Here is a 1,153,433-nt window from a genome sequence, read left to right as displayed (position 1 = left end):
TGTTTCACCACCCTTTTAGTGAAAAAGTTTTTCCTAATATCCAATCTAAACCTCCCCCACTGCAACTTGAGACCATTACTCCTCGTTCTGTCATCTGCTACCATTGAGAACAGTCTAGATCCATCCTCTTTGGAACCCCCTTTCAGGTAGTTGAAAGCAGCTATCAAATCCCCCCTCATTCTTCTCTTCTGCAGGCTAAACAATCCCAGCTCCCTCAGCCTCTCCTCATAACTCATGTGTTCCAGACCCCTAATCATTTTTGTTGCCCTTCGCTGGACTCTCTCCAATTTATCCACATCCTTCTTGAAGTGTGGGGCCCAAAACTGGACACAGTACTCCAGATGAGGCCTCACCAATGTCGAATAGAGGGGGACGATCACGTCCCTCGATCTGCTCGCTATGCCCCTACTTATACATCCCAAAATGCCATTGGCCTTCTTGGCAACAAGGGCACACTGCTGACTCATATCCAGCTTCTCGTCCACTGTCACCCTGAGGTCCTTTTCCGCAGAACTGCTGCCTAGCCATTCGGTCCCTAGTCTGTAGCTGTGCATTGGGTTCTTCCGTCCTAAGTGCAGGACCCTGCACTTATCCTTATTGAACCTCATCAGATTTCTTTTGGCCCAATCCTCCAATTTGTCTAGGTCCTTCTGTATCCTATCCCTGCCCTCCAGCGTATCTACCACTCCTCCCAGTTTAGTATCATCCGCAAATTGCTGAGAGTGCAATCCACACCATCCTCCAGATCATTTATGAAGATATTGAACAAAACTGGCCCCAGGACCGACCCTTAGGGCACTCCACTTGATACCGGCTGCCAACTAGACATGGAGCCATTGATCACTACCCGTTGAGCCCGACAATCTAGCCAGCTTTCTACCCACCTTATAGTGCATTCATCCAGCCCATACTTCCTTAACTTGCTGACAAGAATACTGTGGGAGACCGTGTCAAAAGCTTTGCTAAAGTCAAGAAACAATACATCCACTGCTTTCCCTTCATCCACAGAACCAGTAATCTCATCATAAAAGGCGATTAGATTAGTCAGGCATGACCTTCCCTTGGTGAATCCATGCTGGCTGTTCCTAATCACTTTCTTCTCATTCAAGTGCTTCAGGATTGATTCTTTGAGGACCTGCTCCATGATTTTTCCAGGGACTGAGGTGAGGCTGACTGGCCTGTAGTTCCCAGGATCCTCCTTCTTCCCTTTTTTAAAGATTTTAAAGATGACCTCCTGAGGTCCCTTCCAACCCTGATATTCTATGATTCTAATCTTATTAGAGATGTAGAAAACAGGTAGAGCCAGGGAGATCTAAATGCTTAGAGATTTAAATGCCAGGATACAGAATTTACAAAAAATGTAGACAAAATAACTCAGAAGTAGGTCAGGGATACAATACCATAGAAAGAAGGAAGGGTCACTGATATGGAGGGTAATGGAGAAGTTAAAATTTTGGCTAGAACGTCAACATAAATAGGTAATGAGCTGACTTTAGGAAGCTTATATAATAGAGTATCACAGTTGTTATAGAAAATAGGGTTTGGATGAAGGCTATATCCTTAGGCATGGCCAATTAGTTATTTAGAAATTGCGTGAGATAACCACTAAGAACTTTTTCTTTTCAGAGACATAACTGCTTTCTTATGTGGCTGTTTTTGAAACCTCCGTACACAGAGGCTATTATGGACTTCACACTAGGGAAAATGCTGCACGTGATAAATAAGGTTGAAGCTTGGAGCCATCTAGAATCTAGTGATTCCAATATCAAAATAATCATGATGGCAAAGTACTAAAGGGAAGAGTCAGTGGTGTGAGGCTTCCAGAAAGAGGATGTTGAGAGAATGAAAAGTGCCCTGAGGAACGATGATTGCTGTACTTTCATACATAGGGAAATCTACTCCAGCAAAATGGAAAGTATTAAGAAACTATTTGTGAGCAGAGCAGCTATTAAATTTCAACCCCATTATGTCTAAAGAGGAAAGGCAGCAGGGGCGAGTGCAGTGAAGTAGAGGAGGAAAGGGTTTCAGATGTAGTAAATTATAAAATCAGTCTTTTAAAGTGTGGTTAGCATGGTCAGAAAAATGGCTGTAAACAAGATTGCTTGGAACCTTCTGCTTACAAACTAGGCTCCGGTCTGGCATTTGAACCCTGTGCCTGTGCGGATCCTGGTGCACGATCGACCCCAGTTTGTAACACTAGGCACTGCAAAACTCTTCTGGAAAAATATAAACAATATGGTATTGAATCGTATTTCACACTGGGGTGCACAGTGCATGGGAAAGTCATCCCATAAAGAACTCACATGAAATCCACCAGATAGCAAGATATGACTATTAGGATAAGTTCAAAGACTAACATTTGCAATATAACACCCAAGTGGTTCTAACAGGCCAGCATCCCTGCTACAGTAAGTTTTTTCTTCCCATGTCCCAAGTGTAAAGTATTACATTTTTTAAAAAAGCCCTCAAAAGCACACAGTATAGCTACAAAATGAAGTTCAGTTTCAATTTCAAATCCATTTCCGCACCAGTTCTCTCACCTTTCAGCCCATTAACAGACTTTTATAGCATCAGCCTTTTATCCCATGGCTAATTATCCTGAGCACCAAATCCAGGGACGGTCAGGTCACAGATTATGCTACTGCTGTTTATCCGCTTATCTGCAATTTACTTCTTTACACCGTTACTCAGGAGTGGGTGCAACCCAGGGCACTGTTTGTGATTTCAGGCTTGGAGAGATGCATTGGGTAGGAATTCTAAAACACAGGGTATATACAGGAAAACTAGGCAGCTAACAGGAAATATATGGTAGGCAGATCTGTTTCACTCACACATCGCACCTGAAATGCTGCATCCTGAACCAGAACTCCACTCTCCCATCGAAAGAGGAAGTATGGGGCATGCTAGTGAAAGGGGAGAAAAGGCGTGGGGAGATATTTCCCAATGGAGTTTGGTCTCTGACGGATCTGATGCCTAAGCATGCATTAAAGTTTCTCCTCTGCAGCGTTAGCCTATGCTGGGGCAAGGCAGTAGAGAATTGAAGCAGATTATTGCGATTATTCTGCCTCTCTTCATGGACACAGTGCAGAATCAAGGTCAGAAGGATGCGTTAATAGATTGTGTACCTGTATCTGCAGATATCTGTGTTGCACAAATCCCTGTTTGCACATATCTTTGTAGTATCTGGGTGTGGTGGTTCTGATGAGCAGGAATATGGGCTAAATGACTGTCAAGAGTACAGTTTAGCAATGATTACTGGAGTGACTTTTTTTTTTTTTTGAAACAGAAAAAAGTTTATTGGTAACACTTACAAAATTACCAAAGGAAACAAAACAACTATGCAACAAAACAACGCAAACAGAAGGTATAACACAGCAGCTTTCAGGAGGGAGAAGTGTTCAGGCTAGCCTGGGCCCAGAGCAGGGGGGCTTCCTCGACACTCGTGGTCTTCCACCCTCCTGAGTTACCTGGTCGCCTAGAGCGGGGGGGCTTCCTCGACACTCGTGGTCTTCCACCCTCCTGAGTTACCTAGTGCCGCGCCCAGTGTCACCAATCCTCCCTCTCCTGAGAGTGCCCGGTAAGATGGGCACAGCTGCGGGGTGGGCGGTTTAGGGGTGGGGGGGTAGACACCCATGTATTATAGGACCCCTCCTAGATGACAGGAATGATGGTATCCACAGCGGCAATGGCTGGGGCTGGCGTCTCTCGCTCTTCCCCTCAATCAAAGGGTCAGACGGAGGGAACCGGACGGGGTCACCGAGCAGAGAACCCCGGACAGCGCCCATTGCTCCTCGAAAGCGTCAAGGGAGTCGGTGGATGCAGCCCATTACTGGAGTGACTTGCAAGACAGATACAATGGTCCCACAGGCATTGATGTTTGTGGATTTTGCGAGTCTCTGCTAATATCGGGTGTCATAACAGATTATTTATATACTATCTGAGCTCCCAATATCATACATGACTCAGCCAGGAGCTTCCTGATCCCTTGCAGTGTGTGTTTGTAACAGAGCAGTTACCCCGCTCCTAGGAGCAAAGGTTGAAGGCAGCCGAGGTAGGCTGCTTGAAGAGGTAGCCACAGCTGTGGCCACACCCAGTCAGGGCACAGCTGGCCCTGATATAAGGGCTAAGGGAGGAGCTGGGTCAGTCTCACTCCAGCCTTGGTGTGGGAAGGACCTGGGAGCCCAGGGGACCTGAGGCAGAGGCAGCTGGGGAGCTCCAGCCTGGCAACTCCCCAGGCTGAGGCCTTGGTAAAGGCTTAAGGAGGTCCTGGGGCTGCAGAGGTGCAGCCCGGGGATAGGCAGAGGCAGCTGGTCCAACCCCCTTGCCAATGATGAGTGGCCATCACAGACTGCGTTCCGCCCCAGAGAAAGGGGGCTAGATGCCGACTGGCAGTAGCCACTGAGGCAAGGTACATAGGGGGGAGGTTCCCCTGGGAGGGGAGACCTAGAGTGTGGGTACTGCTGTGGGGCAGCATACCAAGATAAGAGGATCCGGGAGGGACATGGGCCTGTGGCAGGAGAGACACCGGCCAGCAGGGGGCACTCTGAGGCTGGAATTGAGCTAATTCCTGGACGACCAGCAGGAGGCGCATGCTAGGCTCCAAAGCACCAGAACCATAGCAGCATGGTTGCACTGGTGGCCCAGTCTGAAATGGCACGTGCATCTAAGGAGGCCGTCTCTGTGGCACGCCCAGGGTGCTGTGTGTAGGCCTGCCACAGAGATGTCCTCCTTGGATGCACATGCCATTTCAGATTGGGCCACCAGTGCCACCATACTGCCGCGGTTCTGGTGCTTTGGAGCCTAGCATGTTCCATACGATTTGGACCTGTAAGTCAAACCTTTTTTTAGACCCGTTCTTCCAATCAGCACCAAAAAGTCGAAATCAATAGCCTTCCCCACTGCCTCTGAATTTTCTTTAGCCTCTGCACAAGAGATGAAGATGAAAGCACCAGTGGATTAAACTGGATGAAGTTTCAATTTCCTGAATGACTCTGCCGCTAATTCAAACGGCAGGCATTGCATTAGCTTAGGGATGAGCACTCTCCAACCCAGGCAGATCCCTCATTTAGCCTACAGGATATCCATCAGCATAGACAAGCATATCAAGCATTGTGTGTTCCAGCCAGCGCTACTTTCCTGCTGGAGTGGCCAAGCAATAAAGCTCCGTTGGCTACTTTCCATTTCCAGCATCTAGTGGGAAAGTCTCAGCTGCAGAAGTCTAATTTAGAAGTATAGTAATTCTGTGACGAACTGCTGCCCCCCCTTGGCCAGGGCTAGTGCAGGGGGATGCATACTAGATTTCTATACTGAACCATTTCAAGTAATAAAAAGGCACAAGCTAGACAGAAGATTGGGCGGCCCTCCAAAGATACCCAGTGGAAGAATGTCAGGTATTCAGTTCAGAAAATTGCCACATTGCATTTTTGATTTTCAATCCTAGGGCTGTGTCCCAGTCGAGAATGAAATGCTAATGACTTAGGGGGAGTACAAGGCATTTCCATTTCCATTTTATTAGGTCTATATGCATGTTGGGGGAGCTGATTAGTTAGATCTTTTGTAAATTTCTTCCTCCAGAAATGCCAGAAGGTAACCCCAATTATTTTACACACGCTAACAGGCTGTCAGAGCACACACTGTCGATTTCCTTTAAATGACTCAAAGACAGATGCAAAGGTCACAAAACATTAGTTCAAAATCCACTTCCTTACTATCCCCTTTTACCAGGTTAACTGAAAATCTGGCCTTTATATTAACAAATGCTTTTCGCATTTAGATCCTGGCTCTGGAATTTTATTTGATGTTCAATTAGATTTCTCAGAGTTTGAAATCATTTTGCCAAGGCTTTTTTATTGAATCACCCCTCTTGTTAGATGGGGATGGTGCACCTTTCCTAGAAGTAAAGGGGTCTATGGTAAAGCACCTGCTTCTCACAGAGCTTGTAGTATTTGCTGACTGCAAACAAAAATCCCAGGAGAGTCATTGCACACCAGATTGTTACAAATTACATAAGGGCAGACTGAGGCCCACTGCAAACAGAAGGGGAGTGAAGTGCTCAGAAAAAAAGGCCTGTATTTTCCATAGTTAATGGTAAAAGCAAAGGAAATCTAGCAATAGAGGAAGGGTACATTGTAGTGTAATCAACTATGTGACTGAGACTTTTTGCAATGGGGAGGTATTTGTTGAAGCTGGAGTTTATCCTACTTTAAAGACTCAGATATGTCGATTTTTTTGCCTCTGGAAGTAAAGTAATAACAATAAATGATTTAAAACCAAAATGTACATTGTGCTGCATTAAAAGCAGACATTGCAGATGCACTTAAAAGGCAATGGAAGAACACAAAGGGCACATTTTGTGCTGCAGTGACTCTTTTATCTAGAAGCACAGGACAGTATATTGGTTTCTTGCTCCTTAATCTCATTCTGTCTTGGGTTTTTATGACAACATTTAGATTCCTATCCTTGGTGGAGTATGTCCCTCTTTGATATTTGTTCTCTCCTGGCATTCTTCAAGATTGCATTGTGCTGATAAAGCTTTTATTGAGGTTATTACATGTCATTTGCAGTAAAGTGCAGGATTTAAATGTCATCTGGTTTCCCTGTGACCACCTACCACTCAGTGTCTGAAGATTACTGGAATACAGTTCTCCTTCTGAGAGCGAGGTTCAGGACACACACGGGCAGAAATGTTACCTGTTCTTGGCAACTCTGCAGATGGTCTCAATACATCAGGCTGTAACACGTTAAGCCTCAGCCTTGACTTTTGAATAGATTTAGTTAACAAATGGCTAGTTATAATTTCTGGAATGAGGTTGAGACCACTTACGGTCCCTAGGAATCCTTTGGCACTAGGGGCTAGAGTCACAAAAGGATATAGGTGCCAGACTGCCACTTTAGGTGCCCAAATCCCAGAACTGGGTCCTGCTGGGAGTCACAAGGCCCCTGCTCAGCTGCCCCCCTGGAGGTGCCTAAATTCACTGCGCACCTACATCTTTGGACTGCAAGTGCCCAAGTTTCTGCCTCTGAGCCAGGTGTCCAGACCCCTAAGCCCCACAGTGATGCCTGAACTGGAGGAAGATAAACGTCCCTCTGCCTAATTCACTCATAGGGCACCATCTGGTAAGTGTGCTGGGCGCTCGCCTATGGGATAAGGCCCCCATAGGTGAGGCTATACAAAACGGCTTGAGGTGGATAACCTCCCTCTGAACTTTTAGCCCCGGGGTTAGGGAACTCACCTGGGATATGGGAGACCCCCAGTTCAAACCCCGCCTCTGCTTGAGGGGGAGAAGGGATTTGAATGTGGGCTCTGCACCGCCCAGGGGAGTGCGCTAATCACATTCTGATGGTGGGGGGGGCGCCTTCAGCCTCGGCTCTGGAAGCTTCCCCTGTGGATAAATCACTTTCTAAAAGTGTTGGAGCAGGGGGACCGGCCCTGGGTCTCCTAGGGGAGTGCTCTAACCTAGCGGCGCTCAAACGTTTCCTGTCGTCCCTCCACGCCCAACCAGTCATGGAATCTGTCCGCACGCCCTCCGTGACACACAGCCAGGGTGCTTGGGCTGAACGCAGAGCTGGGGTGGGGGAGAAGCTGGTCTAGGGGTGCAAAAGGGAATGGGGGCAGAGCTGTGGCCGGGGGCGGCGAGGGAGTGAGGGCGGAGCTGGCCTGGGGACTGAATGGGGTTGGAGGAGGCGTGAGGCTGGGGGCAGAGCTGGGCTGGGGGCGGAGTGGGGCACTCCCTCCCCGCCTCTGGGGGGGCTGGCCCTGGCCCTGCCGCACACTCTCCCGAACATTCCTCCGTGCCCGCCCCTAGGGGGGCATGCCCCACACTTTGAGCACCACTGCTCTGACCACCAGGCTACAGCGTCCTTCTCTTGCGCTCTCTCTCTCTCTCTGGCCCAATGAGTCTGTTGCTATTTATTCATAGTGGAACAGCTACAACAGACTGGCTTGCGGGAACCGCACATCTGAATATCCCAGTGGTTAGGGCACTCAACTGAGAGGTGGTAGAAACGAAAACCCTTCTTCCCCTCAGGTGGAGGGGGGGGCCCAAACCAGGAGCTTCCCACATCCCAGGTGAATACCCCAAATACTGCACTAAAATGTATGAGGGAAGTGGTTCTCCTTTCTTTCCTTCCTTCCTTCCCCCTCCATGCCAAGAGAGGGTTTGCAGCTGAGAATCCCAAGCAGAGGGAGGCAACTCCAAGCAGCCCAGACTTAGGGGCCAAGCTCCCTGAGGAGTCTTAGCTGACACACCTCCCGTTGGCTGGCTGAGGGGAGCAGCTGCTTAGCATGCTGGCTTTTTTGAATCCCCTTCAGAGACGTCTGTCTCTTCCCCCGTCATTGTATGAGGAGCCTGGGCACGGCCCTCAGGCTTTGTGAAGGGCAATGATTTTCTATGACAGATTTCAGAGTAGCAGTCTGTATCCGCAAAAAGAAAAGGAGTAAAGAAAGAAAAAGAAAAGAAAGCTTACACTCAAAGAAATTTGTTAGTCTCTAAGGTGCCACAAGTTCTCCTTTTCTTTTTAATGATTTTCTAGGTGCCTAACAGTTAGCCCCAGGTGTATTAGGCTTTGTACATTGACTAAATTCCAGTTAGGTAATTGTTATGCCAACCAAACTCTCCTTCCTGTCCTGCACTGGTGTGTAATGATGCTGTGTTTAGAGACTGCTTTTAGCTTGAACTCCCACCCATACTTCCAATGCGTCTCCTGTTGATAGATCCACATCACTGAAACCAATTTTGGCTAAATTATCCAGAAGGAGCATGGTGCACAGTTGTTCCATGTAACTGACACCATCCTTACCCCTGTAAGGCCCCGGTCTCACAAACACTTCATGAGTAACTTTATATTCATGAGCAACTACATCTGTGTTTGCCAGAGCAGGGCCTGAATTTCAAAATATTTGTGTGCACGGCCGTTGTACCTGTGTGCAAACAAAGATGCTTATATTCACAAACTGGATAGCCGGGTGAAGCAAATGTGATAACAGTGCAAACTGTCTGTGACACCAGTGCAATCCCCATTTCTCTCCAGTGCAGTGTGCCTACATTTGGGATTTGCACTGGTTATAATTAGTACAAATTTCTCTTGTCTAAAAATGCTCCTAGAAACCACTCTGGTCTGAGGTGTTATAAGCTTATTTTCTGATGGCTTGTGAGCTAAAGTTGGGTGCAGGCATTTTTAAAGCATGTCTTTTGTTGTTTGAGTTTTGTTCTTGCTGCTAAGTCTCACTTGGCCAACCTGAGTTATAAGACCTCATCCTATTAAACCTGCCCCCAAACATGCATGATAGGACTTGAACCAAGTAAAGTCATAGATTCTAAGGCACCATTCAATCATCCAGTCTGACCTCCCGTCAATCACAGGCCACTAAACTTCTCCCACTTGCTCCTGTGTTGAGCCCAATAACTTGTGTTTGACTAAAGTATCTTCCAGAATGGCATCAGTCTGGATCTGAAGACATCAAGAGATGGAGAATCCACCACTTCCCTTGGGAGTTTTTTCCAATGGTTAGTCACTCTCTCAGTTATATTCTATGTAGGTTCTTACACTAGCGTAGGCACCAATTCCATGGGTGCTCTGGGGCTGGAGCGCCCACGGGGATTGAGCACCCACCGGCAGCCCCCCCCCCCATCAGCTCCTCCACACTAGCACCTTCCACCCGCCAATGGGCCCCATGGATCAGCACCTCCCCCTCCCTCCCAGTGCCTCCTGCCCACCGCAGTCAGCTGTTTTGCAGCATGCAGGAGGTTCTGGGGGGAGGAGCGAGGATGCTGCGCGCTCGGGGAAGGGGGCAGAACTGGGTGGGAAGAGGTGAGGTGGAGCAGGAGGCAGGCAGAGGCGGGCTGGGGCCTTGGGGGAAAGGGTGGAGTGGGGGCTGGGCCTGGGGCAGAGCCGGGGGTCGAGCACCCCAGCACTTTGGAAAGTTGGTGCCTGTGTATACATACTATGGTCAGCCCCCTAGTACAGTCTAATTCATATTTGTCTTGCTTCCGCTTCCAGACATTGCCTCTTGTCCTGCTTCTCTCCATTGGATTAAGTAGCCCTGTAGTACCGGGTATTTTCTCCTCATGAAGGTATTTGTACACTGTAATCTAGTCTCAATCTTCTTTTTGATAAACTAGACAGATTGTACTCTTTAAGTCTCTCACTAAATAACTCACAAACATTCCACAGATACTGGCTCCCATAAAACATTTAATTTGCTACCTCTCTGAATGACTGTAAGGTTTCATAAAAGTATAATGAGATTCTATAGAAATTACTCTTTAAAGCTGAGAGACTTTAACAGAGAATCATATTCCTGCTACAGAATTTTATAGGGTGGTTCAAAACTCTGTAGAAAGACATTGCAGAAGTGTTGATGAGAATAAATGAATTTTAAGGCCCTGATGTGCAAACACTGACTCATGCACTTAACTGTACTCATGTGAGTAGTCCCATTGTCTTTATTGGAACTACTGGAGCTGGAAGTTAAGGATGTTCATAAGTGTTTGCACGATTGGCGCCTCAGTGAATAGAAAACTTTTGAGAAGGGGAAGTTTGAATTCCTAAGCACGAGTATTCACACCAAAATCCTGTTTCTAGGAGTTATGCTCATTCATTCGAGGAACAGAACAACCTTCACCTATGACTGATGTGTCTAATCAAACCAGCTTGAATTCTGGATATGGAATATTCATAGCAAACTGCATGGAAACAATCCACTCACCAAGCCTGACTGGCTGAAATGATTTAGGAAATAATGTTGAGTATCTAATTTGAGGCAATTGTAAATGGGTTACGGATTTTAAATTTGGCAAACATGTTTATTAGAAAGATTTGCTCAACTGTAGCCAGAAGAGGACAGATTTCACTCAGGGTAGCTGCACGGCAGCTGGAAGGTGTAAGTCCCTGCTCAGGTAGATAAACACATGCTAGCTGGGCTGGAGTTAGTGCTGGCTCAGGCTAGCTGCCCGAGTTGTACCCAGGGGGCTGGGCAGGATCATACTCAGCCCAAGCCACCACCTGGGCTGCTGCGGTGACATTGCTCGTTTTAGATGCTAGCTGAAGCAGAGCGAGCACGTATACGTCTAGCTGAGCAAGGAATTACAGACATACCCTAAATAGCTGCTGTTGAGCTGTGGGGAGGGGAAGCAGGGACAGATCTTGAGTTAAAAACAACGAAATGGATATAGTGAATTGCATATGCCCTTCCACAAAACTACAGGGCATTATAGACCATATGACCATAGGTTACAAAAAAGAAGTGAGGCAACCAAATCTTTCTAGGTGATAAGAAAGGTGTAGGACCTTATCCAAAGCCCAGTTGAAACCAATGGAAACCTTTCAGTTGCCTTCAGCGCACTTTGGATCATCAAACTTAGGATCCACAGGCTCATAACGCTTCGTACTACCACAGAATATCATCCGCTTGGACAGACTAGCAGTCAAACACTACATTTCCGTAGTGTCACACCCAAGTTGTAGACTAAATTCACTGTCTAATGCATCTGAGAAAACGTAGCTCCTTGTGAGATAACAACTATTGTTTGGGAGTGTTGTACATTGAATTACTTCTCCTGCCATGTCAGAGAATTGATGTAGGAGTTAGTACAGGGATCTATCCTCAAATCCCTTTCATTATGGTGTTAGCGGAATGTCCTGTTTTTCTGAAATTAAACCAACACAGATCGGCATGTGAAGTCCTCATGACTACAGCTAATAAATGTGTGTGTGATCTGCCTTGTAAGGGGGAAAAAAAAAGTACCCCTCTTGGAATGTGACTCAAAAGAAGAAATGAAGTAAGGGTCATGGAATGAACTTATTAAAAAGCGCACTGAAGCTATCCAGTAAGAGTTACAAAAGTGGTATCTATACAGACTATATCCCATCATCCGTATTGCCTCCATTCTGCCCTTGCTCCCATGTACTGTGAAAGCTCCTTACTTCCATGTACTGTGGGTCTGTCTGCAGTGGTTCAATCTGTCCTGGGTGTAGTTGAGCCAGCGTATATAGTGAGTGAAGAGGCTCCTGGCTCCTCCCATCTCCATGCAATCCTCCTTAGGCCTTGCTCTTTTATCATCCTTGTGCTGAAGCTGCAAAGATCTCTGCTGACACAGTTCAGGGCATCTGCATTTCCTCCTTGTGGTCCCACTCTCACCAACACCCTAGCTGCCCCCTCGCTTGGGCGGAGACCAGCATCTCTCTCCCTCCTGACTGGGGTATTTCCAGACTGCTCAGTTCCCTGCCTACACTGTGAATTCATCAGTAGCGTCGTCAGCAGGCCTGCTCTGCTTTCCTCCTCAGAGGCGAATAACAATGTAACTGCTAGTTATAAGTTACCACACAGCTCTTTCTATGCCAGCACATATGTTCTTAAGGTAAAAGCATCAGGAGCAAGCATATTAGAAGAGAAGAACCTACATGCATACTACTAATAAGCTTACCAGAGGTCATCCTACCTCCAACAAAGGCTCTGGCTGCTGTTTAGTCCTTCAAACGCCACCGCCCCCCCTCCCCCTGCGACCCATGGGGTTTTCCTTAGGTCAGAAGTTTATAACAGCTGTTAGCTCAGAACAAGCACCCACATAAATGTGAGAGCTGCCCCTTTACCCAGTTTGGGCCTCTGGTCTTGTCCTCATGATGATCAGCAGACAAAGGGTTTCTCCTCAGGGCGCAGCTTCAAAAAGATGGGTCTGGAGCTGGGTAATTTGCATCTCCCTCCCCACCAGTATTTCCTAGGAAACCCACTCAACTAAAAGATCAGTCTTGTCGGGTGATGGTTTTAAAAGGGTTCTTTGAAGCTTGTAAGGCTTCCTGGGGTTTGTTCGTCCTCTCTCCCCCATAAAGAAGTGATACACAATAACTCATAAATATTTGCGTTGGTAATACAACAGACTCCTTAAATACTTAAACTTAATTCATTAAGGTTTAACATAATTCATTAAGATTTGTCGAGGAAACTGGCATCTCTGTCACAACTGCATCTCCTGTGTAAGGCTGAGAAAGGGACCTGGGACAACATCCTTCACAGGGTTGCAATGATTCATCTTGGTACTTAGATGTTACAGTGATGAGAGCCACGATTGCCAATGGCAGCAGGAAGTGGAAATCTCATCCCCATCCTCCACTAACTGATAGTAGCTGGAAGCAATCTGTGTGGCCTGCCAGCCTTTGAGGAATCCACTTACCCTGACATCATCCCTCAGCACCCTAACTACCATGGCAACTTCAGTCAAGGCTTCTTGACCAGCCCTCTCCTTATAAAGCATGAGCAGGACGGTGACAGCATATACCAGCCCCGCGACGAGTACCAATGGCAAAAGAACAAACTTGGCAACAGGGGGGTGCTGAGATTCAGAATGATGAATGGGGAGAGCAGGAAAAAAATAAGACAGAGCAAACAGAAGACTAACAGAGAGCTCTATTTACTGAAAAGAAAATACAGAATTGGCTGGAAAAAGAAAAGGGACAAAAAGATGGGGAGAAGAAGACTAAGCAGACAGGGGTGATGCAGCAATTGTAGTTATAGACAATCTATTCTAATGCACCTACATTATCTACCCTATATGTCGTATATCCGTGTATTCTAATCTGCTATACAGAGGTGTTGGAAGGTTATTACATGAATGTTTGCAGAGCTTTTGGATCTTCAGCTGGAAAACATAGAAAGGGAAACTATTGTTGCTATGTTTTAATTAGCTCCCCTATTTTGAGACACAAAGGAGAAGTGACTTCCTCAAGGTCAGGCAGCAAATCAGTGTCAGGGCTGGGGATACAATCCAGGTCTCGTGCCCTAACCAGGCTTCATCTCTTTCTTACTTGGGCACTGATTTCCCAGCATTCCGTTCACCATCAGATCCCAAGAAACCAAATTATTGCAATATGAATTGATTTTGCCCATTCTGAATTGCTCCAGAAGTTCTGTTGTAAGTGGAAGACAGGAAGACGTGTCCTCTAATGGAACGAGCCCATGTACCCACGCTGCTTTTTCTACGATGCGGGAAAGCCCTGGTGTATTCTAGATGTTGTGTAAAACTCTCGGATGCTTCACCACCATTAGAAAAAAGCACCCTGGCATGTGGTCCAAACGTTCTGCCCAGGGAACTGACTAATTCTCTGAAATGTTGGAGTGGGCTGAGGGTAATTTAGTATAATAATTTGTATTTGAGAGTTGTCTCAATATTTCATTTCTCTATTGAATTGGCTATAATGCATCAGCCTAATCACCTCTCCCCGGTCAGTGGAATTTATGTGCCTGCTGATATCAGACTTGAAGGATGGTGGCTTTCTTTCTTATTTTGATTAGGAAACCACTTTTCGTTTTGGAAAGGCCAGAGTGTCCGCTTTCCTGAAGATGATCGTACGTATCAATTTAAAGCATTAGCCTAGAGACATGAAGTAGTTTTCCTACATTTAAATGGTATATTGGTCTTGGTACATGGGACTGTGTTTATATTACCAGGAGGGACTTGCACTGAGTACAGGCATCCGTGTTAATTGGCGTAGTTCCATTGACTTCAGTAGAGCATCACCAGTTTGCACCGTCTGTGGAAACAGCTCGTTTTCTTTTGTGGACCGGTACAAAAAACATCGGAGTGAAAGTTATGTTGAGGATATAAGCTCTGTAAGCTGGGTTCTGGGACCAGACTTCCAAACGGGCTCAGCACCCTGTACCTCATGCTCAAATTGCACCACTTTAACTAAATTTGGGTTTTAATTTGACATAGTTCAACTGGTACAAACCTCTGCCTGGATGTACTTAAATAGGTGTACAAGTGACTTGTATTGATTTTGTGTAAATCAATACGAGCAAGCCTGTTGCAGACTGATTTAACCCATGTTGGAGTTTGCCTTTTTTTGAAAAACAACAACAACAACAATTAAAAAACCCAATCTTCCTGAACCCAGGACAATTGGCTGTGTAGATAAGGTCTGATTGGCTGGGTTTGTCCAAAGAATTCAGGTGCAATTAAGGCACTGAAATGAAGTGTCTAGCTTTTCATTACAGCTTGTCACTTAGCAGCTGCCATTATTCTCTCAGAATTAAGCCTCACAGTAAAGACAGTCTCACCCTGTTATTGTAGAGACAAAAGTAAAATCAATGTCCCTGTAATAATAAAACCCTAATCAAGGCATGTTTGCTAGCAAAGGAAACCACACCACATACAATTTTTTTTTATCACTATTGTATTTAAAATAATGGATATCAACTTTGAAACCACTGAAGCCTGGCACTATTTGTACTGAGTTGTTTTTTTTATATATATTGAATAAATTATAGATTCTATTTCATGATCCATGCAATTAGCTTCTCGTCCTCTCTGCTGACTTATTAATGTGCAACTGATTTATTTTGCATCCAGGACATAAGCACAAGTAAAATCAATAATACGCATGTAGTAAAATTTTCATGTACTACTGCCATAAGAGAAAAGAATAGGCCACCTCATCAATACATCATGTTCAACTGTTCTATGTGTTTTAAAATTATGGATACAGATCTGAAAAGCGACAACACAGTTTTGGTTTTCCATACACCTGACTTTGCCAAGGAGATTTCATGTGACATATGAGAGAGAGATGGTGGAATAAAAGGTAAGCATGTTTAATTAAAAACTTTAAAATTAGCTTTTTGAGAAAGTTTCAAATAAGTGATTTTTTTTCTTTTTGTTGAAGGATGGTGTGGATAATGAATTATTACACTGGAATATGATTTATGAGGAGAGGCTGAGGGAACTGGGATTATTTAGTCTGCAGAAGAGAAGAATGAGGGAGGATTTGATAGCTGCTTTCAACTACCTGGAGCAGGGGGTTGGACTAGATGACCTCCTGAGGTCCCTTCCAACCCTGATATTCTATGATTCTATGGTTCTATACCTGAAAGGGGGTTCCAAAGAGGATGGATCTAGACTGTTCTCAGTGGTAGCAGATGACAGAACAAGGAGTAATGATCTCAAGTTGCAGTGGGGGAGGTTCAGGTTGGATATTAGGAAAAAAATTTTCACGAGGAGATTGGTGAAGCACTGGAATGGGTTCCCTAGGGAGGTGGTGGAATCTCCTTCTTTAGAAGTTTTTAAGATCAGGCTTGGGAAAGCCCTGGCTGGGATGATTTAGTTGTGTAGGTCCTGCTTTGAACAAGGGGTTGGACTAGATGATCTCCTGAGGTCCCTTCCAACCCTGATAGTCTATGATTCTATGATTCTGTGATTGTGGTCACTGAAAGTAACTCCTTACATATTGGAGGAAGTATCACCTTATGGTTAAACCCTTGGATTCTAATTTGAATGACCAATGTTTAATTCCCAGCTCTTCCTCTGTGACTTTTGGCAGGACTTAACTTTGGAAAGCCACATTTGAAAATGGGTCTAATAACACTTACCTGCTGCAGCAGGATGTTGTGAAGCTAGATTATTGCAATTTGTCACACAAGCAGTCAGTTAAAGCTGTGTTTTGAGGATTTATAACAGCCCATGTCACCTTATATGCTCCATGCAATATACATTATATGTACAGCACCTACAATCCTTAATTAAAAGTAATTTTAAGATAGTTTTTAAATATTGAAAAGGCATCCTGCCAAAGAGTCTGGATGTTTAAGTTTAGTTCACATCATTTTTTTTAGTATAATAAGTGCCATGGAAAAAAATTTCCACTAGGGAAAGAGTGAGGGAAACAGGCCACGAGACCCGTGTTTACATATAAACATTGTCCCCAACACTTCTTTGCAACTGCCGTGATTTCTAACTTGTGTGCTGGTTTAGCAGATGGATGGAAGCTGCCCCTGCAACAAACCAAGATGAGAGGGCTGGAGGGATTTACTGAAAGAGGAAATATTAAAAGGGGCATTGTAAATATGCATCACTTGGCTTGGGTGCGAACACGATACTCTAACACTTGACTGAACACCGAAGGAGGAGAAGTTATTTACTATATTACACAGAGGCAGAATGGGCTACAGTCACACAAGGATGTAAATGCCCAACAGCCACTTTACATGCCTAAATCCCAGACCCAGGCCCCACTGGGACCGCCGACTCAGCTGCCCCCAAACAGACCCTTGCTCAGCTGCCTCCGAGCTCTACAGGACATAAACTCACTCGCCATCTATAATTTTGCGGTAATTTTTTCCTAAGTGTCCATGTTTATGTCTCTGAGCATGCATACTGTCAAGGTTCCTCCCCTACTCTGAACTCTAGGGTACAGATGTGGGGACCTGCATGAAAAACCTCCTAAGCTTATCTTTACCAGCTTAGATCAAAACTTCCCCAAGGTACAAAATATTCCACCTGTCGTCCTTGGATTGCCCGCTACCACCACCAAACTAATACTGGTTACTGGGGAAGAGCTGTTTGGACACATCTTTCCCCCCAAAATACTTCCCAAAACCTTGCACCCCACTTCCTGGACAAGGTTTGGTAAAAAGCCTCACCAATTTGCCTAGGTGACTACAGACCCAGACCCTTGGATCTTAAGAACAATGAACAATCCTCCCAACACTTGCACCCCCCCTTGCAGACATTGGCCTGGGGTCCGGGTCCATCACCTCTGACCGGGTGCTGATAGAAGTTTCCGGAACAGAGCTAGGCCTCACTGCTTGTTTAGCCTGGTTGCGGGTGACCGTTCCCACCCTCTTGGCCTGCTTCACATGATTGGCCAAGTCTTCCCCCAACAGCATGGGGATGGGATAATCATCATAGACTGCAAAAGTCCACGTTCCTGACCAGCTCTTGTACTGGACAGGCAACTTGGCTGTAGGCAAATCGAAAGAGTTGGACTTGAAGGGTTGAATCGTCACTTGGATCTCTGGGTTGATTAAATTGGGGTCCACTAAGGAAGCATGGATAGCTGACACTTGTGCTCCGGTGTCCCTCTTCCCGCCCACTCTCACAGTTTCCCTCTGCTCCAAGGGTATCTGGGAGGTATCTGGGCCTGCGGACCTCTGGTGTGATTCCGGTGCAATGAACTGTAATCTGTTGGGGTTCTTGGGGCACTTGGCCTTTACATGCCCCAGCTCATTACATTTAAAACATCGTCCAGCTGACGGGTCACTGGGAGGAGGTGGGTTGCTGGAGGACGGGGTGGTGGGACGATAAGGGGTCTGGAGGGTTCTTTGGGAGGTAGGTGGGGCTTTGGGCAGCCCCCGGTAATAGGGTGTGGTCTGGGGTTGTCCCTTCTGGTCTCCACTCCAACTGCAACAAGTTTTCTTCTTCTCTGCCACCTCCACCCATCTGGCTCCAATCTCTCCTGCCTCGATTACAGTTTTGGGCTTCCCGTCTAGGATGTATCTTTCTATTTCCTCAGGAACCCCCTCTAAGAATTGTTCCATTTGCATTAGGAAGGGCAAATTTACTGGAGACTCACCACTTGCTCCTGGTGTCCAGGCATCCCAATGTTTCACAACGTGATAGGCAAGTCGGGTAAATGACACGTCTGGTTTCCACCTTAGGGCTCTGAACCTCCGAAGAGAATGCTCGGGTGTTATCCCCATTCTGACTCTCGCCTTGGGTTTAAACAGTTCATACTTGTTCATGTGTTCTTTAGGCATTTCAGCTGCCACCTCAGCTAAGGGTCCACTGAGCTGTGGCCTCAGCTCTACCATGTATTGGTTGGTAGAGATGCTGTACCCAAGGCAGGCCCTTTCGAAGTTTTCTAAGAAGGCCTCAGTATCATCACCTGCCTTGTAGGTGGGGAACTTTCTGGGATGGGAAGTGGTACTTGGAGAAGGATTGCTAGGGTTTGTTGGGATATTCCGCTGAGCCTTTATCTTCTCCACCTCCTCCACATGCTTCCTCTCTTTTTCCTTCTCCTCCAGTTCTTTGGCCCTTGCTTCCATTTCTTTGTCCCTTGCTTCCATTTTCAGCCGCATGAGTTCTATGTGTCTTTCATGTTCCCTTTGTTTTTCCGCAGCCTGAAATCTGGCTAATTCCAGCTTTTGTCGAGCCGTGGAGTTTGTCATTCTAACCTCTCTGTTTTTAACTAACTTTACACCCAAGGTTTAGAAATAAACAAAACTTGGCTGTAAAATTTTGCTGTGCTGGAATAGAATACCTATTCTCTGATAGTGATTGTCAGCCTACAGAAAAAGGCAATTCCCTTGTCTCTGCTCTGGGCCCAAATCAAAGCAAAAAACCTCCAACTACTTGGAAACCTGCTTACCAGCAGCCCAAAGGAAAAAAAAAATCCTTTTCAAACCTGTGCTCCTTGTCAAACAAAAAAAATCAAAATCCTAAAAAAAAAAACCCTGCCCTTTTTGTCTCTAGGCAAAAAACACACCCCTCCCTATTTACTTTTAGGGGAAAAAAAACTCTGGGTTGGAAGACTGTGAATTTCCCTGCAGGAGTTAAGTACCCTGCCTCCAGGCAAAGAAAACCTGCAATTCACAAAGATAATCCCCTTTTGTCTCAGCTCTGGCTCCAAAGCAGAGAGAAAACAAGCTGCTTTTCCAGCAGCTCCAAAGGAAAAAAAAAATCCTTTTTAAAATCTGTAATTCTAGTTCAAAAAATCTCAAATTGATCTCAAAAATGATTTCAGGTTAATCCCTCCACTCTGCCACCATGTCAAGGTTCCTCCCCCACTCTGAACTCTAGGGTACAGATGTGGGGACCTGCATGAAAAACCTCCTAAGCTTATCTTTACCAGCTTAGGTCAAAACTTCCCCAAGGTACAAAATATTCCACCCGTTGTCCTTGGATTGCCCGCTATCACCACCAAACTAATACTGGTTAATGGGAAAGAGCTGTTTGGACACGTCTTTCCCCCCAAAATACTTCCCAAAACCTTGCACCCCACTTCCTGGACAAGGTTGGTAAAAAGCCTCACCAATTTGCCTAGGTGACTACAGACCCAGACCCTTGGATCTTAAGAACAATGAACAATCCTCCCAACACTTGCACCCCCCTTTCCTGGAAAATGTTGGATAAAAAGCCTCACCAATTTGCATAGGTGACCACAGACCCAAACCCTTGGATCTGAGAACAATGAAAAAGCATTCAGTTTTCTTACAAGAAGACTTTTAATAAAAATAGAAGTAAATAGAAATAAAGAAATACCCCCTGTAAAATCAGGATGGTAGATATCTTACAGGGTAATTAGATTCAAAACATAGAGAACCCCTCTAGGCAAAACCTTAAGTTACAAAAAAGATACACAGACAGAAATAGTTATTCTATTCAGCACAGTTCTTTTCTCAGCCATTTAAAGAAATCATAATCTAACACGTACCTAGCTAGATTACTTACTAAAAGTCCTAAGACTCCATTCCTGGTCTATCCCCGGCCAAGATAGAATATAGACAGACACACAGACCCTTTGTTTCTCTCCCTCCTCCCAGCTTTTGAAAGTATCTTGTCTCCTCTTTGGTCATTTTGGTCAGGTGCCAGTGAGGTTACCTTTAGCTTCTTAACCCTTTACAGGTGAGAGGAGCTTTCCCCTGGCCTGGAGGGATTTCAAAGGGGTTTACCCTTCCCTTTATTTTTATGACACATACTGTAGCCCCAGGCCAGAGAGCTGGATGCCTAAGTGATGCACCACAATACCCACCTGCGGAAGTGAAGAAGCAGATTGATAGAGCCAGAAGAGTTCCCAGAAGTTACCTACTACAGGACAGGCCTAACAAAGAAAATAACAGAACGCCACTAGCCGTCACCTTTAGCCCCCAACTAAAACCCCTCCAACGCATTATTAAGGATCTACAACCTATCCTGAAGGATGACCCAACACTCTCACAAATCTTGGGAGACAGGCCAGTCCTTGCCTACAGACAGCCCCCCAACCTGAAGCAAATACTCACCAGCAACCACATACCACACAACAGAACCACTAACCCAGGAACCTATCCTTGCAACAAAGGCTGTTGCCAACTGTGCCCACATATCTATTCAGGGGACACCATCATAGGGCCTAATAACATCAGCCACACTATCAGAGGCTCGTTCACCTGCACATCCACCAATGTGATATATGCCATCATGTGCCAGCAATGCCCCTCTGCCATGTAGATTGGTCAAACTGGACAGTCTCTACGCAAAAGAATAAATGGACACAAATCAGTTGTCAAGAATTATAACATTCATCAACCAGTCGGAGAACACTTCAATCTCTCTGGTCACGCAATTACAGACATGAAGGTCGCTATCTTACAACAAAAAAACTTCAAATCCAGACTGCAACGAGAAGCTGCTGAATTGGAATTCATTTGCAAATTGGATACTATTAATTTAGGCTTAAATAGAGACTGGGAGTGGCTAAGTCATTATGCAAGGTAGCCTATTTCCCCTTGCTTTTTCCTACCCCGCTCCCCCCAGACTTTCTGGTTAAACTTGGATTTAAACTTGGAGAGTGGTCAGTTTGGATGAGCTATTGCCAGCAGGAGAGTGAGTTTATGTGTGTGTGTGTGTTCCCGGGGGGGGGGGTGGTGGTGAGAAAGCCTGGATCTGTGCTGGAAATGACCCACCTTGATTACCATGCACATTGTAGGGAGAGTGGTCACTTTGGATGAGCTATTACCAGCAGGAGAGTGAGTTTGTGTGTGTATGGGGGTGGGGGGGTGAGAAAACCTGGATTTATGCTGGAAATGGCCCACCTTGATTATCATGCACATTGTGAAGAGAGTGGTCACTTTGGATGGGCTATTACCAGCAGGAGAGTGAGTTTGTGTGTGTGTGTGTGGGGGGGGGGGCGGAGGGTGAGAAAACCTGGATTTGTGTTGGAAATGGCCCAACTTAATGATCACTTTAGATAAGCTATTACCAGCAGGAGAGTGGGGTGGGAGGAGGTATTGTTTCATGGTCTCTGTGTGTATATAATGTCTACTGCAGTTTCCACGGTATGCATCCGATGAAGTGAGCTGTAGCTCACGAAAGCTCATGCTCAAATAAATTGGTTAGTCTCTAAGGTGCCACAAGTCCTCCTTTTCTTTTTGCAACTGGAAGAAGATAGGCATTCCTCTGCCTATCTTGCCGAATCTGGTAAGTGTGCTCAGTGCTCACCTACTGGACTGGGCCCTTATGAACAAGCTTACACAACGCTGCTGGTGGTGGGATGAAGGAGAAGATGCTCCATTGTAAGTTTTAGTCCAGTGGTTAAGGTACTCACCTGGAATGTGGGAGACCCTTGGTTTGAATCCCCCCTGCAGTGCAGAGGGAGATGGGATTTGAACAGGGATCTATCACCCCTCTCTTGTGTGCACTAACCACAGGGCTATGGGATATTCAGATATGGGGCTCCCTCATCTCTCCTGTTGAAACTGTTCAATGGTGGCTAAATAATGAAGGAATCACTGAGCCAGAACAAATCAGAGAAAGACTCTGTAGTCCACTGGTTAGCGCATTCCCCTGGGAACTGAAAGACCCAGGGTTCAGTTCCCCTGCACGAATGACTTTTAAAAAATGATTTACCCTCCTCCTCCCCCACCCCTGGTTTCTTGCTAAAATGGCATAGGAGCCTAATCCCACGAGAGGGTTTGCAGCTGAGAATCCCAAACTGCGGAAGGCACCTCCCTGTAGCCTGGATTTAGCCACCTATCTCCAAGAGAGTGGCGGAGCTTAGCACAGACCCCTTAGCCTGGCACCTCCCATTGGCAAGCTTAGGTAAGGAGTGGCCTAGCCTGCTGGCTTTTGTGAATCCCATTCTGAGGCATCTCTCTCTCGCCAGTCATTGTAAGAGACCCAGGGCACCAAACTCAGGCTTTGTGAATCACAGTGATTTTCTAGGCACTTAAAAGTTAGGTGTGGCGATGCTCAGCATCACCCCGCCACCATTTCTTTGTGAATCTGGCCCAATGTGGAAAAACTGGATGAAGTTTAGACATGGAAAATTCAGGCAGTAAGGGCTTGTCTGGATGAATGCTTAGTTTGCAGGAAGCTGGGGTGAAAATCTACCCTGCGCTGTGTCCGTGCGAACCTTGCTGCCACACACTCAAAGGTCCATCATGCACTTAGATCTACCCTGCTTTCAGCACAGAATTTTTTAAAACCTATTTACCATTATAATGTAATCTCTGTTACGGTAATATCTTGAGTCCCAAACTAAGATCAGGACCCCTGTCCCATGCACTGTACATGGACACAGTCAGTGACCCTGCCCCAAAGGGCTAAGATATTATTGGTTTGACATCTACTTGGAATGCACGTACTTATAATAGGAAATATTACCAGACCAGCTAACTTCTTACCTGCTGTTAAGGCAAAAGAAAACTTTGTAACTGAACCCACTGTATATTATACAGTATGTATTTTAAAGTCTGGACCAGTCAGTTAACAAGGAAAAGGAGGGGCATTTTCCAGACTTTTGACGAGATTAGTGACCTTTTTTTATTTAGCCTGGCATACAATGGAACCTATTCACAGATCCTTTGGGCACAATAGTGCTTGTATGTCTCCTTCTCTTTGTATCAGCCTCCTCTTATCTGGGCATGTCACTGGGGGAAGCATCCTGCCATCATTCCCAAGTGTGGTTGCTAAGTGGGTTTCCTCTTTGGTACACAAATGTTCAGCTGGTCTGTTGTATTTTCTGTTCAGTGATGAGAGTCTATCCCAGCCCATAATATGATGAGACACATGTCCATGTGACATGACTAAGCTCTAAATGACCTGACACATGTCACATTGGATTTAAAACAGCACTTTCCATTTCAGGTGAGCAGAAAAATTAAGTTTAGATTGTTTTCCTCTTTATTACAAGTGATTTAACAGACAGAAGGAGTCTTGCACCTGCTCCGAGAGCGTCTAGTAGAACGTGCTGGCTAGTTAGTGTGCTGCTAAGTGGTAGAAAGTGAGTGGGGAGGAAGCAACCAGCAGAACCGTCTCCAGTGTTCTTCAGGTCATTTTAAGTTTTCCTTGTGATTTTGGATACTTGGTAGTGAGTTTGATATGACTCCCCACCGAGTTCTGTACATCTTTCAGGTACTGAGAAAGTAAGAGACTTCTAAAATGTATGTGCAGCATGATCATGCTTTGTATGTCTGTACAGCTATAGAGCTCTCTGTATATACAAAGGACATATGTCACCAGCTGAAAAACTATGTCCTTGAAAACCCAAACACCTTTGCCTGGTTGTGCTCCATGCAGCATTTTCATCTGCCTGTAATTTGCTGGGCTGAATGCTAATTTCATATAATTATGCACTTCTGTACAAGTTATCTTAATGCTTGAGACACCTTCGTCCTTTCCCTTCTCCTCCCTCCTCACAAATAGAAAACCAACAAAGTTTCATTAATTAACACTGCTAAACCTGCTGCTTTTCAAACCTCCAGGAACTTGGCCTCTTCCGTGGTGGTGAACAGACCCGGGATTTGCCTGATAGTAATTTTAGAAGTTACAAATTAGGAGGTATTTGCCCGTTTGCACTTCCTGTTGGTATTTTGGTAATCAGTGGAATTCTTGTCATTGCTCTCCACGTTCCTAGTCTGTATCCACTCACAGACACATGTCAAGTTACCCATCGGGGTGTCTCAGTTTAACAGCACACCTTTCTAAAGACTGAGGATGAGGATAAATTTCAGCACTCTGTGCTGGCTCACACTGACAGGTGGGGCGGGGGCTTTGTTCCATTTCCAATGCTAAGCACATTACCCAATAACTGAGGCTGCTGCATGCTGAACACTTGATTAAATAACAGTCAGCCTGCCACGGTGGAACATGTGGGAGCATCTCAAGGATAGATCTCTAGCGTACAGAAAGAACAGGGTTGCAATACTTAGAGTCAGCTGTTAAACCAAGCATGAACAGAAAATGAACTGAGGAACAAAGTGATGACTTGAATGGCCAAGTAAGAGACTCTTATTCCAAGAAATATGAAAAATCAAGATACAGAAAGGAAAACTGGCTTTATTTAGTCGCAAATAGGTCTGGGAGAATTCAGTGTTTATTTTTTTATAATTTCAGTGGATAATATCAATGTTTATTTTTAAACATTTTTTAATCTTTTTTATCAATTTAAATGCCCACAGTTGTGGGAAACTGTGTGGGGATCAGAAAATTACTTAATCACAGTAGATGTTGAAATTCAAAAGTTAAAGCTTTATAAGCATTAAAACACAAATTGTCAATATCACGTCAAAACACAGAAAGTAAATAGCCTTACATCAAACTCTCATATGTTCTCAAGTAGCATTTTTCATCCTTTGCATATCTGTACATGTTGATTGTTATGGATAGAAATAGAGTTTTGTTGTTTGTGTGTGTACGGTGTGTTGAAGTTCACAGAGATTTACCAATAAAACACTAACCCTTCCTAGCCTACATATAATGTCTATGCAGGTGTGTGTATGTGAGTTTAGAGTTAGTGTCAATGTCATCAGAACCAACTGCACCTAAAATCTACATTGAAAAATGAAAGTCCTTTCGGGAAGACGTGCGATCAAGGGACTCTACAATGGCAGATTTTTTTTCTCCTATGGGACAGTTCTCCATTTTGGGGAATATACATATAATGGAAATGATGGACCAAAATATTGGTAGCTATGATCCAGATCCTCAACTTTTGTAAACTTTTGTAGCTCCACTGAAGTAAACAAAATGATGCTGGTTTTCACCAGCTGAAGATCTGGCCCAATGAGTTTAGGAACCCACCCAGTTCCTACATGGGCAGGGCATCCCCATTTGCAATTAACCAGTGTGGTTCTGATGCAGTAGGGGGCTGGGTAGATGGGGGGGTCCAGGTAGGTAGTGTTCAGCCTTGTGTGGCATGGAGTGCAACTAACATGGAGGCTTTCTGCACAGCAATGCACAGATGAGCGATGAAGGGAGGGGGAGTATGGTGGAGGTGGAGGGCGGGGACCACAATATTCCTGCAGAACCTCTTTTAGTATTCCCCTAAGAGACAAAGTGGATGCAGTCATATATTTTTTTTATTGGATCAACTTCTGTTGGTGAGAGAGACACGTTTTCGAGCTTACACAGAGCCATTCTTCAGGTCTGGGAAACTTATTCATACTGTCAGATCTAAATGCAAGATGGAACAGATTGTTTAGCATAAGTAGTTAACACATATTTCAAGGGACCGTTGAAGGTGAAGTGGCCTGTTAACGTCTCTCCAGTCATAGGGAGGAAAGGAAGGGGGTGGGGAACAGCTGGGGAGAGGTTGTTAGTGCGTTATAGATTAAGCCATAAATCTGTAGTCTCTCTTCAGTGAATGCTTTTTAGTGTCTAGCCAAGTTATGAATTTAAGCTCCCAGACTCCTCTTTTGAAAGTGTTGGGCAGGTTTCCTTTGGGGCTGAGGTCTGATAGGTCTGACACAAAGTGATTACTTGGTGAAAAGTGTTCACCCACAGGGGATACGGTGTTTTTGTCTTTTATCATTTTCCTTCGTGAGTTCTTTGGAGAGAGCAGTGATTGTCTGGTTTCACCTATATAGTTGCTCTTGGGGCATGTAGTGCATTGGATGAGGTATACCACATATTGTGATAGGCATGTGTAGGATCCAGGGATCTTGAAAAATGTGTTGTAGGAGGTGCTGATCACTGTAGCAGTAAAGATATGTTGGCAAGTTTTGCATCTGTTGTTCTGGCAGGGACGGTGCCACTTTGAGTGGATATGTCCTGGTCTGTAGGGATCTTGTTTCTGATGATGAGCTTGGAGAGGCTGGGGGGGTTGTTTGAAGGCTGGAAGAAGGAAAGATTTCTTTCAGATAGGAGTCCCCATCAAGTATGGGTTATAGTTATGGGGGAGGGATAGCTTAGTGGTTTGAACATTGGCCTGCTAAACCCAGGGTTGAGAGTTCAGCCCTTGATGGGGCCATTGAGGGATCTGGGGCAAAAATTGGGGATTGGTCCTGCTTTGAGCAGGGGGTTGGACTAGATGACCTCCTGAGGTCCCTTCCAACCCTGATATTCTATGATAGTTGTTTGATGATACCCCATATAGGTTCCAGTGTGAGTTGCGGGTAGGTGAGAACTAGGGGTTTGTGATCAGATGGGCTTTTCTTTCTGTGTTAAAGCAGGTTCTCTCAGGGTATTTTGGTGGCCCATTCTATGATATGATCTAGTGAAGAGTCTGTTTGGAGAAGGCGTTTTAACTGTGTTAAGGTATATATTCTGGACCTTCTCCTCAGAGCATATGCTGTGGTATCTAAATGCCTGGCTGTAGATAACAGGTTTCTTAATGTGTTTGGGGTTGTTACTGGATCTGTAAAGGTAGGTGTGGGGATCCGTGGGTTTTCTGTATATAGTTGTCTGTAGGGTTCCATTGTTGAAGCTGATCAAGGTATCCAGGAAATTGAAGTTGGTGTGGGAGTGTTCCAGAGAGAGTTTTAATGGACTGATGGTTGTTGAAGCTGTGGTGGAAACCTATGAAGTTGGTCCAATAAAAGATATTATATCCCCTGACTTGTCTCTTGAATATCCTAGGACCCACACGGCTACAACAACACTGAATACAGTATTCTCTTCAGGCAGGGACATGTTACTTGTACTTCAGAGAGGGCTAAAGTAGCCTGAGGAGAGATTTCCTTCCTTCCCTCCACCGTTGAGATACTCTGGGCCAAATTCTCTGCTGGTGTAAATGGACACAACTTCACTGACTGCGATTCACTAGCAGAGAGATTAGCCTCCAGTGCACAACCTGCTGGGTTCCTAGTTTTGGCTCTTAAAAAAGACAGATTTGCAAGTTAGTGTGTGTATGGGGGGTAGGGGAAGCTATAAAGAGTGTTAGTAATGTCATTCGGTTGGTACCAATTGTTTAATTATAGAATTGGTTATTCATGCAGCTGTTTGAGACCTTGGCTAAGTGCCACTTAAATAAATATAAAAGCCCTGTTAACTCAGTGGATATTCAGCCAGTTTTGCCATCTCATCTAATTAAGCAGGGAGTTTGAGATTTTGATGGGTCTCAAGGCAACCAGTAACAATGCAGCTAAGCCCAGGGATATTTGGCTCATTGTTTGACTGCAGATAACACAGTAGTTGAATTGTCTTTTTTTCTTCTTCTTTTTTATTTAAATGCTTTACATGTTTTCTAAAGTTGGCAGGAGTCCCCTGGGGATTCATTATTGGATACTATGCTGAGAATAGCAGGGCAATATAAAACACTTACCTAAAATCACACTGAGATGAATGGAGAAAGGTGGTTTGTTTGTTTTTTGGTTTATTCATCCATCATTATGATTAGTAGTAACCTGTAGGGAAATGTAAAAACAGCCATGAGGACCATGAACAAAAGATCTTCATTAAATATTGTGATTTATAGCACCTTGTGAAGCTCATACATAGTCATTTGTGTATCATCATAATGAACATAATCTTTAGGGGATATTTTTACACCTATCTTTAAGCAAGGAGGTGCCTTATTTTATTTTTTAAAAATAGTTTGAAGGGAATAAAGCCCCACTAAGCCAGAAACACATACATTTCTATGTATGATAACGCAAACTGGTGGTTTGTGTGTAATTAGTTCTTTTTCCTTGGTTTTTCTGTCTAGGTTTATTTTTGCTAGGGCTTGAGGAACAGTTTGCTGTGCGTGGAGTTGAGAGGCATGGAAATGCTTATGGGCAAACACAAGACTCAGGAAATGATAGAATTATCAATAAAAACACAATAAAGGCAGAAGTGTTCAAGATATATTTCTATTCTGTATTTGGGGAAAAATAGATGTCGTCATCATATGATAAGATTACATTCCTTACATTCTAGTAGTATCTCAGGACAATGTTAATCAGCTTCGAAAGTTTCAATATTTTAAAATCAGGAAATCCAGAAAACTTGCATTGAAGAGTTTTTAAACGAGCTGGCTGGGAAGCTCACTGGACCATTAATGTTGATTTTCAATAAGTCTTGGAACACTGGCAAAGTTCCAGCAGACTGGAAGAAAGCTGGTGTGCCAATATTTAAAAAGGGTAAATGGGATGACCTGAATAATTATAGGCCTGTCAGGCTGACATCAGCTCCAGAAAAGATAATGGAGCAGCTGATGTGGGACTTGATTAATAAAGAATTAAAGGAGGGTAATACAGTTAATGCCAATCCACAAGGGTTTGTGGAGAATAGATCCTGTCAAACTAATTTGATATCTTTTTTTTATGAGATTACAAATTTGGTTGATAAAGATAATAGTGGTTGATGTAAATTTCTGTAAGGCATTTGGCCTGGTATCACACAGCATTTAATTAAGAAACTAGAATGATATAAAATATATATGGCAAACATTAAATTGATTAAAAGTTGGCTAACTGATAGGTCCTGAAATATAATTGGGGAAACATTATGCAGCAGGTGTGCTTCTAGTGTGGTCCTGCAGGAATCTGTGCTTGGCCCTGCTCTGTTTAACATTTTCTATCAATGACCTGGAAGAAAACATAAAATCATCACTGATAAAGTTTTCAGATCACACAAACATTGGGGGAATGGTAAATAGTAGAGAGGAAAGGTCTGTGATGGGGTAGAATAGGCCCTGAGGCCCCCTGCTGGAAGCCTTATGGCCCAAGATGTTAGGCCCAAGCCTTACTGGCACCAAGATGTTAGGAATAAGCCCCCTAACATCTTGGTGCCAGTGACTCGGATGCATCGCATTGGATAGGTGAGTGGCAGCCTGTAAGTTCCCCTCCCCAACAGTCCGCGCAGCTGCTTGGAGGGGGTATCGCGAACTCTCGTGATGGTAGTTGCGGGTTCTGGCAAGCCAGGGTAAAGGATTTTTTGGATAAATGGATAAGGGAGGACCAGGGCCCATACCAGGTACAGGGGTCAACCTGGGATAAGATTAAAAAGGAAATGGAGGAAGTGTTAGGGGACCCAGAGGTATGGGGGTGGCTGAGGAGCCCACCCTCCTTGGTATATGGGTAGGGGAAGAAGGTCCCTGCCCATGGGGACTGAATGCCTCCCAGGGAAAAGAGGCACTTCAGTCTGCTTGAGAGGTTTGAAGTAAGGGCAGCATTATGGGAAGCTGCCAGTAGTCTTTCAAGTTTGGTGCTGCTTCAGCAAGGGCTGCTGAAGGGTTGTAAATTAGTTAGGGATAGTGAAAGATGATTTGGCACAAAAGGGTTTAAGGTCAAAAGCAGAGTTAACAGACCACCTTTAGAGACTGGATCTGAGACTTGGTCCTGGGGGAGTGGAGGAAAAAAAAAATAAAAGTTTCAAAGTGCAACCTGCCTTTCCACACACTTTTGTTTTTCTGAAGTTTTAATGGAGGGTACTTTGGATACTTATGTGAGATGTCAAGAAGGAAGTTTTTGTTTAATGATAAAACCCAGTTATATAAATGTAACTAGAAAAGGAGGACTTGTGGCACCTTAGAGACTAACCAATTTATTAGAGCATAAGCTTTCGTGAGCTGTAGCTCACGAAAGCTTATGCTCTAATAAATTGGTTAGTCTCTAAGGTGCCACAAGTCCTCCTTTTCTTTTTGCGAATACAGACTAACACGGCTGTTACTCTGAAACCTGTCATAAATGTAACTGTATGTGCAACTCTGTGCAGTCACATTGGATGGAAGCTTGGTCATTAAATTATCCAAGGGGGTCAGGTAGAGTGGCTACTATCACCACTGCGCTTCTGTCCCCAGAAGCCTTTATAGCTATTCGGAGGGAAAATGGGCCATTTTCCCACAGAAATGGTCTATAAGGGACTGCTGCAGGCAGCAGGCAGAGAGAATCTGAGCAAAATTATTTGACTATTGGGTAATGTAATCAAAATCACTAAAGGATGGAAGAGGTTTCTTTTGGAACTTAACTTGGCTGCCCCTAGTTGTGTCTAGTTGTACAAGATGGAAGTGTAATCAGGGTACAGTTGTGTAAAGAGAGTAATTACAGTGCAAGGGATGTTAGGCAAAACAGAATTTTGTGTGTGTGTGTGCACAGGTAAAAGAAAAGGAAAAGGGGAGGAATGATGGGAACACTGAGCCTTGGGATGGCTCTGGGGGATCAGATTGTTGCTTTGGTGGGTTCTGCATGAAAACTCTGTAGGCATGGGGGAGGCAGTTATACCTTGTGTAAAATTAATTTGGCTAATATGATGTTATGGAGGTTAAACTATATGGAAGGAATTTGCATTTTCCCAGGACATGCGCAGTGTATATTGGAAAAGGAGTAAAAGAAATGCAAATAAAACATGGTACTTCATTAAAATCCTAATAGGGCTCCAAAAGGAGCCACAATAGGTTGTGCTTTCTTTTTCAGATCGCTGTGTTTTGGAGCAGGAGATGAAAGTGGAAAGTGATCAGAACTCTGGTGGAAGTAAAATGCTTCCCTTTTAAGACAGTGTCTGAGCTGCTAACAGCTTTGGATCCAAAAGCAAGCTAGTAAGCCTCTGTGTGTAAATGCAAATTACCTAGCTGATGGGCACAAAGGAGCTGCAAATAATGAATACATCTGGTCAGCAAACAAGCTACTAGAAGACTCAGATTATGGCCCTTCAGGAAAGGGAGGTGAAAAAAACAAGTCAAGCCTGAAAATAAGGGGGACAGGTTAACCTTAAGGGGTGTGTGTGTGTGTGTACAGTGCTAAAATCTGAAGCTGTGTCTCAGCTATTACCTGAGAATAAACTTAAAGCTTGGTACAGCAGAGAAACTATTGCAAACTTGGTCTGTTGTACAAGAGGGGAAACTGAGGTACACCATCTCATAAATTTCATAAATGAACAGTGAGTGGGGTAATTCACTAGCCTGACTATAGAACAAAATAAGGACAGTCTGGAGGTAATTCTTCTGTTTTTCCTGCAAGTAGCAAGGACATTTGTAAAAGAAAGTGGTATTATTATTAAGCAATAATCTGTCCCCACCATGGGGAAGGAAATTGTTTCTTTTGTTTTTCAGACACTCTACAAGCAAGCTGGCGCCAGCGGGAAAAATAACCCAGAATACCATGGATCTATGTTTTGTGTTGTTTGTCTGTGGTGTTTGTCTTGTTGCTAGCATTGTTGTGTTTTAATGAACAGAAAACCTCATGATGTGGGTGGGGGATGGCTTCAAAAGGCTGACCTTGGGGGGGAAGATGTGTATGGGAATGCAAATTCTCAACTAGGAGGCCAGCACCTGTGTAATAGCTACCGTGGTACCTGGAAATGGAATGGCAACTAAGGTGGCCCCCACAAGCCCTATGGAAATAATGAAAAGGGGAGGAGCTCACTGGGAGTTAATGGAGGTGTGTGTAAAATAGTGTAAATCAATAGAAGATGTTTGAATGTGCCCCTCTCCTATGACTATAGAGGAGCGGGATCAATGGCCTATGCAAGGGGTGGACAATTGGGTGTACTGTGTATAAGGTGTTTTGCTGGGAATGTACATATTACTGGGGGCACAATTACACCAGCCCATAACCAAACTACACCCATCTACATGCTGCTATATGGACTTTGGTGCACAAATGGATCTGTGAATCTTATTGCTGTGAATAAGCCAGGGCTTACTGCCTGATTCCATACCAAGTGGTCAAGCTGGTTTGGACAATATCCCATTTCTCTGTGAACATTCAATGGACTTGTGATATGGACAAAAGCATGCAAAACCTCCCGGGGCAGCTTGTTGCAACTGCCAGCAACTGGACACAAGATCGTGACCCCATCGAAGGAGGAGAGGCAGCGTTCTGGGGGTGTCTCGGATGTTGGACCATACTGCAGTGGTCAGGACTCGGTGTTGCTGTGGATTTTGTATTGTTAACTGTACTTGTGTTACGTTGCATAGGGAGATAACCTATTAGGAATGTAATAAGCCCTCCAAACCCTGCAGTGTACTAGACAACCCGGACCCAACCTTCTCAGGCCCACTCTAATGGGAAGTCTGGAACACTAATTGGAATAGGTGTGGTATGCCCGTATGAGAGAAGGTGCAGGGCACAATACTACACAAGGGGCAGTGGGACAAATGGAATATCGACACCTTCCACCTTGATGCCTGGCCCTATCAGGAAATGTGTCGCCATATGTCCTATGCTTTTCCAGGGATACCTGGGCAGGAGGATCCCAAAAGAAAAAGAAAAAAAAAGGGGTGGAGTGTTAGGATATAGATATTCAGGCCTGTCTATACTCTAAGAATTTAGGTTTCAGAGTAGCAGCCGTGTTAGTCTGTATTCGCAAAAAGAAAAGGAGGACTTGTGGCACCTTAGAGACTAACCAATTTATTAGAGCATAAGCTTTCGTGAGCTACAGAGCTGTAGCTCACGAAAGCTTATGCTCTAATAAATTGGTTAGTCTCTAAGGTGCCACAAGTCCTCCTTTTCTTTTTAAGAATTTAGGTGTATTCTTATCACTTGGCTAGTGATAGAGGTATAAAAGAAAGAATCAAAACCACTGTCTGCCAGTGTAAGGGCCTTCTCTTACTGTGACAGTTTGTGGCCCTGTGCTTAGGCTCAGGCCTTTGGCTAAGCAGCAGAGGCAGCCATAAGCTGGGAAGCGAACAGTCACATCCTCACATTCCAAACTAGTCACATTGAAATAAGGTGCTATTGGGCTGTTAGGCACTATCAGGACAGGATTGTATTCCTATCACCTCCAGAGAAAGGGAAGTGCCTAGAAAATGTAAAAGGAAACTTAGTTTGATAGCATCCTGTCTGGCAAGAACTCACTTATCAATAGCTGGGATGTGAAATCCTCACTTCTGCATTGTTTTGTCATTATAGTTCCCACTTTGCTGTTGTTTGTCTGTATAATCTCTGTCTGGTTCTGTGATTGTTCCTGTCTGCTGTATAATTAATTTTGCTGGGTGTAAACTAATTGAGGTGGTGGGATATAATTGGTTACATAATCATGTTACAATATGTTAGGATTGGTTAGTTAAATTTCAGGAAAATGATTGGTTAAGGTATAGCTAAGCAGAACTCAAGTTTTACTATATAATCTGTAGTCAATGAGGAAGTGACTGGGTGTGGGTGTGGGTGTGGGTGGGGGTGGGCATGTGGGTGTGTGAGATGGGAACAGGGAATGGGGGTAAGGAAGATGGAATCATGTTTGGCAAAGGGCAGGAATGGGATCAGGGACACAGGTGTAAGGCTCTGTGGTGTCAGAGCTGGGAAGGAGGATACTAAGGAAGGAAACTGGAATCATGCTTGCTGGAAGTTCACCCCAATAAACATCAAATTGTTTGCACCTTTGGTCTTCGGGTATTGTTGCTCTCTGTTCATGCGAGAAGGACCAGGGAAGTAAGTGGGTGAAGAAATAAGCCCCCTAACAGCCCTGCCACACCCCACCCCAGAAAAGGGCAGTAGAGAGGTCCTCCAAGCTGCCTAAAGTGTCTGTGTGGGAAGCAGCCAATCAGGGCCCAGCAGGCTAGTATAAGAAGAGCTTCGGGGGCAGAACAAGTTCAGTTCCTTGCTAGAGCTGGAGAAGTGTGTGGTTGGCTGAGGGAGCTGTAGGACCTTGGATGAGGCAGTGCTGCCAGAAGTCGGGGAGAAGGAGCCCTGAGCTGCTTGTAGGGACTACATCAGGACAAGGCCTTGCGGTAAGGGTGAAGATGGCCCAGGGCCATGGGGAAGTGGCCCAGGGAATTAGAGCAGCAGCATGACTTAGATAAAGAGACACAGTGACATCTGCTATCTAAGGGTTTCCCTGGGCTGGGACCTGGAATAGTGGGTGGGCCTGGGTTGTCCTCCCAATATCCCATTAGTCACTGGGGGAAATGGTCTGGGCATTGAGGCACCTGAGAAGGCAAAGACATTGTCTTCAGGAAAGGTGCCCTGGAGCAGGGACCAACTGAGAGAGATGTTACAGAGTGCACTGAGAGAGACCCCTTTTGGAGTTGTACCCTGAAAGGGGTTTGCTTTATCTCATAGACAGACTGTGTCTGACTCGGCTGGAGGGCTGAGTCAGTGAAGACCCACCACAAACAGAGGGAGAGTATAGGCACATGCACTCGGCCAGGGGCACCTGCGAGAGGTGGGTGCAATCCTGTTACAAGGTCACTGGTGCAGAGCGATCTTGATAAGCCAGGTGCAAGAAAAGAATATGGATTTTAATATGGCTAACTGTAAATATATGCACATTGGAACAAAAAATGTAAGCCCCACTTACAGGATGGGGAACGCTGTCCTGGGAAGCAGTGATTCTGAAAAAGACTTAGGGGTGCTGGTGGATAATGAGGAGAATACTAGCTCCCAGTGTGATGCTGTGGCCAAAAGAACTAATACGATCTTGGGCTGCATAAACCAGGGAATCGTGAGTTGGTAGGTTATTTTCTTGCTGTATTTGGCACTGATGCAGCCAGTGCTGGAATAGTGTGTCCAGCTCTGAGGTCCACCATTTGAGGAAGCTATTGAGAGGGCTCAGAGAAGAGCCATGAGACAAAAGAATTAGAAAACACGCCTTAGTGACAATTCAAGGAGCTCGATCTGTTTAGCTTAACAAAGGGAAGGTTGGGGGGGGTGTCAGTCTTTAAGTAGCTATATGGGAAACAACTATTCAATAATGGGGCTCTTCAGTCTATTAAAGAAGGATATAATATGATTCAGGGGCTGGAAATTGAAGCTATTCAAATTCATAGTAGAAATCAGGCTTAAATTTTTAACAGTGAGAGTAATTAACTATGGGAACAAATTGATGATAGATTCTCCATCAGTGACAATTTAAAAATCAAGATTGGATGTTTTGCTAAAGAATATACAGTCAGAATTATTCTGGGGCAGTTCTCTGGCCTGTGCTATGCAGGAGATCAGACTACATGATAACAATGATCCCTTCTGGTCTTGGAATCTAAGACTGTCATGGTTCCTTCCCCACTCTGAACTCCAGGGCACAGATGTGGGGACCTGCATTGAAAACCCCCTAAGCTTATTTTTACCAGCTTAGGTTAAACCATCCCAAGGTACAAACTATTTTCCTTTTTCCCTTGGACCATTTTGCTGCCACCACCAAGTGTCTAACAGATATATAACCAGGAAAGAGCCCGCTTGGAAACATCTTTCCCCCCCCAAACCCTACACCCCCTTTCCTGGGGAAGGCTTGATTAAAAATCCTCATCAATTTGCACAGGTGAACACAGACCCAAACCCTTTGATTTTTTCATTGTTCTTAAGATCCATCATGCTCTTAAAAGAAGAATTTTAATAGAGGAAAAAGTAAAGGAATCCCCTCTGTAAAATCAGGATGGTAAATACCTTACAGGGTAATCAGATTCAAAACCTAGAGAATCCCTCTAGGCTAAACCTTAAGTTACAAAAAGACACAAAAACAGGAATATGCATTCCATTCAGCACAGCTTATTTTCTCAGCCATTTAAAGAAAACAGAATCTAACGCATATCTAGCTAGATTACTTACTAAGTTCTAAGATTCCATTCCTGTTCTGTCCCTGGCAAAAACATCACACAGACAGAGAGCCTTTGTTTCTGCCCCCTCCAGCTTTTGAAAGTATCTTGTCTCCGCATTGGTCATTTTGGTCAGGTGTCAGCGAGGTTATCCTAGCTTCTTAACCCTTTACAGGTGAAAGGGGTTTTCCTCTGGCCAGGAGGGATTTTAAAGGTGTTTACCCTTCCCTTTATATTTGACAAAGATCAAGCCACATATTTGATTCCCAGCTTGCATCCTTTTCTCCTTCTTTATTGTTCTGATTACTGGTGGTATAGCCAAAGGCCTTGATCTTGAAAACACTGAAGCACATGAGTAACTTTTGTGCATGTGAATAGTCTCCTAAAACTCAATGGGAGTCTTCACAAGCTTATGAGGAGTCTGGTGGCACCTTAAAGACTAACCGATTTATTTGGGCATAAGCTTTTGTGGGTAAAAAACCCACTTCAGATGCATGGAGTGAAAATGACAGATACAGGCATAAATATACCAGCACATGAAGAGAAGGGAGTCGCCTTACAAGTGGAGAACCAGTGCTGACAGGGCCAATTCAGTCAGGGATGTGGGCCACTGCCAATAACTGATGAGGAGGTCTCAATACCAAGAGAGGGAGAATGGCTTTTGTAGTGAGCCAGCCACTCCCAGCCCCATTCAAGCCCAAATTAATGGTGGTAAGTCTGCAAATGAATTGTAGCTCTGCAGTTTCTCTTTGAAGTCTGTTTTTTGAAGGTTTTTTATTGAAGGATGGCTACTTTTAAATCTGTTGTTGAATGTCCAGGGAGATTGAAGTGTTCTCCTACTGGCCAAACCAGACAGTCTCTACATAAAAGAATAAATGGACACAAATCAGACATCAGGAATGGTAACATACATAAGCCAGATTTAAAAGTAGCCATCCTTCAACAAAAATACAGACTAACATAGCTACTCCACTGACACTTGGCTTCACAAGCTTAGGTGCTTCATTGATTTTTAAGGTGAGAAGGCATGGCTATGATCATCTAATCTGACCTCCTGCGTAACCCAGGCCATAGAACTTCAGCAAGCAAGTCCTGCAGTGGTGGGAATTACAAATATGTGCACATGCCATGATGAGCAGTAATCTCCTATTAAATCAGACATAAAATTTACAGAAATGAAATCTCTGGGGTGAGGGGAAAAGAGAACAAAAGTGTACAACTTGTTTACATTTTTATTTTCTGACTTTCCTGTAGAGCAGTCTTGAGGATTGTAATTGTGGGTGTTTGATTTATTTTTATAAACCACTTGCAATAAAGAATTAACACAATTTGCAAAGCATAAAACATAACAGAATTTACAACTGGAACTCAATTATGATATGAAATTTATTATGATTTTATTTAATTTGGAAGTTTTGTTGTTCAGAGAAGTTTCATATAACTAATAAAGTTACCAAATACCAAACCCAGCCTTTGAGTGGGTTAAAATGCATTAAATACAGTACAGGCAGTTTATGACGTTCGACTTATGACGAACTAAACTTATGACGTTTCTGAAATGACACCCTGATGTGACTTATGACTATTGGTTTCGACTTTACGATGCTTCATCCTGCAATGGAGTAGATGGAGGTTACAGTGTTTTGACTTACAATGCAATTTTCAGGAACCAATTGTGTCGTAAGTCCATAACCAGAAGAAAGCTGTGCCAAACCTGGGGGCTTTTGTTTATGGTGTAGACGGGAAGGAACTGGATGTTCTAATTTATCGGAAATTCTGCCATTTGTAATTTTGTTTCATGGGAAATTTAAAAAACAAATGTTTTGTTTTGAGATGCAAAATTCTAAAGTTATTTTGGGTCATTGAAACACTTTGTTTCAATAACATTTAAATGTTTCATTCTGATTTTCACTTTTTAAAATTTTAATTAGCTAGATATCTAAAACAGAATCAAAAGAATGAAACAGAATGTTTCATTTCAAACTTTCCAAAAAGGTTGTAAAAGATTACTCCATTCTTTTTCAAATTAAAGTTTATGAAGATCTGCACTGTTCCATGAAACGCTGGCTTTTGACAAATCGGCACTTTTTGACAGAAAAATGTTTTGTCTGAAAATATATACGACCAAGTCTAGTTTACAGGGGTTTGAGCAAACTTTCTCTTCCTCTCTTCAGGTGAGTTGGCAGATTATGAGTTAGTGGTTTGACTGAACTCATGGTGGACTTGAACTACAATGCTGGAACTGAACGCCCTTGATCGCTGGTCTCCCTGGATCTCTCGGATCCAGATTTGGTGAATGAAGCCTATTTTTATAATGGATCAGATCAACCCTTCAGAACTGAATATCTGGACTGAAGAGGTTTGAGGTTTGTATCTCATCCCCCAAATCTAGATTGGCCTGAAACTCAATGCAAACCTTATTTGAAACCACCATTTTTGGTCCAAAAGAACTGAGCTTTTCCTAGTTTCCAATCAAAACAATAAAATTGGCTCCATTTGATTTGGATTCCAGCTTTGTTTAAGGTCTCTAAAAATGGGACTGAATTTCTCCTGGTTTGGGGTTCTGATGCCAAAGGTTAACACAACTAAACAGGCTGTGATTGCACAGTGTTGTGCTCCTTCCACTTCCATCAAAGGATGGCATTGAAGGCATTTGACACCTCTTGGGAGATGCTCTGCTCAGCACCTTGCAGGATTGAACCCATAGTGACTTCATATCAGCATCTTACCATTGAGGCATTGTAAATAGTTACAAAGAAACCCAATGCTCTTAGGGAGAAAGATGTTTTCACTTAGAAAAGATGGGATTTTGCAAATAAGCTATTTTAATTAGTTTGAGATGTTTTTGTTTGTGGAAAGTAAAGATTCCAGGATCATTTCTTCGCTATTTACATGGAGCGGGGCGAGGGGATGGAAACCTGCATTCACAAAGTGGGTGGTTACAAGGAGGGAGGACTTGTCAACAAGAGCATTGCTTCGGGGAATGAAAGGAAGGAAGTGGAAAAAGGTGTAACTAAAATGTGACCTGGCTGGAGGACTGAGGCACAAGGAGAAACCACTGCAGGGCTGGGGCAGCCATCAGCTGAGGGGGCAAGAGAGGAAAAAGCCTGCTACCCCCAAGCCCAGCTGTGAGGGGAGCACTCCAGCAGAAAGTCAACCCTTCTACACCTCCATTTCCTACTGTTGTCCTACCATGAGCTGTAGTGGGAATCGCAGTCACTGGTTGGAGGTTCTCAAAAGGATTGGAAGTATATCTGAACTAAATAGAACCTCTTTGTTCTAGTAAATATCATTAGAGCACTTTTTCTTGAGATTTTTCTACTTGTTTTAGGTGGTGGGGCTGGAAACAGCATGAAAAAGGCTGTTATGTGACATTTTAGTTTTCCCATCCTCAGAATGAGCATAAAATACTTAAACATTTTCAGCCCCCTGGAAAAGGATTAATTTTGGTTTCAGTTCCAGTTTGAGGTGAAGTAAGATCCAGCCTAAGCCTTTGCCTCAACCAGCTCATCTATCTGTAGTGACTCTGGGCCACATTCTGGCCTCAGTGGCTCTCAGTGCTACTAAAGTCCAAGGAGAATGTGGAGAAGTTGCTATAATGGTACTTATGTGGAATAACTGCAGTGATATGATAGTGTCACAGAACTACCTGCACTGCTAATTGTGAGGGATGCTATAAGCCTAGTATAAAAAGGCAAGCCCCCTATTTAAAATCTAGAGACCAAGTTCTCATCTGACTTGACGTTTAAATCCGAGTGGAACTTGAATCTAGGTTTTTACTAAAAAAGCTGATATTGCTGAACATAAAAACCTAGGTAGGTGGTGGTGGGGAGTAGGGGGGACAAGCTGAATCTGAAGCAGAGATAGCAAAATGATTAGGGTGCACTTCCATAGCTTAGATGAAACCCAACAAAACTTAAAGGATATGCAATATTGCCCCTCATACCGTCAGTAGTCAAGGGTATAGTATGGTTCTCCCATAACTGTGATATTGATGTGGTTTTCACTTTTAATGTTCTGGAGAGTTCAAGGGAGAGGTAACTTGGGGACTCCTGGCTGGACTTCTATCTGAGCTGTGCATACAGCTACACCTGAAAAGCCATCACTAAGCATGAAATCTGGGGGTGGAAATTGGATCTGCCTTCCCACCGCCTGTACAGAGAGGTTCTCTTCCAAGGGAGGAACTATGGAATGGCCTGTACATAGTGGATATGTTCCACATCTCTTGGCATGTACACACCCTGACCCATCCCTATGTACCATATCTCCTGTAGAATACTCCCACCATTGGCAAGCATGACCTCTCTGAGGAGCCTTTCATGGGAGACTGATACATTTTGGACGTGCATCAAATCTGTTTCTTCAGCTCTCATGTGGGCAGTGTTGGCATGGAGCTGACTAAATGAATTTAATGCCCAGATCTAGAATTTGCACCTGTGTATGTAATGAACAATGTGGGACCTTGCGCTCTAATTCACAAATGGGTTTGATGTACATCTGAGTCCTGAGCTTTCACCGTTCCATTAAATTGAATTAATATCTTGTAAAGCAGATAAACCCTTTTTGTTTTGGGGCATCGCTGGGGTGAGGTAGAAATGTCTAAGGGTGGGAAGGTTATTCCATTACTGAACACAGTACTTTTTTATGCAATGTCTGGTGCTGGCTGCTGCTGGAAAGAGCACCCTACACTGAAGAGATCAATGGACTGACCCCGTATGGCATTTTCTATTAAGTCTGTCTAAGTGTGCAGTGTTTGTGAAGGCTGGTGGTTAGTTCAGAATAAAGTTTATCAACTGGTCAGCTTTTAATATTTTATGCAGATTGATTGACAGAATGGAGCTAGCCATTTGGCTGAATGCTGCGACATCCATCACCTGCAGATTTCTCAGACTCTGATTTTGATTGCTGTTGCACTCAAAACTCAGCTCTCAGACAGCTTCCTCTCGTCCTTCCAACTGAGATCTGCCTGTGGACATTCTCAACTGGTCTTTGAGCCTCAGACTGAACCAAGGCAATGCATCAGCAGCCCTGGGAAAGTCGGATCATTTATCATTACGTCTTCTCATGATGTTGCATTAATTAGTTCTAGTCTGCGGGTGCAGGGGGGTGAAGTGAAAGACTTTTATCAGTGATAATTGGCATGGTTTACCAGTAACTTAAAACTGAAGGAAGGGTAGGAGTAATTAATTAAACAGATCAGACTTTCTTATAGAGTCCTTTCCCTGTTAAATGGAAAATGCTAATGGAAACTTAAGAATGTTTACTTTCACACTAATGCTTAAGAGTAACTTATCCACAGTGGGGCCTATAATCATTATTGCAAGTTATTCAGAAGTGCTATGGCAAAAAAACCCCAATCATCATAAAGGATGCAAAAACACTCTATGAAGCATACTGTGTTTGTTTGGCGGAATATAGCATAACTTGCTGATGCTGGAAGTGTGGCACTGTATACGTTTATGATGGAGAAGTCTTAGAGATGCAAGACTGCAGAGAATTACTATTCATATATTTGTATTACTGTACAGCCTGGAGGCTGCAGCTGAGGTCAGGGCCACCTTTGTTCTAGGCACTGTACAGGCACATGGCTCACAATCTAAATAGAGAATATAGGCAAAATAAGGAATATAATTCCCACATTACAGAGCCACAGGGAGATTAAATAACTTTCCTGAGGTCACAACCCAGTAAAGAGTACTACACACCATAGGCTTGCCCCTGACGCATGTTGTTTGTGCTGCTGTGAGCGTAGAGAAGTGTACCTTAAGAGAGCAGTGAACTGGTAGTAATGTAAGCATTTGCTACCGCCCTCTGATGTTAAATCTTTGCTTAGAGGGGCAAGGAGCCTGCTGGGTTTTTTTGGGGGTTGGGTCTATCATCCAGTCTGCAGGGCAGCAAAGCGGGAATTAGTGAATTTGTGTGTTTGCACTCCACCTCAAATGAATGGTGAAAAAAGTCTTGCACCGCTGGCTCACTGAGCACGCTCATTCATGGTAGGGGACAGCGACAGGCCCTAGACCCATCATCTGTGTTTTTATTTCACTATACTTTAAATATCCCATCTATACTCCTGGGTACATTTAAAAGGAAAAAGCCATGTAATGTCAAAAGCTAAAGCCATCCCTAACCCACCCAAACTGAGGGCTCCCTCCTGTGAAGTCTTCAGCACCTCCTGCAAGATAAGTGGGCACATGTAAAATTCACCTTGAAGAAACATGTCCCACCAAAAGACTAGCTTTATCCATAGACTCTCAGAGCCCTTTTGTGTAATTCAGCAATTTTAAAGTCAGAAAGGACCCCTCTAACCTCCTGCATAACTGAGGCCATACAATTTCACTCTGATAACCAATGTTCTTTCCTCCTACACAGTGCCAAGCCCAGTAGCTTATAGCTGATCCAGACAATATCTTTTCAAGTGAGATGGGGCCCTTTCTAAAGTTTTCAAGGGATGGAGAATCAAACAAATCCAATAAGTTGTTCTAGTGGCTAACTGCCTTCATTGTTAAGAATATATCTCTTGTTTCTGCTTTGAATTTTTCTAACTTCCACTTCCAGCCACTGAATATTGTTATGCCTTTGTTTGCTGAATGAAAGAGCTCGCTAAGGTCAGATATATTTTCTGTTCCAACAGAAGTATGGTCCAGGACTACAGCTTCTTAACTTTCTTTTTGATTAAACTAAATAGATCAAGCTCCTTGAGTCGCTCACTATAAGGCTGGTTTCCAGACCTCTAATCATTCTTCTAGCTCTTTTCTGAACCTTTCCAATCTTCAGCATCTTTTTGCACACAGCATCCAGTAACGGTCTTACTAATCCCTCTATAGACACAATACCACCTCCTGACCCTTGCTCATTATTGCCTTGTGCAGACATCTAAGGACTAAATTAGATCACCTTTCTCCATCTGCAGTTCAACCCTCTCTAGGGCGGTAGATTTCAAAATTTGATTCCCTTTGAATGTTACTGGAGTGCAGGGGTGGGGCGGCGGAAAATAGCAGAAAGGGACCGGGGTAAAAAATGAACGAAGAAAAGCTGGGGAAAAGGGGAGAGTAATTCTAATTTGGTGGTGGGGGGATACAGTATATTGAATATAGTATAATAAAGGGGACAAGTTTAGACACCCTGCACCAAGTAGAATACACAGCCCTGGCACCCAGGCTCCCTATAGGAGGCATAGGGGGTGTTGGGCACTGAGGAATTGAATTAATCAAAGCCAGCACAATGAGTGGGGATCTGCTTAAGCTAGTCAGTAGGAAATTCTGAGGAGAGGGGTGAGGTTGAAACCCCATCTCTCCAAGGGAGTTTCATACCTAAAGGGAGGCACCTCTTTTTGGTATTCATAGCCGTGAATCCTCTCCTGAAGTCAGTCACATGGGATGAAGTGGGAATTTTTAAAAAATATTTTTATGAGGTCTATGTGTGCCTCAGTTTCCTGTATACTTTTCATGGCTACCCTGTATGTGGGGGTGGAAGGGCAGGCTGAGAGACATAGGGGTGTGTGCATGCTAGCTGAGTGGACTGAACAGGTCATTTTAAAAAGGAGCGGTCAAGGATTTTCCATATCAGTGGAAAATCCAAGAAGACAATGGAAAGCCCAGTCACCAAGACATTGCTACCTAGTGTCATCAGTTGCTGTCTGCGTGTGTGTTCTTGTTTTGTGCTGTCCGAGCTCTGTGCAGATTGCTGACACATCAGACCTTGATGGAAGAGCCCCAAAAGACCATACACTCAGTTCTCTAGCGAAGGCACTTGGCCAGGTTTATTCTCAACGAAGCGCGTAATAGCACCTGGAAGACTCTATAGGGATACTAAGACATGTATGCCCATTACAGTGGACTCAACTCAGTGAATGGTGGGACTTTCCATTGCCTCCGTGGCCAGATAAAGACACACACCCTGTTTTATACACTGATACAAAGAAGTTCCGTATTGCCCCTCTGATGCGTTTAGTTACCACCCTCTACCTTGTACCTGTTGGTTCAATCAAAACATCTCTATCCTTCACCCTGTCGTCCTGAACTTATCTTTAAGAGGGGTCAGTGTGTCCTTGTGTTATCTTAGCATATCAGGGTTGGAAGGGACCTCAGGAGGTCATCTAGTCCAACTCCCTGCTCAAAGCAGGACCAATCCCCTACTAAATCATCCCAGCCAGGGCTTTGTCAAGCCTGACCTTAAAAATATCTAAGGAAGGAGATTCCACCACCTCCCTAGGTAACTCATTCCAGTGTTTCACCACCCTCGTCATGAAAAAGTTTTTCCTAATATCCAACCTAAACCTCCCCCACTGCAACTTGAGACCATTACTCCTTGTTCTGTCATCAGCTATCACTGAGAACAGTCTAGAGCCATCCTCTTTGGAACCCCCTTTCAGGTAGTTGAAAGCAGCTATCAAATCCCCCCTCATACTTCTCTTCTGAAGACTAAACAATCCCAGTTCCCTCAGCCTCTCCTCATAAGTCATGTGATTCAGCCCCCTAATCATTTTTGTTGCCCTCCGCTGGAATTTTTCCACATCCTTCTTGTAGTGTGCGGCCCAAAACTGGACACAGTACTCCAGATGAGGCCTCACCAATGTCGAATAGAGGGGAACGATCACGTCCCTTGATCTGCTGGGAGTGTGTTTACACCATAATCTTGTATCCAGGTTTTCTGGTCCTACGCTTCTGGAATGTGTTTATGTGAATACTTGGTGCCTAGGAGTGCTTGTGCTTTTGCTACTCCAGCCCTGTCCTTGCCAAGTTCATGCATTAGACAGTGAACCTGCAAGCAGGCCTCTGCTTTGTAACAGGACAGAGCCTGACTTGGCCTGATTTTCTTGCTAACTCTGCTTTATATTAGCAGGGCTTACTTTAGTTCAGACCTTCGGCCTCTTATACCAGGCCTCATGTCTCAGGCGCTCTCTTTCTAATACACCAACCGACCAATGACTCAGAGGGAGGATGACTTTCTTGGCTCTCACCAGGGAAGCTGAGCAGAGACCCCAGCTTGAGAACAAATGGCGTGAAAGGCTCTGAGGTGGGGGAATAAAGAGCTCACTTCTGGAAGAAGCTTGGAGCTTTCTCACCTGACTAAGGAAGGAAGTCGGAGACAGACAGACTGAAAACGAAGCTCATTACAGCTTGGCTGGTGTATTGCTGTAGGCTGACCAGATTGCCTGTGCTTTTACTTTCTCTTCTCTCTGCTAACCTATGGGCTTCCAGGGCTCTGTTCTAGTTAACTAAAACTCTGCTGCTTTGAAAATGGGTGAGGTGCACAAGTCTCTACCCAGAGTCTCTCTTGGTTGCACTTGCTGAGCAAAGCTCACGGTGTGAAGCAGAAGGGCTGGAGCCCAGTAGCTCATTCTAGGTAGGGGTGAGGCTGAGGGAGGAGTGAGCGAGACCCTTCCCCCCAGTGGTTTTTCACAGTAGGGAGCTTCCTCCAAGAAACTTTAAAAATGGGTGTAGCAGAGATGCTGTGAATCTGCGACAGTACTTATGGCAGGTCAACCCTTTCTTGATCTCTAGATTTACATGTAAAATGTAGGAGTTAAAGCATTTATCCAGGACCCAGTTTCAACTCCCTGCTCTGCCTGAGGTGGGAAAGGAACTTGAGCCCAGTTCTTCCATCCCCCAGCTGAGTGCCCTAAGCACCCAGCTATTGGGTAGAGCTGTCTGGTGCACCTGAAGAAGCTGTCCCCCCTTGTATGAAATACTGAGATAGTCATGGAACCTGGCTTGCCTGGACGAGTGCCCTGTCTACTGGGCTATACAGTCTTCTCACTGGCTCAGTTGACTTATGCAAAGTCGAACAGCTTCAACAGGAGAGAGTCCTGTTATAAATATAAAGGGAAGGGTAACCACCTTTCTGTATACAGAACTATAAAATCCCTCCTGGCCAGAGGTAAAACCCTTTCACCTGTAAAGGGTTAAGAATAACCTCGCTGGCACCTGACCAAAATGACCAATGAGGAGACAAGATACTTTCAAAGCTGGAGGGGGGACGGAAACAAAGGTTCTGTCTGTGTGATGCTTTTGCCAGGAACAGATCAGGATTGCAGGTCAGAACTCCTTAAGTTAGTAAGTACTCTCGCTAGAAATGCATTAGATTTCCTTTTGTTTAATGGCTGGTAAAATAGCTGTGCTGAATGGAATGTATATTCCTGGTTGGGTTTTTTTTTTGTCTTTTTGTAACTTAAGGTTTTGCCTAGAGGGATTCTCTATGTTTTGAATTACCCTGTAAGGTATTTACCATCCTTATTTTACAGAGGTGATTCTTTTATCTTTTCTTTAATTAAAATTCTTCTTTTAAGAACCTGATTGCTTTTTCATTGTTCTTAAGATCCAAGGATTTGGGTCTATGTTCACCTATGCAAATTGGTGAGGATTTTTATCAAGCCTTCCCCAGGAAACGGGGTGTAGGGCTTGGGGGGATATTTTGGGGGAAGACGTCTCCAAGTGGGCTATTTCCCTGTTCTTTGTTTAACATGCTTGATGGTGGCAGTATAGGGTTCAAGGACAAGGCAAAGTTTGTACCTTGAGGAAGTTTTTAACCTAAGTTGGTCAAAATAAGCTTAGGGGGGGTCTTACATGCAGGTCCCCACATCTGTACCCTAGAGTTCAGAGTGGGGAAGGAACTTTGACAAGTCCCATGCTGGGACACCCAATAGCACAGTGCTTAGTCTGCTCTCCTGGGAGATGGCAAACATGGGTAAAAATCCCTACTCTGCCCTGGGGAGAATGGGGATGAGAACCGGGGTCTCCTGCGTCTTGGGTGAGTGCTCGAACCACTGGGTTATAGGGTATAAATAATGATGAGTTCTCCTCCTCCAGTGGCTGTGTTTTGTGCGGGGCCTGACCCAGGAGGCATGTTCTGACAACTCATGCTGGATTGGGCCCAAAGGTGAAGTAGATGGGAGGTGGTGGAGTCTCAAAGGGAACTTGCCAGGGCTTGTGTGTGAGCAAGGAGCTGGGAGCTGGCCCTGGAGAGCCTTTGCACAGGCCACTAGTGGAGACTGAGGTGCCTAAGGAAACTTAGACACTTTCAGGGGTGGGTGGCAGCTGAGCAGGGGTTATGAGGAGCTAATGTTGGATGTAGGCACCTAAAGGCTTTTAAAAAGAACCTGACTGAAAACCCCAAATGCACTGCATACTTTTGACTCCCGCAAGCGACCTGAGTTGAGGAGAAATCCATGAGCAGATTCCTAGACTTGTCAATAAAACCTATTGGTTTCTCCCTCAGAGTGGATCCTGAATCTTTGTGCCCAACATATATACACTTGCTTCTATATGGCCCCTTTTGTTTCATCTTTGCTCAGTTGAGTCGGTTACCCTCTTCCAAGAACTGCAGAAATGCTCATACCAATAGCATGGTCCGGACTCGGGACTTATTTAAATGATCTTACTGTGCAACCTACACTGTTTTCTTTCTGACACCCACGGTGTTGCTCAGTAGGTTGCTGCTTGTTGATGGACCCATCTTTGGTAAGTATTAATCTATTTTTAATTGTGGTGTCTGAAGAGATTCAATGCCTGCCAGTGATTTTTGAGACTTAAATGTTAATGTTAAAAAAACATGATTCATATGAAACAGGAAAGGTTTCAAGGCATCTCCGCATTCCTGGCTCTCTGCCCAGTACTAATTCCTATCTATTAAAAACAAATAGGGGGAAAAAACTTTAATTCTAGTTTACTCATAAAATAAAGGACTTTTCAAGTCAGGTTTGGCACAATTTTCTCATCTTGTTAATGTGATATTTTTAATGTCAACATCTTTATGATTTTACAAGAAGAGTATCCCAAAAGCTTAGAAATATTTTTTCCCCCATGGGTGCTGCAAGATGTTAGGGACCCAATCCTACAAAGTTCAAAGTGTTGGTAAGGTGCTATGTGCCTCTTGCCAAATCATTAGAAGCTGTGAATGCTCTGAACCACTCACGAGACGTAAAGCACCTGGCAGGAACAGACACGACAGCCCTGGGCCTGCGAACAGACACATTATAGAAATGAAGTGTGTGCATAAATCTGTGTAGGATTATTACTGCTTATATTATAGGGTCCCTTGCAAGTCACAAGATCAGAGTCCCATTGCAATAGGCACCATGAAAATGCATAGTAAGAACCAAACCTTCCCCCAGAGAGCTTTCAGTTATAGCTGGTTGGGAAATTGTTTTTTGGTCCTTTAGAAAATTTTCAAAGAAAACAAAGCCTTCGTTTTTGTAGCAGTTATTCTTCAAAGGGCTTTTGAGTCTGAACTTAAAGAAAAGAGAAATTTCAGCCCAAACCCCAGTTTTTCTATTTAAGAGATTAAATGTTTACTAGAAATCAGATACTTCCCACGAAAATGTCTGTTTTGATGAAAGCCACTTTTGACCAAGCAAACTCTTTCCACCAGCTCTCCTCTCAGTTTACGTAAACACACTGACAAAGGGCAGGGAAAGTAACAGAGCTGAAGTGATTTGCCCAAGTCCCCTGGTGGTACAGCTAAGAATAAAGAAGTTTTCTTCCAGTTCCCCATTTAACAATGTCTCCAATGGACCCTAATGCCTCCCAGGGGAGTGATGGGGGCCTGACAGTTTTGTGTTTCCATGGTAAGGATTTAGGCTTTTAATTCACAGAAGAATTATTTAGCAAATTAGATTGGCACGCACAAGACACTGCAGGTCATTGCTGCGGCTGATTGATGGTCCTTCGTGGTAGTTATGGAAGACGGGGGTCAGGGAGAAAGGCTTGAAACGGCGGGGGGGGGGGGGGGGGATGGAAATAACTTTAAGGCTTTTGTGGTGGCGGTTTTTCTTCAACGTCCAAACCCTGTAGAGCTGTCAGATGGTTTTGGTTTCAGCTTCAAGGTAGCTTCTGTTTAATGTGTGCTGGATTTCCCAACCCTAATTCATAAAACAGAAGTGGTGTGTGTGATACGTCGATTCATAAAGGGCATTACTAGATCCCAGCAGAATTCTCAAGTCCCACGTGGGATGACGAAGGTCCCCAGAGAGTCGGTGCCATTTACACATTCACCGTTACCTCACCATATTGCTTTCTATATTTAGGATATGTAGTGCCTAAAGGTGTCTGCATTACACTGGGAAAATGTCATTATAAAGGAAACAGTCACTTTCAGTATGACTATAAGCTCATGGACCATTTTTCTCCTTTGTTTAGTTATAACATGTATTGCCATCTTCCTATGTATTACGAAAAAGTGGGTAAAAACCTCTATAATCACAGAATATCAGGGTTGGGAGGGACCTCATTTAGTCCAACCCCCAATTTTTGCCCCAGATCCCTAAATGGCCCCCTCAAGGATTGAGCTCACAACCCTGCATTTAGCAGGGCAATGCTCAAACCACTGAGCTATCCCTGCCCCACCAATCTATTGTCATTTCCCTGTGCCATCCAGTAACCTACCAATGTGACTTCAGAATCCTGAAATGGACAGTAAACTAAGGTTCTGAAATACCAGCTGACCTTGATAACGAAGGAGGTCAGTGCTGCTTGCATATTCTGTAACTGTGGGAAACAAAACCTATCAATACATTACCATGAATCTCAGTATTGTTGTGGATACTCTGATGAGAAGAGCCATAAAATTGAGGCCTGCATACATACTCTGCTTGGGAAAAAAGCAGATTATGTATGTGCACAAGTGCCATCTTTGGGTTTTTTATGTTGTTTTTAATCTCAACGGCGTGTAGAAGTCAGCCAGGTCAAGGACCCATTGGATTAGGTGTTGTACAAACAGATAGCAAATGACAGTGTGTCCCCAATGCCTGAAAGACAAGACAATGACATAAACTAGTGGGCAGGGAGAGAGGGTTATGTGGGAGACCAGGGTAACAGCAGCCTTCTATGTCCCTCCATTAGAATTCAATTCCAAGGATGAAGTGAGCTGTAGCTCACGAAAGCTTATGCTCAAATAAGTTGGTTAGTCTCTAAGGTGCCACAAGTACTCCTTTTCTTTTTGCGAATACAGACTAACACGGCTGTTACTCTGAAACAATTCCAAGGATGAATTTTGCCCTGTTATGCTCTATTAAATTCAGTGGAGTAATACCTGGGATGAATTTTACCTCCAAAATGTCAACAGGTAGGTGATCTACAAATAATAAGCATTGTGGGAAGGTGGAAATATAAAACATGATGATTGGTGATGCATGGTCCCACTCCTGACTTAATTAAATTCAGTGGGAGTAGGAACCAGCCTATTACCTCTGTATTAGTAAAGTCAGAGCGTCATCAACAATTCAGTTATGGTCCTTCTCTGCTCTGGTGTGCCATTTGACTTTACAATCATCTGTGCCCCAGGGAAATTCCTTGACTCTCACCAGCAGAGGACACTACACTGAGAAAACCTCATTTGATATTGGTGTAGTCATATGGCTACATTAATACTAGACATGGCAATAAATTATCCATCAACTTTGTTTTAATGGAAAGTGTCTATTTCAACTAAATAGCTGTTGCCATGAGGAATGTCTGCCTTCAGTTAATTTTTTCCCCAGGTTTACATAAAAGACTCCCGGGGGCAAAAACTCCTGTTGTTGACATTCCAAAACTTCAAACTGTTTTAGCTTGTCAGGTAACCATTTTTTAGTTTTTATTGAAACCTTTCACCTGAAAATGAAATTATTCATTTTTCAGTTGCCAAAGGGGAGAAAATGATTTTCAGCTTTTTGGAGATATTTGAAAACTTGAAAAATGTCAATGGCGGTGAATATTTGTTTGTTCATGAAATAAATTTTTGTGTGTCCGGGAGCTGGAGGGGTGGGTGTGGGGAGAGAAGGCATTAGAACTGACAGAGCATCACATTCACAATGCTAGTTGTTATGGAATGTGAGCAGATCTTCTCCAATAAAAACAATGGGCCGGATCCAGACGTGGTGTAAACTGGTGCAACATGGAGTTCTGATGATTTATACCCTCTGTGGAGCTGGCACCATATGTGTTCTCCTTTTTTTGTTGATAAAAGTAGCAAATATGCAACTGCCTAATAGCATGTCGAGTCTGGCGATCCACCATCGAAATCCCTTGATGGAATGACATTGTTGTATCATATACCGGCTGTTATTGACCTTGGCTCATCACTAAGTAATTTGAAACATGGCAAAACGCTCCAGGAAATGGCTCTCTGCAGCACACTTCATCATAAAAGTATGTTTTCTCTCCCACTGGTTTCACCTCTTGCCATCTTCTGGTGACAATTCTTCACTTTGTTTAATTTCCTTGAAGATTTGTGAATATCTTCTCTTTTAGAGCCAATGCTTTTATTACAAACTCGTGAAGTGCAGTCAATCCTGTTTACCTCAATCGCACTGGAAGGAACTCGGAGCTTTGCAAGAGAGGAGCTCTCTCTGACAAGCCATTTTTTGGTAATCCGTTTGCACGACTCTTGCTTTCCCATGGTGCTATTTTTAATGGCATTTTAAGTACCATTCTCTTTCCTATTATAGTGGTGTGAATTGAGCACCTTTAAAGAGATTATTAGTTTCCTTTTTTATAACATTCTGCAAAGATTTAGGGGAAGGACATTTTCATTTCATAGCATCGTGAGTCTGCTTTAGAAACTATTGTCCTCAACATGCAGTGTTTTCATTAGTGTTTCATGTTTAGAAAACCTTTAAAGAGCTTATCAGAGCCGTGGGAGATGAGCCGCTGTTCTTTCTGAAAATGGCAAGTGTGTGATGGAGCTCTCCTTGCACATACTGGGCCACAGTCCTCTCTAGGGAAACTCCACAATACAGCTGTCTTGGGTGTGAAGTAAGGGCCCAATCCTGCAAACCTTACTTGTATGAGCAGTCCCATTTGGGGGCAGCCAAAGAAAGGGGACCTGTTTAGATAAAGTCATTGTCATACACAGAATTGTGCCTCCTGTGAATCTGAGGATAATGGTGATGTCTTTTCCAGTTCTGCCTGCCATAGAAGTGAGGGATGAGAATCCAAAATTAGCTTGTGTTTTGCCCTGTGCATTGGTACACGTACCGGGGCTTCCACACCTTCTCTCGGATGGCTTGTTTGTATTACAGTGGTGTCTAGAGGCCTTGGCCAGAAAGGGGACGCATGGTGCTGGGCATAAAATAAAGGTAGTCCCTGCCACAACAAACTTGCTATCTAAGGCCCTGATCCTGACAGATTTTTGCACACTGTGGGCCAGATTCTTGGCTTGCATAAACTGTGTTAATGGAATACAACTGATTTACTCCACCTGAGAATCTGACCCAGTAGTAAACCTCAAAATCAGTGGGACAATTGAATCCAGAAGTCTTTACAGAATTGGAGCTTAAGGTCCTGAATGTGATGGGGTGGAATGTAAAGGGTTAATAGAGCCATGGGGAGGTTGTGCAGAAAGCAGCCAATAAGAGAGGGGCTGCGAGGAAGAGCCAATCAGGACCCAGCAAGCCCTTATAAAAGGAGCCGCAGGGCAGAGCAGGGTCAGTTGCTGCTGGAGCCCCGGGAGTAAGGACTGCATCCTTGCAGTGCTGAGAGAACTATAAGTACCTTGGCTGGCTGCGGGGACTGAGCAGCTGAGGCCCGGAGAGAAGGCTGAAGAAGGAGCTGGGGTCATGGGAAAGTGGAAATAGAGCAGCGTTGACTGAGTTTACAGAGGCGCAGCAGGAGGGTCCCTGGGTTGGGTCCCGGAGTAGTGGGTGGGCCTACCCACTGGGGAAGTAGCTGAACTGTTGGACAGAGATACCTCTGATGATGATTTAATTGGGGAATGGTCCTGCTTTGAGCCGGGGGTTGGACTAGATGATCTCCTGAGGTCCCTTCCAACCCTGATATTCTATGATTCTATGGCCTCTCCCCCTAGAAGGGGGAAATGCAGATGATGACCCAGCCAGAGGGCTGAGTCAAGAGGAGGAGGATGCAGTTCTGGGAGCTGAGAGAGGAGCTGGGGTCAGGAGTAGGGGCAGAGTGCTGGTGTGCAAACCATGGACGTGGTGCTGGCCTTGAGCTAATCCCCAGTATGACCAGGAGGAGATGCCAGTCTGGTGATGAGAGCTGCACAGCGTGACACTGAGCCTACAATAAACTTCACACTGGATGAGGTGGAGCTCGTTGCAGGCTCAGAGTTGGAAGGACAAGATGTAACATAAGTATGAAATTAACAAGTGGGTGCATGGAGCTAAGACAGGGTAGCCATAATATGAGCGTGTTTTAGCATAGAACTATAGAAATGCAGGGCTGGAAAGGACCTTGAGAGATCATATAGTCCAGCCCTCTCTGCTGAGGCAAGGCCAGGAATACTTAAACCATCCTGGACAGCTATTGGTCCAGCCTGTTCTAAAAAAATCTCCAATGATGGGTATTCCTCCTTGGAAGTCTATTCCAGTCCTTAAATATCCTTAAAGTTAGGATTTTTTTTCCTATTTAACATAAATCTCCCTTGCTACAGATTGTCTATTACTTCTTGTCCTACATTCAGTGAACAAGGAGAACATTGATCTGTGTCTTTATAACAGCCCTAACATTTGAAGAGTGTTATCTGCCCAGTTTTTTAACCTTTCCTCATAGGTTAGGTTTTCTAAACCTTTATCATTTTTTGTTCTCCTCTGGATTCTCTCCAATTTCTCCACATCTTTCTTAAAATGTGGTACCCAAAACTGGACACAGGACTCCAGCTGAGGCATCACCAGTGCTGAGTAGAGCAGATAGCTAATGCCGGTGTCTTGTATACAACACTCTGGTTAACACACGCCACCCTTTTTTTGGAACTGCATCACACAGTTGGCTCATGTGTAGTCTGTGATCAGCTAGAACTCCCAGATCCTTTTCAGCAGTACTACTGTCTAGCCCATTATTCCCCATCTTAAGTGTAGTGCTTTGAACTTGTCTTTACTGAATTTCATCTTGTTTGAAGAATTTGTATGAAATCAATTTATCATGGTCATTTTGAATTCTAATATTGACCTCCAAAGTGTTTATGACCTGTCCCAGCTTGGTGTCCTCCACAAACTTTATAAGCATCTTCTCCATTCCATTATCCACTTAGTTAATGAAAACTGTCTAGAACTGGACTCAGGAGTGACCCCTGCAGGACACCACTGGATATCGTCTCTGGTTTGACAGCAAACCATTGATAACTACTCTAAGTGCAGCCTTTCATAGAATCATAGAATATCAGGGTTGGAAGGGACCTCAGGAGATCAGCCACCTTATTGTAATTTAAGTCTATCTAGATGCCTCGAGGGATCCGCAACCTTTGCACCACGTACGCAAGTCACCATGCAGTTCTCCCGGTCATCTCAAATCCAGCCATCTATGTTTCTAATGATCGAATTGCACATTACTAATACCTGTCTCTTCCTAACAACTGCATTCCCTCCCCCGAGAGGTATTCTCAGTGTGAGAGGATACCACAACATCATCTGGAAGGAAGGTCCCAACTATGGGATTGTTTCCCTGTGCTCCAGTTGGATGTTCTCCTTCCCTGAGACTTTCATCCTCCTCAACCGCACAGAGGCTGTCAAACCGGGGGTGGGACCATTCTACTGTGTCCCGGGAAGTCTCATCTATGTACACCTCTGTCTCCCTCAGCTCCTCCAGTTCAGCCAGCCTGGTCTCCAAAGCCCATACACAGTCTTTGAGGGCCAGGAGCTCCTTGCTTCGAAGGCACACATACGCCACCTGCCCATAGGGCAGGTAATCAGACATGCTGCATTGGGTGCAATAAACTGGGTAGCCCCAACTCTGTTGCTGGACTTCTGCCTGCATTCTCTTTTTACTCCCGAAGCTTGTTCCTTTTGTTTTTATCAGCGGGTGTTCTTGGCTTTAAGCTTAAAGACTTTTAAGGAATTTTAAGTGTATGTAGACCCTCCACAACTCCCTAGCAAAACTCCCCTCTTAGCAGTTCCTGTCCCTCGCTCCTCTGGTCGCTTAGAAGTTGGCTTTTTAACGCCCTGGTCTTCCTGAGTCGACCTGCCCCCGGTTAAGGGTTGCTGGGTGCTGAAGGGCTTAGGGATCAAAGCCTTGTTAAGAAGCTCTCAGCCTTGCCTAGCAGGCTGCTTGGCTCAGCACACACACTGTCAGTACACAGTCCCCCAAACAAGCAGACCACATGGTATAGTCCAGCAGCATGCACACCACAAGAAAACACAAGAATGGCCACACTGGGTCAGACCAATGGTCCATCTAGCCCAGTATCCTGTCTTCAGACAGTGGCCAGTGCCAGGTGCCCCAGAGGGAATGAACAGAACAGGTAATCATCAAGTGATCCATCCCCTGTCACCCATTCCCAGCTTCTGGCAAACACAGGCTAGGACCGCCATCCCTGCCCATCCTGGCTAATAGCCATTGATGGACCTATCCTCCTTTTAACTTATCTAGCTCCCTTTTTTGAATCCTGTTAGTGTCTTTGCCTTCACAACATCCTCTGGCAAGCTTCTTACTCAAGCACTTGAGCTAATGCCTGCAATTCAGGAAGCTGGATAGCATGGTGAGCCCAGGGGAGGGGGAAATCCTATTTCTAAAACTTTAAATGGTCCAGAAAAATGCCATGTAAGTGCCTGCAAACTGACTCCCAGGATGTGTCCCCAGGGGAATATATGCCCGACACAGAGCAAAGACTTGCAGAGATTGTCCTCTCAAGTGGAGTGACGTCCATAACAAGTGTTCTCTCTTCACAAGACAGGGAACAATGGACATTGTTCTCCTAATCTTTGTGCGTATGCAAATGATCAGCTAACTGCACACGGGCAGCCTTGGGCATAACTCATAAGAATCAAACATTGGCACCAACTCTGTGGGTGCTTAAGGGCTGGAGCACCCATGGGAGAGAGGAATTAGCAGGTGCTTAGCATCCATGGGCATCCAAGCTCCCATCCCTCCCCTCCAGCACCTCTGGCCCACCTCAGATCAACTGTTCTACAGCATGAAGGAAGCTCGGGCTGGGTGGGGGGCAGAGTGGGTGTGGGCAGGGGCTTGGGGTCAGGGCCTGGGGCTGAGCAGGGGTTGAACACTCTCGGGGAGAGTTGGAAGCTGGTGCCTGTGGAATCCAAAGTACTGGGTTGAAATTCTAGCTCCTTTGAAAGGACTAGCAAAACTCCTGTTAACTCCTGTGCAGCCAGGACGACATCACTGCCATCTATCCAGGAACCTAAAGCAGCGACGCTCTTTCAGGGCCAGGTTCTCCCAATCTAGCTCATGTTGGGTGGTGTCTTACTCCTCAAGTAATCCCACAGACAGGGGGGATCCAACTGTAGAGGTATGGTATTGCCCACAATAATAATTCCGTGATCGGAATAACAGAGACTTGGTGGGATAACTCATATGACTGGAGTACTGTCATGGATGGTTATAAACTGTTCAGGAAGGACAGGCAGGGCAGAAAAGGTGGGGGAGTAGCACTGTATGTAAGGGAGCAGTATGACTGCTCAGAGCTCCGGTACGAAACTGCAGAAAAACCTGAGTGTCTCTGGATTAAGTTTAGAAGTGTGTGCAACAAGAGTGATGTAGTGGTGGGAGTCTGCTATAGACCACCGGACCAGGGGGATGAGGTGGATGAGGCTTTCTTCCGGCAGCTCACGGAAGCTACTAGATCGCATGCCCTGATTCTCATGGGTGACTTTAATTTTCCTGATATCTGCTGGGAGAGCAATACAGCGGTGCATAGACAATCCAGGAAGTTTTTGGAAAGCGTAGGGGACAATTTCCTGGCGCAAGTGCTAGAGGAGCCAACTAGGGGGGGTGCTTTTCTTGACCTGCTGCTCACAAACCGGGTAGAATTAGTGGGGGAAGCAAAAGTGGATGGGAATCTGGGAGGCAGTGACCATGAGTTGGTTGAGTTCAGGATCCTGACGCAGGGAACAAAGGTAAGCAGCAGGATACGGACCCTGGACTTCAGGAAAGCAGACTTCGACTCCCTCAGGGAACGGATGGCCAGGATCCCCTGGGGGACTAACTTGAAGGGGAAAGGAGTCCAGGAGAGCTGGCTGTATTTCAAGGAATCCCTGTTGAGGTTACAGGGACAAACCATCCCGATGAGTCGAAAAAATAGTAAATATGGCAGGCGACCAGCTTGGCTTAATGGTGAAATCCTAGCGGATCTTAAACATAAAAAAGAAGCTTACAAGAAGTGGAAGGTTGGACATATGACCAGGGAAGAGTATAAAAATATTGCTCGGGCATGTAGGAATGTTATCAGGAGGGCCAAATCGCACCTGGAGCTGCAGCTAGCCAGAGATGTCAAGAGTAACAAGAAGGGTTTCTTCAGGTATGTTGGCAACAAGAAGAAAGCCAAGGAATGTGTGGGCCCCTTACTGAATGAGGGAGGCAACCTAGTGACAGAGGATGTGGAAAAAGCTAATGTACTCAATGCTTTTTTTGCCTCTGTTTTCACTAACAAGGTCAGCTCCCAGACTGCTGCGCTGGGCATCACAAAATGCGGAAGAGATGGCCAGCCCTCTGTGGAGATAGAGGCGGTTAGGGACTATTTAGAAAAGCTGGACGTGCACAAGTCCATGGGGCCGGACAAGTTGCATCCAAGAGTGCTGAAGGAATTGGCGGCTGTGATTGCAGAGCCACTGGCCATTATCTTTGAAAACTCGTGGCGAACCGGGGAAGTCCCGGATGACTGGAAAAAGGCTAATGTAGTGCCAATCTTTAAAAAAGGGAAGAAGGAAGATCCTGGGAACTACAGGCCAGTCAGCCTCACCTCAGTCCCTGGAAAAATCATGTATCAGGTCCTCAAAGAATCAATCCTGAAGCACTTGCATGAGAGGAAAGTGATCAGGAACAGCCAGCATGGATTCACCAAGGGAAGGTCATGCCTGACTAATCTAATCGCCTTTTATGATGAGATTACTGGTTCTGTGGATGAAGGGAAAGCAGTGGATGTATTGTTTCTTGACTTTAGCAAAGCTTTTGACACGGTCTCCCATAGTATTCTTGTCAGCAAGTTAAGGAAGTATGGGCTGGATGAATGCACTATAAGGTGGGTAGAAAGTTGGCTAGATTGTCGGGCTCAACGGGTAGTGATCAATGGCTCCATGTCTAGTTGGCAGCCAGTATCAAGTGGAGTGCCCCAAGGGTCGGTCCTGGGGCCGGTTTTATTCAATATCTTCATAAATGATCTGGAGGACGGTGTGGATTGCACTCTCAGCAAATTTGCGGATGATACTAAACTGGGAGGAGTGGTAGATACGCTGGAGGGGAGGGATAGGATACAGAAGGACCTAGACCAATTGGAAGATTGGGCCAAAAGGAATCTGATGAGGTTCAATAAGGATAAGTGCAGGGTCCTGCACTTAGGACGGAAGAACCCAATGCACAGCTACAGACTAGGGACCGAATGGCTAGGCAGCAGTTCTGCAGAAAAGGACCTAGGGGTGACAGTGGACGAGAAGCTGGATATGAGTCAGCAGTGTGCCCTTGTTGCCAAGAAGGCCAATGGCATTTTGGGATGTATAAGTAGGGGCATAGCGAGCAGATCGAGGGACGTGATCGTTCCCCTCTATTCGACATTGGTGAGGCCTCATCTGGAGTACTGTGTCCAGTTTTGGGCCCCACACTTCAAGAAGGATGTGGATAAATTGGAGAGAGTCCAGCGAAGGGCAACAAAAATGATTAGGGGACTGGAACACATGAGTTATGAGGAGAGGCTGAGGGAGCTGGGATTGTTTAGCCTGCAGAAGAGAAGAATGAGGGGGGATTTGATAGCTGCTTTCAACTACCTGAAAGGGGGTTCCAAAGAGGATGGCTCTAGACTGTTCTCAATGGTAGCAGATGACAGAACGAGGAGTAATGGTCTCAAGTTGCAGTGGGGGAGGTTTAGATTGGATATTAGGAAAAACTTTTTCACTAAGAGGGTGGTGAAACACTGGAATGCGTTACCTAGGGAGGTGGTAGAATCTCCTTCCTTAGAGGTTTTTAAGGTCAGGCTTGACAAAGCCCTGGCTGGGATGATTTAACTGGTAATTGGTCCTGCTTCGAGCAGGGGGTTGGACTAGATGACCTTCTGGGGTCCCTTCCAACCCTGATATTCTATGATTCTATGATTCTATGAATAAAGATGGCAGAATCTGGGCCTGCTATAGAAAAGAGAAATGACAAACACGTGAGCAAGTTCTTGACATATCAGCTGAGGGAGCATAAGAACCAAGCCAAACTGAATTCAAACATTTCTTTTTTAAAGTTTAAAAACGTTCAAGTAACTTTTTTAAAAAAATGACTTTGGCTGCAAACTTCTTGGTTTCTTCTTCTCGTGAATAAGGCTGCTATTGCTCTTTCTGGTCTAATTAAAACCATAATGACTGCAACCCTTGGAAGAGAGGCTGCCTCTATCATGTGACTTTTTTTTTTCAGCCCAATTTGTGGGTCAAAAAGGTGGATAAACATAAACCAAAATGTTGAAGTCTTGTGGGTTGTGAGTCAGTGGCTGGGGATGGTGACACCCGTTCTCCTAAGCTAGATCTTTACATTGTGATAATAAATGCACACTTTCCAGCTTCAGACTGATACGTCCCAGCTCTGCAGCTCCCACTGGCTGGGAACCATGGCCAATGGGAGTCGTGGGGGTGGCACCTGCGGGCATGGGCAGCACGCACAGCACAGAGCTGCCTGGCCACACCTCTGCCTAGGGGCTAGACATGACGGCTGCTTCTGGGAGCAGCACGGAGCCAGGGTAGGCAGGGAGCCTGCCTTAGCCCCACTGTGCCACTGACTGGGAGCTGCCTGAGGAAAGCACCACCCAGCCGGAGCCCCCACCCTGAACCCCCTACCTAGCCTGGAGCCCCCTCCTGCACCCCAAACTCCTCATCCCTGGCCTCATCCCAGAGCTCGCACCCCCAACCAGAGCCCTAACCCCCTCCCACACTGCAACCTCCTGCCCCAGCCCAGAGCCCTCTGCTGCACCCTGAACCCTTCATTTCTGGCCTCACCCTAGAGCCCGCACCCCCAGCTGGAGCCCTCACCCCTTCCTGCGTCCCAGTTCCTGGCCCAGCCCAGGGATAGTGAGTCAGGGTGGGGGAGAGTGAGCGACTGAGGGAGGGGGGCTGGAGTGAGAAGAGGCGGGGCCTTGGGGGAAGGGGTAGGGCATGGGTGTTCGGTTTTGTGCAATTAGAAAGTTGGCAATTCTACCTGTTCTTATTACGAACCCCTTGTACAATCCTTCCCTGTCTTTGCTTTTCTTTGCATATTTTGCAATTCTCTTCCCTCTTCTGCAATAATGCATCCAGTTCTTATTGTGAAGGAGCTGTAAAGCAGGGGACTACAACTCCCATCAGTCCCTCCCAATTGCACTGGCCCTTTCCCAGGCCAGGGAAGGGAGAGGGTCCTGACCCATGATGTGGCTGGGCCCTGTCTGGTTGTGGGAGCCGATTGGCAGCAGGGAGCTGGAGAGAGACCCCAGAATTGTGGGGTCTGATACATGGTTTTCTAGGCCCCACCCCTTCCCATTTTGCTTTATTTAAACCAATGTTAGACATTTGGGGGAAAGGCCCTGAGCTTGGGGCCCTGGTATATTGTCCCCCATTCCCCTCCCTGTCAGCCCTGAACCCCAGGACATGTGGATACAGCCTGTCATAAATATAAAGGGAAGGGTAAACCCCTTTAAAATCCTTCCTGGCCAGAGGAAAAATCCTCTCACCTGTAAAGGGTTAAGAAACTAAAGGTAACCTCGCTGGCACCTGACCAAAATGACCAATGAGGAGACAAGATACTTTCAAAAGCTGGGAGGAGGGAGAGAAACAAAGGGTCTGTGTGTCTGTCTATATGCTCGTTTCTGCAGGGGATAGACCAGGAATGGAGTCTTAGAACTTTTAGTAAGTAATCTAGCTAGGCATGTGTTAGATTATGATTTCTTTAAATGGCTGAGAAAGGAACTGTGCTGAATAGAATAACTATTTCTGTCTGTGTATCTTTTTTGTAACTTAAGGTTTTGCCTAGAGGGGTTCTCTGTGTTTTGAATCTAATTACCCTGTAAGGTATCTACCATCCTGATTTTACAGAGGTGATTCCTTACTTCTATTTCTATTAAAAGTCTTCTTGTAAGAAAACTGAATGCTTTTTCATTGTTCTCAGATCTAAGGGGTTGGGTCTGTGGTCACCTATGCAAATCGGTGAGGATTTTTACCAAACCTTTCCCAGGAAGTGGGGTTCAAGGGTTGGGAGGATTTTGGGGGGGAAAGACGTGTCCAAACTACGTTTCCCAGTAAACCCAAACAAGTTTTGACCTAAGCTGGTAACGAGAAGCTTAGGGGGTTTTCATGCAGGTCCCCACATCTGTACCCTCGAGTTCAGAGTGGGGGAGGAACCTTGACATGGCCGCATGTGGAACAGGCTGTGACTGCCAGACCGCTCAGCTGGAGGAAGGTCAGCGTAGGACTTAAGTGGGAGCAGCCATGGCTGGGCAGGGAACTGGGGCTGAGGGGCCCCAATGAGTGGCACTAACTGAGCCTAACAGTGAGAGATCTAACAGCAATATCTGTCCGAGAGGCTTGGCAGATATATGGCATGACTGGCATTCGGCAAGGTGCCAGACTTGCATTTCTGATTGTCACTGGATCTGCTGACTTTAGACTTTTGACATCTCTGGCTTCTCTGTTCACCCTGTTTTGGGTTCTGACCCAACAATTGAGGCTATTGACGGGAGAGGCTCTGAGATGGCTGTGCTTCATCTCATTTCCTTGGAGTTACATGAAACTCCATGTTCTAAATCATAACTTAAAATAAACATCCTGCAAATCATGTTAATGGAATTAAGTCTTATCCCTAGTAAAGCAGAAAAATCTCTGTGTAAACTCATTTAGGCGTTGGCTCAGTCTAACTCAATGTGCATCTTTCCTTGGAATAAAAAACAGACTTTTTATGCATTGCTGGACATTACTCATTTTATTCAATCAATTGGGCCTAATTCTTTGCTTGTAAATTACCTATTCGAGTATAAAGGTGCGTAGAAGACTCTGATTTTAGCATCATTTTTAAATCCACTTTGTACTCACTTTGCACTGGTGTAAGTGCTTGCACAAGGTGCAGTGCAGTGGGGAATCAGGCCCATTACTCACAGCATTACTTTGAAGGCCAAACAGTGTTTTGTGGTGCAGTATGGTAGCATGCCGTCTGAAAATCATGCAAACTCTCAGCTTAAATTGGATGTTTAACAGTAATGTGGCCACAGTGATTCCAACAGCCTGAATTAGAAGCTTATGAACACTGGCGCTTTATATATAAAATTAGCTCTTAGTGCTTTGAGAGTGTTATCATACAGCCAACTTTTCCCTGCTGAACAAAGACCATTCTGGATGGTTTCCTACTTCTGTGCAGCATACTGCACTTTGAGCTTTCTGAAGTGCAAGTTATATATGAGGATAGATCCTGAGCCCATATGGAGTAGTATTTTTAAAGCCAACCAACAATGAAATAAGTGAAACACATTCTTGCTGTTCTCCACACACTTTGTTTCTGTTGGCATTCTGTATGCACTTTGGACCTGCCTCAGAACACATTAATGATAATGCTTTGCTGCCATGCCAATTCTTACCATCATGCTGGCAGTTTGAGTCTCAGCGCCATGCAGAATTTGAACACAGCATGGATGGGGCAGGAAATGTATTGAACAGAGATGGTGAGGTGGATTAAATAGAGAGAGGATGTGAATGACAGGTGCTTTATACATTCAGCTTCCGAATTCAGACCTATTTGGTTAATTGGCATCCGGGGCAGGAGAAGATCTTGAGCAGCAGTTGTAATAAAATCTGTTTGTTCATTCTTTAGTGCGGTCTTCTGCCAGAGGAGTCAGTTAATTATCAGAGACAGGCCACAGGGGAGCATCTTTTATTCTTGATCTACTAGTGTTTGTCCAATTACATAAATCTCCTTGTTGTATAGCTCCTGTCAGCCGTGTTAAACAAGAGGCAAATAAGGAGCATAGGTAAGCATGGCTATTCAGCCTGGATATGCAAATGAAAATAGATTACAGCTCTCACCAACACTTACGTTTTCAAAGGTGTTGTGGCTGTGTTCATCCCAGGTGTCCTGAAGAAGAGTTCAAAAGCTTGTCTCTTTCACTAACAAAAGTTCATTTAAAAAAAAAGTTACCTCACCCACCTGGTCACTGACGAAATATTGGTGAGCATGTGATCGTCTGCTCACAACTGGCCATGTTCCAGAATCATGGAATCAGAAGATTAGGGTTGGAAGGGACCTCAGGAGGTCACCTAGTCCAACCCCCTGCTCAAAGCAGGACCAATCCACAACTAAATCATCCCAGCCAGGACTTTGTCAAGCCTGACCTTAAAAATATCTAAGGAAGGAGATTCCACCACCTCCCTCGGTAATGCATTCCAGTGCTTCACCACCCTCCTAGTGAAATAGTTTTTCTTAATATCCAACCTAGACCTCCCCCACTGCAACTTGAGACCATTGCTCCTTATTCTGTCAAAGCCAATGGAATTTAACTACTTTCAGTAAGAGAACGCACATTGCAGCCAAAGGTAATGCACAGCTTTCACAGCTCCATGCCAAGTTTGTTTTAACATTCATGGAGCTCAGATATCAAGAGCTCACAAAAGGAACATACAAAAACAAGTGACAGATTTGGACGCGAATGGCCCATGGCCTATAGCCATGGAAGAATTATAGACCGTGACTCTCCGTATTTATGTACCTGGATCTCTTAATTACCTGGGTGTGCAGATGCGCCATGGTTTTCAGAAAATTACGCTGATATAGTTTATGAGCAAAACATCTAGATCTGTTTATTATGCCATCTGTGAGTATTTAACGTACAAAATCCCTGTCAATGTAGTTGGTATTTAAAAGCATTCCCTACAGAGAAACAAAGCAGGGTTACAAAACAGTGCATGTGCGTGATGTTAAAAGTGCCTGCAGTGTGTATTAAAATACCGTCAGACACAACCTATTTGTCTGAAACAGGGTCAAATGGCCCCTAAATTTTCCCAGGATGGTCAATAGCTTCCAGTATAAAAAAAGCCCCTGTTGACCTACTATCCATAAGTGGAGACCAAGGATGAGGGATTTCAATGGATTTAGTGAATGCTCCAAGCTTTGAAAGCACAGACTATATTATGACGATCGTGAGGTCTCATATGTGTTGCTTTTACACTAAGTCTTGGTATATCAAAGAGTAGCTCCTTTCTCCACCAGTTTATCAGCGGGGATTTTGAAACATTACCACTCCATTATCAGCACGCAGTATTATATTGTGGCAAAACAGGCAGATGTGCAACTCAAAGGTTTATGTTCATTCATCATGGCTGAGAGGCAAGCAACTTACCAGCAGAAAGCAATGACAATTACTGCTGACCCACACTGCTCGGTAATAACTGGAGTTTATCTAGTACTTGGATGAGAATAATGCATGCCTGCAATCTTAACTGCAAACACCAGCACCTTTTGTATTCAAGAGGGGAGGGTTACTTATACTGAAGTCCACCGGGTTTCCATTTGTGTTGTAAGACATAGAAAGTAACCCACTGCCTAACCTTTGGCACAGCTTGAAGCTTTGGCTCTGGTCAAGTGTGGTTGGGACTAAGCAAGGCAGAAGATCTGAGTCTGATAATCTGACCACAGACCTAATATTATTGCTCCTCCACCCAGCAGGGCCTTGAAGATCAATTTCTTGTTGAAGGAGCTATCGGTGCATGGAGTCTGGTATATTCTTAGGGCAGTTTGTTTTCTTTGCACTTACACCAGTCCTGGAGCTGCGGTGGTCACAAACAGCAGGGAGGTAATCCCTTCTTTCAGAACTCTCAGCCCAAACACCAGTGTTCAGCCCTCAGGGAGCAACTGTGCCCTAAGAATTGTTCTTAATTAGACAAGGTCTCTAATTATAGCATTCTACCTTAATGTCAAACTTCCTTGCTTTTTGGCCCAGCTGTCCCCAAGAACTACATGAAAAATCCAACAACACAGTGTTTCTTCCAAGACTAAAAACTTGCTCACATGCTAGTGACCATATGGTGACCCTTGTCAATAATAGTGTTTATATTAATTAACAGTAGTAATAAGGCAACATCCAGACACCAACTGGGATCAGACCCCATTGTGCTAGGTGCTGTACAAGCCTATACGAAGACATGGTGTCTGCCCCAAAGATCTTAGAAACTGCAAATAAAAGCAGACTAGGAGAAGTATTCTGTCACTCACTTTTTCTCCCAACAAGGAATTAATCCACTGCCTTTCCAGACTATTAGGAGATCATGATGTCATTCAATAGGACCCACAACAGACCTGTCCCACTCTTCAGGAATGCAGGGAGGGACAAGAAACAGATTCTGGCCCACCAGGGAGATTAAAGAGAATGTATGATAACCATAAGAGAGATGTGTATACAAAATGTAATGGAAAAAATGTGGTCACATGGATGTTAAAGAGCTGGGGATTGTAGAGATGTCTAGTGGGTAGGTCAGTGAACTGGGAGCTAGGAAGCCTGGGTTCTCTTTCCACTCTAGCACTGACTTGCTCTGTCCTTGCGCACACCATCTCCCTGTGCCTTTGCTTCCTCTCCCAACCTTTCTATTTAGACATAAGTTCTTTGGGAGCAGAGACTCTCTCTTATGATGTGTATAGATGGTGCCTAGCAAAATAGGGACTCAAGCTCAGGTATCACTGTGATATAAATAATAGTCTTCAATGTGCTGTCCTCTGCATAGCTATCGTTGGTGTGCTATGATCGTTCTCTCTGGATAGTATCCCTCTGCCCATTGGCTGGCTCTTCCATGATCCTTTTATCTTTTCTTATTGCACTTTGTGACTTCCTTATTTATCCAAAATTGATCCCATCTCCTCTTTACTGGTACCAACACCTTTCTCCCATTCCCTTCTGCTGGGCCTGGTGCTTTCCTCCATAGTGACAATCAGTGTCTTGGATTCATAAGATACTCATCGCTGCTGTTAAATTCTCCCCAATTCCAAATAAAGCGGAATTGCCCCCTCCTGACACTGAACATTTAATCTGTTGTACATAATTGTAAGAGCTACTTTAGGCATATCATCTTTCAATCTCTGAGCAAAACACTTCAATGGCAAGTGGTTAAAGAACATTTGGTTGATTAAATTACATATTTGTAACTCTTTTTTTTGAAATAGTAGTTTTTTAAGACTGTATATTTGTAACAAGTGCCTGCAGCCAATTATCTCAGAGTAGTTTCTTCCAAATTATCAGGGCACAATTATACAACAGAGCCACCTCGCTCAGTAAAAAGTTGATGGGTAGTTTTAAGGTCAGGATGTTGTCTAATATCTGCTGCAGTAATGGCAGGCCAGAGAGGGTTCTCAAGAGTAATAGAAAATTACTTGGATAACTCTTGTTAGTTTAACAGCTTGGAATATTCTCTACTTCTAAGTCCTGAAACCACTGCAGAACATGGGTCAGGGAAGAGATACAATATTTTCCATATTTCTTATGTATTTCTGATATATAAATGGGAAGCACTGAAAGGCAAGTTTCTGAACCAAACCCCAGTGAAGTCAATGGGAATTGTTTTTCCTGTAGACTTAAATGGGCTTTGACTCAGGCCCTATATTAGCAGAGATGAGACCGGGTTAACAGTGGGAGAATCTTAAGAGACTAGGAGTTTGGCTTTGGCTTAGGTAAACTTCCTAAAATGTTTATCTGACTCATTTGGTAGTTTCTCGGCTTTTCAGCGGAGGTAGAATCACGTTTGATTCAGAGCCCAGGAAAAAACTAGTGGGATTTAGATATTGTCTGTGTGCATGGGGCCCATATTATCATTATATTATAATATCTGAGCACATCACAAACTTAATACATTTATTCTCACAATGCAACGTAAGGTATGAAAATAGCAATACCCCCACATTTTCTATGGAGAAACTTGAGTTGAGAGACCTGCCCAAGGCCACCCTGGAAGTCTGGCCCAGCCAGGAAATGATCCCATATTTCATCAAGCCTTCCCCTCTGCCCAGCTAATAAATGAATACATGCTGGAATTAAAGAATCTTTTTGTATTAAATGTTTTTGCTGACAATCTCCTGTTCTCCAGACCATCAGTCCTGCTATAAAGATACACAAGAGAAGTCATCTACATAACCTGCTTGTGCAGGGTCATGGAGATGGTATTTATCTCTTAGTGTTGATATTGAGTTCCTGACCCAAAGAACTTACAATATCTTGTATACTGAGTGTGTGGACCTTGCCTAGCACAACACAGCCCTGATCTTGGCTGAGGTCTCTAGTGCAATACCAACAATAATTAGTATGCCCCGAGGCCACATTCATAAACACATTCAAAGTCCTGTACCTGCCTTGCAAAGATTATAGCCCAGGAAAAGCCAAATCAGCTGCAATATTAATACTCATTAAGAGCCTGATCCACAGCCCATTAGTAATGGGAGATTTTCCATTTGCATAATGAGCTTTAGATCAAGTTCTAAACACTGAGCTATAACCAGGTATTATCACAAGCTAGTGCAAGTCTTCCTAGTTTAATCTCACAATAACTTCATTTTACTTCATAGAATAAAATGATTGTTCTGATATTTGCAAAGTTGCATTAGAAATTTCATGATAAATCAACACATACTGCCTGGAGCTGCAGACAATTTCCTGCCTTCAGGCCATTTCAACTAATGAGTGGGGGAGAGCACTCAGGGCATAAAAACATCTGAGTAAACCCTGTGCTTGCTATCAGTGTGTCTCAAACACACAGCTGAGATAAACTGATTGTCTCTCAAATAGCCATGTGAATTTTTGCTAATTAGTTTTGCATTAAACGGTGAAGTGTGATTTAGGATTTTGTGATCTTGGAATAATAGATACGCTCTAGGCATTATTTTTGGAAAGTTTTCTTCGCCTGTATTGTCCAGAAGGTCAAACTAGAGGATCACAACAGTCCTTTCTGGTCTTGTAAACTATGCCAAGGTTTCATTGGCTTGTTCCCTTTCCAGAATATTGAGTCTCACTGGACCCAATGTCCAGGCAATACCACTCCATTAGTGGCAGGTAGGGAACTCAGGCCTGCCCACTGCTCCAGGTTCTATCCCAGAGACCCTACAACATGCTGCCAAGGTCTATTTAGACCCCAACCTTGCTGCTCACTCCCTGGGCTTCTTCCTACAGGCTATGTGGGCCCCACACTACAAGAAAGATATGGAAAAATTGGAAAGAGTCCAGCGGAGGGCAACAAAAATGATTAGGGGACTGGAGCGCATGACTTATGAGGAGAGGCTGAGGGAACTGGGGATGTTTAGTCTTCAGAAGAGAAGAATGAGGGGGGATTTGATAGCTGCTTTCAACTACCTGAAAGGGGGTTCCAAAGAGGATGGCTCTAGACTGTTCTCAGTGGTAGCAGATGACAGAACAAGGAGTAATGGTCTCAAGTTGCAGTGGGGGGCGGGTTAGGTTGGATATTAGGAAAAACTTTTTCACTAAGAGGGTGGTGAAACACTGGAATGCGTTACCTAGGGAGGTGGTGGAATCTCCTTCCCTAGAAGTTTTTAAGGTCAGGCTTGACAAAGCCCTGGCTGGGATGATTTAGTTGTGGGTTGGTCCTGCTTTGAGCAGGGGGTTGGACTAGGTGACCTCCTGAGGTCCCTTCCAACCCTGATATTCTATGATTCTATGATTCCTTCCCTGAGGCCCAGGGCCCTACCCATTTCCTGGTTCCCTCTCTAGTCCACAGAGGGTGGCTGCAGACTTCTTCACTGCAGGCCTTTCTGTTTCCAGCTTCCTGGCTTTATAATAGCCCAGCCTACACCTGCTCAGGTGAGCTTCATCCTCCAATCAGGGGTTGTTCCTCCAGCCTAATCCTCTAAGGTGTGGCGTAATCACTCTAATTGGCCCTTTCAGAGCTTCCTTAACCTTTTCTTGGTTGGGGTGGGGTGAACACTCCATCATAGGCTTGTACAACCTACCCTAATATGAATAATATCCAGGGAAAATATATTCCTTTCAATCTCACTTCATCTCCTGTTGACCTTGAGCAGCTCCCTTAGTGTCTGCCATAACACTTCTCGGTCCAATCAGTACAGCAAAGACACATGGCATCCTCTAAGACTGACTGTTAATCTCACTAGGGGAGAGTTCTCAGGCCATAAAACTTGTCTCCCACATGATGGAATCACGACATCACCTAAATGTCAGTTTTAACAGTTACACGATTTTTTAATTAAAAAAATGAAAGTTATATCAGTGTGCAGGCAGAACTGCATCCCTTGCTACATGAAATAGTGCCTTTTCTAATTGAACAGTTCCTGGGCTGGCTTGGCGAGAGCAACGTTATATTCTGAAGACTCTGTCATTTTCAAAAGTGTGTCAAGGACAACTGCTCTGCATTCAGAATCAGGCACAGCAAAAGGAGCTAAGAGGGGAAAGTCACTTGTTCTTTTTAGTTCCACATTTCAGATGCGCACTGGGAATGGCCCACTGTTATCTCACTGGATCCTCAATGCTCTCCACTGGAAGGGTGGCGGGGGGGTTGCTCAAACTTTTTCTTATGGAAAGGTGAAAAGTAGAAATGGATCAAAACCAAAGTGTTGCATCTCTATTACGTTAAGTTGTTGGGAGAGGGGCTTGGGTGGGACGTGGTGGCAAGATTTGAATCAGTGGATCCAGACGCATGCCTGAAGTTTGTTTTGTAGATTGGAGCCAAAACTGGAAGGTGCCCGTTTTCCAGTTCCATCTTGTAGTGACCAAAATTTCGAAAGCATTTGTTTTTGTGAGATGTTTTTTTCTGGAGTTGTTGGTAGTGCTGTAGCCAAGTTGGCCCCAGGATATGAGAGAGACAAGGTGAGTGAGGTAATAGCTTTTACTGGACAAACGTCTATTGATGGAACGTACAAGCTTTCAAGCTGCACAGAGCTCTTCGTCAGGCCTGGGGAAGGAAGCAGAGTATCTGAGCCAAATATAAATTGGGACAGATTGTTAAGCGGAAGGAGTAACACTGCAGGAGGATGGAGAAGATGGTCATATCGATGCCTTCAGGCCTTAATCTATAAATTTGTTTCCCATTTTGATTGTAAATCTTATTTCATCTTTATTTTACTACTTGTCCTCCCTTCCCTACCCACTCAAGTATGTCTGTCATCTTCATTTTTTCTGAGATTGTCAGATGTGGATTGTAAGCTTCTCCAGGCGGGGATCATATTTGTTTCCCCTTAGAGCTCCATATGAAATTTGGTGCTTTAGAAATACTTATCACTGATAATATTAGTGGCTATTTGTACCAAGATGCACTGGCAAGGGCAAATGCCCTGGTACAGTGTTTCTCAACCCAGGGTACGCATTCCCCTGGGGGTATGCAGAGGTCTTCCAGGGGGTACTCATCTTACCTAGATCAGTGGTTTTCAACCTGAAGGCTGCAGCCCTCCGGTGTGCATGTGTCACAGGACAGGTTTAGGAGGGGCCACAAGTGCAGAGTTGGCATTAGGGGAGACAAGCAGGGCAATTGCCCAGGGCCCCTAACCACAGAAGATGCTGTGAAGCTAAATTACGTGCCACCCGGCACTCGGGCTTCAGAGGAGGCTCACAAGTGAAAAACAGGCTCGGTACCACACTAAAATTAATTGGAACATAAATATTGTATTTACACGTATTTTATAATGGTAAAAATTAAGAAATTTCTCAATAATATTCTAGTGTGCTGTGACACTTTTATTTGTATTTTTATGTCTGATTGTATAAGCAAGCAGTTTTTAAGTGAGATGAAACTTGTTGTGTGCAAGACAAATCAGACTCCTGAAAGGGGTACAGTAATCTGGAAAGGTTGAGAACCACTGACCTATCATATATCTAATTAAAAAACCCCATATGCTATAATATTAAATATGGTATGAAGGACTCCATCAAAGCATGTGGACACAGCAGATATGCAGACATTACTGCAGAATATAAAATGTCTCCTCTATATCCGTGACCATAGAGAAGAATAAATTATTTGGAATTCCACTACTTTGTCACCAGTTCAGCAAAGTACATAAGCATGAACCTAATTCTGAGCACTGTAGTGTTAACTTTTTAAGCACTTGAGTAGTTGCATTGAAATTACACACGTTCCTATACGCCTTGCTGAACTGAGGCGATAATCTAACGTTACATGGTGCCCAGATTTGAAGTAACAGAAAGATGGGGCAGAAATACTGACTTTTACAAACAGAGTTTTGAATTCCAACTATGAAGAGGTTAATAGGTAGCTGCTGTTTCATGATATACAAGTTGTATCCAGTGAAGCTGTGTGGGATTCAGATTTCTGGTTCAAAATCCTCGGTATTCAGGAATTATGGCTTTACTCAGCAACTTAAAAAAAATAAGTTTACAAATCAAACCACATGTCCAAATCACGCTCAATGTTCCCCCAAATCTCGATATAATATCATATATAGAATAGGACTTTGTTACTTTGCCACTTTCCTTTTCAGAGTGAAATGGTGAAGACTATGGGAATGTTTTAAACATGTAGACTTGGCAGGTAGACTGTTTTGAATTCTTTTTCATTTTCTGCCCTGTGTGATGTGTTTATATAATTGCCTGCCAGGTCAAGCAGAACGACCTTTCAGAGGGAACAGCCGGGAATAAAGATGATGCATGTCACTTAAGAATCCGTTCCCATTTTTAAATATCACGCTGTAGTGAAAGGGGAGATGTAGGGGATCCAATGCTGTCAGGTACCATCTGCACAAGAAATTGGTATAAATCCAGTGAGCATACACATTCATAGCCAGTCCTTGAATAAGAAATCCCAACTCCCCTTGAAAACTGTTCACATGAATCTGCATAGCCAAGGATTAGTAAACAAAGTTAATATTCATTTTCTGGTACATTGTGTGTCTCTCTTTGCCGCACTTGAGTTAACCTGACAGTGTCTCTGATAAAAAGGCAGATTTTTCCTCCTCCTTTTCACTGAATAAATGGCACTGAAAGCCAGTGGAGCTTGATTACTTTGAGCCCCTGTATGTACATGTCACGTTCTGCTCTCCAGTAGAAGCGAAAGTGCTAAGTCTGTCAGATATTTCTCCCATGAGGTCAAAGTGGGATGCTGGCTAAAACTCAGCCTCTCCCTAGAATAAGAGTAGGATAATAATTCGATAAGGTTGACTCCCCCCACCCCATTATGATGGAATGGAATTTTTTTAAACACAGATATTTTGTGAGCTTTCTACACATGTTGGCTGGACCTGAAATTTTTGCTTTAGGCAGACTGCTAAGAGGATAGAGAAGGCAACATCTGTGACAGCCATTCTAACCAGATGGGTTCTGGTCAGGGTGCTCCTTCTCCAAGTTCTTCATCCAGCTTTGCATGAGGTAGTGTTTTTTAATCCTCCATGTTTCCTGGGCCTGTGTCAGTGTCACTAGAGGATTCTTCCCTCCAAGTAAACCCTTGTCTTCAGTACTCATGGGGAATTTCAGCATTTTGATTTTTTTCACTGTATTTTCCAAGGACTCAATTGGCTTCAGTGGGACAGTCACATGAGGAAGTACTACCAATGTGAGTAAGGATGGCAAAATCTAGCCCTAAGCAAATAGCATGTGCTGGATTACTAGAAGTATTTCCTTTCTGCATTAGTGCAGGTGCAAATTCGTTAGGGCGGGGGGAGGGGCTGACCTGGCTGCAGTTCACCGTTACGTCAGCTGCAAAAGGGAACACACTGCAGGGGCCTCCAGGTTTACTAAAACCCTTTTTGGTATCTCGGCACTGTCTGATGATAGATCGATGGTCTAGATCAACATGTGCAGGTGGATGGGAGGGCTTAAAAAGCACAGTACTGTTTGTGCATCCAGTGGTGGTGATCCTGTGGAAATGAGTCATGTGTCGTTTAACATTTATATTGAGGTAATGCACAGAGGGCAACCAATGAGTCTTCGTTCCTTGTTTCAGTCGGTTCAGTGCAGGTTTATATGAGACCAAATTACTGACTGGAATGACTCCCCTTGCTGCTTTAGTGTTACATCAGCAGAGATTTTGGCCCATGAAATGTAAATTACCAATAGTTCTCTGAGTGGTGAAAGCTGATGTTCTTTAATTGAATAATTCAGGAGAGGAACATTCTGGCATCTTCCGCTGCATGATCTAAAATTCCATCAAATAACATTTTAAAATCTGTGCATGCTGAGGACCTGTATCTGACACAGTGGTCCTGGGAATTATATTTATTATATTGTGTAACTACAGAATTCACATTAATCAGGAACCAGGGCTAATGGACCATAATTCCGAGTCAAAGGACCATTGTAGATTTTGTAAATCTGCCTAATGCATAATTAATCTTCCTTTCCAGATAGGAATGATGTCAAATCAATACCCTTGTTTTTTGTCTAGCATTCAACAATGCTTATTAGCATTATGAAGACCAAAAGTGTCATATCTGCATTCTTTCTCATTGTAGATCTCTGAAATAACTTTATCAGGGCTCTGTCCCTCAACTAGAGCTGGTGGGAAATTTTCCCATAAAAGACTCTCATCTGGTTTGACTAATTTCTGTAGAGTTGCAGACAAGGCTGTGTCGGAACCCAATAAGGCTGCTGGGAGCACCAGGATTTCCTGGGCTCATGACTATCGGTCCACTCCCACCATGACAAGGCTTCCAGGTTCCCTTCATGGGGCCAGGCTCCTGGAAATCCTTATACAGGCTTCCATGGTCTGTGGCTCTGGGCAGTCCCACCATGTGGATTGCCCCGGGGCTGGGGACCTGAGGCCCTGCAGACTCAAGGGGAGTGCTGAAACTGACAAGAATCATATCAGTTTTAGTCTGCTGCTGCTGAGGTCCCAGAAAGCACATTGGATTTCAGGAACACCATGTTCAGTGTTTCTGAAACAATTTAGTTTTTTGAATTTCTAATTCACAGGAAATTTTTTAAATATTTGGCTTCATTCCTGTCAAGGTTCCTTCCCCACTCTGAACGCTAGGGTACAGATGTGGGGACCCGCATGAAAAACCTCCTAAGCTTATCTTTACCAGCTTAGGTCAAAACTACCCCAAGGTACAAAATATTCCACCCTTTGTCCTTGGATTGGCCGCTACCACCACCAAACAAATACTGGTTACTGGGGAAGAGCTGTTTGGACGCGTCTTTCCCCCCAAAATACTTCCCAAAACCTTGCACGCCACTTCCTGGACAAGGTTTGGTAAAAAGCCTCACCAATTTGCCTAGGTGACTACAGACCCAAACCCTTGGATCTGAGAACAATGAAAAAGCATTCAGTTTTCTTACAAGAAGACTTTTAATAGAAATAGAAGTAAAGAAATCACCTCTGTAAAATCAAGATGGTAGATACCTTACAGGGTAATTAGATTCAAAACATAGAGAATCCCACTAGGCAAAAACTTAAGTTACACAAAAGATACACAGACAGAAATAGTTATTCTATTCAGCACAATTCTTTTCTCAGCCATTTAAAGAAATCATAATCTAACACGTACCTAGCTAGATTACTTACTAAAAGTTCTAAGACTCCATTCCTGGTCTATCCCCGGCAGAAACAGCATATAGACAGAGACCCTTTGTTTCTCTTCCTCCTCCCAGCTTTTGAAAGTATCTTGTCTCCTCATTGGTCATTGTGGTCAGGTGCCAGCGAGGTTACCTTTAGCTTCTTAACCCTTTACAGATGAGAGGAGCTTTCCCTTGGCCAGGAGGGATTTCAAAGGGGTTTACCCTTCCCTTTATATTTATGGGGATTCCAAATTGGACCAAAATCAAATTTCAAAATATCAGTTTCCCAAGAACTTTAAATTCCAAGTTTCAGCCGGCTCTACCTTGACCGTCTTCAGGGACTCTGGGATGAAGCATATTTGTCAAATTTAAATTGTCAAAAGTAATGCATAAAGTTTTAATAGTCTGTCATTTCTCTTTGCAAATTAATGTTTGAACACACGGTGCTTTGTAACTATAAAATGCTATAAACTGTAAGTGATAAATCTAATTATTTTACAGCTTTCATGTACTTCTCCATATGCAAAGAGAAGACTGGAAAGATTTCAATATTTTCAGCTACCATCTTAGGTAAGAACAAAAAAAATAATGGTAATGAATTCTAACAATTAGACAAACCAATAGATAATTTTAAAAAGTTAACTAGATGCTTTGGACCATATTCTCTTCTCACTAATATAGATTTGCCACTTCTGTACTCAACTGACTTGAATGGAGTTGCTCTTGATTTATACCAGTGGAAGTGATTTTGAAATGGTTCTTTTAAGACAGATATTGCCACATGCACTTTGCTGAGTTCTGAAGAAGAGCTCAGTGTAAGCTCAAGAGCTTGTCTCTCTCACCAGCAGAAGTTGGTCCCATAAAAGATATTACCACACCCACCTTGTCTGTCTAATATCCTGGGACCAACATGGACTACAACTGCACGATATACAGGAGTTTAAATAGCCCTTTTAGCTGGATGCATTGTGTGCATTTCTTCCTGAACAGACTGTGGCTACCTGCAGTCCAGATTTGTAAGCATAATGGACCTATGAAATGCCCTGGAAGCTTTTCTTCTTCGTCCACATGCTAACTAGGGTTGCCAGGCGTCGGGTTTTCGACCAGAACACCCGGTCGAAAAGGGACCCTGGCGGCTCCGGTCAGCACAGCTGACCAGGCCAATATAAGTCCAGTTGGCCACAGTGTCTGGCTTTGTGCAGCTCCCGGAAGCAGCCAGCATGTCCGGCTCCTATGCACGGGGCAGCCAGGAGGGCTCTGCACACTGCCTCCACCCTGAGTGCCAGCTCCAAAGCTCCCATTGGCTGGGAACTGTGGCCAATGGGAGCTGCAGGGGTGGCGCCTACAGACAGGGGCAGCATGTAGAGCCAGCGGGCCACGCCTCCACCTACCCGCCAGAGTGACATGCTGGCTGCTTCCCGGGAGCTGCCTGAGGTAAGTGCCGCCAGGAGACTGCACCCCTTGCCCCCTTCTGCACCCAAACTCTCTCACAGAGCCCGCACCCTGATCCCACACGCCAATACCCCGCCCCACCCCAGAGCCCACACCCCCAGCTGGAGCCCTCACAACCCCCCCGCCTCAATCCCCTGCCCCAGCCCACAGCCCCGCTCCTGCACCCTGAACCCCTCACTTCTGGCCCCAACACAGACCCATACCCCCAGCCCAGAGCCTGTATCCCCTTCCAACCTCCTGCCCCAACAGAGCCCCCTTCCACACTCTGACCCCCTCATCCCTGGCCCCACCACAGAGCCTGCACCCCCAGCTGGACCCCTCACCCCCTCCTGCACCCCAACCCCCTGCCCCAGCCTGGTAAAAGTGAGCGAGGGTGGAGGAGAGCAAGTGATGGAGGGAGAGGGGATGGAATGAGCAGGGGCAGGGCTTCAGAGAAGGGCTGGGGCAAGGGTGTTTGGTTTTCTGCAATCAGAAAGTTGGCAACCCTAATGCTAACTGAGGTTTCTGATTTGCAGGTACTATGAGGAGATCCTCTGGAGAGAAATTGTTTGAAGAATGTGGAAGAGCTCTTAAAATGGCTGTTTCCAGCCAAGGCAACTTCCATCAAGACCGCATTCCTACTGGTACTGGGGGTTGGTTATTTTTCAGGGAATGCTCTATTTCCATGCCAGTTTCTCAACTGTTTCAAAGACTTTAGCAGCATAAAGCTACGTCATGCATTCCGTAGGTTTAGTGCTACCTTCTATAAATACTGGAAATGGTCATGTATTGATTTATAGCCCGACCTTGGATTCCCCGTTCTTGAAGTCTTTTTCCGAATGTTCACTGTGTTACGATAGTAGAAAAGAACTATTGATTCTTATGTCCTGTTCTAAATATCCACATGAATATAAGACAAATGCAAATGAAGAACAGTGCTTGCTCATCAACTCATAAGAATGCCAGGGCCTGATCCAAAAATCTATTGGAATTCACAGAAACGTTTCCATTCACTTTAATTGGGCTTTGGATCAGGTCTACAGTGAGCACTGATAATGTGGCAGGCACTTGGGACAGAGTTCTCTAATGTGGGACATTAGTCATGGAACTCCTTGATAGAAAGATTCAGTCATGGCCCTGGCTGTGGTCAGAGCAAGGTGCATAAATCCCCCCTTTCCCATAAATCCTTTCCCCAGGAATAAGCCAATGTAAAAAGAAATAGATGCTGGACAACATGATCTTGTACACCTCTGTAGCCCAGAAGAACTGAGAAGAAACACATTTTGTTCTTTGAATCTTTTGTTTCTCCTTGTTTTGTTTCTCCGCACTTAGATGCCTGAGAGAGACATATGGAGGCTGATGCGATCAGGAAAATAGCACACATGTCACTAATTTGCTCAAGTTCGTCTGTGTATTGTTACACTTTCTCCCAGCCCGTGGTACAACATGCTGTTTTCAATATTGACCATGGCAGTCAGTCTTCCCAGTGTTGTCTTATTTCCCATAAGTAGAGCCAGTGTGCATAACAGGTTCGCATTAGAAGTTGTCCTCTAGGACAATCTCATGTTCATAACCCGAGTCTCAGGAAAGAGAAAGTATCTGTGAACCCTAAAAGAACACATTCAAATGGAAGGTAAGCTCAGAAGTGCTCAGTTATAAATGTTTAGGAACAGTCCTTTTAACAGTTTGCTACTTTCCAGCCTGATAGGAAGAACTATGTATCCTGCCCTCACTTAAACATGCACAGTCCTGCTGAAGTCAATACTCACTGTGCTTCTCTGCTCTTCCATGAAGTCTGTGAAACTGCCCAGGTGGACGTGAGGGCAGAATTTGGGGATTGAGCCAAAGTTTATACAAATCAATGGAGAGCCTCCCATTGATTTATGTGACTTTTTGGATCAGGCCCTTGATTTTCATGGTCTGTCTTCACTAGACTATTATGCCTTGAGTTAATTGCCTGCCAGCTAACTTGAGGTAGTCAACACAATTGTGAAGGCTAGCAGAACACCCAACATGGTCTGGGTACAGAGCAAATGTTTGTAATCTGGATGAAATAAGGATTGTCCACGGTAGGCTATGCAGACATTGTAACTACCTCTTATTAATTGGCAATCAGTGAATTTGAGGTACAAAAATCTAATTAAGACAAGTTCTTAGAGTTTGCAAATGACTTCCTGTACTTCCTGCATACACATTGTAAGGAGAGTGATCACTTTAGATAAGCTGTTACCAGCAAGAGAGTAGGGTCCGGGGAGAGAAAACCTTTTGTAGTGATAAACACCCATTTTTTCATGGTTTGTGTGTATAAAAACATCTTCTGTATTTTCCACAGTATGCATCCGATGAAGTGAGCTGTAGCTCATGAAAGCTTATGCTCAAATAAAATGGTTAGTCTTTAAGGTGCCATGAGTACTCCTTTTCTTTTCACTGCTCTGTTTTCCCAAACCTTTTGGCTGCTTTTTAGCCCTCTTTACCCTGTCTCTACTTTCCCCAAAGTTTTCCTGCTGTCTGCTGCCCATGGACCCTCATTTTCTTGTCCAATTCTAGTGGGAGAAATCAATAAAATAACCATTAAGACACCTAAAAACTGACATTAAAAATACAGTGTGCCTGCCCTCCAGCAAGGGAAAGGTGAAGCACAACAGTGGCCATTAGAGGGGACCAAAGTATAATATAGATGGAGAAAACGGCATGGCCTATGTACTGTAGCTAATCAGTTTCTACAGAAGGGCTCTCAGAGCAGCAGAGGCCAGTGCTGTGAGATGCTGAGCCCAACCACGGTACTAAATAAGTCCCAGCATTACAATCCCTCGTAGGCCAGCTCTCGTGGGATTTAGATTAGTAAAAATGCCATGCTGTCTGCAGCACATGGCTCTCTTCAAAACAGAGTTTGCATTGTGAGAATATGTTGCCCTTACGCTGGCTCTGAGCCAGCAGGGCACTTCAGCACGTGATTAGCTTGAAGTCAGTGAGATTATTCATGTGCTTACAGGTAAGCATGTGCTGAACTTCATTGTCAGAGCAGGTCCGTAAGGCATAAGTGTAATTGCTAGTGGATGTCAAGGGTTTCTGGTTATGGTGCAAATACCAAGCCAAGTCACATCAGGGTCTCAAAGGTCTTTACAAGGCTAAAATATATTTAGCCTCTGTTCTGTGCTCCAGATGGGGCATTGGGAAGGACTGTGCCCCAGAAGGCAAGTGTTCCTGGTGCACAGAGGGACTATACATGCTGCATCATCTCTTCTAGGTGGTTCAGATTTCTCCATCTTCCTTTCTCTGGCATACCCAGCCATTAACCCCACCCCCGCAAACTACTTTTAGGGTAAATTGCATAGGGACTGAGATGGTCTTGTGATACAGACAATTAAATAATTGTACTCTTTGGTACATGTATGCATTGAAAGGAGAATAATAACAAACAGCATGCACAATGGAGTGAATAGAATATACTCCTCATCTGGAGTACTGTGTCCAGTTTTGGGCGCCACACTTCAAGAAGGATGTGGATAAATTGGAGAGAGTCCAGCGAAGGGCAACAAAAATGATTAGGGGACTGGAACACATGAGTTATGAGGAGAGGCTGAGGGAGCTGGGATTGTTTAGCCTGCAGAAGAGAAGAATGAGGGGGGATTTGATAGCTGCTTTCAACTACCTGAAAGGGGGTTCCAAAGAGGATGGCTCTAGACTGTTCTCAATGGTAGCAGATGACAGAACGAGGAGTAATGGTCTCAAGTTGCAGTGGGGGAGGTTTAGATTGGATATTAGGAAAAACTTTTTCACTAAGAGGGTGGTGAAACACTGGAATGCGTTACCTAGGGAGGTGGTAGAAGCTCCTTCCTTAGAGGTTTTTAAGGTCAGGCTTGACAAAGCCCTGGCTGGGATGATTTAACTGGGAATTGGTCCTGCTTTGAGCAGGGGGTTGGACTAGATGACCTTCTGGGGTCCCTTCCAACCCTGATATTCTATGATTCTCTGATTCTAGATGGAAAGAGAAAAAATATCACATTTATAGAAATGTAGTCTGGTGTTTCCATTTGTTTTGCCCCAAAATATTTTACATGGGCAGTTTTAACTCCATACAATCTCTAGTTTTTGCAGAATGTAGCAATTTTAGGCCAAAAATGGGATAAAACTTACTAAAACCCTGCCAACTGTGGGATTGCACCTTTGATAAAGCAAGGCTTCACTGATATGACAACAGGCAGGTAAGCTAACTCTATGCATACCAATTTTCAGGTGCTCATGCTTGACTACAGGAGCATGCCGTACACAGGCACTGACTTCACTGCACTTTGTCTGAAAGGTGCAAAACTTTGAATGGCAGTAAAATTCTAAAGGGACTAGAGAAGGATAACTGCTGTTTGAACTGGTATAAAAGGGGATGGGAAAGCAGTAAAATAACTGAGGAATTTGTTTACACAGAGGATAGCTAATATCTGGAAAGCATTGAGGAGCAAGAGCAGTAATGAGTGTACGTCACTGTCAAAAAGAGTTAGACAACAGCTCAGTAGAAAAAAATTGGGGCTGAAAAAATAGTTCACTGATGCAGAGGTGTGCAGTGAACCACCTGCCTGTTTTAGGGTTATCGCCACCAGGTGTTACATTCTCTTTGAGATGGGCTGCTGGCTGAAGTTAGAAAAGCATGAGAGGATACACGAGGGTGCATAGGGCTGGAAGTCAGAAGTGCTGGGTTCTCTGACACTGAATCTCTGTGTGAGCTTAGGCAAGTCACCTAACTCTTTACATCTAACTGTGCTCCTCTCTAAAATGGGGATACTGGGTCCTTTTGGAAGTTCTTTCAGATCTCTGGATATAAGGCAGTATATGAGATAGTGAAGCCCTAACCCAAACATTTCCTTCCCCCCCTCCCCAATAATTTGTATGTCTCTGTTAGCCCCTGCAATGTGGTAGTCAGCACCCATGCCTACAGGGACACCATTCCCTGCTCTGAAGGACTCACAGTCAGTGATGATGAGAAATGCACAGGGTTGGGGAGAGGGATAAAATAGACAATCTATATTTTCCCCACCCAATAACTATCTGCTGTCCCCACCTTGGCTGGTGTCTTGCAGGCATCATAGCAGAGATGGGGCCTGAGGGGCGCTGTGCAGGAGGAGCCCGATCAGCTCAGAGACGGCACCTCACATGTAAAGCGAGGCGCGGAAGAAAGTACAGAGACGGACGTGGGATTAACTAGCACCAGGGGATAGAAGCTGGGAGGGCTGGCGGAAGCAAAGGATGAGGGTGGGAATGTGATGGCACAACAGAGCTGCCTGTAGGTTCACCACTCGCCAAAGGGCACAGTCCTAGACTCTGCATAGACCCAATGTTGTGTTGGGAGCTGGAGTACAGGAGAGGCCAATACAAGGGGGTTGCTAACCAGGAGGCTTTCTGGAGGGCATTAGTATGTGGCAGAGCTTGGAGTGGACCTGCTTGCCCTGCCTGTGTCTCCTGCTAGGATCTATGTCAATCCCATTCTCTGTAAAATAAACAACCCCCCCCCCACTCCTCCCCACTGAGCCTGAGGAGAGGGACATTCCCCGGCTCCAGGGCACGTGGTCACCTCATTTGTCAATAAACCATCTACGGGCACTCTACCATACCAGGCAAGATGTAAGTATGGTGGATAAGAAACGGGGTTTGCAGGGATCTGGCAGGAGTCAATCATTGCCTGGAGGGGGAGAGAGGGAAGGAGACTTAGAATCATAGAATCATAGAATATCAGGGTTGGAAGGGACCCCAGAAGGTCATCTAGTCCAACCCCCTGCTCAAAGCAGGACCAATTCCCAGTTAAATCATCCCAGCCAGGGCTTTGTCAAGCCTGACCTTAAAAACCTCTAAGGAAGGAGCTTCTACCACCTCCCTAGGTAACGCATTCCAGTGTTTCACCACCCTCTTAGTGAAAAAGTTTTTCCTAATATCCAATCTAAACCTCCCCCACTGCAACTTGAGACCATTACTCCTCGTTCTGTCATCTGCTACCATTGAGAACAGTCTAGAGCCATCCTCTTTGGAACCCCCTTTCAGGTAGTTGAAAGCAGCTATCAAATCCCCCCTCATTCTTCTCTTCTGCAGGCTAAACAATCCCAGCTCCCTCAGCCTCTCCTCATAACTCATGTGTTCCAGTCCCCTAATCATTTTTGTTGCCCTTCGCTGGACTCTCTCCAATTTATCCACATCCTTCTTGAAGTGTGGGGCCCAAAACTGGACACAGTACTCCAGATGAGGCCTCACCAATGTCGAATAGAGGGGAACGATCACGTCCCTCGATCTGCTCGCTATGCCCCTACTTATACATCCCAAAATGCCATTGGCCTTCTTGGCAACAAGGGCACACTGCTGACTCATATCCAGCTTCTCGTCCACTGTCACCCCTAGGTCCTTTTCTGCAGAACTGCTGCCTAGCCATTCGGTCCCTAGTCTGTAGCTGTGCATTGGGTTCTTCCGTCCTAAGTGCAGGACCCTGCACTTATCCTTATTGAACCTCATCAGATTCCTTTTGGCCCAATCTTCCAATTGGTCTAGGTCCTTCTGTATCCTATCCCTCCCCTCCAGCGTATCTACCACTCCTCCCAGACTTGAGAGAATGTTTCACAGACCTCGTCTAAAGAAGCAATGTGACGGCCAGGCCTCTCTGTAAACTTAAGCTGGGAAAAATGTGAAAAGGAAAAACTTTCCCACAATGTGCAGCTCTGCTGAGGAAATGGAAATCCACGCATGTGGGGCACAAACTTTTAGAAAAATAAAAACACTAAAGGGTTAATGTGTGCAATTTCTCTATTAAAATGATGTCCATTTAAGACCACCATTACTTTCCTAATGGGAATTTAATGAGGAAAACATATTAGAGTATTACTAATTTTTTTTCATGTGACTGTAATGGGCTTTGTGGAGACATTTAGAGCGGGCATCATTAGTAAAAGAAAAAAGTACATCAATTAGAATCGAACCCTAAGGCTGCTGAAAAGTCAGGATCTAATTGTCAACACTTAAAATATTTCCAGCAAATCAATCTTTTTACGCAAAGTACAATAGCTTCCCATGTGCAGCAGTATTTCAGCACGTGCCTATAGTTTCACATGAAACAAGGCAAGGGCACTGTCAAGGTTTCTCCCCCACTCTGAACTCTAGGGTACAGATGTGGGGACTTGCATGAAAAACCTCCTAAGCTTATTTTTACCAGCTTAGGTTAAAACTTCCCCAAGGTACAAATTAATTTTACCCTTTGCCCTTGGATTTCCACTGCCACCACCAAACTTTATTTGGGTTTACTGGGAAACATGGTTTGGACATGTCTTTCCCTCCAAAATCCTCCCAACCCTTGCACCCCACTTCCTGGGGAAGGTTTGGTAAAAATCCTCACCAATTTGCATAGGTTACCACAGACCCAAACCCTTGGATCTTAGAACCATGAAAAAGCATTCAGTTTTCTTACAAGAAGACTTTTAATAGAAGTAAAGGAATCACCTCTGTAAAATCAGGATGGTAGATACCTTACAGGGTAATTAGATTCAAAACATAGAGAATCCCTCTAGGCAAAACCTTAAGTTACAAAAAAGATACACAGACAGGAATAGTCATTCTATTCAGCACAGTTCTTTTCTCAGCAATTTAAAGAAATCAAAATCTAACACATACCTAGCTAGATTACTTACTAAAAGTTCTAAGACTCCATTCCTGTTCTGTCCCCGGCAAAAGCAGCATACAGACAGACACAGACCCTTTGTTTCTCTCCCTCCTCCCAGCTTTTGAAAGTATCTTGTCTCCTCATTGGTCATTTTGGTCAGGTGCCAGCGAGGTTACCTTTAGCTTCTTAACCCTTTACAGGTGAGAGGATTTTTCCTCTGGCCAGGAGGGATTTTAAAGGAGTTTACCCTTCCCTTTATATTTATGACAGGCACAAACAATGCATAACCGATAGTGTGCATCATACTTCTTAGGTTTGAAAACTGCATCACTGTAAGACGGGCTGATGGAGAGATGATGGGGACCAAACCGGTTTAAGGTTCATAAAATCAAACAGTTTTTCTTCATTTATTATTAGTCAACCTGGGTTTGTACTTTCACCACATCTTAGGTACCACCAAAATCTTTGACTTTAAGAGGCTATCACACATTGGAGCCTACTCATACTGTCTGCTTCCCTTCTATGAGAAGTAGCAACTTCCAGGCTACTGTTTCAGGTCTTTTATACAGCAGAAATATCCCATGCTGCCTCAGTGTGTGTCCACTGCATACATTGCGCCTGTAGGAATAGATCTTTCCATTAAGTTCGGTGGGAGTCAGATGAGGCCCTAAATTAGCCACAGGCTAGCTAGCTGGCCTGATGGCAACTATTGTGGAGTCGCTGAATGGACCTGAAGCAGAGCTCTCTTCATCGAGAAGAAGCCACTGTGTTCAGATCCCATGGAGATGAGTGGGTTATAAAATCCTAAGCACACCAGGAACTGCTCAAACTTGAACATGAACACCAGAAAGCAAAACCAAGAAGGCATACATTTCATCGTGACATAGGAAAAGGTCCTCCCCTCTTGTGTGAAAGACGCACAGGGTAGTGAGTAGCACTGTAATTTTACAGTATGACATACTATACGTTGTGAGGGATATCAGAGTATATTCCTTCTTGCATCTGTTCTGGACCTCTCATTTTCCCCTGAAAACCCCCCATCTGACGCTTTCGTCCAGCAACAAGGATGAGGTATATGAAGAGCAAACCTAACAGTGCTCTCAGCTTATTCTATGAAGATTTCAACCTGAACTTCTATAGATCAATGTATAATCACTAAATATTTTCAGAGTCTCAGGAAGGAAGGGTGTTAGTGACTGTATATTCTGTGCTGTCATGTGGGAAGGAGAGAGGTTGCATGGATTCGCTGGTTAAACGCACCTACTGGCTATTCTATTCTGGCACAGAAGGTTAGCACCAAAACATTTGACCAAGCAAAGTTCTGCTGGACGTGTCAGCTCGTGTTTTAAGTATATTTGGCCTTTAGGGTATCATTTTGATTTTCAAATGCTTTCATTTTAAAAAGCTTAAGTAATGTACAATTCTTCACATTTTAAAAAATATATTCCTCTTCATTCTGAAGCGATTTGAAGGATATACCACCATGGTTGCTGGAAATAACTGCCATACATAATCCATGTTTTCAGTATTGCTGATATAAATACATTTATAATATATCATTTCTGCTCAAATCGTTAAAGTGCAAAATTTCCTCCTCACAGCAATCAGAACTATTTTCAAATCTCCAGTGGTACACAAATTAAACATACCCAATAGTACATAATTCATTTCGTAGCAAAACTTTACACAAATTTAACATGTACAATGTTTTTATCTCCCTAATAAAATACTTAAGTTGTAAATTATTTACATTAGTTTTGTTGCTCTGATGCATGAATCCAGCATTCAAAACTGCTAGACAGTTACCATGATAGTCTGATTTCTAGCAGCAGTAATTCCCCCCAGTAATTATCAATACGCAGCTATCCAAACGGAGGCCACACAGTAAGGGGAGGCAGACATCTCTGGTTTTCAGGAGTTGTGAATCATTTTTCCACACCAGCTAGCAGTAAACAAATGTTAACTATTTTATCACATGAATAATATGTCTTAGTATTGGTCATCTGGTATTAATTTCTTATTTTGCTGTCATTAAGTGTTTTATATTTCTTCACATAAAAAGAATTTTAATAACATTACAAACATTTCTATTAAATATACAAATGTAACATATATAAATATACATATATAAACATTACTGAATGTAGGATACTATTCTATTATCTTGTTCTTCAGTACCTTAATTCTGCAAACTATCCCCTACGAACGGCCTTACTGGGTCAGACCACTGATCCATCTAGCCCAGTACCTGTCTTCTGACAGTTGCCAGCACACAGCTTCTGGAAGTCAGACTCTTAGGGATACCCAGAGCATAGGGTTGCATCCCTGACATCATGGCTAATGGCTATTGGTGGACCTATCCTCCAGGAACTTATCAAATTCTTTTTTTTTTACCTGGTTATACTTTTAGCCTTCACAATGTATCCCGGCAAGGAGTTCCACAGGTTGATTGTGCATTGTGTGAAGCAGTACTTCCTTTTGTTTGTTTTAAACCTGCTGCCTATTAATTTCATTCGGTGACCCCCGGTTCATGTGTTACGTCTTATTCACTTTCTCCACACCAGTCATGATTTTATAGCCCTCTCTCATATTCCGCCCCCCCCACCTTAGTTGTCTCTTTTCCAAGCTGAAAATTCCCAGTCTTTTTAATCTCTCCCCATATGGAAACTGTTCCTTACTTGTCATAAACATACAGCTAGGGGTAGCATAAAATCCTTCCTTTACCTGTAAAGGGTTAAGAAACTCAGGTAACCTGGTTTGCACCTGACCAAAGGGACCAATGAGAGGAGAAGATACTTTCAAAATCTGTGGGGGCAGGGGTTTGCTTTTGTTCTCTTTGTTGTTCACTCCAGGGTCAGCGAGGAACCAGGACAGGGAAAATACATCTCCCTAAGCCATATCTGAACTAAGCATCTAATCTTACAGAAATAGTAAGTAATAGCAAGGAAATGCGTTAGATTATCTTTTGTTTCAGCTTGTGAATTTTCCCTGTGCTAAGAGGGAGGTTTATCCCTGTTTTTATAACCTTAAAGTTTTGCCTAGAGGGGAAACCCTCTGTGTTTTGAATCTGATTGCCCTATGAGATTATTTTCCATCCTAATTTTATAGCGGGGTTTCTTTTACTTTTCTTTTTAATTAATTTCTGTTTTCTTTAAGAATCTGATTGGGTTTTGTAGTGTCCCTAAAAACCCAAGGTTGGTCTGTGCTCATCTTGTTTATTCTCAAGCCTCCCCAGGAAAGGGGGTGTAGGGCTTGGAGGGTGATATTAGGGGGGAGATAGGGTTCCAAGTGGCCCTCCCTAAATGTTTGTTTGAATCACTTGGTGGTGGCAGCATTTACCTAATCCAAAGTACAAGGGAGAATTTGTGCCTTGGGGAGTTTTTACACTAAGCTGGTAAAAATAAGCTTGGGGGGTCTTTCATGCGGGTCCCCACATCTGTACCCTAAAGTTCAGAGTGGGGAGGGAACCCTGACACCCCTAATCATTTTTGTTGCCCTTCGCTGTACATCTCCCAATTCTAATATGTCTTTTTCAAGATGGGGTGACTAGAAGTGCAGGCCATATTCAGCACAGCACTTAGCTGCATGCTCAAGTATTCCAATCCGATGAAGTGAGCTGTAGCTCACGAAAGCTCATGCTCAAATAAATTGGTTAGTCTCTAAGGTGCCACAAGTACTCCTTTTCTTTTTGCGAATACAGACTAACACGGCTGCTACTCTGAAATGGGATGACTGACATTCTTGAAATTATGCATTCGCTTTATGCTCCTTGCATGGATTAGTATTTAAACTCATATTGCAGATACCCAGTGTTGGGATCTCCCTTACCTACTGGTAATGGAAAGGATGTATAACAAAGGGGCTCCATCTTCTTGTGTGGGTGGGGGGGATTGCTGCACAGTATCTGGGAGGGAGGAGCATGTGTGGCACTGAAGTTTGACCTCCTGGCATAATGCAGGCCAGGGAACTTCTCTCAATAAATTGTGCATCCATTCCGTATCTTCCTGATTGCATGTGTTAGCAAGACTTCTGGTTTATTTGTAGAACTTGTAAGAGTTGGTGGCTATTGTCCTTGCTTTCCCCTCCAGGAGCTCTGTCTCTTCCTAGCTACCTGTGCTTGCTGCCACACTTTGCCACTACCAGGAATTGTCCCCATGTAACATGAAAGCTATCCACCACCACCATGGAAAGCATTAAACCATAAGGTTTCCAGCCTCCCGCATGGCGAAAAATCTAATTCCAAGTCTACTGTAAGTTTATTGTCTCAGACTGAGGTGTCAGTAGAGGAAATATGACCGGGTTTCTAGGGGCGGGGCACGCTGAGATTGCTCAAATCAGGGCAAACTGCAAAGAATGGGTCAGACAATTTGGAGGTTATTTCTAATACTTAGATTCACCAATCCAGCAACAAAACAGCTTCTACAAAACCTTGCTGGTTATCCAGAAGCCAAAAACACAGTTCCCTTAAAACAATCCATCCTTGGGCTCTCACCCAGACATCCAAATCAAACATGATGAGGATTACTGAAAATCTTGTTCATCTATAAAAAGTTCTACAAATCCCAAAGGATTGGACACATTACCCATCAGGTCAATGAATATTTCAGATCTTACCCAGATACACGCTTGCAGCCAATTCTTATTAACTAAACTAAAATTTATTAAAAAGGAAAAGAGTGAGAACATAGGTTAAAAGATCATTATACATACAGGTATGAATAGAGTTCATGGGTCAGTTTCATAGTAGAGATGGTGAGATTTAGAGTTGCAAAAAGTTCTTTCAAAATAAGTTCCTTAGGTTATAGTCCAATGTCCAATATCCGGGTGACCCAGACTGGAGCTGGGGACCTCAATCTTGTGACTCAAACTTCCCCTGATGAAGCTTAAGCAGATCTGAGATAACAGGATCAGGGCTCAAGAGTTCTTTTTATAGTTCTCTAGCAGCCTCTCGACAGCAGGCATTTCTTGTGTGAAGCATTGTGTCTTTCAAGTAGAGCCTCCTGTTTTCTATGTACCATCAGTAATTAGCTGCATGGATTAGCATAAGGCAACGGCCCATCTCCTGCCATTTACAGGTAGTTTCCTACAAACTTCAAAGAGATATCAAGGCAATGATTTTGTTATACCAAGCTTCATCAAAATGTTAATATTCCCTTTTGATCTTTGAATCAATAGAAATAGTGACAGACAGAAACTGTCTGGTTACATTGTTAACCTCTAACAAGCTATAGGTAAACGTAGATTACTACAGTCACTATCTTCTTCCAATTCTTTAACAATACAAGTCTACATTTCAAAGCTCCAGTCTATCTAACATGGCTTTGCTAACTATTTATAAGGAATAGCCCTAATTTCCATTTATATACTTCTCTAATATGTCTTTAGAGGTAGAATTTGGGTCATTTAGCCTGCAAGTTGCTTAAGCCTTTCTGGCTCAGTGTCACAGGAGGTTTTAGAACACATTGATCAATTAAACAGTAATAAGTCATCAGGACCAGATGGGATTCACCCAAGAGTTCTTATTGAACTCAAATATGAAATTGCAGAACTACTAATTGTGGTAGGTAACCTATCACTTACATCAGCTGCTGTACCAGATGGCTGATGGATTGCAAGTGTAACATTAATTTTTTAAAAAGTCTCCAGAGGTGGTCCTGGCAATTTACAGGCCAGTAAGCCTAACTTCAGTACCAGACAAATTGGTTGAAACTACAGTAAAGAACAGAATTAGCAGATATATAGATAAACAGGCTAAGTTGGGGAAAGAGTCAACATGGCTTTTGTAAAGAGAAATCATGCCTCCCCAATCTATTAGAATTCTTTTAGGTGGTGGGTGTCAACAAATGTATGGACAAGGGTGATTCACTGCATATAGTGTAGCTGGACTTTCAGAAAGCCTTTGACAAAGTCCCTCACCAAAGGCTCTTAAGCAAAGTAAGTTGTCATGGGATAAGAGGGAAGGTCCTTTCATGGATTGGTAACTGGTTAAAAGAGAAAACAAAGGGTAAGAATAAATAGTAAGTTTTCACAATGGAGAGAGATGACAACTATACATACAGAATGATGGGGTCTAAATTAGCAGTTACCACTCAAGAAAGAGATCTTGAAGTCATTCTGGATAGTTCTCTGAAAACATCCATTCAGTCTGTGCCAGTCAAAAAAGCTAAGAGAATCATAGAATCATAGAATATCAGGGTTGGAAGAGACCTCAGGAGGTCATCTAGTCCAACCCCCTGCTCAAAGCAGGATCAATCCCCAACTAAATCATCCCAGCCAGAGCTTTGTTAAGCCTGATCTTAAAAACCTCTAAAGAAGGAGATTCCACCACCTCCCTAGGTAACACATTCCAGTGTTTCACCACCCTCCTAGTGAAAAAGTTTTTTCCTAATATCCAACCTAAACCTCCCCCACTGCAACTTGACACCATTACTCCTCGTTCTGTCATCTGCTAACACTGAGAACAGTCTAGATTCGTCCTCTTTGGACCCCCCCTTTCAGGTAGTTGAAAGCAGCTATCAAATCCCACCTCAATCGTCTCTTCTGCAGCCTAAACAATCCCAGTTCCTTCAGCCTCTCCTCATAAATTGTGTTCCAGTCCCCTAATCATTTTTGTTGCCCTCCGCTGGACGTTTTCCAACTTTTTTCACATCCTTCTTGTAGTGTGGGGCCCAAAACTGGACACAGTACTCCAGATGAGGCCTCACCGATGTTGAATAGAGGGGAACAATCACATCCCTCGATCGGCTGGTAATGCCCCTACTTACACATCCCCAAATGCCGTTGGCCTTCTTGGCAACTGTTGACTCATAACCAGCTTCTCGTCCACTGTAACCCCTAGGTCCTTTTCTGCAGAACTGTTGCCCAGCCATTTGGTCCCTAGTCTGTAGCAGTGCATGGGATTCTCCTGTCCTAAGTGCAGGACTCTGCACGTGTCCTTGTTGAACCTCATCAGATTTCTTTTGGCCCAAACCACTAATTTGTCTAGGTCCCTCTGTATCCTATCCCTACCCTCCAGCGTATCTACCTCTCCTCCCAGTTTAGTGTCATCTGCAAACTTGCTGAAGGTGCAATCCGCACCATCCTCCAGATCATTAATGAAGATATTGAACAAAACCAGCCAGAGGACCGACCCTTGTGGCACTCCACTTGATACCGGCTGCCAACTAAACATTGAGCCATTGATCACTACCCATTGAGCCCAATGATCTAGCCAGCTTTCTCTCCACCTTATAGTCCATTCATCCAGCCCATACTTCTTTAACTTGCTGGCAAGAATACTGTGGGAGACCGTGTCAAAAGCTTTGCTAAAGTCAAGGAATAATACGTCCACTGCTTTCCCCTCATCCACAGAGCCAGTTATCTCATCATAGAAGGCAATCAGGTTGGTCAGACATGACTTGCCCTTTGTGAATCCATGCTGACTGTTCCTGATCACTTTCCTCTCTTCTAAGTGCTTCAGAATTGATTCCTTGAGGACCTGCTCCATGATTTTTCCAGGGACTGAGGTGAGGCTGACTGGCCTGTAGTTCCCCGGATCCTCCTCCTTCCCTTTTTTAAAGATGGGCACTGCATTTGCCTTTTTCCAGTCATCCAGGACCTTCCCCAATCACCATGAGTTTTCAAAGATAATGGCCAATGGCTCTGCAATCACAGCTGCCAATCCCTTTAGCACTCTCGGCTGCAGCGCATCCGGCCCCATGGACTTGTGCTCATCCAGATTTTATAAATAGTCCCTAACCACTTCTTTCTCCACAGAGGGCTGGTCATCTCCTCCCCATGCTGTGCTGCCCAGTGCAGTTGTCTGGGAGCTGACCTTATTAATGAAGACAGAGGTGAAAAAAGCATTGAGTACATTAGCTTTTTCCACATCCTCTCTCACTAGGTTGCCTCCCCCTTTCAGTAAGGGGCCCACACTTCCCTTGACTTTCTTCTTTTTGCTAACATACCTGAAGAAACCCTTCTTGTTACTCTTAACATTCCTTGCTAGCTGCAACTCCAAGTGTGATTTGGCTTTCCTCATTTCACTCCTGCATGCCCGAGCAATATCTTTATACTCTTCCCTGGTCATTTGTCCAAGCTTCCACTTCTTGTAAGCTTCTTTTTTGTGTTTAAGATCAGCAAGGATTTCACTGTTAAGCCAAGCTGGTTGCCTGCCATATTTACTATTCTTTCTACACATCAGGATGGTTTGTCCCTGTAACCTCAATAAGTATTCTTTAAAATACAGCCAGCTCTCCTAGACTCCTTTCCCCCTCATGTTATTCTCCCAGGGAATCCTGCCTATCAGTTCCCTGAAGTTGTCAAAATCTGCTTTTCTGAAGTCCAGGGTCTGTATTCTGCTGCTCTCCTTTCTTCCTTGTGTCAGGATCCTGAACTGGCTGGAATGATTTAGCTGGGGACTGGTCCTGCTTTGAGCAGGGGGTTGGACTAGATGACCTCCTGAGGTCCCTTCCAACCCTGATATTCTATGAACTCGACCATCTCATGGTCACTGCCTCCCAGGTTCCCATCCACTTTTGCTTCCCCTACTAATTCTTCCCAGTTTGTGAGCAGCAGGTCAAGAAGAGCTCTGCCCCTAGTTGGTTCCTCCAGCACTTGCACCAAGAAATTGTACCAGGAATGTTAGGAACCATTAGGAATGGGAAAGATAATAAGACAGAAAATATCATAATGCCACCATACAAATCCGTGGTGCCCCCACCTTGAATACTGTGTGTAGCTGTGCTCACTCCATCTGAAAAAAAAGATACATTAGAACTGGAAAAGGTACAGAGCAATGCAGCAAAAAATGACAGGGGGTGGGGGAAGGGATGGAACAGATTCCAGACGAGGAGAGATTAAAAACCCTGGGACTGTTCAGCTTGGAAAAGAGACACCTTAGGGTGGGGGTATGATCGAGGTCTATCAAATCATGACTGGGGTGGAGACAGTGAATAAGGGAGGGTTATTTATTCCTCCTCATAACAGAAGAAGCAAGGGTCACCCAATGAAATGAGTATGTGTGGGGAGATCTTGGTGGATCAGCAAATTGCCTGGACCACTACTGATAGTTGGAATATCAGCTGTTATGCTTATTGCCAAAACAGCCAAGTCAGTAGCCTTTAGTGGGCCTGTGTAGCAGCCTTACTATAGTTCAACCAGAAGGGGAGGGGCGATTGAGCAACCACAAGAAGGGAGCCTTTCCCTGCATCCTTTCTGATAAGATCTCTGCTGAAATTGCAGAGGAATGTGTGTTTAGAAAACAGTCGGCTTCTCTATATTTGCCCTCTGGGTTGTTTTTGTCAGGACCCTCAACCATGCAGACTTTGCAAAAACACATCTGTCTAATAAACAGTCAGAGGAAACCTCTTGCTTAACCTTTGAAATTGCTTACTTAACCTTTTTTTTTGATTGATGTGTCATTGTTGTGCTAACACAATAAATAAGGGGGGAGAAGTTTGGGCTAGTTGGATCACTCTGTGGACACATCTTGGCAGATGAAAGACTGGTCATCAGAAGACTGCTGCTGTACCACTCATGATCCACACCAGTTTTTGGTAATTAGTGAATGTTGGGGGAGTTTTACTAACCAGTTGTGGGTGTGTAAGTGCTCTAGACTAAATAAAGTGTAGCTTTCAGGTGAGAGCACTCTTCTATTGTATTGCCTGTGTCAACGATCTATCTGTCGGACAGCCATGTCCCCATTGGTTTATTTCCTGCCTCTGCCTCGCCAAGAGTAAAAGTTACCAAGACCTTTGGGTTCAGAAATCCCCGGGTAACAAATAGGCCTCAGGTTTAAAAGAAACATAAAGACTTACTTCTTCACACAACACATAGTCAGTCTTTGGAACTCTTTACCATGGGATGTTGTGAAGGCCAAAAGTACAACTGGATTCCTGGAGGATAGGTCCATCAGTGGCTATTAGCCAAGATTGTCAGGGATGTAACCCCATGATCTGGGTGTCTCTAAGCCTCTGACTGCTGGAAGCTGGGAGTGGACAACAGGATGGATCATTTGATAATTGCCCTGTTTTATTCATTCTCTCTGAAGCCTCTGGCACTGGCCACTGTGTGAAGACTGGATACTGGGCTTGATGGACCATTGGCCTGACCCAGTTTGGCCATTCTTATGTTCTTGGATTTAGATGTCTGCTAAATAGCCAGTGCATTGGGATGACCTTTTGGTTTTATTGTCTGCTAAAAAGAGAGAGGCTTGGAATAATCCCCCAAATAACCTTTGTTTCCATTTCTGCATCTGGTGCTGGCAGCTCCGTTTTCATAATTCATAATCTTCTCTCATGTTTCAGTAAATAATTTAGTAAGTTGCAAGGGTACCGCCAAATAAAAACAAAACAAAAAAACCCCGAACCAACCAAACATAAAACAAAGCTCAATGCACAGTGGCATTCAGCCCTTGAACACCAAGCATGCATGAATAATGCACACACATAAACATGTTTAATTTACAGAGTCAGATGCACTTTCATTAAGGTTTTGCCTCCACTCACAGAGACTCACCAGTGTTCAGTATCTGGGCACAAAAGGTGCATTGGGTGTGTCAAGATTCTCCTTGGGGCTGGAGAACACTCTGAAATAACAAAGAGGATCTGCTGAATTTCGGACAAAGAAGAGTTTGAGGAGTTCTACCCTGCAGGTCAACAGCAGAAAAATACAGGTTAGGTGAAAAGGAAAATAACAAACATTGAAAAGCTGCTTCCAACACACTGTTGGCCTCAGAATAAAAGAGAAAATGCTTTGCTCAGATCTCCATTGTTTCTCTGCTCTCCCATAGGCTTCTGCAGAGCATTGCAGTGTGTGTGTATCTTTAGGCATGTGAGTAGTGACTTCAGTGAGACTACTCATGGGCAAAGTTTCCCATGTTCTTTAGTAATGTGCTTGTTTGGAACCGATCTTCACAGAATTTCCATTACCGTCGGTTGAAGTTGCAGAAGAATACCGGCAACTGAAATCCATCATGCAAAACTGATGGAATTTATCAGTAAAATATGAGATCAGAAAATTGACTCCTGCATGTAAAATGTGTCAGACACAGAATACATGGTGGTCTGATGTGATCAAAAGACTTCATTGGCACGAGGTCAGGAGGACAGCCTTACTCCTCAGTGCCGGAATACTTCACATCTCTCTTTTTGCACTGTGCAGCACCCAGTGTGTAATGACTGAGCACCAAGTAACTACAGAATTAAATACATATTGAAAGTTACAGTCCTGTGCCCTGCTAGCAAGGTGATTTACCACGTATTTGGCTAACTGCTTATGACGCCAGCGGCAGTTCATTTGGGGTCAGACGTATTCTACTGCATAGTCCTTATTTGACTTCCACGGTAGTTGCTGTTACTCAGCAGGGTCTGATCTGATCCAAAGCCCACTGCAATCTGGATTTGGGAATAAATATTCTGAGCTAAAACTTTGGATCTAGGGGGGTTGATCCTGCCCCACTGAAGTCAGGATCAGGATTAGACTCCATATGAACAGTCACTGGTCTCATTAAGTTCTAAATAATAGCTGAACAAATACTGTGTTCTCCTCAGTAGCATGCTGCATTACTTTCACCTTCTCAATGTTCAGTGGTATAATTAGGTGGGATGCATAATGAAATGGGGGTGTGTAGGAGGAGAAGCAGGGCTTGTGGGGTGCTATAGATTCGTTCCCTCCACACCTGATTGTCTGCTTAGGTACCTGCCCCCCACCAGCCCCTAGACCCACCCCCCCCAAATTTGGGAGAGCGGCACTGCAATCTGCATGTGGGGTTGCAGTGCTACTTAGATTTTGCCTGGCTACCCGTCCATCATGTCAGAGGGGCAACTGGAGCCCACTCAGTTTTAGCCCAGCCAAGAAGTGGGTGGGCCATGGCCCAGGTGCACTGCCCCTCTTCCCCCGCCTTGCAGCCTATGAGGAGAAGCCACAAGGACATTAAAGAGAAAGAGTGGCTTAGGTATTGGCCTGAGACCCAGAAAGATCTGCCTGCTGTTTCCTGCTCTGTAGAATCTCCCATTGATTCCAGAGGGCGTGGGATCGGGCCTGTCCATCCATTATAAGGCAATGCTAGGCGTTCCATGCAGTAGGCAAGTTGCAGAGAGGCAAACAGGCATGATAGACACCGAGACGATGGTGCTCTCCACGCAGCTGCACAAGAGAAGAAACTTCTTAATAGGTTCAGTAGGTAAAGCAGCATGGCTGAGGAAGTTTTTATATGATTTTGTAGTTAATAAAAGCAATTTCTGACCTCCCTATTTCTGAACAGGCAGCTGTGAGCTTTGGAAAGCAAGTACAATTTTACAAGTACAAGTGTAACTTCCATGGTCCTCTTGGTCACTTCAATCTCCTGGTTTCCCATGGCCAGGATTTCACCTTAGATCTTTTTTAAAAACACCATCCTGTATTTTTAAAGAGAGTACCAGATGAACTGGAGCAAAAAGCACTGAAGGGACACTGTTGGTCTGTTTAGGAGCCAGATCCATAGCTAATGTAGCTCATTCTAGCTTAATTGTTTTGAAGGGAGCTGCACCAATTTATACTAGTGCACAGGATTTAAATTCAGCCCCAGTGTGTCCCCCCCCATCCCTGTGGGGGCCAGGTGCACCCTGTCACAGGCCACTTGTTCAATAACATGCTAAGCAACAGGAATAAAGGTGTCAGAATCTGGTGCTGAGTAGTTGGTCTGTTAAAAATTAAGTTACAGTCTCACCGTTCAGTGGCAAAATAATTCATTTACTCCTCTGTTTTTTCTGCCTGTGGGAGTGAGAAGCATTTCCTCCACTAAGGACTGCAGATATGCCACTGCGTGCTGCCCTGCAGAACTGTGTACATCACTGTGACTTTCCCAGGTGCTCACCAGGCCAGTGAGGGGCTGTGTCACCCCTGCCCTGCAACCTGGGGTGCCTCACAATGCTTTGCTACTGTAGCTCCCAGCCTAGCCCCTCACAAAAAGCCAAACAGCATGCAGGTCAGGCCCTGAGTGTCTGTGTATCGCTGCAGCCTTCGTCCAGCACATTCCAGTCACGCTCTGGTTTCCACCAGCCTTGGCTACCACTTTCAGGGTGACCCCATAGCCCCCAAACCCTGAATTTTCCCCACACATGGGTTCTGCACTGTCCCACCCACTCCTGGACAGTTCAGATATTTTAGGGACTTGCTCCTCTTAGGAGAGCAGTATACAACATTTTCCTACTTTAAATGGAATTATCCAAACAATTCACAGCACTGGATTAGTTTTTCTTAGAGAATAAAATATGTTTATTTAACTTCAAAGAGAGAGATTTAAAGTGAGTACAAGAATAAGGCGTTAAAGTCAGAAATGGTTACAAGAGAAATAGAGATAAAATGCTTCCTAGCTCTAAATTTTAACAAACTAGACTTGGTTCAAGGTGAAATCCCCCACCACAGGTTTCAAGTAACATAGCTGACCAAATTCTCAGGCCAGGATCTGCTCCCAAAATCCAGAGGCTGCACTTTTACCAATCATTTTGTCTTCTTAGGTGAAAGGGAAATGGGAGGGAGAGTTAACTTGAGGTGTTTTACCCCCTCACTTTTATAGTCCAGACACCCTTTGAAGTGCGTTTTCCTGAGAATTAACCCTAGATAAAGTCTATTTCCACTGTGACGATAGAGACAAGAAGTCTGATGGTGAAAGAGGTTCCATGCTGTTGTTTGCTAAGATGCAAATTTGTTTGTTCCTTCCCCCTTTACTTGCCAAAGATAGGCCACTTGATAGGTCACCTCTTGTAGTATAAGGTCATTTGTGAGTTAGTTACTTGTGCTAAGGCTTTAGGCCTTAGGCCTCAATTAGTTTGGCTAAGCTATTATCTTATGTGCTAGAGACCTGTAGGCTTTTGCATTACTGGCTTAATACCTATTGCTTACCAGTATGCATATATGACTGGCTACAAATTAACTGGGTACGTAACTTTTAAGCAAGTATATTTATACCTAAGGTAAAAACATTACAGAGAAAATATTAAACAATTAAAAGAACCTGTATGCATGCTAATAAGTTCACCAGAATCACCTTGACTCCAGAAAGGGGTCTGGCCTGTGAGCAGTGCTTCACACCCCATCGAAGGGTTTCTCTGTGGTCACAAATTTATAACAGCTATTAACTCAGAACAAGCCCCACCATAAATCTGAGAGTCACTCCTTTATCCAGTTCTGTGTCTTTGATCTGCACAGATCATGAATAGGTCTTAAGACAGACAGTGGGTTTCTCCTCAAGGCGTAGCTTCAAAAGGATGGGTTTGGAGGTGGGCAATTTGCATTCCCGTCCTCCCAGGTATTTTCTAGGAAGCCCTATAACTCTTGCATTTTTAATATAATAAACTCCTAAGATACACATACATAATTCAATAAGTTTTGTTCAGGGAACAGACATATACATCACACAGGCTACCTCAATCTTTGCTCCCTATGTTTATAGTTGTCTGAAGGATGACAGTTCCATTTTATGTCTGTTTTCAAAGTTTTCAAAATTGTTTTCATTCCACATTGGAATGAAAAAAGAAAACCTTTCTAACGTCATGAAACAGATTATGTTGAAATGTCCATTTTTGGAGCATAAACCTTAGCATTTGCAACTTGAGTGTTGATTGGTTGGTTTGTTTCTGTCTCTCTCTCTCGCTCATATATCATAAATGACCAAAGAGCCCTAGACCTCAAAAAGCTTTATGACAAAAACATTGTTGAAATGGACACATCTCCGCAATATGCAAAACCATTTTCGTTTGCTGAAACAGGATATTGAGAAAAATTTCATTTAGTTGAAAATGTTCCAACTGGCTGTACCTTCGAGTAGCCTTGAATGTGACCAGCAAATTGGCATTCATGGGATCTTTGGACTTGCACTGTAAGTCTGAACTGAATTTGCCATTGAAAATAAAGAAATAGATTAAAACACCTGCCAAACAAACAACCCAACCTTGTAGATTCCCAAATCTGATTTTTGCCAAAGAAACATTAGGCTGGAGTTTCTTCCAAGCAGGGATTTGCTAATGAAGGTGCTTTTTATTATACCTTGCTAGATTAAGAATTGTTCACGAATGCAAACAAACCCTATTTATTTTGTGACATTATAGTCATGAGTTGAACAAAGAGAAAACAGAAAATGCCAGAGAATGGCATAGTGAACAGTGAAGAAGAACCTGCAGCTTTACTGGAACTGACTATTGATTCTAATACATCTTGCTCCCCCATCTCCAGGCAATAGGGTCATTGGGATTTCCATCTTGCGGCTGGGGCTCTTATGAGAAGTTTTAAATCTAAAGACAGATTCATGGGATTCACAGATAAAATGAGACCCTGATCTACAGTCGAATCCATGGTCAGGGACCCACATCCACAAAGAGCCCCACCAAAGTCAACACTTAACAGATCACTGAGCACGGATTGCTTCATGCTGTTGCCTCAAGGAGGCCCCACCTCTTACTTTTGTGACCTTTCTTAAGACGTTCCCCTGCCTTTAAAACATGTGGCTGACGTTGCCTGAATGCTGAGCATGCCTTGGTTGGCTGAATAGCACAATCCTTTGCAAGCAGGACATATCTGTGCAATTTGGCATGTAAATTCTTTCCAACACTCTCTTTGGTCTGTCTTGAGCACTGGACTCATGGCATGCATAGAAGCATGACACAGTGTGCTCTCATGAGCTTTCTGGCCCACCTTTGAGCACAGAGGTTCAGATAAGTAGCCAAGGTTCTGGATTCTTGCCCAAACAGAATTGTCTGTGATTCGCCCATAAATAATGCTATCTATTTGATACCTGTGAAGATTATTGGTGGAACCAAAGAGTGTCAATAACCAAATTATAGGATCTAAAATCAAAGGAAAAAATCCCAGACCCCTTGAAGTCAATGGAAAAACTCCCATTGCCTTCAGTGGCAGACAGGATTTCAAACAAAATATTAAAGGCAGAGTTCTTGTCATTTGTTAAACTCAATTACCAAGGAATTTGTGGAGTGCTGAAGCGCAGGGGTGACGTGTGATGTCTGTCTGTATCAGGTCACCCAGAATCATGTCAGCTATGAAGGCACCAAAACCAATGCAGCTTACTAAAGGAACAAGTGTCTTCACCAGAAAAAATATTTCTAGATTAAAAAAAAAAAAAAAGTTCATGACCTAATTTTGATCCCTACATGGAAAGAGCATGCCTCTCTTGAACACAGGCTACCAGATCACCCCGAGTTACTGGAAGTCATGGTTCTACTGAAATATTTTAAAATAGTGCTGTTTTCACCATAATAAAATTGTGAACACTTGGAATATGTCTACACTGCATCTTGGAGCAATCCTCCCAGCCCAGGTTTGCAGACTCTCACTAGTGCACTAAAAATAGCTGTGTAGACCTTTCTTTGACATTGTGGCTTTCAAGCCCCCCCACCCATTGCCCCCGGAGGTTTGGATGCCTGGCCTCCAGGCTGAGCCGCAATGTCAGACAAGAATAAGCTGTACATTTTTTACAGTGAGAATAATTACCCTTTGGAACAACTTACTGTGGGTCGTGATGGATTCTCCATCATGGCCAATTTTAAATCATGATTGATTTAAATTTATTTCTAAAGATATGCTTTAGTTTAAAAGGAGTTATTTTGGTGACATTTTATGGCCTGTTATACAGGAGGTCAGACTAGATGATCATAATGGCCCCTTTTGGCCTTGGAATATTCATCTGGTTTTAGCATGAGTCTGTGGACCTGGGTGGGGAGGGTCACTCACAGATACAGTGTAGACATACCCCTAGTGTCTTAGTTCATCATGTGAACAATCTTGGCAAGTCTGTAAAGGTCTGGCATGCTTGGACTGCGCACACCTCTACTCACGGAGTCCCTGGGTGGGCTGAAGCACTGCTTAACACAGCCTTTCGTTCACTCTTTGATCACTCCCCAGGCTGTCCCAGGTGTAGGCTCCAGCCTGTCCTTTAAAGGGATTGTGCACTTTTTCGCAGTCCCCTTGCCCCTTTTCCATTTTGTATTTGCAGCAGAACTATGATCTTGTAAGAGAGCGAAGACGCAGCCTTATACTGGCTCCTATTTCAGGAGATGTTGGAGAAGGCAGGACAGGCACCCAGCATGAAGTCCTAGCTCTGCAGCACCATTCATCACGGCCTTAAGAGCATCTGTTGCCTGGCCATTCCGCTTTCACGTATCTATGGACTAGCTAAACCAGAGGTTGTGCTTTTGATTGTTGTTTTAACTCTTCTTTTTAAGCACAAAAGGGAATTTATAAGGACATAACGTACATCAAATCCTCTTCAACTGGCTGCCTCTGAGCTAGAGGCAATTGTACTATACCTTGGCTACAAACGTTGATCTCATTTTTCAAAACTGCCCTGCAGGATTTCATGGCAGCATTAATTCATGGTGGTTGCAGTGCTTTATCCTTTCATCAGTTAATGGTCCCAGGTTCCCCCTGGCTCCTCGACATGCGAACATTTATTTTTATTCAACTACCGTTTTTAAAAATGCACTCCACTGTGTCCAGGAGTGCTCCTGGAATGATAAACTGCCGTCCAGCCTGCTCCTCATTTTAAAAATGTACCAGGGTTTGAAGACCCATCGTGTTCCCGCATAAGGGGTCTGGGCAGAAAATGCATTGTCTGCACCCAATGCTGGCAAATGGGTGCACAGTATAAATCATTGGCTTTTGCACTTCAATCGTATCAAAATGGTTTCTCGATTCTTAATTGAAAGCAGCTTTGCTATTTTTACCTGTGACTTTCAGCAGGTTGGCTCCCTTCGTGTGGAATATCCCAGGTTTGACGCCTCATCAGGATGATGTGTCACGGCCAGTTACATCTGCACATTGCATTAAGCTGCCTAATGTGATGTGCAGGTGTGATCAGGCATGGCATATCGACCTGACGTTCTGGCAGAGTCAGAGGGGCTCTGGGAAGTTAGTTTGCCAGAAAATGCAGCGAGATGAAATTTTCACTGAAGTTGCTTACACGGATTGCAGGAGAAGGAAACTTTAGTTAATAATTATTACCAGGAAAAAGAGGAATGCTGGGTTTGATTGGGAAATGGCTACGCCGGGAGCTTCAGGAATAAGTGTAACATCCAAATCCAGCCAGAACCATCATCCCCCACCCCCAGTTCCTGCCAACAAATCCCACGAAACCAAAGTAAAATGGAACAAAACACTAGCTAGTTAATGCTTTATGGGCTGACTGTTCTTTCTTCATGATCAGAGGTTTTATTAGTTTCACAAACATAAAAAACAGGCATGAATCAGAGCACATGTGAGAAATGCTTGTAATAGTCAGGGATGGTAACTCTATGGAATAGGAGCATATACAATCCCACAATGCTGCTGGAGAAGAGCAGATTAGAGGGAGGTGCTAATGAGCAGTAACATAAAGAGGAGAATACAACTCAGGCTAACCCCAGCATCTCCAAAGGAGCCAAGAGGCGACATACAAATCTTCATTTGTAGGTATGAAGGTCACAGTTTAGTTACCAGAAGAGCATCCTAAAGAAGGTATCCACTCTTGCTATTAAAATGTGTGGAACTATTGACCGCTGGGCTAGGCTGTGGCAGGTAGCTACAGCTGTGAGCAGGGCAATAGTTCTGGTGCTTACCACTAATAACTTTGATTAACAGATTCCTGAGATGTCCACATGACAGCAACATGTGGGGGATTTGGGAGTGCCCCTTGTACTCTCACCTCAGCTCTCCCATAGGGGGCAATTTGGCGAAGTACCATGGTCCAGTGAATAGGGCACAGGACTCAGGAGACCCACATTCTGTTCCTGGTTCTGCCACTAACCTAGTGAGTGAGCTTCAGCTACTGAGACCCCTTTCTCCCCTCTCCCTCCTTTGCCTGCCTGCTCTATTTAGATTGTCGACTCTTCAGGTAGGGACTTTCTATCCCCAGGGGTTAGTACAGGGCCTAGCACAAAGGGGCCCTGATCCTGGGTGGGGCTTCTAAGGACCATTGTAGTATAAATAAAAAATAGTAATCTGGTCAGGTATAGGGGAGCCAGGGATTACAGGGGGCCCCATACTGACAAGAGCAAAACTTCCAGTGGGGATCGCATTGAGCCCCTTGCCCCCTGATAACATTTCCAGTTGGAATTAGCTCTGCACCAGGCTTCCTTTCTGCGGGCCCTGCACTCACATGTATCACTTAATCTGGGATGATGGAAGTCAAGCTCATTGACTGAATAACTTGGGGCTTGATTTTCAGATGGGTAGTTGCGATATCTGCCCTTATGTTCAGACACTCCCAGAGACGTGCCGGCAGGTCTCTAATTGGCGTATGCATGTGGCTTAATAGGCACCTACCAGCTAAGTGCAGCCACAGATCAGAGTTGGGCATAGGCTGACAGAGGCATGCCAAAAGTGGGCACTGTTTGAAAATTACTCCCTAGGTTTTGCCATTGACTATTCCTGCAAATAAGCGTGCAGAAACAGCTCATTTTCAATGAATATGGGGAATAATTCACAGAAAGTGAATTTTGAAGGCTTGCACATTTGTGTACACACTGGAAACCTGGTTCTTAATGGTATCCAGGCAAGGAACAGAAACATACCGTCAGTGAGGCTCTGCCCGGGTGCAAGAATCTGCCGCCTTGGACCTGGTGGCAGGATTGGGTCTATAGATAGGAAGAGACATTTTAACTCAATTTTATGTATTGTGATTGTCATGCTGTCTGGAGTGGTTCATGACCATAAGTGCCAACCTCAGAGCCGACTACCAAAGAGCAAGACAGACACTCCAAGCTGGTGGCATGTTCCATCATTAGATTTTACCAACTCAGTAACAAATGGGAACTCCTGGATCATTGAAAGTGTCTTACCCTGGAGTCAGACAGTCCCTTAGGCTCTCCAGTCTATCTTGCCATCCAAGCAAGCTGGACTTAGTGAAAAATAACCACTTCACCAAAGATCACAAAATAGTCCAGTTGCTTCCAGTCCCAAGAAACCAGTCACTTACCCCAGATCAATTTGTACCTTAGATTTCACACCAAAGACAACTCTGGTAGCCAATCTGATAGTAAACTAACTAAGGATTTATTAACTAGGAAAAAGAAATTAGAGTGTTATTTACAAGTTAAAGCAGGTAACGTATAAGCACAGATCAGTTACAGTTTGTTGTTCCAAAAGGTGACAAAAATGTAGTCATCTGTCCACTGAATGTATTTGAGGGCTAACCCAGGCCAAGCAGGACAGGGATCTGTTTGCTTATCTTTAGGAGTCTTTGTCCCTCAAAGTCCAGAGAGCATAAAAGAGAGAACCCGTTCTTGTGAGCATCTTTATCTTTATATGCCCTTTCCCCAGAGTTCAAACTGATGGGATGTGGGCTCCTACATATAACTTCTTAATGGGTGCATGGGGCAATCTATAAAGGTTTTGTCTTACAGTAGCCCATGAAGTCTTGATAGTCCTTCCTGATGGATGGGGGAACTGCTCTTCCTGCCTAGGTTCACAAGTTCAGAGCAAGCACTTTTATAGTTATAAAGCCAAACTTACATATTACCTTACAGCCCAGATACAGACATTACTAGTAAGATTTATGCATGCAGCAACTTTCAAGCATTTGACAGAGTCTAAACATCCAACACATTCTTACAAGTCTAACACCGATCTACAACAATACTAACCGACAGGTGAGCTGCTCTGGTTTCCAGCTATGAATTTGCAGTGCTCAGCTGATGCCTACAGACTTGATAAAAGCTGGTACCTGGTTTGCCAGTGCTATGCATTTAATCAACCTCCCCTAAACTTATAAAAACATGTTTTTTTATATTTTTATAGAAAATTTCATATTCCTCTAGATCTAATAAAGATCAACATAAATGCCAGCGCTTCTTAAAGAAAGGGTTTATATCCTGATATTCTCAAATTACTTTCTGTGCCATCTGAGAACTGCGCAAAACATGTCTATAAAATTTAAATGTCAGGGCTTTACTCCAATCCAGCAAATACCAAAAGGCATCCTCCTCGGAAATCATTAAATCACTGCTCGTTTTCAGAGCCAGCCACACCTTCATATAGTCCCTTCTCCGTTTCAGCTATGATACCATTAGAGCAAACAGCTGCACCTCCCTTATGTTTTTTCATTACATGTCACAGGCTGTCACTGCCACTTACAAACTTACAGTGCACGGAACAGACTGAAAAAGTTCAGTTCAGGGTCAAGTTTCCTGAAATAGCATGAAAATGTGCAAAGCTGGAAAGGAAAGAGCTACTATTTGTTCCAAGGGTGATAAAACTTCACAGTATGTTGTGACTGGTGCATCAGTCATCTGTAACATTCCCTGATTAAAGGAAGAGGCTGTCATTTGGGTAAGAGAAAACTGGACCAAACCGAGAATGACACATCTGCACATTGAGGATATTGGGCTTGAATTACTGATTTTTCTGCTTCACTGGCATGTTCAATAATTTGCAATTAGTCTGCACAGGTTGAAACCCCAGCAGTTACTCAAATGTGCAGTGGAATTAGGCAGTGAACAGTGAGTTTTGAGAGGTGTGGTTTGTCAGAGGTCTCACTGAAGTTGCGTGAATCAGGGATTATTTGGTTCACTTGCAATTCTGAAAAAGTGGCGCTAGGCAGGGGGAGGATTTGTTTGGGTTATTTTGATTTGAGCATTTTTAAAAAAAATAAAATGAAAGGAAATTTCTAAACAAAGTCATTTCAAATCAAAGAACTGAAACACTTTGTGTTTTCTGGAAATTCTCTTTGGGTTTTTTCTTTCCCAACCAAAACAAATTGGCAAAACAGGCATTCATTCAGAAGTGTTTTGATGTTGCAAATCTGAATTTTTTGCTTGGAAAAAAGTTTCAGTTGAAAAATTTCACTCAACTCTAATGTCCATATCATGTATTTCTTTCAAAATCTAAGTAGAACAGAATGAAGATGCACTGTAAAACGCACTTGGGAAGTTTTGTAGATTAAGCTCTATTGGACCCTGAGGGCAACAATTTACAGATGTCCCTGGTTTGGATGAGGAGCATTTTGTTAGGCTCAAACTACTCCCATGGAAGATTTTTGTGCCTTGTGGAGAATGAACATTTTTACTTTCGTGGTTGTCTCCCCTTTCTAAGACTTTTGGCCTGTTACAGATTTTTTTCTGATGACTTTGGGAAGATTTTCCACTTAACAATATGGCAGACATAACACTGCTTCTTCCGCGTGGCCAAGAAAAACTAGAACGTTACGCAGGCTTGACACTGTTCCTCACACACACATTCTCTCACTCTGTGCACTTTATACACACTGTAGATAATGACCTCCAATTGGGGGAAGGCTAGCATGCTTGGAATCCAGTCAATATAGGAAGGTATCAACTGCTGGTTTTGTTAGCCTAAAAGGTAAGAGGCTCCAGGCCACTACAGAAAAGCAAAATCTTTGTAAGAGATGCACTATGGCCAGAGAAATAGAACTAGGACCATAATCATCTTTTTTAGAGACGCTTAGAGACTGAAAGCTTGATCCTGCTCAGGACTGAGCACCTTTTCCTCCAGCTGAATCCAGGTGGGTGAAAAGTTGGTTGGCAGCTCTTAGGAGATGCTCACCCCTACTTGTGAGATCAGGCACTTCGCAAGGAAAGAAGAGATCCTCTAGTTTCTTCTATACGTAGTCAAGTGATGGCAGATCAGTAGTTAAGTTGTCTCTATGTGTGTTTCTCCAATCCCTGCCCTACTTCACAAGGCAGGGATAGGAAAACATTACACAGCTCGAATGATCTGTGATGTATGAAAAAGTTCTGATGTCCTGTGCAGTGCACATCCTAAAGAACAGGGATTGCAACATTTCTCAGCAGTGACGTGGCTAATTGGATTCTCCACTATAATTTGGGCGTATATAAAGCATTCTCCTCTCTAAATAACCACTGCAGATCAAAAGCCGTGGACATTTCTAAATCTGGACAATCTGTAGACATCTGCAGTACAGATACAAATATTACAGCCTCTCATGATCAAATTCAGCGTGAAGGCAAATCAAGAAGGGAGTCTTTTAGCTGGATTTAAATAAGTATGTACCTGTAATAGATGACTGTTTGGTCAAGAGTGAATTCTGTACACTGGGAGCAGAAAGTCTGGTCTTGGAAAGTGAAAAATCTAGTATGGGGTTGTGTCAATGTGAAGGTGGAACAATGGTTACCCCAGGCTCCCAGACCTCCAGTGAGTCAGGCAAATACAAGAGGGGGCTTTGCCAGAAGAACCAACTCTGATAAACATTGCAGAGAACAAGCAACCAGCGGCTTTTTTAACACAATAATGGGAGTTTCTTAACATAGCCTAAGTAGCTTCCGATAGCATTTCAAACGGCTGGCAGTCAGCACAGGGTCTGCTTCAAGGCAGCAACGTTGCAGCCTGGTAAGCTCAGAGCAGGGCTGTGCAGGGGCCTCACAACCCGGAAGGGAGCTTGAGAAGGGTTGTGGCTACATTAGGCCCCAGCAATCTCCCTGCAATTGGTCTCTCCCCATGTGGTGCAACCCTCCCACACCTTGGTCACCACAGCTGCCCTCGAGGGCAGGGAAGGACTATCCTTAAGCGCTCTTTTCTGCTGCTGCGTGCCCAGGAATGGGGGAGAGGAGACCTCCATATCCTGTGGCCAGGCTGCAGAGCAGTGGCAATGTCTCAGACACCCCGACCCTGAACAGGCTTAGTGGGAGCTGAGTTTGGAGCCCCATGGGAGTCCATCTGTTTTCAACCTGCACTGAAACTAGACGCGATTTCCAAAGTGGAAGCTCCCTAGGACAAACTTTCCTTTGTGGATTTTTGTACCATCTATTACATTGTAACAATTTTTAATATGGACCACGGTGCCCTCATTCATCCCTAGGTATGTTTTCCTAAGGATCTCCTGAACACACACACACAGAGAGAGAGAGACAGAGAGAGAGAGAGAGAGACATGAAAGAATTCCCTGCACCAGATATTGATCCCATGCAAAAATTGTGGCTTTAGAACAGAACTGGAAGCTCACCCAGTTCAAGTCCTCTTCTCAAGTTCGGGACAGTTGTATGTGTTTTTAAGTTGTCTGCACAGGTATCTGGGCAAAATGCATCATTATTTGGACAGCACTGGCTTCCATGTAGGGTTTAAAATACAATTTCCTTTGATAAAACAGTGTTTAGAAACCTTGGATGTAGGTGAATAAATGTTTTCCTGAATCTCCAAAATTCAGCAATGTTCTTGTGGTTTCACAGAGCCTGAAACAGTGCTGTTTCCTCCTTTTGCTAAAAAATCCCAATGCGGTCTACAACACAGGCCTCACTGCATTTAGCAGACTTCCTTGCTACTGAGCATAAATTTATGAATCAGAGGTCATTTTAGAACTGGTCACTTCTTTTATATTAATAGGAATGAGGCCAAGGAAGGAGCAGATTGCCACTAAATGGTGGTGATAAAGCCAGCTAATTGGCCTCTTAAATTCCGTGGGACACATTTGTCCTTGATATGAGTGGACTTGGCAATATAGAGGCAAGACCTTTGTGAAATCTAATAGGGTGTGTCGGATGGCTGTATGAAATTATCCTATATTAGACTCCTCTGGGAACTGGACTTCTTGGATCATCCATTCAGCTCAATAACTCAAAGGTGACAAGCTGCCTGGCAAGTATAGGAATAAAGAGGACAATGGCCAGATTTCTAAATGTATTTAGGCACCTAAGATGCAGATAGGCACTTCTGAAAATCCCTCTAGGGATTTGGGCCTAACTCCTATCGATTTCAATACGAGTTAGGTGTTTTTGAAAATCCCATTCGCCGCTTGTCTAGGCACCTAATTACCTTTTAAAAAGTAGGCCCAAGTAACTCTTACTTGTGTCAGCATAAAATGACTGATAAGCATAATTAATTAATGTAACTGATCAAAGAAAGGGGGAAGAGTGTTGCTGCATATACCTAATGAGGGACCTTGTCTGGGAGAATGTGGCATATGGACAGGAAATCTGAGTGGTGGTAATTTTAGGGCTGGACATCATTAGACATCTTTAGCAGTATGGACAAGAGGGATCTAAGTCTATGTGGAGTCCATCAGAAACCAAGGGTCCAAGGATCACTGCATACGCATATATTGTGTGTGCAAGCATAGGGCCATGCTAAAGTAAAAACCTCCTTGCATAATGACAGGTTTCAGAGTAACAGCCGTGTTTGTCTGTATTCGCAAAAAGAAAAGGAGTACTTGTGGCACCTTAGAGACTAACCAATTTATTTGAGCATGAGCTTTCGTGAGCTACAGCTCACTTCATCGGATGCATACCGTGGAAACTGCAGCAGACTTTATATACACACAGAGATCATGAAACAATACCTCCTCCCACCCCACTGTCCTGCTGGTAATAGCTTATCTAAAGTGATCATCAAGTTGGGCCATTTCCAGCACAAATCCAGGTTTTCTCACCCTCCACTCCCCCCCCCACACAAACTCATTCTCCTGCTGGTAATAGCCCATCCAAAGTGACAACTCTCTACACAATGTGCATGATAATCAAGGTGGGCCATTTCCTGCACAAATCCAGGTGAGGGGGTGAGAGAACTTAAGGCCAGATGGGATCGTTATGATTATCCAGCCTGACTTCCAGCATAGCACAGGTTATAGATTTCACCTAGTGTTCCATGTGCCGTGCTCAGCATAATTGAATTGGAGCATATTTTTTCGAAAGATGTCCAATCTTGATTTAAAGAGCCCACATAACGGAGGATTTAAAACGTCCCTTAGTAATCTGCTCATTTCAGTCAGGAGTATGGGAAGGAATAATATCAGAGTATGGGTCCATATCCTGATGATCTAAAAACATGTTTTGAATTCTCAGCTGAGTCCCTCTCAAGGTGTCACAGCTTCACCATTGCAATGATACATGAACAAACTGAAGATCCCTGCACCTTCAGAGACTGCATTTACAAAACCTCTTCCATTTTGAAAATATCTACCAGTTTGAGAGCCAGTCCTGATCATTAAAATGGAGAAAACCGCCAGAACCAGTGATATCTCTTGAAGAGAAGAAACTTACTAAGTAAGGCCATGGCCAGTCTATTATTCGTTAGCATGGTGAAAAACCAAGCCTATTCCTGATCATTCTGGGAAAACGTGTTTCTTGGGGATTTTTGTTTCTTGGATTTTCTCAAAATCTGTTCTTAATGCTCCGGACTGTTAATTTTAAAAACATACTTGATAACTAATGTCATGATATGAGGCCTGATTTTCTGAAGCGTTTAGCTCCCATTTAGATACAAAGATAAATTGCATGTTGGGTGCTGAACCCATTTGAAAATTTGGCCCTGGTTGTAGGTCCTCAACACTTGGAAATCTGGCCTGTGGTGTAGGTTATGAGGCTACTAGTGTTATCTGGGGTAGTCAACAAGTGGCCAGAGACTTGTCTTAGCTGCCCTTGTTGTGGCTTATTACTTAATACAGTTAAATCAACGCATGCTACATGTTCACAAATAAATGCTGGCTTTTCTCAGATCTGAGGAATTGTTAGAATCTCGTTAACGTCTTTTTCAAAAGTCTCGTCCACATTAGGATTAATTGGCTAATAACCTTGATGTGCTACAGGAGCCAAATGGAATTGTTCCATTATTCTCCAGACTGAGGGGCTAAAATCCTTATTTATCTGGAGAGACAGAGTTTTTGATGAGATTACAAATTTGGTTGAAAAAGGTAATAGTATTGATGTAGTTGACTTCTGTAAGTTGTTTGACCTGGTACCTCACAACATTCTGTATAAAACCTAGAACAGTATAAAATCCACGTGGCACACAGTAAATGGATTAAAGGTTGATTAACTATCAGTTCTCAAAATGTAACTGTAAATGGGGAATCATCATCAAACTGTTTCTAGTGGGGATTGGCTCTTGTCCCTATGCTATTTAATATTTTTATCAGTGACTTGGAAGAAAACACAAATTCATCACTGATAAAATTGCAGACAACACAAAGACTGGGGGAATGGTAAATAATGAAGAGGACAAGACACTGACACAGAGCAATCTGGATTGCCTGGTAAACTGGGTGCAAGCAAACACTACACATATTAATAAAGCTAACTATTAACGCATACATTGAGGAACAAAGAATGTCGGCCAAATTTACAGAATGGGGAATTTTATCCTGGGTAGCAGTGACTCTGAAAAAGATATAGAGGTGTAGCCCATAAGGCCAATTTGCTAGCTTGCTATATTGCATAATATGTTTTCTTTTGGTTTGATTCATATTATTTTGATATCATATCATATTATTAGTGAATCATAGTATTTTCTTGGGTTTTGTTTATGTGGAATTCCAGTTTATGGAATTCATAAGAGTTATTCATGGTTATTCATAATAGTTGGCTATAAAGCAAGTAAACTACAGGCCTGTATCCTGTATGATTAGCTAGAGCAAGTTAGTATAAGTGTTTGTAACTTTGCCATAGATAAATGGTCTACTGGTCGCCCCCCTTAACTTTGGGGAACCGAATGGGGACCTGAACAAAGAACTGAATCAACTTACCTTAAGTCTGGAGCAGACCGGTAGCTGCAGGGAACACCCCAGAACATGGAAGTCATGAGTTAGGTCACAGGTAACGGTTTCAGGAATGAGATAATCAATACTAATACATATGAGTATATGTATTAATATGTTAACCTATAGAGTAAGTGTACCCAAAGATAGATTTGGGCATGGTAGGTTGCGCCTAGATTCTGGCAGTGGGCTGTATCGGGACCCTATAAGAGGGCAAACAACCATGCAAAGTGTTCGCTTTTTCCTATCTTCTATCAAGCTGTCAGCTCATCTTTGCAACACAGCTTAGCTACCCAACACTCGAACCTATCCCTACCAACTTGGGAAGCCTGGATCATCAGGTCGTCAGGCGTGCCAGAAATGAGGCTGGTCTTCTGTTTCCTACTACCAGGTCTTCAGGGAAGGGTGGGAGTATGCTCGCTTAAGTAGTCTTTTAGAATAGAAATGTTACCACTAGGGGTCATAGAATTGTATTATTTCTTTGTGAGAGGCTAGAATCCTTATTTATCTGGAGAGACAGAGTTTTTGATTATTATTATTTTGGTTATTTCAATATTTCATGCTTTTCTAAATGATCTGCTCCAGGCATTATTTTGGGGAAATTCTATGTCCTGTGTTATACAGGAAATCAGACTAGATGGTCACAATGGTCCCTTTTGGCTTTGGAATCTATGACTTCCACTTCTGTGTTACACCTTGGTGGTGAAAGCTTACATCTGGAGTGGTGTAATATGTCTGATATCAAAGGACATAACATTCTGGTGTTCAGAACAAACTCAAGATCTAATTTTGAATGTTTTCTTTTTTCATGACTTCTGGAACTTTGACCTCTGGATCCTTAGTAGTGTGTTAACTACCTCAAATGGGTGCATAGCAAATCCCTAACATGTTCCACTGAGCTGAGGGGGTTGCATGGTCCATAAAAATCATGCAGTAATCTCAGACCCTTGCAATGGGATGAGCCAACTGCTTCAATGCTGCTGAACTTTCTAGGGATATCCCACCTCCAGGGATGCGTTTCATTCCCAAGGGGGGCGGTGGAGGGATAGCTCAGTGGTTTGAGCATTGGCCTGCTAAACCCAGGGTTGTGAGTTCAATCCTTGAGGGGGCCATTTGGGATCTGGGGCAAAACTTGGGGATTGGTCCTGCTTTGAGCAGGGGGTTGGACTAGATGACCTCCTGAGGTCCCTTCCAACCCTGATAGTCTATGATTCTGTGATGTTCTTATACTGCACTGTAATGAATGGAAGGTTTATGGACAACAGTAGTCCAGCAGGGGCAGTGGCATAAGACGGTGGGCCAGATACTCAGCTGGAGTAAATCGATATGGCTCCACTAAAATCCGTGGAGTTATGCCGATCTGCAGGAACTGAGTCTTTATGTGAATCCCATCAGCTCATCTGGAAACTGGTCATAAATATATATCAACATGCAGCCATATTTGTGAATACCACATTTTTTGGTTCCTGTCATAACTTTAACACTTGAGCTTATCTTTTGTATGTTACATGCCTTTGTTTTCATAGTAAGTTAAAAATACCTTCCTAGAACAGTAATAGTGTTACGTTTTACCATACGAGGATGTATTACAGAGCTTTTAAAATGGAGATTACATAAAATAGTCATTAGGAACTATTAAATATGCACACCGCTCTCATCAATGACCCAGCAGACATATTACAGTAAAGCAAATGACACCACTACAATATTAGAAACCAGGTGTAGACGGGACTGGGCTACAAACCAGCACATGCTGGACAGAGCAGTTAACTGGCAGTAGAAATGCATGTCTGCAGACCGATCTTAGCATCCTTTGTGTTAAAAAGAATTTGTTTAAATGCTTCATGAGCGGAGAGTCTCTTGGCAGCCATCTTCTGCAGTCAGGCAAAATCTTCCCCCACAAATTGCATGGTTGGCCGTATTGGTCTGGAAATTCAGTAGCATGTGCACTGGGCGGCATGGAATTGACAAATGAAGCAGATGCTTGTTCTAATAGAGACCTGTGAAAAGAACCAGAGTCTTTATAGCCAGATCCATCAAATAAGAGTCCTTTTGGAACATTTTTCTTCATTGGGAGGAGAAAAGGGAGATGGATGCGATATTGATAGATGAAATTGCTATATTGCTAAACTAAATCATGTCTCCAGACCCTTCCGAGGGGCAGAGAACAGACACCTCAGCCCCTCCCACTAATAATTACCCCTCCAGTTTTAGAGTGTGTGTCGGCGTATACAATCCAGATTTATCTGCACAACTAGACATTTGCTCTTGCTAACTGGGTTGTTAAACAGCTGCCTGGCGTGAATGCAAAGAGCCATTGCATGCAAACGTGCAAGCTCAGCTTTAGGATCCATTTTTGCATATTTGCACATTTATTTTTCTTGAGATCTCGGATATGATGGTTAATAGGGACAACACTTTCAAACCTGACTAGCATTTAAAGCCATGTTTAGGGACCTAAATAAGGGCCCTGATTCTTCAGAGGTGCTGAGCACACTTAGCTCACTGACATCTCTAAGAGCTGCAGGTGACTCACTTAGGTGCTAGCTTTAGGCACCCAAGTTTGAAAAACTTGGCCTAAATACTTATGGGTTATGAATTAAGACCTCATTTTGGTAAGGTGCATATATGTATGCCTAACTTCAAGGACACAAGTACTTCTGTTGGAGTCAGTACAAATAATGAACAACAATAAAATAAATTGATGAAAAAGAGAAATTCTATAAAATAAACTATATTTCAAAATTTAAATTAAGATAATACTGAATTAAACTTAGCACAAATAAAGCTTTGACATTCCAAGTTCAGGCTGCTAAGACCTACTCATCGATATTGGATTGAAGTTACAAAATCTATTTTCCTTTATAGAATTGTACTTTCTAATTGATTGTCTCAATTTATATCATGCCATGGTGCTGATGTACTCAAACATGAAAAAAATGAATATGTGACAAGCAAAAATGTCAACAGGATTATGACTGATAACCTTTAATTGCAAAGTGTACAATGCAGCTACGTTCTCATTGTGAACCTTGTGGATTCCCTTTGGAGGAAGCCAGAGCAGCAGCTAGCAAACTGAATCTACTGGTTCCCAGTTACTATCGACCTAGACAAGGACAAGGACATGCTATACACGTTAGCCCTTCCCTCAAGGTGCTACAGTTGAATGTTGAAGGCCACAAAGTGTTCTGTTCTTGAGAACATTGCCTCCTGACCCAACGCCGATGTCATCGGCCTTCAGGAAATTCATGTGAATTTCCTTATTGCCTGTCAGTTCATAATCTCTGGTGTTGAAAAGCTACTGCTGGTACAAAATCTCTTATAAACTACAGCCAGCATGAAAACAATGGTTGAGCCACTAATGTAAAACCCAATTTATTTGATGTGGAAAGTCTATCATCTACAGCATATCTGACTATTATGGCATTGTAAGGACCAGTCAGTTTAAAGTGACTAACATCTACAAGCCTTCTAATCAGCGCTCCTGTTCTACCATCATCCCACCATTTATGCTGTTACGAATTATACCTTGTAGGACACGCACACAACTGCTGCGAATTATACCTGGTAGGACACGCACACAAATGCTGCGAATTATACCTGATGGGACACACACATCAATGCTGCGAATTATACCTGATAGGTCACGCACAGTTCGAATCTAGGCTGAGGCACAGAAACAAAGTCCACAACTGCAGAGTTCCCAAAAGACACTAAGTTTATTACGCTCGAGCGTGGTGCCCCCCTGCTAGCCAGGAGGGGACCCTGAATGCAGATTATACAAAGGTTATATACCTTTTAGCAAAGCATGTTGCCCTCGTGCATCGGAAACCTTAGCCAATAAACAAACCCTTGTCTTATCTACCACCTATCCCTGCTTGGTGCATTCCTCGTGCTATACCAGTATGTTAATTACACAGCATGGTCCTAAAGCTATGCATCAGTAACTTTTATTATCAGGATGGGAGGCCCCACATCAAGGCCAAGAGACAGGGAGTTAGAGACTGACAAAAACCAGATACTGGGAGTCAAGGCAGGCTGGAGACAAGGAGGAGGATTTTCACAGGGATTCAATATCTAAGGATTACTCCTCCTGGTGTATGATGTGCTGGCATTTAAACAATGGTGGGCCCCAAACCAAAATGGAGTCACATGTGCTAACTTTTCCTTAACAATGCCCAATATATTCATGGCCACCACACCATCTGGAGCTATAGAGAATCCAATCAAAGTGATATAGACCTTGCAAACTGGGCTTCCTTTAATGAACTACACCTTCTTCATCACTGCAAGGGCTGCTCACTTGACCGCACTTGCATCACTTCTGCTGGAGACCACCCTCTACCAGCCAGGTCCTTTGAAATTTTCCCCCCAGCCAGCATTGCCCCATCCTTATCCGATTAGGGGTTACCATGCCTTTAGTGATCACTAGTTTGTAAGGCTGCATTGCAACTATAGAAAGGTAGACTTGGACAATTACACTGAGCAACTTGACCAATATGCAGTATTCAGAGTAGCAGCCGTGTTAGTCTGTATTCGCAAAAAGAAAAGGAGTACTTGGGCACCTTAGAGACTAACTAATTTATTTGAGCTTAAGCTTTCATGAGCTACAGCTCACTTCATTGGATGCATACTGTCCACAGTATGCATCCAATGAAGTGAGCTGTAGCTCACGAAAGCGTATGCTCAAATAAATTGGTTAGTCTCTAAGGTGCCACAAGTACTCCTTTTCTTTTTGCAAATACATGTATGTATGTATCCCACATAACATGTCAATAAATCAAACCACACAGTTTATCAAGACAAGTTTTAAGGCGGCCTCCAAGTTCCTTCCATGTGGTGCCCAAGAAACCTACATACCATGTCTGGATGAAGAACATGCAGACCTCCTTAAACAATATGAAAAATCTGGTGTTCCATAAATATCCAACCAGCTTCCAGAGAGCCTGCATGCAGCTCAAAGAACATGATGGGGAAAAAGCAATCTCAAAAATGGACATGTCAGACTTTAGCAGGAAAACATGGTCACTCATCAGGACCTCCCATGAGTTTTCAAAGATAATGGCCAATGGCTCTGCAATAACATTAGCAAACTCCACATATGACACACTGGTCTGTTGTACAAGATGTGAAGAGTTCATCCTAGATGTGTTGCCATGGCAACTTAGATACTGCTTCAAGGTACACATTTTCAAGAGGCTCTGGGTCACAAAACCAGCACCTTCAGCTTCCAAAAGAAGAGAAAGAAAAGGAGGACTTGTGGCACCTTAGAGACTAACAAATTTATTTGAGCATGAGCTTTCGTGAGCTACAGCTCACTTCATCGGATGCATGATTTAATTGGGGATCGGTCCTGCTTTGAGCAGGGGGTTGGACTAGATGGCCTTCTGAGGTCCCTTCCAACCCTGATACTCTATGATTCTATGATTAATGTATTCACCAGCGACCTACCGAATACAGTCTCCAGGTGGTTAATGTAGGCTGATGATATCTGCTTGGCCTCAAGAGACTGACTCAAAAAGACCCAAATGAACCTGAACAGTGATAAGGCTGTCAGAGGTGACTATTGCAAGAAATGAGACTGAAACCAAGTACATCAACGACTGTGTCAACATACTTCTACTTCCACCAGGCTCAGAGCCAGCTTGAGCTTCACATCCCTTTGAAGGTCAGTGGTTGGCACATGATCCAAAGACAGTGTGTCTAGGGCAGTGGTTCTCAACTCTGGTTCACCGCTTGTTCACTGAAAGACTCTGGTGGGCCGGGCTGGTTTGTTTACCTGCCGCGTCCGCAGGTTCGGCCGATCGCGGCTCCCACTGGCTGCGGTTCACCGCTCCAGGCCAATGGGGGCTGCAGAAAGCGGTGCGGGCCGAGGGATGTGCTGGCTGCCCTTCCCATAGCCCCCATTGGCCTGGAGCGGCGAACCGCGGGCAGTGGGAGCCACGATCGGCCGAACCTGTGGACATGGGAGTCACCAACTTCACAGCAGAAACCCTATCTGAATAGTGTTGCACGCTCTCCATCCAGGTAATAACATCAGCAGCTCACTGTGGTGAACAGAAAGGAGAACACCTCTACCACGTCATCACCAGGCTGGATAAATGGCCACCAGAATTTGGGTTTCTATGCTGTCTTTGGAGCCAGCTTAATGGGTTCAGGTGTAGCATAGTTCATTGTACCAAGACTAACCAAGCCCCAGGCACCCAGGACAACCCACTATCCATCCATGGTGCTGTGGAGATGGTGGATGGTGCTCTTTGTGTGTTGGGCTCCCTGGAGTTCTTCCCAAGAAGAACACTGCATAAGAGCATTTAGCTGTGTATTTTATACGTTACAAAAATATCACTGAGCATCTACCAGAGCCATTTATGGCTGGTGCTATTTTTAGGTTCATATTTTATTGTAGCTTCTCCTGTAGCGATGTTTATTTGCTTTTGTTTCATTATTGTTTTCCTAACAGCCCTATGGTCTATCATGCATGATGTATCATAGTCTTTTGGTCTAGATGAATGCAGAAAGCCCCATCATGAAGTTTCTAGGCTGAAAAGAGGATTCATACGATCAGTAAGGCACTGGAATAGTAATGTTCAGGAGGCATTCTGGGTTGAATTCCCAACTTTGCTACACACTTTGTGTGTGTCCTTGGGCAAGTCATTTAACAGCTGCATGCCTCAGTTTCCCAAGTGTCAATAGGGATCATATACATTCTGTTTGTCTGTTTAGATGGTAAGGTCTTTGAAGCAGAGACTCTATCTCGCTATTTTCTGTACAGCATTGAGCACAATGGGGCTCTGAATATGGTAGGGACCTATAGTCACTACTCTAATACAGCTAATAATATACAGCCCTTTTAATGATCAGACTTTAGCTCTAGCTAATGGTGATGCCACTGCCTGCATAAAGAAGGAGGTACACTAGCTGGCAATCTGATGTGTGGACCTAGGCTACCTATCTGCTCTTTGGTTTTGATGGAAAACACAGTATTTATTCAGAATTAAGCTAGTGAAAATACATACCTGTATGAATCTCACCTGGGTGGCAATAATGTACCTAAGTGATTTTATCCCCCATGAATCCTCCAGTGCCTCTCTCTGACTCACACAGACGTATGAGAGGCCAAGCCATGTGGCGGCTGGAGTATATACCTTATCACCGAGCAGGCACCTCACTTCTTATTTGCACCTGTGTGAACACTCATGGCTTTATTTCATAACAGCACGGCGGCGAGTTGCACTTTTACAAACAGGAAATTAAATCAGATGAGGATGTAAACCTGCAGAGGCAAACAGGCACCCGTAATGGTTCTTTATTGCTTATTTCTTCTGCTGTTCCATTTTGCCATCGTCTGGTGCTTACTGAAGTATATGATTTATTCATAGAAGACACTGTCACAGCCAGTGGGTTGTACAATAAACCAGTGACAAGGCCGGTGCCAAAAGCCATTAGGAAAAGAGAACAATAATCTCGACACAAAGGATTTACAGACCAAGTTGTCTTTAATTTAAAATCCTTGACTAGAGCCTGATGATAATTACATCACATTTCAAGCCAGCCAATGCTGACAGGCTCCTGTGGTTCCCTTTGGTATTAAAGAATCAGTAATAATTGAAATCTACTTTAAAAAGCAGCAGCAAATTAATGTCACCTTAAGGTCAATGAACCACTCACGCATGGTGCTAAGAGCCAGATTTTTCTCCTCTAGTAGGATAGAACAGAAGAGCACAGTGTGGTGGCTTTCTACATGTGCATTATGGGTATGTGTCGAATATGCTTATTGGACCAGATACTGGTCTCTGTTCCTTTGTGTCTCTTTTTTATTGTTACCAGTAGTAACTAAGGATGCCTTACATCACTGTCAGTCGGGCCGAGTTAATGGAAAACATGCCTAGTGGGCTATTCCATTCATTTCTTCACCTTGGCCGCATTTCTCTCTTCTTAGCTGCCACTCCCAGGGGGATCTATTGCAGTGGAAGCAGATGGGAAGGGGGAGGTGTGTGCGCAGCTGATGCTTACTCCAGGTCAAAGGAACGTTCATGTCAATGGGCATTGGATCAGGCCCTAGAGAAAGGGGTGAGACATATCAGATCGTCACCATTCCCTTCCTTTGCTCCTACTCAGAAGTTGAGCAGCTTAGCAGCCCTCTGTGCTGCATACTCAGTGTGTGGCCAGGAACCTTAGACTGCTTCTCTTGCCCACACCCTCTCTCCTGTGGAAGAGTGGCCACGTAATCAGGTGGTGGTCTCTTTGATGCTGTTCATACCTGGTTGAGGCATTGGCTAGCATTTTATCTCGGGGGAACTTGTTAGTGACTGCCCTTCTGAACAGGTTGGAACATGTCCCAGTAATATCACACAGTGGAATCTTCTTTCTTTACATACAATATTGCCAGACATATTTTCCAGGACAATAACAATCAGCAAATCATAAGTTTTCAAATGATACCATACACAATATGCTTTGTACAAAATGTATCATAGTCTTATGAAAGGGGTGAACGTAGGAGTACAGACTGCCAGTATTTATTAACTTCTGAACCTGCTTTTTGGAGACAATGGAAATAAAATCAAAATGCATCCAATCTGCCTTCAAGTTTCTTAATAATGTTGTTGCAGCATACAGTTAGTTATTATTCAGGAGTATTCAATGGCAAGATTTCGACAGTCAAGACCGGTGGATACACAGCTCAGTTTCTGTTCTCCAGAGTCTCATTTGAGAGGAAAGATGAAGTATGGTCTCTCACTAATATTTATAGTAGCCATAACTTTGTTCTTGCTTGATTTCAGTATGATTCGTGCTGTTGCAGAGTCATTAAGGACTTTGAAAGAATGGAGTCTGATTTGTGTGATGTACTATAGAGGCAGAAGAAGTAAGAAGCCTTTCTGAAAATCCAGTAAAATAAAAACCCTGAGTATCAAATGTTTAGGGCTTAAGCTGTAATTGATGGGATCAGTGCAGTCTTTTCTGGAAAGCAAAGAATATCTTGAAGCTTAACTTTCATTTTGGACATTTGTTCCATTTATACTCCAGACTTGAGGGAGTTGAAGTAGTATTTATTGTAAACTATGGGACAGATGCCACAAGATGCCGAGTACCCTCAGTCCTCGGTGACTTGTGCAGGGGATAGTCACTGTATTTTTCATGCCGGTGTTGGACTAAACACAAGTCACTCTTGCTACATATCTTTGATCATTAGAAAACATTTCCTGAGTATTTGCAGATTTTTCTGTGGGATGTGTAGGGAAGTGTATGCATGTGCTATATCTACTCAGGTAACCTTATTTACTGAAAACACGGGGGCAAGCTTGTAAGGGTGATCACTGTGCTTGGAAAATCCATTGGACAATATAGATTCTCCTGCCTGCAAAATTCTTTGCAACTGTAGAATTCAGTGGGTGTGAAGGGACACCCACTCCCAGCGGCAGGGAGGAGGCTAACAAGAGCCACTGGGCTTGTGCTGCCCTAAGGAGGTGCACCTGCCCAGCTTGTTCCTCCTGGAGGAGGAGGTGCTTTCAAGGGGAAGCTTACCAGGAAGAAGGCTGTTCCACAGAGACTGCTAATAACAGCGGCAGGCCAGTTGAGGAAAAGACAGACAAGGAACACACTGCTTCCAGAGCTGCCCCAGCTGACAGCCACGCAACCCGCCCCAGGAAGAGGTGTAGGAGGTAAACCACATAAAGGGGCAATAGACTTTCAGAGACTGAGGATGTAAAACCCTATCCAGGGGCTGTCTGACAGGTTGGCCACTGTTCCAGCCAGACTCACGTTTCTTGCAAGGGGACAGAAGGAAGAAGAGCCAGTTGTCTGCCAGGGAGTGACTGCCCCCAGAGAACTCCCCCAAATGCATCTGTAACCCACACTCCTCCTGGATGTGGTGCTCTGTCTCCCTCTAGTGGCACCAAGACCACTTAGAGATTAATGAGTCTGCTACAGCCTTAGCTAAGAGCCGTGTGACTTTCAGCTCATGTAGTAGAAGCTCATGCATTTAGCTCCAGAGGTCCCAGGTTTGATCCCGCCCGCCAACGACCAGGGTCTGTGGGCGTTACACAGCCACTGGGGGAATAGAGAGGATAAATGAAGGACAGTGGGACTTGTGGGGGAGTGTTTAGGAGGTCTTGACCCCTCCTACAGTGGTTTGATAGTACTGGAAAAAGTGACCATGCAGGTGTTTGTGCATATGAGCTTGTGATAGTCAGAGGGAGTCTTAAAAAAAAAGTATTAAAAATCTCCAAATATTTGAAGGAAATAAAGGGCAAGGAAGGTTTGGAGTTTAAGTTGAATATCAATACTCCTCCACTCCTGCATAGTCTGTGGAATAGGTGAAAATCCATCACTTGAGTCAATTAGTCTGACTGAATAAATCTCTTTTGGATGTACTGGGCTGCACACTTCTCTGTTGGTAGGATAGTTAAGCAGCATGACCTAGTGCAGTAGGTTTTTTTCTAGAATGGGTTGAATTTAGGGCTGTCTGGAAAACAAGAATTCCATTTTGTGAAATTTGTTTTCATTCCTCATTGGAACAAAAACAAGAGCTTTTGGGGAAAAAACAAAACAAAAAAAAACATATGAGAGAGGCACCCACCCCAGAACTGCCAGTATCCTGGTTGTCAGGACAGCCACCTGAGAGTCTCAGATTCAGGCCCCTGCTCTGAGTGTTTTGGAGAGGCGGCTTGAACTCAGCTGCCTTACCCACTGGGCTATTAGCTTTTCAGTTGGGGGGACGGTGTCACTCCCTCCGGAAATTCCATCCTGGACTTGAGATACTTTCCTAATGAAAGCTTGGTTGAAACCAGCAAGTTTCGGAAAAGTTTCAGTTTCGACAAATTGGTATTTTTCCAAGAAAAAGAAAAAGGTTTCATTGAAAAATTCCTGACCAGCTCTAGCTGAATTCTTCATTGCAAATTATATGTGTTGAGAATGTAACCCTTATTTATGTCTCAGTCAGTTGCAAACTGATCTGGTTTTTCCCTATTAAAAAAAGTAAATAATTATGGGCCAGATTCTGCCACCATTACTTACACTGAGGTAGCATCTTACTCCACAAGTTAACCCATTGACGATACAACTACTTGCATAGTGAGGTGCTACTCAAGGTGAGTAAGGTTGGTAGAAACTGGTCCTGTGTTATTTCAGATGTCACTGATGGCCAGGGTTGACTTTGTAATGGCAACTGCTGTCCTTTGTGCTGCCAGAGAGGCTCCAGGCCAGGAAGGGGTGTTGTTGGAAGGTAGATAGCAATATTTAAGGCTGCTAAATTCCATGGAGACAAATTATGAACCATTTACTTACAATAGCGAGTAGTTCCACTGAAGTCAGCGGCCTGTGTGTGTGAGGAAGGGGTGCACAATCTGGTCAGTGATGGCTGAGAGTTTGCCACACAGTACCAAGGTTCTTCTCCAATAGCTATCTCCTTACTTCCAGGGACTGAGAGCTTACTTTGTTTCTGTTGCAACTGCTACTGTGTTTTAATAGCTATTATTAAAGAAGCAGTCAAAAGAATTGGTTTTGCCTTTTCGGAAGAGTGCCGTTCATTCCCTTCTGTATAGGAATTACTGTACAACTTCCTTTCCACTCTAATTTCAATAGAATACAATGCTAGGTTACTGGTTTGGGAATCCAAAGTGACTGTTTTAGGTGAAGCCAAATTCTGGATGTGTCAGACTTTCCCCTCTGGTTGTGTGTCTTGTGTTTTTGTGACGTTAGGCATATTTTTATTTCAGACCATTTCTACGGAGATCTAATATCTAGCTTTTGTAAACTAACTAAAGATAAAAATAAGTTAGAACTACAAAAAAATCTAATCAACCTTCTAGCCCCCACTAGGTTAAAGACATAAAGATGCTCATACTTATCTACATAAGAGATCCATTCAACTGTAACTAAAGTCAATAGAAAGTCTTCTATTGATTTTCATGAGAGATGGATCAGACACAAAGTGTTGGCATAATTCTGTTGTTATAGCCCTTGTCCTCACCTCCTGCTATCCAGTGCCTATGTGTTTTTTTAATTGGCTGCTTATGTTTCAATGTAAATTGAGTAAAGCATCTGGAACGCTCCAGGTGCTAATCAAATAAGAGTTTTCATCCCATTTACTTCTGAGGTTTGAAAATAGATTGTATTTTAAATAGTTCTGTTGCTATTATCTGGCATTACTTTCTGACTGGCCTATGGTATACACGCCCATTGTTTTCAAAAGTACATTCAGAAAGTACTTGCAACACCATGCTGCTTTTTATCTGGGGAATCCTACACTTTAGAGGACTTTTATGTTGAGAGATTTCTCTAGCCACTGTTTTCAACAAGCTTGTGATGCTGAGAGTTTCAAACATCGTCCTTGGAACATTACATTAATATTTGATCTTCATTGAGTTGTATGGCTTCTGTAGACAGGGCAGAGAACAATAAAGCTTTTGTTTCCTCTTGCTACGTGACAAAAAGGGAGCTTTTTGTTTGTTGATGTAATGTGAATGGCAAGAGGTTCATGAGTGGAGAGACTAAAGCCAATCACATGCAGCTTTGAGCATTCATACTGTTTCCAGAAGTTTATATAGAGAACCCGATGAGTAAGACAGTATCGAAATGATAGCACTAAGCACTGAATAGCATAGGTTTTATTTGTCTCTATTCTGTGTGTGTTCAAAGAACTCCACTGTGAAGGAGAAATGCTACACAAGTTTCAAGCGGTGTGTGAGTAAAAAATACATTCATATCAGAATGAAGAGATTCAAAGTAGATCCAACCTATCTTCACAAGAAAATCTCTGTTTTACAGATGTGCCCTAGAGGATCCATAGTTATGTTTCTGTCATCTTTTACACTTTTCAGTCCTTGCAATTTATATTTTTTTAAAATCTAGGAAAAACTAGCGTGACCCCAATTTGAAGACTGAGAAATCACACATTTGACAGTAAGGACATTTGAAAAGTTAAGATTTCTACCAATGTTCATCTTGTCATATTTTACATCCCAGGCTGATATCTGGGACCTACTGAAGTCGGTGAGGGGTCTTTGGTTTGATTGTTTGTTTTGTTTTAACAGGGCCACAATTTCACCCTGAGCACATCCTGGTATTGATTAAATAGCAGAAACACATTACATTTCATGTATATGGAAAGGAAAGTGAATACAAAGTGCCAAACACATGGAAAAGATATTAACTAGGGTTTCAACCAATCTCTTAACCATTAGATGACACCTAAAGAGGGAGCACCTACCTTTAAAGTAGGGTGACCAGATGTCCTGATTTTATAGGGACAGTCCTGATTTGGGGGTCTTTTTCTTATATAGGCTCCTATTACTCCCCACCCCCATCCCGATTTTTTCACATTTGCTGTCTGGTCACCCTATTTAAAGCATCTGGTACTAGCCAATGTCAGAGCCAGGATATTGGGCTAGATGGACCTTGGATCTGATCCAGTCAGGGAATTCCTATGTTCCTATGCAAAATGGCACAGGTAAAGTTAGTCCAGGAACCTTCATTTTAGAATGAATATCCTGATTTCTGAATGCTTCATTTCTCATCCTTAACACTGTGCGAATGCTAGTTTTTGTTTTTAATTTCCCTAATTTTGGTTCTTGTTTTAAAGAGAAGAATAGAAAAAGATTGAAGTGGGCAGGGTGTGGGCAGAAGAAAAGAAAGGGGAAAAATACCCACTGGTTAATTAGACCAACGATGTGTCTAGATGCATCTACGATCTAAGTAAGGTGTCCTAAACTCAGAAGGCCATATCCAATCTATCTTTAACTGACAGATCCTTCCCTGAGGAATGTTTTAACAACACATTGATTACTGAAATGCTCGTAACCTTATATCATCAGGAACAAAATATAATGTGTATAAATTCCAAGTTTAAGCATTCATAGTGTTAAAGATAATACTGAGCCAAATTGATTTTCCCTCCCCAGTGAACTATAAAATAAGCCCAGGTTTCATCTAATTCCTATTAATGTCGACAGGAGTCTTCCCAGTAAAACTAACGGGGGCTGGATCAGCCATTTGAGCTCAGCCATTTTTGAGTTATGTGAAAGTACTGAATTTTTCACATTCTTAACTCAAGAATGGTGGAACCAGTTTTGCTCATCCTTTCCACAGGACAGAAAAAATTATCTTTAGGCTGGGACCCAATGTGGAGAGCTGGATTCTGGTCTTGGCTCTGTTATAGGAAATGCAGAGTAAATTCACAGCTGTTAGCGGTTTTACATCTCTGTAACTGAGATCAGAATCTGACCAAATACATTTCGGTCTAAATGAAATTTGGTCTAAATCACCGATCTTAATGCCTTAATTGCTTTTGCTGCCAGGGTCCATCTCCAGTGCCATAGGGCCATAGTGTGTGTTACCGCTGCTAGGCTCCTGGGGGAAGTGTTTGCAGAGCCTCTCCTGGCTCCCGTCTGTATGTTCCGCTCCCCTCTGTAGGGCTGGCTGCTGCAACTGCTTGCTCTTTTTCTGCTCTTCATTGTCTTTGATGAGAGGAATCCTGAGCCCTCCCTGCCTCTCTCTCTTCACTTGTGCTCCCCGTGTCAGAAGCCCTAGGACTTGGTGGAAGAAGAGCAGCGGAAAAGATGTATGGAATGCTTTCCATTGACGCCTTCCCCAGGGGGACTCTCACCCACCAGGCCACAAGGACAGATTCTACTGCCCTCAGGATGTTTTCAGTCTCTCTGTGGAAGCTATTAATTAGGGGAGGGGGATTTTCAAAGGCAGCAGCTAATACTCATTTGTGCCTTTTGCACATCTCCCCTCAGGTGAATAACATCTCATCTTGGTCATTCTGCAATCTCCTGCCAGGGACTGGAGAAGACTCGTACCACCCCAGATACAGTATTGGAGGTTGTTACACCATGGAGAACTTTTCATCTTCTTCAGAGCAACAGGAATGAACCATGTCTCCCCTATAGCCTTTGCGGTGGTAGGAATACACCAGAAATCACTCCAACATTGTTATCAGTAACAATCGTCTTTATCAGCATCAGTCATTCTTCATCACAAACCAACAGCCCCAGTGCCCCCAAACCACAGCCCATCAGCCACTGATTGGGGGGTCTCCTTCCCTTTGGGCTCTGGCTGATGCCCATCTGCAGCCCAGTGCAGGCTCAGGGGGGCCCGGTGCTCCCTAGACCTGTCCTACACTCGGCACTCACTCTTGGCCTGCTATGTCCCAATAGCAGCAGATGCCCTCTCCAGCAGTCTGCACCGTTGTTTCTCCAGCGATTGCAGAAGAGCTTGGCAGCAGGAAGTAGGGGCAGGATTTTCTTCCGGCTGTCTAACCAACCAGGGCCCAGTGAGGGTGGAGAGACCAGCTTCTGCTGTTTGCTCATCCCCTCGCCAATCACAGCTCCAGGGGCAGGGCCCACTTTCACAACACAGCTCTTGGTCTGTGGAGTGGGGCTGCACACCATGTTCCTATGAAGTTAAACTAATCTTAAGTCACAAAGATGATTCCACCCATTACATGGAATAGCTGATGAACATCTGCCTCTCAAATCTGTGGACACCAGGAAGATAGATGGACATGCTGATATCCGTACACAGATCCGCCCATCAGCCTAGCAAACATGTTAGCTTCCAAAGAAAGGACACACATTCTATTTCTTACTGATCTTTCTTAAATATAGAGTATTGGGCTCGTAAGAGTTTTGTGTTGTAACCTATTACCATTCAGCAACTTAGTGTCCAGTAAACCACAATACATTACCTTCCTGCAGTCAGCCCATCTGGTTTGCTGCAGCAGCAGAAACATTTGAAGCAGTTTCCGCTGTGTTTAGTTCTCCCTAAATGCCACAGCCTTACACATAGTTCTAAGTGGGTGGGGGAACCCTCTTTGGACCGCAGACGTCAGTGGAGTTACACCAGGAATGAATATGACCCGTTATTTTCAACTCTGTCTGAAATTTGCTGTCATTTCTCTTGTGGTGGAAGCTGCTTCCTGGTTCTCTGCCTGATGGCTTTTCAGACCATAATAAAACTCAGCCTCTGGATGCATCCTCTTCTGTGTATGTCAACTAAGCTGGCTCGAGTGTACTGTAAAAAGGTGGCACGTTATGCCTTCATAACACAAACAAAAACCAAGCTATGTGATCTGTAGAGAGTGGCTGCGAGGAGCTTGTTCATTCCATTTCCTCTATAGCTCAGCAAGCACAACCAGACAACCTGATTTCTTTGCTTTTCGGTAGTCATAGAATCATAGAATCATAGAATATCAGGGTTGGAAGGGACCCCAGAAGGTCATCTAGTCCAACCCCCTGCTCAAAGCAGGACCAATTCCCAGTTAAATCATCCCAGCCAGGGCTTTGTCAAGCCTGACCTTAAAAACCTCTAAGGAAGGAGATTCTACCACCTCCCTAGGTAACGCATTCCAGTGTTTCACCACCCTCTTAGTGAAAAAGTTTTTCCTAATATCCAATCTAAACCTCCCCCACTGCAACTTGAGACCATTACTCCTCGTTCTGTCATCTGCTACCATTGAGAACAGTCTAGAGCCATCCTCTTTGGAACCCCCTTTCAGGTAGTTGAAAGCAGCTATCAAATCCCCCCTCATTCTTCTCTTCTGCAGGCTAAACAATCCCAGCTCCCTCAGCCTCTCCTCATAACTCATGTGTTCCAGTCCCCTAATCATTTTTGTTGCCCTTCGCTGGACTCTCTCCAATTTATCCACATCCTTCTTGAAGTGTGGGGCCCAAAACTGGACACAGTACTCCAGATGAGGCCTCACCAATGTCGAATAGAGGGGAACGATCACGTCCCTCGATCTGCTCGCTATGCCCCTACTTATACATCCCAAAATGCCATTGGCCTTCTTGGCAACAAGGGCACACTGCTGACTCATATCCAGCTTCTCGTCCACTGTCACCCCTAGGTCCTTTTCTGCAGAACTGCTGCCTAGCCATTCGGTCCCTAGTCTGTAGCTGTGCATTGGGTTCTTCCGTCCTAAGTGCAGGACCCTGCACTTATCCTTATTGAACCTCATCAGATTCCTTTTGGCCCAATCCTCCAATTTGTCTAGGTCCTTCTGTATCCTATCCCTCCCCTCCAGCGTATCTACCACTCCTCCCAGTTTAGTATCATCCGCAAATTTGCTGAGAGTGCAATCCACACCATCCTCCAGATCATTTATGAAGATATTGAATAAAACCGGCCCCAGGACCGACCCCTGGGGCACTCCACTTGATACCGGCTGCCAACTAGACATGGAGCCATTGATCACTACCCGTTGAGCCCGACAATTTAGCCAGCTTTCTACCCACCTTATAGTGCATTCATCCAGCCCATACTTCCTTAACTTGCTGACAAGAATACTATGGGAGACCGTGTCAAAAGCTTTGCTAAAGTCAAGAAACAATACATCCACTGCTTTCCCTTCATCCACAGAACCAGTAATCTCATCATAAAAGGCGATTAGATTAGTCAGGCATGACCTTCCCTTGGTGAATCCATGCTGGCTGTTCCTGATCACTTTCCTCTCATGCAAGTGCTTCAGGATTGATTCTTTGAGGACCTGCTCCATGATTTTTCCAGGGACTGAGGTGAGGCTGACTGGCCTGTAGTTCCCAGGATCTTCCTTCTTCCCTTTTTTAAAGATTGGCACTACATTAGCCTTTTTCCAGTCATCCGGGACTTCCCCGGTTCGCCACGAGTTTTCAAAGATAATGGCCAGTGGCTCTGCAATCACAGCCGCCAATTCCTTCAGCACTCTCGGATGCAACTCGTCTGGCCCCATGGACTTGTGCACGTCCAGCTTTTCTAAATAGTCCCTAACCGCCTCTATCTCCACAGAGGGCTGGCCATCTCTTCCGCATTTTGTGATGCCCAGCGCAGCAGTCTGGGAGCTGACCTTGTTAGTGAAAACAGAGGCAAAAAAAGCATTGAGTACATTAGCTTTTTCCACATCCTCTGTCACTAGGTTGCCTCCCTCATTCAGTAAGGGGCCCACACATTCCTTGGCTTTCTTCTTGTTGCCAACATACCTGAAGAAACCCTTCTTGTTACTCTTGACATCTCTGGCTAGCTGCAGCTCCAGGTGCGATTTGGCCCTCCTGATAACATTCCTACATGCCCGAGCAATATTTTTATACTCTTCCCTGGTCATATGTCCAACCTTCCACTTCTTGTAAGCTTCTTTTTTATGTTTAAGATCCGCTAGGATTTCACCATTAAGCCAAGTTGGTCGCCTGCCATATTTACTATTCTTTCGACTCATCGGGATGGTTTGTCCCTGTAACCTCAACAGGGATTCCTTGAAATACAGCCAGCTCTCCTGGACTCCTTTCACTAAAGGAGTCCCTTCACTAAAGTAGTTTTTAATCTCGAGTCCTCTTGTGTCCATTGGAGAAACAATGTATTAAATGTAAAACTCTCAAATTCATCTGCCCCATAAGCCCTGTGATTGAAGGACCAATTCTACAGGAGACTTCCTCAAAGTCTCCTCTCTGCCCTGCCCTAATCATTCATCACATCTTCATTTTTACTTCCATTATCATCGTCTATGCATAAAACCAAACCACGCCCGAGCCTAGAGCTGCACAGGAAGTGGTTTTCCTCTCTCATTATGTTTGAGAGTTCAATTTTTTTTTCTGACCTTGAATTGGGGGCATGTAGTCCATCTTGAAAATTTTGTGAACCAAAAATGATTTTTTTTGGGGGGGAGGGGTCAGTTGAAATGTTTTGTTTCTATTTTGACCTTTTCTCATGTTTAAACTTTTAAAAAAAAACAGCCTAATTAGTTTAAATTTTGAAACCAAATTTCATTTTGAACCGGAAAACTGTGTGTGTGTGTGTGTATATATATATATATATATATATTAACGTAAGAACATAAGAACAGCCATACTGGGTCAGACCAAAGGTCCATCAAGCCCAGTATCCTGTCCTCTGACAGTGGCCAATGGCAGGTGCCCCAAAGGGAATGAACAGACAGGTTACGATCAAGTGATCCATGCCCTGTCACCCAATCCCAGCTTCTGGTAAACAGAGGCTAGGGACACCATTCCTGCCTAACCTGGCTATTAGGTCCATCAATGGCTATCTTCCATGAATCTATCTAGCTCCCTTTTGAACCCTGTTATAGTACTGGCCTTCACAACACCCTCTGGCAAGGAGTTCCACAGGTTGACAGTGCGTTGCATGAAAAAATACTTTCTTGTGTTTGTTTTAAACCTGCTACCTATTAATTTCATTTGGTGGCCCCTTGTTCTTCTATTATGAGAAGGAATAAATAACACTTCCTTATTTAATTTCTCTATACCACTCATGATTTTACAGACCTCTATCATCTCCCCTCTTAGTCGCCTCTTTTCCAAGCTGAAAAGTCCCAGTCTTATTAATCTCTCCTCATACAGAAGCCGTTCCATACTCCTAATAATTTTTCTTGCCCTTTTCTGAACCTTTTCCAACTCCAATATATCTTTTTTGAGATGCGGTGACCACATCTGCACGCAGTATTCAAGGTGTGGGCGTACCACAGATTTATACAGAGGCAATATGATATTTTCTGTCTTATTATTCATCCCTTTCTTGATTAAAAAAATTAATGCTCTGTAAACATCAAAACTATTTTTCTTGATATTTTTTTCAAGTTGGGAAAGTCGTCGAACCTGATGCTGTTTCATGAACAGTTTTGATTTTTGACCAATCAGCATTTTTCAATGAAAAAGCGATTTGTCAAAAAATTCCTTGTTAATGACAGAAGCCTTGGATTCTACAGAATGGTCAGGCTTGGACCATCTCCTGAGGAAAGAGATTGCCTGGAGCCCTCTTCCAAGTATAGTTTGCCTCCACCTCCTGTAAATTTCAACCCAGGATATGTCAGTCTTAGTACACTAATTAGTGCAGTGCTGCTGCCCAGATGAGAGGCAGTCTCCAAAGGTTATATAATATGACTGACTAATGGCCTGAGCAATCCTCCTTACAGGCATGACCCAGCTACTTACTCTCTCTGATGTAAGCGGGGGAATAGTCCTGCTCTTGTGGGGAACTTTCCTGGCTTCTGCACTACCCCGTGAAGTGGGCTAGCGAAAGGATCTGAGTCCTCGCTCCCACTTCCTTTACCCAGTGGCCTCCCTGCCCTTGAGGACTCCCCTTCCACTCTCCCGCCTGGCAGAGTCCTCGTAACCCCAACAAGGCTGGGCCCAGGATTCCTGGGGGGCTCGACCCCCAACCCTGCTGTGGTCACCTAGGACAGGGGCTAGGGTGTCTCCACTCCAGGGTACTCTCTCTGCACTGGGCACTTCTCTGACCCACTGACCATTACATACAAGTTAAAGCAAATACAAGTTGTTTAATTAACAATTCATTCAAAAAAAAATAAGGAAAAATGGGAAAGGTTAAAGGAAACACATCACCCTGCTCTGTGGCGGGGAACATCACAAACAGGGTCTCTGGAACATCAGGGCAGTTCATGGTCGGTTCCTTGTAGGTCCCAGGCCTCCTGCTCCGGCCCTGGCCGTGCTGCAGGGATGCTGCGGGTTGGACACTTCCTCTGGTGGTGGCCACACACCTCCTGGCTTTGGGTGGTGGGACCTTTCTTCCCAGCGTCATCCCGCCCTCCCCCCTGCAGTTGGGTTAAGATCCCCCTCCCAGTCTGGCTTGCAAGGACCGTTGGCTGGGGGTGTCTTTCTGCGCTGGACCCTTTGCCCAGGGTCCCCCCTTGGCTGGCCGCAGTTGCTCACCACACCTGGCTCTGTGGCTGCAGCCCTGCTCCCAGCACAGGATCTGCTCTCTCTGGGATGCTTCTGTGACTCTGCTCCAAACTCTGACCTGCTTCCTGGGCTGCTTTTCTGGTCCCTCTGGATCTGGCCCAGCTCTGCTCCCCAGCTCAGCTCGGGCCCCTGCTTTCTTTTTAGCTCAGCCGCACTCTGTCTGACCCAGGCAAATGCAGCTCGCACGGAGGATGGGACCCCCCTGGCCTCCTGACTCCCTGATTAGCCTGCCCGCCCTGTCATTGAGGCTGACCTGGAGCATTGGCCTCTCCCCTTTGGGTACTGCGAGCTAGCCAACCAAAACACCCCACTGAATGTTAGTAAGGGGACAACCCCTTACACTGAGGCAAATGGATGGGGAAAAGTGGAGATCCACGAATGGCAATCCAGAGTAGCTGAGCTTGTGCAGGACGGGTATTACCTTGCTGGTGGCATAGGTCAGTAGTAGAGTGCAGGAATATTGATGGTGGTGACTCAGAGGGGTGTCGCTAAGTGTTCGAAGGGGTTAACTGCATGGACACTTACAACGGTCTGACTTAAGGCTGGCGGAAAGTTTTTCTTTGAAAAGTAGCTGATGAAAAATCTAAAATGCAGAATTTTCCATGAAACTCAGAATTGTCCCATAAACATTTTTTGCAGCTAATAACAAATATAATTCAAGATTTTCTTTTCTTTTCTTTTCTTTTCTTTTCTTTTCTTTTCTTTTCTTTTCTTTTCTTATAAAATTTCTACTACTGACCTATGCCACCAGCAAGGTAATACCCGTCCTGCACAAGCTCAGCTACTCTGGACTGCCATTCGTGGATCTCCACTTTTCCCCATCCATTTGCCTCAGTGTAAGGGGTTGTCCCCTTACTAACATTCAGTGGGGGTGTTTTGGTTGGCTAGCTCCCAGTACCCAAAGGGGAGAGGCCAATGCTCCAGGTCAGCCTCAATTTTATAGGAAATTTCAGGAAAAATGGGATATTTTTCATTGGGAATTAAAAAGATGGTGTTTTTCAGTGACCTCTACTCTGACGCTGTGATATTAGTGGAAATGGAGCTAGCAGTTTTTGAACATAGCTCAGTAATGGCTTAAACCAGAGGTTCTCAACCAGGGGCACACGTACCCCTGGGGGTACACAGAGGTCTTCCAGGGGGTACATCAACTGATATAGAGATTTGCCTAGTTTTACAACAGGCTACACGAAAAGCACTAGCAAAGTCAGGACAAACTAAAATCTCATACAGACAATGACTTATTTATACTGCTGTATATACTATACCCTGAAATGTAAGTACAATATTTATATTCCAATTTATTTTATAATTATATGGTAAAATGAGAAAGTCGGCAATTTTTCAGTAATACTGTGCTGTGACACTTTTTTATTTTTATGTCTGAATTTGTTAGCAAGTTGTTTTTAAGTGAGGTGAAACTTGGGGTACACAAGACAAATCCGACTCCTGAAAGGGGTACAGTTGTTTGGAAAGGTTAAGAGCCACTGGCTTAAATGCCTTCATCCCACCTCTACAGTCAGCAAGAATCAAAGACTGCTGCGAGGCCAGTGAGAAAAGAACCCAGTGTTCTTCCCCCGGCTTCTCTCGCTGCTCCACACGTTGTCATTTATAGCCTTGTTCCACTACAACCGTGGGGTTTGTTCCTGATGTCGCTGAACGATCTGTTCCCATGCTAAACATCAATACAGCTTTATGTGACGCATCCCAAAATGGAATTGCATTTGCATTTTAAAAGGGATTTATTGAAAGAACTTTGGTTCCGTTCAAATTTAAGAGGACACAGAGTGTTTGAATCCCCTTGGTAATCAGTGTGTGTTTGCATTGTGGGGGAGAGCTTGAGCAGAATAGAAATGATTAATATTATGCTACATTATTGTTTGTTTATGATGTGCAACAAACATTGGAAAAAATATTACGTTGGGAGAGCTCTTGCTGCTCAAGAAGCATATTGTAGATGTGCGGGGGTGGAATATGTGTGAATTATGCTGCGGTATCTTCTCAGAATAAGAAAACATTTTAATTTCGTTGGGGTTTATGCATTCAGGAAATGGCAGTTCAATGTTATGCCAACAATGCAAACATATTTAGAGGTGAACTTCTAACTTGTGTCCATCACTTATATTTTTCGAATATTATGTCACTATTTCTGTGGAGTTTAATTCAAATGTGGAGGTTATTGTTTCTGCGGCCGCATGGTTGGACTTGGTTGCCAGTCAATAACATTCCAGTGAAAGGCTTTTTCTGGCTGGTATTTTTTTATTTTAAGTGTAAGGTGCTGTAAAAAAGAAATCAAAGCAGAAAACAAATCACATTTCCTGTCATTCACTAGTGTGCATAAGCCAAAAGGATTCTGAAAAAGGAAAGGATTTGGAGAATGAATTGAAGACTTTACTTTAAAAAGCTGCATTTTTTCAAGTATGTCTGAGATAGACTAACTCTAAAGGAAAAAAATTCTATTCAAACTACATTAAAGGCCTGTGTGAAGATCTGGTGAATATGTCTATGTACAGCTTATGAATTCTGGTTGAAGTTATGAAGTTGTTGGATCATGGAATGCCTCAATGTGGATATGGAATTCACCACTTTCTGACAAGAACTATAGCATGTCTGTCACAGACCTCGTACAATGGGGGTTTGTTAGACCTTTTAATGATAGCTTGTTTAGGTGGAAACAATATGGGGCAATGTGTATGCTAAAGAGATTGCCTGAGTGGAGAAGCTAGTCCCTCCAATTTTGTCTGCAGGGATGGGGCATGGGAAATTCTCAAATGCAGAACAAAGAACCCAGATTGTGATAGGGGAGCCTCAAGAGACTTACAGAGACAGGAAGCTTTGTGCATAAGAGAGAATCATAGAATCACAGAATATCAGGGTTGGAAGGGACCTCAGGAGGTCATCTAGTCCAACCCCCTGCTCAAAGCAGGACCAATCCCCAATTAAATCATCCCAGCCAGGGCTTTGTCAAGCCTGACCTTAAAAACTTCAAAGAAAGGAGATTCTACCACCTCCCTAGGTAACGCATTCCAGTATTTCACCACCCTCCTAGTGAAAAAGTTTTTCCTAATATCCAACCTAAACCTCCCCCACTGCAACTTGAGACCATTACTCCTTGTCCTGTCCTCTTCTACCACTGAGAATAGTCTAGAACCATCCTCGCTGGAACCACCTCTCAGGTAGTTGAAAGCAGCTATCAAATCCCCCCTCATTCTTCTCTTCTGCAGACTAAACAATCCCAGTTCCCTCAGCATCTCCTCATAAGTCATGTGTTCCAGACCCCTAATCATTTTTGTTGCCCTTCGCTGGACTCTCTCCAATTTATCCACATCCTTCTTGTAGTGTGGGGCCCAAAACTGGACACAGTACTCCAGATGAGGCCTCACCAATGTCGAATAGAGGGGGACGATCACGTCCCTCGATCTGCTCGCTATGCCCCTAATTATACATCCCAAAATGCCATGGCCTTCTTGGCAACAAGGGCACACTGCTGACTCATATCCCGCTTCTCGTCCACTGTTACCCCTAGGTCCTTTTCCGCAGAACTGCTGCCTAGCCATTCGGTCCCTAGTCTGTAGCTGTGCATTGGGTTCTTCCGTCCTAAGTGCAGGACCCTGCACTTATCCTTATTGAACCTCATCAGATTTCTTTTGGCCCAATCCTCCAATTTGTCTAGGTCCCTCTGTATCCTATCCCTGCCCTCCAGCGTATCTACCACTCCTCCCTGTTTAGTATCATCCGCAAATTTGCTGAGAGTGCAAACCACACCATCCTCCAGATCATTTATGAAGATATTGAACAAAACCGACCCCAGGACCGACCCCTGGGGCACTCCACTTGACACCGGCTGCCAACTAGACATGGAGCCATTGATCACTACCTGTTGAGCCCGACAATCTACCCAACTTTCTACCCACCTTATAGTGCATTCATCCAGCCCATACTTCTTTAACTTGCTGACAAGAATACTGTGGGAGACCGTGTCAAAAGCTTTGCTAAAGTCAAGAAACAATACATCCACTGCTTTCCCTTCATCCACAGAACCAGTAATTTCATCATAGAAGGCGATTAGATTAGTCAGGCATGACCTTCCCTTGGTGAATCCATGCTGGCTGTTCCTGATCACTTTCCTCTTATGTAAGTGCTTCAGGATTGATTCTTTGAGGACCTGCTCCATGATTTTTCCGGGGACTGAGGTGAGGCTGACTGGCCTGTAGTTCCCAGGATCCTCCTTCTTCCCTTTTTTAAAGATTGGCACTACATTAGCCTTTTTCCAGTCATCCGGGACTTCCCCCGTTCGCCACGAGTTTTCAAAGATAATGGCCAATGGCTCTGCAATCACAGCCGCCAATTCCTTTAGCACTCTCAGATGCAACTCGTCCGGTCCCATGGACTTGTGCACGTCCAGCTTTTCTAAATAGTGCCTAACCACCTCTTTCTCCACAGAGGGCTGGCCATCTATTCCCCATGTCGTGATGCCCAGCGAAGCAGTCTGGGAGCTGACCTTGTTTGTGAAGACAGAGGCAAAAAAAGTATTGAGTACATTAGCTTTTTCCACATCCTCTGTCACTAGGTTGCCTCCCTCATTCATTAAGGGGCCCACACTTTCCTTGGCTTTCTTCTTGTTGCCAACATACCTGAAGAAACCCTTCTTGTTCTTCTTGACATCTCTTGCTAGCTGCAGCTCCAGGTGTGATTTGGCCATCCTGATTTCATTCCTACATGCCTGAGCAATATTTTTATACTCTTCCCTGGTCATATGTCCAACCTTCCACTTCTTGTAAGCTTCTTTTTTATGTTTAAGATCCGCTAGGATTTCACTGTTAAGCCAAGCTGGTCACCTGCCATATTTACTATTCTTTCGACACATCGAGATGGTTTGTCCCTGTAACCTCAACAGGGATTCCTTGAAATACAGCCAGCTCTCCTGGACTCCTTTCCCCCCCTCATTTATTCTCCCAGGGGATCCTACCCATCCGTTCCCTGAGGGAGTCAAAGTCTGCTTTCCTGAAGTCCAGGGTCCGTATCCTGCTGCTTACCTTTCTTCCCTGTGTCAGGATCCTGAACTCAATCAACTCATGGTCACTGCCTCCCAGATTCCCATCCACTTTTGCTTCCCCTACTAATTCTTCCCGGTTTGTGAGCAGCAGGTCAAGAAAAGCTCCCCCCCTAGTTGGTTCCTCCAGCACTTGCACCAGGAAATTGTCCCCTACACTTTCCAAAAACTTCCTGGCTTGTCTATGCACCGCTGTATTGCTCTCCCAGCAGATATCAGGAAAATTAAAGTCACCCATGAGAACCAGGGCGTGCGATCTAGTAGCTTCTGCGAGCTGCCGGAAGAAAGCCTCTTCCACCTCATCCCCCTGGTCCGGTGGTCTATAGCAGACTCCCACCACTACATCACTCTTGTTGCTCACACTTCTAAACTTAATCCAGAGACACTCAGGTTTTTCTGCAGTTTTCTGCAGTTTCGTACCGGAGCTCTGAGCAGTCATACTGCTCCCTTACATACAGTGCTACTCCCCCACCTTTTCCGCCCTGCCTGTCCTTCCTGAACAGTTTATAACCATCCATGACAGTACTCCAGTCATGTGAGTTATCCCACCAAGTCTCTGTTATTCCAATCACATCATAATTCCTTGACATCACCAGGACCTCCAGTTCTCCCTGCTTGTTTCCAAGGCTTTGTGCATTCGTATATAAGCACTTGAGATAACCTGCTGATCGCCCCTCATTCTCGGTATGAGTCAGGAGCCCTCCTCTCACAGACATTCCTGCCTGTGCTTTCTCCCGGTATCCCGCTTTCCCACTTACCTCAGGGCTTTGGTCTCCTTCCCCCGGTGAACCTAGTTTAAAGCCCTCCTCACTAGGTTAGCCAGCCTGCTCGCAAAGATGCTCTTCCCTCTCTTCGTAAGGTGGAGCCCGTCACTGCCTAGCACTCCTCCTTCATGGAACACCATCCCATGGTCAAAGAATCCAAAGCCTTCTCTCCGACACCACCTGTGTAGCCATTCGTTGACTTCCACGATTCGACGGTCCCTACCCAGGCCTTTTCCTTCCACGGGGAGGATGGACGAGAACACCCTTGCACCTCAAACTCCTTTATCCTTCTTGCTATGAAAGCGATGAGCAGGCTTTCATAGCAAGATGGGCAGTTCAATTGGGGGACCAGTCGAGGTCGGAGGAAGCTAGCTGGCCTGGAAAGGTTCCATGATTCTGAAGAGAATCCATGAGCTGAAGGTGAAGGATCCTGAGCACCTCAGAGGACTCTGCCCAAAGAACTTTACAGAGAGGTGAGGAAACTGAGGCAGAGAAATGCATACTGGTGTGTTTATTTTATCTAGCTTTGTCTTTCTCATGCTGGCAAGAAAATAACAATAGTGTCTTACAAACCTGTGCAGTCTTTGTGTGTGTCTGTTGGCCTACACTGTCCTGTGCCCCTGAAGAGGAGACTTGTGACCCAGAAGGCTCACACCTTCACTGGGATTCTGGAGAACATGAAAAAGCTGCTGGAGAGGCTTGGGGAAGATAGCACTGGTTTTAGCGCCTGGGCAATTGCATGGGTGGGTCCCCACTGCCAAGAGGGGTGTCAAAGAGGAGGTCGGCAGCTGGAGTGCACGTCCAGGGGACCAAACCCAGGGCCAGTGCCTAACTCTGCCCAGCCCCAACAAGCAAAGGTCATGTGGGATTCAGCTCTGTGACCGTCCGCCCAGCAAGGGGATGTCTCTTGCAACCTGGCTGCCGCAGCCCTACGCACGTGACGCATTCTGTGTACCCCTGGCCGCGGTAAGGAGGAGCAGCGCTGCCTGACCCGCTGGCTCTGCACGCATGATTCAGGGGCTGCAGAGCCAAACGCGAGCTTGCAGTGGGTGGCCGGTGCTGATGCTCCTCGTTGCTGCTGTGGAGCTTGCTCCGGCCTGGCCTCATCCCATTCCCAGCGGCCCGTGTTCCCTCTCAGGGACGGGGAGTGACACGGCACCTGGGAGGGCCAGGCTGGAAGATGGGGGCTGAGTGTGCATGGACTTGGTGGGACAGGTGCCGGGGTTAGCATCTGCAGCAGGGATGGTCCCACATTGTTTACCATGGGAAACATTGCTGGTGGTGCCCTTGCTTGGTACAGGACACAACCGGCATAAATACTGACTCCTCATGATTTATAGTGATTTCTGTCTCAAAATAAACTCCACAGCAAAGACCATCAACAAGTAGCCAGGTACCTTATTAAATACGCACAAGTGGTTTCAGAATCTTGTTTTCATTTAATTTCCATTGTATCTCCCAACTTGATCAACTTTCTTGACAAGTTCTGTGTTCTAGAAATCTGATTGCTCTTTAATTCATGTCCTTTGAGTTAATTATGCAGCAGACCAGGTTTATCTCTTACATATTAAATCTCAGCAAGTGCTCTTTTCACAATCAATTGATATTTAATTACAATAGAGTGTAGCTGCTCGATTAAATATAAATTAAATGCTCATTCAAGACTATTAAAATATTACCAGGCTATCAAATACCAACTGCAATACAATGAAGCACAAACTACTGTGCAGTCGAGTTTCCCCTGGTGTGCTACAGTCCTGAGTAGAAAAGCTGACCTCAGATGATATTTCCCTTCATTTTAGGTGAATTATTTAACAAAGTTACTTTTTCAAAATTGATTTTTTTAATGAATTGTAAGTAACCTAAAGTGACTTTCTTTTGTGGCTTGTAGTTTAACCATAATGGTTTTAGAATCACAGAATCCATAAGAATTTCTGAGAGTGCAGCAAAGGGCTAACTCAGACCATTTTGCTATTGGAAGAGGATTGTGGCCAGATAGAGAGTTTGTGATGGGGCGTTGGCCCCACACAAATGTAAAAAAGGGTTAAACCCAGCAGGGAGCAGTCAAGGTGAGTCCTCCAAGGGGCCTAGAGAGGCTGCAATGGGGCACAGCCAATAGGAAAAAGACTGCAAGCTGCAGCCAATCAGGACCCAGCAGGCTCACATTAAAGGAGCTGTAGGGCAGCACCAAGGTCAGCTGCTGCTGGGAGCCCTAGGGGTGAAGACTGGGTACCTAGCAGGCTGAAAGGAAGCTAGCACCATGGACAGGTCGGTTGCTATCAGGGACTGGGGGAGCAAGAGAGCTCCTGGCTGGCTGTAGGGACTGAGCAGCTAGGGTGCCCTGAGGTAAGGGCGAAGAAGGTCCTGGGGCTATGGGGAAGTGGTCCAGTGGATCGTAGCAGCGGAGAAAGGAATTAGAAGTGCAGCAGGAGGCTGCTATCCACAGGGTTCCTAGGCTGGGACCCAGAGTAGTGGGCGGTCCTGGGTCCCAGCCACTCGACACAGGGGAATTGGCATGATTATTGAACTGAGACACTATCCGCCGAAAGGGGGGATCACAGATGGTGACACTGTGGGAGGGCTTTGTTCTGAAGATGGTGCTGCATTCCTGAGACTGTGAGAGGGGCTGCAGGCAGATGCAGAGACAGTGACGGTGTGCAAGCTGCAGACAGGGGGTATCGGCCTCAAGCTAATCCCCAGAGTGACCAGGAGGAGACGCCAGTCTGGTGGTGAGTGATGGGCCTCATGACAAGGTTCAAAAATACAACAGATCTTGTCGACTGGATGTAAATCCATGGGTCATACTATGTGGAGCCACAATCCTCCTCAATCAACATGCACAGATTTGGGAGACCCATTGTAGACCTGCAGATGAAACAAGCAGGCTTTCTTCAGCAGCCTCCACTCCCTCTTCCTCTCTGTTGGTTATCAAAGGCCACTTACTCCCTTTCTGGAACATTCATCACAGTAGGGAAGCATCTAATGGCTGAATACCATACTTGCGAGTGAATATCCTCACGTCTTTAGGGCAGGAGATGGAATGAGATGTTGGGTCGCTAGCAAATGCTGTTCAAAACGATCAGGACAGAGAGAGTTTCCACAGGACTGGAACATACTTATTCCAAATTAGTGGGCAGACTGAGATTGACAGAGCTTTCCTTGTGTAGGAAAGGGGTGTAAGGCAAGCCCAACACTTAGGAGGCCAAATCCAGAAGGTCTTTGTCAGGTTTTACTCTGTCCTTACTCAGGCAAAACAACTATTGACTTCGGAAACTGCAAAGGGTATCTGGGTTTGGCCCATAGAACAGTTGAACAATGAAGCCATGAAAAGCAGCCACTTCTACAGTTTACCTGACGCCGTACCGTAGCCTGATACGCAAAACACCAGCTGCGCTGTAGGTGTTATACAGGGCTCTCTGACCTGGCTTCGGCTCTTTTGCTATGGCGAGTTATTGTGACCCACTCACTGCAGGAAGAAAGACAAGACACCAAGGAATGTGGTTTAACGAGGCTGCAACTTTATCAATTTAACACAACTGGGAAACCCGCAGCATAGGTCAGCCATTTAATAATCTGTACCACCTGGTTAGCTACAGTCCCCCAAACCATTAACCTTGTGTCATGGGGTGTATGTTACCTCATGCCCGTCCAGCGACCAAAGGGTTAATACAGACACTGCCAGCCACTGCTGACTGTCAGGCTAACAACAGCTGCCTGGATAAAGGCAGAAGGGTGGGGCAACTCTTTTGTCTGCCAGCTAACAGAGGAGTGAGCAGGCAGGAGAAAGGAACTCCTGCCAGCAGATTGCCCTGAGACAACACCCCAGAAAGGGGCGAACAGGCCAACAGACTGAAGAGCCTTCAGAGGCCAAGGGAAGGTAGGAAGGAGCTCAGGCCACAGTCAGAATCAGAAAACCCTGACTCTCCCTGTCTAGCTCAAGGGCTTCAAGTTGGAACTTAGTGGAGTAGACAGGTCTGGGTTCCCCTGCCTATCCCCCTCACCGACCAGAGAACAGAGAGGGTTTCCAGGCTCCAGGACACCAGGAATGGACTGCCAGCCCTGCTGAGCTGAGTGAGCCGGAGCCATGCTCCCCCCGCCCATTTGGCCAGGACGGGCACGTTTCCACTGACGCATCTCCTCACACCTGGCCACTGCACTGCTGGTCCCATTGCACTGCTGTTGGGACCTGTTGCCATGTCCTCGCAGGAGTGCTGAGGGTATTGTGAAAGGAGTGAAACTCTAGAATTTGGAGCCCACCCCCTTCCCCTACCTTCTTTGGGGGATGCCTCCCCTATGCCTGGTCCCAGTTCCAGTTTACCAGGGAACCAGAACATGTTTTAAATGAGTACCCACACTGGATCCCTGCAGCGTCCAGACAAAGTCAGCCTACTTCTGAGGCCATAGAGTATGGGGAGAGGGAAGAAGGCCATTCTTGAAAAGTGGTCACCATATTTAACTGGGAAAGATGTTCTTCCGTTTTTATAAAGAAAGCAGTGTTTGAGTTAGAGCTCTAAAAGGTCTTTGCACTAGGATATGGAATGCATTTGAATGACTAATGTGTCACCTTTGAAAGAGGAACCTCCATTATTCAGTGTAAGGCATTGCTTCTGGTGAGGTGTGGTCATTCGTCAGTCAGCTCATATGTATCATACATATTCATGTGGATGATTTCTTAGACGGGAGTTAATTTTGGTTTCCCTTGACATATTTTCCATCGTCATTTAGTGGCACTCCTGATAAGGTACCCATTTTTTTAAAATGGCATCTGTTTGCTAATTTTGATTAGGGCAATTAGCAGTTAAGCCCCAACCCTGTAAACATTTAAACACATGCTAAACTTTAAGCATGTGAATAGTCCCCATTTACTTGATTGGGACTGCTCATAGAATCATAGAAATGAAGAAGTGGCAGGTTCCTTGATAGGTCATCTAGTCCAGTCCCCTGCACTGAGGCAGGACTAAGTATTAGACAGTCCCCAACAAGTGTTTGCCTAATCTGTTCTTGAACATCTCCAGCGCCAGAAATTCCACAACCTCCTTCAATAATTTGCTCCAGCACTTAACTACCAACTGTTAGGAAGTTTTCCTAATGTCTATACTAAATCTCCCTTGCTGCACTTTAAGCCCATTGCGTCTTCTCTTGTCCTTGGTGGTTATGGGGAAAAAAACTTATCGGCCTACTCTTTATAACAACCTTTTACATACTTGAAGACTCTTATCAAGTTCCCCCTCGGTCTTCTCCAGACTAAACAAACCCACTGTTCTCATTTTTTCCTCTTAGGTCATGTTTTCGAGACCTTTAGTCTTTTTTTGTTGCTTTCTCTGGACTTTCTCCAATTTGTCCACGTCTTTCCTGAAATGTGTTGCCCTGAACTGGATACACTGCTTCAGTTTGGGCCTTATCTGTGATGAGTAGTGGAAGAATTACTTCTCATGTCTTGCTTACAACACTTCTGTTAATACATCCCAGAATGCTGTTTGCTCTTTTTCCAACAGTGTTACATTGTTGACTTGTATTTAGCTTGTGATCCGCTATAACCCCCACATCCTTTTTTGCAGTATTCCTTTCTAGGCAGTCATTTCTTGTTTTGTATTTGTGCAATTGATTAGTCCTTCCTAAGTGGAGTACTTTGTATTTCTCCTTATTGAATTTCATCCTATTTACCTGAGACCATTTCTCCAGTTTGTCAAGACCAGTCTGAATTCTAATTCTGTTCTCCAAAGTGCTTGCAACCCCACCCAGCTTGCTATCATGAGGGAAAGTTAAGCACATGCATAAGTGTTTGCAGAGCTGGGAACTTTGGGTCCAATAACACATTAAAGATTAACTAATGTTAAGTTCCATTTTAACTAAGTTGTATTTACACTCAAGGTGTACTTGATTAAACCAGAAACTGCTAATCAGCTGTATGTATAACAACAACATAAGTAGGAAAAGGAACAAAGGAAATAAATCCTAGGCATTACATACATTTTTAAAAGCCCATTTAAAATGTTCATTTCTTGCTTTCATAGAACCATAGAATATCAGGGTTGGAAGGGACCTCAGGAGGTCATCTAGTCCAACCCCCTACTCAAAACAGGACCAATCCCAAACTAAATCATCCCAGCCAGGGCTTTGTCAATCCTGACCTTAAAAACCTCTTAGAAAGAAGATTCCACCACCTGCCTAGGTAACGCATTCCAGTGTTTCACCACCCTCCTAGTGAAAAAGTTTTTCCTAATATCCAACCTAAACCTCCCCAACTGCAACTTGAGACTCCTTGTTCTGTCATCTGCTACCACTGAGAACAGTCTAGATTCATCCTCTTTGGAACCCCCTTTCAGGTAGTTGAAAGCAGCTATCAAATCCCCCCTCATTCTTCTCTTCTGCAAACTAAACAATTCCAGTTTCCTCAGCCTCTTCTCATAAGTCATGTGCTCCAGCCCCCTAATCATTTTTGTTGCCCTCTATTGGACTCTTTCCAATTTTTCCACATCCTTCTTGTAGTGTGGGGCCCAAAACTGGACACAGTACTCCAGATGAGGCCTCACCAATGCCAAATAGAGGGGAATGATCACGTTCCTCAATCTGCTGGTAATGCTCCTACTTATAGAACCCAAAATGCCGTTAGCCTTCTTGGCAACAAGGGAACACTGTTAACTCATATCCAGCTTCTTGTCCACTGGAACCCCTAGGTCCTTTTCCGCAGAACTGCTGCCTAGCCGCTGGGTCCCTAGTCTGTAGCAGTGCATGGGATTTTTCCATTCTACATGCAGGACTCTGCACTTGTCCTTGTTGAACCTCATCAGATTTCTTTTGGCCCAAGCCTCTAATTTGTCTAGGTCCCATCCTATCCCTACCTTCCAGTGTATCTACCACTCCTCCCAGTTTAGCATCATCTGCAAACTTGCTGAGAGTGCAATCCACTCCATCCTCCAGATCGTTAATGAAGATATTGAAAAAAAACAGCCCCAGGACCGACGCTTGGGGCACTATGCTGGATACCGGCTGGATGAACTAGACATGGAACCATTGATCACTACCCTTTGAGCCCGACAATCTAGCCAGCTTTCTACCCACCTTATAGTCCATTCATCCAGCCCATACTTCTTTAACTTGCTGGCAAGAATGCTGAGGGGACCATATCAAAAGCTTTGCTAAAATCCAGGAATAACACGTCCACTGCTTTCCCGTCATCCACAGAGCCAGTTTTCTCTTCATAGAAGGCAATTAGGTTAGTCAGGCATGGTGAATCCCTTGGTGAATCCCTGCTGACTGTTCCTGATCACTTTCCTCTCCTCTAAGTGCTTCAGAATTGATTTCTTGAGGACCTGCTCCATGATTTTTCCAGGGACTGAGGTGAGGCTGACTGGCCTGTAGTTACTACTTCTCTTTTTAAAAGATAGGCCCTACATTAGCCTTTTTCCAGTCATCCGGGACCTCCCCAGATCACCATGAGTTTTCAAAGATAATGGCCAAAGGCTCTGCAATCACATCCGCCAACTCCTTTAGCACCCTCGAATGCAGTGCATCCGGCCTCGTGGACTTGTGCTTGTCCAGCTTTTCTAAATAGTCCTGAACCCCTTTGTTCTCCACAGAGGGCTGGTCACCTCCTCCCCATGCTGTGCTATCCAGTGCGGCAGTCTGGGAGCTGACCTTGTTCGTGAAGGCAGAGGTGAAAAAAGCATTGAGTACATTAGCTTTTTCCACATCCTCTCTCACTAGGTTGCCTCCCCCATTCAATAAGGGGCCCACACTTTCCTTCTTCTTGTTGCTAACATACCTGAAGAAACCCTTTTTGTTACTCTTAACATCCCTTGCTAGCTGCAACTCCAAGTGTGATTTGGCCTTCCTGATTTCACTCCTGCATGCCTAAGCAATATCTTTATACTCCTCCCTGGTCATTTGTCCAATCTTCCACTTCGTGTAAGCTTCTTTTTTGTGTTTTTTAAGATCAGCAAGGATTTCAGTGTTTAAGCCAAGCTGGTCCCCTGCCATATTTATTTTTCTTTCTACGCATTGGGATGGTTTGTTCCTGCAACCTCAATAGGGATTCTTTAAAATACAGCCAGCTCTCCTGGACTCCTTTTCCCCCCTCATTTATTCTCCCAGGGGATCCTGCCCATCAGTTCCCTGAGGGAGTCAGTCTGTTTTTCTGAAGTCCAGGGTCCATATTCTGCTGCTGTCCTTTCTTCCTTGTGTCACGATCCTGAACTCGACCACCTCATGGTCACTACCTCCCAGGTTCCCATCCACTTTTGCTTCCCCTACTAATTCTTCTCTGTTTGTGAGCAGCAGGTCAAGAAGAGCTCTGCCCCTAGTTGGTTCCTCCAGCATTTGCACTAGGAAATTGTCCCCTACACTTTCCGAAACTTCCTGGATTGTCTGTGCACCGCTGTATTGCTCTATTCAATATGGTCTACTATGTTGAGCATGGGGCTGGGAGTGAGAAGACGGGTTCTATTCCTGATGCTGCTGTTTTCTTGTTGTGTAAACCTTGACTATGTCCCTTTGCCTTTCTGTGCCTCTGTTTCCCCTTTGTCTGATTTGTCTATTTAGACTGCAAGCTCTTTAGGGCAGCATCTATCTCTCTCACTGTGTTTGTTCAGCACCTAACACAATGTGGCCCTGATGTAAGTTGGGACCTTGGTGCATTAAAATCGTTTTCCTTTTTGCATTATTTTTTTAAGATAAAGAGCAAAATTGAGTGTGGGGTCTTATCTTTCATTTGCACAGTGAGACAAGTATTGCTCTTTTCACACAGCAGGATAAGGATGGGGGAAACACCTTAAGTGGAATAGGAAGGATATCCAGTGGGTGATCGTGCTGCTATTTCAAAAGCAATATTTAAAAAAAGAAAAAACCTTTAAAGCAGCTAGAAGTTACCTCAACATTTAGAAGTCAAGAAGTGAAAGGAAAGATGATGAATAAATTGGGGAAAGTCCAGAGGATAGCAACAAAAATGATTAAAGGTCTAGAAAACATAAGCTATGAGTAGGGCTCTACCAATTTCATGGCCATGGAAAATGTGTCACAGACCATGAAATAAGCCCTTCCCCATGAAATCTGATCTCTCCCTTCCTGCTGGCGGTGCCCCAGCCAGGGGGCTCCTAGCTGTGAGTCCCTGTACAGGACTTGTCCTTCCCTTGTATAGCAGCTGGGGTGGGGGGCGGGAGAGAAGACCCACCTCTGAGTGCCTCCCCCTTCTGCATGAAGCTCCAGCACCAGAGGTTCCTGCAGCTGGAGGAGACTTGTGGAGGTGGGACTGATATCCCCCTGCTCCTGGAAGCACCCCAGACAGGAGGCTCCTAGCTGCAAATCCCTGCTGGGCTTTGGGAGGGACAGGACTTGTCCTTCCCTTGCATGACAGCTCGGGATGGGGTGGGGGGCAAGGGGAGATCAGACCCACTTCTGGGTACCTTTTGGGTTGGGACACCACAGTTACTAGACTCTGAAATTTCAGATGTAAACAACTGAAAACATGAAATTGACCAATTTTAAAACCCTCTGGCTGTGAAATTTCCCAAAATGGATGTGAATTTGGTAGGTCCCTACCTATGAGGAAAGATTGAAAACATTGGGTTTGTTTAGGCTGGAGAAGAGAAGACTGAGTGGGGCCATAACAGTTTTCAAGTACCTAAAACGCCGTTACAAGGAGGAGGGTGAAACATTGTTCTCCTTAACCTCTAAGCACAGGACAAGAAGCAAATGGGTTTAAATTACCGCAAGGGAGGTGTAGGTGGGACTTTAGGAAAAACTTCCTAACTGTCAGGGTAGTTAAGCACTGGAACAAAGGTAGGTTGTGGAATCTCTCTCATTGGAGGTTTTCTAGAACAGGTTAGACAAACACCTGTGTGGAATGGACTAGCTATTATGCTATCCTGCCTTGAGTCTAGGGGACTGGACTAGATGACCTATTGAGGTCCCTTCCAGTCCTGCACTTCTATGATTCTAAATAAAGGATTTAGCAGACTATCTCTGTTTTTTTAAGAATAGCATTATGCTCACAGCTTTCACTGAGGAACTGGAGACAATCAGTCTGTCAATATTTTAAAACATTAAGTGCTCGAGGTGTGACAAATCAGCTAAGAGTACTGTGATTTGGGAATTAGCAAACAGAGCACTGCTAAACTCATAGTTTTCAAGTGTGAAATCAATCAAATGCACACAGCCCTGAACAGGTGGGGAGCTTGAATGTTCACATAAATTCTTACCTTCAACCAATTTGCTGTGTTTCTTCGGTTTTCTGAGGGCCAGTTCCTGATACTCTGACTCAATGAGTAAAGTACCATTCAGCATCAGTAGCCCCACAGGAATAAGGGGCTATTCAGCATGAGTAATGGTATCAGAATCTGACCTCAAGGAAACAAAAACTTTCTTTAATTGCATGTTTCAGAGTAGCAGCCGTGTTAGTCTGTATCCACAAAAAGAAAAGGAGGACTTGTGGCACCTTAGAGACTAACCAATTTATTTGAACATAAGATTTTGTGAGCTACAGCGCATTCATCCGATGAAGTGAGTTGTAGCTCACGAAAGCTCATGCTCAAATAAATTGGTTTGTCTCTAAGGTGCCACAAGTCCTCCTTTTCTTTAATTGCATGTTGCCTAAATCCCTCAAAATTCATTTTGGGCTGGAGAATTCTTCACAAATGTAGTTAGCAGCTCTTTGGGGAGGGGGATAAAGGCTTATGAGTCTGTTCTAATTCCCTAGTCTTCTATGAAGCAGATGCTCCGGTCCTCAGATGTCCCAAAAACTGCTGCGTCAGTTCCAGTCATGCGGTCACAATTCAGGTCAACCCCACCTGTATTCGCCCCTCATGGTCCAGCAAGGGCACTCAGGCTTCCAGATCCCACCTTTGCGGGAGGACTCGTGTCCCTTTCTGCCTCCTGGTATTTCCAGGCCCCATGGTTCCCTGACTACGCTGGCTTCCCCAGCAAAGTCAGACTGTCTAAGCAGGCCTGTTCTGCGTTGCTCCTCAAAGACATTAAACAATGTAGTTGTCCACCGATACAAGTTACCACACAACTCTTTCCAAGCAAGTATATTTATTTTTAAGGTAAAAGCATTACAGAAAAAACTATAAAAATGATAAAAGAACCTACACATGTACTAATAAGCTTACCAGCAACCACAGAATCATAGAACTGGAAGGGACCTCAAGAGGCCATGTAGTCCAGTCCCCTGCACTCAAGGATTTAAGCTAGCGAGCAGTCCTTCAAAGCCCTCCTTGTGGTTTTTCTGTGATCATAAGTTCAAAACACATGTGGCTCAGAACAAGCACCCCCTTAAATCTGGGAGTCACTCTTTTCTCCAATTTGGGCCTTTCATCATGTCCTTATATAACAGAGCATCAGCAGACTATTGGTTATTCCACAGGGCACAGCTTCAAAATGATGGGCCTGGAAGTGGCTAATATTCCCCCGCGCCCCCCGACCTTGTATTTCCTAGGACATTCACTCAACTAAAAAGAACAACTTTTTTTTAAAAGAGTCTGTTGATGATCAGAACACCTCCAAGGGTTTACATTAGGCCTGTCTCCCCGTTAAAGGGGTTACACGCAATCCCATAGTAACACATGAACATGTGTAGTACCACACAATTCTAAGATACGTAAACTTAATTCAGTAAGGTCTGTGCAGGGAATTGCCATACCTGTCACAGGTGCCTCCTCTTTGGAACCAGAGCAAAGGATTCTGGGATGCTTATTGATACAAATACAAAAAAAAAGTACTATTTTCTACTTGGCAGTTTTCACCTAGCTCTAGCCATAAATCTTGTTCCTTGCACTGGTCTCGTCTACGCAGGTCTAAAACCAAAATATAATAAGCATCCTTCCACACAGTGTAAACTTGATTGCGGCCAAAACAGGTACCAGCATGGTTTGACTGTCCAGTGGGGAGAAGGTTCATCTGCATTAGAACCGTGCTCAAAAGTTGGTCCCTGCCTATGTGGGGACTTAAGTGAGAGCAGTTTTGGAATGCTGGCTGGCTAAACTGTAGCTAAACCACATCTCAGTTACTACTGTGCTTCATAACAGTTCTTGATCTGAATTGACAAGGCTTGTGCAGATGGAATCAGTTCGTTTTACAGAATATCCATTTCAGACCCTTTTCCCCCTGTGTCTGTTGTAGTGACAGACTCACCCTCTTTTCCATAGCTGTTCTCTGCATTTTAGCCAATCATTTATTCTATTTAAAAAAACCTTCCCAATTCTCTTTGAACATACTACAATATGTGCATGGTCTGGCACTCAGGTACTCCGGTGATGGGCAGCAGTAAGAGAAGATAGATAGATTTACTCTGCATCTAAGTATAGGCACACAGAGGCTGATATGTTCAGTAAATGCCCAGGGGAGTTTGACACTATTAACATGAATGAGAATTGGATGTCATTGAAAATCTCATCCAAAAGGTCTAGAATCTGAAACGGCCCTTTCTGGTCACCTGAAGAGTCCTCTGGTCGGTATATATGAAGCGTGCAAGATCTCTGCAGCTGCTTCAGGTGTCTGTGCTCTCTGCTGTTTATCTTTTAACCTTATCAAAAGTGCCTTCCCCCCCAAAGACAGCTGTGTAATCTAATTTGTCTTCCATGAGAATGCTTCAGGCATGTTGCAATGGTTATTTTGCACAGGTTCTTGCGGTCCAATGCACATTCATCTAGATTTTCTTTTCAGATGTAGTTTTAACGCCAAACAACAAAAGCAGAGCTGCTTTTCATAGCGGTGCTTACAAACCTTCTGAAAGATATTTGGGGGGCGGGGTGAGAGAGAGAGAATAAATGAGGTAGGTAACTGAAGCAAAAAACTTGATTGAAACAGAATTGGTTTCAGACATCTGACAGCTACTGGCAAGAGGAAAAGGAAAGCAACTGTAGTGTCTTCCTTGGACAAAATCTATTCACACGCACATTAGTCATTTTTCCACACTGATTCATAGGAGTTAGAAATGGGAAAAATCTATTAAGTAATCCAGTTCATCTCTTTCCCCTTGTACTTCTGTGCCGTGCAGTACAAGCTGGTTTGAAAATACCCCAAACAATGGAGCTTGCACCAATGGGATAATTCTACAGATTACTAAAAGATGTTCCTGATATGCAGCTTACATCTCTCTTTTAATGTTATCCCATTGTTCCTCATCATAGCCCCTTGTCGCACCCTCAGTCATTTCTCTCCGTCCTTGCCATTTACACTGATCAAATGCATGTACATGTAAATGGTTACAGTGTGTCTACCCTAGCCTCAATCTCTGCCACTGCTCTAGTGATGTGTGCAGTGTTGTAGCTGGGTCGGTCCCAGGATATTAGCGAGACAAGGAGAGTGCGGTGATATCTTTTATTGGACCGACTTCTCTTGGGAAGAGAGACAAGCTTTCAAGCTACACGGAGCTCTTGTTCAGATCTGGGAAAGGTACTCAGGCTGTCACAGCTAAATTGAAGATCAAAAAGATTGTTTAGCATAAGTAGTTAGATCATATGCTAAGGGGCCATTCAAGGTGAAGTGGTCCTTAACCCCCCTCTAGTCAGAGGAGAAAAAGTGGGGTTAGTGGCTTACAGATGGGTGTAATAAGCCATAAATCCAGCGCCTTTATTAAGACCATGATTTTTAGTGTCTGGCAAAGTTATGAATTCAGGCTCCCAGGCTGGTCTTTTGAAGGTGTTATGCAGGTTTACTTTGAGGATGAGGTCTGATAGGTCAGACACAGAGTGTTCGCTTTGTGAAAAGTGTTCACCCAGAGGCAATGTGGTGTTTTTTTCTTTCCTGTGTCAGTTCATTCGAGAGTGTCGTGATTGTCTGTCTGGTTTCATCCACATAGTTTTTGTTGGGGCATTGGGTACTACCTCCTCCCAGTGCACTAAATGTCTCTCTCACCAGCAGAAGTTGGTCCAATGGAAGATATTATCTCACCCACCTTGTCTTTCCAGTGTGCTAATGAGTCTTTCCAGCCTCTTGGTAATTTCAGAATTCCCTCAAGTTTGTCTATAGCTTTCTGCTATTGTAGCACTGAGAACGGAAGATGATATTCTAGGTAGGAATGCAGAACAGCTCTGTCTACCTGCTCTCTCTCTCTCTCCAGTCATTCCACTGCAGTATTTATACTAAGTCCTCTGCAGCACCCAAGGAAGGCTATCGTCTTCCAGTGTTGTGCCATGACATCTCTCCAGATGCAGCCCAGAATTTCACCGGACACATGTGTTGCCATGCTAACAGCAAACACACTGGGAATTTGCTGCCCGATACCTCTGCTAAGTCTATCTCAGCATCCCTGCTTTTAGGTTTCCCCTTTCTGTTGAATATGCTTCACTTTATCCTCCCCTCACTTCCCATGCATTAGCCTGTATTATTTATGGTTGAGTCTCATGTTGTTTTCTGGCCACATTTCTAATGTCACTGGGTACATTTGTATTGCTTCTCTGTCCTCAGTGGTAGATGCAATCTTACCCTACTGGGCCTTTCCACCTGGCTCCAAACATTTCTGTTCATTGTGGCCCTTTTTTGCTGTCTTTCAGCTAATTTTTAGTCCACATGAAAGTGCTATACAAGTCAATGTAATACATTTTTCAGGCAGTGAGACAGTATCTGATGCTTCATTAAACTCCAGATCTGTTATTGGTTCCTTTCATCTAAGTTGATAATTCTGTCAACAAAGCAATCCAGTCTGGCTAGCAAGATATGTATATATTTTAATATTCCATAGTGTTGCTGCCTCTGAGCAATGCAGAGGTCCCACTCATTCCAGATGTGGAGAGAAATTGCTTCCTAAACCTGATGGTGGGGTGCATGAATGCATACTTACATAGCTACAACTAGCCAGATACAAGTCTTGGGATTAGATTGTCGTCTTTTCTTATGCAGCCACCCAGAGGAGGAAAGGGTGATGGGACACCCACTCAGCCTCCTGTTCAGTCATGTAAGAACTGCCTAGATTGTGATGAAGAGCAGGGGCAGCAAGGCTGATCCTTTCCACCTGCACAGAAGCATGCATATGAGTCAACAGTGTGCCCTTGTTGCCAAGAAGGTCAATGGCATTTTGGGCTGTATAAGTAGGGGCATTGCCAGCAGATCGAGGGATGTGATCATTCCCCTCTATTCAACATTGGTGAGGCCTCATCTGGAGTACTGTGTCCAGTTTTGGGCCCCATGCTACGAGAAGGATGTGAAAATATTGGAAAGCGTCCAGCAGAAGGCAACAAAAATAATTAGGGGACTGGAACACATGAGTTATGAGGAGAGGCTGAGGGAACTGGGATTGTTTAGTCTGCGGAAGAGAAGAATGAGGGGGGATTTGATAGCTGCTTTCAACTACCTGAGAGGGGGTTCCAAAGAGGATGGATCTAGACTGTTCTCAGTGGTAGCAGATGACAGAACGAGGAGTAATGGTCTCAAGTTGCAGTGGGAGCGGTTTAGGTTGGATATTAGGAAAAACTTTTTCACTAGGAGGGTGGTGAAACACTGGAATGGGTTACCTAGCGAGGTGGTGGAATCTCCTTCCTTTTGAGGTTTTTAAGATCAGGCTTGACAAAGCCCTGGCTGGGATGATTTAGTTGGGGATTGGTCCTGCTTTGAGCAGGAGGTTGGACTAGATGACCTCCTGAGGTCCCTTCCAACCCTGATATTCTATGATTCTATGCAGGGAATGGCAGGAGAGCCATGCCTCCACTTGCCCATGGTGCATACGTTTGGCCTGCAGTCATGTACAAGTATATTATGTTGATTGCTGTGAGAAGGAACTTTTATTTATTAAGGAGAAATAGTTTGTCATAGTGGAAATCATTTGTGGGAATTGGGTCAGCTCTACATTACAAACTTACACCAGTATAGTTCCGTTGAATTGAAAAAAATAATTGAAATATTCACACCCCTCAGTGACGTAGTTATAGCAACCTAACCCCCAGGGTAGACAGCGCTGTGTCAACAGGAGAGCTTCTTCCACCAACGTAGCTACTGCCTCTCATGGAGGTGGATTAACTACCCCGACGGCAGAAAATCTCCTGTTGGCATAGTAGCATCTTCACTAAAGCGCGACATACCGTCCATGGAGACGAACCCTGACTGTGTGTAATGGTGTGCCTGGTCGCGTTCTGTAGGTGATGGAAGTAGGAAGCATGTGCGCCATGCTTGATGTTTGTGGTTGGCATTAAGATGGCACGTTTCTGGTGGAGGCGAGGAGGCGTGTGTGCTGTGGGTGGTGTGTACAAGCTGCATAGGAGCTGCATGCCTGGGTACAGGGCTGTCCTTAGGCATACGCAGCATAGGGCATCAGAAAATTTGGGGCACCCCTGGGTCTTAGTGTCCGCCCTCCCACCCCTTCCTATCCCTGTTCTGACCCTTTCTGCAGGATCCCACAACTAGCTGCTGCAGCCTGGTGACTCCGGAGGGGATCGAGTAACTTAAAAGTGAAAAAGCCTCCAGCCCGCCAGACCGATTAGCACAACACTGACACTGTTCAAGAGCCATTCAAGTGGTAATGAAGCAATTTTAGCAGGCATTTGCCAACCCCCAGGTACACACTGTCAGTTTCTGAGTTTACTGACAAAGCCAGTTGTGCCTCACTGTCATGTTCAGTCAGACCATGGGTGGGGCCACAGGTGAGCTGGGGAGCTGGCCTCCCCAAGCGGCAGCTTCACCCACTGCCCAGGACAGCAGGTAAGAGCGGGTGGGCTCCTGCACACCCAGCGTGCTGCAGTCTCCTTGGGCAGGGGCTGTATTCACAGAGCCGAATGCGCCGGGGCCATGCATTCTGCATGAGGGAGAGGGTCCGGGGGTCTCTGCGGGGAACCGTGACTCTCTGCCGCTTGAGGCGGGCCGGGCGGCCAAGTATCCTTTGCTGCCTCCCCACCCCGCCCAGGCTGTGAGCCCGGGCTGCCGTTGGGCGTAGGGGCACCGATCTAATAATACTGTGTAGGACTCCATAAATCCTAAGGATGGCCCTGCCTGGGTAAGCACTTTTCTAAAAGCCCCTGCTTGGAGAGACCGTCAGAGTTACTTCCTTTTTTGTTATCTACACCATGTTTGAACCCACTTCACCGCAAGCAAAAAAATGGATACATTCCTCTATGACCACTGAACAGCCCTTCGCCCTGATGTTTCTCAGATGAAAAATGGGCAATATTCAATATCATTATAGTCCACTTTGGGAGAGATTTATGTTTCTCATAGTGCAGTTGGTTATTATAACTAATGACTTTAAGTAAAAAAAGTACTGGAAAGCTGCTGCCTTCATGTCAAGTTGGATTGAGTAAATGCCGATGAAAAGTAGTTCCTCATAATGGATTCATCTTCTGACATTGAGCATCTCCATGTATCCTTGACAGCAAAGCTCTAGAAGAACAGCAAAACAAATGTACTTGCTAGGTTGGCTGAAAATTACCTGGAGCAAATCTGGATTGATCACTTCCTCTCCACAGAGTTCAGGCAGCTAATGTGTCCCCAACTGCCTCTTCTTTCAGTGTTCTCATCTCAGCCTCTTCATGTATATCCGAAATAATCTGCAATGTACTGAACTAGAAGGGACCAAACCCAGAGCAAACCTCAATGGCAACAACAACCAAAGAAAAGAACATGACATAGTAATTCATCCAATGAGCTTGACTGCATCCTGGGTCCTTTGAAGAAATGGGCCCATGGATATGAATTTTTCTATATATGGCCATTGGTTATTACTCTGCAGGTAACAGATTCATTAATGGTGGTTCTAGGCTATATAGATCTATAGCGTCTGTGTTTGTGGGGAATCATCCATGGTATTTAGTCTGTAGGCCTGCAGATCACTGGTACCATGGCAGTGCCTAGCTCAGTGGGGTTCCCGTCCCTGATTGGAACCCATAAATAATAATGAGGGGGAAATCAGAAGGTAGCACAAGGCCCCACAGGTCTTGAACTCAGGCCTGTAGAGATACCAGGTGGCTAACATTGCCAGGCTGCTACCCAGCAGCAATTGTGTCTACCTTGCACTCCACTGCCCATGACCCGCTGTTCCATCCCAAGGGTTTGTCAGACAGCAGCCTCATGGCTCCTGATTGGCTCCCTGCCCAAGATAAACCCAAGGAGCATTGCAGGAAGTGTCCAGGCAGCAGTGTGGATCCTCTGTAGCTGCCACGACTGTTTCTATTCTATGCCTTTGAACTTGTTTTGGACTTTGTATCCTGATTCAGACCCTGAAACATGGGTCCTCTGGCCCTCTGTGTCGACCCTGTCCCGGAACTGCCTAGAAGGTCCTCGGCTACTCCTAGCCTCAGGTGTACCCCTGCTTTGAACCTTGGCCCCTAATTCCCTTGTTGGGATCCTGACAGGTAGCACTCAAGGTTCAGTAACAGGACACAGGCATTTAAAGGGAGGCGCTGCTGCCTAGCAAGCATTGCTCTCTCTAGGCTGTCCCCTCTGGCACACACTGTGCACAGTGGAGTTTCTGCTGCATACAGAAGTTTCCTGCCCGTGGGCTGTGGGCTCAGCTATTGTTGCTCCAGTAATGCCAGTCTAGGGCAATAAGGGTGCATGGCTCCCCCTTGCCTGTCTTGGAGAGGGGGACGTAGCACCAGGGCTCCTACTTACTTCTGTTCTGCTTTCTCCCTCCGTCCCTCCCTCTGCCTCTTTCTCCCTCCCATGGTGCGCTCTCCCTCTCAGTCCTCTCCCTGTTTCACACTCAGTGAACACACGGAAGAGAGCGTGTGAGCTGGGGAGAACCCGTGTGGAGGAGAGGAGGGGAGAATGAACATGGGAGGTCCCTACCAGAGAAGGAGGGAGGTTGCGGAGCTGCTGAGGTAAATGGAAAGAGGGTGAGGCTGGATCGAGACGGGGCAGGAATATGAGGGGTAGACATCACGCCCAGACTTCAAACTGGAGCTCAGTCAGCTGTTGGTTCTGCACGCAGACGTCACCGCAGTTCATTTCAGCATCACCTCTGTAGTTCGTGGTGACGAAATATTAACCTTGGGGCCACAGGGCCATTGTATTTCCCACTGAGCTTAACCTGAGCTCTGAGAATGACACACTCCTATCGTGCGTCACATCGTGAGGTGGCTCGGATAACACACCTCAGCTGTAACGACGATGGCAACGAGTCTGTGCTCGGGGCGCTGTCCTGGTGCGTTAGGGAGACTGCTGTGACAAAAGCATCATTTTTGAAAAGCTGTTGGTGACAGATTGGCCCTCGGTGCCTGTTGTGGGACTCAGGGATCTGTAGAACACCCACCAGTAATGCAGTCAAGAAAGGATTCTATTTACCTCATATGACGTGACACCATTTTGTGGGATGTTTTCATTTTTGGCCTGTACACTACCATGAAGACAACCACTTTATTAGCCTTTTCTGTATGTTACGGCCATAACAATGGGTCTGGTGGTTAGGTCTTTACTCTGGCAAACTCCTGTTCGGTGGTCCCCAAACTGTGGGGCGCACCCTTCTAGGGGGGCACCGAGTAACGTTCCAGGGGGCGTGACGGGGTCCGGGCCAGCCCCCACAGGGAGGCAGGGAGGGAGTGCCACCCAGACTCTCTCTGCCACAGCCCCAGCTCCCAGCCGCGGCCCCAGCTCCCAGGCCAGCCTTGGCCCCCAACCGCAGCCCGGCTGCAGCTCCACACCCTGCCCTGGCCCTAGCCTTGCCCCCAGCCTCAGCCCCGGGCTGTGGCTCCCTTCCCAGCCCCAGGCTTGGCCTCCTTAGCCCTGTCTGTCCCCCGTGACATTATCTGATTAAAATATGACCATATAGATCATTGTTGCAACCACTGTTATATATTTTCAGCAAATCTCTTACAAAGGTTGTCGAGTGAGGTGTCATAAAAGGTTATGGTTTGCGGGTTATGATTGTGCTATCTGTATGCATGTATCATTTTTGTATTTGAAGTTATATGTATTGGCTCTATACCTTGATTTCAAATGTTGGCTCCTGGGGTACCGCCCACAAGGTAGCGCCCAGCACATCTGGGAGGGACTGTTCAGATTAAGTGGTTCATCAAGAAACACTTGACTGACAATGGACCATGGGAGATGCCCATCTTCACTGAGTGGACTGTTCTGTAAATGTGCTGTCTGGAGTGCAGGTAATGGCTTCCTGCAATGACTGAGGGAAATTGGGCATGAATGTGTGACTTGCCCATGTGACTCCAAACTCCATCTTGTTGCTGTAATTTTTCACAGTAAGAACAATGGGATGTCCTCCACATGGCAAAAGTTAAAAAAGGCCCTGGAAACACCTCCATTTGGTCTTCAATCCTGCTTCTTACCTCTGGAGGAACTTTGTTACAAACTGAAGCTCTGAACAAAGGACTGAATGACCCATCCAAGTTGTGGATGTGCTCCAGGGACTTGACTTAAGCCAGCAGTTTATTCCATCACCACTACAACCCTGAACCAAGAACTTTGCCATCACTGGATGTAATTGATTCCATTTAACCAATTTTAGTTCTCATCTATATTTCTTTCTTTCTTTTTATGAATAAACCTTTAGATTTTAGATACTAAAGGATTGGCACCAGCTTGACTTTTGGGTAAGATCTGAATTATATATTGACCTGGATATGTGGCTGGTCCTTTGGGATCAGAAGAACCTTTCATTTGATGAGACTGCTTGTAAAGAACCACTCATCTCTGAATCCAGTGTTTTTGGTGGTTATAGAAGAACTGGAATGCCAGAGGAAACTGCCTTTATGTTTTCTTGTTAGCTAGTGTGGTGAAACAGGAGTTTACTGTTGTTGCTGGTTTGGTATATCCTATGGGGGATCAGCCACCAGTCTTGAGGTACATTTGCCCTATTTCTCAGCAGTTCTTCCTGAATTTGGCATCCTCAGTTGTGACCCATTGAGGCACGGTTACACACACACACACCCCTCCCAGAAGCCATGGCCACACTCCTGGCCTGGCTACAGGGGTTAGGGGGATGCAGAAAGGTGTAAGGTGGGGGTGCGAACCTTAAAAGTGTGGAGACCACTGTCCTATTGGAATAATTGGGAATCTCTCAGCATAAGACCTGACTAAGGACCCCAGCATTCAGCAAAATACTTACTTGTATAGAGATTTATATCTGCACACTGTGTTACAAACAAGCATCAACTAATTAATCCATCACCTGACTTCTGTGTAACCTAAATGTCATCTGAAAGAGAGATTAGCCCAGGACATGGAGGAGAGATCCAGGACTGTTCTGACCTCCCCAACAGTTTTTAAAGGTGCTTTGAGCCAGGGTTTTGTTTCCCATTGTAGGAAGGCCAGGCAAAGAGTTCGTTATGGGACAGCATTTACCCACCATGCTGGGCTGTTTTTGTCTAGAGCCCAGGGGTGGCGAGTTATATACACTCGTGCTGCCCGGGCTCCAGCAATATTCAGGGCCCAGGGGCCCGGCTCCACCAATGTTTGAGGCCGGGTCTCTCCCCCGGCTCTGCCTGCCACCCCCCGCAACTCCCCCGAACGTCCCCCAGCCCCCACTTGCTGCCCTCGCTCACTGCCCCGGAGCCTGCAGCTCACGCTGACTCTGCTCTGCCGGCTTCCGGCATCAACTGCTGCCGCAGGATCCGAGTGCCCCCCATTCACTAATGGCAGGGCAGGCTGCCCTTACTCTGCCCTTCTGCCCTAGCCCTGAGCCTCTCCAATGCCCCAAACCCCTCAACCCCAGCCCCAGCCAGAGCCCTCATCCCCCCGCACCCTAATCCTCTGCCCCAGCCCTGAGCCCCCTCCCACACCCCAAACCTTTCATCCTCAGCCCCACAGCCCTCACCCCAGCACCCCCTCCTATCCCCAAACTCCTTCCCAGAGCCTGCACCCGCTCTCCCTTCCCACACCCCCCTCCTGCCCCCAAAACTCTCTCCCAGAGCCTGCACCCAAACGCCCTCCCAGAGCCTGCACCCCTCACCCCCTGCTGCACCCCCACCCCTTGCCCCAGCCCGGAGCCTACACCCAGCACCCAAACTCCATCCCGGAGACTGCACCCCAGGCCCCCTCCCCCACCCAAACTCCCTCCCAGAGCCTGCACCCCTCCTGCACCCTAATTCCCAGCCCAGGGCCTGCACCCCAGAACTCCTCCCCCAACCCAAACTCCCTCCCAGAGCCTTAGGCAGGTGGGGGGGAGCGGAGTTTGGGGGTGGGGGGCGGGTTCTGGGTGCCACCAAAATTTCTACAAACCTGCCCCCCTGCTAGAGCCTTGTCTCCTCCAAAGCGGTCGAGTCCAGATGCAAGGCCTATCAGCGAGCGAAGCAGCAGCGGTGTTGGCTAGTCGTTCAGGCCAGACCCTAGCGGGACTGTTCCTTATGAAGTCAATAAGTTCAGTTCATGTGGTCTAGTGATTTGAAATATTTTGTATTCTTCTCATGAGAAACCATCTTAAAAACTATGGGGAGGCAAGGCCCAGATGGTCACATGGTCACAGCTGGAGTGGGGGGCAGAAATATGGTTGGTGGTTTGGCTCAAGGCGGGGGAGAGAGACTGCACATGATTTGCTCCTAGCTACACGGTGAAGTAAAGGCAGAGCCAGACCTGAGAACTCTGGTGGTCCAGGTGCTGTTCTGACACGTATCCGCTGGTTCTGCTGTGGCAAGCTGAGGCATGCTGTCCCTTTTTATCCACAAGCCTGGCTTTTCTGCTGTGAGCCAGGCTATTTTTCTTTCTCTTTTGGCCGGAGTGACTCTTCGGATGTACAGGTGCAAGAATTTACCTTTTACCAAGGGGAAATGTATTTGGATTTCAATTCTGAAGCTGATGGTTGAAATTCAGGTACATACATTCTCAAGGCAGAAAATGAGTAGAGCAGTTCTTTACTGTGCCTTCACAGCATCCACAACTTGAAGACAGGGATGGTAATCAGTTCTACCGAACTAACAAACAAGGAGAGGATGCTGTAATTGAGAACAGTTTTAAATAAACATAATGAAGATAGGGGAACTTAGAAAGTAACTGATTACCATTCTAAATAGCCTGGAGGAAGCTAGCAGATAATGCGAGTAAATGTTTCATGGGAAGCAATAATTTGTGCTCAGCCAGGCCAGAATCATTATCGATTTGCATATCTGGTTTGATTTGCTCTAAGTACTATTAATTTTGATTAAAATGTACTTGTTACATGGCTGGCTGTGTAAATTCAGCCATGTAAATTCGCAGACTTTGATCCAATAAAAGGCATTACCTCACTCACGTTGTCTCTCTGATATCCTGGGACCAACAGGGCTACAACAATACTACTAAGGTTTCAGAGTAGCAGCCGTGTTAGTCTGTATTCACAGAAAGAAAAGGAGGACTTGTGGCACCTTAGAGACTAACCAATTTATTTGAGCATAAGCTTTCGGGAGCTACAGCTCACTAGCTCACGAAAGCTTATGCTCAAATAAATTGGTTAGTCTCTAAGGTGCCACAAGTCCTCCTGTTCTTTTTGCGAACAACAATACTAAATTCATCCAGGCTGTTGAAAGAATCTATTTATGTTGGCAATTAGATTTAAACTTCTACTAATTAAAGTTTAGGGGTCACTTCTGGGTCAGAAGGGAATCTGTGCAATCAGAAAGAGGCTTCAAATGGTCTGCACTGTGGGTCCACTCCATACATTGTTTGTCCTCTATTTGGAGATTGTGTCAGAGACACTGTGTTACAGTCCAATCCAGTTCTCACAGGACTCCCCAGGAATCTTCCAATTAATTGTAGTGGGAGTTACCCGAGTTACTTATTGTGGAGCAGTTACCACAAGCCCCCCAGGTAGGAACCACTGGCTTAGACCACGTAATATGCGTTCCTTTCCTATTAGCAATGAGGGGCAGGGGAATACACTCTGCGGTTTGGAGACCCAATTCTGTTAGTATCTGGCCAACATTATTTTTCAGTCCTTTCTGAAAGTGTCAGAGAAGGACTAGTGCTCACCAGGCCACAAAATATCATCTCCAATCTCAATTGATCCTGGAGTGGGTGCTCCATGGAATGGTAGCCTGTCTTGAAAGACAAAGTCGGTCCTGTAGTACCAATAAGATACAGCAGGTTCCACAACTCCAAATAGCTGTTTATTTTGAATTGCAGAAAGACATTTTCCAGTGGTGTTCTCAGCTATTTAAACAATCATGGATTTTTTCCCCCAAGTGGCTGGTGGTGAAATCTGTATTCAAAAGGGGATATTGTCTTTGACAATTTTTCCTCTTTGAGCTGCTGCTCACCGCCCATTCTCCGATTCCCCCAGCCTCACCCCACTTCTGTCTGGCCGCAGAAAGCTGGAATCTCACAAACACCAAGTCCCTGTGTTTAACTACAGACACAACTTTAAATATTCAGGAGCTAAACATACTCTAACGCCTCCCATGAGAGTTAAAATCTACAAAACTCCTGAGCAGTAGGTTTGCCAGCAGCAGCCTGTGAGAATAAACAGAAGGGAAAGTGGGAGGGGAGGTAAACAGGAACTCAGACATGGTTAGAAAATGCTATTGACATGTCTGTGACGATATTATCACTCAGTAGGTTGGCGAAACTGTGACTTGTGGCATGGAGAATATTGGAGCAATAGTCGATAACTACGGGTCAGATTCTGTCTGCCCTTATTCAGTGTGGCAGGCATGGGGCCATAGGCATGAGGCTAGATGTTGACTTGCTGAAGAGCCAGGTAGGTTTGATGCTTCCTGGGTAGATCTGAAAACATTCTGTCTCTGTTCTTTGTATACCCCATTAGCATTCCTTCTCTCTGTTTATGCAGCTATCTAAGGGTGGTGTACTGCTGTCAATCACTGCAGTATCTGAACGTCTTCCGTGTAAAAGCAGTTGGCAAATGCAAAATCCCGAGTGGATGTAATGGTGCGTCTGGCTCTTCTCCTTCCGAAATTCAAGATTGTTCCAAGACAAGTGAGAGAGAGAATCAGGGAGAGTATGTAAGTTTCTAAAGGCAACTTCACAGATCAGCATCAGGAAAGTGTTCTCTGACTCAGCAGCACACTGATGGGTAATTACATCTGTGTACAGTTAGCTTTTATTGCCAGCATGAATGCTTTTTAAAGCAGGGACAGATTATTTGCAAAACCTACATTAAACTGGGAACAAAATTATAAAATGCTTCTGGAAAACCACAATGAAGACTAAGATGCACAGGACTGGGACTCAGGAGACCTGGGTTCAAATCCTGGTTCTGCTGGGAACCACTGGTAAACCATGTCACTGCTCCATGCCTCAGTTTCCCCATCTGCAAAATGGGGATAATGATACTGACCTCCTTTGTAAAGCACTTCAAGATCTAATGATAGAAGGTACTAGATAAGAGCCAGGTGATCTCATGATTATCAGTAACAGAATTCCTGGTCACTTTCTTTTTTCAAACAGGCAGTAGCGAGCCAGCTAATAATAAAACCACTATTAGCTGTGACTTTTTAAACAACGGTCATTAATAATCAATCAAATCCTGACTCAGTTTTTGTGCACAAAGGAATTTATTGGTTCAGACCAAGATCCATCTACTCCACTATCCTGCCTCCAACAGTGGCCAGCACCAAACATGTCCAAGAAAGGCAGTCTGCCCCCGGGAAGGTCTCACCCTAATCCCTAATAGTTGGACATCAGTTTAAACCCTCAAACATGAGGTTTTATCTCTCTCCCAATTCTCTTTTATGTGGTTGTTAACTAGTATATCTCTGTATAAACTTAACTCTATAATTGTCCAGTCCTTCTCTGAATAATGCTAAATTCTTGGCCTCAACAACGTCCTGCAGCAAGGAGTTCCACTCTCAAATTACATGTTGGGCCAGCAAGTATTTCCATTTTTGAATGTGGCAGCTTTTACTGGTTCAGTGGGTGATTTCATTGATGTCAGTGAGAATTTTGCCTCATGACAGAGGAATACCTGTGGTTCCCCTTCCCTTCCCTTTATTCACTCAGGCTACGTCTACACTACTTGCTAGGGGTATGGTTCCCAGATCAGGTTAGTTGGAGGAGAATTAGCATGAGTATAAGTGTAGCACTGTAGCTGCAATAGCATGAACGACAGCACAGCTCAGCCGTGCGGCCAGGTACCCCTGGGGTTCAGGCAGATTTGTACTTGACACGGCTACACTGCTCTTTATACTTGCGCTCGCTCGCCTCGAGCTAGCATGTGTATGAGTGCGCGAGCTGGGGGTCACACCCCTAGCTCAGAGTGTAGATCTAGCTTTGGGGTCTGATCCAAACTCCAGCGAAGGCAAAGGAAGCCTTCCTGTTGACTTCACTGGGCAGGGCAAATTACAGCGTTGGATGCCACAAGCGTGTGCAAAGATATTTGACTCGGGCCACGTTATCACTCTTGGTATTGCTCCAGTGCCTAAAAGCCCCAAGCAATGTTCCCATTGGACTAGCATTGCAGGTCCTGTGAATAGGAAAAAAGAACAGGAGGACTCGTGGCACCTTAGAGACTAACACATTTATTAGAGCATAAGCTTTCGTGGGCTACAGCTCACTTCATCGGATGCATAGAATGGAACATATAGTAAGAAGATAGATATATATACATACAGAGAAGGTGGAAGTTGCCATACAAACTGTGAGAGGCTAAGTAGTTAAGATGAGCTATTATCAGCAGGGGAAAAAAACTTTTGTCGTGATAATCAAGATGGCCCATTTAGATAGTTGACAAGAAGGTGTGAGGAGGAGACTTAGCATAGGGAATACCACAGTATGCCAACATTTTTATGGCTGATTTAGAACAACGCTTCCTCAGCTCTCGTCCCCTAAAGCCCCTACTCTACTTGCGCTATATTGATGACATCTTCATCATCTGGACCCATGGAAAAGAAGCCCTTGAGGAATTCCACCATGATTTCAACAATTTCCATCCCACCACCAACCTCAGCCTGGTCCAGTCCACACAAGAGATCCATTTCCTGGACACTACAGTGCTAATAAACAATGGTCACATAAACACCACCCTATACCGGAAACCTACTGACCGCTATTCCTACCTGCATGCCTCCAGCTTTCACCCTGACCACACCACACGATCCATCGTCTACAGCCAAGCTCTGCGATACAACCGCATTTGCTCCAACCCCTCAGACAGAGACAAACACCTACAAGATCTCTGTCAAGCTTTCTTACAACTACAATACCCACCTGCAGAAGTAAAGAAACAGATTGATAGAGCCAGAAGAGTTCCCAGAAGTTACCTACTACAGGACAGGCCTAACAAAGAAAATAACAGAACGCCACTAGCCGTCACCTTCAGCCCCCAACTAAAACCCCTTCAACGCATTATTAAGGATCTACAACCTATCCTAAAGGATGACTCAACACTCTCACAACTCTTGGGAGACAGGCCAGTCCTTGCCTACAGACAGCCCCGCAACCTGAAGCAAATACTCACCAACAACCACATACCACACAACAGAACCACTAACCCAGGAACTTATCCTTGCAACAAAGCCCGTTGCCAATTGTGCCCACATATCTATTCAGGGGACACCATCACAGGGCCTAATAACATCAGCCACACTATCAGAGGCTCGTTCACCTGCACATCCACCAATGTGATATATGCCATCATGTGCCAGCAATGCCCCTCTGCCATGTACATTGGTCAAACTGGACAGTCTCTACGTAAAAGAATAAATGGACACAAATCAGATGTCAAGAATTATAACATTCATAAACAAGTCGGAGAACACTTCAATCTCTCTGGTCACGCAATCACAGACATGAAGGTCGCTATCTTAAAACAAAAAAACTTCAAATCCAGACTCCAGCGAGAAACTGCTGAATTGGAATTCATTTGCAAATTGGATACTATTAATTTAGGCTTAAATAGAGACTGGGAGTGGCTAAGTCATTATGCAAGGTAGCCTGTTTCCTCTTGTTTTTTCCTACCCCCCCCCCCAGATGTTCTGGTTTAACTTGGATTTAAACTTGAAGAGTGGTCAGTTTGGATGAGCTATTACCAGCAGGAGAGTGAGTTTGTGTGTGTATGGGGGTGGGGGGGATGTGAGAAAACCTGGATTTGTGCAGGAAATAGCCCAACTTGATTGTCATGCACATTGTGTAAAGAGTTGTCTAGTCTCTAAGGTGCCACAAGTACTCCTTTTCTTCATAGGGAAATAGATTCAATATGTGTAATGACCCAGCCATGCCCAGTCTCTATTCAAACCCAAGTTAATGGTATCTAGTTTGCATATTAATTCAAGCTCAGCAGTTTCTCCTTGGAGTCTGTTTTTGAAGCTTTTCTGTTGCAAAATTGCCACCCTTAAATCTTTTATTGAGTGGCCAGAGAGGTTGAAGTGTTCTCCTACCGGTTTGTGAATGTTATGATTCCTGATGACAGATTTATGTCCATTTATTCTTTTGCCTAGCGACTGTCCGGTTTGGCCAATGGTGAATAGGAAGCAATCAATACCCTAAAGAATTTACAATAGGGCCACAAAGGAGCTCTGACTCTCCCTGTTTTAGAACTGAGGCACCCACAATTCTGTGGGTTGCCCAAAGCCACACAGGAAGTGGCAGGAATTGAACCCAGAGCCAAGTGCCAGCCAGGTGATTTAACAGAGGACCATCCTTCCCATCTGCTCCCCCAGCCTGGGCCTCTCACACAGACACACTGATGAAAGAACACTCTGCTAAGCCTTCATATGGAGAGCTTATCTTATGATCAGTTTAGTCATTTGTTTAATTGTTAGCATGATTGCGAGTTTTGGAAAATGTGATAATGGCTTAGTTAGCTTCAAATGCATCAGACGTTCCTCGAGCTTGGCTAACTGATTATGGCAAAAAAAAATCATTATGGTGCATTACGCTGAAGTGTTTGTTTTATACTAATTGTTGTGACCCTTTTCATCTGTATTTGATGAGATTTCTATAAATAATTAAAAGGCCCTGGGGGGGGGGATTAGTTGGCAAACTAAGCCATAGGACAGTAAATGCAGATAATTCCCATCAACTTTATTCATTTCAGATTCATAATCTCAGTTTTTCCTTAAGATATTTTCTTTATCAGAGGCTGAGATGATCTGATTATAGGCAGGGCTTGTAGCACCATCTACACTTACAGTTGCCAGACACATACCATTGTAAGACTCTGTTTTCTGTTGTTTCTAACTTTTACAATCTTTAGCCATTTGGGCTGGAATGTTCCATGCTGGGTGTCTACCTTAGGCTAAATGCTCTTCAAAAATGTCTCCCAAAATGATTCAGGTGTTTCTAAGAATGGGGCTAGGAAAAATGCATTATTTTGCTCACCTTAAAATTTTGTGGTGACCTTTCATTTAAAAAATGTCTAGTGTTCCTGTGCTTTGGAATGTGAACACAAAATTTGGTAGGGGGCTTGGCGTCAGTGATATGCCTTTTTGCCCTTGAAAATCCACCCCAATTAGGCCAACCTATAGGCGTCATGCTCTGTAGAGATGTGGTAGATCTTAATTGCTAAATCTGAGGATTTTAGCACTGATCCTTAATCATCTCACGGCTCCTAATGCTGACCCTGCATGTGCCATCCCAATAGACCGACTGAATGTGTTCTAGCCCAGGGCTAGAGGGTCTCAGAAGGACTTTTCCCTGTTATGGCTCCTCCTAGCTCCTCTGGGATGGGGTGGCGCAGGCCCAGAACTGAGAGCAGGGAGCCTGTCTCTCCTATGCTCTGACCTCCACCCACCTGCTGGCATCCAAGCAGCATGGCAGAGGAAGCTGGCTGATTTGAGTGCAAAAGGGACCAAAGCCAGACAAGTGGCAGGGAAAGGCGTAGATTGGGCCAAGGAAACTGACTCAGAATTGTTGGGAGACTGGGACTGGCTGGGCAAGGAGACTGTACTGACAGCTGGTGAAGAAAACCAAGAAGGATTGGGAACAAGCTGGCTGGGGTGTGTGGAGGGGTGAGACTGGATCTGAGCTGGGAGTAGAAACCAGCTGGCAGGAATGAGGGTTGGGGGCAGAAGAGACAGATCTGACAAGTATCTGGGATGCAGGGTGAAAACTGGGATTGGCTGGGCAAAGAGGCCGGAACAAGGAGTCAAGGCAGGGATGGAGAGTGAGATTGGATGAGGCACCTATGGGGGGGGAGTCTGGGGCTGGGAGCCACTGAGGGGATGGAGGGAGAGACAGCTGGGACGATGGGTCATGAGCATTCTGCCTGCTTGGCACAGCTCCAGCAGAGCAAAACAGGCAAAAAGGCATCGTCACAGCCAGTTAGGGATTCTGCCGAAGCATGGGGATCCCCACAATGAACACTCAGCTCTGTGCTACCAGCCCCGTCACAGAGACAATGTTAGGGATGTGGCTAGGGGCATGGGCTTGGCTGGAGGGCTGCTGCACTCTGGTCATCTCTGGCTGCTCTAATGGCCCCTTGAAAGCTGTTGTAACCAGGCAGAAGTTAGAGCTGTCTTGAGGTTGCTCTAGCTTGTGCCAAGGGCTGGCTTGAAGGTTGGAGGGGGACACGAAAGTGGTAGAGCACCACCTTTGCTCCCTCCCTTTGGGAGGACAATTCAGTCAGATATGAGGATTAGCACTTCAGTCTTTAGTAACTGCACAAGCACCAAAGAGGAGTTCACAACAACATCAATAGCTGCAGAAAAGTGTCGTTAACAATGCAGCGACAAAGCAGTCATATTTCACCTAGCTCTTCGGATTGCAGAGTCCTTTTAGAAACTCTTTATGGCTTGACCCGATTCCCAGTGATCTCAATGGAGTCTTTTTCTTTGGTTTTATTGGCAGTTGGATCAGGCCCTTGGTTTTTATTTCAATTCAGAAAATAAAGCACATTTTAAAATGATCCTGTAGGGTAATCCCTGAATGCAGGATTCTTTCCTTAAAAGAAATGTGTTTGTTTATTTAGTAAATGCAGCCGGGAGTCCCTGCCTACAGAACTGAGCATTTGTCAGCCCCAGACAACGCTTTACCCTTTTGAGAGCTACAGTCCGAGTTCTGTGCTACCACTGAAGAGGCAGTTTAGCTCCATTAAGGACCTCACAACTTGGCCGACTCAGAGCCACCTGGCTCATCAGTAATGGATTCATCTCCTCGCACTGACTCCTGCTGGGTAGCCATCTGAACCCTGGTAGCCTCTTGTTGGGCCGCGGTGGCCTGTGCAAGTGCCTTCACTACATCCTCCAATTTTTTGTCTTCTCATTGGGGGTGATTTACCCTGCCCTGAGACAGTTCTCCACGAAGTCTCACTCAGAGCATCCCACCTCTGGCGCCATGTGTGGCAAGGCACTTTCTCAGGCTCAGCAGCCTCAGGTGATTTTAGCCTTGGCGAGATGCGCTTGGAGTAAAACAGGGTGGCATTCTTGACTTCTTAAGAAAATGCGCTGATCCATTATCCTTTTGCTCTTTCTAATAGCCAAGCAACTCAGCAGTATGAGTGACAACCTGAGGGGCAAGAATTCATTCAGGCAAAGGGTATGTGTTGCTGCGGGAGGGGGAATCAAACCCAAGTAATATCCTGGTGAAAATACTTAACTAAAAATGATTTCATCTTGATTTCTCTCCTCCCCCTTTAGTTTCTAATGTCTTTGCAATGGTGTTGTGTCTTGTATTCTATCCTTAAAATGCCTAGCACATTTTTGGGTACTATATAAATGGCGAGAGAGAATTTGACAGTAAGACTCTGATACACTGAACGTGGGAGGGGGATAAAAGCTGGGTCAGAATGGACATGTAAATAAGGGGTAGAATGTCTTCAGTCTGATTGGCTGCAATGAGATTTGATGTCTGCTGAGCATCTCTTAGGATATAACCCTAAGAACCCATAAACATGCACCTAGATCAATACAGAATCCTGAACCGAGATTTAAAAACACAGACTAGTGCAAGTAGTTGTAGCCGTGTCAGTCCCAGGATATTAGAGAGACAAGGCGGGTGAGGTAATATGTTTTATTAAACCAACTTCTGTTGGTGAGGGAGACAACCAAAATTGGTCCAATAAAATATATTACCTTGTCTCTAATACCCTGGGACCAAAACAGCCACAACTACACTGTCAGTTTTCACCGTCATACATTCAAGCACACAAACAAACATCTTTAACTAAAACCAGGACACTTTTCAAGGTGATGCAAGTTTATACAACATGTCAACTGAGTTCACTGAAGAGAATTAAAGAAACATACAAAGGTGGGAACCATGGCTTAGATCCAAGTCATCAAAGTCAAATGTCAATAGAACAGTAACTCTGTGCTTACAGAACACAATCTGCATCTCTTTAATGTTCTTTCTTTCTTCGATCTTGACATTTTAAATTGGTCAATGGATTTAAACTTGCATTGATTCCTTCATGCTTTAAAGCAAACTTTGAAAAGCAACTAAGATGCAGTTTAAAGAAAGACATATAGGCAGAAAGGTGAATTGTTGTTTCAGGCTATTTGGTAGAATCAACAGGAAACCCTCATGTTTTCTATGTATGGTTTTGTTTAAAAAAATAAGCAAAAATTTTTAACGCTCAGGTAACCTGCCCACTTTGCAGTGAGGACACAGGCTAAATCATGTAAGTGCTGATAGTCCTCCAGTGCCTTCCCACAATTCCCCCTGCATGCCCAGAAGGACAAACAGGTTTTCTTACAATTCACTGGGAAGAATCATGAAGAGGCTCAGCTTACTGCAGCCCAAAGTACCAAGGGATATGCTCCCAGAAGTCCTAGCCGCACAAACGTCAGTGCAGCAGGGGCGAGGGCACGGTAAGTGGGGATGGTTTGGCAGTGTGGCTGCTCTCAGCGAGAAGAGACTAACCTGGGTACTGTATCAGCCAGGTTCATTTCGCAGTGAAGATGGACCCTTAATGGCAGCCCCTAGAATTAGCAGCTCCTGAACACTGTTATGTAATAGCCGTGTGACTCATGTTTTTATAGCCCTGCCCCGTGTCATGGGACTGCAGCTGGAAATAAATGCTTTGGATCGGCACTCCTGTTTTACCCATTTATTAACATGGTACAGACCAAATTAACTGCAATAATTAGGGGTCAGTTTTTGTTTTTAACCTCTTGCTTTCTTCGGCTAGACTTGTATCCTGTTGCAGCTGTGGTACTGGCAAATTATTGGAAAAGGTGAATAGTATAAATACACGGAAGCATCTTTGCCTATTTCTAGGCCGATGATCCTGTCAGAAAAAATTCTTTCGAGAGGCAAATTCATAGATTCCAAAGCCAGAAGGGTCCATTATGATCATCTAGTCCAGAGGTTCTCAACCTATGGGCTGCTTGTGGCCCAGTCAGTACACAGTTGTGGACCATGTGACATCCCCAGGGCCATACAGGTAGAATGTGTGTGTGTTTGGCGAGACGGGCTTGGGGTAAAACAGTCCCCCTTGGCTGCACAGGGGCAGTCTGTCCTTCTCTCAGCCAGTCTTTTAGGCTTGTACATTGGCCAAACCGGACGGTCTCTATGTAAAAGAATAAATGGACACAAATCAGACGTCAAGAATTATAACATTCATAAACCAGCCAGAGAACACTTCATTCTCTCTGGTCACTCAATTTCTGACCTAAAAGTGGCAATTCTTCACAAAAAGACTTCAAAAACAGACTCCAATGAGAGACTGCTGAATTGGCATTTAATTTGCAAATTGGATGCAATTAACTTAGGTTTGAATAGAGACTGGGAGTGGATGGGTCATTACACAAAGTAAAACTATTTCCCCATATTTATTCCCCCCACTACCACCCCCCACTGTTCCTCAGATGTTCTTGTCAACTGCTGGAAATGGCCCACCTTGATTTTCACTACAAAAGGTTCCCCCCCCCCCGCTCTCCTGCTGGTAATAGCTCATCTTAAGTGATCACTCTCCTTACAGTGTGTATGATAACACCCATTTTTTCATATTCTGTGTGTATATAAATCTCCTCACTGTATTTTCCACTGAATGCATCCGATGAAGTGAGCTGTAGCTCACGAAAGCTCATGCTCAAATAAATTGGTTAGTCTCTAAGGTGCCACAAGTCCTCCTGTTCTTTTTGCGAATACAGACTAACACAGCTGCTACTCTGAAACCTGTCTTTTAGGCTTGTTTTTCTCCCCTGGGGGAGGGAATGCAGCCTCCCCTCCTGGTAAAGCTCACTGGCTTGCTGCTTCTCACTAACTGGCATCTTGACACCCCCCCCCTTCCCCACAGGGGAGGGTTTAAAAAGGTTTCATGCAGCCCTTAGTTGGAATCACCTGATCCTAATTGACCTGTTGATAGGGAGGGAGGGCCTTTTACCCTTCTGGGACTGTTTTCTACCCCGCCCTTGCAGCTGTCTGTCCTGAGTTTATCACAGTATATATATATATAGTGTGTGTGTGGATGTTGCCCACATAAGTCACAGAGAGCTGCATATGTGGACCGCAATGCTGTACAGGTTGAGAACAACTGATCGAATCTGACCTCCTTTATAACACAGGCCATAGAACTTCCCCACAATAATTCTTGTTTGATCTAGAGCAGATCTCATAGAGAAATGGCCAATCTTGATTTAAAACTTGTCAGTGATGGAGAATCCACCCAGACCCTTGGTAAATTGTTCCAATGGTTAATTATCCTCACTATTAAAAATTCTGTGCTTTTTTTTCCAGTCTGAATTTGTCTAGTTTCAACTTCACAGAGGGGCAGTTTATATGGGCAGCTAATTTACAGTTCAGTGCACGATGGGGCTAGTGATATTTGCGATTTGGCTGGCAGGATTGTAAATGAAACACGAGTGAGACTGAATTACTATATTGAAATGGTAGAACTTAATAGGAGCTCCAGGTTGTGCTAAGCACATCAGTGAGTTGTTATGAAAAGAAAAGGAAGGACAAGCTATATAGAATTAGCAGCAGAAATGCAGTTCTGCAGGAAGTAGAGTTTTTAGGTATAGTGCTCATCTTTAAAGCCTGCTAAAGTTCAAAGCGACCTAACCTGCTCTTTTATCGCCATTCCCACCATGCAGTGTCCTTTAAGTGTCCTGATTCCAGAGCTTCTGAGCTGAATCATTTCTTTTTGAGTGCCACTTTAACTATGTGTCTAATCTATTTTTCCCCACACTGATCTCAATTAGATTAAACAATACAAAATCAAAAGCTCCTTTTGTTTGAGCTAAAATAATGGATTAGAATTATTTAACATCATCATATTCTTCCTGTGTGGTGAGCATGGGTAGCAAATTTAGCTGGAAAAAAAAAAACCCCTGCACATACAGAAGGATACTCTGATCATCAAAAGTACTTGTGATTGCCAGTTTAAACTCAATTTTTTGTTAATGCACATTAAAGCAGTTTAAAGCAAGTTTTACTTAGTTTTTTATGAAATCTAGTCCTGGCATTCCTATTTTACTCCCTATTTACTACACGTCTGACAGAAGTTTGTATGCTAATGTCCTTTGAGACAAGCCTTTGAGAATGTTAACAAATGGCATCTGTTTGGGTCAACAAACAGAAACAATAACACCAAGAGATGTGTGAATTAGCGCAATGGGAAAGGCTTGTGGCCTGAAGCTCAGAGCACAAGAAGCTCTCTGCTTCCTCTGTTGATGAACAATGGGAAGGATGGCCATGCAGTTGTTTCATCTGCATAAACATGCTACCCAGAATTCCTCCAGTGACACCCTGGGGTTCACCATACTTTGTAAACACATTCAGAGTTGGTTGGGTAGTGGAACAGCGCTGAGACAGGGAAGAGGGTTCCTATCGTATGGCAAATGCTCAGTGCAAAGGTTTTATGTTGCTGATTCCTTTCCGGTGCGGACGCTGCGCTGTTGGGAGGTTTCTTTGCTGAAGTTGTAGAGGACAGCAGCAGAGCTGAGTGAGCTCTGGGGAGGCCCCTGCAAACAGACACTACAAATACTGAAGTTGCTATGGCTAAGTTAGCTGGTGAATCCTGAGTGCGCTCTGGGACTGGGCTTGATACTGACACAAATGAGGTGTTCTCCTCTCCTGCTCACTTATGGCCCCCTGTCACAGTTCCTTCCCCACTCTGAACGCTAGGGTACAGATGTGGGGACCTGCATGAAAAACCTCCTAAGCTTATCTTTACCAGCTTAGGTCAAAACTTCCCCAAGGTACAAAATATTCCACCCTTTGTCCTTGGATTGGCCGCTACCACCACCAAACTAATACTGGTTACTGGGGAAGAGCTGTTTGGACGCGTCCTTCCCCCCAAAATACTTCCCAAAACCTTGCACCCCACTTCCTGGACAAGGTTTGGTAAAAAGCCTCACCAATTTGCCTAGGTGACTACAGACCCAGACCCTTGGATCTTAAGAACAATGAACAATCCTCCCAACACTTGCACCCCCCCTTTCCTGGGAAATGTTGGATAAAAAGCCTCACCAATTTGCATAGGTGACCACAGACCCAAACCCTTGGATCTGAGAACAATGAAAAAGCATTCAGTTTTCTTACAAGAAGACTTTTAATAGAAATAGAAGTAAATAGAAGTAAAGAAATCACCTCTGTAAAATCAGGATGGTAGATACCTTACAGGGTAATTAGATTCAAAAACATAGAGAACCCCTCTAGGCAAAACCTTAAGTTACAAAAAAGATACACAGACAGAAATAGTTATTCTATTCAGCACAATTCTTTTCTCAGCCATTTAAAGAAATCATAATCTAACACATACCTAGCTAGATTACTTACTAAAAGTTCTAAGACTCCATTCCTGGTCTATCCCCCGCAGAAACAGCATATAGACAGACACACAGACCCCCTGTTTCTCTTCCTCCTCCCAGCTTTTGAAAGTATCTTGTCTCCTCGTTGGTCATTTTGGTCAGGTGCCAGCGAGGTTACCTTTAGCTTCTTAACCCTTTACAGATGAGAGGAGTTTTCCCCTGGCCAGGAGGGATTTCAAAGGGGTTTACCCTTCCCTTTATATTTATGACACCCCCGAACTGGTCGGCATGCTTAGAAATCACCTACCGGGTCAGGCCCCGCACAAAACAGAGACAGAGCTGCTTCTTTCTCCTCCCCAATAATCGTTTGCCCAGGGGTTAGAGTACTCACCTGGGATGTGGATTCAAGTCCTCAATCTGCCTTACATGAGGTTGTTAAATAATTCTAATCCATTATTTTAGTTCATACCAAAGGAGCTTTTGATTTGGTATTGAACTGGAGTCTCCCCTCTGCCACAAAAGTGCCCTAACTCCTGCACTATGGGGTAGTCTGGGGCAGTCTGGGGCAGTGCCTAGGTCCATGTCAATCTAACTCTGTCAGTCTCTCCTGTTGGAGCTATTCCCCTTGTATGAATACCCGCGGTTCCTCCTCCTAGGTATGCCTCACGCCTCCTGCCTGGTGCTCACTACTCGGAGTGGGTTCTCCCCTCTCCTCACATGGTCCGGGTCCTGTTTTCTTTTTTGTGACGCCTGGTGCCTCCACCCCAGGTGCCCCTTCACTGTGCCCGGGACACATGGGGTGCTATCCCTTGGGAAAATGACTAATGCTAGCACTTCTGGCCAGGAGTCTAAACCCCAGTACACAAGAAAAAATAAATAACATCAGCACAAACCCTAGCAAGGAAACAACACCCCCCCAAACAAAAAATAACAAAGGGGACTTTACTGGGGGCAGGAAGATGGAATCTGGGGCAGGAAATGGTTAGGGGTAACTAATAAATACTAAAACATCAACCAATTCCCCACCTCGCAACTCTTCCCACTCCCAGATCCCTACCTGGCACCTTCCCAGGCAGATGGCATGCCAGGGAGGAGGCCGGAGGCAGGTGCTGCAGTACTGTGAACATTGGCCTCCTTAAAGACAAAGGGTCCCCTTACATTGTCTCTACCCCTGCATGGGGCAGGGTCCTCTCCTTTATTCTGGGTCTGGAGTCCCTGTGGGAGTCTCTGCTGGCTCTCAATAGCTAGTGCTAGGTTGGATCTCTGGACACTGATATCTGCAGGGCTGGAGCAGCCTGACCCATGCACTGGATCCCACAGTCATGCAAAGGCTCCCTTTGTGGGGAGGGGAGTTAATCAGAGACTCCCTGAGCTGTTCTGCATCTCTCTCAGCTCCCAACTCACAGCTCAAAACTGAAACTAAACCTTGTCTCTCCTCTGGGTAAGGCTGTCCCTTCCTACTGAGGGGCTGAACAGCCCCGGCTTATCGGTATCCCAGCAAACAGCCTGTCATGTCAGGCAAACAGCCTGTTCACCTCATGCAGAAGCCTCCCTATTGGTCTCAGCAGGAGTTGCTACCCTTTCCGTCCCTGCCCCTGCCCCTGACTCAAAGCACGCTGGGAAATGGCATCAGAGGGCTCTGATAGCCATTATGGGTGCAGTCCATAGAGTGGGACCCTCTAAAGGTTCAGTCCAGAGTTCCAGGAGCTGGCAAACTCCAAATGGGGATTACATCATTAAATCTCTGTTGGGCTAAAAAGCATGAGAATGACGTGAGCCCAGTGGTTAGAGCACTCAGCTGGGAGAGAGACCCAGATCCCCTGCTCAAATGGGCTCTGTGTTGCTTTGCTCTTGTTTAGGATCTCTTGTGTGTTAACTAAGCAAAAGAACGGCAAATGGACTACGTTTGAGGGCTTTATTTTGCCTTCCCTGCCTAGTGTATTGCTTACACCTTGATCTCCAGACAATCTCCTGACCACGGCATGTGTCTATAGGTGGAATTAGCCCTTCGTTAGAACTGGATGTAAGCAAACAATTAATGCAAGCTGGGGCTTCAAAGGGAGTGAGGTGTCCAATTCCCATTGATTTTCAAAAGGAGGGGCAGCTACTCCTTTAAGCCCCTTTAGAAATCCCAACCCTAGTGACTCAAATGCACAGAGAAAAGAAGTAAAGGCGTCAATTGACATATGATCTGTAATATTAATTTTCTTAACAGGCTAAGTTTCTCCACTCTTGGAAAGAAATGGTGTTTTATATGTTTCTGCCTCTAAGTGAAAAGCCTGACTCTTCTATTCCTTTTCCCCTTCACCTGTCACTGTGCTAATCATCTGTGTCCTAGACGGCATAGTCTTCTGGGACACATGCCGGTTATTTCTGGACATAGAAGGTGACTGTGTTTTGGTTGGAACTAAACTCCTCCCCCCTCATAACATTTTACAGAATTCAGGTCAGTGGCATTGATGGAAGAGGTTCTTAAAATAACATGTGTGTGGGGGGGGTGAAGAAATCATTTCCTTTGCAGATATGATGAAACACAGATTTTTTTTTTCTCTCCAACCCCTCTAGTATTTGTTTCCAGAGTGGTTTGGTCATTATTTTAATCCGGAATGACTTGAGCATGATGCCTTGAGGGTTAATAATGTAAAAAGATCTAGGAGAAAGAAAAACAAGTCTGAGCAGCTGGGAATGAAGTCAGTCTTCAAACTAAAGGCCATATCTTGCCACCCCCTTTCCATGAGCAGGAGTCAATGGAAGTTGTGTGTATGGCTTGATGGCAAGAAATCCCAGGTACAATCTCAGCAATGAAAAGGAGAGATTTTGATTTAGTTGATAAGCAGTTGGTGAGTGGGAGGTTTCTTTCTTTGGACAATGGTTTACCACTCTTAAAACTTTTGTCTTGTGCATCAGTCAAAATAGATACAAGACCAACTACAAACCGAGAGTGGGTTTCACAAATTGGAGTTGCTACTTTAATGTTACCATCACTGTGCAGAGTTGGAGGTGGCTGTAAACATGAATGTTCTTTGTCATAATTTTGCAGTGTTGCAGTAGAGACGTTTGGGACAGTCTCTGTAACCTAGATGACAGGGAGGGAAGAGGAAGAGAAGGGTTTCTGCAAAGCTGCTCTGATGCCAGTGTTCAGCAGGGAGAAGGACTCCTAGCCCATCCAATCCTAGAGAAATTGCCTGCCATGTAGCTTGGCGGGGCGGGGCTGGGGAAAGAATTTGGGCCTAAATGACTTTTTTTTTAATAATCTCAGTCCAGAGAGTCTTGATAATGTTAATCATTTCCCAAATACTTCTCAACTGTGTGCAATGATGAAACAGCCAGTTGTGAACCCATCTCCATAGGATACATGTGGAGATGTCAAAGAATGAACTTTACTGTTTGGAGGGAGAGGGGGACAGAGAAGATTAACCATCAGTGCTGAAAACAGAACAAATTCTAGAACAGGAATCACATGAATTTACTAGCCTACAGTAATTTGATTTTTTAATTAATATATTTTAAGACCAGACAGGACTATTCTGATAATTTATAGCCTATGTAGTATTGTTAAAAAATAAGCCATGGAAGAAAAGTAGACTACCTCACTTACAGATGTATGTGATTCTAGACATCAGTTCTTCCACTAGTGATGTCAATCAGCATTTATCAACTTAGTGGCATTGCTGAAAGTATCACTTTCAAAGACCATTCATCTGGGCATGATATATTTAACATGGCAGATTCTAATCCAGACGTTTGTCAAGTAGTCAAAATACATCATGTATTGTAGCAATAATCCACAAACAACCCTGTTTGTGAAACTAACCAATATTTCCAAACCGATTCTGTCCATCTTAACTCCGAAGCTTTGACAAACCACTCCAGTTTTATTTTTGTATTACACAAAGACAATATAAAGATCTGAGTGTATATATATATATATCAGTGTATATATATATATCAATCTTGATAATGTGTATATATAGACATACACACACATTATCAAGACTGATCCACCTAGTGGATATGTTGTGACAGGGTCAGGCCAGATGGCTACAAAAGTGTGGTCGAAGGTAGATACATTAGTTCCAGGTTAAGCAGGTCCCTTTTCCCTGGGTAAAATAACAGGGACTATTCCAGAACACTCAGGAACTTTCTAGAACTAATTAAGGCAGACAGGCTAATTGGGACACCTGTAGCCAATTGGGAAGCTGCTAGAATTAATTAAGGCTAATCAGGACACCTGGTTTAAAAAGGCTCTCACTTCAGTTAGTGAGGTGCACGCAAGTTGCTGAGAGTGAGAGGACGTGCTGCAGGAGGACTGAGGAGAACAAATGCTATCTGGAATCAGGAGGAAGGTCCTGTGGTGAGAATAAAGAAGGTGTTGGGAGGAGGCCATGGGGAAGTAGCCCACGGAGTTGTAGCTGTCACGCAGCTATTACAGGAGCCACTGTAGACAGCTGCAATCCAGAGAGCCCTGGGCTGGAACCCAGAGTAGAGGGCGGGCCCGGGTTCCCCCCATCCCTCCATCCCCCCAGCTCCCTACTTGATACCAGAGGAGTTGACCTGGACTGTGGATTCCACCAGAGGGGAAGGTCTTTGACCTGTTCCCCAATCCACTAAGTGGATCACCAGAGACTGCGGGGATTGTTCTTCTTCCTTTTCCCCATGCTGGCTGGTCATGAGGCTAACTGAGTGAACGGCAGATTTGAGCCATGAAAGTGGCCAAACTGAGGGCTGCCGTGAACCTCTGAGGCGAGCAAATCCGCCAATAAGCGCAGGACCCACCAAGGCAGAGGAGGAACTTTGTCAAAATATATGTATAAATGATATACCAGCAAATATGCAACACAGAAGTGGAGAATCTATCCATCCATCAAACCTTTTATCATCATCTTGTATTGGCACCTCCAGAAACAGGGGAGAAAAGCATTAAATCTGTCACAGTAAAACTGCAAAAAGAAAAGGAGTACTTGTGGCACCTTAGAGACTAACCAATTTATTTGAGCATGAGCTTTCGTGAGCTACAGCTCACTTCATCGGATGCATACCGTGGAAACTGCAGCAGACTTTATATACACACAGAGATCATGAAACAATACCTCCTCCCACCCCACTGTCCTGATAATAGCAGGACAGTGGGGTGGGAGGAGGTATTGTTTCATGATCTCTGTGTGTATATAAAGTCTGCTGCAGTTTCCACGGTATGCATCCGATGAAGTGAGCTGTAGCTCACGAAAGCTCATGCTCAAATAAATTGGTTAGTCTCTAAGGTGCCACAAGTACTCCTTTTCTTTTTGCGAATACAGACTAACACGGCTGTTACTCTGAAACCTGTCATTATGCAAAGTAAAATTGCACTGAATGTTCTCTAGTTCAGGGAACTCAAAGTCTCTCTGTCTATATTTCTTTGCCTCTTGCAGCTCACGGAAAAAGCATTTTGACAGACTTAAACAGAGAAATCCTGTAAAAATGCTTTGCACATCGAATTGTGATGAAATCTAGATGGCGATATCTTTTATATTCCTAGATCAGAAACAAATGTGATGGGTTTTGTTACTGGCGATGGGTGAATAATTCATTTCATATAGCCTTCAGGTCACTTTTTGGAAAAGTGAATTAAATCTGTTTGTGGAATTGGGAGTTATGTGGCTTAGGAGGAAAAGCTCTTTGATAATAACAGGAAAGCATGGTTTTCAAACTGCAGTCCAACCCTGCCCTTTAAATCCCTGCACTTGCTCCCATTAATATTAAGAAGGAGTTGCAAAAGAGAGAGAGATCCAACATTTCTGTATGAAAAGGAACGTTCAATTAGAAAGAGTAATTGCAAACTTCCATTGGCCCCTGTCTGGCTGTCCCCCATGCCAGACAGAAGGGAGCCAAGGTTCAGGACAGTTCTGCAGCATGGTCCTGACCCTTCACTGAGAGTCTGCAGAGGAATCAGGGAGGATGTGGGGTTGTTAACGCTGGGTAGAGCCTGGGGGGGGGGGTGTTGCACTGCACAGCCCATTCCCCCTCTCCTGCCCCAGACACCCAGAAATGGTATCTCCACAGCGAATGCCACCTGGGACTTTATTAACTGTTGTCCTGAGCCTCTCTGTATGACACAGCCCTGTTTGGTGGTTTTCCAAAAGCATGGAAAAAGCCCTGTCAACACAGCTTCAGTGGAGCCTTTCAGCCAGGGAGGAGACATAGGCACAAGAATTCTGGGCAAATGGCCCAGACCCCTCCACCCTCCCTGTCCATTCTGCTGGGCTAGGGTGGTCAAACATCTCCCACCCCACTCCTCATGTGACCAGTTTGCTGCCCTGTGTGCAGGAGAGTCTGGAAATGGAAGGCTAAGGCCACCAGCAGTACAAACCCAACTCCTCCAACCAGAGACAGGCCTCAGCAGTCACCCGAGAACCACAGACAACTCACTGCTCCTTCCAGCACCACCGCCCCCACACCTGAGCACCTGCGGCTTTAGAGAGCTGTGCAGAAGGGATGGCGAGAAGTGGGGGGAGTCTGGTCTGTTGGTGGTGGAAGGTGCAACTTGGGGAGGGTGTCCTCAAAAGCTGGCATCCCTACTGGAGCAGAGTTAAGGTTGTGGTGTGATGGTCATGCCGTTGGTGAGGGCTGTATCTGCAGGTGGTTCCTACTAGGTATCAGAGTAACAGCCGTGTTAGTCTGTATTCGCAAAAAGAAAAGGAGGACTTGTGGCACCTTAGAGACTAACCAATTTATTAGAGCATGAGCTTTCGTGAGCTACAGCTCACTTCCTCAGATGCATATCGTGGAAACTGCAGCAGGCTTTATATATACACAGAGAATATGAAACAATACCTATTCCCACCCCACTGTCCTGCTGGTAATAGCTTATCTAAAGTGATTTCCAGCACAAATCCAGGTTTTCTCACCCTCCACCCCCCCACACAAATTCACTCTCCTGCTGGTGATAGCCCATCCAAAGTGACAACTCTTTACACAATGTGCATGACAATCAAGCTGGGCTATTTCCTGCATAAATCCAGGTTCTCACATCCCCCCACCCCCATACACACACAAACTCACTCTCCTGCTGGTAATAGCTCATCCAAACTGACCACTCTTCAAGTTAAAATCCAAGTTAAACCAGAACATCTGGGGGGGGGGGTAGGAAAAAACAAGAGGAAACAGGCTACCTTGCATAATGACTTAGCCACTCCAAGTCTCTATTTAAGCCTAAATTAATAGTATCCAATTTGCAAATGAATTCCAATTCAGCAGTTTCTCGCTGGAGTCTGGATTTGAAGTTTTTTTGTTTTAAGATAGCGACCTTCATGTCTGTGATCGCGTGACCAGAGAGATTGAAGTGTTCTCCGACTGGTTTATGAATGTTATAATTCTTGACATCTGATTTGTGTCCATTTATTCTTTTACGTAGAGACTGTCCAGTTTGACCAATGTACATGGCAGAGGGGCATTGCTGGCACATGATGGCATATATCACATTGGTGGATGTGCAGGTGAACGAGCCTCTGATAGTGTGGCTGATGTTATTAGGCCCTGTGATGGTGTCCCCTGAATAGATATGTGGGCACAGTTGGCAACGGGCTTTGTTGCAAGGATAAGTTCCTGGGTTAGTGGTTCTGTTGTGTGGTATGTGGTTGTTGGTGAGTATTTGCTTCAGGTTGCGGGGCTGTCTGTAGGCAAGGACTGGCCTGTCTCCCAAGATTTGTGAGAGTGTTGGGTCATCCTTTAGGATAGGTTGTAGATCCTTAATAATGCGTTGGAGGGGTTTTAGTTGGGGGCTGAAGGTGACGGCTAGTGGCGTTCTGTTATTTTCTTTGTTAGGCCTGTCCTGTAGTAGGTAACTTCTGGGAACTCTTCTGGCTCTATCAATCTGTTTCTTTACTTCTGCAGGTGGGTATTGTAGTTGTAAGAAAGCTTGACAGAGATCTTGTAGGTGTTTGTCTCTGTCTGAGGGGTTGGAGCAAATGCGGTTGTATCGCAGAGCTTGGCTGTAGACGATGGATCGTGTGGTGTGGTCAGGGTGAAAGCTGGAGGCATGCAGGTAGGAATAGCGGTCAGTAGGTTTCCGGTATAGGGTGGTGTTTATGTGACCATTGTTTATTAGCACTGTAGTGTCCAGGAAGTGGATCTCTTGTGTGGACTGGACCAGGCTGAGGTTGGTGGTGGGATGGAAATTGTTGAAATCATGGTGGAATTCCTCAAGGGCTTCTTTTCCATGGGTCCAGATGATGAAGATGTCATCAATATAGCGCAAGTAGAGTAGGGGCGTTAGGGGACGAGAGCTGAGGAAGCGTTGTTCTAAATCAGCCATAAAAATGTTGGCATACTGTGGGGCCATGCGGGTACCCATAGCAGTGCCGCTGATCTGAAGGTATACATTGTCCCCAAATGTGAAGTAGTTATGGGTAAGGACAAAGTCACAAAGTTCAGCCACCAGGTTAGCCGTGACATTATCTGGGATAGTGTTCTTGACGGCTTGTAGTCCATCTTTGTGTGGAATGTTGGTGTAGAGGGCTTCTACATCCATAGTGGCCAGGATGGTGTTATCAGGAAGATCACCAATGGATTGTAGTTTCCTCAGGAAGTCAGTGGTGTAGCGAAGGTAGCTGGGAGTGCTGGTAGCGTAGGGCCTGAGGAGGGAGTCTACATAGCCAGACAATCCTGCTGTCAGGGTGCCAATGCCTGAGATGATGGGGCGCCCAGGATTTCCAGGTTTATGGATCTTGGGTAGTAGATAGAATATCCCAGGTCGGGGTTCCAGGGGTGTGTCTGTGCGGATTTGATCTTGTGCTTTTTCAGGAAGTTTCTTGAGCAAATGCTGTAGTTGCTTTTGGTAACTCTCAGTGGGATCAGAGGGTAATGGCTTGTAGAAACTCGTGTTGGAGAGCTGCCGAGCAGCCTCTTGTTCATATTCCGACCTATTCATGACGACAACAGCACCTCCTTTGTCAGCCTTTTTGATTATGATGTCAGAGTTGTTTCTGAGGCTGTGGATGGCATTGCGTTCCGCATGGCTGAGGTTATGGGGCAAGTGATGCTGCTTTTCCACAATTTCAGCCCGTGCACGTCGGCGGAAGCACTCTATGTAGAAGTCCAGTCTGCTGTTTCGACCTTCAGGAGGAGTCCACCTAGAATCCCTCTTTCTGTAGTGTTGGTAGGGAGACCTCTGTGGATTAGTATGCTGTTCAGAGGTATTTTGGAAATATTCCTTGAGTCGGAGACGTCGAAAATAGGATTCTAGGTCACCACAGAACTGTATCATGTTCGTGGGGGTGGAGGGGCAGAAGGAGAGGCCCCGAGATAGAACAGCTGCTTCTGCTGGGCTGAGAGTATAGTTGGATAGGTTAACAATATTGCTAGGTGGGTTGAAGGAACCATTGCTGTGGCCCCTTGTAGCATGTAGTAGTTTGCAGCCTTAAGTGACACATAACACAGCTTAATATACAATAAAATTAATCTTACTGGGCCTGATTTAGTTGGGATTGGTCCTGCTCTGGGCAGGGGGTTGGAGTAGATGGCCTCTAGAGGTCCCTTCCAACTCTGTTATTCTATGATTCCATGATTCTCCTTTAGATTAAGGCCCTTTTACACCTTTCTGACTACATAAAGGGGCCTTAAAATGAGTGTAGCTAATTTAGATCTGCTGTATGGTCCATCCACACTGCAAGAGTGGTATAAGGCGACCTGTATACAAATGAGAATCAGGGTCACAGTGTCCACGCTGGCTATCCCTGAACAGGAAAGGTTAACGTTTAAGCCTTTCCCCCTCTGGCTAGTGCAAACATCAGCTGTTTATGTTCAGAGCAAAGCGGCACTGAAAAGAAATAGTTTACGGCAGTGCCGTGAGAAGGAAACATGGTGAAAGGCCATCACAATCACCACCTTTCAACACCCATTACAGCGTGGAACACTAAACCCTAAGTGACAGCTTAAAAAGAAAGAAGTGTCATCTTTGATTCATGCCGCAGTAGAATTAAGCTATATAATCACTGACAAATCAATCATTACCAGCCGTAAACAACTGGTTTGTTAGTCTGCCTTCCTGCAGCAAACCCATAGCCCATTAACATGTAATATGCCAGGCTGTTCACAGCATTAAGGATCAACTTGATGCTGCCAGGATAATTACCGACGATAAAGACCAGTTTCCAACATCATGGGGCTGATTTGGATCTCCCTTTACACCAGTGCAAATCACTGAATGCAAAGGAGGTACTCTGATCGAAATGTGGAGAACAGCAGAATCAGATCCAGCACTTTAACTTGCCTTGTGAAGAAAGTTTTTACCGGGGCATGTGGGGGTAGGCAGGCAATGTGTCAGCTCTTGACAGAAGGCTTTACCTGGAATGCGCGGAGGACCTTTATTACAGAGAGAAGCTGACCACCGGCCTTTCAGAGAGGGATCTTATCTTCAGATGAGCCTCGGGAGGCACCCAGACTTTTTCTAACCTTCAAAAGAGTTAAGCTCAGGGCAGCTTTGATTTGATTCAATTCCCTTACTCTTTATTTTAAATTAAAAAGCAGCCCCTAATGTCATTGGTTATTACAGCATATTTTGTTGGCTGCTCACTTGCAGCAGAGCGGTATCATCTGGGATATAGCGATGGTTTATTAAACTGAGGGACATCCTAGCAGAGGAAGAATTCTAAGAATGACTCACATGCCAATTACTTACCTCTAGGCTGCTGTTCCCTGAATATCCACAAGGTGGGCCTGCTCCCGACAAGCCAAAGATAATGCTCGCCTTTCACCTTATTAATTTTACACAGTCTTAATGTCTTCATGGACTGAAGACTTGGTTGTATGTGGGGTGCTGTAATACATGGTATCTCAGCTTGCTCTTATTGTTATCTTTGTACTTTTCCTTTCCTGTCTCTTCTCCTTCCCCCCACCCCCGCCCCTCTTATGTACAGAGAGATACAATAAAAACTCATTTAAAAATAAAGCAACATATGTTAATTTAGGGCAGAATTCTATCTGATCCACACATGTTTATCTCTACACAGTAAATTAAGCATGGTCTATTGTGGCTAAAGGACTTAATTATGCTTTTTGGAGCTGCCGCTCTCTGGAGCTGTCGCTCTTTATTTGCCTGCTATAATTTCCAACAGCGAATAAAGGATAGATGGAAGAGAGATGTTGTCGGGAAACCAAGGTACCTATGCAAACTGGATGACTCATATTCCTGCTGGTTATAATCCTACCATACTTTGTGTTTTTTATACAGGATGATAAGTTTTATAAACTCAATAAGTTTATGGAGGAGAAGGTATGATGGGATAACATGATTTTGGCAATTAATTGATCTTTAACTATTCATGGTAAATAGGCCCAATGGCCTGTGATGGAATGTTAGATGGGGTGGGATCTGAGTTACTACAGAGAATTCGTCTGGCTGTTGAAACTTGTCCACATGCTCAGGGTTCAGCTGATCGCCATATTTGGGGTCGGGAAGGAATTTTCCTCCAGGGCAGATTGGAAGAGGCCCTGGGGGGTTTTCGCCTTCCTCTGCAGCCTTGGCACAGGTCACTTGCTGGAGGATTCTCTGCACCTTAAAGTCTTTAAACCATGTTTTGATGACTTCAGTAGCTCAGATATAGGTGAGAGGTTTATCGCAGGAGTGGGTGGGTGAGATTCGGTGGCCTGCGTTGTGCTGGAGGTCAGACTAGATGATCATAATGGTCCCTTCTGACCTTAATATCTATGAATCTATATTTGTTCAGTTTTATATTAGGATTTTCACTGATATTTTTAAATGTGTACCTTTGACTGGGAAATAGTATGTTAACACATAAATTAGAGTGTTGTTTTATTCCCCATTCATGTGCAAGATATTTGATGCACAATTCACAGTGGAATTTAAGAGAGTTGCTGTGGGCAGGCATCAATAGGGACAGAATCAAGTTAGTGTTTCAATTAGATGAAAAGCAAAGCTGATAAAAAAAAATCCCAAGAAATGTCTTTTGGAGCTAAACAAAAGTGTTTGCAGAAAATTGTTATTATGGTCAAATTGTCTGTTTGGTTTTTTTTAATGAAAACACAAGTTTTGGTTTTCAGGTTTTTTGGTTTTGCTCTTTCTTCTCCTTTCCAACAGCCCTTTTTCCAGTGGGAAAAAGGGAGAGAGAGAGCGGTGGAGAAAACAACAATTTGAAAAAAATTCTGCTATGTTTCATTTGAAAATTCTGCAGGTTAATTAAATCAAATATTTTTCATTTGAAATGTATTGTTGAAAATGTACTACAGTTTTGACTAGCTCTGCTAAAAAGACTGTAATGAAATCGTGATGAAGGTCCTCGCAGCTGTTGAAAGAAAGTTAAACAAATAAGGAAGCATTCTCTGTACCATCTCTAGTCTCCCTTCCGCCTATTTCTTGTACTTATAGAAAAACGAGTGTCAAAGGCCTAAATAAACAGGCCTACAGTCCTAGGCATGCTGTCTCACGGGGATGTTGCCATGTCTATCCCAGAGACCAGATGTTCCTGCAGATCCAGACTCACCTGACATGGGGTCATTACAAAGTCTATCGGGGAGCACTTATCGCCAACACAGTACAGCTGGGAGATGACAGCCCTCCAATATGTCAGTTTACACAATTTTCTTCCAAATTGTGGAAGAAAAACACAGTCTTCACTCTTTGGTTGTTTGCAATGAGTCAAAGACAGTTTATTCTCAAGCAACTGCAAGGGGGAGAGTGCGCATGGAAAGGGATTCCCCCTTCCGAGGCAGGTCTCTGCCAGATAAACAATTAGGGCAAGCATCTGTACCTTTTACTGCATACAATAATGATCAACAGCCACGTCTTGTTTATACATATTCCTTCCTGAGATCTTACTTTTCTAAGCAGTTCCTGCTACAATTTGCGTTCCATTCTTACCTAACACAAGGTCAAAACAGCATCTCTTACAAGTTTCCCACTCTCTTCCCACTCGCCCAGGCCCTGCCTTAAAGTCTCGCGTTATTAGAGTTAGAGGTAGCCTGACCCTTGCTCTATTCCTAAGAAAACTAAGATGTCTGCCTTCAAATTCCCTTTATCCCTTTTTCCACTTCCACACTCCCCCATTTGTGCTTCCAGCCCAACTATCAGCCTTAAACCTCCATTTTCATCGAACCTTGTGTTTCTGAGTCTAGATCAAATGGTTCAGCCTCATGGGGTTTGATTGGATGCAACGACAATGCCTGGTTAGTATGAACATAGAAGGTGTTGTTATTATTATTATTACATTCTTTATAACGACAATAACATAATCCTAAACTGAACAACAACAATAAAAGCATTAACAGTCCCATTGTAATAATATGATGGGGTTGTTGTATAGCCTTAGTCACAAAACATCATCATTAGTACATAAAGGAGACATCTTTCAGCTGTATGAAAGGTATACATTTTAATTTGATATATATTTTGAAGCATATGAATTTGATCTTGTAATTCAGAGATTTTTCCGGATCTCTGGTAGGAGTGAAAGCAAATGTTGGAACCGGTCAGGTACTAAGGCAGTCCCATTAAAGGGAATCTCAAACCTAAGGGCTGATTGTTGAATTCCATCCGCAAGCCAGTAAATAATATGATTGCCTGCAGCAGTGGTGAGGTTAAAATGTATGTCTTGCAAAGTGGTGGCCTGAACATACACACAGCTGTCATTAGCTTGGAAAAGCAGGTGTCCTGTCAGGGTAGTTCCTTGTCCCATACCCTCCCAACAAATGTTGTCATGAACAGTGACAACTTCCCCTGGCTTCAGTTTTCGTACACACTGAAGCCGTGGGGGTTATAAAGGGCAGAGTGTCCATTGACTCCCTCTCCCTATCCAAATGTTGGGTGTTATTCCAGGCGCACTGACTATAAATCGGTTAGGCATACCAGGTAGTTTAATTTCCCAAATGTCTCGGTGAATTATCCAATCCCACATGCATCCTCCCCATGGACTCAGCAGGATTCGGTATGTGGGAGCCCACATGACTGCAATTGGTCCGTATGGTTTTTGTAAAGGGAAATCATACCTCACCAATCTACACAAATTCTTTGCGGATGTCAACAAGTATGTGGAGAAGAGGAATCCAGTGGATATAGTGTACTTAGATTTTCAGAAAGCCTTTGACAAGGTGCCTCCCTAAGCAAAGTAAGAAGTCATGGGGTACAGGAAAGGTCCTCTCATGGATTGGTAACTGGTTAAAAGATAGGAAACAATGAGTAGGAATAAACGGTCAGTTTTCAGAATGGAGAGAGGTAAATAGTAGGGTCCTTCAGGGGTCTGTACTGGGACCAGTTCTATTCAACATATTCATAAATGATCTGGAAAAAGGGGTAAAAAGTGTGATGGCAAAATTTGCAGATGATACAAAACTACTCAAGATAGTTAAGTCCCAGGCAGACTGTGAAGAGCTACAAAAGGATCTCTCAAAACTGGGTGATTGGGCAACAAAATGGCAGATGAAATTCCATGTTGATACATGCAAAGTAATGCACATTGGAAAACATAATCCCAACTATACATATAAAATGATGGGGTCTAAATTAGCTGTTACGACTCAAGAAAGAGTCATTGTGGGTAGTTCTCTGAAAACATCTACTCAATGTGCAGTAGCAGTCAAAAAAGCAAACAGAATGTTGGGAATCATTAGGAAAGGGATAGATATAAGACAGCAAATATCATATTGCCTCTATATAAATCCATGGTACGCCCACATAGAATCATAGAATATCAGGGTTGGAAGGGACCCCAAAAGGTCATCTAGTCCAACCCCCTGCTCAAAGCAGGACCAATTCCCAGTTAAATCATCCCAGCCAGGGCTTTGTCAAGCCTGAAAATTTTACACTGTGGCCCGTACAGGGATCGAACCCGCGACCTTGGCGTTATTAGCACCACGCTCTAACCAACTGAGCTAACCGGTCACATCTTGAATACTGCATGCAGATGTGGTCACCCCAACACAAAAAATATATATAGGACTTGGAAAAGGTTCATGAAAAGAGCAACAAAAATGATTAGGGGTATGGAACGGCTGAGGACAGATTAATAAGATTGGAACTTTTCAGCTTGGAAAAGAGGCGACTAAGGGGGGATATGGGAGAGGGGTATAAAATCACGACTGATGGGGAGAAAGTAAATAAGGAAGTGTTACTTACTCCTTCTCATAACACAAGAACTAGGGGCCACCAAATGAAATTAATAGGCAGCAGGTTTAAAACAAACAAAAGGAAGTATTTTTTCACACAACACACATTCAACCTGTGGAACTCCTTGCCAGAGGATGCTGTGAAGGCCAAGACTATAACACGGTTCAAAAAAGAACTAGATAAATTCAAAGAGGGTGGATTCATCAATAGCTATGAGCCGGGATGGGCAGGAATGGTGTCCCGAGCCTGTGTTTGCCAGAAGCTGGGAATGGGCCACAGGGGATGGATCACTAGATGATTACCTGTTCTTTTCATTCCCTCTGGGGCACCAGGCATTGGCCACTGTCGGAAGACAGGATACTGGGCTAGATGGACCTTTGGTCTGACCCAGTATAGCTGTTCTTATGTTCTTATGTAAGAGACCTTGTGTGACGGGTTGGATCAAAGAAAACCCCTTGGGGCTGACAACTGATGTGCCAAAACTACTTCTGCCCCTGCTTTCCCTGCCAGCCTGGGACTCCGACACCCTGTCTCGTTAAGCCAGACATGCTAGTCTGCTCCAACACAGATCCAGGGTCCGAACCACGTGCCCCAAAGCTGCAGACTTAACTGAAAGCAGCTTAAGAAATGTTTCTGTCTTTGACACTCAGATGCCCAACTCCCGATGGGGTCCAAACCCCAAATAAATCTGTTTTACCCTGTATAAAGCTTATAAAGGATAAACTCATAAATTGTTCGCCCTCTATAACACTGATAGAGAGATATGCACAGCTGTCCCCCCGCCCCAGGTATTAATACATACTCTGGATTAATTAATAAGTAAAAAGTGATTTTATTAAATGCAGAAAATAGGATTTAAGTGGTTCCAAGTAGCAACAGACAGAACAAAGTGAATTACCAAGCAAAATAAAATAAAACACGCAAGTCTAAGATTAGTACAGTAATAAAACTGAATACAGATAAAAATCTCACCCTCAGAGATGTTTCAATAAGTTTCTTTCACAGACTGGATGCCTTCCTAGTCTGGGCACAATTCTTTCCCCTGGTACAGCCCTTGTTCCAGCTCAGGTGGTAGCTAAGCGATTTTTCATGATGGTCGCCCCCTTTGTTCTGTTCCACCCACTTATATATCTTTTGCATAAGGTAGGAATCCTTTGTCCCTCTGGGTTCCCACCCCTCCTTCTCATTGGAAAAGCACCAATGGTAAAGATGGATTCCAGTTCAGGTGACATGATCACACGTCACTGTAAGACTTCATTATCCAGTTGCCAGCCCACAGGTATACAGGAAGACTTACAGGTAAAACAAGAGCCATCTACAGGTAATTGCCCTGGTTAATGGGAGCCTTTAGATTCCAGACCACCATTAATTGCCCACACTTTGCATAACTACAATAGGCCCTCAGAGTTAGATTTCATATTTCTAGTTTCAGATACAAGAGTGATACATTTATACAAATAGGATGACTGCACTCAGTAGATTATAAGCTTTGTAATGATACCTTACAAGAGACCTTTTGCTTGAAGCATATTCCAATGACATGATATTCATACTCAGCATATTTTTTGTAAAATCATATAGAGTGCAATGTCACACCTTGGAGACACCCTTAGTGGATATTCTAGTCAAGGAGCCCTCAGTGAGCCTCCTGACTCGCCCAGAGGCATATTCGCTCAAGACACTCAGCTGATCTCAGTGGCTGGGGGATCACATGGGAATGAGGGAATCTTGTAAGTAGTTGCAGTTGCCAGTTACAGATGTGAAGATCAAATTAGCATTGTAAATTGCACCCAGAAACAAGTTGGTGACCACCACAGATCATTCTCCCTTTGAGAGAAAACTCATAGCTAATAGGCTGGCCCATTCTGCACAAGGACTGCAATCCAGCTATTGTAGGAATACTCAGTGGAGTTACTCACATAATTAAAATTAAGCACGTGCTTAAATGCTTTGCTGGATTGGGGCTCAGCTGAACTTTGCATGTGGTCTTAAGGTATAATCCTGTGCAAAGCATTGTACATCGATTTAATGCCAAGATGACAAAGGAGTGGGTCACTATAGGCACCTCTGCATCTGAATGAAAACAGCTGCATTGCTCTGTTTCTTAACCTAGTTGTGAGCTGGGCAACATAGGAAACATAATGTGAGGGAAGGGAAGGTGGAATGAAAGGAGGGGAAGACTTGGAGGACAGCAGAGCAGAGGTAAGACCCTTTTAGCTGCCAGCTCTTTTAAGGCCAGTGCTAGGGAACCAGCCATTTAGTGTAGTAGCACAGGGTCTGTCTACACTGCAGTCAAAGACCCACAGCCAGCCCAGATCAGGCTTATAAGGCTCAGGCTGTGGGGCTATAAAATTGTAGTGTAGACATTTGGGCATGGTGGGAGCCTGGGATCTTAGACCCCTGTCATGGTGGGGGTGGTCCCAGAGCCCAGACTCCAATCTGATCCTGATGATCTACAGTGCAATTGTATAGCCCCGCGGCTTGAGCCCCGCAAAACTTAGTCAGCTGATATGGACCAGCCACGAGTCTTTTTTTGCCGTGTAAACATAATCCCAGTGTGCCATGAGGATTAGCGAATGGTGAGCCACCATCAGCATGCATCATTGCCTGGCTCGTGTTACAAAGATGCCACTAGGCAGAGTTCCTAGGTGCAATGCAGTGCCAGCTAAACGATGCCATTTCTCTGGGCCAGTGACAGAATAGACACACAAGGACTTTTACAGTTGGGAAGTGGTGGAACCATTTGGGATGAACAGTACAAATATTCTCTGTAACATTAACCCAATGTATAGGTTTTGAAGATAGACCAGGATGATATGTGCAAAACTGGAAATCCTCCAGTTAACTTAAAGAATCAAAACCAAGTCCCAGGGGATTGAATTTCAATGTGTATGCATATCATCTGTTATTATTGTCTTTCTGTCTGTGTTGTAAGCTCTTCACAGAAGGGTCCACTTCATACTCTGTGTGTGTGCAACACGTCTAACACTATGGAACCTTGAGTAGGGCTTTAGATGCTAGTGGGATACAGATAATACTTCATAATAATAAGTATAATGCTCTTTAAAACTCAAACTGTACCTTTCCCTTTCAGAAATCAAACCTATCATGTCTTTACCCCCAGTCTCTACACATGTACTTTAAAAAGTATTTTTTATATTTGGGTTGGATCACTTGATTTATTCTAACTGAATGATTTCTGTATGAATCAGGCTGTCAGAAGAATGCTCATGAAACCTGGATATCGGATTATTTTTGTATTTTGAAAGAAAATGCTCACAGGTTTCCGCGGTTTCATGCAAATGCATCGTATTAATGAAAAAAATCTAGTGCATTGCAGAATTTATCCCTTATGTTTTACACATGAGTTTCAGTTCATCCAAGGAACATCAAAGGGTTATCACTGATCATTAACATATTCTTCCTCCTCCGAATGCTTTGTTTTCATGTCATTGGCTTTATTGCCTTCTCTGATGTTTTCTTAGCAAACACGATTCTCATGGGAGCTTCCTGCAGTCCAAAGCCTGCTTTCAAGGGAGTCTTCAGCTCTCGCAGGCCTTTTCCAGCAAAGCTTCTGAAATGTAAGACTCATTATTTCCCAGGTCTCCTTTTGCAGATGAGAATTTCCATTACCTTTGTTTTGTTGTTCTTTTCCTAGAAGCCTGGCTGGTTAACAGAGCACTGATGCTAAGGACCAGGTCATGCCATCCTTGTAACCCCAGAACTTGACATTACTACAATCAGCCATTTTACGGGTCCAGTCACTGCTAGCTGAAAACCAAATACCACATAGCCAGGAATAACCTTAGGCTCTGAGAGGAAAGGCAAAACCGCTGCATGTTTGCAGTTTTGCTAATCAGAATGGGAGGATGGGACAGAGAGTTAATGTACCATGAGAATGGAAGGAATGTTGACAGCCGACCATGATTAAATGCCCCTGACATACGTTTTATTGCTGTTATGACTAGAAATAATAGAAATGCTTTTATGATAAGAGATAATGAGTAATCTGCTGAAATTAGGAGACTTGGTGACCTGCTAGGAGTCACTCTGAGTTATGTGCTTTGTTTAAGTTACCTATACAAGATTAGGCAAAAAAAGATACCCTTTGGAGCAGCCCAGGGAACTTTTCTTTGGGCAAGGAGCTGACACCTAAACTCCCCAGCAGCTGGATGGAAGTAGAGCCCCCGAAATCCTGGTTCTCGATTACTTGATTACATCTCAGACTTTGGGTAATTATAGATGTTTGGAATGCGCCGAATCTACTGCTACAGCATATATGTGTCTGCGTGCTTGAGACCTACTAAAAGAGTATTTTTAGGTAAAAGCACTTGTGTCTGTACTAGTCATTTATCAGATGGAGGAGCTGTGTCCCCATTGATTTATTCCTGTCACCACTTGGAGACAAAAAGTTAAGTTACCACTGGTTTGGGTTCAGAAAATCCTGATGCACCTAATGCCAAGTTAATTCAATGGGAGCTCTGCTCAGGATTAGGCTATAGGTAGAACTGGGAGAAAAACTTTCAACTAAACACTTTTTTTAGAAAAAAGTAATTTTGTCAAAATGGAAATGTTTAGCGGAAACATATTGGTTTCGATGAAAAATTCATTGGGAAGGTTGCTCAGGCTCCAAATCAGGCAGAGTAAAGACTTGAACCTGGAGTTCTCTCGTCCCAAATGAGATGCCCTGATCCCACAACTCAGTAAGGTAGATAGGGATATTGCAGAATGTACACCTCCTGATCAGCTGTTTCATGGTGTGCAGGAGGCTCGGGGGGAGCGAGAGCACGGCAGGCTCAGGGGAGGGGGCAGGAAGGGGTGGAGTGGGGGCAGGGCCTGTGGAAGAGCCAGGGTTGAGCAGTCAGCGCCCCCCGGCACATTGGAAAGTTGGCACCTGTCGCTCCAGCCCCGGAGTCGGTGCCTAGACAAGGAGCCGCCCAGTAACTTCTGAAGAGCCGCATGCGGCTCCGGAGCCACAGGTTGGCCACCCCTGCCCCTCATCACTGGTGGCCTTCATTCTGGCACCTCCCAAGGGCTATATCTCGCTCTCCTATTGCCCATAGGCTGGGATGTCACTTTTATAATATGTTACGCTGACGCCATTATGTTCCATGCATATTCAGTAGGGGATTTTTCTCCTTTTCCTTATTTGTATTTCCTCACCTTAATAATGTTGGAGTGTCTTTTTTCTATAGGTTAGTATAACAGTGACCTCAACTTATTATCATCTACATCAATTCATTACCATGGCCCTTTCGGGGTTAGGTATCACGTTTGTTATTTTTGTCCTAACCGGTTCTTTCGGTTCTTTCCAAGTTGTGGTTTACCTGTTAAGTTTTAAAAGGGTATGAACTTAGGAACGCCCCTATGCCAACCTGCTTTAACACATCCTCCATGTTAAAGGTGGAAGCCATCTATGGACCTTATGCTTTAGCTCCTCACCACCTATTTAGGTGAAAGGTCCCAAACATATGTATGCTAACTTTGCTTTAGCTCGACATACAGGATGTGGCCAAAATATACTCTAATATAAACCTGTTATAATAAAACAAATAATCAAACCCGTAAGAAAATAAGAAACTTATAAGAAAATATACATAGACAGGCAACCCCACTGTCAGGGGCGGCGAGTTACATGGGCCGTGGTGCCTGGGCTCCAGCAATATTCAATGTTTGGAGCAGGGTCTCTCCCCCGGCCCTGCCTGGAGCATCCCCTGGCCCCCGCCTGCCGCCCCCCACGTGCCTCCCCCAGGCCCCGGAGCACCCCCCCCGGAGCATCCCTGCCTGATTAAAAGTGGGCAGCTCCGCGCTGCTCTCCTTTGCCTGTACTGCCACCGAAGGCTAGGCTACACGGCGAGAGCGGGCTGAGGCAGCTGGCTGCTGCTGCACCAGAGGAGGGGAGGAAGTGCACGAAGGACTGGCACCCACCGGGAGGAGACGCGGGAACAGACCTCTGGACCTCACTCACCTGAGCAGCTGCTGGGGCCTCCTTGAGTGTCTGACCCTGTGATCCTGCCCCCACAGCTTGCGGCCCCGGGCACGGGGCATTCCCCCGCCATGAGGCTACAGTGTGGGGCAGCAGGCTGCAGCAGGGGAGGAAGCCACATGTGATGGCAGCCCCCTCCGCCTCCAGCACCCACCCACCACAGTGGAGGTGAGGGGGCTTCCTAGACCGGAGCAGCTGGGCCTTGGGTGAGTGTAGTGACACCATGCAGCTCCCTGCCCCACAGTCACTGCTTCTGCCCCACGCTGGGCAAGGGGCAGCCCCATCCCTCACCCCCAGTGAGGCTACAGTGAGGGGCAGCAGCAGTGGGGGAAAGGATTGGGGGGAGTCCTCCTCTCTGGCCCTCACCCTGGGGCAGCCTGTCGGCACCCCAACCTCCTCATCCCAGGCCTTGTCGCACCCCAGACCCTGTGCCCCCAGCCAGAGTCCTCACCCGCTGCACCTCAGCCCTCAGCCCCAGCCCTGAGCCTCCTCCTGCATCCCTGCCCCAGACCAGACCCCTCACCCAAACTCCCTCCCAGAGCACATCCCCACACCCACTCCTCCTGCCCCAGCCCAGACCCCACACCCCAACTCCCTCCCAGAGCCTATGCCCTACACCCAAACGCCTTCCCAGAGCCCACCCCACTGCCCCAGTCCAGAGCCCGCACCCAAACGCCCTCCCAGAGCCCAACACCTCCCCCCTCCCACACTCAAACTTCCTCCCAGACCCTTAAGGAGGTGGGGTGGGGGGGCACGACTTGGACCCATTCTGGGCAGCACCAAAAATTATACAAACCTGCTGCCCCTGCCCACTGTACTACAGGAGCAGTGAATATACTAAAGGCAAACTAGACCACTGGGCTACCTGTGAGCGAGGTGGGAATTGAACCCAAATCTACCGGAGGCCCAGTCACTCCTGCCTTCAGTGCAGGAGCACACACTAACAGTCTGGGGGATATGTCGGGGTGAATTGTGGTTTTGTTTTGCGAATGCCCAAGACATTTCAAAAAGAAAAGGAGGACGTGTGGCACCTTAGAGACTAACCGATTTATTAGAGCATAAGCTTTCGTGAGCTACAGCTCACTTCCTCAGATGCATATCGTGGAAACTGCAGCAGGCTTTATATATACACAGAGAATATGAAACAATACCTATTCCCACCCCACTGTCCTGCTGGTAATAGCTTATCTAAAGTGATTTCCAGCACAAATCCAGGTTTTCTCACCCTCCACCCCCCCACACAAATTCACTCTCCTGCTGGTGATAGCCCATCCAAAGTGACAACTCTTTACACAATGTGCATGACAATCAAGCTGGGCTATTTCCTGCATAAATCCAGGTTCTCACATCCCCCCCACCCCCATACACACACAAACTCACTCTCCTGCTGGTAATAGCTCATCCAAACTGACCACTCTTCAAGTTAAAATCCAAGTTAAACCAGAACATCTGGGGGGGGGGGTAGGAAAAAACAAGAGGAAACAGGCTACCTTGCATAATGACTTAGCCACTCCAAGTCTCTATTTAAGCCTAAATTAATAGTATCCAATTTGCAAATGAATTCCAATTCAGCAGTTTCTCGCTGGAGTCTGGATTTGAAGTTTTTTTGTTTTAAGATAGCGACCTTCATGTCTGTGATCGCGTGACCAGAGAGATTGAAGTGTTCTCCGACTGGTTTATGAATGTTATAATTCTTGACATCTGATTTGTGTCCATTTATTCTTTTACGTAGAGACTGTCCAGTTTGACCAATGTACATACTGACCGCTATTCCTACCTGCATGCCTCCAGCTTTCACCCTGACCACACCACACGATCCATCGTCTACAGCCAAGCTCTGCGATACAACCGCATTTGCTCCAACCCCTCAGACAGAGACAAACACCTACAAGAACTCTGTCAAGCTTTCTTACAACTACAATACCCACCTGCAGAAGTAAAGAAACAGATTGATAGAGCCAGAAGAGTTCCCAGAAGTTACCTACTACAGGACAGGCCTAACAAAGAAAATAACAGAACGCCACTAGCCGTCACCTTCAGCCCCCAACTAAAACCCCTTCAACGCATTATTAAGGATCTACAACCTATCCTAAAGGATGACCCAACACTCTCACAAATCTTGGGAGACAGGCCAGTCCTTGCCTACAGACAGCCCCGCAACCTGAAGCAAATACTCACCAACAACCACATACCACACAACAGAACCACTAACCCAGGAACTTATCCTTGCAACAAAGCCCGTTGCCAACTGTGCCCACATATCTATTCAGGGGACACCATCACAGGGCCTAATAACATCAGCCACACTATCAGAGGCTCGTTCACCTGCACATCCACCAATGTGATATATGCCATCATGTGCCAGCAATGCCCCTCTGCCATGTACATTGGTCAAACTGGACAGTCTCTACGTAAAAGAATAAATGGACACAAATCAGATGTCAAGAATTATAACATTCATAAACCAGTCGGAGAACACTTCAATCTCTCTGGTCACGCGATCACAGATATGAAGGTCGCTATCTTAAAACAAAAAAACTTCAAATCCAGACTCCAGCGAGAAACTGCTGAATTGGAATTCATTTGCAAATTGGATACTATTAATTTAGGCTTAAATAGAGACTTGGAGTGGCTAAGTCATTATGCAAGGTAGCCTGTTTCCTCTTGTTTTTTCCTACCCCCCCCCCAGATGTTCTGGTTTAACTTGGATTTTAACTTGAAGAGTGGTCAGTTTGGATGAGCTATTACCAGCAGGAGAGTGAGTTTGTGTGTGTATGGGGGTGGGGGGGATGTGAGAACCTGGATTTATGCAGGAAATAGCCCAGCTTGATTGTCATGCACATTGTGTAAAGAGTTGTCACTTTGGATGGGCTATCACCAGCAGGAGAGTGAATTTGTGTGGGGGGGTGGAGGGTGAGAAAACCTGGATTTGTGCTGGAAATCACTTTAGATAAGCTATTACCAGCAGGACAGTGGGGTGGGAATAGGTATTGTTTCATATTCTCTGTGTATATATAAAGCCTGCTGCAGTTTCCACGATATGCATCTGAGGAAGTGAGCTGTAGCTCACGAAAGCTTATGCTCTAATAAATCGGTTAGTCTCTAAGGTGCCACAAGTCCTCCTTTTCTTTTTGCGAATACAGACTAACACGGCTGCTACTCTGAAACAAGACATTTCAAGCTTTGTTCCGAAAGGAATCTTTCGTACGGCTTTGCACATTTGTTATGTCGCGGGACTTGACACCTAGGGCAGAAACGCTGTCTGGAAACCTGTGACAGGACCGTTAACATTGAACGACTCTTGCCTCCTAGAGCAATGGGGGTTCTCTAGGCAGCGCTATTGACTTTGAATGACTCTCTGCCCAGAAGCATAGCATATCCCCAGCAGGAGTAAAGGGCAGAGACTGTTCTGAAAAATGGAATACTCTTTAAGCCAAGGAAGCCATTTCATGGCCAGCAACAGAACACCCAGCTGTCATTACATCAGGATGGATTTTGCTTCTCGTAAAGGCCTCAGACCAAAGCAGTTACTCACAAAAGGGGACAGATCAGACTGAAGGGGATGGTGTTAAGGAGTTTGTTGTTTTCCACAGATCTGTTGCTCTCCTGTGCTTTTTAAGAGTAAAGCAGGGATGCATAAACCTGTCTGTCCCTGCTTTACAGCCATGCCATCGCTGAAGGCATTAGCTAGACACCAAAGCTCCCGCAGTCAGGTGGACCCTGTTGGGGGGACATGTCTAAGCAACTGGAGAACCAGGAGGGCTGAGGCACTGGTTCCAGGGTCTAAGTGCCCATACTGTATGGTCCCACTGCTCAAGAAGGGCATGACTACAAACACTATAACCTTGGATTAACATATACTAGAAAATAGATAGGGATCATATAAATCCACATTGTCCATGCTGACAATATCCTCAGCCTTATTTGCCACAAAATCATCATGGTGTCTTCTTCCAATTGGCTCCTTACGGAAAGACCTAATTGAGCTGACTTGCCTCTAAATTCCCACTTTTGTACTCGTTCCCCTAATCCCTGTCTACTTCTCTGCTGGTCCTCAGATTGTTAGCTTCTTTGGTCAGGGACTGTCTCTTCCTGAATATTTGGAAGGTACCTAGAACATTGTTAATTTACGACCCTGATATCAATATACGATCAACATCCACAGCCACCACCATTATTAAAGGACACAGCCCTACAGAAATATACAATACTATCAATTCACTGATGTAGATACTGACACTGTAGCATGGTTGAAGATGGTGTTTTTATGAATTCCAGCTATCCTCTCTTTCAGCCCCAGATTGGATTGTTTTAATCTATTTTATTGTACCTGCTAGAAGACCATCTGGTCAATTATTTCCTACTATCAATTATGGTGATAAGGGATTCAAACATTGCAGAGAAAACAGAATCTGGACAATGTAGGAGCTGGCTAGCTCAGTGTATACACTAAAGTGTAACTCTAGCTACATTTTGCTGGTGACCACATCAGCCAGTTAATCCACTAAATGTTTTTTAATATGTTAATAGAAGGCTGAAGCCCAGGTGCTGCATAAATGTACAGAGAAGGTCTCCTCCAAATGATAAGTGCAGTTGGGACCTTCAAAATTTCTAACAGATGGGCTCCTACAGTCCTGGTCATGGCTTCAGCTGCCAACAATTTTCCCTTTTGTTTTACTTTCAATTTGCAGTGTGTGAAAGTCCAAATACAGGTAAGGAATGTCACACAAAAGAGCAAAGGAAGTGAAAAACCAAGAGGAAGACCCAAGAATTAAAAGTCACTGCTAAAGAGTCACGATTTGTTAACAGTCGCTGTACTGATGTGTCAGACATACCCCACTCATTTTTTGTGATAAATATAGCAAACCACTGTGGTAGCTGAAATACTGTGTAACTTCTACTAGCTACTAGCTACTAGCTACTGGTAACTGATGTCTTCGCCATGGTGACCTTATGTGTTGATGAGAGATCATACAGAGTCACAAGCCAGGAGTTTAGGGTTCCATTAAGAACTTTCATATCAATGAAGACAAAGGTCCAAATATTGAAGTCTTTACACAGTTTTTACTTAGTCTATAATCTGGCAAACTCCCACTGAAGTCCAGGAGATATTGACTGAATACGTCATGAGTAAGAGTGGGAGAATTTTTTAAAATAGTTTGTTGTCTTTCACATGCATGGAGGTGCTTTACAGAATTACACCTTGCCCACGAATGGACCTCCCATGAAAGGGTTTATTTAGCTTCAGTCCATGGTCAGCCAATGAGAATTTCTTCCCCTGATGTAATGCATCTCATGATGTAATACTGCTTAGAGTTTTTGGTTGAGCATTGTCAGTTGGTATTCTGCTGTGCAGGTATGGAGGATGAGATCATGGGATGGGACCTCTAGACTAGAACATGATAGTCAGTAAAACAACACTAGCCATGTTACACAATAATTATAGTACTGAAAATTAAGAATACCAAAATATTGGGGAGGGAGCAATTACTGCCCAAGGAAGTGACCGGTTAAATGATTTCTGAAGTGTGAAACATACTGCAAAAAATAAAAATAAGTCCATTATATATTATTGCTTAGACACATGCTTAGATAATAAGGGAGTTGGTTTACCTTCCATTTGAAAAGGCACTAAAGAGCAATACAAGACCATTGTCATTAGGAGTAACTAGGACTCCCTAAAGACTGTTTAGAAAGGAGGAACAATCCAGGAAGAAGAGACCTCTTAGCTTCAGGAAGTAGCATGAAGGAGGAAAGCTGACATGAATAATCATGAGTAGGTATAGACCTATCCACCTGATTTTGATCCTGGGAAAAAAAAGAAAGGCTGATATGATATTCAGTTGATAAAGAATTAAAGGAGAGTAATAGAATTACTCCCAATCAGCCTGGGTTTATGGAAACTAGATCTTGTCAAACTAACTTGATATTTTTTTTTATGAGGTTACAAGTTTGGTTGACAAAATAATGCTGGTGTACCATACTTTTGGCTTCTGTAAGACAGTTGACTTGGTACCACACCGCATTTTGATTAAGAAATGAGATGAGATATAATTAACATGGATTAAAAACTGACCGTTGATAGGTCTCAAAATGTAATTGTAAATAAGCAATCATTGTTAAGGGGTGTATTTCTAGAGGGGTCCTGCAGGGACCAGTTCTTGGCCCGATGCAATTTAATATTCTTATCAATTACATAGGCAAAAACATAAAATCACTGTTAAAGTTTTCAGAGGATAGGTCACTGATTTTGGATCACTTGTTCAGCTGGGCAAGATAAAAAAAATTGTTTCAATACAGCCAACTGTATGAACGTAGATGTAGGAACAAAGAATGCAGCCACACTTACAGGCCAGGGGACTCTATCCTAGGAAGCAGTAACTCTGAAAAGGAGTTGGTGGGGGTCATTGTGAATAATTAGCTAAACATGAGCTCCCAGTACAACACTCTGGCCAAAAGGGCTAATGCGATCATTTAATGTATAAATAGGCGAATATTGAGTAGGAATAGGAAGGTGATTTTCCCTCTGTATTTGGCACTGGTGCAGCCTCTACTGGAATACTGTGTCCAGTTCTTCTGTCTACAATTCAAGGAAGATGTTGAAAAATTGGAGAGGATTTAGAGAAGAGCCATGAGGATGATTTCAGAATTGGTAAACATGCTTTATATTGATAGACTCAGAGGTTTTTCAAGAAAAAGGTTAAAGGGTGATTTGATCCTAGTTCTGAGTAGCTCCAGGAGGAACAGAATTTGATAATAAAGGGCTGTGCAGTCTAAAATGCTTTTCTAAAACATATGCTCTAGTTGAACCAGAATTGTTGGACTTGAAGCAGGAATTAATTTAGTTAAGTCCCAGGGCCTGTGTTATGCAGGAGATCAGACTGGATGACACAATGGTCCATTCTGATCTTAAAATCTATGAAGACCAAAAAGCTTATGTTAGTGAGCCTTAGGGAGGTGGGAGTGGTTCTTAGAGGTTCTGTAGAAATTTAATCACCAACCAAACCCACAGGAGTTTTACCCAGTTCCAGTCTTGTGAATGGATCATGCAGGGCCTGATTGCATGACCCAACTTGGCCTTAAGGGCCTCATGGCCCTTCCACACCCTGCCCCAGAAAAAGGCAGTAGAGAGGTCCTCCAGGCTGCCTAGATCAGCTGTGGAGGAAGCAGCCAATCAGGGCCCTGCAGGCTAGTATAAGAAGAGCTGCATGGCCAGACTGAGACTGGTTCCTTGCTAGACTGGGAGGAGAGTAGATGGTGTGCCTGGCTGGCTGAGGGAGCTGCAGGACCTTGGACAGGGCAGTGCTGCGCTGCGCTGCGCTGCGCTGCGCTGCGCTGCGCTGCGCTGCGCTGCGCTGCGCTGCGCTGCGCTGCCAGAAGCCAGGGAGAGCAGACGGATCTCTGGGCTGGCTGCTGGGACTCCATCAGGACAAGGCCAATAGGTCAGGGTGAAGAATGGGCTGGAGCCATTGGGAAATGGCCAGGGAATTAGAGAAGTGGTGCAGCTTAGATAAAGGGGCATGGCATGGCTGCTATCTGGGTCTCTGTGCTGGGACCCTGAGTAGAGGGTGGGCCTGGGTCCCCCAAGCACTGGGAAAGTAGCCCAGATTTTGCGGCGCCCCACGGTTACTGAACTGTAGTGGTCCAGTAGGAGAGCTGGGGCCAGAAAGGCCCTGAGAGGGCGAAGACATTGCCTCCAGGGAGGGAGCCCTGGGGCACTGCCCTATTCCAGAACAGGGACAAACAGAGAGAGATGTTACAGAAAGCCCTGAGAGAGGACCCTGTTCGACTTGTACCCCAAAAGGGGTTTGCTTTGATTTTATTTCACATGCAGACTGTGTGTGACTCGGCCGGGGGGCTGAGTCAGCAAAGACCCACCACAAATCGAGAGAAAGAGATGAAGGCACATGCACTTGGCCAGGGGGCTTTTGCAAGCCTTGAGTGCACCCCGCTATAGTCCTGTATTTGTTAAAGAGAGAATCCTTGGGACTTGCAGCATGATTGCGGTATTCTATATGATCAGGGAGTACAAAGAAAACGTCCAGTCCACCAATGTGCTGGGCACCTCCGGATGTTCTGAGTCCCAGTGGCAACTGAGTTCATGCCCTCAGTACTTTTCAGAATTGGACCCATAATCAATAAAAATCAAGCTATTTAGCTATGAAAACTAATAATCACATGAAGAAGTATAGAGAGTGCCCATGTTAGAGCACTAATTTCACTCATGTAAAAGTTTATGTTATTTAAACTTTGCCAAGTCACATATCTAAACTCTGAACAGACTATTTGCATACATTACTTTGCAGATGCTTCCATAACATTTTTTCCTATTTACCTTAAAAGACACATTTTTAAATTACAATTTTTATCAGTAAATTTACACTCATTGAAGTGCAGCCTGAGAGACTAATGTCCCTTCTTTATCCACAGACAAGGAAGGTGCAAGTTGTTATTTGGATGCCAATAGACTGGCCCCCGCCTCTGCTGCCAGAGCCACCAAGTGGTGATCTGAGAATGGGTCCAGCTGGATGCTGGAGGAGTGGGCCGGCAAAATGGGAAAGTGTGAAATGTATATGTGGTCCAGCTGGGAGTGGCATGACTGAGCGTCCTCCACCCAAACACAGATGAAGGTGGAGAAGTCATCCAGGCAGGTGCTAGTAACAATAGGAGAGAGAGAGGTTTTTTATATTGCCATGTCAAATCTAATGGAAAGGTCCAATGGATGAGGGTGTAACCGACTTCCATGCTTATTTATGACTTGGTTCAACTCCTATTGAAGTAAATGGAGAAACTCCTGTTTATTGCAATAGGAGTTGGATCAGATATTTATTCGCTAATTCTATAATGAGGAGCCAGCAAAGGACATGGTCCTGTCACCCCTACTCATGTGTTAAAGTGATTGCCCAGCTGACTAAACACTTCAAGGAGTTGTGTTTTACAGAGCCAGGATATTAAGATTATGAATGCACTTAAATGCAGTGCTAGGACAGAAATTAGGTCCCCAATAATATTCAATCTTTATTTCTCTTTGTCGTCAGCCACAGAACGTTCTTAGTGTAATGAAACCTGTCCTAAGCAACAAAGCTAATAAATGTGGAATGGAATTGTATTCAGTATGTTTGGGGATATTTGGAAGCTGTCTCTAAAGACAGGAGGATGTTTAATAAGGATGGCCTGTTGTATTCAGTTAGATGGAATAAAGAGTCCCAAAGAGTCAAAGGTGTTAATATGACTTTGAAACTGTCCAATATTAAACAGTGTTAAACAAGATTTGGGGTTTGGTATACAGAGACCTTAACCTGCTTAGTATGATGCCAAACTAGGAATCAGAAAGGGACCTGGGTGGAACTGTTCATTCTTTTATTATTTTTCCCACCATTTAGGCCTAATTTGCAAAGCACCAATTTTGCTCCATTAATTTCCAGTCCTTTCCTCCTTTTGTTTACCAGTCATAATCTTAACACAGTCCTTCAGCAGTATCAGCAAACCCTTTCTGTTTACATTAATTTAGTCTGTTTCCTTCTTACATCTCTTCTTAATTTTATACAACAGATCATTGTGACAATTCATGTACCTTTGCCCACTTTTTTCAGCTCATCTAACAATTAACAAAGGCCTGCAAGGTCCCAATTATTGCAGCAGGCCTCTTGCATAGGTTTCCCAGGATAAATCTGGTACAGGGGAACATGTATAGAGCTTGCCAATTGTGTTGAATTGCACATATAAGTTTATAATATGACAAACGTCAACTACAAAAATTTGTCTCCACCCACCTAAACCGATAAAGCAACATAAATTATCAATAATCATAAATAGACGAGGATACCAGAGTAGGAAAGTTCAAGGTGTCTATCTTGGGGGACTGAGGAAAGATAGAAGCTGAAACAGATGTAAAGGAAAGAAGAAAGTCCAGTACTCCAAGGAAAAGGAAGTCTAAGAGGGAATACAGCTTTTGAAAGGAAAGACAAACACAGCGTGAGACTCTGACAGCTGAAAAGAACCAGTCAGTTGCAGAAATCATAGTTGAGTTTCCACCACAGATCTTTTCCCACATGGCTTCAAAGTCAAGGGTACACAAATTTGTCAATTGATTGACTGTGGCAGGGAGAGAATACAGTATAGACAACTTCAACACAAGATTATGCAAAAATGCATTTCCAGCATTGGTTGGAGGAGTAGGTTACAAATATGTCCTTATTACACTCTTAGGTCTTGTGGAAAAGGCAGTACTTACATTTTCAAAGTGTCTCACTAATACCCGGTTTCTAAACAAGCAATGTTTCTTGTGAATTTGGAAGCTGTTCCTTGACCAGAGCTCTGTTCTCAGTATCAGGAATGGTATTTTACCTTTCAGTCAATTTGGCAGTAACTGTATTGTCTTCATAGCATGTGAAAGGTGAGTGACAAGCTATAGGACCCTAAAGTGTTTTCACAGATGGTCTCCCGGAGCACTCCCAAGCACAATGAGGAGGATCTTATGCATCGTGTTCAGTTACTTTGTTAATGTCCAATGTGCAGAAGCCATTTGTGCAATTATGCATTTTCTTTCATGCTTCATAAATATGAGGCACTCTCTGCAAAAAACAGCTGCTAGAATCAAATTCTTCTTTCAGTTACACCAGTTACATCAGCAGTAACTCCATTCTTGTCATTGGGATTACTGCAGATGTACGTCAGTATCGCTGATACTAGAATTTAACCCCCCAACAGACACTGACATTTCAGTGGGGAGAGGAAGAACTCCAATAAAAAGTGTACAGTTACTCACAGTGACTAATCTGTTGGGGTTAAATACAGACATAAGTTGAATTTTTAAAAAATTCTGCCCTGTCAGCACCAGAAATTTCACAATGTCATTTATAGTAGGTAGGCACATTTTATTACACTTGGATTTTATTGGTAAGATGGGCACAACCAAACAGCAGGTAAATGTATAGCTCTAGGAACAAAGAATGGAGGAAATACTTTCAAAACGACGGACTCTCTTCTGGGAAGCAGGCAGTCTGAAAAGGATTTGGGTATCATGGTGGATAATCAGCTGAACATGAGCACCCGGTGCAGTACTGTGGCCAAAAACGACTAATGAGATCCTGTGTATTTGGCATGGGTGTGACCATGGCTGGAATACTCTGTCTATCTCTGGTGTCCACAATTCAAGAAGGATGTTGATCAACTGGAGAGGGTTCAGAGAAGAGCAACGAGAATGATTAAGGGATTGCCAAACATGTCTTGTAGTGAGAAACTTAATGATCTCAATCTATTTAGCTTAACAAAGAGAAGGTTAAGGGGCAACCTGATTATAGTTCATAAGTACTTAAATGAGGAACAAATATTTGATAATGGGCTCTTCGTTCTAGCAGAAAAAGGTCTATGGCTGGAAGGTGAAGCTAGACAAATTCAGCCTGGAAAGGTGGTATTTTTAGTAGTGAGTGTAATTAACCATTGGGACCATTTACAAAGGGGACATGGTTGTTTCTCCATCACTGACCATTTTAAAATCAAGATTGGAAGATTTTCTAAAAGATCTGCTCCAGTTCAAACGGGAATTATTTCAGAGGACATTCTCTGGCCTGTGTTATGTAGGCGGGCAGACAAGATCATCACAATGATCCCTTCTGGCCTTGGAATCTGTGAATGGAGGACTTCTGGAATGTATAGGACATAGGGACTAAGGATTCAAGTTGCAGTGGGGGAGGTTTAGATTGGATATTAGGAAAAACTTTTTCACTAAGAGGGTGGTGAAACACTGGAATGCGTTACCTAGGGAGGTGGTAGAATCTCCTTCCTTAGAGGTTTTTAAGGTCAGGCTTGACAAAGCCCTGGCTGGGATGATTTAACTGGGAATTGGTCCTGCTTTGAGCAGGGGGTTGGACTAGATGACCTTCTGGGGTCCCTTCCAACCCTGATATTCTATGATTCTATGATTCTATGATTCAACTTGCTACCCTTATGTGATTACTTACCCAACTAAAGGTGAGAGGATCAGCCCCCAGGTTAGCTGTAGACATGAAACACCACATTGGTCTTCACAAGAGCTGCTGGTTTCTCAATGAGTCCTGATGCAAAACTAAGCTCCATAAGGGAATTAGTACTTTGAGATGACCTGGAGGGCACTGAAATGAACTCCTTAACGTCAAAGGTAGTGGAGAGTTTAAAAAGATGTGAGTGGTTACTTATCATGCAACACTATCGGTGAAAATCTCCTACACAGATAATTCAGCAGAAGATTCTCTAGGTGGCACTGAACTGTCAATCTGGTACTAAAAGCAACAGTGTCCATACAAAGAAGCCTGCGTTCACTGCTTGATAGCAAAGTGTTTCCTGCTGCAGGTATTGCTTTAACCACTGGTATGCTAAGTCTTTGTGCTCACTCAGTCACACCTCATTGGTTCATTACTCCTTGAGTCACAGAGGTGCCCTTTTGCCAGGTAAATATGAAATCACTAAAGGGATTAAAGGGATCACTAAAGCAACCCACACATCATAGCAGGTTTAGCTCCAGCATGTTAGTTTGGAAAGGCAATTCAGTGCTGTACTCCTGTCTTGCTGGGAGCATGGCCTGCTATTCCTATTTGCCTAGGGAAATGCTGGAACTTTTTCATGCACCTCATCGTGTGCTGTGCCATAGGGTAGAACATAAGAATCTCCCCAGGTTCTTAGAACCCAGTTTCTTTGCCCTCACTGTTTATTACAACAGGTCAAAAAAAAAACCACCCTGGTTAGTCCCTGACACAATTCTAATAATAATGTTTCATTTGACATTTTAAAAAATGTTCCAGGGAAGTGTTCCAAACAAATGAAAGTTTTCATTTAGTTTCAGTTCAAATTGCAGTTTTCGTGTGGGGGTAAGAACAGTCAGAAACCGAAATGCAAGTAAATTACTGCCAATGGAACCTAATACTTGGATAAAAACTATGGCAAGAACCCTGCATAATTTGTCTCTGTGAGCTGCTATCCCCAGAAATCCCACTCCTCCAGTTTACCCAGCAAGTTTAGACTGACATTTTAGAGCATTCTGCAAGCTATCATATGCCATCTCCCATGAGACTCCAGAGAGGAGCAAGAACGTTCACTGAACACATGGCAAAGCTCCCACCAAATGGCTCATAGTCTGGCCCCTGTCCCACCAAAATCTAGAATAATCCTCAGAAGTCAAGACAAGCCTCTTTAGGCCTAATGCCTAAAGGATGAAAGGACCTTGATCTTAATTGGGGCTTCTAGGAATTATTATTATAAGAAAAAAATGGTTCTTAATTCATTGTCATGGTCTGTTACAGCAAGATAGCCATACGTGGATAAATTACAGTGGCTAATATCCTCCATCCTCATTAGGTCTGTGATTCAGAGATACATCCTTATTGAGAATAGAATGCAACTTTAAGCCTGTTCTTAAATCTCATTGAAGTCGATTAATTTACGCATGTGTGCAAGTGTTTTCTCTCTTTTTTTTAAATTGGAGCCTTAATAGTTCAATTCCCTAGTGGAAAAGTCCTGTTAGATTTATGAGAACTTTTCAAAGGTTATTTTAATCATCACACAGAATGTTATAAAATTCTAAACTGTGGAGAGGATTTTATTCTATGGGTTTTTAAGAGTGATTTCTATAGAAACCCATTGATTTTATCCTTGTTCATTTATATGGGATTCTTAGAAGTTCTCTGGTAAAAAGACTTGCCTTAGTTATCAATTGCATCAAAAAAAATCTATCTTCGATACCAATAGTTTAGAAAAACACCCATTTTCCTTCATTGGCAGTGGACCATGCTAAGCCAATGAATGTAATTCATTCTAGGCATTGCAAGTTTTAGAGGAATATTATGATAAGCAGCTCAAATCAGCTACAGCTGCTGCATCAAGCCTGATAAAAATCTGATAGCTTTGTTACGCTCTTAACCAGTGTTCAAGGCTCATTATTCCCTTAGATAAATAGAATGAATATTTGGGTATAATAAGCAGTTATTTTGAAGGGCGGAGAAATTATTCTAGCTGAAAGCCTACACTTTGGTTACTTTGGCCTCATAAGAAATCCGTCAGATGGAGCTTTTAAAAGCTGAGCACCGAAAGGAGAATATTTTTATTGACACTAACTTCTGGGTTAATTCTTCCCACTGTTGCAAAAGCCACATTGTATTGATTTAGTGGCTTAAATTTAATCCAGAATTGGAATCAATGCATCTTATGTAAGTAGAGCTGGTTGAATTTTTTGAATGTCTGTAATCACACAATAGCTAATTGGTCTGGATAGGATAATGTCAACAGTACGTGTATCTCTTCACATTTACAACGGGCAGCAGCTAGCACAGTCCCAAATACGGTACTTGGGGAAATTTACTCTTATGTACTCAGTATTGTTTGCAAATGCTACATCCCGTTGATGTAGATAGAGGACATCAGAAAGGTGCCTAGATAAGGGATAGACCTGGTGCTTCCTGTATCCTTCTGAAAATAACCTATGTCAAAGACTCTGAAGGCACATAGCACTTTTGCAGACAGTAAGGCAGAATTAAACTTTTCCTTTAGCAAAAGCGTCAAGCAATTTCTAACTTTTCAAATGGTACTTTTCCTTAGCTGGTGTTGGAGGTCTATCCTGGAACTCCTACAAGGGCATTCTTGCAATGCAGTCATCCCCCAAAATAAAACACTCTCTCTAGTCAACAGATGTTTTGCCTGACAGAGACACCATTATGAAAGTTCATCCATGTCTAGCTTAAAGAACCACTGCAGAACTCTGGCAACGTTTCCAAACTGTAATGTTAATCGAAATCTCATTCATTAGCTGTCATGTACTTTTTCTATTGTTATCACTACTGATTTCAAAGATTTTTGTATGCCTTCTTTCTAATCAGCACATTCCCTGACTTATTTATTCAGTAATGCCACGATCCAGCATTTGTGATCTCAGCATTGCTTCCATGGTGATGAATGGATTATGTCAAACCCAGTTGAATGGATTAGGCTGAGCACAAAGGGCGTAGCTTCTACTTAGGGTATTTGTGTGTAATAATAAGCAGTGATGGGAAAGGAAATCCAGAAAGACTGTATGACAATTTAATGGGGTTTTATTAATGTATTATCATGTTTAATTTCCAACAGGGGACAAGGCTTTCTGATTGCAAAGTGGGGAAACCAAGAAATAAAGTGGTCTCTGCATGATTTTGTGGAATGAAAATGTTGCAGATACAATTTTGGAAAGAGGCAAAAATTGCTGCCGGGGTGTTTATTCTATGCGCTACCAGAGCCTGGACTTCTGGGGAACCATGAATTGATGGGTGTTTACAGAGCGATTGTAAAACAAAACCTGTTTTGGTTCACTCAGAGTCTTTTTGTGTTTGGGTGAGGTCACGACTCGCATGCCATCAGTGTTCAGGGTGGACACGGGGACACAGAATGTATTATCGCACGCCATCTCCTAACAGGGCATGTTAGAAATGATATGGGTTTCCACTCTTCACAAGGGGTAGGGTTTTTCCAAAGTGCCTTCATGGCTTAGGAGGATAAGTTTCACACTCACACGCACTCACCCACGTTCATCTTACCGATCAAGGCAGTCTCTCTGACGAGCTTTCCTCAGTGAGTGAGGTGCATCTGTCTGAAATTCAGCTCCTCACCTGGCCATGTTCCAGATAAAGCACAAGGCCGTCTCTAGGGACACCGCACAACTGCTGAGGTTTCAGACAGTCAACAGAGGGACGCTGTATCACAGATCACAGGAAGAGACGCCTCCCAGCCACCCACTCCACTGCTGTGAGGGAATCCAAACCTCTGCTGCTCTGGATCACTTCATCGGATGCATGAAAGGAAGAAAATTACTTTTGTAATGCTAACAAGGCCAACGCAATCAAGGTGGATGTCGCCCATTTCCAACACTTGACAAGAAGGCGTGAGTATCAGCAGAGGGGAAAATTACTTTTTGTAGTGACTTTATTAGTCTCTAAGGTGCCACACGGACTTCTCATTGTTTTTGCTGATACAGACTAACATGGCTACCCCTCTGAAACCTATCACATATTTCAAGGGACCATTCAAAGTGAAGTGGCCTGTTAACACCTCTCCAGTCATGGGGGAAAGGAAAGGAGGAAGCAGCTGGGGAGAGGTTGTTAGTGGATTACAGATTGTTGAAATAAACTATAAATCCAGTGTCTCAATTCAGTCCACGATTTTTGATATCTAGCAGAGTAATGAATTTAAGCTCCCAGGCTCGTCTTTTAAAAGGTGTTATGCAGGTTTCCTTTGAGGCTGAGGACTGACAGGTCAGATCTAGAGTGATCGCTTTGTGAAAAGTGTTCACCCACAGGGGATGTGCTGTTTTTGTCTTTTATCATTTTCCCGTGTGACAGGTTTCAGAGTAGCAGCCGTGTTAGTCTGTATCCACAAAAAGAAAAGGAGGACTTGTGGCACCTTAGAGACTAACCAATGTATTTGCTCAAATAAATGTGTTAGTCTCTAAGGTGCCACAAGTCCTCCTTTTCTTTTTCCTGTGTGAGTTCATTTGACAGAGCAGAGGTTGTCTAGTTGCTATTGGGGAATTGATTGCACTGGATGAAGTCCACCACTTGTTGCAACAGGCATGCATAGGACCCCTGAATCTTGACAGGTGTGTTGTTGTAGCAGTGCAGATATGTTTGAAGGTTTTGCTTCAGTTCTTCTGACAGGGTCTGGTGCCACTTTGATTTGGTATTTCCTGGTCTATGGGGAGCTTCCTTCTGATGATGAGCTTAGAGAGGTTGGGGGGTTGTTTAAAGGTGAAAGACGGGATTCAGGAAAGATTTCTTTCACAATGTGGTTCTCATTGAGTATGGGTTTTAGTTGGTCGATGATACCCCATATGGATTGTGGGGTGGTAGGTGACAACTAAGGGTGTGCAATTGGATGCGGTTTTATTTCTGTATTGGAGCAGGTTCTCTCAGAGTATTTGGGTGGCCCATTCCATGATATGATCTCCTTCTCTGGTGGGGTGTCCTTGTTTGGTGAGCGTAGTTTTAAGAGTGTTAAGGTATATATCACAAAGTTTCTCCCTGGAGCATATTCTGTGTTATCCGAGTGCCTAGCTGTAGATAACAGATTTCTTGGTGTGTATGGCATGGTTATTGGATCTATGAAGGTAGGTGTGGTGATTGACGGGTTTCTTGTATATAGTTGTCAGTAGGGTTCCATTGTTGAAGCTGATTGGGTGTCCAGGAAGTTGATGCTAGTGTGGGAGTATTCTGGAGAGAGTTTTGTTGTTGAAGTTGTGGTGAAAATCTACGAGGGAGTTTAAGTTGTCTGTCCAGAGGATGAAGATATCATCAATGTATCTCAGATATAGCATTGGTTTCATGGTGCATTTGTCTAAACATTCTTCTTCAAAGTGGCCCATGAAGAGGTTGGGGTATAGGTTGGCGGCCTAGTACCAATGGTTGTTCCCACTGCTGGACAAAGTCTTTGCTGTTGAATGTAAAATTGTTATGGGTGAGGATGAAATGGATGAGTTTGGCAACATGTTTGGGGTGGATATCTGAGGGTTGTCCATTGTCTTGTAAATATTTGAACCAGGCAGCTATGCTGCCATTGTGAGGTATATAGGGAGGTGACATCCATGGTGTTGAGGATGGTGTTCTGAGAGAAGCCATTAATGTTGTGCAGTTTGTGGAAGAAGTCAGTTATGTCCTGAAGGAAGCTGGCCCTTTGCTTGTTTGAGTGGTTTGAGGAGGGTTTCACTGAGTCCCAATATTCCTTCAGTAAGAGTGCTGTGGCCAGATATGATGGGTCTGCCTGGGTTCCCTTTGTCTGTATATGTCAGGAAGCATGTTTAAGGTCCCAGCAATGGGTTCATGGGAGATGAGTTTGCAGAGGTTCTCCTGGAGTTGTTTGGAGAAGGATTTGATAATATCCTTAAATTTCTGTGTAAATTGTGCTATAGGGGTCTTCCTTGAGTTCTTTATAGTAGGCGATGTTGGAGAGTTCTCAGATGGTTTCGTTAATGCAGCCATCACGGTTGAGGATAACGATGGCATCCCCTTTGTCTGCTGGTTTGAGATCATATAAAGCACAAAAGAGTACAGAACATACGAAAAAAACAAACGTTGCCCACCTTTCCCTTGCTAGCTTCCCGCTCTCTTGGGTGGCCTTGGGGACCATCAGTGTCCAGGCAGCCCAGGTGTCCTCTGCCTCATGCAGGCTGTTACATGGGGACTCCCTCTTGGAGCCCCTTATGCAGCTTCTGGGATGGTTGCTCACGCATGTCTCATGCCCCATGTTTACTCATCCTGTCTCCCTCTCTGCACCCCACCCCCCTTCAGAGGATGCATCTTACCCATTGTTCCCAGATGTTTGCTCCTGAATTGAACTGTTGAGTCCTAAGCACCTTCTATTGGATCTGATCCGGTGTGTACCTGTTAGAGGTACTGTAAGCAATGGTGGACCCACATATACATATGGACACAGATGATACAGCAGTTTTGCATAGTACAATTTCAGAATATCACTCAGAATTCATAATTTGTACAGACATAGCCCCCGCTCACCACACCATGTTCTTAAACAAAAATAATAAGCCACCGAAAAGGCCCGTGATGAACCCGCCGACCAGTGGAGTGTGCGCTGGGGGTGCGAGGGGCTGGGGATTCTGCGGCAGTGGGAGGATAGCTGGCCAAAAGTGGGCCTGACAGGCTGGGTGTCAGGGGGGCATGGGAGGGCTACAGAGCTCAGAGGCAGCTGTGTTATCAGAGTTGGTGCATGGGGAGGTGGCGTCTGTGTGAAAGAACAACACAGAGAGAGGCCCTCACCCCAGCAAAATGTATCACAGCTCTGGCAGCCACAGGACCTGCAAGATGTTACCCTATTTACTGCAAGTGGAAGGATGAACTGAGCGGCGCACCCAGGTGCGAGACCTCAAGAGATTATTTCTTTAGCATAACCTGTGCTGTGTAGACCCTCAGTGTTATGATTCAGCTATTTGGATGTCAATCGTTCATGGTCATGTAAGAAAGATCCCATAATATCTGCATGGGACAGAGGCAAATTTGGTTCTAAAATGAGGGCCAATTGAAAGGAACACTGATCTTCTGCCGAAATGTACTGGATCAAGGTCTTGATCCAAAGTCCACTGAACTCAAAAGGAGTTTTCCATTTGGTTTAGATCAGGCCCTAAAAGCACCAGCAGTTGCCTTCTGCCCCAAGGAACTCTCTCGTTTCACCCAGCCGGCAATTTCACAATCTCTCTTTACTCCCCCTTTGGCCTCTACTCTCCAGCGGAGGCTGATGGAATTATTCTGGGGAAGTTCTGTGTCCTCTGTTACACAGGAGGTCAGACAATGGTCCCCTCTGGCCTTGGGAGCTACACATCTGCTCCTTGATGCTGATGCACTGAATAGCAAGATAGCTTAAAAAATCAGTTTTATGTTTCTCGGATACAAAAAAAAAAAAGGCAAAATTCTTCAGGGGAAAATAAATCCATTGTTCCCTCTCCACAGCACTTGATGCCTCGAGTTGTCCAGTCCGGCTGCCTGGAAGTACCACTAATCTTTATCACACACAGCACTTCCTCCTTACACACTCAGAAGTGAAATGCAGTGTACAGCAAAGGGAAGGCAGATTCAAAATGGCAAAGTGAGTCTGGCACTTCATGAAGACATTTGTTCTACTCTTTATCTACTTTCTCAAATACCTCCACTAGATGGAGAAGCCAGATTGGTGCCTTTCTTTCACTTATGCACTGGGCATAGGGTCTATCAGTTTTGTCAGGTTATAGACTAGAAAGACCTTAATAGGTTTTCTCCCTTGATCTGAGGTGCTGTGGTCAATTCAGACCAGTTTATGCCCTGGATCCATAAAGTTTATTATAATGGCAAAACATTTATTTCAGCTCTCCTAGGCTGTTATAAGTCCTATGAAGAAAACTCTTCTTTCTTTCTGCTTGTAGTATACTTGCTTGCTAGCACTGACAAAGCGGGTGAGGAAGGAGGAAAATCATAGCTAATATAGCTATTAGCAAAGAGCCTTGTAATCAGGAGGTCTTAATCAGCAGGATAAACCATGTAACTAGTATATGATTCTGTCAAACTGAGCTCTAGATAATGACTAAATTGGGGGGCTGGCAAACATGAGAATTGACAGGTAAAAAACCCAATTATTCCAAATGGCAGAAGAACAATGGAGGAAAAGCAACCTCCTGGACTTGTGTTTGATCAGAATAACTTGCAGTATAATGGAACGGTGTCTTCTTTGTACTTGTTAGCACTTAAAACCCATATTATAAAATCACTACTGCTCTTTTAATTAAACACTAACCATGCCCTGACCTGATCCTATCAAATAAGACAACACAATTATGCATTTGGGAGGGGGAACAATAAAGGGGAGGGTATTTCCACTCTAAAAGAAATAGAGCTGTGGGTAATGAGCACCTCTGAAAACCAGGCCCCATTCACCTAGGGGAGCGTTACTGTACCCAGGCTTGAAAATGTTGACTTTAGCCAGCTCTTAATACTTTACATGAGTCCAAATCTCAGTGCCAATGTAACAAGTCTGGCTACCACCTACACACCCCTTCATGGTCAGGGGTGGCTCTGCAGCACCATGCTTCAGTTTCCGTTTTTGGTTGTGCATAAACTCAGAGATGCATTCAGTAGCCAATAATAGCCCTTCTCGTGGTCTGCTTTTATTAATATAAAGTTCCCAATAAGCCCCAAATGTCCTCCACCCAGCCTTAAATTGGACATAGCCCCTCCATACTGAGGTACCTTCTCCTCTGCTCTTCTCTGAGCTGCTGGAGAAGACACAAGTCCTTGTGACAGGATCCCCGGGGTGCAGCCTGGGACTGTGGGACTGCAGTGCCCCCTGAACTCTCTCCAGCCTAGGCAGTCTTTCACAATGCCTTGCTAGTGAGCAGCAGCAAACCCCTCCAGATGCTGTGATCACTCAGCACAACCACAGGTGGAGATGCAATACCCAGCTAGATTGCATGAATGCTCCCAGATGTACTAATGAATCACACAGGGAAAGGCACCAGCCAAATCCTCCCAGCTCCCAACACTGTAACTCAGGAATATACCATCTTACACTGCTCAAGACGAGAAGTGCAAATTTATTAATTGGTTCATCACTTCATCGATGGAAAGTGGACGTACACCAGCCTTTCCAAACCTGAGCAGTTTTTCACACAATTCATACAGACTCTCTGGTAAAGATAAACAGTAAAACAAATGTATTCACTACAAAAGATAGATTTTTAAGTGATTATAAGTGATAGGCAAAAAGTCGGAGTTAGTTATCAAAATAAAATAAAATATAAGTACAAAGTCCAAACTCTGAACCCTATTAGACTGGGCAACATCTAGATTAAGCAGTTTTTCTCACCCCACTGGATATTGCAGTTCCTAGTACACAGATTTTACCCTTAAAATCTGGGCCAGTCCCCTCAGTTGGAGTCTTCAGGGTGTCCTTGTTGCTTGCAGTGTAGGTTGGTGAAGGAGAAAGGCCCCACACGGGGCCCCGGTGTTCTGCTTTATACCCTCAGTCCGTGTGCTTGGGGAGCACAAGTCCAGGCATGTCTGCTGGGCATTGCTGAGTCTCCAAGCAAGGTTGAGTGATTCCCCTGGTGTGGCCTCATGCAGGTGGACAGTGGTTGTTGATGGGTTGTTTGACAACCTGCCCAGGCGTTAGTTACTTTCCTTGCTGTTGCCTCTGGGGAGCTAATATCTGGCTGATTCTCCAATTTACGGCATGTTTTAGTGACAGCCATAGAACACAATTCTTATAACTTCATATGCATTAATGATCTACATATATGGATAGAGAAATTACTTTCAGCAGATCATAACCTTTCCCCTGATACCTCACACACCCTGTTATATAAGTAAGATCACAATTCTATAAACACGAGGAATATGTGGGTTACAGGATCCTCCCCCAAGGTATAGAATGTCACAGTCCTCTCCCACCTCTTTCACCTTCTTGCAAAAGAAAGACAAAACTCCAGATAGGTTTGTCTACTGATCCCTTCTTTAAGGACCATTGCAGGACAAATCAACGCTCTCCCACCCATGTTGTTTTGCAGCCACCCTTTGGGTGTCCACAGGCCTCTTTTTACTGCTCTTTCAGATGTCTGCTTTAATCACATGATTGCCTGCCAAGTGTCTTAATTTATTCTCTCCACTGGGGAAGTAAATCAGCTGCATCACAGTTGAGATCAGACTTATCTCCCTTTAGAAAGGTTGAGATCAGACTTATCTCCTTTTGAGCATTTTTGTTTCTCTCTTCTGGATTCTCTTCAATTTGTCCACATCTTTCCTAAAGTGCGGAAACAGTACTTGAGCTGTGGCCTCACCAGTGCTGAGTAGAGCAGGACAATTACCTTCTCTGTCTTACATAAAATGTTCCCATTAATATAGCCCAGAATATTAGCCTTTTTTTTTGCAACTGCTTCAATTTATTGGCACATAGTCAGTTGTAATCCCCCATTATCCCCAGATCCTTTTCAGCAGTACTGCTGCTGAATCAATTAGTTCATATTTTGTAGTTGTACATTTGATTTTTCCTACCTAAATGAAGTACTTTGCCTTTGCCTTTATTGAATTTCATTTTGTTAATTTCAGACCAATTCTCCAATTTGTCAAGGTCCTTTTGAATTCTAATTCTGTGCAACAGTGTGCTTGCAATCCCTCCCAGTTTGGTGTCATGCACAAATTTTATAAGTAAATCCTCCACTACATCATGCAAGTCATTAATGAAAAATGTTTAATAGTACCAGACCAAGGACTAACCCTCTGCAGGGCCCCATTAGATTGGTTTGCTGTCAAACTAGGAGGACATATGATCGCTACTCTGAATATGGTCTTTCAACCAGTTATGCACTTATATGATTGTAATTTTATTGAGACACATTTCCCTAGTTTGCTTATGAGAATGTCTCATGCGATTGTATCAAAAGCCTTACTAAAATCAAGATAGATCACATCTACTGCTTCCTCCTCCCCCATACTCTAGACCAGTAACCTTGTGAAAGAAGGAAATTAGGTTGTTTTGTTATAATTTGTTTATGAAAACTTATTACCCTATAAGCCTCTAGGTTCTTACAAACTGATTGTTTAATCATTTGTTCCAGGGACAGAGGGGTGCAGGGCCACATGGGGATGGGGAGTGGGGCTGGTTGAGTGGTGGTGCGAGGCCACATGGGGAGGGAGAGATGCATGGGAAAGGAGGTGAGGGTTCAGGGACACAGAGGGACAGGGGAAGATGCGCCTGACTGAATGGGAGAGGCTAGGGGTCAGCCAGGGTCTGCATGGGTGAGGCTCTCCAACCCCCTAACAGTCCCTCCCCATCAAAAAAAAAAAACAAACCCTGTTCCATACTTCTCCCAAGCACACCCAGCAACCTTCCAGTTCCAATTCCACGCTCCTTCCCAGCAACTACTTTCCTTTCCTTCGGCTCCTCCGTTACCCCTGACTCCCCCAAGCATTGCACTGCTTCTGATGGGTGCAGGAAATACAGTTCTGTATTGTAGTTTAAATGAATTATTACTCAAATTTCTGTATTAATATACCTCATAAGGAGTTATTTGTCACAAAACAGTTCCTGAAGCTTTTCTTGTTGTCTATGTTGTTATAGACATACTTGCTGATAGGTGTTTTGAAATAAATTCCCAAAATAATTGAAACGTGTGTGATTATATTGTGTTATTTTTACAAATAAAATGTGCAGAATTTTGCAGAATTTTTAATTCTTAGGTGCAGAATTTTTAGGCACAGAATTCCCCCAGGAGTAGTTGCACTTATGATCCTATTGTAATTGTTCATATCCCCCCACCAACATCTAACCCTCTATTAAGGTCACATTTTTTATACCTACCTGTGGCCTTTTGTCACCTGACCCCTTTTTTACCGAGTTTAAAGCCCTCCTCACCAGGCTGCAAGTCAGAGTCCAAAGATGATCTTCCCCTTCTTGGTCATATGAACCCCCATCTCTTCCTAGCAGTCCTCCTTCATGGAACAGCATCCCATGGTCGAGGAACCCAAAGCCCTCCCTTCAATACTGTGACATGTCATTCCATATTCCTTATGAAGATATGTTTATGATATGAATATGACATAACTGAGCTATACTTTATGCAAGAAGGCTCATGTGAGATATCGTTGGAAAGGTTCTGATTTACTGAATGTGATTATCTAGTGTGTGTGCCTGTATCATTTCTGTATCTGAAGTTAGGAATATTGACTATGTATCTGTATTTCAACCGTGCTACTTTGGGTGACGCCCATGCTAACACTTCAGGTACAACAATGGAAAAGCCAGACAGGGTGTATGGCCCCTCAGCAAGGACAATGGACTGTGAAAAGCTTGGCCTTCCTGTGGACACTCCATACTGCTACTGACTCATGACACTGTGATACTACAGGGTCAGGTGGTCTTGTCACCCAATACTAAAACATTACTTGAGACTTCTTGTAACTTTCCACTGTAAGGGAAGGCGGCGGGGGGTGGGGGAGGTTAAGTTTGGGAAACAAAGGATTCCTGCCTTATGTAAATCCTATTTAAGGGTGGGGAGGAAGGCAAAGAGGACTCCTCTGCTCCATGGGCAGTCTGCCAAAGAAGAAAGACTGCAGGGAGGGAGTCCAGACCGAGGTGGGTCCAGTTTGAAAAAGGAATATAACTGGAACTCTGAACGACAGAAACTTTGCAAACTGCTTGCAAAATATCTAGGGGGAGAAATACTATTTGTAACCAATGTCTTTAGTGAAACTAGCTTACTTTGTGTGTTTGATTTTATTTGCTTAGTAATCTGCTTTGTTCTGTTTCTTATCCCTTTTACCACTTAAAATTTGCCTTTTATAGTTAGTAACAGCTGTTTTGTTTAAACCCAGGTTCTGTAATTTCTAACTGGGGTGAACGGAGGGGAGAGAAAGAAGTGTGCACTCCTCTCTCCACATTGAGGGAGGGGGTGAATTTCATAATATACCTTTGGGTCTGCACTCCAAGGAAGGGGGACATCTGAGTGCTGGAGCAAGTCCCTTAAGCTGAGCCTTCCCAGAGCTGATCTGCAGCTGGGTGTGTCCCTGCCTGTGTGTGTGTGTGTTAGAGGACATTTTAAGGGCCTGGCTCAGCAAGACAGGTTAAAGATGACCCATGCTGGCAGAACAGGCAGACTCAGTGGTATCTCAGCACATAAGGTGAATTCCCAAGGGGTCCAACCCGTCACAAACACCATCTATGCAGCCATGCATTCATCTCCAGGATGTGTGTGTTCCCCCCCTGGGCCCTTACTCTCAATTGGAAGGATGAACGAGAACACAAGTGGTGCCCCTGACCCCTTCACCCTCACTCCCAGAGCTCTGCAGTCACTGCTGATCTGCTCAGGGTCATCCCTGGTGGTCTCATTAGTGCCCAGGTGGCTGAACAGCATGGGGTAGTGGTCAGAGGGGCCCAGGGTAACAGCAACATTTCAGTCACATCTCAGATGCAGGCTCTAGGGAAGCAGCTCACCTCCTGGGACATCATGTCAGACTCAGAACCATCTCGGAAACCTTCTGCTGAAGCATGTATAATGTTCCATAACAGGTGCTACTGATGGCTGTAGCACGCAGTTATCATAGAATCATAGAATATCAGGGTTGGAAGGGACCCCAGAAGGTCATCTAGTCCAACCCCCTGCTCGAAGCAGGACCAATTCCCAGTTAAATCATCCCAGCCAGGGCTTTGTCAAGCCTGACCTTAAAAACCTCTAAGGAAGGAGATTCTACCACCTCCCTAGGTAACGCATTCCAGTGTTTCACCACCCTCTTAGTGAAAAAGTTTTTCCTAATATCCAATCTAAACCTCCCCCACTGCAACTTGAGACCATTACTCCTCGTTCTGTCATCTGCTACCATTGAGAACAGTCTAGAGCCATCCTCTTTGGAACCCCCTTTCAGGTAGTTGAAAGCAGCTATCAAATCCCCCCTCATTCTTCTCTTCTGCAGGCTAAACAATCCCAGCTCCCTCAGCCTCTCCTCATAACTCATGTGTTCCAGTCCCCTAATCATTTTTGTTGCCCTTCGCTGGACTCTCTCCAATTTATCCACATCCTTCTTGAAGTGTGGGGCCCAAAACTGGACACAGTACTCCAGATGAGGCCTCACCAATGTCGAATAGAGGGGAACGATCACGTCCCTCGATCTGCTCGCTATGCCCCTACTTATACATCCCAAAATGCCATTGGCCTTCTTGGCAACAAGGGCACACTGCTGACTCATATCCAGCTTCTCGTCCACTGTCACCCCTAGGTCCTTTTCTGCAGAACTGCTGCCTAGCCATTCGGTCCCTAGTCTGTAGCTGTGCATTGGGTTCTTCCGTCCTAAGTGCAGGACCCTGCACTTATCCTTATTGAACCTCATCAGATTCCTTTTGGCCCAATCTTCCAATTGGTCTAGGTCCTTCTGTATCCTATCCCTCCCCTCCAGCGTATCTACCACTCCTTCCAGTTTAGTATCATCCGCAAATTTGCTGAGAGTGCAATCCACACCATCCTCCAGATCATTTATGAAGATATTGAATAAAACCGGCCCCAGGACCGACCCTTGGGGCACTCCACTTGATACCGGCTGCCAACTAGACATGGAGCCATTGATCACTACCCGTTGAGCCCGACAATTTAGCCAGCTTTCTACCCACCTTATAGTGCATTCATCCAGCCCATACTTCCTTAACTTGCTGACAAGAATACTATGGGAGACCGTGTCAAAAGCTTTGCTAAAGTCAAGAAACAATACATCCACTGCTTTCCCTTCATCCACAGAACCAGTAATCTCATCATAAAAGGCGATTAGATTAGTCAGGCATGACCTTCCCTTGGTGAATCCATGCTGGCTGTTCCTGATCACTTTCCTCTCATGCAAGTGCTTCAGGATTGATTCTTTGAGGACCTGCTCCATAATTTTTCCAGGGACTGAGGTGAGGCTGACTGGCCTGTAGTTCCCAGGATCTTCCTTCTTCCCTTTTTTAAAGATTTTTTAAAGTTATGACATCTATTAATCACTTATTAACATTTATAAATTATTTATAGATGTACACTTAATATAAAGTGTGACCACAATTACTAAGTGGAACAGCATACTGTCACCAGCAGATTCCACCTACTCACTGTGCCATGCCTGCTCCAAATCAGTCAACGTGCTGGAAATAATTGCTGGTCCTCCTGCTATTCCCTGGAACATCCACTGTTAACCTCTCCCAACAATAAGAAGCAAAGGTTCATTAGGAGACCATTTTTTCTTATCACTTATTAAGTTTTTAATCCATGTCATAACGTTCCCCTTTCTCCTCTACTCATTTCTTTTCTTTGATAGTCTTTTATGTGGGAGCTTATCAAAAGTCCACATGTATTATATGTCCATTGGGTTACCTTTATTGCTCAAGATTATTACTATTCTATTCACTTTGCAGAGGCTTCTCTAATAAGTTAGAGAAGTACAATAGAATTTAGGCCTGGTTGACCCTAGATTACTATGTCTATTCAAAGACAAGGACTGTGCTATTTTCTCTTTTATTAGCCCACTTGGGCCAAACTGTCAATAGCACTTCATTCCAAGCTCCATTCATGTGCATGCACCTTTTTGCATGCAGATATCTCGGGTGTAGAACTTTTGTAGTCTTTGGGCCCTATCCTGCAAATACGTACCCATATGCATAACTGCAGCTCACAGGTGTAGTCCCTGTGTCCCAAGATCTGTATACAGAAGGAATCCTTGCAAAGAGTTTCTCCATCATAGCTCCATCCTCTGGGATTTATCATGCCAGAGTTCAAAGAGGCTACTCATGAGAAATAGTTACTCATGTGCGTAAGGATTTGTAGGATCAATACCATGGATGTATATGCACATGTGATAACATTTACAGGCAAAACCCCATTCGATCTTCATTTGTACAAAGGGGTATGCTTTGCCTGTGTGTATTCTATCATTTGCATGCACAGGCTGCCCAAAATTCACATCTAAATTGGTGCACACCCAAGACAGACCATGTTTTGAAAATCTGTTCCCATTTCCTTGGCACAGATTGGAGGTTACCCACTCTTTGGACCTTGTGTTCTTCAGCGTTTGGTTTTGTTTGTTTGTTTGTTTTATAAATGGCACCACATTGGCAAGTTTTAAAATTTTCAGAGACAGATGCTTCTTTCCTTTAATATTTAAACAGCAAGCATATGTAAAACTTCTCTGTGCTTGACAAGAAGAAAAAATCTCCAGCTTTGCATGCAGAGATAATATAATATACATAGCTTATTGTACATGACCTCTCTCTAAAACAAAACAAAACAAAACAAAAAAGAATGCATTCTAGTCCCATCTGTGTCATATAAATTACTAGAGCAAAAAGATATTGTATTTCCTCTTCAGTGTCTCCAGTATTTCACAATTCATTTCCTTCAGAACCCTCCAAACTTTCACTCTTGGAGATTTACTGCACTTGAATTTCTTTAAGTGTTTCATACTTCCTCTTTAAAGACTTCAATCTCTGTCAAGGCCATATTTTAAACTCCCATAAAAAGTGTCCTTGGATTAGAAAACTCTCCGTTGTCTTCTGAAATTGAAGAGTAATGCAAAAACATAATTTAACTTTTCAGCTACTTCATCATGTTTTTTAATCACTTCCTGTTCCATTGGTCCCACAGTCATCCATGCAACTTCTGTGGTATGAACCAGACCTTAATGTCTTCATTATGCACAGCACTTTGTGTAGTGTAAATGAGACTACAGTCTGGCTCTTGTCACGTCTCAGAATGAAATTAGAAAGACACCCGACAGTCGGCTCAATATGTACCCTCAACTTTATGAGACAGTTAGGAATATTTTTTCTAATCTTGTCACTTAAGGCTTTGTTTTCTTCTTTTCATTGTACTTTTTGATTCAGGTCTTGTGCCCCAAGAGGGTTTCAAATGTGCAGCTACTTTATTATAATATTTGTCCAATATAACATGAGATCTTACTCCAGTAAAGGATGCTCGTTGAATGACTACATTTCTTCCTCACTACATCTCTCAGATCCAGACTTTCCTGTCCATCCATCCAGCTAAAACTCTCATGAAATACCTCCTCATCTCACATCTCAACCACAGCACCTCCCTCCTTTCAGGCTTTTACAATTCCCACCTTGCCCCACTTATCTCCATTCCAAATGATGCCACAAAGAAAAAAAATTCTGGCTTGTCATTTTGCCAACATCCACCCCATGCTTTATACTATCTCCTTCTCCACTGCAACAAGCACCTAGTGTTTTGTCTTCTCTTTTAAGGCCCATCACAAAGTCTCACTCATATGCTATCAGGATCTTGACCTCCCCACCTCTGCTCTGTCAGTGATGCCCGTCTTCAATGCTCATTTGAAAGATTTCCCAATAATTTTCACATTTTCTGCCGTGCTGACACTTGCGCTGGAGGAACTTTGCATAAACATCCACATTTAATCATCTAAAATATAGACTTTAAGGACTTGAACTAACCGCCACTGAAGTCAACGGGAAGCCTTCCACCGCCATCACTGGGCACTTGCTCAGACTCTGTGTGAATTTTCCATCCAATGTTTCTTTTCTTCTTTTATCTGGTGTGACTCATTTTGCTATGCTCTTCATGGAGGGTGATGGTCATCTTTTGTCTTCTTTCAAAATGCCCTACAGGCACCACAGTATTTTTTAGATACGAGACAGTCCATAATCGTACACATCTATAATCTGATTGTATGCCTACCCCTCACAAAATGTGGAATTTGTAATAGAGGAATAATCACTCTAGGGTCCGATTTGACCCTCTTTATAGATGTTCATTCAGGTCGTTTAAACAATAATACTGAAAACAGAGCTTTTAAACTGAAAACCCTGATGTCCACGATATTTGAAACTGCTGCGTGTGATTCTATTATTGGTAAATGTTGGACTACGCATCTTTGAATTAAATATTTTTCCACAAATATTAGTTTTCTGTAATATTTTGAAATATTCACCATCTCCAAAAAGATCGCATCAACCTGCTGCAGTCTTATGAAAACTAGATTAAATTCACTCTGTCTTTTTGTATTAAAATTCTGTTGTGTCTCTCGAACCCCACAACATTTAATAAATCTCTGCAGGATTTAATAAAGGAGCAGAAGATTTATATTTGTAATGAAACAGTCATTTAATCTTGATAGCTTCTATTGAATTTCAATGGATCCCTCATCAACTTAGAGCAACCATATTTATTGTGTTATCTCCATTGGCTCCCAAAGCATGTAGGCTTGAAATCTTCTGGGAAAGAGTTCTGAACACAAGATGAACTCATTAGGTTAATATTTGTCTTATATTGTCTTATGAGGCAAGATGTTTGAACTCAAATGAATTGAGAGGTTCTGGGTTCAAGTCATAGTTGTCAGTACTGTACAAGATTGCTAGAAAGCTCAGTTACCTGCTTTTCTCCTCAAATCAATATTTGCTCTCTCAAGGAATAACTGCCAAAGCCAAATTTTCCTAAGAAAGAGATGTTGCATTGAACAGATGTTGCATAATCCAGAGCAAATATATCATGTGGGATAATGCAGGCCCAGTTTAGACAGTCCTCAATCCTTCAGAAAATTCCCAGGTTTAAGATTTTCCAGAAATGTAGAGGGCTATGTTAGCAAAAGCACAGCACGATACAGTCTCTCTCTAGATGTTACACTGCTGGCCATCACTGTGGTACCTGAGTCCTGCCTTTCAGCCCAATGTATCACCCCTCTCACCCCACAGGGCACCTTTGGGGCCTTATTACCTGTCCCCAAGCATTAACGAGCATGGGAGGTAATAAATGCTATTGCTGATTAATCTACAATATACACAGAGTACAAATAATCTGAGCAGTCTCTGCTGTGAGTTCTAAGCCCTCCTTTCTGTTGGGCTTTCCATGGCACACAGGGTGCAGAGAAACTCCTCCCCTATACACCTGTTGACCAGGATGCCCTCCTTCTCCCGTCCTGAGTCCCCACTCTCTAGCCATCACCAGCTCATCTCATTCAATGTCACCCACCAGCTTGTATTTCCAACTGGCATGTCCAGGATCTTCAACCCTACCAATGTCCACGACATCTCTGCCTCTCTCAGCTGTATCTCCCCATTCTCTTCACTGTAGGCAAACATCGCCTAATCTCCAGTACCATCTCCCCACCACCCTTACTTCTTCGCACCTCTCTCACACCATAAAGTCCAACCCACAGGTCCCTAACCTTGGCTCACCCCCTTCCCCAGCATCTGCTTCAACTGCTCCTGCTCCCGAGCAGCGGAGCAGGACTGGAGGAAAATGCTGGCCAAGCACATCTCCTTCACGCCCCATGTGTGCCTCCAACATAAATGCATTCTCTCCACCTCTCGTTCGGCCACCTGTCTGTACCCTAATTGAATCCCACTCCTGCCTTGCCAGCCTCTTAAAACCCTTCCCGGTCCCCCAGCACTCTCTTCTTTCCCTACACGAGACTGTGCTGACAAAGAGAAGCTCAACAATAGCCAAATGGATCCCGTTTCATGGTCCACTGTCAACAGGACAGTCAGGGAGTAACACTCAACTGATGAGATGGGCCTGATATGGGAAAGGGAAATATGGTCCAGAGGACTCCTAGTGCTAGAAGCATACATTATTTGCTGCTTCCTTGTATGCTTATCACAAATGGGCAACAAGGAATGAAAAGCAACTTCCTTTTCAGTTATCAGTGAGCAACTATAACTTGTATTGCATCTAGCAGGAATTGTGTTGTCTCGGATAAGGCTGGTTGTACACAGAGTGCTGAATATTTCCTAATATCAGGATTGGATTTTAGTGATTAGAAGCCCCTTACAGACCTTTAATCAAGGACCCAAATTGCTATTGGGAACTCAGAGTCCTTGAGGACTTGTCTGATCCCATTTACTTTACTTAATGAAACAGCTACACAGACAATATCAGCTGCGCAAGTTCAGTGGAATCTGGGCAGCGTCAGCCATGAACTGTATAAATATTTTCTCAAAGCAACTGGTTTTCCTGCCGACTCTGTTCTAACCCTTGCTACCTAAAGGCGAGAGGAAGATTTGGATGTCAGGGCACTTTCGGATACTAGTGGCTGCCTTTTTACCAATAATATGCCCAATTCAGAACTGAGCTGCACATCAGTGGTGCCAGAGGAGCTCCAGAAAGGAACATGCTGAGCCTGACATGAGGTTGCAAAAAGGCAAATTTGCATGGAGAAAAATGCAACGCCACACACAAAGCCCTCAGAACAAGAGGTAAGCATTCTTTATGAGAGCTAATTGAAACCAGAGTGACTATCCCTCACACAGAACAAAATGATGTCAGAACAACCCAGACGGAGATTGTCAAAATAGAAATCTTTGCTAGTAACTGATCTCTCTCAGGGGAAAAACAAAAAACAAATAGCACATGTAGGCTAGTGCTAATGAATATCATTATTCATAATGCTGTTAATGACTCAGGCATGGATACCTTGTGTAATTAGATTATAAGGAAACATAGTTTAAACAGATGGAGCCTGTCGGAATTTTAATATGCCACAAACTGCATTTCATACTAGAAACAAGACTAATTGCTGTGTCATGATTTATTTTCTGGTAATATAATCTGTTGCATTTGAATATAGCAAGTAACATCTTATCGAATGGTTATGTCATAGGCATGTATTAGCTCAGTAATTGTCCAAAAAATTATTTGTTAGGGTTTCACCTTCCACAAAAGTCCCATAATCCTCAATTTAGTCTCACTTTTTGAATTCATAATAGCATAAATTCAAATTATACTTTATCAATGAAGTTGGTGTCCCATTAAGAGCTGTTCTAGCATCCTGGTTGGGAATCCCCAGGTAGCCTATTAAGCCATTTTGATAGCGGCTTTGTGCACAAAACAGAATCAGTGGGGCCAAGTGTCTGGCCCAGAGGCAGGAGAATATCAAGAAATACACAGACCCCCAGTTCCAGCCAGGTTTGTTCTGAGCACATGATATTTGGTCAGCTAGCTCACAAGTCTGTAACCTCCAGTATGCTATCCAGGAGGTGATCCTCCAAGCCCCATTACCATGAAGAAGGCCATATACACTAATGTCATTGCTTTGCTTAGAAGTTATGACTATGAAAATAAACCAAACATTCCAGATTTCAAATTCCAGTTTAATGAAAGGTGGACAGGGACAGCGTGCTATTTATAATGGAGTCAGATTACTTTCAATTCATGTAAGGGTCAAAATCATATTATCATGTGTATCACTCAGCATTTCCTTCTAAATACCCTTACAGAAGAGGGAGAGCTGCTTTGATATATCCGATCGGTAAGTACCAATTTCATTTTCACAAAGCCCCAGGTGGCCGTGTCTGCAGTGCTCAGCTGGTATTTATATGGCACTAGACTCGAGATTTATGATGATCATGCATGAGCAGGAACCATTGGATCCTGTTTCTATGGATACTAGCATCTAAAACAGTGAACTAAATTCAATGAGATGTAAGAGACATTTTAAATTAACTGGAGACAAAATATCATCTAGCCAAGACATTCTTAAACAGTAATAATAGTAATCCCATATGGAGGAGAAACAAGATCTGGTTGTAAATGCTTGTGCTTTAGGCTTCTCATTTGTTCTAAGCCTTCTCTCAATTGTTAATTTTAGCATCTTCCAGAGATTAAGAGTTACTGCACATGAAGAAAGAGAAAAGTAGATGGCATTTTAGACTCAGATTAGTATCAGAATAAAAAGCATCTCAGCATGGATGTACTTGCCTCAATCCATCCTTTAAACGACCAACACTCAGTCTTGAAGTAACATTTAACTAATGTGGCTGGTGGGAAGAGGAGAGTGTAAATAAATGAGAACCTGAATGAATGGGCACTTAAGTGGACAGGATATATTTCCTCTGTCAAGCCATCTTTTTATACTATGTCTTTACCATAGAATCCAAGACCATATCAATGGAGTCAATGAAGCAACAAATCAGTGGAGTTGTCCCTGCTCACACTGGGTGGAATTTGACTTAATGTTTTAATAAGAAGTCTCCTCTCTTTATGAAACAATTCATATCAACCTACTGCATTATAACGAACATAAATTGAATGGTAGTTCCAGAAGCTTTCATGGGATTGACTATGAAAGTGTTATCTTTCCAGGGAACAATATGGTTTTAAAGCAAAATACCGTGAAGTTTCATTGTGTAGCATGGGAGATCCTAGGCTGTGAATATGGAATTGTTATGTAGCACCATTGTCTAGCTCTTCATCTCAACACAAAAAGCCTAGCTAGCGACTATATGTATGTATTTTCTCCTTTAAAATAAAAACTCACACACACCTCGGGCAATGTCTTCAATAGATATATTGTACATTCAATATTACATTTTGGTAACATATGACCTTATTCAAAGTCCACAGCAACCAATGGGCCTTTTTCACTGACTTCAATGGGCTCTGAATCTAGGCCCTAATGAGCGTACTCAGATATAGCTCACCATTCGGTAAAGAATAATGGGTTTATAAATTATTTTTGTTGATAGAATTTTTAACACATCATTACATTCCTAATGCAGGATGAGCAAATTGGTTCAGATATAATAAAACCTGTCTTGAATTTTGCTTAAAACATGTGCCAAAACCAAAGGGAACATTTCGGAGCTTCAGCAAAGTTGATTTGCTTTAAACAAAAATGTTTTCTTGTTGCACCCCTATGACTTTCCTCTTTTAATCCAGGGCCAGAAGCAAAGAACTGAGATTCTGACACATGGTGGCTTTCTTGTGTTCCTGGCTAGCTCTGAAGCAGTCATATGAGAAATGCATGCTAACGGACAGAATCTATTATATAGCTGATAAGCATCAAATACTGTATGATTTGTATAACCAAGTGGGATGTAATTATTTGAATAGAATAAATGGGGAATGAACCATGGTCCATCACTTACTGTGGCCTGTCCTCAACTCCCACAGACAACCCAAGGAGTCCTGCAGAGGTGGGCTCCTCATAAGGCAGGGTTCCATGCCTCTTGCAAAGTCTCCACAAATGCTTCCCCATGTTTGCAGAGCAGAGTCATGCCACTAACCCAGCAGGAGGGTCCTGAATACCAGCAAAGGTAGAATACAACCCTTACTTCTCTTAGCCAAACCCAGTAATTCACAAGAACTACTCAGTGTGAATTGGTGAGGTTCTGCTGTATTACAAGGAAAAGTCAACACATGGTCACACATCTGAGGTCCACTCTCTAGCCTGAAGTTGAGTTAGCTGCATAATGGGAGTTGAGTGGAGGGAAATTGCTGAAACTGTTACCCCAAAAGTCCTATTTTTTATGTCTAAAATTGGACATTCCAATGAAATTTCCATCAAAATTTGGCAAATGTTGATGAGTTCTAGAGTAGGTTGAGAAGTGGGATATTTTTTTCATTACAAGTTTAGTAAAGAGTTCATGTCCAAATTTTGGTGAAAAATGTCAAAAACTAAAAAAAAAAAAAAAAAAAAAAAAAGGACAATTTCAACGAATTCTGTTATGAAGTGAGAAGTCAGAATAAAGAAGTGGTGAGCCTTTTTGAAACCTTACTGCATGCTCATTTTCACTGTTCCTTTATCCTACCTCTATTCCCCACTTCTTTTTTTTTTTTTTTTTTTGGTCTTATTCACTCATTGCCTCTTTCCAGAACCTGGATTGTGAGCGCTTTGCGTCATGGACTTTTTTCCACTCCATGTCTGCACAGCACCTAGCAGAGTGGGGCCTGATCCTTGATTGGTGCTCCTGTGTGCTATTATCATACAGATAAGTAAGAGCAATAATCAGAATGTTAGGAAATGTAAATGAATTCAGAATACCCAAGTCAACATTCCAGGATTTCTCTAAACCAGGACCTAGACCAGCTGCACATCTAAGTTAGATGAAAATAACTGAATGTATTCACAGATTTTCAGAATACAGTAGGTTTTCAGATACATTTGTACTAGTGCATTTACATATGTCTTCACAATACCATGTAATATAACAAACATTATATAAAAATATATACACAGAATTGCGGATTCTAAAATAATACCCAGCAATGGGTATGAGCCAAAATTTTAAACAAAGGCATATACTTCAAAATGACACTAACCACTGTCACAGTAACTGCAGCTCTCGCTCCCCTTTTCTTGGAGTGAAACCGTTCAGGTCTCAGGCCTCAAGCCGTCACCTCGCTCTTGAGGTGTAATCAGGTGATTCTCCCACTCTCAGACCGGGCATAGGGCTACAGTCCTCTGCAATCAGCTGTGAATATCTTGGCAGGCGTGACTTAGAATCATAGAATATCAGGGTTGGAAGAGATCTCAGGAGGTCATCCAGCCCAACCCCTTGCTCAAAGCAGGACCAATCCCCAACTAAATCATCCCAGCCAAGGTTTTGTCAAGCCGGGCCTTACAAACCTCTAAGGATGGAGATTCCACCACCTCCCTAGACTTAAGTTCCAGTCCTGCAGTTCTGTGCCCATTGGATGCAGTGTCCAGTGGTTAATACAGTGACCACACAGCCTTCGTAAAGCAAAGCGTTATTTATTAGAACAAAAGCACTTCCACAAAAAAAAGGATCTTAAAACAACCAACCAGTGTCTACATATACCAGCTTCTCCCTAAGGTTTCCCATTCTATGATGCTTGCCCAACCTCTTCTGACTCAGTGTCAGTCTGTCCCCCAAGACAGCCCCAATTTACCCCTCCTTCTCTTGTAAGAGGGCCTTTTAACCATTTAGTGTCCCGTTGCTGCCTAGGCTCACTGTTTCACACAACAGCTGTGTCTCTTCAGGCTGGAGCCTGGAAATAGGCCATTGTTCGGTAATTGCCCCAGGTTTTGTTAGTAGGTCACTAATCTAGAGCTATTGTGTTGCTTTCCTGCTTGCTTTCCCCACAGACCCTATTTAACTAGAGCAACACTTTCATACAGGAGAATCTAATATCCTAGTACACAGTACTTCCCCTCACTGGCTGGGTCATCGGCAGTGCTCATCAAGGTATTTCTATTTAGCAGTCTTGGATTGTTAGTGGCTCCATGGGAAGTTCCACTCACCACTGTCAACGTGAAAAGAACAGTGTATTGAGGAACACTTGGCTATTTGAGGACAGCTATAGCCTTGTAGCACACATTAGGCAATCCACAAAGTCCCTTCACAATCCACCATGCTTAATTAAATTGTTCTCAGTATTAAAAGCTGGAAACATACACAAAGTCATTTCATGCAGCATCTTTTGTTACTTAGAGTATGAGGACAGGAACGGTAAAAGCAAACACTGTACAGGGGGAAAAAAATCCCTCAGATCTTCAATGGTTGTAATCATTTCTGAAAAGAAGCTAATGCTAATCATTTTCCCCTTTGTTTTCATTCACAACGATTTCATGTAGGAAAATGTGCTTTCCCAGGCCACCTTATGGCAACAGTCAAAGCCAAAATAATATTTGCCCTATTACACTTCTCAAGGAAGGGACTACAGAAAGAGGTCTTGTATCAGTCTTCTTTTCTTGCTGCCTTTTCTGCCATAAGTATGAGCAAACAGCAGCCAAAGCCTGCCGGGTTCTGGTTTTTTATTTTGGTGATATTAATAAAACAGTAACACACATAATATCAGTCCGATCACTACATCATTCTTCCCATATACTCACTTAGTCAATATAATAAAAAAAGGTTAGGGAAATCAAAAAAGAACAAAAAAGAGTGGAGAGGCACAAATCTGCTTTCTGACTCCATCCGTTTCCAGGGCAAGGCCAACGGACAGAGGCAGAAAAGAGACAGATTTGGACAAAAGGAAAGGAATACGTCAAAGGGCCTATGTTATATTCTCACCCACTAACACATCCCCCTCGCAGCTCAAACTCCCCCCACCCACACGCACACGTACACACACACTGCACTAGAGCTGGTCTTGGAATTTTCCATAGAATGATTTTCTGATGGAAAATGCAGCTTCCGCAAAAACCAAAATTTTCGATAGCAAAATTTAAATTTTGCTGGAAATGTTTGACTTTCCATTGGGGAAAATTGAAATTAAAGATTTGATTTTGGTTCCATTTGACTCAAATCAGAATATTTTGTTTTTTGAACTGACCAGAAATGTTTTGTTTCATATCAATTCAACAAAACACTAAACTGAATTTCCCTATCAGGGCATAATGCCTTATGGGACCTGTAGTTCCAGACCCAATTCCTTCCTAAGGGCCAGGCTCCCATGAAGACTACAGCTCCCATGAGACAATGTACTGATATCCTTCTGACAGAACGATGTGGTACATGATGAAAAGGCGTACTAGTGGCACCTTAGAGACTAACCAATTTATTTGAGTATAAGCTTTTGTGAGCTACAGCTCACTTCATCAGATGCATTCAGTGGAAAATACAGTGAGGAGATTTATATACACACAGACCATGAAAAAATGGGTGTTATCATACACACTGTAAGGAGAGTGATCACTTAAGATGAGCTATTACCAGCAGGAGAGCTGGGGGGAGAATACCTTTTGTAGTGATAATCAACGTGGGACATTTCCAGCAGTTAACAGCAATGTCCGAGGAGCGAAGGGGGGGGGGATAAACATGGGGAAATAGTTTTACTTTGCGTAATGACACATCCACTCCCAGGCTCTATTCAAGCCTAAGTTAATTGTATCCAGTTTGCAAATTAATTCCAATTCAGCAATCTCTCATTGGAGTCCGTTTTTGAAGTCTTTTAGTTTTAATATTGCAACCTTTAGGTCTGAGATCAAGTGACCAGAGAGATTGAAGTGTTCTCCAACTGGTTTATGAATGTTATAATTCTTGACACCTGATTTTTGTCCATTTATTCTTTTACGTAGAGACATGATGGTGCATGATGGGCATTCCATGCTTCTAGATGCATTATGGGAGATGTAGTGTAGTCAAGGAATCCGGCCCAGGGAAAAGATGGGGGGGGGCATCAGGATCCCCAGTTACAATCCCCATGAGGCTATGCAGCACAATGGAAAAATGTAATTTAATGTTGAAATAACTCGAAACAAAGTATTTCAGGTTTTTTAAACAGACCTTAATATTTGGGGTGAAAACAAGTTTTGAAATGTATGAATTTCCCATAGAAGAGACATTTCTAATGTTATTCAGCTCTGCATGGAACTAATAAAAGGAGCCCAGGAGTTCATCTGGACATGGCTCAGGATATTTTCTTTGTGCTCCATATTGTACATGAGATTACAGATTTACTGCTGAACACCTTTTCTATAAACCTTAAAATAAAAACACGCAATATATTTCAGTCCTAGTTATTTTTATCCACAGCAGGAATACATTCTTTCTATTGATCTTCCTACCCCTTTACAGTGTCTATATTATGTTTTTGCTACTACTAAGCTTAACATAAGTTGTTTAGTTGTTTCAGAGGATATAACCTTTGAGTTATCCCAATTTCAAATCCTTGTTCGTTTCCCAGAACACCTATGATTGCAACCCTCATCAATTTATTGCAATTGCACTTTGCTGAAGAGGCCTAATTAGCGTCAATACTCTGGACACTTACACATGGCCTCTCTCATCATGTCATAGTCTGTAAGCAGTGCATATGGTATCACTAGTCATATATTGGGTTGGATCTCAAGAGCCTGATCTGTAGGTAACCCTTCTGCCAGGCATTTGTCAGCAACAACAAGGGCCAGGGTGAAATAGCGAGGAGTCCTCTTGAAACTAACAAACACCGCTGTCTTGAGGTTAAACAGAGGTTAAAAAGACCCTATTTAACAATTAATAGTGTAATCCTAGCCCCACCGAAGCCAATGGGAGTGTTATCATTGATTTCAATGGGGCCAGGATTTCATTGTGAACAAATTAAAGACAAATATTGGTGCAAATGGACAGATCCTGCAGCTGTTTGATTTAGTTTTCTTTGTTGATTGATGGTATAATAAACTGCAGAATCTTCTGAAGGACTCTGGGAGGCAGGTTATAACTGCAGTGGGGACCAATGTAGAACCAGAGGCTCTGCTGGTGTAAATCATTGTAGCTCTGTTGACTTCAATGGAACTATACCTGTTTACAGCCTCTAAGAATCTAGCCTGTAACATTTTTATAAAAAGATTTGAGATCTTTCAGAATATAAAGCCACCATGTCTTTGTTAGCCACCCCAGATGCTCACTATCAATTAAGCAGTATATATCGGATGTGAAAACCATGTTTAATTGCCTTTAATATAAGGTTTTTATGTCATGCTGTACATATTGTTAAGCTAGGGCAAGTGAAGAAATTCAGAACCGTAAAATGAAGATATTGTCATTCAGATGGTACTATAGCTGTGCAGATGCTAAGATATCTGCAGCATTTACGAAGTGCCAGCTCTTGTGATCAGTCTTCCACCCAAACTGGATTTTAGCTAATGCAGCAAATCATTCTGGGTGAGCTGAAAGTTCTTTCACTGATATACTCTGTAACAATCTCACTGCCTTACATCTCTACGTAGGATTCTCTCTAGTTTTTATGTGTTTACATTTGGACGTTTGAGCTCTGAGTTACTGAAATTATCCCCCTGAATGCATTACAAGATATAGCATAAGAAAATGAGAATCTAGAGGTAGTACAATGTTTGAACCGTATGGAGGAAGCGCTGAGTACATTTGGGCTAAGTGTGCACTGGTAAAGGTCAATACAAATTAGACTTCTTTTCCATGTGGTCCTATTCTTTGCTGTGTAAAAATGTTAGCCCACATGTGTGATTTAACAGCTGCTGAGAGCCTGGGAAGAAGGGTTGCTTAACAAGCCTGGGATCTCATCAGTTCCAGAAGCATGTGTTCACGGATACTTTTCTCAGCCATTCGTAACTAAATGAAAGTTGGCCTGGTCATTTGCGGCGAGTCGTCCCCATGCTAGAATCACAGAGAAGACATTAGTTCTTGGCAGTTTCCTTACTGGTACAAACATGGAAAGTGAGCTTTAAATAACATGATCAGAGGTAAATAGCACACTTCACTCTGTAGCTCTTCCTCATGAACTTTCATAGCTTCATGATACATTTCATTGGCCAGGTTGTACATAGTCCAATGTTGCTTCCGCTCCAAAATAACAAATCAGCAACCTGAGGCAGGAGTGTCTTGTTGTTCTGTGTTTCTACTGCACCTAGCATAGCTGGATCCTAGTCTGCACTGACATAATAAACCTAAGAAATAACGTACCAGGCCTAGCCCAGTGGGCTCCTGGTCCATGTCTTGAGCTCCTAGGTGCTAAGATAAAATAATATTAATAAAGCTGAATAACATAAATTATACAATTGGGGGGGAGTGAGACAGAAAGAGAGAGAGAACGGGAGGAGTAGAAAGATGGTTGCGGTTATTTTGGTCCAAAGAGAGTTGCTGTAATATTTTCACTACTTCCTGATTTCTGGTTGATGATGCATGAAGTGGGCCATGAAGCAAAAAGTCTCAGGAATACAGTGCAGTGTGAAGCCCCGATCAGTATCGGTGTGAAGTTGGATGGGCACCATGTGTCGGAGATCAACTGAAGCTTTTGTGTGAAACAATTCAGTGTCTAGCCCTTCAAACTGCAAAGATAAATTTCCAAAGGTGATTCCATGCCCTGAATCTACAGACAATGAAGCAATAGGTCAGGTCCTGGCTCCAGCAGGCAAAGCAGGTTTTGCAGCTGGGAAGGGATGGGTCATTGGTGGCAGGCTGGAGACCCACCTGCCTCGCCAGGTTTCAGAGCAGGAGTGGGAATATCTACACTGCTGTTTTTCACCTGGGAGTGCGAACTCGTGTCCATTGGCCTGAGCTCTGAGATTCGCTGCCGCGGGTTTGGGGCTTGCAGCGTACAAACACCCGAAGTGAGATTTCATAGAATCATAGAATCATAGAATATCAGGGTTGGAAGGGACCCCAGAAGGTCATCTAGTCCAACCCCCTGCTCAAAGCAGGACCAATTCCCAGTTAAATCATCCCAGCCAGGGCTTTGTCAAGCCTGACCTTAAAAACCTCTAAGGAAGGAGATTCTACCACCTCCCTAGGTAACGCATTCCAGTGTTTCACCACCCTCTTAGTGAAAAAGTTTTTCCTAATATCCAACCTAAACCTCCCCCACTGCAACTTGAGACCATTACTCCTCGTTCTGTCATCTGCTACCATTGAGAACAGTCTAGAGCCATCCTCTTTGGAACCCCCTTTCAGGTAGTTGAAAGCAGCTATCAAATCCCCCCTCATTCTTCTCTTCTGCAGGCTAAACAATCCCAGCTCCCTCAGCCTCTCCTCATAACTCATGTGTTCCAGTCCCCTAATCATTTTTGTTGCCCTTCGCTGGACTCTCTCCAATTTATCCACATCCTTCTTGAAGTGTGGGGCCCAAAACTGGACACAGTACTCCAGATGAGGCCTCACCAATGTCGAATAGAGGGGGACGATCACGTCCCTCGATCTGCTCGCTATGCCCCTACTTATACATCCCAAAATGCCATTGGCCTTCTTGGCAACAAGGGCACACTGCTGACTCATATCCAGCTTCTCGTCCACTGTCACCCCTAGGTCCTTTTCTGCAGAACTGCTGCCTAGCCATTCGGTCCCTAGTCTGTAGCTGTGCATTGGGTTCTTCCGTCCTAAGTGCAGGACCCTGCACTTATCCTTATTGAACCTCATCAGATTCCTTTTGGCCCAATCTTCCAATTGGTCTAGGTCCTTCTGTATCCTATCCCTCCCCTCCAGCGTATCTACCACTCCTCCCAGTTTAGTATCATCCGCAAATTTGCTGAGAGTGCAATCCACACCATCCTCCAGATCATTTATGAAGATATTGAATAAAACCGGCCCCAGGACCGACCCTTGGGGCACTCCACTTGATACCGGCTGCCAACTAGACATGGAGCCATTGATCACTACCCGTTGAGCCCGACAATTTAGCCAGCTTTCTACCCACCTTATAGTGCATTCATCCAGCCCATACTTCCTTAACTTGCTGACAAGAATACTATGGGAGACCGTGTCAAAAGCTTTGCTAAAGTCAAGAAACAATACATCCACTGCTTTCCCTTCATCCACAGAACCAGTAATCTCATCATAAAAGGCGATTAGATTAGTCAGGCATGACCTTCCCTTGGTGAATCCATGCTGGCTGTTCCTGATCACTTTCCTCTCATGCAAGTGCTTCAGGATTGATTCTTTGAGGACCTGCTCCATGATTTGCTGAGGGAGATGGCCAAAAATCCATCTGTCAGACAGGGCACTGGGCAGGAGGCTGGAAGTTACTTTCCATGTCCTACTGAAGGCCACTTGCCCGGCCTATGAACTGGAAGAGCGAGTGACCACTGATCTGCCCCACTCCTGTGCTCCTACCACTAAAGGGGCAACATGGTTCCAGTGGCTCCTTGCCTGTCCTGTCCTTGTGGTCCCCTCTGTTTGGGGCCGGCACAGAGCCAACCATCCCTGTATATTGAGGCCTCCTCCATGGTCTCCCTGGCTGTTACCTACCTGCGTAAGTAGGCCATGGCATGTCCAGGTGCTGGATCCGTGGTGAAAAATGAACAAAGAAATGCAAGTTCTATAAAATAGGGGGGAGAGAGAGAATGTGTCTTCCTATTCCATTGCACATGCTTCGCCTACATAATCAGGGACTCATTTAAGAGACTTCTTCTAAGAATTCTGCACTCAAAGCGTAAAGGCAGAAAATGAGAGGCCCACAAAGACTCTAATGGTGTATTTTTTTAGCGCAGTGATGAATAACAGGCTAGCGTCAGAGGACCTTTCCTCTTATGGTTCAGGACTATATCATAAGGCACTCGGGGATGATCAGTCTGTCCGCTCATTGGCCTGGGTCATTGGTGGGTTGAGCAGTGAGAGCGCTCACATTTTGCATACAGCTGCTGCCTTATGCAGCAGACCTACCTGCTCTCCTTTTAATGCCTGGATTTTTCCGTTTGGTAAGGTTGCTCAGAGGTAGAGGAAATTCAAATTTAATTTCAATCCCATTTGATTTCATTCATTATTTGTATTGTTTTATATTGCTCTGGTTTATTATGGATGCATAGGATGCCCTCCAGTTGCCTCTTTGCACAATTCATAATGGATAGAACCACTTAGCTTTGCTTCACTGCCCTGAAGCCCAGAGCTACACTGATCTGGGGTTCTTCTCTTTTATTTAAAGTCTATGAACCTCCTTTCCCTACCTGAGCGCTAGTTTCCTACTTGCCTCTATTTATTCCATTCCTCTTAAGATGGGTAAGACAGACCTCTATTTGATGGTATTGTTCATGGAAAGATTATATGGTAACATAACCATGAATGCCTATAGCACTATGTATTCACACTATCTAGTACCTCACACTCTGCAAGTAATTAATTTCGGTGGTGCTAAGGAACTACACAGAATGAATGAGAGTATCAGAATCTGACCTTATGCAATCAATTATAAAATAGGCGAATGTTTGCATAGATTGACATTTGCAGTGCTGTTGTAGCTTGTTGGTCCCTGGATATGAGAGAGACGAGGGGGGCGGGGTGAGGTAATAGATGTTATTGGACCGAGTTTTGTTGGTGAATGAGGCAAGCTTTCGAGGTATACGGACGCTCTGAGTACCTTGCCCAGACCTGAAATAGAGCTCTGTGGAGCTCGAAAGCTGGCCTCTTTCACCAACAGAAGCTGGTCCAAGGAAAGATATAATCTCACCCACCTTGTCTCTCTTGTATAGATTTTTGGCACTTTATACATGCTTGTACATATGCGAAACTTCAGAAAGTAGCATTTAACTAAATTAAGGTGCACAAAGAATGCCAAATAATTGTACCAAAGGAAAACAGTTAAATGGTATCATTGAGGTCTGTATGGTGTGCTAAGATGGCTTTATTTTTGCCCACGGGTTGTTTATCAGGCTTCCTGCTTCTGATGTACTTAAAAAAAAATTCCTGTTACTTTTTGAGTCTTTGGCTTGACTGTTCCTCAAATATTTTTTTTGGCCTTCCTCATTTTAGTTTTACACTTAATTTGCTCGTGTTTACACTCCTTTCTATTTTTCTCACTAGGATTTAATTTCCACTTTTTAAAGGAGGCCTTTTTGCCTCTCACTGCTTCTTTTAGTTTGTTGTTTGGCCACGGTGGCTCTTTTTTGGTTCTCTTACCGTGTTTTTTTTAATTTCGCATATACGTTTAAGTTGACACTCTATTTCGGTGTCTTTAAAAAGTTTCCAAGCAGTCTGGGCACAACCACTGCCCATACAAGCTCATTGTGCTGCATTTGAGAATCAGTTGGACTGGTAGAATTGCATGTGTTACACACAGGTGGGCATTTCGGTCACGTAAGAGATGTGCAATCATGTTGTGTGGACACAGCTCAGGGATTGATCCTGCAACTTGTATAAGCTGCCAGTGGGATTTACAGGACTGGCCTTTTGGTGGCCGTACTTGGAATGTTGGTCCTTAATATCTATGAAGAACTGAAAATTCCTTACAAGGGATCTTTGAAATTGGAAACTTCAGAACAGAAGGTAGGATGGTAGTGTCTGTGCCTTTACATTTTATGTGGCAAACATGAGTTGTCTAGTAGTAGTACTTAGCTCTTACATAGCACTGCATATTTTCGGTGATCTTTGGAGACGTTAATGAATTAAGAACCATTAGTGTGTATACGCCATATATTTCTGGTCTACTGATTGTGTTACAGTGTGGATCTGGCCCAGCAAAAATGAAGCCATCTTAGTCCACCATACATATCTCAATGATTCCCCTGTTTTATCCATTCAAGGATCACATGAGCTTTTTTGGCCATAGCATGGCGCTGGGAACTCATATTCAGCTGGTTATCCACCATGACCTCCAAATCTTTTTCAGAGTCCATGATCGAGTCCCCCATCTTGTAAGTATGGCCTGCATTCTTTGTTCCTAGATATATACATTTATATTTAGCCATATTAAAATGCTCATTATTAGCTTGCCCCCAGTTTACCAAGTGATCCAGATCACTCTGTATCAGAGACCTGTCCTCTTCGTTATTTACCACTCTCCCAATCTTTGTATTTTCTTCAAACTTCATCAGTGATGATATTATGTTTTCTTGCAGATCATTGAGAAAAATGTTAGTTAGTGTAGGGTCAAGAACCGATTCCTGCAGGACTCTGCTAGAAACACTCCCATTCAGTGGTGATTCCCAGTTTATAATTACATCTCGAGACTTATCATTTAGCCAGCTTTCAGTACATTTAAAATGTGCCATGTTAATTTGATATCGTTCTAGATTTTGGATCAAAATGTCACACACTACCAAGTCAAATGCCTTACAGAAATGTGTGTTGCATCAACACTATTACCTTTATCAACCAAACTTGTAATCTCATTTAAAAAAATAGATTAGTCCAACAAGATCTATTTTCCATAATCTCATGTTGACTGGCATTAATTATATTACCCTCCTTTAGTCAACTTATTACCTTGCCTGGGATCGATGGCACACCAACAGGCCTGTAATTACCTGAGTCATCCCATTTACGCTTTTTTAAAATTGGCACAACATTGGCTTTCTTCCAGTTCTCTGGAACTTCTCAGGTGATCCACAACTTATTGAAAATCAATATTAATGGTCCAGCGAGCTCCTCAGTCAGCTCCCTTTTAAAATTCTTGGATGCAAGTTATCCTGACTTGCTGATTTAAACATTTCTGACTTTACTAGCTGTTGTTTAACATCCTCCTGAGAGATGAGTACATCGCCTGTTTCTTCCCAAATACAGAAGAGAAATATGTATTGATGTATTAATGTCTTGTAATATATTTGCCTCTTCTGCATTATAATTGCTAGTTCTACCATTTCCATTTAGCAATGGATCAATACCATTGTTATGATTCTTTTTGTTCCTAAGATGCTTAAAAAACAACTTCTTATTGTCCTGAATTTCACAAAGCCTTCAATGTCATGTTATACCACCTGGCCATCTGCTTTTTAGCAACTAGCTAATCACTGAATTAGTTGGCCAAGTTTTAGCCCTGCTCATGGTGCTACAGTCATTACCCACTGCCCACCAGCCTGCATGGCACACCTGTCCGTCTCCTCAGGAAGGTGTGTTTCAATTCTAAAATGTACATTGGTCAGCAGTTATTTGGTTAAAAATATATCCATCAGCTTCTTACCTGTGTGAATTGTTACTGCACTTCATTGTTTATGGGGTAGCATTTGCAGTCGAATGACCAGATTTCATTCAATTGAACCGACTCATGTCCTACATTATCTAATAATACAGTGCTGCAGAAAGACACAGATGAGAAAAGGGATCTTTTGGTCTGACTCCTGCATGATTTAATTTCAGACTTGGCTAACCCAAATTCAACCCAAAGTATTTAGTCCTTTTTCTCATAAACAGGAACTATCAACTGGAGCCAGGAAGACACTGGGGTTAAAGTACAGTACCTCGGCTCTGATTAAGTTTCAATTTTCTATTAAAACTCTATGTCTGGTTTCCTGCCGTTTGTCTAGCTTTTCCCACCAGCCCCCCTCCATGCCAGCCTCAGCATATTTGTTTGGCTGCTGCTAGCTTCCAAACCTCATCCATGTTGGAATTACTAGGAAATAAAAAGAGGTTTGGGCGTGTTCCCGTTCACCTGCTGTTCTCAAGATGAAAACACCCAGCACAGCAAGTTGGAGCAGCAGAAGACTCTTCTAATTTAAAAACTATTTTGTTATGGAAACCTAGAGCATCAGCTGCGTTATACACCAGGGGAGAGAGTGCTGCATTTTAGACTTCCTAGTGTATCCTTTAGCGTCCAATGCTGCTAACTGCCAGAAACGGCCGCCGGGAATCTACAATACTCCAATCAATTCAATCAAACTGATCGAAGGCAAGAGAGCACATTGGACATTTGTTAAAAATATTTGCTTTATTTAGATGTTATCAGATACTGTATCTAAATTGTTAAACACAGCTCTGGGCCAACTCCATTTGCCTTCTAGAGCCATAGACTTTCTTGGGACTAGTACTGGGGCTGGCTTAGGGAGGATTTAGTTCTCTGTGGAGTCTACTCTTTGCAAGGCTGCTCTTTGGTGCCACTATTCACACAGGGTGAAATCCTGGCCCCTGCCTCTGCAGGAGTGCAAGGTACCGAACATCTGGTGTGATGGCCATGCCACAGCTGTCCCATGCTTCTGCATACCAGGGAGCAGTACTCCGCAGGGGCTTTCTGTCTGGGACCCCAGAGCAGTGAGCACATGGCAAGGGAATAACAACTGGTCTGCAGACCCACATGGGGAGTTTGCAGTGGTATTCTAGACTATATAATTGGCTTTTAGTATCTGCACACGTGCCCTGTTTACTGACTCTGAGGTGTAAGCGGAGGTTCCCTCTCTTTTATCTTCTGTGCTAGTCCCACTCTGCAAAGTCTATTCTCTCAAGCTTTATATGTGGGGGGGGGGGCATGGGAAACACCCATTGGAATGAGTCCTATACACTTCTGCTGGGAGCCCAAAAGGGGCTTCTACAAAATACACAAGCCAGAAGGACTTCAGATTCTTTGTGTGCAACTCGGTGATGGTCATTTGTGGCCAACAAGAGTCACAGAGTATGTTACTCAGGACATCGGTATCCTTGTGAAGCGAAAATGTGAACTGGATACATGAAGGCTTGCAGTAATCCAGGTGCGGATGCAGCAAGGCACCCCTCTCACTTGAGGCCCCATCCGCCACGTTGCTGAGTCAGATCCTTAGTAAACACAGGGTTTCTTTTTGAATCAGTTCTGATTGTTCTAGTTATTATCAAATTGTGCAATAGTTGTGTTTCCTTCCAGTGAAGCAATCCCATAACCTGTGTGCATCTTTGACCCCTGACACCCCCGGGTTCCATTTCCAGGCAGTGTCCAAATCCTGCTGACTCTTTCTCCATATCACTGCCAAAGTCTGACCTTTTCTTTCTGTCCATGCAGCTAGAATTCTAGTTTAGGCACTTGGCATCTCTGGTCTTGATGTATGGCAGCTACCTCCCTTCTGGCATCCCAAACATACACCCCCATCACTTGATCACATCACCCCTTCTTTCAATTCCTCCACTTGCTCCCCTTCACCATTCTACTTCTCCTTACTCATTCACTATGTCTTTTCTCATGGCAATTCCCATCTTCTTCGCACCCCGGCATATCCCAGACTTTTCATCCCATTTGCCAGCATGTCTCACAACTGTCTCCATTCCTTCTTCTGCACCACCCCAGATGCATGGAATATCCTCTCTGAATGAATCAAAATAAGACCAATGTCCTCTCCCCCTTAAACACTTGTTCAAGACCCAACTCTACCACAATGCCTGTAAGAAACTAGCCAGCTGAGCATGATGGATTTTATTTGTTTATTTTATGGTAAATTTAAAAAAGAAAACACTTGGAATAATCAAGAACCTCCAAGTTATGCAATTGCTACTATGTAACGTGATCTTGTAACGTGCTACAGGCTGGGGACTGACTGGCTAAGCAGCAGTTCTGCAGAAAAGGAACTGGGGTTTACAGTGGATGAGAAGCTGGATATGCATCAATAGTGCGTCCTTGTCGCCAAGAAAGCTAACGGCATATTGGGCTGCATTAGTAGGAGCACTGCCAGCAGATCGAGGGAAGTGATTATGCCCCTCTATTCGGCACTGGTGGGGCCACATCTGGACACAGTTTTGGGCCCCCCACTACAGAAAGGATGTGGCCAAATTGGAGAGAGTCCAGCAGAGGGCAACAAAATGATCAGTGGGGTGGGGCACATGATTTACGGGGAGAAGCTGAGGGAACTGGGAATATTTAGTCTGCAGAAGAGAGGAGTGAGTGGGGATTTGATAGCAGCCTTCAACTACCTGAAGGGGGGTTCCAAAAAGGATGGAGCTTGGCTGTTCTCAGTGGTGGCAGGTGACAGAACAAGGAGTAATGGTCTCAAGTTGCAGTGGGGGAGGTTTAGGTTGGATATTAGGAAAAACTATTTCACTAGGAGGGTGGTGAAGCACTGGAATGCGTTACCTAGGGAGGTGGTGGAATCTCCATCATTAGAGGTTTTTAAGGCCCGGCTTGACAAAGCCCTGGCTGGGATGATTTAGTTGGGGATTGGTTCTGCGTTGAGCAGGAGGTTGGACTAGATGACCTCCTGAGGTCCCTTCCAACCCTGATATTCTATGATTCTATGGTTCTATGATCTTATTTGTTACCCTTTCCCCCCGTTTCCCTCCATTTGTAGGTCATACTCACTTGTTGCATCATAGGTCATCTAGCCCCCTAGACTGAGGCAGTAACAAATATTATCTAGACCATCCCTTACATCTGTTCTCCCCAAGGCTCCACTCCCAGTTTCAGCAGGGGGTGGGCATGCTCCCCCCATAGCTAAAGCTACCAGGGCTCCCCTCGTAGCTAAAGCCCCGAACCTCGGCACTTCCCACAGGGCTGAAGCCAGGAACGGAGCCGCGGGGCTGAAGTCCTGAGCCCCAGCGCTCCCCCCAGATCTAAAGCCCTGAGCCCTGGTGCTCCTGAGGGTCAGAAGCCCTGACCGTCTCCTGCCTGGAGCCCTGATCCCCCTCACCTTCTGGCTGCAGCCCTAACCCTCCCCACCAGCTGATGCCCTGAGTCCCGGGGCTAAAGCCCCTAGGCCAGGGGTGGCCAACCTGAGCCTGAGAAGGAGTCAGAATTTACCAATGTACATTGCCAAAGAGCCACAGTAACACATCAGCAGCCCCCCATCAGCTCCCCCTGCCACTCCCAGCGCCTCCCGTCCACCAGCAGCCCCACCGATCAGCGCCTCCCCATCCCTCCCCCACCTCCCGATCAGCTGTTTTGTGGCGTGCAGCAGGCTTTGGGGGGAGGGGAAGGGAAGTGAGGGCACGAAAAACTCAGGGGAGGGGGCGGGAAGGGGTGGAGTGGGGGCAGGGCCTGTGGCAGAGCCAGGGGTGGAGCCGTGAGCGCCCCCCCGGCACATTGGGAAGTTGGCGCCTGTCGCTCCAGCCCCGGAGTCGGTGCCTAGACAAGGAGCCGCCTAGTAACTTCTGAAGAGCCGCATGGGGCTCCAAAGCCCCAGGTTGGCCACCCCTGGCCTCGGCAGTAAAGTATTTGCTTGCTTTTACTTGTTGTGTGTCCCGCTGCGGCCTGATTACTTCCGGTTCCAGAGGGTGTCCAGCTGACCGGTAAGTCCAGAGCTCTGGAGTTCGTATCTTTGAGGTTCTACTGTAGTTAAAGTAGCACTAGCCGGGTGGATGCTGTGTACGAAGCATAGCGTTTGCTGCTTTTGGTATTATTGCTGGTGGGAAGCCACAAAATGTTTTTCTGGCAGAAAAATGCCAATTTGGAAAAAGCAAAACATGTAGATTTTGATTCAATTTATTTTTTTCAAACTGCTATACTTAAAGCAGGACAAAAATTGTCCACAGGCCAGCCCTAAGTCTCTGTTGGTTCAGAGCCTGAGCCTGGAAGCTCTTTGGGGGATGGGCTGTCCCTGACTTAACACATGCCTCTATACTGGCAGCGGGGCTTCTGAATGCTACAGGCATACAAATAATAAATAGCACTTACCATTCTCTAGCTGTATGAAGGCTACCAGTGATCCCTATCACAGTCCCTGAGCAGGCTGCCCCTCCTGGGACCCTCTTCCAGTCCCCCAAGTGTACCCCTTTTCTAGGGGCAGGTGTGTGCCTCCACTTTTCTTTGGGGTGGGATCCCACAGCCCACCCGTTTTCCAACTGGGTCTCCAGGTTACATGCCCCTGGCTGCCCACTGCGTTATCTAGCAGGCCCAATGGGCTTGGCACCCCCTGTCCCCAGAGCTTCCCTCCAGGAGCCTGTGGACAGCACCAGTGTCCGGGACCCAGGAGCAGCTTCTCCAACATGAAGTCTGATTTATTCTGCCAAAAGATTCCCAGTGCCTAGAGAAATGGCTTTAAAACAACACAGCCCGCATACTGTCTGACCCAGGCTTGGCATGCCCTGAGTCGCCATCACTTCCTCCATCCTTCCCGGGCAGCCTTTTGCTGCAGACCTCTGACTCGCAGTCAATCTCCGTGTTAGCCTGCAGCTGCTGACGGCATCCGCCCTCCCACTCTGTAGGGCAGATCTTGTAACAGACCAGTATCTTTAGATCTTGTAGGGTATTCAACCTCAGCAAACAGCCCTGCTAGCTCGGCTAAGGCTGAGGCGTCCCTGCTCACAGCTATAAACCTGGTTATGGTTTGAAGAAATGCTCCTTATTAGGCTATTATTTTACCGTTCCTCGTTTATTTTTACAGCCCCTACAACCACAATTAGCGAGTGACCAGAATCAGTGGAGGACCTGGACCGCCTGATGGTACAGAAGAAACGAAGGTCTAAGGTTTGATCTATCTCATGCACTCAGGCAGGGTAATATCACGCAGATACATGCCTGAGGGGCATAGCATATTTATAAATAATAATACAACTCTTTTTCATTTATCCACAATTCATACTAGCACCAAGCTTGCTGTGAGTCATGACGTTCTGAGAGCTATTTATTTTCCCTGTTTTTAGAAAACATTGTTCGCATCTGTGGAGGCGATGAGAAACGTATTGAATTTTTAGTAACACAAATGTCTGGCTATTAATGAAGAAGTTTGAATCCGCCCACAGATGTAGCTGGTACATTTATAGACACATGTCAACGTGGGAAAAATAGGGGCTTGTTTTCTGTATTCTGGCACCAGGACAATACCAACAGAGCACAGAATGCCAGCGAGAACCCAGGCCCACAAATTAGTATCTGAAGCATAATAATCAGTGTATTATACTATGGAAGGGTCTGTCATTTTAAATTTTGGATACCTGCTGACACAAAAAATGAAACAAATACAATTATTAATTCTCTTTCTTGAAACTGATCCTAAGCTGTGAAAATGATTTTCCTACTATACGTAATAACACACACAAAGATATCGCATTTTCCCTAATGCCCACTCCAGCATAAATAATTGCACTGGATTTCTGTACAAATGTGTTTTAGACAGAAGCAGAGCATGGCAGATTTTCACAAAGGAATATAATAAATGTAGCAAGATGCAGGAGTTTACATAAAGTAGGATGGCTCCTTATCTGAATAGATTGGCGTGCTCTCTGATCAGGGGGTTTAGATAAGGGCAGATAAAATAATGCATGCTGGGAAACATAATGGGAGAAAATATTTTTAAAATATGTCTTTAAAAGTTGGTTGCCTCTCATCTGGGACCACAAACAGTAAAATACCTTAATCATAATTGCATGGTTATTGAATGATGTCATTGCAGGGCAGAGTTAAGGTTATTTGATGCATTTCTATATTTTAACGTGTTTGGATTTGTTACAAATGTAATCTTGACTCAGACTTCTTCCCTGACTGTGTAATTCTTGGTTCTGTCCCTCTGGTTTTTACATGTACTCTCAACATTAACTCCTTATTAATGTAGGGTTTTGTTATGGATTTTTTTGGTCTGGGAATTATATCATAAAGGGTTAGATCCTCAGCTTGTGTAAATCAGCATCAGTCCATTGACTTCAGAGAAAGGCTGATTTATAGCAACTGAGGATCTGGCCCAAGTTGCAGAAGAAAGGATTTTACTCCACGCTGGCAGTGCCGTTCAATGAGATTCCCATTTTGGGAAAGTGATTTAGGCTCCTAAGCACTTAAGCCACTTTTGAAAATGGGATTTAGGATCTTAAATCACATAGAGCAGTGGTTCCCAAACTAGTTCCGCTGCTTGTCCAGGGAAAGCCCCTCCTGGGCCGGACTGGCTTGTTTACCTGCTGTGTCCACAGGTTTGGCCGATCGCGGCTCCCAGTGGCTGCAGTTTGCTGCTCCAGGCCCATGGGGGCTGCTGGAAGTGGGGCAGGCCGAGGGACATACTGGCCACTGCTTCCAGCAGCTCCCATTGGCCTGGAGCAGCGAACCGCGGCCACTGGGGGCCGCGACCGGCCGAACCTGCAGATGCGGCAGGTAAACAAATCGGCCCGGCCCACCAGGGGCTTTCCCTGCACAAGTGGCAGAACAAGTTTGGGAACCACTGACCTAGGGTAAGTCTATGTGCAGTTATACACCCGAGGCTGGCCCATGTCCGCTGACTCAGGCTCCTGGGGCCTGGGCTACAGGTCTGTTTAGTTGTGATACAGACATTCAGGTTCAGGCTGGAGCCCAGGCTCTGAGACCCTACGAGGTGGGAGGGTTCCAGGACCTGAGCTCTAGCCCAAGCCCAAATGCCTACACTACAATTAAACATCCCTGTAGCCTGACCCCTTCGAGCCCCAGTCAGCTGACATGGGCCAGCCTCCGGTGTTCAATTTCAGTGCTGACATAATCGTAGGTGCTTCCAAAAATCGTATACAGAGACTCAAAAAGGAAGGAGGCTTACGAATAGTATATCCTTCAGCTAGTGATATGATCCCCTCGGGAGAAGGGATCGAATTTACTGGGAAAGCAAATGCAATCGGTATGGACTAGAAATGAGATATGAAGGGGTTAAAATCTGAAAGACCGTTTTACCATCCGGGTGCTGAAAGTTTGCTTTCCTTTATGGGACAAGAGAGCCCCATTGAGGATGGTGCCAGGAAACACCAATCAAATTACATTTCATCCACTCAAACCTCTAGATCTTGTGAGCACTGCAGCTGTTTCTCTGTATTCTCTCCTACTCTGAAAACGTATTCAATTCCCCTTTGGTCTGCAGCACAATACACGGCGTATAATGCTGACTTTGACAGGTTTGCTCCCCTGTATTCCAATAGCCATGGGTATAAAGATATTCTCCCTGAATGATCACCATTCAGCTTCAGTCCATGACCTGTTACTTTGGATGTAGTCTTTATTTAATGCTCTATTCAGTGGAAATGTTCGATGCAGTCCCACCCCGGAGCCTAGCACACTGTAAGAGAGTTTCCACTCTCAAATGAGCAATTCAGCAGGAGCCCCATTCAGGCTACAAAGATTACTTTTGTCCTCCACTTCAGACCTCTCCCATGAAGAGATAAAAAGGTAGAGCTCAGCTCACCTAATTCTGAACCAACTCAGACATCAAGTTTGAAACTGACTTAAACATTATTACCTCCATTAGGGACCTATTGCCAGACTATTTACTGTGGAAAGCAGACAGATAATAGTGATGAGTGTCAGTATAAAACAAATAGATAGATGTTCAGGGTGAGAGAGACAGTGAAAACAAAAGTAAGGGATGTGATGTCCTGTTCCTTCAAATATTTGGATGCTCTGTATTCCTCCTACCCAGGGAAAAGCCGCACTTTGGTTTTGGTTTCTGTTGCTGCCAGAACAGTAAAGCCATCACATCTGATGGCTGTGCTTAAATCAGCACCCCCTGTCTCTGTCTTCTTCTCTGCTAGGTCCAAAGATAACAGGGCAGTTATATTTCTGTATAGAAGGAGCAAAACATTGTAGGCAAGTGACCTATTCTGGATGAAACAGAAGAAGAATGAACAAAAGTAAAGTCTCCCCTGGACGCACTGATGCATGCTCTGTATTTTCTACCCACTGTGGGTATGACATTCCCACCTTCGCAGCTTTCTTACAGGAAGAGCCGTGAGACTATAACCCTGGCAGTTCTGTGAAACCGGTACCCTAAACTCGGTCAAACAGTTAGCAAGGCATGGGTGGGGGAAGGTCTCTGACTGAGGGTGTCTCTCTCATGATTCCCAGTCAGCTCCCAGTTTGATTAAGGCAGAACCGACATCCCGGAAGGAACTGCCCGCACACTCAGGGAGAAGATTGACTGTGTTGGGTCAGGGTTAATAAAGCGGAGGCCTCTCTCTGTTTCAAGTGAAGCAGTGAAACTTCCGTGGTCCCTTGCAGCTCCGCCACCAACTTCTTGTGCCGCCTTGGGGGAGTCACTTGCCTTTTTGGGGCTCCATCTTCTAAAACCCGCACAGTTGTGACCGGTGTTCGAAACCCTCTGAGAACAATTGGACTTCTATAGCTGCTGGACAAAAACTGGAAGGGATTAGGGTCGAAAAAGACCCCCCTTTTTCCTCCAGGTTTTCAGTTAAAGCCCATGCAGAGAAGCGAGGAAGCATGAGGCACCCTCTTACTCTCCTGTACGGGCTTCCCATATTGTGGGCTGCAGTGTCGGAGGAGCGCGGCCTCCATGGGGGAGGGAGAAGTGGGCAGGCAGGAGCAGAATGCAAGCAGAATCTTGATTGTCCCCTTCCTCCAGCCACCAACGGCCAGCACTGGCCTGCAGAGAGGAACCAGCTACAGGCCTGGCACAGACAGCTCTTCCTCACCTCCCTGCCCCCGACTCCAAGCAAAAGTGAAAGAGTCGTAATATGGTTGCTGACAGCTTAGTGACAGGCTGCCCTTTGCTCATGGCTTGTACAGTCTACCCATATCCTCTTGCTCTCTGTGTGCACGTGTGTACATGGAGTTAAGGTTCTGTATGCTACATACATGGAGACATTTACAACTTTGGATTGTTGAAGTCCAAGACGAAAGGAAAGCCGTAAACCATTTGCAAATGACTGGAAATCGTTTTCTGCCAGTAATGGCGGATAAAAAACCGTCGCTCTGGACACATGGGGGCTTGCCTGCCCCCGAGGAATGGCAAACACTGCTCTTTAAATCATCCATTGAAATTCTGCCCCAGCCATCAGTGCAAGCAACCCATTCATCAGCTCTCTCATGCTGGTTCAATTAAATTCTGTAGCGCTCTGAGGCAATGTAGCATCGGCTCTGGTGAAGAATTTCAATGCAGTAAACAGGCATGTAAATATGCTGCTGCGGATAAATTGGCCATCAGTGAGATAGAGAGAAGTAAAGTAAAATGTGTGATTACAGCTCATTTTCCTGTGGCAGGAAGCTGCTGAGCCATTATGATGAGCAGCAACAATGGGTCTGCACCCTGTGCTTCTCGGGCAGTTTTGCCCATATTTTATGTGCGCTAGTTTTAGGCAAATGTGCTATGGCTGACTGCTACATCTCACTTGGAAAGCTACTCTTAAAATGAGCTTGACCTAGATTTTTGTGAGAAGAAAGCAGCAGCAGAGGTTGCAGGAATATGTTTTCACCTTCGTGCCCCGTCTGTGTCTTTTTTCCTTCGTTACAGGAACACGGGGTTTATCGGAAAGATCGAAATTCAATCCGTGATCGAGGACCACTGGACAAACACTTAGCCACACAAGCTGGTGTCTGTCTTCAAGATAAAATATGGTTTGGCAGGTGACAAAGAACTTTCTTTTCCAGCTGCGTTTGTTGTTTGCTGTTAAAAAGAAAAGGGGCCATTCGAAGCAATAACTTAGCAAAAGTCTCCATTACACCCTCCCCTTGTTGGGCTGTAATTATGGAGGCTAGTGCCTTCTTCATCCCGAAATTCACTTTCTGGAAAGCTGGAGCCAGAGCCCAGAGGATAATCCTTTTATCCCAGTGAATATGGGATCAAAGGATTATCTGGCCATGTGACTTTAAGGCTATGGATCAGCAGCAGGTCTCTGATTGCAAGTGCTGTAGTGGATGGAAGGAGTCCAGCCTGGTACCGATGACCAAGATCCCAATAACCGCCTGTGTCTTAGAAACCATCACAGAGTGAGCTATAATGGGCCATTGAAGAACCAGAACCAGTGAACATCCAGTACTCATTCAAAGTCCCACTGTGCATTACTTTTCTTTGTTCAACTATCCTACATCTCCTGTGGAGCCGGAAGTCATGCTTTCTTTCTCCCCATCTGTTGAAAGTGGCGATATCAGCTGGAGGCCTTTCACCATGTTGTGGGAGAACAACCATCCCAAGACAAAGGGGATCTCACAAAAAGGGTACCTGCTGCCCCTACTGCGGCAAAGCACTTGGAAAGGAAAGGAAAGTGCATACAGTTCAATTTGCTCAGCAACAGGGAGGGGTATGTTTGTACCAGACAAAAAAGCAAAGCGCCCAGGAGACATGAACTATTGTTTCTGCCACCGAATGGCACTCAATTTAAACTGCTTGTCTGGTGCAAGAATCTGGTGCATGCAACACAAACATGAAGAGGAAAGTTTGCACCTACAAAATTCTGTGTGTGTGTGTGTGTGTGTGTGTGTGCTCTTTGGACTTGTGTGTCTCACACTGCATGTCTCTACCAACCAACCTACCAACACATAACTCCCACTGTCATTTTTTTCACTCATAATCCTTGCTTCAGTTTCCCATTCATGTAGTTTCCCTTGCACCTTAGAACAGAATGGTTATGCACCCTGTGGTTATAAGGAATGTAGGTAAAATAAGCGGCTGGCAGGACTCACCCTATCATCTGCTTCCAAGGGCCAACCAGAATCCATTCCTACTGGGACTTAGTGCAGTTTGTGGGTCTATGAGTAGCTGGTTTAGGTAAAATGTGATATAATGAGAGCTTGTCTAGATGCAAAATGGCCAAAAAGCAGTGTTTAGCCCACTGGGTCATTTTTAGTCTGTGCATTATGCTTTTCTGGGCTCAGGGGTAAACATCCTCTGCATAAAAAGACAAAAAGTGGGAGACAGTAGTAGGAAGAGGGCCTGAGACATAAGCCCTTGTATCAGAGGCCTGGTATGAGGCAGGACCAGATCAGAAAATCTAGTAAGAACAAGGAAGATAATGCAGGAATACACATTCCTAAGAAGTGCTAAACAGAGTACTTATGCAAACACATCCCATATCAAGAATGGTACAAAACATTCCCCAAGGATAACAGAAACACACGGACCCCTCCTAAAAGATAAGGTCAGGATGACAGTACATAATAGAGACGTTTTGATCGAACCAACATGTACAAGGTGATAACTAACCACATCAGGGGAGAGTGACTAACTATGCCAGAGGGGCAGTACGTAACTTGTTTGTATCAGGATATAAAGATGTATCTCAGAGGGAGGAATGGAAAGTCCCGCCATTCACTAAGCTGCATCCATTGTGACCGGCATACATGTCTTAGTAGCCTCGTGGAGACTGCCAGGTGCTATTACCATGCTTTGTCGACAGTAAACCCGGCCTGGTGCCTTCGTAACTTAACGGATCATTGGGCAGTTTGCTCGAGGTCTGCTGTGCCAGCTGTCTGCGCAGAGCTGGAGCAGCACACAGGGAGAACACAAAGAAAACACACACACACACACACAGCCGAACATCTAACCATTCAAAAGGGCTAAGTTAACATGAACTAGGCACCTTTTAGTGCATGCTAATAGGATCTACAGGGCAGTTGCAGTGCGGCACATTAGTGCAACTCACACACCCTGTAGTCCCCATTGTGGGGCCGCCTAGACAAGCCCTGACACCGGTACTAGCGTCAGGCCATAATGGGCAAGATCACATGGAAAAACTCAGAAGTGATCCAAACCTTGGCCAAGTGAATTCTTCTCAAGGTTTGAATTGGTGACATTAAGAAATTCCAAGTACTAAACAACACCCCTACCCCTTCCACTCATCTCCAGCTCATCCCTCTTCCCAGGCCTTGGAAAACAGGGAGGAGATGTTGGAGAGGGAATATGAACTGAATTATGGAGTTACCTAGTTTGCTGGGAGTGGATTATATTGAGAGTCACTGCCGCACATTAGTGATGTTTGGGTATTAATTTTACTGTCTTTTTAAGTTACGCCAAAGGCACCTGGAACATATGGATAATGGGTATAAAGAAATAAAATAAGCATATATTATATATATTATATATTGCATATATTATATGCATTATTATAAAATAAGCAAATATTGTTCTTTTTATCATGCTTTGCCCAGAGTATTAGGATACTGCTGTATTGCAGGAGACAGGTAAACTACACCATGCGATTCCCTGGCTTTCAGTGATCTACATTTCAACAAGGGGTTTTCTTGTAAGGCAGCACATCTGAGAATGAGTGAACCAGTCATTGCTATTTCTGTACAATCCAGCATCCAGGAACCTCACCGCAGGAGGGTGAGTACAGGCTCCCCGAGTGTGAAGGTGGGAAAGCGCTGTTTTATAAATATGTGCTTTGGTAGATGCCTCTTAAGTATTCTTCCTTTCGTGCTGTACAAGTAAATGTACCTGTATTCACCGATAGCAGGCCCCACCAGTGTGGTTAGCCATAGACTCATTGCTTATCTTCTCAGTGGGCTTTTCTGTTGTAACTTGAAATATTAAAACTCCTTTTTTTTTCTGTACCTCTCGGACTATAACAATATTCAGTGAGAGCTGGTCAAGATTACAATTGCCTGATGAACAAAACTAAGTGAGCACCCACCCTCATCACAAGAATCCTTTGTGTGATATCCTTTTCACTCTTCCTTCCAGTTTCTCTTGAAAGAAAGAGGCACTTGGTTTCCCCCACAGAAACTGCAAGCCCAGGAAAATTCACCATTTAAATCAAACAGGACGTTGTCCGAGTACCTTTCCTGAACCCCTTGCCTCTCCCTCAGTTTACATATTTCGCTATCCCATGCTATGAAGAATAGCACACAAATCGACACAGAGGGAAGAGAGAGAGATGATGGGCTGAAAAAGCCTACACTGTGCCTTGTAAGAGCTATATGCTCCTGTGCAGACCGTAGATCTCTCGAATGTCAGCAAATTACCGCATGCCAGCAGGGATATATCTTCTGCCTGCCTGCTAGGCTGGGCTGTGGGAGGACTTTCCCGACCCACAGTCATTCTGCACATTGTCAGTCGTCAACCGGCTGTATCATCTCACATAAATTAATCACCTCACAGGCCTTCAAGCCCCACCCCATTTAGAAACTTAAAACAAATGAGAAACGGAACTTCACCCATCACTGAAATGCAACACACCTGTCTAGTCCAGGAGGGTCCTCCAGGACGTGGGCTACAACTGTAAGATGTGCCCTGTACACAGTCTGTGGTACTAGAGGATTCAATTAGGAGAAATAGTAGTAGGGGGGGTACGTGCTGGCTTTGATGCCTGGCCTCGCTGGTGCAAAGGGGACCGTGTCTACACAAACCTCTAGTGAGTGCAGGGGGGAGCCCATAGCACATCCTGGGGCCAATGACAACAGGAACTACCTAAGAAATGAATTGGCTTTTGTAGAGATACTCCACCTTCCTTCCCAACCCAGCCATGCCATCGTTTAAAAGGGGTATGCACACGGTGAACATAAAATAAACCAAGAGAAGGCAAATACCAGCAAATCTAATGTATCAGCATTTGGCACAAAATATAGGCAACAAAGTGTAAATTCTAACTATATCTAGCAGCTCCCTTCCTAAAGTTTCAAAACCATTTGCAGATTAAGTTCTCTCCTGCATTTACAGCTCTCTCAGGACAATCCCATGCCATATTGAGCCTTTCACTGCACTAGCTTGCAAAGCGATTGTTTCATTTATTTATTTTTAATGTTTCCTAAATTACCTTTTTAATGAGCACCAGCTACAATAAACCAAACGGAGGAAACATTCTTCTCCCAAATAGGTCACCAGTCAGCCCTCATCCATCATTCAGCCTGGCAGCTCACCTTTGCTGATGCTTCAGCACATTGACAATAGCCCGGGGAACCGTTTGTTCAAAAGCTCAGTTTAGGTGGAAGTCATAAAGTCTGGAGCCATCATTACCTTGCATGAAAATTAGTTGGGGCAGGGCGCGGGGGGGGCGGGGGGAGGAGGCCAGCTCTCCTTCAATCTGTAGAGATGATCCTCGCGTTGTCTGACGCCTTTGGGATCAAGACAGTGATGCTGCTTCGCAACATTTCGGATTGAGCCCCTTCGTGGAAATACACACTGTGATCACCAACCTTTGTACTTGGAGTAATACATAAACTTTACACGTGTTACTTTTATCGCTATTTCCTACCGCATAATATCTTCCTTTGAAAGGTTTTTATATCACCAAAATAGATTTTCCCTACAGTGTTTTGTGTTTGCCTTGAGAGACAGCAATGAAATCTTTTCTCCGTCACTGAAAGGTCACAAGCAGTAAGAGGGTTCACGCTGCCTGTGTGCTTGTGTAGGCAACACGATTACTGGCACTAAATCAGCTTCCTCATCTCTCACCAGCCCCACAGGCGCGCTGAGGAGTTGGAGGTGTCTGCACGCCATTCGAGTCGCACTGGTCACACCAGGGGGGTAAGCAGCCTCGCTTTGTTTGGTTTGCCTCTGACTTGTGCTATTTCTTTGTTTTCCCCATGCTTTATAGGAGCTTATTTCGTGGACGTTAAAATGTGGGACTAGATTGAATTTAAGCCCTTTATCTGTGCGGTGCTTACGGCAGAGCTGGTACCTCCGCGGTGCATATACTAGCAAGGTCAAACAGATAAATTCCTCAATCACCACTGCTTTTTGTTCACCAGACATACCTGCTTCACTGTAACACCAGCCATCTCCCCCCTCCTACATCAGCCTGTTTTCCTCTTCCGATGCTACGATTGTAAACCCTTTGAGACAGGGACTGTCTTTCTGTTACATGAAAATAGACTCATAGACATTAAGGTCAGAAAGGACCATCATAGTCATCTCGTCTGATCTCCTGCATATTTCAGACCACAGAACCTCACCCACCCACTCCTGTAACAGACCCCTAACCTCTAGCGGAGTTACTGAAGTCCTCAAATCATGATTTAAAGACTTCAAACTACATGATTTAGTTGGGGATTGGTCCTGCTTTGGGCAGGGGGTTGGACTAGATGACCTCCTGAGGTCCCTTCCAACCCTGATAGTCTATGATTCTACAGAGAATCCACCTCTGACACTAGTTTAAACATGCAAGTGACCCATGCACCATGCTGCAGAGGAAGGCAAAAAAAAACAAAAAAAAACCCAGGGTCTCTGCCAATCTGACCAAGGGAAAATTCCTTCCAGACTCCAAATATGGCAGTCAGTTAGACCCTGAGCATTTCAGCAAGACCCACCAGCCAGACACTGTGGAAAGAATTATCTGTAATAACTCAGAGCCCTCCGCATCTAGTGTCCCATCACCAACCATTGCTACTAGCAGTCGCAGATGAGCTACCGTTGTAGGCAGCCTCATCATACCATCCCCTCCATCAGCTTGCCAAGCTCAGTCTTAAAGTCACTTAGTTTTTTTGCCCCACTGCTCTTCTTGGAAGACCTTGAAATTCCAGAACTTCACTTCTCTGATGGTTAGAAACCTTCCCCTAATTTCAAGCCTAAACTTGTTGAGGGTCAGTTTATATCCATTTGTTCTTGTGTCAACATTGGCACTTGACTTAAATAACTCCTCTGGTATTTATTTACAAAAATGGACCCTGTTGTCTGGTATAGAAATACAGATATAATAATCTCCAGATTGCCTGAGAGGCACTATTTAAAGTGTGCCCCCACGTCGGAGTTTCTGTACGCCTGATTCCTGCTGGGAGCACAGTACTACACCCACTGACAAATGATCGGAGCTGTCACAAAAATTGAAAGGATTTCTCATGGAAGATTTAAAATGTCAGAATTATGCTATTTCTGCCATTTTAAAAAGTAATGGTCTTTTTCATCCAAAAATGTTCATGAAATTTATATTAAAAATGTGATTAGTTTTGGATTTCATATTTTTCCTTCTCTCTCCTTTTGCCCCGCCACCCACATTATCTCCCCCACCAAGATACTTCTTCCTTTTCTCCTGTTTCCCTTCCTTTGTGTCAACAGAAAAGGGGGAGAAATATTTGTCTTCCTTTCTTTGCTGAAATAATAAAAACGTAGTAAGATGTGTGTGTGTGTTGCACATGCATGAGAGCAAATATCTCTTTCATTTCTTAATAAAGGACACATGTTTATGAAAAAAGTTCAAAATTTCAACCTACCCTATAAATAATCATCCTCCATCTGTGACTCTTTGCTTATACAGCACCTTCCTTTCTTCTCCGTCCCTCCCTCCCTCATCCTTATCTGAGTTTCCTCAACTCAGGCTCTTGTTATTAATAGAGAGCCTGATCCTAGAACTGCATATACATAAGTAAACCTTTGTGCTGCATGAAGTCAATGGGAGCTCCACGTAGCATTACATCCATAAATTATAGCATGAATTTTCTTTACAATGATTTTCTAAACACGACCTACATTTTTCAAACCATCACTAGCAAAATATCCAGGTACTTTTCATAAGAAGCTGCCTCCACTGTGTTCTCTTCTTCCTGCATATTAACCCAGTGCTTTATAATTACCCTCTGGATTCAGTAATGTTGGTGAAGGATTGAGGACCTGGAAAGCAGAGTATAAATGCAAGGTGTTAGTACTGTGTATTATCACTGGACTATTTTAATCATCATCACCTGGGACTCATTCGGAATGTGGAGAAAGATGGAGCAGGTGGTTTAAAGGAGAATCTGGTCCTGCACATCCCACTTCTTCAGGTGTCAGCAGCCAAGAGGGCTTGCTGATATCTTCGGGGCCCAATGCTTTCTGAATGGTCCTGTGACTGAACAGTACATTACTGCTGGTAGCCTCTGCCTCTGGCATGTAGCCTACCACAGGGGGCATTTGAATAAACAAATAGAGTTAGCAGGGCCTGTTGCCAATGGCTGGCAGTTTGAACAAAGGCAATTTGAGTTCATTAGCCAACCAGGCATGGTAGGCCAATCCACAGTCCAAATCCTGGAATATCCTGCCGAAACTGGGAGGAGATAGCGTGGATTCCTACGATGCAGTATTATGTGTGGGCAAGTCATTGCAACAGCCACCTTCACGTCCGAGGACGGGCATGTGATATTATCTAGAGCATTTTACATTGCTGCATTTTACGTTGCTGCATCAGTTATTTTTGGAAGCTAGGAGAAGGTGGCAATGACCATTGCCTGTTGGCTTGTGTCGCCTCTGAGTGAACAGCTCAGACTTGGCTGCTGACATAAGTCTAGCTGCAAGCTAGCTTGGCCTATTGGTTTGTCAGTTTGAGTCACTGATGCAACGGCATTGCACAAACTCGACCCCCAAAGGATGATCTATGGCCACCAGCCGAGAGAGCAGCTTTCAAATGTTATTTCTTTGTCTGGCACATCACGATTCACACATTCACTGCTAATTACAGTGGTAGTAGCTCTTCCCACAGGCAGCGGCATGATGAATCACGGCACTGTCTCTTGAGCGGGGTAGGATTTATCAGCTTAGCCCCCCGGTGTGTTAAATCGCTGTGCCGCAGGTGGCGTGTTTAGAAAGGCTCTAGTTCTAATTAAGATTAAAAATAAGTTAAGATTGAGAGTCCACTAAAAATGTGGTCTGACTTGCATTCCTCTCGGCTTAATGTACTCGCCCGTAGGCGGAGCATCCTCATGACTTTAGAATGAGCAGGAAACCAATCAGATTAATTAGCAGGAAGGGGTTGGTTAATCAAGCCCGCAGTTTGGTCCACTTTCAGGTCGTATTGGTATTGCTCACCTGCAAAGACGTGCCTGCTTTTTTTAAAAGACTTTTAAGGGATTTGAGTTGAATTATAGATTGGGAGCTAGCTGGCAAATGCAGCAGAGACAATAGCCTTCTAAGACAACAAACAAAAGGGAAATTGAACACCAGGCTGGAGCAAGCTCCTGGATACATTCCTAAGCACTTTCAGTGACTATTAGAGATCACCAATCTGCATTCTCACACTGCACAATTAAAGTGGGGATTTTTTTTGTGGGGGAGAAGAGGGCATCCATTGAAGAACTAAAACACCTTCGTTCATATAGTTTACCATTGACCTCTACAGATCACCCACGTGGTGGGAGGGTCAGCCGTATCTCTGGGAGCTTGGATTCACAAAGGAATGCGCAGAAAAGGGAGCTGGCTCTGGAGGCTGCAGAGGAAATCCCACCTCTTCCATCGCCTGCCAGCCAGCCTCCCCTTTAGAGGGAAGGAATGTCATTCCAGAGCAGGGGCAGGGGATTGGCTGCTGGAGAGCTGATTAGCTCTGGGCCAGTCGTTGGCATAGGGGTAGGGCTAGTAAGAGAACAGAGCATGTGATGCTGTTTGGTGCTACTGGAAAGAGCAGGCCCAAGGGTGGCCTGAAGTGAGCGTAGGGGATCGGTCCAGGGAGCAGGCCTGGGGCATGGCCACAACCAGGCTTAGGGGGCAGTCGAGACCCAGCTGAGGAGCTCTGGCCAGGCAAAGCTCCAGAAGCCAGGGCTCTGAATAGATTGATCTTCTCTAGTCTCTCACTTTTTGCAGGTTTTCCAGACTTCACATCATTCTTCTAGATCCTGTGTGAACTCTTTCCAGTTTTTTTAACAACCTTTTTGAAGTGGGGACACCAGACCGGACACAATATCCAGTAATGGTCGCACTAATGCTCTATAAACAGGTAATGCCAGCTCCCTATTTCTACTTCATATTCCCCTGCTTATACAGCCCAGGATCGCGTTCATCCTGTTACCTACCATGTCACACTGGGAGGCAACTTGATTATGGTCTGCATGTGTGTGGAAAAACGAAAAGGAGTACTTGTGGCACCTTAGAGACTAACTAATTTATTTGAGCATGAGCTTTCGTGAGCTACAGCTCACTTCATTGGATGCATACCGTGGAAACTGCAGCAGACTTTATATACACACAGAGATCATGAAACAATACCTCCTCCCACCCCACTGTCCTGCTGGTAATAGCTGGACAGTGGGGTGGGAGGAGGTATTGTTTCATATTCTCTGTGTGTATATAAAGTCTGCTGCAGTTTCCACGGTATGCATCCAATGAAGTGAGCTGTAGCTCACGAAAGCTCATGCTCAAATAAATTGGTTAGTCTCTAAGGTGCCACAAGTACTCCTTTTCTTTTTGCGAATACAGACTAACACAGCTGTTACTCTGAGATGTGTGTGGAAGAGATTTCTGATAGTAGGTGGATTGTTAATCCAGGAGAAAAGGGTGTGATACGATCCAGTGGTTGAAAGTTAAAGCTAAAAAACTTCAGGCTAGAAATAAGATGCAAATTTTTAACCTAAAGGGTAATTTACCACTGAAGGAACTTACGAAGGCAAATGGCAGATTTTCCGTAAATTTAACCCTTTTAAACAAGCCTGTATCTCTTTCTGAAATATAATCTGCAGCTCAAACAGAAGTAATGGACTAGATGCAAGTGAATTTCTTTAGCCTGTGGTAAGCAGGAGACCAGACTAGATGATCCCGTCTGGCCTTAAATCTATGAGTCTACGAATGTTCATCAGAAAGTAATCTATACTTTATCATCATAATGCACACAGTCCTCTGGTGATTGATAGACTAGCAACTCAGTGAACACCAGCTGAGTTGGAAAATTTTCTCCTGGACATTCTTAAGGAATATGTTGATCTGAAAAATATCTCACCTCTTCCCATAGTCATGTTAGATCACAAGGAGCCCAGTTTTGTAACACATCCATAATTGGAGATGGTGTTCCTAAACATATCTGAGCATCCTTAATTCATTAATTTGGCTACATGTCTCATAAGAATCAGTTTACTTGAGTGATTTCAATTATGTACTCCATCCAGTCAGGCTGGGTATCTCTCAGAAATGACTTTTTACACAATAGTTCAGTATTTCTTCTTCCGAATGAAACCAGGTATGGCAGAGGCACAAGACAATAACAGTAACCTTAAAAAAAATCAATCAATCAACGTTTCTTAAATTTTGACTTCAGATCTAGTTTGGGCTGGTTCTAATTCAGAATCTCCATTGAAGTCAATGAGCGTTCCTTCTGTAAAGTGGAGAGCGGCTATGTCTGTAAAGAGTTGTCTTCCTGAAAAACACAGTATTATTAATACTGATAGTCATAATAATTAATATTATTTATATTATAGTATCATGTTGAAGTCAAGAGATTAGGCACCATAGTGCTAGGTGCTGTACAAACTTTTTGAAAATGATGGTCTCTTCCTCAAAGAGCTTACACAGAAGAAAGATTGGACATAACAGGTGTTTGAGACAAACCAGGGGGTCAGGTTGAGTGGGTAGGGTAATGAAAGATAGGTTAATAAAAATAACTGGATGTACAGAATGACAGCTTGCTGCCTCCCTAACCATTGTCAGGTTCCAGTTTACTGTATTCATTGATATAGGGGCTCCTATTACCAAAAACAGGTAGTGATAAACCTTACAGAAACATTTCCTGGTGAACAATAACAACATACACTATTAGCAGCAGAGCTGTGCTTTTGTAAGTCATCTGCCATAAATTGTATGGACGGCAGACTTCTGAAACTTCCTGTTTAACACCATATTCTCTGGCACATATCATTAAGTCTATTGGTAATTTACAGGATTACTGAACAACTGTAATGATTTACCCTCAAACCCAATGCCCAGCCTCACATATAAATATGGTAATGCTACTTGTCATTGAAATAATTACCACCTGTATTCAGAATGATGTGCAGCTTCTAGGAAAAGCATTCTCAAATAGATATATGCTGAGTCATTCGGGAATGGTTGCATCCACGGGAATGCTAGTCTGTTTTCAGTTGGCATACCCCTGAGCGATGTAGTAATACTGACCAAACTTCTGGTCAAGACAGTGCTATGTAGGTGGGAGAGATTCTCCCACCAGCGCAGCTCCCGCCTCTTGGGGAGGTGGATTAACTAGGCCAATTGGAGAAGCTATCCCGTCAGCATAGTAGTGTCTTCAATAAAGCACCGCAGCAGTGTAGCTGCAGCCCTGTATGTGAAGACAAGCCCTTAGTGACCCTCAGAAATAAGCTTTTTTTTCTGCAGGACTTTGTAATAGCCTTTAGCATAGGTCAGCAAGGTTTGAACCCATGACTTTTCACTCCACAGAACAAGCTTCTATCATTCCGAATAAAGGAGTAACTCCTAGTAAACTGCTCCACTAGTTGACCCCTATACAGGGATGCACCGCATGCTTCGACGGTATATTACAAATTCATACTTCAGTTTTGCTTGTCACCAAAAATCATGTCAAGTTTGTAGATCACCCCACTTTTGCTGAATGAACCTTCATTCTGCTTTCCTTTCCATACACAGAATCATAGAACTGGAAGGGACCTCGAGAGGGCATCTAGTCCTGTCCTCTGCATTCATGGCAGGACAAGTATTATCTAGACCATCCCTGACAGGTTTTTGTCCAGCCCGTTCTTAAAAATCCCCAGTGATGGAGATCCACCACCTCCCTAGGTAATTTCTTCCAGTGCTTAACCACCCTAACATTTAGGAAGTTTTTCCTGATGTCCAACCGAAACCGCCCTTGCTGCAATTTAAGCCCATTGCTTCTTGTCCTGTCCTCAGAGGTTAAGAAGAACAATTTTTCTCCCTCCTCCTTGTAACAACCTTTTATGTACTTGAAAACTGTTATCATGTCCCCTCTCAGTCTTCTCTTCTCCAGACTAAACAAACCCAATTTTTTAAATCTTCCTTCATAGGTCATGTTTTCTAGACCTTTAATCATTTTTGTTGCTCTTCTCTCGACTTTCTCCAATTTGTCCACATCTTTCCTGAAATGTGGTGCCCAGAACTGGACACAATACTCCAGTTGGGGCCTAATCAGCGCAGAGTAGAGCGGAAGAATTACTTCTTGTGTCTTGCATACAGTACTCCTGCTAATACATCCCAGAATGATGTTTGCTTTTTTTGCAACAGCGTTACACTGTTGACTCATATTTAGTTTGTGATCCACTATGACCCCCAGATCCCTTTCTGCAGTACTCCTTCCTAGGCAGTCATTTCCCATTTTGTATGTGTGAAACTGATTGTTCCTTCACAAGTGGAGTACTTTGTATTTGCCTTATTGAATTTCATCCTATTTACTTCAGACCAATTCTCCAGTTCGTCTAGATCATTTTGAATTTTAATCCAATCCTCCAAAGCACTTGCAACCCCTCCCAGCTTGTTGTCATCCGCAAACTTTATAAGTGTACTCTCTATGCCATTATCTAAATCATTGATGAAGCTATTGAACAGAACCGGACCCAGAACCCATCCCTGCAGGATCCCACTTGTTATGCCTTTCCAGCATAGAATCATAGAATATCAGGGTTGGAAGGGACCTCAGGAGGTCATCTAGTCCAACCCCCTGCTCAAAGCAGGACCAATCCCCAACTAAATCATCCCACCCAGGGCTTTGTCAAGCCTGATCTTAAAAACCTCAAAGGAAGGAGATTCTACCACCTCCCTAGGTAACGCATTCCAGTGCTTCCCCACCCTCCTCGTGAAAAAGTTTTTCCTAATATCCAACCTAAACCTCCCCCATTGCAACTTGAGACCATTACTCCTCGTTCTGTCATCAGCTACCACTGAGAACAGTCTAGATCCATCCTCTTTGTAACCCCCTTTCAGGTAGTTGAAAGCAGCTATCAAATCCCCCCTCATTCTTCTCTTCCGCAGACCAAACAATCCCAGTTCCCTCAGCCTCTCCTCATAAGTCATGTGTTCCAGTCCCCTAATCATTTTTGTTGCCCTCCGCTGGACTCTTTCCAATTTTTCCACATCCTTCTTGAAGTGTGGGGCCCAAAACTGGACACAGTACTCCAGATGAGGCCTCACCAATGTCAAATAGAGGGGAATGATCACATCCCTCGATCTGCTGGCAATGCCCCTACTTATACAGCCCAAAATGCCATTGGCCTTCTTGGCAACAAGGGCACACTGTTGACTCATATCCAGCTTCTCATCCACTGTCACCCCTAGGTCCTTTTCTGCAGAACTACTGCCGAGCCATTCGGTCCCTAGTCTGTAGCGGTGCATGGGGTTCTTCCGTCCTAAGTGCAGGACTCTGCACTTGTCCTTGTTGAACCTCATCAGATTTCTTTTGGCCCAATCCTCTAATTTGTCTAGGGCCCTCTGTATCCTATCCCTACCCTCCAGCGTATCTACCTCCCCAGTTTAGTGTCATCTGCAAACTTGCTGAGGGTGCAATCCACACCATCCTCCAGATCATTTATGAGCATGACTGTGAACCACTGATAACTACTTTCTGGGAATGATTTTCCAACCAGTTATGCACCCACCTAGCTCCATCTAGTTTGTATTTCCCCAGTTTGTTTATAAGGTCATGAGAGACAATATCAAAAGCCTTACTAAAGTCAAGATATACCATGTCTACCGCTTCCCTCCTGTCTACAAGGCTTGTTACCCTGTCAAAGAAAGCTGTCAGGTTGGTTTGACATGATTTGAGCTTGATAAATCCATGCTGACTATTATTTATCACCTTATTATCTTCTAGCCATTTGCAAATTGATTGCATAATTATTTGCTCCATTATCTTTCTGGGTACAGAAGTTAAGCTGACTGGTCTGTAATTCCCCGGGTTGGCCTTATTTCCCTTTTCTAGATGGGCACTACGGTTTTTAAGACTGCCAGTCGCTCAGAGTCATATTCTGTAACAAGTTAATATTAAAAGTCTTCTTCTGACTAGCTATGCCAACTGTGTGCAAGGTGCTTTCCCATCAATCACTCCAAATACCCTGGCCAGGCATTGCACAATGGCAGATTCGTCGCTTCAACGATGACCTCAGCAAACTTGTCAGATGTATTGTGCAACTTCCTCTCTCATCATTTTGTCATTTATCCAACGTTTTCCAGACACACAAGTATTTGTAAAATTATCTGTCAATTGTGGGATAACATATTTGGTCCCAAAGAGCAAAACTTTCCAAAGCTTTTATGACATGCTTTCCTGGGAGAACTCCTTCCGATTCTAAGGAAAATAGTTTTCACTTGCACTAATATTAGATTTCATGGATAAATTAAACAACATTTCCCACCAAATTAAATTTGGCTAACATATTTAAGAAACTGGAGGAGCCAGTTATTACAGACTTTTGTACTGTATCCTCTAAATAGCACAGTTGGTCCTCTGAATCACAAATTGAGGTTTGCTTGTCCTGCTGTAAGTAGGAATAATAAATAATATACAGTTCTGAAAATATGGTGTAGTCCTTTTAGTCTTTCCTCATACAGAAGGGCCTCCTTCTTTCATGTCCCCCAGTTTCTTAAAGAGAAATTAATCAATTAGTCTAGTGGATTTTAAATTCAGTCTTTCACTTTTCATCTACTACTAGCTGTAGATACATACTCCTGCATCCCTAGAAAACCCTTGCAGTCCCGTCAAAGCCTATGGCTCTATGATTCTATATAGCTATAGCTACAGATGATGGCAGCTAAATTCTACAGCAGCTGTCTGAATTGTGGTCTTTGGGCCCAATTCACAGCCCACTGAAGTCAATGGAGAGACTCCAGTGGTCTTCACTAGGCTTTCGAGCCAGGCTCGATACTTGGGCCATTCTTTGTCCCTGCAAAACTGTGCACACAAATACTTGAGGGTGCAAAATGGGAAGCAGATGTGAAAAATCATTCCCACTAAGTTAACCTGGGCTCCATAAAGCTAGCACAGCTCCTGAGCCAACGTGATTTATACCACAATACTGTGCACAGTGGAGAGCACTGCTTTTTCTTTGTATTCAATTCTGTGCGGCTGGGGGGAAATAAAGGCATTCTACCTGTGTATCACGAACACAGCGGAGAGGATGAATGAACTTGTGTCCTGTTGTCGAATCACAGCTGGATGCTTGATTTGATTTGTTTAAAGTAACTGTTTGCGTTGTGCTGAGGCATGTCTGAGAGGCTGGAGGTCTCAGCTATTCAGCCACTTCCCTGTACCCCAGGGTAGCAATGAAAAAAACTAACACTGCGATGAAAAGCTGCAACTATTGTCATGTTCAGAAATCAAGTGGAGGATTCTGAGGTAAAGTTTGTAAACAGGAGCCTGCACGGCTCTTTCTAGAGGGACAAGGGCAAGCCTACATTCAAAGAGAATAGGACATGGGCACAGATGTGTCCCTTGGCAGAATATAGTTATAAACCAGCATAAAGACGAGAAGGGCCGGTGCTGCAATTGGAATGCAAATTTCTTACGCGCTCATTGAGACAGTGGTTTATGACGCTCTGACGGACACTCACCAGGCTGCTGTAACTGGAGCCAACCTTCGGATCCTACACGCTTCCAGGCCGGCTGGGTATGGGCAGCATCCAGGCACCGGGTCTAGCTCCGATCTCTAGGGCTGTATCGACGCGACGCAATCGAGGTGCGAGGCCCCTGCTCACGTACACGTGCTAGCCCAAGGATAAATACCAGTGTGGTTGCAGGAGAACAGTTAATGGCATCAGAGGCACGGCTGAGCCTCGCCGAGTGCATAGCCACTGGCTGCAGGGGAGTTTGCCCTCGGCACAGCGAGGCTGGCCCTCCGCTGTTGCTGTTTGTGCTCCCAGCTGTTTGCACTGGTGCCAGCTCGAAGCCACAGGTGATGCCGCGCTGCTTGATGCAGTAGGAAAGTTTTGCTATCTTGGCGGCACTTCATCTAACAAGACCAGGATCGATGAGGAAAGCAGGCGGCGCAGGTCTCAGGCCAGTCCTGCCTGGGGTCGACTTTGTCGCCCCCTGTGGAATGTGAGAGGCATTCGCACCGTGATGGCTGCCTATCATGCAAGCACGTTAGGCACTCTTCTCTACGGCTGTGAAACATGGACGCTCTATGTCAGGGCTGGGCGGTGGATGGCCTGTGTGCACTGGTCAGCTGCTAAATTACAGTCAAGAGATGAGCTGCAGGGTCGGGAGCAAGCCAGGTCAAGATACTAGGAAGTCAGGGTCAAGTGCCAGGTTATAGACAGCAATCAAATAGCAATGTTGAGGACAAACCAGGGTGAGAACTCAGCATCTAGGGTCTACGGCAAGGAGGGGCTGGAGCAGAGACAGAGCGAGGCAGGCAGTTTGTGTTGTTGCTCAGGCACTTTCCCATGTGGGCTTCCTGATTTAAATACCAGCCTCAGCCAATCAGTGGACTGTGGGGGGCTGTCACTCAGTCCTTGCTCTGCGGTACTTCCTGCCAAGCCTAGCTTCACAGGGTCAGTAGCCCAGACCCTCCAATGGTCCCATTCTTATGCTCTATACCAGAAGCTTGAAACAACTGGAGCATTTTCGCATGCGTTGTGTGTATCTCATGAATATCATCAAATGGTTGGACAGGATAACCAACATCAAAATCCTGGGCCTGCTTCATGAATCCCTAATCACACAGGTGCAATGTCACTGCCTGTGGACAGATGATACACAACTCCGCAAAGCCATATTTTATGGACAGTTGAAATCAGGAGCGCATACGCGCAGAGGTCATGGAAAATTATATCAGGACACCCGAAAAGCTGGCTAAATTGACCCGAACACATGGGAAGCCTCTGCTGAATGCCAGGGGATCAGGATGGAAGCAGCCCTGTTGGTCTGTGCTTAAAGCCATGAAGAGGAGCAGAACAGAGAATGCCGGAGAGAAGCTTGAGTGAAGAGAGCAGGCTGTGGCCAAAACATGCCACCACGTCAGGCTTGCGTGCCCCTCATCAGTCTACGTTCACACAAGCAGATTTACTGAAACAAACTGATTTTCCAACATCGACTCATCCGAGAGACAGCCAGCTCAGTGCGAGTCAGTGTGAGTATGTGTACATGAGCAGGGGAGTCACACCCCTAGCTCCCACGCAGCGTGAGCGTATGTCTACGCTGCGGCCGGGGTGAGGCCGGTTGCTCGTGTGGAGATATCCACTCTAGCTGAGTGGGCTTTGGCGCACATGGCACAAGCCTGCCTGGCCTACTGGGCCCATGCTGCCATCGCCTCACTGCTATTTGTAGCCAGCTAACCCAATTAAAGCTGGCACGGGCAGTTCTACACCAGGAGCAAATCACACCCCCAGCCGCAGTATAGCCGTACCCAAAGGCACATCCCTGGGTACAGACCCGCTCTGTCTCGCCCTCCCTCCTGGGGATGTGGGACTCTGCAGTCTGACTGCCTGAGATCCTGAAACCAGCGCTGGACTAGCCAAGCCTCTCCCGTCGCTTACGTGTGCAGCCCCAGGGCTCCGCCCTGCGGGCACTCTCCATTACAGTTAACTCTTCAGGGCCCTGTAGCAGGTAAAGTGAGGGAGCACCGGTTTTGCACAGGGGTTTCTAAAACACAGTGACTTTTACTCTCAAAGCATACAAGAGTTACTGGTCTCTAGGCAAAACAACGAAAGTCTATATACTCTTCCCCACCCCCGCCTCCAGCCTAAGCTCACCCCATCTTATGAGACCTTGGGCCCAGTCCAGGTGTCAGGTGAGTAGACCCCCTCTACCTCCTGCTGTTGATCTGTCATTGGTTAGCCACTGAGGGAGGGGGAGCCTGGAGCAGATCCTGCCCTTCAATAAGGTTTCTTTCCCTTCTGTCATGCAACCAGCTGATCAGTTGCAGAACCCTTGTTAAGTACTTAGAAGTTCCCTGGAGTCCAAACTGGGAAAACCAGTTTCCTTCAACCCAGCCGCACCCTATAGTGGAACCATGGTCCTTGGGTGGTTCCCTTTGATTAGAAAACAACCACAGCTGATGTCTCTGTTAGTCCCTTCATGGACTAACCCTGCGTGCTCTAGCCTGGACATCTTTAGTCATTTCCACTTACATACTCAAAAGCGGCAAAGAGTCCTGTGGCACCTTATAGACTAACAGACATATTGGAGCATAAACGTGGTGAATACCCACTTCGTCGGATGCATGAAGGTAAGTCACGTTCTTCAAAATGGCGGTCACGATGCCAGCTAAAAGTCATGATTTGATTACAGCCTTGGGCAAACGCATGCCAACCTCCATCTCAGGTCGATATGGGTTTGGCCACAATTTTGGAATTCTTCTTGCATATACTGTTTTCCTGTTCCAAAACTCAGACACATTTGTAGCGTCACGTGAAGGATCAGTGTGCAGTCACAGGAGAGTCAGAGCATATAGTCAAAACAAAATAGACAAATGGGATTTCATTCTTCTGTGTTCCCCTTTGTGGAAAAATTATATTCAAATTGAATTTCACTCCAAAAACATTTAGTACATTTTTTTGCAGAACTTTGGAGGATTTTACCATTTTTTGGGAAAACTTTATCACAGATTATTTGCAGTTGATGGAGTCCCACTCACATTTGCCCCCAAATAAGGAAATTACAAGGTTTTTAAAAGGAAAAATCAAAAGACATCTCTCAGAAATTACTATAAACAGTGATGTCTTACTGTCACAGTTCAGGGTAACTGCTCCTGTATTCCCCACCTCATGGTCCACCAAAGGCACACACTTTAGGCTCAAACTCCTCTCTGTCCCTGCTCTTGATCTGCAACCCCATGTCACACTCCCTCCTGACTGTTTTTTTCCAGGCTGCATAGTTCCCTGCTGTTCCCAACAAGTCAGACTGCCTAAGTAGGCCAGCGTCTGTGCTTTGCATTCTCTTTGAAGGATATGACCAGCATAAGTGCCCGCAGTTACAAGTTACTGTTGTTAGATGTTCAGCTGCATGTGTGTGTCCTCCCTGTGTGCTGCCCCAGTTCTGTGCAGACAGCCGGCACAGCAGACATCGAGCAAACCACCCAATGACCACAAGATCCGTTAAGGTACGAAGGCACCCAGATGAGTTTATTGTAGTCAAAGCACAGTAATAGCACTTGGCAGGCTCCACGAGGATACTAAGACATGTACCCCCATGACAATGGAGGCAGCTCAGTGAATGGCAGGACTTTCACTGTCCCTGAAGCTGGCCAAAGATACTCCCTCTGAGATACATCTTTTTGCCCCGATACAAACAAGTTACGTACTGCCTCTGACATAGTTACTGCCCATGACCTTGTACATGTTGGTATGATTAAAACAGTAGAGCCCTGCAGGGGGACTGGGATCCCGCGATTCCCCAGGACCTGCTCCCATAATAGGGGGAGCAGGTAAAATGTACTTTATTGCAAACGGGATTGGGTGGGCAAAAAACCCAAACTGCGATCATTTGCAGGAAAACACTAAATCTTTGTTTTTTTAAATAAAGGTTTTAATACTTAAATTTAAGCACGGCATGGAAAGAGATTCGGTGTCTATTGTAACTGGCGTTCAAGTGTTTTTTTCCCATGGTTTAAGCAAGATTTGTATTATTCCTAAAAACTGAGCCTGAATTCCATGTGTATACGTAATATATCAACCAACAGGCTTTTTGTTTCTCTAGTAGCGTGGGGGGAGGGGTTCTCTCTCTCTTGTGGGCTGTAAGGTTTTTGCAGGTGGGAGTGGGATAAAAATGCAAGAAACAATGCCGGAGGGCGTCAGAGTGGGTACTGCAGTGCAGGACAGGAGAAGCATTTAAAAAATAGTCCCATGCAGGGCTCTCCCACACAGCTTCTTCTAAGCCAGCACTTCTATTCTTAAGGTGAAAGCATTACAGAGAATACATTTTAAAACCCACATGCATTGTAAAAAGCTCACTAGAGGCCACCTCTCAAATCCAACCTTGGACTCCAGTGAGCGCTAGTCCTTCAAAACCCACAGCTGGGTTTTCCCCTTCGTTCCAAGTTCCTAACTGTCTCAGATTCAGAACCAGAGCCCCGGTTGGGCAGAACAGCCATTTCTTTGTACGGCTCAGGCCGCTGAGCTTGGCCTTTGGTAACAGGTAATCACCAGACAAAGAGTCTCTCCTCACATCAGGCTTGCACAACTGAAGCTGGAGAATTTGCATGAAGCTCTGCCTAGGGGTTCCCCAGGAAATCCGCCTCCCACTCATTATCCCCCAAATCCATTCTTGTCTGGCACATTTTCAGTAGAGCCCTTTGAACTCCCAGTCTCACATCTCACCTCTAGAGAGGTTACATACAACTTTAGCGCACAATAATATGTAAACTCTGCATTTAATACAGTGGACCCTAAAGATACCTAAACTTGACTCACTAAGGTCTCCCAAGGATGCGCAGGAAAGTACCATATCTATCATACTTATACAGTATGTTGGTTTACAGAAATACTTAGCACAATGGTTCTCAACCTCGTCCATAGTATGTTACAACAGAGAACAGTTTCAAGACCCCCTTTCCCGCAAGTGTCAAGATCCTCCATCCCATATAGCTGTAATGAAAGCTGGAAGGGTTGTAACCCTCAGAAACGTGTTTGCAGCTTTCAGGTGGAGAACACATGGTCTAGTGCATTGATATTATTTTGGGTGAATGTGGTGGTCAGCTTTGAGATATATGGCTAGGTAGCATAGGAGCTAGAAAGGACATTCAGGTGACTGTTAAGAGAACTAGGTTCTACTCTTGTTTTTCACAGTGACTGCGCCAGTTACTTCACCTCCCTGTACTGCACTTGCCCCTCCTATCCTGGCCTATTTAGAGTGTAAACTCCTCAAGGCAGGGACTATCTTTTATTCTGTGTTTGTACAGCACCTAGCGTGTTGGGAACCGAGGGTCAGCTGGGGCCTGTAGTAGCTTCTGTAATATAAGCAATGAATAGAGAGGGATGAGTTGTTTTGAACAAAAAGCTTTTACATTAAAAAAATGGCCTTTTTCTTCAAACAAATAAATACAAACAAATTTAAAAAACAACGCTTCATTTTTTCCCAATATTCCTTTATTTGTTTTCATTCTGTATCAAGACAAAATGAGACCAAGCCCCCAGAATGGCCAATAACCTAGTGGGTAGGAGTCTGAATTCGACAGGACAGGGACTTGAACCTGAACCTGGGTCTTCTACATCCAAGGTGGGTGCCCTTCAAAACTGTTCAGAGTAGCTGAAGATGCTTCCCTTCCACTCAAGAGCAGATTTTTCCCTTCACTCACCATACCCGGTTAATTATTTAAAAGCAAGGAGTTTTGTGCAAGTATGAGTCAAATAAGTGAGTGGTTTGGTTTAGATACGCACCTTATCTGAACCATCCTAATATCTTGAGTTTGCCCAAAAGGGCTACAAATGTCACCAGAGCAGCATTTACTGCGTAATCCCAGCATCGTTTTGCTCCAGTTGTTTTCAGAACTGGGAAGCAAAGACGACGACATATTGTTGCTAGGAGGGGTGTTGCTGAATTTCTCCTTAAAGTTTCCGTGGTGCTAAGAGGAAGGCAAAGCACCTTTCCTGGAAGGCTTCTATCTTATAAAACCAAATGTATCTAGCATTATCTAACCGTAGGTATATATCGGACACCTATATAGCACCATACTCCCTACCTGCCAGTACAGGGTGGAAAAGTGTCACAATATTAGAAATGCGATTCCATTTTGGATAAACATCTGAGCTCTCTCAGGTTTCCTAATGACCTGCTGCATTGTGCAACAGAATATCTGAATCTAAATGAACCAAACATCTCATACCAAACCGGCCTGCTTCTTTGCTCTGTGCAGTTCAGAGCTTTATAATTTTCATGTAATTCGGCTGTGCAGCCGGGAAGCTAGTGAAAAAGCCCTGCTATTATTATCATACCTTAAAGGGTGAATAAATATTTAGCAAATAGTGTAAAGTGTCTGAAATTTGAATGCAGCTTGCATACTTTTCAACCTGAAACAATTAAACATCTTGAGACTTATGGTAGTTCAAAAAAACCTTGATATGGTTAAAATGTCACTTTAAATAACGGGCAAAGGTTTGAGTTTTGCCTTTAAGGGAGACAAAACTCAGACAGCTGTTCACTCGGAAAGGGCTCAGATTGCAGAGTTAAACTGAAGGATTTTATTTAAAAAAAAATACTTTGCACGTAATCAGTCCCACAGATCAGTCAGCAAGGTTGATTTCTGATTGCATAAGGCATTTAAAACACAAACTGAGCATATTACCTCTGTCTGAATTAAGGTGCATTTTTATGGAAATATATAAGGCTGTATACATTTGACTGACACAAAGATTTCTTGGGCTTATTTTTGTCATCTTTGTAACCACTTCCCAGGTACATTATCACCATCTGCACAATGGTACAGGTAAAGGGAGAGGGGGGAGAGCTACTGAGCGCCTTTTCAAAAGCCCAGCGTGCTACTTTTAGTATTACTGGTTTGCTGTACAGGAGCTAGAGTTTAACTCGAATAAAAAAATAGATAATCCATGTGAGGACCCTTCTGTGAACGCAAAGGCGGCATAAACAGCACCGCCTGGTCAGCTGCCCACTGCTTCTGTCGCTTAGTAGATTTGTTGGTGTAGGGTAAAGTCACTGTGCAGACCAGGCATCTAACATTGAACTGTAAGGAAGTGATGATGCCTGCATTTGCTGGCTCTTTGCTGCAGTCCCTGAGCAGCAGCAATGCAGGTGACAAAGTGCAGGGAAAACTGGGAAAGTGGTTTGTCTTGGAGAGCACTTATTTGGACAAGGACATTTGCACAATTGGCGACTAACAAATTTATTTGAGCATAAGCTTTCGTGAACTCCAGCTCACTTCATCGGATGCATTCAGATGTAGCTCACGAAAGCTCATGCTCAGATTAATTTGTTCGTCTCTAAGGTGCCACAAGTCCTCCTTTTCTTTTTGCGGATACAGACTAGCACGGCTGTTCCTCTGAAACCTGTCATTTGCACAGTTGTTCAGGTTGGAGTAGTGCTGGGTGACGGGGTTCATCCAGAACTTCCCTCCCACACATGGAAAAGTGCAGATTTGGGTCAACCAAAACATTCTGCCAATTCATGTCAGCTTCGCCAAATTGCTTCAGCCCCCAAAAAAATAAATCTGAGAAAAAGTTCAGAGAAGAGTCAAAAACATTTTCTTTCAGAATTAAACATTTCCATTTTTTATTCAAGATTACTTTTTGTTTCAAAAGTAACTTCAATTTTATTTTAAAAATCTAAAAAATTGGGGAATAAAAGCAAAACATTTTGTTTGACCCAAACAAATTTTTCCAACTTTTTGGTTCACTGAAAAATTCAAAGCTCATTGCTTGGGGTCAACCCCAAACTAATTTGTTTTAATTAATTGATATATTTGGGAATGACCCGTGAACCCAACAAACAATCAGTTGTTCGTACAGCTCTAGTTAGGAGCAGGACTTCATGTGCTATATGCACTCAACACCCCCATGGACTTCGGGGCACGGCTGGGTGTGGATGGGACGCAAAACTGGGCTCTTATTCCACAGCTAACAAAGAGAAAATGAGAAAAACCAGCTTGTGTCACTATAAGCTCCTGGTCAATTTGGCTTTTCCATCACGTAAGAGTTGTGTGTCTCTGGATTTCTCCTCCCCTCCTTCTGGCTGCCCATAACCTGCTCTTTGATGCCTGGTGGAATCATGACATCAAGCATGAAGAACATCAGAACGGCCGTACTGGCTCAGGCCAAAGGTCCATCTAGCCCAGTATCCTGTCTGCCGACAATGGCCAATACCTGGTGCCTTAGAGGGAATGAACAGAACAGGTAATCATCCATCCCCTGTCACCTCCTGCTTTATTTCCCATACCCCTCACCTTTTCCTCCTGTTCCTCTTCCTCCTCCCTTCATCCTGTTCTCTCTTGACCCTCTACTGTTTGACCAGCTTGTTGACCAGTGATGGTACTGGGAGGTAAATCAATTCTTGGACAGTCCACCGTTAAACTGTGCCATTCGGGTATCACAGCAAGGAAGGGGCCAGACTGATTCCAAATAAGCTATTATAGAGAGGCAGCCTGGTCCCTGACTCACTGACTGGGGAAGGGTGGGTTGTTCTTTAGTTTAGCCAAAGTGGATCTTGGGTCTTTCTGTTTGCTAGAGGTTTACTTTGCTCAGGTGTAGGGACAGGAGGGTGGAGTGCAGAGGAAGTTATGCACTCTAGACTGCAGTGGCTCAAGCCCAGGTACCCAACTCAATAACTATCAGCAAGTAAGAGGAAGGGAACTCACAGACAACGTCGGACAAAACAAATTTACATTTTGATTTCGTTTCAGACTGCTCTGCTGAAGGGTGTTTACCGTGGTTAAGATTCTACCGTCTGACTGCACCGGCTGAAGATTTTTTTCTTACTATACCCCCTCTATTTTTATTCAATTTGCAGGCAGGCAAATAGGTTAATTTATAAAAGGCTTCCAAACTTTTCACCCAACTTTTGAGTAGCAGCACCGTGCAAATGCTGCTAGGACTCGGGTGTGTTCGCGTCTCCAACCTGGACCCAATTATCTGTTTCTCTCTCTGACAGCTGAGCAGAAAGCTAGCAATCAAAACAGCTTCGCACCACTGGGAGCTGTCTAAAAGAGGGGTTTTACCATCAAAGTTTGCATAATGGCATTAGAGACAGATAGCGAAGGCTGCTGGAAAATTTCAAGCACTGTGGTTTGGCATGGAATCGTTAGCTTCCCAAACCCTTTTTGAAAGTATTAGCCTTTAATTGGCCTTTTTTAAAAAATTAAATATTGATCTGTAAATCTGATAAAGAAGAACAAATCAAGGGCTGTCGCACCCCCTCTGCCTCTCCACACACACTCAGCATCTGCATTCCTCCCAGCAGCCAATCCCTGTGGCCTCACATCCAAATCAGAGCTCCTATTTGGAGCTCATAAATAGTTCCAAATACATCTGCTATGGAAGCTATTTGTATTAGACCCTCCCCCATTTGATGTGGTAACTTTCTTTTAATTCCACATCTAAAGAGCAAGCTTTGAAAGATTTCACCGAAAGATGAGCTTAAACAGCAATTTCTTAGGGGAAAAAATAAAATCCAAAGTGGTATCTATTAACCATGCTGCACCCTGAGACCGTGACCTCAAACAAATCTGTTTTCCGTAGGATACTGTACCTGCACTGTCTTCAATCCAGAGCATTTTGTTCTTCCTGCCAGTAGCAAAGTAATAAACTGCAAAACTTCTGTACTGGAAAGTCATGGACAGACTCCTCTCCTTAACTAACATCCACATCCTCACCTCTTCACAGTGCAACTGCACAGTGCTACCCAAGGGTTACCCAGAATGCACGTCCTAAGGACCTACCCTTATCCAGGCCCAAAGTGGCTTTAAAGCAGCTTTTCCCTAAGGGTACCACATGCCATAGGAAGGGAAATACTAGTGTACCAGCCCCCTGGATGGAGCTGAATACATGATCTTTTGATCTACAAACAAGAGTATCTACTAGTGAACTAAACCTAGAACCAGTTGCTGAGCGCAGGAGCAGATTCATAAACTTCACAGTGTCCAGACACTAGAGGGAGACAAAGACCTACACTGGGTTCCTATGGGTTACACTATCATTGGCCATACCGTGCTTCACAAGTGAAGGGCCCTATGTTCTCACTGTTAACAATGAGTTAGATTATCTCTGCCTCTTCTACTAGGTGGTGGGGGACGGCAACAGAACCTACCCATCCTGCCCCCAGTGTACCCTGTGTAAGGACCAGAGACAAATCACAGTTTCCTACTTCCTACCACCCCCATGTGTGCAAACCATCCCCTAGGGGTGGGGAGGAGGCTGGGCTATCACCTTCCCTTTCCTCCTCAATCAGCCAGCAGGGTTGGCTGGAAGTACACAGGGCAGGAAGCTGAACCTCTCTAAGGTGTCATGCCACACGCACACTCCCATGCATGCCTGGTATTGGACTGTGGCAAATTGCAGCACCACTATGATGCGTCTCACGCTTTCTCTTCTTGGGGGGGTGGGGTTCAGAGCACCATTTCTTGCCCCTGAACTTGGGTATTAACTGCCCCACTAGTGTCCTAGGGGAGGAGAGTGGAGGGGGACGGACCCGGGCCTGCCCTCTACTCCGGGTCCCAGCCCAGGGGCCCTAGGGATAGCGGTAAATCTTCCCTCTCCTGCCCTTCAACTTGTGGGGCTTCCTGCCTTCTCACTGCACAAACCAAGTGTCCCTTTACTTAGGGTCTTGGTCTTCTTAGCCCATCACAGCACTTCTCCAAACTCTCCTCTGCTTCCCTCCAAACTGCGGTCTGCTCCAACACCAGTCCACTCTGCTTCAACTCCTCCTCTTGTCTGACTGAGGCAGGGGGGTTTTATCATGTGACTGGCTTCAGGTGCTCCAATTAATTTATAGCAAACTTTTCTTCCCTCTACAGGGAATAAGGCTGCCTTCTAACACTTTCCTGCTGCCCTCTGGCTATGCTGTATCACAGGACCTCAACCCTTCATCACACCTGTGTGTCCCTTACACAAGCTATCCCAGTGTTAACGGGATGCTCAACACAATATTTAGTTCTGGACTTCCTTCCCCTGCCTGCTACTGTAACCCAGGCCTGCTTCGTGTGATGCTCCATCCCACACTACTGGCAGCTAGCCCAGCTACAGCTTGATGAGTCTGCTGCCGCCTTGGGCTAAGAGCCAGGTGACTTTTAGCTCATGCAGTAGAGGTTTATGCACTGAGGACCAAGGTTCAATCCCACCCACCGATCACCAGGGTCTGTTGGCGTTACACTAGCGTGTTAAAAGAGCAAACGTGAACTGCTGTGCTCCCATAAGCCGAACATCCAGGGGTATGTGATGCAGTTGCCCTCTGTTGCTTTCAAAGGCGATCCCGCCCGGACCACGCTTCCCCTTTGACAAGCCATGCCCCCTTTTCCTACAGCCTGCCTGGAAAGTGAGCAAGGCATATGCAACCCCCAGGGTCATCAGCCTAGATCATGAGCGCTCCAGGGCAGGTTCTTGGCTTCTTCTTACTTGCTTGTACAGCACCTAATACTATGGAGCCCTGATCATTGATTGGCCTCAGTGCAATCCAAATAATAATGACAAAGGACAGTATCTTTTCAGTGTAATCTTTTCAGTCTTACAGAGAGCGTCTTGTACCCACTATGTCAAATGCTCTCCAAGCATCAGCTGGAATAATCAGGCCCCTGGGCAATAAAACACTATTGGATTTCACACTGTACCTCAACGCAAGAGTTAAAGCCATTCATGGACTTTCGGCTTCCTGAGCGACTCATGGTGACTAGTTCTCCTTGCTCCGCGGCTCCTTATGCAAAGCTGTAAGGTTTCATAGCCTGATGTCGGTGATGACAAAATGTGCCAGCTGAATGGAACGTTCAGACTATACATGAGAACTGATTACTCCAAGAGGACTCTGATGAGATTAGAGAAAATCAGACATCACTTTCTGTCTGTACAGTCAGTGAAACAAATGAATGGGATGGTTGCTGGAATGATAGTAATCTGTAAATGCATTTTTATGAGTAGTTAGTGATGTCCCTTTCTGGTTGGACACAATTATTTTTCATTTAGAAAATCAGAATGACTAAACTAAGGAATTTGTGACTCATTTTATTCCTCATCACAATACAGAAGCTGAAATCATCCTCCGGGTAAAAGAAAACAGAACAATGTACTAAGCAGGAATTTTAATTAATCATATAAATTCTTTAATAACTTTTTTTTTAATTGCATGGTCACACATTCTTGAATTAGACAATATATTTGGCACATAAAACAGTTCTCATCTGGGGGAGTCTGAGCTAGCATCTGTTATTTTATTGCCTGACAATCAGTATATCCATAGATAAGCGACACCCTGGGAAGGACTAGTCAATTACAGTCATTTCTAGAATAAAATCAACAGGACTGGATTAGCAGCAAAGAGGTTTGGATTGTTGGTATGTGGGCATCTTCCATTTGCATAGAATGACAACACAGAAATTGCTTTTTGCAGATTTGTGTCTCAGCCTGACAATTATTTTAAGGTAGGATTTTACTATTTGTTTCCTTTGGTTCCTATTCAAGAGAACAAAACGCTCCCTGCAATATAACTGAAGTATGCTAAATATTATACTCAGATTTCCTGCACCATTTCATAGCTGATAGCAAGGCTTGAAATGCACCCATTGCTTCGCATTCAAAAGCATGGTACATCCTTGGCCACTAATATTCAATTTCCATCTGCCCCATTAAAGTTATTTGTTTTCATGTGACTATAATAACTCAGTTCAGTTTCAGAACCGAATGACTTATTTTAAGACTATAGCCTTTGGCTAGAGATTACAAACTGGCCACATACCATCTTGTGAGTGTTCGCAATTAAAACCTTTTTAAGCATTTCATTTGCATTTCAGTTTTAGAATATTTGTAAAAATGCTATGAATGCCTTTGGTAAGATATTGAATTACTTAGCAGAGCTCCTCCAATGGTGTCTCTCTAACAATGAGGAGGTGCACTGTTCTTCCTGCTTGTTGTTAATAATGTGGTTTGAAGATTGATTTTGTGCCACCCCTCACTGCAGCTTCTTGCCAAGTAAGCATAAAGGAGTGGTAACATTCATCACAGAGGAACATTTGAAACGCTCAATACTGTATAGACATCCCTGTCCAGGTACATATGTGAGTAAATATTTCAAGAATGGCCTGTGAGACTCCCTTTCTTTGGAGAACAAGGAAAATATGAAACTCTATACAATCTATTTCCCCCTTTAGAAAAGAATAATTTATGCCTAGAACCTACATTGGCAGTTGGTTCTCTACCATTATAGTGATGGGCAACCTAATACGATAGACAGATGCCTCCATCCCTTCTCTGCTGGGTTTCCTGCTGCCGACATTTACCATAAAACCTGAAGAAGAGCGCCATATAAGCTTGAAAGTTTGTCTCTTTCACCAACAGAAGTTGGTCCAACAAATGATATTACCTCACCCACCTTGTCTCTTTAGTATCATGGGACCAGCATGGCTACAACAACACTTCAGATAAATACATTTGGCAGAGGTCTGTACCGTATTCAAGTAGAAATGCAGCTGAATGTTTAATAATTGGAAACATTACCCATGCTTACTTGAAAATGTCCTTTCTTTGAGTAATAAAGTCCACGGATCCGTTACACTGGGTACTTTGGCCAACATGCACCTTCGGGGGCGGGGGGCGAAAGAACCAGCCCTGTTAATCACCATCAGGATAGGAATGGCCCACCTCCTGAGGTTCCCTCCAGATCAGAAAACTTCCACAGCCAAGTTAATTCAAATCTGCTCTCCAAAATTACAGTGAAATATACTTGGAGGGGAAAAAAACCAACAATTTCTCTACTGCAGAGCATTTCCGTTTCCATCTCAGTTCTAGATGCTCCATCATTTCCACGGTGGGATGGATCTTATTCAAAGGCAGGGAATTTTCTGATAGACACAGGACATTTATCCATTCTTCATGTTAAGGTCCACAGATCTGACACAATGGGATTTTCATAGCTGTGTGCCTCCAGCATGGGAAGCAGATTATGCTTTAACTGTGAACATCAAAAATGAGTAGATTGTATATAATGCAACAAGCCTGGGAAACAAGCAGGGAGAACTGGAAGTCCTGGCACAGTCAAGGAATTAGGATGTGATTGGAATAACAGAGACTTGGTGGGATAACGCACATGACTGGAGTACTGTCATGGATGGATATAAACTGTTCAGGAAGGACAGGCAGGGCAGAAAAGGTAGGGGAGTTGCACTGTATGTAAGGAAGCAGTATGACTGCTCAGAGCTCAAGTATGAAACTGCAGAAAAACCTGAGAGCCTCTGGATTAAGTTTAGAAGTGTGAGCAACAAGGGTGATGTCGTGGTGGGAGTCTGCTAGAGACCACCGGACCAAGGGGATGAGGTGGACAAGGCTTTCTTCCTGCAACTCACGGAAGTTACTAGATCGCACGCCCTGGTTTTCATGGGAGACTTCAGTCACCCTCATATCTGCTGGAAGAGCAATACAGCGGTGCACACACAATCCAGGAAGTTTTTGGAAAGTGTAGGGGACAATTTCCTGGTGCAAGTGCTGGAGGAACCAACTAGGGGCAGAGCTCTTCTTGACCTGCTGCTCACAAACCGGGAAGAATTAGTGGGGGAAGCAAAAGTGGATGGGAACCTGGGAGGCAGTGACCATGAGATGGTTGAGTTCAGGATCCTGACACAGGGAAGAAAGGAGAGCAGCAGAATATGGACCCTGGACTTCAGAAAAGCAGATTTTGACTCCTTCAGGGAACTGATGGGCAGGATCCCCTGGGAGAATAACATGAGGGGGAAAGGAGTCCAGGAGAGCTGGCTGTATTTTCAAGAATCCTTATTGAGGTTACAGGGACAAACCATCCCGATGTGTCGAAAGAATAGTAAATATGGCAGGCAACCAGCTTGGCTTAATAGTGAAATCCTTGCTGATCTTAAACACAAAAAAGAAGCTTACAAGAAGTGGGAGATTGGACAAATGACCAGGGAAGACTATAAAAATATTGCTCGGGCATGCAGGAGTGAAATCAGGAAGGCCAAATCACACCTGGAGTTGTGGCTAGCAAGAGATGTTAAGAGTAACAAGAAGGGTTTCTTCAGGTATGTTAGCAACAAGAAGAAAGTCAAGGAAAGTGTGGGCCCCTTACTGAATGAAGGAGGCAACCTAGTGAGAGAGGATGTGGAAAAAGCTAAGGTACTCAATGCTTTTTTCGCCTCTGTCTTCACGAACAAGGTCAGCTCCCAGACTACTGCACTGGGCAGCACAGCATGGGGAGGAGGTGACCAGCCCTCTGTGGAGAAAGGAGTGGTTCGGGACTATTTAGAAAAGCTGGACGAGCACAAGTCCATGGGGCTGGATGTGCTGCATCTGAGAGTGCTAAAGGAGTTGGCGGATGTGATTGCACAGCCATTGGCCATTATCTTTGAAAACTCATGGTGATCGGGGGAAGTCCCGGACTACTGGAAAAAGGCTAATGTAGTGCCCATCTTTAAAAAAGGGAAGAAGGAGTATCAGGGGAACTACAGGCCAGTCAGCCTCGCCTCAGTCCCAAGAAAAATCATGGAGCAGGTCCTCAAGGAATCAATTCTGAAGCACTTAGAGGAGAGAAAAGTGATCAGGAACAGTCAGCATGGATTCACCAAGGGCAAGTCATGCCTGACTAACCTAACTGCCTTGTATGATGAGATAACTGGCTCTGTGGATGAGGGGAAAGCGGTGGATGTGTTGTTCCTTGACTTTAGCAAAGCTTTTGACACGGTCTCCCACAGTATTCTTGCCAGCAAGTTAAAGAAGCATGGGCTGGATGAATGGACTATAAACTGGATAGAAAGTTGGCTAGATTGTTGGGCTCAACGGGTAGTGATCAATGGCTCCATGTCTATCTGGCAGCCGGTATCAAGTGGAGTGCCCCAAGGGTCGGTCCTGGGGCCGGTTTTGTTCAATATCTTCATAAATGATCTGGAGGATGGTGTGGATTGCACCCTCAGCAAGTTTGCAGATGACACTAAACTGGGAGGAGAGATAGATACGCAAGAGGGTAGGGGTAGGATACAGAAGACCATAGACAAATTAGAGGATTTGGCCAAAAGAAATCTGATGAGGTTCAACAAGGACAAGTACAGAGTCCTGCACTTAGGACGGAAGAATCCCATGCACCGCTACAGACTAGGGTCCAAATGGCTCGGCAGCAGTTCTGCAGAAAAGGACCTAGGGGTTACAGTGGACGAGAAGCTGGATATGAGTCAAAAGTGTGCCCTTGTTGCCAAGAAGGCCAATGACATTTTGGAATGTATGAGTAGGGACATTGCCAGCAGATCGAGGGACATGATCGTTCCCCTCTATTTGACATTGGTGAGGCCTCATCTGGAGTACTGTGTCCAGTTTTGGGCCCCACACTAAAAGAAGGATGTGGAAAAATTGGAAAGAGTCCAGTGGAGGGCAACAAAAATGATTAGGGGACTGGAACACATGACTTATGAGAAGAGGCTGAGGGAACTGGGATTGTTTAGTCTGAGGAAGAGAAGAATGAGGGGGGATTTGATAGCTGCTTTCAACTACCTGAAAGGGGGTTCCAAAGAGGATGGATCTAGACTGTTTTCCGTGGTAGCTGATGACAGAACAAGGAGTAATGGTCTCAAGTTGCAGTGGGGGGGGTGGTTTAGGTTGGATATTAGGAAAAACTTTTTCACTAGGAGGATGGTGAAACACCGGAATCTAAAAATCAAAATTACCCGTGAAAAGAAATTCTGTAGTTTTTTTTTCAGGTTGATTGATTTTTTTATAAAAATGTATAATATAAAATAAAAAATAACATTAAATGCAAAGTTGGGACATTTGGACATTGTTGGAATGAAATTTCATCTGTATTGACAATTTCACAAAGCATTTCTCTTTTGATGTATTTCATTTTCTGATGGAAACTGGTGTTGTTGAAGTGTTTCTGACCAGCTTTAGCAAGAGTGTTGACTAAGATGGGATGAGCAACATGCAGAATTTGGTGAACCGATGTCTGTCTAGCAGATCTCAACACAAGTGGCATGAGTAACCAGTCCTGAGATGGTCAGTGCTCCTAAGGACTAGACTCTGAGTCTTAACCTAAGAAGGAACTTTTCTTCAATTTCCTTAGGGAATGAATGGTATAGCAGTTAAGAGGACTACCTGCCTGAACCAAAAGTGTAATACTGGGTCTTGTTAGAGAAAGCTCCCAACTTCAAATAAAAAAAAAACCCTCATCTGACTGGAGATAATAGCCATTGGGAGACCTACTGTTATGAAACAGTAGTACAGGTCATCTCAGCAGGGGTCCTCAAAGACTCAACTTTTAAGGAACACATCAAGGTCCCTCAGATACTGGATGGTGGCAAGCACCCCTACTGAACTGCAGCACAGAGGTCTGAGCCAGATGGATCAGCTGATGTGATGCCCTAGGAGCTGTGCAATCATGGCCCAGACCATAGTAACAGGAATGGACTCCAAGAAAGGGCTCATCTTGATTGAGTGCCTGGAGTGAACATCAAACATGTGCCACTTATGTGGGAAACAGTGAGTGCTGTGTGATCATGCAGCAGTTAAATATGCCCAGTAAATCAGTCCAGCTGGTGTTTTATACCTAAATTCGAAACTATAATTAGATCCGTCAAAAATCATAGCTATACCCAACTTTATTGAACCAATAGTAGTAAAATATTGACCAAGCTTTGGTTCTGAGGCTTCGAGGTTGGCTCCCTAACTTTACACGGCCTGTCGCTAAATTAAATCTACTTAAAATCTTGGATAAAATGAAATACAAATATTTAGTTCATATGTGAGAAAAGCTGTATATAATAAATAATCAAATAGAACGAGCTGGTGGGAATCAAAGGAATACAACTAGGAGCATTCCATTTTAAGATATTGTTATGGATATAAGTGTTAATACTTATATCAGTGCTAATACTGTGTTGTAAATATGGTGGATGCTAAAACATGGGCAAAAAAGACAGGAACGAACGTAGACATTGGAATGTGCCACCTTGTATTATCATACAAAGTAAAAAAGACACACCCATGAATATTATATTCCCAAGAATGTTGAGCAACAGCTAAGCCTGGGTCTTGGTTAAAAACAACAGCCTCACAATGCAACTGGGAAAATTCCTGGCAAGACTCTTTAATGATTTACAAGCATAGATACTAAATATTGAGCAAAAGTCCCCTAAAAAGCCATGTTTGGAAAAGATAAGAATATGCTGACATTAGGGCAGGTTGTTTCCCATAACTTTCCTACTCCAGTAAGAAAAATAAAGGCTATGTTTATGAGTAATTTAGGGTGATCATAACCTTAGGTTTAAAGAAAAGGAGGACTTGTGGCACCTTAGAGACTAACCAATTTATTTGAGCATAAGCTTTCGTGAGCTACAGCTCACTTCATCGGATGAAGATTATGCTCAAATAAATTGGTTAGTCTCTAAGGTGCCACAAGTACTCCTTTTCTTTTTGCGAATACAGACTAACACGGCTGTTACTCTGAAACCTTAGGTTTGTCTCCCTTTTAGGCCATGTCTACACTACCCGCCAGATTGGCGGGTAGTGATCAATCCCCGATCGCTCTGCCGTCGACTCCGGAACTCCACTATGGCGAGGCGCAGAAGCGGAGTCGACAGGGGATCGGCCGCCATCGATCCCGTGCCGCGAGGATGAGAAGTAAGTGATTCTAAGTTGATCTAAGATATGTTGACTTCAGCTACGCTATTCTCATAGCTGAAGTTACGTATCTTAGATCAACCTCCCCGCCCAGTGTAGACCATGCCTGAGAGACTAATCACCCATATAGAGCTGTACAGGTGAACCAAGACGTTAAATAATTGTTTTGAATTAACTAGGTATTTAGATATGTATCCATTTCCTGCCCATACAGTTATAAATGAAAAGCACCCGTGGCATTATCACCACAATGCAAAGAGGCAGACTAAATGTACAATAGCTTCCTTTCTCTTGCAAGTTATGCAAAGTTTACTTGAGTCATAAGGAATATTCCAGGCCTTCCTCACAAGGAGCCCAGTTACCATTCAGAAAGAGCTCCATCCTGCTTTTCACAAAGTGTGAGCTGTTAGTTGTTTCCTCATGAAGTTAAGGCGACATCTGAATTACTGTAAAGAGAGGAAAAGGAGGACTTGTGGCACCTTAGAGACTAACCAATTTATTTGAGCATAAGCTTTGGTGAGCTACAGCTCACTTCATCGGATGCAGCTCATGAAAGCTCATGCTCAAATAAATGTGTTAGTCTCTAAGGTGCCACAAGTCCTCCTGTTCTTTTTGCGAATACAGACTAACACGGCTGTTACTCTGAAACCTGTAGAGAGAGGGAAGAGAATATATAATGACAGAAGAACATTCTCAGTGAGCTTAACTCCTCATCTGAAACTGTTTGCTATTTCCCTGCTGCTCTGTTGGGGTTCTTACCCTCCAGATGCAGGTTTTTATTCTAAACACATTATTCCATGTGGGTAAAGGGAGCTCGTTGAGTCATAATAAAGATCTTACTGTTTTACTATCAGTCATAGCATTACTGAGTCTCTCCTTCACAGCTGCGTCTAGGCCCACTTCTCCCTGATTACAGCTGCTCCTTGGGACATATTTATCTTTGTCCTGCACCTCCTGTGGTCACTTCAGTCATGCACAGTGAGTGTCAAAGGCTACCCCGTGCTTTTCACTTTTCTTTCTTTCACATCTTCATTTTTTCTCCTGCCTCTCACTTTATCGCTGCTTTTTCTGACCCTTTCCCTTTTTTTTGCTCAGTTCTCAAGATGGGGAGCTAATATCAATAGTGCTGGCATCAGCCACCAAAGGAGCCTTTCCAATATATTTGGACCCTGTCACCATCTTCCCGTGGCTGCATTAGAAAACTACTCCCATAACGCAATTTATGGGTGTGTCTCATCAGACACTCCACTCAAATGAAAACCCTGACCACCTCTGTTCTCCCACTCTTGTGTGGACATGAAATGTTTAGTTCACAAGACAATGTGAACTAGTCTCATATTTAAAACTCACTGAATTAGTCTGTGGAGTGATGGGATTGTGGGTAAGGCACTGGGCTGGGATCCAGGTGATTTGGGTTAGGTTCCAACTCTGCTACAGACTCCCTGGGTGACCTTGGGCCAACCACTTAGGCCCAAATGCTCACAGGTGCTTAGATACCTGTGACAGGGTCTGGGGTTACTGGTGCTTGGTAGAAGAGCCCTGGCCCTCCACTTCCCCCAGGGCCTGACCCAGGTGATAGCGAGCACCCTGGAGCACTTCAGCCCTGCCTCCCTGGCTACTTCCTATCCCTTGCGTCCCACAAGGCCTTACATTTTCACTTAAAGACCAACAGAAAATAGCAAAAATAACTGTATCTTCGACCCAGCCGGGCTCAGCTAGTCACTGTCTTCCTTGAAGCCAGCCTCAGCTTCACACTGGCCCCAGTTCCGGGGTTTCACTCCCACTGCCCAAGGTTGTCATGCTCCCCCTTTACCCAGAGAAAGCTCCCAGCTACCTCTCACCGGCATCTCTTGCCTGCTTGCCCCCCTACCCCAGAGCCTAGGATAGCTACTGCTTGCAGATCCCTCCCTTGCAGCCCAGACTCAGGACCTCCCAAGATAGGACTTTCCTCATCCACCTCCTCTCCCTACCACTTCTGAGCCATCTGGCTACCTTTAAACTCCTCCCCCTCCAGCCAGAGCAGACTCTGCAGGTGCAACAGGGTGGATTCACTTAGGCCCAGAACTGCTCCTTAACCCCTTCTTTTCCAGGGTGGGATTTACATGCCCCATCACAGTGCCAAACTCTCATCTAAACGTCTTTAGGGATCTAGGCCTTAATCAGTCTGGGCCTCAGTTCTCCATCTGTAAAATGAGCATAGCAGTCCTGCCTGTCTCCCTCCCTGTCTGTCTGACCTCGCTTGACTGCAAGCTCTTGGGGGCAGGGACTTCTTCTTACTACACATGCACACAGTGCTGACCGCAATGAGGCTCTGATTGTTGTTGGGGCATCAGAGCTGCTGTCTCGAATAGTAACTGTTCGTAATAAATGCGCGTGTTCTGGGAAAAGGAGAAGTCGTTTAACACTGGCTAAAGCAAAGGACCGAGAAATTAAATTTAATCCAGTGATATTTTTCAGCTTTGGAAGGTCTAACCGACATGTGAACTCCTTTGCCATTTTATGACTCTTTAGGGCTTGCTCTACCATCTATTAGTCTTATTTTCTTTATTTTACACTCCAAGTCTTTTGTGTCAATAGAGTCGTTTACAAGGGACTAATAGGATTTACAGACTTTTATAAATTAGAGTTATGGAATATTACCTACTGCTCGTAGTTCTCAGCCTGAAAGCCTGATGATTTATGACAGTTAATGACACTGTCTGGCATAACACATTTATTTATTTTAACATTTTTGCCAAGCAAAGCACGGTACGATGAAAAATGTCATTTCTAGGGGTACTTAGAAGATTTAAACTGAAGAAGTAGAAGGATACTTTCTATTTCCAGTCTGGCAGTCCTACATTTATTAAAGCAATTAAATATAAATAAACATAGCTTTTGATTATCAACCATCTTTTAAAACCACTCTATTCCCCCACATCTGTTTTATTCTTTTTATATTTTCTAACCTTTCGTGTCTGATCTTTTAAGAAATTAAGCTTGATTGCATGAAAACTTTGGAATTATTATTTATGGAGAGTCTTAGAATGCTGAACGGGCACGGTTACTTTCCTTCTCTTGGTTACAGACTGGGCCCTGGTCTCATCTACCCCATGTGTAACTTCACTGACATGACTAGTTCCAGTGACTTCAGTGAGTCACTCTTGGGCTCAAGGGTTTTCAGGGCTGGAGCCTAGGTGAACAGCCTGGGTGAAGTTCAGTTGCCTTTAAACCTGGTGACAGGTTTCAGAACGGTAGCCGTGTAAGTCTGTACCAGCAAAAAGAACGAGGAGTACTTGTGGCACCTTAGAGACTAACCAATTTATTTGGGTATAACCTCTCATGGGCTAAAACCCACTTCATCAGATGCATCTGAAGTGGGTTTTAGCCCACGAAAGTTTATGCCCAAATAAATTTGTTAGTCTCTAAGGTGCCACAAGTACTCCTCGTTCTTTAAAACTGGGGAATTTGAAATCCATTAGTATTATGCCTTCCTCACCTAATGTCTGTCGAAATCAATGGAGAGATTCTTTTTACTTAAGTGGGCTTTGCACCAGGTGCATATCTGAACAGATAAGCACCATCATCTTAGCTGTTATCCTTCCTAGAAATATCACCCTTAAATGTGGTACTTCTGGAAATTAGATCATAGAACTCGACAACACGGATTAGCTAACATTACCCTGGGGCATCCCGGTTTCCAAATGCCAACTACTTCTTGGAGGAATTAGACCCAGCAGTGCGGATAGATGGGATGAGTATTTGGGAAATACCAAAAATTACCAGATAACCTCAGGTGTGCCCTTATCTGAACATTTACTGTACTTCTGCTGATGAAATACCTGAATAATTTACAAAAAATCTTAAATTCACTGGATAAATATCCTGGCCACACTCAAGTTAATTACAAAGCTTCCCGGCTAGAATTTCACCCAATGTATAAAGCTAATAGCATGGGATTAGAAATGAACTTGGATACCAGGAACAATGGATGTTCACTACCCCACAGTATTGATATTTACTGTGGCAGCTGAAGTATTTTCAATGTATAGCATGGCAAACAGCACAATGATACTGCCAAGAATGACCTTGAGCGGATCACTGCGGACTACATGGCTCTGGGAAGAAGGATAAAGGAGTTTGAGGCGCAAGTGGTGTTCTTGTCCATCCTCCCCGTGGAAGGAAAAGGCCTGGGTAGGGACCGTCGAATCATGGAAGTCAACGAATGGCTACGCAGGTGGTGTAGAAGCTGGAAGCGTGAATTCACTATAAGAATCGCCTACCATGTCATCAATGTTATTTCCACACTATATAACTTGCCATATCTCTTAATAGTGTCTGCTAGACTTGTCACTAGTTCAAAAGTCAAATATATAGACTGACACACACACAAAGCTGTTTTACTGAGAAGCTCTGCAAGAGGTACCATCATTGGAATTTCTTTCAACTTCAAATATCTTTCATTTAATAAAGGTGGTGATTAAATATATGGAATAAATCACATTTATATACAACAAGCATAACCACAGAATAATGGTAACATTGCTTGTTAGAATCATAGAATATCAGGGTTGGAAGGGACCTCAGGAGGTCCAACCCCCTGCTCAAAGAAGGACCAATCCACAACTAAATCATCCCAGCCAGGGCTTTGTCAAGCCTGACCTTAAAAATGTCTAGGGAAGGAAATTCCACCACCTCCCTAGGTAACACATTCCAGTGTTTCACCATCCTCCTAGTGAAAAAGTTTTTCCTACTATCCAACCTAAACCTCTCCCACTGCAACGTGAGACCATTACTCCTTGTTCTGTCATCAGCTACCACTGAGAACAATCTAGATCCATCTTCTTTGGAACCCCCTTTCAGGTAGTTGAAAGCAGCTATCAAATCCCCCCTCATCCTTCTCTTCCGCAGACTAAACAATCCCAGCTCCCTCAGCCTCTCCTCATAAGTCATGTGTTCCAGTCCCCTAATCATTTGTTGCCCACCGCTGGACTCTTTCCAATTTTTCCACATCCTTCTTTTAGTGTGGGGCCCAAAACTGGACACAGAACTCCAGATGAGGCCTCACCAATGTCAAATAGAGGGGAACGATCACGTCTCTCGATCTGCTGGCAATGTCCCTACATATATATCCCAAAATGCCATTGGCCTTCTTGGTAACAAGGGCACACTGTTGGCTCATATCCAGCTTCTCGTCCACTGTCACCCATAGGTCCTTTTCTGCAGAACTGCTGCCGAGCCATTTGGTCCCTAGTCTGTAGCGGTGCATGGGGTTCTTCTGCCCTAAGTGCAGGACTCTGTACTTGTCCTTGTTGAACCTCATCAGATTTCTTTTGGTCCAATCCTCTAATTTGTCTAGGTCCCTCTATATCCTACCCCTACCCTCCAGCGTATCTACCTCTCCTCCCAGTTTAGTGTCATCTGCAAACTTGCTGAGGGTGAAATCCACACCATCCTCCAGATCATTTATGAAGATATTGAACAAAACCGGTCCCAGGACCGACTGTTGGGGCACTGCACTTGATACCAGCTGCCAAGGAGACATGGAGCCATTGTCGGGCTCAACTACCCATGAGTTTTCAAAGATAATGGCCAATGGCTGTGCAATCACATCCGCCAACTCCTTTGGCACTCTCAGATGCAGCGCATCCGGCCCCATGGACTTGTGCTCGTCCAGCTTTTCTAAATAGTCCCGAACCACTTCTTCCTTCACAGAGGGCTGGTCACCTCCTCCCCATGCTGTGCTGCCCAGTGCGGTAGTCTGAGACCTGACCTTGTTCGTGAAGACAGAGGCAAAAAAAGCATTGAGTACATTAGCTTTTTCCACATCCTCTCTCACTAGGTTGCCTCCTTCATTCAGTAAGGGACCCACACATTCCTTGACTTTCTTCTTGTTGCTAACATACCTGAAGAAACCCTTCTTGTTACTCTTAACATCTCTTGCTAGCTGCAACTCCAGGTGTGATTTGGCCTACCTGATTACACTCCTGCATCCCCGAGCAATATTTTTATACTCTTCCCTCATCATTTATCCAATCTTCCACTTCTTGTAAGCTTCTTTTTGTGTTCAAGATCAGCAAGGATTTCATTGTTAAGCCAAGCTGGTCGCCTGCCATATTTACTATTCTTTCGACATACCGGGATGGTTTGTCCCTGTAACCTCAATAGGGATTCTTTGAAATACAGCCAGCTCTCCTGGACTTTTTTCCCCCTCATGTTATTCCCCCGGGGGATCCTACCCATCAGTTCGCTTTCCTGAAGTCCAGGGTCCTTATTCTCCTGCTTCCCTTTCTTCCCTGTGTCAGGATCCTGAACTCGACCAACTCATGGTCACTGCCTCCCAGATTCCCATCCACTTTTGCTTCCCCTACTAATTCTTCCCAGTTTGTGAGCAGCAGGTCAAGAAAAGCTCTCCCCCTAGTTGGCTCCTCCAGCACTTGCACCAGGAAATTGTCCCCTACACTTTCCAAAAACTTCCTGGATTGTGTGTGCACCGCTGTATTGCTCTCCCAGCAGATATCAGGATGATTAAAGTCGCCCATGAGAACCAGGGTGTGCGATCTAGTAACTTCTGCGAGTTGCCGGGAGAAAGCCTCATCCCCCTGGTCTGGTGATCTATTGCAGACTCCCACCACTACATCACCCTTGTTGCTCACACTTCTAAACTTAATCCAGAGACACTCAGGTTTTTCTGCAGTTTCATACCGGAGCTCTGAGCAGTTATACTGCTCCCTTACATACCGTGCTATTTCCCTACCTTTTCTGCCCTGCCTGTCCTTCCTGAACAATTTATAACCATCCATGACAGTACTCCAGTCATGTGAGTTATCCCACTAAGTCTCTTTTATTCCAATCACGTCATAATTCCTTGCCTTCACCAGGTCCTCCAGTTCTCCCTGCTTGTTTCCAAGGCTTTGTGCATTCGTATATAGGCACTTGAGATAACCTGCTGATCGCCCCTCATTCTCGGTATGAGGTAGGAGCCCTCCCCTAACAGATGTTCCTGCCTGTGCTTCCTCCCGGTATGCTGTTTGCCCAATTATCTCAGGGCTTTGGTCTCCTTCCCCCGGTGAACCTAGTTTAAAGCCCTCCTCACTAGGTTAGCCAGCCTGCTCGCAAAGATGCTCTTCCCTCTCTTCGTTAGGTGGAGCCCGTCTCTGCCCAGCACTCCTCCTTCATGGAACACCATCCCATGGTCAAAGAATCCAAAGCCTTCTCTCTGACACCACCTGCGTAGCCATTCGTTGACTTCCATGATTCGACGGTCCCTACCCAGGCCTTTTCCTTCCACGGGGAGGATGGACAAGAACACCACTTGCGCCTCAAACTCCTTTATCCTTCTTCCCAGAGCCATGTAGTCTGCAGTGATCCACTCAAGGTCATTCTTGGCAGTATCATTGGTGCTCACGTGGAGAAGCAGGAAGGGATTCTCCCAGGGGATCCTGCCCACCAGTTCCCTGAGGGAGTCAAAGTCTGCTTTTCTGAGGTCCAGGGTCCGTATTCTGCTGCTCTCCTTTCTTCCCTGTGTCAGGATCCTGAACTCAACCATCTCATGGTCACTGCCTCCCAGGTTCCCATCCACTTTAGCTTCCCCTACTAATTCTTCCCGGTTTGTGAGCAGCAGGTCAAGAAGAGCTCTGCCCCTAGTTGGTTCCTCCAGCACTTGCACCAGGAAATTGTCCCCTACGCTTTCCAAAAACTTCCTGGATTGTCTGTGCACTGCTGTATTACTCTCCCAGCAGATATGAGGGTGACTGAAGTCTCCCATGAGAACCAGGGCCTGTGATCTAGTAGCTTCTGCGAGTTGCCGGAAGAAAGCTTCGTCCACCTCATCCCCCTGGTCCGGTGGTCTCTATCAGACTCCCACCACGACATCACCCTTGTTGCTCAAGCTTCTAAACTTAATCCAGAGACTCTCAGGTTTTTCTGCAGTTTCATACTTGAGCTCTGAGCAGTCATACTGCTCCCTTACATTCAGTGCAACTCCCCCACCTTTTCTGCCCTGCCTGTCCTTCCTGAACAGCTTATATCCATCCATGACAGTACTCCAGTCATGTGAGTTATCCCACCAAGCTTTTAGATCATTGCAGAATTCCACTGTGCTTGATTGAAAATATAACTGTGGTAATAAATGCATCTAGTCATGTTACCCGGGGTTCTTTCAACCCAAAACTCTTTGTAACTTTTACTCTGTGTGAGGTGGTGTCAGGAAATAAATCAGGGGAGACACGACCTTCTGACTGACCAATGGCTGGCACAAACAGGACAACACAAGAGTGCTTTCACTTAAAGCTAAACTTTACTTAGTCTCAAGCACTTATATACACGTCTGCAATGGGTTAGTAAAACACCCCCAACCTTGATAATTACCAAAGCTGAGTGTGGCTCTCGAGTGGCACAGCGGCAGCCCGTCTGCTGCTGGGAAACACAAGATGCATCCAGAGAGAGAGTCCAGTCCTGAGGAGTCCCCCTACCTCAAACTTTTTCCCCTTATTTATACATTAGTAATAGAATGACATGTCCCTTAAAGGAAACTTGTTAAGTAAGCAGTTTCAATGGTCAAGCGAGAGGTTCCTTCTGATTATCGATTAACCAGGTGTGGGTTTTTGCAGAGTTTGCAGCCTTGAGGCCCCAACAGACATTCTTGGGGCACATCCTGCTCTTCTAAGATGCATGTATCAGCAACTTCAACACAATTCATATCAGGAAGGACGCAGGGTCAAGCTGCCCTTTCTGTGGCACCCAAAACTCCCCCCACCCCTCCTGCCTTGGTCAAACTGAGAGTGCTGACTTGGCTGCTTTTAGCAATAAGCCATAGTGGTTTCAGACACTTTATTGGTTTGCCAAAGTCTCCCCATACAGTCAAACCTATGTATCTACCACTGCTCCTGAAACAAAATGGGGGTGCTCTGGAGGGACATTAATTGGTGATGATTTAATTGGGGATTGGTCCTGCTTTGAGCAGGGGGGTGGACTAGATGACCTCCTGAAGTCCCTTCCAACCCTGATATTCTATGATTCTATGACATTGCAATGATATTTTGTCCACAGCTACCAGTATTCTAGCCCTTAGCAGCCCCCTAACGCTGTCCTGTTTCCATAGTTAGGAGACGGGCTGCAATGTTTTCAATAAGCTAGTGATATTCTGCTTTATGTATCAATATTATCTGACCCACCCAAAACAGTCAATATCTTTAATTAGTGTCTGGATGAGATTGTGACATGGATGGAAGATAACTGGCTGAGGTGATGGGTGGCTGGAAGCAGCTGGTGGCGATGGTCAGGATAATATCTTTCCCTTTGACTGAAGGTATATACCTGTCATTTATCCATCAGATTCACAATCTAGGGTTCAATTCTCAGCTGGGAACAGCAACAACCAGATGGTCTTTTTATAGTTTGCATACAGTCAGGGTGTTTTAATTTTTGGACCTGGATCTTGCCACAGTTATCCATGGCTTTTTCTTCTCACAATCTGATTATTGCAATGTTTTAAGATGTAGCTTAATTTGGCTACACCCTAAAACCAACCAGAAAATGAAACTCATGCAGAATATGTTCTTATGGGACAGCTTACTTGATAGGAGGAGTATTGCACAGCAAATGTGTTAAGTCAGTGTTCATTATTTGCACTAGCTGCCTGTAGGTTTCTGAATTAAGTTTAATCTGTTGGTTTTGACCTATGGCACCCAAAATGGCTTAGTGCATTACTAATCGTGCCATAGGATGAAATGCAATGCTACACTGTGCCAGCTAGGAAATCAATCCATCACTGATAATTATTGTCAGCTATTGGCGACCCAGAGTAACTACAGTGGGATCCCCCAAGCTGAGGTGAACCTCCTTCGGACTCTACTTTCCTCTCTTCTGTTATCTACTGTCTCACCAACTTCTCCCCATCAGCATTCCTTTCTGATCACAATTCCTGGCTCTCTATTCCTCTCCTCACAATCTGCCACACTCATCTTCAGAGACTTCAACTTCCATGTTGATGCCCCATCTGATCCCTTAGCTGCACGTTTCCTTACCTTCATCTCTTCATTCAACCAGCAGCCCTGGTTCAACTCTACCAGTCACCAAAAGGGCTACACACTTGACCTGGTCTTCCCCCCAAGCCCTGCTCTCTCTGTTGCCAAGTTCCCCCCTTTTCTGACATCACCTGGCACCTTCAACATTGCCCATCAGTTCTTCCATCTTCAAACCCTGTCACTCGCCTTTTCAGTGACTTCCAGTCCATCAGTGCAGATGACTTCTCGTCTGCTCTCTGCCATCTCCTCCCTCCCCTCTCTACCCTTTCTTCCATCTCTATTATGGTTGATTTTCTCCATGCTTCACTCTCCTCCACCTTTGATCCTCTTCCTCCTGAGTTCTATTGGTATAGCTGAGAGGAAAATCAAGCCCACGGAGCGCCTACTGGGTTCTGCAGGCAGTGTACTCCATCCTCATCCCCCTTGACCTGTCAGCTGCCTTCAACACCATTGATCATGCTCTTCTTCTTGAAATCTTGTCCTCCCTTAGCTTCTGTGTCTCTCTTCTCTCTTGGTTTTCTTCTGTATCTCTAGTTGCTCCTTCAGTGTGGCCTTCGGAGGATCCCCTCATACTTCTCCAACTTTCTGTGGGGGTTCAACAGGGCTGTGTCCTTGGTCCCCTTCTCTTCTCAATCTACATGTTATCTCTGGATAATCTCGTCTGCAAACATAAATTCAACTACCATCTCTATGCACAGATCTATCTCTCTGCTCTAGCCCTATCTCCTTCTGTCCAAACTCAAATCTTCACCTGTCTCTCAAATATCTCCTTATTTATTTCTAGCTGCCAAATCAAGCTCAACATGGCTAAAACAGAGCTCTTAAACTTCCCAAACCCTCCCCACTACATTTTTCTTGATCACCCTGGGCAACACCACCATCCTGCCCATAACCTGGACATCATCTTCAACTCAGATATCTCTCCAGGTCCTCACATCCAGGCTATGTCTAAGTCTCGCAGCTTCTTTCTGCATCACAGTGCTAAGAAATGGCCTTGCCTGTCCATACACACAACTATCACTCTTGGCCAGGCGCTCATCAGTTTGTGTCTCAATTACTGCAACATCCTTCTTTCTGGCCTTGACAAATACCATCTTGCCCTGCTCATACCCATTCAGAATGCTGCTGCAAAGATCATTCTCTTCTCCTGTCACTCTGACCATACTTTTGCATTCCTCCACTTACTCCTCCTTCACTATTGCAAATATAAGCTGCTTGTCTCTTCACTTTCATGGTCCCTCACAGTCAGTCCCACCCTACCTATCATCCATTGCGGACATTAAGCAGTGGAACAATTTACCAAGGGTTGTGGTGGACTCTCCGTCACTGTTAATTTTTAGATCAAGAATTGATGTTTTTTTCTAAAGTCTCTACTCTAGGAATTATTTGGGGGCAATTCTCTGGCCTGTGCTATACAGGAGGTCAGACTAACGATCACAGTGGTCCTTTCTGACCTTAGAATCTAGGAATGTAGAAATATCTCATGGAGTATTGAAAGGTCAGTGTGCACCTCATATCAGTCCATGCCAGCCTCCATCACCCACTGGTTACATTTTCACTTTCCCCCGTGCTGCCCCCACACTTGGGAGGAGCTCCCCATAAACATCACAAAGACAGCTCATTGTTCTCTTTCATATCCCTCTTCAGAAATCTCCTTTGCCATGCCGCCTACAAAGAAGGATGCTGGCTGCTGATGCACTGAGACAAGAGGCTCTCCTGCTGACCCATACTGTTTCTTTGTCTTTCCTGGCCAATCTGTCTGTATCCAGCTGTTGTCCTACACTTGGATTGGAAGTGCTTTGGGGCAGGGACTGTATTTTTGTTCTGTGTTTGTGCAACATCGAGCACAATGGAGTCTAGGTCCATGACGCATTGCTAGGTACGAAGTTAATACAAATAATAAACACCATTATGCCTCTGCTGAGGAGCGTTGATACCAGTGGGGCTCCACATGGATGCTGGGGTTTGTCCGCACAAACCATCTTGCAGGATCAGGGCCTAACTCATGTGCAGACAACTTGAATGACCCTTCACTGGCAATTTCAAGAATTAGGGCTTGTCTACATGGGGAATTATTCCTGGTTAACTCCATGTGTGGATGCTCTTATTCCAGAACAAGAATGCCTTATTCTGAATCAACTCAATTCAAAAGTGGACCAAACTAATTTGGAATAAAGTAATCTTACTCCAGAATAAGAACATCCACACATGGAGTTAATCAAGAATTGCTAATCCACTTTAAATTCACACTATCTTATTCTGGATCAGTTTTCATGTGTAGCTAAATCCTTAGTCAACACAGAGCAAGATTAGTCTGTGTCCCTTTAAAATAAACATTCCAGATCTCCAATCATAAACCATGAAATATTCATACTTTACCGACCTAGAAATCTTTGTTGCCGCTCGATCTCCATCTTGAAAATCAAATTCTTTTGCATGGAACTTTGTACAAGTATTGATGTGTTTGTCAATTATAAGATTTACTCCTTTCCCAGATATACATCTAAAACTATATATTCCCTGCACACAGAGAGAAACTTTAGAGAGAGGATCACTGATATTCTCTTGAGAAGAAACAAGTGACCGCCAAATGTTTTGAAAATGAATGCAAAGAAAAGGCTTGTTAAGACTTATTTAGTGCACAAAGGGCTTGAGTTTCTCAGTGGGCAGCTGGCTATGTGATGGCAAATGCTTAATGCTCTCTTAATGAATGTACAGCTAAATAGATTGAATGCACTTTTTTCATTAAAAGATAACAACATACTGTGACCCACAGCAAACACATATGAATAAACATAATGCTAATATTATCAGGGTAATGTAGTCAAATGGACTGAGAATAGGGAAAATGAGCCGGGAACTCTAGTAATCTAATTCCACCTCTCCTACTAATTCACTGTGGCACTTTCTCTGTCTGTGTGATGCCGGCTGCATTTACAGTGGCACGGAGAGCATTCACCAGGTCTCACACTCTGCAGCTCTTTTTATTCATTAAATCATTATTGTTAGACGTGGAACAAAATCTCACCTGAACAGTCTGATGAAAAATGACTTTTTCTTCCCAATGGAAATTCTCAGGAAACGTCCGGTTTCAGAACAACAACAACCCCTCCTCCCACCCAAAAAAATCAGATTTTTGCATTAAAAAAGCCCCAAAGACACAACTATGCTGTGGGTTTTACCCACAGAAAATTTCCAGGAAGACGCCCAAAAATCTTCAGTAAAACACCATTTTTGCCTTACCCGCTAAAGTTTTTTGGGGGTTCACTTGCTCAAAAAAAATGGTTTTTTTTCTTTGTTTTGTTTTGTTTTTTTCAGTGAAAATCCAAAAACTTCCATACGTAATTTTTGGTTAGAAGAAAAAAAGAGCCTGATCATCAGTGTTTATTATTAATTTACCTTAAGCCAAACAGTAAACTCTGTCTACAGGAGTAATGCTTCTGCGTGGAAAGCATGAGTTAGAGTCAAGCTCCTGTTCAGCCTGTAAGCGCTTTGGAGTAGGGACCAGTCTTGTTCTGTGTCTGTAAAATACCCAGCACATTTCATGTCGGTGAAATTTTCCTTTGTGCCGACAGGCCACCTACATCTCTCTCAAGCCCTTGCTATAATTACTCTGGGGGGATGGGATGCACACTGTAAAGAATGAAAGCGGGACGTGGCTCTTGGCTCAAGAACGGGTCCTGTTTGGAGAAGGAGTTGTGTTGTGTTTGTTTTTAGTGCCAGTGCATGAAGACACCCCTCCAATGCCATTATGTTTTCTGGAACTTAAAAAATAAAATCAGGGATTAAAACCTTCATACGTCTGCACATAAGGAAACCACTAGTTGACACAGTTAGAAAGAAAACTCCCCTATGTCACGGCTTTCCATTGCTGTTCAGTGCAATGTAGCTACTGCAATAAACTTGTTTAGATTGGGAGCATCAGCTGGAAAGTGTGCACGGAGAATAGCGAGGAACACTGGCAGGTGGAAGCAGGTTTCCTTACACCTGGAAAGGGCAATACTTAAAGAGGAGCAAATGGAAGAAGCTGTGTCTATCTCCAGGGGAGTTCTGCACCCAGACAGGACTGGGCACAGGATTGTAAAGGACCAATGGAGAATTCAGACAGCCGTACTAATAATGGCCATGCATGTATAATAACAATACATTTAAGGCTTCCTGGCTATAGGCTCTTTCCACAGCACCACAGGTAGAAATATCTTCAGTTTCCATTTGTGTTCCTCCAGAGAACTAATCATTGCACTGTTTTCCCTTAAGAGCTCACACCCAGAGCAAGTCAGCATAGGTGTGAATTTCATGACACTTCTAATGACCCTTCTGCCCTGAGTGCTGAACACTTGGAGTCACTGCTATTTACTCCCCTGATGCTGAGGAGAGTTTTCAGGAGTGAATGTCATTCTGCTTCTTTCCCAGGCAGAGGGTGGCTTCCCCAGGGTTATTGGTACTCATGAGTGGCAGTTTTCACCATATGCGTGAGGAATCAGCTGCACCACCCGAGTTCCTGTTCTGGAATTGAAGGGTTACTCTAATTTCTTGCATGCCTTAAAGACACAGATGTGACTATGTACTTTACCCAACTGCATAATATATAGTTTAACAGCAATAACTATTAGGGGTTCATCCCAGATCGTGGCTCAATTCGTTTATTGACAGATAACTGGCCATTGGAAAGCTGCTTAGTAAGGGTATTCAGATAGGATGGATTTGGGATATTAATCAAATAACATTTAATTTTTCTTTTCTATTTTTTCTAAATGGGGTGGGGAGAAGCTGACATTAGATAGCCCTGGATTATGAAGCCAGTGACCCCCTATTTCCCACCTCCAGACTCCCTAAGGAAAAAAAACATTGCAATGAAATGAGCATAGAAATTGCTATCTTAGATCAGACTAGTGGTTCATCTAATCCAATGTCCTAAATTTGAGAGGAAGGGTGGTTTTATAAATGGGACCAAGACAATCTGGATTCAGTTCTCTGCTCTGCAACAGACTGCCTGTGAGGCCTGGGGCAAGTTACTTAGTCTCTCTATGCCTCAATTCCCCATCTGTACAATAGGGATAATAACACTCCCATTGCGACCTCTGTTGTTTGTTTTATTTACTTAGATTGGCAAAATTTTGCTCTGTCTTCCTATGCGTGTTTACAGTGCCTAGCACAATGGGGCCCTGATCTCCACTGGGGCCCCACCGTGTATAAATAATATACATTTATTATATAACTGTAATATAAATAATAAATATTATCTTGTCTCTGCTTCAGAGGAAAGTACAAGAAGGCCTGCAGCAGGCAGTTATGGAATAACCTGTCCCTAAGAAAAGTTTCTGCCTTATCCCCTCTCAGTAATTTGTTGATTAATGTGCCAAAGATGGGTTTATATCCCTTCCAAAGATGATAATGAACTTTACAAGCACATTAGACCGATCATTGAAAGACCATTGAGCACCTTACAAATGAGAGATGTAGTTCTAGATAAATTTGGAAGGGCATTATTCTAACACCTTTCACAAGTGTGTCAAATATTTCTGTCTTGCACATTACCCAGCCATTAAACATGTATTAACTTTTGGAGGAAAAGCAGAGATGAATGACCCCAAACTAAAGTGATGAATTCACTGAACAAGTTGAGGTAGATGTCTGAAAGAAGCCAGCAAGGAGAAGCAAAAAACCCCATCAATGCTAGATAAAAAATGGAACAAGGAGGTCGAAGAAGGAGAAACGAATAGGCTTTTCTTTTAAATTATTTCCATTCCATACCTACTCTTTAAAAAAAATTAACCAGACAAAATTGCATTTATGTTTCTTTTGACTCTCATTCCTCACATAAGAAATCTCTCTGCAGCTCAAAACTTCTGTGGAGCAAAGCAAATTCTGGTGACTGTGGATCACTATCTGGGGTATGGCTGAGTAATTGGAAGGGAGGCTGTGAAACACATTGGTTTTAATATTTTAGAATTATTTTGGCATCTGAGTTGGGAAATCTGGTGAATTCACCATGTCAGACTCGGGTTTCCGCATGGCATAAACCACTGGCTAGTTTGGGTAGGTTAGAAAACTCAGTTGGGGGATTTTTTTTCTCAGTGCCCCCACCTTCTCTCTTCTTTTATTACTTCATCAGCTTCCTGGTATGCTGTATACAAAATACCATTGCTGAAATGGAAATTTGTTACATAAAGGATATTAATGTGGTTAATAAGACAAGCAATTGCCCACCAGTGGCCCTAGACACATCCAATAACTGTGTAATGATTTTTTTATTGTTACAATTTGCTATTGTAAAACCACAAGACCAATGTATGACTGTCTCGTCTTTAGCAAGAGACTTTGTGATTGAAAAAAAGAATTAATGGGTTCAAATATGAGCAATTTTTCCTAAGTGTTTGGATGTGTAGCATAATCAACTAGTATTAGTCAGGACAGAGGTCAGTTTGTTCGAAACTTAGTGTAGTCAGCACTAAAGGCAAATGCTGAAAAGAAAGTCTGCTCAGAGGAGCAGATCTGTGTAGACATCAGGCAATATGCATTTGCTGAGCAACAGAAGTCACCAGAATCGCCAGAAGCATCCGTGCAAAGATACTTGTAACCGGGGGCGTGGTCCACTCACTGCAAGTGCCCCTTCTTGTGGCTAGGTCTGGGAATTAGCTCTTCTTGTGTCTGGTGCCCCCTTTTATCCATTGCTCACACTGTGGCCCCCTCGCTCTGTGACTCAGCCCTTTGACCAGCTTACTATGTAGTCTTCCTCTTCCAGAGTAACAAAGTCCCACCAGACAAGCTGTCCAGATAAAGTCTCTGTTCCAAGTCTAGGTCCAGTGCTACTTTCCCAGTGGCTGGTAGGGGAATCCGGGGTTGACTGCTACTCTGGGTTCCAGCTCAGGGACTAGCAACCTAAATCTACTCAGTCTCACAGCCTGTGGCTGTATCCCTGGGCTCCTTCCTATCTCACCTCACTGTCTCCTTGCCTATCTCTGGAGATTCCTCTGTTCCCTGTGGCTACGTCACCCTTCTCAGCCTCTTGCCCGATGCCTGTTCCAGGGCAGGACCCCATGGCTTACTTCCGCGGAGACTGCCTCCTTGCCCTGGTCTACACTAGGACTTTAGGTCGAATTTAGCAGCGTTAAATCGATGTAAACCTGCACCCGTCCACACAATGAAGCCCTTTATTTCGACTTAAAGGGCTCTTAAAATCGATTTCCTTACTCCACCCCTGACAAGTGGATTAGCGCTTAAATCGACGTTGCCGGCTCGAATTTGGGGTACTGTGGACACAATTCGATGGTATTGGTCTCCGGGAGCTATCCCAGAGTACTCCATTGTGACCGCTCTGGACAGCACTCTCAACTCAGATGCACTGGCCAGGTAGACAGGAAAAGAACCGCGAACTTTTGAATCTCATTTCCTGTTTGGCCAGCGTGGCAAGCTGCAGGTGACCATGCAGAGCTCATCAGCACAGGTGACCATGATGGAGTCCCAGAATCACAAAAGAGCTCCAGCATGGACCAAACGGGAGGTACGGGATCTGATCGCTGCTTGGGGAGAGGAATCCGTGCTATCAGAACTCCGTTCCAGTTTTCGAAATGCCAAAACCTTTGTCAAAATCTCCCAGGGCATGAAAGACAGAGGCCATAACAGGGACCCGAAGCAGTGCCGTGTGAAACTGAAGGAGCTGAGGCAAGCCTACCAGAAAACCAGAGAGGCGAACGGCTGCTCCGGGTCAGAGCCCCAAACATGCCACTTCTATGATGAGCTGGATGCCATTTTAGGGGGTTCAGCCACCACTACCCCAGCCGTGTTGTTTGACTCCTTCAATGGAGATGGAGGCAATACGGAAGCAGGTTTTGGGGACGAAGAAGATGATGAGGAGGAGGAGGTTGTAGATCGCTCACAGCAAGCAAGCGGAGAAACCGGTTTTCCCGACAGCCAGGAACTGTTTCTCACCCTGGACCTGGAGCCAGTACCCCCCGAACCCACCCAAGGCTGCCTCCTGGACCCAGCAGGCGGAGAAGGGACCTCTGGTGAGTGTACCTTTTAAAATACTATACATGGTTTAAAAGCAAGCATGTGAAAGGATTACTTTGCCCTGGCATTTTCGGTTCTCCTAGATGTAGTCCTAAAGCCTTTGCAAAAGGTTTCTGGGGAGGGCAGCCTTATTGCGTCCTTCATGGTAGGACACTTTACCACTCTAGGCCAGTAACACGTACTCGGGAATCATTGTAGAACAAAGCATTGCAGTGTATGTTTGCTGGCATTCAAACAACATCCATTCTTTATCTCTCTGTGTTATCCTCAGGAGAGTGAGATATAATTCATGGTCACCTGGTTGAAATAGAGTGCTTTTCTTCAGGGGACACTCAGAGGAGCCCATTCCTGCTGGGCTGTTTGCCTGTGGCTAAACAGAAATGTTCCCCGCTGTTAGCCACAGGGAGGGGGGAAGGTTGAGGGGGTAGTCACGCGGTGGGGGGAGGCAAAATGCGACCTTGTAACGAAAGCACATATGCTATGTATGTAATGTTAACAGCAAGGTTTACCCTGAAAGAGTGTAGCCACTGTTTTATAAAATGTATCTTTTTAAATACCGCTGTTCCTTTTTTTTCCTCCACCAGCTGCATGTGTTTCAATGATCACAGGATCTTCTCCTTCCCAGAGGCTAGTGAAGCTTAGAAAGAAAAAAAAACGCACTCGCGATGAAATGTTCTCCGAGCTCATGCTGTCCTCCCACACTGACAGAGCACAGACGAATGCGTGGAGGCAAATAATGTCAGAGTGCAGGAAAGCACAAAATGACCGGGAGGAGAGGTGGCGGGCTGAAGAGAGTAAGTGGCGGGCTGAAGAGAGTAAGTGGAGGGCTGAAGAGAGGGCTGAAGCTCAAATGTGGCGGCAGCGTGATGAGAGGAGACAGGATTCAATGCTGAGGCTGCTGCAGGACCAAACCAGTATGCTCCAGTGTATGGTTGAGCTGCAGCAAAGGCAGCTGGAGCACAGACTGCCACTACAGCCCCTGTGTAACCAACTGCCCTCCTCCCCAAGTTCCATAGCCTCCACACCCAGACGCCCAAGAACGCGGTGGGGGGGGGCCACCGGCCAACCAGCCACTCCCCACAGAGGATTGCCCAAAAAAATGAAGGCTGTCATTCAATAAATTTTAAAGTTGTAAACTTTTAAAGTGCTGTGTGGCATTTTCCTTCCCTCCTCCACCACCCCTCCTGGGCTACCTTGGTAGTCATCCCCCTATTTGTGTGATGAATGAATAAAGAATGCATGAATGTGAAGCAACAATGACTTTATTGCCTCTGCAAGTGGTGATCGAAGGGGGGAGGGGCGGGTGGTTAGCTTACAGGGAAGTAGAGTGAACCAAGGGGTGGGGGGTTTCATCAAGGAGAAAAAAACAGAACTTTCACACCGTAGCCTGGCCAGTCATGAAACTGGTTTTCAAAGCTTCTCTGATGTGTACCACGCCCTCCTGTGCTCTTCTAACCGCCCTGGTGTCTGGCTGCACGTAACCAGCCGCCAGGCGATTTGCCTCAACCTCCCACCCCGCCATAAACGTCTCCCCCTTACTCTCACAGATATTGTGGAGCACACAGCAAGCAGTAATAACAGTGGGAATATTGGTTTCGCTGAGGTCTAAGCGAGTCAGTAAACTGCGCTAGCGCGCTTTTAAACATCCAAATGCACATTCTACCACCATTCTGCACTTGCTCAGCCTGTAGTTGAACAGCTCCTGACTACTGTCCAGGCTGCCTGTGTACGGCTTCACGAACCATGGCATTAAGGCGTAGGCTGGGTCCCCAAGGATAACTATAGGCATTTCAACATCCCCAACGGTTATTTTCTGGTCTGGGAATAAAGTCCCTTCCTGCAGCTTTTGAAACAGACCAGAGTTCCTGAAGATGCGAGCATCATGCACCTTTCCTGGCCATCCCACGTTGATGTTGGTGAAACGTCCCTTGTGATCCACCAGAGCTTGCAGCACTATCGAAAAGTACCCCTTGCGGTTTATGTACTCGGCGGCTTGGTGCTTCGGTGCCAAGATAGGGATATGGGTTCCGTCTATGGCCCCACCACAGTTAGGGAATCCCATTGCAGCAAAGCCATCCACTATGACCTGCACATTTCCCAGGGTCACTACCCTTGATATCAGCAGATCTTTGATTGCGTGGGCTACTTGCATCACAGCAGCCCCCACAGTAGATTTGCCCACTCCAAATTGATTCCCAACTGACCGGTAGCTGTCTGGCGTTGCAAGCTTCCACAGGGCTATCGCCACTCGCTTCTCAACTGTGAGGGCTGCTTTCATCTTGGTATTCATGTACCTCAGGACAGGGGAAAGCAAGTCACAAAGTTCCATGAAAGTGCCCTTACGCATGCGAAAGTTTCGCAGCCACTGGGAATCGTCCCAGACCTGCAACACTATGCGGTCCCACCAGTCTGTGCTTGTTTCCCGGGCCCAGAATCGGCGTTCCACAGCATGAACCTGCCCCATTAGCACCATGATGCATGCATTGGCAGGGCCCATGCTTTCAAATAAATCTGTGTCCATGTCCTGATCACTCACGTGACCGCGCTGACGTCGCCTCCTCGCCCGGTATCGCTTTGCCAGGTTCCGGTGCTGCATATACTGCTGGATAATGCGTGTGGTGTTTAATGTGCTCCTAATTGCCAAAGTGAGCTGAGCGGCCTCCATGCTTGCCTTGGTATGGCGTCCGCACAGAAAAACGGCGCGGAACGATTGTCTGCCGTTGCTCTGACGGAGGGAGGGGCGACTGACGACACGGCTTACAGGGTTGGCTTCAGGGAGCTAAAATCAACAAAGGGGGTGTCTTTACATCAAGGAGTATTTCAGGCAGGACTTCACGGAGGATTCCAATAAGAAATGGTGCACCTAAGTTATCGTTCTTATTGGAACAAGGAGGTTAGCCTGGCCTCTGATTGATACATGGCTAGATTTACCTCGCTGCACCTTCTCTGTGAGTGACTGCAGTGTGACCTAGAGGAATGAGTCCCCTAGACAGGGGAGGAGGCAAATGAGTACAAAACAAATCTGGTCTATTTCTTGTTTTGACCCACTCCATCTATCTTTTACATCTTTGGCTGGCAGCAGATGGTGCAGAAGGACTGCATGCCATCCACATCTCATGGCTGCTCGGCAGAAGATGGTACAGTATGACTGCTAACCATCCTCATCTCCTGCCTGCCTGGCAGAAGATGGTACAGTACGACTGCTAGCAATCCGTATCGCCTGCCCGCTCACCATAAGACGGTTCAATAGGACTGACTGCAGGACTAAAGAGAATGACCTGGTCAAGTCACTCCAAATTTAGTCCCTGCGCCCATGTCTGTCCAGGCGCTCCCAGCCGACATGGCCAGGAGCACCTCGGACATGACGATGACGGCTACCAGTCGTACTGTACCGTCTGCTGCCACAAGGCAAGGGGGTGCTGCTACTGTGTAGCAATGTAGTACCGTGTCTGCCAGCACCCAGGAGTCATAGGGTGACGGTTACCTGAGCGGGCTCCATGCTTGCCATGGTATGGCGTCTGCACAGGTAACTCAGGAAAAAAGGCGCGAAACGATTGTCTGCCCTTGCTTTCATGGAGGGAGGGAGGGAACGGGTGCCTGACGATATGTACCCAGAACCACCCGCGACAATGTTTTAGCCCCATCAGGCATTGGGATCTCAACCCAGAATTCCAATGGGCAGCGGAGACTGCGGGAACTGTGAGATAGCTACCCACAGTGCAACGCTCCGGAAGTCGACTCTAGCCTCGGTACTGTGGAAGCGCTCCGCCGAGTTAATGCACTTAATGCACTTAGAGCATTTTCTGTGGGGACACACACACTCGAATATATAAAACCGATTTCTAAAAAACCGACTTCTATAAATTCGACCTTATTCCGTAGTGTAGACATACCCCTTGTCTATGGCCAACTCCCTTTCCCTCTTGGGAGTGATTTCAGACCTCCTCCTTACAGCACCATTCCTGTTCTTGCATCCTGGCTTCATCATCCTAGTCCAGCTCTTCCCCTGGCTGGGCTTCATCTTCCATTAGACCCTAACCATCTCTGTCCCCTTCAGGTGCATCATCAATGTTTAACTGGCCCCTCCTAGCCCACAGTAACCCGCTCAGACCTTGTGCCAGGGGGACACCCCATCACAATACTATATGGTTTCAGTGGGTCACAGCAGGAAAATGCCTTCAATTGTTTGGAAGTAGCTCTGTGGGAACCTGAGCCACAGACACCAATAAAGATTCAGGTTTTGGCATCAGAAGATGCCTAGTGCAACAAGGTTGTTCAGTAGCCACACAAGTAGCTCTCCGAATTCTGCTGGGCAGAACTCTGCCCAGACAGAAAAAGAGCTATTGAGAGTGGTTTCTACTGCACGAAAACATAATCTGTACTTATTTCGCAGAGAAGCTGCACAGACTGATCACAAACCTTTACAGACTGCGCTTAATAAACCTTTAAGAAAAGCATCTGCTAGGTTCGACAGAATACGAGTACAGCGGAAAAGGCATTTATACTCCATTCACCCCTTACCAGCGGAAGGCATGCTACCTTAGATTGCCCACTAGAAGAAAAAGACACACACTGACAGAAGAGAGAATAATATTTGCTGTAGAAATAATTGAGACACTTAGCAGTGAGATCAGGTAGGAGCTGGGATCTGAAGACACAAACTGATGCTGTATTGCAGCTAATCATGCAGCTCATGTAGAATAATTTACACAGGGAAAATAAACAGCTAGTGGCTCATGCCAAACTATTTGGACTCAGAGCAGACTAGTTTCAGAGTAGCAGCCGTGTTAGTCTGTATTCGCAAAAAGAAAAGGAGTACTTGTGGCACCTTAGAGACTAACCAATTTATTTGAGCATAAGCTTTCGTGAGCTACAGCTCACTTCATCGGATGCATCCGGATGCTGTAGCTCACGAAAGTTAATGCTCAAATAAATTGGTTAGTCTCTAAGGTGCCACAAGTCCTCCTGTTCTTTTTAGGACAGACTAGGTACAGAGAAGGACAAAGTAGTTCTACCAAGAGGGACAAGGAGTGAAATATTGCAGTGAGTCCCCAGGTGGAACAGACCTCAGTGCAACATGACTCATGAACTGGCCAGGAACGGCTCAGGGTGGCATATCAAGATGCTCAGGATGTAAATAAAATGTCAAGGGCCAACTCTAGACATGCTCTCTCAGGCAAAACTCCCCTTGCAAACAACATGAAGCAGCAAACCACTGTTTTGTGCTGAACACGGGGTCTGAGTATGGAGACACTGGCAAAACCACCCGATGGGGGGCAGTAAAAATACTGCAGTATATCTTCAAGAGAGTGGCTGTATAGATCTCCCATCTGGAGAGGAACAGTGAAGGTTCTTCCTGCCGATTGTGAGCTCATTTGTTACCTGCTCATAAAATGTTACAGTAGCCTTTCTATCAATATTCATTGTTCTATGTGATGAAAAGGAGACAGAGAGGCTGGACTGGAGCAAAGGGCCAGCTTTCTGACCCTAGAACAATGAGAAGGTTGCGATTTGTAAACAAAAGGGAATTGCAAAAACAAAATAAAGGACCAAGATTGGGGTGTCATAAATTCAACCTAACAGTTGGACACAATAATGAGGGGATGGGCTTTTCCGCCCATTACCCCTCATCGGGGTCCTTAAAGAAGAGACTTTGAGGAGCAAAATCAGGGACTCCTGTGTGGGGAGGAAAGGGCCTCAGAAAAGGCCAACAAGTCTCTGCTGCACTCTGCAGACTCTACCCTTCACAGGTGAGCCTTGAGGATCATCAGACCTGCAAACACCAGTGAAGACTAGATCAGCAAGGACCCTGGGTTACTACATGCAAGATCCTGCTCTGTCTCTTTTCCATCCCTCACTATCTCCCTCTTATGTTTCTTGGCTTTTGTCCTCATCCTGAGTCCAGCTGCATAGTATGGCAGCAGGACAAAAAGATGAGTCAGCCCATCCCAAGAAGGACCAGGGAGAGAGAAGGACCTGCCAGACCAGCCAGTGATGTCCCAGAATGGGGAAGTGAGCCAACGTCTGCAGCAACAGTTGATGAGGCCAAACTGCCAGCTCAGAGCATCTGTCTGTGACTAACCAGCCACCTCAAGTCCTGGGAACTTCAACAGAAAGCCATACCCCCACCCCCCACCCCTTAGCTATCCTGTGTGTTCCCCGTCTTGTACCTGTCTGGTTTTTGATAAAACTCATAGCTGCTTTAAAAATCCATCAAAAGAACTAACCCTTCCTTCCTCACTAAGCAAGGCTGTTTGACAAACTAAGGAACTCTAATTAATACCCTTTCTCTGAAAAAGAGACTTTTCAGAAATTGAAATTAAGATGATTTTGCATAACCGCTCAGTTTCAGTTTCAAGGCGCTATACGTTTTGTTTTGGATTCATTTTCTTCTGCGTATCCTACTCACACATTTCCAAATTTTGCCATGAATTTTCTAGCTTATTTGCCATGGAACTAAGCTGGATGAGGTCTCAGTTCTCAGAACCCTCAGTATTTAATGGTTTAACGTTGTATAGTAACTGAGCCACGGTAACCCCTTTCAGTCTCTGGGCCCATCAAAATGAACACAAAAGGGGTTATCTATTATCAAGAAAATACCAGAAAAGCACATAGCTGCAATCAAGGTAAAATGGATATGAGAATGAAAAAACAATCTCTCTTTTAAGTACCTTTTGCAATTATGATGATATTCCTGCAAAAGAAAACAAAAGCGTCTAGTACACGACTTTTCCTGACGTCAAAAATATGAAATAGAAGAAACTTCCCCTGACTGAGCCTGAAGAGTTCTTTTAGACGGAAAAGACATTCCAAGCGTGGCTTGGCCATTATAAAATAAACTATAACCATGTCACATGCACATTATATTAGAACCCTGACAGGTTATAAAGAGTTGTTAAACTCCAGGAAGATGTATCCTTTGTGGGAGACAAAAGCCTACACAGTCATGATAAAGCCCAGGAAATATAATCTTTATCTCTAAATGAGAGACCAGGGAACATGGAGAGAGAATCTGAGAAATAATTTCATCTCCACTTCATAGAGAAGGTAGCTGGGCCACAACAGAAAGAAGAAGTGAGAAATGCCTATTACATTTTTTCATCAACAAGGCTACCCAGTGACTCTTTCATCTTTCATCTCTTTTATCTTTCTTGAAAACAAGTGTGGCCTTTGGGGAGAAACTGACTTTTAATCTTTTTTTTTTGGCACTAGAGGAACAATAATATTTTGAAAACACATTTTTTGTATGGGGAAGAAGAGGGGAGGAGATCAGATTGACTGTAGTTGATGCCTCAAATTGACCATTTTGTTACAACCTTGATACATTAACTTGAGCCAAAGTGGTAGATAGCTGGCTTTACTTACGGAGAGTTCCTGAGCCAACATCCGCAAGCTTCCGTAGGGCTGAGAAATTTGCTGGTGTTTGTCAGAAAGCGGAGGAGAGGGATTGGAACACTTGTGAGTTTCAGAGCTGATCTTTCTCCTGACTCTCTAGGAGGGGAGAGTGAAGAAAGGAGGAGAGGAGCGGTCCATAGGACTATGAAAGACCACAGGAGTAGAAGTGCAAAGGACAAAGGATGTGGATAACAGGAGCATCCTGGATGTGGCCATGCAGGTTTCACCTTTGGCCCCCATATCTGGCACCAAGATTTACTGCAGGATAGATAGTACAAGTTGTCAGAGAAAAACACAGTTCTCACTCTCAGGTTGGGTGCAGCAAATCAGATACACTTTATTACCTCAAGCAGTTGCACAGAGAGAGTGCCCTAGGACACAGGGTTTCCCCCACCTAGGCAGGTCTCTCTAAAGATAAACAAGTACAGCAAGTATTTATACCTTTATTACAGACAATAATAAGCAACAGCTGCATATTGGTTATACATATTCCTTCATGATCTCTTATTTTTCTTACCATTTCTCTTGTCGTCGGCATTCTATTCTTATCTCATACAAGGTCACAGCAGCTTCTTTCGCAGTTCTTTTCCACTCACTTCGCACTATCCCTGCTTCTACAAATCTCGCGTTATTAAAGCTAGAGTTAGCCTGACTCCTGCTCATTTCAGAGGCCTGCATCCAAATTGCCTTTATCTACTTCCACAGAGTCAATGGGGTACATCGCTAACAGCAGCTGCTGTAAAGAGGTGAGCATTGGTCTGTGGAAGTGCGTGGGAACTGATGGGGAAACACCATGATACAAAACTCATGGAGGGGTTGGATGGGCTGGATGTCAAGGATCATATGCAATAGCAGCAGCTGATCCTGGAGCGGGACTGGGCCCAGCAGTTGCACTGGCTGAGCCAGGACTCTGGGTCAGGGACCCTTCCCATAAATGCTCTAATGAGGATACACAACGCCAAAGTTGCTCTGCATGTTTCGGTTTGTGTTGCTTTTGTGACTTCTAGGTCTGCAAGCTGGGCTCGCAGGGTTGAGTCCTCTAATCCCTGCAGGTTTGTTCAACCTGAAGCCCCAGCAGGAACCCCCAAGAACCCTTTGCTTTTCCTGATAAGCCACCCACCTGTTCTTCCCAGGACGCCAACCTCTTACCATTGAAGTCTTCTGCATGGAGCAGGATGACTCACCTTCACAGAAATCTCATACAATCTGCCCCCAGTCCCATCTTAGCCTTCTCTGGGATCTCCGGGGCACTGGGAAGCTCCCCCCGTTATGCTGACTCTTCACAGACATTGCCCTCTCCAAATTCAAGGAGAAAAGTGTTTCATGGAAGGGTGTGGAGAGCTGGAGAAAATTTGTGCCAGATTAGAAAAAAAAATGCAGATCCAGCAGCACGATAACATTTTGCAAATTCATATCGATTTTGCCAAGTAGTTTTGGTGAAAAAAAAGCCCGACAAAAAATCTCCGAAAAATCGAAATATTTCATTTTGACATTTTCAAAAGGAAATATTTTGATTTTTTTATCTGAAAAAAAAATGGTCTAAAAATTCCCTTCAATTTTATTGAAGAAAAAGCATATGACATTGTTCTAAATCAAAAATAAATGTTTTGTTTCATGTTAAATGAAACATTTGATTCAACTTGAAACAAAATTTCTTGACTTTCTGCTTCGCAAAAAAGTTCAAACAATTTCATTTTTGGTTCGACCCCCAAAATATTTTTTTAAATTATTTTGCAGAATTGCCAGTGATGCAAACAATCCATTATTAACCCCGCCATAGCAGTGTCATAACCTACCCTGTTCGTGCAGCGGTGGGAGAAGGATTTAAAACCCGTGCCAGGGGCTGCTTGTAATGAGGTGGAGATGCCTTGCTGGCACTTTAAAGCCATGTTTTTTCATAGCAACTGCTCAGGGATTTAGAGTCATATAAGAACCATGTCTGTAAGAGGGAAGAAGGAGGAAGATGTATTTGATTGCTGAACAGAAGAGATAGATGTCTTTCCATTAAAGTGTTATTTTGTTTCATACAGAGATACCCCTAAAAGGACTGGATTGATAGGTTTTATGGCCCATCCATAGACAGCTGTCTGATAACTGAGGAATCACAAAAAGAAAAGGAGGACTTGTGGCACCTTAGAGACTAACCAATTTATTAGAGCATAAGCTTTCGTGAGCTACAGCTCACTTCCTCAGATGCATATCGTGGAAACTGCAGCAGGCTTTATATATACACAGAGAATATGAAACAATACCTATTCCCACCCCACTGTCCTGCTGGTAATAGCTTATCTAAAGTGATTTCCAGCACAAATCCAGGTTTTCTCACCCTCCACCCCCCCACACAAATTCACTCTCCTGCTGGTGATAGCCCATCCAAAGTGACAACTCTTTACACAATGTGCATGACAATCAAGCTGGGCTATTTCCTGCATAAATCCAGGTTCTCACATCCCCCCCACCCCCATACACACACAAACTCACTCTCCTGCTGGTAATAGCTCATCCAAACTGACCACTCTTCAAGTTAAAATCCAAGTTAAACCAGAACATCGGGGGGGGGGGTAGGAAAAAACAAGAGGAAACGGGCTACCTTGCATAATGACTTAGCCACTCCAAGTCTCTATTTAAGCCTAAATTAATAGTATCCAATTTGCAAATGAATTCCAATTCAGCAGTTTCTCGCTGGAGTCTGGATTTGAAGTTTTTTTGTTTTAAGATAGCGACCTTCATGTCTGTGATCGCGTGACCAGAGAGATTGAAGTGTTCTCCGACTGGTTTATGAATGTTACAATTCTTGACATCTGATTTGTGTCCATTTATTCTTTTACGTAGAGACTGTCCAGTTTGACCAATGTACATGGCAGAGGGGCATTGCTGGCACATGATGGCATATATCACATTGGTGGATGTGCAGGTGAATGAGCCTCTGATAGCGTGGCTGATGTTATTAGGCCCTGTGATGGTGTCCCCTGAATAGATATGTGGGCACAGTTGGCAACGGGCTTTGTTGCAAGGATAAGTTCCTGGGTTAGTGGTTCTGTTGTGTGGTATGTGGTTGTTGGTGAGTATTTGCTTCAGGTTGCGGGGCTGTCTGTAGGCAAGGACTGGCCTGTCTCCCAAGATTTGTGAGAGTGTTGGGTCATCCTTTAGGATAGGTTGTAGATCCTTAATAATGCGTTGGAGGGGTTTTAGTTGGGGGCTGAAGGTGACGGCTAGTGGCGTTCTGTTATTTTCTTTGTTAGGCCTGTCCTGTAGTAGGTAACTTCTGGGAACTCTTCTGGCTCTATCAATCTGTTTCTTTACTTCTGCAGGTGGGTATTGTAGTTGTAAGAAAGCTTGACAGAGATCTTGTAGGTGTTTGTCTCTGTCTGAGGGGTTGGAGCAAATGCGGTTGTATCGCAGAGCTTGGCTGTAGACGATGGATCGTGTGGTGTGGTCAGGGTGAAAGCTGGAGGCATGCAGGTAGGAATAGCGGTCAGTAGGTTTCCGGTATAGGGTGGTGTTTATGTGACCATTGTTTATTAGCACTGTAGTGTCCAGGAAGTGGATCTCTTGTGTGGACTGGACCAGGCTGAGGTTGGTGGTGGGATGGAAATTGTTGAAATCATGGTGGAATTCCTCAAGGGCTTCTTTTCCATGGGTCCAGATGATGAAGATGTCATCAATATAGCGCAAGTAGAGTAGGGGCTTTAGGGGACGAGAGCTGAGGAAGCGTTGTTCTAAATCAGCCATAAAAATGTTGGCATACTGTGGGGCCATGCGGGTACCCATAGCAGTGCCGCTGATCTGAAGGTATACATTGTCCCCAAATGTGAAGTAGTTATGGGTAAGGACAAAGTCACAAAGTTCAGCCACCAGGTTAGCCGTGACATTATCGGGGATAGTGTTCTTGACGGCTTGTAGTCCATCTTTGTGTGGAATGTTGGTGTAGAGGGCTTCTACATCCATAGTGGCCAGGATGGTGTTATCAGGAAGATCACCGATGGATTGTAGTTTCCTCAGGAAGTCAGTGGTGTCTCGAAGGTAGCTGGGAGTGCTGGTAGCATAGGGCCTGAGGAGGGAGTCTACATAGCCAGACAATCCTGCTGTCAGGGTGCCAATGCCTGAGATGATGGGGCGCCCAGGATTTCCAGGTTTATGGATCTTGGGTAGTAGATAGAATATCCCAGGTCGGGGTTCCAGGGGTGTGTCTGTGCGGATTTGATCTTGTGCTTTTTCAGGAAGTTTCTTGAGCAAATGCTGTAGTTGCTTTTGGTAACTCTCAGTGGGATCAGAGGGTAATGGCTTGTAGAAACTCGTGTTGGAGAGCTGCCGAGCAGCCTCTTGTTCATATTCCGACCTATTCATGACGACAACAGCACCTCCTTTGTCAGCCTTTTTGATTATGATGTCAGAGTTGTTTCTGAGGCTGTGGATGGCATTGCGTTCCGCATGGCTGAGGTTATGGGGCAAGTGATGCTGCTTTTCCACAATTTCAGCCCGTGCACGTCGGCGGAAGCACTCTATGTAGAAGTCCAGTCTGCTGTTTCGACCTTCAGGAGGAGTCCACCTAGAATCCCTCTTTCTGTAGTGTTGGTAGGGAGACCTCTGTGGATTAGTATGCTGTTCAGAGGTATTTTGGAAATATTCCTTGAGTCGGAGACGTCGAAAATAGGATTCTAGGTCACCACAGAACTGTATCATGTTCGTGGGGGTGGAGAGGCAGAAGGAGAGGCCCCGAGATAGAACAGCTGCTTCTGCTGGGCTGAGAGTATAGTTGGATAGGTTAACAATATTGCTAGGTGGGTTGAGGGAACCATTGCTGTGGCCCCTTGTAGCATGTAGTAGTTTAGAAAGTTTAGTGTCCTTTTTCTTTTGTAGAGAAGCAAAGTGTGCGTTGTAAATGGCTTGTCTAGTTTTAGTAAAATCCAGCCACGAGGAAGTTTGTGTGGAAGGTTGGTTTTTTATGAGAGTATCCATTTTTGAGAGCTCATTCTTAATCTTTCCCTGTTTGCTGTAGAGGATGTTGATCAGGTGATTCCGCAGTTTCTTTGAGAGCGTGTGGCACAAGCTGTCAGCATAGTCTGTGTGGTATGTAGATTGTAATGGATTTTTTACCTTCAGTCCTTTTGGTACGATGTCCATCTGTTTGCATTTGGAAAGGAAGATGATGTCTGTCTGTATCTGTACAAGTTTTTTCATGCAGTTGATAGATTTCCACTCCATACGGCTAAATGCAGTGCCTTGCATAATGACAGGTTTCAGAGTAGCAGCCGTGTTAGTCTGTATTCGCAAAAAGAAAAGGAGGACTTGTGGCACCTTAGAGACTAACCAATTTATTAGAGCATAAGCTTTCGTGAGCTACAGCTCACTTCCTCAGATGCATATCGTGGAAACTGCAGCAGGCTTTATATATACACAGAGAATATGAAACAATACCTATTCCCACCCCACTGTCCTGCTGGTAATAGCTTATCTAAAGTGATTTCCAGCACAAATCCAGGTTTTCTCACCCTCCACCCCCCCACACAAATTCACTCTCCTGCTGGTGATAGCCCATCCAAAGTGACAACTCTTTACACAATGTGCATGACAATCAAGCTGGGCTATTTCCTGCATAAATCCAGGTTCTCACATCCCCCCCACCCCCATACACACACAAACTCACTCTCCTGCTGGTAATAGCTCATCCAAACTGACCACTCTTCAAGTTAAAATCCAAGTTAAACCAGAACATCGGGGGGGGGGGTAGGAAAAAACAAGAGGAAACGGGCTACCTTGCATAATGACTTAGCCACTCCAAGTCTCTATTTAAGCCTAAATTAATAGTATCCAATTTGCAAATGAATTCCAATTCAGCAGTTTCTCGCTGGAGTCTGGATTTGAAGTTTTTTTGTTTTAAGATAGCGACCTTCATGTCTGTGATCGCGTGACCAGAGAGATTGAAGTGTTCTCCGACTGGTTTATGAATGTTACAATTCTTGACATCTGATTTGTGTCCATTTATTCTTTTACGTAGAGACTGTCCAGTTTGACCAATGTACATGGCAGAGGGGCATTGCTGGCACATGATGGCATATATCACATTGGTGGATGTGCAGGTGAATGAGCCTCTGATAGCGTGGCTGATGTTATTAGGCCCTGTGATGGTGTCCCCTGAATAGATATGTGGGCACAGTTGGCAACGGGCTTTGTTGCAAGGATAAGTTCCTGGGTTAGTGGTTCTGTTGTGTGGTATGTGGTTGTTGGTGAGTATTTGCTTCAGGTTGCGGGGCTGTCTGTAGGCAAGGACTGGCCTGTCTCCCAAGATTTGTGAGAGTGTTGGGTCATCCTTTAGGATAGGTTGTAGATCCTTAATAATGCGTTGGAGGGGTTTTAGTTGGGGGCTGAAGGTGACGGCTAGTGGCGTTCTGTTATTTTCTTTGTTAGGCCTGTCCTGTAGTAGGTAACTTCTGGGAACTCTTCTGGCTCTATCAATCTGTTTCTTTACTTCTGCAGGTGGGTATTGTAGTTGTAAGAAAGCTTGACAGAGATCTTGTAGGTGTTTGTCTCTGTCTGAGGGGTTGGAGCAAATGCGGTTGTATCGCAGAGCTTGGCTGTAGACGATGGATCGTGTGGTGTGGTCAGGGTGAAAGCTGGAGGCATGCAGGTAGGAATAGCGGTCAGTAGGTTTCCGGTATAGGGTGGTGTTTATATTACTCCTCCATTATATGGAGGATTTGAACTTACAATCACTTCTGCCATAACTAAGGCCATGACTACACTACAGGTATTCCATTGTAGTGTTGTGTAGTATTGATGCTTCCTGTAGCAACAGAAGAGGGTTTTCCATCTGTGATAGGGTCTTCTGTGGCTGGGTGGCCTAGTGGCTAGATCACTGGTCTTTTTAGTCTGTAAGGCCAGATGGGATGTAAGGGACACCTGGACCCTCCCTGTCTACCAGGTCCCAGCTGAAGGCCCTCTGTAGATCAACCCCTACGGGGAGATGGTGGGGAGTCAAGACCTGTTTCCCTGGGCTACTTCATACAAAGTCTCTTCAGTTTGGGGAGTGTCCTCACTAGTCCAGTTGCCCCGAGTGCTAGGGCTTATTTGCAGCCTCCCCATGGTAAGGGGGCCATTACTTGCCTCAAGTGGCTGCGTTGGCTGGCAGGTCACTCATCCATCCCTTTGGGCAGGCCGACAGAGAGCCCCTGACTCCTCGCCAGTCCACCCCCAACTGAGCCAGGCTCCCTTCTTTTCTCCCCATTCCAGGCCTGGCATTGGCTGCTGGTATAGTGGGGCAGGGCTAGCTGAACCCACAGGTTTTCTTTAATGCCCGCTGTACCGGTCGGCCATTTCTCTACTCCCTCACACCATCGCTGTGGTTAATCCACCTCTCTGAGCAGCAGTGGCTACTCCAATGGAAAAATTCATGTGCCTACACTGGGGGTTAAGTCAGCTGAACTATGGGGCTCAGCGATGCAAATTTGTCACACATCTGAGTGACATAACTGATAGGAGCAAGTGAAATAAATAGGATAGAGACTAAATAATAATAATCTTGCTTCTGGACTTGCTTTTAGTTTAAACAGGCTGAATAAGCAAGCAAGAGAATGTAAGTGAAAGCACAAGGCTGCGCCCCCCACCCTCCCGCTCCAGCTGGTGGCCTTGCCTTTCAGTAACAAGACAAGATAAGGGGCTAATGGAGCAGCAGGAAGGTGTAAGGAGCAGACGCAAAGTCTGCAAAAAAGTGATCACAGCCAAAAGTAACCCCGCTCCTTATCCCGCCCATCAGCTACAAAAGAGGTGGTGTCATTGACCCCAGACTCAGGACCCCCCGGAACGGAACATGACCAGATATTGGAAGGGTGGTACCAGGGGAGGGTCACTACAAGTATAATTAAGTTTGCCAAGAAGATGGGGGTGGAAGAGAGCGCTCCCTCGGCGTGCAGAGCTAGGGGTCAGGAGAAGAAGGGCGTTCTATCAGTGTATAGAACAGTAGCTGGGGGAGAGGAAGAGGAAAAGTCTATCAGCGTATAGCGATAGCCCGACTGGTGTGAGGGCTTTGGAATATGTTTGCTTGTTTACCCCAATAAACCCATCGAATTGCGTGCAGATTGGACCCTGGACTGTTATTTTCCAGGAAACTGTGTCTGGGAATGGAGGGGGAGGAGGGAGCTGGACCCCCACCAACAGTAACTAGGTTGATCTAATTTTAAAGTGTAGACCAGGCCTAAGGTCTCGTATGATAATTCCCATATCTCCCTACAGTATCTCTGGTTGGGGGTCGGGGGGGGGGGAGTGTTTTAACATCAGAGAGTCTGATAATCAAGGATGGGGAAAGTGGACATCTCTAGAACTAACTGTGACTAACTATGGCTTACTGAATGGAAACCTGAAGATCTCTGCAGCCCATGATTTCAAGCTGTTTTCTTTTCTTCAGTGAAATTTTTGGCAGTTGTCAATCCAATCAAATTTAGGATTTCTTACAAGGCATCTATCCTTGTGTTATTCCCTCCTCAATACAGGATTCCATGATTCATTTGCTTATTCAGAAAGAAAGATCTATCCAAGCTTTACACAATAGCTCCGTGTGGCTATGCCACAATTTAACAGCCTGAATTATGAAAACATTGTCCCCAATATTCAATATTCCTAAGCATTCCTTTGCATCCCAATGCCCTTCTGAAGCACCCTAAACAATTCCTGTCCTCTCTTGGTATTTTCTCCCTTCAAAGACTTTGAGACCATTAACACATTCCCCTTAGGTACTGTGCAGACAATCCCTCCAGCTCTTTAATCATTTTGTTGCTCGTCTCCTGCTTGGTCAACATCCAATCTATCAATACTACCAATAATGAAGTGCTCAGAACTGTACCTAAAAATCTTCTAGGTGTGGCTTTACCAGTCTTGTACTGTACTGAGAGGGATTATCCCCTCTGGTCCATAGCAATGCCATGCCTCTGTATATGTAGCCCAAAGTGCCTTACCATAGTCCATTGCAAGTTCATATCCAATTTGCTATCGGCTATCACTCCTAGGTTTTCTTCACTGTGACTCCACTTTCCAGAACTCGTCCTCTTGCTGAATATCTGTGTTTTGAATTATTCATCCCCTGATACAATACTTTGCATGTTTCTAGGATGAATCTCATTCTGTTTTTTCCTGCCTTTCTCACGCTACGTCTTTTAAAACATAGGGTCCTCTCATTCCCGGTGAATGTTTGGAGAGAAATTACGACCCCTTTGAAGTCTATGGCAAAATTACCATGAACTTCAGTGAGGCCAGGATTTCACCCTTTTGCTTTTCCTCTACAAATCATACTGTTTCTGCACCTAAGTTTTGTTTTATAGCATTGTACTTCAGATATTGCATTAATTTGCCATAGTAGCGAATAGACGATGACATTCACCCCTGTGCGGCGGGCCAGCCCAGATCTGTGCATCCAATGAGCCAATTTCAACTGTGTGCACCACTTGAGTTCCTCAGTGGGCTCAATTGGGACTTAAGTGATACATTGGCTTTGGGCTGACCCTCTGCACAAAGGTGAGTTTCCCCCACAGTGAATTTTCTCTGCAATCTCTCTTCTTATGTAGGGTAATTACAAAGTGCCATGTTGTCAGTGGCTTAATGATTTAACACATTGCTAGGCACACAATTCTTCACTGGACACAGTCTTCACTGACTTATACACAATGACATCAGTGAACATAAGAACAACCAGACTGGGTCAGACCAAAGGTCCATCCAGCCCAGTATCCTGTCTGCTGACAGTGGCCAATGTCAGGTGCCCCAGAGAGAGTGAACCTAACAGGTAATGATCAGTGATCTCTCTCCTGCCATCCATCTCCACCCTCTGACAAATAGTGGCTAGGGACACCACTCCTTACCATAAGTGAGGCATAAAACTAGCCAGAAGGCAGCACTAGGAGATAAACCATATAACTGACCATATAACTTCGTCATAGTTCTCATAGTTCAAATCGCAGTCATGTCAGAGCTGGGATCACAATGCCATCCTAGTTCTCACCAACTCTACATGCTAAAACCATTTCTGGGACTGAAGAACATAAAGATTAACATCACTGGCTTCCTTGCCAGTGTCATATCTGGGACAAGGAACATAAAGGCAATATTTAGCCTGATCATTGATAGTTACTTGAGCAAATGAAGGGCAGATTTGTACTTCTGGCTTGTTATTATTAATGTCTGCATTGGTAATTCTTGTGTAGTCTTGGTTTTTAGTTTGCAATTTGAGGAAACCTGCAAAACTGGTACAAGTTGATTGTAAATTTTTGAAATGTGCAGTTTTAATGACTTTCCCCAAAAAACATTTTTAAAAGAAAATACAGGTTATAGTTTTCAGTGAAAATTTCATTCTATTTTTGACCAGCTTTACAGCTGGTTGAAACATTTCAAAATTTGAAATTGTGCTGACATTTTTCTTTTGGAAAAAAAAATGTTTACAAAAACTGCATCCCGTTTTTCGACCAGCTCTAAAAATTGGTTTCTAGGGAATGACAAATCTGTGGCATTTGCAACAGTAGTTCAGAATTGATAACCAGTGCACTGTTTATAGTGAATATTTTGAGAACATGGCAACTGGAATGTGATGTCTCTGGGAGTATTTCATTGTGAACATTTGTAAATAAAGATTTTTTTAAGGATTTCCTCCCCCAACACAGAGTATTGAAAAAAGCAAACTCAGAAATATTAAGTCACTAGGTTCCTCCGGATTAGTGCTGAAAGCTGCGTGGAGTTGGCCTAAAAGGGATATGTGAAACACATTATTCCCTCTTCTCACGCTAGTATTGCTTCTGTTGAGAAAGATGAATCAATTCCTCTCCCTTTATACAATTAGATTTTTAAAAAGTATTATACCACTGATGTTGCTGGCCCGATAACTGCCAACACAGAGGAAATTCAAGCTCAACTTCAAAAATATTTTCAAAATTATATTTTCAGGTCATAAAAATTAAATCAGAACTGAAAATCTGAAAGGCGCTTTATGACAGTTGAAGGAGAAGATTAGGAATTAGAATTTTGAACATATTTCCAAAATTAAAACTCTGCATATTTGGGGTCTAAGTAGAGGTCTGATGTTTACTCTTCCTGGCTTGCTAGGGAAAAAAGAAATGAATCATGGTTTTAAATGTATACCCCATTTATAAGCTGAACAAGCTTGATGTGCTCCTTTTTTGACTTCTGGCCCTCAAGGCATAATTAGTGGTAATAAAAAAAAATGGTGGAATCTCTTTTCCTGATCACAGTTGAACTCTGCTCGTGACCTTTTGTTCCATGTGGAGAATAGGGACAGAGATTGCTTTCAAATTAGAAAGAAGAAAAAAAACAGTGACGTTTGCTAGAAAAATGTACAAGGAATGACTCAGCTGTCACTTATATCAGCGTAAATCAGGAACAACTCCAGTGAAGTCTAATCAGTTACACTGGTCCAAAACCAGCTTAAGTGAGCTCAGAGTCAGTTTCACGGTATTTACATGTTTCCTGATGTGTCTTGTGTTACTGAAGCAAGAGGCTGTGGAAGTGAATCACTGAAAGCAGAGTTTGTTAAACTGGGTGCTGAAGCTTCAGGCTTTTTTTAACCCAGCCCATCTTTGAACTCATTTTTGAGGGTAATAGATACACCTTTGTAGATTCTGGTGACACAAAAAGATTTTTAGATTCCAAATCCCTGCCCTCTTTGGTTCAAGAAGAAGACTTGTCTGACATATTTGCCGATGATTTTCCAACAGCTTTGCTTTTTTACTTACCAGAGTATTGATCGATTTATTCATGAATTCAGCCCACGACATAATGTATTTTACACCATGCAATTTTGTACGGTACCTGCTTATTCTAATACTTGAGTACTTTCATATTTTGGGATCCATTAGGCACTTTTCCCCCTTCCAGTGGTCCCATAAACTGATAACAGCCTTTAGTCTCCTGGACCTTTTTCCTTATTCTTTAAAGCATTTGTACCCTGGTAACACCTAGAGACCACAGCTGAGGTTGGGGTCCCATTGTGCTAGTCGCTGTACGGTCAAATACTAAGACACATCTGACCCCTCTCCTAGAACTGAGCAATGGTCTACTCCGTGAGTAGTCCCACCGCGGCAAACGGAGGAGTGGGACTATGGTAAATGAGTGTGTTTAATAAGAAGGAAGGTGCTACTCAGGGTAAGTAGAGCAGGAAGACTTTCTGTCAGCTGGACACTCACTTCCTTTCCTTCCCTTCAAGCCAGCTTTGCCAGAGGGGTTGGTATCGGAGCTGCTGCACAGACTGTTCACGTTTTAGGCATTAGGACAGCTTTGTGTAAGGGGACTGTTGGCCCCTGTCGCGGGGTTGTATTGGAAAACCCGGGAGGTGGGCGGGCACGATCCTGCCCACTCCTAAAGGCCCCTCCCCCAGCCTAGCGGGAGGGACCACTGGACCCAGGGACCAAGTAAATGCAGGGGACAACTAATGAAAAACAGGGGTCGGAGTGAAGGTGATAGGTTCAAAATGAGGATACCAGATGGGGACACTGAGCATATGACCCTGGACAGCGCCCACTGCTCCTCAAAGCTGTCAACGGAGCCAGCAGATGCTGCCCAGTGGAACTCTGCCTGGGATGCATGAAACTAAGGAGGAACGGAAATAGGCCCCACAGTCGCAGAGCACCCCCTCATCCACCATCCTCCTCCTGGTATTATAGATGGAAACTTTGGCCACGGCCAGGAGGAGGATGGTGGACGAGGAGGTCTTGCGACTTTGTGGGGCCATGGATAAGGTGTGCAAAGAGGAACAAGTGTGGGGAGAAGTGCAGCCAGAACCTCAACAAGAGGTTCTGGAGGAGCCAGAATAGGGACTGCCACCTGGCGCATTCAAGATAGGCATGCGCCTGGTTCTCCCTCATGCCACAAAAGGGGCAGGCCTTGGGTATAGGGGTGAACCGCGCCAGGTGCACGCCCGTGCTCACGGCTCCATGAAGGAGCCGCCAACCGATGTCCCCGGTGGGCCATGAAACCAAGGTGGAATAATGGCTGGCCCACCAGGGCTCCTCACCCTCTTGAGGTGGAAGATAGTTCCTCCATTTGGTGTTTGGGAGGGACGCGAGGGTGAGAAAGTGCAGTGTGTGGAGCACAAGCGTGTATAGATGGTTTCTGGGTGCAGTTTGAAACCAGACCGGCTGCAGGGTATGCAGCCGGCTCAGAGTATGGGAGTGGGGAGGCTGGGGGCGGGGGCTCACAGAACAGGGGCCGAAGATAAATGTCTGGAGGGCCAGGGGTCGGGGTGGGCGGGGAATGCCCTCGTGCAGGGCTCGCCTCAGGAAAATGAGAGAATCGGGTGACAAGGCAGCCTTCACCTCCTGGAGTATGCGCCTAGGGGTTGGAAGGGTTGAGAGCCTCATGCGTCGACCGAGCATGTGGGGCGTCACCCAGTCCCCCATGTCATAGTCCAGGAGGTCTCCGACTCTGGTAGTTTCTGGCAGGACCAACCTCCGACACACCGAGGGAGATTCCACCACCTGCACACATAGATCGAGGTTGTGTAGCAGGGGCTCCGCGAGGAGGTCCGCCCCCTCAGTGGCCACAAAGGACCTGGTTGCCGAAAAAAGCTTCCAGATCTGGAGGAAGTCCTGGTAGAAGATTGACAGCTCAGAGAGGTCTTACAGAAGAACTCTTGGATGGAGAAAAAAGAGTTGCCGGTCATATCGGAGCCCTCGGAGGCAGCTGAGGAAGGTGTGCGCCAATGTGCTCCACGCCAGACTACCTGCACCAGAGGGGAGCCTCTGCAGGGCCTGGAGGCAGAAGACATGGACCTGGCTGTACAAGCAAACCAGGCCCTGTGCTCCCTCCTCCAGGGGAAGACTCAGGACCCCTGCAGAGACTCAGTGCAGCCCCGGTCAGAAGAACACCAGAGCCATCCTCTGGAGCCTGGCCAGGATCCTTGGGGCTGGGCTCAGGGTGTTGAGCCAGTGCCAGAGCATGGACAGGACTAGCTGGTTCAGCACCAGTGCCCTCCCTCACAGGGAGAGACAATGGAACAGTCCTGTCCCTCTCTGCAGCCACTCACCCTCGCTGGCCTCCAAATCCTGCAAGTTCTCTCGTGGACAAGGATGCGTGGTGGATAGATAAATGCCAAGATAGAGCAGCGGACCCGCGCTCCACCTGATGGCTTGAAGCGCAGGTGGGAGGGAGCTCACCTGCCACCTCTCCCTGACCATCAGGCCAGAGCTTTTGACCCAGTTGACCCAGACGGAGGAGGCAGCTGAGTAAACGGCCTGGCAGGTCTCCACCTGCACCAGGTCATCCGGGTCCTGGACCACGAGGAGCACATAGTTGGCATACGCCAACTGGACCAGCCACAGCTCCGGCTCCCGAAGCACCAACCCGTCAACCTCCAGCGGAGGAGACGGAGGAAGGGCTCGATTGCCAGAGCATACAGCTGCCCTGAGAGGGGTCACCCCTGCCATACTCCCCTCCCAAAGCTGACCGGCTCGGTCAGGGTCCAGCTGAGCCTGACCAGAAGTCTGCGTCAGCATACAGCACCTGGAGAATGCCTACAAACCGGGGCCCAAAGCCAAAAAACCCACAGGGTGCCCAGGAGATACCCGTGGTCCACCCTGTCAAATGCCTTCTCCTGGTCCAGGGACAAGAGGACAACAACAGACCATCCCTACACCCCAGCTCCAAGAGATCCTGGACCAAACACAAGTTATCAAATATGGTCCATCCCGGGACGGAGTAGGTCTGGTTGGGATGGACCACGTCTGCCGGCACAGACCCCCAGCCGCAGCTGGATGGCCTGCACTACGACCTTGTAGTCTGTGCTGAGAAGCGAGACGGGACGCCAATTCCGTAGGTCGCGGAGGTCCCCCTTCTTCGGCAATAAGGCGAGCACGGCTCGCCTGCACAAGAGAGGAAGGACCTTGCTTTGCAAGGACTCGGGCCAGTCGATGCTGCCAGCCGGCAGCACCTCCGGATCCATAAGGGGGGTACCGTCCTCTGCCAGGAAGCAGGTGACGTGCTTTTTGGCCCCCTTCCTTTTCTCCAGGGCATAGAAGAAGCGGGAGCCGTGATCCATGTCCCGAAGGAGATGGATGCGGGATCAAACGAAAGCTCCCCGGGCTCGATGGTCCTCCAGGGTTCAGAGCTCTTCCTGCTTCTCCCGGCACACTGCGCAGAGGGGTGGATCCTTGGGGCCGGAGGCCAGATGCCTCTCTAGCTCTAAGACCTCACAATCCAACTGCCCTAACAGCGCATCCCTCCACCGGGTGGCGCCCCAAGTGTAGTCGTGGCAGAAGAGCCATGGGTGCACCTTCCCCACATCCCACCACTGCCTTGCCGAGGGAAAGGCATGCTGCTGCCCCTGCCAGGCCCGCCAGAACTCCCAAAAGGATGCCACAAAGCCCACGTCCTCCAGCAAGCTGTTGTTAAAATGCCAATAGGCCGGCCCCGGTCTCTCTGAGCTGAGAGAGGCCGTCATGGTCACGAAGTGGTGATCCGAGAATGGGGCTGGCCAGATGCCAGAGGCATGGTCTCATGCCAGATGGAAACGCGAAAAATAAATGCGGTCCAACCAGGAGTGGCGTCACCAATCCTCCTCCACCTGGACATAGGTAAAGGTGACATCATCGTCCGGATGGTGGTTGCGCCAGACGTCCACCAGGGAGTGATGATCCATGATCTCCCTGAGGACGCCTGCGGCTGCCTGGGATATCTCGACTCCTGAGCGGTCCCAGTCCGCGAGGGTGGTGTTGAAGTCCCCTCCCAGGACCAGGCACTCGTGAGGACCCAGAGTGTCAAGAAAGGCCGACGCCTGCTGATGGAAAGACACTCATTCCGGGCCTACCTTTGGGGCATAGACATTGACCAGGTTTAATGTCAGCCCCTCCACGCAGGCCCAGACATGCAACAGGTGACCTGGCACGACCTCGGCTACCCCCAGCACCTCGGGCCATAGCTCAGGGGAGAACAGGGTGGCCACCCCAGCCAAACGGGTGCCGAGGCAGCTAAAGTAAACCTCGTCCCCCCACTCCAGCTGCCAGCTAGCCTTGACGGCTGGAGCCATGTGGGTCTCCTGCAGGAAGATCACAGAGTACCCCCCTCCTGAAGGAAGGAGAGCACCTGGCTCCTGCGGAGACCCACGCTTCAGCCCCGGTGTTCAGCGTAGCAAAGATGGTGTCCTTCATAGGGAGGGCTGGGGTGAATCCTCACAGGCCGGGTGATTGACAGCCTCCAGCGGGCCCCGCAACAACCCATGTTCAACCCCAAAGGTCATCAGGGAGTCGCAGCACCTACAGGCCCGCTGGTAGGCACGAGGCCCTGCCTCCCGTTCCCTCTCCCCTTCCACAAATGGCCCTTCACGGCCTGGAGGACACGGTGGAAGTCCCCCCAGTGCTGGAGGGTGAGCTGCACCTTGCTCTTCGAGCCACGGGTGTCGAGCAGGAAACGGCACAGCTCTTCCCTCAGCGCAGAGGGGGACGTGGCAGCCAACCTGCTACCGTCCTCCGGTGAGGCCCCTAAAAGATCTTCGTGGCCTGCAGAGATGGGCAAGCATGGAGCGGAACCCCGGCGCTGTTGTGCTGGGCCGCCCATCCCCATCCCCGGCACGGGAGGGAGGGAGGGAGAAGCGGAGGGAATAGTGCAGCCCCCATAGTGTTGGAAAGAGTGGCACAAAAACCGCCCTTTGAGGGTTGTCCGTGAATAACGGGAATGAGACAACCTTGGGGGCAGGAACTGCATGGGAGGTGGCAGGGAAGGGGGCGAGCAACACTTCAGGAACAGAAATGGGATTGGGGTGGGAACAGGGACAGGGACTAGGGCAGAAGAAGGGGTGGGAACAGGGACAAGGGTTGATATTGGGACCGGGACAGGAGAGGGGTTGAGAGCAGGGATAGGAATAGGAGTGGGGATAAGGGTGGGTTCACGGTCCCTGGCAGCTGGTCTGCCAGGGTGTGGCTCTTCTCGGCTGGGATTGGGGGCCAAAGGGACAAGGCTTAGAGGGGGCCCTTCTCTGACGCCGGGCATGGGAGCGGTGAGAAACGTCTCACCCGCAGCCACGGTGCCAAGCACTACAGAAACTTCAGCAGGGCCCCCCCTCCGGAGGGGAGACTAACCGCTCTGTCCGGGTGGTGAAGGGCACGCCCACAGGCTCGGGGCCTGACCGCTCAGCATCGGCCGTAGCCTCTGGGGGCTTGGCGGCCTCAGGTGAGATGCCAACCGTGGCCGGGCAAATAGGGAGAGCCAGTGGCGCCCCCAGGACCAGAGTGGGGGCTTCAGCTGGGAGTGAGGGGCAGGGAGAAGGAGGAGGGGGTGGTTGAACTGAGCCGCGGCTCAGATCTAGGCCCGCTGGCGGGTGCGGGGTGTCGTCCTCCCCCTGGGTGACCGGGGTCAGACCCAGGGCCTCGATCTCCTCAAATGTGGGTGTAAATTCAGTCCTCGCGGCCCCACAGTCCTCTCCGCCAGTAACCAGGGCAGTAATAGCCCCGATATTGACGGTGGCGGGGGGCACAGGTGACAAGGGGGCCGGGGGAACTCCCACAGAGGCCTCTTGGGTGGGGGGGACTCAACAAGGGGGGCGCTGGCATCTCCGTCCGCTGCCATGGCTCCCGTGTCTAGTGCCTCCTGCCAGGCTCCTTCCAGGGGTGCGGCGGAAGATGGAGCGATGTCAGCCCCCCGCAGCATCTTTCAGGGGGCCTCCTCTCCCTCCTCGTCAGAGGGAAGGGATCAAGCCAGCGATTTGCAGGTGCTGCATTTCCCCCGGATGAGGACCCAGCCCTCCGAGGTGGAGAGCTGGTCGGCAGAGGCAGGGCCAGGGGCCAAGGGTTCTGAGGCATGGGGCGGCAAGGGCAGGAAAATGGGGGGAAGGGAAACCTCCCCCTGGGGCAGGCCCTCTCCCTCAGCTGGCAGAGGTCTTGCCACCCTCCCCTCCATGGGAGGAGGGGCAATGGCAGCGGCAGCTGGGCTGCCAGGGTCACCTGTGGTGACAGGGCTGGTGCCCTCCCGGGTCTCGGGGGTCCCGGATGCTCCTCCAAGTCGGGCTAGGGGGCAGTCCCTCCGGACGTGCCCCGTCACCCGGCAGAGGAAGCACTGGGCCTTCCCCATCGAATAATGGACCCGGTAATGGGCCCCCTGATAGGGCACCAAGAAGGACCCCTCGAGCGCCACGCGTCGCCGGCAGCACTTGAATCTGCACCTGCCGGCAGAAGGACGGAACGTGGCGGAGGGCTGGGTCCTTGCAGCCCAGGGGGAGAGGGCTGATGATGGAAATGGGTTTCCCCAGGGTGGAGAGGGCGGGCAACAGGGCAACGTTGGGCAGGAAGGGTGGGCCGGAGGTCAATACCACCCATACGCCCAAGTCCTCCAGGGGTTCTAGGGGAATGAACGCGCCCCCCCACCGCCAGGCCCTTCTCTACTGCCTCCGGAACGGCGGCCTCTGACGTTAGGAAGAACACAACTTTACCATACATCTTGGAGGCCGCCACGATGGCCGTGGGCCCTACCGCCAGCGCCCGCATGTACTTTTCAACGTGGGGCGAGGTGGGCACAAGGAGGCAGTGGACGCGAGGGGAAGGGCCCCCGGCCGCCAGGAACGGTACCGGAGGCGGCAGTCGGGGCAGATGGCGCGGCGGCATGCGGGGGGGGGGCGGTGGCCACCTGGGCGTACGCTCTGGGGGCTAGGGATGGAGCGCCCCCAGAGCTGGTGCAGGGAACGGCTGGGGAGGAAGGGGCCGCGGCAGATGTCGGGGCCGCGGCAGGAAGGGCAGCCCCGCCAATGGGAGGTTTTGTTTTCCGGGCAGGACCTTTGCCCTTTTTATTTCCCTGGCCCTTTTTGCTGGTGGAAGGGGCGGCCATGGCAGCGGCGGAGTCTGGGCTAGTGGTGGCCGAGAGGGCATCCGCTGGGGCAGGCAGGGGCAGTGGGAAGGGAGGAACCACAGGGTCGGCAGGGGCAGGGGCAGGGGCGGGGCAGGAACAGGGTCCTCCTCCATGATGGCGAGAGGCAGGAGGAGGCCCTAATATGGGGGTGGGGGCGCGATGGGCAGCCGCTCCTCCCTGCTAAGCAATGTGCAGGGGAGGAGGGTCCAGCAGGAGAGGCAGAGAAATGTGGGGGAAGGGGCTAGCCACTCCTCCCTGTTAAGCTGTAGGCAGGGAAGGAGGGTGCCCCCGGGGTGGGGGAAAGCGAACACTCCTCCCCGCTAGGCTGCAGGCAGGGGAAGAGGGCGTTAGCAGTGGGGGATGGAGGGACAAAAGGGGGGCACAGGTACTGGGTAGGGATACGGCTCCTCCGGCTGCACTGGGAAGGGGAGGAGCTACAATATCATCGGGGAGTCTGTGAACAGTGATGGGGGGGCAAATGAAACGGGGACACAAGCACTTATGGAGGGGGCGTAGGTGCTTAGGTAAGAGGGACTGAGCTTGCGGTGGGCAAAAAAGGACAAGGGGAAAAGGGGACCAGGCAAAGCACAGGAGGGCGCTTCGGCTCTAAGGGCGGGGCAGGCAACCAAACCAAATCACAACGTTTGGGGCAGGGCAGGTAGCCAGCACTGAAGGACTGGGGCAGGGCAAGCAAAGTAACAAAGCCAGAGAGGCCAGGAGCAGGGGGACTCTCCCTCTCGCCTGTGCAGAGGGAGGGACCTGGCTGCTGGGAGCGTACCAAGGTACCTGAGTGGAGCAGGGCTGGGGGAAGGCCAGAGGAGCTGGGGAGCTCTGGCCTGGGAACCCCCCAGGCTGCAGGCCTAGTGGAAGGCCAAGTAAGTGCTGGGGCTGCAGGGGCAGCCCACGGGGTAGGCAGAGGCAGCAGGTCCAAACCCCCCTTTGCCTACGATGAGTAGCGCTTACACTACAGTCGGCCCCAGGGAACGGGGGCGAGGTGATGACTGGCAGTGGCCATAGACTGAGGCGAGGTGGGGGTAGAGGGTTGGGGGTTCCCTGGGGAGGGGAGACCCAGATCTGTGCAGGGTACTACCAGGGGGCAGCACCCTGGGTAAAAGGGGCACCGGGGTCCAGGAGAGACTCGGGGCCCGGCGGCAGCAGGACACCAGCCTGCAGAGGGCGCTCTGCAGGCTGGAACGCTAATTCCCTGGACGACCTGCAGGAGGCGCTGCAGGGGTGAGTCGCCACCCTGCTAGAGCCCCATAGTAAAATTGAGTGGTGAGTTTTGGTTGGCCATCTCCCAGTACCAAAAGAAAGGGAAAGGGCTGATGGGAAAGCAACAGCCTGAGATGTCTGTCCCCAGGACCAATGGGGAGAGGCCCCAGCCAAGACGCCTGGCAGACCAGACTGGGAGGGGGATCGTAACCCCAACGGGGCAGGGGCGACGCTGGGAAGAAGGGTCCTGACACCTAGAGCCTGAGAGCGTGTGGCCACCGCCAGAGCAGGTGTCCAACCCACAGCATCCCTGCAGCACGGCCAGGGCCTGAGCAGAAGGCCTGGGACTTACAAGGAACAGACTGAACTTCCCTTACATTCCAGAGACACTGGTTGTGATGTCCCCGTACCACAGAGCAGGGTAACGGGTTTTCCTTTCACCTTTCCCATTTTTTCCCTTATTTTCTTAATTTTTTGCTGTTTAACAAATTGTATTTGCTTTGATCTGTATTTGATGATCCGTGGGTCAGGGAAGTGTCTAGTGCAGAGAGCACCCCGGAGTGGGGACACCCTAGCCCCTGCTTTAAGTGACCACGACAAGCTTGGGGGTCAAGCCCACCCCGGAATCCTGGGCCCAGCCTTGTCAGGGTTACGAGGACTCTGCCAGACAGGAGAGTGGAAGGGGAGTCCTCAAGGGCAGGGAGGCCTCTGGGTAAGGGACGTGGGAGCGAGGACTCGGATCCTTTCGCTAGCCCACTTCACCAGGGTAGTATATAAGCCAGGAAAGTTCCCCACAATAGCGGGACCATTGCCTAGCTAACATTTGCACAAGTCACATCACAGGATCTGGCCCTCTAGCTTCAAGTGACTGAGTTGCAGGACACTGTGTCAGTGTACAAGCCTTAGAGCTAATCGGCAGCTCCTGGGGATTGTTTCTTTCCCACCTTTGTAGATGCTGGTGGAGGCATGGGAGACGCCGCTCAATCAGCCACGTTTGAAAGCCATCCTTTTATTGTCCATGTACATTTCAACAGGACAAGTCTCAGGTCAGAAAGTGACTCATATCTTTGAAGGCTGAAAATGATTGTAGAGCATTTCTGGGTCCAAATGCTTCCAGGAAATGAATGAATGAATGAAGACTGAAGGATGCCAATAAGGCTGAGAAAGGTTTGACATACCAAATGGCTCTGAAAAGAGACCAGTTCACCCCCTTTCTCGACATTTCTACGTGACCCAATGTTGCTAAATCTTGTGATATTTGGTCATTTGCTTAAAGGCCCTGCTCCTGGAGACATGTTATTACATGAGACCATCAACTTTCCTTTAGAAAATAAAGTTTCTACCCCTCATGACTTACAAGAAAGTATGAAAATGTGAACCCTGAAGGCTCAGATGAGAAGGCAAATGGAAGAAACCCATACAGTTATTATTTTTAAAATATCATGATCTGGGGGTATTGGGATCTATGAGTCCAGTCCCTTATCCATGAGACTTTCCTTCCTCCATGGCTAAGCCAAGCAGGAGATTAAAGGAGAAACAGAGATAGGAATGGGGAGCACAAAGGAAAGAGAGAGAGACAGAGAATGTGAGGGTACAATAGTGAAAATGAAAGGCAAAGCTCTGAACAGGAAGGGCGGCAAGGAGTGGGTTTAGCAATAGAGGAACAGAACATATCAGAGAAGGGTTCAAAGAACATGAAAAAATGCAAGAAAGGTAAAAGCAAGAATCCAGCTTCGGGGAAAACTTCAATGGACTGCATATATAGAAGGTCAAACTAGATGATCAATGTGTTCCCTTCCGGCCTCAACCTTCGACGCACGACTTCTAGGGGAGTTAATTTCAACTTCTGTTCCTGTGTATTTTTATGTTTCTTGGAGAGACGTCCCATCTAGCTGAACATTTGGGGGGAAAGGACAAGGTGGCTATTGTAAGTATGTATGTTGCTGGACACTTATTCGGGATAGTTTAGCTTGGTAATCACTGTGTTCTCTCGGGGCCTGAGCAAATAATACCTAGCTCCTATGTCACTCCCTGATCTCAAAGCGCTCTTGTCTCAGTTACTGCCTGCTTCCTGAATTCCAGCTATGCCATTTTCAGGGATGGCATGAATACGCAGCTACCAAGTTGCATCCCAGCTCCTCACAAGACATGCTTGAATCCTCACCCAGAAAAGCACTCACTGTTCAAAGCGACGGACAGACATTATGCACTAGCGATGGCTGAGAACAATTTTGCAAAATGTCTTCCCATTTTTTTAACTTGAAATTTAAAATGTTGACGAACATTTTGCTGGAAAAGCTCTCTGCCGGGATACCTAACCGTCAATACAACGGGGAGCTTTGGTGGGAATGGTGGCAGAGATGGAGCACTCTACTGACCCAGCACTGCTGGCCGGGAGTGCCGCGTAGAGTGTGCACCTGACGTAGAATGCATTGCACCATAGCCACTTGCACTGCTGTCCGTACTGCCGAAGCTCCATAATGCAGATACAATTCGCCATTATGACGCAGTTTGAGACAATGTTTAAAACACAGCTCCAAAACAAAGCGTGGTGTCTCGATCATCTGTAGCACGGCGGGCTGCTCCGTGTCTTCAAGATCCTGTGTGCACTGCAGTATCTGTACTGGGAACCAAGGGGGAGGAAGGATCTACTGGTAGGGTGACCCGCTTGTATTCATTACCACAATTACTACGTAGCACGTGTTTCTTCTCACCACCGACTCTGTTATGATTCAGAACGAAAGGAATTATTGTGCACCCACAAGCACAGAAAAAATATAAAATAACGGAAGTAGCAATTGTCTGCAAATGAAACATTCCCCTGTTTATTTGAAATCTTTTCAGTCCTTTCAGGTCAAGCACCCAAGTTCATGCAAAAAAAAAACCCTATTAGTAGATTTATTCTTTGGATCATTATTACTAACTGTGCTAACCAAATATAGAAAGACTAATGGGTTTCTTGAGGGAGAGTTTATATGCAGGGTCAACTATTTTTCTGAGAGAGGCCGGCAATTACCACTGCTTTTATTTAATGATGCCTTCTTTTATTCCAAAAAATGTCATCTTCAAAGACTACAAATTTGAGCATTCATTTTAAAATGGAATTATTGATTCATCCAGCATGAAATCTGCTATCTCAAATTTATGGATGATGAAAAACTCCTCTCTTTGCTAACAGCATCAAGCTGTTCATGTCAATCCAAAAATGGAGAAGTGCAGTACAAGAGATTGAACCATTCAAGATGAATGGTGGGAACTGGTGTCTTGCTATAAGGTGCATCTTGCAAGATGCCAAGCACCCTCAAGACATACTGCATGTCTACATTACATAACACATCTGGATTACTTCCTTGCTCTGTGTTATGTATAATGTTATAAAATAACATATGCACAATACCTATGTTATTTACAGCTTTTTAATACAATGCAAAATGTATTTTGCATGGTTGGAGCTCAATGCACGTCTATACATGTTATCCTAGCATTAGAGCCAATCAAAATTTTCCTGTTGACCTTTTTTTTAAATGGAAAATGTCCTCTTTTTTGGGGGGTGCAAAACAATAATTTGTGGAAAATTTTTATTTCATTTGACATTTTCCACTTTTTCATTGAAAAAATAAGAACAAAGATATTCTGTAAAAATACTTTTTGGTAAAAAAAATTTTGGCTTTTGGTTCTAATTGATCAGCCAGAAAATTTCCAAACATTTTTGAGAAAACCAAAATGTTTCACTCCTTCCTAAATTGTCTTTAGACAGACCACAACTCAGCGTGAATTGTTCACTCTTTTATAGGGCACTTAGAATCATAGAATCATAGAATATCAGGGTTGGAAGGGACCCCAGAAGGTCATCTAGTCTAACCCCCTGCTCGAAGCAGGACCAATTCCCAGTTAAATCATCCCAGCCAGGGCTTTGTCAAACCTGACCTTAAAAACCTCTAAGGAAGGAGATTCTACCACCTCCCTAGGTAACGCATTCCAGTGTTTCACCACCCTCTTAGTGAAAAAGTTTTTCCTAATATCCAACCTAAACCTCCCCCACTGCAACTTGAGACCATTACTCCTTGTCCTGTCCTCTTCTACCACTGAGAATAGTCTAGAATCAGCCTCTCTGGAACCACCTCTCATGAAGTTGAAAGCAGCTATCAAATCCCTCCTCATTCTTCTCTTCTGCAGACTAAACAATCCCAGTTCCCTCAGCCTCTCCTCATAAGTCATGTGTTCCAGACCCCTAATAATTTTTGTTGCCCTTCGCTGGACTCTCTCCAATTTATCCACATCCTTCTTGCAGTGTGGAGCCCAAAAGTGGACACAGTACTCCAGATGAGGCCTCACCAATGTCGAATAGAGGGGGATGATCACGTCCATCGATCTGCTCCCTATGCCCCTACTTATACATCCCAAAATGCCATTGGCCTTCTTGGCAACAAGGGCACATTGCTGACTCATATCCAGCTTCTCGTCCACTGTCACCCCTAGGTCCTTTTCCGCAGAACTGCTGCCTAGCCATTCGGTCCCTAGTCTGTAGCGGTGCATTGGATTCTTCCATCCTAAGTGCAGGACCCTGCACTTATCCTTATTGAACCTCATCAGATTTCTTTTGTCCCAATCCTCCAATTTGTCTAGGTCCTTCTGTATCCTATCCCTCCCCTCCAGCGTATCTACCACTCCTCCCAGTTTAGTATCATCCGCAAATTTGCTGAGAGTGCAATCCACACCATCCTCCAGATCATTTATGAAGATATTGAACAAAACCGGCCCCAGGACCGACCCTTGGGGCACTCCACTTGATACCGGCTGCCAACTAGACATGGAGCCATTGATCACTACCCGTTGAGCCCGACAATCTAGCCAGCTTTCTACCCACCTTATAGTGCATTCATCCAGCCTATACTTCCTTAACTTGCTGACAAGAATACTGTGGGAGACCGTGTCAAAAGCTTTGCTAAAGTCAAGAAACAATACATCCACTGCTTTCCCTTCATCCACAGAACCAGTAATCTCATTATAAAAGGCGATTAGATTAGTCAGGCATGACCTTCCCTTGGTGAATCCAACTTATTGTCTTCTGACTAGCTCTGACTAGCATTAATAGCAAAGGTTGAAAGTACATATATAAACAAGTTTAATGTCCCCCTGAGAGTCAGAGTTTAAAATTTACTTATGAAAACAAACCATGAAACACAAACAGTTAAGGCAAAGTTATTGAAACCTGGGTCCTTACAGTTAGGCACTTAAATAAGTGGCTTGATTTTCAGTGGTGTTGAATTGAACCTTCTCTGCTCCTCTTGATTTCATTGGAAGCCGTTAGGAGGGGCATCTCTGAAAATCACACCGTATATTTTACTGAAATAGGTGCGTACATTTCACCCACAGGACATGCGCGCGTGGGTGGAGAGAGATAAATGCATTCACAATGTGCACCGTTGCTCAAACAAACCCGTTGTTTGAATAGTCAGTTACCCATTGTGCTTGGGCAACTGCTTCCTCTGTACTACTCTGCTTCCTACAGTCTCTACCCAAGAAAATGCCCCATTGTGATAGATGCTGTCCAAACATATTCTAAGAGACAACCTCCACCCTGCAGTGCTTACACCTAAATAGGCAAGAAAGGACGTATTATTTTGCAGACAGAATGCTGAGCAATTGAGAGACTAAGTCCCTTAGTCACAATCACACAGGAAATCTGAAAGACGCTGGAATCTAGGAAAGACCTTCTGAGTCCCAATCTAGCGCTTTAACCACTGGATCATCCTTCCCCTCTTATTAATATTTTGTGTATGTTCGTATTTTTCAACATGTGGGCACAAAGGTTACCATCGCATTGCCCCTGATACTGGGAGATAGATGGGCGAATATCAAGCTAATCACCTGTGAGGACACATCTAAACTGTAAAACGATCAGAAGAATGTAGAGAGACACGTAGGTGCTAATGAGTCTTTAAGAATGATACATTTAGCATGCATCAAGAATCAGTCTTAAATAAAATGAGCAAGAGTCAGCTAAGGGATAATAAACCAGAAAGGAACAGTGAGGCGATGGCGGGCACTGACTACCCAGTGAAACTCAAGGCAGGCATAAGAGAAGAGTTTTTTATAATAATAAACAGCCAGGGCACATGTCTACCTTCCCTAAGGCTTAGGCAGGCCTGTCTTATCCCAGAGCCCTGGCCTTTGGAGTCTGGGTGTCCGTCTATTCCTCAACAGTCTCCGCCCTTCAGTCTCTTTCCTTCACCTCCCGCACTGTCCTCCCTTTTTAAATCCAGCCAAAGGTTTTTGATTTCTCTTGTGTCTGCTGAGCTTGGTTAAACATCTTAGCAGGATGTCAGAGGTGGACTGCAAAGCGGGTGGCTCTGGATTGTCTCTTGTCCCTCCACGTGTTTGCCAGGAGATGTGAGCATCAGGACCCACTCCCCAGGGGGAGGTTTCCCTTCCCCCGTTGTCCCAGCTCCTAGGCAGGTGGGCCAGGAGGCGCCGTGCACTGCTCTCACCCACAGGCACTGACCCCCCCACAGCTCCCATTGGCCGCGGTTCCTGACCAATGGGAGTGCGGAGCTGGTGCTCACAGTGGGGGCAGTGCATAGAGTCCCGTGCCCCACCCCCGCCGCCTAGGAGCCAGACCTGCTGGCCACGCACAGGGTGCAGCTGGTGCAGGACAGGTGGGGACTAACCTGCTTTAGCCCTGAAGCACCATCAACTGGACTTTTAACAGCCAGGCGCGGACCGGAGCCGCCAGGGTCCCTTTTCGACTGGGCATTCGCGTTGAAAACCAGACACCTGGCGACCCGACACTAACCCAACCAAGAAACGGTATTCATAAGTTTGTACAGGCAACTCCAAAATCTAGGCTTTGAAGCAATCTAATATTGCTCATATGTGATAAGGACTAGGCTGTGCACTTCTCCCCTTTCCCTCAGGAAACCTCTGTATGGACCCTAACCAACCTGCCCCTGCTTCGGGGGAATGGAATGGGTTATTTGGACCAAAAGCCAGTCGGCTCCCAGGTTTCATGACCATGCAGCCGAACACTGCAAACTTTCCTCCCCCTCCCCGTGTTGCCTGGCTTTGCGGCAGCAGCGACATTCAGCATTAGTGTCTTTTACGGAATATCGAAATCCCAGTTACTGCAGCCAGTGCGGACTCATGGACTGCACTGGGATGGGTTTGCTGCTCTGGAGCACCGTGTTCCTCCATATGCTCTCTCCCGGTGTGCTAGACATGGTTTACAATGAGGAGAATGCCACATATTTCAACATGCAGCTTTCCCATTAGTCAGGAAGAAACGAGGCCTGCCTGCCTGCCTACTGCACCCCAGGTAGCGTCTATGAGGAGGAAGAAAGATATTTGAATTCTGTGGGCAGATACAAATGCAATTTTTTCAGCACAAGAGGTTGAAAGTCTGAAAGTAAATGAAGGGAAGAGGAATTGCGTGCAGGCTGAAGGTTTTAGTGGGGGTGTGTTCTCATCCCTACTCCAGAAGGAAACTGGCCCCCCGGGCTCTGAAACAAAACAATGGAAAACGGTAGGGCTGCTGCACCATGAGGAACATGCATCCTGAGTGGGATTGTCAACAGCACTCAGTGCTGGCCTAGGGCTGCTCCCACCGAAGTACAGAGTCACACTCCCATTGAGTTCCTGGGAATAAATTTAGGCCAAGTTGAAGCATGAGATATTTGCCAAGTTAACCTGAAAACTTCACCCAGAATTTTTTTTTTTTTTAGAAGTTCAGCAAAAGAGGTGCACACATTTCACCCACAAGACACGCAGGTACAAGGGAAAAGAGATAAATGCATGCACAATGGATACATTTGCTCAGACAAACCAGTTGTTTGAATATTCAGTTTCCCCACTGTGCTCAGGTTTGCCAGACTATAAACAAAGAGTGACATTTGCCAGCCAGTGTTGCCATTTGTAGTTTTGGTCCACAAGATGCATTGCTTCAATTCAGATCTCAAAATATTATGGGTCATCAGGATTTGCAATGCCTTGTTTCCCGTCTTTCACTTCTTTGACGTATCTAATATGCAGAAATGTGATGTTTAAAAAAAAATTGATAGACTTTCTTCAAACTCTAAAAGCCCAAAGCACTACACTCTTCTGTTGCCTTTATTTAAACAGTTATGCCAGCCTTCACCTAGGTACTTTCCACCACTAAAAACCACCAATGCATTAACAAAGTATGACTTCCCAAATAAAATACTCACAAATAAAACAACTGCTCCCTGTGATTACAAAATAATCTAATAGTTAATTAAAAACTTGACCAAACAGATAGGCCTAACACACCATTTGGCAGTTCATTAGAGAGAGCAGAATCCAGAAGCATGAGGCCTCTATTTAGAAGGTGTGGCAAACCTTCAAACCCAGGAGCAGACAGCAAAAAGACCTTCCAGGAAACGTGGTGCAATGGGATTGCTGGGTTACCCTGCTGTGTTAAGTCAACGTTTCTTGTTGATCACTGACCGTGGGAACTCATGGGACTAGACAATCTGATTCATTGCAGCAGTGGGGCGCAGAAGAAAGAAACTAGTATATTAATTGGCACTGGAATAATAATACAAAAATCACAAAGCAACTACCTTAACTCTGTCCCAAAATAAACAGTATTCCTTCAAGCGTACTCTCAGGCACAAAACCCTTCCAAACACAAAACAATTATATGTACCAGAGATGACACACCCCGCCCCCCATTTTCTCCTTGGTTTGGACTGAGCATGCTCACATGGACTGAGCATGCTAAGTAATGCTGCTGAAGCTGGCTCCCCTCACTCTGCCCCCACCGCTATCGGCAGGCATGGGTCGCCTCTGATCAGTACCCATTAACTACAAGTCTTAAATACAAGTCCATGTGCATATCTAATTAAACCATATATTAATGTCATACACTTTTCCTCTTTAAATGCACATATAGAATCATTCTAAACATCCAGCAGTTACAAGTATTTTATGGGAAAAGTTTAGTGTTGACAAAAATATCTTTCACTAACATTACTCATATAACAGTATCCTTTAAGAAAATATTTAGCCACCAAAATAAAAATAGAATACATTCAAAAACTGACAATCCAGAGGGTACAGTTAAGGTGGTTGTGTTGTGCTGAACCATGCATACATGTATTTTTTTAATTAAAAAAATCTCTTGGATTGAGACCTTTTATGCCACGCTTCCAACATGGAGTAGAATTTGACACCTGACAGATTTGTAAGCATGGTCCAGTGGGCAGGGCTTTGTACTGAGGCTCAGGACACATCTCAACAACTGATCGCTTGGACAAGTCACTTTGGCTATATCTCCTCTCCCACTGAATGTCTGTCTCGTCTATTGTAATCTCTCTGGAGCAGGGAGTGTCTTACTACGGGATCGTTCAGTGCCTAGCACAATGGGACATCCACCAATGCAATAATAGGGCTGAGATCTCCTTTGCTCCTGGCGTCACATCAATGGACCCGCTCTAGCAATTCAAAAATAAACAAAATGCATCAATGCGAGAGGTGGGGGAAAATCCTAAACTTCTCCTTGTTTGACTTGTCTCAGTCTGTTAGCTGTTTCATGAGAGACTGCAACAGTAATTTAATAAATAGTATTTAATTAGATATATCAAATTAGAGTTGCACAAATATTTGCAAAGCCCGTGTTTGTGGTATGCTTGAGGTAATTAACCAAACATTGGAACAAATTCAATTCCCCCCCGCTTTTTTTTTTGTGCTGGAGGAAACTAGGAGGAATAAATTATGTACATATACTGTGGGGGGCCTTGTGCTGTCTGGCTGTTTGGTAATAGCTTTGCTTTTCCTTCTGAATATGTATTATTTTTGTATGTTAAGAAACAGCACACAACACAAAAAAACTTGGCCCTGAGCCTGTTCACTCAGAGCAAGGTCACGCTGCAGATTATCTGTTTCATAGCAAATGGTTTTATATGCTAATTAGGTGGGCTGGTAAATGCAGATTGAAACATCTCAAGATTCCTAGCACATAGCAAACGGTGGAATATGATTATTTTAATGCTGTGTTTTGATGAGATGTCATGATGTGTGTGATATGGACCTTCCCTCCTCCTCTTCCCTCGATTGCTACCAAAGTTGGGTGAAAAACTTTACATCTGAATGAAAACAGGCAACAGGCATTTTGTTGTTGCCACTTGTTTCTGTTTGTTTGTTTGTTTTTTATTAGGGCAGAATAATTTCATTCTCTTTCTACCTGGCTGGATTTGGCAGGATCAGATATGAACTAGGAGCAGAGTTTATCAGCTCTCACCTTCTCTGTTGCCCATTGCTGATTGTGCCCCTAATCAGGTGTGTCTAGTTGTAAGCTAAGACCTCTGTCCCCAAATGATCTCCAGTCAGGTGGACTCCTGCAACTGGATTCATCACTGTTGACTTCACCAGGGATCAGCCTTCATGTAGGGGCTTGCCCGCACACATTCAGTTATGGAATCATGGCTTAAAAGCACATTCTGGCTAGAGCAGGGATTGTATAAGAACGGCCATACTGGATCAGACCAAAGGTCCAGGTAGCCCAGTTTCCTGCCTTCAACAGTGGCCAATGTCAGATGCCTTAGAGGGAATGAACAGAACAGGGAATCATCAAGTGATCCATCCCCTGGTGCCCATTCCCAATATCTCACTATGTATCTTGGTGGGAGCCCCTAGAAGCTGCTATAATGCAAATAATAAATAAATAATCATCATCATTAATAAGAGTTTGAAATACCTCATACATTTTGCATTCTCTGTGTAGATCCAAAATCCCCATGTTGCACCGGTTGGAACTGGACCTGAACATCCAAGGTTGAGAACTAGCTTGTTGCTACGCCACTTGGATTTGACCTGTGCACCCATCAGATTCACTGTGACGGGGAGGTGGCAGCAGGGGAAGGGATATGTGCGTGCGAAAGAGATAAAAAGATCTTCTGGAAATACTCTCCTCTGGCCCTCTCTGCAGTCATCATTTATGGCATGCTTCCTGAACACAGCATGTTCAGCTCTTCACCAGATGGCTCCCTGCCCCGAAGAGCGAAGGGCACGTCTACACTGCAGTTGGCGAGGTGACTGCAGATTAGGTGGACATACTCAGGTTAGCTTTAATCTACCAGGAAGTGACTGGGCACCTTTGGGAAGCAGCAGCAGCATGGGTAACCAGGACTGCAGAGAAGAGCCCCCAGGTAATGTACACAGACCACGTGTGGGACAGGCTGTGACTGCCAGATGATACAACTGGGTGTAGTTCCATGTGGGACTTATGGGGAAGCAGCAGCAGCTGGGCAGGGAACCAGTGGAGAGGTGCCCCAATGGGAGACACTGGCTGATTTATTTTGATTAGATGCTTTCAAGCCTTGAGACACATTAGGCAACCCAGTATTTCACCTCCATCTGTCTAGCACCATGTTTCTTGATCCATTACAGTCTGTTTCTATGACAGCGGCATCTTTCTCAATGGCTTTTTTAATGTCATCGGTTGTCCTCCTCTTTTCCATCCTCCACCAGGCGGTATCCAGTCAAAGACTTGTCTAGGAATATGAAGTTTTTTTACATCCATACAACATCTCCAAACCTCTTCTTTCTTGAATCATTAGCTGTTCTACACTTACCAATAGATCGGCATTGCTGCAATCAATGCAGCAAGGGTCAATTTAGTGGGTCTGGTGAAGAATAGCTAAATTGATGGGAGAGCACTCTCCCATCGATCTGTGTACTCCACCTCCCTGAGAAACGTAAGGGAAGTTGTCAGGAGAGCATCTCCTGTCGACCCAGTGCAGTGTAGACACCGGAGTAAGTGTATCTAACTACGTCAACTTCAGTTACTTTTTTCACGTAACTGAAGTTGCATCACTTAGATGGATTTACTGCGGTAGTGTAGACCAGGCCATTGTCTCTACAGTCTGTTGGCCAAGTCCTTTGTAACACATCAATGTAAGTTACTTTATCCCACCAGTGGCCACCAAGTATTCTCCGCAAGCATCTCTGCTGGATTGCAGTAAGTTTCCTGTGATAGGCTTCTAGCATATGCCAGATTTCAGAAACATGTAACAATGGGGGGTTGACAATGACATTGTATAAACCTAAGAACTTTTATTGGCTTTGGACCGAGAGTGGTCTGGAGAGGGGAACAATTGTCTGAAGAGTGCTGACTCTCCACTGGACTGCTCCAGAGGCCCAAACAAGAACGGTAATTGTTCACTTTGAACTGTAACAGGTAAAGTCTCTGTACCTACAATATCTGCAACCTTTCCTTTTTCTGCCAGCCCTAGTGACCTCTCCGTTCCCTTAGTCCTGTGTCTGAGTGGGTCTTGGGACCCACCATGGCTATCACCTGTAGAGTCTAACAGCTGAAGTGTCTTCAGTGGTTGCGAAGAGTTGCAGTACGCCTGCACACTCCTGGCACCTTAAGGATTTGGTGTGTACTCCAGCACTGAGCAGCTGTCATAATGACATGTGCGTGCGTGGGGCATTGTGCAAGCAGTGGGCAGATGGGCCCTTATGATTCACACATGTGGTTCAAGCCTTTGGGAGTACCACGGAGCAGCTCTGCCAGCTCCCTACTTGCCAAGGCACGTGCTGTCAGAGGGACTGCCTCACTCCGTGCAGCAACGACTGCCATGCTCCGCTGTCAGAATGGCCCTGCCAGCTGCAAGACTGGAGGTCACTGAGCCAAGGGACACAAATCGGGGTGGGGGGGACATGCATTTCTTAGAGCTAGCCCCTTCCCCCTGAATGGGAATCTGGCGAAGGCAGAGCTGAGCTGCTGTCTGTCCTTGCATTACTAAAGGGCTCAGACAGCAGAGAGGACAGACACTGTAGAACATCTAACATGGTGCTCACCACGAATACGGTCACTTCCTACTTTCTTCCAAGTGTTGCCACGGGAGCAAGTGGCTGTGCATGTCTCTAGTCTATTCACTCCCACTGCAGTCAGCTACAGTGGTGCTGGCCTGATCTTCCACAACGTCTTTCCACTTCACCGAGCAGGAGGCGGGAAGCGCAATCTGTGACCCTCAAGGGCTTACAGTCGATGCCCTGATACTGTGTGTCGAATACAAACAGTGCAACGGCAGGGCCTTCTTCAGAAAGCCGTGGCCGTGAGCAGGGCTCTTGGAGAGGGCCGTTCTCTAAACAGACAAACAGTTGCTTTCAGACAGAAGTGGGGAAGAAAAGAAGGAAAGGGAAAGGAGAAGACATAGGTTACCATAGCAACTAGCACCACTTTCATTAGAGAAAGTGAGGAAAGAATCAAAGATAAGAAAGTAATCAAACCAGCTTAAAGAATATAAAAAATAGAAATTGTTTATGAATTATATATAAGCTCACAGAGCTCTCTTATGAATCAATTCAAAAGAAAATAGTTACGTTGAATGCATTTAAAGGAAAAGGAAAATATATTTGAATTCAGTCCCTTCACTATAAATTATTTAGAATTACTGGTCTGCTTGTGAAATATCACAGCAAGGGAAGTGAATTAATAAACATCCAAATATCTAAATATACCTGTGCCCCACTGACATGTTGCTTTAAACAGAGTGGAATGAATGACAGACATTTCTGGAGAATAGGGAGGGTCAACTTGCATTTTCACTGTGGTCCTTTTACTCACGATGCAAAAACAGGGAAAGATTCAATTAAACTGAAAGGTGGCAAATTCAAAACTGATAAAAGGAAATATTGTCCCACACAATGCACAGTTAGCTTGTGGAACTCATTGCCACAAGACACTGAGATGAAAAGCTTAAAAAAAGATTTGCCATTTATTTGGCTAATGACAGGGCTGGATTTAGGGGAAGGCGATCCAGCAACTGCCCGGGGTGCCAGGATTGAGGATTGCTGGGCTTAGGGTGCTGTTTTTGTGGTTAGCGACAAAAGGGAAAATAGAATGTTTGAAGTAAAACATTTCAGGTATTCCGCATGTGGATTCATTTTTCACTAACCTCCTAGGATGTGCTGGACCTTTGTAGAATCTCATGGAACCTACTGGAAAAGGCCAAACAAAATTCTTTATGAACATTTTGAGTGAGAATAAAAATAAAGCTTCATGACTCCAATGACTAAGGTGAAGACAACAACAGAAACGTGAAGGGAAGAAACAGTGGATCCTTGCGTTGAATCCAAGAGCTTTCTTTGTGCTTTATTGCTGCCATTTCCTCAACCTGGTTGTGTCAGATGCAACATCATCATCTTTAGATTTAGCATCTCTCTGCATAGTATTGTGAAGGATGTATGTCTTGTTTTCAGAATCAACTATCAGGTGGAAGATCCTCACAGACAGTGTTACAAATCTGACCCCAAAACCACGAAGTGACACTCACTGGGAGAGCCACATTGACAGCGTAAGGCCAGTGAGACCAAATAAATGAGATTTACGACTCCCCGATGGAACTGTCGCAGTCGAGTAAAGCCGAGGCCAGAATCTGACACGAGGCACAAAGTCTGGTAAACCAGATCACTGACTTCAAATTTCTGGTCTCAGTTGTGGTTTGTCATGATATCCTGTTCCAAGTCAACGTTGTAAGCAAGGCATTACAAACTCAGTTGATGGAAATTGTGACCCCTATGATTTTGATAAGAAGCTGCCTTGATTTCATTGTGGCCTACAGAGACAGCAGATTTGAAGATGTCATCACCACTACCAAAGAAATGGTGGAAAATTTGAGAGTTGAGCCTGTCTTCAAGGAAACTCATATTCCTCAGAAGAAGACACACTTTGGTTACGAGGGCAGAAATGAGCTGATGAGAAGCTCAGAAGAAAATTTCAAGAGTTTTTTTGCTCGCTCATTGACACTGCTCGTGTGTCCATTGAGGAAAGGTTTGGCCAAATGAAGCAGCACAAAAAGACCTGGGGTTGCGGGAGGGGGGTTGTATGACCTTAGTAAAAACAGTCTTGAAAAATTGTACGGACCATCACTGGATGCTGACACATGGGGAATGTTCCGATGTCAATGATAAAGACCTCTATGTTGAATTGGATACCTATCACATTTTGCAACATGGGAAACACTCTACTCCAAGTTCCCCAATTCATTCATGATGTAAAGCTGAAAGACACTTTTCCTAATGTGTGGATAGCTTTGAGGATTCCCTTCGTGCTCCCAGTCACAGCTGCGAGTGGTGAGCACAGGTTTTCGAAGTTCAGACTTATTAAAACCTATCTTCGACCAATGATGGCCACCAAGATACTGACATCACTTGCTATTTTATCGCTTGAAAATGCCATTTGGCCAGGCTTTGGATCTCTCTGAGGCTGTGCTTTAGTTTGCAAGGGAAAAGGTGAGAAAAGCAACCTTTTGAACTAAAGGACGAGGGTTAACATTCTAAAGTTGTCTCCTACAGTAAAACTGTTTAATACTGGTCCACCCAATGTTGGTGCACACTTAATTTCTTGATGTTAGTACATTTCAGTTATTCTTAAAATTAAAAAAGTTTCTATAAGCTCAGAGGAAATTATTTTTTTAATTGCTTATATGTGGCATGAATAAATACAGACTTACAGATCCTAGCATGCAAATTTATCATCTTATATGACAGAGATAAATCATGCATGCAAATCGTGCATCAAAGTAATGAAATTGGTTACAAATGCAATAAAAATAAGGCATTCAAAAGTTTAACAAATGAAGGGGGTGGGGGCGCCGAAGACACTTCTCGCCTGGGGCACAATTTGCCTAGGGCCGGCTCTGGCTAATGAGAACAATTCAAGTTACAATCACAAAGGTTAAAATTTTAATGGAATGATAGTTAAATAGTTTTGGAAGGTGTATAAACCTCATGCCTCAGGGCATAAGCCAATCTGTCACTAATGGGGGACTAGAAAAAATAATTCCCTGGGGTTAGGTTATCCCATAATGCAGGGATCATCTGGCAACTGTTGGAGAAAGGATGCTGGACAACACAGACCACCAATCTGATCCAGGCTGGTAGCTCCTATGCTCCTTGGATCTGTGAGTGCTGGGCCCTGGCAAGGAGTAATAGAAATGCTGCATGAAGTGCTGTAGCTATTCTTCCTGCAAGCGGGCGGTGCATGTCAATTAGTTACATGTGTCAATTAGCTATATCCAGGACTTTTTGCAGAGTTCAGAAACAAGTCTCCAAGTCTTAATTGACATCCTTTGTATGCTGCAACAGTCAAGAAAAATTTTGCTGTTCTCCAAAAACATGCTAAATAACACTATTAATCATAGAGCGACACAATAATATTGGCATGCGGCACACACTACTTCATAAATAGTGTATAATTACTTTGTGGCTCCTTTTTTCTCAGGATGTCCTTGATGTAAGACTTGTTAGCATTCTTCTCCCCTGCGCCGCTGAAGTGCATTAAAATCCTTCTTTAGAACTAGCACCTCACTTGGATACATAAATCCCAAGCTCCTAAAAGCAACTTTACAGAGAAGGTGCTTTATTTATTAATGCACACATTCATATCAAGTGCCAGTCACTGCAACAACTTACAGCTTTTAATAAATATACCAGTAAAACAATGCCACCCACAAAGAGCTGTCAAACCCAACTGTTCTGCTGAGCAAACCCCACAGTCCTACAGACTTCAAAGACCACCTGTCCAGTAGGAATATGATGTCTTTAAATAGCAACTTTATGTTGGTCAATGGACCCTGCAGGACAGAAATTCCCTAGTGGACAGCAGGAATTTTCCATGTTTCACTAGCAAGACAGGAGTAGCCTCACTGTCTATAAAGTCCTCTTGCCAGTACAATGCACCGTTCCCTGAAACCCACTGGTTGTGGGCTCCAATGAATGACCCGTGAGAGCAAGTACAAGAACAAAGGGCCAGCTAATGAAACTGGAAGGTGGCCAGTTCAAAACTAATAAAAGGAATTTTTTTTCACACCACACACAATCAGTCTGTGGAACTCATTGCCACCAATCATTGAGGCCAAGGGAAAAAATGTTCAGAACACCTAAGTGACTTAGGCACACATACCAGTTAGGCCCCTATCTCCCATTGACTTTGAATGGTTATTAGATGCCTAGCTGGGGTCTGTGCCTCTGCTAACCTCCCCCTTGGGCTCTTTGGAAGAGACCCTATGCTTTTTAACATTGTTATCAATGACCTGGAAGGAAACATAAGATCATCACTGATAAAGTCTGCAGATGACACAAAAAGTAGAGAGTGGTAAATGATGAAGAGGACAGGTCACTGATAGAGAGTGATGTGGAGCTCTTGAAAAGCTGTACACATTTTAATACAGCCAAATGTAAATGGGCACATCTAGGAACAAAGAAGGTAGGCCAGTCTTACAGGATGGGGGACTCAATCCTGGGAAACAGTGACCCTGTTAAAAAGTTGGAGGTCATGGTGGATAATCAGCTGAACATGAGCTCCCAGTGCAAGGCTGAGGCCAAAAGGGCTAATGCGATCCTTGGATGCGTAAACGGGACTCTCAAGTCGAGAGGTTATTATAACTCTGTAAATTAAGAACATAAGAATGGTCATACTGGGTCAGACCAAACTGGCACGGGTGCAATCACTGCTGGAATGTTTTGTTCAGTTCTGGTGTCCACAGTTAAAGAAGGATGTTGACAAATGGGAGAGGGTTCAGAGAAGAGCCACAAGAATGATTAAAGACTTAGAAAACATAATTTATAGTGAATTAAAAAGGACTGGACATTTACATGACTAGCAGAGATGGAATATTAAATACTAACAAACGTACACAAGAGTTTGGAAGGGTAAACTTCATTGCATCTGACAACTTCCAACTATCTGTGTTTAGGAGGAAGCATTCCCTGGTGGTAGGTTGTCCTTTAACTGTGTGGCAACTTCCCATGTGACTCTTTGGAGGTTTAAGAGTGAGGGTCTAACTTAAATGGACAAAATCTATTTACTGTTATGTATTTATTTAGCTTTAAATAATAATGAAAAGATGCCTAGCCAAGGCTGTACGTGCCCTACTACACCATTCATCATGTAATGAAATCCCAACGGCATTAAGGTTATCATTTCGTTAATGTTTTATTTCCCATCGACCTAGCATTAATTATCATGAACTAAAGGCCAGGAGCCTCATTTCCCAATAATTCCCCCTCCTTGGCATGTGGCACCAAAGGAAGAAAAATTAAACAACTTATTTCTGACTTATGCCTTCTCCTTACCAATATACCTTGTCTCCCTCTGCCAGTGAGAGCTGTTTGATATTTTTCACATGAATAGTTTATTCACCAGAAGATGAAGTTTTGGTTTACACAAAGCTATTCGTGAATTTGACACAAATTTCCCAAATAGTTTCTGAGGCGTGGAGGCAGTTCACAAAAGAAGAGAGGAGGATGGCTGTGAATTGCTATTATGAATGGCACTGAATAAGCTATGGGGCAAGGAAAGAGCATGAGAATCTATAGTCTATTGGTTGTCCGGGCACCCACAGAGGATGTGAGATACCCAAGTTCATGTCCCTACACCAATGACTAGTTATTTATACAGAGTGGAACAGTCTCCAGAGGAGAAACTGCTTGAGATCCTTGCCAGGATACCCCTTACCCCAGTGGCTAGGCTGCTCTTGTGCAATTTGTGAGACCCATGTTCAAATCCGATCTTCAGATCAGAGGTGACAACAGAACCTGGGTCGCTTGCCTGCCGGGTGAGTGCCTTCACTGCTGGGCCAAAAGTTTTAAGGAGGTTGCTATGGCCTCCTCTTCCAGCTGGTTTGTGAATCTAACCCTTTGGAACAATATGTTTTGTTTGGCCTGAATGAAACAGGCTTTTTTTTTTTTTTTTTTTTGCAATTTTTGGATTCGGCTCAGGTTGATCTGATTTTCATAATTAATTAATTAATTGTTAATTATTAATTATTATTCTTATGATTCAGAACTGCCAGCAAACCAAAAACCCAGTTCTTTGCCCAGCAATATTGCCAGCTACCACTGGGGTCAATGAATCCAACACAACCATACTGCAATCTCAGCACTCCACGTTGCCAGGACATGGCTGTGTTGTCCCGAAAGCTGCCAAAAGGCAATCAAAGTAAGCTGGGCAGGCAACTAGTGAAGCCCCCAGGAATTGCTGTAAGCGATCTCTTGTCCCCTTCCAGACCCTCCACCAGCTCACTACATCACAGCAACCGTCTCTCATATGTAAGGGCCTCACTGCCTACAATCCCATCCCTTAAAAAAACAACAGTCCCTCTCATTACTGAACCGCCTTGGGACTTTCCCCTGCCAGTCTGTTCCCAGCCCAGATGCGGCTGAGGGGTCGAGGCTAGGCTGTGATTTAGTGGGGGCCCCTTGCCCTCATGATGCCGAAGCTGCAATGTTGGGAGGCTCCCAGCCCTCGTGGTGCTGAGGGGCCGTGGCCAGGCTGGGATGTAGCAGAGCAGCGGCTCCTGCCCCAGCTGCTGAGTCCTTGCTGCCTGGGGAGGGCCCCGGCCATAGGCTCTGCTGGTGGTGATGCTGTAGGACAAAAGCAAAGTAGTTCAGAGCAGAGGCTGCTGTCGCTGGCCTCGTAAAGGAACCCGTTCAGATAGCTGAGCACACACCATCGTGATCTAGTGCCCACACAATTCCCGCGAGCACCCATGGGTGCAGGAAGTCCAGGACACAGTGGAACAGGGAAGGTTTCAGCACATGGAGGAAGCAGGGTTTGGAAAGCCAGCACATAGAGGGCCTGATCCAAAGCCCCGTGAAGTCAAAAAGACTTTTTCATGGACTTTGGGGCAGGCAGAGTGCACGGTCTCGAATGATTGTAATAACATGATACCAAGCTCATCTACAACACCTTTCATTCGCAGAACTCCAAGGAGACAAGCATCATTTTCCCCATTTTACAGGCACAGAGCGGGGAAGTGACTTGCCCAAGGTCACCCAGCGATCCAGTAGCAGACCTGGGACGAGAACCCAAGTCTCCTGACTCCCAGTCCAGTGCTCGACTGTTGCCTGGGCTGTGGATTGTGTATTAATTGTGCTGGTTACTTAGGACGTCCCTGTGAACACTCTGAGGTTTGGTAGGTTCTCATCCCAAGATCAGGCTCAGGTTTATCAGAATTACTGTTCGTGTGCAGTTGCAGGGCTCACGCTTAGGAAAAGCCTTCTGTGTTTGCAGTAGTTTTATTAACACAGTCAGCAAGGTTACAAACACTCCAAGCCAGCAAGGTAGAGAGAGAGAACACAGAATGAGCATCTGAGCATTCATATACTCACACCATTCCTTGCAGAAAAAGCTCTGGCCTTAGTCATTATCTTCCTCATCATCTTTATCTTCCTCGTCACCATCATGAGTGGCCGCCATTCTGGCACCTCCCAAGACATGCAAACTGGGATACAACTTTTATAATCAGTTACACTGACAACGCTCTGCCTAGTGCATGTCCAGTAGGGGTGTCATCCCCTTTTCGTTATTTGTATTCCCTCCCCCTACTAATGCTGGGGTGCCCTTCTCCCTAAGGGTACTGCTCCATTTACCACTAGCTTATGAACCTACACATCAGTTAGTCACCCTGGTAGTCTTGTGGGTGGGCATCTGCATCTGGTGCTGTTCCTAAGCTGGTGTCACTGGTATCCTGTGGTCACCAGTCAGCGGTGTAGGCATTACAGCATTCCGTCTCGTCACACCTTCTGATCTAGGGTTAACCACATATGCTAAGACTTTCTGGGGCCTTATGGCTTGTCTAGCTAAGCTGTTGTCTTATCCGCCCAAGGCCTGTAGGTTCATTGCATGACTGCCTTAACTTGTGTCTATGCCTTACCTAGCAAATACCTATGCCTATAGGACACAGTATCCACTAGGCCAGGCTGCCTCTGCTTCCTTATATGTACAAAGGGAGAAACTGGGCATGGACTGAGGTCAGAGCCTGGGGATCTTTGCCTAAGTGAATCCAGGACATAGTCCCCCTGCATGGGAAGAACTCATTGGTTGCAGAGACTTCACCATATCTGCAACTCCAAGAGAAACCTCAGAGTGTGTCTGAAGTCCTGTGCAGGGACCCTGAGAGACCATGTTTTATGTGTGGGAAGGAGACTGGTCCCTAAATAACTGAGCCTCACGCTGCCACTGAGAGGTAGGTATAGGTTTTTTATCCCATTATACAGATGGGGAAACCGAGGCAGAGTTTTTAGTAACTTGTCCAAGATGCTACCGTGAAGTAATGACAGAATCAAAAGTAGAACTCAGAAGTGCTTGTTTCTTTTCTGGCTCTTACAATCTCTGGTATTAATCTATGTGATTCCTAAGCCCTTTTTTCGCTGCACAGCTCTTAAAAAAATGCAAACATTCCTGGCAATATCTGAAATGCAGACACAACGGCACAGGCTGACACCAAGCAAGAAAATTAAAATGCACGAACCGACACCTGTCTAGTGTCACTGCCCAAGCAGAGAGAAATACAACATAGTGGGGGCACGGTGTAAACAGCGAATAGTAAATGAAATTGAATATTGTTCACAGCTCTGATCTAAGGGGTAGTTGTTCACACAGCCAATATCATTCTACACACCACCCTCCAGAAACTTCACATGAGTTTTCAGTCCAGTTGACCGAAGTACTACAGAATTAAATGTGTTTGGGCTGATGCAAGACAAACCTGAACTTGACTGCAAATTTGCCTGATTAAAATGGTCAAACACTAAACACTGTAGAAATTGGAATAAAAACAGCCTTATTTAGTGTCTGAAGAAGTTTCTTGATTAAAATCCTTTCGGTTATACACATGGATTTTAAGTGCCCCAGTAAATCTGTCATTTTGCAAATTGGGAAATGTGTTTAAAGATGTTCTAACTAAGGCCGACTGAGTAAATAAAGCAAGAGTCAGGAAAGGCACCCGTGAAATAATGCTGAGCATACACTTCAGTGAATGCAGTGCATTGCATAAAGTGCAGGCAAGCACTTGGTTTATCATGGTGCAGCCGGAGATTGAACTGAAGATTGCTTACAAGCACCACCTATGAATGTCAAATTGGAAGCACATTACGAACTCTTCATTATTTCCACAAAACCATTATTGCTGCTGAAGCAGTTTAGAAGCAGCAGAAGCTGAAATCGATACTTGGCATCGTTTTAAATAATAACAGAATGGCATTTTCTCTTCTCCCCAGTCCATTATAAAGACATTTTAAAGGGATGGGATGGGACAGGGCATTGCGATACTAGTGGTTATTTTATTTCTGTTCATCTTTATTTTAATTAAACTTATGCATCATAGGTACTGTGGTCTTGGTCTTGGCTAGTGAGACCAAGGGACTGATCCTAGCCAACAATCTGAATGGGCATCTTTCCCTTGACTCCAGTGGACTTTGCGTCGGGCTCCAATTTCAGACCAGATTATTGTTAATTAGTGTTACAGATGAGCAAACATGTGCTAGGCCCAAAGGTGACATGGGGGGAGGGGGGTAATGCGGAGTCATGTGCCCCTGCCCCAGATTTGCTGCTTGGCTTGTACTGAGCATGCTCACACGGACTGAGCATGCTCGGTAAGGCTGCTGAAGCCAGTTGCCTTCACTCTGCCCCCCCCCCCCCCCGGCAGTACCCCCACTATCGGGAAGCGTGCGTTGTCTCTGCTAGTCCTCTTCAAAACAAACAGCATAACATCATCCTGGCCTCAATGATTTGACAGTCTGAGGCCTCTGATTCAGGAAAGGATTTAAACCCAGTAATTTGTGATATTTTCAGTCTCCTCTGGATTAGCTAGTGAGTTCAGGAAAGATTTATTTATTTATGAACGTTGAGTGTTTCCTTGCAAAGAATGAAAGGAAGCAACACAAGGCAAAGCCTCCAGCATTCCACAAGGTGTGAGGCTCCAAGCGCATTGTGAAATGTATATTGTTTACTTGCTTACCAAGGGTCTAAACCAGCTCCGAATGCTCAGCTACTTGAATAGCTTAATTGGCTGAAAGCTCTGCCATGAGCTTAAAGAAAATATTTTTCCACTCATGAGATGGGAGACTGTTTTCCACTGCAGCAAGGGGAGACTGAAACAGGAGCTCAGACTGTCTCACTAATCTCTGGGAGGTATGGCCTAGTCTCTGGGGGCTGTCAGCCTTACCCACATGGCTCTACTCTACCTGTTTTGGATTCCTGGGTCAGAAAGGATCTGTTTGTACTGAAGCCAGTCAGACCACGGGAAAACAAACTTTATATTTGTTAATTGTTTTCTGTTCCAACAGAACAGGTGCAGCCTCTCATCTAGGTTCTGGAGGCCTGTAAGTCTAGGCAGGGTTTAATTTAGGGCCAAATTCTACTGCTACTGAAAGCAATGGGAGTTTTTACCTTGATTGCAAAGAGGGTGAGACTGGGCTCTTTGTCTTCTGCCAAACCGGATCATTTCTGCATAGTAAGAATCCTCCTTAGTATGTGATAACTATTTAACTTTCCAGGGAGGGCTAGTCATTGTCAATTCCTCAGTTGCCCTTTCATTTCTGAATGGTGCACAGTATTCGGACAGGGCTTAAAGTGGTTTCTTTGGCTCAGGAAGATACAGCAGCAGCTGGGAAGAAATAAAGTGGGAAGCATATGACCCTAACAGCATCCCAATGCAAGAAGCTGGGGGCTCACTGGTAACTGATAGTGAGTTTCAGTTGCCCTGACCAGTTCAACATGCCCCAACTCACTAGTATCATAACCTGTATCTGATATATGTCATGAAATGTATCATTGGGAAACTAAAAATACCACATTGGTCATTAATATTCTTGTTTGGGTGTATGTGGTAAACACTCAAGGGACCATAAAAATATAAAGCAAATGTGAAACTGAAATGTGTTTACCAGAGAAATCTGGGGAGGTTTCTCCTAGACAAAGGACAGGCTGACGGCTCCAGCCAGGTGCCATCAGAGTCCATTAGCAATCACATGTCAAGTGGCCATTCATTTGCATTTTAGCAAACACCAGTGGAGGAAAAAATACAGTCTGGAATTTCCTTCACCAACAGACTCCATGACTCCTTCCTCACAGCTTAAATGAACATTACTTTGGGGGTAGCCTTCAGAAGGATCCATTTTGAAGGTTCAGTGGACTATAAAAGAGAGGGGATATTATCTTTCACCTCAGAAGAAAAAGGAACTGAGCCCTTTGGACTTCATGGGAGACCCTGACCGGAAGGGTCGCTAGCCATTTTGCTGGAAGGTGTTGTGTTGAGAATCTTACCTTGAACCCAGACTATCGTTTTGTTAAGTCTTAGCCTCTAGAATGGGCAGTTTGTCACTTTAGAGGAACAAACAAACCTTATTATTCCTCTGAATGATCCAGGAAAGGGCTGGACACTGTTGGGGTAATCTTGCCAGGCAACATCAAGGCTGCTGGAATCAGAATTGCTGGTCCAGAGCTGCTTATCACACAGTGCGTGCTTGTCTACTGGCTGGGAATGTCCAAACAAGGTAAATACAACTGCCAAGCATTTTAAGGCACCCGGGGTCATCATGGAAAAAAAATAGCAACCCCTCAGATCAGCTCATCCCCTTCCCCTCCAGCCTACTGTGATCAGCTGTTCAGTGGCGTGCAGGAGGTTCTGGGGCGAGGCGGAGGAGCAGGGGCAGGAAGAGGTGGGGGGGCAGGAAGAGGTGGAGCAGGTGCAGAGTGGGGGCAGGAAGAGGCAGAGTGGGGTAAGGGCTTGGGGCAAGGGGTGGAGTGGGGGAAGGACCTGGGGCAGAGCATGGGTCGAGCATCCCCTGGGAACTCAGGGATGGTCAGGTTTACAAGGCGGGTAATGACAACCCTCCCTGGTCTGGATTGCAACCCAGAACATGACAAATGGCCACCAGGAAGTGTGAAAAGCTGATAAGCGACTTCCACCTGATTCAGTGCCAGACCTTTCTCTCTTCACCAGAGGGTCCAGGTCTGGACAATAATTAACGATTAAGAAATATGTTGGGTTCCATTTATTTCTAAGATTCTCCATCTGCATATGCTAATAATCAATATTTCTTAGTCTCAACATTTGAGGGGTACATAGAAACACCTGCTTTTTTTTCAGAGCAGTGGGCTTGGATTAATGGTGTATATTTTAATGGACTGAATCATTTCAGCAGAGCGCAAGGCACTAATTTGTATTGCATAAAAAGCTAACATAACCTGAACCACCGGCGCATTCTAAATATATCAAGTCACATTCAAAGGCAGCCAAATCCTGTGTCTAACGGAATACTCTTTACATAGTTTGCTAGGCAGGTTAGACACTTCTACCCACTGGTAAAAGACATCAGTCAATAGCAATACAATTAGTGTAAGTAAAGGATCTCACAGCCCAGGGCTGTGGCCTTTGACACTGAAGACTAGGAGGCTGGCACCCTGCCAGCTGGGATTTAAATGGACTATTTAAATAATGGTACAGGATTAGTTAATTCCCACAGGGTTCCACATTTTGTCTCCTGCGTCCTAGCTGTAGGTTGTCATAACTACTATGAGGAAAGCAATTTACACCTACGCACCGCAATAAAAAAGTCTCTAGAAGCTTGTCAGTAAGTACAAAAATAGAATAAAGCAGGGGACTTAGTTACAGGGCCCAGCTCTGAGCTCATTCATACCAGCTGCAGTGAAATAGCTCCACTGAAGAATGAAGGGGGGTTACCCTGGAGTTCCACTAACATCACTGAGAGCAGAACCAAGCATACACTTGTGCTGTGATAGGACATTATATTCTGCCTCAGTATAATGGGAGATTTTTAAGCATTAGTGAACCCAATTCCTGGATTGGGAGTGACCCGATATTCCTTGAATAGGCAACAGACCTCTTTCAAGACAGCTTAAAAATAGAATTTACCATAGCAGATACATGGTATATTACCCACAGGAACTGAGCACATTAAAATATGGAGGTACCATGTCTACTAAAGTAGGGCAGCATCAGAAGTTAGTCACGCCAATGTATTTTGCCAGAAGATACATGCATTTCGCTCACCAGAGAAGTTACATTTTGAAAAAAAAGGGTATGGAGAAAGATAAACCAACACTGTGAATCAAACAGTTCAAAATATATTTGACTGTAATAGAAAATGAAAACTCAAGATGCTATGCACTGAGCGGAAGAGCCCAAGGAAATGTAATGAGGTAGTCACATTCGGAAATGAGGAAGGAGACATAATCCATAATTTGATCAAAGTGCATAGACCTCCCTCAGCACATACTTTTAGCGCAGTTGAACCTGTCTCATTCAGAAACACAGCACATACTGCTACCATCTGAGCTAAAGGAATCACCTCCTCAGTTGTGACTAGTAGTAGGCTGTTATCTTCTAGTGAATTGGCTCCTGAAGGGGAATGCAGCACACTTCTGCCAACATTTCTGGAATATACAAATACTATGGTGGAAGAATAGTATCACCAGCTTCTGTGCTGATGAATGGGCATCTTAAATCCAGGCTACTAGACTTCGTCCAATTATTAATGCCAGCAGAGGCGACATGTAGGGAGAGCATGGGGGTCAAGTGCCCCACCCCAGGATTGGCCTGCTGGGGGCAGGGAGGGAGAGGGGCTCTGTCTTTCTCTCCCTGTGCGTGCCCCCTTCCCCTCGCCCCGACATGTTCACCACCCTCCCTGGCAGCGGGAAGTGAGCCGGAAACATGCCATGGGGGGAGCGGGGGCAAAACAAATTTACCATCTAACAATTGGGTGCTGTGGTGTCAACTAAAAACATTTGGTGGCCGCTGAATTAAGCCCATACAGAGTCACAGCTTTTGAGTATCCTCTCACTGCATAGGGTTCACACTTGTGTAACTCCATGGACTCTGGTGAAGTGACTCCTGATTCACACCAGTGCAGTCACACCAGAATGAGGCCTGTAATTCCTCCACCATGAATACCCAAACCCCATCCTAGCTGAACCACAGCAAAGCATGTGAATTGGCTGTTATGCATGAAGTGGGATTGTAATTTATGTAGAGACAGAGAGATGGGTGAACTCTGGGGGCTGATTTTGTCTTTCAGATTTGGTTCCAATTCTCTTCAAACTCCAAAGTTTAGATAATGTTCTTAATTCAGGTCCAGATGTTTGCCTACAGGCAAGTATTGGTAAAGCTAGAGGCTCTCTTCTAAAACCGTGTAAGTGTGAAAACCAGGGGTGTGCAGAGGAGCTCTTACTACTGTGCAGGGATGCGTGGTGGTCACTGTCCTTATCAGAAGGGGGGACTCTGGGCTGCAGGACAGAACAGAGATCTGAAGCCTACAGCTAACAGCAAGCTCTGGCTTCCATGATGGCACTTCTGTAGTCTGGAATTAAAGAATGCAATTGTTAAATACAAGCTCCCTTGGTTTTCAGAAGAGCACCACAAGGGCTAGGTTAGCCCTTCACAAAACTATAGCTGCTGACGTTACACTTTTTCCATTTGCCACCTGAAAATGAAGACTTCTCTGACTCTATACCAAACATTGTAACACCTGGGAAGATGGAAGCACTTGGTCATATGGTAAACTCAACTCCATATTCAGCTGAAGGCAATCATACCTTCATGAAAAATGGGTCAGAAGGACAAAGTTCAGACCCATAACTGATCTTCCCCAAAGTTTGAGGGTTTGGGGAAGTTTGGAACCAGAGCTTCACTTCGGGTTCATCTCCAGCATATAGGCTTTTTCCTCCTCTAGCCAGGAGAAAGAGAGGGTGAGTTTTAATAAATAATTAAGGTCAGATCAACATCTGCAGTAAATGTTATGTAGCTCTATTTGCTCCCATGCAATCCAGTATCTTTAGATCAGCAAAGTACCAAGTACAAAGCTTATTAGATGCCATTCCTCCTTGTCACTGCAAATGGCCTCCAGGCCTTGAAAACTCTTCCCAGAATTTTCTTTGGATGATGGAGAATTTTTCTTGAAGGAAATGGTAACTCTAATTTACACTGAGGAAAACCAACCTGCCTCAATTCACAGACCAGACATTCTTAAGACTAGCGCCACAGAATGTTTCACTGCAGTCCTGTAGACTCAAACCAAATGAAGATTTATAGCTAAGCCTAGCTAAAAAGACCATCGAAAAACAGAGGAAATGGAGAAGGTGACGTGTCTGAAGGGAGCAAAAATCACAGAGATTTGGAGTTCTTGTAGCAAAATGTCAGCTAATTTTCCACAATTTATTTCCCCCTATTTCGTATATTTTCTTTGTACCTGCCTCATTATAGAGATGCTTGTCAGCAAGAAGCCAGTCGTTGTACTTCATTCTTCTTCCAGTGGCCAGTCTGGCGTAAAAGAAAAGTGTGCCTATGGTTATTATATAAATGAACATATTCACCCCTTCTGCATGGAGCATTGCGATTATTTATTCATGGGGCCACAGCATGCTGATCACTGCACAGACAGAGAGGCAGACACAGTCCCTTGCCCTCGAGGTGATCACGGTCCAGTTCAAACAGTGCTGTTCAGATGCAAGTGCTTCTCAGAGGGAGGGTAAAATCTCAGAGAGGTGTTCTGCTTCTGGGGGGTGGATGATGCTTTTATTTATTGCAAAGACCTCGGTGGATTATCCAGCCTGGATTATTGTTCTTTGCAAGAGGAGCATGTTTTACAAGGGATTGAAAGGAAGAGGAGGTCATGTGACACACATAATAGGAAGCAGTTCCATAGGAGACATCTCTTCTGGCCTTAATTTGAGGGATAACGTCTAGTGCAATGGTGGGAAACCTCAGCAATTTAATTTCATTACTGCACATCACTGGAGTGTGACTGTGTATCCAAATAAACCCATCTAGGTATTATCACTTTCACAGCTACGCATCCTCCCAACTAAGCCACAGCATTGTCCTTTCCCCTTCCTACTCCTCCCTATGCCTGAGTCCTTGCAGATGTCCGGCAAAGCCCACGGAGCTGGAAATATCGATTACATCCTCCTCCTCAAACTTAATAGGGGGGAGAGATGGTACTTTTCTAAGCTCCACACCACCCTCAGAAAACTGTGAAAAATATGACCACATGGGCCTCTCTATTCCTTGGGCTGTGCTTTCCAGCAGGGGGTCTAAATACTCCCAGGGGCTCTGCTGGGCTCCTCTGCTTGGCTTCTCTTCAATGAGGCTCATATGCCAGGTTGGGCTTCTAGCATTCACATGCCATGCTGGACTGATCAAGCTTGACTCTTCCATGGAGGAGGCTCAGATGCCCTGCTTGGCTCCACCAGGTTCCTTCTTGACTGGGGACAATAAAATGGCTTCACCCTCCCAAGCCCATGCGCTGGCAATGCCGAAATTAGCTGGCAGGCACAGTAGCTTGTGCAGCTCTCCATAATCTCCTCCCCTCCCTCCTTTCTTTCACTGGCATCTGAGTGAGTACCCATGGAGATCAGTGGACCACATCACACCTCTCAGAGCTGTCATTTCAGGTAAGAACATAAGAACGGCCATACTGGGTCAGACCAAAGGTCCATCAAGCCCAGTAGCCTCTCCTCTAACAATGGGCAAGGGCAGGTGCCCCAAAGGGAATGAACAGACAGGTTATCTTTAAGTGATCCATGCCCTGTCACCAAATCCCAGCAAATGCAGGCAGGTGTCAGCAAGTTTCATGCAGGTCACAGTTTTGAGGTTAACAGCTTGTGATTTTACTTTAAAAGAAAGAAAGAAAGAAAGAAAGAAAGAAAGAAAGAAAGAAAGAAAGAAAGAAAGAAAGAAAGAAAGAAAGATGTTGGTGCACAAGGTGGCAGTGGGGGAGTGGTGGCACTTCACCTTTCCTCCACATACCAGCTGAGTTTGAGCCCCACTTCCACTCCACACCAAGCTGTGTTTGTCTTTCCTCTGAGCCATTACCTTTGGGCTATGCCCCTATTGAGGCTCATCTTTTATGGGACTAATTGCTGTCTTCAATCTTGTGAGTATCAAAGCTTTGAGCAGGGGGTTGGACTAGATGAGCTCCTGAGGTCCCTTCCAACCCTGATATTCTGTGATTCTATGATTCTTAGGTTCCACACAACAATCATCATATGACGGACCAACATGGACACAGTGGGGTCCAAATAAGTGTTTACTGGGACTGGTTGAAAATTTTCTGTCAACGTTCTGGAGACAGAATTGAGTTTTTGACTAAATGAAATGTTTTCACCAAATTAGTGAATAAATAAATAAATATATCTTTCCATGGAAAATTTTGATTTCTGTTGAAAAAACAAACTTCTGAAAACTGAGCAGTTTTTTTGTAAAACCAACAATTTTTGATTCAGCACACCACGCTGGTGCTGGGAGTTGTAGTTCAACGGTCTCATGCCTCCAATCTCCTCTATGGGCCAAGTTCCCCTACAGACTACATCTCCAACGATGCACTGTGGCAGCTCAGCAAGAGGAGACACAGCCTGGTGCATCCTGGGAGATGAATTCTGGCTGGGAAGCCCCGCCCATACATGAGGTTGGGGGAGCATGAAGCACCTAATCTACAACTTCCAGGAGGCACCATGTCAGCACTTCCAAATATTTGGTTTCCAGTTGAAAGGTTTTGGCCAAAATTTTTCAATTTTTGATTTTTCTCAGAAACATCAAATTTTCCATGGGGAAAAAAACCCACTTTCTGACCAGCTGTAGTGTTCACTAATAAATACAACATATATACACTGAAGCTCTTGCAGGTGGCTTCTAAAATGGAAGACAGTGAGGGTCACTACAGGGCTCACAAACTATTTAGAGGGACTACCCAGTTCCTATACACTATAGCTTCCTGGAAGGTAAAATCTGGAAGAGGTTTTTCTTGCCAAAATGTGGAAAACTTCTGCAAATCTATGGAAAAGTAGAGGAAACCCTAGATTGCCTCACAAAACAAGTTTCTTTTATTTCCTCTTTGAAATGGCGCATACCAATGTTCCTGAACCAACCACCCCTAAACTTGGATCCTTACGTGACTTTCTTGGTTGATTTCAGTCTGTCTAATGGGTGAAAACAAAATCCTGGCTTTGAATTTAAGGAAAGTATGGATCTAATCCACATTTTGCAGCATTTTCCCTCTACTAACACTGAAAAATGTTATTTTCTGCAAATCGTGCTCTTCTAGTCTCCTGCCTTTAAACTACACCTGCCAGCAGAGAAGGGAATAGGCAACAACCACCGGCTTTTAAAAAGAAAGTTGGCCTCTGGTTAAAACATACACAAAAGAAGGATCACAAAAATATCCATGTGCCTGTTGCTATCGTGAGCTGCTGCTCACATATGCACCAGTCATGCAAAGATACACGCATATTAACTATATGCCCATGAGTAGTTCCACGTGATTAGTCACATGAACAAACTTAGGCACAGGTAGAAGTCTTTGCAGGATCAGGATCTTAAGTTGAAATCCCAAAATAGAGACAAATAGGAATTGCTGAGCTCCTAAAAAAGTGTTCTAATTCTGCCATCACAGGAACCTACGTGAGTTTTCCCCGTTGCTTTCAGTAGAAGTAGGATCAAGATAAATTTGAGCAAACATCGGTACATGGGAAATGGAGCCCTTCTCTCTGTCAGTAAAAAGCAATCATCATCCATTAAAAAAATCTCTCCAGCAAAGATTATGAAGACTTGTCAGCTTTTAGGTTAATCAAAGAACCCATAAACATAATATACTCTGACTAATGTCTACCATTGAAAGTGAAAGATAGAGTTTAGTCTTTATCTCACTATGATCATGTTCCTTAAGGGACTTAAGTGAAAGTTTATTAGAAAAATAAATACACCATTTAAAAAGTGAAATGGAACATGTAGTTTAGGTAATGAAATTAAATTTCACCATATATAGCAACGGTTGAAGCAAGAAGATTAGTTGTTCAATTAATTTTCCATCTTAAATAAAAAGATGTCATTCTACCGAGGGCCGGATTTGTCTGTAGGCACAGTGCTGGGCCAGGGAACATTGCATCTGTTGCACCATCTCAGGAATTGCCCGGGAAGGACAAGGGACCTGCAGACACACCTCTTATAGATGTGTAAATTCCAAGGTTGGATGGGACCACTAATCTGACCTCCTCCATAATCCAGGCCACAGAACTTCCCTGAAACAATCCCTGTTGGAACTAGAGAATATCTTTGAGAAAAACATACCGAGGCACATCTCCGTCTTCCTGGTACGTTGGGGATTGGTCCTGCTTTGAGCAGGGGATTGGACTAGATGACCTCCTGAGGTCCCTTCCAACCCTGATATTCTGACTCTATGATACACTGGCCTGCACCAGCAGCAAATTACACGGCCCCGGCACTGGCTCAGTGCAGCTGGCAGGAACGTCGTCAGGGATGGACCCAAGGCTGCTCCTGTCGCCCACTCCTCCCTGCCCCTCTGCTCCAGGGTGGGAGTAAGCAAGCACTCACTCTAAGCACCTGGACCCAAGGCCCTGCTAGTTCACAGGGAGGGATTTATTTGCTTCCTCCCTTCTGCTCCCCTTCACAGATGTGCAATCCAAGCCCAGAGAGTATGAAGTCAGACTCCCTGCTGCAGGGTGCTTAGAATCTAGGGATAGGAATACAGCTGAGCATGCTTAGAGATAAAGGGGCACACTGTGCCACGGTCACTCCGTACCTTGGAACGTGGATTTCAGTGAGACCATCGGCAACACTCGGGTCCTACTGTACCTGAGGAAGAGGGGCAGAAAAGTGGCCTATTGTTTGCCTATGATGCAATTCCACTGAGCTGGGAAAGCTGTTTTCTCCATCCTGCTGTGTAGCTGTGAAGAGCAGCGTGGGGCTCAGTATTATAAATGTCTGGTGCTGAAGCACGTCCCCACCCTCTAGGCACCCGTTGGTGTTCTGAAGTGAATGGACAGCTGTTATAAAGCAAGAGATATTTTCCCCAAAAGTTATTTAAACCATCACCATTCAAGGACTCTCCTTCTGCTCTCAGCTCTGCAGGAAACATTGCCAGTCAGTTCCCTGTTTCTGGAATTGGGGACTTTGAATAGATAGCACTGCATTAGACAACACCATCTATTTGCCTAGACCCCTAGATAGTCTCATCGCCCAGGGGTCACAGTGCAAATCTAAGGATTTGCCTGCACCACTGACATTCAACGCAATTTCAGGTTCCCTATGGATGTCGGCCCCAAGGAAAGAGGAGAAGAGGCTTTGGATGCTGTTGTGATCCTTACCAATACACCAACATTGAATGTTGTTACCCACTCACGGGAAAATGAAACTGAAGAAGCTGGATGTGTTTAAGTGTATTACTTGTTATTCCTGTTCCATTAAGACTTTTAGAGGCCCTGACTGGGGTTTGCAGGGCCCCATTTTGATAGACATGGCACACCTATATATAGGCTTGGCAGAATTCAATTGTTTTATGTACTTTTTGATGGATAACATTGATGTTTATTTTAAGCATTTTTTTCCTGATTTTGATCCATTTACATTTCCACAGTTGAGCAAAATTCTGAGGTTTAAACATTTTATTCGATTTTTCTTTATTTCAATTTTCACAATTGTAGGAATTTGGAGGGGGCCAGACAATAAGGCGGGGGGGGGAAGGCAAAAATATTTAATTACAGTAGACATGGAGATTCAAAGAGTTCATACTTTATAACTTTTAAAACACAAACTCTCAACATCACATGTCAAAATATGAAACATAAATATCCTTAAATTAAACTTCAACAAGTTCTCAAAGAGCATTTTTCTTACTTTGCCCAGCTGTCAATTTTGATTATCTATGGAAGTACTTTATTCACCAGTGTCTGGTGAAATCGATGATTGCCAAAAAAAAATCTAATCCTTCCAAGCCAACATATATGTAAGAAAGAGTCAGTCACCACACCAACAAGGTATCTGTACATATGAAAAAGCAACAATAAGTGGATAACAATGGATTGGCCTCTGGTTTCCCTTTTTTATTAGACTGAGCCTTTGCTATCCAGAGCTAAGCCTCCTGCAGAAAGAAATCTGAACTCTTGCTGCCACTTCCCCTCCAACACCCCCAAAATTACACCCCATATTACTTGTACAGAGTTAGCTCCCAAAGGCCTATTTCATGATTATTATGCATGAGATGTTTTCTGCCACATAAAAGGAAGTGGTTCCTGGTGTGCTTTATGCTGAATCCAAAGGAAAATGTCAAACTGCACTTCCCACTGGTTATCAATTTAAATACAAGTCTTTTGCATTTAAAGAAAAGCTCTTGATTATTTTTCCAAATCAAATAAAATATCTTATTTCCTTTTAAGTGGTCAATCTCAGCCACATTACCCATGTATTAGCATTCAAACCCAGCAGGGAAAGAGCCTTACAATGGGAAGACCCTCACTGAGTGAATGACCAGGCCTGTAATGACAGTTATCATTTAAACCTCATTCAGACTCTCTCAATGCCGGCACATAGGCTGTGATTACCTTTGTGAACAAAGAAGCAGGTTTATTAGCAAGTTTAGTGCACTGGTGTCTTTTAAAGGAAAGCAAGAGGTACATTTCTCATCATCCCCATGGAGTAGAGAGTTTAAGAAACTATTAATCCTTAAATGTGTGCTCTCTGGGATCTTGAAATAACACTTAACCAAATGACCACTACCCCACACTGAGATGGCTGTGGAGTACCACTTGACCAGGAGCAGAAATATAAACCCGAGCAAAATTGGTTCTAATTTCTATAATATCATGGTCCAAAGGAAGGTGCGGAGGAGAGGGAGGGGGTAAAAATAGAGGATAGACAACATCGCTCAGTGATCCATATCTAATCACGTTCCAGTCAGCAACGGCAGAACTGGACTTCACCAGCCTGTCCTTTGCACAGTCACCTTAATACCGCCCAGTTATGAAGAGATGGGCTCATATAATCCACAACGCAGCACTCTGCTTACGAAGTGTGAGAGAAACAGCCGTTGCAACCACTCCTTTTGATTCTTTTGTGCACTGGGGAGGGGGAGAGTTACAACAAGGGCTGTCGGAAACAAAAATTAAAACAGTTCTGCCCAAGTGTGGAGCCCTGAGTAAGCTTTCTGCACCGTCCCCGGGGAGTGACAGTCAATTGCACTGCTGCAGTATTGGTATGAATTTTAGCACATGGCTCATGCTCAGCAGCATCTCATTGCTGGAGCAGGAGTCTTGCAAACAGCAGTCTTGTGAGCCTTTCCCCTTGTGGGAAGATAGTTAGAAGTCCAGCCTAGAAATCTGACTGGGGACTATTCCAGAAGGAAGTAATGGATCCTTTGCTAGTATCCAGCAGATACAAGACACCCTGAGCTTGGCTCAGTCCAACTCAACTTGACATCAATACAAGTCCTCTGATGGCCTTTAAAGGTGAATTGGATCACACCCTCTGTGCATATGGGGGGGGGGAGGAAATTGAAATGAAATCTGGGTCAGCTTGAAATGGATTCTGGGCAGAACTGGTTAAAAATAATCAAAACTCAACATTTTTCAATTAAAAAAATGGAACAAATTTTATCCAAACTGTGTGCTAAATTTTCTCATTTTTGACATGTGCTGACTCTGGGTAAAATACTTGTGACCCAAGGACCATTAGATGCCTACTGGCAGTGGGCACAGGAGTAAATAGGGAGACATAGGGGTATAGGGACCCCCTTGGTTCACCACAAACATGTCATGTAAGTTGTCTCATGAAAACCTGTCACACTGGCCATCACAAACACTGCAAGATGCATGTATGGAAAAATGGGAAGAGTTGTGTATATATTCTGAAAAATATGTTCTTTAGGCCTTGTTGAAGGCCACGCACATAAAGATAGTGTATCTTGTGACAAACTTCTCCAGAGGGGAGGTAGGAGACACTTACCTTCCTGGTGTGTGTGTCTCACAACAGAAGTCTGTTAGCATACTGTCTTAAATGGTAATGAAGAGCTTGCAGAGACCTCAAAAGGAAATTAACTGGAAGAGGGAAACAGCTAGGAGGAGCAGGGAACCCCATTTTTAAGATTAAAAGGTTTGGTCTGGTATCTAGGGATCAGAAGAACCCCCAGGTATCCTTCAGTCTCCAAAGACAAGCTGACACCAGGCTTGATCTTGGATCTCAGCCATCCCGGTTGAAAACACTGCGGGGACCTGGGGTAAGCTGTCCTGTAAGAGGAAAGGACTGTCTTGTGAGCTAAGGTTCGGCGCTAAGTGGTGGGTTATGATCTTGTTTTATATGTAACCATTTGTTTCCAATATTCTTGCTCACTATCATTTGAATTTCCATTCTTTGATAACAAACATACTCTTAGAATCATAGAATCATAGAATATCAGGGTTGGAAGGGACCCCAGAAGGTCATCTAGTCCAACCCCCTGCTCAAAGCAGGACCAATTCCCAGTTAAATCATCCCAGCCAGGGCTTTGTCAAGCCTGACCTTAAAAACCTCTAAGGAAGGAGATTCTACCACCTCCCTAGGTAACGCATTCCAGTGTTTCACCACCCTCTTAGTGAAAAAGTTTTTCCTAATATCCAATCTAAACCTTCCCCACTGCAACTTGAGACCATTACTCCTCTTTCTGTCATCAGCTACCATTGAGAACAGTCTAGAGCCATCCTCTTTGGAACCCCCTTTCAGGTAGTTGAAAGCAGCTATCAAATCCCCCCTCATTCTTCTCTTCTGCAGGCTAAACAATCCCAGCTCCCTCAGCCTCTCCTCATAACTCATGTGTTCCAGTCCCCTAATCATTTTTGTTGCCCTTCGCTGGACTCTCTCCAATTTATCCACATCCTTCTTGAAGTGTGGGGCCCAAAACTGGACTCAGTACTCCAGATGAGGCCTCACCAATGTCGAATAGAGGGGAACGATCACGTCCCTCGATCTGCTCGCTATGCCCCTACTTATACATCCCAAAATGCCATTGGCCTTCTTGGCAACAAGGGCACACTGCTGACTCATATCCAGCTTCTCGTCCACTGTCACCCCTAGGTCCTTTTCCGCAGAACTGCTGCCTAGCCATTCGTTCCCTAGTCTGTAGCTGTGCATTGGGTTCTTCCGTCCTAAGTGCAGGACCCTGCACTTATCCTTATTGAACCTCATCAGATTTCTTTTGGCCCAATCCTCCAATTTGTCTAGGTCCTTCTGTATCCTATCCCTCCCCTCCAGCGTATCTACCACTCCTCCCAGTTTAGTATCATCCGCAAATTTGCTGAGAGTGCAATCCACACCATCCTCCAGATCATTTATGAAGATATTGAACAAAACCGGCCCCAGGACCGACCCTTGGGGTACTCCACTTGATACCGGCTGCCAACTAGATATGGAGCCATTGATCACTACCCGTTGAGCCCGACAATGTAGCCAGCTTTCTACCCACCTTGTAGTGCATTCATCCAGCCCATACTTCCTTAACTTGCTGACAAGAATACTGTGGGAGACCGTGTCAAAAGCTTTGCTAAAGTCAAGAAACAATACATCCACTGCTTTCCCTTCATCCACAGAACCAGTAATCTCATCATAAAAGGCAATTAGATTAGTCAGGCATGACCTTCCCTTGGTGAATCCATGCTGGCTGTTCCTGATCACTTTCCTCTTATGCAAGTGCTTCAGGATTGATTCTTTGAGGACCTGCTCCATGATTTTTCCAGGGACTGAAGTGAGGCTGACTGGCCTGTAGTTCCCAGGATCCTCCTTCTTCCCTTTTTTAAAGATTGGCACTACATTAGCCTTTTTCCAGTCATCCGGGACTTCCCCGGTTCGCCACGAGTTTTCAAAGATAATGGCCAATGGCTCTGCAATCACAGCCGCCAATTCCTTCAGCACTCTCGGATGCAACTCGTCCGGCCCCATGGACTTGTGCACGTCCAGCTTTTCTAAATAGTCCCTAACTACCTCTATCTCCACAGAGGGCTGGCCATCTCTTCCCCATTTTGTGATGCCCAGCGCAGCAGTCTGGGAGCTGACCTTGTTAGTGAAAACAGAGGCAAAAAAAGCATTGAGTACATTAGCTTTTTCCACATCCTCTGTCACTAGGTTGCCTCCCTCATTCAGTAAGGGGCCCACACATTCCTTGGCTTTCTTCTTGTTGCCAACATACCTGAAGAAACCCTTCTTGTTACTCTTGACATCTCTGGCTAGCTGCAGCTCCAGGTGCGATTTGGCCCTCCTGATAACATTCCTACATGCCCGAGCAATATTTTTATACTCTTCCCTGGTCATATGTCCAACCTTCCACTTCTTCCACTCTTGTTTTCACTATAAATATATCTGAGTGCTATGTGGAGTGAGAATCCTGAGCTGGATCCCGTGTGCTGCTATTCCTTTGCAAGTAGCGAGTCTGAGAGCTCTACAAGTGTTTGGTGGAACAGGGGCTGGGCTGGGATGTTCAGAAGACTTGCGGAGGCATGTGCCTATCACTCACCCGTCCTGAGAGAGCAAGGCCTGCAGATGCCTGGAAGGCAGAGCTTGTGCTGCCATAGGCTGGAGGTTTCAGGGATCTGACATCCAGCAGGCACAGACAAGACTTCCTCGCGCAAAGAGAAGTGGTACCAAGGTGCCTCACGACCCTGGGTACTCCCGGGAAGTGTCACAACACTGCTCGACAAAAACCTTGATTGATCAAGCTACACCTCTGTGCTAATGAGAGAGGGGCCTATGGAATCTGTTGTGTGACATGAACAGGAATGATGGGAAGGAGGAAGAGAATTTGAACAATGACCATGTCCCAAGGAAAGAATGGGCAGCCAGCCTGATCTGAGAGGGTCACGGGTATGCCATGGGTCAACTCGGAGACAGTGGTATAGGTGGCAGCACAGTAGGAGTGTTCGAAGTGAAGCTGTGGAGTGCCTCATGGCACCGTGGGCCCTACTTCCCCCTGGTGCTAAGCAGCCCCAGCTTCCCCTGAAATTTGGTTAATTGGTTTGTTTTAAGAAACCCTTTTCCTCTGACTTTCATCTCCGTAGATTTGTGCAGGTCAGGATCTGCTTGGACTGAGCTAGGAATTTCTTTGGGCTATTGAGTCTCTGCTGTGCAGATAGACCAAATACTTGCTGCTATAATTTTTCATCCCCAGCTGGATTACTGGGAATTCACATAAGCCGTTGATGTGGCTACACTCAGCGTTCTTTGCACCTCGCCAGAAGTCAATAGCAGACTTTCCAGTGACTTCAAAGGGCCTAGGATCAGGCCCTTTCTGAGTTATACCTTCTTTTTCATGCTGTAAAGTAAGAGTTCCTGTATTTACATGGCTTCACACCAACCTTTCTCCCCATCCTAGACTGCTAGTGTTCTGCATGGCTCTTGCTTCATACTGTATTACCAATCAGAGTCACAGGCATCTGCTGCCAAGGAAGTATGAAAATACCACCAGGGTGACACATTCTAATTTCAAATAGAAATGGGCCTAAGTTGTGGTCTAAACTACTCCAAAATACAATATAAGAATGGCCCACCTGGGTCAGACCAAAGGTCCATCTAGCCCAGTACCCTGTCTCCTGACAGTGGCCAATGTACAAACCCCATTCAGAGGTTTCTCACACCAATGGGCCTGTGAGGAGCAGCAGGACCTGAGGGTGTTTGAATCTGGCATTCCACTTTATCCCCAGCTTTAATTTAAAAGCACTTTAATGATCCCTTTCCACACGACTTTGATTAGCCTTTCTAGTGGGAATTGTGTGAGTCAGGTATTCTGTGTCACTCAGCCTCCCCTTGCCATCACGCATCTGAATTTTCAGACACAATGTCGCTGTGACCATGGCAGTCACCAATGCCACCATGATAGAATATTTGATGCTCTAGGCTTGTTTCCTGGGTCGTTCGTTCATGTCACAGATGCACCAGTACCATCTTTTGCAACGTTTCAATCCTTGCCTGCCACTGCACTTCCAAGCTAAGGAGCAATCCTGCAATTGGATTCCTTTGGGCAGGTACACCCACATGGAGTGGGTTAAGTAGATTGAAACAGGGGGAGGTGCTTTCACTATAAAATAAAGAGGCTGGGGCCGAGGGGGAAACTTGCGATTACCCAAGCCAGAGACAGGTGGGGACAGTCTCTATCTACTTTTAGTGAAGGAAGCAGAGCTGCACTCTCCCCTCCTCTCCCTTAATTTAACTCTTGCCTGTGTGCATCTAATTGCAGGATCAGGGCCTACAACATTACAAACTGCTAAATTTTGCCAATTAGTTCTGCATGCAACATAACCTGGAGTGGATTGGGAGCCACAGCCTTCAGCAGAAATTTGCATGCCTTTGTGGGAATTTGATTTTTTATTAATTTGCACTTCTTAATTAAAGAGTGAGACAGAAGCAATGTGTTCCTAGGAGATTAATACAAGCAACAGGGACATTGCCAGGCCCCGAGCCACTTCCGCAGTCCTATAATCCTCACACATATATTGCTCGTCATCTTGTCTTTAAAAAATGGAACTTACTAAAAAACACAGCACATCCCTCTCAGGTGGTCAAGGTCTCCCGTCACCGACAGCTGCTCACAATACTCCATTTGTGTCCAGTGCAGGCAGACGGCAAGCCTACACAAAGAAGCAGCTGTTTAGGGATAAATATTGACCTGGTTGTGTCGTTTAGCCTTCAGGCTGGCCCTGTTCTGTTGCCTGACAGGGTACAGCACCTGGAGATATTAACTTTCTGCAAGAACAGAATTCATTAAAGAATAATGATAATAAAGTAATTTATTTGGGCCTGATTTTCAGAGGGGCTGACCCCTGATGTCAGGAGGAGCCAGAGGTGCTCAGAGTCTCTGAAGAATCAGGTCACTTGTTTACATATTACAACAAGGGGATCAGCTTTCCTGTTGTCATAAATATAAAGGGAAGGGTAAACATCTTTAAAATCCCTCCTGGCCAGAGGAAAAACCCTTTCACCTGTAAAGGGTTAAGAAGCTAGGATAACCTCGCTGGCACCTGACCAAAATGACCAATGAGGAGACAAAATACTTTCAAAGCTTGAGGGGGGGAGGGGGGAAACAAAGACTCTCTCTGTCTGTGTGATGCTTTTGCCAGGAACAGACCAGAAATGGAGTCTTAGAACATAGTAAGTAATCTAGCTAGATATGCATTAGATTCTGTTTTGTTTAAATGGCTGATAAAATAAGCTGTGCTGAATGGGATGTATATTCCTGTTTTTGTGTCTTTTTGTAACTTAAGGTTTTGCCTAGAGGGATTCTCTATGTTTTGAATCTGATTACCCTGTAAGGTATTTACCATCCTGATTTTACAGAGGTGATTCTTTTACTTTTTTTCTTCAATTAAAATTTATCTTTCAAGAACCTGATTGCTTTTACTTTGTTCTTAAGATCCAAGGGTTTGGGTCTGGGTTCACCTATGCAAATCGGTGAGGATTTTTATCAAGCTTTCCCCAGGAAAGGGGGTGCAGGGTTTGGGGAGGATTTTTGGGGGAAAGACGTTTCCAAGCGGGCTCTTTCCCTGTTATATATTTGTTAGACGCTTGGTGGTGGCAGCAATAAATTCCAAGGGCAAAGGTAAAATAGCTTGTACCTTGGGGAAGTTTTAACCTAAGCTGGTAAAAATAAGCTTGCGGGGTTTCATGCAGGTCCCCACATCTGTACCCTAGAGTTCAGAGTGTGGAAGGAACCTTGACACCTGTCAACTTAAATTGTTTAGACCCTGCTGTATGCAATGCTGTCTTTTGCTGGTCATCAAAGACATTTCTTACAAGGTCCAGGATCTTCTGAAGCATGTACAGTCACCTTAATTATAGGCAACACTAAATTCTCAGCAGATAACTTGGGTTAGAAGAGATAAATAAATTACAACCATAGTACTGTTACTGATGACCTTCATGATACTGGGGTAGAATGATACAAAAGAAAACTGCTAATGGATCATTGCCTGACAGAAAGTAGTCAAACTGAGAGTGAAATCTTTATCACGTTCCTTCTCTAAAATACCGACATGTTTTGGAACCATATTAACATTAAGTCAAGCCTTGCTCCTTCTCCACCTTATCTTGACAATATGCTGTTCTTCGGACCAATGAGTAGAAAATATAACATAGCAAAGGATCTCTGCAAGAAGAAAGTGTTTGGCACAATGAAATTACACCTGTAAATCTGCCTTGCTGCTACGACCGGTCAAAAATTTTCAAACCAAACATTTTTCCATTGAAGAGTGGGATTTCATCAAAAATGAGATGTTCTCTGGGACCTCCCATGAAGCACCCTGGTGCTCTGTTGGATGCAGACATTAATGTCAAACCATCCTGAAATAAACTGCTTCGTTTTGGGCCAACAAACCAAACGGAAACATGGCAACAATTCTGAATCAATTTGGTTTTGAATGTTTTATTCCTCAAAAACTTTTTGACTTTTTGCCCTGATTTGTTATAAAAACAAGTGTCAACATACCGGAATTTCTCATGGGATGGCAATTTTATTCCTCAGTCAGCTCTACAAGGTGCTGATACATCTAATTACTCTTTGACAGCTTCTGAGATGCTCATTAAGAAGGACTCTGATATACCAGTTCCTGAAGCTTCTCTAAGTTTGCTCACTCAGAGTCTGTTAGGCTATATATGTAAATAATCAAAGCTCATTTATTTGCAGCCCATCAAATCTGAAGGGCCTGGGGAGTACATTTGTGTTTGCACAATTAACTCTCTGTTTATCAACATTGGTTTATTCCCTGAATAGGATAAGGCTGGAGAGAGATGATTTAAAGCATTTGATTTTTAAAAGTTATGTGTGTGTGCAAGTCTCTGGTGGTCTGACCGCCTCTCCTCTACAGATAGAAAATAGATTCTGGTGGCAAGACTACGAGTGGTGTAAACTAAAGATCTTAAAGATCTTCCCTTATAGACACGCCAAATCATGCTCAAACACCATCGGAGCCATCCAGCTTCCCATGTGCTCATCCTGCAGCATCCAAACTTCATGCACACAATCCTCAGAGCATGTCCCTCCATCTCTCATCACATGGCAACCCTGTACATATTCAGTGCATATATGCCTCCCTATGAAACACCCAGCTATTTCAGCAGTCCCCTTTCTATGCAACACCTGCCACCCATGGCCTCACCCGATGAGACACTAACATCTACGTGAATTTCATCTCCCCCCTCACATGATGAAAGTCATTAACATAGTGATCCAGAACATACTCAGCCTTTAAGCGGCCTTGGAATGGGAAATAATATAATTTAAGGCCAGAAGGGACTGCTAGATTCTCTAGTCCAGTGGTCCTCAAACTGTGGGTTGGGACCCCAAAGTGGGTCATGACCCCATTTTAATGGATTAGTCAGGGCTGGTGTTAGACTTGCTGGGGCCCAGGGCCAAAGCCCAAGCCCAAACACCTGGGATCAAAGCCCAAGCCCAAGTCCAAGCCTCACCACCCAGGGTTGGGGTCTGGGCCCAGGCCCAAGCGGATTCAGCCCTGGACGGTGGGGCTCAGACTTCAGCATCAGCCCTGAGCAGCGGGGCTCAAGCCCTTGGGCTTCAGCCTTATTCCCCCTGCCCAGAGCAGGGGGGTTCTGGATTTGGCTGGCCCCCTGCCCCCGCAAGGGTCACGTAGTATTTTCTGTTGTCAGAAGGAGGTCGCAGTAAAATGAAGTTTGAGAACTGCTGCTCTAGTCTGGCTTCCCATATATCACAGGCCACCACCAGCAACCAGCACCCCCACACAAAACCCTACAACTGAAATTAGACCAAGGTATTACAGCCCTCAGGAGACTAAACTGTTCTGTGCCACAAGCAGAGAATAGGAGGGACTGAGGTGCGCCGGTCCCCGAGGCCCATGCAATGGCAGGGAATTGATTAAGCAAAATATACCCAGATAATCCTGGCATGTGATCTGCACCAACATGCTACAGAGCGAGGCAACCCCCTCCCCAAAATCACTGCCAGTGTGACCTGGGGGGAAATTCCTTCCCAACCCCACACAGAGCATGTGAGCAAGAACCGGCTAGCAAAACCTCTGAGAGAGAGATTGCTCAGTGCCACCTCGGAGCCCTGGTCCTTCCAGCCCTGATATCCCCTCTCTAGCCATGCTTTAGAGAAAGGAGACAAGACCCCCCCCACGCACACCCCAGAATACATTGGAGGGGAGGAGAAATCCTGACCTTTTCAGGTCACCAGCTAGAACCCTGAACCATGAGCTTTAGGGACACAGGACACAAAGTGGATGTGAGCCCTATGGCCTCTGAGCCCTTTCCCCCATCATCACAACCAGCCCCATCATACAATTACACCTATAAATGTGACCTGCTCTTTCTTAAAACTAATTGAGTTGTTTTCCCCCAACAACTCCTAATTGGAGACTGTTCCAGAACCTCACCCCTTTGATGGTTAGAAACCTGCTAATTTCCAGCCTGACTTTATTCTGGGCCAGTTTCTATCCATTTGTTCTTGTGCCAGCATTGTCCTTTAGCTAAAAGAGCTCTTCCCCCGCCCTGGTGTTCACCCCCACAATGTATATATAGAGAGAGAACATGTCCCCTCTCACCCTTCATCTGCTTAGGCTAAACAAGCCAAGTCTTCCAACCTCCCTTCATGAGGTAGGGCCTCCATTCCCCTGATCATCCCTGTAGCTCTTCCCTGCCCCGGTTCTAGTTTGAATTCGTCTTTATTGAGCACGGGTGGCCAGAATTGCACCCAGTATTCCAGATGAGGTCTTACCAGTAGTTTGTACAATGGCATTAGTGCTTCTCTACCTACTGGAGATGCCTCACCCAATACATCCTAGGATCACATTTACCTTTTTCCAGAGTCACATCACATTGGTGGCTCATCGTCATCCTCTGATCGACCCACAAATCCAGGTCCTCCGTCGCTTCTAACTTATACCACCCCACCCCCCTTGCAGCAGAAATTAGCAGAAATTTTATGATTAGCACTTAAGCTGCATGACGTTGCCCTGTGTACTATTGAATTTCATCCGATTTCTGTAACTCCAGTCTTCAAGGTCATCCAGATCTTTCTGTATAATGTTCCGATCCTCCTCTGTATTGAGGAGGCTTCTCTCCGGTCCAACAGTTCACCTTTCAGCACCACCCACTGCCTTCTCCTCTTTAGAGTGTTCCTTCCCCACCTAATGATTCTTATACTAATCCGCACCTTCTTTGTAACTTAACTCATCATTTCCCATGTGGTACCATGTCAAATGCTTTCCTGAAGTCCTAGTACACTAGATCTACTGCACTTCACTTATTATGAAGCCAAAACAGGACAATAGCAGAGGGGTAGCCATGTTAGTTTATATCTGCAAAAACAACAAGGAGTCTGCTGGCACCTTAAAGACTAACAGGTTTATTTGGGCATACATTTTCAAGGGTAAAAAACCCATTTCTTCAGATGCAGAACAGTACAGTGTGATCATCTAGGTATTACACAGGCCAGAGGACTTCCCTAAACTAATTCCTGCTTGAGCTACAGCAGATCTTCTAGAAAAACATCCCATCTTGATTTAAAAGTTGCAAATGTTGGAGAATCCACCATGACCCTTGGTAAATTGTTCCAATGGTTAATTAACCTCACTGTTAAAAATGCATTTCTTGTTTCCAACCTCAGTCTCATCTTCCAGGAGCTGGATCTTGTTTTACTTTTGTCTGCTAGACTGAAAAGCCCATTATCACATTTTTGTTCCCCGTGTAGGTATTTATAGACTGGGTTCAAGTCATCCCGTAATCTTCTCTTTGTTAATAGTTTGAGCTCCTTGAGTCTGTCACTATAAGGTATATTTTCCAATCCTTTAATCATTTTGGTGGATGTCCTCTGACACCTCTCCAATTTATCAGCTATTATAATGCAGAAGGGAAGTTTGTGTACGTGTGCAAATACAGAAGTAAAATAGGTGCTTGCATATACACAGTCTCTCTCAAACCCCTGAGTCTTCAACTGGAAACTTGCAGTGACATCATCAGTGATCTGCACACAGGTTAGCCTGTGCAGATCTGGTTGCAGCGTTAAGACCTTACTGCATCTGTTTTTGCATCTGGGTCGGTTAGGTTGCTGGAATATCAGAATTGGCTGAAGAAAAGTTCTCCAATTTGCTTTTTGAAGGCATATATGACCACATTGAAAGCCACTAAGTCTGTTGCAAAATTCTACACTGATAATATAGATGTAGCGTTCACAAGATAAGACTCAAACTGTTCTTGCCTTCAGATTTTATTTTATCTTCTGTTGTGGCAGGGAGAAAAAAATCACACTTTGCAAAGTTTTGAGTGCTGAAGATCAATTCATTCAGTGATCCTGAAGGTATACTCCATGTTTAGCACTCTGAGCTAACCTGTGTTCACTAATGGATTAAATCCTGTCCACCTTAATTGTGCACAAAATTGCAATGATATCAACGAGACTAGCAGAATGTGGAAGGTAAGCAGGGTTTAACTCTTGTTCAGCTGTATTAATTGTTATGCTTTTGAAGAGTGGTGAATCGCCATGTGTATTTCCTAGCATTCCCTTAATAAGCGTGAAAATGCCTACAGTATAGGAACACCTAAGATATTGTAGGCTATTAAGTCTTTGGTAAAGGAATAATCTTGCCCTTGCTAATGGAGCGAAATGATGGTCCAGTTCTTAGGGCATTAGCCTGGCACTAAAGAGATCTGGGTTCAGTTCAGCTTCCAAGACTTCCTGTGCTCCTTGGGCAAGTCACTTAGTCTCTCTGTGCCTCAGTTTCCCATGTGTACAATGTGTGAAAAGCCTTGTCTTACCTCCCGAAGGTGTTGTGAGTGTGAATGCATTAAAGATTGTGAGGTACTCAGAAACCATGGTGACGGAGGCCAGATAAGCACCTTAAACAGATACTACTGTGTTGAATCATAATTGACTGAAAAACATAAGAAATTTATCAACTTAAATAACAGCCATGCAAACAGCCAGGGATATAAAGCTTCCAGGGGAGTCGACTGCACTGTGCGACAGGCAGTGCAAGTGGGCAACACACACGGCAATAGGACTGTGCAAAGGGATGGCTCTTCTGGCCATGTGCCAGCTGGCACTGGAGCAGGTGACAACTGGGTTCTTTAACAAATTTATGCCCAAATAAACCTGTTAGTCTTTAAGGTGCCACCAGACTCCTTGTTGTTTTTGCAGATATAAACTAACATGGCTACCCCTCTGCTATTGTCCTGTTTTGGCTTCATACTAAGTGAAGGCATGAATATACTCCTATTATTTCAGTCTCTGCACTGAAGTGCTTTTACGATGTGTATATAACTCAGGAATAGAGTTTGTGAACACAAGAAGGTGTTATGTCTGTGGCATCTGTACCTCTAGCCTTCTTGTCTGTCTCACTGAAACAACTGGAGGCTACATATGAAGAAATTTTTTTCCATTTGTAGGTGTTTGAAATCCATCGAACTGATTTTTTGTTCCTAGCGGAGGTTATGTTTTAAATCCTAGAGCAGGCTACAGGGCTAGGAGGATGAGATTAGAACAGCACTGCTTACCCATGGTGAAGCAATTACTCTGCTTTGCATGTTGTAGCCTTGACATACGGAAGATTTCACACGCAAATGCACCAAATTCAGTTCAACAAGCTTGTGTCCAGACTGGATTGGTAGAATCCTAGCCCAACCCACAGGCAGCTCTGCCACCCTCCAGAGTCAGGTGTGTTCAGCCCTGCTTGATCCAGTGGCCACACTCCTTCCTTCCTGCTGTTAGGGATCACAGCCAGCAGAAGAGCCCATCTCCGGGTAGCCTCATCAGTGCAGATGGATGGCAGCAGGCTGCCTGATTGGCCATACTACCTGACTGGCTGCATAGGCCAGCAGGCTGGCTCTTAAGCCAACAGCAGCCGCAGCTTGCTGGATGCTCAGTGCTCAGGCCCACCCTTGGGCCTGCTCCTGTGCTACCTTGTTCCTGCTGCCCCACCTTGAGCCCCTCCTTGCCTGCTACCTTGCCCGCCCCAGTTCCTCCCTCAGGTTTGCCCCTTGGCTCCAGCTTCCAACTACTGACTTCGGCTCTGACCCTAGTCCTTGGGTCCCAGTGGCTGCTCTGACCACTAGGCCTGATGCCCGCTCCAACCACTAGGCTAGATGGCCTTCATCCCAGTCAGCTGACACCGACCCCATGCTGTGCGGGGTTTTCACACAGCCCTGCTGTTTGAAGCATAGCGGGTCTAGCCCCACGGCATGTTACCCGAGGCATTGTCAAACGGACGTGAGCTAAAACCATAGGATTATGAACATCAGAGTGCAAACAGCAGGGAGTTTGGACCCTTCAATAAGGTTATGGACCCTGTGAAAATCCATCATTGGATCCCTGAGATATTGGCTCTCCACAGCTTTTCAAGAGTGGGGGATGGAGTAGCTCTTCATTGCAATCTATACTTACAGATCCTGAACCTATCTGAGTGGCTAACTAAATGGATGTTAATGATCCTTCAAGCAGCCTTAAACCTGTGTCCCACATGCCACCCCCAGCCCCCAGCACCATGTCTACTGTTACTGTGGAGTCTATGCAGCCTGAGAGAGATGGTCAATAGCAGGATGGGTCTTGAAGAGGCCATGTTGGCCAGCGGCAGGATCATTAGGCCTGTGGCTGCTGGGAGTCATTGGTCTTCCATGGGTCATGGGGAATCTGAAGTTTTAGAGGGCTCTGAACCTGTTACCCATTTCTTAGCAAGTTTACCAAAGACTTTTTTATGAGCTATGCAGGAATAATTCCCACAGAATTATTCTGCGCCCAGTCCTGGTGTCAAACCTTTTAAAGGGACATGGATAACCTGGAGATGGTTCCGAGAAGAGCTACAAGAATTATTCATGGTTTGGACAACACACTTCACAGTGAGAAACTGAAGGAGCTCAATCTACAAACAGCTCATCTGAAAGATAGTTAAGAGGAGATTTGTTCACAGTTTATAAATACCAATATGGAACAAAGATTTCCGATAGTAGATGTTCCTTTAATCTTTGTAAAAGAGAGTCTTTGTAAAAAGAATGAATAAAAGTTGTTAGGGGGCTTATTCCTTCACCCACTCACTTCCCTGGTCCTTCTCACATGAACAGAGAGCAACAATACCCGAAGTCCAAAGGTGCAAACAATTCGATGTTTATTGGGGTGAACTTCCAGCAAGCTTAAATACAAGTTCCTTTTTTCCTTATTTTCGAATCCCAACTTACTTCCTGTTTGCCCCTAATTTATATAGTAATATTCTTAGCTATACCTTAACCAATCATTCTACTAAAATTTAACTAACCAATCCTAACATGGATTAGCTAACCAATTATATCCCACCACCTTAATTAGTTTACACCCAGCAAAATTAATTATACAGCAGACAGAAGCAATCACAGAACCAGACAGAGACCATGCCAATAAACAATAGCAAAGTGGGAACTATAATGACAAAACAATACAGAAGTGAGGATTTCACAACTACATCTGTAAAGACATAAGAGTTTCCCAGCTGTGTCTATTGATAAGTGAGTTCTTACCAGACAGAAAACTATCAACCTCAATTTCCTTTTACAGCTTCTAGGCACTTCCCTTTCTCTGGAGGTGATAGGCACTATAAGGACAGGATTAAATTCCTAACAGCCCAATAGCACCTTATTTCAATGTGACTAGTTTGGAATGTGAGGATGTGACCATTCACTTCCCAGCTTATGGCTGCCTCTGTCGCTTAGCCAAAGGCCTTAGCCTAAGAACAGGGCCTCAGACTGTCACAGTAAGAGAAGGCCCTTACACTGGCAGACAGTGATTTTGATTCTTTCTTTTATACCTCTAACTAGCCAAGTGATAGGAATACACCTAAATTCTTAGAGTATAGGCCTTTACAGACAGGCCTGAATATCTATATCCTAACAAAAGTGACCGAAGAAACAGAGTGAACCAACACCACAGAATGCAAGGAACTGCTGCACTATTGCCCTGTCCCTTGTTAAACCATTTACATGATTACGAAGTGGATGGAAAACACTAACAAACCATAATGGTGGTATTTTGCCCTCACTTTGCCCTGGTCAAAACCACAGGCAGTTTGCCCCCAAAGAGAAGGAACAGTGACAAAATTACCACCTATGTTTTTATTGTTATGAATCTGGTCAATGCTATATCCACTTGTCCTGTATGAACCCTGAAAAACCTGGGAAACAAACTGGCCCATCCACGGTACGGAGGAACCAGCGGGGGCATCAGGTCAAGAGAAGTCCCAGAGCTTTGAATCTCAACTAACTGGCACGTGCAGCAAATTTCCTAGGAAAGCCTCTCACTTGCAAATATCCATTCAGCTGCATATTCTGGGAGGAGGCCAGATTGATCCAGGGGCAGACAACAATTTTATAGATATTGTGATGGCCAATGCCCTGAAAATCCCCTTTACTGCCTCAGTCCACCCTTGAACTGATTGAGACTATTGATGACTCGCTCTGTCCTAGGGACCCATATCTCAGAACACAATCTCTGAAGAAGTCTTTGTCTGGGAGCACAAGGAAATATTGCAGTTTGGGGTGATAAACGCTCCTCCCTTCCCGCCGATTCTTGGAATCCCCTGGCTGGCCCCTGGCTGGCCTCCCTGGCTGTCATTCACTGGTAAAGACAGGAAATCAGCTTCCCTTTGGAATGTTGCTAGTGACACTGCCAGGGACAAGCCAATGTTGATCCAGCTTCCACCCCAAGAAAATCTCAGGTAAAGGTGGCCACCTAGATGAGCACACTCTCAGAGCCCATGGCAGAACTCCCCTGTAAATACCAAGAGTTTGCTGAGGTGTTATATCATTTCTCTGCACCATACCTATGATTGCCGAATAGATTTGCAGCCAGGAATGCAGGTTTCGTTTGGGAAACTCTAGGCTATGTTACAGCCCAAATTGGAAGCATTTGGAGATTGAATCCAAGGAAATTTAACTGAAGGGATCATTCATAAATCAACACCACTGGCTAGAGCATTGGTCCTCTTCATTAAGAAGAAAGATGGTAAGCTCCAGCACTGCGTAGATTACCAAGCCTTGAGTCAAATCACAGTCAGGAATCAATACCCTCTGCCCCTAATTCCTGAGATGTTGGATCACATAGGGACTGCTGGAATATTTACAAACCTAGACCCTGGGCGAGGGGCTACAATTTCAGGAGTATTATAGAAGGTGATACATAGAAAATGGCATTTAGTACCCATTATGGCCAATTCAAGTATATTGTAATACTGTTGAACCTAACGAATCCCCCAGACACTTTTCAGCATTTCCTCAATGATGTGTTATGGGATATATTAGACCAATGTTGTAGTCTGTCTTGACAATGTGACATACCTGTACCAACATTCACCACTTGTATATGGTTATGATATATTTTGTAGAAAGTATGCCTTGTAAGGTATCATTTGAAAACTCATAATCTGCTGAACATGATTGTCCTGTTAAAATAAGTTATGGGACTCCACAACAATGATTTTACTGTAACATGTTACAAAGTTTGAAAAGCAGACTCAAACTAGATTTTCAGAGACAAAGACACACTTGCACACCTGCAAGGTGCTAAAGGCCATTACCTGCTTAATCGGATATTCACCAGCAGGAGAGTTGTAAATGATAAATTTACAATTCACCTGAAGGACAGCTGGCAGCTTACGTAAGCCATGGAACTGCCTGACCCCATGACCCAGCAAAGATTTTTCCAGGTCAAAGAGTCAGAGAATAAGAAGAGGGGAAAATGCCTCTAAATACCTCTCCTCCCCCCAGCTCTACCCATGGCAGCAAGACCACTTGAAAGACAAAGGTGCATCATTGTACTGCGGGGAGTGGTCCTGGCCTGAAGGTTTTTCCAGCCAGTACAGACTGTGGACAGTTTTTGGGTGAGAGAAATGCTTTCGCTTAGGAGCCTTGGTAAAGTTTAGGAATTAGCTTGCGTGTTTATCTTTTTGTAGCCAATTCTGATTTATGTGCCTTACGAATTATAATCACTTAAAATCTATCTTTCTCTAGTTAATAAACTTGTTTTACTGTTTTATCTAAACTAATGTGTTGGAGGAATTTTTACTTGGGTCAACAGAGCTGGTGCTTTGTTGGTACATTCCTTTGTTGGAATGACAGACTAATTTATGAGCTTGCAAGGTTTAGTGAGCTACTGAACAGTGCAAGACACACATTTTGGGGTGCAAGCCTGGGACTGAGGCATGCGGGTGTTGCCATGTATATAGCATTCATGTATTCATCTGGGAGTGACTTTGCACACTGGAGGCCGTAAGTGAACAGAACCTGGAGGGATTTGCTGTTCATTAGCAAAGCAGTGTAAAGGGCATCCCAGGCTGGAAAGCTCAGGGGACACAGCAATTTAGGTTACACCCTGGGGAATGTCACAGAGGATATACTTGTTTTTTCCAACAACCCACAGCAGCACAGTTTCAGCATCAGGACAGGCCTAAAAAGACGATGGCAACATAGGTTTTATGCTAAATAAGAAAAATTCACCTTCCATCCTGTCTGCTGAAGGCATTAAGATGGATTCGCATATGGTCCAGGTTCTTCATGACTGGGATGCATCCTGAAATCTCCGTGACCTGCAATGCTTTCTAGGTTTTTCCAACTTTTGTCATTGGTTTACTCCAGATTTCTCAAAGGAAATTAGACCTCTCACAGCCCTACTCCACATGAAGATTCAGTTTCACTGGCCCCCTGAGGCCCATAACACTTTTGAACAATGGAAGCTAGCCTTTATCACTGCTCACCCGGGTGCCACACAGACTTTTGTTGTAGAAGCAGACTCCTCCCGTATGGTAAAAGCAGACTCCTCCCTTATGCTGTACTCTTGCAAAGACAGGGGACTCAGCAGATTTTACATCCATGTGCCTATTTCTCCCAGAAACTCATTCCCACAGAGTAGAACTATGAAATCCTGGACAAAGAACTTCTAGCCATCAAAGCAGCCTTTGAGGAATGGCACCATTACCTCAAGGGGGCCCAAAATCTGGTCCAGGTTTTTTTTACCAACCATAAAAATGTAGAATACCTGCACAAAGCTGGCACATTGAATCAGTGAAACATTCTGTGGGTCTTTTTCTTTTTCACGGTTTAACTTTGTTATTTTCTACTTGCCCTGAAATTGGAAATGGCAAAGATGATGCCTTCTTAATGGAAAGGAGAATATTACACCAATCAAAAGCCAGGAACCACCTCATCTATTTAAACCCCATAATTTCCTGAATGCCACCATCTGACAGGATTTATTTTCTTTAATCCATTCTGCCTCGGCTTCAGGAATACCTCCCCATGAGTTAGCTGCAATAAACACATGACACTGAGGGGGAAGTCACATTTTGAAGGGCCGTATCTACATTCCCCCGGTTCCTCTGATGTGACGATGCTACAACTTTGCCATGACGTCCTGCTAGCAGGATGTCTGGGGTGCTTCAAAACTCAATGTTTGGTATCTCGTTTTTTCTGATTGCCCTAAATGCATTCTACAATACAGCTGTTTGTTGCTTCCTGTAATGTGAGCACACGTGCCAAGACACCATAAAGTAAACTCTTTGGCCTCCTTCCACCCCTGGAAGCCTAGGTCTTGGTGACTATTGCATTAAATGTTATAGTAGAATTGCCAGAGTCCAGCAGGTTTGCAATGATCCTGACAGTTGTAAACCACCTTACCAAAATGGCCCATTTTTTTCTCTGTGCCTTCCGACCCTCATCCAAAGAAACAATCCAGTTATGGATAACCAATGTTGCCCATCTCCTTGGTCTTCCAAATCACATTATCTCCGAACATGGTCTGCAATTCATCTCTCAGTTCTGGTGGGAGGCACTATAAATTTTGGGGTTCCACACTTGCCTCTCCGCTGCATTCCATCCTTAGAGCACCAGCCAAACAGAGAGAGTAAACCAAATCTATACTGCTACACAAAATACCATTTGGATTCTTGATCTTCACTATTACCCTATGCAGAATTTGCATACAACAGTGCAGATCATGGTTTCACAGACCAAAGCCGTTTCTTTGCAAACTATGGGTTCCATCCACTGGTCCACACAGAGTTACCTGCATCCTCCTCCAACCCAGCAGGATTGGATTGGGTTCAACAAATCCATCAGACTCAGGCGATACTGAGGAACCATCTTGAAAAAGCAAATCTGGATTATAAAAGGCCTGCAGCCTCAGGTCATGAACCAGGTCCCCCTGGGTGATAAGGTGCGGATCTCAGCAGAACCTCATTATATGGGTAGACCATCTCACAAACTGGATCACCTGGGTCCCTATTGAATCAGACAACAGATCAACCCAGTCACCTTTGAGCTCTTCCTGCCTTAGTCCATCCTGATTTCCACATTTCATTGCTAAAACAATACACAGAAAACCCCTTCTCTCATCAGAATCAACCACCTCCCCCCCTGGTACATGTGCAAAGTCTTGAACTGTACATTGTCCATGAGCTCCTGAATTCCAAGATTAAATGGGGCAAATTCTGGTACCTGATCCACTGGGAGTGGTATGGACTACTAGAATGTACTTGGGAACTGGCAGAAAACATTCACGCCCCCTGCTCTATAACAGGGTTCAAAAAAGAATTACACAAGGTCATGGAAGATAGATCCATCAAAGGCTATTAGCCAAGATGAAAAGAGATGCAACCCCAAGCTCTGGGTGTCCCTAGACTCTGATTGCCATAAAGTGGGAATTTACAACAGGGAATGGATCACTCAGGGACTGTCTGTTCTGTTCATTCCCCCTGAAGTACCTGGAATTGGCCACTGTCAGAAGACAGGATACTGGGTTAGCTGGACCATTGGTCTGACCCAGTATGGCTGTTCTTACGCTTTACTCAAGGCATTCCACCAAACCACCCCAAGGAATCTGGTCCAGCATGCCCCAAGAACACCCCTAGGGGAGGAGGAGCTGTTATGATCCCCACAGGTCTTGAATCTGGAGCCAGGCTCCCACTCAGCAGCTCAGTACAAGCCAACTGAATTGGAGAGACCATGAAACCTGAAGTTACTTCAGGGAGTGCTTCACTGGGCCTGACTGGGGGAAATCTGTGAACTCTGATTGGTCAGGACTTCCTATTTAAACCCAAAGAGAGTCACTAGAATTTATCCACACTACTGGGCTCTACCTGGCTGTTACATTGGACCCTGCTTTCTTGTCTGCCTTTCTGACCAATTCCTGGTTCCTGTCTTGTTCCTGATCCTTGTCCCTGGGCTCTGACCCTGTGCTTGATGCTCTGACCCCCAGCTCCTATCCTTGGCCCAAATCCTGATTCTGACCCTTGGCTTGAGACTCTGACTCTGCTTCAACCACTAGACCCACCAGCCTACATTTTGGCCCTGATACTTGTGAATAGCTTGCAGTCTAAATAGAAAGTGGGGCAATGGGAGAGCAGAAAATAAAGGTGAAGGGAATTGCCCAAGGTCACATATCAGGTCAGTGGCAGAGGTGTTCTGAGTCCTAGCCCAGTACCCTATCCACTATGATCCCTGACATGAACTATGTAGCAAAGAGATGCACAGGCAGAAATTCAGTAACATGTGGCACACTTTTCTGGATTTTGTGGTTGCCAGTCAGACTCTCTCACTCACACTTCCCCTCACGGAGAGACCAATGTCCAGACAATGGCTTGGTTTTAATTTTGTATGGTTGGCATTGAGCTGACAGATCTCTGCATGGGTTCTTTTCCCAGGAATTAGTGATGTTCTATTTCAAAGTGATATGACAGCTCACAAAATGGAAATCAGCCCTCAGCTCTTTCTATGGCATGGTTAAATCCTCAGTAATCTACTGGCACCGTGCAGAAAGGGGAAAGACTTCAACAGCCCAGGACATTTCCTGGTTTTCTCTTCTTGTCAACCCTCACAAAAGAGATGAGGGCTTGGTCTCTTTAGGAAGCTAAAGAAAAGTTCACACTGGTGCACTAAAAACCACCCAATATAGAGCAATTCAAGGACTGGAGGAAGTTTATCCTAACCAGTTGCGAGGAGACAACAGGCCTTACAATAGCAGGTAAGTATAACTGGACAGGAGTGTAACTGGACAGGAGCATCTGCCTATCAACCATATTGTGACAGATAGGGCAATTTCCTGCAATATCCTTGGAGGACTTTATTGTATTAAGTTTATGTGTCATTGTGTGCCGGGATTGTATGTAAGCTCTCAGATGTGAGGCTTAGGAGTTCAAAAGACTACAGTGAAAATGTTCCAGACAAGTATGGACTTTTGGGACAACAGGTGTTAAGCAGATTTCCTGGGGAATTCCCAGGGAGTGGTTAGTGTAAAGCAGTGGTTTTCAACTTTTGTACTGGTGACCCCTTTCACATAGCAAGCCTCTGAGTGCGACCCCCCTTATAAATGAAAAGCACTTTTAAATATTTTTAACACCATTATTAATGCAGGAGGCAAGACAGGGTTTGTGGTGGAGGCTGACAGCTCACAACCCCCCATGTAATAACCTCGTGACCCCCTGAGGGGTCCTGACCCCCAGTTTGAGAACCCCTGGTGTAAAGTCCCCAGCTCCAGTTATGGAAAAACCCAGCCTTTTGAAGTTATGCCTTGAGGAAAAGGTGATTGTCGATGACATTAGTCAGAAGGCCAAGCTCAAAGACCCGAGCAGCTAAAAGAAATGGCTGAATGGCTCAGGCTTTGTTCTGGTACCTGATCTAAAGACCGATATGAACTTGTAACCACTGGGAAAGCACAGCAGGATTTTTTGAAAGACTGACACCTACCTGAATCTGAGATTGGAGTTGGGGGTGATTTTTGGTAAGCGTTTTAGCATGCATGTAGGTATTTTTATTGTTTTAATATGTTTCCTCTGTGATGCTTTTACCTTCAGAATGAATGTGCTTGCTTATAAAGAGCTGTGTGGTAAATTATAACTGCGGACAATCCACTGGTCATGGCCTGCAGAGAAAAAGGAAAGCACAACCATTGGTCTTCTGATCAGTCTGTCTTGCTGGGGAGATCACAGTGTAAGGCAGGGATCTGTGCAACCTTAAAATTCTTGGTCAGGAGAGATTGAGATGTGGGTCTCTGCCCAAGAAAGAGGATGGCTGGGAGCTGAAAGCTTAAAGAGAGTGTCCCTGGTGGACCATAGAGGGGGAATGGGCCTGCAGCTACCATGAAACTGTGACACAAGCCAGTTCCTGAAACTATTTCCCCGACCCACATGTTCTTTTTTTTATTGGATTTTGGGCTAGAAGAGAAAAAGGACAGAGGCACATACATATATTGCTAGGAATACACACACACACACACATATTATACACACATATATTATACACACACACATATACATATTATTTTAAATTACTAGCAATAGAGTGGGTAACAAAAATATAGAGAAACATTTTGGGGGGGTAAAATAGTCTGTGCACATAACAAACTTATACTCTGGGGATAGAAGTGAGACCAGTTTGCAATTTAACCAGATACAGTAACAACAACAAAAAGATATCTACAGTGGGTGTTCCAATAAAATAAGAGATTATGTTTAGGGTATATACAGTAATTGAGCTGCTTAAATCACACTATTCACTTGATATACTTTCACTAACTTCAATTACATATATACAAATGCACCCCCACCCACCCACAGAGTAATGTGAATGCTGACGCACAGATGATCTTTCCTGAGAAGGTACTGAAGCTGCTAACCCTTATGACATCACCTTCCTTGTCTATTACGTCGACATACCTTTTATTGGACCTCTGTTGGTGGAAGTACAAACTTTCAAATTACACCAAGCTCCTCTTCAAATCTGGGAAAGGAATCAGAGTGTCTGAGCTAAATACAAGTTGAGACAGATGGGTAAAAAGAAAGAGACAGTCACTTGAAGTGAGCAATTGGGGGTTAGATTATCATCATAAAGGGTTTAAATGTTCAATTAAGAGTAGCAGGCAGTGCGGTGTGTTACAAATTGTTGTAATGAACTATAAAACCAGTGCCTCTGTGAAGTCCGTGGTTTTGGGTGTCCAGCAGAGTTATGAATTAAAGGGTGTGTCTGCAATGAAACACCTGGCTCTGGCCTGCATCAGCTGGCTCAGACTGGGGCTCGTGGCTATAAAATTGCACGAGCCTGGACAGAATCATAGAATATCAGGGTTGGAAGAGACCTCAGGAGGTCATCTAGTCCAACCCTGCTCAAAGCAGGATTAACCCCAGCTAAATCATCCCAGCCAGGGCTTTGTCAAGCCAGGTCTTAAAAACCTCTAAGAATGGAGACAGCTACGCTGCAATTGTATATCCCTGCAGCCGAGCCTCACAAACTGTAGTCAGCTGACGTGGGCCTTCTGGGGGTGTTTTATGGCAGTGTAGACATACCCTAAGTGCCTTTTGAAGGTGTTGCGCAGGTTTCCATTGAGGACAAGAATTGCAAGATCAGATACAGAGTGATCCCTTTGTGAAGAGTGTTCGTTCACAGGTAATTTTGTTGTTGTTGTTGTTGCTTTTTATCATTATTCTGTATGAGTTCATTCGAGAGCATAGTGCCTGTGTAGGACCCACAGATCTTGAAAGATGTGTTATGATGGGTACTGATCATTGTAGCCGTGGAGATATGTCTGCTGGGTTTTGCATCTGTTGTTCTGGCAGAGTCTGGGGCTGCTTTGAGTTGGTGTGTGCTGGTCTGTGGGAAACTTGCTTCTGATAATGAGCTTGGTGAGACTGGGGAATTGTTTGAAGGGCAGAAGACCAGGGGAAAGATTTATTTCAGGATGTGGTCCCCATCATATATGGGTCATAACTGTTTGATGATGCTCTGTATGGGTTCTAGTGTGAGGTGGTAGGCAACAACAAACTCAAACTGCACCACACCTTGAAAGGCAAGCCTAGGACCTTAAAATCTGTTTAAATACATGGTTTTTGGTGTCTAATAGAGTTATGAATTTAACACATTCTAGTGATGGTTTTATGGCCCATTACAACAATTAGTAACACAGCACACTGCCTGCTACCCTTAGTTGCACACTTCAAACCCCTTTATGCATAACGATCTAACTCCCAATCACTCACTTCAAGTGACCACTTCCTTCTGCTTGACAATCTGTTCCAATTTGTATTTAGCTCAGACACTTTGCTTCCTTCCCTAGGCCCAAAGAAGAGCTCCGGGTAGCTCGAAAACTTGGCCCTTCCCCCAACTGAAGTTGGGCCAATAAAAAATATTATCTCACCCATCTTCTCTCTTTCATATCCTGGAACCAACACGGCTTCAACACTGCAACTCAATGTAATAGACATTTCTTCAATTATCTTTTGTGGTGGGAGTTGTAAAATACAAGTCAATATACTTCACATTTCTGGTTGTCTCCTTTTCCGTATTTCTCCTTTGTGGGAGAACAGTCAGAAGATCTGAGGCATGCAAGAGTTTTGGCTCCAAAGAAATCAGCTTTAACATTTCCACAAGGCATTTGTGGCAGTCTCTTCAATTTTCACTTGTCTCCGTTGCTATATGAGCAAAGTTCGAGTGATACATTTGCCTGAGAATTTGTTAACAATAAAGTCATTTCTGTAATGTATGAAATACTCAGAAGATAGAACTGAAAGGAAACTGGTTATGGGTGACCTTTTCATAGCGCGTTGGTGAGTTCAGACTAGATGATGGTCAATTTGGAGCAAAACCAAAACATATGGTACAAAGAACCAGCATCAGAAGAAAACCTATGAGAGAGGGAAGCAATCTCTTTAAGCTAATTTGCTTCTATGTAACACATTAAAAGTAATCAGTGATGGTGTTTTTTTCATTAGAACTGCCAACTACATCATGTTTTTCCACAGATCTCTTGTCAGGAGGGCCAATGTTCACCCTATATTTCAATCACTTTGGTTCATTGCGTCATAAACTTTTTAACACACTGAATTTCAAAATATGCACCAGGATTATACATTGTTGAAATAATAGTCTTATGCTCAGTGAGTTGGGGGGAATAAGGTATTCCCCACCCACAGAACTCTGATTCCTTTTCTGAATACTCAATTTTGCAACCATTTCTCTCTGGGGTTGTGCTATTACACAACAAATGTTTCTCTTAGAGATATGAATAAGATGCCATGTTAGAAAAATGAAAAAACCCTTAATTTACTATTAAAGTTTATGTGTAAGTTGATCTCAAAAAGCTCTCACCTGTAACTGGGCTGGCACTTCTCCTGTCTTGCCTCAGTTCCTTTGCGCTTTTGACTGTAGTGTTCTGGAAAGCAATGGGGACATTCCCCCCTTGGATGCCTCTGTGTATGACTCTGTGTATGACTCATCCTATGGTACATAAAGCATTTGCCCAGAGACACTGAGATAAATATACATTGTGTTTTATTAAAAATCCGACTCAGGTGTTATTCACTCTAGTGTTCTCCTCTGGAGTTGGATTTTTGCTAACCCAGGGATCCCAGTGATACAGCTGGGAAGCAAGACAATAACGTTGGCCTGGATCAGTTGTGCTCATGGCAAATCTCTGCAAAGAGGTCCCCACATTGTCCCATCAAGCAGGCTGGGCTTTGCCACCCTGTGGAACATGGTGCGGAGCGTGCCTTCAATCCCAATGGACCCCAGGAGCTCTGCAGAGGCAATGCCTCCATGGTGGCTCTGGTCCCCAAGCCCCTCCTCCCAACAGCTATGGGGGACAGGGGAGGTCTCCATGCAAAGTTCAGCAAGGATGACCAGATAGCAAGTGTGAAAAATCTGCACGGGGGGGGTGGCAGGTAATAGGCACCCATATAAGAAAAAGTCCCGAATATCAGGACCCTGCTTATAAAATTGGGTCATCTGGTTGCCGTAAATTCAGCCCCTGGTGGTTTTATTATTTCAGGGAAGTCTCCACAGCATTGGAGAGGGATGATGCACATTCATCCCCAACCTGCCGAAACATACCATTGGTCAGCCTCCTTCTCCTTTGGCTTCCACTCCCTTCCTGTGCCGCGCGCTCAGTCACAGAATGCCCTCTGCAAGGTTTGTAGAGTGGGGGAATCGTGCTGTGGTGCCAGCTGCCATCACCTGCCTTTCCCAGCAGGTGGGGAGATCTGGGTGCGGACAGCCTGAGCGGCAACCCTGACTGGGGGGAGGGGTAGCTCCGTGGTTTGAGCATTGGCCTGCTAAACCCAGGATTGTGAGTTCAATCCTTGAGGGGGCCATTTAGGGATCTGGGGCAAAAATTGGGGATTGGTCTTGCTTTGAGCAGGGGGTTGGACAGGATGATCTCCTGAGGTCCCTTCCAACCCTAATATTCTATGATTTGGGGATATGATTCAAGTCTTTGCATGGTAAGTGACTTTAGGCCACCTTGTGATACATGAAGGAAGAAGGCTTCCAGAACCCTGCTGTTGAATTGGATATGCTCTGAATTTGTTTGCCAGCCTCAGGTGGAAGGAAACTGGCTATCCTCCCCTTTTCTGTTGGCCTTCACTTGGCTAATCAATTAATGTGGGACTGGAGTCCAGAATGTGAGGGTCCTTAGGACACTTTCCGAATGACTGGACTTGCTTTCGCTAAACATTCGAGTCAGTGGATACTAATTGGGGCTGTCAGATGGCAAAATTGGGGTCAGTGGGATCATCCCAGGTGAGTTTTTGCCCAGAGATGATAGCAAACTCAAAAAGAATGTCCTACACGTGAGGGAGGAAATGCCACGGGTTCATGATTTGGGGGTTCGTGATCTCATCTGCATAAAGTGACAGCAGATTATTAATTTGTCACATTCTAATTCTTCCTGTACTACTGAGGTGAATGTTTTTGTACTGCAGTGGTGAATGGAACAGGTTATGGGGGTATATTTTATGTGTTCCATCCCGGGGAAAAGGATTAAGAAATTGCTGCCTAGCTTTGTTATTGCTCTTAGGAGTTGCCCACAAGTATGAGTCCAGCTGAAGCTCTGTTTCTCACAACAGCAAAGAGAGAGCCCTAGTCTATCAAATCAAATGCTTTTTCTAATTCAAAACTGAGAACCCATTAGTCTGAGGGAAAGGGATTCCCTTTAAAGGTGGTGTACAACAGTCCTTTTAAATTAGAAAAAAGTTCAGATGAGCCTTCCTAAAATACAGCTAAATTGGCCTTCATCTTTAAGGGAGAGAAGAATCTTAACTGTGTGCCGGGCCAGGACTTTCACTACAAAACTGGGATTTTACAGAGCTTAAGAAATAAGAGACGTAAGGATAAGGCCATGTCTACACTACAGAGTTAAGTTAACTTAAGTTACATCGACAACGATCATAAACCACTGTAATTACATCACTTGTGCATGTTCACACAACACTCCTTGTGTCGGCGGAGAGCGTCCACACTTGGTGCTCTAGCTCTGACAGAGAGAACAGTGCACTGTGGGTATCTATCCTATGGTGCAAATCACCACCTTCACCCATGAGGAGTTCTGGGAATGATTGCAGTGCATCATGTGTGTTAGAGGGCTTTCCCTTCACCCTCTCCCCTAGTTCTTGTCACACAGACAGAGAGCAGAAGTCCAAAGTGTAGACAATGCAATGTTTATTGGGATTAGTTTCCAGCAAGCGTGTTCATAATTCTGATGCTGCAGAGCCTTGTTTCCCAGTGTCCCGTCCCCCACTCCTGAGGAGGCACAATTATACCTGAAATGCAGGCCCACAGTCCCTTCCCTTACAACTTAGGGTCTTGTTCCATTTTGGGTCTGGGGTCTTCATCCCACCTCTTTGTCCCCCACGGGAGGAGTAAGGATTGAGGTTGTGCTCCAGTCAGGGATGGACATTTCTTTGGTCTTTTAGTATTTTATACCTTCCCACAAAGTCCCTTTGCCCCTCCCGACTGGTTGCTTGACTTTGCCTTGAGATAGAGGTTGAGGCAATCTTAAAGTGTGCTCTGAGTAACACTTTCACGGCTCTAATCTGTTCCCATTGTACTAACAAATCCAGCTGACTAGGCAGAAGCAACATCACAGTGTCTTTGTTAGCCTGGGATAGAATTTTGGGTTTGACTTTGTTTACACATTTTGGTATAAGAGTATCAAAAAGGACAAACAGACCTATATACTAACAATGTGGGTGGATCCTATGATGCAGTTTTCTCCGCCCCATAGTTCCCAGGGCTTCAAACTGTACTTTGCACCATTTTTCAACTGCCCCTGTAAACTTTGCACCTGCCATCTCTGCCTGAAAGCATAGATCCTGAATTGCTCACCAGTCTTGTGATAAACATTATGAACACAACGCAGCCGATGCTGCAGTGTTTCATGAGCTAGGAATTTGTGGTACCTGCCCAGCTGGGTGCCATGGAAACAATTCAAGATTGATGTTGGCATGAATGGAGCAGCTGCACATGGTGGACCATCGCGATTGGGCTCAGGAAACAAGCACCGAGTGGTGGGATTGGGTTATGATGCAGGTATGGGATGATGCAAAGTGGCAACAGAACTTTAAAGGGCACAAAACCACCTTCCTTGAACTCTGTACAGAGTTTGCTCTGATCCTGCAGCGCAAGGACACAAAAATGAGAGCTGTGCTAACAGTGGAAAACCATGTGGCAATCGCTGTGTGGAAGCTGGCAACTCCAGATTGCTACTGGTCAGTCGCAAATCAGTCTGGAGTTTGAAGGCCACCATGTGGGTTGCAGTGATGCAAGCGTGGAGGGCCATTAATCACCTCCTGCTACGAAGGACTGTGATGCCAAGCAATGTGCAGGAAATAGCGGATGGTTTTGCAGCAATGGGATTCCCTAACTGTGATGGGGTGATAAATGGCAGGCATATGCCCATTTTGGCCCCACACCATCTCATGAGAGAGTACATCAACTGAAAGGGTGACTTCTCTATGGTATTGCAGGTGCTGGTAGATCACTGAGGTCGTTTCACTGACATCAACTTGGGATGGTCAAGGAAGGTGCATGACGCATGGCTCTTCAGGAACACTGGCCTGTACAGAAAGCTGCATGCAGGCATCTTATTTCCAGACCAGAAGATTCCAACAGGGGATGCGGAAATGCCCATAGTGATCCTGGGAGACCCAGCCTACCCCTTACTGCTGTGGCTCATGAAGTCGTACTCTGGAAACCTTGTCGGCAGCAAGGAGTGATTCAACAACTGGCTCAACAGGGGCAGAATGACTGTAGAATGTGTGCTGGGCAGATTAAAGGGTCGCTGGAGCTACCTTTTTGGCAGGTTAGACCTCAAAAAGGAAAATATTCTCATGGTCATAGCAGCCTGCTGTGCTGTCTATAACATTTGTGAAGCCAAAGTGGGGGAAAAGTTTCCCTGGGGAAGCAGTGCTGCGCTGGATCACCTGGCAGCTGATTTTGAGCAGTCAGACACTAGGGCGATGAGAGAGTCTCAACAGGGGGCTATTTGAATCAGGAAGGCTTTTAAGCAGAATTTTGACAATGAGCCCCAGTAATGTGTCTTTCTGTAATGAATTGAGCCAGCCATTGTTTACTTGACACATTGAATGACCCCTGTAACGATTCCTGCCTGAGCGTTAATTGTAGTCTGCAAATGTGCTGATTTGCCAATTTGTATGAATGTATCTGTTGCAACTGCCCTATGAAGGTCACAAATAAAGAATCACTGTCTTGGTAAGACTAAATTTTTATTAAACAGCAATACACAGATTAACATTTCTTACGAGGGACATGACAGTGAGCAGCACTCTCTGAAGTGAGGATCTCACAGCTGTAAGTCCAGCTGTTGTTATGGAAAATGGCCCCAGAGGTGGAGTGCAAGGAGCACCGCAATGGGTCAGGAATGTGTTTGGGGAGGGCAAGGAAGGCAAAGGGGCATGGGCTGCAGGGGGAGTCGAGCATGCACGTGTTCTGCCAGCTGTGCAGTTAGGGACCTCAGCATCTCTGTTTGGTCCTCCATGAGCTTTATCACCTGGTTCTGACCCTCTATGATGAGCCCCTGGCCCAGTCTCCTCTCCTAGCTATCCATTTCTAGTTTTTCATTTATTCTCTCTCTGAGTTCTGTGCTCACTATTGGCCTGATCTGAGGATTGCAGCACTTCACAAAATGTGCCCTCCTGACTCCTCGTTCATCTCCTTATCTGACGGAGGCGCTCTGCTGGTTTGCTGGAGCCTGGCCTTCAGGGGCACATCTGCAGAAGTAAAAGAAACAATTCACAGAGTCAGTATTGTGGGTGCACTCACAGGTTTGAATAATAAAAGTTACATACACCTCTTTCTCACTTTCCCTTGGCAAGCATGCAGCTTGGCCAGAGCACTAAACATGGTGAGTTTGGACTGGGGGGGCAGAAGAGCTGTGCAAGATAGGACAAAGGGTCTGGGTGATTTCAGAAGGGGACTGTTTTCCACAGGCAGGGGTGATCTAAGCTAATATCTCACTACTGTGAGTAATCGAGGATGCAAGGGCGCATCTCCTGCATGCTTCAGACCTGGTCCATATGCTGCTTCAGTTCTTCCAGAAGTAATTGCCAATTGGGGTGGCAAAGTTTCCTACCATGGGGGAAGAAACAAAGCAGCTCTGCCAAGGAACCTTCAGCAGAGGGCTTGCAGAGTATCTGCAGAAAAGTTTCCTACAGATCTCTATGGAGGATTCCCAGGAGATCTTGGTGTGCATGAACAAACTTTTCTGCAGGGCCCCCCACTGAGCAGGCGTACAATCCCTTCTCCCACATACACCATGTAACATACTAAAGGACACCTCATGTAACAGCTACCTCATGTAACCGTGCAGGATTAAAGCAAAATGAGTACTAATCAGCACTCCCATCTTCTGCTTCAGGCACGCCAGAGCCGGAATGCTGGGGCTGGATAGACCCCGCTGAAGTCAAGGTCCTGGCTCAGCATGCCACCCAACGAGAATGTCGCCTGTCCTACATCCTCCTTCAACTCGACCTCCTCATTCACCATTTCATCCTTGGGGTTGACTCTGCTGGCCGCTGCCTCCAGCCCCTGTGAAGTATCCATGGGACTCTTGGTGGTGGAGGTGGGGTCGCTGCCGAGGATGGCATGAAGCTCCTTGTAGAAGCAGCATGTTTTTGGTGCCTCACCAGAGTGACAGTTGGCCTCCCTTGCTTTCTGGTAGGCCTGCTTCAGCTCCTTGATCTTAGCACGGCACTGCTGCCTGTCCCTTTTGTGCTCCTCCTCACTGATGCCATGAGCAATCTGCGTGTAGGTGTGAAAGTTCCTACAGCTGGATTGGAACTGCAACTGCACAGCCTCCTCTCTCCACAGACCCAGCAGATCCAAGAACTCCGGCGTGCTCCAGGTGGGAGGGCATTTGCTGCAGAAAGCTCACATAGCAAACAGGAAGTGGAATTTCAAAAATTCCCAGGGCTTTAAAGTGGGAGGGGTGCATGCCTATGTACCTGGCTGCAGGGAAATAGAGTAGAAATTGCTTACCAGAGTGATCATGATAGGCATTGTGGGAAACCTCCTGGATGCCGCGCAGGGCAACATAAGCAAGAACCGCGTCTACACTGACAGTGCGTCACTCTAACTTTGACGCCAAAAGCTCTCTGCTGCTCATCACGGTGGTTTTATTATGTTGGTGGTGTAGCACGGGAGTTAAACCAGCAGGAGGAGCATTGTTGTGTGTACATCACCATGGTTTCATCAGACAAACCTGACTTTTGTCCACAGAACTGTGTAGCAGAGACAAGGCCTTAATGTGAGGAATGAGGCAATGCTTTAGCTGATAGGTGGTGCTTAAAGAGTATGGAATTTTGATTAACCAACTCTGTTACAAATCAAATGGACTCACTGGAGGAAGGCTGGTGAAACAAAGTGGTGACAGAAGCCCATCGAGTTGCGAGAGGGAAATTGCATGTGTACACGGAAGGCTGTAAGAAGCCCCGTTAATGGCTTGAGGACTTTCAGCTGCAGTTTAATTTACATCCAGCTGACCAAGCAGTTCCTCTTCCAAGGTCTCTAATGGACATTTCAGGAGAGAGACCTCTGTGCTTGAGCATTATTGTGGGTTTCAAATTTATATGCATTTGAAAATTGTTCTGAAAAAGGCTTGGTTGATATAAAGCGGGTTGAATGCAAAGAACCTATCCTCTAACCATAGGGTAGCTAAATTTTCTATTTTTATCCCACTACACACAGCCTCTTCGACCTGCTCTAATGAGGAGCAGTTCCATGCCTTTAGAGTCTAATTAATTTAGCTGGCTTGAGTCAATTTTGTAGGTAGCGAGATGCAGTGTATTTGCAATTTATTCTGCAGTAATTTGCCCCTACTTAGTCCATGTTCTTTTGTTTCCCCATGAGAAAAGCGGGTGTCCCTGGATAAAGCTGCCTGCAGGGGAAGAGCTGGGCTGGCATAGTGAGATCAAATAACTTGATCATTTTATTTAGGATTTCATGTTCAAACTACGCTTTTTAGAAAAGATGCAGGTTATGGTGCCATTGCTGGGTATAAAAGGAGAAAGCGAATGGTGAATGCTAAGAAGGCTCAGTCAGGACACGCTCTTGTAGCCATTCTCACTGAAGTCAAGGGGAGTTTATTATCCAAACTTTGCTCCCCACCTTCCTCCATTTTTCTTTAATAGAAACATTACATATGAACTGACATTTTTGCAGAGTTGACATTTGTACAATTCATTTTCATGAGTCATTTAAAAATACACCAGAAACAGGATTAGATGGCTCAGGAAATTGGGTAATCAGATACAGCACCTTTCACTGCTCAGCCCCCACTTCAGGCGTATCCTGCGTCTGCACAATAACCCAACGTCTTTGCCATCTCGTTGGTTTTCCAGTGGCTTACTGGAAACACAAATACAAGTCCAGTCTATTCTCAAGTAAATAATGAACAAGAAGATCCGCACTAACTGGTGTTCTCTTTTGCGCCCAGACCAGAAGCAAGGATTGAAAATCCTCTCACCCCAAGAGTTGACCTCTGCAGGTCAAAGCTAGGACAAAGGTGTAGGGTAGTGGGGGAAGGTGACTTAGTTTGTGTTTACACTGCACTGGAACTACCAAGAGGACTTTGGTGTCTGGGGCTGTTAAACCAGAACATTTTAATAAACATTCAATGCATTTTAAAATTGGCAGGTGCAAATCTGTTTGTATTTTTGCTTTACAATCCCAACAAAGAAAAAACCCTCATTTTTTGCCAACTATCTTGATCAAAACCGTTTGAATGTGAATGGGCATTTTAAGAGCCTCTCCAAATTCTCTCTCCGCATTATTCTCACTACTTACGACAGCCAACGTCACAGACTGCTGCTGTTCACACAACGCTATGACTGCTTAGCGTACGATGCTAGGAGCAGCTTCCAGGATACTTCTGCTTTCCTGTGCTGAAGAACAGGCCTCCAGATTTCAGTTGTATTTTGGTCTGGTTTTAGCAGTCATGAATTAGAGGAAAAGTAGCAAACATAAAGGGAAGGGCTCATGTTTTACTTTTAAAGGAGCACAGTCAATCTACAGAGAGCAAAACAGTCTGGATTTTATAAAACAAAACAGCAAAAGGATTGACAGCAATCTAGTGTGAAGGATAAACCAGAAAACAACATGCCAGATCCTCAGCTGATATGAATATGGATAGCTCCCTTTGTACTAGCTGAAATACCAGCCAAGTTTCTGGTCCCTCTGCTGGCAGTCTTCATGGACAGCCCTGGGAAGTGTTTGCGACCTCTCTGATGAGAGGACCACTGAAGCTGGTGCTCAGACTGAAAAATGTCCAAATGTGAGTCGTATTGCTTTCACGATGGCAGCTGACATACAGTACCTAAACATTAATGATGGGGGAACTGCAAAAGGTTCAGATGGGCTTGAAATAATGTTTCTGGAAACAGGGTTGGAAATCTTGCAAGGCAGGTTCTCTCCAAAGACAGCCATTCCAAAAATATGGAGAGAAAAATCCTCTCCGGTGATATGTCACTACTTTGACTTCTAGATGAAACCAGAAAGGGGAGACGTATGTGAACATTTTGTTCTTAACATTATCAGAACTGTTCTGAACCTCAAAAGATACCAGGTGCAAGTTCTTATTGTTCTCCCATCCTTAATTAATGCTGATGCTTGCTAGCTGGAAATGTCTTTTATTGAAAAAGCATAAAAGGCCCCAACCACATGTCAATCCATGCTCAAAACTCCTACTTGATTTCCAAGTGGACTCCCACTCAGGCACTCCCACAGGACTAGCATATTACAAACAAGTGAAATCACTTACAAGTAGATAGTTGGCAGTACCCTTGGAAAATCCCTGTCCCTAAACGTCATGTAGTATTATGAAAACAACAAGGAGTCCGGGGGCACCTTAAAGACTAACAGATTTATTTGGGCATAAGCGTTCATGGGTAAAAAACCCACTTCATCAGATGCATGGAGTGAAAATTACAGATGCAGGCATTATCAAGTGGCTTTTTACCCACAAACGCTTATGCCCAAATAAATCTGTTAGTCTTTAAGGTGCCCCCGGACTCCTTGTTCTTTTTGTGGATACAGACTAACACGGCTACCCCCTGATACTTGACACCATGTAGTATTATGGATTCAGACAGTGACAGATTACGACACAAGAAAGCAACTCTCGCTTACACCTTTTCGTGAATAAGTGCACACAGCGCAACAAATACGCATACCACTTAGCATACCTTACCTGGAAAGAGGCTTTATTGAACATAGCTGTAAAATTATCTCTTCAGTTGAATTACTGAATTTGCACAAACATTTTTCTACAGAATAAAAAAAAATCAAGCCTTGTAATTGTTTTACTGCATCTTGTTGTGCTTTTTATATTAATATTTGCAAATGTTATATTTTGTCGTTGTTGTTTTTAATATTTGTATCCCAATTACTTGCATATCAGGTTTTTAATCCTAGGGTGTTGAACATATAATAAAATCATCATCATCATCTTGAGACAAAAGTCTTTTTTAAATGAAGTTAAAAGCGGAGATAATTTAAGGGAAAAGGTCTTCAAATTTTCATAACCCACTGTATAAGGGAAATTTACAATGCATTGGAAAACTGGCCGGTTAAAGGTATGGTAGGTACTCAGGTAGCTCAAAATCATTTTTACAGGTTGTTGTTTTTTGTTTTTTGTTTTTTTTGTAAAAGTGTCTTTTTTTAATTATGCTAAAATAATGTTTCACAATCTGCACAGAGTCTGACTAACGGGCAGAGGCATTATACCATCCATGTTTTGAATAAAGCCAGATTTGCAGGCCCCCCTGTGCGTTGGCGGCCCCCTTTTTGTGTTATTTTGTATGCACTGCAATCGCACACACACACCTTCTCGTCTCTCTAAAGCTCGGGCCAATTTCTTTTCAAATGGAGGTTAGAGTAAGACAATCCCTTTTGTGTTTGCTGCACTAAGTACATCTTAACAACCTGTTTCTCTGGTGACCCACTTGAGCATCTGGAGAAAGAAGTACTGCTCCCGTGTCCAGGACCAAAGGAAGCTATTTTCTAATGGATAATAAGCTGAAAGGCCATGGCCGTCTGGAGTATCTCGTCTGAAAGGGTCTTACGCAGCAACTTTGGTCCATCCTTCTCCAGAAGCGGCTTTGTCTCCTTGCCTGCTGTTTGCACACTTCGGCTCTGTGGTTTGTTTAGAAAACAGTTTGCACAAACCACATTTTAGCAGCGCAAGCTTCTGTGTTGATTTTGTTTGTTTTTAATCAGGCTTGTTTCATTGAAGGCACTTGGTTTCCATGGCAATTTATAAAAGACGGTGGTTTGGTTTCTTCACTTCATTAGAACGGATGACTTAGCTGGGGAGGAAGGGTGTTGAAGTGGCTGCAAGCAAACTCGTTTAAGCCCGTGTCATATGTAATCCCAGGTTACACACCCTGGATAATAATGCATGCAAAAGGAGACAGCATACAGTTATCTAGCATAGCCATGAAAAAATGAAACATAAATGTCTTAAACATCTTTGATCGAGGGTTATTTTCTAGGGGAGGTGACACCCAAAGGTGAAAGGGCCTACATTTATTGAATTCTATACTAAAAACCTTCTTGAAGGGAAAATAAACGCCAGCTCTTCATATACCCTGTTTACAGTGAGGTGTTGTTTCTCTCTCGCTCACTCTCTTTTTTTGGCAGGCCATTAGGTTTCCATGGTAACAAGCAAACTATTCATTTGAAACAAAACCAGCCATGACTTTGTGCTTTGACAAGGATTTCTATAGGTCTTTTTTTCAGAGTTCAACCAGATGATGCCGTATTTCTTATAGACCACAAAAGCACCTGAAGGTCTCTTTTATGCCAGATCGCTTTTCACATGTGGTTCAGAGCCAGTTACGCTCCCATGATGCCTTTTATCCCCAGTGCTTTTTTTTTTTTTAATTTTTATTTATTTATTTATTTTAATGTTTTGAGTCAGTCAGTGGAGGAATCTTTGGTAGTTTGTTTTTAAATGTCCATTTTACAAAGACTCTTTCTTCATGCCAATGCCTGGTGAATCTTTCATAGCCTCTGCCAGGATAAGGTCACCTTTGATGACTTAAGACAGACATGAGGAGGATCACTGGGAAAAGCCATATATGTGCTAATGTCCCAACAGCACCTGCTCGTAAATCTACAAAGAGTGGGGGAGAAAAAGAGTGGAATTAACAATCAGAGAATCAAGAGTTTACCACCTAAGGGTAAATGGCACACTGACACTGCACAGATTGAAAGATCCCGTTTGGAAATGCAGAGGCTGGGGAACAGAATAACTCAGGGGTGCCGGCACCACCCCTCTGCCCCCCCCACACTTTTAAAAGTGCAAGGGCCATGCCCGCCTGCTTTTTAACATGGACATAGTTTGGGGGGCAGGGGACCAGAATGGCGCTGGGAGGGACTGCGCTTCACAATGTGGGAGGAAAGCAGCTCCCCCGCTGCAGAATCTAGCCCCTGCTGGTGGTGCCAGCCTCTTCCTGGTGCTTTCCAAAAGACCCGGTCCCTCTCAGGAGCCCTGCCCCTGCTCCGCCTCTTCCCCCCAAGGCCACGCCCCCTGGCCAGGCTGGAAGTCGGAACTGGGAAGCCACCAGGGAAGCTACTGTGGGGAGCCCTTAACCCTTCACCTGCCCTGGGTGGTGTGCCCCAGGGGGGCAGGGTCATGGGCTGGAGTCTGCTCTTGGGAACCCTGGCCTGCTGCCCAGGGCAGGTGGAGGGTCCAGAACTCCCCACAGTGCCCCGTGACTCTTACCATGGCCCAGCTCTGACTTCCAGCCGGGCCAGGGGGCGGGGCCTTGGGAAGAAGAGGAGGAGCAGGGGGCAAGGCCACGGAGAGGGACAGAGTCTCGTGGGCTTCCCACTTCCACCAAAGTTCCAGAGCTGTTGGGATAACTGGATGATATTTATTGATAAATAAGGGGACCAAGGTCAATCCTGGGCACTGAATAAGGCACAGGTCCTGTGAGAAAAATAGTAAGTGATCATATAATTAAAGACTGTATCATAAAAACCTATGCACAAAGTGTGTGCCTGGGGTGTGTGTGTGTGAATTAAGGTTTCACAGGCAGCCTACATTTGGGAATTTCCTAAATTTTGAGTGTTTGGCTTTGCAACCTTAAAATTCTTTTAGCATAGTTGTGAGCCTATAATATCTATCTCTAGAATCATAGAACATCAGGGTTGGCAGGGACCTCAGGAGATCATCTAGTCTAACCCCCTGCTCAAAGCAGGACCAATTCCCAATTTTTGCCCCTGATCTCTAAATGGCCCCCTCAAGGATTGAAGTCACAATCCTGGGTTTAGCAGGCCAGTGCTATCCCTCCCATCTATCTATCTATCTATCTCCTTCCCTCCCTTTATTCAGTCAGATTTATAAGTAGGGTAATGGAGATTTTTATGTATAATAATAATAAAACAAATAAATATATACGCACACACTCAAATGCACACACACACACACACACAATGTTTATTCATTGTAAAAGAAAAGGAGATCTATACACTTTTAAAATTAAGTATGTTATTAATATCCAAATGTCTGTTGTCTAGGGGACAGATTCTGATATCCTGACCTCAGTACAGTCGTACCTTACTCCGCAAACAATTCCACTGACTTCAAATGGAGTCCTATAGAGTAAGGCATGGAACGATGGGATGGTGGCTATCAGAATCTGGCTCTATATGAGGAGAACTAGTATTCCTTTAATATAGACCAGTGCCATTATATACATGCTTTCTAGCTATACACCAGAGTGCAATTTCATGGTCCTGTCCTGCCTGCCTCCCATTTGGTTTTCCTTCTCTTTGCTGCCATTACATTTAAAAAAAAATGTTATGCATTTTCATATTTGAATAGATATATTTTGGCTCCAGATTTTGGTTCCAAGGTAATATTTAAAAATCTCCATCTTTACTGGGAAATATTTTGTTTTGTTTTCTGCACCTCAGGGTCTGGTTTAGAACACAGCTCACATTTACAGCGATGGGGAGAGGCATAAGTATCTAGACAGCTCATCACACTGTCTGGAGGACCCACTTACTGTTGGCTGGCTGGTCTGCTTTCATACACTCTCCTTCCACAATTGATACATCATCAATAGCAATATCACCTTCTATGCCAGGACCTCGGATCCCTTCAAAAATGAGCTGCAAAAAATAAATATGATACAATTAGCAATACAAGGAATTCATGACAAATAGAAAATATTCAGCTCTATTCACAGACACAAATTAATGTGGTTAAATTAAAGAGCTGTAGTTCATGACTCTCGATGTGCCTTCAGTAATGTACATACACCTGTTGAGCTTGCAGGCCAGCATCCCAGTAACGGAGAAATCATTAGTGCAGAGTCTAGGCATATGTTAACTGTAACTTGCTTTGTTTACAAGTATACACCAGGCCTGGCACAGCATGCAGGGCTATTCTGTCTGCTAGGAGCCTCAGCCCAACACCAGCGACTAGTTCCAGGGAGCAACTCTATCCCCCCGCAAAACAAAACACCTCAGCAACAACCAATGACAGCACAGCATGTCATCCCAAGACTGGACATTTGCTTGTCTGCTGCATAGCACCCACGTCCCTCAATGGGCGGCACTATAGAAATAAAGGCGTGATGGTCGTCTGGCACCACACAGTGTAGGCGTGATGGTCGTCTGGCACCATACAGTATAGGCGTGATGATCGTCTGGCACCATCCAGTATAGGCCTGATGGTCGTCTGGCACCATACAGTGAAGGCGTGATGGTCGGCTGGCACCATACAGTACAGGCGTGATGGTCGTCTGGCACCATACAGTGAAGGCGTGATGGTCGTCTGGCACCACACAGTACAGGCGTGATGGTCGTCTGGCACCATACAGTGAAGGCCTAATGGTCGTCTGGCACCATACAGTACAGGCGTGATGGTCGTCTGGCACCATACAGTACAGGCGTGATGGTCGTCTGGCACCACACAGTATAGGCCTGATGGTCGTCTGGCACCATACAGTACAGGCGTGATGGTCGTCTGGCACCATACAGTGTAGGCGTGATGGTCGTCTGGCACCATACAGTGAAGGCGTGATGGTCGTCTGGCACCATACAGTGAAGGCGTGATGGTCGTCTGGCACCATACAGTGAAGGCGTGATGGTCGTCTGGCACCATACAGTGAAGGCGTGATGGTCGTCTGGCACCACACAGTACAGGCATGATGGTCGTCTGGCACCATACAGTGAAGGCCTGATGGTAGTCTGGCACCACACAGTACAGGCGTGATGGTCGTCTGGCACCATACAGTACAGGCGTGATGGTCGTCTGGCACCACACAGTACAGGTGTGATGGTCGTCTGGCACCATACAGTACAGGCGTGATGGTCGTCTGGCACCACACAGTACAGGTGTGATGGTCGTCTGGCACCATACGGTACAGGCGTGATGGTCGTCTGGCACCATACAGTGTAGGCGTGATGGTCGTCTGGCACCACACAGTACAGGCGTGATGGTCGTCTGGCACCATACAGTGAAGGCCTGATGGTAGTCTGGCACCATACAGTACAGGCGTGATGGTCGTCTGGCACCATACAGTACAGGTGTGATGGTCGTCTGGCACCATACAGTGTAGGCGTGATGGTCGTCTGGCACCATACAGTGTAGGCGTGATGGTCGTCTGGCACCATACAGTGAAGGCGTGATGGTCGTCTGGCACCACACAGTACAGGCGTGATGGTCGTCTGGCACCATACAGTACAGGCGTGATGGTCGTCTGGCACCACACAGTACAGGTGTGATGGTCGTCTGGCACCATACAGTGTAGGCGTGATGGTCGTCTGGCACCATACAGTGTAGGCGTGATGGTCGTCTGGCACCATACAGTGTAGGCGTGATGGTCGTCTGGCACCACACAGTACAGGCGTGATGGTCGTCTGGCACCACACAGTGTAGGCGTGATGGTCGTCTGGCACCACACAGTACAGGCGTGATGGTCGTCTGGCACCATACAGTGAAGGCGTGATGGTCGTCTGGCACCATACAGTGAAGGCGTGATGGTCGTCTGGCACCACACAGTACAGGCGTGATGGTCGTCTGGCACCATACAGTGAAGGCGTGATGGTCGTCTGGCACCATACAGTGAAGGCGTGATGGTCGTCTGGCACCACACAGTACAGGCGTGATGGTCGTCTGGCACCATACAGTGTAGGCGTGATGGTCGTCTGGCACCATACAGTGAAGGCGTGATGGTCGTCTGGCACCATACAGTGAAGGCGTGATGGTCGTCTGGCACCATACAGTGAAGGCGTGATGGTCGTCTGGCACCATACAGTACAGGCGTGATGGTCGTCTGGCACCATACAGTGTAGGCGTGATGGTCGTCTGGCACCACACAGTATAGGCCTGATGGTCGTCTGGCACCACACAGTACAGGCGTGATGGTCGTCTGGCACCACACAGTACAGGCGTGATGGTCGTCTGGCACCATACAGTGTAGGCGTGATGGTCGTCTGGCACCATACAGTGAAGGCATCTCAGATAATGTGCCATGAAAAAAGGGAGGCGTCTGCTATCTATACGACTGGCTTAAACATGAGTTTGCCCTCTGCTGGAGGTCTCTTGGCATTACAACTTATTATTGCACGTGACCTTGTTCCGGGGAAGACATGAGGGTGCGTCAATTAGACAGAGTTCAAAGAAACTCCTGGGTGAGATGAGATCAGTGGTTCTCCACTTTTCCCAAACCTGTTCCACCGATCACATTTCCATACTGCGACACTCATCTAATCTAGCTGGGATCACACTGGGATCCCCTTGCTACTCAGCAATATGGAAAGGACAGGGTGGTCTTAACCCCCTCGCACCTGTTTGCAAACTGCCCCTGGTGGTCATTACCCCCAGTCTGAGAGAAACTTTGGAACAGGCTGGTGTTGTATTTAGACTTTTCTTTTGAGAGGTTCCAGAGAGTCACATGGACACTCATTCACCACTCTCTCTTTCATTTGGGGTTCTGCCAGAGTCTGTTTGGATGATGACTAGCCCCCTAAGACAAGCCTGAGAAAATATTTATTGCAAGTCACTGGAGGACATGACTGAGACTACGTCAGCACCACTGCTTATTGCGGCATATGTCCATCATGTTTTTTCCAGGTTCATACACTAGAGGAGCCTGGTCTCTCAGGAAGCACTGGGTGTCAACAGCACTTCCCATTATTGCTTTGGTGAAGGAAATGAGCAGATCCTAGCTCAACGATGAATAGCGAGAGGCTATTCCCATCCTTGTGATGGTTAGCAGTTCTCCAGTGTAGATGTTTCCCCTTGTTTTCAGGGCACCTTGAGAAAAAAAATCAGACGTGGTCCAGTGTGTTCTCAGAATATGAGAATGGTAATTGCCAACCAAGGACAGTATGTGGTTGACGAAAAAGAGAGCAACGTTGTGAGACAGTTAGAGGCAGAAATCTGTATTACTTTAGCTGGAGAGAAAAGTTATCCCAGTTTGGAGATGTCTGGCCTGTAGCAAGGTAGTTACTAATATTTGCCATAATGCCAGTTATTAATGAAGGATTACTACAGTACTGCAGAAACATGAGAAAATGTATCCAATAGCAAACTTCAAAGTCTTTCTGTAAAGGTGAAGGGAATTATGCAACCCCTATTTTGCAAGCAATCAAATTCACACAGCTATCCTTTTGAAATGCTTTCAGTTAACAGAGATGACAAGTTTTAAACTTTCATCTACTACAATATATGTATGAAATTCAAAGCACATCATATGGAAACACTGTGGCACTGATACAGAAATTAACAACTGGAAGACATTTAATTCTATTTGGAGTAATACATTACATTTAGTAATAATTCAGTTACAGTACCGATTATAGAAAACACTTAACCGGATTCTGCTGCCACTGATTTCAGCAGCAGTTTTACCAGTGATTTAATAGGGCACAGGATTGAGCCTATCAAAGTTCTTTTGACAGGTTCCATCTTTTCTTTGCTCATTAATACAGTTCAGTCGGTGTTGTTCAGTTAGAATGAGTAGCTTTCATTACAAATGTCCAGCAAGTCCTCAATACCCAGTGAAGCAGTGCACTGCATCTCGCAAGAGGTGCTCAGCACCACGCATGGATGGACATTACCATATAAATAACATTCAAGCACTACGATGTGCCAGAATACCAGATCGCAAGACATTATGCTGTGTAGAGGCAGATTTTACTTTCTTTATTCCACTTGATCGCGTTACTCATGCCGTCAGCAGTAGACACATGTCCTACGTGTATTAAGCCAAATTCACCCTCTAGGCTAGTGCTACTCAAAGTGGTGGCCCGCGGACCGGTGCCGGTCCACGAGCCATCGGCTGCCGGTCTGCACGCACATTGGAAAAAAAAATTGCCAGTCCCCCACATCAGAGAGCTTAAGAAGCACTGCTCTAGGTTGTTGACACTACGGCGGTAGAGTGGCCGGGCTCGGGGATGTATTTAAAAGCTGACTGGCGTGCCTTAAGTCACACTGCAAGTTCTGTGCTCGCAATGCTAAATAAACTGGAAAGCAGCACATTTGTAGTGGATGACTCCATCGTTATTTTACTGAAGTGTGATATTGTAGGTTAATTACTGTAACAAGGCAGGCATTAGTGTAACCAGGAACAGTAATTGGGAGAACAGCAAGGTTTCCATTTTTAGCCCACTGTCTGAAAACAGTGTTTCTGGTAATTACCCTCTCATCACATTTCCCCCACTCTAACACTTATAATGGAAAGTATTCAGCTTGAAAGGAAAATATCTTTCTCCTCTTTTCTCAAAGTGCTGCTCACCTCCCTCTCTTGGCAGGCTGTACAGAACCTGTCAACCGGGTTTAAAATCAAATCTCTCCTGGTTAGGACAAGCACTGCTTCAAGACACCAAGAACTCTATAAACAAACATACAAGCAGTTGCATTTAATTAAAATCTGCTTCTGGCAAGAAGCTGCACAGGTTTCAAAGATGGTTCCCTGTTAGCCAGGTTGGCCACTGGCTCCAAACAAATCACAGCAGAAGAGTATTGGCAATTCATGAAGCGCAGTCTAGTGTTCAGCTCGTAGTTACTTGCAGGATGTGCCAGATGATCACAATCCCCTACCAGTCTCTAGCAAAAGCTATTATCTGTGCCCATGTAATTTTACACAGCTGTTGTTAGAAATGCTGCATTTAAGCAGAAGAATAGCAGGGCTTACAAATATACTGAAGGCCACTTTACTCTCTTGACAAGTAAAATGGAAACTATGCCTTATATCTTCCCATCGATCCAGGGAGCCTCAAAGGGGATTTTGCTTTTAGTTGCTTTTTCCAATAGATGTCAGGCGGGGCGTACTTCCCTGGAGAGACTCCTGAATAGCAGTAGAAACCAGCCCACTCAAAATCCCATGTCCGAACGCCCCCAAGCTTGGCAAAGATTTCAACCTGGATCTAAATGTTCATGCTCAGAGCATCCTTAATTGGAAGGAATGATGCAGTGGGGCTCATCTTTTATCCTGAGGGCTAGTCCACACTGGCAATGTTAAAGTGCGGTCACAGCAGAGTGCTGGGGGAGAGTTCTCCCAGCGCTCTAAAAAACCACCTCCACGGGGGGCACAGCCCCCAGCGCTGGGGCACTGCCTACAGGGGCGCGTTACAGCCCTGAAACTTGCTGCGCTCAGGGGGGTGCTTTTTCACACCCCTGAGCGAGAAAGGTTCAGTGCTGTAAAGTGCCAGTGTAGACAAGCCCCAAGTCTTCTTGGCCTTCTTTTATTCCCAGGGCCCAAGTAACTATTGTAGCCAGCTTTGGAGTTTCTTGCCAACATTTCATTTGGGTCTAAGATGATGACGTTCTCAGCCTGTTTCTAGTAGCCGAAAGTCAAAATAATGAAAAAAGCTACCAATACTGGCATCCTTGTCAGGGGGCTAAGTACAGAGGACATGGACTGATGGGAATGAAAACGAAGCCACATCCATAACCCTAGAGATGACATGCAGCTTAAGTGCTTGCCTTGGGCAACCCCTGTGCTGTATCTGTTCTGTGGAGAAACAAAGCGTTTAATTCCCCAGGGCAGTCTGTCCATCTTTCACAGTCTGTCAGTCTGTTCCAGACACTAAAATTCACTTGATTTGTGTGTGCGTGCATGCTGTTTGTTTGTTTATTGACAGATCCATCCTTTCATGTAAAATATCCATTTGTTTCTGAAGAATTAAATGAATCGTGCTCATTATTCTGGACTAAATCACAACAGAGGTTTATAAGCCGAATTAGATGTTGGAAGGATGAAATCTTGCCTGGCTTTGGATAACTTCCAAAGCAGTAAATTAGGGAGATAAGGTGAGTGAGGTAATATCTTTTATTGGACTAACTCCTGTTGGTGAGAACATAAGAACGGCCAAAATGGGTCAGACCAAACGTTCATGTAGCCCGGTCTTCTGTCTTCTGACAGTGGCGAATGCCAGGTGCCCCAGAGGGAATGAACAGAACAGGTAATCATCAAGTGATCCATCCCCTGTTGCCCATTCCCAGCTTCTGGCAAACAGAGGTTAGGGACGCCATCCCTGCCCATCCTGGCTAATAGCCTTTCATTAATTTATTTAGTTCTTTTTTGAACCCTTTTACAGTCTTGGCCTTTACAACATCCTCTTGCAAGGAGTTCCACAGGTTGACTGTGCGTTGTGTGAAAGACAAGAGAGACTAGCTTTGGAACTATACAGAGCGCTTCAAGTCACCTAAAGAAGAGCTCTGTGTAAGCTCGAAAGCTTGACTCCCTCACCAACTGAAGTTGTCCCAATGGAAGATATCACCTCACCCACCTTGTCTCTCTAATGTCCTAGGACCAACACAGCTACAACAACACTGCACAAAGCTAGTTGGCACAGGTTGCCCAGGTGCAAAACAAAGTCACATTAAAACAGATGCAATCACTAACTGAGCATTTAAACTTTGTAGATTGCAGTTTGGGAGGTAAGGGGGGTCAAAAACTGAAAATGTTCACTGTTTAGGTTTTCCAACTAAACATTTCAAGAAAAGCAAGCACTCTCTGCGAAAATTAAATTTAGTGGAAAATGTTTCCCTCAAAAAAAGTTGAGACGGAAAAGTTTTGACCAGACGTAAATATGACATTTCTTTTACTTGTCTTCCTGGGCCTAGGTTTTTTCATATAACAAATAAAAAAACCCTGTAAAAATCAAATCAACCAAAGAAAACGAGCTAACTCAAGAACAAACAAAAAACTCTACACAGAGTTGTAACCTAAAAAGAGAGAAGAGTCAGAGACCCAATGAAACCCACTAGGAATGTGGCTAGTGCTATTGATATTATATGAAAGGCATTTGCATATGGTGGTGGTGGCAATATAAAACTCTACGACAGACATGAAGACAGTAACTGCTGGTTTTTGCGATATGAATCCCTCTGAGTGCTCCACTTCAGGTGCTCATGTGCCTCCCGAGCCCTTGATTAGAGAGTTTCCATTAGCAGTTTGGCCTGTGCATATTCCCTCTACCGCCTCATGCCAGACACCAAGGCTGTATAGGCATGCTTGGGCAAAGCACCTTCAGTTCCTTCTCCGCCTTCTTCATATCCCGTAGAGAACAGTCGGAAGCAGAGGGGAAGGAGGGCGGGCAGTGGAGCACCACAGGAGGACACCTCTTGAAGAACCCCAGGTACTGCACAAGGTGAGTAACTTCCTTTTCTTCTTTTTTGAGTAGTCCCCGCGCCATGGGTTCTGCACTTCAGGTGACTTTGGAATTTAGACTAGAACCGAAGATAGTACTTAAGTACCAAATGCTGCATCGGGACTGGCAGGGAGTAAAGTGTAAATACTTTGAAAGTGTATGAGGCCCAAGTCGCAGCTGTACATATACCAGATACTGAGACGTTCTTAACTAATGATGTGTTGCTTGTGATGTGATCAAATGTGCTATTACCTGCTGTGGAGGAAGAGCATCATAACAAATGACAGTACCTCCAGATAGCCATCTTGATGGTCTCTAAGCAGAGATCATGGACCCCTTGGATCTATCCATGAAGGAGATGAACAGCCTGGGTGACTTTTCAAAATGCTTCGTCCTATCAATGCGGAAAGCCAAAGCCCTTTTAACATCCAATATATGAAAACAGGACTCCTGCAGAGAACTATGTGGCTTCGGAAGAAACACTGGTAGATGAATGGAATGGTTAAGATGGAACTCCGATAGAACTTTAGGTAAGAATTTAGGGTTTTGACGTAAAGACCTTTTGTCCTTGAAGAAAACTGTAAAGGGGGGATCTGCCATCAAGGCTCCAATCTCCCCAAACCTACAGGCCAATGTGATGGCTACTAAAAAGGACATCTTCATAGATAAACTGAGCAGAGAACAGGTTGCCATTGGTTCGAATGGAGATCTCATCAGGTATCTGAGTAGCAGGTTGAGGTCTAAGGTTGGAGTAGGGTCTCTAATCTGGGGGTAGAGATTCCTGAAACCTTTAATAAGCATAGATGATACTGGGTGAGCAAATATGGAGACAGTCCCCACAGTCTTTGCTCTGTCCACGTTTTCTAGTTTACCAACTCCTCCATGTCATCCTTCTCTCATTGTTTTCTTCCCAGCGTCTTCCATGCTGCCTTTTATATGCTTGGAACAGCCTCTAGGAGCACGGGCATCAAATAACTTTCCTTCTATCGTTGCCCTTTACTTTGGAAATGAAAAATTCAGGGTCAGGATCAGTAGTAATTGCCAATCCATGTTTTCAGGTTAGCAGACTTGGAGGTGCATACGTTTTGGAGCCCAGAACAATAGTGCCTAATCATCCTTGGCGAGTAGGATAGCTTTAAAGATATAAGGTTCATTTGTGCTACTTTTATGCTGGAGAGGAGTTTCTTACTCAAGCAGTTATACTGAGTTCACTGGGCTCATTCAGGTCACCAACTGCTCATCCTCATGAGTATGGATAGCAGAGTTGGGCCCATAAAACCACACATTTTTTGCAGAAGTCTGTACATGTCTCATGATCAAATCAAGCACAAAGTTTGTGAAAACCTGCGGCAAGCTGTGTAAGTCTAATGAATGCTGTGTGTATCTTTGCAAAGTCAGGAATTTTCTACAGGGAATACTGTTCCTTTGTCACCTAATTGTTACCAAAGATTCAGAGATAATTTATTTTTTTGTGGCGAGAGCATAAATTTCTAGGGATCTGATTGTGTATTGCTCCTTGGTCCCCAGACAAATTACACATGAAGCAAACTTTCTATTCAAGTTGCTCAGCTGAAAAAAAACATGTTTTACATAAACTGATAGCACCATTCCCAGCTGAAAACAGGTTACTATTCCAGGTAATGGTTGGTATTCTGACATTAAATATGCATTGTTAATCTCTGTGATCTGCACCTATTTACAAGAGGGAAAGCAATTATCTGTCCAGAAAGCAGCTTTCAGAGCTGAAATGAAGCTGTGAAATGCTGTGTCAAAAAAGCAGAAATGTAAACAGGACACTTGCTTGATTTCCCCCATCAGTGCCAAAGAGAATGCTCTATTTCCAGTGCATGCATCAGATAGCTTTACTCTCCTCTGCCTTACCTGAAATGAAGTGGTGGGGTGTATATTAACCCGGGCCTGGTTCCAGTGTTGTCCCTTATTCCCACTTGAAGACCATACTGGATTTTCTATCGTGGTCTGTCCCTTTAACCGTAGGTAAACATTCAAGCTTCCTATGAAAAAACCCAGTAACAACGTTAGTCAGTTTGGTTCTTTTGCACAGATAGTTTCTTTGTTAATAGTGTTCAGCTGTGTGCAGATTCCAGTGCAGACACTCTTTGCTACAGGTAACAGTCTGCCTTGATGCTTCAACCCCTCCCTTAGGCATTTGCCCCTTTCCCATTGTGACACACTGTACCTCAAAGTAGCACCCTGGAAGCCCCATATTCACCACTGTCATATGATTATAGGCTTTATACAACGCATGGCTTGTGAGGTATCATTTTAAAAGTCTTGATCTGTTGAACCTTAATATCCTGTTGGATGGTCTGTGTCGTCATTGTACGTGAAGTTATGAAGTTTTGCTATATGTCCTACTGAAGTATGTTGTGAGGTTGGGAGACACCACAGCCAGCTTTTCAGTCAGGACAAAGGAGCCGCTATTACTGGCCAGATGGACATTAATGGCCCATCAAGAAGAATCCACTCTCTGAGAGATTGCTTGGAGAGGGCAGGTACCTACACAGATGGGGACAGTCTGACTAATGGGGACTGGCATCAGTGCAAGGATCTGTCCAGCAGATGGACGAAAGTATAAAAGAGGGACTGTGAAATCATCACTTGGCCTTTCCTCCTCCGGCTCCATCTCAACTCCTGGAAGATCCTCTGGAAGACGACTTTGAACTAGGGAGACTGGTCCTAGTCTGTGTATTGAAGAACTGTGGGCTGCCTGTAACGTCTGTTAGGGTGAGAGACTGCTTGATTCCAGTCTTGCTTAGTCTAAGTTAGAATTTAGGCTGCATTTCTCTTTTTATTTCTTAGATAACCAACTTTGATCTCTATGTCTGCTACTTACAATCACTTCAAATCTCTCTTTCTGTAGTTAATAAATCTGTTTTATATTTTAGCTAAAACAGTGTGTGTTTGGTTGCAGTGCTTGGGGAAGCTCAGCTCAGATGACAAAGGCTGGTGCATGTCCACTTTCCTTTGAAGTGGCAAACTTATTAATGAACTTGCACTGTCCAAGGGAGACTTGAACAGTGCAAGATGGTACATTTCTGCAGTGCAAGGCTGAGATGATTGGCTGCTGCCTCTCTCTGTATAATTCATGAGTGGCTCAAGGAGCATTCCTGGAATTTCACTGGGTGTGGGGCTCCATATGCTGATGGCTGAATGATCACAGCATCTGGAGGAGTTTTGCTGCTCCTCACTGGCATAGCATTGTGTGAGAGAGCCCAGGCTGGAAAGTTAAGGGAGCACAGAGGTCCCACAGATCCAGGTTGTACCCCAGGGTGCCATCACACCCCTACTTCTCCCTTATGTATTCTTTATTCATTCGGTCTTTGAATAGGAATGTGACATGTTTTTTTCCTGCTGTTGGAAGTGACAAAATCATAAGTGTTGTTAGGATATAGATATTCAGGCCTGTCTGCAAAGGCCTGTACTCTAAGAATTTAGGTGTATTCTTATCACTTGGCTAGTGATAGAGGTATAAAAGAAAGAATCAAAATCACTGTCTGCCGGTGTAAGGGCCTTCTCTCACTGTGACAGTTTGTGGCCCTGTGCTTAGGCTCAGGCCTTTGGCTAAGCAGCAGAGGCAGCCATAAGCTGGGAAGCGAACGGTCACATCCTCACATTCCAAACTAGTCACATTGAAATAAGGTGCTATTGGGCTGTTAGGCACTATCAGGACAGGATTGTATTCCTATCACCTCCAGAGAAAGGGAAGTGCCTAGAAAATGTAAAAGGAAACTTAGTTTGATAGCATCCTGTCTGGCAAGAACTCACTTATCCATAGCTGGGATGTGAAATCCTCACTTCTGTATTGTTTTGTCATTATAGTTCCCACTTTGCTGTTGTTTGTCTGTATAATCTCTGTCTGGTTCTGTGATTGTTCCTGTCTGCTGTATAATTAATTTTGCTGGGTGTAAACTAATTGAGGTGGTGGGATATAATTGGTTACATAATCATGTTACAATATGTTAGGATTGGTTAGTTAAATTTCAGGAAAATGATTGGTTAAGGTATAGCTAAGCAGAACTCAAGTTTTACTATATAATCTGTAGTCAATGAGGAAGTGACTGGGGTGTGGGTGTGGGTGGGCATGGGCATGGGCATGTGGGATGGGAACAGGGAATGGGGATAAGAAAATTGGAATCATGTTTTGCTAAAGGGGGAAATGGGAACAGGGAATGGGAGTAAGGAAGTTGGAATCATGTTTGGCTAAGGGTAGGAATGGGAACAGGGACACAGGTGTAAGGCTCTGTGGTGTCAGAGCTGGGAAGGAGGATACTAAGGAAGGAAACTGGAATCATGCTTGCTGGAAGTTCACCCCAATAAACATCGAATTGTTTGCACCTTTGGACTTCGGGTATTGTTGCTCTCTGTTCATGCGAGAAGGACCAGGGAAGTAAGTGGGTGAAGGAATAAGCCCCCTAACAAGTGTCACATAGAATTTGGCAAGATTAAAGAAGTCATGAAGTTCATAGACCCGGTGCATGTTTCTCATGTGCTTCCCATCAGACACAGCTATCTCCTGCTGCCTGGAGGCTGGAGGTGTCCTTTCTATATCAGCCTTTTTTTAAAAAATCATTTTTGCCTTGATTTGAAAAAGTTCACAGCGTCAAAGCTCTCAAAAGCCACTGTTCTCTAGGGATGCAAAGAAGAGCAAAGCCTTGAGTAAAACATGTCCCCTGGAACATTAATTATATAATTTATCCAGCACCCTGGGAACGCAAAGTACAAGTTAAGTTTACAAATATACCTCTGCTGTAAGAGACACCTGCACAATGACACAGCTCAAAGTCACACAAAGTTCTGGTTCCTAGTGCAACTCATGGCCTTGAAAAACACAAGATTAGATTTTAAAAAAACAACAAAAAAATGGAATGAAATTGACAGACGTAAAAAGAAGCAGTAAATGTGCCTGCAGCTGATGTTTACACAGGCGCACCAAGAATTAGGCTCCCACCTTACCTTCAGACTGGGTGCAAATCTGAATGGGCCTCGGTGCCTTAACGGCTGGTGGGTTTTTTTTTTTTTTTTTACACTGTAGCATTTGATTTTTCAATCGAAAGGAAGAGAGAGAAGCAGTGGGGAGGAGACATGGATTTTAGAGGGACACCCTGTCTCTTTTCAAACATGCAGAGGGCAGGGCAACTCAGCTAGAAGGACCCACCAACACCCAGAACTAGGGTGTGGCAGGTACTAGGCATGCACTGTTGCTGTTTCTGAAGCTATGTGGGAAGCTTGGGCCAGCAGTCGTTCAGGTTCCACACATGTTCACCATCTGTCAGATGAGCCAACCAGGGCTCAGCACTGGGGAAGGGTCGCCTGGCTCTTGTGAAATAAGAACCAGCTCCAAACTGAATGGGAAGCTCTTGTAAGATTCATGCCAGTTCAGCTCAAATAATTCTCCCCCTTTCTTGCTTGCTTCCTCACTGGTCCTTGGTGCAAGATTTGAAATGAAGAAGCCTCCAAGGCTAGGCAGAAAGAACAGCCATTGTTAGAGATTTCAGGTTGGCTAGGAGTATGGTAACTTAAAGAGAGTGGGGACGGGAAGTGGGTAGGCTTCATAGTCCAGGGTGGGAAGAAAAGAATCAGAGGGCTAGAAGGGGGGACGGAATACTGGATGAGTGCAGTATTTGGAAAGAAGGGTGGAGGGGGAGCCAGGAGGAGGAAGATCCACCAAAGGTAATGCTGACATATAAGTCAGCAAGGAAGAGTTCAGAGTTATGGGCTCCCAGTGAAGAGAAGGTCTTGAGCAGACAAGAATGGCTTAGAGTGTTAAAAGCAGTAGTGAAGAATGAATAGGGAGTGGAGACCCTTAGAGCAGGCAAAGAAAGGAAAGTGCAGTGAGTTTTGTGCTGGCAGGTTCCAGGCACATGCCCGATTGGAGGGAATAAGAGGACAGTAGGTGCATGTTCCAGGATGTTAGAGATGAAGGGAAGCAGGAAGTTAAAGTGAAACCGGGAGAGAAAGGAGGTTCTAAGTGCGGTTTTCTTAAGGGCAGGGAAATGGAGCACAATTGGAGCAGCCAGTTAGAAGAGTGAGATAAGTTGCCAGGAACTGCAGGCATGGGAGCAGTTAAAGGAGATGTGGATTGCTTAGCACAGGGTTGAGCAGAACTGAAGGAAGAGAGTGTGGTACCCTAAAGGCTTAGGCGCTTTCCAAACAACTACTAGAGATACATTAGAGAAAAGCCAGCCCACCTATGAGTAGTCACAGCATGAATTTAAATTTATGCTAGATTAAAGAAAACTATTACATATAATCTTACTTTTCATGAAGATCCAAAATAATGCCAATAGCAAGCAATGCACCGATGTTCTGTGTCAATGTATTATCCACTAGTGCTGGGAGATACAGACTGTGGCATACAGCTGGGTGGGTACTGCAGGATGATTACCACACTCAATTATTTAGGCCATACAGGATGCCAAAATGCAAGATCATTCATACCTCTGCCAAACTCCTGTCATGTAGTTCAAACTAATGACATGTGGATTACATCTTTTGAGCCCTCTTGCTTAAAAGAACAGGCATTACTTCACCAGCTATGTGCAGGCCTTCTCAATCAATCTGGCAGCTTCTTGAGTTTATTTACACACACCTACTTTTGTCAGCCCCAAATGCATTTGCAAGTTTGATAGATTCAACCTGCAGTAAACGCCTACTCTTGAAATTAATAACTTGCTGCCAGTCATGGCTGTGAATACTTGCAAAAGACCACAAGTACTGCATGCAAGACTTGTTTTGAAAAACTGAACCCTGGTGAACTTTTCTTTTAAACGGAGAACAATTCTGACAGACAGGAAAATGAGCAGCCAAGTGACCCTTGAGCAGATAATACAAATTGCAATGGAGACATGATACATTTTTGCATAAAAATAAATCAGAGGAGTTTATGCTTTGGATGGTTTTATAGCTTGGGAACTCTTGGGCTAACTTGTTGAAGGTGAAGAGAAGCTTTAATGACTGTATTAGCTTTTCTGTGGCATCCATTGAACACTATTTTACTGAAATAGTGATCGTCAGGCAGTATTCTTGTACAGTGTTGTTTTTATTTTGGTTTGGCAGTCTTTCACTAAATACAGACTGTCCCTGGTGACTCTTTGTTTTATTCCTTGTTCCCCCAACAACGCGGTACCACACTGAGAGGCTGCTGTAGATCAAATAGATTGGAAATAAGGTGATGTAGGACACAGACCGACTGCACCACTTGTGAAAACCTGTGGTACGTTAGCCCTGGCACTGCTTCTTAAAGAGCGCGTGCCACTTCATTGCTCCAGTTACAAACGTATGAAAATATTATTGTGGCCCAAACCTGCCACATGCCAATCACTCTACACTCCCATTGAACAGGAGCTGCAGTTACAGGAGCTCAGCACCTCACAGGAAAGAGCCCACATGAGCAGCCATTTGCAGAGACAAGAGACACAAACGGTCTTCTGTCTGTACTTTTAGGGATTATCAATGTTAACCCCTCGAAAAGGTGAATATTCAGAGTGCATCCTCTTTGGGCTGGCAGTTAGGAGGATGTGAGCATTCTCAGGGTTAATTCTGTCTGATCTGACAGGAACTTCTCATATGGTTCACAGTTAAAAGCAACACATATTTGGGAGTACGATTAGAAACATAGACCCTAGTTCCAAACCTAATTGTGACAGGACAGGGAATTCATGCCTGCTTTTCTCTTGGGAGCTAGGCTTTAGCCTAACCTTACAATGGATTTGGTAATCTCATACCCAGCCCTCATTTCTCCACATGAGCTCCCCTTTTCCCTCTTGGCCATTGTACCAATGGGAGCGTGATTGGCTGGCTGCGCTGCAGAGGTACCCAAGACCGTGCTATTATTTCTCTCTCCTCCTGAAGAGCACTAAACTCACTCATTTTTCAAAATGGCCAAACCAAACCCGCCCGGCTTACAACCACCAATCAACTGTGGTGCTGGGAATCCTCTGCCATTTGGTTGGGCAGCTGTGCGGATGGCAGAATTTGCTCCTGTTGCAATTAGCACACACGGCACTCCCATTAACAGTCTCAGCAGAGAAGCCAAGGATTGAGCAGACATGGAAACTTCCCCTGATACATTAGGCTGGACCCATGATGTGATTATGCTTTGGACAAGAGTCCAAAGGGATGTCAAGTTGACACCGTACTCAACCCTACCATTACCTTGGAAAATGCTGGCTACTTATATGGCCTCACTGTATCCTTTACTGCCAAATACCATCAGTAGCTTCCCATGGGATTTTAGGTTTTTTTGAATGATACTCACTAAACCCGACTAACCCTTGCCGTTACAAAGAAAGCTCCGACTGAAGACCTGCCTTGGAGCTGCCTCCAAATGGTTCATCTTACAGTGGCAACTAACAAAACTCATTCAACTCCTCTGCTTTATTTAAGGGCTAAATCCTACCTGGAGGGAGGCAGGGGAGTCCAAAAGGAGCCACTACCATGCATCAGAGGGAGGGGTTTGCCCCGAAAAATGTAATTTCGGCAACATAAACTTGAAATCAGCTTGATGCTAGAAATCCATTCAGACACATTCTGATGCTCTGTTCACTTATATGGGGTTTCTGGGATCCAGAGAGATGCGCCGGCTGTTGCTTATGCCTTCTTAACACATAAATATATATCACTGAGATACACCAGGGTCCTTTAGATATGGCATGTACGTCATTAAAAAAAACAAACCTACTTTTGGCTGTTTCTTTTGATTTTTCACCAAGGGCCAGGACCAGCCTGTAGAAATCCATTCTGGGATGTTACAATAGCCATGAGAAGAGAGTTATAGCTGATAATCAAGTGACCCCGACCCTCGCCTCCTCACGGCAGGGGACTCAAAATACTGGTGTAGTACTAGCAAAGTGCTTACAGCCCTTTCTCTCTGCAATACTTGAAAATTTCCTTTCTCAAAGCCACATTCACATGCACTTAGAAGGGGTTCCTGCTGCTGCCCCATGCTTTGAATGGAGTGGTTCTCTATTGCCCTCAAGTGTGGGCTGTGCTGAACAAGCCCAAAGTGATGAAGGTGCTAATTGGCACGTCTTATTATATTCTGTATTACCATAGCACCTGGCAGCCCTGGTCACGGAGCGGAACCCCATGGTGCTAGGTGCTGTACAAAGGGGTAACATTTAGATGCTGCTGACCTTTCCTTTTTCAGTAAGATGTGTGTGTTATTGTTTTCCATTAATAAAACCACAGTTTCTCCTGTAATTTGCCCTACACCAAAACTGACAATATTGTCGGGTTCCTCTCACCTATGTGCTGTCCGTACATGTGATAGTAGAAACTAAAACAATATGCGGTGTTGGTGACTCCATAAGGGTTTTTAGGGGCTACACTGAAAAAGGGACTAAGAAGTCTGGCCTTTTCTCCTTCCAGCCTCGGGCGTGACGTTTCAATGTACATGTAGAAACCTAGAAGAAGGCCAGAATGGAAATTGTTAAGTTCAGTCTTTAAACAAACACACACACACACAGTCTCTTTCTCTCAGTGTAAGGCTACTCAGCACCAGAGCTGTTAAGCACCTTGAACAATTTTTTTACATTCATCTGACACCGCTGAGCCTTGTTTGCCGCACTTGACCTGCATAAATCCCATGGGCTTCCACAGACAAATGCTTCAATGAGATTTTTTTTTCTATTCATGGTAAAAATCTGTGCTTGTCGTTCAGTACTCACAAGCAACGGTAAAGCAATAAACCAATGTGCAGACACAACAAAGGGGGAAATTCTTTGTTTAGGTTCCAGATCTCAGTCTCAAGGTGGCAAAGTGTTTATATGAATAGTGAAAGAAGAAGTATTTTTAAAATAATGAACAATTTCTTCATGGCATCGTTTCAAGGAGCCTTTTCGATAGCCCTACCAATCATAGAATCATAGACTATCAGGGTTGGAAGGGACCTCAGGAGGTCATCTAGTCCAACCCCCTGCTCAAAGTAGGACCAATCCCCAACTAAATCACCCCAGCCAGGGCTTTGTCAAGCTTGATCTTAAAAAGCTCAAAGAAAGGAGATTCCATCCCCTCCCTAGGTAAGCATTCCAGTGCTTCACCACCCTCCTACTGAAAAAGCTTTTCCTAATATCCAACCAAGACCTCCCCCACTGCAGCTTGAGATCATTACTCCTTGTTCTGTCATCTTCTACAACTGAGAACAGTCTAGATCCACCTCTTTGGAACCCCGTCAGGTAGCTGAAAGCAGCTATCAAATCCTCCCTCATTCTTCTCTTCTGCAGACTAAACAATCCCAGTTCCCTCAGCCTCTCCTCATAAGTCATGCGTTCCAATCCCCTAATCATTTTTGTTGCCCTCCGCTGGACTCTCTCCAATTTTTCCACATCATTCTTGTAGCGTGGGGCCCAAAACTGGACACAGTACTCCAGACGAGGCCTCACCAATGTCGAATAGAGGGGAACGATCGCGTCCCTCAATCTGCTGGCAATGCCCTTACTTATACAGCCCAAAATGCCGTTAGCCTTCTTGGCAACAAGGGCACACTGTTGACTCATATCCAGCGTCCCGTCTACTGTAACCACTAGGTCCTTTTCTGCAGAACTGCTGCCTAGCCATTCAGTCCCTAGTCTGTAGCAGTGAATGGGATTCTTCTGTCCTAAGTGCAGGACTCTGCACTTGTCTTTGTTGAATGTCATCAGATTTCCTTTGGCCCAATCCTCTAATTTGTCTAGGTCCCTCTGTATCCTATCCCTACCCTCCAGCGTATGTACCTCTCCTCCCAGTTTAGTGTCATCTGCAAACTTGCTGAGGGTGCAATCCACGCCATCCTCCACATCATTAATGAAGATATTCAACAAAACCAGCCCCAGGACCGACCCTTGGGGGACTCCGCTAGATACCGGCTGCCAATTAGACATGGAGTCATTGACTACTACCCGTTGAGCCCGATAATCTAGCCAGCTTTCTATCCACCTTACAGTCCATCCATCCAGCCCACACTTCTTTAACTTGCTGGCAAGAATACCGTGGGATACACGGTTCAAAAGCCCATTCTCAGTGAAAGAACACATTATTCAATGATCCTGATTCTAGTTTATGTCAGCATTATAGATACTAGTTTTTTAATGTGACTTGCTCAATAACTGTAACCAAGCACAGGCAACACAAGCATTACTGTGTTTGGTAGTGCAGGTGGGATGTGGAGTATAAAGTAGCGTGAGCGATCACAATCCTGTACTGTAAGTCTGAAAGTCAACGTTCGAACGCATACAGAAAGCAGAATCCAGTGCTTTAGTTAACAGGGATGGCAGATTTCAAATCACGCCCTTTTGCAGGATACAAAATGAAGACAGGGCAATGAAACTTTTAGCTCTCACAATCTGCTCGTAAGAATTTAAATGACTAAAAGCTACAGAACTTTGTAGGAAGTTTGAAATATACATCACTACAGGACCTATTGTCTGAAACTGATCATCTTTAAAATGTCCATTAGAAATGGTAACAAACAGGACTGGTCAGGAGCCACAAAGCTTGGTTTTAGACACAGATCTGACCTCTGTATGTAAATGTTCAGATGCAAGATTTTGCTTTGGGATCATCTCTATTAAATGTTATGGAGTCCCTACAGAATTATCATAGCTCAGTATTTTCAACCTAAATATTGCTGGTTGTCATTAAGAAAAGACAAGGCCTTGGGACTCAACATGTTGGGTAGATCCTCAGTGGAGCTATGTTGATTTGCATTTGCTGAGGGTCTGTTGTTGCAGAAATCTAAGCTACGTTTTACCTTCTTTGGAGCCACTTCGGTCTGCGTTGGGTCCAGTGTTTGGGGTATATTTTGTGTCCCTGGTGGCAGTGCTTTGTTTCGTCCAGTCAAAATTATCCGTATCATCTTGAGTGAATAGACATATGTTGCCATCTTCAAATCCACAGTGAAACTCTCCTACAGCCAACACAGTAAAGGAACACGACTTCAGTCATTGCAACCATTGTATGCGTAACTGTCAAAAGTCTTGAAGTGCAACAACCTTTTTAAAGGACAATGGCCATTATTAATATTGGACATTGTGAATTTTTTTGAAATCCGGGTAGAATGTCAAGGATGTGTCTTCCTTTACAATAGTTATTTTTTTATTGTAATTGCTAAAATATACACCCGACTATCACTCCAGGTGTACATGTAAACTGAAAACATGTACAGATCTTATCAAATAGATCCCCTTCCACCATTCAGCATTATCCTTCAGCCCTTCTTAGGCCACCCACCCTTTGGAAAAGCCTAGGAGAACAGACAAGCTTTGCAGAATGCCCTTAAGGCCGAGAGAGTTGGACTCCAGTTTAAGGAGTAAGCAAGGCTTAAAATCAAAGGTTTCCAGCTGAGTAATTTCCAGCGGTCTCCTCCTGTTTATACCGTGGGACTGTCAACTCATGCAACTCAGTTTATTGCAGCTGAGTGTATCATTATTACATGAGCACAAAGTTGCACTCTTGGGTAGCCAGGAACCCAAACCATCCAAGGTTTTGGGGCCTGGATTCTCATCTCCTTCCCAGCAGTGTAAGGCCCCCAAGGCACCTGCTGAACTTTATGTACACGAGCAGTCCCCGTGTGTGCACTGCTCCAGCAAGGTCAGTGGATATATTTCTTCACTGGCAGGAGAGAACAGTTGTCTGTATACTGTCTGTTTGTTACTACCTCCTTCATAAGTGTGCATTTTGTACTCACTATTGTGCAATAGTGCTCCACTGGCCTCCAGGAAACTAGAGCTGGGCACATAATAGATTTTTTGGTTCCCTGGCATGTCCAAAATTTAAAAAAAAAAATTGGGTCAAACCAAAAATGATTTTTTTAAAAAAAATTAGGTGACTTGTTAAGCCAAAAAAAAAAATAAGTTGAGTTGAGCCAATGCTTCAAGTTTCATTTCAACGCAACTCCAAAAATTCCATGCCAATTTCAGGGATTTTCACCAAAGCCAATGAAGACTTCATTCACAAAATGGGTGGGGTGGGGTAGGAAGGAGACCTACCTGATAATCTTTAGCTCAGTGATAACCTTTAGCCTCCTGGCATATGGGAGAGCCGCATTCTATGCCCCCTACACCTCATATGAAAAAGGGATTTGAACATGGATCTTCCCAATTGCAACAGCATGCACTAACCATTGAGCTAGGGGTCTCTATCAATTTCTCATGTTGAATCTGTTCCATTTCTTATAAATAATTAAATAACCATTGAAGCAGGGACTTGAACTTGGATCTAACCACATTCTAGGAGAATGCTCTAACTACCAGTTACAGAGTCATTCTCACATGCGCTCGCTTGTACAAAGACTATTTTGCCAAGCTCTACACAGGACTACTTAGGGGTGTTAAGTCAAGCAGGTGTCTAAGTGTTTGCAGGTTTAGGAGGTTAAATATGTAATATATCCACTCAGGTCAGTGATGTTGTACTATGTTAGTGAGATCAGCACACAGGCCCTTGGAGTTGGAGCTAGGGTTGGGTAAGGATCCCAAAGAATGGCGGCTAACCTGAAGCTGATCTGAAATCATCTAATACCCAAATCTGAAAAATTAAGCTTGGCATTTCACCCCAAGCCCTATGGCAATTTTGAGAGATTTTTCTGGTTCTTCCTCATCCCATTTCTGGTTAGGCTAGGAGGACTGAAAGAAAAGTGTCTACTTCGTAGTGCTGAGCATGAAACATTCCTCTACAAAACCAGGTTATCCCAGACACATATGTCTACTCCCTCAGAACAATGATCAGATTTACCTCTTTTCTCAGATAAATCCACTGACTTGAGTAGAATCATCACCATTTGACTGTAAGAATCAAGTTAACTAAAGCACCATCCCTCAGTTGGCCTGAAAGGATTGTTCACCATCAGTATGACTGACAGTCAACTGTACATTTGTTTAATTATGAAACCCTCCCCCCGCACACATCATTTTGGAGTCTAATTTAAGGGAAAACTTATAATATACAAAATCATTAAATACATGAGCACTGTCACAAGCACAACGGAGAAGAAATCTGAAAAACAGTTACACACTCTGTGGAATCCAATAACCTGAATAATGATGTATGTGAACTGATGCAGATTAGCATCTGCTGCTTTATTTCTTAGCTCACAAAAGAGTACACAGTGACACCGACAAAGCTCATGAAAGAAGTGCGGTGCAGATGAAGATCTATGAACAAAATAGAAGCGGAGCGTGTCACCTTTAGAAATGTATTTTGCACCAATCCAATATTAAAATAGCCTGTTCCATATAATATCCTGATGTGTACATTGGGCTCCCCTCCACTTAGACAAACCCTTACTATAGCTCTCAAGGTGCTGAACTGCCTTAGGAATATGACAGATGGATGGAAACTGCAGCCTCTGATCCTTGTCTACATTGTGATCAAAGGAGAGGGTGTTGCTAGCAGGTGCCTTGGAGGACTGGGGTGGGACTGGTAACACTTCCACTAGGATCCCCCCTACAAAACCTGCAGGACAAGTTAATGCTACAGAACAAGTTAATTCAGATCAAATTGGCATTAATTTGCATTGGCTCCTCCCACACACACACCCCCTTGAGGTGATTCAAGGGGCAGTTGTGGTTAAAGCGGTGTCCTGACAACAGGACTCATGCTGATGAGAGAGCTAAAAGTGGCCCCTTTCATCTGCCCAAACATCCAAGCAGATCTCAAACAAGCCACGGGTTTTGTGGCCCAAACCCACTGTCACTTGTGGGGTCTGCGGTGTGGGCCATCTCCCCTCTCTACTGACCCAAAGCGTCCCATTAATAGCGAGCTCCGCAGATGGAAACTCAGAGTTGTCAGTACCCTACACGCACTATTCCTGCACAGAGTGATACAATTCAGCGATGAAATATTGCTTACATGACAGCTAACCAGAGTGGAAAATGAGTAAAATCTGATCCAGCTCCTACAACAAGCTGAGTTAAACCCAAAGTCAGCCTCACCATCCGTCTTGCCATTTCTAACTGTGCTGCAGTAGTTTAAAGGCTACATTTGCACTTTGAAGCATGCTGCAGAAGGTTCATTTAGAAATTCCACATCAGCAGATTAAAAGCTTTTTTCCTTTGAGTGAGCAAAAACAAATTTCAGGCCCGATGAAAAAGTAGGCACAAGTTTGCCATTTATTTAACACAGGGTCAGCTGCAAATGGGACTCAGGCATTTGGAATAAATTGGAAAGGGCTGGTGCCAAGTATCTTTGACTCTATATACATATAAACAAATAGACAAAAGTATAAACATGGAAATAACTTGAGATGTTAGATCTGCACATTTCCTGTCTGTGAATTCAAGAGTTTTTGAACAGATCGTCACCGTCCTTTATTCATCCATTAAAGAGGTATATCATGAGTGCTGGCAGTCTGTGCATCCCCACACAGTCCTGTCTGGCTGAGATGCCCCAGCTCATGACAGGCTGGATAGGTCTTTAAGTCCATTTAAATTTTGTCCTATCTTCTAAGAGCATCAATAAAGGAGCCATTCAGCACTGTAACCTGGAGTTAATTTCGGTTGCAAAGTGCACCTGTCACAAAGAACAGGTTCTTTTACTCAGGTGGCTATTTGGTGCTAATTAAGAAGATGAGATTGGTGAAACACACACAGAAATTTTATGAGCTTGAGTTAACACAGACTATAATTGAAATAATATAAAAACCAAATACATAAGTATAAGAATCAGAGAATTGCAGTAAAGTAGTTTCCCGCATTGTTCATACTTACAGTCTTACACTATGCATACCTACAACCTTTCGGAGACCGTTAGAAACAAAGATGGAAGAAACAGCCAGTGGCGCACACCACAAGAGGAGATGATGGTTTTGGATGTCACCTCCACTGTCATTCTGGATCTCCCCACTAGGGCTTGGTTTGACAAACTTGTATACACCTTTCTCCATTCCACCCACATACATCTGGGGCCATATCTGATCAAGTCTCAGCCCTTATTCATCGCGAGTATTCCAGGAGACCAGCGTTAGGGTTCCACCTGTCTACACGTGTTATTTCAATTGACCATAGTCATATTTCCAACAGTTAAGCCAGCCACTCGCATCCGTCCCTTTCCCAATAGTTTTGGTATATGTGTTAGCTCTAATTGCTAAAAGCCCCTGAGATGCTACCATCTGTTTGTGGTTTACCTGTTTACCACAAAATGCATTGCTAAACTGCAACAAGATACACATTACTAAATTTTACAACCTCCAGCCCCCTGATGCCCCAGGACCTCGCTGGGCTGGGCCCCACAGGTGGAAACGCTGGGATCAAGCTCACCTCAGGCTCCTGCATCTCTGCTTACCATACCCCATGCTGCCTTTGGTGTAGGGAAGGTGCAGCTGTCATATATCATTCAGTAACCTTCGTTCACACAATAATACCACGCTAACAAATGTATGCCTAACACACCTCAGTAGGCCTCAGCATATTCCAAGCCTCACTTAACATACATATTCATACTTTACGCCCTCCTGTTTACATCTCAGCCATATTGGCTTCACTCACAATTATTAGAAGCACTTTTGCAATATGTATATATTAATCTAGCCTTATAATTCAGGATCAGGTCATGGGCCTCTGGTCAACAGCACCAATAGGGTGGTAGATTTTATTTTACAAGCACATGGCAATTTAGAAACTGGATTGAGGCCATTAATTAGTTTCACGGCTAATCAGGGCCAAATGTGAAAATGCATCCTCAAGACAAAATGCTCTGCATTCTATCATTAATCCCTCATGTCATCCATTCCCTCATAAGACCCACATTTAAATATGAATATTTATATTCCAATCTCTTTCCTTATTCAAACATAACTTCTGTTTACATTAATGGGAGTTACATGCGCATATCATGACAACAGTCTTTAATAAACTCACAAAAGAAAGGGAATACAGATTTAAGGCTAAATCTCAGTCTTTAACCCATTGGAAATGCTCATTTAGCTATTTCAGAAGTCTCATAATAAGGAATCATTTTATGTCATTTGCATGCTGCAGAATTTATGCATGAAGCGAATGATTCTGGTCTCACACAAATCAGTTTTATCCAGGGTGACTCCACTGACTACTCTTGATTTACACAGAATCAGGCCCATCAAGTTAAAGTAAGGGGCAGAATTTCCTGGGTTTTAAATCAATTCTTAGTTGTCTATGAACACAGGGTTTTGGTGGTTTATTTACACAGAGAGACAGATAGACAGCATCTTTAAATTGACACTTGTGAGATAAATAAGATGAGATCTAGAAAACAAAGATAATGTGCGTAATGGAATACAGAATCTTTTATCTCTAGTTTACTAGTTTGAATCCATCTAAAGGATGAAGGCCTGGCCCTACTGAAAATTTTGTCATTGACTTCAGAAGGGCGAGGCATTTTGCCCCAGATATTACTGACCTAAAGTTGTTACCACTGATGGCTGTTCTGTAGCCATGTCTACACTACACTTGGCGCCGATGCAATCAATGCAGCAGCATCGATTTAGTGCGTCAAGCTAAGTCGATGGGAGAGCACTCTCTTGTCAACGTCTGTAATCCACCTCACCTAGAGGCAGAAGCTATGTCACCAGAGAGTGTCTCCCGTTGACACAGAGTAGTGTGGACACCGTTGTAAATCGAACTAAGGCACGTCGACTTAAGTTACATTACTTATGTAACTTAACTAGCGTAACTTAGGTCGAATTACAGCATTAGTGTAACCCAGGCCTCAGTAAAATGATTGGATGGGCTCACTCCAGTTCTTGACTGACATGTTTCCCCATCTTCACTAGCACAGTTGGAAGCTGATCCTGACAGACCAAGGGCATGGGTATGGGTAGGGCAATGAAATACCCCCTCTCACTGCTCAAAGTGATCCTTCTTACTAATGCAGCTCTGACGTTTCCCACATTGAAACTGTACTGTAGACAGAGGACTTAATGTCTAGGACTGTTAATCTGGGTCCTTTAACTGAACAATAAATTTGCCATGAAAGAAGAAAAGAAGGAAAGAAATTTTAAACTTTAAAATTGGAGACAGATGTAATTTAATGCACTTGGGAATGCTATTAAATATTTTCTTAATAAATTAAATATATATGTAGTCAACGAAGGGCTGATTAAATGCTAATTCAATAGAAGTCTTTCCATTCTGCCCTAATTATTAACACACTAGACGGGATCATCAGCAAACAGATTTAAAGTGTTGAGTCATCTACAATAGAACCTCAGAGTTATGAACACCAGAGTTATTAACTGACTGGTCAACCACACACCTCATTTGGAACCGGAAGTATGCAATTAGGCAGCAGCAGAGACAAAAAAAAAAAAAAAGCAAAAGCAAATGCAGTACAAGTGTGCAGTAGAGTACAAGCAAATACCGTGTTAAATGTATACTACTGAAAAAAGAAAGGGAAAGTTTTAAAAAAGACTTGACAAGGTAAGGAAACTGTTTCTGTGCTTGTTTCATTTAAATTAAGATGGTTAAAAGCATTTTTCTTTTGCATAGTAAAGTTTCAATGTTTTAAATATTAAGTCAATGTTCAGTTGAAAACTTTTCAAAGAAGAACCATAACATTTTGTTCAGAGTTAACAAACATTTCAGAATTACAATCAATCTCCATTCCTGAGGTGTTTGCAACTCTGAGGTTCTCCTGTATTCTGTATTCTAGGCTGTTCTCGGTGGTGGCAGATGACAGAAGAAGGAGCAATGGTCATGTTGCAGTGGGGGAGGTCTAGGTTGGATATTAGGAAACATTATTTCACTAGGAGGGTGGTGAAGCACTGGAATGGGTCACCTAGGGAGGTGGTGGAATCTCCATCCTTAGAGGTTTTCAAGGCCTGGCTTGACAAAGCCCTGACTGGGATGATTTACTTGGGGTTGTTCCTGCTTTGAGCAGGGGGTTGCACTAGATGACCTCCTGAGGTCTCTTCCAACCCTAATCTTCTATGATTCTATGATTCTTGAACTGTTCACAGTAGCTGAGAACCAGTTTTGCTCCCATTGTAGTTGACTGATAGCAGTAATACTGATGTGCCTGAAATACTTCCTTCTGTTTCCAGCTGTATTTCTGCACACCTTACTAAACACGATGTCTGGGCAATAAAAGGTATGTTTCTCATTGCCCGTAGCAGTTTCCCTCTTATTCAGTCTGCCACAGGAGCCCCTAAAGCTCAACACACAGCCAAAATGCTTATTGAGATTTATTTTTGTCAAGTATCACTAGTGGGATATTTCATCAAATATTACCACCATAAGGAAATGTCTATGGATTTCAGCTTAGTAACATCCTTTTATAACGTTAGCTTGCTTCGCCTTTGGAGAAACAGCAAGAAAGCTCTGCTTTCAGCTATTTGAGCATCTCATCCAATAAATGATCACAGTTTTTCAAAGTCACTGGTACAAATAACGAGATATTCACTAAAGAGACTCAGTGTCACAGCTAAATTTCCCAGAGCTGAAGAAGAGCTCTGGGTAGCTCAAAAGCTTGTCTCTCTCATCAACAAAACCTGGTCCAATAAAAGATATCACCTCACCCACCTTGTCTCTCTAATATCATGGGACCGAAATGGCTACAACACCACTGTATACATAGATATTGGATTCAACAAGGGCAAGTCATGATGAGATAACTGGCTCTGAGGATATGGGAAAAGCAGTGGTTGTGATATACCTTGACTTTAGCAAAGCTTTTGATATGGTCTCCCACAGTATTCTTGCCAGTAAGTTAAAGAAGTCTGGATTTGATGAATGGACTACAACATGGATAGAAAGCTGGGTATATCATCGGGCTCAATGGGTAGTGATCAATGGCTCGAAGTCTAGTTGGCAGTGGAGTGGAGTGCCCCAGGGGTCGGCCCTGGGGCCGGTTTTGTTCAACATCTTCATTAATGATCTGGATGATGGGATTAATTGCACTCTCAGCAAGTCCGTGGATGACACTAAGCTGGGAGGAGAGGTGGATACGCTGGAGGGTAGGGATAGGGTCCAGAGTGACCTAGACAAATTGGAGGATTGGGCCAAAAGAAATCTGATGAGGTTCAACAAGGACAAGTGTAGAGTCCTGCACTTAGGCTGAAAGAATCCCATGCACTACTACAGGCTGGGGACTGACTGACATAGTGGAAGTTCTGCAGAAAATGACCTGGGGATTACAGTGGATGAGAAGCTGGATATGAGTCAACAGTGTGCCCTTGTTGCTAAGAAGGCTAATGGCATATTGGGCTGCATTAGTAGGAGCACTGCCCACAGATCGAGGGAATGATTATTCCCCTCTATTCGGCACTGGTGAGGCCACACCTGGAGCACTGCATCCAGTTTTGGTCCCCCCAGTACAGAAAGGATGTGGACAAATTGGAGAGAGTCCAGCAGAGGGCAACTGAAATGATTGGGGGGCTGGGGCACATGACTTACGAGAAGAGGCTGAGGGAACTGGGGTTATTTAGTCTGCAGAAGAGAAGAATGGGGTGGGGGGATTTGATAGCAGCCTTCAACTACCTGAAGGGGGGGTTCCTAAAAGGATGGAGCTCAGCTGTTCTCAGTGGTGGCAGATGACAGCACAAGGAGTAATGGGCTCAAGTTGCAGTGGTGGGGGTGTAGGTTGCATATTAGAAAAAAACTATTTCATTAGGACAATGGTGAAGCACTGGACTGGGTTACCTAGGGAGGTGGTGGAATCTCCATCTTTAGAGGTTTTTAAGTTCCAGATTGACAAAGCCCTGGCTGGGATGATTTAGTTGGGGTTGGTCCTGCTTTGAGCAAAGGGTTGGACTAGATGACCTCCTGGTGTCTTTTCCAACCCTAATCTTCTATGATTCTGTGATTTCACTGTGCCTTCCACCCTATCTCCTCCAGCTCATTGAAAACAACTTGTCTTTGGTTATTTAAACACATAGAATCAGAGAATATCAGGGTTGGAAGGGACCTCAGGAGGTCATCTAGTCCAACCCCCTGCTCAAAGCAGGGCCAATCCCCAATTTTTGCCCCAGATTCCTAAATGGCCCCCTCAAGGATTGAACTCACAACCCTGGGTTTAGCAGGCCAATGCTCAAACCACTGAGCTATCCCTCCCCCCAACGGGTTGTCTACAATGTCTTAATTAATACTTGGGGGGGCGGAATAGCAGTGCATATCTCTCTATCAATGTTATAGAGGGTGAACAATTTATGAATTTACCCTGTATAAGCTTTATACAGGGTAAACCGGATTTATTTAGGGTTTGGACCCCATTGGGAGTTGGGCATCTGAGTGTCAAAGACAGGAACACTTCTGTAAGCTGCTTTCAGTTAAGCCTACAGCTGTTAGGGGACATGGTTCAGACCTGGGTCTGGGTTTGCAGCAGGCTAGCGGGTCTGGCTCAAGCCAGGCAGGACACTGAAGTCCTAAGCTGCCAGGGCAGGAAAGCAGGGGCAGAAGTAGTCTGGGCACATCAGGTGGCAGCTCCCAGGGGGGTTCTACTGTGATGATTGGATCACAGTAACTTCCTGGGAACTGCCACCTGGAGGACCTTTGAAAACATATGTGCCTTTTCCTTAGGGATTATTCATCGGTTTGGGACACAGGGGAAGGGGTATGCCCAGCAGCCGCAATCTTCTCTTGATCTGAGTACTCTTTGTTCAGCAACTGGAAATTAAAAAAAGTCCCAGTCTCCTACCACAAACAAGTGCAGTCATGTGTGACAGAATTAAAATGGACCTTATGGAATCCATGGACCACAGCTGAAAATGAAATGCTGCCCATTTATTGCACAACCATGAAGCAACAATTAATGCAAATCTAATTCTTCCAATGATGAAGTGCAGCAAAGGATAAAAATACTTACTTAAGTGCGGATTGACTGGAGCTGGAAGAAAGACAGAGAAGAAGACAATTAATGTCATTTGAAAGCCTTTTTAAAACCAGTACTCTACTTATCCTACACCTTCCTTGGGGGCCGTGTAAGAACACTGATGATTGCACATGGTTAGGGTCAGCACAACAGCCACTGTCCTGCTCTTTAACAATCTAAAGACTTCAGCACTTCCCAGGGATGAGCACGCTCTTCCACAGAAATCTCAGCGCACACAGTCAGGCATCAAACCTCGACCCTCACACTTAGTTTAAGGAAGAAAAGTAGCTGTCCAGCTAGCAGCAGGCTGATGTCCTATTGCTGAAGCCAACACATAATAGAAAATGGGTAAAACTGAGTGTGCAGAGGGTTCATATTAGACTCTGTTCATCCCTTAATGTGGGGTGCTAGCAGCACACTGGCCCTCTGGATTACAGGGAATTTCACCTGTAACGAATCCATTCTCATGGGTTTAAAAATGCTGCCATGTGAAATGTCAACACAGCCTAAATCCCACTTCCTATCTGACTGGTTCAGGTTTCTTTAAATGCAGGGTGCAAAGGGGAGGGGCGGGAGGCTCAGGATCCCTCCCGGCTGCTGACCAGAGCTGGGTAGCGCAGCAACAGAGCCCCTTCCCAGCAGGCATGATGGAGGGGCAGCCAGGCCAAATTTCAGTGGTGTTGCAATCCTGTGTGCCCCCCCTCCCCCTTTGCAGTCCTTTCAGGGCCATGGGCAACAGGCACCCCTAGCCTCTGGGAGGAGTGGAGGAGCGGGACCTGGGCATCTCAGCCTCCAGGAGGGTTTGGAAGATTGGATCTGGGCTTTTGATGCTTCCTGGGGAAGTGGAGATGCAGACAGAGGATGCAGTCAAGGGCTCCCAGAACTGCCTGGCCCCTCTTGGGGATGCTGTCTGTCAGCCTGACCATCTCTCCGTGTGAGACCATGGGTTTGGGTGTGGGGCAGGGAGACTGCAGGGCTGGGTGCAGTGGGGAGAGCTCATGGCTGGGTGGGGGACAGCAGGAGGAGTGTGTGGAGCTGTGGGTGCAGAGAGGACAGCATGCGTTTTTGGTGCAAAGGCAGCATGAGAGAGCTCGGGGCTGGGACACGGGAGGGGGAAGAGTGTGGGGCTGGCGAGAGGTCTGGGCCCCCTCCTTAGGAAAATTCCAGTTGGGTCCATATTTAAGTTTTATATCAGAAAAACATGCTGGCAAACAAACAGAACTTGTGGCATTCCCCAAAGCACCCATCTGACTTTCAGACAATAGCAGGGGGAACATACAGAATTTCTTTTTCAACAGAGATGAAGTAATGTAAATAAAGTATTCTATTCCAAAAACCAGTACATGCCACTTCTATGTATATCACTGTTCACTAGTTACATTATATACTTACTTTTATAACAATAAAGGATTGACAACGATTGGCCAGGATATTAATAAAATACAGTTCTGAAATGTACTATCCCAGTGTCCTCTCTATGATCTTCCAGGTACAATATATGCATATCAGAGAAGGATTATAAACTTGGAAGGTTAAGGCAGTAATTTTATAAAATATTACAGTAATTACTCTGCTAATCCCCACAGAGCCAAAGTAGGACGATAAGGCACAGTGATTTTAAGTCTCAGAGAATGGTAGATAAACTTGGTTGTGTGGTTCATAGATCTGTGGTGTAATTGCTTTGAACTCCTTTGGATCCATACCCCTTTTCCCATCTATAATTCTACAATTCCACAATGTCGTATTTTGAAATCAGAATGACAAGTTCCTACTTAATGGAGTAGGGATGAAATTCACCCCTGCCGAGAGGGTCAGCACCATGCCTGTGCATCACTGAAGACCTCAAAAATAAGGCTGACGTGGGAATTAGATGGTGCATAGGCCATATGCTGGCCCTGCGCACAGGAGAGGATTTCAGCTGGGTTATTTAGGAAATAGAGACCTGTTCCTGTAATCATGAGGGATTGTGGGTTTAGGCCCGGAATCAGAAAGGGACAATTATCTAAAGAAACTGTGCAATCTACTTCTGGCTCCAAATGATGTTTGATGAAACCTTGTAACCCTATTGTACTGTATATATGCAGATGAAGGCTTTGTTAATAGCAGACTTCTACCCAGTTATTGATCCATGTGTTGATACTGTTAGCCACCTGCTCTGTTTATGGACATAAACACTTTGCTTCTCACCTTCCCTCATGAGTTATACTTAGTTGCAGATACAACCTGACACTTAAAAAAACCCCTCCATTTAGTAGCTCTGCCATTTTATCTCACTTCACCTAAAAGAATGATCTGTGATTTGCCAGAGGAACTTAGTCGTTAACTTCCATTAGATAACCTCACATGCATTTGTTAAAAAAAAAAAAAAAATACCTTTCACTCTTCGAGAAACCTTCATTTTGTGTGCTTCTTGAGTGGCTGAACTCAGAATTAGCTGAAATTGCTAGAAGCTGCATTTAGTGACGCTTGCTTTGTAATTGTACAGAGAAGCTTTTATAGAAACTATCATTAGTGGGTCACCTTGAGCCATGCTCGTGAGACTGCTCAGAGTACAGCAACTAAACCAAAAAGGGCTGGCTGCCACGCAAGCTTCAGCTCAGACTGATTGACAAAAGCAGAACAACAAATTAAGCTATGGTTAGGCTGAACTTATTGACACATGGTGAACTGGCAAAAAAGCACTCTCCTAAGTAATGCAGCAAGTAGCTATAAAACAGGGGAAGATGATTCTCAAATTCTCATTTCTGAAAGGTCAGATTGCTGTGTGAGCCAGAAGTAGTAAGTAAAATTAGCCATGAAAGGAAACTAATGGATGACTGAAGAACTACATTCCTGAGGTTGAGTTTGAACTGTCTAGAAATTTTTAAAGTTCAGCGTTATAACCATTCTTTGGTTAGCTTAAACTCAAAAAGGAAGCCTACAAGAAGTGGAAATTTGGACAGCTGACTAGGAAGGAGTATAAAAATATTGCTAGAGCATGCAGGGGTGTAATCAGGAAGGCCAATCAGAGTTGCAGCTAGCAAGGGATGTGAAGGGTAACAAGAAGGGTTTCTACAGGTATGTTAGGAACAAGAAAAAAGGTCAGGGAAAGTGTCGGACCCTTACTGAATGCGGAAGGCAACATAGTGACAGATCATGTGGAAAAAGCTGAAGTACTCAATGCTTTTTTTGCCTCGGTCTTCACAGACAAGGTCAGCTCCCAGACTACTGCACTGGGCAGCACAGTATAAGGAGGAGGTGAGCAGCCCTCAGTGGTGAAAGAACAGGTTAAGAACCATTTAGAAAAGCTGGACGTGCACAAGTCCATGGGTCCAGATCTAATCATCCAAGGTTGCTGAGGGAGTTGGCTGATGTGATTGCAGAGCCATTGGCCATTATCTTTGAAAATTTGTGGTGACCGGGGGAGGTCCCAGATGATTGGAAAAAGGCAAATATAGTGCCCATATTTAAAAAAAGGGAAGAAAGAGAACCCAGGGAACTACAGACCGGTCAGCCTCACTTCAGTCCTGGCAAAATCATGGAGCAGGTCCTCAAGGAATCCATTCTGAAGCACTTGGAGGAGAGGAAGATGATCAGGAATAGTCAACATGGATTTACAAAGGGCAAGTCATGCCTGACCAACCTGTTTGCTTTCCAGGATGGATAACTGGCTCTGTGCATATGGGGAAAGCAGTGGATATGATATATCTTGACTTTAGCAAAGCTTTTGATATGGTCTTCCACAGTATTCTTGCCAGCAAGTTAAAAAAGTATGGATTGGATGAATGGACTATCAAATGGATAGAAAGCTGGCTAGATTGTCTGGTACAATGGGTAGTGATCAACGGCTCAATGTCTAGTTGGCAGCCGGTATCAAGCAGAGTGCCCCAGGAGTCAGTCCTGGGGCTGGTTTTGTTCAACATCTTTATCAATGATCTGGATGATGGGATTAATTGCACCCTCAGTAAGTTCGCAGATGACACTAAACTGGGGGGAGAATTAGATAAACTGGAGGGTAGGGATAGGGTCCAGAGTGACCTAGACAAATTGGAGGATTGGGCTAAAAGAAATCTGATGAGGTTCAACAAGGACAAGTGCAGAGTCCTGCACTTAAGATGGAAGAATCCCATGCACCGCTACAGGCTGGAGACTGACTGGCTAAGTGGCAGTTCTGCAGAAAAGGACCTGGGGATGACAGTGGACGAGAAGCTGGATATGAGTCAACAGTGTGCCCTTGTTGCCAAGAAGGCCAATGGCATATTGGGCTGCATTAGTAGGAGCATTGCCAGCAGATTGAGGGAAGTGATTATTCCCCTCTACTTGGCACTGGTGAGGCCACAGCTGGAGTATTGCATCCAGTTTTGGTCCCCCCAGTACAGAAAGGATGAGGACAAATTGGAGAGAGTCCAGCAGAGGGCAACACAAATGATTAGGGGGCTGGGGCACATGACTTACGAGGAGAGGCTGAGGGAACTGGGATTGTTTAGTCTGCAGAAGAGAAGAATGGGGTGGGGGAATTTGATAGCAGCCTTCAACTTCCTGAGGGGGGGGTTCCAAAGAGGATGGAGCTCAGCTGTTCTCAGTGGTGGCAGATGACAGAACAAGGAGTAATGGTCTCAAGTTGCAGTGGGGGAGGTCTAGGTTGGATATTAGGAAAAACTTTTTCAGTAGGAGGGTGGTGAAGCACTGGAATGTGTTACCTAGGGAGGTGGTGGAATCTGTTTCCTTTGAGGTTTTTAAGGTCAGGCTTGACAGAGACCTGGCTGGGGTGATTTAGTCAGGGATTGGTCCTGCTTTGAGCAGGGGGTTGGACTAGATGACCTCCTGAGCTCTTTTCCAACACTAGTTGTCTATGATTCTAGTCAGTTCATCCTGACTCTAGCTGATCTGACTGCTTTATAAAGAAAGCATTCTCAGAACAGAAAGAATTGTGATAAAACTATTTGACTCTGCTGGATCCTCTGTGTCTGTTCTGTTAGATTTTTACCCCAGGCATGTGGGCATAAACCACACTTTAATTTCGAGACCTTATTTCTGGTAATCCTTGTCCATGTAGATTACGCCACACAAACCTTGGCAGAGAGTAAAAAAAAATCCTTTTCACATTCAACAGGCGATTCTCTCTCAGTATAAAACCTATGTAAAAGCCTATTTAAATTTACCACAAATTCTTCCCAAATTAAAAACTTGATTAAGGAACAATTGAGGTGCCTTATGTGCTAGTGCGAAGAACACAAAAATTACACTCATTGGCGGGGATGTTGTGAAGACTAAAAGTATAATTGAGTTAAAAAAATAACGGGGTAAGTTCATGGAGGACAGGTCCATCAATGGTATTAGCCAAGATGGTCAGGGATGCAACCCCACGCTCAATCAATTACCCTGTTCTGCTCATTGCCTCTAACGCACCTGGCATTGGCTACTCACGGAAGTCAGTTTACTGGGTAGATGGATGATTCATCTGACCCAGTATGGCTGTTCTTAGAGAAATCATTAAAAAAACAAGCAATAATTTTGGACATCAATAGCTAAGGTTAAATATACTATATTTTCAGCTGCTTGATTATATTTTTTATTATTGGTACGATAATTTGAGATTGGTGAGAAACAGTTTTCCTGTCCAATGTAAATGTTTGAGATATCGAAAAAAATTTCCATCTTAAACTGGGACAAAAAGTCTAAATCTTCAAAATTTTTGCACACCAAAAATCTGAACAAAGTTTTGGTTCAGGTCAATCAAAATGTTTGGTTTTGATTCTGACTTTTCTCTCTCTTTTTAAAAACATTTTTTAGTCTAAATTTACTAAATTTTTTAAATGAAAAGTTGTTTCAACTGAAACTTCCAAAACTACCCAATTTGAAAATGTGGAAATGAGATTTTACCCAAAACCTTTTCCAGTAGGGACAGTCATTGAAATGGATCCTGTTCTTCAAAGAGGAGGGGTTTTTTTAGACAAACTGGCATTTTTCAGTGAAAAAATGGTGTGTTGAAAATTTCCTGATCAGCTCGTATTACAATAGTGCATAAAAGCCCCCAGGATCTGATAGTATTAGGCAATCCACATACACATGGTTAGAAAGAGCCCTTGCTCCAAAGAACATGAAATCTCAATATGAAGAGCAAAAAAAAGGAGAAAGGGAATATTAAGCCAATTAAGCTAAGAGACACAAAAGAAACCAGTCATGGCTGACAATCTGCCCTATTAATTGTAACACCTAACTTAACATGATCCTTTTAACACACACCCGCATACTGGAATTTTCTGTTTGCACACCCCAAAAATGGTCTTAATTTTGTGCTGTAGTGCTGCTCTGTAATCTTCTTATATAAGGTCCCAATCCTGAAACTGGATCCATGGGGCTGGATCTTTGCACCCATCTGGGGTCTGAGCTGATCTCAGGATCGAGGCATGCAATAATGATATACTTTTCTAACCTACATAAAAGTCACTATTTTTTAAAAAATTAACATTTAGCCTATGGAAATTTAAGTGTTGGAGTAGTAACTGACAGCCTCATATGGCAGACCATTCTTGTTGTGTACAGGTGTACCAGGAGTCCCATTCTATATACACTGAAGAAATACTGCCCGTTGCTTTTGGAGTGGTAAGAAGCAGCTCCGTTTGCAACTTTAATTGCTGCTTAAGAATTATTATAATTTTTTTTTTACATAGGAAGATGTATAAAGAAAGTGTGTGTTCAGATTTGAAATGGAGTTACTGAACATTCAGAGATTTTATAGTTGTCTTTTACCATACCAGCCTACATGGATTTACGTGAAATGATGAAGATGATCCTTAAAATTGTTACTACAAGACATATTTGTACTGCACTAGCCTACACAGTCGATTAGTGCTATTTAAATTGATGTGATTGTGTTTACTTGGTGTACTGAATGTTCTCTTGCAGAATAATATATGCATCTAATAAGTGATTCGTCAATCATATCATTCATACTATGCTGATTTTTCTTTTCTCCATGCCACAGTGGAGAGAAGGTGGAAAACAAAGCATGTGTACACACTTTTGATTGATAGTATCCAGGTACTAGCGTGTTTTCCCTTTTTTTGTCTATACCTAAAAGTATGGGTTAGGAGGCGAAGATATTTTTTTAAAAACACATCACTGAGATTTTCCTAATTATATAGTTTCCACATTTCGGACAATCATTCAAACAGCTCCTAACAGAAAAGCTCATTGAAAGTTGCATGTGTTTGTATTGGAGCAATGTAAATGTTAATCTGCAGTTGCTGGTTTCATTCACGCTGTGCTGTGCTCTGTAACTACTCCCATATTAGATTAACTTCATACTATTTGATAGTAAATATAGAAGTCACCAGAATAGGTTCAGATTCCAGTGCATTCGTTGTAGCCACGAACAACTGACACAACTTGTGCATTTGTAGATGAAATGCAGATTTTTCACCGTTTAATATTTAAAATGGTAAAAGGCAACAAGAAATGCCACAACATCAACAGATATAAACATGAAAAATATTAATCTCAATATATGTCGATACAGTTATTCCAGTTGTTCAGCAATGAACTTGCTGATGGGGATATCTTCAATGGCAAATTCACTGATGGTGCTAACTTTCCAGGCCAGAGATGGATCCAACTCATAATGAGGAAATTTCATCTGTAAAAATTATGTTTTACTTCATTGCCTGCAGACCTGTACAAATGTGTGGTTATAAAGCAGCTGAGAAACTGCGGGTGGAAATTTCATGATGGACTGCATTATTTTGAATGGGAATATTTTGAAAACACAGGAAAATTATGATCACCTAGCCTATAATACTCTTTGGGCTAGATCTCCAGCTCGTGCAAACCAGCATAGCTTCACTAAGGGCTGGTCTTCACTCAGGGAGATCGACCCTGCTGCAATCGATGCAGCAGGGACTGATTTAGTGGGTCTAGTGAAGACCCGCTAAATCGACAGCAGAGCACTCTCTGCTCGATCCCGGTACTCCAGCTCTCCGAGAAGAGTAAGGGAAGTCAACTGGAGAGCATCTCCCACTGATGCAGTGTGGTGAAGACACAGGGGTAAGTCGACCTAAGCTACATCAACTCCAGCTACATTATTCATGTAGCTGGAGTGCGTAACTTAGGTCGACTTACCCCCATAGTGAAGACAAGCCAGGGATGGTATGTCTATTTGCACTAGTTGAAGAGTTAGCCCTTCAATCCCCAATTTACCACAAATCTCTTTAAAAACCCTTATTCTAGCCTAAGTCAAGCATACCTATTTAAAGACAAGTCAGATGCTTCAATAAAAATTTAGAGGGGTTTTGAAAATAGGGCTTTTTAATGTCAGCCTGATGCAAGCCTTACCTGTGGAATGACTACCGCCACTTGATAATAAAATACAGACATTTTGAAGTCGTCGGGAGATTGAACAGCACACCAAAATCATACATTTGTTTACATTTTAAGGTTCTGGGAATGGAAAAGAATGCTTGGGAAAGAGAGGGATTGATAGTACTTGAGACGTGCATAGTACTGGTGCGTATTATACAAACATCTGGCAGTATACCTGAGTCCTGGGACTTGCAATATCTTAGGGATTCCAACCCTGAGTTTTCCTTTGAGCAGATAATACTACCTGTGTTAAATTGTGAGATATATTGGAAAGCTTTGCAAAATCGGGAGTTACGTTCAAGCTGCCAAGGTAATTTGTACTTGTAACCTATGATAGGGTTTGGATTTAGGTGGAAGGAAGGAAAGTTGGTGCACTAACCCAATAGGCTCCTGGTTTAAGTCAATGGGAAGTGAGGGCTGTTGGACTCTTGCAGGATCCAGGCCCTGGTCCCAGTAAATGGTGCATTTAAAATCAGTCTGTTCTGTTTTTACTTTTCTGTAGTTCACTGACGGCTTTTTAACCAATGTGAATTATAGATACTCTACCTCTGAAACAACATACTGTCTCTGCAAACTGGATATATTTTTTTCATGCATGTCTCTCAGTTTTTATGAAACTAGAGTTTCACATTTTAACTCTTTGCTGGTAGCCAGAAGTCTGCTATCTCTGCACTGAAAGGAAATCAATTTCTATAACTCATGAGGGCACAGAAGCAAAAGACATGATGAAAATTGCTTGTTGATTCTTGAAAACTTTCCAACAACTGTTAAAGGGTGAAACTGGCTCTATGTGGAGTCAACACACAGACAATACAGGGGATGGATCACCTGATGATTCTCTGTTTTGTTCATTCCTTCTGGGACACCTGACATTGGCCACTGTCGGCAGACAGGATACTGGGATAGATGAACCTTTGGTCTGACCCAGTATGGCCATTCTTATGTTCTAATGATACACTATTTAAACCCAACGTAAGCCCTCAAAGTAGGATTTAAGTTGTGCACTGCCCTTCTGTTCCCCCTCTGTACACCTGGTTCAGCTCAGTTCAAAGAAAAATGCAGCAAACAGCTCTAGCATCTCTAATTAGAATGAGTCTGATCTGCATTTTATTCTGGATAAAATAAAAAGTGAGTAAAAATATAATTAGCCTGATGATAAATATATAATATACTAAGAGATGTAGGTTACCAATCATAGAGCTCACAATGGAATACTAATATATTAGTGTGAGAATTAAACCTACAGTATGTTTCAATAAGAAATGTCCAAAGAGATGATGTGAGAAACATAGGCTGGCACTGCTGGAATCCAGGATATGTTCCTCTTGGAGACAGAATGCAACTCAACACACACTTGATTAAAAGTATATTGAAAATCTTACGATTCCAATGTGTCCCTGCTTGGCCAGATGCCCCAAAGAACAAACATTTGCAGTGAAAAGAGCTTTGCAAATTGTTACCTTAATTGTCCTTTCTAGCCACGTTCCCTCTGCTCTTATTTTAATTCCTGGATAATATTTACGATTTATCATCTACATTTATGTGGACTTGCTGCTGTGAAATGCATCCTGTCAGCCTGTTAACAACATCTCTAGGAATCAAGCGTTTTGAGGTTATAAATATAAAACACGACACTGGGATAAATGTGTGAGATCTCATTATTTTATGGCTGAATCTAGTACACCTTGGAAATAAAGCTTTATAATAGGTGTGCTGAGACAATTGTTATGATAATGGTGCTCAGACACACCCCATGTTTGAAGTGCACGAAGGGTTAACTATCTTGAGTTCTACTTTAAAGGAAAGCAACTTGAGATTTATCCTGTTGATTTGCAGCCTATTCATGATCTTTAAAACTGCAAAGCTGCAGATACCGGCATCAATAGCGCTGAATCGCGCTCCAAAACTAATGTACCCATCTTGCATAGAATGCAAACGGCTTGTTTTCTGCTGGGTGGTTTGATTTTGCAACAGGTACTTCGTCAGCACATTTGAAATGCGTGTGTATTTCATTCAAATCTGTATTAGTGACAGATCTGAGAACAAAATTCCCTCCAGCAGAAACATGCCGTTTCTGTTGCAGGAAGGAGGTGTTTCTGCCAGTGCAGGGCTAGACACTTCAGTTGACTTAACAAGTCAGCAAAATCCTGAATTCAGCAAGTGACCTTGTGGGGCGTGCGGTGTGTTTGCCTCTAGCACACCGCCACAGCTAATCCTTGAAACAACCTCTTGTGCTCCACAGGCGACAGGCACTGCCAGATGAGCCCAAGGGGAGATGAGCTAACCACCCATAAGTTGGATGCTGCTCTTTGCATTTGTCAGAAGAGGAAGGATGATCCAGGAGTTAAGCAGCTAGCCTGGGACTCAGGAGACCTAAGTGACCTAAGCTTTGATTAGTTCATACCTTGGGACACAAATACATTGCTTAGACAACTACTTTCTGCAAAATGCAAAACCCCTAAGCTTGGCTCATCTTGTGAGCAGGGTAGCTGTCCGGAATTGGAAAGTACAAATATGTGCCTGTGGAATCAATATTTTGGGGTGTCTCATTTCATTTCTTTGGTTGATATTAACACACTATTAAATTATTTGCACTGGAATTGAGCGTGGCGGAGCTAATAATTGATCATGAATAATCTTTTTGATAAATGTAGCGTATTTTTCTTTTCATGAATTGTGCACAAGCCGCTTACAATTTTCTCAGATAGGTTCATTATTCAAAATTATTTGACAACTAATTTCCAGGAGTAATTCTTGGTCTGCAGATTGCCTCTGAGCCGTCTATTATAGTTGGTATCCAAAATGGAGCTCTCTCAAGATTTTATATAGCTCTGGCCATTGTGCTAGCTAGCTGCTAAAGCGTCTCGGAATTACGTTGCCTAGTTGTGACTCGACACGTCACATGCCATCTGTTTCCTGTTTGGACGAGGGTAACAGAGAATCAGGGTTCTAATGTTCACACTTGCATTTCCAAACTTTTAAATTCCCTTCTTACAAAGCTCCTCCAATATGTGCTTAAATTTACTTCATTTTTTTCAGTTAAAAATCCTTCCAGTCATTGGGCCAGGTCCTCAGCCGGTATTATTTTGGCCCAGCTCCACTGAGTTCAGGATTGATACTCCACATGGGCATATTGTCCTTTCATTATGATATTTACAGAGGGAAAGGGAAACAAACAGGAAAAGAGAATTCAATTCATTAAACAAATATTCACAAAAAAACTAAGGTTTTTGTGCAGGTCTAAGAGTCAAACGTTAGCAATATTTGGAGATTTCCAAAAAACAAAGGCTATAGCAATCCAAAATCCAACTAGATTCATGTGGGCAGTCTTCTGTGTCCACGTGGCAGCTGCAGGTCACTGTGGGAAGACGCTTGCACTTGCCCTGAACTAGAGCTCGTCAGAATTTTGTAGTTGAAACATTTTGTGAGTAAAAGAAGCTGTTTTCGTCAAAACCGAAATGTTTAAAAAAGTGTCAAGTTTGACAACATGTTGCTTAGAAAAAGTTCCAAAATGAAATGCTTTGACATTTTCTGAAAGGAATGGAGGACTTGTGGCACCTTAGAGACTAACCAATTTATCCCATGAGGTGAGCTGTAGCTCATGAAAGCTCATGCTCAAATAAATTTGTTTGTCTCTAAGGTGCCACAAGTATTCCTTTTCTTTTTGCGGACACAGACTAACCCGGCTGCTCCGCTGAAATCTGAAGGGAATGTTTACACTTTGTTTTGAAACAACTTTTTGCAATGAACTTCATTGTTTTTCTATAAAAAAAAAGTTTTAAAAGGTTGAAAATGGAACAAAGTATCTAGATTTTACCTAAACGAAATGTTTCAATCTACTCAGAATGTTTTCTTCTGAATTGTGTTTCATGAGAAATTTCAATTTGGGGGGGGGTGGGAGCTTTGTTCCACTTTGGAATGGGGAAAAAAATGGAGATTGTGGAATTTCCAGGGAAATCGAAAATGCTATAGCGGCCCAGCTCTACGCAGAGCAGCACCCTTCCTGCAGGCACAAGGCTCTGCCTGTGACGATCTAATTGCTGTATCGAGGCCTTAGACATAATTCTACCTATTTGTTCAATTTCATAGTGTCATAGAAATGTAGGACTGGATAGGACCTTGAGAAGTCATTGTCCAGCCCCCTGTGCTGAGGCAGGACTAAGGAAACCCAGGCCATCCCTGTCAGATATTTGTCCAATCTGTTCTTAAAATCTTCTAATGATGGGGATTCCACAACCTCCTTTGGAAGCCTGTTCCAGAGCTTAATTATCCTTATAGTTGGAAAGCTTTTCCTAATATCCAACCTAAATTTCCCTGGATGCAGATTTAGCTCATCAGTACTTGTCCTACCCTCCGTGGACATGGAGAACAACTGATCACGATCCTCTTTATCGCAATCTTTAAAATATTCAACGACTTATCAGCTTCTCCCCAGTCTTCTTCTCTCAAGACTAAACATGGCCAGCTTTTTGTTTGTTTGTTCGTTTAAGCTTTTCCTCATAGGTCAGGTTTTCCAAACCTTTTATAATTTTTGTTGCTCTCCTTTGGATTCTCTCTAATTTGATCACATCTTTCCCAAAGTGTGGCACCTAGGATTGGTTACAATACTTCAGCTGAGACCTCACCAGTGCCAAATAGAGCAGGACAATTACCTCCTGTCTTACCTACAACACTCCTGTTAATACACCCCAGGATGATATTACTTTTTCACAACTGCATCACATTGACGACTCATATTCAATTTGTGATCCATGATAACCCCAGATCCTTTTTAAGCAGTACTACTGCCTAGTTCACCATTTTGTATTTGTTCATTTGATTTTTTTTCTTCCTATGTGTAGTACTTTGCATGTGTCTTTATTGATCTTCACCTTGTTTATTTCAGACCAATTCACCAATTTGTCAAGGTTGTTCTGAATTCTAATCCTGTCCTTCTAAATGCTAGCAACCCCTCCCTGGTTAGTGACATCTGCAAATTTTAAAAGTGTCTTCTGCATTCCACTATCCAAGGTATTAATGAAAATATTGAACAGTACTGGACCCAGAACGGACCCCTGCAAGACCTAACTAGATATAATCCATCAGTTTGGCATCGGACCATTGATAATTACTCTTTGAGCATGATTATGCAGCTTACAGTGACAGGAACTAAATTTTGCTCTTAACTGCACATTACCAGTTACATTAAACTGTGTGACCCATATTCCAGTATGTCTCCTGTTACCATAACGTCTCCTTACCACTATATTTGATGACACGAATGGTTGAATCTCCCTCCCCAAATCTGGTGATGGGAGTTAGGCGGACTTCATAGGCCTCTGGCTTGATCAGCTCAGTCAGGTTGTATGTAATTAACTCTCCTTTCTGAATGTTTCCGTTTACCGTGATCTCCTGTTCCCACCAACGCTGTTGTCCAGCCTGAAATCAGAAGAATCATGGAAAGATTGGAGCTTTTGGCACAAACTGCCACCCTTTCATTCTGGAAATGGAGCACAGTGGTCTGCAGAAGCTTCATTTGCTTGATTAGCTCTAGATAAGAACACAAAATCTTTCCTATGCCACCTAACACATAAAAGACCCATTTTTTATAACTAATGGATCTTTTAATTGAGGTTGCAGAGATAATGGACCTTTGCAATCTGCAGGCAAATAAGTTACTTCCATTCTCTCCACCTACCTTTCCTATGCATCAAACTCCTCATTGCATTCTGTGTTGTACCACATCTGCTCCTATCAAATATCACATAACTACAGATCTTTCAGAGTACCATGAAAGCAACCACGCATTTTCAGTTTTTCCATCTTAAAAATTTTCTAATACATCAGGGAAAGAGGCCTAATGCAAGGCACTAAGGACCAGAGTTTTAAAAGAAATTAGTTGCCTAAAACTGCAGATAGGCGTGTAGATGCTTTTGAAAATCCCACTAGCACCTCTTTGCATCGTTAGGCACCTAGATACCTTTGAAATTCCGGCCTTAAGTTCTAGATTTAACTGAGAGAAGCAGGTTAAAGAATGTTTAAAATGTGCCCTCTTTTAAAAATCTCCTGTTCAGCTGATGAGCTCAAAGGTCCCAAATTTGTGGGCACTTATAGTCCTTGACGTCCATTCACAGTGTGGCTGTATCCTGAAAACAGACTACATATGAAGATACCTTTCTGCCTGGTAGACATTCTCCCAATGTGTATTTCGAATCACACCAGCTGACTGCAGTGACAAAAGTAAGTTCCTTTGCCTAGAACTGCTTGGAAATTTTCTATGAAACTCAGTTTTGTTGGAAAGTGCCAATTTGATAGAGTGAAATGTTCTGCCAAATCTATTACAGACGTGACAAAACACAGGCAAGTTTTCCTGCCTTGCTCTCAGCTTCAGGGCATGGAGTGGAACAGAACTGGGTGCTCTGCCTTCTCACTTCCCCCTAATCTCCAGGGGATGGGCAATGCCTCTCTGACTCCTGGAGCTGGAGGGGTGGCATGGAGTTAGAGCACCTGAAGACAGCTGGAAAGCTGAAAATTTCAGTTTCTGGTCTCCTGAAATGGAGTTTTCCTGAAACTCCTTTCTGTGAACATTTTGCCTTTTTAATGCTTTGTCCCTGCTTCAGGATGAAACTTTTATTCAAAAACATGAACATTTTTGAGGAAAGGGATTCCTGCTTTTAGGCCAGCTCTCCTTACTCCTTTTCTGCCTGCAGAGCTCTCAGCCATGGCAGAGTGAGCGGAGTTCCATTCCTCCTCGTCAAGAGCATTGCTCCTTCAGGCCCAGTCAGGTGCCCCTCTGCATCCCCATTCACGGCAATGATGTTGCCCATGTGTCACCTGGGGCAGAACTGAAGATAATGAGAAGGTTCAGGAGTAACAGAGCACAGTATGGCTCCCAGGGCTTTACCACTTTGTCGATGAGTAAGAAGGGAATTACCCAGCTTGACTCTCAGAGTGAGTTTGCAGAGTTGGCAGCTAGAAGAAAATGTCTTTTAGTTGTACAATGAGCACATCTGACATGGAAAAAATTGAGAGACAATTACATGACCCTACAATGTCACACTTCACAGTAGAATTACACCATAAGTCAACAGGAGTTGAGGACACTCAGCACTGCATGGGAACAGACTCCACAATTATTAACAGCCCCAGTCACCTCAGAAAGGTGGATGAACTGAAAAGAACAATGAAACATCAATATGAAGCAAATAAGGAGGAGTTGAATATATTTACACTTCATAGAGTGTACAGGAGTTACAACATCTAAATCAATAAACTTTGTCATTTTCAATGCACTTGTCCAAGAGACGAAAAATCTAAATAGAGAGAAAGTTTAATAAATACTGAATGCCACATTAGTTCATTCATGCTTTAAGTGGTTTATTAATGACCAGAAACACTCAAAGTGTACTCATGTTGGGTAGCAAAGTTATTGGATATTTCAATATTACCTGAAGAGACACTGGCTTATTACAGGCATTCTCTCCAGGCTATCAAGAACAAATCATTAAATATTTACTATCCATCCCAAAGGAACTCTGCAGGTACTATGCTGTTATAATGAGATGTTCTACTCAACTGATTCTGCTTGGCAGGTGCACTGATGTCATTAATTATTACAAACTTGTGATTATAGAACTTCATGTTTATTAAAAACAACACCCCCCCTCTTTTTTCAGATTTTTAATTCAAAGCTGTTAGAAAAGGGTATACTGAAATAGTTGGGGAAATAAGCTGCTAAAGCATCACATTTGATTCCAGCAAATGATGTGAAAAGCAAAATTAAAACATTGACAGGAAGGTTTATATCTGCATCTACGGAAAAGAAAACAAGACTGGTCTATTATTAAACATACAACACAAGCCCACCTCAGATAAAAATAAGGTTGACGAACCAACAGAAAGTAAGAAAATTCGAAAGGAAGGATGGGAAGCCATTAGCTTTTTCTGCCTCCATTGAAGACTGTGGGGGCAGAGCATTAGATTCCGAGGGAACTGAGTTAGGCCAATGCTGAGCACTTTGGAAAAATCTCATGCTAAGGTTCTGACCCTGCTCATGTTTAGGCTTCAGTGGGACTGCTCCCGAGTTAAGGTATGTACGTGTGAAATGTTGGAGGGAGGGGAGGAATAAAAACAATGGTGGTCAATTAAGAAAAAGATGGAAGGAGAGAGAAACTGAAAGGTTTAAAACAAAGTATACATAAGAGGAGCAGTATTTTCTATTAACGGTTGAAGTTCTGCTGTTTATTACAAATGCAGTGTGTACAGTATATGGCACTCTACTTGTTAAAATACGTCCTCTTACGACAATGCTCTCCACTGAAAAGGTAGCTTTGCAATGGGAGCTCCTGCGGGAGAAAGATTATTGATGTCGTAGCAGTGTCCAGAAGCCCATTAACACACGATCTGTTCATTCGTGGGGGTCTGTCAGTAGAAACCAGCAGCTAAGGCAGAGTACGGCAGCAAAAGCAGCAATTTCATAGTAGCTTATGACAAATGACTACCACAAGAAAGGCTGGTTTTAAACTGCAGCCGTGAAGAGACGTAGTCTAATTAGTCCTTTCCTGTGCCTGGATCAGACAGGGAAAAAGGGTATTTCACTCTCAAAATTGATTATATATTCCAGTAAGGGCAAACTGAAATTAACGTTATACGGAAAGGTCTTTCTCTGCATGTCTTGTTGCTCTTGTGTAACTTACTTAAACAAAATGCGGCAATGCAGCTCTTTGTTTGTAATTAGTCTGAGGGTATGTCATCACTACGAGATCAGGTCGAATTTATAGAAGTCAGTTTTTTAGAAATCGTTTTTATATATTCGAGTGTGTGTGTCCCGACACAAAATGCTCTAAGTGCATTAAGTGCATTAACTTGGCAGAGTGCTTCCACAGTACCGAGGCTAGCGTCAACTTCCGGAGCATTGCACTGTGGGTAGCTATCCCACAGTTCCCGCAGTCTCCGCCGCCCATTGGAATTCTGGATTGAGATCCCAATGCCTGATGGGGCTAAAACATTGTCGCGGGTGGTTCTGGGTACATGTCGTCAGGCCCTCCCTCTGTGAAAGCAACGGCAGACAATTGTTTCGCGCCTTTTTTCCTGAGTTACCTGTGCAGACGCCATACCACGGCAAGCATGGAGCCCGCTCAGCTCACTGTCACCCTATATCTCCTGGGTGCTGGCAGACATGGTACTGCATTGCTACACAGCAGCAGCAACCCATTGCCTTGTGGCAGCAGACAGTGCAATAGGCCTGAAAACCATCCTCATCGTGTCTGAGGTGCTCCTGGCCGCCTCGGTAATGTCGGTCAGGAGCGCCTGGGCAGACATGGGTGCAGGGACTAAATTAGGAGTGACTCGACCAGGTCATTCTCTTTAGTCCTGCAGGCAGTCCTATTGTACCATCTTATGGTGAGCAGGCAGGAGATGAGGATGGCTAGCAGTCCTACTGCACCGTCTGCTGCCATAGATGCCAAAGATGTAAAAGATAGACGGAGTGGATCAAAACAAGAAATAGACCAGATTTGTTTTGTATTCATTTGCTCCCCCCCACCCCCTGAAATCAATGGCTGACAATAGTTTTCGTGAGGTCTGTCAGGGGCACCTTGAAAACTTTAATGGAGATTCAGTCCCGCCTGAAATACCAGAGGGAGGGAGAGCTTAGTGGGTTGAGCATTGGCCTGCTAAACCCAGGGGTTTGAGTTCAATCCTTGAGGGGGCCATTCTGTGTTGTTTTTGTTTCTCCTTGATGTAAAGCCTCCCCCTTTGTTGATTTTAATTCGCTGTAAGCCAACCCTGTAAGCCATGTCGTCAGTCGCCCCTCCCTCTGTCAGAGCAACGGCAGACAATCGTTCCACACCTTTTTTCAGTGCAGACGCCATACCACAGCAAGCATGGAGCCCGCTCAGATCACTTTGGCAATTAGGAGCACATTAAACACCACGCACATTATCCAGCAGTATATGCAGCACCAGAATCTGGCAAAGCGATACCGGGCGAGTAGACGACGTCAGCGCGGTGACGTGAGTGATGAGGACACGGACACAGACTTCTCTGAAAGCACGGGCTCTGGCAATGCGGGCATCATGGCGCTAATGGGGCAGGTTCATGCAGTGGAACGCCGATTCTGGGCCCGGGAAACAAGCACAGAGTGGTGGGACCACATAGTGTTGCAGGTCTGGGATAATTCCCAGTGGTTGTGAAACTTTCGCATGCATAAGGGCACTTTCATGGAACTTTGTGTCTTTCTTTCCCCTGCCCTGACGTGCATGAATACCAAGATGAGAGGAGCCCTCACAGTTCAGAAGCGAGTGGCAATAGCCCTGTGGAAGCTTGCAATGCCAGACAGCTACCGGTCAGTCGGGAATCAATTTGGCGTGGGCAAATCTACTGTGGGGGCTGCTGTGATGCAAGTAGCCAATGTAATCAAAGATCTGCTGATATCAAGGGTAGTGACCCTGGGAAATGTGCAGGTCATAGTGGATGGCTTTGCTGCAATGGGATTCCCTAACTGTGGGGCCATAGACGGAACCCATATCCTTATCTTGGCACCGGAGCACCAAGCCGGCGAATACATAAACCACAAAAGGGGTACTTTTCAACAGTGCTGCAAGCACTGGTGGATCACAAGGGACGTTTCACCAACATCATCGTGGGATGGCCGGGAAAGGTACATGACGCTCGCATCTTCAGGAACTCTGGTCTGTTTCAAAAGCTGCAGGAAGGGACTTTATTCCCAGACCAGAAAATAACCGTTGGGGATCTTGAAATGCCTGTATGTATCCTTGGGGACCCAGCCTACCCCTTAATGCCATGGCTCATGAAGCCGTACACAGGCAGCCTGGACAGTAGTCAGGAGCTGTTCAACTACAGGCTGAGCAAGTGCAGAATGGTGGTAGAATGTGCATTTGGACGTTTAAAGGCGCGCTGGCGCAGTTTACTGACTCGCTTAGACCTCAGCGAAAGCAATATTCCCACTGTTATTACTGCTTGCTGTGTGCTCCACAATATCTGTGAGAGTAAGGGGAGACATTTATGGCAGGGTGGGAGGTTGAGGCAAATCACCTGGCCGCTGGTTATGCGCAGCCAGACAGCAGGGCGGCTAGAAGAGCAAAGGAGGGCGCGGTACGCATCAGAGAAGCTTTGAAAACCAGTTTCATGACTGGCCAGGCTATGGTGTGAAAGTTCTGTTTGTTTCTCCTTGATGAAACCCCCCGCCCCTTGGTTCACTCTACTTCCCTGAAAGCTAACCACCCTCCCCTCCTCCCTTCGATCACCGCTTGCAGAGGCAATAAAGTCATTGTTGCTTCACATTCATGCATTCTTTATTAATTCATCGCACAAATAGGGGGATAACTGCCAAGGTAGCCCGGGAGGGGCGGTGGAGGAGAGAAGCACCAGAAGGGGTAGCGGAGAAGGGAAGGACACAGCCACACACCACTTTAAAAGTTTAAAACTTTAAAACTTATTGAATGCCAGCCTTCTGTTGCTTGGGCAATCCTCTTGGGTGGAGTGGCTGGGTGGCCGGAGGCCCCCCCACTGCATTCTTGGGTGTCTGGATGAGGAGGCTATGGAACTTGGGGAGGAGAACGGTTGGTTACACAGGGGCTGTAGCGGCGGTCTGTGCTCCAGCTGCCTTTCCTGCAGCTCAACCAGATGTAAGCAGAGTCAGGATGAGCTCCACCCTGACATCTGGTGGTGAGGTGTGGCAAGTTGTGGAAAAAAACTTCAGGGGCCGATCTCATTTGCATAGGCACACCCACCCCGCCTAGAATGAGGCCATAGCTGCCCAAATGGTCACTTTGGCTGCTGTGGGATCCCCAGTGTCTCTGTTATTGGGGCAGGAAGAATAAATTATTACCCTGATTATGGGAATCAAGGACAGCAGAACTGTACTTGGCCTTTTGTTATGATGGAGGGACTCGCCATCAACTAAGTAGCACTCGTTAGGCAAGGGACATGGGTTCCAAAACGCTGTGAATTGAGAGAGGCTGGGGACAGGTATTAATACTTGGTGGCATGGGCCCCTTGGTGAGGGCCTTACATGCGAATTGTGCTTCCTCCTCTCTGCACTGTGGAATATCAGAGCTAATTTTGATTCCATTAGGAGTCAAGTTACAGGCTGCTGAGCTGAATTCACTTTGGGCAAATGCTGCACCAGCACTGAGGCTCCCCTACTACAAGCTGAAATCAGAAAAGAGCTGAACTTCCTAAGAGCTGAAATCACTGAGTGTTCTGTTAAGTAGTGGGGGAGCCTGAAGATATATGGTGGAGCAGTTTGCGGGACGATGAGCAGAGCAGCTGGTGGAGCAGGACGGTTTGTTGGATGCCTGGAGCAGCTCATGGGGGCGGTTGGCAGAGTGGAGACCCATGGAGAGGTGGGGCCATCAGCTTTGGACCACGTAAGGTACCCTTTACTCCCCCCCCCCCCATTTCCACCCAGGTTGGGAGGTAAAACTCTGCAGATAAACTTTTGAACTCTGGGGCTGCCCTGACCAGGGACAGAGACTTTTGGGTTGTGGGACTTCGGGTGATTTTGGGTTGCTGGACTCAAGAACTAAAGGGAAAGGACACGCCCCAATTTGCTTGGGGTAGGTTTTTTGCTCATGGGTTGTGTTAGGAATCCTGTTGGTGGTGTTTCCCCAACATAATGCCACATTGTTTCTCTCTGTTATTAAAAGGCTTTTTGCTACACTCAGACTATGGGCTTGCGAGAGGGGAAGTATTGCCTCTTGGAGGCGCCCAGCAGGGGTGGTATATATTTGTTCCAGGTCACTGGGTTGGGGCTCGAGCCGGTATTTCATTGTGTTATTGGAATGGAACCCGTAGATACTGAATCCGGCCCTTGTTGCTGCCAACCCTGGCAGGCAGAAGGGTTACACATATGCTGGAGCATATTAGTTTGATCCTCCAGCAGCCTCAGCATTGAATCCTGCCTCCTCTCATCATGATGCCGCCACCTTTCAGCTTCAGCCCTCTCTTCAGCCCGCCACTTATTCTCCTCAGCCTGCTACCTCTTCTCCCGGTCATTTTGTGCTTTCCTGCACTCTGACATTGTCTGCCTCCACGCATTCGTCTGTGCTCTGTCAGTGTGGGAGGACAGCATGAGCTCAGAGAACATTTCATTGTGAGTGCTTTTTTTTCACCTTCTAATCTTCATTAGCCTCTGGAAAGGAGAAGATCCTGTGATCCTTGAAACACATGCAGCTGGTGGAGAAAAAAAAGGGGACAGTGGTATTTAAAAAGACACATTTTATAGGACAATGGGTACACTCTTTCATGGTAAACCTTGCTGTTAACATTTCATACACAGCACATGTGCTTTCATTCCAAGGTCGCATTTTGCCTCCCCCCACGTGGCTAGTCCCTCACCCCTCCTCACTCCCCATAGCTAACAGTGGGGAACATGTCTGTTCAGCCACAGGCAAACAGCCCAGCAGGAACGGGCACCTCTGAATGTCCCCTTAAGAAAAGCACCCTATTTCAACCAGGTGATCATGAATGATATCACTCTCCTGAGGATAACACAGAGAGATAAAGAACGGATGTTGTTTGAACGCCAGCAAACATATACTGCAATGCTTTGTTCTGCAATGATTCCCGAGTACGTGCTACTGGCCTGGAGTGGTAAAGTGTCCTACCATGGTGGACAGAATAAGGCTGCCCTCCCTAGAAACCTTTTGAAAAGGCTTTGGGAGTACATCCAGGAGAGCCGTGAATGCCAGGGCAAATTAATCATTAAACATGCTTGCTTTTAAGCCATGTATACTATTTTAAAAGGTACACTCACCAGAGGTCCCTTCTCCGCTTGGCGGGTCCGGGAGGCAGCCTTGGGTGGGTTCGGATGGTACTGGCTCCAAGTCCAGAGTGAGAAACAGTTCCTGGCTGTCGGAAAACTGGTTTCTCCACTTGCTTGTTGTGAGCTATCTTCCTCGTCCCCAAAACCTGCTTCCGTGTTGCCTCCATCTCCATTGAAGGAGTCAAATAACATGCCTGGGGTAGTGGTGACTGAACCCCCTAAAATGGACATGGAGCTCATCATAGAAGCGGCCTGTTTGGGGCTCTGACCCGGAATGGCCATTTGCCTCTCTGGTTTTCTGGTATGCTTGCCTCAGCTCCTTAAGTTTCACGCAGCACTGCTTCAGGTCCCTGTTACGGCCTCAGTCCTTCATGCCCTGGGAGATTTTGACAAATGTTTTGGTATTTCAAAAACTGGAACGGAGCTCTGATAGCATGGATTCCTCTCCCCATACAGCGATCAGATCCCGTACCTCCCGTTCGGTCCATGCTGGAGCTCTTTTGCGATTCTGGGACTCCATCATGATCACCTCTGCACTCACCTGCAGCTTGCAACACTGGCCAAACTGGAAATTGAAATTCAAAAGTTCGCGGGCCTTTTCCTGTCTATCTGGCCAGTGCATCTGAGTTGAGAGTGCTGTCCAGAGCGGTCACAATGGAGCACTCTGGGATAGCTCCCAGAGGCCAATACCATCTAATTGCATCCACAGTACTCCAAATTTGACCCGGCAAGGTCGATTTCAGCGCTAATCCCCTTGTCGGGGGTGGAGTAAGGAAATAGATTTTAAGAGCCCTTTAAGTTGAAAAAAAAGGCTTCGTCATGTGGACGGGTGCAGGGTTAAATTAATTTAACACTGCTAAATTCGACCTCAACTCCTAGTGTAGACCTGGGCTTAGTAGGCTGCTGCTGCATGAACACCACCACACAGAACTTTGCAGAAAAGACCAAGTTGTCTTGAATTGCAGGGAATTGATCTGAATCAGTCTCTACCTGCTGGGAAGGGACCGAACACATGCACGGTCATAAAACTGTCGACTTTATGACTGTCAGAGTCGTAGAAAAGGAGGAAAATGAGTGGGATTTAGGGCTAGAAAGGAAATTACAGATGGGACAAGTGCAAACTGTAGTTCATCAAATTGGACAGTTCTACAAATTTGTCATTGTTTCTGTTTATACTGTCGATTCAAAGCTTACCATAAAAACATTTGAGTGCACACAGAATAGCCATTCTTCCTGTTGTAAGGTATTTCAAATATCACTCTGATACAGGAGAAAATTACACGTCTGCTCTCCTTGATGTCTTACTTCTAGGCTAGCTAAGGGCTACAAAGGCATGCAAATCTTTGACTAGAGGGAGGCATGGGGAACAATTGTTTAATTGTTTAATTCAATTTTAATGTAAGTTAAATTTAATTCAATATAGCAGAGCAAGGTATAGCATGATCCAATGGCTGGAAGTTGAAGATAGACAAATTCAGACTGCAAATAAGGTAAATTTTTGACAATGAGGGTGGTTAACCATTGGGATAATTTACCAAGGGTCTTGGTGGTTTCTCCATCATTGACAATTTTTAAATCAAGATTGGATGTTTTTCTAAAAGATCTGCTGTTGGAATTATTTGGAGGAAGTTCTCTGGCCTGTGTTATACAGGTGGTCAGACTAGCTCATCACAGTGATCTCTTCTGGCCTTGAAATCTATTAATCTAATTTTAAGCTTGTCAACGGTCCCACTGACAAGTGCTGAATGAAGGCTATTTGCTCAGCAGCTTATAGGTTCAAGCCTTATACAGAAAGTGGTATTAACCTTCCACATTCATGAGCATGGAAATAACCAACCTTCAAAGACCTGATATTAATAAAATGTCAACTAAGTACCAATGGGCCTATGTGTTTGAGCAATGTCTAGTATCCTGGGTCTTGGGTCAAGAATGGGATCCCTAGGCCACCACAATAAGTAAATAACAATTGTTAATAATTATAACCATATGACAAAATATGTGACATTGTCTCGTATCTTTAAAAAGACCATATGAGAGACGTCTGCTAGATGTCCGCTCTCCTGGTGTTAATAATTACATCACTGATAAGAGCTAATGAAATGAACTATGAAAGCCTAGGCACTCATTGCATAACAGACCCTCAGTCTCTTATTTCTCTCCACAGTTTGGATACCCACGAACATAAATATAGCACGAATATCAGACATATTCAAATTTTGCCGAATGTGTTATTTTGCTATCACACAGCTTACAAAGGAAACATTTGCATACATCAGCATTTATGCCACTCGGAGAATTGTTCCTTCTATCATTTGTATTGTTCATGTTTTTATGCCACGTTTCTATTCACAGCTCAAACAAACCCTTAATTCAAATGTAGTGACTGATCCAGGCTAAATGTGACTAGGGCAATACAGTGGATAAACTGCACATCACTTGTATGCCATGGTGAGTGGGAGAGGCAAGAAAGCAGCACATACCCCTGTAAGAACTCAACACCAATTACATTTGCAGCTAAATTCCGACCTACATGAAATGCTCATAACATAGGTGATTTAGTAGTGTGGGAAAATAAAGTCGAAACAAACACAAAGGACATGGGGACATTCAATATTCCCTGAATAATGCATAATACACTGTGTACCTTCACAATCTGTCAGGAAACTTTACATAATAATGAATAAACCTTGTCTCAAGTAGATGGTGCTGTCCTTGAAGGCTAAGCAACAAGAGTGCTGCAGAGAAGATGTTAAAGGTAATTATAACAAGATTTAGGGCTACATTTTCAAAGCAGTGCATGGGGAATTCAACCCTATGACTCTTAGTCATCAAAATGGGAATCTCATGGACAGATGCACTGAGAGCTCTTACAGAGTTTAGCTCAGCATTACTGATGTTGGTACCCTGCATTCAAATCAGAACTAGCGTTCTAACTTCTAACCAAGTTTTAAGCAAACCTTTCAGAGACCAAATAAAACGGTTAGACTGTACGTTCTTTGACATGGGGGCCTTGTTTTTTGTTATATGTGTATACGTCTATCACAATGGGGTCCCAATCCTTCAGTAGTATACATAGTAATAAAAACTACTGCTGGCATGTTTCAATTCTTCACATTCTTTCAGCCTCAAGTTTTGGGGATTCTTTATTTTGATCACCTTATATAGATCACCAGTTCTATCATACTGCACATTTATTCCTGAGACTATCACTGACTGCAATCCTTGTCAGTCACTCACTTTGTTCCACCAAGGCTGTCTTAGGCCTACTAGCCATTTCACTTGCCTTCAGCCAGGTAGAATCATACCACTGTAGGGCTGGAAGGGACCTCAAGAAGTCCTCTAGTCCATCCCCCTGTGCTGAGGCAGTACCAAGTAAACAGAGACCATCCCTGACAGATTTTTTTCTAGCCTGTTCTTAAAAATTTCCATTGCAAGGATTCGGCAGTCTCCCTTGATAACTTATTTCAGTGCTTAACTATCCTTATAGTGAGAACTTGTCTCTAACGTCTTACCTACTTTGCTTCTGATTAAGCTGATTACTTCTTGTCCTTTCTTTAGTAGGCATAGAGAATAATTGATCACCACCCTCTTTACAACAGCCATTAAGATTTTTGAAGACAATGATCAGGTCCCCCTTCAGTGAATAAGGCAAGGGCTCCTACTAACCAAGATTCATTACAGGTCCTATATATGACAGAACTGGCAGTCATGTATGTTAAGATGGATACCGAGTACCCCATAAATCGGAATGCAGATCATGATCCAATGACTATATTTTTTTGACTTTAACTTGCACTTGACGAGGCAGTAGAGTTAATATGATTCAGAAAGAGGAGAACACAGAACTCGCTTGCCTGCACATACTCATCTATTTACAAATTGAGATGTAAGATCTAGATTCATTTTATTTGGCCTGGACAGTGCTTTTATAAAACGGAGCAAAGGTAATATATTGGAAGAGAAGCAGCTCTGTAGACCTATTTACAGGTATGAGAAGTGTAAAAGGCGATTGTCACAATTCAGGTCAACTGCACCTGTATTTTCACCTCCATGGTACAGCAAGGGCACCCCCTCTCGGCTGCCATCTCCTCAGCTGTCTCCTGAGTGGAGATATGCATCTCTCTCTATTTCTCTCTCCCTCCCTGACTGGGCTATTCCCAGGCTCCACTGATCCCCGTCGGCACTGTGAAGTCCCCAGCAAAATAAAACTGTCTAAGCAGGCCTGCTTTACTTTTTTTTGTACATTGGTAGCCTTACCGGGCTCACAAAAATGGTGTTTAGTCACAATTTTGAATATTTGTAATATCATCACTATGTTGCTAGATGCATGATTGCTGGGTTTCCAGCATATATGGGTTTTGCTATTAGTTTTCTGTTTCTTACAGCCATTTATTGAAGCTAATAACTTTCTAGAGTTGGGAGAATTTTAATACACTTAATTTTGGTGGTGGGGAGCAGGGGGAATACTTTGAATAATTCTTGTCTTGATAAGCTAGTAATTTGGGGTAAAATTTTTAAATAGCCTAAGCCACTTAGGAACCTAATTTCAATGGGAATTCTGGAAATTAAGCAGTGGCATAAACACATTATCCACTAAGTCCAGAAATATCTTCTTCAGAGATATGTAATAAGTAATAATTATTCAGCTGCCTGTAAAATTCTGTCAGTGTCAAGAGTGGAAATAGGCCTGTTAATTAACAATACAAGCCTTGATGTGGACAGCTGGTTAGCCATGCTAGACAATGCTAGATATCCACACTGCCACATTCATTCAAGGAAGGCAAACATCTGAAATCCAGAATGAAAACCAATAACATATTTTAATGGCAAATATGAAAAGCAAATGTATTGTAAAGAGTGTCATATACTGTGTCTACTATGCTTTGACAATTAGTTCAGCTACAGTAGTAAACATAACTGATTCCCGGCACTTGGATCCCTTTGCATGCATGAAGCTCTGCTTATGGGACATATCAGCTAGTAATTACATCAACCAGCCATTTGTTTTAATGCAAGAATATATCATAGAAAAGATAAAAATCCCTCTGAACTCTGAGGGGAATATAGGGGGATGGATCAGCATTGATCTTCTAGAATAAAATTGTCAGAAGTGCCTAAGTGCCATTTTCAAAAGGCCCATAGGAGCCCAAGTGGCTTCTGAAAAAGGTGTTAATGCTCCTCAATCAGTTAGGCACTTCTGAAAATTTTATCCTAGGCTTGGGGCTTGACTTTCAATTGCATTTGGGCCCATAGCGGACTTAAATGGTTCTGAAAGCTCTGTCCATAGTTACATACTCATCAGCCAGGTAGGTTAACTCATTTTCAAAGCACAGAGCAGACACAGTATATAGCCCCTGTGTCATATATTTACGTTAGTGTCAATTAAGTTTCATATAGGTGCAAGAGTCTATCCACGCCGAGCTCATGGCAGGATCTGGTGAAAGGGGGAGGGGGAGGAGGAGCGATTAATCTAATGTTTCTGAAACACAACAGAAGTTGGGTTCCAATTGTTTTTTGGATAAAAGTTTTAGAAGGAGGAGTCTCCTTATTTCATCCAGATCAGTTTGCCCAACCTACATCCAGCTGAAATTCACTAAAGGAGCTCTGTTTATGGCCTAAACTGCAAGAAGAGCAGCTCTAACAGCTTACGAACACAAGCAGAGCTTTGAGAAGAAGTGGAATCACCCTACGGGCATTTATTAATTATGATTATCCTGTATCTAACATTTAATTATCTTTACATAGCATCCCAAAGTATACACCATTCCAAAGCAAGGCAACTTGATACTGACATCTTTTTGCAGTTATCTTTTAATGTTTAGAAATTTTAGTTCACTGGTGTCAAGAAAAAAGGGTAGAACAGCTTCCTGATGTCAGCGAAAATGTAGTGTAAACACCTGGCATCCCTTTATTATGACGTGCTGAAAATACCTTCTCCCTGTTGTTCAGGACAAGATATTAGCAGTTTGTTCTTTGACTGTTTGCTAAGAAATATACTGGCACTCCGCCCTCTAAAAGGTTTTAACCAATAGTGGGTTTTTTTTGACAAATTAATCCCATGGGACATTTAAATATTGATTATATCACATGCACGGTTATGTTTATATAAACTAAATGCTTCCTTCATCCAGCGTTCTTGGCCTATTGATTGCACCCACAAATTGTCTGCATTGACTTAGATAAATCAGGCAAACATATCTTTAGTTAATGAGGGCTAATATAAATGAATGAATTGCATCATTCCCATAAGGAGCTGCGGCAGCATTTAGTGATTTAGTTCAAATCAATACATTAATAAATAATAAATAAATAATAGTAGTCATAAATCATAAAATAATAAATAGATATGTAGCAATCCCATTCCTTTTCCTTAATCAAACAAAAAATGTGAATGAGTTCTTCCTTGCTAAATACTAAGTTATACACATGCCCTAAAGGGAATGGCCTTCCATACCCTATGCATCTAATCTGATTTACAGTTAGCAGGCTGTTACATTTCATTAACAATCTTGCTCAATATTATCTATCATTGTGTCTCCCTTTCAACATGAAGCTCTCCAAGTTAACATGAGGCTATTATACTGCCCTATTACATTTCAAAACATAGGGAAGAAAAACCCAAATGCACAAATACAGAACGGGGGATAGCTGGCTTGGCAGAAGCACTGCTCAAGAGGATCCGGGAGTTGTGGTGAATCAAAACCTCAACACAAGTCAGCAACGCGATGCTGTTGCAAAAGGTGCAAAGGCAATTTTAGGTGGCATTAACAGAGGCATAGCGTGGAAGCCCCGGGAGGTGATGGTACCACTCTACGCAACATTGGTCAGGCCTCAGCTGGAGGACTGTATCCAGTTTTGGTCACCACTGTATAGGAAGTCTGTAGAGAAACAGGACAGGATCCAGAGGCGAGCGACAAAGATCATCAAAGGCCGGGCTTAAATTCTCATAGGTCATTTCCTGGAACCCACCTCACACACCTGTTTTCCAAGGGAGGCACCAGGGCTTCAGCCCAGCAGGAGGCGTGACAGGGCTTGGGGCTTCAGTCCCATAGGGAGCGTGCTGGGGCTTAAGGCTTCACTTGCAAGGCCCCATGGACCCCTAAAATTGGCTTGTGGCCCCATAGAGGGCCACAGACCTCCAGTTGAGAACCGCAACACTATCAGGCTGTTAGCCTGGATTTGAGGGATGTGTTCCCCAGAATGTGATCATATAGAATCATAGAATCATAGAATATCAGGGTTGGAAGGGACCCCAGAAGGTCATCTAGTCCAACCCCCTGCTCAAAGCAGGACCAATTCCCAGTTAAATCATCCCAGCCAGGGCTTTGTCAAGCCTGACCTTAAAAACCTCTAAGGAAGGAGATTCTACCACCTCCCTAGGTAACGCATTCCAGTGTTTCACCACCCTCTTAGTGAAAAAGTTTTTCCTAATATCCAATCTAAACCTCCCCCACTGCAACTTGAGACCATTACTCCTCGTTCTGTCATCTGCTACCATTGAGAACAGTCTAGAGCCATCCTCTTTGGAACCCCCTTTCAGGTAGTTGAAAGCAGCTATCAAATCCCCCCTCATTCTTCTCTTCTGCAGGCTAAACAATCCCAGCTCCCTCAGCCTCTCCTCATAACTCATGTGTTCCAGTCCCCTAATCATTTTTGTTGCCCTTCGCTGGACTCTCTCCAATTTATCCACATCCTTCTTGAAGTGTGGGGCCCAAAACTGGACACAGTTCTCCAGATGAGGCCTCACCAATGTCGAATAGAGGGGAACGATCACGTCCCTCGATCTGCTCGCTATGCCCCTACTTATACATCCCAAAATGCCATTGGCCTTCTTGGCAACAAGGGCACACTGCTGACTCATATCCAGCTTCTCGTCCACTGTCACCCCTAGGTCCTTTTCCGCAGAACTGCTGCCTAGCCATTCGGTCCCTAGTCTGTAGCTGTGCATTGGGTTCTTCCGTCCTAAGTGCAGGACCCTGCACTTATCCTTATTGAACCTCATCAGATTCCTTTTGGCCCAATCTTCCAATTGGTCTAGGTCCTTCTGTATCCTATCCCTCCCCTCCAGCGTATCTACCACTCCTCCCAGTTTAGTATCATCCGCAAATTTGCTGAGAGTGCAATCCACACCATCCTCCAGATCATTTATGAAGATATTGAATAAAACCGGCCCCAGGACCGACCCTTGGGGCACTCCACTTGATACCGGCTGCCAACTAGACATGGAGCCATTGATCACTACCCGTTGAGCCCGACAATTTAGCCAGCTTTCTACCCACCTTATAGTGCATTCATCCAGCCCATACTTCCTTAACTTGCTGACAAGAATACTATGGGAGACCGTGTCAAAAGCTTTGCTAAAGTCAAGAAACAATACATCCACTGCTTTCCCTTCATCCACAGAACCAGTAATCTCATCATAAAAGGCGATTAGATTAGTCAGGCATGACCTTCCCTTGGTGAATCCATGCTGGCTGTTCCTGATCACTTTCCTCTCATGCAAGTGCTTCAGGATTGATTCTTTGAGGACCTGCTCCATGATTTTTCCAGGGACTGAGGTGAGGCTGACTGGCCTGTAGTTCCCAGGATCTTCCTTCTTCCCTTTTTTAAAGATTGGCACTACATTAGCCTTTTTCCAGTCATCCGGGACTTCCCCGGTTCGCCACGAGTTTTCAAAGATAATGGCCAATGGCTCTGCAATCACAGCCGCCAATTCCTTCAGCACTCTCGGATGCAACTCGTCCGGCCCCATGGACTTGTGCACGTCCAGCTTTTCTAAATAGTCCCTAACCGCCTCTATCTCCACAGAGGGCTGGCCATCTCTTCCCCATTTTGTGATGCCCAGCGCAGCAGTCTGGGAGCTGACCTTGTTAGTGAAAACAGAGGCAAAAAAAGCATTGAGTACATTAGCTTTTTCCACATCCTCTGTCACTAGGTTGCCTCCCTCATTCAGTAAGGGGCCCACACATTCCTTGGCTTTCTTCTTGTTGCCAACATACCTGAAGAAACCCTTCTTGTTACTCTTGACAATTGGCTTGCAATCAAGCCAATTGCAACCATATTATGTGCCTTCAGCCATCATGAATTAATAAAATAGAATGCCATGCAGTTAAGGGTTAATTGGAAAGCAGGCTTTTAGATTCAAGGTCAAAATCTAGCTGGCAGAATCAGAATGGGAGGAGGGGAGAGAAAAGTAAGTAACTGAGACTGAGAAAAGATGAATGGATGGAAACCTTGCGTCTCGATGCCTCTGACAGTAGAAGTTTATTGAAAGTTAGGAAAAGTGATGATCCAGTAGGATCATTATGACTTGTGTGTCTTGTAGAAGTTAGTTATAAAAAGGACTAGCTACAGAATGTACTTTGGAGCAGTCCTCTGAAGCCAGCTTGAGAGATGTTTTTCCTGACACCTTTTCTCCCCAGCGGGTGAACAACTGGCCACTGCAAACCTGCTGTTAATTACGCAATACCGTTCCAGAGTTTCGGAAAATATCTGGGATGTTCTAAACCTATTGCTTCTGTCTGTGGGCGCTTCTATCTAATAAACTGCAGTGTTAGATAGAGCAAGCTTACTTGAATTCATCTTTTATCAGACAGAATCACTGTGTTCCCATTGATTTATTCCTGACACCACCAAGAGTGAAACAGCTAAGTTGCCCCTGCTATGGGTTCTGAAAACCCTGGGTAACAAGGCTGGAGTCAAGGTCTGAAAATATTTACCAAAGTTCTGCTCTGGCCAGCTTCGGCTCAATATAAGCCCTGATCAAAGGGATGGAATGCAAAGGCAGAAGAAATTGAGTATGTTTAGTTTGGAAAAGAGGAGATTAAGGGGGGACATAGTAGCAGTCTTCAAATAGTTGAAAGGTTGCCATAAAAATGATGGAGAAAAGTTGTTTTATCTTGGCACAGAGGGCAGGAAAAGAAGCAATGGGTTCAAACTGGTGAAGAGATGCGGTGAGCAGGGTGGCTGGCGGAGAGGCGTGGCAAGCGGCCAGCAGGGCAGCTGGCAGAGAGGGCCAGAGCAGAGCCCTGCAGAGAGTCGTGGCAATCTGCTCTTGGGGCAATGAGCAAGTGCCTGATCAGCGCAGCATGTAAGGTGCCTCCTTACACACACACCTCTTACCCCCTGGGAGGTGAACTCTACGGATGAACCTCTGAACTCTGGGGCTGCACTGGCCAAGGACAGCAACTGTGAGTGGGGTGCAGAGAAAGGACAGGCATGTGAAAGAGACTTTTGGGTTACTGGACTTAAAACCCTGAAGGGAAAAGGATACTGCCCAACCTACTTGGGGGTGGGTCTTTTCCTCATGGTTTGTGTTTATGAATCCTAGTTGTGGTGTTTTCCCAAATTAATGCTGTGTTACGTCCCTCCTTTTATTAAAAGATTTTGCTACATTCAGACTCTGTGCTTGCGAGAGGTGAAATATTGCCTCTTATTGGCACCCAGGGTGTGGTGTGTAATTGTCCCAGGTCACTGGGTGGGAGCTCAAGCTGGATTTGTGTTGTAATGTTGAAAGGGAACCCCTAGATACTGAACCTGGGCCTTGTTGCTGCTGACTCCACCTGGCAGAAGGGTGACATTTTTAGATTAAATCTCAGGAAAAACTTCCCATCTGTAAGAACAGTAGAACAATGGAACAAACTTCCTAGGGAAGCCATGGAAGCTCCTTCACAGGAGGTTTTCAAAAAGAAGCTGGATAGCCATCTGTCTCGGGTGGTTTAAACACAACAAATCCCGCATCTTGGCAGGGGGTTAGACTAGGTGACCCTTGTGGTCCCTTCTAACCCTATGGTTCCAAAATAATCCACAGTGATGAATTTCTGTAATGTGGATGAAAAGAATTAAACCAAAGCTGCTCTGAATCTTTTGCCATGGTCCCTAGTTTTTTTGCTGTTGTCTTAGTTTCCACTTTACGTGATGTGATATAGCCATTTATGACATTTCGATTTTATCACATTTTCCAAGCAGTCACTGGAACTGTCACTCAGCTCTGGTTTAGATGTTTAATTTGGTCTTTGGTCCCAGTTCATTTCGCAAGAGTAGTGATTCAGCCTTTGTGCATCAAGAAAATTCAGTCCAAAGGGCCAAATTCAGCTCTGGTGTAAGCAACCTCAATTCCACTGAAGTTGCCGTAGTTGTGCCCATTTGTGCAAAGACTAAATCCTGAGCCAATTCTCACGAGTGGATTTTGACATAGGTGTATTACAAACACTGAACATATTTGGCTAGAGGATGATTTTGGGGGTGTAAGGAAGAGAGGCATCTGGGCTGTACAGTGTCCTTCTGCCTATCCAGCCAGTACTGACTAGCCAGTATCTATCCACGCTAGAATCCACATGCCTTCTTCTGCTCCGACCCATAGATGCTTTGCAGAAGGGTATCAGTAGCAGACGCACATGGAAATGACAGCTGTTATGCAGAATTCCCCCACACGACACCGAATAGCCGCTATGCGGAGCTCTGCTTTGCACAGAGGAGATGAATGTGATTAGATGGTGGATCAATCGGAGTAAGGCAGATATCCACCCAATGCGGCATGGTCCCATTGAGCACTGTCACCACCAATAGGTAGTACATTATTGTAAATCACTGCGACAACTCTTCTTCCCTTGCTTAATGACAGGTTTCAGAGTAGCAGCCGTGTTAGTCTGTATTCGCAAAAAGAAAAGGAGGACTTGTGGCACCTTAGAGACTAACCAATTTATTTGAGCATGAGCTTTCGTGAGCTACAGCTCACTTCATCGGATGCATACTGTGGAAAATACAGAAGATGTTTTTATACACACGGACAATGAAAAAATGGGTGTTTATCACTACAAAAGGTTTTCTCTCCCCCCACCCCACTCTCGTGCTAGTAATAGCTTATCTAAAGTGATCACTCTCCTTACAATGTGTATGATAATCAAGTTGGGCCATTTCCAGCACAAATCCAGGTTTTCTCCCCCACAAAACGCACTCTCCTGTTGGTAATAGCTTATCTAAAGTGATCACTCTCCTTACAATGTGTATGATAATCAAGGTGGGCCATCTCCTCGAGAGTGATCACTTTAGATAAGCTATTACCAACAGGAGAGTGGGTTTTGGGGGGTGGGGAGAAAACCTGGATTTGTGCTGGAAATGGCCCACCTTGATTATCATACACATTGTAAGGAGAGTTATCACTTTAGATAAGCTATTACCAGCACGAGAGTGGGGTGGGGGGAGAGAAAACCTTTTGTAGTGATAAACACCCATTTTTTCATCGTCTGTGTGTATAAAAACATCTTCTGTATTTTCCACAGTATGCATCCGATGAAGTGAGCTGTAGCTCACGAAAGCTTATGCCTAAATAAATTGGTTAGTCTCTAAGGTGCCACAAGTCCTCCTTTTCTTCTTTCCTTGTTTTTATACACCGCAGAACCTGTAGGGTTTCCATCCCCAGTCCTGCAGTTCTGCAGGCTTCCCTCCATGAGGGAGTTATGCAAGGGTGAGAGTGGGTCAGGATATGTGTTTCTGTCCTTTCACATGAAAAGGAAAAGATTTGTCCCTCAACGCTTAGCCAAAACTCCCAGGAAAGATTTTCAGATTTGGGCCGTCTGTGACTAAAACTGAATAAAAAATTAAGGATCTTAACTCTAATCCTAACTTTACAGAATGCATTAAATACTCATATGACTCTCAGAAATAGAATGTAGCAATCAGTAAAGGTATGGCAATATAGACATAGTGTGCCGGAAACTAAAATTACATCTCTGTCAGTAATGGATAAAATTTACTGCAAAGCATCACTAGGACTGAACACCAGAAAAAAAAATATAAATAAGGAGGTTCAATTAATTTTAGACAGGAGATCTCCACATGTATCTGAGGAAAATATTTCATAAAGTAGTGGATACATTTTCTACAAAGTATGCCTCGTAAGATCATTTGAAAATCATAGAATCATAGAATCTAGTCATCTAGAAGTCCCGGATGACTGGACATAGAATCATAGAATATCAGGGTTGGAAGGGATCCCAGAAGGTCATCTAGTCCAACCCCCTGCTCGAAGCAGGACCAATTCCCAGTTAAATCATCCCAGCCAGGGCTTTTGTCAAGCCTGACCTTAAAAACCTCTAAGGAAGGAGATTCTACCACCTCCCTAGGTAACGCATTCCAGTGTTTCACCACTCTCATAGTGAAAAAGATTTCCCTAATATCCAAACTAAACCTCCCCCACTGCAACTTGAGACCATTACTCCTCGTTCTGTCATCTGCTACCATTGAGAACAGTCTAGAGCCATCCTCTTTGGAACCCCCTTTCAGGTAGTTGAAAGCAGCTATCAAATTCCCCCCTCATTCTTCTCTGGCCTGCCTGCACACAGTAAATTCACCCAGCGGTTTAAACAAGATAAGAAGTTCTTTGCTTCCAGTAGAGTTGTGTATGCTGTTAAGTGCTGCTGTACTCTACCCCAGAGGTGACTGCCTTTTGATGGTGGGTGAAGTGATCTGTCCTTATATGGTAGGCAGTAAAGTGCTCCATGTTCCTTCTGGTTAAAGGGTGCTGTATTAATTTAACCCGGGGATTCTCAAACTGGGGGGTCGGGACCCCTCAGAGGGTCACAAGGTTATGGCCTGGGGGGTCGCGAGCTGTCAGCCTCCACACTAAACCCCACTTTGCCTCCAGCATTTATAAGACTGTTAAATATAAAAAAAAGTGTTTTTAATGTATAAGGGAGGTCGCACTCGGAGGCTTGCTGTGTGAAAGGGGTCATCACTACAAAAGTTTGAGAACCACTAGTTTAAACTTTTCAAATAAAGGAGCGGCTCCACCATTTAATGCCAGTAGAAACACTAAGAGCCTGGATTTAGGCAACCCTTAAATTTAGTATCACTCCCACAGAATAGTCCCATTGTCTTCAATGGGGCAAGAGAATTATAGTAATTAAAATTGGCATTTAAATTCAGTTTCTAGATCTAAAATAAACATTTTATATTAAAACAAACCACAGTACACAACAACCAAAAAACGGCCACAATTAAACTATCCCAAGGTGCAGACACTATACTGCAGTTGCCTGAATTGTACCATTCTCTCTGGAAAAATCTGGAGAATGACAGGTAGTGTGTCCTCATCACTGCTAAACTAATTGATTTTATTACAATTTCTAAACGCTATTCATGAACAACCACTCCTTCATACTGAATAACTATGCGGTGACAAGTTAATGAAGATCGTAGCAATCAAGACGACAACAGAAAGCCTTTTTAAGTATCGCAGAGCAGTGCTTTAATACTCAGTCCGTACTGGAAATAAACAAGGCTTTCTTAGTAAATGAAATGGAAAACCAAGACTGCATTACGAGCAACCTTCATGAGTCTCTTGCATAAATCTATCCGTGAGTAATAAGGTAATTGGATGAATTTGAGGTGCATTACCATGGAAAGTTCATGCCATTGTTGACTATGTTGCTTTCATCAGATTAACAAAAATTAGGTCAACTCTCAGACATGAATGTTTTCCTTAAGCCATTGTTGAAACACTGCAGACAGTTACTGTACACAAGAATAAGGGAAATCTCAACCAGGTTCATTAATGAAGTTCTCAAAGTGTGAATGTGTTTTTGTTAAGAAAGCACAGAGGCAGTTCATTCCTGGTTTGTTTACGAGTGAATGATTATATGATTTTTATTCATTTAAAAAGTGGATACATTTAATTCAGAGGATGAAATGGTTTCTGTAAACAAAAGAACAGATCAAATGGTCCCATTCAGTGGCCAAAAAGCAATGCAGTTCATTAGGGAAAAACTTACCATCAATCCAGTGTCTCATCATTTGTATAATACATGTTATTTAAGGTAAGCGCTTATCCGCTAGCACTGGCTGTGTGCTGTAACACTTGTTATGCCGTTCCCACAGCTAGAAGCTTGGGGGGGGGGGAGAAATGTGTGATTAAGGGATTACAAAGTGGGGTTGGTCTTAAAAAAAAACAGCCAACATAAACTTGACCACCACCTGTCCACCTCTTGCCTTAGCTGAAATGTTATTGGGATCTTCTAAAAATATTGTCAACCCTCTTAGTCACAGTCATGGCAAATGCAGCTACCTACATATCAACAGTGGCTCACTGCTCCAGCACAATTGTGTGAAGTTTTGACCATCTGAGCCCCAATTAAGGGCAAGCCTATTATTATTGTTCTTGAATAGTGCCTAGAAGCCCTAACCAAGACTGGGGGTTGTGGTAAGATAAGGCCCTAAAAAATAAACCCTTATCAGAGGCCCAGTATGAGGTCTAAGGCCTGAACTGAAGTAATGGTCAAGACTTTGCTAACATAAAGCAAAGTTAAGCTGTGAACCAGAGGCAGGCTCTGCTCACAAAAGCTGGCAAGGAAAGGGCTGATGTTGCAAAAATACACATACCTAAAAGGTCCTGGACACTAGAGATACCAGAACACTCCGATACTTGCACATTACACACAGATAACCAAGAACAGGCCAACCCATCCTAAAGACGGGGGCAAAAGGGTAACATGAGGGATAGAGTTGTTTTGTTCAAACCAACATGTACAAGGTGAGAGGCGGCACCTTACTGAGTAGAGGGGTTGTACCTTGCTACGTAGAGGGGTTGCACCTCAATACGTCAAGAACGATGTATAACTTGTTTGTACCTGAGTATAAGAACGTATCCCTGGGGCGGTGTCTTTGTCTGGCCTAGGGGGCAGCGGAGTGTCCCGCCACTGCCTGAGCTGTGTCCATTGTTGGGGGCACATATTCGTAGTATGTCCTGTAGGGTCTGCGGGAAACTATTACTGTGCTTCGTTTGACAATAAACCTGGCCGGGTGCCTTCATACCTTTTCGGAGTCTGTGGTCATTGGAGGTTCTCTAGGGGTCTGCTGTGCCAGTGACCTGCAGAGCCAGGGCAGCACACAGAGGGAACACACGCATGCAGCCGACTGTTATGAACATTGAACAGAGCAGAGCACCTCACCGGTGGCGTCTGACAACAGGGGGCCATCGTGCTCGGTGATGTACAAACATGTAGTAAGAGAAACGCCCAGCCCCCAAGAGCGTACAGTCTAAGGCTCCCATCCTGCACAGACTTACACACGAGCAGGCAATGGAACTAGTCATAGCGTCATAGGCCTTGTCTACAAGGGCGGCAGCAGGTAGGGTCTGTGGAGCTACACGCCACAGTAAAAGGCTGGTCGGGGGGAAGCAGAAGAGAAAGGATCTGGCAAGGGGAGCTAAAAACAAGCAGTGTTGATGTGGAAAGCACTGCTTGGGTTTTTAATGACCTGTGTGCATGCCCCAAGGTTTTGGCGTGACTTTACTCACTTAAGCTGCACCTCACCGTCTACAGTGCTATTCATATTTCTGCTAGCTGGGCTTGCAGTGTCTGTACTCTACAGACCTACCCATAGAGTTTAAAGCCAGAAGGCACCAGCAGACTATCCTGTCTGACCTCCTGTTTAACACAGGCCCTTAAATTTCACCCAGTTACCCCTGTATTGAGCCCAGTAATATGTATTCAGGAGAATGACCACCTATGTGACACAAGGCTTACAGGATCAGCTAAAAGACTGTGAGTCCATTATTGCTAAATGGACAAGTAATATTCTTGTTAGGAAAGCAGCTTTTTATAGAATTTTTATCGAAACCTAGATTGAGCTAATATAAGGTAGGTGCGTAACTGGTTGGAAAACCGTTCCCAGAGAGTCGTTATCAGTGGTTCACAGTCAATCTGGAAAGGCATATCAAGTGGGATACCACAGGGACCACTCCTGGTTCTGGTTCTGTTCAATATCTTCATCAATGATTTAGATAATGGCATAGAGAGTACACTTATAAAGTTTGTGGATGATGCCAAGCTAGGAGGATGGCAAGTGCTCTGCAGGATAGGATTAAAATTCAAAATTATCTGGAGAAACTGGAGAAATGGTCTGAAGTAAACAGGATTAAATTCAATAGGGACAAATCCAAAGTACTCCACTTAGGCAGGAACAATCAGTTGCACACATACAAAAGGGTACTGAGGAAAAGGATCTGGGGGTCATGGTGGATCACAAGCTAAATATAAGTCAACAGTGTAACACTGATGCAAAAAAAATCAAATATCATTCTGGAGGTATTAGCAGGAGTGTTGTAAGCAAGACACAAGAAGTAATTCCACTCTACTCTGCACTGATTAGGCCTCAACTGGAGTATTGTGTCCAGTTCTGGGTGCCATATTTCAGGAATGATGTGGACAAATTGGAGAATGTCCAGAGAAGAGCAACAAAAATGATTATAGGTCTAGAAAACATGACCTATAAGGGAAGATTGAAAAAAATCGGTTTCTTTAGTCTGGAGAAGAGAAGACTGAGCGGGGACATAATATCCACTTTCAAATACATAAAAAGTTGTAACAAGGAAGAGGGAGAAAAATTGTTCTCCTTAACTTATGAGGATAGGACAAGAAGCAATGGGCTTAGATTGCAGCAAGGAAGGTTTAGTTTGGACATTAGGAAAAATTTTCTGTTAGGGTAGTTAAGCACTGGAATAAATTGCCCAGGGAGGTTGTGGAATCTCCGTCATTGGACATTTTTAAGAGCAGGTTTGACAAACACCTGTCAGGGGTGGTCTAGATCATACTTAGTCCTGCCATGAGTGCAGGTGACTGGACTAGATGACCTCTTAAGGTCCCTTCCAGTCCTACACTTCTATGATTCTATAAATGGATGAAACAACTCAAACCTTTTTGTCATGTAGGTGGAGTCTGAATACCTAAAACAAGTGTCAGAATGTAATAAGATGCAAATAATGTTATGAAAATACATTCCTCTAGCTTTAGCAGCTCCGTTCATGAAATTGCTCTTCCACTCACACCATTGTTTTCTACTGCCTCTCTAAAAGTCTGATGGATGTGCTACTTTATCAGCAGAAATCCACTCGTATTACAGAGTTTTCTGCTGAGAAGGAAGTAATGAAAGTTAAGGCATAATGCTATGCACAGGCTGAATTTTTTATGTGGGAATTAATTTTGGTAATGACAGACGAGTGTGTAAACTCTAAAGTACATGAAATGTCATATTCTTCACTGAAGTATACGGTCATGCTGTTATCATTTTGTGCACAAGGTTATGACAATGCCCCCCTCCCCCACCACACACACATAATGGATTCATCTTTTGGTAAGTTACCAGTTTGATAGTGTTAATCAAAGTCAGGATTATGACTTGGGAGTCCCAGACGTTTCTGCAGCATGAGAGTGACTGTAAAGAACGTACGTGGTTTGTGTGAGTGAGTCTGTAGAGCTGGATTAGCTATTGTAAGCACAATAAATTGAGGACTCTTTCTCTTCTCCCTCTACACATTATCTCTGGGTAATCTCATCTGCAAACACAATTCAATACCATCTCTATGTTGACAGCTCACAGTTTTCTCTACCCCAGACCTGTCTCCTTTGGTCCAAACTAAAATCTTGGCCTATCTTTCTGACATCTTCTTGTGCATGTCTAGCCACCAGGTGAAGCCCAACATGGCTAGAACCCTCCCTGTTGCCTCTTTTCTCAATCAGCGTGGATACCACCCCCACTCTGCCTGTCATTCACATCAGTAGCCTGGGTATCATCTTTGACTCGGGCCTCTCTCCATCCAGCCTGTGTAGATTCTTTCTGCAGAACAGTTCTAAAATGCGGCCTTTCCTATCCATCTGCACAGCTAAAATTTTTTCCATCTTGTAAATTTTTTCCGTCTTGAGGAGGACTTGTGGCACCTTAGAGACTAACAAATGTATTTGGGCATAAGCTTTTGTGGGCTATAGCTCACTTCATCGGATGCATTCAGTGGAAAATACAGTAGGAAGATATATATACACACAGAGAACATGAAACAATGGGTGTTGTCATACCAACTGTAACGAGACCAGTTAATTAAGGTGGGCTATTATCAGCAGGAGAAAAAAAAACCTTTTGTAGTGAAAAAACCTTTTTTCTCCTGCTGATAATAGCCCACCTTAATTAATTGGTCTTGTTACAGTTGGTATGACAACACCCATTGTTTCATGTTCTCTGTGTGTATATATATCTTCCTACTGTATTTTCCACTGAATGCATCCGATGAAGTGAGCTATAGCCCACAAAAGCTTATGCCCAAATACATTTGTTAGTCTCTAAGGTGCCACAAGTCCTCCTCGGTTTTTTTGCTGACACAGACTAACACAGCTGCCCCTCTGAAACCTGTTTCAGTCTTGTGCCTTTTTCACGGCAACATCCTTTTCTTTGGCCTTGACAAATGCAGCCTTGCCCCACTTATATCCATTCAGAATGTTTCTGCAAAGATCTTTTCCCTAACCCACCACTTTGGCCACATCACCCTTCTCTTTGCATGCCTTCACTGACTCCTCCTTCTTTATTACCTCATACATAAGCTACTTTTCTTCATTTTCAAGGCCTTTCATGGCCTATCCCCACTCACTCTAACATCACACATACACTATCAAGATGTCAACTCCCATTTCTGATTAGCCCATGGTTCTGGCCTCCATCACCAGCTTGTTAAATTTCCCAACGAGCACCTTTGTGCTGTCTCCCATGCTGCCCCAATAAACATCCGCTGATCAAATGCATTTTGTCCCTCAAACACCTCCTTAAAGCTCTCCTTTGCTGTGATGCCTATAAAAAACTTGACAACAATTAGGCAGCTAAGACCACTGCCTGTCATGATAACCAGTATTGCCACATTCTTTTGTTGTACTGCCCTGACTGTATCAGTTGTCTCTTGTTTTATAATTAGATTGTAAGCTCGTTGGGCAGGGACCAACTTTTTCATAAAGAATCCTGGTTCATGGGTAGGACTTCTAGGCACTATGTTAATACCTATAAATAATAAGAAGAATGGGATAATATGAACAAAGGAATAACGTTTCAAAACAGCCAAAGACTAAGTTTTCCAAACTTGGGGACTGATTTTCAAAGGAGCTGAGCACCCAACCGACACCCAGTGTGCTGAGCTCATTTGAAAATCCTAGGCTCTCTCAGAAAGTTGGCAAGAGGGTTCCTTTCAAAGTGGGCCATTGAAACATTAACAAAAACAAAATAAAAAAACAAACAAACCATGACAATAAATATGAAAGATTCAGAATTCCTAAAACATAACTGAACAATGAAATCGGAGCATACCTTCTTATGAATGCTATTACCAAACTGTTTGTTACTTCTTTGTAGGCACTGAACTTTGGAGTTAAGGAAATACTATGACAGTGGCCAATGCCAGGTGCCCCAGAGGGAATGAACAGAACAGGGAATCATGAAGTGATCCATCCCCTGTTGCTCATTCTCAGCTTCTGGCAAACAGAGGCTAGGGATGCCATCCTTGCCCATCCTGGCTAATAGTCATTGATGGACCTATCCTCCATGAATTTACCTAGTTCTTTTTTGAACCCTCCAAAGTCATGTCATTGTACTCCATCAAAACCCTTCTTAAAACTCTCCTGTGAAGTGATGCCTACTAAAAACTTGAGATCAAGTTAGGAAGCTAGTGTGCTGTGATCACTGCCTGTCTTATTGACCAATATCGTCTCCCAGTTTCCTTGTGCTCCCCCATCTGTCTGTAGCCATCCGTTGTCTCTTGCATATTTAGATTGTGAGCTCCTTGCAGTAGGGCTGTCATTTTGGTCTATGTTTGTTTGTACAGGCCCTAGCGCAAATGGGTACTGGGTCTACGATTAGGCCTCCTAGGCACAACTAGAATACAAACAACAACACCATTAATGGCAGAGTAACAGAAAGCGTCCATTCAAGATCCATTCTTTCAATTACTGTAGTTGATACAATTTGGTATCTGCTGATACATTACCGGACAAAGCAACTGTCTTTCCCGTAATGCTCAAGAGATAAATTCATTCATGCAAGCTAGATACTAGAAGTGCTAATAGAGAACTGTGCATCATACCCGCTGCTTAAATGTATGTTTTGCACTGTAATGTGCTGAGCAGGTTTCAATTTACTCTTGCATGTTTGTACTGTATAATGAAAAACTAACCAAGGCAATGTGAGCCGGCAGCAATTACTTGTATTGACATAATATGCCAGCTTCCGCCTGGGACATATATAGGGGGGCAGCATGTGTGGCATCTGTAATGGTGTGAATTGCATAAGTGTCAACAGCAGTGAAAGCAAGTGCCTAGAAGGGGAAAGCACAGAGAAAATCTCAACAGTGTGGAGATGTTTGCATTTGCAATACAATGGACCCCAAAGGTACTAAATGCAATTCAATATGCTTTAACTTAATTCCACAAGGTTTGCCCAGGACATTGCAGGGTACCGTCATATCTGCCACATGCCACGTGTAGCGTAACGAGGACAGAAATTAGCTCAGTGACCTGAGTTCCCTGTTGGTGTCAAAGGATATAGTTCCATTGACTTCAATGGAGTTTTGTCTATTTACACCAGAAGAGAATTTAGCCCATTATCTTCAGCGGGAGCCAAAGGTCCATTTAGGCACCTTACTGAACGAGAACTTCAATAGCTAGGACCTTATTCCAGCAGCAGCCCCGTTAAAGTAAATAGGACTGGTGAGCTAAGATGCTCCTAGACCAGAATTAGAGCATCAGCATGTGCTGGGTTAAGGTTTCAGGTAAACCTTTAACTTTGGGATTTCTTGATTTCTGAGTGATTCACTGAGCAACCTTCATGTTATGAACATTGTTCTATCTGTTGTTGCCAATTGAATGATTTTCACACAAATACAGTCCCCTGCCCAATTCATATGAAGAATTTGAAGCTGTAATATTTCTAACATTTCAATTAAAAGAATCATTCACAACTACATTGGCCATTGCAGATAATGTTTACAATGACAGGGCTCCGCTTGCTACATTTGGAATTCAAGCCCCATCTCCTGTGGAATGAGCCTAACAGTTATCAATAATATTACAAAACAAAAACTGTAAAACAGCACCGTTGCTTCTCCAACTCAATTTACCAAACCCCACAGAATCAATAAGAAGCATGCCTTCGCATGCTCTGCTCACTTTATTTGCCAAACTCTCTCTCTCTCTCTGTTATTTCACAAGAACCGATGTAACAAGATGAATTTAAGAAAGGCCTTATCTAGCCTCACAAAAGCAAATCCATGCCATGAACAACCCTTTAAGACGGCACATGTCCCTCTGCTGGAGGCTGTTTGAAATTTTTCATAAAGAGAACAATGTTAAAAGCATTCAATATATATTTGAATTAGCCCTCTCTATATCTTCTCTTCCCCCCCTTACAAATGAAATACTACAGCCGTGAGCACTTGTTTCTGGGTGGCTGCAAAACAGAAATATTTGCATTTTTAATCTCTAGTTTTTATACATGCTCTGTGACAGAGAGAATGAAAATGCCTTGATCTTAACTGTTTTTTTCCCTGCACCAGGCTGAGTAGCGTGGAAGATGGCAAAAGGTCCCCCTCTCACATAATTTACACAGCATTTGTTTCCAGCAACTTGGGTTTTGTCTGTGTCCAAGTGAATACATTTCACAAAACTCACTTTCGTTTAAATTATAATATGCTGGTAAATATATCATTATTTTCATGTTCACTCTCCATTCAGAAGAATGATGCACCTTACTATCTGTTGTGTGGGTGCTCTTGGTTGTGTGGGTGCTCTTGCACAAGATGGTGGCTCCCTGCACCCTTTTTGATTTCACTGATCCATCACGAAACCAAATGAAGCATCCTTCTTAACTTCTTATCACAGTTTGCTGTATCTGACGCACCTTCCTCTCCAACTTCTCTTCAATCTGCCCTTGAAAAGGCTGGTTAATGTAATTCTTCTGGGTCATGTTCTTCCACACCTAACTTCTCTCCCTGTGTCTGAATCAGTTTTGTCTTCTACCCCATGGCATGGTGTATGATACTAGTATCTTGGCATAGAGATACGGAGCGATTTCTGGGATGACGCTCCCTGATAGTCAGACCAGGTGGGTCCTATTCTGGGACCTGGCACAGGTTTTTCCAACCCTAGATGTAATTTAGAGCAGCCTCAGAGATGCTTTAAATTAAACTTTGGTTCTGATGGCTCCCTAGGGGCCGGAGAAGCAGCAATTATCCATAGTGCATATGCTGCAGCATGGTCCTGATCCACTCCTTATGCCAGGGCTGGAAACAGAGCTCACATATAGACCTTAATTCTACCACATGCTGCCCAAGGAGGCTCCTTCCACAGGTGGTATTTTCAGGGGGATGTTTCCAACCACTCTAAGGCCTACTTATCCCCTCACAGTGGCCTAACGTAGCATAACTGAGAGTCAGGCCCCATGTCTCATAAGAACGGCCACACTGGTCAGACCAAAGCTCCATCCAGCCCAGTATCCTGTTTTCCTACAATGGCCAATGACAGGTGCCCCAGAGGGAATGAACAGAGCAGGTAATCAAATGATTCATCTCTTGTCACCCACCATTCCCAACTCTTTTCCCTCTGTGTTCTCATTGTCCCTGTTATGCTGGAAACAGGTCAGGAGACACTGGATGTGGTTTAATTAGGGCGCAGTTCTATTAGTAAATGTCTGGGAGTACCTGGCCAATAAAAGTGTACAGTGCAGGTCATTCCATAGTCATTTCAATGTACAGCGTGTGGGCTTCTGTCAGCCCTCCCCATCACCCATCCTGGTCCCCAGCCAACGCACTGCTGGGACTTCACCTTCCCTCCCTTGAAAGAGGGTTAAGCAATGGGCTATACAGGAGGAGGAGGGGGGGTTGGCTCCCTGTCATACCTATCATGGGAGCCCTGAGCCCCCTGTTTCCACTCCTTAAAGAATACCTCCTTTAAATCCCTTTCCAATCCATTTTATCTGATCACTGTGTCCCTTCTCTACGGAGTACCTGCACTGGACACCCACCCCACATTTACATAATGAGTTGCAACATCATAACCTAGCTCCTGTTTTATGTTCGCCCAACTAAGTGATCCCCGAACCCACTTCACCTTGGCCAATCTGGCAGTGAGGGAAAAATCCCTTTCCCATTCCCCTGAGAAAGAAGCAACTAGCGCAATGCCCACAGCGCATCCTGATGAAACCTTGTGTTTCACCACTTCCGTGAGTAAGAGAGTGGGCGCTGCTCCACCAGGTCCCGGTAAATGAGGGCTTGTCCTGCACTAGCCTGGACCTATACAGTCCCCCCTTTCTTCTTGGGGGGAATGAGTCAGCGGCCCCATGCTGACCTGGGCTGCCACTGCCGTTGAAAATCACTCCCTGGAACTCTAGGACGTAAAGGGGCACACACCGGAGAACCAGCTGAGCAGCGGGGACAGCAGAGCAGCACACAGAAGGAGTTTGCCTGGGACTGGTAAGTATCCGAGTCTGTGTTTGTTTGCTTGCTGAGGAAGTATCCGAGCGTGTGTTTGCTGGGGGGGCAGTGTGAGAGCCTGAGTGAGTGTCTGATTGGCTGCTAGCCTGCAGGGGGCGGGCAGTAGGGTGTCTGTTTGTTTGCGACAGGGAAGCCTGGCTGTTTAAAAATAGCCAGAGCTTCGCGAACCAGCTGAGCGGCGGAGAACCAGCTGAGCAGCGGGGACAGCAGAGCAGCACACAGAAGGAGTTTGCCTGGGAGTTCGCCTGGAGGGAGCCCAGTGAGGCTTACGTCTTGCAAACTGCTCTGAGGAAGCTCATAGTAGGAAGGTGATATGGAAGGGGGGGGTTCAGCTGTTGTGACCTGCACTGGATGTGCCATGTTTGTCTTTCTTCCACAGGACAGAAGCGACTTTGTCTGTACAAAGTGCAAGCTGGTCTCCATATTGGAAGAGAAGATTGAAGGTCTGGAGCAACAGATAACAACCCTGCGTTGCATACGGGAAACTGAGGATTTCCTGGACGAAACTCAGGATAGGCTTCTAGGGGCACAAAGCTCTACAGATATAGAGCAGGTTGCACAGAGGAGCCAAGAGACCAGTGAAGAAGCTTGGCAACATGTGACCTCCAGAAGAGGTAAGCGGAATGTCCGGGTTCCAGTAACACAGACACAGGTAACTAACCGCTTTCATGTTCTCTCCACAGGTATCGTTGCGGAGAGTGGACCAGATGATATGTCTGGGGCGAGAAAGCAGAAGGAGACTCCGCTGGTTGGAAGGCATGAGATGCGCTGTCCTGAGGTTGGGGGTTCCACGACCACCACCCCCAAGAGGAGAAGGCGGGTGGTGGTGGTCGGGGACTCTCTCCTCCGGGGGACTGAGTCATCTATCTGCCGCCCTGACCGGGAAAACCGAGAAGTCTGCTGCTTGCCAGGGGCTAAGATTCGTGATGTGACGGAGAGACTGCCGAGACTCATCAAGCCCTCGGATCGCTACCCCTTCCTGCTTCTCCACGTGGGCACCAATGATACTGCCAAGAATGACCTTGAGCGGATCACTGCGGACTATGTGGCTCTAGGAAGAAGAATAAAGGAGTTGGAGGCGCAAGTGGTGTTCTCGTCCATCCTCCCCGTGGAAGGAAAAGGCCTAGGTAGGGAGCGTCGAATCGTGGAAGTCAACGAATGGCTACGCAGATGGTGTCGGAGTGAAGGCTTTGGTTTCTTTGACCATGGGATGGTGTTCCATGAAGGAGGAGTGCTGGGTAGAGACGGGCTCCATCTTACGAAGAGAGGGAAGAGCATCTTTGCCAGCAGGCTGGCTAACCTAGTGAGGAGGGCTTTAAACTAGGTTCACCGGGGGAAGGAGACCAAAGCCCTGAGGTAAGTGGGAAAGTGGGATACCGGGAGGAAGCACAGGCAGGAATGTCTGTGAGGGGAGGGCTCCTGCCTCATACTGGCAATGAGGGGCGATCAACAGGTTATCTCAAGTGCTTATATACAAATGCACAAAGCCTTGGAAACAAGCAGGGAGAACTGGAGGTCCTGGTGATGTCAAGGAACTATGACGTGATCGGAATAACAGAGACTTGGTGGGATAACTCATATGACTGGAGTACTGTCATGGATGGTTATAAACTGTTCAGGAAGGACAGGCAGGGCAGAAAAGGTGGGGGAGTAGCACTGTATGTAAGGGAGCAGTATGACTGCTCAGAGCTCCGGTACGAAACTGCAGAAAAACCTGAGTGTCTCTGGATTAAGTTTAGAAGTGTGTGCAACAAGAGTGATGTAGTGGTTGGAGTCTGCTATAGACCACCGGACCAGGGGGATGAGGTGGATGAGGCTTTCTTCCGGCAGCTCACGGAAGCTACTAGATCGCATGCCCTGATTCTCATGGGTGACTTTAATTTTCCTGATATCTGCTGGGAGAGCAATACAGCGGTGCATAGACAATCCAGGAAGTTTTTGGAAAGCGTAGGGGACAATTTCCTGGCGCAAGTGCTAGAGGAGCCAACTGGGGGGGTGCTTTTCTTGACCTGCTGCTCACAAACCGGGTAGAATTTGTAGGGGAAGCAAAAGTGGATGGGAATCTGGGAGGCAGTGACTATGAGTTGGTTGAGTTCAGGATCCTGACGCAGGGAACAAAGGTAAGCAGCAGGATACGGACCCTGGACTTCAGGAAAGCAGACTTCGACTCCCTCAGGGAACGGATGGCCAGGATCCCCTGGGGGACTAACTTGAAGGGGAAAGGAGTCCAGGAGAGCTGGCTGTATTTCAAGGAATCCCTGTTGAGGTTACAGGGACAAACCATCCCGATGAGTCGAAAGAATAGTAAATATGGCAGGCGACCAACTTGGCTTAATGGTGAAATCCTAGCGGATCTTAAACATAAAAAAGAAGCTTACAAGAAGTGGAAGGTTGGACATATGACCAGGGAAGAGTATAAAAATATTGCTCGGGCATGTAGGAATGATATCAGGAGGGCCAAATCGCACCTGGAGCTGCAGCTAGCGAGAGTTGTTAAGAGTAACAAGAAGGGTTTCTTCAGGTATGTTGGCAACAAGAAGAAAGCCAAGGAATGTGTGGGCCCCTTACTGAATGAGGGAGGCAACCTAGTGACAGAGGATGTGGAAAAAGCTAATGTACTCAATGCTTTTTTTGCCTCTGTTTTCACTAACAAGGTCAGCTCCCAGACTGCTGCGCTGGGCATCACAAAATGCGGAAGAGATGGCCAGCCCTCTGTGGAGATAGAGGCGGTTAGGGACTATTTAGAAAAGCTGGACGTGCACAAGTCCATGGGGCCGGACGAGTTGCATCCGAGAGTGCTGAAGGAATTGGCGGCTGTGATTGCAGAGCCACTGGCCATTATCTTTGAAAACTCGTGGCGAACCGGGGAAGTCCCGGATGACTGGAAAAAGGCTAATGTAGTGCCAATCTTTAAAAAAGGGAAGAAGGAAGATCCTGGGAACTACAGGCCAGTCAGCCTCACCTCAGTCCCTGGAAAAATCATGGAGCAGGTCCTCAAAGAATCAATCCTGAAGCACTTGCATGAGAGGAAAGTGATCAGGAACAGCCAGCATGGATTCACCAAGGGAAGGTCATGCCTGACTAATCTAATCGCCTTTTATGATGAGATTACTGGTTCTGTGGATGAAGGGAAAGCAGTGGATGTATTGTTTCTTGACTTTAGCAAAGCTTTTGACACGGTCTCCCATAGTATTCTTGTCAGCAAGTTAAGGAAGTATGGGCTGGATGAATGCACTATAAGGTGGGTAGAAAGCTGGCTAAATTGTCGGGCTCAACGGGTAGTGATCAATGGCTCCATGTCTAGTTGGCAGCCGGTATCAAGTGGAGTGCCCCAAGGGTCGGTCCTGGGGCCGGTTTTATTCAATATCTTCATAAATGATCTGGAGGATGGTGTGGATTGCACTCTCAGCAAATTTGCGGATGATACTAAACTGGGAGGAGTGGTAGATACGCTGGAGGGGAGGGATAGGATACAGAAGGACCTAGACCAATTGGAAGATTGGGCCAAAAGGAATCTGATGAGGTTCAATAAGGATAAGTGCAGGGTCCTGCACTTAGGACGGAAGAACCCAATGCACAGCTACAGACTAGGGACCGAATGGCTAGGCAGCAGTTCTGCAGAAAAGGACCTAGGGGTGACAGTGGACGAGAAGCTGGATATGAGTCAGCAGTGTGCCCTTGTTGCCAAGAAGGCCAATGGCATTTTGGGATGTATAAGTAGGGGCATAGCGAGCAGATCGAGGGACGTGATCGTTCCCCTCTATTCGACATTGGTGAGGCCTCATCTGGAGTACTGTGTCCAGTTTTGGGCCCCACACTTCAAGAAGGATGTGGATAAATTGGAGAGAGTCCAGCGAAGGGCAACAAAAATGATTAGGGGACTGGAACACATGAGTTATGAGGAGAGGCTGAGGGAGCTGGGATTGTTTAGCCTGCAGAAGAGAAGAATGAGGGGGGATTTGATAGCTGCTTTCAACTACCTGAAAGGGGGTTCCAAAGAGGATGGCTCTAGACTGTTCTCAATGGTAGCAGATGACAGAACGAGGAGTAATGGTCTCAAGTTGCAGTGGGGGAGGTTTAGATTGGATATTAGGAAAAACTTTTTCACTAAGAGGGTGGTGAAACACTGGAATGCGTTACCTAGGGAGGTGGTAGAATCTCCTTCCTTAGAGGTTTTTAAGGTCAGGCTTGACAAAGCCCTGGCTGGGATGATTTAACTGGGAATTGGTCCTGCTTTGAGCAGGGGGTTGGACTAGATGACCTTCTGGGGTCCCTTCCAACCCTGATATTCTATGATTCTATGATTCTATGATTTCCAGTGATCCAGACAACAGCCCCCAGCGCTTAATGTGCGGCGAGATCATTCACTGCCGTTTTGGAGTTTTCAACTTCTGCTGCGCTGCCAGCAAACATCACCAGCAAACTTGTGAGTGCCTGAGGCAGTCAGACCAGAGACTGCAGGAAAGGGAAAACCACCCAAACATACCCCTTTAACTCTGCAGCATTACTACACTCTGATTGGCTGAGACACCACAACTTCCTTCCTGTGCTCTATAATCAAAGAACAATTTTACAGTGCCACAATTTCTTTTTCATGAGGAAAAAGTTCGCTCGCAATCTTTAACCATCAGGGTTCTTTTATATTTAACAATTGAACTGTTACATGTATTTCATGCACAAGCTTCCACAATGGTCCGCCAAATGCACAAAATGCTGAGGAGAAAGCAAACATTTTATGAAAATTGCATTAAGACATCAAGATTACGTTTCATCTTGCTTCAGACTCTTTAAAATCACATCAAAGAACCCAGCAGGTATAAACATGCCATAGACTGTATATTCTGAACATTTTGTCTGAACTTTTCCCAGAATAAAACAGCAATGCTTCAATTTTGTACAGCAAGCAGGAAAACTTTTTTAAGTCTCTGGTTTCAGCACTATTAATGTAACAAGCATTTTGTTAATGAGATAAATGTGGCACTCTTAATCTAATCTCACACACAGACACCCACCTTCCTGCTTAGCCAATAATCTACCACTAATGCTTCACAACACTTCAGGAAATTTAAAAAAAACCCACACACTAAAAACTGCCACTTTCTCAAACAGAGCCATACAGAAGTCTTTTAATTTTAGAGCAATATACTCAATATTGGCTGACTGATGAAAGGATGGTCTTGTGCTTCATAAAATGGCCTGGAACTCAGGATATCTGGATTCCACTTTGGGCTTTTGCAGGATTTGCCAGTACCATGGGAAAACCTCCGTCCCTGTGGGCCTTCCACCTCTAGCTCTATGTTTCTGGTGCCTTCCTTGTGCGTTATCTTGTCTCTGGGCCACCTCCCAGGAGTATCCTCCACCCTGCCAATGCATTCTTCTCTTTCCTCCTTTTTATAAGTGCCTCCCTCTTCTCTTTTAATCAAAGAGGGTGTTTGAGGACCCTGCTGCATAGGCCATTTGTGGCAAGCCAAATAAAAAGAAACAAACAAAAATAATAAAAAAAGCCCCAACAAATGCTAGTAAGCTGCATATAATAAACAATAGCTACAAGAACACAAGAGACGTTTCCTTGGCTTGGATGCTTTGGGACACTTGTATGTGGCAGGTCATATAAAGAAGGTGGGTACTGGGCACTTGTCAGTTCCCCATTTGGGTTCTTTATCTAAGTCTTATCAAAACAGCCAGATGAGCCAAGTGTTCCAAAATAAATAAGACACATGTAAACAAACCTACCTGCCCTGCACTTTCCAGGAGTGACCAGGGGCACTGATTCCTACTTCTGAGAGACAGAGCTTGGCTGGAAGCATCAGGGACCAACCTAATACCTCACCACGTCTGAGGGAAGTTCCAGATCCTCATATTCATGAAAGACCAGCCTCAGGGGCTAAAATCAAAGTCTGCACCATGATGTCCTGACTGCTTCCCTGAGACCACTTCCCTCATCAGTAATAGCATTGTCTGTCCCATGAAATCCTGGTACCGGCAGATATTGGTTCCCGTTACAATCCTTAAAGGGCTGGTATGCTCTATTACAAAGTGAGAGGAGAATCAGCCCAGCTGGATCCAGAAAGGCTTAAAACATAAGAATGGCCATACTGGGTCAGACCATTGGTCCATCTAGCCCAGCATCCTGTCTTCCGACAGTGGCCGATGCCAGGTACCCCAGAGGGAATTCACAGAACAGTGCAAATATTGAGTGATCCATCCCCTGTCATCCACTCCCAGCTTCTGGCAGGTAGAGGCTTAGGGACACCCAGAGCATGGGGTTGCATCCCTGGCCATCTTGGCTAATAGCCATTGATAGACCTGTCCTTCATAGAGGTGTCTAATTCTGTTTTAACCAAGTTTTAGCTTTGGCCTTCACAACATCCTCTGGCAACCAGTTCCAACGTGGATTATATGTTGTATGAATAAGTACATCGTTTTGTCCTGCTGCCTATTCCTTTCCATTGGGTGACCCCCTGGTTCTTGTGTTATGTGAAGGGGTAAATAACACTTCCTTGGTCACTGTCTCCCCCAGCCCATTCATGATTTTACAGACTTCTATCATATCCCTGCTTAGTCGTCTCTCTTCCAAGCTAGACAGTCCCAGACTTTTTAATCTCTCGAATGGAAGCTGTTCCACGCCCCTAATCATTTTGCTGCCCTTCTCTGTACCTTTTCCATTTCTAATATAGCTTTCTGAGATGGGGCAACCAGAAATGCACGCAGTATTCAAGATATGGGAGGACCCTGCATTTACACAGTGGCACAATGATATTTACTGACTTATTTTCTATCCCTTTCCTAATGGTTCCCAACATTATGTTACCTTTTTTGACTCCCGCTGTGCATTGTATGGATGTTTTCAGAGAACTCTCCACAATAACGCCAAGATCTCTTTATGACCAAGACAGCTAATTTTGACCCCATCATTTTGTACGTATAGTTGGGATTATGCTTTCCAATGTGCCTTCTTTGGATTTATCAACCCTGAATTTCATCTGCTATTTCCTTGCTCAGTCACACAATTTTCTGAGATCCCTTTTTAACTCATCACAGTCTGCTTTGCTCTTGACTATCTTGAGTAATTTTTGTATCATCTGCACATTCTGCCACTTAACTCTTTACCCATTTTTCAAGATCATTTATAAATATGTTGAACAGCATTGGGCCCACTACAGATCCCTTGGAGATACCACTATTTACCTGTCTCCATTCTGAAAACTGACCATTTATTTCTATTCTTTGTTTTCTGTCTTTTAACTACAAAAAGAACGGGAGTACTTGTGGCACTTGTGAGGATACTTAACATGGGGAAATAGAGTCAATATGTGTGATTTTGCTTATAGACAGCCCCCCAACCTGAAGCAAATACTCTCAAGCAACCACACATCACACAACAAAATGCTAACCCAGGAACCTATCCTTGCAACAAAGCCCGATGCCAACTGTGTCCACATATCTATTCAGGGGACACCATCATAGGGCCTAATCACATGCCACACCATCAGGGGCTTTTGTGGCACTTTACAGACTAACCAATTTATTTGAGCATAAGCTTTCGTGAGCTACAGCTCACTTCATCGGATGCATACTGTGGAAAATACAGAAGTGTTTTTATACACACAGACCATGAAAAAATGGGTGTTTATCACTTCAAAAGGTTTTCTCTCCCCCCACCCCACTCTCCTGCTGGTAATAGCTTATCTAAAGTGATCACTCTCCTTACAATGTGTATGATAATCAAGGTGGGCCATTTCCAGCACAAATCCAGGTTTTCTCCCCCCCGCCCCAACAAAACCTTTTGTAGTGATAAACACCCATTTTTTCATGATTTGTGTGCATAAAAACAAACATCTTCTGTATTTTCCACAGTATGCATCCAATGAAGTGAGCTGTAGCTCACAAAAGCTCATGCTCAAATAAATTGGTTAGTCTCTAAGGTGCCACAAGTCCTCCTTTTCTTTTTGAGAATACAGACTAACACGGCTGTTACTCTGAAACCTGTCATCAGGGGCTCGTTCACCTGCACATCTACCAATGTGATATATGCCATGATGTGCCAGCAATGTCTCTCTGTCATGTACATTGGCCAGACCGGACAGTCTCTACGCAAAAGAATAAATGAACACAAATCTGACATCAGGAACCATAACATTCAAAAACCGGTAGGAGAACACTTCAATCTCTCTGGCCAATCAGTGTAAGATTTAAGGATGGCAATTTTGCAACAGAAAAGCTTAAAAAACAGACTCCAACGAGAAACTGCTGAGCTTGAATTAATATGCAAACTAGAAACCATTAACTTGGGTTTGAATAGAGACTGGGCATGGCTGGTCATTACATATATTGAATCTATTTCCCCATTTTAAGTATCCTCACACCTTCTTGTCAACTGTCTAAATGGTCTATCTTGATTATCGCTACAAAAGTTTTTTCTCCTGCTGATAATAGCTCATCTTAATTAATTAGCCTCTTACAGTTGGTATGGCTAGTTCCACCTTTTCATGTTCTCTGTATGTATACATGTATCTTCTTACTATATGTTCCATTCTATGCATCCGATGAAGTGGGCTGTAGCCCACAAAAGCTTATGCTCAAATAAATGTGTTAGTCTCTAAGGTGCCACAAGTACTCATGTTCTTTTTGTGGATATAGACTAATATGGCTGCTTCTCTGAAACCTGTCTTTAACCAGTTACTGATCCATAAGAGGGACTTTCCTCTTATCCTATGACTGCTTGCTTAGCTTCAGAGCCTTTGGTGAAGGATCTTGTCAAAGGCTTTCTGAAACTCTAAGTACACTATATCCACTGGCTCACCCTTGTCCACATGATTGTTGATCTCCTCAAAGTATTCTAATAGATTGGTGAGGCATGATTTCCCTTTAGAAAAGCTATGTTGACCCTTGCCCAACAAATCATCTTCATTTTTATGTCTGAGAATTCTGTTCTTTACTATAGTTTCAACCAATTTGCCCGGTAAATTAGGCTCACCAGCCTGTAACTGCCAAGATCACCTCTGCAGTTTTTTAAAAAAAATATTGGCATCACATAAGCTATTCCAGCCATCTGATACAGAAGCTGATTTAATCTTGTTGTTCTGCAATTTCACATTTGAGTTCCTTCAGAACGCTTGGGTGATACCATCTGGCCCTGGTGACTTATTACTGTTTAATTTATCAATTGGTTCGAAAACCTCCTCTACTGACACCTCATTCTGAATGGCTCAAGTGTGGGAATCACCCTCACATCTTGCGCAATGAAGACCAATGCAAAGAATTCATTTAGCTTCTCTTCAATGGCCTCGTCTTGAGGGCTTCTTTAGCACCTTGATTGCTTACATTTCACTTCCACAATGTCTGTCAAAGTTGATAATTTACACACATGAAATATCTATTTGCAATTATTCACAACACAATCATATCATTTAAGGGAGAGAGTGTAAAACAGTTAGCAAAATCATGCTGACCGATGTTGTCTCATTGTTTGTTCGTACTCCCCTGTTGGTCTGTCTGTATACATCTGTTGTCTCATCTTATACTTAGATTGGAAGCTCTCTGTAGATCTCTCTATTTGCTCTATGTTTGTACCGTGATTAGCACAATGGAGTCCTGCTCCATGACTGGGGCTGGTACGTGCTCTGGTAATACACATAATGAATAATAATAATAAAAACATGCTAACGTGTGTGAAGGGAGGTCCAGGGGAATTCACACATTTATAGTCCCCTAGTAAAGAACTGGTGATTGGCTGAAGGGAGGGGTGTTGTTTACTCAGATGGCAAGTGACGGTTACTGCTGCAAACAGGAAAACTCCCGTGTTTGGAATTTTTTGTATTATTTATAGGTGAATTCAATCAACCTACAGCCACCAAACAAAACTGCTCCCTATGGTGAAAGAATGCTTTCCCTGTATTAGCATGACAGTGTCCGTTTCGAGCTACAGTATGAAAATTGGTTCCGTATCATCTCTGCCCAATCTGTTGGAAAAAACAGAACACATATTGCAAAGTAAAGTATCTGAACCCCAACATTTCAGAGAGAAAACTGCTGTTAGCAAACAGAACCAGAACTCTATCACCCCAGTTTCAGGAGAAATCATATTAAAAACACTTCTGAACGGCTCACTCAAAATTTAAATGTAGACCCAGGTAGATGAAAGAAAAATATTTTGAGTGCGTTGATGTAAAGTACTGTTACTGAAATTTGATTAAAGGATCTAATAATTTAAGACCCAATGAAAGGTAATTAAAATTAAATTAAAATGGAATGGGTAAGGGAGGCTAAAAATCCTCAAATAATTTGAAATATTGTCATGATTTCTTTTTTAGTTCACCACTGACTTTTTAATTTGATCATTCTCTGGGGCTTTGGGCCTGAGTGGCAAAGATATTTAGGTGTCTTATGATGCAGAGAGGTGCTCACTGAAATTGTCAAAAATGCCTAAGTGGGTTAGGCACTTAACTCCCATTGTTTTTCTGTAGGTGTTCGGTTCCTCACCTGCTGAGGCACTTTGGAAAATCTCAATAGGCACCTGTCTGCATCATTAGGCACCTAAATACCTTTTTCAATCTGGCCCAATAGCTAGCGCTACAGAATAAAAGAAAACAGAAACAAAACTAGCTGCAAAAGTGAAAGTGACCAGCCTCTTTCATTGGCTAATCAGAACCAACTTTGTGTAGCAGAAATATAAATACAAATATCACTAGCAATGAGAGACTGGCAAGGAACAGTTTCAAAACTTTATGGCAATGAACTGAATGCCAGTGAATTGCTCAATTAGCTGAATTCCCCCTGCATGGCTTTCAGCATGCATATATTATAACTGCCAAGGTAAGCAAACACCCCATTATTAACATTCCAACCTTTGAAAAAGACTCTTCCCTTTAGGAACGTTCTTTGATTTGCTTCCCAAGCCTACCCTGGAGGCCTTTTTATTTTAACCACCAATCTGTGTAACACTTAACACGTCCTACAGCATTTCCTTTTGGTAGAAGAGTCAATTCACAAGTGTCAGCTGGAAGGTCTTAACATAAAGAATGAAAGGTAGTGGGTAATTTCTCAGGTATAAATTATATGTTTAAGATCACAGACACACTTACACAGAATAAAAGGAAAGACCTCTTCTTTCTTTGTTTTATTAGCAGGTCATAATTGTAGCCCAAGAAAGAGGCAATCAACCCGCTCTGCCTCTCAAGTTACGCCTGTTGAAGAATTTACCGATCAGGAGGCTGTCTGGGATGGATGATTGTTAGTATTATAGGTCACTCAAAGGTTCCAGTCAGGATTAGGGCCCTATTGTGCTATGTGCCAAACATACACGTAGACATGGTCATTGCCCCAAAGAGTCTAATTTGGATACATCACCAACTGCTGTGGAAGCCAAAGGAGTCTCTTCTTCTTGAGCATCAGAAAAGGACACAATCCCTCCTGAAGCAATGTGTTAAGGGAAGGCCTTCCCACTGTGGCGTTTGTTTGATTCTAAAATGTAAGCATCTCCTGCTGTTCCCTGGGCATCTCTAGATCTAGGTGTTTGAGGACACAGAAATCCTTATTTGAAGTTCAACTAAAGATGGGAAAAAAATAGCTTCCAAAAGAGGGCTGTGTTAGGAATTCCCCAAAGTGTAAAAGTTCCTCACTGGAGGCTGATGTTCTTTAGATCTGACCCATTAATCCAAACCAATTACCAGTAATAGTACTTAGCTCTTAGGTAGCACTTTTCAGCAGCAGATCTCAAAGTGCTCTGCAAAGGAGATCAATACCACTATCTCCACTTTACAGAGGGGGAAGGGACATGCCCAAGGTCACCAAGCAGGCTACTGGCAGAGCTGAGACCTAGCCCCGCCCCCCAAGGTCTCCTTAGTCCCAGTCCAGTGCTCTGTTCGCTAAGCTACAGGAACTGAGAGCAGCTGTCCTGAAGCCAGTGGCATAGCTGGGGACTGAACCCATATATCCTGAGTCCCAGTCCAGTGCCTTAACCATAAGATTTCTGGATCAGACAGAGCAGGGACTATAGCCTGGGTCTCCCAATTCCCAGTCCAGTGCCCTAACCACCAGGCTATCAAGTGCGACAGTCATTGTCCCAAAACCATTCTGACCTATTCTAGGCCCGATGCAAATGAGCCATACGCTCACGACAGCACAAATATATTGGTTAATCGTTACAGGAAACATGCTCACATCATATGCACGCTTTAGCACATGAAAAATTCAGCCCAGTAAAAGGACTGTAAGACATTCATGGCTGAAGAAATACTTTTGCACTTTATAATTTTACAAAGGTTTCTCTTTAAGAATCATCCTCAATGACCCGTATTCCCTCAGCACACATCTGTTATCTTAGGCACAATGTCATCAAACCTTCTCGTTCCGAAACAATTAGTGGCAGTCCCTTGTAAGAAAGGCATGAACCACTGATACTCGTAAAACAATTTAATATCAAATATGACAGAGCCAGCACAATTGCTTGATTCAGTCCACCATGTACAAGGCTGTAAGGAAGACACAACCACAGCTTTTTATAGTTGCAAATTTGAGCGGTTATCTGAAGCTGTACACCAAGTCGCAACACCACTCACTCGCGGGGTCACCACACCAACTGAAATTTGGCCCGGCCCCTCCTCCATCATGCTTGCCTTCAAAAACCCATCAGGACCCACAGCGTCTCTTCTGTACGGCTGTCCTGCTTTGGAAGGCATACTGCATTTTACACCAAAACTAGCCCTTTAACCAACTATGACTGCAACCTTTTAACCAGAAATCTTAGAGCCTTACTCACGTAGGAGACTGGAGTGTAAGATTGAGCTCAGAGCACTTGCAGCTTGACTTGGTAGGTCTGGGGGCATCACAGGTATGATACATTCATTCAGAAGGGAAGACAGTCTGCCTCACCCTGTACCTCACCTCTCCGCCAGCAGTGGGTTAAAACTTGGACTGAGAAAGTATTAGTGGCTGAGGAAGAACCCATTCTACAAGGATGTTTTGGAATCAGGCACTTTTCCCTCTACAATGTGTAAAAGTATCATAGATCAAAATGTCCTCAACTCATATGATGATTAAGCTACAGTACATCTGTAGGGCTTAGCACATACAAATAGTCCAGAATCCAGAGAGGACCATAATAACCAACAATAATATACTATAGTTTAGAATACATACTTCCAAGGTTTAGGTCAGGCATACTGAGACCAGTGCAGAAGTACAAAAACATCCATCTGTTTGGCCACATGTTATGGGTGGGAGTAAGAGGAGGCATTGCCTGTTAATGACAGTTTAGCAGTGTACAGCTTTGTTCTGCTAGTTTAATTATTGCAGTCACCTTATTAGAAGATAGCTGATATTGCTTTGAAAATTCCCAAATGACAGACTAATTCTGACTGCTAACTTTCATATATTAACGTAATAGTTCTTCTGCAGATGGACTGGTGCTGTCCACCCTTCTCTACATCAATTGTGTTCTAAAATGTCCAAATCACAAGGGCTATATATTTACATGTGTTTAAGTAAGGTGTTCAAGAGCTCAAAGATCACAAGCTGCCTGTGTATGAAAGATATAACTCTCTCTATATTTTTCTATCTTTATAGGGAGACATAGCAAAAGATACATAGATATATGGCTAGATATAAAAAGTTGAATTTGGTTGCAAGTTTCTTTCAGGTAATCTTTCTAGTATCTCTTGAGCTGAACCTCCTCTAAACCCCCTGAGAAATACCTCTTTAATCTCTGTGTTGTCACACTGGAAATATGCAAATTATTTGCAAGGATTTGTAAGTGTTTCGGGACTGCCTTTGCAGAACAGCAGCAAATCTTCAAAGCAGGGTAAATACAAATTCTGAGCTTCACACAAGATAAGATGAAAACAAAGGGGAGGGCAGTTCTCACAGAGGGCAGAACAGCAAACAGGCACCTGTTGTAAGAAGCAAATTATAACCTCACCTGTCTAATCCCTAAACGATATGCAAGGATGCGGTCCACAGCATCCGGGTTCATTTGAGTCCACTGCAGACTGTAGGAGTAAACACGGGGTCTGTTCTGCCAGAGGGGACTGTAGGTGTCGTAGTAGAACTCAGGGGCATAGGCTTTGCCTGCAGAATACAGACATACAAAAACACGGAATGATAAAACAGTTCTCAAAATAATGCTTCCATTTTTCAACTGCAATTTTTATTCAGCTGCTACAGCACCATTTTGTGAAGGGCCCTTTTGCTACATGGCTTCAAAAAGCACATCTCAAGTCTATCTTTACATTTCTCACCACTTGAGAAAAAAATGGACTAAAATTGTTCATTTCTCCTTTATTATTAAAAGTAATTCTCAAGTGTCATTTTTGGTCCAGGAGAAAATTGGTCTGCTAAATAAAAAAATCTTCTACAAAGAGGTCTTGCACGGCTAAAGTGACTGACATTGGATATTCAGACTATTATGCCTCCAGATCAGGGGTGGGCAAACTTTTTGGCCTGAGGGCCACATCGGGGAATAGAAATTGTATGGCTGGCTATGAATGCTCACAGAATTGGGGTTGGGGTGAAGGAGGAGGTGCGGGCTCTGGGGTGGGGCTGGGGATGAGGAGTTTGGGGTGTAGGAGGGTGCTCCGTGCTGGGATCGAGGAGTTCGGAGAGGGATCAGAGTTGGGGCAGGGGTGCGGGAAGGGGTTCAGGTTACGGCTGGAGGTGCAGGCTCTGGGGTGGGGCTGCGGATGAGAGGTTTGGGGTGCAGGAGGATGCTCTGTGCTGGGATCGAGGGGTTTGGGGAATGGGAAGGGGATCAGGGCTGGGATAGGGGTTGGGGCATGGGGAGAGGCTCAGGGGTGCAAGCTCCAAGCGGCGCTTACCTCAAGTGGCTCCTGGAAGCAGTATCATGTCCCTTCTCCAGCCCCTACGGGTGGAGTGGCCCCCAACCCTTGGAGCGGGGCCATGCTGTGGCTTCCAGGAGCCGTGTGGTAAGGCTCCCCGACCCGGGGCCCCAGCTGGAGTGCCGGAGCGGGCCTTAGCCGTGTGGTGCAGCCCCCTGACCCAACATCCCAGTGAGAGCTCACGGGCCAGCTTAAAACGGCCCGCAGGCCGTAGTTTGCCCACCCCTGCTCCAGATTCTCTGTCAGAGCAAACACATTAACTCCAGCTACCACACACAACACAATCCGTTCCAAATGACATCATGTACCCCGATCTGGAAATACAATACCTCCATTCCATACTTCAGTCCTAGTCCCAGAAACGTATGGTTATAGCCACAGTACATTATTTAGATACATATGCAGATATTGCACAATAAACACAGAGTTGGACGTGGCATTTTGAAATGCACTGTGATATACCAACAGTTTACCATAGCGTATGAATTTTTGTTCCTTAAATCAGGAAAAGCCTAATATGATTTGCTGTCCATCTGATGAAATGATATCTGAGCTCTTATTAGGATGCAATCGACTTAGGGTATTTCTTGACTCAAACACAGAAATGCCATTAACATCTTTACATGCAACTTATTTTCTCAGTGAAGGAGGAGATGCTTTGCTTACAATTAGAACTGGTTGGAGAAATTTGGAGAGAACCATAATTCTGTTGGAATATACATGTCTGTTGAAACTGAAATGCTTTGAAAAATCAGATCTATTTTGCTCAAATGTCATTTCAGACGAACACCTGCCTCCCAAAAGTCTGACAAAGTCAAAATCCGACGTTTCAGCATTTTCATAATGAAAAATTTCAATTTCTCTTTTTGAAAAGGGTGTAGATTCTCCATCACTGGCAATTTTTTAAATCAAGATTCGATTTCTAAAAAAGATATGCCCTAGTTCAACCAAAAGTTATTTCAGGGAAGTTCGGTGGCCTGCATTGTACAGAAGGTCAGGCTACATGACCACAGTGGTCTCTGTGGGTCTTGGAATCTGCAAATTGATTTTTTGGTTTTGATTGTTCTGATTTTGTATTATAAAATAATACATTTAAAAAAGTCAAAATCAAAACAAAACAGTTTGATTTTTATAGAAGCACCTTTTTTGATTGACAAAAATTGACTGATTTTTTAATGTTCCTTTATGGAGAATTTGAAAATTTACAATTTTCATTCCAATTAGGAATGAAGTCAAATTTTGAAATCTCAAAATACTTCATAAAATGGAACCTCTATCCTCTGCACAGCTCTGCTTACGACGTCAGCATTAGTATAGTTCTCAGACAAACAGAAATTGGTTGTGTTGGAATGAGAATTGTGACTCTTAAAACAACATTTCATTTTTATCAAAAGAAACATTAAACAGCCAAAAAGTTCTGGTAAAATTTGAAAAATAAACCCCTTCAAGTTTAACAAAGTTTTTGTCCAGGAATTTCCTCAAGTATTTAAGAAACTTTACAAAATGTTCCGAGACAGATTGCTAAACCATATAGTCTATGAAAGATTGAATGCGTTTGCATGTCGTGAAATATTAGTGTAGTGTAAACAACTGCAACTCTCATTGTGTGGATTAAAATCTCCGCTGGAGCCTGTGCTCAGAGGATGTAAGGGACCTTCATGGGGTTAGGTACTCCAAAACAGTCCATGAGAATTATTAGTCTTGGTGACCTGGTGCTCTTAGAAACCCTGTTCTAGGCCAGACCTTTCCAGGCCTTGTTTCCTGCTTCTGTCATCCTGATCTCCCTTCTTCTGTGTCCAAACCCACCGACATGTCAATGTTTGCAGACTGCGGCTGTGCACATTATCACATTCATATCAGATCTCACAGAGATTATAATGTGTGTTTTCAAAACCCTCTTTAATATCACCTTTGTCTAATTACCCACAAATATTATGAAAATTAAATGAAGTTGTAATCTGGTAGAAGACCACAGGTGAAATCCTAGCCTTACTGAAGTCAATGCATGTTTTACCATTGATTTTAATGGGACGAAGACTTCACTCAACATGGGCAACATTTCAGGCAGATTGGCTTGATTTTGGCCCGCCTGGGGAAGGGGAGGATCAAGACCAAGTTCACAACTGAAAATGAGTCGCAACTTAAATTATACAGAGAGAACTTCTAGCACTAATCATGTGTACCACAGCTAGCAACCTGTCCAAGCTAGTCTGCGGCTCAAGTTAGCCTGAAGGATATAGCCAGGGTGGGTAGGTTTTAGACATCTTGGTCTCTGAACCCAGCATAACCAAATGGAGCTTGAGGGTCAGGCATTTTCAGAGTGTGTCACTGTTATAAACAATGGATTAAGTAGTACGAAGGACTGAAGGAACTACAATACTGTGAAGGTATAATGCACTGGCCAAGCATGTACGGACATGTCTCCCTCTAGTAGCTGTCCCCTGCAAAGATGGTATACACTTATGACTATAGCACAGCTGACGGCGCTCTCCTTTCACTCTAGTGTTAGGGGCTTGTGCTTTAGACACAGAGGGTCTTTGGCTTCATTACCACTCATAATCATAGTGCCCATCTATACAAATGGCCATCACTGCTACGGAGAGCCAGTAAGGTAGGGAAAAGCGAAAAAGGGAGATGAAATGGGAGATGAAAAAATATAATGAGAAAAGACAAAATCCTTTGGCCCAAACTACACTACACAAAACACGTAACCCTGATATTTATTTCAGCAATAACGATGAAGGTCCATGGCATTTCCTGAGGATTAATGACCCCCTGATGTGAAAATGAGAGCTAGGAATCTCAATCAGTTCCCAGGGAAAGTTCCTAGGCTGGGGACATTATTGCTATCTCAAGTAGTTGCTGGAGGAAAAGTTTAGAACTAACTGTATGAAAAAGTCCCATATCTTTGTAATGTTCCATTCGGTTGGTGCCATGTTATGCCAGGGACAGACAAATTTTTTTTGTTCAATATCTTCATAAATGATCTGGAGGATGGTGTGGATTGCACTCTCAGCAAATTTGCGGATGATACTAAACTGGGAGGAGTGGTAGATACGCTGGAGAGGAGGGATAGGATACAGAAGGACCTAGACAAATTGGAGGATTGGGCCAAAAGAAATCTGATGAGGTTCAATAAGGATAAGTGCAGGGTCCCGCACTTAGGATGAAAGAATCCAATGCACCGCTACAGACTAGGGACCGAATGGCTAGGCAGCAGTTCTGCGGACAAGGACCTAGGGGTGACAGTGGACGAGAAGCTGGATATGAGTCAGCAGTGTGCCCTTGTTGCCAAGAAGGCCAATGGCATTTTGGGATGTATAAGTAGGGGCATAGCGAGCAGATCGAGGGACGTGATCGTTCCTTTCTATTCGACATTGGTGAGGCCTCATCTGGAGTACTGTGTCCAGTTTTGGGCCCCACACTACAAGAAGGATGTGGATAAATTGGAGAGAGTCCAGCGAAGGGCAACAAAAATGATTAGGGGACTGGAACACATGACTTATGAGGAGAGGCTGAGGGAGCTGGGATTGTTTAGCCTGCAGAAGAGAAGAATGAGGGGGGATTTGATAGCTGCTTTCAACTACCTGAAAGGGGGTTCCAAAGGGGATGGCTCTAGACTGTTCTCAATGGTAGCAGATGACAGAACGAGGAGTAATGGTCTCAAGTTGCAGTGGGGGAGGTTTAGATTGGATATTAGGAAAAACTTTTTCACTAAGAGGGTGGTGAAACACTGGAATGCATTACCTAGGGAGGTGGTAGAATCTCCTTCCTTAGAGGTTTTTAAGGTCAGGCTTGACAAAGCCCTGGCTGGGATGATTTAACTGGGAATTGGTCCTGCTTCGAGCAGGGGGTTGGACTAGATGACCTTCTGGGGTCCCTTCCAACCCTGATATTCTATGATTCTATGATTCTAAATACATTGATGTTGCATATTGACCCTTTATTACTTGGGCTCATACTTATCTTTTAGAGGAAAAAGTCACATCGGAGTTTAAACACCTTTCCTGTGTCTACCTTTATTGAGTACAGTTTTGCTGAACACAGATAATAATCTTCCCCACTCGACTGCAGATGACCATAATGGCATCTCCAGGGGCCTACAAAATGGGTACATTATCAGACTCTCGTCACAGTGTGGGTACTTGTGGAACATAGTCACCTTTTCTAATATAACGAGGACTCGTGATTAGCTGTATACTTCAAATTCCATCCTAACGCACAAGCCTTCTTTTATTAATGAAAATTTAACACCACAACATTAAACATCTGATTTGTGAAATTTAGTAGCACCAGAAAGCTGGTTATTGTTTTGGAATTCACCAAATGTCTCTTTTTAAGACGGTTTTAAGAGGGTCTAAGCCCTCATTGAAATCATTGGCTTTGAGCTGGGACAGATGCATAATAAATGCAAATCTGCAGCAGTGCAATTGTGCTGCTTCCGGCAGACTGCGCTTGTCAACAAAGACCGTCCTTGGAACTATACAGAGAGTGGAGATAAATGATCCAATAACTGCAGCAATGACATTTGGTCAAATAAAGATTAAATGCCAGGATGCAGCAGTGTAAAGGAAGGAAAACAATCTAGTCTATGAAGAACTAGCTCACTGACCTGTTCTGAGGTGTTACACATAGTCACAGCCAGCCATTCCCTTGTGTTGAGGGGACTACTCAATCCATGCCCATATGGGCCACTGAGCCAGGAAGGGTCTGTAACCACTCATAAGTTGGAGACTCCTGGGAGGAGTAGTCCTGAATCTCCCCATTTCCCTCCTGGCAATGATCTGCTCCTTGCTCTGCTGGGTCTCCTGTTGTGATGATCTCAGAATGATCACAGAAGGTCGTGCGCCTCTCCTGCTTTACCTGGACACACTCTTACATGCGCTGCAGTCTGGAGTGCACAGCCCTAGGATATGTGGAATCCGCACTGCCAGTTGCTGGGCAACATGAGAGGGTGTTATGGATATCAATGCATAACTGTACACTGCAGAGCTAACCCAGTTCCCATTCAACGCAGTGGGCATCTTTCCATTGACTTTAATGGGAAGAGTCCCAGCATGCCCCGGTGTCAGTAAGGACAATATCGTCCGATGTGTATGGGGGATACAATTCTCTCTCATTTATGAAGTCCCTAATTTCTCAATCCCTTTGAAAAATTAAAACACACATTCCTTATGGAGAGCTATGGACCAGGTCATAGAATCATAGAGTATCAGGGTTGGAAGGGACCTCAGGAGGTCATCTAGTCCAACCCCCTGCTCATCAGCTGCATTCTATAACGCCAATGCCGCTGAAGATTTGGCCCCACATACTTGCCAAGTTTTATAACTGAAACCACTTTAAGTTACCTAGGCATTTAAAAGAAATGACTAACTTGATTACGTATCGACGTGCAGAGGCAGGGAAGTGTTTTCGTATCAAACTGTAATAAAGCCGAAAAGGTTGAACATGAATTACAGTGACTAGCAGACTGGAGCCTTGTCCTTGGCTGGGGTTCCCAGGTCAAAATGTCATCACTACATGTTACAGCCCCTAGTGGAACTCTCCCCCAATCATAACTAAGTACTGCAATCTACCTGGTCTGCATGTTGATTGGTCAAAACCTGGGGATACTTCATAAAAAATCAGTGCTACCATTTTCCTTTGAGATTACATTTTTGTAATAAAAACAGATGTGCTTTTTGTAGCAGCAGATGCTTCTTGCATTTAGTGAACTGCCACCATAAATCGGAGAGCTTTTGGTTTTCTCTAAGCGATCCGGAAAACAACACATACAAATCACACGTCTGAATTGAGATCAAGTGTGAGAAATCTCACCCCAAAAGGTCTACGATTTGGAGGGTGAGGGAAAGTCATGTAGAGCACAGAATACAGGTTTTGCTCGTAAGAGTGATACCATATTGTGTCTGGTTCTTTCACTGATCTGTTCACTGCTCAGTGCACACCCAGAAAACACCACAATCTGAGCAAAGGACAGGCACTAGTGCAGTGTCTGCCAGGGTGCGCTGGGTAAGCTGGATTGAACATATGGACATGATGGATAAAGGGCTTAGGTGGAAGAGAAAAGTCCATCCCACAGAAAGTCAGATGAGGTGGGGATAGTATACTGGACTGGAAAGGGCTATTTGGGGGAACCAAGTGCTGAACTTTGCGGTTAAAATTTTAAACCTCCCCTGTCCGAAATCTCTGACCCCTTATCCCCTAAGAAGCCCATGTTGCCTCCCATATCTTCTGTTGCAGTTTGAAATGTGGGTCTGGCTCCTCAGACCATCAGCATCCTAGAAAATGAGACTTAACGGCAAGTCTTCATTGCAGCAGGGACCTGTGTCTGTTGTAAAGCAAGCACATAATTGGGACAGAAATTAGGCTGTTTATATAAACCTCCTGTCACTCCACATGGGTCAACAGAGTCATTTCTAACAGAGCAGCACAAGTCAAATATGCTTAAATGAAATGCAGCAAAGCCTGGAAAGGATTTTCCTCTTTTCCGTATATGGGAGCCTCACGTAAGCTTATGCGTCTGGGCTGTGTTCAGAGTAATACAGAATGGAAATTCTAGGGTTAGATTCTAGCAGATTGTTTATATTTTTATTCATCTGCCTACTAATCAGCACTTATATTATCTAATCTTGGCCTCTACATGTTTACAGCCTTTGATCTGCACACAGAAGTCCCACTGATGTCATAAGAGTTGCAACATGGGGATCATGACCAGCATGTGTCTCTTAGCAGTAATGTCATTAGAGCGCACATTCATTGTCTCTAGCAGTGATGTTACCTACAAACAACAACCCCAGGATAAACTTGTTAACAATACAGGTTTCTTTCCCATCAATAACGGCAGAAAAGCAAGGTGAATACTTACTTTTCAGATTCTTAAAATTGAGTAACTAAACTATTGTAAAAAGAAAAGGAGGACGTGTAGCGCCTTAGAGACTAACAAATTTATTTGAGCATAAGCTTTCATGAGCTACAAATAAATTTGTTAGTCTCTAAGGTGCCACAAGTCCTCCTTTTTTTTTGTGGATACAGACTAACGCGGCTGCTACTCTGAAACCTAAACTATTGTAGTGTATGCTATTTATAGCTGGGAGACATTGCTGAAATGTTATTCCAGACAATGTTTAGATGGATCAGGACATACAGGTGAATGAAAGACAGACATGGACAGATTTAAGAAGCAGGATGAGACTTTATGAACTTAATAACTGGAAAGGGACTTGCTATCCATCCACCATCTCTCACATACCAGGAATTTAACTGGGTCCAGAGCAGGGTTACAGGGCTTCCAACATATAACCAATAACTCAGGGTAGACACTCATCATCTTAACTCCAGGATTCAGCTCACTTCTGAATTCTCTTCTGCCCCCACCCTCTGCAAAGGGGGTAGAGGATGCCAAGAAGGCTCTCAGTCTGTGATTATGTCATAGATTATAAAAACAGGAGCACTGTGATAATCTAATTTGATCTCCTGTGTAACAAAGGCTGTAGGGTTTCCCTGAATTAATTCCTGCTTGAACTAGAGCATAACCTTTTAGAAAAAAAAACATCCAATCTTGATTTGAAAATTTCCAGCTATGCAGAATCCATCTCAACCACTGGGAAATTGTTCTAATGGTTCATTACCCTGCCTGTGAAAAGTTTGCACCTTATTATACAGTCTAAATTTGTCTAGCTTCAACTTCGAGCCACTGGATCTTGTTATACCTTTTGTATGCTACACTGAAGAGCCCTCTATTATTAAATTTCTATTCCGCTTGTAGGTACTTACAGACTGATTAGTCACCCTTAACCATCTATTTGTTAAGCTAAATAAATTGATCTCCTTGAAGCTATCACTTTAAGGCAGTTTTCAAATCCTTTAATCATTCTCGTGGCTCTTCTCTGACCCCTCTCAAATCTATCAACATCCTTCTTGAATTGTGGACACCAAAACTCTACACAGTATTCCAGCAGTGGTTGGGCCAGTGCCAAATGCAGAAGTAAAATAATCTCTCTATTCCCACTGGATATTCCCCTGTTTATACATCCAGGGATTGCATTAGTCCTTTTGGCCACAGTGTCGCACTGGGAGCTCAGGTTCAGCTAATCCCATATGACTCTCAAGTCTTTTTCGGGGTCACTCGTTTTCAGGATAGAGTTCCTCATCCTGTAAGTAGAGCCTGCATTTATGACCTTACATGTGGCTGTACTGAAAGAAGCACTGTTTGCATGAGTCCAGTTTACCGAGTGTTCCAGATCGCCCTGTATCAGTGACCTGTTATCTTCATTTTTTACCACGCCCCCAATTTTTATGTCATCCGTAAACTTTATCAGTAATAATGTTATGTTTTCATTTAGGTCATTGATGAAAATGTTAAATAGTGGAGGCCCGAGAGCCAGTCTCTGCAGGACCCAATAGAAACAAACCCACTCGAAGGTTCCCATTTACGGTAACATTCTGAGATCTGTCCAACAGTTTTTAATCCATGTAGAATCATAGAAGGGGGTTGGAAACTCAGGGAAGTCATCTAGTCCAACCCCCTGCTCAAAGCAGGACCAATCCTAATATATACCAGGTTGATTTTGTTTTCTTCCAGTTTCTTATTCAGAATGTTGTGTGGTGCTAAGTCAAACACCATACAGAGATCTATACTACATCAACACTGTTACCTTTATCAACTTAATTTATAATCTTTTCAGAAAAGGGTAATTAGTTTGACAAGATCTATTTTCATAAACACATGTTCATTGGCATTAATTATATTATTCTAATTTTTTCTTTCTTACTTGAATCCCATTCAAGCCATTCCTTTATTTTGTCCATGATCTATGTCAGATTGACAAGCCTACAATTACCTGGGTCATTCTGTTTACCCTTTCAAATATTAGCTTTCATTCAGTTCTTTGGAACCTCCCCAGTGCTCCAAGACTTCTGAAAAAAAATCAGATCTCCCTTCCCCTTCTCCTTGGAGGCAAAAGATCCTCCAGCCATATTGTGGGTTTCATTCTCCTCTGGGATCTGGCCCTTTTTTTCTTTAGCTGCATGAACATCAGCCACTAGTCGAGACAAGTAAAGCATTCTTCTATTATCTCCTAGCATTAACATTTCTGTACTTACTCCTTTTAACCTAAACCTGAACACCACAATGTTGTGAGGAGGGCAAAAATACCTCCAGCCTCTGCCAATATGACCCAATGGAAAAAAAAACAACCACCTCCTTCCTAAATCCCCAAACAGGCCATCGGTCAGACCCCTAGCATCCTGGAAACACAGCTCAATATCCCTCAGCTACAGGGAAGGAGAGCAGCAATATGGCCCCCGGATGCTTGGGAAGGCTTTACACATTGAGAAGAGGACTGTGAAAGCCAATCAGTTCCCTTCATCCTTCCCTGGCTGGCCAACTGGAAGGAAAGGAGTCCCTCTCCTCTGAGCGCATTCCTATGTGCACTTAGAGGTACAAGGAATGGTTTGACTCCAACATGTCTAGGCATGAGCTTTTCTCTCTCGGGATTTGGCCATCTCCCTGCTGATCTGACCAAACTGCCACCTCACCCACCTGCCGCCCAACTGACATAGGGAGGGGCATTGTGTCTGAGACAAGAGAGAGGGAGGGAGAGAGTGTATTTCATAATCACTGTATAGCATCAGTTGATAACCAGCAACTCTGCAGAGGTAGAAATGGAAGCTTTGTACCACTGGAAGGGGCAGCTTCCCAGCAGAACCTAGCCCTCGCAGTTCTAGAGGGATCAGACTTTAATGTCATTGTGTCTATTAAAGCAATTGTGGAGGTGCTTTCAGTTATTCTCTTCCGCTCTACCCCGAACTGTTGGACTCACAGCAACAGCTTTTACCAGGGGAAGGATTCAAAAATAGTCAGACACATTTGTTCACCTCTACCAAACATTTCTAAAATATTTTTTGCCATGCATGATGTGGCGCATGTGGAATACGTGATGGTGCAGTAGGGGATACAGCATTTGACTGTGCTCCATTGGGATGACCTGTATAACATTCAGGGATGGATAGAGAAACAGAATGGTGGCATTCCGTGGCCTCCCACACAGCTAAAGCAGGCTGTGGATTTTTCAGCATCTGTCCAGAGCTACCGCATCAAAGCAAATACACATTCGGATGTGTTTGCTAATATTGCTTCACCAACGTGTGTCCCATAGGGCTATAGTCATCGTTAGCGGTACACAGAGGAACTACTCAAACCTTTAGCTGGAGCAGATACTCAGGTTAAAAAAACCACAGGCTCATTGGCTTACTCTCCCTTGAATTCAGATGTAATGTTCTGGAAAGGAAAGGCAGTCCCTTCTTAGCTCTATCTCACAACATCCCCACAATTATCTAAACCTGGAAGTGGTTCTCAGGCCTAGACAGCCTTTCCGCAATCCGTCACTTTCCACAGGTGAGTTGTCCTAGTGCAGAAAGCCACACATCATTATTGGTGAATACAGTCTTTGCCCCTTTCTGTTCTTCATTTCAAGTAAGAGCTAAGAGGGTTTTCACGGGGCATTGCTGGTGTCTCATGAGCAGGATCTCAGCAGCAAGCTCAACAGCCTATATACACAAATAGAACTCCCCTCCAGGGAAAGAACTCTCAATGTGGAAAGTGTTAAAGAAGATGCCTACCCACTCACTATCATTGCAGGATGGTTGAAATGAAATGGTTGCAATATATTTCTCTCTCAGAAAAGCTAGAATAGAAATGTGAAGGAATGTAATATGAGATCTCAAGAAACATGAACTTGAGAATTTAATATTTCTAGTTCATTAATGGTGAACAAAGGACTTTGTTTTTCAGGAAGCATTTATTCTTTAATGGTTCTGTTCGTGGAAAGGGAAATTCTAAAAGGATACCCGAAGCATCTTCTGTCTAAATCAAACAAATGAGAGTTCCTTGGCTGTCATGGCTGCCAGGGTCAAGATTTTCAAAAGCGGCTAGTAATTTGGGGTACCTTAATCTGTAGGTGGCTAGCTTGAGACTGATTTTCATAGGATGGCTATGTAATACATTCTGACACTCAGACCCTCTTACAGCCATTCAAATATGGAGGTGCCTAAAAATCACTAGCCACTTTTGAAAATCATGGGCCTGGGCCATATCAACCATATGAGAAGGGCACCCCGGGCGTGATCCAAAGCCCATTGTTGTTAATCGAAATCTTTCCATGCACTTTAACGTGCTTTGCATAGGCCCTAATCACCTGGAAATGAATAGCCTAACACGGCCCTTATCACATAGCACCTTAATTTTCCATTGCACATTTTCAGGCAAGCTTTAGGAAGAATCTTTGGGGGAGTGTGGCGGGATCAGTTAACATTGCCTTCTTTCCCTACCTGAAACCTCTCTCCAGGCCAGCTGCTGCAAGGAGGTGGTCTTGTTTTATGTCGGGAGCAGTTCCAGTGCTCTCAATTCACTTCCCTAAGCCAAGGTAAACTTGAAGCAGCTCAGGCATTCCTAATGTGCTGATGAGCCACCCAGCCATCAGAATATGAGGTCTCTCCCTTCCCCCCTGCCCCTTTGCAATTATAGGGCATGGATCTCCAGGAGCTGAGTCTTCTGAGTTCCCTCTAATGTCAATGGGAGAAGGGGCACTCAACGCACACAAGCATACCCTTCACTGTAGTATTGGAGCCCTGCACACCGATGATGCTGTTCTACGGAAATCCTCCAGTACAGAAAAACAATCTGCAATATTCCCACAAGAACCCACAAATGAGGGAGAAGTGACAGTGCTTTTTCGCAAATGGCACTAGGCATCAAAATCTTCTTGCTGTGTTCATCTACATTTCTGAACAATGCACACACACACACTTTTCTGACAGCATGCAGGAGAGGAAATCAGCTCAACAGTATTAAAGAAAATGTTACGACAGATGGGGTTAAAACATTATTGTTTTCTGATGGATACGAATCGTCGAGTATTTTTCAGAATTACCTATTTTGTAAAGAATGCAAGAGTGGAGCAGACAAAGAAATAAACAGAACTCTTCCCATTTCTAGTTCCTCAATGTTGCTGACAAATCCACAGGACACACTACCCCACTATTGTACAAGCCCCGATTATTCCATACTCTGTTTATGTGGTCATTAGCCCATCTCTCGTGCAGCTACTTCCATACATCACTTTGATTCCTCTTCATGTACATTCTAAAATGCTGGGGAATAAGCTACCTCGTGGTATATCTTCAGCAAGGTGTTGCGGGAGGAGAATGCTATAGCCCCAATCCAGAAAAAACATTCAATGTACTTAACTTGAAACACACGCTGAAGTCCCACAGCAGTCAATGAGACTTCGGCATATGTTTAGGTGCTGTCCTAAATACAGATGGAGTGAAGCACATATGTAAATATTTCTTGAATGGGGATCTAGTCATCCAACTCCTGTTGTCTGTAAAAGATCTTTGCTTGATTTTTCACATGACACTGATTTTCATCCCTTAAAGCAGTGGTTCTCTAACTTTTGTACTGGGGAGCCCTTTCACATAGCAAGCCTCTGAGTGCGACCCCCCCTAATAAATTAAAAACATTTTTTACATATTTAACACTATTATAAATGCTGGAGGCAAAGGGTTTGAGGTGGAAGCTGACAGCTCATGACCCCCCCCCCCATGTAATAACCTCACGACCCCCTGAGGGATCCCAACCGCCAGTTTGAGCACCCCTGCCTTAATGTTATTCACTTGACTTGGTCTACACCAAGCACTGCTCTCTCTCTGTTGCTGAACCCCTGTCTCTGATCATCAGCTAGTCTCCTGCATCGCCTGTCAGACTGCACACCCTGTCACTCGGTCTGTCTGTGACTTCCACTCCATCAGTGCTGACTACTTCTAGTCTGCTCTTAACCGTCTGCTCTTTGCCATCTCCTCCCTTCCTTCCATTCATAGGGTGGTTGATTCTCTCCAGGCTTCACTCTCCTCTATGCTTGACTCTTCTCCCTCACTCTCCCGTGGTAAGGTCTCTGCCAATCCCACAGCCTGGCACACCCACAACAGACGCTTCCTCCGCTCCTGCTCGTGCATCATGGAGTATCCCTGGCAGGAATCCCAGGACTTCCTCTGGTACAAATTCATTCTCTCCTCATTCCATTCTGCCATTTTCACGGCCAAGCAACTCTGCTTCTCCAGCCTCATTGACTCCATTGCACATGATCCCAGTGACATTTTTGCATTTTCAACTCCCTCCCCTGCCTCACCTTTTCGTCCCCTTTCCCCATATCCTCCTACAATTCTTTCTTTCTTCTCCCCTAGCATGGACTCAGATGGTTATCATCTGCTCTCCTTCTCTAACCCATCCAATGGACCCCCTCTCACCCACTCCTTTACTCTTTTCCTTAACCTTTCACTCTCCTCTGGTTCTTTCCCTTCACAATGCAAACATGCTTTAATCTCTTCCCTCCTTGACTGCACTCGTGTCTCCAACTACCACCCATCTCCCTTTCACTAATGAACACAGAATCATAGAATATCAGGGTTGGAAGGGACCTCAGGAGGTCATCTAGTCCAACCCCCTGCTCGAACCAGGACCAATCTCCAATTTTTGCCCCAGATCCCTAAATGGCCCCCTCAAGGATTGAACTCACAACCCTGGGTTTAGCAGGCCAATGCTCAAACCACTGAGCAATCCCTCCCCCCAATGGGTTGTCTACAATGTCTGTCTCGAGTGCCTCACTTCCAATTCCACGCTAGACCCTCTCCAATCCTGCTTCCATCCCTTGCATTCCACTGAAACTAACAAGTCTCTAATGACCTTTCCTAGCCAAAGCTCAGACCCAGTGCTTCATCCTCCTCAATCTATCAGCTGTCTTTGACACTGTTGACCAAACTCCTCTTCTCTGAAATCTTGTCTTCCCTTGGCTACCATGATTCTGTCCTCTCCTGGTTCTCCTCTCACCTCTCTAATCATTCCTTCAGCGTGTCATTCAGAGCAGTGGTTCTCAACCTTTCCAGACTACTGGACCCCTTTCAAGACTCTGATTTGTCTTGCATACCCCCAAGTTTCACTTCACTTCAAAACTACTTTCTTACAAAATCAGACATAAAAATACAAAAGTGTCACAGCACACTGTTACTGAAAAATTGCTGACTTTCTCATTTTTACCATATAACTATAAAATCAATCCACTGGAATATAAATATTGTAGTTACGTTCCAGAGTATAGCATATAAAGCAGTATAAACAAGTCGTTGTCTGTATAAAATTTAATTTGTACTGACTTTACTAGTGCTTTTTATGTAGCCTGTTGTAAAACTAGGCAAATATTTAGATGAGTTGATGGACCCCCTAGAAGACCTCTGTGTACCCCACAGTGAGAACCACTGATTAAGAGAATCCTCCTCATACATGCTCAAACATTCAGGGGTGGGGTACCAGAGGGCTCTGCCCTTGGTCCCCTTCTCTTCTCCTTCTACGTCTTGTCTCTGGATAATTTCATTAACAAATTCAACTACCATCTCTGTGCCAGTGACTCAGAGATTTACCTCTGTACAGAAGACCTGTGCCCTTCAGTCCACACTAAAATCTTGGCCAGTCTCTCTGGGAAGGTACAATTTCCAGCTTGAGCAGACATGCCCTCACTAGCTTTGATCAAGCTAGAATGCTAAAAATAGAAGTGCAGCTATGGTGATGCAAATGGCAGGAGGGGCTACCCACCCCAAATATGTGTCTAGGGTCTCAAATGGGATTGGACCTGGTATGGCTGGCCCCTCCCACTGCTGCAGCTACCCTTCTATTTTTAGCACACAGGCTCGATCACAGATCAGGTATGTCTACTCGAGATGGAACTACACCTTCCAGCTCAAATGTAGACATGGCCTCTAACATCTCCTCCTGGATGTATTGTCATGCCCTCAAGCTCAACATGGCTAAAGCAGAACTCTTCCTCTTCCTCCCAAAGCCTCCATGCTCCTGCCTTTCTCGATAACTGTAGACACTACCCCCATCTCACCTGTCTCTCAGGCTTGTAACCTGGGTGTGATCTTCAACTCAGACCTCTCCCTAGATCCTACTATTCAGGCAATGGCTAAATCTGGCAGGTTCTTTCTGCAGACACCTCTAAGATACAGCCTTCCTATCCAGTCATACAGCTAAAACTTCAGGGTCTCATGATCTCAATTACTGTGACATCCTTTTCTCTGGCATGCTACCATAAAGTTAATTTTGCTAGCTCATTGGGTCAGTTTGACCATGTCACCCCTCTTTGCATCCCTCCACGGGCTTCCCTTTCTCTGCCACATCAAGCATAAGCTACTTGTCTTCACTTTCAGGGTTCTTTATGGTCCATTCCTCACCCAATCATCTCTCTTTCACTATCTAGATATCAGCTCACCTCTCTGATTGGCCCATGATGACAACCTTCATTGCCTGCTTGTTACATTTTCAAAGAAGCACCTTTGTGCTTTCTCCCATGCCTGTCTTCATGATTGGAAGGTGCTCCCTGTAAACATCCTCAAACTCAGCTCATTCTCCTCTTTCAAATCCCTCCTTTAAACTCTCCTTTACTGCGATGCCTACAAAGCAAATATACTTGCAACGACTAAGCTGCTGGTATGCTAGGACCACAGCCTTCCATGGTGACCAGCACTGTCTCATTATTTCATTGTGCTCCTCCTTTTTGTCTCCACCTGTCGTCTCTTCTCTTATACTTAGATCGTAAACTCTCCAAGGGAGAGACTTTTGCTCTGTGTTCGTACAGTGCCACACCCAAGACAGTCCTGGTCTGTGACGAGGGCTCCCAGGTGCTACCGCTATACAAATAATACATAATGGCTTTGCACTTTGTATAGAAAGGATCATTTTGGAATCTCTGAACAAACAGGTACAAAGACTCATTTTGAAAATGGATTAAAAAAGATTGAAGAGAGATATTTGCTCTTTTCAGATGATTTAACATTCACCAGTTGCAAATATAGCAAGCTCTTGCGCTGAACCAATAAACTGGTCTCTCAGTCAACAATTGTATTAACATAAAATTGAGCAGTCCTAGGAAATGCCCCACATTTCATCCAAAGGATCACCTTATTCTCTGCATTCCCTTTACTTATTTCTGTCCCTTCTTTTCACTGTGATTCTTCTGAACCAATCGATAGCTGTGAACCTACAGCAGTTGGACTGCAGTGCTCGCATCATGTATTGTCAATGATAACCAAAAGTGACATCTGCTGGCTGAACTGGGGAAGAGCTCACACTATTTTGCCTTTTCTGATGTTTCCAGTGTAATATTTGCTGTAAGAAGCATTTCCCCTTTTTCCTTGAAATCAAACAATGCTGAGAATTGACCGCATTGCTCCTCAGCTGAAATGTGATTTAAAATTTATTATTTTTGTCTTAACCAGTCATTTGGTTATCTACAAAAGTTTCAAGATAAATTGTAATTGGTTATATGAAATGTCTCTGTAAAATTTCTTTGAGCAGTCTTTCCAACGGGTCAACATAATACATGACCTGCACGAGGACTCAAGATATTTGGAAAGGTAAATACTTAGGAATCAGATTAGTTTAGAACTGTGTCTGGAGTTCAGAATTCCATCTTATCTTAGTCCTTTCAGGTGTATACAAGGACGGTATTTATCTGCACAGTAAATAAGAACTAATAGACAGACATACACACACCCAAAAAAAATCAGTTATTGGCAAGTGCAGAAAAACAGAGAAGCAGCAAACAAAGTGGAATTTATGTAAGTAGTGGAAGTAGCAACTTATTTGCTGGTTGAGCTGCACTCACTAAGGAAACCCAATGGGATTTAAAACATGAGAGCTGGGGAGTGGGCCAGTGCTGCAGGCCAACTAGTGCTACAGATCTGATCAATGGAGAATCAGTGTAAGAATTAGAGTAGGTGTTGTACGGAAAGCAGAACCGAAGGTCACCAAGAGACTGCTAAACAACAATATCTTGTCAACACATCTATCTGCGGCAAAACACAGCATCGAAGTAAGCGGAGATGCAAATGGAAGCTTTTGACAGTGTCTGAAAAAATGTCCCCAGATCAGATAGGAACCCTGAAAAATTTGCAAGACAAGTGATCATTCGTAGCCAATAAAGTGTGGTCCTTTGGGAGTAAGTGCTATACAGGAGCGCTACTGCACTTAACAGAGGGGAGCCAGTGGAACTGTTCTGTCACTTTGCTGCTGCATGATTTCCACATGGTCTTAGCTATGATAAAGCATGAGTTACAGCTCATGGGGAACTACACTCTTCTGGAATCATGAAAAGGCCTGCCGTGTACAGTGGCACATTCAAAGGATGTGAATTCCTGGTTATCTGACACGCTCTCGGCTCAAAGATTTTCCTCTGTGGTTTAAATTCATACTCAGCAGGCATTATCCAGGCTTCTCTGGCAAGGCTGCAGTCCAACGGTACTCTCCGGTTGCCAGTGCAGCTTCTCCTTGCCAATGCTCATTAGGGCTGGCCGGAAAACAAGAATTTCGTTTCACAAAAAAACGTTGAGGTTTCAACATTTGTTTTCATTCCACATTAGATCAAAAGCGAGCTCTTTGGGATTTTTTTTTTTTATTGTGTGAAAAACCTGACAGAGTGCTTCTTGTTTGCAGTTGGGCTTCCTCCCTGTGAAGGACACACTTCCTTCCTCTCTCTCCATTTTACAATCATTGAGTTTCGATTGTCTCCATCCTATATCCCTGTGTAGTGCGGCGATTGCCCCACTCCTGGGGAAAAGGGTTAAAAGCAGCCCAGGAGAGGGCTGCTGCTGGGGAAAAGCTGATTGGCCAAGCAGCCTCAGCTGTTGCCACACCCCAGTCAGGGCTCAGCTGGCCCTTATAAGAGGGCAGTGGGCCAGGAGCAAACAGTCTCCCTCTAGCTGAGGAAGGGGATGGACCTGGTTGCCTGGGAAGCCTAAGGATACAGGAGTAAAGCAGGGCTGGGGAAAGCTCAGAAGAGCTGGGGGAGCTCCAGGCCGGCAACTCCCCAGGCTGTAGGGCCTTGTACAAGGCCCCTGGAGATACTGGATTGCAGGAAAAGGCAGCAGGTCAAAACCTCCCTTGCCTATGTGACTGGCTTATACAGACTGCATTCGGCCCCAGTGAAAGTGGGCTAGATGGTGACCGGCAGTAGCCCATAGGCTGAGGCAAGGTGGGGATAGAGGGTGGGGGTTCCCCGGGGAGGGGAGATACAGATCTTTGGGGTATTGCCTGGAGGGGCAGCACCCCAGGTAAAAGGGCACTGGGGTCCGGGAGGGACATGGGGGCCAGCGACAGCGAGACACCGGCAGAGGGCACTCCGGAGCTGGTAAAAAAAGAGCTAATTCCCAGATAGCCCACAGGAGGCGCCGCAGGGGTGAGTCGCCGCATCGCCACACCCTGGTACATGGAGGTCTTCCTAATGAAGAAACAGCTGTATTCAGCTCAGACAACCAGAAAGCAACATCCAAAGTGACCCATATTAAACTCATAAACAAGCACTTTGGAGGAAGAAAGTCAAATACCAAATACCGACTAAACTCCCTCCCGCCTTCCCACCATCAATATTTAAATAAAAGGTTTAGCTCTTGCCATCCTATATAGAGCACTACATTGGCAATGCTCTAGGGCTCTCTAGTAAATACTCTTTAACATAAATTCTTCATGCTCTATAGGATTAAAATACTTGAGAGAGTATTTTTGGCAAGCAGGGTTTTAAAAAAAAAAATCAGCAGAGAAATAGTGTGTTTTCACCCATTCATGCTTCTTAAAAATAAATGTTTCAGGCCTGTGAACAGCAGAGTACAATCAGAAAACCTGATACGCCATGACAGGTGTCAGAGTAGCAGCCGTGTGAGTCTGTATCCGCAAAAAGAACAGGAGGACTTGTGGCACCTTAGAGACTAACCAATTTATTTGAGCATAAGCTTTCGTGAGCTACAGCTCACTTCATCAGATGCATTCAGTGGAAAAACAGTAGCTCACGAAAGCTTATGCTCGAATAAATTGGTTAGTCTCTAAGGTGCCACAAGTCCTCCTGTTCTTTTTGCTGAGACGCTATGCATCCAAACGATGGAAGATTTCTCTCGCTGTTCCTAGAATAGGCAATGTTCCACCTAAACAGGAACAGTATGAAATTATCATCCGCAAGATTTGAGCCTTACATACTTAAAAATGGTTTGCATCATGTACAGTAATGGTTGCAAATTATATAGTATGAGATGACAGAAGTTTGCCTTCCAGGCAAATAGGGCTATTGACAGCAGCAGCTGGAGAACAAAGGTTCACTTACAGTGAGCTCTGGCTTTTTCAAAGCTGTAACATTATTTACTTAGATTATTCTAATTGTAGAGAGCCGCCCGTGGAGAATAAAAGGGATCCTTTCACCTAAACCATTAATTTCTTATTCCTAAATTTGCAGATTTCCAGCCTCTCAGTAACAATGCAGTTTTGCAATATCAGCAAAATGATATTCATGGCCCACCATGTTTTTCCACTAGGTTTCTAGTATCCGCGCATGAATACGCACCACCTCCCCACTCCGCAAGCCAGTTCACCACTGCTGTTGGACAAATTAATCTCAGATGGCACTGTTAATACTGCATTGATTATTTTATGTAGTGTGTATTTGATAATCATATTCATGGAAATGTTCTTGGTCAGAACAAAGAATTTAAAAACAAACATAACTCTGACCACCTCATATAACCTTTGTTTTTCCAAATGGAAGACCTCATCCCCAACTTAGAATTAATTAATATCACCTTTGGAAATTGCTATCCCTAACATAAAAGGGCACTTGAATGGTTGAAAGTCAATAAAAATGAATTGTGACCTTTGATGGAAAGGTCAAATTTGGTGGGTTTTTCCATTCTCATCAGTCCATGGTGAATAAATGAATACATTTCAAGTTTTAATTCAGCTGAACCATGGAAATTAATGATCAATCAGTCAGAGCCTTAATAGACCACCAAAGTTAATAGACATCTTTTTCATGGCTTACAATGGGCTTTGGACCGGTACATCGATGAACAACCAGTTAGATAAAGACAACTATCTTTGTTACATTAGATTTGCACAATGGATAGCATCGCTCTGGTCAAGCATCTGAGGTGCTCCAGTTACACGTCTCCGAGTAGTCAGTTACAGCAATCCAGCTTTTTCACCAGTAGCAAAGTCAGAAGGAACCAAATGAAAATCAATAGCCTGCATTAATTGGAAAGTGTGTCCTTTATACTCTTTTCCTGTAGTTTGAGGAGATATTGTTGGCTCAATAGTATTCTATTTTAACCCCCACGGTCATAGAGTCATTTAATTAAAATCAAACACCAGCTGTGTCTAGAAGGGGACTCAAAAATATTTTTTTAAATTGCAGTGCTAACTTACAGGAAGTTTTACGACTTAACAGATGTGCAAACAGCAGACATATGGTCCCAGACTATTTTATACCTTCTATGTTCCATGAAATACACTGCTCTATCCTGATTACAGGAATCAATGAAAAAAACCACTCAAGCTAGTGACGGGAGGAATTTATTGGCCCTGAATGCAATGGGACTGTTCCTGGGTTAAAAGTAAGGTCAGGGCATCTCCACTGGCATCAATAGTGTTACCCTACTTTAGGGTCTGGCCCATACAGTGTACTTAAATCTCAATCGCAGAACAAAAGCTGAGCAATTTCCCAGGACCATTTCTTCACTGATGCTCCTGGACGCTCAGAGCTATCTCTCAATGCTTACAGCAGCCTCTCCCCTTCCCTGGTCTGCTGCCAGGCTTCTGCCTGAGGGTAAGCACTAAAACTTTTTTGAGTCCAAGTGCCTCCAAGTATTCAAAGGAAACTCATTGCCGGGGCCTTTCTGAAGCCTGTTTGGAGATAGGCCTGGACGAAATCCCTGAACCTTTAGAGGCTGTTTGAACTCCAAACCTGACACTGAACCCATGTTCTGCCAAAGCGGCCTAATCTGTATGGGAGGCCAAACTGAATCCCTGCAGGTGAATACCCACAAACATTTACATATTCGGAGCTGAGATCCTGATCTGGATTACAATGTAGATTGCGAGCTCTCTCAGGGCAGGGGCTGCCTCTTTTTGGGATGTGTGTAGGGTGGCCACCTGTCTAATTGCTGGTAATTGGACAGCTGAGGCCCCACTCTCAGAGGGGAGATTCTGAATGGGAAACCCCAGTCAGATCTCCCTCTGGAGATTCCCCACTACTGTGCTGTCAAGGGTGGGGCAGAGGCAAAGCATTGGGGATCTGCAGGAGGCTCTATGACTGCACCCCAGCGCTGACCACCATGGGTCCTGGTGGATGTCCATCTTCCCTGCCATGGACATCTCCTCTCCTTGATAGTGAATGCCCTTGGGAGAAGAGACAGACAGCGAAATAGGTCTCTATTAGCTTTCCTGGGCAAGGTCTGCAGAGCCAGGGTAGGACGATGTGTCATCCCCAAGACCACCACATCTTCTCCCCGGCAGAGGTCCTGGACTTGTGGGGTGGACTCCACCGTGGCAGGGGTGCTGCTGCAGTAGCTCAGCCCCACTTCTGCTGGAGCACACGGGTCACACAGCGCAATCTGTCCCCAGACTTGCTTTGAAGAGTTTCAGCATCAGACTTAAGACATTCAATTAAAAAGGATGCTGGTGTCTTATTGTCAGATAGGTTTGTGGGAAGTGAGGCTGCCAGAGCCAGTAATACGGTAGGAAGGTCTTCTCCTGTCCTTGGGAAAGATATAAACATTACTGCAATAGTCATTAAGACGTACGTGAGAGCTTGCATCTTACAGTCAGTTTATAGCCTGCAACATTCCTTTAGATGTACATGAAAGGTAATAACTTATAGTCAGCTTGAAATCAAATCTTCCTTTACAGAAACACTGGTACCGCCAGCTGAGATTTACAGGTAGTTTGTATGCATGTCTTCATAAGGAAATAAATTAATTTCAAAAATAATTCAGTTCATCCACTTGACAATCTTGCTCTATATTTAAATCTAATATTCTCTAGATGTTAAATGAACCTTAGCTCTACAGCAGATTCTCAGGTCCTACTTCAAATTCAGGCTTGCTCAGACCTTTTCTAATCTAGGCTGTAGGGCAACTAGCCTTGATTTAGAATTAACCTCCATTTTTCATTTTCTTATTGGTATCCCGGGAAGTAGCATAAAGCTCTTTGCTCATGGCTACAATAATTCCATTTGCTAATATATATCATATTAGCTATTCTAAAACTTACCTGGGGAGAATGATTATTCCTGACATTTAATATTTGTTCTGAGAAGGGAAGGAAATTTAACATATTGCACTTAGCAGTTGTAGCATTAGTAATGTTCAAACACTTGGCATTTCCTCACAAACTCCCAAGGTTGGGGTGCAGGAGAAGGCGAATCCCACGAGCGTGATAATGCGACAGGCTGGCCTCTAGTGTGTCTGCGAGCCCTGAAGCTCACTGTGTCTTTCTGGAGGGCCACGGCAATGACATTTGCTCTAGGGAAAGACACTTAACCATAGCAGGCTAACTTGTCATACGACTGAGCTTCCTAAATTTATGGAGGGGTTGTGATGACGAGATTGCCTACAAGAGTGTATTGCCCATCTGCTACTGCTATGAGCTCATATCTCAGATGGCCAGCATAGAGGGGAAGGGCTCTGAGTGACTACAGAGAATTCTTTCCTAGGGTGGATTTCGCCCACATGTTCAGGATATAACTGATTGCCATGTTTGGGTTTGGGGGGGGGGATTTCCTCCAGCTCAGATTGGCAAAGACCCTGGGGGCTTTTTGCCTTCCTCTGCAACATGAAGCCCAGGTCATTTGATGGTTTCAACTAGAGTAAAGGGTGGATTCTTTGTGTATTAACAGGTTTCAGAGTAGCAGCCTTGTTAGTCTGTATCCGCAAAAAGAAAAGGAGGACTCTAAGGTGCCACAAGTCCTCCTTTTCTTTTTGTGTATTAAGATTTCAGGACTTCAGTAACTCAGCCAGAGATTATGGGTCTACTACAGGAGTGGGTGAGGTTCTGTGGCCTGTGATTAACAGGAGATCAGGCTAGATGATCATGATGGCCCTTTCTGGCTTTAAAATCCATGAGCCTATGAGCTAGATCTGGGCCATCGAGATACATTTCAGGAATTCTCCTGATGGGAAATATGAGACACGGAGCAGAGCTAAAAGGAGGAGAAAATAGTGCCAGATTCAGATGCCTTACTCCTCAAGCAGTCCCATTCATATACGCTACCTGTAAATCTTTCAGTGGGGTTGTTAGCTGGAGGGGAGAAGAGGAGTCAAAATCTGGCCCATAATTCATGGTTTTGCACCATTGCCCTTCCCGGCTGCAGCAACTCAAACACCATATGAACTTTCTATGTAATTGTGGGTATCCTTAAGTGTTGGAACATCTCTAGCAGCTAAACTCAATTAACTTAGCATAAAGCACACTCAGCAGGTGTGGCTTTCCCTTAACAAATCAACAGACAAAAGAACAGGAGAGAGGTTACGGACTTGAGATTGGCTTTCCAAGGTGGGTAGAGGGAGATACTTATAGACAGCCAGTTATTTGTTTATTGATGACACTGACAAAATCTGTACATATAATTCCAAATGCCTGCCTGCCCTGACCCGGGCCCCACGATGCTCCTTGCACCTGAGCTGTGTGTAGCTCTGTTCTAATCAGTGCTTCTTCCATGTATCCCCATTCCTAACAGAGGCAGGTTGGTAAATCATAAACCACCTGAATACAGAAAAATTCAAAAAAGCAGCGAGACAGCTTATGAGTATGTCTGTGCACAATGAAACAGAAACAAAAAACAATTATCCCATTGATCTATCTAGGCTTGCATATGAATAACTGACTTCAAATAAAAGTGTGATAGGTGCTGTCATAAACATACAGCTAAGGGTATCATAAAATCCCTCCTTACCTGTAAAGGGTTAAGAAGCTCAGGTAACCTGGTTGGCACCCAACCAAAAGGACCAATAAGGGGAGAAGATACTTTCAAATCTGTGGGGGAAGGTTTTTGCTTTGTTCTCTTTGTTGGTTCTCTCCGGGCCAGCGAGGAATCAGGGCAGGGAAAATACATCTCCCAAAACCCTACTTGAACTAAGCAGCTAGATCACAAAAATTGTAAAAAAAAGCAAGGAAATGCATTCATTTATATTTTGTTTTAGCTTATGAATTCTCCCTTGGAGAGGGAGGTTTATCCCTGTTTTTTGTAACTTTTAAGTTTTGCCTAGAGGGACATCCTCTGTGTTTTGAACCAGATTGTCCTGTAAAATTACCTTCCATCCTGATTTTACAGAGGTGCTTCTTTTACTTTTTTTTTCTTTACAATAAAGTTCTGTTTTTTAAGAATCTGACTGGGTTTTTAGTGTCCTACAAACCCAAGGATTGGTTTGTGCTCACCATATTTATTTTTCAAGCCTCCCCAGGAAAGGGGGTGTAGGGCTTGGAGGGATATTTTGTGGGAATAGGAACTCCAAGTGGTCCTTTCCCTGATTCTTTGTCTAAATAACTTGGTGGTGGCAGCATACCTCAGTCCAAGGACAAATAGTGATTTGTGCCTTGGGGAAGTTTTAACCTAAGCTGGTAGAAATAAGCTTAGGGGGTCTTTCATGCAGGTACCCACATCTGTACCCTAGAGTACAGAGTGGGGAGGGAACCTTGACAGGCTCACTAATCCATGTTATAACAAATCCCATTATCTCATCCTCTACTTTACAGGGGATGAGACCTGTGTGTTTGGTGACGCTATTTTTCAGTGTAAACGTGATATTACAGCTGAGTGCAACTGGTGGACAATTGCAAGAGTGTTTTCTACAGAGTCACAGACTCTTAGAGATTGCAGCAGCTCTCAGTGTTGGGGTTGAACTTTGATTCCAGATACTACAGTGTACATTCATTTTACAAATGAATTCTTTCTAAAATGGGGCTGTTTGTGACCAATAGCACTGGTTTGTGGGTATGTATATTACAGAACTCCACTAACGAGGTGGCTGGTCAACCTTTTGTGGACTCAGTTTCCCTCTACACAGTAAAGCGGTCGCTTGGCTCTCAGGGTAGGAGACTCGATTTTGGAGATAAACTTAAAATCTGCAGCCCTAATGCAGTTGAGAGATCAAAGCATATTTCTACCACACCCTTAGCTCTTGTAAATCCAAGTGCTTGATGACAAGGCCCAAGTTAAACAACAAAGAGAAGGAGAAAAGATACTGTTGCAGCTGAGCAAATGGATCTGACTTGGGGACAGAGGCTTGCAGACCTCACATCTCCTCATTACTTGCATGTAATGTTAAGAAATATTTAATGTTTGTATTACAACAGCAACTATAGGCCTCAAGGGGACCAGAACCCCATTGTGTGAGGTGCTGTACCGACAGAAAGTAAAACGATAGCCTAGTTCCGAAAGAGTTTATCATCTTGGCTTAGGAACAAGGTGACAGGCGGACAAAAGAAACAGACAAATTGTAGAACAGTGGTCACCAACCGGTCAATTGCGATCGACCGATCGATCCTGGAACCTCTGCCAGTCAGTCGTGATCTCCATTCACTAAATGTCCGGCGGCACAGTGGGGCTAAGGCAGGCTGCCTGCCTGCCCTGGCCCGGGCCCGACAATGCTCCTGGAAGCAACTGGCATGTCTCTGCAGCCTCAGGGCGGTGGGGGCAGGTGGCTCCGTGCACTGCTGCTACCTCCGCCCCTCCAGCTCCGACTCCGCAGCTCCCATTGGCGGGAACTGGGGCCAGTGGGAGCTGTGGGGGCAGCGCTTGCAGCCCCTGGGGGGGCAGTGGGTCACCTCATGCTGCCCACGCCTGCAAGCGCCGCCCCCTCAGCTCCCATTGGCTGCAGTTCCCAGCCAATGGGAGCTGCGGGTCGTTGCTAGGGGTGGGTGCAGCATGCGGCACCACCTGACCCTCCCCAGGGGCTGCAGAGCCATGCCAGCCAGTTCCGGGAGCAGTTTGGGCCCAGGGCAGGCAGGCTGGGAGCCTGCCTTAGCCCTGCTGCGCTGCTGACTGGGAGCCGCCTGTGGTAAGTGCCTCCTGGCTGGAGCGTGCACCTCGCACTCCCTCCTGTATCCCAACCTTCTGCCCCAGCCCGGAGCCCCTTCCTGCACCCAAACTCCCTCCCAGAGCTTGCACCCCTCACCCTGTCCTGTACCCCAACCCTCTGCCCCAGGCTCAGCCCAGAGACCCCTCCCACACTCCAAACCCCTCGGCCCCAGCCTAGAGCCTGCAACCCCTCCTGGCACCCCAACCCCCTGCCCCAGCCTGATGAAAGTGAGTGAGGGTTGGGGACAGTGAATGATGGAGGGAGGGGAGACTGGAGTGAGCAGGGCAGGGCCTCAGGGAAGGGGAGGGGCCACAGGGAAGGGGCGGGGTAGATCCTGGGTTGAACTTAAATTCAAAAAGTGATCTTGTGCGTAAAAAGGTTGGAGACCACTGTTGTAGGGGAACAAGGAGACAAGGTAACAACAAACTAAGCAAGTTCTGCTGGATAAGCAGTAGCCAGAGCTCACCATGCTGGGATGAGCTGATGGGGCTTTGTAGGGGTTACAGCGGAGGTGAGTCTTAAGGAGGGATTGGAAGGGGTAAGGTAGTGGCTTTATGGAATGCTGCAGGGAATCTGAATACTGCACTGCCAACTCTGTTTTCTTCTGGCGTCGGGACTGAAAAGGTGATGGACACAATAAGGTATTAAGTGAATTCCCTCTTGCAGCTACACAAACGTTATGGGCTGTATTGTACAGTATGTTAATTAGGCAGTTAATACTACTTCACCCTTAAACAAATTAGCTTTGATACTGTGGCTGAAACACTAGCTAATGTTTGGCAGCTAGGAATAAAATACAATCCGGTGGGAGGAGAACAGCTCCTTTGAATCAGTTTTCGTTTTGGATCTGATCCCAGAAGACAGAAATAAGACTCAGGATTGATTAAATTGTTTGGAATAATTGTAAGGCCCTCTTGATAGCCAATTAGTGAGAGATTATTTCTCCAAATATGAATGAGATCTGATGAAAGTGCTCTAGTCTTATTAAAGTGGAAAGAGAAGGGCACCTCAGGGCAAAAAAAAAGTACTAATTCACAGAATCATCTTGGGCCTCAAAATCCAACGAGGTTCAAGCAACCCTGTATGAAGTGTAGATGCTAGTTCAGTGAAGAGAACTGGAACTGGGTGACATTTTTTTTAAAATGTGAAATTTCAGCAACGGAAATTCTGGACAAATGTTGAGTCTTTTAAAATGTCATAATTGTCACCAGCTTTTAAGAAAGCAAAAAGTCGGTGCTAGCGGGGTATGGTCTATTGTAACATCAGACCATTCAGACAGACAGAACCAGCAAGATAAAAAAGGAACTTTTATGCCATGTATAGCTTGAAGATTAGGAAAGGGGGACGGTGTTGTTATATGGCCTCTGAGTCGGAATCAGCCGAATGTAAGGGTTTTGAATAGACGTGGTGCTCCACAGAAAACGTGGGTCCTATTTAAACCATGATTTGAGGACTTCAATAGCTCAGACATAGGTGAGAGGTTTATCGCAGGAGTGGGTGGGTGAGATTTGGTGGCCTGCGTTGTGTAGGAGGTCAGACTAGATGATCAGAATGGTCCCTTCTGACCTTAATATCTACGAGTCTATGAATCTATGAATTAGTCACATCCTTAATGAAACTGGGATGTCTTTCCCTGAAAGTTTTTGGTCACTTGGCTTCAGTGAGGCTTGTGGAGTAAGATGCTGTTTACTATGCATAAGCGAATCAGAATACAGCCTCAAGGGAATATGGATTCTCGAATCAGTGCAATGACCTGAAATGACACAGGTACTGCCATCATCCAAATACAGGAGGACATTGGTCAATGACAAAAAAAGGGAGGGTTGGATGAACTAAAGCTAGATCAAGTAGTTTAAAATGAAGTGCATTCAATTCCTGTATGTTAGAATCTGCCTGTATGGTATTTACTAGTTATTATTCCATAAATCTGGATTGGGAACCTACACTGGTTTTAGAGTAGCAGCCGTGTTAGTCTGTATCCACAAAAAGAACAGGAATACTTGTGGCATCTTAGAGACGAACAAATTTATTAGATCATAGGCTTTCATGGGCTACAGTGGGATGAAGTGGGCTGTAGCCCACGAAAGCTTATGAGCTAATAAATTTGTTAGTCTCTAAGGTGCCACCAGTACTCCTGTTCTTTTTGCTAAACTGGTTTGATTCAGACTTTCTGGATGTGTTATACAGGAGGTCAGACTAGATCATCATAATGGTCCCCTCTGGCTTTAAAATCTCTGGTTTACAATACTACAAATAAAGCAACAAGACCTCTTTTGTGACAACAGGTCGGGACATCTGAGAGATACAGTATACAACTAAACATTAAAACAAGTCTGGAATGCACTAAAAACATATACTGGTATGAACAGGGAGAAATTCTAAATCTCTCTCCTGGTACAAATCATGGTAAAGTCAAAGAATCTCTCGCCCACAGAATGCAAAGCAAGGACCCAGTTAAAATAACATTATATTTCTCCCCTACACTGGGTATGTGCAACTGTGTTATATGATATCATGCAAACCAAAGGAAGGACTCCAATGTTATCGATCACAAAAAGAGAAGTAAAAAACCAAACCAAACAAAAATGCGTTTTACGAATGTGTAAAAAGTTGCCACTTGAAATCATTGTATACATGGATAATTTAAACCTGAAGATTATTTGCTCCCATCTGTGCTTCTAACTCTATTTAGGTTCAGTACAACTCAAAGATTGATGGTGGGGTTCTGATCTTCTAAATGCAGCTGCCAGAGATCTAGTCCCCCCGCCCCAGTAATTGCTTAAAATACTGACAGCATACAAGGCAGAAATCACATCAATGAAAAAATATATGCAATCTTTGATTTTTTTAAAAAAGCTTAGGCTTGCTTGATAATTTGCATAGATTATCTCAATTGTCAAACACGAGCTGCCACAGAACAGAAGGAGTTTGTTTTGCGTTTCAGATAATGTAAGCAGCACATCCTAGTGTCAATGGTGGCTCCAAGCATATACATTAAAAACAAAACAAAATAAAATACACCAGCACAGAACTGCCAAACTGCTGTTGGACTTGATCCACGCTACAGCAACGAAACCTACAATTACCTTAGGGCAGGAGGCCACGGGGGGGAGGGAGGGTGTTTAATTAGTCAGGATAGTCTGTTACCGCTGCCTATTTAGGTTTCAGGGCGGTAGTAATTGTTGGGGACACTGAGGCATGGCCACTAGGTAACTCGAGGGGATGGAAGACCACGAGTGTCGATGAAGCCCCCTCGCACTAGGCCCCGGTGTCCTTGGCCCCCCCTTGCCTTGAGGCACTCGCAGCAGCTCTGCGTACTAGGCCCAAGTGTCTTTGGCTCCCCCGCCTGGAGGCACACACAGCAGTTATGCTGAGGATCTGCAAAAATATGTTGCAGAGTCAGACTGCCTGAAACTAAGCAAGGCCGAACAGGGCAGATATGGAAGAACAATGCTGAATAAAGCAGCTTTATGTATAGTTTAACAAATGATACAGAGAACAAGGGAACTAGCTGGGAACTGGATTGGCTGGCTATATGGATACTTAGGGCAGCTTGCTATTGGATAAGTACGCTGAAGAAGGGATGTATAAAAGCCTGTGTAACTTCCTGCTCTGTGTACAGGATTTGAGATTCTATTCTCCCTGGACCTTCTTTGCAGCTGCAAATAAACTTTTCTGCTTCTCCACCCCGTTGTGATTATTGGGTGTAGCACACCGGGTAGCGAACCAACCCCAGCTGTTGTTTAGCCTCTCGGCACTGGGTGCTGGCAACAGTAATCACTCTTCAGTTGGGAGCCAGCATGATCAACTGGGTAGAGCACTGGAGTGGGACACAGGAGTCCTGGGTCCTATTGCCATCTCAGTCAAAGGCCTCCTGGATGACCTCGGGCAAGTCAAGTCAATCTCCCATGCCTCAGTTTCCCCTTCTATAAAATGGAGACAATGATTATAACATCACCTGCACATCTACCAATGTAATATATCTACCAATGTACACATCACCTGCACATCTACTAATGTAATATATGCCATCATGTGCCAGCAATGCCCCTCTGCCATGTACATTGGTCAAATTGGACAGTCTCTATGTAAAAGAATAAATGGACACCAATCAGATGTCAAGAATTATAACATTCATAAACCAGTCGGAGAACACTTCAATCTCTCTGGTCACGCAATTACAGACATGAAGGTCGCTATCTTACAACAAAAAAACTTCAAATCCAGACTCCAGCGAGAAACTGCTGAATTGGAATTCATTTGCAAATTGGATACTATTAATTTAGGCTTAAATAGAGACTGGGAGTGGCTAAGTCATTATGCAAGGTAACCTATTTCCCCTTGTTTTTTCCTACCCCTCCCCCCGCCCTCAGACTTTCTGTTTAAACTTGGATTTATGCTGGAAATGGCCCACCTTGATTATCATACACATTGTAAGGAGAGTGGTCAGTTTGGATGAGCTATTACCATCAGGAGAGTGAGTTTGTGTGTGTGTGTTTTGGGGGGGGGGTGAGAAGACCTGGATTTGTGCTGGAAATGGCCCACCTTGATTATACACATTGTAAAGAGAGTGGTCACTTTGGATGGGCTATTACCAGCAGGAGAGTGAGTTTGTGGGGGGGGGGGGGTCGTGGAGGGTGAGAAACCTGGATTTGTGCTAGAAATGGCCCAACTTGATTATCATACACATTGTAAGGAGAGTGATCACTTTAGATAAGCTATTACCAGCAGGAGAGTGGGGTGGGAGGAGGTATTGTTTCATGGTCTCTGTGTATATAATGTCTTCTGCAGTTTCCACAGTATGCATCCGATGAAGTGAGCTGTAGCTCACGAAAGCTTATGCTCAAATAAAATGGTTAGTCTCTAAGGTGCCACAAGTCCTCCTGTTATTTTTGCGAATACAGACTAACACAGCTGTTACTCTGAAACTTGAAAAGGCTTGCACCCAAGAGGGTGCAGTCCCTGTACTCTGCATGGCCTGCAAATGCAGCCAGCCCCTGCATGGGTACATAACGGAGTGGGGGGGGGGAAGCCCCTTGTTCCTTCCCCACTCCTTTACTACCAAAACAGGGCCAACCACAATCTAGCCCTTGCTTTGCCTCGCTGCACCTCAGCGTGGTTAGAAACTGCACGCTAAACTGGAGTCCTGCTGGGCAACCCGCAAGCTGACACAAATTACACATTAGCCATAAAGACAAATCACCCTGTAGAAACAATGCTTCTGCTTCTAATACTATCTGGAGAAAAACACAAGCGAGAATCAGAGGAAAATGAGAACGGCCTCCTCAATTCCTAGGGTGTGAATTAGTAGTCATCTTCTGGTAAAGTGGAGAAATTAAATGGGGCACGGGAACGCTCTTTCCCCCTGCAGGTTCTATGTCTTTGTCACTCATATGCACTGCACTACAGGTGGTATGTAGACATGCTTCAGCCAGCAACCGCCACATATCGCTCACGCACAGCAGCGAAGCTGTTGCCCAGTGAAGAGGTACGCACAGTTCTAGGGTGTGAGTCAGCAATAGCAACCGAAATATTTACAGACTCTACCTCTATGCGAACATCTCCAGAACATCAAACAGAATCTACCCAGCACTGCTGATCAACACTAGCAATGGCTCACTAAAACCACATTGCCTGTTTCAGGGCAGATTAACTCGCCTTTAAAGAGTTATTAATAGAGGGAGCAGGTTAATTCATCCAGAAGGATCTTACCAATGACAAGCCAACAGATGATCGAATCACAATGGAAGATGCAATAAACAAACTCACAGGCTGACATAGGATGTAGTTAATTGGTGGTGGTGGGGGGGGAATAATAAGTGATTTCACTATGGCCTTGCCCTTAGCCATACTGTATTAGCAGTTCACATTCGTTAGCCTTTGTAGATTGTCCCTCTTAAATAGGAAGGCACAATGCCACACAGCAAAATGCCACTCCAGTAAGTCCCACCATCCCTTCCCACGTATGTTGAGACTATCCAGAGGGTCCTTTCCAGAACAGCTGCATAATAATATTTTCCCAACTGTACCATGGGTGGCGGGGGAAAATAATCATGTTTTAAAGTTTGCATGGAGCCCATTCTCTGCGTTAGCCTCAACTATTTAGCTGGTTTCTTCAAAAAATAAAAAGTTAATTCTGGATGGGGAAAAAATCCTATTTCTCTGCAGTAAAGAAGCTGTTTTGATAATATGATGAGATTTTCTATGAACTTCACAATTTTTTTAATACCATGCCCTCTTTCGCATGGTTTGATTGTTCTGAACACAACAGCAAAGCCTTTATCGTCACCACTTTTAAATCCCTCTCAAAACCCCACTTCTGCTGTGCTGCCTTTTGTAGGTCTGGTTGATGTGCTTGGAAAATCTTTTTCCATTCACCTTCCCTGACGTCTCTCCGTCTATCCATCCCCAGGCTGTAAGCTCCTCAAGGCAGGAACCATTCCTTTTTCTGCACATGGAAAGGGCCTAACACATCACAAGCACTCACACAAAAACAAAACAATAACGCATCTTGCTTATGGCATGAACTGCACCACGAGCAAAATTGACAGCCGTTTTTGGCACTGGAAATGGATCAAATTTGCAGACTCTTGGGAAAATCTCAAGTGGAACACGTGAATACTCAAGAAGAGAAAATCATTAGTTTCGCTTAGCTCCACTCCCCAGACAACATTTAGAGTCTACAGATTTGCTGAAACACAACTTTCTCCAGAACAATCAGTACAGTTTTTTTGGCCGGGAGATACCTTTTGTAATACAATCTATGGCTGGAATTTTCAGAAAGGATCAGCCCCCAAAATTGGAGTGAGATTTTCAAACAAGCTCACCTCTCCTTTTAGACATCAAATTAAGCAGGCAGAGAGTCAATAGAGGTTAGCACGCTGGACACGGAGCTGTTCTGAAAATCCAGCCAGAAGTCTCACCTTGGGAGAGGGTGGGTGTGGAGAACATTTGCAAATCTGGCCCTTATTTAAGGTGCCTGAATTTGAGCTGAGCTGCCCGGGCCACAGTTTGAGGTGCTGGGCACAGTCTGGCCCTGAGCTCCTCTGGAGCTCAAAGTCTAACCCCATTTCACAATCTCCCAAGCTTCAGATACCAGACTGTTTTCAATGGTCTTTTCACTTCTGAAACATGATGAGATCACTGAAGGGTTAACCCGTCAGTAGACTACTCCTGCGGGGATTCTGCACCACTGCGCACATGCAGAATTTATGTCCCCTGTGGATTTTTTTTTCTCTTCAGAAAATACATTCTGCCAGAGAGATGCTGCAGTTTCACCTTTTGCCCACCATGGGATGCTGTGGTGCCAGAATGGAGGGCAGCCGGCTCACTGGCCATAGCAGCCAGCAGCTGATAGGGAGGAGGGCAGGCTGCGTTCCTTACAGTGTCCTGCCTGCAAGGCCAAGTGAGGAGGCACAGAATATGGGGGGCTGGGGGGCACACAGGGCTGCTGGAGGGTCACATAGACTGGGGTTCAGAAGAGCTAGTCGGGGGGACAACAGACTGGAGTGGGGGCTGAAGGGAGTGGGGGTCTAGGACACCTGGGAACGGGGGTGCAGGTCCACATGGGGACAGGGGTGGCTGAATGGCGGTGCAGGGACACATCGGGATGGGGAGAAGGAAGGGACACAGGGGCAGATGTTCCTGACTGAATGGGAGAGGCTGGAGTTAGCCAGGATCTGCAGGGGGAAACTCCCCAACAATCCCTCCCCCCCACAATAAAACCTCTTCCATACTTCTCCCACCCACACCCAACAACATTCCAGGTTCACTCCCAGGCTCCTTCCAGCACTTACGTCCCTCTCCCTCAGCTCCTCCATTACCCCTGATTCCCCCAAGGCTTTGCACAGCTTCTGAGGGGTGTGGGAAATACATTTCTGTATTGTAGTTTAAATGAATTATTACTCAAAGTTCTGTATTCATGTGTCTCATAAGGAATCTATTTGTTCAAAAACATTTCCTGAATCTTTTTTGTTGTCTTTATTGTTACAAACATACTTGCTGACAGATGTTTTTAAATAAATTACCAAAATTATTGAAACTGGTGTGAATATATTGTGTTATTTTGACAAATAAAATATGAAGAATTTCAAAACATTGCATACAGAATTTTTAATTTTTTGGCACAGAATTCTGGGAGTAAATAGATCCAGGATTTCTGTTAGTATGCATGCCAAAGAGACACACAAAATAATATATGTTCACTCTAATGTGATAATGAATTTAAGAAATAAGAGAAACAAAGGGGGAGTGGCATGTATATTGGCATCAGAGAGCTCTTTATTGTTTAGTAACAGCATTAATTCATGCCTCCTGTTAGTGATATTGATCGCTCTCAGGATCATCGAGGACAATTCCCTTCTCCACAGCAGTGCAGAAGAAGCCCTCATGGAGTAGAATTCTACAGTATCTATGGGGTGAGCTCTCTACTACAAATAAGATGACAAAGTTCTACCATAGCTGGGGGTCTCCTCCGCTGCAGAGGAGCTGGCAGGACAGGGCCTTTTGCCATTATTATACTTATTAATCATAGTTTATTTGGGTGGGAACTGACATACACAAAGTGTATGAAAACCTAAAGCAACAATTTCAGTGGGATCTCAGTCTAAACCCTGATACACTTAAGCAATGACACCCTACATACAGTATATAAATCCGATGCCACTCTGCCATTTAACATTCTTGTGAGAGTATGTAAAATATGCCAAATCCATCTCCAAGTTGAATTAAACAGTGGGTTGTCATTCAGGAGATGTAGACATCAAGCTGGAGAAGCAGCTGATGCTCCAGTCAAACACTGGTGGCCTGATTTTTCAGAAATGCTGAGTGTTCACAAGTCCCACTTAAGTCAGGGGGCTCTGCACATGACCAGCACCTTTGAAACTCAGACGGCTGATCTTACTGGCACTGAGACGTAAAGAAGAAAACTCCTCCTCCTCCACTTTTGCATGGCTTAAAAGCAAATTTCAAAAACAGAAGTCAATGAGATACCATCTTTGCTCGAGCTGTAAATCTGTAAATCACAGCAAGGAGATGAAAATTCAACCAAAGACTCTCAATAATATGACGGAAGAGAAGAAGATAAAGAGCAAAAGGAATCAGACTTTGGACTCAACCGTGCAGTATGGCAGATTTCAAAAGGAGAACTGGGAGAAAATTGTCCATTAAGGCAAACTATCTGAGTATGTCTTGATAGATTAGAATGCAGTCAGTGAGTGAACCTGGGGTCAAACTACAAGCAGTATCTTAACAGTTCAAGGAAATGTCACAGCTAATTGTAAGGTACATGAAATAATATCTGAAAGCAAAAAGAAAAGGAGTACTTGTGGCACACTCCTTTTCTTTTTGCGAATACAGACTAACACGGCTGTTACTCTGAAACCTATCTGAAAGCAGTAAGTGGGTTACTTCACTAAGATCCAATGCAAGTAGTCAATCAGAAGTGACCTGTAACAATGCAGTCATGAGATTATGAGCAACCTAGACACCAGATGAGAGTTAAAGGACCACTTTATTTTCAGAAAAATACCTGAATGATGGGCTAGCTGCAGGTTCTGTGAGTATTTAGACTTTTGTGGATAACTGTTACAAAATGAGTTAATACAGATTTAAAAATAGTCTGTCAGACACTAATTAAGAAAACAAGTCATTTGACTGAGAATCAGACAGGATGAGACAGATGATAGATTTTCTTGGAAGCAAAAACGAGATCATTAGAAGACCAAAACACCATAGATTCACATTAGAGCATAGGAACTTCTTTAGATTCATTTCAGACATCTTAAAATGGGAAGTCTGTTTTAAAAGTGAATCTTGAGTGATCTGTGGGATATACAATTGCAGAAGTTCTTTAAAGTAATTTGTCTTTTCATGTCTTCACTGTGATGAAACATTTGGATTGTTCTGACATTAAATGTGAGTTAAGCTGCACCAAGATGATAAAACAGCTAACAAATACCTCCGGGAAGAGCAAAAGCTAAAAAGCCCTGATTGAATTCACTCATAACACAGCACAAAGCATCAGAAGATTGGCACAGGATCCCTGCAACAGAGACCTACTTTGCAAAATCTTCACAATGAATTCCAATAATGGCCCTTGAGGCTACCATTTGCAGAGACAATTTGGGCTTCAAGATAAAGCGAGAAAAAACAAACAAACAGCAATGCCAAAGAAAGAATCTTTAGATTAATGTTAATGGCAACCAGCTAACAGATGTTACTCACGTCGCTTAACGCATTACTGGAAGGCACTCAGATACTACAGGGATGATTATGATATAAGAACCTATATAGAACAGAGCAGATCCTCACAGCAAACGTTAGAAACTACTGATGTGAAACCAAAATCCTAGCAATTAACATATGCCGAACTATGACAGATATCACTCAGAAAACACTGGAGCCAACAGACTAGGTCAAACCTTGGAGTTGCTGAAGTAATGAGTTTTGCCACTGACGTCAGTGGAACTGAATGACATCCTAATAAAACTGACAATTAAAAGTTTGGGAGAAAAATTGTTACATTTCTTAAAAAACATCAGAAAATTCAGTGAAGGGTAACTAACTATGGGGCATTTATGTAAGAGAAATTGAAGCTTGGTACTGTTCTTGGTGCTCCATATCTTCAGGAATGCCTGCAGTTCATCCAAAGAACATACCTTTCCCACATTGGCATGCTAAAGGATCATTGATTATTAGAGTTGCTATTCACCTGTGATGGTGTCTTAATCTCCTTCACATTCCAGAGACACCATCAGTTTAAAAACCACACTTCCGCCTGACATTTTTTTTACCTATGGTTGTTACAAGTAACATTTAAGATGATTAAAATGGAAACAGATTAGAGAGGAAAAAAATAAGATTTTTTTAATTGCATTTTGTGTTTAGACATTTTCATTGTTTCCCCCATATAAATCAGATATTTAGTCAGTTTCCCCATATCTTTACAAGCACCTTCCAACACATCAACAGGAGAGAGAAAAATATGGTTTTGAAATAGGAAAATATAACTGCCAATCCATTAAAAGGAGCTGGGGGAATTGGGGGATGATGTAGTACCTGAAACTACTTTTCGCTCTATTTTTGATACTGAGCAGATTTCAGGTTGATCGTGTCCTTTCAAATTGGGATCAGGCAAACAGAGAATGGTTTTATGTTTTTGAAGTACTGAGCTAACGGGTTACGGCTCAGTCCTGCAACCCATACATCTAAATAGTCCCTTTAATTAGCTCTTTATACATTAATGAAGTGAAAAAAAAGTTGGTAAGTTTTTCCACACTGATTTCAGCTCATCGGTTTACCTTTTGTCACTTCAGAGCTACTAGTCTTTAGAAATGTCTATCAGTAAATCAAAAGCACTGCAAACAGGAAGAGTCTGTCCCTTGTTCTGCCTTTCCTACTTTCGGTTTGCTATTGACAGATAATAGCAAATAGCAGATAATAATAATTGTGACCACATTCAACAGACACAGATTGCCAGAAATGTGACCTCGGTACCTGAAGGGAACTACTAAGGTGGGCTGGGATGGATTAACAGGAACCAGACATGTTTTAATTATTGAGGGACAGATTCAAATACCCTTGCTCAAGCTGAATAATAATTCTTCCTAGAGCTGTCCCAGGGACTACTCAATGTAAGCATATCATTATCTGGCCCTAAACACTTTGCACACACAAAATTAGCCAAAAAAAAAAATGGAAAAAGATGACTCTAAGTAAAACTATTGCAAATGAGAAATATAACAGGCTGGTTCTCCATGTTTCTGAACATTCAAGTCACCTTTCTTCTCTCCCGAGCAGCCAAAAGGTCTATAGCAAAGAGAGACTCCGACAGATCTGGCTATCTACCCAGTTGAGCTGCTGTAGTCTATCATAGTCAAATGGCATTTCATCAATGGCAAAAATAAAAGGCCAGCGTTTTAAGAGCAAAGGTTAATGTCAATTTCAGTGTTCTTTAGTCAAGTAATTCACCTTTCCCTTGTTGGGCCTTTCATTCCTTGATGCCTGAATTTGCATCATTTTATCCTCCTCCACTCCTGCCTCTTCCTGGGTTTTACTTCTCTCCTCTTTTACCAAGCCCCTCTCCATTCTTCATCCACCCTTTCCCTTCTTACTTCTCTTAGCCCCACTCTCTTTGATAGTCTTCACAAGAGCTCTCTCGGCAACATTAGAAACTAGAGCTACCATTACACATTCCATACAGTCAACGTCTAATTCAAGTAGCATTTAGCTGAATTATTTGGATCGAACACGAGCTGGGTTCCTGACGATCCCACTGGCAGAATGGGCCATGCTACCCTAGGAAGATAAATGCTGTCTGACATCGGTTTGGGATCATTTGCTCAAGCACATTCCTGAATCCTGAAACAAATCCTGATGCGGTCAAATAAGACTTTCTAAAATCTGTGACTTTCCTTGTTGCCTCATGTGGTCTTTTGAGAATTTGTAAGAAAAGAGCTGGGAAGTGAACGTTCTGGTTTTGCTGCAAACAATATATATTTCATGTTTCCCTGGCAAGACCCTACTCTAAATGGATCACACAATCTGAGATAACACAAATCAAAGAGACAGAATAGGTTTAACTCAGGTAATAACTCCATTAGAAACATACAACTCCAAACGCATACCAAATATTTTAAGATGGCGTCACAGGAGTGAGGTGTATAGTGGGTTTAATCAAATACAGTGCAATCACTCTGATACCACTTCAAGTCGATACTGCACGGCGCAGGTGCAGAGTGCTGTACAGATATAAGCACAAGGGTAAAATGTGATGAGTCCAGACTCTTAATAACCTGCTTTCTTAGAACAATGGAAGAAAGTCATGCAAAGGACTTGAAGTCCCCATGCAGAATGGAAGGGATATACCGACTGCTTGAAGTGGAATCCTACTCTGAAAGGAACAAGGTTAAAAAATGCTCCCTCGTTACCCAGCAGCTCTGCTCCCTGTGTATATTTAGTCATGTTGTTTTAATTTAGAAATGACAGTAAGTTTTCGCGGCTGTTGACTCCTGCCCTCCCTGCAGAACCAATACAGCCAAGAGGAACTGAGTCTGATTCTATCCCTCTTTGTGCAGCATTGACAGAAGTGCATATTAAGTCCCTGTCAGTTGCATCTACACATGTCCATTGAAGGAATAGGGGTGAACAGGTATCATGGAGGGCATATTTTGACAATAAGAAGTTCATACAGCTATTTCGAAGGGCCGAAGTAGGCCTGCAAAGCCATTATCAGTTGTGCAAATGACTGCCTCATCAGGGACTGAACAAGGGACTTCCAAAGCTAAAAGCATGAGCTGCAGCGGCTTGAACTGAAGAGCCAAGGCTCTATAGCTGGGGGACTCAAATAACGAATATTCTCTGTGCTGGTGCACGGAGGGGAACTTGTAACACACAGAGGGACTAGTAGGTTATAGAACAGCCCTGTAGCAGGGTAGACACCCGCTCCTGCCCTGAAGGGCTTAGAACAGCCCAGGAGAGGGCTGTGGCTGGGAACAAGAAGCCTGGGCTAACTGGGGAAGCAGCCGCAGCTGGGACACGCCCCAGTTAGGGCCCAGCTGGCCTTATAATTAGGCAGTGAGCCAGGAGCTGAGACACTCTTTCTCTCACCTTTGGAGAGGGAGGGACCTAACTGCAGGGAGCAGAGATTACCTAGATTGGAGCAGGGCCGGGGAAAGGCCAAGAGAGCTGGGGAGCTCCGGCCTGGAAAATCCCAGGCTGCGGCCTAGTGGAAGGCCAGGCAGATACTGGGGTTGCAAAGGGGGCAGCCCATGGGTAGGCCGAGGCAGCAGGTCCAAACCCCTCCTTGCCAGTGATGAGTGGCTTTTACCCTGCAGTCTGCCCCAGTGAGCGGGGGCTAGTTGGTGACTGGCAGTAGCCTTACACTGAGGCAAGGTGGGGATAGTGGGTTGTGGGGGAGCCTGAGAGACAGCAGGTGTACTGCCAGGGGGCAGCCACCCAGGAGACAAGGGTCACTGGGTCCGGCAGGGATGAGGGGCCAGCGGTAAGGCAGACCACCGGCCTGCAGAGGGCGCTCCGGAGCCTGGTGGGCTAATTCCCGACAAAGACCAGCAGGAGGCGCCGCAGGGGTGAGTCCACACGCTTACAAGCCCCAAGAAGAAAAGAACTCAGTTTGCCTCTGAGATCATATTTTTAAACTTCCAAAGCCTAATATTTTTAAAGACTTGACCAAGAAGCACTCTGAGCCAGAGAGGGAGAGTTTTAATACATCTCCGAACACTGGGGAAGTTCCAGAGAACTGGCAAAACCTAATGTTTTGCCAATATTTTTAAAAGGTGAAAGGAATGACTCATGTAACTGTAGACCAATTGGTTTGGAATTAGTCCTGGGCAAAATCATGGAACGGCTGATCTGAGAGATGCAATCAGTAAAGAATGGAAGGATGGCAGCATAATAATTCTCCATAAAATCAGTTTTAATAAAAAAATGTCAACTAGCTCTCATATTTATTTTTAAAGGCAACTATCCATGGATCCAGGCATTTCTATAAACTTTAAAAGGAAATAATGTGTGAAGGGGATTATTACAGAATATTATCTCCTTTATACTCATTTGATAATACACTACATACAAACCCCTATGTTAATTAAATGAACGTGAAGGTTGCAAGTCAAGCACACAAAAGTAAGGAAATGCCAGAGTAAAGGTTGGGATGGGATAATTTAGTCGGGGATTGGTCCTGCTTTGAGCAGGGGGTTGGACTAGATGACTTCCTGAGGCCCTTCCAACCCTGATAGTCTATGATTCTAAGGTTGCCTGTGCAACCTTAATTTCAGAGTCGTAACTTGGACAAATGTGGATGGATTTTCACAGGGATAGGAAACGGTACATCCCTGACATCAGGGCGACCCTGTGGCTCAGTTTCAAGTGCCTGCTACAATGCATGGAGTTGCTAGAGTTTCTCAACAAAATCATTTGAAGTATTTTTTAATGTATAAAACCAACATCATTTTCCCTAATTTTATGCTTGCAAATAACAACTGTTCTTGCTGAAAATTTCCCAAATAATTCAGCCTGAGGCAGACACCCAACATGGAAAATTTCAGTCCAATGGTCAAAGTTTGGCAAAGCCATAAGCAACTAAAACAGGGTCTTAAAATGTGAAGTGTCAGGTAACCTTGAGCATAGGCAGCAGAACCTGTAGTGCTAATAATATTTCATATTTCAGTGCTAGTCCTACAAATGTATAATTATAACAACAGTCCATTTGCCATCATGGAACTATTTGACTGAGTAATGAATTTCAGAAGACTCAGAGGCCATTCCAGCTCCCCCTGTCTGCCTATGGAAGGTCTCTTTGAGGTGAAATTCATACACTACCACAGAAGTAGCTGGACGTGGGGAGGCGTGCAGGTGGTGAGCAATCTGTGCAGCATGGAGTCCCACTTCCCACCCACCACCTTTGTGGAAATGAAGGGGTGGGAGAGCTTAAGCCATAGGTAAGGCTACTCCATGGATCCCTTCCCTCCACTTCTGCCACACGGGGAAGGGTGAGGTGTGTAAGGCCTTGCAAATCCTGAACATTTTTCTCAATGACTTGGATCAGAATATAAAATCATCACTGATACAGTTGGTAGATGACACAAAAATTGGGGGAATGATAACTAATGAAGAGGTCAGATCACTGCTACAAAACAATTTGGATTTCTTGGTAAGCTGGGCACAAGGAAACAATATATGTTTTAATATGGGCAAATGTAAACATCTTGGAACAAAGAATGAAGCCCACGCTTACCGGATGGGGGACTCTATCCTGGGAAGCATGACTCTACACAATTTGTGGGTCATGGTGGATAATTAACGGAACATGATCTCCCAGTGCAACATGGTAGCCAAAAGGGCAAATGACAGGTTTCAGAGTAACAGCCGTGTTAGTCTGTATTCGCAAAAAGAAAAGGAGTACTTGTGGCACCTTAGCGACTAACCAATTTATTTGAGCATGAGCTTTCGTGAGCTACAGCTCACTTCATCGGATGCATATCGTGGTCCTTGGATCTACAAACAGGAGAATCTTGAGCAGGTACAGGAAATTTCTATATTTCTGTACTTGGCACGGGTGTGACTGCTGCTCAAATACTGTGCCCACTTCTCGTGTTAACAGTTTCAGGAAGGATGTTGATAAATTGGAGAGGGTTTGGAGAAGAGCCATGAGAATAACCAAAGGATTAGAAAACATGTCTCATAGTCAGAGAATTGAGGAGCTCAATCTATTTAGCTTAACAAAAAGAAAGTTAAGGAGTGATTTGATCACAGTCCCTACATGAGGAACAAATATTTGACAATGGGCTCTTCAATCTAGCAGTTAAAGGAGTAACACAATCTAGTGACTGGAAGTTGAAGCTGGCAAAATCAGAATGCAAATAAGGTGTACATTTGTAACAATGAGAGTAATTAACTATTGAAATAATTTAACGAGGGCTATGGTGGATTCTGTATCAGTGGCATTGTTAAATCATGACTAGATATTTCTCGCCAAAATCTGCTCTAGGAATTTTTGTGGGAGCAGTTCTCTTGCCTGTGCTACACTAGATGATCACAATGGTCCCTTCTGGGATTGGAATCTTCTCCAGCCACTGGGTTCTGGAGCATTTCAGCAGCCTTAGGACAGTGGAAGGGAAGGTGTCTTTGTCGGGACACCTCTTGTGCATCTGTCTAATGCTCAGCTTGGCTATCCAGGCCAGACACTGTAGTCAGGAACTACACAGTTCAGGAGATCTTGCACACACAGAAAAATACCTCCTACTGAATTGAATGAGAGTTGTACAAAGTCTTCTGAATGTGGCCTTACATCAAGAAGTCTGCCATTTACCTCTTCCCACACGTTCCACAACACTACATGCAGTAATTCTCATCTGCTGATTACACTTCATAACTGAGCATTCAAACAGTTTTTCCACATACATGAGGGCTCATAAACATTCAGTAATATTCATGTCATTTTTCTGTATTCAAGCATTTTGTCAATTTTCTTTCAGTCTCTGCTGAATCTTAATTGCACCATATAATGCCTGAAAATTGCTTTCCATTGATCTTCACTTACGATGTGTGATGTCAAAGACTTTGAGATAAATATAGAATATTTTCATTTGTGAATGTTAAAATTTATCTTCATTTTGCACATGATTTGTGGTTTTTCTAAGGACACTGAGATCATATTATTTGACTCATACCGGTGAAACTGGAGTAATTATTTTTTTGTTTTCCACAAAATTTGTTTGTTTTTCTCAAATTTGGCTCAAAAATATAAATTTAGTAAAATTGAATTTTACAAATTCTAAGATCAATATTAATATTTCCACATATGTTTTTAATTCCGTAAGTTTTTTTCCCTGAGCGCATGCATTTTCCTCTACAGTCTTTGCAACTCAAACATTGTGGCATTGTGTTACTGTATGAGAATTTAAAAATAAAATTGACTAGAAATGGACCAGTCTGATTATCATTGTTCAAACTGACTCTGAGAGACAAGCACCCTGCTGTCAGATTCCTGCAGTGGTTTCCAAAACAATGGGGTTTTGCTGTAAGATGTGAGCTAATTTCTTTGAATTCACACTCTGTAAAAAATTCTATCAGGCTTCAATCATTTCTTCGCTCCCCTCCCCACTTTCTTTCTCTCCAATCCTGGAAACTTCATCTGCCTTGTTGAGATCTAGAAGCAGAATATGTCCCCTTGGCTGCAATTTGTCTCTTGATATGAGAGTAGGGTTTTGACCGCACACCACTAAAAGGCATATTTACCAACCGTGAACATGCAGGCTTTAACCTGAAAGACTGAGAAAAGCATAGAGGTCACATCAGAAGAGGTTATGTTCCTGTTTTTAATAACACTACAAGAACTAAATACACATAATGGTACAGATAAAAAAGTGATGTGGCACACAGTGGGATGGATAGTACATCATAAAACTATTTCATTGCTAATTTCAGTTAGGTTCCTTGTTTTGTCACGGTAATAAATCACACCGAGGCTACACAGATTACCCCAATCTCAGCAAAATAATTGCCTTAGAATAGCTTTCCACAATCCTGGGTCCAAAGAGTGATGAACAATAAATTGGATTGCATTGACTCATTCGAGGAAATGGACTTTTTCTCGTGTTTCCTTCCAAGCCACCTGTGGATTAAACATCAATGCTTGCGAACCACAGTCATTTCAAAAACATAGAGTCACTGGTAACAACTGCCTTCATTTAGAATCAAAATAGACAGGCCAACCTAAAGCTTGATTAAATTTTATGAGGACCACAGACATCATTCACTGAAGTATTCACCTAGTCACTTTTGCATGGCATGTTAAGATCCATGGTGCCAACACTAAGAAAAAGATGTCAGGCAGCACTTGTTAAAAGAAAACAACAAAATTTCTTTAAACACTTTGGAGTCTTTAAAAAATCTTTAAAAAAGGGAAGAAGGAAGATCCTGGGAACTACAGGCCAGTCAGCCTCACCTCAGTCCCTGGAAAAATCATGGAGCAGGTCCTCAAAGAATCAATCCTGAAGCACTTGCATGAGAGGAAAGTGATCAGGAACAGCCAGCATGGATTCACCAAGGGAAGGTCATGCCTGACTAATCTAATCGCCTTTTATGATGAGATTACTGGTTCTGTGGATGAAGGGAAAGCAGTGGATGTATTGTTTCTTGACTTTAGCAAAGCTTTTGACACGGTCTCCCATAGTATTCTTGTCAGCAAGTTAAGGAAGTATGGGCTGGATGAATGCACTATAAGGTGGGTAGAAAGCTGGCTAAATTGTCAGGCTCAACGGGTCGTGATCAATGGCTCCATGTCTAGTTGGCAGCCGGTATCAAGTGGAGTGCCCCAAGGGTCGGTCCTGGGGCCGGTTTTATTCAATATCTTCATAAATGATCTGGAGGATGGTGTGGATTGCACTCTCAGCAAATTTGCGGATGATACTAAACTGGGAGGAGTGGTAGATACGCTGGAGGGGAGGGATAGGATACAGAAGGACCTAGACCAATTGGAAGATTGGGCCAAAAGGAATCTGATGAGGTTCAATAAGGATAAGTGCAGAGTCCTGCACTTAGGACGGAAGAATCCAATGCACAGCTACAGACTAGGGACCGAATGGCTAGGCAGCAGTTCTGCGGAAAAGGACCTAGGGGTGACAGTGGACGAGAAGCTGGATATGAGTCAGCAGTGTGCCCTTGTTGCCAAGAAGGCCAATGGCATTTTGGGATGTATAAGTAGGGGCATAGCGAGCAGATCGAGGGACGTGATCGTCCCCTCTATTCGACATTGGTGAGGCCTCATCTGGAGAACTGTGTCCAGTTTTGGGCCCCACACTTCAAGAAGGATGTGGATAAATTGGAGAGAGTCCAGCGAAGGGCAACAAAAATGATTAGGGGACTGGAACACATGAGTTATGAGGAGAGGCTGAGGGAGCTGGGATTGTTTAGCCTGCAGAAGAGAAGAATGAGGGGGGATTTGATAGCTGCTTTCAACTACCTGAAAGGGGGTTCCAAAGAGGATGGCTCTAGACTGTTCTCAATGGTAGCAGATGACAGAACGAGGAGTAATGGTCTCAAGTTGCAGTGGGGGAGGTTTAGATTGGATATTAGGAAAAACTTTTTCACTAAGAGGGTGGTGAAACACTGGAATGCGTTACCTAGGGAGGTGGTAGAATCTCCTTCCTTAGAGGTTTTTAAGGTCAGGCTTGACAAAGCCCTGGCTGGGATGATTTAACTGGGAATTGGTCCTGCTTTGAGCAGGGGGTTGGACTAGATGACCTTCTGGGGTCCCTTCCAACCCTGATATTCTATGATTCTATGATTCTTCTTGGTCTTGATTCTTCTACCACCATATTCAACATCTGTTGACTACGGGGGCTGAATTTTGAGATAAATCTTGTCACTCCTTTATTTTTAAGATTTGCGAGGCAGGTTTAACCATGATACACAATGATCGCTTCATTATGGGCACAATCCTGGAAGTATTTACTGCCAGGCATAGTGCTAACTGCCAACATAAATCAGGCCATGAGGTCGTATGGGGATCAGGCCCTCGAAGAGGAAGAATACTTTCAATGGCAACTAATTTCCAACTGAAAAAGAACCAAGACTTTTATTTCTGATAAATGCTTTACAGCCCCATCCTATGGTTGAGGCTGAATATTAAAGACATGTTATAAACTCAAGTTGAAGTTTAGTACATTAATTATGTGATTGGCTAGACTAAAGCTGAGGCCGTAAATCACATCCGACTTTGTGGTACTGCATCGCTGAATCAAACTCTCTATGTATGTCTTTTAATGAGAGATCCAGATTTCAAACCCTCACTGTACAAGAGTTTTTTGCATCGTGAGTTTTGGTTAGGACCCATCCCTTCTTTTAACCTATCTTAAGCCAATGAGAAAGTCAGGATTGATTGTAAAGTTCGTCGTCAGTTTGCTCTCCCAGCAATGCCTTATGTCACAGTCTTGACCACAAACGTCTGCAGACTTAATGAAGGATATTTGATTTGTACCTTAATGAGACCAATGGCAGCAATTTTTGTCCTTGCACCAATGAAACATGCTTAATAACCTACTTCATTACCAACCTTGCTTTAATTCAAGCATTAGGCATTAAGTCACCTAATGTGTGTTACCAGAGATGCAAATCTTATGTTAAAAATAAACCCACTGGAGCAGCCGTGGTATTACTGTGGGACACACATGGATACTCAAAATGCTTTTGTTCTCATTCTCTCTGCTAGAAAACACCATTTTGCAGGAAAACTCATTACCAGCACCTTGGAAAGCTTACCTGTAACGAGGAAGCTGCATCGGCCTGCCCCGGCTTCATTTATGATGTTACAATTATAAATCCCATAACTGTCCCTGGAAAGGCTGCTCACTATGTACTCTGTAGAATCGTGAGCATCAAACTGACCAGTCCGCAGCAACTTGTTGCCTAGTCTCCACTCATATGTCAGAACCCGAGTTGGATACGCTCTCAGCACCCGGCAACTCATAGTGATGCTTCGACCCTGGCCCTGTCGAATCTCCAGAAACGTTGGTTCCACAGCAGGAGGATCTGTAGGAGACAGATTATTAGAGAAGATAAGCCACAAAAACAACATGAGTATGGCAAATAATGATAACATGTCCCCAGAAGGGTTACAATACGGTGAATCTACCTTGTGTCCATGAGATTAGAGATGGATACCCATCAATGGGAACATTGGTTAAAAAAAGTAACACATCCAGAGTACTATATTGCAATGTTTTTTAGTTGATGTCCATTAGTGGAGATAAAACTTAATTTTACAGACAGCTACAGTGTTCTGGTTTTTTGTTTGTTTTTTTTAAAGGAGAGGAGGAGACACAACAGGAATTATTCCTTCACGTGATATACTGGGATTGGATTGCAATGGAGAATAGGGGCCCTCCAGGGTGATGGAGACCTACAACAGCTATAGGACCATGAACTCAGAGAAGAGACAAAAAATTGGACATGAATGGAGTTCAGATTGTTTGAAAAACCTACTACTTTGATGTTTGTATTCCCAGACGGTGAGCCTCCTTGCAGGGTGCCAGGACTACAATGAGAAACATGGTATAAGAACCTGAACAAAATAGAATAGGGGTGATACCCTGGTACAAAACTCAGCACCTTCTTCCTTTGCAGTGGCTGAGGGGGATATGAGATAATTTGGTAAGGGTCTCACCAGGGTATTGCCTCCAGGAAACCAGGTGGGCAGTCCTGTTCTTGTCTTTTCCATCTACCTGTTTAGTTGGTTTAGTCCCCCAGTTAGCAGAAGCCTGGTAGTTTTCCCATACCCTGATCTGAAATACTATTTAAAGCTATTTAGATTTGCAATTTAGCACTTTGTCAGACTTTGACGCTAATGGAATAAAAAATATGTAAAAACTGATATGCTTTAAATTTCCACTGGCTTTCTAATTGCAAGGCAGAAGTATTTTTTTCAAAATCAATACTTTTTGGAAAAAATGGGTTGATTCTGACAAAATGTTATTTGAATACAAACCAAAATGAAATATTTCAATAATGTTGAAACACCCCATTCTGACATTAAAGGAATGGAATGTTTTGTTTCACAATGACTTTTTGAAATCAAATTATTTTTATATAAAACATTAAAACAATTTACAATGGTCAAAATCAAACCAAAAATATTTCTTTTTATAGGTTTTATTTTTTTTTGCACAAAAATTTAAAATCTTATGGTTTTCATTTCATCTTTGAATGAAAAAAAAAATTGCCACTGTAGAATTTCCCAGGAAAAGAAAATCTGGTTTTTGCTCTGCTCTAGCCAGAACTTTCTGAGTGGCTCTCTAGATCAGAGAAATCGGAGTACAAAAGGGGAAGACATTTGGTGGTGGATAAGCACAGTTTTAGAGAAAACTCTTAAAAGCTGTGTGTCATCGTTATGCTCCTTTCAGACCAATAAAGAGAAGAAACGTGGAAAGGCTCCTACTCCAGAAACACACGAGAAATCTACATATCACTATTAAAAGGACTGTCTAATAGGTCTAACTTTCAGAGCCAACCCTAGATACAGTTATTACATACTGCATGAAACCTAGCTTACTCATTCCAAACCCGTCAAGACTCCCAACAGAGAAACTGCTCTCTCGTATGAAGCTTTCCTTCTGTGTGACGGGTATTAATGGGGTAGAACTTTCATTCAAGGAACTGCCTGTTGAGAAGTGAAGACTTTTGCGGTTGTGTTTGAAACCATGCAGTACAAGAGGCTTTGAATGGTGTGATAAAAGAGTGTACAGTCTATGGAGCACAGAAAGTTACAGATCACTCCTATTTCTCGGGAGGCTGATTAAACTCTCTTTCTCTGTCCTTCTCTCTCTTTCTTTTCTTTTTTTTTTTTTTGGCGCTTTCCAAAAGTCCTAAGGCAGATTTCATCCCATGGTAAATGTCCTGTCTTTAAAGGATGAAGTAAAATGTAAAACCTTTAAAAATAAACCAAACCTCTCAAAGTGAGCTGTTTAATGGACTGTAAAGCAGCCTTACATCAAGGAATTTTTAGTAGACACTGGCTATGGCTGCAGCCATTAAAGGCCCTGCAATGCAGCCACTCTAGGACTAAAATTTTCATCAGGTAGGATTTATCTGCACTGTATGGCACATTTCAAATTGTTCAATGTTAATAAGTAAAAGTCTTGCTGTGATAATGATACTAGGTTACTGTGGAATGGAGCTGAGTGAAAACTGGGACTTTGGTCCGGTGGGAAATTTTGATATTTCAACCTTTGCTTTTGCTCTGATGAAAATAAGAATGGGGATATGAGACACCTAAACTACAACTCCCATGAGGCAACGTGGCAGCTTAGGCAGATGCCAGTTTGACAATAAACTGCTTCAGTTTGATTGGATGACTATACATGTTTCAATTCAAACTGACCCCAAACTAAAACAAATATTTCATTTAATTTTTCCCCTCGAATTTTTTAATTTTGCTGAACCTGCATTTCCCATTGAAAAAAATCCTTTAGCCAGAAAATAGCTACTGGAGAAAAATCTTTACCGAGTGTGTTTTGTTGTTAAAATGTTACTATCATATAGCAGCATCTGATCCAAAACATATTGTTCCTAGATTCTTCATAGATTTTACCTTATTTAGCAGAGATCCCAATAACCTTCAAATTGTTGGCATTGAACCCAGGCATGATGTAAACTGAAAATGGATACCACTACTAGGGTGACCAGACAGCAAATGTGAAAAATCGGGACGGGGGTTGGAGGTAATAGAAGCCTATATAAGAAAAATAGTCCCAAATCAGGACTGTCCCTATAAAATTGGGACATCTGGTCCTACCCACACAAATAGGAACTGCACCTCCAATGGTAAGGCGATGCTAATTGCCTGCCGCTTAAAGACGACTCATAACGAGCATACTTTAAATGAAACTAAACCTTGTAGCATACCAGTTTCAGACAACATTTGTTACAGGCGATGGCATTCAGCTGTTGTACTTCATGCCTGTGTAACAATCAGCAAGATGTTTTTCAAATGATTGTAAGCATCTTGAAAGTCATAGGGAGGGAAAAGCATCTCTGGTGTGAAGGAAAATACATGGGCAGAGATGGTCATGCAAAGCAGAAGAATTTTGTTCAAAGTATGTTGAGGTAGCAGAAGTTAACTCTGAGACAGCCACCTCTACAGAGGTGCTCGGATGAACAGACAGAGCACAGATGGATCTGCACATCCATGATGCCAAACCCAATCCTCCTGTGCATGCCCTGTCCCTTTCCATCTTTTGTGGCCCTCCAGTTCTACTACCTCTGGGGCCCCTATACCGCTGGCAGCTAGGTTTAGACCTTCATCAACAGACTAGAGCAGCAGTTCTCACACTGCGGCTCGGGACCCCAAAGTGGGTCACGACCCCATTTTAATGGGGTCAGCAGGCTGACATAGACTTACTGGGGCCCTGGGCCAAAGTGAAAGCCCAAGCCTGAGTGCTTCAGCCCTGGGCGACGGGGCTAAGCTTACGGGTGCCCTGCCTGGGGCTGAAGCCCTAGGGATTCGGCTTTGGGTCTCTGACCTGGGGCAGTGGGGCTTTGGCTTTGGCCCCCCCGCCAGGGTGGTAGGGCTTGGGTGGGCTCAGGCTTCAGTACCCCCTCCTGGGGTCCTGTAGTAATTGTTATTGTCAGAAGGTGGTGGAATCTCCTTCCTTAGATATATTTAAGGTCAGGCTTGACAAAGCCCTGGCTGGGATGATTTAGTTGGGGATTGGTCCTGCTTTGAGCAGGGGGTTGGACTAGATGACCTCCTGAGGTCCCTTCCAACCCTGATATTATGAAGGGGGTTGCAGTGTAATGAACCTAGTAGAAGAACTGCTGAATTAGAGATGAATTGGGCCAGATCCTCAGCTGATGCAGTGACTTCCACGGCGCTATACAGATGAGGAAGTTTCCTGTTAAGTGTTCCAAAGAACGTAAAGCTTCTAAAACAGCAAAATCCCTAAATCCTTACCCTGATCTTGTTTCCAACCTCTTCCTATTAGTGTATTATGTGTACAGAAAACTTGTAACAGTTAGACAGGTAGATACACTGTATAGCTGCAGGCAAGGCCATATTCAGTATAGTGAGTGGAGATCATAGAATCATAGAATCATAGAATATCAGGGTTGGAAGGGACCCCTGAAGGTCATCTAGTCCAACCCCCTGCTCGAAGCAGGACCAATTCCCAGTTAAATCATCCCAGCCAGGGCTTTGTCAAACCTGACCTTAAAAACCTCTAAGGAAGGAGATTCTACCACCTCCCTAGGTAACGCATTCCAGTGTTTCACCACCCTCCTAGTGAAAAAGTTTTTCCTAATATCCAATCTAAACCTCCCCCACTGCAACTTGAGACCATTACTCCTTGTTCTGTCATCTGCTACCATTGAGAACAGTCTAGAGCCATCCTCTTTGGAACCCCCTTTCAGGTAGTTGAAAGCAGCTATCAAATCCCCCCTCATTCTTCTCTTCTGCAGGCTAAACAATCCCAGCTCCCTCAGCCTCTCCTCATAAGTCATGTGTTCTAGACCCCTAATCATTTTTGTTGCCCTTCGCTGGACTCTCTCCAATTTATCCACATCCTTCTTGTAGTGTGGGGCCCAAAACTGGACACAGTACTCCAGATGAGGCCTCACCAATGTCGAATAGAGGGGAACGATCACGTCCCTCGATCTGCTCGCTATGCCCCTACTTATACATCCCAAAATGCCATTGGCCTTCTTGGCAACAAGGGCACACTGCTGACTCATATCCAGCTTCTCGTCCACTGTCACCCCAGGTCCTTTTCCGCAGAACTGCTGCCTAGCCATTCGGTCCCTAGTCTGTAGCGGTGCATTGGATTCTTCCATCCTAAGTGCAGGACCCTGCACTTATCCTTATTGAACCTCATCAGATTTCTTTTGGCCCAATCCTCCAATTGGTCTAGGTCCTTCTGTATCCTATCCCTCCCCTCCAGCGTATCTACCACTCCTCCCAGTTTAGTATCATCCACAAATTTGCTGAGAGTGCAATCCACACCATCCTCCAGATCATTTATGAAGATATTGAACAATACCGGCCCCAGGACCGACCTTTGGGGCACTCCACTTGATACCGGCTGCCAACTAGACATGGAGCCATTGATCACTACCCGTTGAGCCCGACAATCTAGCCAGCTTTCTACCCACCTTATAGTGCATTCATCCAGCCCATACTTCCTTAACTTGCTGACAAGAATACTGTGGGAGACCGTGTCAAAAGCTTTGCTAAAGTCAGGAAACAATACATCCACTGCTTTCCCTCCATCCACAGAACCAGTAATCTCATCATAAAAGGCGATTAGATTAGTCAGGCATGACCTTCCCTTGGTGAATCCATGCTGGCTGTTCCTGATCACTTTCCTCTCATGCAAGTGCTTCAGGATTGATTCTTTGAGGACCTGCTCCATGATTTTTCCAGGGACTGAGGTGAGGCTGACTGGCCTGTAGTTCCCAGGATCCTCCTTCTTCCCTTTTTTAAAGATTGGCACTACATTAGCCTTTTTCCAGTCATCCGGGACTTCCCCCGTTCGCCACGAGTTTTCAAAGATAATGGCCAATGGCTCTGCAATCACAGCTGCCAATTCCTTCAGCACTCTCGGATGCAACTCGTCCGGCCCCATGGACTTGTGCACGTCCAGCTTTTCTAAATAGTCCCTAACCACCTCTATCTCCACTGAGGGCTGGCCATCTCTTCCCCATTTTGTGATGCCCAGCGCAGCAGTCTGGGAGCTGACCTTGTTCGTGAAGACAGAGGCAAAAAAAGCATTGAGTACATTAGCTTTTTCCACATCCTCTGTCACTAGGTTGCCTCCCTCATTCAGTAAGGGGCCCACACTTTCCTTGGCTTTCTTCTTGTTGCCAACATACCTGAAGAAACCCTTCTTGTTACTCTTGACATCTCTCGCTAGCTGCAGCTCCAGGTGCGATTTGGCCCTCCTGATATCATTCCTACATGCCCGAGCAATATTTTTATACTCTTCCCTGGTCATATGTCCAACCTTACACTTCTTGTAAGCTTCTTTTTTATGCTTAAGATCCGCTAGGATTTCACCATTAAGCCAAGCTGGTCGCCTGCCATATTTACTATTCTTTCGACTCATTGGGATGGTTTGTCCCTGTAACCTCAACAGGGATTCCTTGAAATACAGCCAGAAACCCTTCAACTATTCAGTTTGCCATTGGAGAATGCAGGCTGGTTTCAAAACCTACCTGATTTCCTGCCAACTCATTTGCCTGGCTCCTCATCAGCTCACCTGGCAGGTATCTGGGGAGCCAAGGATTCCAGTCTTACAGCTCACTGGTAAGCTATCCGGTGGGCTGATGAGGAGCCAATCCTGTGGAAGCTCTGGGAATGCTGGCACCCAAGCTCTGTTATGCATCGGGCTCCTCTTCAGCCTGCTGGGTGGCACTTCCTATTGAAGCAAAACATTCCAGTGTTTCTAAACCAATAGTTTTCAGATTCTGTTTCACAAAGAATTTTGCCTTTTTTTGGCTTTTGTTCCCAATAAGAAAATAACTAAGTTTTGAAATTCTGAAATCCGCCACTAAACGGAATTGCTGTTCTCTGCAAAGCTCTAACAGTGAGAGAGTTTACAATAGATTCTGATGGTATAGTTGCCAGAGCGTCTCTCCAAATAGGGGTGGGCAAAAAGTATCTGGTCATGTTATTGCAACAACTTTGTGATCTGTGTATTCAGGTCAACAAGGTAAGGCCCTCATCCTCCATCCACTTCCCTTCCCCCAACAACATTGGGTAGGGAAGAAGGGGTAATTGGGGCTACCTTAGATTCCAACGTTCCTTCCCCCGCCCCCCAACCAAATACCTTGTTGTCCACAGAGTGAATAGTAATTTGCATTGGTTCCTCCTCATATTATTTGAAGCTTTGTCCCCTCACCCCACAACCCACTACAAGGCAGGTAGCATGTGATCTGGGAAGTTCCTGTAGGAACTATGAGTTCATGGGATGCAACGAGATGGAGGTGCGGACAAGATGAGTGACATCCTTGTGGATGCACCTTAGCTCTGGAGGATTCCAAATTCTCAGGGAAATCATAGGGAACCAAAAATTTGGGGGGGAGGGGTGAAACTCCACCATATCTTCTGCGTCAAAGAAGGCTCTCACTCCTGATAGAAGAATGCCATAGAAAATTCCACAAGTTTAAGTTAAGAATTCTCACTCCCTACCCCAGATAACGTCTGCATAGGGGCAAATATGGGGTATTTACTCTCATGAAATATTTGCCTTTTAAATAAACGTTTGTTTGTTTAAAAAAGGCAAAAGATCTTTAAATAATGAGCCTCAAACTCAGCATCACCCGACTATACCTATTGATTGGAAGAAATAACCACCTCAGAACACTCATTCATTATTTATTTTATCTTTTCAGGTAATAACAGTTGTAGCTTGCATTAAAAAAAGGTAAAAAGCAACAATGAACACCACAGTCAGGATGGAGACCTGTTGTGTTAATTTCAAAGTCATAAACAGGCCCAGAGAGTCAAATGTGTTAACAAAAAGAAAAGGAGGACTTGTGGCACCTTAGAGACTAACCAATTTATTAGAGCATAAGCTTTCGTGAGCTACAGCTCACTTCATTAGATGCATATCGTGGAAACTGCTGCAGACTTTATATATACACAGAGAATATGAACCAATACCTCCTCCCACCCCACTGTCCTGCTGGTAATAGCTTATCTAAAGTGATCATCAGGTGGGCCATTTCCAGCACAAATCCAGGTTTTCTCACCCTCCACCCCCCCCACACAAATTCACTCTCCTGCTGGTGATAGCCCATCCAAAGTGACAACTCTTTACACAATGTGCATGACAATCAAGTTGGGCTATTTCCTGCACAAATCCAGGTTTTCTCACATCCAACTTGAAGAGTGGTCAGTCTGGATGAGCTATTACCAGCAGGAGAGTGAGTTTGTGTGTGTATGGGGGTGGGGGGGATGTGAGAAAACCTGGATTTGTGCAGGAAATAGCCCAACTTGATTGTCATGCACATTGTGTAAAGAGTTGTCACTTTGGATGGGCTATCACCAGCAGGAGAGTGAATTTGTGTGGGGGGGTGGAGGGTGAGAAAACCTGGATTTGTGCTGGAAATGGCCCACCTGATGATCACTTTAGATAAGCTATTACCAGCAGGACAGTGGGGTGGGAGGAGGTATTGGTTCATATTCTCTGTGTATATATAAAGTCTGCAGCAGTTTCCACGATATGCATCTGATGAAGTGAGCTGTAGCTCACGAAAGCTTATGCTCTAATAAATTGGTTAGTCTCTAAGGTGCCACAAGTACTCCTTTTCTTTTTGCGAATACAGACTAACACGGCTGTTACTCTGAAATGTGTTAACATAACCCTGTCCCTGTACAACACTAAAGATTTAACATTACTTGGGGTGAGAGGGCTTGGTCTGCTTAGTTCCATGGCAACAACCACTATTAAAAATGTATTCAACCTTTTATAAAGGACACAGAGAAAAAGGAAAAAAACAATTATTACAACAGGCCAGAGCTTGCAGTAGAATCTAGGTGAGGACCTTTGACAAGATATGACAAATCCTCAGCTGTTTCAGGATAAAATGGCCTTGTATAAAACTTCAACTGGAGATGTTAATGGCCAGGAGGAAACTTATTACCTTGTGGTATAGGACTTATACACATATCTGACTCACTTGCATTATTTGTACCCGCATTTCAGAATTCTAGCCTCTCTGAAAAAAACATTTAAGGAGAAATTGCAAAGGAAGTACACTTCACTCTCTCAAACAATTATCCTTGGGAGACAGACATTCTAGTGTTACAACAGAAGTTATATGAATGTTCGTGAGTCTAAGTACCATTGCATCATAATGATTATAACCAGGAAAATTTTAAGGCTCTCTAATTTAGACGGCAAGCAGAATGCCAAAAAAGTTTTTTTTTACCAGGTAACTGCTTTTCACTGTACGTTCTGTATCAAGGCAGTCCCTGACTGTAGTAGGTTTTTCTAATGAAATAATATCCCATTCAATGAATTTATCTAGATTTTTGTGGCCATGAGTGGTGACTCCTCCCTGTTAATTTGGTTTCTCCAGGTTCTTCTATGTCAGCCTAGGCAAGAGTATGTATTCCTGTCTCCTGGTAGGCTGAGACAGGAAGGAATAAGAACTGTGATATCATTTCTCTTGGAGGTCACTTTTCAGCTGGTTCATCTAGTAGGAACCTTATATCAACAATAAATGCCCCTACAGTGGAGAATTATCCCTAAGCCTTAATATGGAGTAAACCCTGGTGGGATGTCTGGGCTGGTATAAGAGGATTCAGAAAAAAAACAAATCAATGGATGGGAAATTATTTTTCATCAATGTCCCCCTATATCAGCCCAGAAAAGTGGGCCTTCAACAGCAATACCTGATAGTAATAACTAGCAGATCTATCTAGATACAAGATCCTACCAAACCCACCTCCCAAATTCAGCAATGGATGAAGCTGCACGAAACCCCGGGAGAGCATTATGTATAAAACTAGTGGAAGTGCCTTCAGACACTGAGTCCACTAGACTGACATTCCTCTCCTGGAGCCACCAGTCTTTAATTATACTAATAGCCACGCTTGGGGTCGCTCATATCTTTTTTGCTATCCAAAGACAAAATAAGTGATCTGGCCGTCTCATCACTTAAGTCTGTCCCAGTCAAATCCTTCTATCAATCTGTGTATCTCAAGGTTTTTCTACTTCACCTGACGTCAGGCTAAGGTTTTTTCCTTCTCGTCATCGTATCCACTTTGAATATGTCCATGTCAGTGATATTTTCTAGCAACTGGGCAAAAATTGGGTACAGCTCTCTCTATATTATTTGCAATTAGAATTCCAGTTTTGCTTTTCCATGACGAATAACAGAGTAATGGGTGATGTGGATCTGTGATGGAAAATATTATATTCCTAAATTTGGGGAAGACCAATAAGCATTTGGTTTTTGCTACTGATGTTGCTTTGCAGTGTTTAAAATGCTGGTGATGTGGGGACAAATTTAAACAAGTGCTGTTTCCAATAACTGACGGAAACATGTTGTAAATTACTCTGTTGCCTGAGGGATAGGCAGTGGAAAAGTCAATCATTCTAGCATCACTTAAAAGGCCATTTTTTTCACTTACTGATGGAATGTTTGCCTGTGTAGATAAGTTAGGTGTTGTATTTGTATGATGCTTAATAATGAAGGTCAATTGCTTTTACAGTAGAACCACAGAGTTACGAACTCCTTGGGAATGGAGGTTGCTTGTAACTCTGAAATGTTTGTGACTCTGAACGAAATGTTATGGTTGGTCTTTCAAAAGTTTACAACTGAACAATTGACTTAAGACAGCTCTGGAACAGAAGAAAAATGTTGCTTTTACCCATCTTCATTTAAATGAAACAAGCACAGAAACAGTTTCCTTACCTTGTCAAATCTTTCTTTAAAAAACTTTCCCTTTATTATTTTAGTAGCTTATGTTTAACACAGACCTGTACTGAACTTGCTTTTTTTGTGTGTTTCTGCCACTGCCCCATTATGCACTTTCGGTTCCAAATGAGGTGTGTGGTTGACCGGTCAGTTCGTAACTCTGGTATTTATAACTCCGAGGTTCTACTGTATTTCTTTTATTTTTGTGTCTGTGTTTGGGTCTACAAATATACTGGGATGTGGGAAGAAGACTTCAGGAATTTCTTGATACCTACATATGTGTGTGTGAGTGTTTGTCTGTACATACACACAGAAAATGTATATTACATATACAACTTTTCCACATTTGATCTGTACCTATAGTCTGATCTGCAAAAAAGTTTGTAAGCAATTCTGCTTAGGTGAGTAATCCCACCGGCTTCTTTGGCAAAGTTGCTCACCTGTATTAGCAGGCTCAAGCAGTAGGAGGGGAGGGATGGCTATCTCTTAGATCCCATTGTTAAACTGAAACATTTACAACAAAGTGCAAAACTAAAGGAAACTCACCTGGTGTCATGTTTCCTTACAACCTCAGATCCTGTTTACAGAAAGGTCAAGCAAAGTTCACATGCCTTTCAAGTGAACCTGGGCCAATTTAGGGTTGTATATCAAAGTCGTACCAAAACACGGATCTTCCATGATTGTGATGCACAGCACAGCTAGGTGAAATGCAGCAATTGGAAGACTCTGAATTTGGGGTTTGAAGGGAGAAAATTCAGGATTTTAATCTAAGAAGGGGCCATTTTGATCATCTTATCTGACCTGCTGTATAATACAAGGCACAGAATGTAACACAATAAAACCAAATCTCTTAACAGGAACCTGCAGTAATACCCTCAGCGTGCCTCCTCATCAGGTCTGGATCATGCACTGACACGCAGATTCTGCACTGAGCTGCTGGACTAATTACGGTGAAAGCCTCATTGACCCGCACAGAAGGAAATATTCTCAGAAAGCCTTTGACAACTCCAACCCCTTGTATCCAGTTAGCCCGAGCCCTCCTCTTCCTCCAACAGCTCTTCATGGGTGGCTTAGAAAAAGCTGCACTGGAAATTTCCTAGCTCCTGATTTAGCCTCTTTAACAGGGAAAAAAAAGTCTTCAAAGCTACAGCCCAGCTGTCTGTGAGAAGCAGCTGGAGGAGGAGCAGCTGGGCTGAGAGAAGGGAGTTGAAAGCACATCCAGCTCCATCAGCTGCTGACTTTTAGGCATTTGTATAAACGCTGACCTGGGAGTGTTAAACAGCTCCCGATCCAGCTCCTGTAAAACAAACTGCACGTTAAAGATGCTGATGACAAGGGAAGCACTGAGGAAAGTGACTGGGAGCAGATGGCAGGTCTGCCTTTGACATCCCTTCCTGCCAGCCACACTCAGTTGTGCTTCCTTGATGACTGAGCCACTGAGAAAAACTAAGGGCTAGACTGCACCAAGCCATGCCTACCTATGCAAAAAAGGTTAGATGATTTTCCCAAGGTTACGGAAGACATCACTGTCAGAGCTGAGATTAGAACGCAGGAATTCCTGGTTTCCTACTCTGGCTATGGCAATCATAAAGAACAATTAGGGGAAATAAATACGGCATTTTTAAAGGGAGGTTAATTTTTAGTCACATCCCAAACAGATCAAAGATTCTAAGGATGTTGAAAAATTGGAGAGGCTGCGGAAAAGAGAGACAAAAAAATGATTTGGGGTCTAAAGAAATGACTGACAATGAGAGATTTAAGGAGCTTAATCTATTTAGTTTATCAGGGGAAAAAAAGACTGAAAGGTGACTCGATTACAGTGTATAAGTGTCTTCACAGGGAGTCAATACTGGGTACTAAATGGCTCTTTATTCTAGCAGAGAAAGACAGAACAAGAACCAATACATGGATTTGAAACAACACAAATCCAAATTAGAAATAAGGCACAGATTATTAAGTGAGGGTGATTCGTCAATCGAACAAACTGCCAAGGGAAGCGGTGGATTCTCCATCTCTTAATGTCTTCAAGTCAAGACTGGATGCCTTTCTGGAAAATGTTTTCATCCAAACACAAGTTATTGGTGATATTTAATGGCCTCTGTTATACAGAGTTGACTAGATGATCTAGTGGTCCCATCTCACCTTTAATCTATGAATCAATAATGTTCATGATCTCCATGAAAATAGTGCCAACAACTTTCCAGTGGAAGCTAGAATGCTGGAAATCTCAAACCCAAATTCTAAACCTCTTTCACGAATGTTCATTAAACAAAAATTAAAAGGAATACTTGTGGCACCTCAGAGACTAACAAATTTATTTGAGCATAAGCTTTCGTGAGCTACAGCTCACTTCCACTGAATGCATCCGATGAAGTGAGCTGTAGCTTACGAAAGCTTATGCTCAAATAAATGTGTTAGTCTGTAAGGTGCCACAAGTACTCCTGTTCTTTTTGCGAATACAGACTAACACGGCTGCTACTCTGAAACCTGTCATTAAACAAAAATTGTAATTAAAAAGACACACTTGCAAACATATTTTAAAAAATAATACCAAACAGTTCTGAAGCTTTACATTTATAAAAAAAATAACTGTCAATAATAAAAGGAGTACTTGTGGCACCTTAGAGACTAACCAATTTATTTGAGCATGAGCTTTCGTGAGAGCTGTAGCTCACGAAAGCTCATGCTCAAATAAATTGGTTAGTCTCTAAGGTGCCACAAGTCCTCCTGTTCTTTTTGCAAAGACAGACTAACACGGCTGTTGCTCTGAAACCTGTCAATAATAAACTTCCTTTGGTGACTGTTTATCAATTAAATGGAAATTTATTCTGAAGCAAATTACAGCTCGTTTTTATCCACAGCAATCTATTATTTTCCCATTTAGCAAAACACACTTTCTAAAATTCCAAACTATGAGAATAGGTGCCTACTGTAGACTTGTTTATCATTTTGTACTGCAGGCAAGGTATTTTATCTTGCGATTATTATGTGTGAGTAGAATGGTGGTAAATTAGATGCCTTTCTGAATCACATCTTTGATACCTAGAGATAATTAGGACAGGCAGGATTTTTCCTATGCCAGTGAACCTGAATACCTGCACGAGCAGTGTTCTCAGTCATATCCTATGAATTATATCATTTGTATCTGAAAAACACTCGGCAGGGAAATAAAAAATAAACTTCCCGACTGCAATGTATTCTTACCTATTTGCGCAGGTTTCTAAGTACTGAGATTATTCCTTAGGCAGACAACTTTTTAACACACTGGGTCAGATCCACACCAAACGTTCATTGGCAAAGCTCCATTGACTTCGATGGAGCAACATCTATTTATGCCAGCTGATGGCATGCCACAATGCTTTTTATATATGTATTTATTTATTTTGCAAATAGGCAGGAGATAACGGTCAGTGACCATGCTGTGGTCCTGCACAGAGGTGATTGGAAAAGGCAAAAATACTTTGTGTGAAACACGTGCAACATTTTTGGTGACAATTTTTCACTACTCTATGAACTGGCCAGAAAATGGGGGGTGGGGGGGATGAAAAAAGAAAAAAACAAAACCTTTCATCTGAATTGTGATATTTAATACAATTTCTACTAGCTCTTCTCCTGTGCACGTTTTATTAGATTGCCAACATGTTTCACATTGAAAACTGACAACTTACACATTAAAACTTGTCGGCAGGTGTGCTGAGAGCCCTGTTTGTTATGCTGATCAACCCTGTCTCATTGTTTCCTTCTGCTCCCGAATCTGTCTGTGTCCACTTGTTGTCTTTGACTTAGAATGTAAGCTCTTTGCGACAGAGGCCGTCTTTTTGTTCCATGTTTGTACTGAGCCTAATACAATGGGGTCCCCTTGAGCACTAGGGCATGCAGGTGCTGTGTTAGACTAATACAAATACATTTATTTTTAGTCTACAAATGCACAGCACTGGCAGTTCTGACATTAAAAAAAAAATGCCAGCAGCTCAGATAACTAAGATTTTTAGTTAGAGAATGGTCAGTGTTTGCAGTATTCATGGGACTGTAATTCCTCTAGCAGGTAAGGGCAGTTCAGTTACTGAAATAACCATATTTACTTATTTCAGCTTAAAGTGGCAAGTTTACGGGCTGCCCCACAGTGAGAGGGCCTAGCTAGAGAGCAGTCAGCTAATGATACTCCACTTCTATTTTCTAACTATTTCATCCACTCCACTTGAGGTTGCGAGGAACAGGACAAAAAGATTTTGTGGGAAGGCAGAAGAGCAGTGACGGAGGTTTGAAAACCAAGGATGCCGCAAAAGAGCGTTAGTGGTGACAAATACAGCTTGTAGACCCAGGGGCCCACGAGGAGAGAGACGGGCCTTTGAAGCCTAACGGCCTCCACAATTCACACTGAAAATCCAGTTCGTGGATACAAATGTCAGCCTTGGGATGTTGCAAACTATTCACTGTGCCTGTTCTGTTTGCTGTGTCTCATGGTCATACGGCCCTGTTTCTGCCCCTGGACATGACGACAGACTTTTTGAGACCAGTGAACAACAAACTGCAAACACCACATGTAAGTCTGAACTTTCACAAGATTAATTATTCATGCTAAAATGTGGAAGTATTTTGAAATTCACAAATATTCTAAGGAATAAAGCAGAGATCATCCAAACACAAACAACCAGTGTCACCACATGAATAACTCTGGAGCAAAGCTGACTTCTTTATTTGCTAAAACATCCACCCAACATGGTTTTATTTGACCAGCTCACTCAAGAATATGATTTTAAATAATGTAAAAAATTATTTAAAGAACCATGGAATATGTATAATTTATCTTCTTTCTAAACAATCTACTCCACTGCTCATGTTTTATGTATTCTGCTTCCATACTTCATATTCTGGGAAAAGCATTTGCGTAGCAGAAGTATATTGTATAAAATAATAACAAACCATTTTCTTCTAACTTCCCTCATGACAAGACTAGCCAAACAAGTTAAAAATTAGTATTATGTTGCCCAGTTCTCCACTGTCCTGTGCCCATGTAATTTATACCAGTGCAAAGCGATGGCAAAGGGGATGCAGAATGCTACCATTCCGATGTAGGAGACCAATACCCAATTTGCCTGGGTGGATATGACTACACAAGAGTGGCAATGGAGATGCAGACCCATAGTTTCTTAGCCTACTGGCAAGTGTCACCATATGCTGAAAAGCAAGGCTATTACCTCTGATAAGCAACAGAGAGCTCAAGACACTTACACTGGAATACTGCTTTTTATGATTGTTGGGTATTATCATTATTCATGATTTGTATTACCATAGCACCGAGGAGGCCTAGTCACAGAACAGGATCCCATTGTGCTAGGTACAAACAGAATGAAAAGACGGTCCCTGGCCCCAAGAGCTTACAATCTAAGTATATGAAAAGAGACAACACACGGATACAGCCAGACCCAATGCAAGAGTGCAAGGAACCAGTGAGTCGATATTGGTCAGCATGACCGGCAACGGTCTCAACACACCAACAGCCTAACCATTGTCAAGTTTCTTGTAAGCATTACAGCAAAGGATTTAAGTAGGGTTTTGAATGAAGACTCTGAGGTAGTTTTGTGGATGTTTACATGGAGATCCTCCAAAGCATGAGATGCATGATGGGATAAAACACAAAGGGGCCTGTCTGAAAATTTAATAAGCGGGCGATGGAGTATGGTGTCTTAGGCTGAACAGAGGAGGGAGTGGACAGCTCAGTGGTGAATGAGAGCTGATAGTCAGGGTGGGGATAAGGCCTTGAAAGTGAAGACAGGCAGCTTGTGTTTGATGCAATAGGGACAGGGGAAACAGCAGAGGATACACGGGTTCCAACATGGCCAGTGTTGGCAGTGAGACATCTCGCAAATTGCCAATTTGTTACTAAAACATTTTTTTCGAATATTTCCTGTTTTCTGTATGTGGTTGGGATGAGGAGCAGGAAGGAGCACAGTTTGTGCTTAAGGCACATGGCGAGATGCTCTGAATCCTGCATAGAGTGCGCCTGAGCCTATTTGGGAACCTAGCTGTACAAACGTATGGATTGCGGCTGACTGTATGAAGTTATTATGAAGTGTTCGGATGACAGCTGCTACTGTCACAAATGCCTCTCTGCATGTATCTTTACCAAGCTGCAAACTCCATTTTGAATGTGTAGCCTTTTACCTTCTCTATTGCCTGTTGGCCTCCCTGTTGGAAATTCCAAAGGAATACCAACGAGTCGTTGACGTGAAGTGCTCTGCCGCTGAAAGGAAAGAGCTCTAAAAACCAGGAGAACCAGTTTAGCAGAGGAGAGGTGGCTTTGGCAACGAAGTCCGATCGAATTGGGTCTTCTGCCATTTTGTCTCCAGATCAAGAGGAGAGAGAAGCAACCCAGCTTCGAGGGCCTGCATGAGTTGGGCGACACTATCTGCCTTCCTGAGCCCAGATGATCCCCAAGGACTCCCAAGGGAAGGGTGAGCTATAAAGGGGCACTGCAGGTAGGATGTTTGTTGTTTTCTAAATAATCTGTTCTCTCTTGGGCTTTGTATGATTAAGAAAAAGAGCAATTATGTCAGACTTCTGCAAAATGCCCGTGTGTGTTATGTGCTTCACAGCTACTGTAAGCATCTGGAGAGATTTCAGATGCAAACTAGCAGGCTCTCCCATGAGGGTGGAGTTCTGGGGGATGGTATGTTTAAATGTAGGGGAGTCAGAAGGGCTACTATTGCAACCAGACGGGCTAGACAACTGGACAGGGGGTTGCAGCTCTCAGAAGGGGAGTTATAGTTCACGTCTCCACTCTGCAGGTTTGCCTAGGGACCCCAAGATTGGGGGACTGGCTGGACTTTCTCCAGGGGCTTAAAACACTCAGGATGCAAGGACCCAGAGACTTAGATGCCCCTGGTGGGTGGACAGCAGGAGACCGGATCCGTGACTGGGCCGGGGCACCTCTCTCATCCGCAAACAGAAATTCCACTACCATCTCGACACTGACGATTCACAGATCTACCTCTCTGCTCCAGATCTGTCTCCTGTCCAAACTCGAATCGCAGCCTATCTCTCTAACCTCTCCTCCTGGATGTCTCGAGCTCAACACAATGAAGACAGAGCTCTTAATCTTCTCCCCCAGCCCCTCTCCCTATTACTTCTTTTCTTGGACAACTCCACCCTTCTGCCCATCACTTGGGCCTGTAACCTTCATCATCTTCAATTCGGACCTCTCTCGAGCGCCTCACATCCAGGGTACATCTAAATCTCGCAGACTGCAGCTGCCTAACATTGCTAAGATACGGCCTTTCCGGTCTACCCACACAGCTAAAGCGCTCATTCAGGCTTTCGTAATCTCGAGTCTCAGTTACTGCAACGTCCTTCTCCCTTGTCTTGGCAAATCCAACCTTGCCCTGCTTGTATCCATTCTCAAGGCTGTTGCACAGATCATTTTCCTAGTCTGTTGCTCTGACCATGTCAGCTCTCTCTTTGCATCCTGCCACTGGCTCACCCTTCCCCATCAGCACAAGCTGCTTCTCTTCCCTTTCAAGGCTTCTCCCTGTCCTACCTATTCTCTCTCATTCACAGTTGGCATGTTGACTCCATCGTCCACTTGTTAAATGTTTACTTTAGCCCCTTTCTGCTTGCCCCACACTTCCTCTCATGGTTGGGAAGAGCTGCAGGGCTGGCGAGCGGAGCCCCCCTTCAGGGAAGCTAGCCCCCGGCTCTGCCCCTTCCTTCCCCACCCCCCTCGCAGCCGGAGCCCCGAGACCCCCTGCCCTGCCCCATTCCCCCCCGCCTGGAGGAGCCCTGGGCCAGCCAAAGCCCAAGGAGATGCCTAATGAACCCAGGGAGCTGAACAGCACACACGGCCGCCTCCTCCGCCCCAGAACCTGCATGGGGAATAATAAAACGAAAACACCCCCCCCCCCGTCTATCCGTGCCCACATCTCACATCTTACTTCCATTGTAAGCCCTTCGGGGGAAGGGCCTGTCCTTTTATTGTGTTGTGCAGCACCCAGGGGGCCCGGCCCATGACTAGGGCTTTGAGGTGCTGCGGTAAAGCAAATCATATGAACAACAACAAGGGTACAGCCACCCGGTTCTGCCCCTGCACAGGGCCTCTCCCGTCAGGCCGGTCTCCAGTGGTTCTACGTTCCCAAGAGTGGGCAGGGGGCCCTGACACAGGCTGGGGCAGCAGCCATGCTCCCCCCGCACTTCAGGAGATAGTGTGTCCAGTGAGCACACTGTCCCCAGAGCCATACAGTGGGGGATCCTCTGACCCCACAGAGCTGAAGACAGTGGTGAATATGGGGTGCAAACCCCAACCATGGCCTCCTCACATCCACAGATCCTCTGCCCAGAAGCCATAGCAGAGGCCTCAGTTAAATTTATTAGAACCATTTTGCATATTCAGTGACAGATTAGCCCCTGGGCCAACGGCTTTTTTCCCCTGCACCCTGACTTGCTCTGCCCGACGCTTCTGGTGGGGAGCAGGGGAAGCCCCCGCGCTCCACCCCGCTCCCCAGCAGGTGCACACGGCGGGCAGGACAGGGCAAGCCCCCACGCCCCGACCTTGCTCCCCGGCAGGAGCACCGTGCAGGAAGAAATGGGGGGACTGCAGTCGGAAAGGGTGGAGAGTCTCCCCACTTGCTCTGGTGCAGTGCCCCACAAACCCCTAATCAGCCTCTGTGCATATTCAGATCAATACTTTTTCATCTGAGCAGCTACAGAGATTTTCTGGGATGTCAATTTTCCTTAAATGGTTGTTTTCAAGAACAGTTAAACATTTCACCTGAGGCACAGACATATTTACTAGTAGGCCCTTTGCTCCATTCCCTTTTGGTTATTACACCAAAGCCAACGTTCCTTTTGCATGCTGGATGATAAAGGACCGACAACAGCATTATTTTGCCCCCTCAGTAGAGCCTTGGAACATTTCTGGCTAAGTCTACATCCAAACTTGCAAAGCACTGTAACTTACATGTTTTGCAAAGAAGTCACCTGACAGCTTAAGGGGGTGAGGGAAAATACAATTCTCCACATGCCATTGGAGCGTTCTTATGCCGGCAAGTTGTTAATACACATAAAAAATTGCAAACTTTGCACTTAGACCCCATTCTAAGCTGCCTTCAGTTTTCGCCAACTGTGCAGTAGGTTTCAAAATGTTTTATGGATTCATAAAAAGAAACTGCAATCCTACAACAATGCTGTAATACAAAGGAGAAACAGTACCATGCGGTGTCTTGTAATCACATAACAGCTGCTGCGTGGGGCTGCAAGTCGGATGAGTTTATGGTGCACAGAACTGCTACCCACCAGAGCTAAGGTTCATAAACCAGCCCATTTGTTTTAAAAGTTCATACACAGATTGTGAAAAAATAAAATCATGAAACAGCAGCCCAAGGTACATGAAACCCCAGGAAGATTGTTTTCATCGTGATGTGGTGGAAGGGTTTTCTCATACATCTCTCCCCTTTTTTCTCTCCATAACGGACCCCCAACAGTTACCAAAGTTCTACTCTGAGACCCCCTCAAAATAAAATCTAAAAGAACTCCTGCTGGAGCTGATCTTCCACAGATTTTCACCACATGTATCCAGACTCTTCATATCTCACTCCTCCCCGCCCAGCTCTCTCCAAATTGCTGCTGGTGAAATCATCCTCCTCCCCTGCCAGCCCGACCATATTGCTTCCCGTCTTCAAATCCCTTCACAGCTCCTCGATTTTTTTTGTCACTTCAGATTGAAGCTCAATGTTCTCTACCACAAGTCCCTACACAATTTTGTTGCTATTTATATCACCGCCTACTCTTCCTAATTTGTTTCTAACTTCTCAGGCTAAGCTTTGCACTTCTTTTCCCACATTGCTGCAAGCACCACCCTTCTCTCTCTCTTATTCCTAGATGTTAAGGCCAGAAAGGACCATTATGATTATCCAGTCTTACTTCCCGCACAACATGGGGCACAGAGTTTCACCCAGTGATTCCTGCAATGAGCCCCATACTGTGTGCTTGAGCATCTGTAATGATGCATGCTCATGCCTGGAGGCAGCGTTGCAAGAATCAGCCTTTTGCACCCCCTTTTGACCACTTCCTCAGCCCTGCGATGGCCTCTCTCTCTCTCTGGGTCTTCTGTGGCCTGATCCTCTTGCCTAGTCACATAAAAGTGCATTCATCTCCGACGTAACAACAGATGCAACTGAAAGTCCAAAACTAACGACCAAACTAATAGTTCTTCTGCCCTCTTGGGCTCCACTGACGTCCTCTGCTTGTGGCTCCTTCTCCTGGCTCCTGAAGAGTTTCTCTTTTCCTGTTTCCGCCCCAGCAGGTTTCCCCCACTGCCTCCCTTCCCCAGGGACTCTGGCAGCTTCCTTTAGGGAACTCCCTGCACCATGTAGGCTCTATCTCTGGGGTCCCTCACAGGAGTCCGCCCAGCTCCCGTGGGTTCTCTTATCTGCAGGAGAGTCCCTCCGCAGTCTCTCTCTCTCATACTGATGGTCAGCTCTATTTAAGTAGTCCTTCCTGATTCCCTGCAGCTGACTGCAGTGGTCACAATTAAATCTCCCTACCCCATTCAGCTGCGGTCACTGCTAGCTCACCAGTGAGGCTGAGAGAGAGGTGCTAAGTCACGGGAAGGCTGATCCCAGCTTGTCTCAAAAGGCCAGTCAAATGCGATAGCATCTCTTCTAGACAGATATCCAGTCTCAGTCTGGACACTTCTGGTAGTGGAGACTCCAACGCCTCCCCTGGTAAGCTGTCCGCATGGTTAATTACCCTCACTGCTAGAAAACTGCACCATTCTGCATTTAACTTCAACTTCCAGACACAGGATGCTGCTATGCGATTGTCTGGCAAGTGAAGAGCCCTGTGAGAGCATTACAGTCCCCTTCTCCCAGGAATCTTCCTGCAGCATGTTTTCTCCTCTACAAGGACATTGTCAGACCCTCTCATAACTCATTTGTTGCCTCGTAGATCTGTTTTGTCTGAATTCACACTGAAATTCCCTATGGCAAGGACCACAAAGTGACATCCATATGGGTTGGAATCTGCAAAACTCTGCATGAGGAGTCCTTACTCATCTTCGGGGGAACGACTCATCTGAATAATGGTGTGATGTTACTGACATAACCAGTGACCATATAGATCATTGTTGCAACCAGGGTTATATATTTGCAGCAAATATTGTACAAAGGTGTTGTGTAAGGTGTCTAAGACAAGGTTATGGTTTGCTGGTTAGGATTATGCTATCTGTATGCATGTATCATTTTTGTATTTAAAGTTATAAGTATTGGCTCTATACTGTCTGTATTTCAAACTTGTGCTACGCTTCTGGGTGACACCCCAGACAGTTTGGCATTAGCACTGCCTAGCCTGCTTGATGGCCCTTTAAGGACCATCAGCTATACAACTGACTCATTGGGAGAAGGCAGATACACCTTGGGACTCAGGGGGGAGGGATAGCTCATGGGGGGAGGGATAGCTCATGGGGGGAGGGATAGCTCAGTGGTTTGAGCATTGGCCTGCTAAACCCAGGGTTGTGAGTTCAATCCTTGAGGGGGCCATTTAGGGAACTGGGGCAAAAATTGGGGATTGGTCCTGCTTTGAGGAGGGGGTTGGACTAGATGACCTCCTGAGGTCCCTTCCAACCCTGATATTCTATGATTCTATGAAGGCATGCAGGGACCTGCCTAAGGACAGAACTCTAAATTTTTTTCAGCACCATCTTTACAAATGGTTCCTCACATGAGTAAGGGCTGGCGGGCTCAGGCCCTGTGTTCCCAGTGCAATATAATTAGAATTGCAGTTATGTCTTCATCATTTATTACAGCTACCACAGGCAAACCAGGGCACACAATAATCGGGTGGAGCTATTTAGAAACAATCCAGCAATATCATACAGCTTCCTTCCAAAGCATAAAATCTGCATTGAATCCAAAACAGCTCAAGCCGTATTTTACCATAACAACTCTTCATGCAATTACTGTACAATAATTGCATATATTTTATCATATTTAAGTAAACATAACTTCCCAGAGTCAAAGCCATCAACTCTAATCTATCTTTTTTCCATCTGTCAAATATAAACAAATGACTATTTTTAAAAGCACCGTTAACTTAGGCCCCTGTCCTCCAAGATGCCTCCAGTGGACTGGAGCTGTAAATGGAAGGTGCTGAGGCTTTCCCAGGATTAGGCCCATCATAACAGAAATGCTCATGACTTCAGACTTTGCACAGAAAATAGGCTGATAGTTTCTCCTTCAGCATTTGGTTTGGAAAGTATCATGTACACTCTTTGGGATGCCATTTTGGGTAAGAGACAGGCCACTTTCATGGCGCAGAGCCTCTCTCTCATACTCACACCTCTCTATATTAGGAAAGAGAGTGTGCTATATCACTGAACCAAAGGAAATTCATTTATAATACATAAACATACAGTTGTAGGATACATTAAGGACTACAGAGCAGCTAAAAATGGGGTCAGAAAAATGTGGCTTTTCACTGAAAGCCCAAAATACTATTTTTTCCCCAATCTTTTTATTTCAGTTTTCACATTATTGGTTTTATAACACAAACAGATTTTTTTTTAAAGAAAGCTGACACTTCCTAGGAAAAATTAATCAAATATCCAGTTTTCCATCAAAAAAAGTTTTGATGAAAATATGTTGACTAGGCCTATTAAACACTACTACACTCAGGACCTGAAGACCAATACACTACTGGATGCTTAAGCTTCCACCTGTTCTTCAGGATGATGCCACTGAAAGACACTGAGCTCCTGTTAACAAAATTAAAATAATAAAAACAAAAATTAACCCCTAATCCCTTCCAGGAGGATCAGCAGAATTGGAAGGGTCAACATTACCTTAGATGCCACAGTTTATAATGGCAGCAGATGGTATCTGATTAAGCTAGTACAATTAAAATAGGGAGATGTTTTTTAATCCAAGACTGAATTCACTGAAGAGTGATTTTCTTTCCAGATCTCCAAAGAGATCAGCAAAAAGATGAACAATCTGTGCATCTGAGGGACTAACAGCAGCCTACAAGCCAAACTGTGGCTTCCTGTGATTGTGGCATTCTCTGCTTAGAGAATTCAGACAGCTACTTGTGCCTACAGATTGCAGAAAATATGTTCACATCTCCCAAACAGAGTGCGGTTTTAGTAAAAGTGGGAGTTCTTAGCCCTACTCGCCAGCTATTCATGTCCTATGATCTCAAATGGGCACATCAGGAGCAAATGTATCGGGCAGACTCTGTCCTTGAATGATCACACCTAACCTGCACGAAAATCCCTGGAAACCATGCATGCACATCAAAGCATTGAATAAAGTTTATATACAAATAACCGATGCCTTGGCTTGGAAGGATTTGATTTTTTTTGGTAAATGTCAGTAAACATCAAGTTTCTCCATATAAGCACAAACCGACGAAAAAGTATTCCCATCCCTAAGAATTGACATGTACAGGTAAGCAAAGTATGAAAAATGCTGCTTGAGAACTTAGAGCTTGATTTAAGGATATTCGCTTTCAACCTTTTGACGTGCAATGCTGACAGTTTGAGTTTTAATGGTTATAAAGCAATTAACTTTTCAATCTCAACATCTACTGTCTAGTGCTTAATCTATAAAGAAAGAGGTGCCAGGACTCAAGCAATCATAGAAGATTAGGGTGGGAAGGGACCTCAGGAGGTCATCTAGTCTAACCCCCTGCTCAAAGCAGGACCAACCCCATCTAAATCACCCCAGCCAGGGCTTTGTCAAACCAGGCCTTAAAAACCTCTACAGCTGGAGAAAAAACCTCTAAGGATGGAGACGGCTTCCTCCGCGCAGAGTGACCTTGCACACATGGTATGCGCGGTAGGGTCACGCTTTGCATGCCACTGACAGAAGAGAGCCCCAGCACAAATTAAGCTCTGCTACTCTCATTAATTATTGTCTGACTCCCCATAATTTCCCTCAACTGTAAAAATTTAAACAGATAAAAATAAATGAACAATGCTTAAAGATCAACAATGAAATTATCCATCAAAATTATATGTCAAATTCTGCCAAGCATACTGATTCCACACAGTTTCTGGAACACCCCCCCCCACACACACACACACGCAGCTGGCTCAGATGTGCTCCAACATCATCTCAGTGTGCAGCAACTGTGAAAAAAGCTCACAAGCAGACTGCATAAACAATGGGATAGAAAACAATGCTGATATTGCTGCGATACAACCGCACTTGCTCCAACCCCTCAGACAGAGACAAACACCTACAAGATCTCTATCAAGCATTCTTACAACTACAATACCCACCTGCGGAAGTGAAGAAACAGATTGATAGAGCCAGAAGAGTTCCCAGAAGTCACCTACTACAGGACAGGCCCAACAAAGAAAATAACAGAACGCCACTAGCCGTCACCTTCAGCCCCCAACTAAAACCCCTCCAACGCATTATTAAGGATCTACAACCTATAGAATCATAGAATCATAGAATATCAGGGTTGGAAGGGACCTCAGGAGGTCATCTAGTCCAACCCCCTGCTCAAAAGCAGGACCCATCTCCAATTAAATCATCCCAGCCAGGGCTTTGTCAAGCCTGACCTTAAAAACTTCTAAGGAAGGAGATTCCACCACCTCCCTAGGCAACGCATTCCAGTGTTTCACCACCCTCTTAGTGAAAAAGTTTTTCCTAATATCCAACCTAAACCTCCCCCACTGCAACTTGAGACCATTACTCCTTGTCCTGTCCTCTTTCACCACTGAGAATAGTCTAGAACCATCCTCTCTGGAACTACCTCTCAGGTAGTTGAAAGCAGCTATCAAATCCCCCCTCATTCTTCTCTTCCGCAGACTAAACAATCCCAGTTCCCTCAGCCTCTCCTCATAAGTCATGTGTTCCAGACCCCTAATCATTTTTGTTGCCCTTCGCTGGACTCTCTCCAATTTATCCACATCCTTCTTGTAGTGTGGGGCCCAAAACTGGACACAGTACTCCAGATGAGGCCTCACCAATGTCGAATAGAGGGGGATGATCACGTCCCTGATCTGCTCGCTATGCCCCTACTTATACATCCCAAAATGCCATTGGCCTTCTTGGCAACAAGGGCACACTGCTGACTCATATCCAGCTTCTCGTCCACTGTCACCCCTAGGTCCTTTTCCGCAGAACTGCTGCCTAGCCATTCGGTCCCTAGTCTGTAGCTGTGCATTGGGTTCTTCCGTCCTAAGTGCAGGACCCTGCACTTATCCTTATTGAACCTCATCAGATTTCTTTTGGCCCAATCCTCCAATTTGTCTAGGTCCCTCTGTATCCTATCCCTGCCCTCCAGCGTATCTACCACTCCTCCCTGTTTAGTATCATCCGCAAATTTGCTGAGAGTGCAATCCACACCATCCTCCAGATCATTTATGAAGATATTGAACAAAACCGGCCCCAGGACCGACCCCTGGGGCACTCCACTTGACACCGGCTGCCAACTAGACATGGAGCCATTGATCACTACCCGTTGAGCCCGACAATCTAGCCAACTTTCTACCCACCTTATAGTGCATTCATCCAGCCCATACTTCTTTAACTTGATGACAAGTATACTGTGGGAGACCGTGTCAAAAGCTTTGCTAAAGTCAAGAAACAATACATCCACTGCTTTCCCTTCATCCACAGAACCAGTAATCTCATCATAGAAGGCGATTAGATTAGTCAGGCATGACCTTCCCTTGGTGAATCCATGCTGACTGTTCCTGATTACTTTCCTCTCCTCTAAGTGCTTCAGGATTGATTCTTTGAGGACCTGCTCCATGATTTTTCCAGGGACTGAGGTGAGGCTGACTGGCCTGTAGTTCCCAGGATCCTCCTTCTTCCCTTTTTTAAAGATTGGCACTACATTAGCCTTTTTCCAGTCATCCGGGACTTCCCCCGTTCGCCACGAGTTTTCAAAGATAATGGCCAATGGCTCTGCAATCACAGCCGCCAGTTCCTTTAGCACTCTCGGATGCAACTCATCCAGCCCCATGGACTTGTGCACGTCCAGCTTTTCTAAATAGTCCCTAACCACCTCTTTCTCCACAGGAGGGCTGGCCATCTATTCCCCATGTTGTGATGCCCAGCGCAGCAGTCTGGGAGCTGACCTTGTTCGTGAAGACAGAGGCAAAAAAAGCATTGACTACATTAGCTTTTTCCACATCCTCTGTCACTAGGTTGCCTCCCTCATTCATTAAGGGGCCCACACTTCCCTTGGCTTTCTTCTTGTTGCCAACATACCTGAAGAAACCCTTCTTGTTACTCTTAACATCTCTGGCTAGCTGCAGCTCCAGGTGCGATTTGGCCCTCCTAATTTCATTCCTACATGCCCGAGCAATATTTGTATACTCTTCCCTGGTCATATGTCCAACCTTCCACTTCTTGTAAGCTTCTTTTTTATGCTTAAGATCCGCTAGGATTTCACCGTTAAGCTAAGCTGGCCGCCTGCCATATTTACTATTCTTTCGACACATCTGGATGGTTTGTCCCTGTAACCTCAACAGGGATTCCTTGAAATACAGCCAGCTCTCCTGGACTCCTTTCCCCTTCGTGTTAGTCCCCCCAGGGGATCCTACCCATCCGTTCCCTGAGGGAGTCGAAGTCTGCTTTTCTGAAGTCCAGGGTCCGTATCCTGCTGCTTACCTTTCTTCCCTGTGTCAGGATCCTGAACTCAACCAACTCATGGTCACTGCCTCCCAGATTCCCATTCACTTTTGCTTCCCCTACAAATTCTTCCCGGTTTGTGAGCAGCAGGTCAAGAAAAGCTCCCCCTCAGTTGGCTCCTCTAGCACTTGCACCAGGAAATTGTCCCCTACGCTTTCCAAAAACTTCCTGGATTGTCCTGAAGGATGACCCAACACTCTCACAAATCTTGGGAGACAGGCCAGTCCTTGCCTACAGACAGCCCCCCAACCTGAAGCAAATACTCACCAGCAACCACATACCACACAACAGAACCACTAACCCAGGAACCTATCCTTGCAACAAAGCCCATTGCCAACTGTGCCCACATATCTATTCAGGGGACACCATCACAGGGCCTAATAACATCAGCCACACTATCAGAGGCTCGTTCACCTGCACATCCACCAATGTGATCTATGCCATCATGTGCCAGCAATGCCCCTCTGCCATGTACATTGGCCAAACTGGACAGTCTCTACGTAAAAGAATAAATGGACACAAATCAGATGTCAAGAATTATAACATTCATAAACCAGTCGGAGAACACTTCAATCTCTCTGGTCACGCGATTACAGACATGAAAGTTGCTATATTACAACAAAGAAACTTCAAATCCAGACTCCAGCGAGAAACTGTTGAATTGGAATTCATTTGCAAATTGGATACAATTAACTTAGGCTTGAATAGAGACTCGGAGTGGCTAAGTCATTATGCAAGGTAACCTATTTCCCCTTGTTTTTTCCTACCCCCCCCAATGTTCTTTTTAAACCCTGGATTTGTGCTGGAAATGGCCCACCTTGATTATCATACACATTGTAAGGAGAGTGATCACTTTAGATAAGCTATTACCAGCAGGAGAGTGGGGTGGGAGGAGGTATTTTTCATGCTTTCTGTGTATATAAAAAGATCTTCTACACTTTCCACAGTATGCATCCGATGAAGTGAGTTGTAGCTCACGAAAGCTTATGCTCAAATAAATTGGTTAGTCTCTAAGGTGCCACAAGTACTCCTCTTCTTTTTGCGAATACAGACTAACACAGCTGTTACTCTGAATGCTGACAATGTTATGCCCTGACATAAAGCAACAATAGCCCCCCCCCCCCCCCCCCGTTAGAATACCATGTTCCATTCTGGTCACCCAGTCTCAAGGAAAAAAAATATAACAGAGATACCAGGAGTCCAAAGACACATGCAGAAATTGTTTAGATGCATGGAAAGGCTGAGGGATGAGACTGGAATGAATAGACCTGTTCAGTTAGAGGGGAGATGACTATGAATGCATGTGATAGTCATAAAAGAATGAATGATGGTCCGAAGAAGGCTATGCACCCTCTCTCATAGCAAAAGAACAGGGGGATGGTTAACGAAATTGGAAGGTGGCCAACACAAAAGTGAGAACAGGAAATACTATTTGGCATGCCAAATTAACCTGCCGGAAGGTATCACTGAGGCCACAAAATGAGATTCAACAGCATTTCTTAATTAATAGTTTCAGATTACCCTATGTGTGAGAACACACTGGACTGGAAGATATTTAAACCAAAGAGATGGGATGGCAGTATTTTGTGTCACACAACATGGCTGCCAGTGAGGGGAATGGCACAACTCAGGCAAATCATGGGCCAACGCTTCTGCTGCGTTGTCTTGAGATCGCTGGCTGAGACATGCTCTTCACTTTAACGTTGAGTGAGAGAGACCTTTGTGTAGCTGCAGAAAAACGCTTTGGTTTGAGACAAGTGTATTACTTTGGAAAGGAAACCACTCCCCATTTGGTGAACAATTTCTATTGAACCCTATTGGTTTGATTGGCTTCTTGAGGACTTTTTCATAAAGGCAGTGAATGATTATTCAAGCGGCTTCTGTATAAGGGCTATTTACTAGACTGTTCAGTGTCCCTCTTCGCTACATCCCTGCCCGCAGTTAACGAGTGATACTTGGCATTTTAAAAAGCAGCAGTAAAATGATTGCAGTTGTTAAAAGCCTCCCATAAAATGAACCCAACAGCTTTAGATTTCCCTAAAATTCACTGCTGGATGGCAGAAAGCCCTGCAAACAAATAGTCTTCAAAAGCATCCTAAACACAAATCACAATAATTGCCACACTAGTTTAAAAAACTGAAAGGTTTGCATTTGGTTTATACCTTTTGCAATTAGAAAAACAAGGCTTGACACATGCCTAAGTAAAAAGCATTTTTAATAATGAAAGTGTAAAAAAAAAAATGGAAAAAAATATAGGGATCGTTTCTCCATCCTGACTCACACTGAGCAGTATCTTACCCTGTGGAGCATGCATGCCAGAATCTGATGCAGAGTGATGATAAAACAGTTTTGCTAGTTTCTGCCTGCCATCTTTTAGTAGGATTCACGTTGTAATTTAAGGGGTGTTATATTTGTTCAGACATGAAAAACTGAGCACAGTCAGCATGCCTCGGTTCAAGATCTGTCATGTGATAACCTCCGCAGACTGAGTAAAAAGTCTGCTAATATACATCTTGAAAAGGAATGTTCTCCTGTGAATTCAGTGGAATCATTTGTTTCCTTGGGCTGAGCTTGACATGTACTCTGCATCCAATCGTTTATAGAGCCACACTTCCTTTTTAAAGAACGGTTTCCATCCTGCAAACATGAGAGTAACTTTTTGGGATGATACATGAGTAAAGTTACTCATGGGCTTAAGTGTTTGCAGGATTGGGCCCTAAAGTGTTACCCAGCACCAACCCCAGATGTCAGGAAAGCTCTGAATGACAGTCCTTCCCAGGCACATCTATTCACAATGTAAGCGTTCCGAAACGAGACTTATCAATGAAATTGTGGCACACACGTCAAATACACAAAGTGCAAGATTTAATGAATTGGCCTAAGGCGAATACTTTACAGGACAGAACTGTGCAGGTCAAGATTCCTTCTATAACTCAGTTCCTGCACGTTGGATTCAGTGAAGAAACAAATTATTTCAAATACTCTGTAACAAAAGACAGGCTTTGATGCTGCCGCCATCAATACTGACACTGAATCAGTCATTTCACTAAATTATTTTTCTGGTCATTGTCTGGCCCTTCAATCTGAAGGAAGCAGTGTCAATATATTTAACTTGCCTTATCTAGGTCATCCAATTGCACACATTTTTCTATTATTCAAGTACTTCTTTGCGCCACACTTTCATATTTCTATTTAAGGTTCTTTGGAAATGTCATCTGCTTCAATAGAAACCTCAAGGTACAGTATAATAAGAGGGAAGTCATCCTCTTTTAAATTACCCTTCGTCAGAAAGGTTATCTCCCGAGGATTATTCAAATCCTTCATGAAAAGTAAAGATCTTGAGCTCTTCTAGCAAAATGACACTCTCCCCTCAAGCCTCAGAATCCTTGGAAATAACTTTTCCTAACATCGTATTAAGCTTTTAAAGATATTTCATGGTTATATCCACCATGGTGTCACTATTCACTACCAGAGGGAGTTTAACCAAAACACCCCCTTAAAATGGGGGGCTAGCTTACCTTCTTCAGGTTTCAGAGTAACAGCCGTGTTAGTCTGTCTTCGCAAAAAGAAAAGGAGTACTTGTGGCACCTTAGAGACTAACCAATTTATCTGAGCATGAGCTTTCGTGAGCTACAGCTCACTTCATCGGATGCATACCATGGTATGCATCGAGGAAGTGAGCTGTAGCTCACAAAAGCTCATGCTCAAATAAATTGGTTAGTCTCTAAGGTGCCACAAGTACTCCTTTTCTTTTTACCTTCTTCAGTTAACTCATGTTTTTTTTTTTCATTCCAGTAGCTACAGAATGGATGCCTTATATATTTAAAAGAGTTAATGCTTCTTTATTAACCTAACTTTACATGCAGGTTTCAGGGGAATCACATCACAAAAAAAGCCCTTTTGAAAAAAGAAGTGTTAAAGAGTGAAACATAGAGAAACTTCATGTGTGTGCAAGAAGTGGTTTCCTCTCTGTGTTACTGCTAGTTGCCCATATATCACATTTCTATGTAACGGGGCATATTCCTTGTGACTCTGCCTGCTTCTGCTGCACACTTCATGCAGGGCCTGATTCAGCAACAGGGGCCTTTCCTGAGGTTGCAGCCCATCACCAGGGAAATATCTGCACGGCTTTGTCCAGAATAAGGGGCAGGGCAGAAAAGTCCTTGCCCAGAGGGACCACGGGACTGTACTAGGCCTTGTGGGTTAACATCACTGTTTCCAACACTGAAGCCAGCCTATGAGAGTCGCATGGTATATCCTGCACTGAGATCCCAGGTGGCTGGGTGTGACACCACCCAGTGGCCAACCAGGGTTAATTTGTGAATTAAGAACTCCAGATTTTAGTGCAACACAACACCCACAGGACTCCTTGATAGTCTGTGGTAGAACAGGATTTGATGTAGGAGGCCAGGTGATCACCAGGGTCCATCCTGCCCTTAAAATGTCTGAAAAGAAACTCTTCACCTGTGAATCATGGTCTATTTTTTTTTTATTCTCACAGGAGATAAAGAACTAGATCTCCCCTAGCCTAAGCTGGTGTAGCTCTACTGAAGTCAATGAAGCTATGCTGATGTACACCAGCTGAGGATCCGATCCATAAACTCTGTAATAATTTTTTGAATTTATTTATTCAAACTACTGCATGGCGTGAACATAATGCATCACAACAACTGCACGCAATTGGAAACATGACTGTTACATTCATTTAATGCCAAGTAAATGAAACAGGATCTGAAAAACCACTAGAAATGATCTTACAAACAAACATCAAAATATTAAATAGCACCAATTTTAGATAAGCTACTATGATTTTAAACAAATGCCTAGGTTCCACTATTGTCCTTCAAGCATTGGCACAAAAATAAAGTTCAGGACTGGAACGGCAAATCATTCACAGCAGCATGTACTGTATAACAAAATGTTACAAAGCCATGCACTCGTAATTTATGTAATGTACTAGCTAGAAGCAACCACTTATGTTTAGTTTCTAACCAATTAGAATTGTCCAGGTTAGTAATTTTTACCTGCAAAGTGATTCTTTTCAATGTGGTACCTGTATGCCGAAAGAAAATATGATGGCCATTTGTAAGTTTATCACAGCAATGGCCTAGAAATCAGACTCCTACAGCAATCCTGTTCTTATTTGCACATTTGCTAATAGGCCCTCTTTAATGAATTAGATATATGTATATTATGTCAATTGTGAAGATATGTCACAAGAATTAAAATACAAGGTCTGCATGAAAATTAAATGGGATATAAAAATAGCTGCCACGTATTGTTTCTAATGACTTGCGTGACAGACATGAGGTGGATTAATGCAGTGTGATATGACTTGGCTGAACATAACCACTTACATATCAGTTAATACTGACAAAGCGGAAGTGGATGATATGGACGTATCTACATCCAGAGGCACAAGAACGGAATGAATTTTAAAGACTAAACCAGGGTTAGCATACTTAGTGACAATGATGCACATACAGTCTTCAGCCCAACTGGACTGAATCATTACTTATCACTGCAGCTGTCTGAATTGTGTTATGAATAATATCCATTACAATCTTTAAAGCCACGCTTTTAACAAGGAATCCTTCAGGAACCAATCTTGATTTTGGTATATTTTCCTAGAGCTGTTATGTAGCCATAGCATCTAGAGCAGGGATACTCAGATCTCTGCATTTCAGGAGTCAAATTAGTGATTAACATTACCAAAAAGACCCACAGTATATCCTGCACTGAAACCCTCGGTGGCTGGGTGTGACACCACCCAGTGGTCAACCAAGGTTAATTTGTGAACTAAGAACTCCAGATTTGCAGTGTGAATTCACTGTATAATTTATTATATATACACATAAATTTCTCACAGCAAAATGACTGACAATGTATTCTACAATTGGTTAATAACATAGTAAAAGAATCCTGATTGGTTAATAACTTAGATTGGTTAATAATTAACTCACACAGTGTTTTAATATCATGTGCTGCAAAGAGCCACAGGAGACACAATAAAGAGCCACTAGTGGCTCCCAAGCCTCAATCTGAGTATAGCTGATCTAGGGACATCAACCAACAGGGTGGAGCCCTATTATGCTAGGCACTATACAAACATGCTTCAAGATTCATAGATATTGAAGTCAACGGGGACCAATATGATCATCTAGTCTGACATCATGCATAGCACAGGCCAGAGAACCTCACCCAGTAATTCCTGAATGAATCCCATTTCTGTTTGAACTATAGCATATCTTTTAGAAAGATATCTAATCTTGATTTAGAGGCTTTAGGTGATGGAGAATCCACCACATTTCTAGGTAAGTTGTTTCAATGGTTAATTGACCTATTTAAAATGTGTGATTTCTCTCTAGTCTCAATTTGTCTAGCTTCAGCTTCCAGCCATTGGAATTCATTTTTCCTTCTTCTGCCAGGTTAAAGAGATATCTACTATCAGAACTCTCTTCCCCATGTAGGTATTTGGAGACTGTGGTAAAGTCAGGTCTTAGCCTTCTCTAGGATAAACTAAATAGATTCAACAAAAAAAAAAAAGGAGTACTCGTGGCACCTTAGAGACTAACAAATTTATTTGAGCATAAGCTTTCATGAGCTACAGCTCACTTCTTCGGATGCATTCAGTTTCTTAAATCTCTCACTGTAAGATGGGTTTCAGAGTAACAGCCGTGTTAGTCTGTATTCGCAAAAAGAAAAGGAGTACTTGTGGCACCTTAGAGACTAACCAATTTATTTGAGCATGAGCTTTTGTGAGCTACAGCTCACTTCATCGGATGCATACCGTGGAAACTGCAGAAGACATTATATACACACAGAGACCATGAACCTCATTACCAGCAGGAGAGTGAGTTTGTGTGTGTGGTTTTTGGAGGGGGGTGAGGTATTGTTTCATGGTCTCTGTGTGTATATAATGACTTCTGCAGTTTCCACGGTATGCATCCGATGAAGTGAGCTGTAGCTCACGAAAGCTCATGCTCAAATAAATTGGTTAGTCTCTAAGGTGCCACAAGTCCTCCTTTTCTTTTCACTGTAAGATGGGTTTTTCAGAACTCAGATACAATAGACTTTTGTAAAGTGTTTGAGTTAGTGTCACATGACATTCTGATTCAAAAACAGCACAATCCAGTATTAACAGATCACACATTAAATGGATTAAGAACTGGCTAACTGACAGATGTCAAAAAGTAGCAGTCCGTGAGGTTCTGCAGGGATCAGTACTAGGTCTGACACTAACATCTTCCTCAATGATCTGGAAGTTAATACAATATCACCGCTGACAAAAAATGTGAATGACAGAAACATTGGTGGAGTGGTAACTAATGATGAAGACAGGACAGTCATACAGAGTGATCCCTTGATAAGCAGGGCCCACATAAATAAAACATGTTTTAATACAGCCAAATGCAAAGTTATACATGTAGGGACATGGACTACAGGCCACACCTACAGAATGGGGGACTGACTTCTGGAAAGCCGTGACTCTGGGAAAGGATTTAGGGGTCATAGTGGGCAAGCTACTCAACATGAGCTCCCAGTGCGATGAAAATGAAAAATGTCTTACAGTGAGTTTTTAAGGAGCTCAATCTTTTCATCTTATCAAAATGAAGAGTGAGAAGTGACTTGACTACAGTATAATGCCTTCAGGGGGAGAGAATGCTGGGTACCACAGAGCTCCTCCATCGAGTGGAGAAATGCATAATGAGAACCAACGGCTAGGAGGTGAAACCTGACAAATTCAAATTAGAAATGAGGCACACATTTCTCACAGCGATGGCGATTAACAACTGGAAGAAAGTACCAAAGGATATAGTGGATTTGCCATCTCTTTATGTCTTCAAGTCAAGACTGGATACCAGCCTGAAAGATACACTTTAGCCAAACGCAAGTTATTAGACTCAATGCAGGAGTAATTGGGTGAAATTTAAAGGTTTGTGATATACAAGGGATAAGGCTAGAGGATCTAATGGTCCCCCTCCTGGCCTTAAATTCTATGAATTGTATCTCTTTCCAATTTTGCAACATATTTTTGAAGTGTGGGCACCAGAACTGGACACAGTATTTCACTAGTGGTCTCACAAATGCTGTATAAAGAGGTAATACCACCTCCCTAGCTCTACACAGTATCCCCCTGCTTATACATGAAAGGATGGTATTAGTCCTCTGAGCTACAGCATGTTCAACTGGTTCATCTGCCAGGACCCCTCAGTCATTTTCAGTGTCAGTGCATTCCCGGTTACTCTCCCCCATCTTGTAATTGTGCCCGACAAGATTTTTAACACTTCTGAAAGAGATTTGCCGGTAACGGACAGTCCTGCCCCTGAGAAACTTATCGTCTAAAAGACAACACATACAGGAGGAGGAAACAAATGAGCAGGCCTGGGGAAAGCATGCATCAGGATAAGAAGAATAGCATGACTAACCCAGTCTAGCTGTACGCACAATACACCTGCAAACACTTGGGTTTCATTTTTGCCATCTGATTATATAATACCTTGAAATAAACCCCATTTTCACCAGGATCAGGGACAACTTCTTCTGGGAAAAGCAGCCTGTGATGGGACACTCACCTCCTAAATGCCTGCTATCAGCTGGGTATGGTACAGCAATCTTTAGTCTACGCTCCTGGCATCCCTGTAGGTTGCTGCCCTTGCTAGGCAGGTCTTCAGAGTCTCAGCCCTCTGGCCAAGTCACACAGTCATAAATGGATGAACCCTTTCCGGGGTAGCAAAAACCCAAGCTACCTGCCCTCACCAGTCCCATCTCTGGGCCCTTTAACACTCAGGCTTCTAAATGAGCCTTGTCCTCTTCCCGGGGCTTAGATTACTTTTTCCGTGGCCAGCGGGAGAACCCGGTCCCACCCACTACTCCGAGTCCCAACCCAGCAGCAACACACTACTGTCTCAGTTCGCTGCTGCTATTCCTTGGGCTTTTCCCCACACAGCCTCTCTCTCTTCACCCTGACCTCTAGGCTGAAGTTCTCAGATCCTCTTCCTCATCACTGAATGCAAATGCCCCCAGAACCCATCTTCTGGTTCTTTGTCAAGCTCCTGGCACCCTTCACTGCTCCCCTGAACCCAGCCAGGAACTGACCTGCTCAGCCCTAGCAGCTCCTTTTGTCTGATCCTGCTGAGCTTCGATTGGCTGCTTCTGTGAAGCCTCTCTAGGCAGGTCTGGAAGACCCACCTTCACTGCTCCTTTCTTGGAGTGAGGTGACCTCCCCTCCAGCAGGGACCCTTGAAGGGCCAGGTATACCCCGTCACACAGCCAGTACAGACAGTAGAAGTATAGCAGGTGAGTTCATTTAAAATGACAAAGTGAAGGTATTTCTGGTCATTTTTGAAATGTTATTTTACACATGGTTTGCAGCAACCCCTATGTAAATAGAAATCAGTTTCCTTACTGAATAGTCTATTTTCTTACCTGCATATGGTATTTCTTTGATGAACTAGATCCATTTCTAACCAGACAGTGTTTTGCTTTCTTGATACATTGATAAAGAGGGACCAAAACAGAGGATAGATTTGTGTGTCTATGTGCATGTGCACCAACACAAAAAGAAAAGGAGTACTGTGGTTAGTCTCTAAGGTGCCACAAGTCCTCCTTTTCTTTTTGCAGAATACAGACTAACACGGCTGCTACTCTGAAACCTGCACCAACACAGGAGATGTCCTTGAGACCCTTTTGAGCATTCCAGGTGTAAATGTCAGAATACTAAATCTAAAGATGTTGATGTAATCGAAATTAAGACAGGTAGGGCCTTTGTCTCCTCTTGTGGCTGGACCATATAACGAGGTATCTGAATCTACTAATGATTCTAAGCTACTGCTTTAGCTCAAACAGGAGAGGTTCATGCTTTTAAATCCAGAGTCTCGAGTTCAACCACTGCATACATCCTGACCTGGAACATTTATTACCGGGTGACAGGGGACAGGCACTTGGCTAGTAGGAAAACTGCCAGCTTAGAAAAAGAGAATGCTGTAAAGCTAATCAAGAAAGGATAAGAAAATACAAAAAATAAGTGGGTAAGTACAATGCCAAGATAGAACCTGGCAAAAACATGCTGACACATCCAGTAACTTTAAAGAACAGATGTTACAGAAGAGTCTTACTCATTACAGAAACCCGATTCACAGCTATGAAAGACATCTCTTTTCTGAACAGCAAAAGGTTGCTCTCTAACTTGATGGGATCATTGTAGAATTTGTCAATGACAGAACAGGAGTGAGCACAGAATAGCCTCATCTCAGGCAAGATTAGCAACTTGCGTTTTATTCTATTCTAGCTGGTTTTCCCACCCATAATAGTTGCCTTAAATATGTAGGCACAACCTTGGAGGATGTATAGACGTTTCTTCTGTTAGTGCCCTAGGGTGTGTAAACTATAATCCACTCAACACAACAAAGAATTCTCAGCTGTGTTGTATGATTCCCTGTACTGACAATTTTCAGCACAGATGATCAATAACTCACAAGAAAAAAAAATCTCAGTAATGATGCAAGTGAGTTGTGGAGTTTGTGTGCGTGTGTGTTTTTTTTTAACCTTATATGATTAAGAGAGAGCCGGCCTTGGAGAATAAAATCAAGTTGCAGTTACTGAACCGATGTCACCGTACAATGAAAGCACACCATACATACCAAAATGCTACCTTTTCTCTCGGGGCCATTTGTGGTGCCTGAATTTAAAAACATATCTTAAGTGCTGTCCCTCAGATAACCTGGGATCCCTCTCTCTGTCTCTCTCACTTTAAACAGGCTAATATTTATTGTATTAGAAGTTAAGAGGTTACAAAGGGCTGTTACTTGCACTTGATGAGGTGATGACTTTAACCATTTATCGTGTGAGCATTTAAGAAAACAAAGGAAAACAACAACCATAAATGGTGATTTATGTTTGTGTGTGTGTTTGCCATCTACAATGGGTTCTCAATTGAACGCATCTCCTTGCATTGTTACGTACGGAACGTGCTTGTGTTATTATGAACCCCACTGCCCCACACCAGTGGGGAGGTTAGGAAGGCTGTGTCTGTGCCTCAGGTGGCATCAGTCCTCATCCCAACTCCCCAGCACACAGAAGGAACACACACACACTGCTCTATCCCTTTGCATGGGGGATCATGCTCTCCGAGGCATATCTCGCCAGTTCTGCAGGCGGCTCAGGGAAGCCCTGACCCACATAGTCCCCTGCTGCCTTGGGGAGGGAGAATGCATCCTCAGGCAATAGGAAGGGGACGTCCCTGCACTTTTCAATTGGAAGCAACAAAGGAGGCGAAAGAGATGAGTGTACTGGTTGATCAGAGGAGGACTATAAGCCACCAATGTGACACGTCTGTGAAAAAAGGCTAATGCAATCCTAGGATGAATTGAGCGAGGTATATCCACTAGAGACAGGGAAGAGTTATTGACATTGTACAAGACTCTGGTGAGACCTCATCTGGAATACTATGTGCAGTTGTGGTCTCCCAAGGTTAAGAAAGATGAATTCAGACAAGAACAGGTGCAGAGAAGGGCTACTAGGATGATCAGAGGAATGGAAAACCTACCTTACGAGAGGAGACTCAAAGAGCTTGGTTTGTTTAACTTAGCCAAAAAAAGGCTGAGGGGAGATATGACTGCTCTCTATAAATACAACAGAGCAACAAATAACAAGGAGGGAGAGGAGTTATTTAAGTTAAGTGCCAATGTGGACACAACATATAAAACTGGCCATCAACAAGTTTTGGCTTCAAATTAGATGAAGATTTCTAACCATCCATCAGAGGAGTAAAGTTCTGGAACAGCCTCCCAAGGGGAGCAGTGGGGGCAAAAAACCTAACTGGCTTCAAGACTGAGCCTGAGACGTTTACAGAGGGGAAGTTACGATGACACTGTCTACAATAGTATATAGCCAATATAAAAGTGCAAGGAGCAAATCTCTCCAATGGCCGGTGATGGGACACTAGATGGGGAAGGCTCTGAGTTATTACAGAGAATTCTTTCCCAGGTGTCTGGCTGGTGGGTCTCAACCAAATACGCAGGGTCTAACTGATCGCCATATTTGGGATCAGGAAGGAATTTTCCCCTTGCTCAGATTAGCAGAGACCCTGGGTGTTTTTTTTTGTTTTTGTTTTTGCCTTCCTCTGCAGCCTGGGACATGGGTCACTTGCAGGTTTAAACTACTGTAAATGGTGGATCCTCTGTAATTAGACATCTTAAAATCGTGACCTGAGGATTTCAGTAACTCAGCCAGAGGTTACGGGTCTGTTATAGGAGGTCTGTGGCCTGTAATGTGCAGGAAGTCAGATGAGGTGATCATGATTGCTTTAAAGTCTGTGAGTCTACCAGTGGAAAAGTTGATATTGTCTCAGCCTTATGCCGGTACTGGAACAGGACAGACCCCTAATGACCTCTCTGTAATATGCACCTACACCACAGACCCATAGCATGGCCCTGTACTGCTTGCAGGTTCAGACAAGTGTGCCCCACTGGTCTGCTTCTCCACAGCACCGTCCATGACACATACAAGCAGGAATACCATCCTGAGCTCAGGGACACATGGGTCTGCCATTTAGCTTATACAGGCATCTATTTAAGAGGGATCCCAAAGTCTGACAAGATGAAAATGGACCTTTACAAAACACTGGGCTTGTAAGGAGCAAATGCTGCTCACCTCACCCCAGCAAAATCCCCACTGACTTAAAAGGGAGTTCTTCAAGAGAAAGGTAAACAAGGGATCTGCTCCAAAACACCAGTCCAAGGACAACGATTAGAGCTATTGTTGCTGTTACTAGAATCTCTAGGAAAAAAAATACAATTCCTGCTTGTCTACATGTATTTCAGAGGTGATTATCTCATTCAAAGTATTTTCACCATCAAAGGCATCCCATCCTCACCCCTTTTGCTACCACTCTGTGGCATTTTCTCACACATTTGAAACAAAAGGGCATGTTCTTCTGGAGCTAAGACAACCTTGAAAACTAAGGACCAAGCCCGGTCATGTGCTGAGACCTGCTTGGCACAGGAGAGGCAGAGGGGAGCCACTTACAGCTCCCTGATTTTTTTTGGCCAACCTGCTTCAGCCCTGGCACAAGTTAGAGCAGCCCCAGACTGTGTGGTTCCCAAGGGAGCACACACCAGCTTGGGAAGGCGGGGCATGCTATCTTCAGGCCACACCCCCTTCACACACACACACAGTAACCATCCCCTGTCCACAGGCTGTCAGCTCTGCACCCATGCAGACTACTCAATGCCAGGGCCCTCCCCAGCTGGGGAAATGTGGAACCCTTCTGCTCCCTTTGCATGGCAGGAGTGGCCAAAAGGAATGGAATGGGGCCAGAGAATCCAGCCCGAGAATGTGAAGCTGCACAATAAAGTGGAACATTTTTATGCGTGAAGACTGTTGTCTGCTGGCATGTTGCATTCTGGAGTTTCCGGAAGGGCCATATTTCTTCCTACAGAACTTTGCTGCACAGAGACTGATTATTCTCATGTGCCATGACAGCAAAATTAAGACTTTGGGCTCCTGCAATATAATGAATAAACTTGAGCATGTGAGATTAAAAAATAAAAAGTGTGGCCAGTTTGGTGTAACTGCAAAGAGGCGAAGGAAATTCCTGCTTGCCAGAGAAGTTTTGGCAGGGGCAGAAAATAATTTTCATTCCAGTAACAACGTAGCTATTTTGTGCTGAGTGAAAATGGAACTGGTACAGCTGAGGGGGAAAGCAGAAGGTCCCAGCACCAATCCGTCTTGTTGGGGCATATTAAAACAGGTTGGATATTATCCATTTCAACAACAACTTAGCGCTGGATTCTGCACCTTTACTCATATTGAGCTGGATCTACTCATGGGAGTATTCCCACCGAAGTCAAAGGATTACTCACATGAGTAAGTGCTGCTCAGTGTGAGTACCCATTGCAGAAATGAGCCCTAAAGTCCTAATATTGTCTCCTTTCCCTTCCAACTTGCCACTGGCTCCCACCTGTCCTCCCAGGACTTTGACCCTTTTAAGATTTGTGGTTAGGTTCGGATAGCTCTCTACAGGGACCTGCCTACCTCAGTTAATTCTTTAGGTGTGATTAGTTCCTGGCTGCACTGTTTAAGTCACAATATGCAAGGTTTCGGAGCGGTACCCTTGTGGCACCTTAGAGACTAACACATTTATTTGGGCATAAGCTTTTGTGGGCTAAAACCCACTTTGTCAGATGCATGGAGTGGAAAATACAGTAGGCAGGTATAAATACACAGTACATGAAAAGATGGGCATTGCCTTACCAAGTGTGTGTGTGTGGGGGGGTCAGTACTAACGAGACAATTCAATTAAGGTGGAAGTGGGCTATTCTCAACAGTAGAATACTTTGTAGTGGTAATGAGGCCAATCTAATCAGTTTGCTCAGACAGTAACAGAAGAATAACTGGAAGAAGAAAACTAGGGGCCACCAAATGAAATTAATGGCCAGCAGGTTTAAAACAAATAAAAGGAAATTCCTTTTCACTCAGCGCACAGTCAACCTGTGGAACTCCTTGCCTGAGGAGGTGGTGAAGGCTAGGACTATAACAGGGTTTAAAAGAGAACTGGATAAATTCATGGAGGTTAAGTCCATTAATGGCTATTAGCGAGGGTGGGTAAGGAATGGTGTCCCTAGCCTCTGTTTGTCAGAGGGTGGAGATGGATGGCAGGAGAGAGATCACTGATCATTACCTGTTAGGTTCACTCCCTCTGGAGCACCTGGCATTGGCCACTGTCGTAGACAGGATACTGGGCTGAATGGACCTTTGGTCTGACCCATTATAGCTATTCTTATGTTCTTAAGAAAAGAAACTAGGCAATTTACTGTAACACAAAATCACAGACACAGTATATCACGTCATTGTCCATTTCCCCTGTCAGATTAGATTTTATTGCCATTTAATGTTTAAATTATATCTGTGTGACTTGGATGTCCTAGCTAATTAATTGTTTCCACTGCAGCATGTACTGGTAAAAGGAGAACTGACCATTTGGAGGCTCTACTCCTGTTTAACTCCTTAAAGCAACCTCCGGAAAACTTCATTTTCTTTAAGCCAAATGCCATTTTCTTGCGAGCTCATTTATCATGCCTGTTAGGAATGAGTGTCAACAGCATCTGGAGCCTGATGAGTGCCATGTAAATAGCTCTGGCCGGAAAACAAGAATACCCCTTCCTGAAAAACTGTGAAGTTTTGAAATTGGAATGAAAACAAGATCAGTCACTTTTTGTCACAAAATAAAATCTATATATGAGCAAGACAGCGAGAGATCGAGATCCTTCACCCATCTCTGCCCATGAATAGCTCAGTGGTCAGCACACTCACCTGGGATGTGGGAGACCTGGATTCAAGTCCCTGATCTGAATCAGGCAGAGGTCTAACAAACAAGATATTTGCTATTCTGAGGTAGGTCTCTCTCTCTCACACACACACAGCAGAAATTCCCTCCTGATCCTCAGAAACCTTTCTGGTGAATTGTCATTTTCTGATGCAAAAACATTTAATTGAAAAATTGTTGACCAGTTACAGCTGAAGTAAAATGGAAACCATCAAGAGCAACACCCCACCCAAGGGAGTGAAACTGTGATCCTTAGGAGCAGATCAGAGAATAAACAAGGGCATCAGTCTTTGAAGCTGTTATGACACCATATGCATTTGCTAGTCTTTGCTCTGAAAACACCATAGGAGATCATCTAATAAGATAGGGCCTTTGACAGCTCGGCTCGTAAGCCTGAACATATCATAATTCCATCAAAAACATTTACTGGAGAAAATGTATCTGTTGCCCTTTCTAATGCAATGTAATGGCTCTTTGAGGAAAAATGAATGTTCTCCCACTCAGAGCAAGTGTTCATATGATATACATTGGCTGTTGATCCTAACAGAGGTAGTAGTTACTGATCATTGCTAACAAGAAGGAAGGAAGTGAAATCTGAGTCACATGGGCATGAGGGATTCTCAGCAGAATGAAGGGCTGGGGTCTCATTCACACTGCTAACATTTGTGCCTATCGAGGCACGTAGCAAACAGCTGGGAGTGCAGCAAAACAATCGGAAACATTCCATTTTCCAACTAAGGGAATCCTACTTGAAACAATCAAGTTATTTCCTCTTTGGAATTACTGTAATACCATCAGGGGAAAATAATCCCAGACAGAGTCAAAAGGAATAGCATAAGGAGCTGTAGGGTGATCTAGGACAGCAAATTAGATCGGAACCAGCAAGGTGATATAGCAGTGGAAAAAAGGTGAATGTGATTCTCAGCAAAACACCTAGAAAGGCAAGATGACCACCCCATTTGCTCTATACGAGGCTGGTAAGACTGTTTCTTGACTACTGCATACGCTTCTGAGGACCCTCCAAAGATGTTAAATTCGATGGCATTCAGAGAATCATTTAAAATATTAAAGGGCAAGAGGAGCTGACTAATGCAGACAGAAAATATGGCCCATTAGACGCTAAAGGGGTGTTTTGTGCAGGACGTGAGAACCCTCTGCAAACATCTGAATGAGGTAAACCTTGAGAAAGGGAAGTAATTGTTTATATGACAAGAAGGGAAATGATGTAATGAAGAAAGCAAAAACGAAGGCTGAATATCAGACCATTTTGATGTGATTTATTAGAATGTGAAGTACTCGCCCCAAGGAAAGAGCGGGATTTCCATTTGACTTGAGCCATTCCAAACTGAATCACTGTGGGAAGTATTACTGGTAACAATGCTGCCCTTGAAGGAAACAGGGTAGGGCCAAGATTTTCACAAAAGGGTCCATAAAATTGGACTCCTAAGTCCATTCTTCAGTACTTAATTATTGAGTTAGGAGCTTAACTCGGCCATATTTGAAAATCTTGGCCTAGCAAACTTCATTCATTCAACCTCCAGTCCCTCTGATTCTGTTTTATTCTCTAGGATCTTACATAGGACCAGAGGTGAAAGTAAGCCGGTACGGCAAACCAGCAAGAGCCGGTACACAGACGACTGTACCGACAGGGGGCAGCTTTCCTAGGCAGGCAATTTAAAAGGGCCCTGGGCTCCCAGCAGCGGCTGGAGCCCTTGGCTCTTTAAATCACCACCAGAGCCCCTCTGCCAGAGCCCCGGGGTAGTGGCGGTGGCTGCTCCGGCAGTGATTTAACGGTCCCAGAACTCCTGGCCGCTGCTACCGAAGCTGGAGCCCCGGGCCCTATAAATCACTGCTGGAGCCCTGGGGTAAGTTGCAGCTATTTAAAGGGCCTGGGGATTTAAAGGTCCCGCCCCTTCTGCCCGAGGGACCCCACCCCCCCGTTCAGGATCCCGGCCCTGCATACTGGTAAGTCCCTTAAGTTACTTTCACCCCTGCACAGGACATACCTGAATGCAAAAGGTAAATCTCTTGTGGAAATAGCAACAAAAATATTGTGCTCCCACGGACAGCTGGCCACCATATTGTTCTGCCAAGAGAGTAATAATGTACCTAAAATTCTACATCCATGTCCTTCGATGGCAGTCACACAAACTTCTCGGGTCAGTGTCGTCTCTTTTACTCTTTACACAACACACCTAATATGGAATACCACACAGGCCCCGGGGTGTTGGCGGTGGTGGTGTCTGAGTAACTGCATTTACTACCTAGATACATACGCATGCAAGGCCTAGCTACACATACACACTGGTGCTCTGGACGGGTTCTGGTCGCTTCTCAAACGTAGAAGACAGTCAGGCCAGTAGAGGGCTCATGAACTATGGAGAGGCCACTGCTTAATTCCTCTACATTACAGCCGGCATGACAGAGAGCTTTAACAACTGATAGAGGGGGTTCTGCTTTCCTCCGGTTTTATCCAAATTGTCACAGCATCAGTAGTGGCCAAAGCTCTGTAAGAGCTACAGTTGAAGTGATGCTTCTTCCAAAAGGATCAAGGGGGAGTTTGGAATATAGCAGGGTGCAACCAGGGCTCATGCCGACGCCTGACAGGTACGTTACTCCATGCTGATTGAGATTGATTGCGAGTGCGAGTGATTGATCTAAAATCTCAGTCACTCCATGGCAAAGCAAGCTTCATTTCCACTGACACAGAATAGACAGGTTATTTTCTTCCCAGCAGCAGCACATATGTGAAATCAGGAGGCCTTGAGTTTGGCAGAGATCAAATGTCATTGCCCTTTAATGTCCTGTGTTAATACAGACAAACCACCCTGTGAAGATTTGCAACAACTCTTTCACTAGGAGAGTGGTGAAGCACTGGAATGGGTTACCAAGGGAGGTGGTGGAATCTCCTTCCTTAGTGGTTTTTAAGGCTCGGGTTGACAAAGCCCTGGCTGGGATGATTTAGTTGGGGATTGGTCCTGCTTTGAGCAGGGGGTTGGACTAGATGATCTCCTGAGGTCCCTTCCAACCCTGATAGTCTATGATTCTAACAACATAACAACTAAAGAGCCATTTTAAAGGCCTCAGTTGTATTTCCACTGCTTATTGCTTTCAGTAACTTAGTCTTAATAGGCAAAGCTGCTTGATAATCCATGTTTGGAATATTGACTTTCAAATAGAGATAAGCACTAATCATGAAAGTTGGACCTGAATTTGGGCCCAGATTTCAATTAACCACCCTCATTCCACCTCCCAGTAAAGCAGAGTGACTGTTTTTGAGGATCCGCCTCAGGCAGGCAGATTTATCTTCTGTGTCCAGCATTTTTATGCAGAGGGGAATAAATTTCAGCATTTAATTGTTTTTCTCCCCCTGGGATTCCATAAAATTTAACGTTATTTCTCCCAGGTCTGTTTTCTCAATGTTTTACACATAATTGCCTTTGTGGTTTCAGTAAATCTGTGTAATGCAGTTCTCTCTCTTCCAGCTGTTTCAGTCTCTCTTTCTTCGCCTGTGTTCTAGTTCATCTACCCCCACATCCATTTTTATCAGCCTCTATTTTATCTCCAAAATTGAATTTTCAAGGTTATTGAAAAAAGACGTTTTTGTTCATTTTCATTTCCTTTCTGAACTCTGCCATGGCTTATGCTATGCATATTTTGGAGCGCTGCATAGTTTCTGGTGAAGCCGGAGTTATTCTTAGCGTTATACGGAAGCTAGCAGCGAACCCCTTCCTGATCACCCTGTGCTCACCTCCCCACAAGAAACAGAAAATCTTGTTCACATTTTTTCCTTTGTAGAATACACCAGCCTAATCCAGACGGCAGTACATGGGAACAAACATCCCCTCTCCGACTGCAACTGGGATTCTCTTATGCTCATTTCAGTTCATACCATCACATCCAGTCAAATTTTACTCATTCCTAAAGAGAAGGTGTTCTATATTTGTTTAACTTTTTCCAAATAAAAATAGATATTCCTTCATCCAGCCGCCCTGTGTGCCTCAAAATACGTTTCCAGTCTATTCTGGACACGTTTTCTCTCTTCCTGTTTATGGAATGGGGCTGGAGTTCTCACACAAGTAGCTTCAGTCCTGTCCCTTACATAAACAGAGTGACCATAATACCAGCAGCCTAAGACACTATGGTAAACTGGAATACTTGATTCTCCACTACCCGGCATTGCTCTTAAATGTTGCCACATGAGAATGGTAATATCTGATACCCTCTCGTGCACGGATGTACACTAGCCCACAGGCTGCTACGTGGTGGAGAATCGGGTTGTCAGTATTTTAGAGCACCGCTGTACCATTTGCTATCAGTGTTTCAGCTTGTCATGTCATTTCCCTTAACAACTTTATTTTGGAGTGTTTAAGAACCCCTAGAACAAGCCGTAAACAGGAACCAAGATCATTTTCCTAAACAGCTGCTACACATAATGAACTTCAGTTCAAGTTGCAGACAGGCACCCTAAAAGTTTGGACAACACAATGTCACAGACGTTTACAATGTAACGCACAAAAATGAGGGGCTATATCACTGGAACACAGGGCCAGATCCTTAGCCGACATAAATCGGCACAGGTCCGCTAAAGTCAATGGAGCTATGGTCAACGTGTGCCAGTTGAGAACGGCACCGAAATCCAGTGATGTACTCAACTGAAAACAATGCACAGATAGCATCGTACACAACTCTCATCACATGTGTGGTACCTGAGTATCAGCCTCCTTCCTCAAATTTTTTTCCTCTTCTCCACTTATGTTCGTTTGAGTTCATACCGTTGAATCCACCCAAATTCCAAATGGTAAGCTCTTCATGTTTTTGTACACACATGTCAAGGTTCCTTCCCCACTCTGAACTCTAGGGTACAGATGTGGGGACCTGCATGAAAACCTCCTAAGCTTACTTTTACCAGCTTAGGTTAAAACTTCCCCAAGGTACAAATTAATTTTACCCTTTGCCCTTGGAATTTCCACTGCCACCACCAAACTTTAACTGGGTTTACTGGGAAACGTAGTTTGGACACGTCCTTCCTCCCAAAATCCTCCCAACCCTTGCACCCCACTTCCTGGGGAAGGTTTGGTAAAAATCCTCACCAATTTGCATAGGTGACCACAGACCCAAACCCTTGGATCTTAGAACAATGAAAAGCATTCAGTTTTCTTACAAGACGACTTTTAATAGAAGTAAAGGAATCACCTCTGTAAAATCAGGATGGTAGATACCTTACAGGGTAATTAGATTCAAAACATAGAGAATCCCTCTAGGCAAAACCTTAAGTTACAAAAAAGACACACGGACAGGGATAGTCATTCTATTCAGCACAGTTCTTTTCTCAGCCATTTAAAGAAATCAGAATCTAACACATACCTAGCTAGATTACTTACTAAAAGTTCTAAGACTCTATTCCTGTTCTGTCCCTGGCAAAGACCAGCATACAGACAGTCACAGACCCTTTGTTTTTCTCCCTCCTCCCAGCTTTTGAAAGTATCTTGTCTCCTCATTGGTCATTTTGGTCAGGTGCCAATGAGGTTACCTTTAGCTTCTTAACTCTTTACAGGTGAGAGGATTTTTCCTCTGGCCAGGAGGGATTTTAAAGGGGTTTACCCTTCCCTTTATATTTATGACAACACACGAGGTGGTCAAGAAGAAATGATGATATTCATGGGATAAATGTTATCTCTACATCTAGGGGATAATTATAATTTATATATATTCACACACACATACCTATCTTTATGGTACAGTTTGGGAGCCTTAAGCATATTTTTGCTAGAAGCCGTCAGTACTGATTGGAAAAAAAAATCAAGAAAGTTCTATGAGTAGCCAGAAGCTGCTAATTACCTCCTTTAATAAAACCAAACTACCAAAGTTTATTCTGGAGGAGGCCATATGGAGGACTGGTCCCTGACCATGCAGATTCCCTGGAGCTGGAAAGTTACAAGATCTGCCGTAGCAATCATCCTGCATAATTTGTCTAAGAAGGGATAAACCTCTAATTACCAGTTTTCAAAAACAAAGCCATTTGAGCTTGTAGAAAAGGGCATGAATGAAGGATTAGTGGGATGTAGCTGGAAAATTGGAGATTTGTTCAACGTGACTGTCCAGCATAATCATTGCCCAGTGAGGATGCTCAACTTTCTTCTACACAATATAACTGTTCTCTTGTCTGGACTATTTAATACAGGTATTTCTTTTCTCATCTTCTTTTACACCTCCAGAAACCCGAGGTATTTCCTTGTACACATTAGGCTGGAAGTCAAGCTCCTTGTACTAGATATGGACTGGCTATAGACCGTCTTACCCAGAGACATATACCAGCAATATGTTCTCTGCAGGAGCCTTTAATGCATTGCCAGATAAAGTTGTAAGCTCAGGTAAGGTATCTTACAAATGGGACCACCTGGTGGCTGAAAATAGTATTATACAGTTTAGCATTCCATGACATTCACTGTATACCTCACTGTGTTATTGTTATTGAAATGTATATATTTCATTAACAATATATAGGATCAAATATATATGGAATTTGCTAAGGCTAGAGTGAGCCCCTGAGAGGATTCTCTGAAGAGCTATACACACCAACACTGAACATTATTTCAAAGGTCATAACAGCCTTTAGTTGGTAAAAGACTGGCAGACTAAGTGAAATAGTGTGTGGGTTATTGTCGATGCTCACACCACCACAGGATTAAGTAGTTCCTAGTTCTACAGCAAAGAAACATACACAGCCTGACAAATAGCTGGTTAGGCTTCAACCGGAGAATTGTGACACCTGTCAGGACGGACTAGATAATACTTAGCCCTGTCATAAGTGCGGGGGGCTGGACTGGACGACCTCTCGAGGTCCCTTTCCAGTCCTATAATTCTATGAGACATTTCAGAGAAGAGAATGCCAGTCTTTAAAATATACTGTTGTGTTTGGGGTGGTTATTGGATCTGTGAAGGTAGAGGACGTGATCCTTGTTGGGGTTTCTTGTATATAGTTGTTTGTAGGGTTCCGTTGTTGAAACTAATCACAGTGTTTGGGAAGTTGATGCTGATGTGGGAACGTTAGAGAGAGAGAGAGATTAATGGATGGGTGGTGGAAATCTATGAGGGAGTTTAGTTCGTCTGTCCAGAGAATGAAAACATCATTGTTGTATCTCAGATATATCATTGATTTGTGGTGCATTTGCCAAGAAATTCTTGGAGGTGGCCCATGAAGAGTTGGCATATTGGGGAGCCATCCTAATACTCATGTTTGGACAAAGGGTTTGTTGTTGAATGTAAAATTGTTATGGGTGAGGATGAAATGGATGAGTTTGGTGATGTGTTTGGGGTTGATGTCTGAGTGTTGTCCATTGTCTTGTAGATATTTGATGCAGGCAGTGATGCCGTCATTGTGAAGGATAGTCATGTATAGGGCAGTGACATCCATGGTGGCAAGGACAGTGTTATGAGAGAGGCTGTTAATGCTGTGGAGTTTCTGGAGCAAAGTGGTAGTGTCCGGATAGAAGCTGGCCCATTGCGTGGTGAGTGGCTTGTTCCTCTGAATATTTATGAGAGCTGCCCATGGACAGGAGATGATGAGACAGCAGCAGCCTGGTTTTGTTTTGTATGCTTTTGTTTGGGTTTTGACCAAAAGATCCAGCTTGTTCAGATGGAGTTTTCTGGATGATCAAACCCATGAGAGCTAGGTTTGCAAAGTGGATAGCTTAAGTAAATCATCAGGTTAGAAATGAAATATTATCTCTACATGGTGTTCAACCAGAACTGCAGATCCCATCACCTTCTTTGATTGTAATTAATCAATGTCCAAGTTAAATGGACAACTATGCTGGAAATGATGCCCATAAAGAAAATATTAATTAACTCGTGTAGCTCCTTCCATGAGGTGTGGCTTACACCGCCTTTCTCCTCCCTGATGCTTGCTACTTGGATTGGCTTCTCCCCTCTCCTTACATGGGCTGGGTCTTGGGTTCTTTGTTGTGACACCGGGTACCTCCACCCTAGGTAACTCCTCACTGTGCCCAGGAGACACAGGATGCTGTCCCTGGGGAAAATGGCTAAATGTTACTACTGTGTTATTGACCAGGATGTAAGTGGTCTGGCCTAGTAGTCAGAGCAGGAGTCAGATCTGGTGGGTGGTGCAGGTGTCCAGGTTGGGGAATAGAGCCAGGGTGTCAAGACAGAGTCAGAAACAACAATCAAAGCTCAAAGTCAGAGCCGAGGTCAGATACCAAATGCCAGAGCCAAGGGTCAAACCAGAGTCAGGCTCAGAAGCTGGAGTCAAAGCCAGGTTTGGTAACTGGTGTTTGAAGGTGAGGTGTAAGGGCAGGAACTGGAGGAGAGGCGAGGATGAAGCATGGAGCAGGAGGATGATGGGAACAGGAGAGAAGACAGGGGTGAGCAGGAGCAGAGCAGGAATCAGGAACAGGGGTGGGTGCAGGAGGCAGGCACAAGCAGGGGCCAATGCAGCCACAACAGGAAATCCCCTAGTTGCTCGGACAAACTTCCTGTGCCTCCTTCTGACTTAAATAGCCTGTTTGGACTAATCGGTGAAACCAGGTGATCCTCCAATCAGGGGTCCCTTGGGCGGTGCCTTGGCTGAGGCTACAGTCCTACTGGTTCTCAGCCCAACAGCTTTCAGCAGATGGGTGGAAGCCAGGATGAAGAGGCTGTCAGGGGACTGCCAGGCCTAGGTTCAAGACCTGGGACACCACACACTGCTGGCCTGGAGTATAAACCCCAGTAAAAAAGAAACAAAGTATATCAGCACGAACACCAGAAAGGAAACAACACAGCCCAAAACAACAATATAACAAAGTAGATTTTACTGGGAACAGGAAGATGGGATCTTGGGCAGATTCATATCCTGCTTCTTGTCCACTGTAATCCCCAGGTCCTTTTCTGCAGAACTGCTGCCAGTTAGTCCCCAGCATATAGCCATGCATGGGATTCTTCCTTCCTAAGTGCAGGACTCTGCACTTGTCCATGTTGAACATCATCAGATTTCTTTTGGCCCAATCCTCCAATTTCTCTAGGTCACTCTGGACCCTATCCCTCCCGTCCAGGGTATCTACCTCTCCCCCAAGCTTAATGTAATCTGTGAATTTGCTGCGGGTGCAATTCATCATCATCATCCATTAATAAAGATGTTGAACAAAACCGGCCCCAGGACGGACCCCTGGGGCATGCCGCTTGATACCAGCTGCCAACTAGACATGGAGCCATTGATCACTACCCATTGAGCCCGATGATCTAGCCAGTTTTCTATCCACCTTATAGTCCATTCACCCAATCCATACTTTTTTAACTTGCTGGCAAGAATACTGTGGGAGACCATATCAAAAGCTTTGCTAAAGTCAAGATATATCACATCCACCACTTTCCCCATATCCACAGAGCCAATTGTCTCATCATAGAAGGCAATCAGGTTGGTCGGGCATGACTTGCTCTTGGTGAATCCATGTTAACTGTTCCTGATCACCTTCCTCTCCTCCATCCCCCCACAGCACCTGATCCCCTAGCCCATGAGCCCCTACACCCATCCCATCCAAATCTGAGTGCATGGCACTGAAACCTGGGTCACTGTGCCACTCAGGCTTGGCCTGGCCAAAAACTGGTTGGGCCATGGCCCCCAGGTGCCCTCCCTGGTCTATGGCCTATAGATTGTTTTGTGGATGAGTAGCTCTAACATGTAACCGGACTTACGAATTTCCAGCTCCGACAATCACAAACCAAGGAAGTGAATTTTGTGGCTCCCAGGACTAAAATGAAGGAATAAGTGAGCAAATCCTCAGAATGACTACCAGACCAAGGTAATATCAATCATGACAACAGACATACAGCAAAGGAGGGGGCCGTGTCTATGATTAGCTGCTCGAGGGTTTGAAAACCAAGACTAAATATATGTCTTTTACAGAGGCTAAGACATTCCAGATTTAGGGCTTCCCAATCTTTAAATGTCTCTATTGTGAAGGAACCGAATGAATCTTAATTTACATGTGATTTGGGAGAACTGCCTAGCATTGCCCCAAACCAAGCTGAAACAGAGACGATCAATAAGACGGAAGACTTGGAGGCTGAATTAGCATTGACATCCCTAGCTTACTGTCTTTTTCTGAAAGATGACATTATTTGGGAGAACTCTACTCCGTGAGTCTGATTAGATCAAAAGCCATTTGGAAACTGATCTGTAGGGAACGAGAATAGACTTTGCATGGAAGTGATTTTGCGGTGTGTGTATGGTGACTGTGTGTGGTCAATGCATCATTACGATCTGGAACTACAGTGTGGCAGGATTCACAGGGACTGGTCAGGTGCTTCTGGAGACTTAACCCAAGGCTTTAATGGGCTCTGGTTGCTTATCAGTGGGGCTTGATGCAGGTTGTACATAAGAACTTATTCAATGTGTGTGAACTTGATTCATTTTTCTTGCTACTTTACATTTTCCTGTTGATATAGTCTTCCAGTTAAAGTCACTGCAGAAAATTAATAAGGAATATTTGTTTGGGAGCTACAGAATGGATATTGTCAGAATATCTGCTATATATACACCCACTGTGAAGAAGGTTTCAGAGTAGCAGCCGTGTTAGTCTGTATTCGCAAAAAGAAAAGGAGGACTTTTGGCACCTTAAAGACTAACCAATTTATTTGAGCATAAACTTTCGTGAGCTACAGCTCACTTCATTGGATGAAGAGAATTCTTACAAAACTAATTCCCTTAAACAGGGAGGGCTGGTGGGTTTTCTACCTTCAGAATCATGGAGTTTTCCTTGTAAAATGTGACAAAAACTAAAGGTCTTTTTTTTTTTTTTTTTTTTTGCACCTGCAAATTATTTAAAGTATTTCAGAAATATAAGATGCATGTCTTATTCTATTGGAGTCCCCTAAGTGACATGTGCTGTTCTCTGGAATTTGTTGAGAACATCAAAGATAATTCATAGAAAACATGTTTAATTGGATCATCAAATAAGCAAAGGGTTCCTTGAGAGATGAAAGTGTCTGGCATGGTCTGCTTGTAAGTCTGATCATATCATAAATACCATCACAAAACAATTTACTCAAGAACTGCATTATAATGCTAACTAGGAGTCCAGGAAGAAAAGCAAACTTCCCCAGCTTCAGAGTAAGCTATCTTAGTCCCCTATCACATCATCCTAAATGAGAACAGGCCTTTCTGACATGCATATCCGTAACTCGTGTTGGAAACAATAGGAGCCGAATCGGAGCAGATACGTCTTACTGGTCACCACAAGCAAGGAGAAAAAAAGAAGCAATGATGATAATCAAGGCTAATAAGTGAAAGGAAAATACACTCACCCATCGCATGGGAAAACACCCGGAGAATAAAAATTGCTTTTTAAATACCAAATCTCATTACTGAACTGCATGGTTATGAAGGGCCTCTATAAAGTTAGGAATTACTTATCCAGGGTGAAGGATCAGTACATATTTCCAAGGGCGTGGACTACCTGGAAATTACATCATCCCTAGAAAAGTACACCAGAGTCCCCTCCTCTCCCTAGACACAACAAACTGCCAAAAGTATGGGTGCCAAATTCCCCTCCATTTGGACTTTTATGGTTATTGATTTGAAAAGCTTCTCTATGTAAGCAGCGCTGTTAGAAATCTTATTTCCCTTACGTTTCATCAGTGGAGGAGCCTACCCCAGCCTCTGCATACGTTCACACAAGGCTTTCACCTTTCTCGGTAGAACCTGGAAGAGACAGAACAGCCACGGGCTCAGCAAGAGACTGAGCCCACAATGATACAGCTAAGTGGACGATAGCAACCGCCCTGCAGAGTAGCGGGGCTGGGCGCGAAGGAGTTGTGCAGTGGACACGGGGGGGAGGAATCCACACACTGGAGCTGCTTTGTAGTGGACACTGCAGCCATTATGCTGGCTGTAGTAGACTCTATGGGTGAAGTCCTGGCTGCACTAAAGTCAATGCACAATAACCATCGGGGCTAGGATAATAATCAGTGCGGCTGGGATTTTACTCTGGGAATCCTAGCATGGCACACATGCAGGGCGGCAGGAAGGAGGATCCACACAGCAGCAGTCTCCATGTCCAGCTGCAGCATGGGGAGCCCGGCTCCCGCTAAGATGACATCTCATGTCCTGGCAGAGGTGAAAGTAAGCCGGTACACCCCGTTACGGCGTATCGGCAAGAGCCAGTGCACCGTACCGGGGTGAATCGGCTTCCCCAGGAACAATTAAAGGGCCTGAGGTGCCCAGCAGCGGCTGGAGCCCCCGGCCCTTTAAATTGCTGCCAGAGCCCCACTGCCGGAGCCCTGGGGTAGTGGCAGTGGGGCTGGGGCGGCGATTTAAAGGGCCCCGGGCGGTAGCAGCAGCCGAGCCCTGGGCCCTTTAAATTGTCCCTGGAGCCCCGCCCCCGCTTCCCCAGGGCTCCGGCAGGCTCCAGGGACGATTTCAAAGGCCCAGGGCTCCGGCCTTCTGGGGGCAGAGTTGGCCCCAGCCCAGCCCTGTACTGGTAAGTCCCTAGACTTACTTTCACCCCTGTGTCCTGGTCTCCTACCCTCTTGCGAAGCATAACTAACTGCACCAGCTGGGCTGCCAAAGAGCACGTCCTCTCTGAACACGGAACTCAGACAACTCTGCTGGGAGTAATGCAGCCAAGTGGGTTCTCAACTGGAATGGAATTGCCCCATAAACAAAGCTCATCTTATTACCATGAACACGGGGGCTGTTATAACAAATCCGGTGTCCTATCCGTTAGCTCCACCAGACGATAGTGACTCATAATGAGCACAACTGGGATCTAATTTCATCCCCATTGCTGCATGAAGGAGTGCGGGGCGGAGGAGAGCAGAGAACAGAGCAGGCACAAGGCCTTGCTAAACTTGGAATTAGTAGCAGTGCACAAAAATACAACTGCATGGAGGGAGTACAGAGCCACTTCCTTTAAATTATAGATATTGCAACCAAAAATGCTATGTTAAAAGGAGATTAAGGTTGCAAAGTCAAGCATTCAAAAGACAGGAAATACCAGAATTAAGGGGCTCTGTGAAAAAAATGGCACATGATCATGCGGTTAACGACTACATCACAATGAAAACATGAAATGGGGCGAATTTAAGGTTTCACAGGCCACCTTCGTCCTGCCATTCCTAACTTCATAGTGCTTGACTTTGCAACCTTAATGGTTCTCAGATAGAGTTTTTTGGATGTCGTATATTTATGTTGTAGGAACAAGCCCTCAAAGTGCTGTAAGCCAAAAAAACAGACTGCACACTCCCTCAGCAGCACTGTGCTTCTTGCACTGAGTGGGAAGCCAGAGGGCTTGACTTGCAGCCATCCTGTTGGCAAAGGTGAAGATCTAGCACTCATGACCTTAGAGCTAATTAAGAAATCAAATTATTTTAATTCCCTTTTCTCTTAGTGGTTTGGAGTTTTTGTTTGCTTGACTTTGTTTTGTATTTGTGATGTCCAACATATATATGTGCACCCGCAGGAGGTGTAGTATGATTAGGCTTCAAAAGATTACATTTTTATTGGTAAATATCGATAAACGTCAATGTCACTGTACACACACAAACCAATCAAAAGATAAGAATGTAAGAATGGCCATACTGGGTCAGACCAATGGTTCATCGAGCCCAGTATCCTGTCTTCCAACAGTTACCAGTGCCAGGTGCTTCAGAGGGGATGAACAGAACAGGGCAATTTATCAAGTAATCCATCCCCCTGTCGTCCAGTCTCAGCAGTTCGCAGTTAGAGGTTTAGGGACACCTGGAGCATGGGGTTACCCCCCAATCATCTTGGCTAATAGCCACTGATGGATCGATTCTCCATGAATTTATTTAAATCGGAACACATTTATCCTCCTGGCCTGTTCAACATCCCCTGGCAAGGAGTTCCACAGGCAGTCTGTGTGTTGTGTGAAGAAATACTTCCTTTTGTTTGTTTAAAACCTGCTGCCTATTAATTTCATTAGCTGACCCCTGGTTCTTGTGTTTCGTGAAGGGGTAAACAACGCTTCCTTAGGCACTTTCTCCACAGCATCCATGAGTTGAGAGACCTTTGTCCTATACCCCTTTAGTCCCTCCCCCCCCCAAGATGAACAGTCCCAGTCTTTTTAATCTCGCCTCATAAGGAAGCTGTTCCATACCCGTGTCATGGGATCACTCACCACACTGGCGCCCCCTGCTGGGTGTTTTGGGAATTTTGGGTGTTCCCTCGGGTGGTGGTGGCTCTCCCCTCCTCGCCTCCACCTGCAGGCCCGTTATGGCTCCTTTCAGTGTCTTCTTTGTGGCACAGCCCCCTGGCTGTGTCACCGTCCGGTCCCACCCCCCACACTTCCGGGGGACTCCTCCAACAAGAAACCAGCCACTCCTCGCAGTGGCTTGCCAGTGCCCAGCTGGGCCACTCCTTCAGCAGCTTGGGGCAGGGAGACCAGGGGCAGGCCTGCCCACTACTCCGGGCCCCGACCCAGGGACCTGGCTAACAGCAGCCCCTTCCTTCCCACTCACTGTCTCTATTCCCTGGGCCACTTTCCCGCAGCCTCAGTTCCTTTCGCTCCTGCCTCTGGCTCCGGCTCCAGCTCCCTTGCCCTCTTCCCAGGGCCTCGAGCCTGTAAGTCCTGGCAGCCCATCAGGAGCTCTCTAGAAACCAGTCTTCTCCCTAGGGCTCCCTGCAGCAGACTCTTCGCTCTGGTCTGCAGCTTCCTTTTATATGGGCTGGCTGGGCCCTGATTGGCTGGTCCAGCCGCCACCCTAATTGTCTGCAGCTGTCACCCTAGTTACCTGTTTCCCCTGCAGCCCCTCCTTTGGCTGCCTGCCACTCATCCTCCCTAGGCTGGTTTTAAACCCCCAGGGCCAGTGCGGGCCAGGAGCCCCGTCACAACCCGTAATTTTTTTTGTTGCCCTTCTCTGTACTTCTCCCAATTCTAATATATCTCTTTTCAGATGGGGCAACCATAACTGAAGATAGTATTCAAGATGTGGGCGTACCCTGGGTTTATACAGTGGCATGATGATATTTTCTGTCTTATTATGATCCCTTTTCCTAATTGTTCCTAATGTTCTGTTAGCTTTTTTGACTGCTGCTGCACACTGAGTGGTAACAGCTAATTTAGACCCTATTATTTTGGATGTGTAGTTGTGATTATGTTTTCTAATGTGAACTGCTTTGCATTTAACACTGGATTTCATGTGCCATTTTCTTGCTCAGTCACCTAGGTTTGTGAGGTCCCTTTGTAACTCTTGCTTTGGACTTACCTATCTTGAATATTGTATTGTCTGCAAATTTTGTATTGTCTGCAAACTCTGCCATCTCACTGTTTACCCCTTTTGACTAATTTATTTATGAGTATGTTTGGAATTTTCCCCCTACAAGGACATTAAATTTTATTCTATTATGGTCACTATTACTGAACAGTTCACCTATATTCACCTCATGGACAAGATCCTCTGCATCACTTTGGACTAAATCAAGAATGGTCTCTTCCTTGTGAGTTCAAAGACTAGCTGCTCCAAGAAGCAGTCATTAATGGCATGTAGAAAGTATTTCCATTGATAATATTCAAAATTTACAGATTGGCAAATTAAGAAAAATGCCACTTGAGAATTTTACTAGCTTTTGATTGAAGGCTCTTTACTTTGTATATTTTGACATGTGATATTGACAATTTGTGTTTTAAGGGCTAGAAAGCTTTAACTTTGAATCTCACTGTGTATTGTCATTAAATAATTATTGTCTGACCTCTCATTGTGAAAATTTAAATTGATAAAAAATGAAAAACATGGTTAAACCCCATAACTTTGCAGAACTACGAAGATGGAAATAGAAAATTGCAGTGAACATCGAAATACTGTCTGAACATGTGGGGAATTAAATATCAGCATTCAGTCAGTTTGTGTGTTCAGGGCCCAGATAACACTCAATAATCTTTGGCAGCCTTCAAACAAGTCAGAAGATTCCCTGAGAAATGGCAAACCTGTCATTCATTTCAAAAGAGATGATGTACATCTAGCAGCTGAAATGTAGGCAGGCTTGACTGATGTGCAAACGCATTTGGCTGCTGCCTGCTTTTTCCCAGGATTTCACCTACAGTTTATCTCCTCATGGAAGCACTTCGTGCAGGTTCTCTTTGCACAAAGAACATTGGAAGGTGGAACACATTCCCAGCTAGCCAGAGAAATGAGTGATGTGTCTCATTTCAGAAGGAAGCTAGAGCAGTGTGGGAAGAAGGAAGTACATGGTCACTAGCTCTCCCTGGAAGGAAGTGTCTGCAATAAGGTACAAGCAGGCCTGCATGTTCACAACTGACTAGTGAGTTCACTCATCTTGGCTTTTAGGTGCCCAACTGGAGACATCTTTAAAGGGCCTCCTTTTCTGACAGTGCTGAGCGACCCCTCTAGACAAATCAAAGGTGTCTCAAATTTAACTATCAACAATTAAGGCGCAAGCAATTTAAGCCTAGATTATTTTTCCATGTCTGTGAGGCCGGCTTTTCCCAAAACAGAGAGACTTCACCCTGGCTTGACTCTCCTTGGGCTACATCTTTACTGCTGAGCACTTGGAGTCCAGCTGGAGCTCTCTCATGGAGCATTCCTCCAATTCTCCCTCAAGCCCACTAGCGGGGGCTACAGAAGGGCTCTGTATCCACACCCATCCCTCCCTTTGTCTCAGTGACACTCCTCTCCTCACTTTGCTGTGGGGTCAGAGAGATAGCTCTCCTCACCCCCCACCCCCCACCAGCCTGCACTGTCCATCTGTAATAACCAGGACGCTAGCAGCCTTCAAAATGCAGCTGGCAGCTAGGAATGACAAGGGCCTGTTGAGGCTGGATAAGCCCCGTCTTAGCCAGTCCAGAACAGGGAGGGTGCACAACCCCCAGTCCTAGGACTCTCAGTCCCTCTAACCACATCACAATGGAGTTTTGTTTGGGGGGTGCATAGTGAGTTGCTTGGAAGGAGGAGGGTCCTACAGTCGCAGGCCTGCACAAACATCTCCAGTACCCGCCATGGGCAGCATCTGCAGATGGGCCAAAGAGCTCATTTATATCAGCTGCCCCCTGTTGCTCCATGGGGACCCACCCGCATTGTCCCTGAAGGGCAGCTCAGGGGCACCTTCCACACTGTCTGCCCAGCCTTAGGATCAGAGCTCTCCCAGGCTGGAGGAAGGGGCCACCATCCTCTTTACATCAGTGTCAAACAGGGTCAAGATTTGGCCTCCTGCTTCCCTTTGGTTTCCCACCCTCCCATACTGCGCCGTTTGTCCAATTTCATGTGAAATATCTTGGCTCAAATGAACATGAAGAAATGGCCAGCTGCTGTAGCATTCAAAAGCGCAGTGTGCCAACACAAACCAAACCCAGACCACACAACTGTTAATACATAGGAGGTTTCTGGAGATAAAATTGTACCCATTTTGCACAGATTGGTGCATATAAATGCATGACTTGCTTAATTTATCAATTCTACGAGTCAGGTTCTGAAACTACGCAGGAGAGCTCCAGAGGAGTCTGGCTTAGCTCAAACCCCACATTCTGGCTCTGCAGCCCTGTACATTATACAGGGAGGCACCAACCGTTAGGACTCTTTCTTTCTGTTTCTTCATTCGTTCTCATTGCAAGAGCCATGTTCAAAAAAAGTGCTTTTGTCATCGTTTTGGCAGCTGATTGGAATAAACCCCTCTGCTTTAAAAACATCTTCAATATGATAGGCTGTTAAAATCGTTACCAATAATTTAGGATTTTTTCAATCATTTAAATGCATGTGCTCCAGACTGTATTTTACCTGCTGTTCTAGGGAACATTTTCAACAACAGACACAATGAATCTTATGAGGTTCTCCCAGTGACCACTGGATAAGAAAATATGCAAAATTATCCTACTTTCATTAATAAATTTCCACTTTGCCAATGCTTGCATATTCATCACCTCTACAGGTCACCGGAGACACACTGATTTTGACCTGGGTAAATGTCACAATACTGCTATTATTTTGCTTTACTGATCCAAGTTTTGCCAGTGTTTCTACACATTTTTTCAATGATTTTTCCCTCCCTTGTTATGTTCACATAAATTATATATAGAGTCACCGTTGTTTATTTACCATGCTAACATTGCGCACAGCAGCCTTTCTCCAAGAAACTTTCCCCCCTTTTTTTTTTACTCTCTGCGCTGGCTAGAATTCTGACAAACATCAGGATTAAAAACCAGCACACTGGAAACACCACTTGTAGCCTGAATCCCAAGGAGAGCAAGTACGGACATCTCAATGGTCTGAATAATGACGGAAGGCTAAACAGAGCCTTCAGGCTCAGCCCTGAGTATACGGGGGTGTCTGGCTGCCACATCAGAGCAGCCCTGGGAAGGAATTTTGACTCTGAAAGCAGCAATTCCTTTCTTGCTTAACTTTGTCTCTGGAGTAGGGAAGCAAGTTACTGCAGCCCTTGGTTGGCTATAACTTCTTGCCAGTGAGCAGAGAGAGTAGGGGCAAGGCTCTGACCACTCACCACCTTTCTCCATCTCCTCCTTGCTCACTTACTCACAGGAGGACTACTCGGAGAAGAGAGACTGTACTCCAAACTCCAGTTAAGGACGGGCAGGGTCATGAGCTAACTTCCCCTTGCTACCCTGCTAGTTTAAGTATTGCAAGAATACAATCTAGTCATAAATATTTAAAGAAAATGGTGCAGTATTGCCAAACTCAAGCGTTCAAAATTTTTGAATCCAGACCCCTCAAAAACCATGAGACTGGCTTTAAAAAAACATGAGTTTAAAAATAATATGTTTTGGATTCTTTTTCTTTGTCTTCTGTTTTTTGAACTAGCAGGGCGCTTTCAGGTCACATTTTGCAGCTTCGCTCCACAAGGGCTAGACATTTACTTTAAAAAAATACAAGCTGAGATTCACTAGACTCCAGGAGCTGGGTCCTTATGAAATATTGTGAGTCGTAAGATAAAATGGCAAGAGTTGGCCACACTTGTATTGAATTTTTTGCATAGTCAAACTTGTACTGGCTGAAAACATTAGTTACAAACCCCTTTCCCTGCACACTGAATAAGATATTATTTAACATGAAGCAGATTTGTAATTGGACTACATCTTGAGCTCTCATACCCAGAAGATTCTATGCAACTATTCACCACCTTTGCTTAGTATAGCCGCAAAGGTGAGATATCAAGAAAAGAGCAATTTTCCTGAAGAGAGTATTGAAAAAAATGATCAAAATGCCCTAATGGAACAGCACCGAGAAAGCAATCCTCCCGGGCAAAAAGTCTTCAGAGAAAGAGCCTAAGGCACAGCATACTATAAAAGCTGCAAGGAGGCAAAATGCACCATAAAAATCAAATGAAAAGTTAAGATGGGAGAAAGAAAAGTTCATCAGTTTAACAAGTAAAAATGGGATGATAATGACCAACAGGAGAAAAAATGCACAGGGGAAAAAAAAAAGGCATCAACAGACAAAAGCTGCTAAATGCTAAAAGTGCAGAAACTATAGCAGCAGCCGTAAAACCAGGACCTTTGCTGGGAACAAAGATGTGGCAAAACAGAACCTTTGCTGAAAAGTTCAAATTTCTCAGTGAAATAAATGTAATGAGACACGTCTTCATAATGATAAGACTGTAGTATTTTCATACATGGCTTTTAATCATCCACTGCAAATGCTGTAGGTACCCTACAAAATATGACATTAATATCAGGATGGTATTGAAAAGACCTAACCGAGATTGCTGTCCCACTTTGCTAGGCACCAGGCAGCCTGGACAACTACCCTGAACCTGACAAAGGGTACCAGCATATCCAGCTTGTGAAGAGGTCTTAAGTGAACTTTTCTTTTACCACCTCTACTCAGCCTTTTTCAATTCGAAGGCAAGGTGAGCCCACCTCACCAGTAGTGTTGTGTGTGAAACAGCACTTTCCTTATGCATTTCATGGTCCTGCAAGTTTGTGGTTGGATTTTACTTGTAATCCTAACACTCAATGTGGGGATATTCTAACTAAGCATTTCCTAGCATTCCAATGATTGAGTCTGGAGCTTTGACGTCCCATGTTCCTCAAGGCAATGAGGAACATAAGGCCACTGGCTGTATAAAAGTTGTTTGTAAGTGAATGTTAATGAACAGGCTGGGGAAAAATAGCTATGGGGTCAAGCCAAAAACTGTGGATCCAGGTCTGAACTTTGAACGGCCCTGAAGTCGGGAGATATTATGATCCAAGATTTGCTTTGGTCTATTATTAACACCATTTGCAAAATTTAAATCTGGATCCATTTTCGAATTTCAATCACTCCTAAAGTTTGGGGATCTGTGATTTTGCTTTGGACACAATTCTAGAACCAAAGCAAAGATAACAAAGGCAAAGAGTAGCATCTTCATTATTCTGAAATTAAAAGTTTACATGTCACTTTTATTACGTCTGGGAGTTCACTGGTAAAGTCCAAGCACCAAAATAATTACAAACTAGCACAGAAATATTTAGTGAAAAATAAACCTCTAAATGTAGACAAAAGCTAATAGCTAATAACCAATAAGGGAATTAATTCAGAAAACACTGAGCCAAACAGCCCAGGGAATGTACTAGATTCTATAACCTCCATCTGGAGTGTCAATCAGTATCATTCAAATATAGTGTGGCCTCAGGCTTCTGCTAATGCCTCCACTGCAAACATGAGAAGAAAAACGCTAAGGCTTTGATAAGCTTGGCCTTTAGGATTTGATCTAAATAATATGGCTGTAAATGACAAACACGGATTTACTTTGTGGCCTCTGTTTGTTTTAAATTTGATTCTTTTTTAAAGGAAGCATTTTTTTCTGGAATTATCAACCTGCCCTAAATAGCTTTCTAATCAACTGCCATTAGATTTCTCCCTTTTCCATTTTAAACAGAAAATTAAGAAATACATTTTCAAAGTCAAGAGATGCCCACAAATGTCTGAGCTGTGTACGCACACACCCACACACCAACATGACCTGTGTCAGGACAGTTAATTAGAATGTTATTCACAGACATGCAAATATCATTGGGAGAGTTCGGTACCTCACTGTTGCACAGATAAAGCAGAGCACTCTCTTGGGTGTGGATGTTAATTGATAGTTACTGTGTTAGCAATATTAGCTTGAGATGAAAGAGGTGGTGATGGTACACCATCCTCTGAGATTTTCTGTTTGTGATCCCGAATATAGTTAATGGAGCAATGCCATTAACTCCTCAGATTGTATCAGCCAATGACATGAAGAAGTTTAGTGGACAGAGGTTACTAAGAAATTAGTTTTGTTGCCGTGCATGGAGAGGAGGAAATGTCCCAATTCTCTGGAAGTGTAACTTCACTGAGATCAGTGAAGTCAAGCCAAGAGAGTGTTTGGACCAAAGTCTTTCACATCGATAAATGGCTCAATTTCTGCTCTGTGCTGAAATTCCAAGGTCAGCAGGGAAACTGTTTCATCCTCATATTCATTTGGACTCATCTGCCCTTGCAAGAGACATAACTATAAAAAACGGGAGATGTTCCTAATTTCTTTTGTTGCAATAATGAACATTAGACCAGGGTCCATACTCTGCATGAGGGCCTGATTCTCAGCTTTCATTTATTATTTATATTCCAGTGGTGCCTAGAGGACTGAATGGATATCAGGGCCCTATCATGCTAGGTACTGTACGGACACATAGTAACAGACAGTCCCTGCTCTGAAAGACTTACAGTCTAAATAGACACTATGACAAATAAGACAGCCCATGAACTCCATCTTATTATAGGGATGCTAAACAACCCTAGGTCGCATTGACTGCAACCGGTGTTCAGTAATTCTGAAAATCCAGGGTGATGTTATTTCAGCTATGTAGGAGGCATGCAAATATTTCTTTTCCACTTCACTTTGTGAAGACCTAGCAAAAGTACAGGCCCACAGGCAAAATTCCTATTCAAGTCAGGGGTACTGTAGAATAGCTACCAAATTAGACCTTAAAGGGTGTGCAATGCTACATAGTTTAGACCGCTCCTTGCTGAATAATAATTAAAAAATGACAATATGTTTTTTTTCCAAGAAACTCTGTGGTGTTTCAGCTTTCTGCTGCCAAGACTCCTTAGAAATCCTTATATGCACAGATTTATTCATTTTCTTTAAGGAACCCATTTTTATGTGCTTGTCACCTTCCAGACCGGTGAGGGGTTGTGTCCCTGTCTGCCCTGGGGTGTCTCACAATGCTTTGCTGTTGTAGCTCCCAACCTGGGCAACTCACAAGCAGCCTGCCAGCAGGCACATCACCCCTGAGTGTGTGTATAGCTGCAGCCCTGGCCCAGCCGCTCTGACCCCAGCAGCCTGTCAGCAACACTCCAGTCACACTCTGGCTTCCTCCAGCCTTGGTTAGTACTTGCCGGGTGACCCCAACACACTCCCAGTCCCAAGTATTCCCCAAAACATGGGTTCTGCACTGTCCTGCCCTCCCCTGGGTGGTTCAGATATCAGAGGTTTGCTGTCCCTGTAAAGGGTCAATATGCAACAGTTTGCTACTTTAACTGGCATTACCCAAACCATTCAGTTGAAACTCAATATGGATTAGTTTTGATTAAAAAATAAACCAAGTTTAACTACAAAGAGAGAGAGAGAGAGATTTTCAGTGAGTACAAATATATGGTATTAAAGTCAGATATGGTTACAAGAGACAAAAATAAAACACTTTCTAGTAGCAAAACTTAACAAGCTCGACTAGGTTCAAGGGAAACTCCTTACCACATGTTCCCAGCAACAGGACTGACCAAATTCTCAGGCCAGGATCCCTCCCAAAGTCAAAGGGCTGATTCCTTGGTCTTCTTAGGTGAGAGAGAGAATGTGTGCACACAAGCAAGCTTGGGCTATTTTTGCCCCTCACTTTCATCATCCAGTCTCCATTTTCCCGAGGGTTACCCCTAGATAAAGCTCATTCCAGCTGTGAGGACAGAGACAGAGTCTCGCGGTGAAAGAGGTTCCATATTGTTGTTTGCTAAAATGCAGATCGAGCTGTTCCTGCCCCTCTTTGTTGCCGAAGAATGGCCATTTTACAAGTGATTGCCAATCAACTTTGATGACCCCTGTCTAGAGGTGTCCGCTTGTTGTCGTCTTTCAGAAACCAGTTTACCTCCTCCCCAGACTTGTCTGCTAAACACACTGTAGTCATAATTTCATCTTATGTTCATAACTCTCAATACGCATTTCATACATGCATTACACAAGACTACTGATGATCAGTGTGTTGTTAGTTTTTCAGTCATATGTCACAAAGCATGCTTTGCACAAAGATTATTACAATAATGTATAGGGTGTGAATACAGGGGTGTCTTCGGTCACAGCGCTCCATTCTGCTAGTAAGGCACAGCACACCCTAACCCTAAACTCCTGGAGACATTGATTCTCATGCAGAAGCAGAGACAATGCTTTGACAAGACACAGTATGTTCTGCCCCTGCTACCCAGAGTGGTAAGAATGGCAGGTGCAGAAGGCAACTAGTTACTTGCTCCTCTCTCCTCCCAGCAGTCTAGGTCTGACAGAGGGGGCAGTCTCATACCATCCTTCACTCACAGAAACTCCAGGCTGCCACGACTGACCTGACCCCAGCATCCAGGGATCACAAAGGAGGCATAAAGTCCCTTTTGTGCTTCCTCTTAACCCTCCTCTATGTGCTGAACACTTTCCTTCCATGGCATAAGATCTGGCCCCAAATGCCTTTTCCTTCAAATGTTGCTCTTTCCTCTTTGGCAAGGATTTATATTTATATTTAATTTCTGTTCTTTAGGTAGCACTGGCCAATATGGTCCTGTCCTTTGCTTCCCAGTACAGCAGGACATCACAGCAGTAGGGTGAGATGCTTAGTGAGTATATAATCCCTCTGCTAGTTCCACAATAGCACAGCACTAAAATACTGTAGGTCCCCTATAACGTGGGGCTTAGAGAGACAGACAGACAGAGACTGACAGTACAGTTGTGCGTTTTAAAAAGTCTATTTCGAGGTCAGAGGACTGTCTCCTTGTCTTTCCTATAGACTTTGTACAAAAAACCCCACAAGCATCCCAGGATGCCTTTCACCCAGGCTGTAAAGACCAAGCCTAACATGAGTTCAATTACAGAAGCTGCCTATATTGCTCGCTGGTTTCCCTTCTCACCTCTATATCTCTACTCAATCTGTACATTAGGTATTTTCTGACTTTACTGTAATTTATAAGCAGAGGGACCCGAGTAAAGGATTTACCTGCTTGTTAAAGGGTACAGTATGGACAGACTCACTGTGTCACTACGGTCTGTCATTGTGATAGATTATGTTGCTGCAGTCCAAGGGCAATTGAACAGCTATAGTGAAAATTCCCAGCTGGTTATTTCATTAGACACATGTTTGGACAATTACTAAGGAGATGTGCAAACAATCTTGCATTGGCAAAGATATTGACTAGAGCACAAAATCTTCCTATCTTCAGCTGTACAATCATAGAATCAAAGCAAAGTGGACTTGATTCTGAGCTCACTCACACTGATGTAAATCCAGACCAACTATTTTGAATTCTACTGATTCACTCCAGATTTACATTAATGAAACAGATCATCATCAGGCCCAGTATTTCTTGCTAATGAACTGTGCTCTATTCCAAATACTTTTCAAGTACATAAAAGGTTGTTTTAAAGAGGAGGGTGATCAGTTGTTCTCTTTATCCACTGAGGACTGGCCAAGTAGTAATGGGCTTACACTGCAGCAAGGGAGATTTAGTTTAGATATTAGAAAAAACTTCCCAATTCTCAGGGTGGTTAAGCACTGGAATAAATTGCCTAGGGAGGTTGTGGAATTTGTGTCATTGGAGGTTTTTAGGAACAGGTTAGAGAAACAACTGTAAGGGATGTTTTGTGCAGGGGACTAGACTAGATGACCTCTCGAGGTCCCTTCCAGTCCTACATTTCTATGATACATACATAGAACCTCAGGTTATAGTGAAAGGAAATTCAATGTACCACAGTCCTGTTGTGCAAATCAAATTACCTTGAAGTATATTTGATGTTTTAAGAGGCTTTACAAGTATGTGGAGACCAGTACATTTGAAAAGCAGTTTATGCTATCAGCAATATTTTATGTAGCACCAAAGTAATATTACAGCATATAAAATGAAGGCCCAAGAGGAAAGAATAATTTCTCATGAAAAACTATTCTGCCCTTTCCAGTATCACCACTTGATAAGGTACATGATGTAAACATTTGATCATATTGTACCTGATGGCATTTTTTATTTGTTGAGTGTCCTGTTCTGGTAGAAAATGTGGAGCATTTAAATTGCTCTTGGACTCCATTCTTTTGTGCCAACAAAGTTGCTTTTCTTTTCTTTTTTTTCAAAACTTGAATTAAGTTAAGTTTGCACATGGGGATGCAGAGACACAAAGGAAATGGCCAAAGGTGTGAAGAGATGAAGCCCAGGGGCATTTCACTGCACAAACCTCTCCCATTTCCTACTTGGTGTCCTTCAACTCAGGCTGGATCTGGAAGAGCAATCTTTCACAACATATGTTAAGTATAATGCCTCCTGCTTGGGGACTCCTACCCACTTGCCTCTGGGCAAGGATGCTGTCTTCCGAGCAACAGTTCCCAGGTTGGATAAGGAGACCTGTGTTCACTGGAACCTCATGTAGGCTCTGCAGGAGGGCAAGACCAGCTTTAAAAATGCATGGAGCCTCAGAGTGCAGGCTGTGGTCCTCCCAGGAAACTCTAAAAGTAGTCCCCTCCCCCTTAAACTAATGGGAGCAATGCACCTAACAACACACGTTGGACAGGGAATATACTGAAGGTGAGCAGCCCGGCCTGAGTTACTGTACTCCCAAGGGACTGAGTTAACTGAAAATACACAAATGCAATGCAAATGGACTAATGCCGATACAAACAACCCCCCCACCCACACCCACCGAATGCCTTGCCTGCACATCAGGGCTCCCTCCCAATATACGCCCTGTAAGAGAGATAATAGTGCTGAGTACTTACAGGCCAAATTCTCACTCTGAAATGCCCAAATGTTGGCCATTTCATAGATGGTGGGACCCACTGCTGTGGATAAAACAGTCCAGTGAGTGTGCAAGAAACTGCAACAGGGTAGAGACCCCTTAGAAGCCACTGAGTCCCCGTGAACCGGCAAGGCTGAGGAGCCTGATACCATTCATCTGTGTCCCTTGCTGTCAGTGTTCACGAGATCCATCAGAGGTAGTCACCATGTCCTGGAAAAGGTGTCTCCTCTCTTGTTTCAGGGTCTTGTCTCCACCTTACAGTTTTCCCTGGTGTCTCCAGCTGGAGCCTGGGGATGACTTAGTTACATAGGACAGAGACCCCACACTGCATGGAGCTCCAGGGGGCACACCTCTAACTTTAGGGCTGCCTCCTTTTAGTGGCCCTCCCCTTGGGTGGGGGAGGGGCAGTGGAAATCCTTGTGTTGTGATTTTTTCCACAAGGATTTTGGTGAGCATTCCCAGCCACTCATGAGAGGTTTATGTTGCTATGGCAAAACCCATGGGTCCAAGAGAAGCCGTGGGGGGCAGTCATTATCCTGGTTTTACTGTTGCAAATGGGGCTGTATTTATATTAGATCCCAAGGCTCTGCAGGGAAAGACTGGCATGGTACTCACACCCTGTGGGATGGAGAGGCTTGGTGGGTTACACAAGCAATTGATGCGTTTAAGAGAAAATGTCAAAAGAGTCCACAACAGATCCCAAACCTACAGCTCTCCAGTGTAATCTGAGCACCCTCATGGCCTTTAATGTATTTATCTTCACACACCCGAGGGAGGAACGGAAGTGCTACTATCCCCATTTTACAGATGGGAAACTGAGGCAGAGACACACTAATTCATGTGCCCAAGGTCACTCGGGAATTTTTGGCGGAGCAGGGAAGTGAACCCTGGACTCCGGCTAATGACCTAACCACTGGATCCTCCTCCCAGGTCATGAGTGTGGAAGGAGCGTAGATTTTGCTGTATTTGAGTATAGAGTGGTCTCCCGAGAAGGTGGTTGGGATATCATCAACTGGGGGCTTTTGAAATTGCACTAGAAAGTATGCTGACCAATTCTGCACTAGCAGGAAGGTGGACTAGATAATCTAACTGGTCTTTTCCATCTCTGACTGCCATGATTCCTTTGCACTACATGGCACATCTCCTACCAGAATGTCATGATGCTGAAGAGGCTTACAAGGCCCGAATGATGACTTAGTGCTCACAGTATAAACCTGTATCACAAAGACAGTCCTTGTCCTAGGAAACTCACAATCTAGGAGTTTGACAATACACAATATGGGAATAAACACACATACATGAGGTGGGTAGGTGGCAAGGGAACATTAATGATGGGTGTATTTGCACACAGTAGTAGTCATGGCGGGGTTCATTGTTCACAGTGGCCGCATGAAAAACGCCTATTCCTTTACACATGTGATGCAGCTGACTTAAAAACCACTGTCAAGGGGAATTTTGCCTGGGTATGAACTGAGGGAATTGGACTCAAATGTTCAGTTTTATGGAAGCGGTTGCATCCCAGGATGGGACCTAACTAAGTTTCATTCTGCTTGGCCACAGAGGTGATTTGGTTTCACACATAGAGCTTGTTTTTATGCCATAAAGAACTGGATTGTGTGCAACTAGATACATTACACTTCTTCATACCTCTCTCCTCACACCCCCACACACTGCAGAAAATGCAAAATTAATGAGTCATTACATAATTCACAGAGTTTCACCAAAATATCACTTTCTATTTAGAACACAGAATCATCCAAGAATAAATCATACAGCCATTACTGATTTAAAATCACTGACGTTTCTTTATCTCAGATAAAATTAATAGTATTACCATTATAAAAAGAACACTGAAGTTAATGTTAACATACATACACACACACACACACACACACGTCTTCTCCAATACCTCAAAGATCATCATGAAATCCATGCTTTCCACATTTCTATTCAAATTCTCACTTGCTAATATCAGCACAAAACGAGTAGGAATCTAAACAAAGACACATTTAAAAAAAAAAAAACTCACCCAAAGACCTTTGATATACTGCTGGCCTCTCATAACCATGTTCTTCTTGTTTCTCCCAGCACTTTCAAAACACATCAGCTGGTGCAAATAGTGTGGTGTTTTTTTGTTTTTAAATCTATAATATAAACCAGAGCTTTTTCCTCTAACATTATAACAAAAGTATTCGTAATGTTCTAGGTTGAGAGGCATGGGAGAAAGACTTTGTTACTTATCTCTCAGCTATCTGAGAGCTTGCTCCGACAACTTCCATGGAAGTCAAGTGGAGAAATTCCACTGAGTTTAATAGGGAACTGATTGGGGCCTGAGACGGGTAGTTTCTGAGAAGTCTATAGAATTGTGGGAAGCAAGGCCCAGCTTTCGCAGTCCATCCCCATTCAGCAAAACACATGCTTAGCTCCTATTGATGTTAATGTTGATCACGTGCTTAAATGCAGCCCAAGTGGGTGAGCCAAAGCCCACCGGAATCAATGAGAACCTTTACAGTGACTTCAGTGGGCTTTGGATCAGGCCCTTACATATGCAAGATGGGACACAAAACAGGGGTAAAACAAGTGAGCAGACTCAGCAGGGTTAGTGAGGCACTGTAAGGCCAGTGGGTCTCAAAGCCGGGCCTGAAGAGTTGGCAGGCAGCAAACACCTCCAGGCTGCTAAGCATCAGCAGCTATACCCTGCTTGTATTCCCTTATCTATGACCTGCTGTGGACAGAAATTGCAGGAAGTCCCGCTTCAAGGAGTCCGACAGGCAGCAGCCTCATGGCTCCTGAGTGGCTCCCACCCTATATAAACCCCAGGGGCGTTCCAGGAAGTGTCCAGGCAACAGCATAGATCTGTAGCTGCCACGACAATACAGGCTCTTGAAAGACCTCAGCTTGATTTTGACCTCTCCTCCTGGCCTGGACCCTGAAACGCTGGGTATGTACCTCAGGCTAGAAGCTGTCTATGAACTCCTCCATTACTTGCAACTTTAGGTTTGACTTTGCTCCTCTCTGTCCTTGGCAGCATGCTGACAGGCACAGACTGTCCAGAGTGCTCTTCCAACATTCCCCAAAAAACCTACTCTCCTCCAAGGACCCCACAAACAATTCAGTGCCCAAATGAGGCTGAAACTCATGTTTCTGGTTTCTAAATGGATTAAACAAGGCTCTCCAAGGTTGTGTCATCACGGGGAATTCCAGGGTGGAGGACAAGGCACACAAATCCCAGATATACCATTACCAAGGGGAATAGACTGGAGAAGGCAGACATATGGACATCTTAGCAGCTTCAAAAAGCCTAAAACCAGATTTTCATTAGGAATATTTCTATTTAAGCTCTCCTGTTATCTGCAACACCTCACTCAGGTAAAACTGCACCCTATCCCAGCTGCTGGAGGGATCCCTCTAATAGCCCACCTCTGCTACTATCCTTACTGTTTGTATGGCATTAGCATCTAGAGAGGCCCAGCCTAGACTCAGACCCACTGTCCAAGGTGCTGCACAAACACAGCATAAAAGACAGTCCCAGCCCTGAGGAGTTTCCTGTTTAAACAGACAAGACAGAGAGAGGGTGCGAGCGAGAACAGAGGCAGTGATTTGTCCCAGGCCACACAGCTCAGCGGCAGAGTCAGGAACAGACCCCTGGACTCCATGCTCCTCAGCCAGTGCCTCGCGCACCAGAACACTATCGTCACATTTACTTTGCGTTCACGTCCCCATGCGGGGCTCTGGAGACCGCTTTCCCCCAAGGTCCCCGCCACGTGACATTCAATTTCACGCTCCCAAGAGTTTTCCTCAGTGCATCTGCAGCTGGACACGACTCCTCTTGTGCTCAGCAAAAAGTACAGAGGAAGCTAATGTAGCTTTTCTTCCTCTAAAAGCTAACCTCTTCCATGGCACTGAAGTGTTAACGTATGAGGAAGAATTAGCCAGTTGGTGTCTTTATTAACGAGGGACTAGCTAGTCTCCTGTGGGGGTGATCTAAACCCATTGTGGCTTGCATAAGCATCTAGCCCATGGGAGGCCACTATTCCATTGGAAGAGAGAAGAGGAGAAAGTGGAAGGAGCAGATAATACATTCAGTTACAGAGCCTTGGGGCAGAATCTTTAGCAACAAAAATCCATGTGGCTATTTGTCATAAGAACATAAGAATGACCATACTGGGTAAGACCAAAGGTCCATCCAGCCCAGTATCCTGTCTGCTGACAGTGGCCAATGCCAGGTTCACTCCCTCTGGGGCATCTAACAGGTAATGATCAAGTGATCTCTCTCCTGCCATCCATCTCCACCCTCTGACAAACAGAGGCTAGGGACACCATTCCTTACCCATCCTGGCTAATAGCCATTTATGGATTTAACCTCCATTAATTTATCCAGTTGTCTTTTAAACCCTGTTATAGTCCTAGCCTTCATAACCTCCTCAGGCAAGGAGTTCCACAGATTGACTGTGCACTGAATGAAGAAGAACTTCCTTTTATTTGTTTTAAACCTACTGCCCATTAATTTCATCTGGTGGCCCCTAGTTCTTATATTATGGGAACAAGCAAATAAATTTTCCTTATTCACTTTCTCCACACCACTCATGATTTTATAGACCTCTATCATCTCCCCCCTTAGTCTCCTCTTTTCCAAGCTGAAAAGTCCGAGCCTCTTTAATCTCTCCTCCTATGGGACCCGTTCCAAACCCCAAATCAGTTTAGTTACCCTTTTCTGAACGTTTTCTAATGCCAGTATATCTTTTTTGAGATGAGGCCACTTACATATGTTTGTGAGCTTACATGTATAAGGGATGTGCCAGTGTACCTCTGCATATCTGACTGAAGTGTAAAAAACAGGTGAGCAGCTCTGTTAATCACAAATGGTTTCTTCAGCAAGAGACCACCAAAAATAAAAATACCATATTAAAATAACTGACTATATTATTAATTGGGAGGAGAATAGCAGTATTACTTAGAGGCCCCAACTGAGATCAGCGACTCATTGGCCAAGCAGTAAACATACTCATGGCTAGAGAGAGTCCCTGACCTAAAGAGCTGCTTGGTTCATCTAAATCAGGAATAACTGAGTGGCGCATAAGTCACTTTATTTAACAGCGAAAATAAGAACCAGCATTTTTAACTTGATTTGATTTTCAGACTTGAAAGTCTCCTAGAGACCATCTTATCTGTCACTTACACAGACATGACAATGAATTAGTGTCCCCACCTCATTCTCTGATCATAAAAGCATAGTGTTTGCAAAGTAATTTATTTCCCCACATTCTCTCCTAAATGTGACTGAATTTTATGGCAACACTGTTTATAATTCACAGATTGAGACTCTAAAAAGTTCCCCATGCAAAGTGTGTTAACAGTTCCGCATACACCAAGCCCCATGAACTTTTTTCTTATCTCACATAATGTCCATAAGTGAAATCAGTATGGGGGCCACAATTTACAGAAACACACTCTTCTACATGAGTTATTTGTTCTGGCACTTAAAGAAGAGTAATGTTAGACATCCACAGAATAACACAGGTTCATTAAAAATTGACAACAGCATTATCAGATACTTTTTAAATCAATGAGTAGCTTGTGGCATTTTTACTTATATGGTATCTGCATATTCTAATCATGAATTCTGGGAACCACAGAACCAAAACAGCAGGACACCGATGCATGGAATAACCAGCAGACTCCTATTGCTATGAGATTACCAGGAAACAATCAAGTCATTTCCCCCCAAAACGCATAAGAAGAAAATAAGAATTTACTTACACTGCACAATGAGCTGCACCAATGCTTCTCTGGGTTTCACATTAAATCCATTGTACTGACTGGTCTGACATCTGTATGTTCCTGTCATCTCCCTCGACACATTCACTATCCTCAGTATTCCATCATAGCTCTCCATCTGCATGGATCCATCTGGCATTGCAATCTCCTTATCAGCTCTGGACCAAAGAATGATAGGTTTGGGCTTTCCGGTCACCTGGCATTGTAGTTCTATAATGTCTCCTTCCCGGGTGACTAAAGGTGATTTTTCTTGTGGAACAGTCAGATTGGGCGGAACTTGAAAGGGAAAGCGGGGGGAAAGAAGAGAAGGTTCCCTAGTTAGTATTTACAGGGAAAGTAGTTGCAAAAATGAAGAAAAGATACATTGTTGCTACTAGTATTTTTATGAGATGAACCTTTTGGTTGCATGGCTTTCCGTTGAAGTATGTTTGACCTTGCAAACTTTTTTTTATCATAGAACTGACTGCAGACCTCGTATAGAACAGTCAAGAACTAAATACAAAATTCAGAAATCTGTCACAACATTACCCGCAAAGGCTTTTCTTAATGCACATTTTAAACCTACGAACAAACAACTCTGGGAAGGAACATTTGAACAGTTCTTTCCAACAAGTGTCACGTAATCCCTTGACTAGGACCGTGGCATAACGATGATAAGAAGAGGTGGTCAATGCAATCAGTGCTCATGTACAAAATACACGATAACATTTCCACTTTTTCCTAGACAGCTTGTTCCCCCGTTTGAAAGAGTCTACCAGGGAAGGTGCGAGATCAGAAGTAAGTGCAGCTTGTAACTATATACTCGTGTCACCAGACTAGTGTTTGTGCTAGGAGCCTATTAGCATTCAGCTGAGCTTTCCGCAGTTAGCCCCATTAGAGATGGCACTTCTGCCTCTGTACTTTACGTAGCTACTTTTGATAAGTACAGAGCACTAAGAGCGTCAAAGGCTTGAAGAGAACATTTTTGCCATGTTCAATTATCGTCGCAATCTCATCACGCTATATTCGTTTTGTAACCCAGCTTTTTCTTCTCTCTTAGCCGTGGGCTTAATGCAGATCAAAATACATTTCCTGGAGTTGTGCATGATTTCTAGATGTGAACAGCCACATTGGGCGCCACACAGACTTGTTTCAGAGTAACAGCCGTGTTAGTCTGTATTCACAAAAAAAGAAAAGGAGGACTTGTGGCACCTTAGAGACTAACCAATTTATTTGAGCATAAGCTTTTTTGAGCTACAGCTCACTTCATCGGATGCGTTTACTTGCATGGATAACACCTACAAGTGATAGCTAGCTTTGAAGTAGGTCCATTTAAATACAGATACGTGCAGTGTGTGGAGGGAAAACCATGTGACTGGGTGCAGAGCCATGCGATAAGTACATTTATCATGTATCATTTGCTTGCCCACCCTCAGGAGACTATCCACCCCCTAGGACTTGTTCTAAGGCTTCAAATCTCTCAGCACCTTCGAATACCACAGTTTCCTTTTAATCAGCCTGCCAGAGAAAAGTTGCTTCTTTCCCCCTAAAACATGGACTTTTTAAAAAAAAAATACCCTACCCCCAGCCAGGATGGGCAAGATTCAGTTTGCACCAAACCAAACCTTCTGTCCATAAAAAATTGAAACATTCAAACCTGCCTTAGTGCAGGGGGCTGGACTAGGGAGCCTATCGAGGTTCCTTCCAGTCCTACATTTCTATGATTCGTTGATTCTACCTCACAGCCCTGCAGGGCCAGAAGTGGGACCTTTGTACTGGTGAGAAGGGGAGACAGAGCCCCATCATCCCCCTGGGACCAGCGCTCATTTCTAGGCCTGCAAGATCCTTCAGTATCAGACTTTAAAACGGGGACATTTTCAGGCACAGCAATGCTCTTTTAGACTATTTCACAGGCTTTAGTAGCTCCCTCCTAACTCTGCCATAACGGAGGCAAACTGGTTTTACAGAAGGATATAAAAAAATGAACCTGTACTTAAAATGCAGATCTTTCTAAAACATTGCTAGAATATATTCTTGTGAAACATGTGAGGCACAGACCTACAAAACAGGTGATGGTATTGGGCACAATGGCTTGATGGGGCATCATCTGGCAAATCCTAAATACCTCAGTCAGAGCCTCGCCAGCCATGAGTATTGCAGTCATCCCAAGCACATGGTGATAAAATCACTACACCCCCCACCCACGTTGTGTTCTTTCACTCACAGGCACACAGGGAAAGCGTGTGTATGCGAATACATGCTTATATAGCAAACAGACTGAACAACAAACTATCAGGAGCAGGCTGAAGAAGCTGACGTGAAATGAAGGTTTCTCACTCAAAAAGAACAGACATGGGAATACAATGGCTTGAGAAAAAATACATCTGACACCTTTCCCTTTATACCAAATGCCACATACTGACATGGGAGAAAGAGAGAATAATAGCATGCAACTCATTACACAGCTGTTCTCAGTCCCGATACCCGTTATAGCAATAGGGTCGGGGGAGGGGGGAAGGGAGGCCAAAATGTCGTTCCCCCAGGGAATCACCATGGCCAAGCTGCTTCCCCCCAAAAGAGGAGGAAGAAAATACTGATGGAGTTTCTGACTCAGCAGAAACAAGATAGCACTCAAAGAATAAATCTTTCTCGGATACAATATTTATCAGTACACTCAGACCACATCTCACTCTCCCCCTCCCCATAGACACTACTGCAGTAACAGCAACAATAATAAACTATTTGTCGGCAGAAGTCAGGCAAGTTAACAAAAGCAGCCCAGCACCAACAAAATCATCTCTGCCCGGAATCTCATAGACTCACTGAAATGCAGGGCTGGAAGGGAACTCAAGAGAGGTCAGGTTGTCTAGCCAGACACTGAAGCAGGACCAAGTAACTAGATGATCCCTGACAGGTGTTTGTCCAGCCTGTTCTTACAAACCTCCAATGAGGGGGATTACACAACCCCCTAATATCTAACCTAAATCTCCCTTGCTGCAGATTAAGCCAATTATTTTGTCCTACCGTCAGTAGATATGGAGAACAACTGATGACAGTATTCTGTGTGCGTGTATATAGATATAATATGTGAACCTTTTCTGTAGAACTACTGCCTAGCCAATTACACCTCATTTTGCATGTGATTTTTCCTTCCTAAGTGTAGTACTTTGCTATTGTCTTTATCAAATTTCACCTTGTTGGTTACAGACCAATTCTCCAGTGTGTCAAGGTCATTTTAATACTAATCCTGTCCTTCATATTTTAGAGAACCCTCCCAGCTTGGTGTTGTCTGAAAATCTGATAAGCATCATCTCAACTCTATTATCTAATTCATTAGTGAAAATAGTATATAGTACTGGATCCAAGACAAGACTCGCGTGGAACCACAGTAGGTACGATCCCCCAGTATGACACTGAACCGTTGATAACTAGTCTTACCCTTCTTCGTTTGTGGTCTGTTTAGTGAGTATTTGAAAGGTGGCTGAAGTATTTAATTTAAGAAGGCCAGAACAAAGTGGAAGAAAACAAAATACATGAACATTTAGCTGGGCGATGATAGCCAAGAAGGATATGCAAAAGCATACAGAAATTTAGCCAAGAGATCTTAGATTTTAAGATCAATAGGGCTGGGACCATTTTTCGTGATGGTTTTGTACAGCACCCAGCATAACGACATGCTGATCCCTGATTAGGGTCTCTAGATGATACCACAATTGTCATTAATGGGAGCAAATATGGATACAGGAGGCAAGTTACACAGGGTGCTGATGGCAAGGACAAGAAGCTAGTGTTCGATGCAGCTATCAAGAGGATGCCAATGGAAAGATTTGGAGAGGGCATGAATGGAATCAAAACAGTGTGCAAATTACTTGACCTCAGTCTTAAGTATCTAGTATGCACACACAAGAAAAGGAGTACTTGTGGCACTTTAGACACTAACAAATTTATTTGCGCATAAGCTTGTGCTCAAATAAATTGGTTAGTCTCTAAGGTGCCACAAGTCCTCCTTTTCATTTTGCAGATACAGACTAACACGGCTGCTACTCTGAAACCTGTTAGTATGCACACTTCACCGATAGCATCCAGGGACATGAGTTTCAAGCCACTACTTGATTTACAGCAGCATTTTGAATGGACAGTTGGAGGACAGAGAAGGCGAGAGACAAGGAGACTTCAGAGAACAAGGCTGTTGCGCTCAAGGTAAAATATTACCGGTCCAGGATGTGGGTTTTAGCGGTTTGGAGGGATAATAAAGGATGGCATTCTGAGATGTTGCCGAATAAATGCTCAGGAATTAGTGACAGCCCAGATATGGAGGTGGGAGAGGGTTATTACTTACACATCTCCACAGGTGTGCACGATGCTCTGCAGACATATAGGAAGACCATTTGCAACGAGTGGATAACCTAATTAGGAGAGAGAGAGGTTGTGGCTCTGGGAGAGAGGGATAAAGTTCACAAGTATTTGGCGCATAGAAACACCAAGAAGGGACCGGGCTTTGTAGAGTGGGCCAATGGCAATTGAACCAGTAAGGATGGACCAAGTCAGGCAAAGGAATGTCTGTGCATCAAGAAATAATCTCACACTGAGATTAGACTGAGTTAATCAGCCAAGATAATGGACGGAAGCCCTTCACTTGCGTCATTTAAAACTATAGTGCTCAAGGCACTAAAGGACATTGAAGGGAACTACATTGCTGTGTCAGGGAAATAAGAAGCCCCCTTATTTAGGGCTTTGCTTTCTCCAATTTCTACAAAGGTCAAAGGTGATGTTCTGGACCCTTAAAGTGCATCTCCTGCCACAGGCAGCTTTGCGACAGATGCATAGTTCATGGCAAAGACGAAAAAGCTGCTTTGGGAAGAGGGTTAACAAGAGGCCTGGCTGAAACTGGCAACAGCTATCCAAGATGGTCTGTGAAAGGCAGCCTCAGAGCTACCTCATTAAGCTTTAGTAAGGCAGCCATTAATCATCATTAGGGACCTCCTCTTTCTTAATGGACCATTACCTGGAAGGAGAGTGAAATTGTTTACCAACCCATACTGTGTGTTTGTCTTCAAACAACTGTTTGGGGAAACTAGGAAGGGGATTTAGCTGGCATCTTGAGAATGGGCAGAAGAAGAGTTGGTATCTGGACAGCTAGTGAGACTGCCAGTCCTGCCGAAAGGGATTGCTTTCAAAAGATGTAAACTTTTGAACCTTTTATTCACTTTTCCTTTCTTCTTCTCGGGAAGTAAGCTGAGAAGGTCTTATGTAGTTTAGCTTAAGAAAAGTGTAAATCTAGAGGTGTCAAGCTATTTATTTTCTTTTAATTCCATTATCTCTATTTTTACTAGTTTTTAAAAATTAGAATGGCTGCTGCCTGGGTAATTTCATGCAGCCACTCCATGGAGAAGAGAGCCCCTTATCCTCAAAGCAAAGGTGTACACAGATAAAGAGATTGTAGAACCTACACACCCATGCCAGTTTCATTCAAGGTCAGGGATGGAGTTCTCTGCTCCCATCAAGTTGTGTTGCAGTCAGGCTGTGGTGTGCAAACACAGTTGGGAAGAGCTATAAGACCAAGGAGGACATCAGATTCAGAGAAGATGTGGATCAGTGAGATCTGCTGTGATAGCAGCTCATCATCACACCTTGTGCAGTAACACAAAGGCAGGGAGACACCTCACCACACAAACCGAGTTGTAATGTGTCGTATAAGGGGCAGATGAGTCCACAAATAAAGAATAAAACTCCTGTATACATTCGATATCAAGTAATTATAAAAGAAAAACATTTTAAAGCAACCCACAATTTCTTTTTCGCTTCATGAACCTATTGCTTGCAATGATAAACCGTTCAAAGGATGATGTCTCCAAAAATCAATTTACTCCAGTAATAAATAAGTCATTTGTTTCCACCAGAACCCATTTGACATTGGTAGACTGCTTATAAATGATCACTGTTGGACAATGCTTGTGGCTTACAAATGTCTTAATTATACAACTAATTATACCAAAGAATGCTCTTTGTCATCATGGAAATAGACACTACTGTGATTTTAATAAACAATTTGAACTAAAATGAAGATAATTCTTTCATGTGTTGTCAAAGGCAGAATGAGACGACCAGCAAACAGAATGCTTCATCAATAGATCAGGGCCCCAAGTTCTAATAAGCAAATGAGGTTTAATTAGCAAATTCTTTAGTAGATAATTGATCAGCTTAAAGATCAGATCATCACAAGGAAGATTTGTGGCTTGACGTTCTACGAATACATTCTTGTAATTTTTGAGTTACTCTGCCAGTTCACAGTAATGTGTTGGTATGGAAAATATGACTCATTCTAGAGTCCCATCAAAAGGAGTGACACCAATGGATTCTGACCAGGCCAACACTGGACCCGTAGTCCCATCCACATTGTGCTCTATTCCTGGGCTTCACGGCTGCAGAACTAGGATGTTTCCTAAGAGGATATTTCTGCTTCAGCTTCTACAGCAGCGGTGAGGCAAAGCCATGCCCAGCTGCACACCAGCTGACCAAGCCTGCTGTTTTCACAGCCAGGGACTTGAGTCTGTGCACCCTCTTTTTGACCATTGCAAGATGGGCCCTTATCTTCAAGATGTCCAATGGCCCAGGTTGAGCATATTCAAAAAGTTCGCCTAAAATTCTGGAATGAACAACTTCACTCCTCTGGCAAAATGGGACTTTGTCCCAAACAAGCAAAGCTCACCTGTATAGGAGAGAGTGCTTTCTCACCAGCGGATTCATCAAGGCTGTGGAACCAACTCCCCCAGGAACTAGGGACTACCAGAAACCTCACTAAATTCTGCTCCAAGTACAAAGTGCATTTCTCCTGCCTTCTCTAATGGAAACACACAGCATCACGGGCATTTAAAAGCAAAACCCTGCCAAAGCAATACACTATGTTGCATGAACAATTCTCCTCCTAAGAGGATGAGAGAGAACAAACCACAGGTCACAGATGTTTTGGTTTGGTTTTGATTTTTCCCCAAAAAAGGTTAGTAGTGATTGGATGTCTAACATAGCGAGTGCCAGTGAAAATGAGGTAAGATCAGAGGCTAAAATAAGGAAAGAACAAGACAAATTTGTTGTGTTCAAGTCACCAGGACGTGATGAAATAAATCCTAGAATACTCAAGGAGCTGACCGAGGAGATATCTGAACGATTAGTGGTTATCTTTGAAAAGTCATGGAAGATGGGAGAGATTCCAGAGGACTGGAAAAGGGCAAGTATAGTGCCAATCCATAAGAATGGCCATACTGGGTCAGACCAAAGGTCCATCTAGCCCGATATCCTGTCTTCCGACAGTGGCCAATTCCAGGTGCCCCAGAGCGAATGAACAGAACAGGGAATCATCAAGAGATCCATCCCCTGTCGCCCATTCCCAGCTTCTGGCAAACAGAGTCTGGGGCATGAACCCTGCCCAACCTGGCTAGTAGTCATTGATGGACCTATCCTTCATGAATTTATCTAGTTCTTTTTTGAACCGTGTTATAGTCTTGGCCTTCATAACATTCTCAGGCAAGGAGTTCCACAGGTTGACTGTGTGTTGGGTGAAGAAGTACTTCCTTTTGTTTGTTTTAAATGCACTGCCTATTAATTTCATTGGGTGGCCCCCAGTTCTTGTGTTATGACTGTTATAGGCATAGTTTGACTTCTGTTTGGGGAGGCGGAGCAGTTCCAGTCAAGCCAGTGGGGACGCATGTGGGGGGCAAAATTCCATGCCTATCAAAGAGGTGCCATTTCGGGGGGGGGGCTTTATTTGTGATTCCAGGGGAATCGCTTGGTTGGTTGGTTGGTTGGTTGGTGTTTTTTTCCAGATAATAACTTAGAAATTATCTGACAGGAACACTGTATCTAATTCCTATATCAAGAAAGAAAATTAAATAAATATTAGACCCACTCAACTCTTAATACTAACATGTTCTGACACCTTGTAGCAAGTCACTTAAGGGACACTAGTTAGGTTTAAAATTGTAATGTATATTCTTACTCAGATACTCTTACTAATGTCAAAATGGACCATCATGATCATGGATCTGACCTCCTGCACATCGCAGGCCACAGAAATTCACCCACTCACTTCTGTAATAGACCCCTAACCTCTAGCTGAGTTACTGAAGTCCTCAAATCATGGTGTTAGGACTTCAAATTACAGAGAATTCACTATTTACACTAGTTTAAACCTGCAAGTGACCCATGCCCCATGCTGCAGAGGAAGGCAAAAAAATTCCAGGTCTCTGCCAACCTGACCCAGGGGAAAATTCCTTCCCAACCCCAAATATGGTGATCAGTTAGATCATAGAATCATAGAATATCAGGGTTGGAAGGGACCCCAGAAGGTCATCTAGTCCAACCCCCTGCTCGAAGCAGGACTAATTCCCAGTTAAATCATCCCAGCCAGGGCTTTGTCAAGCCTGACCTTAAAAACCTCTGAGGAAGGAGATTCTACCACCTCCCTAGGTAACGCATTCCAGTGTTTCACCACCCTCTTAGTGAAAAAGTTTTTCCTAATATCCAATCTAAACCTCCCCCACTGCAACTTGAGACCATTACTCCTCACTCTGTCATCTGCTACCATTGAGAACAGTCTAGAGCCATCCTCTTTGGAACCCCCTTTCAGGTAGTTGAAAGCAGCTATCAAATCCCCCCTCATTCTTCTCTTCTGCAGGCTAAACAAGCCCAGCTCCCTCAGACTCTCCTCATAAGTCATGTGTTCCAGTCCCCTAATCATTTTTGTTGCCCTTCGCTGGACTCTCTCCAATTAATCCACATCCTTCTTGTAGTGTGGGGCCCAAAACTGGACACAGTACTCCAGATGAGGCCTCACCAGTGTCGAATAGAGAGGAACGATCACGTCCCTCGATCTGCTCGCTATGCCCCTATTTATACATCCCAAAATGCCATTGGCCTTCTTGGCAACAAGGGCACACTGCTGACTCATATCCAGCTTCTCGTCCACTGTCACCCCTAGGTCCTTTTCCGCAGAACTGCTGCCTAGCCATTCGGTCCCTAGTCTGTAGCGGTGCATTGGATTCTTCCATCTTAAGTGCAGGACCCTGCACTTATCCTTATTGAACCTCATCAGATTTCTTTTGGCCCAATCCTCCAATTTGTCTAGGTCCTTCTGTATCCTATCCCTCCCCTCCAGCGTATCTACCACTCCTCCCAGTTTAGTATCATCCGCAAATTTGCTGAGAGTGCAATCCACACCATCCTCCAGATCATTTATGAAGATATTGAATAAAACCGGCCCCAGGACCGACCCTTGGGGCACTCCACTTGATACCGGCTGCCAACTAGACATGGAGCCATTGATCACTACCCGTTGAGCCCGACAATCTAGCCAGCTTTCTACCCACCTTATAGTGCATTCATCCAGCCCATACTTCCTTAACTTACTGACAAGAATACTGTGGGAGACCGTGTCAAAAGCTTTGCTAAAGTCAAGAAACAATACATCCACTGCTTTCCCTTCATCCACAGAACCAGTAATCTCATCATAAAAGGCGATTAGATTAGTCAGGCATGAATCCATGCTGGCTGTTCCTGATCACTTTCCTCTCATGCAAGTGCTTCAGGATTGATTCTTTGAGGACCTGCTCCATGATTTTTCCAGGGACTGAGGTGAGGCTGACTGGCCTGTAGTTCCCAGGATCCTCCTTCTTCCCTTTTTTAAAAATTGGCACTACATTAGCCTTTTTCCAGTCATCCGGGACTTCCCCGGTTCGCCACGAGTTTTCAAAGATAATGGCCAATGGCTCTGCAATCACAGCCGCCAATTCCTTCAGCACTCTCGGATGCAACTCGTCCGGCCCCATGGACTTGTGCACGTCCAGCTTTTCTAAATAGTCCCTAACCACCTCTATCTCCACAGAGGGCTGGCCATCTCTTCCCCATTTTGTGATGCTCAGCGCAGCAGTCTGGGAGCTGACCTTGTTCGTGAAGACAGAGGCAAAAAAAGCATTGAGTACATTAGCTTTTTCCACATCCTCTGTCACTAGGTTGCCTCCCTCATTCAGTAAGGGGCCCACACTTTCCTTGGCTTTCTTCTTGTTGCCAACATACCTGAAGAAACCCTTCTTGTTACTCTTGACATCTCTCACTAGCTGCAGCTCCAGGTGCGATTTGGCCCTCCTGATATCATTCCTACATGCCCGAGCAATATTTTTATACTCTTCCCTGGGCATGTGGGTAAGACACACCAGGCAGATACCTGGGAAAGAATCCTCTGTAGTAACTCAGAGTCCTCCACGTCTAGTGTCCCCATCTAGCACTGGGGATTTTTGCTACAGTCAATCGCCGATGGGCCACATGGCATTTTAGGCAGTCCTGTCATACCATCCCCTCCATAAATTTATCAAGCTCAGTCTTGAAGCCAGTTAGTTTTTTTACCCCCACTGCTCCCTGTGGAAGGTGGCTCCAGAACTTCAGTCCTCTGGTGGTTAGAAACCATTGCCTAATTTCAAGTCTAAACTTGTTGATGGCCAGTTTATACCCATTTGTTCTGGGGTTGGTCCTGCTTTGAGCAGGGGGTTGGACTAGACACCTCCTGGGGTCCCTTCCCACCCTGATGTTCTATGATTCGAGAGCGGGGATGAAATATCACGTGAGATTGTGCTGTGTGTGGCTGTGGAGCATCAGAGAGAAGATTTTTGTAAATATGTTGGTACCGTGTAGTAGGAATTCTGTAAACACTTTTGTGAGAGGTCCCAGACAATTGGAAAAAGGAAAATATAGTGCCCATATTTTAAAAAGGGAAGAAAGAGAACCCAGGGAACTACAGACCGGTCAGCCTCACTTCATTGCCACTTAACTTAAATAACTCCTCTCCCTCCCTGGTACTTATCCCTCTGATGCATTTATAGAGAGCAATCATAGCTCCCCTCAGCCTTCTTTTGGTTCAGCTAAACAAGCCAAGCTCTTTGAGTCTCCACTGATAAGGTAGATTCTCCATTTCTTGGGTCATCCTAGTAGCCTCCTCTTCACCTGTTCCAGTTTGAATTCATCTTTCTTAAATATGGGAGATCAGCATTGCACACAACATTCCAGATGAGGTCTCACCACTGCCTTGTATGATGGTAATAACACTTCTCTGTCTCTATTGGAAATATCTCGCCTGATGATCCTAGGACTGTATTAGCCTTTTTTCACTGCCGCACCACATTGACCGCTCATAGTCATCCTGTGATCAACCAATACACCCAGGTCTTTCTCCACCTCTGTCACTTCCAACTAATAAGTCCCCAGCTTATAGCAAAAATTCTTGCTGTTAGTCTCTAAATGCATGATCTTGCATTTTGTTCTATTAAGTATCATCCATTTTCTATTACTTCTATTACAAGGTCATCCAGATCTTCTTGTATATTCCAGTCCTCTTCCGTATTGGCAATACCTCCCAACTTTGTGCCATCTTCATATTTTATTAGCACACTCCCACTTTTTGTGCCAAGGTCAGTAATAAAAATGTTAAATGAGATTGGTCCCAAGACTGATCCCTGAGGAACTCCACTAGTAACCTCCCTCTAGCCTGAGAGTTCATCTTTCAGTATGACTTGTTGTAGGCTCTCCTTTAGCCAGTTCCTTATCCACCTCTCAGTTCTAATATTAATCCTCATCTTCTCCAATTTAACTAATAATTTCTCTTGTGGAACTGTATGAGGTGCCTTCCTGAAATCCAAGTAGATTAGATCTGCTGCATTTCTTTTGTCTAAAAAATCAGTTATCTTCTCAAAGAAGGATATTAGTAACTTTCTTACCACCTCTTCAATACAACAATTGAAACAATTATAGAAAATCAACAGTTGCTTTCCATCATTTAGGCTACTTACTTTTTGTAGTTCACCAAACTTGGAACAGATCATTTAACTTAAGAAAGGGCTGTTAGAATGTTTCCTAACCTTAAACACCCGTTAATCACTCTGTTTATAAACAAAATTCTGACTCCCTGCCCCAGGGGCACGAGCTGGGAACAGCACTTCTCCAGTCTCCTCTGCAGAACTCATTACACTGCACACTCAAAAAGCTTATGCTCAAATAAATTGGTTAGTCTCTAAGGTGCCACATGTACTCCTTTTCTTTTTGCAAATACAGACTAACACGGCTGTTACTCTGAAAACTGCACACTCAGGCTGCCTGCCTGAGGCTTGTAGTTTGGGGGGCCAGGGGAGTGGGGGAGGGCAACACCCCCTTGCATCCCCAAACTCCACCTATGTGCCAATCTATAAAACAGGAAATAAGGACAACCCAGGGAAATACAGACCACTCACCTTAACCTCAGTACCTGGAAAGATAATTGAGCAAATAATTAAGCAATCAATTTGCAAACACCTAGACGATAATAAGGTGATAAGTAACAGGGGCATTGCCAGCAGATCGAGGGACGTGATCTGATCGTTCTCCTCTATTCGGCATTGGTGAGGCCTCATCTGGAGTACTGTGTCCAGTTTTGGGCCCCACACTACAAGAAGGATGTGGAGAAATTGGAGAGAGTCCAACGAAGGGCAACAAAACTGATTAGGGGACTGGAACACATGACTTATGAGGAGAGGCTGAGGGAACTGGGATTGTTTAGTCTGCGGAAGAGAAGAATGAGGGGGGATTTGAAAGCTGCTTTCAACTACCTGAAAGGGGGTTCCAAAGAGAATGGAGCTAGACTGTTCTCAGTGGTAGCAGATGACAGAATGAGGAGTAATGGTCTCAAGTTGCAGTGGGGGAGGTTTAGGTTGGATATTAGGAAAAACTTTTTTCACTAGGAGGGTGGTGAAACACTGGAACGCGTTACCTAGGGAGGTGGTGGAATCTCCTTCATTTGAAGTTTTTAAGGTCAAAGCCCTGGCTGGGATGATTTAGTTGGGGATTGGCCCTGCTTTGAGCAGGGGGTTGGACTAGATGACCTCCTGAGGTCCCTTCCAACCCTGATATTCTATGATTCTAACAGTCAGCATGGATTTGTCAAGAACAAATCGTGTCAAACCAACCTAATAGATTTCTTTGACAGGGTATCAAGCCTTGTGGACAGGGAGGAAGCAGTAGACATGGTATATCTTGAACTTAGTAAGGGCTTGTCTACACTGCACTTTACAGCGCTGCACCTTTCCCGCTCAGGAGTGTGAAGAAACATTCCCCTGAGTGATGCAGGTTTCAGCACTGTAACGTGCCAGTGTAGACAGAGCACCAGCAGAGCGCCCTCCCAGCGCTTGTGCCGCGACTCTGCAGCCACTTTAAAGCACTGCTCAGGTCAGGAGTGTTTCTTAGGAGATTTGGGTCATCTGTTTAATTTGCATCAGAATCAGATTTGGAAGTCTAAACGGTTTGGGAGCACACAGATCTGGAAAGGTAATGGCTCGAGCGCATTACCACTGAACCTTTAAAACTACACTTGTCCTGCAGAAAGGGAGGGTCTTTAATTTCACAAACATCCAATGAAATTCACTCCTGATGCACAAATGGAATTCTATAGGCTCTGGAAATGTGTCATGTCCCCTGGTACTGTTATCCGTTTCTGATTGGTGGGAGGCTGCTACAGCACATCCCATGAAAGTTAGCTTCAGCAAACTTCCCTTCCTCGCAATGCAGTATGTGAGGTTTTGTGTCCTCCCCTTTCGGCAGCAGTGGGAATCCTGCCGGAGTAAGGAATGAAGGATCATACCCAGAGTCAGATAGCTGATGAACAGCAAGATGTGTAAGATAGCAATGCTCAGTTCTGGCACTTGGAAAATGTGTTTGTGCATGGACCTTATGTTCATCTCTATCTCAGCAGTTATGAATCTTGATGAATCACTAATGACCTTCAAATTCAGACTGAAACACTTTCAGCTTTCCCTAATTGGGTGATGAAGTCATACAAATAGACATGTCTTTTAAGCCGTTAAGGAAGACTGGTTCTGAATGATATTTTTTCCTCCCTCTTTCTCTTTGTCTTGCATGTTACGGGACAGTGAACCTAAGTACTGACATAATACATCACTGCCTGCAGAAATTATGAAAAGCTGACAGGTATGGTCATCTGAATGATGCTTCTGATTTATTCTATTACTATTCTATTACTCTTCCAGATGATCCTATAGCAAGTAAAGATAATGCACTGGTAACTTTCTGCTAGAGAGGGTACGCATGAGTTCACAGAATGCCATTCTCCCACATGCATCCATCAGGCCCCAACATTGCATTTGCCAGCTAACAATCTTCTCTCTCTTTCCACTTCACTCCTGTCCCAGTTAGTAAGATGAGCACTGCTAAACTGTACAGCTGGAGTGCATGCTACACTACATCGAAAGCTCAGGTGTGTGAGGCTGTTGCTCATAGGCTCTGTCTTCACTGCCTTTGTGATAAATAAACATGAAGATAGAAATTAGCACTCCAAGTATCTGAATCACTGATTGTTTTGTCTGTAAGTCTGTGGCCCAGTGCATAGAGCACTAGACTGGGACTCAGGAGACCATGGATCTATTCCCATCTCTGCCACTGACCTGCTGTGTGACCTTTGGCCAGTCACTTAATCTCTCTGGGCCTCAGTTTCCCCATCTGTAAAATGGGGATAATGATACCAACCTTCTTTGAGATCTACTGAGGAAAAGCGCTAGAGAGAGTTTAGGACCCAATCACATGGTCAAAAGATGAACCAAGGATGGACACCAATATGGACACTAGTGAGCACCACAGGGGAAGGGGAGAAAAGTCTTCATGTGAAACTTGTTCCGTTGACTGTGCATCCTGCCTTCTCTCTCTGGTCTTGGGTGACATGCCAGAGTTTTGACAACTACTGTTACCCTGTTTTACAGCTTTTCCCTCTGAGATGGGCAGCACTTGTGTAATTCCTTTGATGTTTTTTTCTTGTCCTTCATACCTTGATACTGTTCCAGGAGGCTGGCAAGTGCAACAGTGAGAACCTGTTTTCCAAATGTGATAATAGCCAGCCCTAAACATCCTGCTAGATCCTTTGAGTGTTCAACATCCTCTCTCTATCAGACAGATGTTACTAACTCCCTTCCTCAGCTGGTCTAGATGGGGGACCAGAGAACCCCCAGTGTCTATGCTAGCTTCTGGCAAAGGTGGAAAATGGTGAAAGGCAGCCCTGGCCTCTCACCTACTGGGGTCCTGCAGGGCCAACACAGCCCAAGAAAGGAGGCAGCACTGGCCATGGAGGAGGCATGGGAAGGCCAGCTAGGGGGTGTAAAAATCAATGCATCCCTGTGGGCAGCCGGAGGGTTCTGCTGGAGCACTGAGTACAACATACAGCTGCCCACCACTGGCAGAAAAGCGGAGGGAGGGCAGCCCTGGGTGCAGTGGTCCAGGCCTAGATGAATTCAGAGTTTACAGTCTGAGAGGAGGAATCTGAGGGAGTGGATCCCTGGGGCCAAAGCCCTTCTGATGTCACTCAGAATCAGACCCAACCTGGCAGTTCCCTTCCAATGCTGATGTCAAGGTTCCTCCCCCACTCTGAACTCTAGGGTACAGATGTGGGGACCTGCATGAAAAACCTCCTAAGCTTATCTTTACCAGCTTAGGTCAAAACTTCCCCAAGGTAACAAATATTACCCCCGTTATCCTTGGAATGGCCGCTACCACCACCAAACTAATACTGGTTACTGGGGAAGAGCTGTTTGGACGCGTCCTTCCCCCCAAAATACTTCCCAAAACCTTGCACCCCACTTCCTGGACAAGGTTTGGTAAAAAGCCTCACCAATTTGCCTAGGTGACTACAGACCCAGACCCTTGGATCTTAAGAACAATGAACAATCCTCCCAACACTTGCACCCCCCCTTTCCTGGGAAATGTTGGATAAAAAGCCTCACCAATTTGCATAGGTGACCACAAACCCAAACCCTTGGATCTGAGAACAATGAAAAAGCATTCAGTGTTTTACAAGAAGACTTTTAATAAAAAATAGAAGTAAATAGAAATAAAGAAATCCCCCCTGTAAAATCAGGATGGTATATATCTTACAGGGTAATTAGATTCAAAAACATAGAGAACCCCTCTAGGCAAAACCTTAAGTTACAAAAAAGATACACAGACAGAAATAGTTATTCTATTCAGCACAATTCTTGTCTCAGCCATTTAAAGAAATCATAATCTAACACATACCTAGCTAGATTACTTACTAAAAGTTCTAAGACTCCATTCCTGTTCTGTCCCCGGCCAAGACGACTACAGACAGCCCTTTGTTCCTCTCCCTCCTCCCAGCTTTTGAAAGTATCTTGTCTCCTCATTGGTCATTTTGGTCAGGTGCCAGCGAGGTTACCTTTAGCTTCTTAACCCTTTACAGGTGAGAGGAGCTTTCCCCTGGCCAGGAGGGATTTCAAAGGGGTTTACCCTTCCCTTTATATTTATGACACGCCCCCCAAATCTCAGCTAGGGTGAAACACTGGCTGGGATTTCTTCCTGGAGCTCTAGGAAAAACAGAGTTAATAAGACACATGCATCTCTAAATATACTACCAAGTACATAAAGACTAACAATATTTTCCACATCTCAAGGACGATTTTAACCAGTTGATTCTGGGAAACTTTCACGGGAGAGTGCATCAGCCACTTTGTTAGAAGCTCCTGAGATGTGTTGGATGTCGAAATCAAAATCTTGGAGAGCTAAACTCCACCGAAGAAGTTTTTTGTTAGTTTCTTTGACGGTGTGAAGCCACTTTAGTGCAGCATGGTCGGTTTGCAGGTGGAAACGCCGTCCCCAAACATATGGGCGTAGCTTTTCCAGAGCGTAGACAATGGCATAACATTCTTTTTCAGTGACTGACCAGTTGCTTTCCCTCTCAGACAGTTTTTTGCTGAGAAACACTACAGGGTGGAATTCTTGATCAGGTCCTTTCTGCATTAAAACTGCTCCCACACCACGCTCGGATGCATCTGTGGTTACTAGGAACGGTTTATCAAAGTCTGGGGCCCTTAGTACAGGGTCAGACATGAGTGTCGCTTTAAGCTTGTTAAAGGCCTTCTGACACTTTCCGGTCCACTGAACAGCATTTGGCTGTTTCTTTTTGGTTAGGTCTGTCAGTGGGGCAGCGATTTGGCTGTAGTGCGGTACAAATCGTCTGTAATAACCGGCCAAGCCTAAGAAGGATTGAACCTGTTTCTTTGACTTTGGGACAGGCCACTTTTGGATAGCATCCACTTTGGCCTGTAGGGGGCTGATAGTTCCTTGACCCACCTGGTGTCCAAGGTAAGTCACTCTGTTTAGGCCTATTTGACACTTCTTAGCCTTAACAGTTAGTCCTGCCTCCCTTATGCGCTCAAGGACTTTTTGTAGATGTTCCAGGTGGTCTGCCCAGGAATCCGAAAATATGGCCACATCGTCAAGGTAGGCGACTGCATATTCTCCTAATCCCGCTAGGAGACCATCTACAAGTCTTTGGAAAGTGGCGGGTGCATTTCGCAGCCCGAAAGGGAGTACATTAAATTCATACAGCCCGAGATGTGTGATGAAGGCTGACCTTTCCTTGGCAGATTCATCTAGCGGTACCTGCCAGTACCCCTTGGTTAAGTCCAAGGTAGAGATGAACTGGGCCCTTCCCAGTTTCTCTAATAGTTCATCTGTGCGTGGCATGGGATAGTTGTCTGGGCGAGTTACAGCATTTAGCTTACGGTAGTCCACGCAAAAACGTATTTCCCCATCTGGTTTGGGAACTAGAACCACTGGAGATGCCCATGCACTTTCAGAGGGGCGGATTACACCCATCTGTAACATATCCTGGATCTCCCGTTCTATAGCAGTTTTAGCTTGAGGAGACACCCGGTAAGGGTGGACCCTAATTGGGTGAGCATTACCTGTGTCAATGGAGTGGTATGCCCGTTCAGTCAGTCCTGGGGTGGCTGAGAACGTTGGCGCGTAGCTAGTGCACAGCTCCTGGATCTGCTGTCGCTGCATACGCCCAAGGGTCATGGAGAGGTTCACCTCTTCCACACCACCAGCACATTTCCCTTCATAATAGACACCTTCAGGCCACTCAGCGTCGTCTCCTCCCTGGGCTGTAAACTGACAAACCTTTAATTCTCTGGAATAAAAGGGCTTTAGAGAATTAATATGATACACCTTAGGCTTTCGGTTGGAGGTGGGGAATGCTATGAGATAATTAACAGCTCCCAGGCGCTCCTGGACCACGAATGGCCCTTCCCACGATGCTTCCATTTTATGGGCCTGGAGCGCCTTTAAGACCATGACCTGGTCTCCTACTTTGAAGGAACGCTCTCTGGCATGTTTATCATACCAGGCTTTTTGCTCTTTTTGAGCATCCTGTAAGTTTTCTCTAGCAAGGGCTAAAGAGGTTCGGAGGGTGTTTTGTAGGTTGGTTACAAAGTCCAGAATGTTAGTTCCTGGAGAAGGTGTAAATCCCTCCCATTGCTGCTTCACCAACTGCAATGGCCCCTTAACCTCACGGCCATATACAAGTTCAAATGGGGAAAACCCTAAACTGGGATGTGGTACAGCTCTGTAGGCAAAGAGCAACTGCTGCAATACTAGGTCCCAATCATTGGAGTGCTCATTTACGAATTTACGTATCATGGCCCCCAAAGTTCCATTAAACTTCTCCACCATGCCATTTGTTTGATGATGGTAAGGAGTGGCAACCAAGTGATTTACCCCATGAGCTTCCCAAAGGTTTTTCATAGTTCCTGCCAGGAAATTAGTCCCTGCATCTGTGAGGATGTCGGAGGGCCAACCTACCCTGGCAAAAATGTCTGCTAGTGCCTGGCACACACTTTTAGCCCTGGTGTTGCTTAGAGCTACTGCTTCCGGCCATCGGGTGGCAAAATCCATGAAAGTCAGTATGTACTGCTTTCCTCTGGGTGTCTTTTTCGGAAAAGGACCCAGAATATCCACAGCTACTCGCTGAAATGGAACTTCAATGATGGGGAGTGGCTGGAGAGGAGCTTTGACCTGGTCTTGGGGTTTTCCCACTCTTTGGCACACCTCACAAGACTGGACATAGGTAGAAACATCCTTGCCCATTCCCTCCCAGTGGAATGACCCCCCCAAACGGTCTTTGGTCCTGTTCACCCCAGCATGGCCACTAGGGTGATCATGGGCTAAGCTCAAGAGCTTGGCCCGGTATTTAGTTGGAACTACCAACTGTCTCTGAGGATGCCAGTCTTCCTGGTGTCCCCCAGAAAGAGTTTCCTTGTATAAAAGTCCTCTTTCTACAACAAACCTGGATCGATTAGAAGAGCTGAGAGGCGGTGGGTTGCTCCGTGCCGCCGTCCAAGCTCTCTGGAGGCTTTCATCTGCTTCCTGTTCGGTCTGGAACTGTTCCCTTGATGCTGGAGACATCAGTTCCTCATGGGATTGTGGACCTAGGCTTGGTCCCTCTGGAAGCGATATAGGGGATGGAGCTGTTTCTGTTGACTGTGAACCGCTCTCCGCTGGTGTACTATGTTGGGATTCAGGCTCCGGCTGAGCCTCTTGTGTAGGGTTATCGGCTGCTGCCAGTTCAGGTTCGGTGGGGCCCTCTGGTGTTGAGGTTGCAAGTACTGGATTCAGTGCTGACACGGGGTCTGGTGTTGGTTGTTCGGCTGGTTCCGGTTCTGGGACTGGTTCCGTCTGGGTCTCTGGGACTGGATCCACTACTGCTGTTGCAGACATTGGCCTGGGGTCCAGGTCCATCACCTCTGACTGGGTCCTGATAGAAGTTTCCGGAACAGAGCTAGGCCTCACGGCTTGTTTAGCCTGGTTGCGGGTGACCATTCCCACCCTCTTGGCCTGCTTCACATGATTGGCCAAGTCTTCCCCCAACAGCATGGGGATGGGATAATCATCATAGACTGCAAAAGTCCACATTCCTGACCAGCCCTTGTACTGGACAGGCAACTTGGCTGTAGGCAAATTGAAAGAGTTGGACTTGAAGGGTTGAATCGTCACTTGGATCTCTGGGTTGATTAAATTGGGGTCCACTAAGGAAGCATGGATAGCTGACACTTGTGCTCCGGTGTCCCTCCACGCGGTGACCTTCTTCCCACCCACACTCACAGTTTCCCTCCGCTCCAAGGGTATCTGGGAGGTATCTGGGCCTGTGGACCTCTGGTGTGATTCCGGTGCAATGAACTGTAATCTGTTGGGGTTCTTGGGGCAGTTGGCCTTTACATGCCCCAGCTCGTTACACTTAAAACATCGTCCAGCTGACGGGTCACTGGGGCGAGGAGGGTTGCTGGAGAACGGGGTGGTGGGACGATAAGGGGTCTGGAGGGTTCTTTGGGAGGTAGGTGGGGCTTTGGGCGGCCCCCGGTAATAGGGTGTGGTCTGGGGTGGTCCCTTCTGGTCTCCGCTCCAACTGCGACCAGTTTTCTTCTTCTCTGCCACCTCCACCCATCTGGCTCCAATCTCTCCTGCCTCAATTACAGTTTTGGGTTTCCCATCTAGGATGTATCTTTCTATTTCCTCAGGAACACCCTCTAAGAATTGTTCCATTTGCATTAGGAAGGGCAAATTTACTGGAGATTCAACACTTGCTCCTGATATCCAGGCATCCCAATGTTTTACAATGTGGTAGGCATGTCGGGTAAATGACACGTCTGGTTTCCACCTTAGGGCTCTGAACCTCCGACGAGACTGCTCGGGTGTTATCCCCATTCTGACTCTCGCCTTGGATTTAAACAGTTCATACTTGTTCATGTGTTCTTTAGGCATTTCAGCTGCCACCTCAGCTAAGGGTCCACTGAGCTGCGGCCTCAGCTCTACCATGTATTGGTCAGTAGAGATGTTGTACCCAAGGCAGGCCCTTTCGAAGTTTTCTAAGAAGGCCTCAGTATCATCACCTGCCTTGTAGGTGGGGAACTTTCTGGGATGGGAAGTGGTACCTGGAGAAGGATGGCTAGGGTTTGTTGGTATATTCTGCTGGGCCTTTATCCTCTCCATCTCCTCCACATGCTTCCTCTCTTTTTCCTTCTCCTCCTCCACATGCTTCCTCTCTTTTTCCCTCTCCTCCTCCACATGCTTCCTTGCCTCCATTTCCCTCTTGTGGGCAGCCTCTTGGTGTTGTTCTGCCTCCCTTTCTTGTTCCTTCTTCAGCTGCATGAGTTCTATCTGTCTTTCATGTTCCCTTTGTTTTTCCTCAGCCTGAAATTTGGCTAATTCCAGCTGTAGTCGAGCTGAGGATTTGGCCATTCTAACCTCTCTGTTTTTAACTAACCTTACACCCGAGGTTTAGAAATAAACAAACAAAACTTGGCTGTAAAATTTTGCTGTGCTGGAATAGAATACCTATTCTCTGATAGTGATGGTCAGCCTACAGAAAAAGACAATTCCCTTGTCTCTGCTCTGGGCCCAAATTAAAGCAAAAAACCTCCAACTACTTGGAAACCTGCTTACCCAGCCCAAAGAAGAAAAAAATTTCTTTTCAAACCTGTGCTCCTTGTAAAACAAAAAAAAAAAAAAAATCAAAATCCTAAAAAAAAACCCTGCCACTTTTGTCTCCAGGCAAATGGGTAGAGCACACACCCCCTATTTACTTTTAGGAAGAAAAGAGAAAAAAAAACAAACCTCTGGGTTGGAAGACTGTGAATTTCCCTGCAGGAGTTAAGTACCCTGCCTCCAGGCAAAGAAAATCTGCAATTCACAAGATAATCCCCTTTTGTCTCTGCTTGGCCACAAAGCAGAGAGAAACCAAGCTGCTTTCAGTTTCAAAGCTGCCTTCTGGACTTCCTAAAAATTCCTTTTTAAAATCTGTATTTCTAGTTCAAAAAATCTCAACTGGATCTCAAAATGATTTCAGGTTAATCCCACCACTGTGCCACCATGTCAAGGTTCCTCCCCCACTCTGAACTCTAGGGTACAGATGTGGGGACCTGCATGAAAAACCTCCTAAGCTTATCTTTACCAGCTTAGGTCAAAACTTCCCCAAGGTAACAAATATTACCCCCGTTATCCTTGGAATGGCCGCTACCACCACCAAACTAATACTGGTTACTGGGGAAGAGCTGTTTGGACGCGTCCTTCCCCCCAAAATACTTCCCAAAACCTTGCACCCCACTTCCTGGACAAGGTTTGGTAAAAAGCCTCACCAATTTGCCTAGGTGACTACAGACCCAGACCCTTGGATCTTAAGAACAATGAACAATCCTCCCAACACTTGCACCCCCCCTTTCCTGGGAAATGTTGGATAAAAAGCCTCACCAATTTGCATAGGTGACCACAAACCCAAACCCTTGGATCTGAGAACAATGAAAAAGCATTCAGTGTTTTACAAGAAGACTTTTAATAAAAAATAGAAGTAAATAGAAATAAAGAAATCCCCCCTGTAAAATCAGGATGGTATATATCTTACAGGGTAATTAGATTCAAAAACATAGAGAACCCCTCTAGGCAAAACCTTAAGTTACAAAAAAGATACACAGACAGAAATAGTTATTCTATTCAGCACAATTCTTGTCTCAGCCATTTAAAGAAATCATAATCTAACACATACCTAGCTAGATTACTTACTAAAAGTTCTAAGACTCCATTCCTGTTCTGTCCCCGGCCAAGACGACTACAGACAGCCCTTTGTTCCTCTCCCTCCTCCCAGCTTTTGAAAGTATCTTGTCTCCTCATTGGTCATTTTGGTCAGGTGCCAGCGAGGTTACCTTTAGCTTCTTAACCCTTTACAGGTGAGAGGAGCTTTCCCCTGGCCAGGAGGGATTTCAAAGGGGTTTACCCTTCCCTTTATATTTATGACAGCTGAGATCAAGGTCTGAGACAAGGGTCCCCCTTCTCCCGGTCTTCCGGATTTGCTGCAGCCTTCTGAAGGTTTGTGATGGCCAAGGATGCTTCTTGTTCCCCTTCTGAGACTTGTTGACAGCATTCTTCTGGATCCAAGGCTTAAGCATAACTATGGCAGAAACTCCCTGTCGCATTTGGCTGTGTGTGTAGTTTACAGCAGACCTTCCTTCTCCTCATCTTCCTCCCAACTGTTTCTTAGACTCCTCTAAGGGGCAGGGACATGGAATAACTACTGGTGTCAAAGTGGGAGAAAAATTCTCCCTTAATATCCTGGGCGGCTGTCCTAACAGATAAGCCTAAGGTCACTGTGGATCATTCCCCTCTATTCAACATTAGTGAGGCCTCATCTGGAGTACTGTGTCCAGTTTTGGGCCCCACACTACAAGAAGGATGTGGAAAAATTGGAAAGAATCCAGTGAAGATCACAACAGTCCCTTCTGGCCTTTAAGTCTATGGGTCTACGACAGTTAGCATAACCTGATGAAAGCTGTAGCCATGTAGCATATCAAAGACAGGAGCTATAAGGCACAAAACACTGACATGCTTTGCCTGTGTACTTTAACACAAATTTGCGATTTTAACTTATCTGGAAACATACATTCATTTGTACTGGAAAAACTGAATAGCAATCCTTTTTTTTTCAGTGATGGCAGAAAGAATATTTTCTATTACAAAATATATTTTCTAGATTATAAAAAAGTATAAAGCAGCTTTCATTTGGACCTGGTTGAAGGGCCTTTGCTGTTTTTTTTCAAACTCACGAGAGAAAGGAGACAGTCAGTTTTGCTCTATTCATATTTGATTTGACATACCGGGGGGAGAAAACCTTTTTAATTTATAAAAACCCGATCATGGGTAACAAATGCAGAAAGTAACTGACTCTACCAGAAAGCATTCCATACTAATCTAAGGATTTTTGTTGTTCTGTGGCTGCAGTAACAATGGGGGCTGCGTCAGTCACTAAAATCAGCCACTGGTAAAAAAATGCAAGAAACTGCAATATTCATGAATATGTGTTCACATGAGTTACAAGCCATCCATCTGTTCAGAGAGAAACACACGCACTCCATACGCATTGGAAGATACTCTTAGCTGAGACAATTGCCAGCAGAGAGAGATACTTTTTAGTAAGACACAGAAATGAGCATGCATTGAGTACCTAAACCACAATGGATGCCTATGGGATTTTGCCAACTGGGAGCAGCATAAGCCCCAGTATTCCCTTACATACTCATTAAAACACAGCTGCCTGCCCCACACCCAATGTCTATTACTAGATGCAAGCAGCTGCACGACCTTCCTTTGGGGAACAGAGCATCATCTGCCACCCAGCCAACCTTCTGCCTTCTGTTCATAGGAGCACCACACTCTGGAAACCATGAGTCCAAGTGATGGGGAAGCCTGCTAGGTTCGCTCCTCTTCTCTTGCACGCGCACTGAGGAAGAGCCAATATTGGACCTTTAACTTGTAAAGCCAAAGTCGAAGGGAGCAGCCTTACCTGTACTGCTGGATATGTTGACATCAATGCTGATATCGGATATACCACCGCCTTTCAGGGATGCCACGCAAGTGTACGTTCCAAAGTCAGTGAATTTCAAGTCGATGATGTCCAGGTTGGTGGTGCCAGGGGAAACATCAGGGTCAGTCTGGGTGATGACCATCCTTTCTGAGCTACGCAATGGGCGTCCATTTTTAAACCAACTGAATGTGAGCTCCTCAGAAGGAACAGCTTCCACCTGGCAGGAGATTTTCACCTCACGCCCAATCTGGATGTTGTCGTCTTTGTGATAGGGGTCAGGCGTGATCCAAAACCGGCCTTTTTTTAAGGCTAAAATATAAAAATATGCCCACAGTTAGTCTAATATGGTACAGCTCTTGCCACCCGAGACCCACAATTCTGCAAACCCTTACGCCCGTGCACATCAATGGTCCCACTGAAGTCACAGTAAACTACTCACTTGCGTAAAGTCAAACACATGGCTTAAACGTTAGCTGGATCGGGTCCTTAATTAGTGTCATAGCCACGCCATACATATGCATTGCTAAAGCTCTCACCGCTATTGTCATGCAAACAAGGAATAGACAGTAAATAAACCTGGCGGAGCTGCTGGCAATTGAAGGGTAATAAAAATAGTTCAAGATTCCTCAGTTTTGACCGTGTGTTGTTCTAGGTAGATCCCCCCCCCCCACTGTCCTATCAGAGTGCCTGAAAATAACAAAACACAGAGATCAATCTAATATCACTGGAATGATCAGCAGTGTCACCTCAAATCTGTCTGCGGTCAGGGACAGCTCTGTGGAACAGCCTATAGGAAAAAGCAAACAAAATCCTAGGCTAAAATCCTTCCTGAGGTACACACATGCGGCTCTTCCCCCCATTAGTGGGCTGGATTCACCCCTCCTCCTACCAGTGCTCACAGGCTGCAGCCTCCACAGGCTTGTCTCAGTGGGGATCCCACTGCCAGCAACTGCAGTCCCGGAAGTGGCCAGGTAAGGAGCACACCTGGAGCATGGATGCATCCTCTGAGCAGCCTTCCTTAGTCGGTCTGTTCTGAAGTTGCAATTTAAAGCAATTTAAATTTAAAGCTACCCTTCCCCAGTGTATTCCCCAAGAGAGGCTGTGCAAATGTAACCCACACATCTTCTGGGTGCGGTGGTCTGTCCCATCTAGCGGCACAGAGACCACTTAGAGAGAATTAATGAGTCTGCTCTACAGCCTTGGCTAACAGCCAGCGGGCTTTTAGCTCATGTGATAGAGGCTCATGCACTAAGCTCCAGAGGTCCCAGGTTCGATCCCGCCCACCAGCGCCCGGGGTCTGTCAGTGTTATACAAACACAGCATGCCCTTCCTAGGGATGAAGCGGGGCTGCCTATCCCCGGTGGGGCAGCGCCTGTCGAAGTGAAGTGAGGCCAACATGCGCGCACACAGCTGGGGACAGAATGTTAACCAGAAATTGCAGTGACAGAGCTTGCCACAAGCATCAACAGGTTTTTAAATTAATAATAAAGTTATTTTCTTCAGTTCACTAGGACAAGACTTAATTAATATTAATCCTCAACCCTCCAGCCAACTAGGGGAAGTACTGTCCCAGTTTTACAGAGGAAGAACCTGAGGTAAAGAAATTAAGTGAGGGCTTAAGGAGACAGTATCAGAACCAGTATCAGAACTCAGGTGATCGAGGTCCCAGCCAAGAATGCTAACTGCTACCCCATGACACTCTCTTGAGCTAGGACAATCTTCAACCGATGAGAGTCACTGACACAAATTCAGCAATTTGCCATAAAAAGCAACTTGATGGCATACTTCAGACATTTGTTTTCAATATTTTTGTTTAAAACTAACCTAAAACTATCCTGAAACTATGGCAATTTGAATTAGCAAAGCAGCTGGTATGATGCTAATTTTTGGAAGCTGTCCCACAGTCAACCATTAAGCTCTTTAAATATGTATAACTTCTGATATACTGCATGTAAATGCTACTTGTATAATCTCTCTCTCTCTCAGAATATATTTCTCTATATATTCTGTGTCAAACTGAAAAGCCCCACAAGGAAAACACCAGTTGGAAATTTTATAAACAAATATTCAGGCTAAACACAAAAACTGGAAGACAATTTAAATCTGACATTTCTGCTGCATTATTTGACTTTTTAGCGTAGTGGAAAGTTCCTTTGTCTGTCCCGCCCCCTTATTCCTGCAACTGCTCATACAGCGATTCATGCATGGAGCATTCTGGGGTGAAATTAGGACACACAGCAGCATTCCCCTGTCTGGCCTCATGTATTTAGACGCTTACAGCAAATGAAGTGTGACATTGTTACAAATGGTAAAGGCTGTGTACTGAACATTTTCTTGTCAGGATACTCATACTTTGGGTAATAAACAGTTTGCTCATATACAGAAAGTGTAACAAGATGAAATTGAAATGAACTTATGAGGTACAAAGCAAGCTAGGAGAGCATCCATCGTCAGCTGTTTATGAAGTGTTGAAAATGCTAATTCAGACTCTCTGTTAGCTCAGTAACTCTTGGAATAAAACTGCTTGACACTTCATTGATAATATTTTAATTGTATTTTTTATCTGTTTTTTTCTCTTTTCATCCTCTACCCACAAATCTAAAAATCTTTCAAAATCTGGATAGCAGCCCACAAACAGAGAGAGATGGACAAACACACAGACAATAGACACACAGAGACACAGTAACAAACTTGGGCTGGTGAAATAGCATAACCATCTTAATTAGAGAAGAAAAGAATTGATTTGCTTGTAGCACAGGTTGGAGAACACAAAAGGTTATTGGAAACTCGGGTACTTCATTGTTGAGGTATATGGATGGCTGCTAGGTTTCTAATCAAGTATTTCTGAATCTTGAAAGTTTCATGAATTTTAGTATGGAAAAATTCATGTCACAATATGCTAGTCGTTATTCATCATTTGCTACAGTGTTTAAAAGTTGCAATCAACCGCACAGGAAGCAGAAACCGGCCCATGTGACTTAGCTGTCCAACCCAACCCAACAAATAAAGAAATGGAAAATTCTCAAAGTGAACATTTGTAGTCAGCAGCTGCAATTTGTTCAAATACATTTCCCACAAATACATGGATGTAACAAATACACTCACACTTTGCAAACAGAGGGGGGAAAAGTTAAATAAATGATGTAAGGAATAATTCAGTCAGCTCTGTTTAGTAGTAAAATCACCAAGCTGGTTTCAATTCTGAATCATTTTTCCCCTTGCCTACACACAGTGAGTTTTAGCCATTTCTCTTTCCCAGCAAGTGGATAGCAAAGTTGAAACGAAAGCTTTAAATCTCATCCATTCCTCATTTTGGCTAAAACCATAAGAGCAACTGTAAGCTAAGGAGAAAGGGAGTCTCAGGCTTCAGGCCATAAGCCTCATGGGTCAGGAACACTCCTTTCATTGCCCATGAACTACATTGCACAGTTGGCTCCCAGCAAGTGAGGTATGGTTTTGTTTGCTGTCTTATTTTTACTTCTGAGGAAGCATCAGGTATTAGCAACAACCAGCGACAGGGTATTGGACGTGACCAGACAATGTTCTGACCGGCTACGGCAAACCCTGTATTTCTAAAACCACTGTAATGACAGAAATAGTTTTCTGTCAGGTAGGCCCAGGGGTTCCTGTACAACACCCACCTTAGCCAAATCATTTTCCCAAAGGAGATTCACAGGCACAGAAACAGGGTGCTGAAACACTGTATTTCTTGTTAGGAAGTACAGGAGCCTATAGATCCCATAAAATCGGACCTAGTGAAAGCTTCTGTGCCATTCCCCTCCTCCTCTCCCTTCTGCTCTCCACACACGAGGCTCTCCCTTCACACGGCATCCCTCTTTCCTAGCCTCTCAGCAAGCATCACAGCCATCGCTCACAGCACCAAGGACTCCCCATTTTACACCTGGTTAACAAGAATGCCTCTCTCTCTCTCTGGTTGTATTCTCCAGGAGCCTCACAAAACCTGCATTGCCACTGCCAACACGAGAGGAACAATTTTGGTTTTATAATCATAGCCCTAAAGCATTACGTACCATTGTTAGCCAATCAACACGAGGGGAACAATTTTGGTTTTATAATCATAGCCCTAAAGCATTACGTACCATTGTTAGCCAATCAACATCCATGGCTCCCTAACCTCACTCAGTTGCAGGGGGACACAGTTCAGTTCCACGATTAGCAGCTGGAAATCGATTATTTACCTCAGAGCTCATTCCTTTCCTATTACATTCGCTGGTTACATAGGGCCGTTCTAGTCACACATTCAGGTTGTAAAAGATCCAGGAGCAATAATCAAAGCTTTCCATGTTCTAAACATTTTTGAGGGACAACTGTCCAAATAAATTGACACCCTTCAGGCAGCCACACCTTCCTTGCCCACAAAAACGTCCTCACTCTCCCAAGAGAGGGTGCCCCTCCTGGGTGCTGGTTTTTAGGAGGTTGCCAGGTTCCCCGGTAAAGAATCACAGAAAGGGTCACTTTCTTCTAGTGTTGAACAAGAAACTTCATGAGAATAAGGAGAACAGTGTTATCTCTAATCTCATCTACTGTATTTCCCTCTCTGCTTCATTGCAGACCTTTTGGCTTGCACTCTGCCCAGCCCAGTTCCTATTATAGCTGGAAGGATCAGGACACATACCCTCACAGAGGGAAAGCCTAGGGATTCACTAAATGCTTTCTTCCCCGGGCAAGCTAATGCTCATCATCAGTATTAACTTGTGAAGATTCTCCCTCCACACTTGCAAACATTCCCCTGAGACGAGATTCACAGGCAGCTGAAGGCAGGTTTCCCAAGACTGCACGACTCCCATGGAAGATTCAGTCACAATGACTGGAAGAGCAGCTGGGGCAGTGAACAGCACTGAAGCGCTCAGTCTCTGTGCCAATATCCCGACTCTTGCTGCACTGAGCTAGATTCAGGGGATTTCTCCACAGGCTGGTGGACCTTCTGTAGAGCCAGGAAGCAAAAGCCGACTCCAAGATCTGAAGTGCAGAATCCGAGATCCACAGGCTGGATGAAGCCTCTGACGGTCCTCAGAGCATTTAAATTTTCTGCCCATACACTGCCCCCTCTCAGGAGCACCCCACCCCTTCCCCATCTGTTAGGAGTTGAAGTATCACCTATCCCTTGAAAGTTTATTTCTAGCTATATTTTCAATAATGTCTCAGGGTTTACGTGCACCAATGACCCCGACATATCAGTTCTTTGTCCATTCCTAGAGCACCTGTTCTTTGAGCAGGCCCAGATTCAAATCCTTTCCAATGACCCCCATACCTAAGAGCAGACATACTGATATACACCACGGTGCCCTGAGTTCTGCCCAGGGGTGTTCTGCTTGTTTTGTTTTGTCGCTACATCAGTTACATTCAGGGCAAGCTTTTCTTCACAGCCCTGAGGGTTAGACACAATATTTAAAAAGAAAGAAAACTTAGATCTGGATGTAATCGTGTGAGTCTGGGAGCTGGGGCCCTAGAGAAATGCTTACAATATCTATGTCCTGGCAAGGTTTTCTGCACACAGTCAACAAACAGTGCTGGAAAATATGGCAAATGTCCATAATTGCCCTGTGCGCTTCAGAACCTGTTCAGGAAATTGTCAGTCTGTCTCTGAAGAGACCCTGCAAAACTGTGATGTGATCAAATAGAAACCAGGGAAACAATCTTCTCCACTCTCCCCCAACAGTTTTCGCAGACAATTACATTTCAAAGTTATAAAATACACTGAAAGTGTCTCCACTAAAGCTTATTTGCATTCTTTGCGTTCAGTTATATCATCTCTCCCCCACCCCAATCAACCCCAAATGCTCCTTTAATCCACCAAAATGTTTCATATCTTGCAAATGTATATTTTGAGATATATGAATAGCATCAAACACAGTAATTGCATGCATTAGCTGCTGCACAATTCACAAGTTTTGACACAATGGTTTACTGGCCACAGCCAGCCTCCTAAGCTGACACAGAGGAGTGGGGAATGCTTGGCCTTGTGCATGCTGGTATTTGCATATGTGATTGTATGGAGCCTGCATCAACGGCAATATTCAGTCGCAGAACCGTGCAAAATACTAATTTGAACCTTGAACACACAGTCAGACTCCACTTGGGTTCAAGCTCTGTTCCCAACCAGCAGTGGTTCTGTTTGAACGTTGATCATGCCTGTGAGCATTTTGTCAACGCTGGAGTGCAACTTTGCTTTGTCTCATTATCTATGAATGGTTCAAGACAGTCATCTGCTGGTGCTAAGAGTGGACGTAACCAGCTGCCCAGAAGTGTAATATGCAGCGTCCACGTCCACCATCAACTTTTATTGGCCTTACAAAATCCAGAACTATGCTACATCGTCTCAAGCACCATCTGCTGGCTATTTACATAGCGACAGCTAGAGAGCGCTCTTGAAACAGCTGAGGTGCTCCAAGGGTTTGTCCACACTGAGCGAGGAATGTGATTCCAAGCTGGAAGAGACATACCCCGTGCTAGCTCCGATTGAGTTAGCTTGCTAAAAATAGAACGCAGGGTAGTCTGGCAGCTCCGAGTATATGCCTGTCAGAGACTCCAAGTATGTTCTTGGGCCAGCTAGCCGGTCCCACCGCATGTGCTGCCCCAGCTATATTCCATTCCACACGCTCGATCAGAACTAGCGCGAGTCTGTCTCTTCGAGCTGGCAGTCACCCCCCACAGCTCCAAGTGTAGACAGGCCAAGGCCTGGTGGGGAAAGCCACATGGAACCCACCCTGGGGACAGCAGGATCAACAGACAATGTTTTCACGGGGGAGTGGCCAGTGTCTGAGCTCTCTGAAACATTTTAGATGTCTGATAATTTCTCTCCCTCTTTCTCACTCACACACACACACCCCCCTAATTCTGTAGAAGGGGGAGAGAAATAGAATCTTATTCCCTTTTTTGGAGGGCCAGGACTGTCTATCAACTATCTCACACTAAGTGGAAAATATTTCTGAGTTTATTTTTAGGGAGGGCCTGCACAGAAACCCTGAGCAGAGGGCTAAGGGCTGATCCGCAGCCCATCGAAGGGTCTGTCTACACTGGAATCAGGAGGTGTAATAGCAACACAAGCAGACATACGTTTGATACATCTCAGGTGCCAATCACTGTGAATCTGCAGCAGCACAGGGTTCAGTTGGGGTCACAGACACGCTGACCACCCCATTTATGTCCTCTGCAATGTGATCTCCCGACCCTGTGCCCAGCCCAGGGCCGCCGCGCTCTCCCCTCCCCACCAGTTACCTGTGGGGAAGGGGGAGCTCTGTCCTTTTCCCGCCACGCCTCCCCCAGCCATGTTCAGCTGCTCACCCTGGCAGCCGGGACCGGGCAGGGAGTGGGACCAGCTGCTTCTCCTACCTGCCGCTCCAGGTTGCTGACTCTGTGCAGAGCAGCAGCTGCCTGAGAGAGCGCCAGGCTGGGGTGGCAGGCTGCCCCGACTGCTCTGCTCCCCGCCCAAGCCTGGTTGCCAGGGGCCGAGCGAGCCAGAGACCCCCATCCCCTTGTCCACGGCACATTTCCAGCTTGCTCAGCCCCTGCCCCTGGCAGCTGGTCCCGCTCCCCACTTGGGCCTGGCTGCCACGGAGAGCGCCTGAACATGCTGGGGGTCAGGCACCCTGGGAGAAGGACCTCTCCTCTGCCCCCCGCGCAGGCCAAGCAGAAATCTGGGGAGGCACTTGACCCCACATGCCCCCCCTCCACACACACATCACCGATCCCTGGGACCCTGGACAGTTACTCGGGTGGCTAGCAACTCTGAATCCCATGCTTCCACAGCTTCACCATTATCAGTACCCAAGCTAGCCAGATTAAAGGTTACTTGGGTATGTCGTGATTGCAGTGTAGACACACCCAAAGCCATCAGCAGTCTTTCCACTGACTCCAGTGGGATTTGAACCAAGCCCTTTGCCTGGACCCCCAGGACCAGGGCCATGGAGGTAGTTCATTACTAGCATCATTCCCTAGAAACTCCATGCCCGTGACTCTGACAGTGTTTATTGGCTTTAGAAGGAGCCACTGCCAGCCCTCCAGGTCCCCACGGTGACTTTTAGGTGGATGGAATTTTCAGATGAGGGGTGACTCTAAGGGGCTCTTGGTGCTAAGAGGAAAGACAAATTAAACACCGAAAGCAATTGTATTATGGGTAACTCCAATTGTATTTCTTTAGTAAAAAGTTGGAATGTTTTTCCCTAGCCGGGACAATGCAAAACCAGCGTTTCAAACCAACATCCACAATTTTTCACACTCACTTAACTTAAAAAGAAAACCCCTCATTTTAAACAGCGAAGTCAGAAAGCCCTAAAAATGGAGGTTTAGAAGAGAAGTGATGAAGCACAATCACAGAAGTGCCATTATTCTGCCCATTTTATTTAGCATGATGACTGGAGCCTTTTAGATTACACAGGTGTGAGTTTCTTCTTGCTCGTTGATGTAGAAGTAAAATACTTTGATAATGGCCCCTGACAACACCCAGAGAGAGAGAGATTTTCTCGCTGAGCATGTGCACAAGGGAAGGAAAGAAGATGTAAAGAATCATCGGCTCTTGTATGCAACGTTCCTGTTTGGAGGCATGATACAGTGTAGGATTCTATGCTGTTTTAGCCCCAACGTGCACAAAAAACATAGACTCTTTCTTAGGACTGACATGTAGAGGTAAGCTTATGTACTCACATAACAGGCCCCCCAGTGCCTCAGACAGGATACCTCAGTTTTGGATCCCACATCCCAGGAGTAAGTGGGATTACTAGTAATCTCATCGACAAACACAAATTCCATCACCATCTGTATGTGGATGTCTTATAGATCTACCTCTCTACCCCAGACCTGGATCCTGTTCAAACTAAAATCTCAGCCTGCCTCTCTGACATCTCATCAGGTATATCTAGCCACCTGCTCAAGCTCAACATGGCTAAAATAGAGCTCAATCTCCCCCCCCCAAATCCTTCCCTGATACCTCCTTTCTCAGTCACTGTCATTCAGGCCCATAACCTGGGCATCATCTTGGACTCAGCCCTCTCTGTAGGTCCTCACATCAAGACTGTGTCTAAATCTTGCTAATTCTTCCTGCATAATATCTCACTCATTACCAATCTGCCAATGTTGGCCAGGATACCAGCCTCCACCGCCCACTTGTTCAATCTTCAATCAAGCATGATCATGTTTTCTCCCATGCTATCCCTCATATGTGGGAGGAGTTCCCCATCAACATCTGCAAATTTACCTCATTAACCACCTTCATATCTCTCCTCTGATGTGATGCTAAAAAAAAAAAGGAAAATTCACAACAATTAGGCAGCTCACATGCTGAGACCACATCTTGTAATGTTGCTCATTCTTTCCTTGTACTCTCCCACCTGTCTGTACCCATCTGTTGTCTCTTGTCTAATCCACAGATTGTGAGTCCCTTGGGACAGGGGATATCTTTTTTCCCTATGTTTGTACAGTACCTAGCACAATAGGGTCTGGATCCCCAAATAGCCAACAGGGGACTCACCTGGGTTGTGGGAGACCCAGGTCTGAATCCCCACTCTACCTGATTTGGAACAGGGATTCGAACCCAGGTCTCCACGTCCAAGCTGAGTGCCCTAACCACTGGGCTATTGGCTATAATGCGGGAGGGGTGTCACACTGCTTTTCATGAGAAACTGCTGACCTGGCTTAGGTGCCCAACTCCAGGAGACAGTTTATGGCTGAGGATCCCGAGTGCAGAGAGATGTAACAGAGCAGCATGCCAGGGTGAGACTTGATAGCTCGCCGTGCAGTCACATCCCATGTGGGCTCTGCCGCAGCTCAGTCAAAATCCCGGAGTGTGCTTTGCCGATTCCCAGGTGTCCGATGTAGCCAATCAAAGTGCACTATGGGGCTCCTCGTGCAGTGTCCCTCGGGAAATTACAGCACAGCAAGCCAGTACACTAGAGCAGTGTTTCTCAACCAGGGGTACGCCGAGGTCTTCCAGCGGGTACCTCAACTCCTCTGGATATTTGCTTAGTTTTACAACAGGCTACATAAAAAGCGCTAGCGAAGTCAGTAAAACGAAAATGTCGTGCTTTGTTTATATTGCCCTTTACACTAGCCACTGAAATGTAAGTACAACATTTATATTCCAATTGATTTATTTTATAATCATATGGTAAAAATAAGAAAGTCAGCAACTGTATTCTGATGTCTGATTTTGTAAGCAGGTAGTTTTTTAAGTGAGGTGAAACTTGGGGTGTGCAAGACAAATCAGACTCGTGAAAGGGGGCCAGTCGTCTGGAAAGGTTGAGAGCCACTGAGCTAGAAAGTCACACGCCAAATATGCAACTCAGTCACGTGCCATGTAGACTCGCCCCCTTAGGCAGCTAAATCCCTTTGCTGATTGGGGCTCTAAGCCTTGTCTCATTGCTTTGCATTTCTCTCCTGGCTAGGACAGGCAGTTCCCTGCTCAACTTGCTGGCTTCTGGGAATCCTCTTCATGGGTGCAAAAGTCTCCCCATTCAATGCATGAGGAACCTGGGCCCCTAACTCAGAGCTGTGAATTCCGCTGCTGTGAACACCTAGGCACTGCAAAAGCTAACTCCTAAGTCCCCTTCGTGAATCTAGTCTTTAGTCGTGGTATAGGCGAAGACTAAATTACCACCCCGTAGGAGCAAGCAGAGAGAAACTCTGATTCAGAGGCATATGGCTAAGGCACGGCGCAACTCAAGAGTCAAGGCAGTTTACACACTGCCCCATAATCCAGCTCATGGTGAGAACATCAAACCACCAAGCATATGGAGCCCTGAAAACCATTCCCCCTTCTTCCAAACTGCACTGGGCCGCGGTCCTTCGGGCCCGGCACCCTCCTAGAGTCCAACTGACACCAATGGACTCCTCACACGTCCAAGGAATTGCCATGTGACCCCACTGCAGGATCAGGACCTTAGCCGGAGATGAAATTCAAAGGCTCAGAGCTTGGGGGGTAGTTCAGATAAGGATTGAAAAAGTTTCAAAACTTATTTTAACAATGTCAACCTCTTGATTCTCCAAAACCTCGTGGGAAATTTTGGGAAATGAGATTCTTCTCTTTGTCTGCTGGCACCCCTGCTGCTGCTTCTGGACGGGGCCTAGACACGCAGAGGCAGTGGACAATGAAAAATAAGGCAAATAAAGGTTGACCCAATTTTGCTGAACGACGTTCAGAGCTGCTGGACTCACCTGTTCACAGCCGACGTGTAAAGAACAGGGTTTGCACTGTAATGCTTTGAGCAATAAAAAAATGAACCGACTAGCTCCCTACAGCATGCAACAATTTACGGCATCCAGTGTGTTTTGTGCCATTCAGAGTGAGCTATTGAATCTACACTGGTGTGATCCTGAGGGGATCTCCTGGCTGGACTGGGGCCATACCTTGCAGAGTTGTGACAATCCTATTTTTGAGGCCTGAGGAGAGCACAGGGTATGAATTGACTCACCGTGTTTTACAATATTAAGAGAAAATGTGCGACTACTATTAAGAGAAATGTTTTATTTCAATCATTTTGAACTGTTCAAGCTTCCTGAAAATTAGCCCAATTAAAAATCCAAAGGCAAAACAATAAGATTTTTCAATTTAAGCCATAATACTAAAACATCAGCTTCAATGACCCGAGCTTTGATTAATTAAATCCTCAACAAGAACTTGCTGCAAAACAATGCCAGATGGAGGCTGGTATGCAGAGCAACTCGATAAAGTCAACTAGGGCTGTTTTTAACCTAGTAGCCATGTTCTTCACTAATAGTAATTTGTTCAATTCCAACGTAAAACGTGAGAATTTAAAAACTACAGAACACAGATTTGATTTCCATATTGTGAAAGTGAAGCGACAAGCTTAAATAAAACACAATAAAACAAGCTGTGAATTTAATTTCACTTGGCTGTTTCCAGACACATTTTGTTCAAAGCTGCTATCAAAAACCTTCATCACTGACTTAAGTTCCAGTGTTATTTGTCTGTATGACTGAATGAGGCAGAAATCCATGGATGGAGAAATCTCTACTCCAAAATCAACCCTCCCCATGCGAAAGAGCTCTGAGCACACTGCTTAATTTCTGGCTTTCAGTGAAAACACCATATAAATGGAACTACGCATTAAATAAACAGCCATTTCCACAGCAAAGCCCAGCTAATGGAAGTCTTCGCTGGTATTTCTCTCTTTGTTAGTACATCCAGTTCTGTCTGTTCAATGGAGCCAATAATAAGCATTCTGCCTCCAGCACCATGGAAACGAAGTTTGGGTTTTTTGCCCCCGTCAGTGTAGATGCATTATCTGAGTATTCCACGTATATAGCCCTAAATGCAGCTACCAAATAACAGAGTAGAGACCTATGGGGGGAAAAAAGTTCTGCAATGATGAACAGATCTCACAGTGTTACCTTGCAACATTCATTTGGCCATGGTGTTCATGTGTAAGAAAATAATTTTGGCATCACCCAAAAATGTGCTAAAGTGAATTCCAGTCCTGATTTAAAGTCATAAAAGGAAGAGCATTCAAAATTAAGGGATCTTCTAGCCTAACTCAATCCAGTGTAATAATGGATGTCCGGTATGAGAGATCCATGAGAAGAATTACTGTGCAGTGCAACACGGAGATGACACACAGAGATGACACACTGTTCGAAAGAGGTTTACTGCTGTAGGTTTAATTAGATCTGTAACAGGGTTTACATAATCTCTTGTATTAATTCATATTATTTATCATTCATCACAGTTGGTGCCAATATGTACATAAAGAAACAAATAAATTAGGTAAAAAGCAGGAGACTATTCATAGATCCCAAGACCAGAAGGAACCACTGTGATGACCTAGTGTGACCTCCTGGCTAGCGCAGGCTAGAAGACCTCCCTGAATTAATTTCTGTTGGAACTAAAGTATGACTTTTAGAAAAAAAAAGAATCTTGATTTTAATATTTCTAGTGTTGAAGAATCCACCACAAACCTTGATGAATTGTTCCAATAGTTAACTATCCTTACTGTTAAAAAAATTGTGGCTTATTTGTAGTTTGTATTTGTCTAGTTTCATCTTCCAGCCACTGGATCGTATTATACCTTTATCTGCTAGACTGAAGAGGCTTCTATCGTTAAATTTCTGTTTCCCAGGTAGGTACTTATAGGGCAGGGGTTCTCAAACTGGGGGTTGGGACCCCTCAGGGGGTCACAAGGTTATTACATGGAGGGTCACGACCTGTCAGCCTCCACCCCAAACCCTGCTTTGCCCCCCCCCCCAATTCATAATGGTGTTAAATATATTAAAAAGTGTTTTTAATTTATAAGGAGGGGTCATTCTCAGAGGCTTGCTCTGTGAAAGGGGTCACCAGTACCAAACTTTGAGAACCACTGTTATAGGGCATGTCTACAGCACCCCCCAGATTATGGGGCTGTGAATACCACTGCACATCAGGGTGATATGCTGTGATTCCCCATGTGGACACTGCGGGCATGAACTAGAAGGTTCCTAGTTCATATTAACGTGAACCTCTTCAAACAGGACTACATTAATGCAAAGTAGGAGCCTTTTAATTTACACCTGTGGCATTCACATAGGGGAATTAAAGTGCGGCACTTTTGTGCTCACTGCTGTTCACACCCCCATATTCCAATCTGTGGGACAGTGTAAACATGACCATAGACTGTGATCAAGTCACTGTTTAGCTCTCTCTTTGATTGAGCTCCTTGAATCTATCACAATAAAGCACGTTTTCCAGTTCTTTGTAGTTCCCCAGGCTCTTCTCTGGACCCTCTCCAATTTATCAACATCTTTTTTTGAATTGTGGACTCCAGAAGTGGACACAGTGTCCAGCAAACGTTACACCAGTGCCAAATAGGGAGGTGAGATAACTTCTCTAGTCCACTCAATATTCCCCTGTTTATACTTCCCAGGATCGCATTAGCTCTTTTGGCCATAGCATCACATGGGTAGCTCACATTCAGTAGATTATCCCCTGTGAGCCTAAGGCTGTGTGAATAATTGATTTTTTGGTTTGTTGGTAGTTCCGAAAAAACAGGAAAGAAATGGTTCAAGTTGAATCGAAACTGATTTTTTTTTAATTTTCAGCAAAAGTTGGAAAAAACTCTTTTGCATCAAACTAAACATGTTTTCATGTTGAGCATTTTTAGCCTTTTTTTAAAATCAAAGCAAAGTCAACAATGGGATAGATTGACAAACTCTAGAAGGAGGAGATGGTGGTGGGGGTGCCCCCCCACCTTCAGACCCAATATTCTAGTTGTTAGATCACTCACCTGGGGGTGGGGAGAGACCTAGGTTTAAATCCCTTCTCCAGAGCAGGGATTCAAACCTGACTCTCCCACTTTCCAAGTGAATGCCCTAACACAACTCGGTTATTGGGTATAAGAGGGGCATCACCATTGCCACCAGAGTCCCGTTTTTTTCCCCCACCTCTAATCTGGATTGCTTAGCAAGGTGGGGGCAAACGAACAATATGTCTTTCAATATAGCCAAATGTGAAGTCATACACCTAGGAACAAAGAATGCAGGCCATACATTCAGCTTGGGGGCCTCTGTTCTGAGAAGCAATGACTCTGAGAAGAACCTGGGCTCATGGTGAATAATCAGCTGAACATGAGCTCCCCATGTGATGCTGTAGATTCACTCTGAAATAGTGACTTGTCTTCATTATTTACCACTCCCCCAGTCTTTGTGTCATCATCAAATGTTATCAGTGGTAATTTTCTATCTTTCTCTGAGTCATTGATAAAAATTTTAAATCATGTGAGGCCGAGAACTGATTCCGGTGGGATGCGAGAGTAAAGGGAAGTCTTGTATAGTATTTCTAAGAACATAAGAATGGCCATACTGGGTAAGACCAAAGGTCCATCCAGCCCAGTATCCTGTCTGCCAACAGGGGCCAATGTCAGGTGCCCCAGAGGGAGTGAACCTAACAGGTAATGATCAAGTGATCTCTCTCCTGCCACCCATCTCCACCCTCTGACAAACAGAGGCTAGGGACACCATTCCTTACCCATCCTGGCTAATAGCCATTTATGGACTTAACCTCCATGAATTTATCTAGTTCTCTTTTAAACCCTGTTATAGTCCTAGCCTTCATAACCTCCTCAGGCAAGGAGTTCCACAGGTTGACTGTGCACTGTGTGAAGAACTTCCTTTTATTTGTTTTAAATCTGCTGCCCATTAATTTCATTTGGTGGCCCCTAGTTCTTATATTATGGGAACAAGTAAATAACTTTTCCTTATTCACTTTCTCCACACCACTCATGATTTTATAGACCTCTATTATATCCCCCCTTAGCCTCCTCTTTTCCATGCTGAAAAGTCCTAGTCTCTTTAATCTCTCCTCCTATGGGACCCGTTCCAAACCCCTAATCATTTTAGTTGCCCTTCTCTGAACCTTTTCTAATACCAGTATCTCTTTTTTGAGATGAGGGGACCACATCTGTACGCAGTATTCAAGATGTGGGCGTACTATGGATTTATATAAGGGCAATAAGATATTCTCCGTCTTATTCTCTATCCTTTTTTTAATAATTCCTAACATCCTGTTCGCTTTTTTGCCTACCACTGTACACTGCATGGACGTCTTCAGAGAACTAGCCACGATGACTCCAAGATCTCTTTCCTGATTAGTTGTAGCTAAGTTAGCCCCCATCATCTTAGATTCATAGAATATCAGAGTTGGAAGGGACCTCAGGAGGTCATTTAGTCCAACCCCCTGCTCAAAGCAGGATCAATCCCCAATTTTGCCCCAGAACCCTAAATGGCCCCCTCAAGGATTGAACTCACAACCCTGGGTTTAACAGGCCAATGCGCAAACCACTGAGCTATCCCGCCCCCCATATTGTATGCATAGTTAGGATTATTTTTTCCAATGTGCATTACTTTATATTTATCCACATTAAATTTCATTTGCCATTTTGTTGCCCAATCACTTAGTTTTGTGAGATCTTTTTGAAGTTCTTCACAGTCTGCTTTGGTCTTAACTATCTTGAGCAGTTTAGTATCATCTGCAAACTTTGCCACCTCACTGTTTACCCCTTTCTCCAGATCATTTCTGAATAAGTTGAATAGGACTGGTCCTAGGACTGACCCTTGGGGAACACCACTAGTTACCCACCTCTGTTAGTATATTCATCTCTGTCAATTCAATGAAGCCAATAATAAGCATTCCCCGTCCAGCACCATGGAAACAAAACTGCTTTTTTTTAGCCAGTATAGATGCATCATACTTGCTTGACAATGATTCTCTATTTACAATTACATTTTGAGACATATTAGTTAGCCAGTTTTTAATGCATTCAGTGTGTGTCATGTTAATTTTGTATTGTTTTAGTTTCTTAATATGTCATGTGGTATCAAGTCAAATGCCTTCCAAATGTCTTACACCAACACTATTACCTTTATCAGTCAAACTTGTAATCTCATTTAAAAAAAGGTAGTTTGACATGATCTATTTCCCATAACTTATGTTTTTTGACCTTAATTATGTTACCCTCCTTTAATTTTTTATTAATCACGTCTTGTATCAGCCATTCCATTATTTTGCATGGGATCTATGTCAGGCTGGCATGCCTATAACGTTCAAAAACCAGTTGGAGAACACTTCAATCTCTTTGGTCACTCGATTACAGACCTAAAAGTGGCAATTCTTAAACAAAAAAACTTCAAAAACAGACTCCAACGAGAGACTGCTGAATTGGAATTGATTTGCAAACTGGATTCAATTAACTTAGGCTTGAATAAAGACCGGGAGTGGATGGGTCATTACACAAAGTAAAACTACTTCCCCATGTTTATTTCCTCCCCTCCCCCCACCCGTTCCTCGGACGTTCTTGTCAACTGCTGGAAATGGCCCACCTTGATTATCACTACAAAAGGTTCCCCCTAACCCCCTGCTCTCCTGCTGGTAATAGCTCACCTTACCTGATCACTCTCCTTACAGTGTGTATGATAACACCCATTGTTTCATGTTCTCTATGCATATAAGTCTCCCCACTGTATTTTCCACGGAATGCATCCGATGAAGTGAGCTGTAGCTCACGAAAGCTTATGCTCAAATTTGTTAATCTCTAAGGTGCCACAAGTCCTCCTTTTCTTTTTTATAATTCCCTGGTCACACCATTTATCCTTTGTAGATACTGGTACACCACTAGTTTTCTCCCAATCTTCTAGAACTTTCCAAGAGTTCCAAGATCTACTGAAAACAAATATGAATGGTTCAGAGCGCTCCTTGGCCAACTCTTTTAAATCTCTTGGATGGAAGTTATCCAGATCTGCTGATTTAAAAATGTCCATCTTTATTAGCTGTTGTTTAACATCCTCCTTAGTTTCTATTGGAAGGGAAAGTATATCATCAGCAGCATCATTTAATATGAATACATCTGACTTCCCCCCCCCAAATAGAACAGAAATATTTATTGAATGCTTCTGTCTTTTCTGCATTATTATTGATGATTCTTCCATTTCCATATAATAATGGACCAGTATCATTGTTAGGTTTCCCTTTGTTCCTTATATGATTAAAAAACCTACTTGTTCTCCTTAACTCTGCTGGTCATAGATTTCTCCTGGGGTCTTTCTGCTTCTCTAACCAATTTTCTACACAACTGGATATGATTAAACAATTCCCAAAATAGAGAGAAGACAATTTTATATTTCTTGAGGCTTAACAGAGACTGGAGCAGGCACCTATCCCTCCCGCACAGGAAGAGAGCTGACTTGTAGACAGTGACACACATTGTACTGCCTCCTACTGCCCAACTCTCCCACAGTCACTGCTCCCAAGTATTCTGCTCATTTACAGTAGCATTGCAAGGACAACTAGAATCCCAGTGGGATGGATTATATTCAATATTAAGACAATATCTCTGTTGCCATTTGTAGAATATATATCAGGACTTGTCTTCTATTCCAATTGTCCTGAAACATTATTTGGGGAAAAATAAATACAATGTTTGGAAAATAAAAGTTCTGCATAATTTCCACGTCAAACACACCATTATTTAACATAGCTCTTCCACAGCCTCTCACGGCAAAATGAATGCAGACCATTACTCAAGTACGAGCTCCATAAACAGACTTAACCATCCACAAAGTAGTCCCACCGCCCCAAAAGCAGACAAACCCCTCTCCCCATCCAAAAGGCCAATAATTACTGCAACAGACTCCTCCGCATCCTCTTTTGCAGTACACATCAAGGACACAGGATATAATAAACAGACATCATAATATATGGGAAGAAACCCGCCATCAACATAGCTATGGGTGACGAATCTAAAAACAACAAAAGATCATATTTAGTTCATGGCTTCCTCTGGAAGGCCCAACACTGCTTTAAAGTGTGTGCACAGCAGAGAGAGTTTCTAATTTGTAAGCACACCAACAGCCAGCTGTGTTACCGAAGTAACACCCACAAGGAAAATACCTTTTCTGTCTGGCTGTGTACAGGTTGCTGCAAGTCCTGCCATCTCCTTATTCCACTCTTTACCTTTGGTTTGCTTATCTTACCATATTATACCATGCAGATATTATAATCACGTTGGTTATCAAAGGGTGATTGCTGGGCAACAGATGTATCCTCCTTGAGTTTAGTCCCCCAGACCACTCTCCAACTCCACCCTGTGCCTACAGAGTCAAAAAGGCCTGTTTTCCCGCTCTGTCTGATCTGGGAATGGTGTCCTTAGGCAGGGGAGAAGTGGATACAGAGAAGGGTCCCCCAGAATCATAGTGGAGATGGAAACCCCATTAATTCCAATGTAATCGAAAGAGCGGTCTCCTCTGGCTGCTCTTGAAAATGACAGAAGGTTGAAAATGAGTTTGGCCGGGCCATGCCATGCCCATGACCAAGACCCTGCCAGGATGATCTGTTAAGGTCTGCATCACGGGCGTAGAGGACTCCTTTCAACGCATTGACTACTGAGCATGTGAGGAGACAGGGAGAGTGCAATGGGCACGTTGTTTCATCAATAGTTCCTGCCGAGTTTGTGAATCCCAGAGTTTGTGAATCGCATCCTCAGCGATCTCGGATACAATGGACGCTTGATCACTTGCCCTGACTGAGATCTTTCAAAGCAGCATAGGGAACACAGACACTTCCATAATGCCATTTGCACCCCTCTACAGCAACCGTGTCCGCTGTGGACTTCCTAAACCCAAATTTGTGCTCAAGTGACCAGTAACTATCAGGGTAGCCAGATTTCCTGAGCTGAACACCCCCTCTCTCTTCTCCCAATGTGCCCTCATCTTCATGGACTACTGCTGCAGATCAGGTCGTGCTGGCTCCCTCCAGAAATGTAGAAACCTCTCCTTATTCAGGCTGAATTCATGCAGCCGCTTCTGCTCCTCCCAAGCCTTGAATACAACTTGGTCCAAACCAGTCTGAACTCAGAATCAACACTCTGTCCTGTCATCCCCAAGCACCTCACAGAACTGTCTCCTCCATGGCTGGGAGTAAACACTCTGCCATATGCCAGTCTCAAGCCCAGACACTCAGCACTGGTTGGCAGAACTCCCTCCAAAAGCTCCAGCAGAAATCTCTCTTCCTGAGCAAGGAGCAAGAGCAGATTGTTCATCCTGGGCTCCATTTTAAGGTGAGGACTAGGAAAAAGCAATCATAGATGACAAGGCCAGAAGAGAACACTGTGATTATCTAGTTTGGCTTCCTGCATGACACAACCCATAGGATTTCCCTGATTTAATTCCTGTTTGAATTACAAGAAATATTTTAGAAAAAAACATCCAGCAATGGCCAGCAATAAGGAATCCACCACAACACTTGGCAAGTTGTTCTAATGGTAGAATTTGTCTAGCTTCAACTTCCAGTCAATGGAGCTTGTCTGCTAGATTGAGAAGGCTTCTATTACCAAAGTAATGTTCCCCATAAAGGTGTTTCCAGAAGGTGATCAACTGACCCCATAACCTTCACTTTGTTAAGCTAAGCAAATAGACTCAAACACTTCAAGTATCACAGTGGTACCCACGAATGTATAAGGGTCTTGCAGGGGATTATGGGAACAAAACCCTTCCCTGGGCTTCCGGAATGTGTTTAAAGATCTCCCTGAAGCCACGGCTTCAGGGAGTTACTGGCTAATGTGAAATGGCATACCCATAGTGCAGGGCAATGGAAGTGGACAAAACTTCAACTAAAAAGCTGGCTACCGTGGGCACACAATCCCACCGGTTCAATCACCAACCGCTCGTTTCTCTGCTGATAACATGGCCTCAGTTTAAGCTTTTAAACCCCTTACTTTCAATAACTGTCAGAACAATTAGGTTGTCAAGCATTTTCTACCAGAGCATCTCCAAACTTTTGAATATCAAGTAATTATTTGGCACTTATGAGACCAGATGCAGTCACATTTTCAATTTAAATGCAAATAGCATGGAGATATTTACACAGTTTGTCTGTATTTTTATAAGTGCTTTAAAATTTTTAAGACAGAAGGGCTTGTTATTCTGGAGGTGTACCGTGGCAAATGGCTGTTTTCACCTGGGATCAAGTTAATTAGCTTCTGTGTCTTTTGCTGCTTTTTTTTCTGGTGGGGGGGGCGAGTGAGATTTCAGCTTCTCCATAGGGTACTGCAGTGGAGTTCATTCTGCAAATTACTCAGTATATGAACTGTTAAATAGGTGAAACTGAGATCCAAGGATATGCCCCAGAGCTTGGGTTCTCCTTTCACGGCCTCAAATAGCAAATATTCAGAAGATGCAACTGTCACCAGAAGAGCAACGTGCTACCACCTCATGGACCTAGTTCCCCTCCCACACTTGTGAGAAACATGAGTAACCCCAATGGAGTAAACGTGGCTAATAGCTACGGAGTACGGTTATTTTTGTTCATTCCCTCTGAAGCACCTGGCATTGGCCACGGTTGGAAGACAGGATACTGGTCTAGATGGACCATAGGTCTGATCCAGTAGGGTCGTTCTTATGTTTTTATTTGTTGTATTGTGGTTGCACCTAACAGCCCTACTCCTGGACAAGGGCCCCATGGTAGGATGCGCTGTACGAACACAGTCTTCCCCCCCAAAACTTACATCCTATGTGTAAGACAAAAGAAAGCAGGTGTGTATCGACAGACCAACCAGGGAGCACAAGGAAACAATGAGAGATGGTATGTTACTAGCAGGTTAAGCTGTGTAACCACAAGAAAGAGAATCTGTGATCAATACTGTCAAAAAATCATGGAATCATAGAAGATTAGGATTGGAAGAGACCACAGGAGGTCATCTAGTCCAACCCCCTGCTCAAAGCAGGACCAACACCAACTAAATCATCCCAGCCAGGGCTTTCTCAAGCTGGGCCTTAAAAACCTCTAAGGATGGAGATTCCACCACCTCCCTAGGGAACCCATTCCAGTGCTTCCCCCCCCCAATGAAATAGTGTTTCCTAATATCCAACCTAGACCTCCCCCACTGCAACTTGAGACCATTGATCCTTGTTCTGTCACCTGCCACCACTGAGAACAGCCGAGCTCCATCCTCTTTGGAACCCCCCTTCAGGTAGTTGAAGGCTGCTATCAAATCCCCCCTCACGCTTCTCTTCTGCGGACTAAATAAGCCCAGTTCCCTCAGCCTCTCCTCATAAGTCATATGCCCCAGCCCCCTAATCATTTTTGTTGCCCTCCGCTGGACTCTCTCCAATTTGTCCACATCCTTTCTGTTGTGCAGGGATGAAAACTGGACACAATATTCCAGATTTGGCCTCACCAGAGCCGTATAAAGCGGAATAATCACTTCCCTCAATCTGTTGGCAGTGCTCCTACTAATGCAGCTCAATATGCCATTAGCCTCCTTGGCAACAAGGGCACACTGCTGACTCCTATCCATCTTCTCGTCCACTGTAATCCCCAGCTCCTTTTCCGCAGAACTGCTGCCTAGCCATTCAGGCCCTGGTTTGTAGCGGTGCATGGGATTCTTCCTTCCTAAGTGCAGAACTCTGCACTTGTCCTTGTTGAACATCATTAGATTTTTTTGGGGCCCAATCCTCCAATTTTTCTAGGTCACTCTGGACCCTATCCCTACCCTCCAGCATATCTACCTCTCCCCCCAGCTTCGTGTCATCCATGAACTTGCTGAGAGTGATCATTAAGAGATGGAGTCCAGCCACAAAATCTGGGTCCAAATTACAAAACCCATTTAGAATGTCTGATTCTGCTTGGATACATCCCTAGTAATTAGTGGCACAGGACTGGGATGGGGCGGCTGTGCCTAGTGGCTGGAGCAGGAGTCAGGCCCAGTGGTTAGAGGAGGAGTTGTAGCCATAAATAGGAGCCCACGATAAGAACCGGAGCTGGAACCCAGAGTCAGAACCAGAGTCAAAGGCCAGAAGAGCTAGGGGTCAGAGCCAAAGACAGAGGTCAGGAATCAGAGCAGAGGGTCAGAACCAGCTTACCTGGAGTGGGACAAGATACTGGGCTGGGTCTATCACACCTGTGGCTGAATGCAGCTGCTGAACTGCTGCTGCTAGGTTTAAGAACTGGTCTGCTGATTCCTCCAGCCACTCCAGGGATCCAGCTATTCAGGCAGTCCATTACAGGCCTGTTCCGCTCCTTAGGTTGCCTGGTGACTAGCTCTGCTGCAGGCCTTGATTCCTGACAATGAGTTCTCTCACTATTGTCTGTATTACTGTAACTGAGAGCACCACATCAGGGATCAGATGTTAGTCATGTTGCTTCAGGCACTACAGGAAGGTGCTAAGATACCTCAGCCATGGAGACAGTAAAAGAACCCGAATACAATACAACAGAACAGACTAGAAACCCCACTGTACTTGGTGTTGTACAGAAGAAGTAAAAACAAACTTACAGGGAGTAACAGGTGGAGACACATATACCATAAAAAGAAAAGGAGGACTTGTGGCACCTTAGACACTAACAAATTTATTAGAGCATAAGCTTTCGTGAGCTACAGCTCACTTCATCGGATGCATGTAGTGGAAAATACAGTGGGGAGATTTTATATACACAGAGAACATGAAACAATGGGTGTTACCATACAGACTGTAACAAGAGTGATCAGGAAAGGTGAGCCATTACCAGCAGGAGAGCGGGGGACGGGGACCTTTTGTAGTGATAAGCAAGGTGGGCCATTTCCAGCAGTTGTCAAGAACAGTAGGAAGGGAAATAAACAAGGGGAAATAGTTTTACTTTGTGTAATGACCCATCCACTCCCAGTCTTTATTCAAGCCTAAATTAATTGTATCCAGTTTGCAAATTAATTCCAATTCAGCAGTCTCTCGTTGGAGTCTGGTTTTGAAGTTTTTTTGTTGAAGAATTGCCACCTTGAGGTCTGTAATCGAGTGACCAAAGAGATTCAAGTGTCTATCAAGCGTTCTTACAACTACAATACCCACCTGCTGAAGTGAAGAAACAGATTGACACCGTCAGAAGAGAATCCAGAAGTCACCTACTACAGGACAGGCCCAACAAAGAAAATAACAGAACGCCACTAGCCATCACCTTCAGCCCCCAACTAAAACCTCTCTAACACATCATCAAGGATCTACAACCTATCCTGAAGGACGACCCATCACACTCACAGATCTTGGGAGACAGGCCAGTCCTTGCTTACTGACAGCTCCCCAACCTGAAGCAAATACTCACCAGGAACCACACACCACACAACAGAACCACTAACCCAAGAACCTATCCTTGCAACAAAGCCCACTGCCAACTGTGTCCACACATCTATTCAGGGGACACCATCAGTAGGGCCTAATCACATCAGCCACACTATCAGAGGCTCGTTCACCTGCACATCTACCAATGTGACATATGCCATCACATGCCAGCAATGCCCCTCTGCCATGTACATTGGCCAAACTGGACAGTCTCTATGTAAAAGAATAAACGGACACAAATCAGACGTCAAGAATTGTAACATTCAAAAACCAGTCAGAGAACACTTCAATCTCTTTGGTCACTCGATTACAGACCTAAAAGTGGCAATTCTTCAACAAAAAAACTTCAGAAACAGACTCCAAAGAGAGACTGCTGAATTGGAATTAATTTGCAAACTGGATATAATTAACTTAGGCTTGAATAGAGACTGGGAGTGGATGGGTCATTACACAAAGTAAACTATTTCCCCATGTTTATTCCCCCCTTCCTCTCCCAACTGTTCCTCAGACATTCTTGTCAACTGCTGGGAATGGCCCACCTTGATTATCACTACAAAAGCTTTTTTCTCCCCTGTTCTCCTGCTCGTAATAGCTCACCTTAAGTGATCACTCTGGTTACAGTGTGTATGGTAACACCCATTGTTTCATGTTCTCTATGTATATAAATCTCCCCACTGTATTTTCCACTGAATGCATCCAATGAAGTGAGCTGTAGCTCATGAAAGCTTATGCTCAAATAAATTTGTTAGTTTCTAAGGTGCCACAAGTCCTCCTTTTCTTTTTGCCAATACAGACTAACATGGCTGCTACTCTGAAACCTATACAAAGTAAAACTATTCCCCCTTGTTTATTTCCCCTCCTACTGTTCTTGTCAACTGCTGGAAATGGCCCACCTTGATTATCACTACAAAAGATCCATCCCCGCCGGTAATAGCTCACCTTTCCTGATCACTCTCGTTACAGTCTGTATGGTAACACCCATTGTTTCATATTCTCTGTGTATATAAAATCTCCCCACTATATTTTCCACTGTATGCATCTGATGAAGTGAGCTGTAGCTCACGAAAGCTTATGCTCTAATAAATTTGCTAGTCTCTAAAGGTGCCACAAGTACTCCTTTTCTTTTTGCGGATACAGACTAACACGGCTGCTACTCTGAAACACATATACCAGGGTTGCTTTTGGGGGACTAACGAACAAGTGTTGCACAATAAGCAGCAGGATCAGGTCACCACCTGCCTAGCTTACTGATCAGGCATGCAGCCTTCTTTGGAAACACAAAGCCAAGGAAAGGAAACAAACTAAGATGTTAAAGACTCCAGCTTGCCAGTTCACCAGACGGGCAAGCAACAGCAACACAAGCATGAATTCAGGAAAATGCCATTCTGCAAACTGCCCATCACGAAAACAAACTGGAAATTTGCAAGTCTCATCACAAAGCCGGTCAAGAATTGGAATCTAAATGGAACAATGAAGAGAAGTTGACATCATTCCCAATAGGTTTCGTACTTGCCAAACAAATTATAAATCCTCTGTTATACATTACAGCTGGGTGTTGACCAGGGCCAATGCCTTTATAAAGCCCACCTCTAGTGCCAAATCTGTCAAAAAATATTCTTGCATGACTCCCCAAAAAGCCAGAAGGCAGTGAATTGTAAATCTGCACTTTTCACTCTGCCCACATGCAATAAATGAAACTTAACGTACGTCTGCCTTTCTTCAAAAATGTACAAAGCAAAGAAACAAGATTAGTCCCCACACCAGGAAGTCTCCTACATCCTAATGCGCTGGCATTAAAATATACTTTGGAGTGGATTGAACGTTCAAATTCTACTTATAAAGTTTTCATTAAGGGCTTTATTCTGCCACCATTCGTTGCGCTGAATAGCTCCTTCCTCCGCAAGTGGCTTTCATCCCATGGTTTAATGGCTCAAAAATTGTTTTGCAGGTTCTTGTACAACTTTCCAAAATTATTAGTCACTGGGGGTTGAGTCCAGGCATGAGAACTTTCAGTCCAACATGTAATTTTCTGACAATATTACATATGACTAAGAGCTTCTCAGTCTTCACCATTCTTGTTGTCATGGGAGAATACTGAATGTTACGGTTATTTTTGTTGTTTCCCTTTTTATTTTAATTTTTAAGCAAAAAAAAAAAAAAGTCAGCATAGCAAATAGATGGATACTCTGAAGGATTCTAAGTCACATAAGACACATTCTCATATCCTCCCCGACACAGATATCCTACTCTATGGGTAGTCTCATTCACTTCAGTGGGACTATTTCTGGAGGAGGGTGCTATTCAACAGAAGTAAGGATGTCCAGTCCCTATTAACCACCTTATTTAAGAACTATGACCAAATCTATTTTGGAAACAGTCATTGCAAAACGACAAACTGACACAACTCCTCCCAAGAAACATCATGTCGACCATCAGGAAAAACACAGGACAGCTCACATATAATGGCAATCCAGATGGGAGGCCAAACTATGCTTTAACCATATACAGCACATCAGCGGCAGCTCTGCGGCCCTTTCTTACATGAATAGCCCACTGAATTCAATGGGAATACGTGAGTGAATGCACGTTGCACAGTCAGGCTCCAAGACCTCACGCCAGCCGTCAGAGATCACAGGCCCAGTGCTGAGAATCATATATAATCAGCTGGTGAGTTTCTGATCCCAAGCATACAGCTAAGCCTCCAGAAAGTGGGACAGTATGCACTTTGGTATGGGAGGGCAGATATATGGAAATTCAGATATATTTTGCCAATGCAATTCCCTAGTAATTATCAATCTGCTAATAACACGTGTATCTCATCACAGCAAGGTACACTTTCACTACAGGGTTAGAGAAGTATTTTACATTTGTACTGTACTCTCTCAATGGCTCAGTTTTTGAGGACTGAGCCACTTGCAAATTGCCTGACCATTCCTGCAGGGGATTATACTGCATAGTTATACAGTGTGCCTGCCACCACCTTCAGTATAAAAATAGCACACTCAATCACACTCGCTTCCCAGTCCCACCTCCCCCTTTAACCTGTTCATCTTGGAAGTGGGAATGCCAGATAGACCTTTCAGCACTGCTGTAATTTCTATGCCCTGTTGAAATGCAAATCGCTCTGAGCTCAGTCAGGTGCCTAGTTGTTGAGAAAGGGGATACATCAGTGACCCCTCTGCCCCTCAGTGTGGGCAATCTGCATTGCCACGCACTGTGAAAGGGGCAGGGTGCAGCTGAGCAAGAGGAATCTTAGCTCCATCCCACCCTGACCTGCCGGACAGTGCAGCTAAGCCAGGTGTGGAAAGTAAGAAAAAGGGATGGCACAGCTTACCCCTCCCCACCCATGCAGGAAGAGGGAAGCAAGGACCAAACTGTAACTCGGAGTCACTCTTCAGCCCTCTCCCTGCTCCTGGGGTGTCACTGTTACACAAGGCCTGTTACAGGAACTGGATGGGAAGGTGCCAATCCAGCCCTACATCTTCCAGTTTGCGCTACCCACCCCTCAGGGTTGGACTCTCTCTCGGGCGCTTTAAGGTTTTGCTTTTAATTTCTCAATAATTTTTGTGCTTTCCGTCTTTTGATGAAAGTGTCTCCTCATCACAGCCATTGCTGGTAAATCGTCACTGGCAGACTAGAGAGGATGAGCAAGGTCTTAACATCAGCAGGCACTCTGGCCATACGCTGAGGCAGAAGTGGCCTGATGGAATCGGCGGGTGAAAATAGCCTGAAAAGTCTATGAACTGCTTGCAGTCATAACTGTATCTCAGGGTTTCTCTATACTAGGAAACAAGATGGTGTTGAGTTTCATTAAAACCACGTATTAGCTAACACACAGTAACATCCTGTTTAGCACAGGGTGACTGTTTTCCAGGGGAATGCTTACCTTTGGAAAATGCTCATTTGACGAAACTGAAACATTTCAGGCTCATTAAAACCTTTCACTTAGATCAGGTCAAACCATTTCATTTTGACATTATTGTGACAAATATTAGATTGCTGTCTTACATTACATTCAAAATCAAATTCAAAACACTTGTTCAAGCTTATCAAAGCAAACCCATTTTGAAGATGTCAGAATAAAATATTTGGGGATATGTCTTTTCATGAAAAATTCAGACTTCTCAACTTTTCATCCCATTTCAAAATGAAATCTTGAAATCGCAGAGTATCCCGCAGGATGGGAATTCCATTTTTTGACCATTTCTATTCCTACTGTGGTTAAGGCATTTGTAGTTTTAATGTGTGTTAGCAGGTGGTAAACATCTGCTAAGAACAGGTTTCGGAGTAGCAGCCGTGTTAGTTTGTATTTGCAAAAAGAAAAGGAGGACTTGTGGCACCTTAGAGACTAACCAATTTATTTGAGCATGAGCTTTCGTGAGCTACAGGTGAGCTGTAGCTCACGAAAGCTTATGCTCAAATAAATTGGTTAGTCTCTAAGGTGCCACAAGTCCTCCTTTTCTATCTGCTAAGAAGTGTTAAAACAACTATTGCTATGTCTATACTAGGGTTTAGCATGTTATTTAACACTTTTTAGCCAACATGCTTAAAAACAAAAACAAGACCTTATTTTCCTTGTGAAGACAAGGCCTGAAAGAGCAACATCTCCGGAAAAAGGCACAAGTTGAATTTTGCCTCCTGAACCTCGTCTGTAAAGTATTCTTATAGAAATCCTGATTCCTGGCAACACAATCAAATACAGAACAGCCGCTGCCTATTATTTAGAAATAAAATGTCTGTACAGAAAGGTTCCAGGGTGTTCCAATGAAAAGAACTGCAGAATCAATAAACTATCTAGATTTTAATGTGGAATTGCTTTATGGACTTATCTATGATACACCACATCCTGACAGAGTGAGAGAACACATTTGGTGCTGCAATTTCAGATAGTAAAAATAAATAGACTTATTAAACTCTGAGGCTCCACTTTTCACACTTTCATTCTTAGAGCTGTAAACTTTTATGAGAGACCTCAGATAACTTATCACGACTGTAGCAACATGTGGGGGTTTCATTTTGCAAATTCAGGTCAGAGGAGGTTTTGTACCACTAACCTCGTGTGGGCTGGACCACGGTTGCAGAGATGTGTCTGTCAATAGTCAGGAGAATGAGAGCTGGTCAGGGATTTTTCATATGAAAATGCCTATCTGTCCAAATGAGACCTTTGTGCAGAAAGGTTTCCCGGGTCCAGAATGGAATTTCTGAGAAACAGAGAGCAACTGACCCACCCCAGAATAGCCCAGTGGTTACACACTCACTTGGGATGTGGGAGATCCAAGCTCTGAATTGGGCACAGCAGGGAGCTGAACCAAGGTAAGTGCCTTGACCACTGCTCTATTCCTGCAGGGTCCCTCATGTGTTTTTTTTCCCAACAGCAAATGTTTAAAAGTCTCATTTTTATTCCATATCCAAACAAACACACATTTTGAAACCTTCCCCTCCCCCCGCCCCCCCAAACTAGAATTCCGGAAGGTTTTCCAGCTAGCCCGAAGGAGACCATAGATGCTGGAGGCTGAAGCACTGTGCGAGTGGTCCCCGCCTCACTCCCCCACACATGCAAAATAAGCCAGTAGGGTCTCATTCCTGACAGGTGCTGAGCACCCTCAAACCCTACTGCAGTCCTCTTTCTGCAGAATCAAGCTGTGAGGTTATGCCCATTTGTCCCTTACAGAGAGGGTGGTGGTCTTTGTGTCTGTTCTGGATAGTTATGCCTTTTATGTGCGTGGATCTTTGCCCTGTCCTTGAGCTTTCCACAGCCATGAAATCAGGCTGAAGCTCAGACCTTCATAGACCGCAGAAAGAAGAAAAAGCGAAAGGATCCCTCTGCCAGCTCCACAGAAAAACCACAGCATTGCAAACGAAGACTGTTCAAGTGCATAGTTAATGGCTCTGACAACCCACCGTCAGCATTACAAGTGATGCCTGCCAATGACTACATACGTTAGTTATGACTTTTCAGGCTGGCAGCACGTAACAACCTCTGTGAAAGAAGACAACTAGCTGCCCTGGGATGATGGTGCTAGATAATTAATATTGCTATGGCTTTTTAAACCCAGACCCTATCTTTGCCTTGAACAGGGGCTTGTATACAAAGGCAAAAAGTCAAAATACTTCTGATGGGTGTACGTGAGTGCCTGGTATTAAATGAGAATATTGATAGAATAGCCATCTCAGAAACTTGGTGAAATGATAATAATCAAGGGGACATAGTAATACCAGGGTACAAATTGTATAGGAATGAGAGCAGGTCATGCTGGTGGGCAGGGGGTCGCACTATATGTGAAAGAAAGCAGAGAGTAAAAATCTAACGACGTGTACCGTAGAATCTCCATGGATAGAAATTCCATGCTTGAATAATAAGAGTACAGCAGTGGGAATATACTGCTAACCACCTGACTAGGATGGTGATAGTGACTGGGAACTATTCAGGGAGATTAGAGAGGCTAGAGAAATAGAAAACTCAATAATAACGGGGGATTTTCAGCTATCCTCACATTGCCTGGGTACATGTCACCTCAGGACGGGCTGCTGAGATGAAATTTCTAGACATCATTAATGACTGTTTCTTGTAGCAGCTAATCCTGGAACCCACGAGAGGCAATTCTTGATTTAGTCCTAAGTGGAGCACAGGATCTGGTCCAAGAGGTGAAAATAGCTGAACTGCTTAGTAATAGTGATCACATTGTAATCCAATATAACATCCTTGGGGTGGGGGGGGTGGGGGATACCAAAGAAGGCCACCACCGTAGCATTTCACTTCAAGAAGGGGAACTACACAAAAATGAGGAGGCGTTTTAAATGAAAATAAAAAGGTATAGCCACAAGAGTGAAATGCCTGCAAGCTGCATGGAAACTTTTCTTTAAAAAAACCCACCATGATAGAGGCTCAAATTCAAGAGGATGAAAAAATGTTACCACAGGTAAACAACAAAGTAAAAGAGGTGATAAGAGACAAAACAATATCTTTTAAAAATTGGAAGTCAAATCCCACTGAGAAAAATGGAAAGGAGTATAAACTCTTAAATAAAGTGTAAAAATATAATTAGGCAAGCTAAAATTTGAAGAGCAACTAGCAAAAGACACAAAAACTAACAGAATTTTTATTTAAAGTACATCAGAAGCAGGAAGCCTGCCAAACAATCACTGAGGCCACTGGATGATTGTGGTGCTTAAGGAGCACTCAAAGAAGACAAGGCCATTGAGGAGAAGCTAAATGAATTATTTGCATCAGTCTTCATTGCAGAGGATGTGAGAGAGATTCCCACACCTGAGCCATTCTTTTTAGGTGATAAATCTGAGGAAGTGTCCCAGACTGAGGTGTCAGTAGAGGAGGTTTTTGAACAAATTGATAAACTAAACAGTAATAAGTCACCAGGACCAGATGGTATTCACTCAAAAGTTCTGAAGGAACTCAGTTGTGAAACTGCAGAACTAATAACAGTGGTGTGTAACTTATGGCTTAAATCATCCTCTGTCTCAGATAACGGGTGGATAGCTAATGTAAAGTTGTTGGTTTTTTAAGGGTTCAGAGGTGATCCAGGCTGGTAAGTCTAACTTCAGTACCAGGCAAATTGGTCAACACTACAGTAAAGAAAAGAATTATTAGACACATAGATTAACACCATTTGTTGAAGAAGAGTTAACAGAGAGCTTTTGTAAAAGGAAATGATGCCTCACCAATCTATTAGAATTCCTTGAGGGGGTCAAGAAACCTGTGCACAAGGGTGATCCCATGGGTATGGTGCACTTGGACTTTCAGAAACCCTTTGACAAGGTCCCTCACCAAAGGCTCTTAAGCAAATTAAGCAGTTGTGGGATAAGAGGGGAGGTTCTCATGGGACTGTAATTGGCAAAAAGACAGGAAACAAAAAGGAGGAATAAATGGTCAGTTTTCACAGCACAGAGAGGTAAATAGCAGGGACCCCTAAGAATCTGCACTGGGATCAGTGCTGTTCAGCATATTCATAAACCATCTGGAAAAAGGGGTAAAAAGTGAAGTGGCAACGTTTGCAGAGAATACAAAACTGCTCAGGATAGTTAAGTCCCAGGCAGACTGTGAAGAGTTACAAAGGGTTCTCACAGAACTGGGTGACTGGGCAACAAAATGGCAGATGAAATTCAATGGTGAAATATGCAAAGGAATGCGCATTGGAAATATTATCCCCACTATACGTACAAAATAACACGGTCTAAATCAGCTGTTACCACTCATGAACGAGATCCTAGAGTTCTCTGAAAACATCTGCTCAGTGTCCAGCAGCAGCCAAAAAAAACAATTGAATGTTAGGAGCCATTAGGAAAGGGTTAGATAATAAGATAGCAAATATCATAATGCCATTAGATAGATGTATGGCACGCCCCCACTTTGAATAATTCATGAAGTTCTGGTCTTCCCATCTCGAAAAAGATACATTAGAATTGGAAAAGTTACAAAGAAGGGCTACAAAAATGCTTAGGGGTATGGAACGGCTGCCACATGAGGAGAGATTAATAAAATCGGATTTTTCAGCTTGGAAAAGAGACAACTAAGGGGAGATATGACAGAAATCTATAAAACCATGACAGGTGTGGAGAAAGTGAATAAAGTTGTGTTATTTACTCCTTCATACAACAGATGAACGAGGGATCACCCTGCGAAATTAAAAGGCAGGAGGGGATGTTGTGAAGGCCAAAATTGTAACTGGGTTCAAAAAAGAACTAGTTCAGTTCCTGGGGGATAGGTTCATCAATGGCTATTAACCAAGATGGTCTGGGATGCAACCCCAGGCTCTGGATGTCCCTAAACCTCTGGCTGCCGGATACTGGGAGTGGATAACCATTGGGTGTTACTTGCTTTAAGTCAATTACAGCAGCAAACCTCATTTTAAGCCATCCACTCCTTAGTAACAGGGCAAGTGATTCCATTAATGCTAGCTATCCATCTTTGTTTTCTTGAGTGTATTTTTGACAGCCTGAACAGTTCTTTCTGCTAGCCCGTTTAATCTTGGGCACTTTGGATGTGATGTATACAGCTTAAAATCTTAATGCCTGGCAAACGCTTTTGTGCTAAATAAAGTGTGGGTAAGTTTTTGAACAGAGTCAATTGGGAATTCCACTTCTTGGAAAAAACAGAGTTCAGGTTTTGTGAAACAGATTCATACAGATAAGACTCAAAAGTCACATAAACAGATCAGACACAAAACTGTCTTTGCCTTTAAAGTAAAAGATGCTATTTGACACATTTTCCCCTGATCATTCTAATACTTGCTGAGCATGTAATGATTCTCTGGGCTGGTGTGAGCACCACATCTGACACACTTCTAGACCATATTGCCAATCTGTGTGTTCATGCCAGCCTGGTAAAGGATTCCTCTGGCTCTTCCTTTTGCATAATTCCATGCCCAGGTGTCCTTCAGGAATGCTACCTTGCATTTTTGCCCTAATGGTGAATGGAGTAACCAACTTTATTCCTTCAAGGTTTGTGTCACCAAAAACCTTTCATTCTTCACAGACGAGTGATGAAGAACCAGGGAAGAGACATTGCTCTCTGTCTCTGGGGATCCCTTTGGAAAACTTGTACCCACAGGGAAAGATTTTCAAAAGTCACCAGGGAATTTGGGTGCCCAACTTGAGACACCTTAAAGAGGCCTGATTTTCAGACAGCGCTGAGCACCTGAGCTCTCAGAATCAGGCCCCTTTGAGGTGTCTCAAGCTGGGACTTCCCAAAATGGAAGTAAGGAAAATTCCTAATAATTTTGAAAATCAAGCCTTGAATCCTTACCTATCTATGGTACTTATATGGCCTCTATCACTGTAATATCAGAATATCTAGCTACCTTTATTGTGTTTACCCTCACAACACCCTGTGAGGTAGGGCAGTGTTATTTCCCCATTTTAGAGAGGGGAAACTGAGGCACAGAGAGACTATGTGACTTGCCCAGGTTCACACACAGAAAACTGTGGTAGAGCTGGGTATTGAATTCCCCCTCCCTTCCCACTCACACACAACTGCCTATGTTTTTTTTTTATTTTTACAGCACTTCAGAGACAAATCAGAAAGCAAGATTCGTGCCCCAATCTAAAGCTGACATAAAAGCCAGTACAGACAAAGGAGGATGAAGGAATGGAAGCAATATACCAACATGTGATACGGGTTGGTTATCTCTCGCATGTATCTCACGTGTGTGTGCGCACATATGCATGCAAGTGACTGCGTCGACAGTGACACAGGTGTGGTGTAACCGGGTTAAGTCTCAGATCAGATAGCAAGGCCCTGCAGAAAACTTCACTTCTAGCCTGAAGGGAAAAACAAACAGTACTGTTCAGCAGGGGCACGGCAGACCCAAGTCAAAGTGCGCAGAGCCCCACAGGACACAAGCTAATAGTAGCATCTCAGCAACTACAGGACTCTTGATAAGTCAGAGCACTAAATTGTAGGTGATTTACACCTTAAAGACTATTCAGTTCCCTAGAGGTATGGAGCGGGCAGGAAGTGTTGTGGTTGAGGAATTGAATAATTCTGGGAGGTGGGACCAGGTTGGGGTTTTACGGTGAAGCAGTCCTGATCAGCCGTGTCCCAGGTAGAAAGAGGAAGGTCCCCTCGTCCTCTCCTGGCCAGCTATCTTGCTGGATCCCACTAGCACTTGTTGCCAGTTCCTGAGCATTGTGTCATCCTGGAGAAAGGCAGCCGGACACATTAAGCGGGCAAATGAGGTCAGGGCAGGATGGAGTTAGACTGCAAAGCTCTGCGCAGTGAGGTGGCAAGCAACTGAGAAGAGAAGGCTGCAGAATGGGTGGCACTGCTCTGGTGCCCTTCACGGGGACTAGGACAGTGGACAGGATTATGACAAAGGAGGGGAGGAAGGGGCATCTCTGGGGGTAAGGGAGCAGGCTCTCAGGGCTCAGTGGACATCTCCTGCCCTTGCTAGGCCTACGCTCATCCCATGTACACTTGCATGTGTATACTGCACTAAGGATAACAAAAGAACGGCCACACTGGGTCAGACCGAAGGTCCCTCTAGCCCAGTATCCTGTCTTCCGACAGTGGCCAATGCCAGGTGCCCCAGAGGGACAGAACAGAACAGGTCATCATCGAGTGATCCAAGGATAGTCCACAGGTCTACATCTGTGAGAAAAGTGGCAAAGTTCTGACCTTACAGGAATTTCCTGACTGTGAGCAGAAGGAGTCCAAAGCTCCTTAAAATCCATGCACTTTTCAGGGTTTAATCTAGAAATGCTTTATGGGTGGTTAATTTTAATAATCAATGGTCTTCAATCACAGGGATTAGGAGAGCAGGAAGTGGAAAATGTTACCACTGAGAACACCCACCGGCATCCTAATGAAACTCTGCAAACGTAGCCTGAGGACCATTTCAAAAGCTCATTAATTAATCTATAAAAGATACTTGGAAAGAAAACTTACATAATTAGAGTTGGGTTTTGGCCACTTCTGATGAAACCAGAATTATTTTTTGACCCAGACTCCATTAGAATATTCTCTGGAAGGAATGACATATTCTGGGATATCAGGCAGTTTGGAATGAGTTATTAACGGTATTCGGAGAAATGCCTGTATTTCGCCAGCTCTCTCAATAAGTGGTGATCTTGCCAGGTAAACAGCACATGGATTTGTTATAGAGGCAGCTGCTCCAACAGTAAAAACACAATTCAACAAGTCATGTATTTGTCTCTAGTGAGCTCTTGTTCAGAGCAAAAAGGAGGGAATGAAAGATATTGCATGGTATCTGTGCCTCTTAAGGAACAACACTACAGCACTCAAAACAATTTCTCTTTACCATCTCTGCAAAATTTTTGTTAACATTATCTGACTGCTGCAAGGGAATGGCACGAACATGAAAACGTGGCAGTAGGGAAACAAAGGGTGCTGACTTTGTTAGCTGAAGGCTTGACTAGGAAAATACTATCTTTAAGGAATGGTACTTTATTGTAAAATGTTCATGATACTCCTGCAGCAGGTTCTGTATGTGAGGATCTATCTCATCCCCAGTATAATGTCCATTGATTCAAAAGGAGTTAGGAACACACACACTAAGGGCTTGTGTTCACTACGGAGCTAAATCAGCACAGCAGCATCAATTTAGTGGGTCTAGTGAAGAAACAGGAGGTCATTTCCTTTTCCTTCCATGCCCAAGAGGACCCGCCCAACCGCAGAACTCTGCTAACCCACATCCCATCTAAGGGCAGTCTCTTTTTAGGTGTCCTTGGTGCCCATACCCATAACAGACAATACCCCGAGTCCCAGCAAGATTCCCTCTAGGCTCTTCCTTCTTCTCTGCAACCTTTCCAGCCAGGGGTTCTCCAACCCTTCTCACCCGCACTGGTCCCTGGTACTGTCAACCCTCTTTCCTGGGGATGTCCGCCTCTACGAATTCTTTTGTGAGTCTGACGCAGGATCTAGGATGACCAGCTAATGTTTCCTGACCCATACCTGTGTGTTCTCCTGAAGGAACTGTTCAAAAATTACTGCATCCATGATCTCACCCAATCAGAGTGTCTGGCCTCAACCAGCGAGTGGCCCAGTCCATCCGTTTCTGGGCAAACGTCCAGGGCCGTAACACCCCAGACCATCTAGCAGCCCAAAACTTTTGTGGCTACTTTTCAGTGAATAAGCCCCCACCCCCCCATCTAGGAAGGCTGCTTTAACCACCTCATAGTCCAGTGCTTGCTCATCACTTAGAGCCACACAGGCTGCCTGGGCTTCCCCTGTCAAGTTGGGTGCGAGCCATAGGGCCGAGGTTCCCTTCTCTCAGTCTTCAGCCACAGCTACTCTTTCAACAGCGACCAAGAATGAGTCGGGATCATCTGCAGAGCCCATGTCACGGAGGCCTACTGCCTATGCCCACTGCAGGACTCACCGCACCTTGGAGTAGCTGCTGCTGTACGTGAACTTGCTCTCGAATAAAGGAGTGTTTCTCCAGGTGGTGGGACTGCGGGAAGGCCTGCAGAGTCTTCTGCCTCTCCTTCTGCTGTTCTGCGAGCCACTGCAGGGTCTCCCCCATTGTCCGAACAGTCAAACCTGTGCACTAGCCCCTCTCGAGCAGGTTATCCATGAGCACGGATAAGGCAATTTCTGGGTAAGCCCCCACTTGTGACAGGGTGCAGCCCTCCACGCCTGTCTTCTCACATATGGCTCTGACATCTCTAGTTTGTAACCTGTGTATCTGTGTGTTTGATCAACTGCCACCCTCCTGTGCAGCAATTCTATTCATGGTTCTCAGCATTGCATTGCATCGCACGCACACACCCACATGCAGGTGAATTAGGGAAGCAACAATTTTTAATGCGTTTACCTCCACAACACCCTGTGACCTAGGGAAACACTCTTATCCCCATTACACAGAGGGGAAACTGAGGCACAGAAAATAAACAACGTAACATAGGAAGTCTGTGGCAGAGTAGAGAATTGAACTCAAGTCCCCTGAGTCCCAAACCAATGCAGGAACCATTGGGCCATCCTCTCTCTCTCACTTACTACTCTTGGCTTCTCTTGATCAGTGCACCAAGCTGGATGTTTTGGAATATGGGTCAATGGAGATGAGGATGGACTGACAGAATCATTTTCACTTGTGACCTACATGGAATCTGTTTATAAGGGTTACATCTCAAGGTGCTTGGGTTCTTAAATGAACTGTCTGCTGGGGTTTGGTGACGTCATTTGCAATCATGGGTTTCAAGGCCTGCATTAGAGGACAGGAAGTAGTCATAAATGTGGCTTTTTTATACCATTAGCTGAGAAGAAAGCTGCGAAAATCAAGCCAAGAAAATTGTTGGCGATGAAGACAACACTGATAGAACTAGCCTCGGACGGAAAGGCCATGGGTCCAGGGTAAATATACAGCAAAATCACCTGGTTTTAAAAAGAATAATCATCCAGACATAGTACAGCTCCAACCCCTGTCCTGGAGTCCCCATGAGAATTGTGGATAATTTGTGGATATACAATTTCATATTTTAAATAAATGTTCCTCTCTGTCCTCGGCTGCTGTGTGGAAATCCAGACACTGAAAAGGAGCATAGATATATAGGGAAAGCAACAAGACAGCATTCAAAGTACTGTCCAACACACCCAAAAAACAAACTAAGATCAGATTTTTTTTTCTCAAATCTATTTCAGCTCTGTTAAACTCGGGTATTAATCATAACAAAGGTAAATTAAACTCTGCCAGAGAGAAGGACTTTTTAAGTTGGTCCTGTCCCTTTAAATATGAAAGAAGAAAAATATCATAATAGAGACCAGTGCACTTAAATTATTAAAGTTTATGGGCAAAATTGACCACAGGCATGAGCAGATGCAACTTTCCTGACTTCCTGCCACTAGGTGGTGCACCTGGTGATGCCGGAAGAGAATTTGACCAGCTTTTCTGAAATAGAGAAACAAATCTGGAGTAGAATGACTGGGCCATATCATGAGAAGCCAACCTCAACTCATCGCCAGAGGAGCCACTGCCTTTTCACAGTACCTCCTCTCCCCAGCCTCTCCAGCGGACCTCCCTCCACTACCCCGGGGCTCTCTGATCACCCTGCTGCCATTCCTAGGAAAGTTCTGCAGAAGTTAAGAGGGAGGGAAGTTCTTCTCTCTCTCCACCTCGCGTGCAGCCATACAGCAAACGGCCTCGATCAACCACCTAGGTTAGAGGTGGAAAGGCTTCAAGCAACAGCAGAAGTTGGCCCATTCCAAGGAAAGGGGGCCACAGCTGCACCCTTCCGCTGCTGTAGCGTCAGGTAGGCTCCTCTAGTGGTCAGTGTCCCTGGGAACTCCCACCAAGTTGCTGTGCCGAACACAGCCCCCGTTGAGGGGTATGGTTTGCAGCTACGAGTGCAACCCGTTGTTTCCTTCAGCCACTTTGCCTGGAGGGTGGCTATGCCTTATCTGTCGTTTGCTGGGGTGCTGGTGATTTCTTCCCCACGCCTGACTGAGTTAGGAATGAACTGGGCCAGGCTGCTCTTTAGAAAAGGAAAACCCAGATATGTTTTCAATGATATTTTTCCAGGCATGGGCTCCCGTAAATAAAAATGTACGAGCAGAGTATTATTATCCTCCGACTCCTGACACTGGTTCCTGTGGGGAGCCAAGGACTCCTTTAATGCTGCTTTTTGGGTCAATGAAAATATCGAGATTTCTTTACATGAAAAGCTTTTCCTTCCCTTTTGCTTATTCCAAACGTGCGTTCCTCATTGCCCAGTTTTATGATAGTTGTAAATCCCAGCGAATGAGGGTGGATGCCTGATTCTGGAAATAACACAGCATTTTTGCTTCCGGACAATAAAAGCTTTAAGCCGAATGTCAAAAGATTCCAATGGAATGATCTGACAAATAACGCCGTTGCAACAGCCTAACAAACTCCTACAGAAGCCTGGTGCTATGCTCTCTCCTGGACCTCCCGAACAATGCATACTACTTCATCGGCCTGTTGGAAAGTATAATATTGCTGGGCACTAAGGAGCAAACAGAGCCTATGCTCTCATGAAATAATCACACCATTGCTCCTTATACAGCAGATTCTCCCGAATCTGATGAATCACAAGTTATTACTGAAAGCACCCACTGTGTGGGAGTTTATGTTTCCGTACCATTGGCATCTTAGATTATAGAAAATTAGTTTCAACTGAACTATTTGGTTCAGGTAGATTAATCCACCTACCAACCAATAGGAATCTTCCTTCAAACTAATCAGCCATATCTCTGTGGTTAGCCCAGGCTCACACTGCAAGCCAACACAACTCTGCAGATTTAGTTTTCTCCTAGGAGTAATTACTGTGCACAAATTCTTCCTTGTCCCCTTACCTGGATTAAATTATCGGTACCATGGACTCAGGCCTGTTGTAATAAGTGGGCTTCAAATTTACCCTAACTGTAAGGTCACTTTTAAAAAGTAAGTGTAAATTCATAAACTGTCATGTCAAATATTAATGAGAAAAGTTATAACCCGTCAATCTAAGTTAATCCAAACAAAAGGAGCTACTAACATAACTCAAAACCCTGTGGTAAAATTCTGCCTAGCAACCAAAATAAGTGGCAAATTAAAAATCAGTAAATGAAAACTGTTTTTTTTTTAAACTTAGCCTAAATAATAACCTAAATAATGAGGGGAGGAGCTATTTCGCCTCTCACTCCTGTGGTGGGCCCTTAATGGAAGAGATTTTAGGGAGAACAACTGCTTAGCTACAAAAGCAAACAGTGTGTTTACCAGAGAACTAAGCAAGCTAAAGTTTCTATCGACCAAACCCCAAAACGTGCGTGACACTGTTTAATATTAGCCATTAACTAAGTTATATAAACACCGTTAGCCCATTTATTCCAATACAACAGGCCACAGCACTTGCAGACATGTGATCACATCAGAATATCAGCTTTCAGGGAAACCCCCAAGGTAGTAAGCTTCCCACCCTTGTGGGCGTGAAGAAAAGAATGAACATGTGACCCTGGTGACAACTGCGGAAAGCCTGAAGCATAGAATCATAGAATATCAGGGCTGGAAGGGACCTCAGGGGGTCATCTAGTCCACCTCCCTGCTCAAACCAGGACCAATCCCCAATTTTTGCCTCAGATGCCTAAATGGCCCCCTCAAGGATTGAACTCACAACCCTGGGTTTACCAGGCCAATGCTCAAACCACTGAGCTATCCCTCCCCTCCAACAGGGTGACTGCCCCATGCATCTCAGTGGGGTATAAATTCCAAGAACTGCTCTCTTGGGGGCTCCTGCCAACACCACCCCAGCAGAGGACTCCATATGTGGCTGGAGAAAAATGCAGAAGGTCCGGCCAGCCTGCCCACAGATAGCATCCAGCAGGACTGGAGGCCTCTGGCTACTTGTCCTCCCTTTCCAAGGGGCGAGGCAGTGGGGCCCCAGCTGCTACTCCTTGGCAGGCCCTCAGGGCTGGACTACAGAGGTAGTCACGGTGTGCCTAAACCCCAGTTGAAACTGCATTGATCCAGTACTGATTTATTCCTTATGTTGTTATAAATGGCCAACACCATGCTTGGCACAGTAGGACACAAATTTACAGGCAGCCACCCTGCCAAAGAGGAATGAAGGAGAGTTAGCCCTCAGAGGAGCATGTTGAGAGCATCCAAGCCCAACTTACCTCTTACAATGATGTTGGTGGACTTTTTTGCAGGGTTCCCCACGTTATTATTGGCAATGCAGCTGTACGTGCCGGCGTCATCCGAAGCCACGGCCGGGATCGTCAAGGTCCCGCCGTTCAGCCCAGTTTTTTCAGGCAGGGCTCCAATGGATCTCACCCAGGTAAGAGTGGGTGCCGGCTCGCCTCCCGTCGTCACACAGACCAAGGTGATGGCCTCGCCGGGGTTCACCACGATGGGGTCGTCCACCAGGAGCTTAATTGATGGAGACGCTGGAAAAGATGGGAGAGAGATATGTTGTTCGGAGGCTGACAGCCCTATTTCTGTATCTGACACACCACACCAGCTGAGGTCAGCAGAGCCGCTATATATAAACCAGCGCGGCTGCTGGCTGGGTGCTCTCTGAGAGCATGTCTACATTGCTGTCAGAGGTCTGGCTGCAGACACACCCTTTGATCTAGCTAGCTTGAATAGCAATAGCCAGGAAGCTTCAGCAGCATGGACTGTACAAGCCCACCTGGGAGTCTCGTAAGTGCGCAAGGGGCTTCAGCACTATTGTTATTCAAGCTAGCTAGGTGGGAGCTAGCTCAGGTGCACCTACACCTGTGATTGCAGAGCAGGGGTCCTCGATTTTGGAACTTACTGCCCACTTAGGGGCGCCAGAGCCTAGATCTGGGAATGCTGCAAGCCTACCATCATGCCCCTTTGGGTAGAGTCGTTGCGGAGGGCAGGGGTCGAGGCATATCTACTTGCAGGTGGCCATCGTCTAAGTTTTTTTTTTGCAAGGATCAATTTAAGAGATAGATGCCCAGAGCACTGGATCTTAAATATGGAGCCAATGTCTAGAAATGCTACAGCGGCACAGGGATTCTTCCATCACTGGAGTGAATCCACCTCCCCGAGAGACAGCAGCTAGGTTGACAGAAGAATTCTTAGCACTGTCTACACTGAGGCTTAGGTTGACTTAACAATGTCTGTTGCAGGGGGTGAATTTTTCACACCCCTCAGTGACGTAGCTGATTCAGCCTAGCTTTCTAGTGTAGGCTAGCTCTGAGGGGAATTCGTTATTAGCATTCCTGTTATTCAACACAGAAAGCACAGCCTTCTCCATTCTCCAGATCCTGCCAGCAAACAGCATCCTTCCTCTACAAGACACCCGCTGAAACCCCAGGCCCTCCATGTCTGAATCTGGGCTGACAGTGATTTAACAAACAACAATACGTTTCATGCTGGGCAAGACCATTGCTTGATGCTCCTGCACAGGGGAGCAAAGGGGCACACGGCACCCCCTTACTCTCCCGAACGGCTACGCGACCCACACGTGGGGGAGAGCAGGGCCGCTGACCCCCTTCTGGCGCCGCTGGGTGGGGAGAGGCCAGTGCAAGGAGCAGCACACAGATGAAGTCACCTGCTCACGCGCTCCAGCAGATTCCCCTGCTCCTGGAGCAGAGCCATCACAGTTCACCCCCTGATCTGCTCTGGTGCAACACAGCTGGGCTTGCTCAGGCCTGTGCCGACAGGCGCATTCGCACCCACAGAAGAGCTGTACTGATTTCTGCACCCTGCTTATTGGGCTATGAAGGGAAATTCCATCACACAGTGGCACTAAGCAGAAGGAATCCTGTGCAAAATGTTTGGAAAGAACAAGACAAGAGTGAAGGTAAATATCTCGCTCAGATCCTAGGTATCACAAGCTACTATCTACGAAAGAAGAGGGCTTTTTATTCTGATTTGGAGAAATTAACTATATAAATATTAAAGGAACATCATAATTGGGCTTGGCAAAATTGGGTTTTTATTTTTTAAAATAACGTTGAGAGATTTATTTTTAAGCTTTTTTTTCAATTTAAATTTTCACTGTGCAACATTCTGGGTTTTAACATTTTTTTCTCTTTTTATCAATTTACATTTTCGCAGTTGTAGGAACTCCTGGGAGGGTCGGACAATAATTATTTAAGGGCAACAGATGTTGAGAGTCAAAAAAATAGGAAGTTTTCTCCCCATTAAAGCACAAACTGTCAACATCACAAGTCAAAATCTACAAAGCAAATATCCTAACTCAAACTCTGAGTTCTTAAGCAGCATTTTTCTTACTTTGCCTAACTGTATATTTAGATGACCATAAATGGAAATAGGTTTGTCGTTTTGCTTGTGTACCGTGAAATCGATGTGTATCAACATTTTACCTATAAAAATCTAATCGTTCCAGGACAGTATGACAGGCAGGACAAGCAGCAGCACCTCCGAGCCCAATTATGGACCCCACTGTGCCAGGCGCTGTACAAAGACAGAACAAGAAGATGGTACCTCTCCCAAAGAGCTGCAAATCCAAGACAAGTGACAAAAATGGATATAGCCAGAGAGGAAAGTACAAGAAACAATGAGACAACATTGTCTAAACAGATCAGACAGACACAGGGTGAGGAAGGGGTAGGGCACACAAGCAGCATGAAGAATGTGACAGTGGGAAATGTGGTGTTAATTCTACAATTTGGGGAGGCCGGGGGTTATTTTGGAAGGGATCAGCTAAAAGGGGAGAATGAGGGGAGAAGAGGTGACATGATTACAGTTAAGGCTACATTTTAGTCACGGTATTTTTATTAAAAGTCGTGGACGGGGAGGGAGGAAGTAGATAACAGGAGGGGAAGCCACATGGTTGAGTGGGCAGGGGATGGGTGGCTGGCAGCAGAGGGAGGTGAAAATGCAGAGATGCCTGGTGGGTGGGGAAGAGTGAGGCTGGGCCGTGGGACCGGCATGCAGGTCCAGGGGAGAGCAGAAGATGAGGAACAAAGCGGGTGAGTAGCCAGTTGGGACGTACATAGAGTGCCGAGCGTTGGGGTCCTGCTGTGTCAGGAGACATCCATGTACACACATGAGAATCACATGCCCTGACTCTGTACCTCTTCACACGCCCGTCACTGCGGGTCTTATGTTTTGGGGGCGGAAGTGAGAATCGGAGTGGGCACCTCCCGGTCCACGATGCTGGGCACAGCTTTTCTGGCAGGTACCTCTGTGCAGTACCTGCTAGAATTCAGCCGGGGAGCTGGACGTGCACTGGTCGGGTGTCAGTCAATATTGGTGCGGCTTGATCACTGCCATTTTCCTTTCCATGCCGAGGCTAAAGTTAGCTCCAGAAGGACTTGTGCAAAGAACTGCCTCTGCCCTACTCTCTCTAAACGTCCGCCGGGAACAGCAGAACCGCAGCCGATGCTTCACCACTTAGAACACAAGATGAAAGCGTCGACAACGTCAACCCAAACGACGGCTGCTGTTACCATAATGGCCTCCTCATCCCTTAGATGAAAGGAGACCCCTGGCTGTTTCAGACAGAGAGACACTGAGAGCGGCTGATGGGATAAAAAAGCTGTGAAACGACCCTCTCATGCCGGCATCTCATTCTAAATAGCACGTACGTGGAAATCCTGATCTGAATACGGCGATTGGCTTCTGCTCACACGGCACGGCAGACTCCGCTAGAATGCATTCCACCCAAATCTAGAAGCTTGTCCAAATGCTGGCTTCAAAGGCCTGCTTTACAGTCGAGACAGCCAAGAAACTCGGAGGTCATGCTAAAGGTCTAGCCTTCCTTCAGACCACCCTGGGGCACCCCCGGGTCAAATTCTGCTCTGTGATGTAAATGGGGGATGACTGTAAAGCAACAGTGACATCAATGGGCCACGCCCATGCTATCCATGTCTGTCGGACTCCATCGCTATCTAGCACCCTATGGTAACACAGCGGTGAATCAGCACCTGCGACTGAATGGAATTCATGTAGCTCTACAGTGGAGTAAGGGGGGGCCTCATTTGGTCTATTATGCAGTATGTTGGATATACCCCACCGCAAAGCTGCCAGGTTCTGGCCTGGAGATAAGCTGATTAGCAACCGTGCTAAAGGGGGATATAGAATTACCTTGCAAACCTGCCCATCTCCTGCTATTCCTGCTGCCAGCGTGAGGTTTGCCATACACCCAGGGAGCACAGCCTGCTCCTCTCTCTCAGTCAGTCCAGTCACCAGCAATCCATTCACAGCCAGACACACCCAGCCAAGAATGGGAGCGGGGGCTCGTCACGGGAGCGAGCGCTCTTCATGTGTCAGGGGGGAAAGCAGGGAGCGCCTGCCGCCCCTGGTCTGTGCTCTGCTCGGGTGCTTGGAAAGGGAGAGAGAGAGAGAGAGAATGGACTTGTAGGGAATGACTGGGGGCAGGGAGGGCTCACCAGAGCCTGGAGGCAGGCAGAGGAAAAGCTCTCACTGCTAGACACCAACAGCAAGAGTGGGAGCAAGCCTGCGTTTTCAGAGACACCCTGGACATGTCAGAGAGGGCTGAGAACACAGCTTCAGCCTGAACTCAGAGTTTTGGCTTGTGCGATTTAATTTCCATTGGTTTCTTTTTTAATGTAATGTGAAAAAAGAGCCGATAAGCTAACCAACTGTACACCTGTGAAATGCTCTGGGGCTTCAGAGGGGGGAAGGATAGCTTAGTGGTTTGAGCACTGGCCTGCTTAAACCCAGGGTTGTGAGTTCAATCCTTGAGGGGGGCATTTAGGGATCTGGGGCAAAAATTGGGGATTGGTCCTGCTTTGAGCAGGGGGTTGGACTAGATGATCTCCTGAGGTCCCTTCCAACCCTGATATGCTATGATTCAGGGACCCTGATCCACTGGAGATAGGAAGGGAAAGGACCTCTTGCTTCTCCCACAGTGCCCCCCCCATTTGTCAGTCAAAGAAGCACCTGAGGAGGGGGAACGTCTTGCTAGGTGTTGAGTGCCTATGAGCTCAGCCAGAGGTGAAAGTAAGCCGGTCCGGTCCGGTACTCTGTGCCGGACCAGACCGGCTTCCCCGGTGATTTAAAGGGCCCGGTGCTCCTGCCACTGCGGGGAGCCCGCGGCCCTTTAAAGCACCGCCCAAGCCCTGCTGCTCGAGCCCCAGGGTAGCAGTGGCAGGGCTCTCGTGCTAATTTAAAGGGCCCGGAGCTCCGCGGCAGCCGGAGCCCCAGACCCTTTAATTTGCCCCTGAGCTCTCAGTCGCCCCTGCAGCTGATAGCTCCAGGGTGATTTAAAGGCCACGCCTCTTCTGTTTGAGGCCACGCCCCCCTCAGGACTCCGGCGTATCGGTAAGTCCTTTAAGTTACTTTCACCCCTGTGCTCAGCCCCTCACAGGACTAGAGCCCCATCTTGTTACTCTTGTCCATGAGTTGGACATGCAAAGCTTTGAAGTAGGGAGGATAATGGTCTCATGGTTAAGGCACTTGACTGGGTCTCAGGAGATCTGGGTCAATTCCCAGATCTGTGTGACCTTAGGCAAGTCACTTAGGGCCAACTTTTCCAAGGGTTTTGATGAAGATAGGCACCTAGTGGGGTTTTCAAAAAGCTGAGGTGCCAAACTCTAACTGAGCTCATTGCTTTTGAAAATCCCACTGGGCACCTACCTGCAACTTTGGGCTTCTAAAATCATTTGAAAATCTACCCTTTATTCTCTCTGTGCCTCAGCCCCCTTCTGTAAAAGGGGGATAGTAGTACTTTAACGGTCTGCCTTATCTATTTAGATTGTCAAGTCTCTGGGGCAGAGACTGTCTCTTACTACACACATTGTAAGACTGGACTGTGGAACTCATTGCCACTGGAAGGTGTTGAGGCCAAGAACTCAGCAAGGTTATAAAATGGATTGGCCATCTGCATGACTGACAAGAATATCCAGCGTTATTAGAACTAATGATGGCAAATGATATGGAAGGGATATTAAACCTCAAGTTTCCAGGCTTCAACTAATCTTTAACTATTAGGGACTGAGACCTAACATGGGGGACAGATTAATCTACATCATCTTACTGCAGGGCTCTTACATCTTCCTCTGAAACACCTGGTACTGGTCCTATCAGAGACAGACCTTAAATCTGATGGTAATTCTTTCCCTTGTTCCTATATCCTATGCATCTATACAGAGCCTAGCAAAACGGGGTGCTAATCTCAGCTAGGGCCTCTAATACAACTGCAACACAAACAGTAATATTGGTTTATGGAGAGAAAACAGCATAAGGATTACCTCCATTTGGCATCAGCAGCAAAAAGACCTCTCTGAAAGGTTGACTATTACTTTCCTTTTGAAATAATAAATACAATTTTATATTATTCTCAGTCATATTATGTATCGGCATTCAAAAAATTAGACTTTCAAAAAACATGTTTTCAGGCTTAAAGTAATTACATGCTCATCACAGAAGAGAACTTGAACAAGGTCCCAGTCGGGAATATCATCTGAAAAGAAGCATATTCCAGTGACAGCAAGCAGCTAATTCATTCCTCCACTATAGATTTTATTCCTTAAATGACTAAAAGATATATTTTTCCAGACTATGCCATTTGGACAGCGTCCATGTTTCCATAGGTTTCTTTTCACCTGAATAGCACTTTAAAAATCTAAGCACTTTGAGGTCTAAAGAACACAGCAGGCAGTTGAATAATTAAAAGCAAAGACACATGAAAACGCTACCATAAGTTATGTCTGCTAGTCAGGTTTGCGCTCTCATCCAAAGGCCAGTTACTATCTATGGCATGATAGTTATTTAAGGCTGTCAAAAAATCCCACTGGAATTTTCCGATTCAAAGAAAATACAGGGAAATCAAATGTAAAAAAAAATATTGCTCATTATAGTTCCACATTTAACATGTGCCATAGAATCATAGGAGATTGGGGTTGGAAGAGACCTCAGGAGGTCATCTAGTCCAACCCCCTGCTCAAAGCAGGACCAACCCCAACTAAATCATCCCAGCCAGGGCTTTGTCAAGCCAGGCCTTAAAAACCTCTAAGGATGGAGGTTCCACCACCTCCCTAGGGAACCCATTGCACCCTCATAGTGAAATAGTGTTTCCTAATATCCAGCCAAGACCTCCCCCACTGCAACTTGAGACCATTGATCCTTGTTCTGTCACCTGCCACCACTGAGAACAGCCGAGCTCCATCCTCTTTGGAACCCCCCCCCCCAGGTATTTGAAGGCTGCTGTCAAATCCCCCCTCACTCTTCTCTTCTGCAGACTAAACAAGCCCAGTGCCCTCAACCTCTCCACTCCACGTTAAAGCCTGTCTAAAAATTTCAAGTTATAAACCCTGATTCTAAAACGGTTTAGTTTAAACTAGAGATCAGCTCAGCATTTGGGTAAAATATCCCCAACCTGTGGTCAAACCCCCACTCAAAATTCAAACAATTTCTGAAGATTCTCAAAACAGGTTTGCTTAATGCAGTTTCTTCAGTGTTTTCCATTTTGATCTGTATATGCCCCTGCTTTGCCTGGTCTCTGCACCATTCGCTATTTTACATGCAACCCTGCCATCCCCCCTCTTATTCATCTCCTTTCTAGACTAAACAGTCCCAGGTTTTTCACTCCCTCCACTTCCATGAAACTACATCAGTTGGCAGCAGCTGAGGATCTAACTAAAAAAACCTGATTTGTGCATTCGCATGCATGAACACACCCGGTTTATTTTTCCTTTTTTAGAATTAAAGAGTATTGGACACAATGATTTAAAAATATTGAGGAGCTCTACTAACTAAAATGCAATGCCCCCTTGAAAAAAGTTCTGCCCAAGAGCTGCACACAGGCTAAACCTCTACGACGCTGCAGAAGACATAGACAATGCATATTAAAACCATTTTTGAAAGGTTTCCAATGGAATGCCGCTGGCCAAAATGGAGCCAGCCAGCAAGCCTCCATGGCTGCTTTCAAAGCTTTGCTTTGGTTTAGGATTGTTTTAGATAAAGATCTAGATCTCAATGTCAGCCTTAAAGAAAAGGAGGACTTGTGGCACCTTCGAGACTAACACATTTATTTGAGCATAAGCTTTCGTGAGCTACAGCTCACTTCATCGGATGCATTCAGTGGAAAATACAGTGGGGAGACTTATATACACAGAGAACATGAAACAATGGGTGTTACCATACAGACTGTAACCATAGTGATCACTTATGGTGAGCTATTACCAGCAGGAGAGCGGGATGGGGGAGGGGAACACACCTTTTGTAGTGATCATCAAGGTGGGCCATTCCCAGCAGTTGACGAGAACGTTTGAGGAACAGTGGGGGGGTGGGGGGGAATAAACATGGGGAAATAGTTTTACTTCGTGTAATGACCCATCCACTCCCAGTCTCTATTCAAGCCTAAGTTAATTGTATCCAGTTTGCAAATTAATTCCAATTCAGCAGTCTCTCGCTGGAGTCTGTTTTTGAAGTTTTTTTGTTTTTCCACTGAATGCATCCGATGAAGTGAGCTGTAGCTCATGAAAGCTTATGCTCTAATAAATTTGTTAGTCTCTAAGGTGCCACAAGTCCTCCTTTTCTTTTTGTGAATACAGACTAACACGGCTGCTACTCTGAAATCAGCCTTAAAGGAGTAATATCAGATTACTCAGCATGAAATACTCAGTGAAGTGTCAAGTGTTTGTTACATTTCTGAGCTCTGGGCTTCACTTCCAATATAGGCAAAGCTTTAAACGGAGTGACAATCTGCCCTCCAGTAGCTTTTTTTTTTTAAGTCTTTAATACTACCAACATTGATGATCATAAAGATTAATAATTACAAAACTGCAAGCAGCAAAAATAAAAACTTTGGTACATATTTGCATAACTGGGTGCCTAAAAAAGGTTCCTGAAACCATATTTAATAACCTCAGGTGGCTCAACTTTCAGAAGTGCTGAGAACCTACAGATTCATTAACTTTCATGGGATTTGTGGATACCCAGCTCTTCTGAAAATCAGTCCCCTTTTTATTTAAGGGAACTAAATATGAATGTAGAAGCCTAACTTTAGGCAGCCACATTTTTAAAATGTTTGTCTTTGCATATGATACATTTTGTAAAACTGAAGATCCTAGCTTTGAAAGCCGGTAGCACATTATGCAGGGGGAAGTTTATGAGGATGGAATTAGGAACTCCGCTAAGACAGAACACAACGGTAGGTTAGTCCAAGTACATCAAAGAATTTAAAGCAAAAAGGAGTGTTACTAAACAGGGACAACTGGAAGTTACTAAACAGGGACAACTGGAAGTTTCAAATAACTGCAACAATGTTTGAGTGGCAAATTATCCACTGCTGATGTACAGATGGAGATTAACGAAAGATTGGCTCTGCGAAATACATCCGTCCGTATCTACTAATAAAAAGTGTACATCATGCAGTGGGTTTGATTAACTAACTGGGCCAATGTGCCAACTGGGGCAGCATTCAGTCAATAATTTATGATTATTCATATTATAAGATATTTACCTATCACCCTCTATTTACTGAGTACTTTCTGCCCCTATATGCTATGCCTGCCCCTCTGGGCTTATCAGCAAAACTGAATTGGCAGGGGACCATACACAGATAGAATGGAAGCATATTCTGATCAGTGACTCGGTGCTGATATTCTCTGAACCAAAGAGAAAAACTAGGTCTCTACTGACACTTGTGATGATTGCCTTGGATAGATATTGCTTTAGAGGGTAAAGGTGCTTCTCTTACTAGATCACATTCTGCTAGATCAATGACACCTGAATCAAAAGCATGTTAATAAAAACATAAGAATGGCTGCACTGGGTCCAGTGCCAGATGCTCCGAGGGAATGAATAGAACAGGGCAATTTTCAAGTGATCCATCACCTGTTGTCCAGTCCCCGCTTCTGGCAGTCAAAGGTTTAGGGACACCCAGAACATGAGGTTACATCCCTGATCATCTTGGCTAATAGCCATTGATGGACCTATTCTACAGAAACCTATGTAATCATTTTTTAATCCATTTATACTTTTGGCCTTTACAACATCCTTGGCAACAAGTTCCAAAGGGTGACTGTGCATTGTGTGAAGAAGGACTTCCTTATGTTTGTTTTAAATCTACTGCCTATTAATTTCATTGCCCTTCTCTGTACCTTTTCCAATTCTGACATATCTTTTCTGAGACAGGGTGACCAGAGCTGGACACAGCATTCAAGATGTTCATGGATTTCTATAGTGATACTTTCTGTCTTATTATCTATCCCTTTCCTTGGGATTCCCAACATTCTTTTACCTTTTTTGAGAGCCTCTGCACACTGAGCAGATGTTTTCAGACAACTATCCATGACGACTCTGAGATCTCTTTCGTTAGTGATAACAGCTCATTTAGACCCCATCATTTTCTATGTACAGTTGGGATTATGTTTTCTAATGTGCATTGCTTTGCATTTATCAACATTGAATTTCATCTGCCATTTTGTTGCCCAGTCATCCAGTTTTGTGAAATCCTTCTGTAAATCTTCACGGTCTACTTGGGATCTAACTAAATTAAGTAATTTTGTAGCACTTGCAAAAAGAAAAGGAGGACTTGTGGCACCTTAGAGACTAACAAATTTATTAGAACATAAGCTTTTGTGAGCTACAGCTCACTTCATCGGATGCATACAGTGGAAAATACAGTGGGGAGATTTTATATACACAGAGAACATGAAACACTGGGTGTTACCATACACATTGTAATGACAGTGATCAGGTAAGGTGAGCTATTACCAGCAGGAGAGCGGGAGGGGGGAGGGGAACACACCTTTTGTAGTGATAATCAAGGTGGGCCATTTCCAGCAGTTGACAAGAACACTGGGGGGATAAATAAACAAGGGGAAATAGTTTTACTTTGTGTAATGACCCATCCACTCCCAGTCTTTATTCAAGCCTAAGTTAATTGTATCCAGTTTGCAAATTAATTCCAATTAATTAATTCCAAATTAATTCCAACACCTACAAGATATCTATCAAGTGTTCTTACAACTACAATACCCACCTGCGGAAGTGAAGAAACAAATTGACACCGCCAGAAGAGTACCCAGAAGTCACCTACTACAGGACAGGCCCAACAAAGAAAATAACAGAACACCACTAGCCATCATCTTCAGCCCCCAACTAAAACCTCTCCAGAGCATCATCAAGGATCTAAAACCTATCCTGAAGGACGACCCATCACTCTCACAGATCTTGGGAGACAGGCCAGTCCTTGCCTACAGACAGCCCCCCAATCTGAAGCAAATACCCACCAGCAACCACACACTACACAACAGAACCACTAACCCAAGAACCTATCCTTGCAACAAAGCTCATTGCCAACTGTGTCCACATATCTATTCAGGGGACACCATCATAGGGCCTAATCACATCAGCCACACTATCAGAGGCTCGTTCACCTGCACATCTACCAATGTGATACATGGCATCATGTGCCAGTAATGCCCCTCTGCCATGTACATTGGCCAAACTGGACAGTCTCTATGTAAAAGAATAAATGGACACAAATCAGACGTCAAGAACTATAACATTCAAAAACCAGTTGGAGAACACTTCAGTCTCTTTGGTCACTCGATTACAGACCTAAAAGTGGCAATTCTTCAACAAAAAAGCTTCAAAAACAAACTCCAAGGAGAGACTGCTGAATTGGAATTAATTTGCAAACTGGATACAATTAACTTAGGCTTGAATAAAGACTGGCAGTGGATGTGTCATTACACAAAGTAAAACTATTTTCCCTTGTTTATTTCACCCCCTACTCTCGTTACAGTCTCTAAGGTGCCACAAGTCCTCCTTTTCTTTTTGCGGATACAGACTAACACGGCTGCTACTCTGAAACCTTTGTAGCACCTGCAAACTTTGCCACCTCACCTTTACCACTTTTTCCTGGTTATTTATGAATATGTGGAACATTATTGGTCCCAGTACAGATCCCATAGGGACCCCATTATTTAACTCTCTCCATTGTGAAAACAGTCCATTTATTCCTACCCTTTGTTTCCTGTCTTAACTAGTTAGTGATCCCTGAGAGGACCTTCCCTCCTACCTCATGACTCCTTGCTTAAGAGCCTTTGGTGAGGGACCTGGTCAAAAGCTTTCTGAAAGTCCAAGTACATTATATCCACTGGATCACCCTTGTCGGTGTTTGCTGAGCCCCTCAAAGAATTCTAATAAATTGGTGAGGCATAATTTCTCTTTACAAAAGCCACATTCACTCTTTTCGAACATATCATGTTCATCTGTGTGTCTGATAATTCTGTACTTTATTAGAGTTTCAAGCAATTTGCCTGGTACTGAAATCAGGCTTACTGACCTGTAATAGCCAGGATTGCCTCTAGAGCTTTCTTAAAAAAAATCGGTGTTACATTAGCTATCCACCAGTTATTGGGTACAGAGGCTGATTTAAGGGATAGATTACAAATCACGGCTAGTAGTTCTGCGATTTCATACTTGAGTTGCCTCAGAACTCTTGGGTGAATACCAACTTGCCCTGGTGACTTATTTCTGTTTAATTTATCAATTTATTAAAAACACCTCCTCTATTGACACCTCCATCTGGGACAGTTCCTCAGATTTGTCACCTAAAAAGAATGGCTCAGGTGTGGGAATCTCCCTCACCTCCTCTGCAATGAAGATCAATGCAAAGAATTCATTTAGCTGCTCCTCAATGGCCTCGTCTTCTTTGAGTGCTCCTTAAGCACCGCAATCATCCAGTGGCCTCAGTGATTGTTTGGCAGGCTTCCTGCTTCTGATGTACTTTAAATAAAAACTGCTGTTAGTTTTTGTGTCTTCTGCTAGTTTTTAAAATTCTTTTTGTCCTGCCTAATTATACTTTTACACTTGATTTGCCAGAGTCTATGCTCCTTTCCACTGTCCTCCTTAGGATTTAACTTCCAATTTTTAAAATATGTCTTTTTGTCTCTATTTGCATTTTGGTCTTCTGACTGCCAAAAAGAGATACAGTTATGGGCCAAATTTTCAAGCAGGTTTGCACCTAAGCTTGTGTGCACTTCATCACACTCTCAAGGGGTGTGCAAATGACCTGACACAGGGGAACCTAGGTTTGCATATGCACAAGGATGTGCAACTCTGACTTGCACACCTTGGGCTGGAGGGTGGGTTGTGCAGCTAAGTCAAAGGTGCACAAAAATTCAATGACCCTTAAGCAAGAGACTGCTTGAAAATAGGAACTCTGGAGCAATCCTATCCTTAAAGTTTGTGGACGGATTGGATGGACAGAGGAATGAGGACTGTGTGACAGCTAGCTGTCAATGATAAATTTAAATCATCTGTAGATCTTCAGCAGTTTGGCTTACCCTGCTCTGGAGCATGGAAATACCTCCAGTTAAAGCATTACTTATGAATATATTTGGGCCAGATGCATTGGGTACTCCAGAACCTTTAGAAGGTTTTATTTTTTTGGAGGAGACTTCCTGGATTTACTGGGTCTGTGGTATCCTTTTATGATTTTCCGGCCCAAAAAACCCTGCAAAAGATTGTTCATTTGAGATTGGCGTGGAGCAGAGATTTGGATACACAACCATCTCCAACCCAATGGAGCACAATTCCATCTAATGTTAAAAAAAAAACAAACCAACGATAGACCTGAGACTGTGGCTTATTCACCAAAACACACTTTTCAAATATGCTGATCCCCACATAGGCTAATGGTAATGGGCCCCATAAATGCTGACCACTGTTGGGAATGTAACTCCATTAGTGCTGTATTACTCCATATGTTTTAGCTCATGTGTTAACCCTGTGGATCAAGAATTTCTCACGTGAGGTGGGTCAAAGGACCAATTTGATTTTGGATGCTAATTTGGGACCCTCCCTCTTAAATTTCATTCTTGGATATATTCCTGATACATGGAGATTACTTGGTAACAAGGCAGTATGGTCCCAACGTGCAGCTTTGGACAATAAAAAAATTGATTCTGCAAAAATGGAAAAGTCGATCCCCACCAAATATTGATGCCTGGGTTGGTGATATGGTCAACCTGACAGCTAACACATGACTGACATTCCACAGAAAGGGAATTCCCAACAAATTCAAAGCAATTTGGGCTGACTTTTTAGAGGTCTATGATTAACATAGACCCTGAAGAGTGAGATGTTGTTTCTCCTCCTCTCCCTGTATCTTAACCCTCTTTATTTACCTTGTGTATTATGATGAATCTGGTATTTTGGTGCATTTGTTCTATTTGGAAACATTAATAAAAATTATAGATAAAAAAATAAGGTGTGGGACTACAAGTCATGACCTAATGTACATCTCATGCCTAGTGTGGACCCAGTCCTGTAAGCAGACCCATCTGGGCTCACCCCTTTGCCCATGCAGAGCCCCTTTGACTTCAGTGGTACTCCACTGTGGCACCAGAATCTAGCTGCATGGATCCATTTGCAGCATCAGGCTCTATATAAGCTAAAATCCAAACCATAAACAACAGACCATGCTAGGAGATATTGTTTTTTAATCATTCACTGTAAAAATTCAGGTTAAATCAAAGCTGGCTTTGAATTGCAGAAGTGGGGAAAACAAAGATGAAAGGTTAAAAATTCCAACGATTTCCCAATTTGCTCGTCCTTTAACTTAAAAATGGAGAACCAATCGGAAACGTATCATGATTTAAACACAATATACCACAAATGAGAATCTGTGGGCCAGCTCTCAAATGGCGGGAAGGACCTTTTTATGACTGCTTTATAAACCCATAAAATTATGGAAAACAATGATAATCCCTAAAATACAGCAGTTCAGATAGGTTCCACTCGCATACCATGTTAATTTACTGTAAGTATCTGTAATTAGTTGCTTTATTTTTCTACTACACAACTAATATCATCCCCAGCCTCAGCATTCAGCTCTATTATACTGGCTACGCTTCTTATCTGGGGATTTTGGACACCTGCAGATCGTTTTCATATACTGTCACCGTATTCCTGGAAAACACCATGGCTGGCAAAGAGAAATACTTATTTTTTCAAATGAAATAATTCTGTAATGCTGTGTGGAATCAACAGAGACAGTATAAGTTAGACAAAATAGAAGGCTGCTTAATGGAGAGATTAGAAGTGAAGGAAACTTTTCTCATTTGATTCCTACCACAGAAGATAAAATGCCAGCTTAAACTATGATTCAGTTTAATTGTGTGTGACACAAGAACCTTTTGATGCCAGCTAGCAGTGGGCAGAGGGGAGCATAGAGTTTATAGGGATCCCTTGGGTCATATAGATGCACACTAAGTTTACCAAAGGGTGACATGTAAGGTCTCCAAAGCCAATAGCCCAGTGGTCATCATAATCATTCCAAAATATATGCATGGATAATGTTTAAGGAGTTATGAATCCATACTGGAAATTATGTTCTCAAAGCCTTGGAGTTAAGGCAGAGGACCAGGAAGTGATAGGTTCCTCTCAAGCAGATGCTTATCCCCCTGCCAGGGCATGTGTGCACAGGGCATTGTACGTCTCACAATGGAGGCCTGACAGCAGTAGAAAAGTTGTAAAATCTACAAGACAGGACTTTTACATGAAGATATCAACAGCAGGAAGGGTGATGCAGGTTTGTTGTAGAAAGAGGACTTTTATACAAGGAAACTCTTTCTGGTGGACACCAGGAAAACTGGCATCCTCAGAGACAGTTGGTAGTTCCAACTAAATACCGGGCCAAGCTCTTGAGCTTAGCCCACGATCACCCTAGTGGCCATGCTGGGGTGAACAGGACCAAAGACCGTTTCGGGGGGTCATTCCACTGGGAGGGAATGGGCAAGGATGTTTCTACCTATGTCCAGTCTTGTGAGGTGTGCCAAAGAGTGAGAAAACCCCAAGACCAGGTCAAAGCCCCTCTCCAGCCACTCCCCAACATTGAAGTTCCATTTCAGCGAGTAGCTGTGGATATTCTGGGTCCTTTTCCGAAAAAGACACCCAGAGGAAAGCAGTACATACTGACTTTCATGGATTTTGCTACCCGATGGCCAGAAGCAGTAGCTCTAAGCAACACCAGGGCTAAAAGTGTGTGCCAGGCACTAGCAGACATTTTTGCCTGGGTAGGTTGGCCCTCCGACATCCTCACAGATGCAGGGACTAATTTCCTGGCAGGAACTATGAAAAACCTTTGGGAAGCTCATGGGGTAAATCACTTGGTTGCCACTCCTTACCACCATCAAACAAATGGCATGGTGGAGAAGTTTAATGGAACTTTGGGGGCCATGATACGTAAATTCGTAAATGAGCACTCCAATGATTGGGACCTAGTGTTGCAGCAGTTGCTCTTTGCCTACAGAGCTGTACCACATCCCAGTTTAGGGTTTTCCCCATTTGAACTTGTATATGGCCGTGAGGTTAAGGGGCCATTGCAGTTGGTGAAGCAGCAATGGGAGGGATTTACACCTTCTCCAGGAACTAACATTCTGGACTTTGTAACCAAACTACAAAACACCCTCCGAACCTCCTTAGCCCTTGCTAGAGAAAACTTACAGGATGCTCAAAAAGAGCAAAAAGCCTGGTATGATAAACATGCTAGAGAGCATTCCTTCAAAGTAGGAGACCAGGTCATGGTCTTAAGGGCGCTCCAGGCCCATAAAATGGAAGCATCGTGGGAAGGGCCATTCACGGTCCAGGAGCGCCTGGGAGCTGTTAATTATCTCATAGCATTCCCCACCTCCAACCGAAAGCCTAAGGTGTACCATATTAATTCTCTAAAGCCCTTTTATTCCAGAGAATTAAAGGGTTGTCAGTTTACAGCCCACAGAGGAGATGACGCTGAGTGGCCCGAAGGTGTCTACTACGAAGGGAAATGTGGTGGTGGTGTGGAAGAGGTGAACCTCTCCATGACCCTTGGGCATATGCAGCGACAGCAGATCCAGGAGCTGTGCACTAGCTACGCGCCAACGTTCTCAGCCACCCCAGGCCTGACTGAACGGGCATACCACTTCATTGACACAGGTAATGCTCACCCAATTAGGGTCCACCCTTACCGGGTGTCTCCTCAAGCTAAAACTGCTATAGAACGGGAGATCCAGGATATGTTACAGATGGGTGTAATCCGCCCCTCTGAAAGTGCATGGGCATCTCCAGTGGTTCTAGTTGGAACCATGGAACCAAAGTTCCATTAAACTTCTCCACAGGAACCATGTCTAGTTGGCAGCCGGTATCAAGTGGAGTGCCCCAAGGGTCGGTCCTGGGGCCGGTTTTGTTCAATATCTTCATAAATGATCTGGAGGATGGTGTGGATTGCACTCTCAGCAAATTTGCGGATGATACTAAACTGGGAGGAGTGGTAGATACGCTGGAGGGGAGGGATAGGATACAGAAGGACCTAGACAAATTGGAGGATTGGGCCAAAAGAAATCTGATGAGGTTCAATAAGGATAAGTGCAGGGTCCTGCACTTAGGATGGAAGAATCCAATGCACCGCTACAGACTAGGGACCGAATAGCTAGGCAGCAGTTCTGCGGAAAAGGACCTAGGGGTGACAGTGGACGAGAAGCTGGATATGAGTCAGCAGTGTGCCCTTGTTGCCAAGAAGGCCAATGGCATTTTGGGATGTATAAGTAGGGGCATAGCGAGCAGATCGAGGGACGTGATCGTTCCCCTCTATTCGACATTGGTGAGGCCTCATCTGGAGTACTGTGTCCAGTTTTGGGCCCCACACTACAAGAAGGATGTGGATAAATTGGAGAGAGTCCAGCGAAGGGCAACAAAAATGATTAGGGGTCTAGAACACATGACTTATGAGGAGAGGCTGAGGGAGCTGGGATTGTTTAGCCTGCAGAAGAGAAGAATGAGGGGGGATTTGATAGCTGCTTTCAACTACCTGAAAGGGGGTTCCAAAGAGGATGGCTCTAGACTGTTCTCAATGGTAGCAGATGACAGAACGAGGAGTAATGGTCTCAAGTTGCAGTGGGGGAGGTTTAGATTGGATATTAGGAAAAACTTTTTCACTAAGAGGGTGGTGAAAAACTGGAATGCGTTACCTAGGGAGGTGGCAGAATCTCCTTCCTTAGAGGTTTTTAAGGTCAGGCTTGACAAAGTCCTGGCTGGGATGATTTAACTGGGAATTGGTCCTGCTTCGAGCAGGGGGTTGGACTAGATGATCTTCAGGGGTCCCTTCCAACCCTGATATTCTATGATTCTATAGTTCCCAAACCAGATGGGGAAATACGTTTTTGCGTGGACTACCGTAAGCTAAATGCTGTAACTCGCCCAGACAACTATCCAATGCTACGCACAGATGAACTATTAGAGAAACTGGAACGGGCCCAGTTCATCTCTACCTTGGACTTAACCAAGGGGTACTGGCAGGTACCGCTAGATGAATCTGCCAAGGAAAGGTCAGCCTTCATCACACATCTCGGGCTGTATGAATTTAATGTACTCCCTTTCGGGCTGCGAAATGCACCCGCCACTTTCCAAAGACTTGTAGATGGTCTCCTAGCGGGATTAGGAGAATATGCAGTCGCCTACCTTGACGACGTGGCCATATTTTCGGATTTGTGGGCAGACCACCTGGAACATCTACACAAAGTCCTTGAGCGCATAAGGGAGGCAGGACTAACTGTTAAGGCTAAGAAGTGTCAAATAGGCCTAAACAGAGTGACTTACCTTGGACACCAGGTGGGTCAAGGAACTATCAGCCCCCTACAGGCCAAAGTGGATGCTATCCAAAAGTGGCCTGTCCCAAAGTCAAAGAAACAGGTTCAATCCTTCTTAGGCTTGGCCGGTTATTACAGACGATTTGTACCGCACTACAGCCAAATCGCCGCCCCACTGACAGACCTAACCAAAAAGAAACAGCCAAAGGCTGTTCAGTGGACCGAAAAGTGTCAGAAGGCCTTTAACAAGCTTAAAGCGACACTCATGTCTGACCCTGTACTAAGGGCCCCGGACTTTGACAAACCGTTCCTAGTAACCACAGATGCGTCCGAGCATGGTGTGGGAGCAGTTTTAATGCAGAAAGGACCTGATCAAGAATTCCACCTTGTAGTGTTTCTCAGCAAAAAACTATCTGAGAGGGAAAGCAACTGGTCAGTCACTGAAAAAGAATGTTACGCCATTGTCTACGCTCTGGAAAAGCTACGCCCATATGTTTGGGGACGGCGTTTCCACCTGCAAACCGACCATGCTGCACTGAAGTGGCTTCACACCGTCAAGGAAACTAACAAAAAACTTCTTCGGTGGAGTTTAGCTCTCCAAGATTTTGATTTCGACATCCAACACATCTCAGGAGCTTCTAACAAAGTGGCTGATGCACTCTCCCGTGAAAGTTTCCCAGAATCAACTGGTTAAAATCGTCCTTGAGATGTGGAAAATATTGTTAGTCTTTATGTACTTGGTAGTATATTTAGAGATGCATGTGTCTTATTAACTCTGTTTTTCCTAGAGCTCCTGGAAGAAATCCCAGCCAGTGTTTCACCCTAGCTGAGATTTGGGGGGCGTGTCATAAATATAAAGGGAAGGGTAAAGCCCTTTGAAATCCCTCCTGGCCAGGGGAAAGCTCCTCTCACCTGTAAAGGGTTAAGAAGCTAAAGGTAACTTCGCTGGCACCTGACCAAAATGACCAATGAGGAGACAAGATACTTTCAAAAGCTGGGAGGAGGGAGAGAAACAAAGGGTCTGTGTGTCTGTCTATAGTCTGTCTTTGTCGGGGATAGACCAGGAATGGAGTCTTAGAACTTTTAGTAGGTAATCTAGCTAGGCATGTGTTAGATTATGATTTCTTTAAATGGCTGAGAAAAGAACTGTGCTGAATAGAATAACTATTTCTGTCTGTGTATCTTTTTTGTAACTTAAGGTTTTGCCTAGAGGGGTTCTCTATGTTTTTGAATCTAATTACCCTGTAAGATATCTACCATCCTGATTTTACAGGGGGGATTTCTTTATTTCTATTTACTTCTATTTTTATTAAAAGTCTTCTTGTAAGAAAACTGAATGCTTTTTCATTGTTCTCAGATCCAAGGGTTTGGGTCTGTGGTCACCTATGCAAATTGGTGAGGCTTTTTATCCAACATTTCCCAGGAAAGGGGGGGGTGCAAGTGTTGGGAGGATTGTTCATTGTTCTTAAGATCCAAGGGTCTGGGTCTGTAGTCACCTAGGCAAATTGGTGAGGCTTTTTACCAAACCTTGTCCAGGAAGTGGGGTGCAAGGTTTTGGGAAGTATTTTGGGGGGAAGGACGCGTCCAAACAGCTCTTCCCCAGTAACCAGTATTAGTTTGGTGGTGGTAGCGGCCAGTCCAAGGACAACGGGTGGAATATTTTGTACCTTGGGGAAGTTTTGACCTAAAGCACAAAGGGGCTCTGAGGTTGGCTGGTTCCTTTCGGGCCTAGGTGCTGTTATACAAAACCAAAACATAATACAACCGTTGCATGTCTGTTGTACAATCATTTGCAGTGTTGCTGTAGTCGTGCTGGTTCCAGGATATGAGGTAGACCAGGTGGGCGAGGTAATGTCTTTTATTGGACCAAATTCTGTGGGTGGGAGGTACAAGCGTTCGAGCTTCACGGAGCCGGGGAAGGAAACTAGAAGCGTGCACAAGAATTTGGAAGGATGAAGGAACCAGTGGCAGCAGAAGTAGCTTTGAAGGACCCAAAGTGGTTAAGAGAGAACACTGGAACCAGAAACCCCACACCTCCAGGCCTGCCAAGCATGCTCCAACTGGAGGAGCGAGTTAGAAGGGAGTTAAAAAATGGAGGCAAAGGTGGTAGACAGGCTGCAGGAGAAAGGAACCCTTCTCCAGGAAGCCAGGCAGAAGGCCGAGAGTGGGAGGGGACCCCAGAGTGGGTAAGGCTCACAGGCAGGGCCTTCTCCAAACACCCTCCCCTTTGAGGATCTGCAGGGACCTGCTCATTTGGCCTCTTTATTTGCTGAGTGAATGGTTCGACTATGGCAGCCATGCCCCATACTGAAGGGACCTATGGGTAAGAAGTAGCCCAGGGAAGTGAACTTGGACTTGCTGCAGGGGGGACCCTGCCGGTGCTGCTTCCCACAGGTCTCTGGGCTGGGACCCGGTGGAGGAGGAGGGCCCGAGTCTCCTTATCACACCTTCTTAAGAGACAAGGCCCGGATGCCGGTGGGAAGCTGGAGGTTGCCGGCTTACAATCAAGAACAGGCACCCCTATCAGAGAGAGGGGGAAGGGGCAGAAAACAGATGTGCTAACCACTAGGCATCCCAGCCCTGAGTCTCCATCACACGGCCATAAATTTTCTTTGCTACATCCAGCCCTCTCTCTAATCGGTAACAGTAATATGATCTTTGGCAACAGCTTTCTCCTCCAGTTTTGGTTACAGACTAGACTGATGGAGACTAGTGATGCTAAACACACAGGCTCTGTGATAAGCCGCGAAGCTGACTTTCACTTGCCACCACTTTCACGTATCAGAATTGCTACATTTGCTTGTCACTTTATAGCCTCTTCTGACTGTTTCTCTTCTTTGGTTACTCCTATTGAAATAGTTCCACACTATATACCAACAGAAATACAAAAAGGTGGGACACACGTGCAGGCAGACACTGAATCAAATGGACACAGAGTACAGATTCTGCTCTGTTACACTAGTATAAATCCAGAGAAACTCCATTCACTTGCAGGAAGTAACATCAGTGTAAATGAAAGCAAGTTTTGGCCCAGTTGTCACATCTTTTATAGTTCTTAATAAACCACAAACTAGTTATTCTAATCTGGTCTCGAATGGTAGCCAGCCCCAGATGCTTCCGAACGAGGTGTGTGCCCTCACTGATGGACCCATTTTAACAAGCTCGCGGAGAGGACTTTCTCTAATAGTGCTAAAATGTACTACAGCGACACTCATTTAAATCGCATCTCTGAGAACTGCTGCTCTCACCTGGTGAAGAGGTAACAACCACCATCTTGGCCACCACACCAGGGACTGAACTAGAGACTGCTAGAGCAGAAAGCCGGAGTGTGTCTATAGCTTAAGCTAAAGAGCCAAGCTCTGTAGCTGGGGATGTAACAGATTCACATCCTCTGTGGACCAGGCAGAAATGGGGAATCAAAGTATACATTGATCATTGGGTTATATAGTTGCTGACTACCATCTCCAGGCCTGATTCTGCTCCCACTCACGCAGGGTTTACATGAGCATGTCTCCTTAGATGTCAATGGAGTTACTCCTGATTTACACCTAAGCAGAATCAGGCCCTTGGTCTTTGAAATTATACCTACTTTCACAACCATCAGAGATATACAAATAAGCTTATGGTCATACTTTGGAATCGAGCCATGACTATAGAAAAATGGGAAAATGTACAAATGTATATACAATGAGTAGTTCATCCTAGATCCATGCAGAACCCTTATTGCATCTTCAACCGGCAGCTTCATTCATTCATTACCTGTTTTCAGTGCCCTTGCAGCATATATTAAGCGTAAACTCACTTAATCTAACTTACAATCTTCAACATGTTTTGACACTTGCTAACCAACAGTTCTCCAGAAAACATCTACTTGAAGTTATTAATTATCTACTCTTGACTTTGAACAGAGCTAACACAATGTTTCTGCTGTTTGGCTTCCAGTTCACAAAACATTTCTTGCAAATTATCTAATCAACATTGATACAAAGCATGAAAGCAGGTGAAAAATTCGAAAAGTTTGCCCTGTGGGAAAGTTTGATATGGGAGATGTAGTCCAGTTGGGAGGCCAAAGCCTAGAGGACAACAGGGACATGAGACAAATGAACTATAATTTCCATGTGGCAACTCAGGAGACACCGATTGATATCTAACTGACCCAATGCAAAATGTTTCAATTTGATAAATCAAAATATTTTGATTCGGATTAACCCAATCGGAAATTAAATATTTTGTTTCAATGTTCCCAACAGAAAATCAAAACACTGGCAAAAGTCTTTTTTTTTTCTCTTTAAAAAAAAATCAACTTTGAAGAAAAAAAGCATTTTCTTTTGCCAAAACATTCTGATGGAAAATTCCTGACTAGCTCTATAGAGCAGTGGTTCCCAGACTAGTTCCGCCGCTTGTGTAGGGAAAGCCCCTGCTGGGCCGGGCCAGTTTGTTTGCCTGCCACGTCCGCAGGTTCGGCCAATCGCGGCTCCCAGTGGCTGTGGTTTGCTGCTCCAGGCCCACGGGGGCTGCTGGAAGCCATGGCCAGTATGTCCCTCGGACCACGCCACTTCCAGTAGCCCCCATTGGAGGCACAAGCGGAGGAAGTAGTTTGGGAACCACTGCTGTAGAGCATCTAGAGGGTTCTTATGAAATCTTCCACCCAAGATCTTTTTATAGGGCTTGACTGTGATCCTTTTACTCTCATTGAATAATATCCTACTCTACAAATAGTCGCATTGACTCCATTGGGACTTTTCACAGAGTAAGGTACCACTCATCCTGGCCCACAGCTATTTCTTTTAGACTTTAGATCAAGGGTAAATTTATAAATAGTTTCTAAAGGTTTAAAATTATTAGTAGTTATTTTAATAAATGGTTAATTGTAACAAGAGTTCAACAGATCAATATATGACTTATTATCATCTACAGCACCTTCTCCGGTTGTGTTTATAGCACACACTCATGTCTGTAACACACTTACATCTGTCAATCATTTATTATCCCTTCTAAACAATATATTAAGGATACTTTTATATCAACTGCGGCTATTATTTGTATTCTCGGAGGACAATAAATGCAACACTTTTGTGTGCATATTTATCAAACACCTAGATAATAGAGAAATCCCCTAAATGCTAGGGAAAGTCAGATCCTGATACAAATTCCACAGCTGTCCCCTATCACGTAAGGAGAGGAATCAAAATCCCTGATCCAAACACACTCCAACTGCAGGGCATTTTGGATGAATATCTGAATTTTGTTGCGTCTGCCCATTACTTCTAGATAGATCATAGCATCGGGTGGGTTTGTGCATTGCCACATTTTGTACCTTATAGCATAATCCTGTGCAGTCTATACATCTGGAAGACATTGTACAAGTACCAGATCCACTAGGAGAGTAGATAGTTTCATACGGTACCTGTTTTATTGGAGAGTCTGAAAGACACCATCTTGTCAGGGATGTTGCACACACTCCTCACTGAAGCAATGCAGCTGTAATTAGCATAGTCCTGAGGCCGAAGATTCTTTAGTTTCAATATCTTTGTTTCCCCCTGCACACATTAGAAAGGTAAATTAGGATGAGATTAAGCCACAGGGACAGGCAGATTATCATAGCTTTCTGAGACAGACTGCTGGGACCACAAGAATATTGTATTGGGATGGCTAATTAGGAGCAGGTGACAAGTTGGAACTATCCAGAAAGCAGAGTTGATTTTAACCAACCCAGCTGCATACAAAAAGTGCTCTGCAAAAATGCTTACAGGCATGACCTAAAAGGTTAACTCCCCTACATACACTCAAACAAATGAAAGAAAAATCTTGTTTTGGCAGCAGCTTTGAAGTCACAATTGCTGACTGGGTATCATTTCAGGTAATGCATCCTGAGATACAACTTGGATAATGAAAAATCATAAGCTACTGTAAAAGGGTTCCTGTTGCTTTCCTTTGAAAACCGGCTTCCTAGAGATTTTATTTTTAGACAGCAGTTATGCAAATTATGGTGCAAAGATCTGAACAGAGTATTTAATAATGGAGCTCTTTTTGACAGGATCTAGAGAAAATTATAGCATCCAGGCAGGAAATTTTCACATAAAATACTATATGAATTGGGCATAACAGAGAACCTGCAAACAGAAACATTTGAGAAAACAACCCTTAATGAAAAAATATACAAAATCTTATATCATTGATAGAAAAGACACAGGTGTTTATGTTTCCCTAACAAAGCGATACCAGATGTCTTCAGGAAGGACTGTTTAAATGCAAATACTCAATTTTAGATCAAATACAAAATAAAGACATCATGGGGGGAAAAAAACAGAAATGTGAAGCATAGTTACAACATCATCATTTCTATGGTAAATCATTGTCAGTTAACAGTGCGCCACAGAAACAGAAATTAAATAAAATAAAGCTGTATTAAAACGTGAACATGCAATTAGTGCCAGCATAGAAACAAAAGTATTTTTTCAAGCTCAAGACTCCTCACATTCAACAAATATTTAATCAGAGTTTATATGAGAGAAAGAAAGAGACCTTTGAGCAATCGTGGATAGTTCTCTGAAACCTTCAGCTCAATGCACAGCAGCAGTCAAAAAAAGCTAATAAGGTGTTAGGAACTATTAGGAAAGGGATAGAAAATAAGACAGAAACTATCAGAATGCCCCTCCATAAATCCACGGTGTGCCCACACCTCCGTGTGTCCAGTTCTGGTTACCCCATCTCAAAAAGAATATAGCGGAACTTGAAAAGGCTCACAGAAGGGCAACAAAGATGGTCAAGGGTAAGGAATGATTCCATACTTGGAGAGACCAAAAGTATTAGGGCTGTTTTGCTTAGGAAAAAAAAGATGATTAAGGGGGATATGACAGAGGTCTATAAAATTATGAATAGTGTGGAAAAAGTGAATAGAGAAGTGTTCAAACAATACAAAAGCCAGGGGTCACCCAAAAAAATCAATAGGCAGCATGTTTAATGCAAACAAGAGGAAGTGCTTTTTCACACAATGCACAAGTAACCTGTGGAACTCATTGCCATGGGATGCTGCGATGGCCAAAAGTATAACTGAATTCAGAAAAGAACGAGGTATGTTCATGGAGGATAGGTCCGTCAAGGCTGTTAGCCAAGATGACCAGGTCTGCAACCCCATGCTCAGAGCGACTCTAAACCTCTGACCGCCAGAAGCCGGGAGGGGAAGACAGGTGGGATCTCTCCAAAATAGCCCTATTTTGTACACTCTCCCTTTGGTACTGGCCACTGTCAGAGACAGTCCACTGGAATACATGGACCATTGATCTGACCAGTACTGCATCAGTTCTTAAACTAAAAGGATATAAAAGGACAAATCCTCTTTGACTTACTCAGGCAGAACTCCCTCTAAAGCAAACTGAAGCTCTGAATAAAGCAGGCATGAAGTGGCCTAAACGCTGAAAGAAACAAACTGAAGAACTCTTATTACAAGATTTCCTCTCAGTTGTTAATAATATTACTGTCTGGTGTATAGTTTTATTGAGACAAAATGGTTGCATAAATATCAAGTGCACAAGGTTAAATAGGAAGGATTTGGATGGCTATATGGGCTGCATTCAAAAATACTGCACATTATGAATAAGCAAAAAGAGATGAAAGTGAAATAAATGGAGCACGTGGCTCGTTCAGGAAAGAGGTAGCCTTAAATGCAACGTTAGGTCCCAGTCCTGAAAACATAACGCAGCATGCTTCACTACAAACATGCGAGTAGTGCCCGCGAAGTTAAATGTGAAAGTTAAGCAGATGTTACATAAGTGTTCGCAGGAACAAGGGTTTAAACTAGACTGTTCAAACGCACACAGTACTACAAAGGGAAATCTGAACCCCTTTTCAGAGAAGGATCGATACGGGTGGCCAGCAAACACGGATGGAGATGGAAATGAACAGAGTTACTAAATCTCTTTGGTCAAAGTCAGACACCAGTGTAGTCCTGCGTGAGATAGGAATGCAGGATTTCATACCTTACAGCATGCTCAGGCATATCTGGGGGACGCGAGGGCCAATTTAAAGCTCATTTAAGTTGACGTGAAGACAACTGTGGAAGTCAATGGCCTGTGGATCAGGCCCGCAGATACTATGAGTTTGTGAGTCTCGCAAGTTTAAGCCTCAGCTGTTCACTCCTTGATGTTGTGGACGGATCTCACAATTGTAATGTGGTTTATGTTACGTCAATGTCTATGATTTGTTAAAAGTAATTTTAGCTGATTTGTGTAATTAGTGTAATTATGTCTAATTATATAATTAGTGTAAATACAGCAAATGTAATCTTATCATTGAACTGTGCAATTACAATATCTAATGATGATGATGATGATGAAGAAGAAAATCCTTAGGGGAAAACTTGTGCGGCAAGTTAAAAGCTTTAAAAAATTCACTATCTGAACTGCTTTAGTACATAAGTACATGTGTATATGACTGGGTTCCCTCCCCCTCCCCCCAGAGAGTTACTAGAATAAGTAATCCTTGTTAACAACCAAATTGCAGAAATTCTGGTTTAAAAATCTAGAGCTAAATTTGAGCGGCAGGATTCCTAAAATGAAGATAAGGCAATAATGTGGTTTATGTTTTACCTTCTTTTATTTAATACTGAATAAAATGGAAATACAGATAGAATACGCTGCTTCCTTCACCCCTCCTCCCTTTGGCTACAATAGAAGAGAAAAGTTAAAATATTTCAATATTTGTTTTCCCTAAACTTCATTTGATTTGGACTGATGATCCAGCTTCAAAGCTATCAAGAAGAAAATGCCATCTCAACTTCAAATCCCCAAATGTTCTAAAGTCAAATCTCTTATCCCTCCTCACATCAGCTATCACTGTTTGCTACTGGACGTATCATCAGCAGGACCAGTTATGCAGGTATATGCAGTAAACATGTATGACTCGAACTTTTAATTACACTTCGTCCTCTTGTATATCAAATCTCATATGCACACAGGTAGATGCGCTAATTCAACCTGAGCACCAATATATGCAGAAAGGCTGTGGATAAGCTTTTGATGATGAATATGACAATCTGATTTATTTACTAATTTAATACACACACAGGTTCTACCAAGAGTGTTCCTAATAATAACCTAGGGACCATACTTTTTTTTAAAAAGGAATCTAATTTAATGTGATGCTTTCTAGCCTAATAAGAACATATCGAACAAAAGAAATTACAGTAAACGTTGCCATGTTGATGCATTATTAGTCAAAGAATCCCATTTCAGAGGGAGAATTTGACTTTTAATTAACCATTCAAAACCCTCCAAATCCACACCTCTGTGTTCACTAGAAAACAGACCACAGAGTCCCTAACTGGGTCCATAGATGATAAATTAAGAATAATCTCATTGCGTTCAGAGGTCCAGGAATGGTACTCTCCCCGTCTATTTCTCATCTCTGTAAGGTTCCAGTCTGTATGTTTCTCTGTAATATTGCAAGCTAGGTCAGCAATACAGAGTGTAATACACAGCAGAAATGATGGTGCTCTCAAGTCAAAAGCTCAGAATTATTTAGGATTGTTCTGCTCTAACTCAACGGGCAGCTGTTTGTTTCTTTCCTCAGTGTTTTTTTCAGATTTTCAAAACACTCTCTCTCTCACACACACACACACACACACACACACACACACACACACACACACACACACACACACTTGTTTTCAGTAGACTGGATCTCCTTCTCCCCCACTTTCAAACTGGGGTTGATTTACGGTCTTCAGAAATACAAATGTGTTCAAAAATGTGATCTGATAGGCAGCTTTGATGGCCAATACGCCTGAGCTGCCAGAGATTATTGGTAGCAACACTTCTGAGCAACAGCAGCTTTCTCCCCCTGTAACCTTCTATACAGAGACACTGTACATTAATTATTTGGGGAACAGGTAGGAAAAAACAGGATGATGGGGCAGATCTTTAATTTGTGCACTTCAATGACTTCAAAGGAGCTACTTCAGTTTGCACCTGCAGTGGATCTTACCACCCGTTATTACTGACTTAGATTCCTTTTTAGAGGGTAGCCCAACAATTTCAAAATAAAGCGAGGTTTCAGAGTAACAGCCGTGTTAGTCTGTATTCGCAAAAAGAAAAGGAGTACATCCGATGAAGTGAGCTATAGCTCACGAAAGCTTATGCTCAAATAAATTGGTTAGTCTCTAAGGTGCCACAAGTACTCCTTTTCTTTTTGAAAATAAAGAGAGAGTTTCCTCTCTGTTAAATGATGCTTACAAAAATAAAGGCACTCAGTAACTCCTAGGCACGCCATCATTACACAGCACACACAGACATGATACGCACAGCACATGCAATCTTGCCCTATAGTGTAAATTGCCCAAACAGTGTCAGCCTAAAGAAAAGTATTCCACTTCTGTTTGTGTGCTAACTCACCATGGCTGAAAGTTACCCAGTGCCGAGAATCAGCACCAGGCCTGGGCACCGTGTGTTTTTGCACACAGTATTGCATGTGATTTCCACAACAGAGAAGCCAACAGCCCTACGGGACCTTGAGCAGGTTTGCAAGGGGATGGAAGCTGGATATTTATTTTAGAGCAGCTGACTCTTCGGGTATGTCTAAACAGATCCACAGCAGCGAGTGTCGGAGCCTGGGTCTATGGACTCTGGCTCATGATAAAAATAACTGACTCTTATCTAATTCTGGTGGGAGTTGTAGGCTCCCAACTCCCACCAGAATTAGATAAGAGTCAGTTTCTAACTCCCTCAGGCTCCTGAAATGAACCATGTTGGTGAAAACCCCTACACCATGCCTGATAGCTATTTCTTCAGCTTCCGTGGGGGGAAAACAACAGATGTGAAGCCTGAAATGGAAAGAAGGAAACCGTTCTTTAAGGGGTCAATATACTGTGTACGTAAGGGGGGAAAATATTATGAGGAAAAGAAAAATACTGTACCTTGATTCCTACCTGGGTAAAGAAGGGTTCATAGATTTCAACTCCTTTATCCGACCCTTGCAGTAATACCTCTTGGCCACGTCTCCAGCTGTACCGTACAGGTGGGTTGGAGTTAGCAACACACCTGAGAAACACTGTTCTCTCATAGTAAAACTGTTCTTTTGCTTCCCCGATGCTCTGGTGAACTGTCACTATCGGGTCATCTAAATCTGGAAAGGCAAAAAAAAAGCACAAAAACACACAATTCAGATAACAAAATCAGCACTTACATAGAACCTAAGGTGTTTCCTACACAGAAGTAAGCAACCAAGTAAGACCGCACATCTTGAAAAACAACAGGTAAGTATGAGAATGTTTGGGATCTGTTCCGAGAACAGTTACTACTCCAAGTGTATACTCTTAGATTGTCAGTTCTTTGGATCGTCTTTCTGTTCTGTGTTGGTACAGCACCTGCCACAATGGGGTCCCTTCTCACCGTTGAGGTTCCTAGCTGTTACTACAAGAGAAATAACTTCAAAACCACGCATGGTGTTAAGCGTGAATTAATGTTGCATTTAAACAATTTAATCTCGCTTTCTTTCTTAATCTCACTTAGTTAAAACACTGTTGATCAAACCCTGGAAATAATTAGTCAAGCTGTTTTAATTTGCATTGTAAGAGAAGTTTGATGTTATTTGGTGAGAATGTTTTATCTTTGCCTCTTATCGGATAATGTGAGTGTATTTGTGTTTCTTTAAAGTAATAAAATAGAACATTTTTAAGGCAGACATGTCTTTAGGTAGTTAGATATGTATTAAGATACAAACAAGAAGATCCATCCCAGGCTTTGGATACCCTTGACTCTCAATTGCTCTTGACTCTCCCGTTGCCTGCTCTGTCCCCATATCTACTCTAGAGACACCATCAGAGGACCCAACCACATCAGCCACACCATCAGGGGCTCATTCACCTGCACATCTACTAATGTGTCATATGCCATCATGTGCCAGCAATGCCCCTCTGCCATGTACATTGGCCAAACTGGACAGTCTCTACGTAAAAGAATAAATGGACACAAATCAGACACCAGGAACGGTAACCTACAAAAGCCGGTAGGAGAACACTTACATCTCCCTGGACATTCTACAACAGATTTAAAAGTAGCCAGCCTGCAACAAAAAAACTTCAAAAACAGACTTCAAAGAGAAACTGCAGAGCTACAATTCATTTGCAAACTTAACACCATTAATTTGGGTTTGAAGAGGGACTGGGAGCGGCTGGCTCACTACAAAAGCAATTTTCCCTCTCTTGGTATTGACACCTCCTCATCAATTATTGCGAGTGGACCACATCCACCCTGACTGAATTGGCCCTGTCAGCCCTGGTTCTCCACTTGTAAGGTAACTTCCTTCTCTTCCTGTGTCAGTAAATTTATGCCTGTATCTGTAACTTTCACTCCATGCATCTGAAGAAGTGGGTTTTTTTACCCACGAAAGCTTATGCCCAAATAAATCTCTTAGTCTTTAAGGTGGCACCAGACTCCTCGTTGTTTTTGTGGATACAGACTAACACGGCGACCCCTCTTGATATTTAAAATACAGACTTCCAGCTCCTGCAGTATCAATTTAAGCATCCCTGAAGCCCACAACAGAGTTTCTTCCCATTCCAAGTCCACACTTCGCAAATACCTCACTGCCTCTAAACAGGAGAAAGGAAAGTTAGCCCTGTAAATCGACTAACTTGGCATAGTATTAAAGAAGTATATAAAGGGTTAAATTAGCTCGGCTAAAGAAAATATATTTATGGGAAGAGTAGATCCTGTTAGCAGTTCTGGGAAGGCCTTGAAAGAATGTGGCTTAATTGGAAAAACTGGACCTGAAAGGTAACTGGTAACATAACACAGGAGGAAAAGTTCTTGGGGAAAAAGGCCCCAGTGATCATGGATGGTTCTAACTAGTTTGAGTAATAAAGAAAGATTGTGCATGTTGAATCAGCAGGACCGAAACCTGGTTTTAGCAAAGACAGTGACAATCAATATGCCATCAATTGTCTGTTGTACTGTATACAAAAACCAGGGGTATTTCTCAGCTCCTATCTGATCATACTGGAGCAAACGAGGATGAAAGCATTATCCCTGGGTTTGATTCTTTTGTGACTCTTCTGATCAAATGTTTATGAACGTATGTTATGATATGGATGTAGGAATCACTTATTTTTTAGGCTTTTAGAGACGATTAGAGCATTTGCACAATACCATTTGGCCTTCAGCTTCTAATATAGAAATTTAGGGTTAAATTGTGTAGCGGGAATACCCTGCCTAAACAATTATGCCGATAAGCTTCTGACACTTGGCTAGCTCCTATCAAAGGGGGAGACAATTCCTTGGTATGCAGTGTTGTTTTACCAACATATTTTGGTAAGTTGTCTTAAAAATAATGGCTACATTGAAGAAAAACATGCAAATAACCCCCATCCCAGCCACCTTCACTAACTTATGTTGCACAATTTTCCACCTGCAAATAACTCAGCCTGCAAGTTTCCACTCACAATTAGTGGCAGATGGACATCTAGCTACTAAAACTTCTAATGACCAGTAGGAGGCTGCTTCTCCAAATTAGGTACTTAGGTTTCCAAAAGGCTAGGTGTAGACAGGTAGATCTAGGTGTGCTCCCAATCTGCATGTACATTTACTGTAGCTGTGTATTCATAAGGGCTGACTGCATACCCAACAGTGCCTGCTTATCCACATAGACCTATCATTGCTCAATCTGCATGCACACAGTGATTGCTTGTGTTAATTCGGCACACATTTTATTGGTTAGAAAAATGTGTAGAAACCCATGAAAAACAAACACACACGCCTATTAAACTCTAGAATATGCAGGATTTCTTCAGTTAATTCTGATTTTACCCACTCATCCACAAATTACAACCCCAGTCCTTCAAAGACTTATGCACCTGAGTAACTTTGCAAATGTGAGAAATCCATTGAATCAGTTAGAACAACTCCAGACCCTGCTTCAGGGTCCAACTTTCAGCATGTTCCTTGTCCTATTGATGTCAGTGGGAGTACACTCACATGCTTGAAGTAAGGCATATACTACAGTACTTTGCTGAATCAGGTCCAGGAGAACACAGTTGCTCCATTGCATGTTTGCAGGATTGAGGCCAATCAATGCTAAAAAATAGCCATCTGCCTTAAATATGTAAGCTGCTCTTTAAAGGTGTACATCTTGATTTGAGTAGTAAGACCAGTGGCTGTGCACATTGGAGTAAGCATCTCGATTAATACGAAACACATGTTCCATACGTCTATCCGAGTAATACGGACAATAATTCTTGGTAATAGTGAATGGATTTTAAATAAATGTTACCTTAGTTCTACTCTGCAAAATATTGAATGTAGCATCACAGAAACAAATTATGAAACAGCTGTTTCAAATTAGGATGGCATTTTATAATGAGATTTTGTTTTTCTTTTAAAAGTTATTTTATAACAGAGTAACATTTGCAATGGAAGGAGAATGCTGAAATGTTATGTCCTCCATTCATTCAATGGCAAATAAACTACGGAAAATAGTTTTCTTAAACTTCAAGCGAAAAACACCTGGTTGCCTACAGCCCCAGCTACAGCCCAAAACACCTGGTTGCCTACAGCCCCAGCAAAATGCAGAACACATCACACAGTAGTGGCTCTCCAGAGTCTTTGCTGATCAACAATACCGTTTACACAATACACAGTAATGACAGATTTCAGAGTAACAGCCGTGTTAGTCTGTATTCGCAAAAAGAATCTGATGAAGTGAGCTGTAGCTCACGAAAGCTTATGCTCTAATAAATTGGTTAGTCTCTAAGGTGCCACAAGTCCTCCTTTTCTTTTTAGTAATGACAGAGTGGAAATTTGAAACCTCTCCTCTCACGGAACCTCTTCTCATTTACTCTTTCAAGGAAAGATGGCCTTCTGGTTAAGGTACTGTGGATTTAACTCCAAGGTCTGCCACAGACTTCCAATATGAGCTTCAGCAAGTTACTTAACCTCACAGAGGTACATCTGATGTCTATCTGTAAAACGGCAGTGATGATAACACTTCCTTCATCTCTCATCTAGTAGGACTGTAAACTCTTTTGGGCAGGCGCTCTCTTTTAGTGTGTTTGTGCATGCCTAGCACCGTGGGGCCTTTATCTCCACTGGGTCTAAAATAATGATCATCTTGAATCTCAAAGAAGTCAAAGCTCAGGACTGCAACAGAGGGCAAGGTCCCTGCCACACCATTTCCATTATGTCCACTTAATGGAAAATTCTCACAGCAGAAAATGACTGATTGAGTCACTGGCAGTAGAAAATCTCTCCAGCTGCATGAGAGCAACAAAAGCAGCGTGAATAGAAAAGACAAAATAACGCTGCGTTATTCTGCAAAGTAGTTAGGAGCTTTCACTGAGAATTCAGCTACATGTTCCATTAGTGTGCCGGGTTAGAGAAATGGTCTATTGGATTATTATGTAAGAAGGCATTTTGCTCCGGCAATATAAAAAGTTACAAACAATTTAAAACATATTTTGTAACGCTACCAGGCATTTGCTACAGGCTGTAACTACCAGGAATGGCAACTGTCAAATTAGTTTCACTCAAGAAGGCCATTTTAAAGCTGTCTGATCAAAATGGCATTCGTAGACTGTAGTCAAAGCTCTCTTGGAATTCCGATTTCAATGCCTAGCTGAATCACCACCCATTTGTATTCAAAATCCCAAATGGACTTCTTTTTGTAATTGGTTAAACCTGTGTGTACACATTTTTCCCCTCTCCAACAGTACGTGAAGGAGCAAGCCGTTCAACAGTCTAGGCTTGAAGCTATTGACTTTAGTTCTTACAAGGCAATTAACTAGCAAAGGGGAAATGCAGAAGGAAATCTCAGGGGGGTCTAGCACAATAGGAACAGATTCAGCACAAGGTGTATTTTCCTCCCTTTGCTTTGCCATAAGACTTGCATTTTTTAAATTATCTAATTATGAAGAGTAAGGTGATTAATCAGTTATTAAATGAAACTGAAGTCATGGGGTGTTGTTTTAAGTTAAAAAGTCTATTAATCCCCCCAAATGATCACAGAATTATGTTTTCCACAGAGATTTATGCTGCCGTGAGGTCCAATTTTTCAGTCTTTAAATTTTGAATTGAATGGAATGACAGTGAAAACCCAGATGGCAAACATGTGATAAATACTGTATGGGAAATATTCCCTCCTGAAATCCTGAAACTGTTGCACAAGCAGAAATCAAAGCAAAAACTGTGTGAAACAAAACTAGACCAAACACGTCATGACCTGCAGGGCAATGACACGAGCTGGCGGAATGGGACTAAGCATTGTACAATGTGGCACATTGCTGATCTCCAACGTTTAGAAATGCTTGGAGAAATGTTATTGATTACAGACACAGCGTGGCAGCATAATGTACCACGAGTCAGAACCCTGTGCCCAGTCCTGCAACCCACATGCAATCCTACAGCTTCAATGGGGAACCAGCCCCCCCACATGGAGACAAGTGCAGGATTGCATAGCCTGCTTTTGCTACATGATTTTCCTTCAACCCGCGGGACTACAAAGTTGTGGTGGTGGTGGCGGTTTTAAATCGACCACAACTGTCCTGAGTTGTTCAAAGAGAGCGAGCCTTGGAAATGAGAAAAGGCACTTTTAAGAGTGATCTGTGGAACCGACTGAAATTGCTTCATAGCAGAGATGACCCCGGGGGGGGAGGAGAGGGTGCGGGGCAGAGAGAGGGCAGCCAGCTTCAGCAGTGTTACTGAGCGTGTTCAGTCCCTGTGAGCATGCTCGCTACAAGCCAAGCAGCAAATCTGGGGAGGGGAGCCTGTGACTCCGCATGTCACCGCCCCACGGGTCACCTCTGCTTCATAGGGTCATACTATAGGGCAGGTGGCAATAACATACCGGGGTTGCCTAACACACTTTCTATTCTTATAGAAAAAGGCTTGCATTTCTTTTTTAAAAAAGGGGGTTTAGCAGCCCATGGTTTTCAGCAGGGCTCCAAACTTCTGCAGGGACACAGTCCTGGTGTCAGTACTATATTATTCTGTATGGTCTTGAATTATTCAAATATAAGAAGTCAATAAAATATTTTTGAGACACACAATCAATAGGTTATGTAATTTGAATACACCCAAATATATAGGCTGTGGCAAGTTAGTGACTTGCTCTAATGGCAAATGAAGAGCCCTGTTTCTGTACTCACTTCAAGGCTCGATATGAATATTGAATGCAAATACTGAGTTACTGAAAAAAGTAGACAGAAACATGGGGATGAAAATTGGGAGTTCTTTAAAATAAGTTTACTAGATGGCCAAAAACCCAACAATTCCACAATACAGGAAGACAACTACTTTGGCTAACAGCCCATCCAGATTCTGTGGGACAGAAAAGGCTCCAAGCAGGAATAAAGAAATAAAGCAATATGTAACAAATTGGAAAAAAAGGGGATACAGATACAAGTTCTAATTTATACTGAATGATAAAGTGCTTAAAGCTGATAAGGGAAAATAAAGACACCAGGGAAAAATAATCCAGCCTTGGCAGGGCTAAGGACAATAAGGAGTTTTTAAGTATATTGGGAACAAAAAGAAATCTTAGCAACGGTTTAGGCCCTTTACTAGATGGAGGTGGTAAAACTGTAAATAATGATACAGAAAAGTCAGAAATGTTCAATAAATGTTTTTGTTCTGAAATTGGAAATAAGCAGGATTGATGTACTCTTTTCACATGAAGATGATGAAGTACTTTCCTGTCCATTAGTAATTAAAGAAGTAGTTAAACAACATCTACTATGGATAAAAAATTTTAAATCATCAGGCTTGGATAATTTGTATCCAAGAGTCCTAAAAGAGCTGGCAAAGGAATCTCTTACCCATGCATTTTAAATAAGTACTGGAAAAATGTTAATGTCATGTCAAAAATCAAAAACACCTGAGTAACTATGGCCTGGTTTGCCTGACGTCAGTCCCAAGCAAAATAACAGAAAAACTGATACGGGAGTTAATTGATGAAGAATTAAAGGCTAGAAATATAATTGGTACTATTTTGCATGGTTTTATATCAAATAGGTCTTGTCAAACCAATGATTTAATTCTTTGATGATATTACAAATTTCGTTGATAAAGATAACTGCAAAGATGTAATTCATAGACTTTTTAAAGGCATTTGACTTAGCACTGCATGACATTCTGATCACAAAATTAGCACCATACAATATAAATAAAGTGCACGTTCAATTTATTAAGAACTGTACAACTTCCAGATCTCAAAAATAGCTGTCAGTAGGTAACCATCATCAATTGTGGGTGTTTCTAGAGGGGTTTTGCAGGAATTTGTATCAGGCCCGATGCTATTCAACATTTTCATCAATGATCTGGAAGTAAATATAAAATCACTGCTGATAAAACGTGCACAAAGATTGGTGCAGTAGTAAATAACACTGAGAACAAGGCAGTCACTAAGAGTGATCTGGATGATTTAGTAAGCTGGGCCCATTCAAACAAATGCATTTTAATACAGACAAATGCAAAATTATAGCATCCATGAAAAAGGAATGTCATACCTACAGAATGGGAGATTGTATCCTGCAAAGCAGTTACTCTGAAAAGGATTTAATGGTCAACTCAACATGAGCTTCTAGTGCAATGCTGTGGCAAAAGTCAGACCCAGCTTACATCCAGAGAAGTAGCTAGTCGGAGTATGAAGGTGATTTTACATCTGTATATGGGATTGGTGAGGCCAGTACAGAAATACCGTGCACATTTTTAAAAGGATGTTGGAGAGGGTGCAGAAAAGAGCCATAAAAATGATTCCAGGATTGGAGAAAATGCCTCACAGTGAGAGACTTAAAGAGCTCAATCTGTTTAGCATCTCAGAAAGAAGATTGCAAGGTGATTGATGACACTGTATCGAAACCTACACAGGGAGAAAATACCCGGCACTAACGGCTCTTCAATCTAGCAGAGAAATGAACAAGAAACAGCAGCTGGAAGCTGTCATAAATATAAAGGGAAGGGTAAACCCCTTTGAAATCCCTCCTGGCCAGGGGAAAGCTCCTCTCACCTGTAAAGGGTTAAGAAGCTAAAGGTAACCTTGCTGGCACCTGACCAAAATGACCAATGAGGAGACAAGATACTTTCAAAAGCTGGGAGGAGGGAGAGAAACAAAGGGTCTGTCTCTGTCTGTAGTCGTCTTGGCCAGGGATAGACCAGGAATGGAGTCTTAGGACTTTTAGTAAGTAATCTAGCTAGGTACGTGTTAGATTAGGATTTCTTTAAATGGCTGAGAAAAGAACTGTGCTGAATAGAATAACTATTTCTGTCTGTGTATCTTTTTTGTAACTTAAGGTTTTGCCTAGAGGGGTTCTCTATGTTTTTGAATCTAATTACCCTGTAAGGTATCTACCATCCTGATTTTACAGGGGGGATTTCTTTATTTCTATTTACTTCTATTTCTATTAAAAGTCTTCTTGTAAGAAAACTGAATGCTTTTTCATTGTTCTCAGATCCAAGGGTTTGGGTCTGTGGTCACCTATGCAAATTGGTGAGGCTTTTTATCCAACATTTCCCAGGAAAGGGGGGGTGCAAGTGTTGGGAGGATTGTTCATTGTTCTTAAGATCCAAGGGTCTGGGTCTGTAGTCACCTAGGCAAATTGGTGAGGCTTTTTACCAAACCTTGTCCAAGAAGTGGGGTGCAAGGTTTTGGGAAGTATTTTGGGGGGAAAGACGCATCCAAACAGCTCTTCCCCAGTAACCAGTATTAGTTTGGTGGTGGTAGCGGCCAATCCAAGGACAAAGGGTGGAATATTTTGTACCTTGGGGAAGTTTTGACCTAAGCTGGTAAAGATAAGCTTAGGAGGTTTTTCATGCAGGTCCCCACATCTGTACCCTAGAGTTCAGAGTGGGGGAGGAACCTTGACAGAAGCTGAAACCAGACCAATTCAAATTAGAAAGAAGGCACACTTTTATTACAACGAGGCTAATTACTAACCACAGGAACAAACTGCCAAAGGAAGTGCTGGTTCTTCAGATCCAGATGGATGCCTTTCTGGAAGATCTGCCTTAGCCAAACACAAGTTATTGGGCTCAATACAGAGACAATCGGGTGTACGTTAATGATACACAAGAGCTCCCATTAGATGATCTAATGGCCTTAAAATTCATGAATCTAAAACGTCATTAAAAAAATACAGGGGTCATTAGGGAATTTCATACAGTGTATACTACAGCAAATGTGTTTGAAAGAAAGACTTTGAATGCTTTAAACTATCATTTCACCCAACTTACATTAAAATATATCTGAGGCTCCATCTTCTTCAGTCTCCCAAGCCTCAGCCTTGTCTTTGTTAACAAATCTGATAACCAGAGGCTACTCCCAAATGGAGACCATAGGAAACAGGAGTTAAACTCATCCTTACATCACTATCATTTAAACGGAGCAGGCTGAGGTAATGTAGCTAGCAGCCTGAGCAATCAGTCGCTTCCACATACACCAACTGGGACTAATGCTTTATAAAAATATCTAGCCACATACAAACTGTTCCTGAGAGACTGCACCAGAGTAACAGGTATGTTCAGTCTGCTTCTCTATATGCTCATCTCTTCTGAAATTCATATGACTTTCCCACACTCAGGCTCTTTACCTGTCAAATACAAACAATTGTAGGTGCCTCAATGTGTGGGTGTCTAATCTGGGAAACGTAGAAGGGGCTGATTTGCAGAGAACAGTACTCAGCATTTCCTGAAAACCAGGGTTCTTTTTAAGGGGCCTTCAGAAGGGACACTTAAAACTTCAGGCACTCAGCATCGCTAGTACTATTTGAAAATTTTGCTGCCTAGTATTACAACCTAGGGATACTTATAGCATTATTTATCATGAACCTGAACTTGAGATGTACACACTGGAGACGGATATGAGCTTAGGAATTATTATGAATTAGAGACATCAGTTTAAATTTAGAAAACAAACAGTGTAATAGTTATTTATTCATATAACTTTACAATGCTCTTAGCAGATTCTCTGTATAATAAAAAAAAATAAAACAGATCTGCATATGCAACCAGTGAATAAGAAATTATTATTATTCCACAAGTAATTGTTAGCACTCTGCTGTGGTTCAAAAATAGCCATTTCCTAATTAATATATTGTAAAAATTCTGCAAAGTAGTTGAACGGCAGCTATTCACGACTAATTAAACATCACTAAAATACATTTGACAAGAAAATATAAATCTTATTTGGTTTAACCTAATTTGAATCTTCCATTTTCATTCTAGCAAGCATGAATATTTAATCTTAATTTCTTAATTTTCGCCAGCAAGGTTGTCAGTCTAAAGTAGCCATGCATTTTAATCTCTTCACTGTAAAAGCTTTATATCTGTGGACAGAGAGATAGCGAGCACACACAATCAAAAACTCAACTAAAAGTCCCGATGGTGATAGTTTCCAAATGACAATCAACACATTCATATGAATACACTCACGATTTTTACCTTTCAAAAGAAAAGCCATATTTTTGAACAAGATCTTCCAAATAATCCAAAAACAAAAAAGCTGTAAAAAAAAAGAAGAAAATCTTCCTGTTTTAATATTCCCAGTTCTGTCAAATGTCAATTGGATTATAACATCCATTGAGAAAAACTACAATAAGGGTAAATGGATGGACTGGAGCCATCGCTAGAATTCTGGAGTAGGATGTGTATGCACAGACTCCATTAACGAAAGAACCAAACACATTGGATTGCACTGATGCACCCCAGGGAGATCAAGACACCATTGTGCTAAGCACTGTACATACACCTAATAAGTCAGTCCCTGCCCCAAGGAATTTCCAATCTAACATGCAATAATGGAAAGGAGCCTTTCCGAGAGATTTTCCCATTTCTCACATATGAAGAAGGAATGAATTCTCTGGACAAAAGAACCAGGTCACTCCTGCATTCCATAGAAGAAACTCTTCCCAAAGAACTCCTGTTCTGCTCTTGTAAAAGGTGATATGTCTGCTATATTTAATACACGCTAAGGAAAGAGAGAGGATGAGAGCTGAAAAAAGACCTGGACACCTAATTTTTGGTTAAAGTTCAGAGCTAAAATATTAAAATCCAAATATGTCTCCTTGTGATCCTGAGTAACACTGCTTATAATCTCACCGTATGGAAAGGACCGTCTGAGATGACTCTAAATTGTGCAGACTCTCATTGACTTCAGTGGACATTGAATCAGGCCTTGAGTCATTCTTGAAACAAATCTTCTGTCCTGAAGCAGCACAGAACTTTTCCCATCATTTTCTCCTCTTGCTTTGCTTATTGACTTTTTTCTCCTTCACTTGACACTGTTTATTTTTCTTTTGACAAAGAAATTAGGCAAGAATATTGAAGGGGACAATTTTCCAAAGTCACAAGTAGGAACTGAGCACCGAACACATTGTGCCTTTGAAAATCGCCCCCTGGAAGTTTACCTTACAGACACAGCCTCAGAACATCTTAGGTGGATGTTTCTACTGGACTTAAATTGAAAAGATCGCATTTAGTGTAAGCTAACACTCTGAGACGTTATTAACTTTACAGGTTTCAGAGTAACAGCCGTGTTAGTCTGTATTTGCAAAAAGAAAAGGAGTACTTGTGGCACCTTAGAGACTAACCAATTTATTTGAGCATAAGCTTTCGTGAGCTACAGCTCACTTCATCGGATGCATACTGTGGAAAATACAGAAGATGTTTTTATACACAGAGACCATGAAAAAATGGGTGATTATCACTACAAAAGGTTTTCTCTCCCCCCACCCTACTCTCCTGCTGGTAATAGCTTATGTAAAGTGATCACTCTCCTTACAATGTGTATGATAATCAAGGTGGGCCATTTCCAGTACAAATCCAGGTTCCCCCCCCCCCCACAAAAAACCCCGCTCTAAGTGATCACTTTCCTCACAATGTGCACAATAATTAATGTGGGCCATCTCCAGCACAAATCCAGGCCTTCTCCCCATCCCCACCCCCACAAACCCACTCTCCTGTTGGCAACAGCCCATCCAAAGTGATCATTCTCCCTTACAATGTGTATGACAATCAAGGTGGGCCATTTCCAGCACAAATCCAGGGTTTAACAAAAACGTCTGGGGGGGGAGGGGGTAGGAAAAAACAAGGGGAAATAGGCTACCTTGCATAATGACCTAGCCACTCCCAGTCTCTATTCAAGCCAATTGGATACAGTTAACTTAGGCTTGAAGAGAGTGGGGTGAGGGGAGAGAAAACCTTTTGTAGTGATAATCCCCCATTTTTTCATGGTTTGTGTGTATAGGGACGTCTTCTGTATTTTCCACAGTATGCATCCGATGAAGTGAGCTGTAGCTCACGAAAGCTTATGCTCAAATAAACTGGTTAGTCTCTAAGGTGCCACAAGTCCTCCTTTTCTTTTTATTAACTTTACAGTCATTTTCAACCGACTGACATTACTGCTGAAAAAAAGAACGGATTTCAGTAGTTCCAGAGAGCCGATTGTACTTTGACGCCCTGGCAGCACCTGGAAAGCTACTTCCTGCGTGGATGCCCAAAAGGAAATTCAATGGCTAATGAAGGCTGCTGCTTCTTAGCCGATGTGCAACATGCCTAAGGTGGCTCGTGACTAGGATTCATCACCGAATTTGGTCCGCTGGTTGGATCATTAGCTTCCTTGGCATGGGCTGGGTACTGACGGGGAGTGTAATGGGAATGCTGATCCATGCCCCCAATGCAGGGTCCTGACAAGCAGTCATACAGAGATGTTTAAACTATCTGTTCCTTCTCGGCTCTTCGTTTCTTTTTCTTTTATCCCTCGGTTCCTCTGTCTTTGTCTTACAGCTATTTCTTGTAATGATGGTAGCTGATTTGAATGGAGTGTTCATTGGGTATGTTGACAGGTTCATACACCTGAGTTTTCAATCTGCTTTACTGAGTTTATCAAAATAAACTCCCTTAAGAATAAACTAACACCACCAGGCTAATTTTATGAGGCACTCAGCACTTAGCAGGATTGGGTCCTATGTGATCCAATTTTTTGATTAGCTACAATTTTGACCCATTATCAAACAGCGCCTACTGACCTTGGTTCGTGTAGCCGAAGGGCAGAAATTCAACAGGCTTATTACAAAAAGCAGATTTCAGAAGTTTGCTGTAAGCCTTCTCTGTCTCTGTGGAACAACACATGGGATTCTGCAGCTGTGTTTCTTGAATTCTGTAACACTAACTAGTTTGAAACAACAGAAACCCAATGATCCCACATGCTGTTTTTTTTAAGTTAACAAATAAATTAATTGTAGCTTTACTGCCCTGAGTCAAATTCTGTCTTCAGATCTATTTACACGGCTTCAATTGACTTCAGTAATCCCACTGTCTCTCTCTGAAAACACACATCACCACTAAGGTCCAAGTTAAAATTTGTAACTGTCCTCAGAATACAAAGCACTTTGAGGTCTTCCCAATGCTAATATTACACTGGACACTCCCAGCACATGGGAAAGTGCCCAACACGAGGCATTATAAAACAACTCACAACTGGAGCACCCCCAGCCCCAGGGCTGACAGCCATGAAGTGATGTCAGTAATGCAGCGTCTACATGGACAATGCATCGCCCTAACTACATCAACCTAAGCGTGTAAGGCACCCAAGTGCTAAGGCAATGGGCATTATTTCTAAATGTGAAAACAAATATAAATATCTAAATAAACTGCCTGATTTGTATCATTGTGAAAGAAACCGAGTATGAAGGAACTGTGATTTCATCACTCGGTAATGAAAAAACGCCACACAGCTAATATGAGATCTTCTGAGACACTTATTGTAGGGCCAAAGGCTTAACCTCGTATCAGCTTTATGCTTGACTTGTTATTATTAAAATTACTGTAATTTGATTAAAATTACCTAGCAGTTCGAATGTCTCATCTTTCTGCCTCCCAGTTTGTGCCTTCTGTGTCTCTCTGATATTCATCACTTTGTAGCAAACAAGGAAACACACAAAAAAACCTTCTCATAATCCCAGAGAATGAGAGTCCACTTTGCTGCAGTGATATTTCAGGAGAGCAAATCCAGGAACATATTTATTGTCAAGCTAAATCAAATCAGACACATCTAGCAATTAGAAGGGCTGCAAATGAAAGTGTGGTAAAACAGCCTTGAATTATATACTACTCACTGGGTAAAAGCAATCAGTAGACCAGTCACATCACTTACTGCACTACTGGAAAGCACTAAGATGCTAAGGTAAGGATATAGAATGGAACAGAATATAGAGTATCTTGTATCTTAGAATCATAGAATATCAGGGTTCGAAGAGACCTCAGGAGGTCATCTAGTCCTTTTATCTTTCTAGCGCCCTCCTCTGAAACACCTGGAACTTGTAAGAAAGAGTGCTTGATCAGCTGGATTTCTGCCACAAAACTGTTATCCAGGTAGCTAGTGACTGGCAGCTTGGCTGAAGTGGCTAGATAGAGAGTGAACCAGGTCTGTGGGTAGAGAAACAAAACAGTAAACAAAAGGAGAATATTCCTATCAGATCTAGTTCCGCTCTAAACGTCAAATTTAGGTAGACCTAGATACAGTGTTCAGAGTAACAGCTGTGTTAGTCTGTATTCACAAAAAGAAAAGGAGTACTTGTGGCACCTTAGAGACTAACCAATTTATCTGAGCATAAGCTTTCGTGAGCTACAGCTCACTTCACTGGATGCATACCTGGATTTCATCAGGTATGCATTCGATGAAGTGAGCTATAGCTCACGAAAGCTTATGCTCAAATAAATTGGTTAGTCTCTAAGGTGCCACAAGTACTCTTTTTCTTTTTGCTAGATACAGTGCTCAGTTGAAAAATCAACACCCCCGAGCATCACAGTTATGTCAACCTAACCATCAGTATGGACAGAACTAGGTTAACAAAAGAATGCATCTGTTGACCTACCTACCCATCAAACCTAGAGGTGACGTTCCTATAATGATGGGAAAACCCCTTCCATTCCTGCAGGCAGCATCTGCACTATGGAGATGTAGACAAATTAGAGGATTGGGCCAAAAGAAATCTGAAGAGGTTCAACAAGGACAAGTGCAGAGTCCTGCACGTAGGACAGAATAGTCACATGCACTGCTACAGACTAGGGACCGAGCAGCTAGGCAGGAGTTCTGTAGAAAAGGATCTAGGGGTTACCATGGACGAGAAGCTGGATATGAATCAACAGTGTGCCCTTGTTGCCAAGAAAGCTAATGGCATTTTGGGCTGTATAAGTAGGAGCATTGCCAGCAGATCGAAGGACGTGATCATTCCCCTCTATTCGGCATTGGTGAGGCCTCATCTGGAGTACTGTGTCCAGTTTTGGGCTCCACACTACAAGAAGAATGTGGTAAAATTGGAGAGAGTCCAGAGAAGGGCAACAAAAATGATTAGGGGACTGGAACACATGAGTTATGAGGAGAGGCTGAGGGAACTGGGATTGTTTAGTCTGCGGAAGAGAAGAATGAGGGGGGATTTGATAGCTGCTTTCAACTACCTGAAAGGGGGTTCCAAAGAGGATGGAGCTAGACTGTTCTCAGTGGTAGCTGATGACAGAACAAGGAATAATGGTCTCAAGTTGCAGTGGGGGAGGTTTAGGTTGGATATTAGGAAAAATTTTTTTACTAGGAGGGTGGTGAAGCACTGGAATGGGTTACCTATGGAGGTGGTGGAATCTCCTTCATTTGAAGTTTTTAAGGTCAGGCTTGACAAAGCCCTGGCTGGGATGATTTAGTTGGGGTTGGTCCTGCTTTGAGCAGGGGGTTGGACTAGATGACCTCCTGAGGTCCCTTCCAACCCTAATCATCTATTATTCTATGCCATTACTGTCCCCATAGCATAGACGTGGCTGGACTGGAAGACAATAGTGACCTTAATTTGCCAGGTTCTCAACTGGCCAGTCCTAGAGTTGAGAAACCAGCCTTTTCACTTCCTCTTTCTCAATTTGGAATCATTAGCAGATTTTGCTAAGCAATTTTTCAGGAACGAGAATCCCTTGAGAATACATTAGCACATTCTCTCTTTCCCATGAAGATGAACGGGGCAGAGGGGTGAGGAGAGAGAGAAGATTCTATTCAGTCCAATCCTATGGTGACATTGCCAGGAAAAGACAATAACTCATTAGCACACAGACAGCAAATCAATATTAATTAGCCAAAGCAGATCATTCAGCAACTGAAATCTACATTTTCCCATGTTACATTTTGTACTGCAAAAATTACGATGTGGAAAATCCTGACCTCACTGAAGTCAATGGGAATTCGGCTGTTCACATCAATGGGTCCAGGATTTCAACCTCCTCCTAAAAAAAGTATTGTTTTAGAAATGCAAAAGGGAATTACATGGTGTTTGTTTGTACATAGTCTTTCTGCAGGTCTAACCAATAGGGTTGAATCTATGGCAAGAGTTGCATCTTTGGGGGGAAAAATGAAAAGATAACAACAAAAATGGGTGGATCCTTAGCTCTGCTCTAGCGACTCTGTGCCACTCCAGCTCAGAGCTGTGGTGGGGCGATCGTCACATGTAGAGCCTCTGTCTTTCTTCCTACAGCTCATCTGCATGATGGGCTGCAGGGACTGCAGCAGCAGCAGCTGCTTTGGATTATTTGGGGTGCATTCCCTTCTGCAAAGACTCCCCGCAGCGCCGCTGGATCTCAGTGGTATCTGATGGAGCATGGACTGTCCTGGGGACGTCTGGAGTAGCTGTGCACTTAAGTCGCTACTCCAAATGCATCATCTCGTGCTGCCTCAGTCAAAGGCACTGGCTATGCTCTGAATTTTTCCCCACCATTGCTACCACTCACGTTGAGAAGGCTCCAACAACTCTTTTAAGCACCATTCGGCGTAAACCCACTCTGAGCACCTGTTTTTAACATGCCCTCATCAACCTAACCTGAAACGTTCTCTGCATTCGTGCTCCCATGCAGCTGAATCCATGGTCAAAATGGTGTGAAATGTTAGCAAAACAATCCACAGCCTTAGCAACCTCCTGGGTATCAGATGGGTAACATCAAGTGAGAGATCTATTAAAGCCCTCTGCAATGCTTATTCTTGCTCTCCATAAATACCTACATGAAGCCTCAACCGGCAAAGAGACAGAGGTAAAAGAGCCCAACAAGTCCAAGAGCATCAAGCACCTGACTTCATTGCTATGCACCTGAGAAGACAGACAGGTGGTAACAATTCCCACTTCCACTGTTGAACCTGAAAGAGGATTCCCCTCTACAATATTCGTCTGCTCCAGCCTTTCAGGCTACAAGACCATTTCTCTGTGATGTTGTATGAACACTACGGTAGGGCATCTCTTTCATCCAGGGAAATTAGATTATGACTTCTGGGTATATGATCAGCTGATGCCACGACACGAAAAGCATGTAAGCAAAAAAAAAAAAAAAAAAGGGGGCACAGTCATATTATAAACATGTCTGGTCTACTGCAAGTGGTGTTTTGTGGCTAATTTGTAGGCTCTCAGCAGAGTTTGGGACTATGCCACTGCACTCTCAGCAAATTTGCGGATGATACTAAACTGGGAGGAGTGGTAGATACGCTGGAGGGCAGGGATAGGATACAGAGGGACCTAGACAAATTGGAGGATTGGGCCAAAAGAAATCTGATGAGGTTCAATAAGGATAAGTGCAGGGTCCTGCACTTAGGACGGAAGAACCCAATGCACCGCTACAGACTAGGGACCGAATGGCTAGGCAGCAGTTCTGCGGAAAAGGACCTAGGGGTGACAGTGGACGAGAAGCTGGATATGAGTCAGCAGTGTGCCCTTGTTGCCAAGAAGGCCAATGGCATTTTGGGATGTATAAGTAGGGGCATTGCCAGCAGATCGAGGGACGTGATCGTTCCCCTCTATTCGACATTGGTGAGGCCTCATCTGGAGTACTGTGTCCAGTTTTGGGCCCCACACTACAAGAAGGATGTGGATAAATTGGAAAGAGTCCAGCGAAGGGCAACAAAAATGAATAGGGGTCTGGAACACATGTCTTATGAGGAGAGGCTGAGGGAACTGGGATTGTTTAGTCTGCGGAAGAGAAGAATGAGGGGGGATTTGATAGCTGCTTTTAACTACCTGAGAGGTGGTTCCAGAGAGGATGGTACTAGACTATTCTCAGTGGTGGAAGAGGACAGGACAAGGAGTAATGGTCTCAAGTTGCAGTGGGGGAGGTTTAGGTTGGATATTACGAAAAACTTTTTCACTAGGAGGGTGGTGAAACACTGGAATGCGTTGCCTAGGGAGGTGGTGGAATCTCCTTCCTTAGAAGTTTTTAAGGTCAGGCTTGACAAAGCCCTTGCTGGGATGATTTAATTGGGGATGGGTCCTGCTTTTGAGCAGGGGGTTGGACTAGATGACCTCCTGAGGTCCCTTCCAACCCTGATATTCTATGATTCTATGGTTTTCATTGTCCCACTAATCTGTCCCCAATACTGAAAACCCCACTTCTCTTACCTCCGTCCAATTTCCTTGGTTGGGTGAATCAAAGAATATTGGAAACTTCCATTTCAGTCCAAGAAATAGAAAACAAATACCAAAAACCAGTCTTCATGTCAGTTCATTTTAAAATGCCAAATCTGCCGACCATTCCCTTTACCTGCAACTTAATTTAGTTTGTAATTTTAAAATGCTGTCTAGGTTCTTTAGTTAAAAATTACGAGATTTTTTTTTAGTATTGCAAGTTCCAAATAGCCCTTTAAAAAATAAAAGCCATTATTATACTTGTGGTGGTTTGACTGATAGATTCCCAAATCACTGATGTAATCATGCAAGGGTTTTTTGGTTTATGTGTTTTTAACACACCTGTTTAATTGATGCTTTCGGAATGACAAGCAGTGGGAAGTATAAACAATGAAGGGTCCTTGTAGCACTTCAGAGACTAACAAATGCATTTGGGCATAAACTTTTGTGGGCTAAAACCCACTTCATCAGAAACATGGAGTGGACCATACAGTAGGGAGGCATAAATACACAGCATATGAAAAGGTGGGCATTGCCTTACCAAGGGGAGGGGGGTCAGTCCTTAGGAGCCAATTAAATTTAAGTTGGAAGGAGGCAATTCTCAACAGTTGACAAGAAGGAGTGGAAATCACCTGTGTAGTGCTAATGAGGCCAATGTAAACAAGGTGGTCCATTTCAAACAGTTGACAAGAAGGTGTGAGTATTTAGCAAGGGGAAATTAGTTTTTGTAAAAATAACAAGGAGTAGTTGTGGCACCTTAGAGACTAACAACTTGATTTAGTTTCTATAGTGACCCAGCCACTCTCAGTCTCTATTAGGCCTAATGGTGTCCAGTTTGCAAATTAGTTCCAGTTCTGCAGTTTCCCATTGGAGTCTGTTTCTAAAGGGTTTTTTTTTTTGTTGAAGAACTGCCACTTTTAAGTCTGTGAATGGGTGACCAGGGAGATTGACGTGTTCTCCGACTGGTTTTTGAATGTTATAATTCCTGATGTCAGATTTGTGTCCATTTATTCTTTTGTGTAGAGACTGTCCAGTTTGGCCAATGTCCATGGCAGAGGGGAAGTATACAACCTTGCTTCTGTTAAGCAGGGCTTGGAAGCAACCAGTGTGTGCCCGTGTGCTGTACTGGCATCTCTTTTAAGCTGCTGTCTTGTTATCCAGAATCTCAGCTTTTGCTTACAAGAAACCTAAACAAACCCAAACCAGGTCTCTAGCTGACATGTGCGAAGAAAGCACAAGCATGGGAATGGAGTGTGTAAGTGATGTGGAGAGGAGTCTGCAGAAAGAATAGAACAAGTCTGAGAGGTGTGAAATGCCTCATTTCTGTCAGAGAGGGGTTAAAAAGAGAAGCCCAGTGATGACAATTTAATTGTAAACGTGGTTATATATTTCTTTCTTCAGGGAAGAGGAGGTGGAGGGTTAGAGATCTGCACAAGGGCTGGCCAAGCTGCCATCACACCTCAGCCTGCAGGGTAGATATATCCCAAGTCTAACCAAGTTCTGTTTGCAATCTATTGTGTTGATTGAGCTAACATGATTGAAAAGCCATGGCCAAAAAACAACAGGTTTCCCTTTCTGACTGCTTCTCGGGACCTTTAATGCGATATCATCTTCATTGAATTAAATTACAAAAATAAATAAAATAACTTAAAATTAAGTACAATTTTACCCCAGATATAGCAACTGTGATAAGGTTCCTCCCACCACTTCTCTCACAGCAGAATGAGGCATTTTAACAACATATTATAATTATTCTCTTTCATGACTTTTTTCCTTTATTTTTGTTTTGTATTTAGCAGTCTGATATGTGAGCTCTGCTGCAGATGAGGTCATTGTTTACCATAAGATTAGCATAAATATCATGATTAGCAATAAGCTTTTCTAAGATATCTCAATCCACAATGAAGAAGGTCATCACTTGATTCTGGAAGAATTTTGTTTACAATCTGGGCTGCCTGTACCTGTGTGATGGCTCATTTAAAAAGCTAAATCCAGCACTGATACAGCACAGAAAATCATGATTGTACTTGATAAAATCAAGGCATCACCAAATCACCCATGGCAGAAAACAGATGAAAATTAGGTGTGGTTGAGCACTTTTGACTGGAATCCAAGCACCTTGCTGATCTTCACATTAAAGAAAGGACCTAGAATAGGCTAATAAACTAATTTTTTTGCCATTCCACAGTGATTGATGTATTTCCTATTCTAAGGAGGAAGATACTGTGGTTAACTGCAAGTATCTGGGGGTAGAGAAAGGTAAATTTTTAATAGCACCCACTGACACATCTCTGAGATGCAACTTCTGATTCCATATTTACAGAGTAGGTGCCAGGTCAGACCTGGAGTCAAGCCAGGGGATCTTCTTTAAGGAAGGAAAAGAAATATCTGTATGCAAAGAGGGAATGTGCGTTCCTTGAATATTTGGGTAGGGTTTTCAAAGGAAACAAAGGGTGGCAGATGCCCAAAACTCATTGAATTTCATTCCCTTGGGATTACTTGAAAATTCCAGCCCCTGAATTTTTGGCCACCAGTGTAGCTGCATCAGTACAAACATTTAGCGTAGACAAAAGTGACAGTGGTGAAGCTCTGATTTTACTGGCATAAGTTGTGTCTTTATTGAGACACCTGTTGCCACATGCCTAAAACTCCCATGGACACATGGATTAACCATTTTCCTAAAGGTTTCAGAGTAGCAGTCGTGTTAGTCTGTATTCGCAAAAAAGAAAAGGAATACTTGTGGCACCTTAGAGACTAACAAATTTATTTGAGCATCAGCTTTCGTGAGCTACAGCTCACTTCATTGGATGAATGGGCTGTAGCTCACAAAAGCTTGTGTTCAAATAAATTTGTTAGTCTCTAAGGTGCCACAAATACTCCTTTACTTGTAACAAGAGTGATCACTTAAGGTGAGCTATTACCAGCAGGAGAGCGGGGCGGGGGGGGGGGGGGGGGGACCTTTCGTAGTGATAATCAAGGTGGGCCATCTCCAGCAGTTGACAAGAACCCCTGAGGAACAGTGGGGGGGTGGGGCATGGGAATAAATATGGGGAAAAAGTTTTACTTTGTGTAATGACCCATCCACTCCCAGTCTCTATTCAAGCCTAAGTTAATTGTATCCAGTTTGCAAATTAATTCCAATTCAGCAGTCTCTCCTTGGAGTCTGTTTTTGAAGTTTTTTTGTTGAAGAATTGCCACTTTTAGGTCTGTAATCAAGTGACCAAAGAGATTGAAGTGTTCTCCGACTGGTTTTTGAATGTTATAATTCTTGATATCTGATTTGTGTCCATTTATTCTTTTACGTAGAGATTGTCCAGTTTGACCAATGTACATGGCAGAGGGGCATTGCTGGCACATGATGGCATATATCACATTGGTGGATATGCAGGTGAACGAGCCTCTGATAGTGTGGCTGATGTGATTAGGCCCTATGATGGTGTCCCCTGAATAGATATGTGGACATAACAGAACGCCACTAGCCATCACCTTCAGCCCCCAACTAAAACCTGTCCAACGCATCATCAAGGATCTAAAACCTATCCTGAAGGACGACCCATCACTCTCACAAATCTTGGGAGACAGGCCAGTCCTTGCTTACAGACAGCCCCCCAACCTGAAGCAAATACTCTCCAGCAACCACACACCACACAACAGAACCACTAACACAGGAACCTATCCTTGCAACAAAGCCCGTTGCCAACTGTGTCCACATATCTATTCAGCTCTCCTGCTGGTAATAGCTCACCTTAAGTGATCACTCTCTTTACAGTGTGTATGGTAACGCCCATTGTTTCATGTTCTCTATGTATGTAAATCTCCCCACTGTATTTTCACTGAATGAATCCGATGAAGTGAGCTGTAGCTCACGAAAGCTTATGCTCAAATAAATGTGTTAGTCTCTAAGGTGCCACAAGTACTCCTTTTCTTTTTCCTAAAGAAAACCCCTTCCTTAATTATCCCAGCAAGAACAGCTGTAAACTCTAAAATTTTGGAGGACAAAACATTACAGTGAAACAATTATTTCTTTGATAAACCTAATCAAATGTATGAGTCATGCAAGGTAGTGATGTACGAATTGGCTATAAGCAGCTGGTTTACTTCTAAACACTTCATAACAATGTAAGCACCATAAATTACTCCTCCTGGTAGACCCAGATGCCTAATTGTTATAAAAGAGTTATTGTAGACTTGCTAAAGGAGCAGGGAAATGTCATCCACTGAATTGCTATTTATCCTGGAGGAGCTTTTGTGCAAAACATTTTTTGCTATGGTATTTTGGGATGTTTTGTAAATTCCGTGTTGAACCATCAAGGGAATAGACAGTACCTGGGTGTACATAAGCAGCAGCAAGTTAGTGAGAAAACTTCCAGGTAAATTGCTATTTGCTAGGAAATCCAGCTCATGAAACTGAACATAAGGAGTGTATGTTTATCAGTCAAAAAAATTGTCTATAGGATATTAGAGTGCAGCTTAAATTATTACACACACACACATTATGGGTACAATTTTCAAAAGTCCATAAGTGACCAAGGAGCTTAAATGCCATTTTCAAAAAATAACTTAGATACTTAGGAGCCTAAGTTTAATTATAAGTAAAAATGGGACACCTATGTGCCTAAGCCACTTATGAAAGTGTGACCTTATATTCAAATACATCTCCCTATTATCAATACACATTTCCATTTTTATCACACTTCAAGAAGAATGTTGAAAAAACGGAGAGGTTTCAAAGAAGAGTTGCGAGAATGATTAAAGGATTTGAAAACGTCCTATAGTGACAGGCTCACGGAGCTCAGTCTATTTAGCTTAACAAAGAGAAGGTTAAAGAGTCACTTGATCACAGTATATAAGTACCTATGTGGGGAATAGAAATTTGATAGAGGTCTCTTCAATCTAGCAGAAAAAGGTGCAACAAGTTGAAGCCAGAGAAGTTCAGATTAGAACTAAGGCTCAGAGTTTTTGTTTTGGTTTGGTTTTTTAAACAGAGATGGTAATTAACGATTGGAATAACATACCAAAGGTTATGGAGGATTCTCCATCACAGGAAATCTTTAAATCAAGATTGTATGGCTTTTTTTCTAAAAGACATGCTCTAGTTCAGCCAGAGTTATTGGATCTGAAGCAGTAATTAATTCAGGGAAGTCCCGTGGCCTCTGTTACGCAGGAGATCAGACAAGATGATCACAAAGGTCCCTTTTGAAATTAAAAAAATCTATGAATCTATGAAGACCACAAAGGGAAGTTTGGTAGGCCCTGAAGGAGGAGTTTCTGGGGGTGTGGTTCTTGGAGGTTCTGTAGACCTTGGTCCAACAACTACACCTGAATCTATGTACCTGGAGCAGATAAATGTCAATCTACAAAGGTTAGAGCCCTGTATCTGAGACATTACAGACAACTTGCTGAGGGTCATCCAGATCTCTGACCACTACCCCATGTTGCTCCCCCCACATGGGCACCAAAAATACTGCCATGTATGCATCTGAGCCGATCAGTGGTGACTACAGGGTTCTGGGAGTGAGGATGAAGAGTGCAGGCATGCTGATGGTGGTCTCTTCAGTTCTGCCAGTTAAAGGTAAGGGCCCAGGCAGGAAAAGATGCATCCTGGAGATAACTTCATGGCTGTTCAGATGGTGTTGACAGGATGGTTTTGGCTTCCTCAACCATGGGATGCTATTCTGGGAAGGACTGTTGGGAAGAAATGGGTCCATCTGAGCAAAAAGGAGAAGTGTGTCTTGCGACACTGACTAAACAACCTAATGAGGAGAGTTTTAAGCTAGGTTCAAAGGGCCAGGTGACCATATACAGCTGAATTCAGGTTTGGGACTCAATATTTGGAGGCACTCATCCTAGCTACCTTAGGACCATCACCCTAGTATCTGAGTGCCCTCCATATACTTCATGGTATCTCTGGCACAACTCCATTTTGGGGGGTAACTCTTTTGAAATAGCTGGGCATAATTTAGTGATGACAGATTCAGTTTGCCATTTGGATGCACAACCCAACTCCCACAATGTTGCACCAGCAACCTGGGATTTCAAAAAGATCAGAGTTATGGTGACTGAGGGACTTATATTGATAAGTCTGGAAAATAAAATCAAGACAGCTTCTTTAGAGGGCAGGGAGTAATTCTCCCTTACGCTTACATTTTATGCGACTCCCCCTCAGGTAGTTTCAGCAGCAGCAACCTAAAGATAATTGGAGCAAGGGAAAAAGAGCGCCTCTGCTCAATCCATGACAGAAGGGAACCCACCGTTCCCCCAGAGCCAATGGGGGAGGGCATGTGCACAGGTGAAGGGTGGGGAGAGAGATGTGCCGCTGATACACCACAAAGCCACCTGCCATTCAACTTCCTCCTTCTTGTCCTGCTGAGACTGGAACAGCTGCTATGCCGAGCTCATTCTCCTCTGAGCAGCCCTTTAGAATGGGACTCTCTGCTGCCATTACAGCATCACTGTTGCAGCAACGAAGCATAATAAGCAACACCAGACACCTCTGGACCAGCAGAAGTGAAACCGCTTGGAGCAACAGCATTACCTCTCGTGATTACCATCCTCTCCTTTTTCCAAGGCCAAGACTGGGCAGGGCTGAGGTTATAAGCAGATTCCATCCACTTCTGTTTTGAGCCACCATTTGAGCCTGCGGAGGGCGGCCTGTGGGGTTTTATATACTGTGTTATATCACGGCCTGCTTGGACTCCCACCATGCACTCTTGCGCAGAGAACAGTTTTAAGGCAGCCATTATGGAGTCACACTAGCAACATGGCCAAACCATTGCAAATGGCGTTTTTGATGATTGCAATCACATACTGTAATTTCAGTGTTCGACAGATTGTGTCACTTCTTAGTCTGGCTAGCCTTGTTCACACCTAGGAACAGTGCAGGCACCTCATTTCAAATGTGTACAGCTTTTGCTACAGTTTGCCAGTACTCATGATTTGCAACCCTAAATTAATATGGGTACAATGGGCATTGCATATAATCTGGTTTTAGCTTCCATGGACACTGATTTAAGGTTCCAAAAGGTTTTATTCAAGCATACTAACATTCTGCTGACAGTAGCTAGCGGCTTATCAATGTCATCTGCATTCCTCTGATCACATCAAAAGACAGGCATGTCCATACTACAATCCCAATACCGTCGCACGACTCCGCTAACCCCTTTGTATGGTGACATGTTTTAATTTGTGGATGAAATGAGCTTATTTTAAGGTTTTGTTTCTACTTCAATTAATTTTCTTGGAGGAGAAAAGAAAAAAAAAACAACGTGCATGGAAGTTTTATGCTTCAATCAAGAGCACAGGCTGTGGATATGTTATTTGGTGTGTGGTAAAAAAGCATCCCTTTTCGAAACTCAACCTGCTCTGCCATTGTTCATCTTGTTGATTTAAATGTTTCTATTTCAATGGGCCGTAATTAAAATGTTTAGTGGTCAATATTTCCTTGAAAGCTACTCAAGAAGTTTTAATTCATGTGTAATTGCTTTGTAGATGACGCCAGATTAAAACAATCAAACAGCTGGCAAATAAGCCCTCGGTTTGGATATTTTAAAACAATTTATGTTCTTCTACTTTCTTTAAAATCAGCCCATGCCATTCAGTATTTTACAGATTCCTAGTGGTATAAGGTTGGGTTATTTCACAAAGGCAATGGAGCTAATTCTGCTTTTAGATACTTCAGTATAAATCCAAAGTGCATCTGTTTAAGTGGATGGGAATACATCAGTGTACATCTTGTGTAAGACTATGGCAAATCTGGTCCAATGCCTTCTCATCCAGCACAGCTTCCCCTCAATGCTGATGAGTTTACACAAAGATAAGTGAAATAATGGACTACAGATTTAGTTTGAAATTTCCACTCTAGGAAGGAACTAATTAATATTTTTACTGAACTAATTGCAATACCACCAGCCTGTGGTGCAACTCTTTTCCTTCTTTTAATCAGGACTGTATTTTCAAAAGCTTAGTATTAATATGCATGCCTAATAGCAGATGTATATCTGTTAAAGAATTAAACTAAATTCGTTGATTAATAGAACATTGAAATACTACAACCACAGCTCCTTCAAATTAATCTTTTATGCTTTCCTTGCCTGCAACCATGTCACCTTTGGCTCTGAGATTTCCCCCACTAAACTGGGTCATGTCTGGGAGACATTGGCATTGAAAGGAAAGGCAGAATGGTACAAAGGTAGATTCAAAAAGGGGCACTGTCTGTATAAGTCAACGCTGAACGCATGCTGAGCTGCTGGAGGTATCTTTCAGAAGAGATGTAAAAAAGGAGGTCCCAACCATTTGTAGCCATTAAAGATCCCACTCTACAGTACATAAGGAAGAGTTGGTAAGTGACTGATTGCAGTGTGGCCTAAATTCTGACTTGAGTTTGTTTTACCACCTGGACTGCCGCCATAGAAGCCTGCACATGAGACCCCATCAGCTCATCAGCAATACAGGACTCTTATCATGAGAGTTTCTTGTAGCCTTTGTGGACCTGAAAAGTGCAGGCAGGCACACACATTTGAAACTCAAAGAGTTGCACTCATGGCAGGACTAAATATTATCTAGACCACTGGTTCCCAGACTTGTTCCGTCGTTTGTGCAGGGAAAGCCCCTGGCGGGCCGGGCCGATTTGTTTATCTGCCGTGTCCACAGGTTTGGCCGATCGTGGCTCCAGGCCCATGGGAGCTGCTGGAAGCTCAAGTTTGGGAACCACTGATCTAGACCATCCCTGAAAGGTGTTTGTCTAACCTGCTCTTAAAAATCTCCAATGATGGAGATTCCACAACCTCCCTAGGCAATTTATTCCAGCGCTTAACCACAGTGACAGTTAGAAAGTTTTCCCTAATGTCCAACCTAAACCAACCTTGCTGCAATTTAAGTCCATTGCTTCTTGTACTGTCCTCAGAGGTTAAGAAGAACAATTTTTCTCCCTCCTCCTGGTAACAACCTTTTATGTCCTTGAAAACTGTTATCATGTCCCCCCTCAGTCTTCTCTTTTCCAGACTAAACAAACCTTATGTTTTCAATCTTCCCTCATAGGTCATGTTTTCTAGACCTTTAATTAGTTTTGTTGCTCTTCTCTGGACCTTCTCCAATTTGTCCACTTCTTTCCTGAAATGTGGCACCAAGAACTGAACACAAAACTCCATTTGAGGCATAATCAGCACGGAATGGAGCAGAAGAATTACTTCTCGTGTCTTGCTTACAACACTCCTGCTAATACATCCCAGAATGATGTTTGCTTTTTTTTGCAACAGCGTTACACTGTTGACTCATATTTAGCTTGTGATCCACTATGACCCCTCAGATCCCTTTCCACAGTACTCTTTCCTAGGCAGTCATTTCCCATTTTGTATCTGTGAAACTGATTGTTCCTTCCTTAGTGGAGTACTTTGCACTTGTCCTTATTGAATTTCATCCTATTTACTTCAGATCATTTCTCCATTTTGTCCAGATCATTTTGAATTTTAATCCTATCCTCCAAAGCACTTGCAACCCCTCTCAGCTTGGTATCAAAGGCAAACTTTATAAGTGCACTCTCTATGCCACTACTAAATCATTGACGAAGATATTGAACAGAACCAGACCCAGAACTTATCCCTGTGCAACCCTACTTGATGTGCCCTTCCAGCTTGATTGTGAACCACTGATGGTTACTCTCTGGGAACAGTTTTCCAGCCAGTTATGAACCCACCTTATAGTAGCTCCATATAGGTTGTATTTCCTTAGTAAAGTCAAGATATACAACAACCACTTCCCTTCTACCCACAAGGCCTGTTACCCTGTCAAAGAAAGCTATGGGGTTGGTTTGACATGATTTGTTCTTGACAAATCCATCCTGAATGGTTATTTATCACCTTATTATCTTCTAGGTGTTTGCAAATTGATTGCTTAATTATTTGCTCCATTATCTTTCTGGGTACTGATGTTAAGATGACTGGTCTGTTATTCCCCAGTTTGTCCTTATTCCCCTTTTTACAGATTGACACTATATTTGCCCTTTTCCAGCCCTCTGGAATCTCTCCCGTCTTCCATGATTTTTCAAAGATAATTGCTAAGGGCTCAGATATCTCCTCAGTCAGCTCTTTGAGTATTCAAGCATGTATTTCATCAGGCCCTGGTGACTTGAAGACATCTAACTTGTCTAAGTCATTTTTAACTTGTTCTTTCCTTATTTTAGCCTCTGACCCTACCTCATTTTCACTGACATTCACTATTCACTGACATCCAGTTATTATTAACCTTTATGGTGAAAACTGAAACAAAAAGGTCATCAGAAGTCCAAGCTCAATTTGCAGTGTTGTAGTGTAATACGAGAGTCTGTTTCAGGAGATACATAATTTTCTTTTTGCTAAGCCTATGGAAGCGGGATCTTTCTAAAGACAGGAACATTTGAATGAACTTGTAATTGCAATGTACATATTATCCAGACACATTTGACAGCAATGTACTTTAAGAGAACAACACTTGGTTTACCATAGGAAAATAATCTGCAAAAGAGGATAGAAATTATAGTAGACTCTTCCCTACCCCAGTACCTAATTAACCTGTTTGCAAAGTATCCAATTTCCATGATGGATTGCATGAACTGATGGGGCAGAGTATAAGGTGTCTACACTTTTATTTCTTCCTCTATGACTTTTTGGAGTGAGAATAGCAGTAATCTACCAAGCAGACGACCGCTGGAATGTTATTGGTTTAGTGGAGGGTTACCAAACAACACACTTCAGAGTAACAGCGTGTTAGTCTGTATTCGCAAAAAGAAAAGGAGTACTTGTGGCACCTTAGAGACTAACCAATTTATTTGAGCATGAGCTTTCGTGAGCTACAGCTCACTTCATCGGATGCATACCGTGGAAACTGCAGCAGACTTTATATACACACAGAGAACATGAAACAATACCTCCTCCCACCCCACTGTTCTGCTGGTAATAGCTTATCTAAAGTGATCATCAAGTTGGGCCATTTCCAGCACAAATCCAGGTTTTCTCACCCTCCACCCCCCCACACACAAACTCACTCTCACAGAAACTTGCATGTGTGTTCTGCAGGAGAAACACAGAATATAGATTTCAGAGTAGTAGCCATGTTAGTCTGTATTATCAGAAAGAAAGAGGAGTACTTGTGGCACCTTAAAGACTAACAAATTTATTTGAGCATAAGCTTTCATGGGCTAAAGCCCACTTCATCAGATGCATGCAGTGGAAGATATATATATGTATATATATATATATATATATATATATATATATATACACACACACACACACACACACAGAGAACATAAAAAATGGCTTTTGAATGTTATAATTCTTGATGTCCGAATTGTGTCCATTTATTCTTTTGCATAGAGACTGTCCAATTTGGCCAATGTACATGGCAGAGGGGCATTACTGGCACATATGATGACATATATCACGTTAGTAGATGTGCAGGTGAACGAGCCTCTGATAGTGTGGCTGATGTGATTAGGTCTTATGATGGTGTCCCTTGAATAGATATGTAGACAGAGTTGGCAACGGGCTTTGTTGCAAGGATAGGTTCCTGGGTTAGTGCAACAAAGCCCGTTGCCAACTCTGTCCACACATCTACTGTATTTTCCACTGCATGCATCTGATGAAGTGGACTTTGGCCCACAAAAGCTTATGCTCAAATACATTTGTTAGTCTCTAAGGTGCCACAAGTCCTCCTCGTTCTTTCTACAGATTAGAGAAAAGCCTGTAGCTCTATATATCTTTGCCTGAATACTGGAAGGCTATTTGAAAATCCATAAGAACTCTGTAACGTATTCCATTAGGGATTCTGCAGTCCCAACCTCTTCCACCTAAAAAATCCCGAGCTATTAGGCAAACCAGCATAATTTCAGATCAGCCCATCAGCCAAGGTTTGTCAAACCTTAAAAATAGCAACTGCATTTAAAATTATTTTTAAACATCAAAAGTGAGAAACTCAGTCCCGACAGAACATGGCGTTGGGAGTGAGACGGTGAGTTTAAATGAAGCTGTCAGTCACCCTGTCAGTTAAAGAGATGGACTCATATTTCTAAAAACTTTTGGTAGTCTTCCTGACTGATACAGCTGCAATTAACACCTGAAATTCACCTCAGTGTAGCAATAAAAGAAATAATGAGGCCGTGCTCCAATAGCCTGCTAAAATGGCATTCTTTAGATTAACTCTCTGAAATTTCACTTGTCTGCCAAATCTCATCACTCCCCTCATTTATCTACCAACCACTGGCAGCATCTTAGAGAGAGATTCTCATTCTTCTGGGTCTTGTTCTTATATCATAAACAGGTCATGATAAATTCCAACCTGCTTTTCTCGCACTCTGTACCCAGCAGGGCCAACGATAAAAGTGCCGGAGAACTGAAAAGCACATATTCACTTCACTTTACTTTCATCACCCTCTGGGCGGCTTTTCATTCTTTGGCTAAAAATGGGAGAAGAATGGCCCTTCACAACACAAGTGCAGTCAAATATAATAGACATATAAATTGTTCTTTCTTGTTCCAATATACCATTGCTATATAATCCAGTTCACTACTACACATTTAACATGGGCACTTCCAGTACATTCCTGACTCCCAGCTATTTGCCCCTAGTTGGACTCGTTCTCTTGTAAAACTATAGAAATCAGTGGGCATAAGTATGAATTATAAATTATGTGCAAACAAAGCCAATTTGTAAAGGTTTAATGGACCAGTAAAGTCAGACATGCAATAGAAGACTGTGGTTTGCTGTAAATAGGACTCATGGCCTTTGTATTCATATGTTTTATTACTCATCCTCCTTTTGTGTTTCAAAAAAATTCAGGGATCTCCCTTAGTGATATTTATTTCCTATCAATCATTGCTAATGTACTTTGTCTCATCTATGAAAGAATGCAAAGCAGAGTTAGAAATAGCTGAAGAATGCAGTAGAAAAATCAAACAAGCAGCAAAATGCTAAGCACATTGGCATTTACACAATTCTTTTTGTGACAATATAGTCAGGGTCAGTAGCAGTAGTTTTTATAAATCCAAAGATGTTCAAGACCAATTTAAACAGCCTTCAAAATGGCACATGGTTGAAAATTGCTATAAACATCTTGATCATTTGAATTCACTATGTGTCTTTCGAACTGAAAAAAAAAAAAACCCTTGAAATAAAATAAAATGAAATCAATGTTCTGCATTAAAATTTGCTTTATTAAAATATATCATGCAGTCATCCTATATAAAAAATCATTTAGGTCAATGCAAAATCTCAGCAAAAATCTTAAACACCAAATGACAAATCGGAAAAACTGAAGGGCATTACAAATGCGTTTGTCAAATAAGTGTTTTTGCTATGACCAGTATGTTTAATTGTAAAGACTCAGTCACTCGGAGCACGTGAAACTACTATAACGTGGGTGCACAACTGGCTGGAAAATGATACTCAAAGCGCATTGATCAGTGGTTTGCTGTCAAACTGAGAAAACACATCTAGGGGGGTCTTGCAGGGGTCAGTCCTGGGTCTAGTACTTAGTCAATATTTTCATTAATAACTTCAATAATGATGCAGAGAATGCTTATCAAATCTGTAGAGGACACAAAGCTGGGAGGGGCTGCAAGCATGCCAGAGGACAGGATTGAAATTCAAAACGACCGTGACAAATTGGAGAATTGGTCTGAAATGAACAAGATGAAATTTAATAAAGACAAGTGCAAAGTACTTCACTTAGGAAGGAAGAAAATCAAATTCACAACTACAAACTGGGGAATAACTGGGTAGGCGGTAGTACTACTGAAAAGGATCTGGGGGCTATAGTAGATCACAAATTAAATATGAGCCAAATATGTGATGACACAGTTGCAAAAAAGGTTAATATTCTAGGGTGTATTAACAGAAGTGTCAGATCTAGGACATATAGGGCCCTGATTGTGCAGCCCTCACTTGAACGGGTATTCATGTGCAGGTTTGGGCCTGTATTTTATAAAGTGTTGTGATAATCGTAGCAATGAATTCTTTCATTGATTCCTTTCATATTCCCCTCATTCTTGCTGACACCCATAATTCCTTCCTTTGATAGACACTGGAACCAACACAGAGGAGCTGTGAAGCATGTACAATTTAAATAGTCAAAAGCCTGGAAAGAAAAAGGGTTCTTCCCTCCATTTTACAAACAGGGACCTGAGGCACAGGGATTAAGTGATTGATCCAAGGTTGCACAGCAAGTCTGTGGCAGAGCTGTGGACTGAATCCAAATCTTTTGGTCCCAGTCTAGTGTCTTAATAACAAAAAAAACCCTTTCTCCTAGTATTTAGACATTGCTTTGCAGAGTCCTATGAAGACATACAGGCCGATTTACAAATGAGCAGCTTTATCCCAGGATGGCACCATGCTGAACAAGGTAAATTAACCACACACATTATTATTTTTAGAACCGCCAGCTTCTGCCACTGTAACCACAGCACTTCCTTTTCACTGCAGGCCCAACATCCTGTATCCATGGTCTCTCTTCAATGAGCAGCCAGCATTACCATTTGCAGAGATTAGAAATATTCTAATTGACAAGTTTGACCTCAGACGGGGAATATTCAGAAATCCTCAAATTAAATTTATACTTCTGTCATGTTGAAATAATACATTTATCAACATTGGAAGGCTTCTAAATGCCTTCCATCTGCATAATATCTCATTTCAAAGTGTCTTCAGAAGACAAGCTTTATTGTGCCATGCACAGAAAAGTGAGGAAGAATGAAAACATTTGGTCTCCTCTTATGCTAATGCTTACATTAGTACATTAGTGGCTTTTATATATATATATATATATATATATATATATATATATATATATATATATATATATATATATATATATATTCTTTATTCTGGTCTTCCATCCAAATACTCATATCAGGATTTAACCACACCAATGGGGCTTGCAATAAATGAAAAAAAAAAAAAAAGATCAAATTGTATATATCTGAATATTGCCAGCTACCTTGGATGGAAATTAACAGTGTCATTGCAGGGAGGTGGCTTGATTTTCTGCAGACAGAATCAGGCAAGTACAAGTCAGAGAGGCGACACAGAGACTAATGAGGCCGCTGAATTAGATTTTTAGTCCCTGAATTACGTCTTAATTGCGGCAGCCAGGAGAGACTGACAAACATTTTCAGAGAAGTGTACAGAAAATATGCTTCCCATTATACCACTGGAAAAGGGGGGTGAACACCCCAGAGAGACTAAAGGGACACATTGTATTTTTCAACAAACCATGAACCACAGGCTTAATTTGCTACAAGAGAACAGTGAACTGACATCAAGGTTTAGCCCACAAGAACAAGATTTTTATTGATTTATTTCCTTTGCTCTGGCATGGAAGGGGAGTCCGACCCCCATGCTAACAATAGCCTTCACCATCCCTGCTCCCCACTCCAACCTCACCCCAAACTGCACATCAGAAATGGGCCCAGCTCCATACAACAGAAGCAAAAAGCCACCGGGGCCAGTCCTGTGGTTGTCATGGCAGCCATGGAGCATGGAGCCGATCCAGAAGAACTGTTGCAGGGGCACTGAAGTCACCAAGCACAATGAGCCTGGAAGGCTCTGGGGCCACAACCGTGAGAAAGCTGTTCAGTGCAACTAGGGCCTCTGTTGAGTTCAGGGCTCATTACCACACCCACACCAGCCCCTCAATTTACCACCATCTCATTTATAGTCTCATCCAACTCCTAGCTCAGCCAATGGCAAACCTTCCATCGTTTCTAAGCGGGAGGTGGATTGAGACCTTAGTGACAGGGCTCTGATTTGGGGAATGTGGCAGACGTGCATCTCATTGCCTGCTCTTTGGGTCAGTGGGAACACAGAGCATGAAAAGGATCATTCAAAAAAAAATGTCTGCAGTTGGCATGAATTAGATACTGCTTGGAGCTGATGATCAGACCTTGGGAAAACACTACTGTGGTATTCCTTTCATAGAAAACTGTATAGGGTATATGCACTGGGTGGGTAATCCAATCTAAATAAAATCGCACTGCAGCAAATAACCTAGAAATCAGGTCCTTTGGGACCGTTCCAGATTCTCAGTGGAGCATTTTCAAAAATATTTCTTTTTATAAAAATAATGCAACCGTTTTACCATTCACAACTTCATCTGCATTTTCTGTGTATGCTATTGGCCTTGTTCCTAGTTTGTCTTTATTTATGTCACCATAATGCTTCAAAGATCAGGAACAGTGCTGGGCTTGCTGAGAATGCAGCAGGATATGAGCATCGCACTGGATGCGCTGTTTATGACATGCAAGGAAGGAAAATAATAACAATGCTGTTGAGGTATTATAAGCCTTTCCGTCAAACCAATACCGAAAGTCTATAGCAGTCAGACATGCGATCCAGAACAAGAAAGAGGGGGGGAACCATTTTGGGGCTGCAGGGAAATCCTGAATTATGAAGAGGCAAACAATTCCAAACCCATCTCTCTCTCCCTCTCTCTCTCACACACACACACATAAATGTGTGCCTGGTTTAAAGGAATAGCCTTCCCTAGACACAGCAGGTGTCTATCTTTTAAACTCTGTGAGGATGTTTACAATGTATAAAGCTAAACGGCTTGTCTAATTTACAAGGGAATTCTTTAACACACTCATATAACGGGACCTGAAAAACACAGGGTGTTGAAAGGCCGAGACGCATGAAATTATCTAAAGTACCGCCATCAGAGTGACTGGAGGAGCAGCTCTGACAGAAGCTCTTCAATAATGGCTTTCATCTCAAATGTATGCATAAATCAGATACAATACTATCCTTGAAATCTCCCATTGTGAACTTCCTGTACTAATTGCTTCAATAACTTCAGTGCAAAATGGTTCAACCATGAATCTTTTTTCTATGCTAAACTCCCTGAATTCTTGACTCTCCTGGGTGCCAGGTAGATGGGGCCGTATCCCAACATTACCGTAAAAGTAAATCAGGAGCTCAAGCCTCCTTAACATTCTGGCAGAGTACATCATTATCTTCATCCAAACCAAAAATAGCAGATGGGGAGAGGGGAACATCACTTCCTCTCCATCTTATCAAATTCAAATCCAGCATCCACTGGCTATATATAATTATCTATTTAGCGGGGCGTGGGGTGGAGGATAAGAATGGTCTAGCATAGAAAGCAATAAACTGAAAGTAACTTGCCAATTTCAGCCAATTCTCCATCTTCCCATATTTTACTTTCTTTGCAGATTTGCTGCTAGGTACCTTTATTTTTTTTTTTAATTACATGAAAAACTGACTTCTCTGTGCAGCACACACTAAGTAAAGAGTGAATTACAGCTTAATAATAATGTCTGTATCTAAATGGAGTAATATTAAAAGAAAAGGCTAAAAATAGAGCTGACCTGCCTGAGTGTTCAAAATGCACAGTGTTACATTCGTGTAGAAGTTCAAGTGTAATGCAAAGTAATTCTGCAGTAGCTCAGAGAAATCATTTCCAGGATTTAATTAATTATTGACATCAGGTTGGATTCTGCATTTCCACGTTAGGATTTGTGCAGCGGGTGGAAAATTAGGGGTAAATTTGGACCACTGCGTGTGGAGACTTAGCAATATGACTCCCATTAACATTAAGGAGAGAGAGAGCGAGTGAGATGCAGCTAAGTCCCTATGAGCAGCACTCAACAGTCCCCTGCAACATCTCTTTCCAGACTGACAAGAAAAGCAGTATCATGATCCCTGCATTAAAAGTCTCTGTGTTCCACCTTTATAGGACTGCTCGTAGAGGCCAATGATTGCACATGCTATTAAGGGGCAGATCCTAAACCAGGAGCAGGGCAGTGACTTTAGATCTTTCTCGTCTGACGCATTATCGACAGCATTCCGTGCTCTGCAAGCAGTGGGTGGTGGCTCTGTAGTAAGCTAACCCATCGACAGACAGCAACATCCTGCAGTCAGTCCCAACACAACAAACACAAAAGGGCCATGGCTCCATTTCTCATCATTCCAGGCCCATCTGTCTCTCAGCCTGGACGATATAGCCTAGCGTTAGGGCTGGACTATCATAGCTTTACTGTGTGTAGTTCACTTGAGGTGGGTGGTTGGGAGAGGAACCGTTTGAACAGACTTTTAAAAAAGTTTTCTTGCAATAGATCCCACCATGCAAACACTGGGAGTAGAAATGTTGCCCTCCCATGGATTGCTGAGAGCAGGTGCAGGGAGCTTGCTCCTCACTGGGGTCGCACCACCTGGGGGATAGAGATACAGCACCACTGTAGAGATTGTGCAGGGAAGTAGTATGCTGTCCCCCGACCAACTCTTTTGAAGGCTCATTAATTTTCAGGCTGCAGTCTCCCCCCCGGCTGACTTCTCAAGCCCAGCTAGCAATCAGGAACAGCCTGATTCTTATTTTCTGCATGCGATGCCTTTAAAATAAAATTACAGCTATAGATAGAGATACACACCCATAGATGACAGGATACTTTAACTGACACTTCAGATGGAAAAAGAAAATCTTGCCCTTCTATAGCACTTTCTTGCTAAGAGTCCCTATGCCTGTTACATACATTATTGAAAATTACTCTCACAACACCTCTGCAAGGTAGGTTCATGATCATTATCTCTCTCTTTCAGAAGGGGAAAGTGAGGCACAGCCAGGAACCGAATCCAGAATTTTTGACTCATGTAACATACACATAAATCGGTGCGCACTACAATAACACCCGCCGTGAAAGCGCATGTCATTCACTCCTATCCTGCTCACCTAGTCAAGAAACAATGGCAACATAATATTTGTTTGGGTTTCATTATTTTTATCCCCAAGTGTTTGCTTTAGAAATGTTCTGTTAAGGCTCAGGCTACATACCAAGATGCCTTTTTGTCATTCTTTCCCTCTTTCTGAGCTTCCCCATCCAGAGGAATATTTGACACATACAGAGGAAAAGTGTTAAGGCAAAGAACACAGTGTCAGTCATTTTAAATTGAGGGGTGCAGGACACATCTTTTCAGTTCAGGGTAAAATTGTGTGCAACGAATACATTGGCAACATACTGACCTTGCCTCCCCCAGGCTGTCAACGTAGAGAGATCATAGAGTCATAGAATCATAGAATATCAGGGTTGGAAGGGACCCCAGAAGGTCATCTAGTCCAACCCCCTGCTCGAAGCAGGACCAATTCCCAGTTAAATCATCCCAGCCAGGGCTTTGTCAAGCCTGACCTTAAAAACCTCTAAGGAAGGAGATTCTACCACCTCCCTAGGTAACGCATTCCAGTGTTTCACCACCCTCTTAGTGAAAAAGTTTTTCCTAATATCCAATCTAAACCTCCCCCACTGCAACTTGATCAAGGAAAAAGCAGCAGTAAAACACAGGCAAACAGTAAACACTAGCATTTTTAATGCACACACACCACAGACTGAAAACCCAACAACCCACACTGTATTTAACTATTCATATCTAAAGAGGCTGGTTCTGAAAACAGATTCACAAGCAGAGACTTCAGTAGGTCTTCATGCAAGAGAAAGGATCTTTGTGTGTAATGTTGTTTTGCTAGAATAGGGCCCTTAATCCTGGTATTGAAGATACATTTCAACACACACTGTTACCTATCCAACATTTGCCTCGTATACAGAATGCAATATATTCAATGTACGCATTCACTCAATCCAGTCAAGAGTGTTTTTCATTTTAATTTCCAAATGACTTTGAAACACCTTTTAGTCAAGGTGTAACCTTTAAATCTGCCTTCTGTTATTCTGGCTGTGCATCCTGACCTGGAATGCATAAAGATCAGTGTGGTAAGAGGATTAAATAACTATGCTCTCAATGAAACAGTTAATACTTCTTTGTAAAAAATCTGGTAAATTGCCCTTCTGGCAAAAGGAATAAAGCTCTGTCTAGCTTTGCTTCTTTAAAACGTGATGCTCCTATTATACCCTAAGCTTCTTCCCTTATAAAGGGGGACCTCCTCCTTCTCCATGACCTAGGCAAATTTCTCAAGAGGAAAGTACAAAGGCTTCCTCCTGGAGGAGGAGGGGAAAGATTGGAGATAGGTAATGAGGCACCTTCATGGAGAGGAGCTGAAGTTTATGATGAAATGGCACATGGATTTTGGAGAGCTAACAAAAGCTGGTTTCTGTCCATAATGTATAGATTTTTCTGAGAAGAGAGGGAGGAGTGAGATGATTCCACCCCAGGCAGAGATATCTGCCAGAAAGGGGACCAGGGATTTTTACAATTTAACACCTGAAAGATTGGGAGACCCAGAGACCAGGGCTGGGATACAACTCATATCTCAAGAAGCTTGGGATGAGGGAACAGTGCTGTGTCTCCAAAAAACAGCTCCTCAGCACAAAGGCCATTGCCAGTATATTAAGTACCTCAGACCTACAGCTGTCTCGGAAGCAGGATCGAGGAGTTCTTCTTAAATGGATGGCATTGCGGAGACAAAGGACACCAGCTTGACGAGCGATTCTATGGAGAGTGTTTGTCCCACCATGATGGAGGCACAGAACCGTTCTGTCTCTCCAAGGACATGTGAGAACATAACAGATACATTTTCCTTTTCTGTGGGTTAGGATGAGGCAGCCTGTCCAGCTTAATCTGCAATGAGTTTAAACTGAGATGCAAGACGACTGACATTTAATTCCGTTTTGTTCAATTTTTCTCTGTGCTTTTATTCTTCAAATAAACTCACTTTACTAAGGGATCTTCTGTGTGTCTGGAAGGGTTAACCCAGCTGTTCCATGGCCGCGGAGAGACACCGGCACAGAGAGCCACACGCACATGGCCCTACCACGTGAAGGTGTCTGGGAGTTCAAGACACCCACCCTTTTTTCGGTCTGTAAGGGCCCAGGTCACCCTAGGGAAGGGTTTTTACAGATTCAAAGGCAGAAGGGACAAATGTGATTATCTAGTTTGACTTTCTGTATTAACATAGGCCATGGAACTTCCCCAAAATCATTCCTAGAGCAGATTTTCAGAAAAAAAATCCAATCTTGATTTAAATATCATTAGTGATGGAAGGAGAATTCACCACCATACTTGAGAAGTTGTTCCAATGGTTAATTACTCTCGCTGCTGAAAATTTACTCCATATTTCTAGTTTGAATTTGTTTAGCTTCAACTTCCAGCCATTGGATCGTGTTAGACCTTTCTCTGCTAGACTGAAGAGCCCATTATTAAATATTTGTTGCCCATGTGGATACTGCGGGACAGTAATCAAGTCACCCCTTAACCTTCTCTTTGTTAAGCTAAATAGATCCAACTCCCTGAGGCTATCACTATAAGGCATCTTTTCTAAAATCCTTTAATCACTCCCATGGTTCTTTTCTGAACTCTAATTTGTCAACCTCCTTGAATTGTGGGCACCAGAACTGGACCCAGGATTCCAGCAGCGGTCACATCAGTGCCAAATACAGAGGTAAAGTAACCTCTCTGCTCTACTCCAGGGTGAGTTGCCATGGGTGAAAGGGCAGCCTGGGAGCCACGGGGGAGCTGAGAGACTGAGTTGGAACAGGAGGTACTGGTGGTCTCCAAGACTCCACACACATTAACTAGTTGGTGGTGATGCTTTCATCAGCTCAAGGGGTAGTTTGTTGAGAGTTAAGAAAACAAGTGTCAATATCAGTTGAGTTCCCCTGGGTCTTAAATGTGAGATACCTTTTATAATGGCCAACAATATTAGACATTGGGGATCAGGAAGGTGTGTGTGGCGCGCTCGTGTTTTATAAATTGAAGCAGTTTCTGGACTTCTAAAATGTCAAAGCATGTAGGCAAGACCTCTTTAAATGTGTCTGCCCACATGTGCCTTTCATTTCAAAATCAGGTGCTCATATGTGACATCTGTGCTTCCACATAAATGAAAGAGACCTCTATAGTCCAGTGCTAGACCCAGTCTGAATTCCGTTGTCTTGCATCCCAGTGCCATTAGGTATTTATAGCAGTTTGTTGCTCCTGTGTTAAAGCTGCTGTTCTGACCTAACAACCCTGCTTATTCAGCGGGGGCTTCGCCTTTTGCTTTATCTGGCTTCCCAATATATTCAGAGTGCACAAACGTCGAGATTCTTTTAAAGTTTAATAAGAATCCAAGATTGCTTTTTAAGAGGCTGCCCAGGATTTGGGCTGGAATGAAAATGAGGATTCCATCAGCCCTACCCAATTATCTATCTTTTTAAAGCTCAAACACACTGGCCTCACCCCCGAAAGGGCTGCTGCTGCTTTTTTAGGCATGCCAGACAAGCATGAAAGTTAAAAGCAAGGTCTTGAATTGATACACTTTGCTAGGAAAGGGCTGAAGGACTCCCTGAGAACACTCTGATGGGGATTCAGAAATATTGTGGGCAGGTTTGAAATGAACGGAATAAAGCCAGCCCTCTGGGGCAGACAATTATCTGCCAGACTATATACACTGTAAACCACTCATTCTTGATGAAACAGTTCTGTTCCCGTCAATCCACCACAGGGCTTAGATCCCTTGCTATCTTTAGAATGATTGCTTAGTTTAACTTTTTAGAGGTGCTCCGTTCACATTAATATTTGTATGAAATACATATTTTACATATCCTGGAGCAGAAGAATAATAAACCAGCAACTCAGATTACACCAAGTTACAGATCAGAATAATAAGCAGGTTAATAACTTTAAAAACACTACAAAACATCTTGTGTAAAGCTTATTAACACCTTGGTGCCAGGAAACTCAGGCCAAAATGAAGCATGGTAATAAAACCCTAAAGATCAAACATTTATCATAATTGCAAGAATATTTCCCCGTTGTCCCTTCACAGCTGAAATTGCCAAGGTTATGGAGCAGCAACAGTTTCTTCCCTCGTTAAGGTTACAACCGAGTTTACATAAGCGTCACAATTTTGCTCTTCTTTCTACAACCCGCAGGCATAGGAATATCTCCTCCAGGACTGGTAAATTAGCTCTAAAACCAAGGTAACATTTTCTATTGCATTTGAAGTCATTTGGACACGGGGTGCCTGAATTGTGATATCCTAAAGATAAAAGATATCCAGAAAAATCTGTAACTTGCGTGGCTAGTTTGTAGCAAACAACAACAAAACACAGAAAAGAGTTTTGTTTTAAAACTTAGTTTTGCGGCACTCTCCAGATCGGATCTAGTGCACAGGGACTGACGATTAGGCAATTAAACTCAAATTCTAAAAGTTATTAAGATTTTAAATAGCAACATTGAGATGCCTCACTGGCTCAGATAAGTTTAAAATAAAACATTCAAAGATTTCTGGAGCACTCGGCTTTCTTTACAGAAGTCATGCACAGATTTGCACAAGAGCTCAGCTGCCATGTAAGCACCCAGGCCTCGAACCTGCAGATGATTCTATTGCCCTCCCGACACCCTACTGCAGTCATTAGCACTGGATGTGGGTGCTACAGCAGGATCAGGGCCCTAAGTGATGTAGGCACATTTCCCAAAGTGCTCCGCATAGAATCATAGAACTGGAAGGGGAGGTCTAGTCCAGTCCCCTGCACTCCTGGCAGGACTAAGTATTATCTAGACCATCCCTGACCGGTGTCTGTCCAACCTGCTCTTAAAAATCTCCAACGATGGCGATTCCACAACCCCCCTGGGCAATTTATTCCAGGCCTTAACCACTCTGACAGTTAGGAATTTTTTTCCTAGTGTCCAACCTAAACCGCCCTTGCTGCAATTTAAACCCATTGCTTCTTGTCCTGTCCTCAGAGGTTAACAACAACAATTTTTCTCCCTCTTCCTTGTGACAACCTTTTATGTATGTGAAAACTGTTATGTCCCCTCTCAGTCTTCTCTTTCCCAGACTAAGCAAACCCAGTTTCTTTCAATCTTCCCCCATAGCTCATGTTTTCTAGACCTTTCATCATTTTTATTGCTCTTCTCTGGACTCGCTCCAATTTGTCCACATCCATTTGTGAGCATTCGGCAGCTTGCGGTGTTCTAAAAACCAAGCCCCAACTCTCCAGCATCTCTTTTTGTGGAGACACGCATCCCGTGTAAGCCAATCACTAGGGAAGACTCATAGAGGGGAAAGGAGGAACAACCTTCCCCCCCGGCCCCGCTACAAAACTGAAGTGCTCTCTGTGTTCCTACCCTCAGTTACAAAATGCTTCCTATGTGTCTTCCCAAGCTCCATGCTGGAAAGCAGGACATGGGAGACAATAAAAAATAATCTTCTAATCAAGTGAGGGAATGCCTCCCTTTACTCTCCAATGCCCTCTCCCTGTGGAACTCCTGCTTCCCGAGAATCCAAGCAGACACATGGGAGCAGATGAGCAGAGGCGGCAGCTGGGGTGACGGAGTGAATGAAGACTGCAGAGGGGAATTGAAGAAGGAGAGTATGAGGGACAGCAGAGCAGGGGCCCTGGAGGGTGCCAGCAGAGCATGAAGGGTGGGGAGAAGGGAACGAAGGGGGAAGCAGAGCAGGAGTGAGGATTACTGGAAAGCATATTATGAGCACAGCAGGGGCCTCAAGAATCCCTCCCAGCCACAGCGCTGCCATTTGATGAACCTAAACAGGCTCATGGGTGACTAACAATTCTTTTGGGTCCATCAGGAACGAGCAAGTCTTGCTGAGAGGGGAGGGTGGGATTTGGGTGGGTTCTGAAGGGCCTCCCTGAGTCTCGGAGGAATTGGCATGAAGACCTCATTCAGCTTGTGGGCCCTGACCAAACCAGACTCTTTCACTCCTGTATCTATAACAAAGAGTCACCTTCTTAGTAATGGCAAAACTAGGATGCTTTATTCTGTCTTGGACCTGGTGTTAAAATTTCCATCAATTCCATGTGGAAGTACCTTATGGGATTGTTCACTATTATTCCAATCAGTGTGCCAAGCGCTACTGAACCATAGAGCAGACTGGCATGTGAAAAAAAAAATGGGGAAATTTTACTTTTCATCCAACTTTTGTTCCTATCAACATTTGCCAAGGAGCTGTGAATAACACACCTCTAGCAACTCTACAGCAAAGGCATCCAACCAACCACAAAACAAAATGTTCTTGCCCATTCTTCAAGAAACCACTTGTTCGCTGTACAAATATTGTGGCTTTTCAAACTTTAAATCATAAGCAGACAATGTCATTTAGCTCTTAGAAACATCCAAAGCAACATGTAACCCATATTAAAATAGAGTGTCTCTGTCTCCCTCTAGTGGCTAGACTACAAAGAGGATTATGAGCAGTGCAAGTCGGGAAATGGTTTTGTTGGGGTGGGGCTGCTTGCCCATGTAAAATTTCAATAAAAACTAAAATCCTTATCCCCAGTTGGTGTCTGTGATATGTTTTGTTGGAAAAAAAAAAAAGATTGTTTCTGGTTTTGGCCTGAAATTTCTCTTTTTCAGTTGCTGAAAAAAGCCAAAAACACATAAATGGTTTCCCAGGGTACTGGGTTAATAACAATCCCTCCCCCTTCAATTCTGACAAAAATGGACATTTTCCACAAAATCAAATTTTCCATGAAAATATGTTTTGATGGAAAACTTTCGACCAACTTTATCTGCAAGTCTTCTACTGGCTCTGATCTAAAGGACCTGGCATTTTACAGCTTAAACAGAAGAGGCTCACAGATCCAAAGGTTCCAGGTTCAATACTCTATGGAGGACCTAATCTAGGGTATTATTACAAATACAATTTACAATGCAGCTAAAAAGGAGCAAAGAATTTAACACAGACAATTGTAACTGCTCAATGACTGTAAAGTATTTTAGGTACCTTAGCTGTGAAACTTCATACTTTCATTATTTTGGTTTTCTTTAAATTTTTCATTAGCTCTGAGTTTCCTGTTGTTTTTTTTTTTAATCTAGGTTCAATCCAGATTTTGCATCTTGAGTCTACCTCCACAGTTGTCTGCTCAGAAATATTTGACCATAAAATAGTTGCCAGAACACCAACTGGTTTCTCATGCGAAATCCTCTGGGACTAAGTCATGGCCAAGACCTAAAGGTTATGACATGGTCAAGAAGCATGACAAATTCTCAGGCACAAGAAGTGGAATGAGATGTAATAATGAGATAATAAATAATAGACCTCAGTAAATCCAAGAAAAAAATGACAGCTAAAACAATTTATAAAGAGGATGAAGAATCTGATCCTCAGATCCAACCTCAGCCTAAGTCAAGAAGGATCCAAACTTTAAAATTACAAACATTTCCAAAACAACAGCTCTAAGAGTACTAACCATATGTTTAATGCAAGGCCAGGCTTTCACCTTATTTTAATTAATGTGCCTAAAACTAAGAAATTATGGAAATTCCAATTGATGGATATTAAAAAGAGACCTTAAGTCGCCCTCATGTAATAAGACTCAAATCTTTTCCTATGGGGTTTTCAGCAGCTACCTACATGTAGCTGACCTCAGTGATATATCCCTTAGGCCCTGTGTATATGGAAGATTCTGGGGATGCAGAATACATATATAAGGGCATGTCTACACTAGCAATGTAAGTAGACCTATGTTAGGTCAACTTACAACCACCACAATAACTGCTGCGGTGGTTTGTGTCCACGCTGCCCTCCTTCTGCCAGTGGTGCGCAGCCTCACCAGGAACGCTTATTCCAACTTCAGAGGGGCAGTGTGGGGGACTGAGAGCCTGGGCATGCAGTTCCCCACTGGAAGCCCAGCTGTCCCCTGGGCTCCCTGCTCCCAGAGGCTGGGCTCCTGGCTGCAAGCTCTGAGCCCAGAGTCTGGCCAGCTCCCAGGGGTCTCAGCTGGCCGCTGGGCTCCCTGCGGGGAGCCAGGAGCCTTCGGGCAGCTGCCAGAAGCTCCCCATTCCAAGCCAGGCTGTGCCTTTGATTCCCGGCTCCCTGTGGGGAGCCCAAGGTCTGGCGCGAGGCTCCCGGGAGCCGCCTGGACTCCAGGCATGGAACTCCCTGCTGGGAGCCCAGCTGCGGTGTGGAGTGGGGAGCTGAGAATCTGGGGGGAGCAGCCAGACTCCCAGAGAAGAGCCGAGAGCTGGGGCAGGCAGCCAGCCCCCCAGCAGTGGGGAGCCAGGAGCCCCCAGGAAGCACTGGGCTCCGAGTAGGGAGGACACAGCCTGGCTTGGAGCAGGGAGCCGGGAGGGGCGGGGGGACTGGGCTGGAGCCCCCCACCCACCCTGGTGACAGCCCAGCTTTCTTGTCAATAGGACTTGTGAAATTGACAAAAATGACAGCCAGCAGCCGACGTAATTAACAGTGTCTACATGAACAGTGCGTCACCCTAACCACACCAACATAAAGCCCTACGCCTCTTGTCCACACCAACATAAAGCCCTAAGCCACTTACATAAGCGGGAGCAAGGCTGAGGTGCGGACACTAAGCCCACGTCAACAACACCACTTACATTGGCAAAACTTATGTTGCTCAAGGGTGTGGGGGGCGAAAAAAAAAACCCTCAGCCATGTAAGTTTTACCAGCATAAGCGCTCTTGTGCACTGCTGGTGGGAGAGCGTCTCCTGCCAACACAGCTACCATCGATCATCGGGGTGGTTTTATTATGTCGACGGATGAGCTCTCTCCCATCAGCACAGAGCGGCTGCGTGAGTGATTTTACAGCAGCACGGCTGCATCGATACAGTCGTGCTGCTGGAACCTGCTCGTGTAGACGTGGCCTAAGTGTGTGCGTGTCCGGATGATACAAAGCACATCAGGGAGAAGGTGTTATATATGGTTATTAAGCAAGATTACCAACACTCATTTGGCCTACTGGACTCTAACAATCAGTAATAAATGAACTAATTATTAAAACCATGTTGTACCCATGTCGGTCTCAGGATATTAGAGTGACAAAGTGGGTGAGAAGAAAAGGAGGACTTGTGGCACCTTAGAGACTAACTGAGTGAAGAAAAGAGTGTGCTGGGAGTCTGTTTAGGACAGGAAACCCTGTTGAAAAAGCAGTTTACTCAGATTTTAAAAACTGATAACTATCCTAGCAGCATGTACAACTGGTCTTACCACAGAATCATAGAATATCAGGGTTGGAAGGGACCTCAGGAGGTCAACTAGTCCAACCCCCTGCTCAAAGCAGGACCAATCCCCAACTAAATCATCCCAGCAGGGCTTTGTCAAGCCTGACCTTAAAAATATCTAAGGAAGTATATCTAAATAGATATCTAAATATCTACCACCTCCCTAGGTAACACATTCCAGTGTTTCACCACCCTCCTAGTGAAAAAGTTTTTCCTAATATCCAACCTAAACCTCCCCCACTGCAACGTGAGACCATTACTCCTTGTTCTGTCATCAGCTACCACTGAGAACAGTCTAGATCCATCCTCTTTGGAACCTCCTTTCAGGTAGTTGAAAGCAGCTATCAAATCCCCCCTCATTCTTCTCCTCCGCAGACTAAACAATTTTTCCACATCCTTCTTGTAGTGTGGGGCCCAAAACTGGACACAGTACTCCAGATGAGGCCTCACCAAGGTCAAATAGAGGGGAACGATCACGTCCCTCGATCTGCTCGCTATGCCCCTACTTATACATCCCAAAATGCCATTGGCCTTCTTGGCAACAAGGGCACACTGTTGACTCATATCCAGCTTCTCGTCCACTGTCACCCCTAGGTCCTTTTCTGCAGAACTGCTGCCGAGCCATTCGGTCTCTGCACTTGTCCTTGTTGAACCTCATCAGATTTCTTTTGGCCCCATCCTCTAATTTGTCTTCTAAAACAGCAAACTATCTTACCCTACATCAAAAAGCAATAGGGTGCTTTTAATGCTGATGAAATCTGTTAATGAGAGTCACGCTTCTTCAAGTCTTATCGAGGCCAATCATCTTATTTTTTAAAGGGTTCAGTCAAAGAAAAGAAAAAACCTGTCACTAATTTGGAACCCTGCTGTCCTTTTACAAACCATCTTTGAGACAATGCCTCTTACATTATAGGATCCTCCAAATGTTCCCTGCAAGGACCATTTCCTTTGTAGTAGGAAAAGAAAAGGACTTTGATCCTGCTTTCCTTGTCCCGCAGTCTGTGTAAAGGTATGTGCATTAGGCATTCAAAACTTTCCACTGTGCTATCGGCAGGTACAGCCATACTGAGTATATACACAAATGCAGGGGGAAAGTTTACTAGACATCTACTGGAAAATGCTCTATCCAGTAATGAGAGGGACTATATTTCACTTATGTGACTAGATTTCTCTTTGTAGCTGGGATGTGTGCAGGTCAGATCCGGATTTGCTTTTCTGTTAGCCCAACGAATTGATTTTACTGCAAGCTCCGAGTGTGAGGAAACGGTCATTTCCATTCCCCTTCATTCCCTTTGTTCCACGGTTCTGGCGAAGGGGTTCGGAGACCCGATTGCTGTGTCACGCAATGTAACATATACCACTGCTGGGGCAAGTTCTGCTGGGCACTCGCTTTCCATGAGCATGTGTGTTGTGTAGGAAACACAGTACCACTGTTCACCTGTAAAACGTACAGAGACCATTTGGGGGAGAGTTTCAAAGGTACAAATGGACACGTGACTCCCTTTTACAGCTTTGCAAGTTTTCCCCTAAAGTCTCATAGACCACTTCCTTTGCCTCTGGGCTCATTTTGTGCGGATAGCAAGAGGTTTGGGCCTTTATTGGTTTTGAGGTTTATTAATTTTTGCTCACTTCACTTGATTAAACACTAGAAGCATTTCTGGATACAGTTTGGATAAACAACTGTATTATCTACAACCCTTTATGGGGCTGCATTGTGCAGCAGAGTTCACAGAAATAGGACTCATCAAGGTCTCAACCTGTTTTTTTAAAATTATGCATTCAACATGGAATACGCAGAGGTGCTCTGAAAAGGACACCATTAACTAACAACAGAGCCATTGCTGCAGGCCACTGTTGATGTGTGGGTGGCAATCCCTGGAAGTTTGGAGCATTGGTAGATGTGTAGTAGTGACTCTATGCACTCAGAGCATATCCTGATCGCACTGATGTAAGGGCAAAACTTCCCTTTCCAAGGAGCTCCATCAGGTCCTAACTAATAAACGTGTCTCGTCATGATACTTTTAACTTTTCTCAATGCAAGAGCCTGAACTTGCAACCCCTACTCATGTGAACGACCCCTTGGACTTCAATGGGAACATTCACAGGAGTTAAGATTACTCGCAGGAGTAAAGGCTGCAGAATTGGACCCAGAGTGTTACCTCTAAATGATATTCCAAGAGTTTGCGTGTTTGTAATTTGTCGGGGGCTCCCCACTTCCTTAGTATTCCTTGGCCCCCTTCACATAATGCCAGACAGTAGAGGAGGTAAACAGAAACTCTGATAAGAGCTCTGGGAGCTGTTTACTTACAGTACACATCCACTCGGATTGACTTTATAGCTGGGGAACCCAAACCATTCTCCGCCTTGCAGTAGTAACGGCCTCCTTGGTGTCGCTGGATATTTGTAATCCTCAGAGTTTCATTGAAGACACTCGAGTCTTGAAATCGGTCAGAGGCACTTCCTGCTGTTTTCGTCCACCTGATCTGAGCAAGCATCAGAAAAGTTTGTTACTTTAGGTTGGCTGTTTCTGAAAATGAATGCAGTACAGCTGCAGAGATTGCTCTACAAAACCGAGAGCACCATGGGTCCTGTGGCTCTGAGAAATCAGAGAATACCAGGACTGGAGCCCCAGAACTAGCCTATGTTAGCAATAGCTGATAGCACTACCCGATTACTCTAGTTGGAAATACCTTATAAAGAACTGAATCCCGCTGGTGAGGGACATATGTGATGACTCAACCACCAGCAGTAACACGTCTGCTTAAATAGCTGCGGAAAAACCCTCTCTGAGCAGAATTAAGCAGAGCACATCAGGTCTAGTTCTGTGCTGTTCTTTTTAATAGCTGAGGCAATTTTATATTGAATTTATTTTTTGTATTGTTCTACCTAGGTTTATATAAAAAAATATTTCAGTGTGCCATAGCACTCGTTATAATGGACACATTTTCCAAGGTTTTGAGCCCCTGCCACTCCCATTGAAGTCAAATTAATGAAAATCAGAGCACAAATTTCTATTTGGAAACATCTTAAAATATAACAGAAGCCTCCAGCTGCTCTTCGATAGCCATATCATGAACAGTGTCTCACACTTTCAGGCAGCTGTCTATACCTGGGGGTGGGGGAGGAGTTAAAATAGTTGCTTGGCTTTTTTTAAAAAAAATTGTCTGTTACAATAATTAGAACTTCTTCTACATCAATAATTATTTTCCAAAAATGTGCAAACTTTTCAAAGCGAATACTTCTGTTAAACTGCCAAACCAGTTGGAATGCCTATAACACTCTGTTACAAACAATGCAATTCTTTTAAACACAGCTGTGCACAACAGAATCCGCTCTGGTAATGATACAGACAGTTGTTATGGTATGACTCAGTGAAAAGTTTGTACAATTGGATGAAACATGCATTGAAAATACTTGAGCTAATTGCAATGGCCGCACTTCACAGCACAAGAAAAAGGACATGTTCAGCCCAACGTTACGGGCCGTTAAACCAATTTGACACCAAGTCGCTCCACTGACTTCACAGCTACGCTTCAGTTCCAGCGGTGCCAAGGACTGGCCTAGTTATTTTGTGAACGACTTTTCCATCTCACATTCAACAACGATGCAAAGTCTCTGTTGGAATTCCAAGTCGAACGAAGCAGTTTCTTGCTAAAAAGCAGACCTCTGGCATGCCACTTAAAGGAAAATGGTCGCAACAGTGTTTTCTCTTGCTGAGTCTCTGGCCGTCTCCACACAGCTGTTAAAGGGACTTCTTTTTCAACTAGCAGTGAATGGCAATGGAGGAAGGGACTGGCCTTATGGACAACACATTACAGAAGTAGTGAAGTAATTACTGGTAAAATATCCTGCTTGGCATGCTTGTTAATGTGGATACAGTTCATTTGTTATATACTGGAAAAATTAAATCCTCATTCTACGAACCATTAATGATGTTGAGTAGCACACTGTTGTTGTTTTCATGCATATTACAGAACATCTAGAGAACCCAGCCAAGCTCGAGGGGCCCACTATACAAGGCATTGTACTGATACAGTGGCCTGGAAAGCTTACCAGCTGAATAGACAAGACAGATGTAGGTACAGGGAGATGAAGTCACTTGCCCAGAGAAGCACAGCAGATCAATGGCAGAGCTAGGAACAGAAACCAGTGTCCAATGGACCAGATAGTGTCTCACTGAACTACACCATTATCCATGGACTGCAGTGTCTCAACAGCACCTCTTCTGTGCCTCCTACCACAGCCCATCATGAAGTGCAGTTCACTATCCTCCCAACCTCACGCACCACAGTACAGGAACGGTAACTCCTTGAGCATCCTTTCCTCCCACCCCACCCCCCAGACACACACAAACACACAGAGTCCACCAGTAAGAATATGGTCCCCAATTAATATTATTCAACCAGCTCTATGCCTTCCACCATTGTGCGGTATGTGAGCATGATTGTCATCTGAAAAAAATACATGGAAACACGCGAGGACCTGCATTGACGGAACTTTGCCTGTTTATCCGCCTCCTCCAGGAGCTCTGAGCACCTTCAAAAGTGATGCCATTAAAAAAGAAACAACTGTTACCTACTTTCCCATAGGAACTTCTCCCTGAAAATTACACTGGGCCAGAAGCCACAACAAGCAACACTCAATCCTGGACCACAAACAGGTTTGAAGTCCCATATTTTCTGATCCATTAGGACCCAAAATGGGAGCTTTATATCCATTTTTCTCCACCCCCCGCCCCACCCCCCGAAGGGCTGTAGGCTTGGACTCCAGAAGCTGGAGTTACAGACAGAAGAATAAATGTTTGAAAGTTCCCCAAAACATTTTGAGTCTCTTTTATAAAATACACAGGAATATTCACAATATATGATGGAGTAGCTTGCAGGTGGGCATTACACACTTTGCAGCTGACCTGCATAATTCAAACATAGCTGCACCATGCAGGAATAAGCAAATATCTAAAACTCTCTATCTACATTATTCTGTCTTTGTGTGAGAGAAACACCATTACCACATCTATATTTACAAATATTAATATGTTTGCATTTCTACTGTAAAGCCCCAGCTTTGGGGCATTTTAAGTCATGTATAAAAATGTGCTTCTGGCTAATTTTGGTGTACAGAGTGTGCAGAAGGTTGCTGTCAAACTTTAATTATTTTTTTTTTAATTTAAAAATAAACACTGGCTTAGTGTTAAGGTTACACAAAAAGGAGAAGATAGTCACTCAATCTCCTGCATGCTTTATTATTATTACTGTTACTGTTTGAACCCAAAATTGCCAGGAGGTTGTTGATTTAAATTAATTGTTTTATATTTTTTTCTTACATTTTAAAAGTAAAATAGAAAAATGGATCGAACAAATAGACTTGATCTTTAAGGGGAAATATTTTTTCTTGAAAAATTCAAAAAGTTGGAATTTACTATGTCAAAAGAATCCATCTCAGAATATTTTTTTTAAAATCACTCACTATTGTTACATCTATCTAATCTTAGAAATAACAGCCCAGTCTGTCCCATTGGTACAGTCATACCCTCAGCTACATCTCAATAAATGAACCAAAGAGTCCTTTATCCAATCCATCCTCTGACCTCCAAGACCATTTCACAGAGGTCTGACTTTAAATGGCCAGCATTAGCTCCTAAAGTGGATTTTCAGCTTTATCAGGATTCCTCACTTTTGCGGGGTTAATATTAACAGTATGAAGTAATTTTGGAGCTGACCTCTACTTAGCAAGGAGAATGGTCTTCCAAAGACAAAAAGGTGTAAAATGACGAACCAGGTTCTCTCTCTTTCAAGTGAGAGTGGCTCTGGAAAAAAAATACCATGTTTACATTGCAGTTGATTTAATCTGAATTCATTATTCACGTTAGCTTTAACTCAATGCAAATACGACAAGGATCTGATTCCAATCAATATAATATTGTTATTTATTGAGCGCCAACACTGCAAAAATATGACTAATGCACTAATCAAAGCAAATGAATACAGTAAAATAAGATGACTGAGCCTAGAGGTCTTACTCAAGCATAACTCCCCTTCAAGATAGACCTATGCTTTTTCGGTTCACTGGACAAATTGAAAAAAATAAAACTTGTTTCAGCTCAAACTAAACATTTTTGGGTCAAACAAAACACTTTGGTTCCCTTCGTTGACTTTGAGAATAATTTTTGAACTTTCTTGGTTGACCCAAATCTGCATTTTTTTGGCAAAAAAAGTTTCATTTGAAAAATTTGGCCCAGCTCTAATGATAGTTGTTTAGGGGCTGTTGTACTGGGCCTGGTACAGTCAGTGGGTGACGTGCGGAATGTCATTAAAGTTCTTGCCCAATATCCATTGAATGAAAGCCCTTTCATTTATTTCAGTGGGCACTGTATCAGGCTCTAAATACCATGTGAGAAAGCTATCTGCCCTCACCATTCCATATACCATTCCCATGGTATCTGAGCCCTCACAATTGTTAATGCCTTTCTCTTCTCAGCTGTGAGGTGGGGTGGTGCTTTTATCTCTCTACCCCTTCCCTGAGCAACTGAGGTGTAGCGAGACTAAAACTCCCCCAGGGGCACAAAGGCGGTCTGTAGAGGATCAGGGAATTAACCCATAATCCCCAAGTCCCAGGCTAGCACTGATCATGCTTATTCAAGTGTTCAGACAGTTCCTGGGTTGAAAATTTCCAGCCAATTGCTTTTATTGCTTCATGGACATTTGCATGGTTCAGAAATCCAAAATTTTCCACAAATTTTAGCCTACTTGATTATTCATCCAAAACCACCCTGTGAATGCTTCTTATTCAGAATTTGTTTGAAAATTTCCATTGTCCCAGTATTGGAGCAGAATTGTGTGACCAGTCACATAGCATGAACGAACAAATATTCAAAGAAAACAGCTTGCAAACAACTAACAGGCTAAAACTATTCTTTTCATAATGTGGCTTTTTATTGACGTCACATCCATACATCATGGCTTATACAAATCAGACTAATAATACATGTTAATACATAACACACATGCATTCACCTGCTGCATTGATCTTGGCCTAGTAGGGTGAAATTTTCAAAACTGCTCAGAGCTGGCTGCTCATGTCACTTTTCAATATCCTACATTTTTGTTTTCACAAGATTCTGCTGTTTATTTGTCATTCAAAATGCCAATAAAAATGTCACTGTGAATGCTTATTACTAAGTAGGGCATTAGCAGAAATCAGGGCTGGCTTATGAATGATTCACTTTTAAAGGTAGATAAATTCATAAGTTTGTATTCATAATTCAAATATTCATAATATTTGTAATGGACAGTTCAACTAACTCTGCGTAGACCAAGCCATTGAGCCATCAAGACCCTTGCTAGTATTTTAACGGTTTGAGCAGATACTGCAAGAAGTTGATTCCCATCAGGTATTGCCACAGAACAGATGGCCAGTCAGAGAGAAGCAGCAAAACATATTTTCCTTATTTATTTGGAAAAGGAACCTTAAGAATTAAGGAATTATTTTGGGGCAGTTCTCTGGCCCCTGTTACGCAGGTCAGACTAGATGATCACAGTGGTCTCTTCTGAACTTAGAATTTATGAAAGAAATGCAGAGGCTTACAAGCCACACTGAACTGCAGAAGTATCAGCTCAAACACTGTATTGTCTCAAAAGTACCTTAATGTCCTTCCTTTATTCAAGGCACATAGTCTGCTTGGTCAGCACCAATGGACTGGTTTAAAGCCACCATTCAATATTTCCAATAGATTTCACAATGGATTTATTTTTCTTCTCTCCAAGTGATCAGAGGAAAAGGAGGAATCTGGCGATCACATTTTTACATTGCAAAACTGAAACCTCTGTGAAGCACCAAATAAATAAAATAATCAAAATAAGGTTATCCCCCATGCTCCGTGAGGAATCCTGTTGGAACGGCTTGCAAACAAACATCCTACTCTCACGTCCATGAGATTTTAAGGATGAGGAAATCATAGAATCATAGAATAACAGAGTTGGAAGGGACCTTTGGAGGCCATCTAGTCCAACCCCCTGCCCAGAGCAGGACCAATCCCAACTAAATCATCCCAACTAAATCTCTTAACCACCCTCCCAACATTGAAATCCCTGCCTCAGGCCAAGCAGCCTTTTTGCATGCACACAGTCTGGAGTCAGTTGGGGAGAGGCCAAAGCGCAACTTCCTCCTCCTCCCCTCCCCTGAAAAAGGATCGCAGTAGAATGCCATTGGAATGGATGGGGACGTTTGTCACACCAGGATTAATCTGAACCTTTACAAACAGCTAGGCTTTTTATTCTGGATTGTTTGGTGCCTTTCTGACTGGGTTGTTTTTGCTTTCAGTTAAAGTTCTGGGTGATGGTTCTCGATCTGACCCATGTGCCGTTTGCATTGTCCATAAAACACACGGGCTTTCACTCAGATGACTCCTCTTTGGCTTCCTTTAGCAAAACACATTCAGAGAGTGGCTGCTACAACCACAGAGCAGGAAACTATTAGCCACAGCTCTCAGGATAGCAAGCTTTCCAGTGCACTTCTCCCCTACTCTCCTGCTGATAGACTTCATTTTCTCTTCCTTTAACACTCCCATTCTTGAGACTCCTCAGCTGGCCCCACCCTTCCAGCCAAGATATTCAGATACTACAGTGATAGATGGTCCTCATAGCTTCTGCTTCCCCCTCACCTAGTCCTGTCAATTGGTGTCAGTGGTTCCTGATCTTTTTCTCCAAGCGTTCTGGTCAAGCGGGTCTTCCACGCTCACACCAACCTTCTTCATGTCCTCCTTCAGCCTCTCAAACCGCCTTGTTCAAAGTCTTCCTCGTGGTCTTTACCCGCGACTACCACCTCTTCTACTCTCTGGCCAACATATCCCACATCGCGTCATCTCATATGAGACACCCATCTCAGACAATACTCCTTCAGCTTTTTCGTGATGGGGGCTACCTGCATCATGGCTTGCACTGCATCATGGCTCGTATGGGGGGGGGTGTGGGCGTGCGCCATATAAATACCTAAATTAGTGGTTCTCATACTTTTCTGTACCATGACCCCACGTTACAACAGAAGTTTCAGGACCCATCTAACCAAAGAAAGGGAGAATGACCCCAGTCCACAGTTTGAGAACCTATGGCTGAGTGGATACACGACTGAGTAGAATTGCCTCTGGAAAGAGCAAGGGTATGTCAACACTGCAATCCTGGGATTTGACCACAGTGTATCTAGGCATACCCAAGCTAGCTTGAGCACTGGTAGCAGAAAAGCCAGAGTGAGATAGGCTTGAGTGCAAGCTAGCCACCGAACTGAAGCCAAGGTTCCGGGTGAGCTTGTACAAGCTGCGTCGCCGGGATTTCACTGCTTCAGTATCGGAGCGAGCTAAATTAAAGCTAGCTAGCTCAGGTAGGTCTACCCATGCTGCAGTCACACATCATGATTGCAGTGTAGACATATTGTAAGTTAAATGAGCAGGAAGGGTTGATTGGAAAGGCATTGTGGGTCCAATTCTACACCATCTTGCATCTTACGTAGTCATTTACATCCATGCACAATGCAGCTAGTGGAAACATTTAAACCAAATTTTGACCAAAAGTAGCCTTTCCCCCCTTTAATTTCCTCCCTTTCTTTTCCTTGATCAGCTCTAGCTCCACAGGAGTGCAAAATGGGAATGAAACACCACCTCTGGAATGGCAGGTAGAAATGACAATGCAAGGCGGTGGAGATCAAGCTGTTTGGATCTAGGCCTTGTGCATGGCAGTGCACGATAGCTTCAGTATGACAGCCACTATCAGGCTAGCCCAGAAATGTTTTCTTTGATTTCTTGGTTTATAGGGATTCCTTTGTTCAGACATTTCAGAGATGTCGTTTCTGCACTGTCTGGTGGTGGCTCTGAATAATTAGAATTCTAAATTATCTTGACAAGCCTTGACCTTGCTAGGCTGCTTTCTCTACCCTCCAGATCATCTAAAACAGATGCAACTATTCCTGAGACACACTTGGTCTATGTCCATATGATGGCTAGAGGAAAGGTAAGCCAAAAATGTGCTAGACTTTCCTGCTTACTGTGCTTACTTCAGAAATAATGAGGTACTGTTCTACTGAATCTTCCAAATGTTCATCATTCATGACAGGAGAACACCCACACAGACCTGGCAACTATTGCTATAGTACCATGGGAAGTTATGGGACTGGCTCTGCATATATCTGTAAATAAAATGATTTTTCTGTGTATTGAAATTTTATTAAACCAGAAACAACATGACGCAATGTGCCCGAAAAGGCTAAGGGTACAGAATGTCTATCTTCATTTGAATATAACTGATCATGGCATTTTGGGCTGTATAAGTAGGGGCAGATCGAGGGATGTGATCGTTCCCTTCTTTTCAACATTGGTGAGGCCTCATCTGGAGTACTGTGTCCAGTTTTGGGCCCCACACTACAAGAAGGATGTGGAAAAATTGGAAAATGTCCAGCGGACGGCAACAAAAATTATTAGGGCCTGGAGCACATGACTTATGAGGAGAGGCTGAGGGAACTGGGATTGTTTAGTCTGCGGAAGAGAAGAATGAGGGGGGATTTGATAGCTGCTTTCAACTACCTGAAAGGAGGTTCCAAAGAAGATGGATCTAGACTGTCCCCAGTGGTAGCAGATGACAGAACAAGGAGTAATGGTCTCAAGTTGCAGTGGGGAAGGTTTAGGTTGGATATTAAGAAAAACTTTTTCACGAGGAGGGTGGTGAAGTTCTGGAATGCGTTACCTAGGGAGGTGGTGGAATCTCCTTCCTTTGAGGTTTTTAAGATCAGGCTTGACAAAGCCCTGGCTGGGATGATTTAGTTGGGGTTGGTCCTGCTTTGAGCAGGGGGTTGGACTAGATGACCTCCTGAGGTCCCTTCCAACCCTGATATTCTATGATAACATTGCTACTGGCTATGGATTTGCAACTGAGGTATGGAAATTTCTGTTCCTGTTTATTTCATACGGTAATGTCTCTGAAAGGAGCAGGATTAAGAAATGGCCCCAAGTAAAAGTAATACCGATTGTTTAAAACTTTCCTCATGAACTATTAGAGTGGTGAAACATCCAATTAAAAGAAATCCTCAATTTCAGTCAAAATTATGATCTTGTATCTTGGAGAGCACTAGAAAACTGTTATCAGTTGGGAACTGAATGCAAAAATGGAAGAGTCTTTGCTTTACAAACACATTTCTCGACATTTATTGTAGCCAGCCTGCGCCACCTAAGAATGTCCCGCTTTTCAGTATGTTATATGCCATGGGCACTAAGCAAGGACAGGGATAAAACTTATCTTTCTCTCTGCTCCCAGGCCTCGCTCCAAGAAAACACGTAAGCACATGCATCATGACATGGGCATCAACGGCTCTGCTCATGAGCTTAAAGTCACACATCTCCTTCAGTGTGGACCAAAAGCACAGACCTCTATTCCTTTATCACTACAGTAGCTGTAAGTAGCAAACAGGATGTGAGATACTTATCATCAGTTCAGAATGTATCCGGAAGGCAGCAGAGGAATAATTGTACTCTGGACACTTCATTATAGTGTTAAAAGGAAGAGATTTTTTTTTATTATTTTTAGTAGAGAAACAATGCTGGTAACTGACAGCAAGCTACACAGACAGATACTGGATATCAATGGAGAGACAACCAAGCTACAAGCAGCCAATAGCTATGAAAAAAAAAAACATTTACACTATGTACAAAGTCTGTATTAGCACATCACTCACTAGTCATAAGACGACTATTATGAATTAAGATTTAGGCACCTTTTTACTCATGGCCCTACAAGTCAAGGAATTGACAAGAATAAATAAGGAACCTGACAACAGAGAGGTGGAAAAAGAGGTGCTTGAACTGATTATTACTTCATTTCTAGGATCCATCTGATCATCTCTCTCTCTTTCTGTGAGACAGGTAACATCTATTTCATACCCAAGTCCAGGTTTATCTAAGATTTGCTTTTCAGGACTGCAAAACTCAGTGCCTAGAAGCTGGAAGTTTAATAACACTTGTGCAACATATGGAATTCCTCCAGTACAACTTAATATATTTCCTACAGCTTAATATCTCCAGCTCTTCACTGCTTTGGCAGACTTTTAAAGCAATCATGTAGAGCATCGTAACACTCTCTGATTCCCACAGGGAAAAAGAACAGTCACGTGTGCCAAACACAATAGGAAAAAGAACTTGAAGACAACCTAGACAAATTAAAAGGTAAAAAGGGCAGCCTTTAAATCCACTTTTAGTCCTGAAGGCAAAAATAGATATTGCATATAACAACCAAGTATATTCTTCTATTGATACATGGGTCATTTTTACACTGAACTCCTACCAGCATTAACAGGAATCTTCCATATAAGGAGGGAAGAATGGAGCAGTACTGAGATAAATCTAACAAGTTGCAAGCTAATCTAAGTAGAAACAAAGGGTAAGCTTCCCATACGCTTGCTGTAAGATTCATGTCAGCATAGGAGGTGTGTTGTTGTTGTTTGGGGGAGGGAGGGGGGGAATTCATGCCGAGATGGTGTCAAGGCATTTGTAGAATTTTACTGAGCCACAGTGCTGTTTTTGTACAAAAAACAATTCACACTGAGGTAGGAAAAGCTAGCAAGCCCTCAAAACAAATATTTGATATGGACTCCACCGTCTCAAAATAGCAGTGCCAACATTTTCATGTGAGACCTGAGATTTTCACTGTCTCAGTTGCTTGGTGCAAAATTTAAAACATCTCAGGCTTGATTTTACAGAAATGCTGAGCTCCCGCAGGTCCCATTGACTTCAAGGGCTATGGTAGGTGCTCAGAACTTGTGAAAATATCAGGACCAAGTTAGACACCGGGTAATCCAGGCATACAAAAAATCAGATTTTGAGTCATTTGCGTCACATGGCTGGATGGCTATCTAATGAGGATGAAATCCTTCCGTTTGTTGTAAACACGGAGTCAGGGAAGGAGTGGAGCTTTGTGAATATACTGTACCATATTTATCATTTTCCCTCTCTTTTCCCAGGCTATTGAGAAGGTATCGGGCTGCAGGCTGGGTTAGTTAAAAGTCATATGCAGCCCAAATGAATTATTTTGTGTTTCCACCATTTGGGTTGAAGGTCTTCAAAAAAGTTTGTTTTGCTAAATCCTTTAAAAAGAAAAATGGAACCAGTGCAGTCTGAGATCCAGCACCAGACTATAACAATTGATTATCACTTTGTTAAAACACCTACTAATAATTTATTTTATAAGCTATTTATACATGGAACCTTCATGTGAAGAGTGGCCATTTATTTTGTAATTGAACCCTACGATCTTTACCAAGGGCCAGTTTCTGCCACTTTACTCACTGTGTAATACATTATTTTCATCTTTGATCCATGGCCCTTCTGCAGTCAGTCACCTGAATTTAACATTCCCAGTTCCACATCTGGATATTTTAGCTATTCAGAATCCCAAGTTTTACTATGTGGTACAAACGAGTTTCATGCAGATATTGTTGGGAAACAGATAATGTCAAACACCTGACAATTAAGGTACCTTATGTACTAGGGGCCGTGCTCCTCTTGACCTGCTGCTCACAAGCAGGGATGAATTGATAGGGGAATTAGAAGTGGGTGGCAACCTGGGCAGCAGTGACCATGAGATGGTCAAGTTCAGGATCCTGACAAAAGGAAGAAAGGAGAGCAGCAGAATACGGACCCTGGACTTTGACTCCCTCGGGGAACTGATGGGCAGGATCCCCTGGGAAGCTAACATGAGGGGAAAAGTAGTCCAGGAAAGCTGGCTGTATTTTAAAGAAGACTTTCTGAAGGTGCAGGAACAAACCATCCCAATGTGCAGAAAGAACAGCAAATATGGCAGGCGACCAGCGTCGCTTAACAGAGAAATCTTTTGTGAGCTTAAACACAAAAAGGAATTTTACAAGTGGAAACTTGGACAGATGACTAGGGAGGAGTATAAAAATATTGCTCAAACATACAGTGGTGTAATCAGGTAGGCCAAAATTTGAGCAACCCAACTTGTTAAATGGAATCTCTCCCCAAATACAAGTGCCAAGATTTTCAAAAGGACCCTGTGATTTTAAAATACAAACGTTAGGGGGTAGCCGTGTTACTCTTTACCCACAAAAACAACACCAACACACTCTCTCTCTCTCTCTCTCTCTGTCTCTGCATCAAAATCGAGAGAGAGACACTCAAGTGGAGACACCTTAGGTTTTGTTTCCAGAGTATCATAGCTCTGTGGCAGGGTGGACTAACTCCGGAGGCCCCATGGCCCTGCATCACCCTGTCCCAGCATAGAGCAGCAGCGAGAAGTCCTCCAGGCAGCCTACAGTGGCTGGAGAAAAGCAGCCAATCAGAGGGGCTGCTGGAGCTACCAATAAGGGGCCAGAAGGGCCAGATAAAAGGCAAGCAGCAAAGCAGAGCCTTCAGTTGCTGTGTGGAGCTTGATGAGGGAGGACTGGGTGCCTGGCTGGCTAGACGAACAGCATGCAGAGAGCTCACCAGACAGAACTGAGCCCAGCGAAGGCTGCCAAAGAGTGGGTACCTGACTGGCTGGATAGAATAGCAGAAGTCTGAGCTATGGCCCCATACCAGGGCTGTGATAAGAACTTGGGACTGTATACCCTGGAAGGGAGGACAGGGTTTGTGGCTCGGCCGAAGGGCTGAGCTGCTGAAGACCAGTCGAGAGAACTAGTGGCCAGGGATGCTCATGAGAGGCAGGTGCCACCCTGATGTAAGACCAAAAAAGAAAAGCAGGCTCACATCTAAGTGGGAGAGAAATGGGGCCATCCACGAGAGATGTGTGACTCCCCCTCCCTTGAAAAGAACTGTGTTTGCAGGCACTATCAGCCAGAGAAAAGGGGGCACGCATGAGAGGCGGGTGCTGACCCCGTTACAAGCTCCCATTGACTTCAATAGTTATTGGAGGTGCTCAGCGCTCCAGAATTTTAGGCCCACGGTACCCAAAAATGGGGGCACCCAAAATTCAGAAGCCACTACTGAAAAATGTGGCCTGGATGATTTGGCTTGACCAATGTTCTCTACCTTGAAGCACAAAGTCCCAGACTGATTGCTAGCAAGAGCTCTTAGGTAACCATTTCAGCACATTAATGAAAGTTTAGATGAAAAATAGATCTCAGAATATTGGATCGAGCCTATACAATATCCACCAGGTTTATTAATTTAGGGGCAAATTATCAGCCAAATACCCAGCCCAAGCAGGGGAAGGGAAAGGAGGATTCCTTCCCTCAGACTGCAAAATTATTCTCTGAACACTGTTGCAGCCCTATGGCTGTAGTAGACCTCCCGGTGGCAAGGGACAAAAGTGGAAGGAACTCTGTTGTAGCTGACATGCCAGTTTTGCCACACGGCATGCGGGTATGCATGGAGTGGAGCTCTGTGCTGCACAGAGGGTCCACCCTATTTCTGGCCCTGATAATCTCACCCTTCTGACTGCGGGGCCATACCCATTCCAATGCCAGGAGATTTTCTGCAGCTCATGTCAGGTTGTTGGCTTTTTACTTGCATTTCCATTAATCATCACAATGATTTTTGTGTTGGATAGGCTGGGTGGAACCTCTTTAAGGCTTGATTCTGCACATCATAAAGGCCTCCTTCTAATCTAGACCAGCCAGTGCTGTCACAGATAGAGATAATGTAGTCCCAATGGACAGGGTAAGGTACTGGAAATAAGGAGATTAGGGTTTTATTCAAAGCTCTGCCACTGAGCTGTGTGACCTTAGGCAAGTCACTTCACCTCTCTGTCATGTTTCTTTAGTCTGTAAGCTCTTTGGGGCAGGAACTGTCTCTGATGTAACTAAACGGTACCTCGCACAGGGAAACCTCAAGCTGCTACAGTAACATAAATAATAATAATAGAGACAGGTGTATGTCTACACTTCAGTAATAATGATGACCCCAATGTAAAAAAGGAAACTGGGTCTTCAGGATATTTTACTAAACCTCAATTTTTTTGTTTTGCCTATTAAATTGTGTATATGTTAATTCAAAATGGGAGATTTTCTTTAAAAGAAATTAAATCATTTTTCATAATTTCCGTAAACTAAAACCTACAGGGCAGAGAAATGATTACTGTTCTATTAAGTAGACGTTATGCAAGGTTTGCTCCCTACTCTTCACACACGTTATCATCCAAACTATTTAAAATCAAGCAGAACACAAGATTAAAATATTAACATTTGGGTGCCTCCTGAATTAGAAACTTGCTTTGGCTTGTAAAAGGCAATCATATGGTTTTTCATGTTCAAAAGCTGAAAACGCTAACGACTAACTAGGTAAGTGCATAAATTGCAAGTGATAGCTTAAAAGATTAGGAGAAAATTAATGAGTGGACGCCAGTAGTTAAAAAGGTAAATTGCTAAAACAACCCTACTTTTAAGACCATTTCTACAATAGCTGGTTGTAAATGAACCAAGAAATGGGTCATTTGTATGAAGTCACACTTAGCACATTCCAAAAACATTTTTGAGTAACCTATCAAGTGATTAAATGCAGCAATTTATCCTAATTTTGCGGTTACATTTTTCTCTGTGACTGTTCAGTATAAAAGTGTTTAAATTTAAAGCAGTGAAACCTCTTACAATCAATATTGATTTTGCTATAAATATCTCTCTTAAAGACAGACTTTTTTCCCCCTTCTTGCACAGCAGCAAGTGGCTGGTAACTGCTCAAAGCAGTGAAGTTCTGAGCACCTCAATCAATTCCCATGCAGGTCAACAGGATCTGAAAGTGCTCTGTCTCTTGCAAGCATCACTCAGGACCTCACATAGTAAGACCCTATAATGAGGAAATGATTCACTGTTCATCAACTAAATTATTCAATGAGTTTCATGAAATGGTTCGAACAACTGTGAATAATATATCGTTACTATTCACCCAGCTCTATTATTCATCAACTTCAACTTCTTTAAAATGAAATATATTGCTTTTACTTCACAAAAGGGGATATAATCTAATTTCACCACAGTGCAGACGTGGCAGTGTGTTAGAAATTTAACAAATTATTTTTCTCTCATTCTTTCACCAGCAGAATACTAGGGCAGTATGTACAATTCCAGTGTCAGAGTTGAAGCCTGATGAATTCAGATGCATGCAAATTCACCAGCTGTAACTCTTAAGGGGTTAACGTATACAAATAAATACAAGCTATTTCGTAGCTTTTTGCTATCAGCAGCAGCATAGAAATTAATATCAATGACATCACCAATGAAGCAGCGATTCAAAGGACTTCGTGGGAAATTCACCTCTCCTCACATTTTTGGTGATCTGATTTTTACCTGAATTAAATTAAATCTCAGCTGTGATATGTCTTTGCTGATGACAGAATTAGCCCTCTCGTTCCAGTTGTGGTAGCAAGGGTATGATACCGGTCTTAAATTTTCACTCTTCAGGAACCCACGCCCGCCACGACCAAACACTTGTGAGTTACAAGAGCAGTACTGCACCCAGCAACAGAACGTGAATCCATTGCCACTCAAAGTGGGGTTCTCCTCTGAAAAACGGCACTCAACATGACTGCTTATTGTCTCAGCATCTTCTGGAGCAAATATGCTTGGTTTACAAGGAAAGCTGTTTTGGTTTTGTATTTTACCGTCACCCTGTAAGCTCTATCCGGGATCACAAAGTCAAGCTGAGCCCTTTCTTCCTCATACATCATGACCACAAACCAAGGTTTTACAGGCCAAGAAAGATGATTAGACATACTGCTGTAATTCCATTGCCTTCAGTGGGTTTGCACAGTTGTAACTGACCGGACACTAGCAAACAATTCTGTTGATGATGCACAAAGAGGAATGAGAAGCTAGCTCCCCCCATTAGCTATTTTTTGCCTCTTAAGAGTGAACAGTAGTAAAAAGCTTATTTCTGTCACTAAAATCAGCAGACTGAACAGATACAGGGGAAAATAGCTGTTGAAAAGAAATTTGCTACTTTAGAGTCACTCTTCAGAACAGAGCCAGATCTGAAAGTAACAGACATCTTGAAACCTAGCCATTAAAAACGTTTTTTTTTAAAAAGTCATTTTAGGTGTAAAACCTGCCTCTATTCCCCTTGCCTATTTTTGCTTTTCACTCCCCTGACAGACCCACAGAAGAAAGTGACTATACAAGGGACACAGTGAAATAACAATACCCATGGTGCTGTCAAAGGCACCCAATGAGCAAGCTGAACGGTTTGAGGACAATGTATTTTCTCCCATCTTTCAGTTATGCTAATATTTGGTATTCCCTGTGACAATAGTTAGACAGAACATATGCAGACAGAAGTGTAACAGTATATGTCACAAATAAATATATATTCTTCACTGATGTGCTCATCTCCCTTCAATGTCAGTAAGCCTGCACACAAGGATAGATCCCAAAGGTTGCAACACGATATTTACATGCACCGGTAGATGGTTGAGAGGCCGGGACAATATTTTTTTAAAGAACACTAGCATTAATGGAAAGTCAAATGCATTCGTTTTCATTCTACAGTGTAATCAAACAACCCCCTGCATGATTCCACAGTACGTTTTTGCCTTTAGACGTATAATACAAAATCCTTTGGGATCTAACCCCCATTTCCCAACAGCAATCCAAGAAGCATTCAAGCCTGATAGAGATCATGAAAATAGCTTCCAGCCTATAGCAAACTGCTGCCCTGACTGACAGCCCTGTAATTTGAACTCAAGTCCTCAGAGGCAAGAGGTGTCAAAGATATATTAGTGCACTGAGCCATCCTGTGCATTCTTCTAACTGTAACACGGACACATTTTTGGCCCACCTCTGCCTGTTCAAATTAAATCCAGTTAACTGAACATCATAAAACACTTTGTTTAAATGGTTCTTTTTCCACTACATTGTCTTCAGTAAATAGCACAGAGATTATTGATTTCCTGCATTGCAGGATCAGCATGTTTACTTAAAGTAGTTCCCATTTTCTTCACTAACTATAAGCCAGAAGCACAGTGTACTTTAAAATATTAAAGAAATGGGCTTCCTTGTGCTTGAAGGAACTCTGAAAAGACCCTGGAAAATGTTCTGAACCTTAGAAACAGAAGAATCTAATGGACACTGAGCATTGCCCTACTCCAGTTAAGACTTGATCAGGTTTTTTTGAATTATCTGCAACATTGCATCACTGTATACACCATGCTATAGATTAAGGAGGAGTGTCTACAGTCTTTTTGATAATCTTTCCAAATTAAGCCAAAGTCTTAATATTAAAGTAGCATTTTTGTTTTATTTTATTTTTACTATATAAGAACCAACATCAGCATGCCATCACTGAGCTAAATCTAACAAAGACTCTGGGCTACAAATGGAAAATGTTCTGTTTTGCACATAGGGAATTGGTTTAACACAGTTCATTTAAGCAGCAAGGGTGAGATCTGTGATCATGCAGAAGGGGTGACACCAGAGGGGATTTACTGAAACTCAGATTTTAAAAAGAAGAGAACCTTGACAACATGGCTGTAGAAAAGACAGTTTGAAAGGCAATTCATAGATGTTAAGGCCGGAAGAGACCATTGTTTATCATCTAATCGGACCTGCTGCTAAACATAGGCCAAACAGTCTCACCCAGTAATTCCTGCATCAAGCCCATAGCTTCTGGCTGAGCTAGGGCATATCTTTTAGATCCCATCTTGATCTAAAGACTTCAAACGATGGAGACTCCACCACATCACTAGGTAAGTTATTCTAGTGGTCAATTACCCCCTCTGTTAAAACACTATTAGGCAGTTACAACACAGGTTTACAATACCTGAAAATGAACAAACAACTCATAAATGGAACTAGGAAGGCCCCTCTCAGCTGCCATCCAAATGCTGCCTTCTAAAGCTGGCTGCACATGCTGGGAAAGCTCCCTCAAGAGGAGGGGCAGGGCTCTCGCAAGCACCATTCTTTCTCAAGGTCACAGATTGACACACAATTCTATAGTTGGCAACGTCCAAGGACCATCTTCCCTCACACATGCAAAAGAAGTGCAGATCACATGCACTCAGCAATGGCTGTGCCTGTTTTGCACTCGTTTTTTCTGAAGGCTCTTGTCCTTTGTTACATAGTGTCACCAATACGGGAACGCCACATGCTCAGAAAATAACAGAAACCAAAAAAGCTCATTAGACGACAAGTGAGGCCTGATTCTCCACTCTCCTGCATCTTGCATAGCCATTTAGAGATGCACCAAGGCCTCAAATCAGGAAAGCTTGTGTTTAACTTGTGTTAAATTTAAGGATTTAGCACTTGCCTGACCTGGGGCACTGGTACAGCCCCAGAAGACTATGCAATGTGGCACAGATGTAAATTGCTCCTATTAGTAATGAAGAGAGCGCATGGAAATCATCCACAAATATCAAAAGTACTGCACCTATAAAACTGTTGCTGTAGGATGTAACTAGAAATAAAGGCCATGAAATTAAAAAAGGGACTTTTAAAGGACATATCAGGAGAAAGCTTCATGACCATAAGATGAAGTAAGCTGTGTTTTTTCTCAAGGGAATTGGTGGTAGCATCAAACCACTGGGCCTTTAAAAACTGGATTTGACGAAACTCTGGAAGTGGTATTATAGGCAATAATTAAGTATTGTCGGAGCGATGGCCAAGATGAACTAATCTTCCATCTCAAAGGACTTGTCTACACTTGGAAATTTACCAAAATAACTGTTGCAGAATGTTGATTTTGGTAGAAGACCCCATGTAGGCATTCTTACTCCAGAATGACTCTGCCTTTTTTCCAATTTAGCTTAATTCACTTAGCTATTTCAGTAAAGTGCCAAATGTAGAGAAGCCCTAACTTCCATGATTCTGTGAAGAACAAACCAGGCAAACTTTGTGCATCTGGAGAAAGCCTATTATGGGTCTGCTGATAAATGTTTTAATCAGTTTTCATCCAGCATCCTCAGCAGGTCTCCAATGTCATTATAAATGTATTGCTGTTTTATTACAGCCATACTGTCTATGTTAAAATAGAAACCGACTAATTGACTTTGAACTTTTTTCTCCTTTTCATGAAGATATTAGACCTAGAATTATAGAACTGTAGGACTAAAAGAGAGTTTGAGAGGTCATCTAGTCCAGCCCCCCATTCTGAGGCAGGTCCAAATAAACAGAGACCATCCCTGACAGGCGTTTGTTCTTAAAAACCTCCAATGACAGGCATTCCACAACCTCCCTTGGAAGCTTATTCAAGTATTTAACTATCCTTATAGTTAGAAAGTTTTTCCTGATATCTAACCTAAAGTTTCCTTGCTGCAGATGAATCCCATTACTTCTTCTCTTATGTTCACAGGACAACTGATCACCGTCCTCTTCATAACATACTTGAAGACTGCCATCAGGTCTCCTCCAGGTCTACTTTTCTCAAGACTAAATATGACCAGTTTTTTTAGCCTTTCCTCATAGATCAGGTTCTCTAAACCTTTTATCATTTTTGTTGCTCTCCTCTGGACTCCCTCCAATTTGTCCACATCTTTTCAAAAGCGCAGCACCCAGAACTGGACACAGCACTCCAGTTGAGGCCTCACCAGTGCCAAGTAGAACGGGACAATTACGTCCCATGTCTTAGCTATGACACCCCTATTAATACACCCCAGAATATTCATCTTTTTTGCAACTGCATCACATTTTTGGCTCGTGTTCAGTGGTGATCCACTGCAACTCCCAGATCCTTTTCAGCACGACTACCCCCTAGCCAATTATTCCCCATTTTGTAATTATGCATTTTATATTTCCTTCTTAAGTGATGTTCTTTGCACTTGTCTTTACTTAATTTCATCTTGTGGATTTCAGACCAATTCTCCAATTTTTCAAGGTCATTATGAATTCAAATCCTTTTCTCCAAGGTGCTAGCAACTCCTCCCAATTTGGTGTCATCCACAATTCTATAGGCATCCTCTCCACTTCATTATCCAAGTCATTAACAGACATATTGAATAGGACTGGGCAAAGGACAGCCCGCTGTGGTACCCACCAGACCAGAGATTCTCAAACTGGGGGTATGCCCCCCTGCAGGGTCACAGAATGTATTCTCTGGGGGCACGAGAAGCTTTAGGAGAGTGGCAGCTGCTGGCCGGGCACCCAGCTCTGAAGGCAGCGCTGCCCGCAGCAGTGGAGAAGTAAGGGTGGCAATGCCATCCCATGACACCCTTACTTCTGCACTGTTCCTGGTGGCGGTGCTACCTTGTGAGCTGGATGCCTGCCCAGCAGCTGCCACTCTCTGCTGTGCCTTCAGAGCTGGGTGGTGGTATATGTATTTTTGTGGCGGTGAAAGACATAAATTACTATGAACACAAAGCGGGGGGCAGGATCAAAGAAGTCTGAGAATGCACTAGACACATCCTCCCATTTTGATGGTTAGCTGTTGATAACTACTCTATGGTCTTCCAACCGGATGTGCACCCACTTCATATTAATTTCATCTCGACTTTAGCAAGTCTTCTTGTTTCTTGACTTTAGCAAAGCTTTTGACACGGTCTCCCATAGTATTCTTGTCAGCAAGTTAAGGAAGTATGGGCTGGATGAATGCACTATAAGGTGGGTAGAAAGCTGGCTAAATTGTCGGGCTCAACGGGTAGTGATCAATGGCTCCATGTCTAGTTGGCAGCCGGTATCAAGTGGAGTGCCCCAAGGGTCGGTCCTGGGGCCGGTTTTATTCAATATCTTCATAAATGATCTGGAGGATGGTGTGGATTGCACTCTCAGCAAATTTGCGGATGATACTAAACTGGGAGGAGTGGTAGATACGCTGGAGGGGAGGGATAGGATACAGAAGGACCTAGACCAATTGGAAGATTGGGCCAAAAGGAATCTGATGAGGTTCAATAAGGATAAGTGCAGGGTCCTGCACTTAGGACGGAAGAACCCAATGCACAGCTACAGACTAGGGACCGAATGGCTAGGCAGCAGTTCTGCAGAAAAGGACCTAGGGGTGACAGTGGACGAGAAGCTGGATATGAGTCAGCAGTGTGCCCTTGTTGCCAAGAAGGCCAATGGCATTTTGGGATGTATAAGTAGGGGCATAGCGAGCAGATCGAGGGACGTGATCGTTCCCCTCTATTCGACATTGGTGAGGCCTCATCTGGAGTACTGTGTCCAGTTTTGGGCCCCACACTTCAAGAAGGATGTGGATAAATTGGAGAGAGTCCAGCGAAGGGCAACAAAAATGATTAGGGGACTGGAACACATGAGTTATGAGGAGAGGCTGAGGGAGCTGGGATTGTTTAGCCTGCAGAAGAGAAGAATGAGGGGGGATTTGATAGCTGCTTTCAACTACCTGAAAGGGGGTTCCAAAGAGGATGGCTCTAGACTGTTCTCAATGGTAGCAGATGACAGAACGAGGAGTAATGGTCTCAAGTTGCAGTGGGGGAGGTTTAGATTGGATATTAGGAAAAACTTTTTCACTAAGAGGGTGGTGAAACACTGGAATGCGTTACCTAGGGAGGTGGTAGAATCTCCTTCCTTAGAGGTTTTTAAGGTCAGGCTTGACAAAGCCCTGGCTGGGATGATTTAACTGGGAATTGGTCCTGCTTTGAGCAGGGGGTTGGACTAGATGACCTTCTGGGGTCCCTTCCAACCCTGATATTCTATGATTCTATGATTCTATGACTACATTTCCCTCATTTGCTTATGAGAATGTCACGTGAGACTGTCAAAATCCTTACTAAAAATCAGGAGATTTTATGTCTACTGCTTCCCCACTATGCACTAGGCCAGTAACCCTGTCAAAGATGGACATTAGCTTGGTTTGGATGACTTGTTCTTGACAAATCCATGTTGGTTATTACTCACTACCCTATAAACGCAAAAAACAAAAACAATAAAACCCACCAACCAAACCAAAACCCATCAAACATACACACATCCGAGAGCCCAAGAAGTTTGCTGCCAGAGACTAAGAGAAAACAAAGGAGAAAGGATAAAAAAAACCTAAAATTAAAAAAAAAGAAGTTTGTAAGGCAAAGCTAAAATACATAAAAGACAGTTGAAAGACATTTCCATCAGCCAATGGTGAGATGACACAGGGCCAACTGAGAATGCAGCATGGCAGGCTGGAGTTGGCGGTTACCTCCTTGACAGGAATCTCAGAACTTTAACTTTCTTTGGATGGGCCTATGAATTTCCTTGATTTGAGAAGTGATTTTCAGTTAATTGTCTGTTTACCTAGTTAGCATAATTGTCTTCAATTATATAATTAGAGTTCATATGTGTAATGATTTTAACATGTAATTATACCTAATTATACCCTTAAAATGTGCAAGTCATAAATATACTTATCATTTTGATTGATAGATGTATGGGTGGTGGGGGGGGACTCACTCCTGTTATTTTTATCTGCTGGATCCCATGCATTGCAAGGATAAGAGCATTTAACATAGACTTTTATTACCATTATTTACAAGGCCCTACAAATGTTATATCTAAGGCAGCATTACCAGAGCTAGAAATAATCCATCTCCCCACAACCAAGGACCACATGCAGTCACCCACTATGGCAGCAGTGTCCTGGAAGAAACCCCAGACAGTAGATATCGCCTAGAAAATTATTTTTTTTGTTAATTGCTGATTGCGTGTTGTTATAATACAAGTCATAAAGGAAAACAGCAGCCCCGTTGTGAAGCACTTACATACAGTACAACACACCCAAATTCCACTGAGTGTCCCAGAGTCTGGGTCACACTTTAGAACACAAAAAGAAAAGGAGGACTTGTGGCACCTTAGAGACTAACCAATTTATTTGAGCATGAGCTTTCATGAGCTACAGCTCACTTCATCGGACGCACACAGCTTCTCTTAACAACATATTTAATTGGTGGGGAACAGCATTTCCAGTCTCTGTGAAATTAATTAACTTTATGGAGTGGTTTGATTAAAGGGATGGAGGGTATGTGGCTATGAAAGGAGGGCAGGTGGTAGAGGGCAGCATGGAAGGATACAAAAGGAGTGATGAGATGAGATTGGTAAGGACCAGAACTGGGGGGGGGGGGTGTCTGCAGAGAGAGTTAGACATGAGAGTAGCTATGTGGGCAGGAGCAGAGTAATATGTCACCTGGAAGGTTAGGATGAGATGACAAACATGTCATTTCACATGTGGATGTGAAACAGGAGAAAGCCAGTGGAGGGATTCAAGGAGCGGGTACAGAAGGTGAGAGGAAAATAACTGGGAAATCCGGTGTGTCATTACTAGAAAGCCTGGACGAAGAACCGTGTCTAACGCCTCATCCTGAGCCTGGCCAATCAGGGACGTTGATGCATTTCTGATGGGATGCATTACCAGAGGCGGGGGCAGCCACTGAGAAAGCCTACATCTCATCTCTCACAAGAGTGCGGGGCTGAGCAAGGGACAGATATACAGCATAGCCTTGCAAAGTGTTGGGTGGGTTTGTTTGTTTGTTTTTTCAAAAATGGCATTATTTCCTATTCTTCTGGATAACAGAAAGGGCCTCAGATCCACACTGTTTTAGACATTCAGCACCCACAAATACAGTAAGCTCATGCTTTTAAAGCCATTTGTCCTTCACCCTTAAGAGACCCTGTTCTGTTTTATTTTTATAGTTACTGTGTTTAATTTGTTCGTCCTGTAGGACAGTACAAACAAGTACCTCCTGCATACAAAATGAATTAGGACAATGGTTATTCGGTCTTTTTCTTTTTCCTAATTGCCTTTTGCTACAAAGGCAAATATTTGCACACAGATTAAATGGTTAATGGTTATTTAAAGTTCAGCTTTTCCCCCCCATCAGATTTCCTTCTGCTACTAACAAACAGAGCAATTTGCAAAAATTTGCACTGGAACTGGCTCCAGAACCTCCAAAGAAAGCCCTGCATAACGAGAACCCTTCAATAACACTTGGGAACAAGCCCAGTAATACAGTATGCTTCAGCACAAAGAACGCAGTCCCTATGTCAAAAAAAATCTGTTAGCGCACTCTCACTCTCTCATTAGAGCTTCCAAGTACAAGCCGGCAGCATGTGCAGTGCCTAAAATATTTCAGGTGTTTCCAGAATGGCAACTGACAAGCCCTCAGGTGAGGAGATACAGCTCTGCGACTGTGTAACTTTATCAGTTGGAAGAACCTGCTAGGAGTCCAGAAAATAAATTAACAAGAAAAAACCCAGTAAAAGTCTGAAGAAATATTGAGACAAGGAAATACCAAATAACCAACATGCCCAGCATCCCCTATCCATCAGGCCTCATCTGAAAGAAAAAGCCTCCTAGAAATAATCTCATGCTCAAAGGAACCGGGCATTTCTGGGTAACCCCTACCCCGCTGGCAGGCACTACCTGATGTGCATCACAGACCTGGGTTAACAGACTGGGATGCTGCTGGCCTGACCTGCAGCTGCCTTTGGCGTCAATTAGTGATGTCAAAGCAGTACCTCCAAGCTCATGTGAAAATGTGTACAAAACAGGAGAGCAGGTTTCATACACGCAGAGTTCTAAGGAGTTACTGAGCCAGTCGGGATTCAAGCAGGCAAATATAGCTAGTGCGTGGCAATTGGTGGGAAAAATTTACTGGGAAAGAGATTACATAAAGTTAACACTTTATAAAGGAACAGAAAACCAGTTCTCCTGTCAATGTGTCCTTCATCTCGGCCGGTTAATCCCCATTCTCTGGGGTGCAGAATCTGACTCTAAGAATGCACAGTGGGCTGACCACTTTAATACGGTGTGAGGTGCATTTGGCTTCTTCTGCACAAGTCCATCTCTCTTAGCTCTCACCCTCAAAACTCTACAAGTACAGGTGTGCTCTATAAGAGAAAGATCTATATATCAGTAGTCTGCAGTGTTTTTATGGCCATGATGGGCCCAGGATATAATAGAGACTAGGTGGGTAAGGTAATATCTTCTATTGGACCAATCTGTTGGAGACAAGAGACAAGCTTTCGAGCTACACAGACCTCCTAGAGCTCCTCTTGAGCGCTGTGTAGCTCAAAAGTGCCAGTAGATGGCGCTCAAGAATATATATATGTAGATAATTCCTGGATTTTGTCAGCCCGGTATGGCTCGTGCTCTGCAAAAATCTTCTTGTGTGCAATTTGCTACATCAGCTCTTAACGTGGGACAGTGGACCCCAAAACTGGGGACGTGGCAAGAGATTTTGTGTATTTAAATGTGTGTGCCGGTCACAGCAAATACTTCTATGCCAGCATAACCCTGCGTGTGGCTATCAGGTATATCCACCCAAGGAAATGTAGCCACCCTTCTCAAATCCAAAGGCAGAATATGACCCTCCAGGACTGACTCCACTTCAGAGTCTGATCTCATGTATATAGGAGCCGAGCTTCAAAGTTCAGATTCAGAACCAAAGTTCAGTTGTGCTTGGACCTGGGTCTCTTTTCAGTCCCCTCCTCTAATATTAAAGCAAAACGGCCTCAATCCACAGGAGGATTAAAGATGTTGGTTGTCTCCAACCATGTGCACTTCCTGCTGCCATGGAAACCAATACCAGGAACTGACTGCACTGTGCTATTATTTCTAGATGCTTCATAACACGGTAGTCTCCCTTCCAGACGGGTCAATTCAGCAATGGAAACACTGATTTCCTGGTGCTACCCACAGCAATAAGGTCTTGATTGGTTCTATTTCTCAAGGAATTGTAGATTTATTTTCACTGATAGGATTTTTTGTTTTCATTACCAAAAACACCTCTCTACAGCCAGGCTCCGGTAGACCACCGCAGCATCAGTTATTAAGTTACTTGAATTACTCTTTATGCTCACTCATGCAATTGCTTCTGTTTCTCCTTGTGGCTCTGCCTTCTAGGTGAAGGTAACTTCATAGGGCTAGAACTCTTTTCCACCCCTCCCATCTTATGAACAATGAAACCTATGTTCTTATGTACTGGGCTATGGGGGATGGGCACAGTCACTGTGGATATGTTGCTGTTTGCATCGTTCTTTTGTGATGGATACTTTCAACCTGCCATCCTCTGAAGGTCTAGAGGAAGAACAAGTAGAGGAGAGACAGACAGACAGAGGAGAGACTTTTTGTAATGTTTCCACATCATGGAATGTTTTGTTCAGTCTGTTTTGACGGAAGCAGAATCCTGTTGGGTGTCCCATTGACGGTCTTTCGTCGGAGATCTCTCAGCCGCACCCAAAACTTGGCCAGGTAAATCACCATCCCGCATAGATACAGATAGATATTTAGCTCAGCTTGATTCTCTGATGGCCTCATTTCAGTGATTGCTGATACATTAGCAGGCCCCGGGGGGGTCTTGATATCCTCAACTGAGAGAATACAACCAAAATACTTTACTTTAATTGTTCTGATGCTGCATTTATCCTGATTTAACTTCATCTCTTCCCCCCCCCCCCACCAACTTCTGCTTACAAACTGCAGTTCCTGTGAAGAGAGAGCAGCCTCCCAGAAGATCTGGTGAAATTATTAATTACAAATGAATCTGGTGAAATTATTAATTACAAATGAATCTGACAAGTTGAACTTTGATATCCATTTGCAAATCATCCATGCCTCAACCCTGATTTCTGTGAATGTGTGTGAGAGTGGCTTAACACTATGTGAATCCATTTCAGTCTATGCCCTGTTTGCAACCATGACTATAAGTTTTTGCAGCATGTGATTGGTCGCCTAAGTAAAACAATGTTCCTGCTTCTCAACTGGATTTTGGTATTTTAAAAACCCAGGGTAATTTATAACCAATAATAAAAGATGAAAAGTAAATACAAAAATTAATGAACAGCAAATACACTTATCAGCATGTGAATGCTATTAATACATGAATAGGAGCATTCCTAGGGAGAGCAACCAGCCATTCTTTAAATATGTGTATGGACCAAAAAAATATATATATGTGCAAAGGTTTTTTTTGGACAGGAGTCTGAACATGGCTGAACTACAGAGCCCTTCAGAATTCAAATAAATATTCATGATCACCATGATGCTATTATGCTTCAAGGTGCTAACAGCCGCCACCAAAGGGCTGCTGGATGCAAGAAAATCACAGACCTTGTTAAAATAAATGGGCACGCTAAAGCATTTGCCTGAGTGCCCAACAGTAGGAGCAACTAAGACACTGTGGACAGGGAAAACAGCTGGATGCAAAGGCAAGGTTGTGCCTGGAGCCAGCCCTGTTGGCCAGAGGGCGAGTGTTGCACCAGCAGGGTTAATGCCAGATTCCAGGTGCCGGGTTGGGCGTTGGTTCCAGGCTGGGTGAGGGAGCAGGGGCAGTTCCAGAATGACTCTGCTGGGAAGCACTTCTTGGGCCTGGGGCTGGAGCGTCCCCTTGGGATGTCTGCACAAACCTGTGTGCTGCACCTTCCTACGGTTGTTCAGGGAGACAACTTTATTTCCGTAAATAAAGCAATTACCTCACCTGTGTGTCAGATTTCACATTGAGATTGAACCTCAAGGCCCAGCATTTTGGTTTGCAACTCAGACGAACCAGCATCAGGCTCCTGCTCTGGGTCAAAATCTCTAGTTCTGTGGCATGGGGCTGGATATCCAATAAGACTGACTTCTACACTGCCAACAAATATTTGTTGTGATTTTTTTAAGTATTTGAATACGGTTTGTATTTCCTCCTGGACTGATTTGCAGAAGTGCTGAGCACTGACAACTCCAGCTATAGAAATGGGAACTGAAGGTTCTCAGTATTCCTGAAAAAATCCAGTCACTCCCATTCCTCCACCCCTAGCTAGTCCAGATTCCCCTTCCCTCCTCTTCCCGCTGAAATACCTTCCTTCCAAAATTGGCGTTATATGAATAAACCTTGGGGCTCAGTAGATACAAAGATAATCAGGAAATGAGAGCCACAAAGTCAAGACTATAACAGGATTCAAAAAAGAACTAGATAAACTCATGGAGGATAGGTCCATCTATGGCTATTAGCCAGGATGGGCAGGAATGGTCTCCCTAGCCTCTGTTTGCCAGAAGCTGGGAATGGGTGACAGGGGATGGATCACTTGTTGATTACCTGTTCTGTTCATTCCCTTTGGGGCACCTGGCATTGGTCACTTTCAGAAGACAGGATACTGGGCTAGATGGACCTTTGGTCTGAGCCAGTACGGCCTTTCTTATGATATTTTGGAACCTGTGCATCTCAAAGTGAAGATTTACCCAAAGTCATTCAGGGAGTATCAAATAAAGAATATTGAATAATAAATACACTAAATGGTTGATTATAAAATTGACACAGATAACTCTAACACACATACCATACAATCATACCTCAGCCCTTTCCTAGATTTCCAGAATGAACTCCAGCAAAGTTCTTGCAAAGCACACTTGAATCAGCATTCAGCAAGACACATACAGCAGGAGTATTTTTCAGAACAGGCATTCTGCAGACTCAAAGCTGCTGCATATTACTGAAACACTAATTTACATATGCCAGTTTAATTATTCTGTAGAGTGATTATAGCATCCTGCTTCAGAACATTCCAGTACAGAGTGCGACCTTCATCTGCTCAGGGTTTGCAAAGAAAATATTAACATTTTCTATTAGTCCATCCACTGAAAAATTCTACTTAAAAAGCAACTTTTGGGGAAAAAGAAACCACACCATACCATACATGTAATTTCCTTTGATTGATTTTAAGTCAAACATAAAAGACTTCTTTGGTATAAAGTGGACACTAGAGGTTCCGTTTTAATTGCTAGGAATTCTTATTAGCCTCTAACGCTGCTCAAGAAAACATAATATTTGAGAAGGAGGGAATGGCTTACTCTGAGACAGCTGTTCCGTTATTACACTTTGCTTACAATTATTACCATAATTGCACTCTAGTTAGGAAAAATGATGATGATTTTGTGTGACACGACTCAACTCACTGGAAGATTCTACAAATGTTCACTGAACACCTGACAAAATTCAACTTGACTCATGACTAAGTTCGTCAGGCTGTATTTAATGCTGGACAAAATCTTCATAAATGTTTTACTGAATGAGGCCAGCATTTATGCATTGTTTCACCATTGCTCCTCAGCAACCAAAAGAATCGGTGATTATGCCCTACATGCTTCTGCTGTTGTTGCTATATTCTTCCAACAACACAGCAGCACGAGTCATGCCTCTTTGAAATACTTCAAGTACATCCAGCCTTCGCTCCAAACGTCTCTTGATCTGACTGACAAGAGAAATGAGTGATACATGTGAAGAAAATTGGAGACAAAGCAACACCATCCATCCTGAAGGGTAGCACTTTCACAGAGAAAGAAAAAGGCAATCAAAGGACTTGACGAGTTACACCATGCAGCTTAGAGAAAGGGTACTCACACGTCTGAATGTATTGGAAGCGGCATGCATGATACTGAAAATGACAGCCGTGCCTTGTGTAAAGATGTGCGGCTGGCCAGGCAAGTGTATAGGGGAGCTAGGGACTAACACAAATTGAGTCTGAAGGAATGTCTAGTTTGTGGTCTATAATGGCTAAGGCTGCGAGTTTGTCACAGAGGTCATGGAAGACATAGTATCCGTGACTTTCCGTGACCTCCGTGACTTCTGCAGTGGCCAGTGCACCTGGCCCGGGGGCAGCTCAGGCAGCCCCTGTGCCAGTCACATCGGCCGTACCTAGGACAGTCTCGGGCCACCGTGCCCCCTCCCCCACTTGCAGCAGTAGAGTTTGCGTGTGAGAGGGGGCACGGGCACAGGACGGAGTGAGGCAGGCTCTGGGCGGCACTTACTTGGGGGGCTCCCTGGAAGCAGTGACATTCCCTTCGCTCAGCTCTTATGCAGAGGTATGGCCAGGCAGCTCTGCACACTGCCTCTGCCTGCAGGCACTGCCCGCTCAGCTCCCATTGGCTGAAGTTTCCGGCTGATGGGAGAGGAGAAGCCAGCGCTCAGGACGGAGGCAGTGTGCAGAGCTGCCTGGCCACGCCTCCACCTAGGAGCTGAGCAGGAGGGATGTCACAGCTTCGTAGGAGGCACGGAGCCAGGTAGGGAGCCTACCAGCCCTGCCAACTCCCTCCCCTGCACCAGCAGGGGTCTCAGACCGCATGCCGCCGCTGCCGCGCCCCACCCCCGAGCACCAGTGGTGCCCCCAGGCCAGCCTCCCAAAAAATTTAGTCAGGGGTATATAGTAGAAGTCATGGGCAGGTCACAGGCCGTGAATTTTTGTTTACTGTCCATGACTTGTCCGTGACTTTTACTAAAAATACCTGTGACTAAAATGTAGCCTTAGTAATGGCACTCAGGGGTCAATTCACATTCTCCAGGGATAGCTCAGTCTTTGAGAGGGAGCACGACAAACAGAGAAGTGTCCTAGCCCTAGTTCCGCCACTGTCTTGGGTAAATTTTGCCCTTGGATATACATGCACTGATATCAGAGTAAAGACTCCACACAATCACTCACCCCCTACTTTGTTGACTTTTCCTCCCCTGCCTCCTTTTCTAAACCTAAAGATGCACATTCTATCCCTTCATCCACCCGCCTCCCCACATCTGCCTGTCTCCCTCTCCACTCCCCCTATTTGACTTAAGCTTGCTCACTCCCAGCAGCTTCTCTGAGACAGACACTGTAGGGTTAGCAAAAGAATTTAAGCATAGCAGACACTCAATTTGTCATAGACTAAGCGTCTCCTAATGGGAAGTCTCGTGGCAATTCAGGACCAGAGTAAGGACCCTGTTATACATTGTCTTGGGCTTACTGGCACATTTGCTGGGTTTGCTTCGGAACTGAGAAATGAAAGAGCCCAAGACTGCCCAAAGCCTTTTCCTTTGTGTGTAGTTATTTCCCTCTCATGTCTATTGTTTTCGCTGGCCACTCACTGCACTTAGTAACAATGTTCTATACCACCACCACAGCGCTTTGTGCTATGTCTGCAGTAGCCTACCTACAGGACTAGGGTGCAGTGAGTTGTGCCTGGAACATAAAGCAACAATATACAAAGTGGGCTCTCCCTCTGCCTTGCAATAACTCAAGCCTCCTACACCCTTCCTACACCCTGCACCTTGTCCAGCTAGACCAACGGCAGCACCCCCACAAAGAATCATAGAAGATCAGGGTTGGAAGAGACGTCAGGAGGTCATCTAGTCCAACCCCCTGCTCACAGACACAATCTCCATCCACTCTGTTCTGTCTTTCCACATGAGATGTTCTTCCTCTTTCTAGCACCAGGCAGCCAGACATCCTCTCCTCCCAGATCAACATCCCCACTTCTTCCTGTTCTGCTCAGCCCCCTTCTGGCTCCCTCTCGCTCTTTCTCCTTTCAAGCACCAGATCTACACATCCGCAGGATGGAGCTTTCAAGTGGGGCCTTCTCAAAGGCCATCTTGGCTGGTCACTCTGCCCCCAACTACAGATCTCCAGAGCTGTATGTCAAACCCACACCTTCCAGCTTCCCAAGCCCAGCAGGAACTGGACAATAGTGTCATTTGCAACCCTCCAGTTCCCATCTGTGACGGAATGTACGTGTGTTCACACCCTACACACTATTGTAATAATTCTTGTATAAGGCATGGCTTGTAAGGTATCATTTGATAACTCGTAAATTGCTGGTCAGCACCATCCTCATAAAATGTATGTGGCAACATTGTCTGTAAAATTGTAAGATCCCCCTGTATAATGTTATTAACACATGTTCCAAACCCCACAGCCCTGACCAAACAGGTTGGCAAACAGGTCTCTCTTACACAAAGCAATGTATACTCGGCTTCATTTGCCTTTAAGCAGTAAACAGAGTCATCAAGCAGGAAAGGAAACAAAGAAAGCTCAGATAGGTGAGTAAAAGCCAGCAGGGAACATCCTTCCACACAGACACTTTGTCTCCTAGTGCCCAATTCAAGAGAAGGACTGAAACTATAAAAAGACGGACAAACACCCTGGCACCCCTCTCTTGCCCCGTGCCCAGCACCAAAGGAAGCAAGGGTTGGAATTGGGAGGAGGGGTCCTGATCTACAGGGATTGGTCAGTAATACTGCTGAAAGCATGCAGTGAGAAACTTTACCTGAATCTGATCTAGTTTATTAAGCTCTGTATTAATAAATGTTCTATCTTTATTTGTCTTGTAACCATTTCTGACTTTTATGCCTCATTACTTGTACTCACTTAAAATCTCTCTTTGTTGTTAGTAAACTTTATCTAAGCCAGTGTGTTTAAACTGAAGTGTCTGAATTACTATTTTGAGATGATAAACTGGCATATTATTCCCCTAAAGGAATAACAGATAATATATGTGAACTATCTAGGAGAGGGCTGGGCAGTACAGGACATACATTTCTGGGGGGATACCTGAGACTGGGGGTGTGCTGGGGTCACGCTGCAGTATAACCGAGGCTGGTGAGAGCCAGAGTGTAAACAAGGTATGGCTGGCAGGCTGCAGGACACACAGGCACTCAGGGTGCGGCTTGCGTGCTGGAAGGTTGTTTGGGCTTGACCCAGGTGGGAGCTACTTCAGCAGGCATCATAAGGCACCCAAGGTTACAGGGCAGGGGAAACACAGCTCCCCGCCCTCACCCAGGCTGGACGGTAACCTGGTATGTTGCACCATCTCACCAAGCATGACCAAATCCTGCACTGATCCCCTCTTTTTCCTGCAATATAAATCCAGTCTTCATGCTACAGGTGGCCTGCACCCCAAGAACACTAGCTGCCCAGCAGATGCATATGCAAATTAGGTTAGCACTTTAAGCTCTTGTTTGTACTGAATTGGCTAGTTTTTGTCTTTGCAAGCTCTGCAGTTATCCCACCATTTAGCACACACTAAGGGAATATTTCCCACCCGCCACCACATAAATCCACCCATTTCTTCAGCACAAGCTGTGTACTCAGGGCCCCATTGCTCCAGAGGACAAGCTAGCATGCACCAGGAATTGACTAAGCATCTTGCTGATTTCCAGTCCCCTAAGGAGAAGAGCTATGTTTAGTGCAGGAGTTCCTTTAAGAACAACATGGCATGCCAGCAGCGAGCAAAACAAAAATCTTACGGCTAAAACAGTCATGTAGTGATACATCACACACGTCTCAAACAGAGTTACCTCCACAAAGTAGTGCTGGAAAATAACCTGCTATCAATGAGTACTGGAATTCAATATTCTGCCGCCAACCTAAGGGCCCAATCCTGCGTCCCTTACTCAGACTGATCAGTTCCTTACTCCATGAGTAGCCCCAATAGACAAGATTGTAGCTAGGAGAACACAGCCTCATATTGAGAGCAATCCGCCTGGCACCTAACACGCTCATCACCCTCTGAGAGCTGAGCCAATCAGAGCACAATGACTGGAGGGCCAAGTTATAAACACAGTTAAAGACAGCCCTGTGGACTCGGCGGCTAATTGACGCAGGACCAACAGATATGTGGGTTGGGATCCAATGCTTGTACACATGGATACAGGCAACAGATTTCTGATTCACCAGCAACAGTAACTTATTAGCCCCTGGCCTGGGATGCTGTTAGCTCTGGGGACCCCAAGCTGTCTGTTTGCTGCCCGGATTCTGAAGTGTTTGAAAGGTCCGAGATGTTGCCACTTTCCTCAAACTATGAAGTTGCCCCTCACTGCATATTACCACCACACTGTCCAGACTGGGGAATCATCTCAGAGAAGATCAGAGGGGGAATATCTTTAGATGTGGGTGCTACAATATAGACATGTTAATATTCTAGTGAAACACCTTATATTTCAATATATGTAACAGCAACAAGGTGGGAACAATCTGTATGAGGGGCATGTTCAGATTAACTGTCTAATAACTGTTTAAAAGTTATTCCTAATATTCCAAATACTATTTGCAATGTTTTATATTATTTATAATTTTTTTCTGTGTGCATGAAATGTTTCTTAGTAAAACCAAGTGTATAGTTCTCTCTTTTTGAAAACTGTCTGGGAATGATTAACATCCATCTCTCAGCGTTGTACAGACAGTAGCCCTAAGGTTTCACTCTGTGCAGTGCCTTCTGAAAAGTCCTAAAAAGACAGAACTCTGCAATAAAAAGGATGTTATAATAGTTATCTGTAATGTTGCCTTTGCATCCACCTGCCTGGTTACACAAGCAAAAGAACAGTTTGGCCCACTGATTCCATTGAGATTCCTGATGGATCATAATACTCTTCAATAGTTGTTAAGGCAGAAAAATCAGACTCGAAAGGTTCAGTACCTGATATGCAAGGAGCTGTACAGAAGGAAGAAACATGACATTAGAATAGGCCAGAGCCTCAAAACAGGAGCAGTGCAAAGCATAACAGAGTCCTCTGGAGCAGGGATCCCAGGTGAGCGTGACTTGACGTCCAGGTCACAGGACCAGGATGGAATCATGTTTCGGCCATGTCATCAGCATAGCGGCTTCGTCGCTGAGATTTGTTGGAATCGCTGGACAGTTGATTTAGCTTCTTGCAGCACTCCATCTTCCATTCCTTGCACAGCCACCACGCAGGAATATGTCAGCCCGAGTTCTGGGCACACAAGGATGGCAACACTGGGAGCGCAGTTGATAACTAATATGAACATACCTAAGGGCTAGCCAGGGACTAGTGTAGACAGGCATTCATGCAAGAGGTGGTGTGAAAGGTGCCACATTCCACGTGTAGTCCAGTGTGGTATCATGATTCTTACACACCATTCTGAGGCAGAATTCATTCCCTGCTTCCTTCTTGCTTAGCTGGGGAGGACCGGGAAAGGCAAGAAAGTAAATTGCTGCTTGCTTATACCGGCACCACATTACAATACTGCCCAGGCCAGCTCAACTGTGCTGGGCCATACTTTGGGGTGGAGCCAAGGCTGCCATTCCCTGCCCACAGGGAGAGTAACCAGATGTGCAGCACCTAGGGCAGAGGTCCAGCTGTTCTCACTCTCCCTTTCTGCCCTGGGTACGCGTGCTGCCCAACTCACCGATCTCATTGGTCTATTCGGAGCAGTGCTTCACGATGTTTATTTTGTGGTTTTGTTTGGTTTTCAATACACTGTATTTTTATGCTAAAGAAAATACGACACTTCGGGGAGTGGAGTGCATAAAGTCAGATTGCCTTTTAAAAATGGACTGCGAGACACCTTACGGGTGACATCTGGATCAGAATCTAGATAATTCATAGTCCCTGGTTATAATACATCAGCAGTAATAGAGCCTTTTCAACTTCAATAAGCACAAAGAAAGAAAAGCTGAGCACAAGAATCCTACATCTCCGGTATGTTTGGATAAGCCTGATGGTTTTCGGGTTCAAAGACTATTAGTAATCTTTGGGGCATAACCATACAGGAAAATCAACGCGAGTGTGCAAGGAATTTATTAAATCCCAAATTCAGTTTTCAGCATGTGCATTACAGACCCGATCTTCCACCTGCTCCCAAAACTAGCTGACACACACCACAGAGAAGCAGCCTAGAAGTCAGTGGTAGCCCATTTCTTCCTATTAATCAAATCTGATGCTGTCAAAACACCCTTTAACCAAAGGTCCCCAAGGCAATGCACGGTGTTTGTCTACAATTAAGTATAAATCACAGTTCAAGTCACAAAAATCAAGAGTTGCACAAGGTAAGCTTTCAGCAGTAACGTGCATTTATCTCCATTGCACATCTCGCTCGTTTAGGACTTATATTTTATGACATGAAGCAATACACGAAGCTACAAACACCACCACGTTGCAACAGGAACAAACGTATTATATGTGCGCATTGCAGCTCAGTTAATTGACCTTAACGTGAGCTTTGCTGACTTTTGTAATTTTGACTCTCCAGCCGTAGCACTACGCTGAATTTCTGTGCTATTTATCAGAAAGGGAAAAGGAAGCCCAGAGGATAGATGCGGGAGCTACTCAATTTTCAGATTACACAAACTGACTTTGTGAACGAACCAATGGGCACTTAATTATTTCTGTATTAAGCTAGCTGTGCACACATGTGCAACAGAATGAGTTTACATATAAACCGGGAGAGAGTATTTTTCACTCCTCCATAACTCTAAAATAATGAAGGAGTATGTTTAAACTTTGCAGAAAAATTCACCTCCAGGCAGTAGCCAAGCATGGGTAATTTATGAGCATAGGAGATTAGAAGGGAAAAGTCTTTTGCAACCACACGATAACAGTCACCTGCATTCATACAAATACCAATAATATTTTAAAGGCTAAATCAAGAAAAATTAGTTTCTATGGCAACTAATGGCCCAGATAATGGATCAAGTTATTAGCACCGAGCCCACTGAGTCAATAGTCAGTTGGAGAACGGTACAAAATATGATTTAAAGTAATTTACCAAAGAGTGTAGTATTACAGCAGAGATAATGACAAAATATATTTAGCTGCACAGAACCTTCCATGCAGTGACAAGCCAGGCTGTGTTTTGCGGAAAGATTATCTAGCATATCAGCAGGTTATATTATTTTTCCTGGAGGTATTTTTCTTTCCTTTATTTTGTTCCCTGAAGACCCTACTGGTTCTTGTTAGATCCAGATTTTTTAGAGGCTTTAACCCTTCTTCCATTTTTGCAAATGCAGCCAGCTACTTAGATGTCTAAATGGTAATATTTGCAGCTGTGATTAACTGACAGCACAAGTTTGTGACTGCAAAAAATGGCAACATATTTTCACAAAGGAGGTCCCTATAGATCAGTGTCATTTCCACATAAGTCTAGGAGCGGAACCAGAGGAGATGCACCCACCATTTGCCAGTTTGTTACAAAAACACATCGGTCAGATGAAAAGTCCAAAGACAACAAGGCTCAAACGTGCACTTTGGTAACACCTAGAGGAAGAGTGACATCAAGGAAGATCGGATTCGGGTTTCTAATCACAAACTGGTGCCAAAGGCAGCATGGGATGATACAGTATGGCATGAAAAGCTTAAACAGATGGCACAGTGGCAGATCTGCATCACACCATTGCAGAGTCTACATCCATATTAGCCCGAGTGTTGTTTTAAGCAAGATACCAAGTGCCATGCAATACCCAGAGCAGGGGAATCCTAAAAGGAGCTGCTTCCAATTCAAGGAGAGAGAAACCTATTGGTCTTACCAGACCATTGGTTTTCTGTGAGATTCTGCACTGCCTTGCACCTGTGCAAAGGAAGTGCAAAATGCTACCAAATCAGAAAGCCAGCATCTTACACTCTGCCCTGGTGTAAGTGACCACACAAGGTGCAAGGCACTGGAAAGCCAGCCCTATTATATAGTTGGTAGCCCTGACAACTGGCTCACTCCTGCTCACACATAAGGCAGGCACAGATTATCCAGGGCTGATTGCCAGGGCTGCCCTTTGGCCTTATCCCCACACAAAGCTTTCCATATGTAAGCGGGGGAATAGTCCTGCTCTTGTGGGGAACTTTCCTGGCTACTGCACTACCCCGGTGAAGTGGGCTAGCGAAAGGATCCGAGTCCTCGCTCCCACTTCCTTTACCCAGTGGTCTCCCTGCCCTTGAGGACTCCCCTTCCACTCTCCTGTCTGGCAGAGTCCTCGTAACCCCAACAAGGCTGGGCCCAGGATTCCTGGGGGGCTCGACCCCCAACCCTGCTGTGGTCACCTAGGACAGGGGCTAGGGTGTCTCCACTCCAGGGTACTCTCTCTGCACTGGGCACTTCTCTGACCCACTGACCATTACATACAAGTTAAAGCAAATGCAAGTTATTTTATCAACAATTAATTTTAAAAAGAATAAGGAAAAATGGGAAAGGTTAAAGGAAACATCACCCCGCTCTGTGGCAGGGAACATCACAAACAGGGTCTCTGGAACGTCCGGGCAGTTCACAGTCGGTTCCTTGTAAGTCCCAGGCCCCTTCTCAGGCCCTGGCTGGGCTGCAGGTGTTGGATCATATTAAAGAAGTTCTGTATTAAAATCACAAATGAGTTTGATTCCCTGGAGTTTAAATTCCAGGGTATTACTAATTAAGAGGTCTCTTGGTTTTTGGTGCTGTTTCTCTCCCTCTATGTGTGAAACTTGCAATGTGCTAATTGTGTTAGTACATTCTAAGACAGAGTCTGTTCTCAAAGCAATTCACAGAGAGAGAGACTCAAAGCAATACTCTGTAACAACAGAAACAGCACCCAGAGACTCCCCACCCTTTTGTTGTATTAACAATTGTGATTAAAATAGAGATAGAGGATGGATGTGGATGGATGCTTGGTGTGGATAATAACTGAATGATCAGGGAGGTGCCAGCCTAAGAATCCAGTGTCCATCGGCTGAAGAAGGCGTCAAGTGGAAATAACCAGAGGACTGCCCACCCCCCCCCCCCGGTGGGCAGACTGGAATCCACCCAACAGCCTCAAGAATGGGAGAACCAAAGAACAAGATAACATCTTGGAGCCGTCAGGAATGTGCTATCTGCTGATTGATTCAGCAACAGCAGGATGAAGCAATTCCCATAGACTGGCATAGGAAGAAATTCCTATAAAAATAGACTCTAAAAAGTGAGAACTTTGGGGTCTGATTCTGCAAACCAACTTCCAGGAGCATCAGATGAGCATCTGACAAGGCCCTGCTCCCTCCTCATGTCCAGGCCACCTGGCCAGTGGCTTGACATGAGCAACTCTAAGGCTGGTAACTATGATAACAACCTTGCAGAACCTGTGTGTGTGTGTGTGTGTGTTTGTATGAATGAATGTGTGAATAAATTGAATGGATTAATTTTAAATGGAGATTGAATGGAATGTTATAGCTATAACTAACTGCTTACTATGATTCTTTCTGTATTCACAATAAATGTGGTATTTTGCCTTTTTCCCTTTAATAAGATCCTGCTGGTTTTTATTTTATTGGTGCAACACAGGGATGCGGTGGGTTGGACACTTCCTCTGGTGGTGGCCACACGCTCTCAGGCTCTAAGTGGTAGGACCCTTCTTCCCAGTGTCGCCCCCGCCCTGTCGGGGTTACGATCCAAGCCTGGCCTGCAGAGCCTCTTGGCTGAGGCGTCTCCCTGTGCTGGGCCCGCTGCCCAGGGTCCCTCTCGCTCTCCCCAGCTGCTCACCGCACCCAGCTCTGCTCCCAGGACAGGTCTGCTCTGCAGGCTGCTTCTGCGACTCTGCTCCCAGCACGGACCTGCTTCCTGGGCTGCTTTTCTGGCCCCTCTGGCTCTGGTTGCTGCAGCTCTGCTCCCAGGGCAAGTCTGCTCTTTCTGGGCTGTGCCTCTGGCTTTGGGGCTGCAGCTCTGCTCCCAGCACAGAGTCTGCTCTCTCTGGGCTGCTTTTCTGGTCCCTCTGGATCTGGCCCAGCTCAGCTCAGGCCCCTGCTTGCTCCTTAGCTTGGCCCCACTCTGTCTGACCCAGGCAAATCCAGCTCACACGCAGGACGAGGACGGGACCTCCCTGGCCTCCCGACTCCCTGATTAGCCTACCCGCCCTGTCATTGAGGCTGACCTGGAGCATTGGCCTCTCCCCATTGTTCCTGCGGGCTGTCAGTCTCAGGGTCCTGATTCCCCATCAGTGCTTCCCCTTTGAGTACTGGGAGCAAGCAACTAAAACACCCCCACTGAATGTTAGTAAGGGGGCAACAGTCCCCTTACACATAGCTAACTGACCGCCTCGTGCACAAATCTGCTCTGCTCTGACAGAGCAGAGTGGGTGTAAATAAATGTCAGAGTGCATAGCTGGGTCCTGGGAGATCATCTTAGAAAGGGGAGAAAAGAACATCCTGTGGGACGCTATTTTTACCACCAGACCTTACCGAACATCTTTGATGAGGCGGAGGGCTCCACCTTAGTAAGGGCAGCCTACTCTGGGCGTGGCATCTATGGATGCTCAGGTGGCAATGCAGTTGGGATAAGAGAGAATTAACTTTTATAGCCCCCCTCGCCACTGTTCCTGTTGGGGACTACAGAAAGGGCAGCATAGGCTCCCGGGAGGCTCTGCGGATGCGGGACTAGACGGCCAGCACCCATCTGTCGCAGTGGTCTGAGTGCTACCACATGTCCCTGCTCTAGCAAACTCCTGAGTGCTGGGGGTACGATGAGGCATAACCACGGAGTCCGTTAAACCTGTCCAGCAACCGTGTTCAAAGTAATCTATAGCACCCACCTGTCACTGCACTCCCTTCCCATGCCTTGAGAAGAGAGGCTCTGTCTGACCCCCGTCACATTGGTCCGGGCACCAAGTGAGGGGGGTTCAGTGTCCCGTCCTCGGCCAGCTGGAGGCAGAACTCTCGGTTTTGTCAAAATTGAGCTGCCCTGTGCCCGTTCCAGTGGTGAGCCCTGAGGAAACCTTTGCCCCTTCCACGGATTTCTGACAATACGCACAAAATGAACTATTTCCACTGGAGCAGGGTCCGCACTCCCTTCTGACCGGTCTGTGGGAAGGATGGGGGTTGCTGCTGCTTCTCCTCACTATGCTCTGTGATAGCTCCCAACAGTCGTTCCTCTGCTAATCTGGCCAATGCCAGCACCTGTTGAAAACCTATTTTTCAAGACCATAGCTGTATCCGTCACCTGACAATCCAGCTGGCAGCTAGTGATCTGGCTGATATTTAACAACATCCACATTAAGGAGTCTAAATAGAGATTTTCTATATATTGGGTTTAGGTTCTTGCCCTTGAAATTGGTGCACCAGACGACTGTGACTCAGAAGCAGCAGGTGAAGGAAGTTAAGCCAGCCCCAAAAGCAAGAAAAACACCATGTTAAGCAATGTGCATGATTTTTAAGAGAGTCTGTCATTTTGCAGGGGCGATTAACAGCTGGCCAAATACTAGTATTTAGAATCTAGAGGCTTAATTACCAGACTGGGCCTGCAAATTAGGGAGGTGGATTCAGTGCTAGCATTTGCACCCAAAGGCAGTCCCACGAGGGAAAGTTTTGAATGATCCACCTTTAAAAATTTGGCTCCAGGGGCCCAAATATGGCTTTTTTCCCCTCCCATGCCATATCAGGCTCCTTTTTGTTTTAAGCCCTGCTGTTATGAGAGCAGTGCAGCATCAAACAGAAAGAGCTGATGTTCCAGTAACGCATGGCCAAATCGTTTACGACGACTAGGGGCCAGCATTCAGCTCACCAGTTGATGCTCTGGCCATTGCACATGCGTTTAAGGGCAGAAGTTGGCAGCTTCGGTTTGTTTTCTCCCATCTCCCTGGTGATGGCAAGAGTAATGTTAATTGATAGAGATATAAAGCAATAGAGTGAACATGACAAAGTGTACTCATGGGTGGCAATTGGTGTTACTGCTGTTAGTAATTAAGGAACACATGGCTAAGCATAAGCATGCCGGGCTCCTGCTTATTCGGATGTGAAAGGGCATGTGGATCTGACTCACTGCCATGCTGAAGTGCCAGTTCTTCTCCTTGACATACCCCACGGTTCATTTGAGATAAAACGTCCTGCCTGGTCAGCATTCTGTCAGCAATGAACGATAGGAGGGGGGACAGAAAAGTCCTGGGCCATGCTCACGGTGGGACAGACCCGAGAAATTAGCATGTTCCAGAAAATAATAGATCAGGGCATCATGTGAACTTTTGTATTTGTTTGCTAACATGCTGTGGAAATCGCTGGAGTGTACAAATGACAGAGAAGCGCAAAACAAAACACTTGCAGGGAGTAGCAGGGCTAATGCAGCTGACTAACCTAAAAGTGATGGGGAAAATTCTTCCGGGACTTACACCCACAGAGGCACCAGGATTGCATGGGATGTAAACTCAAACGCTCTGGCCCTTCACAGGGATGGCCCCAGTTGAACGTCAATGTGCGCTTCTTCTACCATAACTCACTGTCCCCTGACCCCACACTGGGGGCCTGTCTCTCCTTCCCTCTACGTGCTTTCTTCCTCTCCCTTTCAGAAAGACAAGAGGCTTTTCCCACTGAGAGCCACCATCTCTCACCCGCAATCCTCCTATCCCATTTCCACTCCTTCTTCTTTCCATTTTCTCTCCCCCTCGACAAACGGAGCACCTTTGCTGCACCCACACATTTCCAGGGCCTCCCTGTACTGCCCCGCAGTGGCAAGCACAAGTACTGGCTATTAACCCTTCCCTTGTTCCAGTGAATCAGTAAGCATTTCCTGGCAATAAAGACACCTACTCGGACACATTTCCAAACCTGCTCTGGGCAAGTTACTGAGAAGGCAAGGCTGTGAAGTAGTGCAAATCTCCAGCAAAAAGACTAATTTTCCTGCGATGCCTGTTCCCTTTTCTGCACTCATACAACCTCAGCTTCGTACCTGCTCCATTTCTCATCATCTTTACTGATTGGGTTTGTCTTTGCCCCACAACGCTGGCTGTGGTAATACTGTACAGAAACATTACATCGGCGGTTAACACTCCCCATCAGAGTATTTTCTTTGCAAACCATTGGATTTACTTTCCCCTTTCACCCTTCAAGTTTCCCAAGGATTAACTGACAAAGATGAGAAATTTCCCTCCAGATTTATAGACACTTTGGATAGTTTCGTCTTCATATGTTTTGGGCCCAAGCCACAAAGTCTGGAAATAGATCCTAATCTAAAACTTCTTGAAAATTTTGGGGAAACTGGGATCTAGAGGACTGGTTCAGACTCATCTCTAGTTTTCAATTGACTTTAGAGAACATATTAGTCATGAAAATTTAAGGGAGTGAGTCCTGTGAATGCTTAAGATCCCACCTAACGCTTTATATGGCATTGAATTTGCTGGCTTCATATACAAGACCATTTTCATTCTCAAACTTTCCCACTGGTCTAAAGAGTTCCCCTTGAATTGCACATTAGGCTCATCTATCCAGGTGCTGCCCTAGTCACTGATGTTTCAAGAAGTTCATCCCACAGCATTATCTATGACTGGTGTTGGTGTAACCAAGATAGATCACTAGTACCTTGACATTAATTACTGACATGAAAATAGACCGGGAAATAAATGTATCGATGTCCTGGGAGTGTTGATCTCCTGATGCTGCCGTATGCACAGACAGCAATTCCACACCAAAATTGGCTGGCATGTCACTCCAGCGTGTCTTCAACTGCTTTATGCAGAGTTGGCATTTTTAAAGATTATTTTTATTAGAAATGTTGCCTTCAAGACTACAGAACAATGTGCACCGTTACCAAACACGTAACTAACACAAAGCAACACTGATGAACCAACGATCCTTAGCCTCCTGACCAAACCTAAATTAGACACATTCTAGGATCTTTTGTATCTTCAGTGAAGCACACACACACACGTAACCCCCTCTGAAGTTGGTTGTTCCTGACATACTCCTCCAGCGCTTTAGGAGACTCACCTCTGGACTACCGCAGCAAAGGCTACAGAGGCTCAGGACTTCATTTCCCAGGCTTCCTCGCATCCAGGGCAGACAGAGAACACACTGGAAGCTCCTACAAGGACACTTCAATCTCTGTGGTCACTCTAATACAGACCTAAAAGTGGCAATTCTTCACCAAAGAAACTTCAAAAACCAGACTCCAAGGAGAGACCGCTGAATTGGAATTCATTTGCAAACTGGACACCATTAACTTAGGCTTGAATAAAGACTGGGAGTGGATGGGTCATGACACAAAGTAAACCTATTTCCCCTTGTTTATTTCCCCTCCTCCTGTTCTTGTCAACTGCTGGAAATGGCCCACCTTGATGATCACTACAAAAGGTCTTCCCCCCCCGCCCCCCGGTAATAGCTCACCTTTCCTGATCACTCTCGTTACAGTCTGTATGGTAACACCCATTGTTTCATGTTCTCTGTGTATATAAAATTTCCCCACTGTATTTTCCACGGTATGCATCCGATGAAGTGAGCTGTAGCTCACGAAGGCTTATGCTCTAATAAATTTGTTTGTCTCTAAGGTGCCACAAGTCCTCCTTTTCTTTTTACAGACACAGACTAACACGGCTGCTACTCTGAAACCTACAAGAACATCTGTGAGCCCAAATGCAAACAAAGCCATTGGTTTTGGCTGTGATTGGAGTGCAGCAGAGAGAGAAGTGTCACAGCTGGTGGGGTTCCCAGTAAACTTCCCATTACTATCAAAATGGACACTGAACTCTGCTGGTGGTTACTGGCGAGATGAAAGGTTTCAACCCAGCGGAGACCGGCAAGCCAGGAAGCTGAGGAGTGATTCCACACTGGGCTATTGAGAGTCAGCCTAATTTTCCATGGGACTCCAGAGCAGGGCGCTTCAGGATGACCCTCCCGTTTAGGGGTGAAGACCTTGTAAGAAATCTTATGTTTATTTTGCTTGTGAGTTTTAAGTCAGCTAACGATTATGGCACAGCATCAGCAAACTGATTCTCAACTCACTATCTGCCTAGACAGGTGCTCAGAGGGAGCTGAGGGGTTTGGGCCCATTGTAGATGTTGGGGGGTGGAGGGTTTAAGGCACTGTGGATGCTTTATGATGTTAGTTACTCCTGCTCTTTCATTATCCCCTATCCTTTGTTCCCTGGACCTAAAAAAGCTTCCCCTGTTGCTTTATTGCTACTTTGGGAATAGCGATGATTTTATTCCTTGTGTATTGGACTGTGTTCCTCATGTATTGTTTGGTAGTAAGAATTTCCCAAGGGACAGCACCCCTTGTGTTCCATGTACTAGGTGAGGTCCCCCCTTTGGGTGGAGGCACCAGGCACCAAGATGAAGAACCCAGGACCCATACCCTTGAGGTGAGAGGCCACTCCAAGCAGCAGGCAAAAGAGAACAGGCTTGAGCCACACCTTGGGGGAGAAGCTACATAAAATCAACCCTTGGAAGATCAGCAAGAAGTGGACCTAGAACCTCTTGTACTTAAAGCAGGAGCTTCTGATGTTTGAGCTAAAGGACTAAAGCCTCTAGCTGTCAATGAGTGTATACAGCTGCCCTGTTCTATGAACCAGCCACTAGAGGAGGACAAAAACTCCCAACTTCCCAACTATATGTTACATATAGCTTCTAACCACAGAGAATCAGATCCCATCAGTCTGTCAGTAATAATTCAGATTATCAGGAGTTCATGTGAAGGCATCTCAGCCAGCTCTATGACTTTTCTGTCAATCAGATTGGTCTGCAGTCTTCCTCCTCCTCAAAATCACTCAGTTTGTAATTCTTTCAGGGCTTCAGCTAATGTTCCCATCTTCTTCCAAACATTTTCCATTAATTTGGTTTGGCTTCCAAAGCTAATTAATCTGGCATTTTCTTTTCTTTTTTTCCCTTGTTTTTTTTCCCCCTCCCTTAATTCTGTTGTAAATGTTACAAGAGTATATTTGGACAAAAAGCTCTCCCTTCAGTGCAAAAACACCTACGTCTAAATGAGGGTGTACTAAGTCTACATGCATACTTGACCTATACAATAACAACAACTGAATACAAAACTATATGGTTGAGGTAAGTCTTTGTGTGTGTTTTAAAGTCTTGGAGCTGCCTTTCACCAGTTCTCACAACACTGTTAAACAGGTAAAGAGAAAGGGAAAATAGTTTTTTTGTGGGGAAAAAGACTTTTATTTTTAATATATTATACACTACACCAGCCAGTCTGCAATTGTGATTAAGGCATTATGGCTTGATTACTAGCTATTATTTCCACAGTCAGAAAAGCAAAAACACAGTATGGTGCTATCCCCATTAACAGAACGTGTAATTCCATAACACACTTGGTAGACTGCAGGGCTTCAGTTGGGTTAAACTCTAAAGTACATAAGTGTCTGCTCGAGCCATTATTTTAAAGCCTTTCAAAATAACACCTTAACATACATCATTATTTTGCTTTACTTTGAACGGCTATAGGGCTATTCTGTAGAGCAATTTTAGGCATTATAACAGTTCTCAGCCATTTGAGATGCTCTCTGATAATAACAGATGCTTCTATTTTATCAGCCTATTCACACCATTTTAAGCCCTTCATTTTCTTCTTTTACAGTTTATTTTTATATTAGAAGGATAATCTTGTGACTAAGACCCTGAACATGGACTCAGGAGATCTGAGTTCAATGCTCACATATGCCTTTTGTGAGTTTAGACAAATCACCTAATCTCTGTATTCCTCGCTTCTCCATCTATAAAATGGACACAATATTTTTCCCTTTCCCTCACATAATTGTCCATCTTGTCTAGTCAGACTGTAAGTGCTTCAACCCACCTCTCTGGGTTTGTGCAGCACTCAGAATGATGGGTCTTTGAGCTCAGCCGCCCCCCACCCCCAACCCCACCTCCACCCAGGCGCTACTGTAATATAAATACATATTTTTATTCTCTTTGTCCAAGTGGAACAGACAGAGACCAGAATGATATTTTTGTAGGGCACATTTCTGTGGTGGTTTCAAAAATGCATGTGAAGATAACTGTCATATGCAACACCAGACTAGCCTGATATGTGACAGATTTTTCCATGTGCAAAGAGCAAACAGACAGATCAAGAATGGCCTTTGTTGTAGACTGAGAGAATAAATGTAATCTTCTCTAGGTAAGAGCACACAATGGGTGTTTGTGCCTCTCCTTTTATAGTCTGTACTGAGCTTAGAGAACAAAATGGCTGCTGAACACTCAGAAAGGTCAAGGGGTAGTATTCAGTAAACAAAGGGCAGGAAAGTTTTGAAGATACACACAGCATAGTGTAAGATTATAATTTGGGGGCTGGCAGGTTATGAAACCTGGTAACTCTTTTTCCGAATTGCCATTGGGCCTACAAATGATCAGGACTTGATCCAAAGTCTACCGCAGTCAAAAAGACTCTTACCAAGAACTTCACTGGCCTTTGGATCAGGCTCTCGGTCCCCAAACTATGCAGTTATCCCTCATTCTTCCCAGTAGGTCACAACCAGACAATTAGTGCTTACTCCAGTGTTGGGATATATCTCCAAGTATTTTATTTTGGACATGTATGGAGATTGGGGGGAGTGGCGTTGGTAGGGGGGCAACATATCTCCAAGAATTATTAGGAAGTTGGCATACTGGGAAGCTAATGATCATATATCAAAGGAAAATGTCTCCTTTTACATGATGATTCTCAAAATACTCAAAAGAGACTCTTCAGAACCAGTGCATCCAAGGGACAAGTATATTTCGATTTTGGTCACTGGTAGGGCTGGATGTATCTAATAAAGCTGCTAACTCTTTCCCTTAATGTGCATCAATTATGGATTGTCATTCAGCAAAATAGTCCAACCTGTTTAAAAAAGTTGTGTATCCTTCTTCCTGTGAATTTCTGATCTATGTCCCTCGTCTCTTGCTCTCAAATAGATCATAGATACTAAGATCAGAAGGGACCATTATGACCATCTAGTCTCACCTCCTGCACAACGCAGGCCACAGAATTTCACCCACCCACTCCTGCAAAAAACCTCTCACCTACGTCTGAGCTATCGAAGTCCTCAAATCGTGGTTTAAAGACTTCAAGGAGCAGAGAATCCTCCAGCAAGTGACCCGTGCCCCACGCTGCAGAGGAAGGAGAAAACCCCCCAGGGCCTCTTCCAATCTGCCCTGGAGGAAAATTCCTTCCCGACCCCAGATATGACGATCAGCTGAACCCTGAGCATATGGGCAAGATTCACCAGCCAGATACTACAGAAAATTCTTTCCTGGGTAACTCAGATCCCACCCCATCTAACATCCCATCACAGGCCATTAGGCCTATTTAGTTGGCTGGGGAGTTTAATGGAGTCGTACTCCGCAGTGTTGTAATGGGCAAATACAAATCTATTTGTGAATCGCTTTTAAGCCACAACCCTATTACTATTTGAGTTCTCACATTTTTACATGCCACAGCTGCTCTGCTGTTCACATTCATATCAGGTTTTTTTTGTATATATAAAAAGCTGTTACGAGTTCATAAAAAGAACCATTCCCTAAAAGAATGAAATAAATGCTGTTTATTATTTTTGTCTGTGATTACCAGCAGGAATGATTGCAGCCTGGAAAAGTATAAGCTGAAATGAAATTAAATACTATGGCAAATGGGGGAAAACAACTCATTCATTAACCAGATTTTCTCAGAAAACTTCCACTGTATATTTAGGCAGCTTTAAGTATTCTATGTATCCCAGTTAGTATAATAAATTAAATTACATCACAAGGTAATTGCTTACAATAAAGCTATTTCTCCAAGTGCAGTGTAATATTCAAGGATATTTTACATATTTCCATGGGGTTCTCTTTTTATTCCTAAACATTATCAGCCCAAACCATTTTATATCAAACAAAATTGTCAACAGTTTCCTTGGACTCACTGCATCATAATCATGTTATGTCTTTATTAGCAGCACATTAAATAAAAATGAATTCCATGATTGAGTCACTAAATGATATTTGAGGAATAAATGTGTAGCAGCAAGTGAGAGCCTTGCTACTTCAGTGCATGTGTGATAAATGAAGGGCCGGGAAGGAGGTAGCTCCCTTTTATGGACACCCAGCCAGCCAGTTAGCTATAAAGTCGCTCTTGGTGGCTGTTCTCTGTTTGTTTTACCTGTAAAGGGTTAAAAAGTCTCCCAGGCTAGGTAAAAGAAAGGGAATGGGCACCTGACCAAAAGAGCCAATGGGAGGGCTAAAACTTTTTTAAAATTGTGGGCGGGGGGGGGACTTCCCTTTGTCTGTTGTTGTTCTCCGGAGAGAGGGGACAGACCAGGATAGGGCTGGAGCTATTCTGTAAAAAGCTTTAAAACCAGGTATGAAAAAGCATCAATTCATACCTCAACCCTACTTATCTGAAACCCCAGATATGTACGTAATCAGGGAATGTCTAGGAAGACATGATTAGGGTTATTTCTTTTATTTCTGATTGGTTTATGGACTCCTCTGTGCTAACCCCAGATGTTTTTGTTTTGTTTGTAACCCTTAAGCTGAACCCCAAGAGAGCTATCTTGATGCTTATTTTTTGTAATTATTTCATAAGAACATAAGAATGGCCATACTGGGTCAGACCAAAGGTCTTAAAAAACAGAACTTTATTAGAAGAACAAAGCAAAGATAAAAGAAATGCTCTGTAAGATTAGAATGGAAGATAACCTCACAGGCAGTCAGATTCCAAACACAGAGAATCCCTCTAGGCAAAACCTTAAGTTACAAAAAGACACAAAAACAGGAATACACATTCCCTCCAGCACAGAAAATTTACAACCCAAAACAAAGAAAACCTAATGCATTTTCTAGCTAGATTACTTACTAACTTTACAGGAGTTGGAGGGCTTGCATCCTTGATCTGTTCCCGGCAAAGGTATCACACAGACAGACAAAAGCCTTTTTCCCCCCTCTAGGTTTGAAAGTATCTTGTCCCCTCATTGGTCATTTTGGATCAGGTGCCAGCGAGGTTACCTTAACTTCTTAACCATTTACAGGTGAAAGGCTTTTGCCTCTGGCCAGGAGGGATTTTATAGCACTGTATACAGAAAGGTGGTTACCCTTCCCTTTATATTTATGACAGGGCCATTTAGGGATCTGGGGCAAAAATTGGGGATTGGCCCTGCTTTGAGCAGTGGGTTGGAACTTCCTGAGGTCCCTTCCAACCCTGATATTCCATGATAAGTTAAACAGTTATAGCATTTGAAGAAGTTTCCTTACATTACCTTCTGGAAATCCTTGTGTGAGCAAGAATCTTAAATTGGTAATGTAAAATGTATCATACTGGTTGGAAATCTAAAATTTGGACTATAAAAAGGATTTGGTGATACATCTAGGCTCTGATCCAGAATACCTTACTAAGGCAAAATTCCCAGTGAAAATACTGGAGATTTTGTTTCAGTAACAACTGCAGGAATAAAGCCCCAATTGATCAAACTGATATTATTACCATATTTGATAGAACAGTCCTTACCTTATATTTGTTTTGTTACTGCCTAATGCAGTGCTTCTGATAGCTGCCTATGAAGCATGTGCTACTGCCCAATATCAGAGACAGGCTACTAGGTAGAAAGGATGGGAAAAAATGAGAAAACCATTTTCTAAAAAATTTCAAAGTTGTTTCCATCTTAAAGGACTGGAACTGAATTTATTTTCTGTTTATTCCACAAACAATTTCATGATACTTTGGTCAACATTTATTACTATTTATTAATAAAAATAGTTTGAAAAGTTATTTTCAGAACTGTGCTTACCAAAAAAAAAATGTAAATTGTACTGAAAAATAGCTTTTTGGAAAAGGAAAAAAAGTAACTAATGATTATTAAAATAATTGATAACATTTGCAATGAAATTAATAAAAAGAATAAATTAAAATGTGGTGGGAAATGTTGTGCAAAAAATGTCCATACCATTGACATTTTTTTCAAGAAGTCCACATTCTCACATAAAGCCATTTTTTTATGAAAGAAATGTTGTCCAAATAATTTTGACCAGCTCTAGTTGTAGAATTTCATTCCGTTTTTAGAAGGGAGACAGGGAAATAGTGGTGTCTCTAGGGGTCCGAACAGGTACCAATGCTGTTCAACATATAAATAAATGATCTGGAAAAAGGGGTAAACAGTGAGGTGGCAAAATTTGCAGACGATACAAAATTACTCAAGATAGTTAAGTCCAAAGCAGACTGTTAAGAGATACAAAGGGACCTCACAAAACGGAGTGACTGGGAAACAAAATGGCAGATGAAATTCAATGTTGATAAATGCAAAGTAATGGACATTGGAAAACAATCTCAACTATATATACAGTGGCACTGGGACATTTTTAGTCATGGGGATGCTGAGAGCCAGCCCCCTTACCCCTGTCCATGCCCCCCCGCCCAACATGCTATGGCTGAGAGCAGGGCTGTGTCTTTGGGAGGGGGGACCCGGACAGCGGTAAGGGGGCCGAGGCTGTGGCCACGGCTGGGAGTGGGCACAGTGGCGTAGCCGGGTGGAGAAAACAGGGGGAGCGGAGATAAAAAAGGCGCCACCCCCTTGTACTCACCTGGTGGCGCTCCGGGTCTTCAGCGGCACTTCAGCGTTGGGTCCTTCACTCACTCCGGTCTTCAGCAGCACTGAAGGACCACCACCGCAGGCATGGGGACAGGAGCAGAGCCCTGAGCAGGGGCCAGCAGCCGGGACCCCACATGCAGGGCCAGGAGCAGAGCCCTGGCCATGGGGCTGGATGCGGGGCCCTGGGTTTGGAGCCCTGGGATCCAGGCGCGGGACCCCGGGAGCGAAGTCCTGGGAGTGGGGGGTGGGGCACGGGGCCAGCGAGCAGAGCCGGTGGCCAGGGCCCCAGGAGCAGAGCCCCAGGTGCGGGACCAGGAGTGGGGCCCTCGGTGTGGGCCCTGGGCCTGTGGCCGTGGAGTGAGACCAGCGTCCAGGACCCGAGCTACAGGTGCAGGGTTGGAAGCAAGATGAGGGGCCAGCAGCCGGGACCTGAGCTGGGGAATGGAGCTAGACACGATAAATTGACACCCCCCCCCGCGCTGGATCGATCGCTGCCCGCCGATCCAGCGGGTAGTATAGACATACACTTAGGACATTTTTCCTAATGTCCAACCTAAACCGCCCTTGCTGCAATTTAAGCCCATTGCTTCTTGTACTGTCCTCAGAGGTTAAGAACAACATTTTTTCTCCCTCCTCCTTGTAACAACCTTTTATGTACTTGAAAACTATTATGTCCCCTTGCAGTCTTCTCTTTTCCAGACTAAACGAACCCAAATTTTTTCAATCTTCCCTCATAGGTCACGTTTTCTAGACCTTTAATCAGTTTTGTTGCTCTTCTCTGGACTTTCTCCAATTTCTCCACATCTTTCCTGAAATGTGGTGCCCAGAACAATGCTCCAGTTGAAGCCTAAGCAGCGCAGAGTAGAGCAGAAGAATTACTTCTCGGGTCTTGCTTACAACACTCCTGCTAATACATCCCAGAACGATGTTTGCTTTTTTGGCAACAGTGCTATACGGTTGACTCATATTTAGCTTGTGATCCACTATGACCCCCCCAGATCCCTTTCCGCAGCACTCCTTCCTAGGAAGTCATTTCCCATTTTGTACATGTGCAATTTATTGTTCCTTCCTAAATGGAGTACTTTGCATTTGTCCTTTTTGAATTTCATCCTATTTACTTCAGACCATTTCTCCAGATCATTTTGAGTTTTATTCCTATCCTCTAAAGCACTTGCAACCCCTCCCAGCTTGGTATTGTCCACAAACTTTGTAAGGTAAGTGTACTCTGTATGCCATTATCTAAATCACTGATGAAGATATTGAACAGAACCAGACCCAGAACTGATCCCTGCGGGACCCCACTCATTATGCCCTTCCAACATGACTGTGAACCACTGATAACTTCTCTCTGGGAATGGTTTTCCAACTAGTTATGCACCCACCGTATAGTAGCTCCATGTAGGTTGTATTTCCCTGGTTTGTTTATGAGAAGGTCATGCGAGACAGTATCAAAAGCCCTACTAAAGTCAAGATACACCACATCTACCACTTCCCCCCCAACCACAATGCTTGTTACCTTGTCAAAAAAAAGCTATCAAGCTGGTTTGACATGATTTGTTCTTGACAAATCCATGCTGACTGTTATTTTTCACCTTATTATCTTCTAGGTGTTTGCAAATTGATTGCTTAATTATTTGCTCCATTATCTTTCCGGGTACAGAAGTTAAACTGACTGTTCTGTAATTGCCCGGGTTGTCCTTATTTCCCTTTTTATAGATGGACACTATATTTGCCCTTTTCCAGTCTTCTGGAGTGTCTCCCGTGTTCCATGACTTTTCAAAGATAATAGCTAATGGCTCAGATATCTCCTCAGTCAGCTCCCTGAGTATTCTAGGATGCATTTCATCAGGCCCTGGTGATTTGAAGACATCTAACTTGTCTAAGTAATTTTTGACTTGTTCTTTCCCTGTTTTAGACTCTGATCCTACCTCATTTTCACTGGCATTCACAACGTTAGAAGTCCAGTCGTCACCAACCTTCTTAGTGAAAACCGAAACAAAGAAGTCATTAAGAACCTCTGCCATTTCCACATTTTCTGTTATTGTCTATCCCCCCTCCTTAAGTAACGGGCCTACTCTGTCCTTGGTCTTCCTCTTGCTTCTAATGTATTTGTAGAATGTTTTCTTGTTTCCTTTTACGTCCCTAGCTAGTCTGATCTCGTTTTGTGCCTTGGCTTTTCTAATTTTGTCCCTAATAATACTTGTGTTATTTGTTTATATTCCTCCTTTGTAATTTCACCAAGTTTCCACTTTTTGTAGGACTCTTTTTTGAGTTTTAGATCATTGAAGATCTCTTGGCTAAGCCAGCGTTGTCTCTTGCCATACTTCCCGTCTTTCCCACACAGTGGGATAGTTTGCTCTTGTGCCCTTAATAATATCTCTTTGAAAAACTGCCAACTGTCTTCAATTGTTTTTCCCCTTAGACTTGATTCCCATGGGATCTTACCTACCAACTCCCTGAGTTTGCTAAAGTCTGCCTTCTTGAAATCCATTGTCTTTATTGTGCTGTTCTCCCTCCGACCATTCCTTAGAATCATGAACTCTACCATTTCATGATCACTTTCACCCAAATTGCCTTCCACTTTCAAATTCTCAACCAGTTCCTCCCTATTTGTCAAAATCAAATCTAGAACAGCCTCCCCACAGTAGCTTTCTCCAGCTTATGAAATAAAAATGGTCTCCAATACATTCAAAGAACTTGTTGGATAATGCCTCTATATAAATCCATGGTATGCTGACATGTTGAATACTGTGTGCAGATCTAGATGCCCCATCTCAAAAAAGATATATTGGAATTGGAAAAGGTCTAGAGAAAGGCAACTAAAATTATTAAGGGTATGAAACAGCTTCCGTATGAGGAAAGATTAAAAAAAGACTGGAACTGTTCAGCTTGGAAAAGAGATGACTAAGGGGGAATATGATAGAGGTCTGTAAGTCTTGACTGGTACGGAGAAAGTGAATAAGAAAGTGTTATTTACTCCTTCACATAACACATGAACAAGTGGTCGCCCAATGAAGTTAATAAGAAGCTGGATTAAAACAAATAAAAGGAAGTATATCTTCACACAGTGCACCACCAACCTGTGGAACTCTTTGCCAGAGGATGTTCTGAAGGCCAAAACAATAACAGGGTTCAAAAAAGAACTAGATAAGTTCATAGAGGATAGGTCCATCAATGGTTATTAGCCAGGATGGGATACAACACCATGCTCTGAGTGACCCTAGCCTCTGTTTGCCAGAAGCTGGGAGTGGATAACAGAAGATGGATCACAAAAAATTGCCTTGTTCTGTTCATTCTGTCTGAAGCACCTGTCATTGGTCACTGTCAGAAGACAGGATACTGGGCTAGATGGACCATTGGTCTGACCCAGTATGGACATTCTTATGTTCTGAAGTTTTTGTAGACTAGATGGACTATGATTCTAATCCCATATGGCACTTCCCACAGAAAATGAGGGAAATTAATGCATGTTGTCAAGATTCCAAATAAAATCAGCACAAATATTCTACGAAAAGCTTCAGAATAGAGACCTCCTTCCTTCCCCAATGCCGTCTCAATACAAAAGCCACTATAACTTGGTCACAACACAGAAAAGTTATGGGCCTGATGCTGAAGAATTGGGCCTATTAAGAAAAAAAAAAAACAACACCATCCAGTGGCTGGCACTTAAAACAGCTGCAAGCTCCACCATGCTATTTCTTTGCACAAGAAGAATCATAGAACATCAGGGTTGGAAGGGACCTCAGGAGGTCATCTAGTCCAACCCCCTGCTCAAAGCAGGACCAATCTCCAATTTTTGCCCATATCCCTAAATGGCCCCCTCAAGGATTGAACTCACAACCCTGGGTTTAAGCAGATCAATGTTCAAACCATTGAGCTATCCCTCCCCCCTGAAGAGGGAACACTCTAGATTCTTGGTAATGTCAAGTACTTTGGAGATCTAACAGTTGACGATTTAGTGGCCCACGAAGACAAAACATTATACACACCCAAGATGATCAAGGTCTGGCTGAAACCACAACCATGGGTTTGAATTTCCTAACTTCTATACCTTTGAAATCTCAACCACATCACTGCATTTACGTTAAGTATTTTTTTTTAAAGTGTAACCACTATCTAGTTTAGAAACAAAGTACGTGAGAGTAATGAATGAGACACAATACCCCACCGCCTCTTTGACGGATGAAGATACTTGGCAAATGCTAACCTTAAGGATTCACCATTTCTTTTCTTATCTCATAAGAAAACATCGATTTGTTTAACGTGCCCACATCTTGTGATTTCTCTCTTCCTTTGCTTGTCAATTTCACAAAACCAACTTAAGAGTTAGGCCAGATTGGTCCATGCCTTTGATCAATAGAAAGGCAGAGGCTACAAAGGTCAGGAAGATTCTATTTTCCATAGGCAGATATGTGCATGAACTTAGATATTGCCTGGCTGCACTATACAATATTCTTGCCTGTTCTCATACATTTGCTTTTGGGAGCACTAAACTTCAATGAGAAGGTGATAAAAGAAGGCTAATATTCAAAATCAGTCTTGCAAACCTCCTGCATTTTGCAGCAGAATCACACTTCCGAGACCATCAGACCCATCCCCCTGCTCCAAGCAATTAATCTTCAGAAAATATTGCAAGCCCCTTGATTTTTTTGTGAGCTGTAACATATGAAAGAGAGAGACAGATGATGGAGGCACTAGACGAGTGAGAAAAATCCATAAACAGGTCAAATGAACTGAAATCAATTTTCCATCCTGGATCCAAGATAAGAAAATAGAGATTTTATGAGAAAGCAGCCGTGTGGATGCGGTCTTGATAAACCGTTTTGGTTGAACAGCTTTTTTGATACAGCAGCAGCAGCTTTGTGACTGTTTAAGAAAGTACCGTTTATAGCCAGTCTGAAGGCAGCTAAAGAGCCCTGGCCTTTTCTTAGGCTGCTGTGAGCCTGAAGACATGCAGGTCTGGACAGGATCTGCAGCTTCAGAGGTGATCATGCTGGCCCAGCCCACACAAAAGCACAGCCACAGAAAGTTCCTCCTCTCGCATCTGCTGACTGGATGGCGAGCTGTCAATCCAGCACAGAGAGCAAATGGAGGGTGAGTGTAAGTGGCCCCAGGACCATGCAGAAGCAGAGAAAAACAGTGCTGGTACTAAAGCCCAGGACAAAGGGGAATCAGGGCAGCACTGGCTGTGTGAGACCCGCAAAAGCAGGTTTCCTCCCTCTGGCTGAACCTGCTGATGGCTTTGTGGCTTTATCCAAGGGCATTAGACGAAGACTTAGAAGACGCTGGTTCAATTCCCCGCTCCACCACAGGCTTCCTGCGTGACCCTGGGCAAATCCCTTAGGGTATGTCTATGCTAATAAGAACTTGGCAGTGCATCTCAGAGCCCAGGTCAACTGACTCAGGCTCTCGCTGAGTGGCTAAAGATAGCAGTGTGCACGTTGGGGCTCAAACAACCCGGTGAAAGGGGAAGGTCTCCGAGGTCAGGCTCCAGCCTGAGTGCCGATGCTGCTATTCTTAGCCCTATGGCATGAGCCCCACAAGCCCAAGTCAGTTGACCCCAGCCCTGAGACTTGCTGTGACTCCATTGTAGTGTAGACATACCTTAGTCTCTCTGTACCCCACTTCCTGCATGCACAATGGGGATAATAGCACTGTCCTATCCCCTGGGGGTGCGGTGAGGGTAAATCCATCAAAGACTGTAAGGCGCTGAGATACTGCAGTGGCAGGGGCCATGCGAGTACCTTAGACAGCTGCAGCCTCTGATGGGGCAGGAGACCAGCAGTGCTGATCTAAAACGTGCTCTGCTGCCCTCCCCATGGGGACCCCAAGCTGTTTGGTAGCAAAGCAGAGGGTCAGCCCTCAACCTAGGCAGGCTGTTGGTAGCAAACTGGAGGCCGCCCACTGTCAGGTGCTGAAACTGCCTCGCTGGACCCCTTGTGGGCCCCTTATCTGCTGCCCAGCAAGCAGGGGGCAGGTCAGCCACTGGTCGCAGGAGTGCCCATCCTAGCACATCCCCCTGGGCTGGTAAGCACCGGGGGGGAAGCCTCTGGCGCAAAGGGATTCTGCCACAAGCACTACACTGGGCTCCACAGACAACACGCCTTTGCTGAGCGTGGAAGCAGCAGCAGCTCGCCAATGTTTCTGCTAAGGCTGCTCAACTGTTGCAACCATTAATAGAGGCCGAGGATTTCCCGCTAGTCTGGGGAAGTGCCCTGCCCTCCCCGCACAGGGGGGAAGGTCCTCCCAGACAGCAGAAAAGGCAACAGCCAGTCACTTCATGGCAGCAGAAAGACTGGAAAGTTGCAATCAGCTCAGCAAACATGCCAGCAGGAGAAGCTGCCTGTCTGTGGGAAAAGAAATATAAGAAGTGATGATGAAAAATAAGTACAGAACTTTTCCTCCACGACACTGGATTGGAGAGAAATTCCTCTGAGTCATGACTTCGGCCTGGAGCCATAGAATCATCACAAGGGGAAAATACTGGTAACTGATGAGTCAGCATGTCCTCCGAAGGCAGCTTCGAAACAGAATCTTCTGTTTCAAAGGGACACAGCTGAAAAGTGCCTGATCTCCGACCTCCGTTTGAAACCTGTGACACTGTGGTGGGAACATATGCTGAAACCAAGCTTCTTAAAAATTCACTGTTCTGAGGGGTGGCATTTCTAGGCTCTCTTCATCCTTATCCACATGATTTATTCTGGCAGCCCTTCAGAGAGTTCCAGGCCGAGTGACCTGGTGTGTGGGAATAATATGCCTTGAAGAAGAGGCCTTGGTTAATAAGAAATAACTCCTTGCAAAAAAGCTGTCTTTGCAGAGAGAGTGCAGGGAACATCTCGTTTTATGAGCTTGGGATTTAGGCTATGTCTACACTATCGCGGTATATCGACCTACCCTACGCAACTCCAAGCTACGTGAATAACGTAGCTGGAGTTGATGTATCTTAGGTGGAGTTACCGCGAGGTCTATGGGAGAAACTCCTCCATCGACTTACCTTACTCTTCTCGTCGGGGGTAGAGTACAGGGGTCGACTGGAGAGCAATCTGCTGTTGATTTGGCGGGTCTTCTCTAGACCCGCTAAATCAACCGCCAGTGGATCGATCTCAGAGTATCGATCCTGGCTGTAGTGTAGACCTGCCCTTAGGGTCCGATTTTGCACCACTGAAGTCAACAGGTGTTTCACCATTCACTTTGATGGGAGCAGGACTGGAGCCTTCATGCTCTCCCCACAGGCTACACAGGAGGTAGCAAACTTGCCCATTTCCCCAACGTTTTTTAAACTACAGGATGGTTTGAAATAGAAACTTAAATGTGTGGTGTGTGGGTGTGCGTGTGTGTGTGTGTGTATACAGACAGGCACACTCACTTATTCTAATCTTGTATGCTTGCCAGGTGATACACTGTATTTTCCTTCTAACAGATGCTAGGCAGAAGTCAATAAACTAGTTCATACAGTACAAGCTTGATTATTTGAATGCTACAGAGACACTGAAAGGTTGGATGATAAAGGTTCTGATAATTGAGGGAATATTCAATGTAATTAACAGGCACTGAGGGATATGAAGCTGTTTCAGATGACAGGTGGTTGGATAATTGAAGTTATCCGAGATGGATGAGATTCTGTCACTCTTACACTGAACAGTATCAGCCTCCATAAGTAACTCCAATGAAGTCAGGTGGCCCTACTGGAGGAGTAAGGGGCTTCTCAGCATGAGTAAAAGTATCCGAATCTGGGTCTCTAGTTGTTTTCCTCTCTTCCACAGTATTTTAGAATGTGTGGATACATACAAAATATGTATCAGTATCTTTAAAGCAGAGTTAATATTTATTCAGGGAATTAAATTCAGCTAATGGGGAACCAATCAGCCAGCACGGCAGCATCAGAAAGTCATCAAAGTCCTACCCTACAACTTCACTGACATTTAATCATGCCACTTATGTTAGAGGACTGCGACAACTGCGGTCAGGGCGCCATAACAGAGGGGAAAAAAGATGGAGCGAGAGAAATCCGTATTTGCCAAAGAGCATAAAGTCAGCAAGGAAATAAATGTTACTTCCTACTTTTAAGAGGTATTGCAAACACTGAACAAAAAGAAATAAACCATGACATAAAAAGGAATTGATTTACAACCCTCTATTTGACAGGTTTCAGAGTAGCAGCCGTGTTAGTCTGCATCCGCAAAAAGAAAAGGAGTATTTGTGGCACCTTAGAGACTATTTGTTTTTTCATTTAGGATCTTGGAAAGAATTTTGAGCAGTGAATCTATGCATGGCTTCTTTCCCCTCACCTCACACATGCTGTACTGAGATTCACCAGATTTAGAAGAAAAGTGTCTCCTATTTGTAATCCGTATTCATTTGTTGATTGCAACTAACGGTATTTGCCCTTGCTTGACTGTGATTATCGACTGCATGAGGGAAATTCTCAAAGTTGCATAGTGCTGACATAACTCTTCAAGGGGAGCCATTTTAGGCTAATACTGAGCAGTTTTGAATCCCACCCTAGAATGCAAACATCTATAGCTGGGGTGGGCAAACCTGGTCATACTAACTGGGCTAAACCAGCTTCATTGCACTCAAGAGAGTCCAGCACTTATAAGAGCAAGTCACACCAATACATCTGCAAACAAGATGACCTGACATGGCTACGAGAGCGAACAACAGGAGAGTTATAGCAATACAGCTACAGGATGCAGCTGGGTCGCAGTTTGGGACTCACCTGTGGCCGAGGATGGCCAGTCACCAAGCAGGTGAGCTCCAGAGTCTCCCCCTCGCGGATGGTGTATACCCTCTCCGAGTAGCGCTCCTCCTCGATGTTACACGCCAGGCCTGAGTGCACAATCCGCACTGTGGGTGGGCCTGTCAAACCAGCAGAAAGAGAAACAGGTCAGTAAAATGTTTCCACACAGTGACTTGCCCCTTGTCCCCACAGGACCAACTGCTAGACATAGCTCCAGCCATGCTCAGCCCAACTCAGTGCCAACAGTGTGTGTTCACGTGAGGGGTAAGGCCCTTCTCCAATGGAAGAATCCAATGCTCTGTTTTTGGATGCAGTTATATGACTACTCCCACAGACTTCCTCTAAACACCTTCCCCTCCCCCACTGCTCTACACCCCCATAAAAAGCAGGGCCACAAACAAGGAACCAGAGAACAGCTCCATCTCTGATGTTTGATTTGTTTTTCCCCTTCCATTGCAAGAGACTCCAAAATGACATCCCTGACATAGGCACACAAGAGCTGCAGGGGCATGCAGACCTGCTCTCGCAGCCTCAAAAACTGGGCTCACCCTTGCCCTGGTGGAGACTCTGCTACAGATGCTAGGACTTCAGCCTCCTGCCCATTCAGCTGTCGGGCTCTCCGATGAGGCTGCCAATATGGGGCACAGTTGGGATAGTGCTTTTTTGGACACCTTTAGCGTAATGACTGGCCTGAAATCACCTGCTTGCTTTGCAAAGGCATGGAACAGCCTGAAGCGTACCAACTTCTGGGCTAGCTTAGAACCAGTGCCCAGATTCACTGACGATCCCACTCCCATTTCTGTGACCTATCCAATCTGTGTAGCCTTTTGTCCATATTTTAAGGTAGAGATGGGCACCTGGAACCTGAAAACAACAAACGTATGGGAAGTTCAGATCCAAAATCCAGATATTCAGTGTTTGGCACAAGCCCATCTCTACTGTGGCTATCTCCCTACCTAGATTAGCATCCACTGGCATGAAAGGCAAACCCAAGGGCAAGTTTTAGTAGGACTGACGCCTTCATTTGATGATGCCATTTCTTATTCTTTAGACATGGGGAACCTCAAGAACAGTGGAAGACACAGTGTGACTGCTAGCACTGAAAGAGAAAGATATTTAACTGCAAACATATTGCCTGGAAATATGGTACTAACACACAATTATAATGACCCTGCCCAGGGGTCGTCAGCAGGGTTTGAATACAGGAACTTGAGCTCCACAGCACGGCACCCTCCCACGTGAACTGAAAGACGAACTCCATTAGCCGGCGGCAGTAATAGGCTGTGAAGGACAAGTTCAGTGCCATGAACATTGGCTGTAATATTTATGTATATCCAGCGGTCCCCTAAAGACACATTTGCACGCTCGTTTATTTTTGTTTTCCTTCCCAAAATCAACTTTCCATTTTTGTTCTTTTTATTATATACCTTTCTAAATGTATTATAACACTTATTAGGTAAATACGAAGCTTTAATCAAACCACTAAAATAAAGTAGTCAGCACAACAGGGTTGATTCTACTCCCATTTAAAGTGAATATTAACATCCGTCAACTTCACTGGGACCAGGAGCAGGACCGGAGTTTCAGTTAGGACAGATTCCATTTTCCTGGTATATTTAACCTGCACTGAGAAAAGCAAAATGTTTCCATATGCCCCACATGTGTAACATGTGGTGCCTATGCTGGAAAATTACAATGGTTGTCGTATTGGATGCACAAGTCACAATAATGTTTTAACAGTCCAGGAGAGAACAACAACGGCTCTACGGGATGTCAGTAATTCCGAGCCAGGCAATGCCCCCTCATTCAAATTCCACACGAGCAGATCAATAGGAGGATAAGGTCAAGTACTCATTACAGTGCCTTTGCTGAATGAAATATAAGACGACAATAAACGGCAGAAATGGCAAAAGGTAAATCAGATGTATAAAAAAATAAGTCAGCTTTAAAACTCTCCGGAGCGATGCTATTCGTTAGTAGGGGCAAACGCGACAGTTAACCTGCGGGTGGCTCTTCAATCAGACAGCCTGGCACAAGCCTACAGGACAGCGAAATCAGATCCAGTGGTGAACTCTTGGCCCAAAGGAGCTCCGAGGCATGGGTCTGAGCAGCCCACCGTGTCGATGACCTGGAAGCCTCAGCCCCTGCTTCACTGAACGGAGGCTAAGTAGGCTCTGATACTGCAAAGACGTATGCACATACTTCACTCTACACTGTGAGAACGCCCCTCTTTCGGCACATCAAGGCTCAGTGTTTCTCCCTCTGGCGCTGAGGGGGCCTGTGGTAAATCAGTCCCACTATGGAGGTTTAGTACTGGACATTAGTTTATTTACAGTATTCATAGGGTAGGCCTTGGGGTTGGCCTGAGGGCTTTTTAAAACAGAAACAAAAAATATTTAAATTGCCTCACTCCCACTGGGGAACTGCCTCTCCTCACGCCGGCTACCTATCACCAGTCATCCTCTTTCACTCACGCTGGGCCCAGCTATGCTGCGAACCCAGGTCCTCTCCCCAGACAGAAACAACACAAGATTTCCCTTATAGGGAAAAACAGCTCTTCACCTAGGAGATGCCTTTTCCCCTTGCAGCACACAACCCTTCTGCAGCTTGCATCTCATGTCTCCTTGTAGCCCGTTCACTGGAGCTGGTTTTTAACGGTCCCAGGCTGCCCTTAATTAGACTCAGGTGTCCACAATTAATGAGAGGTAACCTCTTTCAGTTCACAGGGAAAGGGCTTTAATCATTCTAAGACTAATATACCACCCTCCGAACACCCTTCCAGAACTGCCAGGGCCTGAGTTTAATGGCTGTATGCAGTGTTGTTGTGTGTAGTGTTGTTCCCAGGATATTAGAGAGACAAGCTGTAAGCTCAGGAGTTAGTCCAATAAAAGACATTAACTCCCCTACCTTGTCTTTCAGATCTGCCTTTGTCACACCACATAGCTTTATGCACCAAGCATGTCCCTAAATCTTTGCAGATCAGGGTTTTAGCACCTGAGCTGAAATCCAGGCTCAAAGAATCTATCAGGTGACAACAGTGATTTCTTTTCACATGAAAACAACCAATCTGCACCTGCTCTTGGGTGATCTCAAGTGCACAATTAATAAATCTGGTGCAAGGCTTCTGATATTTTAAATATCTGACCCTGGGAATCCTAAGAAAATGAGTCTATGGCAAAGCTGTCCAGGTAGCACAAATGAACAGGACTAGAATAAGATAGTTAAGGCCAGTACAACTCACTCCCTTTCTCTTAGCTACCCGGAATTGCATCTGTTGCAATCTACTCTATTTAAAACCATTTTCAGTTTGCCTGGCATATGCCAACCTTTTTGGTAAGTGTTTAAGAAATCTGGCCTTGTTGCTCACCGATCCCAAGGGCACAGGCTGAATGTTATAGCTTTATTTATAATGGATTGGATCCCTTTGTTGATCAGGTTTTCACAACTCAAATGATAGAAGGTGAAAATTAGTTTTGAAGGTTTTCCATGTGAGTAACAAGCAGCAACAAGATTCTGGATAGACCAACTAACATAAGCGAATAGGCATGAACGCAAACTACTTTCCAGGCACTCTGAGTTCATCCTCTGGGATGAATATCACCCATTTTTTTCCTTGGACACTACTGTGACAAAAGTAGCCCCAGTCAAAAAGGATACAACACCCAGGGAAATCAGTTATCTGCTATGTAGAGTGAGTGTGTCAATACACACAGGTTATACCTGATATCTTCTAGAGATTAGATAGCAGATATATAAAGAGAGAGAGAGAGAGAGAGAGAGAGAGATTAACCATCTCTTTCTACTCAGAGTCCTGGGATCTCTCCCAGCATTCCCACTCTCCCAACAGCCAGAGTTGTCTGCATAAAGAGGAATTGGATTATGCCCAACAGGACCCGTCAGTACACTGTTATTGGGTTGGTTTCTCTGAGACCTTAGGACGGGGTAGTCAATTATTTTTTGTCATGGTCCCTATTTCTTGGTCAAGGTATAGTCAAGGTCCAGACTCCAGACAAATTTTAAAAAACCCAACAACAATAATGGTAATAAAAAAAAGTAAATACAAAGATTTTGGGGTCCATTCGAAAGCATCTGCCGGTCCACCTATAGACTCCCCCTGGCCTAAGGTGATGTTTATTGCTTGCAAGAAAAAAATTAAACATCTAGGTCATTTTCCCGTGCTCACACTGAGGGCTGGTCTACATGGGAAGTTAATGTGCAGCGAGCTACTGTGAATTTACAGCTCACTGCCTACTCCGGACCAACTCGCTGTGCGGACACTTCTGCTGTGCACTGAGAATGCTTTTATGTGCACTGCACTTTGGAAGCACATGAAGTTAAACCACCTGAGGGCGCGTTCTTAGGCTGCGTCTGCACTGCAAGCTGGGGGTGCAATCCCCCTGCTCGCATACACGTACTCGTGACATTGCCATCCAGTTAGTGCAAGTATAAATAGCAGCGTAGCCGTGGTAGCATGGGTGGAGGTGTGGCCGCGTCTGTACCCACTGGATTCAGGCGGGTTTGTACGCAGCATGGCAGAGCTGTGAGCCTGCTGTCGCTACCCGGGTTCCTGTGGTTATGCTGCTATTTGCACGCATGCTAGCTCCGCGGCAGCTGGCGTGAGCGTGGGTGCACGAGCCAGGGAATCACACCCCTAGTTCGGAGCACGGACATACGCCTGGGTGCGCAGCGAGAACGTGCAGAGGGAGGTAGTTCGGAGAAACGAGTGTGCTCTAAATTCACACGCTAGCTTGCTGCACACTAACTTCCCCCTATACACCAACCCTAAGGTTTAACTTCCCTACTTACTTGTCCCTAAGTAAAACCTTACGCCACCTCACTGACTCCAGCAAGGTGACTTGGGGCATCAGGTATCGTTCAACACGAGTAAAGGCATCACAATCTAACCCCTAAAGATCACCTTGTCCTCAGCCTTACTAATCTATTAGTCCAAGTAATAATAAAGCCATTTACATGACAGCTCTCCCCACATAAAGGGTCTGGAGTTGTGTGTCTTTAGTAGCTCACTGTAACAAAGGTGTGTGTTTCACGGAAACAAGCCAGGTTCACTAGCTGCTTAAATTTACAGTCACCTCACTTAAGTCTACTCAGGCTGTTTGTTCAAGCAACCATGCAGCATGAGACCATTGTGTTAATGGTCCTCATACTGCGAGAGGCTCCAGGAGTGCAGTTCTGGGATCACGCTGTGTCTGGCCTTTGTGCAATGGGCCACGCATGAGGCAGTGCAGAGGGTGGGGCCAGCATGTCATAAGCCTTGTGCAGCCTCTGAGGCCTGAGTAGAAAGAGCAAGCCCCGTACTCCAGGAGTATAGAAACTGCTCCCTTCCTGCTCCCGTGGGGTCCACTGCACCTCAAAGGCAGGGGTGAAAGTAGGTCTAGTGACTTACCGGTATGGGACTGGGCTGGGGCCGACTCTGGCCCCCGGAAGCGGCAGGGCCTCGGGTGGAAGGGGCGCGGCTGGGGGAGGTCAGAGCCAGCCCCAGCCCCGTACCGGCAAGTGCCTCCTTCCCTCTCCCCGGGGTAACAGCAGCAGCCGGGGGCTCTGGCAGCGGTTTAAAGGGCCTGGGGGAGGGGTAGCGGCGGCCAAGCCCTAGGCCCTTTAAATCATCCCCAGAGCCCTGCCGCCACTTCCCAAGGACTCCGGGGACAGGGCTCCGGCCTCCACGACCGCCCTGGGCCCTTTAAATCGTCCCCGGAGCCTGCCGGAGCCCTGGGGAAGTGGGGGTGGGGCTCCGGGGACAATTTAAAGGGCCCAGGGCTTGGCCGCCGCTACTGCCCCTTTAAATCACTGCCCCAGCCCCGCCTCCGCTACGCCAGGGCTCCGGCAGCGGGGCTCTGGCAGCAATTTAAAGGGCCGGGGGCTCCAGCCGCTGCTGGGCGCCGCAAGCCCTTTAAATTGCGCCTGAGGAAACCGATCCACCCCAGTACGGCGCACTGGCTCTTGCCGATATGCCGTACCAGGGCGTGCCAGCTTGCTTTCACCTCTGTTCAAAGGATTCAGATGGGGCAGGCTGCAGGCAAATCCCCACCTTCTCCTAGGTTCTACCCAGTCTCCCCAAAGGTGGGAGGAAGGAATAGGCTGCATCTCACAAAGGTATGTGGTAATGGGCGCACTGGCTTTGCAGTGGAGAGGAACTATGCTTCCAGAGGCTGAGTACCCCCCTTGGCTAGGGCTCTCCTGAACAGGGCAGTTCTGCATTGCCCCTAATTATGCCTAGATGAGCCATGCCTCCTCTTTTCATAAATTACATTCTTCCCATTTATCTGAGCTGCTTCTCTGACTTTATCTACAAAGCAATGGCACCTGCCAGCACTATCGAACCTGGATGGAGTGCACTTGGAAGAAACTGGATCCCAAAGTAGGTAGTCTGACACGGGGGCCTTGTGTCAGAGACACAGAAGACACAAGGAGAGGGCTGAGCTGCTTTGAACCCAGAACCTTAGGAGCCGATGGGAAAGCCATCTGCTCAAGAGGGTGCTTTACAGCTACAAAAATTAAATAATACACTCATGACTGGAAAATGATAGGAGGGCCAACCTCTACTGGCTATGGAGCAAGCTGTTTGCTCATTTATATCCCTAAAACTTTATCTAACTTAACATTAAATGAAAATATCTCAGAAGGAAAAATAATTAATTTGCTGAACACAGGCATCAAAAATACTCATGTGGGTCTAGTTCGATAGTAGTGATGTACCTGAACCTTACACCCAGATCCAATACCCTCAGATGTTGGGCTTGCATCCAGAACCAGAGCCCAAGGGTGACTTCTAGTTCTAACCTTTAACCATTTTCTCCCTAAACCTCCTCTAAATAAGCCTCCAGTTCTCTAGGAAGTAGGACCTTTGGTCCTCTTTAAGCTAAAAATGATTGCCATTTGACCAGCAGAGGGTGCTAACAGATTATGATGGCTCATAACCACCTTATTGAGCGCATGACTTTAGGAATCTGAAGGTATGTTTACACTGCAGCTGGGAGCATGCCTCCTCGCCTGGGTAGGGAGACTCCTGCTAGCTCAGTTTGAGCTAGGAATAGCAGCGTGGATGTTGCAAAACTGCTGGTGGTTCAGGCTAGTCACCTGGGTCCAAACCATCCCGATCCCCTGGGTCTGACCTCCGGAGCGCTAGCCAGGGGCTCAGTTGGTGCAGCAACATCCAGACTGCTATATTTAGCCTGCTACCTTGAGCCCAACTAAGGTGAATTTGTCTACCTGGGCGAGGAGGCTCACTCCATCTGCAGGGTAGACATATCCTGAATGGCTGGGGCTAGAGTTTCCTGAACACGTGCACGCCCTGATGCACCCACATGGCTTGGGACATATTTTGCAACATCACTTTCCCTCATATCCAATCACCAATGAAACATCAGGGCGAGAAAAGACATTAGGAAAACATATGGCTCCCCTTCTAACATTGTATTTCTATGTTCATTACGTATTTTGATCACACTGATTTTAAAGCATGGCAAGCATTAGGAAGTGTTTAGATCCTAAATTTTGTAGCTGCTGTCAGGACCATGGCAGCTCTCTGTGAAGTGACTCCACATCTGTCTACAGAGCCTTTGAAATTGACACATGAATAGCTGCTGCTGGCTGGCTTTGAAGATGGAAGCGATGTTTGCAAAGGAACCTGGCTGGAGCTTTTTGAACTAAGCCTTATTTTTTAAAGCTGCCATTTCCTCAGCTTTGTAATGGACACGTTTAGTTTACAAACAGCAGCTACGTTCTGTCATCTCTCAAGAGTTCCAGCAGGTCTGCTCTCTCTGCCACCCTTTCAAAGACAGAAAATATATCAGGATGTAAAGTTGTTTTCTACTCTGCACTTTTCTGGGTTACTTTTCAAAGCCTGGCACGCACAATTATTTGAGTTATACACAAAAATACCTTATATGCAGGCACGAATCTGGTTTCTGGGCACAAATAACTTGGTCATTCCTGTTAGACTTTTGTTAGTTTCAATTCTGAATTGGATGGCCCATCCTTACCTATAGCATAATTCTTCTCTTTGGGCATATAGTGTTCCCTTTGCAGTCACAGTGGAAGGCTAGGTGTTCAAGTTATGAAGGACTTAAGAGCTGGCTGAAGAGCTCACTGGACTGTTACAGTTGATTTTTATAAGCCTGGAAGCACTAAGTTCCAGAAGACTGGAAGAAAGTGAATGTTGTGCCGATATTTAAGAAGGTTAAATGGGATGACCTGATAATTATAGGTCTGTCAGCCTGACATTGATCCCAGGCAAGATAATAGAGAGGCTGACACGGGATGCAGTTAATAAGGAATTAAATGACGGTAATTAAGCAATACCAATCAACATGGGTTTATAGAAAATAGAGCCTCTCAAATAACTTGATATCTTTTTTTGATGAGATTACAAGTTCAATTGGTAAAGGTAATAGTATTAATGTAATATAGTTAGACTTCTGTAAGGTGCTTGACTTGGTAGCATACAACATTTTGATTAAAAACGAATGTAAAATTAACATGGCACAAAGTAAACAGATTAAAACTGGCTGGCTGACAGGTCTCAAAGTGTAATTGTACATGGGGAAAGATCAACAAGCAAGTGTGTCTGGGGAGGGGGGGTCCTTTACAGGAATTAGTTCTTGGCCTTATAATATTTGACATTTTTATCAATGACCTGGAAGGTGAGACTTGATTACAGTTGGTAAGTATCTACATGGAGAAGTTTCAGAGTAGCAGCCGTGTTAGTCTGTATTCGCAAAAAGAAAAGGAGTACTTGTGGCACCTTAGAGACTAACCAAGGTTAGTCTCTAAGGTGTCAAAAGTACTCCTTTTCTTTTTACATGGAGAAGAAATTTTTGAAAATGGGCTGTTGAATCTAGCAGAGAAAGGTTTAACACGAGCCAATGACTGAAAGTTGAAGCTCACAAATTCAGACTGGAAATGAGGTGTACACTTTTAACAGAGAGGGTAATTAGCTATTGTAACAGCTTACCAAGGGTCATGGTGGATTCTTTTAAAATCAAGATGGGATGATTGTCTCACAGATGTGCTCTAGGAACTATTTGGGTGGAGTTCAGACTAGATGATCATGATGGTCCCTTCTGGTCTTGGAAGCGATGAATCTACGACTGGCCCCTTAGATGCTGATTGAGCAAAGTACTTAAGCATGTGAGTAGGACCATTCCCATGCTTAAAGTCAGGTACGTCTTACACTTTCATCGTAAACTCCTTGGGGAGCAGGGACAGTCATTTTGGTCTGTCGTGCACACTGCCTAGCTCCTGGGCTCCTATCCGCTCCCGGAATACAAATAATAAATAATAAATTAAGTACCTGGCAGAATCAGAGCCTGAGTGCAGCAAGGTAAGAAAAGGGTCAGCAGTTTGTTTGTTTTTTTAATATGCTTCAGAAGTATTAAAATAAGATACTTTAAAAACGATACTGCAGAAGTATTAAAATACGATACTTTAAAAACGATACTGCAGAAAAACCTGAGTGTCTCTGGATTAAGTTTAGAACTGTGAGCAACAGCAGTGATGAAGTGGTGGGAGTCTGCTATGGACCACCGGACCAGGGGGATGAGGTGGATGAGGCTTTCTTCCGGCAGGTGGCGGAAGCTACTAGATCGCATGCCCTGGTTCTCATGGGTGACTTTAATTTTCCTGATATCTGCTGGGAGAGCAATACAGCGGTGCATAGACAATCCAGGAAGTTTTTGGAAAGCATAGGGGACAATATCCTGGTGCAAGTGCTAGAGGAGCCAACTGGGGGGGAGCTTTTCTTGACCTGCTGCTCACAAACCGGGAAGAATTAGTGGGGGAAGCAAAAGTGGATGGGAATCTGGGAGGCAGTGACCATGAGTTGGTTGAGTTCAGGATCCTGACACAGGGAAGAAAGGTAAGCAGCAGGATATGGACCCTGGACTTCAGGAAAGCAGACTTCGACTCCCTCAGAGAACGGATGGGTAGGATCCCCTGGGGGACTAACATGAAGGGGAAAGGAGTCCAGGAGAGCTGGCTGTATTTCAAGGAATCCCTTTTGAGGTTACAGGGACAAACCATCCCAATGTGTCGAAAGAATAGTAAGTATGGCAGGCGACCAGCTTGGCTTAATGGTGAAATCCTAGCAGATCTTAAGCATAAAAAAGAAGCTTACAAGAAGTGGAAGGTTGGACATATGACCAGGGAAGAGTATAAAAATATTGTTCGGGCATGTAGGAATGAAATTAGGAGGGCCAAATCGCACCTGGAGCTGCAGCTAGCGAGAGATGTCAAGAGTAACAAGAAGGGTTTCTTCAGGTATGTTGGCAACAAGAAGAAAGCCAAGGAAAGTGTGGGCCCCTCAATGAATGAGGGAGGCAACCTAGTGACGGAGGATGTGGAAAAAGTTAATGTACTCAATGCTTTTTTTGCCTCTGTCTTCACGAACAAGGTCAGCTCCCAGACTGCTGTGCTGGGCATCACAACATGGGGAGTAGATGGCCAGCCCTCTGTGGAGAAAGAGGTGGTTAGGGACTATTTAGAAAAACTGGACGTGCACAAGTCCATGGGGCCGAATGAGTTGCATCCGAGAGTGCTAAAGGAACTGGCGGCTGTGATTGCAGAGCCATTGGCCATTATCTTTGAAAACTCGTGGCGAACGGGGGAAGTCCTGGATGACTGGAAAAAGGCTAATGTAGTGCCAATCTTTAAAAAAGGGAAGAAGGAGGATCCTGGGAACTACAGGCCAGTGAGCCTCACTTCAGTCCCCGGAAAAATCATGGAGCAGGTCCTCAAAGAATCAACCCTGAAGCACTTACATGAGAGGAAAGTGATCAGGAACAGTCAGCATGGATTCACCAAGGGAAGGTCATGCCTGACTAATCTAATCGCCTTCTATGATGAGATTACTGGTTCTGTGGATGAAGGGAAAGCAGTGGATGTATTGTATCTTGACTTTAGCAAAGCTTTTGACACGGTCTCCCACAGTATTCTTGTCAGCAAGTTAAGGAAGTATGGGCTGGATGAATGCACTATAAGGTGGGTAGAAAGTTGGCTAGATTGTCGGGCTCAACGGGTAGTGATCAATGGCTCCATGTCTAGTTGGCAGCCGCTGTCAAGTGGAGTGCCCCAGGGGTCGGTCCTGGGGCCGGTTTTGTTCAATATCTTCATAAATGATCTGGAGGATGGTGTGGATTGCACTCTCAGCAAATTTGCGGATGATACTAAACTGGGAGGAGTGGTAGATACGCTGGAGGGCAGAGATAGGATACAGAGGGACCTAGACAAATTGGAGGATTGGGCCAAAAGAAATCTGATGAGGTTCAATAAGGATAAGTGCAGGGTCCTGCACTTAGGACGGAAGAACCCAATGCACAGCTACAGACTAGGGACCGAATGGCTCGGCAGCAGTTCTGCAGAAAAGGACCTAGGGGTGACAGTGGACGAGAAGCTGGATATGAGTCAGCAGTATGCTCTTGTTGCCAAGAAGGCCAATGGCATTTTGGGATGTATAAGTAGGGGCATAGCGAGCAGATCGAGGGACGTGATCGTCCCCCTCTATTCGACATTGGTGAGGCCTCATCTGGAGTACTGTGTCCAGTTTTGGGCCCCACACTACAAGAAGGATGTGGATAAATTGGAGAGAGTCCAGCGAAGGGCAACAAAAATGATTAGGGGTCTGGAACACATGACTTATGAGGAGAGGCTGAGGGAACTGGGATTGTTTAGTCTGCAGAAGAGAAGAATGAGGGGGGATTTGATAGCTGCTTTCAACTACCTGAGAGGTAGCTCCAGAGAGGATGGTTCTAGACTATTCTCAGTGGTGGAAGAGGACAGGACAAGGAGTAATGGTCTCAAGTTGCAGTGGGGGAGGTTTAGGTTGGATATTAGGAAAAACTTTTTCACTAGGAGGGTGGTGAAACACTGGAATGCGTTGCCTAGGGAGGTGGTGGAATCTCCTTCCTTAGAAGTTTTTAAGGTCAGGCTTGACAAAGCCCTGGCTGGGATGATTTAATTGGGTATGGGTCCTGCTTTTGAGCAGGGGGTTGGACTAGATGACCTCCTGAGGTCCCTTCCAACCCTGATATTCTATGATTCTAAGTATTTTGTAGATTTAATAAAAAATAATGATTGAGACCCTGATTTTGCTTATTTTCTGTCAATCTTGTCTATTAAATCAATATGTACCATATTTTCTCTCTCTCTATATATATATATAAATGTAAAGTAATGCACATTGGAAAAAATAACCCCAACTATGCATACAATATGATGGGGGCTAATTTAGCTACAACTAATCAGGAGAAAGACCTTGGAGTCATTGTGGATAGTTCTCTGAAGATGTCCATGCAGTGCGCAGCGGCAGTCAAAAAAGTGAACAGGATGTTAAGAATTATTAAAAAAGGGAAAGAGAATAAAACGGAGAATATCTTATTGCCCTTATATAAATCCATGGTACGCCCACATCTTGAATACTGCATATAGATGTGGTCCCCTCATCTCAAAAAAGATATAATGGCATTAGAAAATGTTCAGAAAAGGGCAACTAAACTGATTCGGGGTTTGGAACGGGTCCCATAGGAGGAGAGATTAAAGAGACTAGGACTTTTCAGCTTGGAAAAGAGGAGACTAAGGGGGGAGATGATAGAGGTCTATAAAATCATGAGTGGTGTGGAGAAAGTGAATAAGGAAAAGTTATTTACTTGTTCCCATAATATAAGAACTAGGGGCCACCAGATGAAATTAATGGGCAGCAGGTTTAAGACAAATAAAAGGAAGTTCACAGTCAACCTGTGGAACTCCTTGCCTGAGGAGGTTGTGAGGGCTAGGACTATAGCAGGGTTTAAAAGAGAACTGGATAAATTCATGGAGGTTAAGTCCATTAATGGCTATTAGCCAGGATGGGTAAGGAATGGTGTCCCTAGCCTCTGTTTGTCAGAGGGTGGAGATGGATGGCAGGAGAGAGATCACTTGATCATTACCTGTTAGGTTCACTCCCTCTGGGGTACCTGGCACTGGCCACTGTTGGCAGACAGGATACTGGGCTGGATGGACCTTTGGTCTCATCCAGTCTGGCCGTTCTTCTGTTCTCTGCTCTAGCATATCAGAAGCATTGCCAGCCCCAGGAGTTCAAAAATCAGGAGGTCAGATTCCCAAAAATCATGAGATTTTTTTAAATAGTGCATTTTGGATTCTTTAATTGGCTTTGGATTTCTGAGCCGACGGGGTACACTTGGGTTCCCAGCTCCTTTCTGCAACTCTGAAGGCTACATCCTTACTTAAAAAAAAAAGTAGGGGGAAATCTGAGATAGTCCCATAATCTCGGGATTTCAAAAGCTGACACTTTAGATAACGCAAATACCACAAGACTCCCAATAAAACGGTGAGAGCTGGCAACACTCTATCAGAAATGAAACCTTTTAAATTCAGATTATCTTCAAGTGCCCTGAACTTTTGTGTCAATACATTTTCATACAACAACCACCTGGTCTCGAAAAGCAACACATACAGGCAAACATTACCCATGATGCGCAATTACGGCAAAAGTGCACAGTCCTGTAAGTAAAGATCAAATAAACAAACACCAAAATATCCTTTTCCTTTTTATAGTTTTACTTTTTTATGGTTCATAAGATATTACATAATTATGAAATGTCACCCCTTTCTCAACTATAGGAATATTCATTACAGCTCTTTCTGAAATATGCCTCCCAGGATTAAATGCCAGATGAGACATTATAGTAATATACTACTTGGCATTTATTTTGTCTGGTGGCATTTTTGAAGAACTTGTCTTGTTATTATACACAGTAAATATTGCATGAAAGAATCCATTACACTTCTATACCCCTCAGTATAAGCACCTAATGCAACGAAAACAAGTGTGGGGTCAGAAATGAAAAATAAATAAAATAAAAATACATATTACAAATCACTCAGAGTGGTACCAAGATATTCCTTGTTTTCAAATGGAAGATGTGGCCATTCTAACCTATCTCCACATCTTTATATTAGCTGTATCCACCTCACGGGCCGCTCTCTGCCAGCAACCTCAATTAATCACAAAAAAACTAGAGTGGCAATTTGTTTACTAGACGCAACCGTTGTCCAGTGAAAATGTATCTTAAGTTTTCTGTCAGGGGAGTACTAGAAAGGCCACTGAATTTGAAGACGAATGCAGGTAACTGGTCACATTTAAGGAAAGCAGGACAAAGGATTAAACTGATGCGGGGATGAGCAGTGCCCAAGAGAAGCATGCAGGATAACGTTTATTTTGTCATTTCACTGTGGGAACAAGGTACCATGCCCCTCCAGGGAACGCAACATCTGTATTTACTGACTATAGCCGGCCCAAATAATACCGAAGGATTTTTATAAAAATGAGAAAGTTTGGTCCTGTAGGATTTATGGCAGTGCTTTCCAAACTTTTTTCATTTCTGGACCCCTAAAAAATTTTGAATGGGGGTGCGGACCCCTTTAGAAATCTTAAACATAGTCCGTGGACCCCCCAGGGGTCTGCTGACCATAGGTTGAAAACCACTGTTCTATGGTAACAACAACCTTTCCCGAATCCCTTCAACATAGTCTATGGACCCGCAGGGGTCTGTGGACCACAGGTTGAAAACCACTGATTTATGGAAGGGGTGTCAGTCACAGGAGTTGTGTTAAGTAAGTTTCTAGCCTTGGTGGTTGGAGAGAAAATGAGAATGAGACGAGAAAATGAAAATGTGACCCCTATGCATCCCAAAGGCTCAAAAACCAGAAGACAAATAAAATCTAAAATTTATTATTTTCTTAAATAGGGCCTCATTTTTCTATTTTAACATTTGGTGTTGGAAATACTTCTGTTTGAATGGGACTGTGTCAAAAAAAAAAAAAAGAGCAAACCACAGCAGGTCATTTGGGTTTTGAATAGAGTGGTCAAACATTTTGAAGCTTTGAGAAAGATCTAAAAATTATTGGTCGTAGATAGCTTTCTCGTGGAACCAGTTCCACTAAAACATGTTTGAATTGAAAGATTAGGAGGGATGCAGAATTCTGAAAGACAGTCTTTCTACCTCATCTTGCACTCATGGAGACAAAATGAAAGTGCCCAATTCATGTCTGTTTTACATCCTACTGCCAATGAAGTCTGCTTGATTTTGTCTTTGTCTTCAATGAAAACAGGATTAGGTCCAAAATGTAAAACACGTATTCTTACCTATATAAATGCCTAAAGAAAGAGGACATTTCAATGCCCTTTTTTAAAAATATCAGGCCAAGGCAACAAGGTTTATGACCATGCTAGCCAAAGAAGGAGTCTGGTCACCCATGGTATCCAGTGCACGTGTAACACAAAACCATTATTGGCCGTTCAAATACATCAGATCTGATCCTCATTCATTGTTCTCCAATCCTAGCACAATCAGGTTTTTAGATGATCGCAGACCCTTCATTAATTTTGCCCCTCATTTTCCCACACTTAAATTTCAGGAGGGAAAACTACTATAAACTTAAAAAGTTTTGTGTGCCATCTTGTTTTTGAATTTTTACGTAGCAGGTTAAAAGCACAAGTCTTTCCTCTCTTTCCTTGAATATTCCTGCAGAAATGTGCAGGTCTCTAGCATATTGATTTATTTAGGTCCTAGACTCTAGGGCATCTCAGTGCAAAACTGGAGTGCACAGTACCTTCAATAAGAAATAACTCGTATGAAACTTTTAGCATGATTAGCTACTCTATTTTTCCAACTACAAAGCAAGTTTACTGCTTCCCACACTCTAAAGTGCATCACTTCAACTAGTACATCAGATTTCAATGCTTAACTAATGATTTGCAACCATGATTGTTTTGTATTATTTCAAATCACAGTGAAAAGGAAATTTAAACTTTAAAAGATGACAATCCAAGAAGTAGCATATTTCTGTCTGAAGAAATAACATGGCCTTTTTCCCCATTGCTCCTTTAAATTGGAGCATCCCTACTGTTCTGGAAGCAGATACTGACAGACACAGACCATATGTCATAGATCACAAGTTTGTAATACTTTGCCCAGCAGGAGGTACAACAAACAGCAGTGTAATGAGTTGTAAGGAAAAAAAAATCTAACTGTTCTTCGAAACAGAATTATGTTTCCTCTAACTTAATAGATACTCTGCTGATAAGCTTTGTAGTGTCAAAATTAGGTCAGCCTCTGACAGTCGCATTGGGCAGCAGTACTGTGATTTAATTAGCTTGGTACTTTTTCTGTTAGTGCTATCAAGCAGGAAAGCTTTCAGAGTTCTGGAAACGCAGTCGACATTACAGAAATATGGGCAACTGTCAAGCAACTTGGCAAAAGGAGCCCAATCAATGGAAAAAGGTGACCCTCATCTTGATCTCATAGCCTTGGCAGCAAGGTCAGCTTGGGGTCAGCACAGCGTAGTGCCAGGTGACTGATGCCAGTGCTTGCAATAAGAGAAAGTGGCATGGCTGTGAAGTGTTTTCTTTTCAATTGAATGCCCGTCACTGGTGTTGGTTCCACCAAAACAATTGATGGTGACCGCTCCCCATAATGTTATTGTCAGCTAGCCAAAGAAAGACCAATGCACCTCCAAAACGTTGTAGAGTTAAGTGAATTTAGGCAAGATTTTTAAAAGTGACTTGTGATTTTGTGTGCCCAGGTATTTCTGAAAATCACAGAGGTGTTTCAACTTGGGCAACTAAAGTTACTAATCAGTTTTGAAAATCGTGACTTTAATATATTAGACCAACAGCCCTAGAGAGAAACAACTTCATTTATCTAGAGAGCAGCTGCAGAAGGGGCAGTTCTGGCCCATGATTCCTTGTAACACTCTTGCAATGTGGCTTGACTCTGTTCTGCTTATCATTACAAAGATAAGAAACTCCATCTCCATTCAATCAATGGCTTCTGTGCTGAGAGCAGACACACAAGTTTAATTGGGGTGATGTTTTTTCTGATGCACTCTTGCCCAATACACAGGGCATTGGGAACACCACAACGCACTTCACGTATCAATAAATGGACAAAAAACCCTTGTGTACATAGATGTAATGTAAACCAAACATAAAACTCATACAATTCTTCAAGTACTAGGTACTTTGCATTCATGCCATCCAGGATGCAAAATGAATTTAATCAATACCCTGAATATTTAATATAATAGAACTTGATTATGTAACCCAATGAAAGAATTTTATTACATTTTCTAACAATAGAAAAAGCTGATCCAATAATAAAATGCATTTGTGTCCTGAATATTGTACTTGCCTATCTCTGACAATAAAGGGCTTTACAATTCCCACAGACTACCTACAGTAAAATACCCTCATTACGTACAAGAATTGTTTGCTATTAAATTGCATACATCTCATGACAAAACTAGAAAAACTCAAGGCCAGCGTGTTTGCAACTGACAGAATTCAATGCTGATATTTGGGTATTAACACTTCATTCCAAGTTGCAGGTGCTTCTGCAGTTCTTTAAAATCTTCTCATTCAGAGTCAGATCATTCCCCCTTTTTATATTCCAGAACTCCATGAAGTCTGCTAGGGGTTAAGCTATTGCTAATCTGCTTTACATGGTAGCTGCTCAGATACTTCAGTGATGGAAATCAGTATAAAATCCTAATAAAAAAAGATAGGTGGATTGTATGGGTACAATCCATTGACATTAACCCCATTAAATTTCAATGGGGCCGCAAGGGTGAAATTAAGGGAACTGGGGATCTATGTTTATACTGTGATTGTTAGTTACTGAACAAGTAGAGATTGTTCTAGAGATTTAGGTGCTGATCCTGGAATAAGCTCCATGCAAAGTCACGGGGCCACCTGCGTGAAGCTCATTGCAGGACTCAGGTCTTATATTGCAAAATATTCATTGCTAGGATCTGAAGTGTGTTGTGATAAATATATTCTGTACTTCTCACAGAATCATTCTGAGCCTCCTATTTCAAATATATTTTCTTTAATTACATTTTAAATAATCCTGCAAGTTCTGCAGACCAGGAAGATTTTATCGTTACTTAAATTAAAAGAAATAATTAAAAGGCTGCTTAAAGTAGTACAGGAGTTCTAATATTTTTCAGAGGTCCTAATCTCTCTTCTATTATTTTCATGTTTATTAAAGGGCTGGATTTTTAATAGGTGCTCAATCCAGCCTCTATTTTTCACTTGAAACACACAGTAATCAGAAATATTTTCAGGCAACTACGCCCCCCTCACCTCAGTATTGAGACCTCCCTCTACTTGACTGCAACCCCAAATCAGACGGCTCAACATGTAAATAGCACTGTGTGCCACAATTAATCATAGGTACATACTGGCCCCATATATACGGAGGACTCTCCAAAATAACGTTCTGATTCATATTCATCCCTACCCAAGAGCAAAGTAGCCTCCTCTTAAGATAATGTTATTTAAAATCACCTCCACTGAACAGCATTAAAATATAAAAACAAAGCATACAGTATCACATTTAGAAACCCTGGCTCTCAGGGATAAGAGAACTGGCCACTCAGTCTTCACACAGTATTAGAATCTTAGCCAGTCCATAGACAACCACAGACACACACTTGTGGACGGAGTCTTCCTTGTACCTCATTCAATGGAACCAAAATTTGGATTCACTGGAGACAAGACACCTCCTTGAGCATCTGTGTGTGTTTTTCTGAATCTTGCTGCCCTTAACCAAATCTGAGTACAGGAAATCACGGCATATTGCCTTGGCATCAGGCATGTTTATTTTACATGAAGTGGCATTTTGCCACTTCAACATTCCTGCTCATAATTTAGAATGCCCTTCATTTTCTAGCTCTCTGGAATACCTACCATCACTCATGTCTAGCAGTTAAGATGGCATTTAGCCCACTCACAAAATGGTACGCCACTGGAATGCCATAAAGTCATAGCATATGGCAGAGAAATACAGAATAGCCTGCCATACATCAAAGGTGACACATTCAAGAAATATATTTTAGTGGGCTGAGCTTTCTGTATTCATGTTCTCTTAGACCTTAAAACCTGGACCATACATTTCCTTAGGAGTGATCATATTTCAAGACACTTGCAGACAATATAATTATTTTATCCTGCTGTTTTTCTAAACACCCAGTGGATGAAAAATTCCACATCAAATGAATAAAAAGGATTCATTTTGCTATTCAGAAATAACAGATCTCCATAAATTCAGTCTCTTCTTGAAGCTATTCCTTATTAAAGGAGCAATTTAGGAATACTGCGGGGGGAGGGGAGACGGCTAATAGGAAAATAACAATTCTTTTAAGAAAAAAAAAATCAAGGTATCCTGTTTCTAACAGTGGCCCATACTAGAGCATCAGGAGAGAACACAGAACAGGTCAACTTTCATCTTCCCCTCCTGGACTTCCGGTACTCAGAGGTTTAGGGTTTTAACATGTAGTTGCAGCCCTGACCATCTTGGCTAATAGCCATTGATGGACTTATCCTCCACAAACTAATATAGTTCTTTTTTGAACCCAGGTATACTTCTGGCCACCACAACATCCCATGGCAATGAGTTCCACAGGTTAGCTGAGCATTGTGTGGAAAAAGTACTTCTTGTTTGTAATAAATCTGCTGCCTATTGATTTCACTGGGTGACTGTGGTTTTTGTATTGTATAAAACAGTAAGTATCACTTCCTTGTTCACTTTCTCCACACCATTCATTAATTTATAGACATCTATCATATCCCCCCTTACTAGTTTCTTTATCTAAAATGACCAGGCCTAATCTTCTTTAGTCTCTCCTTATATAAAAACCATTCCATACCCTTGATCATCTTTGTTGCCCTTTTCTGAACTTTTTCCAGTACCACTCTTATTTTTGAGACAGGGCAACCAGAACTGGACACAGTATTGAAGGTGTGGGTGCACCATGGGTTTATATAGTGGCAATATAATATGTTCTATCTCATTTTCTCTCTCTTTCCGACTAGTTGCTAACACTCTTAGACTTTTTGAACCGATGCTGAGCATTAAGTGGAAGTTTTCATAGAACTATCCACAGTGACTCCAGGATCTCTTTCTTGGGTGTTAACAGCTAATTTAGAACCACCATTGCATATGTACAGTAGGGATTATTTTTCCCATATGCAATGTGAAAATGAGACCTTTGGGAATTTTTCATGAAAAACCATGAGAGAAAGAGACCAGAATAGTCAAGTGGTTAGGGCACTCACCCGAGATGTGGGATACTGAGTCAGACCACGGACTTGAACCTGGAACTCCCATATTCCAAGGAAGAAAGTACCCTAAACACAGTGCGATAGAGTCCGTCTCCCTCAATCTCACCTGCTGGAGCTGTTCCACTTTGTAAAAATAATTCAATATTCATTGGCCGGAGAGCAAGAACAAAGAAAAACTAGGTTTCCCATATCCCATCCACTGCCCTAACCATTCTGGCGTGTTTACCCTCCCCCAGAAATTCATCCTAGATCTGAGATACTTTCCCAACACACATGGTCAAACTGATACGTTTCCACAAAACATTTTGGTTTTGACCAAAAATATCATCTTTTAATGGAACAAAGTTGAATTGAAAAGTTTTGCACCAGCTCTATTGTAGGGTTTTTACCAGGAGCTATCTTACAAATGCCCTGAGAGGTGAACAAGAAAGCCATTGATAATTAGCACATAGCACAGGCAATTGAGAGGGACTGGACTCTGTCTTTCTTCAGCTTTAACCCTTCAGATACTTGCCACATGTTTTTTACAAGCATCTCTCTGTCCTACCTCAGCATTACAGTGCAACTATATCATCAGGTGCAAGAACCCCGTTAGTAATGTCCCAAAAGGCCTCTCTTCAGGGGAGAGGCCTGAGAAAAAATTATAGGCCCTTTGGTGTTTCCTCTCCTGCTACTATAGTGCAGCACTATTCCATGACACACAGAAAGCTCAGCTCCCTGACCCACCTTCACTGAGAGAATGTTAGGAGAGAAGCCCCCACCAATTGTATGTACCCTGGTTCCAAAGCTCTATCGTATCCATGGAACTAATGGACTGTAAAAACCCTCTCCAAGTGAGCTTTACAAACACCTCTATTGATTGTCCCAGAATATCAGAGATAATGGACAATGCTGCCAGCACAGACAGGAGAAAAGAACCTTTTTCTGCTAGCTTACACACCTACTACTCCCTCTGCTTTCTACTACTCCCCCAAATAAGCCACTAGAGAGGTACCTCTCGATGTCGGTCTTTTGTACCATCTCCACAAGAGCGAAGAGCTATTGATGAAGCTGGAGCAGGATCATGTGCTTCTGCAGAGGCAGAGAATTAAGAATAATTTCCTTGATGCTCTTCCAGGAATTTATCTCCTGACTTATCTGTTGCTCTTTCTCTGCCCATCAAATGGCCAACTAATTCAATTCAAAGATATGGTATGTTGAGATGGTTATAATTCGCATACACTGATAAGAATCAAGAAAGTTAGACGCCAAGCTACCCCTTTTATTATAAATCGGAAGCTGACTTAGAGTAGGTCATCATTGGCAGGTCCTAAAGGGGGCATATAACCATAACAGCAGAGTCCTTCTGAAACTGGGAATGAAGTTGAGCTAAACAGGATCTCTGCATCAGAAACACATCAGTCCACAGCAGCGACTTCTACAAAGCTGGATTTCTGAAGAGAGGAATTTTTCTAGATTCGCTGATTCTTTACAGCTGTAGCTGGGACATGAAATCACAGAATACTGTAAAATCCAATAGAGATTTTTAAGGCCCAGTTTGACAAAGCCCTGGCTGGGATGATTTAGCTGGTGTTGGTCCTGCTTCGAGCAGGGGGGTTGGACTAGATGACCTCCTGAGGTCTCTTCCAACCCTCATCTTCTATGATCTGCTTTAAAATATCCCTAGCACTGACTCATGTAAGGGTCACTATAGGAGTCACATTTGACTGCCCTATAGGACATGCATGTGCCTGATTCCTTCCATGTTATAACCCTGGCCTCTGTCTTCTGTATTTCCACATATACCAACCGCATTTTCAGACAAACTCAGGAAGGACCATGTCATGATTCTGTTGCTTACAGTACAGCATGCCAGGTTAATACATCCTGTGCAGGCTACAAATCTGCCACTGCTCCAAGGCACAGACAGGTGTCTGGGAGGTCACACAGGCATGCATAGTGAGAAATCTTCCCCCACTAAACCCTTCCTCGATGCTCTTCATGTATTTTGTTATTCTTGCTCTCAGCCACAGATCTCAAGCAGTGAGTTCAACGAATCTTCTGAAATAAGTGAAGATTCTATCCACAAGTGATGGGCTAAATGAGGAAATATTTTGCTGTTCCCGGCATCCTAAAACAAATGATGTTGCCAGGTTTGTTTCAATAGTATTATAGTCTAGCGCAGGGGTGGCCAACCTGAGCCTGAGAAGGAGCCAGAATTTACCAATGTACATTGCCAAAGAGCCCCAGTAATACGTCAGCAGCCCCCCCATCAGTTCCCCCCCCACTCCCAGCGCCTCCCGTCCACCAGCAGCCCCACCGATCAGCGCCTCCCCATCCCTCCCCCACCTCCCGATCAGCTGTTTCGTGGTGTGCAGGAGGCTCTGGGGGGAGAGGGGGAGGAGCGAGGGAACGGCAGGCTCAGGGGAGGGGGCGGGAAGGGGTGGAGTGGGGGCAGGGCCTGTGGCAGAGCCAGGGGTTGAGCAGTCAGCGCCCCCCGGCACAATGGAAAGTTGGCACCTGTCGCTCCAGCCCCGGAGTCGGTGCCTAGACAAGGAGCCGCCTAGTAACTTCTGAAGAGCCGCACGTGGCTCCGGAGCCACAGTCTGGCCACCCCGGCCTATCGGTAAAGGTGTCTTACTTATTACTGCATGCTCAGTGCAGCCAATTTGTTCACTTCCCCCACACATAACAGTATAAATATACAGAACTGAAAGCAGTTTTAACTGAGTTAAGTATCACATTTTGACAATAAATCCCGAGTTTATAACTATCATTCCCATGTTAACAAAATGATACCTGTTCCAACAATACATTAAAAACATGAGGGTGATTTAAGACATTACAAGCATTAAGAAAATGCATAAAATACTAAAGCAATTTGTGTGAAATTAGTTACAGAGTATAACACTATGTTCCCATGACAAGGGGAGTTCCCTACATTTATAAATCTTAGCTTAGGTTGCACCTTGTACTACGCGCCCATGGACAGAAGAGAGGGGGAACAAGAATCTCCCTTGACTCTCTGCACCAGCTGCCCAGACTGTGGTTCAGATTACTCAGAAGTAGAGCAGGTAGGCTTAAAGTGGGTAGCCACTGGATTATTCCCCCACCCTCAGCTCATCAGACAGCGTTGCTAAACTGGCATGGAATGTGCCTTAACTTGATGCTACTGCAGATCAGCAGAAAATTCACACTCCCTGCCAAATGCAAAGATGCAACAGGAAGGGAATTAAGACTCTCTCACTGGGGTGTCTCCAAGGCACAAAGACTCCTCGGCCTATTCATGGGGTGATGCCACAAACATATCATGTCATGTTCAGTGCTGTACCTAAAGCCACAATGTAGCACAGCGTTTGTCACAGGGTATTTATTTGCAATTGAGTGGACAGTGACAAAAGCAAAGTTCTGACTTGTATCCCAATAAGGCCATTGCGGAGAAACTAAACAAATTCTTTGCATCGGTCTTCATGGCTGAAGATATGAGGGAGATTCCCAAACCTGAGCCATTCTTTTTAGGTGACAGATCTGAGGAACTGCCCCAGATTGAGGTATTATTAGAGGAGGTTTTGGAACAAATTGATAAACTAAACAGTAATAAGTTATCACGACCAGATGGTATTCACCCCAGAGTTCTGAAGGAACTCAAATGTGAAACTGCAGAACTACTAACTGTAGTTTGTAACCTATCATTTAAATCAGCTTCTGCACCAAATGACTGGAGGATGGCTAACGTGATGCCAATTTTAAAAAGGGCTCCAGAGGTGATCCCAGCAATAACAGGTACGTAAGCCTGACCAGTACCAAGCAAATTGGTTGAAACTTTAGTAAAGAACGGAATTGTCGGACACATAGATGAACATAATTTATTGTGGAAAAGTCAACATGGTTTTTGTAAAGGGAAATCATGCCTCACCAATCTACTAGAATTCTTTGAGGGGGTCAACAAGGATGTAGACAAGGGGGATCCAGTGGATATAGTGTGCTTAGATTTTCAGAAAGCCTTTTACAAGGTCCCTTATCAAAGACTCTTAAGTAAAGTAAGCTGCCATGGGATAAAAGGGAAGGCCCTCTCATGGATCAGTAACTGGTTAAAAGATAGGAAACAAAGGGTAGGAATAAATTATCAGTTTTCAGGATGGAGAGAGAGAAATAGTGGTGTCTCCAGGGGTTTCTACTGGGACCAGTCCTATTCAGCATATTCATAAATGATCTGGAAAAGGGGTAAACAGGGAGGTGGCAAAATTTGCAGATGATACAAAACTACTCAAGATAGTTAAGTCCCAGGCAGACTGCGAAGAGCTACAAAAGGATCTCTCAAAACTTGGTGACTGGACAACAAAGTGGCAGATGAAATTCAATGTTGATTCAGAGTAATGCACATTGGAAAACAATCCCAACTATACATATAAAATGAGGGGGTCTAAATGAGCTGTTACCACTCAAGAAAGAGATCTTGGAGTCATTGTGGATAGTTCTCTGAAAACATCCACTCAATGTGCAGCGGCAGTCAAAAAGTGAACAGAATGTTGGGCATCATTAAGAAAGGGACAGATAATAAGACAGAAAATATCATATTGCCCCTATATAAATCCATGGTATGCCCACATCTTGAATACTGTGTGCAGATGTGGTCACATCATCTCAAAAAAGATATATTGGACTTGGAAAAGGTTCAGAAAAGGGCAACAAAAATGATTAGGGGTCTGGAACAACTTCCATATAAGGCGAGATTAATAAAATTGGGACCTTTCAGCTTGGAAAAGTGACGACTAGGGGGCATATGATAGAGGTCTATAAAATCATGATGGATGTGGAGAAAGTAAATAAGGAAGTGTTATAAGGAGTAAATAACACAAAAACTAGGGGTCACCAAATGAAATTAATAGGCAGCAGGTTTAAAACAAACAAAAGGAAATATTTCTTCACACAACACAATCAATCAGTGGAACTCTTTGCCAGAAGAAGTTGTGGAGGCCAAGACTACAACAGGGGTCAAAAAAGAACTAGATAAATTCATGGAGAATAGGTCCATCCAAACATCAATGGCTATTAGTCAGGATGGACAGGGATGGTGTCCCTAGCCTCTACTTGCCAGAAGCTGGGAATGGGTGACAGGGGATGGATCACTTGATAATTTCCTGTTCTGTTCATTCCCTCTGGGGCACCTGGCATTGGCCACTGTTGGAAGACAGGATACTGGACTACATAGACCTTTGCCGTTCTTATGCTTTTATCAACATGCTTTCCTCTGACTACACTCTGACACAATGACAGAAAATGGTCCAAAATGTGATTGTATAAAAATAGTACCTTCCGGTGGGTCCAGGTCCAATGTGGAATAAAAAATTAGAAACCCTCGAAAGTTGCCATGAAATGGAATTGTCCTCCTCCACTCAGCTGAACTGCTAGAAGCTATGGGTGGATGAAGGGGTCAGCCTGCTCAGTGCATGGATGGAGTCTGGAAACCTGGGACCTCATGATGCCATTCTTAGAATACTGGCAGAATCCCACTTTAAATGCCTAATGCATCTGAGACCCCCTGCTACAAATGGACATCTCTGATTTTCGTAGGCATTTTAGTGTTGTTGTAGCCATGTTGGTCCCAGGATATTAAAGAAACAAGGTAGGACCCTTGTCTATCTATGATTTGATGGTTTTTGTCAGCCAGAGGTGTTGCCGAAGTGTAAAACAGACAGGCACTGACTAGGAAAGGAGCGTACCCGAATCACAACACCGCGGAGCATGTTGTCAGTGGAGCGCTAACGAGAGGATGGAAGTTTTGGAAAATGCAGTGTAGGCCTGATAAAGGTTTTCATTTTACTTGAATGAAAACAATATTATGTTGAATATTAAAGAGGAGTTTGAAAACACACAGCCGTACATGAATTCAAATAGAAAAAATATTGTGTTGTAATGCTGAGCCAGCGCAAACAGCCTTAAAAAAAAACATACCGTGCATCCCTCGTGAGATAGCATGATTCTGCCATCAATATGCAGAGCCCAGCAGGAACACATTCCTCCTTTCAGAGGGGAGAATAGGATTTCTTGAATTAAAATTGTGTTCACTGTTCCTCAATCTGCCAAATTTAGCTCTCATCTCTTTGTTTAGAAACCCTGGGAATAGGAGTAACCTTTGGGTGACTGGAATGCGTTCGATTACATGCAGCAAGAAATCTATTAAACCTCATTGTGTGCACGCTAAACACTAATCACTATTGGTGTCATTCCTTTTTAGCTTTAACAAGTAGTTATCTAGCATGCCTAGCAAGGAAGTCTCTTACGTGCCTCCTAGCACCTCTCTGACCACAACATTTTAATAGTTTCAAATTCATTTTGATATAATCTTTCCTTTCCTTCCCAGAAAAGAAAGTGAAGTATCTGTAAGTGCTGCCATATGGTAAATACGGCCAACCTGAACTATGCAAACCCCAAGAGGCAGGATCCCCTCCAAAGTCAGGAGATTTTTTAAAAAATAAGAAATTTGGGGTAGCTTTATTTTCTGTTTCTTGAACCTTGCGGGCTCCTGTTTTCAAGCTTTTCTTCGCCACTATGATAGCTAGAAATGTACAGAAAACTCAGATTTTCACACGATTTAAAAGCTGGGCTTTTAATACCAAATTAGAGCTGGTCAAAAAATGGATCCCCCTCCCACCCTCATGGGGAAAGCAATTTTCAAAATTTTCCACAGAAAATTCTGATTTTTCATCAGAACTCTTTGGTATTAATCAAAAACTGAAACATTTTGATGTGGAAACGCTGCCGCAGGACCTCCTGCGAGTTGTAACTCATGTGCCTCTCCTCGGCCAGGCTCGCAGGGACAGACTTCATTGCCCGTAAAACAGAGCGGCCTCCCCTCCTGATAGAGAGAGGTGGTGCCCAGGGCACTCTGGCTGGGGAGCTAAGCACATCGAGGAGTACCAGACCATGAGGCACTGCACCAGTTAAGAATCAAAATATTTCAGTTATCAAGTGTTTAAAAAAAAAACAAAACTGAATTTTTCCACTGCAAATTTAATTTAGTCAACCCTATTTTCCCCCATCAAAAGCAGCTTCCAGGGAAATCTTAGCCAAGCCTGGCAAGGTTTGGGTCAAAATGATAAGTAGGGGCAATAGTGCCATGGCTGGTCAGAGGCTTCTCCCGCAGTTGCAGATCTAACGCTGCCAGATCGATCCCTGACCTGCAAGGGTCCCCGCGTGGGGCCCTCCCTATGCTGCCGCTGCCTCAGTGCCCTGATGCAGCATTCTCAGAGTAAACACTGTACAGCTGTCAATCAGAAATCTCAGTCCTCCAAATACATTTGTCCCGGTGCTGTATGTGAAAGCCGGACAAAGCCGGCATTCTCCTGCAGACTGTGATCTGCGCCAGCTCTGCCCAACAAACCGACAGAGAAACACATTGTTATTTACGGAGAAGGAACTGTATGAACCAACTGCCCAACTCCAAAGACAAACCTTCACGTTTTTAGTACGATTCAGAGTTCTTATGCTCCAACCCAGCCAACACACTCTTCTAGGAGAAATGGGCAAGGCTGCGAGTCTTTCATGGAGGTCATGGAAGTCGCGGATTCTGTGACTTTCCGGGACCTCTGTGATTTCTGCAGCAGCTGGTACGACTGACCCCAGGGCCGCCCCTTCCCCAACGGCAGCGTCAGGTGGGCCCAGGCCGCCCCGCCTCCCCACCCTCAGCCCAGCAGCGGCTGGACTGCCCCTCCAGGATCAGTAGCGTCCCCTGGAACTCCACCCCACAAAGAAGCAGCATCCCCAGAAGCACCCTTCCCCCTGCACCTAAGATTCAGTCAGGGGTATTTTTAGTAAAAGTCATGGACAGGTCACCAGCCCATGACATTTTGGTTACTGCCCGTGACCAGTCCATGACTTTTACTAAAAATACCCCTGAGTAAATCCTAGCCTTAGAAATGGGTAACCGCTGGTTTCCAAGGTAAAAATAGTCCAGTGTGTACGGGTAGCGAGACAGAACCTGGCGCTCTGTGGCTGCCCCACCAAATTAGCACAGGTGGCACCGAATAACGATTTGCTTTTCCTAAAGCAGGAAACTTTCAATACCACTTTGCAAACAGATCCCACCAAAAATGCACATCTAAATATTTTTAAAAAAAAAATCCACACCCCCCCTCATTAGGTGGGAGTAAAACCTTCAATGTGACGAAGTTACTGATAAAAATGAGTCCTGAGCCTGTTTTATTTCCTGTGGGAGCCAGCCAAACTCCAAAAATGACCTAAAATTAATCAGTTTCTCTGGCTTTGTAATAATTTACCCGAGGTGCTATAACCTATGGGCCAAATCCTTCCTTCTTGCCTGTGTAGAAACCCCTGGGAGAGGCTTGAGAAAATCCAAGCAGAGAGGATTCCCCACATTCCTTCTCTGTGCCCCCACCCCCTTCCAGAAGCAGGGGGCCCCAAGTGCAGCACCTTGGCCTGCATGCTTCTCCTCTATCTCCATCCACACACAGCAAGGGGCATAAAAGCACAAAGCGAAAGCAGAACTGCCCCCCCACATTCCTGCCAGTGTCATCAGAAGAAAGTGGGCTCTGTGGAGCAGCTGCTCCCCAATTGCCTCCTGCCCCAAACTCCCAGAATCTGAAGCACCCGACAAGGTGGTGTCGATATGGAGTAGCTCCCACAAACGGCTGAGAAAGGAGAGCAAGTTGCCTTTTCTCTGTCCTGCCTCTCTGTGGATCCAGAGGCCTTTCCATCCCATTTATTCCCATTTGCCTCCATCCATCATAAAGAACGGAGGGCAGGAAATACACACCTTTATCTGGTTGCATATTTGACTTTGCATTTAAATACTTATTTGCTGGAACTCAATGCCTGCTACAAATGTGTAGCCCCCTGCATTCTCATGGAAGCCAGTAGCACTGGAAAAAAACCACTACTAAAATGAAAAGTCTTATCAGAGCCCAGAGAAATTACCCCATGCAATACACAGTGTTCAGGGAGAGAGAGAAAAGTCTCTTTAGTTCAAATGCACATTATGCTAATTGCTCAGACCAGGTATAGTTCTGTCTTATATCATCCATGACTTCCATATCCACTAATGCCATCAAAAGGGTTATAGTGAATATGACTCTTAATTGCTTTTACTTTTACCTTCTTTTAAACAGCCAGCTTGTTTTGTTTTTAATGCATGCTGTTCAGATGGACAGCACCAACTCAAATTTGGCCTTTTTTTAAAGAGATATACTTATGAAACCTAAAGGTTAACAGCATAGTGTCTACTTTAAAAGAAAATGGCAATGAAAACCATTATTTTAAACAAATGAACATTCCCCTGAAAACTAATACTGCACCATTAAAAGAATGGAATTGATTACATTAATTTTCACTCTTAAACCTGAAAATTACACACAAAAGCATGAATAAACCTGTTTGTTTAAAATGTTTCACTTTTACCAGTGTAAAACTTTATTACTAACATGGGCAGAAAAATATATTTGTTCATAAGGTATGATTTTTTAAGCTGACAATGTCCCTTTAAGGTCAACTGATACCCACAAACTCAATTGACTTTCCCGAGAATACATTTTTAGCTATGGACATTAAGGTGCCGGGTCAGGGTATGGGGAGGAGGAATTGTGAATTTCTTGACTGTTTTAAGCCACCTTCCATTCCTGGGAGCTAAACCTGAAGGATACAAATGTACTACATTTCACTGTGGCTGTGTAACACTGAGACACCCTGGCAGTTGGCGAGCAGGATCGAACCTGGGACCTCTCAAGTTTAGTGCATGAGCTTCTACTGCATGAACTAAACGCCATATATGGCTGTTAGCGAAGGCTGTAGAGCAGACTCATTCATCTCTCTCTCCAAGAGGTTTCAGTGTCACTAGATGGGACAGAGCACCACACCCGGGAGGCATGTGGGTAATAGCTGCATCAGTTGGTTTACAAACTGAAGGTGTAAGAAAAATGCCAACTATTTATTTACTGTAAGTCAATAAAAATTCCATATTCTAGTCAACATATGTGAAGGGTGTAGGTCTTGCATGAACAAAGCGAGGAAACAGAGGTTGATAATGGACAAAGCATGAATTCACAAGTGACCTTGTAAATAATATGTAGCTAGACGATAAATAGTAAGGAGTAATGTGTGAAAAGCTTGCAGCTGCAGCTTTGCTTACTGGCACGCTTCATAGCTCATGATCTATACAAAGACTGGGTCACAAAATTAGTGAAACAATCCAAGTGTGTGATAGAGTGTAGAATGTAATGTGCATGTGTTAGTCTGTTTTAGAATACGCATAGATTCTGATTCATGATTATGTACTTTGGAGTAGTGGCGTACACTAACCCACCACCCCACACCTGAGCCTGATCAACTGAGGTGTAGCATTATGAAATGTCAATAAAGAAACCCCAGTGATGAGTCCATGTTTTTGGATTCCAGAGTATTGGAAAACATGTTCTCCCAAAACTGGGCGAGGTGATCTGGATGGACTGAGAGGAAAAAGGTTCCTGCCTGGAGGGAATCCCAGCAATGGGCCCTATAAATAGGTAAAAGGAGAGTTTGATGCCTTATTTCTTTTCCTGGATCCCCAGGTAGTGCAGTTACTTGGAAGCACACTGTACAGGTGCATTATTTAAATGCAGGACAGAGGAGTTACACAAATCTTGGTTTATGTTCATAGTATTTATGTGCAAACTTCCCACGCACAAGTTTCCATGACACTTTCATGTACTTTCACTGCCCAACCCCTGTATAAAAATAGCATAGTAATAATGTCAACATTTATTTTAAGAGGAAATATCCTGAGTAACCATCAGAACCTTTGTGATTTATTTCAGTAGACACCAATGAGTGATCAGCAAATCAATACAAATAAATGGTGAACATTATGACCTTCCCAACGTGATGCTCAGACAAATTAAGATCCCGTATTATTGTTTATGTGATTTACCAGTCCCTTTTTTCACTGGCTTGGCTTATGAAGTGAGCTGTAGCTCACGAAAGCTTATGCTCAAATAAATTTCTTAGTCTCTAATGTGCCACAAGTACTCCTGTTCTTTTTGCGAATACAGACTAACACGGCTGCTACTCTGAAACTCAACATTTTCAGTGTAATTAACAGAGTGCAATTAGCCATTAACTTTCATTGTGGAGCCACTCACTTCATGAAGTATCTGCGTAAGCTTGTTAAGCATTTAAAGGCAAAACATATTTCATTCTTCTAGCCAAAATCAGTCACTGGCAATAAGCTTTTTTCAGTATCTTCTACAGCCCTCAAGTTCAGCAACAGCAGTCAACCGTATGTATCCAAATAGGGCCAGATCCGAAGCCCACTGGAGTCAACAGAAAGACTCCATGACATCAATAGCAATGGATCAGGCAGAGTATGCAGCCCAGAACTATTAATAAGCACTAAAATAAGCAGGAGACTGACTTGCTGATGAATGCAAACAAAACGTAACAAGGTGAAGAGCTTCATTCTGTTAGCAAATAAGAACTATGTTTAGTGACAACTAAAGCATCAGGACCAACCCTACCCACTCCAAATGTTAAATGCATGGAGGAAAGATTCGATCTCACCTCCATATTACCTATCACACTGTCGATAATGCTCCAACTCTCCTTGAGGCTTTTGCTTCCATCTCCAAATGGAGACCCTAAACAATGGATACCCCAGCTTCATCAAACTTTCACTCTAATGCAAAAACCCTTCTGTAGAGTTTAGATGTTGCTTGTAATTATTAGAATTGGGAACACCAGCTGTTGGGAGTCTGAAAGGACAGGAAACAGGAAGGACGGGGGGAGGAGTTGAAGAGGCTGAAGGACAGCTACTGAGGGTGCAAGCAGCAGCTTGGAAAAGAGGTTTCCACTTCAAAAAATAAAGTCCTGTTGAAGTTTGTTAATACCTTGCCTGGCTACTACAACATTTTTGCGACAAGAATGGATCTTCTGCCTCTGAACCCACCTGCACCCTTTCTACAAAGCCCAGGTGAGCCTCCAATTGCTTTTACTGCCTGGATCCATATGTTTGAGACTTATCTGCTTGCAATCAGTGCTACAGAGATTTCTGAAGTAAGAAAGCATGCTCTGCTAATCCACTGCCTTGGAACAGAAGGGCAGCATATATTTTACACTTTTCCCCTTGCAGACGATAAATAGGAGACTGCACACACTGCATTAAAGTACCTTTTTGTACCAAAAGTGAATGTAGTAGCTAATCACTACAGACTTCGCCAGCGTGAGCAGAAACCAGGGGAGACTATAATGCAATATATTGCTTCCCTGAGGAATCTGATTGTAAACTTGTGACTTTGGGAATATGGCAGATGAGATGATTAGAGACCAACTCATTGAGAAAACAACCATGCTTTGTGTAAGAGAATGTTTACTTCTAGAACCACAACTTACACTAGAAAAAGCAATAACCATTGCTACCCAGATTGAGTCAGCTACAGCTGAAGCCAAAATATTGAGCATGGCTACAGGAGGCACAGTCCAGGCTGTGACTCCTTTGCAGAAAAGTTCACTATCACTGCAGACAAACAATTACAAGAGGAAAACTAATGAAAAACCACCAAATCAGCAAATTCAAAATACAGTAAAAGCATGCTTTCACTGTGGATCCCCACAACACCTTGCAAGCTACACAGGATATCCGGCAAAAGTAGCTCAGTGCAATCATTGCAAAAAGATTGGGCATTTTGCTAAAGTATGTTGCAGCAGCCCGTTCAATCAACAGGTGCATGCAGTTACAATACCAGATGTTACTGTGCTGAGCGTGGACAAAATCACTACTGCACATATTCCAGAACAAATAAAGTGCATGGTAAACATTTCTGCCATACCCTCAGGCAAATCACATTCTATTCAGCGAATGTTGGACACTGGCTCAGCAGTATCTATACTACCTGATTCCATCTTTCTGCATTACTTTAAAGATGTGCCTCTTACTGAACACAAGCTTCACTTGATGTGCTATTTGAAAAACCATATTCCAGTACGTGGCTGCCTGCCAGCAATAGTTACTTTTGGTGATTGCTGTGTAACGGCAGAGTTCTACATTGTCCACAAAGGCACTCCTATCCTTGGCAGAGATTTATTGGCTGCTTTAAATCTCAGGGTAGTTAACGGACGAATTGATCTTCCTCAGCAAAGCACTCTTGCAGTACACACACCAGTTTCAGCTGGGACCCAACACCAGGTTGAGGAGAAACTTGGCTTTCCTTATATGTTTCTGCATAAAGTTAAAAAGTGGAATAATGTGATGCCTGCACGACAGATATTACAGTGCTTACCATTTTCAGTCAGGGAAGCTGTTTCAGAGGAACTTAGAAAACTTGTTGAAGAGGACATCATTGAAGAGATTAACTCCTTGGAATGGGTTTCACCTACAGTAGTGATGCAGAAGAAGGGTGGAGACATTCACCTTTGTGTGGACTTAAGGGAGCCAAATAAAGCTATTGTGATTGACAGCCATCCTCTTCCTCACATAGAAGAAGTATTTGCAGAACTCCGTGGAGCAAAGATGTTTTTTACTCTTGATTTGCAGAGCGCATACTACCATGTTATGTTGCATGAAGATAGCAGAGACCTCACAGCATTTATTACATGAGGGACTATTCCATTTTAAACATGTTCCATATGCTCTCGCATCAGCCCCAAGTGCCTTCCAAAAAATGATGTAGTTGATTTTGAAGAATCAACATGGAGTTCAGTGCTATTTGGATGATATTATTGTTTTTGGAAATACTTCTGAGGAGCATGACAATAACCTGCAGTCTGTACTAAACTGCATCAGCAAAGCAGGCCTCAAGCTCAATTGGTCCAAATGCAAATTTAGACAAACTGAACTCTCCTTTCTGGGGCATACAATTTCACAGGCTGGACTAAAACCTGATCTGGCTCATATCCTGGCAATTTCAAATGCTCCTCCTCCAACAGATTTGCAAACCTTACGTTCCTTCTTGCGTCTTACCTCCTGGTATGCAAAATTCATTCCCAATTATGCTTCTGTCATTGAACCGTTACGGGAATTACTACGGAGAAGTTCAACCCTTAGTATGGACAACGGATCCACAAGCTAGATTTGAAATGGTGGAAGACTTGATTGTACATAGTCCAGTACTTGCACTATTCGGTCCTGCATTGCCCACAATTGTAAATACTGATGCTTCTGATTATGGACTTGGGACTATCCTCACACAACTGCATGAGGACAACACAGAGAGGACTGTTGCACTTGCTTCAAGGACACTAAGTAATGCTGAGAGAAAATATTCTACAGTTGAAATAGAAGCACTTGCTTGTGTCTGGGCTACTGAAAAATGAAGAACTTACCTGTGGGGCCGTACGTTCAAGTTGCGCACAGACCACAGCCCTTTGACGACGTTGCTCACCACAAAAGGACTGGGAAGAGCAGGATATTGTATTGCTAGATGGTCTGCAAGACTACGCTCTTTCAATTATGAACTGGAATATAAGCCTGGAAACCAAAATGTGGACGCTGATGGCCTTTCTCGCCTGCCTTTGCCTTCACCAGATGGTGCACCGGAGGATGAGGATGTCATAGTTGCGCTTACTACAAGCACTCTTACCACAGTTACAAGAGAACAATTTCAAGCTGCTTGTTCAGTATGTCCAATTCAACAAAAACTATGGGAACTGCTGATAAAGAGATGGCCCAGTCATCCTAAAAACCTTGACCCAGTTTTGCTGCCTTATTTTAGAGTTTGGGATGAACTTTCTTTGCTCGATGGCTGTGTGCTACAAGGTACCCACCGGCTACTTGTGCCAGAATAATTACTGTCAAGACTCATACACCTGGCACACGATACTCATCAAGGAATTGTCAGAACCAAACAATGACTACAGGATCTGTATTGGTGGCCAGGGATGGACTCTCAAACTGAAGCACTCATAAAATCCTGTGTCACTTGCCAAATGCATGATAAGACAGCAGTGACATGTACCCCTCCATTACAGCCTGTTCCTCTTCCTGAATCTGCATGGGAAAAAGTGGTGATTGACATTGTAGGACCCTTTGATACTGCTCTAATTGACTGTCATTATGCCATCACCTTAATAGACTATTTCAGTAAATGGCCTAAGGTAGCGTTTACATTGCAAATCTCTTCTCTTCTACAGTAATTAAGTTCCTCTCTTCAGTTTTTAGCAGGGAAGGTAACCCCAAAGAACTGGTTTCAGATAATGGTAGTCAATTTACTTCCCTGGAGTTTGAAACTTTTCTAGCAGAGAGGAACATTTTACACAGAAGGTCATCCCTATACTACTCTCAAGCCAATGGGGAAATCAAATGGTTTAACAGAAGTTTGAAAGAGAGTTTGCAAATGGCTAAACTGGAAGGGCGATTGTAGATAACCTTCACTACTGATTTCTTGCAAGCATACCGGGCTTCATGACAAGCCACAATGCAAAGATTACCCGCAGAGTTACTGCATGGGAAACAGATGAATACTAAACTGAACATTGCTGGATTGTTAAAGGCATGACCTGAGGCCCCAACCGAGGATGATGTGAGAAAAACAGTTGAACAGAACCAAGCAAAGTATAAGGCTTCCACAGACAAGCAACGGGGTGCTAAGGAACCAAAGTTTCAGTGTGGTTCCTTCGTTAGAATACGAAAACCTGGAATTTTAGGCAAAGGGGACCATAAATTTACAGCTCCTCTTAAAATCATAGAGAAGAAGGGACCTTACACCTATCGACCTTCTGATAGGCGGGTATGGAATGCTTCTTACCTTGCACCTGCCTATGCACCAAGAGGAGCTTATGCCAACACCCAGTCTGTACTGGATGACTTCACCGTAGTATCAACACAACAAGACACTGCACTGGAACTGGGGCTTGAGAGACGGCCTGTCAGACTCAGACCACCACCTGTCTGGACTACAGACAATGTTATGTAGTATCTATAGTGTTTTTAGTGTAATATTTCTGTCAACAGTATAGTGCCTTGTTTCCTATTTGTTCCTGTGGCTAGAACAATAATGTTCATTGTAATTGGGAGAGTTTCTTAAGAGAGGAGGGAATGTGGTGTTTAGATGTTGCTTGTAATTATTAGAATTGGGAGCACTGGCTGTTGGGAGTCTGAAAGGACAGGAAACAGGAAGGAGGGGGGAGGAGTTGAAGAGGCTGAGGGACAGCTACTGAGGGTGCAAGCAGCAGCTTGGAAAAGAGGTTTCCACTTTAAAAAATAAAGTCCTGTTGAAGTTTGTTAATACCTTGCCTGGTTACTACAACACCTTTATAGATTCTAAGGCCAGAAGGGACCACTGTGATTATCTAGTCTGCCCTCCTGTGTAACACAGGCCCGCGAATGTCTGCAAAATAATACCTAAAGCAGATCTTTTAGAAAAACATCCAGACATGGCGAATCCACCATGGCACATTTTTCCAGAGGTTAATTATCCTCATTGTTAAAAATGTATGCCTTATTTTCAGTCTGAATTTAATCTAACTTCAATGTCCAGCCAACTTCCTTCACAGTGACCTCGGCAGTGTTAAAGCAAAATAACTTACCCAATGAATGGGCTATATAACCGTCAGATGTGCTCACCTGTTGATATCATTAATATCAGAGCACATGAGGTCACTATTACAGTTTTGTGTTATGCTCTATAGACAAACACGACTGATGTATAACTGATATTTTAGGATCAGCATATGAGGAGCAACACCACACTGCAATAAAAGACCTGCAGCATGCCTGCAGCTGGCTCTAGTCAATTGACTTGAACTTGCAGGGCTTGGGCTAAGGGGCTATAAAATGGCAGTACAGTATAGACATTCCAGCTCAGAGGAGAGTCCAGCCTTTAAGACCCACCCCCACTCACGAGGTCTCAGCGTCAAACACTCCGGAGCTGTCCTTTGTCCACATTGGGTTTTAAATTTCTTGCAAAAGGAATACTAAGAAAAGTGAGACAATCCAATAAAAAAGGAGTGATTTGTTAATGACATTTCATTTTTCACCAAATAGTGCTCAATGTTTATATTCTGTGTTGTGATTTTTTTGCGAAAGGTGTAAAGCTGCTGTTAAAACTCCACTCTACAGCACAACCTTGACTACGGTGACTATCACTGCACCACAATGGATAAGCATGAAAGGAAGCCAACATTTGACAGCTCAAGAACAAATTCACAAACACTGCGAACAGTTTACACTCCCCTGTCCTCCTTTTAAGTAATATAAATAGAGATGCCACTTTCCCCTTCCATGCAGAGTTTTCTATGAGCAATACTAGCTGCAGCCCAAGCAGAGTGACAGCAAGTTATTTCAAATGCTGCCTTGGGGTGGAAATGCTTAACACAATGGAATCCTGCTACACCACAGTCAGCCAGTCACTGCAGAGGGGTTTGAGTCTGTTTTCCCCAGTTTCTTTGATTACGGCTGCAAATCCTATGTCACCAAAGGGTTTCTGAGGACATTATAAACCACAGATTAAATTTTAGGCTCATCTGACTGAGATGCATGAGGATAAAGGCCAGCAAGCTGCAAGTGAGAGGCATTCTGCCTGTTCAACTTGCAGTGAAGGTCTAAAATGAATACCTCTGCTGGCCTTAATCTTGAACATTCTCTTGTCTCCCATATTACTAATTCTCATCTTCTAGCAGCAATTACCTCGGAGATGCATCACCTACTCATCAGCCCTCCCAGTGAAAGCTGCTACATCTGACCAACTTTTGGGCCCTGGCAGTACAGAATCATGAGCATCCACTGCTAAACCTCCTCAGAGGAGCTCTGTCTGCTTGCAATAGAATCGAGCTGACTGAAAAAAACAAAGGGGAAAATTATATTTTTTGAAAAATAAGGATTTTTTAAAAATTCAATTCAGACTAAGTCATTTTGAAATTCAAAATCTTTTGACAAGCATCAAAAACAACACAACACAAAAACCCTAAAAAATTAGAAATGTCCTCAAAATGTCATCCCTTTTTCCAATTCAAATTGGAAACATTTCACCCAGCTGTAATAATGAGTCCGGTGTTGTTGTAGCCGTGTTGGTCCCAGGATATTACAGAGACAAAGTGGGTGAGGGAATCTCTTTTATGGAACCAATTTCTTTTGGGGAGAGAGAGATAGAGAGAGAGAAGCTTTCAAGCCACACAGAGCTCTTCTTCAGGTCTGGGAAACTAACTCACAGTGTCACTGCTAAATACAAGGTTTGAACAGAGACTGTTTAGCATAAGGATTTGACATAGTGACACTTTGAGTTAGTTTTCCAGACCTAAGGAAGGGCTCGGTGTAAGCATGAAAGCTTGTCTCTCTCACTAACAGAAGTTGGTCCAATAAAAGATATCACCGCACCTACCCCATCTCTCTAAATAGCATTCTGCCCACACAGGATCTTGGATAGGGATTATCAGGCATGTGCAACAACCGCAGCAGTGATGATAGTGTGATGCTGCTGCTGTGTGAGCATCAAAATGGCAACACACAATATTTGAGCACTCTCCTTCCTTTTTCACAGTCCTGAACTCTGGTTCCTTATCTAGTCTCCAAACTACAGAAGTGAATGTTGGTGATGTTCTAGCTATGATGAATATTTATCGGTGTAAAATAATTTTGAAAGTCAGATACTTAACTCTATCTGCATGCGAACTTTCTTTATGGAGAAGGAGACAATTCTGATGATAACCAAGATGCATGTAAGAAGAAAAACAGAAACTATGACAACAGGTGTTTTCATGGAATAGCTTCATGTAAGAAGACACAATTACTGAATTCTTAAGGGATAAAGTTTCTAGGACCAGATCGTCAGCTGTTGTAAATCAGTGAAGCTCCACTGAAGCCAATTATGCTACATTGATTTACACCAGCTGACGATCTTGCCCTGATTTTCATAGATTGTAAGGCCAGAAGGAACCACAGTGATTATCTAGTCCGGCCTCTGTCATTGCAGCGGCCATAGGATCTCCTTGGACTAACTCCTGTTTGAACTAGAACATGTATTTTAGAAAAACATCCAAACTTGATTGAAAAGTGTCCAGTGATGGAGAATCCACCACCATCCTCAGTAAACTGGACCTATGGTTGATTACCCTGACTGTTAAAAATCTGCACCTTATTTCAGGTTGAATTTGTCTAGTTTCAGCTTCCAGCCACTGGATTTTGTCATACCTTTTGCTGCTAGATTGAGGAGCCCTCGGTTATAAAATTTCTGTTCCCCATGTAGATCCCTATAGTCTGATCAAGTCACCCCTGAACCTTCTCTTGTAAAGCTAAATAGATTGAGTTCTTTGAGTCCCTCACTGTAAAGCACGTTTCTCAATCCTTTAATCATTCCTCTGGCTCTTCTCTGAACCCTCTCCAATATATCAGCTTCCTTCTTGAATTGTGGACACCAGAACTGGACACAGGATTCCAGCAGCAGTCGCACCAATGCCAAATTCAGAAGTGATATAGCCTCTCCTCTCCTCCTCAGTACGTCCCTGTTTATGCTTCCCAGGCTCACACTAGCCCTTTGGTCACAACATTGCACTGAGAATTCACGTTCAGCTGATTACCTGGTGCAGTGATCCTATTAACAAAATCCTAATAAAAATCAGAGGAGAGAAAAAACAAAAACAAAAACAAAAGCCCACCTCCCTCCACAAAAACCCAACAGAAAATTAGAACTACATAAGCAAATTTCTTCTAAATAGAATATTTTTAGTGTTTATTATTATTAAGCGTGCATTTAAAGATGTGCTTAATGCATAATGCATTTTTCAGTGCAGCCAAGCATTGTCAGATGATATGGACTCACGGCATTTTAAATTAATTGAAACAGATAAAGATAATGCTCAAGAAGCAAAAGAGCCACATACACATTATAACATTACCAATAAAAATAATGACGGTAGAAATTCTTCTCCAAGCTTTACAAATCACAACATGGCTTTCTACTGTCTCCCAGGCATCTCACCAGTCAGAGTCCCTTGATGTCTTTGCATTTTGTAAAAAGAAAAGGAGTACTTGTGGCACCTTAGAGACTAACCAATTTATCTGTAGCTCATGAAAGCTTATGCTCAAATAAATTGGTTAGTCTCTAAGGTGCCACAAGTACTCCTTTTCTTTTTGCGAATACAGACTAACACGGCAGTTACTCTGAAACTTTGCATTTTGTGTTATGGTGGATTTCAGAGACTCCTGTTTAAGATTAAAATAGGAGCTAAAAGGTTGAACATTCCATACCACATAAATATGACCACCAACACTACGAGGAAACTGTATAGATGCAAGATGGGTTTTCATATGCTGTTCAAATGGTATTAAAAGGCAGTGGGGAGAAAAAGGGAAGGTCACAGGAGGCACTGTGGATGAACATCGTGTGATGTCTGTCATCTTGTCCGACACATCGGAGATTGAACTGGGGACTGCCAGAGTTAAAAACTATGAGCTAAAGAGACAAGGCCCCAGACTGGGGCTGGAACAACTCATCAGCTGCAGGCCAAGAGTCCAGGGGCAAATTACCAGGAATCAGCCTTGGCTGGATGCAAGGAGATCAGAGCTGAGAGAGAAACTGGAGGGCAGGGACCAAAAGTCAGGACAAGTCAGGGTACCGGGAGGCCAGGCTCAGGAGGCAGGAACAGGTAAGCACTAGACCACCAATCCATGGAAGGGTGAAGCCTCAGCGTACAAACAACTTCCTGTTTCCTCTTCTAGGTTAAATAGGTGCTGCAGCCCAATCAGGAGCCTTGGATCTCTCCCAATCAGAGCTAGGGGTGGGGTTTGTGCCCCAGTTGGGCTTCATGGACCCTGGTCTCTGCAACTGTCTGTGGGCTGCTGGGGGAGGATTGGAGTGTGATCACTCCCAGAACCCCCATGGGCCTGGTTCAAGACCCCCGGGGTCTGACAGGGAAGAGACAGAGAGCGCCTTCTTTGACACAGCACCCACCTGCTTTCCATGTGAGAAGAAGGGAGCCTCCATTCCCCTTTCATTTGGCTTGTGGCACTGAACCACGAACGTTGGTTGAAAAGAAGGCAGCAATAATATCTGTGAGCTGTCAAAGAGTTCAGTGTCCCCCTCTCCTACTGTCGACGCCCAGCAATCTCACGTTTTATGAGAAAGTAGTGAAGAGCAGTCTCCTATGGCTAGCAAATGCCAGTGTAATGGCAAATCCATCTCTCTGTGGAGCATTCAAATCGTGTGTGTGTGTGTGTATGCACACACATATTGTACATGAAAGCTGAGCTTCTCGTTCATCACTGCACTCCAGGAGCTGGGGCTTGAAGAAAAAATAAACCACGGAATACCATGAGAACTGGCACCACGCATATGACATACACAAAGCGATGGGACAAAAGGAGCTGGCCTCATTTTACTGTAGTGCCTTATGGTCCAGCAGAGAGATGATTTATTTCAACTGTAAACTCTTGGGAGGCAGGGGCTGCCATTTACTGTGTGTTTGTACAGTGCACAGCAGGCTTTTTGGCGCTCCCAACATACAAATAATAAAAGGGAAAAGGCAAGAACAGTAGAGAATTTACTGGTTCCCAAAGCCCTTTCCTATTTGTGGCTGTTTTACTATGAGTGCCACTGTTGTGTGTGGTTTTACTCATAGAGCTGAGGAAATACTAAGGGATATCAAATACATACATTACTGCAGCCCAACCCTTCTCCCATCCGGAATCTGGGCTCCTCCAGTCAAGACTCAAGAAATCTTAGAGAAAATGGGAAAATGCCCCCCCCCCCATGTTACAACTTGGCAACACCATACCCCAGTATTGACTGTGCAGTTCTGAATACTAAATACTCACCAGATGGTTCCTCGCTCACAGAGCCCAAAATGGAAACGAACCAGAATGAAAGAAAGAGTAGCAGCCTGCCCTGTCTACATGATTAAATTAGACTTCTCAAATGCACCATTCGTCTGCACCAATAGGTTTCAACTCCACACTTAGATATACATCATGGGAGGCCTAACAATGCTGGCCTGCGTTTAGGGAGACAATGCTCTAAAGTGATTTAAGAAACTTTGCTCTAATACAGCTTAATCCCAATTCACTAATTATACGGGCGCTCAGATAATTATAATTAAAGGTGGTCAGGAATATTTTACCTCAGTAAAAATTGAGAAAAATGTTTTCATTTTTGCTGAAAATGTTCTTTGAATATTTTCAAGTTTTCATTAAAAAGTAAAAGAGTTCAACTGAAAATGGACATTTCCCATGGAAATGTCTGTATATACAAAAAAGCCACTGTGTGTCAACCCCCCCCCCCCCCAAACACACACACATTTTCAATGAGAAACTTTTGACCAGCTCTAGTTGTATTTCAATGTGTGTGTGTGTGTACAAAAATACAATCAGAGCTGTATTTTAAATTATCAAAATCCTCCAAGAAATGGAATTACCTTTCTCCAGAGCTCTAACTTTAAGTACAGATAAGCTCAACCTGAGCAGATCAGACTAAAATCACGATCTAAACTATTTGGACTCCAAAGGTGGAAGGGCTTTCAGGCCCAGTGTTTCCATTCTGGTTCCACCTTAGAGCAAAGAGTACAGTCTCAGAAATCTGAATCCTGATCTAAAGCCCCCTCAAAGTACCAGGGGGGTTAGAGGCCTGGCTTCAGGTGTGGCACACTTTCATTGTAAGGCAGAAGCAAAGCAATATATCTGTACTGCATTAAGTAGCTTGAGAGAGAGGTGGTGGGTAAGGTCGTATCTTTTATTGCACCAACTTCTGTTGGTGAGAGAGACCAGCTTTGAAGCTTCTCTTTCACCAAAAGAAGTTGGTGCAATAAAAGATACGCACCCATCTTGTGTCTCTAATAGCCTAAGAGTCGGAACCGACACGGCTATCACTACTCTGAATATACGAGTAGCTTTAAACCTTGATAGCTCTAGTCAGAGTTGGTATAATAATAAATTCCTTTTGTCAGACAAGGATCTTAAGACAAACAATGATTGTTTCATACAGCCACGTTGTCTCTAAAGGAATAGCCTTTCTGTGGACTTCCACCTGCGGCAACTTGTCCAGGGTTTTCTATATTAAAAGGCATTATTGATTTTCTGGGCACCACTGAACAATTTAACACGGTGAACAAGTTTGATCCTAACATGCGATTGCCTGTGAACCTTTCCTGATACCTGCCTTCCTTTCTTGTGAATGGCGGTGTAAGTGCCGACCCTGCTCCCAAAACACAGCATCAAAGCTATTTAAGTCAACGCCAACACTATCTAAGCATGCAGGCTCAGATTTCTGAAGGCAGTTAGGCATCGCTCTGCTCAGTACTGCATCACCTGAATGCCTTAGGAGCGCGAGGCTCATTTTAAAAAACGACTTAAGCGCTTAGAAGTGAAAGTCCCATTGACTTACAGCCTGGGTTCAGCTCCTAAGTAGGGCAACACCTACCTATCTTTAAAAATCAGTGTCTGGGCTAATCACGGTAGCATTTGAACACCACCTGTCTCCCATGGACATGACGGGGAGCAGGACTGAGCAAAGGAGTCCGTTATCATTAAATTTCCCTGTTCATTTCCTCACTTGGTCTTTTGTTAGCACTGTTTAGTGCCAGGTGGTGTCTGGCCACAAGCCGGAGCAGCACAGTAGATCTGCGCGTGGGGCAGGCCTGGGGGGCGGGAGGCTAAGATTGCTCTCCCCTTAACATACTCTGTGCCCAAAGTGGCCAGGCAGGACTATGCCGCCCACCTGCAGAGCAGGGCCAGTGGAAAGGAAGAGCTGGAAGGGGATGTAGCAGCGAGTGCGCTGCTCCAAGCTGGCTCCCCGTGCTCCCTTTACGTCTCCCAGAAGGCAGAACTGGGCCCTTCCTAAAGGCAACCATCATGCTTGGGTTTAATAGGCCAAAGGTAAAACTGTAAGTACTCTAATGGCAACCAATGCCTTAGTGTTTACCGTCCTGGGGATAAGAGCTGCAAAACAGCTGTTTTCACGGGGGATGGTCCAAAGCCCATGGAAGTCACTGGCAGTCCTTCCGTTAGCTTCAGTGGTCTCTGCATTAGGGCCAAGCAGCATCATAAGCATGTTTGCGTCTCCCAAACATTACAGGCTGTTGGGGGGTGGATCTAGCGCTGATGGCACCGTTCCTCATGGCTTCTCTGGGAGCAAAATCGAGCGTTTAACTGAAAGATTTGATCCTGATCCTGCAAAGACTGACGTATACACGTAACTTTCTGCACTGTGACTACTGCTCTGTGGGCTGCCCCCATTCCTCTAGCTACTTCCCCTGGTTTATTGTCGTCAATGGCACTGCTCTCAATGTATTCGGTAAAGCACATGCGCAAGATGTTGCAGAATCAGAGTCCTAAGTTGTAAATGGTTTCATAGAGGCCCCTGCAGGGGCCCAATTCCACGTGCGTACTGAACTGTGCAGTACGTCAATTTGTCAGTTAGTGGAAAATACATAATTAACTAAAATGTTTAGGGGTTTTTCCCCCCATTAAAAAAATAGACCTTATATGATGTGAGTCTCTCTCTCTCTTTTATGGTATTTGTACAAACGATACGGATCTCATCTCTCACTCTGAAAATGCTGGCTATCACCTCTTATTTGATTGCCACACGCTGCTTTTCAAACTCCTGTAATCCTTACCCTGCCTTGTAAGAGCTGTCCAAATATTTGTTACTGTGAGTTCAGCACAACTGTGCTTCTGGGAAGTATTTCAAACATCTTCGCAAGCTATTGTTCTTCCCTGTCCTGTTTGGGCCGTGGCTACTTTGCTGGTGCTCAAACTAGCTAAAAAGCTGTGCGCACACATTTTACAGGAAAAATTAACATTAATATATATGGAGCTTCTGTATGATGGAGAATAACCTATAGGTCTTTCTGGTCCAGGTCACTTGAAGATTTGCTGGTAGCAATTGGCACGAATTTGTCTTTAGCTGTGTAATATGATTTGAGATTACTGCTGTCTTTGAGAATTGCAAAGAAAGTACACTTGTTCAAAAAGAAATCTTTCTATGTCTAGCAGACATCTGGTGTCTATTATTTACAATCATATTGCCTTTTCTTATTTGAACTGCAATCAATGGCAAAACCCCCAATGACCTCAATGGCATGAGGATTGGTGCCTGTACGGATACATGCAAGTTATCTTGATCATCTCTGTACTCTGAACACTTTCCTCCCTGGTCCATCTGTGTGCACACTCTGTCACACTTCTAATGTATCATAAATAATGGAATACTTGCAGCCTTCACAATGATTTGATTGAGCTATCCACATATATATTTACTACAACAGAGTAGGACTGAGTTCCCCAGCGTCTCCCGCTCACTCAGCATGTCACTTAACATCAGAGAGAGAGCGACAGAATGTGGTTTGATATCAAAATAATGTGTAAATTATGCAGATGAGTGTATCAATAAATATTTCAATTCTTTCATAATTGAGAAAAGGCCCTAAACTAGACATGACTGGTGGCTCTTCATTCAGAACCCAGGCAGCTGGTATGGAGGCCTGCGCTATTCACTACGCAGTGCAGCTCCTGTTGCTACATGGAAGCAATAAGTAATCTTTACGACAAAAGCATTCAAAGTTACTTCCCAAGGAATATTCAGGACTAACAGCAAAAGGAGCCTATACGGAGGAATATCATTTTGAATTTATAAATGTTAGTGTTCAACCAGAAACTTGAGTCTAAGATGCTCCAAGGAGAAAGTCTGGGATATACATCTTAATACACTTAGATCTGCCTTCACCAAACAAGGACACTTCACCGGACACCAGATTTAAAGGCAGCCATCCTGCAGCAAAAAAACTTCAGGACCAGACTTCAAAGAGAAACTGCAGAGCTTCAGTTCATTTGCAAATTTGACCCCATCAGCTCAGGATTAAACAAGGACTGTGACTGGCTCGCCAACTCCAAAAGCCGTTTCTCCTCCCTTGGTGTTCACACCTCAGCTGCTAGAAGAGGGCCTCATCCCCCTGATTGAACTAACCTCCTTATCCCTAGCCTGATTCTTGCTTGCATATTTATACCCAGTGATGAGCTGCCAAAATCTTAACAACCGGTTCCCTCCTCACCCCACGAGGGGGTCGTGGCCCGCCCCCACCCCCTCTGGACTCCTGCCCCATCCAAACCCCCATATTCCTTGATGCCCCCCGGGAACCCCTGCCCCATCCACCCCCCTCCCCTGTCCCCTGACTGTTCCCAGAACCACACAGGAGGGTCTCATGGGCCACCGTAGTGGGTGCCCACCCCGTCCCGCCCCTAAGAGCCAGAGGGACCTGCCGGGGGGCGAGGTGGGGAGTCCTGGTGGTGCGTACCTGGGGCAGCTCCCAGAAAGCATCTGGCAGGTCCCTCTGGCTCCTAGGGGTGGGATAGCATAGCTAGGGGGGAGCGGCTGCTCCCCCCGCTGATCACATCAAAAGTGGCACCTTAGGCACCGACTCTGGGGTTGCTCCAGGGCTGGAGCACCCATGGGGAGAATTTGGTGGATGCAGAGCTCCCACCGGCAGCTCCCCGCCCTGCACCCGGCCGCAGCTCACCTCACCTCCGCTCTGCCTCCGCCTCCTCCCCTGAACGCGCCACCCCGCTCTGCTTCCAGTAGTACCATTTGCTGCAGCACCACTGAACAGAATGCTCATTACTCTTTGCCTTGATCCTTCGGAGAGCTTTCAGTCTATAAGGCTCCACTTATAACCAAGCTAATTTACATTTAACTTTCCTAGTAAGGTTTCATGAGAGAACTGTATCTAATGCCTTACTAAAATCAAGACTTGTATTACATCTATTGTGTTTTTTGTCCATGGACTTTGGGTATCTCTATTAACAAAAAGAAAAGGAGGACTTGTGGTACCTTAGAGACTAACCGATTTGTTTGAGCATAAGCTTTCGGGAGCTACAGCCCACTTGCATCCAATGAAGTGAGCTGTAGGTCACGGAAGCTTATGCTCAAATAAATTGGTTAGTCTCTAAGGTGCCACAAGTACTCCTTTTCTTTTTGCGAATACAGACTAACACGGCTGTTACTCTGAAACCCATCTTACAGTGAGAGATTTAAGAAACTGAATGCATCCAATGAAGTGAGCTGTAGCTCACGAAAGCTCATGCTCAAATAAATTTGTTAGTCTCTAAGGTGCCACAAGTCCTCCTTTTCTTTTTGTAGATACAGACTAACACGGCTGCTACTCTGAAATCTATTAACAAGTCATGAAGTTTACATGAGAGAGTATAAGATTAATAAATAGAGCCTTTAATCTCTTTTGTTAAAGCTGTCACAAATAAAATGTGTTCCATAGTCTAATCACCTCCCACCAAGACAAAGACTGACATCTGTGAATGAGAACTCAGTTGGAGTTTATTAGCCAATTACAGTTAAAATAAGGTTGAGTTGTCTTAATCTTCCTTTATTTCATAATAAGGCAACTAATACATTAGGAGCTAAGCAATCCAAAAAATGGAGGCACACCCATGCAAAAAGTTGGCAGGAAGACCTGCACCTGCATTCACACATGGAGTCTGGACAACGGCAAGCACAAAATGGTCCTTGGCTGATCCAACAGGTGTCCCTCTTCTCTTGAGCCAGCTCCGAGTGGAGCCAATCAAAACATTTCTATCTTAACCTTTTCCAATGAAAAATGGCCTTTTTATATATAAACATGTTTTAATGCACATTTTTGGGTTTGTTAAAAAAATTCTCTTTTTTTCCAACAAGAAACTAAAAGACAAAAAATGTCAGTTTCTTAACAAATGAGAAAAATCACTTTATGGTAAATGTTTAAGTTTTCTCTCTTTTTTCTTTTTTGTTTTGTTACTTTTACGAGAGAAATAGGAATATTTCCACAATACAATTAGAAAATGAAAGTGTTGTTACTCCCTTTGGGGTTGTTGGTTTTTGTGTTGTTTTGTTTTGGTTTTTTTTGGTGTGCATGTAAAATATTTACCATGCCGCAAGTTCTTGGTGCTTCCCATACATTAAGAATACAATTAATTTTCAAAGGGTAAGAGTACTAACCTTGTCATTTTAGCAAATATAAAATCAGGTAATTATATTTTAGGTGCCTAAACTCATCAAGTAGTTTCAAATGTGTATGAAATGCTTCACTCCCTGTTCTAAATTGGATGTTGCTAGGTAATGCAAAACAGCTGACGGATCCTTCCCCAGAAACAGTGGCATTTCAGTGCTGGAGAGAAGGAGGATGAAGTGATTACGATCAATCGATCTATATACAGAGTTCCCTTTGGGATATGGGATAGTTGCTTGACTCTTGAAAAAGGTGCTAAATGCTTTAAAGTATTCCTCTTTTAACTGTACATTCAAATACCTATTTGCATGTGTAGTTACCCGATTTTTTAGGCACAAATGAGGGTGAATGTGTATGCTTTTCTGCAAAAAGTGACCTCCAGTTTTTGAAAATCTATTATTTTTGCCCACTTTTAAATAATTCACAACACAGAGAAGTGGTTGAAAAATGTTTTTTCTTGAAACCAGTGATACTTTGTCCAACATTACCTAGATGCCAGCCTGTCATAAATATAAAGGGAAGGGTAAACCCCTTTAAAATCCCTCCTGGCCAGAGGAAAAATCCTCTCACCTGTAAAGGGTTAAGAAGCTAAAGGTATCCTCGCTGGCACCTGACCAAAATGACCAATGAGGAGACAAGATACTTTCAAAAGCTGGGAGGAGGGAGAAAAACAAAGGGTCCGTATCTGTCTGTATGCTGCTTTTGCTGGGGACAGAACAGGAATGGAGTCTTAGAACTTTTAGTAAGTAATCTAGCTAGGTATGCGTTAGATTATGATTTCTTTAAATGGTTGAGAAAAGAGCTGTGCTGAATAGAATGACTATTCCTGTCTGTGTGTCTTTTTGTAACTTAAGGTTTTGCCTAGAGGGATTCTCTATGTTTTGAATCTAATTACCCTGTAAGGTATCTACCATCCTGATTTTACAGAAGTGATTCCTTTACTTCTGTTAAAAGTCTTCTTGTAAGAAAACTGAATGCTTTTTCAGTGTTCTAAGATCAAGGGTTTGGGTCTGTGGTCACCTATGCAAATTGGTGAGGATTTTTACCAAACCTTCCCCAGGAAGTGGGGTGCAAGGGTTGGGAGGATTTGGGGGGGAAAGACGTGTCCAAACTACGTTTCCCAGTAAACCCAGATAAAGTTTGGTGGTGGCAGTGGAAATCCAGGGGCAAAGGGTAAAATTAATTTGTACCTTGGGGAAATTCACTTTAGGCTGCTTGGTTTCCATAAAATTAAAGCTAACAAATGCCATGAAAAGTTGATGCATAGAGGCAGCACAGTTACCAATTCCGTGGTTATTCATTGTAATAAACAAAGCCTTAGTAAATCCACAGCCTTTACCAGAGGTCAACAAGAACATAATCATGACCTTGCTTTGCATTAATAAAATAAAATAGATTAGTATCCCATGGTACTGAAGACTGGGCTTACTCTTGGTAAGAATCAAAAAATAAAATGCAATAAAAAACATGACAAGATATGATGGTGAGATTTTTTCCCTCCTACTGACTATTCTGCATGAACATAAACTGAAAGGAGGATTCTTGGCCTGCATGTGAGTAAGAATGAATGCTGAAGATGGAGACAAACTACCTGGGTATGTAAAGTATTCCTCTGCCCAGGCAGCATTGTTCTCTGCTATGTAGCACATTTTCTAGTGTTCTGCCATCTTCACATCCTATAATTCTAATAGACAAAGGCACTGATCCTGAAAACACTTTTGCAGGAGCTTAACTTTATGAATACAAGAAAAGGAGTACTTGTGGCACCTTAGAGACTAACCAATTTATGCATCCGATGAAGTGAGCTGTAGCTCACGAAAGCTTATGCTCAAATAAATTTGTTAGTCTCTAAGGTGCCACAAGTCCTCCTTTTCTTTTTGCGAATACAGACTAACATGGCTGCTACTCTGAAACCTGTCTTTATGAATACAAGTAGTTCCATTGACTTCAAGGTACTAGCTTATGGAACACAGGATGCTTTTAAGAAGCATTTGAGGATATCAAGTGGACTATCCCCTGCTCCCAGTATATATGCAAAGATCTGCCATAGCCTGCCAGTCTTATTCTTAGACCTCCTTATCTGGCACCCTTTTTTCCTGCTTGGCTAATGCCTCTTTCGAAACTCTCCAGACTTGCCTTCAGTTTACCCTCAATCAGATTTTCCATTGTTAGTCTACTGGTCATATTATACATGCAGGTTGAAATATATCTTGTCCACCTTCCAAAGACATGATCTACATCCCTTTTGTTGAAAGACATGATCTACATCCCTTTTGAAGAAGGGATAATAAAGTAAAAGAAGGAATCCAAAACAGTTGAAACATCTTCTGTTGCCAAAACAAAACATGCTGTTTTCATCTTGCGTACACTCAAGTCTTGAAAATGAAATATTCCTTGTGTATAAAAGCTGGTAATTTTCATTTCTCGTAATACTATTCTTATTATTATTCATTTCTACTGCGGTAGTACCTGGGATCCTCAGTCATACACAAGTACCTCACTTTACAAACACATAACAAGAAGCTTAATGCTGCTCCTTGATTTATTAAGAGCAGAACAAATGTGCTATATATTACCTTTTGAGTTGGGTTAATTTTCCTTGCTATTCTTTTTTAAGCAAGATGAAGATGGATTGCTGCATAGGGATGGTACCAATACATTGCTGAAGCCTAAATTCATTAATTAAAAAAAAACTTGTTTGTGTTTTTATGCTTTTAAATGTCATATACAATTAAAATATTTTAAAACAATCAAACCAAATTCGACTAGTATAAATCTGTAGTAAGTCTATCATCAAAAATGGAATTACACTAACATTAAACATTAGAATTAAGCAAGCTGTATTTAAATAAAAAAAAATCCTATCTTGATAATCAGTAATAAAAAGACTAATGAGTACTCCCGTTTGCAGAATCTAACATGATTTTTGCAAGTGTGCTAGTTAAAACTTTTTTTAATCATAAGTTAGTATCTTAGAAAACATTATAAGTGTCAAGTGGAGTGCCCCAGGGGTCGGTCCTGGGGCCGGTTTTGTTCAATATCTTCATAAATGATCTGGAGGATGGTGTGGATTGCACTCTCAGCAAATTTGCGGATGATACTAAACTGGGAGGAATGGTAGATACACTGGAGGGCAGGGATAGGATACAGAGGGACCTAGACAAACTGGAGGATTGGGCCAAAAGAAATCTGATGAGGTTCAATAAGGATAAGTGCAGGGTCCTGCACTTAGGACGGAAGAATCCAATGCACAGCTACAGACTAGGGACCGAATGGCTAAGCAGCAGTTCTGCGGAAAAGGACCTGACAGTGACGAGAAGCTGGATATGAGTGTTGCAGTGTTGCCAAAAATGCCAATGGCATTTTGGGATGTATAAGTAGGGGCATAGCGAGCAGATTGAGGGACGTAATCGTCCCCCTCTATTCGACATTGGTGAGGCCTCATCTGGAGTACTGTGTCCAGTTTTGGGCCCCACACTACAAGAAGGATGTGGATAAATTGGAGAGAGTCCAGCGAAGGGCAACAAAAATGATTAGGGGACTGGAACACATGAGTTATGAGGAGAGGCTGAGGGAACTGGGATTGTTTAGTCTGCAGAAGAGAAGAATGAGGGGGGTTTGATAGCTGCTTTCAACTACCTGAGAGGTGGTTCCAGAGAGGATGGTTCTAGACTATTCTCAGTGGTAGAAGAGGACAGGACAAGGAGTAATGGTCTCAAGTTGCAGTGGGGGAGGTTTAGGTTGGATATTAGGAAAAACCTTTTCACTAGGAGGGTGGTGAAACACTGGAATGCGTTACCTAGGGAGGTGGTGGAATCTCCTTCCCTAGAAGTTTTTAAGGTCAGGCTTGATAAAGCCCTGGCTGGGATGATTTAATTGGGGATTGGTCCTGCTTTGAGCAGGGGGTTGGACTAGATGACCTCCTGAGGTCCCTTCCAACCCTGATATTCTATGATTCATATTCATAAACTATTCATCAGGATTTTTAATTCAGTAAATTATCAGCAATTATAATTTTCAGGTATTCTATCCAAAAACAGTATTTTTTTTTCTGACAGGCATAAAAACATGTTTTCTCCTTTACTTTAGCGATAACATATACACGAATGTAGCAGGAACAATGGAAATAAACAATGCTGTTTTTCAGGAACACAGGATGTGAAACAGCGCTGGTTCAAGCAAAACAAATCCATCCAGATTTCAAAGCCTGCAAAGTTCAAGATAGTTTAGATTCCTGGTTTTAGTCTGGCCCATTTTAAAAAGAGGGGCATTTGCAAATTCAGATCTAGATCCAGGTTTGGATCTCAAAGAGCCCTAAAGCTGCTAGGTATAGAGTACGATTGGATGGATGCGACACAAGATGGGAATTCAGGAAACGTGGGTTCCATTCTGGTTGTACTGCTGACCTTCTGTGCAATCTAGGGGAACTCGTTTAACCTCTCTGCCTCTCTTTCTACTTCTGTAATAATGGGAATGATTATTTGAACTGCTTTGAGAGCTATAGAACAATACCATAAGCACTGTCATTATTCAGATCAGGTTTTGCATCAGACTCATCTCTAGCCTTAGTATATAACTTTAATCCCTGAGGTGAAAGGCACCCTGCTGCAAAGGGCCAGCACAAGGCAGGTGTTAAGTGGAATTTAAGTAGTACATAGACCTCGTGCCAGCCCTCTGTGCCATGGTGAATTTCACTATAAGGCCTTGAGTGGGGGTATGGTGCTTCATAAAGCCTGCTATGCTGGGGGGTGGACTTCACCGCAAGGGGCCGACAGCGCTGGCCCTACCATGAGGAGAACTGAGGCGGCCGCCTCAGGTGCCAGACTGTGGCGGGTGGGCGGGAGGGGGGCGCCACTAAGACCCAGAGTGTAGAAAATTGTGTCTGCTGCTGGTGCATCTGGATTCTCTCTGATGTAGATGCACAGATGGTGGAGAGCTGTGCTGGAGGAAGGAGGGCACAGGAGACATAACAGGCAGGCAGGAGAAAAGGGGAGAGGGAATAACAGAAAGCAGCAGGAGCTGCAAGGAGAGAGAGGAGGAGAAGCCTCTTATGTACCTCTCTAGCACCCCCAGGAACCTGGACTGATTAACACCAGCTTCTCAGGGAAGGAGCTCTCCCGAGATACATAGACACAAATGGTCTCGGTGAGCCTTCCGGCCCCAGTGAGGATGTGAGTGGTGAGGAGAGGCCTGATCTTCCAGTTAGTCAGAGTGCAGGTGACCTGGGAGCCACTGCAGCATCCATATCTCCATCTCAAATGGATGTAACCATGCACATTCCTGAAGAAAAGTGTAGATCAGAGAAGAGTGTGGTGGAGGTGCAAGAAACAGCTGCTGCTGAGTTTAGTTCCTTATGTCTAGATGATCCAGGACTGTGGACCCACTTGAGCAGTAGCCTGAGGGACTTCCTTGTACTGCACGGGCCACAACAAGTGAAAAACTTCATGTTCCCCAAAGACAATGAAAATAGAAGTTTCCATCCAACACATTACTGGCGTGAAATCCCCAATGGTGACAAAGTGGAGAGGCCATGGCTTATGTACTCAAAAACCCAGAATGCTGCATACTGTTTTTGTTGCAAACTCTTCCAGTCTAATGTTCCAGCCACATTGGGTTCTACAGGAACAAAGGACTGGAAAAATCTGGCTAGAAATCTGGCATGCCATGAGAAGGCAGCAAATCATCAGAGAGCATTCCATAGGTGGAAAGAGCTTGAGATGAGACTAAGGTTAAAGGCCATCATAGAGGACCAGCATCAAGAGAAGTTTGCATCAGTGTCTCTTTACTGGCAAAATGTTCCAAAAAGGCTCGTTGCCATTGAGAGAATGCTTGCTACCCAAAACCTAGCACTGCGTAGCACTTCAGATCAGCTGCATGTGCCAAACAATGGAAACTTCCTTAAAACTGTGGAGCTGATGGCTGAGTTGGATGCTGTACTCTAGGAGCATCTAAGAAGAATCACCACCCAAGAAATGTTTCAGAGTAACAGCCGTGTTAGTCTGTATTCGCAAAAAGAAAAGGAGTACTTGTGGCACCTTAGCGACTAACCAATTTATTTGAGCATGAGCTTTCGTGAGCTACAGCTCACTTCATCAGATGCATCCGATGAAGTGAGCTGTAGCTCACGAAAGCTCATGCTCAAATAAATTGGTTAGTCTCTAAGATGCCACAAGTCCTCCTTTTCTTTTCACCCAAGAAATGTACACACACCACTACCTTGGAAAAACAATTCAAAACGAGATCATACAGTTACTGGCAAGAAAAGTCAAACAGAAGATTGTGGCAGATCTGAAGTCAGCAAGATATTACTCTCTTATTCCGGACTGCACACCTGACATCAGCCATACAGAACAAATTACTTTAATGGTGCGTTTTGTAACAATAGCAGAACCGAGTGAAAATGTCCCTGCAATGGTGACGGTCAGAGAGCATTTTCTAGAATTTATAGACACTGATGATACTACAGAAGCAGTTATCACAAATGTGCTTCTTAAAAAGATGGAATTGTGATAGCTGACATGAGAGGTCAGGGCTATGACAATGGTGCCAACATGAGAGGCAAGAACAGAGGAGTGCAGACATGGATTCGAGAGTTAAACCCTCGAGCTTTTTTTGTCCCATGCAGTTCTCATTCACTGAACTTGGTGGTCAGTGATGCAGCATCAGCTTCTAGTGAGGCTGCTGAATTTTTTTAATGTAATTCAAATCGTTTATGTAGTTTTTTCTGCATCAACTCATCGATGGCAAATTTTGAACCAACATCTGGGAACATCCTCTCTGACACTGACATGAGTGCCACATGATGGAAAAGTCGAGTGGAGGTGATAAAGCCTATCAAACACCAAATTGGGAAGATAGATGATGCCATAGTTGCCATTATGGAGGATAAAGCTACGACAGGAACTGTTTGCGGGAGAACAGTGGCAGAGGGAAATGGAATCACGAGAAACATACGTAACTTCAAATTTCTGGTGGCTTAGTGTTGTGGCATGACATACTGTTTGAAAAAAATGTTGTAAGCAAGAGACTCCAAGGTGTTGACCTTGATATATCTGGAGCAATGGAACAACTGGACAAAGCAAAGTCATGCCTACAGTCTTACTGGTCAGATGAGGGATTTAAAAACGTTCTGAAGAGTGTGCAGAAGTTGGCAGAGGAACTTCACTCTGAAGCGATTTTCCCACCCATTCAAGAACACAAGAGTCACCAAAGAAGATGACATTTTGATTACGAGGCACGGGATAATCCCATAAGAGACCCCAAACAACAATTCAAAGTTGAATGATTTAACCAGGTGCTAGATTGTGCAATACAGTCAGTTGAAGAAGGCAGAATTGAGACCTTTCAAAGTTTTGGTCCAAGCGAGGGGACATGAGGGCATCATTTGAGCTCCCCACCTCAGGGGCCAAAATGTTATGGGCCAATGAAGCCATTTCATGTCAAGTGAAAACCAATCTCGTGCAAAATAAAACACTGCCATGGTGTGACGACATGTCCTACTTTGTGGCTGCAGTAGAGTGCACCTCTGTGGATTGAGGAAACACCCCAACTAAGATCTCAGGAACCTAACAGAGATCCCAGTGGCAACGCCTTGCCCCTATGAATCTGTATCTGTGCTTCACTGCAGTATACCCACATGGCAATACCCAGCCATAGCAAAATTACCCATGCCCATAGACTGTGGTTTTTTTGACAAAGAAGAACAGAGAAAATGTGAGGATGGATAAATTTGTGTCATATTGACGGGGAATTTTCTTCTAGAAGGAAACATGTAAAAAGGGAACATGCAAAAAAAAAGTACTGGCAAATAGAACAAGTTATTTTATAGCTTTTTCCCAGTTCACAGCTTATATTTAAGAGAATTATGATAGAATTGGCATTTCAACAGCATTCAGTAACCACTGTGATGGGCAAGCGTTTCACAGGGGAAAATAAATGATGGAAATTGCATGCACTATCATTCTTTTCCCCCCCGAGGAAAATACAAGAAAATGTCAACAGCTGTAAAACATTATTGTAATAGTTTCTTGTCTGAATCATTTTAAACAATATGTTCATACAATGGAAAAACATTTTAAAAGAATATGCAAGACACATTAAGACGTTTGCAAAATTCTTAACTCCTGTGGTTTTGCCTGTTCACTATAATTTATTTTAGTGTTCCTTTACACTGACTGTATTTTTAATATACTATTAGCTTGGTTGTCATCGACTCTCTTGGGTTCCCCTTGTCCTACTAATGTGAATTAAAATATAACGTTCCCTGTCCACACTCGCATTTAAAATGTGTTTCTCAAAACGTGTTAGCAAACACAACACCTTTTTATTCTAGTTTGGACAAGCCCTTAGTGTTTTGTACTGTAGCTAACATCATACCCTCTAAGCACTTTTCTACATTAGTTAGATTGGCAGAATAAGGTCCCTAGTAGACTTCATGGCGTCTCTTTGCTTCTTTTCTCTTTATGGGATTCCCTGCTGAGGAGTAGGGTTGTTGTTGTTTTTCAGAGGGAAGGGGGTCAGAGGTAGCAGTTGTGTCATTCTGGTTATGGTGCAGAAGAAGGCTTTGCAACATGACCTAAACTTCATCAGATTCTGGATTCATCTCAGAAGTTTATTCCATAGTCTGAGAAAGCCTTATCCGCCTTTCTGATCTGCACTGCCCCAGAGGAATGCAACTAGCATAGCAGTTTATAAGCAGAGACGCAATGTCAAATGTAGTTGGACTTTGACCCATTAATGGCTTTGAAGTTCAGGACCAAGGCATTGAACTAGCAGCAAGAGCCAACTGGGAGCTGGGGAGGAAGTGGAACAAGGGCAAAGGCACGATGGGCTCATGGCAGCCTGAACTTCTATAACGTGTTCTGAGCCAGTTGGAGTCTTTGACTTGTTTTCCGATCCAACTTCAGATGCAGTGAATTACAGTCTGGAGGTTACAATGCCTGCATCATTGTGGCCCTGAATTCCTCTGGGAGCAAGGGATGAAGTTTCTCATCTGAGCTGCCCATTTGTTTCTGGGTGCAGTTCAAAGAGTTGGTTCTTATCTACAAAGCCCTTAATGGTATTTTGAGAGCGTCTCTCTCTCACTGTATCTCTTCATACCTGTTGTGATCACGGGTCATTTCCTGAGATTGAGCTCTTTGAGACAAGCGGGTCTCATGACTCTTATGGACAGTCCAGGCCTCTGGAGCCCACCACACCTTGAGCAAACGGCCACAGCCAGCGTTTAATGTGCTGCAGAATGCAGCACAAGATCTATCTGCACTCTCTGACGGGGTGGGCTATAAACAGACGGCAGGGTAGGGATGTAGTATTATAGAGTCGTTTGACAGAGATGTACGCTAAACATTTTGAATTTCATTCATTCATGGCATCCGGAGGCTGAGTCAAGGTCGCTATTAATGCTTTCAATAGATAACAAAATCAAATCAGTAAAATTTTGTTTCAGAAGAGGCACAACTTTCTTGCAAGTAGCATTCTTAAAAGGGAGCATTCCTCTTAGCAGGTTACACTTCAGCATCACTTGTAGAGCTTGGCATGACAACAACATAGCACTCAGTAACTTTATGAACAGCAAATCATTGTTGTGTGAACATTTTTAAACGAATTACATTAGAATTCCTGTCAACTTCTGAAGAGCAACTGAATAGTTGGCTTGTTTTTGAGCAAGTCCCCAAATATCTGCCTAGTTATTGAAATATAAGAAGACAGCCTGGTTTTGATTGTCCTCACTATATATGTTTGAGTCAGGTCATGTACTTGCTTAACAATTTGGGCCTGATTCAAACCACTGAAAGTCATGTGAAACTCTCTGGTCTTCAGTGAGTTTTGTTTCAGACCCTTACTCCAGGAGGGATTTTTTGGTGTGTGTTTGCTTTTTGGTTGTTTTTTTTTTTTTTTTTAAGATTAGCTCGGAACCAGGTTTCATCAGGCTCTGTACCTCTTTGTAGTCAGAAATATGCAAACAGTTTTCCCATGAACCGGGGCAAAAAGCTGTTCACGGCTAATCATATAAAGCAATGTTTTCAAGCATGCCGTTAGTTTTTACTTAACAGTGATTAAAGGCACAGTGTTAGTATCTGACTTGACCCGGTTGAAGTAAACATTTTTCCTGTCAGCGTGTAGCAGCAAACCTTTCCATGGGGACAGAAATCAGCACTGCTTCGAGTCTGTTGCAGACGAATGAGCCGCACGGTCCGAAGAAAGCGGCAGGTGACAACACACGCAGATTTGGATTGTCTCCATGGTTTTCAATAGATTTCATTAACAGTCATGTGGAACATGCTCCTGTCAGGGCCAAAAACGTGGTTTCTCCCCTTTGCCAAGGCATTCTCTTACACCCCATGATTCTTGGCATTTAACACTGGTGCCCACACACAGACCAAAGCAGCATCCCACAGGATGGGAAGTGTTTTCCTGCCCCCCCCCCCAAGCAGCCTGTGTTCACAGCAATGCGTCAGAAGAGCTTAGAATTATCTTGTGCACAAAATGAGCCAGAGAGAGACAGAGCCACTCCACACAAATGGATTTCCCCCTCCAGCTCCCATAAACTAAAAGAGCTTTTACTGCTGCTTTTGTCTACTTGTAGTTCACACTTCTTTTTCCCGATTGCTTATTCATCTCCCCTGTGCATTGTTTCAGGAGATGACTAAATTGATACCTGAAATGCATGCTATAAAAAGATCTATTAAGCCCCACAAGTTTGTAAGAATATTTTCTATGGGACCGTATTAGATTTCTGTAAGGTCCACTGAATCATCTGCATTAAATTCAATCGGCGTTTTTTTCATAAGCATTCACTTTTAAAATGTTGTATGACCCTGAACTCTGTACACTTGTTTATCTTTGTCTCTCTTTCTATGATTGTTTCACCAGCTTTTTTGGGTCATGTATTTAAAGGGTCTTTCTCTGTTTTGATTCAAACAAGTCAAAAAGCTTTTTACCCTACCTCTACCTTTAATTTTAATATCCTTCTATTTATTTTAATTACACCTGTGTATTGCCCAAAGATGAAGCGCAACAAAAAGTTAGTACACCCAAAGTTCCAGTAACTAATGCACTGAATTGCAGCCAAGAATTCCTGCTCATTTTGCTAAGGAAAAAATAATCCATCTATTTCTCTGAATCCTGCTGATAAGTAAACACCACAATAGCTGAAGTCAATGAGACTACGCGTGTTCTGAAATTAAGCCCATGAGTAAGCATTTGCAGAACTGGGTCGTAGGTTTATAATGTTTCATAAGACAACAATGGTTTATTGAGTTCAGGACAAAGCTAATTTTTAAGAAACCCCACTCAATAATGTTTTATTCATGGGACAAAACTGACGCCCTTTTATCATCATCATATATAATTGTGTTTGTTATTTCCTTGAAAACATATGGCTTGATCCCGCAAAGATTTACACATATTTCATCCCTGAAGGTCACCGTGGCCCACAATAGCCACAGGGAGTGGAAGAACACAATGACAGAAATTAGCCACCTTTGCCCCCATTTTCCAAGCCCTGGCCCAGTAGCCACTTGGCTAAACCCAAAGACTGGACCAGAGTTGTTCACTTTAATTATCTAGATTCCCAAACTAAGCATCAAGCAATCAGTAAAGAGTCATGATAGTGTAAAGATTCCTTGTACATTCCTGGTTTTTATGGGTTGCTCATTAGCTATTCATGTGTTGTGTTACTCACTGGATCACTAAGGACTATGTACAGCAGGGAAATGACACATTCAGTCTCTGTGGAGGAAGGAAGGAATGGCTTGTCTTTTGTGTACCTACAATGGACAAATTATCTCCGAGATCTTCTAAGGAAAGTCATTGATGTTGCTTAGGGAGGCAGCTGCTTATCCATCTTTACAGTGCAGGCAACGCGCTGGCCGGTAGCCAGTAAAACAAGTGACAGTGAGAAAATCATGGCCAACAGAATCAAGACCAAACCGGTGGGGCTCTTTTGGAGTGTTGAGTGAATGAAGATGAAAGACACAGTAAGAATTGCATATTAAAATACTCTCTGTGATTATGATTCAAGATACTGGTAAATATGATGTGGGGGAACAAAGGAAAATGACTGATAATGAGTGGTTTATCAAATGATAATGAATAGCACTATAGCAGCTTAATAAAACGGTCACTACTACAATAAAAATGTGAATGCAGTAATCATGTCAGAATACAGCTATAAGAAAGTGACAATTACAAGGTGATGAGTGCTCAGGAGAGGGCACTGTTCATTATGAGATGAAAAGAAGGCACTGATTATGTACAAAAACATACCAAAAGATGAAGAGGGGAAATTACTGCCCTGAAGCTAACGTACCTACTTGAATATACCTGGGGGGGGGGGGTTGGTTATGCCATCTCTTCAGACCACTTGCTGAGCTTAAACAGAATCACCAGATCCAGAACTGGCCTCAATTACTGTATATTAAACAGATATTTAGCAGCTCCTCCATTAACACGCTTGCATAATTCTTCGGAAGAATATAGAAAGTTATTTAAGGAGCAGACCCTGTGACAAACTAGGAAGAAACAGCAACTCCTTGGGTAATGTGGAATCCATTTTGAAGATCCTTCTTTAGACCCACATTACTATTTGTATTACAGTGTCTGTCAAAAGTACATGATTAATTCAGTTTATCACACAGCCCTGCACTGCATCACAATGATATCAACATTATATATGTGATTTTATACACACACACTCTTAAAATTGAAATATTAGGGAAAAGAAAGTGTTTCAAAAGCATTTCTTTAAAACTCATCAAAAAGATATCTTACTGAACTATAGTGGTAGACTCGAGACTGCCCCTGGTTAAAGCCTGCTGACCACAGATATTTCCAGACCAATGAATCTAGGTTTATTTTGCTGCATTTACAATTTTCAATGCACCAATCACTTAGGCTTTTGCATTACAACTTGCTGGCCAGTTCTAAGTAGCGAATACTTGCACAAACTAACTACCATATGTATGCGCTCCTAATGAACTGCTGCCCAGGACTGGTATTGAATAATAGAAATTGTGGCAGAGCAAAATCACCCCTGGGTGAGCAAGAGTAGTAAACCCAAAGTAGCAAACCCACTTCTATCATAAACCGAACACTTTTGCTGAAATGTAACAGAGGAAGTTGAAACCAGCTGCAGGATACTCACTGCTGAAGCGTTAGCCCATTCGCCCACCCACCACAAAGAGACCCAGGCACTCTCTTACTTTAGGGGAATGCCTGCCTGGTGTTCTCTGGATCTACTAACACAAGACAAGCCCTCAGTACTGTTCCTGGCTGGGAGCCACCATTTTGGAATCAATCAAGTGGACCTGGGCCAGCTGGTGCTTTATGGCTTCACACAGCACTACCGGGTGGCAGAAATGGGGTATTGCAAACTATTGAGATGAATAAGAACCAATAACTGCTAAAATGTCCCCTTTCTCTCTTTTGTTTCTTTGGCCCCCTCCCTGCTCTTCTTCTATCCTGAATGGGTGCTGCTGGTCTCTCCTTGCTTGCTGTTAGCCAAAGGAGCAAACTGGTTTAGCTGAAGAAAAAACCAACCAACCATGTGCTTTATCCATGAATCAGACCATGGAAAGACAGCAGGGCTGAAAGGAAACAGATCCAGAAGCCCCTAACATCATCACTGAGCACCTGACCAAGGCTGTTCAGGCCACACCTCAGAGGCAGAAACTTTGTAAGGCACAATAATAATGTGAAGTTCTGTAGAAATTTTAAAAGCAGAAGTGACCATTCGATAATCTTGTCTGACCTCCTGTATGTCAGAGGAAAATTATATGAGCCATAGATGTATCACCATGTAAACAGACACATCAGGGATTTTGTGACCTCTCATAGTTAAGGGACAGGCCCCACACCTAGGCCACAGAGCCACTCATTAGAGTAAGAAAAGTTTTTTGTTTGATTGGTATGGCACTCTCTGTCACAGCACACTGTTTAATTCTGACTAGCCCCAATTAGTCCCAATCTCCATCCTTCTTCCCCACACTGCAAACCACAGCCCCACGCACATGAGGAGCACTCACCCTCTTCAGTTAGAAGCAGGACATAGGCCTCACAAAGAGCTTTGAAAGAAATGAATTGTGGATTGAGTGTCCAAACGTAATACTCGCCTGGGTGAACTGTATTAATCGGTAAAGACCAGATACTCGAGTCATAGCCCCGAGGGAAACAGTTGAAGTCAATGTATAGAATACTAGAGTTTAAAGCCAAAAGGAACCATCTAGTTGGACCTCCTGTATATAAAAGGTTATTCAGTTTCACTCAGTTACCCCTGTGTGGTGCCCAGTAACTTGTGTTTGACTAAAGCACATGTTGCAGAGAGGCATCCAGTCTTGATGCAAAGACATCATGACCAGGCAAACCTACCATTTCCCTCTGTCATTTGTTCCAATGGTTCCAACTGCTAAATATGTGTGCCTTATTTCTAACTGGACCTTGTCTGGCTTCAGGGTCCAACCATTGGTTCCTGTAATGCCTTTCTCTGTTCAGTTGAAGAACCCTTTAATACCTGGTATTTTCTCCCTGTGAAGATCTTTAGTCACCGCAATCAACTCACTTCTCAGTGATACACTAAACAGATGGAGTTCTTTAGGTCTCTCACTCTAAAATATTTTCTCCAGCCCTCGCGTAATTTTTGTCTCTTTTGTCTGCACTGTCTAATTTTTCAACCTTCTTTTAAAAACATGGACACCAGAACTGGACACAGTATGCCAATATTGGTCTCACCAACATTGTACACAGAGATAAAACTACCCACCTACTCCTGCTCCCTCGTTCATCCACCCAAAGATCTCCTTAGCACTTTTTGCCACAGCATTGCACTGGGACCACATGTTCAGTTGCTTCTCTACTATCACCCTTGTAATGCTGGCAAACCAGATGCTAGCTCAGGTCAGAACCCCAGGCCCATTCACTTGTGTGTTAGTATAGATCAAAGTGTTAAATGAATAAGTGGGTAATCAGCTGTTTAAACTTCATGAAAACTAATGGAATGTTACTTGCATTGTTTTCACTTATCTGTTCCTGTTGTAATGGAATAGCAAACATTTACATTGTGTACACCCCTGTGTCTAAATAACCCATCAAAGAAATCTTGTGAAATGCTAAGGAAGGACTTAAGGACTTTAACAGAAAATGCTAATTTCAAAGTATTATGCAAAGGCTAAGTACATTCCTCACTCATCATCATCACAAAAAAAGTCCACACGGGTATAGACACTATCAGCTTGTCTTCTGTCAGAAGAAGCTATAAATATGGATTCAAAGAAAGATCCTTTATCCCTGACTGTTTGGACTCTTACAGAGAAATGTACCAGATGCAAAGCGGAGATCCTCAGAGACAATCTGGATACCTCGAAAGACTTTTGGGAAACTGGCAGTTTATCACATCACTGCCACCAGTTGGAGTTACAAACGGTGATTCACCTGTGCATATATTTTGCCTGCTTTAACCTCTCTGTAACTCCCATTTCCTTTTCTTAGCTACTAATCCTATATTTAGTTTGCTGTAGATTTGGCTGCCAGCATTGTCTTTGGTGTAAGATCTGGAGTACAAACTGGTCTCATTTAAGTGTCTGGTCTCTTGAGACTGGGAGAAACCTGCTGTGGTGTGATTTTAGGTTTAAATCACCTTTTATCGCCCAGTTCTTCGTCTGAGTCTAAGGGGACTGTCTGTGACTCCATGGTAAGACTGCTATAGTGATCCAGGAGTGCACATTTGTTCCTGGCTTGGTGAAATCTAATTATAGAATACACCACCAGCTTGGGGTATCTCCCCTATTTCTGAGAGTCCACACTGAGGTAGGCACTCACAGTTGTGAGTCACTCCAGACAGCACGACAACCCCTATATCCTTTCCAGAGTCACTGCTTTCCAGGATACAGTCTCCCATTCTGTAGGCATGCCCTGCAGTCCTTGTTCCTAGATGTATGATTTTGCATTTGGTTGCAAACCGAATCACTCTGTGTGACTGCCCTGTCCTCCTCCTTTATCACTCTGCTAATGATTTTACATTTCCTTTCAGATCACTGAAATGTTGAATAATGTCAGGCCTTGTACTGATCCCTGCAGAACCCCACGAGAAACATCTGCATTTGAAAATGATTCCCTGCTGACAACTGCTTTTTGAGATCTATCAGTTAGCCATTTTAAATCCATTTAACATGTCCTCTGTTGATATTTCATCATGCTATTTTTATCAGAAGGTCATGCAGCACTAAGCCAAATGCCTTACAAAAGTCTAAATTTATTACACCTACACAGTTACCTTTACCAACCAAATTGAACTAAAACCTCTCCAAAGCATCATCAAGGATCTACAACCTATCCTGAAGGACAACCCATCACTCTCACAGATCTTGGGAGACAGGCCAGTCCTTGCTTACAGACAGCTCCCCAACCTGAAGCAAATACTCACCAGCAACCACACACCACACAACAGAACCAATAACCCAGGAACCTATCCTTGCAACAAAGCCTGTTGCCAACTGTGTCCACATATCTATTCAGGGGACACCAATGATAGGGCTAATCACATCAGCCATGCTATCAGAGGCTCGTTCACCTGCACATCTACCAATGTGATATATGCCATCATGTGCCAGCAATGCCCCTCTGCCATGTACATTGGCCAAACCGGACAGTCTCTACGTAAAAGAATAAATGGACACAAATCAGACGTCAAGAATTATAACATTCAAAAACCAGTCGGAGAACACTTCAATCTCTTTGATCACTCGATTACAGACCTAAAAGTGGCAATTCTTCACCAAAAAAACTTCAAAAACAGACGCCAATGAGAGACTGCTGAATTGGAATTAATTTGCAAACTGGATACAATTAACTTAGGCTTGAATACAGACTGAGAGTGGTTGAGTTATTGCACAAAGTAAAACTATTTCCCCATGTTTATTTCCCCCCCACACCTCCCACTGTTCCTCAGACGTTCTTGTCAAACTGCTGGAAATGGCCCACCTTGATTATCACTAAGAAAGGTTTCCCCGCCCCTGCTCTCCTGCTGGTAATAGCTCACCTTAAGTGATCACTCTCCTTACAGTGTGTATGGTAACACCCACTGTTTCATGTTCTCTATGTATATAAATCTCCCCACTGTATTTTCCACTGAATGCATCCGATGAAGTGAGCTGCAGCTCACGAAAGCTTCTGCTCAAATAAATTGGTTAGTCGCTAAGGTGCCACAAGTCCTCCTGTTCTTTTTACAAATACAGACTAACACAGCTGCTACTCTGAAACCAACCAAATTCGTAATCTCGTGAAAGAATGAAATCAGGTTTGTTTGACAAGATCTATTTTACAGAAAACCATGTTATCTGGCATTAATTATGTTCCTCTCCTTGAATTCTTCTTTAGCCATTACTTTGTGCTGGGTGCAATGCCTTTTGTATTTTAAAAAATCATCTATAATTTTTTAGAAATTCTAATGATGTTTTATTACTGGCTGCATGAGACTTCCAGCATATGTCTCCCGAAGTGAACTCCCCAATAACTCCACATTTTTCTTTCCACATTACAGACAGGTGTTTAGGGAGTAAGTCATCCTGTTCTCTGGTTTGATCTGATGGTCCGTAACACCCTCCCATCCAGTGCCCACTCCTGGGCTTTGTTAGCTAGTACACCGATCCACATGCATTTAAGACACCGTGGTTCTAAGTTATCCGTAATTCTAAAACAGATAATGGGTGATTTTAATGTAGCGTGCCCCCCACCCCCCAACACCTCTTTTACCCACTTTCTCCTTTCTGAACAGGCTATAAGTACTGATTTTAATGTTCCAATCATTCTGATTGTCCCACCAGCTTTCAGCAATGCCAGTTATATCAAAGTTCTTCTGATGAATGAGGATTTCCAGTTCCTCTAATCACCCACATTCCTAGCACTGGTATGAAAAATTTAAAGTATTTCTTCTCTTTGTATTGTCTTCTCTTTGTCACATCCATTCACTTGGTTCAGGACACGTGGAGTCTGTGTTGGTACCGCCTTTGCCTCCGTAAGTACCCTCCCTGGTCTTGGTAGTTAAATGCCTTCTTGGCTGCTCCAGCAAGCCTTCAATTGAGAAGATTAGTCCCCCCCCCCCCCCCGCACACACACACACACACACCTGTGAATTGTAGGCTGTCCTGTTCATTTAGGCCACACTCCCATGGGAGTGTGGCCCCATACTCCACAAAACCACACTGCTTATACAGATGAATAGCTTCGTCTCTCTCCTCTGCAGGGAAATGGAGCAGCTGTTTTACATGCCAGAAATTGACTCCACCAAGGTGGTTTCAAGCAATGGTCTCAAGTTGCAGTGAGGGAGGTCTAGGTTGGATATTAGGAAACACTATTTCATGAGGAGGGTGGTGAAGCACTGGAATGTGTTCCCTAGGGAGGTGGTGGAATCTCCATCCTTAGAGGTTTTTAAGGTCAGGCTTGACAAAGCTCTGGCTGGGATGATTTAGTTGGGGATTGGTCCTGCTTTGAGCAGGGGGTTGAACTAGATGACCTCCTGAGGTCTCTTCCAACCCTAATCTTCTATGATTCTAAGGTGGGGAGGGAAGGTTCCCTAAATCAGTGAATAAAAACCATTTAATCCCCAACATGAACGAGGCCCAGGCTTGGGGTTTTCTTTCTTTAGCCTTTTCTTGCAGAGAGACAAAATGGCAGGAAGACGCAGCCATGGAGGACGCCTTCCTCCATGGTATTCTGAGAGAGGCAGGCGTCAAACTAGAGAAGCCAAAGGAGGGAGCCCCAGAGAGCGGGAAAATCCTGAATGCTGATTGAGCGACTTCCTGCCTGTCAGAGCAAGTGAGGAGGAACTCAGTGTCCGTGCTCCCGCCACTGAGCCACAGAGGGGAAAAATCATACTTAATTAATTAATAAAATGCATTAAAATAAACCTTGATATCCATTCTAAAATGCAACAGCAACCCATTAGAGGGCAAATTCCTGGATGGTACTGATTATTCAGTGAGAACTACAAAAAGGTCAGTGGAATGCTTGCAAGGTAAAAAGCAATGTTGTTGTTTAAAGGAAAAATACTAATTAGAGGGTTGTTTTGATTACAGAATGGACAGACACTTGGCCCTTATGCTATACATCCACTACCTTGGTTTTGCTCAAAAGTAGTTTTAAGAAAATGCTCAGTCCTACCCAGTAAACATGAGGACACATGTATGATGAAAGTCACACACTAACACAGTGAACACATGGTACATTAAGATGGATTTATGCCAAATATTTAGACACATTTTCAAACGGGTGCAGACAAAATTATGTAGGTGCTTTTCAGTGTAGTCAGTGCCTGATGTGCATATGATAACCACCTACCCCAAACGGGTTTCATAGATTCATATATTTTAAAGCCAGAAGGGATCTTTGTGGTCATCTAGTCTGATCCCCTGCACAACCCAGGCCATAGGACTTTCCTGAATTAATCCCTGCTTCAAGACCAATCGCTGTGCTTGAACTAGAGCATATCTTTTAAAAAAAAACCATCCAATCATGATCTAAAAATTTCCAGAGTTGAAGAATCAACCACAATCCTTGGGATAAGTTGTTCCAATGGTTAGTTACCATCGCTGTTAAAACATTGTGCCTTATTTATCTAGCTTCAACTTCCAGCCATTGGACCTTGTTATACTTTTGACAGGTTGGCAGGAGGGACTGAAGGCAGGAATTTTAGTGCTATAGCACAGACCTGTAAAGCTCAGGGAGCGATGCTATTAATTGGTAGCAACAGTAAGCTGTTATCCTCTAGGTGGCCCAGCCACTAGAGGAGGAGATGACAGACTTTGCCAATGAGTTGCATATGTTAGTTGGGGTTGTACACACTTTGGGTGCTGCACAGACAGAAGTTGGATGCACACACTTTGGACAATTTGGGCCCTAATTTGTAAGACAACATGATATACAGAATGAAGTCCACAGAACAACAATGAAACTGCAGCTAATATGCAGGATACAAAAGCTGAGTGATGGAGAAAATGACTGAAAAGAGTGAAATAGTTAATGTATCTGGGAGGAGGGCGCAGAAATACATTCAGTGTAGCAAGCTAATGAATGAAGGTTAATGAAATACAACATGGTCAAACAGTTACAAACGACGAATGCAGCAGAGCAACCTTAGTGAAATATCAGACATGCAAAGTTTAAGTGGTTGATGATCATCCTACGGTGAATGTCCGTTTCTCTTCAAATGCTTTCCTCATGGTGATATCAGTGTAAGTTCAAAGACACACTGTCATAAATATAAAGGGAAGGGTAAACCCCTTTGAAATCCCTCCTGGCCAGGGGAAAGCTCCTCTCACCTGTAAAGGGTTAAGAAGCTAAAGGTAACCTCGCAGGCACCTGACCAAAATGACCAATGAGGAGACAAGATACTTTCAAAAGCTGGGAGGAGGGAGAGAAACAAAGGGTCTGTGTCTGTCTATAGTCTGTCTATATGCTGGGTCTTGGCCGGGGATAGACCAGGAATGGAGTATTAGTAAGTAATCTAGCTAGGTACGTGTTAGATTCTGATTTCTTTAAATGGCTGAGAAAAGAACTGTGCTGAATAGAATAACTATTTCTGTCTGTGTATCTTTTTTGTAACTTAAGGTTTTGCCTAGAGGGGTTCTCTATGTTTTTGAATCTAATTACCCTGTAAGATATCTACCATCCTGATTTTACAGGGGGGATTTCTTTATTTCTATTTACTTCTATTTTTATTAAAAGTCTTCTTGTAAGAAACTGAATGCTTTTTCATTGTTCTCAGATCCAAGGGTTTGGGTCTGTGGTCACCTATGCAAATTGGTGAGGCTTTTTATCCAACATTTCCCAGGAAAGGGGGGGTGCAAGTGTTGGGAGGATTGTTCATTGTTCTTAAGATCCAAGGGTCTGGGTCTGTAGTCACCTATGCAAATTGGTGAGGCTTTTTACCAAACCTTGTCCAGGAAGTGGGGTGCAAGGTTTTGGGAAGTATTTTGGGGGGAAGGACGCGTCCAAACAGCTCTTCCCCAGTAACCAGTATTAGTTTGGTGGTGGTAGTGGCCAGTCCAAGGACAACGGGTGGAATATTTTGTACCTTGGGGAAGTTTTGACCTAAGCTGGTAAAGATAAGTTTAGGAGGTTTTTCATGCAGGTCCCCACATCTGTACCCTAGAGTTCAGAGTGGGGGAGGAACCTTGACATGTCTCTCCCTCCTCCCAGCTTTTGAAAGTATCTTGTCTCCTCACTGGTCATTTTGGTCAGGTGCCAGCGAGGTTACCTTTAGCTTCTTAACCCTTTACAGGTGAGAGGAGCTTTCCCCTAGCCAGGAGGGATTTCAAAGGGGTTTACCCTTCCCTTTATATTTATGACACACACTAACAATGAAAAATATCTGACAGACCAGGTATATCCCAGAGTATAAATGGGAGATCTGCCTGATCTGTATTCTCTGTAAGTATTTTGCAAAGTTGGTATTGCTTTTAGTAGCTTGGAGGCATTCCATTCATAAGACTTCTCAGAAGCTCTTCAAAATCTTATCTCCATGCTCTGAAGAATTCAAATCCTGTAAAAACCAGAGCTACTGCAAACAGAGGTTCAGAAATAGATTTATTTTTGTATCCCCACCCAGATATGAGCCCACTCTCTGTTTTATATATAACACTGAGACTGTATATGGACACACACACACACTCACAGCCAGCGAACTAAACCATTTCTAATAGCTATGCATCATGAAGAAGTCGTATTTCAAAACTGTTTTCTGAATTCATTACCAATATAAATAGTGACATTTTATCCTATGGGACAAAATGCAAATGAACTGAAGTAAAATTGTGCCCAGACCCAATGCCTACAAAGCCAAACTGATTTATAACTCCCTTACAATCAAACTCTAAGTGCAAAAACTTCACAACATGTCCTGCAATTACAAATATCAAATTAGGGGAATATTGCAAAAGAACTACCCTTGGCAGGATGGAGGCCTAGACAATCAAGTCTTGAGTGCTTTAGGATGGTTTTAAGGGCCACTGGTTTGTGTGTGTTACTGAAATTGTAGCTGCTTGGGGACCATATGTTTGATGGCTGGCTCACACATTATTTTAAAATTATTTGCTATAGCTCAGATCGTCCCCCCTGGCCTTAAAATCTATTAATTTCACAAGGAAAATATCTTCATTAAACTCATTTGCAAAATCTCCCTGTTTCTTTTTCGGAGCCAGTATCTTTGAAAATATTATGGTAGTAGCAGAGAGGGGAATAATATATTGGGGAAGTAGTCATCATATTCATTCCTTCAATGCTTCTTCTAACCACAAATATTTGATAAGGAGAATTCAAGGCAGATTTTCATCTTTTTTTCTTCTCTCCATTAATTATTTTCCCATACATTTGTATAAAACGGTTTGTTGTCTATAAAGTCTAATGTTTTACCATGTCTGTAAATTTCATGAAGCCTTGAGAGTGATAGGAAGATGGTCAGATGCTGATTATTTTTAACGTCTACTGCTTTAAGAATTTATTGTGCAGTGAAGGAATGTGTGCTTTGCATGACCAATGGAGAATAATGCAAATGAAACAATGACACTATCCCCAGTCCTTAATGTTGAAGGACTTTACAACATGAGGTGAACAACCAAAACACCAGAACCAACCCAACCGTCTAGTGAACTTTAAGCAGCAGGAGTCTGCTCCTTTGTGGAGGTTGCATCAAGACCTCTCTTGATTTAAAGAATACAAAACTCTTTGACAGATAAAAATTATCTTTTTAGATTCCACCATCCCAAGTGTCTTTGTCACATAATTATGCATAATCTTCCAAGCACTTGGAGCATAAATACAATAGAGAAAGAGACTTTTTGATTATAAATATCTGAGGTGAGATAATGACACTGAGAGAAGTGGGTCAGATTTAATCCATGGATTAAATTATCAGCAAAAGAAAATGATTTTCTCCAAAAAATTAGCAAAAACTTCTTTCTCTAATCAGCATTTGTGAAAAAGTGAAGGGTAAACAAAACCTGTGGGGATTTCAACAGGTAATACTTTCTCGCAGTAAATTAGCAACTGTAGAAAATTCTCAGCCTGCTATTTTGAATGATCTTAGAGTTTTGGTTTTGAGGGGAAAAGTAATTTATGTCACAGCTTGCCATCAACTTTCACAGGATCCAGTTGTAGAACTCCTGCATAATTGCGTGCGTGTGTGTACGTGTACGTGTACATGCATGCATGTGCGGAGAGAGAATACCTGATGGTGTTGTGTATTAACGCTTTTGCTTACCAATCTGGGATGTCTGCACAACTTGTGAATTGTGAAGCCACAAGTGTGCAATGCAGGGGTCTTCCCGAGGGATTGTGATTAAATACAGAGTCATGCGATCAACTGCTGAAAAATTTATGATCAGAGACCTCTGTCTGTCTCAACTGCCCTGTGCCCACTAAGCCATCACTCCGAGTTTTCTCTTAACATTCCAAAGTGCAGGACAGTTTCAAGCAGCTACCATTTTTAAATGAACCTACCAGATAAACGTTTCCTTCTTTCCCCCTCAAAAATGAGGAATTTCATCCCCAGAATTACGCCGACCCAGGCCCACCCTGGGTAACATTCCCTCTTCGACCAGTGATTTGTTTAATGTCCTATATCTCACTGCACAGCTAAAATCCAGGGACCAGCTCCATACCTCTTATCATACAGCTACACTGGCTCACGCCAGCTGAGGATCTGTCTCAGGACCTTTGTGTCACTAGAAACTGGAGAGTTCCTCTTTCCCATACACGATACCAGAAGCTTAAACTGGAGACCTTTTAATGTACAGAAAATCCATTTTAGGTCAATTTTCTCCAAGGCTTGTCATGGCTCCCTCTGAGCCCTGCAGAGTTGAACTCATGGGGCTAAATCACACCTCACAGATTTCACCTATCTCACGGGGAAGGAAGGTTAGTTGCAGCCCCAGCACCACCCTTGCCCTTCCTAGGACCCCGATTATGGTTCTCCATGGGGTGAGGCTCTGCATAGACATAGAAAACCATAAGAGCTGCTCTGATTTCCCTACTTTAGAAGCAGTCCTCTAGAACTAGGTTAAATTCACATGAGTTCTTGCTCCTCCAGTTCCTAACAAGATCCAAGATTCATTGTTTGAGAAATTTTAGATTAATACTACCCGGTTCTTACATAGGTAGGACTAGAAACCATGTCTTCTGAGTCTAGGGTAGCACTTTATCCTATTAGGCCACACTTCCCCTCCTAGCAAGATGGTCATTCTCTAGCTCTCTGACAAAGCACATGGTGCCTATGTTTGTTCTCTCTCTGCTCCCACAAAATCTGCCACAAATTCAAGGCTAAATCCTGAAAGGAATAAGTCTAAGGAGAGCTGTAGGTGACCAAGCCCATGGTCAGGAATTGTCCCCTGTTCCCAGCCAGATGTGGACTGGTAGGAGAGTACAAGGTCTTTCAAAAAATCATGTCACTAAAGTTTCTTCAATGTTCCAGTTTCCGACTCCCCACTGTGTATATGTTATTGTATAAGCTGCAAGAAAACTTCCTTTTTGTTCTTCTTGCTTCTTAAAATAGCTGATAAACAGGAATAAAACTGCTCTCACCCATGTGAGTAAGACACAGCTGTGAGGAAAAGGCCCTACCTATTTTTCCAGATTCATCACATGGAAAAGTAAGGAAAAGCAACACACCACCTTTTCAGTGTTTAGCTCTGTTTCATAGGTACAATAGCAGTCTAGGAGAAGATTTATGCATTGTGACACGCCACAGGGCCTGTAAGGCACTTATCTCAGAACTTATTTCATTTCAGATATCTGAGATTATAAGCAGGACCGAGGAAAACCAGGTCTCTTTTTTTTCTGAGGTAATTTTTAAACACACAGGCAGCACAGGCCTAGTTAAGATCATAAAAAGAATCAGAAGATGGTTGTCTTCTGAGTTTTTCCTTTAGATTCAGACAACTAAAATATATGTCTCCCTAAAGTCACTAATTAATTTCAGTCACAAAACACCACTGTCCTCTTCCTGTATTTTAGCCGGGACCTTAGTTTGGATTTAGGGAATATTCTCTGACAATTTAATTCACATAGCCTTTAATGACTCCAAATTTGTATTTAATGCATATGCTCTGGAAACAACCAGTGAGTCCAGCTCTACTCAGTCCTGAAGAAAAGGTAGCATTTAAAGCAGCTGTCTCCGCTAATGGCTTGATGTCAAATCTGCATCTGGCTCAAGTCAGTCCTTGAATAAAAAGGAAAACTTCAGAGCCAGGAACCTTGCCAACTTCTGTGACGAGACCATTTTGAGATTCTAATCATTGTGCAGAAAGCAGTGCTTGCTAGACTAATTCTGGGCACTATGCTTTAACTATTGCAATACTAATATAATAATTATACATCATCAGATTATTTACAGTCTCCCCAAAGATGCTTGCTGAGTCCAAATTAAAAACATAACCAATGATAATAACTGGATACAAATGCATACACGCAGTTTGCAATATATATTCTAGTCACTGGGAATAAGGGGACCCTTTCTGCACACTAATGCGGTCATTGTAAAAAGAACGGGCTGTCATTTTGGCTTTTCTCGTCCATTGATACTCTGACTATCGTCAGCTGTATTTCCAAGACTCTGGCTCAAATCAGTAATTAGTCTTTAGTTTATTTTAATTGGCCTACCTCCACATTTCTGGAGTCCTCATTCTTTTTTTCCTCTCCTTCCCATCCCAAAACATCAGCCATAGGCGGATGCTGACCTTTCGAGCAGAGCCCCCATGGTGCTCTTCCATCTCAGCAGGTGAAGGAGAACAGAGATTCAAAGCCAGCTTGGGCTTTTCTATCTCAGGAGGTGGGAGCAACGCAAACTGTGTCAGAAGCTCATGGAGTAGCATTAATCTTTGGAGACAATGCAGCAGAGCCACCCTTAGCACAGATAAAGCAATTCCCATGCTAGAATGCCGTCACAGGCCCTAAACATTTTGGTATGGATGCAAAAAAGGATGCTGGGAGCCTAAGTCCCCGTTTAGGTGCCTAAGACCTCATTTCGGGACCCCTGCAAAGCACAAAACACCTGCTGAACCCTGTAGGCACCTAAACTCACTTGGCACCTAAGTTTTTGGGTGAAAGTTCCCTACACCCAGGGGCGGCAGAACAGGGAGAGCCAGGGGGCTATGGCACCATCACTTTTAACCTGCCTTAATGGCACACAACGGAAGAAGAGGGGGCGGAGAGGAGCGAGTGGGGGGCAGGGCCTCGGGGGAAGAGGTGGAGGGAGGGTGGGGCCTCCAGAGAAGGGACGGAATGGGCATGGGGCCTCGGGGGAAGAGGCAGGGTGGGGTGGGCCTCGAGGGTAAGTGCTGAAGCCGGGGTGGGCCATGGTTTGGGCGCCAGTGACCCCCCACTTCTAGGGAGCTTCTGACTCTCCTGCCTATGCTCCTATGTTTTGACCCTTGAACACGGAAACTGCTGCCTCAGTCTCGGAGTCCAGATGCCTCTCTCCCACCTAAGCCCCAGAGTGAGTCACAAATCAGGGGACAACCGGCTGCCTCTTGCATGGCTGGGGCCTGATCTGGTAGCTGTGCTCAGAGGCTGGCTACTGGATCAGCCCCCGTTCAAAACCCAGCTGGAGGACGAGCAGCTGTGCCCGGGCTGGGGGTGACCCAGGTTCAATTGACCCCAGGACTGTCCCACCGTGGATAAAGGCTGAGCTAGTCACTGGGCCCGGCAGAATGGGAGAAAATGACTCTGTTGCCCAGGGACTAAGAACTCACTTGGGAGGTGGGAGACCCTGGTTCCAGTCCTTCTTTCATTATTTAGCCACAGTGGAACAGCATCGACTGAAGAGACTCAGGGAACTTCTGACTAGCCCATCGCTCAGTGGTTCGCGCATTCTCCAGAAGAGTTAGGAGACCCCTGTTCAAATCCTTCCTTCCCTTCTGGCACAGCGAGGGATTGAACCTGGGTCTTCTGCCTCCCAGGTGAGTGCTCTTCCTCCTGGGCTAAAAGTTATGAGGTGGGCAGCACTCTTGCAGCTTCTTGCTAAACAGGCACTGGTGCCTAACTCCAAAGAGGGCTCACAGCTGAGATTGGCTAACACAGAGAGGTGCCTCCCCACAGCCTGGGTTTAGCCACCTATTACGTGAGAGGGGAAGGGCTTAGCACACACCCCTCTGGTTGTATAGGGCACCCAGGCACCAAACTCACAACACCTCACTCCTTACGTGTGCCCAGGCCCTTGCCCCTTCCCCTTCATCCTTCAGACACACCGAGAAGAGCTCAGAGGTCAAAGTGTTGCAGCGACACCATCATGTTGCCCGTCTTCCCTTTCACAGAACCAGCTTTGCTTAGCTGGTTCTGCAGATGTCCAATCTTTCCCCCACCAGCTATAGAAAATGGAATACGAATAAGTAAGGTTTCCAAGGCAGAAGTCATAAATCATGACTGCCTTGCTGGGACATTGTCCAGAAGACTTTCCCAATATCTCTTATAGTCTTAGATATGTTCAGCTTCCAGAGATTATTACTGTAAAACTCCTGTAAGAAACCGTGGCATAAATGTTCAGACATGACTGGTGCTCCTGGGTGGCTCCATTTTTAGATCCCCAACCTGGGACACCTTAAAGGGGCCTGATTTCTGAAACGGCTTTGCAACTGCTCTCCGAAGTCAGAGCCTTTCGAAGTATCTCAAGCTGGGCAAAAGTCACTAGCCCCTTTTGAAAACTTAGGCTAGTGTGTCTATAAGCAAGGCAGGAATTAAGTGAGAAGAGAAATAACTAAGGACTAAAATGAAATCAGGAAAAGGGAGACGAGGTTAAGGGCTGCTCATACAATAACTATGCTGCTCGTAGCTGTGCTACTGACCAGGAAATACTTTGTAATTACTTGACTCAAGCCATGGTTAACCGTGCAATTCACACATGTACTTTTAAACATTTGGTAATTATTAAGTTTTATGAAGTTCAGCCCTGATTTACCTTCACGGGGACATATTAAAAACCCTGCAGGATCACAGATGCAATAAATTAGATGTTAAGAAAAGCCAAAAGTAAGCAAAGAAGAGAGCATCACAGAAACCTTACATAATTCTCTTTACTTATCAACATTTTTTTAAACATCAGCTTCTTAATTATGCTGCATATAAAAAAAAACAAATAAAAAGCCCAGCACTACTATAATATAATTCCACGTATTTGCAGATGATGTTTGCTTCTGGCATTTAATTTTACCCAGTAATTCAACACCGCTGTGAGAAAACAGTTACTTTACAAGAGCTGTTTCAGAATAGCAGCCATGTTAGTCTGTATTCACAAAAAGAAAAGGAGTACTTGTGGCACCTTAGAGACTGTAGCTCACGAAAGCTTAGGCTCAAATAAATTTGTTAGTCTCTAAGGTGCCACAAGTCCTCCTTTTCTTTTTACAGGAGCTGTGGTTCTTCAAGATGTGTTGTCCATGCAGATTCCACTCTTGGAACTTAATGAATTTAATGTGTGTGACTGATCTCACACATATGGGGCACGTGCATACTGAGAGTGGAAATCTGTGTGGATAATCACATGAAGAAAAAATTGACAATGTGAACCCTAACAGCTCAAAAATCAAAAAAGCCATTTTTAAAAAGTGTTAATTTTCAAAATCTCATGATTTTGGAGCCCTGACTTATGACTTTTGAGTGCTTGGGGTTGGCAACACTCATAGGTCTGGAAAATGGAAGACAGATCTTTCAAGAAGAGCTATGAGGTTTGTTGTCATTTCCATATACAGGAAAGGAATCTGGAGAAGATCACAGACACAAGCTACTATCAGACTGAAGAAAACTCAGGAAGTCATTTTTTACTTGTGATCACAGATCATGACTTTTCTCACATTATCCATTATTTATCAGGCCTACTTTGCTCTGATCTATACAAAAATACCAAGTGCAAAGACTTACACATGTGCTTCATTTTAGTGGGACTACTCACAAGCTTAAAATTTAGTATGTGTATAAACCTCTGTAGCACTGATGCCTTAGTCTGTAAGCCCTTTGGGCAAAGAGCATGCTTTCAAATACAAGTGAGAGTGGCAATTCTAGGTAAAGGAGAGTGAAAAATAGAGGCAGGGAAAAAAGAACATTGGCAGGTGGAAAGAGACAAAAGAAATGCAGAAAGGGAAGCAACAGCAGCAGATGATGCAGCTTGAAGGGTAATAAAATGTATTTTATGTATTTATACATGATTTGTTTACTCTAAATGCATCATGGGGGAACATAAACAGATACAAAAATCCATATGCATGTATGCATATATATAGGCATATCAGTTGTAGCCCTTGAGTACTTGGTAAGATACCAGTATCGCTCTTGGTGTTGAGTTATTGTATCTATTCCTTAATCAAGGCTATTTGTTGGATATAGGACGAAATGTCCTGCATCCAGTGTTTCAACATTAAGATAATCTTCTGTTCTCCAGTGAGTCAAATATCCAGTGAGTACTGATTTGTAGGCCAAAACTCAGGAAGCTCTTTAGTTTCCAGAAGGTGTAACAAACTTGTCCTCCTGGCTTGGCGGTACTATCCCGAGAAGTGTACTAACATATGTGTGTGCTGCTCACTCCACTCCCCCCTGGCAGTCAGGAATTGTCCATCAAAATTGTTTTTGACAGACTATTCTGTTTCTGCAAAATCAAAATTTTCCACAGGAAAATTCAATTTTGCAGATTTTTTGTTGTTGTTGTTGTTCTGTTATGAAAATCTAAACAAAGTATTTGGTTTTGGGTTGGTTTCACCAGATTTGGAACCTTTCAAATTGTTCAACTGAGCTGAAACATTGAGTCAATTCAACATTAAACTACATTTCCTCATTTTGCAGCATTGCCTCATGGGAGTTGTAGTTCAAGCCCACATTCTTCCTTCTGGACTGGGCTCCCTAACTGGGTTCTATTTCCCATGATGCAATGCATTCTCCCTGCTGAGCAATTGTGTGCAGCATAATGGGAGTCACATGACTGTAATGCATTATGGGAAATATAGTTTAGCTAGGGTGCCTGGCCCATAGGGGAGAAAAAGGGCATCAGGTTCCCAAACTACAACTCCCATGAGGCAATATGCTGCAATAGGGAAATACAGTTTTACATTCAACTGACTTGAAATGACAGGTTTCAGAGTAGCAGCCGTGTTAGTCTGTATTCGCAAAAAGAAAAGGCGGACTTGTGGCACCTTAGAGACTAACAAATATATTTGAGCATAAGCGTAATGACTGTTACGAGTCATATAAAAAAACCAGAATGAAGTATTTCTATTTCAGAATGTTGAAATGTTTTGTTTCTATCCAAAATGTTAAAATGTACTGTTTTGTCATTTTCAGGTTGAAGTTTTTCAGAACAGTTTATTGCACAAAAAACCTGATATTTTAACTTTTCATCCCAACAAAGGACAAAAACGTATGCTGAGATATCAGAATTTCCTGCAGCGTGGAAATGACTCTCTTTGTTCTGCTCTGCTGCTTAGTGTGAGCAAAGGGGAAATGAGGCCAAGCAGCAGGGCATCTGGATGAGCAGAAAAATGATGAGTGGCGACCCTGTCACTCCCTCCTGTTAGATGTTCGTCTTCATGGGTGTCTCAAAGAAGTGCTAGGTCTGACACTGCCTGACACTAAGATTTTATTCCTATGTAACAAAGGTTTAGGGTAGGGACTGTTTAAATGCAGTGTGACCACAGTTCACCTGGAGGACTTGTAGGGGGACACAAGCCTTTAAACCTTTGGGGTTTCAGGTAAATGGGGCAGCTTTTAAATCCGCACTCTGATCCAGGGGATTCTACGAGCAAAGACTTGAAAGCCCACTAAGCCAGTGCCTTCGGTTGTAGGAAAGCTTTGCAGCTCCTTTCTGGAAAAATTTTTCATCCTAGGCAGCATCTAAACGCTCACCCCATGGAGCTCTTCCTCTGCGCAGATGTGCAGCTCGGTCCTGTAGAGCTTTAATGACGTGTGTGTGTGTGTGTGTGTGTGTGTGTGTGTGTGTGTGTGTGTGTGTTCACACAGCTTTGGCAACTGTCTTCCACGAGAAATGCCTTTATTTCCTCATAATGCTATCTAGTTACGCCGGTAGATTCCCTTTCTGGGAGAGAATCCAGCATAGAGTAAAATCTAATCTCTGCCAGCATGGGCAGCAGTCCTATGTTGGAGGGCCACAGAGAAGTCCCATGGCAATGGAGAAAGCTACATAACCCCCCGATGTGCTAATCTTCAATGCAATGTGCTCCGTCAGCAGTGGATAAAGCAGTGGGTGGCCTGGAAGCCTTCCATTCCTACGGCTAACGTGACCTCCAATGCAGCTAGCCACCGCAGAAGTTCACAGGCTCAGCTCGTAGCCCGGAGACATGGGGTTCTCTGCACTGTCCCTGTTGTACTCTGCAAAGACACATGCAACTGACTTCATGGATCCACACACATGGACACCCGCAACCCAAGCAGCATGAGTGGACCAGAACTAAGCAACTCCTGTTTTTCTTAACATTACTATGTTTCTAGAGAAAAAAAAAAAACAGGAAACACACAGTATGCCAGTGTAACCCCGTCAGACCCTGGTCACTGGCGGGCGGGATTGAACCTGGGATCTCTGGAGCTTAGTGCATGAGCCTCTACCTCATGAGCTAAAAGCCATACGGCTCTTCGTCAAAGCTGTAGAGCAGACTCATGACTCTCTCTCTAAGTGGGCTCAGTGCCATGGGAGAGGACAGAACACCACACCCAGGAGTTCTGTGGGTTACATACTTCCCCGAGCTGAGGAAGTGCATCCCGAGCTTCAAAGACTTCCCCGTTGAAATCCTGGATGAGCGCCCCCCCCCCCGCCCCCCGTAACACCGACAGGCCCCGGTCGTCGGCATGTGGGATTGAACCTGGAGCTTACGGCATGAGCTAAAAGCCACAGGGCTGTTAGCTAAGGCTGCAGGGAAGACTCATTCATCTCTTTCTCTCTAAGTGGGCTCAGTGCCACTCTACAGGCCAGAACACCAGCCCAGGGGGTGTATGGGTTACACCAGCAGATCCCCCCCCCCCCCCAGTAGAACATTTTCCCATGAGGCTGCAGAAACTCCAGAACATCAGCTTTCTATTTCCCTGGTGACCGTCCCTTCAGCAAAATATCACAAACACAAATGATTTCTCCTTTTCCTTCCTTAAAGAATCCCTTAGCTCATTTATGTCACAGAAACACGTCGTACAGCATGGAACTCAATTCAAATCAAATCCACACTTAAAGCTTAAATGCCACCAGTGTGCGGTTGAGACACAGGCTTTGTGCGTTTTCTGTTTTCCATCTCAAACCACGCATGGGGCTAACAAATCAAACTCAAACCAAGCTAATTGTAATGACTGCATGCTAAGGATCTGAGCACGCTTTGCAGCCTGGCCCTGTATGCTGCTCCCGCAGTGTGAAGAGGTCACGAAGCTGGCAGAGCCAGCCAGGGGGAATACTGCTGACACTATGCCTCTCTGCTGCTCACTCCCACAGCCTCAGCACAGAGAAAGAGAGCAGGGAGGGAGCGTTACTGTGCCTTGGCTATTCGCTCACCTCCAAGACCTGCGTCAAAGTTTACTTCCATACTTAAACTGACCGGAAGTTTTTCTGCTGTTGCTGGGGCTTATCCTTCCACCCCAGGGAATGGGTACTTCCCAGGTTAGGTTCCACTGCAAAACAGGGGGTGGCAGGACGTTAGTTATCCAGTGAAGAGGTGTGCATCCCCATGTACTGTGAATCTGTAGCTGACCCAGGCACCCTAACATGAAGGGGAGGCAGAGGCATGATCATGGGATGGTGGATACTCAGGTATGTAGATCCACCCACCAGCCACCCCCTTCCAGGGGCAGCCCCAGATCAATCTAGGGGAGAGGATTTCATCCCCCTTCCAATGTGCAATCCCCTGTGATAAACGGGACACCCAGCCAGAGAGTTGGCTATGGAATCCCTTTTGGTAGTTGTTCTCTACTTGCTTTATCTGTAAAGGGTTAAGAAGCCCACAGGTAAAAGGAAAGGAGTGGCCACCTGACCAAAAGAGCCAATGGGAGGACTAGTACTTTTTAAAATTGGGAAAAAAACTTCCCTTTGTCTGTGTGTTGTTGTTCTCCGGGAAAGAGGGGAACAGGGCAGCAGTTATGAAGTGAGAAGCTTTAAGCCAGGTTTGAAAAACCATCAGATCATACCTAGCGATTGCTTATATGAAACGCCAGATACGTAAGTAAATCAGGGAATGTCTAGGAAGACACAATTAGGTTTATTTCTCTTTATTTCTTATCGGCTTGTGGACTCCTCTGTGCTAACCCAAAATGCTTTTTGTTTTGCTTATAACCTTTAAGTTGAACCTCAAGAAGGTTATTCTTGATGTTTAGTTTTTGTAAGTGGGTTTTTTAAATCTATCAAAAGTCTAAGTTCCAGATGTATTTTCTCTTATTTTGTTTTTAATAAAATTTACCTTTCTTAAGAACAGGATTGGATTTTTAGTGTCCTAAGAGGTTTCTGCAGATGTTGTTTAATTAGCTGGTGGCAACAGCTGATTTCCTTTGTTTTTCTTTCTCAGCTCTTCCCCAAAGGGGGTGGGGGGTGTGGGTGTGAGGGGGGGGGGGCTTGAGGATACCCCACAGGAAGAAATTTCCAAGTGTGACTTTCTGGTTTCAAGGGGTCTTTTTGCACTTGGATGGTGGCAGCATCTACCTATCCAAGACCAGAGAGAAGCTATAACCTTGGGAATTTAATACAAGCCTGGAGTGGCCAGTATTAATTTTTAAAACCCTTGTGGGCCCCACTTTCTGCACTCGAAGAGCCAGAGTGGGGAATCAGCCTTGGCACCCCCTGTGCCAAACCGATTTACTGGGGATCGGCGCAGGTACCGCAGTTTAGTACAATGGAGCAGACACACAGGAAATTCCCCAGTTGTCTTCAGAGAAAACCACCCCACTCACTTCACTCATTCAGGTCGAGTAAAACTGCACCTATGAGACCTGCACGGCAATTAGCCCAAAGGTTAGCTATCCATCTCCAAGAGCACAAGGCCCGCAGAAGAATTCGGTCTGGGCTGCGTACATGGTTAACCACACAACAGTTTGCTTTTTCCAAAGGGGCTTGGCACTTGCAGCTCCCACTGATCCAGCGAGGGCTGTTCCGAAAATTACTAGTTTTTCTACTAGTTATTCTTAGTTTTCATCTCCCTCAGGAGACAGAGAGACAGCGCAGCCTGGGGGGAGTCAAGGAATGCGCATGTTCGTAACGGAACACGGACAGCTTGAACGTCTGAACAGCTGGAACAAACCAGACTCCAGTTCCACCAGCTGCGTAAGGGAACAAGGCCGGTTTAGGGGCTCGCAGGCTCGGGGATTTCATTGCCTTCACAGTTACCTTCCCCCCTGATTCCCTGCGCCCATCACCCTTTCCAAAAGATTTAAGCAAGGCAGTTTTACGCTGCGACCCTGCAACTCATCTTATTCATAATCAGAAAGCCTTACCAAGCCTAATAAAATCCACTAGGCAACGCACTGATCTTCTAAAAAAAGAAAAGGAGTACTTGTGGCCCCTTAGAGACTAACCAATTTATTTGAGCATGAGCTTTTGTGAGCTACAGCTCACTTCATCGGATGCATACTGTGGAAACTGCAGAAGACATTATATACACAGAGACAATGAAACAATGCCTCCTCCCACCCCACTCTCCTGCTGGTAATAGCTTATCTAAAGTGATCATCAAGTAGGGCCATTTCCAGCACAAATCCAGGTTTTCTCACCCTCCGCCCACCCACACACAAACTCACTCTCCTGCTGGTATTAGCCCATCCAAAGTGACCACTCTTTTTACAATGTGTATGATAATCAAGGTGGGCCATTTCCAGCACAAATCCAGGTTTTCTCATGCCCCCCCCCGCCCTTTTCCAAAAACCACACACACAAACTCACTCTCCTCCTGGTAATAGCTTATCCAAAGTGACCACTCTCCTTACAATGTGTATGAAAATCAAAGTGGGCCATTTCCAGCACAAATCCAGGTTTTCTCACCCCCCACCCCCATACACACACAAACTCACTCTCCTGCTGGTAATAGCCCATCCAAACTGACCACTCTCCTTACAATGTGTATGATAATCTTACATTATCTTAAACATAAAAAAGAAGCTTACAAGAAGTGGAAGGTTGGACATATGACCAGGGAAGAGTATAAAATATTGCTCGGGCATGTAGGAATGATATCAGGAGGGCCAAATCGCACCTGGAGCTGCAGCTAGCCAGAGATGTTAAGAGTAACAAGAAGGGTTTCTTCAGGTATGTTGGCAACAAGAAGAAAGCCAAGGAAAGTGTGGGCCCCTTACTGAATGAGGGAGGCAACCTAGTGACAGAGGATGTGGAAAAAGCTAATGTAGTCAATGCTTTTTTTGCCTCTGTTTTCACTAACAAGGTCAGCTCCCAGACTGCTGCGCTGGACATCACAAAATGGGGAAGAGATGGCCAGCCCTCTGTGGAGATAGAGGTGGTTAGGGACTATTTAGAAAAGCTGGACGTGCACAAGTCCATGGGGCCGGACGAGTTGCATCCGAGAGTGCTGAAGGAATTGGCGGCTGTGATTGCAGAGCCATTGGCCATTATCTTTGAAAACTCGTGGCGAACGGGGGAAGTCCCGGATGACTGGAAAAAGGCTAATGTAGTGCCAATCTTTAAAAAAGGGAAGAAGGAGGATCCTGGGAACTACAGGCCAGTCAGCCTCACCTCAGTCCCTGGAAAAATCATGGAGCAGGTCCTCAAAGAATCAATCCTGAAGCACTTGCATGAGAGGAAAGTGATCAGGAACAGCCAGCATGGATTCACCAAGGGAAGGTCATGCCTGACTAATCTAATTGCCTTTTATGATGAGATTACTGGTTCTGTGGATGAAGGGAAAGCAGTGGATGTATTGTTTCTTGACTTTAGCAAAGCTTTTGACACGGTCTCCCACAGTATTCTTGTCAGCAAGTTAAGGAAGTATGGGCTGGATGAATGCACTACAAGGTGGGTAGAAAGCTGGCTAGATTGTCGGGCTCAACGGGTAGTGATCAATGGCTCCATGTCTAGTTGGCAGCCGGTATCAAGTGGAGTGCCCCAAGGGTCGGTCCTGGGGCCGGTTTTGTTCAATATCTTCATAAATGATCTGGAGGATGGTGTGGATTGCACTCTCAGCAAATTTGCGGATGATACTAAACTGGGAGGAGTGGTAGACACGCTGGAGGGGAGGGATAGGATACAGAAGGACCTAGACAAACTGGAGGATTGGGCCAAAAGAAATCTGATGAGGTTCAATAAGGATAAGTGCAGGGTCCTGCACTTAGGACGGAAGAACCCAATGCACAGCTACAGACTAGGGACCGAATGGCTAGGCAGCAGTTCTGCGGAAAAGGACCTAGGGGTGACAGTGGACGAGAAGCTGGATATGAGTCAGCAGTGTGCCCTTGTTGCCAAGAAGGCCAATGGCATTTTGGGATGTATAAGTAGGGGCATAGCGAGCAGATCGAGGGACGTGATCGTTCCCCTCTATTTGACATTGGTGAGGCCTCATCTGGAGTACTGTGTCCAGTTTTGGGCCCCACACTACAAGAAGGATGTGGATAAATTGGAGAGAGTCCAGCGAAGGGCAACAAAAATGATTAGGGGTCTGGAACACATGAGTTATGAGGAGAGGCTGAGGGAGCTGGGATTGTTTAGCCTGCAGAAGAGAAGAATGAGGGGGGATTTGATAGCAGCTTTCAACTACCTGAAAGGGGGTTCCAAAGAGGATGGCTCTAGACTGTTCTCAATGGTAGCAGATGACAGAACGAGGAGTAATGGTCTCAAGTTGCAGTGGGGGAGGTTTAGATTGGATATTAGGAAAAACTTTTTCACTAAGAGGGTGGTGGAACACTGGAATGCGTTACCTAGGGAGGTGGTAGAATCTCCTTCCTTAGAGGTTTTTAAGGTCAGGCTTGACAAAGCCCTGGCTGGGATGATTTAACTGGGAATTGGTCCTGCTTCGAGCAGGGGGTTGGACTAGATGACCTTCTGGGGTCCCTTCCAACCCTGATATTCTATGATTCTATGATAATCAAGGTGGGCCATTTCCAGCATAAATCCAAGTTTAACCAGAACATTGGGGGGTGGGGTAGGAAAAAACAAGGGGAAATAGGCTACCTTGCATAATGACTTAGCCACTCCCAGTCTCTATTTAAGCCTAAATTAATAGTATCCAATTTGCAAATGAATTCCAATTCAACAGTTTCTCGCTGGAGTCTGGATTTGAAGTATTTTGTTTTAAGAGAGCGACCTTCATGTCTGTAATTGCGTGACCAGAGAGATTGAAGTGTTCTCCGACTGGTTTATGAATGTTATAATTCTTGACATCTGATTTGTGTCCATTTATTCTTTTACGTAGAGACTGTCCAGTTTGGCCAATGTACATGGCAGAGGGGCATTGCTGGCACATGATGGCATAGATCACATTGGTGGATGTGCAGGTAAACGAGCCTCTGATAGTGTGGCTGATGTTATTAGGCCCTGTGATGGTGTCCCCTGAATAGATATGTGGGCACAGTTGGCAACGGGCTTTGTTGCAAGGATAGGTTCCTGGGTTAGTGGTTCTGTTGTGTGGTATGTGGTTGCTGGTGAGTATTTGCTTCAGGCTGGGGGGCTGTCTGTAGGCAAGGATTGGCCTGTCTCCCAAGATTTGTGAGAGTGTTGGGTCATCCTTCAGGATAGGTTGTAGATGCTTAATAATGCGTTGGAGGGGTTTTAGTTGGGGGCTGAAGGTGATGGCTAGTGGTGTTCTGTTATTTTCTTTGTTAGGCCTGTCCTGTAGTAGGTGACTTCTGGGAACTCTTCTGGTTCTATCAATCTGTTTCATCACTTCCGCAGGTGGGTATTGTACTTGTAAGAATGCTTGATAGAGATCTTGTAAGTGTTTGTCTCTGTCTGAGGGGTTGGAGCAAATGCGGTTGTATCGCAGAGCTTGGCTGTAGACGATGGATCGTATGGTGTGGTCAGGGTGAAAGCTGGAGGCATGTAAGTAGGAATAGCGGTCAGTAGGTTTCCGGTATAGGGTGGTGTTTATGTGACCATTGTTTATTAGCACTGTAGTGTCCAGGAAGTGGATCTTTTGTGTGGACTGGACCAGGCTGAGGTTGATGGTGGGATGGAAATTGTTGAAATCATGGGGAATTCCTCAAGGGATTCTTTTCCATGGGTCCGGATGATGAAGATGTCATCAATATAGCGCAAGTAGAGTAGGGGCATTAGGGGACGAGAGCTGAAGAAGCGTTGTTCTAAATCAGCCATAAAAATATTGGCATACTGTGGGGCCATGCGGGTACCCATAGCAGTGCCGCTGATTGGAAGGTATACGTTGTCCCCAAATGTAAAATAGTTATGGGTAAGGACAAAGTCACAAAGTTCAGCCACCAGGTTAGCTGTGACATTATCGGGGATAGTGTTCTTGACAGCTTGTAGTCCATCTTTGTGTGGAATGTTGGTGTAGAGGGCTTCTACATCCATAGTGGCCAGGATGGTGTTATCAGGAAGATCACGATGGATTGTAGTTTCCTCAGGAAGTCAGTGGTGTCTCGAAGGTAGCTGGGAGTGCTGGTAGCGTAGGGTCTGAGGAGGGAGTCTACATAGCCAGACAATCCTGCTGTCAGGGTGCCAATGCCTGAGATGATGGGGCGCCCAGGATTTCCAGGTTTATGGATCTTAGGTAGTAGATAGAATATCCCAGATCGGGGTTCCAGGGGTGTGTCTGTGAGGATTTGATCTTTTGCTTTTTCAGGGAGTTTCTTGAGCAAATACTGTAGTTTTTTTTGGTAACTCTCAATGGGATCAGAGGGTAATGGCTTGTAGAAAGTGGTGTTGGAGAGCTGCCGAGCAGCCTCTTGTTCATATTTCGACCTATTCATGATGACAACAGCACCTCCTTTGTCAGCCTTTTTGATTATGATGTCAGTGTTGTTTCTGAGGCTGTGGATGGCATTGTGTTCTGCACGGCTGAGGTTACGGGGCAAGTGATGCTGCTTTTCCACAATTTCAGCCCGTGCACGTCGGCGGAAGCACTCTGTGTAGAAGTCCAGTCTGCTGTTTCGACCTTCAGGAGGAGTCCACCTAGAATCCTTGATTATCATACACATTGTAAGGAGAGTGGTCAGTTTGGATGAGCTATTACCAGCAGGAGAGTGAGTTTGTGTGTGTATGGGGGTGGGGGGTGAGAAAACCTGGATTTGTGCTGGAAATGGCCCACCTTGATTATCATGCACATTGTAGGGAGAGTGGTCACTTTGGATAAGCTATTACCAGCAGGAGAGTGAGTTTGTGTGTGTGTGTTTTGGGGGGGGGGGTGAGAAAACCTGGATTTGTGCTGGAAATGGCCCACCTTGATTTTCATACACATTGTAAGGAGAGTGGTCACTTTGGATAAGCTATTACCAGCAGGAGAGTGAGTTTGTGTGTGTGGTTTTTGGAAAAAAGGGGGGGGGGTGAGAAAACCTGGATTTGTGCTGGAAATGGCCCAACTTGATTATCATACACATTGTAAGGAGAGTGATCACTTTAGATAAGCTATTACCAGCCGGAGAGTGGGGTGGGAGGAGGTATTGTTTCATGGTCTCTGTGTATATAATGTCTTCTGCAGTTTCCACAGTATGCATCCGATGAAGTGAGCTGTAGCTCACGAAAGCTCATGCTCAAATAAATTGGTTAGTCTCTAAGGTGCCACAAGTCCTCCTTTTCTTTTTGCGAATACAGACTAACACGGCTGTTACTCTGAAACCTGATCTTCTAAAGGAATTCATAAGGTGTCTTGATTTGATTTGACATGGGGGGCCTCCCCTCCACCACTGCTTTGCTAAATTGCTAGACCAGCAATTATGTGCGTTTCATCTTTACACTTGTACATTTTGTGACCAGCAAAGCCTCCTCAGCATTTTCTGAACGCAATAAATTACAGAGCTCGGCCTTTTTTTGTGAGCAAAATCTCAACAGGCCTAAAGGAGAATGTGAATGTTGATGGTGACCTTTCAGTTCTTTTTGTCTCCATGGGAAGGCCAGGTATTTAATTTTTAAAGAGGGTTTCGTCTGACACTACCTCCCATGAGGCTTTATCAGTGTCGCTCCAAAACCTACAGGAGATTGAAAGTTAAGATGACCTCTTCTGCACTGAAAATCTCTCTTGAAACAAAACAGGAGTCCTGAAAAAATAGCACCGTCGATCGGAAGAACCAGCCGGAGAAGTTGTGAAAGCAAAGGAACAATGCTATGGGGAGTGGTTTGTATTTCAGGAAAGTATCAATGTTGCTATACACTTGGAGAGCGCAGGTGTAAGGTTTTAGAGGTGCACGGCGACCGGAGTACCTGTGTGTATACCCAGCTGCTGGTTTGGCATGTAATTCTCAGTGGTAGAATGGACACTGAGCTGCATGAGAAAAGAGGGTAACGAGGAGGGTATGGATGAATCCTCTCGAGTTCAAGGCACAAACCTCAGGAGCTGGTTTATGTTTGGAGGTTCTGCAAAATTAGTTGCAGTTGATGAACATATTTTCTCCTATAATATAAACCACTTTTTACCCAGAGAAGAGCCCACGTTTTTTTTTTTTTTTTTTAAAAAACAGCCTTTTTTTACCACTAGTTTTACACCAGTGCAGCAGCATGGATTTCAGTGGCGATAGATCAGTATAAAGCTGGAGTAATGTCCTGGTGAATTGGACTCTAGATCTCTTTCTAGTGAAAGGGAAGCCTTTGCTATGCATTAGGAACAGAAGTGTTACATATACACACGTGGACACATTCCATCACAGCGTGGCAGGTATACCACAGAGTAGATGTACAGAGTTTGGGAGGCCTGCACACAGTATAAACACATGGATTTTTAATTAGAATTTTTCTCTCTCCCCTTTCTGCTCCCACCAGCTCCACTTTGACATCGAGACGAAGCTGTGCAGGTTGAGAGAACTATATTACCATGTGATAAATGAAGGGCAGGAGGGGTAGCTCCCTTTGATGGACACCCAGCCAGCCAGTTAGTTGTAAAATTCCTCTTGGTAGCTGTTCTCTACTTGCTTCACCTGCAAAGCGTTAAAAAGTCCACCAGGTGAAGAAAAGAAAGTGGGTTTGAACCAGGTATGAAAAATTATTTTCCATACCTAGCAGGACTCATTGGGATAGGGAATGTTTAGATAGACACGACCAGGTTTATTTCTTTATTTTGGCTTGTGGATCTCCTCTGTGCTAACTCCAGATGCTTTCGTTTGCTTGTAACCTTTAAGCTGAACCCCCCAAGAAAGCTATTTTGGGTGCTTAATTTTTGGAATTGCTCTTTTAAAATCTAGCAAAAGCCTAAGTTCCAGATTTATTTTCTTTCTTTTTGTTTTTAATAAAATTTACCTTTTTTAAGAAGAGGATTTGGATTTTTGTGTCCTAAGAGGTTTGTGCATGTTGTTTGATTAGCTGGTAGCAATAGCTAATTTCCTTTGTTTTCTTTCTCAGCTCTTCCCCGGGGGCGGGGTGTGGGTGTGGGTGTGTGTGCGTAAGGGTAACCCCACAGGGAGGAATTCCCAAGTGCTCCTCCCTGGGTTCAAGGGGTTTTTTTTTGCATTTGGGTGGTGGCAGCATTTACCAAGCCAAGGTCACAGAGAAGCTGTAACCTTGGGAGTTTAATACAAGCCTGGAGTGGCCAGTATTAACTTCTAGAATCCTTGCGGGCCCCCACCTTCCGCACTCGAAGTGCCAGAGTGGGGATTCAGCCCTGACATACCACTAGGGGGCACTGCATGTGCTAGACAAATATCACAGCATATGTAAAAGTGCCCAGCTACTATGGTGATAGGTGCTTTAGAAATGGGTGAAATAATATTTCAGAACACTGGACTAGGTCAGAGCGGGGTCAGTTTTCTAAAGCTGGACAAGAGAAAAGACAATTGAGAACAAAAGCAATCCATGGAGTGTCTCTTGAAATATTTGACTGTATTCATTTTGGGATAGCTAGCCATTCACCACAAGATTTAAGTCAATAGACATTGTGGGATATTTTCAACTTGAAGTGTGGGGCATAATTATAGCCTCATTTGACAATCACACTAAGATAAATAGACTAGTAGTCACTACATTCATAGAATAACTCGCTCTTACAGAGCACTTTTCATGATTAGATATCAAAGTGGTTCACCGAAGAGCTCAGCATCATTATCCCCATTTTACAGTAGGGTAAACTGAGGCACAAGGAAGTGACGTGACATGCCTAAGATCACCCAGCAGGCCACTGGCAGAGTTGGAAAAGAATGAGGTCTCCTGACTCCCACTCCAGTGCTCTGGAATTAGGCCACACTGCCTCTCCCATCTTGTTTAGAAGCTACCTTTTCGGTCATCTCCCAGAGCTTCTCATATCTATTTTAGAAGTCCACTTTTCATTTGGACCAAGGGCAAAATATTGGGCCTGATTCTCCAGGGATGTGCACCTTGAGCCGTCATTTACGCAGGCTGAAAGTGAGTGTGAGAACTCCTCTGAATCAGAAGGGCAGAGGTTTACGCCAACTCCACACTGATGTAAATATCTCTGCAAGGTGCAAAGCAAGGATGAATCAGCCCCAGAACCCACTGAATTTTTAGTTACAGAGGAAGTGGCTCAGATTGCAATCTCACTTTTGGGAGACTGCCAGAAGGTATATTATAACTAGCGATACCTGTGATGACCACTTTGTTTCCCACGTTGGCAAACTCTTATAATGACTGATAAGCTTTTCATTGAGTGTGTCCCTTTTCATGCTGTCTGGAGCTTCAGCAAATTCATACATTACCACGTGCATTAGTTTGTGCCGCAGAAAGACAAGAGACTTAAATAAGTAGGGAAAACTCGATCCCTGGTATGAATGACAAATAGGCCCGTTCATTTCCCTCCCCAGTATGTTTGTAATGCAAGACTACATGCAGCCTGTCATTAATATAAAGGGAAGGGTAAACCCCTTTAAAATCCCTCCTGGCCAGAGGAAAAATCCTCTCACCTGTAAAGGGTTAAGAAGCTAAAGGTAACCTCGCTGGCACCTGACCAAAATGACCAATGAGGAGACAAGATACATTCAAAAGCTGGGAGGAGGGAGAGAAACAAAGGGTCTGTGTCTGTTGGTATGCTGCTTTGCCGGGGATAGAACAGGAATGGAGTCTTAGAACTTTTAGTAAGTAATCTAGCTAGGTATGTGTTAGATTATGATTTATTTAAATGGCTTAGAAAAGAATTGTGCTGAATAGAATGACTATTTCTGTCTGTGTGTCTTTTTTGTAACTTAAGGTTTTGCCTAGAGAGATTCTCTATGTTTTGAATCTAATTACCCTGTAAGGTACCTACCATCCTGATTTTACAGGGGTGATTCCTTTACTCCTATTTACTTCTATTTCTATTAAAAGTCTTCTTGTAAGAAAACTGAATGCTTTTTCATTGTTCTCAGATCCAAGGGTTTGGGTCTGTGGTCACCTATGCAAATTAGTGAGGATTTTTACCAAACCTTTCCCAGGAAGTGGGGTGCAAGAGTTGGGAGGACTTTGGGGGAAAAGACGTGTCCAAACTATGTTTCCCAGTAAACCCAGTTAGAGTTTGGTGGTGGCAGTGGTCATTCCAAGGACAAAGGATAAAATTAATTTGTATCTTGGGGAAGTTTTAATCTAAGCTGGTAAAAGTAAGCTTAGGAGGTTTTCATGCAGGTCCCCACATCTGTACCCTAGAGTTCAGCGTGGGGGAGGAACCTTGACACAGCCTTATTCGCTTTTCATGGAACGGGGATGTAATGACAGCGTCACCTCCAGTCGTCAACAGCCTTGAATCTTGATGCCAAGCCTTCCACCCAAGTCATCTAGGTCCTAGATCTAGGTTCCAGTCCTTCATCTTAATGTCATTAATCAGCCATTTTCAAAAGCCAGCCGCACGTTTTATTGAGAAACCACATTGCAAGCCTGAGATTTTTATTTCTAATAAAGAAATACCCTTTCTTCTTCCTTACCTGATCTGTGCAGATGAGAGTTCAAAGAGAGTATTATTGATACGCTACATTAGTCTGTTGTTTTCTCTGGAGTAAGATCTAATTTAGGAAGAAACAAGAAAAATACACCTCTGAATTTACTAGGGGCAAACCAAATCCAGAGATTACATGGGCGTCGGGTCTGTCTACCTACTCCGCTGTGCTCAGGGATGCAGAATCTAAGCTTTTGCTTAAAAATTGGTTGCAAAGATAATCTTCCTGTACAAATCAATGCGCTGCTGCATTTTCCAGTCTATTAGCCAGTAGGCATGGAAATTAACAGGCATCTGTGGTGCATGGGGAAAGCTCGCACCACAGATGCCTGTTAAGTTCCATGCCTACTTGTGACTAATTAAGAGCCAGATTGTGACTGACCTGATGTGCAGAGTTTGGAGAGCACAACAAGCACCCTCCACACGGTCACAAAACTCCCAGTGCTTCAGGGAGCACAGGGACTGCTCTCTTCCCCTGTCCTGGGGGTGCACATTCCCCTGCAAGGGGTGGAGAAGGAGGTAGAGCCATGAGTCTACACCTATGGACTGGCCTAAGGATTAGCGAGTGCCCTCCTAAGGAGTTGTGCAATCAGTGGATCCCCACCCCAGTGCACTGCCAATATCACTCCAAGCTCCCCTGAGGTGCTGCATCTCTGAGGTGCATCAGCCCTGCTCTGCCGACTGTGCCCCTGGGCCCACGCCCTCTCTCAGCGACCTGGTGGAATAGTTCTGGGAAGGCAGCCAAATCCCCTTCCATGCAAAAGGGTTTCTCTCTGGGCACAGATCGTGGCGGGAGGGACAATCTGAACTGGCATCTTTGGCCTTCTCCACTGTGAAGTTGGCCCAATCCTTATATCCATCAGCTGGGCCGTTCCCACTCAGAAGAGCAAAGAACTTGAGGGGTGGAGGTGGAGAGATGCCAGCCCAAGGCTCACTCTCTGCCTAATACTCCATTTCCCCAGGATACGATCTCATTAGCTTTTCTTGAATGACTCCATTGTTTAAGTCTCAGTAAATCTTGTCTTCAATTGTTTTAATCCCAATTTTGATTATTCCTCTTCATCTCCACGGAACACGTGGTTGCGTCACCTGGGTGACTGACAAAAATACCTTTGACATTAGTTCTGTCGTGACAGAAAACACTTCACGGTGGGGGATTCTGCAAATACAAAGACTGTAAGCTCTTCAGGACAGGGCCTATCTTCTACTCTGTGTTTCTATGGTGCCTAGTGCAATGGGCCCTCACTCTTGTTTGGCCTTGCCATAATAAAGATGATGCATACCAACAGCAAAGGTCATGCCACTTAAGTAGCTGAGGGAATTAGCAAGTTTTTAAGGGTGGCCAGGGTGTAGTAGTGCATTGGGGAGGAATTCATATTTTGCCTCACCTGTTCTCATGGATGATACTCTTTTTTGGATCAGTTGTTTTGGTCTTTTAAAAGTATTTTTCCCTTATTTTTTTTTTTGGGGGGGTGCATGTTGAGGGAAGGAGTATTTCGTTTCTATCTTGTTATTGGATTGTCTGCATTTTCCTTCTCTTCCAGAGCCACAATTTCTACGACATCCTCAGCATTCAAACAATGGTTAATGAGAAACATGACCTTGTACTTAGCGCTTCCCTAGCACTTTTCAGCCTGGGATATCAAAGTGCTTTGCCAAGAGAGAGTCAATATCATTAGACCCATCATACAAATGGAGAACCTGAAGCACCAGGGAGGTGATGTGACTTGCCCATGGTCACACGGCAGGTCAGTGGCAGAGCCTGAAATAGAATCCCTGCCTGTTACCCCATCCACCTAATATTGACAGGTATCCTGACAACAGGAGGAAACAGCCGAGCAAATACTCACAGATGAGAAAAGGTTCCGGAGCCCTGGGCTGATCCATTGACAAACAGATCTTTCCCTGAAATTCCCTTGAGAACCCTGCTCTCCATGGACTGATGTCCTTCAGCCTATCGTCTTCACCCAGAGAACCCATCACAATATCTGAGATGGCAACCATGCTGCATCTCCCTTACAACAGGAAAAGGGTGTATGCCGTCACTGCCAGGTTCACCTCCCAACCCAGGCCCTGATTCTCCTCTGGGGACCATACCCCCAGTGGGACCCTGCGTGGGTCTGTACTAGTGGCTGTTCCAGTCTCACAGCATATGGAATATTCTCTGGGTTCTCAACATGACGGGTTTAAGGTAAGCCGCTATAAAAGAAATAGGTGTGCCACTTGGGAACTGCGTTTACCAGATAATCTTCTTGGAAGACAGTGGGAGGGTGGATTCCTATTTTTAAAGGCACGGTCAAGTTGCTACCTTCAGGATTAATTCTTCTTTTGCCAACCAATGCTGGTGTTGCTTAAAGCAGACACACATATAAGAAGACATGTCAAGTCAATATCTTTAGTTTCATTGCCAACCTAAATTCAAGCTATCATAATTAAATGAATGTATGCCATAAAAACACCAGATAGATTTACATAAATGTTTTCTATTATCATGTATAATTTACCATACAAGTATTAAATAATAAAATGTCTTTGCTACAGTTAAGATTTCTATGGGCAATTTAAGAGAAATGGATGGATCACTAAACACCTGTATGAAACAATGTGGAAATCACAAGCTACTCATATGCACATACACTAAGAAGCACAGAGCCAACCCAGTTTTCTCTCTGTCTGAGTAAAGATGATCAAGTAATCCATCAATTAAATACGTTAGCACATGCGTACAGTTCCCCTATATCCATTCACTCATTTCAACAATGAGAATTGCAGCATGCAAATTAACTGGAGAGGAAGGGTTGGGTTATCTCTATGTCACAGTAAGACTGCTTCCGGATGACCTGCGCTTACACTAACTATAAGAATGATATATAGCCATTTAAATGTATCTAACATTCTTTTTCTTCGTCCTGCCACATCAATCGGGGTCAGTGGCTCTTGTTCTTCATCCCCAAGCATTCTCATCAGGTGTGTCTTCCAAGCTGTCACCAACCTACTTCAGCATCTCACATGACTCATCCATCTCAGTCAATACTCCTTCAGCTTTTCCCAGGATGGAGGCTACCTGCATCATAGCTCGTACCATTTCATCATGTAGCCAATCAGCTCTCATCTTTTCCAGCATCCACGTGAGCATTCTCACTTCTGCAGCGTTAAGTAGTTCTTCTCTCTTCCTCATTGGCCAGCATTGCAATCCATACATTGTGGCTGGTCTAATCACACTCTGCTCTTCAGTTTCCTCAGCGTATTCTTATTGAAGAGAATTTCCATTGATTCCCTCCATTGACACCAAGTGCTCTTTATGTGGTTGTAACATCCACACACTCACATTCCAGTCATGGCTCAACACTGAGCTGAGATATTTTAAATGTTGCACAGACTTTAATTCTACCATCTAGTTTTATAAGCTTCTCATTGTCCCTCACAATGAAATGTCTCTGGCATTCTGTCCTTTGTTGGCTGATTTGTAAGTCATTTTCTCCTAATTCAACCCTCCTTAGTTCTAGGTCCCTTCCAGTCTGTATGTATCTTCATGGCACCACATGTCATTGGCTTCAAGCATCTCCAGTGTCAAGGTGTCCATTACAATCACAAATAGGGATGGGCTTAAAGCTGGTCCTTGATATAAGCCTATCCTCACACTGAATGACTCACTGTAGCCGCAGTTGCTCCTCACTACTGTTGTGCTATCCTCATACATGTTAGTCCATGATAGTCCATGGTAGTCTCAACATATGCCTCCGGCAGCTTGCATGACTGTGGGAACCACCATCGCAATTTTCTGGGGACTCTGTTATAAGCCTTCTCTAAATCCACAAATACTAAGTGCAATTCCTTGCATTTTTCCTGCAATATTTGGCTGCAAACACTGCATCCATTGTTGCTTTCTTGACACTCCAGCTCCTCTCGAAGTCTTTTCTTAATTGTTCTTTCCAACCATTTCCTCATTTGATTCAATATCTTGAGTAGGGGTCAGTAATTACATCATCTCCTTTATGCTTGACGATAGGGACTAATGTGTAAGGATCTGAGGGTGGGCGTCCTCAGTTTCAGTGAGTCTAGAACGCGGGGGTTGGGGCCCGGGGTCTCTGACACTTCCTCGTCTATCACCAAGGGAAACAGATGAAGCAGCACCTCACCAATCCGGGAAGGTCCGGCCCCACGGGAAGTCCTATCAGAAACGCCCAAGGGGTGTGGTCATCTGATTGGTTAACATCCACTCCTGAAGCAAGGAAGTGATGCATGGGGCTCTCTAAGCAACTACGCAGACTCTCTGCTGCTGCTGCACCAAACCCCGCTCTTGCCTGTGTCCTGCAATCTGCATCCAACCCCTACTCCTGATTCCTGCTCCACTCCACTCCAGTTCCTTGTTCCTGCCTTCAGTTCCTGGCCTGCTCCTGTCTGTGCCTGATCCTCGCCTCATCTCTGGCTCCTGCCCCTATGTTCTACTCCTGATCATTCGCTACCAGTTCTGGCTCCAGCCCTGGGCTTGACTCCCTACTCTGAATCTGGGTCCAACTCTTGGCTTGACTCCCGACCCCAGCTCCAGCTCTGACACTAGGTCTGGTTGCCTACACTACAGTTCCTAACACAATTTGCTCTTCCTACACTTGTCAAGCATTTTTCCAGTATGGAGAATTACGTTAAAAAAGTTTGACGTCATCAGCTCTCCCTCATGGCCTACTGCTTTAAATGCCTCAGTTGGTACACCGTCCAGTACCACTGCCTTCCCATGTTTCATCATCTTGAACGCTGTCTGAGCCTCCATCATGGTGATAGGTCTTGTGACGTTGTTGCTAGCACATACTTCCCTCAAAAAAAGAAAAGGAGGACTTCTGGCACCTTAGAGACTAAAAAATGTATTAGTGCATAAGCTTTCGTGAGCTACAGCTCACTTCATCGGATGCATGTAGTGGAAAATACAGTGGGGAGATTTATATACACAGAGAACATGAAACAATGGGTGTTACCGTACACACTGTAACAAGAGTGATCAGGAAAGGTGAGCTATTACCAGCAGGAGAGTGGGAGGCGCGGGGGGAACCTTTTGTAGTGATAATCAAGGTGGGCCATTTCCGGCGGTTTCTTCACATTTTCTTCATTGAGCAGTTTCTCCTAAAACTACAGCCAACTCCTAGTGGTTTCCCTATGTTCCACCCGTTCTCTTCCATCTTCGTCTTTGACACAAGTCACAGATCCAAGTCCTCTGTGCTTCTTTGCCTAATCTTAGCTAATCTATGTATTCCTTTCCCCTCTTCCTTCATTAGTAGTCCTGCATATAAGGCTTAAAATGCCAGACCCTTACCTTTTGCCTCTGCTCTTTTCACCCTTTTCTTTACCAGCTTGTTTTCCACATAACTTTCCACTATTCTTGTTTATTTCCACCCCTTAAGCCTTTCCTCCCTCTTTTTCTTCACTGCTTCCAGTAAGTTGTTGGACCACCACCATCTCTCCTTGATACATTATCTTGTAACCCTCACTGATGTTCATGGATTTCAACCCCCTCCATTTTGTCTCTAGTATACAAGCAATCTGCACTCCTTCTTTTCAACATCTCAGCTGCTTCTCTTGATTTTCTGCCACTGTTCCCACAGTCAGGAAAGCCAGTCAAGGTTCTTGGCCTCACTTCTTTAGCCACATGCACCGAGAATGCAACAGCTTTTTCCCCATTTTCCATATCCATCAGGCAAAACTGCCACGCTTCGCTTCTGAGGCACGCCCTGGCATTATCCTGATGTAGTCCCTGAAGGCGAAGCCCAATAGAGCATGTGCGACTGGCATACCTTGTACAAATTGCCTGGCCAGACCTGGGATTGTTGGTTTGAAATCAGAGTCCCTTCTCCTAGGTGGCTTGCCTACCACAGTTAACGAGCCCCATCTGCCCAGAGCAACTGGTTATAAGACGCCAGACACCCACCTTTTGCACCCCCACTTTCTGTTAGGAACACCTCCGCCTCTAGAAGGCAAGTGGCAGGAGGTTAGCTGTCAGAGGATATATATTAAGCCAGCTGGATGAGACATTTTCTAGGGAGAGAGAACTCATCCTCAAACCCACCTCAACTGTGAAAGCTCCTTAGGGTAACATATTTCCATTTCACATAGCTAATATAACTCCATTTAATTGAAAACTAATTTATTTCAAAGTAGCCAATACCCAACTTACAACGAGATTTAGCCATAAGGGAAATGGGAAGGGTTAATAACAAGTATTTCTCCACAGGCGGATATCTCTTCCTTCTTCTTGCTTTAGATGAGTTACATGCAAGAGATCACATTCCTAACCAAGTATCCATATGCATTTATTATTTGTTAACTGCTGACAGTGTGCTCTGTGGTGTACAGCAACAAAAGACTTAATCCTTTGCCGAAGGAATTTACAATCAAACACCCCGATCCAACGAAGCACTTAAGCACATGAGGGGCCATGCTGATTGCATTGGGGCCCCCAAAGAGATGATGGTTTAAACACTTTCCCATATCAGGAGCCAGAGAGAGAGAGAGAAAGATATCAACTTCCTGATAAAAAGGGATCTGACATTCACAATGGTGAGACGCTGCTAGACACTAAGTCCTCAAGTAACAAAAGCCAACCTTGGTTGTAAAGAGTGAAAATCTATTATGTTGTTAGCAACACAATTGACCCTACCAGCTAGAGAGAACCCATACTTTTCAATATTCATCCTTAAGAAGGAATCAGCACTGATTGGATCTGAGTGGATTACTTTAGTAGAACATAATCAGGGGTCCACATTATTATTTTGAAATTATTATGCCATTCTCCCTCTCCACTACCTGTTGGTCTTAGTTAGCAGTTAGGCCTTGTATGTAAGGGCCTGATCCAAAACAAATCAATGGCAGCCTTCTATTGATATCCATGTTTTTACATCAGGTCCTTAGACTGTCATCTCTTCGGGTATGTCTACATTGCAATAAGACCTGCAGCTGGCACACAGAGCCCAGGCTCCAGCCTGAGCCAAAACATCACTGCAATTTTATAGCCCAGCTGCCCCAGACCCACGAGCCTGAGTTGCTGACCCAGGCCAGTTATGTCTGTGCAGCGGGTCTTTTGTCACAACATAGAAATGTCCTTTGGGTTATCATTTATCATATGCATGTTCAGTGCCCAGCACAATGGGGCACAAACGTGGTAGAAAGGAAAGGAGGACTTGTGGCACCTTAGAGACTAACCAATTTATTTGAGCATAAGCTTTCGTGAGCTACAAATAAATGTGTTAGTCTCTAAGGTGCCACAAGTCCTCCTTTTCTTTTTGCGGATACAGACTAACATGGCTGCTACTCTGAAACCTGGTAGAGAAGCTAGGCAATGGCACAACATAAATGTTAAATAATACTATCATCTCACCCGGGACTCCTGGATTTTACACTCACTCAGCCACTGTACTGAAGACAGACAGTGTACAAGAGAGTGTGAGTCCAGGATTATTCCCCTATACACTGGAAATTTTTAAAACAAAGCACTTCCCTAGACTGGAGGAAAAAATTTGACTCAGTTTATAAAAACTGGCCCAAAGCCGAATGCTTTAAATAGTATTAGCATATTGTTCCTTTATTCAAAAGCATATAGCAAATATATATATATATATATATATATATATCTTTTGGAAACAGTGTGACATAGATCTTCTTGGAACCAAGCCAGCTAGGCTAGGGTGGATAAAATTCTTAATCATGTTTTCGAGCTGCAAAGTGAGCATTTTGGCCGAAATCCGTGTGTCTCAAATGAGTAGTTCAAGGGGTCGATACGCCATCATGAAAGAAGATCCTTATAGGGGTTAATTAAAACTGGGGAAAAAGGTCAATCTCACTGATTTTTGGAGAGAGTTTCTTTCCAAGGCATGATGGCATATTTCCATTAATAAAGTTTGCCATAGAAGTGTTATAAATTGTTCAAACAAACTGATTGGTCGGTAACACAATTGAGCCGGTCTGGGATTGGCATGGCCTACAGACGCTAAATGGCATGTGTTCCTTGTTTTGAAATCTAATACCCACGTTTATCATTCATGGCTTCTGAGCCTGTAGTAATGGTATAACCCTTACATCTAAACGGAAGATTAACAAGCAGGCACCGTTTCCCTTTGTAACTAACGGAACCATGTTCCTATTAAACCAAGTTTTGTGTTATCTTAAAATGTCAGCTTTTTGTGATTGTCTCTTTGTTCTGTGCTTGTTCAGGGCCTAGCACAATGGGCTCCTGGTCCATGACTAGAGCTCCAAAGTGCTAAGGTAATATAAATAGTAAGTAACATCTGAAACTGTGGGTTCAAAGTATTATTTTTCAGGAATTGTGAAATTTGGCTGCACAGACTATATAGATGTACTATATTTCTATCTTGCTATTTTAGGGTTTTACACTAACATCTATCAATAAAATATCTGGGCACCTTCCATGCAAAATTGATAATACTGAAGGCCACAGTGAATTTCATGGAGTCTCTGGGCCTCCTCCCTTTTCAGGGTAAAAATTCTGCTCACAGTAGGGGGTTTGCATTAATGGCAGATGAGAATGCTCAATATTTCACTGATACTTAAGTTTGCATCAACAAGTAATAGATAACAGGGTTCCAAATAAAGAACCTGAATACTCTTGCAGCCCGTATTCATGCAAGAAGTCACACCTGGCTTCCTTTGCGTGTGTAGGGCATACTCGTGTGAAGGAGGATTTCTCAAATGCGACTGACCAAGAATGACAATTTTTGCTCAAAAAGAAGCATATTTTCAGAAAGTTATGAACCCTTGCACAACTATGACCTTTGCTGCCAGCAAACACTACAGACGGACAAAGACAAAACCCTAGGAAACCATCTGTCAAGTGTAAGGTCCATTCTGGAATTTGACCATTACATTCACCGTAAATCTGACTTTATACGGACTGTGTATATAAAGACCGCTAAAGCACCATGGTCTCCGAGAAAAAAACAAGCAAATCCCACTGCTCTCCTAGATGCTCAGGGCAACATTATAAAAATATTGACAGATAAAGAGACAGAGTCAAGAAGTTCACAGGAGAGAGAGAAACAAACAAACCAAAACAGCAACAGTAGCAGCTTTCCCCGGGTTTGTTTTGTCATTATTAGCCTCACGCAAAACTCAGTATGAGGCAACAACAAGAAGTGCAGCCCCTCAGCTCCAGATGCACAGGGTGTACGCACTACCGGAGGATAAAGGTATCAGCAAAGCTGGCTGTGCTCAGTGGCAGAACTGCACCCATCCTGACTGCCCGTCTTACACAGTGACTGGCAAACTACTAGCCAGAGCACCGGCTGGATTTTCATTTCAAAAGAGACAATCAACCTAAAGGAAAGAGAGCACAGAAGGGTCACAGCAAAAGAGGGAGATTTCGAATGGTCTTTCAGGGCCCTTAAAGAATTCACGCTCTCACTGGTGAGCAGCAGCTGTATTTAGTTTTGCTGTTGGTGTAAGTACTTACGTGCTAACCTTGGAGTGGAGAGTAAATGGGCCGGTGTATAATTACTGCGTTACCCTGCTTATCTGAATGGAAGTCATTGTGCCACAACTGTGAACATTTCAAGTGGATGGAGATGGATGTGTTCTGTTAATAGATTCACAATCTATCTATGGATACACCATCTATCTAGCTAGGCTTCTCCATTAGGATAGTGAATTATATCAGCACTCTGGGCAGTGCTTTCTATACTAGAGAGTCATACAAAAGAACAAAAATAACCAGTGCATTTTCTGACAATACATATAGTACATGACACTCAAAAGAACAATAGTAAGGTTGCAAAGTCAAATATTCAAAAGTTAAGGAAATGCCACAATTAAGGTGGCCTGTGCCACCTTAATTCAGCCACCCCCTATTCTTTCAACAGGAAAAAAACCTGTAAGAATATTTTGTAACATGGGCAAACCAATGTATTTTCCCTAATCTCATTTTGGGAAATGGTTGATCCATTTTAGCTCAACTATGCCCAAACAAATTCAGTCTGAGGCAGAATGGCACATTTGGAATGGATCAGTTCAAACTGTTTCCGTTTGATAAAGTTACAAGCCACTGAACTCTGGATCTTGCCATGGGAAATGTCAGGCAAGCTCACCCACAGCCATCCCTAGCGGTGCTGCCCGTGACGCAGTCCGGGGTCTGGACTTCTGCTGCTGACTCCAACATTAAATTAAATGTTTAAAATTTAACCTAGTAAATTAACCTAGTTCCATTGGAGCCGATGGAGATACTCTGCTTCGCACCAGCTGAGCATCTGGTCCTATGTTAGAAAACAGAATTCCCAGCTGGAGACCCGGGTGTGCAAATCTTGATATTTCATTCACCCCCATATTTACCTATATTCTCATTGAACGCTATTGCTCAGGAAGGTTTGCACGGATCCAGCCTCCTTTTCAAAATGGACATGGATGATGGTAAAAGGCAGGGGGGCACGCACAGTTCTGTACCGATGTCACACGTGCAGTCACAGCGGCCCATGCTTGCTATGCCACCCTTAAAAATGGCAGGCCAGGGCTTTTCTCGAGAAGAGGCTTAGAGGAACAGAGGTTGCGTCGCAGAAATCATGCCTCCGGGATGCAACACTGAGTGCCACAGTGTAGTGATTCCATATCCGCGTGCCACGCCATGGGGCCACCGACCCGAGATCGATACACTTCGCCCATGCGTCCCTGCTCCATTGCTACATGCTACAGTATTCAGCCTCCTGGATTTCATAACACAACCGATTACACAGAAATGCGCATGTCCTACTTGTGAGGATCCTACCCTTTTCTATAAGTTCCCATCATTACAGCAGCACAGCGTACAGCTGCTTCCTGCTCTCATTTTTACCTCGGCTGCTCTTTTCCTGATTTTAAGTCATTTGTTTCTAAATCAAAATGGTTAACCAATGATGCTGGCCTAACCCCATACTGCCCTGCTTTCTGACTAACAGAGGCTCCACAGCGCGTCTCAGCAACACTCAGCGTGTACTACAAAACAGACTGCATGATTAACACCTTGCTCCTTAGCATGGAGCTAAGTGGCTGTTTATAATGTTGGAACATCAATAAATACTTTGCACCATGTTGCCCACATAGAATCATAGACTATCAGGGTTGGAAGGGACCTCAGGAGGTCATCTAGTCCAACCCCCTGCTCAAAGCAGGACCGATCCCCAACTAAATCATCCCAGCCATCTGTCAAGCCTGACCTTAAAAACCTCTAAGGAAGGAGATTCCACCACCTCCCTAGGTAACCCATTCCAGTGTTTCACCACCCTCCTAGTGAAAAAGTTTTTCCTAATATCCAACCTAAACCTCCCCCACTGCAACTTGAGACCATTACTCCTTGTCCTGTCCTCTTCTACCACTGAGAATAGTCTAGAACCATCCTCTCTGGAACCACCTCTCAGGTAGTTGAAAGCAGCTATCAAATCCCCCCTCATTCTTCTCTTCTGCAGACATCTACCAGGCAAGGGAAGAGATCGTTCCTTAAACAAAAAACCTTTTGGAGCATGATGTCTGAAATGCGTGAAGCTACTGTACTGCTCTTCAGAAGTAGTCATGGCGTGTGTCCCCTTTTACGGAAAGAGTCGCAGCCGTGTTAGTCTGTATCCACAAAAAGAACAAGCGGACTTGTGGCACCTTAGAGACGAACAAATTTTATTTGAGCATAAGCATCCGATGAAGTGAGCTGTAGCTCACGAAAGCTTATGCTCAGATAAATTTGTTCGTCTCTAAGGTGCCACAAGTCCTCCTTTTCTTTTAGGGAAAGTGTGCCCACTCCATCCAGGCTAACAAAATCTTTCTGCATGACTAATTTTCAAGTTGAATTGTCTTGATAAATAGGCTGACTCACTGCAGAATTTAGCTGTGCACTAGGCACTATTCATGAATTAGGCCCTTTTGTTTTGTTTTAGAGTGCTGTCAAGAACAGTAACAGCTTTTCTGGTTACTAAAGACGGGATCAAAGTTATTTCAAAGTCAAGGGGAGTTTTCCATGCAACTTTAGAAGGATCCTTATGATGTGGATAAAAATAGATCGAGAGGCATGGCAGTGACTCAAACCCAGTGAGAAATGGGGAACAAATAGCTCTGTCGCCATTACCATCTATGCAGAAATGAATGTGGTGGTCCATCTGGATCATCGCCCTGGTTATGCCAGGCATTCTATCATATTGTAAAGAAGACGATAAGTAAGGCTTTGAACTGGGACTTGAGACATGTGGGTTCTGTTCCCAGCTCTGCACAGACTCCCTGTGTGACTTTGGGGGTTCAGTGACTGGCCAATCTTGCAATCATTTATGCATGCACATAACTTTACTTGTGTGAGTAATTCCTTTGGCTTTAATGGTACTACTCACGTCAGTAAGCCTAACTGTTTTCAGTTTCAGGCCGTAAGTCTCCCTGTGCATCAGTTCCCCATCTGTAGGCTTGGAAGGATTAGATCGTTTGGGTAAATATCAGCAAATGTTGATTTCACCGTACACACAAACCAACAAACAATATTTCCATTGATAATCACAGAAATTTACAGAAGGGCAACGAAAGAAAAATGCTGCTTAAGAACTTAGTAGACTCCTACCGTAATGTGTATAAAATGCATTGTTATGCCAGGGTTAAATAATTAGTGTCTGATCCTGTGCCCCTCCCCCAATAATTTCCTGCAACCGTGAAAATTTAAAATAGACAAAAATCTTTAAAAATGCTTAATAATAAACGTTGATGTTATTCGTCAAAATTATAAAAAAGTAAAAATCGACTTCTGCCACCTCCCCAAGCTGTGAAATGGAGATAAGGGTCCTTCCTTTCTCCCATCCTTTGTCTGACTTACCTCTTTAGACTGTCTCTCTTTGGGGCAGGGACTGTCTCTTGCTAGGTTTGTACAGCACCTACCACCGACAGGCTCTGATCTCCCCAAGGCCTCTACATGCTACTGTAGTAGAAATGATAATGTTTGCATGAGCCTTTTACGTTATCTCATTTGAACAGGGGCCCAATCTGTGGAGAAATATGGGACTAAAACCAACAAACAATATTATTCTTTGTTCTGGTCTTTGATCTCATGTGACAGATGATCACACTCTGACTATTCATAACTCTCCCTTCTCTCACCACGTCCTATCATTTCCCACCTGCCACTGGTCCTTTGAGACGACCCCCTCATAAATATTAGTTGAAGAAATGACAAGAACTCTACAATGCATCCAGATTTTGCCCAACCACTGCACATCCCCCCGCCCTTATAGGCCATAGCCCCTCTTTTATTTACGGTTATCTTTCCACATCCTCCAGGACGGTTTTGCCTTCAGCCTGACCTGTATCTTTTTATTTGCCTGTGAAGCATCAGTCACAGCACTATCCCTATGTCAATAATAAATAACAATCAGTGCAGCATCAACATTGGCATTCTAACAAAGACAGCAGGCAGCTTCCTCTGGCTTGCTATGAGACATGCTCTAACTCTGAATGTCTTTGCTTTTGCCATTTGACTTTCTGGCATTTTAAACCTCCCCTATGCTTTAATTATAATTATTCTTTAGGTTTCAGAGTAACAGCCGTGTTAGTCTGTATTTGCAAAAAGAAAAGGAGTACTTGTGGCACCTTAGAGACTAACCAATTTATTTGAGCATGAGCTTTCGTGAGCTACAGCTCACTTACGATCCTGCAGCTTCATCACAACGCAACCTGAGAGAGAGGAGGCGGCGGCAGGATGATAATGAGAAAGGAAATGATCTTCAGGCTGGAGTGGTTTCTCGCAGGTGGCCAGAGCACTGACAAACACAAATAGGAACAGCAAAGAAATGAGTCAGAAATGGAATTCAATTTCTCGATGCTGCTGGTGGAAGGTACATGACAAATGGAATGGAACAGAGAACACAATGAAACAGACTATATTTCCAGTACTCCTCAAGGGGTGTAAACCAGCATTATTTTGTAATACCTTTCTAGTGACAAGTGTGTAGCTTTTGTATCCTCATTCTGCTGAATCATTTAGCTGCTCACACGCTGGATGCTTATAAATCCCGGACAATGCCCCTTCAGGCTAGACTACAAATTAATTATTCAAAAATAGCGTGTCTGAGATTTTGGAAATGTGACATCCTGAGAAATCGCAGCCTGAAATATAGTAGATACTGTGCATTTATTTATAGGACCTTTGCAGTATTCGAATGTAGTTAAACTGTCAAACCAATGGAGCTATGTTGATTTAACCATCTGAGGATCTGGCCCATGATCCACCCAAGATTGCCAGAGATGCCCGAGTGTTATGCTGGTAGGCATGGAAAATTAAGGTGAAATCAAGTCCACCATCAGCTGTGTATTGAGCAAATTCAGCCATTAAGACGGAGTAAATTGAATCGATGGCAACACTCAGCTGAGTAGGATGAGGATGCTTAGGAGATGTGTAAGAATATTTGGCAAAGCCATGTCTGGTTCATTTCATGTCCCCATAAATAACCCTGGCCCCTGGAAGAAAAAAGTTTAGTGTTAACATGTAACCAGTTTCTTTAGCCAAAAACACACAGCTACAGTGAAGTATATGCCAGTCAATTATTACACAAGACATGCATCAAAGCTGTCAGACTGCAAACAGAAAGCAGGTGGGATCCTGCCAATATATCCTCTCAACCATCAGCACTAAGGGCATATGTCATAAACACACTAGGACATCGGATAGACAGAGGAAATGGGGGTCATTTAATCAAAACCCAGGAGGCCACAGGCCATATGTTTCTTGAGGACTTCCAGAAGGCTACTGACAATTCTCCTAGGCTAACAGATGTAACATGCCCACCCAGTCACTGACAATTAAACCACCAGGGGCATCGACCACAGGATCCAGCTCAGAGAATGAAGAGGACTCTACAGACCGAATTGTTGCAGGAACAAGAAAGCCACTGAGGTTCAGAGAGAACAGTCACTGATAGATACCCAATAAGAGGCAGAATAACCCTCTTATCTGTCAGGGGATTCAGAGCATCAACCCTGACCTTCATCCTAGACGTTCTCATGTGTGTTTGATTAACTGGCAGGGGTATGTTTTATTAGCTGGCGTTCTGTTTTATTTGCAATTGATTACTGAATGCAAGAGTAGCCAGTGGAATCAGCAGATACTCACCCCATCATGGGACATATTAGGTGAGCAGGGCCCAAGAAATAATGTTCAGTCTTTTACCAGCATGCCCATGGGTTAGGTTTGCTATAAATTAAAATCCCACTGACATCAATGGGATCTTCAGGGGCTCAGCATCAGGCCTGGAGTTTGCTGTTTCCTGGATAATGTTCCTATCCCCCTCTGGTCTGGGAGCAGAATGTGAGCTTGGAGGTAGACATGGGTCCCCCGACATGGCACTGTTATAAAAACATCAGACCGTTTTCTTGCCAGTACAACAAAAGTTTATGGTTGAGATTTTCAGAGGTGACTAGAGGATTCAGAATTGAGATTAATGGGAGTTGTGTATCTAAATCCCCTAGTAGTTGTTGCCCTTGAAAATCTCACCCTCTACCTTTGGCTACCCCACCGAGGACAAGTTGTTTCTTCACCAGTTTATTCTCTCAACTCCTTCTTTCTTTAAAATTATGGACCAAATTCTTCCTCAGTGCAACTGATTTCACTTAAAATCACTGGGTTTATAGCAGGGATGAATTTGGCCCAATATTTGTATAGCAGTTTTGACATGAACAAGCTGCTCTTGTCTAATTAACGTAGTCTAACATGACATGTCAATACATCAAGTACCAACTGATCTTACGCTATTCAGTTCTTAAATTTCAAAATGCATTATCTAAATTCCCTGAGTCAGTAGGTAGTCAAACTAAATAATGTCATCTCCATGCCTGAAAATTATTGCAAGGGCCTTTTATTGAAAGTCCTGAGCAGCCATTTAACACCCACTGAAATCACTGAAGCTTTTGCATGCAAAAGAAATCCAAGATCAATCCTATGAGATGAATAAATCCACAGTTAGGGGAATGAAAGGAAGAGACCTGGGCCCAGGATCTGCTGGAGGCAGCTAATGGTCAGAGGGTGTTTGCTGATCTGAGACCCTGGGGCCAGCTGGGTGCTGGTTTGATCCTAGGTGGAATTTAGAGTAGCTCTAGGGAAGTTAGTAGTTTACAGGAGAGGCTGCATTTGAAGCTACATCTCCAAGTGGCCATTTGCAAGCCAGGGATTCCTGGAGAACAGTGAAGTCTGGCCACACCACAGCCAACAACCACACCATGCCCCCAACATGAGGGGACTGCAAGGGGTAGTGGCTCTATGACACTGACACGATGATACCCAGGGATTCCCCTCCACTGGGGAAATCCAGTGACTTTCTGGCAGTGTGGGAGTGGCACAAAAGGGCTGGAACAGGGCTAAGGATTGAGCCCCAAAACGTTTTCTTTAGTCCTCGTTTCCCTCCTTTTCTTTACTCAGCTCCAAAGCCTTTTAAAAATCCCAATCCATTTTGCTTGGCAGTGCAAAGCAGCTCACATTTTCCAGTCTTTTAAAGGAGCAGCAAACATCCAGTACACATAGCCATCTAGTAAGGAAGAACGATTTCCTCCCCAGCTCCCATCCAGGGCTCAATCTCCTGGGTCAAGTTCTCCTTGTGCAATTTATACAACACCAGTAAAATCTTCACACACACACACCCCCCTTCAACTCAGATATGAATTATTTCTCTATTTAAACGATGACTGTCAGTCCTGCTGAGTAAGAAACAAGCCTGTTGGCACCAAAACTATGTTTCAATCTTCTTTCAAAGACACGAATCACCTCTCCCTCCGACAGTGCTGGACTCTGTGCTCCGCTTTGCAAAACTGAAATAATTTGCCCTTAGTGATACATTTCCTTTCTGCTTCTAGCTGCTTCCAAATTGTCTCTCTGTTCCCATGGGTTACACACTTCTTTCCTTTGATGTATCCGATAACTGAGAATGTTCAGAGCAACACAAAAGGCTATTGTTACAGGAGTGCACTACAGCTATCTAAATATAGTTAGATAATGGAAAAATCACTGTGTTTTTCTCTTAAATCAAAACTATTGGGTTTATAATTTAAATTATTTTTTTTTGTTTTTAAAAATAAATCTATTTAAAAATACGACAATGCACATTAAGGCCTACACTTACTATAATCTGTTGAGATCATTTCAATTACATTAAAAATTAATATGAAATAGTGGTTGCCGAAGAATGTCAAATCACTGAAATGGTGGAGTTCGCTGGCTTAGCACCCGGAAGTAGAGTTTGTTGAAGTGCTAAACAACCTTTTGACAGCAGTAGCCTCTGCTGCCAGTGCAGAAAGAATATTTTCTTCATTTCAGTTTATTAAACTAGTTCGGCCCCATGACTAGTTCATTCAAAATTAAGAAACCAACTGGGAGTTGAAAAGCAGAAAAGCTTGTTTTCATCTTCCAATCAATTAATAAAAAACTAGGTTTGAAATCTACTCTACTAGTTCTAAAATCCTGAAGGACCTGGTGACTGGAAACAATCACTTTCATTCACTAACTATATCATAGAATATCAGGGTTGGAAGGGACCTCAGAAGGTCATCTAGTCCAACCCCCTGCTCAAAGCAGGACCAATCCCCAATTTTTGCCCCAATCCCTAAATGGCCCCCTCAAGGATTGAACTCACAACCCTGGGTTTAGCAGGCTAATGCTCAAACCACTGAGCTATCCCTCCTCCCAAAGTATAGATGATACTTTTTTCAGCATGTCTCCATGACGCTGGCAAAAACACATTTGAGGGGTAAAACAGTAAAGTGCTGTAATGAGCTGTGATCTGACTGCTCCATGGAGATCATGGTTGTCTGCATGAGCGAGGTACCTTTTCGAGAAACCCAGCAGGATCTACGCAGGACAGTTCAAATGTAACACGTTACAGCACATTATAAATCAAACCCTTCAAATGTGCTTTGCTGCATCATGTAGACAAGCCTTTTGTTTAATAAATCAGTTAGTTTTCAATGAAAACTATGTTTCAATAAACTTTTTTCCTTATGTCTCCATCACATTTGGGGTAGTTTTATTTCATTAATTAAACATTTAAATGATGGGTTGGCACATGTTAACTGAATTCCAATTTCCATTCAGACAGAGCTTGACACAAATATAAAAAGTAAAAAGCTAATAATCATCTAGCAAAAAACAAATGCATTATTCACCATTTTCTAACATAATAAAAAAGGTAAAACTTAAGAATCTGCATAAACACAAATCAAGCAATATAATTCCTTATATAAATGGGCATATAGTGTATCCTCCTCGCTAGCCAAAAGAACCACCAAATGTAGCGTAAAGGCCATATTTAGTAATCAACATATTTTAATGGTTACCAACCAATGAGAATCAACTTTTCTTTAAGAAAATAACTAAGAAGAATAAATATGAAACATGATTAAAAATTAATTATTGAAATTAAAGGTTTCCTGCGGACTGATTTAAATTGGGATAAAAAACAGTTACTTAAATCACTTTGATTTACATCAATCCAGCCTGAGAAAAGGTGCCAGGAGATGGTGCTCAGGAATATGTAGCCCAGTTCTTGAAGTTTGCAGATCCAATAAAACTTCTAGTCGTGCATAGCAAACGGTTTCTTGTGGGCAGTTCCTCACATCAGCTGTAACTTCAGGGAGGTTGATTTCCAGCATCAGCACAACTATTAACAAAGTTTCTCCTTCTTCTTTTTTAGGTTTTCCCATAGCACCCATTGGAATTCCTACAACTTTTAACATTCTTTTCCTTCGACTCATTCTCGATGCTCCCAGATCTTCTGAGCAATGTTACTTTTGAGCTATAGAGCTTCAAACTTTACTGAGGGATTCATGGATATTTTTTGACAATATTGTTTTTTTCTTTAAATGTCAGCAACACCTAAATTATTTTCCAGTGGAGGTTTCCTACCTGTCAGATTATCAGTTTTAGCTTCTGAAGATTTAACAGCAGTAAATAAAGAACCAAGACAGTTGCATTCCTCTGGGACATTGCAAATCACAAAGCCCAGAGCCAGGGACAAAACATTCTCAGTTGGGGGATCCAGGTCTGCACCTTTCCTAGGAGATAACATGAATCCAGTCTGACCACCCTCAGGAAGCATTTCAAAAACCTCCTCTTTGATAATGCTTTTCCATAATAACCAGAACAAAATTCACTACATCAATTATCTCTATCTCTCTCTCTCTCTCCAGCTTTATCCCCCCATCAGCTTGGGGTAGATATTTATCCAAAACACCTACCTCAACCAGAGTTTCCTATAACCCAATAAGGAAGAGGAGCCAGAGTCTGCACTAGGGATCTCACTATGGCCAATTTATTTTACATAGAAGCCACTCAAGATACTACAGTGGCCGCACAAAACACTGCAGATAGATTAATAAAGAGGCAGAATCTGACCAGTTTCTCCAGGAGATTCATTCTCTTATAATACCAGTGGGTCTAATGGTCTGTGGTCATTTGGAAAGACAAGGAATCCTGAACAAATAGATGCCCCAAACCTCAGACCTTTGCTTCGTGCAGGTGCTATAATGGGGCAGGCTCCTTCTTTCTGTTTTTCCATTGTGTCATTCATGAGCCAAACTAACTCCTGCTGAAGTTAATGACCATCTTTCTAATGAACCCAACAGGAGTGAGACTGTACACTGACACTCTGACACGAATGCACACTTGTCTACACCCCAGTTCCAAGAACCTGTAGAACTGCTTTGCCAATGCGAGCTTTTGCCAGTCTCCGTGCATCAAGGGTACTTCAGGGCTTCCTTCTCCTATACCGCTGCTCTCCTCGTAGATCCTAACTGATGCTGTGCTTCCCTAGTGTAGCTTCTACACAGGTATTGCAACAGCTGGCCATCTTCTCATGCCGTGTTTATTGCCATGGTATAATAAAGGAATAAAGATGGACCGAGAGTGTTCAATTTGACAGGTGTGGCCCGTCAGCCAACAAGTTCTTCATCAGAGGCATCCGAAACCCAATCCATTCTGTTATGCTTTGATCACAAAAAACAGACCCTGTACCACAAAGGAACAGACATGACCCCTAACCTGAAATGGAAGGGAGCAATGATCCAGCCATCTTTTGTGTGCACTTTTCACCCCTTCACCTCCAATTGCAAACCAGAACCTGGTTTCAGTGTTGAGCCAGACACCAGATTGGATTGTTCCCAGAGTGGCCATGGGAATTTGGAGTTAATCTAGAAGAGTCATCATTCTCAGGGATGCTAAAGTCATCCAGGATGATAATCCAGGTTGACTATCTCTAGTAAAATAGTAGGTAAAACTCAGTTTCCTTTTAACCTCATCCTAAATCTCCAAACCAAAAACAACTTCCAGACTTTTCTGCCTTTTTTCCTCTTTGCCTTGCAATACCGTTGAGTAAAGCGTTAATCTTACTGCTAAAACTGCCATTTCTTTGTTCTCTGTGGTAACATTTTTCCCTTGCAGCATATTCATACCAGATATGTCTTAAAGGGCCTTCATCTTGGCACCCTATTGTAAATAAAGATCACAATCTTTAAATAGCACCTGGCATTACAAACAAATGAAGTACAAGGCCAGTGAACATGCAGCTTTGAGTTTTCTAACAATGCAGGTATCTGTCCTAGCTGTTTCCAACTTCTGTAGAAAAAGCAGGGCTGTGTCACATAGGAAAGGATGCAGTGGCTAACACAGTCCTGGTGTCTAGTGCTTGATTTCATTAGTAATCTCTGAATCTGGCACTAATAAGATGAGCTGCAAGTCTCTGGGTTTCTTCATGCATGGCAGGTAATGCTTCTCCTTCTTGCAATTTAAAATTATTCTTAACACACAGATACTGTTACCTACTGGAGACTTGCTTCTAAAGACTAATTTAGGCCTTATAAATAATATGCTTTGTATTCCACAGTCAAAGAAAGTGAGACTCAGGCAAATTGCCTCACTGTTCCATTACACATGTACTCTCTGCTCTTTGTATATGTTCACATGCATTGCTGTATTGTTGGTTATTTTCCTTTTTATTGCAGAAAAGCGCTGGTATTTTTTAAATCCCTTCATAGGATGCTCATCACTTTGCACATTGTATTTCAACTTTTCCACCATCCGCCTACAGAACACAAAAAGTGAAATTGATGGCGAAAGATTCCAAACATTTTGTTCTCTAAGAAAGAGCCTTCACTGAACCAACATTCGAAAACACAATGACCTGGTTTCCGATGTCTTTGACACCACTTTTACCCCCATGCAACTCCATTCACAGAGCTGTAAAATGCCCAGAGATATTGGAAACCAGCTCACTGTGTAAAATGTCCAGTCCAACCAGGAGGCTATATATATCACATACAATAAGAAAACTCATGTGGGCAATTCTCTGTTCCAGTCATGTAAGTGTTGATCTAGGAATGAGGAGGAAGCACAGGTAGCTTTATAGATCTGTAATTAATCCAAGATTTTAGAATATTTTGTGAAAGACAACACAAAGGAACGGGGATAAGAGACAGAAAGAAATGGGGAAAAAGAGAAGTCAAACTTTAGATAACTGTGTGGAATGAGAAAAGATGGGCTACGTTTAATAAGGGGAATGTTGACCTCACAGTAAATTATACCCCTGGAAAAACTGTGCAGCTAACACAAATTCTCTGTTCCGAGTCACAGATCCAAAAGCACGTCCCCTACGGAAGATGGGTTATTAAATCTTGACATGGTACATGGACTGCAGTGACCCTGAGAGCACAACTGACTGTCCCTTGTGACTGTGTCACCTGTGCTTGGTGTAAACGGTGGATGAATAGTTCTGATCACCTTGGAATTATTCCAAGCTAACAAAAGGAACCCAGTAGCTCAGAAGGTAGAAATGCAAACAGCACAAGAAAGCCCTTTTTTGTTCAGTCAGAGAGCTTGAGAGTTCAGACTCGGATTACTCGCGGGCGTCTGAACGTTCATTATATTCATGTGAATATCAAAGGGAAAAAGTTTTAGATTCCACATTTTGCAAGGCAGTAACAGCTGCAGCTAAAGTGAGATGTAGACAGGTGCATTTGTGGCAAACATATTCACTTATAAATCGGTCCTGATGCTGCTTCCCCAACGTAAAGTTTGCTCCACAATCTCTTCCCACCAAGGAAGAGATATGCATATATTTGTAATGGAACAGACAGGAGAACAGAAGGCAGGCAGGAATGCCACCATCAAACTCCCATAACACAGCAATAGTGAAGAAAAACCAATTAATCTGCTCAGATAGAAGAGGACATCATTAGCTAACAAGTGCATTCTGAACAGCAAGATGGAAGGACGAACACAAGAGGGATAAGTCAGTTATGGCGGGATGGACGTTTGGTCAGATAGCTAGGTCAAGACAGGGGAAAATAACTAACAACAACAGAGCCTTAAAGATTTCTTTAAAAACAGAAAAATGAGACTTGGAAATAATATACCAGAGCATACATAAATCCTATAACCAGAACAGCACTAGGAAGAATGGTAGCAATTTAAATGTTCAGTGGTACACTTAGTTCTTGGGAAAGTGGTCTCCAGCTGAGATCATTCTCTCTTTAGCCGCCTCTGTGCCAACACACAAAAACATTTGGGTTCCGAGAATACCTGTAATGACGGTGAAGTGCAGATTTTACCACAATAAGTCATAAAAACAGGGTCACAGCAGAAACTTTCCAAATGGAGATGTTAAAAATGTCTGATAAGTCCAGCATGTGGTCTAAATGGCATTACTGCCTTTCCAAGCCAGCAATTTTGTTGGAGAGCAGTTTGTCTGGGCTTGTTACAGAGGTGAAACATCTAACTTCTTGACAATAAAAACTCCCTAAACAAAAGTGGCTTTAGTAGAACAATACCGAATTTTCACTGCCTTTGTGATCCAAGATTGTAGTTCCTAGGATTCTGCATCAGACATATTGTATGGGCTCATCCTGACAGCATCCTGGTTTTACTCTAGTGTAACTCAATTTACTTCAGTAGGGTTTTCCTGATTTATACCAACATATGCGAGATCAGAACTTGGCCCAAGATTTTACATTCTGCAAAAGGCTTTGGGATGCATCTAGTGCAAATCAAGAATAACTCAACTGAAGCCAATGGAGCGATACTAGTGTAAATCTAATTTAAATTAGAAGAAAATTAGGTCCTGAGTTTAGAAACTTGGAAAGCCAAATGGCTTGAGCCAAAAGGTGATCTCTTTATTTCAGCCCGTTGGCAGTTCGATAAATACAAGACAGTAAATTCAATTCAGTGCAGCCTGGACTGAGCTGGTTCAATCCCCAATGAAGGCTCAGGGCCACATATGGAGTGACACAAACACTGATGTAAGTTATGTGTCAGATGCAAAACAGATACAAATGACAAGAGTACTGGAAATTGTACCTGTTTTGTATTTAGCACCTGTTCTAAATTGGTAGAGCTGGGGGAACATGGGAACATGTTTTATGAAAGTTTCCCTGAAAATGTTGTCCTTTTAATTTCTGTCAAAAAATTCCAAAATTAGAGATCCAAAAATGAGTGTAACATTTTCCAGCAGTTCTCAACTGGGGGTCCGCGAGTCCTTTCAGGGGGTCCGCGAGGCCCCGTGGCTGAAATCCTGTGCCCCGAGCCCTGGCACTGAAGATGGGAGTGGTGTGGGACTGAAGGCAGCACCCCTCTTTCCCCCGGCCAGGAGCAGCGCGGGGCTGAAAGCAACGCCTAAATCCTGAGCAAACCCCCTGCCTGCACCCAGCCCCCAGCTACCCCCTGCCTGCACCCTGAGCTACCCCCCGCCTGCACACAGCCCCCAGCTACCCCCTGCCTGCACCCAGCCCCCAGCTACCCCCTGCCTGCACCCTGAGCTACCCCGTGCCTGCACACAGCCTCCAGCTACCCCCTCCCTGCACTCTGAGCTACCCCCTGCCTGCACCCAGCCCCCAGCTACCCCCTGCTTGCACACAGCCCCCAGCTACCCCCTGCCTGCACACAGCCCCCAGCTACCCCCTGCCTGCACACAGCCTCCAGCTACCCCCTCCCTACACCCTGAGCTACCCCCCTGCCTGCACCCAGCCCCCAGCTACCCGCTGCCTGCACCCTGAGCTACCCCCTGCCTGCACCCAGCCCCCAGCTACCCCCTCCCTGCACAAAGCCCCCAGCTACCCCCTGCCTGCACACAGCCCCCAGCTACCCCCTCCCTGCACACAGCCCCCAGCTACACCCTGCACCCTTCAAACTTTTTGAACTGAGTCCCCTCTTTGAGTTATATTTTTGGTTGCGTCCCCCCCCCCCCCTACAGCCCAGACAGGCTGGGCGGCCTCCTGAGTGAGTCGGGGGTGGAGGTGGCGCTCCCCCCCCCCCGACTCTGCTGTGCAGAACTGGCTTGAGCCCTGCCAGCCCTTGCCGCCCCCAAATAGAAGTAAAACTATCCCTATGACCCAGGGTTCCCCCCCTGCCCTCAGCCTGGAGCCCTGAGTTCCCCCCCTCCTGCCACCCTCGCTGGGCCCTGGAGTTTTTATAGCATGTTGGGAGGTGGGAGGGGGCCTCCGCAAGGCAAAGCTTGAGGAGCCCTGGCCTACACAATGGAGGTGAGAGATGTTGGTCAAAACGGGCCTTTCCAAGCTTTAATTTACACCTGCATCATCCTTAGTAGTTCAGGGCCAAACTGAGCCCTGATGTAAAGAGGAACAACTCCAAATGAGAATAACGGTGGTTATGCCCATTAAACCGGGACTGAATTTGCTCCGGCAGAATGCCAAACTGGACTCCGTTGCATTCATTTTACATATCCCTTGAATGCCAAATTAGCGCAAGTTCCATGACTTTACCACTTGCATGCATTTATACCCGTTCTGTGGCCGACTGACATGCAATACGGACTTTACGCCCCGGTTTGTGTCACTGGTGAATTTTGTTCCAGCCACTTAACTGAATTGTGGTCACTAAACATAAGGGAAGAGCTGTGTTTGCTGCTTTCAGTGTGGGAACACTAGCTGCTTTCCCTGTGTACACAGGAGTTCATGGATAACATCTGGAATTCCATTCTAGACTGTATTGCACAGATCACCTATCCGTAGGGTCACTCATAAACACAATCACCGCAGTTTTTCTCCTCTCTCCTTTTTTCTTCTGCTTAATAAAAATGAAATGCAAACAAACAAACCCCACCTACACCCCTGTGTGAGAAACGAACATTAAGATCGGGAAACTGAAATTAACGAAAGTCACAAGATTCCAAAGTTAGGGATGCCACGGCGACTGTTCCTAAGTCCTACTGCACATTTATCTGAAGTCACAAATGTAACAATGTGAGCAAATAAACCCCATGGGATGGACTCCACCACCCGCACTCCTACTGAGCAGCTACCCCACAAGTAGGTCCATATATTGCGACGGGGCTGCTCAGAGTGCTATAATCCCAAAGTCAGTTATCATGGAAGAATCAGCTCAAGATTACTTATGCACCACGGGGGTGAGTTAGGGTTGATCTGGGACCATAACTTCACTTTTCCTTGACTTCTGCGTGTGTAAATCTCCGCTAGGATGTTGCGTTAGATTTACATTGATTTCAAGGTATTTATACAACATAATGACAGCACAGCGTGTGGGCTACAAGTGGACAGACCGTGCCTCCTTACAACATCGAACAGAAGGCCAATTGAGGGCTAGGACAGCATGCCTGCCGTGGGGCATACCAGGGTGCCAGAACCTGTCTCAGGCCAGTGCGGGAGCTACCCAGACCTTGGATGCAGGAGCACACCCCTTACTAAGCGCATGTGGGAGGGAAGTGGACGGGGCCTTGGGTCCTTTCCCCAGTTCATCAGGTCATACAGCTGAGCCAGCCTAGGGGGTGTTGTCATTTGCTGATGGCGGGGGGGGGGGGCAGCAGGCCATTGAAATGCAAGGGGGAAGGGGGAGGACACTGTGCCTCAATGGGGGATTTCAGGTACCGTGTCCCCAGGGCTACTCCAGGCACGGTGCTGCTTTCCCACAACCCTTAGCTTGGGGCTCTGCCTCAAGGCCCAGTCGAGCCCTTACGCGGGGGAGAGGAAGACAGGCCCGCGTGCTCCGTGTGTTCATCTGCTTTCAGCACAGCATGTGGGGCATGGAGGCCTCTCCCTTGGGAAGATGTGGTGGAGCACGGCTCGCCCTTCCCAAGGCGGGGCATGTGGCGTCTCTGGCCACCCTACCTGAGCTGTTTTCAGAGTAGCAGCCGTGTTAGTCTGTATTCGCAAAAAGAAAAGGAGGACTTGTGGCACCTTAGAGACTAACCAATTTATTTGAGCATGAGCTTTCGTGAGCTACAGCTCACTTCATCGGATGCACACAGTATGCTCAAATAAATTGGTTAGTCTCTAAGGTGCCACAAGTCCTCCTACCTGAGCTGCGGCAGCTCACGGGCCGGCTTGCCGAGAAGGGGGGCAGCCTCTGGCCATCAGTTATTGCTTCTCATGCTAGTCCTGGCGACGGTGCCAACATACAGAGAGTTGCCAAACACAGCCTACACAGTGGGTGGCAGTTGTCAGGGCCTCCCGGGAAGCCGGTTTTGACTCAGAGACATAATTTCTCCCCCTCTCTTGTCCTGGATGGGACACAATCTGTCACTTCCCTGTCAGAGGATCAGAACTTACCATCTTAGCAGACTGGTGCACAGCAAAGTGAAGACACAGGGCTCTGTCTTCTCCCTGCCGCCCCCAACCCTCTTTTTGGCCAGTCGCCACCCGGGAAGGGGAACCCCTTGGTAACCGCTCTGAGGGAAGGGGCTGCTATTCCGGGTGGCACATCGGCTCGGCAAGGAGGGGCAGCAGCTACTTACGTGATGGACCCGACACACCGGGGACGTGCAATGCCTGAACCCCACAGTGTGAGCTAAAGAGCCAGGCTCAGTGGATCAGGCACAACCAGGGGACACGTAACACATACGCTGGCTGGCGCCTCGCGCTGATGCCCCAGCTCCCCAAAAAGCCGAGCTGCACCAGACGGGGCCTCCGCTTAGCCTGCATTAAGGTTAGAGGGTCTACTCTTCTTTTGAACAAGGCCAAAAAGAAAAAAAACCAATCACCCAGTGACATGAGACCTGTCTTTGAAATCCAAAGTGCAAAGGCAGGAAGGGTCAGACGCCAGATTCTTCCCCTCTGCAGTGGAGCGGTGTGCTGGAGGCGGCTGGTTAACTCTCGCCCCTACAGCTGTAGGAGGAATTTTATCCGAGATTTTCAGCTCATTGCTGAAATGAGCAGCCTACGTGCCTGCAAAATATCTCACAGATTTAGGCCCAGCCAGCCACGTACGTAACTTGAAGCATACGAGAATCCCATTTGCCCCACGGGGCTACTCATGTGTTTAGCCTTAGGCATGTTCCAGGGCTTGGCTGGATCCAGGCCTTCTATTACAATTTTCATCAGCAAAGCCAGCGAGTCTGATACTGTGCCATGGTCTGGAGCCCTGAGGGCTGACTAAGCTACTGCGTACATCCATGGGAGTGGGGCAGATGCCGCACCAAGCAGGAGCACTTGTGGCTCGGAGCAGTGGGCTTGCGGATGCAGTCGGAAACCTCCCTTTACCAGAGAGCAGGTCTTTGGCTTACAATACGATTTGTGTGACAGCATCGTCAAGCCAAGATCTGGCCTCGCAGACCAGAGAGGAGGCGCTCGCTGATTCCTCCTTGGGAAGCGCAGGACTCGTTAGCAAAGGCTGATGGCCCTGTCCATTCTGCCAGGGGAAGGGACTGAGATCTGGCAGATCTCCCCCTGGGGCTAGGGGACTGCTTGTTGAATCCATCCCTTCAGCTCTTAAGCTTCCTTTACCCACAAGTCCCCAGGACACAAGCCCTGATCATTTGGCCTATACTGAACATCTCCTCCGCCTCCCACCAGATGGGACAGTTCCCTTAAAACTCGGCAAAACCAATCAACAAACAAATTGCCCCCTCTCTGCTAGCCTCCGGGGGGATGATGTAGCCTCAAGCTTCCAATAGCAGCTGTGATTCCAAGTCCATCCATGGCATTCATAGGCCATCTACCACCGTGGCATCTGAGCATCTCACAGTCTGTAATGCATTTAGCCTCATTCCACCCTGGTATGGCTAGGGAAGTGCTATTACACCCATTCTACAGGAAGGCTCAGAGGGATAGAGTGCCTTGCTCCACATCACACAGGACGTTGGCAGGGGTGTAGGGATTCGAACTGTACCGTCTGACTAGTATCCTAATCCGTGAACCATCCTTCTGCTGTGCTGTCTCACTAATGTATGCTATGGGTTTCCATTATTTCTTACTAGAAAAGACTAAGAAGGGTATTAACACGAGCCAGTTTTCAAACAAAGCCAGGGAGGGGCAATCTGTTTATCTATCCATCCATCCAGATGACCCTCCCCACCCCAGTGCCTGAGCAATACCATCTCCTCTTCTTGCCAACACACTTGCTCCATTCCATCTCCTACAGACCTATCTGGAGTGTGGTGGAGTCCTGCCATTCTGCTGCAGTAGTTGGTTTTGGAAAACGATTGCCTTCAGAAGGATTTAATGGGAAACGGGTTTTACTCATTTAAACAAAGCTCATCAATGAAAAACGCCCAAGGAGAAGGCAACAAGAATGAACAGAATAAAGAGATGGAATAATTTATACCATTCTGGGAATTAGGAGTGAATATGATTATGGAGGTTTCAGAGGAGACAGACTCTCTCGTTGGTTTCTTTGTCCTTCATCTTGGTATCCATGCCTAGCCGCCTGACAGCAATTATTTGTTCCTGTGCGTCAGAAGGCTCTTAATCAGCGCTGAGTGGAATAAGTAGTTTTTCTTTCTGAGGCCTCTTCAGGAAAAGATTTATGAGTAGTGTAGCAGCTCTGATCTTGATGAAGGATGGCAGTTTAGGCCAAAATTAATCCAATCCTAAATGATATTTAATAAATCAGCTAAAAAATGCAAGCTCCAGTCCTTAGACATATTCAAGGGACCTTTCATTTCTGACCTCTGAAATTGAATTGCCCTGGGGGTACCCTGTGCTTGAACCAGAGAGTCAAAGGAACCTTATGACGCTAACCTCAACCAATAAAAGCAGTTGTAAAAAACTCCCCTTGAGATAAAATGGTAATTACTGTTCTTCGGCAGGTTGGTACAAGGGTGGGATCATCCAGAGATAGGCATAGCATTCCACAGTTGGATGCTTATGAGCAAAACAAAAATATGGGACCAAACAGTGATGTCACTTGATGTTTGCTTGCTCCACACGTTCTCGGGATCTGGCCCCATTCAAAGTAGCCACTGCACAATGATAACTCCTCCATTCGGAATAGCTTTTCGAAGTAACATTCAGCGTGCGAGACTCAGGACCTGGATATTTGAAATCCTGATTTTGAAATCCTCATGTACGCAAAACTCCACTGTTGGGCCCATATCCCCGACTGGTGTAGCTCCATTCAGGTCAATGGAGTGATGGTGATTTACATCAGAATCTGGCTCATTAATTTCAGTGGAAGTAACATATACACTAATGCTCCAAACTGGGACCTTAGCTTTTACTATTAGGCCAGCAGTTCTCAACCTATGGGTTGGGACCCCTAAGTGGGTTGCCAGGGCTGGTGTTAGACTTGCTGGGGCCCAGGGCTGAAGCCCAAACCCAAGTCCCACCACCCAGAGCTGAAGGTGAAGCCCAATGGCTTCAACCCTGGATGCAGGAGCTCAGATTACAGGCCCCCTGCCTGGGTCTGAAGCCCTTGGGCTTCGGCTTTTGCCCTCTCGCATGGGGTGGTGGGGCTTGAGCTTTGGCTCGACAGGGCTCAGGCTTTGGTCCCCCCTCCTGGGGTCATGTCATAATTTTTGATATCAGAAGGGGGTTGCAGTGCACTGGAGTTTGAGAACCGCTGTACTAGGCAATGCAAAACTGATGCAGCTCTCTGTAAGGCATGCAAGTTCTCAGGACTACTGCATTTCAGTGGAAAGAGATCTTCCGCATGCAGCCTTGCCCTCTGGGTTCATTACTCTGTGTGCAACCTGGCAGCCTTTCCATTGCCAAACTCTATTTTCAGTGACTTCTAAGTCTGAACTGAATGCAAAAGAATTCAGTTTTGCATTCAGACTTGGCATCCAGGTGTTAACTCAACTACAAAATGGAATCACACCAGTGTAACACGGGAGTACGTGAGAACAGAATCAGATGCTCTCAAACCAAAAGCCTTTTATTATTTTTCCCATTCAATCAGTTATCAAAAAAGTTTGCTTTTATTAAAGTTATTTTAAAAATTCTCTTTTTCACTTACTCATCTAACCAAAACCAGAATTTGAGCAGATTGAGACATTTATTTTGTATCTGTGCCAAACAAACAATATTAACTATGTTTGAAAAATTCAATCTGACAAGTAGCCATTCCAGTAATATTTCCTCCTTACTAGTGGCTTGAAAAGAAATTCTAACATTTTAATACTAAAGTACTCCAAATTTTCTTGAGTATTTGAAAAGTTCCTAAGACTCTCTGTAGTATGAAACGTCATTAACTTTCTCCAAAATCTATGACTATTCTGATCCTTCCTCTATGCCTGTGTAGGTAAAACAGTGGCTCTGCCTTGTTTATCTCCTGTCTTCATTAATGTACCTTCTCTTTTCTGGTCTCCTTAATTTGTGTGTTAGTACTCTAAAATCTCTCCACACTGCAGCAGTTAAAGTTATCAGTCTCCCAAAAGGTGCAGGAAACAAACTTTACTATATATAAAGTCCAAATTCATCTCCTAGTGACATCACTGAGTACTACATTGAAGTCAGTGTGGATATGGCCCCCTCTTTTCCTGAATGTCCTGACCTGTGATGTAATTTGAATGGCAAGTAGGACAGTCAAGGATTATTTAACCTGCTAAAACATGAGTGTCTCTGGATTAAGTTTAGAAGTGTGTGCAACAAGAGTGATGTAGTGGTGGGAATCTGCTATAGACCACCGGACCAGGGGGATGAGGTGGATGAGGCTTTCTTCCGGCAGCTCACGGAAGCTACTAGATCGCATGCCCTGATTCTCATGGGTGACTTTAATTTTCCTGATATCTGCTGGGAGAGCAATACAGCGGTGCATAGACAATCCAGGAAGTTTTTGGAAAGCGTAGGGGACAATTTCCCGGCGCAAGTGCTAGAGGAGCCAACTAGGGGGGGCGCTTTTCTTGACCTGCTGCTCACAAATCGGGTAGAATTAGTGGGGGAAGCAAAAGTGGATGGGAATCTGGGAGGCAGTGACCATGAGTTGGTTGAGTTCAGGATCCTGACACAGGGAAGAAAGGTAAGCAGCAGGATACGGACCCTGGACTTCAGGAAAGCAGACTTCGACTCCCTCAGGGAACGGATGGCCAGGATCCCCTGGGGGACTAACTTGAAGGGGAAAGGAGTCCAGGAGAGCTGGCTGTATTTCAAGGAATCCCTGTTGAGGTTACAGGGACAAACCATCCCGATGAGTTGAAAGAATAGTAAATATGGCAGGCGACCAGCTTGGCTTAATGGAGAAATCCTAGCGGATCTTAAACATAAAAAAGAAGCTTACAAGAAGTGGAAGGTTGGACATATGACCAGGGAAGAGTATAAAAATATTGCTCGGGCATGTAGGAATGTTATCAGGAGGGCCAAATCGCACCTGGAGCTGCAGCTAGCCAGAGATGTCAAGAGTAACAAGAAGGGTTTCTTCAGGTATGTTGGCAACAAGAAGAAAGCCAAGGAAAGTGTGGGCCCCTTACTGAATGAGGGAGGCAACCTAGTGACAGAGGATGTGGAAAAAGCTAATGTACTCAATGCTTTTTTTGCCTCTGTTTTGCCTCATGAGCTTTCATGAGCTACAGCTCACTTCATCGGATGCATCTGATGAAGTGAGCTGTAGCTCACGAAAGCTCATGCTCAGATAAATTGGTTAGTCTCTAAGGTGCCACAAGTACTCCTTTTCTTTTTGCGAATACAGACTAACACGGCTGTTACTCTGTACCCTAAGAGAGGAATACAAACACACACACATTCACAGGCCAGGTGGGGATTAGCGGAAGAACATTCGCCAGTGATGGAAGGATTGTACAGAATTAATGAGGGGAGGACACTTCCTTTGGAGCACCCAGAAGTCTTTTGACATCCTCAATCCTTTGAAACATTTTGCTTATTTCCAGGCTCCCTCACCCTGGGATCCCAATGGCCTGTCAGGTTTTCCCTGTTCTTCCCTAGGGCCTGAGGTGAATGGGAGACACCTCTGGTTGGCTGTGATCTGCAAGGTGAGCCGAAGCGTTCCTGGTGAAAATAGGCAGACGTATCAATGACAAATACTCTCAGTACTGACCGGAGAGAATTAGAAGGGAACTACAACTGGCGAATAATGTGCCTGCTACTCCAAATGAACGGGTCAAAAGGGATATTCACCACCACATGCCTTGTGTTTACCCAACCCTGCCATGCAATGATTAGAGGGGGTCAGGCATCTGTCAAAGCAGTGCCTCACCCAGCTGTTTATACCCAGGCTCGCTGGGCGAGCGGGATCTGTACTCTACATGCTGCTGTAAATGTAGACCAACCCTAAGGAAATAGTTTTTATTGAGAAATGATAATATAGGTTTCCTAAAGGGAACAGTTACATCATGATATATTTATGTAATGTATGTGTGAAGAAGGAGCAATGTAGCTCAGACAGCTAAATATTTCAGGACGTGGCTGCTATTAAGGTAACCAATCTTTGGTGGATAAATACCGGAGCGCAATGATACATTAGAAGGTGGTAAGACACCAGTTGCTCGGGAAAGAAGTAATTTTTGAGGAAATACCAAGTTCCATGCTTCGTGGTGTGTATTATTATGCATGTAAAATATTGCTATTCTAAACTAATCACATTTTCATAAATTGGAACCTAAAGGTCAAACAGCAGTATCTCCAAATGTAATTAATATTTGTTCTGAGTTACCAAAGACGGACTGCCTGATTATGAACATTTGTTATTAACTATTAACTGAGAGAGTGCTAAGTTCCTTAACTCATAACTACCAGCTTCTTTCATTTCATAATTGCATTAAAATAGGAACTGTGTCAACCATAGCTTAATTTTAAAAATCCCAGTGGGCTAAAAGTAATGAACTAATCTACATTTATTGCAGTCACAGATTTCAGGTGGTTATTATGCTCTTCATGCTGGGGGAGGGGGAAAAAAGTTGTGTCCTATAGTTTTAGCTAAAATGTGACGAATTTGCACTTAATTTAACAACTGCAGTTGACAAAACAAAAGTGAAGAAACTTAATCTACCAGAATTATCCCCTTGATGCCTGTAGTGGTTCTGCTAACCTGATACAAGTAATGTTACAGAAAAGGACAGAACACATGGAATCCAGATTGCCAGTTACTCATGAGGCTTTCTAAAGGCTGCAGCAGTAAATAGGACACTTGATGTAGAAACTGCTGAAAGTTCAAGGAAGATTAAATGATTTACTTTCCCCGATGTGCAAAGAGGGCTAAGCGCTCTAGGGGATCAGTCAGGTAATTCTAATTATCTCTCTCTTCTGATGGCAGTCCCATACAGTATGCTAGTGGAAGCTAAAGAAGTCAGGTCAGTGAAGTTTTATATGATACTTTGTACTTCATTGGAACCTTGCATTCAAGGATCCCAAGTTGCTTAACAGACAATTAGTTGAGCCTCACAATGCCACTGAAAGATACCCATTTTACAGAGAATAAATTGAGGCACAGACAAATGACTGCCAAAGTCACTCAGTGAAGCCTTGTCTACACTAGAAAGTTGTACTGTTGTAACTATACCAATATAGTTAAAACAATAAACCCACTCCCGATGTGGATGCAGCTGTACCAGGATAACGGGCTTATTCTGGTATAGCTCATTCTTGTGGGGAAGGAAAATAAACTATGCTTGTACAAGGCACCTTTGTACCAACAAGAGATGGATGGAATACAACTGTGCATCCACACTAGAGGTGGTATTTGTATAACTATTTTGGTTAAAAACCAAAAACAAACAAACTTCTAACTAGAAGACTTATGTTAGTATAAAATCTGTGTGCAGATCGGATCTGAGTCAGTGGCAGAGGAAACGGAATCCAAAAATCTTGACTCCAAGTCCCTTGAAAATCCCTTTCAAAAATCTCCAAAAATCACGTTTGATTTCCAGGATGGTAAATGATTTCTCTTAAGAACCCTCTGCACTCGTATCTGCATCCCTAACCTCTCAGAATTCTCTCGGACAAGCTTCATATTAGATACACCGCTTTAGATGAAACAGGACTTGTATGTAACAGCCACTGAGACCAAATAAGGCCTATGGATACGTACAGACCATTTATCTCACAAATATAGTGTTGGCTAAAACAGAGGAACATGTATCAGGTATTGTTAACCATTAATATCTGAACAGTGCCCTCCCCCAGAGTCTCTCACATGGGAGGGGAAAATAGCTATCTGGACACTTGCTCCATACACTGCTGTCTGCACCCGTTCCTTTCGATTACCTTAAATTGTTCATCAATTGTCACATGAATGCTACCCCTTTCCACTGCTTTTAGGGCACAAGGTACAATAACTGGTTTATTTAGTACTTCATTTAAACTAAAGCCTATTTCATACTCTTCTGTTACTGCAGTGACCTCACACATATCAGCTGGGGTTGAACCTATGGTTTTCTGCTCCTAAAACACATATGAACATAAGAACGGCCATATTGGGTCAGACCTATGGTTGATCTAGCCCAGAGTCCTTTCGACAGTGACCACTGCTGGGTGCTTCAGAGGGAATGAACAGAATAAGTAATTACTGTGCGATCCATCCCCTGTCACCCACTCCCAGCTTCTGGCAAACAGGCTAGGGATACTTCAGAGCATAGTTTTGCAACCGTGTCCATCCTGGTTAATAGCCATTGATGGACCTATCCTCCATGAATTTATCTAGTTCTTTTTTGAACCCTGTTACAGTCTTTGCCTTCACAACCTCCTCTGGCAAGGAGTTCCACAGGTTGACTGTGTGTTGTGTGAAGAAAACTTCCTTTTGTTTGTTTTAAACTTGCTGCCTATTAATGTCATTTGGTGACCCCTAATTCTTGTGTTATGAGAAGGAGTAAATAACACTTCCTTATTTACTTTCTCCACACCAGTCATGATTTTATAGACTTCTACCATATCCTTCCCCTCCTTAATTGTCTCTTTTCTAAGCTGATAAGTTAAGTCCCAGTTTTATTAATCTCTGCTTATATGGAAGCTGTTCCATACCCCTAATCATTTTTGTTGTCCTTCTCTGTGCCTTTTCCAATTCCAATATATCCTTTTTGAGATGGGGTGACCAGATCTGCATGCAGTATTCAAGATGTGGGAATACCATGGATTTATACAGAGGCAACATGATATTTTCTGGTATTATTGTCTATCCCATTCCTAATGGTTTTCAACATCCAGTTCGCTTTTTTGACTGCTGCTGCACGTTGACTGGATGTTTTCAGAGAACTAGCCAGAATCACTCCAAGATCTGTTTTTTGAGTGGTAACAGCTAATTTAGACCCCCTCATTTTATATGTATAGTTACAATTATGTTTTCAAGTGTGCATTACTTTGCATTTATCAACACTGAATTTCATCTGCAATTTGGTTGCCCAGTCACCCAGTTTTATGAGATCCCTTTGTAACTCTTAGCAGTCTGCTTTGGACTTAACTATCTTCAGTAGTTTTGTATCATCTGCAAATTTTACTACCCCACTGTTTATCCCTTTTTCCAGATCATTTGTGAATATGTTGAACAGCACTGGTCCCTGTACAGATCCCCGGGGGACCCCACTATTTACCCCTCTCCATTTTGAAAACTGACCATTTATTCCTACTCTTCGTTTCCTATCTTTTAACCAGTTTCTGATCCATGAGAGGACAGTCCCTCTTATCCAGTGGTTCCCAAACTTTAACAACCTGTGAACCCTTTTCACTAAAATGTCAAGTCTGTCGAATCCCCTCCTAAAAATGAATATTTCCAGGGATCTTCTCCTTTACCTGAGTATAAATTATAAAAGCAGTGATCTCGGATATATAGAATTTGTTTTTATGACATGCTTATTACACACTATTTATTATTAACTATTATTTATCTTTACAGTATTTTTATTACATTATGAAAACGGCAACACTCTTCCAAGAGCTCACTTTCGTAGCTTGTATCACTTGGAATAAGCCTGTTAGAAGACAAGGCTCTTATAGTTTATCAAGAAGTATCAGACGTGAAACAGCATGAAGGGATTTAAGAAGCCAGCTCAAAGACTTCCTCCTACACAAGCATTCAAGTCTTGAGCAGTCCAGGCAAACAACACACATTACAACAAAGCTTAAACTTGTTCTTCATAATAATTTTAAAAACAACACTAGCTGCCTATTTAATTTTAAAAACAGCAAAAAACATCCACCTCCCTTTCCATTTCTTATAAGGAATCTTGAAGTTTAAATCTCCTCAGTGTGACAGATGTGCCTGCTTTGATCTGCTTAGCTCTTGGAAGTCCAGAGGCTCCAGGCTGCTGGCCCCGGGCTGCCCAGGGTCCCTAGGGACAGCTCTGTCCACCATTAGGGAATTTTTCCCCGAGAACCCCCTGTAAGATTTTATGAACCTCAGTTTGGGAACCACTGCTCTTATCCCATGACCCAACACAAGCTCCTGATAGTTGAGAAATCCCCAGTAGCATAATAATATTAGGGCTTTTATCTTTTTTTCCCCAGGCTAGCTGCTAGCGGGTGGCAGTCACACATTTTTGAGCTCGTCTGTCCTTCTACCCTTCACAGTACAGTTACAAACCCACCTGAGGTAGCACATTGTAAAGCAGAGCTCATCCCCCCATGCACTCACAGGGGTTCTGATCCAACAGCCAGGTGCCCATCGATGACAATTCCAGGACACCTGTAGATAGTACGGTTGCCAGCTACACTGCACATATGTGGGGTAGAGCCCAGGGCAGCCTGCCTTAGCAGAAGTAGCATTAGGGTTTATGGCCCCCAGATCCAGCCCCCACTGAAGCCAATAGGGCTCTTATTCACTTCAATGGGAGTTGGACACATCCCGTGTCTCTGGCAGACTAGCCATTAGAAGCATGAATGTTTGAGCACCTAAGAGACTTCTCTAAAGCAAAAAGAGTCTTGGAAGCAATTTGATGCAGTGGCTCCAGAGATGGTTCCAGAAATGTGGCGAGAAGTTTGCAGCAAACACGAGAACACAGTGAGATGTAGTGACAACACTGAAGCACAAAAGCTCTGGCACCCCGTAGCTTTCACAATCGAATTTCAGTGGGAAAACTGTGCCAATCTTCAGAAATCCAGCATTGAGAAATTTCACCTGGCAGGGCACTCTCTGAGAATCAGTCCACCTCACAGACTTGCCCTCTTTCGGGATGAGTTATTTGCAGAGACTTGAAAAACTTACCGAACACTTACCAGTCTGATGACTAAGCTTATTAGGTATCAGGGGGTAGCCTGTTAGTCTGTATCCACAAAAACAACAAGTTGTCCGATAGCACCTAAAGACTAACAGATTTATTTGGGCATAAGCTTTCGTGGAGTCATGCATCTGAAGAAGTGGATTTTTTTACCCGCAAAAGCTTATGGCCAAATAAATCTGTTAGTCTTTAAAGCGCCACTGGACTCCTCGTTGCCTTTACGCTTATTAGCCAGGTTTAAAAATACCAATGATACTAATTTCTCCCCACCGACTCACTCCCACTCTAGTGTCACCCCCTCAAAGCCACCCCCTCTGCAGTTCAAAAGCATAAAGCAGCGGCGTACTGTTTACTGTGAATTGCATTTAATTACAGCATTGTTAGTCACCTCGCTATATAATAAATACTTTAAAATGTATTAACTTATTACCAGAGCTGGTTGGGTAGTAGAAAAAATATTACTGAATATATTATTCAGTGAATTTCGCTGGCATTAGTAACAACAGATTTGCCAAATATATTGCTGAATCTATTACTCAGGGAATTTCTCTGGAATTAATCTAACAATATATTTGCCAAATAGCATTTGGTGAGTTACAGAGCTAGTTACATACCACTGAAAAAAAGAACCGAGTGTTTTTTTCTGTTATGTCATACATTTGCAGAACACAAGTATCGTTACCGTTATTAGGTGTCCTAATATGACCACAGCACTTACTCTGGAGCTCGGTCATGCCAGGCACTGGTATGAACATAAAGGGAAAGTCAGTCTGTGCCCTAGAGATCTTGCAGGACCGACAAAGAGCGGGAGGGCAAACAGAGGCAACAATACCCAGCAGGTCCGTCAGAGAGCCAAGAATAGAAGCCACATCTCCTGAGTCCCACGCCAGGGCCCAGCAGACCATGCTGCATTTCTCACAGTCAACCATCTCTATTTCCTACCTCTCCTTCGCTTTTCTTTAGCCCTGGTTTACTTCAGGTTTTCCATGCCTATCATAGACCATTGTGGGGTGTTTCCCCCTGAGTTGCCCTCAGTGTTCATTTCCTCCTAGCCCTCCATTGTTCTCTTTATCTCCACCCTCATGTTTTCCCTCTTACTTCTCCAATTTCTCCCCTCAAATTATTTTTTTTCAATACTGAATTTCTCTGTTCTAACTTATCCCCTTAATTGCCCCCATCTCTGTCTCCTACTCTCTTACCAACATCCCCATCCAGGCCCTCCCACACCCTTGGGTTGGAGACTGTACATTTGACCTGATGCCTAATATCCAAAGGACTAAGCCTACCAGCCACTGCCCATATTAAAGATGCGGGGGCGGGGGTCCATTATACATAGGACAACACCCAGGTTAAAAAACAACCCTTCCCTACCCCACTTCACCCAGCTGCTGGAAAAGGAGAGCGAGCTGGGCCTCCTACCCTGGAGATAACATCTATGATGACCAGAGGTCCCATTTTTAAGGGACAGTCCCGTATTTAAAGCCCTCCTGCAGGTGTCCCAGCTCTTTCTTAAAACTGGGCAAATTGTCCCATATTTTCAGTCCCCTCCCCATCAGTACTGGCGGGTCCTGCTGCTGGCCAAATCTCTGCTCGCCAGCCGCCCGCCCACCAGTGGTGAGTGTGGGGGGGCAATGGCCGACACTGGCAGTGGGGGTGCGTGGCTGGGAGTGGGGCGAAGGTGCAAAGCCTGGGGCCAGCCACTCCCCCACTGGTCTGTCAGCGCAGGCCCCATTGGATGCCGGCTCTTGGCCATCAGGGCCCTGCCCCTCGCCCCGTTTCCAGCCATCACTGGCTGCACACTATGAGCTGTGGTAGCTGGTGAGTGTGGGCAGGCGCCAGGCGGTGGCTGGTTACGTGCCCCTCTGCTGCCCACCCATTGGCCCTTTACATGCTCCCCCTCTCACTGTCCTCTCCATGCTTTGCCCTTTTGCCCTCGCAGCCCCGCTGCCCCTCCATATCCCCCCCCCCCCCCGGTGGGGCAAGTCCCACTCCCGGCGCTGTGCAGAGAACCATCCCCTGGTCGGAGCACTCAGCTCACCAACAGCCTGGCCGGAAGGCTCCTTCCTTCCCCCACACCTCTGGCTGGGCCGGCACCCCGAGAAAGTCCAAGACCCTCCGGCCTAGGGCACTGGCCAGGAGCCGCCGAGCCCTGCATGTGTCGAAGCCCCGCACAGCGCTGACATGGGGCAGCCTCTCTGCCCCTCAGCTAAGCTGTGGAGTGGGGGAGCAGGGGGAAGCGATTTCCAGCCAGTTCGTGCCCTGAACCTGCAGGCTCCACGGCAGCACCTGGGGTAGGGATTTAGCGCCCTCTTCACCCACCTCCCCACCCTGGGTCCTGCCCCCATGGAGCGCAGGGCTACTCCATCCCCTAGGCACTTCCCCCGCTGAGCCACCTCTCTGGCCAGGTTCGCTGAATCCCCTGCAGTCAGGTTCCCTGGGCCCTGGTGCACAAGGCATCCTTAGGGCTTAACCCCTTCCTGGGGTGTAGCCAGAGGTGGCCGGGTTATGTCTGTGGCCAGCAGCAGCCTGGAGGTGTTAGCTGCCTTTCAACACCGTGCAGGCAGAAAAGGACAAGCTGCTTCCAATCACACGGGAGGGGGAGGGAGAAAAGATGAGCTGTGCAAAGACAAAGGCCAGTCCATCCCTTCCCCACCTCCCCCTTCCCTTCCCCACAGTGCCGAAGGCTGCTGCTGGCCATATTTTGGTGTGAACCCTGGCAGAAATCTGGAGGGGGGGCATGTGACTCTGCATGCCCGCTGACGTGTTGCCTTGGGAAGACGCGCCACCAGGTACCAGGAGAGGTGGTTCTGTCCTCAGGGCCTAGGGTGACCAGATAGCAACTGTTAAAACATGGGACAGTGGGTGGGGGATAATAGGGCCTATATAAGAAAAAGTCCCCAAAAACGGGACTGTCCTTTTAAAAACGGGACATCTGGTCACCCTATCTAGGGAGCTCAGCCAGGCATGGAGGGCGGAGAGCGCTGGGCAGGGAAGGTTGGACCGGTCGGTCACCCGCCGGTGTGTACAGGAGTGTGTGTGTGTCTTCTCTGCCTCTGTGTGTATGTCGGGGGCAGGACGGGGGTTTGTGTCACCTCTCCCCCTGCAACGCCTAAAGCCTTCAAGATAAGAAGGCAAATAAAAAGAATCCAATTACGCAGCATTTCTTTTTATCCGGGGCTCAGTCAACTTCATGTTAATTTGAAGGTTTGTCCTGCCGCGTTCTGACTGATTGCCGCTGATCTCACTTGAAGATGAGTAATTTTACCAGGTGTCCTGTGTAATACGGTCACCCTACTCTTTTCTGTTCTAATCAAAGAAGAATGAAGAAAACAGAAGAGCTGTGACTCCACTTCAGTTTCTCTGTTTAAATTTTTTTTCTTTTCTTTTCTTCCTTTACCTTTCCCATAACACAAGTGTCTCATGTGCCGGCTCGGAAGCGTGTGTTTGTGTGAGTGTGACCATGTCGGTAAACACTGTCTCCAAAGGGAGAACTCTAAATCCATAGAACCACATAACACACCCACACAAGCGCTTTCCAGTTCCTCCCTGGACTCTGACATTCGAACTGGGCACGTTCTCGGGAGCCTTCACAACTCTCTGCTCCCTGAGTGCATGGGCACCCAGCGCGGGCTACTCCGGTCAATCCTTCACATAATATGTGGAGGGAAACAGGTGATGAGCTCCTCTCCGGAACTTACAGCAGCCATCTCAGCGTCACCTAATGTAACACGTGCTCAGCACACCTCTGGTATTTTACTGGTATTGCTGGTATGCTCCCACGGAACGCTTTCCATTCTGTTGGAATGCATTTCTTTCTTTGCAGCAGAAACCAGTAAGGAAGGGGTTAAGTTAAACTCAATATAAATGATAAGCCAAGCCTCCCTACAATAGCTAGTAGGTGGCTCGTTAGATGCCACCCACAGTTCCACCAGACGTCCAGAAATGGCAGTTCCAACCCAAACTCATTCCCTGCTGGCCTTTCGTCTGCTTTAGGAAACAAGCAAACAAACAAACCCACAGTGGTTGTTTTTTTTTAAAACTGAGTACTTTACGGACTAGCTAATTCCATCATTCAATCACCAAACTAGTGGCTTCTTGGAAACATCCCTCTGCAGCATCGAGGCTTCTTGAAATGTAGCATCAGGTCATGAGTCTTCTGCCACCGAATCAGCAGCAGCTTTGCTGCAGTCCCCTGGGAAGGGACGCTAGGTAAATGAGAGGAGACACAGACACCGGCTGGCAAAGGAGGATGCACGCACTCCAAAGCCAGTTCCTGGGGCTGAGCTCGGCCGCAATGGCTGTAAGGGGGCTCGTAAATCATACCACAAAAAAGGATCCCTCTGACTCCATTCAAATCACACAGCCCGTGCCTTTCCTTCTGTCTCCATATTCACAAGTGCCTCGTTTGTCACAGACGTTCCATTTTTATTTTCACATCACAGCGGCAAAGCACAGTGTGCACTGAGTAATGGCAGCCCATATTCATCTTCCACCAGCACTTTAGTCTCCATTTTCTAACCAGCCTGCTGTCGCAGAGATCAATGCAGGGGACACATTTTACAGCAAAGCCCAGAAGGAGAGAGAATGTGTGCGCACGCGCACATCCCTGAGAAACAGCTCAATGGAGCTGGGCCATTCCTGCTAAAAGCTCTCCATAAACCAGCAGCCTCCATTGCAGCGGTCACAGCATCCGACTGCAGAATCGTTGAGACTCAAGGCGGAAGCTGCAACTGTGTAACACCCTCACTGGGGCTAAAATTAGTCTCGGGGAAGATACCTATCAAAAGTTTAAAACACGGTTATTTAGTGTATTCTCCTCTAGGTCACAGTGAACTCCCTAAATATCTATCTATCTATCTTTCCCCATTGCTGCCCCATCTGAGCACCTCACTATCTGTAACGTATCTAATCTCACAAGCCCCTGGTGAGGTATGGCAGGCGATTATCTGCATTGTCCAGAAGGGGAACTGAGGCGCAGAGAGAGTAAGTGACTTGCTGAAGGACACACAGGAAGTCTGTAGCAGAGCAAGGATCAATCCTAGGTCTCCCAAGTCCTCCATAACCACTGGCTCTTCCTTCTCTACTGGGCATGGGTGTTATGTATATTGATGTATGAGCTACCACTTGTTTTCCTTTTGAGCAGGGGTTGGACTAGATGACCTCCTGAGGTCCCTTCCAACCCTGATATTCTATGATTCTATGAAGCATGCTACTTTTGCATTGGTAGGATGCAGAATGGTACCACCAGTGCCCATGCCAACTATTTTACCCCTTGTCAATTTCCCTCTCTTATCCATCCATAGGCTTGGAAGGATGTGATGTTTACTGGTAAACACGGATAACCATTGATTTCACCATACACATAGATGCCCCAGAAAAGATACATCCATTGATGACAATCAAAATGTACAGATCAGCGAAGTAAGAAAAATGCGGCTTGAGAACTTATTAGAGTTTCATTTAAGGATGTTTGCTTTGTATATTTTGACTTACTATGTTGCCAATTTGTGTTGTACCGGTTATAAAGCTGTAACTCGTTGAATCTCAGCTTCTACTGTCATGTGATAATTATTGTCTGGCCTCTCTCCCATTACTGGCCCCACAATTGGGAAAATTTAAACAGATAAAAATGGGGGTGTGGGGGAGGAAAGGCTTAAACCCCAGCATTCTGCACACCTGTGTAAATGTATCAGTATTTTTTTTTTAAAAAAAAAGCTTTAAAATAAACATTGATGTAATCTATCCGGGTTATAAAAAAATAAAAATCAAATTCTGCCCAAGCCCATCCATCCTTGCAAGGGGCTGGCTGCAGGGTCATGGCAGATGTGCACAGTCAAGACAAAGCCATTCCCACTCTGATTTTGCCTAGTACGGCCGAGATCTCTGGTGAAGCTGAGGAAAGGGGAAAAAATGGCGGCTCAAAGCCACTTCTCTCTTCCTCTGATCCCAGGGCTAGTGGAGACTGAAATGGCTCCTCCCCCACCTTCCTCGGCTGCCCCTGAAATGCCCCCCATACCTAGGCAGAGATCAGGAGTGGGTGGAGCAAATTTGCGGATGATACTAAACTGGGAGGAGTGGTAGATACGCTGGAGAGGAGGGATAGGATACAGAAGGACCTAGACCAATTGGAATTTTGGGCCAAAAGGAATCTGATGAGGTTCAATAAGGATAAGTGCAGGGTCCTGCACTTAGGACGGAAGAACCCAATGCACTGCTACAGACTAGGGACCAAATGGCTAGGCAGCAGTTCTGCGGAAAAGGACCTAGGGGTGACAGTGGACGAGAAGCTGGATATGAGTCAGCAGTGTGCCCTTGTTGCCAAGAAGGCCAATGGCATTTTGGGATGTATAAGTAGGGGCATAGCGAGCAGATCGAGGGACGTGATCGTTCCCCTCTATTCGACATTGGTGAGGCCTCATCTGGAGTACTGTGTCCAGTTTTGGGCCCCACACTTCAAGAAGGATGTGGATAAATTGGAGAGAGTCCAGCGAAGGGCAACAAAAATGATTAGGGGACTGGAACACATGACTTATGAGGAGAGGCTGAGGGAGCTGGGATTGTTTAGCCTGCAGAAGAGAAGAATGAGGGGGGATTTGATAGCTGCTTTCAACTACCTGAAAGGGGGTTCCAAAGAGGATGGCTCTAGACTGTTCTCAATGGTAGCAGATGACAGAACGAGGAGTAATGGTTTCAAGTTGCAGTGGGGGAGGTTTAGATTGGATATTAGGAAAAACTTTTTCACTAAGAGGGTGGTGAAACACTGGAATGCGTTACCTAGGGAGGTGGTAGAATCTCCTTCCTTAGAGGTTTTTAAGGTCAGGCTTGACAAAGCCCTGGCTGGGATGATTTAACTGGGAATTGGTCCTGCTTTGAGCAGGGGGTTGGACTAGATGACCTTCTGGGGTCCCTTCCAACCCTGATATTCTATGATTCTATGATTCTATGGTATATGGCGGCTTTACCCCAGCCAGGTCCTCAACTTCCTGTCTGGGGCAGCTTACAGCCTGGGTCAAAGATTGGTTGGTGTGTGTGTGTTGCACTTTCTTCCCCACCGACAAATTACCTTACAATTTGAATACGGATATAAGCAGGCAGAGAGCTAACTGCTTTCTGGGCCGGGGGAGGGAGTCCAGCAGGCCTCCTTTTGATCCCTTTCCTTGCAGCCAGTGGGAGGGGACACCAGCTCTCCAGTCCCAACCTCCACTGCTTTGACCCTGTGGATGAAGCAGCCTCAGTAGAACAGATCCACAACTGGGTGGAGGTCTCTCCCAAACACTAATCACAGCCTCAAGGGCTCATCTAGTCCAGTCCCCTGCACTCAAGGCAGGACTAAGTATGATCTAGACCATCCCTGACAGGTGTTTGTCCAACCTGCTCTTAAAAATCCCCAGTGGTGGAGATTCCACAACCTCCCTGGGCAATTTATTCCAGCGCTTAACCACTCTGACAGTTAGGAAGTTTTTCCTAATGTCCAACCTAAACCACCCTTGCTGCAATTGCAGCCCATTGCTTCTTATCCTATCCTCAGAGGTTAAAGAGAACAATTTTTCTCCCTCCTCCTTGTAACAACGTTTTATGTATTTGAAAACTCTCAGTCTTCCCTTCTCCAGACTAAATAAACCCAATTTTTTGTCAATCTTCCCTCATAGTTCATGTTTTCTAGACCTTTAATAATTTTTGTTGCTCTTCTCTGGACTTTCTCCAATTTGCCCACATCTTTCCTGAAATGTGGTGCCCAGAACTGAACACAATACTCCAGTTGAGGCCTAATCATTGTGGAGTACAGCAGAAGAATTACTTCTTGTGTCTTGCTTACAATACTCCTGCTAATACATCCCAGAATGATGTTTGCTTTTTTTGCAATGGTGTTACACTGTTGACTCATATTTAGCTTGTGATCCACTATGATCCCCAGCTCCCTTTCTGCAGCACTCCTTCCTAGGCAGTCATTTCCCATTTTGCATGTGTGAAACTCATTGTTCCTTCCTAAGTGGAGTACTTTGCATTTGTCCTTATTCAATTTCATCCTGTTTACTTCAGACCATTTCTCCAGTTTGTCCAGATCATTTTGAATTTTAATCCTATCCTCCAAAGCACTTGCAACCCCTCCCAGCTTGATATCATCCGCAAACTTCATTAGTGTACCCTCTATGCCATTATCTAAATCACTGATGAAGATATTGAATAGAACCGGATATATGTATCATATCAGGCCAGGCCCAGTCCGCGGGCTGAGGATATGTGTGTTGGTTCTGCTGGGTCTGAAACGTGGGAGCACGGTAGGGGGTGTACACGGAGAGCCATTATTCCCCGGCCGTGAGGCTTTGGGTCTGTTGGCTGCTCACATGTGTCCCCAGTCACACGATTACTCCTTTGTGCCTGGAATTTAAACACAGTCTTTTTCATAATCCCCTGCCTTCACTGCAGGCTCTGTTACTCTCCATTCACAGAGACAATGGGAAGAATAGGGAGGCAGATGAGTGTCTAAGCTTCATGTCTCTTGATATTGCTCTCTGATCTCATTTGGTAAATCCCTTCCCTAAACTTAGGCAATGCAGCTGTAAACAGAAAATACACAGAGAATACCCCCAGGAACCTCGCCGCTAGGCGAATTTGGAGTTGGTGAATGCTAACCCCTTCTTGCTAACCTTTTCGCAGCCCTCTTCTCTCACTTGACTTGACAGTGTGACTCAGGAAGCTCCATTACAATTGTCAAGGGGATTCACTTGTAGGAATTAACCTGTCATTACGTTCTGTTCCACAGAAATATATAGCAAAGGATAACCAGTGCTAAGTCCCGGGTGCATATCCCTGGGCAGTACCTGACCCCTAATCAGTTAGAAACAGACTGGCTATCTCGTTTGTTGCCTTGCTAACGCCATATATTTTTTATCTGATTTAACTGCCTGGGACTATCCGTTTTTATTTTGTCTCTGTGTATTGGAGAGTTCCTAGGGTTATTTTCATTTTTTTAAAGATATTTGTTTGGACTGAATTCCCTTTACGTCTCCTTTGGTTCATCCCGTGCCTGCCATTTTCACATCTGGTTAAATCATACAATGCCTCCTTTTACCTGCTTGTCAGACAAGGGTTCTTTGCTCTTTTCAGACCTTTTATAGCTTTCATTTGGGGACTGAAAGTCTGCTTCTTCTGTACCACAAATTCAGAAAATTAGTGAGGCCCCGATTCAGGAAAGCATAAGAACAGCCGTACTGGGTCAGACCAAGGGTCCATCTAGCCCAGTATCCTGTCTTCCGACAGTGGCCAATGCCAGATACTTAAAAGGGAATGAACAGAACAGGGAAATTATTGAGTGATCCCTCCCCTGTCGTCCAGTCCCAGCATCTGGCAGTCAGAGGCTTGGGATGTCTAAAGCATAGGGTTACATCACTGACCATTTTGGCTAATATTGATGGACACGTCCTCCCTGACAACATTTAAGAATATTTGTACATCAATTCTTGTTCAATACAGCACTTTAGGTATGTAATTAACTTTACAATTTCCTTAATTGGGGCTTGAAGTTAATCACTGTTAGAACTGGTCAAAAATTAAACATTTTCATGAAATCTGTCTCTGTTCATCATTGAAAAATCACACAAGTTGGATTTTTTTGACTTGCTTTATCCATTGTATTCAAATTCAGAACAAGGTAGGCAAGCTCCAAGGGGACACGGGTGCCCTGGAATAAGTGGGCACTCATTTTGCACTGGTTTAAATGATTGAGATATTTCTTCTCCTCTTCAACCGGCCAAAGTGGGGAAAGCATTGGGTGGTTAGCTAGCCAGTATTTGTCTCAAACTCTTGTTTGCAAGTAATGCCAGCCACGGGGAGTTTGGCACGGTTGGTGAAAGTTTAATTCTACCTTCTCCTGCCAGTGAATCTGCCAGTGGCTTATTCTGACCATTCACAGCTAACTGTCATAGTTCAAATAGGGAATATATAATATCGCATCCTTGCAGAGAACTGCTCTGATCAATCCACAGAACCAAAAATTCATAATAAAGGGCCCTGGATACTACTGAATAACCGATCCATTTGAGGAAATTATTATCTGTTCACAGATAATTCTGTCTGTAACAGCTCACATGTCTCCTGAGTGCCCCTTCGTCCTATGGGTGATTCTGTAGTGCCCTGCCTCAGTTTCCCCTTTTCTCAGGGCTCCTCAAAATCACCACACAGTCCAAAACAAAATTCCTCTCTTGAGGGCCTAATTTATTAAGTTTTTACACCATTTCTGTCGTCCCCAACCGCTTTCCCTCTGGTCAAGGGCATACAAGGTCTTCCCCCTGTACACAGACAATACACAGAAAAGGGCAAGCTGGTCTGTGCTTAGCTTTAGACCAGTTTATTCCAGCTGGCCCTTTTAATGTTCCCCTAATCCAGTTCCCCCAAATAAGCATCTAAGTCTTTCAAATACAAATTAAAACTCAAAGTAGAGTCCTCAGCCAGTCTCCAGCTGGACACAGCCCTTCTTCCCTAAGGGTCTGCCTTCCTGCTCTCAAAGCAGCAACTCCCCATTGCCTAGAGGTCTCCTTCTTGTCTTCTGCAGCCATCGGCCACCCACCTTGTTCTGCCCCAGCCCTTGTCCTTAGCAACCCAGAGGCATGATTGGGTCTGATGAGCAACCGGTCACATGTCTCGGCTTGTTCTCCCCATCTGGAGAGGAGAGTTGGCTATGTCGCAGGTGGGCCTGGGCCCATCTCCCCTTAAAAGGCCAGCTACTCTGTGACACTGTCTATCCGGGTTTTTATAGGGTGGCACATCCCCAGGGTATTTCGGTGACTATAGAGAATTTTCCGGATCATACAGAACTTTGGATTGTTTCTTTGTTTCTGTGTAGACATGTCTGACCAAATTCAGAAGTAAGTTGTAAGTGGGTCTGCCCCACCACAAACACATTATACCAGCCAAGTCTCCTTTGAGACTCATTTATAATTTCTTAGGCTCACCCAAACTCACACCCACTCACCCATGTGTAAATGATTATCCTCTTGCACACTGGATTTTGGCCACCTGCATCTGACAGTGTGTAAGAGAGTCTAACCTACGGTCACTCACATGCTGAGGTGCCAGAAGAGAAGACTAGCAAGAAAAGCAATGAACAGGAGACCAGTATCAGGGGATAGCAGTGTTAGTCTGTATCCACAAAAACAACAAGGAGCCCGGTGGCACCTTAAAGACTATCAGATTTATTTGGGCATAAGCAATTAACAGGAGGCTGTAAGAATGTATGCACTGAAGCAGATCAATCCATGATTTAATGGACACCTTTTTAGACTAATTTAAGGGCCCCAGCTGTAGATGGGTATGAATAAATTTAAGGAAGTCTGAGTGTGTTTAACGTACAAGGCTTATTAATTTGGCCTGTTCAGTTTAACCCAAACTGACTTAACAGGTGAGTTTGTTAGGGACAAATGTAGATTCAGAAAAAAAAATCTATGTTTAGATCCCGCTGGGACTGTGATTTTAGCAAGTTTCTATTTTTCTCTCTGAATGTTTTGGGTTACTAGGTCCTCACTACTTAGCTATCTTTGTCATCCAAAACACATTGCATCTGGCTAAGATGTTGCAACCAAGATTTTCTTAATGAAGAAAGGAAAGGAAATAATCACTGCAAGTGGCCTGAGGCCACCCTCCCCTGCATTGGAACCTCTGGGTAGCCAACACAAGCTCTCTAGCTAATCTCAACAGAGATTAAGGAGAGAGATGATGTCTAAGCTGTCACAGACTTTTCAGACTGTCCCTCTAGAGGGCAATGAAAGCCATTCTGTTACATGCTGTATAAATCAATGCAGTGCCAATAAAATTATTAATAGATCATCATAAAAGACTTTGACATCTGCACATCATTGGCAAGACACCATACTTGGGAAGCATAGAGGCTAGGAAAAGGACTGAAATCTCATGGCCATACTGTCAACACACAGGTTGCACCTTGCTCAATAAGCACCCACTTCATTGTGCGCTGCACAACATAGCCTATGTGCTGGCTGTCTAGCCACACCCTCTAGCCAGCAGGCCACGCCTACGTCTTAGGCTCCTTATCTAGCGTTCTCTAGAGAGCTAGAAATGGGGACACTGTGCTGATGCAAATGAGGAACCATGACTTTGCGCACTTAACCTCCCACTTCATCTGCACAACAGAGAGCAAGGAACTGCCTTGTAAACAATCATAATTTGTCAAGGCCGTTAAGCCCAATTTTTCTTGACTCCTCATATGCTAGAATACAGTTCCTTTTGCCTAGAAGCCAGCATGATAGCAACCATACTCTGAGCACACGCAATATACTTTCTGCAATAGCTGGCACACAGAACGTATCTTTCCCTCAAAGCCCATTCTTAGAAACCATTAATTAAGAGCCGTACAGGGAGGAGAGCTGAGCCAAGTCTAAAATTCCAATGCATTGTCTAACTAAATCATATTAGTAACAGAGCAGTCTCCCCAGACATTCTGTGCTGGGCCTGGAGGGTTCAAAACTTTCCAAGGCATCTTGGTAGACTGACATAATTCTCTGCTTGTTTTAAGATACGGTATGCACGGGAAAGAACAGAAATCTGTCCCTGTAAGATCTAACTCTAGGAATTCCTTTATGTTAATAGAGCTTCACCTTAAGGTTATTTTACCCATGCCTGGAAGCAAAATAAAAATTGACCACGACTTTCCAAAATCCTGCTACAGTGAGATAAGCAGCCAAAAGGCATTGCAATGACACTGAGGTTCACGTGTCACCATCTTATTCTCCAGACAACTATACACTGCAAAAGTCCACGTCAGCATTTTAGTTCTGCCTACAGATTTCACTTTCCTTCCTTCTCACATACCTTCTTGCAGAATAACATGAAAGAATGGAGCCAACAGGCATGCTACTCAATAGCAACATCACAGGATGTATGAATGAAACAAGACATGCCAATGTATTCCACCTTTCTTTGTGCGTTCCAGCCACTAGAGAAGGACAGAGATACACATTGGGTTAACGGGGTTCCATGCATTTAGGCCAGATTCTGGAAAATAGTCCAAGTTAGGAAAGGCCTTAAAGACGTGATCAAATCATGGGGACTAAATCCCACTGAAGTACTTTCCTGGATCAAGATCTTACAGGAAAAAAATGTACAAACTTTCCACACTTCAGTGACAGACTGAGTGCTGCACCTCTGAATGTCGCTTTTATTTAGGCACCCAAATATAATTCAAAGGTTGAGATTTTCAAGGGTGATGGATGTTTACAAGTCCCTGATTTTATGAATGCCCCAAATGAAACAAATTGGACTTGATTTTCGGAAGTGATGAGCGCCTTCAGTGCTAAGTGAAGTCAATGGAAGCTACACGTGCTCACCTCCTCTGAATCTCAGGCTCTTGGTGTGTCAAGCTGAGCATCCAAAAACTGAGGTGTTATGAGAATGCTCAGTGACTGAATATATGTAAATAGTCAGTTACTAGATAAGGTATCAGCAGATGGCACCTTATCTAGGTACCATGCAGCGTAGCTCTCAGGTTTTGTGGGACCAATACAAATTTTTCTTGTGTACTGCAAAGAGTTTCCTTGGCCCAGCTCTTTCCAACAGGACCCTACATGAGGCACCTGAAACCATTAGACACTTTTGAAAATTTCAGCCTAGGGCCCAGTTTTTTAAAGGTATTGAGTCACTGATGCACTGAGCATTGCCATGTCTAAGTGATTGAGGAGCTTAAATATCATTTCCAAAAGGGTTTTAGGCACTTAGGACTGTCCATGGGATTTTGGCTCCTAAGTGCCTAAGTCCCCTTTGAAAATGAGACTTAGACCCTTGAATCAGTTAGGCGTGGCAACACCAACACACCAACACCTAAATTCTTTTAAAAATCTGATCTTACATGCCTAATTTTATGCACCCATGTGTGAATTATTGGCCTAAATAATTAAGGGTAAACATTTCAAAGCACTCTAGGGAATTTGGATTCCCAGATTTAGAAATCTCTGCTGACCTCTATTATTTAAAACATTTGTTCCTCTTGGGTTTATTTTCAAAACATGGTTTGGGGTGGAATTATTTAGATGGGCTTGTGCATGTTTCATACAAGCACTCATGACTAATGTAGAAAATATTTCTGGGGTCACCTACTTGTCATCGCTTTAAGGTAATTTAGAAAGTTGCTGGATTTCTGTGAAGGACTAATGACGTGATTTTAATCTTTAGAAGTCAGGCATAGGAAAATAAGCTACTGGCATCACACTAAGATACCAAGCCCTGTCTGATGTCATTACTTAGCCCTTTTGGACACTCAGATTTTATGCTATCCATTGTTATTAATATACTTGCAAAGTTAGAGAGAATTGGCCTTTATTTATTGCTCTTTGCCAGACCAAACATAATACAAGCTAGATTGGGCCCAACATGTGTGGATGCATAAAGACGTGAAGCGAGGAGCTCTCTAGTGCTTTTGCAATGGCTACAGTAAATTTCAAGGTTCACAAATTTAACACTGAAAAAAAATCTCCCTAAGGGCAAGAGGTGGACTCCTCCCCATCCATCCAGGCCTTGGTTCCAATCCCACTTTTCATTTTTGGCGGACTGCTTTATAACTCCAAAGAGCAGATGTGGCATTAAAAAGAAATAAAAAAATAATTCCAACCAGCTGTAGAGAAAGGCAACCCCAACAAACTGGCATTTGCAGGAAAAGCAACTTTGGATTCAAGTTTTCAAAATGAAACTCATGAAAAATCCTTGGGGAAGAAGGAAATTAGCTACCTAAATGTCACACACCAGAATGCTGAGATCATTTGTTTTTGAAATAAATATTCCTTTACAGCTGCTGTAAAAATATTAATTTTCTAGTAAAGGAAAAGCTTTATTCCTCTATTAAACACTTTTGTATATGATTTGGCAGCAGTATCCAGACTTACAACGTTAATTAGAGCTAGACCTGCTAAGTGACCTGTTGACCATAAATATTTTTAACCGATTTTATAGACACAAACAATATTTTAATGGTGTCTTCATCTTAGTTCTATACCTGCAAACTCCTTCCTACATGCTCTGTCCTGCATCTTGTTTACATTAAAAATGTAAATTAAAACACTTGTCTGGGAGACATTTTTCCCCCTAGTTGTAACTGTCCAGTTTAATCCTGATATGGAGAATAAGGATTATTATTATATGGATCCGATCACTATAGGATCTGAGTGCCCCACCCTAACCTGGTGAAGTAGGGGAGAACTGTTTTCCCTATTCTACAGATAAGGAACAGAGAATGTAAGCAATTTGCCCGAAGTCGCAAAGGAAGTTCATGGCAAGGCAAGGAACAGAACTTAAGTTTCCCAAGTGAGCACTTTAACCATTGAGCCATCCCGCCGCCCTTGCAGAGCAGGGTGCAACATAGTTGTATCTAAAAGATCATTCCACTGGAATACTTATTCAGATTTCTCTATTTATTATTACAGTGTGTGTCTTGTATTCCGATATATTTGTTAAGGAAAGCTTCTGTGGTTGAGTTATTTTTACTGGTATGTAAAGGCTAGTTTCTTGTTGCTGAAAGGAAAGGCAATCTCTGACAGGCCATATTGTCAGTAATGATCCTTTTCATGTAGAACAGAAAAAGACATCAATAAAACCAATAAAGACGTCTTTAAAGTTTAATGGATGAATCCGAAGGTATGACTCAGCAGGACAAAAGGTTAAATAGGATAAAACCAATTTTCATGTGAAATGAAATGAAAATAAAACAGAATTGTGACTTATTATAAGCGATCGAGAAAATGTTTTGAATCTTTGACCTTTGCTTTGTCTCTGACAACTGTCAAAATACCGTGTGACTAGACTGCTAAACATTACTGGGAATAAAGTCGTTGGGCAATATTACATCCCGACGCACTTCAAGGCATCCTCAACTGTTTGCTGTCCAACAGTGACTCCTGGAGTTTTAAAACTTTCCCAGACATCTGAGCAAGATATCCTTCCCAGCCCCCTCTGGAAGTATCGGCTTTGAATGCCACAGGGATAAAAGTAGGAAATGGGATACATGATAGCCAGTTTGATTGCCATCACATTGAGTACAATTTTCAAAAGTGCCAAGGACGAGCATACACAGCATCCATTTGGGATATGTGATTTCCCCAAGCAAAACACACCTGCTGTGTCCATCCTTCAGGGGGATTGCCACTGCTGGACAGACAGGGCTTGAAGCCAGCAGGTTTCATCTCTGCCATGATCAGGAACCCTGTACAGGGGGTCTGACCAGTACTGTTCAATCCAGAGAGGTTGCATCAGTTACGGTGGTCATAGATTCATAGATTCCTAGAAGGTTAGGGTTGGAAGGGACCTCAGGAGGTCATCTAGTCCAACCCCTTGCTTGAAGCAGGACCAATCCCCAATTTTTGCTCCAGATCCCTAAATGGCCCCCTCAAGGATTGAACTCACAACCCTGGGTTTAGCAGGCCAATGCTCAAACCACTGAGCTATCCCTCGCCCCCCACCACTGAGCTATCCCTCGCCCCCCCTTCAGGTCAATGTGATTCTGAAGACTTTAGAACAGTGGTGGGCAACCTGCGGCCCATCAGGTAATCCACTGGTGGGCCGCGAGACAGTTTCTTTACATTGACTGTCCTCAGGCATGGCCTGTGGCTCCCAGTGGCTGCAGTTTGCCGTTCCCGGCCAATGGGAGCAGCAGGAAGTGGCGCTGAGGGGAACTGAGAGAAAGTTGCGGCCATACTGCCCTTTATGCCCTCACATGGGAGCAGGACGAGGCACAGGGCACGTGTGTGGCCCTGACAGACACTGCTAGTCAAAAAATCTCTAGCTTCACGTGCATGCACACTAAGAGTGGGATCCATACAAACACGTTTCAAAGAAGACTGTCTAGATTGTTTTTAAGACCTTAATATTAAATCTGTTGGCCTTCTTATTAACAAAAAGAGTTTAGGTGCTTAGCATAAGCTAAATAAGCTTACCTCCCACTGAAGTACCACAGCAATTTTGAAATCAAGATTGGATGTTTTTTTCAAAAAGATCTGCTTTAGTGAAAACAGGACTTAATTCAGGGATTATGTGTGCAGTGTTGGTGTAGCCCTGCCAGTCCCAGGATATGAGGGAGTCAAGGTGGGTGAGGTGATATCTTTTATTGGACCAACTTCTGTTGGTGAGAGACACCAGCTTTCGAGCTTAAACAGAGCTCTTCTTCAGGTCTGGGAAATGAACTCTGAGGGTTTGTCTACACAGTGAGTAGACACCCATGGCTGGTCTGTGCCAGCCGACTTGGGCTCACGGGGCTTGGGCTACAGGGCTATTTCACTGCTGTGTCGATGCCTAGGCTCAGGCTGGAGCCCGGGTTTTAGGACCCTGCGAGGTGGGAGGGTTCCAGAGCTTCGGCTGCAGCCCAAGTCTGGAAGTCTATCCAGCAATTAAATAGCCCCTTAGCCTGAGTCAGATGGCATGGGCCGGACACAGGCGTTTCTTTGCTATGTAGACATACCCGTACTGTCCCAGCTAAATACAAGGCGGAACAGATTGTTTAGCATAAATCGTTAACACATATTTCAAGGGACCATTCACGGTGAAGTGGCCCATTAATACCTCTCCAGTCAGGGGAAGGGGGAAAGCCCGGAGGTGGGGTGTTTAGTGGGTTACAGTCTATTGTAATAAGCCATCAATCCAGTGTCTTTATTCAGGCCATGATTTTTAGTGTCTAGCAAATATATGAATTTCAGTCTTCTGAAGGTTTCAGAGTAACAGCCGTGTTAGTCTGTATTCACAAAAAGAAAAGGAGTACTTGTGGCACCTTAGAGACTAACCAATTTATTTGAGCGTGAGCTTTCATGAGCTGTAGCTCACGAAAGCTTATGCTCAAATAAATTGGTTAGTCTCTAAGGTGCCACAAGTACTCCTTTTCTTTTTGTAGTCTTCTGAAGGTTTCCTTGAGGACGAGGACTGAGAGTCAGATACAGAGTGATCGCTCTGTGAAAAGTGTTCACCCAGAGGTGATGTGGTGATTTTGTCTTTTATCGTTTCCCGTGTGAGTTCATTCCAGTGCGTAGTGATTGTCTGGTTTCAGTGTTATTGGGGCATTTAGTGTTCCTCACCCAGTGCACTTATAAGGCCAGTGCAGAGTGATCATTCTGGCCTTATAATTTATGGATATTAGGTTTTCTTTCCCCCAATTGAACCTGGGGAAATGTCTGTTCTTCTTCTTCCCTGGAATACTCAACAATTCCCTTCCCTTCTCTTTTTGTGAGGGAAAATCTCCATTTTGAACTCTAACCTTCATGTCTTTTCAGCTACCCATTCTGGAATGTTTTGCTCTTCATTATACATTAAATCATTTTAAGTTTAATAGGTTGAGACCCTCTGGCAGATTTCACTACTGTAAATAAGGGTCTCAACCATCCTTTTGATATGAAATCTATTCTTGTAATTTATAAATGTTCTTGAATGTAACCATTATGAAATCTGCGGGCAGGAATCTGCTCTCTTTTACCCCACTGTAAACCCACAATACCTGTATGAATTTCAGCCACTGACTACTCCAGCGGTAAGTGGGAGCAACATCTAAGCTTCCTATCTCTAATGAGGTTCCATCTTGTGATAGAACTGTGGAGGCAGAACCTCCTGATTTGGATTTTAAAGAGCATCCTGAAGAAGGGTTTTCCCCAGTGATCATGCTGCATGAACAAACCCACATGCAGATCTTGCCTCCTCTGAAATCCATTCATTCTCTGATCTCAGAAGATAATCATAAAACAGTCGTTATTTTAGATAACACAACCACTTCCAGACAGGGTCAGCAATAAAAAATCCTTCATCTTTCCTTCTTTTTAAAAATTATTTTTAGGAGCTGTTGGGACATCAGTATTTTGTTATCACCATCATCGCACTAGACAGAACTTCCACCTCTACCACCATGAAGGGAGAGACAGCCTTTGTCAATACACTTGATCCTTGATGCAGCCACAGATGAAACAAGGTCCAGAACCAGAAAATCATACTGTCTCTTGAACTTCCTTTCTTTGCCCTGATGGTAATGAATAGCACCAGTGGGACAGTGGGAAAAGGCCCAGCTCTGATGCAGCTGGAAAGAAAGAACAAACATCAAATGTATTGGAGATAAGACGAAAACTAAGAGGAGAAAGCAAAGAAGATAAAAGAGCAGAAAAAGAAAAAGAAACAGTGGTGAGACCAAGGGGAAAAGGTGACTTTTGATATCAAGCTTCATAAACTGATCGCATGTACATCATTTGTACCGAGAGGGAGAGAAACAGATTCTGCTCCAGCTGGGAAGTTTTTTCTTATCCCAAAGATAAAATAAAATAATAATAATAATAAACATGAATTACTCATGACACCGAGTGGGAAGGAATTATGGTTTTATTACATTTCATGCTGCATATCAGTCCTGTGCACGTGCCATTCATCAAAGCTCAAGGAAAACAGTTTCACGCTCCTCTGAACTACATCTCTCTGAACCTGAGTGCAGCTCTGACAGGTGATCTAAAGGACAGGAGAGGGGAGGGGAAGCGCAGGCATGTCCAAGTAGTTTAGAATCTCTACTAGTCACTGCAGTGAAGTGTGGGCCAGGGAACCTGGGAGGCCTTCTCCATCTCTGTCATCTGGGTAAGTAGGATTGGTTCAGCAGAAAAAGCACAATACAGAGATTTTAAAAATGGAGGTAATGGAAGCCAAGGATCACCTCAGAGGCAGTCTGGAGCGAGCCTTCATATATGCTGCAATTGCTCTCGCTCCTTTAACACACACACACCTTCCTCCCCTGCCCCCAGCACTTACATCCTCTTAAAGGCACCTAAATCAAAATAATCTACAAATTCCTCAGCTTCCCAGCAAAGTCCCAATTCCAGAACCTTCAGACCATGATTGCGCCACTCAACTACTTCTTGCCTCACCGCCACCCCAGTGCACTTGGTCCTAAAGTTGGCTCGATGAGATGACGAGCCATCTCAGTCACACTGTGCGTGAGACGGGCTCTCTGACATGTCGTTAGCCGTCTGCCCCACCCGGGACTCTACTCCCAACATTCTTGGATGCTTTTTTATTTTATTCTTATGTTCCTTGTGTTCTAGCATCATCTTACTGCCCAGTTGGGAGACCACAGCTACACTCTTAGCATTTTAACACCACAAACAAGGCCCTGGCCTCAGTAACAAAACCAAGCTGCATGTACTATATCTGCCTTCATAAAGTATACTCTCAATTGAGAATTTTTAAGGATAAATTGTTGATTGAACCAAGGTGTTTGCTATCTAGAGACTCTTCCTTGGCTGTCAGAATGAAGATGTGACCTCTCTCCTGCTCATTCTTTTTCACTATGATGGTTTGGTCTACTCCCAAAAAGACACAGCAATGGAACTCTATATAATAAAACTTCTCAATCTGTATGAGAATGTTTTTGTTAGCCGATAGCAGGAGCTCAATTGAGAGACTCCAGCTCAATGAAAGAGCCATTTATAATGGGCGGTACAAAGAGCAGTGTGGTTGCAGAGTTCACCATTATCACAATGCTCCTCTTTTGGTGCGGACACTAGAGCTACGAACAGGGGAAGAAGGAAGAAGACAAGCTGCGGCTGTGGCAAGAAGAATGGCAGGTGAAATACGAGCAGTACCTAGACTTTCGGTTTTGATGAACTTTTGCATTCACTAACTTAGGGCTAGTCTAGCTCTGTCACTTGAGATGGGACTCAATCAGGGCTGGTTTAGTCTAGTAAAACGATATAGTTTGCTGGCTCAATGGCTTGACATTCATTCTCATCAGAGCAATCGCAGGGAAACACCTGCCAAGATCCTAACCTGAAGATTTAAAAAAGGGAAATTTTCATGACAGCCATTAGAACTCCCCCCTCCCCCCGCATATCCACATTTCTAAAGAAGGAGAGAGAGAGACTGAAAAAAACCCTCTAATGGGCAATAATCATAAAAAGGTGGCTCTTAAGCAAGTTCCTTTAACCAGACCGACTCACGCTCTTAAAGAATTGGCAGACATTAATCAAATTATATCAAATGTGCTACTCCTTAAAGAGCTTTTGTGAGCAGCCTGGGCAGGCGGTTGACACACGCACTGTCTGTCTCTTGGTTGCCTTCTATGAAAACCTGCACACGTCTTTGTGTACCAAGAGTGAGGTTAAAACGGACGCATTTTGTGCCAAGTTTCTCATTGCCAATTCAGGGCTCGTCTACATGGCGCTGCAGTGCACACTCCAGGGGGTATGAATTGTAGACCACTCTAACGTGATGCGCTCTGACTGCCCTGTGTAGATCCTGCTGGAGCGAACTAAAAGATACCTAGTGCCCATTAACATCAGGACAAAGTAGGTCACTTGCAGTTCATGCCAGCAGTCTCCACGTGGCGGTCGAAACACACGTTAGAGCGCTCTACCGGACATGCTGTGGTGCTGTGGAGCTAAGCCCTTCAAATGTTCAGCCCCCACGTAAACTGTCTCCATGTTTGCGGGTGCAAATTATTGGGGACGCTGTTTTATGGAGACTTAGGGCACGTCTACACTTAAAACACGGCACCGAGGCAGCTGTGCCACTGTGTGCTTTAATGAGGAGCGGCGCGTATTAGGTTGGTATAACTACATTATTCAGGGATGAGGATTTTTCACACCCCTGAGCGACGTAGTTATACTGATATACGTCTGTCGTGTAGCCCAGACCTCAGATTTCTAAATCCCTGACTATACACACAGAAGAGACCTAGCCATTAGAGTAACTTATTGCCAGACATTGCTTTTGCAGCCTTGTTCTAGTTTCAACAAAGCTCTATATTATTCCAAAAGAAACCCACTTCTTAGAGAGGCACTGAATACTTAGCATGCCCTGCAGAACGTGGCTGTGCTGACCTGGATTTTTGTCTTCCTGGGGCAAAAGCCCAACGGAAGTTTAAGCACAGAATGTGTTAACAGATGGGCAATGCTCTAATGTTGAGTAAATGGCTGAATAGTTGCACTCTTTTCTTTTCCATGCCTCAGTATTGATGTAGTAATGCTGCACTTCGTAAAATATAACTATAAAGACCTTCTGCAGTATCTAGTGAACTATCCAGCTTCAGTGCAGGAAGGAAATGGCACTCAGAATCTGAAGTCCTGAGCATCTAGTCTCTGGGTCAACCATAAGAGGAGAGCTGAAATGTATTTTCTTGAATTCCCTGGCAACATTAATGAGGTCCACAGGATTCCCAACAAAACCTTTTGATTTGCAATTTTACAGTTTACTTTTGTTTAGGCCCTACACCAGCAATCCTTCAGCAGTTTGATGGACCTAAAGAGCTTCAGCAAGGAAGTCAAATACAATCCTTCTCTCTCCGCCATTCATCCTGTATGCATGTTATACGAGGAGACACTTATGAGGAGACTTACGAGGAGAGGCTGAGGGGACTGGGGTTATTTAGTCTGCAGAAGAGACGAGTGAGGGGGAGATTTGATAGCAGCCTTCAATTACCTGAAGGGGGGGTTCCAAAGAGGATGGAGCTTGGCTGTTCTCAGTGGTGGCAGATGACAGAAGAAGAAGAAATGGTCTAGGCAGTGGGGGAGGTCTAGGCTAGGTATCAGGAAACACTGGGAGGGTGGTGAAGCACTGGAATGGGTTACCTAGGGAGGTGGTGAAATCTCCATCCTTAGGGGTTTTTAAGGCCCAGCTTGACAAAGCTTTGGCTGGGAGCAGGGGATTGGACTAGATGACCTCCTGAGGACTCTTCCAACCCTAATATTCTATGATTCTAGGATTCTACAGGGAGAATTTAGCCCTGCCTTCATAGAGATGCATGCAACTTCCATGTTGCTCAATGGGGTGTATCTTGGATTAGGATCGAGTCCACTGAGTGGACTAAGCTGCTGGTTGAGCAGTCCTCTCCTTTGCTGGATTCAATATAGCAACTACAACGAGGAGTCCTTGTGGCACCTTAGAGACATTTATTTGGGCATAAGCTTTCGTGGGATAGAACCCACTTCGAAAGCTTATGCCCAAATAAATTTGTTAGTCTCTAAGGTGCCACAAGGACCTCTTATTGTTTTTGCTGATACAGGCTAACACAGCTACCCCTCTGAAATACAGCACCTGAAGAAGCCACTCCTGGGATTTCCAAAGGCCATGAATACAGTATATTCAAACATTCAAGCTGACAACTCTATCCAGGTGTAAACTGGCTCAGTGTGAAATAGAGCAATGCAAGCACAGAGATCCTTCTCCATTGTCTTAGAGCTCATCGACACAGCAATTAAACACTTAAACAGAGCAGGCTCCTGGGGCTTAGGCTTCTGGACTGCAAAACTGCACTGTAGACATTTGGGCTCGAGTCCAAGCTCTGGGATCCCATGAGGGTCCCAGAGCCCAGGCTCTAGCCGAAGCCTTAATGTCTATACTTCAATATTTTAGTCCGGTAGCCTGAGCCCCACGAGCCTGAGTCAGTTGCTCTGGGCCAGCACATCTGTGCCATTTTTATTCCAGTGTAAATGTACCCTTTGTCTCTAGCAGTAGCATTGCTAAATATGGATAGGCCCCAAGTACTCAGCTATCTACCTGGAAATGACCCATCAAATCAGCACAGTAGGTAGTATCACTGTGACATTAACATATCTCACTGAAGAACCTATGAGATAATGCTGCTTTGTTTCTTTAGTTAACATCTGACTCCTGATGACTGTGTGAGGAAGACCAACTTATTTATCAGCATATGTGAGTAGGAAGTGGCATTCTTAGTACAAGGAGCTTTCAGATGATTTCATTGTGTCATCCACATCTATTGTCCTCTTGAAGGTGAGTCACTTTCCTAGGCTTGACTGGCTGCCAAATGACCACACCATGGGCATGGGGGCGTTTTTCAACAATGCAAACGCAATCAGTGCAAACATTAGATGACGTGCTCCAAAACAATCATTACTAAGCCGAAAAAGGAAATATAAAGGTTCTAAGAATATATGCGAGTCCAGTGGGATATATGAATGGAACCTTCTCCATTGACACTTTGCTGGGAGCGAAGAAGACTGATAAAATGATCATGACCAATGTCAAAAGAATGTATTTTTAAATTGTTTTGTAAAGATCCAGGGCCAGATTTTTAAAGGTGCTCCCCTCTCACGTAGGCACCAAAATAAGTTCTGGTTTCCAAATGAACTCAGATCTATATTGAGACCAATGGATGCTCAGAACTTCTGAACACCCAGATACTTCATTTAGGTGCTGAAACAGAAAGTGCTGGGTGCTGAGCAATTCTGGACACGGGACCCTGCCACTATGGGAGTGTTACTGCAATTATTTAGGGGTTTTTATAGAAATGTCAATCGCGTGTGTCCACAAGTATGTGTGTGTGTGTGTGTGTGTGTGTGTGTGTGTAAGAAAGAGGCACAACTGTCATCCTTTAACTATTCATGGTAAATAGGCCCAATGGCCTGTGATGGGATGTTAGACAGGGTGGGATCTGAGTTACTACAGAGAATTCTTTCCTGGGTATCTGGCTGGTGAAACTTGCCCACATGCTCAGGGTTCAGCTGATCGCCATATTTGGGGTCAGGAAGGAATTTTCCTCCAGGGCAGATTGGAAGAGGCCCTGGGGGGTTTTCGCCTTCCTCTGCAGCATGGGGCACGGGTCACTTGCCGGAGGATTCTCTGCACCTTGAAGTCTTTAAACCATGATTTGAGGACTTCAATAGCTCAGACATAGGTGGGAGGTTTATTGCAGGAGTGGGTGAGTGAGATTCGGTGGCCTGCATTGTGCAGGAGGTCAGACTAGATGATCATAATGGTCCCTTCTGACCTTAATGTCTATGAGTTTTAGCGGGCACTACTATAAATTAATAATAATACATATACATGGTATATGAATGAAGCTACCTAAAAAGAAAACCCTTTGACATGTTTCATGGTCCTTTCATTACCATTTTTTCAGGTCCCTGACTCCCTTGTGCCCAGCAAAGTGCCTGCGGACAGATAGCTTGATAGACAGATAGCTTGATAGACGTTACCAGCAAGTAAATGAAATTAAATAAAACCCCCATTAAACTCATGTTTAACTGCAACTGACAAAAGCAAAGCAGCTCAGAAGGACTGCTGGTATTTTGTCCTTAAATCCCCTGTTCTGCCCGAGTTTTGCAGCATACTGTAGCTAAAGTCTGAGGTCATCTGCTGCAATACCTGGAGGCAATGGCAGCCTTGGCTCTGGATTTCATTGCATGTGTCTGTTTCAGTTAGACCCACACCATTGTTTTCATGTGGACTGAACAGCGCCGGGCTCCAGTTTCTGCTCCTTTTTTATTTTTATCTCTTGGTACATAAAGAAAAATAGCCACATTGCTGGAGCTTTCAGATCTGTGTGTGTGTGTGTGAGTGTGTGCGTGAGCAAGAGCGCACGTGTGTGTGAGAGAGCAGATGTGTGCGCGCGTGTGAGGAAGCATGCACTTGTGCATGTGCAAGCGTGATTGTGTGTGTGACAGAGAGTGTGAGTGAATGGGGGTGTGAGTACTGAGTAAGAGATCTGAAAATAAACTCACCCTGTCCTGAACAATAAGTGTCAGGGCAGTGAGGGGGGGGGAAGGGGGGGCTGTAAAATCTCCATTCAAAACACAAACAGCCCAGGTGGCCTCAGCGTTCACGGAGCTTGTTTCAAAGCATCACTCCAAACCCTTGGGATTTGCTGATTTCTTGGCAATACTGTTAGACAAACCCAAGCAACAGGTCTGGGGTAGCTCAGTAATTTACTAGTGCACGTCCCACCGGTGCCCTCCCACACAACTCACATTCTTCTTCTCACAATGTCTTTCCCCGCATTATAGATTCGTTTCCTGTTCATCCAATGTAGTCACTTGACCTTTTCTCCCCCCACCCCCACCTCCTTTTCTTTTCCTATCCTACGGAGACACTAATCTTTCCCATGAGGAAACAAAGAAACCAGGAGGATGACAAAGGACATAGAAAGGGATTCTTCTCCAGGCAAGTCTGGGAAAAGCGGAGAGAAAAGAACAAGGCCATATAAAAATGCTTCCTTCTTTTCTAGCACTCAGCAGCACTCTCTGCCAGCATGATAGCACTGACCCAATTGCAGTTGTCACTAGTCCTCTCCCAGGCAGTATATGGGGGGGAAGGGGGAAGCATTTTTTCACTATCACAAAAGCAAGTGCAGCCTTTCCAATTCAGACATCAGCATTTTTTCACTTGCGAAGACCAACATGAGGTCTGTCCCTCACTGCACAGAGTATGTGGGTCCCAATCCAGCAAAACACTTAAAGCGCATTTAATTTACCCATTGATTGCCATGGGACTACCCCCCATGTTAAAGTTAAACATGCACGTAAAGGCTTTGCTGGATCAGGACCCTCGTCATTATCGGATTTCTTCTAGGTATAGTTGCAAAAACAGGTTTTGAAGCATTTGAAGGAGGAAAAGGTTCTGTTCAGGGATGGTGCCCCCAGTGTATGAAAGCGTGAAGATGGTTGTAAGGAAAGCTGTCAGGACCCTGGCTACGGGGGCATGGGTCAAGGCCAGGGCGTGGGCTGGAGGAGTCTTGAGAACATGGTCTGAATTCAGTCTAGAGCGTCAAGGCCAGAAGCAGGAGTCCATTGCAGTGTCATGCCACAGGATCAGGTAGGAGTCAAGGTTGATAAGCCGCACTGGCTCAGAACCAAGCGAGACAGCTGAAACCGGATGAGCAGAGGCAAGGCAAGATTCAGATGAACAGATATCCCAATTTTATAGGGACAGTCCTGATATCCAGGGCTTTCTCTTATATAAGCTCCTATTACCCCCCACTTTTTCACACTTGCTATCCGGTCACTCTAGGCGAGGTGTCAAGATCAGGGTCGGGGCCAGGAACTGGGAGCAAAGTAAGGCATCCACAGCGTGCACCAGGGTCTGTTTGGAGCAGCAAGCCAGGAATCAACCTAGTTACACAGACAGCCTCCAGCTCAATCCTCTAGGCCTTATGAGTGTGCCTGGGCCAATCAGGGAACACAGTGGGCTCCCCAAGCCAAATCCTCCAAGAGCAGGACATCCAGTGGTGCTTGAATCCACAGAGATCACAGGCTGCTGTTCCCTCCTTTGCCAGCACTGCCCAAGGGGGTGGGAGGAGGGTGGTACGGACTCAACAGCAGGAGAACCGACCTGTGGATCTTCACAAAAGCAGACACACAAGCTCTAGGGGTGGTGTCATGGGTGGTACAGAAGGGGCCACCAGATCAGAGCAGGTCAGAAGTGAGGAGAGAGATGTGAAGGACCTTGAACGTGAGGACAAAACATTTGAGCTTGATGCTGTGGCAAATAAGGAGTCAGTAGGGGGAGTAAGTCACAGTGAGTGGCAGGGAAAATAGTATTTCTCCCCACCAGAAAAAAAAAATTATGGCCAGCATTCTCTTCTCAGTTAAACCACTTTTACCCCCGTGCAAGTGAGAGGAGAACCAGGCAGAATCTATCTGTAGTGTGGGAGGAGGCTAGTTACAATCTGTGTGTTTCAAAAACAAGGCACAATTGAACTCAGATGGATCAAAGGGCATTCAATGTCCCATCTTCATCTGTCACCAAGGATCCTCCTCCTCTGTCAGTATCATGCAGTTCAGCTCCAAGGAGAGACCAGTAATACTTGGAACAGTATGAAGGTGAATAAAGTGCTCAGTTGAGATTGCCAAAGAAATTGCTGCTCTGAAGCGGAGTTCTGCATGCACCTGTTCTCAACGGATAAATATTTGACTTCTTTGGTAAATATGCATAATTGCTCCAAAGAGCCACGGGTAGGCTCATATTTGGTAACATCTGCTTTTGATCTCAGTGGTTGGCTTTGAGTAAACAGGTGCATGGTGGGATTTTGTACACAACAAAGAGATGGTTTTGTAAATGCAACAGCAAAGAGAGGGCATGACATTGGCGCAGAAGTAAATTTTCAGTAAACTAATTTCAGGGATATGGGTTGGATAGACTCATAGGTTCCAAGGTCAGAAGGGATTATTGTGATCGTCTAGTCTGACCTCCTGTATAACGCAGGCCAGAGAACTTCCCCAAAATAATTCCTAGAGCAGATCTTTTAGAAAAAATCCAATCATGATTTAAAAATTGCCAGTGATGGAGAATCCAGCATGACCCTTGGTAAATTGTTCAATGGTTAATTACTCTCACCATTAAAACTTTCCACCTTATTTCCAGTCTGAATTTGTCTAGCTTCATTTTCCAGCCATTGGATCATGTTAGACCTTTCTCTGCTAGACTGAAATGCCCATTATTAAATATTTGTTCCTATGTAAGTACTCATAGACTGATCAAGTAACCCCTTAGCCTTCTCTCTGTTAAGCTAAGTAAATTGATCTCCTTGAGTCTGTCACTATCAGGCAAGTTTCTAGTCCTTTAATCATTCTCATGGCTTTTCTCTGAACTCTCCCCAGTTTATCAACATCCTTCTTGAATTTTGGATACAGGATTCCAGCCGTGGTCTCACCAGTGCAAAATAAAGAGGTAAAATAACCTCTCTGCTCCTACTTGAGATTCCCCTGTTTATTCGTCCAAGGACAGCATTAGCTCTTTTGGTCAGAGTGTTGCATTGGGAGCTCATGTTCAACTGATTACCCACCATGACCCCCAAATCATTTTCAGAGTCTCTGCTTCCCAGGATAGAGCCCTCCATCTTATAAGCATGGCCCACATTTTTCATTTCTATATGTATACATTTAGCTGTATTAAAATGCATATTGTTTCCTTGCGCACAGTTTACCAAGCAATCCAGCTACCTCTGAATCAGTGACCTCTCCTCTTCCTTACTCACAAATCCCACAACTTTTGGGTCATCGGAAAACTTTATCAGTGATGATTTTCTTTTCTTCCAGGTCACTGATAAAAATGTTGAATAGTGCAGAGCCAAGAACAGATCCCTGTGGGATCCTGGCACAAACACGTTCACTTGATAGTGATTCCACTTTAAATTTCTTTTTGAGACCTATCAGTTATTCATCTTGTAATCCATTTAAAGTGTGCCATGTTAATTTTATATCAATCTAGTCTTGTAATCAAAGTGTCATGTGGTACCAAGTCAAATGTCCTAAAGACGTCTATTACAACAACACTATTACCGTTATCAACCAAATACGTAATCTCATTTAAAATATATCAAGTTAGTTTGACAGGATCTGTTTTCCACAAACCCATATTGATCAACACGAACTATATTACCCTGCTTTAATTATTTATTAATTGAGTCCCTTATCAGCCACTCCTTTATCTTGCCGGGAACTGATGTCAGATTGACATGCCTACAATTATCCAGGTCACCTCATTTATGCTTTTTAAAATATTGGCACAACATTAGTTTTCTTCCAGCCTTCTGGAATTTTCCCATCATTCCAAGACTTATAGAAAAATCAACTTGGCCAGTTCTTTTAAAACATAAAGGCCATGTGACTCTTCAGCCACTAAGCAAGTACACAGTGAACAATGGGAATCCTTCCATTCTGTCCAGGACCTTAATAACCACAAACCTTCAAGATAGTCATAAAAAGTGCATGTCACTTGCAAATCTGTATGGAGAAGTACAGAGAGATAAAAGAATCTAGAAACATCAATTGAACTATAGTAGTAGCAAGTAGGCACCCTTCAATCTCAAGAGACCATGGGTATGCACCCCTGAGAAGTAAAGAATTTACTCAGTTTTATGGCAGCCATGAAATTAGCTGAAGAGACCCACTCGAGAGAGACAATCTCTGCTGCATCTGTCACATTTAAAGGTGATGTTTCAACCCTTTGGGTTCTTCCTTCTGTGAGCTCTTTTCTCCTCTGCTAAGCTGGATGGCTTCCTCTCATAACTCTGGAGACCTTTGTTAAGCTCTTGTTTCCAAAGGCTCTGGTCTTGAGTGTGATGTTCCCATTTCCTACATCCATTTCTTTGAGGTCTCGCTTGCACACATCCTTGAAACGCAATGTTGGGCATCCTTTGGGTCTTTTTCCAGATGCCAATTTGCCATAGAGGATATCCTTTGGGATGCGCCCATCATTCATTTGGCACACATGCCCAAGCCAGTGGAGGTGTCACTGTTTGAGGAATGTTTGTGTGCTGGGTATGGTGGCCCGTTTGAGCACCTCAGTGTTGGTGACTCTGTCCCTCCAAGAGATTCCAAAGATTTGACGAAGGCAACACATATGAAAGCTGTTGAGCCTCTTTTCCTGATAAGAGTACAAGATCCATGTCTCCCTTCCATACAGAAGTGTGGTGACACATGCACGATACACAAAGAGCTTTGTGTGTTCTGTCCGTTAGTTGTTTTGCCAGACCCTCTTGTTCACTTAAGATGTTGTGGCAGCTTTTCCAATGCAGATCTTGAGTTCTGTTTCAAGTGAAAGATTGAATGCGATAGCAGGCCCCAGGTATGTGAACTTGTTCACCACTTGAAGTTCATAGTTGTTGATCTCGATGGAGGGTGCTTCCTCAACTCCCTGGCACATTAGGTTCATCTTTTTTAGGCTTATGATAAGCCCAAAGTCTTGGCAAAACTTTGGAAAAACTGTCCATTAGGCTTTGAAGATGAGCTTCTGTGTGGGTTGTCCCTGCTGCATCATCAGCAAAGAGGAGGTGTTGGATAAAGGCCTCCTGAGTCTTGATTTTAGATCTGAGTCTTGCAAGACTGAACAGTTTAACATCAGCTCTTGTGTGCAAGTAGATTCCCTCAGTTGAGGAACCAAAAGCTTCTTTCAGTAGCAGGGAGGAGAAGATCCCAAACAGAGTTGGGGCAAGTACACAACCTTGCTTAACTCCACTATGAATCTGGAAAGCCTCAGACTCTGAGCCGTCATATTTGACCGTGCCGTACATGTTTTCATGGAAGGATCAAATCATGGTTAAGAGCTCGGGGGGACATCCAATCTTTTCTAGAAGCACAAATAGTCCACTTCTACTGACAAAGTCAAAAGCCTTTGTGAGATCAATGAAGGCTTTGTAGAGGGGCTTTTTTTGTTCTCTGCATTTCTCTTGTAGTTATCTCAATGAGAAGATCATGTTGATAGTAGACCTTTCAGCTCTGAAGCTGCACTGTGATTCAGGATAGATTCTGCCTGCAAGGGTCTGAAATCTGTTCAGGACAACTTGGGCAAAGGCTTTTCCCATAATACTAAGAAGGGAAATGCCATGATAGTTGTTACGGTTGCTTCTGTCACCCTTGTTTTTATAGAGAGTGATGATATTGGCATCTCTCATTTCTTATGGTACTTCGCCTTCTTTCCAGCACAGAGCAACTTGTGAAGATGTTGCAGTACAGTAGGGTTTCTGCATGTTATGACCTCGGACAGTATGCAGTCTTTTCCAGGGGCCTTTCCATTGGAGAGGCCATCTATGGCAAGGCTAAGCTCCACGACAGTCTGTTCATCGTCGAGTTGGTTCATAAAAGGCAGGCCTTTGATGGTGTTGATAACTGCGTCCGTAACAATATTTTCATGAGAGTAAAGCTCAGAGTAGTGTTCTACCCAGCGATCCATCTGCTTGGTGCGGTCATTGATTGTTTTCTCTGTTATTGATTTCAATGGGGCTGTCTTCTTTGAAGTTGGACTCAAGGCTTTCTTGATCCCATCAATTAAACTGACTGTTGTACTAACTGACATGATCTCTGCCTTTCAAGTGCCAATGATACGAATCACTTATGAAGAGTTGCCTCACACTGTGGACCTAGTAAATCTATCTTTGTCTGTATCAAGGTCTACACTTAACAATACTTCAGCTGCAAATGCTAATCTAAATCTACAGTTCAATGGTTTCCTGAAAAGATGACAGCATAATGTTGAAATTATTGATGTCAGTCCCTTGTACAGTAGACTCCCTACAGGGCTGCATAATGCACCATTTCCTTTAATGCTAAGGCACTAACCATCTTTGAATTAGTCAAAGAAATCTAGAAATAAAATACATCTTCTCAGGCTCCTTTAATACACTCTGATTTGTAATCTAGCTGTGCATGTATGCAACACTCTATGAAAAGAAATGAAACTGTACTATATGACTTTATAGCAATGCCGGTGAAAAGATGCTAATAGACAATTACATCTAGGATAACAATAGAAGTGTTGCTTCAAGGGTAAATCTGAGAACATAATCAACAATAAATGGAATCACAGAGCAAAATAGACAGGAGGCATTTATCGAAGAAAACCGCTACAGCCAGAATCAAACGCGCTTCCACACAGCTCAAGTTTCTGCTTTGTCTTCTTTGTTTACCAATGAGCACATTCTGTCTGGAACACACTTCAGTTCCCAGAGACATTTAGTTGCTGAATAATATTACAAGTAAACATGTCATTTCCATTTTACAGCTGGGGTTGTCAAGGCACAGAGGATTTGCTCATATATAGAGCCAGTGGCAGAATCAAGAATAGACTCCAGGTCTCTAGTTCTCAGCCCTGTGCTTATTAGTCTATTAGAATCAAAGACTAACCTATCCAATTAAAGCTATGGAAATGGTGGGTGGGAAGACTGAAATTATTAGAGCTGTGGGAAATATTCACAACAAGAATCCAGGCTGACCATAATCAGAGCATGAAGCCACCAACCTGATTTCATGTTTTCTTGCAAAACCAAAATCCAACCCAGGATCACCAAAATAGTTCCAGAGATTGGATGGTGTGTGTGTGTGTGCCGGGGAGGGGGAGGGAGGAAGGGAGGTTGTACAGCTGTGATTCTTCCCTCTCTTCTGACCTCACAGCCATGAGCCATTGGACACATTCACCTCACCAGTGAAGAGTTTTGAAGGTTCAAAGGTGGTCATCTATCACCTACAACCTCTCCCTCTGCTCCATCCTCAAGAAGGGGACATCTGGCTCCCTCCCATCTTCTTCCGATGGTCAGGGAGTGTCAGGTACCCACTCCCATGTACTTGCACCAGAAAACTTACAAGGTGGCACATGGTCCGACAGCCTGGAGGGGTAAAGGAGCATCTGTGCGAACGAGACATCCTTTGGGATTCACACCTTGGGCAGGAGTGCTAGAAAAGAGAGCCCCATCCCCTCCCTCATACTCCCACGCAGGAGGCAGCCATGTTTCAAATACACAATATTTGGTGGAAGTCATCTCTTGGAAATTTACTTAACTGGCTGCAAACATAAAGGGAGAGGGCAATGGATATTGCTATTGACAGTCCCAGTTGACAGGCCCAGCTGGTGCAGAAAAGGGGGCCCATGGTTTTATCCTTGTCCTGCCTGCTGGACAGTGCTGGTGTTTGCAGAGGCATAATGTCTAGTGGCTAGCCAAAAGGATATAGGAGTTACCACTTACAGGTGTTTCCCGCTCACCTTAAGAGACAGAGGCTTGTTGGTTAAATTTGAAGGACATGGGTTCTGCTCTCAGAACCCGGCAGGTGATTTATAATATATAATAGTGTCTATTATATGCAGCACATGGATTCAGTGGGCCTCATTCCCCACTATGTTAATCCAGACATCCCAAGTGTATAGATAGTATAGCCCCTCTAGATCCTGGGTGGTTGCTTCTCACCTGAAGCCAGTTCCAAACAGGTCCCTAAATATCGATTTAGACATTTAACTTTAGGCACCAAGCTCAGACTAGTTTGACCTCTCTTTATACTGTTACTTTCCAGCCAAGGTATACCACAAAAGTGCATTGAAAAGTTCCTTCCCCTCTCATTCTGTCAAACTGACAATATATTTTTATTCCCCTTTCATCGAAGAAAGAATTTTAACACCGTCTATCATAAGGGAAAATAATCAACCTGAGAACCCAGCCTGAATTCAGAAGCGAGATACTCACAGATCTGTCAATAAAGTTCAGATAACAACAAATAATCTTCAAACATCAACAAATATTTCCCTACCACGAGCCTGCTGTCTACTTGTCAGGCTGAGGAACCATCAAAGTTGGGTGCCAATGTGTTTGGAGCAGGACTTAGTGCACACGTCGAAGAAGTCTAGAAAGGGATTTTATATATGAAAAAGCCCAGCCTATCTGCTGAAATCATTCCTGCAGCTGAGTTTTACAGATAACTGAATCTGACTGAAACGTAGGAGTCTAACAGTCATTAAAATCAAGAGAAGTCAAGTAAAAATCATCCAGCAGATGCGTAGGGAAAGTATGGCATAGAAACGCATCCTTCAGAGGAAGACACCAGATTATGCCATTGGAGGTAAAAATGCAGATATATAAGTTTTGAGATTTTTTTTTTAAAAAAATACTGATCTAGAGAAGGAACATAAACACCCTCTCTTTCCTAGCAAAGAGTCAAACAGAAACAGAGGAACCTCGGGGGAAAAAATGGTTTCACTGGTTTCGTGAAGTATTAGGTAGCACTTCTTTACATTAGTGATTTCCTCCATTCCATACACATGACATACATTTTATCACTCATTTTTCAGCACTCCAGTTAAGCTATTGTTTCAGAAAACACCTGCACACAGAGATTTTCCACTGCGCACATTGTTACAAAGTCCATTTTTTCAAAAGACTGCTATAGCAATTACCAGTGAGTGTCTTCTTCCATTGGGTCTGACGCTGTTATATGCTAGGTGCTTATGTGCTCTGGGAGCTCCTTTCTTTCCCTTGAAGTTGGAGAATGGCATGTGTTTCCCTTAAGCAATTTAGAAATAAATGAAATATTTTCATTTCAGAGGAACTAGAAGGCTAAGAGGTGACTTGAATTGTTATAAATACATACCCCAGGAACAAATATTTAATAATGGGCTCTTTAATCTAACAGAGAAAAGTATAACATGATCCAATGGCTGGAAGTTGAAGCTAGACAAATTTAGATGGGAAATGAGGGGTAAATTTTTAACAGTGAGAGTAATTATCCATTGGAACAATTTACTAAGGTTGTGGTGGATTCTCAATGACTGACCATTTTTAAATCCAAATTGGATGCTTTTCTAAAAGCTCTGCTCTAGGAATTCTTTTGGGGGAAGTTCTCTGGCCTGTGTAATGCAGGAGATCAGACTAGCTGATCCCAGTGGTCCCTCCTGGCCTTAGAGGCTGTGAATATCTGAAATTTACAATGGAAATTTTCACGTTTTTGGATTTCACGTTTTTGGAATTTTTCGCCAGTTTGAGATTTTCAAACAAACAAACAAAAAACGATTTTCAATGCTTCATGAAAGAAGAACATAAAAATTTCAAAAGAAATAAAGATTTTCTTTAAAAAAAAAAGACCGTGTTTCATGGATTGTTGTTGACTAATTCTCCTTAGAGTGTCAGTCCCCTGGCTTCCATCCAGCGATGCAGGTGTGCATAGTGATAATGGAATAAGAGCAGGAATTGGCATAAAGACATTTTGTTCAGTGATTGTGCACGGTAATAACTGTCACAGACAGTAGCATCTTTCCCAAACTCACACTTCCGATAGCATATACATTGATCCTGGCTCAAACAGTACCGTGCCGTGCAAAGCCTCTTCCCCATGGTGAATGTCATCCACGTCCAGTGTTCCTCGCTATTGGATCATAGTTTGCTTTGCCACCAAATGTTCCCCTTTAGCTGCACCCCAGTCTACTAGGGAGACACGTACTTAAGCTCCTACAGTGATGGAGGCCATAGAAAACCCTAAGATGAAGACAAGCTCTACTGCACCTAAGTCTGTTCTTCTGTCTGGCTGAACCCAGTTGACAGAGTTTGCCCTTTCCTCATCTCCACTGCCCTTCAGCCATTCCATGCAATCTCCTATCAGAGGGAAAGTTCTGGGGAGAAATCTGTGAGTTTCGCGGTTGACTTCTGTGGAGCCTGGATTTCACCTTCAACAAGCTGTTCTGAGAAGTCTCTCTTTAGGGATTTTATCAATGCTGGTCTATATTTCAGACTTGCACATCCTACAATCCATGTCAAAAAGTGAATTTTCCATTTGAGATAGGAGGAAGGTTCCCACTTCGGCCGAGGTATCAACGTCAGAGGTAGGTTACTGTACTGGGATGCACTCCCATCTCACGAGCGCTCCTTGTTTGACTGTGTGTGGGCCTGCACTTTCTCTCTCTGTAGCCCCTCCTTGGCCTTAGGTCCTTAATTAGTCCCTTAGTCCATCAATGGTCTCAGCCCTGGTATTGAGCTGTACTCTAGAGCTTTCCCCTGGAGGCAATGTTCTTGCCCTCTCTGGGCGTTTCAGGTCCTAGCTCTCCTGCTGGGCCACTAAAGAGTCTAGTTCCCCTTCTGGGGTGCCTCAAAGTCCAGGCCACTTCCCCCAGTGACTAATGGGGGGTGGGAGGGACCCAAGCACACCCACGACTCTGGGTCCCAGCCCAGGGACTCTGTAGATAGCAGCCATCCACCATGTCCCTTTATCTAAGCTGCACCGCTGCTCTGATTCCTTGCATCACTTCCCTGCAGCTCTCCACCCTCTTCACCCTTACCTCAGGGCCTTGTCCTGATGGAGGACCAGCAACCAGCCCACAGCTCCATCTTGCATTCCCTGCCCCCGCCTGGCTTCTGCTAGCTTTGCTCTATCCAGGGTCCTGTAGCTCCTGCAGCCAGTCACACACCATACGCGCTTCTCCAGCCTCAGCAAGGAACTTGGAGGACCCTCTCCACTGCCCTTTTCTGGGGCAGGGTGTGGCAGAACCCCAAGGCCTCCAGCAGGATGCCTCAGAGGATCTGGTACACCCCGTCACAGTTACATATGAAACTGTCCAATCTTGATGACATTAAGGAAGACAATGTCGGACAGTCCTTGGCTGGGAATCAAGAGACCTGAGTTCTATTCCCAGCTTTGCCACTAATGTCCTCTGTGACCTTGGGCCAGTCACGTCACTGCTCTGTGCCTCAGTTTCCCCATCTGTAAGATGAGGACAGTGTTACTGACTTTCCTTTGTAAAATGCTTTGAAACCAACAGATGAAAAGCGCTATACAAGAACTAAGTACTGTTATCAAATTAATCGGTGCCCCAGCTGAAAGTCATTCCCCAAATACTTCGCCTGCTTCAGTTGAAGAGCTGCATTTGACAGACAGAAAGCCCCATTACTATGTGTAATCTCCATTCCCTAGGCCATAAATACTAACTCGCTTCTAAATTTTAGATCCTGAAAACACTCCCGTTGCCACTTCAATCCGCAGAACTGGGTTCTCTTCCAAAGGCTTGACACGGTCACAGCATTTTGCAACTCACTCTCTACTTGTCCCGTAGCCAAGACCTTAAGTTCAAAAGTTCAAGCTCAACTTAAAAAAGAAGCCCCAGAAAGAGATATTTACAATGCAGCTAACTGTACAATAAATACACTCCCTTCAAAACCCCATTATCGATAGCTCTCTGTCTGAGAGCACAAATGCCTGTAAAGTAACTAGCCGCTCCTGACCAAGACATCCTGAAAGAGGATATAACAATTACAAGTAAAAAACATGACGTGATAACATTTATGCGTATTTTTGCAAAGATAGTTAAGAAGGATACTACAAAGGAAAGCATCCTACAATCCAAAATCAGAAGGTCTTCCCCCTGCCCAGGCCAGAACTAACTGCAGAAACCTAGAAGTGGAAAAGCATTCTATGAGACAGCTGACACTTTATTAACAGCTCCATTAAAACAAATGTGAGTGCATCCAAGCAAACAAGGGACACTCAGGAAGAGAGTTTTATATTAAGAATTTGGTTGAGTTGAGGGAAGAGGGGTTCGTAAACTAGCCAACATGGCAGAGAATATTGGTGACTTTATTTAGAACATGACTGAGAACTTCTGAATTCTGAGCCAGTGGTAATTTGATAAAACTGGCCAAAATAACTAAATAAACAGTAGCGGGCATGCTAGGGAATAACAATTGCCTGGATGCAGAAGGGTTAACATTAGCACTTAGAACTGGCAGAGGAGTTTGAGGAGAGGGAATATGAATGTGTGTGTGGTCCCCTGAAATTGTAAAACTGTGGGGTGAAATCCAGACTCCGCTGGAGTCAATGGCCAGGATTTCACCTGCTGTGATTCAGAGTACTGGTCTAGCTAAAAGGAAGGGTGACAAAGTTAAAGAAGAATTTTGCTCCACAAATATTGGTTGATCCCAATCTTACAGGCCTCTTTTCTGACTCCTCTCCCCAGGCCATCTCTCCTTAGAGATTTGTAACAGCCAGAATTCATCCCGTAGAGATAGAGAAAGATGCTGTGATGTGCTATCACTGAACAAGGGGCTCCTACTAACAAACATCCCTTTTTGGCCTGCGATAACACCCCACACATATGTACAAGGGAGGCGTCTATTTGCAGGGAGGAGAGCCAAGGGAATCTTTTCCCTTGGTACACAGTGTTCGTGGACGGGTACCATGGGAGCAGGCCAACAAGCATGCTCTGTGTCCTGTCCTGCAAAGGAACTTGCTTTGAAAAACACGCCATGTGCACAGCTAGAAAACACAGTGCTCAGCCTGAGGAGGCAGTGGGAGCCAGGGGTATCCTCCTTTAGGAAGCTTTGGAAAATACCTCTGATTTGGGAGCTGCCTGAGCCATTTCAAAGGCAAAACCTTTGCTCTTCAGAGGTATATTTACGAGCTCCCGGCACACATCATCTCTCACAGGGAAGGTTCTGCAGCATGCAGAGAGGGAGTGAATCCACTCAGAGACAGGGAAATCACACTGACACCCCTTTCAGGATGGTGCTGTAATATTAGAAAGAGCCCACAACTCCCATTCTCCATCGGAGAGCTGTGGGAGGAAGGCTGGTCTAGTGGTAAGAGTACTGGTCTGTGATTTAGGGGACGGGGGCTTAATTCCTAGCTCAGCTGCTGACTCTGTGTCCTACCATGGGTCAGTTTACTCTCTGCAAAATGGGGATCCTGTCCTACAGGGATATTGAGAGGATAAATCCAACAATAATAGTGAGGTGCTTGGCTTGGTAGTGATGGGGACCATATAGATGTACTGAACCGGTATGTTTGGGTCATCTGGTTTTCCCCTTTAAGAACTGTAAGTATTTATTATATCCTTCTTTATGTGCGGAGTTAATCAAGCCCTGGTTAACACTGACAAGTTAACTCCAGTCCCAGGATAAGCTTAGGTAGCAGTGGGCTAATGGGACCAGCATTTCTACACACTTTGTTTTCTTTGTCAGCCACAAGAAGATAAAGCAGCATTTGCTACTACATCAGCAGAACAATACCACGGTGTAATCAAATGGATGTTTGCCACCGGTTCCAAGTGATAGTGTCATTGGGTGGTGATGAAAAGTCGTCTTTGGTTTATGAAACTAGACTCCAGTTTGGAATAGCATCAAGGGATATTATTACGCACTTTGTAACTATCATGGGCAAGAGTTGAGATCAGCAGCATGCTACAATTTTGATTTCCAGCACAGACTGCCCTTTTTAAACAACAAACAAAAACCGTGGCAGCAAATTTTGGTCTTGTTTTGAGTTATAATCGGTTAGCATCACAGGAATCATAGAATCATAGAATATCAGGGTTGGAAGGGACCCCAGAAGGTCATCTAGTCCAACCCCCTGCTCAAAGCAGGACCAATTCCCAGTTAAATCATCCCAGCCAGGGCTTTGTCAAGCCTGACCTTAAAAACCTCTAAGGAAGGAGATTCTACCACCTCCCTAGGTAACGCATTCCAGTGTTTCACCACCCTCTTAGTGAAAAAGTTTTTCCTAATATCCAATCTAAACCTCCCCCACTGCAACTTAAGACCATTACTCCTCGTTCTGTCATCTGCTACCATTGAGAACAGTCTAGAGCCATCCTCTTTGGAACCCCCTTTCAGGTAGTTGAAAGCAGCTATCAAATCCCCCCTCATTCTTCTCTTCTGCAGGCTAAACAATCCCAGCTCCCTCAGCCTCTCCTCATAAGTCATGGGTTCTAGACCCCTAATCATTTTTGTTGCCCTTCGCTGGACTCTCTCCAATTTATCCACATCCTTCTTGTAGTGTGGGGCCCAAAACTGGACACAGTACTCCAGATGAGGCCTCACCAATGTCAAATAGAGGGGAACGATCACGTCCCTCGATCTGCTCGCTATGCCCCTACTTATACATCCCAAAATGCCATTGGCCTTCTTGGCAACAAGGACACACTGCTGACTCATATCCAGCTTCTCGTCCACTGTCACCCCTAGGTCCTTTTCCGCAGAACTGCTGCCTAGCCATTCGGTCCCTAGTCTGTAGCTGTGCATTGGGTTCTTCCGTCCTACATGCAGGACCCTGCACTTATCCTTGTTGAACCTCATCAGATTTCTTTTGGCCCAATCCTCCAATTTGTCTAGGTCCTTCTGTATCCTATCCCTCCCCTCCAGCGTATCTACCACTCCTCCCAGTTTAGTATCATCCGCAAATTTGCTGAGAGTGCAATCCACACCATCCTCCAGATCATTTATGAAGATATTGAACAAAACCAGCCCCAGGACCGACCCTTGGGGTACTCCACTTGATACCGGCTGCCAACTAGACATGGAGCCATTGATCACTACCCGTTGAGCCCGACAATCTAGCCAGCTTTCTACCCTCCTTATAGTGCATTCATCCAGCCCATACTTCCTTAACTTGCTGACAAGAATACTGTGGGAGACTGTGTCAAAAGGTTTGCTAAAGTCAAGAAACAATACATCCACTGCTTTCCCTTCATCCACAGAACCAGTAATCTCATCATAAAAGGAGAGAAGAACAGAACAAAAACCAAAACCAACAACAAAAACTGAATTGAATGGTTGTGCTAATCCAGGCAAATCAAGCCATGGATTCCATTCTATTCCTACTACATCAAAAAATAACAGGAATTTCCAAAACCACAAACCAACAAAACTATGGATAAGTCCTGTATTTAGTTCTCAGCATCACTACTACTCAGTGAATGCACCAAATACCAGCATACTTTTCAGATTATAATCAGTGTGCCTGTCTGGTGCTGACTTGTGAATGACCCCTAGGATGGGAGACAGAAAGTAATCCACACAAAAGAGGCAGCATTTGAATACAAATCATCAGAGACAGCTTCATTAATATATTTTAACAAAAGGTCTCACTCATAGATTCATAGATTCAAAGATATTTAGGTCAGAAGGGACCATTATGACCATCTAGTCCGACCTCCTGCACAACGCAGGCCACAGAATTTCACCCACCCACTCCTGCAAAAAACCTCTCACCTATGTCTGAGCTATTGAAGTCCTCAAACCGTGGTTTAAAAACTTCAAGGAGCAGAGAATCCTCCAGCAAGTGACCCACGCTGCAGAGGAAGGTGAAAAACCCCCAGGGCCTCTTCCAATCTGCCCTGGAGGAAAATTCCTTCCCGACCCCAAATATGGCAATCAGCTAAACCCTGAGCATATGGGCAAGATTCACCAGCCAGATACTACAGAAAATTCTTTCCTGGGTAACTCAGATCCCACCCCATCTAACATCCCATCACAGGCCACTGGGCCTATTTACCATGAATATTTAATTACCAAAACCATGTTATCCCATCATACACTCCCCTTGTATTTATTAGGTTTCAGAGTAATAGCCGTGTTAGTCTGTATTCGCAAAAAGAAAAGGAGTACTTGTGGCACCTTAGAGACTAACCAATTTATTTGAGCATAAGCTTTCGTGAGCTACAGCTCACTTCATCAGATGCATACTGTGGAAAATACAGAAGATGTTTGTTTTTATCCACACAAATCATGAAAAAATGGGTGTTTATCACTACAAAAGGTTCTCTCTCTCCCCACCCCACTCTCCTGCTGGTAACAGCTTATGTAAAGTGATCACTCTCCTTACAGTGTGTATGATAATCAAGGTGAGCCACCACCCTATACCAGACACCTACTGACCGCTATTCCTACCTACATGCCTCCAGCTTTCACCCTGACCACACCACACAACCCATTGTCTACAGCCAAGCTCTGCGATACAACCGCATATTGGGGTGGATGCAGCCCACATAACACACGGAGCTGCATATGCAGCCGACAACGGTAAACAGGTTCAGAACCACTGCTTCACATGCGAAGGCCCTGATCCAAAGCCCATGGAAGACAATGGAAATGTTTCAAATGCTTGTCATTGATTTTGGATTAGGCCTGAAATGCAGATCTTCTATGACAGTAATTAATGGTACCGGGTGCACTTATACTCACTGATTTCCACGTTTCTCCTTTAACTAACATCCCTGCAAACTATACCTGAGCTCTGAGAGTCAAGCTGGGTTCTTTCCTTCTCGCCCATGCTCCTTAATACTGAAAGCTAAAGCCTTCAGCGCCCCACCCCACCAGTATAGCCCCATGATGTTCTATAGGTTAGCACAGGATTAACTGATTGGAATCTAGCAAACAATTCTTAGTGAGGCGCAGATGTCAGTTCCCGGATATTGACTGGGCATGTGCCAACAGCAGTAAAAAGGAGCGAAGAGGTCACGAGCAGATCTGGCTGTGAACACACAGGGGGCAGACCTGGCGAGTCAGGTGACTGAGAGGCTTCGCTGAGTAGAAATGCACTCTGTATATCCTTTTGTCTGTGAAAATGATGCTGATGGAGATGTGGGTTAGCAAAGCCAAGTGAGTCATGGGCCGGGACAGTTCTCTTTCTCCTCTCTTCAGATCCCAGTGTGCAGGTTTTGTGAAGGTGTTCACTAAACGATGGTGCTTGCCTTTGTGTGCACCTATTGCTCAGGCACACAAAGGATGCTATGAAGCCTTTCGTACGTGAACATCAAGGGATATCTCCAGTTTTGTATCACTATCTATCGTGTTAAAAAGAGGCGTTCACTGTGGTTTGGAACTGAAACAAAAAATGTCCCTATTTCTTTCTGCAGCAGTTTACAGACTGAAAGGTGTATCGAATGGGAACATAGCTCCACAGCTGAAACATTTATTTCCCCCAAACAATCTCCATGCAGTAGGACTGACAATATTTTTCACTAACGCTTGAGGGCAAATCAAGGACAGACAAAAAAGACCTGCAGTAGGTAGCATGTCAGGGTTTTTTCCCTCCAGTAAAAACAGCACTTTTAAATGTAAAATAACTACTTTGCGAGCTCTTTGGTATACAAAGTATGTTTGGGAAGAAACGTCATTATCATTTCAAACTAGAGTCAATGCAAAGCTCTGCGCCTGGGTTATTAAAAGATGTCATCAAAGGTTTACAAGCCCAACACTCAGTCGAAAATGTTTTTATGGGAAAATAACTGCATAAAATAAGCTCAATGGAGCAGTAAGTGCATAAAATAGTTAATATCAAGAGTCCTGTTAGTCTGCACATTGCTGAAAGATATATTTGTTAAAACACTGAGTCATATTTTTAATGGTTGCACTCACAAAACGGCCCGCTTCTGCAAAAACACGTTTCCGCATCATGCCGAGTTACTGGTTTCCATTTGCAAAAAATCATTTGAATATAAATAAGGGGGTTTCCTGGGCAATCAGTCCCACCCATATTGCAGGTGGGCTTCTTGCATCCTCAGTTCAAAATCTAGCCCTTGATTTTAGTGTAACTGTATCAATACTGTGTAGAAGGGGCATGACTGAGGGTATATGTGGAGATCAATCCAAAGGGTCTTGAATTCTTGTTGTTGTTTTTTTAAACAGGAATGTTTATGCCCACTTATTCCATGGAACATACCACTCCCCCTGCTTAATGGTGGGTAAGAATATACGTGCAGCAGACTTCAGCAGTAAACCAAGTACCTAGGTACGTATCTGGTGGCGTTGTCCTCTTCTTCAACAATTCAAAATCCAGTTCTCCAACCATATCCACCAGATCTCCACTTGACCTAGGTCTTCAGCTTCCGTGGACATCTATGCAAATACATTTTTGGTAGGAATCTCTCTATTACAAACATCTTACATGTGCCACTAGAAACATTATTTCACAGATACCTCGATTACAGATTGGTTCCTGTCAGACTTTCAGGAGACTGGAGTGGAGTGTTTTTATGGAGCTCCAATATGAAGATCTGGAATCTAAAACAATGACTTTTGGTAGCCTTTTGCGATCATCTGACAATCTGACAGATTTAGAAATTTTATCTCTAGCTGTACATCCCAATTTCGTAAATGTGGTTAGATATAACCCCCTGATTTTGTAAATGTGACTAGGGTCAATCCCACCCATCTGGGTGAAATTCCTACCCCACCCTTCATTCAGAGATCAACAAAAGGCCTATGGACAACTTAATTCCCATATATTCCCATCTGGAGGGTTTAAGTGGGGCTGATGCTGTGTTGTGCAGTGAACTGATGCTGTGTAGGAGAGAATTACAGGCTGCATGTTCCTTTCACAACATTAAACCACAATAAAGAGCTAGTCGAAATTATTCTCTCGATTCTACCATTTCACAGATGAGCACCGCTCCTCTGATTAAACAGTGCATAACAAACACAGGTTCAGATCTTCCAGAGATTTCTGTGCATGCAATCGCTGTTACACGCCATGATTTGTCCTTCAGTTATTCTCATTACAAGCTGCAAACCATTTTCATATGGAGTAGCTCTCCAATTGGTGTTAACCTATAGGCCAGAGCATACAGATGCTTCCACTCTCAGTAAGACTGGGATGCCTAAACTCAAGATGGAGGGCTTGATCTAAAATGATCTTCCATTAGAAGGAGTGAAAGCCACCTGATTCTACTCACTGGTGTGACCTTGAGTTTTTGAGCCAAGGCAAAAAGATGATGGATACTGATGCGTCTCCATCCAGAGTCATCAGCTCATGACAGTATCTAGAACTGTTCATAGGTGTTTTCCTAAGTGTTGTGTGCTCATGCTTAGAAGACTAAAATAATGAGGGGATGAATCTAACCTGAAAAAAAGTATATGAAATGAACAAAAGACCAGCAAACAAATTATGGCAATCAAATGAAATGTTGCATAAAATTGACCATCTTAAGACTTTCTCAATACAAAGCTCTGCTTTTCCCCAGCCCCTGCCACATCAGGGGCTTGTTACAAGGCTACCCAGCCTTTGATATAATTTGCTACTGACAACCCCTGGTGAACAGAGGATAGCTACAGGGTTGAAGGAGCTTGATTATGTATCAAACAGCAGCCTTTGCCTGCTAAGCAGTTATGATTGATTACTAGACCCACTGCTATAATTCAAAGTCACTGCAAGTCTTCTTCCTGCTTCAGAAGCATTGCCACGTTCCTTTCAGGAAACGTGTTCCCCCTGACTAACCTAGGGATTTTTAGTCATGAGTCAAGTCTCGCAGACGAATCAAGGATATGGTGCTTTTAATAACCGCCACTGGAATGATCATCGCTCCCAGGCCCTCACAATAAGTGGAATGTGTAACTAACGCCATCTGGGCAATGAGTTGCAGCCCCCTGTCAATGATGATTAGAAATTTGCCAATCTGGAATATTGCAAATACGTTCTTATGAAGGAACCAAGACAGGAATTGATTCTTCACTACAGCCGTAAAGCTGCCAGCAAAGCAGTCGACAGTATGGAAGAAGAGAGGCAAGAGAATATCTTGCCTGCAATCACTCACAGGAACATCCAATTACATTTCAGAGGGCTGGTATCCCCGAATAGACAAATTTGAACAAAAGTACATTTGTCTTCTAACAGAGCCCAAACTTCAGGGCAGACTCTTGTTATCAGTATGACACTACACCCCATATTCTTTATAGTGATATTATGATATGATTATGATGTATTTTATGCAAGATAAGTCATGTAAAATGCCACTGGAAAGGTTATGATTTGCTGAATATGATTATCCTATTTGTATGCATGTATCATTTTTGAATCTGAAGTTATGAATATTGAGGATGTCTCTGCGCTTCAAATTTGTTTACACCTGGGGAACGCCCACTAGACAAGATGCTTTCATTCTAGACAGTGGGTGGGGAATAGGCCATTAGGAAAACAATAAGCCATTAGGAAAACAATAAGCCTTAGAAGAAGCTTATCTTCCACCTGGGGAGCCTTCCTGAGGACGCTCCAGACAGGCTCCGAGTAATGGCTGCTATGACTCGACAAAGACAAGTGATGTGAGCACATGTCTCTAGACTCCATCTTGGGATATCAGTTTTTCCACAGTCTGGTCTGGGAACTAAACTTTGGATACAAAGGGCTCCCGCCATGTGTAAAAGTTATATAAGGCCGGGAGTGGCATCATCTGGGGCTCTTCGCTCCCCACACAAAAAGACTCCTAGAAACACCTGAGGAACAAAGACTGAACTGGGGGAAGTACATAAGGCATTTTTAGCCCGTGAATGGAACACCGGGGGATTCCAAGCTGTAAGCAAGTGCAGTTTGCCCGTTAAGAATCTGCAGCCCACTGTATCATCTCTTAGGGTGAGAATCTGCTATGCATATCCCATCTATTTAGTATATTAAGCTTAGTTTGTGGTTTTTGTTTAATTGCTAGGTAATCTGCTTTGATCTGTTTGCTATCCCTTATAATCATTTGTAATCTATCTTTTGCCGTTAATAAATTTATTTTTGCTTTATCTAAACCAGTGTGTCAGAATCATAACTCAGGGGCATAAAGCTATTGCATATTCCTCTCCACATTGAGGGAGTGGGCGAATTTAATGAGCTTACGCTGTACAGTTCCCTGTGGAGGGCAAGACTGTATAATTTGGGTTTACACTCCAGAGGGGGCGTGTGCCTGAGGAGCTGGGAGGTGCTCTAGCTGGCGCCTTCCCAGGCCGGGGCTGGTCAGAGAGCCTGCCTGTATGTATCTGCAGCTGGGTGTGTCCCTACTTGTATGTATGCTGGTGAAAGTGCAGGCTAGAGAGAGAGCTTTGCAGCTTGTCACAGCAGTACAGTGAAAAAGAGAGCCCAGGCTGGTGGGTCAAGGGGGCTCAGTGGTACTCCAGTTCTAGGTGGTACCCTAGGGGGAACCTGTCACAATCAGTTTTACTGAGAGAGCTCTGACACTGAGAATGAAAGTAAAGCAACTACATCAGTTGCTTTGAGAAATGGGAGGCTTTTTACCACTTCAGATACAGGAAGGATGGAAATGAACGAATGGAAACATTTGCACAGGAAATGGTATACCTCTAAATATAGGCCTACACTTGTATGTCTCTCCCTTGTCTATTTAGACTGGAGGCAGGGCTGTCTGTCTCTATACAATGCCTCACACAATGGGGCCAGTTGTGTTTGAACCAGGGATGCTGAGGATGCTACCGCACCCCCTCGGCTTGAAGTAGTAATAACAAACACCAAATGCCTGGTTTCCATAATTTCCATCCTGAGCTATCTGCCACTATAAAAATTCTTCCAGCACCCCTGAATGGGGCCTCATTCTCAGTTGGGGCCTGTAGGTTTTACCGTAACACAAACAACAATGTTACATTATACACATCCTAAACGTTTGCTAGCAGTGGGGGAGAGATGCTACCACTTGGGTAAAGACCCAAACTGAGGAGAAAAATCTGGTGTCTAGCGACGCATTCTCCATACAGACAACTGTGAGTCAACCAGAGTATAGCCACAGCATGGCAACGCACCACTTTAGTGCATAAATCCATCATGGACAGATGGTTGATTTCACTAAACCAGCCTTAGTTTACACTGGAACCAATCCATTTGGCCGATGCCAAAGAGCTGTGGCTTGTGACTAACCCAGCTTTGCTACTCCATAAATTTCAGGAGACTATCTGTCTCAAGAGGACAATCTTAGGTTTCTAGCATACTCCCCATGTGCATGAGGAATGGATGGGAGTGTGTGAATATATGATGGGGGAACAGCTGTGCAAAGGACAACATAATGAGGGATAGCTAGGCTTGCAAAGGAGACGTGGGCAATCATGGAATTTAATGCACCAGGGAAAGGACACTATTAAGCTGCTGCTTTTAAGAATATACCTCTCAGATTATTACAATGCTAACCCTTCGCTTCTGCATCTGCTATCTGACATTTAAATTATAGCATTAAACTATGCAAATCCTTATTTAAAAGAGGCAAGAGATAAACAAGGGTTACTGACGCTTTAATAGGACATGCTGAAGCCCTGATAGCATATTTTTAAATGTATGCAAATATGCAAAAAAGTATGTAGGGAGTTTGCATATAGTGATGAAACTGTAATAAGAACAGCTGCTTGCACCAATATTCTACCATTCTACTTTACTGATTAGTTTCTTTGTAACACCTGGGTAAAAGGAAAGGTCGCTCTTTGTAGATACACAAGTCTAATGATTTAAATGGGCTTTATTTATACAATTAATACTAAGGATCCATGTTTGTCACGGAGGTCACGGAGGTCATGGATTCCGTGACTTTCTGTGATCTCCGTGACTTCTGCAGCAACTGGTACGCCTGGCCCGGGGACAGGCATACAGGTCACTGCTGGGGCAGTCTCGCCCCACCCCCCAGCAGCAGGAGTTTGGGTGTGGGGGAGGGGCTCAGGGCTGGGGTGCAGGGCAGTGCTCATCTGGGGGGCTCCCTGCAAGGGCAGCAGGAACTCCCCTCCCTCTGCTCCTAGCTCCACATGCTGCCTCGGCCCTCAGGCACCGCCCCCGCAGTTCCCATTGGCCGCGGTTCCCAATGGAGGCGGAGCAGAGGCAGCACGTGGAGCTAGGAGCTGGGGGCAGCGCTTCCCAGAAGCTGGGTAGGGACCCCCCCAGGCTGCGACTCCCCCACGAGTACCTGCAGTGTCCCCCCCAGGCCATGCGCCCCAGGGCCGCCCTCCCAAGCCACCCCCCTACCCCAAGTTTTAGTCGGGGGTTTATAGTAAAAGTCATGGACAGGTCACAGGCCGTGAATTTTTTTGTCACCCCCACATACTGTACACAGAGCTACAGAGGCCAAAACTCACTCCCAGCTAGTGAAAAACAAGAATTTCTTATTGCTTTGGTGTCATCAGAGAGTTACCATCCAGGCTTTATGGTTAAGCCAGCGTGTTTGACTTTAGTTTCACTTTTTTATTGGATTGCAAGCATTTTTAGGATCGGCTGATTCCAAGCCTGAATGGCTGACCGGCTGGGCTTACCATTAGTCACAGCTATGTGAGAGATGTCAGGAACAATCGAAGAGCGACTTTCTCACATCAGGTTTCAGAGTAGCAGCCGTGTTAGTCTGTATTCGCAAAAAGAAAAGGAGTACTTGTGGCACCTTAGAGACTAACCAATTTATTTATTAATTTTAATAAATTGGTTAGTCTCTAAGGTGTCACAAGTACTCCTTTTCTTGTTTCTCACATCAGGCTCTCCTGCACAATGTCTCAAGCCCAGTAAATCACAGAATCATAGAATATCAGGGTTGGAAGGGACCTCAGGAGGTCATCTAGTCCAACCCCCTGCTCAAAACAGGACCAATCCCCAATTTTTGCCTCAGATCCTTAAATGGCGCCCTCAAGGATTGAACTCACAACCCTGGGTTTAGCAGGCCAATGCTCAAACCACTGAACTATCCCTCCCTCCCCTCCTGCATCTTTGTTCTGTAGGCGTCTCCACCTCACAGGTGAAATCCTTCCCACAACAAGCACTCACAACCTGTGGCGGTTATGACCCAGGAATTAATCACCATTCCTTCCCCAGTCAATAATGAATATAATTTTCAGACCCCTCATTGAAATTAAACAGGCACCTCTATTTATTATGGAGGCACAGCACTTACAGCGCACACTTCCGCAGCCTTATTAATAACCCCCAGCTGGCACGTCTGATTAGTATTCTAACACATGTGGTAAGCTGGAGGTTGATTACAGCTGATCCAGTTGATGTTCCTTCAGCTTTCCACTAATGCTGGCCATGTTCCAGACCCTTGCTGATACAGTCAATGTCAACTGTTGCTGCAGCCTTAATTCAGAAGCAAGCCAGGAGGAAATGGGAGGATAAGCCGTTGCTGGGAAGCGGAGCTCACTGGTCCGCCTTTCTGTAGCACCATTGGTGCCTATGTCACGGGGCCCAAAGCCAGGATATTTCCAAACACCAAGGTGACACGTGACACAAAGCAGAGTTCAGAGAGAGCAACGGGGAGACAGGGGGGTGTTGGTGTATGGAGGGGGCCTGAGGATGCTCTGCAAGTTCACCCTCAATGAGAGCTGTAATGAACAATTCCTGAAAAGGAGGCGGGATCAGTCCGGCTCGATCTTACCCGACTTCCCCCTCCAGAGAGATTCTTGTTTTCTGTGAAATCAGTGTGGGGGCCAAACATCCCAGCCACGCCCAGGAACAAGCCTGGTTGGTTTCGTCTGGAGCACAGGGTGATTAAGTATCAATTATTTACATGAGAGGAGAACCTCCTGGTCCCAGTCAGGGAGATGGCCATTGAGCTAAGGGACAATCCCAGCTCTGAAGAGCTTGCAGACTGGGTAAAACAAGATGGAGCAGGCCTCTGATCCAGACAGCAGTGTCAGGTCCCCACCTGCAAACTGTCCTGGCACACTTCAGTTGCCACTGATTTGAGCTCACCCTGATTGTGCCCAGTATGGGGCAGGCAACAGGATATGGCTCCAGCACATGAGCGATCTCTGAGCCCAGACAGCAAAGGGGCTGCTCCTTAGGGGTGAGCCTGTCCCAAAAGGGACACAGAAGGGGTGACGCTGTCACCCTGCTGCCCTGCAGAGCTGGCTAGGCCTGCAGACAGGACACAGGGATAGGCTGCACAGCAATGCAGCCGCCCACCCCCTTTTGCTGCAGGGGAAATGGGGGGGGGGGATCTGTGTGTCTGAGTCACTGCCTCTCTTGGGACTCCCCTGGGGTCAGTGCAGCTCTGCATCACCCTCAAAAATCCTCCCACTGGCCTTTGATGGGAGCAGTCTGCCCTCCCAATGGGCATTCAATTACTACAAACTCCCACGTTAAAGCAGCCGACCTGCTAGGAAAAGAGATACAAGAACCGAAACAGCCCCACTTCTCAGTACTCTCCAGGAACTAGACATACCCATGATCCAAACGCAGGTGACACCATCTGGCCTTAGAGTTGCTACGTTTATGGACGACATCCCAATCACAGTGATTGTGGAGCGACTTCACCAACTCTGACGGCATTACTCTGAGTTACGCCCGCGTGACAGAGTCAGAACCTGACCCTGCGCTGGCTCTGGAGAGATTGAAATCACAGGACAGCCCCGAAACTGATCTCTAGGTAAAAAGGAGCCAGTAATTCCGCAGCTGGAAGAAAGCCCACTCATTAGGTAAATAGGAAGTGGGCCAAATGATTAATTGGGTTGCATAGCTGTAACCAAGGGCCCCGTCGGCTTGGCACCCTCATCGCTATTCTCAGCAGCGTACTCATGGCAAAGAAAATGGCCTCCTGTGGACTTAATCCCAAGCACCTGGAGACTTCTTAAATATTATTAGAACAGATACAAATATTTATGCTACAAACCAAAGACCGGGAGCCATTTTATGAGACCTGCGTGCTAGTCTTCATGCTACCGTGGACTGGATAGCACAGCTAAATGAGGAAATTTTGCTACTTTTGTAAACTGTCCAGGTGCTTAAGAACACAAGAACGGCCCTACTGGATCAGACCTATGGCCCATCTAGCCCAGTATCCTGTCTTCTGACAGTGGCCAATGCCAGGTGCTTCAGAAGGAATGAACAGAACAGGGCAATTATCGAGTGATCCATCCCCTGTTGTCCAGGTTTTGCTTCTGGCAGTCAGAGCATGGGGTTGCATCCCTGACCATCCTGGCTAATAGCCACTGATGAACCTATCCTCCCTGAATTTATCTAATTATTTTTTAAACCAGTCTATACTTTTGGCCTTTACAACATCCCCTGGCAAGGAGTTCCACAGCATCTTACCATGGGAACCCAAGATCTGAGAACACTGGGCCTGTGCAGATGGCTTTCAGGCCTGAGAATTGCATGGCTACAAGGACACTAAGTTAATGAGATCCAAAATATGGCAGAGTTGCAGTTTACATTTACCAAGCTAAGAGCCACGAGCCATCACCACCTGGGTTTTAATAGCACCTGCATGCATTCCGGCGGGTTTGCCTGGGGGACCATATTTCTTATTGGATCCAGTGGAATCACTGTGGGGCAGCATCCTTTATATTCATGGTGGGAAGATGGGTCCTAGGACTGTCTCAGGTAAGATAGTGCTTAGACCCTGCAGCAGCCTTGCCTGTGGTTTGCATGGATCTCCACAAGTCAATGGGCTGAATACAAAAGGTTTCTATTTTCAGGCACGTTTTATATTACCAGAAGTTACTGGTGAGACCAAAGTTGTCCTCTCCACCATTCATGCCAGATGAACTCGGACCGTACCATGCAAACAAGAGAGACAGTCCCAGCATCTGCAGAGAACGGGTGGAAAACTCTGTGTCACATGGTCAGCCCCTATGATGGGCATGTTTCTCAACAAAGAACTGGCTACTTTAACATCCACACATAAAAGCGGACAGAGTAGCAGGAGAGAGACTGCTGAAAGCTGATTGCTGAGCTTTACAGTGTATTTTTAGCCCAGGCATTTAATGATTTGGAGACAGTTTTAACTACAAACCACAAATCCATCAAAATGCACTTTTATTTAAAGAGGAAATCCCAACTTTGTAGCTGTGAAGTCCAATTATTTGGTTTTATACCATCCTGTATATTTATAGATTAGAACAGATTACAGGGAGTCGAGGAGGGGGTGGGGGGATAATGTGACAGTAGCTGGGAGCACTTACTCATTCAGACATGAAAGCCTACAATGACTTGCGTAAACTTGTAATAAACAAGGCATGCCTGTGTGCTTGGGCTGCTGATACTTTGAAAATAAAGTCTACGTGCTCTAAAAGCCTGCAGAAAGGATAACTCCGGGTGTTATTTGTGATTTATTATGTACACAGATAACTTGCTGTCTGCACGACCTTACCCTTTCAAATGTGGAGTCAATCAATGACATTTAGCAACTCTCGTCATGGTTAAAAAAAAACCCAAAATTTCACACTGTCCTTTGATGGGAAGAGTGTGCACTCCAACTGGGCATTCTGTGAAAACAAGCACGCCCTTCAAGCAGCCGGCCTGCTAGCAAAAGAGTTACAGGAACCTAAAATCACCTTCTGAGTATTATTTAGGAACTAGACATACCGATGATCCAAAGCCCATTCAAACCAGTGGAATGACTCCCATTGACTTTCAGAGTCTTGATTAAGGCTAAATAAGAACACAGCTGGTCTCTTCTTCAAAAAACCCACACACTCTGTAACACTGGACAACAATGACCCACGTGCCAGTAGTTGGAAGTCGAAGCTAGACAAGAGCTAGACTAGAGGTCAGACAAGATGATCCCTTTTGGCCTCGGAATCTAGGAATCTATGAAACCTTTGGGTTTGGTCCTGCAGTCTCTTTTACTATGCAGACATTAAATACTATCTGTGAGGGCTCAGACTCTGCGAAGGAGACTACGTAGACAGATCTCCTATTGTAGTTGATAGGACTGTCAGCATTTGCAGGGATATGGCCCCAACCCTGCTGCACGACCTTGGTCAAACTATGTCATCTCTCTGTGCCTGTCTGACCCATTCTACCCTGGGCAGATTCCACATAGGCTCAGGGGTTCTTGTGCAGAGTTCATTGCAGCCTGAAACAATGAGCACAGGAGCTCAGGGTCCCCAACAGCATCTTGCAGGATGGATTCCCTAGCACCCAGTGACATTACTGCAGTGTTCTGGGAAAGTGCTGTTGGGTCATGGATCAGATTTTAATGAGGGTGGGCCTGCACAGAAAGCTTGTATCTACGTGTATGTGTATCTACACAAGCCTTGAGAGAATAACAAGCCCTCTGGATATGGTTGGGCTTCTTTTTATCAGACCTTTGTTGTCTCTGCTCCACCTTGTAAAATAAACACAGCATTTTCTTCAAGAAATAGCTCACCCAAACACTGTGCTGAGAAGAATGACCATTGGGCCCCAAGCGTTTTAAGAGATCTGCATCTATTTCCTCTCCCCAAGCTGTAAATGTTAATTTGTACTTCTAATTATTTATACTGCAGCAGTGCCTCAAGTCTGCTAGGGATTATATGAGGGGAGTTCCATGGCCCATGACAGATGGGTGGTCAGACAAGATGGTCACAGTGGTCCCTTCTGGCCTTGGCATCTAGGAATCAGGGCCCCTAGTCTTTGCACAAAGACCTACTAGGACCCAGTCCCTGCCCAAAACAGCCTAAAATCTAAATAGATAGGCTAAGGGGCGGGATGGGAAGAAGAGGTGCTGAGAGAGGACATGTTTGGCCCAAGGTCACAGAGAAAATCAATGGAAGAGCTGCGAAAGCCACCCAGCTCCCTTTTCTCCAGTCCTATAACCTAGCTAATGCATCCCACTACCTCTTGAGCTAAACATACCTATAATGATGTTCTTCATAGCTAGCGACTCATTCGGACTTCCCCAATCATACTTTTAAGAAGCTTTTTAAATAAAGGAACACATTAGATTATACCAAATGCTTATGCATTTTTGAGGAATCGTGCATTTTAAGTGAGCGATTACTTTGTGTTTTATTAATTTTTCTTTATTTGTTGCATATTTGGAAGCTCTTGCGTAGCCATTCACAGAATCACAGGGTTGGAAGGGACCTCAGGGGGTCATCTAGTCCAACCCCTGCTCAAAGCAGGACCAATCCCCAATTTTTGCCCCAGATCCCTAACTGGCCCCTTCAAGGATTGAACTCACAACCCTGGGTTTAGCAGGCCAATGCTCAAAGCACTGAGCTATTCCTCCACCTCTTCTGTGGAATGCTTTTGCCGTTGCACTGCATCTAGCTATCTTCTTTTTTTTTTTTTTAATGCATGTACTGATTTTATGGATGCATCAGCCATGGAAAAAATAAAAGCTAGATTATATATTAAAGAAAGAAAACAACATTAAGGTTTCAGTGTCAAGCACTCAAAAGTTGCAGACCTAATGGAGCCCCTTCAGGGGTGTTGTGAAGATAAGCCCATGAGGAAATTCATCATTTTAAATTCAGAGCAGCATTTGGATGGGGTGGTGTCTTTGTGTGGCATTCGGCACCTAAGATGTCCGTTTAGCTAAGTTCCTGCGGAAATGAGAACGTTAACGCTGCTGGGATATTATTCATTGTGTTATTAAGGATGTTACAGCGCAGAGAACATTGGAGAGGCATTTTCCGTTATTATTTTAAATCTAAACACAGAAATAAACAAGCTATTAGGCTATACATTGAAGGAAGAGGAGAAAAAGAAATATTAGATAACTACCCCTTCAATGAGCACTGGCCACCCGGTTCAACACATTGAATGAGGTAGGGGTCCTGTGGAAATAAACAATATGGCCTCATGTAATAAAAGACTATATCATAACGTGGATGCTCAAGGGGCTGAATTCAAGTTGAATTCATTCTGCCTTTCCTCACTTTTGAGTGCTTGAATTTGCAACCTTAATAACGTTCTTTGAATGTAGTTTCTTGTACACAGTGTTCTAAGATTTTAAAAAAGAAAACGGAAAAAATAGAAATTCCACCACATGGACCCATACTGACCCCACATGGGCCATCGTCATTTCGGGTGTTCACACTGCAGTCAGAGGTGATTTGCAGCTCTTCTAAGCAAAGCTGAGCTACCTTAAATCTAGCTGGTTCACTAAAAATAGCAGTGCAGGCTTCCGTCTACATGCACTGTAATCCCACCTCCAATCGTAGCAGAAGCATGCTCTTCGATCCACAGCACAGACTTCCCCCATGTGAGCTAACAGATAGCTGTAGTGGGTTGTCACTCTATTAAAACAATAGCACTATACAAGATTAATGGAACCCAAATTAAACAGATTAAAAACTGGTTAAGTGATAGATCATCCAAAAATGGAGAATCATCATACAATGGGACGTTTCGAGTGGGGCTCTGCAGAAATCTGTTCTTGGCCCAGTGCTATTCAATATATTTATCAGTGATCTGGAAGAAACTATAAAATCATCATTGCTGGTAACATTTGCAAATGACACCAAAAATGGATGGAGTGATAAATAACAATGGGGACAAGTAGGCATAGAAAGCAAGCTGGATCACTTGGTAAAGTGTACTCATTTGAACAACATTACCTTTCAACGAAGCCAAATGCAAAGTCATACTTCTAGGAACAAAGAATGTAGGTCACACGTATAAGATGGCAGCCAGTATCCTGGAATTGCAGGGACACTCAACAAGTTTTAGCCATCATGGTAGATAACCTACTGAACATGAACTCCGAGCATGATGCTCTGGTTAAGATCTCACACAAGATCAAGTAGGAGTCAGGAAGTGGCACAGAATTAAAAAGAAGTGTTGACTCCTGCCCAGAGTGGTGGATCCATCACAGGAGAAACCTAAATCACATGTAAAGTAGGGCTGTCAAGTAATTGCAGTTAATGCAGGCGATTAACGCAAAATAAATAACTAGATTAAAAAATAGCTGTGATTAATTGCAGTCATAATTGTACTGTTAAACAATAATAGAATACCAATTTAAATTGATCATCTATATTTTTGGATATTTTCTACATTTTCAAATATATTGATTTCAATTACAACACAGAATACAAAGTGTACAGCCCTCACTTTATATTATTATTTTTATTACAAATATTTGCACTATGAAAAAAGATAAACAAAAGAACCAGTATTTTTCAATTCACCTCATATAAGTCTACTCAGTCCTACTTCTCGTTCAGCCAATCACTAAGACAAACAAGTTTTTTTATATTTAACGGGAGATACTGCTGCCCGCTTCTTATTTACAGTGCCACCTGAAAGTGAGAACAGGTGTTCACAGGGCACAGTTGTAGCCAGTGTTGCAAGGTATTTATGTGCCATATATGCTAAACATTCGTATGCCCCTTCATGCTTCGAATTGTCGGCGCTAAAGTTTTACACTGTTTTCTTTTTGAGTACAGTTATGTAACAAAAATAATTCTACATTTGCAAGTTGCACTTTCATGATAAAGAGATTGCTCCACAGTACCTGTGTGAGGTGAACTGAAAAATATTATTTCTTTTATCTTTTTACAGTGCAAATACTTGTAATAAAATAAATATAAAATAAGCACTGTACACTTGGTATTTCTGTGTTGTAACTGAAATCAATATATTTGAAAATGTAGAAAAGCATCCCAAAATAGTTCTGACACATCTGAAGTGGTATTCTATTATTGCTCAACGGTGCAATTAAAACAGCGATTAATCGCGACTCTTTTTTAAGCCCACAATTATTCTTTTAATCATTTCACAGTCCTAAGCTAAAGATAACCGCACTACTTCTGCCTGCTTTGCACATTTACTGCCTGCTCCCTCTGCTGTCAATGGGAGTTTTGCTCCATGCACCGAGAAACAGCAAATGACATGGACAATTTCCAGTTGGGGCCAAGCCATGAATGAGGCCTGTGCTATTACCCAAATCCTGTGCCCCCTTAAGTTCCCCCCCGCATCAGCAGGAGGAGAGGGAATGCAATTTGTTCAGAAACAGGAGCTCTTTCACCCTGTTTGGAAGAAGGTGCAGATTTTTAACAATTAGGGCAATTAACCAGAGCAATTGCTCACAAACGGAGGTGCTGGATTCACTGTCACTTGGAGTCTTTAACCCACATGTGCTGTACTTCTTCAAATGCATGTTATTGGGATCAACGCAGGAGTAAGTGGGTGAAAGTCTATGTTTTGTGAGATGCAGGACACTAGATGTGAGGTCCAATCTGCTCGCCTGCTCAATCTGCTCAAGTGTACCTCAATGCAAAGTACTTACAAAAGACTAATACAACAGTCTCCTTTGGACTGGAATCGATGACTCAATGAACACTTTACTGCAGGTTTAATATAAAAGAGTTTGTTTGTTTTAATTAACTTAAGCCATCTGTGGCATGGCAAAGAAAAATACACAAAATTTTAAACAAAACAAGATAAGATTATTATTTCTAAAGATAAAAATAACTGCACCTTTATATTACTAAATACAGAGCAAACCAGAGCTACAGGACAGTGTCCCTATTTCTTCAGATAACCCGGATTTGTATTAACATCTTCTTTGAAAGAAACAGTGAAAGCTTTGAGCAAATTGACGGTTATGTTAACTCTGAAACGTGGAAGAACCTTTATCCCATTCAGTACCTAAATATAAAGATGCTACTTTTAATTACCACCTCCTGCTCAAATAAAATACAGCTACTGTACACGTAACTGCACTTCCAGATGCAGATGCCAGGTGCAATTCACCAAAACAAAGACTTCTGCCTTAAACAGATAAAAGTCTATTTAATGGTCTGACTTTGTGGGAAACTATAATTGAGACATCAAACACAGTACTGTATATTTCCAAGTCACACAAAATTATTTAGTTGGCTTGAATTTGCTACAGTAATGTAACCATAAAAAACAACAACACTCCAACAACATTATATTACCCTTACAGTGTATAGAAATGCTAAGTTTAGGTTAGAGAGATAAAAGGCCTGATTCACCACTGCATTACTTCAGTTTTAGCTGGCGAATATTAATAACTTAGGGGCCGAATGTGAATCTCAATCTCATGAGTAGTCTCATTCAGGACAGTCGGGCTATTCACATCAGTTACTGTCCACCACTGCAGGAGTTTCACAATCTATGCACACACATACATGTACCTGAGGCCTTTGTATTATTTTTGTAAAAATATGAAAAGCAAAATTATTTTAAGTTGTAAGCACACAAAAAACATTGTGGGCTGCGTTATTCATGAGTGGATGGATGCTCTTGTGAAAAAGGCACTAAACTGGACTTAGGAGAGCAGGGTGCAGTTCCTGTCTTTGCCACAGACTGTGTGATCTTAGCCAAATCACCTGATGTCTCAGTTCCCCATCTGTAAAATGAGGATACTAATTTTTCCCCTTTTTGTCTCTCTTTTCCTATGCATGTGCGCATCAACTGGCTCAATGGGACCCTAATCTCAGTGAGTGCTTTTATGCAGGACTGCAGTATCAATAACAATGAGTGGTGTAATACTCACAATATTAACTTTGGAGTCATCACCACATCTCCATAATATTATGCATTATAGCCTTATGTAGGAGAAAGGCAGGGCTGCCCTTACCTAGCCTTTCGGAAGCAAAACACAAGAAAGCTTTTGCTAAATATTCACATATCATGGCACTCATCTAAGAAAGGAAAAAACCTGAAAAATAATTAGCGATCCTTGCACGCAAACCCAGGATGTCAGTCGAAATATGCAATTATAATTTTACCATGGCACTCGAGGGATACTTAATGAGTTTATTTGGTTGAACATTTGTTTTTTTCCGGAGCAGATGTCAACACTTCTAGTTCATGAAACAAAAAGGGTTTTTTTTCGTGATTACCTAAATATCTTGGTATTCCATATGTTAGGTAGCCAAGTGAGTGCTCTTCTGTAAATTACAGAAATGACTCGAAAGGAAAGATGTGATCTTGAAAACAGCATTTTGCATCAACATCAAAGATTCCATTCCATTGTAACAGGCCAGCAACAGCAGCTTTGGAAAGCCATGCCCTTCGGTGGAGAGAAGACCATGAGTTCTGTCATTGGTGGGTAAATGTCATAATTAACATTCTTGCTGTAATGTCAGATGTGACGCTCAATTAGTCAAAATGGATCCATGCTAAACTAATGCAGCACTATTATCTTCACACCTAAGTGAAGCCCACCATGTCAAAATAGAGAAACAAAGAGGTGTCATATGCTATCTAGAACATAAGAATGGCCATACTGAATCACACCCAGGGTCCACCTAACCCGGTATCCTGTCTTCCGACAGTGGCTGGTGCCAGACGCTTTAGAGGGAATGAACAGAACAGGGCAATTATCAAGTGATCCACCCCCTGTTGTCCCAGTTTCAGGCAGTCAGAGGTTTAGGGACACCCGAGCATGGGGTTGTGTCCCTGACCATCTGGGTTAATAGCTATTGATGGACTTGTTCTCAGTGAACTTATGTAATTCTTTTTTGTACCCTGTTATACTTTTGGCCTTCACAAGATCCCCTGGCAATGAGTTCCACAGGCTGAGTGTGCACTGTGTGAGGAAATACTTCCTTATGTTTGTTTCAAACTTGCTGCTGATTAATTTCATTGGGTGACCTGTAGTTCTTGCGTTACATGAAGGGGATATGTTATTGATCTGTAATAAATACTTTGTTTCCCACATTAGTTAGGGTTGACTTTGCTACAGCAAGAAAGGCTGGCCTTGAAGGTCAGGCATCAGACTAGCACTTGGGAAACAGGGATTTGATTCCCTGTTCTAGTGCAGTTTCCCTGTCTCACCTCAAGCAAGTCCTTTAATCTCTCTGTGCCTCAGCTCCCTAGCTGTAAAATGTGGCTAGCAATGCTTCATCAGTATATGACTGTGTAGCTTCCATTCAAAGCAGGCAGCCATACAACCGCCATTAATTCCCTCCCTCCCCCACCTTCCCAAACAGCCCTTTGAAAAATGTTATGGCAAATGTAAATGGCTAATTTTGTCTTTTGTGCTCATGCATCTAAATTAGTTTATTTGTGTGACACCATTGTTTTCCTTTGCTTCAGGTTTTGCCCAGACCAGACTAAGACATCTGTTCTCTTGAAATTCTTTAGTCATTTCATGCACTGAAATCCTAAATTTGCTCACTAAACATTACCGCCACAGCTACACATCTGGAAAAATCCCCATGTCACCCTCTCTGTCGTCTGCAATGGGTGAGGAGATGGGAGCCGAGATGAGACCGTTTTAGGATGAGTTAAGGCTCTGTGATGCTCGGTGTACCTTTCCCAGACGTGAAGGACGTAGCTCAGAAGCTGTCTCTCACACCTGCAGCCGACTCATGGAAAGCTGAAATTTGTTCCCCCTAGAAACAGTTCCTTCCACACACCATCCTTCAGGACCGTCTGGGTTGCAGTTCAAGGATGCTGAGAACATCCAGCTTTACAGCCCGGGCCCGCTCAACTGGCTTTCACAAGAGCCGATCCTGGAGGCTGTGTGACAGCTCGCAGGCTCAATCCAGGCAAGAGAGAAGTAAGGCTAGGGGGGAACATCCAGAGAAAGTTGACAAGATGCCACCTGCCTCATTGGCTGAAGAGGAGTCCCTGGTTTCTCTTGCTCCGCAGTGACAGAGCTTTTCCCACTTGTGTTCTGCAAGGACCCTGTGACCCTTCTGGATGTGGCCCTCACCCTTCTCACCATCCCACAATTTATACCGCAGTGCAACTTAGAGGTTCCCCCCCTAGACCAAGGACCCACGGCGCTAGATGCTGTACAGTGATAGGGGGCCAGATCCTCAGATGGTGTAAATCAGCATAGCTCCGTTGACTTCACTGGAGGCATGTGGAATTACACCAGGCAAGTATCCGGCCGTGAGTGAAAGACCATCCCTGCCTCACTCACCCCTGGGTTTTAGGGCTGACAGGGAGCACTTCATCACCATGCCAATGGAGTTGGGCCCTTTACCTGCAGAGCAGGTCTCGCTAGGGAAAAATATCTTTAAAAAGAAAACATACAGAGCACAAATTATTCAGATATCAAATGGGGACCAGCTGGATCCTCTCTTTCACTATTTTCAGTACAATATGGTTCTCACTCCCATAGGACATTCCATCTCCTTGCCTTATATCTCACTCAGCTGCCTTGAGGAATTCACTTTTTTAGACCCAAAGGGGTGGGGGAAGGGTAGCAAGCTATTTTGGCCCATTGGGTATGGTGGGGACATTAGGGTGTTAGCTGCAGGTCATTAGTTAAACAGTGAATAGGGCTGTGATTGGGTACATGTTCCCTTTATAACGCGTGAGTTTCTTTACCCCATTGCTCTCATTCTCCCGTTTGCTGCAGTTGGCTTGGGGAATACTGTTCCTTTTCCCTTTTGGTTGATTACTGTCTGATTGTATGATTCACCACCAATGTGGATTCACTCCAAGGGCCTTGTCACAGTGACTCAGTCCTTGGAAGATGAGCAATTCCTTTTACTTTCGGTCCATGCAAAGGGCACCCTTTGACTCATTTTTCAGACTGTTTCCTTTAGCGATAGGTTAGGCGGTCAGTTGGCTGATTGTGTAGCTAGCTGTTTGCTTAGTAGCAAGTTCACCTCTCTTCCAGTGCCCAACATGTGCTGATGTGTAAGTTACTATCTGCCTGCTTCCATGTGCACAATCCTCGGGGGGAATGGAGATCATACATCGGAGGTTGGCTCATAATGTTTTGTATTTTTTGCCCTTATGCTACAGAATATTTTAAACATCTTTTTATAGGTATTACTGATGCTCAGATGTATGGGTCATGGGCTGCAGCTATTACTTCTCAGGCTGGTTTGGCGTTGCTGTTTCTGGTTCAGTTACTTCCCAGTGGTTTTTAATCCTTGTCATCATTTCAGAAATCCAATGCTCCAATGTTTGATTGCTGTATTTCCTCTGCCCTGGCACAGAGGTCCCTTGCAAGGGCTGCTGGGTCCCACACTATCGATGCTTAGACATCTGACAGGTGGAATTCAGTTTTCTTTCATTGGAATGTTTGTGTAGACATGATAGGCTATCATTTCATTGTGTATGAAATTTGAGTCTTTGTCCATGATCTGATCATTTAGCTGGGACAAATGCATAACTGATAAGGGCTTGTCTGCACATGGATTTATACCAGAATAGCTATTCTGGAATAATTTACCCTGATTAACTCCATGTGTGGACACTCTAATTCTGGAATGAGAGTGCCCTGTTCTGGTTTCACTTACTCCATTCAAAGTGAATTAAGTGAAACTGGAACAGAGGACTCTTATTCCAAACTAAGTATCCACACATGGAGTTATTCCAGAACAACTATCGTGCTTTAAATTTACTCCCTACTTTAATCTGAATTAACTTTCAGGTGTAGACAAGAGAAGGGGAAAAAGTCAGATGCTCCATTGCTCGACTCATTTAATGGAATGGAATTACAAAAAGCACGAGGGATTGGCAGGTGGCTATTTGACCCAACAGGTATTTTCCATCTGCACTTTCCACAATTCCCTGATTATAGGATTACCCCACTCAACGTATTTTCATGTCCCTGTGATATACATAGAATCATGGGGTTAGAAGGGACCGCAAGGGTCATCTCATCTAACACTCTGCCAAGATACAGATGATCTAATGCTCTCTTCTAGGGATCCATGTGTTTATACCTGGATATAGACGGACCTATCTAAGTTTACCTAAAATGCAGTCCCACTAAAATGTAATCACACGCCATCCAGTATGGTACATGGGTATCATTGTCGTCTACTGGAAGAAATTGGATCTGTTCAAATGTTTCTGGTTTTCTAGCTCCCCACAGATGTCATGAAAGGAAAATGGAAGCCCCATTGCAAGCGACAAGAAAGGGTTATTCTCCTTCATTCAAATGGCATAGGCCTGTGTCTTCATTTTAGGACGCAGAAGTTGTGAGCTATAGTATTCATGTCTGCAGTTTCGCTGAAGATAGCGGTTTTTACGTATACACAGTGCCAGGTCTTATATAAAATTAATATGCATACCAGCAGGTTCACAACAGTGAATCCCGATTTTAAGAGTTTCTGCACGGCATTCACAGACCCCTCACACTCTCACGTCTGTGCAGTTTCGCTGATGACAGCGACAGTGGGATCACGAGTGGAGACCCCCTACCGACCTTTTTTAACCACTGCATCCTCTAAATCTGCGCTAAGCAATGATAGGAGATTAAGAAAAAGAAAGTTTAGATGTAACGACTGCCACCCTGCGGGATTGAACCCACGCTGTGCAGAGCTACGTGCATGAGCATCTAAAGGTTGACCTGAAGAAGTTACATGAGCTCACCCTCTAGACTTTAGAGGCCTGTCATCATAGAATTATAGAATCTTAGGGTTGGAAGGGACCTCAGGAGGTCATCTAGTCCAACCCCCTGCTCAAAGCAGGACCGATCCCCAATTAAATCATCCCAGCCAGGGCTTTGTCAAGCCGGGCCTTAAAAACCTCAAAGGAAGGAGATTCCACCACCTCCCTAGGTAACCCATTCCAGTGCTTCACCACCCTCCTCGTGGAAAAGTTTTTCCTAATATCTAGCTATGCTCTTAGCTAGGCTCAATCCCTTGACTGGCAAATCTAGGAGACTCACGTTCTATGTGGAACAGATACAGAAGGGAACACACGTATGTTACAGACACAGCCTTTCCATGCTGGAGGAGAAACCCTGGGCCTTTGCCACAGTAGAATAGAGCAGCTGTGCCAGCATGATGCCGGTCTGAAATCATCATTAGAACTTCTAAGGCCAGCTATTGCAAGGGGAGAAGTACTAACAACAGGAAAGTTTGCTGGGAATTATTCCTGCTCTGTTCAGTTTGGAGGGGAGGAGAACTCTTGCTAATGAAAATGAGGATGAACTGTAGAAGGTAGTGGGAAATTGACACATCATTTAGCTAAACAGTGAGCTGCCTCTGCAAAGTCCATGGAAGTATGTTTCTCAGATTCTGCTGCACAATCTGAACTATTATCCAAGGAAGTTTTGATTATATTCTTTATTTAGCGCTTACGTAACAGGATGGTTATTTTAATGTTAAATCTCCTTAGCTTCTCAGTCATGTACTCCACACTGTATGAAGGAACAATGTGTCTTAAAATAATCCCCAATTTGGCTTCTTTTTCCTTGCTCTCTCTCCCCAGAGATTTTTAAAAAGGACTTTTCAGAACTGATTTACCTGAAACACATACAGTCAAGAACTCCAGCATCTGCATCGTTAAGAACTTTAGTGAGCAATTTCATTCATGTGCTATAAAAAGCTAAGGCACTGAACTATTTCAACTTTCACCATTGCCGTTCGCTTCAGCAGCATGATATCACTCTTCACGTTCTCATTTAATTGACATGAAATGGAAGATAATAAAAGGGAGCCGTTGCACTGAAATGTAAAAGGCCTTTATGACAATGATTCATCCCAACTGGAAATATAGAGCCCAATTTGGAAAGAATGCAAGATTTGATAGACAGACAGATAATCTCATATATCCTGGTTCACAGCTGTGTGTGTGTGTGATAAAAACAGGACCCAAGTCCACTTGAAATAAAGCCTGTTTTTATAAGGTTTCCTTTGAAGAGAAATCAGAAGCCTAGCCTTTAAGAAACCCCCTTTAATAAGCATGCAGTCCCATTCAGGCAACAGATATTAGATGTTATGTAAAACCACTTAGAACACTGGAGGCTAGATAAATATTTCAGACCCTAAACAGAGATCAGGAAGCAAGCCAGGGGGTTAGATCTCTCCCTCCCTCATGCAGAACTAAACTCCATCTTGAGAACCATCTTCATCCGCTGTTCAGCTTGTGGCATTATCTGAGAATTCACTTACGTAACAGCCCGGTATGTGGTGCTCCTTCTAGTTTGTGAAGGAAAAGTCCCTGCAGATTAGCACAACTCATTCCTTCTTCCCTCACTGGAACGTGTGTGGAAAAAAAATGCAACCCAGCATATAACTAAAATAGCCTCAAGAGTCAAGGTGATCTATTAAAACAACAAACAAAAAAACCTCAACAATTTCTTTTGGCAGGTGTCAGGTTTAGTTGTGATCTATCTGTGAGGCGCTCTCTCTCTCTCTCTCTCTCTCTCTGACACTTACACACATTCACACACTCATACAAAGTCTGCTGCTGTTGTGGGATTTTTCACCCCTTCCGTTACAAGACATGTTTCTACCTCCTCACTCACAAACCTGCTCATTTTGAGAAGTCAACCACTGAGCAGTGGCTGTTTTAGACTTGAAAGATTCGTCTCTGCCAGAAGGAAACTACATGGCAATCTTCAACCTTTCCGTTCCTCCTGTGGCCTGAGCCTCTGTCCCGTTTGCCAGCCTCCAGCGTCCAACTACAAGAGGGTTACCGTCAGTACAGAAAACCTTCAGATGTGCTGGTTCGAATTATTCACAGGGGAATTCAAAACAAACTGCAGTGTATCAGAGATAGTAATCGGCTTCCTTGTACTCCATAATAGACAGAGTGTGCACAGATGCTACATTTTACAATTCCTCTGTTTTGAAAAGGTCAGTTTTAATAAATGCCGTGCCATAAATGCTGTAGACTCGGCTGAAAACAAACACTTGTGACAGCGATGGGGTTAGAAGAAATATTTGTAACTATATCAGGGCAGGAACCAGTCCTTAGCCGAGGGAGTTGGGGGGGGGGGAACATGACCAGGGTTATTCCAGAATGAATCACTTCAGTTTTTCTTGACCCTTTCAGGGTTCCCTCCCCACTCTGAACTCTGGGGTACAGATGTGGGGACCCGCATGAAAGACCCCCTAAGCTTATTTCTACCAGCTTAGGTTAAAAACTTCCCCAAGGCACACATTCTTTTCCTTGTCCTTGGACGGTATTGCTGCCACCACCAAGTGATTTAAACAAACATTCAGGGAGGGGCCACTTGGAGCCCTATCCTCCCCCACCTCCAATATCCCCCCAAACCCCTTCACCCTGTTTCCTGCAGAGGCTTGAGAATAATATACCAACCAATAGGTTAACAAATGGAGAACAGACCAAATCCCTGGTTTTTAGGACACTGAAAATTAATCAGGTTCTTAAAAGGAGAATTTTATATAAAAAAAAAGTAAAAGAATCACACCTGCAAAATCAGGATGGAAGATAACGTTACAGGGTAAATAAAAAGATTTAAAACACAGAGGATTCCCCTCTGACTCTGCTTCCCAGTTACAAAACAGGAATAAAATTACCTTTTAGTATAGGGAAAATTCACAAGCTAAAACAATAGATAATCTAATGCATTTCCTTGCTATTACTTATAATTTCTGTAATTTTAGATGGATCATTTCAGGATCTTTTTAGGAGCTGGTTTACCCGCTTGGTCTCTCTCTTTGTCCCAAGAGGGAACCAAACAAAGAGAGCACAAACAAAACCTCCCTCCCCCAGATTTGAAAATATCTTCTTTTCCCATTGGATCCTTCTGGTCAAGTGCCAACTAGGTTAATTGAACAGATAAACCCCTTACAGGTAAGGGGATTCTGTACCTCTGGCCAGGAGGGATTTTAGGTTACTGCATACATAAGGGTTGTTACACTTCCCTTTATATTTATGACAGACCCTTCCCCTGAAGGAGTTGGCATGGCCCCGGTTAGAGACTGGCCTACACAGACCTTGAGGGTCCCTTAGTTTGGCAATCCCTGTGCTTTTGTTTCACTTCCTCACTTCTGTTTTTTTCAGTTAAAATATCATGGCTAAGGCTCCGTGTTTGTCACAGAGGTCATGGAAGTCACGGATTCCATGACTTTCCGTGCCCTCCATGACTTCTGCAGAGTCCCGTGCAGCTGGCCCAGGAGCCACCTGGGGTGGTGTTTACCTGGGGGGGCTCCCTAGAAGGGCAACAGGAACTCCCCTCCCTCAGCTCCTAGTTCCACGTGCCGCCTCCGCCCACAGTCACCACCCCCACAGCTCCCATTGGCTGTGGTTCCCAGCCAATGGGAGCTGCAGAACTGGGGCTTGGGGCAGAGCGGGGGCAGCACATGGGAGCTAGGAGCTGGAGGTCGCCAATTCCAGGAGCCAGGTAGGGAACCTGCCCCAGTCCTGGCACCTCCCTCCCCCCGAGCTCCTGTGCCCCCCCCCCCCGGCCATGGCACACATACACACCCGAGCACCTGCAGTACCTCCCCAGGCCGTGGCACCCTCCTGAGCACCCGCGGTCCACCCCCCGCCCCGGCTGTCTCCCACTCTGGAGTACCTGGGCCACCCCCGCTTGAGCACCCGCAGCGCCCTGCCCAGACCCCCCCGTCCCCCCCAGTTTTAGTCAGGGGTATATAGTAAAAGTCATGGAAAGGTTACGGGCTGTGAATTTTTGTTTACTGCCTGTGACCTGTCCATGACTTTTACTAAAAATACCCGTGACTAAAATGTAGCCTTAACCATGGCCATCACAGCAACTGAACAGAGGCTTCGAGTCAATGAACCGAAGGGGTTCAGCGGGTGTAAATGGGCACAGAGCCATTGAGGTCATAGGGACATAGGACTAGAATGGGCAGCCTGTGACACTGAGTCCAGCCCCCTGCTATTGCAGAATCCCTGTTCATGAACTTATCACACTCCATCTGAAAACTAATTCGGTTGTTTGCCCCCAATTGGACTCTGCAAACTTATACCAGCTAAGGATCAGGCCCAAAGCCATCAAGAAACTCTGAGGTACTTTTATGCCTTTTACCACCAGTCAGGGCAACTGCACCTGTATTCGGCCCTCATGGTAAATTGAGGGCACCCACTCTAGCTTCCTGGCTCCTCAGCTGTCGCCTCCCTTGGATAGAGACCCGTGTCTCTCTCCCTCCTGACTGGGTTTTTTTCCAGGCTGCACAATCCCCTGCCTAGTTCACAGTGAGATAGATTGACAAAACAGATCAGTGTCTGTGCTTTGCTTTCTCTCAGCAGCATAATGGCCTACAGCTATAAATTACCACACAGCTCGTTATAAGAAAGCACATTTATTCTTAAGGTGAAAGCATCACAGTGAAAACTTATTAAAAAACAATGAAAGAACCTACATGCGTTCTAAAAACGCTGAACAGAGATCACCTCAGGCTCTGGTAGGTGTCAGTTCAACAAAACCCACAGCTGGACTTTCCCCATGATTACAAAGGTCCTAACTGCCTCAACTTCAGAACCAGAACAATCGTGAATAGTTCAGTCGTTCCTTTATGCAGCTTGGACCTTTGATCTTGGCCTCATGGAACAGGTGATCAGCAGACCTCTGACCTCTCACGGTGTAGCTTCCAAAGCCTGGGTTTTTGCATAACCAAAGGTGGGAAATTTGCATTCATCTCCCCCCAGGAAAACCACGTAACGTGTTTTGTTTCAAGAGTTCATTCTCACCTGACACATTGTTCAATATAGTCCTGTGAACACCCAGGGAGCACATCTCTCACATCTCCCCCCTCGAGAGGTTACAGACAATCCAGCCCACAATAATACATAAACCATTCATTTAACACAATGGACCCCAAAGATACTTAAACTGTTGGGATATGTAAGGGTTAAGTAGAGACCTGGGAAACCACCGGTGTATGGTATTAGGGAGTAGAGTCGCAGGTAGGCACCGGTTCTTCGCTTGATCAGTAAGTGTCATCCCTCGCCCTCCCCTTCAGCTTGTTGGGAATAAATAAGTGTTGTGGCTGCATAAGAAATGTAGTTTTCCAAAAAAACCCACCCTTGGTGTAAAAGAAGTGTTATCTCTACCTCCCTTCTTTCCCAGCTACACGAGCGAGCCCTGGGTCATGGCCCCTTCATCTCTCCCCTGAGAACCACTGATTCAGGGAATTTGTAGCAACAAATTACTGCAAAGAAATGTATTTTCAAGGTAAAAATGCCTGTATAACATGTGCAATGCTGTGAACAATAGATGGGGTGGATATACTACTCGTATGGGTGGTTCTATTACTCAGTAAGGGGTTTGGGGGTGTTGTACCGGATGTAGGCATTTACGTACTAACTTAGATAAAAAGAGTGAGCTGTAACAAATCTAGGGCTTACTCGACAACTGGGTGGAGGGGGACGAGTATCGCAGTAAAGAAGCCCGAACTGAAACCTGCCTCTGGGTCAAGCTGCTCCTTTTTTAATTCTAACAAAAACCTCATTGAATAAGGTCTCCCAAGGACATGGCAGGAAATTGCCATATCTATCATTCCTTTATTCTAATAATTACCAATTAGCCAGAGAGTGCCCAGGAACATTGCTAAGGATCCCTGCCCCAGCACATTTACAAGATAACGCCAATAAAAGGGGACAGAAGCTCAAGGTGCGAAGAGGAGCAGTGACAGCATGGGACAAGACGGACATGGAGAAGAGCCACAAAAGGCTCCCGGATGGATTCAGAGGCAGGAGGGGGCATGTGAACAAGGATCTGGCACTACGATCGGGCCACAAGAGAATGTTTGGCTTGCCAGGAGCATGAGGAGTGAGTGGGATGAGATGAGGGTGGAGGTGGAAATGGGAAGGGACTCTCTGCTGGGCCATGAAGGTGAGGACAAGAAGCAAGCCATGAAGTTGAGGGAGTATGAATTTATTTTGCCATGTTAGCGGGTACAAACCTGACTTCCTGCCACCATGCAGTGGATCTCAAGCCTATTGGATGTTATAAACAGAGCTGCGTTTGTCTGAGCATTCAGAGGCATCGGGAAAACCACACATGCCTGGGATTTCTCCTCGTAACCCTTGTCAGTTGAACAGCTGTATATACAGCAAGGTAGCATGTTTCTCTGACACATTCCAGCCATTCCCCGTAGCCAATCAGTACTTAATTTAAAGGCTCACAAAGCTGCTATTCTAGCTTCCAGAGCCAGGGGCGAGGTAAGCAAACCGAAATCCCCAGAAACAGAATCAGCATCTTCCAGGCACACAGTCATTCAGACAACAGACCTCAATCTCTTTGGGAAGCAGCCCCAGGGGGCTGCCCAAGAGCGCAGCTAATAGCAGAGAGTAAGGCGCAGGCAAGACATTGGACCCGCAGCCTCAGCAGACTGTGAGACAGCTACACAAGTCTCCACTTTGACTCTGGTTAATAACCAACAGGCTTCAACGCTGGTTAAAACAGCAAGGCTGGTCTAAGCTCAGCAAGGCTGCAGTTTGCTTTGCAAGCAGCTAATCCATCTGCTCCACAGTTCAGAGATCAGATGCACTGGGGAAGAAAAGGAAATTTCACACTCAGATGCCGATTCCTTCCATCCCATTTTACCCATTCACACCTGGTACTTGGATATATTTCACTTTCTTTCCCCAAATCCTCAGACACCTTCACTTCAAGTCCCTGACTTTTACCACCAACATGGCAGCAGCCTTCCCCTCCTGCTTTTAAGTTTATTTTTCTTGACCCCACTGTTCTTCTTTTCAGTGCTGGAATGCCCCAAACACCGCCCAGTCATCTCTCCTACTTTGGAAGAGCTGATTCCATCTGGGCCTATTAGCCAATTATGGCCAGAATGACATTCTAATGGACAAAACTCAACTGGAATCAATATTGGCCAGATTTCAGCAGAATCTCTTGATCCCTAAACTCCTTTAGGGTAAAATGTCACTCCTGTGCAGAAAAACACCTCTTAATCACTCCAAAGAGGGCTTCTGTGAGACATAAGTAGTGCTGAAGTCTTTTGCTAGCTCTCAGCTAATTTCATTCTTATCAAACAGAGAAAGCTTCTGGCTGGGACAATGTACATTGAGGAGAGACGGTGAGCAAAGACTTGCTTCCTCTAACTTCAGTGTAAATGAGGGAGCCTTCTTTCTGTCTTTGAAAGGGGATTAGTCACGCCAGGTATTTTTAATACCTCACTCTTCATCTGTAGATCCCAAAGCGCTTACAGAGAAAGGTCAGTATAGTTATCCCCATTTTACAGATGGGGAAACAGAGCCACCCAGCAGGTCAATGGGAGAGGCAGGACTAGAACTCAGGTCTTTGAGTCCCATTTCAATGCTCTAGGCCACACTGCCTCCCATTAATGGTGTGAGTAGACAGCAGCATTTCAGACTAGGGAAGAAGAGGTTCATTATAAAAGAAACAAATTTTGTGAGCAAGCAAAAGTGCTCTGACTTGAAAGCCCACAGCAGAGACACCTATCTTCTGTCTGGAAAAATCTCCAGGCAGCCCACAAATGAAATGAAAAGCCCAGCACTTCTGAGAATGCAGAATGGCTCCTCAGGCCAAACCAGATGCTCCACTGCTCGGGGGGACACAGTCTCAGGAGCTAGGCCACCTGTTCAAAGGATTATTCATTGAGCTGACAGGTAAGAATGATGGGTAACAGGAGGGTGGGAACTCAAGGAATCCACATATGAGGCTGATTGATGGATCCATGGCCACTGCTGGCAGAACTCCACTTTAGGAAGCTAGCAGCGCACTCACCATGATTGTTAATTAAATGAAATTAGCAAGGAGGTGGTGGAAAAAACTGGTAACACTCACCTATCAGCCAGGTAGTTCTGAGGGAATCTGTGTCTATAATACTCAGCCAAATTTCCTTCCCTCCCAGATACTATTCAGCATATAGTGGCTGATGTCTGGACCATTCAAAAACTGCAAGTCAGCTGATCTGTGTAGAGCACAGGAAATTGCTAAATGCCTTCTGCACACCATAAGAAAAAGCTTTCACAATGGGCTAAAGACACTTTTTCAGGTAGGAATTCTGGTTTTAAAAATCTGTATGCTACCCTAATACGTCACTCCCTCTCCGCTTTGGCACGCCTCTGGTGTGGGCTTTCTATGGATCCAAACTCTGTATGTCAGTGTAGCATTTTTGAAAGTCTGTAGCTCAAGATCTACACATTCCATTGGTGAAGTTACCTCTGTGCAGAGGGCCTGCTCAAGACTTCAACTCTACTAAAACCTCACGTAAGGCCTATTATGAGGCTATTAATCACAAACACAATTAAGTTCCAGTGTTGTATGTCAATTATGTTTATCGGCATTTTATCTTTTTCTTGAGCTTTTTCCAAACCTTAGGGAGCCATTTACGAGGGAAAAACCAGTTCTGTCCTTCTCAGGGTGTTTCAGTTCCTGAAAGGTTGCTCTAGGGTGACCAGATCTCAATATTAGGGACTCTGTCTTATATCTGCAACTACCTATGCCCCACCTCCCCCCAAAAAAAAGTGTTCCAATTTTTCACACTTGTTTTCTGGTCACCCTAGGTGGAAACTTTCCTGAGAAGATTCCATCTCACATTAGTCCACCCACTTAAATGCCATTACCAAGGCAATCTACTCTAATATGACCATCAGCTTTATTGGGGTTCCCTCGGGTCCAGCATGTGGACCTGCAGGATGGGTGTTCTGCAAGCAATGCATTTCACTGACTTAAATGGGCTCTTGCTGTTTCAGCACATTAGCTCTGCTCACCACCCCACCTCCAAGAGCGTGCTAGGCCCAATGCAGTTGATTTATGTGGTTTCCCTAGGGCAGGGCTAAGGGGAGCTCACCCAAGGGTGTCCTCATCCCCTCTATGCAGGCCATTTCCACAGAGATAGGGCAGAGGTGTATTTGGGATCATGGCAGGAGGGCCTGTGACAATATGAATTTACTGGCCAACCCTTTGCCCTGAAGAAAAAGTGAAGCAGTGGCAGGCATGAACATGGCCTGACCAGGCAAGCGTCTGTTCTTCCCAAGCCCTGCAGATCTCCTGGCGGTAGCATAGTAGGGTATGAGCAAGACTTGGATTTGACCAGAGATGATCAGGAGAAAATGTAACCAACTGAGGAACCTGACTGGCGGAAATTAAATGAAGCAGGGAAATACAACCTGGATGGAGCTACTATAAGGTGGGTGTATAACTGGTTGGAAACTGTTCCCAGAGAGTAATCATCAGTGGTTCACAGTCATGCTGGAAGGGCATAATGAGTGGGGTCCCACAGCGATCGGTTCTGCGTCTGGTTCTATTCAATATCTTCATCAATGATTTAGATAATGGCATGGAGAGTACACTTATAAAGTTTGTTGAGGATACCAATCTGGGAGGGGTTGCAAGTGCTTTGGAGGACATGATTAAAATTCAGCATGATCTGGACCAACTGGAGAAATGGTCTGAAGTAAATAGGATGAAAATTAATAAGGACAAATGCAAAGTACTCCACTTAGGAAGGAACAATCAGTTGCACACATACAAAATGGGAAATGACTGCCTAGGAAGGAGTACTGTGGAAAGGGATCTGAGGGTCATAGTGGACCACAAGCTAAATATGAGTCAACAGTGTAACACTGTTGCAAAAAAAGCAAACATCATTCTGGACTGTATTAGCAGTATTGTAAGCAAGGCACAAGAAGTAATTCTTCCGTTCTACTCTGCGCTGATTAGGCCTCAACTGGAGTATTGTGTCCAGTTCTGGGTGCCACATTTCAGGAAAGATGTGGACAAATTGGGGAAGGTCCAGAGAAGAGCAACAAAAATGAATAAAGATCTAGAAAACATGACCTATGAGGGAAGATTGAAAAATTAGGTTTGTTTAGTCTGGAAAAGAGAAGACTGAGAGGCGACATGATAACAGTTTTTAAGTACATAAAAGGTGAAGGGAGAAAAATTGTTCTTCTTATCCTCTGAGGATAGGACAAGAAACAATGGGCTTAAATTGCAGCAAGGACAGTTTAGGTTGGACATTAGGAAAAGCTTCCTAACTGTCAGAGTGGTTAAGCACTGAAATAAATTGCCTAGGGAGGTTGTGGAAACTCCACCATTGGGATTTTTAAGAGCAGGTTGGACAAACACCTGTCAGGGATGGTCTAGATCATACTTAGTCCTGCCCTGAATGCAGGGGACTGGACTAGATGATCTCTCGAAGTCCCTTCCAGTTCTAGGATTCTATGCTTTATATCCATGAACTCTGCTTGCCTCGTAAACAAGAGCCAGAGGTGTATTGCAGATACCCGTGAGGAGAAAACAGACATCCAGGGTGGAGGCAGGACAAATGCTGGAAACCTCAAAGCCAACAGAGTAAAAACAACAAGTTTCCCGGGGATGCCACGCAGCACTCCCTCTGAGGAGAAGGTCTGGGTAGCAACCATAGCAGCAGGTTTAAAATGTCCAGTTCTGATGCACAAGGGTAAACTCCATCCCAGCCAGCAGGCCAGCCCATTCCTAGGCACCACTGCACTCAAATCCCGAGATGCTAACCTTCTGCACGGGAAGAATTAATTGCGCGTGGTGAGTTTTCTAAGGCTCCTTGGGCGATTTTGGTTCCCAGCGCTCATTGAAAAGACCCAGTGAAATGTGAATAATTATAGACAGTGGATGATACTTAAGTCTAAGTTAAGCACCTTCAAAATGTGATATATTTGTGGGGGGCTGATTAAAACACATTTAAATGGAAATTTGGGGATTGCTTACTATAGGCATTTTGAGTAACACAACTGCTGCTAAATAATACATTTTCCCAGAGAGCCCAGTGGTATATGCTACATGGATGCTAGAAAAATGAGTCGTATCTCTCATCTTCCTTCCCCATGTGACTAACCTCCCTGAAAGTTTGGAAACTATTTCAAAAAACTCTCTTAAAATAATGCTGCGTTAAAAAATATTAAAAAGTGTGCGTGTATTCTTGCCTAAAATATGAACAGGATTCATGTTGCTGTAAGGGCCATATCATCCCTATGAAAAAAATAAATGTCATGCACCTAACAAACTGAAAACTGGAATGCACAGGGGAATGGGCAGCTAGACTGATGTGTGCGTAAAATGACAGCGATCTAACAGTGGTGAAGGGGTTAAGTTTTGAAGGTGTGGCTCAATTAACAAGTTAGCATGATATTATGTATTGATCCCTGGTCTGGGAGCAAGGAATCTCTGACTTTCATTGCCACTTCTGCTGATGACTACCTTTGCAGCCACAGTGCTTTAGGCCAAGGATTCCAGAAGTGTCCACCTAAAGGCATCTCAAGGTGGGCACTCAGAGGGAGTGAGTGCTCTGGAGAACCTAGGCCATAGCCCCTGTGTGCCTCAATTTCCTCATCTATACAATTGGGAGTTTCCTCTCCTCACTGAGCTTACAGTGGGGTGGTGAAAACAGTTCCTTTTTGCATAGTGCTGGGAAGACATTAAGGGAAGGGTGTCCCCTAGCATTTGGCAAGACCCTGAATACCACGGGCTTGCACTGGGAGGGTGAGGAGGAGCCCTGCTGAGGGTGGCAGGGAATTCCATTGGGAGGGGCAAATGGGGAAGAAACAGCTCTGCTGTCCTTTAAAAGGATGCAGCATGTGCTTACCCCTAGCAGGCTCAGTTCCAATGCATTGACCTACGCTCAACTCACCCTTCCCTGTCCCAAGCGGATAGTTAATTCTGCTAGTCTTGCTATCCTTGTAGAATCACAGAATATCAGGGTTGGAAGGGACCTCAGGATGTCATCTAATCAACCCCCCTGCTCAAAGCAGGACCAATCCCCAATTTTTGCCCCAGATCCCTCAAGGATTGAACTCACAACCCTGGGTTTAGCAGGCCAATGCTCAAACCACTGAGCTATCCAGTGGTTTGGAACCATGAGACATAATGCAGCTTCCACACAGCAGTGCCTCACTCCGATACACCGCAACAAGTCTCAGCCCCCTGAAATCTGGGCCCACCTGCAACTTGCATGTGGACAGGGTCACCATCAAGAGCTCTCCCTGTTTTCATTAGTTTACTACTGTAATGAGTCGATCTGTGAGAAAATGAAACGTTTTCCAAGGTCGCTAGACTAAGTGAAATCTTTCAGGAGGAACCTAAGCCATGCTGCGGGGCAACCCAAGATTTTGCACTACTTGGCATTGAAGGCACAGACACTGCATGTCAAGCCGCCACCTGCTTACCACTTTGTTTAATTTACTGCTTTTGCAACTCAGAAAAGAGCGCTTTTCCTTAGGGTGAATGTTCAGGTTGGCAAGATGTGAGTTCTAAATCTAAATCCCATCAACACATAACAGGATCTACATGCAAAGGCCCCCATGTGGCATCATGCTTTGTAATATTCACTGCTTAGGTCTTAAAGGACTCACGTTACAGCACTGAAAGAAGTGGTTTAGAATACTTTGATCTACTCCACCTACAGGGACATCCTTGTTTTTAGGGGGGAAAAAAATCTGAACGATGAATGAAATGTGAATGTAACTGTCTGTGAATATGTACTATTCAGACCAAAAATATGAAAAACTTGAGATTGTACCAGTATAAACAGATAACTATTTATTACCCATTATTGCTATATCTGGATTGCAGTAGCATCTACAGAGCTATTGTGCTAAGAGTTGCATGCACTCCTATAATAATAACACCATCCCTGCCCCAAAGATCATCGAATATACACAAATAATGAGAGAGAAAAGGTGGGACGGTGGGAGGGGAAGTTAAGAGCCAAGCAATGCTATTTGGTAGAGTAAGTTGCAGTTGCAACTAGGGCTGTCACTTAATCGCAGTTAACTCACACAATTAACTGGAAAAAAATCATGATTAAAAAAATTAATGATGATTAATCACACTTATAACAATAGAATACCAATTGAAACTTATTAAATATTCGTGGATGTTTTTCTCCATTTTCAATATTGATTTCAATTACAACACAGAATACAAAGTGCACAATGCTCACTTTATATTATTATTATTACAAATATTTGCACTGTAAAAATGATAAACAAAAGGAATAGTATTTTTCAATTCACCTCATATAAGTACTGCAGTGCAATCTCTTTACCATGAAAGTGTAACTTACAAATGCAGATTTTTTTTCTGGTTACGTAACTTTTCTCAAAAACAAAACACTGCAAAACTTTAGATCCTACAAGTCCACTCAGTCCTATTTCTTGTTCAGCCAATCGCTAAGACAAACAAGTTTGTTTACATTGATGGGAGATACTGCCGCCTGCTTCTTATTTACAATGTCACCTGAAAGTGAGAACAGGCATTCACATGGCACTTTTGTAGCCAGTGTTGCAAGGTATTTACATGCCACATGTGCTAAACATTCATATGCCCCTTCATGCTTCGGCCACCATTCCAAAGGACATGCTTCCATGCTGATGATACTCATTAAAAAAATAACACGTCAATTAAATTTGTGACTGAACTCCTTGAGGGGAGAGTTGTACGTCTCCTGCTCTGTTTTACCCGCATTCTGCCATATATTTCATGCTATAGCAGTCTCGGATGATGACCCAGCACATGTTGCTCATTTTAAGAACACTTTCACAGCAGACGTGACAAAACACAAAGAAGATACCGATGTGAGATTTCTAAAAATAGCTACAGCACTCGACCCAAAGTTTAAGAATCTGAAGTGCCGTACAAAATCTGAGAGGGATGAGGTGTGGAGCATGCTTTCAGAAGACTTAAAAGAGCAACCCTCTGATGCGGAAACTACAGAACCCAAACCACCAAAAAAGAAAAACAACCTTCTCCTGGTGGTATCTGACTCAGATGATGAAAACGAACATGCATCGGTCTGCAGTGCTTTGGATCATTATCAAGCAGAACTCATCATCAGCATGGAAGCATGTCCTCTGGAATGGTGGTTGAAACATAAATATCTTGCAACACTGGCTACAAACAGTGCCCTGAGAATGCTTGTTCTCACTTTCAGGTGACACTATAAACAAGAAGTGGGCAGCACTATCTCCTGCAAATTGTAACGAACTTTGAGTGATTGGCTGACCAAGAAGTAGGACTGAGTGGACTTCTAGGCTCTAAAGTTTTATATTGTTTTATTTTTGAATGCAGGTTTTTTTGTACATAATTCTACATGTGTAAGTTCAACTTTCATGATAAAGAGATTGCACTACAGTACATGTATGAGATTAATTGAAAAAAAAATTTGTTTTGTTACAGTGCAAATCTTTGTCATCAAAAATAAAGTGAGCACTGTACACTTCGTATTCTGTGTTGTAATTGAAATCAATATATTTTAAAATGTAGTAAACATCCAAAAATATTTAAAATACATGGTATCCTATTGTTGTTTAACAGCACGATTAATCACGATTAATTTTTTTAATCACTTGACAGCCCCAGTTGTGGCATGCCTACTCCTGAAACAATCAGTGTCAGTCTCTCTCTGCAATCATTTGACTGCCCAGGCTGCAAGAAGTGTGTGTGGATGCCCACCAGCTAACGAGAGCACACAGAGTCTAGGCCAAAAATATGACTGTTCATTACAACCACCACCTGTTCCTTATTTTAATCCCACATTTTGATCACGGATTAAAACCAGTCTGAAATCACATCTGTGGTGTAGGCTAGAGAAATGTTTCCCAGATCCTGGAGATTATTTTTTCAAGGACTGATTTATTTTTTTTTAGTAGTTCTTAGAGCTAAAAATTATCATTGTCCGCCCAACCATGAGAACGTAGCTTATCCCAGAGCTACTTAGGGGAGGCAGCGTTGCCTAATGGACAGATCACTAGATGGGACTCAAAACCAAAATATCCAGGTAAGAGCAGATTCCATCACTTATTCCTTAGAACGTACGTCCTTATTTTTAAAATAGCCATTGTCCCTTTGGCATTCCTGACCTCTCAGTAACACCTACTCAGAGGGATCATGACTTCAGAAACAGAGAAACACCTCCCGGGTAGCTGCCAGATGCTGGGGCCTCTCCTGCACCCAGTACATTTATTATTAGGAAAAGAAACAAAATCTCTATTCTTCAGCCCAGAACAAAAAGCAAAAATCCTTGAATGACCAGAGTGCTAAGAAAAAAAAAATCGGACATATACAGAGTCAGGTCTACAACTCCGGCAGCAGGCCACACTGAACAATTCCCTCAGCTGAGTGCTGGGGCAAGATCCCCAAAGTCGTTTTCCATCAGCACTCATGAAGGACAAACACTCCGCTGCTGTAACTCACAAAGGCCCCAATTCAGGATCAAGCACATGCTTACAATGATGCATAGGGATTAAATATCTGCCCAAATCCGAGCCATAAACAATTCTACTGACTCCCATGCTGATACTCATGCAAGAAAGCATTAGAAGATTGGAGGGTCAAAGAAAATAAAACTGATTGCTGAATTCTTCCCCACCGTCCTCGAGGCTAAACAGTAGTTAGCATCTCTCACGGAGCATCCTTTGGTTCTTCTCTATACCATACCAAATCATTATGTAGGTAGAAGACTGCTGATCACACCCTAGGTAGACTGCAGACTTTCACCCAGGGCATCTCTCCAAGGAAAGATTTGTCATCCTCAAAAAGGTCACCATTTGCCAACAAACATTACAAAGACTAGGAAAGAACTGCGGTAACTAAGAACAAGCTTCAGCAACTCAGGCACCAAATGTGGTAACTGCTTGTGGCAAAGGCTGATTCTTTAAGTGCAGTGTCTACAAATATGCCAGTTTCTACCCAGAGCCTTTTCTGGGATTTGAGAGCACTGGCATAATGCAGTAACTCTCACGGGAAGCACAGTCCAAGCTTCAAAACATACAGCAGACAAATACAAAACGGCTTCTCCCCATTTTGTACAGATGAGGAGACAGATTTAAGACTGACTGAGGTTATGGTCAGCCGAACATACATGTTTCTTAGTGAAATGAGGCATCAGTGAAACTACAGTAATAGCTACTGTGGCTGTAAAAGGTATTTCATTACTTCTTGCACAGCCTTTGTGGATTACAGTTCTCAGAACAACAAGGAGTCCGGTGGCACCTTAAAGAATAAAAGATTTATTTGGGAATAAGCTTTCGTGGGTAAAAAAACCCACTCTTTCAGACGCATGGAATGAAAATTACAGATGCAGACATTGTTATACTGACACATGAAGAGAAGGGAGTTACCTCACAAGCGGAGAACCAGTGTTGACAGGGCCACTTCAATCAGGGTGGACGTGGTCCACTCCCAATAATTGATGAGGAGGTGTCAATTCCAGGAGAAGGAAAGTTGCTTTTGTAATGAGCCAGCCACTCCCAGTCCCTCTTCAAGCCCAAATTAATGGTGTTAAATTTGCAAATCAATTGTAGCTCTGCAGTTTCTCTTTGAAGTCTGTTTTTGAAGTTTTTTTGTTGCAGGGTGGCTACTTTTAGATCTGTTATTGAATGTCCAGGGAGATTGAAGTGTTCTCCTACTGGCTTTTGTATGTTACCATTCCTGATGTCCGATTTGTGTCTATTTATTCTTTTATGTAGAGACTGTCCAGTTTGGCCAATGTACCTGGCAGAGAGGCATTGCTGGCATATTATGGCGTATATCACATTAGTATATGTGCAGGTGAATGAGTCCCTGATGGCGTGGTTGGGTCCTCTGATGGTGTTGCTAGAGTAGATATGGGAACAGAGGAGGCAACGAGGTTTGTTACAGGAATTGGTTCCTGGGTTAGTGTTTCAGTGGTGTGGTGTGCAGTTGCTGGTCGTTCTCAGAACAATCATGTATAACTAACAGATCTAAATTTGTTTTAAATATCACCAGCAGTTTTTCGGCTGGATTGAACGGTCTGATAATCACACCTTTTAAATGAACAATAATGAACAGTAAGTGATATTGATAGGGTGCCTTATATCCAAAGTGCTCATAGACTTGACAAAATGGTCACAATGGGTTTTCAGAAGCCACTTTAGTCAATCCAAAGGGGATTCCAGTGAGGCAGAAGAGCTGGAATTTAGCTCAGGTACCAAGGCTAACATCCCTGCTCTGGCAAAAAATAGCATGAAATGTTTACTCTGAACTAGTACTCAGGGTTTTTGTTTTACAGCTCTGCCAATGGATGGCTTCCAGCTGCCTCGTTGTCCATTAACACCATGCTAGGCCATTGGTTCTGAAACTTGGTGTCCCCAATGATTTCAGCCTGATTATGATACAGAGATTTTCTAACTCCAATTGTGAAGATTTTTTCTGTAATTTAGTTTGCTAAGAAGAACAAATCACTCTGATGATGCCACCCCTATCCCTTTCCTTCAGTTCTGTTTATAATGCAGAAGACCAAAGAATAAAAGGTGTCAACCTGGATTCTAACCTGGCTTGCTTGGGCCCGTTTTATACTCGTGTAATGCCACTGTAAGAGCAGAATCAGCCATGCGTGGGCACACTGGAGAGAGGGGAGTAAGGAGAAGATAGAGGGAGTCTAAGCATTTCAGATTCCACAGCCTCTCAGAAGCCCAATCACCTGCTATAGCTGCCAGCATTCGAAAGTCAGAAGCAGAAGACTTGGGGGAGATATAGAGAGAGACTTCAGACCTGATTCTCCAAGCATTTACACGGGAGTTTGCCTGGATGAGGAATGAGTACAAACTTTGGGATTAAACCCACAGCAAATACCAAATTCCAACACTTGCATTAGCTCACCAAAAAATAAAGCACTTAACCACAACTGCACCAAAATCAGTCCCTCTTCTTCCTCTGCCACCCCCCGATTATGAAAATTTCTCACGTATTTCAGCCCCAGTTTTTCCCACTCCTTCGTGTTGCAGTGCAGATAAACAGCACGACAAACAGCAGCCTGACTGCGGCAGCACGAGGGCTGGCAAGCTCAGACCCAGGTGGTCCGGCAGGCTTGGACTCGGGAGACTAACCTGAGCCACCCCCGGTGTCACAACACCCACACTGCTATTGTTAGCACGCTAGCTGGCGCTGAGCTAGCCTGAGTCTGTCGACCAGCACTGCAAACACCTCCAGGCTGCAGTGTAGATGTACACTTAAGAGGTCTGAAAGCACATGGATAATGATCACCATAATAGCTGACCTGGGCTTTGGGTAGGCACCGAACTAACACTGGGATATTTTTTCTTCCAAGAAAGCTCTTTGATTGGTGACGCTTGCTCCAGGTCACGAAGGATGAACCCTTTGTCCTTTTCTGTTCTCTGCTTTCTCTGGGAATGGTCAGGTTCACCTAAATGCCACGGTGGGCAGATGGTTTCTGTCTTTCATTCCTCATGCTCTCAGTTCAGACATCTCCAGCATGTAGGCTCAGGCTGGGATTTTCAAAATGGCCTAAGTGACTGAGGAGTCTATATCCCATTGACCTGCATTGGGACGTCTCTCCAAAAGTCCCTCTCGTGCTCTGGAACATTCAGCACCAATCTATTATGTAGGTGGAATCTCCATCCTGAGAAGTTTTTAAGGACCAGCTTAACAAAGCCCTGACTGGGATGATTTAGTTGGGATTGGTCCTACTTTGAGCAGGGGATTGGACGAGATGACCTCCTGAGGTCTCTTCCAACCCTAATCTTCTATGATTATATGTGATTCATGGTTAATTCATAGATTCCAAGGCCAGAAGGGACCATTCTGATCATCTAGTCTGACCTCCTGCAGAACACAAGCCAGAGAATTTCAGGCAGCGATTTCTGCATCTAGCCCATAATTTGTGGTGGAGTTAGAGGGTATCTTTTAGAAAGACATCCAATATCAATGTAAAGGCTCCAACTGACAGAGAATGCACAGCACCCCTGGCAAAGCTATTTGAGTGGTGAGTTACTCTCCGTTTCCAACTAATGTGAATGCCGAGAACTGCAGGCATCCATCTTTCAAGCAATACCCATAGTCCATCCTTTTATTTTCCTAGAGTGAAAATAATCCATTCTCTCTGACTGAGTCGACGTTTCCAAATGCCACTCACCTCAGTCTGTCCTGAGCTGAAGAGTTGACCCCAATGTATTAAGCTGGTCACAGTTTGGGTCCAAATTATTCAGCTTTTTCTTTAATTTTATAGAGGACAGTTCTCAACTAGTTGTGCTACCTGTTTATACATGCTGCAGAAGGAGACCTCTGTCCTGCGATTCAGAGCCACTCACTCACCCAGGTTCTTAGGTGAGGGAAACACTGACACCTGTCTTCTTGTTTATTGTTTAACGGAGCTAGAGACTGAGGCACTTATTTTGCCCATTTTTTAAATTAAAAACCTACTGAACATTTTAAAACCACAACAAAGAAAACATGCTTGCACACCGGGGTTCGACAGGAAGAATGCAAATCTTTTCCATGGCCAAAGACACTGCAGTGATATGCCTATTTTATGGAGTGAAACATGTCACTGTTTAAATGTCAGTCTGTTTTCTATGTATTGCACTTTTATATTTAAAGTTGACCTCCTTAAACTCTCCTTGAGAGTCACTTTGAGATGGCTGCTGGCACAGAAGGAGTCTCACAAACCGCGCTCTCTCCTGGAGACTTTATGTTTGTACTTTCTTTCCTTGTTGTTGCCTTTTATTTAAATTAAAACCCACCCAGACTGAAAGCTAATGATCTGCTATGTGTGTGGGAAGACCATATCAGACAGTATGATAGAAGAAATGGTGCATTCTTTTTTCCATTAGGATGCTGAAATGAAAGCATCCGATTGTGTTTGAGTGAATCGCTTTGAGTTTTTCCTCCAAGCTCTTGCCATTTTTGAAGTTTTTGTGTGTAGGTTTTCTGCACACAGCATTCACCCATTGTATCTTCTCTGCATCCCCCTCCTTCACACCTCTCTCAGACAATGCAACATCTTCTCTTCAGAGCAAATAGAAACATACAGTAAATTAGGAACTGGATTTTGTATAGCAAAACACTGACTTCGCTAGGGCTGCACTTCTCCCATAGGGCCAAGAAAACTAATTGACTTGTTTGCACTGTAAACACTCCTGGGCCAGGAACTCACATCAACGTGCCAAACTGCAAAGCTTAATGAACAAATGAAATACAGCAAATAACCCCTAATACACACAGAGTGTGTTTGACACTGACATCACCAACAGTTGCACACCAGGACCAAGGGAAGGCAATGCACCTAAAGACCCATCTTAAAATGAAAAAAAAAAAAGAAAGAGTGGACAGCAGTTTCAGAGCAAGGCTTCCATCTCCATTTTTAACTCAACCCATTGTACTGCCAACTGCCAAGGCACAGTAAGGTGTGAGTGGCAATTTCTACTTAGGGGTCAGCATCTTAAAATCAGATCCTCAATGTTATTTTAATGCCTTTGTGTGTTTAATGGATACAGTCTCCTGGGGCTCTTTCCTAAGCACGGAGGATGCTATAATTGGACCTTGTTCCAATGATTTATTACAGTAATGCATCACCAGAGCCCCAGCTTGCTCTTGTGAGGTATTCATGCAATGCATCAGAGAACGTGCACTGCTGAAGTACACTTGAAAGCGGGTCCTTTTCAAGGAAGAAGAGGTTGAGTAATGGAGTCTTTTAATTATGGGATGAAATTTTGACAATGGCAGATTACTCCTTGCAACAACAAGAGACGTTCTGTGCTCTGCAATATTCTGATTAGGACACACCGTTTGCATTAGCTACACAGCGATCAGAATTTGGTAACTGGGCTGTTTTCTCTCTCTGTTCCTCCTGCTGCACTGAACTCTGGGAAGAATTGGCTTGTTACGCATTCTATTCACAGCCAACTGGAGCAGTCAGTACGACACCTGCTGGCAGTGGGAGAGCTGTAACCCATTCCTGCTTTGCCTCTGAGTCCTCTACTCTGCTAACCTCAGCTTTACCTTGCTATTTAAATGGAGACGTGTGGACAAACCTCCTAAAGCTTTGGGAAACCTCGGAGTACTTTTGAGTTTATGCAACTCACTGGCAAAGAGAGCGTCACAACCCCTTCTTGTGGTTGCTCCACCAGTGGACAACAGTTTACTACTGCTACTAGCTGTTGGAGCTCCTCTTTTAGTTCAAGAAGCAGCAGTCTGTGCTCCAGCACTGAATGCCGAGGGTTCACACCCTGTTATACACACACAAAGGAATCGCTATGTTTGGAGACCCGATTTTCCCTGTCCCATAGTCCATATTCACCCTTGGCTCACTTTTTCACCCTGGGTTTTCACTGCCCTTCCTTCCCGCAGCCCCCAATAAATCCTTGAGTCAACCTTTCCTATCTGCAAATTTGGAAAGTCTTTCAAAGAAGGCAAAACAAGCCTCTCTGATCCCTTTTATGGGCCTGAACCTGCAGAGCCCAAAGCCCTTGGCAATGCTCTTCTGCTGCTGCCCGCCCGGCCGTGCATGGCCAAAGCTGAAGCGTTTCCTCTGACTGAGTGAAAGGAGGCTGGGGCTCAGGACTTTGGCTGGAGCAGCGGCAGTGCTGAGACAAGGTTCCTTCCATGCAGCTCTGTCAGGTACAGTAAAAAACCCGGGCTCAGCAGAACTTCACAGAGAGGAGCTCTGTGGGGATTGAGAGAACGAATGAACCCCCTGGCAGCTCTCCTTTCCGTCTCGCTGGTCCTCCAAGCAGCTCCTCAGAAGGGATGAGTCCCCGCAACTCCCGACATACATGGGAATTGAGGCCATCCATTCTTTTACCAGATAAACTCAGCGTGGGCTGCCCAGAGCTAACAGGGTCCTGGAGTTTACATAAGAACGGCCACACTGGGTCAGACCAATGGTCCATCTAGCCCAGTATCCTGTCTACCGACAGTGGTCAATGCCAGGTGCCCCAGAGGGAATGAACAGTACAGGTCATCATCAAGTGATTCATCCCCTGTCGTCCACTCCCAGCTTCTGGCAAACAGAGTCTAGGGACACCATCCCTGCCCATCCTGGCTAATAGCCATGGATGGACCTATCCTCCATGAACTTATCTAGTTCTTTTTTGAACCCTGTTATAGTCTTGGCCTTCACAATATCCTCTGGCAAGGAGTTCCACAGGTTGACCGTGCGTTGTGTGAAAAAAGATTTCCTTGTTTGTTTTGAATCTGCTGCCTATTAAAATTTTACTAACCTTTTAAAAACACAGTGGCGTTCCCTGGTTAAGGGACTACTGCTGTGCACCTATGCTGAAAGCAGGTGAAGGTATTTAAGCTGCACCGCTGTGAAACTATATTTCCCCCGCCCCACAAAGACACGTACGATGGAACACCCCCAGTGCAGAAGGCTAACACGAGTCTGATGCATCCCTCATGTCCTGCTTCAGACCTTAGGGCCAGATTTTTAGGAGAGGTCAGAGTTGTGTGACTGCTCTGCACACAACATTAAGGGCGTGAGCAAACCACACAGACACAAACAGGTTCCAGATAACTGTTTTTACCAATGACAAACATCCAGGCCTAGCTACCTATGTGCATGGCTACTCTTGTGGCTTTTGAAATACAAAGACAGGGAGGCCCATTATAAGCCTCCCAAAACTACTTAAAGGCACAGATGACCCGTGTCTGCATATGGAGGGAGTGCGGGGAGGGCAGAGTGAGGTTGGCCGGCTTCAGCAGTGTTACTGAGCATGCTCAGTACAAGCCACACAGCAAATCTGTGGGGCACGGACCCCATTTGCCCCCCCCCCCCCCCCCACACACACACACACGTTGCCTCTGCTTAAAGCAGTGCTCTCCAAACTGTGAGGTAGACCCCCTTAGGGGGGCACGGAGAAACATGCAGGGGAGTGCAGCAGGGCACAGGCCAGCCCCCATGGGGGGTGGGGGGCGGAGTGCCACCTAGCCCTGCTCTGCCCCCAGCTCCACTCCAGCTCCACTCCCAGCCAAGGCCCCAGCTTTGGCTCCCAGCCTGACCCTGCTCCCAGATGCAGCTCCCATCCCGCTCCTGGCCTTGGCCCCAGCTGCAGCTCCCGTCTCAACCCCATGCCCAGGGGGCACAGACAGATGACATTATGGGTAAGGGGGGTGCTACATAAAAAGTTTCGGGGCCACTGGCTTGAAGGGATACTAAACTCATCATTTGGGCCCCTTAATAAGTTGTTGGACTTTTAAGAAAAGCACCCGGCAGCTCCACAAACTGGCCCTTATAGTTCAGAGGTCTCATAGACCTTCCGTTGCACCGGAACAGGACCCAGGAGATGAGGGGGAACATACGTGCAGGAGAGAACCCACCGAGATGTGCACAGAGTACAACTGCATTTATGGCCTATCGGGAAAAAGCGGTTCCTAAACTGCAAGAGGAACTTATAAAAGGAGCCCTGGAACTTATACTTTGTGCACAGGTAAAATGGCTTTATTCCCACGGCCACTCACCGAGCCCTCTATTCGTGTGGCTCATCCAGGTTGTCCCGCTAATACCCAGTGTTTTGACCGATGTACGTTTTAGTAACGTTTTAATGAATAAGACAACATTGTGTTTTAAAACTATGAAGTTAATGGCTCCCACTGTACTTTGAAGTGGTAAAATGCGTGTTCTGCTATAACTGAGCAACGGTAAACTTTAAATTTTAATTAGAAAAAATCAACACTGAAGAGGGTCTTAATTCTCCATATTATTTTTTATTCATACTCACGGTGATTTCCTAAAATCATGTTTAGAAGCTTCTCGCTTCATCAGTGAGAAACATCCAAACAGAGAACAGCACTAGCAGCAGGTGACATGCACCTGTCGGCAAAGATGGATATTTATTACCGCTGAGATTTTTTTTATGTCATTTGAAACTTTAAATTTGTGCTCTTCAGATGCTCCCTTTTATGGTCACACAAACAGCAAACTTCACAAGCAGCGAAGGTTAAACTTCCAGTGTGGTGCATGGCGAGCTACGCAAAACCTTCACTGAAAAAATACACCTAGAAACCTTATTACAGATCTGATTCTCCTCTCGTTCACACTGGTTTAAAATTGGTGTAAAAACACTAATCTCAGTGAAGAGACACCTGATGTCCAGGGATGAGAAAGAGATGTCTCAATGTTAATTATTAATTATTATTAAACAGAGCAGCTAAAGACGCAACCAGGATCAGGGCCCCATTGGGCTGGGTGCTGTATACATGCTGCCCCAAGGAGTTTACAATCTAAACAGACAAGAGAGACAAAAGGTGCAAGGGAGGGGGGGAACAGAGGAAGTGACTTGTCCAAGGTCACACTGAAGCTCAGTGGCAGAGCTAGGAATAGACACCAGGTGTCCTGACTCCAAAGCCAGTTCTTTAGTCATCGGACCACAACAGGCTAAAGCAGGCATTGCCCTTTATAAATGGTCAGTAAACAGGCTAAACCTTCGTGTGGCTGCATGAAACCAATTTATTATGCTGCGTACATGCATATGCACTAAGGTGAGCAGTGGGGTCCTGCAGTTACAGTGTTGTGTGAAACCTTCTTGTTCACTCACCTCCAGAGCTGGCTAGACCAGCCATAAAAAATAAGACAATTTGTATTTTCAAATATCAAAATGTTAGTTTTCATTTTCTAAAAAAAAAAGTCGAAAGGACCAGAAAATGTAAAAAAAATTCTGAAAAATAAAAATCAATCGTTTTTTTCAGAAATAAATAAATAAATGGAAAAGTTGGAATGGACAATTTTCAACAGCTTTACTGACCTCTCCATGTCTCTGTTCCAAAACCCACCGTGCCCCTCTTGTCTGTTCTGAACATAAGCCCTTCAGGGTAGCGACCGTCTCTCAGGATGTACCCAGCACCCTGGCCGAGATCAGAACGCCAGGGTTATTGGAACACCCATAATAAATGAGAACTTGTGATGTTAAGCCTGAAATTCCAAGGCTCACCACTGTGTGAAGATCAGTTTTTCTGGTGGGTGTCTAGTGCGTAAGGGGATCAGAGACCAGAGAGGGGAGTTTCAGCCACTCCCTGGCCAAAGGCTATGAACAGCTTTCAGGCTTTTTTCACACTGTTAATATTCACACCACCATTAGATCACCAATTCAAATAGCTGAATAAAGCATGCTTTTAATAAAAGAAAGATAATTAATGATCTCTGGGCTCCTATTTTCCGAAAAGCATGCACACTTGTGCATGCCTAAAGTTCATGTTCAAGTACCGTGATGGCACATGCAATTGGGGTACTTGGATGATTAACTGTTCGTAGGTGTATGCACAGAAATAGGTCAATGGAAGTCAATGGTCTTGCACTGGTATAGAACCAATGTAAGTGAGATCTGAATCAAGCCTGATGTTTCCAGGCTCCTGGGGTGAAATCCTGGCTCTACGGAAGTCAATGGCATTTCACCCCCCGGTTCTGTACCCCTAATACAAGTCTTGGTTATTACCACAGTATTTGATTTCAAAACAGTTAACAACATGTGATATTAAACGGTATCAGAAGTTGCTTTTCTAACCCCAGAGTTGCACTATGCCTTGTCTATTAAATAAAGTAATGGCTCTTCCTTCTGCTGAGTGACTTTAAACTTCATTATAAGCCCTTCTGAACGAGTCAAGGCATGAACTCTGTAGCATAGAGGATGAACAGAAAAAAAAAAAAAAACAACCAGCCACACAGTTCACCTACCTCAGAAGGGCTATTAATAAAGTTTTACATCACTCAGCATTCAGGAAGAGCTATAGCTTTATTTAATATATAATGTGTTATGCCACTTTACACATTAATAAGCGCAGAACAAATAGCTGAGTGCTGGGTATTTTGCGTATCAGAACGACACAAGGAAACGAGGAGTAGTCTGATAGTCGTTACTGCAAGAGTGAAACTACTGGTGCGTCATTACAGACCTAGGCAACCCAGATCATCTCCACTAAAAAACGAACATGCAAGCAAAACACTTGGTGAATTCAGCTGCCAATAGCATCAGTTCCTTAACATGCAGCCCTTACCTCCTATTAGCCTTCACCTCGGGGATCAGAACATATACACATGATTTGTTGGTCTATTATGCCTAATGAAAGAACACAGCAGCACACCGCCAAGCTATTGCATATTATACATTTTAAGAAAAGTGTTAAAAAAAGAGAAATTCTTCTGCCATAATCTCTAAATGACAGAGAGATTTGGACATATGTAAATGTTATGGCAGAAGATAGTTTGCTGAACCCCAATGTAAAGAGAGTATTTCCCCATTCCCCATGCTAATGTATTTACCCCTGACTAGCTACCTGACTAGCTCACTTGTTCCAAGACTCATATGAGTTATCTCACTAATCTTTATTTTTGTCCAACCTGTGACCTATGAATAGCCACCAAGTGGTGTTCTCAATACATCAACAGAATCGATGGCTTGGCAACAGTGCAGGGGAGTTGTAGGTGTCTCATCCATTCTGGCCAATGCTCTGCTTGCAAACCAAATTCCCAAGTGAAATACTTATGCGCCATCTTACAGGGAAAATGGAAATGAGGTCGCTGTAAGAACTTGCCTGTAGTTTTCTAGGGGGTGATTTTCACAAGGCACATTTTAGGAGTTAGGCAGTAAAATCACACTAATTTTCACTAGGAGTTGGGCACCTACCTCTCTTCTGTGCCAGTATCCCCCATATTCACTTCAGCTACCTAAATGAATTTGCCTTGTCAAGGGGAGCCTGTGCAGTGCAGTAGAGATTTCAGGCCCCTCTGGAATGCAACTCTTTTAACCAGTCTTAGTGGTAGCTAATGCTATCCATTTCTTTGTGTGTTTCACAGCCCCTCCTACGCCTGATCTACACAGGTTGTGAGTCTGTTACAGCCTCCAGCTACAGTGCTTGAGACTTGTGCTTTTAGCTCTGGAAATCTCGGATTCAATCCCTGGTGTGTCAGCCAACACGGCAGCCACCAAACTAACATTTAACAAGAGATGGGCAGCCTGGCTTTAGATCTTCCACACAGAGACCGGTCATTGAAAACCAATGGTGAATGACTGCATCTCTCACCACCGCATTAGCAGCAGCCACAGGGTACCATTTTGAACAGGGCCTTAGGCTGCTGTGCAACATAATCTCATTCTGATCGCCTAACCCCTGCGGTCCGTACTCAGAGATACGTAACAGACTACATAGCTTGGGCAAGTCGAGCTGGGGTGGCCTGCAGCGTGCAGAGACAGCAGGATTTAATGGTTCTTGTCAAGCTAGACAATGCAACAGCTTCCATTCATGGAGCTTGTTCTTTCGACTGGAACGTTAATGACATTACTGGCCTTTAGCTTTAGAGGCAACAAAAGCAAAGAAAATCACAGGAGAGGAAAATGGAGAAGCTCTGAGTTATGGCAGACAAGCAGGGCCTGATTCTAGTCTCCCCGCAGCTGGGGTAAATCTGGCTATCACCATTGAAGGTGATGGCCTCAACTGTCAGCTGCCCTCAGTTCCTGCTGGCTGCAGCAGAGGAGGGAGAGGCTGTTTCCAGCTCTGGGCCTCCAAGGTGGGCAATGGCACTCAGGCAAGGCCTTCTCTGACCCCCCAAGAACATCTCCAACCGGCCTCTCCAGCTGGTGCACAGGGAGACCCAAACGCTTTCCTGAGAGGGACGGTGCACCCTGGGGACAGATGGATGGAGCAGACTCTGCCCTTCACAGACACAAAGGAAAGCCCTGCCCAAGACGGTCCCTGCTGGATTTCACAGGGCATTTCCTGGAGCAGGGCATCTCCACAGCACATCCTTCTCAGGTCTGTGACCTCCCTGCCAGAATCAAGCCCTGAATCTTCCACAGACTTGCCAAGTGTCCCTCCTTTTCTAGCTCAGCCAAAGCTTCAGCCTCCAGCTCTGCCGCAAATGGAGTCCAGGGGAGTTTTGTGATTTGGTGGGACGGGACTTGGTTCGTAGAGCCTTGTGCACCCTGGGGAAATTGACTCTACCACTCTCACTCGTACCAACCCCAGGTCTGCTAAACTAGAGTTAAAATCACTGGAAGCCATTGTGAGGACACTGCGCCTCTGGCCTGGGCCATTTTTCCCAGACGTGTCACTCAGACTTGCTTTTCATCAGGCTTTAGGAGCACAGCAGTAAAATCAGGCCTGGACACTGATGCCTTGCACGCACGGTGGCTCCCACTGCGTCTAACACTGATCGGGAGCTGGTGAATTGCCCCAGCGTTGACGCGGCTCGGGCAGGGCAGTTAAAGGATGAAGTGAAACAAACTGAGCAACACAAAGGACAAATTAGGCTTCAGCCGGGACAACTGTATCTTCCAATAATAGAAGGGAACTTGGCTGGCCATATTTCACTGTACAACCAATTCCTTGAGCAGGTTTACAACACCGATCCTAAATGCTGTTGCAATTTAATTTATTCCTGCGTTAGCTACGGCTGTACAGCTCCCAGTGGTGGAGCTTTATTGACCCATGAGATTAATCTTGTGCTGTCCTCATTACAGCACACTCCCATCTGCTTGATTTTCATCTGCCTGCACCTCCACTCCCAGTGTCAGAAAGAAAAAGAAACTCATGAGAAAGGTCAAAGGACGCTCCTCGCTTGAGGTGAAGATGTTGCCAAGTTACGTAAGCTGTGAATGGTGAGCACTGGAGTTGGATGCTTCTGGGTGGTGCCAAGTTATGAAAAAAGCCAGGACATTGGAACAAAGGGTTACTCAGTGAAAGCATGTTAAGGCAGCTGAAGCAAGCAGGGCAATACAAATAATTGACACAGCAGTAGCAAAGAAGTCATGAACTAGCTAAGGGACTGACCTGATTTTGAGGTTCCTCTCCTCCCTCCTTTCCCACCTTCCATTCACAACATCTGTCAGTCTGCAGTTTTCCTGGGAGGTGGCATGGACACCTTCATTTCAGCTGTCTTGCAAGTAACTGACAGCATCCAATGCTGTCATGCTTCACATCTGCAGTCAGAAGAAATCCTGGGACTCTATTCTGAAGAGATGTTATCTAAGAATACCAGCCTCCAAAGCGTGAGGTCCCCAACAGATGCTTGTTCTGCTCCCTGCAGCCCCATCTGAACTCCTCAAGAGCCATGTTAGGCTCTGAATAAAGAGAGCATTTTCTACTCTGATAAAATTATAATAGGGAAATTCTCAGTTCCCTTAGCTTTATATTAATACTGGTGAGATTTCTGGACTGGCACAACTGTTTTCCCCCCAATACACGGTTATAAATATTTCAGCATTCATAATCAGCAATTATTTAAATGTGGAAAGAAACTCTGCCAGGTTCCAAGCTCAGGGCTGTGAGCCAAGCCCTATCAGTGACCCTCTGCATACAACTCCCACCAACACTGCAAGGAACTCAGTGTACAAGTCAAGGAGAGCCTGGTAGCAGCATCAGCTCAGAGTGTGGATCTGTTCCTGTGCATTGGTGAACATGTTCTTGTAGATTTCAATGAGCTAAAGTGGACTAAGTTTAATTTATTGATTATTATTATGGGGCAAGATTCTGTCTTAGCATAGTAAATCTGCAGTAACTCTGCAGAATTATTATTCTTTATTTTATGTATTACAGCAGCTCCTGGAAATGCCAATGAAACAGACCTAGCCTACTACCCACTGAGTGCATAGTGTTACAGCCCCCCTAACTATGGACTTCTGCGAGGAGAAGGCTGGACTGAAGGCATTTGCCAACTAAACGAAGGTTTATTTCCAGTGCCATTCTGTATCCATCCAGGATATCAAGATGTTAGAGGTAATTAAACTGTTTGGGTTCCATGCAGAGGTTTCACTGAGTTGATGCTCACCCGTGAGGGGCTAACAAACGCAGTTCGAATTAGTTGACAGTGGGAGGGGATTTGCACAGAGTCGCTGGGTCACCGCACACGGTGTTCTGGGTTTATCTTTCAGCATTTGACAATAACCTTAACATCGAAACCAGAGCAGAGAGCTTTGTTTCTTTTACTAAAGAAATGTCCAAAAATATTATAAGAGAAAAACAGAATTCAGGTTTTGGCAGGAAAGAGGAGGAGAAAACGATTTGCAACTATTTTGTTGTAAAATGCATTTATTTGTAATTGTTATTTTGCAAAGGCTCTTCCATATATCCTGTGTTCTTTTTAAAAAAAAAAATTACTTGAATAGGAAAGTCATTCCTTTCTCTTCAGCTGTCTTCTCAGGGAGGGGAGGAAATCCAGCCCCTGTTGACTTGCATGTCAACAGATCCAGAATTTTACTCCAGATTTTTAGTCATAGGGTATTAGTTTTCATACTTTTAAAAGGCCCCTCAAGTTTAGTGGGCGATCTGTTTTAACATGGAGTGGCTTTGGGTGGCAAAGCGTATTTACATGAAAGATATTTATCCTTGATTGTAATTTCTCATTTTTTTTTACAGGTGCCTGGGGGTCAGATAGGCACATTTCATAACTCAAAATAAATACATTAATTAATTTAATTTAATGAATTTGAAATTGTGAGAGGGGCTGCTTTTGCCAAATGAAGAGAGATGAGCATTCTTTGATCTTACTGCTGACAGAAAATCTCTTTGATCTGATGGACAATAGATTATAAATTGATTCCTTTATTTGCATGTAAAGAAGCAATTGACCAAATTTAGGGCTTGACTAGGCTCTCACTGCAGTCAATGGAAGTTTTGCCATCAACTTCAACCAGAGCAGTCTTAGACTATGGAGACAAATCATTTAGAAACACATTATCCACTTGGCTCTTCCAGACCTTGGGGGAGCAGACTTTCCAACTGGTAAATGCTAGCACAGACGCCCAGGGTCTCCATTAGTGTTTACAGTCTGTGGTAAACCCAGGACAAACAGCTACAAAAGGGGGGTAGTAATTAGTCCCAGGGGATTAAAAGTCCCCTCCCTATCCACTGAGGAGAGAGAACCAGGGGGCAATAAGGTTCAGCCGGAAAAGGGGGTGCTAGGGAACCAATTAGGTTCAGCTGACTCCAACTACTTGGGACCTTTTTAAACCCTCCCCTGGGTGGTAGCAGGGGGAGAGTGAGGGAGTGAGAGGAGCAGGGAAGTGGCCCGTTGGCTGTTTGCAGCAAGACACCAGACCTTCCCAGTAGGGAGGCTGCACTCGCTCCCCAGAAGGGAAGGAAAACAAGCCCAAGGGACTGACTGAGGAGAGGAGTCGCAGGACCCTATGCCTCCTATAAGGATTCGCCTTGCCCCAAACCCGAGTCTCCAAGTCTAAAAAGGACTGAGCCTACTGCGGAGAACAAGGTATTTTGCCACAAGTCCTGTAACATGGATTAATTGGCAATCAGTTAGCACGTGCTACAAGGCAATGGAAAGCTCTCGACTAGACACGGTCGTATTGCCTTCAGTGGGAGTTGGACCAGGCCCTAGCTAGAGAAACAGAATTGGATAGTTAGGGAAGATTATTTCATTTATTTAAAATAGATATTTAAGATCTTTGACTCTCACATTAAAAAAAGCTTAAAGATCCCAGAAATGTAGCACTGGAAGGGACCCTGAGAAGACATCTGGTCCATCCCCCCTGCTGAGGTGGGTCCAAATAAACCAACACTATCCCTGACAGTTGTTTGTCTAATCTGTGCTTAAACACCTCCAATGCCATATAACCTCCAATCTTATAGCAAACCTTATGAAAAACTTTTTGGAAATGCAAATGTAACCCACTGATGAGTGTGTGACAGGTCCCCACCTGTGTTGGTCCAGGGAGGACATGAGTTGCAGCTTGGGTGGCAGCACGACATTACCTCTGGAGGCCCCTGGTTCCGTCCCTGGCGTGTGATGGACAAAACGGTACTGTCACACAAATCTTTCTTTATGATTATACTTGATGGACTTAGCAACTTGCCACCATCGCTGGTTATCCAGCTCAGATCTGGGATAAGGCAGATTGAACATAATGTGCTTGATTCACCCGTTACACCAGTTTAACAAAGAAGGAACTTCGCTAGTTTTACATCTGCCCCATTCCAGATACTGTCGTACCCCCCCCCTTATCGTCCCAGTTCCTCCTCTTTCTCCCAGAATTTCCACGGAGTAACACCATCAGGAAACTGGAGTAACAGAGTCACAGATGCAGCCCTGGAGTGGTAACTTCTCCAAAGCTCTATTTCTTCGCTGTTCTTTGGATTTTTTTCAAAAGCACAAAAAACGACTGAATGATATGTGCCCCTCGAGTAGCTACCTCCATATCCTACATTTTAACTGTGTGCTTAATTAACTATTGTTTCCCCCCTTGCCCTGCACACCCCTCTGTTGATATGGCAAATGAGTAATTTCAAAGGAGGAAGAAGAGAAACTGCTACATTGAGGGAAGTCGGTAGCTAGAATAAACCAGATTAGCCAATTCACTTCTGTGCTATTTGCAGCCACTGTGGGAAGGCAGAGGAACTGTGGTCTTGCTTGTGCTTTGAATAAAGATCAGAATAGATTACAGCTGTGGGCCTACGAACATGCCTGTGCACCGCTGACTCACATGTCAGCAGTCTCCTTCGCAAGGTGTCACGGAGTGAGGAAAAAGGAGGCTCTCCTACATTTAGGGGAAGCTGGTAGCCAGGATGTGTCTGACTTTCCGGTTCTCCTGTGCACTATTTTGCCACTGATCTGGGGAGAGAAGCTCTGGCTCGCAATTTAAATAAGGAGCTCTTTAAACTCCAGCTGTAGGTACACAAGCAGGCAATCTACAGTCAATGCATGAAACTTTCCCAGGTCCGTATTTTAAGTTGCTTCTTGAGGAAGAAAAGTACAGCATTTGCATAGTATGTATACTTCTACACCAAACAACTTTAGGAGATTCTGCTACTTCAACAGCTTTACCTTCAAGCAAACCCTCAATAGCTCTGGCCCCATGACAGAGAAAATGCTTTCAAAACTGGGTTGTCACATGATAGTCCTCCAATGTAATGTCAAAAATATCATGGCCAATATAGTAACTTTAACTCTGCCTTCAGAATAATGGCTGTTAATTAGCTAGGCAGCCCTGTGTTAATACCAGTATCTGTCCAATCTTTTCAGCTTCTTCCACAAGGAAATTTCAGGGTTTTTTTTCTAATTCATAATCTGGGCCCTTGAGCCCACACTGTCTGAGGTTTTAGATAGGAGGAAAATGTGTTGTGCGCCTAATAAGGAATGCATGACAGTCTAGGCTAAAAATCAGAATACAGAGCTGCTGTTAGAATATGTCCTTGCAACATTGACAGGTTTCAGAGTAACAGCCGTGTTAGTCTGTATTTGCAAAAAGAAAAGGAGTACTTGTGGCACCTTAGAGACTAACCAATTTATTTGAGCATGAGCTTTCGTGAGCTACAGCTCATGCATCCGATGAAGTGAGCTGTAGCTCATGAAAGCTCATGCTCAAATAAATTGATTAGTCTCTAAGGTGCCACAAGTACTCCTTTTCTCCTTGCAACATGAAATTCTTAATAGCTATTAGCTTTCTATTTGCTATTTTTATTAATGATCAACAGTACTGTTGACAGTACAACTTATTTTCTTATAGAAGTATTAATAAATGTGTCATATTTAAAAGATAATGGACTATAGAGGAAGTAGAGGTTACATACTGTCGCTATAAACACGATCTCAATGGGGTTATTGAATCAGTTCACCCCATTTGGGTCCTCTTTCCCCAAATAGTTGAGTTAGTCCAATTACAGATAGAAAGCCAACCATTTCTCTCAATTCTTTTACTCCCGTCAATCACATTTCAAGACCCTGGCCTTTTGTTTTACAGCCACAACGCTTCAACACAGTGAGGAAGGTTCCAGATTAACCACGTCCCATTGTGAAGGCTGATAGTTGGCAGAAAAAGAGGCTGCCAAATTTGTCTTCAGGCCCTTTAGCGAAGCAGACGGTTAAACCGACCCAATGCATCCGTTACTTATACAGGTAAGCACTTCCTCACACAAGCAACCCACTGACCTTGGTGAGCCAACGTCTGCTCTGCGAGACACTGACTTTGTTGGTCAGATAAAATGTAACCTGCACCACTCTAGCATGGCCCAGAATAGTAAGCCAAAACAGAACTACTTTTTGTTTCTAAGGCCAAAACAAGTATCCAAGTGTTGGCCGCCCTGATCGCTACATCTTCTCTTTTCTTTGTATTAGGTTACATGGCACAAGCCGAGTGTACCTGCCAAAGGAAGAGGGAGAAGGTGTCCCCTTCACACATGGCCCACCTTGTAGAAAAAATTCCTGCTGCCAAGAGGACAGACAGGCTACATACTCCAATAGGGACATAATGACACTCCACAGTCAGTCACTGGGAAGAGTTTGCTTTGAGGACAGCTTGTGTGCAGTAAATGATTAACCAACTGAAGCCATGTCCTTAGCTGACAAGATCATCAAAATCATTCCCAGGGACTATACAATCGGAATACCTACACCAGCAGCAATGGCCAGGCATTGCTGGAATGAGCAGTCAAGCCATAGTTTTTTATCAGTCACCAAAACTAGGTTATTAGATAACTGTGTCAAGGTAGAGCGACAAATCTTCATGAGCATACCAGGCAAAGAGGAATTCAGAAAGGGGGTTGAGGAAATAACTCAAGCACAAATCCTCAATGGGAAACTCCATCCAAGTAACAGTAGCTCAGAGAGATTAGGCAGATGGCAGAAATGACCTGAATACCTGTCAATCTTCCTTTATTCCAAAAGAATTTCTTTTAATAGCCAAAATGCACAGATTAGAAAATTCGCTTAACATGAAAATATAGGGCCAGATTCTCCACAGGAGTCAACAGCCTTGGCTCAGTTGTCTTCAAGGGAGTTTGGCTAATTGACATCCGCTGAGGATCTGACTCATGTAATGCAGAGACACGTAAAAGGAAAGTTGAAAGAGGCTGAACAAATACTGGGTACCTCATTTTAAAAAAATAATCATTCTAGGTTGTTTGTGTGAGGAGGACTGCAATGTACCTTAGCTACGGCAACATCTTATTACAACGTGTCATATTTCTAGTAAAGAAAATCCTTTCAAGTTCAGCATTAAACTCCCCAGACTCAAATATTCATAAAACACGAACTGCACCAAAAGGTCTAACTGAAGTTTAAGAAAAGAGATAGTAACCCAGAATATTAATCTAAGTATTAACAGCTACTGCGCAGACCTGCAAAAAAAGATGTAGCAAACCAGTCTGCGGCAACATATTCCCTTTCCTGAATGCCTATGAAGCAGACCCAGGTTTTTACTGATTCTTACATTTGAATTAAGCATCGCAGCACACACCACTAAAATGGTGCTCTGTCTATTAGTCTATAGACTCAGTAGAACACTTTTATCTCCTTGCCACTTTGATCCATATCTCGTAAATCCTTAGGCCAGAAGCCAGCGTTAGTGAGTGAAACCATGTAAAGAATTTAAAAAAAAAAAAGTCTTGGCAAATTCAAGTTTGTGGGCTGGTGCTGCTTTAAAAGCCTCTTGTGGATTTAAGGCAACTGGTTTTTATGCAGCAGAATTCTTAAGAGAGTCAATTTTTACCTTTACCATATCCGAATTCCCTGCATTATCATCGAATCTGGTTCTGCATATAAAGTTCCCTGTCTTATTAGAGTTTCTGAATTGAGATCATTCCTTCCATTCAGATCGTGAGATCCTAAAAACATCAAATCAGCAGACTATATATGCTGCATATACACTTCCTGTATTATTCTAACCCATGAATAGTACTAAGTCCCCCACAGTACATGGCTAAGAAATGGACAAACAGGAACAAACAAGTGCCTTTCTAGCTGGCTGTCTAAAGAGACGAGATGACAAACCTGCTTCATTTGGTTACTTTGAGCCCTGTCATTAACATTTGCTGTCAAACATGGACAGGCTTTGAACGTGTTACTTTCTTCACCAGTAGCACAAGTGGCTTCTCTAACCATCAAGGCTCCAATCAAAGGGCTCAGATGGACCCATCTGAATTTTCACAGTAGAAACAAACGACAGTCATGCAGACAGGCCTTCTCCTGCCCGCGTGCCAGGGTTCACATGCACACAGGTGGGCACGTGCCGAGAACCTGCATGCCAGCAACAGATTTCCACACCGCAAGAAGCACGTTGGGTGGGATGTTTGGAAGCACTCAGCGCTGGCCCAGGTTCTGCTCCCACTGACGTCAATGGGAGTTTTACCGTTGACTTCACTGGGGCAGTTAGGCCAGTACAGAGTGACTTCTGGGATTGATGAAAGGGGCCCCAGGGGCCATGCCCACAGTTGCATCCCCAATTTGGAGTGGCATGAGGACCCAATTTCCCTCCAAGGAGCGTCACCAGGGGTCCCTCTGCACCCTAGAGAAGCAGGATGGTAGGAGGTGGTCCCTACTACTTATACCAGGAATTGGGGTTTATCAGCCAGCCAGGCCTGTTCCTTCTTTCGCCCGCCATACACTTAGCCCTCTGCAGGGTGGGTGCTGATGCGGCCTCCCAGGGCAGTTATCACTCCATTGGGATGTATGGGGCATTTCCCTCTCTAAGGAGCTATTGTTTCAGGCTCTCTGCAAACTCAGGCAGATGTCACTGCAAGGGTGACACAAAACATTTTCAAGCATTTCTTGGCAGCCACTAGATCTAGAAAGTTTTATATTTAAAAAGTAAGCTTCGATTCCGACATAGTTCTGACTCCAGGCACTTGGATAAAGTCACAGTTATGTCTGAGACAACCGCAACATCCAAGCACTACCCCCCTAATACTCTAACGGCTTCTCTAACACACTCCATTTCAGCTCAGCCGTGCCCTCCACACACGCCCCAAAGCGCTGAACATCGCACAGCAATGCTCAACCGTACTGTGCACAAAGGGCTCGAAGGCCAGTGATCTGCCCGTTATTTGCAGGGTACAGTGCTGCCATGACGGGGTTACATTCAGCTCAATCTCAGACAATTGAAACAGGTTTGCTGAGGGTTTTTTTTTTTAATTCCAATGTCCTTTGGTTGTCAAAAGCACAGACATTTCTAGAACTTGAATTTCTTTTTTTTTTTTTTTAAAGGGTGCATATTTTCCCCTCCAAATCTCTTCGGGGGGGGGGGGGGGGGGAGGAGAGAGACAGACAGAGAGAGAGAGGAAAAAAACCTGGTGTCTTTTTAGATGACCTGATTCTAAAGTGACTGTCTATCATCAAATCTAATGCTTAAGCAGCCATCTGTTTTAAAAACCATGGCTTTCTCACTGCACAGGTATCTCGTGACTCATGCAATTAGTGTTTTAATACTTGCCCTTTTCAAACATGCAGATGCAAACTGTTGACAGATTCTCTCTCGATCTAAAAATCTCTCTGGTTAGGTCCAGGAAGTCTGGAAGGGTTGGAATGAAATGACAATTTCTCCCCAATGATTATGGATGCTTCTGTCTTCTAGATCTCGGTCACTCTTACCAAGATCCTTACCCAGAACAATTTCTCTTTGCCTCTCTGGACTTGTTTCTCAGAGAGAATACGTTAAACTTGTCATTCACCTGGCAATGAAACCCACTGATCAATTACAGGAGTTTGTAGACAATTTTTTTAAAGCAAAATTATACCTGTCTGTATCTCTTTGAAAGACTGGACAGCTGGTTCATTGAATGGGCCAATTTACAGTAGCTGAGTTATCCAGTACACATTTGCATTGTGTGATCAATTAGTCATGAAATTTTCTATTCCCAGCATCTGCACATTTGTATCCACTAATTTATATGCACTAAGGCCCAATCCAGCAAAGAGGCTTTTCAGATGCTTTAAATTTAAGAGTTTGCTTAAGTGCTTTGCTGGATTGGGGCCTGACAACCCAGTGTAAAACTCATATTTTCCTATCCAGCTACAAACATGTTCTGGCCTTCCCCTAGCTGTCGCACGCTGCTGAACTTGTAGCATTAGACCTGTAACATTTGTTGGAGATTTAGGAAAGGCACCACATTGAAGCAACATCGCGACTATCTGAAAAGTGTTCCCTACTATTGCTTTAAGTATCACCTCTGGTTACTATCATGCAAAGAGATGTTTATTGTGCGTGTGGGTCTTTCAGTCAAGAACAGGGGAGAGAACACTTGAAAGAAGAAGAGGGAAATGAAATTGTAAAACCCCAACTCAATCACCGTGGGGACTCAGAAGCAGGTATAGCACCCGAAATGCTTCTTTTCTCCAACCAGCTAAATATCAAGCCGGCAGCATTGCATGATCAGAAAGTACAGTGCAGTATGGATTGCTGTTCTGCTGTGTAAGGGACTTTGGAGACCTTCTCTCCTAAGAAAGGTGTATTTCTGTTCATATAGTCCCTTGAGAATGCTGCTGGTGTAACTTAATAATCCTAGGTTTCAGAGTAGCAGCCGTGTTAGTCTGTATTCGCAAAAAGAACAGGAGGACTTGTGGCACCTTAGAGACTAACCAATTTATTTGAGCATAAGCTTTCGGGAGCTACAGCTCACTTCATCGGATGCATCCCATAATAAATTGGTTAGTCTCTAAGGTGCCACTAGTACTCCTTTTCTTTTTAATAACCCTGTGTGTTTCAGACGGTCAGTTCCCACTGCATATTAAATTTAACTCACACCATCTGTGAATAACTATTATTTCAGAACACTTCACAACAGAGAGGACAGGTACATCTCAGCTGGGGCACTCAGTATTGGCCCAACTCTGTCCTAGTTTCTGTCATCCGTGTCCACAACTGATTGCTCTGGCAATCATTTGCAGATGCAAAACTTTCTTTTATTGAGAGGTGCATAATTAGATGCTGGGTTGAGGCTCCAAAGAGTGAGTGAAGCATGGGGCTGCGCTGAGGGTTATGTTGCTACCTAATGTGGGGAAAGGACATTAAGAATAGTGCCTTTGAGCAGAGGGACCCCAGAGCTATCTGAAGAGTTTTTTCAAGGATCATTGCATCCGTCAGGGAAATGCAATTACCTCGGCGTGGTACACAACTGAGTCGAGGCAGGAGAACAAAGAGTAACTTCTCCAGCGAGAGCTACAGAGGGAGGTCAGGGAGGCAGAATGTCGTTGTTGGGACTGGAATCAGAGCAGCACTAACTGCTACTAGTGTGGGGTGGGGATATCAGGAGACCTTTAACGACCATACGTAGCCAGAGCATCTCCAATAAGATGGTGTCCCTTCATACTACACTGAGGCAGTGGACAGAGAGAAAAGCCCCACATATTGAGACACCCACACCACTTGCTTTATGGCCGGATTTCCTTCCTGCGGCGTGGTTCTGACTGTGTCCAACCCTGCCCAGGGCTACGAAGTGGATATGACTCAAACATTTTTCATGGACTACAGGAATGAACACCTCTGTTAAGAGTGCCTGCTGCTAGGCCTCAGGGCTGTTATACCGCTTGGCACTACAGAGCGACTTGGCTTCCAGCCACAACAGGTGAGATAGTCAAAGTGTGCGCATGCATCCAGGACAAAATATTTCACAGTGCCACAGCTCAACTAGAGACTGCGATGGGGATCATGGGAATTCACAGAGGGCCTGGTAGGGATACATTAAAGCCCTCCCCAGCCCAAACAAACAACTACCCTGACACTCTGCTAAGAGGTACAAGGGGATTTGTTGAGGCTACCCCCTGGGCAGCTTCCACCCAATTCCCTGACAAGCAGGGATATAAGAACCTATGGGGACAGACTAGCAGAGAAGAAGCAGGTGGACTCAAGAGAAGAAGTAGGAGGTGTCTTTCCTGGGATCTATGAAGGCTGAAGCAGCCACCCCTTATACTGTGTGCCTGGATGAAGCAAGTCCTGGCGCTTGTTTCTCTGGACTGTGACTGAGGCAAAACTTGCTCTCCTAGTGAGAGAAGATACAGCTGAGAGAAGCTCTCTCTCCTTGGGTGACGGTTGCTACTTTTAAACACCACCATGCCTTGTCCATAAGCTAATTCCCCACCCAGCCATGCACCTTCTTTGACCCAGTCTCCAGCCGTCCTGTCACAGAGTCCCCAACACAAATAACATTTCCATCAACACACAACAGACCCCATCAGACTCGTCTCTGGGACCTTGCCAAGCTACCAAACAAAATGGGGGTACCTAACTTGTTTAGCATACCAAAGGCTAGCGACCACCTGTGAATACTGAAACCGCAGTGGCTACCGACCTATACAAATGCACCTCTCTCTGCCTCAGCCCCATGGTTTTCCTGTCTATATACCTACTCAGTATTGTCTACGTCCTAGTTTGGGGGCTCTCTGGGACAGGGCCTGTCTTGGTATAGCTTGTTCGTATAGTAACTAGCACATTGTGGCCCAAACCTTTTTTTTTTTTTGCATCCTGTAGACACTAACGGTAATTAGCGAAACAATCCAACATATTTTTCCCCCTAATAAATTTTATTAAGATCGCCCAAGTGGGTATGATGCAGGCGAGTCCTTCCATTTAAGTACACTATCTATCATGACAAACAGCAGGTCACATGGGTCAAAGAAGGCATTTTAAAGCAACAGTTCTGCATAGGCCAACTCCTGTTGGTGTGAGGAGTGTCAAGGTCAAAGAGGAACCAATGGCATCTAAGGACAGGCCAGAGGCTGAAAGTCGAATTTGCAAAGGACTACCATTCCAACAGAGAGAATTCTGGCACTGCGAATGGCTCCCCTGGCCAACCAATTTCATCAAGAGTAGGCAAGATTCTAAGTGCTTGCCATTTGTGTCGTATTTCGGGCCAGCTAATTTTCACCGTGGCTAAAACTTCCCCAATTTTGGCAAGCCATCTGTCTAGCCTAGGAGTATTGCTGTTTATTAAAACCATGTCAACTACCAGTTATAATTGGGAAACATGTTTAAAGTCACAAATGCTGCTCCACAAATTCTCTAAAAAGAAAGACCACCACAGGAACCCAGACCACCAGGGTTTTCTGAAGTGAACCTTCTCTGCAAGGCAAGGGTGCCGAATACACAGGCCAAACTATGCCTGACATTACCCCGGAGAATACCCCGACACAGTAGTCAGCATCATTTGAGTACAGCAAAAGGCTTCTCTGGACTAGGGCTCTAGAAAGATGAGACATTGGGACCATTAAGCATAGCGCCTCATCCTGAATTCCTTGTTCAGGCCAACTCCCACTCCAGCCCTTTGCTTCAATGGGAGTTTTCTCAAAGTAAACAGTAAAGGACTGGGGCCAGAGAATGAGGCAAATGCATGAGATACATCTCTCATTGACAGGCAAGGTTAATGTGTCCATTTACACCAGGGCCACATTTGGTCCCAGATAATTACTATGTATAGTGGGCTGGGGGGGAAAAAACATTTTTCATTCATTGTTTTCTTTAAAAATGCATCCCATTGCTTTTGTAGGGAAGTCTAAATCTGAAAATTTTTCCTCCAGTTCTATTCGTCATATGGGTAACCCTAAAGCAACTCCAAATCTGTTTTTTCCCACGGACAATCCTGGTTTTTCATATGATATCAAGGGAACTTCTCACAGGAGGCCAGAGACATCCCACTTTATCATTTACAGTCAATGAAAACATGGATTGTTGTTTTTTTTATATAATTATAAAACGTTTGCTCAGAGTCAAATTTACCCTGTGTTTACCAACAGAGCATGGGTTCAGTGTGATGAACCGTGTTTGGAGTGAAGAGAAAATGAGTGCGGACACTAACTACCCCCTTCTTTTGCTCAGAGGAAACATCGACATTTGTTCAGTATTTCATCACAAATTCATGACATGAAGTTACTGTGAAAACTCATCCACTCCGTGAATTATGTACCGGCTGGTGCTGAGGGAAAAGTTGACAGTAGTAAGACTAATACACTTTTCTTTTTATGTGCACTTTTGTGAGACTACTTCATGAGCCTAAAAAAGTCACCACAAAAGTGTTCCCAATTTTCATTTTGAAATTCTGGTCAGCTTAGGGGGACCCAGTCTGTGAAGCTGGATTCCAGAATCAAATTCACACACAGTTTGGGAGTATTTGAATTATGTGGTTTGGATCAGTTCACTTAAAAGATAGGGTCCAGATGGAAAGTTCTGAACTTCCCCGAAGTTGAAGAGTGTCTATAATTCTGCTTTGGTTCTCTTATTGTTACAGCCATATATTGATTATATTCAAATACAAAGAACAAGACGCTGAAATTAAGGTTATATTTTAAGCAACAAATTTAAATTAATTTAAATTCAAAGAAACATTGCGGTTACTGCACACTCATATTTACAGGCATGTTTGATATATTACCCGCTAGAGCATATATATTGTGTTAATAATAAAAAGAAAAGGAGTACTTGTGGCACCTTAGAGACTAACCAATTTATTTGAGCATAAGCATTCGTGAGCTACAGCTCACTTCATCGGATGCATACTGTGGAAACTGCAGAAGACATTATATACACAGAGACCATGAAACAATACCTCCTCCCACCCCACTCTCCTGCTGGTAATAGCTTATCTAAAGTGATCACTCTCCTTACAATGTGTATGAAAATCAAGGTGGGCCATTTCCAGCACAAATCCAGGTTTTCTCAGCCCCCTGCCCCACAACACAAGGGGTGAGAAAACCTGGATTTGTGCTGGAAATGGCCCACCTTGATTTTCATACACATTGTAAGGAGAATGGTCACTTTAGATAAGCTATTACCAGCAGGACAGTGAGGTGGGAGGAGGTATTGTTTCATATTCTCTGTGTATATATAAAGTCTGCTGCAGTTTCCACGGTATGCATCCGATGAAGTGAGCTGTAGCTCACGAAAGCTTATGCTCAAATAAATTGGTTAGTCTCTAAGGTGCCACAAGTCCTCCTTTTCTTTTTGCAAATACAGACTAACCCGGCCGTTACTCTGAAACCTGTGTTAATAATGTAAAACAGGTTACAATTAAAGGCCAGATCATTTGCTGAGTAACTTACATTATTCTGATATTTTCATTAAAGTAATATTAAAAAGAGATTCATTGGTTCATTGAGTTCAAGGTGAGAAGGGACTTATCTAGTCTGACCTCTGCATAGCACAAGCCTATAGATTTCCCCCCAAGATTCCTGCTTCAAACCCCGCAACTTATCGGTGAGCTGGAGCACAACTTTTAGAAAAGACATCCAATTCTTAATGTAAAGACCAAGAGATGAGGAATCCGGTACCTCCCTTAGTGAGTTGTTCCAATGGCTAACTGCCCTCACTGTTAAAAATGTACATCCTATTTCCATTTCTCCTATTTTTTCCTAATTTTTCCTATTTCCATTTTGCTGATTTCAACTTGCACCCTTGCTAGAGAGTAGATTAAAGAGCCCTCTCCAATGAGAAATCTTCTCCCCTCTGTAGATACTTTTAGACCACGATCAAGTCACTTCTAAACATTTCTCTTGGATCAACTAAATAGACTCAATTTAGCCTCATTGCAAGGCATGTTTTACAATCTTTCCGTCAGCCAAACCGGCCTCACTCAGTTCAGTGAGCAGTGCCTTGCATTACTGTCCACTATTCATCATTGAGCACCATAGGCTGAGAGTTACCATACCTTAGTAATAGCAAGCTGTAGAAATAAATGTGTACACTACTCATGGGCTTGAAAACGAAATGCCGAGGCCTACTTACTCTTCCTTGACCATCTGCCCAGAGGGTTAGCGAAGCAGGAGGCAGGCTGGTATGAGCCTCGGCCGTCATGCTGTGGCTTCATTTTTATCATTGTTGCATAAGGACTCAAAAGATAATCTTAGGCATTTGCAGGGATTTTACATGTGCCCAGCTCTGAAGTTGCACTGGCTTACACCTGGCCTACTGGGAAATTTGGGAATGGGCAATTAATAAAGATGTGACAACCCAATGCCAAAATCCAATCAAACTCCAAGAAAAAGCATGGTAAAAACTGGCAACCTGAAAGAGAGAGTATTCCTCCTACTTCTCAGTCTTGAAAGTACTTATGCCCATGTATAGTCCTGTCTTGTGTAAGAAGAGATATGCAGGATCAGGCCCTTTGTTTGCTGTCAATCAGGAAACAGTAGCTACATTCAAGTTGAACAAAAGCCTATTCCAGTATAGTGGGGCCCCAAAAGCGAACTGCCTGAGAACAGGCTCTGCTATTTCCACTGAAGTCAACTGTATTTAGTATTCAGATTACTTATGGCGATGACAGGAAGTAATTCAGACTGAAATGTTCCTTGGAAATAAAATCTATGAGAATAAACCTGCAAAGACACAGCAAGTAAGCAGAGGACAGCATGACCATCAGAGTGAGGGAAAGCCCCTCGGGCTAGAGGCCGAGTGGGTGGTGGGATTAGAACATACTAAGGAACACAAGCACAAGGTAGCGGATATTTGGCTGATGAGGACTTATGCCCAGTACAGCTGGAGACAGAGTACAGAGGAGTTGCTTGACAGCTGAGTGGACGGAAGGTGGTAGAATCAGAGAATCTCAGGGTTGGAAGGGACCTCCGGAGGTCATCTAATCCAACCCCCTGCTCAAAGCAGGGCCAATCCCCAATTATTGCCCCAGATCCCTAAATGGCCCCCTCAAGGATTGAACTCACAACCCTGGGTTTAGCAGGCCAATGCTCAAACCACGGAGCTATCCCTCCCCCCTTACCAGCATTAGAACAAGCAACCCTTCTCCGTGGATACTGGAGAACTCCTTCCTTCCCAACAACTGAACCAGATTTGTTGCAGGTTGAAGAAAATAACTGATTTGTAAAAAATCCCTCTGGTTTGTTGTGCTAGTTTCTTTTCCCCTCAAGGTACGTTCACACTGCAGCTTCCCAGCTAAAACCAGCCACATACCTAGGGACAGCACAGGAGATGGTTTGGGCTAGCTGTCCGAATACACACTCAGGCACTGGGACCATACTGAGGTGGCTCAGCCCAAGCTGCCTCCTGGGCTATTCCTGGTTACCCTGCTATTTTTAGGGTTCGCTCACGCAGAGCTAGCGTGTCTGTCCACCCGAGCGGAGAAGCACACTCCCAGCTGCAGGGTCGACATATCCTAAGTGACGCTGGGGTTGCACTCTGAATTAGTCCGACCCCTGCATAATGCAAAAAATGAAGTCATTGTAAAAGCAAATACTTACACGAACTTACTATTCAGAGCCAGAAGTGTCTTTTAAAATAGACACCTGCTGCCCTTTAGCGAAAGGCTATTGGCAGCATCCACCTGAATTGTTACCCTAGATGCTAAAACCTTTACCAGTCACAATAATAATACTGTGTAGGGAGAGAAAATTCAAGTACCATTATGTGTTTGATGAACCACAAAGACCCTTGAGAATGTTCATATTAATGAGAACATATCACGTATTCAGTGCAGAGGCTCTGTAGTGTTTAGAGTATAATGTACCTTTAAATGGAGACTGTCACACTGTGTCCGAGAAAAGCTACCTGCAATTATTATTTTTATCACCTAATGCGAGAGCTGAAAGAGATTGGGGGGAAGTAGCTCACTCATTTCAGTTTGTCTCCTTTGAGGACTGGGCGGCACACACTGCGTGAGCTGCTCAAAAGCACAAAGGACAGCTGTGTGCGCAGCTCCCTCTGGAAATCGATGGGAGTTAAGAGGCACCAGTCATTAGTGCCTTTGAAAATCCCCTGCACCGTGGGTGCAGTTAGTGTCACTGCATCCCCCTAGAGTCGGGATTTAAAACGGAGAACAATGCATTTGTCAAAGCACAGTAATTGGCCTAGAGGCCCAAGAGGGTCATCGGCAGGAGCTCCCCTGCTCCTGGGGACTGGTTGGACTACACAGAAGTGGGACCAACTGCATCCTCAACACTATATCCCCTTCTCTCAGATGCCACCAAGCATTCAGGGTCCACCCCACAGAAGTGCAAAGAGTGGGTATGGGTCTGGAGTGGTAACACCAGCCACCCTCTAGACCCCCAGAGATTGCCTCAATCCCTTCCCCCCAACCACCACCCGTACTCAAGGGGTCCCAGGGACAGCTGCAGCCAGAGGAAATGCCCAGCTATGGAACTGTGCTGCAAGGAACCGGAGCTCAGTGCGAAACAGAGCTGGTGCAGAGAAGCAGGGATGCAGAGCACGAGAGCTGGTGATGGGCAGGCAGACCCCACACCAAGGGCTGCAGCAATTCTGTGCCAGGATGAGCGGCCCACTGGTGCTGGCCACTGCACATAGCCCTGTCTGCAACAGTGCAGCCTGTGCAAACAGCAAAGAGACGCCCCCTTCCATGAAGACGAGGGCTCTGTGGGACACCAAGAGGGTGTTCATGTCTACGGTAACTGAATACCCCTAAACCCATCATGACTCGCACATCCTGCCATTGCTTCCCTGTCTCCCCCGAACACACACACCCAGACCCCACTGAGCCCGCATTCCTGCAACTACGATGCCAGTTCGTGGGTCTGCGGAGTCGGTCGGTCTCTTTCCCCCATTAACTCCTCCCCTCCGCCTGCGCCTGCCCAGTCAGTCCCGCTACTCTACAATGCGGTCTAAAAATTACCAGCTTGGCCCAGAACAGGAAAACTGGCTTTGATATCACTGTAGGGAACCCACCACCCATTTATTTCTGAGGCTTTTCTCTCAGTTCTGTTGAGGTCGCTATACTGCCCCAGTAGGCAACAGAGACTTGCTTAAGCGTCTTCAGGAACTGGATGTAATGGGAGGGAGAGCCCTTTAGAAACACAGGACAGCAGCCCCTGCAGAGCCCAGCCTCCTACAGCAGTGAAGTTTGGCTATCCCAGTCACTGGGCACCCAGACGGTACAAAGTCCCAGTCATGAGAACACATTTTCAAAGAACAGGCCTCTCCCACATTCCCCTGGTTTCCCCAGGCACCCAAAACTAGCCGGCCAAGCCAACCGTTGAGCCCTTTGAAGCCAATGTCTCAATGGGTTTTTTTCTCCTCAACTGGTCCAAGATACAAACTACTCAGTTTACAGCGCCTCCAAGGGTGTTTCAATGAAAGCCACAGCCATCTGTTCACTAGGGAATCAAATCCAGGCAAGCCAGCTCCTCCAAGCTTGCTCACAAAAACCATTCAAGCTCAAGCCCTTGATCAGCAGGCACACAACTCCCATCGCTGCTGACGGCAATAGGGTGCGCAGATCCAGGGCGGCGCGTTTACTGATGAAGAACGAGTCAAAGGTCGCACCTCTGAGTGGACAAGCTGCCAGGAAATATGCGAGGAGAGGGAGAGCAGCTGGATTGAGCTATTTTTCCTCTTCATTTGTTTTCCCACTGACTCTAATTAAGCTGGATTTAGCTCAGGAGCCAGGAGAGATTTATTTATTTATTTTGAAGTGCTTCCTTGCTGCCAGGCTTCCTCCCAATTCCCCTAGCTCCGATTCAGAGAGAACACCTTGACCCAATATATGCAGAGCATCAACGGCTTCCTTCTATGGAGATGCAAGCAATGTGCTAATAAGCCACTCAAGAGAGCAGACAGAAAACGCTTTAAATGTCAAGAGGATTGTTTTGGAGTTATCATCTTCTTACTCTGAACGCGGCACAGTTGGCAGGGTAGCTCCCGCATGGGTATAAAAGTGGAGTAGGGTGCATTGAAGACAACAGAGCTGCCACCGCTTACACCCGCTGAGGATACGGCCCCCTCTTTTGCTTGCTTGAAACTTAATGCATTTTAATGATATTTATCAGATATAAACCTTGCTTTTAGTTGCCACCTACATGGAAAGCATTAAACGCCATGTTCCACGTGCCCATCTTCCTGTCATATTTTGCCAGATTTTGACACCATTCCAAATATCTTTGCCTTTATTTCCAGTCACAAGATGCTCCAATATGAGAGAGACAAGGTGGGTGAGGGAATCTCTTTTCTTGGACCAAGTTCTGCTGGTGAAAGAGACAACCTTTGGAGCTCCGGACCCCCTTGTCTCTCTCATATCCTGGGACCAAGACAGCTACAACACCACCACCGCGAACTCTAGGATATAAAATTACCAACAGACTAATCCTGCATTACTGACTGAGGTAACTGGCACTCAGTAATACTCCGAACAGTATTTGGGCATCAAGGCTGCAGTATTTGTCTGTAAAAAGAGTACTTCGGTCACTCTTCAGCCACAGGACCCGATCGAAAGCCCTCTGACATTGGCAGGAGCTTCTCCGCTGGCATCAGCGGACTTTGGATCCACCCCCAAAATTCATTCAATCGCAGTTATTTAATGTTTCCCTACAAATCGGTGAACATTTCTATACGTTGACTGTGCTCCCTGGATCATGCACGAAACCTGCGCAATGGAGTGCAAAACCAAGCCGCCCTGTTCCTCTCCATAAAAATCCAGTGCGCCTTTGCTTTGCTCCCCCATGTAAAATGCTGAAGTGTGTGACCCATTGCATACAGCAGCAGCCTCTGGGACCGCCAAGAAAAGAATCCGTTGGAAAAGTCATTTCTATTCATTTGTGTTGGTTAATGGGCAGGTTGATGGGCCAGAATTATTTCCCGCTCTCCACACTCTCTAAGTGCATTAGCTTACATGCAGAAAATGAAATAGTCTCCCAGCATTAATGAAATCTCAGTGCTAAAATATGCTGGGAGAAGAGGGAACAGCCTTCAAGGGAACTTTAAATGGGCTGAGTTAAGAGTTAAAGTTTTGAAGGATCGGCTGCTCAGTAAATGGTCCTGGAGTTAGCAGTTGCAGAGCACATCAGCTGCTTAGAAATGCACAGCACTGCAGCAGGACATAATACCTTTCCTGTTCTCTGGTGAGACTGCTTTGGTTTCTGTCACACAATATCCAGAATTGTACAGGGTTAAACCATATGATACAATAACCGCATTCAAAGATCTGCATGATGGGGAGCACTGATTCAGAAAACCAGCTCTCTACACGAAACTAGCCGTACCATTTGGGGGTTGGGTAATTAAGAGGCTGGCTTTTGAATATAAGAGCTAATAATCAGCTATCTTCCTGAACCTAATTAGTTTTCCTAACAGGGAAAATGCATTAGTGTTGGGGTTCCCACCTCCCTTGAGTTTTTTTTCCTCCTTCCAGCCTCACTTGTTTCACTGGCTTCAGCCAGAGTATTAGGTAAAAGCAGGTTCAGCTATGACATACAGCCATCAATATTGCTAAAGCCAACAGCCATTAATCTCCTTCTCTGGTTAGCTGCAAGCATGCAGCTCAAAAACAAAAGCAGCAATGTGGCTGAGAAAAGTTCTTTCTTGACAAGACATGACCACCAGTTTATGTTGAATGGCTGGCTGTATTTTCTATACAGGATACTTAATCAGACCCCCAAACCAAGTTGCCATATCGAACGCAAGGCTCCGTTCTTATTCTTAGATCCACTGATTGATTTTAAATGTGCATCTTTATAAAACATTAAAATATATTTTAAAATTAAGCCTATTGGATAAGGCTTTTAGCAGGCATTAAAAAAAAAAAAAAAACAACACCAGGAGCAATCTCTCTAATGTTTAGTGTCAGGAATGCTCACCCTTCCACATTAGTCACTGCAGCAACGGAAAAGGATCATCCTTCACTTACCAAGGGTGCTTCTTGAGAGGGGGACGCTTCCCTGTATTTAGTACTACAAGATACTGCTTTCCAGCTGGCCATCGCATAGCTTTGGCCCATCTCAACAATACTCTTCTCTCCTCTGCCCCAAGCACCGTGCCTATGCTTTTCAATGTCTCTCTCTTTTCTTCGGGTTTCATTTATAAACATTTTGAGGAATACTACTACTGTTACCCAGGCCTGTCGGTGGGGTTTTTTAGCTCTTTTAATTATAGAAGCTGTTATAAAATTGTGTGTGTGTGTGTCTGTGGAGAGGGATACATATTACACACACATGCCTCTCTTTATATGAAAATACCTGTCTTTACACACACGAACTTGCACTCACCTTCAGCAGCATTTTGACGCCTACAAATTGATGGACATTTACGATTACTAAGGGCCGTGTCTTTCCTGGTCATGGGAAAAGCGCACGGAAGTAACAGAAACATATAAAAAGAGAAAAGATGTGCAAGACACAGGCAAACAATCTGTAGTGAAACATGGAGGAGCATACAGCTGGAGGTCTGACCACAAAATACAGCGAGGAAACCTGTGGAACTCACTGTGCATAGCAGAGATATACCTGCTTCTGGGAAAGGAGACTGGGTTGCATTTATGTAAGCTGTGGCTGTGAGCCTCTTGGAATTTGCAAATGAGCCTCCCTCCCACCCACACATGCTGTTTTCAGACAGCCACTGTAGGCCTGGTTAAGCGATTGCTACATTTAGATTATAGATCTCACCAAAATGTTTACAGCTGCTCATCTCAAGTTACTTGTGCAAATTGTTACACAGTTGGAATGTTTGTCTCTACTATAACAGGTAGTGATTTTCTGTGCCTCCTTCCATTTTTCCTCCAGGCCACACCCCGCACCTCTGATATTATAATTTTGGCAGTTCATCCAGGTTGTGACATTTCCCTGCTGTAATTCAGTTTGGTGTAATATCACGCAGAAGGTTGTGGTTTGCAGTCAGACTTTCCAGGATAGATTTGTAGTAATTTGCTACACTCTTCATTCTGCAGCCTGCAACGCATGGGAGTACATGACCCCAAGACATAATGGTTCGCAGGGCCTGGAACAATACAAACCATTTATAACAGATCCAAAAGCCTGTCAAATTCTGCATCCTTGGCCTAAAGAGCTTGTAAAATTGACATTAAGAATTTTGTTCTCCCATCTTTACTATATCATTCATCTTTACAGAACACCGTTTCTTCAAGGTATCTAATAACAACTCTTTGTGCCCATAGGAAGCCTTCTCACCAACATACTTTTATACTGCACTGCAACTCTACTGTAGAATAAAAATATGTAACAGTAATGTTCTGAGTACTTACTTTTTATGCTTTAGTAACCATGCATGGCATTCAGAGAGATATAATTTAAAAAGGGAAAAGTGCATGCAGCTCTTGAGTTTCTCGAAGGGTTATTTTGCAGAAAATAAGCTAGCTAAAATTAAGGAGGTGAAATAAATATGAGAAAAGCCCCATTTTTTTCAGGCCTTTTGGATCTTTGTATTACAGTGGTCCAGGGAATAGGGGATTGGGCTAGGAGTCAGGTAGATCTGAAGTGTGTTCCTAGCTGTGCCGCTGACCTGCTGTGTGACCTTGGGCAGTCACTCCACCTCTTTGAGCCCGTGTCCCTACCCACGCAAAGAGCTTGTATACATGGCATTAAACGGGACTACGCAAACAGGTACCTTCCAGTTCACACTAGAAGGGTCTACACGGGACAGTTCCAACGCAACACTTCAGGGCGTGCTCCAACTCACACCCCCATAGTCCGCGCTGACGTTAGTCAGTCTTCCAGGCTCACCTGGAATATTATTAATAATTTTAATCAGAACTAGCGGATAGAGCACTGGGCTGGGACTCAGGAGCCCTGGGTTGTATTCTTGGCTCTGGCACTGAGCTGCGAGGTAACAATGGATAAATCACTCCGCATCTCTATGCCTCCATTTCCCCATCAGTAAAATGGGAACACTGAGACTGACCTCCTTTGAAAAGCTCTGAGAACTACTGATGAAAAGCACTACGCAAGAGCTAGGTATTATTATTATCAGTCATAATACTTTGAAGTAACGTTAGTTTAAAACAATTGTATAATTGCATTTATCTTAAGACAGTGAACTACATTCTTCTGGGATCTTGGAATCTATGTTCACATGGATCAGTGGTTTGCATTTTAAAATACGAAGGGCCAGACACCACTGTTACCAGTCAGTGGCGCTCCAGTGAAGTCCAATGGCATTTCGACCTGTTGAGGAACTGGCACAAAGACAGGAGATATTAAAAAACGAGAAGGGAAAAGGGAGCAAAATTTCTTTTCCTACTACTTCAATCAGGTCCATTTTTTGGCATTAATTATTGTCATTATTTATCTATGAGTTTCGTTAAGTGGGAGGGCGTACACAAATGAGGATGTAGTCCCTGCCCCAAGGAGATTACAATTGGGCATGATCCTGCTGTCATTGAAGTCAGTGGAAAAAATCACATTAAACTGCAATGGCTGCAGGACAGGCCGCCCACATGTTCAGGATTCTCAGTGCAATATTGCCACTAGTTTTCCAGTCAAAGAAAAAAGAAAAAAAAAAACTATGAACAAAAAGATTTCAGGTACAATTTTCAAAGGCACGTATATTTTCAAAAGAGATTTAGGCCCTAAGTTGCCTAAGCGTGCCCATGTCACTTTTGAAAATGGAACCTCGGCAATTTGGAACATTTTACCTTTCCTCCAAATTACTCTGGAAAATCCCACTCTGTATTTCCAACAGCTCCCACTGGAGCTAACAGGAGCTTTATGATGACTGTTTCACTTCAACAGGAGCCGACTTAGGCGGATGCTGAGCACTTTGGAAAGTTACTGTTCCATAATGTTGTGACAGATGTGAGACCTGGTCTTCAAAGGATTACCTTGAACAACGTGCCAGACAAGAATGGACTCTTGGAACAAAACCATTACATGGTTTTCATGGGGTTATCCAGACTCCGGTTATGCAAAACCCAGCCTTTTGAAGCTACACCCTGAGGAGTGAGCTATTGTCTGCTGATCACCTCTTACATGAGGATAAGATCAAAGACCTAAGCAGCATAAGGGAAAGACTGAACTATTCATAATTGTTCTGATTCTGAATTTGAAACAGTTAGGAACTTGTCACCAGAGGGAAAACCCAGTTTTGGGTTTTGATGGACTGACACCGACCAGAGCCTGAGGTTGGAGTTGGGGTGATCTCTGGTGAGCTTTTTTTTAGCATGTATGCAGGTTCTTTTATTGTTTTTAATGTTTTCCCTGTAATGCTTTCACCTTAAGAATAAACGTGCTTGCCTAGAGAGAGCTGTGTGGTAATTTATAGCTGTAGGCCATTACACTGTTCATAGCCTCTGGAGAGAAAAGGAAAGTGCAGATGCTGGCCTGTACAGGCAGTCTGGCTTACAGGGAATATTACAGCAGAGGCAGGGAACCGTGCAACTGGAAAACCCCAGTCAGGAGAGAGAGAGTCGTGTGCCTCTGCCCAAGAGAGGTGGTGGCTGAGGAACTGGAAGCCTAGACTGGTGTCCTTGAGGAAGAAATACATATGCTGTTGCCCTAAATGGGTGTGTGTATATATATATATATTTATTTTAAATGAGGAGGTTGCCAATGAAAAACAAGACTGAGTTTAATGTATCATTTTAAAATATCATATGTTCACTTATAATTGAAAAAACACTTTGTCTCCCAACATCATGAATATCTGCAGGTCCCTGGTCCATACAGAGACCAAGTATAATGTGCATTACAGAATGACAGTAGATCACATTTAACTCTTATTTACAAAGAAGTCTTAGCCCAGATGTGCAATCCTTTTTTCAGTAACGATTTCAGCAGAATTGTTAGCAACCAACTAAGGGCACGATCTCTTTCATAGATGCCCACGCACAACATATAAGCCTTAACAAATATTCTACAATGCATTGCAGAAGCTTATGCTCCAAGAAATCCAACAATGTGTGTCCCTGTGTTTGACAGGCGAATGGATGCACTGGTGGCACACAGAGTTTAATGCTTCAGTAATGCAAACACCAAGGAAAATCCTCATGACCGTTCCTAATATTTTGAATTACATCGGATTTCAAAAACCTCCAGCCACAAGTTTGCTTGCAGGTGCGTCATGGACACGAATGGCCTATTGCCTTCATGTGTGCATGCACGTGTGCCAAAAGCAACGCGTACTAGAAAAATGACAATGATTCCGTAACATGTACGACCACAATACTCTTGTGAGAATGGGAGGCATGACAGCAATGTCACATCACTGAGCTATGCTGCTTATGTAATGTGGAGCAGGAACTGGAAACACTGGGGCAAGTGAGAGACAGAGGAACACATTTAGCCCTACGCAAGCAAGTGCAACTTCTATTGTAGCTAACAGGGCTGCATCTACTTAGACCAGTAATTAATGTGACCCAGAGCTCCCTCATCCCCAGGCCACCCCTTGGATAATGAAGTAGCATGGGTGTCTCAGAGGTGTGTATTGTGATTATGGGGCGGGTGCAGCACTATGGTACCCTGCTCTTTGGACTTTCCGGCTTTTGTTGTTATGCCACAGCTTTATCGTAGATTATGGCTGCATATCGTATGTACCATGTTCTCCTGCAAACGTGCTGCAGCTACTGTCCATCCAGCATGTGCTTCTCTTCTACTAGGAGGGGGTTTGTTTAGCCTACCTTTCGAAACCATTTGTAATAACCATCTGATGAGCTAAACAAAGTGCTGATTTACATTCTGGACCATGCGTTTGAAGGCACTGAGGCTGCATGGGGAGGGAAATCGGCACAGATTTTGGCCCTGTAATTTCCAAATGCACAACATCAGTGTGGACAAACTACTTGCATTCATCTAATCTGCTCCTCCCGGCTGCAGTTCAAATTCCCGTCCATTTGTACCAATATAAACCTTGCAAAGCCAGCTCTCAAATTGAGGGTCCTCCACCACCCAGAGTAATGCATTATGTTTTTAACAGGTGTGCACCAGTACAAGACAGAGAAATACAGATTGATCTTAGATGAGGTGATTCGCAAGCCACGGTAAAGAAATGTAACATGGCTAATGAGAAGAAATGGTCCAACAGTAACATGTGCCCTGTAAATTGATCCCTGTATTGGCCACTCCAGGCTGTGATATGTTACACATTCCGGTAGTCCTGGTTGTCTCTTTTACCGCCCTGCATGATTTCTACAGCAGCCACTCTCTAACATGCACCAATTTGCTTCCCTCTCCATGTCTAACTGGGATATTTGTCTTCTCTGAATCTGCGCTGTGCCAACACGCTGGGTCAGCATTCCCAACACCAGGATGCTGTTGCCAGGGAAGGCATCTGAATGATAGAAATTCACGGGGAAATGCAAAATAAATACATCACAAAATCCTCCTCGGGGAGGGAGCCCCGACCGAAGTGCAGGCTCCTGGCAGTGCTGAGGGGGGGCATGAGCCCAGCTGGCTGAAGGGAGGCCCTGGCTCCCCGCGCTACGCACCCCTTGCAGAGGAGCTCCCAGGACCCCTGGACGAGCCTGGGCTGGACTTGGCCGTGAATTGGGAGCCCCGCAGACCTTGGATCCCCAGGTAGCTGCGGACGCGTGGCTCGTTCGCCAGGGAAAGCTTATTTCTAGCCTCCCCCGTCCCTCCCCAAACGTCGCCTGGGGGCTTTCTCCGCGTTTGCTCTGGCACTGGGGGACCGGGGTGAGTCCCACTCCGGCCTCGCTGTATCCCCGTTCCTGCACCCCAGAGCTGGATGAATCCCAACCCCACGGCCAGCCGGCGGAGCACCGCGGCCGTGTGGCGCCCACGAAGAACGGACCCGGGAGGGAGGGGAACGGCAGCGCGCCGCCAAATCGCTCGCTCCCCGCTCCGGAATGGGGACTCCGTTTCCGTTCACACGGCGGCTCACCGCCGCCGCGCGGCGGGGAACCGGGGCAAATGGGTTTACAGCCGATGACCAACGGGTCTCTTAGCTCCCAGCCCAAGCACCCGCTCCCTCCTCTGCCGCACACGCTCCAGGTGGGAAGCGAGGGCTGACAGGACCCTGGACCGAGCCCCCAGACGTGCTGTTTGCAGCGGGGGTCCCCCCTCACCCCACCCCCGGGAAGCCTTGAATCCGCGTCCATTCATCCGCTCCCATCCCCATTTCCCCCAAGCGGTCTCTGGCAGTGGGAACCCGGACTCTCTTCTGATGCCAGTGCTCATGGCAACGGGGGTGCACAGAAAGCAAACTCCCTGCACTTCCCGAGCCGGAAAACCGAGCCCGGGCTCTCCGGAGAAGCGGGAGAGGGAGGTGATGAGCCGGGGGTGTGTGTGGGGGGTGCATGCCGATGGGGGCGAGGGGGAGGGTATCAGGAGGCAGGAATCCTAAGGGATCCTCTCTCTGCAGGCAGCAAGTTTGATCCGGCGCGCCAGGTCGGTCCCGTCCCCCAGCTAACAGCCACGGAGGGGCTCCAGTCTTGCAATGCACAATGACAACCGAGCGGTGCCCCCCACCCCAGCCCCATTCTGCACTGGGGAGGGGGGGCGCAAACCCCTGCCTCGGCGGGGGTGAGCCCCACCTCTCCCTCGCCCGCGGCGGAACCCCCCCCCCCCACCCCAGGTCAGGCTCGGGGGGCGGCGGGACTCACCGTACACCCCTTGGCCGGAGATCCCCTCCAGCAGCACCGTCAGCAGCCAGACCAGCCCGTACACTAAATCCATCTTCGCGCCAGCATCCACATCTCCAGCCCCGGGCGGGAAGGAAGCGCGGGACCCGCCGCGGGCCGATGCCCAGCCCAGCGAGCGCCGAGCGGCTGGGCGCCCCGGGACGGGCGGGCGGCAGCGGCGGGGCCAGCCGGGGGCCGGTCCACTCCTCGGCCCCGCGGGGTCCCCCCTCCGCCGGCTCCTCTCGCCTCCCCCGAGTCACTCGCCGGGCTCCGCGCAGCTTCCAGCCGCCTCCGGGGCCGCCCCAGCCGGCTGCCGGCTGCCGTCAGATGCCATCGCAGCGCGGCTCCCGGGGCATGGTGCGCGGCGGGGCGGCCGGCAGCCGCGTGTCCCGCCCCCGGGCGCTCTCCGGGACCAGCCGCTCCGGAGAAGCAGCCCCCCCCAAAAAAAAACCAAAAAAAAAAACCCCAAAAAACGCCCCCCCCCGGCCGAGGGCGGCAGCAGCCCGCGGGGAGCCGATGCACACGGCTGCCCTGCGGCCCCCAGCCCGGGGCCCCCTCCCCAGGCAGCGGCCGGGGCTGGGGATCCGCGGGGCGAGCAGCAGCGCGGGCGGCCGGGAACAACGCAGCCGCCGCCGCCGCCGCCGCCCGGGGCCACGCACCTGCCCCAGCCCTGCCCGGGGATGCAGCGTCCGGCAGCGGCCGGGCTCGGCGCGTGTGTGAGCGGCGAGGGGCGGCCGGGGCGGTCACGTTGCGCTCTGCGTGCGGGGAGCCGGGGCTGGGGAGCCGCAGCCCGGCGACGTCAAAGCCTGCGTGGCTCGGCTGCCTGCCGGCCCGCCTGCCCGCCCCCTCCTCCGCCCCCCTTCCCCGCGCCGGCGCCGAGCTGCGGGCGCGCCGAGCGGGGGGGGGCCCGGCCGCCCCAGCCCAGGGGCAGGCCCGCCGAGCCCCCCTCGCACGTGGGGAGGCCGGATCGCAGCCGGGGGCGGAGGGGGACCCTCCTGCCCCTACGCCCCCCGCCCCCGGCCCGAAGGGGGGTCCCGTCAGAGGCAGGGTTTGCAGCTTGCAGCCAAATGGCTCCCGGCACCCCCACTCCACAAACTGTAGCAGCGCCCCTGCAAGGGGGAGCTGCTACCCTCTCCTGGCGCTTCTCCTTCTCCAGGGGTAGCTCCTCGGCCAGCGGCTCTTCGCTGGGTCAGAGGCTGCCTTGCCCACCGACTCCTTCCACGCATCATCTTCATTAGGAGCCTGTTCTGTCCTCAGGACACTTTGCCTTCCTGGCCTGACTTTCTTCCCCTCCTTGGTGAGCGTCCTCAGTGTTTTCTCCCTTCCCAACATCTCCTCCGGGGCTAACATCACAGGGGCTAAAATCCCTGGGAACTAGGAAGCAGGAGCCATTTACCACTTTCCAGCCTAGCACCATGGGATCCCATTGATGGTTGGCCCTTCCCAACTACCCCACTAAACATGATTAACAATAGCACTGTCTTCACACAACGCACAGTCAACCTGTGGAACGCCTTGCCAGAGAATGTTGTGAAGGCCAAGACTACAACAGGGTTCAAAACAAGAACTATATAAGTTCATGGAGGATAGGTCCATCAATGGCTATTAGCCAGGATGGGCAGGAATGGTGTCCCTAGCCTCTGTTTGCCAGAAGCTGGGAATGGCCGACTGGGGATGGATCACTTGATGATTCCCTCTTCTCTTCATTCCCTCTGGGGCACCTGACATTGGCCACTGTCAGAAGAGAAGATACTGGGCTAAATGGTCCTTTGGTCTGACCCAGTAGGGCCATTCTTATGTTCTTATGTTAAATGTGATGGCCCCGGCAGCCCCCCATTGGGCTCTGTTTAAGGAAGGCCCTACTCTCCATCAACTCCACTGCTCTTCCACCCTCTTTATCCCCACATGGTCTTTTCTTCCTTCATATATTAGATCTGGATTGGGGCAGCCCCATTACTTGGGACACTGTAAAAACTTGGAAGAGGAAGAAAGCCCCTATCCCCAAGAGCCCACTAGCCAGGTTTAGGACATGACACAGCTGGGGGAGGGGGAGGGGGAAGAGGGTGAAAAAGGCAAAGAGTTGGAGAAGACAGGGAGCAGTGAGATGAGCCTATTGTTCAGTGTGGCACGTGCCTCCCCATTGGCAGGACCTGCCGGGGAGCTAATCAGTCTTCGCTAACATGTTACCACTCTGTTAGAAATAGAGTCGAAGCATGGGGCATGCTCCGCCTCCGGGTGAAGGTCAGGGGAGTGCTTGGAAGGTCAACTGGTGTCTTGGGCTCCAATCCTGATCAGGAGTTGAGAGGGAATGTGAGGTGTTTGCCAGCTCCCCAGGTGCACCAGATATCTCCCCAAAGTAAGCCCAAAATGAGTTTGAACATGCTGCAAGGCCCCATCTTTTCTCCCAGGCACGAGGGGAGGAGCAGTTTTTATGTGGGGGATGAACAGCTGTTGGTTGGGGAATCCAACATGAAATGGGGGAATGTCGCCCTCTTACTGCAGGTGAGTAGACTGAAGCCCTATTTTTAAGTGAAAATTTGAACCTTGCAAGTGTAGGGAGCAGACCCCTGTCTTCTGGTGCACTGTTTACTTTGTATGGCCTGTCCACAGGAGCTCAGGTACGGGGCCAGCACGGGTTCAATTCCTATGTTAAGACAAGAGTCAGACTACATCAATCTGCTCTTACGGTGCCGTGTCCTGTTAAATTCACTTACTGAGAACAGCCTCCCTTTGCTCCTGGGACCGAGGGCCGACTGGACAGCAAGTGATTCTTCTTTCTTGGACCCAACCCCTGCCAGGTTTCTCCTGAACCCACGCCGCTCTTGAATTATCCAGAATTTACATTGGGGTTAGTGAGGTCAGAATCTGGCCCTTCCACTTCAGTTCCTATCGTTCCACACAGCTGAAAGCTGGGATTGTAAAACAGCTCTTTAAGGAAAGCTAAATTTCCCTCGTACATGCCTGCCTATATCAGTGAAGGATTAGTGGCCGAGGCCAACAAAAGATGACATGCTGGAAGAAGCTGCAGCCCTGTCAAAGTCTCTTGTGACACCCGTGGCCCAGCCGGGTCAACAGCATTAACGAGGGTTGGAATCTTTGCAGTCATTCTTTAATCCCGGCCAGCCGCTGAGCTCTCTTTCTGTGCTCCTGGTTTGCAGTGATGTAGTGCATTGGGGTACGAGCACGCGGCACACTGTTTACCGGAGGTCAGAGCACTGTCCATACAAGCTGTTCTTAAATGCATTCATAAATGCTGCAGGCCAGGTCTCGGCTCCCACGGGGGCTGTTTTGGCTGGGCTATCCGAGTACTCCCAATGAGGGAATGTGCACCGGGTATACAGCCAGCATAACGAGCTTTGTGCCAATGCAAGGGGCACGGCAGGGGTCTGTGCTGTGCTCCAACAATTCCTGCTGCCCACACAGCCCCTTGGGGGTCAGGGCAGCTGTACCCGCAGCGGGCACCATCCGTTTCCACTGACTTCAGTGGGAGTTTAAAGCACTGACGGAATCTCGCTGGCCTGAGAATCTGGAGGTGGGAGGGTACATACAGCCGCATTTCCCTCCACCCACCCCACTCACCCATCCCAGATCGTGCACAGATAGGAGCGCAGCTGGACACAAGGATTCAGCCGTCTGATTCCCATGTTCTTTGTAAATCCAATAGCACGAGGAGGCTCAGAAGAACACTCGAAGCACAGCACACCGGGGCATTTGTACAGCGATAAAATCCACTTGCTTGTTACTCACTGATGAGCATCAGGGTTTGTGAAGTGCCAGGTACCAGCGAGTACATCTACACTGCAAACAAAAGCAAAGACAAACCTCCACGGGGCAGCAAGCCTCAGCCCAGGTCAACTGGCTCAGCCTCATGCTGTGGCACTAAAAACAGCAGGGTGGACATTCCCAGTGGGGCTGGAGCCTGGGCTCTGACCCTCAATGACACGGGAGGCTCTCCGAGCCTGGGCTCCAGCTGGAGTGGGAATGTCTACACTGCTATTTTTAGCGCTCTAGTGGAAGCTCAAGTCAGCTGGCCTGGGCTTTGAAGCTTGCTGCTGCAGGGTTATTTTGGTGGTTTGTTTCTGGGTTTTTCCTTTGTTTGTTGCAGCGTAGATCAGTGGTTTTCAAAGTGCTGGGTCGTGGCACGGCAGGCACTGGGCCGCTCTGGTCAGCACCGCTGACCGGGATGTTAACAGTGCCATTGGCCGCGCTGTCCAGCTACCTGTTCCGACACTGCGTGGCGCCCCGGAAGCGGCCAGCAGTAGGTCTGGCTCCTAGGCAGGGGGGCCATGGGGCTCTGCGCACTGCCCGAGCACCGGCTCCACACTCCCATTGGCCAGTTCACGGAGCCACGCGGAGCCGCTTGCGCACCTCCATCTAGGAGCTGGACCTGCTGCTGGCCACTTCAGGCACAGCGCGGTCCACAATGCCAGGACGGGTGGGAAGCCTGCCTCTGCACCGCGGCTGCGTCGCTGACCAGGAGCCACCAGAGGTAAATCCGTGCCCCAATCCCCTGAGCCCCACCCCAAACCTGGATCCCCCTCCTGCACCCCAAAGCCCTCATCCCTGGCCCCACCCCAGAGCCTTCACCTCCAGCCCAGAGCCCTGATCCCCTCCCGCACCCCAGCCCCCTGCCCCAGACCAGAGCCCCCTCCCCCACCCTGAACCCCTCATTCCCGGCCCAACCCCGCAGCCCTCACCTCTGCACCCCAATGCTCTGGCCCAGCCCTGAGCCCCTCCCTTACCCCAAACCCCTCATCCCCAGCTCCGCTGGGGCACGGGCATCAACAATTTTCTTCAACTGGGTCCCTAGAAAAAATGTTTTAAAACCACTGGTGTAGATGAACCCGTACAGTCTACTCCACATTCCAGCATGACCCCCCAACAGACCATACTCACTGTACAACCCCAGCTCTAAATACCTGTGTGGGCGTTTTGACCTGCCAATACAACTCCATTCATTACCCTTTCCATGAAAAAAAAAATATAAAAAAATCAAACCAGCCTAAAATAGAGCCGTGTAACACCAAATACTAAGAGTATTTGCATGGCCCTCCTGCCTTGTCTAAGCTACGCAGACAGCAGTTCTGTACCGGAATACAGAGTGCAGAGCCCCAGAAGCAAGCCACTCACACACCACCTCCGATAGACCAGCAGGTAACATTGTGAAGACAGAGTCCACAGTGTTTAAGGCCATAAGGTACCATTAGATCATCTGACGTGGTCATCTGTATAGCACAGACCATTACATTTCATCCACATACCCCTGTACTGAGCCCAAAAGCTTGGATTCGACTAAACCTCAGGAGACTAATCCGTTGTGAGCCACAGGCAGAGACCGGGGAGACCAAGGTGTCTGCAATGTCCCAGGGCCTGGCAATGGCAGGGAACTGATCAGGTGAGAGGTGTAATGCTGTAATCAGGTGTAATGGAGGTGTAATGCTGCAGAGAGGATTGTTCCACATAAAACAATGGGTTCCACGGGGCTTGCTGGCTCCCTGCTTGCTGCAGCATGCACAGCAGGAAAAGCGTGGAGAGGAGGATTGCCAAGCCGAGTAACTTCTCATGCTGACTATGGCCAACAGCAGCATAGCAGCCTCTCTCTGTCTCTGCTGTTACTGCCCCGCCCAGACAGAGAGGGCTCCGTTCACTATTCATTCTTCTGTTGCAGGGCAGGGCTTGTTGGGGATGCAGGGCGAGGGCGGAACCGGTACACGATTTAGCCCTAGTGGGACAAACTGAAGGTTCTGCTCCCTGAATTCACAAGGCCCCATAGATAAGGAGGATCAAGTGCCCCCCGCCCCCACTGGAACCTGTGGAGGATGAATAGCTCCTGCAGGAACCTACTGCAGATGCCCTGGGAACCCGTCCAAAGGGGTTCTCCACAGCATGGCCATGGGGTGGGGGGACAGTGCAGTTAATTCTGCTGGCAGCATTAACTTCTGATGGTTTTCCCCCATGGGATCGAAGGTGAGGGATAACCAGCGCAGCAGAGCTGGCTCTTTCTCCTTCGCTTCCTGCTTATCCTCTGCGGGGGGTCCCTCTAGATCTGCGGAGCCCATATCAGGGATGGGAGAAAATAAGAGAACCTGCCCCAGAGGTGAAATTGCGGATGGGGCCAATGGGCAGGAAAGGCAACGGGGTTGCACACAGCCTTCCCACAGTTAGATATGCCAGCCGTGCCTGGCTTTGAGCCGCACAGACAGCAGAAGAGTGGAGGGCCCCCTACTAGGGCCAGCTGAAGAGATTCAGTGGAGATTTTTGCCTTTTTTGTAATTAAAATTTTGAATTTAGGAGTTTCCAACCCCCAGGCCTACCACCATATGCTGCAGAGTTCCTGTGCACGGTCTCACATTCCTAACAACTAGGAGTATCAGGTAGTTGCCTCTCTTTATGGAGCTGATGTTCGAAACACGGAAGTCTGCCTTTTTGGCGCTTCGATTTTGTTTAGTGTCACAGACTTGCAACAAACCCCCCTTCTGTGGATATCCAAAATCAACAGCAAAGCATAGATCCCTACCATCTGAGCTAAAGGAATAACTCCATTAACTAGCGGTTTTAGGAAGTTATGATTTCCAGGTGAACCAGCCACTAAAGTGGGACTTGAACATTTTGCTAGTGAATTGTACACCATAAAATAAATACTACAGAGACTAAAGCACATGCTTAACTTTTCAAACATAACCAGTTTCACTGAAGTCAATGGGACTACTCATAGCCTAAAGGTAAACATGCATGTAAATATTGGCAGGATTGGTGCCTAAATATAGAATCAGATATTTAGGGCTGGCAGGAACAGTGAGACATCATCGGCAGGTCCAAGTAAACCTAGACCACCCCAACAGGTGTTCTTAGAAACCTCCACTGATGGGGATTCCACAACCTCCTTTGGAAGCCAATTCCAGAGCTTAACTACCTTTATAGTTAATAAGCTTTTCCTAATATCTAACCTAAGTGTCCCTTGCTGCAGGGTAAGCCCATTATATCTTGTCTTACTTTCAGTGGCTGTGGAGAACAATTGATCACTGTCTTGTTTATAACAGCTGTTGTCATACTTAGAAGACATGTCAGGTCCCCAATCAGTCTTCTCTTCTCAAGACTAACCAGGATGAGGTATTTTTTGTTTTTGTTTTTAAACCTTTCCTCAGAGGTCAGCTTTTCTAAATGTTTTAGGATTTTTGTTGCTCTCCTCTGGACTCTCTCCAGAGGAGAGGTTTTTTTCCTTTTGCACAAAACAGTAAAATTGCAATTTTGTCATCGCTACCTAAAATATGATTTTTAAATGCTGAATTTTTAAATGTTTAAACATGACTTTACTGATTTTCAGACAAATGTTGAAAAAAAAACCCTAAACACCGCTGTCATCTGACCATGATCTACATAGCCTTTGTATATTGTGGGGAGGAACGGGGGATAGGAAAGGAGGAATTTAAAACAAACCACAAGTCATATCTGTGACACCCATCCAAATTCTTACAAAAGAGTTTTCTGTGTTGCTGTTAGTAATCAAATTAAATAGCCATGGAATGGTTCTGAACAATGAAGTGGGATCACTGGCGGAGCAATCAGGATATTCTCCAGACCACAATGGGCACGGAGATTAAGCTCTCTGTGCTTAGCGAATCCTGGCCTTCTCAGCACCCCTGCTTTCAAAACAAGGTGATATTTATCATTCAAGTATTTTTTGGCATGGCTGGAATCTGGGGAAGCACATTGGGAATGCTGTAGGGGCCTACTACAAAGCTGCATAGAAAGACTCCCATAGACTTCACTGAGCTTTGCATCAGGCCTTGCGGGAGGCCCTTTGACGGGCAGCCAGGTGCCCCTAGTCTTTGTGTGCCCCAATATCACACCCCATCATCTCGTTTTCTCTCCCTTGTCCTTCCGTGTCTACTTCCCCTCGCCCTCTATTTTGATTCACCTCTGCTCTTGCTTGTTTTTTGTTCCTACTTCCCTGCTGGAAGGCTGCTGGACCTTTCCCCACTCACATGTTGCTTTAGGTCAGTAGAAAAGGAGATCCACTGTCAGTTCCTTGGGGAGGTAACTGCAGGTGCATCTGTGGGTGGGTTTAGTGCCTAAGGAAGGGGGACAGAAGAGCCATTTGGGTAGCAGCATGCTGTAGGCCTGGCCTTAGGAGCTGCTCCTCTGGCTGGCTGGAAATAATGTGGCCAACTTTCTAACCACACAAAACCAAACACCCTAGCCCTGCCCCTTCCCTGAGGCCCCGCCCTTCCCTGAGCCCCATCCCTGCTCACTACATTCCACTTCCCTTGATGGTTCACTCTCGCCTGCCTTCACTCACTTTCACTGTGCTGGGGCAGGGGGTTGGGGTGTGGGAGGGGGTGAGGGCTGTAACTGGGGGGCTGGGCTCCAGGATGGGGCCAGAAATGACGGGTTCAGGTTCCACAAGGGGGCAGGGTGTTGGGGTGTGGGAGGGGATGAGGGTTCTGGCTGGGAGTGTGGGCTCTGGGGTGGGGCTGGGGATGAGGGTTTTGGGGTTCACGGGGGGACTCCAGGCTGGAGCTGAGGGATTTGGAATGTGGGAGGGGCTGAAGGTTGAGGCAGAAGGTTGGGGTGTGGGAGGGGGTTCGGGCTCTGGACTGGGGATGCAGGCTCTGGGATGGTGCCAGGGATGAGGGGTTCAGGGTGTGGGAGGGGGCTCTGGGCTGGGGCAGAGGGTTCTGGTACAGGGGGGTGAGGGCTCGAGCTGCTGGTGCAGGCTCTGGGGGCCGGGGATGAGGGGTTTGGGGTGCAGGAAGGGGCTCTGGGTTTTGGGGGGGCTCAGAGCTGGGACAGGGGGTTGGGGCTTGGGGTTGGGGTGTGGGCTTACCTCGGGAGGCTCCAGTGGACCAGTGGGGCTAAGGCAGGCTCCCTGCCTGTCTTGGCTCTGCACTGCACCCCAGATAGGGTGTCCAGACAGCAAGTGTGAAAAATCAGGACATGGGGTGGGGGGTAATAGGAACCTATATAAGACAAAACCCCAGATATCAGGACTGTCCCTATAAAATCAGGACATCTGGTCACCCTAGCCCCAGAAGCGGCCAACAGGTTTGACTCCCAGGTGCAGGGGCCAGGAGGCTCCACCCCCCCCCCCAGCTCTCATTGGCCACGATTACCACCAATGGGAGCACGGAGCCAGTGCTCGGGCAGCGTGCGGGGCCTGTGGCCCTCCCTCCGAGGAGCCGGACCTGCTGGCCGCTTCCAGGGCGCAGCGTGGTGCCAGGACAGGTAGGTACCAGCCTGCCTTAGCCCCGCAGCACCGCCGACTGGACTTTTAACGGCCCGCTCGGTGGTGCTGACCAGAGCTGCCAGGATCCTTTTTGACCAGGCATTCCAGCTGAAAACCAGACACCTGGCAACCCTAGCTGGAATAGGGGCAGCAGTAACTTTCTAGGCACCACTGCCTTTGTACCTTCGAGAAAAAGGTGGATCTGGGCTCATTCTCCTCTTCCCTGTGTCCTCTTGGCCTCTCCTGGTGCCCCTGCCTCTCCAGAGGCCCAGCTCCCCAAGACGGAGGAACCCTTCTCTAAAAGTGTTGGTAAAGCAGCTTGAGGGAGTTGTGCAGATCATGTCAATTAATGAAGTTTATTGACAGAGTTAGGTGGTCAAAAGTGGAAATTCTCTTCTGTGAGAAACTTCGAATGAAATGAAAAACATTTGTTTAATTCAGGATTAATGTCTGGATACTGTGTTAATTGGTTGGGGATTTTTTACAAAATTTTTCAAAAAGAATTTGGCTTGAGTCTCTTTGAAAGGGAAACGTTTCATTTCTCCTCCAGTGGAATCAAACCTCCTCCCATGCTTCCAGTCTTCTCTCTGCTCCCTTTTTCCCTGCTGAAAAATGGAAAACTTCAAACAACAGGGAAACATCGTGGGGCAGTGGGGCGGGGGGGAAGTGTCATGTTTGAAAAGTCATGTTTCATTAAATCTTTCCATCCAGCCTCACTCTAGGGACCTTGGGGATCAATTTACAAGAAATTGAGGGGGGCATTTTAGAGAACATGAGAGCCCCTTCATTGGCAGACAAAAGCTTTTTGTTTTCCCAGTATTACTGTAACATTGGCAAAGTGTGTATTACTTCAGAAGTGGTGGTATTCTAAAAGATAATAGCCTACTGCTGCTACCAGCTAATGGAGTTATCCTTTAGCTCAAGGAGTAAAGATCTGCTGTGTGGAAGGTCCCAAGTTCAAGCCCTGCTCAGGACCACAGGGAATACAGCTGCATATTTTAGCAGCTTCCTTACTTCCACAATGGCAGAAGGAGATTTTAAAGAAGTGGCTGCAAAAGCCGAAGTGCTCCCCCATGACTGATATGCCCGGTGGGATGCCTAGCTAGAGATTGCAATGGGCAATCCTGCAGATTGTTCCTAAAGAAGGCCAGTCAGCAGGGTGCACTCTCAGGGCATTTTCTTATTGGCTAGAAGGGAGATCGGTAAAGGGGAAAATACACCATTGGTTCCTGAGAACAACAGTGCAACACCTTTGCAACATACTGATTCAGGTTGCAATAGCAACAACACACTGTCCAGCATGACAACAACTCACTGCCTGCCTGCCCAAAGCTTCAAAGCATCATAGAATCATAGAAGATTAGGGTTGGAAGAGACCTCAGGAGGTCATCTAGTCCAACCCCCTGCTCAAAGCAGGACCAACCCCAACTAAATCATCCCAGCCAGGGCTTTGTCAAGCTAGGCCTTAAAAACCTCTAAGGATGGAGATTCCACCACCTCCCTAGGTAACCCATTCCAGTGCTTCACCACCCTCCTAGTGAAAAAGTTTTTCCTAATATCCAACCTAGACCTCTCCCACTGCAACTTGAGACCATTGCTCCTTGTTCTGTCATCTGCCACCACTGAGAACAGCCAAGCTCCATCCTCTGGAACCCCCTTTCAGGTAGTTGAAAGTTGCTATCAAATCCCCCCTGACTTTTCTCTTCTGCAGACTAATTACCCCAGTTCCCTCAGCCTCTCCTCATAAGTCGTGCCCCAGCCCCCTAATCATTTTTGTTGCCCTCCGCTGGACTCTCTCCAATTTGTCCACATCCTTTCAGTAGTGGGATCCCCAAAACTGGACGCAGTACTCCAGATGTGGCCTCACCAGTGCCGAATAGAGGGAAATAATCATTTCCCTTGATCTGCTGGCAGTGCTTCTACCAGTGCAACCCAATATGCCATTAGCCTTCTTGCCAACAACGGCACACTATTGACTCATATCCAGCTTCTTGTCCACGGTAATCCCCAGGTCCTTTTCTCCAGAACTGTTGCTTAGCCAGTTGGTCCCCAGCCTGTAGCAGTGCATGGGATTCTTCTGTCCTAAGTGCAGGACTCTGCACTTGTCCTTGTTGATCCTCATCAGATTTCCTTTGGTCCAATCCTCCAATTTGTCTATGTCACTCTGGATCCTATCCCTACCTTCCAGCATATCTACCTCTCCCCATAGCTTAGTGTCATTCGCGAACTTGCTGAGGGTGCAGTCCATCCCATCATCCAGATCATTAATGAAGATGTTGAACAAAACCCGCCCCAGGACCGACCTCTGGGGAACTCCGCTTGATACCAGCTGCCAACAAGACCTTGAGCTGTTGATCACTACCTGCTGAGCCCGATGATCTAGCCAGCTTTCTATCCACCTTATAGTCCATTCATCCAATCCATACTTTTTTAACTTGCTGGGAAGAATACTGTGGGAGACCGTATCAAAACCTTTGCTAAAGTCAAGATATATCATGTCTGCTGCTTTACCCCATATCCACAGAGCCAGTTATCTCGTCATAGAAGGCAATCAGGTTGGTCAGACATTACTTGCCCTTTGTGAATCCATGTTGACTGTTCCTGATCACCTTCCTCACCTCCAAGTGCTTCAAAATGGATTCCTTGAGGACCTGCTCTCTTAATCTCTTATCCCCAGAAAGCCACAGGGCAGACCCTCAGCTGGTGTCTAGACATGGTTTCATGGACTCCAGCCAAGCTATGCTGATTTATACCAGTGGAGAAGCTGGTCTCCCACTCAGAACATCATCCTTACGGGATTTGCTGTTTGCCTTTCCATCTTCATGTTAAAGCAGAGACTTCAATTCTCTGGGATAAAACTCATCAGATACATTTAGATGAATTTTCAGATGGAATCCTATTAAGTACCCCGCGACCCTCACCATCAGTTCCAACCCCTCCATCTTCCAGAAGGAAAAAAAGCTACTTTGAGAACATTTTAAAGAAATATTTTTGCAGTATTCTGTCCATTTCAGTCCAGGAATTGGTGCTGAAATAAGATGCTGAGTGGCATTCATGGTCATTGCTCTGATAGCCAAGCAAGAAGAGCTTTACAAATGACAAACAGAGAGCGCGCAAGATGTAGACACTTGCAGCTGGCTAGATTGTGACTGTCCCTAAATGTAGCCAAGCAGGGGAGTAGTAGAGGAGACAGCATTCCCCGCTTGTGCGGCTGCATTAGAGTTATGCCACCACACCTTCTCACTTTTGGTCAAAAGCCTGGATTTGCTCCAGGTGTTTCTGTCTGGAGCAAACAAATGGATGGGATGGGTGAGGGGGCAGGAGCTCCATCACCCTATGCATCATCTGGCAAAGCTACCAGTGCAAAAAGGGGCAGAGTGCCTTTGCGGTTTGGGTGTGGCATAATGCAGCCCAGAGCCCCCTCCCGGGATGGTCCAGGTTACACCCTGCCCTTACTTACAGCTTTGCTTAAAGGCACAACTGGCTTAGTTTTAATAGGTGGCATCCAAGCCTCCACTGACCTCAGTGCGAATTTTGAATGTGTGAGGAATGCTGTTTCTAGCTCCTGAGGAGAGTTTGATTAATGCATTCCAAGTAGGTCATCTACAAATGTCGAGTTACTGTTGTTTTTAACTAGAGCCCTAAAGCAGTTTTTATTACGGCCATGGAAAAGGCAAAGAAACATTCACACACACACCCCGCTCCCGGGAGTAAACACCAGGTAAGTTTTTAATCAATTACTTTAGCTGAACTTCTGTCATCACCTGCACTTTGGGAGAATGCCTCGTAAGATGCTTATTGCCAACCGCCTTGTGGTGCAACAAAATGACAGGTTGGTTTTGTCAGGATATCGCTGTTGATTTAAAGAGGCATTGTATCCAAGAGAACCTCCAAAATTACTACCCCTTCTCATTGCACAACATTGTCATGCTATTTTTGGAATACAGTCTTTCAGTGCAATGAAAAAATCATTCCATATTCATCTCCGGCTTCGCACATGTTAGACAAACACCCATAGAGACACAATTATTGTAGGGTTGATGCAGTGCGTCCTCTTAAACTAAATTGCAGCTCTATTTCTGTGGCTGCAAGCATAAAGAGCTGTCAGTAAACTTCATCGCTGGTGACAGATTTGCATTTTGCAATATCAAGAGACTTGCATAGTATTATGTAGTCCTGAATGAATGTTACAGTCCTCTCTGCTGTGGGAAGGAGAGATGTAAATAAAGAAAATTCAAAGTGAATTAAGCTAATTGCTATAACTGCATAAACTCTGGAAATCGAAGTCATTCCAAACTCTACCAGTAATTTGTTCCTGAGCAAGAGATATTTCAGTTCTTCCCTATGTAACATTTTCACCTTGAGTCTTCTAAACACAGGACACTAAGCTAAATTGATTTCTCTCTCTGTTGGGAATAGGTCCACAGTTAAATCAGATATTTAAAAGATGGAGATACTCATGGATCGGGCCCTTCAGGTGCCTCTGTGGGGATGCTGCAACGTCAGACTTGCCATGGAGTTGTGGAGCTATAGAACCACAGTTATATTACTTGTATGTCAGTGTAAAATGAGTGCTGAGGAATCATAGAATCATAGGACTGGAAGGAACCTCGAGAGGTCGTCTAGTCCAGCCCCCTGCACTCATGGCAGGGCTAACTGTTATCTAGACTATCCCTGACAAGTGTTAGTCTAACCTGCTCTTAAAAACCTCCAGTGATGGAAATTCCACAACCGCCCTGGGCAATTTATTCCAGTGCTTAACCACCCTGACAGTTAGGAATTTTTTCCTAATGTCCAACGAAACCACCTTGGCTGCAGTTTAAGTCTATTGCTTCTTGTCCTATCCTCAGAGGCTAAGGAGAACAATTGTTCTCCTTTCTCCTTGTAACAACCTTTTATGTACTTGAAAAGTTATGTCCCCCCTCAGTCTTCTCTTAAGGCTGAACACATTTTGATTATCATCATATCCATCAGCTGTTCCATATCAACTGGCAGGACAAGATCAGAAACAAGGATATTTGAAGCCTAACCTAGCAACTGCCTCCATCAGCACTGGTTTGGTTTTGGCATCTCTCTTGCTACAGATGTGTTACTAGAATGGATTACCAGCAAATTCCAAAGCATGCCCAACAAGGAATGCCACCACATCGCCAGTGATCATGTCAGCACTAAAAGTGTCAGCGGTGTGATAAGATCGTATGTTCAGTTTATGGCCATCACTGGCAAGCAGGCCACTTTAAGGATATAGCCAGAGATCAGTGGTACTTGAGCCCTTTGGGATTTGCCATGACAGTCAAGATTCTGATGTAAATTGCCTGCACCAGTAAGTTGTCTGTGTGTGTCACTCTAGTTCATCCATCTGTCCAAACTGATCGTAGATTTCATGCTCAGCAAAACTGATTCAAACTTATGGAATTGCACTCACCTTCTTTAGCCTGCGTATCTCAGGGCTATCATATCTTCAGGCCCAACAAGTGAGTTGCAGATGACCAGCAAAGATTTTCTGGGAAGTGAGGAGATGGTAAGGTTATAGGCTGAATTACTCAGATGGCAAGGGGCAGGAAGACATCTGCCGCATGATTGATTCAAGCCAGGTATGTTTACAGTTTCAGCTGCCCTGAAGTGATGTAGTGTATCATCATGCTGTAACATCAATGCTTCCTCAGAGGTAGTCCAGTGGGGAAGCCAAGAACTAGGTAAGAACCTCTATGAAGCTATTACCATTGTACTCTTTGTAGTGCACCTCTCTGGAGCGGGGAGAGCTCTGCTTCTGCCCAGGGCACCCCTAGTAGGTTGAAGAGTTGATGGCAAGAACATCCAGTTTGCCCCAGTAAGGGATACTTAATAATATCCTGGTTATATTAGGCTTGCTTTCCCTAAATGGGGTCTAATTTTTAATTTTGAGATCATTGGATCCCTGAACCTGCTCTCAGGCAAGTCGATGACCCTGCTGTGATTCAGGCAAGGAAGCCCTGCCAGGCCTCTCTCCATGGAACATTACTAAGGTGAGAGCCACCTCTGGGCAGTGGAATGGAGCTGTTCCACAGCAGCCCACCATCACCTACTCATGCTCTGGAAAGCAAGGATGCAATCAACTGCTGTATGTGGCAGTGGGGTCTCAGGGCAAATCCTCTCCCCATGTACTTGTGTGAGATGACAGGGTCTCTCTGGCAGCCAGAGATACATTGAGGGATTAGGAGGGAAAGGGGACCTCTTAACACTAAAGTGGCACAATCAGCTAGCACATGGTTTGTGGGGCCCCACACTTCTTCTCCCTAAGGGAAAAGGAAATAGAGGATGTCGCAAGCCAACAGCTCCCCTCTCCCACAACCATATGTTGTTGGGGGATGCGCACTGAATCCCCACCGCCCCATTCCTACCCAGCACAGGTACCCACGGACTTTTACCATTGACATCAATAGGAAATAAGGGCCTGCACCTGTCCCGAGTAGGAACAGGTGTGACACCAGTTCTTTAGAACCCTAGGGTTAGAAGGGATCACAAAGGTCATCTAATCTAACCTGCTGCCAAGATGCAGGATTTCTTTGATTTTTCCTCTCTCCCTGTTCCCATAAGTTTAAATTCCAGCCTCCTTGACTTATGCCATTTTGTATTAGGGAAGCTTTGCTCTCCCAAGAAAGCATTATTATTGCCAGTTCACACAATTTTACTGCGAGCCTTGTGATATTTGGTGTTCGTTAAAGTGGCAGCTCCTGGAGTCATGCAACTCTTATTATTTATGGATTTGGATTAAATGTAAGCATCTACCCCTTATGGCTGCAGAGAAAGACTTGAAAACATCAATTCTAAATTTTCAAAATCTTGAAGGAAAATAACCCTCCACAAACGTATTCTTTGTAAAAATCTCAATTTCTGAATGGTTGTAGATTCACTATGGAAGCTTTCTTATCTGCTGCAGGCAACGCTCCTCTCCTTCCTTCCACTTGGAGCAGGAGAAGTCTGAATATTATTTTATTTTCCAAGTCACAAATGGGAGTGTTCAGTCCTCAGACATATCTTTCCATGGACCTCCATTTCCCACCCAGACCCACTCACCTATTCCTATTCCAGCCCACAGACTTCCCAGACATGATGTAGTTCTGAAAATCTAGACAGGTTCACTTAACAATGTTTAGGTCCAAACCTCTAAGGGATGGAGTCATTAGCTAAATAATTAAGTGTAACAGAGCCTTTCGATACACTTGTTCTCTTCACTGAGCAGTTTAATCTCAGAATGATTGCAAATGACACCAAACTAGTTATTTTAGGGCCAGATTCTGCTCTCCCTCCTAGTGTAAATTCAGAGAAAGTCCATTGACATCTCTCTGAATTTACTCTAGGAAGGAGAGCAGAATCTGGCCCTGAAATAAGTGGTTTGGTGTCATTTGCAATCATTCCGAGATTAAACTGCAAGATGAATTTGGACTTTTGACTGGAAACAAGTATAGTCCAATGCTAAGTTGGTTGAACAATATCCTGTTTATATTAGGCTTGCTTCCCCTAAATGGGGTCTAATTTTTGTTAATCTTCAGTTTCTTGTTATGTTCAGGATAATGCGAGTTTAAAATGCTGTGGCCTGCTCCATGTACAGTATTTCCAAATTAATTACCCAGCACGTTGTATTGCTCTGCAACCAGCAAGTACAAACTGCAGTTCAACAAAAGCCACTATAGCACAAGACAGCGGTCCTATCCTTTCTCAGCGCAAAGCACACTTCTTGTTGCCAGTGGGAGCTCCGTGTATGGAACAAGTATAAGTATATCATGCACAGTGTATATCCTTGGTTAATCTTTGACCACTTGTTACTTTGATGCCTTGAGGCAGGTCTCAGACTATGACTCTGAATGTTGTTGCTAGCTGCTTGTAATGGAAGCTGGGAGCCAGAACTACACAAGCTGAGAGCCAACTTGCTGTTACTAGCCTCAAGGGAAAGCCTTGTACACCCCCAGACATGTCAGCCTCATGCATCTTGCTTTTCGTGGAAGAACTGAGATCACATGAGTGGATTTGGCTGTAGGAGAATTAGGAGAAGGCTTTGGTGGCCCATGGAACTTGACATCCATGGACATATGGTCTACAATTCATTGTGCGCTAGCCCAAGCTGTGGGGCCAAGTGTGAGAGGCTGTTTGATATTCCAGAGAGAGGTTTAATTCCTTTTTAAGCATTTTTGTGGTTTTTTTCAAATGCATTAGGTAAAAGTTAGAAATAAAAGTCACCAGATTTTAAAGCATCAATACAAAACTCAAAATGGAAAGGTCAAAACATTGTAATAAATACAATTCTTCTCACATCCCAGATCATAGAGGATTTTCTGCGTGTTCCTGTATTTGCTACTGTTATACTGGGAGTGGGCGAAAACCTCATGGATGCTGGTGGGCATAACCATTGCCCTTCTTTCAGGCTAGTTGCAAGAAGTGATTAAGCTCCTTTATGGCACCAGAGAGCTGGAACCTTAGGAGCCACCACCCAAAACACAAGTACATGGCAAGGCTTCAGTATAAGCTGAAACATGTGGACCCCCAGGAAACTGATCTAGCAAATGCAGGGGGCAAAGGCATTGATTGGTGGAGCTGTGCAGGTCTGTACATGACACAGAAGCAGGATAAAGACCACAGGGGCAGACAAACAAGGTAGCCAGAAAGCCAAGGACAGTCACAGCTTTACTCTGAGAAAAAGCTAAGACAGCTTTTGGGCAGTGCTGCCTAGGAAAGAATGAAACAGTCTCCTACTGCATTGGAGAAACGGATCTGTAGGTACATTCTTGTAAGCAAACAAGATTGCATCAAAGAAATACTCTGACTCCATCGCCAATGTCTCCTCCTCACTGAAACAGCCTGCAGGAACCTGAACACAAGCTAACTAGTTGGGTCAACAAAAGTGGTAACACTATTTAAAAATGCCCAATGCTAACATGACCATGATGTGTTTTCCTCAATTAAGCTATTTACACTGTATTTGATTTGAAATGTAGCTGTAAATATTTAATACGTTGTATTTTACAAGTTAGCATTGGGAACTTTAAATTAGCAGTTATACAAGTAAAGCATAATTGCATCACATCACTCAAGTAGTTACCTAGGAAAAGTAGCCACATATGGCCAATTACTTCTGGTACGAATTGATTATAACCTGTTATTCTCAATATGTGTATGGGGACTTTCTAAGCTTTTCCCACTGATATGCCTCCTGTTTGGTCCTTGGCTCACGAACGGAAGGGGAAGCAGAACAGGAGATTGGTGCTGACTTTACAGGGGAGGCTGATCGAGCCTCATTCGCTCTGTTGCACCTATTAAACCTGCCATAATCACAAATCATCAGAAAGAGGCCCCGCAGTACAGCTGGCAGGTCGAATGCTGTGGTTGTTATGGCATTCCTTCCAGCAGGAATTCCACTCTGCTTCCAGCCCAGAGATCTCAGTAATGAGACTTCTGCAGCTTCACATATTAGATAAAAGCTCAGACACGTTAAAAAGAGACAGAAAAATAAATCTTCCTCCACTGTTCCTCCCCACACCATTATTTTAAGTGATGGCAATATGAAACAGCCCTTTGGCAGAAGGATGAAATACATTAGTAAACAAAAAGAACAGGAGGACTCGTGGCACAAATGTGTTAGTCTCTAAGGTGCCACAAGTCCTCCTGTTCTTTTTGCGGATACAGACTCACACAGCTGCTCCTCTGAAATTAGTAAACAAGCCAGCATTTAACAGTCAGTATACCCATGATTAGGGCAGTGTGGAAGTTTCATAATATCTGGGAAACAAAGCTTTGGTGGGAAAAATCCAGCTCTGCCCAGGGCAGTTGAGCTAATTCAGTCATAAATATGAAGCATTCTATACTCATGGAAAAGCCTCTCGGTTCTCCGACCTGCGGTGTTATGGAGGAATGTGTGTGTAACGGTCAGTGTCAAGACATGGCGTGTTGTGTTCCATGGTCCACCCCTGCCTCTCTGCAATGGGAACAGCTAAGCGGGGGGAGAGGGGGGAGGGTCTGTCAAAGAAATCAAGCAAGTAGGACACCGAATGACCCGATAGTAAGTCAGTGCACCTGTGTGTTTCATTCTCTCCGTTGTACAACCCCACATAGTTGCTCTGCTTACGTTACATCCTGAAGGTGGATGGCTCATCAGGCCTTTGTCAGGTCTGAAACCCTGGGCCAACAGGTTCCAATCTAGCCTTTATCTGTCTAAAAGAGATCGTTTCCTGTTTTTGGCTCTCACCTAGGCGCTTATCTACATGAACATTGAGTCTGTGGGGTGTAAATCAACCCGGCCCTAGCCTGCCACGCACTAACTAGCTGCATGGAGCTTGCTGATGCGCACTAACTGTTCCCTAGCGCACTTTGCTCTACCCTGCTTTGAAATGGGAGTCGATCAAAGCACACCAGGGAACCATTCAGGGGTTTTACCTAGGGAGGTGGTAGAATCTCCTTCCTTAGAGGTTTTTAAGGTCAGGCTTGACAAAGCCCTGGCTGGGATGATTTAACTGGGAATTGGTCCTGTTTTGAGCAGGACTAGATGACCTTCTGGGGTCCCTTCCAACCCTGATATTCTATGATTCTATGATTCTATGTATACACTACACACCTCTTTCAGCACCATGCAGCGTATATACCCACGGAGCCCTAAATAGCAATGTAGACAGTGCGGCCTGGCTTAGGGGAGCCAAGACATGCCTGACGGGTGTGGGTATGTAGCCAAGTACGTACACTGCCCAACTGTCTACTTACCCACGCTTTCCCTCCCTTCTGCTCCGCTGTTTTTAGCAGTCTCGTGTGCCGCGGCCTCCCTGCTCCTCTAACACAGGGAAAGACTGCAGAGGCAGGAAAGGCAGCCTTCCCACTGCCCACTGCCAGAGCCTTTCATCGACATGGCTAGCTGCACGCTGCAGTGTGGATGCAGCCTGTAGCCACACATATCCTACATGCCGCTTGAAGCGGTGCACAGTATCGACACAGCCTTTACATGCATCAGCAAGGTCTACAGAGACACTTTGCGTGCAGCCGGCTAGCGTGGGGTAGATTCACGTCTCAGCTTGCCACAAACCACAGTGTTGGTAAACTGTGTAATGAATTGTGTTAGTCAAATATAGATAGTAACCAAGGCTGGAGAAATGATTGTATATAACATTCATGAAACCAGGAAAATTTAAAGATATTTTGCTTACGCAACAGTCCAGAATTTAGCTGAAAAAACTACAGGGTTGCATAAACCAGGAAACTTGGTTTGTGTGTGTTACCTTGTAAAACTTTGGTCTGTGTAAACACCAGACAGAAAACAGAATGTCATGAGGGATTTGTTAATTTCAGGTGCCCCTCTTTCCCCCCAAGACAAGCTAACAAGAAAAAAACCTAAGGCCATTTAAAAACTGACCAGTAAGATGATAAAAACTGTAGGAGCCAATGGGATTAACAGTAGAGAATAGATAAGAGAAGTCAACAACAAATAATTTTTGTAGGGTAAGTACCATGTATTAGTTTTGGCTACTTATTGTGATTTATGGATAAAAATGTTTTAGGGTTTAAAATGGATAGGTAAACCGATGAGGTAACTGAGTCAGCATTAAGATACAGGGTGTAAGAGAAAGTGATTGACAAGTGTGGAGAAGACACAGGGGAAGTACGGAGACCAGAGATTTGGAAAAAGTCACCCTGTCCCCAGGAGAGGTAACATGATTGTAAGCAGAGACAGGGTGGGCTCCACCCTGACATCTGGTGGTGAGGTGTGGCAAGTTGTGGAAAAGAACTTCAGGGGCTGATCTCATTTGCATAGGCACACCCACCCCGCCTAGACTGCCCAAATGGTCACTTTGGCTGCTGTGGGATCCCCAGTGTCTCTGTTATTGGGGCGGGAAGAATAAATTGTTAGTACCCTGATTATGGGAACTGTGCTTGGAACTGTACTTGGCCTTTTTGTTATGATGGAGGACTCACCATCAACTGAGGAGCACTCACTAGGCAAGGGACATGGGTTCCAAAACTCTGTGAATTGAGAGAGACTTGAGACAGGTATTAGTGCCTGGTGGTGTAGGCCCCTTTGTGAGGGCCTGAAACATCAATTGCACCTCTGTCTCTCTCTACTGTGGAATGTCTGAGCTAATTTTGGGTCTATTAAGAGTTTTGTTACAGGTACTGTGCTGAATTCACTTCAGCCTTATGGTGCACCAGCACTAAGGCTCCCACTACTATGAGCTGAAATCACTGAGAGCTGAAATCACTGAGCACTGTGTCAAGTAGTGGGGAGCCGGAGGATCTAGTGTGCAGCAGTGTGTTCGTGAGACGGCGAGCTGAGCGGAGCCGGTCGCAAGACAGCGGTGTGTTTGTGATGACGGCGAGCTGAGCGGAGCCGGTCGCGAGACAGCGGTGTGTTCGTGAGACGGCGAGCTGAGCGGAGCCGGTCGCGAGACGGCGGTGTGTTCGTGAGACGGCGAGCTGAGCGGAGCCGGTCGCGAGACGGCGGTGTGTTCGTGAGACGGCGAGCTGAGCGGAGCCGGTCGCGAGACGGCGGTGTGTTCGTGAGACGGCGAGCTGAGCGGAGCCGGTCGCGAGACGGCGGTGTGTTCGTGAGACGGCGAGCTGAGCGGAGCCGGTCGTGAGACGGCGGTGTGTTCGTGAGACGGTGAGCTGAGCGGAGCCGGTCGTGAGACGGCGAGCTGTGCAGAGTGGAGCCGGTCGTGGTGGAGCGGAGCAGAGCCCTGTGGGGCAGTCAGCTTCAGGACATGTAAGGTGCCCCTTACCTCTTTCCCCCACACCCAGGCACATTTTAGCCAGATTGGGGAGTAACACTCTGCAGGTGAACTTTTGAACTCCGGGGCTGGACTTTTTTGGACTTTGGGTGATTTGTGGATTGCTGGACTCAAGAGACGTTTGGGTTCTGGGACTCAAGAGCCTGAGGGAAAGGATGTGGCCCAATTTTTCTGGGGTGGGTCGGTGTTCATGGTTTGGTTAATGAACACTAGTTGTGGTGTTTCCCCAATTTAATGCTGATGTTGTTTGCCTCATGTTATTAAAGATTCTCTACTACACCAAGACTCTGTGCTTGCGAGAGGGGAAGTATTGCCTCCTTGAGGCGCCCAGGGGGTGTGTAAGATTTTCCCAGGTCACTGGGTGGGGGCTTGAGCCAGTTTTGCATTTGCTTTAATGAGAGGGAACCCCTGTGTACTGAACCCGGCCCTTGCTGCTATCAACTTGGCCTGGCAGAAGGGTACAAACTAAAGGCTCCAAGAACCTGTTTAAACCTATATTGGAGTGGATTTCCTTTGTCACCCAACAAAAATGTTCGTTTAGACAAGCCCTGAGCTCCTTAAAAGTGAGGGCCTATATGCTCTGCATAGACCATGCTGTCACAAGACTAGATTTTATCCTTTTGTCTTTGGTCAAAGCTTCTTTCCCCCTCTTGTTGTATACTGCACTGCTATCGTGTATAGGAATAGGGTAGTGTGCCTTTAATTAGTTGGTGAGCCCCCTAGAGGTGCTCAAAGCCAGCAGAAGCCAGTGAAAGCAGTGGTATGTATGTAGCCATACCTGGCATAGAATCGTAGACTATCAGGGTTGGAAGGGATCTCAGGAGGTCATCAGTCCAACCCCCTGCTCAAAGCAGGACCAATCCCCAACTAAATCATCCCAGCCAGGGCTTTGTCAAGCCTGACCTTAAAAACCTCTAAGGATGGAGATTCCACCACCTCCCTAGGTAACCCATTCCAGTGCTTCACCACCCTCCTCGTGAAAAAGTTTTTCCTAATATCCAACCTAAACCTCTCCCACTGCAACTTGAGACCATTACTCCTTGTTCTGTCATCTGCTATCACTGAGAATAGTCTAGAGCCATCCTCTTTGGAACCCTCTTTCAGGTAGTTGAAAGCAGCTATCAAATCCCCCCTCACTCTTCTCTTCTTCAGACTAAACAATCCCAGTTCCCTCAGCCTCTCCTCATAAGTCATGTGTTCCAGTCCCCTAATCATTTTTCTTGCCCTCCTCTGGACTCTTTCCAATTTTTCCACATCCTTCTTGTAGTGTGGGGCCCAAAACTGGACACAGTACTCCAGATGAGGCCTCACCAATGCCGAGTAGAGGGGAATGATCACGTCCCTCGATCTGCTCGCTATGCCCCTACTTATACATCCCAAAATGCCATTGGCCTTCTTGGCAACAAAGGCACACTGTTGTCTCATATCCAGCTTCTCGTCCACTGTCACCCCTAGGTCCTTTTCTGCCGAACTGCTGCCGAGCCATTCGGTCCCTAGTCTGTAGCTGTGCATTGGGTTCTTCCGTCCTAAGTGCAGGACCCTGCACTTGTCCTTATTGAACCTCATCAGATTTCTTTTGGCCCAATCCTCCAATTTGTCTAGGTCCCTCTGTATCCTGTCCCTACCCTCCAGCATGTCTATCACTCCTCCTAGTTTAGTGTCAGCTGCATGTTCGATTATATTTATGAATCATGGTTATGTGGGACACAGCTGTGCCCAGGTGGTTTCCTCCTTTTTCTATTTGTGGAATAAGTGTAGCGCGACCCTCCAGCTGCGGCTGCACTGTGGTGGTGCAGTGTGTATTTATGCTGCAAGTAGATGTAGGTGACTAACCCCCGTGCCCACTCAGGGGCCCCGTACTTTCACCTTGGAAGAACTGTGCCTTCAAGGCACAATCCAGACCCAAATAGGAAAGCCCATTAAGGGCCCGATTCTGCAAGATTCTGTTGGGTGCTGAGCCCTCAACTCCTGTCAACTTCCCAGGCAGGTAGGTGGGAGCCAGTGAAAGAGGCTACTGGGGTTCCTCTTGGCCAGTATCAGAGCAAAAGGGCTTCCTTAGAGACATTTCAATGTCTAGCCCCCTGTGTCTGCTGGCCACTGATCCTGTGGGCTATGGTGCTGGTAGATCTCATTGGGAAAAGCACAGGGCACTTATAAGCCTGTAGTCAAATAGTCCTAAGGTTACCAAGCTGTCATCCTATACTGACTGGCCACAACCAAGAAGCCATATCATTACTGGGTTAGATGGGAGCTGCTGAACTACACCGCAGAGACATAAGGACTTTGGTGGAGGCGGCTAAATACCATCATCAGGCTGGTGACACTACTGGCAGGAGCTCCTGCAGGCTCTCTCCGTGGTCAGGGAATGGGTAGGTAGACACTAGGAGGAATAACCAGGTGAAGCAGTCCCCCTATAGAAAATCATCCACAGGCTCTGATGATCTCCAAAACCCTGGGGCAAAGGAAGGTAAGTAGCTACTTGGGACATCAGATCAACTGGAACTTGTGCCCAAGGAAACATGGACATACCCCCACACCGCAGCCTGCCCAATTGCACAGGACAGGAGGGGAAGAGCAGAACAAACTGACTTCTGAGCACAAGGGGCAGTTGAGAAGTTAGCCTATCTGATACCACTGAGAAGAGACTAGCACCATTTCACACAGTGGAGAACCAATGGGCCCAACAGTAGAGAGTCCTGAGAGGAGAATTCTTTGCCTTTGGGGATATAGATGTGTTTGACTCACAGGTCACAGAACACAGAGGGAAAGAGACGGGGGGATGGTTGATGGGAAGGAAGAAACAGGGGAGGGTTAACGGTCATGAGAAAAGGTGGAAATGAAGAACACAAGAATATCTCAGCCCATCCCACCCCACTGGCTGAGCCCAGAACCTGAGGTTGGCTGATATGGAGAAGTTCCTGGGCTTTGCTATGTTGGGAGTAGAACAGCAGAGGGAAGTCCCCTTTGCCCCATCTAAAACAAGGATAGTCACAGTGGAAGAGCAGATGCAAATATGTTAGTTGGCAGGGTTTTGCTGAATTTGAACTCCAACAAGACTTATTGTATCAGCTAGTTAAAGTCAAGCCTCCTGCCCCCGAAAGAAAGATGCATTGGGTAAGCATGAGAAGTTGGTTTATGTATCAGTTATCTCATAAAAAGGCGAGGGGAAGGTCAGTCTCAGGGTACTGGCACGTTCCCTCCCCAAAACAGTAACTCTAACTTGCAAGTCTAAAGTTAGTTGACAGGGGAGTTTCTCAAAGGGGCAGAGCTGGTTCAGAGATGCACACACCAGCAAGAGTATTTTCTGGAGCCACTGCAAGTTTTTTTCCAGCAGGCAGGCTGGACCTAGAGTTTCCTACCTTACCCCTTCCTCCCTCCCTCCCTCCCTCATTTCCTCCTAGTAGGGGCCATGCAAACTGCTTTTATATTCTCTTGAACTGAGGTTAACACACTACACCTGGCACAATGAGTCAGCATACCTCAACTCCCAGCTTTGTGGAGTCTATCCATGTCTCCTATGAGCTAGTCAGGGCAGCAGAGAAGCCCTGCCTGGCTATGCGGGGCTATTGCTCCTCTGTTACAGAAAGTTATAACCACTGCACTTGTGAGTTATCTACCCCCAGGGTGTATTTCAACCCAAGTGCATGAATCCCTTGTGAAGGGAAATGTTTAACCTCAAGTACCACAAGTTAGCATGTCTTTCGGGATGGGAGCTTGAAATAGCTCAGTTACCGCCTGCCCATTGATCCAGGTTAAAAAAATCACCCCTGGTTATTTGTATATCCACACTGACTGAATTACATTTAATCACAGGCATTCAAACACAGTCCATTGCCTTGACTCTGCTATCTTGCTTCTCGTTCAGTGGCTTTATTCTTGCATTAAAATATACACACATACACACAATTGGCTGCAGACTGGAGCTCTGTTGTGTCCAGAAATCAAAAGGCATCTTACACTCGTGCCTTAATCTGACTGCACTGACTATGGCATGGGAACAATGACTCCTTGGAGTGGAAGAGAGGGCCGGCATAGCAGACACAGCTCACATTTAATTGAACAGTGACAAATGGGGCTGCTTGACAAAAATGTACCAGTGTTATTGGGTAATGGGTGAGCGATAGGCCTGAACACACAGGCAACAGCAGCCTCATATTCTGACTCCCCTCCTCACAGAGGCAGCTGTCACGTTTGCTTGGCTATTTTGCCAACGAATAGCACACCAAAGATCATTCAAATAAGGCTGACATTCCAAAAAGAATAAGTCTGTTGCACATTATCAGCAGGAAAACCAAAAGCGAATCCTTGTTAAGTTACATAGATATATTAATGCACAACCCTCTTGCTGGTAAAGTCGCCCCTGTTGCACTATGGAAATAAGTCCTGGGAATTATTTAAAGTAACACAATCAGCCCATGTTTATTTCCCTGAGTAAAATCATGTTCCCACCGGAACATTTCTATTCTTCTTCACCATGCGTCAGGAAACAATTAAGTTTTAGTAGCTCCTCACTGCAGCCACTGGGTATTATTTTTATTAGCCTAGAAGATTCGCGCAGGTTGTTTGCAAAGGCAGCAGGGATGTGATTGAGTGCACTCTGCTGGCCAACGGGGTGGAGTGAAAACAGCAGCTGGGCTTGACTTGTAGTTTCTCATCCTGGATCAACGCTTCAACCGAATAATCAGTGAATGGGAATTCTCCCCTTGGTCCCAACACTCCCTTTTTCATGGGCTGAAGAGAAACCTGTCTGAAAACCACACTTCTTGCTGGATGTTTTTTTAACCCACGATTGTTACCAGCAAAATCTAAGATTTTACAATCTCCAGAAATGGAGCCGGAATGCCATTCTCATGCTCCCTTTGCGACTGGGAAATGAACCAATTCATTTTAGCTGGGCTGCTTTGATAACAAGCGTCACAGATGAACCAGTTCATGACTATAGGCAGAGATCTTACAAGAGTGGCAGTAGGTGAGCGAGTGTGCTCCTAGGGCTTGAAGTAGAATTGGCCCAGTCGAGCTAAGGAAGCATCTGCTACCATATTTCCTGCCAGCTAGACTGGGCTGGTGGAATTACTGCCCATCCTAAATTTGGTCTTCCAATGATAGAGGGCAGGGTCTTCCCTTCCACGGGTCCCCAACGCTTCCTGCTCTGTCCCTGTTGTACCCCACTGGGTGATGCGAAAAACTCTTTTGCTTGCTCAAGATGCTGAGCTTTTATGATGTGTGACTGTTCAGTTTGGGAGGCTGGTTATGGAAACGCAGTCTTTAGGCTGGTTGTGGTATTTATTTATTGCGCACATATCAAAGCTCCCCTTAGCAAGGGGCAGCATGGTCCAGTGGCTCAGATGCTGGCTTAGGCCTCAGGAGACTTGGGTTCTGTTCCTGCTCTGTCATTTATCTGCTATATGTCACCTTTCAACTCTCTGCTTCTCTTCTCTGCCTTATGTAAGCTACACAGGGCAGGGAATTTCATGTACTATGTGTGTTTATAGTGCCTAGCACCATGGGGCCCTGATCTTCATTGAGGGCTCTAAGCACTAATGTAATGCAAATAAATAATAAGTCATTTCTAATGACTTGTCTTCTAGAGGATAATTACCTACTATTGCTATGAGCGAATGAGGTTTCTCTTTTAGGTCAAATGGTAGAGACCTGTGAAGCACAGAGCTGAAGAGGCCAGGCTCAAAGGCCGCTATTCCATGCAGAGGTGAAGTGTTTTGTTACACTCAGAATGCTATCAAAAACAGAGTGGAAGCTGCTGGAGATACAAAGCCCACCTCCGCTCTTGGTCACACCTGCAAACCCACTGAATTAAAGGCACCTCTTGGGCATAACAGAGCAGGGTTTTGCCCAAGGTTTTAAACCAGTCTGCATTCTAAACAAATAGTTTTCAGAAGGGTACACCCAATTTAACAGAATCCTCCCTACAATGATAGCTCTCACCAGTTAGCAGCACACAAGCAGAATTCCAGAAGATACATCTCAGAGATTAAGCTCAGTAGTTGTGATTCATATAAAAGAACAGCAATCAGACTCAGACCTCTTTTTTTAAAAGGATTATATTGATTTTTAAAACTATATAATGTTGCTTTGGACCCTGTTTTCTGTGTCTCTGTGTATCTGTCACCTCTTGCACCTCTCTCGTCTTGTTTTTTTTTTTTTTTTTTTTTTTTCAAGATTTCGTGTCTCTAACTGTAAAGGAATATCTGCCTTTGTTTAGCTTGTGATTTCTTTTTAAATTGATTGAAAATAAATGGTTCGAGGTGCTTTGCTAAATGATAAATCAACTGCCTTTACTCTCCTGGTAGTCAACATGGTTTCTTCTGTGTCTAAGGCTCTCCCGATAAAGGCTACCAGAGCACTGTTGGTTTCTAAACTGGGTCAGATGCAGGCTTGGTAGGAGAGTGAGTCTAGGTTGAAACTAGCGCGAGGGATGATTTAAGGGGAAAAAATGGTGGTGACACATTGCAGGGCCTCCTAAATGTCAGAAGGGGAGCTGCTAAAGTATCTTTGGCTTTGTTAGCCTGGGGAAGGGGATGACCAGAAAGAGTGAAGAGCAGGAGTTCTTACTTATACTGTGGTAGCATCTAGGAGCCCTAGTCACAGGCCAGGACCGCACTGTGCTAGAGGCTGTACAAACATAGGATGAAAGGACGGCCCCTTTCCCAAAGATCTGACAATATTTTCCTTGACTCTTTCATAGATTTCAGGCCAGAATGGATGCCAGTCCTCATGTAGTCTGACCTCCTGTATAACACAGGCCAGAGAACTTCCTGGAATTAACTCCTGTTTGAATGACAGCATCTCTCCTAGAATAAGGTCCAATCTGATTTACATTCAACTCTGCTGGAAGTGGGGGCAAGACCGTTAGCTTCGGAGTGTGCTGGACCCCTGACTCCAGGGCTATGTTGGAATCACCTTGCCAGATTCAGCCCTGGGGTAGTTCCACTAAGTGCCACCCATGTAGTTACTTCAGTTTTATAACTGTAAAAACAAGAGCAAACTTCAGTCAAGCAAGTTCCTTCTGGTTTCTGTCAAACCATGTAAAGCTCCGGGCCTTGGACTCAAGTCATCAGGGGGAAAATAACAGATTGTTACCAGAAACTGGTTGCAAGTTTTGTAAGATCTGATGGGATTTTTTACCGCAAGTTTTATCATCCCAACCAAGGCTGGCTTCACTAAATGTGACCATAAGAACAATGATGCAGAGTTGAACAAAAATAATTGCATATATCTGTTCTGCTTGAACCTTATTTCTTTACTGTTGGGGTAATCCAGTAGCTGAGGTCTAGGCAAATTTAGTACCACTCCATTCCTGGTATCCATTGACTTTGTGGATGAATTTTGCCCACACCAACCGGAGAGCAGTCAGATTCTTGCACTGAATCCAGTTCTGCATAAGCTACAAAAGTGGGAGGAGCCAGATGTTTTGCCCATGTTAAGAAAGGACTTCAGAGGCTGGTGCTCTGCCAGAGAAATCTCGTTCCAAAGCATATTCTTGGACAGAAAGTACGGAGCAAGTTTCTAATCAATAGACTAAATACTAAGGAGGAAATTATCCCAGAACAATTGGCAACTAATGGATACTTCACAGGCTTTTAATGTCTTTTCTAAACTCTCTTCTCCTGCTTTCGTCGATCGCAGTGTGTTGGTGACTCTGCTGATGTTACAAGAGACAAATGTTACTAATTCCCTCCTGTGCTGTAATTTATGATGGAGTGGAATGAATAACAACCCCTAGCTCTCACACAGCATTCTCAGATCTCAAAGCACTTTGCAAAGGAGATGATTAGCATTAGGTAGTACTAAGTCCTGCCTTGAGTACAGGGGATTGGACTAGATGACCTCTGGAGGTCCCTTCCAGATCTATGATTCCCCTCATTACACATATAGGGAAAGGGAGGCACAGGGAGGGAATGATTTGGTCACCCAGCAGGCTAGTGGCAGAGCCAGAAGCTGAACACAGGTCTCCTGTAACTAATGCCCAGTGGATAACGCACGGGGCATTAGCCACACTAGAGTTAAGGTTGCAATTATGGATATGCCTATATGGCGAAAAACAAACATGTCTACAGACTCGGGCTTGTGCTACAGCACCATGTATCCGTTCAGGCTCAGGCTGGAGCTCAGGATTTGGAGCCCAAGAAGACGAGTGGCTTTCAGAGTCTGAGCCCAGCTGTCTACATGGCTATTTTTAGCCCCTTAGCACAGGCCCGGGGAGCATGAGTCTTGTCGACCTGGACTCTGAGACTCACGGATGTGTTGCTAGCTTTTAGCTGTGCAGATGTATCCTGAGGCTCCATTATAGGCTGCATGTTGCCCCTGTGTAGGCTTGTGGGGGTGGTTAAGGATACAGTTTTAGCTCTCTGGGAATGAACACTTTTAAGAGAGTGGAGAGAGATTATTTCGGGCTGTGTTATTTCTTTGCTGCTGTGGATGTATTTTATTGTTTCTTGTGTCCTGGCATTTATTTTTTAAAACTTTATTTTTATTGCTTTTATATAAAATAACATTATATATATGCGCACAGCATGGAACTAGCATATAAATTACAAAATTCAACATTCATTAGTGGCAAAACCCAGAGGGGAAAACCCCCACAAACAACCCCCAAACCCACAAAGGTCGTGCAGGGCATCAATTATTAAAGCAACTAATTAACAGATAAATAAATGAGAACATAACCTGAGTATCAGGGACTAACGTATTCTAAACTGCAAAAGTAGGCAATAGTTTCATGTATGACCACATATCCTCATAGTGTTTCCAAGCATTTCTATTAGACAAAGTCATTCTTTCCATTAATGCAGTAGTCAAGAGCTCACTGAGCCAGTATGCATCTGAGGGAGGAATCGCAGATTTCTATTTTCCCCCATAAAGCTCTTTTAGCCACTAAGATAGTTCCTGCGATCCATTTCTAATACCAACTCACCCAGCACCCCTAAAATACACAAGTTTGGAGGAGGAAAGATAGTGACACTTACAGGTTTTGAGGATGCACCGAATAAGGTAGTCCAGAACACATGCATTTTTGACAGCTATAAAGGATGTATGAAAGGTGGGAACGTGGCTGTTTGCATCTCCAATGTTATCTGTGTATTGCCAAATTAAACTTAAGCAAACATTCTGGAGCCCAGCAGTACCTGTCTAATATCTTGTTCTGGAAGAATTGCAAGGATGAAGAACTTGAAGTATCTTTCACATTAAGCCAGATGTCTTCCCAGGCTTCTCTTGGGCTAATATGGCTAAATTCTTTCCCCCATTTTTCTCTGCGACTGAGATTGAGAGGGTACTGCAAAGCATTAAACCAGCTATAAGTAATTCCTACAAAGTGACTTTTGTTTCTATATTTCTCAACATATTATTTTCGAGCTGAGAGAGTTGAAATGAACCAGTTGTCCCCTATTCTGGCATGAATCCTGGAGCATAGCGCTGAAAGAAGCACTCTGAGACAAGCGCTAGCTGATAGTTGTTGCACATGCAATCAAAGGAGGCCAGTCTATCATCTGATCTTCGGTCTTCAATGTTTGTTAATCTTTTTTCTACCCAAATTGTCTTAAGCCTGGAGTTGGCCTTGATCCTTAGGTGCAGGTTATCCCATAGTGGTATGAGAAGAAAACTAGCAAGATCAGATGCTATAATTGTCTTAACATATTGCAGGACGCCCTACGAAGAGGTAAAGATTGGATTTTTCCTGAAGGGTGTGGGTACATCTTAAAGTATATTGAAGAAGAAGAGGGAACCAACTGGCATAGCTAAGCAAACCAGGCTGGTGTGGATACAGAGCTATTAGATGGGAGCTACCTTACAATAGAACACATGTGGAATGCTAGATAATGTAGATATAAATCTGGCAACCCCCTGCTTCCCTTTGCCCAGGATTTTTAAAGGGTCTTTTGTGACAAGTGAGGCTGTTTTTTATCCCATATAAACTGCATGACAAGCCTCTTTATTTAAGCAAAGAGTAAGGGAGAGACCTTGTCAAGGTTCCTTCCCCACTCTGAAATCGAGGGTACAGATGTGGGGACCTGCATGAAAACCTCCTAAGCTTACCAGCTTTTTGCATCTTAGGTTAAAACTAAATTAATTTTACCCTTTGCCCTTGGAATTTCCACTGCCACCACCAAACTTTAACTGGGTTTACTGGGAAACGTAGTTTGGACACATCTTTCCCCCCAAAATCCTCCCAACCCTTGCACCCCACTTCCTGGGGAAGGTTTGGTAAAAATCCTCACCAATTTGCATAGGTGACCACAGACCCAAACCCTTGGATCTTAGAACAATGAAAAAGCATTCAGTTTTCTTACAAGAAGACTTTTAATAGAAGTAAAGGAATCACCTCTGTAAAATCAGGATGGTAGATACCTTACAGGGTAATTAGATTCAAAACATAGAAACTCCCTCTAGGCAAAACCTTAAGTTACAAAAAGACACACAGACAGGAATAGTCATTCTATTCAGCACAGCTCTTTTCTCAGCCATTTAAAGAAATCATAATCTAACACATACCTAGCTAGATTACTTACTAAAAGTTCTAAGACTCCATTCCTGTTCTGTCCCCAGTAAAAAAGCAGCATACAGACAGACACAGACCCTTTGTTTTTCTCCCTCCTCCCAGCTTTTGAAAGTATCTTGTCTCCACATTGGTCATTTTGGTCAGGTGCCAGCGAGGTTACCTTTAGCTTCTTAACCCTTTACAGGTGAGAGGATTTTTCCTCTGGCCAGGAGGGATTTTAAAGGGGTTTACCCTTCCCTTTATATTTATGGCAGACCTTGAAAAGCAATAGGCTAACGATATAAGTCAATCTTGGGCAGATATTCATTTTGGCTATTTCTATTCTCCCCAGTAAGACAGAGGGAGGAGGAAGGAGACATCACCGCTTGCACACACTAGCATGACCAGGGACAGCTCCCAGTGAGCCTGGTGCCTGCCCCAGTGGGTGGAGCTGGGGGTGGTATGGCGATGCAGGAGGAGCTGCTCGCGCAGGGCGCTGGCTCCTGCGAGTGGCAACCCAACATGCTGCTGCTCTGGCCGCTAGTGCATCCCGTAGAGTCCTGCAGCTCCGCCGATATCTGGTTTATATCCGCGGATATCCTCCTCTGCAGATATACATTTTGTATCCACATAGCGCTTTATTAATGGGGGCAGCTGGGGCTCCAATTTAAATATGTCAGGGAGCAGCTTCTGAAGAAAGCTGATAATATCCTTCCCTTCTAGACCCTCAGCAAGGCCCAAGAGGGGGAAGGTTGTGTCTTTGAGATCTGTTTTCTAAGTTAGCCTGTTTTTCTTCCAGTTTGTCTAGTCTAAAGCTTTAAAGAGGCAGTTTCTTTTTGCATTTCACTGGTTTCAATGAAAGGCTTTTATAGCTCACTTCCCAAGAGGGCCATTCGGGATTTTACATCACATACATCTTTAGAGAAGCCACAAATATATTTTGAGATTGAATCCAGTCAGTCTGCGAGGAATTCTTTCAGTGCCATGATATCCTGGGCTAGGTTCTGCTGTGGCTGTGTGGTCTCCCCTTTCAGCTGCTTTAGGTGATTCAGGCTTTGGTCTTTTGTTGCCTCTCGTTTTTTCATTGGAATCCATAGTCAACAGCTCAAAGTTTATCCAGGGGATTAATGTAAACTTTTACGACAGGAACTTACTGCCAATTTGCTAGGAAAGTAATTATTAGAGACGAATTGATATGTGGGGAGTGAAGAGGTCTGGGACTAGGCAGCCATATTCCTCATGGGTAACGTGACCCCTTTGTAATGGGGTTTATACTCCTGGCCAGCAGTGGTAGCATTGTTCATTTTCCCAAGGCACAGCACCCCATGTGGCTCAGACATGGAGAGGAGTCACCTGAAGTGGAGGCACCCGGTGTCACAAAAAATAACTCAGGACCTATTTCATATAAGGAGAGGGGAGAAACCACTGCAAGTAGCAAGCACCCGGGAGGGGTCTTGAGTGACCCCTGATGGGAGGGGCTACACATCCAAATGAACAATGCTATAACTCAGTAGAAAATTCTTCTTGACCCCAGCTGGTAATTATCTTATACCGTGAAGCATGAGGCTAGATAGCCTTTTAAATTATGCTAATTATTTTTGCTGGTTTTCCATAATATGCCATAATTTTCCAAAGACTGTATCTGTGTATGCTGTCAAAAGCCTTCTGGAAATCCATAATATTTACTTCCCGAGGTGTTTGACAGGCCACACTTTTGTTCTATAATTCATAGATTCATAGCTCGCAAGGCTAGAACATAAGAATATAAGAATGGCCATACTGGGTCAGACCAAAGATCCATCCAGCCCAGTATCCTGTCTGCCAACAGTGGCCAATGCCAGGTGCCCCAGAGGGAGTGAACATAACAGGTAATGATCTAGTGATCTCTCTCCTGCCATCCATCTCCACCCTCTGACAGAGGCTAGGGACACCATTCCTTACCCATCCTGGCTAATAGCCATTAATGGACTTAACCTCCATGAATTTAACCAGTTCTCTTTTAAACCCTGTTATAGTCCTAGCCTTCACAACCTCCTCAGAAGGGACCATTGTGATGATCTGGTCTGACTTCCCATATAATACAGGCCATAAATCTTCCCCCAAATAATCTCTAGAGCAGATCATAGAATCATAGAATATCAGGGTTGGAAGGGACCTCAGGAGGCAATCCAGTGCAACCCCCTGCTCAAAGCAGGACCAATCCCCAACTAAATCATCATCTAGAAAAACATCCCATCTTGATTTTAAAAGTTGTCAGTTTTGGAGAATCCACCACAACCTTTGCTAAATTATTCCAATGGTTAATTACTATCACTGTTAAAAATGTATGCCTTATATCATGCCTGAGAACAACAGTAAGGTCTGCACACATGATCTCCATGGTCTAAAACCTGCTTTGTTCCTCTCTATGTTGAAGTCTATTTGTTTCTTGATACATTCCAGGATGATGTTGTATATGATTTTCCCAGGCACTGAAGGTACTGTGATTTCTCTCCAGTTATTGCAGTTGATAAGGTCACCTCTCTGTGCAATTTTACTAAGAGGCCTCTTTTCCACTGGGTTGCATTCTTTTCTTCATTCCATATTCTATGTGAAAACACAAGGAGAGTCTGGAGGGTTCCTTGGTCACTTGCTTTAAGCATCTCTCCAGCTGATTTGCCATTCTTGAGTTTACTGATGGCTTTTTTAGCATCTTCCATGGTAATATCTTCTAAATCAATATCAAGCTCTAGTGGTAGGCCTCCATCCTGTATTTCTAGTAGTTCACTTGGGCTTGGTCTATTTAAAATAGACTGAGAATGTGCTTTGTTCTTCTTCTTCCACCTTTTCCTTTGTTCTTCTTCTGTACTAAGAATCTTTCCATTGGCATCTTTTAATAAGGCCTCCAGTACTGCTAAAGTTTCCTGTTAGTTGCTTGTCTTATACAAGGTTGTAAGGTAACCTCTTTGGGTAGCATCTTCGGCCTCTTGACATTTTTCTACCAATATATACCCTTTTATCTCTTCTCAGCACTCCTTTTTACCTCTCTGTCTACCGCTCTGTATTCATCTTGCCACTTGCTTGTCTCTTCGCATGTTTTAGCATTCATGAGTTCTTGCTTTACACTTCTTCTCTATTCCCTGCTGCCCACGTTGCATTCTTAATCCATGCTTCCCTTTTAGATTTCATTGATATGAGAATTGCCTTGCTACTTTCTAGAAAGCACTCTCTGATCTTTTCCCACAGAGTATCAACGTCTTGGTTTTCTTAAGTTAACTCCATTCGAACATTGAACCTGCTCTTGAGTTCAAGCTTTGTGTTTGGGTCTTTTCATTGTGCACTGTTGATGCCCGGTCTTCTTTTAATCTTTTTAAACCACTTTAACCCTATCTTCAAAATGTAGTGATGCAAAGGCTATGCTCACTGCCCCCATCTTCTCCCCTGTACGCATGTATATCTGCCAACGAGCTGCAAAACATTCTGGAAATGCAGAAGCGATCTGTCTGATTCTTTGTGGTACCACATGGGGCATTCCATGTCACTTTGTGAATTTCATTATGAGGAAATATTTGTTCCACCTGTCACCACACTGTTCACACTTCCACTATTCTTACTCATGCACATAGTCCTATTTGCTTCATAGAATCATAGAAATGTACAGTTTGAAGGGATCTCAATAGGTCATCTAGCCCATCCCAGAATTAGGTATACCTAAACCATCCCTGGCAGGGGTTTGTCTAACCGATTCTTAAAACCCTCCAAGATGGGGATTCCACAACCTCCCTTGGTAACTTATTCCGGTGCTCAATTGTACTTACAGTTTGATTTTTTTTCTTAATATCTAACCTAAATCTCCCTTGCTGAAAATCAATTACTTCTATTTGTTAGAACAAGGGCTACTTATGGGGAAGAGCTTCAGAACTGAGGTTTTACTGATTTGTTTGGCTGCCTCTACATTCTGAGCTCTTTCCTGCATTGAGCTGCCCAGGAATGCCTAGATGCCTTTGCTGAACAGCTGCTGCTGATTTGAGAACTCATCAGCATGTGCGGGTAGATTAAATTGTTCTTTCTAATATGCATTAATACGCACTGAGCAACATCAGTCAGGGTCTTGCCCTGGCACCTAGTTCTTTTTTGCCCCCCTGTGCAGTTCCCATCCGTGACAGGAGGCCTAGCCTAGGCAGCATCTCTACCCTTTCCTCACTGACACTATGTAAAAGGAAAAAGATTCAACTGGAAATAGAGAGCTGAGTCCTCAGCCCCACTGTGGCCAGGCAAAACATCCTAATAGAGATGGAACACCAGCTTACCTGGCCTTTTGACAAAAAGAAAAGGAGTACTTGTGGCACCTTAGAGACTAACATTAATTATCAGGTGGCAGAGAACTGGCATAGCAGCTCCTATGCCACTCCTCACTGCCAGCCGCTGGCACAGGACATGTCCCTACAACTTGGTAATCCACAGCAGCTCTTTGGGAGATGTGGACAGCTGGTTTAAGCCAGAGCATCCCTGAGGAACTTATGGCAGGGGCCAGCCGAGTGCTCTGGCAACCTCAGTACCGGGTGAGTATAAAAGTGGCTTAAAGCCACCTTTGCACACACAGCAATTTCCTGAGAGGCACACCGAGCACATCTTGTCTGATGCCTGTGCAAGCGAGAAATACTTGCATGGAAATTAAAGGAGTTGTAAATGGTGTCCACAGGTGAAAGATGAAATCCAAGCCCCAGGAGCCCACCTGGGTTATGAAGCTTAAATGAGGACCCAAACTGTTGTCTCATTTCAAATTACGTAATAAATTAAAATATCAAATATTCATTGCATAATCTGTGGTTGACATTTCATTCCAGTCCATGCATTTCAGTGGGAATACACATTCACCCATTTTATTAATAACACATCTATTATTTACACATTGCTGTATTATTAATAGAACAGCAAAATAAAGAGTGTATTTCCATTGAAATATATAAGCTGGAATAAAAACCAGACAAACAATGATTACAAGAAGACCTCTGGATGTTTTTCCATGTATTCATTGCACAACCAACTTTCAGATAGATTACCCCTCCCCTCTAAAGGTGTTTAAAATAATTTCAGCTGTGGGGTACTCGATTAATGACATTAAGAATTCAAACTAGCTTCTAGAGTAAAAACAACACATTTAGGATTTCAGCCTGCTTTGAAAGGAAAAGATCTCAAGGAAAATAATGGTAACATTTACTGAGTCTTCATGATTATTTAAGACTGCCTTGAGTTCATTCTCAGACTTTACCCAGCTGCAAAAATATTAAGCACAAAAAGCAACAAACACTTCTGGGTATATCTGATGCCAGTGCTCACGAGGAGTAGCATCTTATTCTGCAAGTAGTCTTGTTCATTTCAGCTGGATCACTTGTGCAGTTGTGAACAAGGCAATCAGAATTTAACCCTTAGTCATGCTGGCGTCGGAGTCAGCAAAGCAACTTACCTGTTTGTGTACGATCGTGGGAGAAACAAACCCTGCTGAGCCAACAGGTTCCTACTCAGATAGCATTGAAAAAAAATACTCACCAAGACCTGCTTACTGAAGGCCTGGTTCAACATGCATTCAAGTCACTGTGAGTCTACCCACTGGCTTCACTGGTATTAGATTAGGTCCTGGTTATTCAATGTGAAAAACTGGCATTACCCTGTAGCCCTACTTAGCATCCGTATAAAATAGACCCTGGGCTAAACACCATGGGATAATGATAATACAAAGACTTTAAACCAGAACTTTCTATTGAAAACAAAATCCAGGCTGGTTCTGCTGCTGAAAAACCAACAACACAATATGACCCCAAATTCTGCATGTGGAAGCTGAGTTAACGGTGAAATAAATGGTCCAGTTTCATGCCTGGGAAAGTTAGTGGAGTTGTGCAATGGATGAGTTTGGCCAGGTGTGTGTGTATATATATATATATATATACACACACACCCAACAGAATAAATTGGTTCTAAAGGCACATAAGAATGAATCCTACTGTTGCTACAAAGAGAACATTGAGCAAATTAAGGAATTTGTGAACTAGCCAGCATTTTCCAATAGCTGAGTTTGAACGGCAAAGTTCTGTACTCTCTTATGCAAGCGAAAGTCAGTAAGAGTTTTACTTTCCTATGGAGCAAGGGTTCATGCTCACAGACGCCAAGAGATCTGCGTAGAAGCCACTGTTTCCCCACTGTTATGGTATGCTGCTATTATGGACAATAAAGACAGTTCCACATAACTAGCTCCAGGTTTCTTCCTTTGCCCTGCCAGTGCCATTATTCTTAGTATTTTAGCAAACTGCAGTATCTCCTAAGGGGCTCCTACTTTATTTTAAGGGAACTATTTTGGATGCAAATAGAAAAGGGTAGTTTAATGAAACTTCCCTATGAGGTTTTGAGACCTTGTGACCACACTTTACATAGTGTTTGCTAACACTGGTGCACTTGCTTTATTTAGAGCTTTTCCCACAAAGGCCTTGAGACACTGTCGAAAAGTAAGGAGCCTTATCAGGTGAGTAAAGTGAGGCCTAGAAATGACATGACTTGCCCACAGTCACAGAGAGTCAGCGGCAGACGCAAAAACCCAATCCCGGCCTCCGGGGCTCCAGCGGGAGAGCCGCAGCTACCTCTTTGTCACAGTGGAGTACACATTAACCTGATGTGGGGTTTTGTCTTGTTCTAGCTCTGGGGTCCACAGAAGAGGTTTATCAGTCATTTACAGCAGCCATTTAGGGGGCTTTATCCTTTAGGTCAAGCAGCAGTGGTTATGCTTGCAGGTGGAGAGTACTTAGGTTCAGTTCCTGCTGATGACCCATCAAGGGGTATTACAATGAGGCCACAAAAAGAAATTCAGTAGAGTGTATGGATGCGTTACTGGACTGTTCCTTTGTGTCAGCATTCATGGGCCCAGTCTTAACGAAGAATGCCCTTCCTTGAGAGCATGGGACTGACTAGATGACCTATTGAGGTCCCTTCCAGTCCTACACATCTATATGACAAAACTGAATAGGAGCTTGGTCTGCAAAATGGAGGTCAGAATCAAGCCTCAATCCTTCCGTTGGTCAAAAGCTAGCAGAATAGCTAGATGCTGAAATTTCAGCTATCACCTTTACAAACAGAATAAAGGATGCATCTTCACAACTACATGTTCACATATTTCTTTACAATATTCGAAAAGGCTTAGAAACAAGATCATCTTTTGAGAAAAGGTAATAACACAGTAAATGGAATATTTTAGTTACAGTTTATGTGAGGGTGGGGCAGGGTAAGGAGAGATTTAAGGGACAGCATGACTTTGGGTGGGTCTGCACTGCACTCAGACATGTGACTGCAGCACATGTAGACATACCTGAACTAGCTTTGATACAGCTAGCACAAATACAAATATGAACATAAGGATTGCCTTACCGGGTCAAACCAGGCAATCACATGTTTTGGGTTGTCCCAAGCATGGGGTTACATCCCTGAGCATCTTGGCTAATAGCCATTGGTGGACCGATCCTCCATGAACTTATCTAATTCCTTTTTGAACCCAGTTATACTTTTTGGCCAACAGAACATCCCATGGCAATGAGTTCCACAAGTTAACTGTGTGCTGTGTAAAAAAGTACTTCTTGTTTGTATTAAGCCCGCTGCCTATTAATTTCATTGGGTGACCTCCAGTTTTTATATTGTGGAAAAGGGTAAATAACACATTGTTATTCATTTTTTTCACACCATTCATGATTTTATCGACCTCTATTTTATCCTCACTTAGTCGTCTTTACTGAGATGAGCAGTCCTAATCTTTTTAGTCTTGCCTTGTACGGAAGCTGTTCCATACCCTTGATCATCTTTGTTGCCTTTCTCTGAAACTTTTCCCCTTTCACGATATTTTTTTTTAAATGGGGTAACCAGAACTGGACACAGTATTCAAAGTGTGGACATACCAGGGACGTATATAGTGGCATTATAATATTTTCTGTCTCACTTTTATCCTTATTTGTATCCCTTCTGTTAGCTTTTTTGACTGCTGCTGCAAATTGAGCTTAAGTTCTCAGGAAATTATCCACAGTGACTCCAAAATGTTTTTCTTGAGTGGTAACAACTAATTTAGAACCCATCACTACATATGTGTAATTGGGATTATTTTTCCAATGTGCATTACTTTGCACTGATTTGTTTTCAATTTCATCTACCATTATGTTGCCTAATCACCCAGTTTCGTGAGCTCCCTCTGTAACTTTTCAAAGTCAACTTTGGACTTACAAAATCATTCAAGATAGTTATCATCTGCAAACTTTGCCACTTCACGGCTCATTCCTTGTTCCAGATCATTAATGAATATGTTGAACGTCACAGGTCCCAGTACAGATCCTCGGGGGACCCTACTGTTTATCTCTGTCCATTGTGAAATAGCAGAGAAGCTGTGGCAGCTTGGACTTCAGCATGGGCTAGTTACCTGGATAAGTATCCAGGGTCCTGGGCTGGTTTGGGCAGCCTGTGCTAAGATTGGAACCTAAGCTAGCCTAGGTATGTCTACATGAGCTGCGATCACACCTCCTGATTGCAGTGTAGACATGTTTTCAGCTACCAGGGCTGCTTTGTCTTGTCTGTCTTTGATTGAAGGGATAATAAAGGATGTTCATAAAAGCTATTATCATTCTAGGACTGATAAATAATTATATTAGATCTTCTCTCTGCAGTTGCATATTCCCCATTGTGATGGACTATTTTCAGCTTTAATTACACAAATATGATAAGAGTGGAGAAGAGCAGAGCATTATCACAAGGGGATGAGGAAGGAGGCACTCAGAGCTTAAAACTGAGCCTTCAATTGGCCTAAATTTGCCACCTAACAATAATGCCAAATTAAAATATAATAGGAGGATCTGGATCATAAGCCATCAACTTAATAAAACCAATTCAGAATTAATTCCTCAGTCCCTGCTTTAGAACAATCCCAGGTCCTGACCCACATGAATGGACCCCTGCCACTTGTGTGACCCCGCAATGACTGCACCGGAAGTCTGTGCAGGGGTTAGCACCTGCCTGCAAAGATCCAATTGCAAAACAGGGCTCAGACCTGTGAACCGATTAAAGATATTTCAGTTGGGCCCATTAAAAGTCACCCAGCACTGAGATGCTATTTTGATTGGCTTATTGTACAACCCAGTGGGCACCATTGCAGATATTGCTGAGATGAGTACCACCCCCAAACTTCTAGTGTACAGCCTCTCTGGGGCAGGTCATTGATTAGATAATTATACAACCTAACCTGGTTGTGGCTTCTAAGTGCAACCACAATATAGAAGTTTAATACAACTTGGGTCTCCCACATTGGACTTCCACTGTATATTCAGAATTAAATATGCATTGAAGCAGGGACATTGAAAGCTGGGCTTCCCACACCTGAGAGGAGTGTCCTACCTATTGGGTATATAGTTGCCCTCACTTTGTCTTTGGGCCAATGCATATTGAACTAGGCATACGCAGTGGGACAGCTTCAGCAGGACAGCCTGAGAGAGCCCTGACCCAGCATATCCCATAGCTCAGTGGTTGAAGCCTGCACCGAAAAGGAAGGAAGCCCAAGTTCAGAACCTTCCTTCACATCAGGCAGAGAGGAATTGCACCCGGGTCTCCCACAACCACTAGCCTGAAAGTTCTGGGGGTGGCACACCACCACAAATCACCCCTCTTTCTGCATCCTCATTAGAAAAGGAATGACGGGGGTTAGGTACGTAACTCCAGGAGGGGGCACATGTCTGTGAATCGTGAGTGGAGACAGATAGCTCATTCCCTTTGGGGGGTGGGGTCTTGACACAGCCCTCCCCTCAGCATTTCCTACTGGCTACTTTGGCAGTTCCCCACTTCGCTTGCTGGCTTTTGTGAATCCCATTCACAAAACGGGCCTCACTCAGCCCAGGCCTTGCGCCTAACTCGGGGTTGCCGATTCCACAAGGCGACAGGGGGCCTAAACGTTCGATGCTGCATTAGTGAGCTTTGCAGTGGCGAAGGCCCCTTTGTGAATCTACCACTACATTGTTGCATGGAGAACATCAGCAAAGAAGGAGCTAGCCCAGCTCAGTGGGTGTTTTTATGGGAATTGGGGCAAGAGAAAAATACACAAGGAAACTCTTGATGGAGATTGTGTTTGAGACTCCACACCGCTGTTTAATAACCTGGTCTAAAGATTCATTTTGGCAATAAAGGTATTTAATAATCATTACAGTGAAATTGCCATGCCCCTACAGCAGCAAAGTGCTTTACACCAGATGTGCTTAATTCCTCACTAAGTTCAACATGAAATAAAGAGCAAGCTCTGTGTATGTTTCCAGGAGCAAAGCTCTGAATTTCCTCTCCTCTCCTTTCCTTTAAAAAAAAGGAAAAAAAGAACCCACTCTGTACACAATGACCAGTCTCCCGCACTGTGCTATTTACAGAAGACAAAACAGATGGCTCTCTCCTTTGACGTTTTCAATCATTCTTCCCTACAGAAATCTACTGCTCCCTTGCAGAAATAGGGAACAAAATTTACAGCAGCTGGGATGTCTCAGGGCCTGATCCAAAGCCCACTAAAGTCACTGAAAGTCTTTCCACTGACTTCTGTGGTTTGGGGCTTCAGGCCTGAGGGAGCATTTCATTGTTACCAAGACAGACCAATTTTAAGCCCACCTCTGGTTTCGAAGGGGAAAGGCCTTTGTCAAGGTTCCTCCCCCACTCTGAACTCTAGGGTACAGATGTGGGGACCTGCATGAAAAACCTCCTAAGCTTATCTTTACCAGCTTAGGTCAAAACTTCCCCAAGGTACAAAATATTCCACCCTTTGTCCTTGGATTGGCAGCTACCACCATCAAACAAATACTGGTTACTGGGGAAGAGCTGTTTGGAAACGTCTTTCCCCCCAAAATACTTCCCAAAACCTTGCACCCCACTTCCTGGACAAGGTTTGGTAAAAAGCCTCACCAATTTGCCTAGATGACTACAGACCCAAACCCTTGGATCTGAGAACAATGAAAAAGCATTCAGTTTTCTTACAAGAAGACTTTTAATAGAAATAGAAGTAAAGAAATCACCTCTGTAAAATCAGGATGGTAGATACCTTACAGGGTAATTAGATTCAAAACATAGAGAACCCCTCTAGGCAAAACCTTAAGTTACAAAAAAGATACACAGACAGAAATAGTTATTCTATTCAGCACAATTCTTTTCTCAGCCATTTAAAGAAATCATAATCTAATGCATACCTAGCTAGATTACTTACTAAAAGTTCTAAAACTCCATTCCTGTTCTGTCCCCAGCAAAAGCAGCATACAGACAGACACAGACCCTTTGTTTCTCTCCCTCCTCCCAGCTTTTGAAAGTATCTTGTCTCCTCATTGGTCATTTTGGTCAGGTGCCAGCGAGGTTACCTTTAGCTTCTTAACCCTTTACAGGTGAGAGGAGTTTCCCCTGGCCAGGAGGGATTTTAAAGGGGTTTACCCTTCCCTTTATATTTATGACAGCCTTCCAGACTAGCAATACTCAGTAGGGTCATGCAGGTCTGCGGGGCCCCACCTGCGGCTCTCCCAAAGGCCACGTGGCTACTGAAGCAGAGAGCCAGTCACGAGAGCAGTCCCTGCACCGGCCCTACAACACCCCAAAATACTGATGCATATTCTTGAGCACCATTTCTTAATGAACTCTTCACCCATACACAGACCTCCCTCCTTTGCAGCGCTGTCCTGTCATCAGCATGACACCTCAGTCTCCAGCATGCTACCTCAGCAACGCCTATGAACAATACCACATGCCTGCACGACGTCGGCAAGCCAGATTCTGATCCTTTTGTATTGCCCTCTCCTGGAGTATGTTCATCCCTGCCTCCTCAGGGCTGAGTGCCACACCTTGGGACCAGTGGGCCCTGATTCTTTGTGCTTCTTCTCTAAGAGCGATTGAAGGGTTGCATCTCTTGCTTCTGCAATAGGGTTGCCAACTTTCTAGTCTCACAAAACTGAACAACCCTGCCCCACCCCTTCTCCGAGGCCCTGCTCCCACTAACTCTGTCCCCCTCCTTCGGTCGCTCGTTCTCCCCCACCCTCACTCACTTTCACCGGGCTGGGGAGGGAGTTGGGGTGCAGGAGGGGGTGAGGGCTCTGGGGTGGGGCCAGGGATGAGGGGTTTGGGGTACAGGAGGAGGCTTAGGGCTGGGGCAGGGGTGCAGGAGGGGGCTCAGGGCTGGGGCAGGGGGTTGGGGTGCAGACTCTGGGAGGGAGATAGGGTGTGGGAGGTGGTTCCAACTTGGGGCAAGGGGTTGGGGTGCAGGAGGGGCTTCGGGGTGTGGGTGCTTACCTCAGGCAGCTCCTGGTTGGGGTGCAGCAGGGTTAAGGCAGGCCCCCTGCCTGCCTGAGCTCTGCATGCCTCCCAGAAGTGGCCAGCTTGTCCTGCTTCTCGTAGGTGGAGGGGCCAGGCAGCTATGGCCACTGGCTGCACCCATGGCATTCCAGTCGAAAAACAGATGCCTGGCAACCCTGTTCTGTAAGCTGACCCCCGAATGCAAGCCTGGGTGATTTCAGCAACGTACAGGTTCTCCTGGGCCTGCCATGGGTTGTCCTGTCCGTCAGCCGGACTCCTGTAACTCCTCCATCTCTTTCCTGACCCTGTCTCCACATATCTCAGGCACCCTGGCTCAATGCCTCCTGATAGCTCCCCGCTCAGTATCACCAGGCAAACATGCTCCTGTGGCAGGTTCCCTAGGTGCTGCCTCTCACAATATCCGTAAAACACCAGGAGGGCTACACGTGCTCATGCTGAGCTGTCCTTATTCTGCAGATGAGCTGACTCATTGATCTCGATGGGCTTTGAACCAGGCCCCGAGACAGGTACTGCTCTGTGATTAAGGATGACAGAATCTGGCCAGATGCGAAGACTTCAACACCATGATTATTTGGTGTTGCCCAGCTCTCAGAGGGCAAAGGATGAATGTGGTCTCCTTGCTTGTTAAAGTGGACACACAGACCTGGTAATGGGAGCACTCTCCAGATAGGGTGCTTTTATTATTGTAGGACACATTTTTTTACCACAAAGAGTGGTGAGGTTCTAGCTGTGCATTTAGATGGTCTCCACCACTATACTATCTGAGCACCCGCCCACTAACTGGATTTATCCTCAAAGGCACTGAGGCATTGCCAGACTGGATCAGACCTGGGGTCCATCTACTCCAGTATCCTGTCTCCAACAGTGGCCAGCACCACTTCAGTAGAAAGTAGAAGAAATCTCACCATGGTAGATGTGGGATAATCTGCCCTCTACATTAATTTTCCTCTTAACCCCTAACAGTTGAAATTGACTTAAATCTCAAACCATGAGGTTTAATCTTCCTTCCCAAATTGTTAGCAACTCAATATTTGTTTTATCCATATAAATATCCAATTCCTTTCAGAATCTTGCTAAATTGCCAGCCTCAACAACATCCTGTAGCAATGAGTTCCACAGTCCAAACATGAATTGAGTCAAACATATTTTCCTGCATCAGTTTTGAATTTTCCAATTTTAATTTCACTTAATGTCCTCATGTTCTTGTGTTGCAAGACAGGGAGAACAGAAGCTCCCAATCTACCTTCTCTAGGACTGTCATTTTTAATACACGTTCACTGTATGCCCTTGTATCTGTCTCCTTTCTAAGAAAAGCAATCCCAATATTTTCAATCTCTCTTAGGAGGAGAGTTTTTTCCAGGCCCCTAATCATTTGTCACCCTTCTCTGAATCCCCTCTAATGCTGCAATATCCTTTTAAAGATGTGCTACCAATACTACAAAGCATTCTATATGGGGCCGCAATATTGACTTATATAATATTTTCCATAGTATTATCCATAACATTCTTCATGCAATCTAACATTTTGCTTGCTTTTTTGATCACAGCTTCACGCTGAGAAGAGGTCTATGCATTGTCCATAGTGGTGCCCAGATCCTTTTCCGAAAGTGATACAGTTAATTTGGAATCCTCTAAGGTGTATGAATAGTTTATTTTTTTCCCTTCCACTATACTTGCATTTATTAACTTTAAACTTAATTTGTCGTCATCTTGCCCAGTCATCCAGCTTGGTTAGTTCCTTTGAAGTTCCTCAAAATCCTCTCTGTCCTGACAAACCAAAATAACTTTGTGTCATTGGCAATTTTTCCTGCGTTACTGCTTGCCATGCTTTCCAGATTATTAATAGCTATATTAACCCACATGGGACATCGTATGGAACCTTGAGGCACCTACTTCAGTAGCCTTTGACAAAAGACCTTGCCAAAGGTCCATTGCAACATCTTTGTGAGGTAGGGAAGAGTTATTAGCCACACTTTACAGTTGGGGAATGGCACAGAGAAGGGGGGTGACTTGCCCAAGTTCACACAAGAAGGTGCGGTAGGGCTAGGATTGACACCCAAATGTCTGTCATATCTGTGCGGACTAGGTACAGGCCTGTCCTTCAGCATTCCATGCAAACCCTGTGAACAAAAATCCCTATGCAATGCAATGACAATTCACCTCACTGTTAGTAATTTGTTGGAGGTTGCTATTTACCCAGGCATGAGATTATCTTAATATTTCATTGAACCTTTGTGGGGTATATTTGTTACTATTTTGTATCCAGTGGTATCAACTCTGTACATCTAACAGAGTCACTTCCGGGGCTGAACTCTCTCCGGGGTTGGCCTACGCCCATAGTTTTCCACAACTGGAACATATTGCAAGATTCACTTATATATGGAGGCATTTCCCAAAAAAGCCAGGTCAAGGCTCTCTCGCAAGCCAATTGCAAGGGTCTGACCACTTTATAGCCCAGATTCAGCCACCTATCTTATGGAGTAGTAACTAACCCAGTGAACAGTCCTATTGATTTCAATAAAGTGTTAATCTTTGTGTGAGTAAGGTTGGCAGAATGACACCAGCAGAGCAGCTGTAATTCAAAGAGAAGGACATTCGTCTCTTTTAAAGATATAACAGTGTCTTTGATAACTTAATAGGTCACCCAGGTGCTAGGATTGTTATAAGAGGGCTTTATATCCATATATATGTATATAGTTAATAGATAAGGTGCTGGTAGAAGATGGTGCTCAAGAATATGCAGCACAGTCCGTGTGTTTTGTAGGACTGATAAAATGTCGTCTTGTGCTCTGCAAATAGCTTTCGCCACAGGAGTTAGCATTGACGAACAAGTATTAGGAATCCGGTAGCAATGTCCACACCAACAAAACTGATCTGACGTGAATGTCCATATTGTTCCTACAAATACCATATTTCAAGTTCCCAACTAGACCACACTGCTACAGGGAGGGGAAGCTGGAGGATTCTCTGCTCCTTGAGGTCTTCAAACTACAATTTGAGGACTTCAATAGCACAGATATAGGTGTGAGGTCTTTTTTAGGAGTGGTGGGTGAAATTCTGTGGCCTGCATTGTGCAGGAGGTCAGACTAGATGATCATAATGGTCCCTTCTGACCTAAATATCTATGAATCTATGAATCTATGGAAGCTGGAAGGGGAGGAACAGCAGCTCCTGCTCTCCGGCTGCTTAGGTCTGAAGGCAGTGCCGTTACCAGCAGCAGTGCAGAAGTAAGGGTGGGAATAGTATATTATGGCTCTGCCTTCAGAGCTGGGCGACTAACCAGCTGCTGCAGCTTTCCAGCCTCCCAGCTCTGAAGGCAGCACAGGAGGGCGGCACTACCCTATCACGGATGTTTGCTTACAGTTCCAAAAGCTGCCCGGAGGGAAATCGGATGATCAAAAAAGAGTCATGCCCGGAAAAAACCCAGATGTATAGTAACCCTGCCCACAAACAGAACTGATCTGATGTGCAATATCTGAAACATAAATAGACCTTTATTTTGATAGATGGTGTACTTTAGGGTAATGCACAGTTTTAAAGAAAACCAACAGTGTGAATTAACCTCCAACTGTTCAGCAGACACTAGACTGGTGTGTATAATATTTTGTACGTGCCATGTGGTAACTTCTGTACCATAATTTATGTAGCAATATGAAAATAATTGTAATCTAATTGTAAAGGGCAAACGTTTTTTGGAAGAGTTACAAAACGAAAATGAATTTTCTTATGGTATAGGTCCAAATATATCAGATTAGGTATAGTGCTCATTTAGGCTGAAATTCACCCGAGTGTAGAGGGCCAGCACAAGTGCTATGCACTACTTAACTCCCATTTAAGGCCTTGAGGTAGGGAAGGAAGAATGGCTGTGATTATACCAGGCTGGGACCCAGTGGGCCTGGGCTCATTTCTTGGTTCTGACACAGAATTCCTGTGAGACCTTGGGCAAGTCACTTAATCTGCTGTGTGCCCTCCTTTCACATCGTACAAGGGGGATATTTCCCTACCTCACAGGAATGCCATGAGGATAAAATCCATTGATGAGGTTAAATCCACAAATGAGAGCACTGAGGTAACTATGGTGATGAAGGCCATGTAAATCCCTAGAAAAATTAGAGGGGCTATGCCAGAACATAGCCCCTCTTGTGGCTGTTCGTAAGAGCAGAGACAAGGTGGGTGAGGTGATATCTTTCACTGGACCAGCATTCAGCCATATTATGCTTCTCCAGGACGGACGCATTGTGCTGTGGAACATTACATCTCCTGCAGAACACATGGAGGTGAAATAATAAAAGTGATCTTCATTATAAGGAAATTAAACAGGTGTCAAAGCCACCAAATTCTTGAAACGTTAGCCACCTAAAAGCCACCCGGGATTCGATTTACAAGCCAACTGCTGTAACGGCTTGAAGAGTCAGGGTTACTGAGGGGTCTGATTTGCAGCTGATCGAGCGTCACTTTCAAAGCGCATTGATCTAAGAAAAGAGTAGCTAGGAGAGGGGCTGTTTCTGTAGGCAGCCTTGTTTGTTTTGTTTTGTTTTCCCAGTCTGATTGCCCCTGCTCTCTACAGGCTTGGGGTGTATTGCCTGCTGCTCCTCTGCAGCTAAGCTCAAGCTTATAATACAGATGGAGTGCTTCCGCTTCTGAATACGGCTGCTCTGCAGAGATAAGGGAGCCTTTAGCAGAGAATATTCAGCTTTGCCTCTCTCTCTCTCCCTGGAAAAGACTGTGCAGCCATAAATAAAAAGCTGTTCCTGCTGACCTGTTAAGTCAAACAAGACTGACTTGCAGGAATGCTGGAATTTGATGAAAGGAGGCTATTGAAATCACTTGCAACGCCCTAAAGCTGCTACTGATTTCAGCTCTCTGTGTGCTCTCTTTATTCCGTGTTTCTGATGCTGCTGCCAGCACGCAATGATTTAGGAACCTGGATGAAATATTGGCTCACATTTCTTCCCTCCTTGCCTTGAATGTGTTTGGCGTGCTGCTCTTCCGCCACTCTTGTCAGCAGGATGTCTTTCCCTGTATTGGCTCTCTGTGGACGCGAACACAGCAACAGTTTGTTTCCCTATTTGTGGTTAGGGATGGGAAAACGCAGAGGCCCCACCTTCCAGAAATGAATCTGCCTTTGAAGTCCTAAAATAATTTTCTGGTCTACTGGTAGCCTTTAGTCTCAAGAGGCAGTAAAGTGGTGAGAAGCACTGCCTGCTTAAGCAATCCCCTTAAAGAGGAAAAGCTAAAAGAGTTTTAATACTAACCACCATCGCTTTAAACCTGCGTATATAGCAAGTAAGCTAAAAGAAGCGACCTTGTTTAGCAAAGAAAGGTTTCGCTCAGATAGGGCGATCATTTAAAATGAAGCCATGTGGAAGAAGAGAGGGGGACTTTCCAGTCTTCTCAGAGTTTAAGTTGTACAGAGCACAGCATCAGTAATCCTTCATTTTCCAGGCTCTCCGTACAGGCAGAAAAATCACTGCAACCAGGAAAGTGCTACCATCATATTGCCACTGTATTCTGAGCCTGTAAATAGATATATTAAAAGCAAAGGGAATAATAAGTGTCGGCAAGACCAGGTAAGCTGACTCCCATCCAGGACTGGCATATAGATCCTGCACTTAGACTCTACGGCGATAATGAGCAGTGTTTCCACATCTTGATGTGCCAGTGTAGGGAGTAGGGTGGGACAAGGGCAGGGGGGAAGCCACTCCTCAGAGATTTGCACCCTGAGGAAAGGAATAAAGCAGGAGAAGAGAACGAGCATGACTTTGCACTCTGCAGCCAGCACGCTCACATTGTTTCTCAATGGTACTAAGGGTGAGGTCTCCTAAAAGCACTGAAAAAGCAGGTACTGCAGAGTGCATGGAAGGACGGGGGGTGGGGGGGAAGCTGTTCAGAAAAGAAGAGATGAAAGAGGATCTATCGCAAACTAGACACTGAGATACAAATTCTGGGATTTGCCCTGCATGGTGAATCCTACTGGATCACATTAAGTTCTTGCAAATCAGAACATCCCTCCTACAGAAGGGGCAGGTTTTAATGGCTCTAGATCAGAGTACCTGCAAAATGTTGCTGGCTAGCATATGAGGTTGTTTGGGGGGCAGGTAGGAGGGGTATGTGGTCATTATATTTCTAAGTAGCTTGTTCCTGGGTAGCATAAATACAAAACACACCACAACCGACTGTAGACAGATGGCAACCTGCCCCCCCCCCAACCCACACAGCTCTAAGACAATAGCTCAGTTGGTCAGCTGGCTGGGAGACTGACAGAGGGGTCAGACGGGTAAACACATATCCACTACTCAGGTCACTACCTCGTCATGGTATCTATAATTAGTGACATGACGACATTCCCACCACTTGCCCACATCTTTCCCTTACCTCAATGAGAATAGTCATACGGCTTCACTGGATAACTCACTTCTCCTTGCAGTAGTGTGGAAAGAGCTTCAGATGTGTTCACCTATAATAACCACATTCCATGAGTCTTATCAGATGGCAAACAGAGGCTAGGGACACCATCCCTGCCCATCCTGGCTAATAGTCATTGAGGGACCTATCCTCCGTGAATGTATCTAGTTCTTTTCTGAACCCTGTTCTAGTCTTGGCCTTCACAACATCCTCTGGCAGGGAGTTCCACAGGTTGACTGTGTGTTGTGTAAAGAAATACTTCCTCTTGTTTGTTTAAACCTGCTGCCTGTTCATTTCATTGGGTGACCCCAAGTTCTTGTGTTATGAACTTTCTCAACACCCGTCATGGTTTTATAGACTTCTCTCATCTCTCCCCTTCGTCGTCTCTTTTCCAGACTGAACCGTACCAGGCTTTTTAATCTCTCCTCATGTGGAAGCTGTTCCATGCCCCCGAACATTTCAATTGCCCTTTTCTGAACTTTTTCCAGTGCCAGTATATCTTGTTTGAGATGGGCAACCACATCTGCAGGCAGTATTCAAGGTATGGGCGTCCCATGGATTTATATAGTGGAATTATATCTCCTGACTCATTCACTGTCCCTTTCCTAATAGTTCCTAACATTCCGTTAGCTTTTATGACTGTGGCATCTGGAGCGGATGTTTTCAGGGAACTATCCACAGTGACTCCCAGATCTCTTTCTTGAGTGGTAACAGCTCATTTAGATCCCCTCATTTAGTATGTATAGTTGGGATGATGTTTTCCAATGTGCCTTACTTTGTATTTATCAACGTTAAATGTCATCTGCCACTTTGTTGCCCAGTCACCCAGTTTTGTGAGATCCCTTTGTAACTCTTCACAGTCTTAAGCTTGAGTAGTTTTGTATCACCTGCCAATTTTGCCACCTCACCGTTTACCCCTTTTTCCAGATCATTTATGGATATGCTGAACAGGACTGGTCCCAGAGCAGACCCCTGGGGGACATCACTATTTACCTCTCTCTGTTCTGAAAACTGGCCCATTTATTCCTACCCTTTGTTTCCTGTCTTTTAACCAGTTACAGATCCATGAGAGGACCTTCCCTCTTATCCCATGACAGCTCAGCCGTGGCCATGCTGCTGCTGTATGTGTTACCGCAGCTACATTGCTATTGCACGCTAGCACGAGGATGTGTTCACGAGCAGGGGAAGGCACACCCCTAGCTCATGGGCTAGACGTAGCCTCAGAGAAGTGTTCTCCTCTGATCTGGCATTTAAATGAACTCCTTAAATCAGAGGATGGCATGCGTGGAACAGAGTCCCCTTTGGTCTCCTGGAGGACTATGTTGTTCTTGTCATTTGTGACCGAAGATGATACTGACGGTGGTTTTATGTCTTGGGAGGACAGTGGTGGTTAAAAAGCTCGACGCGACAGTGGCAGTCCTCTGTGTATGAAGTGCATGGGTACCTCAATGCCAAGGAAAGGATTGCACTTGGTGCCTGTTGAATCTGACGCTGTTTACAACCCAGCCTCTGTGCCTGAAGATCCATAGGGCAGCTGATCTCAAACTGGGTAACCCCATTGCTGACTGCTGCTTGCCAGCCGGATCGATCTGTTGCTGACGACTCCCAGCTGTCAACATCAATGTGCACTATCTTCATGGTATGCTTCAGTGTGTCCTTGGAGCATTGCTTCTGGCTGCTTCACATCTGGTTTGCCCACTTTCAGTTTGCCATCCAGCAACTGCTTTGGCATTCTGGTGTCATCCATCCTCAACACATGACCGGCCCAGCATAACTGTGATGTGATAAGCCTGGCTTCAGTCCCTGTGGAGCAAGTACATGCCAGAACCTTGTCACTGGTAATTTTATCCTGCCATTTGACGCAGAGCATGGCATGCAGATGTCATAAATGGTATTAATCTAGAAGTTTAATGTGATGCCTGTAGCAGGTCCAGGTCTCACACCCATACAACAAGTTGGACAACACTACCTCTAACTTTGAACTGGGTTTGAAGCTTAATGCCATGTTGCTGCCAGATTCTGCCAGCTAGTTTGCCAAACTATGAACTGGCTTTGTTGATACGCTGTTTCAGCTCCTTGTCTATACTACTGAGATAGCAGGAGTTTGTAACAGCATTCAGATGTGGGTTGCTGATGGTGACTTTTGCTTTCTGGAGGGTGTCCCTGGCATAGGTTGATACATGACCTCTGTCTTTTTCAGATTGATTGTCAGCCCACACCTTTCTGCAGAGTCTGCGAATCTGTCCATAATCGTCTATCTTCCCAGAGTACGTGCCTCAAGAGCACAGACACTGGTATATAGCAGCTCATCAACAATTGCCTTGAAGACCTTTGTGGAAGATCACAGCCTTTCAGATTAAATAATTTTCCAGACAATTGGAAAAGTATCCTGATACCAGCATTCAGGTCTCTTGTAGCATCATCAAGGATTGCTGCACAGAAGAGCTTAAATGAGAGTGGATAAATTACGCAGCCCTGCTTAATACCATTAATGATAGGAAATGGGTCCAACAGAACATCTATGCTGACTCGACTTGAGCATGCCATCATGAAATAGCCTCAGAACGTTGGTGAATTTTTCTGGACAACCAAATTTATGTAATAATTGCCAGGGTGTCAGATGCTTTAGCCAGGTCAATAAAGACAGTGTAAAGATCCTGTTGCTGTTCTCTGCATTTCTCCTGCCTCTGGTGGGCTACAAAAATCATGTCTGCCATTCCTCGCATTGACCTAAAACTGCATTGCCACTCCAGTATCATCCGATTAGCGACGTTGCATAGCAGATGATCAAATGGTACTCTAGTCAGAACTTTTCCAGCGACAGCGAGTAACAAAATACTGAGATAGTTACCACAGCTGGACTTTTAACCTTTCCTCTTACCTATGGTGACAACGGTGGTGTCTTTGAAGTCTTGCAGTACAGTTTCAGTACTCCATGTATTGAGAAATAGTCCATGCAGTTGCCTCAGCAGGTTCTCACCTCCATACTTGAATTTTTCTGCAGGAATGCCACCAGATCCGGGAGCTCTGCAGTTCTTCGTGGCACTGATTGCAGTGCTGGCTTCATCAAGGGACTAGGCTACATCCATGTTGTCATGACATGCTGGCTGATCCACTACTCTTATTAGTGCCTCATCTGTGATATTAGATGGTGTCACAGAATGTCATGCGTGGAACAGAGGCCCCCGGGACTCCCTTGAGGACTATGTAACATCAGAGAGAAACACAGGAATTGCCATAGTACCAGACAACACCACTGGCTCATCTCACCCAGATCCTCTCTGACAGAGTCCACTACCAGTGGCAACGCATCCCGTGGTGGCTAATAAGTGAAGTGCCTTCCTGACCTCCATTGGTCAGTGGTTGCCTTGTGCCCCTCAAGCAGGAGGGTTTATAACCCTTCTACGTCCCATCAAATGTAACTGTAGCCATTCTAGGGATCCTTATAAAGGTCTAGTCACTGAGAAGGACCTTGCAAAGATTCCCTGATCCTTGGGTTTTCACCTCGGAGGATAGCAAGGCCCTCACATCTCACTCAGCCTTAACGTAGACAAAGCTCTCATTGAAGTTAATAGGAGAGCTGTTTGAGTAAGTATAAAACAGGGTAGCACCTACTGTGTTCAGACCAAGGACGCAAAAACATAGCACAGAGCAATGTTGACTTCACTGATTGCCACAGACACTCTAGTGGCTAAGCTACAGTAGGGAGATGCTAGGTAGGCACTGGGTGAATTAATATCCCTGTAAAACTATTGCTGAAGCAAAGCAAGCTTTCGAGGGAGATATTACCAATGGAAATGCAAAGCAGCAGCACCTGATTGCTCCTCAAAATGGACTGGGTTCATCCAGAAGACCAGGGTAGCTGTTACAGGGAAAATGGATGGAATATATGGAAGGCTCCATTTGAAGGTAGCTGCTGGAAGGATTTAGGCCAGGAAGATATTGTTAGTACATGGATATGGTTCCTTGCTATCAGGTGGTTCCTTTGGGAATTCCTCAGCGATGGACATGATTTAAAATCCTGCTGGGATTTCCCGTTCTGGAAAGCAAACCGGAGAGAATGGATTTTTAAAAAAAGTTTTGTTAATTTTTGTTTAAGATAGTTAAAAGAAAGACACATTGTTCTGAGATGTACCCAGCAATTCAGGGACTGCTATGGAGTCTTACACTGCAGGCAGGGGAGAGGCTGCTAAAGGTCAGGTTGCAAAACAGTTTCTATTTGAAGCCCCCATTTTCATGCTCCTGCTGTTCAGAACCATTGTGGGGCCCTTACAGTTTCCCTCTGTGAGGGGCAGCATGTAACTGCACTGCCTCAAAAGCTAGGCAGGGCCTGAGGTATAACTCAGAAAGCCACAGTCTGATCCCTGCTTCCCCCTCACTCCATGCAGGAAGGAATCTATGCCTGCCTTGCCATGGTGCAGATCATTTCTCCTTCCATGCGAGCACTGGCATTCTGGCTGGTGCTTTGAGAGGGAATGGAGCCAAGGTGTTGTCCACACCCACCCCTGTATGCCCATTCCCTGCCCACTTCTGTAGAAGTAGGAGTAGCAACCCCTGGGAGGCTTTTCTCACCTGCGATATGAATAGCTCAGGCAGGAGTGTAAAGGGCTTCCTCACACCCCACTTCACAGGCCAAGGCTCAGCTGGGAGCTGGAATACAAATGAGCAGGTAAAGAGGGGTATGTGAGTGCGGTGTTCCAAACTTTAAAGCTATTGAATTAGCTACCTACAGCCACTCCACATCATCTCCCCCACCCCCCGACACACACACACTCTGTAAGGATCTTACAGGATCAGAGGCTTTGAGTGTACTGAGAGCCACATGGATGGACCTTTGGCTGTGCATGGATGCAAGCATCCACCTGCGGAACTCAGTGCAGGGTGGAAGCCTACAACAGTGAAGTTCTATGACATTAATGAAGGGATGGGATAGTTTGGTGAGGAAGAGTGGTCTAGTGGTTCGGGAGCTAGCCTGGGACTCTGCAGACCCTGCTCGACCACAGGCTATTGTGGCAAGTCTCTGGGAATCGAACCCAGGACTCCTGAGCTCCAGTGCAGGGCCTTAACTACAAGACCTTCCTTCACCTCCAATTTGGGATTGCAAGCCACTTGTGCTAGAAAACATAGCTCACTTTACCAGTCCAGGATGGGGTCTAGACACTCTTCCATGTTGGCAGGTAAGGAAATACCCGAACAGCTAGCTAGACAGTGATATTCCAAGGCTACACATGGCACAGAAAGGAGTTCTGATGTCAGGATTGTCAACAATAGGTCTGATCCTGGAAAGAGCACTTGAAGGGGTGGACCCAATCCTGCTATTTGAGGCTGAGAATGAGAATTCTGGTCGTGTGGCTCAGGAGAGAGTCCACTGCTGTCTACAGAATGTCACACTGGCAGAGAGAGGAGACTCGCAGAAGGAAGATTCAGTCTATTTACTTGGACATTTTTTAGACTTCAGCAAAACTTGTTTTAAACTGAAATCTGACGAACAAGGTCACCTGAGAGCAGCATCTGCAAAGGGCACTGGCAAAAAATAGCTGGCATTTAAAGGGATTTTAAACCATCTCGGTGCAGCTGAAGAAAACCAGGGGCGAGATTACCCAGAGTGACTGTCCCGTGTGCATTAGTAGTGTGCAGGGGCATGCTGTACTCCCCCAGACAAATGCATTCCACAGAGCTCTCCATCCACACATTTCCCACAAGCCCCCCACCCTCCAGCAAGGTCCTATGGGTGAGAAGCTGTGAGACAGGCCTTAATGCTCCATTGCCAAGCCGAGGAATGGATTGAGGGAAAGTGTAGTTATATGGCAGAGGCTGTGACTTCCCTCTAACGCAGGCAGGGCTGCTATTATGCAAATGACTCCAACGATTCTAAAATCCATTTCAGAATGCCGCTGGGCTCCTGATCCATTTCACTGCTTTGTCTGGTCCTTCTGTATGATCTCTGCCCCCTGCCCTGCTCTAAAACTCACCCCTTCATGGCCAGCAAAACAGCCTCCTTTAGTTTTGACTACAGAGTTTTTAGTTAGCCATGGGTGACTGGCAGAGTATAAGAGAATTAATGGAACAAATGCCAAGTTTATGCATGACCTCCTTGGAACAATGGAAAATCATTTTCTGGTAAAGACTTCTTAAATGGTACAGGCCTGGTGCACATCAGTGAGTGTGACATTTTGATTTTGAATAGTATTCGAGTTTGAAAAGGAGGACTTGTGGCACCTTAGAGACTAACCAATTTATTTGAGCATGAGCTTTCGTGAGCTACAGCTCACTTCATTGGATGCATACCGTGGAAACTGCTGAAGACATTATATACACACAGAGACCATGAAACAATACCTCCTCCCACCCCACTGTCCTGCTGGTAATAGCTTATCTATAGATAAGATAATAAAAGATAATAGATAAGCTATTACCAGCAGGACAGTGGGGTGGGAGGAGGTATTGTTTCATGGTCTCTGTGTGTATATAATGTCTTCAGCAGTTTCCACGGTATGCATCCAATGAAGTGAGCTGTAGCTCACTTGATTTAACTGGGAATTGATTTAACTGGGAATTGGTCCTGCTTTGAGCAGGGGGTTGGACTAGATGACCTTCTGGGGTCCCTTCCAACCCTGATATTCTATGATTCTATGCTCAAATAAATTGGTTAGTCTCTAAGGTGCCACAAGTACTCCTTTTCTTTTTGCGAAGACAGACTAACACGGCTGTTACTCTGAAACGATTCGAGTTTGAATAACTAAATAAAGGTGGAAGTGAAAAATAAGGGCCAGAGCCTCAGCTGATGCAAACCAGCATATGTCCACTGATGTCACACTGAGTGTCTAGTTAGACTCGGTTTTGAAAAGAGCTCAGCTTCTGTTTAGGTCCCAGATTTTCTAAAGACTTCAACATTCAACATGCTGAGCCCTTTGGAAAATTCGGCACAAACTGCTGAGAGCTTTTCAAATCTAGGCCCGATTTCGGGTGCTGACTACTTGGAACTGTTTTGCAAACCTAGCTCTATGTGCCAGAGCTACACTGTGAGCCATTAAATACATTTAAATAAACTTGTCTTTATTGTGTAGAACATTCTCCTGGTTGTTTAAAGGAGCCTGGGTATACCATTTAGCAAAAACAATGTAGTCACAGCTTGTAAACCTTTAATTAGAATGATAGTGGTACAAGTTATTAAGAAGGGAACAACTTATTCATACTTTTTTAAGGCCAGAAGGGACCATTATGATCATCTTGTCTGCCCTCCTGCATAGCACCAGCCATAGAACCTCACCCAGTAATTCCTGCTTCAAGCCCATCACTTTCTGTTTGAGCTACAACATCTCTTCTAGAAAGACAGCCACTCTTGATGTAAAGACTTGAAGAGATGGAGAATCCACCACGTCCCTAGGAAGATTGTGCCAATGGTTAAATTACCCTCAACGTTAAAAACTTGCACCCTATTTCTAGTCTGAATTTGTCTGGCATTGGCTTCTAAACCGTAGATCTTGCTACGTCTTTTTCACCTCGATTAAAAAGCCGCTATCATCAGAAATTGGTTTCCCTCTAGGTACTTAATCAAGTCACCTCTCAGCCCCTATATAGGTTGGCTTCCCTAAGTCTCACTATAAAGCATGTTTTCCAGGCGTGAGATCATTCTTGTTGCTTTTCTCTGAACCATTTCCAATTTATGAGCAAGCTTTTTGAAGTGCGGACACCAGAACTGGACTCAATATCCAGAAGCAACACTACCTTCCTACTTCTACTCAACATTCCCTTGCTTATTGGTCCTTGAACTGCATTGGGAGCTCATGGCCATTTGGTATCTATGAGTTTCCCCCAATCCTTTACAGAGTCACTGCTTTCCTTTCCTTCATCTTATAAATGTGATTTATGGCTATCAGGGCCCCCTGCTGATAGTTCTTTAAAGTATTCACACTGCATTAAAGACAATGTGGGACAGCCTCAGGATATGTCAAAGAGTAGCCATTATATTACATCTCCCAAAGGAAAGTAGCAGTGAGATCCAAACCAAGGGAGTTCATGAGCATTAGGGAACAGACATCTAGAAGAACTGGTTCAGCAATCTCTCTCACTGTTGACATTAGTCATTTTCTAAACTCTCCAAGGCGGTATTCAGATAGTTCAACCTCTTTCACTGCTCCAGAACAACATTTCAGGACTTTTGCATCGCACAATCCATAACAGCTTCTAAGAAGATTATGTAGGCAGCAAATAGCACTTCATAAGAGGTCATGACCTCCATGAAGGAGCTGCCAACCGATATCCCTGGAGGGTCAGGGGACTAGGGTGGAGTGCAGACTGGCCTACCGGGACGTAAGTCATTGCAACTGAGTGAGCAGCCCTGGTGTGGCTGTGTGTTTGCCTCACACAGGACCCAATCTAGTCCCTTTGTCTTGCCTCTGCATTCAGATCAGGCACCATCCTTCTCCAGGATGCAGATGCCCAGCAGGGGATCATTGAGAGCACAGAAGAGACAGGTTCCCGGCTCTCTGTTCTTAGGCCCAGACTCAGCTCACCCCAGCTGGAGCTGCAATTGAAGGGAAAGTCCTGCCTAGTCCCAGGCTGGAGCATACCTAGTGCAGATGGAATCCTGGGCAATTTAGCTTCTAAAAAGCTAAGAAGTCTCAACTGCGCATGTGCCAAATGCCATTTTTCATAGACTTATAAGTGGGCCAAATGTGGATGGATTTTCACAGACATGGCAAAGGGCGTATGCCTGACACAAAGGACACCCCCAGCCAAGTTACACATCCCTGCTCCAAAGCATAAGACTGGTAGAGAGTTTCAAATAAAAAAGTGGTTTTCAAACTTTTTTCATTTGCGGACCCCTAAACATTTCAAATAGAGGTACAAACCCCTTTGGAAATCTTAGACATAATCTATGGTCCCTAAATGGGCTGCAGACCACAGGTTGAAAACCACTGTTCTGTGGTAACGACAACCTTCAGTGGACCCTTTAGACGTAGTCTGCAGACCCCCAGGGGTCACTGGACCACAGGTTGAAAAGCATTGAAATAAAAGGTTGCCAGAATTTTTTGACATGGGAAAAATAACTTGTTTCACCCTAGCCTTCTTCTTAGAAATGGCTGAACTGTTTTGGCTGAAAATTTTCAAGAAAATTCAGGCTTAGTCTGATACCCAGCATGGAAAATTTCAGACCAAACAGTTAAACTTTCGCAAAGTTACGAGCCTTTGACAATAGGGTCCTATCCTGGGGAGTGTCTGGCAATGGGGAGTGTCAGGCAACCTAAATAATGAGCCCTGTCTATCATAATATAGTTCAAATACATCTTTCCTTCCCTTCCAGCATCCCAGCACACTTTAGGTGAGTAGGAATCTGTTCTGATTATTCTTTAGGGATCTTTTAAATTCCCCATACATCAGACAAATGCACAAACATGTTACAGGAATACACAAAAAAAGTTTACCTTATTCTGGTCCAGGGGGTCAAATTAATTGTCTTTTTTGGTGTGAAATATTTTGGATTAATTGTAATATACTGGTCAATTTGCCACACATTATTATAGTATTATACAGACAGGTCAGAGAAAATACCCAGCTCTGAAATAGATTGCAATTGGTTTTTCAGTCAAATTTCTCTTATATTTCAGGAAAATGAGCCTAATCAGACAGAGACTTTTAGCAGGATCTTCAGATTCCCCTTGCATTTACCACATTGCTCTTCTTTCATTCCTTCTGTATCTCAGGGCTAATTTCATCCAGTGATGGGTGGGTCCAGGTTGGATAGGGCAAAATCATTCTCCTCTTTCTGGCCTTTATCCACATTTTCATTAGCTATGTCCATGCCTCTTGCTTCTCTGAAACTTTCCGTCACCACCAAGGTGCTGCTTGGTACATTGCTTCAGCTGCTGGTCTGCTTTTCCCAGTCCTGGGATTTTAATGTGACACCCTTTGACTTCCACTAAGACCACTCACAGGAGTAAAATGACTCATGCACAAATATTGCTCGAGCTTGCAGAGGTGTCATCAGGAACGCCAAAACACAACTGGAGTTGCAGCTAGCAAGGGATGTGAAGGGTAACAAGAAGGGTTTCTACAGGTATGTTAGCAAGAAGAAGAAGGTCAGGGAAAGTGTGGAACCCTCACTGAATGGGGGAGGCAACCTAGTGACAGATGATGTGGAAAAAGCTGAAGTACTCAATGCTTTTTTTGCCTTGGTCTTCACAGACAAGGTCAGCTCCCAGACTGCTGCACTGGGCAGCACAGTATGGGGAGGAGGTGAGCAGCCCTCAGTGGTGAAAGAAGAGGATATGGACTATTTAGAAAAGCTGGATGTGCACAAGTCCATGGGGCCAGATGAAATGCACCCAAGGGTGCTGAGGGGGTTAACTGATGTGATTGCAGAGCCATTGTCCATTATCTCTGAAAATTCATAGTGATCGGGGAAGGTCCCGGATGATTGGAAAAAGGCAAATATAGTGCCCATCTTTAAAAAAGGGAGAAAGGAGAATCTGGAGAATTACAGACCGGTCAACCTCACCTTAGTCCCTGGAAAAATCATGGAGTAGGTCCTTAAAGAATCTGTTTTGAAGCACTTGGAGGAGAGGAAGGTGATCAGGAACAGTCAACATGGATTCACCAAAGGCAAGTCATGCCTGATCAACCTGATTGCCTTCTATGATGAGATAACTGGCTCTGTGGATATGGGAAAGCAGTGGACGTGCCATACCTCGACTTTAGCAAATCTTTTGTTACGGTCTTCCACAGTATTCTTGCCAGCAAGTTAAAGAAGTATGGATTGGATGAATTGACTATAAAGTGGATAGAAAGCTGGCTAGATCGTTGGGCTCAATGGGTAGTGATCAATGGCTCAATGTCTAGTTGGCAGCTGCTATCAAATGGAGTGCCCCAGGGATCTGTCCTGGGGCTGGTTTTGTTCAACGTCTTTATTAATGATCTAGATGATGGGATGGATTGCACCCTCAGCAAGTTCACAGATAACACTAAGCTGGAGGGAGAGATAGATATGCTGGAGGATAGGGATAGGGTCCAGAGTGATCTAGACAAATTGGAGGACTGGGTCCAAACGAAATCTGATGAGGTTCAACAAGGACAAGTGCAGAGTCCTGCGCTTTGGACAGAAGAATCCCATGCACTGCGACAGGCTGGGGACCAACTGGCTAAGCAGCAGTTCTGCAGAAAAGGACCTGGGGATTACGGTGGAGGAGAAGCTGGATATGAGTCAGCAGTGTGCCCTTGTTGCCAAGAAGGGTAACAGCATACTGGGCTGTATTAGTAGGAGAGTTGTCAGCAGATCGAGGGAAGTAATTATTCCCCTCTATTTGGCACTGTTGAGGCCACACCTGAAGTATTGTGTCCAGTTTTGCCCCCCCCCCCCCTACAGAAAGCACGTGGAAAAATTGGAGAGAGTCCAGCAGAGGACAATGAAAATGATCAGGGAGCTGGGGCACATGACTTACGAGGAAAGGTTGTGGGAACTGGGCTTGTTTAGTCCTCAGAAGAGAAGAGTGAGGGGGAATTTGATAGCAGCCTTCAACTACCTGAAGGGGGTTTCCAAAGAGGATGGAGCTCAGCTGTTCTCAGTGGTGCAGATGACAGAACAAGGAGCAATGGTCTCAAGTTGCAGTGACAGCGGTCTAGGTTGGATATTAGGAAAAACTTTTTCACTAGGAGGGTGGTGAAGCACTGGAATGGGTTACCAAGGGAGGTGGTGGAATCAGCCACCTTAGAGGTGTTTAAGGCCCGGCTTGACAAAGCCCTGGCTGGGATGATTTAGTTGGGGTTGGTACTGCTTTAAGCAGGGGGTTGGACTAGATGACCTCCTGTGGTCTCTTTCAACCCTGATATTCTATGATTCTATGTAAGTGTCTGCAACTTTTGAACTTAACTTTGTTGTCTCTTTTCTATTGCCTCTGCTCTTGTCCAGCTCTGCCCTCTGAGCCAGCTCATTTGGAATATCTGAATGCCTCACTAAGGGGTAATGGCTTTTTGACCTTCTCCAAATAAAATTCTGTTCATTAAGCACCACAACTAGCTCCCTGTTGTGCAGAATTTAGATTTGCAGGCTTCACACAGGTAACTTTTCTTGCATCTTCCACACACATAAGGCAATGACACGAGACCCAAATCTCCCCCATCGTGGGATCAGACATGGGGTGCATGTCTAGCATTAGCTGGAGACAACAAGGGCTATTTAGGCTTGTTTTCATTTCCCATGAGCTGCTGGAAGTCCCTCCATGTCCAGTGAGCTTTTGTGGCTCCATCAGAATGACAGGCCGTTGTGGGTTGGAGGGGAAGGATTCTCAGAAATGGCTAATCTATGCATCATGCGCCCAATCCAAAGACCATTGAAGATAATGGGAAAACTCCCACTGACTCCAGTGAGCTATAGATCAGGGCCCATATTTGTATTTCAGGGCAGAATAAATTATGATGAAATTTGAAGCAGTAGCTCCCCTCCATAGCTTTAACAGAAGGCAAATAGGGCAGCAGCATGTGGCTGCTGGTGTGGAAAGGCCAAGAGATATAGTGTTGGTGGCACGGAAGACCTACTTGGGAGGTGTGGGTGGGTCAAGATCCCTTCTATCTGCTGCTTTTTGTTTTCCACAAGTACTGCTGGACATTCACCACCAGCCCCATTTTTGAGGGGAGGCAGTGAAATGGAGCCGATGGAGATCCCATGAGCAGTGGATCTGTTCTTCCAATTGTCCCCTCTTCCTTTGCAAGGCAGGAATTGGCTGGTGATCTTTGTCTTCCCCTTCCTTGGCAGGTTGGCCCTCTCTCTCATGCATAGGTGTGTTCCAATTCCCCTGCAATCAGGCTTCTGCAGCAAGGCACTTGTAATGTGAGTCACTCAAGAACAGGCTCCAAGGAGGCACATGTGTTTGGTGCGTGAACATGTGCAAGTTATTTGCTTATCCCTGACCTACTTCCATTCAGAGTGAACAAGAGAGGTTGTTGTCCCTGTTCTTTCTCTGTTTCGACATGCAATTGTGGTGGTGTAAGGCCTGGCTCATGTTGCTTCAAGCTAGGCTGATGGATCGGATGCTTGTTGTTTCACGTTTTAATGACCAATGTGCAGGTCTGAGCAAGCCAGCAGCACTCCTAAACATCTTGAAAACATTAGAGATAGTCTTGAGACCTTTCATCCACTGCTCTGCCTGTTTTCAGAAGACTATTCATTTTGTTTTACATCAATGGACTGATAATAATGCAGAGGATTCTGAGTGCACTGAAAGCACTCACAGAAGCCAGCATAGAAATTGGATAATAGGAGAACAGGACTGCCATACTTTGCTGCCCTGGCTGAGAGGACTTTTTATTATCCTGTATGTTGCAATAGAAGTTTATATATAGCACAGTAAGAGCTCAATTCTGCTTTGAGAGATGCATGAACTACTTAGCAGGGAGGGGTTAGGAAGGTGCTTTGGGATGGAGTAGCCTAGCCTCTGTGCACCTGCCAGTCATGCCAGGATAGGAGGAGGAGTTAAAAGGAGGAAACACTGCTCAGATGGGGGCAGCCCTAGGAAGGGAACAGGCTTTTAAGCATCTCCAGCTCCAAGGAGAGGGCTGACAGCCAGCAAACCCCTTGCCCTGACAGAGAGTGCAGATCTCTTGAGCTCAAAGGGGGAAAAGACTGGGACTTGCATGGGAGACCCAGAACTATGATGTGGATGATGATACTCCCAGCGCCCCTGTGAAGTAAGAGAGGCCCACAGCCTGGAGAGAATCAGAAACAGGTTTTTCTTTTCCTTCATACCTTCATTTAACCTTGTTTGCTGGCTGCAGGCGGCTTTGTATAAGAACTAGGGGCCACCAAATGAAATTAATGGGCAGCATGTTTAAAACAAATAAAAGGAAGTTCTTCTTCACACAGCGCACAGTCAACCTGTGGAACTCCTTGCCTGAGGAGGTTATGAAGGCTAGGACTATAACAGGGTTTAAAAGAGAACTGGATAAATTCATGGAGATTAAGTCCATTAATAGCCATCCTGGCTATTAGCCTCTGTCAGAGGTGGAGATGGATGGCAGGAGAGAGCTCACTTGATCATTACCTGTTAGGTTCACTCCCTCTGGGGCACCTGGCATTGGCCACTGTCGGTAGACAGGATACTGGGCTGGATGGACCTTTGTCTGACCCAGAATGGCCGTTCTTATGTACTTATGTTATTTCACCCTGAGAGAGGAAGAAACTGCCAAGTGGCCTTGGCCAGAGGGTTGAGCACTGGCCCTCTAGAAAGATGTACCCAGAGGCACTCACTGGGGTGGGGGTAATTGGACTCTCATATGTGCTTCCCACATGGCTCCTACAGGGGGCGCTCTACCATGTAGATTTGTGACAAGTCACGGTCCAAATCTGGGCTTCTGCTCTGGCTCTGGCTCCAGGCCTGGCCGGCTCTCCCTGTCCCCAGCACACGGCAGCTGCTGCTGGATGTTGAGGATTAATGGACGTCTTTGTGCTTTAAGGTTTCAGCGCCATTCTGAAAGGAGGTATTTGCTTGAATGAAAGCTAATAAGTGCTTATTATGTTGATGATCACAGAGGGATTAAAGCTAACCCCTGGAGGGATCAATTCCCTATTGTTAACCATGCTGGTTCTCGACAAATTGAAACGGTAACAGACCAGTCAAAATGCTAATCCAACCTGTGTGGGCCAGCTCCCACCGATGAAGGCTTTTTCTTCTGCCCTCCCACTACTTTGTCAACTTTGACCTGAGTCAGAGTTTAAGGACCATGCTGTCTCCTCCATTGGAGGAACCCATGGTTGGGGACAAGTTGACTGACAAGCCGAATTTTCAGTTATGTTAAGGTCCTATTGGTCTATGCTGGAGTATAAAGGGACACTGAGGTAGGCAGAAATAGCCCCTAAACCAACTGCCTCAGCAGTGGGGCTCCCTGGGTAGTCAAAGCTCTATACTGGCCCTGTTCCTAATCAGCAATGTAGGGACAAATTGGGGGCATAGCCGGAATGTACTGCCCTGTGGCTGTTCAATGCTTCTGAGGGACCCTTGGGCGCAGTCTGAAGGCTGCTCTGAGTTAACACTGGGGCTGTGTAGGGTCCTACACAGCCCCAGAGTATGGGGAACACTCGCCCCTCAACTCTTTGTACTTTTCCCAAGGGCAGGAACCAGAGTTACTGAGAACCAAAGCCTGCACATTTACTTCTCTGCGTTTCCCCAGCATTAGATTGTCAGATTCCCCACTGATACTGGGCCATGTAAGCACTTAGCTAGGGAGCTTAGGGTGCAAAGATGATGTGGAGAATAGGGGTTCATTTGGGCAGAATGCTTAGCCCTCTGGACAGAAAGATGGAAATGTCGTCACTCTTGCCAATGGAAGAGACTCCTAGCATTCCACGGTAGAGTTAAATTCTCTCTCTGCATTTCTTTGCATCTCAGCAGCTTACAGGAAACAAGCATTCTCAGCTATTGTACCGCCACAAATCTTGCTCTAGTATCATCAGGCTGTGACATTTGGCTATTAAGATCCTTAGCCTTTCATCAGGTCGTTCCTATAATCCCTTAGTACTGCTGATTTCAGGCAGCGGAAACCAGCCCTGCAGTCTCTGTATATCACAGGCCAGAGAACTTCCCTAAAAAAATTCCTTGAGCAGATCTTTTAGAAGACCATCCAATCTTGATTTTAAAATGGTCAGTGATGGAGAATTCACCTCAACCCTTGGGAAATTATTCCAATGGTTAATTACACTTCATGTTAAAAATGTACACCATATTTCAGTCTGAATTAGTCTAGCTTCAACTTCCAGTCGCTGGATCACGTTACACCTTTCTGTGCAAGACTGAAGAGCTCACTATTAAATAGTTGTTCCCCATGTACATACATAGATTATAGATTGTAATCAAGTCATCCCTTGATGACTTCTCTTGGTTAATAAATAGATTGAACTCTCTGAGTCTATCACTGTTTCTTCTCTGAACCCTCACCTTCTTGAAGTGTGGGCACCAGAACTGGACACAGGATTCCAGCAGCGATCACACCCGTGCCAAATACAGAGGTAAAATAACCTCTCTTCTCCTACTCGAGGTTCCCCTGTTTATGAAACCCAGGATCGCATTCACTCTTTTGGTCACAGTGTCGCACCGGCAGCTCATGTCCAGCTGATTATCCACCGTGATCCCCAAATCTTTTTCAGAGTCCCTGCTTCCCAGGATAGAGTCCTGCAACGTGGGAGAGTCCCAGAGTTCAGGCTGTAACCTGAGCACGAACGTTTACACTGCAATTAAACAACTTCTTAAGCCCGAGTCAGCTGGCACAGGCCAGCAGCAGGTGTCTAATTGCAGTGTAGATGCTAAAGGACCACTCAAGGAAGACAAGGCTGTTGCAGAGAAGTTGAATGAATTGTTTGCATCGGTCGTCACTGCAGAGGATGTGGGGAAGATTCCCACACATGAGTCATTCTTTTTAGGTGACAAATTTGAGGAATTGTCTCAGATTGAGGTGACAATAGAGGAAGTTTTGGAACAAGTTGATAAATTAAACAGTAATAAGTCACCAGGACTGGATGGTATTCACCCCAGAGTTCTGAAGGAACTCAGATATGAAATTGCAAAACTACTAACCATGGTATGTAACCTATTGCTTAAATTACCCTCTGTACCAGCTGACTGATGGCTAGCTAACCTAATGCCTATTTTTAAAAAAGGCTCAGGAGGTAATTACAGGCTTGCTAGGCTAAACTCAGTACCAGGCAAATTGGTTGAAACTATAGTAAAGAACAGAATTATCAAACTCATAGATGAACATGTGTTGGGGAAGAGTCAACATGGCTTTTCAAAAGGGGAATCATGCCTCACCAATACACTAGAATTCTTTGAAGAAGTGTCACGGGGTGCTCCATTCCCCGCTGGTCTGGTGCCTCCTTCTGGTCACTCTAGGGCTTAGCTCTCAAGGCAAATGCCCCCTACTGCAGTTTGCATGCCATCACTCTGTCTCTCTCCCTGGTCTGCAGACCCTCTCTCATTCCAGGCACCTCAGCGTCTTCTTCATGACTGAGCCCTCCGGCCAGGTCATTCAGTGTTTCCCCCTTCCAGGGTATATCAAAGACTTTCCTTCAGCAATCCTGGGCAGTCTTCCCATTCACTGCCGCAAGTCTATGCCACGCCCACGGTGGCTGGTAGGGGAACCCAGGCCCACCCACTACCCTGGGTTCCAGTCCAGCAATTCTGGGCTTTCCTTTCCCAGCCCTCATTGCTTCCTCCCTGGACTGCTTCCTGCCACTCCTTGCTCTGCTGTACTAGCTCCAAACCCTCCTCCCAGAAAGTGACTGCAGCCTGCACGCCTCTGCAGCCTTCAAACACTTCTCCCTCTTCCCAGGAAGTGACTACCCTTTCCCAGCAGTAGCCACATTCTGTTGCCAGCTTCCTGGCTTTATAGGTCCCACCTGTTCCTGCCCAGCTGAGCCTGCTTTCAATTAGCTCCCTACTCCCTTGCTTCTCCTCCAGGTGCAGCCTGTGTAGATAATTGGCCTACTAGGCCATCTTAACCCGTCAGACCTGTGTAGGAGGTACACCCCATAACAGGGAGTCAACAAGCATGTGGACAAAGGTGATTCAGCTGATATAGTGTACTTGGACTCACAAACGCTCTTAAGCAAAGTATGCAGTCATGGGATAAGAGGGAAGGTCCTTTCATGGGTCAGTAATTGGTTAAAATGCAGGAAACAATGGGTAGGAATAAATGGTCAGTTTTCGCAGTGGAGAGAAGTAAATAGTGGGGTCCCCCAATGATCTGTACTGGGACCAGTACTGTTCAGCATATTCATGGATGATCTGGAAAAAGGGGTGAACAGTGAGGTGAAGACGATACATATTACTCAAGATAAGAGCATAAAAAAGGCCATACTGGGTCAGACCAAAGGCCCAGCTAGCCCAGTATCCTGGCTTCCGACACTGGCCAATGCCAGGTACCCCAAAGGGAATGAACAGAACAGGTAATCATCAAGTGATCCATCCCCTGTTGCCCATTCTCAGCTTCTGGCAAACAGAGGCGAGGGACAACATCCCTGCCTATCCTGGCTAATAGCCATTGATGGACCTATCCTCCATGAACTTATCTAGTTCTTTTTTGACTGTCTCTTGCTATGTGTATGTACTATGTATATGTACACTGCCTAGATCGACAGGGCCCTGATCTCCACTGGGGCTGCTAAGTGTTACTGCAATACAAATTAATGATAATAGAATAAATCTGAACAAGGAATATGTACCTTTTAAAATATAATAGGCTATTCATAGTCTATGAACTAGAATCAACTTTGCTGAGGCCACGTAAATCTTGACTGCAAAATTTTCATTTACACAAGGGAGATAAGTCAAGCAAACTCTGCAGGTAGATTTATTTCCCCTTTGCCATGCAAATATAGATTCCTGACAAATATTTATAAAAGGACACAGTCCTATAGATGGCGCCACAACGTATAAAAACGTAGATTGCGGCTGGTAAAGCACTACTGTAGCACTAAGACACTTGAGAAAGAAAATCCAAGGGTTAGGATCAGGTCACCAAGCATTTGAACTCAGTGAAAGGAAATCAATGTGTCTTATGGAAAAGTGTTTAAGATGTGTCTCTGTGAAACACTACAAGCCTCTAGTATTGTACGCAAAGTAACTTCCAGATGTACAAAGATTAGCCTGGCTTCTTTACCCACCTGTCTGCTGGATCCATGAGGGTCTTCACTCTGGCTTTGGCTGCAGTGATATGGCTGATATATTCAGGATTCAGATACTGTAAAGGGGAACATTTTGCTGGCTCGCTAGCTCTGCTCTGGGTTGCTACCTGTGATGGTGATGACTGCACCTTGTGGCCAGCATTAAACATATTGGTAAAGAGAGCAATGGGCTCCATTATTCATATGAACCAGCACCAGTGGAGTTTTGGGGTGTGTTTGTGTCTCTTAGGGTGCATAAAGGACAATGGAAACCCAATATGGCACAAGTTACTTCTACCATCCAAAGCTTTGGGATATTGGCAGATCTGTATAGAGGCCAGGTGACAGTGTGCTCAAGGTCTGGATCTGATTGTTTTCTGCGTTCTAATTTGTACTGCCACAGTCCAGCAAACTCTAAACAGGGAGAGCCACTGGGTCTCAGCCCTTTGGGTACTCTGCCATTTCCCTCTAGATTCCCTTTCCCATCATTTTCTGACCACCAATAAACCAGTGCATAGGAAGGCTCTCAGTGCTGATAAACATGTTTGTTTCAGAACTCAATACACTGCTGTTTGTTACACTGGATAGCATGGTGCCTAGACCTGGGCAAAAGTTTTGCCCCCTCCAAGAAAAGGATGTGGAGCCCCCCAAAAGGTCCCACTCTTTACTTCTCCCAACAGGCCAGTCTACCCTAACCACCCCAACCCTGGTTCTGAACACTCCCCTGCCTTTGGCAGGCTTCTCAGTGTGGGGGTGGGAGGTGGGCCAGAAACTCATCCCATCCGGTGTCTTTAGGAAGTGGCCATTTGTCTGGGGCCAGGCTCTAGGTGTCGCTGCCCTCCCACCCTTGTGAGGTTCTTCTGTGGGAAGGAGAAGGTGGCCTGTCTGTCCTCATTCATCACCATTGGGACACAGGAGCCTAGTGCTGCCCCTACTGCAGATGGAAATTTATCTAAGGAGTAATATGGGAACTGAGCTATCCCAGTAACTAGGAGTGCTCTCCCACCCTCCAGAAGAGCCTTTGGACAGCAGTGCATGTGGGACAGGAGGCGAATGGAGAAGGGGGAAAAAGACCTCACTTGATGGGATTTCAGCCTTGCCTTGAAAACTCCAGGTGGAACTGGGGCAGCGTCCCAGAACCCTGCTAATCAAACCCACTGGCTTGGTGGCCAAAATTGGGTGCAATGAAATCAGGAGGCCTACGTATGATAGAGAAGCCACCATGGATCCAGTCAGGGTGTAGGAGCAGGTGAAAAAAGGAGAAGATCCCTGCTGGTCCAGAAGTCTCCTACTGAGCAAAGCACTACTGATTGAAATGAAATGTAGAGAAAATGCATGGTGAATGAGTAGAACTTTGCCTGAGCATGTTAGTTGTTCTCTAAGTCCCAAGAGAGATGAGACTGTGCCATGCTTGACTCCGGCCAGGGACATCAAACATTCTATCCCTCATGCCCCGTTATTTGAAGAAGGTACATTTGCTGACACTACAGTCTCCCAGCTGAGATATTCCATTGAAATGTGAACAAAGTACTCCACATTCCTAATCCTTTATTGGTTTACAGGAAGAGGAAGAGTTAAATCCTGAACCAAAATTCATTAGGGTTCTCCAGAAAATCAGAATTAATGGGATTAATTAATCCCACTGTTCCATGAATTACGGTGTTTAAAGCAGATGATGAGAAGTGTAATGACACTATTTACTTGTCTATAGATTGTATTATAAAAATCACGGTGATACCTGGCTATGAAACAGTGCTTTGCCTAACTGTTACAATGGTCTGTCTTTTTAATTGTGGCTTGAATTGTAATGATTTATCCATCTGATTTCCTTTTAATTCAACTCTTTGCCTGTTAATGGAACTCTGAGAAGTTTGATTAGCGGCTGAACCAAGTTCCCTTTTGTGCCTAACTCTTTGCTAACCAGGTGCACTATTCTAGGGAGACAACTGGCTTGGAAACCAGGGAGAGTTATTTATAGACAGCCTGAATGATGGGTGTGTGACCCGCTGCACCACAATGTTTAGTGGGCTTCTTCGGGTTATTTAGAGATAGGACTCAAACTTCCTGTAACACTCCTCCATAATCAGATACAACAACATAAATATTATAGATTCCAAGGCCAGAAGGGATCACAGTTATCATCTAGTCTGACATCCTATATAACACAGTGCAAAATACTTCCTAGAGCAGATCTTTTCGAAAAACATCTGATCTTTATTTAAAAATTGTCAGTGATGGAGAATCCACCATGACCTTGCTAAGTTGTTCCAAGGGTTAATTACTCTCTCTGTTAAAAACATACACCTTATGCCAAGTCTGAATTTGTCCAGCTTCAACTTCTAGACATTGGATAGTGTTTATTATTTGTTTCTCTACTAGACTGAAAAGCTCATATTAAATATTTGTTCCCCATGTAGGTATTTAGAGGCTGCAATCAAGTAACCCCTTAACATTCTCTTTGTTAAAATAACTAGAACAAGCTCTTTGAGTCTATCACTATCAGGCATGTTTTCTAATCCTTTAATCATTCTTGTCGCTCTTCTCTGAACCCTCTCCACTTTATCAACATCCTCCTTGAATTGTGGGCACCAGAACTGGACACCGTATTCCAGCAGTGGTCACACCAGTGCCAAATACAGAGGTAACAGAACCTCCCTACTCCTACTCAAGATTCTTCTGATTATGCATCCCAGGGTTACCCACAGCATTGCACTGGGAGCTCATGTTCATCTTATTATCCATCATGACCCCTCAAGCTTTTCAGAGTCACTGCTTTCCAGGATAGAATCCCCCTCCCGCACCTATAGCCGACAGTTATATATATTTCCTAATATATGATCTCAAAACAAGATGACATCTTAGCACTAGGATGAAAATACAGTGCCACCTGTTGGGGGTGGTGCTGCCTGCATTGACATTACAGTAACTTACAGTTGGTGGCTGGACCCTGCTGAGACCAAAGTTATGTTGAGTATAGACCAGGAAGAAGAGTTGAGCAGGAGAGCATTTCTCTGGGCCTTTCAACCAGGTATGTTTGCACCAGATTATACCATGATACAACGACTAGTAGTAAAATAGCCATTGAAATTTACCCAAACTTCTCTGAACTGTAACTTCCCGTCTTTGCTTAGAACTCTGATATTCTTTGCCAAAGGATGTTGTGAAGGCCAAGACTAACAGGGTTAAAAAGAGAACTAGATAAATCCATGGAGGATAGGTCCATCAATGGCTATTAGCCAGGATGGGCTGGGATGGTCTCCTTAGCTTCTGTTTGCCAGAACCTGGGAATGGGCGACAGGGGATGGATCACTTGATGATGACCTGTTCTGTTCATTCCCTCTGTGGCACCTGGCATTGGCCACTGTCAGAAGACAGGATACTGGGCTAGATCTTTGGTCTGACCCAGTATAGCCGTTCTTATGGAGAAAGCTGGGAAAGCTGAAGCAACCTGTTAGTAACACTGCCGCGCAGTAGGAATTGATAAGCCGTTCAATAAACAAGTAATCCTTGCAATACGTTGGGTCAAAGGCAAAGAATGCGTCATATCTGAGCAAAGCCGGCTACTTGAGGCAGTGCTACTGCAAGAGGCATTTGCAACTTTTGCGTGAATTGGATTTTTTAATGGGTTGTAAAACTGACTTGATCTGTGAAGTACTCAATAATTACAGGGGATTATGGCCACATTTTGAAGAGCTGATGCAGGAAGAACTTGAGCGAAGCAAACCCTGCTTTGGCCTAATTTACAGGCATGCACAAAACAGTGTGGGTCTGAGTCTCTTTTCACACCAGTTTTACCCCAGAGTGTGTCAAGGGAGTGACTCCTGATTTACACCAGTAGGTGTAAAAATGAGAAGAGAATCAGGCCCAAAGGCTCTTTTTTAACTCCATTTTAATGGTTATTAATAACATCTTTAGTTTCAGCCCCAACCCCCTCCAAGTGCTGACCCTTTGCAGAACGGCTTTACTCCTGAGTGCAGTGAGGAAAATCTGAGCTTTCCTTAAAGCACCAGTCATCTGAAATAACAAACGAACCTAGACATAATCACACATTTACCAAACTCTCCAAAAAGATGCAATTATTGTTCACTCTTCTTCCAACACCATGGCTGTGGCCTTGCAGGTTGGCTTCCCAGTGCCGGAGAAATCAGCAATGAGCATATTGTAATTGTAACTTTCTTCATTTACATGTATATGTAAGTCCTGGAGAAGCGGTGGGCAAATAGCACCCCCAAAATCCCTTCTTTCTAGAATCTGAGCCCAACCCCAATGCCCAGGCCTTAGGGAGCAACTCTGTTTCAAGAATTGACTCAGAGACCAGTGCAAAAGGCAAACTTTCATATTGCTCCCATTGCTGCCTCTTTCTAGAAGCTGCCTCTCCAGAAAGCCTTGCCAAAGAAAACTGACATCAACACAGCATGTCTTTCCAAGAGGGAATGTTCACTTGCAATCTAAGAAAAATAACTTGGATGACTAACTGTAACAGTACCACCTGGTGACACCTGCAATTGTCCCAGGAGAGAGGAAAGGGACAGATTCTATCCCTCTGTTCTGGCCCTTTGCACCACTCAGATGGCACAGAGGAGCTGGAATCTGACCCTAACTGCATGTCTAAGAAATCCCTTGGTTTTGGTTCCCAGCTAATGAAAAGCCATCATAGGGGGCAGCTGCACGCTGCAGTTCTCAGCACGTCCCTCAAGGAGCATAGCCAGCTGGTGAAAGTAAAAGCTGCCTCTAGGCTGCTCTAAACTATGACAGAGCCAAGGCTGGAGCAAATGTGGCTGGTGAATCAAGGAGCCATAATCACCTTCTGGATAATATGCTCTCCTGCACATATTGGATCTTGATGCAGGAGAGTATATGGCCAAAGTGTTTATAGTAGTGCCTGACATATTTTCTGTTTAGGTGCTTTACTGATTGGTAGCTTTAGGCAGGAAATGGTTGTACTAACAGAGTCTCAAACAAGTTAAGTGTATAAACATGCATGCAAATATGTGCACACAACTGTGACAATTGACTGTGCAAACTGTGAAATGTTATCCACACATATGCCCTATTAGCTATTTTTGTGTGCAATTGCTAGATTTTAGTGCACAGACACCTTAATTCCGGGAGCAAATTAGGGGCATAATTGCACATGCAAATGTACATGCCTCTTTTTTTTCCCTAGGACTTTACAAACACACTGGTGTTAGCATTGGTGAGAAAGGAAGACAGCAGCTGGGGTTAGATTTCGTTTTTCTTCGTTTTTAGGAATATGTCAAATAATGATAAGCAAACCTGAAGTAATGGGTAGACTGGGCCCAGATCCTCCAGTGCAACCAAGGAATGATCTGTCCAGCTATCTAGAGATGGTGCCGGACTGGTCCCACAGCATAAACTGAAGCAGTATCAGAGTTTTCTAATTAGGGCTTGCTGCCAACATGCAGTACATACTGTTGCTGTTGCGGGGGACCATTAGTGCTAGGGATTGCCTAGCCATGATGCAATCTTTCATCTGGCCATGCCACTGGGAGCTAGCAGCTATGACAGGGGTATGATAAAGCAGTAGGGTAGCTCTATACCACTGGAAGATCCCACCACACATGAGTGAGCATTCCATACCCCCCATCAGGTTTGCTTTGTGCTGCTGCATTATCTCTACATAAGAATTTGTTTTTCTTAACTAGCACTTAGGATGAGATTATAAAAAGCCAAACTGAATCCTGTGCATATTGCTGAGACATCAGGCCTGTTCTCTTCCCTGCTCTGAAATTCTGCCTCTGACGGATGGCTATTGAAAAATTTGAGGTTCCTAGGTTGTCGCTATTTTTCCCCCTCTCATTCTATTTGAGGTTTGTATGTTTCACTTTAAAGCTTAGGCAGGGATCTGCTGATGGGTTACTTTGTTTGCTTTTTTGTAATTAGTTCATTTTATTTTGTTTTCCTAAATCTAGTGCTGAAAAATGAAGATGGAGATTATAAAGCTGTATTTTTCTCAGGAGAGGATTATATTTTTTGTCCTTGCTCTTTCTCGGAACAGATTGGAACATTGTACATTGTGGGACTCAATTGAAAATGGTCCACATCTGTGCACTAGTGAAATTACTTTCTATTGCTGAGTGGCTTTTGTCTGGAGCACCGTGACTACCTCTACCTCTCTTCACAAGCAGCATGCCGTGCTTCCAGCCATTCCAGCTGCATCAGTGTTTGGGAAATGCAGCTTCCATGGAAGAGCCATTTATTAAAAGCTCATTCCAGAGAGCTTTCAAATCTGGAAACCTATTAAAAAAAAGTTTGGAGATAAAGCAGAGCTTGTGCCTGCTCCTTAGCTGAACCTGAGCGATCAGATGAAAGATATACTGGCACTCTTGCTGATGAGGGTCACTGAAATTACTACCCTTGTGACCGGGAAAAAAACAGCGGTAAGAACTATCCTTTAATTTCCTTCAATTCAAGTGGGTTGAGGGGACACAGGCCCTATATTTATTCCCATCAACTGGAACAACTCAGCTATGAAGCTCATATTTTTCTTTTCAGAATGAAAGGAAAAGTGGAGGAATGACTTTCACCCATAAAGACTGGTAGCAAACTTTGAAACAAAGGCATGATAACAAGAATCTATCTATCTATCTATCTATCTATCTATCTATCTATCTATCTATCTATCTCATCTCCTAATCTCCAGAGCTGGCCCCTCTCTCTTTGCTCAAGCTGTCAGTACCCTTGGGCTGTCATGCCAGCAACACTTCTTTGATCTTCCTGGAGTGGTTTAAAGCTGCAAATCACTGCTGGGTTTGGTAATCAGTTGTTAGACTGGGATTTTGGAGGTGGGCCATAAAAATTAAAGGGAGAATGCGATAACTTTTTCTGCCCTGGTTGCATTAAGGGATTGGCCAAAACATCTTGAGTTGAGACTTCAAAAGAGCCATCTTAAAATCACCGGTTCTATCCTTTAGAAATGAACGAGCTATGATCCCTTTTAACTGCATCCCTGTTAACCAAAACTGAACTGAACTGCATATCACCCAGCTCTGGGGTTACATGCCACAGGATTAACAGTGCCTCTCCCCGGGCACCCACTTGTTTCATGGACTGTGTTCTGGGTAATAACATGAGAGGACACCGTGTTTCTAAACTGGTGCTTTGTTAAGAGAACTAGTTACAGCGGTGCTGCAACTGCAGCTAGCTTCCTCCCCATGTGCACACAGATGGACTTCCTAGTGCCTTTCCACACCCTTCCTCACTGCAACCTGTGCTCCTTCCTCCAAGTTCCATGCAGGTTGCTACACTTCTCATGTCATGCCAGGACTAAATGCCAAGAAGTGCAGCATGGCATTTTCAAATTAGGCATTTGCCTAATTCTGCTCACATTGAAGTCACTGGTTAAACTCCCATTTACTTCACTGGGAGTAGAATTAGGCCAATGTTGCATGTGTCTGGAAATCCTATCCTCAGACCCTGCCACCTTCTCCTGAGCTAACCAGCCTTGGGGAGCAGACATCACTGTACTCCAGGGTCCGACAAGCTTGGCTTGCAGTTGCCATTTCTGGATTGTTGGCCTTGGGGAAGATGTTTATAACTGGAGAAGAAGCTCAATAGGCTTTGAAAGCTGTGCTAAGCTGCCCCAATCATCCAAGCCTCAAGTTATCCAAAGGTTCAGGATCTCTCCAGAAATGAGGATAATCCAGGCTCTTGTACACATTCTGTAGATGCTTGATGTGTAGTTTGCTAGGAGTTTCGGATGAAGCCGTTACTCCCTTGGATATATGTCAAGTAACCGGCTTGCTAGCCTTCGGGGGTCTCTCATCTCGCTCTCTCTCACTAATAACTATTCGAGAACTCTTAACAAGAGGTTAATGGCATTTGTAAGTGGATATTTCTGCAGAGGTGGATAAAGCCAATTTGACTAAGTCACTGTTTCCCCACTATATAGAGAACTCAAGCATGTACAAGGATTAGAGAAGTAGTTAACTGGCATTTTAAATCCCAGGCTAAGGGCTATTTTAAAAGTAATTTTGGTGTATTGTACAGCAATAGCAAATGGGAGACGAGCCCAAGAACCCATGTCTTTTGCTGTTTGCTATGAAGGTTGGGGAAGGAAATTCTCATTTGGTTACTGGGTAGAAGCGACATGCTATTTAGAGATTGCAGAGCAAGACATAAATCCCCAGCTGCGCCAAGTAGCATGTGACATCCCCCAGGGCCCCTGCAATGCTGGGCCAGTCCCAAGGCACAGGTTAGAGTGGCCAAGAGGTTGCCGGCTAGCTACTAACAGCCCCAAGAGGCTTTAACAGCATGTGGAGGTTGCCATGGTTCAGGAAAGCCTTGGCCAAACACTGCTTCCCCCAGCTGTGTCCCCTATCATAGAATCATAGAAGATCAGGGTTGGAAGAGACCTCAGGAGGTCATCTAGTCCAACCCCCTGCTCAAAGCAGGACCAACACCAACTATGTGGTTGCCAGGGAGGAGTGGGGAAGGAAATCACACTAGGCAGGAGAGATTCTCCAAGAGACACATGCACCAGGTCCGTGGCCATGTTGCACATAGTGCTGGGTGTTTGACACCTTTGCATTAGGTAGCATAACACCTGTAAGGGATATGAACTCTCACACTCCAGGACATAAACAATGGGATAGAGGAAGAAACCTCCCGTAGGGGCAGCTTACTCTATTATTATCCACTCGGGGTGGGAGGGGGGAGGGGGAGGTCTTTTCACCTTGCTCTGAAGCATCTCATAGCAGCTATGGCCAAAGTCAGGCCATTGGACTAGATATCCCACTGGGCTGATCTCCTGCAGAAGCTCCTATGTTGCTATTGAGGAATCCAAAAAATTCAACCCATGAACAAAACATAATGTACTTGACTAACTGCTCTGCACTTAAACCACAGGTGGAATGGACGCAGCCTGGGATGGGTTTATGCCTTAGAATGGTAGGATTGACCTTAGAATTGCCATTTGTCATTATTTTAAAAAGTGTCATTCAGGAGCTGCTACTTCTCAAATGGCACCGAGACCACGACTGCACATGTTGCTGAACCAGACTCCCAAGAACTGGCCCCACATTTGTTCTCCAATAGAAGACTGGTGTCCACCCCAACACATTGACCTCCAGTGGACAATGAGGTCTTCCGATCCTAGCCACTCCACAGAAGCAGCACTAGGAGTCGTGTTTTCAGTTTAAAGACTCCAGGCTTCAGTCAACTGTATTTGGTCAGACTTTATATTAACATTCTCCTTTCTAAATGTTTAAAACATTATTAAGGGATGTTTTTATATATGGTTAATTTATTATTATGGATTCCAACATGTGTATGGATGGGGATCTATAACCCATTCTGCTGATGCACTTCTAACTATCTACAACAAATAATCATGCCTATAACATTTATCAATATTTCTATCAATAAATAGAACTTTCATATAATGTATGACACAGTGTTTGTCCTTCACCTCACCGGTTATGGTAATAAGGGCTTCAAATTTCTTCCTATGACACCAATTGAAGAAAAAAATGAAGAAAAATATAAAGTGTCAGAAAAAGGTCTCTACCTATCAGTCACTATGTTTATTGCTTCCAGTCCAGGAAGGCATCTGACCATTGTTGGAGATGGTCACGTGCACACAGCATGTAAGCCCCCATGTGCATACTTACAGTGCCCAACAACATATAATGGAGACATGGGCATTTTGAAAAGCTGCAAATCATTTCCATGCATGCTTTAATAGTGCCAGGCAGCAAGTGGCATGGATCATGCAACACAGAGGCCTTCAAACAAGGTTTTGCTTTATTTAGGGTTCTCACAGAATTTCTGTGTGTTACTTGCATGATCCCTGCAGTTTCAGACAGCGTATTTATCTAACACTTTCTGCAACTTCTGGATTTTAACTGATACACCTGGAAATGCCTTTGAATATATTGATGAGTTGGATTTATTGTGGAATTGTTATTGTTGGTTTTTTCTCTGTTTGTTTGTTTTTGCTGGGGGGATACTATTGGTTAACAAAATTCCCAAACTCTAAATATAATTAGAGATATAGCTATGATACATATGCATTTGTGAATGACTTCATAAGTATTCCTAGTTAAGATTGTTATTACAATGCATATGGTAAACTTCATGTCAATGCCTTCATCAACTGAAAATGTGACTACAAGAGTAATAAAATACTTGTGTGAGTTGACGGAAATGGTCATTTCCAGCCTCTTAACAATCAGTGGGTTTTTTAATTGTAATTTTCTTGTTAAATATTTTGTTTAAGAGTTTTATCATTTACTCTGGCACCCTTAACTGCTAATTGCCAGAGGTCTTTTTGGGTGGGAATTTGTTATGTATATAAGCAGGCCTGAAATTTTAAAGCCAGCTGGCATACTAAACATTTCTAGGCTGGCTGTACAAAGTGTTGCAGCTGCTTATTTACTGTCAAACACAAAACATAAAAAACTTACTCCTGATTAGAATGTAGAGTCAATACAACTCTGAGGAAGTAAACTGGATTATGTTGCGACTCAGGCATGATCGACATAAATGTTAACGAGCGTCAAGGTGTGAAATGTCCGTTATTAACAATGGCATGAGAGCCAGAAGAAATACAGCTTGACTTTCTGAGTCAGAGAAAAAAACATTTTATACATACACATTGCTAGAGTTTTACAGTCACTTTTCAGGTATAAATGCACTTTGAGGGAATAGATTTCCCTTGAGTAGCTTTAGAATCCACCCTAGCAGGAACTTGGGAAGACAGAACTTATAATCATCCTTTGGGTTAACGTACTCCTGCTTCTGCTTTCTGCTCTGCTTCTTTATAGGCTTACATTCAATGGTCCTAGGAGGAGACTAGTTTAACTAAATATACAACATGGACATACAAAGCAACCCTTGCTAGTAGAATGAGATACCTTGCCTAAAATATTTTTGGTTGGACTTATTTTGATTCCTGTCCTACCTGAGCACTGGTATTTGTACATAGCTCAGTGATTTTCTCAATGAAAGAGATATGACTTGGTGGTTTGATTCAAATACATTTTTGTGGTAAATGAGTGACCAATCCAGGAAAGGCATATTTACTGTGTTCTTAAAAATACAACTGTAGGCCTAAGGTTCTTAGTGGTTGAGTGCTGCTAAATATAAGGAATATTTCAGAGCATAACAGATGATTTAATATAAGACTACAGGAAGACAATGTTTTGGAGAAAAAATACCACCACCACAAGAAACTCTTTGTCGGATGCTATTCTTCCCGAAGTAACAGCTTTTCTAGCAGATTTAGTCTTTATAATTCAAAATAGATTATTTAGATTTTATGTGACACGAACCTCATCTTGAATAAATGGGCCTTGAAAATGAATTCTATTCAACACATTTCCAAAAATCAATCAGACATGAAATTGATAGCGCTCAGACAACATCCATGAAAGCACAATGTTAGGGACTCCGTGATTTCGATCTTTATTGTAGAATGTGCGTTGAATGCAGGCACTTTCAGACCTTGCAGATTTTACAGTGCTGTTCAAAGGTCTAAAGTCAAATAAACATTTCTTGTTAGTCTTCCTAAATGATGCCTACTCAGGTATTTGCTTTCTGAACTGCTGGGGGAAATCAAAAAGGACACACCTAGCAGATGAACGTGTTTGCTGCTCATCAGATATACTGTGGAACAACATGTTCCTTCATTAGATGCTGCTGCATGCAAAACAGCTTTTTCTAATCCCAGACGGGTAATTTTGCAGAAAATGTTATTCAGTGCATCTAAAAAGAAAAAGCTGAAATTTCCACCTGTGCGACAAATACTCAATAACATCAACATGTTCAAAAATGATGTGAACCACTGGACATATACAACAACTGACAACCTGGAATTGGTGCGTTTGACACATCAAAAATAAATAAAGAAAAATGCATGAAGGTAAAGAAACTAGTAGGTTTTCCTAAAATTATTCAGTCCTTATTCGATGGCTATTAGCCGAGATGGTCAGGGATACAACCCCATACCCCAGGTGTCATTGAACCTCCAGCTTCCAGAGGCTGAAATTGGATGACAAGGGATGGATCACTTGAAATTGCCCTCTTCTGTTCATTCCCTCCGAAGCACCTGGCACTGGCCACTGTCAGAAGACAGGATACTGGGCCAGCTGGACCATTGGTCTGACCCATAACGGCCAGTCTTATGCTCTATGTTCTTGTGTTCACTTGCACAGGGGCTATCTTTATGTAACTCAGTTGACTAGCATGCTCCACATTCACTAGTACAAGCAAGAGGGGAATCCAGCTCACTGTCCGGAGTGGACTGAATCCAAACGTTCCAAAAATAGAGGCTGAATGTTGCCCACCTTAAAAAAAACAGGTGTACAAAGGCACCCACATTTGTGTGCCTAAATTGGGGTCTTGCACATGCTAATCCCCTTTTGTGTTTGCAATTGTCCATTTGCATGTGCAAATGTGAAGTAACACATTCACACTTCGTGGGTTTAAGTCAGTATCCACTTCTGACAAAAGACAGGGAGGTGAGAATATGGTCTGATGAAGACTTTTAGGGAAACCTGCTAGTTTCAGCCACTGATCTGCTGTGTGACCTGGGGTAGCCTCTGTTTCTCCTCCCACCCTTTGTCTTATCTATTTATACTGTATGCTTCTTGGGGCAGTGAGTCTTTTACTATGCATGGGAATAGTGCCTACCATGGCGGGGGTCTTGATCTATATTGGCGCTTCTAAGCATTACTATAACACAAATAATATGTGACGATTGCATGATGCATTATGATCACACCCCCTCTTGTACAGGGAGACTTTGGCAAACCAGTAAAGTGCCTGAAATCACTGTGGCTTATTGCTAAAAGCAGCCAAGTCAGCAGGCTGTAAATTGGCCATTCAGTTTGACCAAGGCAGGAGGGGAGGGGGGAGTTTTGGGTGCTGCAGAAAGGGCAGCTTGACCCTGCGTCCTTCCTGATAAGAATTGTGTTGAAGTTGCTGATACATGCATCTTAAAAGAGCAGGATGTGTCCCAGGAATGTTTATTGGGGCCTCAAGGCTGCAAACTCTGGAAAAACCCACACCTGGTTAATCAATAATCAGAAGGATTATTGTGGGCTATTGGAAATGAACTTTGTACTGCTTGGTATGGGCAGCTAGCTTTGAATTTGTAATCTTTTGCTTTGTTTTTACAGTGTTTCTGTACTGATATTATTAAAAATGTTTTAAAAGTCAAGTGTCTCTCTCTTCCCCCACACCCCCTACCACCTCCAGGGACACCTTTCCTGCTCTAGTCTTCTCTCCGTACTTGCAGAGAATGAAAGAGCAGGAAGGTAAGACTGAGATTCAGATAAGAATAAAGGGCAGGTACAGTATGCTGAGCTAGTCAGTGTTTTTCTTTTCCTAAGATCTTAAGTGCTTACAGAACAAATGATGCTCTTATGTTCTTACCTGGACCAGGTTCTTTAGGACTGGAATCAAAGCTTCAGAGATAATCCAGCCATTGTAAAAAAAGGAAAGGATATAAAAATAACGTTAACCCTCAAGCCACGGTCTGTTGTGATTGGGAAAGCAAGTTCAAACATAAGGATGATCCTCTGTTTAAGCAGCAGTGATGCTAATCTCCTTGTAGGGAAAAGTTTGCCCTCGCTTGTTTAAACAGTAGCATTTCTTCCCCAAAAATCTATTGTTATTGCCCACCCAACAGAGCCTTCTTCAGAGCTGAGCACTTGCAGAGCCAGCCTGTTCTCAAGTTTGTATACACACACATAGGAAACCTGTGAAGATTTAGTCAAGTGATTTTTGACCCTGGATACCTCCCTTTGAAACTGGGAAAAGACTATGGCTCTGTCTGGAGTGATGAAAACTCTACAGCCCAAGGCCAAGATTTTCAAACTAGCTGCTGGGATTTTCTGAGTAAAATAAGAGCACTACACGCCCATATCCCTTCAGTTGACACCTAATTCCCTTGGGGGGGCTCTCGTAATTTAGATGGGCTGTATGACCCCCCAAAATCAAAGGTGTTACCATGACCCCGAACCTGTCTAACATTAAACAGTATTAAACAAGGTTTGAGGTTTGGTATACAGAGACCTCAGCCTGCTTAGTACCATGGCAAATGTACCATTGAAAATTCTTCTCACGTTTGATGAAAGATACAGAAAAAGAAGGAAAAGCATTTAAAGTGTTTTATATGTAAAGAATGAAATAAGGCTTTCATTGTAACAATGTCCCTTGCTCCCTTTCCCCATAGAGAGTTTTTAGAAAGAAATGCCCTTTATTAACACCTTTAGATGGTAAAAACTGTCCATTCTTGGGGTTGCGGGGAGAGAAACAGTGAGCAGAGATGGTCGGGAGCTGTGTTGTTGCTGTTGTTGTAAAAGTCTGATCCTGTTTCCTAGAAGACAAAACAACACAAACAAACACAAAGGGGGAGTGAAAAGAACAGCAAAGATAGGACAGGCAGCTTCTGTCTCTGGTGTTGACTCTCACTTGCAACCTCGCTGCTGGAAAAACACAGGCACAGCTCACGGTCTGATTAGCCACTCTGAGACCTGCCAAACTTGTACCGGCAGTGTTTGAAGCATTGCTTTTACCTGCCTCTTTCTGGTCACAGGTTTACAGCAGTGTTGCCAAATACGCAAGCTTGGCCAGTTAAGCCAGACTCTTATTAGACAGAAGGCAAAAGGAGAATGATAGGAAAGAAAAAAAAAAAAAAGGTAGATAGGGAAAAGGACCCAGGGTGGAGCTGGGAAGGGTGTGTGAACAAGAGAGGCAAAGGCACTTTTGAAAATGTTACCGTAATCAAGACAGATTAGAATACCAAAGCAACACGGGGACAGATCTGGAGCCCAGAGAAGTCAGTGCAAGTCTTTGCATGACTTCAATGTGCTTTGGGTCAGGTTTGTGTGCTTTTCTCTCTACTATTCCCTAAATAGTTTTTTATTGTTAGAAGAGACACTGCATAGAGCCGGCACAATTAAAGTTCACTCCAGTTTTAGAGATTGTAAAGGTACCAACAGTTGCATTCCCCATATTTGAAAAAGGGTCAATCACTAGAACTAGTAATAGTTCTAAAGCCAGAACGAACTTCATGTGAGCGCCTAGTGTTTGCACACAGAACACCAGAAAACCAACAAAGCAAATGGGAAGGAGCAAACTACTGGTTAAAGCTTGTATTCCACTGTGTAGCAAAGAAGCACCCAGAAACAGAATTTAATAGGGCAGTTCCTGGGCGTCCCATCTCAGAGTAGTGCAAAGAAGGGGACAGTCCTGCTGAATTAGTGGAAGAAGAGAAGGCAACGTTAATACACAGTTCAAGGAAAATTCAGATATGATCTTTAGTAATTTAAATAATACGGTTAATCAGAAGACCGTATCACAACTGATTTGCTACAATTCCAAATTTAATTGTATTTAGCTTCTTAACTAATATTATTACCTTCACAAGCAATATCTTACTGGTTCAGTAAAAGTATGTATTGATCCTGCATCAAACCACAGATTCAATTATTCAGTTATGGAAAAAAAGATGAAATGAAACATTTGCTTGAAAATGAACAATTCCACAGGGAACAGGGAGTGAAAAGGCCAAAAGGTTTCCTCCCATAAGGGGCCAGAGTCTAACACTTCACACACTGAGAGCACTGGTGCACCACAAGCAGGCTGATTACTGGAGCTGCTTGACAATTTTCCAATTAAATATTTTTTCATGAGAAAATGTTGCTTTTTCAAAACCGAAATCATTCTTGGAAAGGGTTGATTTTGACCAATCCTCCAATGGGAAAATTTTTCTGAACATTTTTTTTATTCCAAACAAATTTTTATTTCAAATGTTTTGTTAATTGATGCTAAAAGCAAATTTAAAATGGTCAGAATTGAAACAAAACCTTTCGATTGGCCCAGTCCACATTTTTGTTTTAGATACTTGGTTCACAAATACATGCACAATTTCAACTTTTCATCCGTACCCTGCCCACCTCAGCTGTTGACCTCCACACGATCATCCCTGAACTAAGATGCTAGTCAACATGAGTAGTGGTGTCAGATTCCAGCCCACAGAACCTTACCATGGTATGGGAGTTAGTGTTAAGATTATGAGGTATAATGTCAATATTCTATCAGGTTACAAAACGTGTGCTATACAAAGGATACATAGTATGGGCCTCTGGAGTCTTGGACTGTAGAAGATAAGGCAAATGATGTTATGTGTGGAAGACTAAGGATTAGTGAATTGAAGCAATAAGGAGCTTATACCTCGCTTGCCCTGTGTATATACTGTAGCTACTTACATTTCCTGTGTGTAAATATGGTATATACGCCGGGCTTAAACTCTCATAGAATATTTCCCTGAGCTCAACACCCCCCGTTCCCTATTCCACATGGGAGGGCGCCCTGGGGCTCAGAGATCCAGGCTTCAGCCACAGGACTCCACAGACCACCTGAAACCAGCTCACAGCCCCCTGCAGAGGGTCGTGGACCCCCCCGGTTGAGGACCACAACAGCATCATGCTGGAGTCAAGGTTTGAAAATATTTACTGGAGCTCTGCTCCGGACAGTGCCAGCTGAATTTAAGCCCTGGATATATGATACAATCACTTGCAAGACATGGGCTTGTAACAAACCTACGTAGCTGACAGACACACTATTCTGACTTGCCATTCCACATTCTTATTAAACTTCAACCTCACTTTGCCAATTTCAGAAAAGATGT

General features: G+C 44.3%; 1 protein-coding gene across 4 annotated transcripts; it reads right to left on the bottom strand.

Annotated features, from left to right (window-relative positions):
* Positions 1-402,165: 402,165 nt before the first annotated feature.
* MDGA2 (MAM domain containing glycosylphosphatidylinositol anchor 2) lies at positions 402,166-1,067,369 on the bottom strand. Of its 4 annotated transcripts, none has more exons than XM_084631535.1 (17): positions 1,066,920-1,067,369; positions 818,146-818,285; positions 759,139-759,313; positions 710,453-710,661; positions 704,948-705,080; positions 681,169-681,438; positions 640,479-640,808; positions 616,283-616,576; positions 541,930-542,199; positions 494,289-494,437; positions 447,551-447,728; positions 433,965-433,985; positions 423,946-424,101; positions 421,463-421,621; positions 414,078-414,208; positions 404,594-404,699; positions 402,166-402,693 (listed from the first exon to the last, which is right to left on the bottom strand). In XM_084631535.1, exons 1-17 carry the CDS (start codon positions 1,066,990-1,066,992, stop codon positions 402,605-402,607), a joined length of 2,883 nt encoding a protein of 960 aa, XP_084487661.1. In that variant the 5' UTR covers positions 1,066,993-1,067,369; the 3' UTR covers positions 402,166-402,604. The 4 variants fall into 4 exon arrangements, with proteins under 4 accessions (XP_084487661.1, XP_084487662.1, XP_084487664.1 ...); XM_084631536.1 differs by having other exon boundaries at positions 710,465-710,661; XM_084631538.1 differs by lacking the exons at positions 759,139-759,313; positions 1,066,920-1,067,369 and having other exon boundaries at positions 818,146-818,223.
* Between the last annotated feature and the right edge of the window lie 86,064 nt (positions 1,067,370-1,153,433).

Source organism: Lepidochelys olivacea (assembly GCF_965140295.1).
Source record: "Lepidochelys olivacea isolate rLepOli2 genome assembly, chromosome: 6".
Taxonomy (NCBI): Eukaryota; Metazoa; Chordata; order Testudines; family Cheloniidae; genus Lepidochelys; species Lepidochelys olivacea.
This window is presented reverse-complemented; position numbering and strand designations above follow the sequence as displayed.

Excerpts from the sequence above, each read along its gene's own strand:
- MDGA2 (XM_084631535.1), bottom strand. The coding sequence starts at position 1,066,992 with ATGGATTTAGTGTACGGGCTGGTCTGGCTGCTGACGGTGCTGCTGGAG. Across the intron at positions 759,314-818,145 it reads CTGGCCATCCTCGGCCACAG|ATCAGGTGGACGAAAACAGC; the intron begins GTGAGTCCCAAA and ends ATGCTTGCTCAG. Across the intron at positions 616,577-640,478 it reads CAACATATCCAGCAGTACAG|TTCCGCCCAATCTGACTGTT; the intron begins GTAAGGCTGCTC and ends TTCCCTTTCAAG.